This window comes from Geotrypetes seraphini, chromosome 5 (genome assembly GCF_902459505.1).
Source record: "Geotrypetes seraphini chromosome 5, aGeoSer1.1, whole genome shotgun sequence".
Taxonomy (NCBI): Eukaryota; Metazoa; Chordata; class Amphibia; order Gymnophiona; family Dermophiidae; genus Geotrypetes; species Geotrypetes seraphini.
The window spans coordinates 140,427,170-141,580,602 of record NC_047088.1 but is presented as its reverse complement, the minus strand read 5'-3'; the positions used below and the strand labels follow the sequence as shown (position 1 = coordinate 141,580,602).

Sequence of the window (1,153,433 nt, the reverse complement as noted above, 5' to 3'; positions counted from 1 at the left end):
ATCATAATGGGCGGAGACTATAATTAACCCCTGGACTTTATTCTAGACAGAACATCCAACTGTCATCCTTCCAAATCTAGGACACTGGAAGAAATTAAAACCTTAATGGCAAATTATGACCTACTAGACCCTTGGAGAACCTTACACCCTATAGGCTGTGAATATAACCACTGTTCTGCTCCACATAGCACCCACGCTAGATTAGATTACTTTCTAATTTCATCCTCATTGTCCACAGACATAATCAATGCTACTAACCACTCTATCCGTATCTCAGACCTGTTTTTCTTTGCATTAAATTTTGTGATATTACAAAATCCAAACATAGCTGGAGACTCAACAATTTCCTTTTGTCTGATGAAAACATTATTGAAAAACTTAGAATCTTCACAGAAGAATTCTTTAATAATAACTCTTCTCCTGCAATATCAGCAGCTACAGTTTGGGAGGCATATAAGGCTACCTTGAAAGGAGAGGTGATAAGCCTGATGGCATGGCAAAAGAAGCAATGAGAAACAACTCAAAGATTTAGAAGCGGGTATCAAATTACTTGAAACTGAATTTATAACCAATCCTACTAATTTAACATTCCGCTCCCAGCTTACCAAAAAAAGATATGAATATAATACAATGACTTCCCGCCTAGCAAATAATGACATTTTCCTCTTAAAATCAGGCCAATATATTGGCAGAAATAAAATGGGCAGATCATTAGTTCAATATCTCAGAGGAAAAAAAGAAAGAATTAATATTGCCTCTATCAATGACCCCCATAACCAAGCCCAAATGGATCTAGTAGGTATAAGGTCTGAATTTGAAAACTTCTATTCCCAACTATTTAAATCTGACTTAACATCCTCAACGGACGATATATCACAATATTTAAATAATATTTCTCATCCTATTCTATCGACCCATCTCAAGGAAGAATTAGAATCACCAATAACAGCACTAGAAATTCTTTTAACAATTTCAAAACTACTCTCCAATAAATCTCCTGGGCTACATGGCATCACAAGTGAATACTATAAGATATTCACTTCACAATTATGTACACATCGACTCTCATACTACAATTTCATACATGATCATCGAATCGCCAACAAAATTTTGCTGAAGCCACCATAGTAATTTTCCCCAAGCCAGGCAGAGACCCTACTCAGGTGACTAATTATAGACCGATTTCCATACTAAATTCAGATTGTAAGATCCTTGTGAAAATTTTGGCAAATCAGATAAATAAAGTAATAGAACTTCTGATACCACCTGATCAAGTGGGTTTTATTAAGAACTGCTATATTGGAGACAATCTTAGAATTTTTCATAATGTAAATGACTTAACCAAAACCGTCTCGGAGCCTGTGGTGGGACTCACTATCAATGCTGAAAAAGCTTTTGACAGGGTCGATTGGAGTTTCCGACTGCAGGTTCTGAAATGGTTTAATTTCAGAGAGGGCTTTGTATCCTGGATCCACTCTCTTTATTGGCAGCCATCTTCTAAAATTTTAATAAATGGATCCCTCACAAACTCTATTTTACTGCAGAGAGGAACACGTTAAAGTTATCCTCTCTCCCCTCTTTTATTTAATCTCTTCCATGAACCCTTATTAGCTGCAATAAGACAATCCGAATCAATACAAGGTATCCCCTCTTCAACAAGACAGCTCAAAGTAGCCGCTTATGCAGATGATATCAAGCTATTTCTTCGCAATCCTATAACCTCTCTTATAGCATTTATACATCTAATCTAATCTAATCTAAACCTTAGGTTTGTATACCACATCATTTCTACATTCGTAAAGCTCGACACGGTTAACAAGAGTTAGGGTAGAAAGGAACTCCAATGGAGGGAAGAGGCAAAATGAGGAGAAAAATTTAGAGGACTAGAATGACCAGGGAGGGAGTAGGAGTTACGTTTTTGAGAAAAACCAGGTTTTCAGATGTTTACGGAAGAGTTGGAGGGAGCTCAGATTCCTAAGAGGGGAGGTAAGGTTGTTCCAGAGCTCAGTGATTCTGAAAGGGAGGGAGGAGCCGAGTTTTCCTACAAGGGAAATGCCTTTTAGAGAGGAAAAGGAAAGTTTCAGTTTTTGGGTGGATCTGGTGGAATTTGGGTTAGAGGAGTTCCAAGCGAGAGGAATGAAGGGAGGGAGGATGCCGTGTAGGATCTTGAAAGTGAGGCAGGCACATTTGAAGTGGACTCTGGAGATTATCGGAAGCCAGTGGAGCTTGGACAAAAGCGGTGAGACGTGGTCGAATTTGCTTTTTGCGAAGATAAGCTTAGCAGCGGTATTTCTGATTTATATTCCACTTACTGTGGATACAAGGTAAACTGGAAAAAATCTGTGGTCTTTCCACTTAATGATAAAGCAATTCAGTCAGCCACAAATAATTTAAAATTTTCACCTCCCCGATTAAATATCCACAAAGATCCAGCAATCACAATGGATACGAATATCTCCAAACTAAAAGAACTAGTCACCCAATCACTGTCTCAGTGGTCTCAACTTTACATCTCTTGGTGGGGTCGAATCTCTACTATTAAAATGACCCTAGCCCCATAGTTATTATATACCCTTTTGATGTTACCTAATATAAGTAAACCCTCTTTATATCGGTGGCTAGATCAAAAATTAAATGAGTTTATATGGAAACATAAAAAAACAAAAATTTCACTTAACAAATTGAAAGCTGCGAAACTTCATGGAGGGATCAATACCCCTGATTTCCATCGATATCACTTAGCATCCTTGGCTAAATATGGTTCTCACTGGGTTTTACATAATCCTAGTTTCAACTGTTTATTAGTTTTATAACATCATACAGAAAATGCATAAAATGTAATACAATAAAATCTATAAAAGCACTTCAATTCTACATATGAAACATTAAATCCTTTTCCTCCCAATTCCACCCTCTCATTTGTACTCTGGATGCGCTTTTGGAATTTGAAATTTAACAGGATCATATAAACCTTATTTAAAGATCTTTTATGTAAAGTTCCAATGGTCCCCAAATTTCCTAGAATCACCTAGTTTCTCTGCTAATATTTTCTCATATCGATAGTACAAACAGTCTCCCACCAGAAAGTTAAATTGAATCGATCCCATTATTTCCAATTTCTCATAATCATTTGTAAAGCAACTCCAGTCATAATAAGAAGAAGCTGATCCTTATGTTTTTTTAAGTGGACTCTTATTCATGATTGAGGTTCTAAACAGTATGGGGCTCATAATAATAAAAAAAAAAAAAGTCTAAAGTGGCCTAAATGGCTACTTGGACGATCAAAAAGCCTGATTGTCCAAGTACCCATAATCAAAGCTGGTTTTAGATGTATCTAAAACCAGCTTAAGCCTTTCCCTTGCCTCTAAAGGCACAAAGAGAAAAGAGGCATTTTTAGAGGAGGGGAAAGGGAGGGAGGTGGGCTGACCTACACCTAGGCGTGCAGCAGGTATAACCAAAACTTTAGGCAGGTTGCCTAGTCGGCACTTATACGTTTTGAATTAGACCAAGTCAAAACAGGTATAAGTGCCGAAAAGGGGCCGCTGAGCTGATTGTGGCTGCTGCGATCAGCTCAGTGGCCCCAGCAACCTACCTGCCTACCCCCTACAGCAATGATCGCAGCAGGATAGATGACTCCTCCCCTGCCGCGATCCACCCTTCCCCCCAACAACGATCAGGGCAAGAGGGAGCCCAAGCCTTCCTGCCCCGCGGCACCCCCGACCTCCCCGACACTATCAGGACAGGAGGGAGCCCAAGCCTTCCTGCCCTGCGACACCCCCGACCTCCCCGAGACTATTGGGGCAGGAGGGAGCCCAAGTCCTCCTGCCCCTTGGCACCCCCGAACCCCCAATGAAGATCGGGGCAAAAGAAAGCCCAAGCCCTATTGCCCCGCGATCCCCAACCCCCCCCCCCCCGAGTCCGATGTGGCCAGGAGGGAGCCCAAGCCCTCCTGGCCCTATGATTTCCAACCCCCCTCACCCCCCACAAACCGGCCAGGAGGGAGCCCAAGCCCTCCTGGCCCGGCGACAACCCCTAACCCCCACCCCCCACTAAAATACGGGCCTTCCTACCCTCAACGCAACCCCCCCACTGGCCCCTCCCATCCCCCCACTGACCCGCGACCCCCCCCGCCAACCCCATGACCCCCACACCCCCAATCCCACCCCCCATACCTTGAAATCATTGGCCAGATGGATGGGTACCAAGCCCGCCCATCCAGTAGGCCAGCCATCTTAGGAATGGGGCTGGATTGGCCCAGCCGGCTCAAACCCCACCCACATTTGGGGCCTGAGGAGCCTGGCCAACCAGAATAGGCCCAGGAGTCTTAGGCTCCTCCTGTGGGTAGGGCCTTAAACACATGGGCCGGGCTGGGTCCATGTGCCTAAGGCCCCACCCACAGGAGGGGCCTAAGGCTCCTGGGCCTGTTCTGGTTTGCCTAGGTGCCTCAGGGCTGCGTTAGGGCTTCAACTTGCGGAATAGCACGTGCTACATTGCCACACTTGCTAGACCTTAATGCCAGCATTGAGCTGGTGTTAGTTCTAGAAGTGTAGTGCACGGTAATTTCCTGCATGCGCTAAAAACGCTAGCGCACCTTAGTAAAAGAATCCCTCAATGTTCATTCCCTCACATCTTAAGAAATTCACCCTATTTCCTGCAACAATAAAGGCCTTACGCACCCTTGACCTCTTAGCCTCCCAATCCATTTTTAATCATAAAAACATGGCTTTATGGAATAATCCTGTCATTAAAAAAAAAAAAGATATTTGAATTGGAAAAAATAGAGGGATAATGGAGTCTGCCAAGTACATCAGTTATTTCAGGGAACTAACTTACTATCATTCACAGACTTATGTCTTAGGTTTCCTGCTATGTCAGCTAATCACAATCAGTGGCTAACATTAACTTTACTTCTTCCATCTATACAATTTTCGGAAGTTCCATGACTTTGGAAATGGAGCACCACTGTGATGTTTTCAGGGTACAGCAACCTCTTTCTTTTATAAAATACTGAGAGATTCAAAGTTTCAGCCATCTTCAGATATCGAAAGCAAACGGTAAACAAGTACTTAATGTAGAACTAACTAATACTGAATGGACCCGATTCTGGTCCAAAATTAACAGGCCTCTTCTTTCGGCTAGTATGTCACAATTTTTGTTATTTATAATGTGGCGTGCAGTGTGGACTCCATATAAGATGAAAAAAGCCATTGTTCAACAGCTCACGGTACATATGATTTATGCCTGTCCTCGGATCCAACATTGCTGGTCATAGATATGGTCTTGTATAAGTGATATTTCAAATTGTACTGCAGATCTTTCATTTGATATCATTATAATGTGCTCTTTGCACCCCTGCTTTTATAATAGCTTTTGTGAGCCACAACTGATTGATATAATGATATCTGTCGTCATACAAGAAGTCCTACAAAATTGGAAATCTGCTTCATTAATAAATTACACCTTTTGGTGGAACTCTTAGTTTGTATAAACATTTTGAGCAATATGCAGCTGACAAACTTCATCTTCAACCTTCGACCCATTTCAGAGATATCTGGAAACCCATTGACATTTATTTACAAACTGTTTAACAGACTTCTGTATATATAGCTATTATAATTTGCCTGATATGTTTCTATTATGTTACTGATATTCCTGAACCGTACTTATTACATGATGTTTCATTTTCATTAATCTTCAATAAAAAGATTGAACTTAAAAAAGATTAAAATCATATACACCAAAAGAAACAGACACAAAACTGAATGCAGTTGCAGGCAGAGGGTCAACCAGTTGACACACCTAAACACCGCCAAAGGCCAAACTGAAAAAATGGGTTTAAACCTTAGAAAGGATGAATATGGAAGAACAGGTCATTCCAGATTTTAGGGGCTAAATAATAGAATGCTGAATGTTTGGGACCTGACAATACCAGTTGTTGAGAATCTAGTGACCTTAAGGCCATAGAGGGGAGTATAGGGTTTCTGTATCATAAGAACATAAGAACATAAGCAATGCCTCTGCCAGGTCAGACCCGAGGTCCATCGCGCCCAGCAGTCCGCTTACGCGGCGGCCCAACAGGTCCAGGACCTGTGCAGTAATCCTCTATCTATACCCCTCTATCCCCTTTTCCAACAGGAAATTGTCCAATCCTTTCTTAAACCCCAGTACCGTACTCTGCCCTATTACGTCCTCTGGAAGCGCATTCCAGGTATCCACCACCCGCTGAGTAAAGAAAAACTTCCTAGCATTTGTTTTGAATCTATCCCCTTCCAATTTTTCCAAATGCCCGCTTGATAGACTGGTATAGTTCCTTACGGATGGGTAATATACCTCACTGCTACCAGCAGGTGGAGACTGAGATCAAACTTGTATATCAGTAAAACATCCCCTGTACTAATCCAGTCTTCCTCAATCTCCTGTAGCAGGTGGTAGGCTAATTTCGGCTTTCCTCTTAGCCCTGTTGGAATTTTGTTTCTGCACTCCTGGTTCCAAGTGCTCATTATGATCCATACGTTAGTCATGGCCGGCCTGCGCAAGCGTGTGCAGGCCGGAGCAATGAGGCAGCCTCGTCAGCAGCAGATGCCGGCGGCCAGGGTGTCTCACAAGTCGGCTTCAGATCGCGGGGAAGCCTGGGCTTCCCCCAACGCCCACACAGAGGGTTCCCCAGCTGCTGACGGTCAGGAACTCCGATTTTGGTGGTTTTCAGTCCATTTCAGCGGGAACCTCCTCCTTCCTCTCAGGTAGCCCATGTGACCTTCCCCCTGTTCTGGACATACAGGGGCAAGGTTTGGCAGGGTCCCCTGCTGGGGCAGGGAGTCCCTTGGAGCTGTCGGGGGTCTTCCCCCCCCTGAATTTATAATAGCACTTTGAAAATCTTATGTGCTGGCGGCAGGAGTTTCCTTGTCCACTCTAGGGGTCTCAGGGCTTTATGTCCCTCGACGTCTTCCCCACACAGCGGCAGTTTTGCCCCCCTCTACTCCTCTCTCATCCAAATGCCCGAGGGTCTGTTGGGATGAGGTTTTTTTCCCCCAGAGGAGCAAGATGCACTTGATGAGAACCTGGACCCTTGAGGAGAATTCCAGGATCTTCTTGGGGGGGTCAGATTCCGCCTGTGAGGGGTTTTCAAGCACCCCCCCCAGCTGGCAAAGATGCGTCTCTGGTGCGCATTTTTCAGTGGGATGAGCCTCATTTGCATGAGGATAAGCTTAGGCCGCTGGCTCGAGGGACTGCTGTTCGTGGGCGTGTTTTCCACTATTTTTTCTCCGGTCGAGGGGCTGCTTCTTTTCAATCTTCTGGGCTCTCGAGGCAGGTTCTTCCAGCGCATACAGTCCTTTCATGGGTTCCCTGCCGCCCGTCCTGCCCAAAGACTCCTTGTTGGCATCCATCTTGGTTCCGGTGGGCTGAGAGACTTTTATTCACAGTGGGCAGCCATCACGTCTGATCAGTTGGTTCTGAAAATTATCTGGGATGGCTATGCTCTGGAGTTTTGCCCGTTCCTTGCCAGACCATTTTCTCACTTCTCCCTTGCAGGTGGCATGGAAGCAGCAGGCTTTTTGCAGATTGTTGGATCTCCATGCGGTGGTTCCTGTTCCCCCACAGGAGTGGGGCACAGGTTGGTACTCAATTTACTTTATGGTGCCAAAGAAAGCAGGGACCTTTCGACTCTGCGGTCTGTGATTCTGGCGGTTCAACCGAGGGAGTTTCTGACCTCCCCCTGACCGAGGCCTACTTACATCATCGCTTCCTGTGCTTTGTGATCTTGGGGCAACATTTTCAGTTCCGTGTTTTTCCCTTAGGGCTGGCCATGGCTCCGCGGACGTTCACCAGAGTGATGGTGGTTGTTATGGCGGCGTTGCAAAAAGAGGGCATTCTTGTTCATCCCTATTTGGATAACTGGTTGATTTGAGCCAAGTCGTTCCAGGAGAGCACTCGTGTCACGGCTCAGGTGGTGGAGTTCCTGCAGTCACTGGGATGAGTAGTCAAGCTTGCCAAGACATTTGTCCCCATCTCAGTGCCTGGAATATCTAGGGGTCCTGTTCGACACCTCCTTGGGTAAGGTCTTCCTTCCGGAGGCCTAGATAAGCAAATTGCAATCTCAGATTCGCCTGCATATGGCATCCCGGTGTCCTTGGGGGCAGGATTTCCTCCAAGTCTTGGGGTCGATGGTGGCCTCCCTCGATGTAGTGAGGGCCCACATGCGTCCTCTTCAGTAAGCTCTTCTTCAGAGGTGGTCACCTCAGAAGCACAGTCTGGATCACTCTTTTCCGCTTCCAGGCTTAGCTCGGGGCAGTCTTCATTGGTGGCTCCAGACCCTCCATCTTGTACAAGGGGAGAGACTGGACCAGCCGCAGTGGATGGTGTTTCTCACAGATGCCAGTCTTCTCAGTTGGGGGCAGTGTCTAGGTCACTCAGCTCAGGGCACCTGGTCCACGGAGGAGGCTTCTTGGTTGATCAATGTCTTGGAGACCAGAGCCATCCATCTGGCGTAGCTAGCCTTCCAGTCTTTTCTGATGGGCAAGTCAGTCAAGGTTCTGTCAGACAATGCCACGGCGGTGGCCTAAGTCAATCATTGGGGGGCACCAGGAGCACCTTGGTGGCACAGGAAGCAACTCTGCTCATGGTCTGGGTGGAGTCGCACCTTCAAGAAATAGCAAGAGTGGAGAATGTTCAAGCGGACTTCCTAAATTGTCACATGCTAGATCCCAGAGATTGGTGTCTAAGCCCTGTGGATTTTCAGTTGATATTGCAGTCTTGGGGTCAACCCCTCATGGACCTGATGGCTACTAGTTTCAACACCAAAACACCCTGCTTCTTCAGTCATCACAGGGACGATCAGGCCGAGGGCCTGGATGCTCTGGTTCAATCATGGCCAACAAAGGGGCTGTTGTATGTGTTCTCTCTGTGGCCATTAGTGGGCAGAGTGCTTCTCCACATAATTTTCCATCCAGGCCTAATGGTTCTGGTGGCTCCAGATTGGCCTCGGTGGCCATGGTACGTGGATCTGGTGAGGCATCGGTGGCGGATCTTCTTCCTCTGCCTCTCTTGGATGACCTTCCAATGTTTGATCTGGGTCCCTTTTTCTCTTATGGCTTGGCTCTTGAAAGGGGTCACCTAGGTAAGAAGGGGTATTCAGATAAAGTGATCTCCATTCTCTTGGGGTCCCGGAGGTTTTCCACCTCTCGGGTTTATGTGAGGGTTTGGCATCTCTTTGAGGAATGTTGTGCTGCGCGTGGAGTAGTTTCTTTTCACGTTTCGCTGCCTAACATCTTAGAGTTCTTGCAGGATGGCCTGGACAGGGGACTGGCTTGGTCTTCTCTCTGGGTTCGGCTTACGGCTTTGTCAGCCTTTCATGGGTTGTTGAAAGGTCAGTGTTTGTCTGCCATTCCTGAAGTGCTTCGTTTCTTGCGGGCAGCCAAATTGCTCAGGCTTCCCGTACGACCCTCTGTTCCTTCTTGGAATCTGCATCTGGTTCTGTCAGTTCTAGTGTGCCCTCCTTTTGAAATGCTCTTTGGTGGACCTTACTCTTAAGGTGCTCTTCTTGGTGGCCATTACTTCAGCTAGACGTGTTTCTGAGCTGTGGGTTTTCTCTTGTAGGGCTCCCTTCTTGGAGTTTTCTAGGGAGCGGGTTGTCTTGAGGCCTGTTCCTTCTGTTCTACCAAAGGTAGTTTCTCCTTTTCATGTCAATCAATTTGTAGTCCTCCCGGTATTGGGTAGTTGGGAGGACTCTTCTGCACAAGTTGGATGTCAGTCAGGTCCTTTGCTCTTATGTGCAGAGGACCCAGGAGCTGAGAAAATCAGTTCATCTTTTTGTCCTTCTAGCGGGTCCTTGGAAGGGGGATGCCGCTTCTAAGGCTACTATTTTGCACTGGATCAAGGAGATTATTGCTTCTGCTTATCTTCTGAAGAAGATGCCTGTTCCAGAATTTCTCAAGGCTCATTCCACTAGGGGTCAGGCAGCTTCTTGGGCTGAGTCTTCCCTAGTGCCTCCTGTGGATATTTGCAAGGCTGCAGTATGGTCTTCTCTGCATTCCTTTGTCAGACACTACCGTATGGATGTTCATGCGCGTCGGGATGCGGTATTCGGTGAACGTGTTCTGATGTCGGCCTTTCGGGGGTCCCACCCTGCTTTGGTACGTCCCATCTGTAAGGAACTATACTGGTCTATCAAGCGATACAAAACGAGAAATTAGGTTCTTACTTTCTAATTTTCTTTCTGTTAGCTTGTAGACCGGTATAGTTCCCCACCCTATCTGTCTTTGTGCGATGATTTTTGCTTGCGTGCAGATTTCAATTTTTCGGTGGGTTCTAGTATTTTTCTAGGGCAGGGAGAAGTAAGAACAGTGGCTATGGCTCAGCTGGCTTAGCTGGTGAGCTGTGGGGATGTTTTCTTTACCAGGTTTATGTTTTACACATGTTCCAACAGTGGTTTATAAGTATTTGCTATTTTCTTCACTGCTGTTCGGAGTGTGTTACTGTTTTCAGTTAAGAATTTTCCTAGATTCTGCTTGGCTATTCAGCAGATTGGATTAGTATAGGGGATGTCTTACTGATATTCAAGTTTGATCTCAGTCTCCACCTGCTGGTAGCAGTGAGGTATATAACCCATCCGTAAGGAACTATACCGATCTACAAGCTAACAGAAAGAAAATTAACAGGTAAGAACCTAATTTCTCCTTTGTTAGGAATGCGAGATAATGAGACAATCCTATATGGTAAGTTTTGTGAGGTAAGCAAAGAATTTTTGAAAAGACATGATTTTTGAACTGAAAGCCAATATAAATGAATAAATAGAGGTATCAGGTAAGAAATACGATCACCTGACACCTCTATGTATTCATTTACAATGGCTCCCAGTCAATTATTGTGTCTTTAAAAAAAATAAGGCAGAGAAGTCTTGCTGCTATGTTTTGAAGTCTGTAAATGTTTTGTTTGTGGAGAGGAAATAGTATAAATAACAGTGCAGGTGGGATATCAGGAAGGTTTGTAGAAGAGTGTGAAATGCTGGGAAATCACTGATGTAACAAAGATGAGCAGTCTACACAAAGTGAGGAAGCCTGCTTTAATTATTTCAGAAATTTGAGTCTGAAAGCTTTGTTTAGAATTTAAGTAATTCCCAGTTAGTGAAAAGAGGAGGCAGTAGTGAATAGAAGGTTAAAAATACTGGAATAAGTGATGGTTGAGGCAGGGGACCTGTTACACAACAGGCCACTGTTTTATTAGGGTTAAGAACTAATCTTTGATCTTCCAGCCATCTGGCAAGGGACTTGAGGCAGGACTGTAATAGCTGAAGGACAATATTAATATGTGAGGTTGGGAAGATTAAGAGAATATCATCTACATACAGAAATGCTTTGGTATTGTGCCACTGGATAAGGGTAGCTAAGGGACCAAGATAGATATTAAATAGTAGGGGGGGAAAGAATACAGCCCTGGGAAATACTATATGTGAGAGAGTGAGAATTGAAACTTGAGACTGAAAATTGACAGTGAAGGTGTGATCCTGTAAAAAAAGAAGCAGCAAACCAGTTGAGAACTGTTCCCAAGAGGCCAGTCTGTGATAACCCAGATAAGAAAAGTGAATGATTCACCATATCAAAACCAGCCAACAGGTCTAAGGATATAACTAATGAGATATTACCATTATCAATGACTGCATGCAGTTCACTAAAAAGAGCACCTACCTCAGCCTGCCTTGGATGCAAGATTGAAGATTTTTTTGACATATGATGAAATTTGCTCAAAGACTACTTTCTCAAGAAAGTACTCTACGGTAGCAATTGTCTTGTTTGTTTAGATTGTAAGCTCCTTCAAGCAGGGACAGTCTTCTTCGTGACTCAGTACAGCGCTGCGTATGTCTAGTAGCGCATGTCTGGTAGTATTTTATTTATTTATTTATTTATTCGATTTTTTTAGCCCGTCCTCCCAAAAGAGCCCAGAACGAGTTACAATGAATATATTGGTGCATTAAAATTATAAGTAAGATAGGTACTTAGAAATTAGTAGTAGTAGCAATTGTATAACATGGTGCCAAGATATAGGACCCACAATGGGGTATGCTTAGCACCAATTCTATAATGGTACTTAGGTAGGTGCACCTACTTCATTATAGAATAAAGCTGTGTTGGTGTGCCAAATTGCAGCTGTGCCCTCGTATGGCAATAAGTGCAGCAGAGCGTATTCTATCTGTGTGTATTGCATGGCCTGATCATACTTCACCCACATGTATGCCTTGCTTGCAGTAATGTGCTAAGCAACTTTGGCATAAATATATTTTGTGTTTATATTTTATGTATGTTTTAATTTATTTTGTATGTGTTATATTATTATTATAATCTATTTATTGGCAAACAAAATGCATCATAGAATATACAACATGAACCAAAGGTAAAAAAAACATACCCCCTTTTTTACAAAACTGCGATAGCAGTTTCTAGTGTGGGGAGCCGCGCTGAATGGCCCACATTGCTCTTGATACTCATAGAAACTCAATGAGCGTTGGGAGCAGCGCGGCCCATTCAGCGTGGCTCCCTGCACTAGAAACTGCTATCGCAGTTTCGTAAAAGGAGGCCATAGTAAATACACACAGGTAAAAAACAGTAAATACTCCAAAGATATACAAAGGTTAACAGCAAAAAACAGCAAGCACTAAACACAGGCCCCCCCCACTCCAAAAAAGCAACCATATCGGCTGCATTATGTACAGTGATATGAGCCATACTCTAATGGATTAGTTTTGTATACCACTTAGACTATTAAGATATTTCAGTATATAAATTTGTAAATAAATAAAATACAGATTTACTAAATATCTTTGACCTAATGAACCATGCCATCTGATCATGCCTTAAAAATTTGCTTTTATATGCATGTCTCAAAAGAATATGCAATTAACAATCCAATTTATATGTTTATATATTTATTAAACAGATATTCCTTGGGGCAGAGATAGGCAAAGTTTGAGGTTTGCTTGCTCAAATTAATATGACCGAGTTTTAATTTGCTGACTCGAACACTTTTTACAAAGTATGTTAACTAGAAATTTTATTTTGTATAAGCCTTATTACAACAGCTTCAGAAATCTCATATCAACCTCACAATATCCTAAGCATGCATAATTGCATGTGTTATGCTAATCAAGTTTTCTATTCCGCCTTTACCTATTCAGTTCAAGGTTGGATTACATTACAAGAGGTTGGATCAGTTACCCAGGAAGTTACAATAGACAGATTGACACGGACATTCAATAGAGTTGCTAGTACAGGTATATCAGTACAGTTATTAATACAGTTATGTTATAGTTACAAATACATCGTTATATCCCAGGAGTTGCATTGGACAGTTTAGAAATGGGCTTTTACAATGATCATTTCAGTCACTTCTGGGTTGACTCTCTGTCTTGGTACAGAAATGCTTTTAAAAGTTTTCTGAACATGAGATAGTGGTCACAAGATTGTAGTGTAAGTAGTAGTTTGTTCTAGCATTTTACTAATTGATATTGGATGGATAAGGTAATTTACCTGGTAGACTTTATATTATATGCTGGAAATTTTAGTGGAAAAAATTTCTGGTGGAATATCTGTTGGAGGCATCCTGGAATGGTCAATATTTTGTATTTTGAAATAGAATCCCCAAAGGCGAAAAAACAGTATGACAAGGCGATGGCTGCTGCCAGAAGAATGCTGGGCTGTATAAAAAGAGGCGCAGCTAGTAGAAGGAAAAAGGTGTTGATGCCCCTGTCATTGGTGAAGCTCCACTTGGAATATTGTGTTCAGTTTTGGAGACCATATCTGGTGAAGGACATAAGAAGACTTGAAGTGGTCCAGAGGAGGGCGACGAAAATGATAGGAGGTTTGCGCCAGAAGCCGTATGAGGAGAGACTGAAACCCTGAATATGTATACTCTAGAGGACAGGAGGGACAGGGGAGATATGATTCAGATGTCCAAATACTTGAAAGGTATTAACATAGAACAAAATCTTTTCCAGGGAAAGGAAAATGGTAAAACCAGAGGACATAATTTGAGGTTAAGGGGTGGTAGATTCAAGAGCAATGTTAGGAAATTCTACTTTATGGAGAGGGTGGTGGAGAGGAAAACGGTGATGCAGTTCAAAGAAGCGTGGGATGAACACAGAGGATCTAGAATCGGAAAATAATAAATATTGAACTAAGGCCAGTACTGGGCAGACTTACACGGTATATGGCTGTATATGGCCTTATGGTTGAGGATGGGCTGGGGAGGACTTCAATGGCTGGGAGGGTGTAGATGGGCTGGAATGAGATTTGATGGAGACTTTGGCAGTTGGCACCCAAGCACAGTACTGGGTAGAGCTTTGGATTCTTGCCCAAAAATAGCTAAAAAGAAAAAAAATTAATTTAAAAAATTTAAATTGAATCAAGTTGGGTAGACTGGACGGACCATTCGGGTCTTTATCTGCCGTCATCTACTATGTTACTATGTATTGTTAACTCCTGGAGGCTGGCTTGACTGCTTACAGCTTCCTACCCCAGGGAAACAGCTCTAGCTACATTTTTCCATGCTGTTTAGGCGTGCTCTGTCGCCTAACTAACGTCTATGTGGTGCCTATTCTTAACCACTCCCACGTTACGCCCATGTCTACAAACTTAGACGCGACTATTCTCTAAATCTGCATCTATCTCGCGTCTATGTTCTATGGACACCTAATCGATGCCTAACTCTATCTAAGTCCCAATTAACTCTTGTTAAGACCCTTAAATCGCTCATTATCCACTTAAATCGGACGCCTAAAGCACGCCTAAAGTTAGGCACAGTTTACAGAATAGGGGCCTTTGTGCATAATAGGGTTCTTTTATTAAGGTGTGCTAACCGATTTAGCATGCGCTAAAGATTAGCATGCGCTAAATGCTAAGACATCCATTATATTCCTAAGGGCATCTTAGCATTTAGCGCACGCTAATCTTTAGTGTGCGCTAAATCGGTTAATGCACCTTAATAAAAAGACCCCAATACTCCCTGATGTATAATGCAATACATATGATGAATCTTGGATCCGTCACAAGTTTCACTTTGTTTTTTTCACAGTAATGCTACAAAACCGTTGGGTTTAGGAACTCCATCTGTAGCTACAGAAGTTCGTTTTGACAGAGGTAAATTGTATTTTTGCAGAAGTTCATAAACACAATTAAATATATCTTGTCCCATTGTACTGCCACACATCAGTACTAGTTCCAATAATTCCTAAAAAATGTGGAGATTTGTGTTGCAAGCACGAAGAAACACAACTAATTGAGATACACACCCAATGCCTGTACTCTCATCACAGGCAATGGAAAAAGCTTCTAAACTAGATGATTTTGCTTTGATCTGATCACTTAAATTGTTGGCCAAATCAGTAATTCGGCAACTGTATTTTGAGACAGAGATTGTTTGAAAAACCTTCACACTTCCAGAATAAACAATTTCTGCAGCTTTAATTAGACATTCCTTGATAAAATCACCTTTGGTAAAAGGTTTTGAGTGTTTAGCTATCAACTCTGACAAGGCGTAGCTTGCATGCACTGCCATTTCATTTTCTTGTGATACCTTAGTAAACATGAACTGTTGTTTTTTTCAGTTCCAACTTTTCTTGTCTCAATCCTTCATAATTGTCATATTTTGATTTATGCTGTTCATAGTGCCGTTTAATGTTATATAACTTTGGCCCACTAAAAGCATTATTACATATCAAGCAAATTATTTTCTGTTATTTTACAGCAAAAATACTCCAATTCTCACTTTTCTTGGAAATTTTGTTGTTCAGCAGCAATTTTTAATTTAGTTTTACTACCACTTGCTTTTAATAAAGACATACTGAATGCAAAGAGCTGACACCACCCTACGACCCTCTGGATCCATCCTCAACACATGTCCGCCAAACTTCCTGATAGCCACAAAAGATGCCTTTGTCAAATCAGTCCTACCACTAATTAGTTGGTCCCGCAAAACTGGAAATCTGCAATCATCAGACTGATTGTAAAAAAACAAAAACAATGCTGGATATGAATGAACCCTACAACTACAGACCAATCTCAAACCTTCCCTTCATCTCCAAGATCCTTGAAAAGACAGAATGCCCTCTCCCCTTACCAATCTGGATTCAGAAAATTCCATAACACGTAAACAGTCAGTAGACATTATTGATGACTGCTGGAATATACTACACAAAGGGAGCAATGGGCTTCTAGACCTCAGTGCCGCCTTTGATACCATTGACCACCACTGCCTTCTTGCCAGACTCTCAACTATTGGAATAAAAGATTGAGCAATCCAATTATTCTCATCGTTCCTGAGCCATAGGACCCAAAGCGTCCTACTAAAATCTACCCTCTCACGACCGATAAAATATGGAGTATCACAGGGCACCCTCCTGTCCCCAATGCTTTTCAACCTCTATATCACACCTGTGATAGACATTTCCTTAAAATACCAAATAAAGATCCACTCGATCGCTGGTGACATACAACTGTACCTACCGCTAGGCTTAAACCAGGATACTCAAATCTCCAAACTACATGATTGCCTCTCGGAAATAAACGCAGTGAAAAAAGAACTCCTCTGCATAAGAGATGACCCTGAACTCACATGCCTATTGGCCTCCTGGGAATCCATCACCCTGATGGTCAAAGAAAAAAGTACGCAGCCTGGGGGTGATCCTTGACGGCAACCTTTCACTCTATGACCATATCTTCCAAGTAGTATCTGCCTTGTTCTACTACCTCCTGAAGCTATGGAAAATCAGATGATACTTCTCGGAACCAGACTTTGCCCAACTGCTATACACTTTTGTCCTCTCATGTATGGGTTTACTACAAAAAATACCCATTGACTACAATGAGTACAAAATGCTGCCATCCAATTCCTGAAGAACCTTCACATATGAGACCTGATCTCTCTGGCGCTGCGCACTGCCCACTGACTGCCGATTGACAAACGATGTATATTCAAAGGCCTAGTAATGGCCTACAAACTCTTCCATGACATGGTACTGGCGTATATGGATAACAAACAACTATCCTACACCCTGAATCGACCGCTACGCTCGCAAGAAGAAAACCAATTACATGCGCCCTTGGGACATGCCCTCTGCCTTGAGACTGCATGAAAAAGATCATACTCCCACTACCTGCTGTACCTCTGGAACAAACTACCTACCCACATAAGATCATTAGAAGGTCTATTGAACTTCAGGAAGGCAATAAAAATCCACCTCTTCCGTTGACCTTCAGCGAGTACACCTACCCAAATCCCCAAACCTTACAAAGAAGAGCACCAGCCCTCTGCTGTCATGAACTTCAAATGCTGATGCACATCTACCACCATACCATTAACTGTCACACTTTATATTGCTCATTATATAATGCTCTACCTACAAAGTCACCATGTTTTTCTCATATGCTCTGTATCAGACAATACAAAGGAAAAAAGCAACCCAACAAGCAAGCTTTCTTGTACAATCTCTCTGGAGGCTGAACTGGTGGGATCTTGCATCTCTGACAGCTTCAGCTACAGGGCAACTAAAAGATGATCCCCTTTGGGCTACCTGCTCGGGAGCTTCCTGACATGCTCAGTTTGTTCCTGCAGTTTCACTGCATGGTTGAAATTAATTCTGCTCGTGATTTGTTTTCAATTCCTAGTCTTTTTTTAATTTATTTGCGGGTTTGGCCAAATGCTGCGGATCAACTCTGTGCGAGTGATCCTTCAGCAGGAGATCGCAGACATTTTAAATTTTGTCTGCTTCTGGAGTGTGCTCTGTAAGCCTGAAACTGCAGTAAGCCCTCTGGACAGCCTGCAGATTGGATCAGGTCTCCAGGATTGGGAGCCATCTCTCCCCTGGTTTGTCGCAAAGGGTTAGAGTGCAGGCTGCTGCGGTTCTGAGGAGGTACGCCAGGATCTGAATCACGCCGTGTGTCTTCCCTGATTTCCCTGAGGGGTCCTTGTGGTCATGATTTGAGGTGACAGGGAAGTTGAAGCAGCCAGAAGATCTGAAACAATCCAGTTTAATCAGCTCCTGAGGTAATGACCTCCCTATGCTTGCACTGTGTATTGCTGGCCACCATTGAAATGCATTGCAGCACATGTCTCTCTGGTGTCTGTGAGTCACAGAGTTTGTTGATTTTGGAGGGTGCTCAAATAGGGGTTTTGGCGGGGTTTCCCTGCATGCCCTGGTCCCCCACCTGTAAAATCCTAAAATCATAATAATAATAATTTATTTCTTATATACCGCCAAAGCCATAGTAGTTCGAGGTGGTTTACAATGAAGAAGGACTGGACAATCAGCGAAATGTTACATTGGTACAATCAGAGAAACTAGGTATCAGAGAAATGGTATAATCAGAGAAAATTGGAGCAATCAGGGAAAATGGTACAATCAGCAAAAATGGTACAATCGGCGAAAGATGGAGCAATCAGGGAAAATGGTACAATTAGCGAATATGGCACAATTGGCGAAAGGTGGAGCAATCAGAGTGAAAAGTATAGTAAAGAAGGTCAAGACAATCTGCATAAGGTTAAATCTAAGAATGTAGGTATAACAAAGGGGTACAGACAGTGGATAAGGGCATTTAGGTAACAACAGAGAGGGTACAATCAGCGGGTGTAGATGCGGTTTAATGGGGTGCAGGACATGGTGAGATAAAAGGAGCCATGGGTAGGGCATAGGGCCATGGGTAGGGCATAGAGGTATTAGGTTGTAAATCTGGTAAATAGATTAGTTTTTAGTAGTTTCCTGAAGTTTAGGTAGGATGAGGCGTGTGAGATGATGTGGGCCAGCCAGTTATTGAGCTGACCTGCTTGGAAGGCAAGAGTTCTATTTAGATATCTTTTGTAATGGCAGGCCTTTAGAGTAGGATAGCTAAACAGGTGGGTTCTGCGTGTGTGTTTGGATGGGCGGTCTAGGATAAAATGGGGTACCAAGTAAAAGGGGGCCGAGCCAAGGTTGGATTTGAAACAGAAGCATGCGAACTTGAATTGCACTCTTGCTTCCAAGGGAGCCAGTGAAGTTTTTGGTAGTAGGGAGTTATGTGTTCCCATTTTTTTAGTCCGAAGATCAGTCGGATTGCTGAGTTTTGGATGATTCGCAATCTTTGAGTGTTTTTTTTGAAAGATCCCAGGTAGATGATATTGCAGTAATCGAGTAGACTTAAGATGGAGGATTGCACAAGTAAGCGAAATGAGGGGGCGTCGAAGTACTTTCTGATGGATCTTAACTTCCATAAGGTGGAGAAGCCTTTTCTGGCCTGGAGGTCGGTGTGGGTTTCGAAGGCAAGGTTGCGGTTGAGAGTCACTCCTAGTATTTTTAAGGAGTTTGTTATGGGAAAGACTTGGCCATTCAGGGAGATTGAAGGGTCTTTGATTTTGTTGTTTGGACTCACCAGGAAGAATTTGGTTTTATCTGAGTTGAGTTTCAGTTTAAAATCGGCCATCCAGAGTTTGATTTGCGTTAGGATTGTTGCTAGATGATTGTTTATCTCGGGGGTTATGTTGGTTAGGGGAAAGATTAAGGTGATGTCATCGGCATAGATGTAGAATTTGATCTTCAAACTTTGCAGTAGGTTACCTAGAGTGACCAGGTAGATGTTGAACAGCGTGGGGGATAGGGGGATGCCCTGCAGGACTCCGCAGGTGTTGGCCCAGCTGGCAGAATGGGAATTGTCACTGTAAACGTGGTAAGAGCGTTTACCTAGGAAAATCTGGAACCATTTTAACACGTTGCCTGAGAGACCGATAGATTCCAAACAGTCCAGGAGGATGGCATGATCGACCAAGTCGAAGGCACTACTGAGATCAAATTGCAGGACTAGTGCGCTTGTGCCTTGACTGAATAGGTTGTGGAGGTAGTCTACCAGAGAGACGATGACAGTTTAAGTGCTGTGACCGGAGCGAAAGCCTGACTGGTTATCGTTTAGAATGTTGAATTTGTCCAGATATGTTGTTAAATCTTGGTTGACCAGACCTTCCGTCAGCTTTGTAAAGAAGGGTATGTTCGTAATGGGTCTTTGGGGTTTTTTAAATAATTAAAGTGATAAGTATCTGGCCTAGGTCTTCAGGAAATGAGCCTGATTGAAGCTGGGAGGAGAGCCAGGTATATAGCTTGGCTTTGAAGGAGGTTGGAGCAACTTTCATTATATTTGGTTGACAGCAATCTAGTTTGCAGTGGGAATTGGCATATTTTGAGTAGAATTTGCAGAACTGTTGCCAGGTGGGGGTGGTGAAGTTGTTCCAGTACAGATCAGTCCTGGTTTCGTTGTCATGGAACTGAGCATCAAGATAGTTCAGATGGTTTGTGGAGGTTGTAGGAAGGGTAGATCTGAGATTGGAGATTTTGTTATTGAAAAACACGGCCAGGTCGTTGGCCGGTGGGGGGGAGTCTGAGGAAGGGTGGGTAAGGGACTGAATATCATAGAGGTGGTTGACTATTTTGAATAGGTGTTTGGTATCGGTGAGCGTAGAAGTTAGTGCGTTTGGTGATTATCAGATGTTTGTAGTCTTTTAGTTTTGTTCTCCAGTTAGCTCTGTCTTTGCTGTCGTTGGATTTCAGCCATAGTCTTTCCAGTTTTTGAAGTTCCCATTTAACTGATCCAAGTTCGGCATCATACCAGCCGTCCAGAATTTTGTTTCTCATTTATTTAGTTTTATAGGGGGCCATTGTATTTAGGATCTGTGTGCTTGAGTTTATCCAGGTATCAACCATAAAGGAGTTGGGGTCTGGGTTGGAAGAGATGTCGTAGTGGGACCAGAATTCCACTGGGTTGATAAAACCTTTTGTGGATATTACCTTAGGCCTTTTTGTCGTCTTTGGGTTGGGAAGGTGACGTCTTGCTTGCCAGTTGAGGTGGAAATTGCATAATTTGTGGTCTGACCATAAGGAATCTGTCCAGGTAGCTAGTTCCCAAGGATCTTGTTCTTTGGAGGAGAAGGTTACTAGATCTAGATGGTGACCTTTATGGTGGGTTTTTTCGGGAGTCGGAATGAAAAAGTCAAGAGAGGAGATGAGGGATAGTAGATCTTTTGTATCACTCTGCTCAACCTGTTCTAGGTGAATGTTCAGATCCCCGATCAGTAGGTTGTAGGGACCTGTAATTGAGTTGATGAGGAGGAATTCTGAAAAGTTGTCTTTAGCAGCGGGCCATTTCTTGGGAAGGATGTAGAATAGAGTAAGAATTAGGTCATCTTCTAGTTGGTCAGATTGGAGTTTACAAGAGAGAATTTTGAGGTCTGTGGAGGATTTCGAGGCTAGGATAGTGGACTTGAATGGATTTCTTACTATGATGGCTAGTCCACCTCCTCTTCCCCAGGTTCTGGGTAGAGTTGTGATTTTAAACCCAGGTGGGAGACACTCGCGAATTATATCGGTGTCGGAGATCAACCACGTTTCAGTTAGGAGGACAAAATCGGGGGAAGTCTCTTCTAGCCAATCTTTAATCAGCTGGGTTTTGTTCCTGATAGATCGGATGTTTAGATAGAAACCTAGTACCTTTTTGTGCAGAGGGGTGTCGACTGGGGTAGAGAGGGAGATTTTCTTTAGTAACCGGTGTTTCTTAATGCAAGGTTTCTTTGTTTTGCTTGAGGGGGGAACAACCGGGATTTGGGATGGGGCGTGATCTGAACAGCTAAGAATGGAGCATTGAATTGGCCTAAGGGGGACTGGGTTGGTGAGGCGAGGTCTTATGAGGATTGGAATCTGGGACGTAACAAGAGCCTCAGTTAACCAGCATTTGTAATAGGACCAGTAGAACATGAGGAATAAGGTGAGGTAGTTGTGCAGGGAGGCCATCCTGCAGTGAGGGAGACTACGGAGATTAGGATAGTTTTGACTTGAGTAGGTATTATGGTAACCATGCAAAGAATAACCATGCAAAGTACTTATCAGTTTGTCCGGAGGGTTTGTTCAGCTTGAGTTGGAGAGGTCTTTGGGTTGGAGAAATCTTTAGGCTGGGTTGGTTTTGGGTGATGTGGCCATCGATGATCGGTGGAAGGGCAGACTGAATGGACCGTCAACCAGCAGCCTTTGTACTGGTATTGGTGGAAATGCCCCGAGATCACCTGTGTTTTTAAAGATTGTTTTCTGTCAAAATCGGCACCCATGGTGGCCATCTTGGATTTTCTTTAAAATCTTTAAAACTATATATTTTGGACTTAGAAGCTTTGTTTTTGCTCCAAACTTCACAGATAGCCACCTCAGGACAGGATGGAATGGATTCATGCTGTAAATGTGGCAGATGGCTTGCAGTTTTGCAGCCGCATATTCTGTGCACCGTGGCCCTCAAGGGGTGTAAACCGTGCATGGATTCCATACTATCCTCTTCCAGAGAGGCCCTGCTTTCCTCCGTTTCTGCCAGAGATGCGATTCCAGCGTCCAGGATGTCAAAATTGGGCGAAGGCGTTTTGACAAAATGCAAGCACAGTTCCAGGGAAGGTCCCATCAGTCTTCAAACCATTTCAAATCTGAGTCCCGCTGATTGGCTCTGGCCACCGAGGACTAATTTCCACCGAAATTTGTGAATATGATGTATCAGGCTTTCATGGGAAAGCAGGCTATGCCTGTGTCTGTCTATCAGACTAAGGTGAGGCAGTCTGTGCAGCCTTTGGATTCCAGCATGTCAATCTGATCCCTTGCTGGTACGCCTGAAAGTCAGCGGCAACTTCCTGCTATTGTCTCAGTGCCTGTGTCACTTTCTGTGCTGTTGCTGTCGCATGGCACTTTGGCGGGCCCCGCTGATGTGGCTAGCATAGTGGATCTCGGGGATTCCCAGAATGCTGATTCTCACGATGTGGGAGAGGATCAGATGGTGTGCAGGATATCCAGCGTCTTCTTTTGAGATACCTAGAGGCCACTACCAACTTCTGTCTGTCAGACCATCTGTTTGTCCTGGTGGGCCCCGCATTTCCCCGGGGTTGGCCTGCTTCCAAGACTATTATTTTGTGTTGGATATGAGCGGCTATTTCCATGGCCTATGTAGCGGTAAAGAAGAAGCCTCCCCTTGGGGTGAAGGCTCACTCTACCAGAGGAATGGCTTCCTTGTGGGCTGAATCTCATGTGGTCTCGCCTGAGGAGAATTGTCAGGAGGCCATGTGAGCTTCCCTTCATATGTTTTACAGGCTTGATGTGGCATCTACGGGTGATACAGCCTTTGGCGCTACTGTTCTTGTGGTGGGCTAATCGGGCCCCCCCTAAGTTTTGAGGACTACTTTGATACATCCCATCCGTTCAGCTTCCAGAGAGATTATACAAGAATGAAAGATTAGGTTTCTTACCTCAGCTAATCTTCCTTCTTGTAGATCTTCTCTGGAAGCTGAATGCCCGCCCATCTGTTTTTTCTCCGATTTGCAGGTCGCCTCTTCAGTAACTGGTAAGCTGGATTTCTGTCTTTGACCAGCCTCACTAAAAATTTCATGTGTATTCCCCTTGTTGGGTTTAAGGGTTGGTGGGGGTTCCTGGGGGAGGTGGGTGTGTGTGTGTGTGTGTGCCCCTTCTGATCTTCAGGCTGTGTCCATGTTCCAGTATTTTCCTGGGTTTTGCAGTTTATGATGTTTGCATTATCTATTTGATTCCAGTTGGCCATTTTTGACTGTAGTTTTTTAGTATAATACGATATTCAGCAGAAATTAACTGGTAGCGGGAGTTCCTGCGCCCTCTCTCTCTTTTCTTCTGTTTCCTGTTGTCATAGGTCTACGTGGCTTTTCTACTAACTGAGCAAGACAGGAAGCTCCCGGGCAGGTAGCCCAAAGGGGAGGGATCATCTTTTAGTTGCCCTGCAGCTGAAGCTAATAGAGATACAAGATCCCATCCGTTCAGCTTCCAGAGAAGATCTACAAGAAGGAAGATTAGCAGAGGTTAGAAAACTAATCTTTCATTCTCTGTAGTTATTTGATCATGCCTGATTATATGCAAGTGTTATACAATTGAAGTGTTCACCCCCCACCTTCTGTTATTCTGCAATAATTAACACTATTAGAAAATATTAGTACAGTGGTACCTTGGTTTACGAGCATAATTCGTTCCAGAAGCATGCTCACAATCCAAAGCACTCGTATATCAAAGCAACTTTTCCCATAAGAGTTAATGTAAACTAGAACAATTCGTTCCACATCCCCAAAAACTTAATTACCATTAGTGACACCTCCACCACTGCCTCTGCCACAGACCTATCCACGCGGCTCCTCCAGTTCTTCTCCTCTGCTGCTGTTCGCTGCCTCTCACTGCGGGTTGTGCGGGTGGTGATAGTGTGCCCCGGCTCCAGGGTGCTGGCTGTAATCAAACCTCCGCCGCCACAGAGCCAGGATAGGCACCATTGGCCCTGCCACTCCTGGACGCTGCTCCCCCCTGGATGTCACTACCCCTCCGCCAGGACTCTCAGGTGCTGGCTCACTCCTGCCGGACTCACCCCGACTCCCATGCTCCCCCCGAGGCCACAGGCACTGCTATCGCCTCCTCCTCCCCCGTCCTTACCTGTGCGCTGCTGGTGATAGAAAGTGCCTGCCGATGGTCTGCTGTTGAGCCTTGAGCATCTGCGCATGCTCAAGGCCTTCTGGATCTCACCCTCACCGAGATTCTCATGAGATCTCGAGATCTCGATCGCAAAGGGAGGGAGCAGCGCCGGTGGCCTCAGGGGGAGCAATACTGCCGGTTTCCGGGGTCAGGTCTGGTCGGGTGGGGGCTCACAAATCAAGTCAATGCTTGGTTTGCGAGTTACAGTTTGCTCAAGTGTTTTGCTCATCTTGCAAAACACTCGCAAAACGCATTACTCGTAAACCAAGGTTTGACTGTATTTTCATTTCTCACAATTGGGTTTGCCCTGTGAGAAAAACACTTCCCACTAGTAAGACTGTGAGAGACTTTGAGTAAAGTAATGCAATAAAATATTTATTTATTTTCTTGGCCAAAAAAGGGTGCCCTCTGCACAGAAATTGGCAAGATGGACACACCTGACATAATACATTCATTGATTTTATAGTCTGTACAATCTTTAGTTGGTCCCTCCTGCCTGTCTGCTCATTGGGTAGAGCAGTACAGTTCACAAACTCTCAAATCCTTTCCACTCATCTCCTATCTCTCCACCCCTTATTCTTCAGATCCTGGCCATATTCACAGTTGCCCATATTTGGACACTGTTCCCTCCTCTCACATACTCGCCCCTCACATGACATGCTTAGACCATCTTTTTAAACAATAGTCCTTATGATTAGTTTTGTTAACTCTCTTGATACAATGTTTATTTGAGGTAGGCATTGTATTCAATGTCTCAGGAATGCCCCCCTACCATCTTTTGAGTCAGCAATTCTTCTTATATGCACACAATGTTAGACAAACTCCTTTCAGAATTTTACCATTTAGGTTTTCATTATCACTTTATTAATATTTTCTTTATAATATTACCTCTTTAGTGACCCCTGCCTTATTAAAATTATTAGTAATATTTTTATAGTTTCTCTGTAGTTATTTGACCACACCTGATTAAATGTATTATTTTCAAATTGTATACCCTTTAAGTGTTCACCCCCTTTATGTTATTCTGCAACAATTAACACCATTAGAAAATATTAGTACAGTGGAACCTTGGTTTACGAGCATAATTCATTCCAGAAGCATGCTCGTAAACCAAATTGCTCGTATATCAAAGCAAGTTTCCCCATAGGAAGTAAGGGAAACTGCTTTGATTGGTTCCATCTCCTCCCCCCCCACGAGGCTACCGGCGCTGCTCATTTCTCCCCCCCCCTTGAGGAATTCGACGCTGTTCCAAACCCCCTCCCCGCGATCCAGCTTCCCCCCTGTGAACCGGCATCCCCACCCCCCGCTCGCGTTGCCCCCCCTCCACCGCGATCCTACTTTTCCCCTCCCGAGCAGTCAATGACACCCTTTACCCGACTTGACACCAGTGCCGGTGCCCGAAGATCCTCCCTCTTCTGATGCAGCTGGGCGGTGCGTCGGAGATCCTCCTTCTTCTGGTCTGGGCTGGGCTGGACTGGCTTTGAGCATTTGCGCATGCTCAAAGCCTTCTGGTCTCGCTCTCTCCGAGATTGAAAGCGAGACCAGAAGGCTGTAAGCATGCGCAAATGCTCAAAGCCAGTCCAGCCCAGACCAGACCAGAAGAAGGAGGATCTCCGACGCACCGCCCAGCCCAGGCCGCGCCAGAAAAGGGAGGATCTTCGGGCACCGGCACTGGTGCCAAGTCGGGTAAAGGGTGTCATTGACTGCTCGGGGGGGGGGGGGATGTAGGATCGCGGTGGAGGGGGGCAACGCGAGCGGGGGGGATGCTGGATCGCTGGGGGGATGCCGGATAGCGAGGGGGGGGGGGCGCTCGTACAGCAAGGCAAGCTCGGTTTACGAGGCGCCAAGTTTGCGAATGTTTTGCTCGTCTTGCAAAACACTCGCAAACTGGTGCACTCGTAAACCGAGGTACTACTGTATTTTCATTTCTCACACGCCTAATCTCTCTCAATGAAATAAATAATGAAATTTTTACCCCCCTTTATGTTTTGACCTTTTTTGTCTTTCTTTTCTTTTTTTTAATTCCTTATTATTTTTCATTCAAAAACAATGCATTAAAAAACACAAATACATATAATTAACTTCAAAATTGCATTTTTAGCAATCAGAAAAATGCTACAAAAACATTTCCCCCCCTCCCACCCTAATATAAGCACAAAAACATAATGCATTACTTCAGTGAAAATCATATTGAACTTAGTAACCAATGATGACATGAAAATATAATACCCCTCCACCCACCCACCCATCCTCCCTGGAAGTGTAATTCAAATAAAAAATCAGGAGAATAATCCAGTTAATCAACTTTAACAAAATTTGTCAATGGACTCCAAGTTAATTTAAATAACTTATTATTACCTAAAATTTCTGAATTCATTTTCTCATATTTGTTGCATAAACATAACGAATCCCACCACAAAGAGAAATTAAGCCGATGCCAATTTTTCCAGTTTTTAGTAACCAATTGCATGGCTATCCCAGTCATTATGGAAAATCAACTTTTATATTTGTTCCTCCCGTTCTTCTCGTGTGTAGGTTTGCAAATGTCTTTTGTCTTAAGTGTATTCAAAATATGTTGGTTTCCCCCTTTTTAAAATTGTACATAACTTTGAATTATGATATTGCGATTGAATCAAAATTTTTATAAAACTTGAAACTTGATAAAACTCTAATTTTTACAATTATTTGGCTTCCTATGGTGCTATTTGTTTATTTATTGGGATTTATTAACCACCTTTTCATGAAGAGATTCATCCAAAGCGGTTTACAATACATTTTCCCTCTCTGTCCCAGCAAGCTATTAATCTAACTGTGGTACCTGGGGCAATGGAATAGTAAGTGACTTGTCCAGTTTTGAATCTAAATATTTAGTAGCACTTCTCTGGGCAGGAATAACTCCTACTTGGACAAGTGTCACTCACCAGGACCAGCCACTGATTTTCAGTGGCATGAGCCCAAAAATGCTGCTAAAAATCTTTAATGACCACTCTGGATAGTGCCAGTCCAATGATGGCACCAAGGCAGAGCTGGAAGTTATCTGGATATCGGCAATATTCTGTGCCAGCATCGGGATTAGTATCTTGATAATTTAGGAAACAAGATAACTAGTAACTTCTGGTGACCACTTTTAAGCCAAATATTCAGATTTAGCTTAGCACTGCATATTTGTGTAGATACTGCACTCAGCATCTGAAGTCAATGATGCCCCCAGTTTGTTTGTTTTTTTTATATCGGGGGGCATCATATAAGGTTTTGTTTTTTGCCCATCTCTCAGACTGGCTATAAACTACTGGGGCTGATTTTCAGACCACAGAAGGCAGCTCAGCTATTTCCCATGGTTGGCAGTGAACCCAGAAATTCAGTGCTGAGGCCATATTTGGTGACCATCATTAAATTTTCAGTCTATTTTTAACTGTGGTTGACAGGTGTATTTGGCCACTAAACTTGAATGGTTGTCCAATGAATACTGGCTATGCTGTATAACATAGCTGGTGACTGGGATATTCAGCAGGACATAGCCATCTATCTCCTACTGAATATTAGCAGACGCCATTCCTGGCTGGCTAAATAGCACTGAATATCAGGCAGTACTGTATCCTCTCTATTCTCATGTTTCATGAATTGACCCGTTAGATTGCAAGGAATTTAAAAATAAAAAAAGGAATCTGTTATTTTGCATACCACAAGCTATATTTTCATTTGTTGTATTGAATATATAAAATTCATGGAGATTTGTTAAAATAACTTTTAACAAAATCAAATCTAATTGCTGGTATTCCCTGAGCAGACATTTTTCATTGCATGTGCTCATTCCTGAAGAGGAATTACATTTAAAATAATTATTGCACTCCCTAAGTGCCATTTATCTTAACAGCATCACATAGAAGCTACAATTTTTGCTTTACCTTTCACTGAGATCTCTGTATAGACTATTAGGAGAAACTATCATGGAGGGGCAGAAGGATGTGAAAAAAGATGGTCATTTGGCACAGAAACCACAAGCATTCTCTATTTCATTGCATCTGAAAAAAAAAAGAACCTCGAGGTAATGACATTTGAAAATATAGTGCTTTCATATATACATGCTTTGTACTCAAAACTATGCTTTCAAAGTCCATTATTTGTACTTTTGACCCTGTCAAATCTTCCTTCAACAATGTAGGTAAACTTCCAAGTCACAACACAGGACCATCTGATGTCTCCCCTCCTTCACTGGCTACAGCATTTCAGTTTCTATGCCTTTTTCTCTTGGAAAAGACAATATCTGATGGTGATATTGCAGAGCATATAGCACACCATAAACACTTCACATATTTTTGTAGACAAGATAGGCAAGAAGCCTCTAGTGTGAACCAAACATCAAAACCTAATTTTCAAAAGTCCAAATGTGCACTCAATTACTGCTCTGCTACAGTGATAAACAACAGTTTATAGTGCTCCTTTAATGTATCCCCTGGCTTAGGAAGTGATTCAGCACCATGGCAACAAGACATATCCATTATCACCTATCCAACATACAAGAACAGCAAAAAGGCACTCACAGTGCTCATCTAAAATTTGGATCCTTATACTACAAAAAAGAAGTCCTTCAATTTCACATTTACCAAAGAGAATTCCACTTTGACGATCTTATCTACATGTGTACTTATACTGGACAGTATATCTAATTATGAGGAACAATTCTGAGCAGCTTACTTAGCTGCAATGTTTGTGGATAGTTCTAACTCATGGACCTTGTTCTAATTTTCAAAGGGATGCCATGTGGGGCACCGCAGTTTCCTTTTGAAATTTGAACTTAGGGACCTGTGGGTCAAAATTACAGGCAGACTTTGCAGCTACATTTTGTGGGGAAAAAATTAATGCAAAACGTTGTGCAGAAGTTTAAAAATCAGATCTATATATGCTATTCGTCTGTTGTGCACTCTCTCTCTCTCTCTGTCCTTTGGTATGTCTCCTTAATTTGGCTCACAGCAGAGGCCAGTAAATATCTGTGTACCTGGGTAAGTGGCTTTGAAAATAATCTTCTCTCATGGATGTTATGGTATGACTCAGGAAACTCAGCCACCACAGCTGAGTGAGGAGTAACCTAATGGTTAGATCAGTAGATTGAGAACCAGGGAAGTGAGGGTTCAAATCACACTCACACTCTTTATGATCCAGGGCACGTCACATAACCCTGCATTGCCTCAGGCACAAATTTAAGGTCCCTTTACTAAGAGCTCCTTTTATCAAGCGCATAATAGCAAGCGTTAAACCTCCGGCTGCGCTAGCCGCTACCGCCTCCTCTTGAGCAGGCGGTAGTTTTTGGCCAGTGCAGGGGTTAGCGCGTGATGAAACATCGCGCGCGTTAACCCCGCTAGTGCGACTGGATAAAATAAGCCCTAAGTGTCAGTAAGTATTAACATCTGCTTACTGCAGGTTAAAAAGACACTACCATGGGATGCATTCAGGCAGTGGCGTAGCAATAGTGAGTGGCGCCCAGGGTGGTGGCTTCCCTTCCACGCCCTCCTGCTGTGCGCATGCCCCCTTTCCTTCCCCATACCTTTTTAATTTCTCTGGCGTGAACAGTATGCCCATATCGGTGTCTGCTCGCCCTTTGACTTTACTTCCTAGGTGCGGGTCCTGGAAGTGATGTCAGAGAGAACTGATGCCAACGCAGGCAGCAACTTCACACCAGGAAAGTAAAAAAGGTACTGGAAAAGGCAAGGGGCATGCACACGTGACAAGGAGAAGAGCGGGTTGGGGCTTTGTGTAGAGGAAGTTGGGTGCCGCACCCTTAGGAAGACCACTCCTATGGCGGACTGCCCCTCCCCCCGCATCCTCCTTACTACACCACTGCACTCAGGTATTCTACAGTAGTTTGGGGATTGGCACGTGCTTCACATGCACTAAAAATATCTGAATTTAACTTGTCCTGAGCTGAGAAGGCATGAGATAAATCCAAATGTCCTTCAAAAACAGTTATCACCACTTTGACAAACCAGGACGGATCTCACAGGTTCATAAAACATATTGAAGACATCTGAAATGGATTTGAAAAACTTGCTTTGGATTTTCAAAAAAATTGAAGCAAATTTTGTTAGATTCAACATCCTCTTTGGACTTTTCAAAAACTATGAATATTTTTTATTTCCACTTCACATATTTAAGTTCAAGTTTAATTTATTTGATATACCGCAAATATAAAACCAAGGTTAAAATCTTAGTGGGTTACAATATCAAAATATATATATATATATATATAATATATATATATATATATACATACATATATATTAAATAGGGGGAAGGGGACAAACAGACAAATTAACATATATATATATATATATATATATATATATAAATATATCTTAACATATATATATAAATATATATATATATATATATATATATATATAAACATTCCTATATAAACATTTTCCACACTATCCAATAAACTTCTTATGACATTATTAGGTAACTTCCAATCTGTAAACCGTATATACTGATATTCTCCACTATATTCTCTTATCACTTGATTCCCTGATATGTAATTTTCATAATTGAATCCTCTACCATACCATGTAATGTACATGAATCACTGTTATGTAATTTATCTAGATAATCTTTATTACGCAATTCTTTTGGTAATGTCCAAATATCCTATAGTTTGTATTCCGCCTTGAACAATATATAATGTATAATGTATTCAAAATTAATTTTCCTATGAACTGTTTTCCTACCTTCTTCTACTCTATGTTTATAACCTAACTAATTTATTTTTCTCAAGTACTTTAGCAAGAATGTGAGCCTTTGGGACAGTCAGGGAACTCTAAGTACTCTCTCTTCATCTTAATTAATCTTACTTATTGCATTTCTTCTGTTTCTACTGTAAACCGCTTAGAACTTCACGGTACAGCGGTATATAAGAAATAAAATTATATATATACATATATATATATATAATATATATATATATATATATATATATATATATATAAAATAGGGGGAAGGGGACAAACAGACAAATTAACAGAATTAGAAACATAAGAAAAGGAAAAAAATGGGTTGGTTACAATAAAAACAGAGGAGTGAGGAAAGGGAAGGAGTAAAAACATATAAGGTGAGGATAAAGCTTTAAACATGTTTGATTTCTGCCCACGCCTAATGAATTATAAGCAGAATAACTAGAGAAAGATAAATTGCCTGTAGCTTAGAACTTTCCATAAGCTCCTAGTGAAAATCTGATGGATTCCCTGGGCTGATATCTACATATCTACTTGGTTTGAATTGAATTGTGTTCACATCTCTGTGGGCATTTTCAGATTTCTATAATGCTTTTGCTTATTGTAGATATTTTCCTGGGACCAGATAGAATTCCACCTATCTGATGCTGGAGAGGTTAATGGATTAATGGGTGGTCCTGCTTAAGATTTCATTAGATACCGAGATCAGTAATAAAAGCTCCTGGGGGAATCAGGGCAGGAAATCTGACTCAGGTCACAGAAGTCCTGAAGCCCTTTAAGAGTGTGTCACAGATGGTGAATAAGCTGGAGGTGAGGTTAGAAGTTTTTGGTAACAAGAGAGATCGACATCATAGGTACTGGTGCTGGTGGACTCTTAGCAGCTAGAAGTGGAAAATCAACTGCAACCTCTCAGCAAGGAGGATACTTACATGCTATCCACCCTATGTGACCCACAGTTAATAGGGAGTATTGCCCATCAGTGCAATACATTGATGTAGTGGAAAGGTAAGATTGTGATTCAGGGAGAGGGAAAGGAGGACTAGAGATAGGGGGCAGAAGCAAGAGAAACAGAGTAAGCAAGACAAATGGCTACCACTTGCTTTTCTACATTTATATACTTATATCCTAAGCAGTTTACATTGAATAGTAATCAGGTACTCTTAAGTATTTTCCCTATCTGTTCCAGCAGGCTTACAATCTAACTATGGTACCTAGGGTAATGGAGGGTTGGGTGACTTACTAAAGGGTCACAAAGAGCAGCACTGAGATTAAATCTGCAACCTCAGGCCACACCTTCGCTCCTGTGGGTACCACTGATGTGTTTTTGATACAGAGGTAAGCAGCAGAAATAAACAATAGTCTGCTGCAGATGAAGCCTTGGTACCTAGCAAAGCCAATTGAGGCTATGACCACAAACTGGTTGGCATATGGGGTACATAAGTCTTTAGTCGGAATAGACCTGGCTAAGGTTTGCCAACATTTCCTTTTCTGCCCACAAACTGGCAAGGGATGTTGTGACCCCACATTGTTCGGCATTAACACTAGAGTTGGTAGAAAACCTGATGTTCCTCTTAATTTGCATGTGACAGGATGGGTGGGTAGGCAGGGTGGGAGAAGGAGAGACTAAGTACACAGGTTGTCTATAACCTTTGCCCCTAGTTGTCTTGCTGTGATTTGCCAATTGCCATTCTACTCATTGCTGCCTGATCTTTCTCTTGCTAATGTGTTCTGTTAGACACACATACTAAAACAAAAAGAGACAATTCTTCTCCTTCCCTAAAGATCTCTGCTTCTGGTGCTTCAGCCTCTGTCTCTACATGCCCTAAGTCATAGGTGTCGGAATGGGGGGGGGACCACCGGGATCATGGCCTCCCCAAAAATTGCCCGTCCTGTAGATCAGGGGGTATGTGGGCTGATTGCCGCCCATCACTGCTTGGCTGGCCCAGACCTCCTCTCTGAAAACAGAATTGATGTTGGGGGAGGGCTTGTGAGCCGGCGATGCTGCATGTTCCTGGTAAGGACCTTGTCCTATACCTTAAGTAGTTCTGAGGAGGGCCAGCTTGGTTTACCTGGACAGGTACGGGTGAGCAAACATGAAATAATAAAAAAATTCAGCTATTACACTTTCTCACATTGCACCAGGATTTACTAGTTAGAAAAACCTGTTGATAGATAGGGCCTAATCCAAGATCAAGTGAGAATGTGGATTAGTAGCTATAAATGAATAAATGAAAATTGGATAAGCTGAAATATAATAATCAGAAATACATAAGTTCAAGATAGAGATTCTAAGTTAACATATTGATTTGATACATGTCATGTGCTTGAGGGTATAGGGACAAAAAATAGAACCCTAAATGGAGGGAGGTTCTTTCATTTGTTAGCTTGTGAGGGTATAGGGAGGCAGGCTAAGACATTTTGTGATTGATAACTACCATACCAAATGTACCCCAGATGGAAAAGCTTAAGTTTATAGGGCTTCTTTGTCCTAAAGAGTGACCAGCCTGAACTAGGCCAATCCTCAGGGAAATGTAGGCAGACAGGAGTTGGCTTTTGACCTGGTATCCACATACCAGGGGGCCCTAAGTTTGCCATGACTTGAGTTTGCTGTGGGAAAGACAGATCGAAACCATATGTGTATCATGGTATGTATAAATTTAAGTTTCAGTAAGTCAGTAAAATTACACAATAGAAATTTACTTAGGTAGCTATAGGTAATAAGTTAACAAATATAAGTTAACAAGTATAGATTAGGAATATAGTTATCTTCATATATCTGAAATCCTGAAGAGATACTGATAAGGTTACAGCTGGTGTTTGACCTCTGACCTTAAGCAACTTTTTTCTACTCATAGAATTGATGGGAGGGGGAGCTAACTGCTCTGTCCATTTTTTTCTTTGTTCAGTCTTAGTGAGACAGAGATCTCAGTATAGAAAGGACACTGATATTTACAGGAAAGGATTTAAAAGCTGTATAGCCTTTGAGTATATTACAATATCTGTTTATGTATTTCTTTTTCTTTTTATAAAATATGTAAGCATAATGTGAGAATGTAACTTTTTAGGTATAAGAATGTTATTTGTGACACGCCTATATGAAGCTAGCCTTATATGGAAACAAATAATGTGGACCAATTAGATTGCAGATGGATTGTAACAAAGGAATGTCGTCATTTAGGATATATATGGATGTGTAACTGGTAAAACGTTGGAATTTATTATGAGCAAGGCCAGCTTTTGGCTTCTGTAATAATTCTCATGATGCAAATGATAGTCAATTGATAATTAATTGATTATTCTTATGATCCAATATTGCTAACCAATAAAAAATAAGATTTTGGATTTTATTAAAATATTTTGCATCATTATTTTTGTCATTTCATTTTACAACCCTAGAATAGCTATAAGTACGCTTGTGTGCAATTATCCTGATCAATTGACGACCGCGGCAGGACCACAGCGTACTTTGCGTTTCTAGGTTTCATATTTTGAACCGTTGGTGGACAGCGTTTCGTTTGGACGTGCAGCATAAGGTATGTCTGTTGTTTGACTAACAGACTGGGGGGCCCCATTGGAGCAACGGAATACCGTGAGTTATATGTATATTTTATTTGTATAATAATACTAATCGAAAAAAGAAAAAAATGGACAGAGCAGTTAGCTCCCCCTCCCTTTTTACTAAACCACAGTAGCAGTTTTTAGCGCAGGGAGCTGCGCTGAATGCCCAGCGCTGCTCTCGACGCTCATAGGCTCCCTGCACTAAAAACCACTATTGCGGTTTAGTAAAAGGGGACTATATTGTAAAATATAGACAGCAGATATAAATTCAGACACATTTTGATCACTAAATTTAAAATAAAATCGTTTTTCCTACCTTGTCTGGTGATTTCATGAGTCTCTGGTTGCATATTCTTCTTCTCACTGTGCATCCAATCTTTCTTCCCTTCTTTCAGCCTGTATGCTTCCTCTCCTTCACACCTCATTCCCTCCACCAACTTTTTCTTCCTCTCTCCCTGACCTTTCTTTTTTTCTCTCTTCATGCCCCCTTTCTTTTTTTCCGTTTCTCTTCTTTCATTCTGCCTCCCTGCCTGCCCCCTTTCTTTCTTTCTCCCTGCCCTTCCCCAAGCCACTACCACTGCCGCTGCCATCGGGGAACAGGACCCAAACCGCCACCAATGGATAACAGGCCCCAAAGCCGCCGCCGCTGCCGCCGCCACCCCATGCTCTGCCTGCTTCAAGTTTCAAGTTTTCAAGTTTAATAATTGTTTTGATTAATCGCTTAATCGTATTTCAAAGCGATAAACAAATTAAAATTACAATTTCTGGGAAACAATACATGACAGAACAATACATATTAACATACAAAATTAAAAAAATTACCATTACAAACTTATAAACACAAGGAAGGGGGGGGGGAGATGAAATACAAAATCATTATAGAAAAGTAGAACAAAAAAGGAAAGATACAAAATGAGTAAAAAAAAACAACAGTATAATATAGTACAATAAAATAATCTGAGCTGCGGTGAGTTTCGTTAATTATCAAAAGCGTCTTTAAAGAGAAATGTTTTTAAGTTACTTTTGAATTTCTCAAGATTCTGCTCTTCCCTTAAATAAATTGGAAGGGCGTTCCATAGCTGAGGTGCAGTAACGGAAAAAATGAATTGTCGTCTTGTATTGATGACCTTAAGGGATGGAATAGTTAGTAAATTCTGTTCATTGGATCTCAGGGTTCTGATTGGCTTCAGGCTGACCAGCATTCCTCTCCCCCATGTCAATTCTGCCGTCGGAGAGAAAGTTCCGCCCAGCCAGGCAGCGATTGGCTGGCCCGAGCTTCCTCTCCGACGGCAGAATTGACGTCGGGGAGAGGAAGACTGATCGGCCCGATAGATCGCCAAGGCAAAGTGAGTCCTGGGCGATTGACCTATTGGGCACCCCTGTTCTAAGTCATTTCTATGAGCATTGGATAGTACAGTAGGCAGAGAGCCTGGAGAACTGAGTTCAATTTCTGGGGCAGGTCTCTCAACCTTCCATTGCCCCAGGTACAAAAACACAGATTTGTGGATAATGTGGGCAAATAAAAAATATTACATGAAAATATAATATAGATGTTAATTTGGGGAAGGCACTACCTACTTATAACTTAAATCTGTGTAATATTTAACCCTAAATTTCCAGAGCTAAATTTATTATATTGCCCACATAATATTGTAAATAAACTTGCTCTGTAATGTAAGATCCTAGTTCTTCCTTAATGTTCTAAATATATGATCTTTACACAAGGGTAATGTGCCACAAGATAAAATATTGCTAGAAAATCTGAATGATTAATTATGCTGGAAAAAAGTAGCTCACTCTGGTGATGGAGGTCTTGTGTCTGCAGAGGATAGCTTGAGGATATGATGGTCCATTGCTGGAAGAAATGTTCTTCAGTTGCAGAATAACTGGGAGTGGATCATGGAGACTTAAACATAGAGGAGATTCCAGTAAGATATGTTGCAAGTGCAGTGGTAATAAAAGATGTCAACGGGCCCCAAACCAGTTTAAATATATTGCTATGCCCCCAACACATCAGCATTAATTTTCTCATATCTATAACGCGCGTGACATTTAAATTCAGTTGATTTTGTTTAAGGTTTTATTTGGTCTGACTCCTAAATATATATATGAACTTTTTTCTTTTACAACTAATAGACATAAAAGAATCTCATATTTCATTTTTGCTTTTCCACCTGTTAAAGGATGCAAACTTAAAAAATATCATCAGCATCTTTCATATTAAGCAGCAGCATGGGGCAAAGATCTAGTTCAATTGCTCATTTTTACTGAAATTTATGGGGAATTTAGAAAACATCTAAACACATTTATTTCTGAAGTACTTAGGTAGTTAATTTATAAAAATTTTATATTATGTAATTATCAGATTTTAGGGTTTTACTTTCTAATTTCCTTCTGCTTTTATTGCATTTCAAATGTATTTTAAATTGTGTAAACTGCATAGAACTTTACGGTTTTGCGGTATATAAATAAACTATTATTATTATAACTGGAGCATAAATTTGCCCACCAAAAAGGAAAATTAAGGCGATCAAAATTTTTCCAATTGCGAGTAACCATCTGCATGGCTACTCCGGTCATAATTAGGAAAAGCCTGCATTTATAAAGGTCCATGGGTGGTTTAATATGTAATAATGTTCCACATATGACTACCTCATATGACAATGGAATTGATGATTCCAATATGGCATTTATCTTTCCCCATATTGACTTCCAAAAGTTGAATATCATAGGACAATAGAACAACAGATGATCCAATGTCTCAATGTCCAGATGACAGTGCCAGCATTTATTAGATTTAGAACTGTCTAACTTGTGTAACCTATAAGGGATCCAAAATGATCTATGTAACAAGAAAAACCATGTTGGTCTCATAGACGCCAGAATAAGAGTTAAAGTTAAAGTGGGAGTTACATTTGTATCCCATTGTTCAAAGTCTATTGCACTGACCCCTAGGCTACCACTTACAATTGCCTCCTGTTCTGTTAGGAATGGATATAATACCTGCAGCTGTCATAAAGCATGGTATCCACTGTCACTTTAATTTCTTAAGAGGGTTGGAGGGTCAATGACCACTGGGTAATGAAGGAGGACCCATGCCTTCATCCTTCCAGTAGTCAGCTACTCAATAAGGGCACCTTTTTGTACCCTGGATATGATTAAAACAGGTCTAGATAAAAATGTCCTTCTTTGTTGTCTAGGATATTTCTTTTTATTCTAATTATTGCTGAAAGATGTCCTTATTTTGGGCTCATTATAGTCCTGCCCAAACATGTCCCCTTACTATTCGGATGAACTGCAGTGTAAAACATCTATCCTCTGATATTCAGCAGGATTTAGCTGGCTGGGAACAGCTCCCGATTGGCAAAGTCCCATTTGGCTGGCTATCTGCCAATATTCAGCGGAAGATAGCCAGCCATTTCCCACTAGATATCAGGCTCACTTGCCAGCCTAGTGACCGGCTATGTCATGTGACATAGTTGGCCACTGCCGATTTTCATCAGCTGGCTGACTAAGGCACACAGCCAGACAGACCCGCATAAAAGGCTGGTCTATTTATGGCTGTTAGCGTTAGCCAGCTAGCCAGCCTATAAAAATTGGCTTGACTGACTAAGTGTGAGCTGCCAATCTTTGCACCGAATATTCAATGCCAGTGACCTTGTCATTGACTATTCGGGATTGCCACCAACCACAGGAGGCAGCTGTGCTGCCTCCCACAGTTCAAAATCGAGCTTCTAAAGTTTAGCTGAGCCCCTGGCATGCCTTTCTTTCCAACTATCTTTAACGGGCTAATTTTTTGTCCAGAAGTTGAGTTGTCTAGACAGAAGTTAACTGATTTGTGAGTCAGGAAATTCATAATGTAAGATTTATTTAGATAGCTCACAAAGATATCTGGACAAATCTTTTGAATATTGGCATCCATGTCTTTATTAATTCTTTTTTCTTTTTTGTACTACTTTCAAAGTTTTGGATCATCTGAATTTCAAATGTTACGAGTACGTATTCTCTGTATTTTTCTGAAATTCCCTGTAAGTGGGATTATTAAGGGAATAATCTCCTGTTGAGAAATGTTTGCCTATGAGGTGTCAAATTGTTCTTCTCTGTAGCATTTTATATTACATCTGTAAAGGTTTATATGTTTGTAGCTTAATTTTTGGCGTGTTTCAGTTATTTAGCATCCTTCTTTTCTTGTTTATAACAATGGATCATATATACTACATTCTTAGAGGAGCATAAATGTGAACCAATTATGCCAAATGTCTTTTTCATGTGAGCAGCTCTGGTGCCCTGTGAAATGTGCTAGCAAAGTGGGCAGATTCCAAATGTGCTTTCTGTAATTGCACATTTACACTAGGATCCTGCTAAGCTGATGGAGATGTACAGACACCTATTATTATTCTGTTATCATTCTGGTATTTTTTTTAAACCTAAGCTTAAAATGCAACTGTTAACCAGTTTTGCTGTTAGTAGCTGTTTTCCTTTTCTATGAAAAGACCTAATAATGACTTCATTAAAGACACTACATAAATATCTGTGCCATTATATGAGTTTCACTCTACGGTTCTAGGGCTGCCTGATCTATTAATAAGATTTTTGTTGGTTCTGGGGAGAAAAGAAATGATCTGAACCAGAGAGGTCTATTTTTTCTATAAACCTTTTCATTGATTTTATAATAAGCTACAAATAGTCATCAAATGTTCAGACATCAGGCTAGAGTCTGGGGTATTGAATGCACATTAAGGCTCCCAGTGCACAGTCTCCATTTCTGCAACATGAATATTATATGCCAGTGCGGCGTTACTCCAGGTATGTACATCTAACCCCTAACACAAATTCAATGCAAAATAGATTATACCTCTTAAAGTCAGGACAAAGGACAGCAAAATGACCTTTAGTCTTATGGCGCATCAGCATTATTCAACCAGAATTAATTGGTTCTCAGGTGAAGTGTGAAAGGAATCCTAAGTATTCACATTTAAAATTTATATTCAAAAAGTGGTATCTAGCCAGCAGAAAACAAAATAATCAACATGCAACACAAGAAAAGGTGATATTTGCTGTTCTATCATACTTGGCAGGATCTCTGTCTTTCTTTATTTCTTTCTGCCTGAATTTCATCACTCATGTATTTTTCCTCATTTTTCTCCCAGTAACTTATGAGCCAAGCAAGTTCTGTCAGTGTGGGTGAAATAGCTGAGAACTAGTGTGCATTACAGTTTACACTAGTAAATTTCTTAAATGGTTTTGTAACTGTCAACGAGTGATATTTGGTCATGGCCTAAAAACTGCTGATTTATTCATTCTGGGACCGTACCTTCAAAAAGATATAAAAAGGATGGAGTTGGTCCAGAGGAAGGCTACTAAAATGGTGTGTGGTCTTCATCGTAAAGCGTATAGGGACAGACTTAAAGATCTCAATATGTATACTTTAGAGGAAAGGCAGGAGAGGGGAGATATGATAGAGACATTTAAATACCTACATGGCGTAAATGCGCATGAGTTGAGTTTCTTTCATTTGAAAGGAAGCTGTGGAATGAGAGGGCACAGGATGAAGTTTTACAGAAAGGATGGGAGATGCGTGGAACAGTCTCCTGGAAGAGAGAGGAAGAGATAATGGTTACTGCAGATGGGCAGACTGGATAGGCCATTTGGCCTTTATCTGCCATCATGTTTCTATGTTTCTTTATAATGTAACATATTCACCAAGGGGAAAATTCTATACGATTACATTACATTATGAGGTGCTTAAAGATAGATACCTAAATAAATAGGTACCTAAAGTTAGGTACCTAACTTAATTGTTAAATTGGCTTCAATTATGAGCTTTAACAAGCTCATAATTGAAAAAAAAATTAATTGGGTGATAGGTGCCTATCTTCTTAGGCACGATTCTACAAAGTAGGCATGTTTAGGGGCAAAGAAGGACTTCTGATTCTTTAAATGACTTAGGCACCTATTATGTAGGCCTTTAAAACCCTGGCCTACATTACTAGCACCTAAGCTTTTAAGTTAGGTGTGATTCTGTAGTAGGCGCTTAAATATGATCGACAATAGATAGACGCATATATGATAAGTGCCTATCTTTTTAGACACCATTTACAAAATTTCCTGCCAAATGTCTTCGGCTCTAGTTTTCAGGAGTAGCTGATTTTATCTCTCCAGACTCTCTCTCTCTCCCTTACCCTTAAACACCAGAAGGATTAAATATGGTTTGAGCAACATTTTAAAAATATTTCTGGACCTCCCTCACTAGGTATGAACAACAGATTATTATGTAAAAAACAAAACATGGTGTGACCTAACAGGGAAAAAAAGCCATCACTTTCAACTATCAACCAAACCTCACTTCTATAATGTTAATAAAAATGTTGCCACTCTAAACTACCATTTAAACCCTCAGGATCAACAGTATTTAAACGGTTTATCCAACATTGTTCATGTTGGGCTAAGTAGCGTTTAAAATCACCCCCTCTATTGTTTTGAGTAACGACCTCTATTACAATTGCTTTAAGCGAGAAAAAATCATGATTTTTCTCACAACAGTGCCGAGCTGAAGGGGCTCCTACTCTTGAATTTTTTATATTGCTCTTGTGTTCTGTTAGACGGACATTAAATTTCCTGGAGGTTTGTCCTACATAAAGTAGGTTGCAGGGACATTGTAAAACATAGACTACCATCTAAGACACACCTCCAACTGTAAAACACAAGGGGTAGTCTATGTTTTACAATGTCCCTGCAACCTACTTTATGTAGGACAAACCTCCAGGAAATTTAATGTCCGTCTAACAGAACACAAGAGCAATATAAAAAATTCAAGAGTAGGAGCCCCTTCAGCTCGGCATTGTTGTGAGAAAAATCATGATTTTTTCTCGCTTAAAGCAATTGTAATAGAGGTCGTTACTCAAAACAATAGAGGGGGTGATTTTAAACGCTACTTAGCCCAACATGAACAACGTTGGATAAACCGTTTAAATACTGTTGATCCTGAGGGTTTAAATGGTAGTTTAGAGTGGCAACATTTTTATTAACATAGAAGTGAGGTTTGGTTGATAGTTGAAAGTGATGGCTTTTTTTCCCCGTTAGGGAACTGCTTACTCCTCTTCCTCTAATTTGATATACATTCTGTCACTTTAATGCGTGGGCACGTGTTACCATGGTAACGCGTGTCAAAGTATAACGTCGGAGACGTATAAAATGGATGCCGGTGCCATTGTGCTACTGTTTGTAAAACCGGGCAGTTATAATGCATTGAGTAAGTACCGTTCTATATCTTGTTTAAATAATATTCTGATGTGGTATTAATGCCTATATTTTATTATAGATGTTTGTTGGCTATTGGCCCTGACGCAGTGGACTAGCAACGGTGTCCACGAAATGCTGGCCGCGTCGGCTTAGCCATTAAATAGGCTAAACAAAGAACTTGACGTGGAAGCCTTTAAAAAAGAAAAAGAAAAAGCAGATTGAGATAAGTGATTTAGCTGCCTACTGAATAAGGATACATTGTGAAGAGGACTGAATTTTAATATCTTAACTTCACCTTTAAGAGTTTAGGATTTTTAGTCACTACACTTAAGGTCTATTTCTTAAAAAGATTAAAAAAACTCAATTGGGGTATGGGCCTATGACTGGAGCATGGAGCTATAAAAATACGCTGATAGTTGAGTCTGTGATAAGACTACGCGTATGCTCCGAATCTGAGGCCCTCCTCTAAGTTCCTTACACAGTGAATATATTATGTTAAGTGGTATTTTTCTCTATATGAGTAAGTGATTTTCTGACCACTTGGGTTAAATATATTTAGTTTATGTACTCCTCAATGAGCAGGCCTGCCCGGAACCCTTCATTCGGCTTCCGGGGGCAGGTCTGCTCATTGACACTGTGCAGTGGCTGCCCAAAGACTTTAAAATATAGTGCCAGGAGGAAGTGGGTGGGGGAGTCGGGAGCTGGTGAAAGGCCATGCTGCTGCCCATGACTGGTGAAGCCTTATTTTTTGAACATCATTTTGCATTGGTGGTTGAGATGTTGATATTATCACAACTTGATTATTGTAATTCTTTGTACTTGAACTTAAACTCAAAAATGGTAAAAAAAAAAAAAAATTGCAGCTGAGTCAAAATACTGCAGTGAGATTTATATATGGTCTGAAGAGATACGATAGTGTTTCTATATTTTATAAGAAAGTTCATTAGCTGCTTATAGAGAAACGTATAGAGTTTAAAACGGTTTGTCTGATTCATCAGATTGTACAGGCAGCGGCTTCCAATCATCTCACTTTTGTAATACATTTTTTTTTTTTTTTTTTGCAGTTCCCCCTTTAGAGGTATATGTTTTAAACGTCAATTTCATTCTTCTTTTACATATGCTGCTATTGTTATTTGGAATGATTTACCTATACAAATAGGGACAGAAGTTAGTTATTATAAATGCCGTAGGATGTTGAAAACATTTTTATATGATAGATTGTAAAGTTATTGCTTTTAGTTCAAGAATTGTAAGGGCATCCTTTTATCCAAGGAATTGTATTTTCCCATAGAATTATTATGGCTTCTTTTTGATATAAATTGCCTTGAACTAAATGGTATTAGAGCAATTCAGAAATCTTGTATTAGATTAGATTAACTGCACTGTAGATAACACAATGTAGTTAGCTGCTACTTCTACTACTACTAATCATTTCTATAGCGCTACTAGACATACGCAATGCTATACATCAAAACACAGAAGAGACAGCCCCTTCTCAAAAGAGCTTGCAATCTAGTCAAAACAAATAGACTGGACAAGAAGGGTATCAATACAGAGGGAATGATAAGACACAGTGATGTAGAGAGGATGATAAGCATCCGGGGTGGGTGGCACCCCTCCCCCGCCTGACCCCCCTTCCCTTTCCCTATACCTCTAGTTGAAGCTATTGCTCGCGGTGGTGAACAACGTGCTTCTCGCGATCCTGTCGACTCTCCCTCTGACATCATTTCCTATGCGCAGCACCCAGAAGTGCCATCAGTGAGAGAGCCAATGGGGTCACGAGGAGAACGTTGTTGACCGCTGCGAGCAGCAACTTCAACTAGAGGTATGGGGGAAGGGAGGTTTGCGCTTGGAGAGGAGTAATGGAAAGAGGCAGGGGTGGGCATAGAGGAGGAGGAGTGCCGGCGCCCCCACCAACATGTGCACAAGGCGGATCGCCCTTCTCACCCCTCCTTACTACGTCACTGATAAGACAGCTATTGGTGCTTAAAAGGTGGATTGGATGCATTTATTAAGGTGGCATTAAATGCACAACATTAACTGCCATACTAAAAATTAAAATATGGGAACTACCTGTGCATTAATTGCATGACACAATATTTTCCTGCTCCATCATTCCTACCTTATTAGATGGTTAGTATAGGAATAATCAAATCTTCTATTTGTGCATCGCTCATATCTATACAGGCTCAAGGTGACTGTAAAGAGAGGTAAGAAGAGAGAGAAAGAGGAGCAAGAGAAAGGAGGTGGATAAGTAGGAGGGAGAGGAAGGGGAGAGAAAAGGAGAGGAGAGAGGAGGAAGGGAGGAAGACACTGCATTAAATGATAGCATGTACTAACTGTTGCATTAACATGATTAGTAAATAGGCCCCTGAATAATTATTCTTTAAATTTAATTTTCTTATATACTGCCTGAAGTCATCAACATAGTATATATTCTGGTACAGAAGGTATTTTTCTGCACCTAGAAAGCTTACAATCTGATTTTGTACCTGAGGCATTGGAGGGTTAAGTGACCTGCTCGAGAACACAAGGAGCTACAATGGGATTTGACCAAGACCTCCCTGTTTCTCAGCTTACTGCTTAAACCATTAGGTTACTTTTCTAGTGCAAGCTGTGTGCATTGAAAGAAATGGCCTACAGTAGTTTGTTGTTTGTGATATATGTATTGGGAACTATCTAAAGATAATACCGGGAATATGTCTTGATAACCTGAATCACAGTTACCGGATGCTAGGGTCCACCGTAGGGATTAGCGCCCAAGAAAGGGATCTGGGTATCATTGTAGGCAATATGATGAAACCTTCCACCCAATGTGTGGCGGTGGCCAAAAAAGCAAACAGGATGGTAGGAATAATTAAAAAAGGGATGGTTAACAAGACTAAGAATGTTATAATGCCCCTGAATTGCTCCATGGTGCGACCTCATCTGGAGTACTGCGTTCAATTCTGGTCTCCTTATTTCAAGAAAGATATAGTGGCGTTAGAAAAGGTTAAAAGAAGAGCAACCAAGATGGTAAAGGGGATGGAACTCCTCTCGTATGAGGAAAGACTAAAACAATTAGGGCTCTTCAGCTTGGAAAAGAGACGGCTGAGGTGAGATATGATTGACATCTACAAAATCCTGAGTGGAGTAGAACGGGTACAAGTGGATCGATTTTTCACTCCGTCATAAATTACAAAGACTAGGGGACACTCGATGAAGTTACAGGGAAATACTTTTAAAAACAATAGGAGGAAATTTTTTTTCACTCAGAGAATAGTTAAGCTCTGGAACGCATTTGCCAGAGGTTGTGGTAAGAGAGAATAGCGTAGCTGGTTTTAAGAAAGGTTTGGACAATTTCTTGGAGGAAAAGTCCATAGTCTGTTATTGGGAAAGACATGGGGGAAGCCACTGCTTGCCCTGTATTGGTAGCATGGAATATTGCTACTCCTTGGGTTTTGGCCAGGTACTAGTGACCTGGATTGACCACCATGAGAACGGACTACTGGGTTTGATGGACCATTGGTCTGACCCAGTAAGGCTAGTCTTATGTTCTTACTATATATAGTAGATCACATTTGAAGAAGACACCTATAATACAGTATATGGGTATACATATATACACCTTTGTATGATTCTTATAGGACTGGATATTCAAAGAGGTTTATGTGGTTAGCAGTAGTCACTAAAATATAAATTCCAGGCCTGATTCTATAAGTGGTGCCTAGAGATTGAGGATGCCTAACCAAGTTCTATGCGAACTCAAAATTGATTGATGAGCTTAATTGGCATGGTAATTGACCAAGGCAATAAAAGATCATTCAAAAAACCCAAAACAAAACCCAATAAAGAGTTCCTGTGGAACTCGGAGCAGTGCTTACTGACGCCTATGTTGAGGTGCCTACCTGAAAAGTGGGCATAGTTAGGGGCGTAAAATGTTAAAAGGGATGGGATGACTTCCCTATGAGGAAAGGCTAAAGCAGCTAGGGCTCTTCAGCTTGAAGAAGAGATGGTTCAGGAGAGATATTATAAACGTTTATAAAATACTGAGTGGAGTGGAAAGGGTTGGGGTGAATCGCTTGTTTACTCTTTCCAAAAATACTAGGACTAGGGGGCATGTGAAGAAGCTACTAAGTAGTAGATTTAAAACAAACTGGAAAAAATATTTCTTCACTCAACGTGTAATTAAACTCTGGAATTTGTTGCCAGAAAATATGGTGAAAGCAGTTAGCTTAGCAGGGTTTAAAAAGGGTTTGGATAATTCCCTAAAGCAAAAATACATAAACCATTATAGGGATGGCTTGTGGAAATCCGCTGCATATTCCTAGACTAAACAGCATAAAATCTGTTTTACAGCTTGGGATCTTGCCAGGTACTTGTGGCCTGGGTTGGTCACTGTTGGAAACAGGATACTAGAATTGATGGACCTTCGGTCTGTCCCAGTATGGCAACTTTTATGTTCTTATGTAAAATAGACATGGTATGACTTAGGCGCTGGTAGGCAGCTGCATTAGGAAAACCCTGGCCTAATATACCTGACCTAACATTATGACACTTACCGGTGCCTACGTTGAGTTAGTTGCCACTAGGCAAAATTCTGTAAATGATGTCTAGTGGTTGATTGTCAGCCATGCCGTCTGCTGTGGATAGGTGCTGTTTATAGAATCAGCCCCTCTTTGTGAATTTGTGGTGGTACTATAGTGTGACTGAAAATTCTTTCTGACTATTCTAATTCTTTCTGACCATTCTAATTCTTTCTGACCATTCTAACAATTCTAAACAGCTCTGAGATTATAGATCCAAAGACCCACTATTCAAACAAGTATATTTAGACAGGCCTTATAGGTATAAAGCTTCATATATAAATTCTTCAAGATTCTAAATGCTTTCAAAGATCTCAGTGGTACCTTCTGTAAGTCTTAAACTTTTTACCATACAAATAATGGCACCCAAATTCGTCATTGGTCCCAAAATTTGTATCTTATATACTGTACATTTTTTAGATTTTTTAATTGTTAATAGAATAGAATACTCATCTTCATCTATGTGGGTGGGGGCAAGCACTCGACATAGAACTATGTTTCGCCTACACAGGGCTTTATCAAGGAAATCCCCCTGCAAAAATATATAACAGTCTAAGCAACCTTTTTTGTTAGCACTTTTAAAGTAGTTTAAATAATTTTTAAATATATCATATATAAATAAATACTTTATAAATAGATTATTTTATACATAAAGTGCCTTAAGCCAAATGACTCATGCTCCTCACATTCGCTCGTTTTTCAACTAGGAAACATGGCTGCGGCATTCACTGCATATATTCTAAAACTAATCACATGATGACTTCATTCTTAACACTCATTTGTCCCCTGAACAGGCCAAACGGCTTTGGTCTCTTCTATTCAAATCAATGTCATCCATTCAATTTTGGTGTTCAGACCCAATGGTTTAACTATGTTAAGAGTATAAATCCATTTTTTTCTCTAAAATTCAATTTCTCATGATAGTTTCCTCTCTCCCACCCAACATGAATCTGATCTATGACCCTCCATATTATATCTGTTATCTTATGTTTCTTCTCTCGCCAGAGTTGGACCAGGGGAGCCTCTAGGGCCCCGTATTAATCCGAGAGTTATGTTCTGTAAACCGAATATTTATTTTCCGGCTTGTCCTGCCTATATAAATTAACCTGCAGGGACATTCAATCATGTGTATTACTAAAGTACTATAACAGGAGGTGTTTGAAGTTGCCTGATATATAGATGTTCCCAGGTAGGTCCCGTTATAGTTTGGTCGCACCCTTGGCATTGTCCACAGCTTAGATGTTCATATGTCACATTGACCGAGGGGCATTTAATTTCAAAACGATGGGGAGATAATAGTTCACCCATCGTTTTCTCCCTCCTATATGAAGCAATAGGTTATGTTTGAAATTGAGTACTAAGTTGTAATACCGGCCAATGATGTTTAATCATAGCAAAAAATTATGTGCTTATATTTGTAAACGGAAGAACACACACTAAATTTTCTTCTTGGGTATCTGTTATTTTTTCTTTCAGCAGTAAGGTTCTTTGGGCATACTTAGCCCACAGATATGCTTTACGAACTGCCTTCTTTGGGTATCCTCTCTCATAAAAGCGATTACTCATTATTATTGCTTACTTTTCAAACTCCTCCATGGTAGAACATAACCTACGAATTCTTAAAAACTGGCTAATAGGAATATTAAATTTAAGAAAATAAGGATGGTAGCTAGAAAAATGTAAAAAGTTATTTCAATCCACCTCTTTTCTATAGAGGGTGGTAAGGATCTGTTGTTTACTACCTCTAACCAAAAGAAGATCCAAAAAAGCTATCCTTTCCTTATGGTAGGTCATAGTAAATGATAAATGTGGGTCAAGGGTATTAAGCCAATCCAGAAATTGTTTCAGTTTGAACTCAGATCCATCCCAAAATATTAGAATATCATCAATATATCTCTTCCGCAGTTGAACATGATGAAAAATAGACGCTGGGTATACTAGGTCATGCTCAAATTTAGCTACGTATAAACTTGCCAATGAGGGGGCTAAAGTTGCCCCAATGCTTGAATACCTGATTGTAAAACTGCTTAGATAACCTTGATAGGCGGTATATAAAATCCTAATAAACTTGAAACCCCCTGAATCTGTTTAAAAAACTCCCCATCATACCAAAAGTAATTCTCTTGAATCACCAACTGGGCTAGTCTACTAAGCCACCCACTATCAAAACGGCCTAGATCCATCTGTAGAAGAACTCCCTCAATAATAGAAAAAGCTGCCCCTTGGAGAATCTGAGTGTATAAGGACGCGATACCTAAAGTCACAAAAAATGTAACTTTACTAACATTAGCTGTTTTGTCCAATAGCCTCAGTAAATAGGCTGAATCTTTTAAATATGATGGAATTAGCTTCACTTCTGATCTTAAAAAATAATCTACAAACTGAGAGAGAGGTTCTAGAACCAAATGTCTCATCGAGACAATGGGGCGCCCTGGAGGCATTTTCAAGCTCTTATGTACTTTAGGTAGTAGATATATTTTGGGAGTAGAGGGAAAAGATTCTTGTAAAATTTGAGCTTCTTTCTGAGTAATCATCTTCCTCTGTATACCTTCCTCCACCAGATTCTTGATTTCTAATTTTAAACCATCCACCAGATCCATATCTAATTTCACATAAGCTTTCTCATCTGACAGTTGGTGTTGTACTTCTCTACTATACATACTTCTATCTTGTATTGTGATGGCACCCCCTTTATCAGCTCTTAAAATCATTATATTAAAATTATCCTGAAGTTCTTTCAAGGCTGTAGCTTGATTTCTAGTGAGATTATATTCCTTTTTTGCCTATAGTATTGCTCTTCTAATTTTTTTAAATCATTTAGAACTAAGTCCTTAAATGTTATCAGGAAAGATTTAGAAATACCAGGGGGACATCATCTTGAACAAGGTTTCATGATAGAAGGGTCCATAATGGGAGGGTTTTCCTCAAAGAACACTTTAAGTTGAAGCTTTCTAAAGAAGCAATAAAACACTATCCTCATTTTAAATGGGTCATATCTATTAGTTGAGATAAAGCCCAATCCAAACTGAAGCACTTGAGTCTGTGTACTCGAAAGAGGCATAGAGGACAAATTTATTATTAGTGTTTCGGCCCCGCTCTGGTTCGCACATTCGGGTCTTGTTGATCGCGAGGCTTCTGAAGTGATCTCCCTCTTCCTTTTGAGGCATCGTTCTTTTGTAGAGATGAAGTCGAGCCATCTTCATTGCTGGACTGTACACTAGATCCATCCGTCCCTTCTTCACTACTCCTGTCTGTTGTACCGGAGGAGCCATCAAACGCAACCTGGATAGTGTCAAAATATCACCCCTATCTGTATAATGGCAGCAGTGGGCTCTCTTCACATATATGTAGCGCCATTACCTATCCAAGTAGCAGCACTGAATATACAGTGGTGTGCAAAAGTCCTGCATCACATGGTGAAATTCAAAAATTTAGTCATTTGAGACTCAGTTAACATAATTTAAGGTACTAACTATACATAATTTTGTCTGAAAAGTATAATTCCATGTAATTTCTAGTACTTCCTTGATAACTGTGACTATTCAGTTACATCAGATTGATCAAAATGATTTTGAAAACAGGCATAAGAGTTTGTGTAAAAATGTAATCAAAATTCACCAGTCAGCAGTGTAGCATTTGCAACAAATCAGAAGTGATTTTTTTTCAGCCAATCAGCATTAAGCTTCATTATATGGTGGGAAGTATAAATTTCTGGGATTACTGCAACTGATATCATTCAAACTGATTGACCAGCGACATCAATAGCAATGAAGTCCAAATTTCAGTTCTTGTTGGAGGAAAACCAGGTTTGAATAGTGGTTCTTGGTGAAGAGGGGTATTCCAGCAGGCAGATTGCACAGAGGGTGGGATGCAATCATAGTACGGTGATCAGGGTACTTCAAAAGGAGGAGGAGATGGGAGGAACACAGGATAGACAGTGTTCAGGTCAACTAAGAAAGACAAGTTACAGACAAGATCGAGTGTTGAGACACACATCTGTTGGCAATAGAAAGCGGATGTCACTTCAGTTGCTGAGAGAGGGGCAGGACAAATGCTCAGCCATGGTTAGTACAAGCACAGTGAGACATAGGCACTTGAAATTTAGTTTGAGAGGGTGTACAGCTAGGAAAAAAACACTACTGACTGTGCAGCAAAGAAAGTAAAGAATGGCATGAGCTGTGCAATATGGCAAGTGGACAAAGGAAATGTGGGAGAAGGTGTTTTGTAGTAATGAGTGCACTTTCTGCATCTTAGGTGATCAGTGCAGAACGTAACTGAACATATGATAGTAGAATAATAATAAATAATAATAACGTTATTCTTCTATACCGCCAATAATCGTGCGACTTCTAGGCAGTTCACATTGAAGAGAGCTGGACAAACAGCGAGTTACAGTATGCAGATAGTCAGTGAAATTACAGTGAATTACAATAAACAGTTTGTTAAGTATTTCAGAGGGGACATGTTAGAAATAGAAGCAAATTACAATTGTTAAGAATTTCAGAGGGGACATGTTAGAAATAATAGAATTGTATTTAGTGTTTGGTGTGATATATCTGTCGAATAAGGCAATTTTTATGACTTTTCTAAAAGCATCGTAGGTCAGTCTAGCTCCATTAATGTAGTTGTCTAGCCAGTGTTGTTGTTTGTTTGCTTGGTACATAAAAGTTCTATCCAGGAAGGTTTTGTATTTAATGCCGGTAATGCTTGGATATGTAAATAGATTACAGTTTCTGGAAAATTAAATAAGATAACACATAACAAATGGTTACATAGCTTAAAATGCATCAAACAAGTCAAGTGATGCAGGACTTTTGCACAACACTGTACCTGTAGTGGCGTAGTAAGGTGGGGTGGGGGCACCATCCTGGTGGGGGCGCTGGCATCTCTCTGCCTCCCCACACCACACTCACCCTTCCCTTCCCTGCCCCCTTACGTCTTTAAAATCTTTGCCAGCGTAAGCAACTACTCTAGCTTGTTGCTTGCACCGGCCTGGCTCCCTCTGAAATCCCTTCCAGGTTGCAAAACCAGGAAGTGATGTCAAAGTGAAAGCTAATGCCAGTATGAGCAGCAGGCCAGAGAAGCTGTTCACACTGGCAGAGATTTAAAGAGGTAAGGGAATGGGAAGGGAGGGCGCAAGAGTGGCATGGAGGTGTGGAAGGAGAGGAGGGGTTAGTGAAGAAGGAGTGTGTATGTGGGAGGCGGGGGGGAGCAGAGATGAGGGTACGGGGAGGGGGGGTGCCACCTCCCCAGATGCCTCATACTCTCGCTACACCACGGTATACCTGGATCATTCAGATGCCATGACCTGCATTTTAAACAAAACATTGATAATGCTGTTTTAGTACTGACTCAACAGTACTTTAGTTAAAGACACCACAATCTGCCTTAGTATTGACAATATTTTGTTGGATATAAATTGTGGCATGGAGGGAATTATTTTCACTGAACCCTAGATGTCTTCAGAGAGTAATACATACTTCTGTCTAGACCATGGAAAGACGGCCTTAAATTTGATTTTCCCGTCACTTTCAAAGGCAACACACTTCAGGCAGTCACTACTATCGAGAACTTAGGGGTTATATTTGATCAGAAATGATCATATCATGAGCATATCAGGAGTGTAGTCAAATCCACTTTTTTCAGATTATGTCAAATTCATTCTGTTTCAAAATTGTTAGAACCCAAATCACTTAACATACTGATACATTCTCTGGTGATTTCCAAAATCGATTACTGTAACACCCTATTTAAGGGATTTGTCCAAAAGGAAATAAGACGCTTACAAATTATCCAAAATGCTTCTATTAAACTCATTATGAAAGCAAAGAAATTTGACCATGTTTCACCGCTCCTTAAAAAATCTCACTGGCTCCCGGTGTCTCATCGAATAACTTATAAAATATGCTTCTTAACTCTTAAGTCACTTATTTATAAAGCCCCAGCCTTCATTGACAGCCTTCATTGATTCCTTATGCTCCCGCTAGAATGCTCAGATCCAACAACCAACATTTACTGACTGTCCCCTCCCTTAAAATGATTAACACATGTCGACAATACATTTTCTCTGTCACGGCACCACAAACATGACTGTTAGCTCCCCAAGTTTGAACTGTACCCTCAAATTCTGACCTCTGATCTCTCCTAATCTTTCTCGCTTAACCCTCCCTGCTGTCTTAGCCCTTATTTATTTCATTTTCTATCAATTATTGTATTTCTTACTCTTTTTTACTATTTGTAGCGTACGTTAAGTCTGTCGCATGTATTGTTCCCCTGAATGTTGTAAAATATTTTAGCCATGTTCATCGCTTAGAAGTATGATTAAGTGATTCATCAAATTTTAAAGAAAACTTGGAACTGTCACAGTTAAACTGGTTCACCAAATCTCATCTTCGCTGGATACAAATCCAGATCGTTGTGGATTTAATCTCATTCTGACCTGGTTCTGAAGACACTCTTCCTTTAGAAATGTCCTCAAGGTTTTCAAACTTGGCAAGCTTTCACCTAAGAATAAACAATGGCTGCAGATATCATTTCAAACTGACTCAGGCAGATAGGGGTAGAGATAAGGAACAGATGGGGAAGTTTCCGGTTTGGCTAAAATCTAAGCATGAGGCAAGCAGTTGGTTCATCTGAGAAGAACTAAATTTTCTGCCTTCTAGTTCAAGTTCAGTTTATTTAATATACCGCACATATAATGCAAAAGTTAAAATCTAAGCAGTTTACAATGAATATAAAATGAGGAAATAAAACTATACAAAACAAACTCTGTTACAATTAAAGGGAAAAACAATATGGATAAATTACAATAAAATTTTCAATAGGAAGTTAGGGAATAGGGAAAAAGAGGAACCCATAATAATATAACTTCCCCAAAACTTCTGTGTTTCCTCTTCTAATCTATGTTCCATCTGATATTTTAATATATAGTATAAAAACTAATAACCACAGACTAGAATCCCTTCACTAGGGAAATTATTTCTTTTAGAGCTCCTTGTTTACCAAATCATGTAGACAGCACCATAAAACAAAACAGTCATGACACTTCAGATTAAGGCATAAAGGAAATGGCCAATTTACCATCCCAACAATTTCTACTATAATCCTGAGACAAGTGAGACATGTTAAAATATGTTCTTCAGTTCAGTGGCCTCTTCAGAGCATTCAGGATGAAAGAGATAACCACAGAGAAATACTCCTATAAATAAGAAATATTCTCATTATTGCATACAGGCTGATATAGCTTGTCAAGCGCATGACAGCGAGAAGAAGCAAGCTGTGAAACCATTTCATTTAGGCCGCTTTGAAAATAGTCCCTAGTGCTTCTGCAGCAGGATGACTCCCAGGGGAACTTCTCTGAAATGAATGTTCATATATCATCAGGATCTTTAAAAAGGAAATAAAGGGGGTTAGTTCACTTTCAATGTACACAGCTGCGATGGAGTGACAGCATATACCCTTGTATGGAGATGAATTCCTGTCTTTAAAATAATTCCATTCCTTATATAATTTGGAAAGCTTTTAAAATGCTTAAGTGGCTGAATGTACTAAAAAGAGAGGAGGCAAAGACTGGCTGTGTTACAAATAACCAATATGTACTGCAATTCATGCAGAGAGGCAAATTAAAGGCCTGTGTGTGAAGACGACCAGTGGTTTTGATTATATAACAGGGGCAAACAGTACAACTTAACAAAAAGACATGGGCTTGGCAAATGGCTTTCAGGCATATTGGGGACAGGACTGGATTTAGATATGCTGGGACCCAAGGCAAAAGTTAAAGAGAGGGCCCCCAATCTCTCTCCTCCTTGCCTCCTTCCTAGATCTCCCCATCTGTCATTATTACCACACATAAAACAACTTTAAATGAGATTACTTCATCACACACAAAACACAGCTAGACCATCACCAAATACAGAACAAGGAACTGCAAAAAGAAATATGAAGATCAAAATTGAACTGGTAACTCGAGGAAATTAAACTCAGCAAGTTCTGCAACACTGGAGAAATAAAAACAGAAATGCACTTCTTTTTGTACTGAACATAATCAGTGGCATAGTCAAAGGAAGTTTTGTGCCCCCCCCCCCCTCCCAGTTAACCACCTTTTTTCTGCCAGCTGAAAACCACCTCCTCATACAGTTTGGCTGCCAGAAATCTCCAAGTTCTGCAGCCAGTGGCAGAACTGCCACTAGCTGCAGAGCTTGGAGAGATTTGGCTTCTTGACTAGAGGCAGAGGTCTTCAGCTGGTGAGACTTGGGGTCCCTGCCAGATCAGGTATTTATATTTTGCATTTGGGCAGGGGGCATGAAGAAAATTTGGTATTCACATACTTTAAACTCAGCCTCCCTCTCAATCAGCTGTCTGGCTATACCTCTGAAGAATACAAAGCTAACATATTCCAGTTAATAAATTCCAAAATATCTTTTTCTACCTTTGTTGTCTGACATTTTATTTTGCTATCATGTTGGTCCCAGTTTGTTTCTTCTGCCTTTCTGTGTCTTCTGCTAGTTCTCTTTCCAGTGGCTGCTATACATTTGGCTTATAAATGTGGTCTTTCTTTCAGGGATTTTACAGCCAACATGTTTCACCTAAAAAGGTTTTTCAAGGCTCATTATCCCTTTAAAAGCTTAGCGCTGTTGTATTCGACCACTGAATGTAATTCAACATCCTAGCTGGTTAGTACATTCAGTGGTCGGATACAGTGGCGCTAAGCTCTTAAAGGGATAATGAGCCTTGAAAAAACCTTTTCAGGTGAAACATGTTGGCTGTAAAATCCCTGAAAGGAAGACCACATTTATAAGCTAAGTATTTCTAATACATACACGCTGAATTGGTGTTTAAATAGATAAGATAAAATATTGAAATCAAAATTAGCTATAAGATCTGGTGAGGAGGTAGTACATAAAGCCTGGGACAATGAATATATGTGAGTCCTAGGTGGTACTTCTGAGGATCTGGGGATATAATACCTGATGTGAGGAGTATATTGGAGGTGTTAAATTTGCACACTCTGCTCAAAGGTTTGATTGATGACCATCACAGGAGACTTTCATTTCAAATTGAGTGCTGTTTGGTGAACTGAAAATAACTAAGCATAGAAATCAAAACTGCACTTGGCTAGTTATGTGCTGATATTCAGAATGTAACCGGCTGGGCTAACCGCATAAATAGGACCATATAAATGTCAGTTTTGTCTTTATGCACCTAACCGGCTATATGTTAGCCAGCTTCAGAAACCTGGAAATTCAATCCCAGTGCCCAGACATGGCTTGGCATTAAATTTCTGGGGTTAGCGCCAGCGGGGATCATTAAAATGCTGATTGCTGCTGGCTGAATGTCAGACCCTCAGTTTTCAGCTAAAAGGTCATCTAAACATACCCCCTACCTTTTACTATGTCATTGTAGAGGCAGTGGTGTAGCGAGGGTGAGAGACTCCTGGGGCAGTGGCACCTCCTCCCCTGCCCTTGCCTCCGCCCTCCCGCTCCTTCCCTGATCCCACCTGTTGTATGCACGCCCCCTTCCCTTCCCCCATACTTCTAGTTCACAACCGCGAGCAAGAACTTCAACATGCTTCTCGCGATCCCCTCATCTTTCCCACTGGCGTCACTTCCTATGCGTAGCACCCAGAAGTGACATCATTGGGAGAGACGACACAGTTGCAAGGAGCATGTTAAAGTTGTTGCTTGTGGCAGGTGAGGAACAAGTGGTATGGGGGATGGGAAAGATAGGAGTGGGAAGAGGCAGGGGTGGAGAGGAGGAGGGGTGCCTGTGCCCCCAGCAACATGGCGCCCAGGACGGACCTCAACCTCTTGTCTCCCTCTTCCTAAGCCACTGGGTAGAGGTTTCTTCCATGGCCCGGAGTGCTAAATGCTCTGACGCTGCTTCGCATTCTATGATCATTGGAGCATTTAGCACTCCGGGATGCGCTAGAAACCTCTATCATGGCTCAGTGAAAGAGGGCCATAGGTAGCTAAAACTTAGAAAGCTTGCAATTCACTTGCCTAGATTTAGAAGTGAAACGTGTGGTACAATGGTGCAGCAAACCTTATCATCTCAGGATTCATTGAAGTGTGCAAATTTTCTTGGCATTGATGTGGTTGATTACTATGTATTTCTGGCCTCCCATTCTGGGTATGATGGGGGTACAACAACAACCCCCTGCAAACATAGTAACATAGTAGATGATGGCAGTCTGCCCAACCTGATTCAATTTAATTTTTTTTTAATTTTTTTCTTCTTAGCTATTTCTGGTCAAGAATCCAAAGCTCTACCTGGTACTGTGCTTGGGTTCCAACTGCTGAAGTCTCTGTCAAAGCTCACTCCAGCCCATCCACACCCTCCCAACCATTGAAGCCCTCCCCAGCCCATCCTCAACCAAAAGGCCATATACAGACACATATCGTGCAAGTCTGCCCAGTACTAGACTTAGTTCTTCAATATTTACTATTATTTTCGGATTCTAGATCCTCTGTGTTCATCCCACGCTTCTTTGAACTCCATCACCGTTTTCCGTTCCACCACCTCTCTCAGGAGCGCATTCTAGGCATCCACCACCCTCTACGTAAAGTAGAATTTCCTAACATTACTCTTGAATTTACCACCCCTCAATAAAAAAACAGAAGCCTCGCTGAAGATCTGCCCTTGTACCAGAGGTCCCATATACTCTAAAAAAAAAAAAAAAATGACCCCCCCCCCCTTTGTTAATCTTTTTATCCTTTCAGGCTTACTTAAAATTCCAGGGGTCTAGTGGGGACAGGATCAAGTTCCACTTGCTCTTGCCCCAACAATGCCATTTTCCAAAATGGTGCCGGCTAACTCTATGTGCTACTGTATTCTACATGTGAGCTCTTTAAAATTGATCTCATTAAGTCTTAGAGTATCAGTGTCGGAGAGATGTGTGGGGCTGAGACAGAAGAAAGCAGGCAAATAAATCATGGAGGCAGATAAGGGTGTCTTGGCTGGGAAAAGAGAAAATACAGTCTGTTCAAATTTCTCTTGATAGAGTTCTGTGCTTGCAAATCAGCTTGGAAATGACAACTCCACAATAACATGGCTATTGAGGGTGTAAGAAATCACACAGCTGAGTATGGTTAATAACATTACAGCAGTAATGCCCGACATCTTTTCCAGTGTTGCTAATATAAACATAATGTGTAATGTGATTGTCTAATACGTTCACTATAACAGCACTCATGGCCCCTAAAACTCAGGTGGAGTCATTTCTGAGACATTGCCAACAAGAATTTTCAGCCCAGATTATTAAGATCCTTCCACACTTCTATCAGCCTGAGTCACTATGTAGTAAATCCTTCAGAAAATTTTTCAGCAGCGATAACTTGTTTTGTTGCTAGAGTTCAAATGATAGGACATGAATGTTTTTCTTTTCAGGAGTTGACAATTTATGTTGAACACCAATAACTATGAAGAAATTAAATGGAACAAAATATAAGAATGGAAAATGCCCTATCATACTAAATCTGATGACTATTTGTTCTTGTGAATAAAAAATAAAATGTTGTTGGTTAGTCAATCTCAAAGACTTCTTGGGGCAGGAAGCCTTTAGAATTCTAATATAAAATATTATTTGCTTTCTATAAAACAATATTCACCCTAATAGCCGATCTCATTCATGTGATAAAAATGGCATTAATCACTGTTGATTTTGTGTTGGGTTATGTGTATCTTTGACCAGGAGCCATTTGGCTGCTTGCCCAGAGGATAATATGCATCCCTAAGCTGCTGCTCCCTGTTGCAACAGGACTTTCATTCACTGTTCCTAAACATGGTGCAGCCTCTCACTGCAGTAGTTGCTACTTTGGAAATGCTCACTAATACCATTCTCTCTGACCAGCTGATGGGTTACCTTATGGCTCCAGATAAAGGAGGACAGATAAGACATTTTGGTTTTACTCCCATTGCTTTCATAGGAAGTAAAACCCAGATGTCTCTATTCATCCTCCTCACTTCCATTGGAAGTAAAACCTGGCTATCTCAATCCGTCCTCTTTTTTCTGGAGCCATTTGGTAACCCTAGGAGTGCTGGAATTCACTGCTCACTGACAGCATTCCACTCAATGGACCAGATGCCCAGAAGCTTTCCGTGCCAGTAAGACTCGTTAAAGCAGTCTTACTGTCATGGAAAACTCCCTTCCCAATACACAAAAGGGTTCTCCATGGCTGCTAATGATGATCTTGGCAGCCACTGAGAATCCTATGCAAATGCATTACAAGGAGCTCATTAGTATTCTAATGAGCCGTCCTTGTGATGCACTAGTACATTTTAGTACATCACAAGGAGAGCTCCCCTTTAATGAAAAATTGGGGCCGTAATTTACTGGCAGCTCTGGAGCTGCCGGTAAGTTTTGTCACGCACACGCACAACTGAGCCCATATAAGATTTTTTTTTAAGTCCTTTGCAGCTGAACCGGGGCTTTTTTGGTTTTATTTTAATGGGCTCAACTGTTGTGCGTGTGTTGTGTGTTGGGGCTAAAAAGAAAGAACCCCCTCCTGCTAAGCCCCCACATAGAGAAACCTGATGATCTAGTGGGCCAGGCCAGGTTGGGCTGGATCAAACCTCCAGCTAAAGGGTCCTCCTGATCAGGATCCCTCACCCCCCAAAACACCAGGCTGGTCTCAAGACCCCCCCCCCCCCGAGCTGTCCAAGACCCTGCACACACCCGATTGGCTCGGGTGCATAAGGCCTCTCCCAGTGCATCCCAGGATACACCTGGAAGGGGAAATCCCACCATTTTGAAGAGGTATGCCTGTCGATGGCTCAGGTACATAAGGCTCCTCCCAATGCATCCCAGGATACACCTGGAAGGGGAAAGCCCGCCATTCTCAAAAGGCAGGTCTGTCAACAGGAGGGTTTGGGCATCCCTCCTGCCGATTTCATCTGAAAGGTAGGGGGAATGTTGGGAGGCTTGTCTTCTGGCAGGAAGGAATGGGCATCCCTCCTGCCAATTGTCGCGAATGGAGGAGGGGGTCGTGGGTCCAGTTTTTTTAGGGCGGGGAGCTTGGCCAACTGCCACGATGAGCTGAACTGGCGCTGGGGCTGCTTTTTTGACAATTTGGGCAAGCAGGAAGAGGAGCTATACTAGTGATTGCTCTTCTGAGCAAGCCATGGGCACAGCTCCTCCCCCTTTTACCAGCGTTGCTCCACACGAATAGCGTGCATATCATTTGCATGCTATTTGTGCTGAGCATCATCCGTTGGGGAAAAATTGCTCCTGCCATGGTAATTTTTACCATTTGTTATTCTGGCACTCTTTTGGGCTCCTGTGGCCAAAACAATGTTCCTGCTCTCTCTTCCTTGCATGCATGGAACAGCTGAGATGTCATCGGTATCCCTCTTGCATTCTGTGGATAAAAATAAACATCTGGCTGAATAAGCTCTGCTAATTATATGGCTGCTGTTTCTTAAGGGAGCTTTCATTTCAGGGAACATGCCATGACATTTTATTTTAGAGAAGCGAACATGCCGTGATACCTATTAGCACATATTGTTTCTCTCAAATGCGTTTATTCAGATTGTGACAAAAATAGGACTCCTGAAGAAGGCAGTGTTTCTGAAACACGGACCATGTTTTGGAGGCCACATCTGAACAAGGATATAAGAAGACTTGAAGCAATCCAGAGAAAAGCAATGAAAATGATAGAGAGTCTGCACCAATAAAAGTATGCGAAGAGACTGGAGGACCTCAACATGTATACTCTAGAGGCGAGGAGGGACAGGGGTGAAATGATACAGATGTTTAAATATTTGAAAGGTATTAATATAGGACCAAATCTTTTCCATAGAAAGGAAATTGGTAAAACAACTAGAGGACAAAATTTGAGATGAGGGATGGTAGACTTAGGAGTAATGTTAAGAAATTCTTTTTCACAGAGACGGTGGTGGATGCTTGGAATGCCCACCCAAGGGAGAGGAAAATGGTGAAGGAATTAAAAAAAGTGTGGGATGAGCACAGAGGATCTCTAATTAGAATCTGAATGGGCAAACTTTCATGGTCTGAATCCCGCAAAGGAGATGGTTTGGATAGACAAGAGTAACTTCAACGGCAACTCCAGCAGTTGGAACCTAAAGACAGTACCGGGAGGACTTTTAAGTTTTGTGGCCCAGAAGAAACAAAGAAAAAAAGACAATTCAATTATGAAATTGTAATGCATGTAGTTACAGGGCAGACTGGATGGACCTTTCAGTTCTTTATCTGCCATCATTTACGATGTTACTATGTCCTGTCCTGTTTTCTCTCTGGACTTTATGTGTGGGAAGTCTTGATCCTCCTTTTTTGATTGGTTCTTAAGGGAGTATCACTCCCAACTAGTATGGTAAAATTTGGCTATGAAGTTTATCACTTCAAAAAGTATAACCCTGTTACCTTCCTGCAGTCTCCCACAGAATTACATTCAAAATATTTTTGTTAGTCCACAAGGTACACAGCTGCAGCATTCCTTTATACCAATGTATCTCAAACTGTGGGCCGAGGCACACTAGTGTGCCTGCTGAGATTCCAAGTGTGCCAAGGCACACTGAAGAGGAAGAGAGGCACCTGCTAGCTGCCTTCCCTACATGTTACAGCGCCAGTGCTGCCTGATTCACTGAAGGCCTGCATGTTTCCCCCTTCTCGCTAGCGTCCTCTGGTTTTCCCCCTGGCCTCCCGATCTCACCTTTAAAGCTAATTACAGCAGCCTGCAGAGGATCACCAGTAGGTAAAATGATTTCATTTTCAATATAGTGATTGAAATGTGTCAGTTTTGAGAATTTATTTATGCTGTGTATATTGTGTGGATATGATAAATAAATAGAAAAAATTGCATTACAATTTGTAAAGGGGATGTGATCTGGGGCAGAGCTTGGATAGGCCTAGGGAGGTCTGTGGTTGGGGTACTCAGTTGATATTTGTTAGACTTAGGGGGTATTTAGCTTGAAGTAGTTGAGAAACACTGTTGTAGGCGCCAGTGCCTCTCCTCTCCGTCCCTCTTCCCTTATGGCACTCCCTACTGGCGTCTCAGGGCTCATCTGGAGGGCCTCTGCACATGCGTGGACGTCGACGTGATGATGTCACACATAAGCATGATGTCATCATGCCGACGTCCACGCACTTCTGGATGCCTCAAACTGTGGACACTACCTTTAGTGTGCCCCAGCTCAAGAAAGTTTTAGAGACACTGCTTTATACCTTTCTCCCCTTCTAATACCATGCTCTCCATCAAGATCTCTCTGTTCTTTGAATCAAAACGTATTTGTCCCTTTGCTCTGCAATATCTGCTATGATATTGTTTGCTCTCAAATCTTTAGTGAAACCAACTCCACACTCTGGAACACCCTTCCCTCAGCTCTCCACCTCGTCTTCCCATGTTATATTTAAAAGTGCACTAAAGACCTTCTCTTAAGGATGCATAAGGCTGTTGACCTGTCACATAGCTGCTCACTTAGTGGAGAGCCTAGAGAAGTTGGTAATCCGGGTCCCCCTAGTCTGCTCTTTCCTTTCAATATCAAGCTGCATTGAACTTCCCCATGGACCGCTATAAATGCTGGCTTTTCCTTATTATGACCGGGATAGCCTTGCAAATGATTGCTCGCAATTGGAAGAATTGGGATCACCTTAGTTTTCCTTTTTGGTAGGCGAGCTTATGTTTAACTTATAAATATGAGAAAATGAATACTGACATGCTGGGGCATAATAAGATATTCAAATTAGTTTGGGGTCCATTGACACCTTTTATAGATTTGCTATAGTTGTTCTTTATCTTTATTTCCCGTTGTTTTTCACTCACACATCTGGGGGGGATGGGAGTAGGAGGGGGGTATATCTTTTGTTTTGGTATTATTCCTGATGGTAATGATGGATGGGGGAGGGAATTTTTATCTTTTGAATAGATACTGATTGATTATAAGTGCTTGGTTGCTTATCATTATTTATATATAAATTGTATTGCACTTTTTGTTGGCATTAAAAACTAAATAAAGTAAAACTAAAAAAAGCTGCATTGAACTTGAAACTTTTCTTTTAAATTTACATAGAGGAGGCAAGAAAGAATAATGTAGGGAGGGAGGGAATGAAAGAAATACTGTGGGAAAAAATAAATTAGATGGGATATGCTGTGGCAGTGGGAAGAGGGAAGTAAGACAGCGACTACTACTACTTATCATTTCTATAGTGCTACTAGACTTATGCAGTGCGGTAATAGTATATGCAGGTACTTTCTCTGTCCCTTGTGGGCTCACAATCTAAGGTGAAGTAAGACAGCTGGGGTTGAACTGAGGAGGAGAGAAATGGACTAGTTGATATAGCCCATGGAAGAGAGGGAAAACACTACTATGAGGGGCTGACACAGGCCTCCATCACTGTTGCGGCAAGTATAAACTGCAGAACTTCATCACACCCTGCGCCTCCTGCTCTACCCAGTACTTTTATTTAGAAAATTACCCTGGCAGTAATTCAAAATGAACAGTTTGAAGTTGCCTACATCTCATTTGCAAATATCTTAGGCAAAGTCAATCTACTCTATGAATAAATAATGTGCCTCATTTGGAAAATGGACAAAGTAACATTACTGTAAAATCCAAAAGAAAAAAAAAGCTATATTTACTTTTTAATTTTTAATCTTTGTTTCACCTACATTTTGTTTTGCATTTCTCAAAACCCAGAGGATTGGGGGGGGGGGGGGGGGGGGGTAGAGGAGATGCATGGAAAGCAAAGCACTTCCAGCAAAGTGAAAATGGTACCAAGAAAATGAGTATTAGCAGAGAGAGAGAGTAAGGAACAATAGAGAGAAACATAACAGATTAGTCATTAGAGCGTAAGGGATGCAAGAGATAAGAGAGAGAAAGAGAGAAAATCAGCCAGTGTCTATTAGGCTTCAGTGCAGATGTAAGTATAAAATGCTCCACAAGTCCTGTAATTGAGAAAATCCATCAACTGCCCTGACAGCTGCTCCAGTATTTCCAGAAGCGATAAAAATGGAATTTATTTCACTTCTGGAAAAGGGGGCAGTATCACCTTCTGGTGGCTTTAATGAAATGCCATAAAACTTGCTAGAGAAAAATGTGCTGTAAAGTAATAAAAAAGTAGTCAGAAGTAGATTGTTTGTGGAAACATTGTGGCAGGGGAAAGAGAAGGACTCTGTCTGAAATCAGGCAGATGAGCTTTGAAACTGGCCTGTATAGATGTGAAGGAAGACCGAGATTGAAAAACAAGAGTTAATAATCACAATAACTACTACTACCACTGTTCTCATAATTACCCCTATCACTACTGCTAACAACATCATTTTTATTAGTATCATTATCCCCAATACCAACGAAAACATAATCACAATTTACACTATCATCATCCTTATTATCACTACCACAATTACTGTAATTATTATCGCCATTACTGCAAGCACCATAATCTATCACCAAGACCATCAATGTTATAATCATTATTAGTACCATTTTCCCCATCATGAATGCCATTATAATTGTAAAAACCACTGCGAACACCATTAATTAATTTTCAAAATTTCTATACCGTTTACAACTAAACAGTTTACATAATTTACATACATAGTTTTAAAACAGAAACATGATAAAATAAACATACAAGCAAATGTTAAAAATCATGGCTACAAAATAATACCATAACTTTGCATAATAACGATCATGAATAGTTCATCAGCTCTACCAGAAAGAAAGTTATTTCTAGAAAAAGGCATCTACAAACAGCTGCGTCTTAAGTCATTTTCTACACTTAACCCTTTCACGAAAATTCCGTACTTGACCCAACAGAGATTTCCATATCTTAACTCCTGCACAACAAAAAATCATTTTACCAATCTCAACAAGTCTTGGGTTCACAGTCATCTTCAGTAAAGCCAAATTCTCAGAGCGTAATGATCTTTTTGATGTATAACTAAGTACTGTATATTATTTTTAAACAATTCTGGAATGTTTCCATACAAATCATTATTGCTTTATACTGTACTCTGAAGGTGACTGATAGCCGATGCAATTTTTGGAGATGTGACAAAATATGATCATATTTAGACAAACCCATTATCAATATTCCAGCACCTTGAAATTCAGTTAAAAATGTCATTTAAAGGGTGTTTTTTTAAACTGAGCTTGGGCGCTTAAAAAATTGGCACCAGTTAGATATTCCGGGCCTAAGATGCCCATAGGACTATAATGGGTGTCTTGGCACATGATAATCGTTAGCAGGTGCTAATGCAGTCATTGCATGCTAAATCATTGACTATATATACTCGAATATAAGTCGATCCGAATATAAGTCAAGACCCCCATCCCCCCAAAAAGGAGAAAAAAAAAATGGTTGACTCGAATATGAGTCGTGGGCTTAATATTCAAGTGCCATGCCCTACCAGGATCTGCACCCAGTGTTCCTTCAGTCATGCCCTCCCCTGTAAAGTTCTGCACTCAGCCCCCCTCCCTGCCACTTTCTGCACCCAGCCCCCTTCCCTCCCTGCCCTGAGTTCCATTCCCTACCCAGGCTGTGAACCAAGCCCCCTTTCCTGCCAGGCTCTGAATACTGTCCCCCCTCCCTGCCAGGCTCTGAACACTGTCCCACCTTCCTTCCCTGTACCCTCTTCCCCCTAAAAAGAGCCAACCTCATTAGTGATGTCACAATGGCTTGATTGTCCCGTACTCCCCTCTGCACTCTAACCCAACCAGCAGATTACCGGTAACCATTCCCCTTAACTTAAACCACCTAGTGGTAGGCTGGGACAGGAGGGATCCCTTCCGTCTCCTGCACCACCCAACACTAACAATTACCACCCTCCCTCGTGTACCTGTTTGCTTCCTGGTGGTCCAGCATGTATCCTGCACTGAAATCCTCCAGAAGATTGTAAAGGTAAGTAGCCAGCTGTGCACCCAGGCTGCTGAAAACCTAATGCCGACAATAGGAGTAAATAGTGCTGAAACTACATGCATGTTAATCTGCACAGCATGCACAAAAACCTCCAGTATGCATGTTAATCTGTGTGCCGAAGATCAATACAAATTGTATTTAAATGGATGGAAATGGATTCAAATCAGGTGATTATGTATTCATTTCAATACTCAGAAGACAGTGCAGAAACTAACATTAGTCTTAACTAGGTTGGGGATGGTGTTTGGGTTTTGAGGAGAGGATTTCTTCTCCATTTTGTTTTCTTTTGAAAGGAGAAAGAAGCCCATGCTGCCTGTGGTGCTGATAGTTAAAAAAAATCATGTCTGTGAGTTTAGGGTTCCCAGACGTCCGGATTTCCCCAGACATGTCCTCTTTTGAGGACATGTCCGGGGGTCCAGATGGCTTTTCAAAACCCGGCACTTTGTCCAGGCAGGAGGGCTTCTGCGCATGGGCAGATGCCACGTGATGATATCACATGCATGCACATGTGATGTCACCACGTCCTGACCGCATGCTGCAGGAGAGGCTCAGCGGACCAGAGGGGAGATAGGAGAAGCCGCCGAAGGTGTCGGGCAGAGGCAGGCAGGCAGGAATTCAGTTGGGGTAGCGGTGAGAGGAAGCTCCACCCCCCCCGCGTCAGAGGCAGAGTCAGCGCCCAGGCTCCCCCTTAAAGGAGTCGAGCGGAGCGCGACCTGCACTCTGACCGCGTGCTGCAGGAGAGGCTCAGCGGACCAGAGGGGAGGTAGGAGAAGCCGCCGAAGGAGTCGGGCAGAGGCAGGCAGGCAGGAATTCAGCTGGGGTAGCGGCGAGAGGAAGCTCCGCCCACCCCCCCGCGTCAGAGGCAGAGTCAGTGCCCGGGCTCCCCCTTAAAGGAGTTGAGCCGAGCGCGACCTGCATTCTGACTGCGTGCTGCAGGAGAGGCTCAGCGGACCAGAGGGGAGGTAGGAGAAGCCGCCGAAGGAGTCGGGCAGAGGCAGGCAGGCAGGAATTCAGCTGGGGTAGCGGCGAGAGGAAGCTCCGCCCACCCCCCGCGTCAGAGGCAGAATCAGTGCCCGGGCTCCCCCTTAAAGGAGTCGAGCCGAGCGCGACCTGCACTCTGACCATGTGCTGCAGGAGAGGCTCAGCAGACCAGAGGGGAGGTAGGAGAAGCCGCCGAAGGAGTCGGGCAGAGGCAGGCAGGCAGGAATTCAGCTGGGGTAGCGGGGAGAGGAAGCTCCGCCCTACCCCCGCGTCAGAGGCAGAGTCAGCGCCCGGGCTCCCCCTTAAAGGAGTCGAGCCGAGCGCGACCTGCACTCTGACCGCGTGCTGCAGGAGAGGCTCAGCGGACCAGAGGGGAGGTAGGAGAAGCCGCCAAAGGGGTCGGGCAGAGGCAGGCAGGCAGGAATTCAGCTGGGGTAGCGGCGAGAGGAAGCTCCGCCCACCCCCCCGCGTCAGAGGCAGAGTCAGCGCCCGGGCTCCCCCTTAAAGGAGTCGAGCCGAGCGCGACCTGCACTCTGACCGCGTGCTGCAGGAGAGGCTCAGCGGACCAGAGTGGAGGTAGGAGAAGCCGCCGAAGGAGTCGGGCAGAGGCAGGCAGGAATTCAGCTGGGGTAGCGGCGAGAGGAAGCTCCGCCCACCCCCCCGCGTCAGAGGCAGAGTCAGCGCCTGGGCTCCCCCTTAAAGGAGTCGAGCCGAGCGCGACCTGCACTCTGACCGCGTGCTGCAGGAGAGTCTCAGCGGACCAGAGTGGAGGTAGGAGAAGCCGCTGAAGGAGTCGGGCAGAGGCAGGCAGGCAGGAATTCAGCTGGGGTAGCGGCGAGAGGAAGCTCCGCCCACCCCCCCACGTCAGAGGCAGAGTCAGCGCCAGGGCTCCCCCTTAAAGGAGTCGAGCGGAGCGCGACCTGCACTCTGACCGCGTGCTGCAGGAGAGGCTCAGCGGACCAGAGGGGAGGTAGGAGAAGCCGCCAAAGGGGTCGGGCAGAGGCAGGCAGGCAGGAATTCAGCTGGGGTAGCGGCGAGAGGAAGCTCCGCCCACCCCCCCGCGTCAGAGGCAGAGTCAGCGCCTGGGCTCCCCCTTAAAGGAGTCGAGCCGAGCGCGACCTGCACTCTGACCGCGTGCTGCAGGAGAGGCTCAGCGGACCAGAGTGGAGGTAGGAGAAGCCGCCGAAGGGGTCGGGCAGAGGCAGGCAGGCAGGAATTCAGCTGGGGTAGCGGCGAGAGGAAGCTCCGCCCACCCCCCCGCGTCAGAGGCAGAGTCAGCGCCTGGGCTCCCCCTTAAAGGAGTCGAGCCGAGCGCGACCTGCACTCTGACCGCGTGCTGCAGGAGAGGCTCAGCGGACCAGAGGGGAGGTAGGAGAAGCCGCCAAAGGGGTCGGGCAGAGGCAGGCAGGCAGGAATTCAGCTGGGGTAGCGGCGAGAGGAAGCTCCGCCCACCCCCCCGCGTCAGAGGCAGAGTCAGCGCCCGGGCTCCCCCTTAAAGGAGTCGAGCCGAGCGCGACCTGCACTCTGACCGCGTGCTGCAGGAGAGGCTCAGCGGACCAGAGTGGAGGTAGGAGAAGCCGCCGAAGGAGTCGGGCAGAGGCAGGCAGGAATTCAGCTGGGGTAGCGGCGAGAGGAAGCTCCGCCCACCCCCCCGCGTCAGAGGCAGAGTCAGCGCCTGGGCTCCCCCTTAAAGGAGTCGAGCCGAGCGCGACCTGCACTCTGACCGCGTGCTGCAGGAGAGGCTCAGCGGACCAGAGTGGAGGTAGGAGAAGCCGCTGAAGGAGTCGGGCAGAGGCAGGCAGGCAGGAATTCAGCTGGGGTAGCGGCGAGAGGAAGCTCCGCCCACCCCCCCGCGTCAGAGGCAGAGTCAGCGCCAGGGCTCCCCCTTAAAGGAGTCGAGCGGAGCGCGACCTGCACTCTGACCGCGTGCTGCAGGAGAGGCTCAGCGGACCAGAGGGGAGGTAGGAGAAGCCGCCAAAGGGGTCGGGCAGAGGCAGGCAGGCAGGAATTCAGCTGGGGTAGCGGCGAGAGGAAGCTCCGCCCACCCCCCCGCGTCAGAGGCAGAGTCAGCGCCTGGGCTCCCCCTTAAAGGAGTCGAGCCGAGCGCGACCTGCACTCTGACCGCGTGCTGCAGGAGAGGCTCAGCGGACCAGAGTGGAGGTAGGAGAAGCCGCCGAAGGAGTCGGGCAGAGGCAGGCAGGCAGGAATTCAGCTGGGGTAGCGGCGAGAGGAAGCTCCGCCCACCCCCCCGCGTCAGAGGCAGAGTCAGCGCCCGGGCTCCCCCTTAAAGGAGTCGAGCCGAGCGCGACCTGCACTCTGACCGCGTGCTGCAGGAGAGGCTCAGCGGACCAAAGGGGAGGTAGGAGAAGCCGCCAAAGGGGTCGGGCAGAGGCAGGCAGGCAGGAATTCAGCTGGGGTAGCGGCGTGAGGAAGCTCCGCCAACCCCTCCGCGTCAGGGGCAGAGTCAGCGCCCGGGCTCCCCCTTAAAGGAGTCGAGCCGAGCGCGACCTGCACTCTGACCGCGTGCTGCAGGAGAGGCTCAGCGGACCAGAGGGGAGGTAGGAGAAGCCGCCGAAGGAGTCGGGCAGAGGCAGGCAGGCAGGAATTCAGCTGGGGTAGCGGCGAGAGGAAGCTCCGCCCACCCCCCCGCGTCAGAGGCAGAGTCAGCGCCCGGGCTCCCCCTTAAAGGAGTCGAGCCGAGCGCGACCTGCACTCTGACCGCGTGCTGCAGGAGAGGCTCAGCGGACCAGAGGGGAGGTAGGAGAAGCCGCCGAAGGAGTCGGGCAGAGGCAGGCAGGCAGGAATTCAGCTGGGGTAGCGGTGAGAGGAAGCTCCGCCCACCCCCCCGCGTCAGAGGCAGAGTCAGCGCCCGGGCTCCCCCTTAAAGGAGTCGAGCCGAGCGCGACCTGCACTCTGACCGCGTGCTGCAGGAGAGGCTCAACGGACCAGAGGGGAGGTAGGAGAAGCCGCCGAAGGAGTCGGGCAGAGACAGGCAGGCAGGAATTCAGCTGGGGTAGCGGCGAGAGGAAGCTCCGCCCACCCCCCCGCGTCAGAGGCAGAGTCACCGCCCGGGCTCCCCCTTAAAGGAGTCGAGCCGAGCGCGACCTGCACTCTGACCGCGTGCTGCAGGAGAGGCTCAGCGGACCAGAGTGGAGGTAGGAGAAGCCGCCGAAGGAGTCGGGCAGAGGCAGGCAGGCAGGAATTCAGCTGGGGTAGCGGCGAGAGGAAGCTCCGCCCACCCCCCCACGTCAGAGGCAGAGTCAGCGCCCGGGCTCCCCCTTAAAAGGGGGCGAGCCAACGGCGTGCGGCCGTTCGGCGCGCGGCGAAGGCGAGCGGCAAAGGCGCTCGCCTTAGCGAGAGCGCCTTTGCGAAGAGCCTTAAGAAGAGCCAAACAGAACACTGTAGGGCATATCCTTCATTCTAAACACCCTATTGCTCAGATCTCTCTAACACCTAACTCCGAACTCTCTAACACCTAACTCTTCAACTTTACTCCTCAGAGGCCCTAACCTCACATACTCTCATAATATCTCTCATACTCTCATACTATCTCTCATACTCCCATACTATCTCTCATACCATCTCTCTCTCTCACATTTACTTTCTCATACTATCTCTCATACTCTCATACTATCTCTTATACTCTCACATTTACTCTCTCCCTTTTTGTTGTAATGGAAGGGTGGACAAGGGGTGTGAAACCTACAAGCAAGGTCGGCATCCCCTGCACTGAGGTGATCCGGGAGATGACCTCAACCTACGTACAGACGGAGGAGAACACAGCACCAGGAAAGGACATCTCCGTGCAGACCGAGACCATCCCACAGCAGTACATTACGGCCTCCACACAGACAGAGGAGGTCAGCCAGCAGGATGACGACATCATGCAGGAACTCAGGAGCCTCAGGGAGGAGGTGAAACGTCTGAGAGGCATTAGAGAGGATGAGGCCTATATCGATGGGATAGTGCAGGAACTGTCCCAAATCACAGAACGGGCCTGTGACGGATCTCCCATGGTGACGCCAGGGCCGTCACCACAGAAACCAACTGTTGGAGTTCAGGAGATGGATGGAGACACTGACTCCTGGCAGTTGGTGACCTCATCCACAGGTAAAAGTAGGAGACCCCGCCCCCCATTTACAAACTCTTCACCTTCTTACTCTTTCTCTCACCAGGACAGCTCCACATCGACTCCACATCTGAACCTGAACATAACATAAGAACATAAGAACATAAGAACTGCCATCTCTGGATCAGACCTTCGGTCCATCAAGTCCGGCGATCCACACACGCAGAGGCCCCGCCAGGTGTACACCTGGTGTAATTTATAGTCCAAATAAATTGAATAAAGGTTTTAGTAGCTGGACAACGTTCACACCTCATATATCAAAAACTCTCAGGCTACACACTTACAATAACGCAACATATGAAAAATAATATAGACAAAGAACAACGGAGAAAAATGAACCTCAATTGTGAGGGGCCAGGACTACACAAGTACCTGGACCCATTCACATCATCACGGGTTCATAAAAAAACTCCGTGTACATTTAAATAATTCTCATTCATACGTTTTATCAAAAACTCTTTTCTCTATTTTTCAAACTTTTTTATGTGTGTGAACCTAGTCAGTAGTATTACTTATCAATTTTTCAGTGTAAACCAGAACCAAGCTAACTAAAAAATTATTAATGAGGGCAACAGCTCAACTTCACAGGTGTAAATAATTGTAGAAGCCTGAAAATACTGCCATCAATGAGAGCAAAAAACGTTCACTCATCTGGAAAAAAAGATGGTTCTGACGATTCTTCAAGTCGTGTCCCCCTACAAGGCTACTTCAGGGGAGTATTCCATTATCCAGAATTTTCACCTCTACCAATATAGTCCATATAAAGCTGGCTCCTCTCCAAAATGGTTCTGGGCTTTTGGAGAGGAGCCAGCTTTATATGGACTATATTGGTAGAGGTGAAAATTCTGGATAATGGAATACTCCCCTGAAGTAGCCTTGTAGGGGGACACGACTTGAAGAATCGTCAGAACCATCTTTTTTTCCAGATGAGTGAACGTTTTTTGCTCTCATTGATGGCAGTATTTTCAGGCTTCTACAATTATTTACACCTGTGAAGTTGAGCTGTTGCCCTCATTAATAATTTTTTAGTTAGCTTGGTTCTGGTTTACACTGAAAAATTGATAAGTAATACTACTGACTAGGTTCACACACATAAAAAAGTTTGAAAAATAGAGAAAAGAGTTTTTGATAAAACGTATGAATGAGAATTATTTAAATGTACACGGAGTTTTTTTATGAACCCGTGATGATGTGAATGGGTCCAGGTACTTGTGTAGTCCTGGCCCCTCACAATTGAGGTTCATTTTTCTCCGTTGTTCTTTGTCTATATTATTTTTCATATGTTGCGTTATTGTAAGTGTGTAGCCTGAGAGTTTTTGATATATGAGGTGTGAACGTTGTCCAGCTACTAAAACCTTTATTCAATTTATTTGGTATACATTCTGATTTATTTAATTGAATTCCCTGTTATATTTAGTAATTTATAGTCCACCATATCTTTATATGCCTCTCTTAAGGAGATATGCATCTAGTTTGCTCTTGAAGCCTAGGACGGTCGATTCCGCAATAATCTCCTCTGGGAGGGCATTCCAGGTGTCAACCACTCTCTGAGTGAAGCAGAACTTCCTGACATTAGTCCTGAACCTGTCCCCCCTTAGCTTCATTACATGTCCTCTAGTCCGTGTCAAATTGGACAATGTAAATAATCTTCTCTGCTCTATTTTGTCGATTCCTTTCAGTATTTTGAAGGTCTCGATCATATCCCCACGCAGTCTCCTTTTCTCAAGGGAGAACAATCCTAGTGTTATAAGTCTATCCTCGTATTCCAGTTTCTCCATACCCTTCACCAGTTTTGTTGCTCGTCTCTGCACCCTCTCCAGCAGTTTTATATCCTTCTTTAGGTAGTGAGACCAATGTTGGACGCAGTATTCCAAGTGTGGTCTGAACATTGCCCTATAAAGCGGCATTATAACTTTCTCCGATCTACTCGAGATTCCTTTCTTTATCATGCCCAACATTCTATTTGCCTTCTTTGCCGCTGCTGCGCATTGTGCCGACGGCTTCAGGGTCCTATCTATCAGTACACCCAGATCCTTTTCTTGTTCACTCTTCCCCAGAGTTGCACCTGACATTGTATACTCGTATTCCTTATTCTTATTGCCTAAATGCATTACCTTGCATTTCTCCACATTGAACTTCATCTGCCATTTCTCTGCCCATGTTTCTAACCGACACAAGTCGCTCTGGAGTTCCTCTCTATCCTCCTGCGATCTGATTGCCCGGCATAGTTTTGTATCGTCTGCAAACTTGATGATCTCACTGGATGTTCCTTCCTCCAGGTCATTGATATAAATATTAAAAAGGATCGGCCCAAGTACCGAGCCCTGGGGTACACCACTAGTCACTTTCTCCCAGTCGGAGAACTTCCCATTTATGCCCACTCTCTGCTTTCGGTTTTCCAGCCATTTGCCTATCCATCTTTGTATATCTCCCTCTATGCCATGGCTTTGTAGTTTCCTGAGAAGTCTTTCGTGTGGAAGTTTGTCGAACGCTTTCTGGAAGTCCAAGTATATTATGTCCACCGGCTTCCCACTATCAATTTGCTCGTTCACGGTCTCAAAAAATTGGAGTAAATTCGTCAAACATGATTTCCCTTTCCTGAATCCATGTTGACTGAGTTTCATCAAGTCGTGTGCGTCCAAGTGCCGGACTATGCTATCTTTGATCAGTGCTTCAACCATCTTGCCGGGGACAGACGTAAGACTCACAGGCCTATAGTTGCCCAGTTCCCCTCTCGATCCTTTTTTGAAAATTGGCGTGACGTTCGCTATCCTCCAGTCGTCCGGTATCTGTCCAGTTCTGATTGTCAGGTTTGCAAGTTTTTGCAATAACTCTCCGATTTCAACCTTCAATTCCTTTAAGACTCTCGGGTGAATTCCATCCGGTCCAGGGGATTTGTCACTTTTAAGTTTGTTGATCTGATAGTATATCTGGTCTAAGTCCACTTCAACTGTGGTGAGGCTGTCTTCTATTTCTCCTGCAAACACTTTCTCCGCTTCAGGTATTGTTGAGGTGTCCTCCTTCGTAAAGACGGATGCAAAGAAGGAATTTAGTTTGTCTGCGATTTGTTTATCTTCCTTGATGTACTCTTTTCTTCCCTGGTCGTCCAGGGGTCCCACTGCCTCTTTTGCAGGTTTTTTTCCTTTCACGTATCTAAAGAAGGGCTTGAAGTTTTTGGCCTCCTGGGCTATTTTTTCCTCATATTCCTGTTTTGCATCCCTCACCGCCTTGTGACATTTCTTCTGATCATCTTTATGTTTGTTCCAGGCTTCGGTTGTCTTTATGCATTTCCATTTTTTGAAAGAGTCCTTCTTTTCTTTTATGGCTTCCTTCACCTGTATGGTAAGCCATGCCGGTTCTCTTTTGCTCTTTGTTCTCCGATCTTTGGAAATCCTCGGAATGTAGAGATCTTGTGCTTCTGTGATAGTATTTTTCAGTAGGGACCATGCCTGATCTACCGTTTCAAGTTTGTCCACCATCTTCTCGAGTCGTTTTTCTACCATGGCTCTCATGCGATCGTATTTACCCTTTTTAAAGTTTAAGGTGGTGGTTAAGGTTTTGGCATGTTTCCCTTTTCCGATGTCAAGTTTAAAGTTGATTACATTGTGATCACTCGTTCCCAGTGGAACCATGACTTCCACTTCTGTTATCGGTCCCGTGAGGCCATTTAGGACCAAGTCCAAGGTGGCGTTGCCTCTTGTCGGCTCTTTTACCATTTGTTCCAGGAAGCAATCCCCTAGCACCTCCAGGAACTTGGCCTCCTTGCCGCAGTAGGAGGTTGCTAGTTTCCAGTCTATCCCTGGGAAATTGAAGTCTCCCAATATAATTACATTGCCTGTCTTGCATTCTTGTTTGATTTCCTCCATCTTTTCTGAGTCAGTTTCCTCAGAATCTGTTCTGAAGAACAGATTCCAGGTCTTGCAGGAGGATACTACCGATGTGGAGCAAGACCAGGATCAACACATATCTCCTTCTCCGGGGACAATGGATCGACACACCCAAAAGAAGCGTAGAGTCATAGCCATTGGGGATTCCATGTTGAGTGGCACCGAGGGATCAATATGCAGACCAGATATGCAGTCGAGGGAAGTCTGCTGTCTTCCTGGAGCCAGAATACGAGATGTGACCACCTGTCTTGATAGACTTCTCAAGCCCCAGGACTACTTCCCCATGCTGCTCATCCACGTCGGAACGAATGACACTGCCAAGAACACCCTGGAGGACATAGCCAGAGACTTCGGAGCTCTGGGAAAGAGGCTGAAGCAGACAGGAGCACAGGTAGTATTCTCTTCAATTCTTCCTGTTAGGGGCAGAGGAAGGGACAGGGACGAACATATCCTGAAGACGAATGAGTGGCTACAACGATGGTGCCGGGAGATGAACTTCGGATTCCTGAATCACGGAGAGACACTACAGGGACTACAGGGACCAGACGGACTCCACTTGACCAACAGAGGTAAGAACGTCTTCGGACACCGACTAGCCCACCTACTTCGAAAGGCTTTAAACTAGGTAAGTCGGGGGTGGGTACCCACTTTTACACCAGAGCAGTAAGTAACAATCCTGATGTGGCGAACCAAAACTCCGCTTCTAAGTCTAAGGTAAGTACCCTTACTGCAAAAGAATTGCTAGGAGACACTTTAACTCAAATGGGTGGCTCTCTGCATGAGCTTAGTAAACAAAAAGAGTGGAGAGCTATGTATGTTAACGCACACAGCCTAGGGAATAAATTTCTAGAACTGGAAACAGAAATAGTTAATGCAGACCTAGACGTAGTAGCAATTTCAGAAACATGGTTCACAGACTCTCATGGGTGGGATATAACTATACCAGGATACAACCTGCTTCGCCAAGACAGAGAGGGTAAGTTAGGAGGAGGGGTAGCACTTTACATCAAAGAAAACATCAAGACAACCAGAATCACGGATATCAAGTATACTGGGGAATCCATCTGGGTAAACCTGGCCAGAGGCGGAGAAAAATGCCTGTATCTTGGTGTGGTGTACAGACCTCCAAGACAATCGGAGCACAAGGACATTGAATTAATTGAAGACATTGAGAATATCACCTTACGGAGAGACGTTGTTCTGTTGGGAGACTTTAACATGCCTGATGTAGATTGGAACACACTCTCAGCGACTACTTATGATAGCAGGAGGATATTAACGTCCATGAAGGGAGTACGACTCAAACAATTGGTATTAGAGCCCACTAGGTCCCAGGCCATCCTGGACCTGGTACTTACGAACGGGGAAAGCGTCTCAGAGATCTCGGTGGGAGAACCGCTAGCCACCAGTGACCATAACATGGTATGGTTCAACCTTAGGAAAGGCTTCCCTAGATTACAAACAAAAACAAGGGTACTCAATTTCCGGGGCACTAACTTCACACGCATGGGAGACTTCGTCCATCAGACGCTTCAGGTTCAAGAAGTAACGGATAATGTGGAGGTTATATGGTCAACCTTGAAATCGACCCTTCATGAGGCAACTATCCGCTACATAAAATCAGTAACTAAACAACAAAGAAAAAAGAAACCCCAATGGTTCACTGATGAGGTCTCGTACCTTGTCAAGGATAAGAAAAGAGCGTTTCTCTTGTACAAACGCACGGGGGAAAAAGAAGCAAACATTGAATACAGGACAAAGTCTGCAGCGGTCAAAACAGCAGTCAGGGAGGCCAAACTTCGAATGGAAGAAACTCTAGCGAAGAACATTAAAAAAGGGGACAAATCCTTCTTCAGGTACATTAGCGACAGGAAAAAGAACGCAGACGGGATAGTACGCCTTAGAACGCCAGACGGGAATTATGTGGAAACAGATTCTGAAAAAGCCAAACTACTGAACGATTACTTCTGTTCAGTCTTTACCTGCGAGGCGCCAGGGCACGGGCCACGGCTGGAAGCAAAGGAAAGCAAGGAAGACCCATTTCTGAATTTTGAGTTCACACCAGCTGATGTTTACAGAGAACTTTCAAGACTCAAGGTGAACAAAGCCATGGGACCGGACAATTTGCACCCAAGAGTGCTCAGAGAGCTGTGCGATGTTCTGGCGGAACCGTTAGCCATGCTCTTCAATCTCTCCCTAAGTACGGGGAGAGTCCCCCTGGACTGGAAAACAGCTAACGTCGTTCCTCTGCACAAAAAGGGTTGCAGAGCAGAGGCTGCGAATTACAGACCAGTGAGTCTCACATCAATAGTGTGTAAACTCATGGAAACTCTACTTAAAGGTAAATTAGACACGATAATGGATGAAGGGAATCTAAGGGATCCCTGTCAACATGGATTCACCAGAGGCAGGTCATGCCAATCCAATCTTATAAGCTTCTTCGATTGGGTGACAGGAAAGCTAGACTTGGGAGAGTCTCTGGACATAGTGTACTTGGATTTCAGTAAAGCTTTCGACAGTGTCCCACACTGTAGACTATTAAACAAGATGAAATCGATGGGTTTGGGTGAGAAACTAACTGCATGGGTCAGTGATTGGCTGAGTGGAAGACTTCAGAGGGTGGTGGTCAACGGCACCCTCTCTGAGACATCGGAGGTGACTAGTGGAGTGCAGCAGGGCTCAGTCCTGGGACCATCCCTTTTCAACATATTCATAAGGGACTTGACCCGGGGGCTTCAGGGTAAAGTAGCACTGTTCGCCGACGATGCCAAACTGTGTAACATAGTAAGTGAAAGCAACCTCCAGGATAGTATGACACAAGATCTGATCACGTTAGAAAACTGGTCCTCGACATGGCAGCTAGGCTTCAATGCTAAAAAATGTAAGGTCATGCATCTCGGCAGAGGAAATCCATGCAGAACATACTCCTTGAATGGAGAAACGCTAGCTAGGACTTCAGAGGAACGGGACTTGGGGGTAATCATCAGTGCAGACATGAAGGCTGCCAAACAAGTAGAGAAGGCCTCATCAAAGGCAAGGCAAATGATGGGATGTATCAATAGAAGCTTCGTCAGCCGTAAACCTGAAGTCATAATGCCACTCTATAGAACCATGGTGAGACCCCATCTGGAATGCTGTGTGCAATTCTGGAGGCCACATTACCGGAAAGATGTGCTTCGAGCTGAGTCGGTCCAGAGGATGGCCACTAGGATGGTCTCGGGGCTCAAGGGTCTCTCATACGAAGAAAGACTGGGCAAACTGCAGCTCTATACCCTAGAGGAGCGCAGGGAAAGGGGTGACATGATTGAGACATTTAAGTACGTCACGGGTCGTGTCGAGGTGGAAAACGATATATTCTTTCCCAAGGGACCCTCGGTCACAAGGGGGCACCCGCTCAAACTCAGAGGAGGGAAATTTAGTGGTGACACCAGGAAGTATTTCTTCAGAGAAAGGGTGGTAGATCACTGGAACAGACTTCCGGTGCAGGTGATCAAGGCCACCAGCGTGCTCAACTTTAAGAATAAATGGGACATCCACGTGGGATCCCTACGAGGGTCGAGTTAAGGAACTAGGTCATTAGCATTCAGACTTAATGGGGTGGGTCAATAGAGTGGGCAGACTTGATGGGCTGTGGCCCTTTTCTGCCGTCATCTTTCTATGTTTCTATGTTTCTATGTGCGGATGCCCTCCTGCCTGACGAGAGCAGGCAATGGGGGGTGTAATGGGGCGGGTTATGGGTGGAATTGGGCAGTTCTGTGGGCAGGACTAGGGATCTGGATTTACCATTTGGAAAATCTGGTAACCCTATATGAGTCCCAGCAAAGACTGGTGAGGGTAGGCATTGGCACCTGTTTTCTTTGCTATGAGCCTCTTAGGAGATTTAAATTGCAAAATGTGGGGGGAGGGGTGGCTTATATTTTAGGGCATGGAGGAATGGTGCTGATATGCTCTTGCACTTCCTGTTTTGCCTGGCGCATGGACACAAGAGTTTCACAGTAAACACAGGTCTTGTGCACATGCATCAGTCACAATAATCTTCCTTGCTTTTACTTTACTAGCATGCATAAAATTTGTATCCCACCCGCTGCTGCAACAACTGCAGGAAAGGTATGTACAGGCACCGGCCCAGAAACCTTCTCCCCGACGTCAATTCTGACATCGGAGAGGAAGTTCCAAGCCAGCCAGACATGCCTTTCTTGCAGTTGTTGTGGCGGCGGGCGGGGAAGCAGGGAGAGAGCCCATTCTCCGCGATTGCCTGTCCTGTTGTCCCCACACACAGCTTCAGGACGCCGTCTCTGAAAACGGGACATTTCGGCGTCCCAAAGCTCTGCGTGGGGACAACGGGACAGGGGATCTGAAAAAGGGTCAGTCCCGTTCAAAACGGGACGTATGGTCACATTACCCAACTACACTGCTGCTGAGCCACTGGACTGAGTGATATCTTCTTATTAAGCTAAATACATTTCTGATTAGTTTTTCAGAGCTTCAGCAGGCTAATGAAGGCTATAGATAATGCCCAAATACACAAGTAAAATGCTGGTTGCATTACAATGGTGGTATTTGTTTTCAAAGCTGTAAAATGTAAAATCCTGGAAATTAAATGAGTTGTAGGTTTATTACCCAGTTTTTGCCTGGAGCTTCAATCTGGTCCCTCATTCTGCATTAATCTTGCACTGCAAAATATTTCAAAAGTCCACATGGCAAGCAGGATCCTCATCTTGAATAAATTAAGATGTCAAACTATTACTGAATCTGTTTAAGGTTCTTCATGAGAAATCAAGTTTGAAACGGAGTCACAAACTGCCTCAGGTAGGGCCTGATTCATCCATAGTTTTCTTCTGTGCTTACAGGGAGAAAATATGGATATATATATCCATAAAATTTTTTTTTTCTTGTAAGCCAATTATGCAAGAGGAAGTCAATAAATAAGGTGAATTTATGCATACTATCAAAACAGTATTAATTAGCAGGTGGCATAGACTAAGGGCTCATTTTACTAAGGTGCGCTAGCATTTTTAGCGTGCGCTGAATTGCCCCACGCGCTAAACCACGCTACACAGCTAGAACTAATGCCAGATCAATGCAATTCAGTGCGCGCTAAAACCGCTATCGCAGCTTAGTAAAAGGAGCCCTAACTGACTTATTACATAAGAGCATAAGAATAGCCATACTGGGTCAGATCAGTGGTCCATCCTGTTTCCAGTGGCCAGTCCAGGTTACAAATACCTGGCAGAACCCCAAATAGAAGTAACTTTCCTTGCTATCAATCCTAGAGACAGCAGTGGCTTCCCTTATATAGTAGACTATGGACTTTTCCTCTAGGAACTTATGCAAACCTTTTTTTTTTAATATTTTATTTATATTATGCAACTTATACACAAGAATTCACTTGTTTTAAGAAAAACAGAACTGAATACACATAAAAGAAAAAGGAAATAGAAAATAAAGGGGTCCTTTTACTAAGGCAAGCTTTTAGCGTGCACTAAATTGGTTAGTGCACTTTAGTAAAAGGACCCCAAAGTTCCTCTTCACTTATAAGAAAATATCAAGCTCTTAATTAGACCACATAAGTAAGGGGGGCTGAGCAAGAAAAGGGATTATACAGAAGGGCCTTTGAATAGTTGTGGGGAGGTGGGGAGGGCAGGGTGAAAATCATACCACCTGATATTCAGCGCTATTTATCCGGCCAGGAACAGCTCCTGGATGGTTAAATATCACTTAGGCAGCTAAGAGCTATTAATCAGCGCGAGATGACTATTGAATATTAGCGCTTAGTGGCTAGCCTGGTCACCGGCTAGGTTGTGTGATATAGCCTGTTAGCATCAATAGTCAATAGATGACCAGCTAAGTTGAGTGGCCAGAGAGACCTGCATAAATAGCAGGTCCGTCTTTGGTTGCTATAACTTAGCTGGCCAGCTGATGAATATATTTTTAGTGGCTAAAAATAGACTGGAAATTCAATGCCAGTTGCCGGATATGGCCCGGCATTAAATTTCTGCTGACTGTGGAAGCCAGTCCGGTTAACTCCTGTCGTCTGAATATTAGCCCCAGTGTCCTTGCATGATACCAACACTTGTTTGGATGTAATGCCTATAGTTACAGAGCTCCCTGGTGCCTGGCCCTTAGGTCATGAGTGTTTTTGCAATGATAGGACTGTACATAAATTGGGAAAGGAGACAAAACAGAGTTGAAAAAAATGCTCAGGTGGTTTCAAAGGAAAGTTTATAGTGCCAGTTCCCAGGCCAGGTTCCATCTGAGGTAGAATCAGGAGGAAACTGCTGGGTCAAAAAGAAAGAAATAAAAATCAAAATAAAAGATATTACCTATACTTGGTCTGCACAATTGTATCATGTTTCATCTTTTGACAAAGGTTTTCGTTTCCTGCTGCCTCAAAAAGAGAAGCATTTCCACAGGAGAAAATGTGTAAACAAGAACTTATACAAAGAGCATTGTAAATCTTTTACCTGATTCTTAAATTTAGCACTTCGTAAAAATTTCCTGCAATGCTTTTTATAAATGTTTTAGCTTGTACTTTTTTTTTTTTACTGCAGAGATTTTTCCAATGAGAAGAGGCAGAAAATTTAAGATAAACACACTATTTCAAAATGTTCCAAGCAAACTGGCCTGCAGACTTTTAATTTTATTTTTTATTGAATCTTTTGAACAATACTGTACATCAAAAGAGAAATAGTTACTGAAATAAACACAGCACACACTTCAGGAGCACAGAAATACCCATACAAGAATAATGTTTCAGAAATAAGGTTACAAAACATTCACAGTAAACGTACCTTTATATTTAGGACCCAAAGCTAAATTTTCTTCTAATTCTCCCTACCAACTGGATAATCCTTATTGTTTAAAAAAAAAAAACAACACACTCAAGCTGAATAGGAATGAAAAAAAATATTGATCATCAGAATATTTGACCAACCACTTGCATGGAAGCTGCAAGAAAACAGTAGCCTCCAGTACAAGTGCCCAGTTTTTTAGTTTCAACGTCAGAGGGAAGGTTTCCAGCATGCAAGGAGCCACTGCCCGTGGCTTTGTGCACTGTGGCAGTGAGGAACAGGGAGCTGGCCCAAAGATAATACCGGGGGCGGCATAAAATGGTCAGTCGGGAGCAGGCCAGAAGGTAAAGCATAGCATGGAAGTTGGGAGATGACCAAGGTATGGGGAATTATTTTATTTTTGAATTTAGTGATTGAATTGTGTCTATTTTGAGAATTTACATCTGCTGTGTCTGTATTTTGCACCGTTCAAGAAGAAATGCATTTATTTCTTTTTCTCTGGGGTTGCACTGCATCCAGAGTCTTGCATCTTAGAGTTTGTTTGTATATATTAGTACTTTTAGTTTTTGATTCTGTATTTGCATAGGAGTTATCTGTTTTCTGGTAGGAATGAATGTTGAGAAGCATATAGTGTGCTTTGTGTAGTTTAATTTTGTGGTTAACCATTATGTGTTGTTAATATAAGATTATATTGTGTGTGTGTATATGAAAAATGGTGTTACAAGTAGTACTATTATGGGGGCGGGGTCTGGCCCACGACTTAGCCCAATGTTCTTCAATTGCCGGTCCGCAGACCAGTGCTGGTCCACAAAATAATTATTTTATTTCCGCCGGTCCATAGGTGTCAAAAGGTTGAAGAATACTGCCTTAGACCATAGCGGCTCTGGCCACATCAGGAAAAACCTGAACCAGGTTCTTTTCCTATGATAGCATTTCAGTAATTTAATCCTCTCCTGTTCTAATGAAAATGTAACTAAGATGGTAACCCTTGAGGAAATAACTTATTGTGAAGTTTCTAGAAAAGCAGTTAGATCCAATGAATCAATATCAGCTGTCCCCTCATCACTTCACCAGTTTGAAGTAGAGCCTTAGGTAGGGTTACCAGATTTTGTAATGCTAAAATCTGGACACGTTGCTCCCCATTCCCGCACTGCCCCGCCCTATTCTGCCCAAGTCATGTCACATTCCACCCCAGCCCCACCCACAAACCTCTTTTCCTTGTGCTCAGAGCTGTGTCTGGAGGGCCTCCGAGCATATACAGGTGTGACGTGATGATATCACATGCTTGCACGCATGCATGAGACATCATCGCATCATGCCTGTGCATGCTCAGAGGTCCTCCAGACGTGGTCCTGAACTTGAAAACCCAGACAAACTGCTGAATGTAAAAAAATCCATCCAGACGGTTCTTTAAAAAGAGGACATTTCTGGGTAAATCTGGACGTCTGGTAACCCTAGCCTTAGGGGTATAGTTATCAACATGGGATATTATTAAGACAAGTTATTTTATCACTAATAATCGTGTTATCTTAGCACAGTTCCTTCTTTATTTAATATAGGGCCTATTATTCAAAGCAATTTAAATAGGCAGGAGAGGCTTCTGCCTCTTAAATTGCATTCAAGTGGCCATTTTTGATATTCAATGGCACTTAACCAGGCAGTGCCACTGATTATCAGCACTAACTGGCCATCTGAAAATTGGAGAGGGACGTTATGGGGCCAGAGAAGATTTGCGGAGGAACTGGCAGTTATATGGGTGCTGGCAATATTCAATGCCAGTGCCTGCAAAGGTACGTAGGACTACACAAAGTAGTCCTAACTATGCAGATGCCAACACTAAATATTGACTGACACCTGTATAACTTCTGGGTCACAGCCAATATGCCCTATGCTCTTTCCTCTCCCCCTGAACAAGCATAAACCCCCTCCAGGATCCTCCAAACAAATATAGGACACACTTGAACAAGTTTAGCTCCCCTCCAGAAACCCCTTTGTACAAATATAGGCCACTTTTAGAAATCTTCCCCTGAACAAATATAGGCCCATTCCAGGACCAAGTGTAGCCCCACTTGTAGGACCAAGTGAAACCCATGACATGACTCCTCCTTCTGCATTAACTTCCTCTCCTCACCCTTAGGCCTTTGCCCGGACCTACCTTACTATATCTGATTATCTAGGACAGGGGTCAGCAACCTTTTTAAAGAAAAGAGCTATTTCATCCTAAATGTATGACGCAAGAATTACAAAAAGCCATAATGGATGGAGAAGGGGGTTTGAGATACAATTTTTAATGTGATATGGGTATACCTGTAGTATATGCATTTAACACAAAAACAAAATTTGAAGTACTTAGAGAAAATTTAAAAAAAATAATAAAATCTCCCAATGCACCATCTCTCCTTCCCCTCCACCCTTATGTTCATTTCTCCCTCTCTCTCCACTCTCTTCCCTCCTGCAACAGATTCCCTTTCCCCCCAACCCCACTCACAAATATTATGCTCTTTCTTGCTTCAACGGGTCAGTGGCAATTCCTACAGTTGCCTGCCACTAACCCAGAAGCCTCTCCTCTGTCACATCCCACCTGGGCAGAAACAGGAAGTTCTGACAGAGGGCGTGCCACTATCTCATTGAAGCATGAGAAGTGTGGGAGATACAGCGACCACAGGAGCTCATTGCAGGACATTAAATAATTGGCAGGGTTGATGATGATGGCGGCTTCACGAAGAAATTGAATGTGTCTGTTATTCTGAGAAGAGCCAGAGCCACATGGTCAAAGAACCACATGTGGCTCATGAGCCATGGGTTGCTGACCCCTGTTCTAGGGGGATGAGCATAGGGGCAGATAGTGTAAATATAATTAATATTTGCAATTTTTTATGCTGCTTTATTAATGAAAAAGTAGTCTGCATACTGTGATTTTTTTTCTTATATAATAATAATAATTTATATTCTTATATACCGCCAAAGCCATGGTAGTTCGAGGCGGTTTACAACAAGAGGAGCTGGACAGTCAGCGATAAATTACAAAATATACTACTATTACTATTAATTATTTCTATAACATCACCGGACGTACGCAGTGCTATGCAGTGTCACAAAGAAGACAGTCCCTGCTCAAAAGTGCTTACAATTTAAATAGACAAGACAGATAAACAGGATGTCACAGATACAGTTAAGGGAAATGACTGGCTAGGTTGGTGGGCAGTGGGGAGTAGTGTTATGGATTGAAAGCTATATAAAAAAAGTGGGTTTTCAGTCTGCTTTTAAACAAGGGCAGGAGCTTGGCGGACAAACTTGGGTACATAGAACCCAATTTATTTTGTTCACATATTTAAGGAGTATGCCTGAAGAAAGAGAATAACCCATTTCCACCCACACAATTACCGTATTTTCTCGCATATAACGCACGCGTTATACATGGTTTTTACGTACCGCGCATACCGTTGCGCGTTATACACGTGAGCGCATTGTACAAAATTTTTTTTACATAGTTCTCCCCCTGACATCCGATTCAGCCCCCCTGCAGGACCGCTTGCACCCCCACCCCGAAGGACCGCTCGCACGCACCCGCACCCCCACCCCGAAGGACCGCTCGCACGCACTCCCACCCGCACCCCCACCCTGAAGGACCGCTCGCACCCCCACAGCCTCCCGACCCCCCCCATCATGTAGAATCAACTACCGGTGTCCTGCTGCTTCCTCTTGGCGGTCCCGACACCCGACACGATTGGGGCAAGAGGGAGCTCAAGCCCTCTTGCCCCAGCCAACCGCGGCACCCCCGACACGATCGGGGCAAGAGGGAGCTCAAACCCTCTTGCCCCCCCGACTCCCCGACACGATCGGGGCAAAAGGGAGCCCAAGCCCTCTTGCCCCGCCGACTCCCCAACTCCCCGACAATATCGGGCCAGGAGGGAGCCCAAGTCCTCCTGACCCTGGCGACCCCCTCCGCTAGTTCTTTGGGCCAGGAGGGAGCCCAAACCCTCCTGGCCACGGCGACTCCCTACCCCCACCCCGCACAACATTACGGGCAGGAGGGATCCCAGGCCCTCCTGCCCTCGACGCAAACCCCCCTCCCACCAATGACCGCCCCCCCAAGAACCTCCGACCGCCCCCCCAGCCGACCCCCGACCCCCCTGGCCGACCCCCAAGACACCCCCACCTCCCTTCCCCGTACCTTTGTGTAGTTGGCCGGACAGACGGGAGTCAAACTCGCCTGTCCGGCAGGCAGCCAACGACGGAATGAGGCCAGATTGGCCCATCCGTCCCAAAGCTCCGTCTACAGGTGGGGCCTATCAGAATAGGACCGGGAGCCTTAGGTCCCACCTGGGGGCGGGGCCTGAGGCACATGGGCCCAACCCGACCATGTGCCCAAGGCCCCACCCCCAGGAGGGACCTAAGGCTCCCAGGCCTATTCTGATTGGCCCAGGCGCCTTAGGCCCCACCAGTAGGCGGAGCTTTGGGACGGATGGGCCAATCCGGCCTCATTCCATCGTTGGCTGCCTGCCGGACAGGCAGGTTTGGCTCCCGTCTGTCCGGCCAACTACACAAAGATACGGGGAAGGGGGGTGGGGGTGTCGTGGGGGGTCGGCCAGGTGGGTCGCGGGTGGGCTGGGGGGGCGGTCGGAGGTTCTTGGGGGGGGCGGTCGTTGGGGGGAGGGGGGTTTGCGTCGAGGGCAGGAGGGCCTTGGATCCCTCCTGCCCGTAATGTAGTGCGGGGTGGGGCTAGGGGGTCGCCGTGGCCAGGAGGGTTTGGGCTCCCTCCTGGCCCGAACAACTAGCGGGAGGGGGTCGCCAGGGTCAGGAGGACTTGGGCTCCCTCCTGGCCCGATATTGTCGGGGAGTTGGGGAGTCGGCGGGGCAAGAGGGCTTGGGCTCCCTTTTGCCCCGATCGTGTCGGGGAGTCGGGGGGGCAAGGGGGCTTGAGCTCCCTCTTGCCCCGATCGTGTCGGGGGTGCTGTGGTTGGCTGGGGCAAGAGGGCTTGAGCTCCCTCTTGCCCCGATCGTGTCGGGGAGTCGGGACCACCAAGAGGAAGCAGCAGGACACCGGTAGGAGCTTCTACATGATGGGGGGGTTGGGAGGCTGTGGTGGTGCGAGCGGTCCTTCAGGGTGGGGGTGTGGTTGCGGGTGGGAGTGCGTGCAAGCGGTCCTTCGGGGTGGGGGTGCGAGCGGTCCTGCGGGGGGGGGGGGGTGAATCGGACGTCGGGGGGGCATCAGGCTTTCAGGGTGGGGAACAGGACTTCAAGGGAGAGAGGAGAGTCGGGGCGGGTGAAAGGAGAGTCGGGGTGGCCAGAGGAGAGTCGGGGCGGGCGAAAGGAGAGTCGGGCAGCATGCGCAGTATACGGGTGTGCGCGGTATATAAAAATTTCTGTACATAAATTTGTGTTTTTCGCGCGCTATACCCGTGTGCGCGTTTTACACGGGTGCGCGTTATCTACGTGAAAATACGGTACAGCTGTTTGGATTTAGCTGTGTGATGGGGATTATAAATCCTGAGGACACGCCCAATCTTCAGATGACTTTCTATTCTATGTACATTTAAGTATGCAGCTATTATATTGCTGGGAATATTTTAAGACTTTTGTCGGTCACTGGTTTTTGCTTTTTTAATTGCTTTGATTACGAGTGAAGTTGGATTTATTGTGATTTGGTTATTCAGATGGTGATGGCATTGAGGCCCAGATTCTATAAATGGTGCCTGAAGTTAGGCACCTAGATTGGTGCATCTAGGAAGTGATGTCAGAGGGAAAACTAACGCCGGCGCAAGCAGCAGGCCAGAGAAGCTGCTTGCGCTGGTGAAGATTTAAAGAGGTAAGGGGGGGAGAAAGGGATGGCATGAGTGTGGCATGGGAGGTAGGGAAGGAGTGTGTGTGTGGGGGGGGAGAGGAGGGTGTGGGGGGTGTGGGGGTGCTACTGCCCCAGGTACCTCCTACCCTTGCTACGCCACTGCCTGGCATAAAAAGGGGGCACCTAAGATTTTGATGACTATTGGCTCCTTAGTCCTATTTAGGCAATCCTAGGCACGATTCTATAAACAGCGCCTAACTGAAGATTAACAGCTGCTACGCACTGCATTCCTCAGTGCCTATTTTGTAGGTGCCATTTATAGAATTGGGGCTTGACTGCTCTACTGGGATAGCGAAAGACATGGGAACAAATTTGTCCCCGTCCCCACAGGAAATCAATTTCCCTGTTCTGGCTCAGCCCAAAATTGGACCAACTGCCCACCTCCATCCCTCTGTCCTCTGGCCCCACTCTGCATCTTGAATACTCGAGTAAAATTCTGGGAGTCATCATTGACTCTACACTTTCCTTCAATGATCACATCAACTCCCTAATAAAAAAATGTTTTTTCAGCCTTCACATGCTGAGGAAAGTGAGAACCTGTTTCCATCAAAAACACTTTGCCGTCCTTGTCCAATCCACCATCCTTTCCAGACTGGACTATTGCAACTCTATCTACCTAAGCTTAACAAAGAAAAACCTTCATAGACTCCAGCGGATTCAGAATGCCACTGCTAAGCTTATCTTCACAAAAAGCAAATTCGACCACGTCTCACCGCTTTTGTCTAAGCTCCACTGGCTTCCGATAATCTCCAGAGTCCACTTCAAATGTGCCTGCCTTACTTTCAAGATCCTACACGGCATCCTCCCCCCCTTTTTTCCTCTTTCTTGGAACTCCTCTCTCCCCAATTCCATCAGATCCATCCAAAAATTGAAACTTTCCTTTCCCTCTCTAAAAGGCGTCTCCCTTGTAGAAAAACTAGGTTCCACCCTCCCTTTAAGAATCACTGAGCTTTGGATCAACCTTACCTCCCCTCTTAGGAATCTGAGCTCCCTCCAACTCTTCCGTAAACATCTGAAAACCTGGTTATTCTCAAAAATGTAACTCTTTCTCCTTCTCTGTTTACTCTAGTCCTCTAAATTTCCTCTTCATCTTTCCCTCCACTGGAGTTCCTTTCCACCCTAATTCTTGTTAACCGTGTCGAGCTCTGCGAATGTTGAGATGATGCGGTATACAAACCTAAGGTTTAGTTTAGTTTTTATCCCGTCCCCATTAAATTTGTCGTTGTCTCTATCCCATTCCTGTAGGCTCTGCCTTAACCGCACAAGCCTTGAACACTTATGATTTTAAACTGTTTGAGGCTTGTGCAGATGAGGTCAGAGCTTGCAGGAATGGGATAGGAACAAGAAAAGAACTCGCCGGGTCGGGAAAATCAGTTCCCGCAGGGATGGGAAAAATTTGTCCACCTTTCATTCTTTATACTGGGATATTCAACAGCAGCCGCTATCCAGTAATTGATGCTGAAGATCCGTAGTTAGAAACATAGAAACATGATGGCAGATAAAGATCAAATGGCCCATCTAGTCTGCCCATCCACAGTAACCATGATCTCTTTCTCTCTCTGAGAGATCCCACGTGCCTATCCCAGGCCCTCTTGAATTCAGACAGTTTCTATTTCCATTACCTCTTCCAGGAGACTAGTTCCACGTATCTACCATTCTTTCTGTAAAAAAGTATTTCCTCAGATTACTCCGGAGCCTATCACCTCTTAACTTCATCCTATGCCCTCTCATTGCACATTTATATTACGAAGGTATTTAAACATATCTATCATATCTCAATGATAATGAACTACTCATATCTCTACTATCATATCTCAATGACAATGAACTACTCATACTTAAAAGACAATGCAGACGACTAGAAAGAAAATGGAGAAAAACTAACCTAGATCACACAAAAAACATCTGGAAAAAAATTAACAAACAATACAAGCTACTACTAAAGGACAAGAGAACAACACACTACACTAATCTAATAGGCACAGAAACCCAAGATACCAAAAAACTATTCCAAATTTTAAAAGATCTAACAGACACCAAACCCTACACGACCACTAACATTACCCCACCCCTTCTGCCACCCTCTTAGCAGAACACTTCAAGAACAAAATTACAAATGCTAGAGCCACCCTCAATTGTACCCCATCCCACATAAATGAAATCACAATTCATCCCATAGATAAAGAATCAACTGCAGAAGATAGAACATGGTCTCAATTCCCCAACATACAATGGTCTGAACTCAATAAACTCTACAAAAAGTATAGCCACGCATCCTGTGACCTCAACCACTGCCCATCATATCTCCTTATAACCTCCAGCACAAAATTCCGTACTCTACTTATGCAATGGATACAAACTATGCTCAAAGACGGCCTTTTCCCAACTGACCTCAGCAAAATCATCATCACTCCAATCCAAAAAGATCCAAAAGGACCAACAGACCTACCATCCAACTACAGACCCACCATCCAACTACAGACCCATTGCCTCAATACCTCTATATATCAAACTGATAGAAGGTCTAGTAGCCAAACTCCTTACCAACTATCTTGAAGACCATAATATACTTCACCCCGTGCAATCTGGCTTCAGATTTAACTTCAGTACAGAGACATTACTAGGCTCCCTCATTGACATAGCCAGACAACACCTCAGCACAGGGAAAAAAATGCTTCTCATACAACTGGACCTGACCATAGCATTCGACCTGGTAGACCATAACATCCTACTGCAAATTTTGGATGCAATAGGTATCTCAGACAAAGTATACTCTTGGTTTGAAGGCTTCCTGAAATCCAGAACATACAGAGTGAAATCAGATAATGAAAAATCTGAACCTTAGTCCGACCCCTGCGGCGTACCACAAGGATCCCCACTATCCCCTACTCTCTTCAACCTATACACTGACTCTCTCGGTACATAACCACCTATAGTTATGCAGATGACATTACCATTCTCATACCTTTTGATCAACCAAAGACCGCCATGACAAACACACTACACTGAACACTAGAAACAGTAGCGACCTGGATGAAAGATCACAAACTGAAACTCAGCATAGACAAAACTAAATTCATCCCCCTTGAAAACGACAAAGTCCCAACCATAACCAATATAGAAATCAACTCAATCAACTATCCCATTCAAACTACCATAAAACTACTAGGAATGACTATAGACCAATGCTGCACCATGCAACCGCAAATAAATAAAACAATACAGATATCCTTCGCAATTATGAGAAACCTAAGACAAGTCAGGAAATTCTTTGAAAGAACACAATTCCATCTTATAGTACAATCCCTAATCCTAAATCTACTAGATTACTGCAACATCCTCTACCTCCCCTGCCCTGCTACAATGACTAAACAACTACAAAAATTCAAAATACAGCTCTAAGACTCATCTACTCATTGAGAAAACACGACCATATTACAGAAGCATACATCAACTCACATTGGCTACCAATCCAAGAAAGAATACTATTTAAATTCTACTGTTTGTTATTTAAAACCTTAAACGGAGACAGCCCAACCTACCTGAACAACTGCCTCATCCAAACTACCTCAGTCAGACATAGAAAAACACCCCCCCATTCACACACCCCTTGATCAAAGAAGTAAAATGGAAAAAAACTATACGATGGACTCCTAGCCAATCAAGCAACAAAACTAGATAACCAAATCTCCAATCTACTGATAATGACCCCAAACTACAAGATGTTCAGAAAAAAAATAAAAACTATACTCTTCAAGAAATTCCTGAAACAGTCCTAACATCAAACTTATCGTCCTTCCTCCCTCCTTCTTCCTGCCACACAGAAACTACAAGACCTACTCTTTACCTCTCTAGAAATGACAAACGATCTTCCATTGTAACCACCATTTTTAACTCTTTTGTAATCTGCCTTGAACCGCAAGGTAATGGCGGAATAGAAATCTCTAATGTAATGTAATATCTCCCCTCTCCCGCCTTTCCTCCAAAGTACACAGATTTAGATCTTTAAGTCTGTCCCCATACTCCTTATCACGAAGACTACACACCATTTTAGTATCCTTCTGGATTGACTCCATCCTTTTTATATCTTTTTGATGGTGTGACCTCCAGAATTGTACACAATATTCTAAATGAGGTCTCACCAGAGTCTTATACAGAAGTATCAATACCTCCTTTTTCCTACTGGTTATACCTCTCCCTATGCAACCTAACATCGTTCTAGCTTTCGCCCTCACCTTTTCAACTTGTTTGGCCAACTTAAGATTGAGGGGTACAGATAAGAGAAGAGGTAGATTATAGGGATGGGATTAGAGGTAAGTTATAAAATTAATCAGGGATCACTATTCAGGCACTAGGCCTGATGGGCCGCCGCGGGAGCGGACCGCTGAGCAAGATGGACCTCTGGTCTGACTCAGCGGGGGCAACTTCTTATGTTCTTATGTTCTTAATCACACCCAAGTCTCACTCTACTGTCGTGCACATAAGTTCTTCACCCCCGAAACTGTACTGTTCCCTCTGGCTTTTGCAAACCAAATGCATGACCTTGCATTTCTTAGCATTAAATTTTAGCTGCAAAATTTCAGACCATTCTTTAAACTACATCAGGTCTTTCTTCATGTTAATCACACCATCCGGCATGTCTACTCTATTGCAGATTTTGGTATCATCCACAAAGAGGCAAATCTTACCCGACAACCCTTCAGCAATATCCTCTACCTCCCCTGTTAAAATGTTAAAAATAACAGGCCCAAGAACAGTTTATTTATTAGACGCCTGTGTGGAACAGTGTCAAAGGATTTGCTAAAATCTAAATACACCACATCTAGTGCACTCCTTTTATCCAATTCTCTGGTCACCCAGTCAAAGAAATTGATCAGATTTGTCTGACAAAGAAATTGATCAGATTTGTTAATTCAACAATGGTGACCAGCATTAGAAAAGACAAAAAATGCTGACTACTCCTGCTGAATATTAACCCTCCTAGCAGATCTTGTAAAGAATTAAACCACATAAATCATTTAGATCATTCTAAAGAAATATATGACTAATTAGCCATTGCCAGGTTTGCAGTTAATTATGGAATGAGAGATAACAAATCTCTTGCTGTAACTATGGAGAAAATATATTCCCCAATCTCCTTTCTTTTTCACAGAGCAAGCTTGTAATTGAATATACTCTAACTCTTGCTTTGTTGTCTAATTTCTTTATTCTCTTCTCTTCTCTCCCCTTCTTTTTCTTTTTCTATTAAGTTTTATGTCAACCACTATTGGCATTGTTTTATGGTAAATCATTTTGATATATGTGATCAAAGATGGTAAAGCAAATAAATAAACTGAACTAAATTAAACATGAGAAAGCTCTCTCTTGCATGTGGATAAGAGTTTTACAGTTTTGTCAGAGGGCAGTGCCAAGCAAGAATCCTGCCAGAATGAAGTGTTTGGGAGGTTAACTGCTTAATCCCCCCCATTCCAATTTCCTTTCATAGGAATTCTATGCTTGTCGGAGCAACATCGGAGCATTTAGCACTCTGGGCCAAGGTAGAAACCTCTACCATGACTTAGTAAAGGGGGGGGGGGAATCATCTCACTTGTTCCAATTCCTAGTTCATTTATAAATATGTTAAATAGCACTGATCCCAGTACAGATTACTACAGCACTCTACCATTTATCCTCTACATTCGACATCTGACAAAATGGCAATTTTGATCCAATCAGGGCATTTGGCCCCTCCCACTGCATCCCAAGATGCATTGGGAGGGAGAAGCCCCATCATTTGCAGCACTCGGCCCTGTAGGCAGGAGGTAGTGAACTTCCCTCCTGCCATTTGCTTTTCTGATAGTAGGGGGGGTTGGAGATGTCAGGGCATGTTGGGGAAGGTCCGGGATATCGGGAGGATGATGGGGCCTGTTGGGAGGATGTTGGGGATGTCAGTGGGAGGACTGGGAAGTCGGGAGGATGAGAAGGATGTCAGCAGGAGGTCTGAGATGTCTGGAGGATGTGGAGGATGTTGGGAGGATGTCAAGGGGAGGGGTGTAGGGCTCCACAGCTCATTTGATCCTGGCAGGGGAAATCCCCAAAACTGGCTCAGCTGATGGAGATTCCTTCTGCTGCGATCAGACAAGGTAGTTAGTGGGTATGTCTACAAAATTTGCTTTGTACATTTTTCACGTGGATGTTTTTATTTTTGAAAATGGGCAAAAAAGGTAGACGTTTTAAGGCCTAAAGCTTATACCTAGCTCATTAAAAAAAAAGATAGACGTTTGGCACTTTTGAAAATGGAAATTTTTCCTGCTAGGTTTGGGGATGTCTTGCACAGAACGTCCAGCCTCAGACTTAGGCACATTTTTGATTATGCTCCTCTATATCAACTGGCTCACCTTTAGCCAAATTGTTTATTTCCACCTTCAAAGAAATGAATCAAATTGATGAGGCAAGTTCTCCCTTGGTTGAACCAATGGTGCTCTGTAATTTTACTTTTTATAATAGTTTCTACTATTTTGCCCGACACTGAAGTCAGGCTTACCGGTCTGTAATTTCCAAGATCACCAAGGAATACTTTTTAAATATCAGCATAACATTTGCTACCCTCCAGTCTTTAGGTACTATGGATGATTTTAGCAACAGGTTGCAGATCAGCAAATTCATGTCTGAGTTCTTTTAGTACCCTGGGATATAAACCATCCAGTCCAGGTGGTTTATTACTCTTTAACTTGTCAGTTTGGCTCAGTACATCTTCCAAGTTCACCAAGATTTCTTTTAGTTCCACTGCTTCATAAGCCTTGAAAACCATTTCTGATTCAGGTAGATCACTTATATCTTCTTCCATAAAGAATTCATTCAGTTTTTACATTTTAGCATAATCCTCCCTAAATACCCCTTTTGCTCCCCCAGATTCCCTCACAGGTTTTCTGCTTCTGATGTACTTGAAAAAGAGCTTTTGCAACTTTGGCAAATCTCTTTTCAATTTTTTTTAGTCTTTTTTATCAATGCTTTGAGGCTCTTAATCAAAACTTTGAAATGTCCAAAAACCAGCCCAAGTCAGCACTTGGTCGCCCTAATAGCAAGGACGTCTAAGTGCCGATAATCAAAAGTAACTATCTGGATGTTCAGCAGCACTCCTAATCCACTGTACGTCTAGAGCTCAAAGGGGAGGTGTGTTATGGGCGGGCATCGGGCAGGCTTCAACCTGGACATCCTGAAGCAATAATCGAAGCTTTCTCAAGATGTCCTAGGTAGAACTTACACGCTGGGACGTAGATGAATGTAAAACAGGTCTAAGTGCCCCAAAAGTAATCAAACTGATAAGATGACAACTGGAGAGTTTAAGGCATGAACCCCACCTTACTCTTCTAGTGGTCACGACCCCTTCCCACTACTCAAAGAAAAAGGGTTTCCATCAGCTGATCAGGGGTTGCAGAGGTTTAGTGTTAGAGGTTCAGGGATACTGCAGTTTAGTGCTAGAGGATCATAGGGGTGCCACAGTTTGGGGTGGGGGTGTCGGTATTTGATGGAGCCCAGAAGCAGGAAGGAGTTGGCATCCCTCCTGCTGATTGTTCTGAGGAAAGGTACAGGGGGATTTCGAGGGTTGTTGGGGGCGCTCGGGTTGTTTGTGACGCTCGGCGATACATACAGTCCGTTTTTTTCTACTGAATTTTTTCCATTGCAATTTTTTGTGACATTTGTTTTTTTTCTTTTCTACCATGGACCCCTGATGAAGGTTGTCTGAAACACAGACCGTATTGGGTCCCCTGTTTGGTAAAAAGGTTTTAATATATATTTTTTTGTTTGTCACAATAAATTTTGCCTACATTGTTGTACACGTCTGCAGTTCTGTTTGTTTGTTCCTGGTTGGTTTTCTCACTGCAGATAGAGTTGGACCTCCCTTTTTTGGTTGTTGCTCTTGCTTAGGGATAATTTGTATCCTTTATTTTGCTTTCTTCTCATACACTCCTGGCTTCCTTTCAGCATTATTGAAATCTCTTTATTGGGATTCCCTAAATGTTGTGTTTCAATAGTATCCTTCTGTTGGAAGAAATCCTGGATCTACAAGTGAGGGTGGGGGAATGATAGAGGAAGGAAGAGAGAGTTTATTGACTACCATTTAACTAAAATTACACAGTGCATTCACAAAGCTGGGGTTTTTATGCCTTAATTAATTTGTCTTAATTTGCTTTTATTTTCTGTATTTCAATATTAATATCAAGTCAATACAGAGTTTATGGAATGGTATGGGGTATAGTATTAGTTAGGCCTATTTTTTTTAATAATAACAACTCTCAAGCAACCAGAAACAACATTTATCCAGCATCTACCAATCCCCATGGGTGCCAGTTAATGAGAGTCTACTGTATTAGTACTAGGATTCTGGAATTTAGTAAGATCACTAGGCATTATTTACTGTCTTAAACAAGTATACTGTTACTTGATCCAGAACCACTTCACGAAAGCAAAACATTGTATGTTAATCATAGTTTGAGTGGTAACCAATACATGTATAGCTCCAATAAAAAGCAGGTAATCAGATGGTCAAGGGGGTAAAGGAGTCTATCATGAGATATAAAATCTATTTATGAAGTCAGTAGTAAATTAACCTACACATTTCTAATAATGAATCGTTTTATTTATTCTTTTGATTCTCTGTGTTCATGAAGCCAAATTCCCTATGTAAGGGGCTGATTTTTGTCCAGACTTTAGGACAGTGGTTCCCAACGGGGGCACTTCCACCCACTGGTGGGTTCTGAGAAGTCTAAGGGGGGCATTTTGTGTCCAAGTCATATTGAGGGGGTGTTGAGGATCAGCTTCCAGCCCCTTAAGCTATTGGCGAATCCAATGGCCACTGATGGCAGCACTGTTATCTTTGTTTTGATGATTCAACTTTTGATGCTTCAGCTTTTTACCAACATGGCAATGTTCTCACCAAGTCCCACACGACTGCCCCAAAGCTTCTCCTCTGACGCAAGCCGTCCAGGCAGAAATAGGAAGTGCATCAGAGGAGAAGCTTTAGGGCATTCGCGCGGGACATGGTGAGAATGTTGCCGCATCCGGACACCTCAGAAAGAGAAAACTATGAAGAATGCCCACAAAGGTAAGGGGAAGGGAGGAAGGTGGCCCGATGAGGGGAAGAGGTTGAGTGGCACTGAAGGGAAGTGAGGAGGGGAGAGAGAGGGAAACAGACACTGAAGGGAAGTGGAGCGAGAAGAAGGAGCAGATGCTGGATGAAAGTTTCATCACATGAAGCTCAGCTCTCTCACTAATAATATTATATTCATTTTTACAAAATCATACTGTGAGCAATACATCAATGTTGTTATTATCTTTTAATAAAATAATTTTAAAAATTTGTCCTTGTTTTTCAGTATATAGTATGTACAATAGAGTTTATCCATGGGGGGCGCTATCGAATCATTAACTGAAAAAGTGGGCTCTGATTCAAAAAAGGTTGGGAACTTTGATTTAGGATATACCTTATTTGCCTTTAAGACTTATTTGTCCTCATACTGTATATCGATATATGAGATTTGACAATTAAGTTCATGAACTCATTCTAGAAAAAGTGCTACATACCTCAGAGTTGAATATCACTATGGACACCTTCAAAGTACTCCCTTTGGAAAACTATGCTCTGGCGCCAGTACCTAGTCCAATCTTAAAAACAATTTTCGTACTCGTTTTTCTGGAATAGCCATCAGAGCAGTTGTCGTATTACCCTTTATATCCTGAATGTCATCAAAATGTCTTCTTTTCAATATTTCCTTTATCTTTGGGTAAAGAAAAAAAATCATTGAGGGCCACATCAGGTGAGTAGGGAGGGTGTTCCAATACAGTTATTTGTTTACTGGCTATAAACTCCCTCACAGTCAGTGTCTTGTGAGCTGGTGCATTGTCATGATGCAAGAGCCAGGAGGCACAAACCTTTCTCCTGCCAAGATTTTCAGTTAAGATTTTCCTGTTTCTCTATCAATATTTACTTGGTCTCTACATTTATCCCAAGCTTTATTGAACGGTGTTACTGTTTCTGTTTTCCCTGGAAGGCAAGAAATACTTTCCAAGGTTACACATAAATCTGTCCTCATCATCTTAGAGACTGATATGTTGGCCTATTGTTCTAGAAATTTTTTTCTGCTGAAAAGGTCCTGTGCATTATTTACACCTTTCAGTTATTTGAATGCTTCTCAGAGTCAGCTGACAATTTTGACACACAATTTTGCAAATTTTGCAATGTTTTTGTTGGTTCTGCTCGTTACTGGCTGCCCTGACCTCTCTTCATCAGTAATGCTTTATCTCCCCTCAAAAAAATGTTTAATCCATTTGCACACTCCCATTTTCTTCATGGAATTAGTCTCATAAACTTGGACTAACATATCCCTAATTTCACTTCTACTCTTGCAAAGTTTAACAAGAAATTTAATAGAAACATGATGGCAGATAAAGGCCATATGGCCCATCTAGCCGTCCCATCTGCAGTAACCATTATTTCTTTCTCTCTCTGAGAGATCCCACGTGCCTATCCCAGGCCCTCTTGAATTCAGACACAGTATCTGTCTCCACTACCTCTTCCAGGAGACTGTTCCACGCATCTACCAACCTTTCTGTAAAAAAGTATTTCCTTAGATTATTCGGGAGTCTATCACCTCTTAACTTCATCCTATCCCTCTCATTAGTTTCCTTTCAAATGAAAGAGACTCAACTCATGCGCATTTACATTACGTAGGTATTTAAACGTCTCTATCATATCTCTCCTCTCCCGTCTTTCCTCCAAAGTATACAGATTGAGATCTTTAAGTCTGTACCAGTGGCGTACCTAGGGTATGTGGCACCCGGGGCCCATCATTTTTTGACACCCCCCATGTAAAAAAATATTTTTTGTAATGACCATGAAACGGAATAAATGGTCAGAATAGAAACAGGCAGTGAAAATTTTCTTATATTCCAAACATAACATAACATAAATTATGTCTGAATTGTCATGACATCAGAAGTACATATGGAGTAGTTGCAGGTGATGCTTGGGACAGTTCTGATTGTGTTAGTTCGGTTTTATGTGTTTTTTGAATAGAAGAGTTTTTATTTCTTTTTGAAGGTTTTGCAGTCTGTGGTCGATGTCAATTGGTTGTAGAGTTGGGGGTCGAGTGTTGCAGCTCAAATGGCTAGGAGGTTGTCAAACAGTTTTTTTCTTTTGACGTTTTTGGTTGGAGGGTGTGTGAATGGTGCATGAGTTCTCCTATGTCTGTTTGAAGTGGATTGAATTATTTAGCTGAAGAAATTAGTTACCCCCTCATCCCACACACATTAATTCTCTTCCATTTTTGTTCCCATTATAAAAAACACTGATAAGTTCCCAGAAAAAAAATATATTAAAATAAGAAGTGAAAACAAAGGCCCCTACAGATGAGAACATAACATAAGAATAGCCTAATTGGGTCAGACCAATGGTCCATCATGCCCAGTAGCCCATTCTCATGGTAGCCAATCCAGGACACTAATACCTGGTCAAAACCCAAAGAGTAGCAACATTCCATGCTACCGATCCAGGGCAAGCAGACACTTCTCCCATGTCTTAATAACAGATTATGGACTTTTCCTCCAGGAATTTGTCCAAATCTTTCTTAAAACCAGCTACACTATCTGCTTTTACCATAACTTCTGGCCACTTCATTTTTAAGTTTAGATCTTTCCTTTCAAACAGAGACCTTGCTAGATGTCAAATACAGCACAAGGTAACTTCACATGGACTTAGCTGTGCAGGAAATGTGAATCTCCTCATACACCCACCATATAGTGCAAAAATGTGCAAACGTCTGTTTTTTTCTTTCGATCACTACATAGCCTAATGCCACACAAGCAGCACTGTTACAAACATATTCTGTAGGTCAATGCTAAGGATAACAAAGTTTCCTTCCTTGGACCAGAAGGAGATACTGATAAACCACTGGAAGAGATCCCAAAACAACACCCAAAGACCCACTCAGTGTGTGAACCAGTTGAGTGGAGTGGACTAACTGGGGAGTGGAAATGGGCCCGGAGTTTGCTCAGCAGAATTTCCCAGACCACCTCTTCCTCTCAACACATTGACACGCTGCCACCACCACCACTAGGACCACCTCACTGGGTAGGCCAGCTATGCTATAAACTTTATAAAACACGTTATTATATTTTCTTATAAAGCACATATTTTAACTGAACTCTCTGACATCCTCAGCCTTTCCATTCACAAAAATAGAAGGACGAAAAGTTCCCATTTCCTGCTGTCTCATGTCCCCGGCCTATACAATATTTTTTTTCTGCAGACCCTTCAAAAGTCTGACCAAATCCTCGTTTCACTTGCATTATAAAGTACTGAGGATGCAATCTCTACCCATTCCCAGGTCCTAAAGTCTAAGACAGTAGCGCAAACTAATGCAGCCAGATTCAGGAAAAAAAATTTTGATTCGATTCAGCCTATTGAATTGGTTTTTCAATTCGATTTTCCTGCCCAGTTGGGTGATTTTTTTCAAAACTCCTGGTGGGTTTTATAGCTTTTTCACGCCCTTTGGCTTCTCCTAACCACACTGGCGCTATGGTGTAAATAAAATAAAGAAACAAAAAGGACTTTTCCTCTCTCTGTTAAATCCTAGCTCACGTTTGCATTCCAACACCAGCTCTGGCAGGATACACATTTCAAATCTGACATATTATAATCACAAAACAGAAAATAAAATTAATTTTTCTACCTTTTGTTGTCTGGTTATATTTCAAATCTTGTTGGTCCAAGGCTCTGGTTTTCTTCTGATAACTTGCTTGCCAGGGTCTCCTTCTTTCTTCTTTCTGCATGCTAACCATCCATCTGCCAACTCTGTCCTTCCTTTCCATTTCCCTTCCCTCCCCAGGAAGTCTGGTATCTTTCCTTTTTTTCATCTCCCTCCACAGATCCACCTTTTCTTAACTACCCTTTCATCCAGCATCTCTCCTTCCTTCCCCACCACCCCAGAGTCCACCATCTCTCCCTTTCTTTTCCCAATTACCCTCCTATCCAGTATCTCTATCACTCCTCCACACCATCCCTTGTGTCCAATTTCCCTCCCTTTCTGTTCCTTCCCTCCCTAAATCCCATGGTCCATCATCTCTCTCCCTCTCCTCTATTTTCAGACCCATTATTTCTTCCTCCCCCCCAAAGTTTGGCATATGCACGTCTCTTTGAACACCCCCTTCCCTCCGTGTACTTCTAAACCAGGGTCCCCCCCAAAGGCCTGTCCCCCCTTAAAGGCCTGCAACCCCTTTGAAGGCCTGTCCCACCCCCTTGTAGGCCTGTTCCCCCCCCTTGAAGGCCTGCCTGCCTGTTTCCCCCTTATAGGCCTATCCCCCCTTGTAGGCCTGCCTGCCTGTCCCCCCCTTGAAGGCCTGTCCCCCCCCTTGAAGGCCTGCACCCCCTTGAAGGTCTGCACCCCCCAAAGGCCTGCACCCCCCCTGAAGGCCTGCACCCCCTTTGAAGGCCTGTTCCACCCCCTTGTAGGCCTGTCCCCCCCCCTTGAAGGCCTGTCCCCCCTTGAAGGCCTGCACCCCCTTGAAGGTCTGCACCCCCCGAAGTCCTGCACTCCCCCGAAGGCCTGCACCCCCCTGAAGGCCTGCACCCCCCCCGAGAGCCTGTCCCCCCCCTTGAAGGCCTGTCCCACCCCCTTGTAGGCCTGTCCCACCCCCTTGTAGACCTGTCCCCCACTTGAAGGCCTGCCTGCCCCCCCCTTGAAGGCCTGTCCCTCCCCCTTGAAGGCCTGCACACCCCCCTGAAGGCCTGTCCCCCCCTTGAAGGCCTGCCTCCCCCCTTGAAGGCCTGCCTGTCCCCCCTCCCTTGAAGGCCTGTCGCCCCTTGAATGCCTGCCTGCCTGTCACCCCCCTCCCCCTTGAAAGCCTGCCTGCCTGCCCTCCCGCCCCACCTCGAAGGATCGCTCGCCCCCCTGGCCTCCCCGCACCACCTATGAAGCAGCACTACCTATGCTCCCGGCCTTGCCGTTCAGTCTCCCCCCACCACCCCCGAAGGACCGTTCGCCCCACTGTCCTTCCTGCACCACCTATGAAGCAGCCGCAGCAGGATCGCAACGCGATCCCTGCGCTGCTTAGGCGCTGCTTCCTGCGCCGCGGTCCCGCCCCTCCTCTGACGTCAAAGGAGGGGCGGGACCGCGGTGCAGGAAGCAGCGCCCAAGCAGTTCAGGGATCGCTGACGCTGCAGGCTGCTTCACAGGTGGTGCAGGAAGGTCAGTGGGGCGAGCGGTCCTTCGGGGGGGGGGGGACTGAACGGCAAGGCCGGGAGCACCCCCTCAGGGCTGGCACCCGGGGCGGACCGCCCCTCCCGGCCCCCCCTTAGGTACGCTACTGGTCTGTACCCATACACCTCATGATGAAGACCACAAACCATATTAGTAGCCTTCCTCTGGACCGACTCCATCCTAATGAGGACATGTAGATATTGAAAAGCAGTGGGGAAAGCGGTGACCCTTGTGGCACTCCGGATGAGTTTCTCCAGGTGTCGGAGTGTTCGTTGTTAAAGCGTACCTGGTAAGAACGGGATGTGAGGAAGCCACGAAACCAGTTTAGTACCTCAGCTCTGATACTAATGGCGTCTAAGCATTGCATCATTTTCTCATCATCTACCAAGTCGAATGCAGAGCTCATGTCAAATTGCATGATCAGGGCGTTGAGGCCCTTACTAAATAATAGGCGCAGATAGTCTAGGATGGCAGCGATTACTGTCTCCGTACTGAATAAAGTTCTAAAGCCGGATTGAGTTTCATGCAGGAGAGAGAATTGATTAAAGTAGTCCATTAGTTGGGTGTGTACTAGTCCTTCCATGATTTTTACAATTGAATGGGATAGATGCTATTGGTCAGTAGTTTGTTATTAGCGCTGAGGATTCTTTTCTATTTTTTGGGATGGGGGTTATTATTATGTGGCCGTTGTTAGTGAGGAAAGTCCCATTTTTTAGGTTGTGGGTTAGGTAGTGTAATAGTGATATTTTGAATTCTGGTGGTGCCACTTTCATAATCTCTGGAGGGCACGTATCTAGGATGCAGTGAGATTTAGAGTATTTGTTGTAGAGTTTGGTGTAGGTATTCCATTCTGGATCTAGAAAGGAACTCCAGATCATGTCTGTAGGTATTTCATTGTCATGTGAGTTAGCTATTTGGTAGTTGCTGGGGATAATTGTTACATCGTTATTGCTTATACAGTTATTTTTTTAGGTTTTTAATTTTGGAATCAAAATATAGAGCTAGGTCCTTCGCGGTGGGTAACTTCGTGTTGTGCTCAGGTGTGGTGTAGCGGGTGGTGTCAAATAGGTTTGTGACTATGTTGAATAACTCTTTTGTATTGATTCCTTGTGAACCTTTGCATGATAAGTTAATTTTGGTGGAGTAGAACGCTTTGCGTTTGTCTTTTATCAGTTGTTTGTAGGTTTTTATGTAGGCTCTCCATTTGTTGCAGTCTGTCAGTTCTCCTGTTTTATTCCAAATCCTTTCTAGTCGCCTAGCTGTTTGTTTCGTTTTTAATAGTTCGGTGTCGAATCATTTGTTGTATTTGTTTGCGTTGTTTTTGCTTTTATGTTTGGGGGCGATTTTATCTAGGATGGAAGTACTGGTTGTATTCCAATGGTCCCAGAAGTCTATTCCTTCCTCTATTACTGTATGCGGTTTGTATTCTGACCAGTATTCTTCTGGATTAATATAACCTCTTGTTTGATGTTCTTTTTTTATCATCAGACGTGTTTTAGATTTTCGGTGTGACCAGATCAGCTTAAAATAATAGGTGAAGTGATCGGACCAGATGTCGTGATGCCAGGTGCCTTCAGTCAGAGAGATGATTGGGTCAAGGTTTTCCTTTGTGGACATGGCAACTAGGTCTAAATGATGGCCTTTTTCGTGAGTTTGTGTGGGTACGGGGATGTTGTAGTTGAGTAGAGTTAGGAAGTTTTTAAGCTCTTTTGCGTCTGTGTTGTTCTCTTCGTCTAGATGTAAATTTATGTCCCCTGTGATGATGTTGTAGTTGGAGCTGATAGAATTGTGCAGGACGAATTTGCAGAAGTATTCTTTGGCTTTGGGCCAGCTTTTAGGCGGGATGTAGAATAGTATGCTGGATAAGGATTCTTCTAGCTGGGTATTATTGATTTTACAGGCTAGGATTTCTAGGTTGTCGGTCATTTTAGAATCTAGAAGTTCGAACTCGAATCCTTCTTTAAGGATTATGGCTAATCCTCCTCCTTTTTTTCCTGTGCGGTTTAACGTAAGGATTTTGAAATTGTTTGGTAGAAGATCAGATATAATAGGATCATCTTCAGATAGTAACCAAGTTTCAGTTAGAAAGAGGCAGGCTATTTGTTTGCTGGTGATCCAGTCATTTATGAGGAATGCCTTGTTTCTAACAGATCTGGTATTAAGATATGCACATGAGATGGAGGTGGTTACAGCATTTACTGTTGAGTTAGTGGTTTTGATGGTTTTTATTTCCCTTGTTCACACCCAAGTCCCGCTCTTCCGTCATGCACATAAGTTCTTCACCCCCTAAACTGTACCGTTCCCTCTGGTTTTTGTAGCTCAAATGCATGACCTTGCATTTCTTAGCATTAAATTTTAGCTGCCAAATTTTAGACCATTCTTTAAGCTTCACCAGGTCTTTCTTCATGTTACTCACACCATCCGGCGTGCTACTCTATTGCAGATTTTAGTATCATCAGCAAAGAGGCAAATCTTACCTGACAACCCTTCAGCAATATCGTTTATAAAAATGTTAAAAAGAAGAGGCCCAAGAACAGAACCTTGAGGCACACCACTGGTAACATCCTTTTCCTCAGAGTGATCTCCATTGATCACTACCCTCTGTCACCTTCCACTCAACCAGTTCTTGAGCCAGCCTGTCAGTTTGGGACCCATCCCGAGGGCACTCAGTTTATTTATTAGTGGAACACTGTCAAAGGCTTTGCTAAAATCTAAATACACCACATCTAGCGCACATCCTCTATCCAGTTCTCTGGTCACCCAGTTAATGTTTGTTCGTTGCTCTAATTCAAGCTCTGACATTCTCGCGACGACACACATAAACATGCAACAACAGTGATGAACGCCACTCAGCAAGACACTGCCACACATCAACATAAACACAGCTGTGAGACATTGATATACCAAGGTTATAAAACCTTATCAAGCTGTTTGTACAGTGCTGCCAACATAAGTGCACGGTGGCAAATTCATGAGCTTAGCTGTCACACCTTATATTAATAAACAATTGTTAATTTTGAGCACAGGCTAGGGCTGCTGAAAAGTTCTCAGCCCAACCAAGAATAGAATGATGTGGAGCCATGAAACTTACAAGTTATTCCACATTTTTCTTGATGCCTTTCGTTCTATAGTTCTCTCCTGTTCTCTACTGAAGTGCCTTCAACATTTTTCTGCTTTTTGCATTTTTTTCCCCCAAGTAAAGGTTATGTCCCATATCCCTTTATTTTTTCTGTGCCTTTTACTTTGTCCCATTTTTCTTTTTCTTGGCTACTCCTACCATCTTTTTTTCTAATTTCAAATGCTTTTCACACACATTATATCCTACTGAACCTTATCACCCTCTTCCCTGGTGTTTCATCTGACACTTCCCCCTCCCAATCTATGCCCCATCATTTTGTATTACTCTCCTCTTGTGCCAACTGTCACTCTCCTCTTCCATTCTGGAATCTTACCTGTCTTTATCTCTTTCTCTTGTTTTTGTTACATATTCTCATCTCCTCTGTCCTGCCCTGTCTCTTCCATGAAACCAGTCTAAAAAAGAAATATAAGTACCATGAACTAGACAGCCAATATCTGCCTGAGCTTAATAGTTGTATCAATAAAAAAGGGGATGACTCAGCAGTGCACAGAGATGCTCTTTCTTGCTGCCATCAGTTTAAAATTCATTCAGTTGCATCTGTAGGCAGACATTCCAGGCCAGAGCACCACAACTTTTTTTTAATGGTTACAACGTTACAAAACCCAGCATCTGGAGATGGCTGGAGTTGTCACAGAGACCTATGGTAGCAGCTGAACACTCTGAAACCAAATTCCACGTATTTCCATCTCTGGGCCTTGATGCAGAAAGCTGTGCATTAGAGCACTATGCTAAAACTTCAGTGCACAGTTTTAACACATTTGCTAAAAAATATTTTTACTCCCAATGCACTAAATTAATGGCATGCAAGTGCTAAAAAGTGTGCTGTTAGAATAATCACATCAAATTGCAGCAAGTAAACATCTCTCTTCCTTTCCCAGAGCTGCCATGTCTCCTGCCGAAAGCGGGAGACTCCCACTTTTGCGGGTCATCTCCCATCTCTCTCTGAAGAGCCTCTCCTTACAGCGGCAGCAGGACAGACCTTCCAATAATGTCATCTCCTGATGCCACTAGTCCTCGGCAGTAGGAAATGTTTTTTATGAAAGTCTTTCCTGCTGCTGCTGGAAAGAGAGACTACTGCTGGTGCTGCTGTGGGTGGGGGTGGGTGGAGTTGTGGGCAGAGCTGGGAAGAGTTGTAGGTGAGATGGGAAAGAGTTGTGGGTGGGACTGGAAAAAGTTGTGGGTGGAGTTATGGGCAGAGTGGGGCAGGATAGGGGTGGGCCCTAAAATTCCCAAGTAGGAAGTCAGCTCTCTTGGCAGCTCTGCTCTCAATATGTGAAAAGGGGTTGGCTAAAAAGAAGGGAGATAAAAAAAAAACACACACAAGACTGGATGTATTTCTCTCTGCCTTCCTTCCCTAGAGATGCTCCAGGTGAAGTTAGTCTGCTTTGTGTTTCAAGATGGAAGTGAATGGGCATTGCTCCTGCTTCCCAACTTAAAAGTAAGTGGGAGAGGGAGCCTGCTTGAGTCATCTCAGTCAGAGTCAGGAAGTAGGAGGTGTAGGGTTACCATACGTCTGGATTTACCCGGACATAACCTCTTTTTAGAGCACTGTTCTTCAACCGCCAGTCCGCGGACCGGTGCCAGTCCGCAGGAAATTTCTGCCAGTCCGCCTGGCTGGCCCAGAACGTCCTCTCCGACTTCAGAATTGACGTCGTAAAGAAGACTTCCTGTCGGCTTTAGCAGCAGCAGCAGGGCGGTAAGAGCAGGGGAAAGGAAGGAGGAAGGCTTTTTTTTTTGCGCGACAGGGAGGGAAGGAGGTAGGCAGGCAAGCAGGCTGGCTTTGGCCAGGGAGGGAGGGAGAGAGGTAGACAGGCAGGCAGGCTGGCTTCGGGGGTGGGGGTGGAGCAAATTGGGGGTGGGGGTGGAGCAAAGTGTGGATGGCAGTGAGAGGGACATAGGAAGGAGGCACTGGGGGCACTAAAGACAGGAAGGGGCACTAAGGACATGGGAAGGAGGCACTGGGGGCACTAAAGACAGGAAGGGTCACTAAGGACATGGGATGGAAGCACTGGGGGCACTAAGGACATGGGAAGGAGGCACTGGGGGCACTAAAGACATGGGAAGGAGGCACTAGGGGCACTAAGGCCATAGGAAGGAAAGAGGGAGGGAATACAAAGGGACAATTCTTGGGCCTGAGTGCAGAAAGAAAGAAATGAAAGAAAGGATACACAGACAGAAGGAAACGCAACCAGAGACTCCTGAAATCACCAGACAGCAAAGGTAGGAAAAAGCACAGTTACTTACTATAACAGGTGTTATCCAGGGATAGCAGGCAGCTATTCTCACATATGGGTGACGTCATCAACAGAGCCCGGATGTGGAAGCTCGCAAGCAGACTTGCTTGAAGAAATTAGAAGTTTTGAGACGACCGCATCGCGCATGCGGAGTGCCTTTCCGCCCAGCTTATGGCGTGTCTCCTCAGTTCAGATAGCTAGCAGAGAAGCCAACCAGGGGAGGTGGGTGGGTTGTGCCTGCTGTCCCTGGATAACACCTGTTACGGTAAATAACTGTGCTTTATCCCAGGACAAGCAGGCAGTCTATTCTCACATATGGGTGACCTCCAAGCTAACCAGAATGGGATGGAGGGAGTGTTGGCAATTTAAGAGAATAAATTTTGTAATACTGTTTGGCCAAACTGTCCATCCTGTCTGGAGAAAACATCCAGACAATAGTGAGAAGTGAAAGTATGAACCGAGGACCAAGTAGCAGCCTTACAAATTTCCTCAATAGGTGTAGATCTGAGGAAAGCTACTGAAGCTGCCATGGCTCTGACTTTATGGGCTGTGACTTTACTGGTTAGGGGTAATCCAGCCTGGGCATAGCAGAATGAAATACAAACTGCTATCCAGTTGGAGATGGTGCGTTTAGAAATTGGATGTCCCAACTTGTTTGGATTGAAGGAGACAAAAAGTTGAGGAACAGTTCTGTGTGGTTTGGTGCATTCCAAATAGAAGGCCAAAGCACATTTACAGTCCAAAGTATGAAGAGCTGATTCTCCAGGATGAGAATGAGGCTTAGGAAAAAACACTGGAAGAACAATGGATTGGTTGAGATGAAATTCTGAAACCACTTTAGGTAGGAATTTAGGATGAGTACGGAGGACCACCTTGTCATGATGGAAGACAGTGAAAGGTGGATCAGCAACTAAAGCTTGCAGTTCACTGACTCATCTAGCAGAAGTGAGAGCCATGAGAAGCACCACTTTCCAAGTGAGATACTTGAGATGAGCCGTAGACATTAGTTCAAATGGAGGCTTCATCAATTGAGCAAGAACAACATTGAGGTCCCAAACCACAGGAGGCAGTTTGAGAGGAGGTTTGACATTGAAAAGTCCTTTCATGAATCTGGAAACCACCGGATGAGCAGAGAGTGGTTTTCCTTCAACAGACTGATGGAAATCTGCAATTGCACAGAGATGAACTCGAATGGATGTAGACTTGAGGCCAGAAGTGGATAAGTGAAAAAGATAATCCAAAACAGCAGATAAGGAGGAATGTTGAGGCTCTTTGTCGTGAGAAAAACACCACGTAGAAAATCTAGTCCATTTTTGGAGATAGCATTGTCTGGTGGTAGGTTTCCTAAAAGCCTCTAAAACGTCTCTTACAGATTGAGAAAACTGAAGAGGAGTCATGTTGAGAGGTACCAAGCTGTCAGGTGTAGGGACTGCAGGTTGGGATGAAGAAGAGACCCTTGACTCTGTGTAAGCAGAGAAGGAAAAACTGGTAGAAGGTATGGCTCCCTGCTGCTGAGTTGAAGAAGAAGGGAGTACCAAGGATGTCTTGGCCACCGAGGAGCAATCAGAATCATGGTGGCTTGATCGTTCTTCAACTTGACCAGAGTCTTGAGAATGAGAGGGAATGGAGGGAATGCATAGAGGAAGAGACTCATCTATTCCAGAAGAAAAGTATCTGCCTCAAGGCAATGAGGAGAGTATATCCTGGAGCAGAATTGAGGCAGTTTGTAGTTGTGGGGAGCTGCAAAGAGGTCTGAGGCGTTCCCATTGAGAAAAAATTTGATGAAGAGGTGAGGAATGGAGTGTCCATTCATGAGGTTGCAGAAGATGACTCAAGTTGTCCGCCAAGCGATTTTTCACCCCTTGTATGTAGACAGCTTTGAGGAAGGTGTTGTGGTGGATTGCCCAGTCCCAAACCTTCAGAGCTTCTTGACAAAGGGAGGCAGATCACATCCCTCCCTGTTTGTTGACATAGTACATAGCGACTTGGTTGTCCGTCCGAATGAGGACTACCTGGTCGTGAAGAAGATGTTGAAAAGCATTGAGAGCCTTGAGGATCACTCTGAGTTCCAACAGAATGATGTGACACTGACGATATGTACTGGTCTAGTGGCCTTGTGTACGGAGACCATCGAGGTGAGCGCCCCAAGCGTAGGTCGAAGAATCTGTCGTTAAGACTTTTTGATGGGGAGGCCATTGGAACAGCATGCCTCTGGAGAGATTGGAAGAGAGCATCCACCAACGGAGAGACTGCTTCAATGAAGGAGTGACTGATATGTGTCGAGAAAGTGGGTTGCAAACTTGCGTCCATTGAGATGCCAGGGTCCTCTGAGGAATTCTGAGGTGAAATCTGGCAAAAGGATTCACGTGTACTGTGGAGGCCATGTGACCTAGGAGTACCATCATGTGTGAGGGCTGAAGTTGGGATTTGGGAAAGTTGATTTTGAACCCCAAACTTTGTAGGAACCACGTAGTCCGTTGGGTCGCTACAATAACCCCCTGATAAGTTGAATCTTTGATGAGCCAGTCGTCGAGTAAGGAAATACCTGATGCTGCTACCACTACTAGGCATTTGGTGAACACTCTGGGAGATGAAGCCAGGACAAAGGGCAGCACTCTGTATTGATAATGCAGATTCCCCACCTGAAATCTGAGGTATTTACGAGAGGCTGGATGGATGGGAATATGAGTGTAGGCCTCATTGAGATCCAGAGAGCATAACCAGTCGTTCTGCTCGAGAAGGGGATAAAGGGATGCCAGGGACAACATGCGAAATTTTTCTTTGACCAAAAATTGGTTGAGAGCCCTGAGATCCAGAATGGGCTGCAGATTGCCCGTCTTCTTCGGAACAAGGAAGTAACGGGAGTAAAACCCCCTGTTCTGCTGGTCCAAAGGAACTGGTTCGATGGCATGGAGATGGAGCAGAGCTTGAGCTTCCTGAAGAAGAAGGGCGGTCTGGGATGGACTGGAAGGATACTCTCTTGGAGGAATCTCTGGTGGAACCTGAGTGAAATGAAGAGTATCCTTCCTTGATGATGGTTAGGACCCAGAGGTCAGATGTAATCGTCATCCATCGGTGGTAAAAATGATGGAGACGACCTCCTATAGGGAGAAGGGAAGACAGAGGCAGAATGGTGGAGGTTATGCTCTGTTGTAAACAGTCAAAAAGGCTGAGTAGTGTTAGGTGCAGCAGAAGGCTGAGATTTTTGTTGCTTCTGAGGCTGCTGTTTCTTAGGAGGAGGGTGATTGTAAGGAGCCATCCTGGGAGCAAAACGCCTCCGATATATAGGTTTAGGGCGTGGAGGCTTAACAGGAGCTGGCTTTGGTTTAGGTCTGACTATAGAAGCAAAGGATTTTTCATGGTCAGACAGTTTCTTGGTGACTGCTTCAATGGATTCATCAAAGAGGTCATTGCCTTCACAAGGAACATTAGCTAAACAGTCCTGAAGATTAGAATCCATGTCAATAGTACGAAGCCAGGCATGGTGGTGCATTGCTACAGAACAAGCAGCCGCCCTAGCAGATAATTCAAAGGCATCATAGGATGATTGAAGGAGATGTAGTCTGAGTTGAGATAAAGAAGCGATGACTTCTTGGAATTCAAAATGTTTTGAGTGTCTAAATAACTCAAAAATTTTGGCAAAAGCTTAATGAGGAACTCAAAATAAGTGACAAAATGAAAATTATAATTGAGGACTTTGGAGGACATCATAGCAATTTGATAGATGCGATGTCTGAATTTGTCCATAGTTTTCCCTTCCCTTCCAGGAGGTACAGTGACATAAACCTTGGAAGAATGGGACCTCTTTAAGGATGACTCCGCAAGCAAAGACTGGTGAGATAACTGTGAGTTGTCGAACCCTTTGCGATGTAGAGTTTTATACCTAGAGTCCAATTTGCCTGGAACTGCTGGAATTGTAAAAGGAGTCTCCAGGCATCTGGCAAAAGTCTGAGACAAGAGCTTGTGAAGGGGAAGCTTAAGTGACTCTGCCGGAGGTTGAGGAAGATGCATAACTTCGAGATACTCCTTAGAGTATTTGGAACCAGCATCTAATTGAAGATCCAGGTCAAGAGCCATCTGACGAAGAAAGGATGAAAAAGATAGCTGATCGGCCAATGCTTTGCCTCGAGAGGGACTCGAAGTTGTTGAAGCAGCCTGGGTCGAGGTTGAAGCTTCGGTCAGAAGAAAAGTATCAAATGAATATGGGGACTTGGACAAAGCAATCGAAACTGCGACATCCTTGAGGTTTGGAAGTGGAGACCTTGATCGAGGAGTAGGCGGTCTAGTAGAAGTAGGAGTAGATCGAGGCTTGGTTGAAGAAGGACTTTCTTTAGAAGAAGAACTGTGCCTGGAACTATGCCTCGAGGAATGTCTCGATCTTCTGTGAGAATGATGCTTGGAAGCAGATCTCGATGATCGAAGAGACTTCGCCTCGGAGACAGGCGCAGCCGATGCTACCAATGAATGGATAGGCTGTAGAGCGATGCTCCAGAGGCTTGGTGGAGGAACCTCGATACACTCCCAAAGACTCTGCTCCTTGGATAGAGTGTGAGGATTCCTGTCGAGGCACTGGCAAAGAATCTGCTCCATGCATGACGTGCTTGGATGCCAGACCAGACACTCACAGAGACTGCTCCCTGCAAAGAGTGTCGAAGCTCAGACTGAGGCAAAGGAAGCGGCTTGACCTCGCAGGAGTCTGCAGAATGCCCAGGCTGGATAAGAGGGAGAAGCTTTGGTCCCATATTAGTAAGGAACTGCATGACTTGCTTCTCCAACATGGTCTGGAAAGCAGCCGGCAAGGAGGGTACCGCGTCTGAAACCGGCCCACCTACCTTGGCTGGAAGTTCCACAGTGGCAGTGGGAATGTGCTTCGACTTGGAAGTCTTAGGACCTTAAGAGCCACTGCTGGAACTTTCTGCTGAGTTACCTGACCTGAGGATACAGGGGAAGACACAGCAGGAGTCGTCGACGAGAGAGCCGCTGCAAACAAAGAAGGTTTGATGAGGCTCGAGGTAGAAGCAGTCAAAGCAGGAGGAGACTCAGTCAAAGGTGAGGTCGAGGCCACCTTCGAAGTCGAGGGATTGGAGGAAGAATCCATCCCGAAGAGCTTGTCCACCAAAAGACGACGACGTTTAAGGGCTCGAGGTTGAAGAGTAGCACAGCGCTCGCACAACTTCGATTGATGGTCCGGCCTAAGGCACTTGAGGCACCAATGGTGTGGGTCCGTAAGAGAAATCGCATGCTGGCACTTGCTACACTTCTTGAAGCCCGTAGTTGGCCGGGACATAGGAGAAAAAATTGCCACTGCAAAATCGAAGCCCCTGGGCTACGGCCGGGCGTCCTGCCCCAGCAGCCGAACGGAAGAAAATAATTTTTTTTTTAAAAGAAATAAAAATAGTAAAAATAGTGATTCGTGAAGAAAAAAACACAAATCGCGGTTGAGAGAAGACACGAAGTTAAATGCAGAGAGTCAAAGACAGACTTCTCAGCTCTGCGGAAAACTGAGAACTGAGGAGACGCGCCCTACGCTGGGCGGGAAGGCACTTGCGCATATGCGGTGCGGTCGTCTCAAAACTTCTAGTTTCTTCAAGCAAGTCTGCTTGCGAGGCTTCCGCATCCGGGCTCTGTTGATGACGTAACCCATATGTGAGAATAGGCTGCCTGCTTGTCCTGGGATAAATGATTTTATTTTCAATTTAGTGATCAAAACGTGTCAGTTTTGAGAATTTATATCTGCTGTCTATATTTTGCACTATATTTGTCTATTTTTTTTTATAGTTACTGAGGTAACCGAGCTCGCGGAGATGGGGCGGAAACAGGGATTTTAAATTTTAGTCCTAGTAGTTTGCCGGTCCACAAAATAATTATTTTATTTCTGCCGGTCCACGGGTGTAAAAAGGTTGAAAAATACTGTTTTAGAGGACTGTCCAGTGTCCGGACTGTTTTCTGAACTAGAGGGAGTTTGTCTGGGTTTTGGATTCCCTCCCCCCAGTCCACCCTCTAGCCTTCACTCCAGAGTCGAGTATGCTCTCCCCTGTCCCCAATTTACCTCCTCCAGTGCTCTAATTTTAATCTGGCATCTTAAGCAACATGAGCCTGCTGTATTTGGCCAGCCCTGGAAGCCTTCTCTCTGCAGTGTCCCACCTACCTGGCCTGCCCTGGAAGCCTTCTCTCTGCAGTGTCCCACCTACCCGGGAACAGGAAGTCGCTACAAAAAGAAGGCTTCCAGGGCAGTCTGAAGGCAGCAGGCTCACATCGCTTATGCTGCCAGCTGCCCAAAGATTGAAATTACAGCGCCGGAGGAGGTAAGTTGGGGACAGGGGAGAGCCATATTCGACTCTGGGGTGTGGGACTGGAGAGAAAGAGAGAGAGGCTGCTTTGGAGGGGTTGAGAGAAAGCACCTGCGGGGGATGTTGTTGGAAGGAAAGAGAAAGAGAGAAAGAAAGAAAGAAAGAAAGATGTGTAAGTATGCAACTAGCTAAATTCATAGACCAAACAGATGGATTCCACAGATCACAAAATGACTTCAGACTTAGGCAGAGCAGTGAATCCCTGTTACATGAACTAACATCTAAAATAAGATGTTAACTCAGCAAAGGCAAACAATCTATACTATTACAATTGTACATCTCTTCAGCGTTTAATGCAGTAGACCACTCTCTCCTACTTCTCAAATTAAATGAACTTGGAGTACAGGGTGTAGTTCTGCAATGGTTTTCACAATTCCTAAAAAACAGAACTTATGAAGTCTGTAAAAATGACAAGAGATCCCAATAATGGAAAGCCAACTGTGGAGTTCCACAAGGCTCACCAGTATCTCCTGCACTATTTAACATCTATTTAAGAGCACTGGGAAATAACCTTCCCTCAACCCAGGATCATATAATCTCTTATGCAGATGATATCTTCATTCTCTGCATAGCCAAAGAATCCTTCAATAGCACCCTAATATACCTGAAAAATGCCATCGACGACCTAAGTGCTTGGATGATGAGAAACTTCCTCAAACTAAACAAATCTAAAACAAGAATATTATGGTTCAGAGACTATAACTCACTACCTAGCACAGAACTAGAAATGTCCACAGGCAAGAGCCTAAACATAGAGAATACCTCCAAAGTCTTGGGAGTCACATTAGACTCGAACTTAACCTTTAACACTCACATCACCACTCTGTGTGGCGCAGTGGTTAAAGCTACAGCTTCAGCACCCTGAGGTTGTGGGTTCAAACCCACGCTGCTCCTTATGACCCTGGGCAAGTCACTTAATCCCCCCATTGCCCCAGGCACATTAGATAGATTGTGAGCTCACCGGGACAGACAAGGAAAAATGCTTGAGTACATGAATAAACTCATGTGAACCGTTCTGAGCTCCCCTGGCAGAAAGGTATAGAAAATGGAATAAATAAAAGGATGAGACAACTGAGGACAATTAGACCAGTCCTGACTAAAACTAGCTTCAAGACAGTAGCACAATCTGCCCTAATACCATATCAGGACTATTGCTAAATTATGGCATTACAGAAAAAGAATGCAAGAGGCTTCAACTACTACAAAACACAGTTGATGAAAAAAGAATCCAGTTCATGACAGATCACTTTGTGGACCATGCAGGCTATGGAGAGAACTAGGAGGGACTAACTTCTGATATTAAAGTCCCACATTCCTTCTTCAATTGGTGCCTCACACAACGAACTTAATCCGTTCCAGGAGCAAGTTTGTTATGTGAAACGTTCGTTGTGTGAAACGCGTTTTCCCATAAGAATACATGTAAAACAAAATAATTCGTTCTGTAGCATAAAATATGCTAAGATGACATAAAAAAAGATAAATTTTTGGTTATTATTTTTATTTAGATACATCTAAAAACATAATTGTTTTTTAAAACAACACACATTTTTTAAATTTAAAGACAGACTAAGTAGAGTCTAATTTTACAGTGAGAGGGCAGAGTCTCAGCGGCAAAAACTGCCCCCAGGAGGGACCTAAGGCTCCCGGGCCTATTCTGATTGGCCCAGGCGCCTTAGGCCCCACCAGTAGGCGGAGCTTTGGGACGGATGGGCCAATCCGGCCTCATTCCGTCGATGGCTGCCTGCCGGACAGGCGGGTTTGGCTCCCGTCTGTCCGGCCAACTACAGAAAGGTACGGGGAAGGGGGTTGGGGGTGTCGTGGGGGTCGGCCAGGGGGGTCGCGGGTCGGCTGGGGGGGCGGTCGGAGGTTCTTGGGGGGGGCGGTCGTTGGGGGGAGGGGGGGTTTGCGTCGAGGGCAGGAGGGCCTGGGATCCCTCCTGCCCGTAATGTAGTGCAGGGTGGGGTTAGGGGGTCGCCGTGGCCAGGAGGACTTGGGCTCCCTCCTGGCCCGATATTGTCGGGGAGTTGGGGAATCGGCGGGGCAAGAGGGCTTGGGCTCCCTTTTGCCCCGATCGTGTCGGGGAATCGGCGGGGCAAGAGGGCTTGGGCTCCCTTTTGCCCCGATCGTGTCGGGGAGTCGGGGGGGCAAGGGGGCTTGAGCTCCCTCTTGCCCCGATCGTGTCGGGGAGTCGGGGGGGCAAGAGGGCTTGAGCTCCCTCTTGCCCCGATCGTGTCGGGGAATCGGCGGGGCAAGAGGGCTTGGGCTCCCTTTTGCCCCGATCGTGTCGGGGAATCGGCGGGGCAAGAGGGCTTGGGCTCCCTTTTGCCCCGATCGTGTCGGGGAGTCGGGGGGGGCAAGAGGGCTTGAGCTCCCTCTTGCCCCGATCGTGTCGGAGAGTCGGGGGGGCAAGAGGGAACCAGGTGGAGAGAGGGCAGTTAAGCGCAGTGCCTGCGCGGAAGGATGCAGCTCGGGCGACTTCGTTGTGTGAAACGAAGTTCGTTGTACGGATCAAGACATAAAGTTCGTTGTGCGCAGCGTTCGCTGTGCGAGGCGTCCGTTATGCGAGGCACCACTGTACTATGCAATGTTACAAACTATCCTTCCCATCTCCTCAACAAGTACAGCGAAAAAAGATATTTGAAACTACCTATGAATACCAGGAGCCTCTCATTTGGAACAATGAATTCCAGAAGAAACTCTTATCACTTTACTTGTAGTCACTTACCTACCCTCAGCCCTTTCCCTCTACACCAACGCTCCTTCTAACAATGCAACTCAAGAACTTGATCTAAATCTTATTGTAAACCACATAGATTCCTTGCAGAAAATAGAGGTATATAAGACTTGTATTGTATGGTACATGGTGAAGGAGCCAGGAGCTAGCAGCACGATATCGGAAGTGAGCAGTCAGCACAGAGGTAAAGAGTCAGGAGTGAGCAGCCTGCAGTCAAGACCTTCATGGATATTTATTTGTGTGTGTAGGGAATTGATTATGGGGCCCATGTGTGTGTGTGGGAGATGAGAGGGTGAGAGAAGGTATATATTGAAGGTATATTTTGATGGTATATCTTGGGTCTTGGTTCTTTGGTTTCCCCGATTGTCTTGGGTGAGTGTGTGTGAGTGTGCCTTATGTGCCTTTGGGTGAGGAGATGGGGGGGGTCTGGGGGTCCAATTTACATATTTGTGGCTTTTTTTTCACTCCACGTTTGTAGACTGGGGTGTGTGTTTGAGTTTGGGTTGTGGGGATTCTTGGGGGGGATTGGGGTGGGTGGGAGGGGTGGGGGGATGGAGAAGGGTGGCTTGGGTGGAGATGGGAGGTCTTGTTTACATCTTTGTGGCTTCTTTTTACTTCATGTTAATAGATTGGGGGTGTGTGTTTGTGTTTGGGTTGTGGGGATTCTTGGGGGGGATTTGGGTGGGTGGAAGGGGAGGGGAGTTGAGGAAGGGTGGCTGGGGTGGAGGGTCCTCCTTCTGTGGGAATGTAATGTTTTTTTTGTGTTTCTTTTATTCATATTTTATTTACCAGGTACTACTGTTGTTGTGGGCTTATTGCTCTGGGGGGAGGCTGGGCCCCTGGGGTGGTTTGCTTCATTTCTTGTTGCTTTATCTACGCTGTATCTCTTCTGATTTTCCGACTTGAGCACTTCTTTTAGACTAACCTCTTGGAATGTGGGGGGCATTACGTCTCTGATTAAGCGATCAAAAATTTTGGCTGCTTTGCAGCGTTATCGCTCGGATATTGTTTGTTTACAAGAAACCCGTCTGATTGTTGAGGAACATCTTAAATTGGCTCGCTCTTGGGTGGGTGAGGTTTATTTTGCTTCTTCTACGGGTCGTCATGGTGGAGTTGCTGTGTTGATTCGTAAATCTTTGCCTTTTGGGGTGAAGGTTTTAGACAAGGCTTCGGATGGAAGATCCTTGCTTTTACGTCTCACTTTGGGTGCTAGATCTTATCTTCTGCTTGTGGCTTATGGTCCTAATGTGATGGAAACTGCTTTTCTCCAACGATTGCTTCGACTTTGTTCTCGATTTTTAGGGGACCCGCTTATTCTTTTGGGTGACTTTAATTTGGTTATGAATCCAGAATTGGATAAGTCTGGTACTTCTGATAATTCTTTGGGGGCTAAAGGTCGTATTCTTTCTGATTTTTGTGAAACTCTTTCTGTGATAGATCCTTGGCGTCTTTTACATCCTGAGGTTCGTGATTATACACATCTTTCTCGGGCCCATGGAACTTGGTCCCGGATAGATCATATTTTTTTGTCTTCAACAATGTTTCCTTATGTCCGATCGGCGGAGATTGGCTCGCTGAATATTTCAGATCATACTCCGATTTGGATAGATATTTCTTTGGATTTTGACTATATTCGGACTCTGTTTTGGAGATTCCCTGCTTATCTTGCTAAAGATAAGGATTTTCAAATCTTTTTGCAGACTCAGTGGGAGGTTTATTCTTCCACTAATGCTGCTCATTTGGTTAATCCGATTTTGTTTTGGGAGGCAGGTAAGGCAGTGATTAGAGGACATATTATCTCCTTCTTGAGTGCTCGTAATAAGCGTATCAATCTGGGAATTATTAATTTAGAACGAGCTTTGTGTGTGGCTAAAAGATCCTTTCAATTGCATCCTTCGCGGGAGACTCGTGAAAGTTATTTATCTACTCAGGAGGCGCTTAATTCGTTACTTCATTCTCGTTCTCAACGACGGCTGGCTTTTTATAAGCATCGCTTTCAACGATTTGGTAATAAGCCAGGACGTCTCATGGCACGCCTAGTTAAAGCTGAAACTACAAGGAAACCTATTTTGTCTCTCCGGACCTTGAATGGGGGGTGGTGACTAAAACGACTGATATTTCTAAAGTACTTTTTGATTTTTTTGGTCGATTGTATGCTGCTCCTGATGATGCTTCTCCGGACTTATTGATGGATTATCTTCAGCCTTCTGGTCTTCCTCGTTTGTCAGATGATATTGTGTTTTCTCTTAATAATTCTTTTCGTGCAGCCGAATTAGAAACTGCTATTAAAGCTCTCCATTCTGATAGAGCCCCAGGCCCAGATGGATTTTCAGGGGACTTTTATCGTCTTCTCTCTCCACATTTATGTGGTCCTTTGTTGGCTTATTTTAATGCTGCTGTTGCTAAGGGCTCCTTTTCGTATTATACCAATGAGGCTCTTATTTCTTTGTTATTGAAACCTGGTAAGGAGACTGACTCCCCGGAATCCTATCATCCTATATCTTTGATCAATGTAGATCTTAAGCTCTTTGCTCGCATGCTTGCTAATTGTCTTGCTCCACATCTTTCTGAGCTTATTCATGAGGATCAAGTTGGGTTTGTTCGGGGGCGTCAATCTGTCCGCAATGTTCGTAAAGTTATCTTTGCACTTGCTCATTGTCATTCATATCGGATTCCGGCTCTGTTTGTTAGTCTTGACGCTTCTAAGGCGTTTGATAACGTATATTGGTCCTTTTTGTTTCGCACTCTTGAATATATTGGGTTGGAAGGGTTTTATCTTGATGCTATTCGTTCTCTTTATTCTAATCCACGGGCTTTGCTTCTTGTCAATGGGACTCGTACGGATTCTTTTCCTATTCTTCGTGGCACCAGGCAGAGTTGCCCTCTCTCCCCTTTACTGTTTCTTCTGTTTTTAGAACCTTTGCTGTGTACTCTTCGTGGTTTTGTGAATGTACGGGGTCTTAATATTGATGGAATTGAGTTGAAAACGTTGGCATTTGCGGATGATATGTTTTTGGTTCTTACTAGGCCTGAAGAATCTTTACCGATAGCATTAGATCTTATTTTGAATTTGTTGAATTTCTTTATTTTGTTTTCTTTTATTTTATGTTACCTGGTTAAATTTTTCTGGGTTGAAATGTACATGGAAGGAGGACCCTGGGAGGGAGGGGGGATTATTTACTTTGGGGAGTGGGTTGTGTTGGGTTATTTGTAGGTATAGATTTTGTTATTTAAAATACTGAGCTTATTTGTTTTGCTTGTTACTTACTATTGTTGTGCTCAATAAATATATTTGAATATAAATACCCTGAAGGCCCTGACCGCACACCATTGGTGGCCGCAGCTACTGAGAATCCTATGCAAATGCATTACAAGAAGGTCATTAGTATTAAAATGAGCATTCTGTGTAATACACAGCAAAAAATGCCTATCACTTACAGTGTAATCTTTTATAGCAGGTCTTGAACCATCGGTGACTTCCCATGTGTTGTGTGAATGTATGTCCCATGCTGAACAGTTGTGTCTAAAAACAATGTGTAACTCGAAAAAAAAAAAGATTTTTGAACTTGCCATAGCAAAAGAGGCTTCAGTTGCGGCTGGAAGATTTTTTGTTTTTACTTTGCTGCTTACCGGAACTCAGTGATCACAGCCCTGCCCTGTACTGGGCCTATGCACAAGAACTGGGTCTTACACTCAGCTTTTATGTGCAGGTGCCAGGCACAGCTCCTTCCCCTTTCACTGTGGTATTAAGCACAAATAGCATGCACATAATTTGCATGCTATTTGCACTGAGCAGCATCCTGCAAACGAAAATCTCTCCGAATTCAGTGTTTTCCACCGGGTTGCCGGAACTCAGTGATTCTGGACCTGACAACCAAAAATTCTGCATTTCAAAAAGAGTAAAAAATATAACTGCAGAGGGGATTCAAGATGGCGGACGCCACTTTGCTGAGCACAAAAGCTTAGCGTTTTTCTTCTAATCTTTTCAATAATTGGAAGTAACTATATACTTTAAAGATATGCCTCATACCAAGAGGAAGGGGAATGTGAGAGCGGGACAGCTACCGCTACTCACATCATCTCCAGCCCAGTCAACGATTCAGCGTTTTCTGCAGCCGCTAAGCCCAGCTGAAGCCCGGATAACCCCGCAGCGGCAGACTTCCGCGTTGGACTCGAGTGAGGGAGCACTCAAGTCCCTGGATTTGATGACATCGTTGTCGCCGCCGCTTCTCTCTGCGCCTCCATGTCCAGCAGGACCGCAGAGTGAGGAGTTTGGCCCCGAGAGAGAGGAGCAGGAGACCCCGGAGCAGCCATTGGGAGGAGCTACTGCCCCAGCTGGCAGGGCCGCCATCAGAAATTTCTGGGCCCCTTACTGAGCAATCCTATTGGGCCCCCCACGCACCCCTTCCCCCCGACCCCCCCCTTCTTCCATGGGCCGAATACACACATACTTTTCTCTGTCGCCGCACTCTTTGACCAAAAGATTTGTAAGCCTGTAACCACGTCAAGGTAAACTCTTTCAGCAGGGCCCTAACCTAACCTAAACTAAACTAATCTATACCTATCTATTCTAAACTAACATATGTCTAATACTGAACTAATAACAAACTAACAAACATCTGCATAATAAATAACTAATAAATAATAGTGCTAGTAGCTATAATTCACTTTTGAATGTAAAATCTCAGTTAAGGATTTCTTTTGACCTTTGTAGGCCAGAAGTAGATCACAATTGCACAATATTTTTTGTAACAAGTATTAAATGTGTTTTTATAAATACTGTAAGCTTAATAAATATATCAGAAAAAACTACACATCTGAGCGCATATCTAAACATACACATCTGAGCGCATATCTGAACATACACATCTGACTGTATATGTGAGCGCATATCTATACATACACATCTGAGCGCATATCTGAACATACACATTTGTATGATCCCATCCTCCTCAGCTTGCCTATAGCTGCATCATGCATGTTAAAAATGTACGATATGTTGATATGTGCACCTTCCTTCCTTCCCATCCATCCTCCTCAGCCTGTCCTTACACATCCACAGCTGCATGTTAATGATGATGTATATGTTATGATGATAAATAAGTGCATATGAGCACATCATTAACATGCAGCTATGGATGAATATATAATGATGTTATGAGTGTGCACCTCTTCCTTCCCATCCTCCTCAGCATGTCACATACAGCATGTTACATTACACCTATCTTCTTCCCTCCGCTCCCCCCATAGTCTGGCATCTCTGTCTTCTTCCCTGCCAGTGTCTTCTCCCCATTCTCTCTTCCCCATTTCCTTTCAGCGTCCTTCTCCCCCCCATCTTCCCCATGTCCTCTCAGCATCCTTCTCCCCCCTCTGTCTTCCACATTTGCTTTCAGTGTCCTTCTCCCCCCTGTCTTCCCCATGTCCTTTCAGCGTCCTTCTCCCCCTCTGTCTTCCCCATGTCCTTTCAGCGTCCTTCTCCCCCTCTGTCTTCCCCATGTCCTTTCAGCGTCCTTCTCTACCCCTTTGTCTTCCCCAGTGCTTTCAGCGGCCTTCTCCCCTCTCAGTTTTACCCATTTCCCTTAAGCGTCTTTTCTTCTCCACTCCACCTTTCCTCCCTTTCTCCCTCCCTGCCCCTTACCTTTGTGGCGCTTCCCCACCCGACCGAAAACAGAACAGGCCCGGTCGGACAAACCTCCCTGCCCTGTAGCCGCGAATCTAAATTACCTTCTTACAGCAGCTGGAGTATTGAAAATATGTGTTCTTCAAACCAGACCATCTACGATCCTTTTTAGATTTCAAAGGTTTTTCTAATGGAGGAAGTGTAGCTCAAGAATAATGCTGGGTTGTAGCGTTTAAGCCTTTTCTTTGTATTTTCAGCAATTTACTCCCTGTATTTCTTTATTCCCCTCTTCTTTTTGATTGAGGTCTAAGGAAGAGTTAAGTTTCACAATAATTTTTGCTTTATGTTAAAATGGCAAATTTTCTTTTTCTTTTTGGAACATGACTCTATTTCTGTACCAAGTAGTTTATACTTGTAAAGCATGTTAAATTGAATAAAAATACAATTAAAAAAAAAATTAAAAAAAAAAAATATATATATATAACTGCACAAGATTTTAGCACCGTTTTCCACATTGGGAGCAGTGATTTGCATGGCCACTGTGCTACCATTTAGCACAGTGGTTTTATGCTGATTTTCCTATCCTAATTTTTCTCCATTGGGGGTAATATTGGAGCAGGAAAATGAAGTGTAAAATGCTGTGCTGATGGGTAGCACTTTACTGCATCAGCCCCCTGATTACCATATATTTAGTTCTTTTAATAACACTGATCACATTCTTCAGGACTGTCAGAACTCATGCACATTTGTAGTCTGGATAGCTCATACACTCCATATTGATGTGCACACAAAAAAGTGTTATTGTCTTCATTTTCAGATTTTAGTCTTATTTTCCTGATTTTTGCATGTTTCTTTTGGTTCATGTCACACTTTTGTATTGTTAAAATTTTTTAAACATGCATGAGAACTCACCATATAAGGAGAGCAGCCAACGGCGAGGGTCTCGTTTGGGGACAGCATTCGGGCCAGTGGCAGGAGATAGGCAGAGCTGTGCCTAACGAACCCAAACTACGTGGCAGCTGAGAGGAGAAGCAGGAAAGGCAGAAAGAGGAGCGGATCGGAGGAGGTAGAGGGAGAGAGACAGCGGGCGGAGAGCAGTGCAGGGAGACCGGAGGAGGCAGAGGGAGTTTGAAAATCGGAGCGGAGAGCGTGCAGTGAGATCGGAGGAGGCAGAGGGAGAGAGAAAGGAAAGCGGAGCAGCAAGCAGGGATCCACCAGAGTCGCGGGACAGAGGCAAGAGTTAGCTCCGCCCACCCCCTGACATCACAAGCCCGAACTCACCATATAAGGAGAGCAGCCAACGGCGCGCAGCCGTTTGGCGCGCGGCGAAGGCGAGCGGCAAAGGCGCTTGCCTTAGCGAGAGCGCCTTTGCGAAGGGCCTCAAGAAGGGCCTCCCTTATAACACTCAACTTATAACACTAGCTAACTAACTCTCAAACTCACAACTTTCTATCTAACCAACAAGCTAACTAACTCTCAAACTCATAACTTCTATCTAACTCATAACTTCTATCTAACCAACAAGCTACTAAAACACTTCTCTCTAGACAAACAGACTTCACAAATCACTCTATTCCCATACCACTTCAACAGGCAGACAGGCTATCCTCCAACCTTTAATCAGCACACTAACCTTTAATAAGCCTGACCTCTCTAGCACACTAACAAACAAACTTCCTTAACTGACAATTAACTAACTGGTAACTAACTACTCTTATCTTATCTAAAAAAAAAAAAAAAAAAATTTTATTTAAAATTAAATATTTCATAAATCTTTGTGAATGGCAGGTAGAACTAGAAGCAGCAAGACTTCAATCAAAACGGGTAGTTCAGCCACCGAGAGTACCCAGGGGATGGCTATGGTCCGAGTACAGATGGAAGGGGAACCAGGACGGAGGGCAGAGACCTCTGTACAGACCGAGGCCATCCCCTCAAAGATGGCTACAGTCTCAACGCAGACAGAAGTAATTGATCAGCCGGACAAAAGCCTTTTGATGGAGCTGAGGAGCCTGAGAGAGGAGGTTCAGCGCTTAAGGAGCATCCGAGACGACGAGACCTTCATCGATGGAGTCATCCAGGAGCTGTCACAGATCACGGAACAGGAACCCAACAAGATCACCCTGGGAACACCCAAAGCATCCAAACCTGCTAACTTGAGACAAACCGTCGAAATGCAGGAAGTTACTGGAGACGCTGACTCCTGGCAGCTGATGACTTCCTCCACAGGAAAACGCAGAGGACCTAACTCTGTCTCTTTTTCTCACATACAGGGCAGCTCTACATCGACACCTCAACTCGTCCTGAGGAACAGATATCAGCTGCTACAGGAAGGTCCTGAGAACGAAGTACAAGAAGTTGTTCAAGAAGTTGTTCGGCAGACGGTTCCAGCTCCGGAATCAACAGTAAGGCCCACCCCAAAGAAGCGCAGAGTAGTGGTCATCGGAGATTCGCTGCTGAGGGGCACCGAGGGACCAATTTGCAGATCAGACCTACAATCAAGAGAGGTCTGCTGTTTGCCAGGGGCCAGGATCTGGGATGTAACCGCTTGCCTTGACAGACTCATCAAGCCCCGAGACCACTTCCCCATGATTCTAATTCACGTTGGAACCAACGACACCGCCAGGAGCACCCCGGACAGCATATCTGAAGACTTCAAAGCCCTGGGGGAGAAGCTGAGGAGGATGGATGTGCAGGTAGTCTTCTCCTCGATTCTCCCAGTGAGGGGCAAGGGCAGAGCCAGAGAGGATCGAATACAGAAGGCGAACGACTGGCTGCGAGGATGGTGCAAGGAGATGAACTTCGGGTTTCTACACCATGGAGAAGCTTTGCAAGGACTACAGGGACACGACGGGCTACACCTGACCGGAAGAGGAAAGAATGTCCTTGGACACCGTCTAGCCCGCCTACTTCACAGGGCTTTAAACTAGGTAAGTCGGGGGAGGGTACAGGCATATACAACATACCTGGCGAACTAAACTGCCAATACTTTTTTGGGGCTGAGGAAAGTGGTCACCATAATTCTGGGTCAGGGGTGAGTACGAAAACTTTCGAATCGGGGGTATGTTCATATGACAATTATGGGTCACATTGTAATTTTGGGTCTAGAGGGAGCACACATTGTAATTCTGGGTCCAAGGGGAGTACACATTGTAGTTATGAGTCTAGGGAGAATACAAACAATGCTAAAGGTGTTCAAGTAGCTCAAGCAGGAACACCCCCACTGAGACGTAACAAAAATACAACATGGAGGGCTATGTACGTCAACGCACACAGTTTGGGAAACAAGATCCTGGAATTAGAAACGGAAATAAGGAATGCCGACCTGGATGTGGTGGCAATATCTGAGACCTGGCTCACAGACTCCCACGGGTGGGACATGGTCTTACCAGGTTACAACTTGCTTCGCCGGGACAGGGAGGGCAGAATAGGGGGAGGTGTAGCATTATATACTAAAGATGACATTATGGTCACAAGAATCTCAGATGTCCAGTACACTGGGGAATCCCTTTGGGTTAATTTGGCCAGAGGGAAGGACAAATGCTTGTATCTTGGCGTAATTTACAGACCCCCAAGACAACATGATGACCTGGATATGGAAATAATCAGTGATATAGAAAATATCACCTTGCGTGGGGACACAGTAGTGTTAGGTGACTTCAACATGCCTGATGTAGATTGGGATAAACTTACCTCTGCTTCCGGCAGCAGCAGGAGGCTATTAAATGCTATGAAGGGAGCTGGTCTCAAGCAACTGGTGTTGGACCCAACAAGGGATCAGGCAATACTGGACCTATTACTTACCAATGGAGAAAGTGTCACAGAGGTCTCGTTGGGCGACACATTGGCCTCTAGTGACCACAACATGGTATGGTTCAATCTTAGGAAAGGTTTCACTAAATCTACCACACTGACCAAGATCCTCAAATTCAAGGACACATACTTCAAAGAAATGGGAGACTTCGTTCACCAGGCGCTACAAGAACAAGCAGAAACTGATAGCGTGGAAGAAATGTGGTCGACTTTGAAAACCACCATACAGGAAGCGACAAACCGCTATGTTAAATTAGTAAGTAAACAACGAAGGAACAATAAGCCGAAGTGGTTCACTACAGAGATCTCGGCCCTTATCAAGGAGAAGAAAAAAGCATTCATCTCTTACAAACAATCAGGGAAACAGGTCTCTAGAGCAGACTACTTGACCAAATCAAAAGCTGTCAAAACGGCAGTCAGGGAGGCTAAGTTTCACATGGAGGAGTCTCTGGCAAAAAACATCAAGAAGGGAGATAAATCCTTCTTTAGGTATATCAGTGACAGAAGTAAAAACTCAGGCGGGATTGTACGTCTTAGGAAACCAGACGGAGACTATGTGGAAAAGGATTCAGAAAAAGCCCAACTATTAAATGAATACTTCAGCTCAGTCTTCACCCGAGAAGCGCCGGGGCTTGGCCCTCAGCTACAGACAAGGGTTGACTCAGTTGATCCGTTCAGTAACTTCGAGTTTACGCCCAGCAGTGTCTACAGTGAGCTATCAAGGCTCAAGGTTAACAAGGCAATGGGGCCTGACAACCTACACCCCAGGGTGCTAAGGGAGCTGTGTGATGTCCTGGCGGAGCCACTGTCCAAGCTCTTCAACCTCTCCCTTAGCAAAGGCAGCGTTCCGTCGGACTGGAGGACGGCTAACGTCATTCCACTCCACAAGAAAGGCTCCAAGATGGAGACAGCAAACTACAGACCAGTGAGTCTAACATCGATAGTAAGCAAACTAATGGAAACTCTAATAAAACACCAATTGGATAAGATCCTGGATGAGGAGAATCTACGGGATCCCCGTCAACATGGATTTACAAAAGGGAGATCGTGCCAATCCAACTTGATCAGCTTCTTTGACTGGGTGACGGGGAAGCTAGATATTGGGGAGTCCCTGGACATCGTGTACCTGGACTTTAGCAAAGCATTTGATAGCGTACCACACCGCAGGTTGCTGAGCAAGATGAGTTCTATAGGATTAGGTGACACATTGACGAAATGGGTTGGGAACTGGCTTGGAGGTAGGCTTCAAAGGGTGGTGGTGAACGGCACACCCTCTGAAATGACGGAGGTGATCAGTGGAGTGCCACAGGGCTCGGTCTTGGGCCCAATCCCATTCAACATCTTTATAAGGGACTTGGCAGAAGGGCTTAGGGGTAAAATAACATTATTCGCCGATGACGCCAAACTAAGTAATGTAGTGGGCAAATGCACAATAGATGATGTTTCAATGCCCGACAACATGATGCACGACCTACTCCTACTGGAGCGCTGGTCTAGGTCCTGGCAACTCAGCTTCAATGCCAAAAAATGCAAAGTTATGCACCTGGGCAGCCAAAATCCATGCAAGACTTACACCCTAAATGGCGAGATCCTAACAAGAACTGAAGCAGAACGTGACCTAGGGGTGATCGTCAGTGAGGACATGAAGGCTGCCAATCAAGTGGAGCAAGCTTCATCCAAAGCAAGACAAGTCATAGGTTGCATACGCAGAGGCTTCGTCAGCCGAAAGCCGGAAGTCATTATGCCATTGTATAGATCCATGGTGAGGCCCCACCTGGAATACTGTGTGCAATTTTGGAGACCGCATTATCGCAAGGATGTGCTGAGACTGGAGTCGGTTCAGAGAATGGCCACTCGGATGGTCTCAGGACTCAAGGATCTCCCATACGAGGAACGGTTAAACAAATTGCAGCTATACTCACTCGAGGAGCGCAGAGAGAGGGGGGACATGATCGAGACGTTCAAGTATCTCTCGGGCCGCATAGAGACGGAGGAAGATATCTTCCTCTTCAAGGGTCCCACGACAACAAGAGGGCATCCGTGGAAAATTAGGGGAGGGAAACTACGAGCTGACACCAGGAAATTCTTTTTCACAGAAAGGGTGGTTGATCGCTGGAATAGTCTTCCACTACATGTGATCGAGGCCAGCAGCGTGCCTGATTTTAAGGCCAGATGGGATCGTCACGTGGGATCTATTCACAGGGCAAAGGAAGAGGAGGGATCTATTCACAGGGCAATGGTAGGGGAGGGACATTAGGGTGGGCAGACTGGATGGGCCTTGGCCTTTATCTGCCGCCTATTTCTATGTTTCTATGAGAACTTTTTAATGTGTGCAATTGACTTTACATCTGTTAATTTGTAGACTAAAGTGCACTGAATCAATTTTGTGTACACTACATTTTTTTAAGGCATGGTAACAAACTGAATGAACACCAACGAATGCACATCCCTACCCTACACCAACTTTGTTTATTGAGACAATACACAATATCATAATTTGCAAAGTATCAATTTATATATTTACCCATTCACAAACCTGATTGCTGACTCACTGACAGATGTTCCAGTGGTATTCACTTTTGAGCTTAGGCTCACCCAGCATAGGGTTATCAGATGCCCAGGAAAACCCAGACATGTCCTCTTTTTAGATGACTATCTGGGCTCCTGGATGGACTTTCCAAAACCTGGCACTTGCCTGAGTTTTGGAAAGCCCCGATGAGCTCCAGCCATATCTGGAGGGCCTGTGAGCATGCGCAGATAATGTCACAGACATCCGCGCATGCACCAGGTTCTCCAGACGCAGCTGGAGCTCACCTGGAAGAAGAAAGGAGGCTTTGTGGGGGCGGGGCTGGAGGCAGAACAGGGTGGGGGTCATGTGTCTGGAGTTTCTCAAAGAAAAATATGGTAACCTTAACCCAGCAGCAATGTACCTTAATTGCATCTGGTGGGACTCACCATGCCCTGCCAACTGAAGACATCTGGAAAGGTACACCTACTTCCTCCAGTGCAACTCAGTTGGAAGCAGCTTAAGTGTGTTGTCCCTATACCAGAACCTGGTATATGTTGTTTTTGTGCAAGTGCAAAATCTTAGCATATGCCGGTTGATGGCATCCAGGGGCTCACTTAAGTTTCCACCAATTGAGATGCTCTGGAGGGAGTGATTTCTTTGCTACGTGATGATGTCGCGTGCACATGACATCATCGCATGATGGCCACGCGTGAGTGGACTTCCTCCCTGCCCAACACAGCTTTTCAAACCCAAAGTGCTGGGTTTTGAAAAGCCGTCCGGACCCCCGGACATGTCCTCAAAAGGAGGACATGTCTGGGGAAATCCGTACATCTGGTAACCCTAGCAATAGTCCCACCCAGTGGCGTAGTGAGTGTAGGAGGTATCCGGGGTGGTGGTGCCCTCCCTGCCCTCTTCTCCACCCCTACACTTCTTGCGTGTCGCTTCCCTTCCCCCGTAACCTTTTTAACTTCTCCAGCACGAGCAGCATCTTCAAATTGCTGCTCGAGCCGGCCTCAGCTCACCTTCTGACCAGAAAGTGACATCAGAGGGAGAGCTGAGGCTGGCATGAAAGCAGATTGGAGATACTGCTTGCACTGGTGAAGAATTAGAGGTATGGGGGGTAGAAAGGGACATTGCGCAAATGCATTAGGAAGGAACAGGGGGTGGAAAGGAGGAGAGGTACTGGTGACCAGTGTTCCCTCTAAGCGGGCGGGTGTTGTGAGCAAACTTTTTTCACTGTGAGCTAAAAATATCGGGCGCCAGCAAGTTATGAGCCAAATAAATATGTTGCTTTCTACCACAGAACTTCCTTACGTTTGTATGGAATCTATCCCCTTTCAACTTTAGAGAGTGCCCTCTCGTTCTCCCTGCCTTAGCTACTAAGTCTATTCCCTTCAGTACCTTGAATGTTTCTATCATGTCCCCTCTCAATCTCCTCTGCTCAAGGGAGAAGAGGCCCAGTTTCTCTAATCTTTCGCTGTACGGCAACTCCTCCAGCCCCTTAACCATTTTAGTTGCTCTTCTCTGGATCCTTTCGAGTAGTACCGTGTCCTTCTTAAAGTACCAGTGCTGGACGCAGTACTCCAGGTGAGGGCGTACCATGGCCCGGTACAGCAGCATGATAACCTTCTCTGTCTCTTCAGTCCAGCATCTGCCCCTTCCATTCACTGTCTGTCTTTCCCTGCCATCTCTCCTCCTGCCCCCCCCCCACCCCCCAATTTGGTCTAGCATCCATCATCTTCCTTCTGTTCCCCTCATGGTCTGGCATCTCTATCCTTCCCTCCCCCCTGTGGTTTTTAGCATATCTCTCTTCTCATTTCCTCCACTCAGATCTGATCATTCTCTGCTCTCTCTTCCCTTTTCTTCTCTGGTCTTCCTTCTCTATTTTCTGCCTCCATCTAAATTAAATTCTTTCTTACTATTTAGTCCCGTTTCCCTCTTTTCACTGTGTCTACACACAGCTTGTCACCCCTTTCCCTCACCCCTCCATTATCTTACTATTTTCTTCCCCCTTTATTTATCTCCTCCTTCCATCCAGTATGTGTTCTTTCCCCACTTCCATTCAGCATCTGCTCTCCCTTCTCAACTGACATCCATCTGCCTTCTGCTCTCTCTCCCTTCTTCTCACTTCCATCATCTGTCCCCTTCTCTCTCTCTCTCATCTCCTCCATTCCATCATCTGCCCCTTCTCTCTCTCTCTCTCTCTCCCCCCCCCCCCAACTTCCATCATCTGCCCCCCTTCCCCTCACCTTTGTGGGTCACTTTCTTTCCCCTGAGGGTGGCTCATGTCACAGGGGAAGCTTTGGCCGAGCAGAACCGCTTGATTGACAGTGGAACTTACTTGATTGATGTCGATGATGGGGCCCGTTGCCGTTTGAAGGAAAAAAAAAAAAGGTGGAAAAAAGGAACCTGTAAAGGCGAGAGGAAGGGAAACCTCCAGGACAGCTGCTTTTTGCCCTCCTTCAGCGGCCCAAGAGTTCAGACCAGCAGCGGCAGCTCTGTATGCTTTTAACTTCGGCACAGAGCTGCCCCTAATCAATAGTTTAGCGCGGTTTCATGAGGCAGCCTCGGGGCCTTTGATAGCCGCCCCGCTTCGATGATGCGATGTGGGCCGGCCTAGCAAAGGCCCCGAGGCTGCCTTATGAAACCGCGCTAAACTATTGATTAGGGGCAGCTCTGTGCCGAAGTTAAAAGCATACACAGCTGCCGCTGCTGGTCTGGAGGTGCGGAGACAAGGCAGGAGGCAAACGCGGTGGAAGGCAGGAGTCCCGGCGAAGGCAGGAGTCCCGGCGAAGGCAGGAGTCCCGGCACAGCGACTGCAACAGGAAGTTGCAAGTCAGCTGACGCCGGCCTTTCGTTGCGGCGGGGACCGAATCCTTCGCGGACCGGCAAGATTTTGTTTGCGGACCGGCGGTTGAAGAACTGTGCTCTACACTGTGTGCGCTGTGACGAGAAACATGTGCGCTGCGAGGTAATATTTTGTGCGCCAGCGCACCCCAGCGCAGCTTAGCGGGAACACTGCTTTGGTGCCTAGAGTGGCCCTGCCACCCCTTACTACAACACTGGCCTCACCCAAAATTTAGGGTCTGGCTGTGCCACTGATTGATACAATCACTCATGTAAATTCTAGGTATGGGAGCCATCAAGGTCATTTCGAATATGACTCTCTCTTAGGGTACCCCTGATAAATTGATCACAAAAAAAGCAATCTATGCACTTATGAAAAGAACAAAAAATGCATGAGATTTAAAGATCTACCCATGAGGTATTATAGCACTTGATTATTACTGGCCTTAAGTTACACGAAGAAAAAGACTTGGAGATGGGAGATTTTAAGAGCAAATTGGGAGTCATATTTTATATAGATTAAATTCCTAGCAAATGTCCTGTTGCTTTATCAGTCCACATTTAGGAAAATAAAACAGTCATACTTTTTGAGCTTTTGTAATACTAAAAGGTAAAGATAAAAACCACACATGGCAATTCTGGACATGAGTCTACACCTGAGAAATTGATGGAGATTTGCACAATCAGACTAAGACAAATAGGCATATGTAATTCTCCATAGCAACAGTTTACATATATCCATGGGCAGCGATTGACCTTTGCTGGGAGCATACAGCTCAAAATGTCGAAAATGATAGCAAAGTAAAGGAACTGCAAAAGGTTAAATGAAGAGAAAACTGACAAAAGTCCATTGTAATGAATTATGCCATTAAGCAATTGAAGCTCATCTCTGGGATTTAGAATTTAGAAGTGTTGATAGTAATCTGAAAAAAGGATTCAGAAGGAGAGACAGAGAAGGCCAGGGGCTGTAGGCCCAGGTGCTCCATAGTTTTAGATGCTCTGTGGAATAACCAGAACAATTTGCTGGTATATTTGTGCTCATATAGTTCCAGATATTTACTTTCATCATTACACTTCCAAATCATAGCAAAACATGCATCAACCTTAATATTGCTGTGAAAAGCAGTACTTTGGTAAACACAGGGGCAATTCTGAAACTCCAAGTGGGACTTCAGTCCCATTAGTATATTATAGCCACAGGACTGCAAGCTTATTTTCAATGAAAAATCCTCTATTCCCATGTGTATGTGTGGGGGAGGGGGTGGAGCGGAAAGAGAAAGAGTTCCATTTTTAGCACACACATTTGCACATGCTTTAAAGCAGTTGCAAAATATCCACTTAAAGTAGAAACTGAACTTTCAAAATGAAAGCACCATGCATTCTCCGCCTAGTGCTGCCCAATTCAGGGAAAATATTTTTGATTTGATTTGGTCCATTGAATTGATTTTTTGATTCATTTCGGTTCACTTTTCCCGCCCAATTGGGCGGGTTTTTTCAAAAGGACTCATAGGTTTATTTTTATAGCCTCTTCATCCACCCCACCCCCTTTGCCCTCCCCAAGCCCACACCGGTGGTGAGGTATAAAAAGACTTTTCCTCTCTCTGTTAGGTCCTAGCTCATGCTCTGGCAGGATACACATTTCGCATCTAACATATTGTAATAACATAACAGAAAATACAAATTTTTTTCTACCTTTTGCTGTTTGGTCATTTTATTATTTAAATCATGTTGGTCCCAGGCTCTGGTTTCTGTTTGCCTTCTGTTAACTTGCTTATCAGTGTTTCTCTGTGCTCGCCATTCATCTTTCATCTTTATACCTTCCCTTCCACTGCCATATCCAATATCTCTTTCCCACTCTCGACCATCTCTCTTCTCTCTCTCTCCTTGCCTTGTGCCCTGGGTCAAACCTCTCTATTCCCCTTCATGCAGCATCTCTCCTTTCCTCCCCTCCATTATCATGTGCAACATTTCTTTATATCTTCCCATGCACCATCTCTCCCTGCCCTTCACATTTCTCTCTTTCAATTAATGTCTCCCTCCCCTCCACCATATGCAGGATTTCTCCCTCTCACCCCTTTCTACCTCTTTGTTGCACCTCTCCCTTCATCTCCACCATTCCATGCCCAACAATTCTTCCTTTCTCTTCTCTCTCACCCCCCATGCAGCAGCCTTCCATCCCTCCTATCCCTTTGTGCAGCACTTCCTGATTGGTCCCCCCACCATGAGACCTACCATACTTTTGGGCCTCCTAAAGCAGAAACAGCAGTAGCAGAGGATGGCAGAAAGAGGCAACGTGATGAGCAGGCTTTCCACAGAGGGAAATCAGAGGGAAGGCCCAAGCATGGCAGGCCAGGGGTAGCCTGTTCACTGTGATTCCTCTGCCCACTGCTGCTGCTGCTGCTGCTTTAGGAGACCCAGGAGACTCAGGACTCACTGAATTGGTGAGTACGATTTTTTTAAGAAAACAAATCAATTCGAATCGATTCACTGAAATGAATCATTGAATCAATTCAAATTGGTGAATCTGGTAGCACTAACTCTGCCTCCTTGATCTTGCTCCTTCTTATCTCTACCTCCTTTTCTAGGCAGGTAAAAGTATTCATGCTGTGAACAGCACAAATATTTTAAATCACTAAAAAGTGGGACAATTTTCTGTAGGTAAAGACTTGTGTATCCACACTAATTCTTTTGAAAATTTCCTTCCTGGTTTGCTATTGAACTCCTTAGGTCTCAGGACACACCATGCCAGTCTGGTTTTCAAGATAGCCACAAAAATAAGCATGATATAAATTTTGATAAGATTGGCTGCAGATCTTATCATCAGACCATAATAAAGACCTCGTGACAGTGACAGTTACAATAAGGTAGGTTTATTAGCAATAAGCAAAAGGCAACTCATATGAAATAGCAAAGTACAGCATATTGGCTATAAGGATAGCAATAGCAATAGCAATCTGATGTTTTTTGGGTCTGACTCCTCTCTCTTCTCTTTCTTTCTTATGCCATCCGGCATGTCACTTATAGACATTATTTCAATAGCCCAGGGTACCTCCTAGTTACTCACTTCTCATTGGTTTGTCACATATGTCATTTTTATTGGCTGAATGGTCTATACACTTATCATGGAGCCATGCTGAAACGTGACATCATCTTGTGCCAAAACTGACCTTTCTAATTCCCCTGACACTGCATTCTTAATACTAAGGCAATAATTTCTGAGAGCAGAACACCCCTCCTTTCCTGAGCCAAATTGTAGTTCTGTTTGTTCTTTGGTAGTACGTTCTATCTTGGTGCTTGAGTTTATCAGTGATGTCACAGTCAGCAGACCTCTGCCAGTCACTAGAGCAAAGGTGAATCTCTCATAGAGCAGACTGTCTCTTGCTGACAAAGAGAAATATGAATGCCCAGAAGCATGAATTAATAAGCACAATGTCTCTCTTAGAAGTATAACTATTTGGAGTTCTCAGGGGTCTTTGCCTACAATATATGCAGGTCTTATGCTTGCGTCTTCTTCCGCCTACATTTTCATGCAGGTCTTACTCCCGATTCTCCTTCATTGCCTACATTTTCATGTAGGTCTTATTCCTGATTCTCCTCATTGCCTACATTTTCTTGCAGGTCTTATTCCTGATTCTTCCTCAATTTGCATGCTCTGCCCCATTATATACAAATCTATCTAATGCTGAAAAATCTGAAGGCTGGATGTTCTTTTCTTCTCTGCCCCTCCTGTTCCTTCCCAACCCCCACCTGCCATGTGTGTACTCCCCTTCACCTCTTTAATTTCCCAGGTGCAAGCAGCATCACAAACATGCTGCCTGCGTCATGCAGGCTCTCCATCTGATGTCATTTCCTAGGTATGTGACCTGGAAGTGATATCAGAGAGAGCTGACACAGACACGGGCAGTAAGTTCATGATACTGAGCAAGAACTACCCGAAGTTCAGGCTGTTTTCAAGAAACAAGAGACATTATTACCAATATTAGATGGATATTTTAGAGAAGAGCAAAGAATACCAAAAGTTCCTATGTTTTTGCTTCATTGACTACAGCAATAAACTATGGAGAACTCTAGCACAAATGGGAATATCCAAACACATAACTCAGCTGATAAAGAGCCTATACAAAAATCAAGAAGATGCAGTGAGAACAGAATATGGCAACAATGACTGGTGTCAGGCAAGGATGCAACTTATCACCTTACCTGTTCAACCTTTATGGCAAAGCCATTTTCAGAAAAGCAGATTTTGGTTTCGAAGTTGGTCGAAATATAAACAACCTGTGCTATGCAGATGATACATCACTTATCATCAGCAGCAAAGAAGACATGCTGTATCTACAGAGAAAAGTCAAAGCTGAAAGTTATAACATGGGATTAGAACGGAACATAAACAAGACGAAATCATGAACATGGAAAATGATGAAGATTTTGAGCTTGAAGGAGGTAGAATAGAAGTTGTAAAGGATTTCAATCTCTTGGGCTCTTTCGTAAACAAAGAAGCAACTAGCAGCGAAGAAATACTCCACAGAATAGCACTGGGTCGTGCTTCAATGAAAGCTCTTGACAAAGTATTCAAAGGCAAGGAAATAACACTCCAAATGAAGATCAAACTTGTCCACACACTCATTTTCTCAGCAATCAATTATGAATGCAAAAGCTGGACACTACAGAAACATGACAGAAAGAAGATTGACTCATTTGAGCTTTGGTGTTGGAGAAGCATTTTATGCATACCTTGGACCACTAGAATGAACAAATCGATTCTGGAAGAGATCAAACAAGCTATGTCATTTGAAGTCCAAATGATGACATTACGACTGTCTTATTTTGGTCATACTGTCAGAAGAAAAGATCATTGGAGAAGGGCTTTATGTTTGGGAAGATCGAAGAAACCAGGCAAAGAGGGCGACCTGCAATCAGATGGCTGGACCTGTTGAATACAACTCTGGGGATGATGTTGGAGGATCTTATTGGACTAGCACAAGACCAATCTCTTTTTAGATCTGCAATTCATCAAGTCACTAGAACTTGAATATGAGTAGATGGCACCTAACTAACTACGTATTTAAATGTCTTTATTATATCTCCCCTCTTCCGCCTTTCCTCCAAATTCTATCCCCATGTGCCTCATGATGAAGACCACTGACCATTTAGTAGCCTTCTTCTGGATTGACTCCATCCTGTTCATATCCTTTTGAAGCAGAATGTTGGATTGAATTGGTTACTTACTGCTTTTACAGTATATTCATAAATGAAAAAATACAACAATAGGAGAGAGTGTGGCACAGTGGCGCAATGTGGGGAAAGAGTTGCGTAGTGTGGGGAGAGTGTGGCGCAGTGGTTAAAGTTACAGCCTCAGCACTCTGGGGGGTTGTGGATTCAAACCCACGCTGCTCCTTGTGACCCTGGGCAATCCACTTAATCCCCCCATTGCCCCAGGTACATTAGCTAGATTGTGAGCCCACCGGGACAGACAGGGAAAAATGCTTGAGTACCTGAATAAATTCATGTAAACCATTCTGAGCTCTCCTGGGAGAATGGTATAGAAAATTGAATAACTAAATAAATAATTATTGAATGTTGATTATACTTATGATTATGCTCAACAGTGATTTTGTGTGGATTAACAAGCTAAGTGGTAATATATGTGACAGTGCATTTACCCCCCCCCCCCCCTTTTTTATGAAGCTGCATTAGGGTTTTTAATCGCAGGTCGTGGCAGTAAAAGCTGCAATGCTCATAAAGATATTGTATAGCTCTTGTATATCTGGAAGAAAAGGATCAGATTGAGCTGGTTTGCCTCCTTTTCCGTGCATGGATACGTAGTTCTTTTTACCATGTATGACAGAGCTTCAGAATTATGGCAGCATTTACAGCTCAGTAAAATTATATCAGATAATGCCAGAAATAATTTTTGTACTTCAAAGCTGTCTGTGACCAAGAAATAGATGAAAAAATGCTACCTATAAAATGCAGAAAACATTGATTTTCTGTTTTGTTTTTTAAAATGTGTTTCTGGCATTGACTGAGACATAGGGGAAAATCCAATTTTATGCTTTAAGGTGGTAATTTTATAAGGGATTTGAGCTTGTAGAACAGCATTTTACATGCTTAAGTAGGCTGTTATAAAACAGGCTGGGGGTATATGCGCATAAAGAGTAGGCACATAGCCATAAGAGATAATTTTATAAAGCATTTACCAGATATAAATATGGAAGAAGGATATTATATCATTGTGTGGTCTGAGTGTAGACTTTCCCAGGGGTTGCATTTAGATGGAACTGGGATGGAATTGCAAGGTATGCTGTACTGTATAAAATGTGTACACACTCACACCAAGTTGCACTAAGTACGTCAAGGGAAGTTACTGCCTTCACAACAGCTAAAAGCGAGAACTGCAAACTTGGACCTTAATACGCATATAAAGATCTGCAGAGGGTCGAAATGCGAAGCAATTTAAATGGCCAAAAATGGCTCTTTGCTATTTAAATCACTGGATGTATTTAGAGGCACTTAACCAGATTGGGCATTTTCATCAGCACTATTAGCACCTAAATACAAATGGCTACTTTGTTGGCATTCTGCGGACAGAATTGGCGCTTAGTCAGTTAACTGACAATATTCATCCCTTAACCAGTTACGATAACTGTATAAATAGGACTGTATAAAACACAGTCATACCTTTATGCAGTTCATTGTAGCTAGTTAAGTACTGAATATCATACTTAGGTAGAATTACCCTATTTTCTTCTGTAAAACCCTGGACACATGACCTCACAGGTACCAGCTTTGAGCAACCCACATTTTTTTTCTACTCAGGGACCTCCGGCTGCTCCCGAGAACTGCCCTGGCTGTACTACATGCTGCTGCTTCTGCCAGGAGGACCTTCAATTTGAGTCTGTTGCTGGGAAAGCTTTCCAGCCCCCATCCTTCTGTTGAGCAGTGAGTGATTCATCTCTCTGCTTCTCATGTAGGTGTGCTGCCGGCAGCATGCAATGCATACTGGACGCCCACAGTAAAGGATGTAACTCTACAGGCAGGGTGAGTGTAGGGAGTAGGGCTGTACGCACTTGAGTTTAAGTCAATTTCTCAACATCCACATTTGTTCTTTTGATCCAATAGCAAACATTAGGACCCCTGAGGAAGTTTTTCTGAGATGGAAAGTCAATTGCAACTCAACAGTACGTGGAAACTCTTAATAAGGATGTTGCACAGCAGACATGATTTGAAAGGAGAAGGAAGGTATAATTACCTTAAAGTGGAAACATATGACTGGGATGTGGTTTCTTTATGGAATATCTGATAAGTACATGGATTGGGTGAATGCTCCTAATAATATATTTGATGGAACACTGACGTTTTGTGCTATGAATTGGGGTGAAGTCAGGGTGTAGGACCCTATACATTAGATGTGATCTTAACTCCTCGGTATCTACTGGGTGAAATGGGATAGTTTATTTTATTTTATTTTGTAATTCTTTATTCATTTTCAAATTTACAATAAGTGTAACAATATATCCAAACAAATTAACAATAAATATAACACTTAATAATCATCAATGGTACAAATAATATGCTCTTATCTTCCACCCTTCCCATCCTTTCTTATCATATAATCAATACCTTATACAATATGTAACAATAAATTTACCCTCCCCTCCCCCCCTCACAATCAAACTTGTAAATGTAAGGGGAAAAAAAAAATGTCATCTAATCGGTACAATACTTTGTAAATGGCTCCCACACATCCTGAAATTTCCTGAAAAAACCGCGCTGTATTGCAATAAATCTTTCCATTTTATAAACATGACATAAGGAATTCCACCAGAAATTATAATTTAATCTACTCCAATTTTTCCAATTATATATAATTTGTTGAATGGCAACCCCAGTCATTATAAGTAATAATTTGTTATTATTTGTAGAAATCTGACTTTTTGCTCTCATTGCCATACCAAATAGCACAGTATCATATGACAATGCCACTGGGTTGTCTAATAAACAATTAATTTGGTTCCAAATTGATTTCTAGAAATTCATAATAAATGGACAATAGAATAATAAATGATCTAAAGTCCTGCTTCGAGATGACAGTGCCAACATTTATTAGACTTAGAGCTATCCAATTTTTGTAATCGAACAGGGGTCCATAATGCTCTATGTAACAGAAAAAACCAAGTTTGTCTCATAGATGCCGACACTGTACATCTCATCCTCCAAGTCCAAATTCGTGGCCATTGAGATGCAGTAATTTGGTGCTTAATCTCAATACTCCAAATGTCTCCCAGACCAGTGTTTAGTTTCTTTTTAATAAATCCAGTCAGCAATTTATACCACTGGGCGGCCTGGGATAGTTTATTGAAGTGGGAATTTGTGTAGTGGGGTGGGTGATTTAGAGGAATGGGTTGGGTGGTTAAGGGATGATTACGTTCAAATTTTATTGATGTCACATTCTGTATTAGGGATTTTAACTCCACTTTTTGTGAATATATTTTACACTTACTGTATTGTGCACCTAGAATTGTTAAGATCTATCCTTATTTTTACAGTGTTTGTGGAAAGACTGGGGTGGGGCTGGGCACCTTGGTCTATATGTTTACTGACTGATATTTCATTATAACATAAGAACAGTCTTACTGGGTCAGCCCAGTATCCTGTCTTCACGGAGGCCAATCTAAGTCACAAGTACCTGACAAAAAACCAAATAGTAGCAGCATTCCATGGCAAGCAGTGACTTCTCCCATGTCTATCTGAACAGCAGTTTATGGACTTTCCCCCTCTATTTAGATGACTACACAAAGTAAGATAATTGGCGAAATAGGCAAACATCTTTACCTTTCTCCAGAGAGCTAAAGCAGATATTGCTTGTTTACAAAAGATTGACTGACCTAGAATGCTTTAAACTTAAGCAAAATTGGGTGGGAGACATTTTTTGCATCCGCTGGAACCCATAAGGGAGGGGTGGTGGTCCTATTAGGAAAACATTACAATATAAAGCTGAATTAGTCACCAAAGACTGGGAAACCTAAATTTAATTCTAGACCCACAGGGCCCTTTCCGACATCAGAACTGATGTTGGGGGAAGGCTTGTGGGCCAGTGACATTCACTTGCTGCACACTGGCCCTTCCTTTACCTTCCTGGAGTTGCAGCGAGCGGTGGTGGACCGGGGCAGAGGAGGAGGAATCGGCGGCGGGTAGGCAGGCTTCAGCGCGGCGGAGAGGGAGGAAGGCAGGCTTTGACGCAGCAGGGAGGGAGGAAGGACAAAGGCAAAGGCTGGAAGGCAGTGAGGGGGAGGGGGCACAAACTTGGGACATGGGAGGGAGGAAATATAAAGGGACAATTATTGGACCTGAGTGAAGAAAGAAAGGAAGGAAGAAAGAAAGGAAGGAAGGAGACTCATGAAATCACCAGATAACAAAGGTAGGAAAAATAATTTTATTTTCAATTTAGTGATCAAAATGTGTCAGTTTTGAGAATTTATATCTGCTGTGTGTATTGTGTGTATATGAAAAATGAAAGGAACAGGGTGCAGAGTCTGGCAGGGAAACATAGAAACATAGAAATAGACGGCAGATAAGGGCCACGGCCCATCTAGTCTGCCCACCCCAATGACCCTCCCCTACCTTTCTCTGTGAATAGATCCCACGTGTCTATCCCATTTGGCCTTAAAATCAGGCACGCTGCTAGCCTCAATAATCTGAAGTGGAAGACTATTCCAGCGATCAACCACCCTTTCAGTGAAAAAGAATTTCCTGGTGTCCCTGTGCAGTTTCCCGCCCCTGATTTTCCACGGATGCCCCCTTGTTGCCACGGGGCCCTTGAAAAAGAAGATATCTTCTTCCACCTCGATGCGGCCCGTGAGATACTTGAATGTCTATATCATGTCACCCCTCTCTCTGCGTTTCTCGAGTGAGTACAGCTGCAACTTATCCAGCCGTTCCTCGTACGGGAGATCCTTGAATCCGGAGACCATCCTGGTGGCCATTCTCTGGACCGACTCCAATCTCAGCACATCCTTACGATAATGCAGCCTCCAGAATTGCAGGTGGGGCCTCACCATGGATCTATACAATAGCATAATGACTTCAGGCTTACGGCTGACGAAACTCCTGCATATTGTGGCGTTGCCGGTGCTCATATATGGATTTGGCTCCGGTCAATGCTCACGATAGCGCAACTCCGACGTGCTTCCCATAAAAGATGGAAGTCCTGCTGGTCACCGTCCAATATATAAGGACAAAACATTCAAAAACAAGTCAATTCAAAGTTCATTCAAGTCCCCTTTTATTGTGGAGATAAGCTTGGAGTAGACTTCAAGTCAATCTTTTGCCAAACCATAAGTAAACAGGTAAATAAAAGAAAAACCAGAGCTGGAAACTAATCTGTGACAGCTCTCACCTTCATGCAGGTCATCAAAGTCAATGAAAGCCAACAGTCTTGAATGCTGCTGCCCTTAAAAACAGGCAGTTGCTCAATATTGTACTGCCTCAATAGCTTTCATATATTGTGGTGTCCAAGCCCAGCCAAAGGCAGGCTTGGCCCCAACCAACTTAATAGGAGTTGGTGGGGGAGGGGAGTAGCTGAATCCACAACTTTGTTTCTGTTTAACAGAAAGCCACTAATGGCCCCACAATCCCAACCAGAATGGAAAGTGGATTCTCCCCAAATAAGCACTACTCCCACACACAATATCTCAGAACTCAAAATATAAACTTAAATAATCCAGAGCATTTAAGTTTAAAAAAAAAACACGTTTTTTTTTTCTTGCATCAACACAGCAGTGCAGCACTAATCTCACTCTTTCCCCAGGGGAAAAACATTATCCGAGAACCCAAACATCAAAGGAAATTATCCTAGGCATTCAAACAAACTACACAGCCCTGCCACTTAGCTTTCCTCCATAGGCAAATCTTCAGGCATGCTGGCAGTCTCAAGGCAGTCCATCGGTTCTGACAGTGCTGGCTGGTTGGCAACAGGGTCAATGGCTGTATCTAACATCTCAATGTCTGAATAAGACTGAGACTCAGGAGAGCAGTCCTGTAGGTCCCCTTCCTGGGCTAGCCCAGGGTAAACTGACTGTCTCCTCCTCAGAGCAGCCTCTAAAGCGTTGAGGCAGACACGCCCTGTTCTCTGAGGGGGAGGGGCAGCCTGCATCTTCTGCCTAGCTTTCCTAGTACCTTTAATTATCTCCTGCAGCTGGGAGCTAGCAGGGGGAGTAGAATGCTTCAATGGCTGTTCCAGGCTGTTGTCTTCCTGGTGTTCTCCTCCCCAGAAATCAGCTACATGAGAAGGAAAGGGAAATACAGGTTTTTCCTTGTCTTTAGTCACAACCCTATCCCCATGGTTAGCTCTTTGAATGGCTGGGCTAGATTTAGCCACAGCCATGCCTGGCACAAGCCGAGCTTTAGGGCTAGGATTGTGACAATATGCAACCTATGATTTGCCTTGCCTTGGATGAACCTTGCTCCACTTGATTGGCAGTCTTCATGTTCTCACTGACGAATGTGGGGTTGGGTGCAGAGCCTGGCAGGGAGTGAGGGGTGGGGGGTGGGGGTGGGTGCAGAGCCTGGTATATATTAGTACACAATTTGGTTCAGAATTTTTTTTTCTTGTTTTCCTACTCTAAATCTAGGGTGCGTCTTATGGTCAGATGCATCTTATGCAGCGAAAAATACGGTACTTTGAAGGAAATTAGTATAAGATTGTTGTATCTGAATACGAGTATTTTTTATGAATAAAGATCTGATACTGTTTTGAACAGCCCTTATATATATGAATAAAGAGATTGAAAGTGAAAAAATGTATAGTGCACCCTCTTGAAGTGGTGTAATGAGTGATAAAATGTGACAAATCATTGTAAGTGAAATCCAAACTACATCCATTCTAGAAATGTGTGTCTCTTAAGCATTAAAGGTGAAAGATAGTGTGAATGATAAAGGGTGTTGGTGTTTGTGGCATTACGAATGGTGTAATTACATAGTATAAACAATAAAATAGGTAAAAGTAAGAACAGATGAGAGAAAGAAAAATTCAAACCTGATGGTTGACAAAAATGCTGGAGGGGAGCAAATAAGCTTGAAAAATATATACATAAAAATGTACAAAAGGATGTGATACAAAAAAATGATTAAAATGTGTGAGACAAGCCAATGTATAATACTGGGCTTATGAATTATTGAACCATGGGCTCAGAGACAACTCGGTAATAAAACAGAGGTAGCGTAGATGCTAAGGAATAATTAAGCCAACGATGAGACAGAAACTGCTATGCAATAATGACCATATTGTTTGCCTATAATATTCAGTCATGTAAGATGCAAGTGATATTATGAAGTGCAATTGGAAGACGTAGAATGGAAAGCATAATAACAATAATACAATTGTGGAAAGCCAATGTACGTGTTGTATTTATGAAAAACCCTCATGTTTGATGACTGTGAAGATACTTTGAAGCAATGTTATGGGAACAGAAAAAAACCTCTGATTAAGGTAATTGCTCAGAAAAAGTTAATTAACACAGTGCTGAAACACACATCATGATATAGGCTAAAATGTTAACAGATTGATGAAATAACAATGAAAACAAGGGTGTCAAAAAAACATAACGCTGTTGGATACCATTCAAAAAGGCAATGTTGGAAAAGCTATGCATATATATTATCAACTCAGTGCAGCATATATGGACCATGGAGAATATTAAAACACCTAATAAAAAATGACTTGTTTCCTCTGAAAAAGGAGTACAATAACCATATTGATTAAACAAACTTCCAACTGTAATGAAGCAAAATAAAACACAGTTTTTGTGTTAAGTTCAAAGCTAAGACCCCCTTTTATGAAGCCGCATTTGACTTGTTTTTGCCGGCCACAGTGGTATTAGCTCTGATGCTCATAGGAATTCTATGAGCATCAGAGCTTTTACCATTGTGGCTGGTGATAAAAAAGCCTAATGCAGCTTCATAAAAAGGGGGTGGGGGAGGAGAGAAATTGTGAAGAGTCAGCTGATACATAGAAACATAGAAACATAGAAATAGACGGCAGATAAGGGCCCACGGCCCATCTAGTCTGCCCACCTTAATGTCCCTCCCCTACCTTTGCCCTGTGAATAGATCCCATGTGCCGATCCCATTTGGCCTTAAAATCAGGCACGCTGCTGGCCTCAATCACCTGTAGTGGAAGACTATTCCAGCGTTCAACCACTCTTTCAGTGAAAAAGAATTTCCTGGTGTCACCTCGTAGTTTCCCGCTCCTGATTTTCAACGGATGCCCTCTTGTTGTCGTGGGACCCTTGAAAAAGAAGATATCTTCCTCCGCCTCGATGCGGCCCGTAAGATACTTGAACGTCTCGATCATGTCCCCCCTCTCTCTGCGCTCCTCGAGCGAGTATAGCTGTAATTTGTCAAGCCGTTTTTCATATGGTAGATCCTTGAGTCCCGAGACCATCCGGGTGGCCATTCTTTGCACCGACTCCAGTCTCAGCACATCCTTGCGATAATGCGGCCTCCAGAATTGCACACAGTATTCCAGGTGGGGCCTCACCATGGATCTATACAATGGCATAATGACTTCCGCCTTATGACTGACGAAACCCCTTCGTATGCAGCCCATGATTTGTCTTGCCTTGGACGAAGCCTGCTCCACTTGATTGGCAGACTTCATGTCCTCACTGACGATTACCCCCAAGTCTCGTTCTGCTACCGTTTTTGCTAGGATCTCGCCATTAAGGGTATAAGACTTGCATGGATTCTGGCTACCCAGGTGCATAACTTTGCATTTTTTGGCATTGAGGTTGAGTTGCCATGTCCTAGTATGGCCTGTAGTATGGCTGTTAATCAAATTCTTTAATCCAAGATTTCCAATTGGCCATATTTTAAATAAGGACACAATCAATAACTTTTTGGTCCAAAGTGAGTTGTTTAAAATTTCAGAAGATAATTAAAACTTGCGGGCTCTTTTATTAAAGTCTAGTGTATGTAAACAGACATTTGCAGAAGCTACATGTCACTTGACCCAGAGGTATAAAATAAGACATGTAGCATTTAGCATGTGCTAATGTCCATTAGTGCACTCTATGCTTTAGCAAAAGGGCCTCTTAAGTTATTTACGCATGAGGCGTGATCACTGTGGTGAGGTGGGGGAGGGGGAGAATTAGGACTGTATTCATTATTTTTCTGAGGAGAAAACAGATGGGGAGGAACTAAGTAGATTAGGAGGGTGATTGATTGAATTTGATATGGAATGAAAAACAAGAAAGATTGATTTGAATGGTAATGTATAGGTGGGGAGGATTGTTATTAATATTGCTGCTGTTTATTATGCATTCAGGATTAAGGGAAGGCATGTAATCAAGTTTAATAAATGATGTGAAGTTTCTTCTGAAGACAGAACTACTACTACTACTACTACTACTATTTATCATTTCTATAGTGCTGAAAGGCTTATGCAGTGCTGTACATTTAACATTCAATACAATGACTTTTTTATACATCAGATTCCACAGGTGATCTTTGAGGGAAGAAATGCTGGCTTAGTGCCTAACCCTCAGTAAGCCTAGTTCTAAGAGAGAGGTTGTAGAGGCTCAGCATTAAAGATAGTTTTCACAGCAACCTGTGAACTGCATATATAATTTGCATATATTTGCTTGAGGAGAGAGTTATTGACTAAAAGGCTTCTTTGGATCTGATTTGGACCTTTTGCAGACTTTGGGGAGCAATAAGTGGGAGAGAAGCCTGGAAAACTCTTAAAATCAGGCCAAATGCGCTATATTTCATGGGGGTGTGAATCCTCTCATCCTAACTGAAAAGCGCTCCTTGAGGAGAGTCCTTTAACTGTTTTCCACCTCTTAGCTTGAGACTGAACTCTGAAGACTTTCTTAGAGATCACTCCACAGGTGACCCCTACTGCCCACCCTAAGGTGGAGCTTTTTTAGCTCTTCAGCCAACCAGGAACAGAGCATTGCTTTGGTAGGATTTTTCTGTTCTTTCTTTTTTCTTCCAGGTGTAAGTACTTCTGCAACCATAGTATGGCTGAGAAACATTGTGTCACCAAATCTGCTGCTCAGGTTACAGCTTCTGTCTCTGTGTAGACAGACAATGCTATCTAGGCAGAAGGTGTGGTTCCATGTGCCAGCTTTCTTCAGCTTGAATCCCTGATGAAAGAAGTAAAGGAACAGAGAGGAGGTGGCAAAAATGAGAAGCACATTGATGAAATGGTTCATGAGGTGTCAAAGATTTCAAGCAGTAGGGAAGAAGAGGCTGTGCTGAGAGAAGACAGCTGGACTCAGATTACGGAACCCTGCAAAATTGGTACTGTGACTCCATCTTGAATTGAAGAACTGGTATGTTGCCCTGAAAGTGGAGGAGATGAGAGCATCCCAGGAAGAGGAAGGACCAAAGCTTGAAATCCCCAGAATTGCTGGATCCGTGACGACTAGGAGGTGTAAAGTAGCGGTGGTTGGCGATTCCCTTCTGAGTACAGAAGCGTCCATCTGCAGACCAGGCATGATATCCCGGGAGGTTTGTTATATGCCTGATGCCAAAATCCAAGATGTTATGGACAGATTGCCAAAACCCATCAGGCCTGATGACTATTATTCAATGCTGCTTATCCACCTTGGCACTAATGATACTGCCCTGCAGTGACTTTGTGGCTATGGGAGAGAAGGCGAAGCAGTCAGGTATAAAGATGATATTCTTGTCCATCCTCCCTGTAGAGGGTAAGGACAAGGTCAGAGAAGCATGCTTCCTGGAGATGAATGTGTGGCTATGTGGATGGTGTTGTCAAGAGCGTTTTGGGTTACTGGACCATGGGATGATTTTCCAAGGCCTGCTGAGTAGGGATGTTATACGTCTATCAAAAAAGTAAAGAAGTTTTGCCAGCAGGCTGGCTAATTTACTGAAGAGGGCTTTAAACTAGAAGTGATGGGGCAGGATGATCAATACCCCCAGGTGAGTATAGGCCCTCAGGTAAGTAAATCACTGAATACCTCTACATGGATGGGAAAAGGGGGCAATGTTTGAGATAGAAGTATATACTAATGTTTGAAGTATGGGAAACAAGATTCTGGATCTAGAAGCTGTGATGGAAGAAGATGAGTTGACTGGGATGTAGTTATACTAGGCTATAATCTGTTCAGGAGAGACAGGGTAGGAAGAAAAGAAGGGGAAATAGCATTATATGTTAAACATCATATTAAAGCCACACAATTGTAAGATATGAAAGGCAAGGAAGAGGCACTGTGGATCAATTTGGAAAGAGGGAATGGTAAATATATTTACATTGGTATGATATACAGGCTCCTTCACAGATGGAAGAAGTGGACAGAGATTTAATAGTAGACATTCATAATATATCTAAAAAAGGGGAAGTTTTACTAATAGGTGATTTTGACATGCCAAATGTTGATTGGGGAATCTCTATTGCAGAGTCTTCTAGAAGGAGGGAGATCTTGAATTTTCTACAAGGAGAACTATTCCAACAGTTGGTAATGGAACCCACGCGAGATGGGGTCATACTGGACTTAGTGCTTACAAACAGGGAAAGTGTTTCTGATGTTACAGTGGGTGATTATCTGGCATCCAGTGATCATTGAATGATACGGTTTAATATTAAGACGGGTATAGAGAGGGCTCATTCAAAAGCAAAGGTTCTAGATTTAAAAAAAATTAACTTTGTTTAGAAGGGAGATTACATCAAGGAATTGTCTGGATGAGAATGTCTGAAAGGAGTAGAAATGCAGTGGGCAAGACTTAAAGGTATTATTATAAGAGTGAGAAACCTTTTTGTAAGGCAAGTAAGTAAAAGTAAGAGGAAAAGAAGGCTGATTTGGTTCTGAAAAGTAGTAGCTGCTAAGGTAAGGAATAAGAGGTTAGCTTTCATAAACTACAAAACATCGCAGAAAGAGGAAGATAGGCAAAAATATCTGGAAAAGTTAAGAGAGGCTGGTCGAGTAGTCAGGATAGCAAAGATACAAATGGAAGAAAAATAACTGACATGGTTAAATGGAGGCAAGACATTTTTTTAGATATATCAGTGATAGGAAGAAGTGCAAAAGTGGCATTGTGAGACTCAAAAGTGAAGGGAAGGAATATGAAGAAGCTGATAAAAAAAAAGGCTGAATTGCGTAATAAATATTCTTGTTCTGTGTTCATGGCTGAAGTGCCAGGTGCGGGACTGTAGAAGACAAATGTGAATAAGGATGGAGGAGTAATAGTCCCTGATCGATTTTCAGAGGGTTTTGTTCATGAGCAGCTAGCAAAATTAAAGGTAGACAATGTGATGGGGCCTGATAGTGTACATCCGAGGGTGCTAAAGGAACTTAGGGAAGTTCTTGTGGCTCCGCTGACTGATTTTTTCAATGCTTCTCTAGTCGGAAGTGGTACCAGAGGACTGGAGAAGGATGGATGTGGTCCCTCTACACAAAAATGGAAGTAAGGAAGCAGTAGGGATTTACAGGCCAGTAAGTCTGAGTTCTGTGGTAAGCAAATTAATGGAAATGCTTTTAAAACAGAGAATGGTGAAATTTCTGGAATCCTTTGAATTACAGGACCAGAGGCAACATGGATTCATTACAGGTAGGTCTTGTCAGACAAATCTGATCAGTTTCTTTGACTGGGTGACCAGAGAATTGGGTAGAGAGAGTGCACTAGATGTGGTGTATTTAGATTTTAGCAAAGCCTTTGACAGTGTTCCATACAGACATCTAATAAATAAACTGAGTGCCCTTGAGATGGGCACCAAAGTGATGGCTTGGGTCAAGAACTGGTTGAGTGGAAGATGAGAGGGTAGTGGTTAATGGAGATTACTTTGAGGAAAGGAATGTTACCAGTGGTGTACCTCAAGGTTCTGTTCTTGGGCCTGTTCTTTTTAACATTTTTATAAGCGATATTGCTGAAGGGCTGTCAGGTATGATTTGCATCTTTGCGGATGATACCAAAATCTGAAATAGTGCAGACACCCAAGATGGTGTGAATAACATGAAGAAAGACTTAGTAAAGCTTGAAGAATGGTCAGAAATTTGGCAGCTAAAATTTAATGCTAAGAAATTCAAGGTCATGCATTTGGGCTGCAAAAACCTGAAGGAACAGAGCAGTTTAGATGGTGAAGTACTTATATGCACGACAGAAGAGCGGGACTTGGGTGTGATTGTATGTGATGATCTTAAGGTGGCCAAATAGGTTGAAAAGGTGATGGAGAAAGCTAAAAGGATACTAGGGTGCGTAGGAAGAGGTATGGCCAGTAGGAAAAAGGAGGTATTGATGCCCCTATAAAAGACTCTTGTATATAATTCTGGAAACTGCACCTTCAAAAAGATATAAAAAGGATGGAGTAAATCCAGAGAAAGGCTACTAAATTGGTATGTGGTCTTCATCATAAGGCGTATGGGGACAGATATAAAGATCTCAATATGTATACTATGGATGAAAAGTGGGAGAAGGGAGATATGATAGAGACATTTAAATACTTATGTGGTGTAAATGTACATGAGTCGAGTCTCTTTCATTTGAAAGGAAGCTCTAGAGTGACAGGGCATACGATGAAATTAAGAGGTGATAGGCTCAGGAGTAATCTAAGGAAATACTTTTTTACAGAAAGGGTGGTAGATGCGTAGCGGAAGTGGTGGTAGAGACAGAGGTGTATCTAAATTCAAGAAAGCATGGGATAGGCACGTGGGATCTCTTAGAGAGAGGAAGAGGTAATAGTTACTGTGGATGGGCAGACTGGATGAACCATTTGACCTTTATCTGCCATCATGTTTCTGTGTTTCTATGTTTAAACGGAAGCATCCTGACTTTTATGAAGAAGTAATTTGGGCTGTCACAGAGCAATTTTTACAAGGCAAAACCAAAAATTAAAGAAATATATAATGAACTAGAATTGGAATGGAAGTTGGATTTTTTATATTCTCAAAGGGTGATGTATGAGGGTGGTTTGAAAAGTCTGGTAAAAAAAGTAAGTTAAACACTGTAGTCTCCACTGAGGGCTATACACTTAGGCCCTGATTCTCTAAAAGTGCGTCCCGATTTTAGGCAGCTGTAGACGTCCTACAGCTGTCTAATCAGCCAATCGGGATGCACGTTTTTTTAAAAAAAATGCTCCCCAGGCAGGCCTGAAGGCGCCTCCGGGAGCCTAGGGAGACCCGCAAGATGCCTAAGCTCGTCTAAGGGCCTTAGGCGGGCCTTAGGCTGAACATAGGCGGCCCTACGCGTCTCCCTAGTAGATGAGAAGCTTAAAAATGTAGGCCAGCAAAATGCTGGTCTACATTGTAAGTAGACGCGGCCGCTATACTTATCGCGCCAAGGGATCTCTCTGCCGCTATAAGTATAGCGGGCCGCAGCCTGTCCGATCGCTGGGAGGAGGGTGCCCAATCCCTCCTGCCCGAAGACGCACCCTCCCGACACTACCGACCGCCCCACCCCCGACACTACCGACCGCCCCCCCCCAACATTACCGATCTCCCCCTCCCCCCCCGACAATATCGGTCGCTGGCAGGAGGGTAGGGGCGGACCTGCCTCATTTCGACGAGGCGTGCCTGCTTGCTCGACGTGTGAGACCCATCTATAAGAACAGGTTTGATGGAGTGGGGGTTGTTAGCGCCGGGGGGGGTGCGTCTTCGGGCAGGAGGGATTGGGCACCCTCCTGCCAGCGACCGATATTGTCGGGGGGGGGGAGATCGGTAATGTCGGGGGCGGGGCGGTCGGTAGTGTCGGGGGGGGGGGGGGCGGTCGGTAGTGTCGGGGAGGGGGGTGCGTCTTCGGGCAGGAGGGTTTGGGCACCCTCCTGCCAGTGATCGGTCAGGGGGCCACGGCCCGCTATACTTATAGCGGCAGAGAGATCCCTTGCCGTGATAAGTGTAGCGGGCCGTGTCTAATCTAACCCGGTTCTCTAACCCGCGTCTGTAACATGGACGCCGGTTACAGAATCGGGGTATAGTTTAGGCCGATTCTGAATAGGACGCCTCTCCCGGGCGTCCTATACAGAATCAGGGCCTAGGTGTCTTGCGAGCCTCGCCTTCAATATAGGCGGCCTGCCTGGGGAGCATTTTTTTAAAAAAAACGTGCATCCCGATTGGCTGATTAGACAGCTGTAGGACGCCTACAGCTGCCTAAAATCGGGACGCACTTTTAGAGAATCAGGCCCTTAGTCCAGTGAGTTTCCAATGTAAGCTATTTTTCTTATGATCTGAAAAATCTGGAAGCTCATTGGACTAAGCGTACAGCCTTTGACAGAGACTACGTTATTTATCTTGCTTTTATTTTTTTGCTAACTTTTTAAACTACCCTTGTAACATCTCCTTTTATTGATTAACAAAAATCTTTAGCATGTTACAATTTCATTCCTTTGAAAAACTGAATGTTGATTCATGCATTATGTATTCATGCATTATGTTGAATGGTTATGGTAGGTTTCCCATTTCTACCAAATGCTTCTTTCCAAAGATTTGAAAACTTGAAACCTTTGAATAAAATCATGCTAAACCCTCTAATCCTCAGTTTGATGTTCTTATAGAAAACATCTGACTTTTCACGTATTTGATAAAATGTTTTACTTCAATTGCTTAATTTTGTGTTATTGCTGCAGGCAGCTTGTGGGAAACATAATTCCCTCTGTCTAACACATAATATTAATGTCTGTAATGTGTCTAAACAAGAAACATAGGTATAGCCCACCAGCCAAACTGCATAGTGATGAAGTGATAAAAAAATGTGTTTTCTTGAAAGTATAATGCAAGGGTGGAGGGGAGAGGAGAGGGAATAAATAACTCATTGGATTAATGCAGCTACAGAATTTTGAACTTCTGGGGGGATCAGTGGCGTTGTAAAGGGAGTGTGGGGGGTGGTCCACCCTGTATACAGTCTTCCTAATGGCGTGGCACCCCTCTTACTCTCCGCCTCTCCACTCCTCTCCTTGCCTGGCGCACCCCTTGCCTTTTTTACTTCCCCGGCATAAGGTTGCTGCCCACTTCGGCATCGGCGCTTTCTCTGACATCACTTCCAGGATCAGCGCCTAGGAAGTGATGTCGTCACAGGGTGAGCCGATATCGATGTGAGGATGCTGCTCATGGTGGAGAAGTTAAAAAGGTATGGGGAAAGTGAAGGAGGCGCACGTGTGGCAGGGAGGGTGGACTCCGCTCACCCTTATTACACCATGGGTGAGTGTGGGTGTGATTTTTGGGTCTTCCAAAGTGCAACCTCAATCAAAGGGAATACTCAAGAAATATTCAGAGTGGTTAGATTGTAAATATATATTTGAGAATAAGAGGAAATAGAGCTAAATCCATTGATTGTGGCATTTTATAATAATAATAATAATAATAATAATAATAACTTTATTCTTCTATACCGCCAGTCGTGAGACTTCTAGGCAGTTCACACTGAAAAAAGGTGGACAGTCAGCGAGTTACAATATGTTGAAGTCCGGGATACAGTATATAGAAACTTACAAAAAGCATATAGAATAATAATAATAATAATACATTCAGACTTTTTGTGAATTGCAAAGTTATATATGGTCCGGATTTCAATTTAGTTGTAAGGATTTTACATCATTGTTTGTGTAGATATGTTCCCTGGAATTCTCTGTGAAACAGAACTGCTCTCCTGCTCATAATATAATAATAATAATTTTATTTCTTATATACCGCCAAAGCCATAGTAGTTCGAGGCGGTTTACAATGAAGAAGGGCTGGACAATCAGTGAAAATGGTACAATGGTACAATCAGAGAAAATGGTACAATGGTACAATCAGAGAAAATAGGTGGCAGAGAAAAAAATGGTACAAGCAGAGAACAGTGGTACAATCAGCGAAGAATGGTACAATCAGCGAGATAGGTACAATCATGGCAAAAAAAAAAAAATTGGTACAGGGAAGAAGGTCAAGACAATCTGCGTAAAGGACATGGTGAGATAGAAGGGGCCAGGGTAGGGCATAGGGCTCTTAGGGTGTGAATCGGGTGAAAAGGTTAGTTTTTAGTAGTTTCCTGAAGTTTAAGTAGGATGAAGTGCGTGAGATGATGTGGGCCAGCCAGTTATTGTGCTGACCTGCTTGGAAGGCAAGAGTTCTATTTAGATATCTTTTGTAATGGCAGGCCTTTAGGGTAGGGTAGCTAAACAGGTGGGTTCTACGTGTGAGTTTGGATGGGCAGTCTAGGATAAAATGGGATATCAAGTAAAGGGGGGCCGAGCCAAGGATGGATTTGTAACAGAAACAGGTGAACTTGAATTGCACTCTTGCTTCCAGGGGTAGCCAGTGAAGTTTGTGGTAGTAGGGAGTTAAGTGTTCCCATTTTTTTAGTCCGAAGATCAGTCGGATTGCTGTGTTTTGGATGATTCGCAATCTTTGAGAGTTTTTTTTGAAAGATCTCAGGTAGATGATGTTGCAGTAGTCGAGTAGACTTAAGATGGAGGATTGCACAAGTAGGCAGAATGAGGGAGTGTCGAAGTATTTTCAGATGGATCTTAGCTTCCATAAGGTGGCGAAGCCTTTTTTGACCAGAAGGTCGGTGTGAGCTTCGAAGGTAAGATGCGGTCGAGAGTCACTCCAAGGATTTTTAAGGAGTTTGTTATGGGAAAGACTTGGCCATTCAGGGTGATTGAGGTGTCTTTGATTTTGTCATTTGGACTCGCCAGGAAAAATTTGGTTTTATCTGAGTTGAGTTTCAGTTTGAAGTCGGCCATCCATAGTTCGATTTGCGTTAGGATTGAAGCTAGGTGATTATTTATCTCGGGGGTTATGTTGGAGAGGGGGAAGACTAAGGTGATGTCATCAGCATAGATGTAGAATTTGATCTTCAAGTTTAGCAGTAGATTACCTAGAGCGACCAGGTAGATGTTGAACAGCGTGGGGGACAGGGGGGAGCCCTGTGGGACTCTGCAGGTGTTGGCCCAGTTGGCAGAATGGGAGTTGTCACTGTAAACTTGGTAGGAGCGTTGACCTAGGAAACCCTGGAACCATTTTAACACGTTGCCTGAGAGACCGATAGACTCCAAACAGTCCAGAAGAATGGTATGATCAACCAGGTCAAAGGCGCTACTAAGATCTAATTGCAGGACTAGTGCACTTGTGCCTTGGCTGAACAGGTTGTGAAGGTGGTCTACCAGAGAAGCGATGACGGTTTCGGTGCTGTGTCCGGAGTGGAAACCCGATTGGTTGTCGCTTAGAATGTTGAATTTGTCCAGGTAGGTAGTTAAATCTTGGTTGACCAGACCTTCCATCAACTTTGTAAAGAAGGGTATGTTCGCAATGGGTCTGTAGTTGGATATAAGAGAGATGGGATCTTTGGGGTTTTTGACGATTGGAGTGATAAGAATTTGGCCTAGGTCCACAGGGAATGAGCCTGATTGTAGTTGGGAGGAGAGCCAGGTATATAATTTGGTTTTGAAGGAGGTCGGGGCAACTTTCATTACATTTGGTGGACAGCTATCTAGTTTGCAGTAGGAATTGGCGTATTTTGAGTAGAATTTGCATAATTGTTGCCAGGTGGGGGTGGTGAAGTTGTTCCAGAATAAATCAGCTCTGGTTTCATCGTCATGGGACTGACTGTCCAGATAGTTCAGATGGTTGTTAGAGGTAGTAGGTAGGGTGGATCTGAGATTGGAGATTTTGTTATTGAAGAACGTGGCCAGGTCGTTGGCCGGTGGGGGTGAGTCTGAGGAAGGGCGGGTAAGGGATTGAGTATCGTAGAGGTGGTTGACTATTTTGAATAGGTTTTTGATATCGGGGTTAGGGGATCCGATTTTTTGGGCGTAGAAGTTAGTGCGTTTGGTGGTTATCAGATGTTTGTAATCTTTTAGTTTTGTTCTCCAGTTGGATCTGTCTTTGTTGTCATTGGATTTCATCCAAAGTCTTTACAATTTTCGAAGTTCACGTTTTACTGATCCAAGTTTGGCATCAAACCAGCCATCCAGAATTTTGTTTCTCATTTTCTTTGTTTTAAAGGGGGCCATTGTATTTAGGATCTGAGTACTTGTGTTTGTCCAGTCGTCGACTGTAAAGGAGTCAAGGTCAGGATTGGAAGAGATGTCGTAATGGGACCAGAATTCCACTGGGTTAATTGAGCCTCTTATGGATATTACCTTTTTAGGCCTTTTTGCTGTCTTTGGGTAGGGTAGGTGGCGTCTTATTTGCCAGTTGGGGTGGAAATTGCATAGTCTGTGGTCTGACCATAGTGAGTCTGTCCAGGTAGCTTGTTCCCAAAGAATCTTGGGATGGAATTGTTCTTTGGAGGAAAAGGTTACTAGATGGTGACCTTTGTGGTGGGTTTTTACCGGAGTCGGAGTGAAAAAATCTAGAGAGGAGATGAGGGATAGTAGGTCTTTTGTGTCATTCTGTTCAATCTGTTCTAGGTGGATGTTCAGATCCCCGATCAGAAGATTGTAGGGACCTGTAATTGAGTTGGTGAGAAGGAATTCTGAAAAGTTGTCTTTGGCAGTGGGCCATTTCTTGGGAGGAATGTAGAATAGGGTGAGAATTAGGCCATCTTCTGGTTGGTCAGATTGGAGTTTGCAAGAAAGAATTTTGAGGTCTGAGGAGGTTTTCGAGGCTAAGATGGTGGTCTTGAATGGATCTCTTACTATGATGGCTAATTCTCCTCCTCTTCCCCAGGATCTGGGTAGTGATGTGATTTTAAACCCAGGTGGGAGACACTTGCGAATTATGATATCGGTGTCGGAGATCAACCACGTTTCAGTTAGGAGGACAAAGTCGGGTTTAGTCTCTTCTAGCCAATCTTTAACCAGCTGGGTTTTGTTCCTGATAGATTGGATGTATGAATGTCAGCTCCACACTGGTCAGTTCTAGTTAGCTTTACAGGTGTGGTTTTGATGTTTTTAACTGGCACAAGGCTGGTCCTTCCACAATATCACTCACAAAGATGTTAGATAGAGTCAGCCCAAGGACAGATCCCTGCAGCAGTCCATAACAACATCCTTATCCTCCAAGCAAACAACATTTATGACTACCCTTTGTCTCCTTCCACTTAACCAGCTTTTAATCCAGTTCATCACTTTGGGGCTCATACTGATGTAGAAGCTGTAATGTGAGCAGCATCAGCAGCTTTGGAGGTACGATGTATATTAGCCATACTATAACTAGTAGAGCTTTTTGTACCTGTGGGCAGAAAGAGCAGCACCTTGTTCAGTAAATGAGGGAGCAGATAGTTACTCTTATATGAGTTTGAAGAAATTGTACAGATTTCCTCTATGGGTGTAGTTCAATGTACTTCCTGACCTAGTATACAGTGATTTAACTAATCCTTTCAGAATTAAAAAAGTATTTCTATCTCTGGTGTGTAAAGTTGTGCTTCCTTAGTAGTTTTAATTGATGGGTTAAAGTACTAATTTAGGGCTAGAAATAAAAATTATATTTTAATGAGAGGTAAGTAATATGTGACTTGGTGACTTTTTGGCAATTTGCTCAAGATAACTAACTCTGCAAAGGTGCTAGGAGTTACACTAGATTCCTTTCTAACTTTTAAAGGCCAGATCACTTCTCTGGCAAAGAGGTTTTTCTTCAGATTGAGGCAAATAAGATCAATCAGATCATCCCTGTCCCAAAGCAGCTTTAGAAAGGTGGTTCAAGCTGTCATACTACCCCACCTAGACTACTGCAACTCCCTCTACTATGGTGCCACAGAGAAAGAACTAAAGCGCCTGCAAGTGCTCCAAAATTCAGCGGCAAAGCTGATCTTCCACTCCCATTGCTTCGAGAGGGCTAGCCCATTGCTACTCAAACTACACTGTCTGCCTGTGAAAAAAAGAATCCACTATACGTTAGCTTGTTTAATTCACAAGTCCATCTTCAGAGAAAACTCCAGCAGACTAATAGCCAGCATTCCGATCTCACACACCTTCCTTAATTCAAGGTCCACGCAGTGATTTAAGATACCATTTCCATCCTCTCAAGGAGTACGTCAGAAGAGGATGTTGAGTTCCTAGGACCACATACCTGGAACAGTCTACCTGTCCATCTGCGATGATTACCCATGTATTGCCTGTTCAGTAAAAGATTAAAGACATATCTCTTTCCCCAGCAGACTTCAACTCTTCCCAGCCCTCTTCATCCCACAGACTGCCATCCTTAAAATGACATGACATCCTGAAACTGACGGAAAAACTAGTTTTCGAACAACTATCAGAATTCATTGAATCCTCTAACGCGTTACATCCAAACCAAACAGGCTTTCGTAAATATCACAGCACCGAATATTCTATGATTGGTCTCGTTACAAACATTCACTACTTTCTTGACCATCATAAATCTGTAGCACTCTTTTCTCTAGACCTATCCGCAGCCTTTGATACAATAGATCATGAAATTCTTCTCAATCGCCTGCAATCTCTAGGGATTGAGGGCCAAGTCTTACAATGGCTAACATCCTTTCTATCGGATCGTTTCTCTAGAGTTAAATTCAATGAATCCAATTCTGAAATCTTCCCTTCATCTCTTGGAGTTCCTCAAGGATCAATACTATCTCCTCTTCTATTCAACATTTTCCTATCCCCACTCATCACCATGTCACAATCACTAGGATTTACAACCTTTTTTTACGCTGATGACATTCAGCTAATGCATCCTCTCAACCCAGAAAACATAGAAGAAATAAAAATAATCAATGATAAATTAGAAAAAATTAAAAACTGGCTAAAAAATAACAAACTGGCTCTAAACACTCAAAAAACAAAAACTATGCTCTTCACTTGGAAAGGCGACATATCACAAAAAATACCATTCAAACTTGACAATACTCCTTTAGAATCGGTATCTAAGCTAAAAATCCTAGGTGTAATAATCGACGCAGATCTATCTTTTCATGATCATATCAGTGAAATAGTCAAATCTTGCTTCTATAGACTACGGCTCTTACGTTCAATCTCTACTTTTTTGGATTCTAAATCGCTCAATATTTTAGTTCACTCTCTTATTATTTCCAAGCTAGACTACTGTAATTCTCTCCTTATCAACATAACCCAAAAAGAAAATAGACGTCTCCAGATCATCCAAAATACAGCAGTCAAATTAATTCATAATGCAAAGAAATTTGACCATGTTACCCCCTTACTAATCAAATCACACTGGCTTCCTATAACCCATCGAATTACCTTTAAAATTTTATTTCTGGTTTACAAAACATTGACCTTCAATGAACCTCAATATATTACAAAAATGATTGTCCCACACAAAGCTTCTCGCTCCTTAAGATCTTCTTCATCACAATTGCTCTCAGTCCCTTCACTAAGAGTCATAGGTACAAGACGAAACGACATATTTTCTGTAAAAGCCCCCACACTATGGAACTCCCTTCCAAATTTCATTAAAAATGAATCAGACCTCGTTGCGTTTAAGAAAATTCTAAAAACATACTTATTTCAAGACGCGTTTGACATATGAAACATCATTTTTTAGGTTCTCATACTCTTCCCATTATTACCCATTGTGCTTTCCCTTTGATGTCAATTTCTAACAAAGAATAACATTGTAACTTTTCCCCCTCCCTCCCACCCCCTCCTGTTCGTTCAACTCTGTTTGTCTTTTGAGTGACTTTTGTAAATTAAATGTATTACCACATTCTGATGGTTTTTAACACTGTACATCGCTTAGATATTGTTATAAGCGATTCATCAAATAAAGGTCAAACTTGAAACTTGAAACTTGACATGGCAATATTGAATTCGCCTCTCAATAACGCTATATCACAAATGTAACTAAACTTACTGTGAGCCGCAATGATTCCATGTTGATATTTGCGGGATATATGAAGTTGTATTGTATTGATTAGAGAATGACACGGTGGCTGTTACCCATGGCTAGTTGCGGATAGCTGCGGGTAACCCGCCAAAACGGTGAGGGGGGAAAAAGTGCTCACTGCGGGTACGAGGACAAGGCCATCCACTGCCCGTGAAGCGGTGAATGGCCTTATCCCTGCAGTTAAAGGAAGAAACATGTGCGGTCACCAATCGCATGCGGCCCCCTCCCTCCTTCCTACCCACCCGAATCTATCTATTTCCCTCCCTCCCCCTTACCTTTGCGGCACATTTTGAATAACTTTCACAAAGCGGTCGGAGCCGGCAAGTAGTAGCGTGCGTGTGTGGGCGGAAGCTTCTCCTCTGACACAACTTCCAGTTACATCAGAAGAGAAGCTTTCACCCACACACGCATGCTACTGTTTGCAGGCTCTAACAGCTTTGTGAAAGTTACTTAAAATACGCCGCGAAGTTAAAAGGGAAGGAGGGAGATAGATAGATTCGGGTAAGTAGGAAGGAGGGAGGAGGCTGTGCGAGGGGTGCCAAAGGGCAGTGAGGTGGTGAGAGGGAAGGGTGGTGGAGGAAAGGAACAGATGCTTAAGGGGGGTGGAGAGGAACAGATATTGAAAGGACTTGGGAAGACAGAGTGGGGAGAAGACGCTGGAAGGACATGGGGAAGACAGAGTGAGGAAAAGGACGCTGAAAGGAAATGGGGAAGATAGAGTGGGGAGAAGACGCTGAAAGGAAATGGGGAAGACAGAGTGGGGAGAAGACGCTGAAAGGAAATGGGGTAGACAGAATGGGGAGAAGACTCTGAAAGGACATGGGACAGAGTGGGGAGAAGACGCTGGAAGGGAAGACAGAGATGCCAGACTATGGGGGAGCGGAGGGAAGAAGATGGGTGCCAGACCAATGGGGGGGGGGGGGGTGAAGGGAGAGGCACAGTAACAGAGCAAATGGAAGATGCAAAAAAAAAAAAAAAAAGACAGACAGTGGACGGAAGGAATTGAATGAGAAGATGAGGGAAGCAGAAACCAGACAACAAAGGTAGAAAAAAAATTATATTTATTTATTTATTTGCTTTAGGATAAAGTAGTATATAGTTTATTTTATAAAAATTTATAAACAAAGCCCTGCCAGCTGAACATCTCTTTCTCTAGTTCAGCAGCCAGAACTTTGATTTATATGAAAGGAATAAGCTAAATATTGCAGTACTGAGGCCTTTAGGATAGGGTAGCTAAACAGGTGTCATTCTCTAGTATTGATTAACCTTAGAGCAATACAACTGCTGCTAACAATTTGAGTATACAGTACTGTAGTATATGTAAAGGCCTGTATACAGTAATATACGTAAAGGCCCAGATTCTATAAATGGCGTCCCAATTGTAGGTGGTGGTAGGCATCCTACCGCTGTTTAAGCAGCCAATTGGGACACATGTTTTTAAGAAAATTCTCCCGAGGTAGGCCGCCTAGATTGGAGGCACTTCCGGGAGCCTAGGGAGGTATGTAAGCCCGCCTAAGGATAGGTGCTGGCATGGTTTGGCCCGGATGTAGCCTTAGGCGGACCAGGGCAGCTGTACGCATCTCCAAAGGCCAGTGGCCGATGCATACAATGTAAGCCAGCAAAATACTGGCCTACATTGTAAATAGATGCGGCCGCTGAGCTTATCGCAGCAAGGAACCTCCCTGACATGACAAGTTTAGCGGCCGCGGCTGCCCGTCCCCCCATTAACGATCACTGGCAGGAGGATGAAATTAAGAGGCGATAGACTCCGGAGTAATCTAAGGAAATACTTATTTACAGAAAGGATGTTAGATGCTTGGAACAGTTTCCTGGAAGAAGTGGTGGAGACAGAGACTGTGTCTGAATTCAAGAAAGTATGGGATAGGCACGTGGGATCTCTTAGAGAGAGAAAGAGACAAAGGTTTCTGTGGATGGGCGTACTAGATGGACCATTTGGCCTTTATCTGCCAGCATGTTTCTATGAGTGAAAAAATATTTTCTCCTAATGGTTTTAAAAGTATTTCCTGTAACTTAATCGAGTGTCCCCTAGTCTTTGCACTTACCTAGTGTCCCCTAGTCTTTACATTTATCTGTGTGGGTGGTGGTAGTCCATAAATTTACATTAATCAACTTGTACCCATTCTACACCACTCAGGATTTTGTAGACTTAAATCAATATACTTAGCTTCAAGTCGTTTTTCAAAATATTTATCCAGAAATCTTCACTGTGCCTCGATCATCATTCAATCATTGGTCGCTATTCAATAGCTGAAACAACCCAACAGGGAGTCTCTGTTTCGCATCTGCTGCATCAGGGGAAATTGCACTCCTGTTTCATGGCACTCATTGAATAGTAGACGATGAATATCCTTTCACTAAAAATCAGAAGCTATTTTTGGTGAACTTTATATTTTAAGCTTCTGTCTTTGATGTGTTAGCTATCAGTGTTTAAAGCCAATTAACTGGTTAACTGGTGATGAGCAGGTCTTGAGGGAATATTCAGTGGCACTTATCCAGGTAATGTCTTCCCTAACTGCTAAAGCCAAAAATGGCTATTGTGTGGGTGGTCTAGGGCCAGAGTTGAGGCTTCAGCCTTCAACCAGTTAAGTTAACCAGCTAAATAGGACCACATAAATAGCAATTCTATCTTAGGCTAGTTTAACTTAACTAGTTAAGAGCTGAATATTGGCACTAATTTGATTAAGAGCTGGCCATCCACACATACCTGGTTATATAATGCCGATATCCACACATAGCCTGGCTTTGAATATCTTGGCATAACTTAATTGGTGGTAGTCAGTGTTTAAAGACATGCTGACCACTGCTGGAGGAATATTACCTCTCCTCCATATGTTTTACTTCCTAGGCACCCTATACACAATTATCCTCTTAATTTATGATACCGGCCAATACAGAACATTCTCTGCTATAACAGTACATGGTTGGCAGCTTGTTTTCCATGAGATTCAATCAGCATCAATGAAGACCTGCAGGAGATCATGCACTATGTCCTATGAAATTCATACATTTGAATGATTTCAAGTTTTCAAGTTTTATTTAAAATTTGATTGATCGCCTATCCTGGATTCTAGGTGATATACAATAATAAAAACGGGGAAGTATAGAAATTAAAACAGACATATACAAACAAAATACGTGTAATGGCAAAGAATTCTAGATCGTGGGGGCAATGACTGAGAATGTTATCATATGGCGACTACTATAATCTTTAATGATGGTACGAAGAATGTTGAATTACAGATCTTAAAGCTCTGGATGGATCATGTGGAATGAGTAGTTTGTCGATAAAGGCTGGTTCCTTGTTTTTATGTGTTTTGAAAATTAACATGGCAATTTTATATGTTATGTGTGAGTACTGATTTTATGTGGGAATTTGTTATTCTGTATTTTAGCTATTAATTACATTTGTTAGTTAGGTTCCAAGATAGTAGTATATAAGCTTTGATAAAACTGTCTGCTCTTGATCAGTATTATAAGGGAAAATTTACTTGATTAATATGCCATTTATTTTTGGAATAAATTGAGATTATAATTGCCCCTGTGTATATACCACAAGAGATATCAAAATCCAGATGAGTATCTTCTACTCAGTGAGTATATCTTCTCTATTAAATCAATTGAAATGTGATACCATAAATACATCAGAGGACCACCTCACAGGTAACACTCTTGATAGCAGAAACAGAGCAGATTCTGGGGTGCACAGAGAGGAGGTGTGAAGGGTCTGGTGAGGGTCATGCAATGCTTCAGGTTTGCGCATGCTCAGTTCAGGATAGAGGAAGCAGGTTTGGTCGGCAGGAAGTCAGGCAGTGCTCCTAGTCTGTGCATGCACTAAGGGCTTCCAGTGACATCTCTTGTCACACAGTGTCCAGAGGGACTACCCTGCTCATCCTACCCTAAAGCCAGCCCTGATTAAAGATATACCGGTATCTATGACCTATGATATAGTCCACATACCTGAGATGAGTTTGAAATATATTTTCAGCTTGAGTTTTCAAAAGCATTGAAAGTGAATAAGACAATAATGCATACTTGGATTTCTGCACATTTCACCTTAAATGCCTTTGAAACTCAAACAGCAATATATGTTCCAAACTAATTTTAGGACAGTTAATTAAGGACTTTTTGCCACATGTCAATTACTGATAGTGCATTGCTTAGGCATGTAATACATTTTTTAGTTGGAAAAAAAAGTTCCTTAATCTTAAAATGATTCTGATTAAAAATTGAAGACAAGCATCTTGAATTCAGTCTCGTGGCTGCCTCTGACCTGCCTGTAAGGTCCTTCCAGTGCAAGGCCTATATTATTTATACCTCCTTTCTAGTCAACCATTTTACTACTGTAGTGAGACTTATTATAATCTATGCCATAATATGATTCTGTGCACCTACTGTACATATATCTGCTCATAGTTATTGCATTTGTAACAGGTTGCTACAACATGTCTTCTTTGCAATAACAGGACCACCATTCTGGGTCCCTTCACCAGATTAATGCCAGTCAAACTAATGAAGGGATAGTCTGGTCTATGAAAGTCCCAATGGCAAGAGTTCCTTAAGAATTGAAGGGACGTATAAATCCTGTCGTAGGGAGATGCCCAAGGTTTTCCTTCTTTCTTTCTCATAGGGGGAGTCTACAATAAGGATATAGGGCTAGATTCACAAAGCAAACCGATTGTGTACTGATTTGTTTGCGACCACTTTACTATCAAATTTCCATCCGGTCTGATTCACTTACCTCTCCTGCGATCCGCTTCGAATCTGTGCATGCAAATGAGGTGAAATGCATGAAATTGGACAGCGACCCAATTCACTACACCAAATTTCTGATCTGACTGGATTGGCTGATCACCTGAAGAAGCGACTGCTGGGGACCAGTCGAAAACGTCTTTCCGACTGGAAGCCCTGCTCTCTGCCTTGCAATCTCTTCTGCCTGCTCACCCCGAATGCTGCCTTGCTCAGCCCTGCTTCTTATCTCCTGCTGCTTGTCTTCAAGATGCTCTTCTCCTGCCTGCCCAAACTGCTGCCTGCCCCGAACTGCCATGATTCCTGCCTGCCTAGACTCTCCCACCCTTCCCACGGGCTCTAAGCAGGTTAAAACCACGGGCTCCATTATCTTTTTATTATTAGTGAGGGTGGCAGCTGGCAAGAACAGGACCAGCTTTCTGGGAGCCACACAGGATGGGGTCATTGGAGGTGGCGGTGTTTGGTTCAGTCTCCCCGAAGTCCTGCCGCCCAAAGTACAAAAAAGTTAAAAAAAAAAAAGATCGCTGCTCCTAAGGTCTGCGCATGCGCGATCCATGCAAACAGATGGGGGCGTTCCTCCGATTGCCCCCATCTGCATATTTATGTTTTCTGAATTGGTCGGACCTGCCAGGATTGGGCCCAGATCTGGCCCGATCTGGCAGGTTAGTGAATCCTGGCCATAGTGAGAAAGGTGGTAGGTTCCTGCCCTGAGGCCTTCAGGATTTTGGTTCTCTAACTCAGTGGCTAAAGGTGAGGAGAAGAGAAAGGATAGGCCGAATGTGGTGCCTGTTTTCCATAACGAGTGTGGAGAGAACAAGAGGTTGGAAGACTGATCCATAATTGATCACTGAAGCACAAGATGCAATTACAGGAAGACAAATGAGGGATCATTAGAGATGATTGTGTCCAAAGGGAGACATAAGCCACCTCATTCTATAGCAAAGCACTTTATGCACCAATTAGTCATATAAATGTATGGACTGTTACCACCCACACAGGTAAGTACACATTTATATGCATGCATGACAATATATCGCCTAAATGCTATTCTATAATTACATGATAAACTGCCATATCTTAAGAGCGGGACTTGGGTTGATTGTATGTGATGATTTTAAGGAGGCCAAACAGGTTGAAAAGGTGATGGCGAAAGCTAGAAAGATGCTAGGGTGCATAGGAAGAGGTATGGCCAGTAGGAAAATGAGGTGTTGATGCCCCCGTTTAAGACTCTGGTGAGACCTCATTTAGAATATTGTGTACAATTCTGGAGACCACACCTGAAGTCAGTCTAGAGGAAAGCTACTAAAATGGTGCATGGTCTTCATCATAAAGCGTATGGGGACAGACTTAAAGATTTCAATATGTATAAGCGGTCCAGAGGAGGGCGACGAAAATGATAGGAGGCTTGTGCCAGAAGACATATGAGGAGAGACTGGAAGCCCTGAATATGTATACCCTAGAAGAAAGGAGGGACAGGGGAGATATGATTCAGACGTTCAAATACTTGAAGGGTATTAACGTAGAACAAAATCTTTTCCAGAGAAAGGAAAATGGTAAAACCAGAGGACATAATTTGAGGTTGAGGGGTAGTAGATTCAAAGGCAATGTTAGGAAATTCTACATTATGGAGAGGGTGATGGATGCCTGGAATGCGCTCCCGAGAGAGGTGGTGGAGAGTAAAACTGTGACTGAATTCAAAGAAGTGTGGGATGAATGCAGAGGATCTAGAATCAGAAAATAATATTAAATATTGAACTAAGGCCACTACTGGGCAGACTTGCACGGTCTGTGTCTGTGTATGGACGTTTAGTGGGGGATGGGCTGGGGAGGGCTTCAGTGGCTGGGAGGGTGTAGATGGGCTGGAGTAGGTTTTAACGGAGATTTCGGTAGTTGGAACCCAAGCACAGTACCGGGTAGAGCTTTGGATTCTTGCCCAGAAATAGCTAAGAAAAAAAATTAAAAAATTTAAATTGAATCAGGTTGGGCAGACTGGATGGACCATTCGGGTCTTTATCTGCTGTCATCTACTATGTTACTATGTTACTTTAGAGGAAATGCGGGAGGGGGAGATATGATAGAGATGTTTAAATACCTTCATGGCGTAAATGCGCACGAGTTGAGAGGCCTACTTACCTTGGAGGCCTACTTTGCATTTTTCCCTTTCAGTATCTTCCTTTGATATTCCTTCCCGAAGCGTCGACACCAGATCGACTGTCAGCTTTCCCCCTCTCCTCAGTTTAAAGCCTTGTCTATTGTGCTCTTGACGTTATTTGCCAGCATTCTTGTTCCTGTCGTGCTCAGATGCAGTCCATCCCTCCTGTAGAGCTTGTTCTTACCCCAAAAAGTTGACCAGGTCCTTACAAAGTGGAAGCCTTCCTCTTTGCACCATCTCCTCAGCCATGCGTTTATGGCTTGCAGCTCGGTCTGCCTCCTTACATCCGCCCTCGGTACTGGCAGGATCTCTGAGATAATGGTTACTGCGGATGGGCAGACTAGATGGGTCATTTGGTCTTTATCTGCCATCATGTTTCTATATAACTGTCAGAGGAACATTCTTATGAGCAAAGCATGGATGGTCTATAGATAGGGTGCTCACTTTTGCAAGTAACTTACAAAATACTGTACTTTACATGTATTGGGGGTCTGCTCTTCAAAGGGCTTATGGGGAGTTGCTGATTAGGGTGGGGGGGCCAGTTGTTGGAGAAGCTGATTATGATAGAGGGTTTGGACCGAGGAAGATTGGACCAAGGAAAGTACAGGTTGCACACTGCTGCTCTGGCATTATATTATTGTGCTTTTGTGCTGGGATGTCCCATGTAATGCATAGCCAGTATGGTAGGTGTTTTCTCTGGATGGTAAATGTCTCTCATTCCTCTAATAAGGACCATATTCCCCCTCCCACCCCTGAAGAGTCACCACCCTCTCAATCCCACCATCACTCAGGATAGGACCCCTTAGGCCTACCAAGGTCCCTGGTGGTCCACTGGAGGTGATGAGGGCAAGAATGAAGCCTATTCACTACTTCCTTTAGCAGTTGTGACTCCAAAATGGCTGCCAGGACATCTCAGGGCAGTCTCACAATACCAGTGAAGTACCATGAGGCTACTCTAAAGATTGTGGCTGCCACTTTAGAGGCATAGGTGCTGGCAGAAGTGAGTGGGCTTTGCTCCTACCCTCATTGCCCCTGTTGGACCACAAGGAACTTCAAGAAGGCCTGGGGGAACTTATCATGAATTTCTGGGGGCAGGGGTTATGGAGGAAGTTTACTTGTAGAGGGTGTAAGAGGTGGATCAGAAGAAGGGGACTGCTTTGTAGGGGTTGGAGTCCAGATGCAGTGCAGTGGGAGGTGGATTAGAAGGGCAGAGAAGCACTTTAACCCATGGCTACTGTGACCTCTCCTGCCTGCTTTAATCACTTTGAATATCTATCCAAATATTTTTGTTTATGTTAGTGTTTATTTAAAATCTGCTACATCACTTGGCTTTTTCAGTTCACAGACATGTACAGTAGCAGTAATGAGAACAAACATTATAAGATGAACCCCATATTAAGTTTAAAGGACAGACCTATCTCATTCATTCAAGATTCATTCACACAAGACCTATAAAAAAAAACAACAAACAACAACCCTCATCTCATGCCAAGAGTTTTAACTCACTGACTCATTAATGAATTCCCTCCCCTCTCCTCCCAACTGGATAGCAAGTACTTTGGAATACAGGAAAGTTTTCAAAATCATCTTAAAACTTTCTAAAATTAGTTCTGCTCAGATAAATTATCTGATTAAAATTATACATACTCAGTGATAGTATACAGATAGATTTTTAATTTGTGTGTATTAATTATGTTTTATTGAGATTTGACTGTTTTTATTAGAACTGTTATTAGAATTATGATGGAGATGTTGACTGCTTAGTATTTTAGAAAAAAAAATGTAAAAAAACTTTTTTACTCTTCTCTACCTTAATTTTTAAATGGAGTTTCTTTCTTGATGAATATGTATTATGTATTGCACACCTCTTAGATCATTTTTTAGGCTGTTATGCGGTATAGAAAGTTTTTAAATAAACATAAACAAAAGATATCAATGTAGGCTACCGTTAAGGAGGAGTGTGTGGCGCAGTGGTTGAAGCTACAGCCTCAGCACCCTGGGGTTGTGGGTTCAAACCCCGCACTGCTCCTTGTGACCCTGGGCAAGTCACTTAATCCTCCATAGCCCCAGGTACGTTAGATAGATTGTGAGCCCACCGGGACAGATAGGGAAAATGCTTGAGTACCTGATTGTAAAACCGCTTAGATAACCTTGATAGGCGGTATATAAAATCCTAATAAAACTTGAAAACTTGAAACTTGAAACTTATTGTAAACAGGTCAAAATCATAACTGAGACCAGTGATACAATCTCCAGCAAGACAATTGTATGTTATCACCATGAATTGAACATCAGTGATGTGTTTAGTGACTCACTTGAACATACTCGGGGCCAATATTCGAAAGCATTTAGGAAGTCTGTTTCTATTGCCTTTGCACAAGTACATATATATATATATATATTTAAATTTCTTCCCAGTGGAACACATACATTGCTGCCATTAAAGCTGCATAATGACCAGAATTTGGGGTAGGATTTGGGTGTGCCATAAGTAGTTGGAAAAGCTATGTGGAATGCAGCAAATTTCAGCTGCTTTCCATATATATTATATGTGTCAAATGATAGGTATAATTTTAAATTGATCACTTATTCATTTAAAGATCAATGTGAGCTACCGTTAAGATGGTTTATTTTACTGTTAACCAAGGTTAGTAGAAACCAGGTCATATTGCATAAAAGAGATCTGAGCTAAAATAGCATGGGTTGTAAAATAACTCATCTTAACAAGTAGCCTACATTGATATCTTGCCTTCTTATTGGAAGTATTTATCTGTATACTATCACTGAGTATGTATAATTTTAATCAGATAACTTATCTCCTTTAAATTTTATGGCTGGCTTGCTGCTGAATATCAGTCCCACAGGGATCCATATTCAAAAGATTTGTGTGGGTTAAATTGTCTTTTAGCTGAAGAAATTTGATCCTTTAAAAATATCCCACAGACAAAAAGGTGGTGTGGCTGAAGGCATGATGAGAGAGCAGACTAACATATCTATCCAGATAGTGACATATTGAATGCCATCTAGCTAACTTTCTGCAAAAAAGGAAGTCAGCACAAATAGCTGGGCAAAAATGACCCATGTAAATTTTATTCACTGAATATCCAGATAATCAGTTTTTAATATGAGATTTATAAGAAAAAATAAAACCATTTTGCCCTTATTGTTTTAAGCAAAATCTGTGTGTGTATGTGCAGAGAGAGTTGTAATAGATGGGGAATTTGTTGCATGGTGTTTTATATGCAGAGGAAGGCATTTGAGAATTAGATTTATGGCTCTACTGTACTGCCATGCAGGCAGGCAGTATTTGGTTTCATGTTTAACAATGCAACAAGGTGTGTGTTGAACTCCATTCATGTGCACCCTATGGTATTATTGTCTATGTAGTCATTGCAATAATCTTCCTGTGCAGCTTGCACAAGCGTTTTGAGCAGCTCAGCTGTTTGGATAATTCCTTGCTGTAGTTCAGCTGCCTTTCTGAATTTCATTGCTTTCCTCATTAGGCAATCTTGGCCTGACCATACCTGAATCCCTTTCAACAGTCTGTTTCTTATGCAGCTCTCATATTTAATTACCCTTTTGAGGAGTAACTGGGAAGTCCGGGTGGGATGAGAAAATGTTCTTTGGTCAGACTTGACTTTACAATTGTTTAGTAGGAGGATAATTAATCATAAAAGCTATGTCACAACAGGAGATAGCTGGCAGGAATTCAAAGACAGCAAAAGCGCTAAGCACGGTGATGGATAGATAAGAGTGTTAATTGAAAAAAGAGCAGTTAGTCTGTACAAGGAAGCTAAACCTCTAAAGATAAAATATTCTCTTCATGTAAGTCCTAGTAAGGATAAAAGTTTAGATCAATACTTAGGCACCTGGGATTATTACTTTAGAATGAGCTACTGTATACTGTAGATCTTATCATATGAGTTAATCCTTGCTATACTACTGATGAAGATAGGGGTTGGCTATAGTAAGGACTAGTATGAAAACAGAGCTGTGTGAATCCAGATAAAGACCCGATCCTTAGTCCGTCATTTACCCTTGTGACCTTGAGCACATCACTCAGCCTTCCTGTACTCAAAATTAGAATGTAAGATGGTAGAGAAAGCACATTATGAATGATCTTATGCAGTGCTATGTACAGTGATAATTCTCTAGTACCAAATATATAATCGACTTGGTATTCAAAAGTGCTTATAGTGTCAGCTTTATAACTGGACTGCAAGGGTGCTTTGCTTGGAAACTGCTGCTTATAAAGTGGAAATATGGTCAAAACTAATCTGTAATCTGGAGGAGGTCAAGGTATTTCAGGGCCAGAGTCAAAAATTGTGCAAATAGTGGTGATAATTATTCTTTGAATAACATTTTCCACAAATATGGACTGCATAAATAACAGGCTTTACTTTCAGTGGATAACTTATCTGTTTATATTTAGACCACATATTCAGCTGTCAAACTCACATGCATAGGCTGCCTGAAAATCTCATAAGAACATAAGAAGTTGCCCCCGCTGAGTCAGCCCAGAGGTTCATCTTGCTCAGCGGTCCGCTCCCGCGGCGGCCCATCAGGCCTAGTGCCTGAACAGTAGTCCCTGATTAATTTTGTAACTTACCTCTAATCCCATCCCTATAATCTACCTTTACTCTTATCTGTACCCCTCAATCCCTTTGTCTTCCAAGTACCTATCCAAAGCTTCTTTGAACCCCTGTAGCGTGCTCCTGTTTATCACATCCTCTGGTAGCACGTTCCATGTATCCACCACCCTCTGTGTGAAAAAGAACTTCCTGGCGTTTGTTCTAAACCTCTCCCCTTTCAATTTCTCTGAGTGCCCCCTTGTACTTATTGATCCCCTTAATTTGAAAAATCTGTCCCTGTCTATTTTTTCTATGCCCTTCATGATCTTGAAGGTTTCTATTATGTCTCCTCTAAGTCTCTGCTTTTCCAGGGAGAAAAGCCCTAGCTTTTTCAGTCTGTCAGTATATGAGAGGTCCTCCATGCCCTTTATTAGCTTAGTTGCTCTTCTCTGGACCCTCTCAAGTACCTCCATGTCCTTCTTGAGGTACGGCGACCAGAACTGAACACAGTACTCCAGGTGCGGGCGCACCATAGCACGATACAGTGGCAGGATGACTTCCTTTGTCCTGGTCGTGATACCCTTCTTAATGATACCCAACATTCTGTTTGCTTTCCTTGAGGCCGTGGCACACTGCGCCGACGACTTCAATGTTGTGTCTACCATCACTCCCAGGTCTCTTTCAAGGTCGCTCACCCCTAGCGCTGATCCCCCCATTTTGTAAGTGAACATCGGGTTTTTTCCCCCTATATGCATGACCTTGCATTTCCCTATGTTGAAACTCATTTGCCACTTTTTGGCCCATTTTTCCAGTGATGTCAGATCTTTTTGGAGATCTTCGCAGTCCTCCATGTTATTGATCTTGCGATATAGTTTGGTGTCATCCGCAAATTTAATAACCTCACATTTTGTTCCTGCTTCCAGGTCGTTAATGAATATATTGAATAGGAGTGGTCCCAGCACCGACGCCTGTGGAACTCCATTCGTGACCCATTGCCAGTCTGAGTAATGTCCCTTTACTCCAACCCTCAGTTTCCTGTCCGCCAGCCAGTTTTTGATCCATCGGTGGGCCTCCCCTTGCACCCCATGGTTCCATAGCTTCCTTAGTAGTCTTTCGTGTGGCACCTTGTCGAAGGCTTTTTGGAAGTCAAGGTAAATGATATCTATGGATTCCCCTTTATCCACCTGGCTGGTTACCCCCTCAAAGAAGTATAATAAGTTTGTGAGGCATGACCTGCCCTTGCAGAAGCCATGCTGGCTCGACTTTAGCTGCCCATAGTTGTCGATGTGTTCCCAGATGCTGTCTTTAATCAGTGCTTCCATCATCTTTCCCGGGACTGAGGTCAAACTCACCGGCCTATAGTTTCCTGGGTCTCCCCTTAAGCCTTTCTTGAAGATGGGCGTGACATTTGCTATTTTCCAGTCTTCCGGAATCTCTCCAGTTTTTAGGGATAGGTTGCATATTTGCCGAAGTGGCTCAGCTATTTCGTTCCTTAGTTCCTTGAGTACTCTTGGGTGAATGCCATCCGGACCTGGCGATTTGTCGCTCTTTAGCCTGTCTATCTGCCTGAGGACATCCACCTTGCTCACCTCTAGCTGGACCAGATTTTCATCCTGCTCTCCTTTTACGATCTCCTTATTTTTCACCTTCCTTTTCTAGTTATGAGTTTATTTTCAGGACTTGCTTGATAAAGGTGGTGCTGGTTTATTGATACAGTTAGGTCTTTTTTTGGTTTTGTTAGGGAAACAAAGGGCTCCTTTTACTAAGCTGTGATAGCGGTTTTAGCGCACGCTGAATTGCCGTGCACGCTAGACCTTAACGCCAGCATTAACCTGGTGTTAGTTTTAGCTGCGTAGCGTGTAATTAATGCGCGCTAAAATTCTGCATGCGCTAAAAACACTATTGCAGCTTAGTAAAAGGAGCCCAAAGTATTAAGTACATTTTAAGGCAATAATATAACATATAATAGACTTTTAATATAGTGTGCCATAAGAAAATAAGAGTTGCCATTCTGGGACAGACTGAAGGCCCATCAACCCCAGTATACTGTTTCCAACAGTGACAGGTTACAAGTACCTAGCAAGATCCCAAAAGAGTAAAACAGATTAGATGCTATGCAGTGGTTTTTCCCAAGTCTATCTTAATAATGGCTCATGGACTTTTCTTTTAGGAAATTATCCAAACCATTTTTATACCCTTCTAGGCTAACTGCTTTTACCACATTATCTGGCAATGAATTCCAGAGCTTAATTGCACATTAAATGAAAAAATATTTTCTCTGGTTTGTTTTAAATCTATTGTTTAGTAGCTTCATTGCAAGCCCCCTAGGCCTAATATTTTTGGGAAGAGTAAACAAGCGATTCACTTCTATCCTTTCCATTCCACTCAGTATTTTATAGACCTCTATTATATCTTCCCTGTGTCATCTCTTCTCCAGGCTGAAGATCCCAATTTGCTTTAGCCTTTCCTCATAAGTCATCTCACCCCCTTTAACATTTTAATTGCCCTTTTCTAATTCCTTTCCTAATAATTCCTAACATTCCATTTGCTTTCTTAGCCACTGCTGCACACTGAGGATTTCAACGTATCATCAATGATAGCACCTAGATCCTTTTCCTGGGTGGTGACAGCTAATGTGGAACTTTGCATCATATAGCTATAGTTTGGGTTCCTCTTTCTTACCTGTATCACTATACAGTATACTTGCTCACATTAAATATCATCTGCCCCAATTTCCTAGACTCACAAGGATCTCTTGCAATTTTTCACAATCCTCTTGCGATTTAACAAACAGAATGTTGGGTATTATTAAGAAGGATATTACGACCAGAACAAAAGAAGTCATCCTGCCGTTGTATCGGGCAATGGTGCGCCCGCACCTGGAATACTGTGTTCAGTATTGGTCACCACACCTTAAGAAGGATATGGCAATACTTGAGAGGGTCCAGAGGAGAGCGACACGAATGATTAAGGGCATGGAAAACCTTTCATACACTGAAAGATTGGAGAGGCTGGGGCTCTTCTCCCTGGAAAAGCGGAGACTCAGAGGAGACATGATAGAGACCTACAAGATCATGAAGGGCATAGAGAAAGTAGAGAGGGATAGATTCTTCAAACTTTCAAAACATATAAGAACAAGAGGGCACTTGGAAAAATTGGAAGGGGACAGATTCAAAACAAATGCTAGGAAGTTTTTCTTTACCCAGCACCTGGGTAAAGACACCTGGGTGGACACCTGGAATGCACTTCCAGAGGACGTAATAGGACAGAGTACGGTACTGGAGTTCAAGAAAGGATTGGACAATTTCCTGCTGGAAAAAGGGATAGAGGGGTATAGATAGGGAGCTACTGCGCAGGTCCTGGACCTGTTGGGCCGCTGCGTGAGCGGAGTGCTGGGCACGATGGACCTCGGGTCTGACACAGTGGAGGCATTGCTTATGTTCTTATGTTCTTATGTTGTGTCATCAGTAAATGTTATTATCTCATATCCCATGACTTACTAATTTCCTCAGGAGTCGTTCATGAGGTATTTTGTCAAATGCCTTTTGAAAATTCAGAACACAATATTGACTAGTTCACCTTTATCCACATGTTTATTCACCAATCACCCCCTTCTAAATAAATGTAATACTCATAGATTATCAAGGCAACATTTCCCTTGACTAAATTCATGCTGGTTTAGTCTCATTAATCCAGGCTTATGTATATGCTCTGCCTCTACCATTTTACCCAGCACCAACGTCAGGTTCACCTACTTTTAATTTCCCAGATCGCCTCTGGAATCCTTTTTAAAAATTGGTGTTACATTGGCTTTCCTTCAATCTTCCAGTACCATGCTGGATTTTAAAGCTAAATTACAAATTACTAACAATAGCTATACAAGTTCATTTTTCAGTTCTATCTAGTCCATGTGATTTGTTATTCTTCAATTTGTCAAATTGATCTATTACATATTCCAGGTTTACAGAGATTTGTTTCAGATTCTCTGACTCATTAGCATTGAATACCATTTCTGGCACTGGTATCTCCCCCACACCTTCCTCAAGTGAAGACTGAAGTAAAGAATTAATTTAATCTCTCCACTATGGTTTCACCTTCTCCGAGTGCTCCTTTTACTCCTTGGTCATCTAATGGTCCAACTTATTCGGTTTCTTGCTTCTAATATACCTAAAAAGGTTTTTACTATGTGTTTTTGCCTCCAACCCAATCTTCTTTTCAAGGTCTGCCTTGCCTTCCTTATCAGCATTTTGATTTGAATTGCAATTCCTTATGCTGTTTCCTATTATTTTCAATCAGATTCTTCCTCCATTTTCTGATTTTCTTTTAGCTTTAATAGCTTCCTTTACCTCACTTGTTAACCATGTTGGCAGTCGTTTGGTCTTCTTCCTCTTTTTTCTAATACATGTCATGACCTGGCAGGAGTTCCCTGAGCCAGTTTCACCGTTTCCTGATATATATATTGTAATCGGGTCAGGCCCCGAGCAAGTGGGAAAACCCGGCTCAGACCACAGGTAAGATTTTTATGTGTTTTTTGCATGGTTGGTAAAAGGAAAACCCGGACACTGGATTCAGTCCAAACAAAACTTCACCGGGTTTATTGTACGGAAAAAGAAAATCCAAAACATAAAATTGCTTTTCACAGTCACTAGTCACACAGTTCACTTTACATAATTCCAGTGTCTGTTATATGAGATACAGTTCAGAGACTGGACAGTCCTTGTCACTACTTTATAAGCAAAAATCCAAAGTATGACATCTCAGTCTCTCAAAATCCTAGATTGCCCTTCTTAGGGGCTGCTGGCTACTCCAAGCCACAGTCCTTGCCAGCACTGCTCCAAACAATAGTGTACAGAGAAAGTAAAAAAAAAAACCAAAAAAACAAAAAACTTCTTCTCTCTGCTTTTATTATTAGCACTTTTGTTCCTCCTAGGACTTTCACATCCTCTCCTCTGCAGGCTGTATTGAAGCAAGCCTCCCTTTGCTCTCAGCTGTTCAGGCCCTCCCAAATGCCCCAAAGTCCTTTAGCTTTTGTTAGCTAGGGACCTTGCTAATAAGGCTACAAGCATGGTTCAAACAGACACTGCTGCCTTTCTACTTCTGTGGCATTAATTAAGTACAGGCTTCTCTGTGCAAACTTTACTTTAATGGAGGAATGTCACAACGTATAACTTTTAAATCATATCTCCATGCATTCCTCTGGCACACTTAAATCTGGTTCTGCCTCCTTGCACCTCCCCTACCCTGTATCACTGGGGTATAGTCACAGTCTTCTGTTTCCATAAATTCCTCTGTTCCACTCTACCTCCCATATCCCTCTCTGGGTGTTTGGGATAGTTTCCTGGAAGGTTTCTCCTCCATTTGAGAAAACTTCTAGCCCTTCCCCCCAAGGCTCACAGTACCTAGCTGGCTGCTGGATTCCTCTCCCTCCTTGCTGGCCTGGGGAAATCCCACGTTCTTGGTGGCTTGAAAAAGTTGTTGGGCTCCTCTCAGTGTGCCGTGCTCTGCTACTCTTGTTAGAGTCAGCTGGGGTTAATTTATTCTCCTGCAGTCCTCCTGCTTGAGACTTACCTGACTGCAGAGACTTGTGGCAAACTCCACCCCCTTCTGTATTGATTCTGTGCTTCTCCTTAGAGCAGTGGTCTCAAACTTGCAGCCTGCAAGGTACTATTTTGAGGCTCTCGGTATGTTTATCATAATCACAAAAGTAAAATAAAACAGTTTCTTGATCATATGTCTCTTTAGCTATATATTACAATATTATTATTAAGACTTAGCCAAAAGGAAAGATTTATAAACTATAAAGAGTTTTACCTCATGCAAAATTATCATTTCTTTAATAAGACATTAACTATTTTTCTGAGGCCCTCCAAGTACCTACAAATCCTAAATGTGGCCTGCAAAGCGTTTGAGTTTGAGACCACTGCCTTAGAGCAAGGAAAGGAATAATAGAGGCTAAATTGTGTTTTAGGTACCTTCCCTGCCTGAATTTCTGGTTGCTGAATCACCTGCCTTTTCTTTTTCCTGTCTGGCTGGGTTAAAGCCTGGCTTTTGGCTTGGTGTAAAGGCTTTATTTTAGGGAGAGCTGGCTTTACAGCAGTGCTTTTGGACGTGACAGGGGCTTCCCTATCACAATATGGCGCTTGGTGTTTCTGGGTAAGATTTCTGGTGTTTAGTAGGTAAGATTTCCCTCTGTTTTCCCCAGGAAACTCTAACAATTATGTGGATTTTTTTTTTTTTTAATTAATTATAACTTTTTCACAAGTATAACAACTTGTTTAAGGAAATACAAAGTCATAGACCAACATGAAAATAAATCTAAGTACAAAATTAAGAAGTAATAACAATCTTATGGAAATAGCTCTTTCTTAGACCACAAACAGAAGGAAAGGAGGAATCAAATTTACCGAGAGATAAGTCACAGGAAACTATTTAGGAAAAGGCTTAATATGTCAAACCCCCCAGTTACAAATTATTTGAACTGGACACTCCATTTCTGATAAACCCCTTGAGGTCCAAAAAGGATCTTAGCTGATCGGGCGCATAAAATATATATTTCAAACCCATATATTTAATAATACACTTGCAGGGGTAGGTTAACATAATGGTAGAGCCAAAATTCTTTGTCTCATCTCTCATTGCAAGAAATAACTTGCGCCATTCTTGGGTTAATTTTGTTACATCATGATATAACCAAATTTTTTTGGCCACAAAATTGTGAAACAACTTTTGAAAAATAATCTCATTATAGAATTAAGATCTTACTCAAATATAAAACTAAGAATCAGTATAGCTCTCTCTTTAATATCAGAATACGAGCTTTCCAAAACTGCCGTTAAGTTCTGTAAATCAGTATCAACAGGTAAACTATCGGATACAGGTAATCCAATTGCAGGTAATTCTTTTGTCTAAATGTTTTTCCTTGCATCAGGTAAATAGAACAATTTATTTATTGGTGGTATCTGGTCAGCTAGAAACTTCAAATTTGCTATAAGAAATTTTTTAAAGAGCTCAATCGGCAGCATAGTAGAAATTTTTGGAAAGTTCAATACTCTCAAATTCAGGCAACGATTATGATTTTCAATCATCTCAATCTTCCTTGAGGTTAAAGATTGTTTCTTTAATAATTGTAGTAATAAGAGTTTTTCAAAGAGACAGTCTCAGATTCAATTTTATCAAAACATTCCCGTTTCACCTTTTCAATGTTTAAAGAAAAAGAGTCCACTTTATTAACCAGTACCAGAATATTAGAAGAAGTTTTATCTACCTTTTCATCTATTCTCCTTATGGCCTCCAATAGAGTTTCCAGAGTTACCGCAGGGTGTTTAGCTGAGGTCCCCAAACCCTCACCCTCAGCGTTCTTCCGTCCCTGCGCTCCAGCCTGGAGTGTAGTTTCACCCGTTACCTTCTCCAGCATCACTCCAACCTCCTCTCCTGAGAAGGAATCAGTACTCTGCCCACTCGCTAGACAGAGCAGTGCAAAGATCATTGGCAGCGACAGTGATGTCTGGAATTCCAAAGACTTGGGTGTTCCCTCACTCCAAGTCTGCACGGAAGTCTGCCATCATTGACTGAGGGTTGGCTGTTGTCCGCAATTCAAAAAAATGCTGCAGGGTCGGCTGTACCTGTGAGGAGGTGAGAGGCAAAGATTGCAACTCTCTCACTACTCCTTTTCTTTTAGTGTGGGGCATGCTTCAAGAAAAAATGCAAACAGCGTCTCAGAGCAGCATCGCAAGGTAAAAATTTTAGAAGAAAAAATTCAACAATTGGACCACAGCCGCTAGATGTCCGCCATCTTAGTTCCTCCTCTACCTACAGGTTTCAAGGTCTTATTGCTCCAAGAGAAAAAAAGAAACTGAAAGAAAAACAGTCATCAAGCAATACATTTTCTCACCATAGTCCCCCAAAGTCCTCTCAAAGGAATGCCCTATTGGCTTGGCCTTTTTTACCTCCCTCTCCCAAATGACATTACTCAGGGGCGTGGCTAAGATCATCCGGGCCAACAATGCAGCAAGAGCTTCCCTCCAAAGTTCTCCCAGGGGCAAGTACAGAGGAGCAATTAGAAGCAAGTAACAGTTCTCAGGTAGCAATTCTCTCAAAGAAACCTCTGCGTTATGTGAATTTAACTCTCTTAGGATTTTCTACTGCTCTGTATTAGGTGACCTGCACTCCTGACAAGATTCCCTTGAGTAAAGAAATTACTCTATGTTTACTCTCCTCAGGAAAGCTCCTTCCCCTCCTCTCAAAAAGAGCTTGCTATGAAAAAGAGAAAAAGATACATTTTACTGATAGCCTTTAGCAAACAGACAGGTCTCATCAAAACTGATAGTAAAATCTCACAAACCAAAATGTCAGCCCAACACACAAATCATGTCCTGTTGAAAACCTCTTTATACAGGGGCTTCACCAATATAGAGCACAGAGAAAGAAGTAGCCCTGTCCCATCTTTTTTGGCCTGCAATTACCTTGGATCATGTGTTGTGAATTAATTGTTGTTAAGTGATCTGTTTAATTGGAAGATCCTAATACACTGAAATGCAATAATCAATATGAAACAAGACTACTGGCTGCAATACTGTTCTTAATTTCCCCAATGGCAGAACCAAGGACTCCTTTAACAGTGGGATGTGTATTGGCCTGCTTGTCCCCTGTCTCCCCCACCCCCACCCAAACCACCCTGCTCACCAATAACCAGACCACACTCTTCTTGGTAGAAATAGCCGCAGCTCTGTTTATTAACAACCAATTAATTTAACACACTCACATAACAAAAACTGTTTACCGAGCTACATAGTAGACCAAAACCAATAATATTCGGCCCCCGACCCCGCCATGCAGGCAAGGGTCTGGGGGGTGGCATGTCCCAACATGATCCTTTAACCTGAGACACCAGAACCCGGGCACTGCTCCTCGCCGGCCCCCGCTCATCTCCTGATGAGCCCCACCAGCCAGAAGCTTGGGATAACCGCAAACCCGAACCATACTACAGCAACAAACCGAACCAGAAAAAAGGGGGTGGGTGGGTGGGAAAAGCCACCTAGGAGGACCCAGGAAGACACCGGGTCCTCCAAGGTCCCGGCTTTATCAATTCCGTCCGGCCATTAACCCTGCGCTCCACCTATCGGGAGGCTACTCAGTGGCAAGAAAACCAGCCTCCTCTCCTCCCTATGCCCATTAAGGATTAGATCCAGAGTGGCATTCCCTCTCGTCGGTTCTCTGACAAGCTGATCCATGAAGCAGTCCTGTATAGCCTCCAGGAATCCGGTCTCCCTAGTGCATTTTGAGTTTCCAAGACTCCAGTCTATCCCGGGATAGTTGAAGTCTCCCATAATAATCGTGTTACCGCTTTTGCATTCTTGTTTCATCTCGGCTTCCATTTCTTCATCGGTAGCTTCGGTTTGCCCAGGTGAACGATAGTACAGGCCCATCTTGATCTCGGGCCCTTTCCTTCCCAATATTTTAACCCATAACGATTCCAATTTGTTGGTCATCGCTGCTGTGTCCACTGTGGTCGAGTGTATGCTTTCTTTTATGTATAGGGCTATTCCTCCTCCTTTCTGACCTGACCTATCTTCGCAATAGAGTTTGTACCCCGGCAGAGCTATGTCCCATTTGTTTTCTTCATTCCACCATGTTTCAGATACTCCAATGATATCTAAGTTCTCAGTTTTGGCCATGACTTCTAATTCCCCCATTTTGTTCCTTAGGCTCCTTGCATTAATATATATGCAATTTAAGTCCTGGTAGGAAAAAAGTTGCTCCAATAGCCAAAACCCTGGATTTCAGGGCCAAGAACTGTTTCCTAAATTCCTGGATGGCTCTCATTATATCCGGAAAAATTTAAATTGGCTGCCTGCAAAAAACAACTTTTTCATATTTAAAGTAATTCATTAAAACTAGCAACTTATCTCTTTCTGACAAGAGAGTTACCAACAAAGTTGAATGAGTGGAAATTATACCTTGAGTGTCCTCTAACAAGGTTCCCCAGGTGCTAATGCTGGGGCTACATCCACCGCTCCTTTAGTTGAAATTGCTAGTGATGATGGCAGATACATAACCTTCTGAAATACAACTGATTCAGATATTTTCAGTTTTAAAATTTCCCTAAAATATTTTCTAAGCAATATTTCAGCTGAAAGTAAAAGTAAGCAAGGGAAATGTAAAAAGTGTAGATTATTAACACGCAAATGATTTTCCAATTGTTCCAATTATAATACAAATCAGACTATCTTTCACAGCTGAGGTACTAACTAATTGAAGTACTTTCACTTGATTTTCCATCTCCTCACTAGCATATTTAATTTTTATAACATAAGAACATAAGAATTGCCGCTGCTGGGTCAGACCAATGGTCCATCCTGCCCAGCAGTCCACTCCTGCGGCGGCCCCAAGGTCAAGACCAGTGCTCCAAAAGAGTCCAGTCTTACCAGTTTAGCATGAACTTGTCCAACTTTGTCTTGAACCCTGGAGGGTGTTTTCCCCTATAACAGACTCCGGAAGAGCGTTCCAGTTTTCTACCACTCTCTGGGTAAAGAAGAATTTCCTTACGTTTGTACGGAATCTATCCCCTTTCAACTTTAGAGAGTGTCCTCTCGTTCTCCCTACCTTGGAGAGGGTGAACAGTCTGTCTTTCTCTACTAAGTCTATTCCCTTCAGTATTTTGAATGTTTCGATCATGTCCCCTCGCAGTCTCCTCTTTTCAATGGAGAAGAGGCCCAGCTTCTCCAGTCTCTTACTGTACGGCAACTCCTCCATCCCCTTAACTATTTTAGTTGCTCTTTTCTGGACCCTTTTGAGTAGTACCGTGTCCTTCATGTACGGTGACCAGTGCTGGACACAGTACTCCAGGTGAGGGTGCACCATGGCCCGGTACAGCAGCATGATAACCTTCTCTGATCTGTTCGTGATCCCCTTCTTGATCATTCCTAGCATTATGTTCACCCTTTTCGCTGCCACAGCGCATTGTGCAGATGGCTTCATGGACTTGTCAATCAGAACTCCCAATTCCCTTTCCTGGGAGGTCTCTCCAAGTACTGCCCCGGACATCTTGTATTCGTGCTTGAGATTTTTGTTCCCGACATGCATCACTTTGTATTTATTCACATTGAACCTCATCTGTCATGTCGATGCCCATTTCTCAAGCTTGATTATGACATGTTGCAGATCTTCGCAATCCCCTTGTGTCTTCAATACTCTGTATAACTTAGTATCGTCTGCAAATTTAATCACCTCACTCATCGTACCAATGTCCAGATCGTTTATAAAGAGATAGAATATACAACTTGACTAGAAAAATAACATAATTGTGCTACTTTCCCTTTAAGCATATTCTCAGTCCAGATGACAACTTGCCAAATATCTTTTAAGGAAATATCACCCTTGTGGCAGAAATTCATAGTGAACAACAGCATGACTGTAAAAAACTGTTAATATCACTTTGATGTTCGACTGAACTTGTCAAACTTTTTTCAATCTTAGTGATGTTTTGGTTTTCCATTGAGATGATTGAGCTTTGGTTTCCACGTCATAACTGTAGACCCATGTTTCATCACCAGTTATCACTTTATCAAGAAATGTTTCATCTTCATTTGCCTGCTCAAGAAGATTCTAACAGATCATGACGGGGTTGTTCTTCTGGTCGTCGATCATCAACCATGGAACAATCTTTGCCACAATGTGAGACATCCTCAACTTCTCTGTTAGAATGTTGTGGCATGAACCAATGGAGATGTTGCATTCCTCTGCTAATTCTCTAACAGTTAATTGCCGATTAGCATGCGCAAGAACCCTCACTTGATCAACATGGTCATCATCAGTCGATATTGATGGTCTTCCAGTTCGCAGATCATCTTCCACTCATTCATGACCACATTTGAAGCATGAATACCATTCAAAACACCTCCCATGGCTTATGACATGTTCTCCATAAGCCACTTTCAACATTCCATAAGTTTCTGTAGTGGTTTTACCCAATTTAAGACAAAATTTCACACTATAGTGCTGCTCAATGAGGTCACACGATGAAAAATAGCCGATTACGAAAACACACTTTCACAAATACTGCTGTAGCTCGGAGATGAAAACAGATATTAACAAATTGAAAACAGGAGGTTTCAAGCTACTCAACACAGCCTAGCTTGTCTCAAAATAACTTCCTCTTGGCGTGCAATTAAAAACTGTCCTGTAACATTTTGAACAGACCTGTGTAAGTTGATAAATAGGCACTTACATATAAAAATATTGCTGCTTACATATGTATCACCCCAAGTTAAGCCTTTCTTTGTGGGTTTTTAAAAAAAATATCTGGATCTGCTATATGTGTTAACAAATATACATGCAGTACTCTCCATCCTTTTCTGTATTTTACTTTATAAAAATGTATTTATTTTTATTGTAGGAAAATGAAATAAGAGCAATAACCAAGCAACAATGCTTATAAGGAAAAGTAACACAATAGAAGGAAATCATAAAACATCATGCATTCAAATCCACAGTGTAAGGGTAGAACCAATGCAGTAATTTCCATGAAACTGAGTAATAAGAAAAGCTAAAGGATAACAGATTGAATAACCAAAGCTCATGAATAATCATTTCACAATTAATCTAATTAACTCACAATTTCTGACGACATATTAGGTTATGCATTCATGGTGTCCATTGCACCTTTGCATTGATTTACTGCCAGAAAACCTGTCAATTGTGCAGGTTGAAAGAAGACATATATAATAGATCTATACTTAACAATATACTTGCATGAAAATTTGAGAAAGAAAAGAGCTCCTAGCGCTAATACTCAGATCTCAACAACAAAAGTCTCTTCTATGTTTCTGTGTATGTTACATATAAAAAATATCCTAATTGTATTATTCAAGAACCTTGGTTGTATTTTGCAAGTGGTTCCACATTCAGCAATCCTTTTGTCAAATACCCGGGAAATTACAAACATCCTGACTTGGACATTCCTTTTCTGACTTAGATATCTTATGCAACATGGAGGTTTGAGTTTTCAGTTGAACATTCCCCTAAATTATATAAAGTATAAAGTTTCTGTTCTTGAATTTAAGCTTGCCATGTATTTTTCCCTAAATTTAGAGAAAAAAAATTCAAAAAATAGGTATAAAGGGGAATTCATATCCAGGTTAGGATGTGGAGAATTCCCGTTACAAAAGGCTTTGCTAAATGTAGAGCTTTTTGTAAAATAAGTATGACTACACATGCTTGTCCCTTCATGTTCAGTAGGAACAGTGATTTCAAAAAGCTGCATGTGGGGGAAAAATGTGAACCACTAGCCATTTTTTATTTATTTAATCTTCTACATTGTTCTCCCAGGGAACCTGAAAACAGTTTTACATGAATTTATTCAGGCACTTGAGAATTTTTCCCTGTCTGTCCTGGCAGGCAACAATCTATCTAATGTACTTAGGGCAATGGGGGGATTAAGTGACTTGCCCAGGGTCACAAGGAGCAGTGTGGGTTTGAACCCACAACTTCATGGTGCTGAGGCTGTAGCTTTAATCACTGCACCACACTCTCTTTCTATACCTCTCTTTGTGGAACAAACAGGGCGACTTACAGACTAAAATAAAGTATGAAAGGAAATACAATTCTTCTTAGAGGGGGACAGCAAGAATAGGAATAAAGAAGAGAGAGTAATATAAAAGTGGGATAGAAGGGAAAGGAATGAAGAACATAAGAAATGCCTTCAATGGATCAGACCCAAGGTCCATCCTGTCCGGCGACCCGCACACGCGGAGGCCAAGCTAGGTGTTCCCAAATGGACACCCTGATCACCCGTATCCCTGAACGTGATTTGCAAGAAGGTGTGCATCCAACTTGCCCTTGAATCCCAGAATGGTGGTCTTTGTCACAACCTCCTCCGGGAGAGCATTCCAAGCGTCCACCACTCGCTGTGTGAAACAGAACTTCCTGACATTAGTCCTGAGTCTGCCGCCCCTCAGTTTTAGTCCATTACCTCTTGTTCGAGTCACTTTTGACAATGTGAATAGCGAAGTTTCTTGCTCTATTTTGTCGAAACCTTTAAAAGTCTCTATCATATCCCTTCGCAGCCTTCTCTTCTGGAGGGTGAACAATCCCAGTTTTTCGAGGCGTTCTTTGTAGCTCAAATTCTCCATACCTTTTATTAGTTTCGTGGCTCGTCTCTGCACCCTCTCCAGCAGGGTTATATCCTTCTTTAGGTAGGGAGACCAGTGTTGGATACAGTATTCCAAGTGTGGTCTGACCATTGCTCTATAAAGCGGCATTATGACATCCGCCGATCTACTCGTGATGCCCTTCTTTATCATGCCCAACATCCTGTTTGCTTTCTTTGCCGCTGCTGTGCATTGAGCCGACGGCTTTAGAGGGATTAATTTGAAAAGATCAGGTTGTTTTGCTGCCCCAGCAGAAAATGCCAGTGAAAAGAGATGTGTTTTTAAAGCTGATTTAAATTTTGGAAAGGAAAGTTCATTACATAAAGAAAGTGGTAAAGCATTTCAGAAAGAAGCAGAAAGGTGGGAGTTAAGATGACGGCAGCATGAAGCTAGCGGTTGCACCAGCGGTCTAGGGAATTTTTTCCTCTTCTGATTACCTCTTAATGCCTCATTCAAAATGGAAGGGTAGCATCCGTGCTGAGCCCACTGTGGTCCGGACATCCACCCCCATTCAGCGATCCATCCTAGACTTCGCCGCAGCTTCCTTTGACCCCGATGCTCCGGGAGGTAAGCTCGGGCTCTCTCCGGCCGGAAGAGCGGCTGGTGATTTAGGGCAGGAGGTTTCTCTCTCCCCTCCGGAGCCTGTTCCGCCCCCACACCCTGCTCATCTCGCGGCCCGATTGGAGGTTTCCTCCATGGAAGTGAGCGCTGGGGAGACCCTGTATCAGGGGCTCGGACTCGCGAGAATGGAAGGAGAGCAGGGAGAATTGAGAGCCAGTATTGTTACTGGCTCTGAACCAGCAAAGTGGGAGGCAATTACCCTCGAGAAGATTTGGGACTCTCTCAAGTGACTAAACACCCAGGTGGTCAGATCTTCACAAGAACTGACAACACTTGTAAGTACTGTGGACGCTTTGGGGAAATCCTTGGAGAAAACTAAAGGAGAATTTTCAACGGAGATAAAAGAAGTTAAGGACAATGTGGTAAATATTCAAGCTATCTAATATAATAAAATGATAGGCCGCGCATGCGCACTAAAAAAAACGTGTTCCCTGATCCGTCGTGAAAACACGACTGCGCATGCGCGCCCTTGGCTCTCACTGTGCACTATGCTCAAGCTGCCGCCATGGCTCCTCTCTCGAACTGCAGCAGGATCGAGAGAGGAGCTGCGCGCGGGGGCTTTCAGGACAGAATATGATTACCATGTTTCTTTAGGCAGCCCCAGTTGTTTACTTGGATTCAATGTCAGCATTAGGGTTCGCTGGCCGCCAGCCTTGAGAGCCGGGTGAGGAAGGCCACCGCAGCCTCGCGGCTAGGTAGGGGGACAACAATGGCGCTTATGCTTAAGCCGCCGCCACAACTCCTCTCTCGAATCGCACCAGGATCGAGAGAGTAGCTGCGGCGGGGGCTTGAGCATAAGTGCCATTGTTGTCCCCCTACCTAGCCGCAAGGCTGCGGCAGCCTTCCTCACCCGGCTCACATTGAATCCAAGTAAACAACCAGGGCTGCCTAAAGAAACAAAGTTTCACGGTGCTTGGCCTGCCAAACCATTCCTGCCGTTGCCGAAATTTGCCCCACCGTTCCTTCCCTTCCTCCATCAGGTACAGTTCAGCTCCGCCTATGTTAAAAGGAGCTGCTTTGAAATTGGAGCCCTGCCGCCACCGTAACACGTTCCCTCTGCCGCGGTCCCATATGTCAGAGAAGGGGCGGGACCAAGGCAGAGGGAAACATGCTACGGCAGTGACAGGCCTCCGATTTCGACGCGGCTCCTTTTAACATTGGTGGATTCACTGCACCTGATGGAGGGAGGGAAGGAAAGGTGGTTGTGCGCTGTTGAGCCCCTCTTTGCCCTCAGACCCTCTCCTAACTGCTCCCTCCTGTCTCAGACCACTGGGGGGAGGTGCCTGTCTTCAGCTGCCGGGATGAGGGAGGGAAGAAGAAAGAAAGGGCCCTGGCAAGCGAGTTATCAAAAGCCAACCATAGCCTGGGACCCCTACATGATATGAATAATGACCAGACAACAAAAGGTAAGAAAAATACTTTTATTTTCTGTTTTGTGATTACAATATGTCAGATTTGAAATGTGTCTTGAGGGAGGCTGCCGCGGCGGCTTTGGACAGAGGGGTACCATTTTCGTGGGAGCCGGCCTTCGGAGAGGCTTGGGATGTGGGGACGGATGCGGGAGGGGCTTCCGCTGCGAAGGGCTTTGATGGGGGAGCCAGCCAGACCGCGAGTGTGGGGCCATTGTAAGCGCGGATTGGTCAAGGAGCTGCTGCTGCCGAGGCTTTGAAATTGCTCTCCCACCGTCACTCCCTCCCGCCCCGGCTCTGCCTCTGCCCCTGCCCAGGTTCAAAAGCAGGAGAGGCGGTCATCTAGCACCCGTTAATCTAACGGGCTTAAACACTAGTAACTAATAATTTGATAAAGGATCGAACAGTTTTGAGTAAAAAAAATTGAACAAATAGAAAATTACAACTGAAGATTAAATGTGCGTCTGTTGAATTTTCCGAAGGCCCTGGGGGTTACACCTATTGATATGTGGAAAAGGTACTTAATTGAAATACTAAAGTTTCCCCCTGAGCATTTACCTCCACTTAATAGAATTTATTTGCCAAAAAAAAAAATTGAAGGAACTAACCCAGGTACAGAAGAATGTTTGACAACAGACACTCTCAATGTTACTCAATTACTAGAAACTACTGTTTCCGAATCTACAGAGAGAGCCACATTGTTCATATCTTTTGTCTTCGAACAAGATATGAATGCAATTATGCGATTGTATTTCTGAAATCCTCAACAAATGTTTCTGGGAAAGAAAGTATAGATGTTTCCAGACGTCATGAGAACAACGCAAGAGCGAAGAAAATTATTCTTAGCAATGAGAGTAGAGACTTTGACCCTTGAAGCGACATTCTTATTAGCATATCCATGCAAATGTTTGATTAAATATCAAAGAGTTAAATATGTCTACTATGCACCAGAACAGCTACGTGCTTTTTTAGATTTAAAAAGTCTAGCTACCTGGAATGTTTAAGAACAGGAAGAAAAGAAGGGGGGTTAAAGACTGTTAAGCCTGTCAGATTATAGCCATTTCCTATGTTTGTTATCTCATCAATATGTTCAATTCTCCTCCCTCCTTTGATTTAGTGGTCAAAAAAATGACTCTTTTTTTTCCTTGTAGCAGTACATGCGAGTATGTTTAATTTGTTTCATTTTCTGTTTTACTTGTACAAAAGGAATATTCTTGTGAATTATGTAAAAAGTTCAATAAATATATATATATAAAAAAGAAGCAGAAAGGTAAAAGAATGTAGCGTCACAGGTGGATGCAAATTGTGCTTAGAAAATAGGAGACATGCAGAAGCAGTGTTCTGTGGCAGAACACAGAGTCCTGGAGGGTGGATAAGGAGAAATAGTAGAAGCAAGGTAAGTTGGTGAGTCTGAATGCAGAGCTTTTTGAGTGAGGAGCAGTATTTTGTGTCTGATTAAAAAAGCAATTGGAAGTCAATGATATTGTACAGAGTGATGTAACACGATCAAATTGAGTAGAATGGGCCAGGAATCTAAGTTATGTATGTTATACAACCTGTATTTCTTGAAAGGAAAGAATGAAACCTCACAGTGATGAAATTACAATATGAGTAGTCTAGAGGGGAAGTTACTAATGCATAGATAAGGGTGGCACAAGCAGATTCTTCTGAGCAATGGGAAACCTCGGGAAGAAACACACAGATCATATTAATTGGAGATAGCCGAAGCAAGAAAAGGATACACTTGAGATTTGTGCTTGGAAAGAGCTGATAATCAAGATGACATTTAAGATAATGGAATGAGCCAACAAGACTGAGTGGAGTACAATTTATATATGGGGAATGTGAAAGACAAAGAGAGTGCCCAGTAATCCAGGATGCTATAGATTTCCTGGGATTAAGCATAAGGCAATGCCAATCTGGGCACACATGAAAGAAATCAACATCAACATTGTCTGGGTATTGTGATGAAATTGGAAGATGTCTGTAGAGAAGTAAAATTTAAATAAATGTTCTTACATGAGTATAGTACGATGGCTAAGAAAAATATTGAAGGGTGAGGGTGAGATGGAGAAAGTGAGGCCTGTTAGAAATGAAGAGAACCATGAATGTACTTTTCTTGAGATGACAATTTCTGAAAGCCTATTTAGGACTCCTTTTACTAAGCTGCGCTAGTGTTTTTAGCGCGCACTGCAGATTAGCGTGTGCTAATCCCTGTGCTATGCAGAAAAACTAATGCCAGCTCAATGGAGGTGTTAGCGTCGTGCGCACACGGCATTGTAGCATGTGCTAAGTGTGTGCTAAAACCGCTAGCGCAGCTTAGTAAAAGGAGCCTTTAGTGAAAGATTATGGTCACAAGATTGAATGTGGTACAATCAGGGCAATGTTTTCAGTCTTGAAAATCAAATGAAGGTCATTGATTACTGTTTCAGTTCTAGGACCATTATGGAAACCAGCTTGATGTGTGTGGAGAATGTGGGTTGCCTCAATGTGTCACATTAATTGTGTAAAATAGCCTTTTTTGTTAATTTTGAAGTGAAGCAAAGATTTGAAACAGGGCAGAAACTGGAACAGTGAGATGGATCCAGGTTGGTAGACATGGGAGTATCTTTTTTTAAATTGCTGTTTGACATCAGACATGTCTTCACCCCTGACAGCACCAACCCAACCTGTGACCTCCCACAACAGATCCACCGTTCTGATCTTCCTAAAATGTCCAGCCTTCCAATCCACCTAACATATCCACCCTTCTGATTGCTCTCAATATCCAGACACTTTCTAATCCCCCTTAGACAAGGATCCCCTGCTTCCTTGATCCTACTCCTAGCTCTAATCAGAGTCCCTGGTGTCTATAGGGGAGGATGAACAAACTCCAGTCATTCTTGTTTTCATAGTAATTGCTGTAAGTCAAACTTTGTAACCACCTTTGATCTCATCTGCAGACTTTTAAGCAAACTTAGCAAACTGTCTGAAGAGATATTTTTAATAAATCTTTTTTGTTTTCTTCCCATTTACAGAGTTCAAAATGGCACCTACAACCCATAGTAGTATCTCTTATTTGGCTGCCTGCCTCCTATCAGTAGTACTATGAGACTATCACTAGGAGTAGTGGACACCATTTTGAAACTGGAATTTCAATGGAGCAAAAGTGATTGGGACTCACTCCTGCTGCCCACTAGTCATCAGGGGTTGAGATCTAGGATAGAGATTTCTTCTCAAATGGGAAAGATCAGAAGGGGTTTGGATGATGGGGGAAGGGCAGTTGAAAGCATGGATATGGGGAGTGGGGATGAGAAGGGGGGGTTACCCTTCATCTTTACACATGCCTTTCCAGCAGGCATTTAGTCATCCCTCAAGGCAGGTATAAATGAGAGCATGGCTATTTTTTCATATCCATATGTATTCCTCTTGTAAAATGTTAGTATATTTGGCCTGCTCAGACTACCCCTTCTATACCTTGACCATGCACCCTTGCTATGTAGATGTAATTACCTTCTCATATGTGTAAAGCTCTCTTTCTAAAATGGATTTTACATGTAAATGCTAACCTATATGCATAAAAACTTCTATTTACACATATAAGGGCCTTAGGATCCTAACTAAAGTGTTTTGCAGTGAAAATCAGTGCTAAATTTCTAGCTATTTTCCTTGCCCTCAATCCACCTTTATTACCATCCACTTTCTAGGCTCCTAATGAGCTTAGTGAAAATAGGAGCATACATTTAGAAACTCAATCTTGGTAAATTTTCACAGTGATCAGTGTAGGGGCCTTACTTTCATTTAGGAGCCTAAACTCTGAATATCAGTCTTGACTTGTATTCAGATGATCACATGAAAAACAAGCTTATGCATCAGTACCTCACCTAGGGGTTCATGAGAATAATTTGTATAAACTGCATTATGCCACTGTAGGCGTTTACATTTATCCTTTTGTATGGGTCATGGCAACTAGCAGGGAAGAAATACTCCACAGAATAGCACTTGGTCGCTCTTCAATGAAGGCTCTCGACAAAATATTCAAAGGCAAGGAATAACACTCCAAACGAAGAACAGACATGTCCACACACTCATTTCTCAGTGGTCAATTACAGATGCAAAATCTGGATACTATAGAACTAAAACAAAAACAAAAAAATAATTCAAAATTCTACAACCAACAATTGCAAAATTCAAAACAAAAATGGAATTCAAAATCAATAAATTGGTATGTCCTCAATTGTCTAACATTTTCAAAAGTTAAGTCCTGAAATAATTCAATGAGTGGTTGGATGATCTGTGGAAAGGAGGAAAGACCTCAGACCATATGTTCGTGTCACATACCAGCCAAATGGCCAATACGAACAAAGATTTTAATCTCCGGTCTTCCTCCACCACCTCTTATGTAATGTGCAAAATCAGCAATATACTTGTATTTCAAGCGTTTAAATAATACAAAATATAAAAGGCCACTTATCTTGGTGGTATCAAACAAATTGTTCTAAGAACTGATTTTGATGGGTCCGTTTCACCATGTCTTCTTCAGAGAATCAGAACGAACATCTTAATCCCTAAAAAATAATACAAGAAATACACAAAACACATATGTCACCATAATATACATTCACTCAACCTCATAATTACACTACAGACAACCAAACCCATACCGCTAAAATGACTTCAACTTTTCAGCGAACTAAAAAAAAAAAAAAAATGTTTGTCATTAATGATCTAACAGTGGAAAAATCTGTTCCACCCTAATGGGTCTACAAGAGACTGTCATGAAAATGATCTCATCAGCACAAACACTGAAAATATGTACTCTATACCAAATGGATTTACTGCTGACACCCAAACCATCAGCTTTCACAAACTCTAAGCACACAATACCGCATACTTACAAACAAAACCACAATACTGTGTCTCGAGAAGCTTAATCAGCCTTTGCTGTCCTGTAAAAATGCCTGAATAATGGCGTTTACAAGACTGCCCCAAACTTAAAGCCTGCCACGCTCCCATATCTTTGACAATGAGGCTTGAATCGGTTGGCTCACAACCTATGAGGACTGCTAGAAGAACTACCAAATCAATTTTGGAAGAGATCAAACCAGCTATGCCACTAGAAGACCAAATGATGAAGTTACAACTGTCTTATTTTGGTCACACAGTCAGAAGAGAAAGATCATTGGAGAAGTTCATCATATTTGGAAAGATCAAAGGAACCAGGCAAAGAGGGTGACCTGCAATCAGATGGCTGGACACAATTGAAAACAACCATGGGGATGACGCTGGAGGACTTCACCGGAGTAGCAAAAACTGATTTCTTTTTAGATCTGTAATTCATCCAGTTGCTAGGACTCGAACACGAGTCAATGGCTCCTAACAACAATGGGTTAGGAGCCAGATTCATCTTTAGTGATCCATAAAGTAGACAAAGGAAGTGCCATAGTGTTGTAAGTTGCTCAGGATTATAAATAAATTATAAATCTGAAGCATATCATTAATACATAAGAACATAAGAAGTTGCCTCCGCTGAGGCAGACCAGAGGTCCATCTCGCCCAGCGGTCCGCTCCCGCGGCGGCCCATCAGGCCTATTGCCTGAGCAGTGGTCCCTGACTATTTCTATAACCTAACTCTACTCCTATCCCTATAACCTACCTCTACTCCTATCTGTACCCCTCAATCCCTTTGTTCTCTAGGAACCTATCCAAACTTTCTTTGAAGCCCTGTAATGTGCTCCTGTCTACCACAGCCTCCGGAACCGCATTCCATGTATCCACCACCCTCTGGGTGAAAAAGAACTTCCTAGCGTTTGTTCTAAACCTGTCCCCTTTCAATTTCTCCGAGTGCCCCCTTGTACTTGTGGTTCCCCATAATTTGAAAATCTGTCCCTGTCTACTTTTTCTATGCCCTTCAGGATCTTGAAGGTTTCTATCATGTCTCCTCTAAGTCTCCGCTTCTCCAGGGAGAACAGCCCCAACTTTTTTAGTCTGTCAGTATATGAGAGATTTTCCATACCCTTTATCAGCTTAGTTGCTCTTCTCTGGACTCCCTCAAGTACTGCCATGTCCTTCTTGAGGTACGGCGACCAGTACTGGACACAGTATTCCAGATGCGGGCGCATCATTGCACAATACAGTGGCAGGATGACTTCCTTCGTCCTTCGTGATACCTTTTTTAATGATACCCAACATTTTGTTTGCTTTCCTTGAGGCTGTGGCGCACTGTGCCGACGCCTTCAATGTTGTGTCTACCATCACTCCCAGGTCTCTTTCAAGGTTACTTACCCCTAGCAGTGATCCCCCCCATTTTGTAAGTGAACACCGGTTCTTTTTCCCTACATGCATGATCTTGCATTTCCCTATGTTGAAGCTCATTTGCCACTTTTTGGCCCACTCTTCCAGTGTCGTCAGATCCTTTTGGAGATCTTCGCAGTCTGCCGTGGTTTTAACCCTGCTGTATAGTTTGGTGTCATCCGCAAATTTAATGACTTCACATTTTGTTCCCGCCTCCAGGTTGTTAATGAATATATTGAACAGGAGCGGTCCCAGCACCGACCCCTGCGGAACTCCGCTCGTGACCCATTGCCAGTCTGAGTAATGGCCCTTTACTCCAACCCTCTGTTTCCTGTCTGCCAGCCAGTTTTTGATCCATCGGTGGACCTCCCCTTGCACCCCGTGGTTCCATAGCTTCTTAAGCAGTCTTTCGTGTGGTACCTTGTCGAAGGCTTTTTGGAAGTCAAGGTAAATGATGTCTATGGATTCCCCTTTATCCACCTGGCTGTTTACCTCCTCAAAGAAGTACAATAAGTTTCCGAGGCATGACCTACCCTTGCAGAAGCCATGCTTCTCGACTTTAGCTGTCCATTGTTTTCGATGTTTTCACAGATGCTGTCCTTAATCAGCGCTTCCATCATCTTTCCCGGGATCGAGGTCAAGCTCACCGGCCTGTAGTTTCCTGGGTCACCCCTTGAACCTTTCTTGAAGATGGGCGTGACATTTGCTATTTTCCAGTTCTCCGGGATCTCTCCAGTTTTTAACGATAGGTTGCATATTTGTCGAAGTGGCTTTGCTATTTCGTTCCTTAGTTCCTTGAGTATCCTTGGGTGAATGCCGTCTGGACCTGGCGATTTGTCGCTCTTTAGCCTGTCTATCTGCCTGAGGACATTCTCTTGGCTTACCTCTAGTTGGACCAGCTTATCATCCTGATCTCCATTTACGATCTCTTCGGGTTCCGGAATGTTGGTTGTGTCTTCCCTTGTGAAGACTGACGTGAAGAACTCATTTAACTTGTCAGCTATCTCTTTTTCCTCTTTTACCACTCCCTTTCTGTCTCCATCATCCAAGGGTCCCACTTCCTCCCTTGCTGGTTGCTTCCCCTTAACGTACCTGAAGAATGATTTGAAGTTTGTTGCTTCCCCCGCAAGTCTCTCTTCATATTCTCTTTTTGCTTTCCTAACCACTCGGTGACACTCCCTTTGGTGTTCTTTGTGCTCCTTTTGGTTGTCCTTTTTCCATTTTTTGAACGATGCTTTCTTGTCACTTATTGCCTTTTTCACTGCATTTGTTATCCACACTGGGTTTTTTGTTCTATTTTTTTTGCACCCTTTCCTGAACTTGGGGACGCACAGGTTCTGTGCTTCGTGCACAGTGCCCTTGAGTAGGGTCCAGGCTTTTTCTACGGACTCCATCTTCCTTGTGTTGCTGTTGAGTTTCTTTCCCACCATTTTCCTCATGGCATCATAATTCCCTTTTTTGAAGTTGAGTGCCGTCGTTGTGGTTCTTTTCACCTTTGATAATCCAATTTCTAGCCTGCACTGGATCGTATTGTGTTCGCTGTTTCCTAGTACCGCCACCTCCTTTGCGGGTCCCCCTAGTCCGTTGAAGATTAGGTCAAGAGTGGCATCTCCCCGTGTTGGTTCCGTGACCAGCTGTTCCATGAAACAGTCCCTCGTGACCTCCAGGAATTTGGTCTCCCTCGTCCAGTTTGAGTGCCCGATATTCCAGTCTATCCCAGGGTAGTTGAAGTCCCCCATCACCACCACACTTCCGCTTTTGCATACCTGCCTCAGTTCAGCCTCCAGGTCCTGGTCGATTTCTTCCGGTTGTCCAGGTGGGCGATAGTACAGACCCAATTTTATGTCTGCTCCAATTCCTCCAGTTACGCTACATTGAAATGGACATTGATCCCTTGGGCCAAGTAGTTGCCCTGAAAATGTCATCTGGATGAAACGCACAAGACTCTGCCCATGACGCAGCAATACTTCTAGATGAATGGGCCATTAGAGAAACCAGTGGCTGCTTGCCACGGGCTATGTAAGACTCGGAATATGTGAGTGAGCACATATTTTGTTGGATTTCTGGGGTTGGAGAGGTTTGCCTGTGAAGGACAGTTCATGTTTTGTGGGGGGTTTTCTGACCTACGATTAGTGTGGGCTTGTTATTTTACAGTTGTGCTGGTTATTAGCAGTGTCCTATTCACACTGAGGTCTATTTCTCCACTTTTATATCAGTCTGTTTTGATTGATATTTGTGACTGCGGGCTTCCTCTCCTCTGGCCAACCTCCTTATGAGGTGTGTAAATATACGTCCTCTTTTACAAAGCCGCGCTAACGGCCCTGAAGCCTATAGAGATTTAAAGGGCTTCGGGGCTGTTGCTGCGTGGCTTTGTAAAAGAGGCTGATAGTGTATTTAGCTGCAATAATAAACTTAGTATTTATTATATGTGTATATATGTAGGACAATTTATTTGGTATAAATGTGTGCATATAATTGGATGATCAATGTGCTAGTAACATAAGTAGGATGATTGATTATGGCATAATCATGCCAGTATTAATATCTGTATTGTAACATTGCCACAGAGCTGTGTGTATTTTGGTATAGAGTCCATGTATTGTAACACCTTATAGAAGCTCTTTGTAACTCTGTATGTTGTTGATGTTAGGTGCCATCAACTTGTGCTCGAGTCCTAGCGACTTGATGAATTGCAGATCTAAAAAGAAAACAGTTTTGTGCTAGTCTGGAAAGGTCCTCCAGCGTCATCCCAATGGTTGTTTTCAATATGTCCAGCCATCTGATTGCCTGGTTCCTTTGATCTCCCAAACTCTGTAAAGAGCCCATGTATTGTAAAACCTCGCAGAAGGTCTTTGTAACTCTATATGGTAACATTTCTATAGAAGCTCATGTAAACCACTCTGAATTGACTCCCTAATCATTAGTAGCAATATAGAAGCTCTCAATAAACATAAATATATGTCATCCCCTTGGTCCTTGGGTGTTGTTCATGGCAAAATTTCTCATCTTTGTTCAAAATCCTCTCTCTTAATATAGTCCCTAGTTCCTTGAATGGATCTCAGCATAAGGAGTAATTTCATAACAGGGTATCTAAAAAAATATTCCAAAAAGTACCTACTATATATACTCGAATATAAACTGGGATATTTGGGCCAAAAAATTGGTCCAAAATGGGGGTCCTGGTTTATATTCGGGTCAATGCCTCCTTCCAGAATTTTTTAAGGCTGCTACCGCCAGGTTCTGCCCCCCTCCTTCTCCCTGCCCTATCATACCTCTGCTGATCCCTGGTGGAAGTGCAGCGGGTCCTCTGCCAATCGCTGGTGAACAGGGCCAGATTAACGGCTAGGCCCAGGAGGCACGTGCCTAGGGCCAGAAATTGTGAGGGGGGCCCACTCACCGTCACCTTTCCAATTTTTTTTTTTTTACAGCCATAGAAACATAAACATAGAGTATGACGGCAGAAAAGGGCCGTTGGCCCAACAAGTCTGCCCACTCAAGAACCCTCCCTCCATGACAGCAAGATCATGACAGCAAGATCAGGCCCTCCTCCAATGTCAGCAAGATTGGCCCCCATCCGATGACAGCAAGATCGGGCCCCTCTCCAATGACAGCAAGATCGGGCCCCCCTCCCATGACAGCAAGATCAGACCTCCCCCCCCCCGATAACAGCAAGATCAGACCTCCCCCCGATAACAGAAAAATTGGGCCCCCCCTGATGACAGCAAGATCGGGCCCCACCACGGCATCGACAGCAAGATCAGCCACAGCACCTGCAAGCGTTGCTCAGCCCAAAGCTTCGCCTCTGATGCAGCTTCCTGTTTCTGCCGTGGCAGTTCGCATTAGAGGGAAGCTTTGGGCTGAGCACCACTTGCAGGTGCTGTGGCTGATCTTGTCATCCGCTGGCTGTACAAGTATTCTTCGCTGCTTCTATGGAATGGAAGCGGGAGCCTCCGCAGCAGGTGAGCGCCGTGGGAGGGGCAGCTCTGGGATGCTTGAAGAGAGAGTTCTGGGTAGGGGGGGTTTGCTGCAGGTGTTTGGCACAGTGGGGAAGGAGGCAGAGGAGTAGCTGATGGCACGAAGGGTGCCACAAACTGCAGCCTCTCCGAGAAGTCCATAGAGGAGGTGATGGGCCTGGATGCAGTGGGGAAGAAGGAGCTGGAGAGGAGTGCGGGCTGCAAGCACCCGAGGAGCTGAGGGGGAGAGGTGGAAGAGCTGAGGTCGGAAACCCTCAAAGGTGGTGGTGGGAAGGGTTACAGGCCGCAAACCCTCCAAACAATAATGAATAATATAGGTGGTGACCCGCGCGAAGGTAAGGGGAAGGGAGGGAGATGGACCTGGGGTGGAGGCTCGGAGTGGGAAAGAGAGAGAGAAAGGGGCAGTTGGGCAGATGATGGAAGTGGGGAGAAGGGAGAGAGAGAAGAGGGCAGACAGATGTCAGTTGAGAGGGGAGAGCAGATGCTGAATGGAAGTGGAGAAGGAGCACACATACTGGATGGAAGGAGGGGAGAAAGAAAAAGGCATATGCTGGATGGGGGAAGAAGAGAGTTAGTGAGATAGTGGAGAGGTGAAGGAAAGGGGTGGCAATCTGTGGGTAGGCACAATGAAAAGAGTGAAACTGAGGACTGAATAGTAAGAGAGAATTTAGACAGAAGAAGAAAATAGAGAAGAGAAAGATGCCAGAGCATGGGGGGAAAAGGGGAAGGAGATAGAAATATCAGATCTGAGTGGAGGAAATGAGAAGAGAGAGGGAAATGGAAGGAGAGAGATGCCAGTCCATGAGGGGAACAGAGGGAAGAAAATGGATGCCAGACCAAGGGGGCAGGGGGAGGGCAGGAGGAGAAATGGAAGGGAGTTGGCAGACTGTTTCTAGAAGGGGCAGACAGTGGATGGAAGGAAGACAATGACAAGATGAGGAAAGCAGAAACTGGGAGACAAAGGTTGTTAGGTGCCATCAACTCGTGCTCGAGTCCTAGTCCAATGTTAGAAGAATATTGGAGAAGAGCAAAGAACACCAAAACCCTCTATATCTTTGCTTCATCGACTACAGCAAAGTTTTTGACTGTGTGGATTACAATAAACTATGGAGAACTCTAGTACAAATGGGAATACCCAAACACATAATTCAGCTGATAGAGAGCCTATATGAAAATCATGAAGACAAAGGTAGAAAAAAAAATTATATTTTTAATTTTTTATAGGATAAAGTAGTATTGTAGCTGTGTTGATAAATGTTTATAAATAGAAAATGGAAATACGGTGATCATTTTATTGGACTAATTTTAATACATTTTTGACTAACTTATAGAGGCCAAATTCTCCTTCCTCAGGTCAGGACAGGATACTGTAACAGCCGTATACTTTACTGACCTAAAGAAAGAGGGTTTGAACTCTGAAACCTAAATTAAAAAAGTATTAGTCCAATAAAATTATATCTTATTTTCCATTTTTTGTTTTATTTGTTAATTTGTAAAGTGATTTGAATCTCCTTATTGTCTGCTGATCTTCTTTTGTTCCATGTTGGATTCTTTGGTGGACCGCTTGCCTTGTTGTTTTGTTACAAATTAGCATATATAGAGTGGAATGTACCAGAGGAGTTACAGATTTGGTTGTTTATACATATGGGTTAAAGTTGGATGACAGGGTGAGACAGTTGAGACGAGTTACAAACTTGGTTATTAATAGACTTATGTTTTAGATAGTATTACTACTTTACAATGCATTTGAACACTTTTATATACGTATGGAAAGGGTTCAGAGTTAAAATCCTGGGCAAGTAGGTGGAAAGGGAAGGAAGGGGGAATTTGTTCAGAGATGTTTTTGCATAAAACTAAAACTGTACACTGGTATGGTAATCTTTGTTGTTTGTTTTGAATTTTATAATAAAAGAAAAAAGTAAATGCAAGTGGAAATAAAGAAGTAAATAAGAAAACAGCTAAATAAATGGCGGTGGGGTGGGCGGGACAGAGCTGGGGAGTCCAGTGTACTTGTGTGTCTAGGGGCCCTCGAAGAATTAATCCTGCCCTGCTGGTGGAGGTGCAGCGGGCAGGAGCAAGCTTTCCAAACTCCTGCCCCGCTGCTAACCGGCTGTGTGATCCAATTTTTGCGAGAATTCGCGGGAGCCAGTAAAGAAGCCACTCAGCGCCAAGAAGCAGTGCCAAATCATGCTGCTGCTTGTGCCGCTCAGATGAAGAAATTAGATTGCGCAGCCAGTTAGCAGCGGGGCAGGAGTTTGGAAAGCTTGCTCCTGCCCGCTGCACCTCTACTAGCGATCAGCAGAGGACCCGCTGCACCTCCACCAGGGATCGGCAGATGTATGAAGATAGAGCGGGGGGGGGGGGGGCAGACAGAAGGCAGAGTCTGGGAGGGAGAGTACAGAGTCTGACAGAGGAAGGAAGGAAGGGTGCTGGGTGCAGAGCCTGACAGGAGAAGGAAGAAATGAAGGGTGCTGGGTGCAAAGCCTGACAGGGGAGGGAAGGAAGGAAGGAAGGGTGCTGGGTGCAGAGCCTGAAAGGGGAGGGGAGGAAGGAAGGGTGCTGGGTGTGTGCCTGACAGGGGAGGGATGGAGGGAAGGGGGCTGGGTGCAGAGCTTGACAGGGAGGGGGCTAGGTGCAGAGCCTGACAGGGGAGGACACTTGAATATTGAGCTGCCCGACATATTCGAGCCAACCATTTTCCTCCTTTTGAGGGGGAAAAAGTGGGTCTCAACTTAAATTCGGATCGACTTATATTCGAGTATATATGGTAGTTTATGCACATGTTCTGAAGGGAACAGATACCTATGTGCCTGTATAAAATAGACTCCAACAATTCCTCCCAGTAGTGCCTGAATCCTTTTGCATGTATTTATATCTGCTTCTAAGGTCTAAATGTGTGTGGGTCCTCTGTGAGGGTAACTACTTATTTAGTCTTCCTTTGAAAATTAGCTTTGGCAAAGTCTATGAGTGAAAGTCTGTGCTGGAATTTGAAACTCAAATCCTCACATGTGCTTTCCCTTCCCTCAATCTCTCCCACTCTGGGGAATGCCTTTCTGATACGTGGTGTCTAAATTTTCATCCCCAGGTAATTACTTGGGTAAATCACTTTGAAAATGGACCTTTATGGTTCATAAAACCAAGCAAAATGACAGGTTCAGGAATAGATGGCTGTTCTGTCCCTTGCAATGTTGTCACCTATAATCCTGCTTGAAGCTGAGCATTATTACTGAAAAACATATTTTCACTACTTAGAGGGGAATTATGAGTAAATCTTGCATGGCAGCTATAAGAGGTTTGCGTTGATGGAAATCTGATTGTACTAAGAAACATGATTTATGATGCACTTGGTAAACATGTATGATGAATACATTATTGTTTTGAAAATAGAATAGCAAGAAAAAACAATGTCCGTATAATTCATTTTGCCATGTGGATAACAAAATCATTGGCAGCGAATAGGTTAAAAATATCTTTCTTCAAGTCAGCTCTTCAGAATGTTTATTTTACTAATATAGTTGGGTATGAGACATTTGGCTATTACTGGGGAGAGCTGCTGCAAATTTGTGCTCAGAGTTTGGGGTTTTCCTGCCTGCTGAAGAGATTCATTCCATGTGGATTGTGGGCTTTCTGCTACAAATGTGAGACACAAGCGCTTCCCCTCATCCCTTTGAGGGGCTTGGTGTGACAGGATGACTAAATAAAGCTCCTTTGTTGCAGGGAGTCTGAACTATGCAGAGCACAGAATCATGAAAGGAGGAATAGGAAATAGTGGTTGGGTAGGAATACAAAGTAATTATTAATTTAAGTTCCCTCCTTTTTGTAGAACCTTCAGAATGGTGATCTCATGCTAGGTGAGCAATAGTTCCACAGAAAGGAGAACAGTCTATATCTGTACACCCACATGATCTGGGATTGGCAGTCAAGGCTACGCCCAAATCTTCTGGGTAAGCAGCATAATTGATGGGCTGAAAAAAAAAAAAAAAGAACCATCTTGAACCTGTCAGCCTTAGAAAGCTAACCTTTATTTTATCATTTTCATCCATGTAAGTAGCCTTCATCTCACCATGCTATCCTGCAGGCAAATGTCTTCTTGACCAACATCAATCATGCAAAGGGACTATGTGTTATAGCGTGCCTGTATCTTACAATTACAGAACAGCAGTTATTCTTGCAGTTCAGCTGAAGGAACAGTTATCAACACAGAAAATGTAGATTTTGACTACAAAGTACAGAAGTGAAAGGAAATGTTTGAGGTAATGTGAACCCTGCACTCTAAACCACTTGACCATAACACTAGTTTATGAAAAACAGAACTGTCTCTATGAACATTCTGTTTCTGGTTTGCATATGTGTATCTCTCTTCTCTTATCTATCCCCACACTCCCCCTCCCCCTGCCACCCCACTCATCAAATAAGTCTCTCTTATCTAGAGAATGACACAGGGACACATTTTTCCCCGTCCCCGCAGGAACTCATTTTCCCATCCTGTCCTAGCGAGCTCTTTTCCTGTCCCTGCACCATTCCTGCAAGCTCTGTCCCCATCTGCACAAGCCTCAAACACTTTAAAATTATAAATGTTCAAGGCTTGTGTGGTTAAGGTAGAGCTTTTAGGAATGGGATAGAGACCGGGACAGCGACAAAACTCACTGGGATGGAGCGGGAAAACCTAGTTCTTGCAGGGACGGGAATAAATTTGTCCCCATGTCATTCTCTAATCTGTACCCTTCTCCTCTACATCCAACTCCAGACCCCGTCCCTTCTACTTTGCTGCACTGTATGCCTGGAACAAACTGCCTGACTCGATACATTAAGCTCTGTCTCTGGCAGTATTCAAATCCAGATTCAAAAGCCCACTTCTTCGAAGATGCTTTCTTTTCCAAACTCCAACCCACCTTTTAAGCACCAATTTCTGTCTTATCATTCCCTCTGTAATTTCCCCACCTGAGCACAGTGCATTGACGCACCTTCTTGTCCAGTTTGTCTGTACTGACTAGATTGTAAGTTCTATTGAGCAGGGACTGTCTCTTATTCTGATTTTAGAAAATCACTAAAGACTACAAATTATTCAAAATACAGCCGTTAAGTTAATCCACAATGCAAAGAAATATGACCACGTCACACCCTTACTGATCGACTCCCATTGGCTTCCTATAAGCCATCGCATCACCTTTAAGGTGCTACTTTTAGTATTTAAAACATTAATCTTCAATGAACTCCAATATATAACCAGAATGCTAATCTCTCAATCTCTTCAGTTGACCTCCCAGAACCTCTTAGCTATCCCATCTCTAAAAATAGTAGGCACAAGAAGATATGTTTTCTGTAATGGGTCCTCAATTGTGGAACTCATTACCTCAGCACATTAAAGACGAAAAGGAACTTATTTCTTTTAAAAAATCCTTAAAAACTTATCTTTTTAAGGATGCTTTTAATATTTAAATTTTAGACATGATATAATGTTTCAGGCTTTTTAAATTCCTCCCTTCCCTTTTGTTTTATCCTTCTTTGTTTATTCCCTCAAAGAAAGAATTGTAACTTTTCCCCCCTTTCCTACCCGCTCCATGTTTGTTTTAATTGTAAGATTTATCTTACTTTGTAAGTTTTTTTTTTTTCTGTAACCTATTTTCTATTTATACGATTGTACATCGCTTAGCAAATTGATTAAACGATTAATCAAATACCAATAAACTTTGAACTTTGAACTTTGTTTGACAGATTTACATCTTAGTTGTGGTACTGTTTAACTTCTCCTTGCCTTTTAACTTTTTAACTGATGCATTCCATTTTTTTGACCTTTTTAATATGTACTTTATATATATTGATTGTATGTGTTTTTTACTTTGTTGTGAACCACTTTGAACTTTTGGAATAGCGGTATACAAAAAAATAAATTATTATTATTATTTCATATTTGATAAAAATGCTTTTTTCAAAGATTACAAAGTGATGAACAATAAATAATTTTTAAATGAGGGAGACATACAATATAGGGATAGACAGATGTACACTTCGTAGGGAAATCAGGGAATAACTACAATTTGATATAGGAAAGAGAACAAATAAGGATAAAACAATATGTCAGTTATATTAGTTCATATTAGATCAGTACTGCCTACTTCAATTGGGAATAGTAACTCGGTTTAAGAGGCTAACTCTTTTTTTAATATCTTTATTCATTTTAAAGCAATAAAAAAAAAAGTGCAACATATTTTACAGACATTTTACACTTTAACAGCACTTAAAATCAGTCAAAATTATATTCTATGACAAATACATATATCACCACCCCCCGGCCAACATATCCAAAAATTGCATTCTAAATTTAAAAAATATCTTCCCACCCCCTCCCAACCACCACCCTGGACATGTATTATCAAAGGGGAAAATCAACAATCACTCCTTACAGAATTTTGTCAATGGCTCCCAAATATCCATATACTTCCTATAATATCCCTGTTCCATTTTAAAAGTGTAACACAGAGATTCCCACCAAAACGTATAATTTAACCGATCCCAGTTCCTCAAAATAAGTTGTATGGCAACCCCTGTCATTATAAAAAGAAGTTTGTTATTCTATTCTCTATTTTATTTCTTCATTACTCTACTAATTGTCATTTTTCCAGGTACTTTAGTTAGATTGTGAGCCTTCGGGACAGTAAGGGAATTTCTAAGTACCTATTTTACTTATAATTTTAATGCACCCTATTGTCTATTTTTCTGTAAACCGCTTAGAATCCTAACGGAGTTTAGCGGTATATAAGAAATAAATTACAAATTACAATTACATTACATTCCGAGCAGATATTTGGCTTTTAGCCCTCATTAACGTAACAAATAGGATGGTATCGTATGCCAATGCTACTGGATTTTCCAATATTTTGTTCACTTGATCCCAGATATCAGATTTGGTTACCGATGGTATAATAGTTTTGTTTAAGAGGCTAACTAATTAATTAAAAGCGTCTCTATACAAGAAACTTTTTAGTTTTGATTTAAATTTTTCGAGGTTCTTTTCTTCTCATCCCTGAGCTGGTAATAGGTTCCACGTTTGAGGAGCGGTGACTGAGAAGAGTGTGGTACATCTGGTATTTATGATTCATAGGGATGGAATAGTAAATATATTTTTATCCTCGGATCGTAAGGAGTGGAATGGAGAATACGGAATAATGACTCAGTCTAGGAATAGTGGTTTGATATACAGTGCTACATACGTCTAGTAGCGCTATAGAAATTATTAGTAGTAATAATAAAAATGTATGAGTCCCAGGACTCCCTGGCTGTAATTACAGAAGTTCAAGAGATGAACCAGCTAATGATTATCATGCAGTTCTGATGGAAATGTACTTCAGTGCCAGCAAGAACACGTCTTGGTGATAAGTGAGAATTTCCAGTAATTTTCGTGATAATCAGGCAAACCCCATCAGACAAGCCTGTAGGCAACAGGTGAAGTCATGAAGAAGAAGAACCTAGTAGGGATTGCTGAGATCATTGTTACTCTTCATTTCTGACAGTCTAAAAATATTCTTCAGTAGTCAATTAAGAAATTCTATTTCTGAAGGCACACATATGCAATCCAAGTGTCTTACTACAATGATTTCTTTATCATCATGCAGGCACATTTGCAAGGGTAGATTTAATTAAATGATCTCTCAGCAAGTGCCTGGCCTACTGCTGGGGAGCCACAGAGCTGCCTCCTTTGAGCTCTTGCAAGCACTGCATTTCATCACAGGTTTCCTGGAGCTGCATACTGAACTCGGGTGGGTGCTGCAAGCCTGCAGCACTGATATCAGGGATGTCTATGACAGCTTCTTGCAGCACTACAGGTCTGCAGTACAGCTGGAAAATCTGCAGTGCTAAAATTTTTAGCTTTACTTCATGGTTTTTCACATTTAAAAAAAATGGAACTGAGACTCCCTTTCATAGTATAGATAAATGGCCTCTTTTACAAAGCCACGCTAGCGGCTGCTGCATGGCAACAGCCCCGAAGCCCTTTAAATCTCTATGGGCTTCGGGGCTGTTAGCGCAGCGCACCGCTAGCGCGGCTTTGTAAAAGAGGCCGAAAGTGTTGAATTCTGAGTGTATTTGGAAAATCAGCATAGTCATTGGGACATGAATCTCAAGAAAATAGACTACTAATTTAGAAGGTGGTGGAGAAAAATGACAGGATCCTATGTTGTTTTGCAAGAATATCTAATCTAATCAATCTAATGTAGTCTTATATTCCGCTATTTTTCAATTAAGATTCAGAGCGGATTACAAGAAGAACCCTATATTAAGGGGAGCACATATACAGTACTTAAAAATTATTGCACAAAGATAAAATATCAAGAAAAACATTTATCAAAAAAGTAGGTCTTTAAAATTTTATGAAAAATAATATACAAATTCAGGAAGACTGCTCCATGTCTGAACTGCCTGAGAAGAAAATGATTGCACCAGCTGACTCTTCCTAATTGCTCTAAAAACAATTGGAAACTAAAGTTTAAAGCTATAGTTACTCCGTATAGCAGGGGTGTCAAACTCAGTCACATATGGGGCCAAAATCTAAAACACAGGCTAAGTCACGGGCCAAATTTTTTATTAAGATACTTAGGGGCCCTTTTATTAAGGTGTGCAAATGATTAGCGCATGCTAAATGCTAAGGCATCCATTATATTCCTATGGGCATCTTAGCATTTAGCACGCATTAAATTGGTTAGCACACCTAAATAAAAGGACCCCTTAGTCTTAGTAGAAGTATAGGGTTACAACCTCTCCAACCCCATTCTGGTTCTGTGGTGTAAACAAAATAAATAAAAAAGACTTTTCCTCTCTGTTTTAGGTCCTTGTTCATGCTTGCTTGCTATCTGACAGGATATACATTTCAAATCTGACATATTGTAATCACAAAATAGAAAATAAAATTATTTTTTCTACCTTTTATTGTCTGGTCATTTTGGTTTTCCATCATCTTGGTCCCAGTTTCTCTTTCTGCTTTTTGTCTATCTTCTACTAATTTTCTTTCCGGTTTTTTTCCCACCCTTCCATCTCCAGATCCAACTTCTTTCCCTTTCTCTTTGTCTTCCCAACTGCCCCCATCCCATCTCTCCTTACTTGCCTCCCTCCCTCCTCCCAGGTCCACCAGTTCCCCCTTCAAGTATCTCTTTCCCTCTTCCTCCACAACACCCCAAGTCCAACTTCTCTCCCTTCAGAACATTGCCCACCATCTATCTATCTCTCTCTTCTCTGTTTCTGGCCCCATAAGCTCTCCCCCCACGTCCAATCTGGCACTGCTTTTAATACCCTCCCCCTTCCTACTTAAAAAAACAAACAAATAAAGAACCAGTTAGTCTAGTAGGCTTCCTCGGCCTAATGTGTCCTCCCCTTTCTCTCTGCGCAATTCAATGTCACTGTCACGCTGAAAAAGTGGCCCACGGCAATGCTCCTGGAACTTCCCCTTCTCACAGCCCGGCATGTCATCCATCCCGCGCCAGTCCGATGTCACCATCATGCTAAAAAATCTGTCGGCCTCAGAAATGATTCAGCAACGTTGTCCACAACTCTCTTTCCTGCTTTCCATTTGCCATGGTCCAACCGGGCAGAAACAGAAAGTTGCGTCATTGGAGACAGACCACGGCAGATAGAAAGCAGGAAGGATAGCTGCGAACAACGTTGCTGAATCACTGCTGAGGCTGGCATCGAACTGGTGCGAGAGGTAAAACATGCTGGGCCGTGAAAAGGGGACCCAGCAGCGGCAATTCTTATGTTCTTAACCTTTTCAGATGCTCCACAGTAAATAGAATTGCAGTAATCCAAATATGGAAATAATATCTAATAATGTCATAGGTGTTCATGAATATTCTATCTGGTCTTTCTGAATCTATTCAGCTCTTAAGAAAAAACCCATAGAGAGGCATCTCTGCATAGCTTCTACTTGCCAATTATGGGATCTTTCTCATTTTTATGGCTCCTAAAGTCAAATATGCCATTAGTGGGGATGCAACTAAAGTCACACTATGTAATGTCATCTGCAGCTGACCTATTTCCATGAGCTTGGAATGCAGCCAGTGACATTCTTTGCTCTTTATTGTTTCTAGAGCTATATCCCCACCACTGAAGAAGGTGACAAAAGGAGACATCACCGAAGGCCCATCCTGTGGCATTACAGGAAACTGAAGTGTGTGGCACAGTGGTTAAAGCTATAGCCTCAGCACCCTGAGGTTGTGGGTTCAAACCCATGCTGCTCCTTATGACCCTGGGCAAGTCACATAATCCCCCATTGCCCCATTGCATTAGATAGATTGTGAGCCCGCCAGGACAGACAGGTAAAAAATGCTTGAGTACCTGAATAAATTCATGTAAACTATTCTGAGCTTCTTAGGAAGAATAGTATAAATAAATAAAACCATGGGCTCAGAAAGACTATAGGTGATATAGGGCTCCTTTTATCAAGCAGTGGTAGAGTGTTTTACCACAGACCAGCAGGTAAATGCTCTACTAGGCTTTCCCGTACCTGGTGCTGCTGTTCTAGAGATAGGTATGTACTGTTTCATTCAGATTTTGGGGGTGGGGGGAGGGGGAGTGGAAGAGGGTTAGTGATCACTGGCGGAATGTGGGGGATCATAATGTAATCCTTTCAGTGGTCAGCTGGGTACCTTTTTGGCACTTAGATGCTTTTAAAACACATCTAGCCCAGAACGTCTAAGTCTCATCCAGGATATCTAGAAATTATTACTTTAAGATGTCAAAGTCTAAACCCACCTAAAGCCAATCCCATAACATGCCTCCATCACCCACCCTGCAGTTCTAGATGCACAGTGGATATAATGACTCACAAGATATCCAGAAAGATGGTTTCACCCTCTCTCTTTCTTCCCTTTCATTGTACAGCATCCTCATTCCATACTGTCCTGGATTCATCTCCCTCTTTTTCCTCTCTTCACCCCTGCACAGCTTTTCTTTCACTCTCTCTTCAACCCCTATGTACAACATGTCTCCCTCCCTCTCACTGTCCACCATCTCTGATTCCCTCCCTTAATGTAAAGGAAGTGGGGGGGGGGGGGAGGGGGAAAGAAGGAAAGAGGGATCCAGGGTGCATCTCTCCCACCTCCTCTACTGCCACACCCAAGATTTCTCATAAGAACATAAGAAGTTGCCCCCGCTGAGTCAGACCAGAGGTCCATCTTGCTCAGCGGTCCGCTCCCGCGGCGGCCCTTCAGGCCTAGTGCCTGAACAGTGGTCCCTGATTAATTTTGTAACTTATCTCTAATCCCATCCCTATAATCTACCTTTACTCTTATCTGTACCCCTCAATCCCTTTGTCTTCCAAGTACCTATCCAAAGCTTCTTTGAACCCCTGTAGCGTTCTCCTGTTTATCACATCCTCTGGTAGCACGTTCCATGTATCCACCACCCTCTGTGTGAAAAAGAACTTCCTGGCGTTTGTTCTAAACCTCTCCCCTTTCAATTTCTCTGAATGCCCCCTTGTACTTATTGATCCCCTTAATTTGAAAAATCTGTCCCTGTCTATTTTTTCTATGCCCTTCATGATCTTGAAGGTTTCTATCATGTCTCCTCTAAGTCTCCGCTTTTCCAGGGAGAAAAGCCCTAGCTTTTTCAGTCTGTCAGTATATGAGAGGTCCTCCATGCCCTTTATTAGCTTAGTTGCTCTTCTCTGGACCCTCTCAATTACCTCCATGTCCTTCTTGAGGTACGGCGACCAGAACTGAACACAGTACTCCAGGTGCGGGCGCACCATAGCACGATACAGTGGCAGGATGACTTCCTTTGTCCTGGTCGTGATACCCTTCTTAATGATACCCAACATTCTGTTTGCTTTCCTTGAGGCCGTGGCACACTGCGCCGACGCCTTCAATGTTGTGTCTACCATCACTCCCAGGTCTCTTTCAAGGTCTCTCACCCCTAGCGCTGATTCCCCCATTTTGTAAGTGAACATCGGGTTTTTTTTCCCTATATGCATGACCTTGCATTTCCCTATGTTGAAACTCATTTGCCACTTTTTGGCCCATTTTTCCAGTGTTGTCAGATCTTTTTGGAGATCTCGCAGTCCTCGATGTTATTGACCTTGCGATATAGTTTGGTGTCATCCGCAAATTTAATAACCTCACATTTTGTTCCTGCTTCCAGGTCATTAATGAATATATTGAATAGGAGCGGTCCCAGCACCGACCCCTGTGGAACTCCGCTCATGACCCATTGCCAGTCTGAGTAATGTCCCTTTACTCCAACCCTCTGTTTCCTGTCCGCCAGCCAGTTTTTGATCCATCGGTGGGCCTCCCCTTGCACCCCATGGTTCCATAGCTTCCTTAGTAGTCTTTCGTGTGGCACCTTGTCGAAGGCTTTTTGGAAGTCAAGGTAAATGATATCTATGGATTCCCCTTTATCCACCTGGCTGGTTACCCCCTCAAAGAAGTATAATAAGTTTGTGAGGCATGACCTGCCCTTGCAGAAGCCATGCTGGCTCGACTTTAGCTGCCCATAGTTATTGATGTGTTCCCAGATGCTGTCTTTAATCAGTGCTTCCATCATCTTTCCCGGGACCGAAGTCAAGCTCACCGGCCTGTAGTTTCCTGGGTCTCCCCTTGAGCCTTTCTTGAAGATGGGCGTGACATTTGCTATTTTCCAGTCTTCCGGAATCTCTCCAGTTTTTAGGGATAGGTTGCATATTTGTCGAAGTGGCTCAGCTATTTCGTTCCTTAGTTCCTCTATGATCTCCCAGACCCTATGCAGCATCCTTTACCCCTGCCCACCAGCCCCATGCCCAACATTTCTCCTATCACTCTTCTCTATCACCACACCACATCTCTCCTTCCATTCCCTCCACCACCATGGACAACATTCCTCCCTTTTACATCCCTTTCCATCTCTCCCACCCTTCTCTCTCCACCACAACATCCAATATTTCTCTCTCCCTCCTCTCCACCACCATGTCCAACAATTCTTCTTTTCCTCATATGCACCATCTCTATATCCCTCCTGCTCCATGCACCCATGTCCAATTATTTTACCTTTCTCTTCCCTGTCCCACTGGCAGCATCTTTCTTTCTCTCCCTTCCCAACTCCCTCCAGTCCATGCAGCATCTCTTTCCCTCCCTTCCCACATTTCCAGTCCATGCAGCGTCTTTGTTTCCCTTGCAACTCTCCAGTCCGTGCAGCATTTCTGTTTCCCTCCCACCCTCAGCCCATGCAGCATTTCTGTTTGCCTCCCTCACACCCCCCCGAGCCCTTTGCAGTATCTCTGTTTCTCTTCCTTCCACTCCTCCAAAGCCTATTGAAGCATCTCTGTTTTCCTCCCTCCCCCCAAGCCCATTTCAGCATCTCTGTTTCCCTTCCACTCATCTCCCAAGCTCGTCGCAGCATCTCTGTTTCCCTCCCTCCAGTGGCATACCTAACATATGTGACACCCGGGGCCCATCATTTTTTGGCACCCCCCATCTGTCCGAAAAACATGATTTTTAGTAACAAGCCACACATCACACATGAGTACCTAGGAAAAGGCATACATACTATGTATCTTACATACTGCAGTGAGCAGTACAACAGCAATACACCCATTGTAAAACTAAACAAGCCAGACTAGTACAGATCAATCCTACACCGTCAATCCTAACAGAAAACCATGTCTTTCGAACACACAGAACACAGAAAACACCTTCGCCTAGTATGGAATATGTCATCACATACTAACCCCTCCCTCTTTTACAAAACTGTAGTGTGGATTTTAGCCACGGTGGTAACAGCTCTGACGCTTATGGAATTCTGAGCATCAGAACTGCTACCACCATGGCTGGCGCTAAAAAATGCTCCACAGTTTTGTAAAAGGGGGAATAAAATAGAAATACATAGACAAAGGTTAAATTGAACCAGCAAGAAGCTGGACTCTGCCTACAATGCAACACCACAGAAACAGTGACACATGTCTCCTAAAGCAATAAATAAATAGAAAATTTTTGTTCTACCTTTGTCTTCTCTGGTTTCTGCTTTCCTCATCTTCTTGTTACTCTCTTCTTTCCATCCACTGTCTGCCATCTCTATGCCCCTCTATGGCATCTTCTCTCCTTCTATGCCCATTCCAGAAACTGTATGTCTCCCCCTTCCATCTCTCCTTTCACCCCCATTGGTCTGGCATCTCTCTCCTCTCCTTCCCTCTCCCACACCTAAACTAAACTAAACCTTAAGTTTATATACCGCATCATCTCCACAGATGTGGAGCTCGGCACGGTTTACAAGAACTTAAAATATAGGAAGAGAAGGAAAAAAAAAGGTTTACATGAACTTATATATAGAAGAGAAAAGTAAGGGGGAATAATCCCTTTCTTCCCTCATTTTCCTTTCCAATTTATTTTCTGCATCCATCTAGATTACGTTCTTACTACCCTCTCGTCAAATTCATTTTTTACTGTCTACCTACAGCTCGCCACCTCTTTCCCTCACCCCTCCAGTATTTCCCTAACTCAATCCTTATCCCCCATCATGTGCCCTCCTTTTATTTATCCCCCCAGTTCCATCATTTGCCCCTTCTCTCTCCTCACTTCCATCATCTGCCCCTTCTCCCTCCCCCTTCTCTCCACTTCCATCATCTGCCCCTTCTCCCCACTTCCATCATCTGCCCTCTTCTCTCTCCCCTTTCTCCCCACTTCTATCATCTGCCCCCTTCTCTCAATCTCTCCATCCACCACAGGCTCATCTTTCTCCCTTCCTCACCTTTCCGATTTTGGCAACAAGATCGGCAACGCCCCCCTCCCCCCGCAATGACACTTAAGATCGGCAACGGGCCTTCTTCTACCCCCGGCATCAACAGAACTTCAGATTGGCAACACGGTGCTCAGTCAAAAGCGGAAACAGGAAGCTGAGTCAGAGGGAAACTTTTGACGTGAGCACTAGAGAATGACACGGGGAAAAAATCTGTCCCCATCATTGCAACGTCCCCTTCACCACTCTGTCACCGCCATTCCCTTCACCGCCCCGTCACCGTCCCCGCAGCATCCAACTAAGCCTCAGTACTGCAATATTTAGCTTATTCCTTCCTTATAAATCAAAGTTCTGGCTGCTGAACTGGAGAAAGAGATGTTCAGTTGGCAGGGCTTTGTTTATAAATTTTTATCAACACAAGTAATATACTACTTTATCCTGAAGCAAAAAAAAGAATAAAAAGAAAAAGAAATATAATTTTTTTTCTACCTTTGTTGTCTGGTTTCTGCTTTCCTCATCTTCTCATTCAATTCCTTCCATCCACTGTCTCTCTTCTCTCTGCGTCTTCCATTTGCTCTGTTACTGTGCCTCTCCCTTTCTCCCCCCTTCTAAATTGGTCTGGCATCCATCTTCTTCCCTCCTCTCTCCCCCCCCCCCCCATAGAATGGCATATCTGTCTTCTTCCCTTCCAGAATATTCTCTCCACTCTCTGTTCCCCATATGCTTTCAGCGTCCTTCTCCCCCCTCTGTCTTCCCCATGTGCTTTCAGCGTCCGTCTCCCCCCTCTGTCTTCCCCATGTGCTTTCAGCGTCCTTCTCCCCCTCTGTCTTCCCCATGTGCTATCAGTGTCCTTCTCCCCCCTCTGTTTTACCCATTTCCCTTCAGCGTCTTTTCCTCTCCACCCCATCTTTCCTCCCTTTCTCCCTCCTTGCCCCTTACCTTTGTGGTGCTTTCACCCTCCCCCCTCTTACCTTTGTGGCGCTTTCACCCCTCCCAACAGGTCCGGGCCGATAAACCTCCCTGCCCTGTGGCCGGCGATGTCTAAACTGTCTTCTTACGGCAGCCGAAGTGTTGTAGTTGCATATGGCTGCCGTAAAGGTTGTTTCTGATGCAACTTCCGGTTGTGTCAAAGACGACCTTTAAGGCGGCCATATGCAACTACAACACTGTGGCTGCCGTAAGAAGGCAGTTTAGCCATTGCCGGCCACAGGGCAGGGAGGTTTGTAGGCCCGGGCCTAATGGGGGGGGGGGGGGTGAAAGTGCCACGAAAGTAAGGGTGTGTGTGAAAGCGCCACCAAGGAGGGCGGCAGTAAGGAGGGACAGAGCGCGATAGGGACTGGGCCAGCTGTGCACCCCCCTAAGGCTGCACCCGGGGCGGACCGTCCCCCCACCCCCTTGGTACGTCACTGCCTCTCTCTCACCCCCCCCCAAGCCCATTGCAGCACCTCTGTTTTCCTCCTTCTCAGCCCCAAGCCCATTGCAGCATCTCCATCTCCCTCCCTACCACCCCCCAAGCATGTTGCAGCATCTCTGTGTCCCTCCCTCCCATCGACTCCCCAAAACCCACTGCAGCAATTCTGTTTCCTACTGACAGTCATTTCTTCTACATGCTGCCAGGGCTGACCTGGAAGGCTTTCTATCTGACACAAAAAGCATCAGAGGGAAGACTTCTGCGTTAGCTGTCAGCAGCTTATAGAAGGAACTGCTGCTGGAGACGAAAGCTGAGGAGGAGAGAGGCAGGTAGGCAGGCTCCCGTGAAAGCCATGGAGAAACTTCTTCTTCCTTCCCCTTTAGATCCCTGCAAGTCTGGAGGGGATTCCCTTGGGGTCCCTGCTTATTCCACAGGATTCCTGGCAGCCCTGTTCCCGTACAGCATATTCTACTGAACATTTTGGTATCATCCGCAGAGGCAAATCCTACCTGATAGCCCTTCAATAATATTGCTTACAAAATTGTTTAAAAGAACAGGCCCAAGAACTGAACCTTGAGGCACACCATTGATAACAGGTGTCTTCCCTTCCTGAAATCATATCATTTAGGTTTCTATACCCTACTTGTTCCAGAGTTTTCCACTATTCTGTCCTTCTGTAGTGTTTACATTATTTTGTCCTTTCCTAGTGTTTGACTAACAGGTCTGTAGTTTTCTTCTTCTCCTATGTTTCTACACTTTTCAGGTACTACTACATTTGCTCTTCCCTAGTTTCTTGGAACCTCCCATTTCTAGTTCTAAGTTCCAGCCTGCACTCACTCCAGTTTTATAGCGAGCTATATTCAGAAACAAATAGAAGGTACATATGTATTTGTGTTAATGGGTGTGTGGATACATATCTGTGAATTGAGGGGAGGATGGAAGTGATTACCTATAGCTTTGTAAACTCCAAAGTATCTTTCTTTGAATATTTCCTAAGTATCAGCTTTTATAATAGTTTCAGTTCTGTTTTCTCTATTATATGTTCATTAGAAACAAACCGGTCAATATTCAGAGCTATTTGGTCAGCCAGGAATGACTCCTGGCCAGCCAAATAGCATATAGCCACTGATAATGGGAGATAGCTGATATCCTGTATCCTGCATTGGCTGATGACCAATTATGTCACTTGTCATAGCCAGTCACTGCTAATATTCAGTGGCTGGCTGACTAAGGCTAGCAGAAAGATAAACCCGCCTAAAAAGCAAGTCTCTCTTTGGCCTTTAGGCCTTAGCCAGACATCACTGAATATCAGCTTGGCCAGCTAAGACTGTGGCAGTGAACCTCGATGTAGATATGGCCCCTCGATGTGAACCAGTGGCCGGATATGGTCCCAGCATTGAATATCCAGGATCGTGGACCATGGGAGATAGCCAGGCTGCCTCCCATGGTCTCAATATTGGGTCCAAAGGGTTTTGGAGATATTAACCTACTGTGGGACCCATTTACTAAAGTGCAGAAAGTTTTTGCATTTACTGCATCATAACCTTTGGAGTTAAGGTGTGGTAAGTACAAAGCCTATGTAGGAAATGTTGGGTATGTGCCTAACATCTGCCTGGCATTTAATCAAACAATGTAGTCACTTACCCCCAGATTCTATATAGGCAACTTAAATTGGCTGGATGCAAATACTAATTAATCAGTTAATGAGTTGTTAACAATCGATTATTGGGGTTCATTAGCACTAATTTGGACTTGTGTGTGTTTGCCTGTGCACTAGAAAGCTGCATGCCTTACGTGTCTCACATGTAAACCAAAAGATCATGGGAGGAGAATGAGCGGGTAAGGGGTGTTCCAAAAATTTAGGCACAGCGTTACAGTATTCGTGTTTGCATGCCCAACTTGCACACCAGGATTCATACCAGATTTCAGCAGGTGTAAGTCCTCCGGCCCTTTGCACACATACATTGTGCTGCACACAGTGCAGGAGTACAGAACTGTCAAACTAAAAACACAAAAGAAGTACCATGGTGGCAGCCCCCTCCTCTTCCCCTCTGATCACCTCTCCTGAATTGCCATAGTGGTGCTGTAGGGAGCTTTGGACGGAAGGAGTTAGATGTTGGGGATATCAGACTAGGGTAGGAGGGAGATGTATCTCATCTGTGCAATGGCTGTGGTGAGGTGACAATAAGTGCAGTTGCACTGTCAGCAGTTATGACAGCCCCGACCTAACATGAGCCATCATAGCTGACTACTCCTCTGCCCCACACATCGCATGACTATGATTGATCCCTATTCATGTTATGCAGCTAGGGATTTTTTTTTTTTTTTTTTTTACAGTGCTGACTTGTTTTCATGTATGGATTTGCTTTAATGTTTATTGTACAGTAAAACCCATGGTAGCTGCTTCACCCAGTTAGTTAAAGAGTCTCTTTGTATTCCAGGTTTTCAAATTAGTTCTAACTTTTCTTCACAACTGTTTGATTCAGTCATGGGTGTGTCCTATTGCACTACTAGACTTGTGTTTCCTATTTATTTAGGAACAGATGAACTGCAAGTCAAGGAAACTGATGTACCAGAGAAAGGAAAATCTTGCATAAGGGGCTTTAAGCACAAATGGTTTATTAATCTTTAAATACCACCTTTTATAAACAGTAGCAAAGCGGTTTACAAACAAAAAAATAAATACATGTAGAAATTCCCAAATTACAAAATTTTTACATATTTTAGCATAGAAAGTCTCATTTATGGAAATTTTCACAAATTTTATGGTTTTCTATTAGACATTTTCAAGTTTAGTCTGATATGCATGAAAGTTTATCATGGTCAAAATGAATGAGCTGCTATGATCCAAAAGTAGTCAAACCAATTTAATTTTGAAATTTGTGAAAATTGCCTGGCAAAAGCTTCTTTCCATGGTGGATTTTGCAAAAAGATAGCTTAGCCTGGGTGAGATGTGAGTTATCTTTTCATGTGGGTTCCACAGTAAATTTCATGGGACAGTTTTTTGTTTTTTTTACTGCTCTCATGTGTATCCTTTGCAAACATTCCTAAGAAACAGTGAAATCTCATTGTTAGTGCATCAACATCTATTGTACGCAGGTAAAACTAGGATTGGATCATTAAGTCTTGATAGAATGGAGCCAGTTAGCAATTCTACCAGGCAGAGGCTGAACATATTTAAAAAATGAGCAAAATATGAGCTGGAGGTCACCCAGCAGTCACAAGCAGGCAACCTAAAGTTCTTATTTTGAGACATTGATTTTTATCACCGTGGGGACACTTTCAGATTTATGCTGTAGACAGAAAGCCTCAGAATTACCTCCATAAACTCTTGGCATCTGCATCACCACCTTCCCTTGAATTCTCCTGCTTTGAATGGACATAGGACCCTCATGATTCATCTTTACCTTAAAGCCTGAACAGGCTGCAACTGGTTTCTCTAAATGCATCAGCGCTACACAGGAGATAAAAAGGAAGAATAAACGCATGAGGTTAATAGGAACTTCTGATTGATTTACAGTAGTTAAAAAAAAAAAAAACCTTCCAAGCTATTAAAGCTTATGGGCAGTCATCAGGTCCTCAGCCGTTTAACCATTTTAAGGCAAATGATAAAAGCTTGTCTGCCTTTCTTCTTTACCCTTTTTCTGACCTGTCGTATGTAGTATGGGAATTGTCATTTTAATGTTTTAAACTTGCTAAGCAAAGAAATAAAAGAATTTGCTACCATTGGCCTCATTCCAGAAAATGAAGCATGCTTCATGTGTTAAAGAAATAAGCGATTTTTCATGGTTTAGCTCTTGTAATTAACAATTTAGAAACAGACGGTTTGATTTTAAACAAATTCCCCGGATCTGTGCTTGTAAAGGTTATTTGTGTGAGCAATTTGTTTTTATGACGCTCTCCGTTTTAGCTGTAATTTACCAATGCTGAAATGACTTCAGTGCTGGCAGGAAAATTACAAAGCCTGCAGGCACATTGAGTGCAGGTCTTTTGACGGCTGGGGGTTTTATTTCCATATGCTTTTATGACTTTATTGAGCTTGTTTGTGTGGTCTCTATTGTTGCAATGTATTCTTTTACTGTGCATAATTGGTAAATAATTGATATCTACCCCCACTGCCATTCTGATGTCTTTTCTCACTTCTGTGAGATTCTTAGAATACCTCTACTCACCTGTGTGTTCTTCACGATAGATGTATTTTCATCACCTCTCAGTTTTCTTTTCTCTGTTTGCCTTCTCTTAATATTGAATTGGAAGACCCTACAATTCTACAAAGAAGAATTTTTTGTCTCATGCCCTCTAGATCTCAGGAGGGGACTCGTTAGCAACCATCATATGCACAATATTTAATTTGATTACAGTTTTATAATCCATCTTTTATAGCAAACTATAGCAACACAGATTATGTTAGAACAAGAATACATTTCATTATCAAAGTAAAATTACTATAGTAGACAACATATATAACTCATGAACAAAATTTATGAATTAACAATATAATATATTACAATTATAAAACAGAATGAATAAAATTTAAGTGACTATGCACCTGCAATATAATAAGAACCCCCCCCCCCCCAATTCCTTACATAACACAGGTCAGTGGCATAAAACAATAGCATCGGTCATCTGCATATCACATCACTCACTAGAAGATGCAAGTGTAGAATAATTGGCCATTTATGAGTCAAATTTTGTTTGCATTTTAAGGTACAAAATTCAAGTAGCTGGAGGAAAAATTAATTCTTTGTAGGCTATAATATCTTATTGATCCAATATATGAATTTGTGAAAAATATGTTTATACATGAGCTTTGGAAAATACTTATGAGCCCTTGTTCTAAAATGTGGCAGTTATAAAAGCCTATGCACCAGGAAGGTTGAACAAACAGAGAATTATAACCACAGACTGAATATTCATCTTTTGAATTTTCCAAAATCTTTGGGTATGACTTCTATGGAAATATTTAAGAAGTATCTTATTGAAGTCTTGAGAATTTCCCCTGAAGCTATTCCGCCATTGAATTGTATATATTATAGGCCTCAAAAGAAAAACGTAAGAGCTAACCCAGAGACAGAAGTATTGAATTCAACAGAAAGAGAACCTTTAATGTTACTGATTTACTTGAAACTACATTATCCGAAATTACTGAGAGAGCTACACTATTAGTATCATTTGTCTTTGAACAAGATATTAACGCAATGCTTAGACTATAGTTTCATAATTCTCAAATGTTATTTTATGGGGAAAAAGTATGGATGTTTCCAGACATAGCAAGGCAAACTCAAGAGCGGAGGAAATTGTTTCTGGCAATGCGAACTGAAACATTAACCATGGGTACCTCATTTCTTTTGGCCTATCCTTGCAAGTGTATAGTTAAATATTTCGGCCTAAAGTATGTATTTTATTCTCCTGAGCAGTTGTGAGCCTTTTTAGGTTTGAAGAAATTGGTGGCTAGGACTGTTTAGCTAATAATAGAGCAGATGTTGAGAAAAATGGGACCATGCTGTTAAGCCAAACCTTGATGTATTACATTGTAAATTGAGTTTCTCTTCTATTTATCGGGACCTACCCCCTCATTATTGTGGTCTAAGGAAGATAATGTGTTTCTTATTTTTCTTTCTTTCTTTTTCCTTTGTAATGTTGTTCATTTCTGTATTGCTGAAGCGAGAGTAAATTCTTGTAAAATAATTCTAAATTGCAATAAAATAAAATAATAAATAAATAAAAGCCTGTGCACTACAGTGGTCTTTTTAGAAGACCTAGCCTTGATTTACACTTGTAAAGATCAGCTTAAACATGTTTATCATAGATTGGATACTTGTGAAAAAAAACAAACCAACAACCCTAAATCAATTTTAGAGAGCTGTGATTTGCATGTGTGAATCTGCATTAGTGCAAATGGTGAGGGGGCGGAGTTTTGGTGGGACTTGAGGGGAAACAAAATCTATACTTGTATTCCTCCAAAAGAGGAATAGATATATATGATTAAATAGATCAACTTTGGGATTTACAGCTGCTCCCAGATACATGTATAGATTTTTTTAGAAGTGCTCATTTTGGGCAGTCCTTTACAGGAGGGATTAAGGGAGGTGTTCCCCTCCACTCAGATTTCATAGTGCAGAACGATTTCAGCCTCTTTATGGTACATTTATATATGCAGGTTTCAAAAATGTCAGACATTCATGTCTAAAAGTTTAAGATCTGAAATACACTTTTACATGTGTACCAGCACTTAAACATGAAAGTTGCCTCCTCTGATATTTTCCATGCTCGCAATGTAAAATGGCTGCTACTGCCATACATAGGTGATACAGACACATGCATTGTTGCATGAATTATAGAATAGGTTCTACATTAGTACCGGTAGATCTTTTTATAAAATACTTTCGGAACTGGACATGTCCCAAACTGGACATCTCAATTCTAATTTTTACATTTTGTCTAAAAAAAGGGCTGCTCATGTATACTTGCATACACTTTTGAATATCTGAATCTTTGAATTTAATGGTAGAAATTTTTATAAACTGATATTAAAGGGCCTTATCAGTAGAGTATGTAGGGTTACCAAATGTCTGTATTTCCCTGGACACGTCCTCCTTTTGAGGACATGTCTGGGGGTCCGGATGGCTTTTCAAAATCCAACACTTTGAGTTATGAAAAGTTTCCTAGCAAAATCACTTCAGGAAGGGGCATCAGCGGACACAAGCGGTGATGTCAAACATGCCTGATGTCATTGCGTTGCATCCATGCATGCGCGGATGCCGTCTGGGGGTGGGCTAGGGGCAGAACTGGGTGTTCCTGGGGGCGTGGCCATAGGTCCGGATTTTCCCTAAGGAAAATCTGGTAACCCTAAGAGTATGTATCTCACTGTCTCTGAAGGGCTCACAATCTAAGTGTGTACCTGAGACCGGAGAAATGTTAAATTGAGAAAAGTGATTCAAGTGTATAAATGTCACTCACCAGATGGTAGAATCGGTGGGGTATGGACATGGCTCAATTTTTCTTCTAATTGAATGATATTCAAAATGATTTAACTGGCCAGAAATGGCTGCTGTCAGGTTAAATTGACTGGGGCTTTCTGCTAATTTTCAGTGGCACCTAACTGGTTATCGCTGCTGAAAATTAGTGGTTAGTGTCTACGTGAAAACGAGGGCATTCCTGGGTCAGAGTTGGCACTCAACTGATTCTGTGCTGATATTCAGCACTTAACCAGCTAGAATAACTGCATAAATGGGACTGCATAAAACACAGGTCCATCTTTATGCGGTAACTCATGGCCAGTTAAGTTCTAAATATCAACTTAACTGGCTATGTGTTTGCTGGTTAAAGAGCAATGGTGCCAACAGTGTCAAAAGTAATCCAAAAACGGACTTGCTGGCATCAAATATCTGGGAATAATGTGGTGGCAGTCATAAGAACATAAGCAGTGCATTCGCTGGTCAGACCCGAAGACCATCGTGCCCAGCAGTCTGCCCACGCGACGGCCCAACAGGTCCAGGACCTGTGTCATAACCCTCTATCTCTACCCCTCTATCCCCTTTTCTAGCAGAAAATTGTACAATCCCTTCTTGAACCCCAATACCGTACTCTGTCCTATCACACCCTCCGGAAGCTCATTCCAGGTGTCCACCACACGTTGAGTGAAGAAGAACTTCCTAGCATTTGTTTTGAAACTGTCCCCTTTCAACTTTTCCGAATGCCCTCTCATTTTTGTAGCTTTCGAAAGTTTGAAGAATCTGTCCCTCTCCACTTTCTCTACGCCCTTCATGATTTTGTAAGTCTCTATCATATCCCCTATAAGTCTCCTCTTCTCCAGGGAAAAGAGCCCCAGTTTCTCCAATCTCTCAGCGTATGAAAGGTTTTCCATACCTTTTATCAAACATGTCGCTCTCCTCTGAATCCTCTCGAGTATCGCCATACCTTCTTAAGGTAAGGCAACCAATATTGGATGCAGTACTCCAGATGCGGACGCATCATTGCCCGATACAACGGCAGGATAACTTCTTTTGTTCTGGTTGTAATACTCCTCTTAATTATACCTAGCATTCTATTCGCTCTCTTAGTGGCCACTGTGCACTGTGCCATCAGCTTCATTGTCTTGTCCACCATTACCCCCAAGTCCCTTTCTTGGGTACTCACTCAATAATATCCCTCCCATCATATAGTTGTACCTCGGGTTTCTGCTTCCTACATGTAATACTTTACATTTCTCTATGTTGAACTTCATCTGCCATCTCGTCGCCCACTCCCCTAGTTTGTTCAAGTCCCTTTGTAATTCTTTGCAGTCCTCTTTAGTCCGAGCACCACTAAATAGTTTGATGTCGTCTGCGAATTTTATTATTTTGCACTTCGTCCCTGTTTCTAGATAATTTATAAATATATTAAATAGCAGCGGTCCGAGCACTGATCCCTGCGGAACACCACTCGTAACCTTCCTCCAGTCCAAGAAGTGGCCGCTCACTCCTACCCTCTGCTTCCTACCTGCCAACCAATTTCTGATCCATCTATGTACGTCTCCATCCACCCCATGGTTCTTCAGTTTACGAAGTAGGCGTTCATGGGGTACCTTGTCGAAGGCTTTTTGGAAATCTAAATATACGATGTCTATGGGGTCCCCTTTGTCCATCCGTTTGTTAATTCCTTCGAAGAAGTGCAATAAGTTTGTTAGGCATGATCTCCCCTTGCAGAAGCCATGTTGGCTGGTTATCAAAATACTCAATGCTGCTGGCTGAATACCGTTTAGTTTTTAGGCATAGTTGTAATATATAGAAATAAAAAAAATATAAAATAAAAAAGGTGATAACTTTTTTATTGGGCTGACTTATACCCCTTTTTGCTAAACTGCAATAGCTGTTATTAGCACAGGGAGCTGTGCTGAATACTCTGCACTACTCCCGATGCTCATAGAGTTCCTATGAACATTGGGAGCAGCGCACAGCATTCACCACGGCTCCCTGAACTAATAACAACTATCGCAGTTTAGTAAAAGGAGGGGGTTAATGCATTAATGTCCCATTTTACAAAGCAACGGAAGAGATTTTAACCGCAGGCCAGCAAGGTAAATGTTCCGATGCTCATAGGAATTCTATGAGGGTCAAGCATTTATCTTGCTGGCCCGTGGTAGGAACATCTACTGCAGCTTTGTAAAAGCCATATCAGCTTATTTCCTTTATATTTTTGTTTTATTTCTATATATTACAAATACCTTTAAAAGTGGACTAACACGGCCACCACACCATTTTAGGCATAGTTAAAATAATATGTTCATATAATGAGTCAAAATGTTGTGTGATCGTGGCACCGAGGTACCCCCTTCTTCAAACCCAGCATGCACCCAAAAAGAGGGAGAAAAAGCCTCAGACTAATGTAGCAGTATAAAACCAAAAGGTACAAATCAAAACTGCTTTAAATACTTTTAGTGGCAAAAAAACTCCCTCACAGAACAGTTCAGGTTTAGAAAAGGGCAAAGTCACCCAGAGGCATGTTCAAGGACTTAGCTGACAAAAGACAACTTGAGCTCCAATGCTGTCATGTCTTCTCCAATCTTCCCAACAAGCGACCTTGTTTCACCAATGTTTGGCTCATCAGGGGAACAAACAATGCAGCCTTGAAAAGTGCAGCCACGCTTGTTGGGAAGCTTGATGTCAATTGTGATGGGCGTCTAACCAAGAGTTTATTGTACCTTGGCTTATTGTTGATCTTTCTCTAGTTATGATCCTTGACTGTTTTATATTGTTCCTATTTGATTCCCTTTTGGTTGTATGTTTCCTTTTGCAATTGCTAATAAATATAAATTAAAAAAAAAAAAGACAACATATCATGTGTTTTGTAAAGAAATCATACATTTACATGGGAATCACAGCTAAAAGGTAGCTCCTAGTGATATAATTGACAACTTTAGTTCCATAAACTGCCTTCTTACTTGAGTCCATTTAGACATTTGGGAAGTCAGAAATTTTCCCCCCATAAAAACTTGTATCTCTTGCCTTATAATAGAGTTTCATTAGAGCTTCTTCATCTTGCAAGATACCAATGATACTACAAAGGTGGATCTACATTTAATCCCTTGTATTGAAGATTCAAAAATCGCTGAAACATCTAATGGTGCAGTTCTATCCTCAAAAATTCAAAAATATCACTCCAAAACAAAAGCACCACACAAGCCAAGAAAGCTAGCTTATTACTTAAGCGAAAGAAAAGCCTCAGACAAATGGACAAGTGTACCCATACTCTTCCACCAAAGCATCATAGGCAAAAAACATTCTCACAAGTTTAAAGTTAGCAGGTGGGAGCAAAAAATAGCCGAGAATGATTAATGGTAAAAACCACTGAACACAAACAGGCCAGGCCGACGATCGTTTCATGGCCGGTAACCACTGCTTCAGGGCCTTAGCGCCAAATCCAGGCTATCAGTATGCAAATCCTAACTGCTGCTTTCAACAAGCAGCTGTTAGGATCTGCGTACTAGTGCTGCCAGATTCATGAAAAAAAATTTCGATTTGATTCGATTCAGCCTATTGTATTGGTTTTTGGATTCGATTTTCCTGCCCAATTGGGTGTTTTTTTTCAAACATCCTGGTGGGTTTATTTTATAGCTTCTTTATTGTTTATTTTTTATTCAGTTTTTTGATTAAACGCTTTTTCGAAACTACAAAGCGTTGTACAAGGTTTAAAATAACATTTAAACAAAAAAATATAACAATTAAAACATACTTTTCTATGAAAACTACAAGACTGACAACAATTACATACTGGGTAAATTCGGACCAACAGGCCCGTGGACACAAATAGGAAAAGAGGGGAGAAATACAATTGATATAGAAAATGTGAGGAACACTTAAGGTAAACACAGAAGGAACTGGGAAAGTAAATGTAAAAAAAAAACAAGTATGGGTTAATCTCTAAAATACAATAGATCAGTTAAAAGCATCTTTAAAAAGGAAGCACTTTAAATTGCTTTTAAAATTTTTTAAGTTTTTTTCCATTTTTAGATATAAAGGAAGAGCATTCCAGATCATAGGGGCTGTCACAGAAAAAGTGGAGGTGCGACGTGTGCCAATAATTTTTAAAGAAGGAATGTTAATATTGTATTGAGAAATAGATCTTAAAGCTCTCGGAGGGTCATATGGAATCAAAAGTCTGTCTTTGAATGATGGTGTATTGGTCTGCAAAGTTTTGAATGTCAGAAGGGCGATTTTATAAGTTACCCTGTGTAGGACAGGCAACCAGTGGGCATTTTGAAGCAAAGGGGTAACGTGATCAAATTTCTTTGTGCCCGAGATTATCTTAATGGCCGTGATTTGAATAAGCTGCAAGTGTTTTAAATCTTTATGATAGATCCCTTTTAATAATGAGTTACAATAGTCCACTTTTGATATTACAAGTGCATGGATCAGAACATTCAGGGAACAAATATCAAGAAGAGGGGCCAATGATCGAATCATTCTTAATTTATAAAAACAATTTTTAACCAATGCACTGATTTGTGGTCGAAATGTTAGCTTATTGTCTATATTGACACCTAAGATTTTAGTAGTTGTGATTGGTGGAAGTGGAGTGTTTTCGATGATGACTGGAGAAATTAATTGTGCTCCCTCTTTCCCGGGGAAGAGGAGAGTATTAGTTTTTGAAATGTTTAGAGAAAGCTTATTAGTATTTAACCAGTCATGGACTGTACTTAATTTATGATTAATTTACCCCCTTTGCCTTCTCCTAACCACACTGGCACTGTGGTGTAAACAAAATAAACAAACAAACAAGACTTTTCCTCTTTCTGTTAAATCATAGCTCACGTTTGCGGTCTAACACCAGCTCTGGCAGGATACATGTTTCAAATCTGACATATTTTAATCACAAAACAGAAAATAAAATTAGTTTTTCTACCTTTTTGTTGTCTGATCATTATTCAAATCTTGTTGGTCCCAGGCTCTTGTTGGTCCCAGGCTCTGGTTGTCTTCTGATAACATGCCTGCCAGGGTCTCCTTCTTTCTCCGTGTTAACCATTCATCTGCCATCTCCGTCCTCACCTTCTGTTTTCCTTCCCTCCCCCGGAGGTCTGGCATCTTTCTTTTTTTTCATCTCCATCCACAGATCCACCTTTTCTTAACTATCCTTTCATCCAGCATCTCTCCCTCCTTCCCCACCACCCCAGGGTCCACCAACTCTCCCTTTCTTTTCCCAACTACCCTCCTATCCAGTATCTCTATCCCCCCTCCACACCATCCCTTGTGTCCAACTTTTCTCCCTTTCTGTTCCTTCCCTTCCTAAATCCCATTGTCATCATCATCTCTCTCTCTCCTCTATTTTTAGACCCATTATTTCTTCCCCCTCAAAGTCCGGCAATGCACGTCTCTTTGAAACCCCCACCTTCCCTCCCTCCCTCCATGTACTTCTACACCAGGGCCTCCCTCCCCTGAAGGTCTGTCCCCCCGAAGGCCTGCACACCACCCCTGAAGGCCTGTCCCCCCCTTGAAGGCCTGCCCCCCTTTGAAGGCTTGTCCCCCCCTTTGAAGGCCTGTCCCCCCCTTAAAGGCTTGTCCCCACTAAAGGCCTGCCTGTCCCCCCTGAAAGCCTATGTCACCATCCCAGGCCTGTCCCCCCTTAAAGGCCTGTCCCCCCCTTAAAGGCTTGTCTCCCCCTGAAGGCCTGCCTGTCCCCCCGAAGGCTTATGCCACCATCCCTGGCCTGTCCTCCCTTTGAAGGCCTGTCCCTCCTTAAATACCTGTTCCCCCATTAAAGGCCTGTCCCCCCCTTGAAGGCCTGTCCCTCCCTTAAAGACTTGTCCCCCCCTGAAGATCTGCCTGTCCCCCCCTGAAGACCTTTGCCACCATCCCTGGCCTGTCCCCCCTTTGAAGGCCTGTCCCCCCTTGAAGGCCTGCACACCCCTTTGAAGGCCTGCATCCCCCCTTGAAGGCTTGCACCCCCCAAGGCCTGTCCTCCTGAAGGCCTGTCCTACCCCGAAGGACTGCACTCCCCTCCCCCCCGGGAAGGTCTCCGTGTTCCCCCTGGCCTCCCCGCACCATTTACCTTATAAGTGAAGTCTGCAGAGCAGATCGCGGTACTAGCGTCTTTGCAAACTGCTTTGAGCTGTTTCCTCTGCTGCGGTCCGCCCGTCCTCTGATGTCAGAGGCAAGATTGCAGCGGAGGAAACAGCCTCGAAGCAGTTTGCAAAGACGCTAGTACCGCGATCTGCTCTGCAGGCTTCACCTATAAGGTAAACGGTGCGGGGAGGCCAGGGGGCAAGCCGGACACCAGGATAGGAAATTGAATGCCAGGGGAAGAACCAGACACCGGGGGGGGGGGAGGGGGAGAAACCAACAGCAGCACTTCCCAACTGACCCTCCCTCCTCGCGCTCTAAAGCAGGTGCGGCAGCGGCCGGCCAGCAAGATCAGCGCTGCCACTCCTACTTTAGGGGGCAAGGGGGAGGGTCCGAATCGGGAAGCCGATTTTTTGGGTGTTTTAAATCGATTCAAATCGGGCAGCACTACTGCGTACTGATAGCCTGGATTTGGCGCTAAGGCCCTGAAGCAGTGGTTACCGGCCACGAATCAACTCTGTTTGCTGAGTGAGTTCATTTTCAACATCTTTCAACTTTTATTCTCAGAAGACAATAAAATTGCAGCAAATGAGACGCATACCTTATGCAAACTTTCCACTACAGTGCACAAAAGCCTAGATTCTGTAAATGGAGATGGATCTTTTCCATAGTTAGTCCCCTAGAAGTGGAATTGCCTGCCATATGTTTTATGAATGAAAGCTGATGCTCTTAGACTTAAGAAATCATTGAAGACTTATTTCTCTATGACTATTTTGGGTGCTGCTGAATGAATTCTGATTAGCTTTGAGATTTTATCCTTCTTGTTCTGTATGTCATCAATGAGTGGTACACCAGGAAACTTGGGCTTAGCTCTAGCATATTTAGCCGTGACAACCCCTTTCGGGTTGAGCCTTTCCATACTCATGGACTGCCAGTACTCACATCATGAGCCTGAGATGCTTCTCATGCTGACAATATAAAATCTAGTTGTCAGGTAGTTGCAGGAGGCTAAGAATGTGTAGGAGGACTGCTCTATAATATGGTCAGACTTGCCAGGAACAAAACCAGGAACATAGATTGAAAACAGGCATATGTCAAGGCAGGCAGATCAGGATCAGAACTGAAACATAGAAACATGATGGCAGATAAAGGACAAATGGCCCATCTAGCCTGCCCATCTGCAGTAACCTTGATCTCTTTCTCTGAGAGATTTCACATGCCTATTCCACACCTTCTTGAATTCAGACACAGTCTCAGTCTCCATTACTTCTTCTGGGAGACTGTTCCATGCATCTACCACCCTTTCTGTAAAAAAGTATTTCCTTTGATTACTCCTGAGCCTATCACCTCTTAACTTCATCCTGTGCCCTCTCATTCCAGAGCTTCCTTTCAAATGAAAGAGACTCAACTCATGCACATTTACATCACATATGTATTTAAACATTTATCATATCTCCCCTCTCCCGCCTTTCCTCCAAAGTATGCAGCTTGAGATCTGTAAGTATGTCTCCACATGCCTTATGATGAAGACCACACACCATTTTAGTAGCCTTCCTCTGGACCAACTCAATCCTTTTTATATCTTTTTGAATATGCGGCCTCCAGAATTATATGCCATATTCTAAATGAGGTCTCACCAGAGTCTTATACTGGGGCATCAATACCTCTTTTTTCCTACTGGCCATACCTTTTCCTATGAACCCTAGCTTCCTTCTAGCTTTTGCTGTCACTTTTTCAACCTATTTGGCTCCCCTTCTCTCCCACTTCCTTTCCCCCTTCTCCCTCTCTCTTTTACCTGAAGCAGCAGAGCTGGTCCTGACAACCTCTCTCCCTCCCTCCTCCCTCACTTACCCAATGATGTAGTGGCAGCTAGCGAGCAGAGGAGGCGCCGGTAAACAGGCAGCTTCTGACCAGCCATGGCAGGACCTTTCCTTTGCTGCTGCCGCTACATCTCGGGTGAGGGAGGAGGGAGGGGGATTGTCAGGACCAGCTGTGCTGCTTCATGAATGGAGGGAGGGAGGAGTTTGTCAGAACCAGCTCTACTGCTCTGGAAACAAAGGGAGGGGGTTGTGAGAACCGGCTCTGATGCTTCGGGAATGGTGGGAAGGAGATTTGTGGCTGCTGCTGATGCCTCTGGGGCTGGAGGGAGAGAAAGAATGGAGGTTATTAGGTCAAGAGCACGACTTTGGACGCTGTTTTAAGAGCACGGGAGACAATTTATTTTTTTTGCCGGTTGTTGAGAGTGCCAGTTAATTGAACGACAGTTAGCTGAGATTCTGCTGTATAAAGAATTGCAATAGTCTAGGTACGGAAGTAGGACTGCTTGGGTTACTGTCCTGAAGCTGTTCGGGCTCAGAGCTGATCTTATTGTTATCAGTTGTCTTAGTCTGAAGAAGAAGTTTTTGATCAGTGAGGTGATCTGTTCCCATAGTAAGGTCTGAGTCAAGACTATTCCTAGTATTTTCAACGTTTTGTTTATTGTTAGTTTCTCACCTGAGGGTAAAATGAGTTATGAGTGTAGCAGTGAGTTGTGTTCACTGAACCATAGTACTTTCGTCTTCTGTTTGTTGAGCTTGAGGAAGTTTTGTTGCGACCACACACTTAGATCCTCGATCAGTTGTGATCTGTGTTGCAGTGTGTCTTTGAAAGAGTCTTTGACTTAGCAGAGGATAAAAAGATTGTCTGCATAGGAGAAGGTGTGGACTTCTGGGAAGGAGAATCGGTTACCCAAGGATCTCATGTACTGGAAACATTGAATAGTGACGGTGAACTCCCCAGAAGGCTTTCCCAAACCTGGAAAGCCTAGGTCCTAATTGTGTGTTAACACAGAATTCTACTAATTTAGCAGGTATACCTGCTACTGGCCTGTAATTTTCTACCTTAGCTAGGTCCAGACCAATGGCCATGAGTATAGGTGTCAGTGAGATGCCCGATAAAGAGGTGGGATAGATACTCTTTGCTAGATACCTATTGGCAAGGTCCACCAGCTAAGTTATAAATTCAGTGGGTGCTCGTTTCAGCAAGTTAGCGGGACATATGTCTAGATGATAGTGTTTTTTTAGAGTCTCTTCAGTATGTCAGAGATCTCAGTTGAGGTAACTGTAGAGAAATCTTTGCAGCATCTGTCTGCAGGAATTCCTTCTTTCACATTGGTATGTGCTGTATTCATCTCATTGCTATCTTCTAGTATATGGGTAGATGATTCTTTTATGGTTCTGATCTTGTTCTGGAAGTAATTGGCCATGTTGTCTGCATCAGATTGTAGAGTGAAGGGTCCGTGGTAATATCTTCAGTGGATATTAATGAAATAAATATCTTTAGATGAATTCTTTGTTTGATCAAGGTGTCATAATGTGTCATAATGGTCATAATGTCAAAGGTGTCATAATGGCTTCAGCTACTGCCATCTTGTATTGTTTAATTTCCTTTCTCAGCTAATGTAATGCTCCTCTTTTTGGCTTTTCTTCCATGCCTGCTCTTGCCTACACACCATTATCCTTTGAGCTAGTAATCCTTCCGTGAACCAAGGATTATATTTCTGTTTGATTTTCATGGATCTAGTTGGAGTGATCTTGTCAAGAATTGTTGTAGTGAGGTGCTGCCAGGAGCTTATGGTCTTATTGACATCCATATTGCATTGATGTCTAAATCCCATATTTATAAAGCTGGAGTATGGAATCTAAATCTGCAGCATATCCTTTTAGCAAGGGGTGTGTTCTGGTCATGTTTTGGATGGGATTAGGGCAAGGCTAAAATATGGAGTCTGATTTCAGAAAGGGCATCAGTGTTTAAAGATGGATACATATTAGTGTTTATACCTGGTACACGGCAGGTGTCAGAAAGGTGCTCCAATTCATCAGTTCTCTAGTGGAGAGATTAAGGAAAATCACAGTAAGTATTTTCCTGTCCCAGGAGGGCTCATAATAAAAAAAAAAAAAAGTTACATACTGGAATTTGAACCAGGAGTCCTTTGGAGCTCAGCTTGCAACTCTTGTTCTACCTCCATATGGACAGCTATGTGGCTATTTTATAACATAGATACTCCTATGTAACCAGAATGAAGTCCATGTTCTTTGTTTTGCCCTATTCAAAATTTGGACATTTTAATTGGATGTTCAGGGCTGGGGATGGAATGGAGCAGGGCCATGTGTCCTTTTTATTAAAAAGGAAATCTGCTAACGGGGTGGCACTGGGGTCAGAATGGGGCGAGGCCACGTGCCCTCGTTTTCTTTAAAGAGGAAATCTGGTAACCCACTTAGGCCTGGATTTTCTATACAGCACCGTTGTTGGCAGCTGCCTTAAAAGTGACTGCCGATCGTATGTCAATCACTACAATGGGAGTATTACTTCATAATACCTAATTCTTTTAATAACTTTCTAATCACTTGATGGTACCATTTTGAGAATCGCGCTTCTGGCAAAAGTAGGCACTGGAAATGTAGGCCAGGGTTTTCAAGTCCTACATTTCCGGCGCCTACTTTTGATGTGAATCACACCTATGTAGGCACTTTATGGTGCCTAACACCACTTCCAGCATTAGCCACGCATACTGTGGCATTAGGCGCCAGTAGGCGCCTCCAGAAGTGTGATTCTGGTGTCATTTTTTAAGTGCCGGTAGGCGCCTTGAAATTTTTTAAAGTAGCATTTTAAACGTCATTTCCCTCTTAACTTAGGGTAGGGTGCCTACCAGCGTCTAAGTTAAGGCACCATTTATAGAATATAAGCTGTACTAATTTGAGTAAGTGCTAGTTTTCTCGGCACTTACATGTGCAAGGCATGCGTAACTACAGGTGCCCAGCAATAGAATTCCTCATATAGGATCTCTCACTTCTTGTTCCCATACTTCCTCTGCATTGGTGCACCTTGTATCCTAATTGAAAGATAGATAAAGGTAATAATGGGAGGTCATCTTGAGGAGCACCAAAGTACTTATTTGTAAATATTCAGGTTCTTTGTACAAAGACTTTATAGAGACTCCACTGGCCATTATAAAGAGTGCATTAGGGCCTTAAAGCGTGGAATAGCGCATGCTAAAATGCCACACATGCTAGCCGCTACCGTCTCCTCTTGAGCAGGCGGTAGTTTTTCGGCGCATGCTATAGCATGCGCTACTCCGGTGCATGCGCTAAAAATGCTAGCGCACCTTTGTAAAAGGAACCCAAAGTTTCTTAACTGTAGCTATATACTCATAAAAGTTTGCATCCTGGATACCTGGAGAATTTTGGACAACTCAAAGAAATCGAGTAACTGTCTTTCATTTTACCTAATAACTATATAGACCTTTCATCTGCCATTCCAGCCAAGTGATCATTTTGTACTGTAGTTTGAATAATGAATGAAACTATATGGCCATTATGAGGGATTACTTCCAAGTGAAGCCATAGGCTTTCTCTACTATTTTTAGTATGAGTAGCATTAACATAGCATGAGGTTTAAGCTTGTAGTAAAGTTTTCTATTATGTAGTAAATGAAGAGATAGTGGAAGTATATAGTTAGTTTCCTATTCCAATTATATAGGATTAATACTCCTCTGTAGATACTCATTGGGGCCTATGATGTAGGACACTAGTCTCCAATGTGTGGCCCCAGGACTGTATGTGGCCTCCAAAGTCCTCCACTGCAGCTCTGCAGTTGACTGAAATTCTCTTCAAATCTTGTAAATGCATTCATTTTAGTCTTGCCCACTTGCTATCCGAACTGCTAAAAAAAACAACAACCCAAAAGCTCTTACATGTGTTACTCATGTGCCTCATTTATGAATTTGCTACTGTTGACAATCCAAAATAAAGAGATTTTTTAAAATACTGCATATCCTTGAAGTGTTGTAGAGTCAATATTAGAATTAATTTTTAATGTTTAGTATCCAGTCTGAACAAGCAGGCCAAGGTGGTTTACAAAATTAGTAATATGTGTAAGCTTGAAATCTTTCGGTGGCCCTCAGAGCTTTCTCGTATTCGCACTGCATCCCTTTACATGAAAAAGGTTGAAGACCACTGATGTAGGAGGAAGGCTTGATACTATTTAGCATAACTGATGAAATTTATACCCCTTTTTTCTCTAGGAAGTTTCAATTTCCTTAGTGCACTGTATGGGTGTGTGGTGCAGTGGTTAAAGCTACAGCCTTAGCACCCTGAGGTTGTGGGTTCAAATCCCACGCTGCTCCTTGTGACCCTGCACAAGCCACTAAATCCCCCATTAGATAGAGTGTGAGCCCACCAGGACATATAGGGAAAAGTACTTGAGTACCTGAATGCAAACTACTTAAGCTATAAGTGGTATAATGCCATGTTTTAGTTTTTGTTTCATTGTAGTAACTTGACATCAAAAGCTTTAGTTCTTGAAGTACCTAGGTAGCGGATCTGTACAATCTCTCCCATCACAGTCTCCCATCTCAATCTCTCCCATAACAACTGATTCCTTAAACTGTTAGCCACTAATCTCCAACTATGTAAATTCCACTCAATTTGTAACATCTTTCTAATCATTGTAAACCGCATAGAACTTCACGGTCCTGCGGTATATCAACTGTTATTATTATTATAATATAAATACTAAAATAAATAAATATTGACAGAGTCCTATCCAATTTCTTTAAAAGACTACCTGAATAGATTGTAGTTAATTGTGGGTATGATTGCCATTTTAATGGCCTCAGGTTTTCTCCATCATGATAAGTAGACCAATGACCATTTAATAGGCATGTATATTTTTCTTTTAAAGCAATGTGGGAAAAGTCAGTTCTCAAGTTTTGTAAATTTTTTGTCTGAAATGACAGGAAGAACCAAAATTTCACCTGTTTTCCTGTGTCATATATAGTGTGCGCTCTTCCATAAGAGTGTGCTGTACTGGGATAGAGTAAGCACTCTTTGAAAGACTGTGCCCTATTTCCTAAATCTTTACATTTTATTAAAAATGCCCCTAATATTTTCTGCATGGCAATATTGGGGTTATTTTACCCCTCTATCAATGTCTTGAAGTTTACCTCCTAATGCTAGTGTTGACTTGCACTCTCTTGACACCTTGCGCTCTCCGTTCCATTGTTGGTGCTGCTTTACTCCTCTCCTTTGGGGACTTCCAACAATTATTTATTTATTGATTTCACATTATAATCATGTTGTTCCAGAAACTGTGTTTGGAACTGGTTAATAGTAGCCCATGTTTAACAGCCTGAGTTGTAGTAGAAATACAGTATATGTGCAATGGGTGCTGCATGTATCCTAAGGGTTACAGGAATATTTCTATTTCCTTGGTCCTTACTCTTCTTTCACTTGGCATGTGCACTGTAGCTTCAGGGGGAGGTTTGGGATGGGAGGAAAGGATTTTCTTTCAAGGCCCAGGTGACTCCAAATAAATTTGACTGAAGATTTGTGCAAAACAGATTTTTTTTTTGAAGTAGTCTTTATTTGAGAAGGTTGTACAGCATTGATTAAATACTGTGGCCCAAATTTTATAAAGTAAGCACTTATATCGGTGTGCCTAGCCAATAGGGTGCCTCACTTAATTAATATGCTAAATTGTCTCCAATAATTGGCAATTAACACCTCATAATTAGTGATGCAGAGCCCTCCAATCCCTCTCCTGCCACAACTGCCACCACTGAGCTCTCTGATCCTTGCTCTCACTGAACCCTGAAAACCTCTGAAAGCCTGGTGGTCTAGTGGGCTGGACCCCTCCCAACTCAAGGGTCTGCTTCCAAGCCCTCCCAGCTCAAGTGTCCATGCTCCCTTGAGTTAGGGGCCTAGCCCAATAGACTACCAGTATTTATTATTTATTCATTCAATTTTCTATACTGTTCTCCCAGAGGAGCTGAGAACGGTTTACCTGAATTTATTCAGGTACTCAAGCATTTTTCCCTGTCTGTCCTAGTGGGTTCACAATGTATCTAATGTACTTGCCCAGGGTCACAAGGAGCAGTGTGAGTTTGAACCCACATCCTCAGGATGCTGAGGCTGTAGCTTTAACCACTGCGCCACACTCTCCTCCTCATCAGAGGTTTTAAGGACAGCAGCAGGAGGGGGGATCAGCAGGATCTGTGGCGACAGTGGCAAGCTCAGCGGAAGGGGTGATCTGCAACGGCAGCTCTGGTCCATCCTTGTGGGCTTGGGGGCAACAGGGTTGGGATTTCCTGGACATGCACATAAGAGTTGTGCCTACCACACAGCTCTTGTGAGCATGCCCCAGGAATTTCCAACCCTTTAGTGATAGATGCTCAAAACCACCAGTATGCATATAATTTGGATTCTGTGTTGAGCATCTGTTGCTAAAATCAAGCTGGTGTTTCTCTGGCACTTTAGCTTTATAGCACCAGAGTTTTGAATATCTTCCTTTAAGATGTATGGCCTTCCTACCAGGAACATACTAGGCTAGTGAAGGTTGTAATAGAATCCTTCCAAATTTTTAGGTTGCATTCCAATCTTCCTTCCAAAGAGGTCTTGGGTCTTTTCATCTGATCTTTCTGCTGGTTGTCATCAAATTCTCCCTGGAGCTGTCTAAACAGACAATCGGATACTCCAACTTCAAGTGCCTCTCAAAGGACTCATTTTTCCACAAAACTCCAAGTCTGACCTAATCCTCGGCTCTTTTTTGCCTACAGTATTCTCCATGACAATTTCAGTGCTGCTTTACCCTTTTGCTGGTGCCTTAGGGTCTTCCTACCAATATTGGTGCTATTTCATCTCTCTCATAGTGATTTGGAATCTTCATGCCATGGTTAGTCCCTTTTGCTTTTTTTTTTTTGTGCTGTAGGACCTTCAAGTCACTTTGATATACCTGCCAGCAAGTTTTAAGCCAATGACTTTCAAACTTGTCCTGGGGACCCACAGCCAGTTGGGTTTTCAGGAGATCCTTAATGAATATTCATGAGAGAGATTTGCATGCAAATCTCCAACCTGACTGGTTGGGGGTCCCCAGGACTGGTTTGAGAACCACTGTTTTAAGCAATTGTGGTTAGAAATGGAAAACCCTTTAGTTAGATTGCAAAACTGCATGCCCCATTGACTTTAATGGATTTTAAATGATTCAAATAATTTGGAATCTAAATGTCCTAAATGGGTAATTGTGCTGAGTAGAACATTTTTATCTGCACATTCCTAGAAATCAGAGCAAACAATCATATCGACATATCACATCCAATGCTTAACCAACAGGAGCCTTCTTTTCTCTGAATATCCACCTCTTCTTCCGTAGACCTCAACCCCCAGACCTTCATCAACCCACAGCCCCCCATAATCTTTGAGCCACCACAACCACAAGTGCTCATCTCCTTAATGTCCCATAACCTAGTGCAGTGCTAACACTTCTAATCTACTCCGATACCACATGGAAGAAGAAGAGTGTGTTGGAAAATAAGTTTCAGGGAAGGGAGTCCTAGGAGGTAAAAGATAGGTAAAGTGGTGATAAGCCATTTTTAGAAATAACACTTGTTCCCTACTGTGGTTCTCATCCTAATACTGCAAGTTAGATGTGGAAGTGGGGGATGGAATAGACCACACACATAACAGATCTAATCCTTTTTCTTCCACTTTTTTAAATGGGGCATTTAACCACTAGTGCTTACTCTTCTCTTTTCGTGTGTGTGTGGGGAGGGTCTGTATCAGCCTATGTGCCTCAAGGCAGGAGGAGTAAATGACCCAATGTCACCACGCAATCCTCATTAGTTCCTTCTAATCTCTTGCCATATTTCAATTGCAATATATGCAGATGAAATACATTGTAGATGGGCACTGGTGCCACCTCAAGGTTTTTCACCCTGGTCAGCTTCCTCACTCATCCTATGCTCATTATGGTCCTGAGCCAGAGTTTATTTTCTATGTTCATAATCCTCTTCGGTCAGAGAATGAGCTGAATGTAGATGTTCTCTATTGATAGTATATTATGGGAAAGTCAGGATGCCAACACAGTGATGTTTCATGGGCACTTTGATTCTATATATGCTCTTCTTGACCTTGCTGGGTATCACTTGGCAGAGGTTGAAACAGTCCTGAGTTTGAGCCAGATGCATGTAAGCACATTTCCTTTTTGTATTTCCATTTTTGTTAGGGAGAGTAAGAGCAAGTTCTATGTATGCTTTATGGAGTCATTTGGCAACTTCTGCCCATCACACAGCTTCTTGGGCAATTTCATCATCTAGACTGTGCTGGTAGATTCTGACATCTCTTTCTTGTTTAATCAGATCTCCCTTCCAGAAGGTTTCCAATGACAGCATATATGTGCCAAGTGATTTTATTGATTTTGAAGTGAAGTGTTTTTTATTTCTCCTGGGTCATTAATATCTGCTTGCTTAGTCAATCAAATGGCTGCCTACTTAGCTCTGTTTTCTTTTTTTAAAACCAGCTTACAAAGGCTAGCATTTATTATCCTGCATTGCTGTGCTTCTGGTATTCACAAACACCATTCTGTGTCTCTCTCTCAAACAAATACACAAAAAACACTTTGTAAAAACTTCCTGCCACTGATAATGTTATCTGAGATGAATTACCTACTAGCCAGAGCCAAGCTGGGGAAGCTCCTTAATACACCATCACCTGCAGCATGAAAAACAGAGGTCAAGGGTTACACAGTATTGCACATGGGCTGCTCTCAGTTGGGAGAAGTCTAATTGGCTTGTATTGATCTGCAAATTGAGTCCTTCTGTGATTAATGCTAGCCCCAAAATTCCTGCAGCACCAAACTGATGGGTCAAGGCTACTGTATATCAGCTGTAGCCATAGCTTGTAAACTAAGCACACTGCAAGGTCCTTTGTCCTCTGCTACTGGAAGACTGCAGCCTGTTAATGTCATCGTAAGCTTCTAGCATCAACCCATGGTATCGGAAGCACTTAGGGCCGGATGCATCCAAATTGCCGTTAAAATCCTGTGGCTCATTTTGGGACAAATTGTCCGATTTGAAAATGGCGCTTGATGTTCAAACAATTTTACATGCATGAGTTTCCTGCAGTTCCGCCATAATCCCAACCAATCAGTCATCTGAGAAAGTAACTGACACATGCACAGAGCTGGCAGGGGAAGCCCCGAACAGCTGAATGGCATGGGAAGCCCTGAAGCAGCCTACTGCCGATTAAAAAAAAAACGCCGCTCTGGGATCCCCCTCCCCTTGATGACAGCCCACAGGAGGAAAGTCTGCTCCCTCTTACCTTGGCCACCTAAACACCCCACACCCAACCCCCCCTTAAATTGAAGAATGGCACTCTCTCCTGCAACCAAGGCCCCTATGAACCCCTGATACCCCATGCCGAACCCTCAACACCTTCTGAACTCCTGACATTCCACCTCAAACCTCCAACACCTTCCCCCACAACTCTGTACCTTTTAAATGACAATCCAACAGGAGGGATGCTCATTCCCTTCTTTTAGTAGAATGCCTCTGCAGAATGGTGGGCCTTCTCATTTCCTGGTGCATACTAGGATGCACTGGGAGAGTTCTAAGACTCTGATTGGTCCAGGTGTCTAAGGCCCCGCCCATTGGAGTGGCCTTAGGCATTTTGGCCAATCAGTGCCTTAGACCCCTTTCCAGTGCATTCTTCTATGGGAGGGGTCTCAGGTGCCTGGGCCAATGAGAGTATTAGGCCCTTCCCAGTGCATCCCAGGATATTTAGGGGTATCTGGCTTTTTAGGAGGGCCCTGGCAGCAGGAGGGAGTAGGCATTCCTCCTGCCATTCTTTAATTTAAAAGGGGGGGGGTGTTTTAGGGTGGCTGAGGTAAGAGGGAGTGGGCTTCCCTCCTGCCATTTTTTTTAAAGTTCCAGGGGTGTGGGCCATTGTGTGTGTGTGTGTGGTGGTGGTGGTGGTGGGGGGGGGGGGGTTGTTGCAGGCATGAGTTAAATTTTTTTTTTTCTTTTTTAATGGGGACCGATATTGTGTGTGACACGCACATCTATGCCCATTAAAAAAAATAAAAAGCTGCTGTTCAGTGCTTTTTTTATGCTACCGGCACCTGCAGACCTGTTGTAGATTTCAGAGCATTAAAAATGGTGTTTCATTTTCTGCATCATGTGGGCATTGATCAAAGTGCTTATTTTAATACTGATGAGCTCACTGCAACATATTTAAATATGACTGTTGGGAGCTGTTAATACAAACCATGGAAAACACAGCGATTTGCCGTTTTGTGTATCAGTAGATGCAATACTTCGTTAAATCTAAAACTGGCTTAGCGACAATCGTTAAACGTACAAGTTTTGTGCATATGGTCCTAACAAGGAGTGAACTGAAGCTATCTGATTGATTCTTTGATTTATATGAGAGGTTTATTAACATTCTGATTTCCATTCAAAGATCGGTGGATTTTTTTTCCATGTATCAGTGTTCTTGTCCATAGTATTCACACTAACTTTATCATTTTATTGAGGGAAGGACAGACATTTTTTCTTATGTTCTTCTTTACAGTCTGCTCTCTGCTAGGGGACCTCCCCATTAGCTAGCAAACATGACAAGTTTCCCAAATCCATCTGGTAAGCATTTTTGAGGATACTTCTGCTGTGGTTCTCCTGGAGGAATATGGACCTCCCCCCAGCAACCTATTATATCTTTTGAATGGCATTAAGAGAACCAGATCATGTGCTTTCTGTGTTAAATTAATTCACCCAAGGTCAGCCTGAGGGCTGTGCAGGCAATGCAGCATGGGAGATGGAGCACAAAAAATAAATTGCTCCCCACTCACTGTCTTTCCTAGTTGTAGCTGTGGTCCAGTGGTTGGGGCAGGAGCACTAGGGGATGTGTTACACATGGTGCAATACTGTATTCACTATGAATGTGAGTCTGAGAAACAGAAATTATATTCTATCGCCAAGAAATCTGTTGCCTATCATAGCACTGCACAGAGAAAGTTTTCAAGCACAGAACGCAGCCCGAGGTAAACAACTCATTTTCACATCTGCAGTAAATGAAGAAGGTTATTTTAAAAGAGAGAATTAAAAATAAAATACAAGTGAACATGCTCTGCATCACTTGGAAGTCGCACGCTTTTACATACATTTTCCCCCCCAAATTCTCATTTTCACAAAGTGATTTCTAGTGATATGAGATTTTTGTTTTTAATCTCCCATTCCCATTCACACACCCACCTTTCTCAATAATTTTACGGGTCAGTTGCTTTAACACAGTACTTGTCTTACTTTTTGTCTTATTGTTGAAACATACCAGTAAAAGTATGTCTATAAAAAACTTGTCTTTCCCTTCGGAACTGTAACTAACGTTTGTCATAGGCAGGAGTCATCTCTGGTTTGTATCTGTTCAGTGAGATGATTCACACAACTTCCTGGCATACTTGCCAGCCTTTTTCAGGGAAGAATGCTTTTGAAAGCTTCCAGACTTTTAAAACAAAATCAGCTGGGTGAGCTGAGGACAGGGCTAAATTACTGAGCTGAAAGCCAGCTTTCTAGGATGTTTCCCGTAATCCCAGTGTCTTCTTTTGCTCAGGTCTGACGTAAGCCAGCACAATCTGTAGAGCTGTTTCATTTTGTTCAGTACTTTCTTGTATAGATCCTTACTTTCTTGAAGAAAGCTGAAGTGCTACCAATCACTCACAGTTCTGAAGTTGGAACATTTACTGATAGCATGAACTGGACTTGTAGGGAGTAATACAGTATATAAAATGGGCACTAACATTTACATGTTATGTGCAGATTGGCGTAGTGAGGATGAGAGGTGCCTGGGACAGTGGTGCCCTTCCCCCACCTTCATCTCTGCCTCCCCGCTCTCCCTGCCACATATGCATCCCCTCTTCCCTTCCCCCCATATGTCTAATTGTTTACTGCCACAAGCAACAAGAACTTCTACGTGCTTCTTGCGACACCGTCATCTCTGCCACTGACATCATGGAATATAAGTCATGCAGCCGAATTCTGGACAGATTGGAGGGGAGCGTGATGGCTAAGCAGAAAACCTGAGAGTAGCGAGTTACAGTAGTCTAAGCACGAGGTGATGAGGCATTTGATAAGTGTTTTGGCAGTGTACTTAGAGAGGAAGGGTTGGATTTTGGTAATATTATAGAGGAAGAAGCGGCAGGTTTTAGTGATATGTTGTATCTGAACGATGAAGGAGAGAGAGGAGTCAAAGATAACCCCAAGATTATGAGCAGACAAAACAAGAAGGATGAGAGTGTTGTCCACAGAGATGGAGAATGAGGGAAGCGGAGAGGTGGTTTTAGGCAGGAAGATGAGCAGCTCTGTTTTAGCCATATTCAATTTTAGATGGCGGCGAGACATCAATGTGGCAATGTCAGACAGGCAGGCTGAGACTCTGGTCTGGGTTTCAGTAGAGATATTTGGTGCAGAGAAGTAGATCTGGGAGTTGTCAGCATAGAGGTGATACTGGAAGCGGTGGGAGGAGATCAGTGTTGCAAATGAGCAAGTGTAGATTGAGAAAAGGAGTGATCCCAGGACAGAGCTTTGAGGTACACCAATCAATAGCGGGAAGGGTGTGGAGGAGGAACCACCATTGCATAAATAACCTGGAAATTGGGCAGTCTTTAGTGTCTACTCTTGACTTTTGAAGAGGCTTAAGTTTTGCAGTAACCTTAAATTTCAATTTTTATGATAGATATGTGCAAAAACGTACCAAAGCATAAAACTATAACTCTGCAGTAACTGCAGCTGGCTTCCACACAAAGAAAAACTGCATGGACAGACATTTGGGGTTTGGGAAATGAGCAAGACATAGGAGATATGACTTTAGAACTTAGAACACTAAAATGTCAGCTTGAACAGGCATCAGGTTTATTTCCTGGCAAATGTTGCCATGAAACAAGTGCATGCATCCTTAAGGCATACTTCTTTTGAAGTGTATGAGTCCCTCTGATTTCAACTGCTTTTAACCCCAATGCTATTTAATCATTGTGCCCAATTCTAAGCACTAGATTCTCAAAACTTACCGTGCACTTAATGATGGTCACTAAACTGGGTCCAGCCAGTTTAGCATGCCAGTAATTTTCCTGGCTGATCATCAGAAAAGTCTCAGACTCTGCCATGCAAGTGTAGTATAACAAGGTCATTAATATTAAAATGGGTTCATAAATATTTAAAGGAGCACTTTGGGTGATTCCTTAACCTTATTGTGCCCTGAAATGAAGGATGGCAGGAGGGATGCTCACTCCCTCTTCCTGCCCCCCTACCCCGGCAGGAAGGAAGTCCACTCCCTCTTGCCACCGCTTTAAAATGGTGGGCCTTCCTGGTGCATTCTGTGATGCACCGAGGAGGAGCCTAAGGCTCTGATTAGCCTAGATGCCTAAGGCCTCTCCCATAATTTTCCGGGTAAACAAATTTGAGAAGGCTTGTCCGCTATTGTGAGAGTTACACTGGCTGCCCTTGAAGAAAAGAGAGTCCAGTTCAAGATGGCCTGCCTGGCCTACAAAGCAATACATGATACAAACTCTAGTGACTCACATCAGACATTATACTCTCTTCACAACTCAAGAATAACACATCACCTAAAACTGACCTTTCCTTCTCCTAAACATGTTCAGAGGAAATAACTATTCTAATCTACTTTCGAATTCCAAGTTCCCAAAGTATGGAATAGTCTGCCGCTATGACTTCGACAATTTCCCTCCTACTACAAATCCTGTAAGATATTATAGACATATCTCTTCTCCTTGTAATTCTCATGATCCTTGTCCAGTTATGTCTTCTAGATTCTCATTGTAGCTATAACAACTTATCTCAAAGTCTTATTGTAAACTGCAATGAACTGTAGTTGAAATTTGTGGGATATAAGAAATGGTATGTCCTCTAGACTTTATTTATTTGGATCTATTAATCGCTTTTATGAAGAGATTCACCCAAGGCAGTGTACAGCTTGACATACAGCCATCCCTAAAAATCCTTGGAGTATCGATAGACAGATGCTGTCCAAATCAACAAAATCACCCAAAAAGCTTTTTTCACCATGCGCAACCTGCGTAAAATCAGAAAATTCTTTGACAAAGACCACTACAAGATCATAGTCCAATCCCTTGTCCTAGGACTAGTGGACTATTGCAACATGATGGACGTGGGAAGAGAGAGAGAGAAGGACTTGCTGGATAGAAGGGGGTAGAGGACAGATTTAGTGAAAAGAGACAAAGCTATATGTAGACACAGTAAAAAGGACATTGAAGACTATATAGTAAGAATGAATGACGAGAGGAAAAATATTTAACACAGAGAGAAAAATCAATGTTAGAGATGGATGTAGTGGAAGAGATGAAGAAGATAGGAGAGAGAAAAATGACAAATGGACATGAAACCCTAGCATGAGAGTTGACAAATGGACATGAAACCCTAGCATGAAAGTTGAGAAGATAGAGGAAAGCAGAAAGCACAGATTGGAACCAGGGAGGAAGGGGAAGAGGGGGGGAGGGGGAAATCTTCTTTATTTTCTGCCCTGGGACCCATCATGGTTAACAACAGCCCTGACCCTTGCTATAGACAGTGGGGATCTCCAAGACCCACCAGCTGAGACTACTTTTGAAAGTAGCCAGAGCAGATGGGGACTGCATCCCTGAGCAACCGACAACTAAGCATGCATGGGGTGCCAGAATTGGTGGCCCAAGGAGTTGCTGCTGCCTGTCAAACCTGATAAAAGGGAGTTCTGGCCATCTTTGGAGGAAGTCTTCAGCTGATGGAGCTTGTGAATCCTCAAGGTGCTGGAGGAGGATGAGGGCAGAGAGAAAACTTTGTGCCCACCCATTTTGGACTCAGGCCCACACATAATTGACTGTCTGGCCTTTTAAGGAGTATCATTAGTAAGAAGGAGATTCTCCAGCAGCCTTTCTTTTAAAGATAATCCTGTGTCCTTTTCAGGTGAAAAAGGGCAAAATATTTAATTCATACAACCTGTATCCCCAAATAGTACAGTTGCTTTTCTGCCCAGTTGAGCATGGGGAAATGAGGGGAAGAAAATTAAAATTTCAGGGATGCCAACTCTCTGAAATAGGCATAAGCTCCACAGTCCTAGATTGGTTCTCAAAATTCCTACGTTTCCGCTCCTACACCGTTAACATAAACGGCACCTCATCCTCCCCCTGGAAGCCGATATGTGGAGTCCCGCAAGGCTCACCCCTCTCTCCTATCCTTTTCAACATCTACATGTCCTCTCTGAAACTCCTCCACCTATCCCTCCTAGAAACTCTCTACACCTATGCTGATGGCATCCTCATCCTCCTCGAGACAGACTCAAACCTCACTAACCTCGCTGAGAACATATCCGCATGTATAATGAACCTCCAATCCTGGGCCCAATCTGTACAAATGAAATTGAATGAGTCCAAAACAAAATTACTTTGGCTCGGCCCAATATTAGATCATTTACCCTCCTCCATCCCTTTATCCTCCGGCCCCACTCTTCAGCTCGAGTTTTCAAGCAAAGTCCTGGGCATCATCATAGACTCCTCTCTCTTCTTCAATGACCACCTCAACTCCTTGGTAAAAAAATGCTTCTTTAGCCTTCATATGCTGAGGAAAGTGAGATCCTGCTTTCATCATTCTCACTTCGCTGTCCTTGTTCAATCCACCATCCTCTCTAGACTGGATTATTGCAACTCCATCTTTATAAGCCTAACTAAGAAAAACTTCCATAGACTTCAGCTAATTCAGAACGCTGCGGCTAAGCTTATTTTTGCAAAAGGCAAGTTCGACCACGTCTCTCCACTCCTGTCCAAGCTCCACTGGCTTCCAGTACACTCCAGAGTCCTCTTTAAATGTGCCTGCTTAGCCTTCAAGATTCTACACGGCATCCTTCCTCCCATTATTCCACTCCTTTGGAACTCCTCTAACCCTAACTCCACCAGATCTTCCCAAAAACTGAAACTATCATTCCCTTCTACAAAAGGTATATCCCGCGCAGGAAAACTAGGAACATCCCTCCCCTTTAGAACCACAGAACTCTGGAACAACCTCACATTCCCGCTCAGAAATTCAAACTCCCTCCAATTCTTCCACAAACACCTGAAAACTTGGCTCTTTTCAAAAATCTAACACCTCCTACTCTCTAGGACCCTTGTCCCTCTCTTTCTTCTTGTTCCTTTCCTATAACCCTTCATTGGAGTTCCTTTCTTCCTAACTCTGTAAACCCTGCCGAGCTCTACGCTTGTGGAGATGGCGCGGTATACAAACCTAAGGTTTAGTTTAGTTTAGTTTAGGATGGGGATGGTGAGGGTGATGAGATTATTATGTGCACTTCCTTGTGGAATGGGTAAGGAATGGGAAAAAGTCTTTGGTTGCAGAGGGAATGGGGATGAATCTTTTCCACCACGTTACTCTCCTGTCCCTGAAGCTCCAGTTCTGTGTAACAGTCTCCATATTCCCCTACAATGAAGCTATCCATCGGCTCCCAGAGTGTTCACAAAATGTGTAATTATGATAGTTGCACATCTGCACAAGGGCTCACCATCTTTTCATATCTGGAGAACTGGCTCATTACAGCTTCATCCTTGATCAAATCTACTAAATGTTACAAAATACTTCAGACCTTCTATAAGCCTTAGGATTTCTCAACTATCCAGAAAAATCCAACTTACATTCAGTACAAATAATGGAATTCATAGGAGCAGTATTCAACACAAAACTGGCCAAACAGACCTAGCAACTTATATATAGCAACTTTGACCCTACCAGTCACAGCCCACATGATCCTAGTCCTTCTAGGACACATAGCAATATCAGTGCATGTCATACTAACAGCATATCTCCACCTGTGGCTCTTACTTCTTCCCAAACTATGGAAGTGTTCTTCTACAATAAGGTCCAGAAGATTCACCTTGAGCTCTCAACAAGCTGCTTCCCCCTCCTCTCCCTCCACCTGTCCCTTCTGCTAACCTCTCCTCAACACCTGACACCCCCCTTCTCCAAAATTACCTAGGAGGAAACCACACATCTTTTCTCATCCTCCAAACCCACTACCTGTCATCCCTCCTATCTGTCACATCCTCCGCCTATTGCTCTCCACTGCAACCAACCCTGATGTGTTCAAACATGTATTCATACTCTTCTTGCATTCACACAGCTGCCCCTCACTATCTCTCTTCATTTACTCCCCATATGCCCCCTCCCGCGCGAACTCCGCTCAGCTGATGGGTCCCTCTTGTCTATGCCCTTCTCTTTCTCTGCCAATTCCAGACACTGTCCTTTCTATCTTGCTGCATTGTATGCCTGGAGCAAACTTCTGAATCCCTATGGTGGGCTTCATCTCTGAATTAAAAGCCCAATCAGAAAAATATTAGGGAAAGTAATAAAATCCTCCCAAAATAATGCAGGCAGGCAGGTCCCCCCCCCCAACTCCCCCGTACCTTATTTTAGTTGGTCCGGCGGTCCTTTGGTCCTGTCCTTCCCTCTGGCTGAGCTAAGCAGTGTCAGATCGGCCCAAAAGTCAGATGCAAGATTTTTGCATGCTGCATTGTCCTGCACCGCTCCTTGAATGGCTGCAGTCAGTTCTCGCATTCAAGGAGCGGTGCACGAAAAACTCACTCCTGTCTTTTGGGCTGATCTGATGCTGCTTAGCTCAGCCGCAGGGAAGGGCAGGACCACCGGACCAACTAAAATAAGGTATAGGGGAGTTTGGGTGAGTAGTTCAGGGGGCCCTGCCTGCCTGTCTCAGGGTGGGGCCTTCCTGGGGGGTGGAGGGCCCTGCCTGCCTGCCTATTACTAGGCAGACCTGCCTGCCTGTCACTAGGTCACTAGGCCTGCCTGCCTGCTCTGTGCCCTGTCTCTGCCTGCCATGTGCCCTGTCCTGGCCTACCACTAGACCACCGGAGGGGAGACAGGGTACAGAGCCTGGCTAGGAGGGGGGACAGGGTGCATAGCCTTGTAAGAAATGTGGGATTGGATGCAGAGCCTGGCAGGGAGAATTTGGTTCAGAATGTTTTTTCTCTTGTTTTCCTCCTCTAAATCTAGGGTGCATTTTATGGAGCGAAAAATACAGTAATCACTAAACTTAAATTGAAATTCCATATGCTCAGAAATGTGTAATCTTGCCAAGGACCGAAGTCCCTATAGCCCAGGGGACCCCAAAGTCCCTCCTTGAGGACTGAATCCAGTCGGGTTTTCAGGATTTCCCCAATAAATATGCATGAGATCTATGTGCATTCACTGCTTTCAGTGCATATTCATTGGGGAAATCCTGAAAACCAGACTGGATTCAGCCCTCAAGGAGGGACTTTGGGGACCCCTGCTATAGCCAGACCCACCACCCAATCATTGCTTATGAGTGAAAGTGCAAATAAAATATTGCAAAATAGTGGAGTTCTCAATCTTAAAAACAACTAATTGAAGCAAAAAGATTGTACTTAGCTCTCAGGATTTGTAAGGGTCCCGATGCAGACCACGTTTTGTTAGTCTTTTCAAGGAGAAGTAGTGCTTGAATATCAATCAATTGGGGTGATAAGTCACTCTCAAAAATGTTTACTCTGCCAAAATATATATATATAAAACCCTGTGTTAGAAACATTGTGCAGATATTTATAAACATTCAAAACTAAAAAGGTTATTTTAAACATTACCAGCCAACTTGAGAAAGGTGCCTGTCAGATAGAGAAAGTTCGGTGTGAAGGCATTACATATTATTTCTTGCTTCGATAAATGATCAAAAAAAGCTGACATGGATTTCAAATGTTAATGACGACACCATATTGTAAGAGCAATGGTAACGTGTACACAGCATAGCTCAACGAACTGTCAGTAAAACAGGGAGGCGGGAATTACAAAAAAACCTGCCATGCACTGCTTCTCTTATGAGGGTTCCTTGAAAAAAACTAATGAAACATGGTCCGCGTCGGGACCCTTAAAAATCCTGAGAGCTAAGTACAATCTTTTTGCTTCAATTAGTTGTTTCAAGATTGAGAACTCCACTATTTTGCAATATTTTATTAGCACTTTCATTCATATGCAATGATGGTACACAGTCAAAAGCGCCGACAATCCCACAGTGACATTTGCACACAGGACATATGCATGCCACTGCTTCCACCGCTTTGAAGCCTTCCCATTAGCGCTGTGAGTGTGTGTGTGTGTGTGGGGGGGGGGTGGGGGGGGAACCCTGCCAGTACATTTACAAGTCCTCACGCTCCCGTTTGGGAGGAACCCTCTAAGTACAATGAAAACTCCCGTTCTCCTATTCATTTTCACTGTTTGGGAGTTTTTAGTGTATTGGAGGGGGGGGGTTTCCCCCCACACACCCTCAACAGGTGCGCGAGGACTTGTAAATGTAGTGGGGGGTTCCCTCCCTCAGAGCGCTAACAGAAAGTCTTCAATGGAGATACGCATTTATACTGCATGCAAATGTCACCACGGGATTGTTGGCATGCCAAAGTCCGGTGCATTTTTGACAGGTCACTGCCAGGGCCTGATTACCCAATAGGCCAACTAGGCACTTGCCTAGAGCCTGAAATAGTCAAGGGGGCCCGCTGAAGGATGACTTACCATGCCAATTTTTTCAGATGGCAATGGACCCCCCTCTTCCCTCCCTGCTTGGCAACGGGCCCCCACCCGACGACGACAACAATGCCAGCCCCCCCACAGCAACGGGCCCCCACCTGATGACAACAACACCAGCCCTCCCCCTGGCATCAACAGATGGCAATGAAGCTCGAAGAAGGTCCTGTGATGAGTGCATCTGCCAGCCCATCCCCCTCCAATGTCACTTACTTCTTCCGGCAGACGCAGTCATCGCAGGACCTTCTTCGAGCTTCATTGCCATCCGTCGATGCTGGGGGAGGGACGGCATTGTTGTCGTTGGGTGGGGGCCTGTTGCTGTGGGGGGGTCGGTGTTGTCATCATCGAGTGGGGGTCCGTTGCCATGCAGGGAGGGAAGAGGGAGGGCCCGTTGCCATCTGCAAAAAAATGGCTGCATTGGTTTCCGTGGATGCTGGGGGGCAGTGTTGTTGTCATCGTCGATGCCGGGTGGGGACCCGTTGCCGTGGGGGGGGGGGGGCGCGTTGCCATTGCTGTGTGGAAAGGGTGGTGGAGGGAGAGAAAGGGGGCATATGCCGATGGAATTGGTGTGTAGGGAAAGGGGGAGACATAAGAGGGAAGGATACTGGATGGATTTAGGTTGGAGGGAAAGAAAGGGGGCTAATGTTGATGGAATTGGTGTGCAGGGAAAGGGGGAAAACAAGGGGGAAGGATACTGGATGGATTTAGGCTGGAGGGAAAGAAAGGGGGCAGATGCTGATGGAAGTGGGGGGAAGAGAGAGAAGAGAGTGAAATGCCAGACGATGGGGGTATGGGTGTGGGAGAGGGAAGGGAAGAAGAGGAGAGGAGAGAGATGTCAGATCATTGGAGAAGAGAATGCGTCCGTCTTTACGAAGGAGGACACCTCAACAATACCTGAAGCGGAGAAAGTGTTTGCAGGAGAAATAGAAGACAGCCTCACCACAGTTGAAGTGGACTTAGACCAGATATACTATCAGATCGACAAACTTAAAAGTGACAAATCCCCTGGACCGGATGGAATTCACCCGAGAGTCTTAAAGGAATTGAAGGTTGAAATCGGAGAGTTATTGCAAAAACTTGCAAACCTGACAATCAGAACTGGACAGATACCGGACGACTGGAGGATAGCGAACGTCACCCCAATTTTCAAAAAAGGATCAAGAGGGGAACCGGGCAACTATAGACCTGTGAGTCTTATGTCTGTCCCCGGCAAGATGGTTGAAGCACTGATCAAGGATAGCATGGTCCGGCACTTGGACGCACACGACTTGATGAAACCCAGTCAACACGGATTCAGGAAAGGGAAATCATGTTTGACGAATTTACTCCAATTTTTTGAGACCGTGAACGAGCAAATTGATAGTGGGAAGCCGGTGGACATAATATACTTGGACTTCCAGAAAGCGTTCGACAAAGTTCCACATGAAAGACTTCTCAGGAAACTACAAAGCCATGGCATAGAGGGGGATATACAAAGATGGATAGGCAAATGGCTGGAAAACCGAAAGCAGAGAGTGGGCATAAATGGGAAGTTCTCCGACTGGGAGAAAGTGACTAGTGGTGTACCCCAGGGCTCGGTACTTGGGCCGATCCTTTTTAATATTTATATCAATGATCTGGAGGAAGGAACATCCAGTGAGATCATCAAGTTTGCAGATGATACAAAACTATGCCGGGCGATCAGATCGCATGAGGATAGAGAGAAACTCCAGAGCGACTTGTGTCGGTTAGAAACATGGGCGGAGAAATGGCAGATGAAGTTCAATGTGGAGAAATGCAAGGTAATGCATTTAGGAAATAAGAATAAGGAATACGAGTATACAATGTCAGGTGCAACTCTGGGGAAGAGTGAACAAGAAAAGGACCTGGGTGTACTGATAGATAGGACCCTGAAGCCGTCGGCACAATGCGCGGCAGCGGCAAAGAAGGCAAATAGAATGTTGGGCATGATAAAGAAAGGAATCTCGAGTAGATCGGAGAAAGTTATAATGCCGCTTTATAGGGCAATGGTCAGACCACACTTGGAATACTGCGTCCAACATTGGTCTCCCTACCTAAAGAAGGATATAAAACTGCTGGAGAGGGTGCAGAGACGAGCAACAAAACTGGTGAAGGGTATGGAAAAACTGGAATACGAGGACAGACTTATAACACTAGGATTATTCTCCCTTGAGAAAAGGAGACTGCGTGGGGATATGATCGAGACCTTCAAAATACTGAAAGGAATCGACAAAATAGAGCAGAGAAGATTATTTACGTTGTCCAATTTGACACGGACTAGAGGACATGTAATGAAGCTAAGGGGGGACAGGTTCAGGACTAATGTCAGGAAGTTCAGCTTCACTCAGAGAGTGGTTGACACCTGGAATGCCCTCCCAGATGAGATTATTGCGGAATCGACCGTCCTAGGCTTCAAGAGCAAACTAGATGCATATCTCCTTAAGAGAGGCATGTAAGGATATGGTGGACTATAAATTACGACAGGTGTATGTCAGCCTACGTGTACACCTGGCAGGGCCTCCGCGTGTGCGGATCGCCGGACTTGATGGACCGAAGGTCTGATCCGGAGATGGCATTTCTTATGTTCTTATGTTCTTATGATGAATGCCAGACCAATGGGGGTGAAGGGAAGGCATGCAGTTTCTGGAAGTGGCACAGGTCAGGGTAGTTGGGAAGAGAAACGGAGAGATTATGGACCCTGGGGTGGTGGGAAAGGAGGGATAGATGCTGGATGAAAGGGTAGTTGAGAAAAGGACAGATGGTGGATCTGTGGATGGTGGGGTCCATTGCTGAAGCTGTGGATATGGACAAGAAAGAAAGGAAAGATGCCAGAGCTCCGAGGGAGGGAAGGGGAGGATAGAGATGGAAGATGGATTGTTAGCACGGAGAAAGAAGAAAACGACAAATGGGCAGGAGACCCTGGCAAGCGAGTTAGCAGAAGACAACCAGAGCCTGGGACCAACAAAAGGTAGAAAAAATATTTTTATTTTCTGTTTTGTGATTACAATATTTATCTTGTTTACACCACAGAGCTGGTGTGGGGTTGAAGATGTTGTAACCCTATATGCTTGCTAAGACTAAGCCTTAGTCACTTAGGGGTCCTTTTACTAAGGTGCACATTTAGCGTGCGCAAAATCAGTTAGTGTACCTTAATAAAAGGACCCCTAAGTATCTTAATTAAAAATTTGACCCATGACTTAGCCTTTTTTTTTCAGATTTTGGTGATTGAGTTTGACACCCCTGATGTAGAGTGAGGCAGTTAGGCGATGTAAATATGGTTATTAATATAGACTTATATTTTGGATAGTATTACTGCTTTACAATATATTTGAACGCTTTTATATACGTATTGAAAGGGTTCAGAGTTAATGTCCTGGGTAAGTAGGTGGGAAGGGAAGGAAGGGGGATTTGTTCAGAGATGTTTGGGGGTTGCATAGCAGAAAAACTGTACACTGGTATGCTAATCTTTGTTTGTTTTGAATTTTAAAAAAAGAAATATAAGTGGAAATAAAAAAGTAAATAAGAAAATAGATAAAGGGGGGCAGGGTGTGGGTGGGGCATGGGCTGGGCATGGGCAGGGCAGGCCCAGGGAGGCCAAGTGTACTTGTGTGCCTAGGGGCCCTGGAAGAATTAATCCTGCCCTGATCACCGCAATGATTGGGTGGTGGGTCTGGCTATAGGGACTTCGGTCCTTGGCAATATTACACATCACTGAGCATATGAAATTTCAATTAAAGTTTAGTGATTACCAATTAAAAGTCCACCTCCTCGAGACTGCTTTCAACTCCTAATTCCCCAACCCTATATGTCATGTCTGTCTGTCCAAATTAAATTGTAAGCTCTTCCGAGATGGGACTGTCTATTAAATATCAAAATGTACCATGCTGCATAAGACTTTCAGCACTATATAAGTGATAAATAGTAGTAGTAGCACTGCAGTGGTGGATGAATCCCTGCAATTTGCAAATAGGGGTACAAATCCAGCCTCAATCGCCAACCATAGTTCTAATGACTGTATGAATTAGTCATTAGAACTATGGTTGGAGATCAAGGCTGGCAAAGTGGGCTCCCCACCCACATTTCCATGAACTAGGGGGTGGGAAGCCCACTTAGAAACCTGGTACACACAGCTCCTCTGGTCAATGATATTGAAACAGAGGCATACCAACTACCTGGAAATCAGAGTAATCCGGATGGCCCTTCAGGCATTTCAAGACCAATTATGCAATCATCACATCCTGATCACAACAGACAACCAAGTTGTAATGTATTACATTAAAAAGCAGGCTGGAGTAAGTTCCCACCATCTCTACAGAGAGGCAACAAGGATATGGTACCTGGTACTTCAACTTCAGTCACATATATCTGCAATTTACATTCAGAGCAGAGACAACATGATAGCATATAGATTAACCCTTTCTTCTACAAAGCCGCGTGGTAACAACTCCAAAACCCATAGAGATTTAAAGGGCTTCGGGGCTGTTGCTGCATGGCAGCCACTAGCGCGGCTTTCTAGAAGAGGGAGTAAGTCACCAGCTGAATGGTGATTAAGTCAACTTATAAATGGTTTATTAAGACTGCCACTATTCAATCCATTTTTCCTTATTTTGTACCTAGGCCAAGAAAATGTTAAATGACTGCCTAGAGAGACTCAACATGTCACGTTGGTCCTTCTACAGGTCCCGGATCTCATCACCCAAGACGAAGGTTAGCTACTACACTCTAAATAATCTCAGATCTGGAAGTCTGGCTTATACCTCCAAAGAACACCCTCAGCATTCTTTTCAATAGAGGTATTAAAAATATTATTGGTTTCTAGACCTGATTCAATGAAGCAGTCTTATGCAGTTATGAATGCTAATGCTTGACAAAGAATTTAGATCCATCAACAGCATCAATACCATCAATCTTAGATTATTTGGTTCATCTTACTACCTCTAGAGTCTACTATCCTACAGTTCTATACTACGACAGGAGCTCACTGCAGCCATTTCCTATTGGCGATCTGCATGGGGCAGGAGCGTAGGAAGATCGCTCCTGCCCCAAAAGCCCAATAGACCACCAGGTAAAGCTGGGATGCCAGAGAGAAGGCGGGAGGGAGGCGGGCAAGGTCTGAAACGAAGCTTTTTTTTCCCCCTCTAAAAATATCACGGATAACCAAATCTGCGGATGCTGACACCGCAGATTCAGAGGGAGAAGTGTAGAAGTTTTCTGAATCTGAAGTAGTGTTCACAAGGTTGTAGTTAAATGGTAATGTAATGTAATGTAATGTAATTTATTTCTTATATACCGCTACATCCGTTAGGTTCTAAGCGGTTTACAGAAAATATACATTAAGATTAGAAATAAGAAAGGTACTTGAAAAATTCCCTTACTGTCCCGAAGGCTCACAATCTAACTAAAGTACCTGGAGGGTAATAGAGAAGTGAAAAGTAGAGTTAGAGGAAAAATAAAAATAATGGTAATTGGTTCCAGCATTAGCTAATTGATATTGGATGGATAGGGTAATTTGCCTGGTAGATTTTATATTGTTGCATGCTGGGAATTTTAATTGGAAAAGATTTCTGGTAGAATATCTGTTGGAGGCACCCTGGAGCAGGACAGCCAACTCTGTTAGGTGGTCGGGGGCATTCCCTCTCAGGATCTTAAAGGGAGTAATGCCCAATTTAAACTTCATCCTTACGGTTATTGACAGCCAGTGTAGTTTCATATAGTAGGGCTGCGGATGTTCCAGTTTCCATAGTCCGTATATGAGTCCTTGCGTGCATTTTGAGCTAGTTGTAGATATGATAGCAGCAAAGATGTTTTAGAGCAAAGAACTAGCGTGACTGTACTCATAACAGTTAAAGTTATTTTATTACAATAGCACTATGTTGCTCAGGAATTCACATTTCACCCTAGTATGCATCCTCTACCATCATTTTCATCCCTATTTTGCCTTTGGCCTTGCATCCTGTACCCTGACAGTGATGCTTTCTTTTTGATAAGAGTGCTCCAAGAATGGTTTCCTCACTGGTTTGGTTCCACTCATTGCTGTGACCTCCTGAAACAGTTAGAAATGGGCCTGATACTCATCCAGCATAGTGATGAGAATAAATTTAAACTATGACCATGGCATTGAATTTATTCTATATATTCAGCACTGCTATCTCTATTAGAAGTGATGCTGAACATGCAGATAGTACAAACACCAAGCCAGCATTTATCCATTAAGTTTAGGTTCACTATTTAGGAGGCTTAAACTAAACAAATAAGTTATCTAGTTACGTCCAGATTCTGTTTTGTGCGATCCATGCTGTGTGCTAAAATCTACACAGCGTACAAACTTGCACACACAACTTAATTGTTTAACAAGCTAATCAGCACTGATAACTGGAAATTAGCATCTAATAATTGACGCTAATTGGCACTAATTAGAAGGTTACATGCACAACTTTCTGCACACATTCTATAAAGTGGCACATGTAAATTCTAGTGCATGAACCGCAAAAGGAGTCATGGCCAGGGGAGGAGCATAGGCGGTTCATGAGCGTTCCTAAAAGTTAGGCACAACTTAAGCACAGGTATTTAGGCCTGGTTTTCACTGGCCTAAATGGGTGCAGATGAATGTTAGTCACGCACACGGGCACTAAGCATGAGTCTTTATACGGGGAGTGCCTTTTATATAATTGTGCCAATCACTGTTCTAATCAGGATTGATTGTTATGGTGCCATCTATAGAATTTGAGGGTTAGTGGTTAAATATTGGCGCTATCCGGCAGATAATTTTTCAGTCACCCTCTCTCCACCTCAGACCAGGGCTCCTCTTAAATGGATTGCATCGAGATGTTTAGTCAGATTTTCATCAAATACTAGGTGTAGAAGCAGCGCCGTACCTTGTAGCTGCACAAGGTGCAATTTGGGAAAGGGGGAGGGAAATGGTACAAAAATTACTTCCAGCCCACCATCCCTTCTCATTGGAGGTGCTAAAATGGCTGGGGCACCAGTAAATGAGTCAGACAGGGTGCAACCGTAGTTCACTATAGTCCTACACAGAAAACTAGAAAATTTCTACAAATAGATAAGTTATACATTCACCAGCTACTGAATGTGGACTAATTAATGCAAATCCCTATAATCATGCTGTCTATTATACGGAGTTTAAAACTGAAGAAAGAATAAGAAACTATTAGTTTCTTGGGAAGTTATATATAGTGCTATATAAGAGTGCACTATATACTCAAGCAGAAGATTGTCAGGATGGTTCATATACTTAAAGCCATAAATTTTCTTTACAATCCCCCTTTCCAGTTCACACTGAGCTGCTCCTGTGGGAGCTGCATGGTTATTAATTAGGTTTTTTTTTAAGGAAATAATCTCCTGACAGAATGCTAGTAATCATCAAAACCAGTCATTATGTACCAGTACTGTCTGTCATGTTTGCAAAGCATCGAGATCATAGCAACTCTGTTTAGTTCTGTATCTGCGCTGGGCTTGGGCAGGGTAGCCCTTGGAGAGAATTAGTCACTGGCTGTGCTTCCAGGGACCTGATTCATTTCCAGCTCTGGTTGCATCATCCTGTCTGACAGTGATTTCTCAAGAGCTGGGAATCTAGAAAATTACCAGATTGACTCTGCTGCTTTGTGCTGGTGAGAAAATACAGGCTCTGTAAACAGAATGATTCACTGACAAAGCAAAATGACAGTAAGAACTACTGATCCTTTACCCTCTATTTGTCTAGTAAGAAGGAGACATCAGCTGGTATCAGAGAGCAGCCACTGCTTGCTTTAAAAGGGAGAATACTCTTATACCATAAAACTAATGTGTTTGTAGGGGTTCCAGGTAGTAATTGGCAATCAAATGGATTCTGGCAAAGAACACTCTGTAATTTGTCTTCTTGGTAGTGCCACAGCAACTCTGTACACTGTGGGATGGATTCTGTATAGGATGCCCAGTCTCAGAAGCCGCCTAAGTGACTTTTAAGAATTGCACAAGGGCGTTCTACAGAGAATTGCATCTGTCTTCACAGACAAATGCCTAATCCCGCCTAATAACCTGATTCTATAACCGGCGTCCAAGTCACAGGCGCCAGTTAGAGAATCGGGTTGCTGCTGAAGTTATCATAGCAAAGGATCTCCCTGCCATGATAAGTTTAGTGGCAACCCAATTCTCTAACCGGTGCCTGCCTCATGCCGGTACCCCTTACCCCCATGAACATCACTGGCAACTGCCGGAACACCCCCCCTGAAGATTGATGGCTGGAACGATGCCCAGTCTCTCCTGCCAGAACCCCCCCTACCCCCAAACATTGTCGGCAATTGCTGGAACCCCCTTGAAGATCGCTGCCCCCCCAAACATCAATGGCAACTGCAGGAACCCCCCCTCTCAAACATCACTGGCAGCAGGGATGCCCAGTCCCTCCTGCCGGAACCCCCCCACCACCTCTTGAAGATCGATGGCAGGAAGGATGCCCAGTCCTTCCTGCCAGAGCCCCCCCCCCTATTTCCCACCAAACATTGCTGACAACTGTTGGAACCCCCCTGAAGATTGGCGGCAGGAAGGATGCCCAGTCCCTCCTGCCAGAACTCCCCCCCACCCTACATCGCAGCTTCCTCCCCACCGGTCCCCTGCTCCACCATCAGCTCCCCCCCAGACCACCCCTACCTTAAAATGTTGGCTGGCCGGAGGCATCCTTCCAGCCTCCAGCTGGCTGGCCTATCTTCTCATGAATAGCGGACCTTCCCCTTCCCAGTGCATGTGGGATGCACTGGGGAGGGGCCTTAGGCCCTTATTGGCCCAGTCGCTTAAGATCCCTCCCATAGGTGGGCCAACCAGAATCTTAGGCCCCATTCGCAGTGCATTCTGAGATGCACAGGGAGTGGCCTAAGATTCCGATTGCCTACTGCATTTCCACTCCTTCCAGACGTTCCCATCTAGCCAATTCCTTGACATAATCCCCATCCAAACAAAGTTCATTTTTTAAAAGTCTAGAACCTTTGCTTTTGAATGAGCCCTCTCTATACCCGTCTTAATATTAAACTGTACTGTGCAGTGATCACTGGATGCTAGATGATCACCCACTGTAACATCAGAAACACATTCCCTGTTTGTAAGCACTAAGTCTAGTATGACCCCATCCTACGTAAGTTCCATTACCAACTGCTGGAACAGTTCTTCTTGCAAAGCATCTAGGATCTCCCTACTTCTAGAAGATCCCGCAATAGGGATACCCCAAGCAACATCTGGCATGTTAAAATCATCTATTAGTAAAACTTCCCCTTTTTTAGATCTATTCTGAATGTCTACTATTAAATCTCTGTCCACTTCTGTCTGTGAAGGAGGTCTGTATATCACACCAATGTAAATATATTTACCATTTCCTCTCTCCAAATTGATCCACAGTGTCTCTTCCTTGCCCTGCAGATCATGCAATCATGTGGCTTTAATATGATCTTTAACATTTAACTCTACTCCTCCTCCTTTTTTTCCTACCATGTCTATCCTGAACAGATTATAGCCCAGTATAACTACATCCCTGGGTGCACAGACAAGTGCGTGCACTACAATTGTACCCCGTCAATTGCGCCCATCAAATGTGCACACCAAAGAGGAAACGTTTGAAAGAAGAGAAATATTCCCCCATAAATATAGCATACACACATTGTGCTACTCTGAATCTCCCCTTGATGGCACCATTGGGCTTTAGGCCCCTCCCTGGTGCATCATGTGATACATGGGGAGGGGCCTACGGCCCTGATTGGCTCAGGTGCCTCAGACCCCTCCCAAGGGACAGAATTTGAGGAGTCTGAGCCACTCAGGGCTTTCCAGATATCCATTTATGTAGAGGGTTCCCATAATCATCATCTAAACCTTACCCTAACACTAGATACCAAGTGAATCTTTTAAGTGTAGGGGGGAACCCCCACTCCCTCAAAAAAGAGGGTTACTTTGTAACCCTCAAAAAGACAAAATAGTATCCACATAACTGCAAGACTCTCTTTACTAACTAATTAGCTGCTGTGGATTGTGATCGGGGCTGTTTCTTAGTAATTGATTTGTCTGTACAATTTGTGTGGGAGAGTGGGCTCCAATTTACCATTATGAAATCCAATGTACATGTTAATTCTTCTGTAAAGAGCTCCAATTTAAGTTGTGACCCCTTCAAAAGTATACCATTCGTGTGGCTCTTTATTGGATGTTATGCAAATTTCTTTACTCAAGAAAACTCTTATAGGCACCCTTAATTGGAACTCTGTGTGGATTCATGGCAGGAGGAAGTAGGCATTTCTCCTGCCTTATTTTTTTTTTATTTATTTATTTTTTTTTTGGGGGGGGGGAATTGGATGCTATCGTGGCAGGAGGGAATGGGCATCCCTCCTGCCTTTTTTTGGGGGGGGGGAAGGAGTGGGCATATTTGATAGGTTACCGAGCTGAGCTTGGAACTGCACGCATTTATCATGTGTGCATTTGTCTTGAGCGCAATTGTAAGGGCACATTTGATGGGTCACCTCCCATTCAGGTCGCACATTTGTTGTGCATGCAATTGTCAGGGCACAGTTATCATGCATGCAGTCACCACATCCCAGTCATGGTTCTCCATGAACCACGTCTCTGTGATTGCCACTATATCCAGTTCATCTTCTTCCATCACAGCTTCTATATCCAGAATATTGTTTCCCATAATTCAAGCATTAGTATATACTGATTTCCAGACATTGCTCCCTTTTCCCATCTGTGTAGAGGTATTCAGTGATTTACTTACCTGAGGGCTTATTAATCACCTGGGGGCTTAGATCACCCTGCCCCATCATTTCTAGATTAAAGCCCTCTTCAGTAGATTAGCTAGCCTGTCGTCGAAGACACTTCTTCCCTTCTTTGACAGATGCATACCATCCTTGTCCTATAATGAATTTTAAATGCCAAGTTATCCTGTAACTGTGATTTATCTGAATTTGTTTTCTAGGGCCTGAAAGACTTTAATGTAGTCTGAAGAATATGCAACCCCTATCAGAGCATCTCCCCTCCTGACCCCTCCCATGTAAGGCCTTTCCCTACCATAACAGAAGACCCCATTGCTCCCCCGAGCCTACCTTAGGGTGGTTCAGTTGGTAATCAGAGCAGGAACAATCCACTTTCACTCCTGCCCATACTGGCTTCAGGTGCAAAATGGCTGTTACCTCTAGAGGTAGTCTTCTGGTAGTCATTGCACATCTGGAGCTGGCACAGGCAGGAGTAAATTGGGATCACTCTCTTCCTCACACCTGCTGGACCACCAGGGACCTTAATGTAGGCCCCTTGGGCTTAAGGTGGGGAGGGTAGAGGGTGGTGGAGGTCTTCTGGGAATGGGGGAAAAATCAAGTCAGAAGGTCTTGTGGCGGGGAAAGGTCAGAAGAGGAAATGCTCTGGTGGGGATGGGTGCTACAGGTAAGAAACACTTTTGGGGGAGGTGGTTTTATGGATGAGGATTGGATCCATATATGAACACAAAATTCAGCCTGCTACCTGCTAGTAAACTGGGTAGCAAGTTGAATGTTGTATGTATCCATCTACATTCCAGGTAGGATGACAGGATGCACAGAGCCTAGATATTCAGAACTGTTATTCGCATAGCTGCTGCACTAAATATTGGACCCGAATTCAGAGTGGTCATCATTTAAAATAAATCACTCAGTACCGCCTGCAGAATAGGGTTCTTAAAAGCTCAGATCTAAAGGTTCATCTTACTACAGTATTTAGATATTTCTCATAAAGTTAATCTCATAATGTCCTTGGGGTGGTATGAAAACTAAAGACTCAAGTACTTTAGACCCAGTGATGACCACTAGCTGTAAGAGAAAATTGTGCTTTCACCTCATTGGTGGGGCAAGATCTCTGTCTTAGCTGAATAAATTAACCTAACACTCTAAAAATGATGAAACTTCTTCCATAACTGATAATAACCTTAGGATGAACCCTGTTGTTAAAAAAAGCAAAATATTACCAGCATAATTAATTTACATTTAAATGCTATTTGCAAAGCTTTTGACATCTTTATTTTGCTTAATTGCCAATGCCAAGGTTTCCGGTGCTATAATGAATAATAGTAGGGATAAAGGGCAACCTTGCTCAGTCCCTCTATCAAGTGAAAATACCTTAAGAATATATTCTATTATCTGTTAATGAACAATCAGAGCCTTTGATTGATGACAATCTCATAATAAAACATTTTAAATCAGTGAGAGGTGAGAGAAATCTGCTAGAGGCTGAACCAAAGGTTTCTGAACACAATGGGCCCGATATTGAGTTAGCAGCCTGTTTCCAGCGACCAACATTTAATATCCCTTTTCATTTGACCACAACAATTTAACTAGTATAGCTGATATTCAGGCCTAACTGGTTAAGTACCATGTTTCCCCCCAAATAAGACAGTGTCTTATATTAATTTTGGGCCCAAAAAACGCACTAGGTCTTATTTTCGGGGTAGGTCTTATTTTTTTCATGTACACTGATCATCTCTCCCTTCCTCTCTTCCACCCCAATTCTTCTTCTTTCCTTTCTCTCCCCCACATGTGCAGCATCTTTCCTCCCCTCTCACCCATCCTCTTGTGCCTTCTCTCTGCAGCATCTTTCTATCCCTCCCTCACTCCCATCCCCCTGTGCAGCAGAACTCTTGCATTGCATCTTTCTATCTGTCTCATCCCTCGTGCATCAGAACCCTTGGCCTGCTTTCTATTTGTCCCATCCCTCGTGCAGCAGAACCCTTGCCCTGCTTCTATCCCTCCCTTCCATGCAGCTGCAGTAGAACCCTTGAGCAGCCCCCCTCCCGCCATGCAGACGAACCCCTGCTGACCATAGCATCCTTCCATCTCTCCCTCCCATCCAAACCCTACTGACCGCAAGACCTACATACCTCCCTCCACAGAGCAGCGTTGGTAGCACTCTAAACAGGCTGCTTTGCGTCCTTCTCCCGCTGGGGCATTCCATACGCCATATTGATGACATCACCAGTGATGCAGCAGAGGGAATGCCCCAGCGGGAGAAGGCCGGAAAGCAGCATGTTTAGAGTGCTGCTGATGCTGCTCTGTGGCGGGAGATAGTAGGTCTCATAGTTGGAGGATCAGCGGGGTTCTGATGGGAGGGAGAGGTGGGAGATTCAGCAGGGGTTTGGCTGCGTGGCGGGGGTGGAGGCAGGGGGAGGGGGGACGGGGAAGCGTTTCTGCCGGTGAATCCAGGGACTAGGGCTTATTTTTGGGGTAGAGCTAATATTAAGACCTATCCCGAAAATCATGCTAGGGCTCATTTTCGGGGTAGGTTTTATTTTTGGGGAAACATGGTACTTAGCAGTTAAAGATAAGCCTGCTATTTATGCGCCTTTTTTTCAGTTCAACCTTTATTAAATTTTAACATCTTACAGAATAATGCAATTCACAAATATCTTATCTACCCATCCCGCCCTTAACTAACCCCCCCTCCCATTTGTCTGGCAGGTCATTCATACAATCACACATATTGCTTTACAAAACTCTCTTAAGGGCCCACACATCTACAAAGGAGGCCATATTACCAGATCTTTCTGCTAAATTAGCTTCATATCGATAATAAAGGCTTGGAGGGGCATAATCGAAAGGAACGTCTAAGTCCGTTTTCGTCTAAGTAGCAAGTCGTTCAAAGTAAAAAATAGCGTAGGACACATTTTAGAAAAATACGTCCAAATTATTTTCCATTTCGAAAATCGTCTTAAATATACGTCCTGCCAATCTGATCGTCCAAGCTGCTAAATCGTCTATCTTTATACCATATTTTCGTCCAATTTTTCGTCCAAGGCAAAAACGCCTACAAACAGACCTTTTGGACGTGGGAGGGGTCTGTAAAGTGATGGACTGAACACCAAGACATGGCATCTAAATAGTGGGGTACCTGGGCACTGCAGTGAACTTCACAAAAAGGGTGCCATGTCATCATCTCACTACAGCTCCCTTATAGGTCATGGTGAGTCCCCCAAATCACCTCCAGAATCCCCTAGACCCATTTATCTACCACCCCAATAGCCCTTATGGCTGCAGGAGCCACGTATATGCCAGTACAAAAGGATTTTGGGGGGGTTGGGGTGTATAGGGGAGTGCACGTTTCAATATCAATACAGTGATTACAGGGGCTTATGGGCATTGGTCCCTAACCCACCCCCATGACCACTTAAGACGCCTCTGTGCAGCATGACTAGGCTTTCCTATGCCAGGCTGCCAGGTGATGATGTTCTGGAGGCACAATTTTCAAGTTGTGATTAATATTTTTATGGGGGTGGGGGGGTCGGTGATTACTGGGGTAGTGGGTGGGGGTTTGGTGTTTTTGTCTGCAGTACTTATCTGGTGACTTTAGGTGGGTTTTTGTGGCTTAGACCATGTTTTAAATGTTCTAAATCACAACGTCCAAGTTCCGTCTATGCTGTGCTGTATAACTTTTGGTTATACATGCAGTACGACTAAGTCTAAGCTTGCCCACGTCCTGCCCAAATCCCGCCCTCAACACTCCTCTTGAAATGCCCCATTTAGCTATGGTTGTTCAGCGGCACTATGAAGGCCTAGGTCATGTTTAAATATGTCTAAAACATATTTATATATGTCTAAAACGTACGGTTTTATTATCGGCACTTGGACGTTTTTGACTGATGATCGTCCAAGTGCCGACTTAGGCCAGTTTTTGGACGTTTTTCTCTTTCGATTATGAGCCCCATACTGTTTCCCAACCAAAAATGAAAGTTCAAAAGAGTGAAGTTTTTGACTATTAACTGTAATGCCATACCTGATAATATCAGGAATAACTTATTTTTGTTTACTGTCAATAAGGTTACTGAAGCAACACGCAGTCCACATATCACCGTGCCATATGAGAAAGGTATACAAACTTCTAATATACATTGTATTTTATTCCAGACTTCTTTTCAAAATGTTTGAACCAGCGGGCAATAAAACAAAAGATAGCCTAATCGGCTGTGTCATGTGATATAGCCAATTAGCAGCTAGCCACTAACCGTGAATAGTCAGCAGGAGACAGCCTGTTATCTCACGCTGAACATCCGTGGTTAAGTGCTAAAATGCTATTTAACTAGCTAGGAGCCATTTCTGGATGGTTAAATAGTTTTGAATATCATCCAGAATGAATTTTTATGCTCAATGTTCAATACTACTGTACATATTGCCTACATATCAAAGTTTACAGGGGCAGGTTGTCACATAACCTATGAAAATGCCGATGTTGTGAAAGATCTCAAAGTACATTTAAAATTTAAACTAGAAGGTTGAAAGGTCTTCAATTTGAAGTAACCTGAGCATGCAGAGCAGCGTCTGCATTTAAAATGTCCAATGAAGGCGATTACCACAGCAGAAAGCTAGAGCAGAGCTGCATTGACTAACTGATCTTTGAGGCTGAAGGATCTTTGAAAGGCAAAGATGGGTCATTTGAACAATTCATGCACATTTAAAATTGATCAGTGTTTCAAAAGAATATAGTGAATTTGTTGTACTTCAGTCTAAAATGCGATAAAACAGACCAGTTTGTTCTACACTTGCTTGCACAGCAATAACTTCAGACCTGAATATAAAGCAGTCTTAAATTCCTGACTGACAACCGATGTAGGATATCATTTATTTTTAAGCCATAATACGAGATCACATGATTGTTTTTTCAAGTTCAAATATAATGCTACATAAACATCTCAGCGATAAATACTGAGAAACAGGAATATTTTCTTTAAGGTGGAAAGAGCAATAGCTGTTCCATTGTAAGAACTGATTCTTGTCTGCTGCTTTTCTAAAAATTGTAGGAGTAAATATTCAGACAGCAGCTGTCATTGTTTTTTGGTCACCAACAGCTTTATGCTTGGATATTCAATGCCAAGCCATGTCTGGGCACCAGGCACCAGTACTGAATATCTGGGTTTGTGTGGCCAGCTATCCCTTATCTGGTTACATACAATATTCAGCACTCCCCCCCTCCCTTTTATTTATGTATTTACTTATTTATTTAATTTGTTTTCTATCCTGTTCTTCCTTGAAGCCGCGCTAGGCTATTTTATCGCTGGCTGCGGTGGTAAAAATACTGCTGCAGCTGGGGATAAAAAAGCCTAGCATGGCTTTATAAAAGGGGGGCCTTAATCAGATAAGGGAAACTGGACAAAAATAAGACTATGTTTTACGTGGTCCAATTTGGCCAATTTTCAACATGTAACTGCCTAACCCTCTTTTTTACGAAACCGTAGCGTGGTTTCTAGTGCCGGCCACGACGGTAACAGCTGCAATGCTCAAAGAATTCCTTTGAGCATCGGAGCTATTACTGCCATGGCTGGCACAAAAAAACTGCACCACGGTTTTGTAAAAAGGAGGGTTAGGCAGTTACATGTTGAATATCGTCACAAAACTTCCTATGTGCTGACTCCTTCCTGAACTGCTCGTAAAATTGCCAGCTATGGCTTTAGCGGTTAGTGATAATATTCCACAGCACTAACCAGTTAAATGCCACTAAATATCAGTGGATAGATAGCCCTGCAGAAGCCTCTTCTCCTCGGTTAAATCGCTTTGAATATCAATACCATAGGCCATCATTTAATATAATATAAACATATAGAAATGAAATATAAGATGTACTACTACTGTAAGTTTTAGGTTCAGGTTTAGGTTTTAGGTTATATGAACTGAAGCAAATAAAAATCTCCTCAAATTGTTGCCTAGACCAATGGCTCTCAACTCAGTTCCTGGAATGCTGTCAGTTGGTTGGGTTTCAAAATATCCTACTAAATAGAAACAAGGACCTAAAAATCAATAAACAATCACAAACTATGACCTGTTCATAATTGCAGCAAAATGCAAAACAGGAGAACCAAATCCACAAACTCAAAGAAGTGAAGCTAGGAGTGTAAATGTCCTAAAAAGATGGTGGACACAATTTGATTCTAAAATATACTTTTTATTTATCCAAAAATGGCTCAAAAAACTCAATGACTCGACATGTACTTGTTTCGGCCAAACTGGCCTGCCTCAGGAGTCTGGCGAGTCTTCAAACACAAAGATATATTAATCCAAGTGCTTGATGCATGGACGCTGATATACAGTGCATAGGATTGTCCCAGCTCCAGCGTTTTTCACCCTGCAAGTTTGTATTTGATTACTAGTAGCTGTATATGTACATGATGTCATCGTGTCGTCATCCGTGCATGCACAGACACGGTCCTCAGGTCGGGGATGTTTGTGTGGGGATGGGGTGGGGTAGAATGGAGCAGATTTGAAGGCAGAGCGAGGCAGGGCTGGGGGCGGAACTGGATAGGACCAGGTATCCCAGAGAGGACATCTGACCTTTCATAGAGGAAATCTGGCAACCCTACTTTAGCACTTGACTTGGTGCATAGTTCATCACTAATGATAACCAGATATTAGGACTATGAGTTGTTGATATTGCCCTTTTGTTCTTGTATGAATGTGATTCTTTCCTATTATTGTCTGGAGTTCTTTTCTTATAATGTTGTTTTAGAAAAGAAATAAAAACTCTGCTATTCAAAAACTCCACAATGACAAACTAACACAGCAAGATCCATCTCAAGCCCCATTTGCAATCCACTTCACCCTTTAACACCTACGAAAATGTCCAGACAACTCCTAATGTACTCCTAAATGTCCTGACAACTCAAATGTAATCCGCCTTGAACCGAAAGGTAATGGCGGAATAGAAATCACAATGTAAAGTAAACTGCTCTGTCCTGCCCTGCCTGACTGATAGAGCAGTATAATAATTTGGGAATAAAGATAAAAATTAACTGCCTCCCCCAACTATCTCTGTAACTGTTGGTTATATGCATACAGAACACACTTCAGGGAATTATATGTCAAAATAATCAAAATAATTCAATGTAATGAAGTGAATGACATTTGCTGTATTCTGGAAATATATGCAGGTATTTTAACACTTGGCATCCAGTCACCCTTAGCTCTGCAGTCCAGCATCTTTCCCAAGTGGTGTTTAGCCTCATACTAGTTTATGACATAACTAAAATGTGTGGGGGTTTTAAATTAAAATTTTTATTAATTTTATAAAGATAAAATTACATTTCAACAAATTAAGAATAAAAGGAATAGAAACAAATCTCAAAATCAATACAATTAATAAAACAATTATACAATAAACTAACCCACCCACCCTCCCAACTCATAATTAAGATATGTTTAGTGTTATTCTCACTCCATAGAACTTTAATGCTGCAGTCATTTCTTGGTATGGTGTGTGAGCAATGCATTATGTGCAATGTAGTGTCATGCATGCTACAGCCACTCTTGCTTACCTGTATGTTTCACTGCTAGTGATCTTTTGTCTTACGATCTCTTCCCTTTCTCTCAAATGAGCTTGGATCATCTCATTGCTGTACTTCCTTGTCACCTCTACAGCATTTGTTCTGATGGGTCTGCCAAGGTATGACCTCTCTCTGCTACCTGTTGCCAAGCTTTGTCCCTATTGGTCTCTTTTCTTCTGCCTCCTAGCCTTATGGGTATTCCCTGAGGATCCTTTGCTTCAGGGGTCAGTCATGCATCTGCTTCCATTTGAAACCCATGTGGCTCTAGTTCCCGAACAAAGTACCAGTCTTTACACCTTAAACTATCCAACTACATTTATGAATAATTCAGCATTTCATCTCTGGAACTTGAAATACTTTACCAACTATTCTTTCACCTCTGCCACAAAGTTTCTGTTCTTCTTATCTTCACCTCTAGCTTCAATATTCAAAAATCTACCAACTGTGAGTACATCTCCTATATTTACTCAATAAAGTATTTTTCAGAAAATTATAAGGACTTCTTGTGTGTGCATTGGTGTGGTATAGTTTAGCTGTCTGGAAAGTATAGCCTACTAGCTGATGCCCCGGCGTTGCACGGGTATTTAATTATAGCAATAACACAGTAAATGGATTGAAATAAAGATACTTTATAGTGGTGAATGAAATTATTTTTTTACAGCTTTATAAAAAGTACAATAATCAAATTATAATGTGAAATATTTGACAAAATGAATACAATACAACTAACACAAAACTTGATTATAAACAACAATTTTAGTTTCACCTCCAGGAGCAAGAACATATAAATTCTTGGGTGAACCCACCCTTGATCAAGCAACATAGAGTTGTCCATGGGAAAAACAGGGGGATCTTAAATCCACTCCACAGTATGTAATAGTCTGTCCCTGTGATTTGTTGATTGTGATAGAGAATGCAAGTCTCACTGGAATTTGCAATCTCTTAAACTGAAAAGGAAGATCTGTTGGAATAAGTGGCATCCAAAAGTTTCAGTATTGATTTAAACAACTCAATATGTGGAAACTCAGGTTGAAAAGAAACTCCATGCAGTTTGTTCCCGGTTCAGAATGGAACCTGTGTTCCTAGTTCAGGATATGTGAGTACTCATGTAATGTAATAACATTATGAACTGGGGTGCATGAAGGAAACAGTTACAAACACAGTTAGAACATACAAACTCTATATGTATGGTGTCCGTGGTAGAATAGAAACGATGTCCCTAGTGGTTATAGTGTCATAGAAAGTGTTTTATAGTTGGAATTACTGTGAGAATGGCAGCTGTTTACATTTTTTCCATTGACATGAATGGGTGAAATCTGATTTTCTGTTTGTAGCTCCGCCGACGTGTGCAGGTGGGCCGCGAGACCCCCAGAACATATCACCCCAGGTAGTGAGGGATCTGCATACCAAGTTTCGTTCAAATCGGTCAAGCCGTTTTTGAATTACTGTGAGAATGGCAGCTTTTTACATTTTTTCCATTGACATGAATGGGTGAAATCTGATTTTCTGTTTGTAGCTCCGCCCACGTGTGCGGGTGGGCCGCGAGACCCCCAGAACATATCATCCCAGGTAGTGAGGGATCAGCATACCAAGTTTCGTTCAAATCGGTCAAGCCGTTTTTGCGTGATCGCGGCACATACACACACACATACATACATACACACATACATATCTCCGATTTTATATATATAGATATCTGCTTAGAGAGTCCTGGACAGTGGCAGCACATTATGTGACTGCAGCATAGTGTCCACTTCTTTAACAAGTTTATATGAAAAGTTCTGCTTTAGCTTGCTTGTTCAGTTGTGCAACCTGGTAGTTAATGAGCCCCATTTCAATTATTTTGTAAGGACCTTGCCACTTAAAAAGTTATTTATGGAGAAAGGGCACAATCACTCATCTATCCCAAAATAACTCAGATCACACAAACAGCCTACACCACTCTCACTTGTGCATATGTGAATATCAGATCCATAGGCCCCAAGACAGAACACATTAAGACCTGGATAGAAGGAGAAAACATAGACTGCCTTTTCCTCACAGAAACCTGGCTCACCTCAGATTCAGACCCCAGAATAATGGAAATATGCCCAAAGGGATACAAAACAATAGTAGTCTATAGAGAAAACAAAAGAGGAGGAGGTATCACCATAATAACTAAAACCTCACTAGACCTAAAAAATACAAGACAAATCAACTACCCCATACATGGATCTACTAGCCTGTCAACTCTCTAGCACAACACTTAAAGGAACACTAACATGCATGCTCTGCTATATTACGCCAGGAAACTGGAATACAGCAAAACCAAAATTCGAAGATTTCATTTACCAAAACTCATTAACGACAACATACAACTTATTACTAGGAGACCTCAACCTACACCTTGATAACCAATCCCACAAACAAGTTGAAAACTTACTAGCATACCTCGAGGCCCTAACGTACAAGATACTTGACCCACAAACCACTCATGAAAAAGGACACCAACTCGACATTGCAGCCTACATGTCCCAACAGCCCACTCAGCCAGAAATATACACATCAAACGGATACTGGTACCGATCTATATGGTCTGACCATTATACTTACTCCTTCAAAATCAACTGGTCTGAAAACAAAAGCAAACCAATTACACAAAAAACGACTTACATCTCATGCCCATACGTTGATCCCGCCAAATTCTGGACAATGACAGACACCATAATCCAAGACTACAACCCCAAAGACTTCATCCCACAATGGAACATCCTAAGTACAACAACCCTAGATGAACTAGCCCCGGAACAATCCAAAACAAGAATAAATAGAAAATCCGACAAATGGTTCGACAATGAACTACTCCAACTCAAAAGAAAATGCAGACAACTAGAAAGAAAATGGAGAAAAAGTAGCCAAGATTCCACAAAAGCAGAATGGAAAATACTTCACCAAAACTACAAACAAAAGCTGAAAGAAAAAAGAAAGACGTACTACACAAAGCAAATAGGAGAAGGATCATCAGACACAAAAAAGATATTCCAGCTACTAAAAGAACTCACAGACACCACACCATATCTAACCACTAACAACTCCCCCCTCCCTCAGCCACCACATTAGCCACATTCTTCAAAAATAAAATCGCTAATATCAGATCCACGTTCAATGACACACAGACTCACCTAGAAGAAATCTCAACTTCTCCCACAGAAAAAGAATCGATAGCAGCAGACAGAACCTGATCCCACTTCTCACCTATACAATGGTCAGACTTCAACAAACTATACAACAAATACAGCCATGCAGCCTGCGATCTCAATCACTGCCCACCATACCTACTGAAAACCTCCAGTACAATATTCCGCACTCTACTCCTACAAACCCTATTCACCGAAGGCCATTTCCCACAAAACCTCAGCGAAATCATCATAACTCCAATCCTAAAAGACCCCAAGGGAGCAACAGACCAACCATCTAACTATAGACCTATAGCCTCAATTCCACTATATGTCAAACTAATGGAAGGCTTAGTAGCTAAAGCCCTAAACAATTACCTAGATCACCACAACATACTCCACCCACACAATTTGGCTTCAGAACCAATTACAGCACGGAAACCCTACTAGGAACACTCATGGACATCACGAGACAGCACCTCTGCACTGGGAAAAAAATGATGATCATACAACTAGACCTCTCTGCAGCCTTTGATCTAGTAGACCACAACATCTTTTTACAAACTCATGATGCAATAGGAATTACAGGAAAAGTTCTAACATGGTTTAAAGGATTCCTACAATCCAGAACTTATAGAGTCAAAACAAACAAAGAAAAATTGGATCCTTGGTCCAACCCATGTGGAGTACCACAAGGATCTCCCCTTTCTCCCACACTTTTCAACCTTTACATTGCCTCCCTAAGTTCCTACCTAGATAAACTAGGTATTACTTCTTACAGCTACACAGATGATTCACCATACTCATCCTCTTCGACCAACTTGAACCATCAATGATAGGCACATTACACAGAACACTTGAGACAGTAGCAACATGGATGAAAGAACACAAACTAAAACTTAACCCGGACAAAACAAACTTCATCCTCCTTGAAAACTGCAAAACCCCAACCTTGACAAACATAGAAATTAACTCAATCTCATACCCCATCCATCCCATGCTAAAACTACTCGGAGTGCTGATAGATAGAGGTTGCACCATGCAACCACAAATCAACAAAATTATAAAAACATCATTCGCCATTATGAGAAACCTTAGACAAGTCAGAAAATTCTTCAACAGAAAACAATTCCAACTGGTCGTTCAATCTCTAATCCTAGGCTTAATAGACTACTGCAACATTCTATATCTCCCCTGCCCAACAACAAAGATAAAACAACTCCAAACAATACAAAACACAGCCCTAAGACTTATCTACTCTCTAAAAAAAGTACGACCATATCACGGAGGCCTACCACGACTCACACTGGCTCCAAATACAAGCCAGAATACACTTCAAATTCCTTTGCCTACTTTTCAAAGCCATAAACGGAAACAGCCCTTCCTACTGGAACAATCGACTAACTCATTCCACCTCATTCAGACACAGGAGAACCCACACAATCTTCGCACACCCGCCAACCAAAAAGGTCAAACGAAAAAAATATATAACATCTTCTGGCCACCAGAGCAGCAAAACTAGACCAACAAATCACCAATCTGCTGACTTCAACCACAGACTACAAAACTTTCAAAAAAAACCAAAAACCTTACTCTTCAAAAAATACATAAAACCAATATAACTCTACCAACAAAGTTCCAAACACCACCGACTTTACCAATCTTCTCCTTAGCAAATTAGAAAATGTTCCTATATAAGCTTATGTATTAAGATCATAACAATTCTTATGTAATCCGCCTTGAACCGCAAGGTAAAGGCGGAATAGAAGTCAGTAATGTAATGTAATGTAAATTTCCAAACCAGCCATGCAAATTAGCAAAAATTCCATGCAAAGTAGTCAAATGATTGATGGACTAACATCGCTTGGCTATTCAAAAAAAAAAGGGGGTTTTAGCAATCGGAAAAAACTGACAGGTCTGCCTAATTTAAAAAAAAATTTTTTCAAAATAAAAAAAGCCCCTCACTGCCAAAGATGGCCCTCCCTGATGAACACTGACAAACGCAGCATGAGAGAAAATTGACAGGAGGGTGCCCACTCCATCCTGCCACGCAGAACACCCCCGCACCATGCCCCCCAGAGCCACTGTCCCCTGAACCCAATAAAAATTGCAGGAGGGATGCTCACTACCTCCTGCCACTGGATGCCCACCAGCCCCTCGAACCTCCTCGTACCTTTCCAAAAAGTTAAACGCAGGAAGCCTGTTCTGAAGCTCCTGCTTTGGGCCCGCCAGTCCTAAATGACAGGCCTTTCCCTCTTCAGTGCATCATTTGCTTTAGGCGTCTGAGTCAATCAGACCTTAGGCACCTCCCTCTTTATCCAGGATACTGAGGGAGGAGCCTAAAGCCCTGATTGACTCTGATGCCTAAGGCCCTATCCGTGCATCACATGATGCACCAGGGAGGGGAAGGCTCGTCATTTAGGACTGGTAGCCCAAAGCAAGAGTCTCAGAGCGGGCTTTCAACTTTTTAAAAGATACAGGGAGGTTGGGGGGAGCATCTGGTGGCAGGAGGGAGTGGGCATCCCTCCTACCATTTTTTTGAGTTTGGGGGGATGGTGGTTCGGTGGTGCCTGGTGCCGGGGGGGGGGGGGGGCATGGCACGGGAGTGTTCTGCGTGGCAGGAGGGAGTGCTTATTTTTGGGGAAGGGGAGGGGATTGGTTCGGCGGAATCAGTGGCGTGGGAGGGAGGGTCAGCATGGGGTGTGTGTCTTTTTTTTAGTGGGGCAGATTGTGCATGTATAACACACACACATCTGTGCCATTAAAAAAAAGAAGCCCTAACAGCAGTGACAGGAGGCTTGCTTCCCCTGTCACTGCTATGAGGGCTCTACGCATGTGTCAGTCGCTCACTGAGCGATTGATCGGTCGTGTTTGCGTGCAAATCATTTGCATGCAAACTTGAAATTGCATTGATCGCTGCTCGAGAATTGGCCAATAGCAATTCAGTCGGCATCTTTAGTGCATCTAACCCGTTGTTTTTACACATGCAGCCCATTTGCAAATACGTTTCTCCTTTTTGTTTCCTGATATGCAGGCTGCTCAATAGTTTCCTCTTTCTCCTCTCTGAATATCTCTCTAGTTCTGTGGAACTACTCTATTAATTTTGGTCTCTGTTAACTCACTCTTGATTGTCTCAGAAACTATTTGGTTGCCCTCTGGATCACAACAAGGAAACCTCAACTATGTGGAGTTAACCCTATGCATGCCACTGAAGGCTGCCTCTGTTTATTTTCAACAATGGGTTCCCAGAACGTGTGAAAAAATAAAACAACATACTCTGCTTACTATATGAAGGAGACAGATGCCACATAAAATAAAACAGTAGTTGTCTGCTGAAGGCAAGTTGGCCTTTATCTGGGAAGGGCCCTTCTCAAGAATTCACTACATCACTACTGTGGTTTTTATAACATCTATTTTCTTGAATGATTTAATCCTTCTGAATTCTTGAGATAGTAGCACTGGATTATTCTGATGTGTCTGACCTATCAAATCCATCAGTGCTGGACATACACCAGCTATCTTTCTATATCTAAAAAAATAAAATCATGGATAAAACATTGTGGTACCAGTTATGTACAGTATGCGATCACAGGCTCTCTAGTGTCTCAGGAAAACTGTATGATTATACAGATGGAATAAAAACATATTTCTCACTCAGGCATGTATTGTAAAATAATCTAGAGATTAAAATTTAGCAATAAAAGCAAAGCCCACAGTGCTTCAAACTTTAAATTACTGAACTTTGCTGACAGGCTGCACATTACAGTTTTGGCATGTATGTAGAAGTTAAGCTGTGAGATTGTCTTGTTTGTAGAATTTGTGATGAAGTCATACAGTGCCACTTACTCCTCGAGAAAAGGCCATTGCACCTGAGACAGGGTCACAGCACACAATAAAATCCGTTAGCCCATGTCAACAGAAATACATCAGGTTTTCATGACGACCAATCAATTTATCTGTCAATCTGGAAAATATGAGAGCAGACAAAATCTATGCTGTCATGTGCCCCACCATACACCAGATTCATGCTGACTTGAGGACTTTGAGTGTCACCTCAAATAAGAAGAAAGGTCACATTGAGTATGTCAGCCATAGAAAGTCAAAGATATCCAGGAAGAAAGAAGAACCATTTAAAGAGCTACAAACCTCTTCCACTCTCACATTACTGGATCAGTCAAAAGATTAGGTGCATACAGTACCAATTCTCGGTGGAGAACTGTATGAATGAAAGGTGAATACAGGACTCACTTTCACCATCATTTCATAAATGATACATTTATGTATATATTTTATATATATATATATATATATAAAATAATAATAATAATAATAACTTTATTTTTGTACACCGCCATACCCCGAAGAGTTCTAGGCAGTTCACATTAGTTAGACAGAGATTACAAGTGGTTACATATCAAATTGATCATAGAGCTGCAAACAGCAAGGAGAGAGTAGTTACGTGGTTACATATCAAATTGATCATAGAGTTGCGAACAGCAAGGAGAGAAGTAGGGGGGAGAGGAGGGAGACGGGGGAGGGGAGTAGATCAGAAGGAGGGGGGAGGAGGAGGATTGAAAAGGGGCATTAAGGGTCTTGGTCTCGGAATAGGTGAGTTTTGAGTAATTTTCTAAAGTCAAGGTAGTTGTAGGCTTTGAAGGGTTTAGTTTGGCGGCTTGGAAGGCGTAGGTTTTGTCAAGGAATTTTTTTGAGTGGCATAGTTTTAGGGAGGGGAAGGCGAAGAGTTGAATTTTACGGGAGTTCTTATAGTTGTGGTTAAGAGTGAAGTGAGGGGTGATGTAGCTTGGGGATAAACCAAATATTGTTTTGTAGCAAAAACAGGCAAATTTGAATATGATTCTGGATTCTAGTGGGAGCCAGTGGAGTTTGTGGTAGAAAGGGGTGATATGGTCCCATTTTTTCAGGTCAAATATGAGGCGGACAGCGGTGTTCTGGATCATCCTTAGTCTCCTGATGGTTTTCTTTGTGGAGCTCAAGTAGATGATGTTGCAGTAGTCCAGTATGCTGAGGATGGAGGATTGTACTAAGAGGCGGAATGAAGAGTCGTCGAAGTATTTTTTTATGGTGCGGAATTTCCATAGTATCGAGATCATTTTCCTGACTGTGATATCAGTGTGTTTCTCGAGGGATAGATGTTTGTCCAGTGTTACACCCAGTACTTTTAAGGTTTGTTCGAGGGGGAATGTGGATCCTTTTACTTGGATTGTGGTGTCTTTGATTTTGTCTTTGGGGGTTGCTAGGAAGAATTTTGTTTTGTCTGGGTTTAGTTTTAGTCTGTAGGATAGCATCCAGAGTTCTATCTGACTAAGTATGCTTGTGAGGGAGTTAAGGAGCTCTTGAGTGAAACTGGTTAGAGGGATGACTATGGTAATGTCGTCTGCGTAGATAAAGGAGGTTTCCTAGGGAGGTGAGGTAGATATTGAACAGGGTGGGGGACAGGGGGGAGCCCTGTGGCACACCGCAGGAGTTTTCCCAAGAGCACTCTGGTTTCAACCTTGTCCAGCTATAATTGTAAACCACTGGGATATAAACAGAGGCATAGCGAGGGTGAGAGGCACCTAGGGTGTTGGCACCCCTCCCTCGTCTCCTGCTCCTCCCGCCCCTCCTTCCCTGATCCCACCTGCCGCCCGCACGCCCCACTCCATCCTCTGTCCCTCTAGTTGAAGTTGTTGCTTGTGGCAGTTGACAATGTGCTCCTCATAACCCCATCGGCTCTCCCTCTGATGTCACTTCCTAAGTGTAGCACCCAGAAGTGACGTCAGCAGGAGAGCCAATGGGGTCGCCTGCTACGTGCGCCCCCTCCTTCCCTTCCCCCATACCTCCCTCTAACTGAGTCAAGCCTGGGCAGAAATACTCCTCCCTGAAACCCTCCCCTCTGACTCGGCACTGAGCCAAGCAGTGCAGGGCACTCTGGGACCTGTAGTCCTTCTCAAATACATGGTTCCCTCTGCTGCCCAGTGGCATAACATCAGTCTCAGAGAGGGAAAAACCCTCATTCTGCTACACCCACAAACATGAAGAACTATTTGTAGACATATGCTTATTCCACCATTTTTAGGCTTTGGCCTAGTGAGGAAAAATCATTTTCCCTTCAGTCAGCATCTTGGAATTTCAAACTGCTTGTCTGTTTGCCAAAAAGGCCCACTACCTGAGGAATGATAACAAAAAGAATCCAAAATGGGAGGGATCTTAAACAACCTGGGCCAATCAGAGCCCCATGCCCCTCACTGGGAAGGAGGCCTAAGGCTCTGATTGGCCCAGATGCCTAAGGACCCTCCTATAGGGTGTCCAGGCCAATCAGAACCTTAGGTCCCTTCCCAGTGCAAACTGGGAGGGCTCTAAGGCTCTGATTGGCCCAGATTGGGAATCTCTCCTGCCAGCAAACTTTCGGGGGTTCAGGAGGTGGGGGGTGGGTGTCTGGCAAGAGAGATTGGGCATCTCTCCTGCTGACGATCATTGCAGGTGAGTCGCGGCGGGTGCAGGCAGGAGGGACTGGGCATCAGCTCAATCGTGATCATCTCAATGGCATGATCTGGAACTTATACCTGTATAATTTCCATCCAGGCAACCTGTAAAACTTTTGATTATTGCTGCAGGACGACTAAGTCTAGGTCAGTCCACATGCCACCCACCTCCCGCCCTAACTACTCCTCGAAAAATACCCCTTTTCATTCTGGGCACACAGCAGCTTTTGATATGTCTAAAACCTGTTTTGATTATCGGCACTTGGACGACCTGTCTTTTTGATCGTCCAAGTGCCGATTTAGGCGTGTTTATAGACGTATTTTCATTTTGATTATGAGCCCCATATTGTATTAAAACTAAATTAAAAAAAAAAAAAAAAAGAACGGCCCAAAAACAGAACCTTGAGGCATCCTTTTCCTTAGAGCGATCTCCATTGACCACTACCTTCTGTTGCCTTCCACTCAACCAGTTTCTTACCCAGCCCGTCACTTTGGGGCCCATCCCAAGGGCATTCAGCTTATTTATTAGACGTCTGTGTGGAACACTGTCAAAGGCTTTGCTAAAATCTAAATACAGTACTCCCTCGAAATTCGCGGGGGTTCCGTTCCAGGAGCACCTGTAAATTTTGAAAAATCACGAATGCGGTTTAGGAGCGGATTAGAGGCAGGAGAGGGCTGAAGGGGTGGCAGCGGATGCTGAAAAAACAATATTTAGGCTAGCAGGAAGTTTGTCTGTGTAGAAGGCTGATGGAGGGGGGGGGGAAGAAGAGGAGGAATCAGCTGTGCAGAAGGCTGATTGGCTGATGGGGGAGTGGGTAGAGGAGGAGGAATCGGCTGTGCAGAAGGCTGATTGGAATCAATGGCTGTGCAGAAGGCTGATTCATGGACTCAGTCATTCCCTGTATTTTCTGACCAGAAGAGGCAGTCAGAAAATACCGCGAATCACTGAGTCCGCAATTCGTGAACCACAAATTTGCGGTGGTCTACTGTACACCACATCTAATGCATTCCCTCTATTCAATTCTCTGATCACCCAGTCAAAGAAATTGATCAGATTTGTCTGACAAGACCTGCCTCTAGTGAATCCATGTTGCCTTTAATCCTGTAACCATATTCCAGAAACGTCAGCATTCTCTGTTTTAAAAGTGCTTCCATTAATTTGCCTACAACAGAAGTCAGACTTACTGGCCTGTAATTCCCCACTTTTGTGTAGAGGGACCACATACATCCTTCTCCAGTCCTCTGGTACCACTCCCGACTCTAGAGAAGCATTGAAAAGGTCAGTCAGCAGAGCCACCAGAACTTCCCTAGGTTCCTTCAGCACCCTCAGATGTACACCAACCTGCCACATCGCTTTGCCTACCTTTAATTTAGCTAGCTCAATACGAACACAAAATCATTGAATTTGCAATACATACAGTACCCTACTAATACTATAGGTGAAGGGAGAGCTAGTAAGTTACCACTTCCAGGAGGCATGTCCTAGATTTATGACAAACTCATTCTGAAACACAGTGGGATCTATAGCCAGCATTGTACCAAGGGCTGTGCAAGTGGTGAGGCAGTTGAGGGCACAACTATGGAGGGGTGCAAAAATTGCTCCTAACCCCCCATCTCCTTTCATTGGCAGTGATGAGGTAGGTGGGGCAGGGGCACCAGTAGGTGAGTCAAATGGGGTGCAACTGTAATTTAATACGCAATGTATAGAATCAAGGACTACATCATAGGCCACTTCATGTTCGTGGTGTAGCAGAGTAAGTGATTTTCCTTCTCTGAGACTGCTGTTATGCCACCAGGCAGCAGAGGGCACCATGTATTTGAGAAGGACTACAGGTCCCAGAGTGCCTCTGCACTGCTTGGCTCAGTACTGAGTCAGAGGGGCGGGTGTCAGGTAGGAATATTTCTGCCCAGGCTTGACTCAGTTAGAGGGAGGTCCAAGGAGAAAATAGAAGGCTGAGCATTTGGCTGAGGTAAGCCAAACTTCTTGTACGAATTAAGTGTGAGGCAAACTGTACAGAAATAAAGTGTTTTGTTCCTATGCTACTGTGGTGTGGTTTCTGTCTTGACCCTCCTAAAAATACAGGTTAGCCTGCCACTCCAGGTGGTCTGTTACAGTGGGGGCTATTGTTTCACTGTGACTGCTGCTGTTTTTGTTGGTTTTTTTTACAACGCTAGAGCAGTGTTCCTCAGTTTGGGCCTGGAGTACCTTCTTGTCAGTCATGTTTTCAGAATATTCACAATGAATATGCATGAAATAAATTTTCATATAATGAAGGCAGTATATGCAAATAAAGTTGATGCATATTCATTGTGGTTATACTGAAAACCTGACTGGCAAGGGGGTACTCCAGGACTGAGTTGAGAAACACTGCTCTAGAGAAACTGCTACTGCCATAGGCAACTAACTAGTCTGCGTAATGGTTAAAATGGCCCCATATGTGTCACAAGTTTAGCCAACCTGATTCCTGAAATATGTTAAGCCCAACACGAAATACCTTCTTTTGCATCTCTAAATATACATTTTGCCATTTAGGAGACAGCTATAACAAACAATGGAAGAGAAATAGATTAAAATTGATAGAACACTGTTTATTCCAAGCTGGCAAATAGTATAAACGTCTAACCACCCTCATCTCAAGTGCACCCTCCTACCAATCCTTCAGGAAATCAATTAAAACCTATCTCTTTGACAAATTTCTCTGACTCCTTCCTACCTTGTTATATCACTGAACTACCTACTGTATGTCTGACATATTTCCGGTTATACCTAACCTCTCTCGGCTTACTAATATAATTGAAATCTGTTACCAATGCACTTGACAATATTTTCTGTAACATCGCTGTATATGTATAGTCTCTTTCTCTGTAAACCACTCTGAACTGCTTGTGGTACTGCGGTATACAAAATAAAGTTATTATTATTATTATTATAATAAAAACCAAACAAGAATATAGATGTATCAAACTAATCCCTTCTCCCTTCCTTAAAGTCCAGCTATCCCGAGAGTGTTCTTGTATCATCCAGGCACCTTATAGCAGTTCCACAGCTGTCCTTTTTGTATCTGCCAGCCTGCAGCACTCAGCTTTCAGCAATTCCCCTGGGTCCTTCCTCAGCCTGCCAATGACCTGCGTCATCATCACACCACACTATCTCCTGTTAGCTCAGTGTTCAATGCCTGACAGGTTCTGCCTTCTCCCTGCTCACTGGGGCCAATGAAAACCAGCAAAAGATTTGGGCTACGATGGAAAAATATTATATATTTATATGTACATAAAACATAATAATGGGCAAAGGTCTGCAAAGAAGCCTGCCTGTGTTCTTTAAAATCCTTTATTCGTTCTTCAGCTTCCCTGACTTCACAATGCACAGAATACAAAATAAAAAGACAAAGAAATCCTGCCAAACTACTAAAGACCAGCTGAAGGGCACGAGTCCTTCACTCTGACACCAGAAATGCTCAGAGCAAGAGAATTAAAAAAAAAAAAAAAATCCCAAGAGTAATAAAGTACTTTAACCCTGTGGTACATAGTGACTGATATATCTGTCGATACTCTCTCATGCATTTTCTTCCAGAAGATTTATTAATTCATCACTGATAAACCAAACTCAGCATCATTTATTATCGAGTAATAATTGTTTAATACATCTGCATTGCAATTGGAAATGCTACGTAAGTAAGTAAAAAGTGGGCTAGGTGTTGCATTTTTTAAGGCAGCTCTTTAGTGTTCGTTTTGGCAGGAAAATAAAAATACTGTTTTATTTAGCTAGGAATGTCAGGCAAAAAATTGTACTGTTCATTTTCAGATTTTGGGCATTTTTTCAGTTTTTCACATACAATGGAACATTTTATTGTCTGCAAATCTATTTTATGTTAATTCATAGGTTAATGTGGATTAAATTCATTTTGTGCATACTAACAGCTAGAATTGTTAATATTGTACTACTGTTTTAGGATCTGCTAACACTATTAATGTGCATTAGAGGGGACACACATTAGCAACTCTAGCTATATGATTTTTGTAAGGTGAGCTAATGAACTGAATGCATGCTAATGAATGCACAGGCTAATTGTGGCTTTATTTTGATTGTGGTAGCCATGGAAGCACTAGCCTCAGTGTTTACCTGATTTTCCTGCAAACTTCCCTAAGGACAATCATTAGAAGATAGTATTTTTCAATAGTGATGTGGCACTTTATAATGACCACATGGTCACATCTGCATATAGTTTCTGGCTTCCTGGCAGGCATTGCAACCAGGGACCTGGACTTTACTTCCAAAAATATCTCAAAAATATTCACCTCTGAAATGTGTAAAAGAAATTAATATTTGTTACTTATTTGTTTCTTAATTTTTCCAAACATTCCCTCTGCTATTTTGAGTTTTCCACTTAACAGGATCCTGGCCATGAAGTAACATGATTTCTTAATTTTCAGTTTGTTTTTTTTAATTGAAAAGAATGCAAACTATTTATGATACAACCCCCAACATCAAAATGGGGGTGGGGGGTGGAGTTCCTATCAATTCAGGCTAAAAACAACATAAAATGACTTCATGTAAGTGTCCTCTTCAGTCAGCTACTAGAAATGAGTAGTGACCCTGGGCAAGTCACTAATCCTCCTTTGCCCCAGATACAAAATAAGTACCTATATTTATGTAAACCGCTTTGAATGTGTAACCACAAAAAAGTGGTAGACAAGACCCATCCCCTTTCCCTTATGAGTTTTGCTCTTGAGCAGTGGCTTAGAATTTCTCTTCAGAACTGTGAACACTGCCTTAAGCAATGCCAACCTAAGGAGTGGCAATCTGGGATTCTTTCACAGCAGTACTAATTATTTATTTATGTACTACTATAATCTGGTCCTGCAGCCACATTTTGGGTAGGTCTAGAATTAACTTGGGTAGGCACTAAGCATCTCTCTCTCTCCCTCTTCCTCCACCCTCCCAGCATCTCTTCCCCCCCCCCAACCCCACACGAGTCTGGCTGGCATCTTCCTCCACTCCCTCCCTCTTGTACAAGTCTGGCACCTTTCTCCCTTCCCTTCCGTTCCCCTTCTTGGGCATGTCCAGCATCTCTTTTTCCCTTCTACCTCCCAATGCAGAACAAGTATCTCTCTTTTTTTCACCGGGAGCTGCCCTGAAGAGGCGAAATTCAAGCTTTGGAGCCACAGGGGGCGTCGGGAGGCGGAGTTGGCCTCCCATGCTGACCCGATCTCCTTCCCCTGCAGCGGAAGGTCTGGCTTTCCGTTGGGGCAGCTCCTCTAGTACAGACCTGTGTTAAGAACATAAGAATAGCCTTACTGGATCAGACCAATGGTTCATCAGACCAATGGTCCATCAACCAGTAGCCCATTCAAACGGTGGCCAATCCAGGTCCCTAGTACCTGGCCAAAATCCAAGGAGTAGAAATATTCCATGCTACCGATCCAGGACAAGCAGTGGCTTCCCCCATGTCTTTCTCAATAAGAATGGACATTTTCTCTAGGAAATTGTCCAAACCTATCTTAAAACCAGCTACGCTATCCACTCTTGCAATGTGTTCCAGAGTTTAATTATTCTCTGAGTGAAAAAATTTTTCCTCATATTGGTTTTAAAAGTATTTCGAGTATCCCCTAGTCTTTGTAATTTTTGACAGAGTGAAAAATCGATCCCATTCTATTCCACTTAGGATTTTGTAGACTTCAATCATATCTCCCCTCAGCCGTCTCTTTTCCAAGCCGAAGAGTCCTAACCTTTTTAGTCTTTCCTCATATGAAAGGAGTTCTATCCCCTTTATCATCTTGGTCACTCTTCTTTAAACCTTTTCTAGCGCCTCTATATCTTTCTTGAGATAAGGAGACCAGAATTGAACGCAATACTCCAGATGAGGTTGCACCATGGAGTGGTACAGAGGCATTATAACATTCTTAGTCTTGTTAACTATCCCTTTTTAAATAATTCCTAGCATCCTGTTTGTTTTTTGGCTACTGCCGCATAGTGGGCAAAAGGTTTCATCGCATTGTCTACAATGACACCCAGATCCTTTTCTGGAGCGCTAACCCCCAAGGTGGACCCTAGCATCTGGTAACTGTGATTTGTGTTATTCTTCCCAATGTGCATCACTTTGCATTTGTCTACATTAATGTCTTCTATGCAAGACAAGCAACCAGTTCTGTAAAAATCCCATGTTAGCTGCTTATTGCTGAGTGGGTGGTAGCTAGGCATGATATGGGTAGGTGCAGGGGTGGCCTGGTCAGTACCATGTCCTAGCTGTCACAACTGCCACTAGTGAGCTGCAGTTGCCGCCACCTCATAAGGAAGTGAGAAACGAAGCTGCACTGCAGCAGTAGTATGGCCACAGCATTAAAGCCAATCCTCCCAACCACTGATCACAAGTCTGATGCCCCAACACATCTCCAGTCACAAGTTTGATGCTCCCCACATAGCCATTCAGAAGTCCAATGCCCTCCAACCATCTTATCACAAGCTGATGATCATCTTCCAGCAAGCTCATCCCTCAAAGTGTACTACCCCTCCTCCTTGTCCCAAACCCAACCTTTTCTTCCGCATGCCCAAGACCTATCCTTCTGAATCACCACCCACATCTGAGCCTTACCTGGAGGCAAGGCCTGGTGGTTAAGTGGCAAGCAGCAGGAGAGGATGCCTTCTGCTCTTACTCCATTCAGCTCCAGGTTGTAAATAACATTATTGATTCCAGCCTTCCATATAAGAACAATTGCCATAATATGGAATGCTGACCTCTAGCATTAGATTATTGGTAGGGGTCAGTAATTTTGAATGCAGAGACAGATAAAGCAGGAGTGGAGGGAGGCCCTCTCCTGTTATTTGCCAGTGAACCACCAAGGCCTTGCCTACAGGAAAGTCCTAGAGGTGGATGGAGGTTTGGGGGGGAGGGGGAAAGAGTAGGAATCTGGGTGGGATGGAAGAGAGTAGAGTTGGGGGACATGTGGGAAAAGTGGCACTTTGTGTCAAGGTCTTGCTAGGAAGGGCATTGGGGACAGTGAACTTGTGATTAAGGGATAGGGGGCATGGGACTACCAGGTATAAGAACATGAGAATAGCATTACTGGGTTAGACAAATGGTCCTTCTAGCCCAGGTATGTGTGGGTGGTCAACAGACGTCTAATTGTGTGTAGCATTCGATTTGTAGTCAGGTGAGTAAGTGTGGGGGAGGCATCGGATTTGTGATAAAGTGGGTGTGGGGAATCAGTTGATTGGGTAGTGAGCTGGAATGGGTGCCGCCACCAAAGGTATCTGTACTGATGACAGTTATTAATAGGCACAATGTTACACTCTGAACCAATGGTGCAGAAGGCCTTTGCTATCAGCCAAGACATATAACATAGTGCTCATATGTTAACAGTTGTCCTGTGCAGTAAACACAGCACAGATGTAGAGTATTTCCCCTGCAATTACAATACAAGCTTTGCACTTATTGTGCATTACTTTTTGCTGCCAAGATGAAGTAAGTGCAAATCCATCACATTTTAGTAAAAAAAAAAACCACCAAACAAACCAGAAATTATAAAATTTACCACTGGACCTTCTAAACAATTGTAATTGACTTGTAAGAACAGTTCTTATTTTTTTCTTTAAAGTTTTATGATTATGGAAAATGTGAATTTGCTTCTCCTGGATCCTGGGAAGGGGCACATAAAGGTGTTTTTTTTTTTTTTTGTTAGGTCCAGAGCTAGGACCAACTTATCAGCTGGAATCTCACAGCAAGCAAGCACCAGACACTCCTCTCATTCCTTGAATAATGCAGACCATACCAGGATGTAAAGTCCAAATCCAAAATCTAACTTTACTTCTTGAAACCAGGAAGAGACACACATTTGAACAGGGAACAGTTTCTTGCAGAACACAATCCAACTATGTACAGATTTTCCTTCTCATTCATTCCTTAGATATTATTCTCTAATTTCCAAACTCAAGTTTCAGTGATCAGAAGATGGACTCTGATTAACAGAAGCCAAACTTCTTAATCAGACTTTGCACTGGTCACTTGGTGGATTCACTGAGACTACCTTCCAGGAAAATCAAGAGCTGGTTTGACTTCTCTGTAGATTTTTCTTAGGCTTTTGGAAACTGCTGGAACTCCTGTTTTGATTCCTGACAGTTTCAGAGGTGCCTGACTATCTGCATATAGTTTGTGGTTAACATAAGAACAAAGAATTGCCGCTGCTGGGTCGACCAATGGTCTATCGTACCCAGCAGTCCGCTCACGCGGCGGCCCTTTGGTCAAAGACCAGTGTCCTAACTGAGACTAGCTTTACCTACGTACGTTCTGGTTCAGCAGGAACTTGTCTAACTTTATCTTGAATCCCTGGAGGGTGTTTTCCCTTATAACAGACTCTGGAAGAGCGTTCCAGTTTTCCATCACTCTCTGGGTGAAGAAAAACTTCCTTACATTTGTATGGAATCTATCCCCTTTTAACTTTAGAGAGTGCCCTCTTGTTCTCTCTACCTTGGAGAGGGTGAACAACCTGTCTTTATCTACTAAGTCTATTCCCTTCATTATCTTAAATGTTTCTATCATGTCTGCTCTCAGTCTCCTCTTTTCTAGGGAGAAGAGGCCCAGTTTCTCCAATCTCTCACTGTACGGCAACTCCTCCAGCCCTTTAACCATTTTAATCGCTCTTCTCTGGACCCTTTCGAGTAGTACTGTGTCCTTCTTCATGTATGGTGACCAGTGCTGGACATAGTATTCCAGATGAAGGCGTACCATGGCCCGGTACAGCAGCATGATAACCTTCTCTGATTTGTTCGTGATCCCCTTCTTAATCATTCCTAGCATTCTGTTCACACTTTTCACTGCCACTGTGCATTGCGCGGATGGCTTCATTGATTTGTTGACCAGTACCCAAGGAGACCTGGGTACAAGAGCCTTTTTCAGCCTCCTAAGGTTACAAAGTTCACACTCTCTAGATGGTATCCATTAGCACCTATTGTTCTATTCCAACTGCCAACTATCTGTGCAACTCAGAAGGTCATAGCTGCGCTGCAAACTGCAGTACACAACATACAGCAAGTGGCGTACCTAGGGGGGGGCGGTCCTCCCTGGGTGCACACCCCAAGGGGGTGCACTGGAGAGAGCTGAATGGGGACGATGAGGGACCCACGGGGTTAAATACAACTCGAACTGCGAGGTTCGTCTTCTGTTTCTACCTGCCCTGCTTCGCACACATAGTCGACCGGAAGTCTTCCCCGATGTCAGCGCTGACGTCGGAGGGAGGGCTTAAGCAAAGCCTGCCCTCTGATATCAGCGCTGACATCAGGGAAGACTTCTGGTCAGCTATGTGTGCGCGGAAGGGCAGGCAGGAAATGGAAGACGAGCCTCGCGGCTTGAGCTCCATTTGGCTGAGAAAGTTGCTAAGATGAGGGCTGGGAGGCAAACGCGGAACACAAAAGAGGGGAGGGAGTGCATTTTTGGACACAAGGCATAAACTTGGGAAAGAGGATGGAGGAAGGGAGGGAAAGAGATGCTGAGGTGGGGGAGGGAATGCGTTTTTGGACACAAAAGGCATGAACTTGGGAGAGAGGAAGGGAGGGAAAGAGATGCTGAGGTGGGAGAAGGAGTGCGTGTTTGGACACAAGGCATGAACCTGGGAGAGAGGATGGAGGAAGGGGAGGGGGAAGAGGTAGGGGAAGGAGTGTGTTTTTGGACACAGAAGGCATGAACTTGGGAGAGAGGAAGGGAAGGAAAGAGATGCTGAGGTGGGGGAGGGAATGCATTTTTGGACACAGAAGGCATGGACTTGGGAGGGAAAGAGATGGTTGTGTACACGGGGAATGGAAGAAAGGAGAATTTTTGGTCATAGGGAGGGAGTGAGGTACAGATGAGAGGGAGAAATATTGTGGTGGAACGGACAGATTGAAATGGATGCAAGAGGGAGGAATGTTGGACATAGTGGTGAAGGGAATGGAGGGAGAGATGTGGCATGGTGCTGGAGAGAGGTGATAGAAGGAGAAATGTTGGGCATGAGACTGGTGGGCAGGGGTGAAAGATGAGAAAGGGATAAATGCTGGACCATGGTAGGAGGAACCAATGGATAGCAACTGAAGAATTTACAGAAGATGGGAAAGTGGAAAAAAAAGAAACTGGGACCAACTTTATGGAAAAATAAGTCTCCAGACAACAAAGGTAAAAAACAGAATTTATTGACTAAAATATGTTAGCTTTGGGAAATGTATATAGCAGATGTCTTTGTATTGTGTTCAAAAGATAAGGAAATGTATTTCTGGTTTTATTTCTACAGTGTTGAAGTACTTGCTGACCCTTGCTGTGACTGATGGGGATCCCCAAGCACCGCCAGCAGAGGACCTCCTCTAGAGATGGCCAGAACTCCCCTCTACCAAGCACAGCAGTCACTGGTAACATCCATGAGCCACTGAGGTGCCAGCATCTGTGACTCGGGGATGCTACTGCTGCCTGCCAAGCTTGGCAAAAGGGACCCCCGGCCAACTGCAAAGGAAGTCCTTAGCTGACGGCTTGGGGGTTCTCATCAGCTGAGTATTTATATTTTATATTTACATTAGAGGCTCTGGTAGAAACCCATTTAAAAAGTATGTATTCTTCCCAATTAATATTTCCAAATTAATAAAGTGTCTTTGCTTATTTGTAAATGGGTCTCTACCAGAGCCTTTAATTCAGTAGCATAATTAAATGAAATAACTATTTCTGAAGTTTATAGGGACGGGTGGGGACAGAGGGGATTCCTCACGGGGATGGGTGGGGACGGAGGGATTCCTCACTGGGATGGGTGGGACTTCTTTCCCTGCGCAACTCTCTAGTGCACAGCTGGCCACCCTCACTATTGTGCCACTGCTGCTTTCCTTAACCAGCAGCAGCAGCAGTAAACAGGTGTGTCCGCGGGTGCTCACCGGCATTGCTCATCTTATGGCTGGCTCCCCTGCTGAAAGCTATGGGCATCCGCAGCTGCATCATAAGCATTCCCTCTGACGTCACAACGTCAGAGAGAAGGCTTCAGATGCAGCCGCAGATCACGCGAGGAGCGACGCCCGCAGCTTTCAGCAGGGGAGCCAGCCAGACATGCTGGGCAGAGAAGGGGGGAGGGTAGACATGCTGGATAGGGAAGGGGGAAGGACAGAAATGCTGCACAGGGAAGGGGGAGAGTAGAAATACTGCACAGGCAAGGGGGGGAGAAATGCTGCAAAGGCAAGGGGGAGAGACATGCTGCTGCTGCTGCACAGGGAAGGGGGGAGGGTAGAAATACTGCACAGGCAAGGGGGGGGAGACATGCTGCTGCTGCAGCACCCAATTGGGGAGAGAGAGGGAAGGAGGGAGAAGGGAGAGGAACCAGAGATGTCAAGTCCATGGGAGGGAGGGAAAGGAAAAAAGGAAAGGAGATACCAGACCATGGAGGGGGAGGAAGAGTTGCCATGGCATAAGGGAAGGAGATAGAGATACCACATCATGGTGTGGAGTGGGAAGGAAGGAAAGGAGAAGAGAAAGAGAGATATGCCAAAGCATAGAAGAGGGGCTGGAGACAGAAAAAATGGAGAGGGATGAAACTGAAATGAATCATGTGCAAAGGAGAGAAGGGACCCCAGATATACAGTTTATTGAAGGGACATAGAAAGAGGGAAGATGCCATATGGAAGAGAGAGAGGGTTTACAGTAGATGGAAGGGAAGAGAGAGTATGGGCAGTAGATGGAAGTGGTAGAGAGAGAAGGCAGAAGCTGGGTGGAAGGGGCAAAGAGAGGGCAGATGTTGTATGGAAGGGAGAGAGGACAAATGCTGTATAGAAAGAAGAGAGCAAAGAAGATGATTAAAGCAGAAACGACAAAAGGTAGAAAGATTTTTTTGTTGCTTTACTTAGAATCAAGTAGTATTGTAACTGTATTGATAAAAGTTTATAAATAGGAAATGGAAATAAGGAAATTTTTTGGACTAAACCCCTTTCCTCAGGCCAGGATACCATAACAGCAGTATACTGTACTGTTCTGAAGAAAGATTTGGCCTATGAAAGCTAATTGAAAAATGGATTAGTCCAATAAAATGGTATTTTCTTATTTCTCATTATTTGTTTTATTTTTATTTGTTAATTTGTAAAGTGGTGATTGTTATGTATCAGTTTTTTCAAATTTACATCTACTATCTTTATATTTTGCACAGTATTAGGGGACATGTGTCACTGTTTTGTGGTGTTGTGGTGTTACACTGTATGCAGAGTCTGGTTTCTTGACAGTTCAGTTTAACTTTTGTCTACATATTTCTATTTTTAGTTTGTGATTATTCCATATTGGGTGAGGGTGTATCTCTGTTCTGTGTGTATGAAAAGGACATAGTTTTCGGTTGGCATTGACTACAGGATCAATTGACTGTGCGGGATCTGGCTTGTTTAGTTTTACAATGTATGTGTTGGTGTTCTAGTGCTCACTGCAGTGTTAAAGATGCTGCCTTTTCCTAAGTACACTCTTGTTGTGCGATATGTGGATTGTTACTAAAAATCATATTTTTGATATAGATAGGGGGGTTGTCAAAAAATGATGGGCCCTGGGTGTCACATTTGCTAGTTACGCCACTGCATACAGAATTGATAATGTTAAAACTGTAAGCTTGCAGGTCTGTGAAATAGATGCACCCTTTAACTCCTTCCTTCAGTGCAAACTATTTGCCCAGGACTACATTAAAAAAGCACAAATAAAAATATAAAAAAAATTTGAAGAACATTTAAATATATGCTACTGTTATGAAGTTGGGATACAATTCTTTGACTTCTGTGACTGAACATAGCACATGCACACACCCACACACCCTATATCTATATCTTTGCAGATGAACACTATTTTGTAACATTTGTGTGAACATATGCTACCAATTTCAATGTGGTTTAAACACATTTGCCTTCATTGTAGTCCAAATGACAGGTCAGTGAAAATAACATTTCTAAAATGACAGATCTCAAGACCCGGTTCCCACCAGGGTGTTTTCTCCAAAACAGCTGAACTCAAGAAATAACACCTCAATCACAATTGTTTCAAGTAAATGTAACAAGGACAACAGCCCTTATGATGTACAGTCATTTCTGTTTCAAAGCAAATGCCCTTTCACCATCTGTGCTTCTCAGTGATGTAAGGCTGCAGATCCAATAATTTGAATGTATTACACCTACCTTTTAACAGGAACAGCATCTACAACCTGGTTATTGGTTCTCTTCCAGTCATAAGTCCAATACTAATCGGTAACAGAATACTGCCATAGTAATAATCCTTCTAAATCAAGGCTGTATTAATTATTTTAGTTGTGTCACACTGCATTTTGAATCGATCCCTATATATATTATTGGTGCTGACTCAGAGCTAAATCTGTCTTATCTCCTTGCTCTACCTACAGAAAAGCAGTCACCTGGGAATCTCACACAGCCATCATGAAATTTGCTTTTACTAGTCTTTCTAGATGTCCCTATGCCTCTCTCTCAATATCTCTATATATTTGCACCCATCTCTCCTGTGCTATCTCTTTTGATATTCAATATCCTTTTACAGAGACCTGCAGATGTCATGTACCGTATGCTTTTGATAAATTACTTTGAAATATCATGCTTCATCCTCTTCTGTAAAGCCTTCCTTTAAACTATAATGAATGGCCTGTCTCCTTCTAAATGATTTTTTTTCCTTCAAACCAGATTTGCCTGATTTCAATCTCCAGAAGCCAATATGATGTCAACCTCCAGATAATGCAACTTTCTCCAAATTCCGCTTAGATGTCAGTGATGGTGGGCGGTATATCAAATATTTAATAAACTTGAACTTGAAGGTTTGTCATGAAATAGCAGAAATATCTCGCTGGCCATAGATCTTCTACTGAAACCTGGTGCCCTGTTACTTATTAGGGTCAAAAGGGAGGCAGCATCAGAATTCCTTCATGTACAATATCACTGATGACTAAGGTGATTATTTTAGAAGACCTATGTGTGAATTCCATGTGGAAGTGCCAGTACTTCCACATGAAAATAGCATCCATGTGTAGGAAAGAGGTGGGTTGGAGACTTGGTATGGGCAGTGTTTTATGTTTTGTTTTATTAAAACTTGTAATACTGCTTATTCTTACAACAGGTCCAAGTGGTTTACAAATACAGAAAATATGGGAAATAACTCCATTTTAAAATAGGACAGACCTATACAGATTCAAAACAAAGATAAGTACGCATTCATTCCTTCATGCAAATTCAAAAAGCCTTGTATCAATTTTATATCGCAGGACTGTGACTGAAAAGACCCGTTTCCACTTATATACAGTATATTTAAATTATTTCTGATAAAACAGAATCTTCTCCAAATGCTTCACAAAAATAAAGTTTTCAGCATAGTTTTCAGTGCTTTAATATTTATTTCCAGCCTCAATTTCCATTATAAATGATTCCATAATTGTGGGGCAATAAAATAAAAAGTTTTATTTCAAGTTGATTCCCATCTTGCCCTTGTTTGCTGGAGGAAGAACTAATCTGTTATCTTGGATTGATCTCAAAGTTCTAACCGGTGCATAAGGGATTGTCAAAATATGTAAATAATTATGTTCCTGAAGAAAGAAAGCTTTTTGTGTAAGAATCAAGGCTTTAAATTGGATTCTATAGGAAACTGGCAACCAATGAAATTGCAAGAAAAGTAGGGTTACTCTATCAAATTTCTTTTTATAATACACAGGTATGATGTATTTTGCAAAGCCCATGCATGTCCAGGTTGTAAAATTAAACACTGCCATCTGCAACTGCTATAAATCATGCACAAACACCAACCTCAGTTGTTTTTTGGACCTGTTGCTTGCGCTGGTTTTACTAGGAGATCTGATAGCTGTTTGTTGGCCAGATTGTAATTTGTTTCTATGTAGGTGTGCCTTTGACTTGTTTATATTGCCCCTTCTCCCCACTTCCATCATCTGCCCCTTCTCTCTCTTTTCCCCCACTTGCATCTTCCCATCATCTGCCCCTTCTCCCCACTTTCATCATCTGCCCCTTCTCCAAACTTCCATCATCTGCCCTTTCTCTCTCTTTCCCCCCACTTCCATCACCTGCCCCTTATCCCCACTTGCATCATCTGCCCCTTTTCTCTCTTTCCTCCACTTGCATCATCTGCCCCTTCTCTCAATCTCTCCATCCACCACAGGCCCATCTCTCTCTCTTCCTCTCACCTTTCTTTCCGATTTTGGCAACAAGATCAGCATGCCCCCCCCTCCCCCCGCGATGACACTCAAGTTCGACAATAGGCCTCCTTCTCCCCCCTGACATCAACAGCACTTCAGATCAGCAACCACGGTGCTCAGGCCAAAGCTTCCCTCTGACTCGAACTGCCTGGGCAGAAACAGGAAGCTGAGTCAGAGGGAAGCTTTGGGCTGAGCACCGCGGTTGCTGATTTGAAGTGCTGTTGATGCTGGGGGGAGAAGGAGGCCCGTTGCTGAACTTGAGTGCTGTCGTGGAAGGGGGGAGGACCGTTGACGATCTTGAGTGCCAGGGGGCCCATTGCTGATCTTAAACTGTGTCGCGGGGGGGGGGGGAGGGGGGCACCAATGCAGCCCAGATGCTGCCGATGGCCCCAATCCGATCTTGCTGGCCCTGCGCAGACCGGCAGGAATTTTCTGCGGACCGGCACCAGATGACCCGGACCTGGCTGGCTGTGCACCCCCCCTAAGGCATGCACCCGGGGTGGACCGCCCCTGCCCCCCCCCCTTGGTATGCCACTGCACTCATTCCATTCCACTCAGGATTTTATAGATCTCTATTATATCTCTCCTCAGCTGTTCCTTCTCCAAACTAAAGAGCCCTAATCTCATATGACAGTCATTCCATCCCTTAACAATTTTGATCACCCTTCTTTGTATCTTTTTCAGTACTAATACTTCATTTTTTTAATGTGTCTACTAGAATTGTCATAATTTTTAAAAGTGCTAGTGAAAATCAACAACTAGCTTTAAGTTTTCTGTAATATGTTATTTACCTACCTGGAATTATTAGGAAATTATGCAAAAATATACAAATTACTGACATACAGTATGTTTAAGTGCTCTAGTTTTTTGTGTGTTTGCATTACATATTATTGCCTATTGTGCCTTAATTATCACTTTATCTTATTTACCCCTATTGACACTAACACAGTTTCATTTTCTCATTCACAGGTTTTCAACAGTGTCGTCATAGTAATAATCTAATATTGAATATGTCCAAAAGAAAACAGAACTGCAAATTTGGACTCATTTACATCTTTTGGTGGTATCAGGCAGAGAACTACCTGTAGTTGAACTACTGTTAGGGATCTCACTAGAAATGGATTGAATTTGAGAGACATCAGTAATCAAGACAGATGAATTTACAGTATTGATGAACTGGTCAATGACCTAATGACTGGATTATTTGCTCACTGGTACAATACAAATCCAAAATTCAGTGGTCCTGTTATAAAAAGCCATGTTAGGATTATAACAAAATTGAAATCCATATGGGTACAAGCCAGCACAGTTTCTTGGTCAGAACAAAACTGGAGGAGAAAGACAGATTTATAGAGAAGCTTGACAGACTAATGGACATACTTGAAAGTGTGAAATAAATAGTTGTACTAATATGGGATGCAATTTTGCCTGCATTAGTGGAATACACATACATTGTGATTGCAGCAGAGAGAAGAATATTTCTGTGACTGAGCTAGCCTTTATGAAAAGTCAAGAAGAGAAAGTTGGGAGTGTTGGACCTCATTAGATTGAACCAGTTAACCTCCCTGAGACCAGAAGACAAGAACTACAGAAGGAAAGGCAAGCAAAAATGAAGGAAGATGAAGAAAAGAGGTGAATGAAGAGTGAAAAAAAACCATTAGACGAGCAAGAGATGATGGAGAGATTTATGCTTGCATCCCCAACCCTATATGTCATATCTGTCTGTCTGTCCAAGTTAAATTGTAATCTCCTCTGCGCAGAGACCATCTATTAAATGTCATAATGTACAGCACTGTGTAAGCCTTTTAGCACTATATAAGTGATAAATAGTAGTAGTAATTGATATGGCAGAAGAACCAATGGAAGAAGCTCCATTTGCTCTATAGAAAGCTAGGAAGAAGCTAAAATATAGTTGCCAATTTAAGACATCATACTGGACTGAGAGAGACAGCAGAAATTGCTACTACTGCCCGGATTGATGCAGTACACTTTATCACAACAAGGTGAAAAGGGCTCAGGCAAGAATCATGAGAAAGTTGGATGTACAATTTGAGGAGGAGCTGCAGCATCAGTTGCATTTTCTGTGATGGTCGTTATGATGATAAAGGCAGAAGGGAATGGCAAAATATATCTAGGTATGGTGAAGGAGGAACATTACATAGTTTATATGGGGGGGGGGGGTGGAAATCACAGAAACAATGTATCAAAAATCCTATTCCTAAACTTATATCATAAAATAAACCATAATTAGTGCAAACAGTGCTCAGACCAACCACCTCAGCAGAAGTAGCACCGGGACCATCATAGCACTCATTATGTCCCATACCGCCAGAGTAAATGACCAAGCAAATAAATGTTATACAGTGAGCTAAAATCCTTAAAAAAAAATAAATTTTTTTTAATTGAAAAGTGGTAAAGAGAACGCATACAGAAAATTCACAACAATCAGTAAAATAGACAAGCGGATAAGGAAAGAAAGTGTGGGGGCTAGCATGTTCGACTGTGATTACATTTCAAAAAGTTGGTGAGTGGAGAGTAGAGTATCATTTCTCGCTTTTATAATGGTCACTGGGTTTTTTCATGGCTAAATGAAAATTGAGTGGGTAACAATTCCCTATCCTATTGTTTTAATCCTTTATGTTCTCTTCTCTCTTAATGCATTGTAGTTCAACCCATTCTCCTCTTGTTTCATGTAGTGTCATATTCTTAAAGTATGTGTGTCTTTTATTAAAACCCTGGTTTTATTATCATTTGTAAATCGCATTGGAGCATGATATTGCGATCAAATCAAATTTTAAATGCTGTACTTATCTCAGTCTTGTTGAAATGTAGGCTGAAACTTTGTTGCCTCTGGCGGTGTAAATAATCCTCTGCTACTCTGTATCGATTCCTTTGCCAGTTCTGGCTTTTATAGTTCTCTAATGAAGTAGCTACCAACAGTTACCCCCCCCCCCCCCTGACAAAGCACAGCGAAACCCGGGTTGAGGGGTAGACACTTTTGGGAAGCAGTTCCTGTGGTTTTTTTTAGTTTTACTTTTTTTTTACATTAAGAGGACCGATACAGAGTAGCAGAGGATTGTTTACACTACTGGAGACACCAAAGTTTCAGGCTACATTTCAACAGGACTGAGATAAGTACAACACTATTTGCTTGGTCATTTACTCTGGTGGTATGGGATGTAATGAATGCTATGATGGTCCTGGTGCTACCTCTGCTCGTTCCTTCTGAGCACTGAGGTAATTGGTCTGAGCACTGTTTGTACTGGGTTGATGGAGCTTTGTGCATCTGGGCCTCAGATAGAGAATGACATGGGGACAAATTTGTCCTAGTCCCCATAGGAACTCAATTTCCCTGTCCCATCTCCACAAGTTTTGTCACTGTCCCTGTCCTGTAAGCTTTCCCTTAACCACACAAGCCTCGAACACTTATGATTTTAAAGTGTTTGAGGCTTGTGCAGATGAGAACAGAACTTGCAGGAATAGGGCACAGACAGGAAAATAACTCTCCGGGATGGGATGGGAAAATGAGTTTCCGCGGGGACGGGGAAAAATTTGTCCCCGAGTCATTCTCTAGCCTCAGAGTAACCTGCCAACTTCTTACAAAAAAGTATCTCCGTAGTCAGCTATCAAGACACCTAAAAAAGAGGAAGAAAGTAGTCAAACTTTGCAAATTGATGTGATAGTATTTCTCCTAATTTAAGAAGGATATTGCTATTGCATTTCAATAACAGCGGGATCTGGACACGTCCGCTGTTGCCCTATAACCCAACACCTTGACTCCCCCCCTCCCCCCATACTCCCCAAGCGTTACCCCAAAAAACACTCTGACTACAATTGTTGGTAATTAACCGCAGCTCAATTTATTAATCATAACAATTAACATAATATAATTTCAATTATAACATTAGTTAACCTAAACTCCCAGAGCTCCTCCCGAGCTACCCATAAACTTCAGTGCCCTCGACCCTGCCACCCCAGCAAGGGTCAGAGGGGTGGCATGTCCCTCATGCCCCATTATCCGGGTCACCTGACCCACCAGGCACGGCACCCCGCCGGCCCACCGCTCATCACCGGATGAGCCCCAATGACCCAGTAGCTCGGGAGATCCGCCCCCGAGCTACTCCCAACTACCGGAAAAAACATGGGGTGGGTGGGAGGGAAAAACCGGCTCAGGAGGACCCACGACGGTTGAGTCCTCCACACTTTCCCCTTTTATAAATTCACCCCCCCCCCACTGCGCGCTCCTGCTACCACCAATCAATTTGAATTATCCTGCCCTACACAGCCAATCATACCGCCCCCCCACTCTCACCGCCCCTCCGACCGCCCCAGCCGATGGGCAACACGCAGGCCTGCCAGCCCCGTGTTATCCTACGCCCATCGACACGGGGGTCTCGGGCTACTCTGTACTGACACATATTCAGGATTTATGCTAGTTCATCCATGTAAACAAGCCACTCAACAATCAGTTTTAAATTCATTGATCAATATTATTTTGTACTATATCATTCCAGAAGAGATTCAGTCTGATAATGAATTTAATTTAAAAGATGAAAGGAACCAAATCTCCACAAGAGCAAACAGAAAAATATAAAGTGGAGTCTCAATGGCACATCAACTGGGGAGGTCATCTTTCATACATAAAAAATCTTAGATTTTTAAAAGTCTTTATTGATGTATAACCAGTCTGAACCAAACCAACAGAGAGGTTCAGAATGATTATACATCAATAAAGACTTTTATAAATCTAGGATTTTTATTTATGAAAGACAACCTCCCCGGTTGATGTGTTGATGAATTTAATTTCACAGGTAAGTTTATTAAGATGTAGGAAGATAAAAGCAATACGCATTGGATAACAGATACACCATACTGTTCGCAAGTAATAGGATTGACTAAAAGGTACAAGGGGCTGTTAAGAACACAAAGGAAAGAAAATCTTGTTGTGATGCTCTGAATTGGTGGGGGGGGGGGATCATTAGAAATTAGTTTGTAGCTGATTAATAAACTGGTAGCAACGAGGCAAAAGCTCGTTCAACGAATGCTAAATTAATACTCACAATACAGTGGTGCCTCACACAACGAACTTAATTCGTTCCAGGAGCAAGTTTGTTATGCGAAAAGTTCGTTATGTGAAACGCGTTAAGCGCAGTGACTAACGACTGCCTGCAGTGCCTGCGCGGAAGGATTCAATACATCGGCAGCGATCGTGGAAGCTCGGGCGACTTCGTTGTGTGAAACGAAGTTCGTTGTACGAATCAAGACATGAAGTTCGTTGTGTGCAGCGTTCGCTGTGCGAGGCGTTCGTTATGCGAGGCACCACTGTATATAGATGATTAAAGCCAGAAGTTAAACTACCTCTTAACACACCTCATATTAACAGCAGAAACAGATTTATTTAATACTCATAATGTACCAATACAGCAAGATCAGGTTATAAAAATAAGTACTGGAATTGAAGTTAAATTACTAGAGGGGACATATGGATGGATAGCCCCAGAATCATGTCCGAGTCCGAGAAGAAAAATTGTGCCAATAGAAGTAATACATCTGGACTATTATGGAGAAATTATGGATTTAATAAATATGATATAAGAAAATACATATATTATTACCAATTAATTTGCAAGGGAACCATAAGAATAAATTCAGAGATACAATAAGAATTTTTTTTGTAGCTGCTTTTTTTCTGTTCATATATAGAAAAATCCATGGTTAATCGCATTTGATCCTGCCTAACAAGCATGTTACACTATGGGCTCCTTTTACGAAGGTGCGCTAGCATTTTTAGCGCACGTACAAAATTAGCACACGCTTTAGTGCACGCTAGCCAAAAAACTACCACCTGCTTAAAAGGAGGTTGTAGCGGCTAGTGCCCGTGGCATTTTAGCACACGCTAAGCGCACACTAAAACCGCTAGTGCACATTTGTAAAAGGAGCCCTATGTTGTAAACCCTCCCCCCAATGTACGCTACACAAGAACCCTAGCATTTTAGTTCACAATCAGACATGAACCCAGTTATTCAGGTGCAAAATTTAACTTTTCTTGCTTGTCAAATAATCCCCATGCTTCTGTCGAATATGTCTACTGCTGATTAGAAAAAGAGGATAAAATGACCATTTACTTACTTATACCTGAGTTAAACCATAATACCAAAAGATACCTTTGTATGCTCCTATACAAATATAACCTCCCTAAAAGAATAAAAAGGAGCTGGATTGATACTTATTAGGTGGATTGGAAATTGATTCAGGGAACATGTTATCCGGAGAACATACAACTGGAAAGGTCATTACTCAAAGATCAACAACTTTTGCTCACTTAGAAGAACATACAGTATATAATTGTTGTAAATATTAGTGCTTTCATTAACTATACTTATTCTGCTTGATCACAGGAGATAACTGACTGTCTCCTGTGGTCCACAGTGAAATTGGAAATTCTGTATCTGGTAATTCTGGTGACTGGCATTGAATTTCCAGGTTTATTTGGCCAGCCAAGACACAGATGACTAAGCCGATAAAACCGATATTCATCAGCTGATTGTCTTTGTAGGCAGGTCTATATCTGACTGCAAAAGCTAGCTGGCAGAAAAATCAATACAAAAAAACCCTGCTACAGGAACAAAACTATATTAAAAAAATATATATATATATATCAAAAATGTTCCTCAGAACTTTTGATAAGCATCAGCCCAAAGGGAATGCAACTATCTTAAACAACTATAATATCTATATAATAAAATGTTAAGCGCACATGCGCACTCTTACCGCATGTTTCCCTGATCCGTCGGACTGTGGCAGCAAGAGTGTGCATGCGCTACACCAGGACACCTTTGGTTCCGTGGTGGCAGGGATGGGGGAAACGTTAGAGAGGCGGCTGTGGGTTTCAGGTGCGGAGGGGCGGCAGCCAGGAGGAGGGCTTCACAGAGCGGCACTGGCGGCGGCTGCCGGGAGGAGGGCTTTGAGGCAAGGTGGCTGTCAGCTTCAGGCACGCATGGTGGCTGTTGGCACCTGCAGGCCACGGCGGCTGTTGGTGCCTAAAGGCCACAGCGGCTTGAGGCGGCTGTCGGTGGAGGACAGACGCGAGAATAGGTAAAGGGTGCTGCTGGATAGGGGAAGAGGTGCTGACAACAGGGGGGGCAGAAAAAGGAAGGGCGGCGTACTTCTGGACAGGGGGAGCAGGGATGGACAGGGGAAGAGGTGCTGATGGACAGGGGGGCAGAAAAAGGAAGGGAGGCTGCTGGACAGGGGGAGCAGGAAAGAGGTGCTGCTGGACAGGGGAAGAGGTGCTGATGAACAGGGGGGAAGAAAAAAGAAGGGAGGCCTACTGCTGGACAGGGGAGCAGGAAAGAGGTGCTGCTGGACAGGGGAAGAGGTGCTGATGGACAGGGGGGAGGTAAAACAAAGGGAGAAGGGCTGCTGCTGGATAAGGGAAGCAGTGAAGGGGTGGTGGTGGACACAGGGGAGGTAAAAGGAAGGGAGAATGGACAGGGGGAGCAGGCAAGAGGTGGTGGTGGACAACCAAGGAAAAAGAAAGACAGAAAGAAAGACAGAAATACAGAAAGCGGCTAAGGAGAGAGAGAGAGAGAAAGAAATAAAGGCAGACACACGCACATATATTCTAGCATCCGTTAATGCAACAGGCTATAAGACTAGTGTTATAATAAAATATTTTGTTTTAAGTGTACCCTTGGTGTTATTTGATTCCATTTTGATTTATTATCTGTCACGTGTTGAATTTTATCGTGATGTTGTACTACTATATCTGAAACTTTACATTCTGTAGTTGTTATGATCTTTTATACTAGGAGCCTTGTTGCTGTCCGCAGTCTTTATTGCAATAAAGTTATTCATGCTGACATCAGTGAAAACACTGATCGGCAGGTTCTTAGCATCCTGGTCTCTCAGCTTACCACTATCAGAAAGAAGTTGCTATAGCGGCGTTCTCCATGTTTACTAAAACTTATATTAATTGCACTCTCAAAACCGAGCTCAGTCGAACCTATTATTGGGATTTTATACGGAGCATGCTACTGAGAAAACCTTTATTGATGGCATCTAGCACAGCAGTAATGCATTTGATTTTCAAGCAACATTAACAACTTTCAAGATAAGTGGTTTTGAAAATTGACTTTTGATTAGCATTTTCTCATTGGGAAAGCACTTATTTATTCACTATATCACTATATTGGTTTGTGATATAGCACATTAGTGTATATCAGTGATGGTGTGCAGCAGAAGACCTATGTGCCTACTGGATGTCTGAGCTGTTCATAAGCAATTGAGCTTGGGCCTTTGCCTTTTAGCTTTCATGGCTTAAGGCTACACACTGAGGCCCTGATTCTGTATAGGACGCCCGGGAGGGACGTCCTATAAAGAATCAGGCCTACACTAACCCCAATTCTGTAACCGGCATCCATGTTATAGACGCCAGTTAAAGAATCGGATTAGAGTAGATGCGGCCGCTACACTTATCACGGCAAGGAATCTCCCTGCCATGATAAGTATAGCAGCCGCCTGTCCAATCACCGGCAGGAGGATGCTGAACCCCTCCTGCCGGAAGGCCGCCCCCTGACACTCCCGATCGCCGGCAGGAGGGTGCCCAACCCATTCTTCTGGAACGCTGCCCCCCCGAAACTCCCGATCACCGGCAGGAGGGTGCCCAACCCCTCCTGCCGGAATGCTACCCCCCTGAAACTCACGATCACTAAGTACCTGGGTCAATCAGGCCTTAGGGTTAGTGGGGATGGATGGGGATGGGCTTGGAAGGGGCAGGCCCATCTCATTTCAATGAGGCGGGCCTGCTGGCTGGACAGCAGCAAGACCCGGCCGGCCGGCCAACAATTAGAGGTTAGTTGTGGGGGTTAGTTGTGGGGAGGTTAGGGGGGTCATCGGGGGTGGTGGTAGCGCAGGGGGGGCGTTAAGGTGGGGGGTCTGGAGGGGGTGCGGCCTTCCAGAAGGAGGGGTTGGGCACCCTCTTGCCGGTGATCTGGAGTTTCAGGGGGGGCGGCGTTCTGGCAGGAGGGGTTGGGCACCCTCCTGCTGGTGATTGGATAGGCAGCCACGGCCGCTATACTTATTGCGGCAGAGAGATCCATTGCCATGATAAGTATAGCGGCCATGTCTACTTACAATGTAGGCCAGCATTTTGCTAGCCTACATAGTAAGCGTCTCTTCCTCTACTAGGGAGATGCGTAGAGCCACCTAGGTTCACCTAAGGCTCTTAGGCGAGCTTAGGCAGTCTTGCGGGCCTCCCTACCTCCAGGAGGCGCCTTCAATATAGGCGGCCTGCCTGGGGAGCATTTTTTTTTTTTTAAACGTGCATCCCGTTTGGTTGATTAGACAGCTGTAGGATGCCTAGAGCTGCCTAAAATCGTGACACACTTTGCAGAATCAGGGCCTGAGGGCACACTTAAAACAAAATATTTAATCATAACTCATTATAATTGTTTAAGATATTTGCATTCCCTTTGGGTTGATGCTTCTCATAAGTCCTAAAGAGCTTTTGTGCTTTTTAAATTAAGCTAGCTGGCGAGCCAATGAATATCAGTGGTGACTGGCTATGCCATGCAACATAGCTAGTCACTTGGCTATCTGCCAAATGGGATAATCAGCAGGAGATAGTCAGTGATCTCCCATTGAATATCTGATAGTAGGCTATGTGCTATTTACCCAGTCAGAAGCCATTCCCAGCTGGCTAAATAGAGCTGCAAAATTGGGCCCATTGTATCTGTATACAATGCAAACATAATGCTGTGATATTGGTAACTACTGCTATGCTAATATTTCTCAAGGGAAACCCTTTTACTAAGCTGTGATAGAGGTTTCTACTGCAACCTGGAGCACTAAATGCTCTGATGCTGCTCCGATGCTCATAGAATTCCTATGAGTGTCAAAGCAGTGTCAGAGCATTTAGTGCTCTGGCCTATGGTAAAAATCTTTATCACGGCTTAGTAAAGTGTGTGTCATGGTGGTGGTGGACAGTATTTTATACAACACACATGGTTAAGTCTGGAATCATCCTCTACACTATGTAATGATTTCAATTGCAGTGGGATTTTATCTGCATACTTTCCTGTATATTTTCACCAAACATGCCAAATTAAATACATTGTGTGTATTCTTTGTCTGAATTGTTTCATAATAATGAATGTACATTAAGGTGCTCAGTTTCAAGAGAAAACCATTTAAACAATGTCATAAAATGGCAGAAGTTACAAACGTATGTAAACTGCGATTTTAGAAACTCTGTTTTGAGACATTTTTCTTCACAGTTTGTTTATATTTCAAGGGGATTTGTTTTGAGTTGGACTTAGGTGTTCCCAGAAATCAGACTTTTTTTCTGCCATAATGGAACAAAACCAAAATGTCTGGGTTAAAAAAATGAGACAGTTTTGCCTAGACCTGTTTCAAACATGACTAAGTTACAAAAAAGATGCCGTAAATGACCAGATAACCCCTTTTAATCCTTCAGTGGTTACTGACCCCCTCCCACCCCCAAAGATGCGACAGTAACAGTACATACTAGGCTCTATGACAGCTCCAGATATGATGGCCATTCCAATTAAAGCAGCAAGCTGGTTTTAGGAATAGGCTAGTGGTCAATGCAGAGGGCTATAGAACGGGAAACCCAGGGCTATATCCCATTCTGATTCACTTTTGGTAGAGACTGTAAGCCCTCCAAATAACATTAAAAACTGCTGCACTTCATACATAGTAGGTGACATCTGCAGGCTTGAGGACTATTGAAGTGGTATCCAATGAACAAAGGACATAAGAAATGCCGCTGCTGGATCAGACCAGTGGTCCATCGTGCCCAGCAGTCCACTCATGCAGTGGCCCTTAAGTCAAAGACCAGTGCCCTATTTGAGTCTAGCCTTACCTGCGTATGTTCTAGTTCAGTTGTTTTTTGGGTTTTTTTTACTGTTCTTGGAAGGTTCACATTACAATATAAGGGGACTATGGTGAAAGTTGTACCTGAGAACTTATATGTGAAATGCACTGTAGTGTCGCCTAGACCAGTGATTCCCAACCCTGTCCTGGAGGAACACCAGGCCAATCGGGTTTTCAGGCTAGCCCTAATGAATATGCATGAGAGAGATTTGCATATGATGGAAGTGATAAGCATGCAAATTTGCTTCATGCATATTCATTAGGGCTAGCCTGAAAACCCAATTGGCCTGGTGTTCCTCCAGGACAGGGTTGGGAACCACTGGCCTAGACTACACATTACATAAAAGATTCTATTCAAAGTGGGAGGTGTTCTCAAATAGGTGTCCACATTTGCTTAAATGGTCTCCATTGATGTGGTAAACTCTTCCCAATGCATCTACTTTTTCATATTTTAATATCTGATATAGCTTATTTTCCCCCTGTGTTAGAGATGGATACTCACTTTACCAACCCACATTTTCTTCCCAAAAGGAAAAGCCTTTCACAGGAGCATTTTTTCTCTTTTTCTTAAACCCACATATAAATTTAGGCTGTCAAGCAGCTGCAGCCCAGGGGCAACAGCTATCCAACATTCCAACGCCCACTAATCTTTCAGTGCTATCCAAAATCATTGAATCATCCCAGGTCAAAATATTTGCTCTAGATTCATTTGCTCTTAGGGCATTTTCCCATATCCTGAAAAATGGGCATAACGGGCCAGATTCTATAAATGATGCCAAAACACACCTAACTTTTAGGCACAAGTTCACACGGTTGTCAATTAACTACTAGGCGTCCTTTATCGAAACATGATGGCAGATAAAGGCCAAATGGCCCATCCAGTCTGTCCATCCGAAATAACCAGTATCTGTTCCTCTCTCTTAAAGATCAAACATGCCTATCCCATGCTTTCTTGAATTCAGACATAGTCTCTGTTTCCACCACTTCTTCCAGGATACTTCCAAGCATCTACCACCCTTTCTGTAAAAAAGTATTTCCTTAGATTACTCCTGAGCCTATCATCTCTTAACTTCATCCTATACCCTCTCGTTCCAGAGCTTCCTTTCAAATGAAAGAGACTCAACTCGTGCATTTATGCCACATAGGTATTTACACATCTCTCAAGAACAAATCAGTAGTAACACTATAATAACAATTTTCAAAATGTTACTCACTAACCGATTTACAGGAAAGACCTCTAAAGTAAGAGGGAACCTAACTCTCTTTTCAGAAATCAGGAGGAACAAACCCTGGATCTAGGCTGAAATGATCTATTTGTACACAACAGATTTTTTTTTCCTTAATTTGGTCATGGTATACATGTGCTCCTCTATATCCCACCTCCGGAATTTCTTCTTCTGCATGGTAGCCAAAAGACAGATCGTTATTTCTTTAGAAAAGAGTTTGCAACTTCTCTCAACAAAACATATTACTGTAGAAACTATTGGGTTGTTGTTTTGTTTTTTTTAATTGAAACAAGAAATGTTGCTGAATCAAAGGTCATATACAAAAATGAGGGCTGGCAAGTGTAAAGGGAAATCAAATCTTTATGGTGTGGAGGGAGAGCAAGGATCGTGGTTTGGGTAGGGGGAATGGGGAGGCGGGTGCCTATCTCATTCTGACCCTTCTCCTGCAGTATTTTCTGAAGGCCTTTTCTTTTACAAACGGGATGGCTGCTAGGTTGTGATAAGATATTGAGCACATGATCTTGGGGTCATAAAAGGTAAAAGAAAAAAGCTACTGGGATCACAGCTGGCATTTAAGAGACTGAAGTTCTGTGTGTGTGGTTTTTTGTTTTGCCCTTCTTATGAAATGCTCAGAAATTAAAGAGCAATTGGCATCACTTTAAGATGCAGGTAAAACTGTTATTATTTCAACACCTACTGAACTGTCATGTACACTTCTCATGTATTACTTCCCTTCAGAGCCAACAACAGATTAGTTTGACTAACAAAATCAGTTCTTATCCAGCCAGCCTTTTCCTTCTTACTGATTTCTTTTCAGTGTCTCAGTAACATTAGAGCTCTTATCATGGCAGTAAATTTAATTATCACAAAATGACAGAAGCTGCAATTCAATAACAAATCTGGCAAGAGGCTAAAAACAGGGAAAAGGATTTCTCCTGCTGTTGGTACGAGTTAGCTGCAGCAGATGACTCTGTGGCATCAGGGGCTGGGTCAATTAGTCCTTGCTTTGTCTTCCCTGCACATTTAGACCTGCTGTGCTAGTTTGCATAGGGAAATCCAAATATAAGTCTATAGGGTAATGTTGCACTGATTCAGCTTGTTCCTCTTGATAAGGTGGTGAAAATGATATGTGACTTGTTCCAAAGACCTACGAGAAGAGAATGTTATGTTTATCGGTTTTATTATTTTACCTAATTTTGAATTTATGTAAATCGCATTGGATTTGGATTATGCGAATTAATCAAAGAAATTAAATAAACTTGAAATTTGATTGGACATGTTTACTTTAGAGGAGAGGAAGATCAGGGAAGATATGATACAGACATTTAAATACTTAAAAGGTATTAATATAGAAACAAATCTTTTCTAGAGAAGGTGAAATGGTAAAACTAGAGGATATAAATTGAGATCGCGGGGTGCTAGACTTAGGAGTAAGGCCAAGAAATTATTTTTCATGGAGAGGTTGGTTGATGCCTGGAATGCCCTCCCGAGGGAGGTGGTGGAGATGAAAATGGTGATGGAATTTAAAAAGGTGTGGGATGAAAACAGAGGATCTCTAATTAGAAAACGAGTGGTATAAAACATGGTTGCATATGTATTTGATGTGTTGAGTGGTGTTTATATGGCAACTCCAGATGTGAAGAACAAAAGCTGCTACTGGGTTACTTGCAGAGTCTGTGTCCCATAAATGGCAATTCGGTTTAGGATGGGCTGGAGAGGGGTTTTGACATAAACTCCAGTAATTTGGCATGCGAGGGCAGTGCCAGGCAGACTTTTACGGTCTGTGTCCTGCAAATGGCAAGTTGGTGTGGACAGATCGGAGTAGGCTCTGACAGCAACTCCAGTAGTTGGAACCTAAGGACAATGCCAGGCGGACTTTTATAGTCTATGAATAAGAAATAGTAAAAGACAATTTGATCATGAATGAATAATGAGCACGACTGTTGGGCAGATTGGATGGACTGTTCAGACCATTCATTTGTCATCATTTACTATGTAATGAAGTCTAGCAATCCTGTATAGTAAAGCATCCTTTGCATCCCTTTAAAAAGGGGAACATATGGAGAATGGTGAGTATAGAGTGGACTGAACAGTTTTGATTAGGAGTGACCATGATGGTACAGCACTTAGGGCCAAATTCACTAAACGCACCGATCGTGTCCCGACCAGTTTGCGATTGTTCCCCGATCCGATTCACTAACCTTGTGGCCAATCAATTTCCGACCCAATCTGATCCACCCATGCAAATGAGGGGAAATTGCCTGCATAAGTAAGAAGGCAGCGATTCATTAAACAGAAGTAGGAACACCGACTGGGCTTGCCGATCCAAAAAGAAGCGACTGCTGAGGACTAGTCACTCACGTCCTTGCTAACTGTCCTGCTCTCTGCCGCCCTGAAATCCCAGACCTCCAGCCCCGAAACCATCAAAATAAAACATCTCCCTTGTGCAAAAAGTGCCTTGCCTCTCTGTGAGCCCGTGTTTTTAACCCGTGGTTTTAACCTGCGGGTTTAATGTGGGGTTGCACTACAGCGTATTCTGCTTAGTTGTTCCAGTCTGGCTGCAGAGCATGTTCTGTTCCATTGAAATGATTCTCTTGGGGCCAGTGAGTGCAGCCACCCCCCCCCCTCATTTTGTTTTGACCTCAAGCTTGTGCAGAGAGCAAGCGCATGCACGGCTTGCATCTCCAGGCAGAGAGGATGGTCTGCGCATATGTCTGGATCTCTCTGCAGCGATCCGTGGGATCGTGGGCGTGTATCCAATCAAATCATTTGCATGGGGACTCTTTAGTGAATCATTCGCCCGGCAAGACTTGGCACGATTCACCCACAGATCGCCCAGATCGGTGAGTTTAGTGAATCTAGGCCTTTCACTGGTCAGTATGTCCATCAGGGGATTCCAGGGAGCAGTCTGAGGAGCTATTTTAGTGTGAGAAAAGAAGAAGAGCCTTGTCTCTCAAATAAATTTTTGGCTGGGAGAGTGAAAGTCATTCTTCTATCCCCTATGCCTGGAAGGGAATGGGAGAGAAAAGCTTAGGAGTCCTTTTACTAAAGCTTAGCATGTGCTAATGGAATTAGGGCACTCTAAATGCTAAGTAGCTCATAGGTATAAAGTGGACTTCTTAGCATTTAGCACACACTAATTCATTAGTGCATGTTAAGTTTTAGTAAAATGGCTCCTTAGGGCTAGATTCACTAAGCCCACCGATCGTGTCCCGACCAGTTTGCGACCACTTTGCAACTCTGACCCGATTCACTAACTTTCCTCCCGATCCGTGCATGCAAATGAGGGAAAGGACATGCAAGTACGAAGGCAGCGATTCACAAAACAAATTCAGGAACACTGACTGGGCTGGCCAATCAAAAATGAAGCGACTGCTGAGGACCAGTCGCTCACGTCCTTGCCAACCTGAAATCCCAGCCCTGCAGTCCTGAAACCATCAAAAAATGCCCTGCTTTCTGCTGCTCTACTCTGTGCTCTCTTCCACTCTGCTCTTTGCTGCTCTGTTTCTCTGCTCTCTTCCGCCCTACCTCTCTGCGAGCCTGTGTTTTTAACCTGTGGGTTAAAAGTGGGGCTGCACTAGCTTTTACTTGACAGCTGCCCCAAAATCCTTGCGACCAGGCATAGGAGTGATTACTTGCTTTACCTTTGGCCAAGCCCCCTCTTGCAGCGTGTTCTGTTCCATTAAAGCCCTCCCCCCCTTGTGTGGAGAGCATGCGCATGCGTGGACCGCTTCTACAGGCAAGAAGATGGTCTGTGCATGTGTCAGGATTGCTCTGCAGCAATCCTTGGGGTCGGTGTGAAGTGTACCTCCGATCGTGTTAATTTGCATGAAGACTGGTAGAGAATCGGTCACCCGGCCACAGATCACCCATGGATCAGATGGGTAAGGTAAGTTTAGTGAATCTAGCCCTTAGTCTTTGGTTCTTAAATCTCTTTATTGTTGGAGAAGGCATCCTCTAGTGCCTGTGGTATTTGCAGAAGGCCATGCAGAAGAGTGGTTGTGCAGTTCTTATGTACAGGGAAAGAGTGTTCCCAAGGGCTCCTGTTGTGTAGACAGCAAAAAGGAAAACTAAAAGAGTTATCCCACTAGTGTTTAATCCAGGAATTTGAAGGAGGGAGAGGAAAAGGAATGCCAATGAAAGGTTCTAGTAGTAGGTATAGATGGTATCAAAAAAGATCACTGGGGAGTCAGAAAGCTTGTAAAAGCCCATAGAGAAGGGAAGAAGATGCCACAATAATATGGAAATAAAGTTAAGAACAATTTTCTGAACCTATTACTAGAGATGATTTTGTTTAGGATTACATTTTCTCAGTAAAGACTTATTTTGGAACATCATTATCATGTCTGTAGGACCTCCTTGAACTAAAAATAGCACTCCTTGGGTCTTAAGAAAATAAGATTTGCCGCTGCTGGGTCAGACCAGTGGTCCATCATGCCCAGCAGTCCGCTCACGCGGCGGCCCTTAGGTCAAAGACCAGTGCCCTATTTGAGTCTAGCCTTACCTGCTCTGTTCCAGTAGGAACTTATCCAGCCTTGTCTTGAATCCCTGAAAGGTGCTTTCCCCTATAACAACCTCCGGAAGAACGTTCCAAATTTCTACCACTCTCTAGGTGAACAGAACGTCCTTACGTTTGTACGGAATCTTTTCCCTTCTAACTTTAGCGAGTGCCCTTTTGTTCTCTTCACCTTGGAGAGGGTGAACAATCTCTCTTTCTCTACTAAGTCAATTCCCTTCAATATCTTCAATGTTTCGATCATGTCACCTCTCAGTCTCCTCTTTTCAAGGGAGGCCCAGTTGATGTGGAGAATCCTTTCCCGTTGTCAGAGAATTCCTGCCAGGGTCTGCAAACAGTCACAGGATTTAAACTTGGAACTGAGTCCCTATTAGAACTACAGTAGGAATATGCACCATGTACTTTATTTTATACACTAATAATGACAACACAAAGGAATCCAACGAAAACTGCAGTACTGCCAGCCAAAGCAAAAAAAAAAACCAAGGGACCTTGGTTTGTTATAAGGTGGTATCTTTAACTGCATAAAATAAAATATTTTGTATAACGAACATTGCCTGCAGTTTGTTTTTTGTTTATACACTAATAATGAACCATCCCCATAAGCTTATATAGTATTTATACAAGGGGGTGCTGAAAAGTTCTCAGCCCCACCAAGAAGAGAATGATGTGGATATGGTTCAAGCAATGATCTGAAACAATGTCAAAGCATAGCATTTCATTTCTGCAAATTGGCACTTAAAATAAAAATATAACACTCTTTTCAGCTACAGTGGCAAAATAATGCTCAGAATTTAGGAATTTGGTTGGTTGGTTGGTTGGTTGGGCTGTGAACTTTTCAGCACCCCCTCATATGAAATATCACACAGTATCAGTAGTGGTAAACTTACCCGAGTCCAAATAATTTTCTTAGTACTGCACAAATCTTTCAATGATCAGCACTGATGGGAAGTAAAACTAGAGAAAAATGACTAGACATGGCATTATCTGGTACATAAATTTTTCTAATATGTTGTTCTAGCTCTTTAAATTTTCTTTCCATGACAGGAAATCACAGGGGATTCACCCGCAGGGATTTAGGGGTCTGTTTATTTCCCTAATGCTAAGATTGTCTTGGAAGAAATGATTCTTGTTTATGGGACAAGACTGGAATTCAACCTTTTAGGCTTTGGGGACTATAACTTTTCTTTAACACCACTTGAAATGATGCACACACATCTTTTATCTGGAATGGATCAATGCTTGGGATGTTATGCTTGAGTGTAATGCAGTTAGAACCTGCAACAGGATTTTCTTAGGTAGAAAGCAGAAGGGCAAGGGGAAAACAGATTTGAGGGAGCTAGATATTTAAGACAAGATTGGAAGGAATGGGGCATTCCGAGCTCATGATGTTATCTGTGATTTAATTATACTTATTCTAGCTAATTAAGAGATTACAAGAGAAAGAAAATCTGAAACTGCCTTGGTGAGTCTTTTCATAAAGGCAGTTAATAAATCACAATAAATAAATAGGTCCTAGGTATGCAGTACAGTTCATGAAATGGGCACTGAGACAGGAAAGGTTCTGAAGGGGTCCAGTGCACAAATCAGTGAGGGAATGCATGGGTAAAACTTCCACTTTTTCTTGTTTCTTGTTATTTTTTGTGATATTTTTCTTTTCATTTCTGTGTTTTAGTGCACATATAAATGCAAAAATTAGAACAAAAATGTGTTGTTTCTTTTGTGTTGATTTGGAGGAGAGTGACATGAACTAAAACTACAGTGCTATTTCTGAATACAGTACTAATTAGCTACCCCCACCCCCCCTCCTTTTACTAAGCCTCGGAAGAGGTTTCTGCCTCAGTCCAGAGCACTAAAGGGCAAATTCTATAAACGGCGCCCAAAAGTTAGACGCCAAAGTAGGCACTGTTCAGCGCGACTCAAGTAAAATTGGGTGCTGTTTACTGAATCACGCTCAGCGGCACCTATTTTGGAGGCACCTAATAAATAGGCCAGCTTTAGGCACAACTAAAAGTTAGGTGCCCATGTAAGCGCTTAATCACGCTTAAGAGCAGTAATTCTGTAACAAGGCGCCTAACACAAAGCCACGTCCACGCCTAACATGCATAGCGCCTATTTTTTTGAAGGCTGCCTACATTTTTAGAGGCGCCTTGTTACAGAATCGCGTTTTCTTGATAGGCGCCTACGTTTCAATCAGTGCTGATTAAAAAGCTTAATTGCACTTGTTCTTCGATTTACATAGGCGCCTATCTAGTTGGGCGCCTCCAAAATAGGTGCCTAACTTTAAGCGCCAGTTAGAGAATTTGGGCCTAAATGCTCCGACGCTGCTCCAACACTTATAGGAATTCTATGAGTGTTGGAGTAGCGTCAGAGCATTTAGTGCTCCAGGCTGCAGTAGAAACCTCTACCACAGCTTATAAAAGGGGGGTAAATTTGAATGCCCAGCTCCCTTTTCTTTGGATAAATTTGTATGGCTTCTAATTTTAAGGTACAACAGCAAACAAAATAATTAGAGGAACAGATACAAAAAGAATAAGATAAGCAGTCTTTACAAAAAAAAAAAATCAAAACGTAAGTGCTGAGTTTTACTAAACCACGGAAGAGCTTCTTATTGTGTGCCGGCGAGGTGAATGCTTCAACACTCATAGGAATGGAATGAGCGTTGGAACATTTACCTCGTCAACTTATGGTAAGAAGCTCTTCCACAGTTTAGTAAAAGGAGTCCAAAATTTTTCATTAAAGACAATTTCAATTAATTTTATAGGACCTACAGTTGATCTCAGCTGATCTATCGCAAATGACATCAATCCATCACACACATAGCTCTGCTTGATCCTTTACAAATAACTCTTTTTTTAACATAAACATAGTAGATGACGGCAGATAAAGACCCGACTGGTCTATCCAGTCTACACAACCTGATTCAATTTAAATTTTTTTAAAAATTTTTCTTCTTAGCTATTTCTGGGCAAGAATCCAAAGCTCTACCCAGTACTGTGCTTGGATTCCAACTGCCGAAATCTCCATTAAAACCTACTTCATCCCATCTAAACCCTCCCAGCCATTGAAGCCCTCTTCAGTCCATCCTCCCCCAAATGGCCATTTACAGACACAGACCGTGCAAGTCTGCCCAGTACTGGCCTTAGTTCAATATTTAATATTATTTTCTGATTCTAGATCCTCTGTGTTCATCCCACGCTTCTTTGAACTCAGTCACCTAATCCTTATTTGTTATTGCAACACATGAATATCAATATTTGTTATATTTTTATGTTTGTACACACAAACAGAACTCTTAAGCCTGAGACACTCTTCTATCCACACACAGCCAACAGAATTAAATCTCAAAGATTGGAGACATTTCTGTTATATATAGAACCCAATAAATAGGGAACCACTAAATTATGATATATCTCCAGCTGCCAAATATCAAGTATAATATTGAAATGTAACCCCCCCTCCCTCCTAATATCTGCAGTGTATTATAGACTTTTGCTTATTTTCCACCCACAATGCTGGCTTTGTAATGTTATTATTTTGCACGCTGCTCTGGAAAACTTTTCCTGATGTGCCTGGTTTGTATCTTAACAAGACTCTTGGATGTGACCCTGACAATGTTAATAGAGCCATCTGGGCCAATTCAGAGGCATGTAGTAACCTTAGGCAAGGATATTTTGCTTATTCAGACCCAGACTACTTGAGCCTAAGAAATTTTGCGGAATATCCACATGGCATCAATGACAAAATGAGCACTAGAAAAACGCTATTCTATAAACGGCATTTAAAGTCATGTGTTGTTTATAAAATAGTGCTTATGTCCAGGAACTGCAACTAAATTCAGATGTGGCCATTTAGATGTGCACTTAAATTTAAGCGTGGATGTTCTTAATCTATAATTACATGTGCAACTTAAGTAATGGCCCCAATCCACCCATGACCTGTCCATTTCCATGCCCACTTTTTTGACTCACGTGTAAAATTAATCTAATCAAATCTTTGATTTTTTACACCGATTCATCTGAACAGGAGGGCTTGACTCGGCTAACAAAATATTAATAAAATTTTACAGGAGATTAGAACAGAAACTATATATTTTAGGCCAGAATTTTATCTTTTATGATTGATTATTTGAAAAAGAAGGATCATTAGTAAATTTCTGAAATAAATATGAAAAGTGGGTAGATGAGAGAACTCCAATTATAACTCTAATTATAGAAGGAAGGTCATTCCAAACTTTTACAAATAAAAAAGAAAATGATCTACAAAAATTGGCCCTAATGTTTATTCATTTAACAGTGGGAAAGCCAAGTTTATATTTCTGAGAGCTCCTAGAATTTGAGATTTCTTGTGAATTAAATGAGACAGGAACCAAAGGAGAAAAAAATACCATGTAGGATTTTGAATATTACAGTTGCACATTTAAATTGGATCCTCCAGTAAATAGGAAGTCAGTGAAAGGATCTCACTAAAGGTGTGACATGATCATATTTGTTTACCATATATCAGTTTAGCCATCGTATTCTGGATAAGTAAATTACATTTACTTAAACAAGCATAAAGCGAGTTGCCATAGTCCAACTGAGATAAAATAATGGCCTGAACCAAAACTGCAAAATGTTGCTGAAAAAAATTATGTAAGAGGTCCCATTTTTTCTGGACACCAAATACAATGCTCATTTCTTTGCTTGTCTTAAAAGCTTGATATGATATTTGTATCATCTGTCAATCAGTTATTCTGACACTAGGTAGAGGAGGGTGATAGTCACTCAAAGCATGCTATATTCTGCGACAAAAAAATTGAAAAAATTAAAGACTCATTTTTAAGTGTCTAGGATGTAGACTATCAAAACAGAGTGAGAGTGACATGTTTCTTTCAAAAAACTTGATGTAAAAAATTCACTGTTTATAATCCAAAAAATTAAAGTTGAATGACAATTATACGTAAAGCAAATGATGGAATACAATAGTTCAAATAGTTGACAAATTGCTGAAGTTTATCAGCAGTTCCTGCACACAAAGTAAAACATTTGTGCTAACAAATCAACAAATATTTGGCCAGAAAAAGTATAAAATATATCCATTTCTCATCAAAATCAGCAATAAATACAGTAGATCTGCTATTATCAGTGCAAAGACCCTATAGCTACATCTTATATTTGTTGGTAAATTTGTTCTTCAAAAATAAAATGTTTGTAAAATAAATTCACTGTAGTTAAAGTCACCTAAAGTTGTGTTATAAGAACACAATGAGCATATGGATGTTGTGACTCAGGGAAGATGAGTGCTCACTGTCCTCTATATGTCAAGTCAGTTGACTCAAAGTTGTAAGTGGTTCTATTCTCTTCAGCCTCTGGAGCTGTTCCAGAATCCTGTAGAAATGACAGGTGGTCCTAGGCACCCTCCTGGAAATACACAACCAATGCTAAGCTTTTCTTTAACCCCTGGAGTGGGTACAACGTATTCCCCCTTTCCTCTGTCCCAATAATAATACAGAGCCCACTTTTTCAAAACTGCATTTATGCAATTTCTAAAGCACCACATTTGTATGTCATTCTTTCTGTTGCTCCCTACCTTCTCTACCTCTTCTCCCTTTCCTTACATGAGCAGCATATATTGAGTCACCATTTTTGTCTAGTGTGCCTTTCATAGATTGTAAGCTCTTTCGAGCAGGAACCGTCTCTTGTGTACAACACTGCGTTTGTCTGGTAATGCTATAGTAAAGGAGGCAGAGGAGGAGCTTAAGTGGCTGTCATTGCAGGTTACCCCTAGTTTTCCCTTTATAGATTGTCCTGGCTAGGGCAGCCAAGCAAGGACTCTTCCCTCATATGTAGGACATCAGCCAGAGAGGGAGAGGCCAATGGTCAAGATTGGAAATGAGCCAGGGTTTTATACCCCTAGATACCTACCTCCAAAACAAATCCTCTCCCCTGATTAGAGAGAACTCCATTCAAGAAACTACAAGGTAATAATAAGGTCAAAGGGAAATTTCTTTAGTAGAGCCTTTAGGTATATAAGGCAGGACCTAGGGTCTCTACAGTTGTGTAGTTTTCCAAGGGCAAAGTTCAGATCTCTCTAAAAGCTTATTCAGTTAAATTAAGGATGATTTAAGGCAAAGGCTACACATATATGAGGGCTTCAGCCACTGAGAGTTTTAGAATATCTGCAAGTAATATGTATGAAAGAGTTTTGCCTGCTTTCATTGTGGATATCTTGAAAACCCAACCAAATTAGGGTTCTAATGGATTTGGGGGTTCCTTTAATTACTACTAGTATTTCAAACAATAGTAAAGAGATATCATATTATTGGTTTATTGAATGAAATAGCTGTGGAGCTCAGGACCTTAAGCAGTCCATCGGAGACTTGGAGCTTGTGTAGTCTTCACCTTCTGCAATACAGACTTGCCTTCCTCCATATACAGCATCAAGCAAATCTTCCTTCTCTTCTCAATAATTCAAAGTAGATGAGTTAGACTTAATTCTTGTAGGATAATACTTGCGATCATGAGAAACCCCTGCTCCCCTCCTCTCCTTAGCTTATATACATACAAAATGCTTTCAATGCACTGGAAACAGATAATATACCCAGAAAAAGTACCTGAAATAGTAACAGAACTGTACAATGGTACTCTATACAAAACTAAAAAACGTAGGCCCTGTATAAAGATCCAGTAAAATTCAAAAATATGGAATAAACTTGCTCAACCACAACTATCACCATACATAAATCTGAGTCAAGTTGAATGAAACCAGCCACATGGGGATGAACCTCAAACACCCAAAGTACACTGGTGTTTTTTCTGGGGTAATGAATATCATCATTGGCTCAAAATTTCTACCACGACTGTGCTATTTCAATTCCAAAATACACATAACCCTCCATATTCGCTGTTTCGCGGTCTGCAGTTTCAGTTATTCATGTTTTTTTGATCAAAGGCCCCGCCCCCAAATTTATATCACAGGAAATCGCTGCTCCCGGTGTTGCACAGAGAAAATTGATCCTCCCAGCTGCACTTTCCTCCCAGGTCAGGTTATTGGTGGTTGTGTCTTTTTTTACAGAAAAACCGTGAATAACATACGAAAAGTTATTTGCGGTTTTTCTCTATTCGCTGCCTTGCCGTTCCTCCGCAAATGCGGAGAGGGAAGTATATAACTAATCAAATTAAGCTGATACTTAGGGCTCCTTTTACTAAGGTGTGCTAGGGCTTTAACACACAGAATAGCACACGCTACATTGCCGCGCATGCTAGACTTTAATGCCAGCATTGAGCTGGTGTTAGTTCTAGAAGCATAGCGCGTGGTAATTTCCTGCGTGCGCTAAAATGCTAGTGCACCTTAGTAAAAGGAGCCCTTAGCTTAATATGATTACGATTATATTTTGGAATTTTAAATAGCACAGTCGTGATGGGAATTTTGAACCAATGATGATATTCATTACCCCAGAAAAAACCAGTATACTGCGGGTGTTTGGGTGTTTGAGGTTCATCCTCCATGTTAAAGCGATATCAGTAACTGGTTTCATTCAACTTGACTCAGATTTGTGTATAAAGATCCAGTAAAAACAGAAAGCTCTTTTTTCTGGGAGATTCTTTGGACAGAGGCGACATATTTGGGGAGAAACAAAAAGCTGCAATGTCTGCTAAGCCCATCAGTTAGTAGGGAAGCAAAAAATTCTTAGCACAGTAAGGTATGAAAGAGATGAAATAGACATCATATTGCAATTGGGGACTAATGGCCTAGTAAAAAGAGAGTCAGTGCACTATAGATGGGTTCAAATATTTAGAGGTGGGGTTTAGCCTCTGAAGAACAGTGTTTCCCAAATCAGTCCTGGGGTACCCCATTGCTAGTCAGATTTTCAGGATATCCACAATGAATATGCATGAAATTGATTTGCATATACTGCCTCTATTATATGCAAATCTCTTTCATGCATATTCATTGTGGATATCCTGAAAGTCTGAATACGGGAATACTAGCTGCAACTCCAGATTTAAGATTAATAATGGGGAGTGTTTTTCAGTGTCTTATATAAAATAAGTATATAGATTATTTGTTCTAAGATGTGTAAACAGTGTGTGTTCTTTGGACTCAAAACTCCCAGAGTGCTTAGCAGCTCCCAGAGATATTGGCTGTAACTTGTGCTGGAGCCCGTCTTTTTCTTCAGCTCTGGAAGATAGTTGGCTGTAACTTGTGCTGGAGCCCGTCTTTTTCTTCAGCTCTGGAAGATAGCTGACTCCATCTTAGCCACCACTTTCTCTAGAGAGAGATTGTCTCCCCAATCTTTTTCTACACTTTAGGTTTGCTAGCCTCCTAACTTGAGTCTGCTAGTAGGAATTCAGCTTTTAAGAGAAGGTAAAGTACATATTACCTCTGCATAGGAACTATGCAAAACATTCCTGGCTTTACCTATATATAGGAGGTGCCAGTTTAGTGTATGGACTTTGTGGAAGCACTGCTGTAAGATCTACAAACTGTAAGTGTTCATGTTTATTCTAAATTGATATTAAAAATGACCTGTTCAAGGAACACGGAGTCCAGGCCTGGTAATTTTTTAGGCCACAAGTCCAAAGAGTTAAACTGCTTGACTATCATTCAGGGTATTGGGATGTCAAGAAGGGGGGGGGGGATGAGGGGGAAAAGAACATAGCTCCTAGGCCTGAGGGAATCATGGCATGTAGTCTTTTTATAAAAGCCTATACCAGTAAATTGTAACTCCAAAATAAAAATATATCTAATGAAGACATCAAAACTGTAGTACAAGAAAATTGAATAGCATTCTTCCAATGCATCAAAAAACAAGAATATTATTCTTCAAGATACTTCAGAAAAGTTATTAGGAAGCCCTCAAAGCCCTTGTCAAAAGTCACAGGATTTTTTTCTCCAAAGATTTGGTCATTTAGTCCTGCTACTGACTTAACAGCTCCTTAGACTAGTCTCCAAGGCTTTTGAGTTGGGATAGATGTTTTCCATGGATCACCATTGCAGATACTTTCATTGATTTTTCCATATCACATTTGATATACTAATGGAAGAAATAACCAATTCTCTGAAATGGAGAGAAAATGAACAGTTCACTTATATCTCCAATACAGGGAGGGTTCCAGCAGATGTGTTACCTATTCCATCTCCTCTCCAGAGTTTCTGGTTAGTGACTCTATAGCAGTGGTCTCAAACTCAAACCCTTTGCAGGGCCACATTTTGGATTTGTAAGTACTCGGAGGGCCTAAGAAAAAATAGTTGTCTTATTAAAGAAATGACAGTTTTGCATGAGGTAAAACTCTTTATAGTTTATAAATCTTTCTTTTTGGTTAATAATAATAATAAAATTGTAATTTATAATAATATTGTAATAATAATAATAATAATAATAATATTGTAATTTATAGCTAAAGACACATATGATCAAGAAACTGTTTCATTTTACTTTTGTGACTATGATAAACATACTGAGGGCCTCAAAATAGTACCTGGCTGGCCGTATGTGGCCCCCGGGCTGCGAGTTTGAGACCACTGCTCTATAGTATATAGTTTTGCAGAAAGGGAGCCAAACTTATACAAAGGGTCATGTAAATACACTCTACTTTTAGTTCTACATTCCTTAAAATGGCCACAGCTAGAGATTTCCATTATCTTAAGTGAATTCATTAGAAACTTGACATACAAAATAGAGTGTTAAGGATATATATTTTCAGTAACAATGAACTTTATTGTATAGATGGTCTACATCTGTTTGTGAGAAAGAAAACGATCCTAGGGGAGAAATTCATTTCATGCATTGGCATGTATTTAAACTAAAAAGGGGGAGTGACAAATGGAAGCCAATTGATTTGCACTGTCACTTCCAAGTAATGAATGAAACGAGTGGAGAAAGACAAAACAGCAAGGATCATAGAAGATTAAGAGAACTTGACAGACTATATAACAAGGGGCATAAGATCATTCAGAGTGCTGACAAGGAGAAGAAAAATAGTTTGAAGATTATGAAAATAAATGGCACCATGACCAAAGCCAAGGTTAGAAATGTGTATTTTATTAGCAACATATGGACCAATCAGAGTGCTGGATATGCCTACTACTTCCTGGCAGCACACTGGTGGCAGCTGGCTGAGGTTGATCAACTCATATATAACTTCCACAAGTGATAAAGAACCAGTGTTATGGGGAGCTTAACTCTGCATACGTCAATGCTCAGGTATCCAGGGATTTTCAGACAGCCACCTGAGTAGCATAACTCATGGTAGTAAAATCCTCATTAGTCCCAACCTAGCATTTATGACGTTTTGATGAGTTTTTTTTCTTTTTACTTATTTCATCTATGTAATTTACTTTATGTATGTATATAAAGCCAACTTAGCTTTATATCTTGTCGCACCCCCGGTACCGGGTGGTCATAATGGCTACCGGGCGGTGCGCAAAAACACAGTCCCTGGCATGCCTTCACGGGTTGAAGGCCCTGCTGGTGTTAATATGAGGAGCAAAAATAAAGTTCAGAACAGCCTGGTTCCCCTCAGAATAATAAGTCTTTAATGCCTAATCCAGCTTCCTTCAGCCAGGTGGCTAATAAGAACATAAGAACATAAGCAGTGCCTCCGCCGGGTCAGACCACAGGTCCATCCCGCCCAGCAGTCCGCTCCCGCGGCGGCCCAAAACAGGTCAAGACCTGTCTGAATCATCAGAAGGGGCTCCCTTGCCACCTTGGTTTCCCATTTAAGTCCTGCCTTCCTATCGAAGTCCTAGCCCTCCGGTCTTGCACATGCACGACCAGGTTAGTTTATACTCATTACCTGATTTACTTCCTATACTTGTGTTACCTCCCAGCTCCTCCCTCAGTATCCCACGATCCCTTTATCCCTCAGGAATCCATCCAATCCCTGTTTGAATCCTTGTACCGTATTCTGCCTGATCACATCCTCCGGTAGCGCATTCCAAGTGTCCACTACCCTTTGGGTGAAAAAAAACTTCCTTGCATTTGTTTTGAACCTATCTCCCTTCAGTTTCTCAGAATGTCCCCTCGTATTTGCTGTCCCCTTCAGTCTAAAGAATCTGTCCCTATCCACCTTCTCTATGCCCCTCATGATCTTGAAAGTCTCTATCATATCTCCCCTGAGCCTCCTTTTCTCCAGAGAGAAGAGCCCCAGCCTATCCAGCCTCTCGGCGTATGAGCAGTGTTCCAGCCCTCTTACCAATTTCGTTGCTCTCCTTTGGACTCTCTCAAGTACCGCCATGTCCTTCTTGAGGTGCGGCGACCAATACTGAACGCAGTACTCCAGATGTGGACGTACCATCGCTCGATACAAAGGCATGATGACTTCCCGTGTTCTGGTTGCTATGCCCTTCTTTATGATGCCCAGCATCCTGTTGGCTTTTTTCGAGGCTGCTGCGCACTGTGCAGATGGCTTCAGTGATGCATCCACCAGCACACCCAAGTCTCTCTCGAGTCTGCTGTCTCCCAACAATACCCCCCCCTAATTTGTAGCTGAACAACGGGTTCTTTTTCCCTATATGCATGACCTTGCATTTGTCCACGTTGAAGCGCATTTGCCATTTGTTTGCCCAGTCTTCCAGCTTGTCCAGGTCCCTTTGTAGGTCCTCACACTCCTCCCTGGTCGTAACTCTGCCACACAGTTTGGTATCGTCTGCGAATTTTATAACCTCACACTTTGCCTCCTTTTCCAGGTCATTGATGAATATGTTAGAGTAAAGGCCCCAGCACCGATCCCTGTGGCACACCGCTCATGACTCTCCGCCAGTCAGAATATTGACCCTTTACTCCAACCCTCTGCAGTCTTCCCAACAACCAGTGCTTGATCCATCTGTGCACATCCCCTCCCACCCCGTGGTTCCACAGCTTCTTAAGTAGCCTTTCATGTGGCACCTTGTCGAAAGCCTTTTGAAAGTCGAGGTAAATGATGTCTATGGGCTCCCCATTGTCCACCCGACTGCTTATTCCCTCAAAGAAGTACAGAAGGTTCGTTAGGCACGACCTTCCCTTACAGAATCCGTGCTGGCTTGTTCTCAGTAGGCCATTTCTCTCGATGTGCTCGCAAATGCCGTCCTTGATCATAGCTTCAACAATCTTCCCTATAATTGAAGTCAGGCTCACCGGCCTGTAGTTCCCGGGGTCACCCCTCGATCCTTTCTTGAAGATGGGTGTGACATTTGCCAATTTCCAGTCCTCCGGCACCTCACCAGTTTTCAAGCATAGGTTGCAAACATGTTGTATTGTGCCCGCTATTTCCTGTCTTAGTTCCTTCAGAACCCTTGGATGGATCCCGTCCGGGCCCGGTGATTTGCCGCATTTTAACCTGTCTATCTGTTTGAGGACATCCTCCCTACTTACCTCTATGTGCTCTAATTTTTCAGTCTGTTCCCCACTCATGAGTTCCTCTGAGTCTGGTATATTAGATTTGTCTTCGCTCGTGAAAACCGACGAGAAGAACGTGTTCAACCTCTCAGCTACCTCTTTATCCTCCTTAATCACTCCCTTCCTGTCCCCATCGTCCAACGGCCCTACTTCCTCTCTCGCTGGTCGCTTCCCCTTAACGTAACTGAAGAATGCCTTGAAGTTTTTCGCCTCCTTGGCCAGCCCCTCTTCGTATTTCCCTTTTGCTTTTCTAACCTCCCGGTGGCATTCCTTTTGGCATTTCCTGTGCGCCTGGTGATTTTCCTCTGTTGGGTCCTTTTTCCATCTCCGGAAAGATACTTTTTTGCCTTTTATCGCCCTCTTTACTTCTATTGACATCCAAACCGGGTCCTTTGATCGCTTGTTCTTGCAGCCTTTCCTGAAGTTGGGGACGTACAATCTCTGTGCTTCTTTCAGGGTGTCCCTGAATAGGGTCCAGGCGCTTCCCACAGTCTCCATCCTAAAGATGTTTCTGAGCTTCCTCCCCACCATTTCCCTCATAGCAACGTAGTTCCCTTTCTTGAAGTTCAGCGCAGTTGTTGCGGTCCTCCTAACTATGGGTGTCCCTCTTTCTAATGTGAATCTGATCGCGTTGTGATCACTGTTGCCTAGTGGTCCTCCCACTTCTACCCCTCTTGCAGGCCCCCCTAATCCGTTTAGGATGAGGTCAAGAGTAGTACCCCCTCGCGTCGGTTCTTTGACTAGTTGCTCCATGAAGCAGTCCTTCACAGCTTCTACAAATCCTATCTCCCTATTGCAGTTGGAGTGACCCGTACTCCAGTCTATCCCTGGGTAGTTGAAGTCCCCCATCACTGTTACATTTCCAGTCCTGCACTCCTGTCTCAATTCTGCTTCCAAGTCGTGTCCGACTCCCTCTGGTGTACCAGGTGGTCGATAGTACAGCCCCAGTTTTATGCCCGCACCCTTGTTTCCCGGTAATTTGACCCACATCGATTCCAGCCCCTCTGCCTTCGTTGCCATATCCATCCCGACCGAGTGGATAGAGTCCTTTATATATAGTGCTATGCCTCCCCCCTTTTTGTGGGTCCTGTCCCTCCTATAGAGCTTGTACCCCGGCAGCGCTACATCCCATTGATTTTCCTCTGTCCACCAGGTTTCTACAATTCCAATTATATCCAAGTCCTCCCCATTGGCCATGACTTCTAGTTCACCCATCTTGGCCGTGAGGCTTCTTGCATTTGCGTATAAGCACCGCAGGTCCCGTCGTTTTTCTCCCAACTCTGCATTTACTTGGGCCACTTGCCCTTGGATTTCGGGCAGTTTTCCCGCTCTCTGTGTTTCTGCTTTACCCTCAGCCTTTACCCTCTTAGCTTTCAGCTTCCCCACATTCCTGCCACCCCACTTTCCCGCTTTTCCTCTGGGATTTCTAGCCCTACCGGCCCCCTCCTGGGCTATCATCCCTTGAGCCTCTGTTTGATCCCCCTCGCCTTGTGGTACCTCTATATTACCCTTGGCTTTCGCCCTTATGCCACCCAGTCCCCCTGTGTCCCCATGCCCCTTAGTCCTCTCCCAGCAAGCTCCCTTTACCTGATGTTTCCCTCGCTGTCTGATTTGGAGATCTTCCGGTCCCTCTGTTTCCTCCCTGCAGTCAGCCCGTTCAGCATCTGTTCTGGATACTGTTGTCCGAAGCGTCAACATCAGATCAGCTGTCGGCTTTCCCCCTCTCCTCAGTTTAAAGCCCTCTCGATCTCCTTCCTCAAATTGGTTGCCAGTAGTCTGGTTCCCGCTGTGCTCAGGTGCAGGCCGTCCCGCCGGTAGAGCTTGTTCTTTCCCCAGAAGGACGTCCAGTTCCTCACAAAGCGGAAGCCCTCCTCCTGGCACCATCTCCTCAACCATGCATTCACAGCTTGGAGGTCTGCCTGCCTCTTTGCATCTGCTCTCGGTACAGGTAGGATCTCCGAGAATGCTATCCTCCGTGTGCTCCGCTTCAGCTTTCGTCCCAGGATCCTGAACTGGTCAGTCAGTGCGTCCATGCTGAAGTTCCTCCGGCTCACATCGTTTGTTCCGACGTGGATTATTACAGCAGTCTCCTCTGTCTCAGCTCCGTCCAGGATCCTCTCGATCCTTTCAGTGATGTCTCGTGTCTTGGCCCCTGGGAGACAAGTCACTAGCCGGTCCTCCCTTCCTCCAGCTACGTGACTGTCTACCTCTCTCAAGATCGAGTCTCCCACCACAATAGCAGACTTCCCTTTCCTCAGCAACCTCCTCTGCCTCAAGTCCGTGTCCTCGGTGTAGTATGGTGTCTCTCCCTCGGGGTCCTGGTGAGTCATGGTCTCCTCCTCTTGCGTTGTCCCTCCACTAGGTCCTTCCCCGGTTTCGCCTTGTGGATCCTGGGTCTCGTCTACCGACATCCATCTGTGCTGCAGCTGAACCCGTTCCTCCACCGTCCTATAGGCCTCCTCAATGAATCTCTCGAGGTCCCTCACCTGGTCCACAATGGGGCCTGCTCCGTCTGTGTTCTGGGTAGACCAGCTCGTTTCCTCTGTGGTGCGCAGTTCCTCCAGTCCCTCTAGCTCCTGGACCCTGACCCTCAATCTGCCGACCTCCATCCTCAGGCTTTCCAGTTCCTGACACCGACTGCATATGTACTCCCGCCTTCCCAAAGGGAGGTAGTCGTACATATTGCACTCTGTGCAGTATACCGGAAAGTACCTCTGGGATCCTGGGTCCTCCATCGCTATTGTGAAGTGCTGGTGTGTTCCTGCTGTGGGTAAGAGAGAGAGAAAGAGAGAAGGGAAAAAGAGAAAAGAAGAGAAAAGTGAATTACTTGGCGTTTCTGGGTCCCTCGCAAGGCTCCTTCGCAAAGGCGCTCTCGCTAAGGCGAGCGCCTTTGCCGCTCGCCTTCGCCGCGCGCCGAACGGCTGGGCGCCGTTGGCTCCCTTCTTCTTAAAGGGGAGCCCGGGCGCCGACGCGACCTGTGACGCGGTGGGGGTGGGCGGAGCTACCTCTCGCCGCGACCCCGGTTCCTCCTGCCTGCTCTGCCTTCCTCCCCTGGCTACCTCCTCGTGGCTTCCTCCTCCTGCCCTCCGCCGCTAAAAAAACAGAAAAAAAACAGAAGAAAGGACACTGCAACAGGTCTGCTTCGTGCCCTGGCTTCCCTTCTTAAAGGAATGCTTCAAAGGTTAAGGCAAAACAAAAGAAACAAATACAAACAAAACTTGGTCTTGCCCAAGATTACACTCAGCCTTTCCTCAGGTAAGTATAACAATCCTTAGTCAGCTTGTTCACACCAGAAAAGGGTAACTGTAAAAACAGGAGTGGATCCACTAGCACAGTCCTTATAGCAGTCAATCCTAAAAGTTCATTGCTCTTAAAGCACACTGTAATTGCCTAGCTGCAATCAGGCCTCTCCACCCAGCTTCAGTAAACTGGTGGAGACGGGGAATTGCTGAATTCACAATTAAAGCTGCCAATACTGGCCCCACAATCCCAGCCCAAGGATCTTCTGTGGATTCTCCCCTAACTCCCATTAACCTCAATCAGTAGCAAAATCTTCTTTTCACATGAGGGAAAAACAAAATCCCCACATTAAAAAACACAGTTAACAGTCCTTCCCTAATTGAAGAGAGTTCTTCAGGAGTGAAGCCTTTAACAATGCTTCCCACTCACAAGTAGTTAGCACAAGTCCCAAACAAAATGCAGTGCCAAAAAACACAAAGAGAAACTTAGCTTTCCTCCATGGGAATTTCCTCAGGCTCCCAGGTAAGGTCCATAGGTTCCTAAGTCTGTAGACCATCAAGCAGACTTGGCAGAGACGGCTCATCCAGGTCTCTCATCTCAACCTCATTCTCGGTTTGGAACCTTGAAGCACCTGGCCATAAGTCTCCTTCCAGAGCTGGATCCAGACTGCCTTTACTCAGCTTGCTCTGCTCTATTTGTCCAGCCTTCAGAGCCACGCCCTACTCTGTATGGGGGTGAAGGGACATGTCTTGTAGTTTTCCATAGAATGTGTTTTGAAGCTGTAAGAAAACTAGGCCCTGTTTGTTTTTCCTTCTCTGTAATAATGTAAGGACATCTATGTTTGAAAAGATGTGTGTTCTTATGCTATGTTTAATCCAGACATTGTTTGCCTTCTCTTGCCGAAATATTATAAGGCTATTCTATTATGTAGTTTTCCTTAAGTTGCGTTTGAAGTTGTAAATCCAGATTGTTTGCCTTCTCCTGCTGATATACTACAAAGCCATTGTATATTTGAGAGATGTGTTTTCTTATTCTGTTGTAAAGTGAATCTAATTGTTTTCTTAGCTGTATTTGTAAGAAAATTTAGATAAGATTCTGCTGGTCAAAGCACTTCTAGACTTTGGTCTTAGATAAGTAAAGGATTTGCTATTTCTTTTAAAGTTGCATGTGATCTGTGTCCACATATGGTTTGCATTTACGTCATATGTTGACGACCCTTACCCATGTAAAATGATATAAAATGAGGTACAGAATATTCAATAAAGCGGACATGTTTGAGAGATAATAGGTGTCTGTTTTCTCTTAGATATTGTCCCCGGATGCATCTGCTTGTCAAATGACAGAGTGTGTACGGCCATAATCGGGCCTTATCAGGGGGTTGGGCAGCCTGGTTCTGAGCTTACTGCTGTTGTTCTATTAGCCTAAGCAGATGGGGGCTGGGCTGGATAGGAGCATGTCTCCTATGGGAAGTTTTAACAGGAGCAACTCTAGGTTTAGAGAACCTTATGTTCTCCTCTGGTTTCCCCTCCTCCCAGACCTCTTGTTCTAGGGCGCCCTTGCCACTGACAGAGCTCTGGGAACTGTTTGTAGGAGGACTGCTGTACTGGTCTGCTCTCCTAACAGTCAGGTGTTTTTGTCCCTTCTCTGGCACAAACCTAACTCTGGTGCTGGGTTTGTGACAATATATACTTGAGATTGGTCAAGCCATATAGATATAGTGAGGCAAAAGAGGTTAGGATTCTTCAGCTTGGAGAATTGACTGCTGAGGAGAGATATACAGAAGTCTCAAAAATCATTAGTGCAGTGCAACAGTTAAACACTAATTTCTTTTCCTTCAAAAAATACAAAGACTAGGTGCATGCCTTGAAGTGTCAAGATATCCGCTAAAATATTTTTGCATTTAGAGAGAGAGAGAGGGGGGGGGGGGAGGAATTCAGTAAATGGTGTTAGGAAAATCCAAGCTAAATATTCTGCAAAGTCCACTCTGCGCAAAGTAGCTTAGGGTGATTCTCACATCTATCATTGGGTGCAATATTTATGCCTGCTAAAACTTGGAGTAATGCTGGTGCTCAAATTAGGCACAGATATGACATTATTCTGTAATATCATCACTAAATCATGGGAATGCCTCTGTTCCACCCATGCCCAGAGGAGCCAACTTTTCTTTTTTTTTTGGTTAATCTTTATTAATTTTTCAAAGCCAACACAAGTGCAAAACAATATAGATACATATAATAATAATCATAATAAGCACTTATAATCAATCAATAACAATACAGAAAAATGAACCCCCATTCCCATCCAATTCTTCCATTAGGGAACAAAAACAAACCTTCCCTCCCACCCTTCCCTGGATGTGTGGGTGCTAAAACAATGGAAAATAAAGATAAAGGAAAACTATAACGAAGCCACAAAAGACATCAATGAACCCCAAATTAATTTAAATAACTGATTGTGCATATCAGCATTCATCTTTTCATACTTATAACATAAGCATAGATTTGCCCACTAAAAAGTAAAATTAAGGTGATTGCAGTTTTTCCAATTGCGAGTAACCATTTGCATGACATCTGGTCATAATAAAGAACAGCCGACATTTACATGCAATATCATCCCATGTATGACTACATCATAAGTCAATGGAATTGATAACTCCAGTTTGATATTAATCTGTCCCCATATTGACCTCCAAAAGTTGAGTATTAAAGGACAATAGAACAACAAATGATCCAGTGTCCCTATGTCTAGATGACAGTGCCAGCTTCTATTAGACTTAGAACTATCTAATTTCTGCAAACGAACAGGGGTCCAGAAACTTCTATGTAATAAAAAACCATGTTTGTCTCATAGATGTTGATGCTGTACACATCATTCTCCAAGTCCAAATCCGTGGCCATTGAGAAGCAGAAATCTGCTGCTTAATCTCAATGCTCCGAATGTCTCTCAGACTACTTTTTGTTTTATTGTTCAAATATTCCGATATTAATTTATACCACTTGGCGGCCTGATGTCCTAGGAAATCCATCTGGAAGCATAGGCCCGGCAAACTATACTGATCCTTTAAATTTCGCCAATCAGGGAACCCCTTCTGAACATAAGAATTTCCGCTGCTTGGTCAGACCAGTGGTCCATCGTGCCTAACAGTCCGATCCCACCGTGGCCCCCAGGTCAAAGACCAGTGCCCTAACTAAGACCAGCCCTACCTGCTTACACTCCAGTTCAGCAGGAACTTGTCTAACTTTGCCTTGAATCCCTGGAGGGTATTTTCCCCTATAACAGCCTCTGGAAGAGCGTTCCAGTTTTCCACCATTCTCTGGGTGAAGAAGAACTTCCTTACGTTTGTACGGAATCTATCCCCTTTTAACTTTAGAGAGTGCCCTCTCGTTCTCCCTACCTTGGAGAGGGTGAACAACCTGTCTTTATCTACTAAGTCTATTCCCTTCAGTATCTTAAATATTTCTATCATGTCCCCTCTCAGTCTCCTTTTTTCAAGGGAGAAGAGGCCCAGTTTCTCTAATCTCTCGCTGTACGGCAACTCCTCTAGCTCCTTTACCATTTTACTTGCTCTTCTCTGGACCCTTTCCAGTAGTACCATGTCCTTCTTCATGTACAGCAACCAGTGCTGGATGCAGTATTCCAGGTGAGGGCATACCATGGACCGGTACAGTGGCATGATAACCTTCTCCGATCTGTTCGTAATCCCCTTCTTAATCAGTCCTAGCATTCTGTTCACCCTTTTTGCCACCACCACCACACATTGCACGGACAGCTTCATCGACTTGCCGACCAGTACTCCCAAATCTCTCTCCTGGGAGGTCTCTCCAAGTACTGCCCCGGACATCCTATATTCGTGTATAAGATTTTTGTTACCGACATGCATCACCTTGCACTTATCCACGTTGAACCTCATTTGCCATATCATGGCCCATTTCTCGAGCGTGTTTATGTCACATTGCAGATCTTCACAGTCCTCCTGCATCTTCACTACTCTGGATAACTTTGTATTGTCTGCAAATTTAATCACCTCACTCGTCGTACCAATTTCCAGTTCGTTTATAAATATGTTGAAGAGCACAGATCAAAGCACTGAACCCTGCAGCACTCCACTGGTGATGCTTTTCCAGTCTGAGTATTGTCCATTTACCCCCACTCTCTGTTTCCTATCCGCCAGCCAGTTTTTAATCCAAGTGAGTACTTCAACCTCGATTCCATGGCTCGCAATTTTTCGAAGTAGTCATTCATGTGGAACCTTGTCAAATGCCTTCTGAAAGTCCAGATATACAATTTTGACTGGGTCACCCTTGTCTATCTGCCTGTTTACTCCCTCGAAGAAGTACAGCAAGTTCGTCAAGCAAGATCTTCCTTTGCTGAAGCCATGCTGGCTGGTCCTCATCAGATTGTGTCTGTCAAGGTGCTCAATGATGTGGTCCTTTATCAGCACGTCTACCATCTTTCCCAGTACCAAGGTCAGACTCACCGGTCTGTAGTTTCCCAGATCACCCCTCAAAACTTTCTTGAAAATCGGCGTAACATTTGCCACCTTCCAATCTTCCAGAATCCTCCCTGATTTGATTGACAGATTGGCTATTAGTTGAAGCAATTCAGCTATAGCCCCTTTCAGTTCCTTGATTACCCTCGGATGGATGCCATCTGGTCCAGGGAATTTATCATTTTTAAGCCTATCAATCTTCTAGACTGACCGTCAACCCTGTCAGTTTCCCGTCTTCGTCTCCAGCGTATAGCCTTTCAGCTTCTGGTATGCTGTGTATATCCTCTTCGGTAAACACAGACGCAAAAAATATGTTCAGTTTGTCGGCGATAGCTTTGTCCTCACTTTATTCCATGGTCATCCAACGGCCCCACTGCTTCCTTCGCGGGTCGTTTCCCCTTAATATATCAAAAGAACGGCTTGAAGTTTTTTGCCTCCTTGGCTATTTTTTCCTCGTAGTCTCTTTTGGCCCCTCTTTCCACCTTATGGCACCTGCTTTGATTCTGTTTGTGCTTTCCAGTTTTTGTTCATTTTTGACCATTTCCATTCTTTAAACGAAGTCTTCTTGTCTCTGATCACTTCCTTCACCACTACAGTGAGCCATCTAAGTTACACATGTGTATCTAACCTGTTACACTAGTATTCTTTAAAAGAAAACAGGCACCTACTTTCCTTTACAGAGTATGTTTCAATCAGGCACCCTCCATGTTCCTATATTTAAATGCACTTAGAATTTCCCTCTTAAATTCTATACATGAACACAATAAAAAAGAAAATCTCCCCCTTGGAGTTAGAACATAAGAAGTTACCTCCGCTGAGTCAGACCAGAGGTCCATCCTGCCCAGCGGTCCGCTCCTGCGGCGGCCCATCAGGCCCAATTGCCTGAAAAGTGTCCATGACTAATTTTGTAACTGCCTCTAATCCTCGAATTCTATCCCTTTACCTACCTCTACTCCTATCTGTACCCCTCAATCCCTTTGTCCTCCAGGTACCTGTCCAGACCCTCTTTGAAGCCCTGTAGTGTGCTTCTGCTTATCACATCCTCCGGTAGCGTTCCATGTATCCACCACCCTCTGAGTGAAAAAGAACTTCCTGGCGTTTGTTCTAAACCTTTCCCCTTTCAGTTTCTCCGAGTGCCCCCTTGTGCTTGTGGTTCCCCGTAATTTGAAAAATCTGTCCATGTCCACTCTTTCTATGCCCTTCATGATCTTGAAGGTTTCTATCATGTCTCCTCTAAGTCTCCGCTTTTCCAGGGAGAAAAGCCCCAACTTCTTCAGTCTGTCAGTATATGAGAGGTCTTCCATACCCTTTATTAGCTTAGTTGCTCTTCTCTGGACTCTCTCAAGTACCGCCATGTCCTTCTTGAGGTACGGCGACCAGTACTGGACACAGTACTCCAGGTGCGGGCGCACCATTGCACGATACAGTGGCAGGATTACTTCCTTCGTCCTGGTCGTGATACCCTTCTTAATGATGCCCAACATTCTGTTCGCCTTCCTTAAGGCTGTGGCATACTGTGCTGACGCCTTCAATGATGTGTCTACCATCACTCCCAGGTCTCTTTCAAGGTTACTCACCCCTAGCGGTGATCCCCCCATTTTGTAAGTGAACATCGGGTTCTTTTTCCCTACATGCATGACCTTGCATTTTCCTATGTTGAAGCTCATTTGCCACTTTTCGGCCCACTCTTCCAGCGTTGTCAGATCTTTTTGGAGGTCTTTGCAGTCCTCCATGGTTTTGACCCTGCTGTATAGTTTAGTGTCATCCGCAAATTTAATAACCTCACATTTTGTTCCCGCCTCCAGGTCGTTGATAAATATATTGAACAGGAGCGGTCCCAGTACCGACCCCTGCGGAACTCCGCTCGTGACCCATTGCCAGTGTGAGTAATGGCCTTTTATTCCAACCCTCTGTTTCCTGTCCGCCAGCCAGTTTTTGATCCATCGGTGGACCTCCCCTTGCACCCCGTGGTTCCATAGCTTCCTTAGCAGTCTTCCATGTGGTACCTTGTCGAAGGCTTTTTGGAAGTCAAGGTAAATGATGTCTATAGATTCCCCTTTATCCACCTGGCTGCTTACCCCCTCAAAGAAGTATAATAAGTTAGTGAGGCATGACCTGCCCTTGCAGAAGTTCACTGAGAAACCCCAGCAACATGAGCTGCTTTTCCAAGAAGAATGCAAAAATTGCACTTCCCAGCTGTGCAAAATTGGTAAAATCTCATGGCTATTAAGTCAGCAAAAGTACTGAGTCAAGAGCTATGAAGACCTAAGCAATCAAGAATTTCTGATTCCTTCTTCCAAATTACTTTTTGAACATTTCTATAATTGTTCTTATACACTGGAAGTGTACTGTAGAGTATGTTGTAAAGATCTGTAAAACAAATTCCTGCTTAATGCTCTTTGAACTGTAGTTTTTAGACAGCAGAATATGAAAAATGTACAAGGGTGGAAAGATATTTACAAGGCTCTATAGTCTGTAGTCTTCCTGTCACATCTGCTCTCCTAGAAGTCTGTGATGTGTGGAAAAATATTTCTGTCCTTGCACTTTAAGTTCTATTAATCTAATTAGGCAATTGGAGCATAGATTAAATTTCCCAGGGCGTGCATTTACTCAGAAGACCTAGTCAGAAGGCATAAAGGTAGAAGGAATACAAGTGAAGGCATATGCTACCATCTCCCAGTAAAAGAAGCTGTGAAAATAATGAAAATGTACAAGTCACTGTCAAAAATTATGCAAATTTGACTTCCAGGTCACAGCTCTGTCAATTCTCCCAAGCAGATCTTAGTGTAGATATAGTTTTCTAACTATTCCACTCATGAGGCTTCGAGGGTCTTAAATACGCTGTAAGAGAGATTTTCTCCTTATTTCTTTAAAGCTGAGAAATGTGTTTGTATTGATTAGATTTCCTAAGGAAAGATATCAATTCAATAATAGGCAACCTTTCAATTATTTACAAGCTTGGCATTTTATTCAAAGCAAATTGTCAACTCAATCTCGTTTGCTATCATTACCTCCATCGAGGATCATTGCTCCTGAGCGGGCAAAGCATGAAGATGGTCATTGACTCATTTCCTTTATTGCTTTCTCAATTCCATGATTCAACATCTTTCAGCTGGAAAAAAAACACACAGTCCTGGTGATATGGCTGCAAAAAGACATTATCAGTGATTTAATGGAGAATACTTAGTCCCAGGCAATCCAAGGAACATCACTGAATTCATTCCCAGTAACAATGACTGCCATATAGTTATTTCTTGTTACTTTTATTTTTAACCGTGGCATGTTTCTCCCAATCTATTTAAACAATAAATATCGACTAGAGGCTATTTCTAGACCATTAATGTTGACCACAGAGCCCTGGGTCACTAGGAAAGGCAGATTCAGTTTTGTCTTTTTTTCTATTTCCATTTTTTTTTGCTTCAGGGCACTCCTTCATTCTTAGCTTTCAGTCCCAGTCGGGCACTATCTTAATCTTGTACTCCTGCTAAAATAATAGACTTCTAGACAGGAGCACCAAGGACCACCATAAATGGCACCTGGGGTCTTTTTCTTCCTCTAATCACAATTCCTTCTACTTTTTATCCTATAATCAAAGGTCATGAAACAAGGCCATCAAGAACCTTAGCTCAAGTGATATGAATCCTTAATGCAGCAAAAGCAGGCAGTCACCTCTGAGATTGGTGCAAGTTCCTCCAAAACTGTTAATAACGTTTAATTATCACTACTGCTTTTATTCACTTTGTAAAAAAAAAGAACCATATACAAATAAACAAATATACTGTGGAGAATGTAACTGCTACCCCTTGCACCAATGGGTGCAAGTGAACTCAATAATTCAATTTAGACTCCTGCTTGAAAGCACTATGCTCACTCTCTCACTGTCAATTGGTCAGGTCCAGGATTTATTGGAACATGGGATAGGCTGTTTGGTCGTTATATGCCATCATTTTCCATACTGCTATAGTTTTTTAAATATGTTTTTGTAATCCTTAATTAATATTATGTATCTAATTTTTGTAAACCGCCAAAACCATAGGATGGAGTAGGTAAGAAATATTTTAAATAAATAAATGAATATCAACATTTATAGTTTGCTTAATCAACAGGAGTTCAAAGGCATGTGTCTTACATCAGCGGTCTCAAACACGCGGCCCACGGGCCGCATGTGGCTCTCCAGATTTTATTTGCGGCCCACGGTCTGGACTGGATCATTATCTTCCTTTTGGAGCAGCAGCGTGTCCGACCAGCTCATTCCGTTCAAAGCCGCGGGTTGGCGGCTCCTTGCACTATCCACGGAAGAGCCAGCCAGACACGCTGCTGCTCCAGTGGCGTACCAAAGGGGGGGCGGTCCACTGTTCTCCCTAGAGTGCGGCTCATCTAGAGCAGTGGTGCCCAACCTGCTTCCCTTCCCTTCTCAGGCTGGCACCGTGTTATTTGATCTCCCTGCTTCTCTTCGAGGCCGACCAACTCTCGCTGCCTGACATCAATTCTGACGTCGAGAGGACGTTCTGGCTAGCCATTGCTGTCCAGCTGCCCAGAACGTCATTTCCGACGTTAGAATTGACATCGGGTGGCGAGAGTTGGTCGACCCGTGGAGAAGAGAAGGAGGTAGATCTCGGCCTGTTCCTGATGGCAGCAGTGGCAGCGGCAGCAGCCTATTCCCCGGCAGCGGTGGCATGGGGGAGGGCAGGAAGGAAGGAAGAAAGAAAGAAGGGGGGGATAGCGAGCCAGAAACAAAGCAAAAAATGGGACACGGATTCAGAGAAAGACAGACATAGAGAAAGAAAGAAAAAGTTGGGGGAGGGAATGAGGTCTGGAGGAGAGGAAGCATACAGGAGGCTGAAAGAAGGGAAGAAATATTGGATGCACAGTCAAAAGAATAAAGTGCAACCAGAGACTGATGAAATTACCAAACAAAGGTAGGAAAATGATTTTATTTTCAATTTAGTGATTGAAATGTGCCAATTTTGAGAAAAAAAAGATATTAAACTTTAAATGTGAGGGCTGCAGAAAAAATAGAGTACTTGGAGGGCCGTAGAAAAAATAGTTAATGTCTTATTAAAGAAATGACAATTTTGCATGAGGTAAAACTCTTTATAGTTTATATATCTTTCCTTTTAACTGTTAAAGGAAAGTTTTATAAACTATAAAGAGTTTAACCTCATGCAAAATTGTAATTTCTTTAATAAGACATTAACTATTTTTTCTGTGGCCTGCCAAGTACCTACAAATCCAAAATGTGGCCCCGCAAAGGGTTTGAGTTAGAGACCACTGTCTTATAAGTTCTCTCACTATCATTCTCCATTAATGACCATTGGGAGAAGTTTGACAAAGACATAGAGGGGCATAATTAATGTGACCATTTATTTTTTTCATCAAAACAGGACATCTATAAATTGTCCGTCCCGCCCCCAATTCTGCCCTAGCCCCGCCCCAATCCAACTCCTAATTTCTTCCATTCATTTTTCATGTACACATAATATCTTGTCAATTCATAATGGTAATCATAAAATTAAAAAAAACAAAAACCAAAAAGCACACTATACGCAGAGAAAATGTTAATTATTTATATTTGGGGGGTTTCAAAGATGTCAAGGCAGATGACTTTAAAATACGCAATGTCACCTCAGTAGCTATAGAAAAATAGACAAATATAGTGCAAAATATAGACAGTAGATATAAATTCTCAAAACTGACACATTTTGATCACTAGATTGAAAATAAAATCATTTTTCCTGCCTTTGTTGTCTGGTGATTTCATGAGTCTCTGGTTGCATTTTCTTCAGACTGTGCATCCTTTCTTTCATTTCTTTCTTTCTTTCTGCATTCAGGCCCAACAATTGTCCATTTCTATTCCCTCCGTCCTTCCTTCCTATGTCCTTAGTGCCCCTAGTGCCTCCTTCCCATGTCCTTAGTGCCCCCAGTGCCTCCTTCCTATGTCCTCAGTGTCCTTCCTATATCCTTAGTGCCCTCAGTGCTTCCTTCCTATGTCCTTAGTGCCCCTTCCTATGTCCTTAGTGTTCTCAGTGCCTCTTTCCTATGTTCTTAGTGCCCCTTCCCATGTCCTTAGTGCCCCAGATCCAGTGCCAGTTCTAATTTGTACCTTGGTTCCAGGTCTTCCTCTCTATCCCTCCTCTGTTATGATCTTGCCTCTCTCTGCTCTGCCTCAGGGTCTCTCCCCCCTCTGTCTGCACCTCTTATAGTCCTGCATCTACCTCTTGCCTTTCCCCTTTGGTCCAGGCCTTTCTCTCTCTAGTCTTTCTTCTGCTTACAACAACCCACCCTTTCTCTGCCTCTTTCTCTCCTTCCTCCTTCCTTCCTATGTCATTCTCACTGCCTTCCAGCCTTTGTCCCACCCCCTCCCCCGAAGCCAGCTAGCCTACCTCCCTACCTTCAGCACCGAAGCCTGCCCTCCCCCGGACCGGCCCCCGTTGCTGTTTCCTGCCTGCTGAAGCCTGGCCTACTGCCATTTCAAAACGCCCCCTCCGGTCCACCGCTGCCGCCCGCCACCCGCCGCTGCAACTAAAGAAAAGGAAGGTCCAGGTGCCAGCCTATAGACCTTCTTCCCAACGTCAATTCTGACATCGTAGAGGAAATTCCGGGCTAGGCAGGCAGCGATTGGCTGGCCTGGAACTTCCTCTCTGATGTCAGAATTAATGTCCTGAAGAAGGTTTGTGGGCTGGCGCCTAGACCTTCCTTTTCTTTAGTTGCAGTGGGCTGCAGCGGATGGGGGGGTTGAAGCAGTGGTGGACCAGGCTTCGGTGGGCAGGAAGCAGCAGCAGGGGCCAGTCTGGGGGAGGGGACAGGCTTCAGTGCTGGAGGGAGGGAGGCAGGCAGGCTGGCTTTGGCGTGGCAGGGAGGGAGGGGAAGCAATTGTCTGTTCCGTTGTCCCCATGCACATCTTCTGGCTGCTGTCTCTGAAAATGGGACATTTTGGTGTCCCGAAACTGTGCTGGGACAACGGGACAGGGGATCTAAAAATAGGACAGTCCCATTCAAAATGGGATGTATGGTCACCTTAGATATAATAATAATTTTAAAAAAGTCTAAGTCCCTTTTTGGCCTAAGGCAAGTAGGTGCCCAAAGTTGGCAGCAGGGAAATGTCCATTCTCAAAAAAAAGTCCAAAATGTGGGTTTTTTCAAGAATGACCTACCTATACGTTCAGGTGTTTAATCACTCAGACCACCATTACGTCTATCTTTAACCCGTTTTCCCGACCAAAAAATCGCCCAAGTCCCAAATACCCAAAACAAGTCCTTTTAGTCATGGGAGGGACAAGTCCTTCACCTAATACCATGATTCTCTAATTGGCATCTGTCATAAGCGCCGGTTAGAAAATCAAGAAACCGTCCCATTCCCGCAAGTATTGCCAGAAGGAGGATTGCCCAATCCCTCCTGCTGGAACTCCCCCATGAACCCTTGAAAATATTGCCAGCATCTCTCCTGCTGGACATCGTTGCGGGCTTCAGGGGAGGAGGAGGGGGTCCGGCAGGAGGGATTGGGCATCCCTCCTGCTGGTAGTCTTTGTGTGTGTTTGGGGAGGATGGGTTGCCTGGTCCGCTAAACTGATCGCGGCATGGAGATTCCTTGCCGTGATCAGCTCAGCGACAAGCCGATCCAGAACTTATACCTGTTTTTTAACTTCATCTAAGTCAAAACGTATAAGCTCCATCCAGACAACCTCGTCAAACTTTCGATTATTGCTGCAGGACGACTAATTCTAAGTCAGCCCATGTCCTGCCTATTTCCCGCCCTAACCACTCCTCCAAAACCACCCCTTTGAGCTCTCAGCAGGATTCAGAGGCCTAAAAAGTCTCTCGATACATCCAAAAACCAGCTTTGATTATTGGCACCAAGTACCGACTTAGGCTGTTTGTTTGGACATATTTTTGTTTTGATTATAAGCCTCATAGTATCCAGAAGATCATGAGTACTTCACATGGAGTACTGCATCCAGCACTGGTCGACAGACACGGTACTACTCAAAAGGGTCCAGAGAAGAGCAACTAAGATGGTTAAGGGGCTGGAGGAGTTGCCGTACAGCGAAAGATTAGAGAAACTGGGCATCTTCTCCCTTGAACAGAGGAGATTGAGAGGGGACATGATCGAAACATTCAAGGTACTGAAGGGAATAGACTTAGTAGTAGATAAGGACAGGTTGTTCTCCCTCTCCAAGGTAGGGTGAACGAGAGGGCACTCTCTAAAATTGAAAGGGGATAGATTCCGTACGAACATAAGGAAGTTCTTCTTCACCCGAACGTAAGGAAGTTCTTCTTCACCCAGAGAGTAGTAGAAAACTGGAACGCTCTTCCAGAGTCTGTCACAGGGGAACACACCCTCCAGGGATTCAAGACAAAGTTAGAAAAGTTCCTGCTGAACCGGAACGTACTTAGGTAGGGCTAGTCTCAGTTAGGGTGCTGGTCTTTGACCAGAGGGCCGCCATGTGAGCGGAATGCTGGACATGATGGACCACTGGTCTGACCCAGCAGCAGCAATTCTTATGTTCTTATGAGTGTTATTGCAAGCTGTTACGTATATAGTTATTACCAGTGCTTTATTTAATTAAGAAGAGTGTGGTATAGTGGCTAGAGCTACAGCCTCAGCACCCTAGGGTTGTGGGTTCAAACACTGTGCTGCCTCTTGTGACCCTGGGTAAGTCACTTAATCCTTCACTGTCCCAGGTATATTAGATATACTGTGAGCCTGCCATGACAGATAGGGAAAATTGCATGAGTACCTGATTGTAAACCACTTAATATACCTTGTCCCAGTAGTATATCAAATCCCATTTCCTTTGTAGGAAAAAAGGTACCAGTATTCATACAGGACCAAACTTAAGGGTAGGGGTCACTATCTGTAGTTCTGCCCCTACAGTAGCAATACCCATTTTACTAGCCATGGAGCATAAGAAAAGCTTCATTTAAAATAGTACACTAGTACCTAGGTCCAACAAAAGAACTCCTAAGAGTGAACCTAAACTAATTATAGAGACAAAATTCAGCTGAAACCCACAGAAAAACAGACTCTGGCATGCAGGACAACAGCAGAAAACCAAAAATATTTTCCCCTTGTACAGCTATAATGATAGACGTAAATTTCAAAAACTGACATATTCCATTCACTACATTACAAATCAACAACTACAAATAAAATAAAAAAAATTAACACAGATACCACACTGCTTTATCTATATATATAAAATCGGAGGTATGTGTGTATGTATGTGCCGCGATCACGCAAAAACGGCTTGACCGATTTGAACGAAACTTGGTATGCAGATCCCTCACTACCTGGGATGATATGTTCTGGGGGTCTTGCGGCCCACCTGCACACATGGGCGGAGCTACAAACAGAAAATCAGATTTCACCCATTCATGTCAATGGAAAAAATGTAAAAAGCTGCCATTCTCACAGTAATTCAAAACGGCTTGACCGATTTGAACGAAACTTGGTATGCAGATCCCTCACTACCTGGGGTGATATGTTCTGGGGGTCTCGCGGCCCACCTGCACACGTGGGCGGAGCTACAAACAGAAAATCAGATTTCACCCATTCATGTCAATGGAAAAAATGTAAAAAGCTGCCATTCTCACAGTAATTCAAAACGGCTTGACCGATTTGAACGAAACTTGGTATGCAGATCCCTCACTACCTGGGGTGATATGTTCTGGGGGTCTCGTGGCCCACCTGCACACGTGGGCGGAGCTACAAACAGAAAATCAGATTTCACCCATTCATGTCAATGGAAAAAATGTAAAAAGCTGCCATTCTCACAGTAATTCCAACTATAAAACACTTTCTATGACACTATAACCACTAGGGACATCGTTTCTATTCTACCACAGACACCATACATATAGAGTTTGTATGTTCTAACTGTATTTGTAACTGTTTCCTTCATGCACCCCAGTTCATAATGTTATTACATTACATGAGTACTCACATATGCTGAACTAGGAACACAGGTTCCATTCTGAACCGGGAAAAAACTGCATGGAGTTTCTTTTCAACCTGAGTTTCCACATATTGAGTTGTTTAAATCAATACTGAAACTTTTGGATGCCACTTATTCCAAAAAATCTTCCTTTTTAGTTTAAGAGATTGCAAATTCCAGTGAGACTTGCATTCTCTATCACAATCAACAAATCACAGGGACAGACTATTACATACTGTGGAGTGGATTTAAGATCCCCCTGTTTTTCCCATGGACAACTCTATGTTGCTTGCTCAAGGGTGGCTTCACCCAAGAATTTATATGTTCTTGCTCCTGGAGGTGAAACTAAAAATGTTGTTTATAATCAAGTTTTGTGTTAGTTGTATTGTATTCATTTTGTCAAATATTTCACATTATAATTTGAATATTGTACTTTTTATAAAGCTGTAAAAAAATAATTTCATTCACCACTATAAAGTATCTTTATTTGAATCCATTTACTGTGTTATTGCTATAATTAAATACCCGTGCAACGCCGGGGCATCAGCTAGCCTTAAATAAAATTATTTTTTCTACCTTTGTTGATTGTCCATGTACTTTCTTTCAACTGTGTTGATCCCAGCCTCTGGTTTCTACTTTTCTCATCTTTTCATAACTCTATTGCCTGGATTTCCTGTTCATTTATCATTTTTCTCTCTTCCTTTTGCTTTTAGCTTTGTTCAATTTATTTTCTCTCTGTCCACCTTTAATTCTTTCTTACTATCCAATCTTCAATTTCTTTCTTTTGACTGTGTCTGTCTACAGCTTGCCCCTCGTTCTTCACCACTTCCATTGTCTGCTCTCTCTCCTCCCAATTTCATCCAATATTTCCCCTCCTACCCACTGTCATCTAGCATTTCACCTCTTTCCTCCCTACTTTCATCTGCCCCTTTCGTCTCCCAGCTTCCATCCAGAATTTCCCCTCCTTCTTCTCCCTACATCTATCCAGCATTTCCCCTCTCTCCTCCCCACTTCTATCTAGCATTTCCCCTCTCTCTCATCCCCATTTCCATACCCTAGAGGGGTGTCAAACTCAATCACATTAAGGGGCCAAAATCCAAAACATAGGCATAATAGTACTAATTAGAACACAATTTTTTTCTGTTCATTTTTCATATATACACACACAATATAATCTTATTAACACATAATGGTTAACCACAAAATTAAACTACCACAAAGCACACTGTAAGCTTATCAACATTCATTCCTACCAGACCACAGATAAACCCCTATGCAAATATGGGACCACAAACTAAAAGTGCTAATATATAAAAAAGAAACCTTAAGATTCAAGACTCTGCATGCAGTACAACCCCCAGAGAAAAAGAAAAAAATGTATTTCTTCCTGAGCAATGCAAAATGTAGACAGCAGATTGAAATTCTCAAAATTGACACAATTCAAACACTAATCATTCCACCCTACTTTTGTTGTCTCCCTCCCTCCATGCTGTGCCTCCCTCTGGTAGGTCCTTCTGACTGTTTTATGTGGCCGGCGGTCCGATGCCCCGTGGTGTTAGCTTGTGGCCAGCTCCCTCCTCCTCACAAACGCAGTGTGCATGAAGCCACGTGCAGTGGCTCTTCGCACATTCAGCACCTGAACCGGAAGCCTTCTCTCTGACGTAGCAACATCAGAGGGAATGCTTTTGGATGAGGCGCGAGGAGTGGCTACATGCAGCTTCGTGCACACTATGGCTGTGAGGAAGAGGGAGCCAGCCACAAGATAACACCAGGGGCATCAGACTGTGGGCCACATAAAACATCCAGGCGGGCCGGATTCGCCCCACGGCCTTGAGTTGACACCTGTATCCTCAAGGAAAGGAGGGACAGGGAGATATGATTCAGACGTTCAAATACTTGAAAGGTATTAACGTAGAACAAAATCTATTCCAGAAAAAGGAAAATGGTAAAACCAGAGGGCATAATATGAGGCTGAGGGGTGGTAGATTCAAGAGTAATGTTAGGAAATTCTTCTTTAGGAAGAGGGTGGTTGATGCATGGAATGTGCACCTGAGGGAGGTGGTGGAGAAGAAAACGGTGACAAAGTTCAAACAAGTGTGGGATGAACACAGAGGATCTTTAATCAGAAAATAATGGGTATACATTGAAGGAACTAAGGCTTGCATGGTCTGTGTCCCGTATATGGACATTCAGTTGAGGTTGGGGAGGGCTTCGACGGCTAGGATGGTTAAGATGGGCTGGAGTGAGCTTTGATGGAGACTCCAGTAGTTGGAACTAAGCATAAGCCCAAGCAGGGCTCTGGGTTCTGGCCCAGAAATATATAAGACAAAGGACCATTTAAACTAAATAATTAATTTATAGAGCATGTATGGTTGGACAGACTGGATGGACCATATGTTACTATATGCCCTCTCTCCACTCCACTTTCATTCAGCATTTCCCATTTCTCTCCTCTCCACTTCCTTCTCTCCCACTTCCATCTAATGTCACCTCTCTCTCTCCCCCCGCCCCCAATCTTTTTATCCAGGATCCTTTGACTCCTCCTTACATTCTCTCCCAGTCCACTGCTGCTCCCCACAAGCGGCAGGAAAAGCAAGCAGTAGCAGGCATGGGGCCACAGTGCTTGGGTGCACACTCTCAACTCCGTCAATCTCCTGCCACTCTGATATCAACTTCCTGTTCTGAGGCAGGGGACCATCAAAGCCAACAGTGCATGACCAAGCACCGTGGCCCGGTGCCTGTGACTGCTTGGCTTGCCCATCACAGCTGCTCATTAGAAGAAGCAGTAATGTCCACAGGAGATGGGTTAGATGAACTGGCAAAGAAAAAAAAAGGTGCTGGTATACCATACCGGTATGTACCACAACAGAAAAAGCCCTGGTTATTACTATTAATTTTTGTTTTAGAATTTAAATTAATCTTCTACTTGTGCTAATAAAATAAGTGTGCAGGCCATTTCAGACATCTAACATGTCAATGGACTGGAAGGGAATATACTTTCTATATTGGACTCTTCAATATTATTTCATGCTGGCAGTGGTTAAGCCTTCTTATCCAGAGTTGGCTTAACTATTAGGTTGAGCAGGCAATTGTCTAAGATGGTGGAATCAAATAGAGAATGACACAGGGACAAATTGTTCTCCCTCCCTGCGGGAACTCAATTTCCCATCCCATCCCTGCGAGTTCTTTTCCTGCCCCTGCTCCATTCTTGCAAGCTCTGTCCTCATCTGCACATTCCTCAAACTCTTTAAAATCATAAGTGTCTGAGGCTTGTGCAATTAAGTTAGAGTTTACAAGAATGGGGCAGGAACAGTGACAAAACTCATGGGGACGGGATGAGGAAATTGTGTTCCGGCGGGGACGGGACAAATTTGTCCCTGTCTCATTCTCTAAATCAAAGCAAAAAAGTAGGTTCTGACAACCATACAAAGTCAAAGAGCCACCAGCACATTCCTATATCCACAGGAAGGAAAGCAATTTTCAGTGTATTTTTTGTGATTTTCTTGCTATTTTTAAATAATGGGGGTGATTCTCAAAGTTCACTGAAATTAGGTGCCTAAAACACATGTGCAAACACAAATTCTATTATGGCAGTTGTGTACAGAATATTAGCGTAAGTTTACAGTTATAAGCCTAACCTTAGGCATGAGCACATAGGCAAGGGGTAAATGCTTATAGCTAGTTGCTGTCAATTAGTGTTGCTGTGTGATTTCAGGATATTGTGTCACTTAAGAAGTATGCTTCCATTGTTGAGGACTTGGTAAAAGTTGGTTAACATCAAGGAGCAATGTTTATTAAAAACTTTGTTGGTATACATAGGAAATTGGGGAATTTAGAACATGCAACATAAACTTATATGTATTGAATTTTCCCCTTGTTCCTAATTTCTTCCCAATAGATTTTTAAAAATCTTTTTTTACCAGAAAAATATTCCACCTATATTTAGAGTGTTCGGTCTATCATTAGGATAGAAAAAAGATGCCAAGGAGCATTTGCAATCTTCTCAAATATCAATGAATAGCTTTGATTTAACTGACTTACTAGAGAGATCTGATTCTGCTGGTAGTCACAGTACTGCTACTTTGTTGATTATATTTTGTCTGATATTCAGCTCTGTTTAACCAGCCAGGAACATCCAGAGCATGCATTGGTTTTGGGCTTCATTGTATTCAAACTTCCTGGGCCATAGAGTCCTTTGACTTTGTGTCTGCCGTTTTCCCCTCCATGTCAAAATCAGAACCAAGTGGTTTTTAAAAAATGGTTTTGGTTCTATAGGACCATTTGAGGCTCTGTTGTGCATAACTGGTGCATCCATTGCCTGGATTCTCAAAATCAGGAAATTGTGTCCTCTGATCCTGTATGCAAAAAAAGTCACTTAAAGCCTTCAAACAACAATTTTAAAAACTTTTTTGTACTGTGTTGGCATCAACATTGAGCATAGCTGGGGACTCGGAACCCAATGCTTAGCCTCCTGTGACCCCAGCATTAACACTGCATTGTGAGTATTGAGCATCATGCACCATGCTTCATTGATACTCTACTTCATCTTCATCAATGCCTCCAAAGTCGAGGGATGTAGCATGTAAGAAAGCTAAGAAGCATAAACATTCTTCCCCTTCTAGCATATAGTAACATAGTAAATGACATCAGACAATGACCCGTACGGTCCAGCCAGTCTGCCCATAAGTTATACCCATTAAAAAATACATGATTAAATTAACTTGTCTCTTCTTTGATATTTCTGGGCCGTAGACTGTAAAGTCTGGTATTGTCCTAGGTTCCAAATGCTGAAGTTGCCATTCAAGCTCACTCCAGCCTATCCAACCATACCGTTGTCTTCAGGATATCTACCGTAAAGTCTGGCCAGTAACATCCTCATGTTTCATATTAGTGGAGTTCCCATTGATGCCCACCCCAGCCCATCCTAAACAGATTCACCATATATGGCCTTAGTTCTTTAATTTATATCCATCATTTTCTAATTAGAGATCCTCTATTTTTATCCCACGCTTTTTTGAATTCCATCACCATTTTCCTCTCCACACTTCCCTCGGAAGGACATTCCAGGCATATACCACCCTCTCTGTGAAGAAGAATTTCCTAACATTGCTCCTAAGTATACCTCCCTGTAACCTCAAATTATGACCTCTATTTTTACCATTTTTTCTTCTCTGGTAAAGATTTGGTTCTATATTAATACCTTTTAAGTATTTAAACATCAGTATCATATCTCCTCTGTCCCTCCTCTCCTCCACAGTATACACATTTAGGTCTTCCAGTCTCTTCTCATACTTCTTTTTGTTCAAACCCCTTACCAATTTTGTTGTCGTCCTCCTCTGGACCACTTCAAGTCTTTTTATATCCTTCGCCAGAAATGGCCTCCAAAACTGAACACAATACTCCAAGTACAGCCTCACCAATGACCTATACAGGTTCATCATCACCTCCCTTCTTCTGCTGGTTACTCCTCTTTCTATACAGCCTAGCATCCTTCTGGCTACAGCCACCACCTTATCCCACTGTTTAGATACCTTTAGATCCTCAGACACAATCACCCCAAAGTCCCTCTCTCTATCTGTGCTTATCAGCCTCTCACCTCCCAGCACATCAGGTTCCCTTGGATTTCTTCCTCTCCCCCCCCCAAAAAAAAATGCATTACTTTGCACTTCTTTGCATTGAATTTTAGTTTCCAGATGGTAGACCATTCTTCTAACTTTTGCAGATCCTTTTTCATGTTTTCCACTCCCTCCGGGGTGTCCACTCTGTTACAAATCTTGGTATCATCCGCAAATAGGCTAACCTTACCTTCTAACCCTTCAACAATGTCGCTCACAAACATATTGAACAGAATCGGTCCCAGCACCGATCCTTGAGGCATTCCACTACTCACCTGACCCTGCTCTGAGCGAATTCCATTTACCACTACCCTCTGGCAACTGTCCATCAACCAGTTTCTAACCAAGTTCACCACTTTGGGCCCTAACTTCAGCCCATGGAGTTTGCTTAAGAGCCTCCTATGAAGAACTGTGTCAAAGGCTTTGCTGACATCTAAGTAAATAACATCTAGCACATGTCTTTGATGCAATTCTCTGGTCACCCAGTCAAAAAATTCAATCAGATTTGTTTGGCACGATTTACCTTTAGAAAACCCATGTTGCCTCAGATCTTGTAATCCATTAGCTTTATCCTTCCAAGCATCGATTTCATCGATGCACAGTAAGCATGGATGTCTGGATGACCATTTTCCATCTATTCAGATGATGTCTTCATAGAGGTGATGATATCGTCAAAGAGGTGAGTTCCAATAACAATGATTTTGTGCTGTGCATGACCCTGAAGCCATGTTATGGATTGCTCATTTCTAATTGGGTGTTTATTTGGGGTTTTGGATATCCTTTCTAAAATATGCCTCCACATATGTCCATGCCAAACTATCCATTGTAACTTTCTGGATAACTGAGCCAACCTCTTGTAATGTAATCTAATCTTGAACTGAATAGGTAAAGGCAGAATGGAATACTTGATTAATATAACACAACATATATACAGAGACTAAAGTCATCACTATAAGGAGAGCCAAAGATCAGTGGCATAGCGAGGGTGAGTGGCGTCTAGGGTGGGGTGGTGGTGCCCTGCCCCCATCCTCTTCACCACCCCCGCCGCACATGCACTCTCTTTCCCTTCCCCATACTTCATTAATTTTCCTGGCACGAGCAGCATCATGAACATGCTGCCCACGTTGTGTCGGCTCTCACTTTGATCTCACTTCCTAGGCGTGGGACCCAGAAGTGACGTCAGAGAGAACCGACATCAACGCGGGCAGCAAGTTCATGATACTGCTCACACCAAGTTTTTTTTTCCCCAAGTTTATTAGGTTTTTATATATCATCTAGCATGGTCATCTAAGCGGTTTTACAATCAGGTACTCAAGCATTTTCCCTATCTGTCTCGGTGGGCTCACAATCTATCTAACATACCTGGAGCACTGGGGGATTAAGTGACTTGCCCAGGGTCACAAGGAGCAGAGCGGGGTTTGAACCCACAACCCCAGGGTGCTGAGGCTGTAGTTCCAACCATTGCACCACACACTCCTCTACCAGGAAAATTAAAGCGGTATAAGGAAGGGGAAGGGGCACAAGCATGGGGCGGGGAAGGGGGTATCAGGAAGGAGCAGGGGGTGGAGAGGAGGATGGGTGCCGGAGCCCCTACCAAGACAGAGCCCAGGGCGGACTGCCCCCCCTTCCCCATCCTCCCTTACTTTGCCACTGCCAATGATATTCAGCACTATCCACACAGCCATACAGATCAATTTAACTGGCCTAAATTTATCAATAAAGCTGTATGGATAATGGTTTGTAAGCACTGAAAATTCACAGCTAAAGGGTTTATATGTTTAACAGCTGTTGCTAAGGGCTGGATTCAGTAAATGGCACCCAATGTTGAAACCCAAAAGATATACTCCAAACTAGTAGTCTGTAAAAGGTACGTGGATCTCGTGACTAACATCGGGTGCTGGATTTATGCCTGCTCAAACTTGGTGTAATACCAGCACCCAACTTAGGCACAGCTATGACATTGTTCTATAACATCACGTCTAACTTCTGGGAACATACCCCTGATCTGCCTTTACTCCTCCCATAACTATACTCCTTTTAAGTTGCATGCTATGAAATTTAAGTGCAGATGTTATAGGGCAGATGTGCATGCAAATCCAAATTGCTGCCAATTAACTCCAGTTAGATTCTTGACACCTCATCGAGTAATTAATTTGCACATGTATTTGCTAGGGGCACCTAAATGTGGGCGACCTATATAGAATCCGGGGTTAAATGTATAATCCTTTTGAATATTTGGACTGCTATTTATTAAGATATATTCATTATTATCTGATTAAAATTAATCCGAGAGATTTTCAATAAAAATAGTATACAATAGTAAATGATTGCAGATTTATGTTTGTGTCTGGCTCTTTTCAATTGGTGTGTGATTGACACTTCAGCATTTTTAGGCCCCTCATGAAACCATGGCTGCTGTCCTATCCCTGTAATCAGAATCTCTTTCAGTAGAGCTGCTTCATTAGTTAGCGTGATTAAAAAATCATTCAGCTTAGGAACCATTTCATAAGGGGTGTCATGCTCATCATTAAGCTTTGCTTTCATAAAATCTCCCTATAGTTTTAAATTAACAAGTGATTTCAAATCACAAAATATGTTCCTTTTTCTGAGGGACAACATACTGACCCTGTGATGCAATAGCAACATGGATCAAAAAGAACTCTGTTTGCTGAAGTGTGGTTACTGCATGTTAATTGCCAAAATTAATGCATGGAAACTGTAAAGCCTCCATGTTAATTGCTGAGAGCATTACCCCATAAAGTTTATGCAGAGACAGTACACTTACCACACATTGACTCTATTGCAGATAATTCAGATGTAGTCAACGCCACCTGTTAAAGTGCATTAATTGCTCTGTGTTATATTCCTCTTTAATATTTAACACACTGTACCTCGAAATTAAGGAAATAATTCTATAAAGGATTTTTCACATATATAAACTTGTATATATGCATAAAAGGCTCCTTATAAAATATTCAAGTATATACGATGATGAGTAGACGTGTTTGTATGTGACACAGCTGCAGACATGTTTGAGGTAGGAGTTTGGGTGGAGCGTAGGTAGAGATGTGAAGTATATGTATGTAAGTTACAAGCATACCTCAAAATCACGTGCTCGAGTCCTAGTGACTTGATGAATTACAAATCTAAAAAGAGATCGATTTTGTGCTAGTCTAGTAAGATCCTCCAGTGTCATCCCCATGGTTGTTTTCAATGTGTTCATCCATCTGGTTGCAGGTCACCCTCTTTGCATGGTTTTATGATCCTCTCAAACATCATGTCCTTCTCCAATGATCTTTCTCTTCTGACAGTATGACCAAAATAAGACAGTCATAACTTCATCACTTGGTTTTGAGTGACATAACTAGTTTGATCTCTTTCGGAATCAACTTGTTTGTTCTTCTGGCAGTCAATGGCACCAAAGCTCAAATGACTCAATCTTCTTTCTGTCTTGTTTCCATAGTGTCCAGTTTTCACATCTGTAATTGACCACTGAGAAAATGAGTGCATGGACAAGGCTGATCTTCGTTTGAAGTGTTATTTCTTTGCCTTTGAATACTTTGTCAAGAGCCTTCATTGAAGAGCAACCCAGTGCTATTCTGTGGAGTATTTCTTCCCTGTTAGTTGCTTCTTTGTTTACGAAAGAGTCCAGGAGATTGAAATCCTTTACAACTTCTATTCTATTTCCTTCATGCTCAAATCTTCATAATTTTTTATGTTCATAATCTTCATCTTGTTTATGTTCAGCATTCTGCCAAGAAAATTTGATGATGATGAGACATAAAAAATCAACATATAGTGCTGGAAGATGATCCCCTAGGTTGGAAGGTATTCACCATGCTACTAGGGAAGAGCTGATCATTATCTAGAGTATGCCCAGTGTTTTTGAAGCTGATGGATAAAAGCTACCTCATGATCAGCCAGCCAATATTTAACCAGCTAGAAACAGCGCTGACTGGTTATATTTATAAAGTGTTTAGCCCCCTAAATCTGAATATTCTGTTTGAGATAACTAAGTGGTTATGGTTGTGATTAGCGGCTAAAATTTAGCCAGCTATATCATATGATAACTTCCAATTTTAGCTGCCATATCAGGTTACGCAAATTGCAATCCTATCTTTGGCCACTATAACTTAAACGGCCACTGTGAAAATTGACTTAGCTGGTTAAGTTTAACCCAGCCACAAAAATCATGGATAGTCAATGCTGGTCACTGGAAATGGTCCAGAACTGAATATCTGCAGTTAGTGTTGACTGTGGGAGTTGGCTGACCTGCCTCCTGTAGTCTGAATATCAGCCGCCAGACATACATGTACACAGCCGTATTGTAGCCAAGATTTTGGCAGATTTTGTACTGGCATTTTACAAAGTCACATAGGCGCGTATATGTCTTTATAAAATAGCCCTGTAAAAGGTGTCTAATTGGATTACCTGCCTAGGTAACCTGTTGTAAAATTACCCTCTAATGATAAAGTGCAATCCCTGTCCATTCCCAGCCCAGTTCTGTATTTGGCAGATAACATAGGAATTAGCATGCACTAAAGCTACTACTACTACTACTATTTATCACTTATATAGCGCTGAAATTGACGTTTAATAGATGGTCCCTTCTCAGAAGAGCTTATAATCTAACTTGGACAAACAGACATGACATATAGGAAGCAGAACCCAAGGTGAGAAGAATTAGGAGTTGAAAGCAGTCTCAAAGAGGTGAGCTTTTAACTGGGCCTTGAACACTGCCAGAGATGGAGCCCGCCGTAGGGATTCGGGTAGCTTGTTCAAAGCTTACGGTGCAGCAAGGTGGAAGGGACAGAGTCTGGAATTGGCAGAGGAAGAGAAGGTCACAGATAGGAAGGACTTACCAGCTGAGTGGAGCTCATGAGGGGGGGAGGGGGATATAGGAGAGATAAGTGAAGAGAGATAGGCAGCTGAGTGAGTGCATTTGTAGGTCAGTAAGAGGAGTTTGAATAGTGCTCAGAAATGGATGGAAAGCCAATGAAGTGACTTTAGGAGATGGGTAATGTGAGTATAGCAGCTCTCAAACAATATGAGTCATGCAGCCGAATTCTGGACAGATTGGAGGGGAACAGGATGGTTAAGCAGAAGACCTTATTTACAGATGTAAATGATGGCATTTACACATGTATATCACATACACATGTAAGTACCAATTTTGGAAAGCTGCTATTTATACGTGGAAATCTGCACTACATGTAAATTGCAAGGGACATTGTTTGGGTGGAACCAAAATCAACATATGTAATTTCCATTTTATAAATGGAATACACATGAGGATAATGTTACATGGCAGCTTATAGTGATGCTCAATACAGATCTGCCAAGTATCTGGCTTTTCACAGGTTTTCTCCCGCACTCCTGCTGAGGAACTAAGCGCATGTGCTCAGCAGTATCTCCTTCCACCGGCAGCAGGAGATGAGGCAATACGATTAAATCATCTGCTGCAGGACTAGTATTAGAGCTGCAAGATCTTACAGCTCTTATGGCAAGAATGGTTCCAAGGCAGCAGGAGATTATGTTTTACATATTAAGGTGTTTCCTACTGCCCATGGGGGAAGCAGCTTGATGGTGGGCAAATCAGCTCATGGCATATCTGTGCATACATGGCTAGTTTACTGGAAAAATACAGAACAAAGTGGAAAATCGCTGGACTAATAATAATAACAGTTTATATACTCAGGACCATGAAGTTCTAAGCAATTTACAATGATTAAAAATGCTAGAAATTGAGTAGAACTACCAAAGTTGAAAACTAGTGACTAACAGCTCTAGAGATCAGTTATTGTGGGAAAGATTGTACAAATCAGCTACCTAAGTACTTCAGAAACAGATATGTTTTTAGGTGTCTCCTAAATTCCCCATAAGTATTAGTAAGCATAAGCAATTGTTCCAGATCTTTATCCCATAATGTTGCCTGATATGAGAAAAGATGTTGCTGATGTCTTATAAATTTACATCATCTAACTCAGTGGTTCCCCATCCTGTCCTGGAGGACCACCGGGCCAGTCGGGTTTTCAGGATAGCCCTAATGAATATGCATGAGAGAGGTCTGCATATAATGGAGGTGTCAGGCATGCAAATCTGCTCCATGCATATTCATTAGGGCTATCCTGAAAACCCGACTGGCCTGGTGGTCCTCCAGGACAGGGCTGGGAACCACTGCTCTAACTGGTGGAGAAACAAAATTCATGAGTGAGCTTCTCTTATGTCTATTGGTTGAGAAAGAGAAGAGGTCAGTTATATATTTAGGGGCTAAACCGAATAGTACCTTAAAGTCTCGAGACTACAACGGGAACTCAGGGCAGACATTTTGATGACGACTCTGCACAGGGCAGGAGCCATTTTGATGACAGCCCTGCATAGGGCAGGAGTGTAGGAAGATCGCTCCTGCCCCGCGTCACCGCTAGAACACTAGGTAAGGTCTGGGGATGCAGGAGGGAGGCAGGGGTGGGTCACAGCCGGCCCAAAAACTTATTCGCGATTTTTCCCTATTCGCAGGCTGGCTCTGCACCTAACCCCCGCGATTGTGTGTTTTTATAGGACCCACGAAGAAGGCTGTTTATAGCCAAAACTTGGACCGTGTCAGGTCTGTAGTACAAGCATCCTACTACAGTACAAAGCAGTGGTTTTGACGTTTTATTACTATTATTTTTGGTTTTACTCTCCCTTGTGGAACCTTCAGTGGTTTTCATGGTAATTGACCATGCCGGTTTTCAGCCAATAAAAAAAATGTAATAAAAATTAAGCAATTTTAGAGTTCAGCTCCGAACTCTTAGGATGCATAGTGATGCCTAAGTAGAAGCGCCATCCAATGCCTAGGGATGCCTAACAGCGCCTATGTTAAAAAGTAGGCATAGTTATGAGCAATAAGTTCTAAAAACCAACAATTTTCCAGATTTGCAAGTATTTTTGTGAGCGACCATGGAAAAATCGGTGAGCAACACTCCTAGAATGTATGAGCAATTGCTCACATACTTGGCTTAGAGGGAATATACGTTGGGACTGATAAATGAAAAATAAATCTTATTCAGACAAACATGTAAATGGATGTTATTATAGCTATTACTCTTTTCTGATAGTCCCTTTAAATAACCATGCACTATCCCCAAAATTCTATAAACTTGCCCCCAAGTCCTAAAGTTATGCTTATACATCAGCATACTTAGCTGATGTATGTGCATAACTTGATTAAGTGATAGGCTTAATCAGCATCAACTGGCAATTAACAAATATTAATTGACGTTAATTGGAGTGAATTGAAAGTTATATGCACAGCTTGGTAGGAACATAGCACAAAGTGGTATGCGCTTTGTGTAAAGAGTGTAGTTAAAAGTGGGTATGGTTAGAAGCAGATCGGGGGCTGTTTATGAATTAGCCACATGTTTTTCACGCCTTCTTTCTTCTGCAACATTCCCAGCCTTCTTTCGATGTGAACCGCCTAGAAGTCATCTGACTATGGCGGTATAGAAAACTAAAGTTATTATTATTATATATCCTGAGTCTTTCCTTATGGCCTCTGCCAGCTCTCTAAATCTTCAGGGTGGCCTGGAACACCACAGGTACGTTGAACTCATGACTCCCACACTGGGACCGCCCCTCCTCAGGATCCCCCCACCCCCGAGGTTTTGATAACATGGGCAAGCCCCAGGTAAGTTAAAAAAATATTTTTTTACCCTCTGGTTAATTTGGCATTTGTAAAGCTATTTCTATTACATAACTCAGATAGCAAAACTTAGGGCTCCTTTTACTAAGGTGCGCTAGCATTTTTAGCGTACGCAGGAAATTACCGCATGCTATGCTTCTAGAACTAACGCCAGCTCAATGCTGGCATTAAGGTCTAGTGCATGTGGCAATGTAGTGCGCACTATTCCACGCGTTAAAGCCCTAGTGCACCTTAGTAAAAGGAGCGCTTAGTATAGGTCTCAAACAACTAGACTCAGTAAATGCTCATATATTCATATTGTATGGTCATCATAAGCCATAAAAATGGGAAACATGACCAAGAAGGATAGTCCCAGTGGTTCATATTAGCGACCCATATTTGATTTTATTGTATATTAGAAGGCCACTGCCTGATGGCAGTTTGCATTAGTGCCTTTTTATCTGATATCAATTTACATTAGTGGTCCATAATCTTAATTCACATTAGTAGTCAAGTGTCTGATCTGATGTTAGTTTGCATAATTGATCCATTTTCTGATGTCACTTTGCATTAAGGTTCCATGCTCTGATGAAGCACATCAGCTTGCATTAGTTGTTCATTGTCTTCTATTTCTGTTTCAGTTTCTAAGTAGTGCTCTACAGAGGATGCCTTATAGATATGGGAATACATAAGGTAACAGAGGTCAGTTAGTAACATGACAAAAAATGATACAGAAGGAAAATCAAAAGTAAGTAACCAGTACAAATAGTGCAGCAAACAAAAATTAAACTAACCTCTTGATACAAACCAGTAATAATATAAGCAACTTTGTGCTGAAGCAGAAAGGTCTAGAAGACATAAAAGATAGTTACTTTAGTGCTTATTTTTCTGGCACTGCTGGATAAATGGAGCTAGATTTAGTACATGGAGCCAAAAAATCAGCACTGAAAAAAATAAGTGCTAAGAACTCTTCTATAAAGGGCACTCCTGGTTGGCTGCTGTTTATAGAATAACATTTGACACCAGGATCTGTGCTAAATTTTAGGTATGAGAATTTACACCAAGTGAAACCTGATGTAAAGTGTCATGCCTAAAATAGGTGCAGAATGACCTTATTCTGTAACTCTATGCACAAATTCCCTCCCATGGCCATGCCCCATTTTCAGATCCAAGTGGAAAGAGCATAAGAACTTCCATACTGGGACATACCAAAAGTCCATCAAGTCCAGTATCCTGTTTCCAACAGTGGCAAATCCAGATCTCAAGTACCTAGCTAGATCCCAAGTAGAAAAACAGATTTTATGCTGCTTATCCTAAGCCATCTCAGTAATGGCCTTTGGACTTCTCTTTTAGGAAATTATCCAAACCTTTTTAAATCCTGCTAAGCCACATTCTCCAGCGATGAATTCCAGAGTTTAATTACACGTCATGTGGTGAAATATTTTCTCCGGTTTGTTTTAAATCTACTACTTAGTAGTTTCATTGCATGCCTCCTAGTATTTTTGGAAGGAGTAAACATGCAATTCACATTTAGTTTCCACTCCACTCAGTATTTTATAGACCTCTATCATATCACCCCTGAGTTGTCTCTGTCTCCAAACTGAGGAGCCCTAGCCGCTTTAGCCTTTCCTCATAGGGAAGTCATCCCATGCCTTTTATCATTTTTGTCACCCTTCTCTGTATCTTTTCCAATTCTGCTATATTATTTTTGAGATACGACGACTAGAGTTGCACACGGTATTCGAGGTACGGCAGTACCACAATGTGATACAAGGGCATTATAACATTTTCATTTTTTTTTTCCATTTCTTTCCTAACTCCTAACATTCTATTTGCTTTCTTAGCCACCGCTGCACACTTAGCTGAGGGTTTCAACTTAACTTCAACAATGATACATAGATTGTTTTCCTGTGCGACTCCTAACATGGAACCCTGCATCACTTAGCTATAGTTTGGATTCCTCTTTCCCACATGTATCACTTTGCACTTGCTCACATTAAATATCATCTGCCATTTTGATGCACAGACTCCCAGTCCTCTTGCAATTTTTCACAATCCTCTCGCGATTTAACAATTTTGAACAACTTAAGCACATAAGCATCGCCTCTGCTGAGTCAGACTGTAGGTCCATCATGCCCAGCAGTTCGTTCCTGCGGCAGCCCCCCAGGTCATAGACCTATAAGTGATCTTTTACTTAACATTGTCCTGTATAGTATCCCTCCAATTGTACCCTTCAATCCCCCTTTCCTTCAGGAACTCATCCAATCCCTTTTTGAAACCCAATAACGTACTCTGCTCTACCACCTCCTCTGGAAGCGCATTCCAGGTGTCCACCACCCTCTGAGTGAAGAAGAACTTCCTAGCATTTGTTCTGAATCTGTCTCCTTTCAATTTTTTTGAGTGCCCTCTTGTTTTTGTTGCCCCCTCCAGTCTGAGGAATCTGTCCCTCTCTACTTTCTCTATATCCTTCATGATCTTGTAAGTTTCTATCATGTCCCCTCTAAGCCTCCGCTTTTCCAGGGAATAGAGCCCCAGCTTCTTTAGCCTCTCATCATATGAAAGGTTTTCCATGCCCTTAATCATTTTTGTTGCTCTTCTCTGGACCCTCTTGAGTATCGCCATATCCTTCTTAAGGTACGGCGACAGTATTGAACGCAATACTCCAGATGCGGGCGCACCATCGCCCAATACAGCGGCAGGATAACTTCCTTCGTTAACTTCCTTCGATAACTTTGTGTAAACTAGTTATTCCCATCTCTGGATCATTGATAAATATGTTAAAATGCAGTGGTCCCAGCACAGACCTTTGGGGAGGCCCACTATTTACCTTTCTCCATTGAGAATATTGAACATTTACACCTACTCTGTTTTCTGTCTTTCAACCAGTTCTTAATCCACAATAGGACATTACATCCTATCCCATGATTTTCTAATTTCCTCAGAAGTCTTGTATGTGGTTCTTTGTCGAACACTTTATGAAAATCCAAGTACACAATATCAACCAGCTCACCTTTATCCACATGTTCATTCAACTCTTCAAAGAAATGCAATAGATTGGTGAGGCAAGATTTCTTGACTAAATCAATTTGGCTTTCACTCATTAATCTATGCTTATGTATATCGTCTGTAATTTTGTTCTTTATAATAGTCTCTACCATTTTGCCCAACACCAACATCAGACTCATTGGTCTAATTTCCAGAAACACTGGACTGGACAGGAAAACTGTGACTGAGTTCAAAGAAGCGTGGGATGAACATAGAGGATCTAGAATCAGAAAATAATATTAAAAATTGAACTAAGGCCAGTACTGGGCAGACTTGCATGGTCTGTGTCTGTATACGGCCGTTTGGTGGAGGATGGGCTGGAGAGGGCTTCAATAGTTGGGAGGATGTAGATGGGCTGGAGTAGGTTTTAATGGAGATTTCGGCATTTGGAACCAAGCACAGTACCGGGTAAAGCTTTGGATTCTTGCCCGGAAAAAGCTAAGAAGAAAAAATTTTAAAAAATTTAAATTGAATCAGGTTGGGCAGACTGGATGGACCATTCGTGTCTTTATCTGCCGTCATCTACTATGTTACTATGTAACACCTCTGGAACCCATTTTAAAAATCAATTCCATTATAGAATAGGCTCCTACCCTGCATAATCTAGGCACCTAATTGCAGGCAGTCAGTTGTAGAACTGTTCACAGGGAGTATGCTGGATCTTGATGTTAGGAATCAAATTGTTCCTTTTTCAAGTGGTGGGCCACATTTTCATGGTAAACTTAATGTACTCATTCAATCCAGGGTTTTAAAAAATGCACTTCAAGGCACTGTGAGACCCTTTTTAAAAGCTGCGGTAGCGATTCTTGCATGGCATGCCATGCAACGTAGCCCATTTAATTCCTATGAACTATGCTGCAATTGCCACACCGGGACTCACTACCACAGCTTTGTAAAAGGGGCCCTGTATTATCCAAGAATGTGGGATGTTATCAAAGACTTTCTTAAATGAGATTCTGTTTTTTCTTGGCATTGTCATGATGGCTTTATTTAGCATAGGTTGCATTTCTGCTTTATCAGGTGGTGCTCTTGCTATATTCACTTCTCTCTAAATCACTAACTATTCTCTGTACTCTTTTTAAATCTCTAATATTGTAAAGCTATATGATGCCTGTTTATATATTGCAACCCCATATACACTGTAAAGAGATTATTGGTCTAGTACTAACATATACTTCATAATATATGTATATATATATATATATATATATATTAATTCTTTATTTTTTCATTTGTATGGATCTTCGGATATCAACTGGACCATGAATAATGCCCAGCAATCTCTTGTCTTCGTCAGTCCACTTTATTGTTTATTTACTCAAAACTCTAAAATTCATTTAGTTTCATACTTATTCTTAATTTCATAATTCCATAACTATTTCTTCATTGTATTTCATTTTAGTTTCCTTCATTTCCTTACTTAATGTTTTTTTCTTCTAATTTAATTTTATTACTTAGCTACTTAGCTTCGAGGTTAGCTCTCAAATGTTCATCAATGCCACCACTAGACCAATAATCTCTTTACAGTGTATATGGGGCCGCAATATATAAACAGGCACCATATAGCTTTACAATATTAGAGATTTTAAAAGAGTACAGAGAATAGTTAGTGATTTAGAGAGAAGTGAATAAGGACTACACTAACAATTGGTTAAGATTTATCAAGTGCTTGCTATATTCACAGCATCATTATTTTGAAGGGTGAACCATTTCATGAGCCTGTGTTTGAAAAGGTTATCTAATTCTAAATTTATGATGCACAGATATTTTACCAATGGAAATGTACCAGAAAACTCTACTGCGCGACTCATCTTCTACTAACCTCGCTAGGCTCATGTCACCCCTCTCCTTAAGTCACTTCACTGGCTCCCTATCTGCCATCGCATACAGTTCAAGATCTTATTGCTGACCTACAAGTGTATTCATTCTGCTGCCCCTCAATATCTCTCCTCGCTTCTCTCTCCTTATACACCTTCCAGAGAACTCTACTCCTCAGATAAGTCACTCTTAGCATTACCCTTCTCCTCCATTGCCAATTCCAGGCTTCGTTCCTTTCATCTAGCTGCCCCCCTATGCCTGGAATAAATTACTCGAGTTTGTCTGTCAAGCCCCTTCCCTTGTTTAAAAGCAGAGTGAAAACCCACCTTTTTAATACAGCTTTCAATCCTTAACCCTGCTTCTCTGCCCTCCAACCCAGCCAGCTGAGTAACCGTTCCCCTTAACTGTATCCATGACATCCTGTTTGTCTGTCTTGCCTGTTTAGATTGTAAGCTCTTTTGAGCAAGGACTGTTTTCTTACTCTTTGTGACTCTGTACTGTGCTGCGTGCATCTGATAGCACTATAGAAATAATTAATAGTAGTAGTAGTAGTAGAAAACCATGAAGCAGGTTGTACCTGAAAACTATATGAGACCTTGGGACATTAGTTAAATAATTCTGATGCACAGCTGAATGGGGTTCCTCCCCCCCCCCCCATATTGTTTAAGACTATCTTGCGCAGCAACCGGAATCTTTCAGTTTCTCTGCTTATCTCTTTCATCTAAAATGCAATGCATGACACACAGCAGGAGAGAAGTCTCCTTGGATACATGAATAAGAACATAAGAATTGCCGCTGCTGGGTCAGACCAGTGGTCCATCATGCCCAGCAGTCCGCTCACACGGCGGCCCTCTGGTCAGACCAGTGCCCTAACTGAGACTAGCCTTATCTGCGTACTTTCTGGTTCAGCAGGAAGTTGTCTAACTTTATCTTGAATCCCTGGAAGGTGTTTTCCCCTATAACAGCCTCCAGAAGAGCGTTCCAGTTTTCTACCACTGAAGCATTGATTTATAATGTAGACTTCCAATGTATTACCCAGCATGTAGTGTTTCTTTCCATTCTCATTGAAATTCACTCCATGGCTACTTCCATAAGTGACCTGGCACATGTCAAAAGTCAGAGGTCATGCAATGTGCACACTGATTTGCTGATTTTCATTCACACATATTTACAGTAGAATGCATTGAAATAATGCTGCGTTAGTGCTGCGTTGACACTATAGCAGCTGGAATGCTAAAGGAGTATTCCTTGTATTGACATTGAATGGAGATTGAAAAACAATTTCAATGTTATCAGAGCAGCAGACAAGCATGTGGCATTCGATAACTTTCAGGATATAATTTTTACCTTACAATAGCTTTACTCTGAGGGCAGTTTTAGAAAGTGAACTATGATAAATTAGCTTCCTTTTATACTTTAAAAGTACATGCAAGGGGCATTTTTACAAATATTTTAGAAACGTAGACATTCCCAAGGTAGAGCTGAGCAGAGTTTGGGGCAAGTTCCCCCCCCCCATCCCCCACTGTCTTCCATTTGACTGTCTCTGGGAAAAAGTGATTAAAGTAACATATCCAAAATGTTGAGAATGACTGACTGATTTTTCATTTCACCTTAGTAACTTTTTTTTAAAAAAATTTTCACATAAAAGTATGTGGTTTGGACTGTTGCAATAAAAAATGTTTGCTCTAACAGAATTAATTAAAACCCCATTTCTTGTTTCTGGTAACTTTAGATCTGAACATAACAGGATGAAGATCATGAACATGGAAACTGATGAGGATTTTGAGCTTGAAGGTGAAAGAATAGAAATTGTAAAGAATTTCAATCTCCTGAGCTCTTTTGTAAACAAAGAAGCAACTAGCAGGGAAGAAATACTCCTCAGAATAGCATTTGGTCGCCCTGCAATGAAGGCTCTCAACAAAGTATTCAAAGGCAAGGAAACAACACTCCAAAACATAGGCGTCAGAATGGGGGGGCCACAGAGGCCATGGCCTCCCCCCAAATTACCCGTCGTATAGGTCATGGGATATGTGGGCTGAACGCCGCCTGCCGCCACTGCTGCTCCCTGCCCATTGCTGCTGCTCTCCGACGTAACTACAGGAAGGGAAGGGCCAGGCGCATGCAGCCAATGCATGCTGCCAGCCCACAAGCCTCCCCTGGACGTCAATGGCTGGCCCATACCTTCTCTCCGATGTCAGAATTGACGTCGGGTGAAGACTTGTGGGCTGGCGCTGCTGCATGCGCCTGGCTCTTCCCTTTTTGTATTTGTTGCAGCAGCGGGCAGCAAGCAGCGGCGGATCATGAGGGGGAAGGAAGAATCAGCGGCAGGTAAGCCAAGCTTTGACGCGGCAGGGAGGAAGGGAGGGAGGCAGACTGGCTTCAGTGGTGGACCGGGGAAGGAATAATCGGTGGCGGGTAGACCGGGCTTTGGTTTGGGAGGGAGGCAGGCAGGCAAGAGTGTTGGGGATAAAGGCGACCCTTGGGGTACACCACAGGGGTTGGACCATGGTTCTGATTTTTCTTTGTCTTTACCCTGTAAGTCCTGGATTGCAGGAATCCTTGAAACCATGTGTGCACCTTTCCTTTGATTCCTATTGTTTCTAGTAGTATAATGTCATGGTCTACTAGGTCAAATGCTGCGGTGAGATCTAGTTGTATAATCAGCATTTTTTGCCTGTGCAGAGGTGTTGTCTAGCTGTGTCCATGAGGGAACCTAGTAGTGTCTCTGTGCTGTAGTTGGTTCTGAAACCAGACTGTGTAGGATGGAGTAAGTTGTGGTTTTCTAGGTAGTTGGTGAGGTGTTTGGCTACAAGGCCTTCCATTAGCTTGACATATAATGGTATTGAGGCTATGGGTCTGTAGTTGGATGGTTGATTTGTTGCTACTTTTGGGTCTTTTATGATCGGGGTAATGATGATTTCACTGAGGTCTTGTGGGAAAAGGCCATCTTTGAGCAGGGATTGTATCCATTGTATGAGGAGAGTGCGGAATTTTGGGCTAGAGGCTTTTAACAGGTATGGAGGGCAATGGTTGAGGTCGCAGGCTGCATGGCTGTATTTTTTGTAGAGTCTGTTTAGGTCGGACCATTATATTGTGGTGAAGTCGGACCAGGTTCTCTCTGCTGCAGCTTATTCTTTTTCTGTGAGGGGCATTGAGATCTCATCAAGGTGGATTGGGGTTCCTGCTAAGGTTGTCCTGTTGTAATTTTGTTTCTAAAGTATTCAGCTAGAAGGGTGGCTGAAGGGGGTGGAGTGTCATTATTGGCTAGATAGGGTTTAGTGTCTGTGAGTTCTTTTAGTAATTGGAATAGTTTTTTTTGTGTCTTGAACTTCTATGCCAATTTGGTTGGTGTAGTGCAGCGGTCTCAAACATGCGGCCCATGGGCCGCATGTGGCTCTCCAGGTTTTATTTGCGGCCCACGGTCTGGACTGGATCATTCTCTTCCTTTTGGAGCAGCAGCGTGTCTGGCCGGCTCGTTCTGTTCAAAGCCGCGGGTTGGTGGCTCCTTGCGCTATCCACTCCTGCATCGGAAGCCTCTCTGACATCATAACATCAGAGAGGCTTCAGACGCAGGTGTGGATCTCGCAAGGAGCCGCCACCTGCGGCTTTGAATGGAACAAGCCAGCCAGACACGCTGCTGCTCCAGTGGCGTACCAAGGGGGGGGCGGTCCGCACAGCTGGCCACCCTCCACTGTTCTTCCTAGAGTGCAGCTCGTCTAGAGCAGTGGTGCCCAACCTGCTTCCCTTCCTTTCTCACCGCTGCCATCGGGGAACAGGCCGGCACCGTGCTCTTTGATCTCCCTGCTTCTCTCGCCTCCCGACGTCAATTCTGACTTTGAGAGGACGTTCTGGCTAGCCAATCGCTGCCTGGCTGCCCGGAACATCCTTTCCGACATTAGAATTGACGTCGGATGGTCGGCCCCGTGGAGAAGAGAAGCATGGAGATCTCAGCCTGTTCCCAATGGCGGCAGCTGCAGCAGCAGCAGCCTATTCCCCGGCGGCGATGGCATGGGGGAGGGCAGGAAGGAAGAAAGAAAGAAAGAAAGAAGGGGGGCAGGGAGCCAGAAACAAAGCAAAAAATGGGATACAGAATCAGAGAAAGACAGACATAGAGAAAGAAAGAAAAAGTTGGGGGAGGGAATGAGGTCTGGAGGAGAGGAAGCATACAGGAGCCTGAAAGAAGGGAAGAAATATTGGATGCACAGTCAGAAGAATAAAGTGCAACCAGAGACTCATGAAATTACCAAACAAAGATAGTAAAATGATTTTATTTTCAATTTAGTGATTGAAATGTGCCAGTTTTGAGAAAGAAAAGATATTAAACTTTAAATGTGAGTGCTGCAGAAAAAATAGAGTACTTAGAGGGCCGCAGAAAAAAAATAGTTAATGTCTTATTAAAGAAATGACAATTTTGCATAAGGTAAAACTCTTTATAGTTTATATATCTTTCCTTTTAACTGTTAAAGGAAAGTTTTATAAACTATAAAGAGTTTAACCTCATGCAAAATTGTCATTTCTTTAATAAGACATTAACTATTTTTTTCTGCGGCCCTCCAAGTACCTACAAATCCAAAATGTGGCCCCGCAAAGGGTTTGAGTTGAGACCACTGGTGTAGTGTGTCCTTCTCTTTTCTTTCAGCTTTTGCTTGTATTGTTGGTTTAGTTTTCTCCATGCTGTTTTTGTGTGTTCTTGATTACTTTTTCTCCATTTTCTTTCTAGTCGTCTGCATTGGCTTTTGAGTAGGAGTAGTTCGTTGTTGAACCATTTGTCTGATCATCTGCTGATTTTAGTTTTTGTTTGTACTGGGACTAGCTCATCTAGGATAGCTGTATTTAGTGTGCACCATTGTAAGATGAAATTTTTGGGGTTACTTTCTTGGATTGTTGAATCTGTTTTATTCCAGAATATGGAGCGTTCGATGTATTTACGTGATTCATAGGTTGAGCTTAGGGATTTTGGTTTGATTTTGCTTTTGGTCCAGTTGATATTGAAGGTGTTTGTGTGACCAGAAGGATCGGGACCGATTTACGTTTGAGGTGTGAATCTCTGGTAGAATGGGCTGTTGGGTCAAGAAGGCTGCGATGTCGAGTTGGTGGCTTTTCTCATGTGTGGTTTGTGGGTCTCAGATCTTGTAGGCTAAGGCTTCAAGGTAAGATAGTAGGTTTTCTACTTGTTTAGAGGATTGGTCTTCGAGATGGAGGTTTAGATCTCCTAGGATTAGGTTGTATACTGCCGTTAATGAGTTTTGGTATATAAAATCTCAAATTCTGGTCTTTCTGTGTCCCAATTCCCTGGTGTTAATGTAGCAGAGCATGCAGGTTAAGGATCCTTTTAGTGTGGTGCCTGATAGTTGGCAAGCTAGTAGGTCCATGTGTGAGGTGGATGTCTTGTCTAGTATGCTTAGGTTTAGGGAGTTTCTAACTAAGATAGCCAGACCTCCTCCCCTTTTTTTGTCTCTGCAGACCACCTTTAGCTTGTATCCCTGCGGGCAAACTTCCGTTATCCTGGGATCAGAGTCTGAGGTAAGCCAGGTTTCGGTGCGGAAGAAGCAGTCTAGATTCTCGGTTTCTATCCAGTCTCTTATCCGTTCTATCTTTGGGCCTAGAGCTCTGATGTTTATGTGTATTCTGTTTGAGCATTGTTTGTCATATTTGGGTGCCTGAGTGATCTCGGTTGTGGATGTGGATTGGTCCTGGGTGGGTTTGTTGGTCTTCTCCCCCATGTTGGTTTATTGATGTGTTGCATGCAGGTCTGGCAGTTTGTTATGTTTCTGTCTACAATGATTCTCCTGGCTGGGTGGTGAACTCTGTTTTAGTTCACCACCCAGCCATGACTGGTATTGGGGAGATGTTGTTTGCTGCTGCCTTCTAGCTTGTTAGGAGCAAGTAGATCAGTAAGATAGTTTGTAATTGTTTTTGTGGTATTGTTTTCATTGTGAAAGATAGGAAGTAAGGGGTTGGTGGGGTTGCAGATGACTTTCTGTGGGTTAGGATGTGGCTTTCTCTTTTGGTGGTTGTTAGTGGCAGATGATTGGATTTTAGTGTGATTGTATGTATGAATGGAGCTGGAGAGGATCCGGGTGATCTGGAGTGGGCTTGGTCAGGCCCGATCTGCGTCACTGTAGAGGAAGTCAGGCCATGGAAGGAAGGAAAAAATGGAAGATTTCTTCCTCCTTTCTCTGCCTGCTGAAGCGCTGGAAAGGTGTTCGCCAGCTCTTAGATAGGGCTGAAGAGGAGCCGGATGATCTGGGACGTCGCTATGGTGTGGTGTCGGGCTGATGAAGGAGGGACAATGGAAGCCTTCTTCCTCCTTCCTCTGCCTGCTGAAGAGCTGGAAACAGGGCAGAAGAAGAGTGAGCTGGGGTGGACGGAGTCTGGCCTGATCAGTGTCGCTGTGCTGCAAAGTTGGGCTGAGGAAGGAGGGACAAAATGGAAGCTTTCTTCCTCCTTCCTCTGCCTGCAGAAGAGCTGGAACGGTGGTCGTCAGCCCTAAATACAGGGCAGACGAGGAGTGAGCTGGAGTGGGCGAAGTCTGGCCTAATTGGCATCGCTGTGCTGCAAAGTTGGGCTGAGGAAGGATGGAGAAAATGGAAGCCTTCTTCCTCCTTCCTCTGCCTGCAGAATCAGTTCTGGAAGAGATCAAAATGGCTATGTCACTCGAAACCCAAATGATAAAGTTACGACTGTCTTATTTTGGTCATACCATCAGAAGAGAAAAATTATTAGAGAAGGAAATCCTGTTTGAGGAGATCAAAGGAACCAAGCAAAGAGGGCGACCTGCAACCAGATGGATAGACACATTGAAAACAAATATGAAGATGCCATTGGAGGACCTTAGCGAACTAGAACAAAACCAGTTTCTTTTTAGATCTGAAATTCATCAAGTTGTTAGGACTCAAACTCAAGTCGATGGCACCTAAAGCACAGTTACTTACCATAAGAGGTGTTATCCAGGGACAGCAGGCAGATATTTTCACATATGGGCGACGTCATCCATGGAGCCCTGATGCAGACAGCCTCACAAGCAATCTTGCTTGATGAGGATCAAGTGGCAGCTTTGCAGATTTTCTCGATAAGTGTAGATCTAAGGAGAGCTACTGAAGCTGCCATAGCTCTAATTTTGTAGGCTGTAACTCGATCCCCTAGGTGCAGACCAGCCTGAGCATAGAAAAACAAGATGCAAGCAGCCAACCATTTGGAGATTGTTCTTTTGGAAACTGGATGCTCCAACTTGTTTGGATGAAAGGAGACAAAAAGTTGAGGAGAAGATCTAAGTGACTTAGTCCTTTGCAAATAGAAGGCCAAAGCACGCTTGCAGTTCAGAGTATGAAGAGCTGATTCTCCAGGATGAGAATGAGGCTTGGGCAGGAGGGCTTTGGCTCCCTCCTGCCTGATCTTGTAGAGGGGGGGGGTGATCGCACCGCGGCAGGGGAGATAGCCAATCTCTCCTGCCACGATAACGATCTGAAGTGCCGTGGTTGACGGCACTTCAGGATCGTTATCGTGGCAGGAGAGATTGGCTATCTCCCCTGCTGCGATGCGATCACCCCTCTACCCAAACTGCCACAAACTGCAGCAGGAGAGATTGGGCATCTCTCCCGCCGCAGGTCGTGGCAGTTTGGGTAGAGGGGTGATTGCCATTGCGGCAGGGGAGATGAGCCATCTCTCCTGCCATGATGGTTTCTGTGGGGGGGTAGATAGGTTGCTGGGCTGCTGAGCTGATTGCGGCAGCCGCCATCAGCTCAGCGGGCCCTTTTTCGGCACTTATACCTGTTTTGATTTGGTCTAAGTCAAAACATATAAATGCTGACTAGGCAACCTGTCAAAATGTTTGGTTATACTTGCTTTACGCCTAGGTCTAGGTCGGCCCACCTCCCTTCCTTTCCCCTCCTCTAAAAACGCCTCTTTTCGCTCTATGCGTTTAGAGGCAGGGGAAAGGCCTAAGCTGGTTTTGGATACATCTAAAACCAGCTTTGGTTATGGGTACTTGGACGATCAGGCTTTTTGATCATCCAAGTACCCATTTAGGCCACTTTTTAGATGTGTTTTTTTTTTTTTTTTATTATGATCTCCATTATATCTGAAAGGGGTATTGCTAAAGATTGCAGAAGTTGCTACTTGGGACAGACCTACTTATTTGAAAGTCCTCAGATCATTCCTAGGATTTTGTGGCTACTACATAAGGTTCATACAAAATTATTCAAGCAAAACCCAAAAGTCAGGATTACCATACTTCAAACCATCAGAGCCTTTTGGATCTAGATGGACACAGGAGTGTGAAGAGGCATTCAAAAAGACTGTCCACTGAAGAATGCTCCAGTGTTAGCTTTTGCTGACAGTTGACTGACCTACATTCTACAAACAGATGCTTGCAAGAAGGGTTAGATGCAGTATTGTACCAGGAGGCCTGTCACTTTTGCCAGCCAAAAATTATCTGAACCTGAAAAGAAGTATCCAGCTCACCAGCTGGAATTCCTGGCATTGAAGTAGGCTGTAGTAGACAAATTCCACGACTGTCTATATGGTGCCAAATTCACAGTACACCAACAGAAGAAAATCCAATATTTCCACAGTAAATTGACAAACCAAAGCAAAAGAAATTGTGGAAAAGGTGTTCTTGATGCAGGTTTTTATTTAGACTATATTAAAAGTAGTAATAATCCACATATGCATAAGATGAAGGGACCCAACACGATCCGTGTTTCAATGAACACATCTTCCTCAGGGGTCCTAGGAATATGAATGTAAGTGTGAGTATAAAGAACTAATGGTGATAAATAAGCTAGTGAAATTCCAAAAATGAGAGTGTGAATTAAACACAGTGACTTGAGTGAATGGTATGATGTGAATACCAATTTAAATATAATTGTACAAAAAAAAAAAATAGTGCTTACTATTTTTATAACAATCAAGACATATTCCAGCCAGCTTTGCATATCTTTTTCATTTATTTCATGTTAACTCTTCATTGTCTGCTTGGATCCCCCTCTTTTAAACTGATGACCTCTCGTTCTACTCTGGTTTGGTATATTCACATTCCATCTAAGCACTATTTATTACAATTATCATAGTTAAATTGGTATTCACATCACACCATTCACTCAAGTCACTGTGTTTAATTCACACTCTCATTTTTGGCATTTCACTAGCTTGTTTATCACCATTAGTTTATTATGCTCACACTTATATTCATATCCCTAGGATTCCTGAGGAAGACGTGTTCATTGAAACACGGACCATTTTGGGTCCCCTTCATCTTACGCATATGTGGATTGTTACTACTTTTAATGTTGACTAAATAAAAACCTGCATCACGAACATCTTTTCCAGTTTCTTTTGCTTTGCTAAATTCACAGCATGCACTGAGAACAATCCACTTACATATGTGCTGACTAAGGCTAAGCTCAATGCTACTGGTCACAAGTGGTTTGTTACAGTAGGTTTGCGAGGTCTGTCACCGCTAAATGGCATGCAAATACATGCATTAGCATCCATAAGCACTTCACCCTATTATCTTCCCTCTCAGCCTGCAAGTATGCCTGGAAAATTTTATACATTCCCCCTGGTTCTGTATACTGTGACTAAAGATGTGTGAGCAAATCTCTATGCATTCCATTATGCAAGTTCAAACTTAGTTAACAATAATTGCCAATTAGCAACAATTATTGGCACTAATTCTCATTAATTAGAAATTAGACGCATGGAGGGGCATTATCAAAACATACGTCTAAGTCCAATTTGGGCATATGGCGCTAAACACCTAAAGTCAGCAGTGGGTAAATGCTCATTTTCGAAAAATACATCTAGAATTTTTTTTTTTTTTTTTAAATTGTCTATCTGGATGTCCAGGCTATTGTTTGTCCAGACCACCAGGATGTCTATGTTTATATTACATTTTCAAACAAAATTTTGTCCACGTCCCAAACGCCCAGAACAAGACCATGTGGACGTGGGAGGAGCCAATCTTTTAATGGACTGGTCACCCACACATGGCAACAGAGCACTGGGGCACCTTAGAGGGCAGTGCTGTGAACTTCACAAAAAGGGTGCCAGATAAACATCTCACCAGTTAGGCATAGAATACTACTGATCCATGAATTTATGCCAGATTTTCATTGGTGTAAATGGCCATCCTTAAATTTTAGTCAGGTGGATGGACACTAAATATATTCTATAAACCGTGCATAACTCTGGATGTGGTTCATAGAATAGCGCTTAGCATAGATATTTTCAGCACCAATTTTTTAGGTGACATAAACAGAATTTCCTCCAGTGAGTCCTGCTGTGGCGCTCTGCTCACAGATTATGTGAGCTGGGGAGAAAGAATGGCACTGCAGGGTTTGAAGAGCTGTAGTGTCCTCAAGTACCTGGGACATAGAAGAATTGCAGCAGTAGTATGTACAGGAGCTGGAGAGCAGAAGGAGAGGAGAGGTCATAGAGAAAGTGTGACAGAAAAGGAAAGCAAGAAGAGAAATTGCTTTGAGAGAAGGGAAGGAAATGTAGAGTGAGTGAATGCCTTTGGAAAGGGAGAGAGAAAATACCTTTGGAAGGGAAAAAGAAGAAAACGAAAGGGAGAGCGGAAACACATACCTTTGGAAAGGAAGAAGAAGGGAAGGAGAGAGAATACATTTGAAAGAGGAGAAGAAAAGAGGAAAAGGAAGAGAGAGCACCTTGTGGGTTGGACTGGAAGTACGAGTATCTGGGTCAATTTGGATTGGGTTGAGATGTGTTGCAAATGCTGAGGCCACCACAAATGTTTTGTTATTAAGGACACATCGATATAATCCATAGTTAATTTTGAAAATGAATGATATGATCATGCTGATCACAGTTTTAATTTGGTATGGCCTGGGAGATTGGAACATGCACAGAAATCAATTAGAATGTCTGTATTGAGATGATAAGCAGACAGACAGAGCAACACCTTCTTATATAAATTTTGGGAGGTCTATGAAACAAATACCTATGTCTATCCTATCATTTTCTCTGCAAGACACTCTTTAAACCCCCCCCCCCTTTATGTCCTGTCTGTCCAAATTAGATTGTAAGCTATTCTAAGCAGGAACCACCTGTTGCATGTTGAATGTACAGCGCTGCATGCGCCTTTCAGTGCTATAGAAATGATAAATAAAATAGTAGTAGTTTTAGAAACAAAATGTAGAATATGTGAGCCATTTCTACTACTACTACTACTATTTATTATTTCTAAAGCAGCACCAAACACATGCAGCGCTGTACATTAAACACATAAGAGATGGTCCCTGCTCGAAAGAGCTTACAATCTAATTATGATAGACAGAGAGGACATTTCAACTCAACACTTAATGAGAACCATTTCACAATCTGGTTGGTTTCCTGCCCTTTTAGGAGGAACAAATCCAAAGGACTAGGATAATATTCAGAAACACAACATGAGGAAGAGAAATGCTGGTTGGATGAAACAATTGTACAGACGTTTGTTAAATTGGTTCAAAAGAGTGAATCATCTTTTAATACCAATCCATTTCCTTTACAACTGTGAATTTTATTAGTATATTGTTATAATTAAAGAGGAGTTCAGACCTCATACTAGACCCTGACATCTTTGCCATAGTACAAAAAGAAAGAGAGAGGGGGACATTAGCTACCCTGGTTTTCAGAAAGAAATATACTTGTGTCTACATCATCTGAACCTGCAATAAGTGGAAAACTTGCATACCGGCTGTACTAAAATGCTTCAGACGGACACATGGGATTCTCTGTTTGTGCTATAAACCTCTGCTGATTCTCAGGGTCTGGAATGCTTACATAGCCGTAATTATTGGTTACAGAACAAGACTGAGTACACAACTCAGACTAGAGTCTTGAATTATTAAGGCTATTTTCCCCCATTCAGTGTATGTCATATAAAAAAGTGTAGCAAATCAGACCATAACTTTCTTTTCCTCCTGGAATGGACATTAATAGCATGAATATTGGCCTTGGTATGATCATTTGTTAAAGCTTAGACAAACTTCACCAGCTGTTCTTTAATGGACAGGAAACATTGTCCGTGCTGCTTCTTAGGGGCTGCTTCTTCAAATGGGGGTCCTGATTGTAGGCATCCTACCACCGTCTGGCAGCCATTTGGGACACACATTTTTTTTAAAAAAAACTTCCCGAGTCAGGACGCTTACACTGTAGGCTTTTGTCGCGGGTCTAGGGAGATGCAAAGGGACACTTAAGCTCACCCAAAACAGGGTGTGGGCGTGATTTCACCTGGAAGTGGCATTGGGTGAGTTTAAGCGTCCCTACGTGCCTCTCTAGAGCTATGATAGATGCCTAAATGTAGGTCTGCAAAATACTGGCGTACATTTCATTCTAAAAGTAGATGCCACTGCAGCTTCGGGGAGTTCTACCAGCTCAGATGATAAGAGGAAAATACCCCTACCATGATCAACTAAGCCGGCAGTGGCATGGGACCCCTACACACACATCCGTGTGGCAGGAGGGATACCCATTTATACCCCAAGCCCCTAACACTCCCCGACACCTCGAACACTGACCCCCCCTGATACTCCCCAACACTCTCCAATACCCCTGACACTCCCTGACTCTCCGATGCTCTCATACAATCCCTGACACTCCCCCATGGGGGGTAGCCTAAGGTATCTGTTTTGATTATGCCCCTCCACGGCTCTTAGGGCTAGCTTCACTAGGACACCGATCGTGTCCCAATCACTTTGCGACCTGACCCGATTCACTAACCTTCTGGCCGATCCTGTCTGCACCCAATCCAATCCGTGCATGCAAATGAGGGAAATGGCATGCAAATGTAGGAAGGTAGCAATTCACTAAACAATTTAAGGACTGGACTGGCCGATCAAAACAGAAGCGACTGTGAAGACCAGTAGCTCACATCTTTTCCTGCTCTCTGCCGCCCTAAAATCCCTACCCTGCAGCAAAAACCCTGCTCTCTGCCGCCCTGCCTGCATCTCTGCCCCAAAAGGAATCAGCAACCAGCTGGGCACATCTCCTGCTCTCTGCCGCCTTCCCTTGAATGCGAGCCCGTGGTTTTAACCCGTGGGTTTAAAGTGGGGCTGCACTGCGGGGAAAGACGACAGAGAGCAGGAGAGTTGGGGCGGCACGGACTTTGATCTCCTCCTGTCGGTCTCCTTTTAAAACATGCAGAATATGCAGAGATTGGTTTGCCCCCTCCCCCCCCCGAGTTTATATGGACGTAAGCAGTTAAAACTACGGGCACGCAAATATTTCTTCCAGCTAGCGCGGAGAGTATGCGCAGACTATCTACAGGCAAAAAAGATGGTCTGCGCATGTGTCAGGATCGCTATCCAGCAATCCGTGTGGTCAGTTGGGGGCGTGACTCCGATCGCTCCCATTTGCATGAGGACGCATCGTGAATCGGGTGCCGAGCAACCTCACGGATCGAATCAGATCTGTGAGGTTAGTGAATCTAGCCCTTAGTCTCCAAAATATCTGTTTTCTCTTGCAGGCTGATGTGTCTAATATCACTGGACCCTTTATAGGTAAGTTTACTTTAAGAGGACAACATAGTAACATAGTAGATGATGGCAGAAAAAGACCTGAATGGTCCATCCAGTCTGCCCAACCTGATTCAATTTAAATTTTTTAATTTTTTCTTCTTAGCTATTTCTGGGCAAGAATCCAAAGCTCTACCCAGTACTGTGCTTGGGTTCCTACTGCCGAAATCTCCGTTAAAACCTACTCCAGCCCATCTACACCCTCCCAGCCATTGAAGCCCTACCCAGCCCATCCTCCACCAAATGGCCATATACAGACACAGACCGTGCAAGTCTGCCCAGTACTGGCCTTAGTTCAATTTTTAATATTATTTTATGATTCTAGATCCTCTGTGTTCATCCCATGCTTTCAATTCAGTGTTCTTCCCCCTTCCCCCCAAATAATGTAATATGTGTTTCAAGAATGACTAATAATGTCCAAAAAAAAGATAGTGTGCACACCATAAAAATAAAGATAAGAACCTTTCTCTTCATGCCCACCGCAGCTGTCTTGCATAGGAGCTTTGAGCTGGAGCTGGAACTGGAGTTGTACCTACTGCCTATCTCCAAACATGTTTTCTATGTGTGTCCTTCTGCTGCTCCCTATATGTGCTAGCTATTCCCAGAAAAAATAAAATTAAAAGGGATTCCCTGTCTAGTCCCAGTCCCTTTCTCTGCTTTCACTCAACCAATTCTAATGCAGAACTGGTACTTTCTTCAGCAGTACCAGAATTCCAAGTAGCTCCAGCTATAAACAGCTTTAACTTTCCAGGTTTTACTCTAAAATTAACTGGAAATCCTAAAAGAAATGCCTTTACTAGCCATTGTAGTTGTCTCAGCCCTTCAGCTAGGCATTCAAAAGAGGGTTTAAAACAATTTACTAATCAAAGAATCCTTTGCAGCACAACTCAGATTAAACCCTTTTTTAGACTCCAACAGGGCTGCAAAGTTCTACTGTGACTCTCTCTTAAATAAACCCTTTTCAGAAGAATTACAAAGATCAGATACCTCCCAGCTTGTCTTCAAAATAGCAATTCCTATTTTAAAATAATTTCTGAACACAGGCTTTCACCAAAAATACTTGAGAACCTCGGAGCCACTTAAAGCTTTAAAATATTAGTCAAATTAATTTTTACACAGGCTTTCCACCAAGCCAATTCCCAAAGACATGTTCAGTAATCAAAAACTACTTTTAAAATCTTACTTTTCTTTAACCTGTCTTCACAGACACCCCCAAATTATCTCAAACACCAACAAAATTACACCAATAACTCATTCTGATCAAGCTTTTTATCTAGTGATCAAAATTACCCAGTTTCTAATTATAATTCAAACTAAAGTAATCAAACCTGAGCCCACTCACTCAGTAACATCCATCTGCCAGTCCTGAAAATAACCAACTGCCAAAATGTATCATTTGGAACACACCACACACACACACCATTCCATGGAATGCACACTCACCACAGACACCACAATACTGGCAATATACTATATCTTGGAACCCTTAGTATAACCCTCTCCAAAATGTTCCAAGCTTATTCAATCTTCTTTCCTAAAAATCATCCACTTTTTTCCACTTTGAGTTTTTTTTCTTTAAGTTTTTATATATACATTTCTTATTACTGTACCTTGAACCTTAGAAAACACCCTCCTCCGCCCCACACTGAAAAGTACTCTTGGCAGGGAGCAAAATGGTGTGAACTCCTCACCGGTCCATATTCAAATTGTTTTGCTATTTTTATAATTTTCAAAACACAACTTAGGCTATTTATGGTATTGTTCTTATCTAATTGATTCAGCGGTTGGACCCGACATGTTTCGCTATGCGCTTCGTCAGGGATCCATTCTAAAAAACAAACATATCGTATCAGTTAAGATTGTACAATGCTTTATCTAACGGAAGCGCCATAGTTAGACTTTACTTTAAAAATAGACAAAAAATTTTTCTTGGTTGTAAAGTACAGATGTTTCCTGATCTTACAAGGGAGACACAGAAACGTCGCCGTGAATTTCTTCTTTTGAAACCTGGGGTTACTTCTTTGGGGGCAACCTTTTATTTGAGACATCCATGTAAATGTATAGTGTGTTACCGTTCTGTTAAATATGTATTCTTTGAACCATCTCAATTGACAACTTTTGTAGCTATGTCTCGTTTGGATGGAGAATCATCTAAACCCTAATATAATTAAGAAACTTTATTTCTCAGTGCTTCTGCTTTGAATATCTTGCAAAAATAATTTCTATAATTTTAATGCTTCGCTAATTTAAAATCTTGGTTCCTTTAGGAGGACTTGAGCTTAAATAGTTAAATAATACATGTTTTTCTTATTAGATGTTTAATTTCTTTATGATTATTTTGATATTATGACTATTGCTTTCTGTACAAGTGTTTAGCTTGATTTAAATTGAAAATTAATAAAGAAATAATAAAAAAAAAGATTGTACAATGCTATATCTAAACCCAACAGTGATCACTTATCAACCTCTTATTCCTCTTACCAATGCCGCTAACATCCATCCCGCAGTTCAATCCTATGCAAGATGGCGGCGGCGACTTTCTCTGAAGTATTTAAAGCCCTTCAATACTAGGTCCACCCCCTGACGTCCTCTTATGTTCAGCCTGAACTATAGTAATTACTCTTATCCGGAGACATCTGACAACGAGCCTCGAGAAGGGTAAAAAAACCGTAGACCATTCGATTTCAGCGTTGAGACCCATCGGCTGTACAGTATTGAGCCGGTGGATCCAACGCTGCTCTTTTACATTTAATGCCGCCTTGATGTTACCTCCCACCCTCTCTTCCTGAATGTTATCAATTACCCGCCATCGCAACTCAGATGTGGTATGTTTCTGCTCTATCATGTGCTGTACCAGTGGAGCTTCTAGCCTCCTATTGTTTATACAAGACTTGTGCTCGTTAAGACAAATTTTTACTGGTCGACCCGTTCTACCAATGTAGATGAGACGACAAGGACATATTATGCTGTAAATGACATTCCTACTGTTACAGTCTGTAATATGTCTAGAGTTAATCATCATCTGTTTTAATGGCACTTCCCATCTTGTTCCCTCTATGGTGCTATCGCACCATTGACATTTACCACATCTTACATGCCACCCCCCCCCCCCTCGTATGACCTGTAATCAAGAAACTTTTTGAAATTTAACAATTGCCCAATGGTCCTACCCCTCTGAAAGGCTATCATCGGGAATTCACTCAAACTACTATGAAGTCCCAGTATATGCCAATGTTTCCGCATAATTTGTATAAGCATTTTGGCAGCTTCTGAAAATGGAAGCACACATATAAGAGCCTCATTTTCCTCCCTGCTCTCTTCTCCTTGATTAATAAATCTCTGTTCGTATAACGGGACCTCAAATAAGCTTTCCTTATTGCTCCCCTGTGATATCCCCTTACTAAAAACTTGTCATCTAATAACTTAGCCTGCTGTTTAAACTCATTTAAACCTGAGCAATTCCTCCTAAGTCTTAGATATTGACCAATGGGTAAATTCAATTTTAGCTTCATGGGTTGATGACTAGAAAAATGTAATAAGGTATTCCGGAACATGGGTTTTCTATATATGGTAGTGGAAAAGCCCCCTTCTGTCCGCATCACTAGAAGATCCAGGAATTCAATACGTTGTTGATGGAATGAAAAAGTGAACTTAATCTGAATATCTACAGAATTTAAATAGTCCACGAATTCAGTCAATTCTTCCATTGTCCCTTCCCAAAGAAAAAAGATGTCGTCCAGAAATCTGGTCCACAATGGGATTTTTCCAAAATGACGGGCAGTATATACATGGGTTTCTTCAAAATTGGCCATGTTTAATGTCGCTACAGAGGGTGCTAATGTAGTTCCCATGGCCACTCCTTGTATTTGATTTAAAAACTGCCCTTGGAACTCAAAATAATTGTTATTAATAACCCAACGTGCCAATTGTAATAAGAACCCTGTAGAAATCCTTTGCGGAACTTCACGCTTTTCCAATACTTGTTTGATAATATCCAAGGCTCGGGATTGTGGAATTTGGGTATACATCGAGGTTACATCCAACGTGACTATCCAAACCTCATCTGTCAAATTTTTAACCTCCTCCAGTTTCCTCAAAAAGTGAGAGGTGTCCTTTAAAAACGATTTCACATTTCTTGCCTCTGTATTTAAAAAATAGTCGACAAATTGGGATAAGGGATCCAACACGGAATCCCGGTTGTTTACAATGGGGCGTCCCGGATGGGGGTCCACCCCCTTATGAATTTTTGGTACGAAATAAATCCCTGGTCTCCTGGGGACTTTTTGCACTAAAAACACATATTCCTTCTTAGTGATCATTTTCTCCTGGTAGTGATGATATACCCAAGCGTGAAGTGTCCTCTCTTAGCTTTTCAGTAGGGTCATAATCCAACCTTCTGTATGCTATGGGATCTTGCAGTTGACGCCCAGCCTCAGCTAAATAATCTGATTTGTTGAGCAATGTATATATAAAAACTTAAAGAAAAAAAACTCAAAGTGGAAAAAAGTGGATGATTTTTAGGACAAAAGATTGAATAAGCTTGGAACACTCACCACAGACATGCACATGCATTTATACACAAACACATCCATACTTAACGTGACCATTTATTTTTTTCATCAAAAGGGGACATCTATTAATTGTCAGTCCCGCCCCCCAATCCCGCCCTAGCCCCGCCCCCAAACCCGCCGCCAATTTCATCCATTCATTTTTCATGTACACATAATATCTTAATTCATAATGGTAACCATAAAATTAAAAAAAACCTGCAAATCATACTATACGCAGAGAAAATGTTAATTATCATTTATATTTGGAGGGTTTTCAAAAATGTCAAGGCCAATGACTTTAAAATATGCAATGTCACCTCAGTAACTATAGAAAAATAGACAAATATAGTACAAAATATAGATAGCAGATATAAATTCTCAAAACTGACACATTTTGATCACTAAATTGAAAATAAAATCATTTTTCCTACCTTTGCTATCTGGTGATTTCATGAGTCTGGTTGCGTTTCCTTCTGACTGTGTATCCTTTCTTTCATTTCTTTCTGCACTCAGGCCCAACAATTGTCCCTATCTATTCCCTCCCTCCTTCCTTCCTATGTCCTTAGTGCCCCCAGTGCTTCCCATGTCCTTAGTGCCCTCAATGCCTCCGTCCAGTGTCCATAGTGTCCCCAGTGCCTCTGTCCTGTGACCATAGTGCCCCCTGTGCCTCCGTCCTGTGTCCTTAATATCCTCAGTGCCTCTGTCCTGTGTCCTTAGTGTCCCCAGTATCTCCATCCTGTGTCCTTAGTGCCCCCAGTGCCTCCTCCCCATGTCCTTAGTGCCCCCAGTTCCTCCGTCCTGTGTCCATAGTGCCCTCAGTGCCTGCGTCCTCTGTCCATAGTGCCCCTAGTACCTCCTTCCCATGTACTTAGTGTCCCCAGTGTCTCCGTCCTATGCCATAGTGCCCCCAGTGCCTCTGTCCTATGTCCTTAGTGCCCCCAGTGCCTCCGTCCTGTGTCCATAGTGCCCCCTGTGCCTTCGTCCTGTGTCCTTAGTACCCTCAATGCCTCTGTCCTGTGTCCTAAGTGTCCCCAGTGCCTCCTTCCCATGTCCTTAGTGCCCCCAGTGCCTCCGTCCTGTGTCCATAGTGCTCCCAGTGCCTGCGTACTCTGTCCAAAGTGCCCCTAGTGCCTCCTTCCCATTTACTTAGTGCCCCCAGTGTCTCCGTCCTGTGTCCATATTGCCCCCAGTGCCTCTGTCCTATGTCCTTAGTGCTCCCAGTGCCTGCGTACTCTGTCCAAAGTGCCCCTAGTGCCTCCTTCCCATGTCCTTAGTGCTCCCAGTGCCTCCTTCCCGGGTCCTTAGTGCCCCCAGTGCCTTCTTCCCATATCCTTAGTGCCTCCAGTGCCTCTGTCCTGTGTCCATAGTGCCCCCAGTGCCTGCGTCCTGTGTCCATAGTGCCCCCAGTGCCTGCGTCCTCTGTCCATAGTGCCCCCAGTGCCTGCATCCTCTGTCCATAGTGCCCCCAGTGCCTGTGTCCTCTGTCCATAGTGCCCCTAGTGCCTCCTTCCCATGTCCTTAGTGCCCCCAGTGTCTCCTTCCCATGTCCTTAGTGAGCACAGTGCCTCTGTCCTGTGTCCTTAGTGCCCCTAGTGCTTCCTTCCAATTTCCTTAGTGCCCCAAGTGCCTTCGTCCTGTATCCTTAGTGCCCCGTGCCTACATCCTCTGTCCATAGTGCCCCCAGTTCCTCTGTGTCCTTAGTGCCCCCAGTGCTTCCTTCCCATGTCCTTAGTGCCCCCAGTGCCTCTGTCCTGTGTCCTTAGTGCTTCCTTTCTATGTTCATAGTGCACCCAGTGCCTGCGTCCTGTGTCCATAGTACCCCCAGTGCGTCCTTCCCATGTTCTTAGTGCCCACAGTGCCTCTGTCCTGTGTCCTTAGTGCCCCTAGTGCCTCCTTCCTGTGTCCTTAGTACTCTCAGTGCCTTGGTCCTGTGTCCATATTGCCCCCAGTGCCTCTGTCCTATGTTCTTATTGCCCCCAGTGCCTCCATCCTATGTCCATAGTGCCCCCAGTGCCTCTGTCCTATGTCCTTAGTGCCCCCAGTGCCTCCGTCCTGTGTCCATAGTGCCCCCTGTGCCTTCGTCCTGTGTCCTTAGTACCCTCAATGCCTCTGTCCTGTGTCCTAAGTGTCCCCAGTGCCTCCTTCCCATGTCCTTAGTGCCCCCAGTGCCTCCGTCCTGTGTCCATAGTGCTCCCAGTGCCTGCGTCCTCTGTCCATAGTGCCCCCAGTGTCTCCTTCCTGTGTCTATAGTGCCCCAGTGCCTCTTTCCCATGTCCTTAGTGCCCCCGGTGTGTCCTTCCCATGTTCTTAGTGCCCACAGTGCTTCTGTCCTGTGTCCTTAGTGCCCCCATTGCCTCCTTCCTGTGTCCTTAGTACTCTCAGTGCCTCTGTCCTGTGTCCTTAGTGCCCCCAGTACCTCCATCCTGTGTCCTTAGTGCCGCAGTGCCTCCTTCCTATGTTCATAGTGCCCCCCAGTGCCTCTGTCCTGTGTCCTTAGTGCCCCCAGTGCCTCCTTCCTGTGTTCATAGTGCCCCTAGTGCCTCCTTCCCATGTCCTTAGTGCCCCCAGTGTCTCCTTCCCATGTCCTTAGTGCCCACAGTGCCTCTGTCCTGTGTCCTTAGTGCCCCCAGTGCCTTTGTCCTGTGTCCTTAGTGCCCCCAGTGCCTCCTTCCCATGTCCTTAGTGCCCCCAGTGCCTCCTTCCCGGGTCCTTAGTGCCCTCAGTGCCTTCTTCCCATATCCTTAGTGCCCCCAGTGCCTCCTTCCCATGTCCTTAGTGCCTCCAGTGCCTCTGTCCTGTGTCCATAGTGCCCCCAGTGCCTGCGTCCTGTGTCCATAGTGCCCCCAGTGCCTGCGTCCTCTGTCCATAGTGCCCCCAGTGCCTGCATCCTCTGTCCATAGTGCCCCCAGTGCCTGCGTCCTCTGTCCATAGTGCCCCTAGTGCCTCCTTCCCATGTCCTTAGTGCCCCCAGTGTCTCCTTCCCATGTCCTTAGTGACCACAGTGCCTCTGTCCTGTGTCCTTAGTGCCCCTAGTGCTTCCTTCCAATTTCCTTAGTGCCCCAAGTGCCTCCGTCCTGTATCCTTAGTGCCCCGTGCCTACATCCTCTGTCCATAGTGCCCCCAGTTCCTCTGCCCTGTGTCCTTAGTGCCCCCAGTGCTTCCTTCCCATGTCCTTAGTGCCCCCAGTGCCTCTGTCCTGTGTCCTTAGTGCTTCCTTTCTATGTTCATAGTGCACCCAGTGCCTGCGTCCTGTGTCCAAAGTGCCCCCAGTGCGTCCTTCCCATGTTCTTAGTGCCCACAGTGCCTCTGTCCTGTGTCCTTAGTGCCCCTAGTGCCTCCTTCCTGTGTCCTTAGTACTCTCAGTGCCTTGGTCCTGTGTCCTTAGTGCCCCCAGTGCCTCCATCCTGTGTCCTTAGTGCCGCAGTGCCTCCTTCCTATGTTCATAGTGCCCCCTAGTGCCTCTGTCCTGTATCCTTAATGCCCCCAGTGCCTCCTTCCCATGTCCTTAGTGCTCCCAGTGCCTCCGTCCTATATCCTTAGTGCCCCCAGTGCCTCCGTCCTATATCCTTAGTGCCCTCAGTGCCTCTTTCCCGTGTCCTTAGTGCCCCAGTGCCTCCTTCCCATGTCCTTAGTGCCCCCAGTGCCTCTGTCCTGTGTCCTTAGTGCCCCCAGTGCCTCCTTCCTATGTCCTTAGTGCCTCCAGTGCCTCTGTCCTGTGTCCATAGTGCCCCCAGTGCCTGCGTCCTCTGTCCATAGTGTCTCCAGTGCTTCTGCCCTGTGTTCTTAGTGCCCTCAGTACCTCTGTCCTGTGTCCTTAGTGCCCCAGTGCCTCCTTCCCATGTCCTTAGTGCCCCCAGTGCCTCTGTCCTGTGTCCTTAGTGCTTCCTTTCTATGTTCATAATGCCCCTAGTGCCAGCGTCCTGTGTCCATAGTTCCCCTAGTGTCTCCTTCCCATGTCCTTAGTGCCCCCAGTGCCTCTGTCCTGTGTCCTTAGTGCCCCCAGTGCCTCCTTCCCATGTCCATAGCACCCCCAGTGCCTCCTTCCCATGTCCTTAGTGCCCCCAGTGCCTCCTTCCCATGTCCATAGTGCCCCAGTGCCTCTTTCCTATGTCTTGCCTTGGCTTTATCCCACCCCCTCCCTTGAAGCCAGGCTGCCTGCCTACCTCCTTCCATCCCTCCCTCCAGTGCCCGGTTTCAAACCCCCCCCCCCTCTTTCCTGCCCGCCCATCTGTGTACCGCCGCTGCCTGCAAGCCTGCCTCCCTGCTGCACCGATTAACACCTCAGTCTGCCGCCGCTGCTTCTTGCCTTCTTCCCAACTTCAATTTGACGTCGGAGAGGAAGTTCCGGGTCAGCCAGGCAGCGATTGGCTGGCCTGGAACTTCCTCTGCGACGTCAAAATTGACATCAGGAAGAAGGCAAGAATCAGCGGCGGCAGACCAAGGTTTGAATCGGCATGGCTGGGAGGGAAAGTGATCACCCGTCCTGGTGTCTCCGCGCACAGCTTCGGGACGCTGTCCCTGAAAACAGGACATTTCGGTGTCCCGAAGCGGTGGGTCGGTACAACGGGACGGTCGATCCAAAAACGGGATTGTCCCATAGAAAACGGGACGTATGGTCACCTAATCCATACTGCACTGCACTGCATTACACTATCTTGTCACCAAGCTATCCTAACATCCCTAATTAACAAGAGACCTGGATAAAATTAATCAAAGCTCAGTTAAAAGCTATGATTGCCTGCCTGTTCCTTGTTCTCATTCCTGGAGCAATGGAGGCATGAGAGTTATTGAGCTCCTGGGCTGCCCTCCCCCACACTGTCTTTGGGGCTGCCCACCAATCAGGAGGCGTGATTTTCGCACCTCCAATAACATCTCTTTCCCAGGTTTTCTCTACTCTCCCTGCTCCTGCCCTCCTCATGTGTACACACCACTGTGCGTGCATCTGAGTTGGTCCGTTGCCTGTATAGGCCTCTTCAGGCCCTGTCCTGCTATTGGCCAGGGTCCAAACTTATTTTTGTCACCACTCACAGCTCTAAATAGGCCCTTGTGGCCTCCAGGGTTAGACTGAGTCTTCCGGCACACCTCCTGTGCTTCCCAGCCCCTTGCTGATGGAACCCCCCTGTTAGGCCTCAGCCATGGCTCAACAACACTTCTGGACCCCAGCATTTACCTAGCTGGGGCCGCTCACTTGCCTGCTGCCTTCTGACTCCTTCCCTGGACCCACTTCTGCTCTTCCTGGCCCTTTGAAATTGGTGCGTTCCCAAGCCTCAGGCCTACTCCCGGCTCCTTTTAAGCATGCATGGAAGTCCGTGCATGCGCCATCAATCCTCCAGCGTTTCCCAGCGACCAACAATCAGCTAATTGCTACCACTGGGAGAACCAGACTGCTGCCTCATATTCAGCGTTGCCGGGAGCCATCCATGGAATCACAGCAGAACTGCGATTAAACCTCCTGCCTGCCCTGTGATTGTGGCAGAGCCATGACCCTGCCTTCTGTTCCCCCCCACCTGTTCCTCCCCACCAGAAGCTGGTTCTTCCAGTGCATGCAGTCCTGTTGAGGGGCCCGCCAGGATGTTGGTAGCGCCCCTGCCGGGTCTTCTGCAGCCTGTCGTCTTTAAAAATTTGTTACAACAGCACTGGCCTTCTGACATGGTGTCAGCATTCTTAGAACCCATCTTGCACTAACCTTGGACATGCCCAGCTTTTCATGAATTATTTTCTAAACTGTATCTGCCAAGATGCCCATTTCTTCAGCTGTTCGAGAAACCTTAATTCATCTATCTGATAAAATTACTGTATTTTCACGGATATAACACGCGCGTTATACACGATTTTACAAACCGAGTATAACCATGCGCGTTATATGCGTGAGCGCGTTGTACAAATTTTTTTTACATATTTCCCCCCCGACGTCCGATTCATCACCCCGAAGGACCGCTCACACCCCCACCCCGAAGGACCGCTCGCACCCCACCCCGAAGGACCGCTCGCAACCCCCCAGCCCTCCCCCCCCGCACGGAGAAGCTGCCTACCGTTGTTTCCCGATGCCAGTGAGCCCTGCTGCTTCCTCTGCCAGCGGTCCCGCCCCTTCTCTGAGCCCTGCGCTGCTTCCTCTGCCGGCGGTGAGCGGTCCTTCGGGGTGGGGGTGCAAGCGGTCCTTCGGGGTGATGAATCGGACATCGGGGGGGGCATCAGGCTTTCAGGGTGGGGACAGGACTTCAAGGGGGGACAGGACTTCAAGGGGGGACAAGCAGACCTTCAAGGGGGGGACAGGACTTCAAGGGGGGACAGGCAGACCTTCAAGGGGGGACAGGACTTCAAGGGGGACAAGCAGACCTTCAAGGGGAGAAAGTACTTCAAGGGGGGACAGGCAGGCCTTCAAGGGGGGACATGCAGACCTTCAAGGGGGGACAGGACTTCAAGGGGGGACAGGCAGACCTTCAAAGGGGGACAGGACTTCAAGGGGGAACAAGACTTCAAGGGGAACAGGTAGACCTTCAAAGGGGGACAGGACTTCAAAGGGGGTCAGGCAGACCTTCAAGGGGGACAGGCAGACCTTCAAGGGGGGACAGGACTTCAAGGGGTGAGGGGGGGCCAGTGTGGTTAGGAGAAGCCGAAAGGGGTGAAAAAGCTATAAAATAAACCCACCAGTGTGTCAATGTGTTGAGAGGAAGAGGTGGTCTGGGAAATTCTGCTGAGAAAAGTCCGGGTCCATTTCTACCCCCCAGTTACCATAGTCCACTCCACTCAACTGGTTCACACACTGAGTGGGTCTTTGGGTGTTGTGCCTGGGTAGTTGTTTTGGGATCTCTTCTAGTGGTTTGTCAGTATCTCCTTGTGGTCCAAGGAAGGAAACTTTGTTAACCTTAGCATTGACCTTCAGAATATATTTGTAACAGCGCTGCTTGTGTGGCATTAGGCTATGTAGTGATCGAAAGAAAAAAACAGACCTTTGCACATTTTTGCACTAGGTATATGGTGGGTGTATGAGGAGATTCACATTTCCTGCACAGATAAGTTAACTTGTTCTTTCTGTATTTGACATCTAGCAAGGTCTCTGTTTGGAAGGAAAGATCTAAGTTATGGTAAAAGCAGATAGCGTTGCTGGTTTTAAAAAGGTTTGGACAAATTCCTGGAGGAAAAGTCCATAGTCTGTTATTAAGACATGGGGAAACCGTTTGCTTGCCCTGGATCGGTAGCATGGAATGTTGCTATTCTTTGTGTTTTGACCAGGTACTAGTGACCTGGCTAGACTACCATGAGAATGGGCTACTGGGCATGATGGACCATTGGTCTGACCCAGTTAGGCTATTCTTATGTTCTCATCTGTAGGGGCCTTTGTTTTCACTTCTTATTTTAATGTATTTTTTTCTGGGAACTTATCAGTGTTTTTTATAATGGGAACAAAAATGGAAGAGAATTACCATAATGTGTGTGGAATTGGGGGGGGGGGGTAACTACCATAATTTCTTCAGCTAAATAATTCAATCCACCTCAACCAGACATAGGAGAACTCACGCACCATTCACACACCCTCCAACCAAAAACGTCAAAAGAAAAAAACTGTTCATTCTTATAAACTACCGTATAACTTTTAATCTAGAGTTAGTGAGTATGAATTCAGCAACAAGAACAGAAATCACATGTTCATTCTTATAAACTATAACATTTACCGGTAATCTAGATCAAACGAAGTATCGAGGACAAAATAATCTAAATACAGTTACCGTAATTACGGTAAAGTTGTAAATAAACAAAGTTTACTGGTTTATTCAGTCATCATCATCACAGTCATCTGAATCCTTGAATCCATCAAAATCCAAATTGTCATCATCGTCATTAAATAAAGTGAGCACGGCCTGCAGACGATCTTCGTTTATTTCTGAAGTGATATCGTCATCGTCGTCATCATCATCGCTGATATCCGTGTTGTTGCCTCCTTCCACTGCATGATTACCGGTAGTAGTGTCATTAGTTTCATAAACAATGCCTGCTTTTCTAAATCCATTTCGAATAGTATCTGGTGTTATTTTATCCCATGCTGAAGCCACCCACTTGCAGACTTCTGTGAAAGTTGCCCGCTTCAGCCGCCCCGCGGGTGTGTACTCGTGCGTGCCGCTCTGCATCCACTCCTTTCTAACAAAAGTCTTGAATGGATGATTCACTGCGATGTCAAGTGGCTGCAGCTTACACATCAGGCCTCCAGGTATCACAGCGATGTGGGCACCAGTAGAATTAATATAGGCCTGAACATTTTTTTCTTTGTGGACAGCCATGGCATCAAAAATTAACAAGGATTTTTTTAAAAAAAGAATCCACCCTGTCTTACCCTAAAGCATTTATCTACCCACAATCTCATTACGTCGCAGTCCATCCATCCCTTCTTGTTGCAGTGCACAACCACATTGGTGGGCAGTTTTTCACGGGGCATAGTGACCCTTTTGAAAATGACCATGGGCTTTAACTTAACCCCGCTAGCTGAGCAACCAAGAACTACTGTAAAACACGTTCTTTCATGCCCAGTTATGGTGATGGCAACAGATTTAGTACCTGTGGGGGCTGCGGTTCTTGTCGCTGGAATGTCGAATGCCATTGGAATTTCATCCATGTTGATGACGTCCTTTGCAGTGATGCCAAGTTCAGATATTTCTTTGGCGACAAAGTCACAGAAATCGATCAATTTTTGCAGCCAGTCATCCGGAAGTCACTGGCCAACAGTTGTTCTCATTCGAACCGATAGTCCGATAGTCAGCAGCAGCTTTCAGTAATGTTTTGAGCAACATTGAACACCACACTAGCACTATCCTAAGCTTTATCATCACCCTTGAAGAAGCCCATCAGTGCGAAACGGGCAGGGCCTCCGTCGGGTTGCTGAGATAAGTGCTTTTTCAGTATTTCACATTTAAAGTATGATGAATATCATGTGAATACTTGATATACACGATGCTAGTTTTATATATGCTCATCCAGAAGAAGAAAGAAAATATTGTCATATTTTGACTCATAAATAAATTATAAAGACAAAAGCATACACAAAAAATTGTATTTAAAAATATTTAAAATAATATAAAATAATCAAGGGTTTTTGACCAGTGATGATACCCACCCCGAAAAAGTTGTGACTTATTGATCACATTCTAGGGGTATTTTGAGGTCTTTTTTCCCTTGTTTATAAACACACACATTATATATCACAAGTGTTCATATATATTTTTTGTCAGTTTCAATTTTTTGGTCACTTAAATTTTTCCATTACTGTTTTTCAGTATGTCCTTTGCAGTGATGCCAAGTTCAGATATTTCTTTGGCAACAAAGTCACGGAAATCGATCAATTTTTGCTGCCAGTCATCCGGAAGTCGCTGGCCAACAGTTGTTCTCATTCGAACCGATAGTCCGTTCCTTTTCATAAATTTTGAGATCCATGTGAAGCCAACTTTGAAATCGGGTATTCCTCTTCCATTGGCAAGTAGTTTTGCCTTCATCTGAATCGCAACGGTAGAGACTGATTGATTTTGCTCCCTTCTCGCCAGAATCCACTGCTTCAAGTCATCCTCCAGCTGAGGCCATTTTGGTTTGGCCCCACGACTTGCCCGTTTTCGCGGATTGCATTTCTCCAGTTCCTTCTTATCTTTTCTCCATTCACGCACCGATGTTTCTCCAACATCGAACTCTCTCGCTGCGGCCCGGTTACCTATTTCCTCAGCTTTCGCAACGACTTTAAGCTTAAAGTCCGCTGTATATGACTTTCGTCTCATTCCTGGCATTATGGCGGTACATTTAAATTTAATTGATAAACTCTACTACCGGGTAGATAAATGCAGAATACCAATCTGAAGAGATCAAATTAAAATGTGGGCTCTATATGCAGCATTGGGGTAATGATCTTTTATAGGCTTACCCAAAGGCTGAGATGCTGTTGTATAGGCAAAATAGTATTCACTGGGCAAATTAAAAGGCCAGATAGAGGGGGGACACAGCCACGTGGTCAAAAGCACGCCGCAACAAAGGCCCGCCTTGGTGACAGGTCAAAAGCGCGCCCCGACAACACGGCGCAGAAAACTGAGCGGCAAGCATGCTCAGACCATCTTCTTTGTCTGTAGATGGTCTGCGTATGCTTACAGAGCTGGGAGCAGGGCAGGGCGGCGAAAGGAGAGAGGAGACTCGGGGCAGGGCGGCAAAAGGAGAGTCGGGACCAGAGGAGACTCAGGGCAGAGGGCAGGGTGGCGAAAGGAGAGTCGGGACCAGAGGAGACTTGGGGCAGGGCGGCGAAAGGAGAGTCGGGACCAGAGGAAACTCGGGGCAAGGCGTCGAAAGGAGAGTCGGGACCAGAGGAGACTCGGGGCAGAGGGCAGGGTGGCGAAAGGAGAGTCGGGACCAGAGGAGACTTGGGGCAGGGCGGCGAAAGGAGAGTCGGGACCAGAGGAAACTCGGGGCAAGGCGTCGAAAGGAAAGTCGGGACCAGAGGAGACTCGGGGCAGAGGGCAGGGTAGCGAAAGGAGAGTCGGGACCAGAGGAGACTTGGGGCAGAGGGCAGGGCGGCGAAAGGAGAGTCGGGACCAGAGGAGACTTGGGGCAGGGCGGCAAAAGGAGAGTCAGGTCCAGAGGAGACTCAGGGCAGAGGGCAGGGTGGCGAAAGGAGAGTCGGGACGGCAGAAGGAGATTTAAATTCATGGAGCAGCATGCGCGGTATACGCGTGTGTGCGCTATATAAAAATTTGTTTATATATATTTAGGTTTCCCGCGCGCTATACCTGTGTGCGCGTTTTACACGGGTGCGCGGTATATGCGTGAAAATACGGTAAATCCTCAACTTTCTTGTACATTTCTGTGGAAGCTGCTTCCACAGGCCACCCAGCATGAGGGTCATCTTCAATGGACTCTCTACCCCACTTAAACTGCTTGCCCCACAATTTTACTTTGTAGGATGATGGGGCAGACTCATCATAAACTGTAGTCTTGTGTTCATGGATCTTCTTTGGCTTTTTCCTTCTTTTGTGAGACATTTTTTTAACATGATTCACATGAGGACTCTCCTGACATCCTGTTTCTTGGAATGTTAGACCCACACTGAGGATTATAGTGTATCTTGCCCTTACTGAGTATAAGAACTTGTATTTTCTTTGGATCAGCTTGGTGTTTTTGAATGTGGGACCCCTGATGAAGACATTTTTACATGCTGAAACACGGCTCATGTAGGGTCCTATCCATCCACTTGGTTACCAATTTGCTACACCATTTTGTCAGCTGATTTACTATACTGTGTTTGATCATTCATTCTCTGCTTTGATTGCACATAATAAGGTGAAATGATCTGCAATGTTTACTCCGTTTCAGAGACTAGTATAAACCTGGGACTATTTGCCAACATTGCCAGCTGAATTTGATTTTATTGCTTTATATTGTTTTTCAATGTCTAAAATTTTTATTTTCTGTTATTAATAAACTGGGGAATTTTAAGTTCATCTACTCCACTCTGCCGACTTTGGTTTGCTGGAGATTTGTTTTGTGATTCCTTCTCCTTACAGTGGAGCATTGAAGTCCTTTTAGCTTGTTACTAATTTATTAAGACAAAAGGAAAAAATACTCCATAGAAGCATCTGCTAAGATGTGCAATGCCTACACAGCATATTTTGGCATACCTGTTGGGAATCAAGACAAACCTTGGGCAACTCACTTCACATGCGAGCATTGCCCCCCCCCCCCAAAAAAAAAAAAAAAACTCTAGAAGGTAAGATAATTTTGTTTCTCACTAGGATGGTGAAATTTTGTGCTGTAAAATTTCTTGGAATGTTTAATTTTAAAAAATATTTATATTTTAAAATTTTCATACACATTAGTCATAGGTGAAATAAATTTATTGTTTTCATTACCACAATTTCATATTGTTCTTCTACAGGATGGTACGGAGGGGAAAAGAGAGCCATGAAGTTTGCTATCCCAAGAATTTGGCAAGAACTCACTGACCACTCAAGTAACTGCTACTTCTGCATGGTGGACTCTTCCAAATTTCGAACTGGCAAGCATATCTGCAATCACATATTTGGACATTCCTTCATCCATCGCCCTGGTGTCACGTTGCCCTGAGTTCCCCATACCCACTTCCCCAGAGAGAGAACAGCTGTCTTCAAAAGAAAGCAGCAAGCCAGAGAGGCAGCAGGCATTGTAGATCCAGTTTATAATTTCAGTGATGCAGCTGATGAGAGAAACCCATACTATCCAAACCAAAAAGACCTCAACGACTTGATCAGAGATCTTGGCCTCACCAAGTCCAATACCATATTTTTTTATGTCTAGGCTCATGCAGTGGAACTTGTTTGATGAAAGTGTGCCAGTCACAGATTAGAGGAAGTGTCACCAAGCTTTGTCCATCTTCACCCATCAAAGTGGGCTCTGCTTCTTCTGCCACAATGTGACCAGTCTCTTTAAGGTAATTGGAATCACCTGTAACTCAAGAGTAGCATCTTTTCATTGACAGTTCATCCAGGAGCATCAAAACCATGCTATTCTATACCAGGAATAAGTACCTATCTCTTCCACAGGCTCACTCAGTACACTTCACAGAGGATTACAATAGCAGGCGCCTTGTAGTATGAATACAGCTGGTAGGTCATCAGAGACTTCAGAATGGAATTCCTAATGGGTCTCCAAGGCAGTTTTACCAAGTTTCCCTGCTATTTCTACCTTTGGGACAGCAGGGACTCAAAGTCACACTACCAAATGTGGGACCAGCTACAGCGGACCTAGTTATCTATGGGGAGAAACAATCTCAAATGGGAACCACTGGTGGACCCCCGGAAGGTGCTGATGCCATCACTGTGCATCAAACTGGGTCTAATGAAACAATTTGTCAGAGCTTTAGATCCATTCTCAAAAAATTCATCTAAAATAATTTTTTTCCCGAGAATCGTCTAATTATACGTCCAGCTGCTTGATCATCCAGACTGCCATGTCTTCTATCTTTATAGCGCTTTCTCATCCAAAAAATCATCCAAATCCAAAACGCCAAAACAACCCCCATTTTGGACGTGGGAGGGACCAGCAAAGTGATGGACTAGCCACCCAGACATGGCAACAAAGTAGTGGGGCACCTTACAAGGCACTGCTGTAAACTTCACAAAAAGGGTGCCACATAAACATCTCACCACAACTCCCTTATATATCATGGTGAGTCCCCCAAATAACCGCAAAACTTACTATACCCATCTGTCTACTACCCCAATAGCCCTTATGGCTGCAGGTGCCACCTAAATGGCAGTACAGTAGGGTTTTGAGGGGTACACGTTTCACCATGAATGCAGAAGTTAGAGTGGCTTATAAGCCAGACTACATAAGACTCCTCTGTGCAGCTCTACTAGGCTTTCCTATGCCAGGTGCTGATGTCCTGGAGGAAGGTATGTAGGTTTTTATTCCGATTTTTGTGGTGATAGTGGTGGTGGTGGAGGGGTGTCAGTGATCACTGGGGTAGTGTGGGGGGGGTCTGTACGTTGTCCCTGCAGTTGTTATGTGGTCACTTTGGATATCTTTTGGGCACTTAAAGCTGTTTTTAAATTGGCTAAATCACAACGTATAAGTTCTGTCTAGATAGTCTCGTTGAACTTTTGATTATACTGCAGGATGACTAACGGCCTCTTTTACAAAGCTGCGCTAATGGTTGCACTGCGCTAACGGCCCCGAAGCCCGGGGCTGTAGCCGTGCGGCAGCCGCTAGCACAGCTTTGTAAAAGAGGCTATAAATCTAAGTCGGCCTACATCCTGCCTACCTCCTGCCCTAACCACTCCTTCAAAAATGCCCCTTTTTCTGGGCGTACAGCAGCACTGAAAAGGCCTAAGCTATTTTTAGATACATCTAAAACCCATTTCGATTATCGGCACTTGGACAACATGTCTTTTAGATCGTCCAAGTATAGATTTAGGCGGGATTTTAGATGTATTTCCATTTCGATTACGTACCTCTTACTGTCTAGGAAGAAAAATTGTGTTATAGTGATATCACACTTATCCGACTATGTTTTCACTTGCTCTGTATCACCAGAAATTCAGTGCCAGAGCCTGGACATGGCCTGGCAATGAATTTTCAGGAATAATGCTAGCAACAGTCAGCAAAACGCAGATTACAGCAACTGAATATTGCCCCTACCCCCATTATAAGAGGAAGAAAAGGTAAATAACAGAAGCAGCATTCAAAAGAAAAGGATGGATACCACTCTGTAATGCTATTGAACTCCTATGTTAACAGTGGCAAAGCAAGGGAGGTTGGCACCCAGCATTGCCGTGCCATGCACCCCCTATTTTCCCCTGCCTCTTGAAAGTCCCCCCTCCCCCACTCTACTCCGCTGCTTGAGCACCCTCCGCGACCAGGAAGTGACGTTAGAAGAGAGCCGAGGCTGGCATGAGCAGCAAGTCGAAGATGCTGCTCACACTGATGAACATTTACAGAGGTATGTGGGAAGCGGGAGGGGGAGAGAGGCGACGGCACTCCCATTGAAGATGGTGCTGGGGCAGTCTGCCCCTGCCCCTTCCTTACTATTCCACTGTATGTTAACCTTCTCAATCAGCCAAAAAAGAGAATGAATATATATATATTTTTAAACCCATCAAAATACAGTATTTTATCTTTTAGGAAATTCTCTAACTGTAAAATTTGCAAACAAAACAAAGCATATCTGGTTCCTTGAAAGGAAACCAGACATTTAAAAGGGAAATTTAAGGAAAAAAAAAAAAAAAGTGCTGCCCAGAAATGCAGACAAGTATATTTCCGTTATTTGCATGTTTTTATTTTCTTGCCATTCCAGCACAAGTCTTAAGGAGTCTCTTAAAACCTTAATTTTAATTTTACTGATCAGTTTTGCTTCTTGATTCTCATTTTTTCTGAGTTTGCAGTGTTTTTCTTTCTTTTATGTCGTGCCTCAGGGGTTACCTTCACCCGCTGAGCGTGAGGCAGGCTGCACACACAATCTGCTCTTATTTTTAGTACCTCCAATGTCACTGGTGACACTTTTGTTGACATGGGAACACGAGAAGGAGCAGAGACATGCGGAATGGATATGAGTGCTTGAAATATATCACTTTGCATGCATACAGTCTGAAGTCTTGGGATTTATTTACATTTTATCTGCCTGTGGAAATATCCATATGTTTCTCAAAATCAAAATAATAAGGTCTCTACTTGGAGATAGAAGTAAACTGAAATCTTACTGCATGTTGCTATTTAGTAAAGGCTCTGTTTACTATAGCTCAGCAAATGTAAACTGATGAGCATCCTATTTTATACCTAGAGGCTATGTGGCATTTACGGGCATATTCTATAAAGTGTGCCTAAAGTTAAATGCCTACGTTGGTGGGCCTAGCCGATGTAGGCACCTAACTTAAGACCTCTTTTACTAAGCTGCAGTAGAGGTTTCTACCGCAGCCTGGAGCACTAAGGCCCGAATGTTACACCTATCTACAAGAAGGGATCCAGAGGCGACTCAGGGAATTATAGACCGATCAGCTTTCCGGGGAAGATGGCCGAATCATTGATCAAGGACAGTATCAATGAGCATATAGAGAAAAATAAGCTGATGAGAACAAGCCAGCATGGTTTCTGTACTGGAAGATCTTGCCAGACGAACCTACTGCACTTCTTCGAGGGGATAAGCGAACATTTGGACAAAGGTGACCCCATAGACATAGTATACCTGGACTTCCAGAATGCCTTCGACAAGGTACCTCACGAGCGTCTGCTAAGGAAACTGTGGAACCACGGGGTGGAAGGGGACATACACAGATGGATCAGAAACTGGCTGGCGGACAGGAAACAGAGGGTAGGAGTAAAGGGACACTATTCTGACTGGAAAGGGGTCACGAGTGGAGTCCCACAAGGGTCAGTGCTGGGACCACTGCTATTCAATATATTTATTAATGACTTGGAAATAGGGACAAAGTGCGAAGTTATAAAATTTGCGGATGACACAAAACTCTCCAGTAGGGTTAGATCTGTAGAGGAATGTAAAGAACTTCAAAGGGACCTGAACAAACTAAGTGAGTGGGCAAATAAATGGCAGATGAGCTTCAATGTAGAGAAATGCAAAGTCATGCATATAGGGAAAGGAAACCCGATGTACAAATACACGATGGGGGGATGATAATGAGGGTAGGCAACCTAGAAAAGGACTTGGGGGTTTTGGTGGATATAACAATGAAACCGGCGGCACAATGCGGAGCAGCCTCGAAAAAGGTGAACAGAATGTTGGGAATTATCAAAAAAGGTATCACTACCAGAACCAAGGAAGTTATCCTCCCGCTGTATAGGGCTATGGTGCGACTCCCATCTGGAGTACTGAGTTCAGTACTGGTCGCCGTACCTTAAGAAGGATATGGCGATACTCGAGAGGGTCCATAGAAGAGCAACAAAAATGATAAAGGGCATGGAAAACCTTTCATATGCTGAGAGGCTGGAGAAGCTGGGGCTCTTTTCCCTGGAAAAGCAGAGACTTAGAGGGGATATGATAGAAACTTATAAGATCATGAAGGATATAGAGAAGGTAAAGAGGGACAGATTCTTCAGACTGGTGGGGGCAACAAAAACTAGAGGGCACTCAAAAAAATTTAAGGGAGATAGGTTCAGAACAAATGCTAGGAAGTTCTTCTTCACTCAGAGGGTGGTGGACACCTGGAATGCGCTTCCAGAGGAGGTGGTAGAGCAGAGTACGTTATTGGGTTTCAAAAAGGGATTGGATGAGTTCCTGAAGGAAAGGGGGATTGAAGGGTACAATTGGAGGGATACTATACAGGACAATGTTAAGTAAAAGATCACTTACAGGTCATTGACCTGAGGGGCCGCCGCGTGAGCGGACTGCTGGGCATGATGGACCTATGGTCTGAATCGGCAGAGGCAATGCTTATGTGCTTATGTGCTTATTTGCAAATTCTGTAACCAGCACCTATTTTGGAGGCGCCCAACTAGATAGGCACCTATCTACATTGATCAACAAGCGCAATTAAGCTTTTTAATCAGCAATAATTTAAACTTAGGCACCTATCAAGAAAGAGTGATTCTACAACAAGGAGCCTCTAAATATTTAGGTGGGGAGTTAATAGCCTTAATTGGCACGTTACAACTCAAAATTGAAATTAATTCAACTTAATTGAAAGTTAGGCGCCTAACACAAAAAAATGTGATTCTGTAAAATATAGGCACCGTCTCCAAAGCACCTATCTATCTGCATGGTTAGGGGGCGCATCATGGGCATGTTTTTGAGTTAGGTGCCTGTTTTTGAACTAGGTGCACCATTTAGGCCAAGAAAACCCTGATGTAAATATGGTGCACCTAAAGTTAAGATACTCAGAGATACCTAATGCCACTTAGGTGGCGCTTAGCATGACTCTATACAATGTGCCCAGCTTTTATAGAATCGCATTTACTGCTGCACTAGTCGGTGATGTTTTTTAGGCAACCTGTATAGAATCAGGGCCTTAGTGTATGCTAAGCGTTAGTAACATTTTTGAGATCCTTCTCTGTATCTAGTAACTGGAGCTTAAACAAAACATGCTAAACAATATGTGGTTACACTCTAGATCAGACAATGATTTAATAAGATAAACAGAAATTTTTCTATCTACTTCATGAAAACTAGAATTCTCCAGCTTAATATTAAGAAACACTTATCCATAAGTACCCTATCCACAAATTTTCAGTGACACTATCTGACTACAGCACTATCTGTATAGGGTTAGGGAGTTGCAAGGGTGAGGCATAGATGTTCTACTCCAATCTAATCCAGGGTTTTTATATTCCACTAAATCCACTATTAGTTTGAAGTGGATTACAAATTCAAGTAACCAATCCAAGAATTCCAGAGATTGCAAGTCTAAATTATCAATACTTTAAATACGGAGAAGCTCACAAAATCAGGTTCCAGAACTCCATATGTTCTTTCAAAGAAGCATTGTTTGGAAAAAAAAAAAAAAGAGGTAATTCTTCTGATTAGGTATTATTTAATGAAGTTCATTCCAAAGCGTGGCTGCCTGATAAGAAAAATAAATAATAATAGCTTTCTTAAGATATAGGTTTCTAATAGATGGAAAATGTTATACCAGTTATTCATGAGATCTTAATGATATACCCCCTCTTTTACAAAGGTGCGCTAAGGTTTTTAGCACACGCTATACACAAATGCTAACGCACGCATGTTATCCTATGGATGCATTAGCAGTTAGAGCATGCGTTGATTTAGCACGTGTTAAATCCTTGCTAAAACGCTAACGCGCCTTTGTAAAAGAGAGCCTTAGTCACTACTCGAAATGAAATCAAACATGACTTATATGATGGAATTAAAACATAAATCTTAAAAAGTACATAAGCCTAACTGGATAGCCTACAATATTCAACCACTGCCCATATAGCTGCCTTAAATTATGCCACATGCTATCCGGTGTTGCTCATGCTTTTTTAGTTTATCCATCAGTGAAGGGCTGTAAGTTCAAAAGATTTCATGAACGCATGCTTTCATATCAGGCTGCTAGTTGGGATAAAGAATTCAAACAATTCTCTCTTATGTCTTTCTCATATCTGGAATTTAGAAAGCGTTTGAAGATTTACTTATTCTCTAGATTTTTGGGTAATTAAATTCTGTAATCCATATATATCTGTAAGGTCTAGAAGTTGATTTTTATGTTACATTATGGTCTGTAAGGGGTCAATATTTAGCCATCAGCCTTGAGCATTTTGCTCACTCCTAATGGCATTATTCCCAGATATTCAAAGCTGGGACCTGTGCAGGCTTTGGCTTCAAATAACCAATTATTATTGCGCCAGTTAACATATAGCTGCTTAAGTCAATATTCATCACTTAAACGGCCACAGGTTACCGCAAAAAAATAGGTCAGACTTTTCTGCAGTCCCTTTTGTGCGGTAAACCTGACTGCTTAAGGGCAGCATATCAGAACTTAAGCAGCCAAGTGCTGCCTCCACCATAGCTGGCTTTGTATTGGGTGCTAACCATAATATTCAGTGGTACTTAGCCGTTAAATATTAGCAACTAGCCCCAACCAAGCAATTAACCAGCCAGCAACTGGCTAAATCATCTTAAATAAACTTATATACAGTTTACAGTAAAGGGAATGGGACTTGATATACCGCTTTTTCTGTGTGGTTACAATTAAAACAGTTTGCATATGTATTTTAGTCAGGTACTTATTAAGTGACTTGCCCACAATATATGTAATATATTTAAATGTTTTAAAGGATTATTGCCTGTTCAAGTTTTAAATTATTTCTAAACAGCTCTCTTGTAGTTTCCATGTCCTAGCTTTGAGGGCATCCATGTTGCAACATATGTTGCATAGATATTTCACAGCTGATGGGTCTAAAGAGCATTTGTCAGATCATTTATAATATCATGCCCTTATGATTTAATAGTGTGCATTACCAACCTGAATGCTCCTGAACTCTAAGACTATGTTTTATTAAAATTTGTTGTACCGCGCTTTACATATACAGACAGCGCACAAAGAACTACAAAAGCTGCCCGGCTGAAGGTGAAATCTGCATTTTTGTGCATTATAGAATTGCTGTTTCCCATAAGCCCTTTGGAAATAGCTCACATGCACATAGGATCATTTGCTCTGAACAGCTGAAGAAAGGAAGAAAGATAAGAGGTGCCATTGTTATTCTGCTCTCTGTATCCTGTGAAATTGGCATCAACAACTACAGAAGTAACTGCTTACATTAAAGCCTCCTGGGACCTGAGGAAATAAGGTCCTGTCAGAGGGACAAGGATGAGGTAAAACAAATGCAGAATGGGTTTCCTGTGCATTGTACAGGAAGCAATGTGAGTCCTGCACCTGAAAATATCACACTCTTAGTAGGGGTCACCCACCATATGCTTCCGACATTGCTGGTGGTGCTGGGAAGCTTTATTTTATCAGCTGCTGTGTTCATTTCTGGTAGGTTTAGAAAAAAAAGATTTTTTTTAGGACACTTGCATCTGTCTATTAGACAGATTGAGAAGGGCAAGAGTTCATGTGGTGTCATCTAGGGTAATGCTCTGGGTCTGACTGCTCAATGGACCACACTCAGCTGCCAGACTGCACACAATGCTTGAGTATCTCATTCCAAGTTTCCAAGTTTATTATGTTTTGATATACCATCCGTCATAAAATATCTAGACAGTTTACAGTCAATAAAATACATTTAAAAACAAATATTAAAAAGGTAGAATACTGCGTCCAACATTGGTCTCCCTACCTAAAGAAGGATATAAAACTGCTGGAGAGGGTGCAGAGACGAGCAACAAAACTGGTGAAGGGTATGGAGAGACTGGAATATGAGGATAGACTTATAACACTAGGATTGTTCTCCCTTGAGAAAAGGAGAATGCGTGGGGATATGATCGAGACCTTCAAAATACTGAAAGGAATCGACAAAATAGAGCAGAGAAGATTATTTACACTGTCCAATTTGACACGGACTAGAGGACATGTAATGAAGCTAAGGGGGGACAGGTTCAGGACTAATGTCAGGAAGTTCTGCTTCACTCAGAGAGTGGTTGACACCTGGAATGCCCTCCCAGAGGAGATTATTGCGGAATCGACCGTCCTAGGCTTCAAGAGCAAACTAGATGCATATCTCCTTAAGAGAGGCATATAAAGATATGGTGGACTATAAATTACTATGGAGCCAGTTAATAAATTAACTAATATAATAAAGGTACAATCGTATTCTGTAAAGAACAATCTCAACTCAATGTACGTTGTAGATAGTTAAAGCAGGGGTTCATTCACTCAAAACATCACAAAAACAGGACAGATAACAAAATTATAAATAAACGGAGAAAAATAAACCTCAATTGTGGGTCGCCAGGACTACACAAGTACCTAAGCTCACCACCTCATCACGGGTTTATAAAAAAAAAAACTCCGTACAGTTATAAATAACTTTCATGCTTCAGCATCACTTTAGAAGAATAGTTTTCAGAAAATTCTCAAAGGATTTGAAATATACCGTCCTGTAATTTTCTATAAGTAAGTGAGACAGCCCCAAACTAACTAAATGTATGGCAATCAGCTCCAGCTGTAGATAAATTCTAAACAACGTCTAGTAGCGTGGCTAAACACTTATGCATCTTAGCGTGTATAAGAGAGTCAAACACTCATCTGAAGAAACAACTTCGTCCCGATAGATAAGATCTTCTATTTCGCCTGCAAGCAGGCTACTTCAGGGGAATCGTTAACAAAGTAGTCTCCACGCTATCAGCTGTATGACGGGCGGCCAGGCTCTCTCAAAATGGTCCTCGGACTATAAATTACGCCAGGTGTACACCTGGCAGGGCCTCCGCGTGTGCGGATCGCCGGACTTGATGGACCGAAGGTCTGATCCGGAGATGGCAGTTCTTATGTTCTTATGTTCTTAGATAATAATAATAATAAAAAGTCCATCACATAATTCAGTGAGGGGGAGGTAACACGACATAAGACTGACAGCATAGGGAATGAAGGTACAAGAGGTGATAAAAATACATCAAAAATTTTTTTTTAAAAAACCTATAAATGGGGAGAAAAAGAGTGGGTAGAACATTAGGACTAGTTTGCCTCTAATAAAGCATTTGGAGATGGGAACCTGAAGTGAAAATTATTTCAGGGAAGGCAGATGGAATCCTGGGTTAGGTATTGTAGGCATCCTTGAATATGAAAGTTTAAAGTTTAGTCTTGAATAGAGGGAGAGAGGACTCTTACTTTATATGTAGGGGAAGCGTTCCAAAGTGAGGGCGCCATGACTGGAAAATGAATTTATTTCAATTTTTTGAGACAGTGAACAAATTGATAGTGGAGATCTGGTGGATATTATATACTTGGACTTCCAGAAAGCGTTCGACAAGGTTCCACATGTAAGACTTCTCAGGAAATTACAATGCCATGGAATAGAGGGAGATATACTAAGATGGATAGGCAAATGGCTGGAGAACAGAAAGCAGAGAGTGGGCATAAATGGGAAGTTCTCAGACTGGGAGAAAGTATCTAGCGGTGTACCCCAGGGCTCAGTACTTGGGCCCATATTATTTAATATTTTCATCAATGATCTAGAAGAGGAAACATCCAGTGAAATCATCAAGTTTGCAGATGACACAAAGCTATGCTGAGCAATCAGATCGCAGAAGGATAGCGAGGAACTCCAGAGCGACTTGAGTCGATTGGAGAAATGGGCAGAGAAATGGCAGATGAAGTTTAATGTGGAAAAATGCAAAGTGATGCATTTAGGCAGAAAGAATAAGGAACACAAGTATAGAATGTCAGGCGCAACTCTGGAAAAGACCGAACAAGAAAGGGACCAGGGCGTACTGATAGAAAGGACCCTGAAACCGTCGGCGCAATGTGCAGCGGCGGCAAAAAAAGCAAATAGAATGCTAGGCATGATAAAGAAGGGAATCACAAGTAAATCAGAGAAAGTTATAATGCCGTTTTATAGAGCGATGGTCAGACCACACTTGGAATACTGCGTCTCGCACTGGTCTCCAAACCTAAAAAAAGGATATAAAACTGCTGGAGAGGATGCAGAGACGAGCAACGAAGCTAGTGAAAGGTATGGAGAATCTGGATTACGAGGAATGACTTAGGAGATGGGGCTGTTCTCCCTTGGGAAGAGGAGACTGCGAGGGGATCTGATCGAGACTTTCAAAATACTGAAAGGAATTGATAAAATAGAAACATAGAAACATAGAAAAATGACGGCAGAAAAGGGCCACAGCCCATCAAGTCTGCCACTCTAATGACCCCCCCCCCTGACTTTACCCCCTAGAGATCCTATATGCGTATCCCATTTACTTTTAAAATCTGGCACACTACTGGCCTCAATTACCTGCAGTGGAAGTTCATTCCAATGATCAACCACCCTTTCGGTGAAGAAATACTTCCTGGTGTTGCCATGAAATTTCCCGCCCCTGATTTTCAGCGGATGCCCTCTCGTGACCAAGGGTCCTTTAAGAAAGAAGATATCATCTTCCACCTCGATACGGCCCGTGATATATTTAAACGTCTCAATCATGTCTTCTCTCCCTCTATGTTCTTCGAGTGAGTATAGCTGCAATTTATTCAGCTTTTCCTCATACGGGAGATCCTTGAGCCCCGAGACCATCCTGGTGGCCATTCATTGAACCGACTCAACTCTTCGCACATCTTTTTGGTAATGTGGCCTCCAGAATTGTACACAATATTCCAGATGAGGTCTCACCATGGAGCTGTACAACGGCATTATGACTTCGGGCTTCCAGCTGACAAAACTTCTGCGGATACAACCCATCATTTGTCTAGCCTTGGATGAAGCCTTCTCCACTTGATTGGCAGTTTTCATGTCTTCACTAATGATCACTCCTAAATCACGCTCTGCTTTAGTCCTCGCTAAGGTCTCACCATTTAGTGTGTAAGTTCTGCACGGATTTCTGCTGCCAAGGTGCATGACCTTACATTTTTTTGCACTGAAGCTTAGCTGCCAAGTCGAGGACCAGTGTTCCTATAGAAGTAGATCCTGAGCCATACTGTCGGGCAAAGTGCTTTTACTTACTATGTTGCATAGTTTGGCGTCATCGGCGAATAATGTTATTTTGTCTTTAAGCCCTTGAGTCAGGTCTCCTATGAACATGTTGAAAAGGATCGGGCCCAAGACCAAGCCCTGCGGCACTCCACTGGCTACCTCCGATGTTTTGGAGAGGGTACCTTTTACCACCACCCTCTGAAGTCTACCGCTTAACCAATCCTTGACCCATGCAGTTAATGTTTCTCCTAATCCTATCGACTTCAACTTGTTTAATAACCTGCGGTTTGGGACGCTATCAAAAGCTTTACTGAAGTCCAAGTACACGGCGTCCAGGGACTCCCCCACATCCAGCTTTCTTGTTACCCAGTCAAAGAAGCTAATTAAATTGGATTGGCAGGATCTTCCCTTGGTAAATCCATGTTGGTGGGGATCCTGTAGACTCTCCTCATCCAGGATCGTATCTAATTTATGTTTAATTAGTGTTTCCATGAGTTTACTCACTATGGATGTGAGACTCACCGGTCTGTAATTTGCAGCCTCTGTCCTGCAGCCCTTTTTATGGAATGGAATGACGTTAACTGTTTTCCAGTCCTAGGGGACTCTTCCCGTACTCAGGGAAAGATTGACGAGCACGCGAGGACATCATACAACTCCCTAAGCACCCTGGGGTGTAGATTGTCCGGTTCCATATCTTTGTTCACTTTGAGTCTTGATAGTTCGCAGTAGACGCTGCTGGATGTAAACTCGAAGTTCCGAAACGGGTCTTCCGAGCTTTGCCTTGCCTGCAACTGTGGAAGCTAAACATGTTTATCGTATATCTTCCTCTACCTTTTTTATTCTACTTATATCACTGTTTAAGACTTGCTCTCATTCCTTTCCTTTCTCTTCTAGAGTCTGCTCTGTGTTGTCGCGCCCTCCTTTTGGAATGTAATGCCATCGAGCCTTCGTTCTGAAAATTCCTTAAACAAGTTTAAAACACTCCTTAAGACATTCCTCTTTAAAGACGCCTATCAAAATTTCAATTGAGTCCCCAAATAAAAATGGGAAAATAAAAACGCTTCTAGGAAGCGATACCCTATTTTTTCCTCTTGTTTTATCTTCACCTCCTCCCCTCATTTTATTTTCATTTATACAATGTAATTTAAAAACTTTCCCTTCCCTTTTCTTCCCTTTTGTCTCATACCCTTCGTAATCAAGTCTTTGTTTCGACCTTATTCCCCCTATTTTCATTTAGATTTTTTATTTTCTCTCTTTTTATATATAACTTTTTTATAATTTTTTATTATTGTAAACCGACCAGATACTTGTGATGGTCGATATATCAAAATATTAATAAACTTGAAACTTGAAAGCAGTGCATGCACATAGATCTCATGCATATTCATTGGGGAATCCTGAAAACCTGACTGGATTGCGGCCCTCAAGGAGGGACTCTGAGACCCCTGGTTTAGGGTTTGCTCACAATCATCTCTATTACCTTCTAGGGCCTGCTCTCATCCTTCTTCATCTTCACCTGAGGTTTGCTCCCAATCCTCTTCATTACCCCTAACTCATCAATCTTCTACCCCCCTGATCTTTCTACTCTTATGGACCTCCCCATTCCCTCGCTTTGGGACACTGTCCACATGCTCACTCCCACAAATATCGTACTCCTAGGCCCAAATGTGTTTCAACTATCCCTTTAAATGCCTTTCAACTATCCCTTTAGTTGCCTTTAAACCTCTAAGTACAAGCTCATCTGTATTGCAACCATCTCCAAAACTAGGCCTTCTCAACATTTGCTCTATCTGAAATAAACATCACCTTCTTCATGACCTTATTCTTCACCATAGCCTACATATTCTTTGCCTCATTGAAATATGGCTAATGAAAGGTCAAGACGCTTATCTCTCCCAATCTTGTCCTAACGGTTACACATTTCAAATGCACCCTTGTGCAAATAAGAAAGGAGGAGGCCTAGCAATCATCTACCTTTCCTCCATTCCTCTCAAATTTGACGTACCATCTACATCTACCTATGCTAACCTTGAAACACTTACATTTACCCTTCAAACCTCTACTCCTCTTTACTTTCTTCTTCTCTACTGCCCTCCTCCAATAACTAAAGAATCATTGACTATTCTCCAAACAACTATCCTGGACTTCTGCAGTACCCATGTTAATCCAGTTTTTCTAGGAGACTAACATTCACTTTGATGAACCTCAGAACTCTCATACATCTGAACTGCTAACTTTCATAACTGACATTGATCTTACCCAGCTTATTAGGAATTCCACCCATAAAACTGGTCATACCATTGACTTAATCCTTGTTCCCTCTTCTTTAATGTTGTCATTCACAAACATACTCTTTTTTGCCCTACCCTTTACTGATCATACATACCCTGATTTCACTAAACCTCCAAAAGCAACCCCAAAACATTCCAGAGACCTCAGCAAAATCACCCCCTCAGCTATAAGTAAATCTTTCGACATCTAACACGACTTCTCTAAACTCTTACTTGAGGAACAATGTACCACCTGGAATTCTGCCACTTGGACACTCATCGACATCTTGGCCTCCATTAAACAACAACAGGTCAGTGCTAGATCAAAAAGGAAGCCTTGGTTTACTCAGGAATTAACATCTACTACCAATCTAGATAAATTCAAAGAACATTCAATATTGTATAAATCAAAAATAAATCAGGCAAAAATGAAATATTACTCAAGCCAAATTGAGAAAGCTAAAAACTCTTCTGCACTTTATTCCATATTAAAATCTGTAACTTCTATAACCAAAAGGCAAAGTCAGACAAACAGTAACCTGCCTACTGCCCAGGAACTTGCAAATTATTTCATAGATGAAGCTAATAACATTAGGAAAAATCTTACTTTAAATCAACAATCAATTCCAGATCAAGAGCAAACTGACCTAATGTCACTATCCTCAAAATGCTCACAATTCAACTTACCTAGATTTAGGGAGATTAAATCCCTCATTAAAACCATTAATTTTAAGGGTTCCCAAGATGAAATAATCTCTCTCTTCATCCTTAAACAATATTTCACAATCTTTGGTCCATTCATCCTTGCCCTAATTAATGAAAGTCTTCAGCAAAGCACCATGCCCGCAGCCTGAAAGGAAACCATTATTCATCCCATTATCAAGGATCATAAGATCAGTCCTGAGGTCATATCAAATTACAGACCAATCGCAAATATCCCCTTCCTAGCAAAATTGACCGAGAAGATGATATTCGATCAAATATCCGAGTTCATAGAAAATCCTCCCCCCCCAATATTTTACATCCAAATCAAACAGGCATCAAACAGCATCATTCTATGAAACACTCCTTAATTGGCATGTCTACCTCCATACTTTTTTACCTGGATCATCACAAATCTGTTCTCCTAAAATCTATTGATCTCTCATCTGCTTTTGACACAATTGATCATAACCTCCTTTTAGAAAGACTACAGACTATTGGCATCAGGGATCAGGTCCTCTCTTGGTTTAGATCCTATTTCTCTAATCGATCCTTGAATGTGTCTTTCAACAATAGTACCTCAGAACATTTCTCAGCAACATACGGTATTCCCCAAGGGTCCATTCTCTCACCTCATTTATTTAATATTTTTCCTGCACCCCTGATGACTCTCTGTCAATCCATTGGCTTTAACGTATTCGCTTACGCAGATGATATTCAGCTCTTGTACCTGTTAGACTCCAATAACCCTCTTGAAACAATAACAAGCAATAAGAAACTTGAACAGATTCACCAATGGCTTGACGCTAATAGATTAGCTCTCAATGTTAATAAATCAAATGGAAAGATGGTCCTAAGCTCAAGTTCCCAATTACTATTAAGGGTTCCACCCTGCAGTCGATCAGTAACATTAAGATCCTAGGGGTTATTTTTGATTACAAACTAACTTATCATGAACATATTAGTAGTATTGTTAAATCAACCTTCTTTAGACTATGCCAAATTCATTCAGTTTCGAAATTCTTATGCCCTAAGTCACTTAACATACTAATTCATTCTCTGGTGATTTCAAAAATTGACTACTACAATGCTCTATTTAAAGGAATTGCCCAAAAAGAAATCAGACATTTACAGATCATTCAAAATGCTTCAATTAAAGTCATAATGAAAGCTAAGAAATATGACCATGTGACACCTCTCCTTAAGAAAGCGCATTGGCTCCCAGTTGCTCACCGCATAACATATAAATTAAGTCTGCTGACTCTCAAATCTCTTCTTTATAAATATCCCACCTTCAATCATAGATTATTGATTCCCCATACTTCTATTTGATTCCCCATACTTCTATAAGATTACTCAGGTCTAATGATCAACATCTATTAATAGTTCCCTCACTCAAAAATATTAATACACGGTGGCAATTCAACTTTTCTACCACAACCCCCAAAATATGGAATTCCCTTCCTATTTATATACGGGAAGAACGCAATTTAGACAGATTCAAAAGCAAATTAAAATACTTTCTTTTTAAAGATGCATTTGACATCTAGAAAGCTAGATTAGGAGCCTCAATTGAATCCTATTTCCTAACTTTTTTGAAGCCCACTGCTCTCCCCCCTCCTATTGTTTTTTCCCTTACTCATCTTATTTACTATCAATAACTTGTATTTCTTTCCCCATTTTTTCCTTCTGTATTATATGTTCTGTCAGGTTAGTCGTATTTAATTGGTTTGTTTTCCCCAGAAATTTGTAATTTTACTGTTTTGTACATCGCTTAGAATTTTGAATAAGCAATTAATCAAATCTATAATAAACTTGAAATTTGAAACTTCTACACAAACAACTTCGTTCGCTTGAACATTGTTAGAGATGTCATCGACTTCCCTCTGATTACAGTGTCTACTGTATAAAAGCTATGGAATAAAAACTCATTCTACAAAAGGCAAAAAAAGGTTATTATTCCAATCAAATCTCTACAGCTCGCTGTTCATCGAAGCTCTATTCTATCATTTGCACCCTAACTACCCACCCCACTTCCAACACCTCCAGCCTGATCAAACCCTCTTTGCAAGATCTTGCACTTTTCTTTGACCTCAAAGTCTCCTAGGTCCGCCAAACTCTTGCTCAATCTTGTAGTCCATGCCCATCTGCCCCCTCTGATGAACGCACCTCCTTATCATTCAGTTCTCTATCAGCTTTTACAATCCCCACTACAGAAGACATTTTCCAGACTATCCAATCTATGAACACCTCAGCCAACCCATCTGATTCTATCACCCCCCTCACTCTCAAAAAAATTTCCAAATCTTTGGACCATTTATCCACACAATGATCAGCACCAGTCTCATTATTGGCTCTATCCCCAAATCTTGGAAACTTGCTACTGTATTTCCTAAACTAAAATCATCAAACTCACCAGAAGATCAATGCTCAAATTATTGACCAATAGCCAACCTCCCATTCGTATCCAAAATCACTGAAAAAATTATCTTCAGACTTCCACCTTCCTTGAAAAAACAAATGCCTTGAATCAAACGGGATTCCACGAACACTAGTCCACTGAATTCTCTTTAATCGGACTTACCACTTCTATCTGCTATTACATTGACCATAGGAAACCAGTCTTACTAATGTCCTTAGATCTTACAGCTGCATTTGACACAGTTGACTATAATCTTCTCCTAAACAGATTCCAATCATTATGTATCACAGTTTCAGCTCTACATTGATTTTCTTCCTTCTCCCATGACCGCGAATTCAAAGTATGTTTCAATAACTCCACTTCCTCTAATATCTCCCAGCAACTTGGTATCCCTCAAGGCTCCATATTATCTCCACTTTTATTCAATGTTTTCCTATCTTCCCTACTAACACTAGCTCAATCCATCGGATTCACCTGCTTTGCCTATGCTGACGATATTCAATTACTTCATCCCCTGAACCCAAACAATAATACAGACATCTCAGAAATCAACCTCAAACTGACCAAAATTAATTCATGGTTTCAGCAAAATATGCTATCACTTAATGTCAATAAATCTCAGTATGTATTGTTTCCTGTCACCGATACCGATCGTCTAGCAGAACCTGTTAAAATAGACTCCATCCCAGTTCAGGTAGACACCAAGGTGAAAATACTTGGAATTATTCTAGATCAAAACCTCTCTTTTCACCAGCATATCAGTTCAGTAGTTATCAAATTCTTCCACAAATTAAAACTTATTCGATCTTTCTCATCTCTACTTGATCCTCCCTCTCTAAACATTCTCATTCACTCCCTTGTCATCTCAAACATCAACTACTGCAATTCCCTTTATCAGGGTATAAACCAAAAAGAGATACATAGACTTCAAATCCTACAAAATATGGCTATCAAACTCATCTACCATACAAAGCAATTTGATTGCGTCACCCCACTTTTACCTAATGCCCACTGGCTCCCAATCCCCCATCGCATTACATTCAAAACTCTGTTACTTACCTATAAAATCAAATATCACCATATTCCTGCTTTTATAGACAATATCTAATTCCTTATGCCTCCTCATGTACACTCCGCTCAAATTATCAAGATCTTCTTGTTGTTCCCTCCATCTGAGAAATTTGCTATGACACCGCTAGAAATTCCATAAGAACATAGAACATAAGAATTGCCAACTCCCGGATCAGACCTTAGGTCCATCAAGTCCGGCGATCCGCACGCGCGAAGGCCCCGCCAAGTGTACCATGGCATAGATTTAGTCCCCATATCACTCTATGCCACTCATATGGAGATGTGCATCTAGTTTACCCTTAAATCCTAGAATGGTGGATTCCACAATAACCTCCTCTGGGAGAGCATTCCAGGTGTCCACCACTCGCTGCGTGAAACAGAATTTCCTGATATTTGTCCTGAACTTGTCTCCCCTCAGCTTTAGTCCATGCCTTCTTGTCCGTGTCACATTGGACATTGTAAATAACTGTTTTTCCTGGGAAACGAAAATGCCTGTATCTTGGTGTGGTATACAGACCTCCAAGACACCAGGAAGACAAGGATATAGAATTAATCGAAGATATAGAGAACGTCACTTTGCGTGGGGACACAGTACTGTTAGGGGACTTCAATATGCCAAATGCAGATTGGAACACACTTTCCGCGACAACCAGCAGCAGCAGAAGGCTATTAGCCTCCATAAAGGGAGCACGACTCAAACAAATGGTATTGGAGCCCACTAGGGACCAGGCGATACTAGACCTGGTACTCACCAACGGAGAAAGCATTTCGAAGGTTTCGGTAGGTGATACACTAGCCTCCAGCGACCACAACATGGTATGGTTCAACCTCAGGAAAGGTTTCACTAGATCAAACACAACAACCAAGGTCCTCAACTTTCAGGGCACTGACTTCAAACGCATGGGAGATTTCATCCCTCGGGCGCTGCAAGACCAAGCTGTAACCGATAATGTAGAGGCTATGTGGTCAACCCTGAAATCTACCCTACACGTTGCAACAAACCGCTATATAAAAACAGTAAGCAAAAGACGGAGAAACAATAGACCCCAGTGGTTCACTGCAGAAATCTCGGACCTCGTTAAAGAAAAGAAAAAAGCATTTATTTCCTACAAATAATCAGGAAAAGGGGAGGCAAAAGAAGACTATCTGGCCAGGTCTAAAGTGGTCAAAACGGCAGTCAGAGAGGCCAAACTTCGAATAGAAGAGAATCTAGCAAAGAACATCAAGAAGGGGGATAAATCCTTCTTCAGGTATATTAGTGACAGAAAAAGAAACACAGGTGAGATAGTATGCCTTAGGAATCCAGATGGGAATTATGTAGAATCGGATTCCGATAAAGCCGAACTACTAAATGAATACTTCTACTCAATCTTTACAATGAATACTTCTACTCAATCTTTTGAACTGGGGTTGATTATTTAGTGCACAAAGAAGACGCACAAAGGAGCACAATAAGGAGCAGGCTCTTTGAGCGTGCACTGCAGAAGGCAAGGAATTTATGGGTTGTCCTAATGTTTCCGGTGGGAGGGGTCATTTGCGATCTTCAAGGAAGTTGCTTAGATGACCTGGTGAGAGGCCAGTGAAGACAAGAGAGATACAAGGATGAGGGAGACAACAAAAATAGCAGATAAGGTAATAATTAAAGAAACAGAAAGAAATAGTAATGAAAAGAAAAAAAGCATTAGGGGTGGGCATTGAACAGATCATGCGGTTGGACCATGCTCCTGTTTGACTGCAGCTGGTTGGGGCTGCAGGTGGCACTGGTAGGAAATATTGGCATTTCAATGATAGCCTCATGGATGATCCAGATGTGGCAGATCAGATAGAGGCCTGGATCAAGGACTACTTGGATGCCAATATTGAGTGTGGTGCCTCACAGGAGGCTATATGGAAAGGATTGAAGGCAACCCTGAGGGGTCGATTGATTGCATTGGCTTCCTCCAAGAAGAAACGGAGGAGGGAAGAAGTTAGTGCCCTATTGGCTCAGATTGGGAGGCTGGAGAGGATGCACAAACATCAGCCTTGGAATAGGGAGATGGGTAAACAACTTCAGAAGGCTTGAAGCGACTTGCAGGCTTTTGAGCTGGAGTGCTTGCACTTCAACTTGCAATTGTTGCAGCAGAAATATTATGAGTTTTCTAATAAAGCCAGCCGCCTTGTAGCCTATCGGTCGAAAGTGCGGCAAACGAAGAATCATATTTGAACAATCAGGCCGGCCTCGGGGATACTTTTATGACAGGAGGATGATATTCGGTCCCGATTTGTAGAATACTATAAAACCCTTTATACTCTGGAGGTGGAGGGCATGCCACTTGCTCGGGAACAATACTTGGATTCCACTTCACTGTCTAGGATCATGGAGGGGGATGTGGGGAGGTTGGATAGGCCGATCACGGTGTTGGAGGCCAGGAATGCCTTACATATGATGCATGTGGGGAAGTCCCTGGGGTTGGACAGATTTACCATTAAGTAAATGATATCAGGAGTTGTTGCCACCCCTGTTGCATTTTCTTAATTCTCTGGAAGGGGGCAGCCAGCTGCCCTTTTTCATGCGATTGGCAGGGGTCACTATTTTAGCAAAGAAGGGGAAGGATCCAGTGCAGTGCGTGTCCTATCATCCGATCTCTTTATTGGGTGTGGATACTAAGATCTTTACGCAAGTATTGGCAGACCGCTTGATCAGTTGGATTCCGCGCTTGATCCATCCTGATCAGACAGGATTTGTGGCTGGCAGGCAGGTGGGGACAATGTTTGGAGGGTATATAACCTTTTGGAGCATGTCCACCAGGGTCACTAAGAAGAACTTTTTCTATCTATCAATGCCAAAAAGGCCTTTGATAGGGTTTCCTGGCCCTTCCTTTTTCAGGTTTTGGAATCGATCAGTTTGGGCTCCCGTATGCAGGAATGGATTTGCATTCTTTATACCAATCCGGTAGGCTGTGTTAAGGTTAATGGTGGTTACTCGGACACCTTCACTTTGTCTAGGGGTACGCAGAAAGGGTGTCCCTTCTCCCTTATTTTATTTGTGCTTGTTGTGGAACCTCTGGCGCAGAGAGTGTGTAGAAACCTGCATATTAAGGGTATTACTACATCCATTGAGAAGTATAAGTTGACCTTGTTTGTGGACAACATGCTCTTTAGAGTGAAGGGAGCCAAAGACCTCTTTGCAGACGGTATTGTCTGAATTGGAATTGTTTGGGGCTGTCTCTAGTTTCTGAGTTAATATGCAGAAGTCAGAATTGTTGAATGTGAACTTATCTGTAGAAACGGGTGGAGGGGGTGGGTCAGCGCTTCTCTTTCCGGTGGGTCAAGCATTCATTGCGGTACCTGGGAGGTATTTTTCAGGCCACCGGGAACAAATCTATATGAGCTTAATTATACTCCCTTATTTCGCCATCTTCGGATGGATCTGGAGATTTGGGGGGCAGTATTTTTCCTGGTTAGGACAGGTGGAGGTTGTCAAAATGATGATCATGTCTCGCCTTCTTTTTCTCTTTCAGACTCTCCCAGTGTGGGTTTCTCAGAAGGTATTGGATGTGGTGCAATGTAGTATTCTTAAGTTTATATGGGCTGGTTATCGCCCGCGGGTGGGACAATAGGTGTTTTATCTGAGTAAGCGGAGAATACATAAGAACATGAGAATAGCCTTACTGGGTCAGACCAATGGTCCATCAAGCCTAGTAGCCCGTTCTGATGATGGTCAATCCAGGTCACTAATACCTGGCCAAAACCCAAGGTGTAGCATATTCCATGCCACCAATACAGGGCAAGCAGTGGCTTCCCCTATGTCTTTCTCAATAACAGACTATGGTCTTTTCCTCCAGGAACTTGTCCAAACCAGTGGCGTACCCTGGGTGCAGCCTTAGGGGGGGTGCACAGCCGGCCCGGTCCCTATCGCGCTCCCACCCTCCCAGCGAGAGCAGCAAACCTCCCTCCAGTAGTGTCGGCTGCTTTGCGGCTTTCTCCTCCCTCTGCCGCATCACTGATGACATCATCAGTGACGCTTCACCGGCAGGAGAAAGCCGTGAAGCAGCCGATGCTACTGGAGGGAAGTTTGCTGCTCTCGCTGGGAGGGTCAGAAAGGTTCACTTGGGGGGGGAGAGATAGGAGGGTCAGCATGGGTTCGACTGGGAGGGGGGAGAAGCGGTCTGCCTCGGTGCTCCAAGGCCTGGCGCCATTACCTTCTTTGGGTAGCAGCAGGTTTTACAATTCGCTGCTGTTGCCGGCTTCAGGCCTTCCTCTCTGCCGGATCCTGCCTACTTCCTGTTTTCATGAAGACAGGACCCGACAGAGAGGAAGGCCTGAAGCCGGCAACAGCAGTGAATTGTGAATGCTGCTGCTGCCCGATGAAGTTCAGGACACCAGGCCTTGGGTGACAGAAGGAGGAACGGGAGCAGAGGGGGAGAGAATTGGGGAGAGTGTTGCTGTACCCGACTGGAGGGAATGAAAGGAGATGCCAGGGCTTGGAGGGAAGAAGAGACACCAGGGAAGGAAGGAGGAAGGAAGGAGGGAAGGAGGAAGGTATGCCAGATCATGGGAAAAGGAAGGAGGAAGGAAGGAGGAGATGTCAGAGCATGGAAGGGGAGGGAGAGATGAAAGAAAAGGAAAGGAGAGAGAAGCCGGGAATCAGGGAAGGGATGATGCCAGACCGTGAGGTGGGAAGGAAAGAAAGGAGAAGAGAGAGATGCCAGAGCATAGGGGAGGGGGTGGTGACAGAGAGAGAAAAACGGAGAAGTGACAGAGTTGAAATCAATCATGTACAAAGGAGAGAAGGGGCACGGGATAGATAGTTTATGGAAGGAGCATAGAAAGAGGGAAGATGCCATATGGAAGAGAGAGAGGGTGCACACTGGATAGAAAGAGAACAGAGGGCAGTGAATGGAAGGAGCGAGATAGAGGGTGAACAGTAGATGGAAGGGGTAGAGAGAGAGAAACAGACACTGAATGGAAGTGTGGGGGAGAGGAAGCACAGCTGCTGAATGGAAGTGTGAGGGAAAGGGGGAGCAGATGCTGGAAGGAAGTGGGGAGGAGAAAGAAAAAAAAGGGCACATGCAGGATTGAGGGAAGAGGATAGTTAGTTACTGGAAGGGGTGAGGGATAGAGGTGGCAAGCTATAGGTAGACACAGTGAAAGAGGGAAATTGAGGGCTGAATAGTAAAAAAGAATTAAGACAGTGGCAGAAAATAAATTGAGAAGGAAGATCAGGGAAGAACAGGAGGAAGGGAGCGAAGAGAGAGATGCCAGAGCAGGGGGGAAGGAGAGGAGACAGATACCAGATCAATGGAGGTGAAAGGGGAGGCATACAGTTTCTGGAAGGGGCATAGAAGGAGAGAAGATGCCATATAGGAGCAGAGACATGGCAGACAGTGGATGGAAGGAAGAGAGTAACAAGAAGATGAGGAAAACAGAAACCAGAGAAGACAAAGGTAGAACAAAAATTTTCTATTTATTTATTGCTTTAGGAGACATGTGTCACTGTTTCTGTGGTATTGCATTGTATGCAGAGTCCAGCTTCTTGCTGGTTCAATTTAACCTTTGTCTATGTATTTCTATTTTATCCCCCCTTTTTCAAAACTGTGGAGCGTTTTTTAGCCCAAGCCATGGTGGTAGCAGCTCTGATGCTCAGAATTCTATGAGTGTCAGAGCTGTTACCACCATGGCTAAAATCCATACTACAGTTTTGTAAAAGGGGGAGGGGTACATTTGTGATGACATTCCATACTAGGCGAAGGTGCTTTTTGTGTTCTGTGTGTTCGAAAGACATGGTTTTCTGTTAGAATTGACTGCAGGATTGATCTGTACTAGTCTGGCTTGCTTAGTTTTACAATATAGAAACATAGAAGATGACGGCAGAAAAGGGCTATAGCCCATCAAGTCTGCCCACTCTGCTTATCCACCCCCTGTCTATGCCCTAATGACCCAATTTCCTTATCTTGACCCTCATAGGGATCCCACATGGGTATCCCATTTATTCTTAAAGTCTGGCACGCTGTCTGCCTCGATCACCTGCACTGGAAGCTTGTTCCAATGATCAACCACTCTCTCTGTGAAGAAATACTTTCTGGGTGTATTGCTGTTGTACTTCTCACTGCAGTATGTAAGATGCTGCCTTTTCCTTGGTACTCATGTGTGACGTGTGGCTTGTTACTAAAAATCATGTTTTCCGTACAGATGGGGAAGGAGGGGTTGCCAAAAAATGATGTGCCCCGGGTGTCACACATGCTAGGTACGTCACTGGTCCAAACCTTTCTTAAAACCAGCTACACTAATGTGGTGAATTATTACCAGGCTGCTCAATTGCGAACCCTTCATGAGTGACAGACCCAGGCCCTGAAGTTGGGGTGGAGATTGAGCAGGCTTTGGAGGGGGGCATGCCATTATTGCATTTTCCATTGACACCAAGGTGGGTGGGAGTTAGTAGGGGTCTCTCCTCTGTGGGGACTTCTTTGAGGGTCTGGAGGGTAGTACGGAGAGTTCTGTTGCAGGGGAGATGTTATTCGTGGTTCATGCCCTTACGTTACAATTCTGAGTTTGTTAATGCGGGGTGAGGGGGTATTCACGAGATGGGAAGCTCAGGGATTAGTTTCTATGGGACAATTTTGTGATCTGGCCCTGATGAGGGTTCGACCCTATGGGGAACTTCAGACTCATTATGGGTTGCTTCCTAGAGATCTCTTCCCCTACTTGCAGGTGGTGCACTACATTCAAACTTCGGGTTTTCTGGGGGAGATGTTAGGGGGTAACACGGCTTTTGAGCTTCTATTGGGCCCGATCCTTCGGAAGAGGGCCTTGTCCACAATTTACAAATGCCTTAATACTGCTCCGCTGCCCTGTATGAAGGCCTGGGAGGAGAATTGGGGAGCTGGTATACCCCGAGAAGTTTGGGAAATGATTTGGTGGGAAATTTCCTCCTCTGGAATTGCTGCCTTGATTATTGAGAACAGTTTTAAGGTGCTTTTTCAGTGGTACTATACACCAATATTACTGGCTAGGATTAGTGGGTGGGGGGGGGCATGTGTTGGAGGGGTTGTGGGGTGGTGGGTACCTATTTACACATGTGGTGGTCCTGTGGCACAATGCAGGGCTTTTGGAATAGGGTCTTTGATAAAATCTCACAGATCTTGGGAAAGAGGGTGCCGGCTGATTGGCGCCATGCCTTGTTATTTTGGCATGAGCTAGATTTGGAAAGAGGGGAATCTACATTTTGTAAATTATCCATTATGGCCTCTAGATTGGTGTTGGCCTCCCAATGGAATCGGCCGGTATCCCCCTCCTGGCAAATGGTGGTACATAAGTTACAACAGTGGCAGCTTATGTATCGCCTCACGGATGTCAAAAGCATGGTAGATACCATGGGTACGCCCATATTTGGTGAAATTTTCGTCTGCACACTTAATCCTACATGCTTCCTAATGTATTGTGGAGGCTTGGATTTCTGGGTGTGGGGGAGCTACTGTGGGTTTTGTTTTTGGGGAGCTTCTTTTTGGATTGGTGGAATGGGATCTGGGATCTGTCAAGGGGTGGGGGGGGGGGCGGTGAACAGGTTTGGTTGTGTTACTGTGGGATTATGTTTCACCTGGTAGATTGTTCTGGTTTCGGCATGCTATTTTATTCTGATTTAGGGAAGACATATCCTATGTTTGCACATGTTGTGCCTGTTGATACTTTGTATTCTGCTTGGTGGCATTTGATTGTATCTGCAATTGTTCAATAAAAGATTTTAATTATATATATATATATTTTTTTTAATTTTTTTTTTAAAGTGTGAAAGAGTATTTTAAAGGTAATCCGGTGGGATATAGGCAGCCAGTGTGTTCATGCACAACAAATAAGAACAAGAAGATACTTCTTAGGGGGACCTTTTGACACAACATAGAGCTGCATATCTTTTCAATTTGGTCAGATTTTTAACCCCGTTGATATTAAAAAAATAGATATAATTCTTGTAAAACAACAGAAGCTATAGTATAATAGCCTCTAGATATTTAGTAGAAGCTGAGGAAAAGTGCTATAAAAATCACTGATCAGTTTGAAAGCTAAGGGAGAAAATAAGACAAACTTTAGCTTTCAGGGTTAAGAAGCCAACAGCATTGTTCCATAGAACCTACTAGATGAGATTACATGCTCCCTTGTGTATCTGTCCCTTTGTTGTCATTCCATTTGCTGTAGCATGTAATCTGATTGATTTAACTGATGGCAGCACAGCGTAGATGTGTCTGTTTATAGGTGTATGTGTGCACATCTGTGTATAGGCAGTGCTGAAACGTGATGGTGAGCACGAATGCTTGCTTACAAAAGGAAACTTCAGCTAGGCTGACAATGAAGTGCAGGACATGAAGTCCCAGTGGATTAAAGAGTCCACTACGCAGGGCACGTCACTAAAGAATAGAATTAATTCTTGAATTTCATATAACCAAAATAAACAATTGCTAATGTTTTGAAGGCTACACATTGTACATTAAACACAAGCTTTGGGGACTAGGGATGTAGGCAGTCCAGTGAAAACAAAGCACATGCTGCATTAACTCATTTCAAATCATCAGTTCAGCATTACATGAATATTGAGTTTTGAAAATTCATACCAGGAGATTTTGATGCAGAAGAAGGACATCTAAGAATTGAAGGAGAAGACAGCTTTGATCACTGTTCACATTAGTTTTTGAATCTTTTCAATCTAAAGACAAAGAGGGGCATTTTTGAGAGTGCGACTAAGTCCAACTTTGGACATTTCCCACAAGGCATCCAAAAGTTTGGGCAAGGAAACGTCCATTTTTTAAACCGCTAGATGCCCACATTTTTTTTTTTTTAAATCACCTATTTAGACGTCTTGGCCATCAGGATGTCCAACCTTAAGGTGCCTAACTTTCTTGGCCATTTTCAAACACAAAAGTGTCCAAGTTCAAAATGTCAAAATCCAGACTATTTGGACGTGGGAGAGGTCAGCATGGTCATGGACAAGCCACACAGACATGTCAACAGAGCAGTGGGGCACCTTAGAGGGCACTACTGTGAACTTTACAGAAAAAGTGTCTGGTATACATTTTACCATAGCCCCCTTATAATTTATGGTGATCCCTCCAAACCTCTCCTAAAACCTACTATACTCACATGTTTACCATCCCAATAGCACTTATGGCTGCAGGTGACACTTACTTATATATGGCAGTATAGTAGGGTTTTGGTGGGCTCACACTTTCCACCACAAATGTAGCAGTTAGAGTGGCTTATGAGCCTGGGTCCTCCTCTCTATGGTTCACTAGGCCACACACCAGGCTGCTTAAGACACCTGTGTGATGCTCTATTAGGATTTCCCATACCAGGTGCTGCTGTTCTAGAGACAGGTATGTACTGTTTCATACAGATGTTTGGGGGGTGGAAGGGGTCAGTAACAACTGAGGGAACTTGGGGGGGTCATTACTTAATCCCTCCAGTGGTCATTTGGCCAATTTGGCTACCTTTTTAACTCTTAGATGCTTTGAAAACAGGTTCGGACATCTAAGTTCTGTCCTGGGTGTCCTGGGAAATGTTAGATTATCATTTCAAGATGTTCAAGTGTTAGGCATGCCCAGAACCCACCCATAACACGCCTCTAACATGCCCTCTTGAAGTTTGGACACACAATGGCTAGGAAGCCTAGCATGACATCCAGAAAATCGGTTTAGAAAACCAGCAGTTGGATGTTTTGACAAGAAAAATATCCAAGTGCCAGTTTTTAGAAATGAACTCCCAAACGTGTAATAAATTCCATACTCTGATGATCTGGGAGTTTTGTGGGATTAGGGGTCACTGTAGGAAACAAAAGTCCTTTTTGAAGGTTTGGGATATATATATTCAAACTTTATCACCAAAAACCCGAAGCCACATTTTGAATGGCTTTACGAAACTACCTTGATCATGTAGGCACATCCGGTCGTAATAAGTGCTAGATTTCATTGGGGGGCCTAGGGGTTTTTGGTTTATCTGTCCAGTACTAGCCTTAGTTCTTCAATATTTTCTATTATTTTCTGATTCTATATGCTGGAAGTGAAAACGGGAAACTGCCAGGGTTAACGGTCAGTTTAGAAGAGTTATGCAGGCAGATTGATAGGCTCAAGAGCGATAAATCCCTGGGACTGGATGGCATCCATCCAAGGGTCATCAAGGAACTGAAAGGGACCATAGCTGAACTGCTTCAACTAAGAGCCAATCTGTCGATCAAAATGGGAGAGATTCCGGAGGACTGGAAGGTGACAAATGTTACGCCGATCTTCAAAAAAGGTTCAAGGGGAGACCCGGGAAACTACAGACCGGTGAGTCTAACCTCGGTACCGGGAAAGATGGTAGAGGCGCTGATAAAGGACTGCATCATTGATTACCTTGACAGACATGGTCTGATGAGGACCAGACAGCATGGTTTCAGCAAAGGCAGATCTTGTCTGACAAACTTGCTGCACTTCTTCGAGGGAGGGAGTGAACAGGCAGATAGACAAGGGCGACCCGGTCGACCCTTCAGCAATGTCACTCACAAACATATTGATCAGGATCGGTCTCAGCACCAAACCCTAAGGGACTCCACTACTCACTTTTCCTTCCTCTGAGTGACTTCCATTAACCACAACCATCTGGCATCTGTCCATCAGTTTCTAATCCAGTTCTCTACTTTGGTTCCTAACTTCAGCCTTTCAAGTTTGTTCAAGAACCTCCTATGAGGAACCGTGTCAAAGGCTTTGCTGAAATCTAAGTAAATTACATCTAGCATATATCCTCGATCCAGCTCTCTGGTCACCCAATCAAAAAATTAAATCAGGTTCGTTTGACAAGATTTACCTTTAGTAAAGCCATGGTGCCTCGGAGCCTGTAACCCATTAGATTCTAGGAAGTTCACTATCCTTTCTTTCAGCAACACTTCCATTATTTTTCCAACAACCGAAGTGAGGCTTACCGGCCTGTAGTTTCCTGCTTCATCCCTGTGACCACTTTTGTGAATAGGGACCACATTCGCTCTTCTCCAATCCTCAGGAACCACTCCCGTCTCCAGAGATTTGTTGAACAAGTCTTTAATAGAACCCGCCAGAACCTCTCTGAGCTCCCTCAGTATCCTGGGATGGATCCCGTCCAGTCCCATTGCTTTGTCCACTTTCAGTTTTTCAAGTTCTTCATAAACACTTTCCTCCGTGAACAGCGCAGAATTTACTCCATTTTCTCGTGGAACTTTGCCAGACAATCTCGGTCCTCTCCACTGTTCCCTCTAAGCTGAGCAGGTGTCCTCCAGCTGCATTGCTACCACTAGGGGGTGGAATATTTTCAGTCGCTAAGGACAGGTATGTTCCCTGGAGTCCTGCAGAACTTGCCTGTCCCTCACAATTGAAAAATGTGACAGTGAAACAGCACCCCCACATATCAGTTCCTAGCATCTTTTAGTTTAGCAAGTCCATTTCCATCTTCCTCCTTTCACTGATATATCTGAAAAAATTTTGTCTCCCTTTTTTACATTTTTTAGCCATTTGCTCTTCCGCTTTCGCCAGATGTATCTCCCTCTTGGCTTCTTTCAGTTTCACCCAGTAGTCCTTTCTTTACTCTTCTTCTTGTTTTTTTTATATATATTTCAGGAACGCCAACTCTTGTGCCTTTATTTTCTCTGCCACTAGTTAGGAGAACCATGTTGGTTTCCTTTTTCTCTTGTTTTTATTTATTTTCTTCACATAAAGTTCCATAGCCATTTTTATAGCTCCTTTCAGCTTAGACTACTGTTTTTCCACTTCTCTTATGTCCTCCCATCCTAACAGCTAAGTAAGAATTTACTTGTTCCCAGAGGGCTTACAATCTAATCTTAGACTTGAGCCAATGGAGGGTTAAGAGTAGGGTTGCCAGATTTCCTCTTTGAAAAAAGATGCTGCCTGGCCCTACCCTGTTCTGCCCCCAGTCCCGTCCCCACATGAACCTCCCCGAGCTTGAAGGCTGCATTTGGCTGACATATTCAATCAAAGGGTTTTGTTTCTGATTCTATCCCATTTCTCTTTACTGCTCTGTGGAATGGTTTACCACTATACTTAAGAAAATGCAATTCTTACTTAGCGTTTCAAAAGCAGTTAAGGACCTTTCTATTCAATGTATAATCAAATTAGTTTTAAATAACTAATCAAAATCTTATTTTAAACCATGTCATGCTCCAATGGGGATGATGCGTATTTAAGAGGAAACATTATGTTATATATTATATGTTAAGACTTCATTTACGTATATATTTATTTGGTTTTATATCTCGTCCTCCCCAAAGAGCTCAGAACGGGTTACAGATTAATAGTCAAGGCATTATAATTCACCTTCACTTAAGAATATTCTTAGATCACTACATGTAAAATATATAGATAGATAGATAGATAGTTATAGATATACACACACACTACTACTACTACTATTCATTCGTCGTGTCTGATCCTTGGATACTCTATAGGTCAGTCTTCACCATGCTTCCCTGTTTTCCATGGCTTCTTTCAATTGCTTGATGTTCATTCCTGTGTCATTCTTGATAGCATTCAGCCAATGGGCTTTTGGTCTCCCCTGCTTCCTTTTACCACTGACCATTCCAAATAGCACTTCCTTTTCTACTGAATTCGCCCTTATCACATGTCCAAAATAGGTCAGTTTCTGTCAGGTAATCTTGCCTTCCAGGGACAATTCAGGGTTTATATGATCAATAACATCTTTGTTGGTGATCCTAGCTGTCCTTGGGATTCGTAGAATTCTTTTCCAGCACCACAGCTCAAAGGCATCAATTTTTCTTCTATCTGCTTTTGTGAGTGCCTATATCTCACAGCCATATGTTATGATTGGGAACACAATGGCAGTGATCAGTCTTTGATGGTATCTGAGATGTCCTTGCACTTCTATATTTGTAATACCATTTTTTCCATTCATTTTTCATATATACATACAATATAATCTTATCAACAATACATAATGGTTAATCACAAAATCAAACTACACAAAGCACGCTGTATGCTTCTCAACATTCATTCCTACCAAATGCAGAACACAAATAATAACCCCTATGCAAACACAGGACCACAAACTAAAAGTTCTAATATATAAAAATGAAAACCTAAGATGCAAGACTCTGCGTACAATGCAACACCACAGAAACGGTGACACATGTCCCCTAATACTGTGCAAAATATAAAGACAGTAGATGTAAATTTGAAAAACCTGATACATAACAATCACTTTACAAATTAACAAATAGAAATAAAATAAATATGAGAAATAAGAAAATACCATTTTATTGAACTAATCCATTTTTCAATTAGCTTTCAGAGGCCAAATCTTTCTTCAGGACAGTACAGTATACTGCTGTTGTGGTATCCCGTCCTGACCTAAGGAAAGGGGTTTAGTCCCCCCAAAATTGCCTTATTTCCATTTCCTGTTTATAAACTTTTATCAATACAGTTACAATACTACTTGATTCTACATAAAACAACAAAAAAAATTTCTTTCTACCTTTTGTCGTTTCTGCTTTAATCATCTTCTCTTCTTTCTATACAGCATTTGTCCTCTCTTCCATGCAACATCTGCCCTCTCCCTTTGTTCCTTCCACCCAGCCCCTGCCCCATCTCTCTACCCCTTCCATCTACTGTCCACCCTCTCTCTGCCCCTTCCATCCACTGTCCACCCCTCTCTCTCTTCCATATGGCATCTTCCCTCTTTCTATGCCCTTTCAATAAACTGTATATCCTGTGCTCCTTCTCTCCTTTGTACATGATTCATTTTAACTTCACCCCCTCTCCATTCTTCTGTCTCCACCCCCTCCCCTATGCTGTGGCATCTCTCTGTTCTCCTTTCTTTCCTTCCTTCCCACTCCAACCCATGGTCTGGCATCTCTATCTTCTTCTCTTCCCCCTCATGCCCTGGCATCTCTTTCCTCTTCTATCTCTCCCTTCTATCTCTCCCTCCATACTCTTGCATCTCCTCTCCTTCCTTTCTCTCTGATCTGGCATTTGTTTCCTTAGTTTCTCTTCCTCCCCCCATGCCCTGGCATCTCTCTCTTCTCCTTCCATCCCCCCTCCATTATCTGGTATCTTCTCTCCTTCCTTTCTCTCCCTCCCTTCTTCCTTTCCCCTGGTCTGGCATCTATTCCTCCCCCTCCATGGTCTAGTATCTCCTTTCCTTGTTTTTTTCCCTCCGTCCCATGGACTTGGCATCTCTCATTTCTCTCCTCTCCCTTCCCTGGTCTTCCTTCTCCTTCTCCCCAATTGGGTGCAGCAGAGGCAGCATTTCTCTTCCCTCATCCCCTCTGGTCTTCCTTCTCCCTCTTTCTCCCCAATTGGGTGCAGCAGCATTTCTTCCCCCAACCCACCCACTCTCTCCCCCTTCCCTGTCTCACACAACCATCGGCAGTGCAGCATTCACAACTCGCTGCTCCTGCTTGCTTCGGGCCTTCCTCGCTGCCGGGTCCCACCTACTTTCTGTTTCCACAAAGGCAGGACCTGGGAGCGAGGAAGGCCCGAAGCAAGCAGGAGCAGCAAGTTGTAAGCTTCCCTCATTTGCTGCCCTATCTCCCGCCATAGTCTGCAAGCAACTCCCCCTCTAACGCCGGCCCTTGAGCCACAGCCAATTTATGTGGAGGCCACGGCCCCTGTGGTCACTCCCATTCTGACGCCTATGGTTGCACCTCTCCAATCTTGTTAGATTATTCCAAACTTTAGCTCCAAGATAAGTGAAAAAATATTCCAACATAGTCTTTAATTTCAGGTTTTTTAACAAATGGAAATCCTAGATTTAACTTTTAAAACAATCTAAAATTTGAATAGTATGATGTTGTTTATCAAAACATTTGAGAGATCTACTGAATTTAAACCATACAAAGATTTATGAATTAATCATGTCACTTTAAACTCAACATGTGATTTCATGGGAAACCAATGCAAGCTTTTCAGCAAAAGAGAAGCATGTATTCTGTAGAAATTGCAAACTTCTTTACTAATTTCTTTGAAATTCCCCTATAAAGGGAATTACAATAGTCCAATTGTGGTAATGAAATTACTGTGTTAGTATTCTAAATCTCTCTTGGTTTGAGGAAGATCCGATAGCTCTCAATTGCCCTAAATGGGGGAAAAAAATCCTAAATGGGTTACATGTTGTTCAAAAGAGAGTTTAACATTTTAAAAAATGCCCAGTACTTTAGATTTTTCTTCTAAGTTTTTGACTGAATTAAGGACAATTTTGTGACTCACAGTGGGATCTAAGTTCCTGAACCACACTATTTTTTAAAATTTATTTAACAGGCTCGTTTTCAGAAAAGATAGACATCCAACAGAAAGCATAAACTGACACTTGAATGTCTTACTAGTCAAAACGTCCAAGTGGGCATTCTCAGCACTGACTTTCTAGACATCTTTCTGGTTGTTTTGTCTGCATTGCATCTAAATCTTAAGGGTGTGTAGTAGAGGTATGTTTTGGGTGGGATTAGGGCAGGCTGTTCTTTTATATTACTCTATTCTTAATGTTAACCGAGTCGACCTCCAAATTGGTTGATGAACCGGGGTATAAAACTAAGGTTTAGTTTAGTTTAGGCTTAGCATTTGGACGTTCAGCAGGGATAATCAAACCTGGAACTAGACCTGCTTTAAAAGCATCTAAATAAAATAAAGGTGCCCAAACTGACAAGATGACCAGTGGAGGGTTTAAGGCTTGACTTCCCCCTACCCTTTACTCCCTCAGTGGTCACTGACTCCCTCCCACCACCCAAAGATGGAAAAAAAAATAACTTTTCAATTGTCCGACCCTATCAGAACAGCTTGCCATTAGTTGATCACAGGGAAATCCCCGATCAGCTGAGTCGGTTTCGTGGAGTCCTGCTAGCTCAGTTGTTCAGGGATTCCCTTGCCAGGATCAACTGAACTGGCAGGGAGAACCGTGATTCCACTCCTCCTCCCTCATACCTACTTTGATGCTGTCACAACCCTAGCACTAAGACTCGGCTTGTGCCAGGGAAGGCTCCTCCTAACCCTGGTGTGGCTTTGACCCGGGCTAACCAATGTGATGGGTTAGACAGAAAGAAAAAAGAAAGTTCTGATTTTCCATTTAAAACTCAGGTTACAAAACCCTGGGGAGGTGAGGAATATGGGGAGAATCCACACAAGATCCTTGGGTGGGATTGTGGGGCCATTTCTGGCAAGTATATTAGAGAAGTGGATTCGGCTACTCCCCTCCCCCACCAACTGCTTATTGAGTTGGTTGGAGCAGGCCTGTTGCAAGCCAGGCCTAATTGGACAGTTGCATACAACTGAGAAAGTATAATAGTCTTATTCCTGCCCTGCTTAGAATCTCAGGATTATTGGGACTGGACTATCAGAGACTGTTGCAGTGCTTTCCTGTTGATACCTGCAATGAAGGTGAGGGCTTTATGGTTTTACAGCCCGGATATTTTTTTTTCATGTTTTTCTATTCATGAAGTAAATGATTTAAACCCCTGACTTAGGGGACAAGCCACTCAATAAATTGAGACTCTTATATATAAGAACTTTATTGGTCCTAATTTGTTTTGTTTTATTGATTAAAAACCAGCAGGACCTCCAGTGTCTTCTGGAGGCACGTTGAGCGCAGGCTATTCTGGGCGCTGACCAGGGCCATCGTTCAAGCCGGCACCGGCAGTGCCACAATGCCCCTGTACAGGTCATTGGTGAGGCCCCACTTGGAGTATTGTGTTCAGTTTTGGAGCCCGTATCTGGCGAAGGACATAAGAAGACTTGAAGCGGTCCAGAGGAGGGTGCCGAAAATGATAGGAGGCTTGCGCCAGAAGACGCCTGGAAGCCCTGAATATGTATACCCTAGAGGAAAGGAGGGACAGGGGAGATATGATTCAGACGTTCAAATACTTGAAGGTTATTAGCGTAGAACAAAATCTTTTCCAGCGAAAGGAAAATGGTAAAACCAGAGGACATAATTTGAGATTGAGGGGTTGAGGGGTGGTAGATTCAAGAGCAAAGTTAGGAAATTCTACTTTACGAAGAAGGTGGTGGATGCATGGAATGCGCTCTCGAGAGAGGTGGTGGAGAGGAAAACGGTGACTGAGTTCAAAGAAGCGTGGGATGAACACAGAGGATCTAGAATCAGAAAATAATATTAAATATTGAACTAAGGCCAGTACTAGGCAGACTTCCACTCTCTGTGTCTATATATGGCCGTTTGGGAGAGGATGGGCTGGAGAGGGCTTCAATGGCTGGGAGGGTGTAGATGGGCTGGAGTAGGTTCTGATGGAGATTTTGGCAGTTGGAATCCAAGCACAGTATCGGGTAGAGCTTTGGATTCTTGTCCAGAAATAGCTAAGAAGAAAAAATTAAAAAATTTAAATTGAATCAGGTTGGGCAGACTGGATGGACCATTCGGGTCTTTATTTGCCATCATCTACTATGTTACTATGTTACCCCCAATCCTCCTCCATAGAAAGTCACTGTCCTTAGAGCTCTACACCCCCCAGCATCCCCCTGACACCTCCAACTTCCCCCGAAACCCACCTGACATCACCTGACACCCCCAACATCACTTGACACCCCCAACATCACCCAACACCCTCGTACCTTCCTGATTGGCTCAAAATGGAAGGCCAATTTGAGCCAATCAGGGCCTTAGGTCCCTCCTACTGCATCCCAAGATGCAGTAGGAGGGGCGAAGGCCCATCATTCTGAAGAGGCAGCCCTACTGGCAGGAGGGAGTGGGTTTCGCTCCTGCTGATTCTCATCGGAAGATACGGTTGATGTTTGGGGATATTGGGATGCTAGGTGATGTTGGAGGGGGGGTGTTGGGTGATGTCAGGTAATGTTGAGGGTGTTGAGGATGTTGGGGAAGGAATGTAAATCTGTGAGGACAGCGAGTTTTTGTGGTAGGGGGCTGGAGGGGATCTGTGAGTATGAAGAAGGGAAAGATAGAGGAATCACGGTTCTCCCTGCCAGTTCAGCTGAACTTGGCAGGGGAATCCCTGAACAGCTGAGCTGTCAGGACCACAGAAATGGCTCAGTTGATCAGGATTCCCCTGTCGTGATCAGCTGATGAGAAACCTTTCGGACAAGGTAGTTGGATGCTATGTCTGAAAAGCTGGCTTTTGTGCATTTTTCATGTGGATGACTTTATATTAGTGAATGGGCAAAAAAGATAGATGTTCTAGGAACCAAAATGTCTAGATAAGTAATTCTCAAAAGATAGACATCCTGCTGTTTTGAGAATGGACATTTTCTGTAATGGATTTCTGGATTTCTTTCCCATGGTGTACAAACTGAAAATTAGACATCCTATTGAAAATGCCCCTCCACAGCGCCTTTTATCAAGCAGCAGTAGAGCATTTTATCTTGGGCCAGTGAGATAAATGCTCGGACAATCATTCAGTTCCTATGAGCGTTGGAGCATTTACCTTGCCAGTCCGCGGTAAAAGGCTCTACCGCTGCTTGATAAAAGGAGCCTTTAGTTTCAAAAAGCTCTACTGCAGTTTGATAAAAGGGGGTCTAAATTTTTAAGACATGCTAATAAGCCAAATGTGTGCTAACAAATGCATATACTTAAAATTTTCAGACCAGCCCTTTCAAAAATTATTCTGCCAGTTTTTAACTTTCAGCTGAAAAGCTGAGCTATGTTAAAATGAGCTTGCTGGTATTGCTCTTGTTTTTAACATATCTGCCATGAAATAATTGTTGCAAGGCCTTTAAAAGATGCTTTCATTTTCATGAAAACAGCTGAGAAGAGGCCCAGAAAACAAATTCTGCACTAGCAGGTTTCTCGGATCAATGACTGTCAAGTGGAAAAGGAAGGCTGGAAGCTCATGGGAGGCTGGGCCTATTGACTTAATTATTCAATGGTGATATATTTTCTCTGTTTCCCTGTACAGCACTGCGTACATAACATGCTATAAATAATGCATAAAAATAATACCACATTAACTTCAAGCTCTGGCTAATAAAACTAAGGCTCAATGGGGCATTAACCAGCAATATTGCAGCTTTGTTGATCCAGGAGGAATGATCAAGTACAAAGGGGAGCGACCATGTAGTCTCCCTGCCAGATGCATATGAAAGGGCAAGAGAATGTAATCTTCAGGACGGTATGGTCTTAAGTGTTGATTTACCAACCTATTTGGGTAAATACAAGGGGGGGGATGCAACTTAAAAGGAACATGAGCACAAATGTCTTCAACACTTCTTTTCTAAATAAGATAGCAGAGCTTCTGTTATAGTTCTCCAGGGGCTCTGTCTGGCATGAGTCAGCAACCAGCTGGATTTACTGCAGATTGATTAAATTAGCATTCGTTACAAGCCAGGGAAGAGAAGAGAGGGGGGGGAAAAAAAGTTTGTGCCTTTTGAATTATTTATGTTGCGGAGTGCTACACACTAATTCTCTACATATGCCACTAGCGCAGATTTTAAAAGGGATCCCTTTTCTTAAATAGGCAGTAGATATCTTTAGAGATTGGAGGGGACCCAAGGCAGGACTTCTACAAGCTGTTCCAGTGACCCCCCAAAGCCGGTCAGTCTTTTAGGATGTACACCATAATATGCATGAGAAAAATAGGGATGATTACATGCAAATTCATCTTATTTGTATTTTTTAAAATCTAATTGATAGGCCATCCTTCTTGGTGTTCAAAAAGCAAATAATTTAAAGAACATAATGAGAAATAATAAAATACTATCCAGTCAGTATTCAGAAGGTGAGGGTTAGCATTTTTTTAAGTGTCTACCACTGCCGGTTAAATAAGACCTGGATAGTATTTTATTGTTTCTTATTAAGTTCTTCTTTAATTTATTTGCATATAATCATCTCTAGTAATCTCATACATATTCAGGTCTGGCCCATGTCCAGGCACCAGCATTGAATAATGGGAAAGATCAAATATGTCATGGCCACAGAACTTATGCAGTTCACAGCCAATAATCAACCAGGACTTGCTTAAGACACATATGTGGGTCCTGGTTGAATATTGGCTGGGACCCACATAACGGGATTCATGAAGTCATTTATTTATTTATTGACTTGAGTCAGCTGCTAACCCAGAAGTTATACAGATGATGGCAATATTCAATTCTGGCATCCACATAGCAAAGCGAAGACAGGACTGACTTTTTGTGCTCTCCTATTTGTTCAATTAGCTATGTAGGCACTGAATACTTAACTGCTGGCTCTTCTGTCAGATGCATATGGTTGCGAGGACAGATTGGTAGGGTGGAATGAAGGAATGAAAAGTTATTCCTTCTTCCCCACTTAGATTGCCATGGATTAGTGGGAGAGAAAGGGCATGTCCTTTTTAACATTTTTATAAGCGATATTGCTGAAGGGCTGTCAGGTAAGATTTGCCTCTTTGCGGATGATACCAAAATCTGCAATAGAGTAGACACCTCGGATGGTATGAATAACATGAAAAAAGACCTAGCGAAGTTTGAAGAATGGTCTGAAATTTGCCAGCTATAATTTAATGCTAAGAAATGCAAGGTCATGCACTTGGGCTGCAAAAACCCTAAGGAACGATACAGTTTAGGGGGTGAAGAATTTATGTGCTGAACTTGGGTGTGATTGTATGTGATGATCTTAAAGTGGCCAAACAGATTGAAAAGATGACGGCGAAAGCTAGAAGGATGCTAGGGTGCATAGTGAAGAGGTATGGCTAGTAGGAAAAAGGAGATATTGATGCCCCTGTATAAGAATCTGGTGAGACCTCTTTTAGAATATTGTGTACAGTTCTGGAGACCACACCTTCAAAAAGATATAAAAAGGATGCAGTTGGTCCAGAGGTGCCAATATCACCCCCCGCCCCCCCCAAATGGTTTGACGAAAGAGTGATAAAATGTGTCTTAAGTAATGCTATGAAATGAGGAAAAGATTGTTCTGCCATAAATGGTCAGGGAGTGGGTTCCAGAATGAGGGAGCTAAAAAATAGAAAGCTGTATGTCTAGTTGATTTGAGACATGCCTGACGTGAGTTGGGAAGCATGCGATGCAATATATGTAACGTGACCATTTTATTTTTAATCCCGGCAGCTGCCTCCTGTCCTGATGTCTTCCGTCAGCGGCAAAATGGCGCACAAGGCAGGCTCAAGCTTTTTGTGCGCCTGCCTGATCCCGCTCCACTCACTGAATGGCTGCCGTCAGTTCTCACGGGACTCACGAGAACTGACGGCAGCCATTCAGTGAGCAGCGAAGGACCAGGTAGGCACACCGCTCTGCCACTGCCGGAAGACATCAGGACAGGAGGCAGCCATTAAAAAAAGGTGCCAGGGGGAGGGGGACTGTATTCACTAAGACACTTGTTTCTTCAGCGGGCCCCTGAAAACGGGACATTTCGGTGTCCCGAAGATGTGCATGGAGACAACAGGACAGGCTACCTAAAAATGGAATGGTCCCATTCAAAACAGACTAAGTCAAAAATAGAAGGCGGTGAGGAAAACACTCTGAAAGAATGCAGGGCTGAGAGGTCAAACTCGATAACAATATAATACTAGAACCAAGACTTCTCAGAGTAAATGTCCAAAATAGAAGTTAGATGAAATTCAAATACAATAAAGTAAATGCATTTATACATACATTCATATATAATCCATCACTGTGTATGACTATAATGCTGTTGATATTTGGGTGCCCATTCAAAACAGGACATATGGTCATGTTAAGTATAAGGAACTGTGAAAGTAGAAAGATTGGATGAAATACCTGTGTGAAAAGCTTAATATGTCAGAATTGAAATCTTGAATTTAATTCTAAAATGCACTGATAACCAATATACCTGTAACCCATTCTGAGCTCTTTGGAGAAAATGAGGTTGAAAATGAATTAAATAAATAAATAAAATTAGTGAAGAAACAGAGAAGCACGAGTGAGCCATATTATCATGAGAAGGAAACGTGCTGATAGTTCTGTAGAGTTTGAAGATGTCTAATTTGATATGCTGGTAGACCAGCATAAACTGAGTTATAGTAATCAAGTAGTCATTGGCTCAACTCCCATTCGATGGCTCCAAAGTCCTCAAATCCTTCAAAAGCTCCTCCCACCTACCTGACATCCTTCTGATCATCCAAAAACTACAAAGATCCATCCAATGTTTCCACCACACACTGACCTCCCTTTAGGCAACAGAGGGTCAACGAGGGCTTAGAGGGGATGTGTGAAAGGGAGGGGGCCAAGGCAAGGGGAAGGGAAAGTAGGCAGGGGGTTCTAGATGTGGGTCTTACTGTGTGGGTGAGTTGGGGGAGGGGGTGGGGGGTGTTGGCAAGGGGTAGAGTGTGTGTGGGTACTGGGGAAGAAATGTGGGGGAGTGTTGGGGGATGGGGTGTTGGCAAAGGAGAGTAGTATGTTGGGGGAGGGGTGGGGGTGGCAGAGTTGCTGGGGTTTATGAGAACTCAGCATTAATAAACCTGTTCCTTTCACTGACCTTTACTGCAAATTTGTCTACATTAAGTGTTTCCTGGTGCAGACCCCCTCCTGAAATGCACCTTGATCAGCTCTGCAGGGGGGGCTCCTCCTCATCTGCATCTGGTGGCTGCTGCTGGTGTTGTTGGGGGGTATCTGGGAGGGGTTGCCTTTTTCAGAGGGCAAGGTTATGGAGCATGTAACAGGTCATGAATATCTGAGCCACCTTCTCTGGTCGGTAGAGCAGCTCCCCCCGAATTGTCAAAACATATTGACCGAAGGTGAGTTCAATAATGGCTCTGGTACTCCTGTGTCACCGATTGTAGTCCACCTCTACGGCATTTTGAGGGTGCACAATGGGGGTCATTAGCAAGGTTCACTGTAGATAGTGTCTGTCACTTGTGGGAGGAAAGCAAAGAGAGAGGGAGAGACATAGGAGGGGGCAGTGAATTCCAGTTGACCTGCAGAAGAAAGAAATTGGTGAGAGCTGGCAGGGAGGGAGTGTTTGAGGGAATGGTAGATAGGCTAGGGAGTGTAGGATTGATGTGTCCCTGTGGTGTGGTGCTTACACGGCATAGACAGAAAGGGACAGCCCAGCAACAGAGAGCAAAGTGAATGGGTAAGTTGAAATGGAAAGTAGGTGGAAAGGGAGAGAGGCAGGTATCAGGTAGGAGGGGTGGGATGGCAGGGGTCTGCAAGGTATGGGTTTGGGTCAGCTTCTATGGGTCTGGTATGTGGTATGGGTATGGGTGTGGGTCTGCTTCTATGACTGAGAAATGGGACAGTCATAGAAGCAGAGCAGGTTAGATTAAGGTACAGACAGGAACACAGATAACCAATCTACCACTCAGTAACTGCAATTTATTCAGACAAATGCTTGGCTCTAGTTCTCCATAACAACCAGCTCACTAGTGTGGATCAAAAGACAGTCATGGACCTAGCTAATGCGCTTTTAAAACAGTTCTAACTGTAGGCATCTTTGGGCATGCCCAATCAAATCATCTTTGTTCCCGTCATCGCACATAGACGTCCAGTCTCTAAGCACGTCTGTAGCACGCCCACATATCATCCCTATCATGGGCATCTTTCAATAGGCATCCAGCATTCCTAGACACATTTTGAAACTGCTTTTGATTATACGACTTAGACATTTTTGGATTTCCTGGACATCCAGTTTGCTTTTGTGATGGTTTTTAGATGTCTCTATTTTTTGAAAATGAGCCCCATAGTTCTCAAAAGCATGTCACAGATGTATTGGGTTAGTCCATTTTTCTGCATATTTAACACTATACCTGCACTAGAGTGCATGCACAGATTTATGCATGCACTTTTGTTAAACATTAAAGAAGGAAATTTAAAAAAAAAAAATCAGTGCTGAAAAAAGAGCTATTCTATAATCCATGCTTAAAGTTAGGCTGGTATATAGAGTAGCGCTTATGCCCAGGAATCATGCCCAACTTTAGATATGGTCATTTGCACTAACGAAAATATGGTGCAAATGCCCATGCCAAAAGTTAGTCATGGTTGCCCTTGTTCTATAACTTAAAGGAATGCCCCTGATCCACCAATGACTCGTCCATTTCCATGCCCCCTTTTTTGACTCTCGTGTAAAATTTAGATGCAGATCTCATGCCTAAATTTACATGCGTAACTTTTAATTGATTCTAATTAGCATCAATAATTGCATGATAAAATGCCAATTATTGGTGTTAATTAGCTTGTTATTGAATTAAATTGCATGTGTAAATCAGGTACGTGCCCAAATTTGCACATGTAATTTTCTATGATTTTATAGAATTAGGAGGTAAAGGAAAGCATTGTTAAGACATCCAGCACAGCATTGAATATCTAAGTGCCATTTGTAAATTGACCTTGAATGTATTAAGTTACTCCCATAAAATATTATTGTTATAAGATTATTATTAAATGGATGGATTTATTAGGATGAAACTCCACCCATAAACTATATCACTCTCAGAGAGAAATATAATTTATAAAGAAATATTCATATGGGGAAAGTATATAGCTCTTCCTGTTTCTAACTTAGCTCTGTAATATATATATTAAGTATAATATAAGTGAGTATTCAAGAACTAAGACTCAGAACATTTATAAGCAAACTGAAAATTTATTTCTTTTAGAGCAGAATTAATGATAAAAACATTAAAATCAAGCAGGTAAAGCAAGTAGGATCGTTAAGCAAGGAAAAATAGTAGCACATTAGACAAAATTTTGCTAACGTCAAATGATTAAAGTTACTCACAATTGGTAGTAGAAAAGACCGCATGGCCTAGAAGCTGAGCTGAGCACATGGCCTACAGGAGAGATGAGCACATGGCCATCCCCAGGAGAAAAGAGATGTCCAGCTAGGTTGTGATCTGAGGGAAAAGAAAGAGAAGGCAGAACCTGGGACTGGCTTTATAGATATGGGTGGTTCCCAAGAGGCATCAGAACTCAGGGGCAGTCTCTGGTATCACATCCAATCATAGAGCAGTCCAGTCTTGATTGAATTTTCTTTGAGTGGCTTAAAATGGTGTCCCAATACAGAATATTGCTACTGCCCATGCTGAATGTGGTATGAAGTGTTTCTGAGTGGCTTAAAATGGAGGATCTGATGAGATTCTATTGTTCTTGCAGACTGGGGTAGTTTGGTGTGAAGAGATGCTGGCCTACATCCTGTTCCACCTTCTATTATGGGGTAGTAGAGTTCTGTTTAGCACTGCTATCCACCCTGGCCGTCCTTTTGTGCTCTATTGAATAGGTGCCATAAGTGGGGGTGGTACTATAGACCTCCCTTGAATACCTTCTATTTATTTTCAGTTTGTATCTTGCTTTATCTCACGGCCCTCAGAGGCCCTATTGAATAGGTGTACTTAACACTTTCTGAAGGTCAGTCTTCCGTTCTCATGACATTTAAAAATTTGGTTATGGTGAAATTGACTGAGGTTGAAAAGCAATCGAATCAATATAAAAGATGATATAATTTAACTTGGACTCAGTTTCAAGTGATACAACAATTGAAAAATAACAAAGATCTGTCCATATTAAAAGCTGATAAAGGAAGAGCTATGGTCCTCCTAAATAGATCGCAATACCTAGCAGAAGCGGAGCGTCAACTTAGTAATTCCATATCGTATATGGAATTACAGCAAGATCTCATGAAAGTAATATTCAACTGGGTCATTCTCCATTATGAACAAAAAATTCTTACCATAAGAGAATACCAATTTCTATTAGAAAAATTTCTAGAGATCCCATACATATATTTTGTTCCTAAGGTGCACAAAGATATTAACAATCCCCCTGGCAGACCAATAATCAACACGAGAAATACTCTCCTAGAACCATTGTTAATATTTTTAGACATCTTTCTGAAAAAAGAAGCTGTTAAGGTGTCCTCCTATCTAAAAGACTCTCATATTTTCTACGAATTTTATAAGAGGAGAAAAATGTGGAATCCAATATATGGATGGTCACTTTAGATCTGGTATCTCTATACACTAAAATTCTCCAAGAAGGAGCTATGTCGGTAATTATTGAAGCATTGCAAGCAAGAGATGGACACCAGCGTATAACAACGTCCTTTTTAACGAGATTGGCTCACTGGGTGATATATAAGAGTTATTTCCAATTTGAGGGAAAATTTTATAGACAGACTCAAGGAATAGCCATGGGACCTACCTTGGCACCTTCGGTAGCTACCGTTTATGTGAGTAGGTGTGAAGAACTTTACTCTTCAACATATTTTCAGAAAATCAGAATATGGAAACATTTCCTGGATGATATTTTCTTTCTATGGACAGGCACGGAAGAGGAGCTCAAAGAATTTCTGGATTAGCTCAATGGCAGAGATCCAAATCTACAGTTTACCATTATGTATAGCAAATCTTTGATTGATTTTCTAGATATACGTATATTGAAAGAGCATATGCAGATGACTACAGATCTCTACAAAAAACCTGTGGCCCACAACACATTTCTTCATTTTACGAGTGACCACCCTTTTAATCTAAAATTTAATCTTCCCATCAGTCAATTTCTTAGAGCCAGGAGAGTATGTTCATCGGTGGAAAAATTCCAAATAGCAGCCAATGATTTCGAACAAAGATTTCTAAATTGCGGTTATCCAAAGAAGGCAATTAAACGAGCATAGTATGCACAAAAAAATCTGCTTTTGAAGGAACAAACCAGTATGATCGAGAACAAACAAATCACCTGCATACTTCCATATTCAGAAGCTGCGAAACATATGATAGCATGTATAAAAGAATATTGGCATATAATACAATATTATTCAGGCTTTGAGAGGTTTCCAAGATTTGACTTTACTAAGGGTAAAACTTTAGGACAAATGCTGATCCAACATAAACCTCAAACTACCCACATGGATGGGATATATACTCATGAGAAATGTGGGCACTATCAATAGTGCCATTCCACGATAGAAGGTGAAGAGTGGAGTGACCCCCCCAAACTAAAATCAAAATTAAAGCTAAGAATGATACTACTTGTAAAACGGCAGGGGTTATATACATTTTGATGTGCCCCTGTGGGTTAGTTTATGTTGGATGTACAAAACGCCAAATACAAGTGAGGCTTAACGAGCATAAGTCTAGAATTACCACCGAAAATGTACAGGCTCCTATTGTACAACACTGGCTTATAAAGAAGCATAAGATCTCTGACATTTGATGGCGAGTAATAGATAGCCTAGATGGGAGGGAGGGTAGAAATTCTGAACAGATATTAAATTTTAAAGAACAACGGTGGATATACAATTTAAATACAGTGGCTCCGTATGGCCTGAACGAGGAGTTGGAATGGGGTTCTCTTATATAAAAAGATTACTATGTAGATAGGAGAGGACACGGTATGTTTATTTTGGCTCAGTCAGCAAGGACTAGCCTTACTTAAATTACATTTCTTTCGAGCTGGTGCTAGTACGTGTGAGATGATGTTATCATGTCCCTCTCAGCTGGCTCGTTAGAGGTAGTGAAATAGAGAGCTGAACAAACCGCCGCCATCTTTATTGGGTAAAAAACTAGTGGTCAATACGGACGGCGTTGAAAAAATTAAGTAAGCTTTGAATTGCACATATTTATGACATTTAAGTAGTATTCTAAAGATTTTAAGATGTGTGCCATAATAGTAGGCTGTGTTTCTTGTTAGGGACCCAGCCTTGAGAAAGCATTTCATCGCGAAACATGTCGGCAAAAGAAATCCCTACAATGACCACAAATCAAAGCTAAGTTCACTTTATAATGATTTCTTAAAAAATTAAACACTTGGGAATATTTAAATGATGTTATTTAATATAAAAATATATTTAAAAAAAACAATTAATTAAGATATAAAATTGATCCAGGGAAGATTCTGCACATCAAGCTAAACGTTATGATAAAGTTTGAACGTGGAGTGGTGCATCTGAGGATCAATATAGCTTTCTGAGAAGCTTGATTTGAAAGTTTGGATCTAGCCTTATATTATCCATTGTGTAATTGACACACGATCGGCAATCACTTTTAAGGCGGCCACCAACAAAGGTGCCATTTAGAGAATATGGGCCAAAGTGGTGTGTATAAGTGATAAAGCACATAAATGCAGAGGGAGTGTTCACATTAGTGGAGCATAGGAGGGGCATGGATGATGTTGCCCCTTATGTGTGCAAGTTATATAATATAGTAAGTTATTTATACCCTTGTTGCATTTAGGCACCTGCAGTTATTCCAGGTCTATGGTGTGGGCATGTAAAAGTAAGGTGCACCAATACTGGATTACGCTAGTATTCTACAATGGAATCTGGGTGTCCAGAAGCCATTATACGTAGAATAGGCTCTCACTGTGTGGCTTTGGAGTACCTAAAGGAGGCACGCATGTATACAATTTTCCTCAAAGTACATATGCATTTAGGGCCTGATTCTAAAAATGATATCCTGATTGTAGGTAGTGGTAGGACCAATCGGCATCCAGCATCTCTCCCTCCTTCCCCACCACCCCAGGGTTTACCATCTCTCCCATTCACTTCCCAACTATCCTTATATCCAATATTTCTATCCTCCCCCCCCTACACCATCCCTTGAGTCCAACTTCTCTCCCTTTCTGTTCCTTCCCTCCCTAAATCCCATTGTCCACCATCTCTCTCCCTCTCCTGTTTTTAGACCCATTACTTCTTCCCCCTCAGTCCAGCATATGCATGTCTCTTTGAATCCCCTTCCCTCCCTCCATGTTCTTCTACACCAGGGCCCCCTCCCCCAAATGCCTGTCCTACCTGAAGGCCTGTCCCCTCTTGAAGGCCTGAATCCATGAAGGCCTGCACCCCCCCAAAAGCCTGCCCCCCTGAAGGCATGCATGTTCTCCCCTGGCCTCCTGTTCTTATCTTTACTTAATTACAGCAGCAGAGTAGCCTGCAGAGAGGATTGCCAATGCTGTAGTGATCCTTGCAGGCTGCCATCGTCCTCTGCCAAAGTTCTGCCCCTCCTCTGACATCATGGGCAGGATCGCAGCAGATTGAACATGCTCCTGCGACCAACGGCAGCCTGCAAGGAACGCTACAGTACCGGCAATCCTTTCTGCAGGCTGTCATATTATCTGAATGTAATAGCGGGAGGCCAGGGGGAAGCCGGAGGACACTTCAGGACTTACCGACTGACCCTCCCCCTCCCCCCTAAAGCAGGATCAGCAGTGGAAGTGGATGGCCAGCAAGAGGCAGCGCTGCCACTCCTGCTTTAAGAGACCTGAAGATATGGGGAGGAGGGTTGGGCCCCGAATTGGCAAGGCCAATTTTTTAAAAATCCGAATTGATTTGAATCGATTCACCTGATGTGAATCAGTGAATCAATTTGAATCGGGAATTGGGCAGCACTAATGTACAGAGACATCTAGACACACCTAAGGATGCCTAATACTGGCATAAGCATGTTTTACACTGGAAGAGGTCTTAGGAGTCTATAGGCGTGCCTAGGTACTTCTTGCAGGCACGAGTCAGACCCTTAAATGTACGCCTCTAATATGCTGGTCTACATTTAAGGTGTCTGTAGAAGACAATAGACACGATTCTGGATGCAGTGCCTACTGGTGATTGACATGCAGTCGGTGCCCGTTTTGCAAGTGCCTACCACGGCAGGTGCCATTTCTAGAATCAGACCCTTAGGCCTCTTTTAGGATGCCGTTTAGCTCGGACTGCTGCGGTAAGTGCCCCAAAGCCCATAGCACTCTTAGCCAGTCCCCTCTGGCTGTTCCAGGTCTGAGGCAATCCTAAACTTTAGCACAGCACCAAATTCTCACACAAAAACACTTGCCTTTCTTCAGCAAACGTTCATGGCCTCTGGTTGCCCCTTAACTATATCAATTTCCACATCCCAATTCATATATTGTCCTGGACTTGTTTCAAGGCTCTGGGTTTCCTTTTCTGACTGGTATCAATGTCCATATCTTCAGCAGGCTCTGGCTGTGTGCTTCTCAGCTGTGTATGCTCCTGTGCATGTGGTTTCTCTCTCTGCTTCTCCTTCTCTAACCAAACTTCCAGTTTGTTTAAGGTATGTGTGCCACTCGCCAAACTTCCAGCATGAGAGAAAGAATCCTGTACTCTTTGACTTACTCTCTGCCCCGAGATGAGCTTTGTGTCTTCTCCTCCCCCCACATGTTTCCTTGCAATCTAGTGTTGGGAGTGAAGTAAAGGCTGCTTTGTTTACCTCATTGGAATAACTACAAGACGGCATTGTATCTTCCAAAACAGACAATATTCGTTTATTGTTAGTATAAAAACTTACAGTATTACAGCAGCAGAGACATATCAGAAAAATGTATTGTCAGTTCAGAATATGCAATGGAGAGAAGAACTTGCACCCATATGCTTAGCAGGGGGCTAGCAGATCCCCGTAGCATAAGTAAGTGAATCTCTCTGGCTCTACCTAAAATAAAAATGTATAAAAATGTTTTTTATACAGAGCAATTCTTCCTTTGTTCCAAAAAAGTCCATCCCCGAATTCTGGTTATGTAATTCCCTATTGGTACATAAAATAATGTATAGCTAACTCCTCCTCTCAGTCCACGCCTTTCTCACCTCCACCCCCCCCCCTCCACAGTAAGGGGGGGGGCCTTGCATCACACAGGAGCACTCTTGGTGAACTTTCTTTCCCAAGCGCTGAGATCACTTTATCACTTTGTAGATGTTAATTAGTGGTTTTACAATTCTGTGCATCTTCGGGATGGTGTCCTTGTATGCTGAAAGTTGGCAAAGGTGACCTTTCAACAATCCAGCTGCTTGGTTCCCATAACTTGGTTCAGAGACAGGGAGCAAATGTTTTGGTACCAAGTTCTCTCATCTTGCTACACCCACATCGTCCTGCAGGGATCCTTGCTCATTATAAAAGTTTTATGGCTTTCCAGGGTGCCTGGCATATGAAGTCATACAGCACTGATAACAGTTCAGCAGAACCTTGGAGAAATATCCTCCTAGCAGGGAATGGAGACAAAAACATTAGCATTGCAAAGGCTGCAGGTGTTTACAGACAGCAAGGTACAGGCTGGGCCTGGCTATGGGAAAATATAGGTCTGTAGTGTCCAGCATACACAAGTGAAAATATAGGTCTGTAGTGTCCAGCATACACAAGTGAGGCCAGTATGTTCAGTTGAATCATCTGTATGTCCAGGTTATATCCATGTCAGGAGGAATGCTGTGCTCAGAAGGATAGTAGGCTGCTTTGGAACAGCTGGTCTTGACAGCCTTCTCTCTGACTGCATCAGCTTCAAGGTTTGGGTGAGCGAGCTTGCTTGGCATGGTCAGTGGATGACAAGAGCCACCTAACTTTACATGCAATAAAGTGCATAAATGCCTTTATTCTAGTTCATTAAGTGCATATGTGAATGCATACTCATTAGGCCTGCACATTGACTAATCATGATTAATTGCATTTAAAGTTTTCAATCGCATAATGCATCCGTTCACCCCCCCCCTCCACACACACACACATTTCCTTCTATACTCGTACAGTGGCAAATATAGACTGCAGAAGTAAATTCTCAGAACCAACATTTTAATTCGTGGTTTTATTTTTCTAGTCATTTTGTTCCGTCTTTAAAATCACCAGGCAACAAAGGTAAGAAAAATGATTTATTCTCATTTTAGTAATTAAAACATGTCAGTTCTGAGAATTTACTTCTGCTGTCCATATTTGCCACCGTATGAGTATAGAAGGAAATGTGAGTGGGGGGACGCATTACGCGATTAAAAATTTTAATCACGATTAATTGATGTGTAGCCCTAATACGTATGTAAATATGCAATTTCCAGCTGAATGGTACTCTGTAAGCACATGGCTAAATGCCATGGTGCACACTTTGTGGATGGATGTGCAAAAAGAGCAGATCACAAGATGGTATTCTGTTACAAAAAAAATCCTTTATTCATAAAAGCACCTGATGCATTCACATTTCAACCACCACTGGGCTGTGTCAGAGGTATAACAGTGAGAGGATGAAACAGCAGCTAAAAATAGCAATGTTCCTCCTCAGCAGAATAAAAGCTCAACTGTGCAATGAAATGTTAGCCAACTCACTCAGCAAATGCCGCAGTCTGTGGCCACCTTGGGTGCTTTCATGATTACAGGATTTTTTTTTTGTAGACAATATCATCTTCTAATCTGCTCTTTGCATATTAGAACTGCTTGCGGCTAAGTCTCGTTCTGCTTTTGGATGGACCTTCACATGGATGGAGTTTGAACAGGGCATAGGCAATAAAAATGTATAATTTTTTTGCAATCTAGCATTCAGACCAGGTCTAAGACTGGTATAAATGTTCATACCTTAAATATTAGGTACTTCTTTGACCTATTATGCTAGTATTCTATAAGAAAAGTAGGGCCCGGATTCTATATATGGCACCAATATCCGCAGCCACCTAAAAAGTGGCTGCCAATTGTGTATCATGCGACAGTGCCGTATACAGAATTGCGCCCCCGGGAAATATAGTCGCTGGAAATGTAGGCTAGGGTTTTCTAGGCTTACATTTCTGGTACTTGTCTTTGTCATGAATCACGCCTGCATAGGTGATTTAGGCCACCTAATGCCTTTAGCTATGCCCACAGTGGTGTTAAGCGGCCTAAAGCACCTACGGAGGTGTGATTCTGGTGCAGATTTTTTTTACGCACTGGTAGGTGCTTTAATGTTAATATTTTTCATCATTTTATTCTATTCATTCAGTTTTCTATACTGTTCTCCAAGGAGAGCTCAGAACGGTTTACATGAATTTAGGTACGCAAGCATTGTTCCCTGTCTGTCCCGGTGGGCTCACAATCTATCTAATGTACCTGGGGCAATGAGGGGGATTAAGTGACTTGCCCAGGACCACAAGGAGCAACGTGGGTGCTGAGGCTGTAGCTTTAACCCAGTGGTCTCAAACTCAAACCCTTTGCAGGGCCACATTTTTTATTTGTAGGTACTTGGAGGGCCTAAGAAAAAATAGTTGTCTTATTAAAGAAATGACAGTTTTGCATGAGGTAAAACTCTTTATAGTTTATAAATCTTTCCTTTTAGTTAATAATAATAATATTGTAATTTATAATATTATTGTAATAATAATATTGTAATAATAATAATATTGTAATTTATAGCTAAAGAGACATATGATCAAGAAACTGTTTCATTTTACTTTTGTGACTATGATAAACATGCTGAGGGCCTCAAAATAGTACCTGGTGGGCCGCATATGGCCCCCGGGCCGCGAATTTGAGACCACTGCTTTAACCACTGCACCACACTCTTCCCTTATTAAATGGCATTTCTTAATTAACTTAGGTGCTAGTAGGACGCTTACTGGTGCCTATGTTTAGGCGCCATTTGTATAATTTCCCCCTAGATGCCTACTTCTCTTTGTAGAATAGGCCTTTAATAGGTGCTTTCCTAACACCTGCATCTAGGTATAGATTAACCCTCCAGATGTGTGAATTAGCACTCACTAAGGGCTCCTTTTACGAAGGTACGCTAAGGTTTTTAGCGCACACACAAAATTACCGCGTGCTATAGTGCACAGTAGCCAAAAATCTACCGCCTCCTAAAAAGAAGGCGGTAGTGGCTAGCGTGCTCGAGAATTTAACGCGCGCTATTGAGCGCGTTAAGGCCCTAGCGCACCTTTGTAAAAGGAGCCCTAGGTGTCCAGCCACTTCACATAACTATAATAGGCTAATTTTAACACAATAATTTTAAGGCCAGTGATTTTATTACTCTATGTTTTAATGTAATATGTTTCCCTATTGTGTTTTTCCTTTGTTTTGCTTTTCTTTAATTAATTGTATTTCAAAACCCTATCTTACCTTATGTAATGAGAACATGTATCAAGTAATTACCCGATGTTATTATTTAAGTTTGTATTGTTTGTCTCTCATTGAATGTATTTTAAAATGTTCATCGCTTAGAATTTTGATTAAGCGATTAATCAAGAGAAATAATAAACTTGAAACTTGAAACAATATAGTAAAAGGGTCCCTTGGTATCGAGCCACCTCACATAACAGTTACAGCACAAGCTAATTAATAAACTAATTTTTTAAACACAATTTATAAAAGGGTCCCTTAGTGTTTGCAAATGGTTCTGGACAGACAGTATCATGTGCACAAGGCACTTACATATATACCAGTGCTTGCTTCCCCTATAGCAGCCCCCAAATAGGCCTGAAATTATAAGTATGCCAATTTTCATGTAAATTCAGTCTCTGAATTGAAAATTGAAGGCATGATTGAACTTGCCAGATAATGGTGCTTGAAATGGCAGATTTAATGATGTACAACAAACTTTTCAAACAGTACAAAACACAGCCCTGAGCCTAATCTATTCACTAAGAAATCACAACCACATCACTGAGGCATACCTCGACTCACAGTGGCTCCCAATTCAAGCAAGAATACTATTTAAATTCTACTGTCTATTGTTTAAATCAATAAATGGTGACAGCCCAGCCTACTTAAACAACTGCCTAATCCAAATTACCACAACCAGACACAGGACAACCCAGACACCATTCACATACCCTCCAATCAGAGACATCAAACGGAAAAAACTGTATGATGGCCTTCTAGCCACACAGGCAGCAAAACTAGACCACCAACTCTCCAATCTACTAATCACGTAAAGAAATAAAAACCCTGCTATTCAAGAAATCCATGAAGACTAACTAACGCCGTACGAAACATTTCAGTCCTCTGAAGCAACCCGCTTTACTCTGTAACACCTCTGGACATGTCCAGAAATCCTCTTCTGTAATCCGCCTTGAACCGCAAGGTAATGGCAGAATAAAAATCACTAATGTAATGTAATTACTCTGGAATCACTTTTGATATGTCATTTTTGCTTGTTGCTTATGTGCCCACTTGCTGCCTTCAATCTCTTTATGAGCACTTTTTTTTTCCTCCTACTACATGAACCAGACTCAGTTCTACTAGGTATGTTGCCTTCTATTTTCCAGCTCTTCCCCACTCCCTAACACACACATTGGAGGAACTTGGTGTCCCTCTCACTTTGGTCTGAGCCCTTCCTAAAGACGTTTAATGTGAGCCTTAAAGCTTGTTTCTTCTCACAGGCATTTGGTGACCCATGATCTGGGACATCAGGTACTGGGAACAGGTGGATGGGCAGTCTAGATAACCTTACACCTCTTTTTTTTCTTAGCTATTCTTAGCCATCAATTATTTGCATTTCCCCCAGTTATTCTTTCCAGATCTATATTTTTAAATTTTGCAAACTGCATTGTTATTTTATCATGAAGGGCAGTATAGCAACTAAATAATAAATTGGAACAGAAACATTAATAGAACAGTATTGTCACAGTTTGGTATAACAGAACAAATATTCTGCATGTTGAAAAGGGTAACCATAGTTGTTTAAGTGCCATAAGATATTAACATGTTTGATAGAGTTATAGCTCTCAACAGGCACAAATAACTTCTTAAAGCATAAAGTTATTATCATTGTATTGTCTCTTTAGTTCCCACCAGTATCTATGTCGCCTGTCCTGTATGTCTCTCTGACACCTAACAGATCCTATCAAAGAGCTTTTCAGTGAAAAAGATGACTATCTCATGGAGCTGGAGCCTTACAGACAGAAAAGAAGGCAACAGGAGCTTGACCTCTTGTTAAATAATTTTGATTTCTGATCCTGTCATGAACTTTAGTAATAATTTCTCTTGTCTCATTTATTACAAAAACATATGTCTTATATGGCTGGAACGCTATGAAGCTTGGCACTCTAGTGATATACAACTTTATTTGTTCCTTCGAGGTAACAAATCTTACAGGCAATGAAGTGTAGTAGAAAAATGCTCCAAATTTGGAACTTTGATTAGAAGGGATCCAGGAGTTCTTAAACACTCTATCAGATACCCCAAACAACCCTGAACAGCTGGAGGAAAAACACTGGGAAAAAAACCTGAAAGAAAAGAGAAATTCAATCAATTGTTAACTCATGTACTTGACTTTCAAAGAAAGCTACTAAATGAAAACTGAATGGTTGGTCTTTATGGAACTTCAGTCACTTTGATTGACAGCTGATTTGACAGTTCATATTTTTCCCCTTGTCAAGCAAATCCAGCATTTAGATCTTCAGTTTAAAATAAAAGAAAAATTGAAGGGATGATTTAAAATAAATGCATGACATGGTATAGAAGATCTATGACCCATAGAAGATCTATGACCCATAACCATAGAAGGTTAGAAGTCAAAACTATATAAAAATGGGTCAGTAATGAACCACAGTGCTCGGTGCTTTTTTTAAGCTGTGACTGTTGTAGCGAAAAAAAACCATTAGACTGGATAAAGGCCCTGGCATTGAATATCTGGGATCACTGTGGCCTGCTAGAGGTAGCTGGACTGAATATCAGACCCTAGGAAAGTAGTCATTGCCGACCCAGAGCTTGCCAAAAAATGAATAAAATGGACAGAAAAAACATCCATGGCTTCTTCTCTTCTTGCACTTAAATGTTATGTTAATCAGGTTTTCTATTTCTAGAATTACCAGATTTTGCATCTGATAAAAGGACATGTGGCCCCGCCCCGTTCCACTCTTGGGCCAGCCCATTCTGTCCCTAGGTCCACCCCGTTCCAACTCCGGCCCCACACCATTCCGCCTCCCAACCCCAGCCCCAAGCAAACCACATCTCTTCGGGCAGTGTCTGGAATGTATCTGCCTATGTGCAGATGCAATGTGATGATGCACGCCAGACTTGGCCCTGATCTTACCAGCTTTTCAAAACCTGGATAAAGTGCCAGGTTTTGAAAAGCCATCCAGACACTCGAACAGTCCTCTGAAAAGAGGACATGACCCGGTAATCTGGATGTCTTGTAACCCTATCTATTTCGCCTTTACCTATTCAGTTCAAGGTCGGATTACAAGAGGTTGGGTCTGTTACCCAGGAAGTTACAAAGGACAGTTTAGTTTGACATGGACATTCAGCAGAGTTGCTAGTAAAGGTATATCAGTACAGTTATTAGTTATGTCACAGTTACAAATACATCGTTATGAGGAGAGATTCGGGGAAGATCGAAGCAGAGCAGGGCAGCGTTTGGGGAGAGCAGGCAGGAGAGATTGCAGGGCTTCCAGTCGGAAAGACGTTTTTGACTGGTCCCCAGCAGTCGCTTCTTCAGGTGATCGGCCAGCCTAGTCGGATCAGAAATTTGGTGTAGTGAATCGGGTTGCTGTCCAATTTGCATGCATTTCACCTCATTTGCATGCAAGGATTCCAAGTAGATTGCAGGAGAGTTTCTCTCAAGGCCCTTCGCTGTGGACTCCGCCCCCCTTGCCGTTTCTCTCAAGGCCCTTCTGCCGCCGCACAGCGGCGGCTCGCTGTGGACTCCGCCCCCCTTGCCAGTACATGCACTATAAAAATACCCACTTTGCGGCGCACGCTATTACTCACTGAAGACTTGGACACCTTGCACTGCACTTTTAACTGCTCTTGTTTTAACTACCAATTCTTTTATTAGTTTTACTGAAGTTATTTTTACCTGTGTATTCTTGTCTCCTGCAGTTTCTCTCAAGGCCCTTCTGCCGCCGCGCAGCGGCGGCTCGCTGTGGACTCCGCCCCCCTTGCCGGTACATGCACTATAAAAATACCCATGTCCCCCTCCTCTTCCCCCCTACTTGCAGTCAAGGATCCATGTCCCTTCTTTTCCTTCCCACTACAGGCCTAGCATCCATGTTCCCTCCTTCCCTCCCAAGATTGTGGTCTAGCATCCCTGTCCCCCCTCCTCCACATGGGTCTGGCCTCTCTTCTTCCGCCCCCTCCCCCCCATGAGACCAGATATACCTGCAGCCAGCCCTGCCAGGGCCTTCCCTCTTCCACATCATCTATCTACAGGAAGTGATGCGGCAGAGGGAAGGTCCTGGTGAGGCTGACCACAAGCAGCCCATTCACAGTGCTGCCTCTGCCATCTGGCTGCCACCGCTGCTGCTGCATATCCATCTCAACTTAGAGAGAAACATGCCAGATTCATATCATCAGCTAAAGGTGGTCACTGATTAGATTGAAAAAAATATAAAACGAGTTAAAATGTTTACATTGTTACCAGTAAAGATTCATGGCACTGAAGGTTCAGGAAAAGACAGGTGAAAACCCAAGGAGAAGGAGGAAGAAACTTTTGAGACCTTTGCTATTAAGTTTATTAAATTTTAAAGGTCTATATCTTGCCACTTAAACGTGTAAAAATCTGGATTTTAGAAAATCCACTACTTATTCCTGTATATTTATGGAATATATAGATTTCTGGAGGCGGGGAGTGGGTTGACTTTTTATGTATATGGGCCTTACTATTTTAGTAAGGGAATACATGTATATTTCAAAAAAGTTCCCTGTTAACATTTATATTTTCTCTAAATCATGCAGAGGTATGAGCAAATTGCATGTTTGGACCAATTGTACTTATCCCTCTGTTCTTAGAAACTCCCTAGAAAAAAACAAAAATTCACAGTATGAATTCACAGTATATATGCCTCAACACCTTAATTGACACCTCTTATACATAGAGTTTTGCAAAATCCAGCAATTACCTTTGTATTTCCTGGCACTTACACGAAGCTATAAGAAATTACCAGCCTTGACATGTCTAACACCCTAGTAAAGCCATTCTTTTTAGGCACTGGTTGTTTGTTTTTTAAGTTTCTTTTTGCTATATTTGGAACAAAAAAAAAAAAAGTACAAAGGGTCTTCAAGTTCCAGGTAATCCTGCTTTAGTGATGGACCCAAAAGAGGTCATGTTTCAACATCTCTGCCTGCGTCAGGGATCTGTACAAACATCACATATACAAATTTTAAATGCAAATAATAATTGTACATAAGATGATTAAACAAATTATAAATGCATGGTTGATATGCATAAAGCAATGTTACTTACCGTAACAGTTGATATCCAGGGACAGCAGGCAGCTATTCTCACTAGTAGGTGACGTCATCCGACGGAGCCCCGATGCAGACGTCTCACAAGCACACTTGCTTGTAGAAACTTTAGAAGTTTCGAGTCACCCACACTGCGCATGTGCGAGTGCCTTCCCACCCGATGTCTCCTCAGTTCAGATAGCTAGCAGAGAAGCCAACCCAGGGGAGGTGGGTGGGACGTGAGAATAGCTGCCTGCTGTCCCTGGATAACAACTGTTACGGTAAGTAACATTGCTTTATCCTAGGACAAGCAGGCAGGTATTCTCACTAGTGGGTGACCTCCAAACTAACCACAATGGGATGATGGGAGAGTTCGCAACTTAGGAGAATAAATTTTATAATACTGTTTGGCCAAACTGTCCATCCCGTCTGGAGAAAGTATCCAAGCAATAATGAGAAGTGAAGGTATGAACCGAGGACCAAGTAGCAACCTTACAAATCTCCTCAATCGGTGTCGATCTGAGGAAGGCTACAGAGGCTGCCATTGCTCTGACCTTATGGGCTGTGACTTTACTGTGAAGGGGCAATCCAGCCTGGGCATAGCAGAAAGAGATACAAGCCGCCATCCAGTTGGAGATGGTGCGCTTAGAGATAGGGTGTCCCAACTTGTTCGGATCAAAGGAGATGAAAAGTTGAGGAGCAGTTCTGTGTGGCTTGGTGCGTTCCAGGAAGAAAGCCAAAGCACGCTTACAGTCCAGAGTATGAAGAGCTGATTCTCCAGGGTGAGAATGAGGCTTTGGAAAAAACACTGGAAGAACAATGGATTGATTCAGATGAAATTCCGAGACCACTTTGGGGAGGAATTTGGGATGGGTGCGAAGGACCACCTTGTCATGATGAAACACTGTAAAAGGGGGATCCGCAACCAAAGCTTGAAGCTCACTGACTTGACGAACAGAAGTGAGGCCAATGAGAAACACCACTTTCCAAGTGAGATACTTCAAAGGAATCTTGTTAAGAGGTTCAAATGGAGGCTTCATAAGCTGAGAAATAACAACATTGAAGTCCCAAACCACTGGAGGCGGTTTGAGGGGAGGGTTGACATGAAAAAGTCCTTTCATGAATCTGGAAACCACAGGATGAGCAGAAAGAGGTTTCCCTTGAAGAGGCTGACGGAAAGCAGCAATCGCACTCAAATGGACTCAGATCGATGTAGACTTGAGGCCAGAATGAGATAAGTGCAAAAGATAGTCCAACACAGAGGATAAGGAGGCATGTTGAGGCTCCTTATGATGAGAAAAACACCATGCAGAAAATCTAGTCCACTTTTGGGAATAGCATTGTCTGGTAGCAGGCTTCCGTGAAGCTTCTAAAACACAGCTTGGGAAACACAGCTTGGGAAAACTGAAGGGGGGTTACGTTGAGAGGAACCAAGCTGTCAGGTGTAGCGACTGCAGGTTGGGATGAAGCAGAGATCCCTGATGCTGCGTAAGCAGAGATGGAAACACTGGTAGAAGGAAGGGCTCCCTGCTGCTCAGCTGAAGTAGAAGGGAGTACCAGGGTTGTCTGGGCCACCGAGGAGCAATTAGAATCATGGTGGCCCAGTCGGATCTGAGCTTGACCAGAGTCTTTTGAATGAGAGGAAACGCATACAGAAAGAGATTCCTCTAGTCCAGAAGAAAAGCATCTGCCTCGAGGCGGTGAGGAGTGTAGATCCTGGAGCAGAACTGAGGCAATTTGAAGTTTTGGGGGGCTGCAAAGAGGTCTATCTGAGGTGTTCCCCACAGAGAGAAGATGTAATGAAGGGGCGTGGAATGGAGAGTCCATTCGTGAGGCTGTAGAAGACGACTCAAGTTGTCCGCCAAGGCATTGTCCGCCCCTGAATGTAAACAGCTTTGAGGATGGTGTTGTGGCGAATTGCCCAATCCCAGACTTTCAGAGCTTCCTGACAGAGGGAGGCCGATCCCGTGCCTCCCTGTTTGTTGACATAATACATGGAAACCTTGTTGTCCGTGCAAATGAGAACCACCATGTCGTGAAGGAGATGCTGAAAAGCATTGAGAGCATTGAAAATTGCTCTGAGTTCCGGTAGATTGATGTGACACAGGCGGTCCGCACTGGTCCAATAGCCTTGAGTGCGCAGACCATCCAGATGAGCCCAAGCATAGGTCGAGGAGTCAGTCGTGAGAACCTTTTGATGGGGAGGCATGTGAAACAGCAAACCTCTGGAGAGATTGGAAGAGAGCATCCACTAGCGAAGAGACTGTGTCAGAGCAGGAGTGACATGAATGTGGCAAGTCAGAGGGTTGGATACCTGTATCCATTGAGATGCCAGGGTCCACTGAGGAATTCTGAGGTGAAGTCTGGCAAAAGAAGTCACGTGTACTGTAGAGGTCATGTGGCCCAGAAGAACCATCATGTGTCTCACCGAGATGAACGGGAGAGAGGATACTGAATGACAAAGACGAAGAAGGGCATCCAGGCATTGCGGAGGAAGGAAAGCCCTGAGTTGAATGGTATCCAGAACAGCTCCAATGAAGGGAAGAGTCTGGGAAGGTTGCAGATGGGATTTTGGAAAGTTGATCTCGAACCCCAGACTCTGCAGGAACCAGATCGTCCTTTGGGTCACCTGGATGACTCTCTGAGACGTGGAATCCTTGATGAGCCAGTCGTCGAGGTAGGGAAACACCATGTGACCGTGGTTCCTGAGTGCTGCGGCCACTACAACCAGGCACTTGGTGAAGACTCTGGGAGACGAAGCCAGGCCGAAAGGAAGCACTCGGTATTGAAGATGAAGATGTCCCATCCAAAATCTGAGGTATTATCAGGAGGCCGGATGGATGGGAATATGAGTGTAGGCCTCCTTGAGATCCAGAGAGCATAACCAATCGTTCTGCTCGAGGAGGGGATAGAGAGAAGCCAAAGTTAACATGCGAAACTTCTCTTTGACCAGAAACTTGTTGAGTACCCTGAGGTCCAAAATAGGACAAAGATTGCCCGTCTTCTTCGGAACAAGGAAATACCGGATGTAAAATCCCTTGTTCCGTTGGTCCAAAGGGACCAGCTCGACAGCCCAAAACCGGAGCAAAGCCTGAGCTTCCTGAAGAAGAAGGGCGGTCTGGGTAAGTTGGAAGGATACTCTCTTGGAGGATGTTCCGGAGGAACTTGATGGAACTGAAGAGAGTATCCCTCTCTTACGATGGAAAGGACCCAGAGGTCGGTGATGATAGTCGTCCATCGATGGTAAAAATGATGGAGAAGACCTCTGATGGGAAAAACGGGAGGGCAGAACGATGGCAGTTATGCTCTCTACGAGACAGTCAAAAAGGCTGAGGAGCCTTGGGAACAGCAGAAGTCGAAGGTTTTTGCTGCTGCTTTGGCGTGTGCTGTCTCTTAACAGGCTGACGGATGGTAGAGGCCTGTTTCGGTGAATAACGCTGCTGGTAGATCAAAGGCGGGTGTGATGGACGAGGCGGAGGCTTGGGCTTCGGACGGAGAATCGACTGGAAAGACTTCTCGTGGTCCGACAGCTTCTTGGTCGCCGCCTTGATGGACTCATCGAAGAGGTCGGCTCCAGCACATGGGACTTTAGCCAGCCTGTCCTGAAGATTCGGGTCCATATCGATAGTCCGAAGCCACGCCAGGCGTCACATGTCCACCGAACAAGCAGCAGCCCTCGCCGAGAGCTCAAAAGCATCGTAAGAAGACTGCATCATCTGGAGCCTCAGTTGGGACAAATAAGCCAGAACCTCCTGGTACTCGAAGCGAGCCTATGAGTCCAAATAGGGCAGAAACTTTTGCAGAACTGAGAGGAAAAACTCGAAGTAGGTGGCAAAATGAAAACTGTAATTCAGGACTCGAGAGGCCATCATCGAGTTCAGGTAGATGCGCCTGCCAAATCTGTCCATGGTCTTGCCCTCCCAGCCAGGTGGAATGGTGGCATAGACCTGGGAAGGGTGAGACCGCTTCAAGGAGGATTCCACCAGTAGAGACTGATGAGAGAGCTGAGCCCCATCGAATCCCTTGTGGTGAACAGTGCGGTACCTGGCATCCAATTTCCCTAGAACAGCTGGGATGGAGTAAGGAGTCTTGAAACAGCGCATGAAGGTCTGACGGAAGCACTGATTAAAGAACACATCGATGAACATCTGGAAAGAAACGAACTTTTGAAAACAACCCAACATGGTTTCTGCAGGGGGAGATCGTGCCTAACGAACTTATTGCACTTCTTCGAAGGAATTAACAAACGGATGGACAGAGGAGACCCCATAGACATCATATACCTTGATTTCCAAAAAGCCTTTGACAAGGTGCCTCACGAACGTCTACTCCGGAAACTGAAGAACCATGGAGTGGACGGAGACGTACATAGATGGATCAGGAACTGGTTGGCGGGTAGGAAACAGAGGGTAGGGGTGAAGGGCCACTACTCGGACTGGATGGGGGTCACGAGTGGTGTTCCACAGGGCTCAGTGCTCGGGCCGCTGCTATTTAATATATTCATAAATGATCTAGAAACAGGCACGAAGTGTGAGATAATAAAATTTGCGGACGATACAAAACTATTTAGTGGAGCTGGGACTAAAGAGGAATGCGAAGAATTGCAAAGGGACTTGAACAAATTGGGGGAATGGGCGGCGAGATGGCAGATGAAGTTCAACGTTGAGAAATGTAAAGTATTGCATGTTGGAAACAGAAACCCGAGGTACAACTATACGATGGGAGGGATATTATTGAATGAGAGCAACCAAGAAAGGGACTTGGGGGTAATGGTGGACATGACAATGAAGCCGACGGCACAGTGCGCAACAGCCGCTAAGAAAGCAAATAGAATGCTAGGCATAATCAAGAAGGGTATTACAACAAGGACAAAAGAAGTTATCCTGCCATTGTATCGGGCGATGGTGCGCCCGCATCTGGAATACTGCGTCCAATATTGGTCTCTGTACCTTAGGAAGGATATGGCGTTACTCGAGAGGGTTCAGAGGAGAGCGACACGCTTGATAAAAGGGATGGAAAACCTCTCATACGCTGAGAGATTGGAGAAACTGGGTCTCTTTTCCCTGGAGAAGAGGAGACTTAGAGGGGATATGATAGAGACTTATAAGATCATGAAGGGCATAGAGAGAGTAGAGAAGGACAGATTCTTCAAACTTTCGAAAAATAAAAGAACAAGAGGACACTTGGAAAAGTTGAAAGGGGACAGATTTAAAACGAATGCTAGGAAGTTCTTCTTTACCCAACGAGTGGTGGACACCTGGAATGCGCTTCCAGAGGGAGTAATAGGGCAGAGTACAGTACAGGGGTTTAAGAAAGGATTGGACAATTTCCTGCTGGAAAAGGGGATAGAGGGGTATAAATAGAGGATTACTGCACAGGTCCTGGACCTGTTGGGCCGCCGCGTGAGCGGACTGCTGGGCATGATGGACCTCAGGTCTGACCCAGCAGAGGCATTGCTTATGTTCTTATGGTCAAGTAGCTTATGCAAAGGAAGCCGGAGGGACTCAGCAGGTGGTTGAGGGAGATGCATCGTCTCCAAATATTCCTTGGAAAATTTGGACCCCTTGTCCAGGGTAATGTCCAGATCTACAGCCATCTGTTGGAGGAAAGAGGAAAAAGACAGTTGGTCAGCCAGAGCAGGGCCTCGAGAAGAACTTGAGGATGACGAGGCCTCCGGGTCCAACGAGGCCGGGAATCGGCAGGGAGAAAAAGATCCCAAAGTGTCCTCGAGCTCTGGCATAGGAGGTGAAGACTCCGGAGGCAAATATTCGATGAAAGGCTGCTTCCGACGAGGCAAGTCATGCCTCTATGAATGCCTCGATGAATGCCTCGAGCGATGGCCAGAACTGTGTCTGGAAGTTGGCTTCGATCGTCGAGGCAAGCGAGGCACCGACGAGGCTTCCTGCGAAGTGAATGGGGCTGAAGGCGGTGAATCAAAGCAGAGGTGGCTGAGTAGACGCACCTCGAGGCACCCGCCAAGCCTCGAGGCTCGGCATCGATGGCATCGGGTCCGGAGGAGGCCCTCGCAGAGACTCGACTCCTGGCATCGAGGGAATTGGTTCCAACGGAGGCATTCACAAAGACTCTGCTCCTTGCATTGAGTGAATCGGTTCCAATGGAGGCATGGGCAAAGATTCTGCTCCTTGCGATGCATGCATCGATGCCAGACCAGACACTCGCAGAGACTCGGCTCCCTGAAGCAAGAGTGTATGACGTGGAGCACCAGAGGCAGCTAGATCTCGCGGGAGGCCCCTGCATGCCCAGGCTGGATTTGGGAGAGAAGCTTCGGCTCCATAGTAGTAAAGAGCTCGATGAACTGCTTCTCCAGCAAGGTCTGGAACGACGCCGGCAAGGAGGGATCCGCATTTGCAATGGGACCTCCTGCACGGACATCGGGATCCCTGGCGCCCAGGTGCTTGGACTTAGAAGCCTTGGGCACCTTGAGCACCACAGGGGGAATGGGCTGCTTAGCTACCTGACCTGGGGAGGCAGATGAAGGCACCGCAGCAGGCGGCAGAGGCGAAGCTGGCACAAACGAAGCAGGCTTGAGGAGACTCGGGGCCGCAGAGATGGAAGACGGAAGAGTCGAAGCGGAAGTCGAAGGTTTGGCGCTCTTCGATGAGGTCAGCTCCGACGAAGCCTCCATGCTGAACAGCGACTCCCACAAGATGCAGCGACGCTTGAACGCATGTGCTGTAAGTGTGGAGCAAGGCCGGCACGATTTCGGAAGGTGTTGAGGCCCGAGACACTGAAGGCAGCGTCGATGAGGGTCCATCAGCGAAATCGCGCGCTGGCACTTGACACACTTAAAACCGGTGATAGGCCGGGACATCGGCCGAAAAAGCTCCGCCGCTAGGTCGAAACCACGGGGCTGTGGCCCCCTGGCCTGCCCGGTCGAACGGAAGGAAATTTTTTTTTAAAAAACAATAAAACATGACGAAAATCAACGATTATGAGTAAAAGAACCCAAAACCTTGGACTTAGAAGACACAAGTGAAGTTACTTCGCGCAGAGAGTCGAAGACGGACTTCTCGGCTCTGCGGAAAAGTAAGAACTGAGGAGACATCGGGCGGGAAGGCACTCGCACATGCGTGGTGTGGGCGACTCGAAACTTCTAAAGTTTCTACAAGCAAGTGTGCTTGTGAGACGTCCGCATTGGGGCTCCGTCGGCTGAAAATCACCCACTAGTGAGAATACCTGCCTGCTTGTACTGGGATAAAAATTACAACCCCCCTTTATACAAAACTGTGCAAGCAGCTTTCAGTGCTAGCCGGTGCGCTAACGGCCCCGAAGCCCACAGAGAATTAAAGGGCTTCGAGGCTGTTTCCGCGCAGTTTTGTAAAAAAGGTCATATGAATGTCGGAGCAGCACAGAGCATTCAGCGTGCCAGATGGCACTAAAAAACGCTTCCTTGGTTTTGTAAAAAGGGGGGTACATGTTGTGACCAGGCAGACACGATGCCTGCCAGGGTCCCTGTTAGTTCAGGAAAAAAAGTAAAAATGAAAACCCGAGGTGGAATCAGGAAGGTGCATGTAAATCCTGAGACTGATAGTTTATCCTGTGACCACCAGAGGGAGCCTGATTTATTTGATGAAGAATTGGGAGATTCATCCCCGAGCCACCACCGGGGGAGCCCAAGAGGTCCCAGCTACTCTGCTGACTCAACTAGAGTAGGGCGTTGCCCCAAGGTATTTAAACCTGCAGTTGAGAACAGACAGGGAAGCCAGCTAGGGAGGAGGTTTAAGCCTTTTCTCCCTAGGGAGTCCCCGGGGCCAAGCAGGAGCGACCAGCCTATTCCCATGGAGCTGTTAGAGGCTGGACAAGCTGAGGAGCTGCTATTTCCAGAAGAACAGCCCATGGAGTGTGAGGAAAGTCTGTCAGAGTATGCTCCTGATTTTTCTGAAGCCATGCAGGTAGACTGGGTCTCTACCAGCAAATAGTGAGTTGTGATTTTTGCTCTGGACTGTTTGGGACTATTTTTGTTTTGGTAAGCTGGGAGTGTGTATTGTTTGGGAGAGGTTTTGCTATCATCCTGGATGGGAATTTTGAAAGCCTGTATTTGAGGCCTTTCTTTTGCAAAACCTGACACTCTCCTATCCTGGCAGTGAGCTGAACTGGCCAGAGGCTTTAATGGAACTTTTGGACACTAGAGCTATTGAACAAATGCCTTGAACTGTGTTTGTGTTTCCTTTGAAACTGCCTGCTTGGGCACAAGCAGTATTAGCTCTAGGGAGAGCTAAATCCTCACCTGCAGCAAGGTTTGAGTTAAGGCTGAGAACAAGCCTAGAACTTTATTTTGTACTGCTTTCACTTGTTTCTTTTGATATTTTGGTTTTTTGCTGCTGTGGGAGAATTCTGACAAGTTTACAAGTTGTAATGATGATCTACTTACTTTCAAGAAAGGAATGAGTAAAGTTAAATCCTTTTTTTCATGAACTTTGATTGTGGTGCTGTGTGATTTTTGGTTCCTGTTGAGAGTCCAGTCCTGCAGGGTGGCTCCATTTTGGGCCACACGTCAGTGTGCTATTTTAGTAACCACTGGGAGTGCTATTGAGCCCTGTCCTGGGCTACAGTGGGCTACAATGTATAGTTTAAAGGTATGTATAAAGCATGCAATGTGACAAAAAATAAAAAAAGTCATCTAAAAAGCATTTATTAAAAAGCATCAAAAAATGTTAAGGCATCTAAAAGATATTTATTAAAGAACTTTAATGCGACACCTATGATAAATGAGTTTGAGCTTATTTAAAAATGTAATTGTTTTGCAAGGTGTTATATCAAATTTCCTGAATTAAATAAATGTGATGAAAGTGATATATATATGAAATCATGTGCATTATGTGACTATAAAAGTAATAGCACTGGAAATAAATATTTATGCACTGCTAGGTTTGCTCACCAGAAGGTCTTGTAATTCAGTATAAAAGATCAAAATACTCGAACAAAATTTTTGCCTGAAAAAATAATGTAGATTTTAAATTAACTTAACATTAATCAATACTATAAATATAAAAAAGCTGTACAATATCTAATGCCATACCTTTGTTGTATAAAGTCTCCTCTCAGTTTTATACAGTAACACCGGAAAAATCTTTAAAAGTAAGCATGCTAAAATCTCACTTAAAAACACAGGGCTCCTTTTACAAAGGCGCACTAGCAGTTTTAGCGAACGCTTAGCACGTGTTAAAATGCCGCCATGCTTGCGGCTACCGCCTCCTTTTAAGCAGGTGGTAATTTTTTTGCTACAATGCGCTAAAAACGCTTGCGCACTTTAGTAAAAGGAACCCACAGTGAAAAAAAAAAAATAACATGGTACTCTAAAGCTCTAATGCAAAAACTTTGAGAGGAGACTTTATACAACAAAGTTATATACAATTATTATTTGCATTTAAAATTTGTATATGTGATCTTTGTACAGAGCCCTGATGTATGCGGGGACGCCAAAACACTGCCCGTGTCCAGTCCATCATTAAAGCAGGATTACCTGGAGTTTGAAGGCCCTTTGACTTTTTTATGTGGTTTGTACTTTGAATCCCTCTTCTTTTATACGGTTTCTGCTTTCACGGCCATATACATATTTTGTTAAAAAAAAAAATTCCATGAATTTACATTTGTACAGTAATGTTAGATATACAGAGTCAAGTTTAGCATACAATTTGGTCTAAGTTAACATACGGTTATTTCCATCTTCAGTTAACAACCAGAGTGGATCTAGTTCAGTGTACATTAGAATATATTACATTAGTGACTTATATTCCGCCTTTACTTTCTAGGTGGATTACAAAAGAGGGCAGCTGGACATTACAAGGAGAGATACAGGTCATAAGATAAGAGCTAAACGAAGTATTGCATTAGTTTATCTTGACAAATTTTTTGAATAGCAAAGTTTTTATTTCCCTTCGGAGAGTTTTGTAATCCGGTGTTGTTATCAGTAAATTGGAAATGTGTTGCCTGAGTGGCTAGTAGGCCATCATGCATATGGCTTGAAGGGAGCGACTGGATTTATGGGAAGAGGTACATTTTTATTGCTTTCCTAAAGTTTGAGGGATCTGATATGAGGAGGCTGTTGATTCCAATAACTTGGTAGAAAGTAGGAGTAGGAACGGTTTTATGCATGTCAGCCTTGTTACCCATTCTAAGCTCATTGGGGAGGATGGGATATAAAACTAACCAATAGATGAATGAATGAATGTTCACTTGCCTAGGAAATCTTGACCATCTCTTTTCTGATCTAGACATCCAAACAAAATGGGCTTCACATTTGAAAGGGATCATTACAGATATGATTATCAATCCTTACACACTGAGGATATGAAAAATTCACAGCACTATCACAAAACACTGGTACTAATTTAGTTGCCAAATAATGTAGCTGCTGATCATTAGGAACAGAATGAGTTGATCTCATGCATTTGTGGTTCTGAATGATTTCTCTAAGAAAGGAGCCCAAGTCCTTTTCATGAAATAGGACAAAACCAATAAACCTCTGACTCCGTCTGTTCCTGATGCATTTAGTAATATGCTAACAAGGGGATAACAAAAAAAGATGCATAGCATATGGGGCAAAGTGTTTGTTTTATTGTAACAGCCTCCACCGACGTGTGAGAGTTTGGCTGGCAAACCAATTAGCTCATTGGAGGGAGCTAAGCACTGAGTTGTGTAATGACCCTGGAGCATAATGCACATTATTGCCATCAGTAATTGAGTTTATTTATTTTGACATTTAGATGGTGTCCCAAACCAGGACATCATGCATAAATTACAATAGTACAAAGATAATGGAAAATGAATTGGGATAAGAATGATTAGGGGAGGATGAATAGACAACTGTGCTAATTAGCACCAGTTGTGATGGTGGATTTTTTTTTTTTACTGACATGGGCACCAGAGACTACCAATGGCTTCCAGACAAAGATAATGTTCAGTTATTACCAACCTCAGCCAAATACGAACCTATAATCTGCTGGTGAACAATTCCGTATCACTGTACCATTTTCCTAAGCTGTCCAGTCGTACTTTTTAAATTGAAAGATTATTCAGTAAAGATATTGATGTTCAGAATCTGAAAAAATGCATTTATCTACTTGCCTTAGGCAAATTAATTTTCTTAGTGAGAAGCTGGAGGCAGGTGCAGGAAGGCAAAAAAACTAGCAGGCACCCTAATGTTACACAGCTCCAGGAAAGTAGTTTTAGGCTAGTACTGGATTACTGACAGTGACATCCTGGTGCATTAATATTATTAGATTCATAACATAACATCGAATTTCTATACCGCATAACCGTAAGTTCAATACAGTTTACAAAAATGACATAACCTACAAAACAGGGCCTTAGATAACTACTCAGACAAGTACTTAGGGAAACGATAAGGCTTCAATTGTTTCCTAAAGTGTTCATAAGAGTGAGAAGTAACTGAACGAAAGTCTTTGTCATGAAAAGCTGCTTGAAATGAAAGCAGATGATCATGGTATTTCTTGCCTTTGCAGCCTTTAACAGAATGACACGGGGGACATATTTTTCCCCGTCCCCACAAGAACTCAATTTTCATGTCCCGTCCCCGTGAGTTTTGTGCTGTCCCTGTCCCATTCCTGTAAGCTCTACCTTAACTGCTCAAGCCTCAAGCACTTATGATTTTTAAAGTGTTTGAGGCTTGTGCAGAAGAGGACAGAGCTTGCAGGGACAGAAAAAGATCTCGCCGGGAAAGGATGGGGAAATGAGTTCCTGTGTGGAAGGGGAAAAATTTGTCCCATGTCATTCTAAAGCATCTAGCCTTTAATCCAGTGATTGTCCACTTTTTTCATTCTGTCGGAGTGTGAAGGAAGAGGGAGGGGTGGTATGTGTGTTCTTTTTAGGAAAGAAATGTACTTACTATGCATTCATTCCACCTCCCCCGAAACAAGTTTTTTTAAGTCTCCATATGTTGATGAAAGTGAGATCCTGCTTCCATCAACAATATTTTTCTGTTCTTGTACAATCATTCTTTCGAGGTTGGATTATTGTAACGCGGTCTTCTTAAGCTTGACTAAGAAAAGTCTTCAAAGACTTCAGTTGATCCAGAATAATCATCCGTTAAAAGAAGTAACTTCCATTAGAATTTTGGGAGTAGTGTTGGACCCAAAACTCACGTACCTTGACCAGATTAGTACAGTAGTCAAAAACTGCTTCTTTAAATTACAAATGATAAGATCACTGACAAAGGTGTTAGAACCAGAGTCACTTAACATCTTATTACACTCTCTCATAATCTCTAAAATTGACTATTGTAACGCCCTCTATAAAAGTATCTCACAAAAAGAAACCAGACGACTCCAAATAATTCAAAATACAGTGGTTACAATCATTATAAACTCATGGAAATATGATTATGTTACGCTTCTCCTAAAAAATGCCCATTGGCTCCCAGTGTACCATAGAATAACATTGAAGTTGGCACTCTTAAACTTTAAAATCCATCAATCAAAACAACCTGCATGTCTCAACAAATTTCTCACTCTGTACACTCCACCTAGGATATTAAGATCGACAGAGAAGCATCTCTTATCAATACCATCCTTGTTTAATGTAACAATTGTAATGATAACAATGTATTTTAATCTAATCTAATCTAATCCAATCCTTAGGTTTGTATACCGCATCATCTCCACATTCGTAGAGCTTGACGCGGTTTACAGTAGATGAAATAGGAAGGAACTACAACAAAGGATTCGAGGTAAAAGTGTGAGGAATATTTAGTTTTTCTGATTTATCATTTGTATACATTATCAAAGTTTGAAATGTCAATAAAGATTTACAGAAAAAAAAATACCATCCTTAAAAATAGTTAATTCAAGGCGCGCAGACATTTTCATGGTCACTGCCCCACAAACATGGAATCTTCTACCAACCTATATTAGAGAAGAGTCTACTTTAGAAAGATTCAAGGGCTCCCTGAAGAGTTTTCTTTTCAGAGATGCCTTCAAGAACTGATCCACTGGTCATCTAATCCTTACGCTTCATAAGTCATTAGACTGAAATTTGCATCTTAGACTCCAATCAGTAGTTCTTAATCCCATGCCCTATTGTGCTTAGCTCTTTTGATGTTCTTCCTTTTTATAATGATTTTGTAATTCTATCCCTCCCTTCCTGTGCCTCAAGTAAGTAATATTGATGTCAGTTATTTCAAGTTGTTGGTTTACCCCTGATTTTATTATTATGTAAATCACTTAGAAATTTTATTTGCATTGCATCAAATTTTTTAATAAACTTGGAAATTTGGAAACTTGGAGCTAGACCTGTTTTAGAAGTGTCTAAGTGCTACAAAGATGCCCAAACTGTCCAGATGACTACTGCATGCATCAAGGTAAAAAACCCCACACTCCCCTAGGGCTCACTGACCCTCTTCCACCACACAAAAATGAGAACAAAAAGGTACATACCTGGATGCAGAACACAGCTTCTGGTATGTGAAAGTCTAGTAAAGCAGCACACAGGTGTCTTAAGTAGCCTTGTAGGTGGGCTAGTGAATCATAGAGAGGAGGACCCAGGCCCACAAGGCACTCTAATCACAACATCTATGGTATTAAGTATGAGCCCATCAAAACCCACTCAAATCCTACTATACTGTCATATAAGTGCCATCTGCAGCCATAATGGCTCTTGGGGTGGTACACTGGTGGGTATAGTAGGCTTTGGAGGAGTTTTGGTGAGCTCACCATACATTACAAGGTGTTTATGGTGAGATGTACAGCAGTGCCCTCTAAGGTGCCCCACTGCTCTGTTGGGATGTCTATGTGACCAATCCATTACTATGCTGGCCCCTCCCATTTCCAAATGGTCTGGATTAGGACGTTTTGAACATGGACATTTTGGTATTCAAAAATGGCCAAAAAAGTTAGACATCCTTTTATATATATAAAAAAAAATGGATGTCTAGTGGTTTTGAAAATGGATGTTTCCCTGCCCTGATATTTGGACATCTTGCAGGATACATTCAATGTTGGACTTAGACGTACTATTGAAAATGCCCCTCCACATCTATCTACACTATATATAGTGGCGGGGTGCCTGAGGGACAACCACGGCATCCGTCACACGCTTAGGATCCACGCCTCTTGGAGTGCCAGTGAGGCTCTGGACCCCAAGAAAAGAAGGTCCTAGTCAATATTATTTCTCAGAAAATATTTTTTTTATTCTTCCTTGAAAACAAAATAATTTCCTCTCATTCAAAGGCAGTTCCTCTTAGGTTACCCTTGGCTTTACCCTATACACAGTCCACATCAGGAACTTCCAAATAATCAAAATAAGCTTTTCCACAGTTCAACTGTTCTCTGAATTCCATACAATGGTAGTGCTTGGTATAAAGGCTGCTTTGCATTAAACACAATTCCAGCAGCTGCCTCTCCCTTCCCCAAAGGGTGGGTTAAAGGAGACCCTAACCTCCTGGCTGGGATAAGGCTTCCCCCCTCCCTGCTCTCCACTTCTCAGGGAAAAAAAGTTTTTTTTATTTTCCTCTCTTCAGTGGCGTACCTAGGGTATGTGGCACCCGGGGCCCATCATTTTTTGCCCCCCCCCTATCTATATGAAAAATATGATTTTTAGTAACAATCTACATATCGCACCACAAGAGTGTACCTAGGAAAAGGCTGCATCTTAAACACTGCAGTGAGCACTAGAACACCAACACATACATTGTAAAACTAAACAAGCCAGATCCCGCACAGTCAATTGATCCTGTAGTCAATGCCAACTGAAAACTGTGTTCTTTTCATACACACAGAACAGAGATACACCCTCGCCCAAAATGGAATAATCACAAACTAAAAATAGAAATATGTAGACAAAAGTTAAACTGATCCGCCAAGAAACCAGACCCTGGATACAATGCAACACCACAAAAAACAGTAACACATGTCCTCTAATACAGTGCAAAATATAAAGACAGTAGATGTAAATTTGAAAAAACTGATACATAACAATCACCACTTTATAAATTAACAAATAAAAATAAAACAAATAATGAGAAATAAAAAAAATACCATTTTATTGGACTAATCCCCATAAGCTCGGTCCCCATCCCCGCAAACCACCTGATTCCATCCACACAAGCCTTGAATTGTTTATATTAAAGTATAAAAAGAAACAATATTCTGTACAATTGTCAATTTATAAATCAGCGTCTTCTCCCCACTCTCTTCCACATTTCCCTTCAGCATCCTCAGCCCACTCTCTCTCCACTTTCCTTCAGCGCACGCACATAAAAACAAGCAAGTAATTTTATATCATTGTCATTCTATTCATTCATAGAAATTAAAGTCTAGATAATGCCAGTCACATAACAAAACATGATTTTACAAAAATAATTCCTTGCACAGTCAAGCCTGCAAGGATTACTAGATGTCTTTCAGCAGCTCCCCTCCCTCCCTCCCCCTTACCTTTGTGGCCAAGTCTAAATGATCTACCAACAATAAAATTTTAAAAACACAAAGCACGCTGTACGCAGAGAAAATGTTAATTATCATTTATATTCCGCGGGTTTTCAAAGAGGTCAAGGCAGATGACTTTATGCAATGTCACCTCAGTAACAACTATACAAAAATAGACAAATATTCCCCCTCCCTTTTTACTAAACTGCGATAGCGGTTTTTAGCGTAGGGAGCTGCGCTGAATACCCCACACTGCTCTCGACGCTCATAGGCTCCCTACGCTAAAAAAACGCTATTGCGGTTTAGTAAAAGGGGGCCATAGTGCAAAATATAGACAGCAGATATAAATTTTCAAAACGGACACATTTTGATCACTAAGTTGAAAATAAAATCATTTTTCCTACTTTTTTGTCTGGTGATTTCATGAGTCTCTGGTCCTTCTTCTGGTCCTTCTTCTTTCTTCTCCTGCCCCCCCTTTCTTTCTCTCTCCCCCTGGCTCCCCTCTTTATTTCTGCCTTTCTTTCTCTCTCCCCCTGGCCCCCCTCTATTTCTGCCTTTCTTTCTCTCTCCCCCTGGCCTCCCTCTTTATTTCTCTTTCCCCCTGGCCCTCCTCTTTCTTTCTGCCTTTCTTTCTCTCCCCCTTGACCCCCTCTTTATTTCTGCCTTTCTTTCTCTCCCCTTGGTCCCCCTCTTTCTTTCTGCCTTTCTTTCTCTCTCCCCCTAGCCCTCCTCTTTCTTTCTGCCTTTCTTTCCTTCTTGACCCCCTCTTTCTTTCTCTCCCCTTGGTCCCCCTCTTTCTTTCTGCCTTTCTTTCTTTCTCCCCCTAGCCCTCCTCTTTCTTTCCCCCTTGACCCCCTCTTTATTTCTGCCTTTCTTTCTCTCCCCTTGGTCCCCCTCTTTCTTTCTGCCTTTCTTTCTCTCTCCCCCTGACCCTTCTTTATTTCTGCCTTTCTTTCTCTCTCCCCCTGGCCCCCCCTCTTTATTTTTTCCTTTCTTTCTCTCTCCCCCTAGCCTGCACAAAGCCATCGTGCCAATTTATCCACTTCCACGATTCTTTCCCTACCCTCACCCCCAAGCCAGCAGCTGATTTCTCCCTGCTCCTTCCCCGATGTCCTGAACTTTATCGGGCAGCAGCAGCATTCACAATTCACTGCTGTTGCCCGCTTCAGGCCTTCCTCTCTGTCGGGTCCTGTCTTCATAAAAACAGGAAGTAGGCAGGACCCGGCAGAGAACAAGGCCTGAAGCCGGCAACAGCAGCGAATTGTAAACGCTGCTGCTGCCCGAAGAAGGTAATGGAGCACCGAGGCAGTCCGCTTCTCCCCCCTCCCAGCCGAACCCCCGCTGACCCTCCTATCTCCCCCCCGTGAACCTTTCCGACCTTCCCAGCAAGAGCAGCAAACCTCCTTCGCGGCTTTCTCCTCCCTCTGCCGCGTCACTGATGACATCATCAGTGATGCGGCAGAGGGAGGATAAAGCCGACGCTACTGGAGGGAGGTTTGCTGCTTTCGCTGGGAGGGTCGGAAAGGTTCACTTGGGGGGGAGAGATAGGATGGTCAGCGGGGTTTCGGCTGGGAGGGGGGAGAAGCGGTCTGCCTCGGTGCTCCAAGGCCTGGCGCCATTACCTTTTTCGGTAATGGCGCCGATGCTGCTTTCGCTGGGAGGGTAGGAGCGCAATAGGGACCGGGCCAGCTGTGCACCCCCCCTTAAGGCGGCACCTGGGACGGACCTCCCCCCGCCCCCCCTTGGTACGCTACTGCCCTGGGGAAACAGCCTGCAACAAGATCGCGCGATGCCAGCGATCTTTTCTTGCTTCGGCTGTTTCCTCCGCCGCGGTCCCGCCCCTCCTCTGAGGTCAGAGGAGGGGGCAGGACCGTGGCGTAGGAAACAGCCGAAGCAGGCAAAGATCTCTGGCATCGCGATCTTGCTGCAGGCTGTTTCCAGACCCGACACCCAGCGCAGGGGGGGGGAACTGGACCGGACCGGGAGCACCCCCTCAGGGCTTGGCACCCGGGGCGGACCGCCCCCCCCCCCCCACCTTGGTACGCCACTGACTCTCTTTTATTCCTTTTCAAGCTACTGCCTAGCTTACTGCAAGGCTTCTCTCAGGACTTCTGCCCTGCTTGGGCAATGGCACTGCTGACCTGTTTACTTATGGCCAGAGTGCTAGAGACACTCCTCCCTGCAAAACAGTTGGAATCATGCCCTCCCAGCCCCCTTGTAAGTGCCCTAGAGCTCTGGTACAGGCAGCTTTTAGCTCCTTAAGTTTTGTCACCTAGCCCTTCCCCCATTCCTGGCTGGGGAATTCAATAGTCTTCACTCACACACTTAGGCCCTGATTCTCCAAAAGTGGGTCCCGATTTTAGGCAGCTGTAGGCGTCCTACAGCTGTCTAATCAGCCAATCGGGATGCACGTTTTTTTAAAAAAATGCTCCCCAGGCAGGCCTGAAGGCGCCTCCGGGAGCCTAGGGAGACCCACAAGACGCCTAAGCTCACCTAAGGGCCTTAGGTGGGCCTTAGGCGAACCTAGGTGGCCCTACGCGTCTCCCTAGTAGAGGAAGAAACCTTAAAATGTAGGCCAGCAAAATGCTGGTCTACATTGTAAGTAGACGCAGCCGCTATACTTATCGCGGCAAGTGATCTCTCTGCCGCTATAAGTATAGCGGGCTGCGGCCTGTCCGATCGGATGCCCCCCCTCCAACACTACCGACCGCCCCCCCGACACTACCAACCTCCCCCCCCCGACATTACTGATCTCCCTCCCACCCCGACACTACCGATTGCTGGCAGGAGGGTGTCCAATCCCTCCTTCCCGAAGACGCACCCCCCCGCCCCCCCCCGGCGCTAACAACCCCCAAACCTCCAAACTAACCTGTTCTTCAGGCCAGACGGTTCTTGCCCGTCCAGCCTGTAGGCCCGCCTGGTCGAAATGAGGCGGGCTCGCCCCTTCCCGGCCCATCCCGCCGAAGCCTAAGGCCTGATTGGCCCAGGCTCTAGAAGCCTGGACCAATCAGGCCTTAGGCATAGCGGGTCCGCCCATCCCCACTAAGTCTAAGATCTGATTGGCCAATCAGGCCTTAGATTAAGTGGGGATGGGCGGACCCGCTATGCCTAAGGCCTGATTGGTCCAGGCTTCTAGAGCCTGGGCCAATCAGGCCTTAGGCTTCGGCGGGATGGGCCGGGAAGGGGCGAGCCTGCCTCATTTCGACCAGGCGGGCCTACAGGCTGAACAGGCAAGAACCGTCTGGCCTGAAGAACAGGTTAGTTTGGAGGTTGTTAGCGCCAGGGGGGGGGGCGGGGGGGGCGTCTTCGGGCAGGAGGGATTGGACACCCTCCTGCCAGCAATCGGTAGTGTCGGGGTGGGAGGGAGATCGGTAATGTCGGGGGGGGGGGGGCGGCATCCGATCGGACAGGCCGCGGCCCGCTAGTGTAGGCCGATTCTGAATAGGACGCCTCTCCCGGGCGTCCTATACAGAATCAGGGCCTAGGTGTCTTGCGGGCCTCGCCTTCAATATAGGCGGCCTGCCTGGAGAGCATTTTTTTTAAAAAAACGTGCATCCCGATTGGCTGATTAGACAGCTGTAGGACGCCTACAGCTGCCTAAACTCGGGACGCACTTTTGGAGAATCAGGGCCTTAATGTTCTGAGACCAACTGCAGTGTTTGCTTTCATACCCCCTAGGTTTAAAGTTAAACTGAGGCTTTATTTAAACATATCTTCATTCACACAGACATCCCCTTCATTTAGCCATTCCATGCACTGCCCTGGAACACTATAAACAGATTCAATATCTTCATAACCCATTAGGCCAGGGGTGTCCAATGTCGGTCCTCGAGGGCCGCAATCCAGTCGGGTTTTCAGGATTTCCCCAATGAATATGCATTGAAAGCAGTGCATTCAAATAGATCTCATGCATATTCATTGGGGAAATCCTGAAAACCCGACTGGACTGCGGCCCTCGAGGACCGACATTGGACACCCCTGCATTAGGCAATCAGGCTCTGCATAATTCTCCCTGCCACCTGCCTCAGGAGACAAATGGACATTTTCAGCAGTTTCAAAGGCTTCCCCTTCCCCCACCTCCTCCCACACCGCTACCTGGGGTTTAAGAACTCTCCTCTGCTGGAAATTCAAGAGGCTGGGGTATGAAGAAGCAGGCAGCTTTCTGCCTATGTCTGTGTCTTCCTGTTTCCTCCTGGCTCTGAGGACATCAGCTGCAGCTTCAGCTTCCCTGATAGACCAGCTGGGCTCAATTTCCTGCAGGTTCTCTGCCTGCTGGGGAAACTCTCTCTGATTGGCTGCACAGCGGTTTCCTCACTAGACTGAGATCCACCTCTTCTGTTAACTCTTTCAGTGTCAGATCTTATTCTCTAGAGCTCACAGATATTCTGCTCAGTATTCCTAGCAAGGGAATAATAAGAAGTTACATTAATCTGTCTGATTCTGGTAGAAATCTCCCTTCTGTTTTTATCCCTCTGCCTTATATCTCCTAGGCTGTCTCTCCTAGCCGGAGTTGGGACAGTTTTATCTCTGGCAGTGTCAGAAGGGGTATTTCTAACTGAGACAGGCAGTTGCCTGTCACAAAATATATAAAGCCTACAAGAGGTGTGACCACATCATACTCTTCCTGCACAAACTACAATGGCTATCAGTACCTTACTGGCCTATATTTAAATCTCTATGTTTGATTTTCAAAGTCCTCAGACAAAATGGGCCAGAATGCTTAAAGAACAAGCTAACCCTTTATATACCATTGAGACCTCTGAGGTCCTTTCAAGGAGCATCACTATTTGTACCCTCATCAAAAGAAATTATATGATGCGCTACCTGCAAGCTTTCTGAGAAGATTCCCCCATGGTCTAGAACGGGGGTGTCCAACCTTTTGGCTTTCCTGGGCCGCATTGGCTGAAAAAAATGTTTCTGGGGCCATGTAAATGCTGCAGCAAGACAGAGGAGGGAACCGGCAAGATGGTAAACACCCAGGGTCAGCAGAGGAAAACACAGCATCGCCCTTGACTGGGGCCACATGTAGCCCTTGGGCTGCAGGTTCGACACCCCTGCTTTAGAATTTACTCCCAGAGTGACTCCAGACTACCTCTAGTTCAGGAAGCAGATGAAAGCTTGGCTCTTCACTGAAGCCTTTAATAGATAGAGTGATTGACTATACAGTACACTCATTCCGCACCTGGACTAGCCTGCCACACACACTAACTAAATCAGTTCCTTATAGCTTGTTTAACTGTATAAACAAACTTGTCTTGAGTTTAGCCTCCCATCTGTTTATCGCAACACGCTGTACCACTCATCTTATCCCCATCTAATATCTGCATTTGACCCCTCGGCTATAGGATAAGCTGTATTATAAAAAAACACAGCGTCATATCTTTGTTATTTGAATGTTTTGATTTGTGCTTACTAGATGCTGCATAAGTATTATGTCTCCCTTTTAGTATGTATTATAGCTCTCTTATTTGAATTTTTGTGCAGTTAATAAACATATTTTTAACTGTTTCATGGTGGTCCTAGTAATAAGTTTCAATTTACTGATTTTGACTTTACCTCATTTATTGTATTTATGTTGATATTTGGTCTTTTTGTACTATAGTTATGCTGTTAACAAAATTGTAATTTTTTTTAAATGTTGAATTATACCTGCTGTATACTGCCTTGGGTGAATCTCTTCATTAAGGTGGTTAATAAATATCAATAAATAAATAAATATAATCGTGTGTGTGTGTGTTTTGTTCAAACTTCTCATTAGGTTAAGCAGCAAGGCAACTTGGCAAAAAGAGGCTGCATTAGCTGTGTCCACACAGTGTGTGAGTATTAAGGCGTTCATAAATCAACATCAGCAGGAACAGGAGCTGCTCCTTGTTTCATGCAGGTTAACAATGGTTCAAAAACTAGAAATAGCTGCTTGATTTTGTACTCTCGTTTCTGCCGAGACACCAGGGTAAGCTGTGCATCCCAGATTCTAATCAAATAAATGTATAGCAGAAAAATAAAAAGAACATCACTCTGCAGAAAAATAAATGAAAAGTAAAGGAGAAAAAAGATATGCAAAAGATATACAGAAAATGGCTATGTATAGTATATAAATAGTAGTTGCCAGTGCATGTTGTCAGGCATTTAAACTCCAAATTACCATGGGTCTTCAAATATTCATAGCTTTAGAAAGCTACCAGGAAGACTGATCTACTTTATATCTACATGGATGATCATTCTGCCTACAAGCAGTGGCTGGATTGGATTGCTGTTTCTTAGGAAGCCTGAGATTTGAACAGCAATGTGGCTGTACAGGAGGTACAGAGACACACTTGGCTTCCACTGTGAAATGCTGTAGGCAAACAGTGAGGGTTTATTTTTATCAGCACAATGAAATGGATACGGAGGTGAATCTGAATGGCTGTCTTTATGCAGAAATACAATCGTTAGGATCTTTTTTTTGTTTTTTTTAATGTAACCATAATATTATTGGAAGATGTTTTGAAAATATACCTTAGGATATATTTAATCTAATCTAATCTGGGATTTAAGAGCCATACTATGCAGAAACATAGCGAGAGAAGGAGGTGCCTGGGGCGGTGGTGCCCCCGCGCACCTGCCTTTCTGCCCCCGCTCTTCCACACCCCCCATACCACACTCATGCCCTCCCTTCCCCCAACCATACCTCTTTAAATCTTTGCCAGTGTGAGCAGCTTTTCTGGCATGCTGCTCGCATCAGCATAGGTTTTCCCTCTAATGTCACATCCTGGCCCCATGACCTGGAAATGATTTCAGAGGAAGCCAGACCGGCACGAGCAGCAGGCCAGAATAGTTCCTTGCACTGTCGAAGATTTAAATAGCTATGTGGGAGCAGGGAAGAGAGGGTGTGAGTGTGGCATGGGAGGGCGGAGAGTGCTGGTGCTCCCACCAAGTCAGTGCCTGTGATAGTCAACCCCCCACCCCCCTTACTATGCCACTGGCACTATGCCTAAAAAGGTTTTAACACCCCTGGTCATACCTTGGAACATGTGAAACCCTGGAGTCATAAGATTTTGCTCTCAACATGTGCTGGTAATTTCATAACATGTATGTCATTAGAATAATGGCATATACAGTCGTACCTTGGATTACGAGTATAATCCGTTCCAGGAGCATGCTCGTAATCCAAAATGCTCGTTTATCAAAACGAGTTTCCCAATAGGAAATAATGGAAACTCGCTTTGATGCGTTCCCACCCCCCGAGAACCGGCATTGCTCCCCTCGAAGGCCCCCCCTGCGATCAGGCCCCCCCCCTACGAACCGGCACCCCCCCTGCCTCGAACCGGTACCCCCCCGCCACGATCCGACCCCCCCGACATGATTGGGCACCCCCCACCGCTTCTTACCCTCATCTGGGAACTCTAGAAGATCGGACTCCTCATCTGCTGGGCCTTGAGCATCTGAGCATGCTCAAGGCCTGCGAGTTCACGTTCACGTTCAGAACGTGAACTCGCAGGCCTTGAACATGCTCAGATGCTCAGATGCTCAAGGCCCAGCAGACGAGGGCCGATCTTCAAGAGTGCCCAGATGAGGGTAAGAAGCGGCGGGGGGGGTGCCCAATTGTGTTGGGGGGGGTCGGATCATGTCGGGGGGTGCCCAATCGTGTCGGGGGGGTCGGATTGTGGCGGGGGGTGCCGGTTCGAGGCAAGGGGGGTGCCGGATTGCGGGGGGGGGAGGGGGGAGCGGTGCTCGTAAATCGAGCCATGCTCGGTTTCCGAGGCACCAATTTTGCAAATGTTTTGCTCTTCTTGCAAAACACTCACAAACCGGTGCACTCGTAAACCGAGGTACCACTGTATATGCATGTGTGCATATTATGCTGGGACCAGATTTTCACTGTGCTGGTAACAACTTTTCCTGGACAGTCTTTACCATAGAATATCACTGAAACCTCCTCAGGTTTTGTACTGAAAAGCAGAAACTCCTGATAGCCATGCACTGCTGATCGTACTGAATTAGGTTATCCCTTACTTCTGTAAACTTTAATGTTATCAGCTAGACTCTGTTGTTTTTGAACAACTTTCTTTAATAACTTAAAGTAAAGAATAAACACTCACAATTTGAAGATTAATCTAATCAGCACATCATATTCAAAGGGAAGCTGGGAGTGTGTCCACACACTTTATGGGGAATAACACTGTGCTCCAGACTTAAATATTGAACCTAAGCTGTATTAGGCTAGCAGAAATAAAGGAAGGAAATATGGTGAGAGGACAACGCTAGACTCAGGTTTTCATGTAGCCATACAGTCTTATAAAATGGATACTGTTCTCTCCCAGAAGCTAAAGGGCAGGCTTAAGCTCTCTGGTTGCAGCCTGGCTCTCTGAGAGAAGCAAAGGTTTCCTGGGATTTGAGTCCACAGAGCACACTTTGTTTACACATCTTAGAATAAACACTCATATGCTTGATTTATATAAGAACTGAGAAAATGCTCACCTAAATTGGGGGCAGAGCACATCTCGCCTAAATGCTGTTCTATAAATATACACATAGTGACCGAATCACCCTCTTTTTATAAGCCCTATTTGCATGTAAGAGGGGCACAAACTGACACATAAATATTTATCTTGCATAAACATCTAAGTCCCCATTTTACAAAGCCAGGATTTACACCTATCAAACCCAAGTGCGTAAAATAGTAAGGGGCATTGCCTGGGTATGCCTGGGGTGTTACAAGGCCATGGCAAGTTTATTGTTCATTTCAGACTAAATGTCCATGTTGTACAATACTGATGTAGAGAGTTACACCTGCTACATTTAGAATTTGGTAAACAACTATCCCTCTTAATCCCCCAGTGGTTTTTGTCCTCCCCCTTTCCAATTCAAAGTGGCAAGGGAAACTAGTCACTGACAGTTTCAGAATAATAACAGGTACGTTTCTAAGATTTCAAAGATAACTGGATATGTGCCAGCTTGAACAATATCAATATTATATATGTTTATCTTCCTAAAATGGATGTTTATGCTCTACACATCCGATGCATAAATATTCATTTTTCCATAGTTTAGAATAGGCTCTACACATCAGCAGATTCTCTTCTAAAATACAGGAGAATCTTGAGATGAACTGACCTGTATGTCTCGATTCTTACTTCCACGACTTATCTAAAATGGTATTGCACAAGTATGAATATTTTACAACACACACAAAGGTTGAGTCTGGGCAGAACATTCACGACTACTACTACTACTACTACTACTTATTTCTATTACAGAGTGACACAGGAACCACTACTGTGGTAATACCACTTTAATTACTGCAGCAGCGTGAATACCCCCCCCAAAAAAAAAAACCCCTGGTAATGTCATGGTAGTACCACAGGAATGGTGGACTATTCTATGATAGTGCCATAGGAACAGAAACCATTCTTATGGCTTTCCCGTGGCTCGGTCTCTCCTTATTCCCTCCCCTTTGGCCTCTCTCCTGCACTCCTACCTTCCTGACCAGCATTGCTTTGTCATATATGTTAACACTGCCAGCTGGCTGGCTCAAGAGTCTCCTATCACTCTATGGCAGTCCCAGCTATGGAAGTTGATGTAACTTCCTGTTCCTGTGTAGCCTGGACTGCCATAGAGCAATAGGAGACTCCGGAGTTGGCCATCTGACAATGCTAGAATATAAGACAAAGCAGTATTGGAAGGAAAGGTAGGAGTGCAGGAGAGATGCTGAGCCATGTGGGGAGGGAAGGAAGAGAGAAAGATCTGGCCATAGGGAGAGGGAGGGAGGAAGGGCAGAGACACCAGACCACCAGGGGAGGGGGCGGGGGGGGGCAGGGAAGAGAGAGGTAGAGGAGGAGGAGAGAGAGAAGGGCAGAGATGCTCAAACACAGAGGAAAGTAAGGAAAGAAAGAAGGTGATAAAGACCCAATCAGGGAGAAAGAGAGTGAGAGACAGAGACCCATCCAGGGAGAGAAAGAAATAGATACACCCAACCAGGGAGGAGGGGAGGAAGAGAGGGCAGGTAGAGATATCTGACTGCTGGTGGAGGGAGGGAGAGGGAGACCCAATAAGGGATAAAAGAAAACCAAACCAGGAAAAGAGAGAGAAAGAGAAAGAAAGAGAGACCCAACTAGAGAGAGAGAGAGACACCCATAAAGGGAGAGAGAGTGAGAGACCTAACAGGGGGAGGGAAGGAGGGCAGGCAGAGATACATGACTGTGGAGGGAGAGATTTAGACCCAACCAGGGGAAAACCCAACCCAGGAAAAAATAGAGACATTCCCAACCAGGAAGAGAAAGAGAGAGAGAGAGAGAGAAAGAGAGAGAGAGATAGAGACCCAATCAGGGAGAGAAAGAGACCTGACTGCAGAAGGAGAGAGAGAGAGAATAGGAGAGATAGAGAGACCTGACTGCAGAGAGAGAAGGATAGAGAGTGGAACCTAACTGTGGATGGAGAGAAAGAGAAGTGGGCAGATGCTGAGGGAAGTGAGGTGAATTGAGAGAGAGAAGGGGAAGATACTGGGTGGAAGTGGGGTGTAGAGAGAAAGAGGCAGACCACTGGATGGTAGTGAGGAGGATAGAGACGGGAACAAACGCTGGATGGAAGTGGGGATGAGAGAGAGGTGAGCAAAAGCTGGATGGGATGAGAGACAGAGAGGAGAACAGACACTGGATTGAAGTGGGAAGGAGAGAGAGCGGGCAGACACTGAATGGAAGTGAATAGGAGATAAAGGGGAAGAAGCTGGATGGAAGTGGGGAGGAGAGGGCTCAGATACTAGATGAAAGGGAGTTGAGAACAAAGGAACATGCTGAATGTAAAGAAGGGATTAATAAAAAGAGCTCATGCTAGATGGGGGAAGAGGATAGAGTTAGTGAGAAACTGGGGAGGGGTGTGGGAAAGAGGTGGCAAACTATAGGTAGACACAGTAAAAAGTGGGACATTGAGGACTTAATCTAGGTAGAGACAGAAAATAAATTGGAAAAGGAAGAGAGAAAAACAACAAATAGGAAATCTTGGCAAGAGAGTTAGAGAAACACGAGGAAAGCAGAAACCAAAGACGGACTATAATTGAAAAAAAAGCAAAGGTAGAAAACAGAACTTCATTTTCCATTTGAGGATAGGGACATGTATACTACTTTTTTATACTTACACAACCACATCCAAAGTGGTTTTATATACAGGTACTCAAGCATTTTTCCCTATCTGTCCCGGTGGGCTCACAATCTAATGTACCTAGGGCAGTGGAGGTTTAAGTGACATGCCCAGGGTCACAAGAAGCAGCACAGGGTTTGAACCAACAACCTCAGCGTGCTGAGGCTGCAGCTCTAACCACTGCACCACACTCTCCTCAACCACTATTAGCTGTGTTAATAAATGTTAATAAATAAAAATAGAAATAAGGTGTTATCTTTTTATTTGACTAATTTTAATACTTATTTGACAAACTATCAGAGGCTGAAACTACCTTCCTCGGGTCAGAACAGGATACCATAATAGCAGTATACTGTACTGACCTTAGGAAAAGGGTTTGGCCATTGAAAGCTAAATGAAAATATATTTAGTCCAATAAAATGATATCATATTTTCCATTTCTTCTATTATTTCTATTTGTTGGTTTGTAATGTATTGATTGGAATATGTCAGTTTTTGAAATTTATATCTGCTATTTTTATATTTTGCAGAGTATAGGAAGACATACATCATAGTTTATGTTTCTTTATTGTTGCACTGTATGCAGAGTCTGGCTTCTTGGGAGTTCAGTTTAATTTTTATTTCTATTTTTAGTTTTTGGTTACATGGAGCGGCATAATAAAAAAAAAAAGTCTAAATCCGTTTTGGGCCTAGAGTGCTAGTCACCCAAAGTTGGCAGCGTCTAAAATCCATTCTCGAAAAATACATCCAAAATAATTTTTTTACGAGAATCGTTTAATTATACATCAAGCCATTTGATCCTCCAGACTGCCAAGTCGTCTATCTTTATACTGCTTTCTTATCCAAAATATCGTCCAAGTCCAAAACACCTAGAAAAAGACCTTTTGGACGTGGGAGAGACCAGCAAATTGATGGACTAGCCACCCAGACATGGCAACAGAGGGCACTGCTGTGAAGTTCACAAAAAGGGTGCCACATAAACATCTCACAATTCCCTTATAGGTCTTGGTGAGCCCCCCAAAACACCCCCAAAACCTACTATACCCACCTGTCTACCACCCCTATAGTCCTTATGGCTGCAGCATATGGCAGTACAGTAGTGTTTTGGGATGGTTTTGGTGGGCATACATTTTTCAACATGAATGCAGTGGTTAGAGTGGCTTATGGGACAGGGTCCTTCTTTCTATGGTTCACTAGCCCACCCCCCAGACTATTTAAGCCACCTCTGTGCAGCTCTACTAGACTTTCCTATGCCAGGTGCTGATGTTCTGGAGGCAGGTATGTACGTTTTTATTCTAATTTTTTTGTTGGTGGTGGTGGTGGGGTCAGTGATCACTGGGGGAGTGTGTGGTGGACTTACTTTGTCCCTGTAGTTGTTATCTGGTCACTTTGGATACCTTCTGGGCACTTATACCTTATAGATGATATGCTTCTTCATTTGAGAAATCCGGAAACAACCATTCCAAACTTATTAGAATTGATAGAGAAATTTGGAAAATTTTCAGGATACAAGATAAATTGGAGTAAATTAGAAGTTCTTCCACTTAATGTCCATTGTACAAAAGGTTTATTTGAAACATTCCCCTTTCTATGGAATGAGGACAGAATAAAATATTTAGGCATTTGGATTAAAAACAAGTTAGAAGAAACAATGAAAGTGAATGAAAAATTTTTATTACAGAAGGTAACAGAAATGTGTGAGCAATGGAATCCTTTACATCTGTCCTGGTGGGGGACAGTTCAAACTATAAAAATGATGATTTTACCTGTGGTTTGCTATCAAATGGGTATGTTACCGGTTTTTTTCAGTGGTCCTTTTATAAAAAGTTAAATTGTATTTTGGCTGGGTAAAAAGGCTAGAATTGCTTTAGTATCTCTACAAAACCCGATTACAAAGGGAGGGGTAAATTTTCACAACTTCTATAAGGTATGTATTGGATCCTCCCAGAGCCTGTTGATAATATCCCAGATTGGTTTTGGTTGGAATGGCGTCTCATGTTTCCTCTACGATTATGCCATGTACTTAGTATCAAAATGCCTAGACTATATAAAGAAAATAGATTACTTGTGGACACATGGAAAACAATAAGAATTGTGAACAATTTAACACCTAATCCAATTAATAGATCAACAAATCAAATTATATGGCTGACCTCCAATATTCAAATTGGCGGATATAAAGTCATCTGGAAGCATTGGATGATGGCAGGAATACGTGTATTAGAAGAAGTTATTTCTAATGGTAAACTGCTCGAGTTTTCACAGTTGCAACATAAATATGGTCGTAATAATTCACAAAGTTATAGATGGTTGCAACTGAAGCAGGCTATTCAGGCGGGGTTCCCTGAATGGAAAAATCTAACTAATCAATATAGTTTAGAGTTCTTATGCTTTCAGGTGGACTTCCTGGGACACCTGGCCACACAGTGGTACAAATTAATATCTGGATTTATAAATAAAAAACAAAAAAAATGGTCTTTGAGACATTTGGAGCATTGAGATAAAGCATCAAATTACGGTGTCTCAATGGCCACAAATTTGGTCTTGGAGGATGAGATGTACAGTGTCTGCATCTATGAGCCAAACTTGGTTTTTTCTCTTACATAGAGCATTTTGGACCCCTGTTTGTTTACATAAATTAGATAGCTCTAAGTCTGATAGATGTTGGCACTGCAATCTCGAAGCTGGGACTTTAGATTATCTATTATTCTATTGTCCATTTATTTTGGATTTCTGGAAATCAATATGGGGTCAAATAAATAATTTATTGGAGAATCCGGTGGCTCTATCATATGATACTATTTTATTTGGCATGTCAATGAGGGCAAAGAGTCAAATATCTTCAAAAAATAATAAGCTCTTGCTAATTATGACTGGAGTCGCCATTCAACAAATTACACTTAATTGGAAGAATTGGAGTAGATTAAACTTTAATTTCTGGTGGAATTCTTATGTCATATATATAAGATGGAAAAAATATTAGCTATACAGAAAGGACATTTTAATAAATTCAAGGATGTTTGGGGACCATTAACAGATTATTGTAATGAGTAAATAGCATTTTTCCCTTAATAATACAATTACAAAGGAGAGGGTGGGGGTGGGGGGCTTCTGATCTTTTATTAATTGTTTGGATTAATAGAAAACAATTTATTATAATATATATATATATATATATGGATACAGAGGATATGGTAAGGATGGGGGGGGGGATAAATTTCATTATTTTAGAATTATTGTAACAGAAATTCAAGTGATGTTTGTAAGTTTAAATGATATTTCCGATTACACTTGATGTAAAATGTAAAAATGAATAGATTTAAAAAAAAAAAAAAAAAAGAATCACTATGCTCATTATACTCAAGACCATATTCTTCAAGTCATCTAAAAGTCCAGGAAAAGTTGCAGTGCTGAAGGACTGCAATTTTGTCCAGTGCAGAAGCTACTAAATACTCACTCTACGCTGATTTCCTCTTGGTTCAAAGTCATAGTAAAACCATGGGATTTACATAAGAACATAAGAAATGCCTCTGCTGGGTCAGACAAGAGGTCCATCGTGCCCAGCAGTCCGCTCATGCGGTGGCCCAACAGGTCCAGGACCTGTGCAGTAATCCTCTATCTATACCCCTCTATCCCTTTTTCCAGTAGGAAATTGTCCAATCCCTTCTTAAACCCCAGTACCGTACTCTGCCCTATAACATCCTCTGGAAGCGCATTCCAGGTGTCCACCACACGTTGGGTAAAAAAGAACTTCCTAGTATTTGTTTTGAATCTGTCCCCTATCAACTTTTCCGAGTGCCCTCTTGTTCTTTTATTTTTTGAAAGTTTGAAGAATCTGTCCCTCTCAACTCTCTCTATGCCCTTCATGATCTTATAAGTCTCTATCATATCCCCTCTAAGTCTCCTCTTCTCCAGGGAAAAGAGACCCAGCTTCTCCAATCTTTCAGCGTATGACAGGTTTTCCATACCTTTTATCAGACGTGTCGCTCTCCTCTGAACCCTCTCGACTAACGCCATATCCTTCTTTAGGTACGGCGACCAATATTGGACGCAGTACTCCAAATACGGGTGCACCATTGCCCGATACAACGGCAGGATAACTTCTTTCGTTCTGGCTGTAATACCCTTTTTGATTATACCAAGCATTCTATTTGCTCTCTTAGCGGCCGCTGCACACTGTGTCATCGGCTTCATTGTCATGTCCACCATTACCCCCAAGTCCCTTTCCTGGGTACTCTTATTCAATAACATTCCTCCCATTGAATAGTCGTATCTCGAGTTTCTGCTTCCCACATGTAATACCTTACATTTCTCAATGTTGAACTTCATCTGCCATCTCGTCGCCCATTCTTCTAGTTTATTCAAGTCTCTCTGCAATTCTTCGCAGTCCTCTTTAGTCCGAGTTCCATTAAATAGTTTGGTGTCGTCCGCAAATTTTATTATCTCACACTTCGTCCCTGTTTCTAGATCATTTATAAAGATATTAAATAGCATTGGCCCGAGCAACGAGCCCTGCGGGACACCACTCATGACCCTCCTCCAGTCGGAGTAGTGACCCTTCACTCCTACCCTTTGTTTTCTACCCTCCAACCAGTTTCTGATCCATCTAAGTACGTCTCCTTCCACCCCATGGTTCTTCAGTTTCCGGAGTAGACGCTCATGGGGCACCTTGTCAAAGGCTTTTTGGAAATCTAGATATATGATGTCTATGGGGTCTCCTTTGTCCATCCATCTGTTAATCCCTTCGAAGAAGTGCAATAAGTTTGTTAGGCACAATCTTCCCTTGCAGAAACCATGTTGGCTGGTTAACAGAAGCTCATTTTTTTCAAAATGTTCATCAATGTTTTCTTTTATCAGTGCTTCCACCATTTTCCCCGGAATCGAAGTCAGGCTCATGGCCTGTAGTTTCCCGGGTCCCCTCTTGATCCCTTTTTAAAGATGGGCGTAACGTTGGCTATCTTCCAATCCTCTGGGATCCTCCAATCCTCTGGGATCTTCCAATCCTCTGGGATCACGCCTGTTTTCAGAGATAAGTCGCAAATTTGCTGCAGTAGTTCCGCTATCTCCTCCTTTAATTCCTTCAGAACCCTTGGATGTATCCTGTCCGGACCCGGGGATTTGTCAGTTTTTAGTCTTTCTATCTGCCTGCGGACGTCCTCAAGGCTCACTTCCATGGATGTTAATTTTTCTGCTTGACTTCTGTTGAAGAATTGCTCAGGTTCTGGTATGTTGGACGTGTTTTCATTTGTAAATACAGACGAGAAGAACATGTTAAGCCTTTCTGCCACTACCTTCTCCTCCTTTACCACTCCCTTCCTGTCTCCGTCGTCCAGTGGTCCCACCTCCTCTCTAGCCGGCTGCTTACCTTTAACATATCTAAAGAATGGTTTGAAATTTCTAGCTTCCCTGGCTAGCCTCTCCTCATACTCTCTTTTGGCTTTCCGAACCGCACGGTGATATTCTTTTTGATACTTCCTGTGCTCTTTCCAGTTCCCCTCAGTTTTGTCTTTTTTCCATTTCTTGAATGAATTTTTCTTATTGCCTATCGCTTCCTTAACTATTTTGGTTATCCACGCAGGGTCTTTTGTTTGATTTTTTTTGCACCCCTTCCTGAATTTGAGGATATACAGATTTTGCACCTCGTTCACCAGGTCTTTGAAGAAGGACCAGGCATGATTTACCGTTTGCCATTTTTTGGAAGTGTTCTTAAGTTTCTCCCTTACCATTTCCCTCATTGCTTCGTAGTTTCCTTTTCTAAAGTTAAAAGTTGTCGCTATGGTTCTCTTTCCTTTCGTAATTTCTACCTCAACCTTGAACTTGATCATGTTATGATCACTGTTTCCCAACGGTCCCACTACCTCTACTTCCTTTGCAGGTCCCCTTAACCCATTTAGGATTAGATCCAGAATGGCATTTCCTCTTGTCGGTTCTCTAACAAGCTGCTCCATGAAGCAATCTTGTGTAGTTTCCAGGAATTCAGTCTCCCTAGCGCATTTCGAGCTTCCAAGACCCCAGTCTATCCCGGGGTAGTTGAAGTCTCCCATAATAACAGTGTTGCCGCTTTTGCATTCTCGTTTCATTTCGGCTTCCATTTCCTCATCGATATCCCTGGTTTGCCCGGGTGGACGATAATATAGGCCCATCTTTATTTCAGGCCCTTTCCTTCCCGGTATTTTAATCCATAGCAATTCCAGCTTGTTGGTCATCTCTGCTGTGCCCATTCTTGCAGATTGTATGCTTTCTTTTATGTATAGGGCTATTCCACCTCCTCATTTCAAATTCTTCTGCATTTCCTCGTAATCATGGGTAAGTCACATAACTCCAAAACAAAAAAGACTGTGGAATTTGATGTTACCGATGCAGGTTTTATTATAACGAGAAGGTAATCTACAACCTTTGAAATGATAAAGTTCATCTACACTTTAATCAATGAGGAGGACCCAACACAGTCCGTGTTTCGACCTTTAATGTCTTCCTCGGGGTCCCGATTGATATCTCTAAAGAATTGATGGATTTAAAGATCTACATCCAGCGTAGGTGAGTGTTGTCCAAAAGAACACAACTCTCCATTGCCTTTAGTACAAACATACCCCCCTTATTAAAAAGCTGGTTTAGATGACTTTTAGCGTGGATCGGCGAGGTAAGTGCTGCAATGCTCATAAGAATTCTATAAACATAAGAGTATCTACCACGCCAGCCCGTGCTAAAAACCTCTAGCACAGCTCAGTGGTGTAGTGAGGGTGAGAGGCGCCTGGGGTAGTGGTGCCCCTGCCCCATCCTCTTCTCCATCCCCACCTCCACATGCTCCTTCCCCACTCCCTCCTGCCACATGCACGCCGCTTCCCTTTCCCCGTACCTCTGTAATGTTCCTGGCACGAGCAGCAACCCCCAAGCTGCTGTCGCGCCAGCATTGGCTCTTCCTTTCACATTACTTCCTAGGCATGGGTCCAGGAAGTGACATCAGAGGAAGAGCCAATGTTAGCATGACAGCAGCTTGGGGGTTGCTGGTCACACCAGGAACCTTACAGAGGTACAGGGAAGGGAAACGGAGCGCACATGTTACATTGGGCGCGTAAGGAGAGGGAGGGGCAGAGAGGAGGATGCGTGCCTGCACCCTTACCAAGGTGACGCTTGAGGCAGACATCGCCCCCTGACTACGCCACTGGCGCAGCTTGATAAAAGGGGCCCTTAGATTGTGAATTCTCCAGGGGCAGAAAAATATCTACTGTATCCTAATGTACAATACAAAATATACTTAAATAAATAAACCTTCTGAATGAGCTTCACCTCTGAACTTCTCTTTTCCCCCTCTGCTAGTGGAAACTGATACAAAGATGTAAATAACTTTGGTGGTGGTATACCCTATCAGTTGCAGCTTTTGGAAAAATATCCAGATTCTCAGGAGAAATGATTTCTTGGAGTCTCTGGTCTTGTTATTTCCAAGCATTTAGATGTTCAGAACATAGGGAGAGCTCTGTGTATGAGCCACCATTAAATGATATTGTACTCTTTCTGTATACCACAATGTAATTGACCGATACCTTTTACAAGGCTTGTAATGCAATGGTAAACCAGTTAAAACTGGGTAGTTTTGCTTTTTAAAAATATTCTAAACATCAATCCTTCAACCAAGCTAAAGTGTTCAGTGCTGGGAAAAAAATTGTTTTGCAGAGTGCCATTTCAGCAGTATTTGAGCCGAGAGAAGAGAGAGACACTATGACAGTCAGAGAGAGAGCCACCCTTACAGCTTCCTAATTGAATTACAGATACAGGCGGTTAGTAGATATACAGCAGCAGCACAGACAATCAGGAGATTATTTTAGTGAAAGAGAGAGAGAAAAAAAGAAGAAGCGACAGAACAAAAGCACCAATTGGATTTTTGAAAGGTGAACAAATTAAATTTCTGTTCACATTAGAGGAGCCAAAGATCATGTAAGATGTTTCAAAGAGAAAAATAAAGCTTCACTGGATATAGCCACAGGGAAGGATGTTCTTTTAAGGTTAAAAGAACACAGCCCTCCACTGCCCCCCTTTTTTTTTTTTTTTTTTGCATTTATACAGAGCTTATTGTATGTCTGCTGTCATCTTTTACAGCTAGCTAAATAGTATATTTATTTTGTTTTATAATTCTGCTTCAGGTCTCTCCATCATCCCAAGCCTTTCCTTTACATGTGCACCTTCATAAACAAGTATCAAGTTTCAAGTTTATTTAAAATTTGTTATCCCGCTTATCAAACTTCTAAGTGGCGTGTAAAGGTAAAATAAATAAAATATGGGTAATAGATACACGGAGAACAAACAAAAGAAAAACTGCCGACAAGAGTACAAGATGCAGGCTAATGCCTAGATTCACTAAGGGCACGGATCAGTGTCCTGGGAGCTGATTCACTCCCAACCGACTGACTTGGATCGCTGAACAGCGCTCCTTGAGCAAGTGCAGACCATCTGTATATGGTCTGCGCATATTTAAAGAGCAACAACTTTTTTTTTTGCTTTGTGGTTTTACTTTTCATCACGAGCCCACAGGCTCATAGTGGGGGGAATGGTAGGAGATTCAGGGCGGCAGGAGAGATTCGGAGCAGGAGACAGAGTCGGGCAAGAGAGGGGAGGAGGGTGGCGAGACGAGATTCGAGGCAGGAGAGGGGAGCAGGGTGGCGAGACGAGATTCAGGGCAGGAAAGCAGTGTCGGGCAGGAGAGGGGAGCAGAGATTTGGGGCAGGAGAGCACAGTCGGGCAGGAGAGCAGACAGGAGAATCCAGGCCGAGATAGCAAGATGCAGTTGGAAAGCAGTTAGAGACTGGTCCCCAGCAGTCGCTTTTTTTGTTTATCGGCCAGCCCAATCAGTTTTCAAGATTTGTTTTGTGAATCGCTGCCTGCCTACATTTTAATGCCGATCCCCCTCATTTGCATGTGTGGATCGGATTGGAGGATGATCAGGACAGAGGTTAGTGAATCAGGCCGGAGGAAAATTAGGTAGCAAACCGATCGGTACACGTTCGGTTTGCTTAGTGAAACTAGCCCTTTGTTTATTGAAATAGACCAGTTGGACTGTTTTTTGTTTTCATAATACATGCACATCTCATTAACAGATGTACATTATCATACAATATGCATGCTCCTCTCTTATCTTGATATACCAGCTTCTATGGGGCACATCTAATTACCTGCTCCCACCCATTTTCTTACATAAGCAAGCATGTCATGCTGGAAATATCTCATATTGCACAAGAATGTTTCTTTCTGCAAGTGTGAGCAAGGAGATCATAAGACTACGTTTGCATTAGGGAACATTCTTTTACAGTGAGCAGCATATTTTGCAAATGAGACATTAGCTTACTATAAAGTGCATACACAAACTCACATTCATAATTGCATTTTGAAATGAAAATTACTCTGATGGGGGGAGTGAATGTTCTTGCATAGTTCACAGTGGAAAGATAACTACTGAATGGGTTGTGGGAGCTATTACGGTAGTCTGCCTAGCTGATTGGTTATATCCTCCCTGGTATCTTCCCTACACATGGATATATATTCCTGTCTAAATCATCATTATTCTACTGACATTAAACTAATTGCCTTTTGATTTCCCCTTTCTTAGATAGCATAAAGATGATCTGAAAAAGAGGAATTCCTAACAGCTGGAAGAAAAATATGCTACCCTATTTTCACTTAATGCACTCAGAAAGGCAAGCCTCAGGATTATATTATGCTTTTATTTATATACCAGTTTCTTGTGGTGGGATACATATTAAGAAGTTATCAAAGCAGATCAAGAAACAGAGCAGAAGATTGCAAGGAAGTGCAAAAGGATCTTGTAAGGCTAGATGAAATTTAATGTGGCCAAGTACAAAATGATCTGCATAGGAAAAATGAGTTCTAAATTAGGAAGTATGGGGTTATTCAAAACAAACTGAGATCAAAACTGAAAATATTATTATGCCTTCACATTATTGCATGCAGTTCTAGATGCCCTAGTACTAGAGCTGCTGTCTGAGCACCCTGAGGTTACATAGAAACATGATGGCAGATAAAGGCCATATGGCCCATCTAGTCTGCCCGTCCTAAGTAACCATTATCTCTTCCTCTCTCTAAGAGATCCCACATGCCTATCCCAGTCTTTCTTGAATTCATAAAGTCTCTGTCTCTACCACCACTTCTGGAAGACTGTTCCATGCATCTACCATCCCTTTTGTAAAAAAAGTATTTCCTTAGATTACTCCTGAGCGTATCACTTCTTAACTTCATCCTATGCCCTCTCATTCCAGAGCTTTCTTTCAAATGAAAGAGACTCGACTCATGGGCATTTACGCCACCTTGGTGTGCATGAGCTGAGTCTTTTTCATTTGAAAGGTTGTGGGATCAAATCCCAGTCCTGCTCCTTGGGACCCTGGCCAAGTCAATCCTCTATTGCCCCAGGTACATAATACTGTAAGTACCTGTATTAATATACTTGTATATGTAAATCACTTTGAAAGTATAACCACAAAAAAGCAGTGTACAAGTCCCATTCTCTTTCCCTATCTCAAAATGTATGTAGTGGAATTAGGGAAGAGTGACAAAAATGATTAAAGGAGATAGAATATCTCCTTCATAGTTTATAGTTCATAGTTTACTTAAAATTTGATTTTTCGCCTATCTAAGTTCTGGGCTCTTCAGTTTATAAAATCATGAGTAGATTGATTAAATGGTGAGCAAGACTAAAATAAGACTACCATATTTTCACGCATATAACGCGCATACGTGTATAACATGCATACGCGTATAGCGCGCGGGAACAAAGCATTACTGTAAAAAAAAAATCTATATAGCACGCACACGCGTATACCGCGCATGCTGCTATAACCTCCTCCCGCCACCCCCGCTTACTCCCTCTTCTGGCCTGTGAACCGGCATCCTCCCCCCAGCTCGCGTCCCCCCCCCCCCCCCCACGATCCTACATCCCTCCCAGCACCGCAAAGACATCGCTTACCTGATTGGGCACCAGCACCAGCACCAATGCACAGGACGTGCCAGTGCCAGTGCCTGAAGATCCTCCCTCGCCTGGGCTAGGCAGTGCGAGGGAGATCCTCCCTCTTCTCTGTGCTGGGCTGGTCTGGGCTTTGAGCATTTGTGCATGCTCAAAGCCTTCTGGTCACGCTCTCTCCGAGATTCTCAGATTCAGAATCTCGGAGAGAGCGAGACCAGAAGGCTTTGAGCATGCGCAAATGCTCAAAGCCCAGACCAGCCCAGCACAGGAAAGAAGGAGGATCTCCCTCGCACCGCCCAGCCCAGCCCAACCCAGGCGAGGGAGGATCTTCAGGCACTGGCACTGGCACATCCTGTGCATTGGTGCTGGTGCCGGTGCCCAATCGGGTAAGCGATGTCTTTGCGGTGCGGGAGGAATGTAGGATCGCGGGGGAGGGGGGTGACGTGAGCGGGGGGGGGAGGATGCCGGTTCGCAGGGGGGTGCCGGATCGCAATGAGAAAAAAAAATTTGTATAACGCGCTCACACATATAATGCGCATGGTTATACTTGGTTTGTAAACTCGTGTATAACGCACACGTTATATGCGTGAAAATACAGTACTCTATGAAACTTAACAATGAACAGATTAAATACAAATTGTAGAAAATATTTTTTTTCACACAAGCACAAAATTACAGTGAGCAATGGAATCTGTTGTCAGAGAATGTGGTCTAGATGTGTAACACAATCAATGTTCAAATGAGGTTTTCTGGAGGAAATATCCACAACCCTTATTAGGAAACAAAACAAGGTATCTAATAGTACTCAGGAAAGCTGTATGGAGTGGAGGAGTAGCCTAATGGAGCAGAAGGCTAAGAACCAGAGAAATCTGGTTCAGATCCTACCGTGGCCACATGTGATCTTGAGCAAGTTACTTACAGTAACTCTCCATTGCCTCTGGTACAAAATTAGAGTGTAAGCCCTATGGGGACAGATAAATGCCTAGTTTACTTGAATGTAACTCATCTTGAGCTACAATTAAAACAGGCACAAGTCACATCTTAACAAATAAATTCAAAACAATGCTTATATACATATATATATTTTTTTTTTTAAGTAAATATTTTATTCCAAAAAGACATACAGCAAATACATTTAATACATAAAACTCAATAGGCATCTACATGCAAAACAGACCCACAATCCATTCCCAGCTTTGTGGTAGCACTTACCTAAAAGTGGTAGGTGCATACTAAGTTAGGTGGCTACCACTCAATTTATTTTAAGTCAATTGTAAAGTGCTAATTGTTTGTTATTAGCACCAATTAAGCTTTTTAAATAATTAAATTAGATTGACTAGATGCCAATTTAAGGCACCTAACTTTAGACATTTTTTATAAGCTCAGGGCTCTAGTGCAAAGCACGTACTTAAAAGTGGACGGAGTTTCGTCAGCCGGAAGCCCGAAGTCATTATGCCATTGTATAGATCCATGGTGAGACCCCATCTGGAGTACTGTGTACAATTTTGGAGGCCGCATTACCGCAAAGATGTGCTGAGACTTGAGTCAGTCCAGCGTATGACCACCCGGATGGTCTCGGGACTCAAGGATCTCCCGTATGAGGAAAGGCTGAAAAAATTGCAGCTATACTCACTCGAGGAACGCAGAGAGAGGGGAGACATGATCAAGACGTTCAAATATCTCACGGGCCGTATCAAGGTGGAAGAGGACATCTTCTTTTTCAAAGGCCCCATGGCAACAAGAGGGCATCCGTGGAAAATCAGGGGCGGGAAACTACACGGTGACACCAGGAAGTACTTCTTCACCGAGAGGGTGGTTGATCACTGAAATGATCTTCCACTGCAGGTGGTCGAGGCCAGCAGCGTGCCTGATTTTAAGTCAAAATGGGATTGCTACGTGGGATCTCTTCACAGAGAAAGGTAGGGGAGGGTTAATGGGGTGGGCAGATTTGGTGGGCCGTGGCCCTTATCTGCCGTCTATTTCTATGTTTCTATGATCTTGAATTAGGCACCTGTTTTTGAGTTAGGAGCCTTTGGGAGTCCAACTTAAGAGCAGGAATTTAGACCAAGAAAACACTGACATAAATAGTGTATGCCTAAATGTTAGAATGCTTAGTGCCATTCTATAATGGGATTCTAAGTTTTACAGAATCGCACTTTGCGCCACACTAATACTTGGATTCTATTTATGGCGCCCAGATTAGATGTCCGAATTTGGGTTTGCTTCCTACCACTACTATTTATTATTTCTAAAGCGCTGAAAGGCGTACGCAGCGTTGTACATTTTAACATACAATAGACGGTCCCTGCTCAGAAGAGCTTACATTCTAATTTAGACAGGAGATTTCAGGGTTGGGGAGATTATGGTAGAGGAAATGATACAGTATCTGACAGCAGTGAGTGGGAGTTAGGAGTTGAAAACAGATTCAAAAAAGTGGGCTTTTAGCTTGAAATTGAATGCTGCTAGGGAGGGAGCATGACATATTGATTCAGGCAGCCTGTTCCCAGATGCCACACAACTTAATTGGTTAATGAGCTGTTAACTATCAATAATTGGATACTAACAACAAATTATAAACACATTTTTTAATTCTCCACCACTTCTTGTGAGAGGGCATTCCAGGAATCTACCACCCTCCCCATGAAAAAGTACTTCCTGACATTATTCCTGAGTCATCCCCCTGCAATCTAAATTCATGTTTTCAGGGCACTGTAGAAATCTGCTCGGCACTGGCCTATTTGTTCAGTTACAATCAAGGCACATACTGTAAAAGACTGCCCAGCACAGGCTCTGCTTCACCAATTAGGATTTGCATGACATCTGATTGTGTACTATTCTAAACCCCAAAAAGAGCACGGTTATGGAAGGGGGGAATGGATGGGTCATTGTGTTTCGAAAGGGTGCTTAGTAGTATAGAATACTGGGCACTGTGATTTACAAAAGGTTGTCTTATGCTTTTACAGTGTTCTTCAACATTTTGACACCTATGTCCGCAGACCGGCAGTTGAAGAACAAGTCGTGCCCATCGCCACCCACTCTCCGCCCCAGACCCCACCCCCATAATAGTACTAATTATAACACCATTTTTTCCATTCATTTTTCATATATGCACACAATATAATCATATTAACAACACATAATGGTTAACCACCAAAAAATTAAAATACACAAAGCACACTGTATGCTTTGAAAGGACACATTTGAAAGGACATTTAATCTTGTTAATGAAGTTAACTGTTTGAGACAATGGAGGTTCGACCCCCCACTGCCATGTACCGATTGAGAGAGATAAGGGAAGCTTTAATACCTTTAGATTTAAACAATGAAGCACATATCCTGCTCGTCCACCCACTCCCCTCTCTTGTCCAACCCCCTTTTCCTGTGTTGGTTACCACTAACCCTTGTACAAAAAAAAGGTATAAAGCTGGATGTAAACTAATAAAAGATTAGGCAATCTCTTTAGAACACTGTCTGCTTATCCTTTCTTTCTAAGGGGAATGTCTCCGGATATCTGTACCCAGGTGACAGGGTGTGGGCGGGGCGGTTTTGGGACCAAGAAACAGACTCCGTTCACTTCAGTTGGGGGTTCGATCCGGGATGGGCTGGACATCACCAATATCTTGTGAGTATTTTTGAATTTTGAATTCTGTTCTTTAATACTCACCTGTATTGGCGTCCTGTTCCAACCCTTTATTTATATTGTTGGGTTTTTGGGAAACTCCCGCCGTCTACTGTTCTTTCGGGAAGAACAAGATTAATGTGGAGTTTTCGGGAAGCTCCCACCGCGAAAATAAGCAGCTGCCATTCTTTCGGGAAGAATGAAATTATTTATAGAAACGCCTGCCCACTCTTTCATCTGTACCACTCTTTGCATGCGCTTTTCTCTTCTATCGCTTAGATAAGATTTTATAGAGTATAAAATTATATTGTATATTATTAATGTACCTCGCTTATAAGGTAAGGTAAGCGAAAATTTCTGCATTATTATATTGTTCTTGTTATGGGTCATAAAGACACTTAGGATTCCCCCCCCCCCTCCTAGACAGATGAGACTTGTAAGGCTTATGTTGCCCGTGTGTGTGATACTCTCCCTCCAGCTAATATCTCTCTGTGTCACCAGTCCTGAATTTTGATAGCTGTATTCAGTTTAAGATTTTTTATTCGCAGCTTGTACACAAGAACTGTTTCTTGTCTCCCTCTTGAACGTACAATATTTTGACTCTGACTCATGTTTTGAGTTCCTTCTTCGGCTGCTATCCTTTTGCTGAAGAAGGAAACTTCTGCCATTTCTTGTGCTGTGCTTCCGGAAAGAAAAAATTCTGTTTTAGGTTTCAGGTTTGTTTGGGGATTTGATATACCACCTTGTCAAGGTTCAGAGTGGTTTTACATAATATATAAAAACAAAGAGTAGAAAAGCATACATTAAAAAACAAATTATAATTATTAAAACAGACAGTCAGACACATAGATGAACATTAACTTACCGAAACAAAATGAAAAAGGGTAGAAATACATTTGTGTAATGAAAAAGTGAGGGAGAAGGATCAAAACAAAAGGGAGGGAACAAAAAATAAATAATCTAGCACTTTGTAGAAAAGATTAAAATGAATAAGAAAAGCAAGGAGCAAAGTTCTATTACAGTCCTTAAAAGGACTATTATACTCCAAATGTGTCTTTAAAAAGAAAGGCCTTCAAGCTACTTTTAAATTTATCAAGTGATGAAATTTCTCTTTTATAATTTGGTGCTGAGTTCCAGATGGTAGGGGCCGTCACAGAAAAGATATTAGTACGCATGGTACCAATGTGTCTTAAAGAGGGAATGGATAACAGGTTTTGATAAGAAGAATGTAATGTGCGATGGGGGTTTTGGGGGATTAATAACCTGTTGATGAAATCAGATAGACCGGAAGCTATGGTTTTATGTATCAGTAACATTATTTTATAAGTAATTCAGTGATCTATGGGAAGCCAATGGGAGTTAATCAAAAGTGGTGTGACATGATCAAATTTTCGAGCTTTTAAGTTGAAATGATTTTAATGGCAGTATTTTGAATAATTTGGAGGCGTTATTTTTCTTTCTTAGTGATGCCTTTATATAATGCATTGCTATAGCCTAGACATGAAATGACTAGCGAATGAATAAGAGTATTTAATTATTATCCCCCGAGATTACTAAACACCTTCTGTTGTTTTCGGAGGACCCTAAAACTACCCTTTTTGACACTTTACTGCTCAGGATTGGGTCTGTGTGGAAGACCCAGCAAGCTCAAATTATTTCAGTATCAGAAGCTAGGAGGTGGCGTGTTGAGGGAGCACCCCAATACAAAAAAACCCACACACAGGAAATAGAGAACATGGCAAAGGTAGTTACAGAAATGCCTCCACTTACATTCCTTTCCATGAGTTCAGAGCACAGACAGAAGCATTAGAAAAAGAGATTGCAACAGGATCGAGATACAATGCAGATAGAATTGGAAAAAGTAAAAAGTGATTTGACAGCCAGGAAAAACAGTGTTAGTGCATAGGGATGTCCTGACTGTGTCCAAATACCAAGGTGACTCAGGCCTTCACAGCCCAGCCGGACTCCTTTCACTTACCTGTGGACTCACTTTTGGAGACGCAGGATAAGGGAAGGAAGTCAGACTCAGAATTCAGCTCGAGGTATGTGGCACCTTTGGTATTGGATACTTCCGACTGCCCCAATGTTAATACTACCATAGAGGGTCAGAATAAATTAAATTTGATTAATAGAGGGGCCAGAATCAGTTTTAAAGATAGAGCGCCTCCTACTGGAAATCAGAAAAATATGGAAATTTGTGAGATTCAAGTTTCAAGTTTATTTTTAACTTATTGAATCGCCTAATTTAATTTGCTAAGCGATTTACAAATAAAAACAAAAGGTGTACACATAAGTTTATTTATAGTAAATTACATGAGTTTGACATATTGACATACAAACTAGGCGTCTTTAAAAAGGAAGCTCTTCAGATTGCCTTTAAAATGGTTTAGGTCATTTTCTTCTCTTAAATGCTGAGGTAAGGTGTTCCATAATTGTGGGGCCATTATAGAGAAGATATCATGACGACGAGTTCTGATAACTTTCAGTGATGGAATTGTTAAGAGTTTTTGATTAATGGACCCTAAAGAACGTGATATACTATGGGGAATAAGTAGTTTATTAATGAATTGGGGTTTGTTCGAAGACAGTGTTTTAAAAACTCAATGTGATTCGATCAGGATTGCAGACAGAGCTTGATAGGTGTTGAAGAGGTTTAATGAAACCTGGACCCAAGAGGCAGGTCTTAGTGCCCATGCAAATATGGATTTCCTACTTATTCAGACTTTCCTTTCTAACCTCCGTTCTCCCTTACAAATTCTGGTCAAACAAATGATTTCAGAATGGCCTACTAGTTCTCGTGCAGAATTTCAGAATAAATTATTGGAAAAAGAAGCCGCAGGTTGCTTTGAGATCTCTAAGCCTCGGGAAATCCTGCATTATCAGGGCCAGCTACCCACCTGGGGACCGCGTCTGTCCACTCCTCGCAGAAGAGGGGGGTCACGGGTTTCGTAGGGGGCAGGCCCCTGCCTCCGATCGAGGTGGTAATAATCCATCCAGAAGTACTGGATGTTTTAATTGTGGGGACCCTGGTCACTGGCTTAATCAAGGCTCATTTGGCCGGTGCCCAAAGCCGCCCTTCGGACGGACTTTGGTGCAAAGAGGGGAAACCCTGTATACCAGCTGCTAGCTCTCCCTTATTCATTGCCCAATATCATGGCATTGGTCACTGCAGTGCTCGCTCGACATTTCAACTTCTTGCCAGTGATTTTTTTCATTCTTGACCTTTGCTCCCTGATATAGACATATATAGCTCGACACCTTACTTATCCCACTTCTCCTTTTACACACCTCGACACCTTATTTACCCCACTTCTCCTTTTACACACTTACAGATTGACTTTACTCATATTCCTCATGCCACCGAGACTCGCCAGGATTACGCCCTTGTTATTGTTGACATTTTCTCCCGATGGCCTGAAGTTTTTTTCCACTACAAATGAAACTGTTCAGACTATGGTGAACATTTTACTTCGCAAAATCATCCCTAGGTGGGGATGTCCCACACATATCAACTCAGATAATGGTCCTGCTTTCACTGCCAGAGTATGCAAAGATTTAGCTATCGCACTCCGCATTGAGTGGAAATTTCATCTCCCATATCGCCCACAGAGTTCCGGTATTGTCAAACGCATGAACAGGACTATTAAAGACAAAATCAGGAAAGCCACAGCTGGCACGTTTGTGAATTGGGAAAATTTCCTTCCTATTGTTTTAGCTGAAATTAGGATGTTGCCAACTTAAAATATTTTTCTTTTTCTTAGCAGCAGTTCGGATATATACATAGCCATCCCAGACCAGTTTTGGCACAAAGATATTTCTAGTGTTTTCCAAGGATCCTCTTTATCACTTGCAGAGATAAAGACGCTCCAAAGAAGATATTAGCTTTATGCCTTTTCCGAATATGAGATGGTTATGATATGCATTATTTGTATTACTCATGTGTTCATCTTTATTTTGGTTCTCTATAACAATGTGTTTATTTGCAGAGTTAAATTCAGCCCTGCCACACTTGACAGATGGAAAAATAGCTTCACGCCTAAAAAAACTTTGTGTTTTATGTTTTGTCTGTGCCATGTTTTCTGTGTTTTGTCTACTTGTTTTAGTTTAGTGGGTACCCCAGGATACATAACATTGGCCATTTCTAGAGCTCTTTTCCCACTTTTTACTAGCCTAATTGCGCAATATTCTTTTTACTTATAGCATCTCTCTCTCTCTCTCTCTCTCTCTCATATATACATTCAGTACAGGCAACATAGTTTCTCTCTCGTTTTCTATCTCTTATTGGATCACACTGGAGTACAGCTGCTGAATGTTATCTGGACTCTTTTCAAGCCAGTGTATCCCTCCCTGTATGCACAGACATCATTTCATCCCAAGTGTGCATCTCACCAGTTTAAAGAGACTGTCAGTTCCTGCTGGACTAATTCAGCTTCCTGCACCCTGACTCCAAAGACTTTTCTACCTTCTTACACAATGTTTCCTGTTCGTTGTTTCCTATTCATTGGATCTATGGATTCATGACAGCCACCTTCCTAAGAACGCTTTGCTGTACAGTTCAACTTATATACCTAACAATACCTGGTGTAGTCATTCACCTCTGTCCTCCATCACCATTAATGGGACAACCTACTCCACACCTCTGGTAACTAATGATTCTATGGACATTCCAGACTATATTTCATATGCTGTGCATCCACTACCTCTTGGTATGGGGAACGAGACATTTCAAAAGCTGCTGAACTTTACTGAACTCCATACTTACATTGAACAACTTAAGAAAACCTCCAAAGAAGTGAATCATGCTATCACTTTTGAAAATGGACAGATTGCATAAACTAGAAAATTTGCTCCAAGACGCTCATGTCTCAGTTTGGGAACTTTTCTTTGAGTATTTGCCCACTGCAAACCACGTATTTAATGTTTTGATTCACCCTACCATTATCTTAATTATTCTACAAATTTTGCTATGTATTGTTATGATTCTCCTTTGCTGTAAAGTGAAACACGTGTACTTTTCTTTATCTCACAAGCTTCCTTCTAGCTTTTAAGGCAGTTATACATGAATTTCCAGTATCTTCTCTGACACTTGCTAATTTGGCTAATTTGGTTTTAATCTGGCATATTGCATTGCATACCAGAGTCAGACATAATTACCTCATGACATTACTCTCTCATGACATCTTTGTACCTTTATGCCTGAGCCTCCTGAGAAAAGTTTCCTGCATCCCTTATGCACCGTTCATTCGCTCAACGACAGGTAAGATATAGCATACGGCCTATACAACCTAAGACAGAGGTTTGAACTCATAATGGGAACTGTTTATCTTCATAGCTTGGAGATTCTGCAGGACAGGGGACGTGCTGCTATAATGTTGGAGGTAAGCGAGGCATTTTGCGAAATGCAGACTGGCTGTTTATAGAAGGGTACCACAAGCTTGTCTTCATTTCAAAGAATAAAAATAAAAATAAACAAAGTATGGGAAATGTCAGCATGGCTGTTGCTAGCAATCAGCATTTTCAGTTGGCATAACTAATGTCAGCAGAGGCCTATGGGAAATTATGTCAATCTCACTCTGGAATGTAGATGCAAATAGATCCTGAATGCTTATTCACAGAAAGCATCCAGGAAGATGGTTTCAAGTAGTCCTTTTAGCTAATCAGGTGTTAATGTCTCATTAAGAGACATTAACTAAAAGGTGCTAATTAGCTAAAAGGTGTTAATGTCTCATTAAGAGGGTGCTTAGGACAATGGGTCCAGATGCACAGATAACTAAGATTAATCAGAAACTATTGTCAGAGGCATACTGGAAATTACATTTGACTGCAAGCCTATTACTATGTTTATTCTGTATTTTAGAATAAGTCTCAAAACTATAAAAGCCCCCTCATACTCTACCTGAAGCGTGGGACATCGCCCTCCCCACCCCCTGTTTTTCTCTCTTTCTTTGTGTGTTCTCTCTCATTCACAAGAACACAGAAGCAGTCTCTGTACAGCTCCTAAAACCCCTCCTCAAGAGACATATCTAGAATATCTCTCCCTCCACGCTCATGCTGTGCATTTATGACGTCATTTTCATGACGTAAGAGGGGATTGAAAGGACACATTTGAAAGGACACATATATCTTATAAGTTTTTTGTCTCTGTCTGTGCTGGAGGTGCTCAAGCACAGACAGTGTGTGTGTTTGTTCTCTTGATGTCCTGGGAAAAGGCCATTTAATCTTGTTAATGAAGTTAACTGTTTGAGACAATGGAGGTTCGACCCCCCACTGCCATGTACCGGTTGAGAGAGATAAGGGAAGCTTTAACACCTTTAGATTTAAACAATGAAGCACATAACCTGCTCGTCCACCCACTCCCCTCTCTTGTCCAACCCCCTTTTCCTGTGTTTGTTCCACTAACCCTTGTACAAAAAAAAGGTATAAAGCTGGATGTAAACTAATAAAAGATTAGGCAATCTCTTTAGAACACTGTCTGCTTATCCTTTCTTTCTAAGGGGAATGCCTCCGGATATCTGTACCCAGGCAACAGGGTGTGGGCAGGGCGGTTTTGAGACCAAAAAACGGATTCCGTTCGCTTCATGCTTTTCAACATTCATGCCTACTAGAAAACAGATAACCCCATGCAAATGTAGGACCAAAACCTAAAAGTACTAATATTTACAACAAACCCTAAGATGCAAGACTCTGCAAACAGTACAACCCCAGAGGAAAAGAAACAAATGCATTTCTTCCTGGACAGCAGATGTAAATCAATCACTAAATTAAAAAAAATAAAAGCATTCCCCCCTACCGTTGTTGTCTCTCTCCCTCCATGTTATGCCTTGCCTTCTGGCCTGCCCCCGGTGTTATCTTCGGGCATGTCCACAGTGCAATCAACGCAGTGTCTTCGGGCTGGCTCCCTGAGTCAAAGCTGTGGACAGCAGCTCCTCGCCTCATCTGGAAGCCTTCCCTCTGACGTTGTGACATCAGAGATAAGGCTTCCGGTTCAGGTGCAGGATGCACGTAGGAGCCTTTTCCCATGGCTTTGTGCACTGCAGCACTCAGGGAGCCGGCCCGAAGACGTCGTGTTGATCGCACTGTGGACCGGCGGCTGAAGAACACTGTCTTGGGCCCGATAGACATGCCGGCCATGTGGACCGGCAGAAAATTTCTGCGGACCGGCAGTTGAAGAACACTGCTTTATTATGTATGTTAATTTTGAAAACCACCTAGGAGTTAGGAAGTGATGTCATCGTGGCTAATGGCAGCCTAAAGAGTTAGTTCCGAGGACACCCGGTAGAATATTTGGTTAATTGATGCTCTGATCGTTCCTTCTGAAAGCAAAAAGCATACAACTGCATTGAAAACCACCTAAAACTTTAGACAGTGTGGTCTATAAATTTTTTAAATTAATAAATAAATATTCTATAAAAGGCAGATGCCGTTTATAATTCAGTGATTAGCGTTGATTTTGTCTGGTACCCATTTTCAAGCGCTTATATAGAATTCCCCCTAAGTAACATATATAAGTGTGAAGTTTATAGAATACTGCTTAGCTACTGATTCATGACACCAAATATACCCCCCTTTTCACAAAATGGCAATAGCATTTTTTAGTTCTGGCCGGCATGCTGAATGCTCCACTCTGCTCCGACACTCATAGAGTTCCTATGAGCATTGGGAGCAGCGCAGAGCATTCAGCACGCCAGCCAGCGTTAAAAAGTGCTTTTGCAGTTTTGTAAAAGGGGGGGAGGGGAGATATTTATTTATATATTTCTATACTGCACATTCCAAAGTTTTTGGTGGTTAACAAGAGAACATGCATAATAAATTAAACATAAACATAACTGTAATCTGCTTAGAAGTCTAGGCCCTTTTATTTTATTTCGGAAAGCTATGAAAACTTTCGTATTTACTAAACACTTTGGAAACTAAGCCATTCTAGATTGCATTCTTCTTCTATATTTACTATACTTAAATTATTGTAAACCGAGTCGAGCACCTTTTTGGTTGACCTGGTTTATAAAATTAAGGGCTCCTTTTACTAAGGTGCGCTAGTGTTTTTAGCGCACGCAGGATATTACCGTGCGCTACGCGGCTAGAACAAATGCCAGCTTAATGCTGTCGTTAAGGTCTAGCGCACGGGGCAATTCAGCATGCACTATTCCGCCCATTAATGCCCTAATGCACCTTAGTAAAAGGAGCCCTAAGTTTTAGTTTAGTTTGCTTGAAATTTCTTCCTGTAGGTGTCTGATATTCAAAACTGGATGAGTTCTTAATTTTGGTTGTTCAGAGCATGTCATGTTGCCGTTAATTATGCCGCTCTCTAGGCAGCCGGATATGCTTTGGTGTGCCTTATAGAATTGCCTTTTTCATATTTCACAATAAATATTGTGAAACAGGAAAAATGAGTGCACTCACAAACTTTTTACAAGGTAAAATTAAGATTAGTTCACAACCAACTAAGTAGAGAAAACAGATTAGGAAAATATCTAAAGACAGAATCATTTTAACATGTGGTGAAAGCAAGACCTGTAAAGCATGCAATATCTTGTTGACAGTTGTGTGTATCTACACCAAAATTCTGCTGAAGTACTAGCAATGCAGAAACATGTCAGGCCTCTGTTTACCACCAATTGCTAAAAGTACATGTAAGGGCTTGACATGGGTTAAAGCAGAGACAGACAGACACACATCACACCTTATGACTGAAAGTACATCTCCCTTGACTCTGCCCACAAATCCGTTCCTAAAGGTAATAGACAGACTGAAAACACAGTGGGAGACACTCCCTGCCCTTTTGGTACATTATAAAGCAGAGGTGGGTGGGTGTAAATTGCACACTAAGATAAGAACCTCACATAAATTACCTGCCTGTGCATAATGCATTACCATGTCGTTTTTTTAATTCTGAACTCTTGTACTACTGCATCACACAATTGAGACATACTGTATAATATGATATCAGATAAAGATCACCGACTCATTGTTCTGTCCATTATCTTTTCCTGTTGCAATACTCATTCTATTCCACTCATATCTATAAATTGTCACGTACTCCTTATTCCCTCATAATTATCGCTCCTCCTATCCCATCAATAATTTTCTTTGCTCTGCTCTGCAGTATCTCTCCCATCTTCTGATCCATTCCCCTATCCCCCAAATCCTAGTCATCTTCTGCTCTGTTCCCCTTCTTCCCCTCCCTCTGAGTTTCAATCATCTTCTCTTCTGTTCCCCTTCTTTCCAACACCCAACTCTTTAGTCCCACTCATCTTCCACTCCTTTCAGGATCCACCATCATTCCCTCTGTATCCTGAACTATACACAGAGGGGGAGATGCAAGACAAGTACACACCAAATACTGAAAATGAGGTAGAAGAGGGATAGGAAGCAGTTCAGGTGGTACTTTCTACCCTGTGCCACCCAACAAGGATGCAGAGGTGAGATGTCACAGTACCTGCAGCATTTGGAAGTGGCAATAAGGAAAGTATCTGTGACAGGTGGAGAGAGGAGTTTCAGAAATGTAAAAGACCATGATAAATGAAGAACAGGAGTAACTGAGGAGGAGAGAGAAGAAATGCATGTGGTGATAGAATTAGCAGTTGAGCTGCTAGCCTATTGTTTGGTTCTAGGAGAAGGAAAGGCTACTCTAGCTGAATATAATATCTGAAGAGTATGTTGAGTAAGAAGATTAAATCCATAAACTGTATGAAGAGTCAACTTATACATTTTATAGAAATTAGCCAAATACTGTATTATGCAGCCAAAATTACTACCTACAGAACTTTACCAATAAGGATGCAGGGCCAAAGGAACAAGAGAAAGACAATAATACCTCCTTGGAAAAATGATATTAAAGGAAAAATAAAGTCATTTCAAGCAGATAAATATAAAAAAGGATCATGATCACCAAAGATACCAAGGAAGATCCAAAATATGAAATTGAAACATACCGCTTTAACAGAGGAAGGTCTCAAATTCATATTTTCCAATAATAAATTAAAGTAATAGACGAAGCATAAAAATTGAAGAGATATGAAAAAAAATAGAAAAGAGAGATATCTAAGTAATTTAGAGAAAACCCCAAAGAATTTTACAGGTAACTGGGAAAGAATTTCAGTACAATGAAAATACCACCAACTAAAGCTGAAATAGATATATTCCTCAGAAACTTATATGAGGACCCTGTAGAGTACAACTGAGAAGCAGAATGGCTACCCGGTATACAGAAGAATTTGGAACATTTATGGAATAGCCTGCAATAACAACAAAAGAGTTGGAAAGCAGTTGGAAAGCAGTCTGGAAGAGCCCTGGCTCAGATGGCATGACCAAATTTTGGCTCAAATAGTACTATCCCTTCCCTTCCAAATTTTGGCTCAAATAGTACTATCCCTGGCAAACTGCAAAACTCAAGTGATCAGGCAGTCAGATTTGACACCACATTGGATAATATCAGGAAGAATGCTTCTATTGCCAAGATGTCATGGCTAGTGCTATGAAAGGCAGAATTTTCAGTGTAGCATGGATTGATTATAAGAAATCCTTTATAGTGTTCCATACTCCTCAGATAGTACATAAAATTGCTTTGAAATGTCCAAAATAAACTCTAAATTGACTGAGTGCATAAATTTCATCACAGAAATTTCACAAGCCACACTTGATCTACAGTATGAAAATGGACAGTATGTTATTCCTAATATCAGGCTTCAGCAAGGAATATTTCAAGGAGACTTCTTGTCACCATCCTTGTTTTGTATACATTTCATCTTTTGATTGCCCGCCACCCGCCGCATGGATTGCTAGAGAGCGATCCCAATGCATTCGCAAACCATCTGTAGATGATCTGCACATGTGTCTAAGAGTCGGCGAACCAGCACGGTCCCGAGGAGAGGACAGCGTGGGAGCTCTGCTCCGCCCCCTCCCTGGCCGCGAGGAAACATTTAAAAGCAAACCTCTTCTTGTGCGGGCCCTCTTTTGGCCTCCAGTGGGAGTCGGCGAACCAGCGCGGTCCCGAGGAGAGGACAGCGTGGGATCTCTGCTCCGCCCCTCTCCCTGGCCGCGAGGAAACATTTAAAAGCAAACCTTGCGCATACATGAATATACGATCTATCAGCCCAAAGACAGAACTAATCAAAGACTGGCTGACTAAAGATAATTTAGGCTGCCTCTTCCTAGCCGAAACCTGGCTCACTTCCGATACAGACCCCCGCATTACTGAACTCTGCCCAAATGGATACAAATTAGAGCTAGTATGCAGAGAAAACAGAAAAGGGGGAGGTCTTGCAATTATTGTAAAAAACAACCTCAACATTAAAGTCCTAACCAAGTTTCATTTGAAAGGAAGCTCTGGAATGAGAGAGAGAGGGCATAGGATGAAGTTAAGAGGTGATAGGCTCAGGAGTAATCTAAGGAAATACTTTTTTACAGAAAGGATGGTAGATGCATGGAACAATCTCCTAGAAGAAGTGGTGGAGACAGAGACTGTGTTTGAATTCAAGAAGGCATGGGATAGGCACAGGGAATCACTTAGAGAGAGAAAGAGATAATGATTATTATGGATGGGCAAACTAGATGGGCCATTTAGCCTTTATCTGCTATCATGTTTCTATGTAACGCTGTGAATGTTAACTGAAACCCGTTCAGAACTCTTTGGAGTGGATGAGATATAAATCTAAATAAATAAATGATAAGCTGTATTATAGAAAAGCATTATTATCATATCTATGCTTTTGAATATTCTACTGTGTACTTATTAGGTATTTAATAAGCATTATGTTGACATCGTATAATTTCTTTGAATTTCAATGCTGTTTCATGGTAGTCATTATTAAATTTTAATTTGCTGATTTTGAGCTTTCCTCATCTATTGTATTTATGTTTATATTTGGTTTTATGTAGAACAGTACTTGTTGTACCAAAGACTGAGTGGAATTGTCCAGATCAGAATGATGTGCACTAATGAAAGTGTCCTCCAATGCATCTGAATATAGGAATCTTTATTCATCCAATGACAAAAAAATACATCCAATGACTCAATGAATCGACATGCACATGTTTCGGCCAACAGGCCTTCCTCAGGAGTCTTGAGAGCCACCAATGTGTATATCTAGAGTGTATTCCCACTCTGATAGGTCTTGCCAGACTTCAAACGTGAGGATCGCGGCCAGTGGCGTACCTAGGGTATGTGGCACCCGGGGCCCATCATTTTTTGACACCCCCCCCCCCCCCTCATGGAAAATTTTTTTTTTTTTTTTTTTTTTTTGCAATAACCATGAAATGGAATAAATGGTCAGAATAGAAACAGGCAGTGAAAATTTTCTTTTATTGAACCTCATTTATGTAACCATTATTCCAAACATAACATAACATAAATTATGTCGGAATTGTCATGACATCAGAAGTACATATGGAGTAGTTGCAGGTGATGCTTGGGACAGTTCTGATTATGTTAGTTTGGTTTTATGTGTTTTTTGAATAGAAGGGTTTTTATTTCTTTTTTTAAGGTTTTGTAGTTTGTGGTCGAGGTCAATAGGTTGTAGAGTTGGGGGTCAAGTGTTGCAGCTCGAATGGCTAGGAGGTTGTCGAACAGTTTTTTTCTTTTGACGTTTTTGGTTGGAGGGTGTGTGAATGGTGCGTGAGTTCTCCTATGTCTGTTTGAAGTGGATTGAATTATTTAGCTGAAGAAATTAGTTACCCCCCCATTCCACACACATTAATTCTCTTCCATTTTTGTTCCCATTATAAAAAAACACTGATAAGTTCCCAGGAAAAAAATACATTAAAATAAGAAGTGAAAACAAAGGCCCCTACAGATGAGAACATAACATAAGAATAGCCTAACTGGGTCACACCAATGGTCCATCATGCCCAGTAGCCCATTCTCATGGTAGCCAATAGTGCTGCCCGATTCAGAGAAAAATATTTCATTCGATTCGATTCACCCTGTTGAATCGATTTTTCGATTAGATTCACTGTTAATGACACCGCTTTTTAAGTTTAAACAAAGTATAACAATAAATTTCACAACAACAATAAATTTCACAAAGTACTTAAAAAAAAAAAATCACATTTTTCCATTAAAGCAGTTCTGGAGACATTTGCTTGAACAGTCTTTTTTCCCAGTCCATAAGCAAGCAATATGAAAAAGATTTCCTTAATTATCTACTCAAACATTTTTGCTATTTACTTTCATTGTACCTAGACTATTATTCAGTAGAAAAAATTTAGTTTGTTCAATCAAGCAGAACATTCACTCATAGAAGTCCAATGTCCACACAGGATTTGATTGAACAAACCATATTTTTTCTACTGAATAATAGTTTAGGTATACTGAATAGCAAAAATGTTAAAGCCACACAGAAAAGCAGTAAAAGTCAATAGGTTCTCCAAGTGGGAACAACCTGATGTCTCAGCACTTGAGGAAAAGACCACGTAATAATGTTTATAAGATAAATCATATAAATGATTATACTGAAGCAGGGTGTCCTCAGCGTGAGAGGTAAGCGAGAGGAGAGAATTCTCCAGTGCTTTACACAATAAGGCTCCTCTGCCTGCAGTGCACACCATCATAGGACACCTCAGGTGTGCTCAAATTAATCAATGTGATAAATTAAACAGTAATAAACAATTGGTCAATCACAAGAGTGCAAGATCAAACAGGTTGTTCCCACTCAGAGAACCTATTGACTTTACTGCTTTTCTGTGTGAGTAGATAATTAAGCAAATTTCTGATAGCCTACAGAACTGATTCTCACCTTCCATCCCCAGCCCCCAAGACTTACCAGACCCCCCCTGCCGATGCATTTACTTACTGCCTGAACTGGATATTAAATCGTGGGGAAGAGAGGAGAAATGCGGGGAAAGAGCCAGCCAAAACTAGTATTTGTTGCTGCTGAGTGCACCAATCCAGGGCAAGCAGACGCTTCCCCCATGTCTTAATAACAGACAATGGACTTTTCCTCCAGGAATTTGTCCAAACCTTTCTTAAAACCAGCTACGCTATCTACTTTTAACATAACTTCTGGCCACTTCATTTTTAAGCTTAGATCTTTCCTTCCAAACAGAGACCTTGCTAGATGTCAAATACAGCACAAGGTAACTTCACATGGACTTAACTGTGCAGGAAATGAATCTCCTCATACACCCACCATATAGTGCAAAAATGTGCAAAGGTCTGTTTTTTTTCTTTCGATCACTACATAGCCTAATGCCACACAAGCAGCGCTGTTACAAACATATTCTGAAGGTCAATGCTAAGGTTGACAAAGTTTCCTTCCTTGGACCAGAAGGAGATACTGACAAACCACTGGAAGAGATTCTAAAACAACTACCCAGAAATAACACCCAAAGACCCACTCAGTGTGTGAACCAGTTGAGTGGAGTGGACTAACTGGGGGTGGAAATGGGCCCAGAGTTTGCTCAGCAGAATTTCCCAGACTACCTCTTCCTCTCAACACACTGACATGCTACCACCACCACCAACACTAGGAACACCTCACCGAGTATGCCAGCAATGCTTATAAACTTTATAAAACACATTATTATATTTTCTTATAAAGCATATATTTTAACTGAACTCAGCCTTGCCATTCACAAAAATAGAAAAGTTCCCATTTCAAGCTGTCTCATGTACACTTTTCAAATCTAACATATTGTAATCACAAAACAGAAAATAAAATTATTTTTTCTACCTTTTGTTCTCTGATCAATATTCAAATCTTGTTGGTCCCAGGCTCTTGTTGTCTTGCTTGCCAGGGTCTCCTTTCTCCGTGCTAACCATCCGTCTGCCATCTCTGTTCTCCCCTTCCGTTTCCCTTCCCTCTCCCGGAGATCTGGCATCTTTCCTTTTTTTTGTCTCCATCCACAGATTCACCTTTTCTCAACTCCCCACCACCCCAGGATCCACCATCTCTCCCTTTCTGTTCCCAACTATCCTCCTATCCAGTATCTCTATCCCCCCTCCACACCATCCCCTGTTTCCAAGTTCTCTCCCTTTCTGTTCCTTCCCTCCCTAAATCCCATTATGCACCATCTCTCTCCCACTCCTCTGTTTTTAGACCCATTATTTCTAACCCCCAAAGTCTGGCATATGCACGTATCTTTGAACCCCCCCTTCCCTCTCTCCCTCTGTGTACTTTTACACCAGGACCCCCCTCCCCCGAAGGTCTGTCCCCCCTCAGAAGGGCTACACCCCACCCCTGAAGACCTGCACCCCCCGAAGGACTTTACCTCCCCCCCGAAGGTCTGTCCCCCTCTGAACGCCTAAACCCCACCCCTGAAGGCCTGCACCCTCCCCGAAGGATTGTACCCCCCACCCGAAGGTCTGTCCCCCCCTGAAGGCCTGCACCCATCCCGAAGGCCTGCACCCACCCCGAATGCCTGCACCCACCCCGAAGGCCTGCACCCACCCCGAAGGCCTGCACCCCCGAAGGCCTGTCCCCCCCCCTTGAAGGCCTGACCCCCCCTTGAAGGCCTGCCTGCTTGTCCCCCCTTGAAGGCCTATCCCCCCTTAAAGGTCTGCCTGTCCCACCCCCTTGTAGGCCTGTCCCCCCTTAAAGGTCTGCCTGTCCCACCCCCTTGTAGGCCTGTCCCCCCCTTGAAGGCCTGACCCCCCCTTGAAGGCCTGCCTGCTTGTCCCCCCTTGAAGGCCTGTCCCCCCCTTGAAGGTTGGCACCCCCCCAAAGGCCTGCACCCCCTTGAAGGCCTGTCCCACCCCCTTGTAGGCCTGTCCCCCCCTTGAAGGCCTGCCTGCTTGTCCCCCCTTGAAGGCCTGTCCCCCCCCTTGAAGGCCTGCACCCCCCCTTGAAGGTTGGCACCCCCCCAAAGGCCTGCACCCCCTTGAAGGCCTGTCCCACCCCCTTGTAGGCCTGTCCCCCCTTAAAGGTCTGCCTGTCCCACCCCCTTGTAGGCCTGTCCCCCCCTTGAAGGCCTGACCCCCCCCTGAAGGCCTGCCTGCTTGTCCCCCCTTGAAGGCCTGTCCCCCCCTTGAAGGTTGGCACCCCCCCAAAGGCCTGCACCCCCTTGAAGGCCTGTCCCACCCCCTTGTAGGCCTGTCCCCCCACTTGAAGGCCTGCCTGCCTGTCCCCCCCTTGAAGGCCTGCACCCCCTTGAAGGTCGGCACCCCCCCTGAAGGCATGCACCCCCCCTGAAGGCCTGTCCCCCCTTGAAGGCCTGTCCCCCCCCCCTTGTAGGCCTGCACCCCCTTGTAGGCCTGTCCCCCCCCCCTTGTAGGCCTGTCCCCCCCTTGAAGGCCTGCCTGCCTGTCCCCCCCTTGAAGGCCTGCACCCCCTTGAAGGTCTGCACCCCCCCCGAAGACCTGCACCCCCCCTTGAAGGCCTGCCTGCCTGCCTGTCACCCCCCTCCCCCTTGAAAGTCTGCCTGCCCGCCCGCCCGCCCCACCCTGAAGGCCTGATGCCCCGACCCACCCCGAAGGACCATTCGCCCCCCCGGCCTCCCCGCACTACCTATGAAGCAGCCGCAGCAGGATCGCGACGTCAGCTATCTTTGCGCTGCTTAGGAGCTGCTTCCTGCGCCGGGCTACCTTAAGCTACTGCCCCCCCCACGCCCGAAGGACCGCTCGCCCCACTGACCTTCCAGCACACCTATGAAGCAGCCCGCAGCAGGATCGCGACGTCAGCAATCCCTCAGCTGCTTGGGCGCTGCTTCCTGCGCCGCGGTCCCGCCCCCTCCTCTGACGTCAGAGGAGGGACGGGACCGCGGCGCAGGAAGCAGCGCCCAAGCAGCTGAGGGATTGCTGACGTCGCGATCCTGCTGCGGGCTGCTTCATAGGTGTGCTGGAAGGTCAGTGGGGCGAGCGGTCCTTCGGGCGTGGGGGGGACTGAGCGGCAAGGCCGGGAACACCCCCTCAGGGCTGGTACCCGGGGCGGCCCGCCCCCCCCCCCGCCCCCCCCTAGGTACGCCACTGATCGCGGCAGGGGAGATGCTTCATCTCTCCTGCTGTGATCCTCACCCGAAGTGCAGTGGTTTGGGGAGGTGGGGGATAGTCATCGCTGCAGGAGAGATGCCCAATCTCTCCTGCTGTGATCCCCCCCTCACCAAACCGATATGGGCAGAAGGGAGCCCAACCCCTCCTGCGCCATTGCGGCAGGGGAGATTAGCCATCTCTTCTGCCGTGAACGTTACTGGAGGGGGAGGGATTCGTGGGGAGGTGGATTCTGAAACCGGTGTTGTTTTTGACAGACACTGGTTACAGAATCCAGCTTTTAGGTGAAGGACTGGCCCCTTCTTCACCAAAAAAAACTCTTGTTTTGGGCGTTTGTGACTTAGGCTTTTTTTTGGTCGTTATGTGTTGTAAGTTTAGACGTAGTGGTGGTCTGGGTGTTTAAACAGCTGAACTTAGAGGCAGGCCATTCTAAAAAAAAAAAAAAAAACCCTCATTTTGGATGTTTTTTTTCAGAATGGACATTTTCCCAGCTTTCTACTTTCAGCGTTTAGGGCCTAGGCAAAAAGGGGACTTAGACTTTTTTTTTTTTATGCCCCTCCACCTGTTATATGAACTAACATTTTTCACTTACCAAGTTAGGGGAAAATATTGATAAGCTTATAATTACGAGAAACCATGTGATTGTAATTATTGGAAGTACATTGCTGAAGAATGCAATTTGATTGGATGATATTTTTTTAAGCTTGTAATTTGATTGGATATTGCGATGAACATGTATATTTAATAATGAATGAGATGATGTCATGATCCCAATAAAATGGCCTGTCACTTGTATTTTGGGGAGATTGTTGGTTGATTTCCTTCCAGTTAGTAGGACATCAAGAACTCCCAAGGCCTTGAAACTTCTTTTCCTGGGTAGTGACTCCTAACACAGAACCCAGCATCATATAGCTATAATTTGGGTTCCTCTTTACCACATGCAGCACTTTGCACTTGCTCACATTAAACATCATCTACCATTTTTGAGCATTGGAGCTGTTACCACGTGGCTAGTGCTAAAAACCACGCTATAGTTTTGTAAAAGGGGGGACTAGCTGCTAATAACTGAGATTAATAGTAAAATAACGTGTCTTAATGGTAGCCCACATTGATAACATATCCCCCTAGGCACCCATAAAATAGGGCTACAAATACTGTAGGTGCTTCTTATTCTCTCAATTAAGGCAAATAGTTAGAGAATTACCCTAGAAAGGGTACTTTTATAACAGTGCACCTATTGATAGGTGCCTATTTGGAGCATATTCTATAAAGAAAAGTTGAAACATAGAAAAGAGAGAGTTGGTTTAAATAGTCAATATTCTCAATGTAGAAAGGTAAATAGTGGAGTTCCCCAGGGATCTGTCCTGGGACCGCTGCTTTTTAACATATTTATTAATGATCTAGAGATGGGAATAACTAGTGAGATAATTAAATTTGCTGATGACACAATGAAGTTCAAAGTTGTTAAATCACAAGAGGATTGTGGAAAAATTGCAAGAGGACCTTATGAGACTGGAAGAAGCATAAAAATGGCAGATAATGTTTAATGTGAGCAAGTGCAAAGTGATGCATGTGGGAAAGAGGAACCTGAACTATAGCTCCATGATGCTGGGTTCTATGTTAGGAGTCACTGCCCAGGAAAAGGATCTAGGTGTCATCGTTGAGGATACGTTGAAACCCCTAGCTCAATGTGTAGATTTAAAACAAATTGAAGAAAATATTTCTTTACTCATTGTGTAATTAAACTCTGGAATTTGTTGCCAAAGAATGTGGTGAAATCAGTTAGCTTAGTGGGGTTTTAAAAAGGTTTGAATCAGTGGCGTACCAAGGTGGGGGGGAGTGGTCTGCCCCGGGTGCATGCCTTAGGGGGGGGGGTGCACAGCTGGCCAGGTCCGGGTCATCCGGTGCTGGTCCGTGCAGGGCCGGCAAGATCGCATTGGGGCCATCATCAGCATCTGGGCTGCAACGGCAATAAGCGGCATCGGCGGGCCCCCCACGACGCAATTCATGATCGGCAACACCCACCCCCACGATGACCCTTAAGATCGGCAATGAGCCTCCTTCTATCCCCGGCATGAATAGAACTTCAGATCGGTAACACGGTGCTCATTCAAAAGCTTCCAAATGAATGAACTGCCTGGGTGGAAACAGGAAGCTGAGTCAGAGGGAAGTTTTGGACTGAGCACCGCATTGAGAATGTGAAGTTCTGTTGATGCCGGGGGTAAGAAAGAGGCCGTTGTCAATCTTAAGTATCATCATGGGGGCGGGGGGGGGGGGGGCGTTGCCGATCTTGTTGCCAGAATCGGAAAGGTGAGAGGAAGGGAGAGAGATGGGCCTGTGGTGGATGGAGAGATTGAGAGAAGGGGGCAGATGATGGAAGTGGAGAGAAGGGAGAGAGAGAAGAGGGCAGATGATGGAAGTGGAGAGAAGAGGGCAGATGATGGAAGTGGAGAGAAGGAGGAGAGAGAAGAGGGCAGATGATGGAAGTGGAGAGAAGGGGCAGATGATGGAAGTGGAGAGAAGGGGCAGATGATGGAAGTGAAGAGAGAGAAGAAGGCAGATGATGGAAGTGGCGAGAAGGGAGAACAAATGCTGAATGGAAGTGGAGAAAGAGAACACATACTGGATGGAAGGAGGGTTAAAGAAAAAGGACATATGCTGGATGGGAAAGAAGATAGTTAGTGAGATAGTGGAGGGGTGAAAGAAAGGGGTGGCATGCTGTGGGTAGACACAGTGAAAAGAGGGAAACTGAGGACTACATAGTAAGAAAGAATTTAATTTAGACGGAGACAGAAAATAAAGAAGGAAGACCAGAGAAGGAAAGGGAAGACAGAGAGGAGATAGAGATGCCAGAGAACAGGGAAGGAGACAGAGATATCAGATCTGAGCGGAGGAAATGAGAAGAGAGAGAGATGCTAAAAACCACAGGGGGGAGGGAAAGAGAGATGAAAGGAGAAAGATGTCAGACCATGAGGGAACAGAGGGAAGAAAATGGATGCCAAACCAAAGGTGTGTGTGTGGGGGGGGGGGGGGGGGTAAAGAGGAGAGATGGCAAGGGGAGACAGACAGTTTCTTGAAGGGGCAGACAGTGGATGGAAGGGGCATCAAAGGAGAGAAGATGCCATATAGGGGCAGAGAGATGGCAGACAGTGGATGGAAGGAAGAGAGTAACAAGATAAGGAAAGCAGAAACCAGAGAAGACAAAGGTAGAACAAAAATTTTCTATTTATTTGTTGGTTTAGGAGACATGTGTCACTGTTTCTGTGGTGTTGCATTGAATGCAGAGTCCAGCTTCTTGCTGGTTCAATTTAACCTTTGTCTATGTATTTCTATTTTATCCCCTCTTTTACAAAACTGTGCAGCATTTTTTAGCACCAGCCGTGGTGGTAGCAGCTCTGATGCTCAGAATTCTATGAGCATCAGAGCTGTTACCACTGTGGCTAAAATCCAAACTACAGTTTTGTAAAAGGGGGAGGGGTTAGTTTGTGATGACATATTCCATACTAGGCGAAGGTGTGTTCTGTGTGTTCGAAAGACATGGTTTTCTGTTAGGATTGACGGTGTAGGATTGATCTGTACTAATCTGGCTTGTTTAATTTTACAATGGGTGTATTGATGTTGTACTGGTCACTGCATGTGTGACATGTGGCTTGTTACTAAAAATCATGTTTTTCGTACAGATGGGGTGGGGGGGGGGTCAAAAAAATGATGGGCCCCGGGTATCACATATGCTAGATACGCCACTGGTTTTAATAATTTCCTAACACAGAAATCCACAGGCCACTATGGCTTGGGGGAAGCCACTGCTTATTCCTAGGATAAGCAGCATAAAATCTGTTTTACTATTTGGGATCTTGCCAGGTACTTGTGACCTGGGTTGGCCCCTGTTAGAAACAGGATACTGGGATTGATGGATCTACGTTCTGTCTCAGTATAGCAATTCTTATGTTCTTTTCTGTATAGAATACTAGTGTAGCAGGGCAAACAGATTGATATTTTAGGTGTAACCACTTACATTAGTCATAGGGCTCCTTTTATCAAGCTGCGCTAGCGGGGTTAATGCGCGTGACTTTTCATCACGCGCTAACCCCCCCCCCGCGCTGGCAAAAAAACTACCACCTGCTCAAGAGGAGGCGGTAGCAGCTAGCGCAGCCAGCAATTTAACGCATGGCTATTACGCACGTTAAACCACTTTACATGCACAACTTTGTGCCCTGCCCATACTATGCTTAGCCTATGCCCTTGGGTATACCTACCTTCAGACAACTGTATCCTGCCTCCCGTGAAGTAATTTCCTGTTTCAGGATGAAGGATCCATGACCAGCAGAACAGGATTAACCACAATAACCCAGTACAGGAGAATGAGACTAATTCAGCCTTCTGTCTGCCACTGGAAGGCACACTAGAGGTAGGTAAAAAGGCTTGCACTAAAAAAACCTCTAGGCAGCTTGATAAACAAGGCCCTAAATAATCAGAGAACACTTATTGTAGGCCGAATGTTCCAGGCAGTCACTTAGCGAGCGTGAGATGTGCCGGGGTGGTGGTGCCCCTCCCCCACCTTCTTCTCCACCCCCCACCTGCACACGCTCTTTCCCCACCCCCTCCTGTTATGCGCACACCACTTTCCTTCCCCTGTACATAAGAACATAAGAATTGCCGCTGCTGGGTTAGACCAGTTGTCCATCGTGCCCAGCAGTCCACTCACACGGCAGCCCCTAGGTCAAAGACCACTGCTCTAAATGAGCCCAGCCTCACCTGCGTACTTTCCAGTTGAGCAGTCTCTGTAACGTTCCTGGCATGAGCAGTAACCCCCAACCTGCTGTCGTGCCAATGGCTCTTCCTCCGATGGCACAGGTCCAGGAACTGACATCAGAGGAAGATCAGACACATGACAGCAGGTTGGTGGTTACTGCTCATGCCACAACCCCATGAGTAGGCCACGATACATTCCATTTTTTATTAATCTAAATTCCTTTAATCTATGTTGTTTTCCTTCCCTGCACTTTTTCTGATTCTGTTACATATTTTTTTAAGATGCGACGATGAAAACTACGTACAGTTCTCCAGGGCCAGTCACACCATAGAATGAAATAGGGCATTTTAATATCACTTATTTGGTCCTCTGTTCCTTTCCAAATAATTTCTAGATTTCTATTTGCTTTTTTAGTCCCTGCCACACACCGAGCTGAGGATTTCAAAATAATGTTCACATGATCTGTTTGCTGTCCTTACATACATTATCTATAGTTAAGATTTTTTCCCCTTCTTTATGCCTTGCTTAGCACTTATCTATGTTAAATTTTATCTGACATTTTTTAGATTTCCAGTCCTCCAGTCTGACAAGATTGCTCACAGTGAGCAAATATTTTAACCACTTTGAATAATTTTGTGTCATCTCTAAATCTGATCACCTCACTCTTTGTTTCCACATCTAGGTCATTAATCAATATGTTAAACACACCAGACCCAGCACAGATCCCTGGGGCACCCCACTATTGACCTCTCTCCATTTGGAAAACTAAACATTTAATCTTATGCTCTGTTTCCTATCTTTTAACCAGTTTCCAGTCCAAAGTAAGACAATGCTTCCTACTCAATGACATGTTAAATTCCTCAGAAATTTCTTATGAAGGGCTTTGTCAAATGCCTTCTGAACTCAAGGTATACTATTATACATTTGAAAATGCCATGTACAGTATGGAGAATCAAGGTTCAACCCTTATTAAGGAGAGTATGAGCATCTTGCATTCCTAGAATGTTATTCCTTAAAGCACGAGAGAGTGGTAGAGTGCATAAAAAATGCGTTTATTGAATTATACTTTACACTTACATTGCATTTTTCAGAAGCTGAGAACTGAACACATTGTTCCTGTGAAACCCAAGATGTATTGATATAACATGGAACTAAAGGAGACAGTTTTGTTTCCCTCCTACTTTGCAGAGCACTAGAATTTATCTTCTATCACCTGGAGTTGCATATGTAGCCTGAGAATCCCTGAGAATCTGTACTAGTAGAGAGTTAGGGCAAAGGGGAAGGAACTTGTATGCCACTTTGTACCTTATTTTGTACCTGGGGCAATGAACGGTTAAGTGATTTGCCCAGAGTCACAAGGAGCTGCAGTGGGAATTGAACTCACAACCTCAGGATGCTGTGGCAGCTGCTCTAACCAGTAGGCCAATCAGTTTCTAAAAAGCATGCCCTTAAATGCAAACCCTTCCACAGCTTCAACCTTTAGAGACTCTTTGTTCGGTCTGGGTAAACTTATGTGCCTACAGACTGTGCACATTCAAATTTATGCACACATCAACTAGGCAAAATTTTAAGCCATTTTTTTGGGGGGGAGGGGGGGTTAAAGCACTGTTTTACATAAATCATTTTTTTTTTAATGTACCTGCCAAATAATCAAGTCATAAACTTTAGGGATGCTCACTCACTTCCATACATTTAGTTCATCGAAGTTCCTTAAAAAAATTGTGCACAAAATTAATAGAGGGGGATTTTCAATAACGTCTATTTTACTTATAATTTTAATGCACCCTATTGTCTATTTTTCTGTAAACCGCTTAGAATCCTAACGGAGTTTTGCGGTATATAAGAAATAAATTACAATTACATTACATTACGTCTAAATCCAATTTTGCATGCTTTAGGAAAAATGTCTTAAAATCTAGTAGAGAAAATGGTCATTTTCAAACCAGAAAAAATGTGCAACATTTTGTTTCAAAATGGCTGTTTACTAGATATTTTTAGAACATGAGAACATAAGAATTGCCGCTGCTGGGTCAGACCAGTGGTACATCATGCCTAGCAGTCCGCTCCCGCGGTGGCCCTTTAGGTCAAAGACTAGTGCCCTGAGTCTAGCCTTACCTGCGTATATTCTGGTTCAGTAGGAACTTGTCCAACTTTGTCTTGAATCCCTGGAGGGTGTTTTCCCCTATAACAGCCTCCAGAAGTGTGTTCCAGATTTCTACCACTCTCTGGGCGAAAAAGAACTTCCTTACGTTTGTATGGAATCTATCCGCTTTTAATTTTAGAGAGTGCTCTCTCGTTCTCTCTACCTTGTAAAGCGTGAACAACCTGTCTTTATCTACTAACTCTATTTCCTTCATTATCTTGAATGTTTCAATCATGTCACCTCTCAGTCTCCTCTTTACAAGGGAGAAGAGGCCCAGTTTCTCTAATTTCTTACTGTACGGCAACTCCTCCAGCCCCTTAACCATTTTAGTTGCTCTTCTCTGGACCCTTTCAAGTAGTACTATGTCCTTTTTCATGTATGGCGATCAGTGCTGGACACAATATTCCAGGTGGGGGCGTACCATGGCATGGTACAGTGGCATGATAACCTTCTCCGATCTGTTTGTGATCCTCTTCTTAATCATTCCTAGCATTCTGTTTGACCTTTTTGCCATCGCCACACATTGTGTGGATGGCTTCATTGACTTGTTTACCAGTACTCCCAAGTCTTTATCCTGGGGGGTCTCTCCCGAGTACTGCACCGGACATTCTGTATTTGTGTATAAGATTTTTATTATTAACCTGCATCACCTTACACTTATCCACGTTAAACCTCATTTGCCATGTTGCAGCCCATTTCTCGAGCGTGTTATGTCACGTTGCAGGTCTTCGCAATCCTTCTGCGTCTTCACTACTCCGAATAACTTTATATCATCTGCAAATTTAATTACTTCGCTCGTCGTACCAATTTCCAGGTTATATATAAATATGTTGTGGTCGCTAGTGCTGTTTAGCACTGTTACCATCGGGACAGGCAGTCCCGCTGCTGCCCGACTTGTTCCAGCTGAGAGGGTCCTTCGGAATCCTACAAACAGCGGTCCAGCCGCTGAGGGAGCCTGTCGCTAGTGCTGTTTAGCACTGTTACCATCGGGACAGGCAGTCCCGCTGCTGCCCGACTTGTTCCAGCTGAGAGGGTCCTTCGGAATCCTACAAACAGCGGTCCAGCCGCTGAGGGAGCCTGTCGCTAGTGCTGTTTAGCACTGTTACCATCGGGACAGGCAGTCCCGCTGCTGCCCGACTTGTTCCAGCTGAGAGGGTCCTTCGGAATCCTACAAACAGCGGTCCAGCCGCGGTACGCGGCCCGCGGTTGCGAGCCCCGGGTCGCGAGCTGAAGGGGCGTGGCTAAAGGGGCCTGCCCCTTTTGAGCCCCTTCGGAGCCTAAGAGGAGCAGGGAGCAGGATTACCGACTTTTCAACATGGGTAAGAGGAAAGCTAAAGCAATACCATCTGCTGTAACAACAGGCCCGATGGATCGCCATCTTGTGGTTCCTATCTTGCCTCCTGTTGAGGAACAGGTAACTTTTAATATTCAAGCTGTCTCCTTATCCTCTGGGGAACCAACACCACCTCCTCAACCATCATATTCCTTACGGTTAGAAGAATCTCCTTCCCCTTTTAAGGAAGGAATAATTTCTTCTTCCCCTCAATCATTGTCATTATCTGGTCTGGAGGTTTCAGGACAGTCCCAGGGACAGGCTAAAGAACTAACCCCAGTGCAGATGAGTACTGGGCAAAGCTCGGATGCTCTCCCCAGGGATAAAGTGATCACTCTAAATGATGTTTGGCTTAGTATTAACAGAATAGAGTCATCTTTACAAAAAACCGTTTTGAATTTATGTCAATTTTCATCTGATGTAACTGTGAAAATTAAAGAACAAAACGATAAAATAGGAGAAACAGCTGTAAAGGTTGAAAAGTTAGATCAGGTAGTAGGTAATTTACAAGCTAGCGCTGTTTCTAATATAAAGGATAGTATGATGCTACATGCTAAATTAGAAAAAATGGAGAATGCTATTAGAGTTAAGAACCTTCGTTTGTTAAATTTTCCTACCACACACTACCTTTCTTCAATGGAACTCTTGAAAATGTATTTGAGGGAGATATTACATTATAGTAAAGTGGAGACCTTTGAGGTCGATAATTTATATTACATTTCAAGAGATTCCAAAGAAAAGGTAGAGGAAGGTGGAATGGATAGAATAGTATCACCTGAGAGTTTGAATGTGTCACAGTTTTTGGAGTCATCTAAAGACATAATTGAAAAACGAGCAACTCTTCTCGTGACCTTCAAGACAGAACTTGAGAAACAAGATATTTTGAAATTATATTTCCTGAAAAAACAAGAGATGTTTTGTGGTCAACGGGTAGTTATTTTTTCAGATGTCTCTAGACAAACCCAGTTTAAGAGGAAACAGTTCCTTCAGCTAAAGCCTAAGGTTCTGGCAGTCGGAGCTACTTTCTTTTTAAAATTTCCATGTAAATGCCTGATTTCATATGGAAATGACAAATATGTGTTTTTTGATCCAGCCCAGGTGGAAGATTTTATCAAAGAAAAACCTTTATTGAAAGTTTAATTTCCTATATTTAGTTTATTTTTGGAGGATGATGTATAATGCATATAAATAGCCATTTGCCTGTTCCTAGATAGTAGATAGAAAGATTTACTTTGATGTTTTATTTGTACTGGCGATCAGCTTTAATGTGGACTAGGATATGGTTGAATTAGTTTCCTTATATACTATGTTAATTCCCATTTGGGAATTTACAATTTGTATTTTTTTGTGTTCATTCATGTATGTTTGTTACAAAGATATTGTAATGAATAATCCAATAAATAAAGAAAAAAAAAAAAAAATATGTTGAAGAGCACGGGTCCAAGCACCAAGCCCTGTGGCACTCCACTCGTGAGCTTAGGCCCCTAATATTGAGCTGACAGTTGTCAGCAGTTTTTTAAAACATTGACCTTGCCAGCCGATTTAGCACCCAGTATTCAGTGTATAGGGTGAGAGACTGTATAATATGTTTATCTTCTATTATTATCGCCACCCACCACAACCCCAATTCCCCAATCCCCCCAAGGATGCCCTTTCCTCCCCCCACCAGGCATGCCTTCCACCCCTCATGCCTAGGTAGGCCCCTTGGGCCTATCTAAATACCTGGTGGCCAAATGGGGGTCTTTGGGCGCAGGAGCGCAGTCCCTTCACTCCTGCCCCTTTGTGGTAGTCTTTCAAAATGGCTGACATGAGAGGTCACAGCAGCCATTTTGAAAGGCCACTGTGAGAGGGATGTGCTCCTGCCCCCAAAGACTCCCACTGGACCACTAGGTATTTAGGTAGGCCTGAACTGCCTACCTAGGCATGGGGAGTGAGGAACAAGTCTGGCAGGAGGAGGAGAGGGCATCATAGGAAGGGGAGAATTGGGTGGAGGAGGATCAAAATAAAACATACTTATGTAAAACCTGGTCCTATATTCAGCCAGGGCCCACATAAGTTATAAGGTTACCAGATGTCCAGATTTACCCGGACATGTCCTCTTTTTACAAGAGATGTCCGGATATCTGGACAGCTTTTCAAAACCCAGCACTTTGTCCGGGTTTTGAAAAGCAGATGGCGCCAGGAGGGGCATCCGCGCATGTGCGGCTGCCCGACTGAAATGAGCAGGCTGAGGGGACAGGGCTAGGGGCAAGGCTGGGGCATGGTGTGGGCATAATGGGGCGGGGATGGGTGGAACCGAGTGGACCTGGGGGGGGGGGTGTCTATATGCCTAGATTTTACATATGTAAAATCTGGTAACCCTACACATAAAATAAGCTGCTGAATTTAGGACCTCATGCCTATTTTTTGTGGGTACATTTGCACTTTAGAGTATGTTCCCTCCCCTGACTTAATCTCCCCATTTCTGACATGGGAGAAGTGTTTATGCTGTTCATAATGTAAGTACCTTTATCTACAGTGATGGAAGAAAGCCTGTAAAATTGCTGTGCCCAAAGCCTATCACAAACTAAAATAAAATGCATAACATTGGCTTTATGTTGTTTTCAGCAACTTGACATTCCAACTTACAACAAACAGCATTTGCTATACAGAAATTCCTACTCACAGCAATAGCCATCTCCCAGGCAATCAGTGCTTGCTTTATTGGTTGACCAGGAAGCTCCATTACTCCCCAAGGACTCCAGCAGACTTATACTTTCATTATTTTAAACAATAGATATTATGTCACAATTGCTTCCCCATCACAATTTTTATATGCCTCCTAAAAGCTGCTCCATAGAGAAATAACTGAAGCAGCTGCTCAGGTTCTTCAGCGGTGGTCAGTCCTTGCTGTCCCTGTAATTTTATGCTAACTCTGGCCTTTCTGTACTGAACTCCAGTATTAAAAGCAGTAAAGGAAAAAAGGAAAAACACAGGCCAGAGTCTTGCAGTCCAAACCCATGATCATAATCTGAGTATTTCCCATTGGACAGGGTTAAATGTATCATGATCCAAAATAGCATAGAAATGAACTGATAGATTTGACATATAAATAACCACCTCCCCTGTTAGTAAGAAATAAATAAATAAATTCAATGTTGGCATTTCCCCTGGATAGCTATTTTTCACCAGAGATTGCTCCATGATTTTATTGCTTGCCATGCCTCTGTACTTATTACAAAGAGCCAGTTGTTCAAAGGTTATCAAAATCTTCCTAGTGTGGCCACTTGGGAGGCTGCTTTGGAGTTTTCTAACAGCCTGCACCAATTACTTTCTCCTATTTCTTACCTGACATGCTCATGGTTCTACGAGTCTGCTGTGCACATATAATTCCTTTGCAATACATATTCCTTATACGTTGTATCTGTGTGTGTGTCTTTGTTTTCTCCTGCTTTTTCATGAATTAAAATCCAACAAGGACTTCAGGATCCCGGTTCTAAATCATCATCTACACTGCTTACAGAGAGTACCGTAATTTTATAAAGCTTTTTTGGTGCAATGCATCTTTTAGATATGAAAATTTGCTCTTATCAAATTACATGGGGTATAGAAACATAGAAACATAGAAATGACGGCAGAAAAGGGCCACGGCTCATCTAGTCTGCCCACACCAAGACCCACCCCCTATCTACCTCCTTGAAGAGATCCGACATGCCAATCCCATCTTTTCTTAAAATCTGGCACGCTGCTGGCCTCAATTACCTGTTGTGGTAGACTATTCCAGCGATCAACCACCCTTTCGGTTTAGAAGTATTTTCTGGTATCGCCATGAAATTTCTCACCCTTGATTTTCCATGGATGCCCTCTAGTCGCCGTGGGTCCTTTAAGAAAAAAGAGATCTTCTTCTACCTCGATATGGCCTGTGACATATTTGAACGTCTCAATCATATCTCCCCTCTCTCTGCGTTCTTCGAGTGAGTATAGCTGCAACTTATCCAGCCATTCCTCATACGGGAGATCCATGAGACCTGAAACCATTCTGGTGCCATTCGCTGAACCGACTCAACTCTCCCCACATCCTTTTGATAATGCGGCCTCCAGAATTGCACACAGTATTCCAGATGGGGTCTCACCATAGATCTGTACAATGGCATAATAACCTGGGGCTTACGGCATAATAACCTGGGGCTTCTACGGATACAACCCATGATTTGCCTAGCCTTGGAGGAAGCTTTCTCCACTTGATTGGTAGTCTTCATGTCTTCGCTAATGATCACGCCCAAGTTGCGTTCTGCTACAGTCTTGCTAGGATCTCGCCATTTAGGGTGTAAGTCCTGCATGGATTTTTGCCACCAAGGTGCATGACCTTGCATTTTTTGGCATTGAAACTTAGTTGCCAAGTCTTTGACCGATGTTCAAGCAGGAGTAGGTCATGTGTCATACTGTCAGGCATTTTGTCAGGCATTGTGCTGACGACCGATGAGCTTTTGCCTACAATGTTGGATAGTTTGGCGTCATCGGCGAATAATGTAATTTTACCTCGAAGCCCTTCAGTCAAGTCACTTACGAAGATGTTAAATAGGATCGGGCTCAAGACCGAGCCCTGCGGCACTCTGCTGATCACCTCCGTCGTATCGGAGAGGGTACCGTTAACCACTACCCTCTGTCGTCTACCCCCAAGCCAGTCCCTAACCCATGCGATTAATGTTACACCCAATCCCATCGAACTCATCTTGCTCAGTAACCTGCGGTGTGGGACGCTATCAAACGCTTTGCTGAAGTCCGAGTACACGATGTCCAGGGATTCCCCTATATCCAACTTCCTTGTTATCCAGTCAAAGAAGCTGATCAGATTTGACTGACAGAACCTTCCTTTCATAAAACCATGTTGATGGGGATCCCGTAGTTTCTCCTCGTTCAGGACTGTATTCAATTTGCGTTTGATTAGCGTTTCCATAAGTTTACTTATTATCGATGTGAGGCTCACCGGTCTGTAATTCTCAGCCTCTGTCCTGCTTCCCTTTTTGTGGAGTGGAATGATGTTAGCCGTCTTCCAATCCAACGGAACTCTTCCTGTACTTAGGGAAAGATTAAAGAGCGCGGATAACGGTTCCGCCAGGACGTCACTCAGTTCCCTGATCACCCTGGGGTGTAGTTTGTCCGGCCCCATGGCTTTGTTCACCTTGAGTCTAGATAGCTCATCATAGACACTACTGGGCGTAAACTCAAAATTTTGAAATGGGTCTTGTCGGCAGCTGAGGGCCGGATCCTAGCGCCTCGCAAGTGAAGACCGAGCAGAAGTATTCCAACCGCTTTAAAAAAGCGACCCTACCCAATATGTTTTATCCTATTCCCACTTTATCCTTTTCTTCTCAAATATGTAACTTTTCCCTTCCATTCCCTTTTACCCTCACTTTCAAGTTTGACCAGTTAATGTCTTTGATGTTCACTCTATTTATTTCTAAATATTTATTATCTTATTTTCTTCTTTCTTACCCTTTTAAAATTTTATTGTTAACCGGCCAGATATTTGTTGATGGTCGGTATATTAAAAAGCTAATAAACTAGAAACTTGAAACTTGATTTAACAATTTGGCTTTTTTGGAATCTGAGTCCACAAAGTTCCCATCGGGTTTCCTAAGACGTACTATCCCATCTCTGTTTCTTTTTCTTTCACTAATGTACCTGAAGGATTTATCGCCCTTCTAGACGTTCTTCACAAGGTCTTCCTCCATTCAGAGTTTGGATTCCCTGACTGCCGTTTTGACCGCTTTAGACTTGGCCAGATAGTCTTCCTTAGTGTCTGGCTTCCCTGATTGTTTGTGGAGGATGAACGCCCATTTCTTCTTTTTTATGAGGTCTGAGATCTCCGTAAAGAACCATTGTGGTCTATTGTTTCTTCACCATTTACTTACTGATTTGACGTAGCGGTTGGTTGCCTCTCGTATGGTTGATTTGAGAGTTGACCACATCACCTCTACATTATTTGTTTCAGCTTGGTTTTGCAGCGTCCTCTGGACGAAATCACCCATGCTTTTGAAGTTTGTGCCCTTAAAGTTAAGGACCTTGGTTGATATGTATGACTTTGTGAAACCTTTCCTGAGGTTGAACCGTATCATGTTGTGGTCACTGGAGGCTAGCTTATCGCCTACCGAGACCTCAGTGACACTTTCTCCATTGGTAAGTATTAGGTCTAGTATCGCGCGGTCCCTAGTGGGCTCCAATACCAATTGTCTGAGTCTAGCACCCTTTATAGAGGTTAATAACTTCCTGCTGCCACTGGTCGTAGCGTAAAGTTTGTTCCAATCCACATCAGGCATATTGAAGTCTCCGTACAATACTGTATCTCCACGCAAAGTGATATTCTCAATGTCCTCGACTAAATCTATATCCATATCCTCCTGTTGTCTTGGAGGCCTGTATACTATGCCAAGATACAGGCATTTGTCCTTCCCTCTAGCCAAATTCACTCAAAGGGATTCCCCGGTGTATTTGACATCTTCGATCTTGGTAACTTTGATGTCATCTTTAGTGTATAACGCTACCCCTCCTCCCATTTTGCCCTCCCTGTCCCACCGAAGGAAGTTGTATCCCGGTAAACATAGAAACATAGAAATAGACGGCAGATAAGGGCCACGGCCCATCTAGTCTGCCCACCCCAATGACCCTCCCCTACCTTTCTCTGTGAATAGATCCCACGTGTCTATCCCATTTGGCCTTAAAATCAGGCACGCTGCTGGCCTCAATAACCTGAAGTGGAAGACTATTCCATCGATCAACCACCCTTTCAGTGAAAAAGAATTTCCTGGTGTCCCCGTGCAGTTTCCCGCCCCTATTTTACACGGATGCCCCCTTGTTGCCGCGGGACCCTTGAAAAAGAAGATATCTTCTTCCACCTCGATGCGGCCCATGAGATACTTGAATGTCTCGATCATGTCACCCCTCTCTCTGCGTTCCTCGAGTGAGTACAGCTGCAACTTATCCAGCCGTTCCTCATACGGGAGATCCTTGAGTCCCGAGACCATCCGGGTGGCCATTCTCTGGACCGACTCCAGTCTCAGCACATCCTTACGTTAATGCAGCCTCCAGAATTGCACACAGTATTCCAGGTGGGGCCTCACCATGGATCTATACAATGGCATAATGACTTCAGGCTTATGGCTGACGAAACTCCTGCGTATGCAACCTATGATTTGCCTTGCCTTGGATGAAGCTTGCTCCACTTGATTGGCAGTCTTCATGTTCTCACTGACTAGCCATATCCCACCCATGGGAGTCCGTGAACCAAGTTTCGGATATCGCCACCACATCTAGGTCGGCATTCCTCATTTCCGTCTCTAATTCCAGAATCTTATTTCCCAAACTGTGGGCATTAACATACATAGCCCTCCATATCTTATGTTTGCTATGTGTCTGTGTAGATATTCCTGCCTGAGCTAGTTGGACTCCTATAATACTGTCTGCCATGTGTGTACTTATCTCTGACTCGGAAATGCAGAATGTACCTACCTCAGACTCAGAAATGGATTGACAACTTACCTCGCCAAGTTGTTTACTTGCGCCATCACATGAGAGGGTACCCTCCCCCAACTTACCTAGTTTATAGCCCTTCGAAGTAGGCGGGCTAGACGGTGTCCAAAGACGTTCTTTCCCCTTCTGGTCAGGTGAAGTCCATCAGGTCCTTGTAGTCCTTGCAGCGCCTCTCCATGGTTCAGGAATCCGAAGTTCATCTCCCTGCACCATCCGTACAGCCATTCGTTAGACCTCTGGATACAATCCTCCCTGGCTCTCCCCTTGTCCCTCACTGGGAGGATCGAGGAGAAGACCACCTGTGCTTCCATCCTCCTCAGCTTCTGCCCCAGGGCTCTAAAGTCTTCAGTTATGCTCTCCGGGGTGTTCCTTGCAGTGTCATTCGTTCCGATGTGGATGAGAAGCATGGGAAAGCTATCATGGGGCTTGATCAGTCTGTCTAGGCAACGGTCACATTTCGGATCTTGGCTCCTGGCAGACAGCAGACCTCTCTTGATTGCATATCTGGTCTGCAAATAGGTCCCTCGGTGCCTCTCAGCAGGGAGTCCCCAATTACTATATTCCTGTACTATCTTCCTGTACTATCGGGTGCGCCCGCACCTGGAGTACTGTGTCCAGTACTGGTCGCCGTACCTCAAGAAGGACATGGCGGTACTTGAGAGAGTCCAGAGAAGAGCAACTAAGCTAATAAAGGGTATGGAGGACCTCTCATATACTGACAGACTGAAAAAGCTGGGGCTTTTCTCCCTGGAAAAGCGGAGACTTAGAGGAGACATGATAGAAACCTTCAAGATCATGAAGGGCATAGAAAGAGTAGATAGGGACAAATTTTTCAAATTATGGGGAACCACAAGTACAAGGGGGCACTCAGAGAAATTGAAAGGGGGAAGGTTTAGAACAAATGCTAGGAAGTTCTTTTTCACCCAGAGGGTGGTGGACACATGGAGCGCACTACCGGAGGATGTGATAAGCAGGAGCACGCTACAGGGCTTCAAAGAAGGTTTAGATAGGTACCTGGAAGACCAAGGGATTGAGGGGTATAGATAGGAGTAGAGCTAGGTTATAGGGATAGGACTAGAGACAGTACAGAATTAGTCAGGGACACTGTTCAGGCAACTAGGCCTGATGGGCCGCCGCGGGAGCGGACCGCTGAGCGAGATGGACCTCTGGTCTGACTCGGCGGAGGCAACCTCTTATGTCCTTATGTCCTATCACTCTGCGCTTCTTTGGGGGGGAGCTGATCTGTTGTCTCCGGAACTGGAACTATCAGCTGGAATCTGTTCTTCAAGGATATTAGTGGGGGCTGTACCATATATTCATATTCAGTCCCCCAGATACATTATTCAAATTCGTATTCGTCCAAATAATGATTTAAATTCGGATATGAATAATCTGGGGTTTGACTATGCTAAATCCTACTGAAGTAAACACTTGATCTCTGATTTCATGTTGCTTCTTTTATTATTTGTTTAAGTTCAATGACCATTATTCATATTCAGTCAAATAATATTTTTCATTATTCGTATTCGACTGGATAGTGACGCTAGAAAAGGTTCAAAGAAGAGCAACCAAGATGGTAAAGGGGATGGAACTCCTCTCGTATGAGGAAAGACTAAAATAGTTAGGGCTCTTCAGCCTGGAAAAGAGACGGCTGAGGGGGAGATATGATTGAAGTCTACAAAATCCTGACTAGAGTAGAACGGGTACAAGTGGATCGATTTTTCATTCCATCAAAAATTACAAAGACTAGGGGGCACTCGAAGTTTCACAGGGAAATACTTTTAAAACCAATTGGAGGTCATTTTTTTTTACTCAGAGAATAGTTAAGCTGTGGAACGTGTTGCCAGTGGATGTGGTAAGAGCAGATAGCATAGCTGGTTTTAAGAAAGGTTTGGACAAATTCCTGGAGGAAAAGACCATAGTCTGTTATTAAGACAGGGGGGAAGCCTCTGCTTGCCCTGGATCAGTAGCATGGAATTTTGCTACTCCTTGGGTTTTGGCCAGGTACTAGTGACCTGGATTGGCTACCGTGAGAATGGGCTACTGGGCTTGATGGACCATTGGTCTGACCCAGTTAGGCTAATCTTATGTTTCAAGTTTATTTAAAGCTTGATATCACAGGTATCTGGTCGGTTTATAATATTAAAAATTTTAAATAGCTTAAAAAATAAATAGAAATATAAAATATGGGAGATTGAGGCCAGAAGGAGGACAAGATTAAGACAGGTTGGATACGGGAGGCACAGGGGGGATGAGGGAAATTTTAATTACATTGAGAAAATAAAAATAAAAGGAAGAGGGAGCGGATAAAACAAGAGGAATAAGGGGATGTCGCTTCCTAAAAGCAGTTCTCTATTTATTAGTTTTTATTTTCCCTTAATCAGGTTCTTAACTGCAATTTTGGCATGCATTTTTGAATAGAAATGTTTTAAGGTTAGTTCTTATGCTCTTATTTAATAGAGCTCTAGCATAGTAGGTGTACCAAAAAATCATGTCTACTTTTATATGATCTGTGCATAGGTGTTCCTGGGGACAGTGGCATAGGGTAGGAGGTTCCTTTTTAACTTCAGCATGAGCAGTGAAGAATTTGCTGCCTGTGTCTGCTTTGGTGCTCTCTGATGTCACTTCTTTCTGGAAGTGATGTCAGAGAAAGCACTGAAGTTGACGCGGGCAGCAAGTTTGTCACTGCTCGTGCCAAAGATAAAAAAAAGTGCGGGGAGGGGTGTGGGTGCGTGCACGGCCGGAGGATGAGTGGGAAGGGGGGATGGAGAGGAGGAGAGGTGCTGGCAACCTGAGGAAGACTGTACCCAGGGAGAACCGCCCCCCTCACACCCCTCTTACTATGCCACTGCACCTAAGAAGCGGCAGAGAATCGCATACTGGCAACCTATACAAAACCATATCTGCCCTAAGGGAAAGACGCCTAACCACCCCGATTCTCTAACCAATGCCCATGTCACAGGCACCAGTTAGAAAATCACGTTGCCGCTGAGCTGATCGTGGCAAGGAAATCTCCCTAAATACACTAACCACTGGAGAGATATACAATATTACTCTGTGATGATTATTAAATTACTTTTTACATTTATCACAGCTCTATAAATAAATTCAATTTAAATATAATTATAATAATTATGAAGTGTTCAGACCAATACCCATTGCGAACGTGCTTGCTAAAATTAGTTGACATTAAATTGAATTTATTTATAGAGCTGTGATAAATGTAAAAAGTAAAAGGAAATCTCCCTGCCACAATCAACTGAGTGGTAGTGGCAGCGATCCCCTCGACATTGCCCATGGCAGGTGAAATGCCCAATTCCTCCTGCTGCCATCCCCAACCTCCCCCCCCCTTGAAGGCCTCCCGGCAGGAGGGATGCCCACTCACTCTTGCTAGAACCCCCAAAATAATCCTCCCCTGACTACAATGTGCAGGAGGGATGCCCATTTCCTTCTGCCCCCAAACCCATGACCCCCCAATCTATGACCACCCTAGACTTGAACCCACACACACACATACACACGCACACTCTTGCACTCCAACTCCCCCACCATCACCACCACCACTTGTCCCGTATCTTTTGTAGTACGGCGGGCTGGAGGGATGCCTACTCCTTCCAGCCAACAGGCCAACCTCTTCATAATCGTACACACTGTCTAAAGCAGGGGCCCCCAAAGTTCCTCCTTGAGGGCCCAATCCAGTCGAGTTTTCAGGATTTCCCCAATGAATATGCATTGAAATCAGTGCATGCACATAGATCTCATGCATATTCATTGGGGAAATTCTGAAAACCCAACTGGATTTGGCCCTTAAGGAGGGACTTTGGGGATCCCTGGTCTAAAGCATGCTCACATCTGGGCTCAAAACACACATATTAACACATTGTAAACCCTACAACCAGAGGCAGAGAGGGGTAACCATAAAACAAAAAAACAATGCTCCTATCCATAAAGTGCTTAAAATGGATTCTTGTCAGCTACCACCTAGATAATCATGGCATAATTTCATACAGCTACGCAGATGACATCACTATTCTCCTACCCTTCAACCAACCAAACCCGTTATGACATGCACAATACACAAAACTCTCGATTCAGTTGCAATTTGGATGACAGAGCACAAATTAAAACTTAACCCTGACAAAACAAATTTCATCCTACTAGAAAACAACAAAACTCCAACATTAACTAATCTTGTAATAAACTCGATCTCATACCCAATACAACCTACACTAAAATTGCTAGGAGTCACAATTGACAGAGGCTGTACCATGCAACCCCAAATTAACAAAATAATAAAGGCATCGTTCATGACCATGAGAAATCTAAGAAAAATCCGAACATTCTTCGAAAAGAAGCAATTTCTACTATTGGTACAATCTCTTATCTTTGGGATGATAGACTACTGCAACATACTATACCTACCTTGTCTTGCGACCATGATGAAGCAATTGCAGACAATACAGAATACAGCCCTGAGACTTGTCTATTTTCTAAAAAAATATGACCATATCACAGAGGCATACCATGACTCGCACTGGCTTCCAATAAAAGCAAGAGTGCACTTCAAATTCTACTGCTTACTTTACAAGGCTCTCAACGGAGAAAGCCCAACCTACTGGAATAACCGACTAAATCAATCCTCCTCAACCAGACACAGAAGATCCCATTCACTATTCACTCACCCATCATCCAAAGATGTCAAACGAAAAAAACTTTATGATAACCTAATAGCCTCCAAAGCAGCTAAACTGGACAGACAAATCACCACTCTGTTATCTTCGACAACAGACTACAAAGCCTTCAGGAGAGATATTAAAACCATACTCTTCAAAAAACACATAAAACCTATCCAGCACAACCAATCCCAACCCAATATCCAACACTCTATTTACCCTTAGATCTCTCTAATACTCTTTTATCTACCAAACGTTATCTAAAACCCATAATTTCATCCTATTCTTATCTCCTAAAGACCTCCACTTCCCTTTGGTAACTCTTTACCCAACATATATTACCTTAAAAATTCTATGTCATCGCTTATTCTATTCCTTCAAATTTTGAATGTAATTTTTGTTTTAGTTTGGATGTAATCCGCCTTGAACCGCAAGGTAATGGCGGAATAGAAATCACTAATGTAATGTAATGTAAGGGGAAAAAATATATCTGTCGGCTGCTTTCTGTTCCAGAACAGAACCCAGTCTTAGGGTTAGAGAGAGAGCGCGAGACTGAGATCTTTAAAATCATGAATGAAGTGGAACAGGGAAACATGAATTGGTTGATTAAACTTTCAAAAAAATACAAAGACTAGGACACACATTTACCAAAAATACATTTTCAGTCAAAGTACAATCGAACTTGAGCTCATTGCTGGAGGTTGTAGCAAAAGCAGTGAGCACAGCTGGGTTTAAGAAAAGGTTCGGCCGATTAATTGGACATACAAGGGTAACTCGGTAAGGTGAATAACAACATTTAGGCATGCACATAATGTCAACATTCTGGTTATTTGTCATGATATGAAAGCTTCTAACTGGGTCAAAAAAAATTTGATCACATAACTCCCCTTCTCTGAGATGAACACTGGCTTCCCATTACGTATCAGATCACTTTTAAAACCCTCCCTCTAGTCCACAAGTCCTTTATTGAGAACTTTTCAGCACCCACTCATAATAGATTTCCTGTAAAAAAAAGTTTTTCCTTAGATTTAAGTCTGTCACTATATGCCTTATGATGAACCATTTTAGTACCATTTTAGTAGCCTTCCTCTGGACCAACTCCATCCTTTTTATGCTTTTTTTGAAGGTGTGGTCTCTAGAATTGTACACAATATTCTAAATGAGGTCTCACCAGAGTCTTATACAGAGGCATCAACACCTCCTTTTTCCTACTGGTCATAGCTCTTCCTATGCACCCTGGCATCATTCTAGCTTTCGCCGTCACCTTTTCAACCTCTTTGGCCATCTTAAGATCATCACATACAATCACACCCAAGTCTCACTCTTCTATTGTACACATAAGTTCTTCACCCCCTAAACTGTACCCTTCCTTTAGGTTTTTGCAGCCCAAATGCATGACCTTCATTTCTTAGCATTACATTTTAGCTGCCAAATTTCAGACCATTCTTCAAGCTTTGCTAGGTCTTTCTTCATGTTATTCACACCATCCGGGATGTCTATTCTATTGCAGATTTTGGTATCATCCACAAAGAGGCAAGTCTTACCTAACAGCCTTTCAGCAATATTGCTTATAAAAATGTTAAGGACAGACCCTTTCCCTCCCACCAATCCATGGCAATCTAAGTGGGGAAGGAGGAATAACTTTCATTCTTTCATTCCACCCTACCAATCTGTCCTCCCTACCATGTGCATCTGACAGAAGAGCCAGAAGTTAAGTAGCCAGTGCCTACATAGCTAAGTGAACAAATAGGAGAGCACAAAAAGTCAGTCCTGTCTTTGCTTTGCTATATGGGTGCCAACATTGAATATTTACAAATTTATTCATTATTACAACAAATAGAAATAGGAATAAACACCAATGTTGAACAAAATTATTACATTAAAGAAATAAATCTTTCAAATCCAAGTCCACATTATTAGGATTGTACCTACACTCAATAGATCTCATAAAAATAAAGAGGTAATTAAAATTATAACTTTAGACAAGCAGACAATGTTCATTTCTTTACTTTATCACTTCTTATCAACCTCTGCAATAGTCTCAGGTAATTTATCTACTTTAAATTTATCTTTCAGGAAACTTTCCAAATGAGATGGATCAACAAAACTGTACTTATTATTCTCATATGTCACCAGATATTTGCAAGGAAATTTAAGGAAGAATAAAGCTGTAGGAACTCCTAAACTGTGTTTGCCTGGAAACATCTGGAAACAACCAGCACTGAATATTGCCATCATCTGTATAACTTCTGGGTTAGCAGCTGACCCAAGATATTCACTCCCAGTGCCAGAATATGGCCTGACATTGAATATCTGGACTTTATTCTACCTGTGCCTGTCAGCAACTTTAAAACTGCTGACCATCGCTGGCTGAATGTCAGACAATCACTGTTCAGTCTGAAAGGCTGTTGAAGAGAAAATGGATTTTCATTGAAGAATTCCTTCAAAGGAAGTACAAAGGCAACATTCAGCAAATAAACCTAGATCATATAACTCAGTAGTTCCCAACCTTTTCTATACCCCACACCCCTAGGAAATGTTTGATTAATGTTTGCATCCCCTACAATAGTAATATCACAATCAACTACTACCACTGCTCCAGGCACACTGACAGCTGGCTGAGTGATGACTTGTGACTAAGGGACACAAGCCACTCTTTGTTGCAGCCATTGAAATTCCATCTCAGACCTCTGGTTGGGAACCCCTGATATAAGTAGACCTAGAATAAAGAAGAAACCAGTTAAGCTGCATATTTGGATTTCTCCTCTACTTTCCTTGGACACTCCAAATTGTCACTCCTCAGACAGGATATTCATTCATATAGGTTCCTGCTGTTTGTCTTCCAGTGCCTAGACACTAGACTTCAGTCATTAGCCTTCTTTTTTTCTACACTGATTTCTAGAAGATTCTTTCCTCAGGCTCATGGAATCCTCCTCAGATCCCAGAGTAGATACTTCTTTTTCTGTCCCTGGACCTCAGGACTTATATTGATCTTCAAATCTCTCCATAAACTCATGAAAATTCAAGAAAGATGGAAAAAACAAAGATTAAAACCCCTGCCTCAACCCAAGCTTTTATACTCCCACAGATAGAGCACAAACAATCACTTGTCACTACCACATACTGCCAGGAGAGCAAGTGTAACTCTGTGCCATACATTTAAAGGAGAATTTATTTAGTTATCCTGTTACATAGGGGCTCATTTTTATTTCCTCCTTTTAATTGTAATGCTGAACTTGCAGTTTCCAATGTCTATGCCCTGTATAAAGTGAGGCTTCAGATATGTTGTGTATTTAATGTACTCTAAGTGGAGAGTAATTCTATAAAAGCATGTCTACTAACAATGTTGGTTATGGTGCTTACTTCAAGCCTATTCTACAAAGAAGACACCTGCTTTTCTTTACAGAATGCTAACACAAGTGGCAGAAAATATGCTTCAATGTGAGGTGTAAACACTTATAAAGTCCCATAGCTGGTATAAAAGCCCGAACCTAGATATGTGATAGAATATCAAATTATAGTATTTAATTTAGGTGTGTATCCATGTGCCCCACTAATGGTCTATCAAACACTTGCCCACGCCACACTCATTGGCAAAATACATGCCTTAGTATCTATGATCAGTGGCTTCCATGAACTAGATAAAGGTTTGGTCACGTTAGTGGTATCTTTAGATTTGTCTGCAGCTTTTGATGCAGTAGATCACGTGCTATTTCCTTAGTATCTAAAGGAAATATTGAGTGGTACAGTTTACCAATGGTTCAATTCTTTTCTCCCTGAGCAATCTTTCTATGTATCTCATTGTTCTCAGGATTCAGAGATACATAAACTGGAGTACCACAGAGTTCTGTTTTACCCCTGATACTTTTCAATCTATTTCTAAGTCTGTTAGTACAAAGTGGGTGCTGAAAAATTCTCAGACCAACCAAGAAGAGAAATGATCTGGATAAGGTTAGGGTTACTAGATGTCCGGATTTACCCGGACATGTCCTCTTTTTAGAAAACTGTCCAGGCATCTGGTTGTCTTTTCAAAATCCGGCACTTTGTCCAGGTTCTGAAAAGCTTCCAGCTTGGGACCGCATCGTTAGGGCATCTGCGCATGCACGGATGCAATGCAATGCACTGATATCACATACATGTGACATCATCGTGTTACATCTACGTATGCACAAAGCCCTCCCGATGCAGCTCTGAGGGTGAGAAGGTTTGGGAGGGGGGCGGAATTGGGTATGACTTGGATGAAATGGGGTGGGGCTGGATAGAACTAGGTGGCAGGGCCATGGGTTTGGATATTATGATCGTAAAATCTAATAACTCTATATAAGGGTCGATCAATGATCTGAAACAATGTTAACACAGAATTTTATTTCTGCAAACTGGCACATAATGAAATAAGATAACATTCTTCAGCTACAGTGGCAAAATAATGCTCAGAATTTAAGAAGTTGGTTGGTTGGGCTGAGAACACAATAATTTGGCATTTCAGCGCTTTTCTTTGCCGATAACATCCAATTAATTACTTATGTTGATCTTTAGAATGCAGATCTTGCAACCTTTAATAATGGTCTACACTGAATTGCATATCAAGGCTGTCAGAAAATTGCCTGAAGTCTAACTGACTAAATCCAAAGCTATCTGGTTCATTGGTTACCTGTCAGTCCCAAATATAGCACCACACACCTCCTAGGTTACATCCCATCCTTTGACCACTCCATAAAGATATTAGGATTAACTTTAACCTTTACATCTCACATTGCTTTAATCTTTAAGACTTTTTAGGAGCATTACATTTTATTAGAGCAATGTATCCCTATGTAGATAGGATGTCCTTACACAAATTAGTTCATGCATTGATTCTTAATAGACTTGATTAAGGGAATTCCTTGTTTAATGGATTACCAAGGTAGATTATTAACCAGCTCCAGATCATTCAAAATCTAGTCATTAAGATTGTTAGTAGTGCCAGATGATTTGACCACGTCTCAATGTTTTTTTAAAAAAGACCTATTGGCTACCTTGTTTCTGTAACACTGAAATCATAGAACCAGAATTGTTTAGTAATTCCACCACTTTAGAGAGTTTGAGTAGATTCCACTAGAGAAGCAGCCTTCTTCTTTCAGGCCCCTGCTTTGTGGAACTCTCTCTCCCAACATTTATAATTGGAAACCCATTTAGATCTTTTTTGAAAAGAGATTGCGAGGCAGTCTATAGGAAATTACTGCTCCTCCTTAACTGCAATCCCTCACAGTTAGAGCCACCTTAACAAAATACATTATATAGCAAGGAGGGCATGGTCTTGGAGAGAGGTTTTCAACACATTTCTCAGGGACAACCTGGCTAGTTGGTTTTTCAGTAGACCCACAATAAATGTTAGCATGTGCTTTCTCCACGGCATACAAATATTTCTCATTTCTCATTGTGGGTATCCTGAAAACCCGACTGGTAGTCTAGCACAGTGGTTCCCAACCCTGTCCTAGAGGACCACCAGGCCAATCGGGTTTTCAGGCTAACCCTAATGAATATGCATGAGAGAGATTTGCATATAATGGAAGTGATAGGCATGCAAATCTGCTCCATGCATATTCATTAGGGCTAGCCTGAAAACCCGATTGGCCTGGTGGTCCTCCAGTACAGGGTTGGGAACCACTGGTCTAGCAGAATAAAAGCCCTCAGCCCAGCACACTCAGGGAGACCCTAGGGAAGAGAAGAGACACTCTCCAACATTTGCCTCCACTGTATACAAGAAAGCTAAAGAAGCTCAACTCAGGTAGGTCATAATCTTGGAACCCTTTTGAAACTGTAACCTTGGAAATCAGGGCTCAACCTGGTCTTGTGATGCTGAACACAGAGACAGAACTTTAACTCTGGGAAACCTAGGCAAGAGACAAACTGATTGTGCTGCCTTTATGGGTCAGTCTAATGAACACTGCAGGCCATGCGAGAGAACTCTGAGTTCAAAAACTGGTGGTGTGTTTTGTTTCTCCCGACCTGAGAAAGAAACAGGTTACCTCTTTCCGTGCACTATTAATAAATTGTTTTGTTTTCACCCTCTGTCTGAATATTAGGGTGGTCCAAAAATTACACATTTCGTTTTGTCCACAAGGCTTATTTTATGCCTTTACATAAACATGAAAAACACAAAATTTTACTTAAAACAAAGTTTAGGGGTTGCCTCACCTTGTTGTTTTTTTAAAACTACCACTAAGCTTAACAATATATTATAATTTTTGTGCATTCAACAGTCTATTACAAAAGAGCTGCCTTTGAAGGAAACTTTTTGGTAGCTGACCACTAACCGAAGAACAAATTGCTTCTGTTCTTTATCTGTCGTCAAAGTATCATTGTATTTTTCAGAGGCTTATCTGTCATTCTGCTACATCATTAACAGCAGTCAGTTTGGATGCTTGATTCCAAAGTTCCTTGAAAACTGGTTCATCTGTTTACTCTGTGGGATATTTTTTCAGGAATAATGCCTCCTGGTCACACCCTTCTACTGCAAACCACCAAACGAGGTTCCTACTCCCACTTCATACTGAGTCACTATAATCAACTGCCCCCACAGATCAGATCGCTTGAAGGACTCTTCAACTTTAGGAAAGTTGAAAATATATATATATGTCTTCACCTAACTCCCATGATCGATGGATTACAGAGAAATGTATATTGGTACTAGATACATTGGTATGTATCACGTTAGGCTAACATAACATAAAAACTCACTTTTAATATTGCAAAGTCATTAAGTTCTATACGATTCATAGAAAGAAAATATATACAAAAAATAGATGCAATAGGAAAATATTTAATTTCCAAATGATTTAGTAAAAAGATATGTTTTTAAAGAATGCCAAAACTTGATAAGTGTCAGAAGGCATAATTAAACGATTCAGATCCTTGTCCTATGATGCTGCTTGGTAGGACAGAAGGTGTTGATGAAATATTTTAAATTTACAACCCTCGGCAGATGGAAAAGTGAATAGCGCATGAGATTGTCTAAGATGTTTTGAACTAATAATTGTAAATGAATCCAAAAGAAGAGGAAGCAACAGCAAAGGAGGGGTCAGGCGATGGCACAGGCCGGCAATACCAAGGAAGTACCCTGGTTGCCTAGGTAAGTTATGGAAACCTTCCCAACTTTCAAGGATGAACAGAAAGCCGACCCCACTTTGAAGGAGGAATGGCAGCAAGTAGTCAGTAGACAAGGGGGGAAACCCGGTGGGTTATAAAGCAGGGGATGCTATATAAAGAAGTGCTGGGGAGCTACACAGGGAGTAGAGAGCAGAAGTTGGTAGTACCCCGAGGATTCACGAGGTTGGTCCTCAGAGTAGCGCATTACCATCCTCTCAGGACATAAGGGGGATGAGGCCACCTGTAGTCAGATTGACCAAAGGTTATTTTAGCCAAGGAGTAGACAGGAAGTGATGGAAGTTCTGCCAGTCCTGTCTGACCTGTCAGAAGCTCTCCTTAGCTAGACCAGCGAGGGCACCACTCATACCCATCCCAGTAATTGAGGAGCCATTAAGGTGCATAGCCATGGATATAGTAAGTCCCCTGGAAAAGACCCCTAGGGGAACAGTTTCATCTTTGTGGTCATGGATGTGGCTACATGGTTCCCTTGGGCTTTTCCCATTAGGAAGGCCACATCTACCGCTATCATGAGAGAACTGCTGGGTTTATTTTGCATGGTGGGGTTTCTCAGAGAGGTCCTTACCGACCAAGGAAGCAATTTCCTGTCAGCAGAAATGAAGATGTTCTGGAAAGGATTTAGAGTGAGGCATATCAAAACCTCGGCCTACCACCCTCAGGCCAATGGGATGGTAGAGCGGTTTAACCAAACTTTCAAGCAGATGTTAAAGAAAGGGGTCGGAAAGGAGCCGAAAGATTGGGCTATGCTGGTGCCCTTCGCTCTCTTTGCAGCCCTGAGAAAGTGCAGGACTCCCTAGGGTTGAGCCCTTATGAGCTGCTGTTTGGGCACCCTCTGAGAGGGGTGTTGGACATGCTTAGGGATGGATGGGATTTTCCAGAAGAAGCTGGTAGTAACATCATCTCCTATTTAGCATGGCTTAAGGAAGGTTTGAAGCAAGCTCTAAGCCAGGGCAAGGAAAAGTTAGAGTGGAGCCAACAGCGTCAAAAGGTTTATTATGATAGGAAGGCAAAGTCATGACAATTACAGGTGGGAGAACAGGTATTTGTGCTAGTTCCCACAGACCCACATAAGTTCTTGGCTCAGTGGAAAGGCCCGTTTAGGATCACGGATAAAGTGGGGGATGTGGATTACCGAGTAAGGGATAATAAAGGTCGAATCCAGACATACTACATTAATCTACTTAAACCTTGGAAAGTGAAGACCCTGCTATTACGGCCTTCACTGACAGACCACTCGACTCTTTATGCTGGTTCAAATAATATGAATTTAATAATCAAATAGCAATAGCTTACAAGAACAAAATCACACAGCATACAGAGTCATACAGATCATGCACCAGGCTGGCCAGACTGATGGAGAGCTTCCGATAAGTTCTGAATCCATGGTTCAAGGAGCTTTCTTTTATATGATTGACAGCTCTGGCCCACGTTGGTGCATGTTACAATTCACACTTTCATTGGTTAATCATATTCCTTATCTCATTTATTAATCTATGGATTGGTCAGCATAATTGAGTGATACTGTGTGTCATGCCTTTTTTCATCTAATTCTACCTTATTTACCTGTAAATGTCCTATTAATATATCAAGAACCTCCCTCAAGTACCTGGGCCTAACAGCTTTTCAGTTCTGTGGTTAGCTCTCTTGCATTCTCATATCCCTTTTTCCTGCACAGCATTTGTCCTTCTTGTGAAACTTCCATCAGCTTATCTTGCCACTATAGGGCTAAGATCTCTTTTACACTAGAATTTTTTTTCTCTCCAGCTGTGCCTTCTGTTTGACCCTGCTTTCAAGAAAGCAGAAGTGTCTTTCAGAGCTGACAGTTTCTAGTCAGTGTCCATTTTGCTTATTCAGCAACCATTTTAGGTCTTAGCTGTATTGGCCTGTTTCTGCTATATTGGGGAAATTCTCAGGGGTCTTCACCTGGGCTTACAGGACTTCCCTTCCTCAAAAGACAGGGAGGGCCTGGCTCTTCTTACTCAGCAGGGACAGGAGTAGGATTTGGGGCCACAAGTGGCAGAATTTGAGATGCAAGGGGAGGTGATGCAAGGGGAGGTGAACATAGGGACTGACCTCTCCCAAGGGCAATATCAGCAAGTACTGGCAGTCATCGAGCAGTTTGGGAATGTCTTTTCACCACTACCAGGGACAATCGACCTAGTGACCCATGATATTATAATGAATTCTGGCAAGGTGGTACGAGTGCAGCCCTACAGGCTCTCAGAAGAGAAGAAAAATATAGTGCAGGAACTGGTCCAAGACATGCTGGCCCTGGGAGTAATAAAGCCTTCACAGAGTACTTGGTGTAGTCCTATCGTGATAGTCCCTAAGGCTGATGGTACACCGAAGTTATGCTTTGATTTTAGGCAATTGAATGAAGTGTCCCAGTTCGATGCCTTCCCTACGCCAAGGGTAGATGAGCTACTAGATAGGCTGGGGCAAGCCCAATTCCTAACAACTTTAGATTTAACAAAGGAGTATTGGCAGATCCCGCTCACAGACTCTGCACGTCCCAAAACAGCGTTCAGCACCCCAAGAGGGTTGTTCCAGTTTAAGCGGATGCCTTTTGACCTTCATGGGGCTGCTGCAAAATGCCAGCGCTTAGTCTGAAGTGCTCAGGGACCACTATGACTATGCGGATGCATATATCGACGACATCATGGTCCACTCGGCAACATGGGAGCAACATTTGGGGCACTTGGTGGCTGTGCTGAAGGCTTTGAGGGAGGCGGGGTTGATGGCAAACCCATAAAAGTGTTTTGTGGCCCAGCGGGAGGACTTAGGGTACATTGTGGGAAGAGGGCACATAAGACCCATAGTGGATAAAGTACATACCCGCAGCCCAACAATAAGAAACTACTAAAAGCCTTTTTGGGGCTCATAGGATACTACAGGTGGTTTATCCCACTTTCACATAACAGGAAGGGCCACTTACTGACATGCTGAAGAAGGGAAACCCCAAGACCTTGCATTGAAGAACCTCTAGCAGCCAGGCCTTTGAGGCATTGAAGAACAAACTATGTACACAGCCAGTTTTGAGGGCCATAGATTTCTCCTGACCATTAGTGTTACAGACAGACACATCAGGCACAGGGTTGGGGGCAGTTCTTAGTCAGGAGGAGCAGGGGGTGGAATATCCAGTACTCTTTCTTAGCAGGAAGTTACATCCAAATGAAAGAAGGTATGCTACAGTGGAGCAGGAGTGCCTGGCTGTAAAATGGGCAGTCCAGGTGCTGGAGCATTACCTTTAAGACAGAGCATTCACGCTGGTAACCGATCATGCTGCTCTGAAGTGGCTTAATACCATGCGCAATAATAATGTGAGACTTACAAGATGGTAATTGGCCCTTCAGACATTTTAACTTCAAGGTGGTACATCGGCCAGGGAAGCTGAACACAATCGTGGACATTCTGTCATGTATCCCAGAAAACACAGGAGGTACCATACCTAAAACAGGTAGTCAGCTTTAAACTGTGGGGGGAATGTGACAAACCTACTGCATCCCCGAGGTCTATCACAGGGAAATATAATAAAACATACAAACCCCGGTGCAGAAGGGCTGACCATGTCAGTGCCCAAGAGAGTAATTCAGCTGACTACCCTGTAAACAGTGAGGAAGACATGGAGACAGAACAAGAAAGCTTTGCTTTACCTAAGGTAGTGTCTAAGCCAAAGCACACATCTCTGTTCTCTCATTATCCAGTGCCTAGGAAGCAGAAGGCAGACAAGCAGTTTTCCCTGAGAGAAACGATACAAGCAGAGGGAAGGAAACCCTCCCCCCTCTGCAGCTACAGGGGATTGGTTTCTTCCCTCAGCTTAAAGCAAGGCTCTGTAGAGAGCTGAGGGAGGAGGAATTAACCAGGGGAGCACTCGAGGCAGGATTTAAAAAGATAGATGTCCTGATGGTTTGGGTATCCCAATGGCCTGGATATCCAGATAGGTTTAAAAAAAAAAAAATCCTAGACATACGAAGTAGTTTGCCTTTCGAAAATTGGCATTTTCTTACTGCTAATTTTGGACGTCTAACGCCATATGTCCAAATTGGACTTAGACATATGTTTTGAAAATATAGAAACATGATAGCAGATAAAGGTCAAATAGCCCATCTAATCTGCCCATTCACAGAAACCATTATCTCTTTCTCTCTGAGAGATCCCACGTGCCTATCCCTCTATGTATGTTTAACCTGTAACCCATTTTGAGCTTTCTGGGGACAACAAGATAGAAAACTAAATAATTTTTTGCTTATGTTGATCCTCCTTCAATCAAGAGATCAAAAATGTTTGTGTTCGCTTTGTTACAAGACTTTCAAAGGTCACAGGTTCCATTTCATCTGTACGCATGAGATGTTGTAGAATGTCTGGCAGTGGTGGATGCTGTAACATAGTAATGACGGCAGATAAGACCTGAACAGTGCATCCAGTCTGCCCATAAGTTATACCCATTTAAAAAATACATGGATTAGATTAACTGTCTCTTCTTTGATATTTCTGGGCCGTAGACTGTAAAGTCTGATATTGCCCCGACAGTCTGACTTAACCAAGAAGCCAGTTTTTAGGTGTAGTTTGCAAACTAGATGACGCTATACAAACTAATTATGCTCAATCACCTACATACACAATGCACAAGCAAACAGTGCATACTGGAGTGACCTCTAAATATTGTCTAATCAAGCTGAAATTTGACACATGAGTAAGAAACCAAGTGGACCAAAATAAGCCGTGTGGAGACAAGATCCAACAAGGTTGATTTTTTGGCATACTACTGTGGACCATCCTACTGGATATAATTTGTAAAGGCTCCAGGCCTGCCCTTGCTCATGCTGCTTTAAGGATTAACACTTTCTTTAAAGCAACAGTTTTGGGGTTTTGGATTGTTACCAATTGTAGTTGCTTGTTTTCTTTTAAATGTGTATTTGATGATTGTGTTGGATGATACCTACCGGTGTGAACTCGAAATTCCAAAACGGGTCTTCAGCAAAGCGCGGAAGACCTGTTTCGGAATTTTGAGTTCACACCTAGCGATGTTTATGGCAAACTGACAAGACTCAAGGTGAACAAAGCCATGGGATCAGACAATCTGCACCCCAGAGTGCGCAGAGAGTTATGTGATGTCCTGGCGGAACCATTATCCGTGCTCTTTAATCTCTCCCTAAGTAAAGGGAAAGTCCCCTTGGACTGGAAAACAGCTAACGTTGTTCCGCTGCACAAAAAGGGCTGCAGGGCAGAGGCTGCGAATTACAGACCGGTGAGTCTCAAATCAATAGTGTGTAAACTCATGGAAATACTAATCAAACGTAAATTAGACACGATCCTGGACGAGGAGAATCTACGGGACCCCAGTCAACATGGATTCACCAAGGGTAGATCCTGCCAATCCAATCTCATCAGCTTCTTTGACGGGTAACAAGAAGGCTGGACTTGGGAGAATCCCTGGACGTCGTGTACCTAGACTTCAGTAAAGCTTTTGATATCGTCCCACATCGCAGGCTGTTGAGCAAGATGAAATCGATGGGGTTAGGAGAAATACTAACTGCATGGGTCACTGATTGGCTGAGTGGTAGACTTCAGAGGGTGGTGGTTAACGGTACCATCTCTAAAACATCGGAGGTGACCATTGGAGTACCGCAGGGTTCAGTCTTGGGCCCGCTCCTTTTCAACATATTCATAGGGGACCTGACTCAGGCGCTTCAAGGTAAAATAACATTATTCACCGATGACGCCAAACTATGTAATATAAGCAGTAAGCAGTTGCAATTTACCCGATAGTATGATGCAGGACCTGCTTTTGTTGGAACATTGGTCCTCGACCTGGCAGCTGGGCTTCAATGCTAAGAAATGTAAGGTCATGCACCTCGGCAACAGAAATCCGTGCAGAACATACACCTTGAACGGCGAGACCTTAGCTAGGTCTTCAACATAACGAGATTTAGGAGTGATCATTAGTGCAGACATGAAAACTGCCAATCAAGTGGAGAAGGCTTCATCTAAGGCAAGACAGATGTTGGGTTGTATCCGTAGAAGTTTTGTCAGCCGGAAGCCTGAAGTCATAATGCCATTGTACAGAACCACAGTGAGACCTCATCTGGAATACTGTGTGCAATTCTGGAGGCCACATTACCGTAAAGATGTGCTGAGAGTCGAGTTGGTTCAACGGATGGCCACCAGGATGGTCTCAGGGCTCAAGGGTTTAAAGGTAAGTTAGATGTACATCTCCTTATGAGTGGCTTAAGGTAACATAGGTAAGATTAACCTAGATGCGCATCTCTTATGAGAAGCTTAGAGTATGGGGACTAGTACTATGCCAGGGTACACCTGGCGGGGCCTCTGCATGTGCAGATCGCTGGACTTGATGGACCTAGGGTCTGTTCCGGAGATGGCACTTCTTATGTTCTCGTACGAAGAGAGGCTGAACAAATTGCGGCTCTACTCTCTCGAAGAACGTAGGGAGAGGGGAGACATGATTGAGATGTTTAAATATATCACCGGACATATCGAAGTGGAAGATGATATCTTCTGTCTCAAAGGACCCATGACCACAAGAGGGCATCCGCTCAAAATCAGGGGTGGGAAATTTCATGGCGACACCAGGAAGTATTTCTTCACCGAAAGAATGGTTGATCATTGGAATGAGCGTCCGATACAAGTAATTGAGGCCAACAGCGTGCCAGATTTTAAGAGTAAATGGGATGCCCAGTGGGATTCCTAAGAGGGTAGAGTTAAGAGTTGGGCCATTAGGAGTGGGATCTCTAGGAAAGTAAACCTAGGGGGGTGGGTCAGTTGGGTGGGCAGACTTGATGGGCTATGGCTCTTTTCTGCCATCATTTTCTATGTTTCTATGTTTCTATGTTACTTGTTTGTATGTATTCTTTTATATTGTTAAGTGCTAGTCTGAATCTGTTAACTCTTTGATTAGCTTTCTTGTACAAGGGTGGTATATCGTAAACTAAAAAAAGGCAAAAAAATATATATATAAATAAAAATAAGATGAATATCAATAATAAACCCCTAAGCATGCATGCGATCCCTGCCTCTGTGATCTGTAGCTCCGTGGCCCCGCATGCGCAATAGAAGAAGGAGCCTGTGGTGTTTTGTGTGTGGTGGGTTCTGGCTCCTACTGCGCATGTGGGGGCATGGAGTTTGATGTGGCATACACCACAGCAGTGACTCCATAGAGGAAGCCGCTGAGCAGGGAAGCCGCCGACTAGGGAAGCGTCAGCGCAGTGGCAGCAGTCCTGACCCACCAACCCCCCATTCCTTACCCAAAGCAGCAGTGGCAACGATGTAAACAGGCTGTTTGCGGCAAGCCCTTCAGGGCCTTTCCTCTGACATATCACTTCGGATGCGATAGAAGAAAGGTCCTGTCGGTGCTGGCCACAAACAGTCTGTTTACAGCGTTGCCATTGCTACCGATATTTGGGTGGGGAAGGAAAAAAAAAAAGATGCCTGATTGGGAGTTGGGGCCTGGGTTGGTGAGAAGAAAAGCATGGGATAGCCACAGCTGGATTGAGGAAAGGGCAAGGGATCCCTTAGCTGGCACAGCTGGAAGGCTGCTTCAGTGAGAGATAAAAAGACAGGCAGACATCTATTCTAGCACCTATTAATATAACGGGTTTAAACATCAGGCAGGGATCCAGCACCAAGGGTGAGCAAACGGGGTTCGGAGGGGAGACGGGACGTGCTTGCCCGTTGTGTAGCTGGGCAGGTGGCCACAGCTGGATTGAGAAAAAGGCAAGGGATCCCTTAGCTGGCACAGCTGGAAAGCTGCTTTAGTGATGATCTGAGCAGGTAGAGACAGAACCCCCCCCCCCCCCCCCGAAAAAAAAAAGCAAAAAACATCTACTCTAGCACCCGTTAATGTAACGGGCTTAAATACTAGTAAATAAAATAAATAGAATCATAGCAGACAGTAAAGAGCAACCTTACTTTAATTTACAGCATGGTTAGTACAATTCATAGCTTCTACAGTATGAGCAACTAAAAGGTTTTGTTTCCTTAGTCTTAAAAGGATCCAATTGGAATCTGAGAAGCTCTAGCTTTGCTCCATTTGTTTTGTGCCTCTGTGTAAATACAAATGCTGCAGTGCTGAAAATGTAGGTCATGAAAGTAGGTTTGGCAGCAGAGAGAAGTGAACTCGTTTGCTAATCTAGAAAGTAAAAATTTGCAGCACAAAACAGGGAGGCAAATGGTACCAGGGACGTAGCTTCCCTTTACCTTCTCATCTCCCTACCAAATAAATTCCAGGAAGGTCCTATAATGATGATATTTGGCAGATGTAGCAACTTGGTATCTCAATATGCATCTTTCTGTTTTGGTCAGCTAATGCCATTTTAATGTGATTGCCAAAGAAGCAAACTCCCAGTCCCAGAAGAGAGGCAGTAAATTTACGGTACAAAGAAGACAGCATGCAGCAAAGCAGCAGCTACATAAGCAATAAATGAGACTTCTTATTGAAAGTAAGAATGCTCAGACATTGAATCTCTGCAAGCAGCTAAGAATTGGTCACATGAGAATATGTTGCTTCATATCAACACATTTATTCTCTGTGGAATTTCTTGATTTTTGGTTTGTTTGTTTTTTGGTGCTAAAGACCTTTTGGGGCTCATTTTCAAAGCACTTAGACACAGCTACGCTATCCACTCTTACCACATCCTCTGGCAATGCGTTCCAAAGCTGAGTGATAAAAAATATCCTCCTGTTGGTTTTAAAAGTATTTCCATGTAACTTCGAGTGTCCCCTAGTTTTTGTAATTTTTGACAGAGCGAAAAATCGATCCACTTGTACCCGTTCTACTCCACTCAGGATTTTGTAGACTTCAATCCTATCTCCCCTCAGCTGTCTCTTTTACAAGCTGAAAAGATTTCTCATCTAAAAAATTTTGAATAGATCTAAGCTGCCTCAATACAACAAATCTTTTAGCAACCATGGAAGAAACCTGTTCTTCAAAGTTCAAATGACAATCGATCATGATTCCCAAATATCTAAAACTATTTACCATCTTAATGCAATAATGATCCAAAGAGAAGTTGAGTTGAGGCATTGCTTTATCCCCTGAAATACAACATGCCACTGGTTTTTACATATTTAACACCAATTTTAAGTTTTCCTAACTCTTCAATTTACGGTATTCCTCAAGGTTCTAGTCTCTCACCTTTATTGTTTAATATTTTCCTATCTCCACTACTGAGCATTTGCCAATCAATTGGCTTCACCACATACACATACGCTGACGATATTCAACTATTACACCCATTAAACCCGGAAAACATAGAGGAAATTAATGAAATCAATAAGAAATTAGAGACGATAAAAAATTGGCTTCATTTCAACAAGCTAGCTTTAAACATCCAAAAAACAAAATCATTGCTCTTTTCATGGAAAAAAAATATACATTTGAACACTATTTTCCCTTGATAATATCTACTTAGAGTCTGTGACTTCCTTAAAAATTTTAGGCGTTGTCATTGATGACAAACTTTCATTCCACGATCATATAAGCAATACAGTCAAACTGTGCTTTTATAAACTACGCTTGATACATTCGATTTCAAAATTTCTTGAGCCCAAATCGATCAATATACTCATTCACTCTCTGGTTATGGCCAAACTTGACTATTGCAACTCTTTACTAATCAATATTACACAAAAAGAGAAAAGACGCCTTCAAATCATACAAAACACAGCGGTCAAACTCATTCACAATGGTAAAAAATACGATCATATCACCCCCATACCGATTAAATCCCACTGGCTCCCAATTAGCCACCGCATTACTTTTAAAATATTACTTTTAACTTTCAAAACCTTAATTTTCAAAGAACCACAATTTATCAACCGATTGCTTATTCCTCATAACACTTTTCGCTCTCTTCGCTCTTTTCAATCGACAAATCAAATGCTCCTTACAGTCCGTTCACTAAAAATCATTGGCACTAGAAGACACGATATGTTTTCAGTAATGGCTCCCCAATTATGGAATGCTCTTCCTCATTATATCAGAGAAGAAAAAGACCTCAGTCAATTTAAGAAACTTCTAAAAAGTTGTCTTTTTAAAGACGCGTTCAATCCTTAGCCTTCTTCTTTAGATACAAATATTAAGGCTCAGATTTATTACCCCTTCCCATTGTTTCATCCCTTATTTTCTCTCTTCTCTTAAGATATGAAGATGTAACTTTACCCTTTTATCCTTATGTTTCGTGTACGTCTTAAAATTGTTAGTTCTATGACTTTTGTTTGTTGTTTACTTATTGTAACCTGTTTTACGAAGCTGTAAATCGCTTAGTAATTTGAATAAGCGATCCATCAAATATAAATAAAACCCTGAAACCTTTTCAAGGGTGATGATGTGGAGGAACTGAATAAAAATCTTGGTGAATCTGGAAGATGTACTAAGCCAAATCGACAAGTTAAGTGATAAATCGCCAGGACCAGATGGTATACATCCCAGGTATTAAAAGAACTCAGAAATGAAATTGCTGAACTGCTGTTAGTGATCTGTAACCTGTCGCTAAAATCGTCTGTAGTACCTGAAAATTGGAGGGTGACCAATGTTACGCCGATTTTTAAAAAAGGCTCCAGGGGAGATCCAGGGTAAGCCTCACTTCAGTGCTGGGCTAAATGGTAGAAATAATTATAAAAAATAAAATTGTGGAACATGTACACAAACATAATGACACGGAGTCAGCATGGGTTCAGCCGAGGGAGATCCTGCCTCACAAATTTGCTTGACTTCTTTGAAGGTGTGAATAAACATGTGGATAAAGGTGAGCCAGCTGATATAGTATATCTAGATTTTAAGAAAGCTTTTGATAAAGTTTCTCACGAGAGGCTCCTGAGAAAATTAAAGTGTCATGGGATAGGTGGCAAAGTTCAGCTGTGGATTAGGAATTGGTTATCGGATAGAAAATAGAGCGTAGGGTTAAATGGTCATTTTCTTCAATGGAGGAGAGTAAACAGTGGAGTGCCTCAGGGGTCTGTACTGGGACCGGTGCTATTTAACTTATGTATAAATGATCTGGAAATTGGAACGATGAGTGAGGTGATTAAGTTTGCAGATGACACTAAACTGTTCAAAGTTATTAAAATGTATGCGGATTGTGAAAAATTGCAGGCGGACCTTAGGAAATTGGAAGACTGGTCGTCCAAATAGCAGATGACATTTAATGTGGATAAATGCAAAGTGATGCACATTGTGAAGAATAACCTGAATCAGAGTTACTGGATGCTAGGGTCCACCTTGGGGATTAGTGCCCAAGAAAAGGATCTGGGTGTCATCGTAGACAATATGATGACATCTTCCTCCCAATGTGAGGTGGTGGCTAAAAAAGCAAATAGGATCCTAGGAATTATTTAAAAAGGGATGGTTAACAAGACTAAGAATGCTATAATGCCCTAGTATCGCTCCGTGGTGCGACCTCATCTGGAGTATTGCGTTCAATTCTGGTCTCCTTATCTCAAGAAAGATAGTGGTGCTAGAAAAGGTTAAAAGAAGAGCAACCAAGATGGTAAAGGGGGATGGCATTCCTCTCGTATGAGGAAAGACTAAAATGGTTAGGGCTCTTCAGCTTCGAAAAAACGGCTGAAGGGAGATATGATTGAAATCTATAAAATCCTGAGTGGAGTAGAATGGGTACAAGTGAATCAATTTTTCACTCCGTCAAAAATTACAGAGATTAGGGGACACTATGAAGTTATAGGGAAATACTTTTAAAACCAATTGGAGGAAAATTTTTTTTCATTCAGAAAATAGTTAAGCTCTGGAACGCTTTGCCAGAGGATGTGGTAAGAGCAAATAGCGTAGCTGGTTTTTATTCTGCGCTTACACTGGTCAAACAAGACTACTTCATCCAACTAACTGTCTTCCAACCCTTGCCACACTGAACTCCCTCTTCAATGCACCCCCACCTTCAACCCCTCCTCTCTCTCTCTCTCTCCACAGGCTATGGCCAATTACTTCCATGACTAGACCAACAAGATCGCCCTTGAATTCATTGCAAAGTCACCTCCTTCTCCCCTACTCACCATTCACTCTCCTGACCCTCAAACTCATACCACCCTTCTTCCTTCACCCAAACAAGTCAGGAATTCCTCTTGCCTGATCCCACTCTCTCAATTCTTCATCAACTACCACTGACTTTTCTTCCTTCTCTGAAATCAGAGGAAGAAACTGCACAACTTCTGTCTTCTGCCAAGCCTACTACATGCCCCTCAGACCCTATTCCCACCCCTCTACTTGATCCCATCTCACATACTGTTATCCCTCTCATCTGCCATATTCTCAATCTATCCATTTCCACTGCAACTGTCCCCAATGCCTTCAAATAAAATAGGCGGGACTCAGAGAAGGAATGCCCGACATCGGCAGCCTGTCATGATTGCTGCCCTTGCCGAGTCGCCGAAGAGGGCCGCGGCGAAAGTGCAGGTAGAAGGGAGATGGTCAGTGTGCACGGGGGGGTCAGCGTGTGGATTGGGGCCATCAGCAGCATCTGTGCTGAGAGTCTGCCAACGTGCAGGATGCGGCAGGTAGGGGCCTCCGGCTCATCTTGGGCGGCAGGGCCTGCGGTGCAACATTGTTTTTGCTGGCTTGTGGTCGGGGGGGGGGGGCTGCGAATGTGCAGGGCAAGCAGGAGCAAGATCATGGGGAGCCTTCGACAGTGGCTGTCTCCACACCCAGCAGCTCTCGTACTTACTAGGGCAGTGATTCACTTCGGCACCTTCCCCTTTCCTCAGAGGCGGCAATGGACCCAAGGCTGCCTAAAGAAATCACTGCTGCAGGCAAGTACTGAGAGTTGCTGGAAGGAGAGGAAGCCACTGGATAAAGGGAGAGCTGCTACTGGACCTGGAGGGAGTTAGAAGGAGAGATGCTATTGGTGAGGAGGAGGGAAAGGGATGGGAAGAGAGTTAATGTAGGATAAGGGGGGAGGAGGAAAGGGAGAAGGAAAAAAAGGAAGGAAACAGCTGGCAGGGAGATTACAGGAGGGGAAGGGAGTCAGGATTCAGGGTGGAATAGAGAGATCAGATGAGGGAAAGGGGAATGAGAAAGTAGAGAGAGATTGATGCTGGAATGGGGATCAGCAGAGAAATGAGAGGGATAAAGATGCTAGATCTGGTGTAGGAGAGATAAAAATGAAAAAAGCAGTGAAGCTGGAATGAATTATATAAAAAGGAGAGGAGGCACAGGCTGGATGGAAAGGGGAGAGGGGCATAGAAAGAAGTCAGATACATATGGAAGGGGAAGAGGGCAGACAGTGGATGGAACGGACCGATGCTGGACTGAAGAGACAGGGCAGACCCTGGAAAGAAAAGAGTGAAAAAAAGATGAAAGCAGAGACCACAAAAGGTAGAAAAAAATAATTTTATTTCTATTTTGTCATTAGAATATATCAGATTTAAAATATATATCCTGCTAGAGACATAACTGGGGACTGCAAAGCTCAGGCAGTGCTTCTTTAGCTTCCAGCTGGCTTAGGGCTCTCTCTGACCAGGGGCCACTCCCCTAACACTATTCCTGTCATGTGTGACTGCAGTATTCTGTTAGCATGATATTTCTGTGTAGCATTCTGTAATAATTTGGCTTGTTCAGTTTTCTTGATAGTAGAGGGGATATATGTGAAGGGGAGGGGAGACAGGGGTTTTGTTGGTCCTTGCTCTGTATATTTATAAAATGGCAATTGTACAGAATATTGTTTCTTTTTATACTTTAATAAAATACGTTCAATATAAAATCATAATTGAGGCTTGTGCGGATGGGATCAGATGGTTTGTGGGGAATCGAGCTTGCGGAGATGGGGCGGAAATGTGGTTTTTTATTTCGGTCTTAATAGTTTGCAGGTCCACAAAATAATTCTTTTATTTCTGCCGGTCTATGGGTGTAAAAAGGTTGAAAAACACTGATCTAAGTAACTGTGCAGAAAATGCACTTTAAGACTCATGTTACAACAAAGCCTGTTAAAATGAAAGAGCATAGGCCTTAGACACCTCCCACAACATCCCAAGATACATTGAGGGGGAAGGCCCATAATTCTTAGTACGCAGCCCTGTAGGTAGGAGGAAGTGAGCTTTCCTCCTACCGATTTTGCATCAGAAGGTACAGGGGAGTCAGGTGATGTATGGGGGGAGGTGTTGCCTCATGTTGGGTGATTTGGGGGGGTGTTGCCTCGTGTTGGGTGCTGTCGGGTGATTTGGGGGGTGTTGCCTCATGTTGGGTGCTGTCGGGTGATTTGGGGGGGTGTTGCCTCATGTTGGGTGCTGTCGGGTGATGTGGGGGGGTGTTGCCTCATGTTGGGAGTGTCAGGTGATATGGGGGGTGTTGCCTCATGTTAGGAGTGTCAGGTGATGTGGGGAGTATTGCCTTATGTCAGGTAGTGTTTGCATTGGCACGTCAGACTCAGCCACATTCTTACCCACTTTTCAAAATCCGGACAAAGTCCTCTTCCACTTATGGACTTATGATTTTGAGTGTTTAACATAATAACACAGTAGATGACAGCAGATAAAGACCCGAATGGTCCATCCGGTCTGCCCAACCTGATTCAATTTAAATTTTTTAATTTTTTTCTTAGCTATTTCTGGGCAAGAATCCAAAGCTCTACCCGGTACTGTGCTTGGGTTCCAACTGCCGAAATCTCTGTTAAAACCTACTCCAGCCCATCTACACCCTCCCAGTCACTGAAGCCCTCCCCAGCCCATCCCCCACCAAACAGCCATACTGATCTTTTCATGGAGTGGATTTTTTTTATTGTGGTGATTTCACGATTGATTTTGGACACCTGGGGAGACTTATCAGACTTAGTAACTGTGGGTTCCAGCAGTAACTGACTCACCACCAATTGGAGAACCATCTATAGCAGTGTTTTTCAACCGCTGTTCCGCGGCACACTAGTGTGCCGCGAGATGTTGCCTGCTGTGCCGCAGGGCCGCCGGGCCCGGAGCTGACAGGGGGCCCGAGGCAGGGGCGCCAGTAGCTCGCCAAGGCAAAGTGAGTCGATCACCCAGGACTCACTTTGTCTTGGCGATCTAATCTATCGAGCCGATAAGTCTTCTTCTCCCCAACATCAATTCTGCAGTCGGAGAGGAAGTTCGGGCCAGCCAATCGCTGCCTGGCTGGGCGGAACTTCCTCTCCGATTGCAGAATTGACGTCAGGGAGAGCATGCGTCGGCGTCGGCTTTGGGGCCTGTTATCCATTGGTGGGTCCTGTTCCCCGATGGCAGCGGCAGTGGCAGTGGCTTGGGGAACGGCAGGGAGAAAGAAAGAAAGAAAGGGGGCAGGCAGGGAAACAGAAGGAAAGAAGAGAAACAGAAAAAAAGAAAGAAAGGTCAGGGAGAGAGGAAGAAAAAGTTGGGGGAGGGAATGAGGTGTGGAGGAGAGAAAGCATACAGGCTGATAGAAGGGAAGAAAGATTGGATGCACAGTCAGAAGAAGAAAGTGCAACCAGAAATCACCAGACAAGGTAGGAAAAATGATTTTATTTTAAATTTAGCAAAGTGGAGGCAGTATTACCATAGTTTTCAAAGGAATTTGCCCAAATAACTTAATAGTTAACTGGGTAAATTCCCAGAGATGAAAACTTCCCTTCACTTACTATGCACAGTTCTGAATTTATATCTGCTGTCTATATTTTACAATATGGTCACCTTTTACTAAACCGCAATAGTGGTTTTTAGCGCAGGGAGCCTATGAGCGTCAAGAGCAGCGCTGGACATTCAGCGCAGCTCCCTGCGCTAAAAACTGCTATTGTGGTTTAATAAAAAGGATGGAGGGTATATTTGTCTATTTTTGTATGCTATAAAAACCAAATACAGAGAGAGACTGAGAGCTGTTGACGAAGAGCTACGTGTGTGTCTTTCTTCGATTCCAGCCAGAATATCAGCTTTGTGTTCAGCCAAACAGGCCCAGGTTTCGCACTGAATAAAGTATTTTATAATTTTTATAATTTTTATTTCGTAATAAAGTAATTATAAAATACTTTTTTGTGTTTATTTGATTCCTATTCAAGAGAATTACTTTATATATAGTCAATATAGGCAGAGAGTTAAATTTTTTAACATTTTCTAATGGTGGTGTGCCTCGTGATTTTTTTCATGAAACAAGTGTGCCTTTGCCCAAAAAAGGTTGAAAAACACTGATCTATAGGACTCAAGATAAGTTATTGTGCATTTTTCATCTGGTAGTTTGGACTGATGTCTGTTAACACCTGTGCTTATCGTCATTTTTTGATCTATTTGGTGGTTGGATAGGGATGGTACTATGTTGTTATAAATATACCACCTTGGTCTGGTGGGTATATCATACTGAGAACTATTATTCACATGTGCTAACTACACCCGCTCCCTTCCTAAATCAGTGCATCAGGATTGTTTGGCGGCAGAGGGGATAGCAGCAGTACAAGCTGGCAGGGAGGAGAAAGAACATAACCCCCACACACACACACACGAGATTCCCATGGATTACCTGAGGTTAACCCCATTAAGCCCAAACATTCTTCCAGGCAGGCTTCATGCTTGGCCAAGTGAAAGGGGGCGCATGAACACAGACCCAATGGCCTCCACTGCTTCAAACAAATGCAGTTGCTTTATCGCGTGGCTCTCTCCTCTCTCTCCCAAACACATGTGCCTGCCCAAAAACAGAACAGAAACCGGTGCTCAATCCTGTGAGGAAAAAGCCATGAATTATTGAGTCCCCAAATTCGGAACCGCAAATTCATGAGGGTGTACTGTAATAACTCATGTTTTCATAGAACCTAGTATTCTCTTCTGGTTTCATTTTCAATGGAGAAGGACAGGATGAGGTACCACTGGGAGATTCATAAGGGGTCATGTTTTAATCCTTCCAGTGGTCTGCTGCTCAATCAGAGCACCTTTTTGCACCCTGGATGTGACTGAAACAGGTTTAAATAAATATGTACTTTTCAGACTTGGATGTTGCTTTTCATTCAATTATTGATGTTAGACATCTTAATTTTGGGCCTTCCCTAGTCCTGCCCAAAACACACTCACAGCATACCCCCTTGCTCTTTGGACAAACTGCAGTGTAGGACATCCAAATTTTGCTGTTCCAAAATCGCAATTTGGATGTTTTTGGCCAATGGATTTTTTTTGGCTATTTCGAGATGACTATGTGCTTTCAAAATGATCCCCATGGACAGTGTTAATTTAAGCTGAAGTTTAAAAAAAAAAAACCCACACCCAGCAAGAAGTTTAGAAAACATTTGTAAAATTTGACAACAGACAAGTTTCATTTATTTATTTTGGCCTTTGATTTTCCTACTCAAAATAAGACCTCACAGGGGATTTACCGTATTTTCTCGCATATAACACGCGCGTTATACGTGGTTTTTATGTACCGTGCATACCCTTGCGTGTTATACGCGTGAGCGCGTTGTACAAATTTTTTTTTACATAGTTCCCCCCCCCCGACTTCCGATTCACCCCCCCGCCCCAGAACCGCTCGCACCCCCACCCCGAAGGACCGCTCGCACGCACCCGCACCCCCACCCCGAAGGACCGCTCGCACGCACTCCCACCCGCACCCCCATCCTGAAGGACCGCTCGCACCCCCACAGCCTCCCGACCCCCCCCCATCATGTAGAAGCTCCTACCGGTGTCCTGCTGCTTCCTCTTGGCGGTCCCGGCACCCGACACGATCGGGGCAAGAGGGAGCTCAAGCCCTCTTGCCCCAGCCAACCGCGGCACCCCCGACACGATCGGGGCAAGAGGGAGCTCAAGCCCTCTTGCCCCCCTGACTCCCCGACACGATCGGGGCAAAAGGGAGCCCAAGCCCTCTTGCCCCGCCGACTCCCCAACTCCCCGACAATATCGGGCCAGGAGGGAGCCCAAGTCCTCCTGGCCCTGGTGACCCCCCCCGCTAGCTGTTCGGGCCAGGAGGGAGCCCAAACCCTCCTGGCCACGGCGACCCCCTACCCCCACCCCGCACTACATTACGGGCAGGAGGGATCCCAGGCCCTCCTGCCCTCGACGCAAACCCCCCTACCCCCAACGACCGCCCCCCCAAGAACTTCTGACCGCCCCCCCAGCCGACCCGCGACCCCCCTGGCCGACCCCCACGACACCCCCACCCCCCTTCCCCGTACCTTTGTGTAGTTGGCCGGATAGACGGGAGTCAAACTCGCCTGTCCGGCAGGCAGCCAACGACGGAATGAGGCTGGATTGGCCCATCCGTCCCAAAGCTCCACCTACTGGTGGGGGCCTAAGGCGCCTGGGCCAATCAGAATAGGCCCGGGAGCCTTAGGTCCCACCTGGGGGTGGGGCCTGAGGCACATGGGCCCAACCCGACCATGTGCCCAAGGCCCCGCCCCCAGGAGGGACCTAAGGCTCCCGGGCCTATTCTGATTGGCCCAGGCGCCTTAGGCCCCACCAGTAGGCGGAGCTCTTGGACGGATGGGCCAATCCGGCCTCATTCCGTCGTTGGCCGCCTGCCGGACAGGCGGGTTTGGCTCCTGTCTGTCCGGCCAACTACACAAAGGTACGGTGAAGGGGGGGTGGGGGTGTCGTGGGGGTCGGCCAGGGGGGTCACGGGTCGGCTGGGGGGGGCGGTCGGAGGTTCTTGGGGGGGCGGTCGTTGGGGGGAGGGGGGTTTGCGTCGAGGGCAGGAGGGCCTGGGATCCCTCCTGCCCGCAATGTAGTGCGGGGTGGGGGTAGGGGGTCACCGTGGCCAGGAGGGTTTGGGCTCCCTCCTGGCCCGAACAACTAGCGGGGGGGGGGGTCGCCAGGGCCAGGAGGACTTGGGCTCCCTCCTGGCCCGATATTGTCGGGGAGTTGGGGAGTCGGCGGGGCAAGAGGGCTTGGGCTCCCTTTTGCCCCGATCGTGTCGGGGGGGCAAGAGGGCTTGAGCTCCCTCTTGCCCCGATCGTGTTGGGGGTGCCGCGGTTGATGGGGCAAGAGGGCTTGAGCTCCCTCTTGCCCCGATCGTGTCGGGGGTGCCGCGATTGGCTGGGGCAAGAGGGCTTGAGCTCCCTCTTGCCCCGATCGTGTCGGGGAGTCGGGACCGCCAAGAGGAAGCAGCAGGACACTGGTAGGAGCTTCTACATGATGGGAGAGTCGGGAGACTGTGGGGGTGCGAGCGGTCCTTCGGGGTGGGGGTGCGGGTGCGTGCGAGCGGTCCTTTGGGGTGGGGGTGCGAGCGGTCCTGCGGGGGGGGAGGTGAATCGGACGTCGGAGGGCATCAGGCTTTTAGGGTGGGGACAGGACTTCAAGGGGGAGAGGAGATTCGGGGCGGGCGAAAGGAGAGTCGGGGTGGCCAGAGGAAAGTCGGGGCTGGTGAAAGGAGAGTCAGGCAGCATGCGCGGTATAACATAGTAACATAGTAGATGACGGCAGATAAAGACCCGAATGGTCCATCCAGTCTGCCCAATCTGATTCAATTTAAATTATTTTTATTTTTTATTTTATTTTTTTTTTCTTCTTAGCTATTTCTGGGCGAGAATCCAAAGCTTTACCCGGTACTGTGCTTGGGTTCCAACTGCCGAAATCTCTGTTAAGACTTACTCCAGCCCATCTACACCCTCCCAGCCATTGAAGCCCTCCCCTGCCCATCCTCCTCCAAACGGCCATGCACAGACACAGACCGTACAAGTCTGCCCAGTAACTGGCCTAGTTCAATCTTTAATATTATTTTCTGATTCTAAATCTTCTGTGTTCATCCCACGCTTCTTTGAACTCAGTCATAGTTTTACTCTCCACCACCTCTCTCGGGAGCGCATTCCAGGCATCCACCACCTTCTCCGTAAAGTAGAATTTCCTAACATTGCCCCTGAATCTACCACCCCTCAACCTCAAATTATGTCCTCTGGTTTTACCATTTTCCTTTCTCTGGAAAAGATTTTGTTCTACGTTAATACCCTTTAAGTATTTGAACGTCTGAATCATATCTCCCCTGTCTCTCCTTTCCTCTAGGGTATACATATTCAGGGCTTCCAGTCTCTCCTCATATGTCTTCTGGCGCAAGCCTCCTATCATTTTCGTCGCCCTCCTCTGGACCGCCTCAAGTCTTCTTACGTCTTTCGCCAGATACAGTCTCCAAAACTGAACACAATACTCCAAGTGGGGCCTCACCAATGACCTGTACAGGGGCATCAACACCTTCTTCCTTCTACTGACTACGCCTCTCTTTATACAGCCCAGAATCCTTCTGGCAGCAGCCACTGCCTTGTCATACTGTTTTTTCGCCTTTAGATCTTCGGACACTATCACCCCAAGGTCCCTCTCCCCGTCCGTGCATATCAGCTTCTCTCCTCCCAGCATATACGGTTCCTTCCTATTATTAATCCCCAAATGCATTACTCTACATTTCTTTGCATTGAATTTTAGTTGCCAGGCATTAGACCATTTCTCTAACTTTTGCAGATCCTTTTTCATATTTTCCACTCCCTCTTTGGTGTCTACTCTGTTACAAATCTTGGTATCATCTGCAAAAAGGCACACTTTTCCTTCTAACCCTTCAGCAATGTCACTTACATACATATTGAACAGGATTGGCCCCAGCACCGAACCCTGAGGGACTCCACTAGTCACCTTTCCTTCCTTCGAGCGACTTCCATTAACCACCACCCTCTGGCGTCTGTCCGACAGCCAGTTTCTGACCCAGTTCACCACTTTGGGTCCTAACTTCAGCCCTTCAAGTTTGTTCAACAGCCTCTTATGAGGAACTGTATCAAAGGCTTTGCTGAAATCCAAGTAAATTACATCTAGCATATGTCCTCGATCCAGCTCTCTGGTCACCCAATCAAAAAATTCAATCAGGTTCGTTTGGCACGATTTACCTTTTGTAAAGCCATGTTGCCTCGGATCCTGTAACCCATTAGATTCAAGGAAATACACTATCCTTTCTTTCAGCAACACTTCCATTATTTTTCCAACAACTGAAGTGAGGCTCACCGGCCTGTAGTTTCCTGCTTCATCCCTGTGACCACTTTTATGAATAGGGACCACATCCGCTCTCCTCCAATCCCCAGGAATCACTCCCGTCTCCAGAGATTTGTTGAACAAGTCTTTAATAGGACTCGCCAGAACCTCTCTGAGCTCCCTTAGTATCCTGGGATGGATCCCGTCTGGTCCCATCGCTTTGTCCACCTTCAGTTTTTCAAGTTGCTCATAAACACCCTCCTCCGTGAACGGCGCAGAATCTACTCCATTTTCTCGTGTAACTTTGCCAGACAATCTCGGTCCTTCTCCAGGATTTTCTTCTGTGAACACAGAACAGAAGTATTTGTTTAGCACATTTGCTTTCTCCTCATCACTCTCCACATATTTGTTCCCAGCATCTTTCAGCCTAGCAATTCCATTTTTTATCTTCCTCCTTTCACTAATATATCTGAAAAAATTTTTATCTCCCTTTTCTACATTTTTAGCCATTTGTTCTTCCGCCTGTGCCTTCGCCAAACGTATCTCTCTCTTGCCTTCTTTCAGTTTCACCCTGTAGTCCTTTCTGCTCTCCTCTTCTTGGGTTTTTTTATATTTCATGAACGCCAACTCTTTCGCCTTTATTTTCTCAGCCACTAGGTTGGAGAACCATATCGGCTTCCTTTTTCTCTTGTTTTTATTGATTTTCTTCACATAAAGGTCCGTAGCCATTTTTATCGCTACTTTCAGCTTAGACCACTGTCTTTCCACTTCTCTTATGTCCTCCCATCCTAACAGCTCTTTCTTCAGGTACTTTCCCATTGCATTAAAGTCCGTACGTTTGAAATCTAGGACTTTAAGTATCGTGCGGCAGCTCTCCACTTTAGCCGTTATATCAAACCAAACCGTTTGATGATCGCTACTACCCAGGTGAGCACCCACTCGAACATTAGAGATACTCTCTCCATTTGTGAGGACCAGATCCAATATCGCTTTTTCCCTTGTGGGTTCCGTCACCATTTGTCTGAGCAGAGCCTCTTGAAAGGCATCCACAATCTCCCTACTTCTTTCCGATTCCGCAGACGGAACATTCCAGTCCGCATCCGGCAGGTTGAAATCTCCCAACAGCAGAACCTCCTCTTTCCTTCCAAACTTTTGGATATCCACAATCAGATCCTTATCAATTTGCTGCGATTGAGTCGGAGGTCTGTAGACTACACCCACGTAGATAGAAGTTCCATCTTCTCTTTTCAGAGCAATCCATATCGCTTCTTCCTCTCCCCAGGTCCCTTGCATTTCGGTCGCTTGGATATTGATCTTTACATAGAGAGCTACTCCTCCTCCTTTATGACCATCTCTGTCCTTCCTAAAAAGATTATATCCCGGTATGTTTGCATCCCATCCATGTGATTCACTGAACCATGTCTCTGTGATAGCAACAATATCTAGATCTGCCTCTAATATCAGGGCTTGCAGATCATGAACTTTGTTGCTTAGACTGCGAGCATTTGTGGTCATCGCTTTCCAGCTATTTTTCAGCAATAATCTCCTTTTTCGTATGGATTTTTGTGTCGTTTCACTTTCCGTTGCAATACTAAGAAATGAGTTGCTGATATTGCTTATGTTGCAGCCTTTACTACTATCACATCTTTTCTTTTGCCGGGGGTGGTCTCTATAATTGTCCTTCGTACATACACCACCCCCACCTTCTAGTTTAAATGCCTAGAAATATATTGTCTAAATTTCTCTGCAAGGTTTCTTTTTCCTGCTGTAGTAATATGTAGCCCATCAGTGCAATATAGCTTCTTGTCCTTCCATGTATTTCCCCATCCTCCTATGTACCTGAAGCCTTCTTGATGACACCAGGCTCTGAGCCATCTATTAAAGTCCTCTGTGTTTTTCACTCTTTGCTCTCCTTTTCCATATGCAGGCAGTATTTCAGAAAAAGCTAAAGTCTTTACAAAAGGTTTCACGCCCTCACCAAGCTCCCGAAAAGCTTTCTGTGCTGCAAGTGTGGAGTTGTTGGCCAGGTCATTTGTTCCCAGATGGATAACAACATCAGTGTTAAAATCCTTAGTTTCTTCCTTAATTATAGTCAGTATTTGCCTGGAACTCCTGGTAGCTGAGGATCCTGGAAGACATTTCACTATTTTGGTCTCCTCGCCCTGTGTTCCAAGGTTAATGCCTCTGATGATGGAATCCCCCAACAGTAATAGTTTTCTGTTTTTGGCTTTTTTATTTGTACTTAGGGTGCTCTTGTTCTCTTGAGTTTCCTTCATTGGTTCAAGTCCCACCTTCCTTCTGTTTTCCTGAGTATACAGGTGTGCGTGGTATATAAAAATTTCTGTACATAAATTTGTGTTTTTCGCGTGCTATATCCGTGTGCGCGTTTTACACGGGTGCGCGTTATCTACGTGAAAATATGGTATATAGATGCATAATCACTTCCTTTGTTCTTGCTGGTTATTGTTCTATGTAGTACGATGCAATGCAATACATTACTTGTATTCCACTATTCCCAATCTTCAGGTTCATTGCTGATTACAATAAGAAAGCTCGTCAATCAATGGGATGTTGGAAGAAGTAAATTACATAATAAAATTACACTTTTGGCTTTTGTCTGTTTGATACACCAGTTGAGAACCTCTGTGTATGCATAAAACTGATCATCAAACTTTAGGATGTGGCATCACTATAAAGTCCAGGATTCACATCCATAATGCAGACTCATTAGTACAACTGCATGAAAGACTACCTGCTTTGTCATTATTTGCACACTATGCTCATTCCATAAGCATTTAAATGCAAAGGTTGCCTTAGCTAGTATGGCAGTAACATCAACATCAATGTTAATGGAATTATACAAGCAGCTGCTGAGATAGCAGAACTTGTCAACATCTCTTAACCTTATGTGTCCGGCATGCATTTTTGGCACAGTTCGGCTAAAAGATGAAAAAGAATTATCTGTAACATCAGTTGTTGGGGGTTTATTTGTTTTTTTGGGGGGGGAGTAGGCTCACAATGAATTTAAAAGCAAAAAGGATCACCTAACAGTCAAATATCTGTTGGAATTACATCCATTGAGTGCACCACAAATGCACAATTGTTTGCAAAAAGATCATGGATTTTTGTTTTGGACTACAGCTACTTTTAGGGGTCTTTTACTAAGCCACACTAAAAAGTGGCTGATGTTGTTTTTAGCATGTGGGTTTCCCCAAGAGCTGAGGCCTCTTTTTAGCTGGGCTCTAAGATGGCCGACAGTAGCATTTTCTTATTAATGGTTATGCACAAACTGCAAAAACAGTGTGTGAGCCTTCAACACCACCTATTTAGTAGACATTAATCCCCTTATATTATGCTTGCCTTAGATGGCTAGGAATGGCTCCCAGCCGGCTATGTCCCATTTGACTGTCTATCCACCAATTATTCAGCAATAGAAGCCCACTATCTCCCAATGAATATTGGGCTTTCCGGCTAGCCTGATGACTGGCTATGTTATGAGACATAGCCCGCCACTGCCAATTTTCATCAGCTGGCCAGCTAAGGCACATGGCCAAATAGATACACCTATACAGCAGGTCTATATTTGATTGCTTTGCCTTAGCTGGCCAGCCGATGAAAATCAACTTGGCTGACTAAATGCAAGCCACCACACTTTGCCCTGGATATTCAATGCTGAGGCTGGATATAGCCCTGGCACTAAATATTGTGACCAGGTGTGGCCAAGCTGGGCTCAGCAAGTGGTCTTACCCAGTGCATATAAACCTCAGGCGAGCGGTTATACAAGGTTCTAATGGTAGCTTGGTATTGGAATAAAGGAAAAGCCACCAGTTCAGAGTCAGAGGTGCAATTTCTCAAAAATATTTTATTGAATTAAAAAAAAAAATCAAAACAAAACAAAAACCTTCAATAGGCTCCTTCAGATTTGTATTGCCTGGTATCCTGGCAGCATTTAAACTAAACTAAACTAAACCTTAGGTTTGTATACCGCACCATCTCCACAAGCGTAGAGCTCGGCACGGTTTACAGGATTAGATTGAAAAGGAGCTACAATGAAGGGTTATAGGAAAGGAGCTAGGAAGATAAAGAGGGACAGGGTACCAAAAAGTGGGAGGTGTTAGATTAGAACACAAACAATAGTCAGTTCTCAGCTTACTGTCTCCAAAAGAGAAAAACAAAACAAAACAAAAACCTGATTCTTAATGTAAAGCTTTCTTCAAACACAAAAACTTTCCAGCCTTGTTTTAAGGTAGTACACATTCCACATTTTCTCCCAGCTACCATAACAGGAAAAGATCAGCTTGTTTCTATACTTTCAATAATGGGCTGCTCTGTTTCCTCTATCCCCATATCATATGCAAAGTCTTAATCAGCTAACTCAATGTCCTGCCCAAACACAGTTTCACCACTCTCTGTGACTTCTGTATCACCCACCTCTGCCTAGTCTGGTAGCCAGGAAGTAGACTGTGGCTTCTTAATTCCTTGGGCTGGCAATCTGTAACTTGCAACTGGCTTTGGCTTGCTGGGGTGGAAGCCAGTGTGTATTCTGAGGCTGGTGCTCCCACCACTCCTGGAGCTGGCTCCCCTGCTTTGAGGAAGTTACTCCCTTTTCTCTCACTGCAGGAAGCTGATTAATCCTTCCTGCAGGTGTGTTGGTGTAGCCTGCTCTCACAGAGCTCCTCACCTGGCCTAAACCAATTTGAGACTGATTGGAAGTGGCTTGTATTCTAGCCCTGCTCTTTCCTGCCCCTGGCTCTAGGCCTTCTGGGAAATGTAGTCTTTCTACTTGTTTCTTTATACCTGGCTTAGGTAAAGCTAAACTAGATCTGCCCACTTTAGGAGGTTTCAGTGTTGGAAAGCTTGGCTTATAAGTGTTCCTAGGGGCGGCTTTGGGACTCTCCCTAGCCTTGGATGAAGCTTTCTCCACTTGATTGGCAGTCTTCATGTCTTCGCTAATGATCACCCCCAAGTCACGTTCTGCTACAGTCCTTGCTAGGATTACACCCTAAATGGTGAGATCCTAGCAAGGACTGTAGCAGAACGTGACTTGGGGGTGATCATTAGCGAAGACATGAAGACTACCAATGAAGTGGAGAAAGCTTCATCCAAGGCCAGACAAATCATGGGTTGTATCCGTAGAAGCTTCGCCAGCCGTAAGCCTGAGGTCATAATGCCGTTGTACAGATCCATGGTGAGACCCCATCTGGAATATTGTGTACAATTCTGGAGGCCACATTATCAAAAAGACGTGCTGAGAGTTGAGTCAGTTCAGCGAATGGCCACCAGGATGGTCTCAGGACTCAAGGATTTCCCGTATGAGGAATGGCTGGGTAAGTTGCAGCTATACTCACTCGAGGAACGCAGAGAGGGGGAGACATGATAGAAACGTTCAAATATGTCACGGGCCGTATCAAGGTGGAAGAAGATCTCTTTTTTCTTAAAGAACCCACGGCAACAAGAGGGCATCTGTTGAAAATCAGGGGAGGGATATTTCATGGCGACACCAGAAAATATTTCTTCACCGAAAGGGTGGTTGATTGCTGGAATAATCTTCCACTACAGGTAATTGAGGCCAGCAGCGTGCCAGATTTTAAGAAAAGATGGGATTGGCATGTGGGATCTCTTCATCGAGGAAGTTAGGGGGTGGGTCATTATTGTGGGCAGACTAGATAGGCCGTGGCCCTTTTCTGTCATCATTTTCTATGTTTCTATGGTTTTAACCCAATTCCCCTTCTCTGGCAAGGCTTCCTCACCAGGAACAGGGGCGACCCTGTGAGAATATCCAGGAATGTCGTGGCCCACAGAGGTAGCTGGGCTGCCTCCCATAGGCTGAATTTTAGTGCTGCCCAATTCAGGGAAAAAGTTTTGATCTGATTCGATTCGATTGAGCCTATCAAATTGATTTTTTGATTCAATTCACTTTCCCTGCCCAATCAGATGCCCCCCCCCCTTTGCCCTCTTCAACCCCTCACCAGCACTGTGGTGTAAACAAAAAAGACTTTTCCTATCTCTGTTAGGTCCTAGCTCACACTCACTGTCTAACACCAGCTCTGGCAGGATACACATTTCAAATCTGACATATTGTAATCCCAAAAAAATAAAGTTATTTTTCTACCTTTTGTTGTCAAGTCAAATTATTCAAATCATTACATTACATTAGTGTGTTTTATTCCACCAATACCTACCTTACGGTTCTAGGCGGATTACAAAAAGAGGTATTCTGGTCATATCTAGCAAGATTACAAAATGGTTATTTGGTTGACATTTATTAGGTGCTGGGGATAGAAGCAGGTAATCGGTTACATCATGAGTCTGTCTTGATAAATTTTCTGAAGAACATGGTTTTTATTTCTCTTTTGAAGGTTTTATAGTTTGATGTTGAGATCAGTAAGTTGGAGAGCTGGCTGTCTAGTTTTGCTGCTTGTGTGGCCTCACGGCTCTCCATAGCGCAGGAGCATAGGAATATCGCTCCTGCCTCACTTCACCACTAGACTACCAGGATTGAAAAGTAAGGTGTGGAGAGGTCTGGGAGGAGACAATCACAAATTACTGAAGTTGTAAGTGCCAAACCAATGAATATGAAGGGGGGAGTGTGTTCTCTGAGTTAAAAACTATTTCCTCCTATTGTTTTTAAAAGTATTTCCCTGTAACTTCAGTGAGTGTCCCCTAGTCTTTGTAATTTTTAATGGAGCTAGAGTGACCTATGACGCTTTTAGAAAAGACATAAAAACTGCCTTATTTGACAGATTTATCACCTAAACAGTAACTACACCAAACACTAAATCCAATTCTATTACTTCTAATATGTCCACTCTTGTGTATAAGTCTGTAATTTTTAATAAATTGTATATTGTAATTCACTGCATTTTAAGATTCTGCATACTGTAATTCACTGATTATCTGCATATTGTAACTTGCTGATTGTCCAGCTCTCTTTAATGTGAACCGCCTAGAAGTCACACGATTATGGCGGTATAGAAGAATAAAGTTATTATTATTATTATTATTTTATAGACCTCTCTCATATCACCCCTGAGCTGTCTCTTCTCCAAGCTGAAGAGCCCTAACCACTTTAGCCTCTTCTCATATGAGTGTCAACCCATCCCTTTTATCATTTTTGTTGCCCTTCTCTGTACCTTTTCTAATTCTGCTATATCTTTTTTGAGATAAGGAGACCAGAACTGCACACAGTATTTGAGGTGTGGCCATACCAGAGTGACACAGGGGCATTATAACATTTTCATCTTTGTTTTCTATTCCTTTCCTGATAATTCCTAACATTTTAGTTGCTTTCTTAGCAGCCGCCGCACATGCATCATGTAGCTATAGTTTGGGTTCCTTTTTCCCACATGTATCACTTTGTACTTTATAGAATGGCACTGGCAGTAGCAGGTGGGGGCGCTATGATATGCTACATTGGAATGGATAATGTGTAAGAAAAAAATTTGAATGTTGTACATTTTTTCTACATACGAGATGCCTCCTTTCCATGTAATTCTAAGTAAATCTAGTTAGATGCATATGTGATAGTTAAGGCCACGCCCAAAAGAAACTTATGAAAAGTTGGTGCATAAATACAACAATAAAAAATCTGAATATGTATTGCGGCAAAGGCCAGAAAAATAACATTAGAGAATAACAGAAAAATGCTAGGGGTTACAGGAGGGAAAAAGTACATGTAATTTGCTAGATTAAGCAGGATCATATACATAACACACTTATGGAGGTATTAATAACTCCATTTTGTATTAATCTGCCTCCATTTTGGTTTCTGTCCTTCTTTGTGCCTTTCCTTTGTCTAAAGGATTCGCGCCAAAAGATCCTCATGGCCTAATTGATAACAGATGTTCTTGAGCTAGTTAGCTTGGAGCATATCTGATTTCACATTCAAGGCTGGGTATAGAAGAAAGTGAATATGTTCTAAAGTACTGAATATGTGATAGATATGAGTGTGGAGTATTTGGGGCCCCGAATGTATATGAGAATGTGTTTGATTATGTGTGTGAATGTATGTTTAAACATGAGAATTAGTTTTTAAAACATATTTTTATATATTTTGAACCTGAAGAAATACTGATGAGGTAACTTCTGTATTTTGACCTATCTGATCTTTAATCTAGCCCACAGTTCTTCAACCGCCGGTCCGCGGACTGGTGTCAGTCCGCAGGAAATTTTTGCTGGTCCGCACAGGGCCGGCAAGACTGACTGACTTCAACTTCCTGCCGGTCCACGCAGGGCCGGCAGATCAACATCCGAAGTCTGCGCTGGGACGGAGAGATCTTGGGGAGCCTCCGACAGTGGCTTTCTCCCCTCTCTGCAGCTCTCCTTTACTTCCCAGTGCAGCGATTCACAAAGGCAGCCCCGGGGCTTTTGCTGAGTCGCGGCTGCCTCTGATGATGCAACTTCCTCTTTCCTCAGAGGCGGCGCGACCCAACAAAGGACCTGAGGCTGCCTTCCTGAATCGCTGCGCTGGGAAGTAAGAAGAGCTGCTGGCAGGGGAGAAAGCCACTATCAGAAGCTGCTGGGCAAGGGAAAAAAAAGGGACAGCTGCTACTGGAGAGGGAGAAGGAGAGATGCTTCTGGGAGGGGAGGAGGGAAAGGAATCTGGGAAGCTGCTGGGCAAGGAAAAAAAAGGGACAGCTGCTACTGGAGAGGGAGAAGGAGAAGGATAGATGCTTCTGGGAGGGGAGGAGGGAAAGGAATCTGGGAAGCTGCTGGGCCAGGAAAAAAAAGGGACAGCTGCTACTAGAGAGGGAGAAGGAGAAGGAGAGATGCTTCTGGGAGAGGAGGAGGGAAAGGAATCTGGGAAGCTCCTGGGCAAGGGAAAAAAAGGGACAGCTGCTACTGGAGAGGGAGAAGGAGAGATGCTGCTGGGAGGGGAGGAAGGGAAGAGAGTTACTGCTGAACAGGAGGAGGGAAGGGAGAATGAAAAAAGGAAGGAAACAACTGGCAGAGAGATTAGAGGAGGGGAAGGGGAGACAGGCATGAGAAAGTAGAGAGATTGATGATAGGAAGGGGTCAGCAGAAAAATAAGCAGAGAGGGACAATGATGATAGATCTGGTATAGGAGAGATAAAAATGAAGAGAGCAGTGAAGCTGGAATGAATCATGTAAAAAGGAGAGAGGGGGCACAAGCTGGATGGAAAGGGGATAGGGGCATAGAAAGAAGACAGATACCATATGGAAGGGGGAGAGGACAGACGCTGGAAGGAAGAGAGTGAAAAGAAGATTGAAAGCAGAAACCAGAGACGACAAAAGGTAGAAAAAAATAATTGTATTTCTATTTTGTGATTAGAATATATCAGATTTGAAATATATATCCTGCTAGAGCTGGTGTTAGACATAACTGGGGACTGCAAAACCCAGGCAGTGCTTCTTTAGCTTCCAGCTGGCTTAGGGCGCTCTCTGACCAGGGGGCAGTTGCCCTAATTGCACTCCCCTAAAACTATTCCTGTCATGTGTGACTGCAGTATTCTGTTAGCATGATATTTCTGTGTAGCATTCTGTAATAATTTGGCTTGTTCAGTTTTCTTGATAGTAGAGGGGATATATGTGAAGAGGAGGGGAGACAGGGGTTTTGTTGATCCTTGCTCTGAATTATTTGTATTTATAAAATGACAATTGTACAGAATATTGTTTCTTTTTATACTTTAATAAAATACATTCAATATAAAATCATAACTGAGGCTTGTGTGGATGGGATCAGATGATTTGTGGGGACCGAGCTCACGGAGATGGGGCGGAAATGGGGGTTTTAAATTTTAGTCCTAGTAGTTTGCCGGTCCACAAAATAATTCTTTTTTTTCTGCCGGTCCACGGGTGTAAAAAGATTGAAGAACACTGATCTAGCCTACCATAGAAACTTATGAAGGGAGGGCTGTTCAGCCCGCATAGGAATTTCCAATAAGGGAGGGCTCCTTTAGGCCACACTGGAAGTTCTAGTTAGGAGGGGTTATATGTTTTTTTTTTCTTTTAATGTCAGTGAAACTTGAAGCTGTTAGTTTTCCAAAGCATGGGTTCTCCAAACACAGAAGGGCTGGTTGTTTTAAACTTTTTGAGAATTACAAAGTGTTCATTGGGTATGTTATAATGTGTTGAGCATTCAGAAATTGATGTAAACAAAGATGTGATTTGTAAAACTTTTCTTAAGCCTGGTAACTATGTTAAAAGGAATTTTCTTTGCTCATACCTAAGGACGGCCTCTCTCTTGGTTGATTGGTTGACAGGTGTGATATCATACTAGGCACTGCAAAAGTATATAAGTGAACCTTGTGGGAGTGGTTCTCTAAGTTCATATTTGTCAGGAGAGATGTACTTTGACATGCCTGACTATATATGGCTCCCTTGCACAAATTGCCTTTTCAAAGTAGAGTTCTGTTAAAGCTAATAAAAAGTAACCAATTGGAAAGATTTGTGCAATTGTCATTATTCCTGAACACCTAAGAGCGAGGTTGGCGCAGTGTGCTGCTCAACTTGCTCATATTAAACATCATCTGTCATTTTGATGGCCAGTCCTCAGTCTAGCAGTTTCCTCTTGCAATTTTTCACAATCCTTTTGCAATTTAACAACTTTGTGTCATCAGCAAATTTAATTATCTCACAAGTTATTCCCAACTTTAGATCATTGATAAATATTTTAAAAAGCAGCAGTCCCAGCACAGACCCCTGGGGAACCCCACTATTAGAAGACTGATACCAAGAGGAGGAGACAGGAGATTGGTTTTACAAAAGAAAGAACAAGAATGGATTTTTCATCTACATTTGGAAAAACCAGATGGATTAAATCAGAAAATTGAGTGGCACTTGTTTTTTTTAATAACCATTATTGGGTGACTGGAGAACTTTCATTTTGAGAACTTTCATTTTGAGAATCTGTATTTTGAAAACTTCTAGTTTTGAAAACTTGCATTACTATCACTGATCGCAAATTTGAATTTGGCATCCGGCATGAGAATGAGGCTCTTTACTCGTCAGTCAGCAGTAAACATGAGTGATGTCAGACGCTATTTAGCTGGGAGCAGCTTCATCTGGGGCCATCTCAGCCATAGTGAGCGTGTAAGACAGTACGCCTCAGTAAGTCACAGTATTGTTGCAATGTTTTTCTGCTATATGATACATTCCCTGCCACTATTTTTCCATCTTTATTTTTACAGATTATTGGTCCAGAACCCTGACACAGCTTGTGGAAGAAACGGCAGCTAGCTTGATGTTGGCGAGGACTGGTGGGGATGCAGTGACATTCAATAATCATTAACAATTTACCCTGCCCTGCTGTTGAAGCTAAGTTGCTTGATTTTTTTGATGTTCCAAATTGTACTTTGAAGAAAAATTGTATTTTGAAGAAAAATTCTTATTCAGCAGGACAGGAGGGGGATCAAGAGCCGGTGAGTATTCATTCCCTTTCTAGTGTAGTTGTAAATATCTTGCAACACATGGGGATCTGAGGCTCTCCCCTTAGGAGATAATTAACATGATTTAAAGTATCCAGTGCAGGAAAATGTTTTTCAATGAGTTTGTGCCAACTTTAAAAGTTCCTAAACAAAGTTGAGAAAGGTATTGGAGTTGGAATTTGATTGGTTCTTTCTCTTTCCTGTATATATTTTTTGGTGACACAACAAAGAAAAATGGGGAGACCCAATGATCCACAGTGAAAACAATCCACCGATGAAAACAAAAACAAAAACTGTGGATACAGATGTTCTGGAGATAATTTATTGACATATAAAATTCATTTATTGACATAAAAATTCAATTAAAAAAGTACAATGATAAAAAATACTGTGATAAAAATCCAACCGGACTCTATCATTTTTGGTGAACCCCACTATTTACCCTTCTCCATTGAGAATATTGACTATTTAGACCCACTCTCTGTTTTCTGTTTTTCAACCAGTTCTTAATCCATAATAGGAAATTATCTCCTATCCCATGACTTTCCGATTTCCCCATGAGAATTTTATGAGGTACTTTATTCAATGTCATTTGGAAATCCAAATGCACATTATCGACCAGCTCACTTCATCCATATGTTTATTCACCCTTTTGAAGAAATGTAGTAGATTGGTGAGGCAAAATCTCCCTTAACTAAATCCATGTTGGCTTTGTCTCATTAATCCATGCTTATGTACCTGTATATGCTCTGTAATTCTGTTCTTTATAATAGTCTCTACAATTTTGCACGTCACCAACATCAGATTCACTGGTCTATAATTTCCTAGATCACCTCTGGAATCTTTTTAAAAATTGGTGTTAAATTGATCATCCCCCAGTCTTTGGGTACTATGCTGGATTTTAAAGATAAATTACAAATTAATAACAATAGTTCTGCAAGTTCATTTTTTTATTTATATCAGTATTCTGGGATGTATAACATCTGGTCCAGGCAATTCACTACTCTTCAATTTGTCAAATTGCCCCATTATATTTTTTACAGAGATTTGTTTCAATTTATTTGACTCATCTGCATTGAATATAATTTCTAGATAAAGATAGACTTAGTGGCAGTCTAGACGATCAAATGCCTGGACGTACAGATAGATGATTTTTGAAAAACGGAATAATTTAGACCTACTTTTCGAGAATGGGCATTTTATCGGTGCCAACTTTGGGCAACTAGCATCCTACGTCCAAATAGGACTTAGACGTTTCTTTTGATTATGGCCCTCCATGTGTTCATGCCTCAGACATAGTCTTCTTTTCAAGGTCTCTCTTTGCCTTCTTTATCAGATCCTTGCATTTGGCTTGCCGTTTATTATACTGTTTCCTCCTATCTTCAGTTGGATCCTTCTTCCACTCTCTGAAGGGTTTTTTTTTTGTTTTTTATAGCTGTAATAGCTTCCTTGACCTCACTTTTTAACCATGATGACTGGCGCTTGGTCTTCCTCCTACATTTTTAAATAAATGGAATATATCTGGTCTGGGCTTCCAGGATGATATTTTTCAAAAACTTCTATGCATGATGTAAATTTTTGACCTTTGCATCTGCACCTCTAAATTACTTTTTTACCGTTCTCCTCATGTTATCATAGTCTCCTTTTTTAAAGTTAAATGTCATTGTATTGGGTTTCCTATGTGTACTTTCTCCAGAATTTATATCAAATCTGATCATGTTATGATCATTGTTATCAAGCAGCCCAAGCACCATTACATCCTCCACCAAATCATATGCTCCACTAAGGACTAGGTCTAGAATTCTCTCACTTCTTGTTAGTTCCTGAACCAGTTGCTCCATAAAGCAGTCCATGATTTCATCAAGGAATTTCACCACCTAGTATGCCCCAATGTTACATTTACCCAGTCAATATCAGGGTAATTGAAATCAACCATTATTATTGTGTTAACTGGTTTATTAGCCTCCCTATTTTCTGATAACATTTCAGCATCTGTCCATCCTGACAAGGTGGATAGTAGTACACTCCTATCACTATCCTGTCCCCCTTTACACATGGAATTTCCACCCATAGGAATTCCAAGGCTTGTTTTCATTCCTGTAGAATTTTTAGTCTCTTTGATTCAAGGCCCTCCTTAACATATAATGCCATGCCTCCACCAATTTGATCCACCCTATCACTGCAATATAATTAGCACCTGGTATCACTGTGCCCCATTGGTTATCTTCCTTCTACCAGGTCTCAGAGATACTTATCCTTTCATTTAGTGCAATATATTCTAACTCTTTCATCTTGTTTCTTAGGCTTCTTGCATTTGCATACAAACATTTCAAACAATGTTTGCCATTCCTATTTACAACTTCTCCAGCAGTTCACATGGAAGATTTTACTTTCTTTAAAATCTATCTGCTCTATGTCTAAGGATACCTCATCTACTATGGCCTCTACTGCAACCTCACTAACTGCCCTATCTTCCCTTTTTTGTGATATATGCCATTTTCTGAGCCATGCATTTTTGAGCAACAGTCAGCCTTCACCCAGCTTCTAGTTTAAAAGCTGCTCTATCTCCTTTGTAAATGTTGAAGCAAGCAGCCTGGTGCCACCCTGGTTAAGGTGGAACCCCTCATTTCAGAATAGGCTCCCCCTTCCCCAAACTGTTGCCCAGTTGCTGACAGATCTAAAACCCTCCTCTCTGCACCATCACTTCATCTTCACATTGAAATTCCAGAGCTCTGGTGACTCTTGGGTCCTGCTCAAGGAATAAGGAGCATTTCTGAAAATGCTACCCTGGAAGGTTCTGGGGTTTATTTTCCTACCCAAGAACCTAATTATGGCTTCCAGAATCTCACCACATTTCCCTATGTCATTGGTACCCACAAGTACCAAGACAGCAGGCTCCTCCCCAGCAATGTCTAAAATCTTATCTAGGTGACATGTGAGGATGCCACCTTCACACCAGCAAGTAACCAAGCGATCCTCATATCTATCAGCCACCCTGCTATATACTATATATGCTTAATGATCAAATCTCCCACTACAATGGCTGTCCTAACCCTTCCCTTCTGGGCAGAAGCCCATGGAGACACATCCTCAGTGTGAAAGGATGGGCAGGTCCTGGCTACAGGTTAAATTCCTATGGGGAAGATAGGTCACCTCATTAGTGGGGTTGCAGTAGAGATCATAGTAGACCAGGTGTCCTTAAATACAGAGCAGACTGATTTTAAAAATTGCAAATTATCCACGTCAACTGCTGGGCAAGTTCTAAATAGGAATGGCAAACATTGTTTGACATGACTGTATTTGCTGTGGGTCCACAGTTGTGGAATAGCTTACCAGGATACATTTATTTCTGTACCATACTACAGTAATTCAAGAAGGCCTTGAAAATTTATTTATTTATTTATTCAATTTTCTATATCGTTTTCCCAAGGGAGCTCAGAATGGTTTTACATGAATTTATTAAGGTACTCAAGCATTTTCTCTTTCTGTTGTGACAAACCTACTGCATTCTCGAGATTTGTCACAGGGAAGTATAAGAAAGTATACAAACCCCGGTGCAGAAGGGATGGCCAGGTCAGTGCATAGGACATTAAGTTAGCTGACTACCCTGTGAGTGATGAAGAAGAAATGGAAATAGAACAGGAAAGCTTTGACTTATCTGAAGCAGTCCCAAAGCCAGGCAAGAAGAAGCTGCCTTTCTATTATCCAGTGCCTGTAAGGCAGAAAGCTCACAAACAGTTTCCCCTCAGAGAAACAGCACAAGCTGAGGAAGGAATGCTCTTCCTCCATTAGAAGCCAAGGGGGACTGGTTCTTTCCCTCAGCTTAAAGCCAGACTTGTCAGAGAGCAAGGGGGAGGAGGGGGATGAGAGAGAGGCTTGGCATAAACAGCAGGACAAGAGCAGAGGCAGGAAGTGCAGACCGGGGTTGAGCTTGCCTCAGACCCTGCAGGGCAGTTCAACAGCACTGACTGGGAGATGACTGAAGAGCAGGCTGGCAACTTACCTCCAGAATTCTTTCCCCCAGAGCCAATGGTAGTGGAAGATAATAGTGTTGTGGTTGAGAGCTGGCCAGAGGAAATGGAGATAGCTGAGTCAACTGTGAGTCTGTGAAAAGGTTTTTTTGTTGTTGTTCCTCTCGTGAAGAGACTAACTGTGTGGGTTATCAGAGGAATGTAATCCTGAACGGCAGTGTTTCCCCATGATAGTTCGCTGGACTTTAAGAAAGGGATAGTATTCTCATCTACATATGAAATGCGAGCAGCTGAGCCAAACGCTAGTCTGTAGTTTCAGCCTGGTTTCAGGATTCCATGCAAGAGCCCAGCTGGAAATTGATTGCCATAGTCACTGTGTAATGTAATTAGCTTGCATGCCTCTTAGGAACAGAGATTAAGACTCTGAGAGTAAAACGTGCTCCGTTTCTTTGGGGAAAGTCCAGCCCAGCTGGAGAGTGATTGCACTGTGGGAAAAGCACAGACTGTTTCTTAAGCACTAATATGAATGTCTCTTCTGTAGCTCTGCTTTGAAAAGCTACATATACCAACTGTTTCACCGCTAAGCTTTATTGAAAGCTAAAGGACTGCATGTGATTTGTCAAGCAAGCCAAGAGCTGATTAGTACATTTGGTGAATGAAATGAAACTTTTTCCTTTTTGTTTGTATTATTTTCATGCTACCAGGGAAACCTGGATTGCACGATAATCCTACGTCCGATGGCCGAATAAAAGCTTATGTTATGCACCAAGGCCATTCTGACAACCGTGTTTTTCTTTAAAGTCCTTGGAAGTAAGCTTGGTTAGGCATTTGCCTAGGGGCAGCCAACTTGAAAGGATACCCTAATTCTAAAGAGACCACGCCAGAAGCGAACAACGTGCCACTACCCGGGTGCTCAGGGTGTCCATATAGAGCACAGTTGTGACACTATCTCGGTGGGATCACAATCTATCTAATGTACCTGGGGCAATGGGGGGATTAAGTGACTTACCAGGGTCACAAAGAGCAGCATGGGTTAGCTGAGGCTTAGCTTTAACCACTGCACCACATCGAAGCATTCTCATGTATGTGAGCTTAGTATGCATTACCAATATATCTTATGCTAAGGGAGATAAATCTGAGAAGAATGGTGGGGTTTAAATGTTAACTTTTATTTTTGCGAGTCTTGCAAGAACTGACGCAGTCATTCTGAAAGTGGGTGGGCCCAGGCAGCAACGCAGACAGCATGCTCTTCCCGGCCCATGCACTGCTGGATCACCAGGCTTAAAGAGCACTTAAAAAGGTACTACGGGGCAGGGGGTATTTTAAAAGGAAGGGCTGGTGGGCAGTGTTTTAAAAAGGTACCAAGGGGTTATCTTCGCTCCATAAGACACATCCCCTTTTCCACCCCCTTTTTGGGGGGGTGGAAAAAGTGAATCTTATGGATTGGAAAATACAGTAAATGATGTAAATAAATAAATAAAAATAATTCACTAGAGTGGTGCTCTCCAATAAGAAGAGCTCCCTGCTCCAAGGCAGCAAAGGGGCTGCCAGACTGGAGGTAGAACTTCTTTGCAATGTCCCTGTAGATCTCCTCTATGTACCTCTCTGTCTCCCTCAGCTCCTCCAAGTCTGCCACTCTAGCCTCAAGAGATGGGACCTGTTCCCTGAGTGCTAGGAGCTCATTACATTGAGCACACACATAGGACCTTTCACCAACTGAGAGATAATCAAATATGTGACATTCGGTGTAAAAGATTGGAAAGCCCCCATTTCACTGCTGGACTGCTGCCTGCATCTTAATATTAGTAATTTCCTTGTTAAGTTGCTAAGGGAATGTGAATATGCACACTAAGATTCCCTAGGATTGCTAGTTATTGTTAGGTTAAGGTAATATTTAGATTTTATTACAGTATTATTATTTGTAATGTTACTGATGTTCCCCTCTAAGGATCGAATAGACTGTATTTCTAAGAGCTAATTGCTTGCTAAGAGAGATTACCTAATTACATTGCATTTATTCAGATCACCAAGGGGTGATTACACCCTATCAGCTTGCATGCAGGTCTGTTACTAGGCACTTACAGTGATATTTTTCATTTGTGTCCATTGGTATTCACTAATCACCACAGGACTTCGAGAAGTAAATACCACTCACAGAGGACTTATTGTAAATGAGAGCAGGGTAGAGAGAGACAGCTTCTATTTTATATTCTTACACAGAGTGAGAACATCATGTATGTATGAAAAACAAAAAGTAAGGACCACTAACAGTAAAAAAAAAAAAAAGAGGGCCTTGATTTTTAAATTACATTACTGTCTCTTTAAAAGAAGACTGAAAAGCAGGTATAGTTCTACCATTGAATGGCTGTATATTTCACATGTGGAAATGAAGGAGAGGAGATGCCAGATCATAGAGGTGGAGGCAGAGATGAAAAGGATGGACAGATGCCAGTGCATGTGGGGAGGGAAGGGAAGGAGACTGAGATGCCAGACCATCAGGAAAGAAGGGAGGGAAAGGAAGGAAGGAAAGGAGATGCCAGAGAACAGAGGGAGAGATGGAAGGAGAAGAGAGGAGATAGATCCCAGGGCATAGGGGAAGGGAACCAAATGCCAGACTATGGGGTGAGTTGGCGTGGGAAGAAGGGAAGAGAAGGATAAAGAAGAGATGTCAGAGCATGGAGGAGGGAGTAGAGACAGAAAGAGAAAAATGGAATGGACAGAGAAAGAGGGCAGACACTGGATGGAATGGAGAGTGAAAAAAAGATGAGGAAAGCAGAAACCAAAGATGACAAAAGGCACAACATAGCTGGTTACTGCCAATATTTAACAACTCGCCAGCTAAGTTTGGTGGCCAAAGATAACCACCTAAAAGGATGGTATATCTTTGGACATTGAGACTTAGTTGGCTAGCCGCTGAATATTAACATAGATGGCTGTCTCAGCTGGCCAAAAAATAGACCAAAAATTCAATGCTGATTACCAAATATGGCACTAGCATTGAATTTCTGATAATGCCATGGACCCCCAGTTGATCGCCAGTGATCTCCTGCAGTCTGACTATGAGCCTGCATATTTTAATCCTTGCTGGCACCTAATACAGGCAGCATATTTTTCCTCATAGGTAACCCACACATGCAGCGTTTTGTTTTTTTTACCTCCCCTGCACACCACATCTTACACAGGCACCATTTTGTTTTTATCTCCACTGCACCCCTCACAAGTGCCATTTTGCTTTTATATGTCTCCTGCACCCTAAATGGGCACCATTTTGTTTTTTTACCCCAGTATCCCACACATACACCTTATTTTTTCCTTGTTGGCATCTCACACAGACACCATTTGTTCTATTCTACCATTCATCCAAAAACAAATGCACATATGTTCCAAGGTACTTTTTGGTTTATTGCCATCTTACTTACATAGTAACATAGTAACATAGTAGACGACAGCAGATAAAGACCCAAATGGTCCATCCAGTCTGCCCAACCTGATTCAATATAAATTTTTAAATTTTTATTTTTTCTTAGCTATTTCTGGGTAAGAATCCAAAGCTCTACCCGGTACTGTGCTTGGGTTCCAACTGTCGAAATCACCGTTAAAACCTACTCCAGTCCATCTACACCCTCCAAGCCACTGAAGCCCTCTCCAGCCCATCCCCCACCTTGATTTCCTACTTGAAATTTTTCTATTCAGCAAAAGATACCAGAAAATCAGGTATTTTTGCCTTCCCTGCCCCGAGGTCCTGCCGTTATAAAACTTTTTTTGACAGGACATTGGAGTACCAGGCCGGGAAGTTTAATTCCTGGTTACATCCATTGATCACTCAAACTTATTCTTATACTACATTTAGGAAAGTTTTAAAAACATATTTATTTGATAAATTAGAGTGATGTTTTTTAATTCTGATAGGTTCAATGACTAGATGATCGGTTTTTAGAAGAAAACTGCTGTAGGCCTATTTTTATATTGTGTTTCTCTTCATTAGACTTTTTAATATTTTCAATTATATAATAGTCTCTGCTGCATTTGATTGCTTAAAATGTATTGCTTTTTTTTTATGAAATTGTATCCTCTTCACTGAATTGTTCAGTTTTATTCCTTGTTGTGAACCGCCCAGAACTGTTGGTAGGGCAGTATATAAGAAAATAAATAATTATTATTATCTCTATTAAAAAGAGTTTGGACAACTTCTTAGGGAAGATGTCCAGAAAAAATTTTTTTTTTTTAAATTCTTTATTGATTTTCCAAACATCAAAAGTGCAAAACACAAATATATATCCATATAATAAGTCAATAAAAACACAGTCATCGTACAAATATACATGAACAACCATTTTTTCCCACCCACCCACCCAATGATTAATCAATAAAAATCATTAAAAAGATAAAAACACAGATTCTTTCAATAACCTTCCCCTATTTAAAATAGTAATGTCATCCTACCCTGGATGTATTGTGGTATGCGAGATAAGCCTGCTAAGATTGGGCCTAGTACAAAACCCATGCCTAGAGCAGGTAATCCCTATGTTGTTCAAGATAAAGAACATTTTGCCTTCTTGCCTAATATTCACACTAAATCCAGCAGAGGGAGCTTAGGGGTTGAATTCCAGACTTCCCCTCCCCCTCACCTTCCCAAGGTTGATGACCGGAAATGCTTTGCACCTGGGAAGGTTGGGCGGGGCTGTAAGTTGCTTAACCTCAGAGCTGGGCAGTTGGAAAGGCAGAGGGAGAACTGGAGAGCAGGAGAAAGGTCACAGGAACAGCACTGGCAGTCTAGCTCAGGACTGAGAGCTCTGCAGGATCTTCAAAGCCCAGAATGCATGGAGATTACTGAAGCTGATACTGACCTGACTCCTGACATCTCTGCAATTCCACAAGCCATGGAGTTGGGACCGGAACCGTGTTCAGAGGTACCGCTGGAATCACAACCCATGGAAATATGTTACTCCATGCCAAGTAAGGAAACTACCTATTGAAGATTTCCATTGCTAAGGAGTTAGCTGAACTGTTTTGTTTTTTTTCTTTTTTGGGTAAAGCTATGCTTTGTTCTCCCTTTTGAGTTGATGCAGGGAAGCACTGAGTCTTGTGACTGAATGAACCTAAGTACGTTTGTTGGTTGTGCTTGTTCCTGTTCTGGAGAAAATAATCCTTTTTCCAGCCAGTGTGGTGGGGGATTTAGCCCCACGTTTTGAGGTGGGATTGAGGGCTCGTTTGTGTAGCAAATATTACAACACGTGGAGCACACCACCTGGCCAGCATTTCCATTTGCTGCAGGAGCACAGTGCTGTGTCACTGATCTCTGGACCAGTTTCTATTAAAAGGAAGTGACTGTTTATTTTGGTTAGTTTTGTTTTTGGTAAGAACTTTAAAGCTGAGACTCATGAATACAGAGTCCTTCTCACTTTAGCTGTGAGTTTGAACTTTAAATCAGATAATATTGAAATTGAGTTTTTGAAGACTGCATGATTTTTGTTTGGAATCCTGATGAAAAGTTTGTTTTTGTTTCTTGTTTACTGCTATGCAGCAGAATAAAGTCCATTCCTGATTTGCAAGAAAACTTACCTGACTTTTGGCAAAATCCTTGCTCTAAACCTGGTGTCTTTTTCTTTCCTTGTGGAGCCTTCCGCGGCTCACAAGGATACAAATCTTGCTCCCGCAGTCCGGGACCCATTGCCCTGTGAGAGTGCGGGTGACAGTATATACTCAAAGGGCTAAAATTAGGATAGAAATAGAAATAACCTCCCCTCTCCCACCCTTCCCTGGATGTTTATGAAAATAAACAAAAATTAAATTATAAACAAAGGACAACTATAGTGAAGTAACAAAAGATGCCAATGGGCCCCAAACCAGCTTAAATAAATGGTTATGCCCTAACACGTCAGCATTCATTTTCTCATACCTATAGCTGGAGCATAAATTTGCCCACCAGAAAGGAAAATTCAGGCGATCCTAATTTTTCCAATTACGGGTTAGCATCTGCATGGCTATCCCAGTCATAATTAGGAAAAGACAGCATTTATATCAGTCCATGAGGGGCTTAATATGTAATAGTGTTCCACATATGACTACCTCATATGTCAGTGGAATTGATGCTTCCAATATGTTATTAATCTTTCCCCATATTGACTTCCAAAAGTTGAGTATCAAAGGACAATAGAACAACAGATGATCCAGTGTCCCAATGTCTAGATGACAGTGCCAGCATCTATTAGATTTAGAACTGTCTAACTTTTGCAACCTAACCGGGGTCCAAAAAGATCATGTAATAAGAAAATCCATGTTTGTCTCATAGATGCTGACGCTGTACATCTCATCCTCCAAATCCAAATTCGTGGCCATCGAGACGCAGAAATATACAGCTTTATCTCAATGCTCCAAATGTCTCTAAGACTAGATTTTGTTTTTTTAATCAAGAATTCAGATATTAATTTATACCACCGAGCAGTGTGATGTCCTAAAAAATCTGTCTGGAAGGATAGGACCTCAAGCTATAATGATTTTTTTGATTTTGCCAATCAGGGAACCCCTTCTGAATGGCTTGCTTCAACTGTAACCACTTATAATTTTGAGACTTAGCAATACCAAATGTTTGTTGCAGTCGTGAAAAATCAAGCATTTTCCCATCTGATATAACATTATCTAGGGCTCCTTTTACTAAGGTGCGCTAGCATTTTTAGCACACGCACAAAATTACCGCGCAGTATGCCTCTAGAATAACACCAGCTCAATGCTGGCGTTAAGGTCTAGCGCACATGGCAATTTAGTGCACGCTATTCTGCGCGTTAAGGCCCTAACACACCTTAGTAAAAGGAGCCCCTAGTGTACGTATACATGCCTGCATCCATTGCTTCCAGAAGATCCCAGACTTGCCAATTTAAATCTTGTAGTTTAGCCATAAGGATTAATAAGTGGATTTCTCTACTGGAATATCTGTTAATTTGTTAATAAATTTCAAAGTTTTCCAGGTGTCAAATAAAATACTATTGTCCTTAACATATCTGGGTAACATATCTGGGTAACTCAACACATGAAACAATCCTAATGAGTATATAAGTTGCCACTCTAAATACAACCAATCAGGAAGATTTTGTATGAGCTCGGGGAGGATCCAATACTTACCCTGACGCAGAAAAAAATTATTAGTCAATCAGAATTTTGAAAGCTGCCACTGATTTCTGGGAGGCAGCTGGAAGGAATAAGTTTATTCTTTGGGATCCTCCAGGGTTTCCTAGTAATTTGCATTGGCCACTGTCAGAGACAGGATGCTCAACTTGATGAATTTGTAGTGTAATGCAGCATGGTATATTTTATGTTCTTATGCCTCCCTCTCATCCCTGCTCTCTAAACCACTGTCTTCTATCACTTTCTCAGCCATCCTTTCTCCTATTCCTCTTTCATCTCCCTCACCCCTCTTTTCCCTTTCCCTGCTTTCACCATTATGACCCCCATTCCTCTCTCACTTCCAGTCCTGAGCTTAAGCCTTCCCTCTCCTGCTCTTTACAATACCAGCTCTCTGATCCCCTTCCTAACCTGACTACAGCACTCTTTTTTCCTAAGATGAACTCCACCACCACACCACCAGTCTGTCTTCTAGTATCTCCTCTGTCCAGTGCATTTTGAGGCAGCAAACCAGATGGGATGTTGAAGTTCAAGGACAGGATGCATTAGATGATAAATTATTGACACAAAAATCATTGAGACCCACGTAAGTAAACAACTCACAATTTACATGGAGCAACACTCATGCCTCCATCCATCCCAATTTGGATTCCGTCAACAACACAGCACAGAGCTTCTCCTCCTCACCTTAATCACAAAAAACAAACAACTGCTCAGCACAGGCCGCCAAGCAATACTCCTCCAATTCGATATTTCGGAAGCCTTCGACTCAATTGACCACCATTTACTACTAATAAAACTATCAGAAATAGGCAAAACAGGCACAGTGCTAAAATGGTTCTCAGATTTCCTAAAAAAACAAAGAATATATCATCAATAAGAGCAGAAAGACATTCAACCCCTGGAAAGCCTCCCCTTCTCCCCCATCCTATTCAATCTCTTCATGAGCTCTCTAGGTAACATCAAATTCGAAGATGAAAGCATAATGTCATATGCAGATGACAAATTTCTCCTAATTCCCATAACCAAAAATCAATCGGACTTACCCAACAAAATCTCACACAATATAGAAAAAATCCAGAATTGGACAACAACCAACAAACTGAAACTAAACACAACTAAAACCAAAATTCTATACTTCCACATGGCCCAGCAAATGGCACCTATAAGCATCACCCTTCGATCAGGCGAAACCCTCTCCATAGATGAGTCCTCCAAAATCATAGGTTACATACTGGACTCCACTCTAACCATGGAACCCCAAATATCTAGTCTCCGAAAGAAATCCCTTTACACCCTGAGACAATTAAGACTAATCAGACCTTACTTTCACCAATACCACTTTACCTTAATCATGCAATTGATAATCCTACCACAACTGGACTACTATATCTCCATCTACATGGGAATCAACACTGCTCTAATTCACAAACTGCAACTCATCCAAAACACTGCCGTAAGACTTATCTACAACCTGAGAAAATACGACTCAGTCACAACCTTCATCAAACAAATGCACTGGCTATCCATCCTATCATGAATAACATTCAAAATATCTTGCATCATTCACCACATACTTTATGGAAACTCTGCGGCCCCACTCATTCAGCTCTTCTCAATAGCATGGTCTGCTTCCCACAGAACCCTCAACCGGATGCTACTAAATTTCCCATCCACTAAATATCTTCACAATAAAAGAGTTTTCCACTCCATGCTTACCTTTCTAGGAGTCAAAACATCGAATGGCCTTACAGAAAGGACCAGAACTGAACCTTGCCACATCATCTTCCGAAGAAAACTGAAAACCCATCTGTTCGATACTTAATCTCCTGTACCCTCTCTTCTCTCTCTTTCCCCTTCCTCCCTTCTTCATCTCTCCCCTCTTTTTCTCTCCCCAACCTCTCCCTCCTACCTATCCTCCTCCTCTCTCTCCCTCCTCTTTTTCTCCCCTCTTACTTCTCTTTACAGTCACCTTGAGCCTGTATAGGTATGAGATTAGATTAGATTAGATTAATTTATTCCACTGGGGGAATTGGATAGCTCAAGAGAGCATCTATTGCACTGTAGAGCTCATCACCCCCAGGCCCCCAGCAAAAATCCCAGCCAAAAAAGCCTATATGAAATGAGGTGGTAATCCCAGCCCCATTCCAAGAACCATAGCAGAAGTGTTTATATCACAGTTTATGTCAAGTTCCTGTAAATTCTGCTGCACATTTCCAAACTGGCTTGTAACAAGGGCACTACAAAGGAGATTCTGATACTCACAAATACTATTATTAGTTCCAAGTAAATGGAATTCAGCAAAACAAATGCCTGATGACAATTTATCAACTTGCATTAGTGGAGGTGGTGAAGGGCAGAATTTATAGTAGATTTTAGGGGTGCTTGGGATAAATAGGGAGGATAGAAGTAGGAACATGGTTGAGATGTCAGGAAAAAGACATTGGGAGCGAGATGAAAGAAGGAAGCACCGACGATGGGCTGAATATGGAAATTTATGTGTTCATTTTCCCAAAATGATAAATTCTAAAGAGAATTGTTCTTTACCTATATCTATCATGATTACTACATTATGCACAAATCTGAATTAATATGAGACACTAGGTTAATTAGAAGATGATGAAACATAGAAACATAGAAGATGACGGCAGAAAAGGGCTACAGCCCATCAAGTCTGCCCACTCTGCTTACCCACCCCCTGTCTATGCCCTAATGACCCAATTTCCTTATCTTGACCCTCGTAGGGATCCCACATGGATATCCCATTTATTCTTAAAGTCTGGCACACTGTCTGCCTCGATCACCTGCACTGGAAGCTTGTTCCAATGATCAACCACTCTCTCTGTGAAGAAATACTTTCTGGTGTCGCCATGAAATTTTCCGCCCCTGAGTTTGAGCGGGTGCCCTCTTGTGGCCGAGGGTCCCTTGAGAAAGAAAATATCATCTTCCACTTCGACACGTCCCGTGAGGTACTTAAATGTTTCGATCATGTCTCCCCTCTTCCTACGTTCCTCAAGAGTGTAGAGCTGCAATTTGTTCAGTCTCTCTTCGTACGAGAGACCCTTGAGCCCCGAGATCATCCTGGTGGCCGTCCGTTGAACCGATTCAATTCTGCGCACATCTTTACTGTAATGTGGCCTCCAGAATTGCACACAGTACTCCAGATGAGGTCTCACCATGGCCCTGTACAACGGCATTATGACTTCAGGCTTTCGGCTGACGAAACTTCTATTGATACAACCCAATATCTGCCTTGCCTTAGATGAAGCCTTCTCCACTTGATTGGCAGTTTTCATGTCTGCACTGATGATTACTCCTAAATCTCGTTCTGCTGAAGTCCTAGTTAAAGTTTCTCCGTTCAAGAAGTACGTCCTGCATGGATTTCCGCTTCCGAGGTGCATGACCTTACATTTCTTAGCATTGAAGCCTAGCTGCCAGGTTGAGGACCAACTTTCCAATGTAAGCAGGTCCTGCGCCATATAATTCTGTAAACTGCATTCACTTACTATATTACATAGTTTGGCGTCATCGGCGAATAGTGTTATTTTACCTTGAAGCCCTTGAGTCAGATCCCCTATGAATATGTTGAAAAGGAGTGGACCCAGGACCAAGCCCTGCGGCACTCCACTGGTCACCTCCGATGTTTTAGAGAGGGTACCATTAACCACCACCCTCTGAAGTCTGCCACTCAGCCAATCATTGACCCATGCAGTTAGTGTCTCTCCTAACCCCATCGATTCCATCTTGCTTAGCAGCCTGCGGTGTGGGACACTGTCAAAAGCTTTCCTGAAGTCCAGGTACACGACGTCCAAAGACTCTCCCAAGTCCAACTTTCTTGTTACCCAATCAAAGAAGCTGATGAGATTGGATTGGCAGGACCTACCCTTGGTGAATCCATGCTGACTGGGATCCCGAAGATTCCCTTCATTCAAGATCGTGTCCAATTTGCTTTTAATTAGTGTTTCCATGAGTTTGCACACTATTGATGTGAGACTCACCGGTCTATAATTCGCAGCCTCTGCCCTGCAACCCTTTTTATGCAGAGGAACGACATTAGCTAATTTCCAGTCCAGGGGAACTTTCCCCTTACTTAGGGAGAGATTGAATAGCTCAGCCAACGGTTTCGCCAGGACATCATAGAAACATAGAAACATAGTGACAGAAAAGGGCTATAGCCCACCAAGTCTGCCCATTCCAAAGTATTCGCTCCCGAATTTACTCCCTTAAAGATCCCACGTGAGCATCCCATTTACTCTTAAAATCCTTCACGCTGCTGGCTTCAACAACCTGCAGTGGGAGTTTGTTCCACTGATCCATCACTCTTTCGGTGAAGAAGTACTTTCTGGAGTCTCCTTGAAACTTCCCTCCTCTGATCTTCAGCGGATGCCCTCTGGTGGTCGAGGGACCCATAAGACAGAAGATATCATCTTCCGACTCAATGCGACCCGTGATGTACTTAAACGTTTCAATCATGTCTCCCCTTTTTCTTCGTTCCTCAAGTGAGTACAGTCGCAACTTCTTTAGTCTTTCTTCATACGTTAGATCCTTTAGCCCCGAGACCATCCTGGTGACCATTCGCTGAACCGACTTGATCCTCAGCATGTCTTTACGGTAGTGTGGTCTCCAGAATTGAACACAGTACTCCAAGTGAGGCCTCACCATGGATCTGTACAATGGCATAATGACTTCAGGTCTCCTGCTGACAAAACCTCTGCGGATACAACCCATCATTTGTCTTGCCCTGGAGGAAGCCTTCTCCACTTGATTGGCAGCCTTCATGTCATCACTAATAATCACTCCTAGATCACGTTCTTCCTTGGTCCTAACCAAGGTCTCTCCATTTAGTGCATAAGTTCTGCGCGGGTTTCGCTTACCCAGGTGCATTATCTTGCATTTTTTAGCATTGAAGCCCAACTGCCAAGTCGTTGACCATCTTTCCAGCAGCAGTAAGTCCTGTGTCATATTGTCAGGTAATAAGCTGTTGCCTACAATGTTGCAAATTTTGGCGTTATCGGCGAACAGTGATACCTTTCCCCTAAGCCCTTGCGTCATATCTCTTATGAATAAGTTGAATAAAATCGGGCCCAAGACTGAGCCCTGCGGTACTCCACTGAGCACGTCCGACGCTTCTGATGGGGTACCGTTCACCACCACCCTCTGTACTCTACCGCTCAGCCAGTCCCCAACCCATTTAGTTAGAGTGTCTCCCAAGCCCATTGATTTCAGCTTGTTCAATAACCTTCGGTGTGGGACGCTATCAAATGCTTTACTGAAGTCCAAATACACCACGTCCAGTGCCTCCCCGGCATCCAGTTGTCTAGTAACCCAGTCAAAAAAGCTAATAAGATTGGATTGGCAGGATCTACCCTGGGTGAACCCGTGTTGGTGGGGATCACGTAGATTTTCCTCATCTAGGATTGTGTCAAGATTCCGTTTGATCAGTGTTTTCATGACTTTACACACTATAGACGTGAGACTCACTGGCCTGTAGTTTGCTGTCTCTGTCTTGCTGCCCTTTTTGTGGAGTGGGATTACGTTGGCGGTTTTCCAGTCCAAGGGGACTCTTCCTGTGCGTAGGGAAAGATTGAAAAGCACAGATAATGGTTCCGCCAGGACTTCACATAACTCCCTGAGTACCCTGGGGTGTAGGTTGTCTGGTCCCATGGCTTTGTTCACTTTGAGTCTTGATAGTTCGCTGTGGACGCTATCTGGCGTAAATTCAAAATCCTGAAACGGGTCTTTCTGGTTATCTCCCGTCTGAAGCTGTGGACCGTCTCCCGTCTCCCGTCTGAAGCATGTGAAGACTGAACAGAAATATTTGTTTAGTAGTTCTGCCTTGGCAGAATCTGATTCTGCAAAGTTACCGTCCGATTGCTTCAGGCGTACAATCCCATCTTTGTTTCTTTTCCTGTCACTAATATAGCTAAAGAAAGATTTATCTCCTTTCTTAATGTTCTGTGCTAGATTTTCCTCCATTTGGATTTTGGCCTCTCTGACTGCTTTTTTGACAGCTCTGGATCTGCTCAATTCTCTGAGCATTCTTGGGTGCAAATTGTCTGGTCCCATGGCTTTGTTCACCTTGAGTCTTGCCAGTTCACTGTAAACTTCACCTGGTGTGAACTCAAAATTCTGAAACGGGTCTTCTGTGCTTTGTGTTGCCTTCAACTGGGGACCGTGTCCCAGTGCTTCACAGGTGAAGACTGAGCAGAAGTATTCATTCAGTAGTTCGGCTTTATCGGAATCTGCTTCCACGTAACTTCCGTCCGGTCTTCTAAGGCGTACTATCCCGCCTGTGTTCCTTTTTCTGTCACTAATATACCTGAAGAAGGATTTGTCCCCCTTTTTAATGTTTTTTTGCCAGAATTTCTTCCACTCGAAGTTTTGCCTCCCTAACTGCCATTTTGACCGCTGTAGACCTGGTCCTATATTCTACTTTTGCCTCTCTTTTCTCCGTGCGCTTGTAGGAGAGAAACGCTGTTTTCTTCTCCTTAATGAGGTGCGAGATCTCCGCGGTGAACCATTGGGGTTTATTGTTTCTTTGTCGTTTATTTACTGATTTTATGAAGCAGCTAGTTGCTTCATGTATGGTTGATTTCAGTGTTAACCACTTAGCTTCTACATCATCGGTCTCCGCTTGGTCCTGCAGCGTCTGATGGACGAAATCTCCCATGCGTGCGAAGTCTGTGCCCTGGAAATTGAGTACCTTTGTTTTCGTGTTTGATCTAGGGAAGCCTTTCCTAAGGTTGAACCATACTATATTGTGGTCGCTGGAGGCTAGCGTATCTCCTACTGAGACCTCTGAAACGCTTTCCCCGTTGGTGAGTACCAGGTCGAGGATCGCCTGGGCCCTAGTGGGTTCCGTTACCATTTGTTTGAGACATGCTCCCTTTATGGAGGTTAAGAGCCTCCTGCTACCGCTGGTTGTCGCTGAAAATGAGTTCCAGTCTGCATCAGGCATACTGAAGTCCCCTAGCAGTACAGCTTCTCCTCGTAGAGTGATATTCTCTATGTCTTCAATTAATTCTGCGTCCATGTCTTCCAGTTGTCTTGGGGGTCTGTAAACCACACCTAGATACAGGCAATTTTCTCTGCCTCTTGCCAGGTTTACCCAGAGGGACTCCCCGGTGTACTTGACATCTGTGATCCTGGTGGTTTTGATGTCCTCTTTAATGTATAGAGCTACCCCCCCCCCCTCCTAACCTGCCCTCTCTGTCCTGATGAAGTAGATTGTAGCCCGGTATAGCCATATCCCACCCATGTGAGTCCGTGAACCAAGTTTCAGATATTGCCATCACATCTAGGTCGGCATTCCTTATTTCAGCCTCCAATTCTAGAATTTTGTTACCTAAACTGTGTGCATTGACATACATGGCCCTCCATATCTTGTGTTTGCTAAGTCCCTGTGAGGCGTATCCTACCCGAGTCGGTGTGACTCCCAAAGAACTGTTTGCCATGTGGGTACTTACCTTGGACATGGAAGCGGAGTTTCGACTCACCTCATCAAGATAATTCCTTTCTGCACTAATATGTGAATGGGTACCCTCCCCCGACTTACCTAGTTTAAAGCCCTGTGAAGCAGGCGGGCTAGTCAGTGTCCGAAGACGTTCTTACCCCTACTGGTCAGATGGAGTCTGTCTGGTCCCTGAAGTCCTTGACATAGACAAACTGTTTTTTCTTTATTGAATTTATTGTCTTTTTAAATACCAGTCTGATTTTTCAATATAGGACTTTTTATTGAATGCTCAGTAAGAAATGGCTCTGTGCTGCTAAGAATGTTGATTCTTCAGTATAATTTGAAAATGAAAATGAGTCAACTCAAGGACATCAAGAGGGGCATTTATGATAGGACATCTAAGTCTGACTTTAGATGTTTTGAGAAAATTTTTCAAAAAATGAGTGGAGAAAATGTCCATTTTTAAACCCGCAAGAATCTATCTTTTTTTTTTTTTTTTATGGCTCAGCTAAACATTTTTTCCAGCTAGACGTCTAATTTTTTTTTGCCATTATCAAAAAAAATGTCCAAATTAAAAACATCCTAAACAAGCCATTTGCATGTATATTAGGAGAAGCCAGCATTTTTAATGAAGTGACCACAAAGTCATGCCAGCAGAACAGTGGGGCATGTAGGGCCACTGCTCTGAACTTCACTTTAAGAGTGCCAGGTAAACATCTCACCATAACCTCCATATGTTATATGGTGAGCCCTGAAAAACTGCCCCAAAACCTACTGTACCCAATAGGTTTACTACCCCAATAGCCCTTATGCTTACAGGTGTCACTTATATGGCAGAACAGTAGGTTTTTGGTGGGTTTTGGAGGGCTCACACTTTCCACCACACATACCCTCCATCTGTTAACCACATGAATAACTGTTAGCCACATTCTTAACTATCAGAGACTGTTAATTGCATGTACAACTGTTAATCACATGTACAACTGTTAACTGCATGAACAACTATTAGTCGCATGTATAACTATTAGGCACAAAGTAACTGTTAAGCGCATATATAATTGTTAGATGCATGTACAAGTTAGTTGCATATGTTAGTCGAATGTATTAGTAGCATCTGATCAACCACAAGAGTCAACTGCAAGTGACACATTAATCAGTCGCAGGAATATCTATTAGAAACATGCCCAATTATTAGTCGCTACTACCTGGACCTCCTAAGAACTAATCCCACCTGGATCAGCCAGCCAGGGCTCCTTGAGCACCTTCCTCTCCCGGGTCACAAAAAAAAAAAATTCTAGGGAAACAAAACCTTCCCCTTCCTCAGGACTTCAGGAATACTCAATCTACCTCCCAATCATGAATCTCCTACTAATCCTACTGATCTACCTAATAAGCGGTAACATCAAAGACGTTCACTCTCTCTACCCTCAATTACAATCCATCCACCACCCTGTTCTATCCTTCCCCTACATCACCAACCTGCAAGAAGACACTACAAATCATATTAATGTAATCTCATATAAAAAAAGACACCACCATACTCTTAAAAAAAGAACAAGGGAAATAAAAACCATCAAAACCACTAACTCAACAGTAAATGCTGCAACCACCTCCATCCCATGTGCATATCTTAATACCAGATCTTAGAATTCCTCATAAATGACTGGATCACCAGCAAACAAATAGCCTGCCTCTTTCTAATTGAAACTTGGTTACTATCAGAAGATGATCCTATTATATCTGATCTTCTACCAAACAATTTCAAAATCCTTACGTTAAACCGCACAGGAAAAAAAGGAGGAGGATTAGCCATAATCCTTAAAGAAGGATTCGAGTTCGAACTTCTAGATCAGGGGTGTCCAATGTCGGTCCTCGAGGGCCGCAATCCAGTCGGGTTTTCAGGATTTCCCCAATGAATATGCATTGAAAGCAGTGCATGCACATAGATCTCATGCATATTCATTGGGGAAATCCTGAAAACCCGACTGGATTGCGGCCCTCGAGGACCGACATTGGACACCCTGTTCTAGATTCTAAAATGACCGACAATCTAGAAATCCTAGCCTGTAAAATCAATAATATCCAGCTAGAAGAATCCTTATCCAGCATACTATTCTACATCCCGCCTAAAAGCTGGCCCAAAGCCAAAGAAGACTTCTGCAAATTCGTCCTGCACAATTCTATCAGCCCCAACTACAACATCATCCCAGGGGACATAAATTTACATCTAGACGAAGAAAACAACACAGATGCAATAGAGCTTAAAAACTTCCTAACTCTACTCAACTACATCCCCGTACCCACACAAACTCACGGAAAAGGCCATCATTTAGAGCTAGTTGCCATGTCCACAAAGGAAAACCTTGACCCAATCATCTCTCTGACTGAAGGCACCTGGCATCACGACATCTGGTCCGACCACTTCACCTATTATTTTAAGCTGATCTGGTCACACCGAAAATCTAAAACACGTCTGATGATAAAAAAAGAACATCAAACAAGAGGTTATATTAATCCAGAAGAATACTGGTCAGAATACAAACCGCATACAGTAATAGAGGAAGGAATAGACTTCTGGGACCATTGGAATACAACCAGTACTTCCATCCTAGATAAAATCGCCCCCATACATAAAAGCAAAAGCAACGCAAACAAATACAACAAATGGTTCGACACCAAACTATTAAAAACGAAACAAACAGCTAGGCAACTAGAAAGGATTTGGAATAAAACAGGAGAACTGACAGACCGCAACAAATGGAGAGCCTACATAAAAACCTACAAACAACTGATAAAAGACAAACGCAAAGCGTTCTACTCCACCAAAATTAACTTATCATGCAAAGGTTCACAAGGAATCAATACAAAAGAGTTATTCAACCTAGTCACACACCTATTTGATACCACCCGCTACACCACACTTGAGCACAACATGAAGTTACCCACCGCGAAGGACCTAGCTCTATATTTTGATTCCAAAATTAAAAACCTAAAAAATAACTGTATAAGCAATAACGATGTAACAATCATCCCCAGAAACTACCAAATAGCTAACTCACATGACAATGAAATACCTACAGACATGATCTGGAGTTCCTTTCTAGATCCAGAAAGCAATACATACACCAAACTCTACAACAAATACTCTAAATCTCACTGCATCCTAGATACGTGCCCTCCGGAGATTATGAAAGCGGCATCACCAGAATTCAAAATATCACTATTACACTACCTAACCCACAACCTAAAAAATGGGACTTTCCTCACTAACAACGGCCACATAATAATAACCCCATCCCAAAAAATAGAAAAGAATCCTCAGCGCTAATAACAAACTACAGACCAATAGCATCTATCCCATTCATTGTAAAAATCATGAAAGGACTAGTACACACCCAACTAATGGACTACCTTAATCAATTCTCTCTCCTGCATGAAACTCAATCCGGCTTTAGAACCCTATTCAGTACGGAGACAGCATCGCTGCCATCCTAGACTATCTGCGCCTATTATTTAGTAAGGGTCTCAACGCCCTGATCATGCAATTCGACATGAGCTCTGCATTCGACTTGGTAGACCATGAGAAAATGATGCAATGCTTAGACGCTATTGGTATCAGAGCTGAGGTACTAAACTGGTTTCATGGCTTCCCCACATCCCGTTCTTACCAGGTACGCTTTAACAACGAACACTCCGACACCTGGAGCAACTCATCCGGAGTGCCACAAGGGCCACTGCTTTCACCACTGCTTTTCAATATCTACATGTCCTCATTAGGTGTGAAACTAACCCAACTAGGAATAAAACTATTCAGCTACGCAGATGACTTTACGATCATCATCCCATTCGCCAACTCCATCTCGAAAACCATTCCCAAGGCATCCGATGCCATAAATGAGATGGAACAATGGATGACAGATTTCAAGCTCAAGCTCAATCCAGAAAAAACAAAATTCTTCGTTGCCTCCCCTCACCCGCTTGACAATAAAACCCCACTATGCATCAATAAACTCAACTACCCTATTCAGCCCACCATAAAAATACTAGGTATTATTCTAGACCAATGCCTAACAATGAAGGAACAAGTGGATTCCCTATTCAGAAAAGATTTCCTTACTCTCTGGAAACTCAGAACCATTAAATCATACTTTGATACGCCAACATTCAGAATCCTAGTGCAATCCCTCATACTGAGTCAGCTTGACTACTGCAACATCGCCTATCTATCAATCTCACAAAAGAATATGAGATGTCTCCAAATAATGCAAAATGCTGCGGTCAGACTTATCTTCGGGCTGAAGAAATTCGACCACGTGACACCCTACTATCAGCAGCTGCACTGGCTACCAACGGAAGCCCGAGTAAGGTTTAAATTTGCCTGCCTCTTCTTCAAAGTACTATACGGCCTGACCCCCAAGTACATAACGGACCTTTTTGCATTTTCTAATAAAAAACTCAAGAGAAACACACACCCAAAACTCATTTCCCCTCCAGTTAGAGGCTGCAAAATGAAAAAACACCATGAACACCTTCTCTCTCACCAAGCAGTCCTATGGGGCAAAGACCTAGACCAACTGCTTTCGCCCACTACATACGGGGAATTCAGGAAACGCCTAAAAACATACCTGTTCCAGAAATACCTAAACAATTGACCCGCTCTCCCTCTCCCTCCCCCCTCCCTATTCCACCTGAACTTACAGCACTGTCATAAATATAATCTGTTATCTTCATCTTATCGTAACTTTACGTTGCTATTTATCCCCAACAGGTCTTGTCAGACATTACTTACTAAAATGTACATATTACATTTTCGCTCAGCAAATTGTATTTCTATACTATTGCCTCCTGAGGTCTCTGATCTCTGTATTTCCCCTGAATATCTGCTTATTGTATTTCGCTGAATGTCCAGCACTCTTGATTGTAAACCGCCTAGAAGTCGCAAGATTGTGGCGGTATAGAAGAATAAAGTTATTATTATTATTATTGTTTCTTCACCCCTGAACTGTACTGTAATAATAATAATAACTTTATTCTTCTATACCGCCATAGTCGTGAGACTTCTAGGCGGTTCACACTGAAGAGAGCTGGACAGTCAGCGAGTTACAATATGTAGAAATCCGGGATACAGTATGTAGAAAACTTACAAAAAAGCACATAGAATCTTACAAAAGGTCCGAGATACTGCATATAGAATCTTACAAAAGGCAGTGAAATATAGCAAGCAGAATCTTAACAGAATCTTAAAAAGGCAGCAAAATTAATGTTAGGCATTTCAGACTTAAAAACAGGAGTGGATATATATAGTGTTAGGTGTAGATACGTTTTAGGTGGTGATTTTGTTGAATTAGGCAGTTTTTATGGCTGTTCTAAAGGCATTATATGTCAGTGTTGCTCCATTTATGTAGCTGTCTAACCAGTGTTGTTGTTTGTTAGCTTGGTACATAAAAGTTCTATCCAGGAAGGTTTTGTGTCTGCAGCCGGTAATGCTTGGGTATACAAATAGGTTGCTGTTTCTGGTTTGTCTCGTAGGGCTGTATAGAGTGAAGAGAAGTAGCAGGTAGGTAGGAGCTAGTCCCCAAACCAGTTTGAAACATATGCAAGAGAACTTGAAAATTATTCATGCCTCTATTGGCAGCCAGTGAAGCAGTCTGTAGTAGGGGCTAACATGGTCGTTCTTTTTTAATCCAAATATCAAGCGGACCGCTGTGTTTTGAACAATCCTAAGTTTCCTTACAGTTTTTTGGGGTATACCCATATAAACAATATTGCAGTAGTCCAGTGTTGAAAGTACTAGTGATTGCACTAGTAGTCTAAATGATAGAGGGTTGAAATATTTTTTGATGGACCTTAATTTCCACAGTGTCAGGAAACATTTTTTTACTACTATAAGAATGTAAGACTTGCCTCTGTCGGGTCAGACCGGAGGTCCATCGTGCCCGGCAGTCCGCTCACGCGGCGGCCCCTCAGGTCCAGGACCTGATAGTGCTCCTACCCTAAAACTCACAAATGCTTTTCGCTTTGGTCCTGTAGAGTAACCTTCTATCTATACCCTGCAATCCCCTTCGCTTTCAGGAAGTCATCCAGTCCCTTTTTGAAACCCAGTATTGTACTCTGTCCTATTACCTCCTTTAGAAGCGTGTTCCAGGTGTCCACCACCCTCTGAGTGAAGAAAAACTTCCTTGCATTCGTTTTGAATCTGTCCCCTCTCAGTTTTTCTGAGTGACCTCTTGTTTTTGTTGTCCCCGCTAGTCTGAAGAATCTGTCCCTCTCCACCCTCTCTATGCCTTTCATGATTTTATATGTCTGTATCATGTCTCCTCTCAGTCTCCGCTTTTCCAGAATAAAGAGCCCCAGTTTGTCCAACCTTTCGGCATATGAAAGGTTCTCCATTCCCTTTATCATCCTAGTTGCTCTCCTCTGGACCCTCTCAAGTATCGCCATGTCTTTCCTAAGGTACGGTGACCAGTATTGGACACAGTATTCCAGATGTGGTCGCACCATTGCTCGATACAATGGCAGGATGACCTCCTTCGTTCTGGTAGTGATACCTTTTTTGATAATGCCCAGCATTCTGTTCACTTTCTTTGAGGCCGCTGCACATTGCGCCGCTGGCTTCATTGTTGTATCCACCAATACCCCCAGGTCTTTTTCTAGGGTGCCTTTCCCCATCTCCCTTCCTCCCATCGTATAGCTGTACATGGGGTTCCCTTTCCCGATGTGCAAGACCTTACATTTCTCCACATTGAAGCTCATCTGCCATCTTTTTGCCCACTCGCACAGTTTGTTCAGGTCGCTCTGCAGTTCTTTGCATTCCTCAACAGTTTTGACCCTGTTGGAGAGTTTTGTATCGTCCGCGAACTTGATAACTTCGCACTTCGTGCCCGTTTCCAGATCGTTAATGAATATATAGAACAGCAGCGGTCCCAGCACTGACCCCTGCGGGACACCACTCGTGACCTCTTTCCAGTCAGAGTAGTGTCCTTTTACTACTACCCTCTGCTTCCTATCCGCCAGCCAATTTTGGATCCATCTGTGGACTTCCCCTTCCACCCCGTGGTTCCACAGTTTCTTCAGCAGGCGCTCGTGGGGTACCTTGTCAAAGGCTTTTTGGAAATCCAGATAAACTATGTCAATGGGGTTACCTTGGTCCAAATGTTTGCTTATCTCCTCAAAGAAATGTAGTAGATTCGTTTGGCACGATCGTCCTTTATAGAAACCGTGCTGGCTTGTTCTCATCAGTTTATTTTTTTTCTATATGCTCATTGATACCTTCCCTGATCAGTGATTCGACCATCTTCCCCGGAACTGAGGTCAAACTCACCGGTCTATAGTTCCCCGGGTCGCCTCTCGATCCTTTTTTGAAGATTGGTGTAACATTTGCTATCCTCCAATCTTCCGGGATTATCCCTGTTCTTAAGGATAGGTTGCAAATATGCCTGAGTAACTCCGCTATTTCGTCTCTGAGCTCTTTCAATATTCTCGGGTGGATCCCATCTGGGCCAGGAGATTTGTCAATTTTTAATCTATCTATCTGATTTAGAACGTCTTCGAGGCTTACCTCCATGCATGATAATATATCCTCCTGATCCCCCTTGAAGATTTTTTCTGGTTCCGGCACGCTGGATGTGTCTTCTTTTGTAAAGACCGACGCGAAGAACTTGTTTAGTCTGTCAGCCACCTCTTTTTCCTCCTTCACCACTCCTTTCTTGTCTCCCTCATCCAGGGGTCCCACCTCCTCCCTCGCTGGCTGTTTCCCTTTTACATATCTGAAAAATGGTTTAAAATTTCTTGCTTCCTTGGCTAGTCTCTCCTCGTATTCTTTCTTGGCTTTTCTGACCACTCGGTGACATTCTTTCTGATGCTTCCTGTGCTCTTTCCAATTTCCTTTAGTTTTGTCCTTCTTCCACTTCCGAAATGATGTTTTCTTATCTCCTATCACTGTCTTTACTTCATTGTTTATCCATGCTGGGTCTTTAGTCTGATTCTTTTTGCATCCTTTCCTAAATCTGGGTACATATAGGTTTTGCGCCTCGTTTACTGTGTCCTTGAGTAGTGACCAAGCTTGCTCCACAGACAGAGCTATCTTGGAGCTGTTTCTGAGCTTCTTCCTCACCATGTGTCTCATGGCATTATAGTTCCCTTTCCTGAAGTTAAACGCTGTTCCCTTTGATCTCTTCCCCTTTGGTAATCCTACTTCCACTTGGAACAGAATCATGCTGTGGTCACTATTTCCTAGCAGTCCCATTACTTCCACTCCCTTTGCAGGTCCTTTAACCCCGTTGAGGATCAGATCCAGGATCGCTGCCCCTCTCGTTGGAGTCTGGACCAGTTGTTCCATGAAGCAGTCTTGTACGGCTTCCAGGAACTCCGTTTCCTTCGTACATTTTGAATTTCCAAGACGCCAGTCTATCCCGGGATAGTTGAAATCTCCCATAACTATAGTGTTAGCGTTCTTGCATTCCCTCCTCAGCTCGGCTACCATTTCTGTATCCTCTGCTTCAGATTGCCCAGGTGGACGGTAGATCAGTCCCATCTTTATCTCGGATCCGTTTTTTCCTGGTATTTTAACCCACAATGACTCTAGTTGTCCATTTGCCGCTGCTGTATCCACACTGGTTGAGTGGATGGTTTCCCTTATGTACAGTGCTATTCCTCCTCCTTTCTGATAAGTCCTATCTTTTCGGTAGAGTTTATATCCTGGCAGTACTATGTCCCATTTGTTTTCCTCATTCCACCATGTTTCCGTGATCCCTATGATGTCTAGGTTCTCATTTTTGGCCATGACTTCCAATTCCCCCATTTTGTTCCTTAGGCTCCTTGCATTAGTGTACATGCAGTTCAAGTCCTGGCATTTAGTTTTCCCCGCTGTTTTCCCATGTGCTTCAGTCTTCTTTCTGTCCTCTTCCTGTCCAGCCAACTCCTGCAATTTATCTCCTTTGTCCTTTTGTGGTATGTTTCTATTGCCTTGCCCATGTGGCATGTTCGTATTTTCTTCTTCTTGTGCCTTCCCATCTTCCCTTTCCTTTTTGACTTCCCCTTGTAGTATGTTTATCATGTCCTCCTCTCTCTTCTTCTGTTTCCCTTGTTTTTCCATAACCTGTTGCTGTCCACATGTGTCTGCCCAGCATTTTTCCCCCTCAGTACCTTCACTGGGTACTGTCTCCCGAACCGTCGATATCAGGTCGACTGTCGGCTTTCCCCTTCCGTTTAGTTTAAAGCTTGCTCTATCGCTCTTCTGATGTTATTTGCTAGTTGTCTAGTTCCTGCCGTGCTCAGGTGTAGACCATCCTTCTTGTAGAGCTTGTTCTTTCCCCAGAACGCTGTCCAGTTCCTCACGAAGAGAAATCCCTCTTCCTCACACCATCTCTTCATCCACGCATTTATTGATTGTAGTTCCGTCTGCCTCTTCGTTTCTGCCCTCGGTACTGGCAGGATCTCTGAGAAGGCTATCCTCTGGGTCCTCATCTTCAGTTTCTTCCTAGGATCTTGAACTGTTCGGTCAGTGCATTCTTGCTGTAGTGTCTCCTGGTGACATCGTTTGTCCCGACGTGGACTATCACTGCTGTCTCTTCCGTCTCTGCTCCTTCCAGGATTCTTTCAATTTTGTCGACTATGTCCTTCGTTCTTGCTCCTGGGAGACAGGTCACTAGCCGATCCTCTCTCCCTCCTGCTAAGTGACTGTCTACTTGCCTTAGGATTGAATCTCCCACCAGGATTGCAGATTTCCCCTTTTTCAGCCTCCGTTGCGGTCGCAGGTCTGTGTCCCTGGTGTTCCTCATTTCTTCTCGCTCTATGTTCGTTGTGTTCCACCATTATCAAGTGCGTGTCTAGTGTGACTCCCAATATTTTTATTGTTTTAGTAATCGGGTATGCATGATCTTTTATATGTAATGTTGTATTGGTAATTTTGTCTGTTGGGCTTGCGAGGAAGACTTTTGTTTTTTCTGTGTTTAGTTTCAGCTTGAAGTTTATTGTCCAGTGTTCTATTTTGGTCATAATATGAGAAATGTAATCTGAGGTCTCGTTCGTTATGCTGTTTACTGGGATTAATATGGAAATGTCATCTGCATATATGTAGTGGATTAGGTTTAGCTTTTTTAGGAAGTGTCCTAGGGATGATATATAGATGTTGAATAGAGTAGGAGACAGCGGTGAACCTTGTGGTACTCCCGAGGGGTTTTTCCAGGTGTTTGAGTATGTCCCTCCACTAGTCACCCAGTAAGATCTCTTTGTTAGGAAACCCTGTAACCAGTTTCTTACTCTTCCTGTGATTCCTATTCCGTCTAGGCAATGTAGAATTATTTTGTGATCAACCAGATCGAAAGCGCTGCTGAAGTCTAGTTGTAAAATCAGAGCACTTGTTCCTTTGCTGAATAAGCCGTATAGGTGATTAAGGATCGAGGCTAGGACTGCCTCAGTGCTAAATCCTTTTCTGAATCCTGATTGGTGTTCACTGAGGATGTTGAATTTGTCTAGATAGTTTACTAGCTCCAAATTGACCAGTCCTTCGAGCAGCTTGGTGAATAAGGGGATGCTTGCTATCAGTCTGTAGTTGTTTTTTTGGGCTAGTGAGTTTTTTTGGTCTTTTGGAATGGGTGTAATTAGTATATGACCCATTTCCTCGTGGAATGTTCCTTCAGTGAGAGTGGTTGCTATCCAGGTAAAAAGATCCTTTTTAAAATCTAGAGTAGCTGCTGTCATGGTCTTGGAAGGACATACGTCCAGTAGGCAGTTTGATTTGGTATATTTGTTGTATAGGGTTAGGAATTGGTGCCAGTTTGGAGGTTCAAAATGATTCCAGAGCATGCCTACTCTTGATTCTTGTTCGTGGAGTTCTGATTGGAAATCGAAGTTGGGTGAGGGTGAAGGTATTGTTGTTCTTATATCTAAGATTTTGTTTTTAAAAAACGTGGCAAGAGTTTCTGCCGAGGGTGTACATTCATTATTCTGTAGCATGATTTGGGTGGTGTCTGTTAGTTTGTTTACCAACTTGAATAGTTCTTTGCTATTTGTTTTGGATGTCCCTATTTTTTGTGCGTAGTATGTTGTTTGCTTTTCTCTGATCAGATTTTTGCAAGACATCCATACTGGATGAGGGTGGTTATGTGTTCTGTGTGTATGAAAGACATGGTTTTCTGTTAGCGTTGACCAGCCTTGTTTGGTGAAATGCATCAGTCATGGTTCCTGGGAGCACCTTGAATATACCTGATTTGAATCTCCTTATTGGCTGCCGATCTTCTTTTGTTCCACGTTGAATTCTTTGGTGGACCGCTTGCCTTGTTGTTTTGTTACAAATTAACATACTTGGAGTAGAACATACTAGAGTAGTTACCCATATGTATGTATTTTTATACATACATATGGGTTACAGTTGGATGACATAGAGTGAGGCAGTTGAGAGGAGTTGCAAACTTGGTTATTAATATAGACTTATGTTTCGGATAGTATTACTGCTTTACAATGCATTTCAACACTTTTATATATGTATGGAAAGGGTTTAGAGTTAAAGTCCTGGGCAAGTAGGTGGGAAGGGAAGGAAGGGGGATTTGTTCAGAGATGTTTGGAACTTGCATAGAACTAAAACTGTACACTGGCACTGGTATGGTAATCTTTGTTATTTGTTTTGATTTTTATAATAAAAGAAAAAAAGAAATACAAGTGGAAATAAAGAAGTAAATAATAATAATAATAACTTTATTCTTCTGTACCGCCATAGTCGAAAGACTTCTAGGCGGTTCACATTCAAAGAAGGCTGGACAATCAGTGAAATACAGGATGTAAGAAGAGAGGGTTACATAAGAATTAGGTAAAGGAACAGCAAAAAAACAGCGAAATTACATTGAGGTAGAAGAGAGGGAGAATATATCATTTGGAGGCTTCTGTTTAGGAGATGAATTTGTCAAACAGATTGGTTTTGATTGATTTTCGGAATGCGCCGTAGGTCAAACTGGCTCTGTTTATGTAGTTGTCCAGCCAGGACTGCTGTCTGCCTGCTTGGAACTTGAAAGTCCTGTCCAGAAAGGATTTGTATTTGCAGCCTGTGATTTTTGGGTAAGTAAATATGGTTTGGTTTCTGGTTGGTCTTATGGGGTTGTGAAATATGAAGTGTGGTAGCAGATAGGAAGGCGCTAGACCCCAGACCTGCTTGAAACAAATGCAGGCAAATTTGAACAGAATGCGCGCCTCCATTGGCAGCCAGTGCAACTTTTTGTAGTAAGGAGTAATGTGGTTGTTTTTCCTCAATCCGAAGATCAAATGAACTGCTGTGTTTTGCACTATTTTTAATTTTTGTACTGTTTTTTTGGGATACCTAGGTAAACAATGTTGCAGTAGTCCAGCGTTGATAGGATCAGAGACTGCACCAGTAGCCTAAAAGACATAGTGTCGAAGTTTTTTTTGATGGTCCTTAGTTTCCAGAGTGTACAAAAGCATTTTTTCATCACTAAGTTCGTGTGGTCTACCATGGTTAGGTGTGTGTCCAGTGTGATACCCAGTATTTTTATGGATTTGGTAGTCATGGCTGTTTAATTTTAATGATGTTCTGGTAATTTTGTCCTTTGGGCTTGCCAAAAAGACTTTTGGTTTTTCTGTGTTTAGCTTCAGTTTGAAGTTGGTTGTCCATTTTTCAATTTCGGTCATTATGTGAGAAAGGTTATTTATTGTTTCGTTTGTTATGCCATTTAAGGGGATCAGGATGGATATATCATCTGCATATATATAGTGGTTTAAGCTTAACTTTTTTAATAGATGGCCTAAGGATGAGATGTAGATATTGAATAGTGTGGGTGATAGTGGGGAGGCTTGGGGAACCCCTGAGAGGTTTTTCCATGGTTTGGAGTATTTCCCTTCGCTGACTACTCGTTATGATCTGTTGGTTAGGAATTCCTAGAACCATTTCTTTACCTTTCCCGTGAGGCCCATTGTGTTTAGGCATAGTAGCATAATTTCGTGGTCTACTAGATCGAACGCACTGCTAAGGTCAAGTTGCAAAATCAGGGCACTTTTACCTTTGCTAAAAAGATCGTATAGGTGGTTTAGGATGGAAGCTATAACTGTTTCCGTGCTGTATCCTTTCCTGAATCCTGATTGATGTTCACTAAGGATGTTGAATTTGTCTAGGTAGTTCACTAGTTCCAGGTTGACCAATCCTTCCTGAAGCTTAGTGAATAGGGGGATGCTTGCTATAGGCCTGTAATTGGATATCAGGACTATTGAGTTTTTCTGATCTTTGGGGATAGGTGTGATCAGTATGTGACCCATGTCCTCATTCAGTATGCCGTTTGTAAGTGTAGTTGTGAGCCAAGAGAATAGTTCCTTTTTAAAGTCTGGTGGAGCAACTTTCATGATTTTAGATGGACATTCGTCCAGTAGACAGTTTGACTTTGTATATTTATTGAATAAAGTTAGGAATTGATGCCAGTTTGGAATCTCGAAGTGGTCCCAGAGCATGTCTGCTCTGGATTCCTGATCGTGGGGTCTGAGGTAGAAATCTGTGTTGGTTTTGGGTGTAGGTATTGTTGCTTTTAGGTCAGTGATTTTATTTTTAAAGAAATTGGCTAGAGTTTGAGTAGATGGAGGGCTTTCGTTGTCTTTTTTCAGGATTTGAGATGTGTCTGTTATCGTTTTTACTAGTTTGAACAGCTCTTTACTATTAATTTTTGATGTACCTATTTTCTGTGCATAATGTTTTGTGCATTTTCTTTGATCAGAGTTTTGTATATTTTCATTTTTTTGTTTCCAGTTTGTCTTGTCTTTTTCTTTCTTTGTTTTTTTTCCATATTCTCTCCAGTTTTCTTAGTTCCTGTTTGCAAGCTAATAGTTCTGAGTCGAACCATTCATTTAGTACTTTCTTTCTTTTTGTATGTTTGGTATAGTGCTAATTGGTCTAATAGTTCCTTATTGAACTTTACCCATCTTGTTGGGAAATCCTGTATTTCCTCAGTTGTGGGTCGTAGTTCGTAATGAGACCAGAATTCTGTTGGGTTGATATTACCGCGACTGGTTATTGTTTTTGTGTTTTCTCTTATGATTTTAGGGTGGAGTGTAGGTCGAAGTTGCCAATGTAGTGGTCTGACCAAATACATTTTTCCCAGGTCACTGTATTGGATTTAATCTTTGGGTCGGGGGTTTCCTTTTGAGAAAAAGTAACTATGTCTAGTTTATGTCCCTTATATGTTATCTCTGTGTCTGGCAATGAGAAATTGAGCGACGTTAAGAAGGTGTCGATTTTGGTTACAGGTAAATAAATGTGGGCGTGGCAGGGGTGGGGCATGGGTGGGATGTGGGTGGGGCAGGGCTAGGGGGCCTAGTATACTTGTGTGCCTAGGGGCCCTCAATGAATTAATCCTGCCCTGTGCCTGCCTCATTTGGATGGAGGCGGGCCTGCTGGCCGGATGGTGCAAGGACCTGTCCAGTCAACTTGCAGGTAAGCCTGAGGGGGGTTCTGGGGTGGGGGTTTCATTGGGGGATCCAGCAGGAGGGGTTGGGCACCCTCCTGCCGGCGATCTTAGGGGGGCTGTTGGAGGGTACGACAGGAGGGGTTGGGCACCCTTCTGCCAGTGAGCTTCGGGGGTCGGGTTCTGTCGGCAGGTGGGGGGGTTGGAGAGGGGAAACTGGCGGCCATAGCCACAGCCGCTATACTCATTGTAGCAGGGAGAGCCCTTGCCATGATTAAGTATAGTGACCGCGTCTAAACAAACCCGATTCTGTAACCGGCATCTGCAACATGGACGTCGGTTACAGAATCGGGTTTACTTTGGGCAGGTGTAGGCCCGATTCTGTATAGGACGCCCGGGACGGGCGTCCTATACAGAATCTGGGCCTGATAGTATAAGAATGATCTTAGCCAGTGAATTAATTAAGAGCCAAAAGGCATAGAAGAAAAACCACAAAGCCAATCCAAAAACGTCCTTTTCACATGCTGCTTCTTAGGTGACAATGCTAGTTAAACATAAAGTACTACCTCTAGTTACTGTATATTATGAACTATTTCCTCCATAAAGTAATTAGAAGTCTTATAATCAACCATACTGTTTGTGAAACATCAAAACAGTGAAACCTGATTACCAGAGGCAGGAACATTTCACCTACAATGAGTCATGCTTTAACAGGATTTGTGGTGAGGCTGAATAAAATCCCAGGGAAGCGCTTCCTGCAGTGATTTCATTTGTTTCCTAATGCAGGCATTCACCTATTCCTAAAGGGATAGCACTCCCTTTGCCCTTCCTTGGAGGTCTGTTAACTCCTTTGTACCAAAGAGATGAAATGCTACTGAGGGAAGTATGAGAATGGAAAACCACTGACATCTTCCTTTAGGAAGGCTGTAAAACATAGTCATAATTAAAAAGGACACTCTCAGTGCTGTTGAACCAACTGAGGGTGATTTACAAGCAGTGGTGCAGCTATAAGGATCTGCAAGACAAAGCAACAGACAAGTGAATTTTATCAGAAATTGACTGAATACAGTGGGCAAACCTTGTGGTGTCAAGCTATTCATCTTTCCTGCTGCACCATAACAGAAAAGGAGAAGTAAACCACTCAATCCTAGTAATAATAATAATAATAATAAACTTTATTCATGTATACCGCCATACTATTTAGTTCTAGGTGGTTTACATTCAAGAGAGACTGAACAGTTCAGTGACAATACATTCTTAGAGAATATAGAGTATAACTGACGTTTAATTTACAAATTTTTCCAAAAGATACATTTTCATAGATTTTCGAAAGGTGTAATAAGACTGAGGGCCTGTTCTACAAAGCCATGCAGCAACAGCCTCGAAGCCCTTTAAATCTCTATGGGCTTCGGGGCAGCAGCCACTAGTGCAGCTTTGTAAAACAGGCCCTTAGTCTGGGAAATTATTGTACTTAACCAATTGTTCAATTTGCCTGCCCAAAATGTAAACATTTTATCAAGAAATATTTTATAACGGCAATGTTTTAGTGTAGGATAGGCAAAGAAATTGATTCTTTGAGCAGACTTTTTTTTATCCCATATAGTTCAAACTGTGAAGATAGGTAAGCTGGAGCCAGGCCGAACAACGTTGTGAAGCAAATACAAGCAAATTTAAATAGCACCCTAGCTTCGAAAGGCAACCAGTGTAGCTGCTGATAATATGGGCTAATATGATCATAATCAGACAAACTGCTGTATTTTGAATTATTGTTAGCCTTTTCAGGGTTTTTTTGTTAGCTCCCAGATATATTATATTGTAATAATCAAGTATAGACTGCATCAACAGTCTAAAAGATGTAGCATCAAAATATTAATTTCCATAGGGCAGCAAAACATTTTTTAATCACTTGATCTGTGTGGATCTCTAGAGTTAGATAATAGATAGAAAGGCCCAGATTCACTAAGCTGCCCAATCGGGCCCGATCCAGGCCTGAACCGGGCAGGTCCGATGAATTCAGGAAAGAAAAATATGCAGATGGGGGTGATTGGAGGCACGCCCCCATCTGCCTGCACAGATTGCTGTTGTGTGATCCATGCGCATGCTCCCCCCTTCCTGGCAATCTTGCCGCCCAGACTCTCCTGCTCTCGGTTGCCTTCCATGCAGTGCGAGCCCGCGGGTTTAAAGCCTAACCCACAGGCAGACACCCTCTCAAATACCCTAATCTTTCAAACTCTATTATTTAAACCTTATCCTAAAATTTCACCCTGACTCACAAGCAGACACCCTCTCAAATACCCTAATCTTTCAAACTCTCTCTCTGATCTTTCAATCTCTCACTCTGACTCACAGACAGATATTTCTTCTAACTCTCTAACTTACTCACTATCAGGCAGACCTCAGCTACAACTTGGTTATGGCAGGGAGAACAAGAAGTGCCATGTCTGCAATCAAGACCAACTGTCCGGTAACTGGGGGGACCCAGGGGGCAACCACGGTATGTGTGCAGAAGGAGGAGGACCCATGACTGTGGACAGAGGTCTCCGTGCAGACTGAGATCATCCCTCTCCCCCCCCTGTTCTCCACAGTCTCTACACAGACAGAGGAGTTCGACCAGCTAGATGGAGACATCATGCAGGAACTTAGGAGTCTCAGGGAGGAGGTGAAACGCCTGAGAAGCATCCGAGAGGATGAGGCCTACATTGATGGAGTCGTCCAGGAGCTGTCCCAAATCATCGAGCTGGCCCAAGACATGTCCTCCCTAGAGACACCTAAATCATCAGCTTTGAAACCAACAATTGGGGTACAGGAGATGGCTGGAGACGCTGACTTCTGGCAGCTGGTGACCTCCTCCCTGGGCAAACACCGGAGATCCCAACCCCCTCTTTCAATCTCTTCACCCTCTTCTTCTTTTTCTCACCAACAGGGCAGCTTTACATCTACCCCACAACTCACCCTGAGGAACAGATTCCAGATCCTACAGGTAGAAGATGTCGACAAGGAGCAGGAGGATGCTGACAAGGAGCAGGAGGTAGTCCAGCACACGGCTCCAACTCCAGGGACAACTGATCGGCTCCCCCCAAAGAAGCGCAGAGTAATAGTCATTGGGGGACTCCATGCTGAGGGGCACTGAGGGACCAATCTGCAGACCGGATATGCAGTCAAGGGAGGTTTGCTGTCTGCATGAAGCCATGGTCCGAGATGTCACCGCCTGTCTTGATAGGCTTCTTAAGCCCCAAGATCACTTCCCCATGGTCCTCATCCACATTGGCACAAATGACACTGCTAAGAACACCCCAGAGAACATAACTAGAGACTTTGGAGCCCTGGGTGAGAGGCTGAAGCAGACAGGAGCGCAGGTGGTCTTCTCCTTGATCCTCCCAGTTAGAGGCAAAGGAAGTGCCAGGGATGAGCGTATACTGAGGACTAACGAGTGGCTTCAAGGATGGTGCCGGGAAATGAACTTCGGATTCCTGAACCATGGAGAGGCGTTGCAAGGACTTCAGGGACCAGACGGACTCCATCTGACCAGCAGGGGTAAGCACGTCTTTGGACACCGACTAGCCCACCTGCTTCGTAGGGCTTTAAACTAGGGAAGACAGCAGCAAATAACCTCCTCCCTACACCCGCTACAGATATAAATAAATCTCTCTTCCAAAATAGGAGAACATCAGGTGACAGAAACTCAAACCTACAATCTAACACTCCATTACCACAGCATGGGGAAGAAGACCAACACACACTAAGACTAAACCACACCGGCACACCAAATCATTTATATATCCAAACACAACCCACAACTATTACACAGAGATATCCACACTCAAATGCGTCTACTTAAATATCAGAGCGCTAGGTCCAAAAACAGAGCTTATAAAAACCTGGATAACACAAGAAAACTGTCTTTTCCTCACAAAAACCTGGCTAACCTCCAACTCAGACCCCAGAATAACTGAAGTCTGCCCACAAGGATACAAAATTACAGTAGTCTGCAGAGAAAAAAAAAGAGGCGGAGGCCTAGCAATCTTAATCAAACAAGATCTATCCCTTAATATAATTGAGAAAACATCTAACCTGTACATGGACCTTTTAGCTTGCCAACTCTCAGCACCACACTAAAAGACACACTAAACTGCATGCTCTGCTACATAGCGCCGGGAAACTGGTCTTTAGCAAGAACCGAAGTGGAAGACTTCATATACCAAAACTCACTAATAGCAACCTACAACCTACTCCTAGGAGACCTAAATCTACATCTAGATGATCAATCATCCAAACAAGTAGACAACTTTCTCTCATTTCTCAAAGCCTTATCCTTCCAAATGTTAAATCCACAAACAACTCATGAAAAAGGCCACCAACTTGATATTGCAGCCTTCATGACCCACCAACCATCCTTAACAGAAATTCATACATCTAACGGAACATGGTCCAGATCCATCTGGTCAGACCCCTACACCTACACTTTCAACATCAACTGGACCAAAAACAACAAAAAAACTATACCAAAACTCAATAAAGTAACATACACCTCACGCAAACACATCGAACCCTCCATATTCTGGTCTAAAATAGATGAAACTATTCTAGAAAACAACCCCGAGGACTTCATCTTACATTGGGCATCTCTCCTGCTGCGGGTCGCAGCAGTTCGGGTAGAGGAGTGATGGCATCGCGGTAGGGGAGATGAGGCATTTCTCCTGCCGCGATGCTTGCGGTGGGTAGGATGCCGGGCCGCTGAACTGATGGCGCCAGCGGCCATCAGCTCAATGGCCCCTTTTTCGGCACTTAGACCTGGTTTGACTTCGTCTAAGTGAAAAAGGTCTAAGTGCCGACTAGGCAACCTGTTAATGTTTTGGTTATACCTGTTGTACGCCTAGGTGTAGGTCGGCCTACCTCCCGCCCACTGCCCGCCCTTTCCCTTCCTCTAAACACACTTCTTTTCTCTCTGTGCGTTTAGTGGCAGGGGAAAGGTCTAAGCTGTTTTTAGATACGTCTAAAAACCAGCTTTGGTTATGGGTACTTGGACGATCAGGCTTTTTGATCGTCCAAGTAGCCATTTAGGACACTTTTTGGATGTTTTTTAAAATTTGATTATTAACCCCATATTCTCCTTGTAAAATGAAAGAACATGTAAGAACTAGATCCAACAATAAGGATAATAATAATCACAATGAGGTCAGTATTTAATGGCACTCATCCACATATGAGTGGACCTTTCCCAGATAAGTGCCACTCACTGGGACAAGGCCTTTCATTGTCAGCATTATCCATATAGTACTGGGGTGATCTAGGAGCGGTAGCAATGTGGAGAGCCTAAAGTTAATTAGTGTTAACTGAGTAACTTTCTAGATGAAGTCAGGGCAATAAAAGGCTATCCTAACTTTATTTTATAGCAATTTGTATGTAACTGGTACTAGATAAGTGCTGATTCCCATATTATTCTTGCATATTGAGGCCCTGATACTATAAAGGGCGCCTAAGTCATTACTAATGTTAGGCGTGCTTTAGGCACCCAAATTAAGTGGTTAATGAGCCAATTAAGGGTCTTAAGCGATAATTGGTACTTATGCGTCCAAAGGACATACATGCCCTGTGATACAATAGCTTAGGGATCTGCTAAACGATCATATCACAGGGCAGTCAGAGACACCTGCCTAGAAACTGCTATAGTTCAATAAGTAAAAGCCCTGTGCTCTTCTTCTAGAGGTCATGGGTTCAAATCCCAACCAGCTCCCCCAGCACATATTTTAACTGTGGCATTCTACCTTGCAGGTCTACCTTGATGATCTCGCAATGAGGTCACCATTGTGCAGTTGCAAACCTCCATTTGCAATGAAGTAGAACCCATGCTAAGGTCTGTATCTGTTTTTAACCTTTTCCAAATGAAGTTATTATGTATGCTAATGGTGTCACTGCTATGGGTGAAATCCCCTCTCTCATTGGTGGGGACTTCAATCTAGTCATTGATCCTATCCTGGATAGGAAATCTTCTGCCTCCCCCAAGTTCTCTAAGGCTTGGCTGGCTCTATCAGACATAATCCAACATCTGAACTTTGCTGATCCATGGAGAATTGCACATCCGGACACATCTCAATTTACCTTTTTCTCGCCACCACACTCCTCTTTTTCAAGAATTGATTTTTTTCTAGTATCTGCCTCATTATTACCTTTTGTTTCCAGTATGCTTATCCACCCTATTACAGTGTCTGATCATGCCCTGATTAGCTTGGAGTTTAGTTCTCTGGGTCTCACTCCATTGAAACCTTGCTGGAGATTTGACTCCTCACTCCTGGAAGAACCTGAATTTGTGACACTTATCACAGACAGCATCAATGAATTTTTTCTTTTCAATACTGTTGAACACACTTGTTGGACTACTCTCTGGGACACGCTCAAAGCATATTTGAGTGGTATAATCATCTCTTACAAAGCCAACAAAAAAAAAAATCGTCTGCGCTTCTTCGTTCTTCCCTGGAATCTCAGATACGCTCATTGGAAACCCTCATCTGCTCCGACCCACATAATAAGGCTTCCCTTGATCAGCTGATGAAGTTACGCTTACAATACAACACCCTCCTGGCGAATTCGGCAGGAAAGACGTTGCTCATGAGAGAGGCTACTTACTATGCTGAACATGATTCCTCAAGTCATCTACTGGCCAATTATCTTAAGTCGCAGACGGAACGAACATTTATCACATCTATAAAATCCGCTGATGACACTATCCTGACTGGTAACACTGATATCTTGGAAAGATTCCACGAATACTATCAGACGTTATATACGTCGCAATCGCCATCATTCGTTGATATTGACAATTTCCTCAATCATCTGGATGGGCCTGTGATCACTGATGATGATAACACCTTATTTTGCTCACCTATCACTGAGACAGAACTCACTGCCGCTTTATCTGACATGGCTAAAGAGAAAACGCCTGGCCCTGACGGCTTCCCGGTGGAGTTCTACTTAGCATTTCAACCTCTTCTCCTCACTCCAATGTTGAGCCTGTCTGAGTACCTGGTTCGAACTCAAAAGGTTTGTGGCTCTTTCACTGAAGCTGTTATAGTGGTTTTACCTAAGGCTGGAAAAGACAAACAACAGGTTTCAAGCTACAGACCTCTCTCCATGATAAACGTGGATGCCAAGCTTTATGCTAAAATACTTGCCGGCAGATTGCAAAGAATCCTTCCTAAGCTGATCTCCAATGAACAAACTGGATTTATGTATGGACGTCTATCACAAGACAACACCAGACTCGTCTTCAACATCCTCAAACATGTAGAGACTCTAGATACACCCCATATTGCTCTTGGATTAGACGCCGAAAAGGCCTTTGATAGGGTGGAATGGAGTTTTCTCTTCCATGCCTTACGAAGATTTGGTTTTTCTGAATCAGCTATTGACAAGATTAAGGTCTTGTATACTTCTCCTTCCACTCGTATCTTTATTAATAACCAGCTATCGTTGCCTTTTCATCCCAGTCGCGGAACTTGCCAAGGCTGCCCTCTCTCACCGCTGCTGTTTAATATCGCTTTGGAACCACTCTTACTCTCTATCAAGAACAATAATAACATCAGTGGAATACAGATGGGTTCAATGGTTGTCAAGTACTCGGCCTATGCTGATGACATATTACTCTACACCGTTCCAGCTTCTCTACCTTACATTCTCCACAATATTTCAGATTATGCTCTTGTGTCAGGCTACAAACTTAACCAATCCAAATCAGAAGTCATGCCTCTTAATCATCCTGAAGTTAAACACGATCTTCTGCATTTTGACTTCACTTGGTCTGACTCTGTACCAAAATATTTGGGAATATTTTTTGCTCCTACGATCAATGAAACCATCTCGCTTAACGTGACGAAATTAACCTCTCTTATTAAGGATCTTCTGTCACGTTGGACACCTCTGCGGCTTACCTGGTGGGGACGACTGAGCACTATAAAGATGATGATCGCTCCCAAGATAAATTACTTTTTGAATATGATTCCAATTCTATTTCCTCTTTCTTTTTACTCCAATGTTGAAAAATCTCTCACTGCGTTTTTGTGGGGATCTAAACCTCCCAGGATTGCATTGCAAAAGCTTAAAGCCAGCAAGGAGTGTGGGGGTGTCAACTTCCCTGATTTTCATAAGTACCACATAGCCTTCATCATGCAACAATCTTCTTTTTGGTTTCTACCACCCTCTTCTGACTATGCACCATCATGGTTGTCCTGGGAGCTGTCTTTTTCACCTCTCCAACCTCTTCATCTCAAACCGTTCCAACATGTTTCCAAGTCTGCGAATCCCATACTTCACAGTGCAAAGACAGCAATTGGGATAGTGGAGAAGTTCTTATCTCACCCTTGGTCGCTTACCATGTCTGCGCCTCTTTGGAACAATGCTGCATTTAAAATACAGAATGAACCAATTTGCTGGTCTGAATGGCAGAGTAGTGGCATATGGACTGTACAGGACTTGAAAACAGACAACTCTTGGCTGACCTTTATTCAGTTACAACATCGCTACGGCCTTCACACTAACCAGCATTTTCATTGGATCCAACTGATTCATTGTCATCTGCCATTCGCCAGACCCAATTAGCTTGTGAATTGCCGAGCTTGATTGCTTTGTACTCCTCCTTGCATACTTCCAAGGGCTGTGCATCTCGCTGGTATAAGCGGTTACAAAATGAACTACATGACCGCCCAAATGGCACTGAGCACACCTGGGAGTTTGATCTGCAAATTCCTCCACTATTGGACTCTTGGAAATTAGTATGGTTTTCTTTAACCCGGAATTCCTGTTCTTCATCACTCAAACAATCTCCCTTTTTTGTACTGCATAGGGCTATATGGACTCCCCATAAATTGTCGCACTTTAAAGCCACTGAATCTGGACGATGTTGGTCCTGCACCAAGGACACTGGTACTTTTTTGCATCAACTTTTCTACTGTCCGATGATTACTTCCTTTTGGCAATCTATATGGAAATATATGTCTGGGATATTTAACATTAATGACTCTCTCACCCCTGCCATTGTCATCCTTGGCTCTCACCAACTCCCCACTGCTCTGAGTGCTGGTGACTCGAAACTTTTCACTCTGTTGCTTCAATTGGCTATCAAATTAATATTGCAAAACTGGAAGAATGTCTCTTTGGTGACTTACTCTATGTGGTGGAATAAAGTCTGTGTTATAGCCAAATATGAACGGGCTGTGGCCCTTAAGAATAAGGCTTTGCGCTCTTTTGAGCGCACTTGGAAATTGTTATTGGATGTTTCTGTATCCTCTCAAACTTGAATAGATTTCTCCCTCATTTGGGTTCCTTACTTTTGTAGACTATACATGCCTTCCTTTGTCTGCATTCTCTTTGTTGCGAGGGCCCTACTGTACGTTTGAACTTTGGGGGTCTTTTTGCACTTCTGTATGTATTTTTTTCTATATTGTTCTTGTACAATGTTACTTTTGTACCTTTTTGAAATAATAAAACTTTATTGAACTTAAAAAAAAAAAGCATTTCCCCTACCATTGTTGTCTCTTTCCCTCCATGTGCCTTGCCTTCTGGCCTGCTCCCCGGTGTTATCTTTGGGCCGGTTCCCTGGGCAATCAATGCAGCGTCTTCGGGCCAGCTCCCTGAATGCTGCATTGCACAAAGCTGTGGGCAACGGCTCCTCACGCGTGTCCCGCTCCTCATCTGGAAGCCTTCCCTCTGATATTGCGACGTCAGAGAGAAGGTTTCCGGTTCAGGCGCAGGCCGCGCATAGGAGCCTTTTCCCATGGCTTTGTGCACTGTAGCACTCAGGGATCCATGGACCTGCGGCTGAATGGACCCAATGGACATGCTGGCCCTGTGGACTGGCAGAAAATTTCTGCAGACCAGCACCGGTCCACGGATTGGCGGTTGAAGAACACTGCCTAAGACCATTGGAAATATGTGTTTTCTGATGGTCTTAGGCGACCCCTGTGAAAGGGTCGTTCGACCCCCCCAAAGGGGTCGCGACCCACAGGTTGAGAACCGCTGTTATACAGAATCAGGTCCTATGTAATTCAGGCCTTATATGTGTAACATATGCATAAATGTTAATGCCGCTGTATGGATTACTGTCTATGTAGACAATGAATTATTTTCCACCTTTTCTTCATTAGTCACCTGTTGCTTATCAACCTATGACTTAATGTATGGTCACATGACTTCAATAGCCTTTGATCCAGTTCCATTTGACCAGCTTAATACAGAGGCCAGTGTTTGAAAGGACATTCTACGACATGTGCTAAAATTGGCAGTAGTGTATGCTATTACTTTAACACAAAAACTATAGAGAAGCTGTGGTACACAAACACTTGTTATCAGAAGACAAGATGAAGCAGACCTGCAGATAATAACAATACATAGTTTATTCAAATCAGAGACCTGGCATGGCCACGTTTCATCTCAACAGACTGTATCAGGGGTTAACTTAAGCAAATATAAATTAAAAGCAAACAATCCAAACAAACCATTTAAAACTCCATGAGGGGCATAATTGAAAGGGACGTCTAAGTCCGTTTGCATCTAAGTTGCAAGTCGTCCAAAGTAAAAAAAACAGCCTAGGACACATTTTTGAAAAATAAGTCCAAAATTTTTTTTGTTTCGAAAATTGTCTAATTATACGTCCTATTGATTTGATCATCCAAGCCAATCGTCCATCTTGAAGTAGGCCGTTGTCTAGGCCTGCCTCAAGATAGAGACCTCACACGCTATATACTGGTTTCAATCTATAAGTATATTTATTAGCAAATCAGTAACAGCTTACAAGAATAAATCATTCAGTATATAGAGTAACAAAATGTGATCTTCAGGCCTGAGGATCCTCTGATGTCTGTTCTGTTCACTTCTGCTTACAGGCCTGTTTTTATACATTTTCTTGGTGGTCAACACCACGTTGGTCTAAATCACATGATACATCTTTATTAGTTATTTCCTTACATGTCATTACACAAGTAGATTCATTTATTGGCTTATACATTTGTGTCACGCTATATGTCTGTTCAGTTTACCGTAAGGCCTAACCTTTTCCCGCAAATGCCCCTTTCTCTTACCATATAAGCAATTCCGAGCCTCAATCCCCCTCCCTGCTTCGTTATCACAAGACATATCTTGCTTAATGATATTCTTGAGAATTCTATTTTTGACCATGAGATGTGTTCATCTTTGCATAATATCCTGCCAGGTGTGAGCCCTATTGCCATGCAGCAGAGTTAAGTCTTGTTTCTCATAAGTTTCACTTAGCCCAGCAGCTAGCTCAGCAACAGGGTATTTCCCAATCAGTATATGCCAGATGGCAACTGTATTATGAAATGTCTTTTTCATTGTTAATATACTGATTTATTAGTGCAGGAGGGAGAAAAGGGGATTTTTTCTTCTTTGAGGTCTGGTCTCTTCACCTTTAGTGTTATCCAAAGGACTTAATATTCTTCACCTGTATCATACAAGGACTTTATACCAGAATTTTCCATGATTTTCTTCTTCTTCTCATCTTCCTTTTTCTCTCAATCTTTATACCACATTTCCGTCCAACTTTTCATCCAAGTCAAAAATGCTTAGAACAATCCCTGTTGGAAGTGGGAGGGGTCTCCAAAGTGATGGACTGAACACCAGACATGCCACCTAAATAGTGGGGTACCTTACAGGGCACTGCTGTGAACTTCACAAAAAGGGTGCCATGTCTTCTCCTCACTACAGCTCCCTTATAGGTCATGGTGAGCCCCCCAAACCACCTCCAGAATTCCCTAGACCCACTTATCTACCACCCCAATAACCCTTATGGCTGCAGGAGCCACTTATATGCCAGTAAAAAAGGGTTTTGGAGGTGTATAGAGGAGTGCACATGTTTAAGTATCAATGCAGTGATTACAGGGGCTTATGGGCATGGGTCTTCCTCTGCATGAGTCCCTAACCCACCCCCAAGACGGTTTAAGCCGCCTCTGTGCTGGATGACTAGGCTTTCCTATGCCAGGCGGCCTGGTGATGATGGTCTGGAGGCTGAATTTTAAAGGTGTGATTAATATTTTTATGGGTGGGGGGTCGGTGATCACTGGGGTAGTGAGGGGGTCTGTTTTATGTGTTTGCAATGCTTATCTTGTGATATTAGGTGGGTTTTTGTGACTTAGATCATGTTTTACATGGTCTAAGTCACAACGTCCAAGTTCCGTCGGACCTGGATTGTATAACGTTTGGTTATACATGCTGTATGACTTAGTCTAAGCCGGCCCATGTCCCGCCCAACTCCCACTCTCGACACTCCTCCCGAAACGCCCCATTTAGCTTTGGTACTATGAAGGCCTAGGTCATTTAGAAATACGTCCAAAACCCATTTTTATTATCGGCACTTGGATGTATTTGGGAAATGTTCGTCCAAGTGCCGACTTAGGCCAGTTTTTGGATGTTTTTCTCTTTCGATTATGAGCCCCCATATGTATAAGACATACTAAATAAAGTATATTAAAGAATTTAAAGAAAAAACAATGTACTTATTTTGTAAGTCATGATACAGATAGTATTTGACATTATGTCCGAGGAAATTATCTCTTTATATATTATCCAATGCAGATAAAATTACATGCCTTGTTTAAAAATGTTTAATTCACCCATATAGTTAGAAGCATTCCCAAGGGTAGGGTTGGCTTGGAGAAGGAAACAATATGTGCAGTTTTTCCAGAAAATTACTCACAGAAATAGGAGGCCCACATTTCAACAGGGACTTGTTTTCTGCACAATTCCTGTGTACTTTTGCTTTATTAATACAAATTCCATGAAAAAGACAAAACAGATATATCTGAGGAGGGTGTAAGAGTTAAAACCTGCACAAAAGCTGAATACATTTCACCTGTTAATCCAGAGTCTGTGCCTGAAGCAGAAAAAACTTCTGGCCTACTTCTGTTCCTTTGGGGTCTTATCAGTGACACACTGAACCGATACAACTAGAACTCCAAGGGATTTGCCAGTTCATATTGACTAAAAACACAATACTGAAGACCCCCCAACTACCTCCCTCCACTGGCAACAGTGCAATTGGAGAACTCCTGCTCAGTTTAGCGGGAACAGCAGTTAGGGTTGCCAGATTTCTCATTAAAAGAGGACACCTGGCACCACCCCTAGCCCTGACCCGTTCAGCCCCCCAGCCACGCCCCCAGTCAAACCTCCCGCTCCTTCCCCAAGGTCTGGAGGCCCTCTGCGCATGTGCGGATTTTGACACAATGACATCACATGGATGCACATGTGCATATGATGTCTTCATGTTAACGTCCGCATATGCGCAGAGGGCCTCCAGATGCAGCCCCAAGATCGAGGACTTCTAAAACCCAGACAAACTAATAGGTTTTAGAAATCCCTCCGAGCACCCAGACAGTCCTCAAAAAAGAGGACATGTCTGGGTTTTCTCGGATGTCTGCTAACCCTAACAATGCCACTGAGCGCTTTCTGTGTAGAACATTACTTTGACATCAACTGCCAGTACTGTAAGCTAGGGATATTCATGTCAAAAATTTTCATGTTAGCATTTGTCTCCAGACCCCATTCAGCTAGTCTTCATATACAAAACCATTCATGCATTTGTCATTGAATTCTATGGTGCAAACAATTTTGGAATGTGACAGTGGGACTTTCCATCCATTTTTCAATGATATCAGTTTGAAACTTGCTGGCAGACATCTCATCTCTATGAGAAACAACAGCACTACAAGCCATCAAAAGTGTCACAAACACCCCATGGCAGCAGAAAAGGTGCAAAGGACACTTACAGTGGCAGGAATGGGAAAGTGGCACATGAAATGGAATAAACATCCCGAGGGCCATAGCACTTAGGGAGGAGTACAAAGAAATGCATTCTGAGACCAAGAATATGTGGCAGAAAGATGTAGAAATATTTCCTATTGTTTTGGGTGTCACAAGTTTACTAGGAATTTCCAAGCACACCTGGATAAATTGCTTATACATGTAACATCTTATGATCTCCTGAAGAAAGCTCTCTTTGTTATAATGCAAGTACTATGGCGAGCATGAGCAGTAAAATTTGAGAGACTGAGATCATGCACCACATATGCTGAGTTTATTCCTGTCATGACATATGCAAAACTATCCTGTGGGGACACATTGTCTCAGAGTAACACAGTACCAACACTGCAGAAGATTCCAAGGCATTGTCAGAGCAGTAAAGTGGTGACAAAGCTATCTGAGTGTCCACAAGGTAGTGTGAATGTGTTATTGCAGCAATATTATGGTCTGGAAGGTACAGGAATACTGGAAGAGGGCTAATACAGCACCTAGAGGCCAACCAAATTATGGGTTCAGTTTCAGCACTGAAACCAAATCCAGGTTCAGGTGCATTTTCACTAGAAATCTGAAATTATAGCCCTGCCCCTCCACTGGAACAAGCCAGCCTCCTCCCATCCCTCCTGAGAGAAAGCACATCCGCTTGGGCCACCCATCACTCTACCCTCCTCCCCGCTGGAAGGCCCTAACCTTGGCCTACCTTTTAAAGGCCCTGGTGGTATAGTGGTATCTTTGGGGAAGGAGCATCCCAGATTGCTCCTGTACTCTTCCTCCGTGCTGGAAAAATGAAAGCCATAACTTCCCATAGCAGTCTTGTGAGACTGCCACAGGAGGTCATGATTGCCATTTGGCTAATCTTTCAATAGCTTCCTCACATTTGCTTGTACTTGGGGACCTCAATCCACTTCATAAGAATAGCCTCACTGGGTCAGACCAATGGTCCATCAAGCCCAGTAGCCGTTCTTACGGTGGCCAATCCAGGTCACTAGTACCTGACCAAAACCCTAGGAGTAGCAATATTTCATGCTACCAATCCAGAGCAAGCAATAGCTTCCCCCGTGTCTTTCTCAATAACAGACTATGGACTTTTTCTCCAGGAACTTGTCCAAACCTTTCTTAAAACCAGCTACGCTATCTGCTCTTACCACAACCTCTGGCAATGCGTTTCAGAGCTTAACTATTCTCTGAGTGAAAAAAAAATTTCCTCCTATTGGTTTTAAAAGTCTTTCCCTGATAACTAAATCATAATAGTTGCTGGGGAAAATCATAATAGTTGCTAGGGAAAATTACTAATCAAAGAAACCATGTGGCTTGAAACTATTATGGACACAGCATGCTGAATACAATGAAACAAAGAGAAGTATCTAATATTGGTCAAGGTCTAATGTCTGGAAAACAAGACCCTGAGGATGTGGCAGAGAAAATACCTGAATATAATAAATGTAAACCACTTTGACTGTACCACAGAAAGGTGGTATATCAAATCCCATTACCCTTACTTATTTCAGTAATATCATTGCTAGTCTTTACAATCAACCTCACAAGCTATTTAGCTTACTTAACTCTGTAGCTTTTTTGATTGCACATACGGTACTTTTAATGCTCCTACTTAATTACCGCCTCCATAGTAAAACAAGATACCCTCCTTATACTCTCTTGTTATGCCTTCTTATAACACTTCACCCTCTTCTTTCACTGTTTCATCAGTCTTCTTTAACTGACACACATCTTCTATCCCTCAGTCTCAGTCCTTCTGCTTGCACTTATAACTCTGAAAAATTATTTTTCAACTTTTTGCCCCTCTTCCTCTCTTTTCAACCCATGGCTGGCATCTCTCATCTGCAAGTCTGCATTACTGGTTCTTTCACTATATCTTCCCATTCTTCAGGCCAGTCTCTCAAGTGAGAAAGTTCCATTGCTCTGGAAATGTCATTGCCACTCCAATTCTGAAGAAATCAAATCTCATTTAATTGGACCCTAATAACTATAGACCCATTTCAAATCTTTTCTTTATATACAAACTACTAGAACAGATTGCCCACAGTGAACTCACTACCTTCCTTCATAAGATCCATGCCCTGCATCCCCACCATGGTTGAAAATTGGCAGAGGAAGTTTGTTACCTTTGAAGAGTTTTTCAACTTTTTGAGACTTTACCACCTTGAAAGGATTTTTTTAATATCTTGAATTGGTCAGAACCTCTGATTTAAGATGTGTTCAGTTTATAACATTCAAACAGTGCAATAATAAGTTTGACTGATTAGGCAGTGAAGAATAAGATTCTTACACGAAGTCTAAATTATATGAAATGACTGGATGGTAAAGCAAAATGCTTGGGGGGGGGGGGGTTCTGCCTAGTTTTTGCCTTCGTGTCTCTGAGCATATATATATATATATATATATTTTTTTTTTTTTTTAAATTTTTTTTTACCTAAAGTGATTTCTTTCATTACTATAAGAAGTTGGATTAATAATAGAGGAGTAATTTTGTTGGTTTTCCTGATATACTGCATCCCCACCTAGCAGGATTTCAGAAATGCTACAATACAGAAACTCTGCTGGCTACTCTCTATAAAGAGATCAGATGTACCCTCAATCAAGGCTCATTCTGTTATACTGGTTTCTCTAGACTGTTAGTACAATCTTTGGTTCTATGTACTGTACATTAGATTATTGTAATATTATTTACCTCTGATCTTATAAGAAAACCATTAAGAGGATGAAAAGTATCCAAAATACGGCAATGCGTTTAATTTTTAACTTGAAAAAATCAGAGCATGTAACACCTTTACTATCAAAAGCTGCATTGGCTCCTGGTAGAAGCGAGAATAATTTATTAAATTTGACTCTTTGTTATAAAACACTGTTTGGTCTTGCCCCAAACTATCTTTTAAATCATTTTAATTTATCTGAAATTAACCGTCGTAACTGCGGTATCTGCTTGGTTTTCCCCCCATTTTTAAAAGGCTGTATATATAAAAGATTTCTCAAAAGGACTTTATCCTTTCAAGCGGGAAATGGAATGAGTTTAAGGGCCTTCTGGTGGAACTCTTTATACCATATTTATAAAATGAAAAGGTTTATTACATTGCAACGGGGATACTTTAAGAAGTTTCAGGATGTGTGGAAACCATTAACAAAGTGTTGTAAAGATTAATTTGAAATTGTTTCCCTTATACTTATCGATTTAAGGGGTAGGGAGGGGGGAATTTTATTATTACATGTTTTATATGATAATGGAATATAAGGGTGGGTGGGATGGGAAAAGGGAAGGGATATGTTTTTATGTAATATATCAATGATTGTTTGTAAGTGATGTAGTTAATGTTAATCTGAATGAATATATTTAACACTTAATGTAATTTTGAAAATGAATAAATAATTTTTTTTTAAAAAAGGGCCTCTTCTAACAAATTGCGCTAGCAGTTTTTAGCGAGAGAGCCGCGCTGAATGGCCCACACTGCTCCCGACGCTCAGCACGGCTCACCACAATACAATCTGCTAGAGTAGTTTGATAGAAGAAGCCTCAAGTGGTTTGATCACAACTTCACCTTCTTTCCAGGATTTTAGAAGATCATTGAAAACTTATTTGTTTGATAAATTTGTATGATGACATTCGTCAATTTTTAAGGAAATTGTATTTTTATTACATTGTTGATGTATTATCACTGTGTTTTTCACAGTTTCTCTTGTTGTGAACCGCATTGAACTGTGAGGTATTGCAGTATAAAAATAAAGTTATTATTATTATTATTTTGACTTAGGACCTGTTTTACAAAGCCCCGAAGCCCTTTAAATCTCTATGGGCTTTGGGGCCATTACTGCAGCGGCCCGTGCTAAATGGCTTCGTAAAAGAGGCCCTTAGTTGATTGTGGTCGTCTACTCTCCTCAGCTTTCCTGGCATTTCAGGTTCTGTTTTAGCCTTCAGTTCTATCTGTCATGTAAATCCTACCAAGTTAGGATATATATCCTCAATTTATCAGTCCTTCTATGGGGTGCCTCAATGAGCCATTTTACCGCCTGCTATTTTTTATGCTTCTAAATCAAGGGTGTCCAACCTGCGGCCCCGTGAAGAATTTTGTGTGGCCCCATTCGAGGGCAATGCAGTGTTTTCCTCTGCTGCCCCTGGGTGTTTACTGTCTTGCCAGCTCCCTCCTCTGTCTTGCTGCAGTGTTTGCACTTTTGTGCGGCCCCAGAAACTTTTTTTTTTTGCCAATGTGGCCCAGGGAAGCCAAAAGGTTGGATACCCCTGTTCTAAATATTCAGTTATTGAGAGAAAATCCATAGAACTATGCGGATTATGTTCAAAATTTATTTAGAATCTTATGCTCTCCTGCTGGCACTTCCATTTTTAACTAATATCTCAGAGTTGTTTTTCCATGTCTTCAGTCACATTGCTTATTCCTAAACATTGCAAAATGTGAGGCCATTCATTTTCCCATTTCCCACAGTGCATGTCTTTCACCTCACTGATAACTTGGTCCTTCCATATTGCAACATAGCACATACTGTATCTAGGGATACTTTTTTGATGCAAAGCTGTCATTCACATTGCAAATTAATGCTTTAGTTCATACATCCTTCTTTGCTATATGTTATATTAGGGCATTTCAACATTTACTTCCATTTACAGCGAAAGATTAGAGAAACTCGGCCTCTTCTCCCTCGAACAGAGGAGATTGAGAGGGGACATGATTGAAATATTCAAGGTACTGAAGGGAACAGACTTGGTGGAAAAGGACAGATTTTTCACTCTCTCCAAGGTAGGGTGAACAAGAGGGCACTCTCTAAAATTGAAAGGGGATAGATTCCGTATGAATGTAGGGAAGCTCTTCTTCACCTAGAGCACAGGTGTCAAAGTCGGTCCTCGAGGGCCAGAATCCAGTCGGGTTTTCAGGATTTCCCCAATGAATCTGCATGAGATCTATTTGCATGCACTGCTTTCAATGCAGATTCATTGGGGAAATCCAGAAAACCCGACTGGATTCCGGCCCTCGAGGAGGGACTTTGACACCCCTGACCTAGAGAATGGTAGAAAACTGGAACGCTTTTCCGGAGTCTGTCATAGGGGAAAACACCCTCCAGGGATTCAAGACCAAGTTCGACAAGTTCCTGTTGAGCCAGAATGTACGCAGGTAGGGCTAGTCTCAGGACATTGGTCTTTGACCAGAGGGCCGCTGCGTGAGCAGACTGCTGGGCACGATGGACCACTGGTCTGACCCAGCAGCAGCAATTCTTATGTTCTTATGATTTAGACAATACTTATTGCATTGGTAATTGTTAGAACCAGCATCATAGCATGGGTTGGGTAGGGGGATGGTCCGCCCCAGGTGCAGGGAGTTCATGGGTCCTGAAGTGATCATGAGTCTACAGTTTACTTGTGCATGACCATTGACTCTGCTAGCCTCCACTACCTCTGACATCAACTTCCTGTCCTGGGGCAGGGGACCAGCAGAATCAATGGCCGCACCCTGTTAGGTTGCAACCCTCTGACCGATCCATGCACCTGCCCGCTGCCTAGAGGAGAGGGTGCTCCAACCCCGGTTCCTGTCCCACCAGGTATGCCACTAGTTTGAACCAGTTAAAGTAATTCTCTTTATATAATAATAATAATATAGCTTTATTTATATCCCATCATACCTTTTCAGTTCAAGACGGTATACAAGAGATGCTGCAAGGACAGCAATATCAGATCAGAAAGAATTGGGAAGGAGTGGAAGACAGTTGAGTGACCAGGGTGGTAGGGTGGGAACAGGGGGTGAGTAAGAAGAGGTAAGAGAAGAGCGGGATTGAAGGATCAGATAAATTTGCCAAATAAGGGGTTTTTAGTGATTTTCTGAATGAATGGTATGTGGGTGCTGTGGTGTTGCCGGTGCCGGCCTATATGCTTGGCTCCGGTCAGCGCCCAGAATAGCCTGTGTCTTACGTGCTTCCAGAAGAGGCTGGAAGTCCTGCTGGTTTCTCAGTCAATAAAGAAGCAGAAATAGGTCAAAACAATAAGTTCAAAGTAAAAATAAAGTCCCACTTTATTGTGGTTACAAATCCTGAACAGGGTTCAGTCCATTCTTTCCATGAACACAGGAAAACATGAAAAAATAAAACTGAGTTGCAAAAACAAACAACCCACACCTTCCTTGCAGGTATCACAGGTAAGTATCTCCTTAAACTGTAAGAGTTCAGCCTTAATAGTTCTATCTTTAGCAAACAGGCAGAAATAAACTATAACACTTCCTTTGAAGAAAGAAAGGGCTGTACCCAGGCCTAGATTGAAGCAGGCCTGGCCCCAACCAACTCAGCAGTAGTTGGTGGGGGAGGGGAGTAGTTGAATCCACTAATTTAACTCTGTTTTAAACAGAATGCCACAAATGGCCCCACAATCCCAACCAAGGATCTTATGTGGATTCTCCCCAAATCTAACACCCCTGCACCAAGTCCAAATTGTAGTTTCCCTTAACTTTCAAAAGTCAAACACAAACCAAACAGTCCTGCAAAAATAAACCTGGAAAAAGGTTTCCAGCTTCAGGCACCCTGCAGTGAGCCCAGCACTGCTCACGGCTCCACACAGGTGCAAACAGGTTCCAATAAAAAAAACCCCAAAAAAGTTCACAAATTTAAGCACAACAAAACACAGGAATTGTACTTAGCTTTCTTCCATGGGACAAGCTTCTGTATCCATGATAGTGGTGAGGTTCAGGAGAGCAGTCCTGCAAACCTCCTTCCTGGGCTGACCCAGGGCAGACTGCCTGAATCTTCCTCAGTGCTGCCTCAAGAGCACTGAGGCGACCACGCCCTGTTCTATGAGGGGGCAGGGCAACCTGCAGCTTCTCCTTAGATTTTCCAGGACTTCTAATTAAGCCCTGCAGCTGGGAGTTAGCTGAGCTACAGGAATTGTTCTGTGGCTGATCCAGGCTGTTCCCCTCATAGTCCTCACCTCCCCAGGGTTCTGTAAGCTGGGTTTTAAGTGGCAATTCAGAGCCTACCTTTCTATTGGGGTTTACTCTGTCACACTGGTTGGCCCTATTCAAGGCCAAGCTGGGTTTAGGAATAGCCTTTCCTGGCACAAGCCGAGCTTTAGGGCTAGGGTTGTGACATACCCCCACCTTTAAGGGTTGACCGTCCCTGACTTTAAGTGATATTTCACTATCCCCCTGAATCCGTGATAAGCTATCCACATTGGTGCTTAGTTTGCCTGGGCGATGCTTAGTACCGTTTCCTGGGTTTATTAAACTTTTTCCCCTGAGTTAAGGCTGGTGGGTCTGGGTCCTCAAAATCCTCGGGCCACCTTAGAATGGGGGTCTCATACTGCCTTTCTGAGGCCCCGTTGTCATGACCGTTTGGACTTTCTAACCCTTCCACTCGTTGAGCTAAGGCGGCTATAACCTGGATCATGCCCCCTAACTCCTCTTTTTTCATCTGCATGATTTGCTCTTTTAATTCACCCAGATCCTGCTCCATCTCTTTAAAGGTGTCCAGGACCCGTTCAAAGTGTTGGGCATGATGTTCTAGTTGCTGCCCTTGAGCTTGCTGCTGTTCAGCCCAGCTCTCTGCTCTCCCTGTTTTATTTGTTAGTTCTCCGCATACTGTCTTTATTTCCTTAACACTATGCTGTACAGCTTACTGTTGGGCTTGATTTTCCTTCATCTGCCCTTGAACTAACTTCAACTGGGCGTTCATCTGCTCTACCAGATTGTTTAGTTTCTTCGATTCCTGCTGACACTGAGTGGTAATCTCTTCCCGAGACAGTTCATTATCACGGTCTAGAGGATCTTTCCAGGATTGGAAACTAGCCTCAGCTTGTGACTTAAAGCTAGTTTCCCAATCCTGCCGTGCTGCTGCTAACTCTCCCTTTAACTTTAATATCTCCGCCCCAAGTGCGGCTAGGGTAGCAGCCCCCGTATCTCCCAGCGGGTTGGGTAACAATTCTGAGCATGGGCTAACCCCTGGTGTTCCTACCTCAGTAGACCCAAACCCTTGTTGCCCCCTGCTTGTTTCAGGGAGACGGGACCACTGTACTATGTCAGGGTGCCAAATCCTCTCACAGACTAATTGAGCCACACGATCCCCAACTCGTACCTTATAATCAGTATCCCCTTGGTTAACAAAGAGTACTGCCACATTTCCCCTGAAATCCGGGTCAATAACCCCAGCAGCTATATCTACTGACTGTTTTAGAGCTAACCCGGATCGTGGAGCTATCCTAAGATAGGCACCTGGTGGAGGTGACACTTGAATATCCGTCATCACCAGGGCCCTTCCCTTAGTAGGGATAGTCTGCTCTCGGGCAGCGTAAAGGTCATAACCCGCTGCCTTAGGGTAAGCCCAAGTGGGTGCTATGGCCTTATCCGAGAGCGGGGCCCAGCGAATAGTCGGCCTCCAGCTCTTAGGCTTCGGCGCTCTAGATCGCCGCCTCCCCCCCGGTGAGGCAGTTGTTCTCCCTTCTACCCGGCTTCCCAACACGCATTTCTCCGGGCTCCCATTCCCTTCGGGAACTCCTGTCCGCGCCAGGGCAAGCCAGTCTCTGCCCAAGATTAACGGGTAGGGCGCTGATTTCAGGACTGCTACATGTATGGGGATTTTTTCCCTCCCATACTCTATGGTCAAGGTTCTAAGAGGATATTCCCTGGATTCCCCATGAATGCAGGTAATAGGGACCCTCTTGGTCTCTAAGCTCTGGTCCTCTCCTAGGTCGTCCCAAAGCTGGCCTGATGTAACAGATTGTTCGGCTCCAGTATCGACAAGGGCTGAGACCTCCCTACCTGCCACCGAGACCACCACCTGATATTCCTCAGGGATACTGGCCCCTCTTCCTTGGGTTATCATGAGATCCGTGCGAACTCTACAAAATCTTTGGGTATGCCCGGCCTTCCCACACCGATAGCATGTGAGGGCCTTTTCCCGCACAGGCTCCTTAGGCTTGACATACCCCAAGGTCTTGCAAGCTTGGCCTTGACCTATGACTGTCTTTCCCTTTTCCAGGCTCTGCGCAGAGGTTGCCCGCTCCTCTTTGGCAGTGCCCTGGGCATCTAAATAAGCCTCTGCAGCCTCCAGAGTCTGAGCCAGGGTTTTACAGCCTTGCCTCCGGACCCAACCCCACAAATTTTTCGGAGCTGATTCCAGAAACTGCTCCCTTATTATTTCCAGCACTAAAGCTCTGGGATCTCCTAGCCAAGAATGTGACCATCTCTCTGCTAGTTTGGACAGTTTCTGAACTAAAGCGTTGGGCCTCTCTTTGTCCTGCATTATGGTAGATCTGAATTTCTGCCTATAATGTTCGGGAGTGTACCCTAGGTATTCTAAAATGTGGCTTTTGACTGCCTGATAGTCGTTAGCTAGTTCAGGTATTAGGGTCTGAAAGGCTGCCAATGTCTCCCCAGCTAGACAAGGCAGAAGCCTAACAGCCCACTGTCCCTGCGGCCAACCAGCAGCAGTAGCTACCCTTTCGAAGGCAGATAAAAACTAATCCGGAGCATCTGCCGGTGTTATTTTACATAAATTTAAAATCGAGAGCGGGTTAGCTGCTCCTACTGTTTGCTGAGTGTAGCTCAGTCCTGGCTCGCTGCCTGTGGCTGGCGTGGGTCTTTGTAAAAGCTGCGACAGTACCTTAGTCTGTTCTCCCATCGCCAATACCATTTCATCGTGTTGTCGCCTTGACAGTTCCTGCGAACGATACAAGTCCTGGTTGGTCTTCAGTACCGCTTGCAGGTCTTCGCTTTGTTTCTGCCTTTCTCCAGCCAGGAATGCCATCAGCTGCTGCTGGTCCATCTCTCTTCCGGGCCTGGAACAGAAACAAGCAAGAAAAACAAACCAAGTGCGGTACTTCAAGATAGCTTAACTATCTCCCTCACCAACCCCTTAGCTCGGGTACTCTTACCAGAGATATTGGTGAGTCTGCGCCTTGGTTAGAAGGCCTCCTTGGCCTCCAGTCGCTTGTCTGCATTTCTGTCCTCTCAAACACTGGGTCTGGTCCTTCTCGGTCACCCTCTGACACAGGTCCACCGCAGGTAAGGCCAGGCTCCTCCGGTTTCGTGCTTCACGCTGCTTCCGCTCATCCGATAGGATAACCTCCTCAGAAGACTCGACTCCCTCAGCTACCACTGACGGGAGAGTCCGGAACCAGTTGTTTCAGGACAGGAACAAAACAAACAAACTAAAACAATAAACCAAAAAAAAAAAAAATCCAAAAAGCCGAAACTTTTTTTTTTCTCAAAAACACTTGCTTCAAATGTCCAGCAGGAGGCGCTCTATCCCACTCCTGATACCAATTGTGGCGTTGCCGGTGCCGGCCTATATGCTTGGCTCCGGTCAGCGCCCAGAATAGCCTGCGTCTTACGTGCTTCCAGAAGAGGCTGGAAGTCCTGCTGGTTTCTCAGTCAATAAAGAAGCAGAAATAGGTCAAAACAATAAGTTCAAAGTAAAAATAAAGTCCCACTTTATTGTGGTTACAAATCCTGAACAGGGTTCAGTCCATTCTTTCCATAAACACAGGAAAACATGAAAAAATAAAACTGAGTTGCAAAAACAAACAACCCACACCTTCCTTGCAGGTATCACAGGTAAGTATCTCCTTAAACTGTAAGAGTTCAGCCTTAATAGTTCTGTCTTTAGCAAACAGGCAGCAATAAACTATAACACTTCCTTTGAAGAAAGAAAGGGCTGTACCCAGGCCTAGATTGAAGCAGGCCTGGCCCCAACCAACTCAGCAGTAGTTGGTGGGGGAGGGGAGTAGTTGAATCCACTAATTTAACTCTGTTTTAAACAGAATGCCACAAATGGCCCCACAATCCCAACCAAGGATCTTATGTGGATTCTCCCCAAATCTAACACCCCTGCACTAAGTCCAAATTGTAGTTTCCCTTAAGTTTCAAAAGTCAAACACAAACCAAACAGTCCAGCAAAAATAAACCTGGAAAAAGGTTTCCAGCTTCAGGCACCCTGCAGTGAGCCCAGCACTGCTCACGGCTCCACACAGGTGCAAACAGGTTCCAATAAAAAAAAAACCAAAAAAGTTCACAAACTTAAGCACAACAAAACACAGGAATTGTACTTAGCTTTCTTCCATGGGACAAGCTTCTGTATCCATGATAGTTTCCATAAAGTCCATGGACTCCGGTTTAGCTAGCTGGTTGGCTTCAGAGACAGGAGCTGTATCCACCATCTCAATATCATGAAAGTGGTGAGGTTCAGGAGAGCAGTCCTGCAAACCTCCTTCCTGGGCTTACCCAGGGCAGACTGCCTGAATCTTCCTCAGTGCTGCCTCAAGAGCAATGAGGCGACCACGCCCATTTGAAACAGCTAAAGCTCTAGAGACGATACTCATTGATGACTGAGGGAAATAAAATCAAGCCCTTCCTGAACTTTTGTCCTATTTATATATTATATCTATTTCTTTTTACCTTATTTTATTTTATTTATTTTGCTTAGCTTTACTTTTAATTAATTTTATTTAATTAGTTTCTTTTTATTACTTTATTATCTTGGCATGTACATTTTTGTTTTTCAATAGTTTTAAATATTGAGAGCTCTATGTATTCTTGTTAGGATGTTTTGTATCTCATTTCCGCTATCTTTATTTTCTTATAATATTTACTAATTTTGCTTGTCTTTGGTACTTTAGTTAGATTGTGAGCCTTCGGGACAGTAAGGGAATTTCAAAGTACCCATTCCTTATTTAATTCATCTTAACATCTTTTCTCTTTGTTTCTTCTCCTCTTTTCAAATGCTCTTGTAAATCTTTCTCCTCTTTCCTCCTATATTTAAGATTTGTAAACCGTGTCGAGCTCCACTTTTGTGGAGATGATGCGGTATATAAACTTAAGGCTTAAATTAAATTAAATTAATTAAATTCTATGAGGGGGCAGGGCAACCTGCAGCTTCTCCTTAGATTTCCCAGGACTTCTAATTAAGCCCTGCAGCTGGGAGTTAGCTGAGCTAGAGGAATTGTTCTGTGGCTGATCCAGGCTGTTCCCCTCATAGTCCTCACCTCCCCAGGGTTCTGTAAGCTGGGTTTTAAGTGACAATTCAGAGCCTACCTTTCTATTGGGGTTTACTCTGTCACACTGGTTGGCCCTATTCAAGGCCAAGCTAGGTTTAGGAATAGCCTTTCCTGGCACAAGCCGAACTTTAGGGCTAGGGTTGTGACAGTGCGTTCAGGATTAGGTCGCTTTAGGTGTTGTTCCAGGTCCCTGCTTGAAGGGAGAGTGTCCTGTTGAGGAATCTTTTGAATTTGCATCCTTTGGGAGAAGGAAATGTGAACTTTAAAGTACTGCGAGAGAGGTGGAGTTTGTCCTGTAGGGTGAGATGTTTCAGGAAGTAGGTGGGTGCGGTGCCGAGGAGGGTCTTGAAGCAAAGGCAACCAAATTTGAAGATTATTCAGGCCTTGATAGGTGGCCAGTGGAGTTTCTTATAGTATGGGGTGATGTGGTCGGATATTTTCAAGCCAAAGATTAGTCGAATGGATGTGTATTGGATGAGTCTCAGTTTCTTGATGGTTTTCTTGTGAGATTGTAGGCAGATTATGTTGCAGTAGTCCAGTGAGCTCAGGACTAGAGATTGGACCAACAGTCTGAATGATGTGAAGTTGAAGTATGGTTTTAGTGTGCGTAGTTTCCATAATAAGAGGAAGCATTTTTTGATTAGGATGTTGGTATGGGCTACGAATGTCAGTTGCTGATCTAGAGTGACACCTAGGATTTTGATGGTAGGGTTAATTGGGAAGTTCATTCCATTTAGATTGATAGCCAATTCTGTAGGTTTGTTTGTCGGAGGCCATGAATATCTTGGTCTTTTCTGGGTTTAGCTTTAGTTTGAAGTTAGTTGACCATTGTTCCATGTGGTTGATGATTGATGAGATGAAGTGTTTGGTTTCGGTTGACAGAGTAGAGATGGGGACGATGATCGTGATGTCAGCCGTGTAGATGTATGATTGGAGGTTCAGTTTGGAAAGTTCCTGACCCAAAAAAGACATGTATAGGTTAAATAGGGTGGTGGATAAAGGGGAGCCTTAGGGGATTCCAAAGGAGTTGATCCAAATCTGGGAGTAGGTTTGCTCACTGGTGACTTGGTAGGATCAGTTTCTTAGGAAGCCTCTAAACCAGTTGAGTACTTGGCCTGAGATACCTATGGCATCTAACCAGTTGAGCAGGATGTCATGGTCCACCAGGTTGAAGGCACTGCTGAGGTCGAATTGGAGTATTAGTGCGTGTTTCCCTTAGCTGAGTAGTTGTACGATGTTATCAATGATTGAGGCAAAGGCTGTTTCGGTGCTGTGATGTGAACGGAATCCTGATTGGTATTCATGAAGGTTTGAGAATTTATCTAGGTAGTTTGTAAGGGCGGCGTTGACTAGGCCTTCCATCACTTTGGTGAAGAAAGGGATGTTGGATACTAGTCTGTAGTTGGAAGTTGTTGATATGGGGTCTCTGCGGTTCTTTACTATGGGCGAGATGAGGATGTGGCTGAGATAGGTTGGGAATTTGCCTTTTACCATTAGATGAGAGATTCAGTCAAATAGCATAGCCTTGAAGGGGTGGAGGCTGCTCTCATGATGGTAGGTGGGCAGTTGTCTAGGCAGTTTATAATTGTTTGCCACTCAAAACTATAAAAAGAAACCAACTTATTCAATCTGCCATGATCAGACTCTTATATAGTGCCTGTCGCTTTAACCATGTCAAACCACCATTTGCCTCTGACCACTGGCTTCCAGTTTCTGGGTCAGACCAATGGTCCCATCTAGCCCAGTAGCCCATCTTTATGGTGGCCAGTCCAGGTCATTAGATGGACCATTGGTCTGACCCAGTAAGGTTATTCTTATATTCTGTGCAGAACATGCCTACTTTCCACTCTCAGACATAGCCACAGCATGCATCAATCCCAAAACTACCATGGAACTTCTGAGTGTGCCCCTTGGCAGTTCTTTTTACCCTGTGATAAGCATGTGTTAGCGCTTACCGCAGCTTAGCAAAGGGGCCCTTAAATATGCTGCTGTTCATCTCACTTTACTATTAGAGAAAACCACAAAATCGCATTCCTCTTGTAAGCATTTCATTTCATTTCCTGCTTATTATATTTATAACCCACCTATTCCATTAATTCTAGGCAGCTCACAAAATAATATTCATAATAAATATAAAATACACATAAATTATACAAGTGCCCTACTTGCCAAACTGAAGTTTCTGTTTGTAAAATAACACCATCAGCCTACAAAGTTTGATGGAAGATGGATACTGCTGAAAGTAAATCTTTTTAAGACTGATCTGTTACTATTAAATGTTTATGCCCCTAATCAGGATAAACCTGCTTTTTTCACATACTTATCTGAGCAGTTGGCTGATTGTGATCCTTTACCAGATCCTTTACTAGAGATTTCAATATGCCTCTGGATGGTTGGTTAGATAGACAATCCAGAGCCATATATCTTGCTCCTAAATCTTATGTCACCCTCCAGTCAATGATTGAACATTACCATTTAATAGACCCCTGGAGACAATTACACCCAGACACTAGAGATTTAACCTTTTTTTTCTTCCTCTCACCAATGCATTTCAAGAATTGATTACTTTCTAATTTCAAATAATTTGTTCCAGTCTGTTCAAGAAGCCACTATAAATTTAATCACTTTATCTGACCATGCAGCCATATCTCTATTCAAATCCATTCCCCTATTCCTCCAAAAATCCTATATAGAAATTAAACTCTCAGAGACTAACGGCCTCTTTTACCAAGCCACGCTAGCGGCTGCCACGTGGCGACAGCCCCGAAGCCCTTTAAATCTTTATGGGCTTCGGGGCCATTAATGCAGTGCAGCCACTAGCACGGCTTTGTAAAAGAGGCCATAAGAAAATATGGCATAAACTATTGTAAACTATTGTACTGGGAGCCATAGGCTTGATTAAAATGAATTTTCAAGCACACCTACATAAATTGCCAATACGTATTACTTCTTATGAACTCCAGAAGGAAACTCTTTTGGCATAATGTTAGAAGTAAATACGAGACTGAGGTGAGACTCTACATACCCTGGGTTAGGAGTAATGTTCATTATTGACATGATATGCTCTAAACTAACCCATTTGGAAACATTGTTCCCTGTAAAAACTCAATTTAATATCACATCCTCCAAGTATGGAAATAAAAACTTTGGGATCAATATTCAGTTGGCAGCAGTGTGCGTTTTGCTGACTGCTGCCGCTGTTATTCCCATATATTCAATGCCAGGCCCTGTCTGGACTTTGACATTGAATATCTAGTTTATCTGGATCCAGCTAACGCATAGCTGGTTAAGTTGATATTCAGAACTTAAGCGGCTATGGGTTAGTTCATATTGATAGGAATTGACAGTATATAAATAAAGATTGTGTTGTATATATACCATTATTCTAATTATTTATTTACATATTTAGTGTGTAAGAGTTAGCAATAGTGATGCCCAATTCGCCTGTTTGAATCAATTCACCGATTCACTTCGGTGAATCAATTCAAATCGATTTGTTGTCCGAGAAAATTGGACTCACCGATGCAGCGACCCTCACCCTGGTGAGACCTGACATACCTCTGAGGCCTCCTACAGCAGCAGCAGCGCTCTGAACGGGCTGCTTTGCAGCCTGCCCCGCCAGGGTCTTCCCTCTCTGACACATCACTGATCATCAGTGCATCACTGATCATCAGTGATGCAGCAGAGGGAAGGCCTAGTGGGGCAGGTTGTGGTGGGTATGGTGGGTAGAAAGACTACAAATAAACCTGCCAGGATGTTTAAAAAAAAACCCAAAAAAAACACCTGATTGAGCAGGAAAAGTGAATCGAATTGAAAAATCGATTCAATAGGCTAAATTGAATCAAAAAAAATTTCCCTGAATCGGGCAGCACTAGTTAGCACTCACATTTTAGAAATATCTGCAATGTGTGTGCTCTCTTCTTAGGTGCCATTGACTCATTCTTGAATCCTTGTGACTTGAATTAGAGATCTAAAAAGAAATTGGTCCTCCAGCATCATCCTCATGGTTGTTTTCAACGTATCCAGCCATCTGATTGCAGGGTGCCCTCTTCGCCTGGTTTCTTCGATCTTTCCATAACATGATGTCCTTCTCCAATTATCTTTCTCTTCTGACATTATGACCATAATAAGACAGTCATACCTTCATCATTTGGGCTTCTAGTGACATAGCCAGTTAGATATCTTCCAAAATCAATTTGTTAGTTCTTCTGGTGGTCCATGGCACACATATAATCCTTCTCCAACACCAAAGCTCAAATAAATCAATCTTCATTTTGTCTTGTTTCCATAGTGTTCAGTTTTCACATCCGTAAATGACCACTGAGAAAATGAGTGCGTGGACAAGTCTGATCATCGTATGGAGTGTTATTTCCTTGCCTTTGTCAAGAGCCTTCATTGCAGAGAAACCAAGTGCTATTCTGCGGATTATTTCTTCACTGCTAGTTGCATCTTTGTTTACAAAAAAGCCCAGGAGATTGAAATCCTTTACAACTTCTACTCTATTGCCTTCAAGTTTAAAATCTTCATCATTTTCTGTGTTCATGATCTTCGTCTTGTTTATGTTCAGTTTCCCCAATGTGTCTGCAGAGAAGCCAATATTCAATACATTTAACCAGATATCTTTATCTGGTTACCTTAACTTAGATAATTAGTAGTACTTATGTACTGCTAAATATAACCAGGTAAAGAAATCTGATTAACATTAGGACGCCGCTCAAATTAGCCAGCTTCATTTAGCTGAAGAAGGCCGAATATCCATAACATCTGATTAACCCCTCTAGAATGCCTCCCTCATTGCCCCTTCAGACAAAATGTAAAACTGAAAGGGGGGATGGCTGTATTTTAAAAAGCTAAGATTTGTCTGGGTAACTTCAGAAATTATCCAAATTGTTTTTATACTGTATATGCCTTGTTATTACCTTCTCCTTCTTATTAGGGTTCACTCTGTCAGAATATATTTCCTTCTCATGTCTTTGCATGCTGTGGTACTTTGCACTTGCATTTTCAGTAATCTGCTATACCTCACTTCTCATTAGTTTTCTGAATTGCAAACCATTCTCCTCACTTCTGATTAATTGCATTAATGTATTCTGAACATATCTGGATGGACTCTCTCTAACTAGCAGATCATTATTCACTGGCAGGTCAGGGGTCCTAAAAGCAAATTCTCGCTGGCCATCACTCTGCGGGGGGACTGATATAACATGGCTGTTTGGCTAGTGAAATAACATCATTCTCATTTCAATGTGGGCAACAGCAAGGCTATACATTGTTTCAAAATGTGCATTTTTTTCCGCTGCAGAGCAAAGGAGGTAAAGGAAGTTTGGTGGGGGAGGGGGAGAAGGAATATCAATCCATGGATTTTGTTTTTAAATCCATGTGTGCTCTTTGTGCTTCAAAACAGGTACCTAATATATAGGTACATATCCTGCAAGCCTGTATTTTATAAGGGACATTGTGCAGGTACCTGCAAGCTGCCCCCAAAGATTGAAAATTGCAGGTTACCATATTTTTCTCCAGGAAACTCTGGACATATGACCCCGCCCCATTCTGCCTCCAGCCCTACCCTATTCTACCCCATTCCTGCCCCCAATTCTGCCTCCATCCCCAATTCCACCCCAACAAAGCCTCCTCTCTTCTTCCTGATGAGCTCCAGCCACATCTGGAAGGCCTGGAGCATGTGCAGATGCATGTGACGTCATCCGCACATGCTCAGAAATCCTCCAGATGCGGCCGGAGCTCATCAGGGCTTTCCAAAACCCAGACAAATGCCGGGTTTTGGAAAGTCCATCCAGGAGCCCAGACAGTCCTCTAAAAAAAGTCTGGTAACCCTATATATAGCAAAACTGTCAATATTTGTGTTTGCTTTTGCTTTATCCATTTTCTTGTAATGTTGGAAAATCACAATTTAAAAAATTATTCTTAGTTCAATATAGAGTGATTATGATAATTTTGTGTAATAACAATATATACTGTATGTTTAAAAATGTAATTAATGAATAAAGTGACTGAGAGGCCTTGTGTTATCTCTTGTTTTTATGATCTTGTTAATAAAAGTCAGGTAATAATAATAATAACAACATTATCACCTTTGTCACATTACCATTTGCTTGCTTCACCTTTTTATGTTCACACATTATCTTAAGTATTTATGCTTAAATTCATTAGGACCCCTGAGGAAGGCGTGTCATCCGAAACACGGACCGTGTCGGATCCCTTGGTTGGCTATAAGGTTGTATATGTTACTGCATTTACTAATAAACAACGCCTGCATCTTGTACATTGTCTGCAGTCTGTTTGTTGTTTTCTGGTTGCTGTTGTTTACTGCAGACTATGTTGGATTTTCTTTCTCCCTTTTGTGCATTCACCTTGGTAATGCAGACATCAAACCCCTGGGCAAACGATATTTTGCAAAATGGAAAACCAGGTTAAAAATGTTAAGGAGGTCTCTTTTTTTTATCAGGTTTGACATACTATGTGGTGAGAGAGTAAAAGGTAGGAAAATGGAATCAAAGGGAAGAAAGGGATAGAGGGGTATAGATAGGGGGCTACTGCGCAGGTCCTGGACCTGTTGGGCCGCCGCGTGAGCAGACTGCTGGGCACGATGGACCTCGGGTCTGACCCAGTGAAGGCATTGCTTATGTTCTTATGTTAAGGAAGTAAACCTAAGAAAGAGGAAAAATTGCTCATACCCTTTATCTTTACTAGTTCACAGGTCTTGTGTTTATTTATTTATATTCCACTATATCACAGCATCACAATACAATCGTATCTAAAACCATACATTAATTCAAAAATCAAACATATCTTTAGGAATCTTCATATTTCAAAAGAACAGATCTGATTAAATGGATCTGATTGCTACCTGTCTCCCTTCTCCTCCCTCCCCCTTTTCCCTCCACTTCCCACTTTAATCCAGCCTTCGTTGCAGGTTGCAGATAATAGCATCTCTAGACAGAAATACTTAGGGTGACAACTAAGAGCAAACTAGGAATGAGAGGGGGGGGTGGCAACCCAAAGTGACATTTCCACACATCATACTCCTCTTTCCCTCACTTTTAAATTAGCAATACTAAGATATCAGCCTTCTATGCATATATATATACTCTCCCTTTCCAGATAGTTTCAGCTACTTGGTATAACTATCAGTATAACTGACAGTATCATTCAACAAATTTTGTGTGGGAGTGGAATCTGTTTTCCTTACAAGACTGGAAAAACTATCAATGGGTGTGTGTAGCGCAGTGGTTACAGCTACAGCCTCAGCACCCTGGGGTTGTGGGTTCAAACCCATGCTGCTCCTTGTGACTCTGGGCAAGTCAATTAATCCCCCCATTGGCCCAGGTACATTAGGTAGGCTGTGAGCCTGTTGGGACAGACAGGGAAAAATACTTGAGTACCTGAATAAATTCATGTAAACCGTTCTGAGCTCCCTTGGGAGAACGGTATAGAAAATTGAATAAATAAATAAATCCTGGAGCTCCAAATCTGTAATGCAGAGTCAGACTTCATGTTCCTCAACAACTTGCCATGCAAAAAAATATTCATATTGTGCTTGTTCACCTCAGGAATAGCATATGCTCTGCCAAACATTTTGCTTAAAGCAGATGGTGTTTTTAATTGTGTGGTGATTTTACTAACCACTTACCTTGACAGTGACGTAGCGAGGGAGGTTGACAAGCAGGGTGGTGGGTGGTATCCGGCATCACTGCACCATGTTCCCCCCCACTCTTTTCAGCTGCTTGTTCCCCCCCCTTTTCCACTGTTTGAGCACACACCCCCCCCCCCACCGTGTAACTCTTAAAATGTTCACTGATGTGAGGAAGCATCTTCCACCCACTATTCACGCCAGCCTCTGATTCCTTCCAAGTCACATCCTGGTCCCGCGACCAGGAAGTGATGTCAGAAGGAAGCCAAGGTAGGCGCAAGCAACAAGTGGAAGATTTTGCTTATGCCGGCAAACATTTAAAGAGATATGGGGGGAGGGGGAGAGGTACCAGTGTCCCCTGCAAAGATGGCACCTGGGATGGTCCGCTCTCTGGGTGACCCTTGCGTCAGAGCTTGCTTTCGAATAGAGCCAGACATGGCAAAATAACACAAACCCTGCAAAAAGACACTTAAAGCCTACATATCATAACAGTCCTAAACTGACCAGGAATGACAGTGCCACAGCAGCTCTAACCCACCTACAAAAAGACAGTGCAATAAATATTACACTGGTCCCTAGAGTATCAATATACTTAGATAACCCAAACAAACACTACAGATTCCTATATAGACACTGCATGCTAACAGAATTCTTTGCATTAGTGACATATGTAGAACAGAATAAGGAACTACAAAAAAGCAAGACTCTTTAAGCAGAGCAGTACTCGTAAAAGAGATACTGAAATTAATCTTTTTCTAGTACTCTGCTAAATACAAAAAAGAGAAAAGATGTATATTTCCCAAAAGGGACACATTCCAATACTTAATAAGTATTGGTTAACAATATACAGGGTGGACCAAAACTAGATATTTATTCATGATTTCTTTCTATTTTACAGGTGTCACAAGTAACATTCAAGTGAAGTTCTTGTATCAGTTACATTGTTTTACTTTTACTTGATTGTTGTTCATTTCTGTATTATACCTATTGAATACCCGTATAATAAAAAGAGATCATGAATAAATACCGTATACCTACTTTTTGCCCACCCTTTTTTTTCTTTACTACCTTTGTTATCTGGGCATCTGAAACAGATGATGTTTGAACCGTGCAGGGCTCTGTAGACACAGAGCCTCATGGTTCAAGAGTGGGCTGGAATCATACAGCCAAGCTACTGTGCAAAGGAAGAAGAAGCTATCTGCAATTAATCTTGCTGCTGCTACCAGAACCTCAGCTTGATCTAAGCCAGACCAGATTACATGCATGCTCTGGGTCTGACTGGAGTGGCAAAGACATTTTTTGGGCTGGCACTTGCCACCTCATAGCAGCACCTATGCCTGCAGGGGACCCTATATGACTGGAGCTTCAGACAAATGTTGCCAACCCCAGTGCAAGCCCCTATGTAACCCTACTTGTTATACCATTAGGGTATCTTTTACAGAATAGCATTTGGAAAAGAAGAAAAAAGAACCCACAATCACATCAATCAAGGAAGATAGACTCTCACTATTTAGCAGCCTCATCATGTATATCATAACACAGCTTACAAACTGCATAGCTTCACACATACAGCATAGTTCTTAATTTATTTAAAAAATTTAAATTGTGCTATATCCAACAATTCTGTGCAGGTAACAACAATACATATATAATAAATTAACAAGAAACAACATAAAATCATTGATACTATTTCTATATAACAACACAATTCAATGCAAGTCACAATAGTGCATTAAAAAAATTACATGTGCTATTAAGAAAATGGTTGATCAAATAGCAAGGTTTTCACCATTTTCCTAAACTGTAAAACATACGATGCCTTTTTGGTTTGTTTGTTTTTTATCTCATTAGACAATGCATTCCAACAGCTTACATGCTGCACAGCTTCACACCAACAGCACAGTTCTTATGCCATATTATTCAAGCTCTCAGGGATGCTGCACATGGCTAAACTCATTGCTTAGATTCCATCTTCATATTTTGCTCCTGTAACTTCATAGCTATCTCTTCCAACCAGTGAAGATTTATGAGAGGCACAAATGCCTGGACAGAATGCTCTATTGTGTTTTCATTATGCTTTAATTTGATTGGTTGGACTAGCAGAACTTCTGAGTCTCCTCAACCAATCAAATTAAATCAACAACAAAAAAGCCTTTAGGATTCATTCAAGGTACTGAATCCTCTGACGGCAGAGTGCACTCATGTGCTGACTGTGCCAGTTCAGATTCACACCTTTCTATGTTTGGCTGTGCAGGAGAAACAAACAAGAAGCTGAAATATTGCTGGTCTTGAATCTCCCTCTCTACCTTGCTTAAGTTTCTCTTTGGGGCAGCAGCAACCAGAAGCAGAGTGAGAACCTGAACCCAATCCTTCCTGCCATATCTCTTTTAGCCTCTCTTAGCGATGTATGTAGTCTGGCTATGTGGGGCTTCCCTGAGGCTGGGAAGCATGGATGCAGCGGGATAAGCGAGGCTCTCATGGATGGCTGTTTGTACTCTCAGGGCTTCTATGAGAAGTGGGTCTTGAAGGATGGATCATTCCTTTTCAGGTCCATGGCTGAGCAGGTCAGTGGATGCTGGGAGGAGGGGGTGGGGTGGGGGGGAACTGGAGCTGCCCTGCTCGATTGTTCCATGGAGCTGGGAGAAGGGGCTCGGTCAACCCTGTAAGTAAGGAGTTGCACACTCCCGTTATTCTGGAAGGGGGGGGGGGGGCGGAGGTTACAATGTGCTGAGGCCTCTACATTATGGTAGCTGCATGGTATAGAAGGGAAAGATCACATGCTTTTCTTTGGGTGCTCCCAGGAGAGGTCTGCTACCCTGACCCTGCAAATGACACTTGGCCCTGTCCTCTAATGGCCTCATTTGGTTGCCAACAGTGCAATGTAAATATAGGGCTACTAAAGCCACTGCATTGGGACAGCTTGGTCTGGGTTTCCCGAATAGCCTCCATCCCAGGATCCACTCACAAGGTGCAGTTCAGTGAATGATTTTAATAGTTATGAAGTTAAGTGTTGTCATAGAATCAGGAGCATAGCAGTGGCTCCAATGTACCATTCATTAGGGCAGTGGTTCCCAAACCTGGTCCTGGAGGCACCCCAGCCAGCCAGGTTTTCAGGATATCCACAATGAATATTCATTAGAGAGATCTGCATGGGAAGGAGGAGATGAGGTGGTTCAGTTTCTGTGGGAGTGGGGCTGGGAGTGGGACATGGTAGGGCTGGGGGAGGACCACATGTTCTCTTTTTTAACTTCAGAAATATGGTAACCCTACTGCTGCCCAAGAGCCCCTGGACTGTCAGGGTTAATGGAAGCATGCCCAGAAAGGCCTATGGGGTGAGGAGAACAAAGTGGGGTCCAAGGGGGTCTACAGGATGTAGGGGTTTTGGGGGAAGGGGAGAGTACTGTTCTATTTTGCAGCTCCAGTCTCTTTAAGTACAGTTCTCTGTGAACCTTGAGCTGCCTGATTTAAGATGACCACCAGGACCATTAGACCACATGTTAGTGCCCCAATGCCCCCCAACACAGAAAAACATAATGCCAGCTTTGAGAGTGGTCGGGGAGGGAAAGAGAGGGGGCCATCACCTGGGGGTTTGAGCTCAGGAGAGGGAATATTTGGTCAGGTATGGGGTGCAACCAATTTTGATCACAGATTTGGTTTTGGTAGAAACCAAAGTTCTTGGGTTCGGTTGGGCTCTTGAGAACTTCTGGTTATATATGTAACTTAATTGCTAAATTAAGTGTTATTGACATTAGCAATCAATAATTGGATCTAACTGCAGTTAATTGGAGCTAATTGACACTAATGTGCTGTTACATCATGATTCCATTGTACAACTGCTATGGGATTTGGACATAGGAGAAGCAAGGGTGTGTTTGGCACTGATGCACTAAGGGCTAGATTCACAAAGCTTACCTGATCGTGTCCTGATGCGGCCCCAACCCAATTTAAAAACCTTCCTCCTGATCCAATCCGTGCATGCAAAGTAGGAAGGCAGCGATTCACTAAAGAGAAGAAGGAATACCGACTGGGTTGGCCAGTCAAAAAAGACTGAGGACCAGTCGCTCACATACTGCTCTCTGTCGCCCTGCCTCTCTGCCACCTTGCTCTCTGTGAGTCTGTGTTTTTAACCCGTGGGTTTAAAGCGGGGCTGCACTAAGGCGTTGCCAGTCTGGCTACAAAGCGTGTCGCTGTGATCAGGTCGCTGCCCTCACCTGTTGGAGAAGGCATGTACCTGGGCTCTGTGCACCCCTCCCCCTCCCTGCAGAGCTACCCCAGTGCTGCCCAGAATCCTGACTACGGAGGTAGCCTTCCTGACTCGCTTGTGCAGAGAGCAAGTGCATGCGCAGACCATCTACAGGGCAGTGATTCGTGCAGTCGCGTGCCTCCAATCTCATCAATTTGCATGAAGAGGTATAGTGAATCAGTTGCCCGGGAAGACTCGGTCACGGATCAGATAGGCGAGTTAATGAATCTAGCCCTAAGATTACAGAATATTGTCATTTATGTATCTGATAGCAGTTAGGCGCAAGCATTTACACTAGCCATTGAGCTAGTGTAAGTGGTTCTACCTAAAGCTAGTATTCTGTAATGGCAATTATGCATATAAATACCATAATAGAATTTGTGCTTAGCACTCACATAACATAACTTTAGACAATCTTTTAAGAATTACCCCTTTATCTCCCATTGCCTCAAGGAGGTACTACATTGTAAGCGCATTTGGACAGAAACATATATTACTTGAATACTACAATATATTCCTGTCAGAATTCAAAAAAGCGTGGAATAAACACAGAGGATCTCTAATTAGAAAATAAACGATAAAAAACAAACTAAGGCAGATACTGGGCAATCCTGCATGGTCTGTGTTCCATATGTAGTGATTTGGTTTAGGATGAGCTGGGGAGAGCTTTGATAGGTTAGGATAGGGTCAGCGTTGGCCCAGGGTTGGCGTCATGGTCCGGAAACTTCACTGCTCTGCCAACATTGGGCTTTCCTCTAGGTCCTTCCTATGCAGAAGCAGGAAGTAGGTGGGACCGCCAGAGAGGAAGGTCCAACGCTAGCAGAGCATCAAGTTAAGGCTGCTGACAAATAGAGAACTCACATACCTTCGGGCCTGTCTTCTAAAGCAACAGAACTTGTGGCAGTGGCCAGCCATTGGAGGCAGAACTCTGAACAAGCTTCTTGTGGCCCGGCTACCAGGTCCTTCCCTCTACTATGTCACTGATGACACAGCAGAGAGAAGCCCTAGTGGAGAAGGCTTCAAACAACCCATTTGACGCTGCTTCTAATGGTCAGCCACCGCTGCTGCTGCTGCTGCCATTGGACACCATAGGAATGTCAAATCTCATGATGCCCCCCTTAGTGTATCAGTGCCTATGGGGGTCAGTCGGTCCAGAGGTGCTACAAAGGGGGAGGGAGGGATGAAAAACTGCTGCTCAGGAGACAGGAATCGAAAGATGCTTCATTTGGAGGGAGAGAGGAAGAATTGTTGGACATGGGCTGGAGAAGAGGAAGGGAGATGCAACAAATGTAGAAAGGAGTGAGAGGGAGAAATCCTTCATATGGTGAAGGACAGGGAGACATATATGGAGAAAAGATAAGGAGTAATGTTGAACATTGGGTAGAGGGGAGGGAGAAATGGTGCATGGGGAGAAAGTGCACATGATGATAGAGGGGAAGAAGGGAGAGATACTGCATGGAAGAGAATAAAGAGGTTTGACCCAGGGCAAAAGGCAGAGAAAGAGAGATTGTAGACAGTGGGAAAGAAACAGATATGGCTGTGGAAGGGAAGGTATCGAGATAAAAGATGGATGGTGAGCACAGCGAAAGAGGAAAACGTCATATGGGCAGGAGACCCTGGTGAGCAAGTTAACAGAAGACAGACACCAGAGTCTGGTAACAACATGATTTGAATAATAAAGTGACCAGACAACAAAAAGGTAGAAAAAATAATTTTATTTTCTATTTTGTGATTACAATATGTCAGAGCTGGTGTCAGATAGTGAGTGTGAGCTAGGACCTAACAGAGAGAGGAAAAGGGTTTTTTTTTGTTTATTTTGTTTACACCACAGCACTGGCATGTAACCCTATGTAATGTTATATTGTAACACTGTGAATGTTAAACTGTAACCTGTTCTGAGCTTTCTGGGGAGGACGGGCTATAAAAATAAATAAAATTACTATACTAAAAATATTTTTTATATTGGGGAGGGAGGGGTGTTAAAAAAATGATCAGCCCTGGGTGTCATATACCCTAGTACACTACTGCTTTAGAGTTCTGTGTCCAGTAGTGCTGTAAAAGTGACACGTATCCATTTTATTACTTGCATATAGGTTGCATGCTCAGTAGCTTATCCTCAGATCGGGCTGGCAATTTTTTTAAAGTCTATTTCTATGGGTAAAAGGCTAGTTTACCCCTGGAGATGCTCTTATCAGTGCTGAAGAAAAGTGATTTGACTGGTCATTCCAGAAAATATTCTGAGCCTCAAAACAAAAGGAACATCTAGAAAAAAAAAAAGTCACACATAAAAAATATATCAAAGAGTCCTATACATGAGGTCAGGGAATTACATACCTTATGAAATAGCCAGGAGATAAAAGTGATGGTCAGGTAGAATCTACTTAGGCATTCTCGCTCAGTCATCTCCTCTAAACTTAATTTGGGTTAAAAGATTCTGCTGCAGCAGGGCTCTAAGTTTCCTATATCATGAATAAGAGTAGAGGCACCAGTACAAGATAAGGCTTTGTTGTATAGGGAAGTTTACATGGATGTATAGGTGGAGGTTGAGTATGAAAGGAATATCAGGCTGTTAGTATGGAATGACAGGATTGAGAGAGTCCAAAGGACATGGCGGTACTTGAGAGAGTCCAAAGGAGAGCAACGAAACTGGTAAGAGGGCTGGAACACTGCCCATATGCCGAGAGGTTGGATAGGCTGGGGCTCTTCTCTCTGGAAAAAAGGAGGCTCAGGGGAGATATGATAGAGACCTTCAAGATCATGAGGGGCATAGAGAGGGTGGATAGGGACAGATTCTTCAGACTGAAGGGGACAACAAGTACAAGGGGGCATTTGGAGAAACTGAAGGGAGATAGGTTCAAAACAAATGCAAGGAAGTTTTTCTTCACCCAAAGGGTCGTTGACACTTGGAATGCGCTACCGGAGGAAGTGATCAGGCAGAGTACGGTACAGGGATTCAAACAGAGTTTGGACGGATTCCTGAGGGATAAAGGGATCGTGGGATACTGAGAGAGGTGCTGGGATGTAATACAAGTATAGAAGGCTAACCAGGTAATAAGTATAGAAAGCCAACCAGGTCGTGCATGTGCAAGACCGGGGGGTTTGGACTTCAATGGGACAATAGGACTTCAAATGAGAAACCAAGGTGGCAAGGGGGCCCCTTCTGGTGATTCAGACAGGTCGTGACCTGTTGGGCCGCCGCGGGAGCGGACTGCTGGGCAGGATGGACCTGTGGTCTGATCCGTTGGAGGCACTGCTTATGTTCTTATGTTCTTATTCAATGTATCTAGACGGGTTGATATACATTTAATAGTGATCTTTTATATGTATTGCAGCATGGGTGGAGTTTCCCAGACTGGTGACTAATAAATGTTCACAAATAAGTAAATTCATCTAAGCTAGACTAAATAGAAATAAAACTATCATCCTTCTGCCTCATTTATAAAGACTGCTTTTAATTCTGAAAAATTAGCACACCGTGTTGTCTTTCAGCTGTGAGAGATGAGGAAACAGAGACCTGTAATTACTTTAAAAAGCTCTCATGTTCTCCCATTCAATGGTGCTGCACACAATAATGATGCAGGGATCATATACTGATGCCCTTTGCATGACAGATAAAGGGTCACAATAACAGGAGTGAACAGGGTCAGTGTCACCTGTGCTACCACTGCTGGACAATTCTCATTCCATCTTATGGCCTTTCAGGGCTGATAATGGGCAACATACTGCAAAGAAAGTGGTATTGTCTTCATAAAAGCAACTTTTGCCACAAGAAAGTGCCGCCTGTGGTTTTTAAGCAGCTGAAATTTTTCTTATTTTTCCCATCTCTGAGGGGCCTTTTCTCTAAGCTCCAATAATGCATCTGTATGTGATAAACACTGACTTTGGAATTTATTATGTGCTAAATATGTGTTACTGTGCCCAATTTGAAAACAGTACTCTGTAAAATTATTGCTAATTTTAGCATGTAACACCCCGGCTCAAAAATAAGTTATACTGTTGACAAGTAAATGAGCTGCATCTCAGGCAAATGTATATAAAACAACTTATTGTGATGCCAACCTGTAACATATCTCATGTAGAACATTTGCAAGCTTTCTATTCAAAACACATAGTTAACTTTTCCCTAAAAGCAATGCCTGACAATGCTTCCTGGGGCTGTCCACCTTAAAATGGGCTATAAACCTCTATAGCAAGTGTAAGGCAGCTTCCTTGGTTATGCCTGGAGATTGTAGGGCAGAAAATAAGAAACAATTCTGCAGAAAAAATGCAAGAAACCAAAGAGCAGAAGTAGCCAAAGGAGATCTTTATTAACAAATGACCTACAGTAACACGGCTGTGTCTGACGAAGGCACTGTTGCCAAAACACAGCCATGTCGACTATACAGGAGGGCCAGTCACATACCATTTATTTGTTTGGAATCAGGATTGGATCTAGTAAACTAGGAGAATTTTTTTTTTTAGGATTTAAATATTTTATCCTACTTTTTTCCAGGTTCTTGGAATAAGTGTTTTGCTCTCCTATTTTAATTTAAAAAAAACACTACCCTGTATGTACTATAATTGGTGGTGAGGTGGTTGGGGGGTTATTTCCCCTCTGTGGTACCCCTCCATATCTTTGAGCTAATCTTCACATATGTATAGCAATGTTCAACAGCAATTATAGTACATACAGGGTAGTGTTTTTTGACTTAAAACAAATCTTTTTCACTTCCTATTTGTGATACCAGAGGTATTTTTTCCCTGCACAGTTTTTGATTTAGTCTGCTCCTATTTCAATTGGCATTCTGCTTCAAATTTCTTATTTTCTTGCAATTCTTTTTAATATAACCCACTTTGTAATGTTCACAAGAAAAGAGATATATTAAGATAAATAAACCCTAACCATGAACCATAGCCATTCCATACATTCAGCACTCTTCACTCAGTAAATAAGTCAAATATTGAAAAGGTATACCCTGAAAGATTTCATCGATTTTTGAAGAAGCTATTTAAATACCTAGGACAGAATTGCCAGCTCTGCAGAATCTATTTGCCTATTTCTGCTCAGAGGCAGTTAAGAGCCTAGGTGAGCACTCTGTGATAGATTTGTCCTCTGACTCAATGGACATCTTACAGCGTCACTGATGAGATTCAAGTAGGGCAACCATATTAATCTCCTTTATTTGCCTCCAAAATTTGTATTTTAGATATTCTGAGGTATCCTTCTTAGGATAAGGAAGAATATAAATATTTTTGGATGTTTCTAGATAGGCACAAAATGGTGCCACTAGTGAAACATAAAATTTATCAAAACCATGCTGGGCAGAGACACTGCGCTACTAAAGGCACACCTTGTTTCAGCGTCGACACACTGGAATGGTAGTCACTGAAACAGAGAAAAATGAAGGCAGATAAAGACCATATGGCCTATCTAGTCTGCATAACCATGCTATCTGCTATCCCTGCCTCTCCCTTAGAGATCAAGAGTACTTGTCCCAAACTTTCTTGAATTCAGATACACTTTTTTGTATCTCCCACCTCTACCTGGAGGCCATTCCAAGCATTCATTACCCTTTCCATGAAAAAGTATTTTTTAATTTTTTTTTGAAAACCTATATTTATTTGTTAACCACCTTTCCACGAAGAGATTCACCCAAAACAGTTAATAATACATTGAATAATAATCAGGTACTTTTGCATTTTCCTTATCTGTTGTGGTGGGCTCACAATCTAACTATGGTACCTGGGGCAATAAAGGGTTAAGTGACTTGCCAGGGTCACAAGGAGAAGCACTGGGATCAAACCTGCAACCTCAGGGTGCTGAGATAGCAGCTTTAACCACTGGGCCACTCCTTCATTTATTCTTATCTTCAAAGGATGCTCAGTCTTACCCACATAAATTTTATCACATTGACACCTAAGCATATATACTATGTAGTCAAACTATGTAGTGGAAAAATGTAAATTATATTGTTTACTATTTACGAGGTTGATAAAAGCTTCTACTTCCAAGTTCACAGTGCAAATCTTGTGTGTACTACATTTAGGGTGTCCCACAGGATTTTCTGTCTTGATTGTTGCTACTGTATGTAAAGGTAACATGATTTTTTATTTTTTTTTTTTGTGGTGCTCTGGTTTTATAACACCCTTCCCATTGTTTTTTTCCTTATTTTCAACTTTACCCAAATATTGTAACTTTTATCCCCATTCCTCAAATTCATGTATGTATTGTTTTAATTTTGAAATTTGAATTATTTTGTAAGTTTCTTCTATTTAAATTGTAATATGTACATCGCCTAGAATCTGTAATAGGCGATTCATCAAAAACTGAATAAACTTGAAACTTGAAACTTGATTGGGCAAAGAATATTCTTTAAATTTTTATCCCTAGAGAATTCAATGCATAATTTATGATCTTTAAGGATCAGGTGAATTTTAATAATATCCCAGTGCTTCCTGATTATACATGCCACCACTTCCCCTTCTGTCATAAACTTTAAAACAAATGTATTTACCAAATTGTCTGATGCTATTATAAAGAATAAAATTAGGTCAATGAACATGATTTAATGTGGCAGAGAGTCAGTAAAGAAGTCTTTCTTTACCAATTTGTGAATAAACATATAGATAAAGGTGAGCCAGTTGATGTAGTGTATCTAGATTTTCAGAAAGCTTTTGACAAAATTCCTCATGAGAGATTACAGAGAAAATTAAAAAGTCATGGGATTGAAGGCAATGTTCAGGTGTGGATTAGGAATTGGTTATTGGCCCTCTAGCCGCTCTAGCCTCCTCCCGGTCCAGTCTGTGTAAAGCACCGAATCAGAAAGGGACAAAATTGATGTCCATACGTGGGAGTGCCCAAACCTGTGGCTTCGTTCCATACTGTCAAGTACAGATGAGGGGGTGATTTCATAGTCGATCACATGTGTGCAGTATCCAAAAGAGGCTTTTTATATGTTGGTTGTTTAGAGTGCTTCCTTTTGGGGTGGGAAGGTATGATGTGTTCGGATTTATCTCGGATGGAGCATGGAATTCCTTGACCAGATTTGTGCTGGATCCCTATGTGTGGGTACATTATTTATCTAAATAATCCTTTAAACTCTTGTGAAACGCACTAAATTCTTACAAATTTGGCTAAAGCACAAGGCAAAATATCCAAACTGGATGTAATGGAGAAATACTTAGAAGTACTAAGGATCTCAAGCGCTCACAGCTATAAGCCTGATGGAGAATATACAGGACCGATGATAGCTCACCCTGTAGTTATTAGCTTGAAAAATACATCAGGCTTATAGCTGTGAGCGCTTGAGATCCTTAGTACTTCTAAGTATTTCTCCATTACATCCAGTTTGGATATATTGCCTTGTGCTTTAGCCAAATTTCTAAGAATTTGGTATATTTATCTACACAGATGAATGTGTGGTGCTGGATGTAAGCACATGTCATGACTCTGTTTTGGATGTACCCCTGGGAATGCCTTTGTAAGAAGCATGGATTGTACAGTCCTGTTATACATGTTGGGACATGCAGCCTTTCTCTAAATGTGGGAAAAAATTGTTATTAACTGAATGGGGTTTTTTCTTATATGTATAAGTTAATTAATTATTTATTTTAAGTGAATACTATATTTCATTTATATTTATATTTCTTGGTTGAAAGGATAAAATGTTATGGATGAATAGATATAAATATATATGGATTATTACTTCTAATTCATAAATAAGGGGTAACAGGTTATTTGTTATATGAAATTTATAATTTACCTAAGTTTAAAAATTGGTTATTTTAAATTAATTTGGCATTCTTGTTTTAATTGTATTTAACTGATAGAAATATTACTATGAAGCTATGTCTTAAATTATCTTAAATTCTGTCATGGGAAAATTATAAAAGGAATTCTTAATTAAATTAATGAATAAAATTCATTTAATGAATATAATGTAGCATTTAATTATACACTTGTTTGTGGAAATGAATTCATACAGATATTTATGTAAATTGCTAAAAAGATAGGTTTATTTAAAAAAGAAGGAAAATATATATCTTTTAAATATAAAGATGATTAATTAATTTTTATAGTATAAAAGAAATAATGAAGTAAGATGCCTGGGGAGGGATATGGAGGCCAGTCTGATTTTATGTCTTCAAGTTATCGTAATATATAAAGGGAGGGTTTATGGGAGGGCATAGAGAAGGGTTTTGGGGTTCTTAGTAATACATTTATTAGAATAAAGAAACATAGGGATGTTACACATACTAAAATAAGGGAAAAGAAATACATACAGAAAAATTATAATTACAATAAGATAAAGTATTTGATGTGGTTCAAGTGTTCAGTAAGTAAATATCTTAATGGAGCTTAAATTATTTTCCCTAAATGTTAATGGCCTTAACAATCCAATAAAAAGGAAGAAAACACTTATTTTTAAAACAACAGAATGTAGATATATGTTACATTAAAGAGACTCACTTATCAGCTTTAGAATCCAAGAAATTAGAAGGAGATTGGGTAAAACATTGTTTTTATGCCCCAGCCCAGAGAAAGAAAGCAGGTGTAGCAATTTTAGTAAATAAAAAATGTAATGCCATATTTAATATGATTGATTCTGATCCTTCAGGAAAGTGGTTACATGTAGACATGAAAGTGGGAAATACTACGCTGGCACTTCTTAATGTATATGCACCTAATTCGAACCAAATCAAATTTTTTAATCTCTACAACAATTGTTACTACCACTGGCTGCTTCTAATTTAGTTGTGGCAGGGGATTTTATTGCTGTTATAGATCCTTTAATAGATAAAAAACCTAGTAGAATTATGAAGTCACTAGGATTAGAGAATTTGATACAAAATTGTGATTTGAAAGATATATAGCGAATATTTTATTTTAATGATTGGGAATTTTTGTTTTGCTCCCATGTTCATGAATCTTTTTCAAGAATAGATTATATATTTGTTTCAAATAAATTAGCTCAACAAGTAACACAAGACTCCATAGATCCGATTATTTTGTCTGATCATGGTGGTGTGTGGATTAAAATGAAAATAATTGATCAAGATGATAGTAGACCTGTATGGAGATTTGATAATACATTGCTGGCAAAACCAAATTTCATTGAGGAAATTCAGTTAAAAATAAATGATTATTTTCAAATTAATAATACGGAAGATATCTCCATAGAAACTCTTTGGGATGCTTTTAAGGCAACCATGAGAGGGCAAATTATTTCTTTTTTGGCATACATTAAGAAACAAATTAAAAAACATTTTCCAATTTGGAACAAGACAAAGTTATTGGAATCAAAATTGATTAACAAATGGGAATACTCTACATTACAAGATCTCTTGAAAGCCAAAGGGAAATATAATGAGATTTCTGCTAAACTGATAAGAAAAGATTTATTTTCTCAACAGACATTGTATTATGGAAATTCAAATAAGGCGGGAAGATTATTGGCAAATTATCTAAAAGCAAAAAAAAACCGGAAAACAAAAATAGTGGCAATAAAAGATGAAAACGGGAATACATACTCTCAAATTGGCCCGATTTTAAAACAATTTTTAAATTTTTAGAAAGACCTGTATTCTTCTGAGCCTTATTTAGATAAAGAAAAGGATGGTTTAGAATTTTTAAAATTAATTAAGGGACCAAAAATTCCAGAATATATAAAAGAAAGTTTAGAAAAGCCAATATCACTAAAAGAATTGCAAACAGCTTTGAAATCCCTTAGAGTTGGATCCGCTCCAGGTGGTGATGGTTTCACAGTAGTTTTATAAATCATTTCAAAATATCCTATTACCTTATCTGTTAAATTTATATCAGGTCCAACTAACTAATGTTTGTATCATAGATACTATGGCAGAATCTGTTACTATAGTAACATAGTAACATAGTAGATGACGGCCGATAAAGACCCGAATGGTCCATCCAGTCTGCCCAACCTGATTCAATTTAAATTTTTTTTTTTCTTCTTAGCTATTTCTGGGCGAGAATCCAAAGCTTTACCCGGTACTGTGCTTGGGTTCCAACTGCTGAAATCTCTGTTAAGACTTACTCCAGCCCATCTACACCCTCCCAGCCATTGAAGCCCTCCCCTGCCCATCCTCCTCCAAACGGCCATACACAGACACAGACCATACAAGTCTGCCCAGTAACTGGCCTAGTTCAATCTTTAATATTATTTTCTGATTCTAAATCTTCTGTGTTCATCCCACGCTTCTTTGAACTCAGTCACAGTTTTACTCTCCACCACCTCTCTCGGGAGCGCATTCCAGGCATCCACCACCCTCTCCGTAAAGTAGAATTTCCTAACATTGCCCCTGAATCTACCACCCCTCAACCTCAAATTATGTCCTCTGGTTTTACCATTTTCCTTTCTCTGGAAAAGATTTTGTTCTACGTTAATACCCTTTAAGTATTTGAACGTCTGAATCATATCTCCCCTTCTCTCCTTTCCTCTAGGGTATACATATTGAGGGCTTCCAGTCTCTCCTCATACGTCTTCTGGCGCAAGCCTCCTATCATTTTCGTCGCCCTCCTCTGGACCGCCTCAAGTCTTCTTACGTCTTTCGCCAGATACGGTCTCCAAAACTGAACACAATACTCCAAGTGGGGCCTCACCAATGACCTGTACAGGGGCATCAACACCTTCTTCCTTCTACTGACTACGCCTCTCTTTATACAGCCCAGAATCCTTCTGGCAGCAGCCACTGCCTTGTCACACTGTTTTTTCGTCTTTAGATCTATAGTTTTGCCGAAGCCAAATAAAGATTCTACATTGGTTTCAAATTACAGGCCTATTTCCTTAATTAATGTAGATGGAAAATTTCTAGCTAAAATATTGGCTACTACTGACTACGCCTCTCTTTATACAGCCCAGAATCCTTCTGGCAGCAGCCACTGCCTTGTCACACTGTTTTTTCGTCTTTAGATCTATAGTTTTGCCGAAGCCAAATAAAGATTCTACATTGGTTTCAAATTACAGGCCTATTTCCTTAATTAATGTAGATGGAAAATTTCTAGCTAAAATATTGGCCAAGGCTCTTCCTTTTATCGTCGGTATGCACCAAACAGGGTTTGTTGCTCAGAGACATTCCTCTAATAACACCAGATTAGCTTTTTATATGTTAAATTTAACAAAAGCTATGAATGATCTGGCTTTTTCTGTATCCTTAGACGCAGAGAAGGCTTTTGATCGGTGGAGTGGGCCTTCATGTATCAAGCAATGGAATGCTTGGTATAAGTTCAGGATTTATACAAATGATCCAAACTTTGTATAGCTCCCCTGCTGCTAGATTATATATTAATAATAATTTCTCAGAGCATTTTAATCTGCAGAGGGGGGTTAGACAAGGTTGTCCTTTGTCTCCTTTACTTTTTGATATTGTATTAGAACCCTTGTTATTAGCTATTCAGCAAGTGAAGGAGATACAGGGTATTCCTTATTCAGATCAGGAATATAAAGTTTCCACTTATGCGGATGATATATTGCTTCATTTGAGAAATCCAGAAACAACCATTCCAAGCTTATTAGAATTGATAGAGAAATTTGGAAAATTTTCAGGGTACAAGGTAAATTGGAGTAAATCAGAAGTTCTTCCACTTAATGTCCATTGTACAAAAGGATTATTTGAAACATTCCCCTTTCTATGGAAAGAGGACGGAATAATATATTTAGGCATTTGGATAAATAACACGTTAGAAGAAACAATGAAAGTGAATGAAAATTTTTTATTACAGAAGGTAACAGAAATGTGTGAGCAATGGAATCCTTTGCATATATCTTGGTTGGGGAGAGTCCAAACTATTAAAATGATGTTTTGCCTGTGGTTTGTTATCAAATGGGTATGTTACCGTTTTTTTTTTCAGGGGTCCTTTTATAAAAAGTTAAATTGTATTCTAACAAAATTTATTTGGCTGGGTAAAAAGACTAGAAATGCTTTAGTATCTCTACAAAAACTAATTACAGAGGGAGGTGTAAATTTTCCCAACTTCTATAGGTATCATCAATCCTATATTATGCGCCAGGGTATGTATTGGATCCTCCCAGAGCCTGTTGATAATATCCCAGATTGGTTTTGGTTGGAATGGCGCCTTATGTTTCCTCTGCGATTATGCCATGTACTTAGTATCAAAATGCCTAGACTATATAAAGAAAATAGATTACTTGTAGACACATGGAAAACAATAAGATATGTTAGCAATCTAACACCTATTCCAATTAACAAATCAACAAATCAAACTATATGACTGAACTCCAAGATTCAAATTGGCAGATATAAAGTCATCTGGAAGCATTGGATGATTGCAGGAATATGTGTATTAGAAGATGTTATTTCTAATGATAAACTGCTTGAGTTTTCACAGTTGCAACATAAATATGGTCTTAATAATTCACAAAGTTATAGATGGTTTCAAATGAAACAGGCTATTCAGGTGGGGGTTCCCTGAATGGAAAAATCTCACTAATCAATATAGTTTAGAGTTCTTATGCTTTCAGGTGGACTTCCTGGGACACCAGGCCACACAGTGGTACAAATTAATATCTGGATTTATAAATAAAAACCCAAAAACTGGTCTTCGGGACATTTGGAGCATTGAGATCAAGCATCAAATTACGGCGTCTCAGTGGCCACGAATTTGGTCTTGGAGGATGAGATGTTCAATGTCTGCATCTATGAGACAAACTTGTTTTTTTCTGTTACATAGAGCATTTTGGACCCCTGTTCATTTACATAAATTAGATAGCTCTAAGTCTGATAGATGTTGGCACTGCAATCTCGAAGCTGGGACTTTAGATCATCTATTATTCTATTGCCCATTTATTTTGGATTTTTGGAAATCAATATGGGGCCAAATAAATAATTTATTGGAAAATCCAGTGGCCCTATCATATTTTATTTGGCATGTCAATGAGGGCAAAGAACCAAATATCCTCAAAAAATAATAAGCTATTGCTAATTATGACTGGAGTCGCCATTCAACAAATTACATTTAATTGGAAAAATTGGAGTAGATTAAACTTTAATTTCTGGGGAAATTCTTTATGTTATATATATAAGATGGAAAGAATATTAGCCATACAGAAAGGAGATTTTAATAAATTCAAAGATGTTTGGGGACCATTCACAGATTATTGTAATGAGTAAATAACACTTTTCCCTTATTTACATAAGTGTAACTGAGAGGGTAGGGGGAGGGTTCTGATCTTACATTATGTGCTTGGATTAGTAGAAAATAATATATTATAAGATATACATGATTACATATGATATGGTAAGGGGATAAATTTCATTTTTGGGAGGGGATAAATTTCATTAATTTAAGATGATTGTAATAGAAATTCAAGTGATGTCTGTAAGTTTGTAAGTTTAAATGGTATTTCTATTTACACTTGTTGTAAGTTGTAAAAATTGTTGTAAGTTGTAAAAATGAATAAAGAATTATAAAAAGAAAAAAAAAAGGAATTGGTTATTGGAAAGAAAACAGAGGGTAGGGATAAATGGCTATTTTTCTCAATGAAGGAGGGTAAATAGTGGAGTGCCACAAGGATCTGTACTGAAACTGATACTATTTAACATATATATAATGTGGCAGAGACCTCACACAGCACAAGAGAAACCCTGTGCCAAGTGCCCAGCAAGTCCCTATTTCCTCCACAGAACCTAGCTTTGAACTAGAAACATTGCAGTACAGAAAAATACAAGTCCCTAGAGCCTCTAGGTTTATCCCTGTGCCAGTAAGAAGAGCTGTGTTGAACCCCTGATAGAGGGGGATGGCTCCTTTAAGAATTCTCCTGTGTTACCTAAGGGGGTGGGGCATGTTAAGGCAAACCCTTACTCTCCATAGCAGCCAGAAACAGGAGAGGCAGGGGAAGCAGGAAGGAAGCAGGAGGGAGCTCTCTTGGCTCTCCCACACCAGCTGGCTGATTGGGAAATGGAGGATGTCAGCCCAGAGTCAGGGAGTTCTGGGGAGGAAACTTGTTCAGACGTTCCCATGCAGTGGCAAAGCAGCTCACCTTCAGAGCTTGGAGGGAGAGGACAGCATGGAATTGTAACCCCAGCATAACAGGTGTGAAGTTTCCTATATTTTTGCCAGAATTATAGTTTGTTTTGTGAGTGTGCTGTGCTAGCACCTGAGGAACAGCAGAAAAGGAAAGCCTGTGTTTTTGGCCTTTTTGTTTTTGCATGTTTTCTGCTTGGAGATTGTGTGATCCAGGGAAGTGGCTACAAAGCCAGAACTGGACTTTCAAATTGACTCACCTGTGAGAACTGGAACTCTGGGAAGGGTTCCAGGGAGAAGGAAAAGTTTGTTTAGGTTTTATTTTTTTTTCCTCTGGGGTCAGAACAGTGGCGTACCAAGGTGGGGGGCAGGGGGCCAGTCCTCCCCAGGTGCAAGCCCAGGTGTTCCCATCCTTGGAGTCATGGTTCAGGAACTTTCCTTCTCACAGCCCGGTCCCAAGGCTCTGGGTAGTCCCCGTGGCCCAGCATGTTCCCAGCCTTCTCTCCTGTCCGATGGCCCTTTACTTTCTGTGAAGCTGAAAAAACTGCCGGCTTCAGCAGTGATTCAGCTACGTCGCCCGCGGCTCCCCTTCCTGCTTTCCCCATCTGCCAATGATGCAAATTCCTGTTTCCACTCAGGTGGATTGTGGCAGAATTGCCACGCGCGCTAGACTTTAACGCCAGCATTGAGCTGGTGTTAGTTCTAGAAGCGTAGCGTGGGTTTAGCACTTGGTAATTTCGTGCATGCGCTAATTTCTTTAGCGCACCTTATTAAAAGGAGCCCTAAGTGTTTTTTTTAGAAAGGCCTGAGGAGGGACCAATGAAGCTCGAGGGACAAACCTTTTATCCCCATTACCACAGGAATGCCATATTATCAGTCCCCATTCTCACTGCATTACCATAGAACAGTCTACCATTACCATGGTAATTTAAAAAAAAAATTCTCCATGACATCAGTAATTACTGTGGCAACCATTACCATGTCACTCTCTTCTTTATGTGCTATTGTGAAATTTTGGAAACACCAGTGGGTTCCTAGCCAGGAAGAATGGTTACAGCACATTGGAAATACAATAATAATGGATAAATTAACATATGAATTATGATATAAAATAACTTCATTCAAGTGGAATTGTTCTGAATGCAATTTATGTTTCATTTTCAAAGGTATATTTGATGTAATATTTGAAATTGTAATAAAAAAGTGCTCTTTGGCAAAGTCCTAATCTCCTCAGATAGTCAACCTCTGGAGACTATACAGTGCAGTAAGGCTGAATTTACCCCCTAAAAACAGGGAAATAACAGGAGAGAGGCATGAAAATAAAGAGAAAGTGAAATAGGCCAAAATAAGAACATGAAAAATAATAAGAGATAGCAAAGAACAGGAAAGAAAAGAAATTGAGAATGATAGAGAAAGAGAGGGAAAGGGAGAAAGTGAGCAATGTTAGGCATATTCACATTATAGTAAAATGCCTCTTCAGTTGCTGAGGGATTTTTTTTCCTTTCTCAGGAAGTGTCAGTGCATTTCTTTAAGCAAAAGCAAAAAAAAAAAAAAAAAAAGCATTGCAAAACAAGTGTTACACAGCCATCCTTTCACACCCCTGGAGCAGATGAGGAGGAAGGAGAAAGGAGTCTGGAACTGCTAATGAATGTGCCAGCTGTGCATGGAGAGTCAGCTGAGACCAGCCTCTGGGCTTTCGGTTTTCCACTTGGATTCCCATCCCAGACTGCTGGGAAGCAGAGCACAATATCATGCCTAGAAAAATAGAAGACAAAGAAGAAAGAGAGCTATAAAAGATGAGAGCATATTTAGTATTAGGCAGGGCATAGCACACAACTGAATTCCACTGTTGCTGTATCTTGGTTATATCACACTACCAGACCATATCAAACAGAGAGATATAGAAACAACAGAATCACCTGGGACATCCGCATCCTCACTGATAAAAAGCTGGATGCCAGAAAACCAGATATATTAGCAAAAGAGAAAAACACCAGAACAGCACTGATTACTCAGTGAATCACATGGAGAACGAGAGAAGATCCTCACATACAAAGAAATGCAGTCCAAAACTAAGAAAATGTGACAGAAAGAAACAGAAATATTTCCCATCATTTTGAGTGCCACAGGCTTGATTAAAAAGAACTTCCAAGCGTACCTGGATATGTTTCCTGTACATAGGAACTCTGGAAAGAAGCTCTTTGTCACAATGCAAGTGGTATAATGAAGTTAGCAGTAAATGTGAGAGACTGAGATCATACTTACATGACCATTTATTTTTTTCATCAAAATGGGACATCTATTAATATTCAGTCCCGCCCCAACCCCACCCTAGCTTTTATTTCCCCCTCCCCCCTTGGGTGCAGCAAGCAACATCAGCTTTTCTCTTCCCCTCTCCCCCCCCCTTGGGTGCAGCAGCAGCAGCCTTTCTCTTCCCCCCTCCCCCCTTGGGTGCAGCAGCTTTTCTCTCCCCCTCCCCCCTTGGGTGCAACAGCAGCAGATTTTCTATTCCCCCTCCCCTCCTTGGGTGCAACAGCAGCATTTCTCTTCCCATCCCTCCCATCGGCAGAGTCACAAGCTTCCCTCCATCACTGACCTATTTTCAGAGGGAAGCTTACAACTTGCTGCTCTTCCTTGCTTCGGACATTCCTTGTTCCCGGATCCTACCTTCGTGGAAACAGAAAGTAGGCAGGACCAGGCAGCCAGGAAGGCCCGAAGCAAGTTGTAAACTTCCCTCCATCGCTGACCTGTCTCCCTTAACTTCCCTCCATCGCTGCCCGTAGTGAACTCCTGCTCCGGGGCTCAAAATGTGCGTGTCGGCTTCCCTTCTCTTCTCCTCCCCCACCAGGACATAACTTTCGGTTTCGGAGGGAAGAAAAGGGAAGCCGGCAAGCACACATTAGAGCCCCAGAGTGTAGGTTCAATTTGAATGCTGGAGTCAGCCTTGGAAGGAGCATTGGTGGCAGCAGCAGGATTAGCCAGGCATGAAGAACACTGCGGGAATTTGGCGCTGGAGGGACCGTCCCCTTGTCCCCGTGCACAGCTTCAGGATGCTGTCCCTGAAAATGGGACATTTCGGCATCCCGAAGCGGTGGCTCGGGACAGCGGGACGGTCGGAACAATAACGGGACGGTCCCGTTGAAAACGGGACATATAGACAACTTAATCATACTCCACATATCATGGCTTAGGAGTGAGGTTCATTCTTATCATGGTATGTTCAAAACTAACCCATTTGGAGAAATTGCACCCAAAAGAATCATATTGTGATCAAATTCTTGATAACATCACATAATCAGGACTAGGCCTGTTTGAATCTCTTTAAAAGAGGCTTGCAAAATCCACAGGCTTCTTTCAGGACTAACAAGGGGGGGTGGGGGGAGAAATCAACTAAGATAACTGCTTTGGGCCCAGTAACTACAAGGGGTCCCTTAGGGATGGTTCAACTAGGTGTTGCATTTAGGTAGCATGCACACACAAAAAACAAAGAAGCTGTACCCCAAAAACACAGAAAGCAACAAGCAAAGTAGAATTAGCCTAGAGAAGACAACTGAGCAAGCCAAAGATCCTAACAGAAAAAAAACCAGAGGGGGTCCAGAGGAGGGCGACGAAAATGATAGAAGGCTTGCGCCAGAAGACATATGAGGAGAGACTGGAAGCCCTGAATATGTATACCCTAGAGGAAAGGAGAGACAGGGGAGATATGATTCAGACGTTCAAATACTTGAAGGGTATTAACGTAGAACAAAATCTTTTCCAGAGAAAGGAAAATGGTAAAACCAGAGGACATAATTTGAGGTTGAGGGGTGGTAGATTCAGTGGCAATGTTAGGAAATTCTACTTTACGGAGAGGGTAGTGGATGCCTGGAATGCGCTCCCGAGAGAGGTGGTGGAGAGTAAAACTGTGACTGAGTTCAAAGAAGCGTGGGATGAACACAGAAGATTTAGAATCAGAAAATAATATTAAATATTGAACTAGGCCAGTACTGGGCAGACTTGCACGGTCTGTGTCTGTGTATGGCCGTTTGGTGGAGGATGGGCTGGGGAGGGCTGGGAGGGTGTAGATGGGCTGGAGTAAGTCTTAACAGAGATTTCGGCAGTTGGAACCCAAGCACAGTACCGGGTAAAGCTTTGGATTCTTGCCCAGAAATAGCTAAGAAGAAAAAAAATTAAATTGAATCAGGTTGGGCAGACTGGATGGACCATTCGGGTCTTTATCTGCCGTCATCTACTATGTTACTATGCTACTATGTAAACCTGGACTGAAGAACCCAAATTTCACCACACATGGCCGTGTTTCAGCAGACAATGCCTGTGTCAGGGGTCCAATTTGATTGATTGGATACAGTGTGACGGTAAATGTTTACAATGATAGTTATAGTATTACAAAGCAATCATGTGGCACAAAATAACATGCCACTAGAAGAAACACTCAGCCATCATGTTCATCTTGTCTATTATGTATCCAATTCTGGTGCAGCAAAGCAGCAGTGAAAGAGCAAGAAAAGATTATAGAGGGAGGAGACTTATGTCTGCCTGTATGGAGCCAAGCGACAAGTGCTTCTTGTAACAAATTGTCTTGATCAGGTCAGATCCTGTGCAATGCAGTATTATAGCCAGTTAATAGGATTTGGACAGCAGGGCATTATTTTACCTTTTCTATTTTGATTTACTATTAATATTCTTTCTGACCTCTTACTATGATTTCTCACTACTTATATTTCGTTCCAAAGCTCAGAATATTTTCTGAAACCAACTACCAATCAATCCAAAATTCTGCAGCACCTATAAAAACTTGTGAAAAATAGAAAAATTGCTGATATTTAATACCTATACCAAGAAATCTTTTAGAAATATTGTGTGTGTTTTTAAATTTAAAACACAACTATATCAAACAGCTGGATTGCAGATTAATCATCTGTTGTATTGAACTAAGTTCAAACAAAGTTTAGAACCTGATTTATATACTTCATGAATTCCAAGACATTTAAGTCCTATTACCATATGTCCACGTTTCTCCAGGCATATCATCTGTATGGTGCTTGGTTGGGCATCTGGGCGACTTTTTCCATTGCCATCTTTATATACAGGTTTTGCTGTTTGGAAGGGCACGGTGATGGCGACCTGCTTAAATCTGAAAAAGAAATCACCACATTACCACATGCTAACTGGTTAGCAATGCAGGTGTTCTTGCTGGCTATAAAATGGATGGTGGTATGTGATCATGTAGTAATTTAAAAAAAATGGCTGTGCACTAATCCTGTGCACTAATCTGAGATGCAAGATATATATGTTTCAGGTTTATTTCAGTTTGATATACTACCTATTAAAGAGTCTAAGGGCTCCTTTTATCAAGGTGCGCTAGTGGGGTTAGCGTGTCAGACATTTCATCATGCGCTAACCCCTGCGGCAAGCCAAAAAACTAACACCTCGTTAATGGAGGTGTTAGCGACTAGCACGGTAGGCGGTTTAACGCACGGTATTCCGCGTGTTAAATCCCTACCGCACCTTGATAAAAGGAGCCCTACGTGGTGTACATAAAAATTAACAAATATATATAAAAGGTAAAGAAAAACTGAATCTAATACAAACAACAGAATAACAATTCTAGATACAAAAGGAAAGTAGGTTGAAAACTTACCGTTTTTTTAAAAAAGGAAAGAACAGTGAAGAGAAAGGGGTAACACGGTTTAAAAAAGATTCAGGAATGCTAAAAGGAATCTCTCATCTTAAATCTCGAAAGTATCTTTAAACAAAAAGTATGATGCATCTATCTCATACTTTTTTATTTTTGAACTTCCACCTCTCATACATCCAGCAGCCCCAGACCTGACAGTATATGCTTTGAATGAATGCGCATGAGAGGCGCTTTTAACACACACATATATGGTGCCTTCCCTATCAAGTATGATAAATTTATCTTCAACTTTCAGCACTCATGCAATCTGCAGTCCAGACCTGTTGGTGTTGGTGTTGGTGTACACTTTTGATGCACATGTATGAGATGCGCCTTTAACATACACACCTGAGATACACTTTTAACAAAATATTGGCACCCCAGACCTTTCAGTAATTTTGGAGCAATAAAGGTCAGCGCTTCATTTCATGCAGCATCAGACAATGTCAAGGCATCGCCCGCAGTGCTCATTTTAATATTAATGACCTTGTTGTACTACATTTACATAGGTTTAGATTCACTAAGCCCACCGATTGTGTCCCGACAAGTTTGCGACCCCAACCCGATTCACTAACCTTCCTCCTGATCCGATCCACACCCGATCCGGCATGCAAATGAGAGGCAGTGGCATGCAAATGTAGGAGGCAGGGATTCACTAAACAATTTCAGGATCACCAACTAGGCTGGCCAATCAAAAAAGAAGCGACTGTTGAGGACCAGTCGCTCACGTCCCTGCTGACTCTCCTGCCCCTCTTAAGAAGCAGTTTCTCTCCTGGTCCCCTGAAAATATATCAAATATAATATCAAAAATAGATTACTGTAATACACTATATAAAGGAGCTTCTTTAAAAGAAATACGTAGAATCCAGATCATTCAAAATACTGCAATAAAAATAATTATGAAAAAGAAAAAATTTCATCATGTGACACCACTTTTAAGAGAGAAACACTGGCTACCAGTAATCCATAGAATCACCTATAAGATAGCTTTACTTACTCATAAAATACTTATAAATAAAGCCCCAACATTTCTAGAAAGATATTTAATACCTTACTCCCCATTTAAATCTTTAAGATCAGAAGATAAAGCTTTATTAATAGTCCCTTCTTTAAAAGTGATCTACTCCAGGAGAGGAGAGACATGATTTTTTCTGTTTCGGCCCCCCAAATCTGGAACTTACTTCCAATTTACATAAGAGAGGAAAAACTTCCTGTGTTACTTGGAACAAGAATATTCTTGTGATTTGTTGTAAAAGTCTAATAAAGATAATTATATAAAAAAAAAAGAGAGGAAAAACTATTGAATAAATTTAAAAGTCTTCTGAAGAGCTGGCTTTTTAAAGATGCTTTTCAATAAACCATCATTATTATATTTTGGGGCAGGATGTGGAGGCTCATTGTCATCTGTATAACTAGTTGAAATATGTGGGTTCTTGTTTCCCATCCTGTGTGTACTAACCTATGCTTGATTTTATTTGTAGTTTTATTTTTTAATATTGTATTTTATACTACCCTTTGCCCCAATGTATCAATGTCTATTAGTATTGTATGTGTTGGATGTGGATTTTATAATTTTTATTTTTTTTATTTGTTATTTTTGTAAATCACATTGAAATAGGATTTTGCGATCAAATCAAAGAATTTATTAAACTTGAAACTTGAAAATAGTGGAGCAAAAAGAGAAAAAAGTGGGAAGGAAAGTAACTCCTATATCTGAATCGAATCAGTTGAGGCATATCTCCTGCTCTCTGCCGCCCCGACTCTCCTGCTCTCTGCTGCCCTTCCCTGCAGTGTGAGCCCCTGGTTTTAACCCACGGGTTTAAAGCAGGGCTGCACTATGGAGTATTCTGCAGTGCAACCCCGTTTTAAACCCGTGGGTTAAAACCACGGACTCCAAGTGTAGGCAGGAGCTATGTGTTGATGTACGGTCCGGGCACCACAGGTCCCAGCTTCAAAAATCCCTGCTTCCAAAAGTAAAAAAACAACAACCAAAAAAGCAAGGAGAGCAAGCGCATGCGCAGACCATCTAAGGCATAGAAGATGGTCTGCGCATGCATCTGGATCGCTCTGCAGTATTCCGTGCAATCACTGTGGGGCGTGCCTCCAATCGAGTTAATTTGAATGTAGAGGCTTACTGAATCAGTCGCCCGGGAAGACTCGGACATGGATCAGAAAGGTAAGGGGGATTAGTGAATCTAAGCCATAGTGTTATCGGAAGATGCTACAAAACATGAAAAAGACCACGCAGAGTCATTATGTACATCGGAAACCAGAATACTTAGATGCAAAACCAGTTAGAACTGGTTTAGCGTCGATCGTTAAAGGCATGGTAAGTTTAGAACATCGGGGCCTCTGTCAGAGAATATTTTTCACCCACCAAGGGATTTATCCTTCATCTGTTCACAACAGTAAGTGTTCTGCACTCAGAAAATCTGTAGTTCCAGAAAGGGAAGATATTCATAATACCACTGGGATAAGAGAACAGTAAACCTGTCACCACCCTCTATGAACCACCTGAAAGGCTTTGGTACTTGAATACTATAACCAAACACCTAAACTCAGAGAAGATCAATTAGCTGGGAAAAACCTGCAACTAAATAATAAAGAGTTAAAAGTAAAGTCTATCACCTACTTTATGTGTATGAGAGGTGTTGGAGTTGGAGATAAATGAAGTTCCTTTAAGGATATCTTCTTCTGCTCCTGTGATGAAGTGTTATAATCAATGTTGCCATCAATTTGCTTTAATATTATGGACAATTTGCCTTTTACTTTTTATTTCTCTTAGCTTGTAAATAAAGGAACTCCTCATTTAAATGTCATTCTAGTCTCCAGTGCTAGTCTGAGGGATGTAGTTATCAATGTGTTATTTTATTACCAACTTGAGCTACTTTAGCCCAGTTTCATTTTATGCAATGAGACCTCATAAACTGGGGTTAACAGTAAAACAACACATCTTAATGGTAACTCCTGTTGATAGCTTCCCCTTTAATCTTTTACAGTGACTAAAGTAAGCTCACTGTTTAGCAGGAAACCCTTTAAAGTCTGTGTGTCCCAGTTTGAAGTTAAGAATGAAGCAGTGGCGTACTAAGGGGGGGGGGGTGGTCCGCCCCGGGTGTAAGCCCTGAGGGGGTGCTCCGGCGTCCGTTCCCCTCCCCCCGGTTCTTCCCCTCTGGCCTCCCCGCACCATTAAGAGTACCGAAGTAGCCTGCAGCAAGATCGCGATGTCAGCGATCTTGCGCTGCTTCGTGCTGTCCTCCACCACGGTCCCGCCCCCTCCACTGATGTCAGAGGAGGGGGAGGGTCCACGGCGGAGGACAGCACAAGCAGCACAAGATCGCTGACATCGCGATCTTGCTGCAGGCTGCTTCGGTACGCTAAATGGTGCGGGGAGGCCAGAGGGGAAGAACCGGACGTCGGGGTGGGGGGGAGGGGCGAGCGGTCCTTCGGGGTGGGGCGGGCAGGCAGGCCTTCAGGGGGAGATGCAGGTCTTAAAGGGGGGGACAAGCCTTTATGGGGGGAGACAGGCTTTCGGGGGGGCAGGCAGGCAGGCCTTTAAGGGGTGGGACAGGCCTACAAGGGGGTGCAGGCCTTCGGGGAGGGGGGGTACAGGCCTTCGGGGGGATGCAGACCTTCAAGGGGGGGACAGGCCTTCAGGGGGAGATGCAGGCCTTAAAGGGGGGGGACAAGCCTTTAAGGGGTGGGACAGGCCTACAAGGGGGTGGGACAGGCCTTCAAGGGGGTGCAGGCCTTTGGGGAGGGTGCAGGCCTTCGGGGGAGGTGCAGGCCTTAAAGGGGGGGGACAAGCCTTCATGGGGGGAGACAGGCTTTTGGGGGGGACAGGCAGGCAGGCCTTCAAGGGGGGACAGGCAGGCAGGCCTTTAAGGGGGGGACAGGCCTACAAGGGGGTGGGATAGGCCTTCAAGGGGGTGCAGGCTTTCAGGGGGGGTGTAGGCCTTCGGGGGTGCAGGCCTTCAAGGGGGGGACAGGCCTTCAGGGGGAGATGCAGGCCTTAAAGGGGGGGGACAAGCCTTCATGGGGGGAGACAGGCTTTCGGGGGGGACAGGCAGGCAGGCCTTCAAGGGGGTGCAGGCCTTCGGGAGGGGATACAGGCCTTTAAGGGGGGACAGGCCTTCAAGGGGAGATGCAGGCCTTAAAGAGGGGGACAAGCCTTCATGGGGGGAGACAGGCTTTAGGGGGGGACAGGCAGGCAGGCCTTCAAGGGGGGACAGGCATAGTGTTATCGGAAGATGCTACAAAACATGGAAAAAACCACGCAGAGCCATTATGTACATCAGAAACCAGAATATTTAGATGGAAAACCAGTTAGAACTGGTTTAGCATCGATCGTTAAAGGCATGGTAAGTTTAGAACATCGGGGCCTCTGTCAGAGAATATTTTTCACCCACCAAGGGATTTATCCTTCATCTGTTCACAACAGTAAGTGTTCTGCACTCAGAAAATCTGTAGACTTGACAGCAATCCTGGAAACATCAGATAAAGATTTGGCTAAACCAGCAACTCTTCTACTATCTGTGGCATTGTTGCCAGACAAGGATTGGATTCTAAAAATGCTTTTTAAGAACAAGAATAAAGAGTTTTTGGGTTTGAAAATTCAAATGTTTCCAGACGTTAGTAGAGAAACTCAGAATCACAGGCGTCAATTTCTTATGATGAAAGCAGGAGTTACACAGCTGGGTGGTATTTTCTTTTTACGTTTCCCATGTAAATGCATAATAAGATATCGAGATAATAAATATGTGTTTTTTGAACCAGCTCAACTTACAGCTTTTCTGACACTGAAACGTTTGGAAAAAGAAGGAACAACAACAACTACAATAACAACAATATAATAGTAACAACAAATTGGATTTGATAATAGAATAAACTCCTCAATCCAGTCACACGATACTGTTTCTTTTGTATAGAATTTATTAATAAATTGATTTCCTTAAGTTCACTCATATAAATCTTGGATCACATTATAGAGGACTTGAGATTGTTCGATTAGAATTTTTTAATATTATGTAAATTATTTCTTATTATTTTGTGTTTGATCTGACAATCTTTCTGTACAAAATGTTTTGATTTTGTTAAATATCTTAAAATGATAAATAAAGATTAGAAAAAAAAAAGAAAATCTGTAGTTCCAGAAAGGGAAGATATTCATAATACCACTGGGATAAGAGAACAGTAAACCTGTCACCACCCTCTATGAACTACCTGAAAGGCTTTGGTACTTGAATACTATAACCAAACACCTAAACTCAGAGAAGATCAATTAGCTGGGAAAAACCTGCAACTAAATATTAAAGAGTTAAAAGTACAAGGGGGTGGACAGGCCTTCAAGGGGGGGTGGACAGGCTTTCAGGGGTGAGATGCAGACCTTTAAGGGGGGGACAGGCCTTTAGGGGGGGACCATGGTGTAGAAGTACACGGAGGGAAGGGGGTGCATATGCCAGACTTTGGGGGGAAGAAATAATGGGTCTGAAAATAGAGGAGAAGGAGAGAGATGATGGACCATGGGATTTAGGGAGGGAAGGAACAGAAAGGGAGAGGAATTGGACACAAGGGATGGTGTGGAGGAGGGATAGAGATACTGGATAGGAGGGTAATTGGGAAAAGAAAGGGAGAGATGGTGGGCCCTGGGGTGGTGGAGAAGGAGGGAGAGATGCCGGATGAAAGGGTAGTTAAGAAAAGGTGGATCTGTGGAGGGAGATGAAAAAAAGGAAAGGTACCAGACTTCCTGGGGAGGGAAGGGAAATGGAAAGGGAGGACAGAAATGGCAGATGGATGGTTAGCATGAAGAAAGAAGGAGACCCTGGCAAGCAAGTTATCAGAAGACAACCAGAGACTGGGACCAACAAGATTTGAAAAATAACCAGACAACAAAAGGTAGAAAAATTAATTTTATTTTCTGTTTTGTGATTACAATATGTCAGATTTGAAATGTGTATCCTGCCAGAGCTGGTGTTAGACCGCAAACGTGAGCTAGGATTTAACAGAGAGAGGAAAAGTCCTTTTTGTTTCTTTATTTTATTTACACCACAGTGCCAGTGTGGTTAGGAGAAGCCAAAGGGGGTGAAAAAGCTATAAAACCCACCAGGATTTTTGAAAAAAATCACCCAACTGGGCAGGAAAATCGAATCGAAAAAACCAATTAAATAGGCTGAATCAAAATTTTTCTTCCTGAATCGGGCAGTTTGCGCTACTGTCTCAGACTTTAGGACTTGGGATTGGGGAGAGATGGCATCCTCAGTACTTTATAATGCAAGTGAAATGAGGATTTGGTCAGACTTTTGAAGGGTCTGCAGAAGAAAAATATTGTATAGGCCGGGGACATGAGACAGCAGGAAATGGGATCTTTTCTTCCTTCTATTTTTGTGAATAGAAAGGCTAAGGATGTCAGAGAGTTCAGTTAAAATATGTGCTTTATAAAAAAATATAATAATGTGTTTTATAAAGTTTATAAGCATTGCTGGCCTACCCGGTGAGGTGTTCCTAGTGGTGGTGGTGGTGGTGGCAGTGTGTCAATGTGTTGAGAGGAAGAGGTGGTCTAAGAAATTCTCCTGAGCAAACTCTGGGCCCATTTCCACCCCCCAGTTAGTCCACTCCACTCAACTGGTTCACACACTGAGTATTTGGTTATTGTGCCTAGGTAATTGTTTTGGGATATCTTCCAGTGGTTTGTCAGTATCTCCTTGTGGTCCAAGGAAGGAAACTTTGTTAACCTTAGCATTGACCTTTTGTAACATAAGAACATAACAACATAAGAACATAAGAAATGCCTGCACCGGATCAGACCTGAGGTCCATCCAGTCCGGTGATCTGCACACGCGGAGGCTCAGCCAGGCGTACCCTGACACATACATTAGTCACTCGTATCCCTCAATGTGTCCTGCAAGAAGATGTGCGTCCAATTTTCCCTTAAATCCTAGAATGGTAGTTTCTTCCACCATCTCTTTCGGGAGAGAGTTCCAGGCGTTCAACACTCGCTGTGTGAAGCAGAACTTTCTGACATTTGTCCTGGCCATGTCCCCTCTCAGCTTCAGGCCATGACCTCTGGTCCGAGTCTGGGTCACATTCGCCAATGTGAATAAAGCTATTTCTTGCTCTCCATCCTTTCCCCCTGCTGGTGAGTGAGCTTGCTCCATTTTGTCGATTCCTTTTAGCAATTTAAAAGTCTCTATCAGATCCCCTCTCAGTCTTCTCTTCTCAAGGGTGAATAATCCCAGTTTTCTGAGGCGATCCTTGTAGCTCAAGTTCTCCATACCTTCTACTAGCTTCGTCACTCTCCTCTGCACCTTCTCCAGCAGTGTTATATCCTTCTTCAGGTATGGAGACCAGTGTTGGACACAGTATTCCAAGTGTGGTCTGACCATTGCTCTATAAAGCGGCATTATGACCTCCCTTGATCTACTCGTGATTCCCTTCTTTATCATGCCTAACATCCTGTTAGCTTTCTTTGCCGCCACTGCGCATTGAGCCGACGGCTTTAGGGTCCTGTCTATCAGTACCCCTGTCTTTTTCTTGTTCGCTCTTCCCCAATGTTATATCTAACATTTTATACTTATGCTCCTTGTTTTTTCTGCCCAGGTGCATCACTTTGCATTTTTCCACATTAAAACTCATCTGCCAATTTTCTGCCCATCTCTCAAGTTGCTTCAAATCTCTCTGAAGTTCCTCGATGTCTTTTTGTGACCTGATTGTCCGGCATAGCTTTGTGTCATCTGCAAACTTGACAATAACACTGGTCGTTTCTTCTTCCAGGTCATTTACAAAGATATTGAATAAGATAGGCCCAAGAACCGAGCCCTGAGGCACACCGTTAGTTACTTTTTTCCAGTCTGAGTACTTCCCATTTATGCCCACTCTCTGTCTTCTGTTTTCCAGCCATTTTCCTATCCATCTTAGTATATCCCCTTCTATTCCATGACTTTGTAATTTTTTTGAGAAGTCTCGCATGAGGTACTTTGTCGAGTGCTGCTTGTGTGGCATTAGGCTATGTAGTGACCGAAAGAAAAAACCAGACCTTTGCACATTTTTGCACTATAGGTGGGTGTATGAGGAGATTCACATTTCCTGCACAGCTTAGTCCGTGTGAAGTTCCCTTGTGCTGTATTTGACATCTAGTAAGGTCTCTGTTTGGAAGGAAAGATCTAAGCTTAAAAATTAAGTGGCCAGAAGTTATGGTAAAAGCAGATAGCTTAGCTGGTTTTAAGAAAGATTTGGACAAATTCCTGGAGGAAAAGTCCATAGTCTGTTATTAAGACATGGGGGAAGTGTCTGCTTGCCCTGGATCAGTGGCATGGAATGTTGCTACTCTTTGGGTTTTGACCAGGTACTAGTGACCTGGATTGGCTACCATGAGAATGGGTTACTGGGCATGATGGACCATTGGTCTGACCCAGTTAGGCTATTCTTATGTTATGTTCTCATCTGTAGGGGCCTTTGTTTTCACTTCTTATTTTAATGTATTTTTTTCTGGGAACTTATCAGTGTTTTTTTATAATGGGAACAAAAATGGAAGAGAATTAATGTGTGTGGAATGGGGGGGGGGTAACTAATTTCTTCAGCTAAATAATTAAATCCACCTCAACCAGACTCGCACACCATTCACACACCATCCAACCAAAAACGTCAAAAGTAAAAACTGTTCGACAACCTCCTAGCCATTCCAGCTGCAACACTCGACCCCCAACTCTACAACCTGTTGACCTCGACCACAGACTATAAAACCTTCAAAAAAGAAATAAAAACCCTTCTATTCAAAAAACACATAAAACCGAACTAACACAATCAGAACTGTCCCAAGCGTCACCTGCAACTACTCCATATGTACTTCTCATGTCATGACAATTCAGACATAATTTATGTTATGTTATGTTTGGAATAATAGTTACATATATGAGGTTCAATAAAAGAATATTTTCACTCCCTGTTTCTATTCTGACCATTTATACCGTTTCATGGTTATTACAAAAAATATTTTTTACGTGGGGGGTGTCAAAAAATGATGGGCCCCAGGTGCCACATACCCTAGGTACGCCACTGGAATGAAGGAAAGTGTTTTGGCCTTAGGTGACCCTCAGCTACAATTACTGAGAGGCCACTTAGAGCTAGATTCACTAAGCCCACCATTCAAGTCCCTACCACTTAGCGACCCCTTTGCGACCGGGACCCAATTCACTAACCTGCCTCCTGATCCGATTCCAATTCGTGCATGCAAATGAGGGGGAATGGCATGCAAATATAGGCAGGCAGCGATTCACTACAAATAAAACCCAAAAACAAAATGAGGAACACTGACTGGGCTGGCCGATCCCAAAACAAGCAATTGCTGAGGACCAGTCGCACTTGTCCCTGCCGACTCACCTGCTCCATTGCTGTCCTGAAATCCCTGTCAACTTCTAGTCCTGTTCTCTGCCCCGAGCTCTGCCCTGATCTTCCAGCACTGCCCCAATCTTCCAGCCCTGCTCTCTGCCCCGAGCTTTGCCCTGACTCTCCTGCCCCAATCTTCCAGCCTGATTCTATGCCCTTCCTTGCAGCGCGAGCCCATGATTTTAACCCACTTTAAATCCGAGGGTTAAAACCATGGGTTCGCGAGTAAAAAGTTTTTAAAAAAAAATTTTTTTTTACACGGACATCAAACGCATGTGCAGACCATCTACAGGCAAAGTAGATGGTCTGCGCATGCATCTGGATTGCTGGAGACCAAACCGTGTAGTCGGTGGGGGACATTCCTCCGATCGCCTTCATTTGAATACAGGCCCGTTGTGAATCAGTCGGTCCGTGTCGGATCGGACAAGGAGCAGAGTGAATCAGGCATGTTAGTGAATCTAGGCCACAGTGTATACAGTACTCCCCCAAAATTCACAGGGGTTTCATTCCAGGAAACCCCGCGAATTTCGAGAAACCGTGAATATGGTTTTTTGCCTGTCTCAAAAGGCAGGAGGGGCAGGAGAGGGCAGCTGGGGCGCTGGTGGGTGCAGAAAATTATTTGCGGTATGTTCCGACTGCCTCTTCCTGTTATTAAAGTCAGGCTACACCAATCAGGAGCTACTTTGACACTCCAGATAGCATGTCAAAGCAGCTCCTGATTCATGTAACCATGACTTTATTACAAGGAAGTGGCAGTCGGAAAATGCCGCAAATTACTGAGTCCGTGATTCGTGAACCGCAAATTTGCTGGGTTTTACTGTAAACTCAAATATAAACCAAGATTTGTGCATCAAAAATGGTCCAAATATTAGGATCTCAGTTTATATTAAAGCCACCACCTGCCCACCAATATGACTGTCCTCTTCCTCCTGCACTCAAATCTCAGAACCCATAATCCTGCATATGCCCTCTCTCTCCCCCCAGGTGGCAGCTTACCAGTTTGTGCTCAAGAAAGCTGTTTCCATGATGCTGAATAAGGCTATGACCACCAATTGTGGATACTGATCCGGTGTGGGGGAGCCTTGAGCATCTACTATTGTAAGGGCAACAAACCATTTTGTAAGGAAAGTAAGTAAAAGTAAGAGGAAAAGAAGGCCGCTTTGGTTCTCAAAAGTAGTAGCTGAGAAGGTAAGAAATAAGAGGTTAGCTTTCATAAACTACAAAAGATCATAGAAATAATAATAATAATAACAGTTTATATACTGCAATACCATTAAGTTCTATGCGGTTTACAATAGATTAAGCGAGATACAAATTGATTGAATTTAAGAGGGGAGAAGAGGAGAGTTAATAGGACCGGAAATGCGTTGTTGAGGAGAAAGAGATTAATAGGACAGAGAAAGGAAGGGAAGAATATCTGGAAAAGTTAAGAGAAGCTGGTTGAGTAGGCAGGAAAGCAAATATGCAAACTGAAGAAAAAATAGCCAACATGGTAAAATGGTGGGACAAGACATTTTTTTTAGATATATTAGTGATAGGAAGAAGTAGAAAGAAATATGTAAAAGCTGATAGACACATATCTATTAAGACTCGGAGTAACCTTATATAATGCGTTGTCATTTCACTCACACGTTTCTAGCAGTTTCTTCTTCATTTCTCAAACTTCATCATCTCCATTCTGTCCGGTCTCTCCTAAATCGTAACTCTCTCCAGATTCTCTTACACTCCATGGCTTTCTCCAAGCTGGACTATTATAACTCCTTTCTATTTGGACTTCTCCAATATCAACTCCATCGCCTTCAGTTAGTTCAAACATAGCTCTTTATCTTTACTGCCACTCAAAATATGGCCACATTACCATCCAAGTACAATGTACTTTCTTTCCAGATTCAGTGCTCTGGATTTCCATCATTTCTGTCTTATTTTCTGATCCTCTATTTCTGCTATTGGAACCTTCATTCTTTTAATCAACATCTGTTATCTGTACCCTCTTTTAGACAGATGTTTCTTGATATAAATCGGGATACTAGCTTCTCAATAATGGCCCCTCACTCTTTGGAATTTTCTACCATTATATTTAAAGTTTGGGAAAATCTCTTAATAATTTTAAGACACAGTTAAAGGCCTACTACTTCACTAAGACATTTGATGTATCCTCTGTAGACCTTCTTATTTTGAACAGCATGGCTATATTACATTTTTACACTTTACCTCTTGTTGTTTCCTTCTATGTTTTTTTTTCCCTACAATATATTGTAAATTTTTCCCTTCCCTGCAAACCTAATTGTCCCAGTATGTCTCCATTGTCAAGGTTTATTTACCATGTCAGTTTTTATTGGTTTTAATTTGTTTTCTCTTTACCCCTGGTTTTATTATTGAAAACCGTTTAGTTTAACATTCCTTCTTAATTAATTGCAGTATATCAAATAAATATAACTGTAACTGTAAGGCTGAATTGCTTAACAAATATTTCTGTTCTAGGTTGACAGTCAAACTGCTGGGAGTGGGACCACAGAAAACAAACGCAAATAGGGATGGATGTATGGTAGACCCTAATTGATTTTCAAAGGATTGTGTTTGTGAGGAGCTAGCTAAACTAAAGGTGAACAAAGTGATGGGGCCAGATGGTGTACATCCAAGGGTACTGAAGGAACTTGGGAAGTTCTGGCAGTTCCACTGACTGACTTTTTCAATGATTCTCTAGAGCACAGGTGTCAAAGTCGGTCCTCGAGGGCCAGAATCCAGTCGGGTTTTCAGGATTTCCCCAATGAATCTGCATGAGATCTATTTGCATGCACTGCTTTCAATGCATATTCATTGGGGAAATCCAGAAAACCCGACTGGATTCCGGCCCTCGAGGAGGGACTTTGACACCCCTGCTCTAGAGTCAGAAGTGGTACCCGAGGACTGGAGAAGGGTAGATGTGGTCCCTCTCCACAAAAGTGGAAGTAAGGAAGTAGGAAACTACAGTCTGGTAAGTCTGACTTCTGTGGTAAGTAAAATTAATGTAAACACTTTTAAAACTGAGAGTAGGGATGTTCCTCGAATCCAGTGGATTACAGGACCTGAGGCAACTTGGATTCACTAGAGGCAGGTCTTGTCAGCCAAATATGAACAATTTCTTTGACTTGATGACCAGAGAATTGAATAGAGGGAGATGTGGTGTATATAGATTTTAGCAAAGTCTTTGACAGTGTTCCACACAGGCGTCTAATAAACAAACTGATTGCCCTCAGAATGGGCCCCAAAGTGATGGGCTGGGTCAGAAACTGGTTGAGTGGAAGGGGACAGAGGGTAGTGATCAATGGAGATTGCTCTGAGGAAAGGGATGTTGCCAGTGGTGTGCCTCAAGGTTCTGTTCTTGGGTTTGTTCTTTTTAATATTTTTATAAATGATATTGCTGAAGGGCTGTTGGGTAAGATTTGCCTATTTGCGGATGATACCAAAATCTGCAATAGAGTAGAAACGCTGGATGGTGTGAATAACATGAAGATAGACCTGGCGAAGCCTGAAGAATGGTCTGAAATTTGGCAGCTAAAATTTAAAGCTAAGAAATGTAAGGTCATGCATTTGGGCTGTAAAAACCCAAGGGGGTGAAGAACTTATGTGCACAACAGAAGAGCCAGACTTGGATGTGATTGTATGTGATGATCTTAAGGTGGTCAAACTGGTCAAAAAGGTGATGGCAAAAGCTAGAATGATGCTAGGGTGCATAGAGAGAGGTATGGCCAGTAGGAAAAAGGAGATATTGATGCCCCTGTATAAGACTCTGGTGAGACCTCATTTAGAATATTGTGTACAATTCTGGAGACCACACTTTCAAAAAGATATAAACAGAATGTAGTCTTGCCCCTTTATCCACTAAATCTATCTCCTACTCCCGTAAGGCCCCTTGGTACCTTCCGTACCACAGAGAACTGAAGCAGAAATGTCGAGCACTGGAGCGCAAATAGGAAAAAATCTAAATCCCTTTCAGACAGACAGTCCTGGAGAGTCAATATCAAGTTCTATAACACAGTATTAAAAAAAGCAAGGATGAATTTCTATGGTGACAAAATTTCCAAATCCAACAACCAAAGTAGTACTCTGTTTAACATCTGGCGCACCTTAACTTCCAAAAACGATTCCACCATTCCCTCCTCCTCCCCATCAGCAGACTTAGCAAAATTTTTCAACAAAAAGATCACTACCATAAGGAGCTCCTTCCCCCCAGCAGTCTCTTACAATTCTCTGTCCCCCAACGACTTTAACTCTATCTCAGCAGACAGATCCTGGACTACCTTTGAACTCGTATCCGAACCCCAAATCTCTTAACTCTGTCTCAAACTGAAATCCTGCAAATGTGCTCTGGATCCATTTCCTTCCTACTTATATGAGACTATTCCCGTGCAGGCCATCTCATCCCTCACCAGTCTTATCAACTTTGCTTTACTATCGGGCCTATTCTCCTCAGAAATGGGACATATTGCCTTGTCCCCATTACTGAAAAAAGCTGATCTTGATCCCTCCTTACCATCTAACTACCATCCCATAGCAAATATCCCTCTCCTGACTAAAATGCTTGAGGCCATCATATCTACCCAGCTCTCATCTTACCTAGAGAGATTCTCCATTATCATACCCTACCAATATGGCTTCAGACCCAATTTCAGCACCGAATCCCTACTGGTCTCCTTAATTTCAAAGGTGCAACAATTACATTCTCGCAACAAGTTTGCTGTCCTATTGCAATTCGATCTCTCTGCAGCTTTTGATGTCATCCACCACAATATCAACTTTCCAAGATAGGCATCGACTCCACAGTTCTAGAATGGTTCTCGAACTTCCTACGCTCCCGTTCCTATACCGTCAACACAAATGGCACCTCGTCCACTCCTTGGAAACCGGCTTGTGGAGTCCCGCAGGGATCGCCCCTATCCCCTATTCTCTTCAACATCTACATGTCTTCCCTGAAACTCTTCCATCTATCTTCCCTTTAAAACATCTATACATATGCTGATGACATCCTTGTCCTTCTCAAGACAGACTTGAATCTCACCAACCTCTCTGAAAACATTACAGCTTGCATAACAAAACTTCAATCCTGGTCCCTCTCAGTACAAATGAAACTGAACAAATCCAAAATGAAACTACTCTGGCTCGGCCCAAAATTAGAACAGCTTCCCACCCTCTTCTCACTGCCCTCTGGTGCCACACTGCAGCTTGAGTTCTCAAGCAAGGTCCTAGGCATCATTATCGATTCCTCCCTCTCCTTCAATGACCACCTCAACTCCTTGGTAAAATCTTACTTTTTTAACCTCCACATGTTGAAGAAAGTAAGATCCTTCTTCCACCAACAACATTTTGCCATCCTTGTTCAATATATCATCCTCTCCAGACTAGACTACTGTAATGCCGTCTATCTAAGTCTAACTAAAAAAAGTCTTCAAAGACTTCAACTAATCCAAAACACTGCAGCCAAGTTGATCTTCGGAAAACGCAAATTTGATCATGTCTCCCCACTTCTGGCCAAACTCCACTGGCTCCCAGTAATTTCCAGGGGTCATTTCAAATGCACCTGCCTGGCCTTTAAGATCCTTCATGGCATCCTCCCTCCCCTAATTGCACTATGTTGTAACTCCTCGAGTCCTGACACCGCCAGGCCCACCCAAAAACTTAAACTATCCTTCCCCTCGCTACAAGGTATCCTCCATATAGGAAAATTATGAAAATCTCTCTTCAGAATCACAGGGCTTTGGAATAATCTTACTGTCCCACTACGGAATCTGGGCTCCTTCCAACTATTCCATAAGCATCTGAAAACTTGGCTTTTCACAAAAATATAATGCTCTTTTCCCCCCTGTACTCAACCTCCTACCCATTATTCTATTCCTTCTTATTTTAATCTCCTGTAAACCATGCCGAGCTCTATAATTATGGAGAGGATGCGGTATATAAACTTAAAGTTTAGTTTAGGAAGGCTACTAAAATGGCCATGGTCTTCATCATAAGGTATATTGGGACAGACTTAAATATCTCAATATGTACACTTTGGAGGAAAGGTGGGAGAGGGGAGATATGATACCTACATTATATAAATGCACATGAGGTGAGTCTTTCATTTGGAAGGAAGCTCTGGAATGAGAGGGCATAGTTAAAATTAAAAGGTGATAGGATCAGGAGTAATCTAAGGAAATACTTCTTTACAGAAAGGGTGGTAGATGCATGGAATAGTCTTCCGGTAGAGGTGGTGGAGACAAAGACTGTCTGAATTTAAGAAAGCGTGAGACAAGCACGTGGGATCTCTTAGGGAGAGAAGGAGATGGTGGATGTTGCAGATGGGCACACTGGATGGGCCATATAGCAATGTTACTTACCGTAACAGTTGTTATCCAGGGACAGCAGGCAGCTATTCTCACTAGTGGGTGATGTCATCCGACAGAACCCCGATACGGACGTCTCACAAGCATATTTTGCTTGAAGAAACTCAGAAGTTTCGAGATGCCCGCACCGCGCATGCGCCAGTGCCTTCCCGCCTGATGGTCCGGGCGTGTCTCCTCAGTTCAGGTAGCTAGCAGGGAAGCCAACCCAGGGGAGGTGGGTGGGACGTGAGAATAGCTGCTTGCTGTCCCTGGATAACAACTGTTAAGGTAAGTAACATTGCTTTATCCCAGGACAAGCAGGCAGGTATTCTCACTAGTGGGTGACCTCCAAGCTAACCTCAATGGGATGGTGGGAGAGTTGGCAACTTAGGAAAATAAATTTTGTAACACTGTTTGGCCAAACTGTCCATCCCATCTGGAGAAAGTATCCAGACAATAATGAGAGGTGAAAGTATGAACCGAGGACCAAGTGGCAGCCTTACAAATCTCCTCAATCGGTATCAATCTGAGGAAGGCTACAGAGGCTGCCATTGCTCTGACCTTATGGGCTGTGACCTTATAGGGAAGGAGTAATCCAGTCTGGGCATAGCAGAAAGAGATACAAGCCGCCATCCAGTTGGAGATGGTGCACTTCGATACAGGTCGTCCCAACTTGTTTGGATCAAAGGAGACGAAAAGTTGAGGAACAGTTCTGTGTGGCTTGGTGTGATCCAAGTAGAAAGCCAAAGCACGTTTACAGTCCAGAGTGTGAAGAGCTGATTCTCCAGGATGAGAATGAGGCTTTGGAAAAAACACAGGAAGCACAATGGATGGTTGAGATGAAATTCAGACACCACTTTAGGCAGGAATTTCGGATGAGTGCGGAGGACAACCTTGTCATGATGGAAGACTGTGAAAGGTGGATCCACCACTAAGGCCTGAAACTCACTGACCCTGCGAGCAGATGTGAGGGCCACTAGAAAAACCACTTTCCAAGTGAGAAACTTTAGTGGAGCCTTGTTGAGAGGCTCAAAAGGAGGTTTCATAAATTGAGAAAGGACCACATTAAGATCCCAAACCACTGGAGGAGGTTTGAGAGGAGGATTGACATGGAAAAGTCCTTTCATAAATCTGGAAACCACAGGATGAGCAGAGAGAGGTTTTCCTTGCAGAGACTGATGGAAAGCCACAATAGCACTCAGGTGGACTCGTATAGATGTAGACTTGAGGCCAGACTGAGACAGGTGTAGAAGATAGTCCAACACAGAAGAGAGGGAGGCTCGTTGAGGCTCCTTAGACTGAGACACACACCAGGAAGAAAATCTAGTCCATTTTTGGGAGTAGCATTGTCGAGTAGCAGGCTTCCGGGAAGCCTCCAATACATCCCTCACCGCCTGGGAAAACTGGTGAGGAGTTACGTTGAGAGGAACCAAGCTGTCAGGTGGAGAGACTGCAGGTTGGGATGAAGTAGAGATCCTTGATGCTGAGTAAGCAGTGAAGGAAACACTGGCAGAAGGAATGGCTCCCTTCTGCTGAGTTGAAGCAGAAGGGAGTACCAAGGCTGTCTTGGCCACCGAGGAGCTATTAGAATCATGGTGGCATGGTCGGACTTCAGCTTGACCAGAGTCTTTTGAATGAGAGGAAATGGAGGAAACGCATAGAGAAAGCGAGTTCCCCAATCCAGCAGAAAGGCATCTGCCTCGAGACGATGAGGAGTGTAGATCCTGGAGCAAAACTGAGGCAGCTTGAAGTTGTGGGGAGCAGCAAAGAGGTCTATCTGAGGCGTCCCCCACTGTGCAAAGATCTGATGAAGGGGGCTGGAATGGAGAGACCATTCATGAGGCTGGAGGAGACGACTTAAGTTGTCTGCCAAGACATTGTCCTTCCCCTGAATGTAGACAGCTTTGAGGAAGGCGTTGTGGCGAACCGCCCAATCCCAGACTCTGAGAGCTTCATGGCAGAGGGAGGCCGAGCCCGTGCCCCCCTGCTTGTTGACATAATACATGGCAACCTGATTGTCTGTGCGAATGAGGACCACCATGTCGTGAAGCAGATGTTGAAAAGCTTGAAGAGCATTGAAGATGGCTCTGAGCTCCAGAAGATTGATTTGATGGAGTCGGTCTGCACTGTTCCAGAATCCCTGAGTGCGAAGACCATCCAGATGAGCTCCCCACGCATAGGTCGAGGAATCGGTTGTGAGCAGCTTCTGGTGGGGAGGAGTGTGAAAGAGCAAACCTCTGGATAGATTCGAAGAGGTCATCCACCAAAGTAGAGACTGCCGAAGAGCAGGAGTGACTATGATGTGTCGAGTCAATGGGTCCGACACCGGAGTCCATTGAGAAGCCAGGGTCCACTGAGGAATCCTGAGATGCAGTCTGGCAAAAGGCGTCACATGAACTGTAGAGGCCATGTGGCCAAGGAGAACCATCATGTGTCTCGCTGAGATGGACTGGCGAGAAGACACCAACTGGCAGAGATGAAGAAGAGCATCCTGGCGCTGAGGAGGAAGGAATGCTCTGAGTCGAATGGTATCCAGGACCGCCCCGATGAAGGGGAGAGACTGGGTAGGCTGTAGATGAGATTTGGGAAAGTTGATCTCGAAGCCCAAACTCTGCAGGAAGCAAATTGTTGTCAAGGTTGCCGAGATGACTCCCGGAGTCGAGGGGGCCTTTATGAGCCAGTCGTCGAGGTAGGGAAATACCTGAAGACCCCAGTTCCGGAGTGCAGCGGCCACTACTACCAGACACTTCGTGAAGACTCTGGGAGACGAGGACAGGCCGAATGGAAGCACTCGATACTGCAGATGCAGATGTCCCACCCGAAATCTGAGGAACTTGCGAGAGGCCGGATGAATGGGAATGTGAGTGTAGGCCTCCTTGAGATCTAGAGAGTATAACCAGTCATTCTGCTCGAGGAGGGGGTAGAGAGAATCAAGGGTCAACATGCGAAACCTCTTCTTGACTAAGAACTTGTTGAGGACCCTGAGGTCCAGAATGGGTCGCAGGTCGCCTGTCTTCTTCGGAACAAGGAAGTACCGGGAGTAAAACCCCCGGTTGTGTTGGTTCACAGGGACCGGCTCGACGGCACGAAGCCGGAGCAAAGCTTGCGCTTCCTGAAGAAGGGTGGTCTGCATCAAGTTGGAAGGATACTCTCTTGGAGGGTGGTCCGGGGGGACCCGATGGAACTGTAGAGAGTACCCTTCCTTGATGATGGTAAGGACCCAGAGGTCAGTGGTGATAGCCGTCCATCGATGGAAAAAATGATGGAGGCGACCTCCAATGGGGAAAATAGGGGATGGCAGAACGAGGTTGGTTATGCTCCCTAAGAGAGAGTCAAAAAGGCTGAGGAGCCTTGGGGACAGTAGACGTTTGAGGCTTCTGTTGAGCCTTCTGTGGAGGCTGTCTCTTCGCCGGTTGTCTCGCAGCCGGAGCTTGCCTCGGAGTATAACGCCGCTGATAGGTCAAGGGCGGCCTTGCAGGTCGAGACTGTTGAGGCTTAGGCTTAGGCCGAAAAATAGACTGAAAGGATTTTTCATGGTCAGAAAGCTTCTTCGTCACAGTCTCGATGGACTCGTCAAATAAATCCGTTCCCGCACAAGGAACATTGGCAAGCCTGTCCTGGAGGTTCGGGTCCATGTCAATGGTCCGAAGCCATGCCAAGCGACGCATAGCTACGGAACAGGCGGCAGCCCATGCCGAAAGTTCAAAGGCATCGTAAGAGGATTGCATCAACTGGAGACGCAGCTGGGACAGCGAAGCAACTACCTCCTCGAATTCAAAGCGAGCCTGAGACTCAATGTAAGGTGTGAACTTCCGAAGCACAGGCAGGAAGAACTCCAAATAAGTTGCAAAATGGAACGTATAATTGAGAACTCTGGAAGCCATCATCGAGTTCTGGTATATCCACCTTCCAAACTTATCCATGGTCCTGCCCTCGCGACCCGGAGGCACCGAGGCGTACACCTGGGACGGATGAGACCGCTTGAGGGAGGATTCGACCAGCAGGGATTGGTGAGAGAGTTGAGAGCCCTCGAACCCCTTGTGATGAACTGTTCGGTACCGAGCATCCAATTTGCCAGGGACCGCAGGAATGGAATATGGCGTTTCAAAACATCTCATGAATGTTTGGTCGAGAAGTTTGTGAAGAGGCAGGCGAAGAGACTCCGCAGGAGGATTAGGCAAATGCATGGTGTCAAGGTATTCCTTGGAGTACCGAGAACCGGAGTCCAAAGTAATGTCCAAGTCATCCGCTATCTGCCTGAGGAAAGAAGAAAAAGACAATTGATCCGCCAGCACAGGCCTACGAGAAGGACTGGACGAAGTCGAGGCCTCGGGATCCACAGAGACCTGGGACTGACAGGGGGAATAAGAGACACACGGCTCCTCGAACTCTGGCCCCTGCGGAGGGGACATGTCTGACGAAGAATACCCCATTCGCGGCAGCTTCTTCTGCGGTGAAACTGTAGAGTGCCGCGAGGAATGTCTGGACCGATGCCCCTCTCGGTATCTGGAGGGGGATCTAGAATGACGATGCTTAGAATGGTCCCCCAACGCCTCTAACGAGTAGATGGGACTCGAGGCCGTAGAGCGCAGAGGCGGAAGATTCGACGCCTCTCGAGATGCAGTCCAGGCCTGGTAAGGAGTGCGGAAGAACTCTTCCTGTGACTTGCGATGCCCAGGGCTTCGATTACCCGAAGAGGGATTCCACACCTCTTCATCCGGAGGGGTGATAGGCTCTAAAGGAGGCATGTCACTAAAGGAGGCCCGCCTTGAGGGACCGGCCGCCATTCACCGCTCCTCCTCGCCCAGCACCGAGACAGACCGGCGAGGAGGAGGAGGAGGGGGCGGTCCGCCCCCCGGAATCGGAACCGGGAGGTCACCCTGGATCATGGCAATTAACCTGGGTCCCATGGTTGTCATGAGCTCGACAAACTGAGCCTCCAAAAGGGACCATAACGAAGCCGATAAGGAGGGATCCGCACCAAAAGAGGGCCCTCCTGCACGGTCTTCGTGCTCCTTCGTGGTCGAGTGCTTTTGCTTGGAAGCCTTCAGCACTTTGAGAACCACGGGTGGAATGGGAGTAGGCGGTACCTGATCCAAGGAGACGGAGGAAGGTACCGGCGCCGAAGTCGGGGCGAAGCCGGGACAAACGAAGCTGGCTTCAGGAGACCCGGTGTAGCAGGAGTGGTGGCGGGCTTCGTAGCTGCAGGCGAAGCGCCAGCCGAAGTTGAAGCTGAAGGTTCCTTTGCAGCTTCCATCTTGAACATCGACTCCCACAAAAAATAGCGACGCTTAAACGCACGCGCTGTGAGAGTGGAACAAGGCCAGCACGATTTCGGGAAATGTTCCGGACCAAGACACTGCAGGCAGCATCGATGCGGGTCCTTCAGCGAAATCGCGCGCTGGCACTTGCTACACTTTTTAAAACCGGTAATTGGCCGGGACATAGGCCGAAAAAGCTCCGCCGCAAGATCGACGGAGCAGGGCCTGAGTCACGCGGCCGACCCGGCCGAATCGCCGGAAGAAATTTTTTTTTTTTTTTTTAAAGAAATAAAACCCAAGATAAGGAGTAAAATAAACTCAAAATCGCGGCTATAGAAGGCAAAAGAACGGGAATTCAGTCAGCGCAGAATCGAAGTAAAACTTCTCAGCTCCGCGGAAAGAAAAGAACTGAGGAGACACGCCCGGATCATCGGGCGGGAAGGCACTGGCGCATGCGTGGTGCGGGCATCTCGAAACTTCTGAGTTTCTTCAAGCAAAATATGCTTGTGAGACGTCCGTATCGGGGCTCTGTCGGATGACATCACCCACTAGTGAGAATACCTGCCTGCTTGTCCTGGGATAAGACCTTTATCTGTGTTCATGTTTCTAGGTTTCTAAGTTTCCTTAGTCAAGTTGCTCTTCTTTAGCAAAGGATGCACCACTGCCCTTTTTAATGCTGTTGGTAGTTGCCTATTAGAAAGAGAGTAGTTCACAATTTTGTAGCCCCTTCTATGAGATCCTTGCTTGCCTGCTGCATCATCCAGGATAGGCAGGTTTCAAGGGTGATGGTTGGTCAAAGGCCTCATGATTTTGTCAAGACTCTCCTCTGTTATTGGGTGAAAAGAATCCCATATATCTCTCTTAGCTAGGGTTACAATATTAAAAAAACAAAAACCCGGACACATAACCCCACCCTGTTCTGCCTACAGCCCTGCCCGGTTCTGCCTCTAGCCCTGCCCCATTGTGCCCTCTAGCCCTGCCCCCAGAAAGCTTTCTCTCTTTGCGAGGAGCTCCGGCTGCGTTTGGAGGGCCTGTAGCATCCGCTCATGTTCAGAGGCCCTCCAACTGTGGCCGGAGCTTGTAGGGGCTTTCCAAAACCTGGACAAATAAGTTTAAAATTCTTAAAAGGACACAAACTTGAAAAGCATCTTTAAAAAGAAATGTCTTAAGAAAAGACTTGAATTTCTTGAGGTTTGTTATCTCTCTTAATGCGTTTGGTGCTGAATTCCAGAGGGAAGGGGCAACTACTGAAAAGATAGTGTTTCTTCTTGTATTTATATGGTTCAGGGATGGGATTGCTAATAGATTTTGATCAGAGGAACGAAGAAGACGTGATGAAGTATACGATATCAATAATTTATTAATAAATTCCGGCTGGCCAGTGTTTCATGTGTTAAAAGTCAGTAATAGTGTTTTATAAGTGACACAGTGATGGATAGGAAGCCAATGGGCTTTTATCAGGAGAGGAGTTACACAGTCACATTTTTTGGCCTTGCAGATAACTTTTACTGCGGTGTTCTGGACTATCGGTAGACATCTTAACTCTTTTTTTGGTAATTCCATCCTTGCAGATAACTTTTACTGCGGTGTTCTGGACTATCGGTAGACATCTTAACTCTTTTTTTGGTAATTCCATCCTTGCAGATAACTTTTACTGCGGTGTTCTGGACTATCGGTAGACATCTTAACTCTTTTTTTGGTAATTCCATGGTATAAGGGCTGCACTGTCAAACAAGGAATCAGAGAGGTTAGGATCAGCATCCAGATCCCCCAAATCATGAGCAGGCAGATCAAGAGCTGGATCATGCAAAGGCAAGAACATGCCCAAAGGCACCATGCCACCGAAAAACACCCTAGGAAGGAAAGGCAACTGCTCAGGAGACGAACACTTTTTTTTAACTCCGAGTACAAAACCTCATTATTTTAGAGAAGGTATCCAGCTCCTGGGGCACAGTCACCCTTAAGTGACTTAAATACGCATGTCTTAGGCTGAGAAGATTCCTCAGCCAGGCTGAATGAAGAACCAGCCATGCCAAGCCCCGAAAGCAATGGAGGCTACCCTGCCAGGCTAGCTAAGCATCTGATCATCTGTTTCTATGGGGGGGAAAGCTAAACTGGTCGCTACAGCCCCTCAGCTGTGTCACGTGGTGCAAGGATGCTCTAAAAGCACTAAATTTGTGCAATCCTGGCATGAATTCACATAAGGAGACCCTAAGGACTCCATCTCAGCAGTTTTCCAGGTAAAATTCAAGTTTTGAAGTAGCAGGGAGAAGAAGAAAGAAAAAGATCACTAAAAATACAAGATGGCCACCAGCCCCAAATTCACACCGCAAACGCAATATTTCTCACACTTCCCAAAGTCCAAAAATTGTGATTTTAGGATTTTTCAGGAGGGGAACGTGCAGAAACTCAGAAAACTTCACTTTTTAAACCTTCCCCAACATCTCTCACAAGCTGTCAGCTCCTTGTACTCACTATGACCTGAGACATTGGATTCCACCTGCTCACAGCTCTTTCTCAGTAGCTGTACAAGAATTCACTGCCACAATGCTGGGAATGCTCTCAAAAAGCTGATCTTCGGGCTGCCAGTCAGACTCCAATGCCTGACTATGCCTCAATCCCAGCGGATCACCGGATGCACACCAGTACGGTCGGAGGTACGAAAACGCAGCCGGCATGCTGCGGAACACCTCTGAGTCCTCTAAGCGTGCCTAACAGTCTGCGCTCGACCCCTACTTAACAGAAGGTGAGACTACTTCAGGGATGGCCCTGAGTTCCAAGGAAAACTATGTAGACTGGCAAGCAGGTACCCAAAAAGGATCTGCCTATCAGCTACAGACTGAAGTCTGTGAATTCTCAAGCAGACAGAGCTCCAAATTTGCTCCAAATGCGAAAATACCCACAAATGGGACAAAACTACATCGAATTTAAAACAATAAAATGGGGAGAGCAGAACACACATAGCTGCGGACATGCTTGCAGAAGGAAAGACTGTAGAGGGCGCTAAACCAATCAGTGAAGTACTACAGACACAAAGTGAAAAATCTGCAGTGGATTCCATCTGCAGAGCATGTGGGTATGGGGAAATGACCCTATTGTCTAGAATGTCTCACCTATTGCAATGGAAATAGATATTTATGTGCTGAATGTGGGCAGTATAAACATCCATTAAAAAAAAAGTCAAAAATTTTGATGGGTTGGAAACCATTACATAAACGTGCTAGCACAAACACGGTTATGCTTGCCTTTTTAGAAACATAAAGGTGCATTTTTCTAATGCTGTCAGAGACCAGTTTCCCTTGCCAGTTTGGTATATTAGGGATGACGGAGGAAACAAAAGCCACTGGAGAATTAAGGAAGCAACTTCTAATCCCTCTAGTGGAGTGTTGCTCAACAGCAGCTGTCTAACAAATCCGACATGTGCTTGGTACCAGGTGTAACTCCCAACTTTAATCTTTTAGGATAAAGACATTTACTACTAGATGCACAGCTTTAGCTATGATCGCTTTTACTGACCTGATTCACAAAATGGCTCACCGCGTGTTTTCTCCTCGATTGCCCATTTTCAGATCTGGCCATGCAAATTAGCTAAAACCCCATGCACAGTAGCCAAGCAATATTGATTGGCTATGTAAAAAAGAAAAGAAAAAAAACACGCATAATATCTTTCACATTAAAAAAGAAAAAAGTCCCCCATCGCCGATGACAACCCTCCCTGAAGACCCCCAATGAACGCACCACTGGGAATCCCTCTCCATGAGAGATAATTGGCAGGGGGGATGCTCACTCTTTCCTGCCATGCCAATCCCCCTCATTAAAGAAAATTGGCAGGAGGGATGACCACTTCCTCCTGCCAATGGATGTCCCCCCAGAACCATCCCCTACCCTCTACCCTTCCTCCCCCCAAAAAAATGACAGGAGGAATGCCCACTCCTGACTGCCTCCGGATGCTGCCCTGAACCCCACTCCCACTCCCCGAAATCCCACCCATACCTGATTGGCTCAGATGCCATAGCCTCCTCCCCATGAATCACATGGTGCATTAGGGAGGGGAAGGCCCATAATTTTCAACGGTTGTGCCACGGAGCTGAAGGGACCCTGCTTCCCTCCAGATCCAAGGCCCTACATCTACCAAAAGTACCGGGGGTGGGGATTTTGTGGAGTGGGGGAGGGGTCAGGGGAGCATCCCAGTGACAGGAGGGAGTGGGCATCCCTCCTTCTTTTTTTCACAAGAAAGGGGGAAGGTAGGAGATGTTTTGGTGGGGAGGCTCCAATTGCCAGGAGGGAGTCAGCATCCCCCTTGCCAATTTTCTCTCATGGTGGGTAGGGACAGCATGGCAGGAGGGCATGAGCATCCTTCCTGCCATTTTTGCTGATGCAGAGGGGTGGGGGTGGAGGAAAGGTTGGTTGGTTCCCAGTTCCAGGATGTCGGGGAGGGCTTTTTTCTTTCTTTTATTTTTTATGGGGCAGATATTGTGCATATAACACCCACACAACATTATCCAAATTTTTTTTAAAAAAGGTTTACTGCCCTGCAGTATTGTGTTCCAATTCTGGTCTCCTTATCTCAAGAAAGATATAGCAGCGCTAGAAAAGGTTCAAAGAAGAGCGACCAAGATGATAAAGGAGATGGAACTCCTCTTGTATAAACTTCAGCTTGGAAAAGAGAAGGCTGAGGGGAGATATGATTGAAGCCTACAAAATCCTGAATGGAATAGAATGGGTAAAAGTGAATCAATTTTTTACTCCGTCCAAAATTACAAAGACTAGGGGACACTCAATGAAATTACAGGGAAATACTTTTAAAACCAATGGGAGGAAACATTTTTCATTCAGAGAATAGTTAAGCTCTGGAACGCATTGCCAGAGGTTGTGGAAAAGGCGAATAGCGTAGCTGGTTTTAAGAAAGGTTTAGACAAATTCCTGTCTGCTATTAAGATATGGGGGAAGCCTCTGCTTGCACTGGATCAGTAGCATGGAATGTTGCTACTCTTTGGATTTTGGGCAGGTACTAGTGACCTGGATTGGCTACCGTGAGAACGGGCTACTGGGCTTGATGGACCATTGATCTGAGCCAGTAAGGTTATTCTTATGTTATGTTAATCTTTTTGGTACATCGATCGCTCTTCCACAATTGGCCAACAGCGATCCAGTCCCTGTTAGCGATTATATTTAGTGCATCCAGGCCTTAGTCCCCTTCAAAAATGGAGACAAAGGGAGGGAATTCATCAAAGGGCGCTAACCAATTAATTGCATGCTAACAATTAACCCATGCTAAATGCTAAAATACCCATTATATTGCTATGGCATCTTACATTTAGTGCATGCAAACTCGGTTAGTGCCATTTGATGAATTCCCCCCTAAATGTCTATCAATTTGCCATGCCCTTTCCCACTCACTACGTGCCCAGACTATGTCTCTTTGCTGATCACATGCACTTGAGTTTCAGAGGTACATATACTGACTTTGTAAAATGGGGACTTAGATATTTATGCAAGCTAAATGTTTAAATGTTGGCTTATGCATGTCTCAGACATGCATGTATCAGACATGAATAGAGTTAATAATATGAGGGCCATAGTGCATTTCTACAGGTAGAACAGCCATGGGCAAAGTCTGGGTAGAGTTTAGACAGGATTTGCTTGCATGTAGCATAGGACACTGTAGAATACAAGTGTATCTCTGGTATTTAGGAACAAACACACCAACACAAGGGAAATGGAGAAAATGTGATTATTTGACATTATCTGCTTATTAAGCAAGTTTAGAGCCCTATTGAAAAGCTACTATGGCAGCCAAGAAAGAGTACAAAGAAATAGGAGATACTACCTTCTTAAGGTAGAAAGGCAAGAAAGACAGTGAAGATGACCTTAGGTGTTCAATTTCTTTATTATATCTACTTGGACTTGCCACGTACCTGTTTAGGCCCTATGGCCTGTTTCAGGAGTCTGAATGATATTTTTATGAAAGAAATTGAAAAATGTCAACCGATTATGATTTAATAGCGATTCTTGAAGATTTCCTATCAGAGGTTAAGGCTTTTTGGAAATCTAGATATATGATGTCTATAAAGCCTTTGACAAGGTGCCCCATGAACACCTACTCCGGAAACTGAAGAACCATGGGGTGGAAGGAGATGGGCATAGATGAATCAGAAACTGGTTGGCGGGTAGGAAACAGAGGGAAGGAGTGAAGGGCCACTACTCAGTCTGGAGGAGGGTCACGAGTGGGGTCCCGCAGGGCTTGGTGCTCGGGCCGCTATTTAATATATTCATAAATGATTTAGAAACAGGGACGAAGTGCGAAATAATAAATTTTGCAGACGACACCAAACTATTTAGTGGAGTTCGGACTAAAGAGGACTGCGAAGAATTGCAAAGGGACTTGAACAAACTAGGGGAATGGTCGACGAGATGGCAGATGAAGTTCAACGTTGAGAAATGTAAAGTATTACATGTGGGAAACAGAAACCCAACGTACAACTATACGATGAGAGGGATGTTATTAAATGAGAGTACCCTCTAAGTCTCCGCTTCTCCAGCGAAAAAAGCCCCAGTCTCTCTAATCTTTCAGCATATGAAAGGTTTTCCATACCTTTTATCAAACGCGTCGCTCTCTTCTGAACCCTCTCGAGTATCGCCATATCCTTCTTTAGGTACGGCGACCAATATTGGACGCAGTACTCCAGATGTGGACGCACCATCGCCCGATACAATGGTAGGATAACTTATTTCGTTCTGCTTGTAATACCCTTCTTGATTATTCCTAGCATTCTATTTGCTTTCTTAGCAGCCGCTGTGCATTGTGCTGATGGCTTCATTGTCATGTCCACTATTACCCCCAAGTCCCTTTCTTGAGAACTCTCACTCAATAACAGCCCTCCCATTGTGTAGCTGTACCTCGGGTTTCTGTTTCCTACGTGTAAGACTTTGCATTTCTCTACATTGAACTTCATCTGCCATCTCGTCGCCCACTCCCCTAGTTTGGTTAGGTCCCTTTGTAAATCTTCACAGTCCTCTTTAGTCCTAGCCCCATTGAATAGCTTGGTGTCATCTGCAAATTTTATTACTTCGCTCTTCGACCCCGTTTCTAGATCATTTATAAATACATTGAATAGCAGTGGCCCAAGCACTGACCAGTTGGGCCTGGATTGGCCGGAGCCAGAGTGGTGGTGGAGTGGGTCCATCGGATCGGGAGTAAGTGGCAAGGAGACACTCGCCCTCGTCCAGTGATCGCTCGCTATCTGAACGCTGCGATAAAAGATCGTATCCTAGTTGCCTACAGGAGAGCCTGGTCACTGGCCTATGAGGGTGCTCCGCTACTGCTATTTAATGATTATTCTCCGGCGGTGGCCACCAGTCGACATGCCTTGGCACCCTACTGTGCAGAGCTAAAGAACCAAGGCATTCATTTTACGGTGCTGTTTCCTGCACGGATCCGTATCCAGGCCTCCTTTGGCCTGCGCTTCTGTGACACCCTAGCGGAGCTTCGCTCCTATATGGAGAGCCTGAGAGGAGATGGGGTTGCTTAGTTTCAGATCCATGGAGGGCAGCGGGGACACTGCTGACTCGGTCAGAGTTGGTCTGCCTGTTAATTTATTCTGAGCTCTGGTGCCCTTCAAAATACTCTTCACTTTGTTCTCTTGTCTCCAGTGGTGATCCCAGCATTGGCGGAGGGGCCCTGATGTGGGCCATGAGGGAGATGCCTCTGCTTTTGTTATGAGCTGCCCTTGTAGATGCCCAGTTGCCTGCTTTCTAGGAGACCCATTTCAGCTTGTGGGAGCGGATGTCCGACTGTCCTGGGCCCTTGCCCCACATCTTTGGCTGGGACTGATCAGCTGGATGGCGCTGGGCCGGGAATTCTTTGCTGAACTTTCTATATGCTCCCTGTGTGGGACAGAGTGTAACTGTTTTGGGTTTGTGGGGAGTTGATGAGCATGGAGGTTTGCGTGCCTGGGGCCTTGCTGGGATTTTGGTATCTCTGGGGGCTTGTGTTTTCTTCTATTTCCTGCAGGCTTATGTTACTGTTTCTTGTTCTTGTTGGCTGCAGAGGTTCCTATCCTATCTTTTTTCTCTTTTATCAAGGGGAGAGTCAGGCTCATTGGAGATGTTTTTTATTGGGTGATTTTTGGGGTGGGTATTGTGCTGGGTGGGAGGTACCCCCTTTCTGGTTGAGGGAGGGGGTGTGCTGGGAGATGTGGGAGGAGGGGAGTGATCTGGTTTGGTAGGGGGTTGGGCTGTTTGTCTGTGTGGTGGATGTTGTTTGAGATGGGGGCTTGGTGGATGAGATGTTTTTTGAGGGGGGTGGGGGGAAGGGGTGGGTACCTTTCAGCAACTGGGAGTCTTTTTCCTCTTCTTTCTTTCCCTGGGGGCTTAGCTGAGAGGCCTCTTGGGAAGTTTATACACTTTTTACTTCCTTGTTTCATCTCTGTAGTTCTCATGGATACGGCTGACCTGACTTATCATTCTTAATATGGATGGTCTTCACTCTCCCATCAAACATAAAAAGGTGCTGTCTTTTCTGAAGAGAGAGAAGGTATCGGTAGCTTTTTTGCAGGAGACGCACCTTACTTCTTTTTTAATTTTTCGTTTCAAGTATTTTAATACCTCCTTGATGTTCTATCCTTAAATGTATTTCTCTTTTTACGATATGTAACTTTAACCTCCCTTTCCTCCCAATTGTTGTTGGTCCTGTCTAAAATCTAATGTTTATTTATTGTATGTTATTATTACTTTAATGAATTGTATGTTTTTATTATCTTATCAAATTGTATTTTAATGTACATCGCTTTGTATAATGATATAGCGATCCATCAAATATTTAATAAACCTTGAAACCTTGAAACCTTGAACACTCCAAATTGGCAAGAGATTGGGTGGGGGAGGCTGTCTACTCTTCCTACAATTCTAGACAGAGGGGTGTTGCTATCCTTATCCACAAGCAAGTAGTGGTGGTCCAACACAAAACTATTGTGGACCCTCAGGGTCGTTTCATCCTCTGGGCTGGCACCCTTCTGGATCGACCTGTGGTCTTGTGCAATATATATGGCCCAAATGTATACACTCATTCGTTCTTTTCCACTGTGTTGGCACATCTGTTGGCCTTGCCCAATTATGAACTCATTCTGGCAGGGGATTTTAACATTACTAGTGACCCTACAATAGACTGTAAACCTCCCAGGGTGGTGCGGGGACTACGAACGGATTGGTGTGAACTTTCTGATGAGCGAGTTGGGCCTGATTGATGTGTGGAGGGCTCATCATCCAGGGGAAGTAGATTTTACATTCTTTTCTGGGGTGCATCATACTCATTCTAGATTGGATTACATTCTGCTGCCATCACAGTCCCTTGGTCGGGTAGTGCGCACACATATCCTTGATGTCTCCTTCAGTGACCACGCTGCCGTATCCCTTACTATGCAGTGGCAGGGGCCTGTTCATGATTGTATCTGGCGTCTTAATCCCACACTCTACTTGGATAAAACTTTTCATGAATACCTCAAGGTGGAATGGGAGTTTTATTACCAAACCAATGCAGGAGGGGAGGTCTCATATACCATTTTTTGGGAAGCCACTAAAGCCTTTCTACGGTGGCAGATCATCACCTATACGGTAAAGGAGCGCCGACAGCGTGACGTGGCCTTGGTGTCTCTCATTCGGCAGTTGCATCTGTGTAGGACTGCCCTACATGCGCAGCCCTCGGAGGTTACTCGTGCGGAATACTTGGAGCTTGCGTAAACAAATAGATGTTATTTTCACTGAGCGCACTATGTCTCATATTGATGTCTACAAGTTTAGGTTGTATCAGTGGGGCAATAAGGCGGGCAAATTATTGGCTAATTTGGTGAGGCCGTTTCGAAAGGCCACTCGTATTTCTCGTATTCGGGCGAGTAATCACACTGTCCACATGGAAGAGACAAAGATACAAGACCAATTTGTTCGTTTCTACCAGGACCTTTATGGATCAGGCCCATATGATCTGGAAGCCCGTTTCTCCTTCTTTCGTGACCTGGCCTTACCTCAGGTGTTGGCCCCTCAGTTATGTACGCTAAATGCACCAATCTCCTGAGACGAGATTCATACTGCAGTGGGGAAGCTGAAGCTGGCGAAGGCCCCCGGGCCGGATGGGATGGGGCCTGAGTTTTATAAAATTCTGAAACCTCAGATAGGCCCCGCTCTGGTAGCCCTGTACGCGGACATGCAGCGCACTGGCTGTGCTCTCCCTACACAGAGTCACGCCCACATGGTGGTCTTACCGAAGCCGGGAAGGGATCCAGAGTTGGTGGGCTCATACCGTCCTATTTCTTTACTGAACCAAGACATGAAGCTTCTTACAGCGATTCTAGCGAACAGGCTGACCCGGGTGATTCCTTCCCTGGTTCATGCAGATCAGGTAGACTTTGTATCAGGTCATTTTGCATCGTCTAATATCCTATGGGCATTGGTGGTCCTAAGGAAGAGCAGGGGCCGAGTAGGTGATGATCTTTTAGCTAGCTTGGATGCAGAAGAGGCCTTTGATAAGGTGACTTGGCCTTATCTCTTTTGGGTAGTTCAACAATTCGGTATCCCAGGGCCCTTCCATCAATGGATCACTCTTCTTTACAAGTCTCCCACAGCCCAGCTACTCATAAATAAGTGTCGAACTGCTTCTTTCTCGTTGTATAGGGACCCGAGACAGGGTTGCCCCTTATCCCTACTTTTATTCATTTTTTCCTTGGAGCCTCTTGCTCTTAAAATCCGGATCTGCCCAGACATTTCGGGCATTTGGGTGGGTGATGAGGAATGCAAAATTACTCTCTTTGCGGATGATATGCTGCTGTTTGTGAGCAGGGCCCGGGACTCGATCCCCCACCTGACTACCCTTATCGGGATATTCGGCACATTCTCAGGATTATGTATTAATTTTAGCAAATCAGAGGCATTACCCATCTCCACCCCCTGTGTCTCATGCTCTGATCCCGCTTTCCCATTTCATTGGGCTAGTAGGGAACTAAAATATTTGGGGATTGGCCTATTGTTTATAGTCGTAACATCTCTTATCGGCTGACCACTTTGCAGGATTACTGTATCCGATGGGGTGAATTACTCCTTTCTTTGTCTGGTAGAATCACCCTTGTGAAGATGATCTTGCTCCCTAAACTCCTCTACCCTCTACAGATGATCCCTCTTTGGATTAAGCCCATGGATGAACGCTCTTACCGGTCTTATATTGGTTCCTTTATTTGGCACAATAAGAGAGCACGTATAAGCTGGCGGATGCTTACTCAGGGCCAAGATAGGGGGGGTTAGCTCTGCCAGACCTTCGTTTGTATAATGTCGCTGCCTTGATGCGCTGGATTCATGAACTTTCACCACAGAATCTCGCTTTGCTCCGAGGGGCTTATTGAATTTTTGGATGGCTCCTTACCGCGTGTTAGCATGCCTGACTTGTCCTCAGTGGCTCTGTCCCCGCCTGGGACTTGCTTCGGTTTGATTGTCCCCTTTAAGTAGAGCGCTGCAGTGGTGGTGACGTTAGATTGGCAGGGGACAAGGTAACTGGGCTTTTCAGATGACCAGTCACAGCCCGGATTTCCCTCCGGGGGTGGGACCCCAGGGGGGTGTCGCACTGTGGTTTGGTTTGCATCTTTGTATGGATCACGTGTCTTTGCTGAGATCTGATCCATTTGTATTTCCCTCCTTTGATGCCCTTCGCACCGCCTGGGTCTTACCTCAGATGCCCTTTTTTGCACACCTCCAGCTGCGGCATTTCTATTTGACCAACCTTCGTCGTTTCCCGGGGTGCGGCTCTTTTTTATGGGTGGATCAAATCTTCTTGGCCCTCTCCCCTGCTCTCAACTCTTTATCTTTTTGGTACCGGACTGCGAGGGCAGAGAGGGAGGACATCCAGCTGCCTCGTCTGGCTTCAAAGTGGTCTGAGGATTTGGGGGAGTCGTTACACTGGGTGAGCTGCAGGCCTGCTTCTCTAATATCACCGCTGGGTCACGCAATGCCCAACTGCAGGAACTCCAGTTCAAACTGCTACATCATACCTACTTCACCAGGCTTAAGGGGTTGCAGGCTGGCCTATGGGGCTCTGCGACTTGCACAAAATATCTGGGACTCTATTGCACATGATTACTGAATGTCCGACTTTGAGTGTCTATTGGAATGAGGTCTTGGATTTCCTTGTGCAGGTCTTGGGCATGCCAGTCCAGTGGTCCTATAGTATTTTGGTCCTGGGTCATGAGATGGATTTTTTGGAACAGGGCTTTAATGCTGTTCAGTGGCGCTTTGCATATGTTGCTCTTCTTGTAGCTAAACAGGGTATACTCAGAAAATGGATAGATGAAACACCCCCGGAGTTGGTGGGATGGCAGCAAGCACTTCGGGAAGTGGCCCACTGGGAGTTGCGGGGTCTGGAGGGGCGAAGGGAGGGGCCCAATCAGCTGTATAGGTCTGTTTGGGAGCAGGTCTTAGCTGCTTTTGCTCCTTCCCCGTGAGGCTGTTTTCCTCACCTTCTTTTCTTCCTTCATTACTGTCTTCTTCTCTCTTTTTCTTCTCTCTTTCCTATGTCGCTGAGGGTGGGAGGTGGGGGGTATAATAAGGGGAGTACACTGACAGACTATGTCATTTTTTCAGCAGGCTTTCCTTGGCCGCTTTGCGTGCCATAGACCCTCCTGGGTATACGACGGTTTACTGCTCAGGGGAGGGAGGGGGCTTGTCTGTATGGTCTGCTGCTGGGCTGGCAATGTTGTTGCTTCTTTTCCCCTTTTCCCACTATGTGTGTTGTATTTTGTAATGAATCGCACTGTTTTTTCTTTCTTTTTGGATACTACTTGGTTGTATTTGATGTGTCTGTCTGTTTGCTCCTCAATAAAAAATATTTCAAACCAAAAATAAATAAATAAATAAAATTGTGGAACACGTAGACATACATGATGTAATGAGATGGAGTCAACATGGGTTCAGCCGAGGGAGATCTTGCCTCTCAAATTTCCTTGACTTCTTTGAAGGTGTGAATAAACATGTGGATAAAGGTGAGCTGGTTGATATAGTATATCTAGATTTTCAGAAAGCTTTTGATAAACTTCCTCACAAGAAGCTCCTTAAAAAAATAAAGTGTCATGGGATAGGTGGCAAAGTTCAGTTCTGGATTAGGAATTGGTTATTGGATACAAAACAGAGGGTAGGTTTAAATCAGTGGTCTCGAACTCCAACCCTTTGCAGGGCCACATTTTGGATTTGAAGGTACTTGGAGAGAACATAAGAACATAAGAAGTGCCTCTGCCGGGTCAGACCACAGGTCCATCCTGCCCAGCAGTCCGCTCCCGCGGCGGCCCAAACAGGTCAAGACCTGTCTGAATCATCAGAAGGGGCTCCCTTGCCACCTTGGTTTCCCATTTAAGTCCTGCCTTCCTATCGAAGTCCTAGCCCTCCGGTCTTGCACATGCACGACCTGGTTGGTTTACTCATTACCTGGTTTACTTCTTATACTTGTGTTACATCCCAGCTCCTCCCTCAGTATCCCACGATCCCTTTATCCCTCAGGAATCCGTCCAATCCCTGTTTGAATCCCTGTACCGTACTCTGCCTGATCACTTCCTCCGGTAGCGCATTCCAAGTGTCCACGACCCTTTGGGTGAAAAAAAACTTCCTTGCATTTGTTTTGAACCTGTCTCCCTTCAGTTTCTCAGAATGCCCCCTCGTATTTGCTGTCCCCTTCAATCTGAAGAATCTGTCCCTATCCACCCTCTCTATGCCCCTCATGATCTTGAAGGTCTCTATCATATCTCCCCTGAGCCTCCTTTTCTCCAGAGAGAAGAGCCCCAGCCTATTCAGCCTCTCGGCGTATGAGCAGTGTTCCAGCCCTCTTACCATTTTCGTTGCTCTCCTTTGGACTCTCTCAAGTACCGCCATGTCCTTCTTGAGGTGCGGCGACCAATATTGAACGCAGTATTCTAGATGTGGACGCACCATCGCTCGATACAATGGCATGATGACTTCCCGTGTTCTGGTTGCTATGCCCTTCTTTATGATTCCCAGCATCCTGTTGGCTTTTGTTGAGGCTGCTACGCATTGTGCAGATGGCTTCAGTGATGCATCCACCAGCACCCCCAAGTCTCTCTCGAGTCTGCTGTCTCCCAACAGAGAGCCTCAGAAAAAATAGTTAATGTCATTAAAGAAATTACAATTTTGCATGAGGTAAAACTCTCTATAGTTTATAAATCTTTCCTATTGATTAAGTCTTAATAATAATATTGTCATTTATAGCTATAGAGAAATATGATCAAGAAACTGTTTTATTTTACTTTTGTGATTATTATAAACATACCGAGGGCCTCAAAATAGTACCTGGCGGGCCGCATGTGGCCCCCGGGCCGCGGGTTTGAGACCACTGGTTTAAATGGTCATTTTTCTCAATGGAGGAGACTAAACAGTGGAATGCTGCAGAGCTCTGTACTAGGATTGGTACTAATTAACTTATTTATAAACTAGTGTTTTAGCCCGCTACATTCGTTACAGTAACGGGTGCTAGAATAGCCCCACCTATACCCTGATCCTCTGACCCCACCCATGCCCCGCCTCTATCATGCCCGAACCCTGCCTCCCACTGATCCCAGTCCCACCACCTCACCTTTCACCATTTCCTTTGTGCCCTTTTGGCCCTCCTGACAGGGTCTTTACTTACCCGAGGCAGCAGCAGCACTCCTGACATACCAACCTTTCCTCCCTCAGTGCCCCAAAGCAGCAGTGGTCCTATCATTTCTATCTCTCCCTTTCCCCCTTTCACACCCTCTACCATCTCTCTCTGACCCTGTTTCACCTCTTTTGCCATCTTTCCCTTTCCTGTCCCCCTCTGTCCTTCCCCAAGACCATCTCTCACTCCTGCCCCCTCCACACTCCCTGAAGTCTCTCTCACCCTATCCCCTACCATCTCTCCTGGTCCCCCCTAGTAGCTCCTCTGTCCTTCTCATCCATCTGTCTCTGTCTCTCTCTCCTCACCTCCTGCCTCTGCGGAGCTTTCGCAGCTCCTCCTCGTCCTCCTCTAGCCAGGCTTCAGCCATCTTCCGCCACGGCCTGCAGCCGCCGACAGCCGCCGCGACCGACATCCGCCTCGGGGGATTCTCGTGCATGCGCACTCCTACCTGAGGTGCCCTACAGCGCACAGAAAACGGGAGCACGCAGGTGGGAATGCGCATGCACACTTAGGGCTTTATTATATTAGATGATCTGGAAATTTGAACGATGAGCGAGGTAATTAAACTTGCAGATGACACTAAACTGTTCAAAGTTGTTAAAATGCATGCGGATTGTGAAAAATTGCAGGTGAACCTTAGGAAATTTGAAGACTGGGCATCCACATGACAGATGAAATTTAATGTGGACAAATGCACATTGGGAAGAATAACCTGAATCACAGTTGCCTGATGCTAGGGTCCACCTTGGGGATTAGGGCCCAAGAAAAGGATCTGGGTGTCATCGTAGACAATACGATGAAATCTTCTGCCCAATGTTGCAGCGGTGGCCAAAAAAGCAAATAGGATGCTAGGAATTATTTTAAAAAGGGATAGTTAACAAGACTAAGAATATTATAATTCCCCTGTATCGCTCTGTGATGCGAACTCATCTGGAGTATTGCATTCAATTCTGGTCTCCTTATCTCAAGAAAGATATAGTGGCAGTAGAAAAGGTTCAAAGAAGAGTGACCAAGATGATAAAGGGGATGGAACTCCTCTCATACGAGGAAAGACTAAAACACTTAGGGCTCTTCAGCTTAGAACAGAAATGGCTGAGGGGAGATATGATTGAAATCTACAAAATCCTTAGTGGAGTAAAACAGGTACAAGTGGATCGATTTTTCACTCCGTCAAAAATTACAAAGACTAGGGGACACTCGAAGAAATTACAGGGAAATACTTTTAAAACCAATTGGAGGAAATTTTTTTTCACTCAGAGAATAGTTAAGCTCGGGAACGTGTTGCCAGAAGATGTGGTAAGAGCGGATAGAGGTTCCTGGAGGAAAAGTCCATAGTCTGTTATTGAGATAGACATGGGGGAAGCCACTGCTTGCCCTGTATCGGTAGCATGGAATATTGCTACACCTTGGGTTTTGGTCAAGTACTAGTTACCTGGGCCGTGAGAACAGGCTACTGGGCTTAATGGACCATTGGTCTGACCCAGTAAGGCTATTCATATGTTTTCATGTACTGAGAAAATCAGACATGGTCCTCCTCCCCCCCCCCTCTTTTTTAGGGGCATTTCACCCCTTGTCAGACCATCTCTATGCTCTGTAGCCTTTCGCTTTCAAAGTTTAGGGACTCCCCTGGCCTACGCTCAACTTCCATATATAATGAAATTCAGCTGGATTTGCAGTTATTGGTAGCTCTCTGAGGAAGGGAACCTCAAATATCTCAAAAACATGCATCCTAAATGGTAATTAGCATTATTTTAGCTCTCCAATGACTTTGCTTTTCTATTAAATAATTTTAATATCGGCAGATTAATATGATGCTACCATTCACTTCTGAAATCTAAGCTGGAAAACAAACCTGTTTTAGCAAATAATAGCAAGAATCTCCTTTGCACAGCACATTTACTGTGAGTTAATGTCCTGTCTTTGCCTCAGGCTTCCTACTCTTCCAGCTGGAGCGCTCACTAAATGCCCTGTCCGTCAAGGATTATTGCTTAATTATAATAATAAATAATGATGTTATTAGGCTACTTTTGGAACATTTATAAGTGGTTAATAAAAAATGTATATCATTGTATCTAACAATGAGATGCTCTGACAACCCATATATTTGTTGGCTCCTATGAATATATAAAACTCATTGGTTTTTTAAAATATATATATATATATATATCCATACCCTTTATCAGGATTTGTCCCTTGAGTATTGATTTTTGCTATTAAAATGCAAATTATCTTCTTAAGTTACTGCAGTCCTCAGTAATTGGTATATGCCAGCTCTGATATTTTCTCCTTAGCAGGTGTCAGTGATATCATGTGGCTACCTTAATATAGCAGGTTCCTTTCTTCCATAAGGCTTTCATTTACAAGAACCATAATGTAGATACATTATTCTAGAGATGGCAAGCAGAAGATTTCTTCTTGAAGTATGCTGTTATCTCAGATATTTAATTAACAGACTTTTATCTGCCCCCACCCATTCTTGTCCGAGCTCTAGTTTTACCTCTATACCATTACCTCACACACATGACTGATTTTGCCAGTACCTCACCTGACATTTAATTGTAAGGGTTTGTTTATAAGTAATCTAGGGATAAATGCAAACTCTCTGAGACCTTTACAGTACAGACAGCTGATGTCAACAGAAACTAAGGGGAAATGAGAGAGCGGCTGTGGAAGTACATTAAAGACTAGACCTGGTGGGTTCATAATGAGTCATCTGTGACCCTTAGGCTTCAAGTAATGCCACAGGCAAGAAACCATGTAGCGGGACCTCGAGAGCGTTCTTCCTGGAATTTTTCATCTGTTACCAGTGTTAGCTCATTTCCTCCCTGCTCTGACTGCACTGCTTAACAACAAAGCAGATTAAACACTTCTCAAAAATACATATCTATGCGTCATGTTGCATCTTATGAAAGGACCTGAATAGAAGAGGCATTCTGAATGTATTACTACACAGTTCAGAATTATTCAGAATTGTTAGTCTTTTTTTTAGAGGCCAGTATGATCAAGCTGGTTCCTAAAGTCAATAACAGACTCCAGGGGGTGGGTTAGCAATGAGATAACTGCATGGTCCATGAAGCTGAAGGAAGCAAAACACATATAAAGGGGGTCATTTTATAACCACAATAGCAAAAAACACGTGTGTACTTTTTGTTATGAGAACACCTGGGAGATTTTCACAGCAAAACAAGTGCATACTTATACTTTGAAAGTTACCATAGGAAAATTATGAACCCACATTTACACTTACTATTTGGTACACATGCATTTTCCATGTAAAGCTGCACACATACATTGACTTTTCAAGTATACACATAAGGGCAAACCCCTCCCCTATCCTGCCCAGTAAAGCTTCTGGAAAAAAAAATTGCTCATACAGGCTGTTTGTGGGTACTTTGACTTGCATTAGGCAAGCAATTTTGCAAAACATTCATTTCTGCAGGTAAAGCAAATGGCTTTGAAAAATGTTCTCACAAGGAGATTTCAATTTAGCTCACACCTTTCTCAGTAGTGCAAGGTGAGTTATAACAGGGTGCTGAAAAGTTCTCAGCCCAACCAAAAAGAGAATGGCATGGATATGGTTCAATCAGTGATCTGAAACCATGTCAAAACATAGAATTTTGTTTCTGCAGAGGCACTTAACAAAATAAGATAGCTCTCTTTTCAGTTACAGTGGCAAAATAAAGCTCAGAATTTAGGATGTTGGTCCCTCGTACATTCAGGTACAGTAGGTATCTTCCTGATCCTGGAGGCTTACAATCTATGGGGCCCTTTTACTAAGCTGTGCTAAGAAGTGGCCTGTGCTATTATTAGTACATGGGTTTCCCACAGGTTAAGGCCACTTTTAGCATAGCTATAAAACAGTCTTATTTTTCCTCAATTAATGGCCACATGCTAATTTCCTAATTAGTGCATGACCATTAGAGTGGGAGTCCTTATTGATACTTATTTTGTATATGATTAGGGCTCCTGCCCTAACCATGTGCTAACTGGTTAGCATGTGGCAGTATAGCTGCGTTAACTTATTAAGGCTGGGCACGCCTACACTCCGCCCCCAAACACACACCCAGCATTAAAAAATATATATATTTTTTTGAGCACATGGCATGCATATACAGATCCAAAAACTACTAGAGGACACTTGAGCATGCCCCATGGTAATGGATTTTAACCTGCAGTAAGCACGCATAAGTGCTTACTGCAGCTTAGTAAAAAGGGCCCTAAGTTTATACCTGAAGTAATGAAGTCTTGTTTGCAAAGATCACAAGAAACAGCAGTGGGCTTCCATGGTTCTCAGCCACTGCTCTAACCACTAGGCTACATTTCCACTCCCACTATGTAGTAGGTTAATCAAATGGTATTGTATAATATTTTACATTATTTTTGGTTTTAATTTTTCAATGGCTATATTTCTAGTACCACCATGAGGGGCCTCTGAAAAGTTCTCAGCCCAACCAAGAAGAGAATGATGTGTAGCCATGAATATTATATGTTATTCTACACTTGACACTTTTCGTTTAGTTTCATATCATTGAAACAAAATGTGTCAAGAAAAGATTGGAATAACTTGTAAGTTTCATGGCTCCATATCGTTCTCTTGGTTGGGCTGAAATCTTTTCAGTGGCCCCTCGTATGTGGTAGGTTAATTAAATGGCATAATAATTAACATTGTTTCTGGTTTTAATTTCTCAATTTAACCCTCAAGCAGAGAATCAAATTTCAGATCCAAGTGCACTACCCTAAAATAATTTATAATCAAGAGCATAAGAAATGCTATACTGGGTCAGACCAAAAGTTCCTCAATCCCAGTATCCTGTCTCTGACAGTGGTCAGTCCCATCACAAGTAGCTGGCAGGAAGATCTAATCGTATTTGATCATACCTAGGGATAAGTCCACATGGCTAATAATGACTTGTGGAATTTTCCTGCACAAACCTGTCTGCACTCTTTTAAAACCAACAATACTAGGTCTTATGACTATATACGAAAACAATATGGGGTTATAATCATAAGAGAAAAACATCCAAAAACCGGCCTAAGTCGGCACTTGGACGAACATTTCCCAAATACGTCCAAGTGCCGATATTAAAAATGGGTTTTGGACGTATTTCTAAACGACATAGGCCTACATAGTGCTGCTGAACAACCAAAGCTAAACGGGGCATTTCGGGAGGAGTGTTGAGGGCGGGAGTTGGGCGGGACGTGAGCCGGCTTAAACTTAGTCGTACAGCATGTATAACCGAAAGTTATACAGCCCACGATCGATGGAACTTGGACATTGTGACTTAGACCATGTAAAACATGGTCTAAGTCAGTGTTCTTCAACCACCTGTCTATGGACCGGTGCCGGTCCACAGAAATTTCCTGCCGGTCCACAGGGCCGGCATGTGCATCAGGCCCAAAACTGTGTTCTTCAACTGCCGGTCCGCGGTGCGATCGATGCGTTGTTAACAAGATTATATTGTGTGTATACATGAAAAATGAATGGAAAAAATAGTGCTACAATTAGGACCATGGGGGCAGGGTCGGGGTGGAGATTAGATAGAGATGGGCAGGGTCTGGCCCACGACTTAGCCCAGTGTTCTTCAACCGCCGGTCTGAGGACCGATGCCAGTCCACAAAATAATTATTTTATTTCTGCCGGTCCATAGGTGTAAAAGGGTTGAAGAACACTGGTCTAAGTCACAAAAACCCACCTAAAGTCACCAGATAAACACTGCAAACACATAAAACAGACCCCCCCCCCCCACGCACACACTACCCCAGTGATCACCGACCCCCCACCATAAAAATATTAATCACACCTTTAAAATTCAAGCTCCAGACCATTATCACCTGGCCGCTTGGTGTAGGAAAGCCTAGTCGTCCAGCACAGAGGCGGCTTAAGTCATCAGGGGGGAGGGGGGTTAGAGACCTATAGAGAGAAGGACCCATGCTCATAAGCCCCTGTAATCACTGCATTGATACTTAAATATGTGCACTCCCCTATACACCCCCAAAACCCTTTTTTACTGGCATATAAGTAGCTCCTGCAGACATAAGGGCTACTGGGGTGGTAGATAAGTGGGTCTAGGTGATTCTGGAGGTGGTTTGGGGGGCTCACCATAACCTATAAGGGAGCTGTAGTGAGGAGAAGACATGGCACCCTTTTTGTGAAGTTCACAGCAGTGCCCTGTAAGGTACCCCACTATTTAGGTGGCATATCTGGGTGTTCAGTCCATCACTTTACAGACCCCTCCCATGTCCAATAGGGCTTGTTCTAGGCATTTTGGACTTTGACGAAAAGTTGGATGAAAATGTGGTATAAAGATGGACGCTTTAGCAACTTGGACGATCAGATCGGCAGGACGTATAGTTCGATGATTTTCGAAAGAAAAAAAATTTTGGATGTATTTTTCGAAAATGTGTCCTAGGCTGTTTTTTTTTTTTTACTTTGGATGACTTGTGACTTAGACGAAAACGGACTTAGACGTCCCTTTCAATTATGTCCCTCCAAATTAAAAAAAAAAAAAATCCCACATATCAACTTGGTGATTTTATGATTTAACTGTTTCTTTTCCCAAATTCCTATTGTAACCCTTTCTTGCCCAGTGAGGATCAAGAGGATTGCTTTAATATAATTTAACAGTTAGTAGGGAGGTTAGGGCTGGGACCATCTTTTACTTGAAAGCCATTGGCACAGATAATCTACTTACTCAGCACTCTCCTTTTCTCAATAAATCAATCTAGGCTATAAGTTTGTTCTGAAAAAAAAAAAGGTTTTACATAAAGTTGGATTCTTCAAGTAAAACATGGGATACATGCATGCTAGGAACTATATGCAGAAAAAGGTAGAAAAGTAACTGAAAAATCCCCCCACAGAACTCGGCCGATTCTTATGAAATTTAGGGGTCCTTTTACTAAGGTGTGCTAGCCGTTTTAGCGCACGCTAAATGCTAACATGTGCTAATGCGTCCATTATATCCTATGAGCGTGTTAACAAGCGTTAGCATTTAGGGTGTGCTAATTTTTAGCATGCGCTAAAATCGGCTACTGCACCTTAGTAAAAGGACTAGTTAGTGTGTCATGTCCTGAATGAAGTTGATGTAAAATGTTGTAAATTTTTCCCACCACACCACAACACTATATTATAAAAATAAATTATGAACTGAATAAAATCACATTAAAACATTTTATGGCATATCTTGTAGCAAAATGTAAAATCAAAAAGTGTTTCAATTAAATAGATATTTGAAGTGTGCTCCCTTTGCACGAAGGCATGCCCTCAGCCTTGGCCGCCACTGATCTATGGACTTGTCAACAATGTTCTGCTTCAGCTCAGCCCAAACAGAGATGAGGGGCTGTTTAAGGTCTTTGACGTCAGATATCGCTGTCTGATAGATGCATTCCTGTTACAGCACCCAGATCAACTGAAGTCAGGGGTCTCCTGATGTAGCAGTTCTATGGTGTCCTTGCCCGAAGTGCTAGATAAAAATTTAAGGAAATGCTAAAGACATTCTTATTCCACAATGCCTTTGCAACCTAAATTGTCCTTTTAAGGATGACTTTAGTTTTTAGAAAAATCTTTTAGTATCATTTCCCCAACCTTATGTTTTTACCTTTAAGTGTTTTCTTTTCTCTCTAACAATTGGAGTGCCTATCCCTTCTTTCCTCTTGTTCCTGTTTGTCTTTGTCCTGGAATTCTCCCTTGGTCCGTTTTAGATTAAATTATACTTTTACTGGTATATTAGTATGACATGTTTATACACCGCCTAGAAGGCCTGAGTAGGCGGTATAGTAAATTTTAAATAAACTTGAAACGAGAGCATTGTCCTGTTGGAAAATAAAGTACAGTAGTCTCCTGACATGCGATGGATCTCTAGCAACAGCTTCTGTGTCAAGAGTACATCCCAATAGTATGCACCATTGATCTTAACTCCAGGATCGATGAAGAACAGATCTGTGAATCTGAATTTCAAAATTGCAACTGAGACCATGACTGAAAGTTGAGTGGGTCCACAGAAGGCATTTGGCATTAACCTCATGCTTCTTTCTTGTTGAAAGCACGTACAGGCAATAATTCTGTGTGTTAATCTGTGGAGCTACTGTAAATATCTTTTCATCTGTAAACCAGATGAAGCTGACACCATGCTCCGGGTGCTTGGTCAAAAGCCACTTGCACTGTTTCAGGCATGTGTCTTTGTTGTGTAAAGTTAACTCTTAGGCATGATGCTTTTTAAGACACTTTAATTTCAGATTGTCATGAATTAGTCTAACCACAGTTGTCTGGCTTATTCCTGCTTCTCATGCTATTTGGTGAGTTGTTCAGTGTGTTTGCGGCATGTCTTCCTGGTTCAGTACAAGATCGCTTACAACATCAATGTGCTCTTGTGTGCGAATTGAGCGCAGTCATCTGCTGCCTGACTTATAATCCACAGTGCCCATTGCTCGGATCTTGTGTAGCAGTACATCCAAGACTGTTTTTGTTCAAAACCTTCTGTGGGAACTCTTTCAACAATCATTGACTGTTGTAACCTTTTAGCAGTACCAAGTTCATCAGAATTTGGTCTTCTGCAATGAAAACCATTTTGATACAGAGACTCTTTACAAATTATCATCTGCTTCTGTGTGTATTCCATAGCAACAATTCACTTTCACATGGTACTGTTGTGGTACAGTGGAAAATATTTAAACATTTTACATGAACTTCATCCAGGACACGACTCACTATATTTCATTAGAATCGGCTGAGTTTTGTGGAAGATACAAAGTTTCTAACTTTAAAATAACGGTATAATAGCCAAGATAACAGGAGCCAAAGATTAAGGATTTGAAACTGGGCTGGTTATAGGTGGATCTGTACTTAATTGGTTTAATGATTTTTTAGTAAACAGGAATTATAGCGTACTGAAGGATGGAACCTTTTCTAGGAGCTGGGCTTCTTTCTGTGGAGTGCCACAGGGCTCTTCTTTTTCTCCTATGCTTTTTATTTTTTTTTTAGTTCAATATTTTTTATTGAGTTTTATGAAAAAATACAAGAAGCAGTCCAAATACAAGATATCAGAACAAAGCACTTAGTGTAACATATATTCAACTACAGTCTGCAATAAAGAACCAAACCATTCTAAAAGATCCAGAGTACTGGAACTGCTTGTGAAAAAACAATAAAAGATAAAAGAAGAAGAATAGAGAGAAGGGAAAGGAAGAAGAAGAAGATGAAGAAGAAGGTGAAGGTGAAGAAGAAGAAGAAGACAGGAGTGTCTATGAAACAGATTGAACATAGGAATCCAAGAATCTCCAAGGTGATTTACATCGCATCAAATTTGTGGAAAGTTGAACTATAGTTTTCTTTTCATATGCATAAGATTCAAATTTGTGATACATGCTCAAAGAGTTCCACCAGAAAGTATAATCCAGTAACGAAGAGGATTTCCAATTTTTCAAGATGTGCATCAGAGCAGTCACAAACATGCCATCAATGAGTTTAGGAGGACAGTTCGACTGAGCAAAACAGGGGTGTTGAGATCGAAGAATTATAGTGTCCAAAGAAATTTCTTCTGAGCAGTTAGTGATAGATTTTATGGTGTCCCAAATGCGAGTCCAAAAGGAACGAACTGGAATGCAATGGAAAAGCATATGATCAAGAGTTCCAGCTTCTTTCATACAGTTCCAACATATAGAGTCTTGTTTTAGGTTAGCTTTCCACATCCGAAAAGGGGTCCATACTGCATTCCACATAATGAAGAACATTGATTGTGAGACTCTGGAGGATAAGAGAGGTCGATTTGTCGAGGACCAAAAAAGTTCCCAGTCAACATCAGAAAGTGGGGTTGTCAGCATAGAGTCCCAATGTTTCATGGAGTGATAAGAAAAGGTAAAGGAGTGATCTCTTAGAATACTATAAAAGAGAGATATTGCTTTACCTTTTGATATAGCCAATGTAGACCAGTGATGTATAGTGTGAATGGATGTCATAAAATCAAAGCGTATAGACATAGAAGATATTGCCCCAGTAAGAGAAAGCCACTGTGAGTAAACAGAAGGAGGTAACGAGTAGGCAGAGCAGAGTGTGTCAAAGGGAACTAGAGAAGTGAGAGTGGTTATCTGTTGAGGAAACCACAAACCAGCCCGCTGCCACCTTTTCCATGAGAAAGATTTACCATTATTTTGGATTTTGGGATTGTTCCAAATGGACATGAATGGACTATCTTTAACTGAAATCTCTGCAATTGCATCCAGTAGATGAAGAGCGTGCTGCGTTGCACTCAACAAGGGGTACTTCCTCAAAAGCCTGGGCACTGGCATCGTCAACAAGCAGGAGACATGTAATGGTGCACATAGAAACCGTTCCAGTTCAAACCAGGTTGGTGAGTCCTGGGTACAAGGATCAATTATCCAGTAAGCTCCATATTTGGCCAGTGAGGCAACATAATAAAAATAGAAGTCTGGTAAATTCAAACCCCCATTGATTTTAGAGGCTTTCAGCTTGGCGAGAGCAATACGAGGTTTTTTCTTATTCCACACGAAGTCAGAGATGTTCTTATTCAGCCAGTGAAAAAATTTCTTCCTGCATAGAGAGGGAAGCATTGAGAGGGTATAATTTATCTGAGGAGCAAGGGTCATTTTGATGGAAGCTATTCTACCCCACCAAGATAGAAAAAGTGGGGACCAATGAGATAAGGTGTTTAGAACTAAGCTTTTAATTTTAGATATATTCAGATCTTGAGCGTGAGTCGGATCTTTATGTATTAACACTCCCAGGTATTTCACAGCTCCATGCGACCACGTGAAGGGAAAGTGGGCGATATATGAGGGATAAATATGATCATTGAGAGGGAAAATCTCCGACTTATCCCAGTTGACTGAGTATCCAGAAAGCAGGGAGTACTGAGAAACAATGTTAACAAGAGAGGGAAGGGAAGCAACAGGATCCCTGATAAATAGAAGGACATCGTCAGCGTATGCTGCTAATTTGATGTGGCGAGCAATGGTGGCAATGCCTGTAATTGTAGGGCATTGTCGGATAGCAGAATGAAGAGGTTCCAACGCTAAGTTAAATAACAACGGCGAAAGAGGGCAGCCCTGGCGAGTACCTCTGTGAAGAGAGAATTTGTTAGAGAGAGAGTTGTTAATTAAAATGCGAGCTGTGGGTTGTCGATATAAAGCTTCAATCCACTCTGTAAAGAACGGACCAAAGTTGTACCACTTCAAAATTCAGAACAGAAAGGGCCACTCCACACGATCGAATGCCTTTGCGGCGTCAATGGCCAGGCCGATTACAGGATCTGGAAGTGTTTTAGCATGGGCGTTAATATGATGAAAGAGGCGTAGGTTGTCCCCTATAAACATTTGTTTAATAAACCCCGTTTGATCTTTATGAATTAGAGAAGGGATCACTTTATTGAGCCTCAGTACAAGAAGTTTTGCCATGATCTTGTAATCTAAATTAAGAAGAGAAATGGGGCGAAAGTTTTTAACCAATGTAGGATCTCTGTCAGGCTTGGGAATGACTACAATAGTGGCCTCAGTGAAATTAAATTGTTTGTCCGGAGTGGAGTGAAGGAATTCATAGTAGGAAAGAAGATGAGGGGCCAAAAGAGTACGAAACTGTTTGAAAAACTCATTGGTAAAACCGTCTGGACCCGGAGCCTTGCCGTTAGGCAAGGATGATATTGCGGTTTCTATCTTGGATACAGTTATAAAAGAGTCCAGTTCCAATTTTACAGAGTCCGATAAGGTCGGGAGGACCAGAGAGGCAAGAAAAGAGTCTATCCCCGATTCTGAGGCAGAAAATTCAGATTTATATAAGGTAGCATAAAAGTTTTCAAACTGGGAAGAGATCAGAGGCCAGGTTTTGACCAACTGTCCCAATGGGTCTTGAACAGCCGTGATATGTAAACGTTTAGATTTAGTTTTAAGATATCTAGCCAAAGGGCGTCCCATGAGGTTGTCTCCCATGTAATGACCAGAAGTTGAGATAAAAATGTCTCGTCTAGCAGTACAGGAGACCAGAGTGTTGTATTCGTATTTAAGGTTTTGGATACGTTGGAATATGGATGGGTCGTGTAAATGAGCAGACATATGTTGTAGTTCTAACTCTTTGATAGAGGATTCTAAGTCTTTCTCTTTTTTCATGGATTGTTTCTTTTTCCAAGAAGCGAGATTGATCAGTTCACCTCTAAGGGAGACTTTGTAAGCCTCCCAAACAATGGAAGGGCAAATCTCAGGGTCTTTGGAATTAAGTTCGAAGAATTCAGTTGTGAAGGATTTAATTTTGTCTGCTATTTCTGAGTCTAAGAGTAAAGCGTTGTTTAGTCTCCAAGAAGAGGATTCTTTGCAAGGGGCAGAAATAAGTAAATGCAAAGAGATGGCCCATGGTCTGTAAGAGTAATTGGGTGAATAATATTATTTGTCAAGTCCTGAATAAGAGAAGAGGATAAAAGAAAGAAATCTATTCTTGAGTAGGTATTGTGAGGTGGTGAGAAATGAGAGTACTCCCTACCCTTTGGGTTAAACAAACGCCAGGGATCTACAAGAGAAAAGGCGTCTTTGAGGGCATGTAAGGCTGTGAAAGACCTGGATTTGGAGGGTTTGCAGGATGATGATCTATCAATATAGATGTCTTGAATTTGATTAAAATTGCCTCCCAGTATTAGAGAACAAGATCCGTATTCTACCAACGCCAGCTGAAGGTCTTGGAAAAATTCTGGGTGGTCCAGGACTGGAGCGTAAATGTTAAGGAACACGAAATCCACTGAGTGCAACGCAGCATGCACCAAACACCATCTGCCCTCCGTATCTGTCCTAGAGGAGTGAATGACAGGAGAGAGTTTGTCAATAAAAAGTATTGAGACCCCATTTTTCTTACGCTGAGTCGCAGGGGAGTAGAAATGAGAGGAGTATCCCTTTAACTGGAATTTTAAGGCAGCAGCGGGTGGAAGGTGAGTCTCCTGTAAAAAAACCACATCAGGGTGTTTATTAGAAATATGAATGGGATGATTTAACCCATTCACATTAAAAGAAAAAAACATGCAAGTCAGCCATAATCCTTAAGATACAGTACCCAGTGGCGTACTAAGGGGGGGCGGTCTGCCCCGGGTGCCAGCCATGAGGGGGTGTTCCCGGCCTTGCCGTTCATTCCCCCCACCACCACCCCCGAAGGACCGCTCGCCCCACTGACCTTCCTGCACCACCTGTGAAGCAGCCCGCAGCAGGATCGTGACTTCAGCGATACCTGAGCTGCTTGGGCGCTGCTTCCTGCGCCGCGGTCCCGCCCCTCCTCTGACGTCAGAGGAGGGGCGGGAACGCGGCGCAGGAAGCAGCGCCTAAGCAGCGCAGAGATCGCTGACATCGGGATCCTGCTGCGGCTGCTTCATAGGTGGTGCAGGAAGGTCAGTGGGGCGAGCGGTCCTTCGGGGTGGGGCGGGCGGGCAGGCAGGCAGGCTTTCAAGGAGGAGGGGGGGTGACAGACAGGCAGGAAGGCCTTCAAGGGGGGACAGGCCTTCAAGGGGGGGACAGGCAGGCCTTCAAGGGGGGGGGGACAGGCCTTTGGGGGGGTGTGCAGACCTTCAAGGGGGAGGGACAGGCCTTCAAGGGGGGGCAGGCAGGCCTTCAAGGGGGGGACAGGTCTACAAGGGGGTGGGACAGGCCTACAAGGGGGTGGGACAGGCCTACAAAGGGGTGGGACAGGCCTTTAAGGGGGGAACAGGCTTTGGGGGGGTGCAGGCCTTCAAGGGGGGGACAGGCCTACAAGGGGGGGGACAGGCCTACAAGGGGCGGACAGGCCTACAAGGGGGTGGGACAGGCCTTCAAGGGGGGTTCAGGCCTTCGGGGGGGTGCAGACCTTCAAGGGGGTGCAGGCCTTCAAGGGGGGACAGGCCTTCAGGGGGGGGGGAGGCCTTCGGGGGGGTGGAGGCCTTCAAGGGGGGACAGGCCTTCAAGGGGGGGACAGGAAGGCAGGCCTACAAGGGGGGGACAGGCCTACAAGGGGGGGAGGACAGGCCTTCAGGGGGTGCAGGCCTTCGGGGGGGTGCAGACCTTCAAGGGGGGGACAGGCCTTCAAGGGGGGGGACAGGCAGGCAGGCCTTCAAGGGGGGGACAGGCCTACAAGGGGGGGACAGACCTTCAAGGAGGTGGGACAGGCCTTCAAGGGGGGTGCAGGCCTTCAAGGGGGGACAGGCAGACCTTTAAGGAGGGACAGGCCTTTGGGGGGGACCCTGGTTTAAAAGTACACGGAGGGAAGGGGGTGTTCAAAGAGACGTGCATATGCCAAACTTTGGGGGGGAGGAAGAAATAATGGGTCTGAAAATAGAGGAGAGGGAGAGAGATGATGGACCATGGGATTTAGGGAGGGAAGGAACAGAAAGGGAGAGAAATTGGACACAAGGGATGGTGTGGAGGAGGGATAGAGATACTGGATAGGAGGGTAATTGGGAAAAGAAAGGGAGAGACGGTGGACTCGGGTGGTGGGGAAGGAGGGAGAGATGCCGGATGAAAGGGTAATTAAGAAAAGGTGGATCTGTGGAGGGAGATGAAAAAAAGGAAAGATACCAGACTTCCTGGGGAGGGAAGGGAAATGGAAAGGGAGGACAGAGTTGGCAGATGGATGGTTAGCATGCAGAAAGAAGAAAGAAGGAGACCCCAAGTTATCAAAAGAAAACCAGAGCCTTGGACCAACAAGATTTGAAATATAACCAGACAACAAAAGGTAGAAAAATTAATTTTATTTTCTGTTTTGTGATTATAATATGTCAGATTTGAAATGTGTATCCTGCCAGAGCTGGTATTGGACTGCAAACGTGAGCTAGGATTTAACAGAGAGAGGAAAAGTCTTTTTTGTTTCTTTATTTTATTTACACCACAGCACCAGTGTGATTAGGAGAAGCCAAAGGGGGTGAAAAAGCTATAAAACCCACCAGGAGTTTTGAAAAAAATCACCCAACTGGGCAGGAAAATTGAATTGAAAAACCAATTCAATAGGCTGAATCGAATCAAAATTTTTTTTCCTGAATCTGGCAGCATTAGTTTGCGCTACTGTCTTAGACTTTAGGACCTGGGATTGGGGAGAGATGGCATCCTCAGTACTTTATAATGCAAGTGAAACGAGGATTTGGTCAGACTTTTGAAGGGTCTGCAGAAAAAAAATATTGTATAGGTCGGGGACATGAGACAGCAGGAAATGGGAACTTTTCTTCCTTCTATTTTTGTGAATGGAAAGGCTGAGGATGTCAGAGAGTTCAGTTAAAATATGTGCTTTATAAGAAAATATAATAATGTGTTTTATAAAGTTTATAGCATAGCTGGCCTACCCAGTGAGGTGTTCCTAGTGGTTGTGGTGGCAGCGTGTCAATGTGTTGAGAGGAAGAGGTGGTCTGGGAAATTCTGCTGAGCAAACTCCAGGCCCATTTCCACCCCCCAGTTAGTCCACTCCACTCAACTGGTTCACACACTGAGTGGGTCTTTGGGTGTTGTTTTGGGATCTCTTCCAGTGGTTTATCAGTATCTCCTTCTGGTCCAAGGAAGGAAACTTTGTTATCCTTAGCATTGACCTACAGAATATGTTTGTAACAGCGCTGCTTGTGTGGCATTAGGCTATGTAGTGATCGAAAGAAAAAAACAGACCTTTGCACATTTTTGCACTATATGGTGGGTGTATGAGGAGATTCACATTTCCTGCACAGCTAAGTCCATGTGAAGTTACCTTGTGCTGTATTTGACATCTAGCAAGGTCTCTGTTTGAAAGGAAAGATCTAAACTTAAAAATGAAGTGGCCAAAAGTTATGGTAAAAGCAGATAGTGTAGCTGGTTTTAAGAAAGATTTGGACAAATTCCTGGAGGAAAAGTCCATAATCTGTTATTAAGACATGGGGGAAGTGTCTGCTTGCCCTGGATCGGTAGCATGGAATGTTGCTACTCTTTGGGTTTTGACCAGGTATTAGTGTCCTGGATTGGCTACCATGTGAATGGGCTACTGGGCATGATGGACCATTGGTCTGACCCAGTTAGGCTATTCTTATGTTATGTTCTCATCTGTTTTCACTTCTTATTTTAATGTATTTTTTTTCTGGGAACTTATCAGTGTTTTTTATAATGGGAACAAAAATGGAAGAGAATTAATGTGTGTGGGATGAGGGGGTAACTAATTTCTTCAGCTAAATAATTCAATCCACCTCAACCAGACATAGGAGAACTCACGCACCATTCACACACCCTCCAACCAAAAACGTCAAAAGAAAAAAACTGTTCGACAACCTCCTAGCCATTCGAGCTGCAACACTCGACCCCCAACTCTACAACCAATTGACATCGACCACAGATTGCAAAACCTTCAAAAAGAAATAAAAACCCTTCTATTCAAAAAACACATAAAACCAAACTAACACAATCAGAACTGTCCCAAGTATCACCTGCAACTACTCCATATGTACTTCTGATGTCATGACAATTCAGACATAATTTATGTTATGTTATGTTTGGAATATAAGAAAATTTTCACTGCCTGTTTCTATTCTGACCATTTATTCCGTTTCATGGTCATTACAAAAAAATATTTTTTTACATGGAGGGGTGTGTCAAAAAATGATGGGCCCCGGGTGCCACGTACCTTAGGTACGCCACTGACAGTACCATTTTGTAGCAGATAAGACCCAAGTTCAATAAGTGCAGATAGTAGAGAAAATGCTTGGGGTAGACACTCCTGTCAGAAAATAAAGAAAGAAAAAGCATAGAGGTAAAAGAGAGAAAGCTAGAAATGTCAGCACAAAGCATAGCCATAAAAGACCACACTATCATGCGTGTAATGAACAATTCAAGGGTGCTCCTGTGAGCACGGAGATATAACACAGATGGAATTACTAGCAAAGAACCCCACACCCATACAATACCAATAACACGGAACTGGTGTGCTTATCAATATTTGCAATATAACTGAAAAACCCATAAATGCATTTTACAGCAACAGGAGAGAAAAAAAAGACAGAGTAGACCATCAGCAGCACAACATATCAACGCATTTTTAAAGATTCCAGAAATGTAACAAGGTCATCAGGGTCTGTATATGAAGTTGTGCGGTTGTTGCAGGTCACTTTCATCCTCGCTGGGTACATAAGACCATATTTAGCTCCTATATCTTTGAGCTCTTGCCGATGGGACAGAAAAGCTTTTCTCTTCAAAGCTGTGGATTTAGCCAGGTCTGGAACTATAAAGAACTTCCTGCCTTGGTGAAGGAGCTGAGGTTTAGATTTTGCAGCTGTAAGGATTTGCAACGTGTGTTGAAATCTAAGCAGCTTAGCCACTATGGGCCGAGGAGAGGAAGCATGTGAAGAGAGATGAGATGGCACGCGGTGAGCGCGCTCTATTTCCAATGGAGGAGAGAAGACCAGACCCAGAGTTGTAGGCAGAAAATTAGACAGGAAAGAAATCATATCAGAGCCCTCCGTTGATTCAGGTAGCCCAATGATTCTTAAATTGGACCTTCTGCTGCGGTTGGAGAGGTCTTCAATGTCCCGTTGCAGGGTGGTAAGCATTTTTTCATGTTTGTGTACCAGCGCTTGCGTTGCTTGCAAATCAGCCGTTTTTTTCTTCAAGGGCGTCAAGGCGGTGGCGTGCATCAACAAATTGAGAGTTCAGCGCCTCTATTTCCCCTCGCAGAAGCTTTGTTTCCTCGACCTGCTCCTGCACTACGGTCCGAATTGACCTCATTTCTTTTAAAAGCAGGTCGAATGGGGCCTCGTCGTTCTTCGACGCCATTTTCTCCGGCGTGCTCAGGTCTGGCTTGGGTCTCTTACCGCTGAGTGGTGCGGGCGCGACAGACTCGGCTTTCGGCGGCGATATGAAGGCGAAGGGTATATGCAGGAATCAGTTGCAGCGGCGGTTTTCCGCGAAAAAGCACTTTTAAATTAGCTTCGGGTGCTGGTGTGGAGGAGCCGCTAAACCATGCGTGCGATCCCCGTGGCAGTCAGGCTCTGCCCCCCTTCTCCTATGCTTTTTAAAATCTTAGTTTGTATGTTATCCTATAGGATTGAGCTGGCGTTAGTTTTTGGCACTTAGCGCGGGATTAGCGCATATGGCAATGCAGCGCGCACTAAAAATGCTAATATACCTTAGTAAAAGGAGCCCCTATGTTTGTTATGAACCCTCCCAATTGCAGTTTTTTTGGAAGGTCTGATTTAAAAATGTAGAAGAGCTACTAATTTGATTTCTGTTAATTTTCTAAATCTTCTTAATTTTCCATTCCCAATGGTATGTGAATTGTTTCTCCTCTTAATGTGGACTATACAAAAGTTTGTAATGTATTTAAAATTTGAATGAGTACTTTTTTCCTTTCTATACTGTAAATTGGGAAAAAAAATTTTGTTCAATAAGTTCTTTTTATTGAAATTATGATAAATGAATTAAAAAAAATAATAAAAAATTCAAACAAGGAGGACATTTCAACTAAGATCACTGATTGTATGAATAGAATTGGAGATTGGGCTTTTACTATAAAGCTGAAATTGAATTATTTTATAATTCACTATTTTCTGTTCCTTCATTTCTTACTCTACAATCAGGTACTACCCTGCAAGTAGATAAAACATCTAAAGGTTTGAATATTCTTTTAGATTCTTCACTTACATTTGATGATCAAATTTCTAATATATGGAGGAAGATTTTATATATTATGAGGAAACTTGGGGCTCCTTTTCCGAAGGTGAGCTAGGGTTTTTAGTGCATGCACAAAATTACCACATGCTATAGCGTGCGGTAGCCAAAAATCTACTGCCTAGTGGCTAGCGTACTCGGAAATTTAACGCATGCTATTGCGCGCGTTAAGGCCCTAGTACACCTTTGTAAAAGGAGCCCTTAGGCTAGTGAAGTTGTGCTTTTTTTGAGCATCATTTTGCACTGTTGGTTCAGATGTTAGTGTTACTGTAATTCTTTATATTTGAACTTAACATCAAAACTCATCAAAAAATTGCAGCTTAAAAACTTATTGCAGCTTAAAAACTTATTACAGCTTGCAGATCCTTTGCTACCAGACAGATCTAAGAGGGCATCAGGCCGCCCAGTGGTACAAATTGATTTCTGAATTTTTAAATAAGAAGCTAAAAAATAGAGGACTAGAGCAAGCTTTAAACTAAGAAGAAGGGGAAAGCCGACAGTTGACCTGACGTCGACGGTTCGGGCAAGAGTATCCAAAGAAGACACTAAGCGGGATAAATGCTGGGAACAAGCAAACGACGAACAGCAGGAGTCCAAGGAACAGGAGAAACTGATGAACAATAAGAGGGGCAATCAGATGAAATTAGGAGAAATCGAAAAATCAGGTTGCTGACGAAAAAGATGCACCAAACAATGAGGTAGAAAGGAGCAGAAATCAGGGACTGGCAGCTCAAATAGGGGATGGCAAGAGGAGCAAAACACAAGGAAAACCAATAGGGAAAAGAAAGGACCAGGACTTAAATTGCTTGTACGCAAATGCAAGGAGCCTAAAGACCAAAATGGGAGAATTAGAAATCACAGCCAAAAAAGAGGACCTAGACATCATAGGAATCACTGAAACATGGTGGAATGAGGATAACCAATGGGACATAGTACTGCCAGGGTACAAACTCTATAGAAGAGACAGGACTCACAAGAAGGGTGGAGGAATAGCACTATACATAAAAGACACCATTCCCTCGTCCGGAGTGGATATGGAAACAAAGGCGGAAGGATTGGAGTAACTATGGGTTAAATTACCAGGAAGAATTGGCTCTGACATAAAATTGGGACTGTACTATCGTCCACCTGGATAAACGGAAAATCTATATGTCTGTACAAAAATATCAGTGAGCCACTATTATAAAAAAAGAGGAAAAGGGGTCTTGGAACTTTACCTGGGAATCACAGTTCTTTAGCATTATTTCTTATTTCCCCCTTCCCCCCAAAAAAACCCTCATGATGTGGATTGGGACACACTTTCCTCTGCTTCCGGCAGCAGCAGGAGGCTATTAAACTCTATGAAGGGAGCAAGACTCAGGCAACTGGTGTTGGAACCAACAAGGGATCAGGCAATACTGGACCTGATACTTACCAATGGAGAAAGTGTCACAGAGGTCTCTGTGGGCGACACATTGGCCTCCAGTGACCACAACATGGTATGGTTCAATCTCAGGAAAGGTTTCACTAAATCTACCACACTGACCAAGGTCCTCAAATTCAAGGACACAAACTTCAAAGAAATGGGAGACTTCGTTCACCAGGCGCTACAAAGCCAAGTAGAAACCGATAACGTGGAAGAAATGCGGTCGACTTTGAAAGCCACCATACAAGAAGCAACAAACCGCTATGTTAAATCAGTAAGTAAATGGCGAAGGAACAATAAGCCACAGTGGTTCTCTGCGGAGATTTCGGACTTCATCAAGGAGAAGAAAAAAGCATTCATCTCTTACAAACAATCAGGATAACAGGACTCTAGGGAAGTCTATCTGGCCAAGTCAAAAGCCGTCAAAACAGCAGTTAGGGAGGACAAATTCCGCATGGAGGAGTCTCTAGTGAAGAACATCCAGAAAGGAGATAAATCCTTCTTCAGGTATATCAGTGACAGAAATAAGAACTCAGATGGGATAGTACATCTTAGGAAACCAGACGGAGACTATGTAGAAGCGGACTCGGAAAAAGCCCAACTGTTAAATGAATACTGCTCAGTCTTCACCCGCGAGGCGCCAGAACTCGGCCCTCAGCTACAGACAAGAGTTGACGCAGATGACCCATTTAATAATTTTAAGTTTACACCCAGCGGTGTCTACTGCGAGCTGTCAAAGCTTAAGGTTAACAAGGCAATGGGGCCTGACAACCTACACCCCAGGGTGCTCAGATAGTTGTGTGATGTCTTGGCGGAACTGCTATCCGCGCTCTTCAATCTCTCCCTTAGTACGGGTAACGTCCCATTGGACTGGAAGACAGTCCGTTGCCATGGTGACATCTCCCAACTTTGTCCCCCTTTTTCAGGCATTGTTAACCTGCGTTGAAAAATGAAGCCCACTTTTCTAGGGGGTTTGAAATATGCTCTTTCTAATGAGACTGATTTGAAAGAGTTTCTGAAAGGTATTTTTCTGTAAAAGCAGGCTGAAAATACCCTATTTTTGGCCTTTTTACACAAATTAGCAACTTTACACTTAATTTGTAAACTAATGGAAAGAGCTTGGAGGTTGAAATTGTACTTTTGAAAACAACGTTGTACTGAGACATTATGCGCCAAATTTCGCATTTATTACTCAATTATTGTGGGAGCTAAGTAATGTCAAACTTTGACTTTTTTTGGAGCACTAATTTTTTCGGCCAAGTTTACTGTAATTCAGCCATTCACTCAGTGCTCGACAAAAATTATTATTGGTAGCACTGAATAGAGCTCCAAAAGTTGTGCAGGGTAGCTAAGTTTCAGTTTTTTTTGAAACATAGCTCATGAGATATTGTGTCTCAAAGTTGTCAGAATGTCACTGTCGTACTGTATGTCATTGCAGTATGGGGTCAAACAAATGGCTATATCTCCACGAATATTCCACAGGCGAAACTAAAACTTTACCAAAGTTCGTTTGATACATGTGGGACTTTGTGCATAAAGTTTTATCAAAATCCGTGATGGTCATGCAGGGAGCCCTTGATCACTTGACATGGAATAACCCAATTCTTTTTTCACTGAAAGGGTGGTTGATCGCTGGAATAGTCTTCCACTTCAGGTTATTGAGGCCAGCAGCGTGCCTGATTTTAAGGCCAAATGGGATAGACACGTGGGATCTATTCACAGAGAAAGGTAGGGGAGGGTCATTGGAGTGGGCAGACTAGATGGGCCGTGGCCCTTATCTGCCGTCTATTTCTATGTTTCTATTCTCATCCTATAAAGAGAAGTCTGGAGACTAATGTGGCTTATATTTTGCTTTGAGCTTCATCATGAATGCCTGCTCCCCAAATTTAATATTACATCATTTCAACAAATAAATAATAGGTTTTAATAATAATTCAATATATTAATGAACTCACTCATATATCATAAACTCATACTCATCACTACACTGGCAGAAACATCTGTTACAATTTTAAATTATTTATTTTTTTACACAGACTAAACATCTTTCTACAAATAATATCATATATTACTTGATATCCTATAATAGCAACATAACTATCCAGTCTAATCAATGGCCATGTTCTTCACAATTTCCATAACACTCTGGTGAGCCTACGTACAGCAAAGTCATATAATTGATTCACTGATAATATACTGCCCAAGCTGAATTTAAAGGATAACTCACTAGAGTTTTATAATTTAAAAAAAAACAAACCCCACAGTAACTGAGAATTTATTCAAGGGATGTTGTTCCCACAAGTCTGAGGCTAGAAATTAAACCTTTGTTCACACATTCAGTTTCACAATGGGCAAAAGTGAAAGTGAATCCAGTTCTGTTTACAATACTTATCAAATGCTCAACCATTCAAATAAACTTCAGACATATCAAACTCAATCACAAATCTTTATACCATAAACATTCCTTCATTTCCTAGAGACTTACATGGAAGTGAGAGGCAAAGTGCTATTTTTTGAAAATGTCTTCCCCATTATAGTAGTAAATTCAACCTTCACAACAGTCTGTGTTACATTAACAATTTTACCCATATATTTCACAAATTCATAATAGATACTCATCCGCTATGTTTCTTTACAGTCCTGCTTTCCAATCACTGACTCTCTTGACAGTTCCAATTTTTAAATGTTGATCAACCAATTAACACTCATCCTGTGCAGCATTGCAGAATCAATTTATCTTGTAAATGCAACTCACAAACTTTGCCCAGTTTCTAAAGTATTTTATTTATTTGTTGAAATTATCAAATATTAAATTTGGGGTTCAGGAGTTTTGATGATACTTAAAGCAAAACATGGGCTGCACTGATCCCCAGACTACAGCATAGTTCAAGGTATCAATAAAATTAACTGTTAAGAAGAAACAATTTTAGGAGGTATTTTTTGGGAAATGATTATCACACGACCCCCCCCCCCCTTTTTTTTTTTTTTTTACTAAGCTACGGCAGAGGTAGTAAAAGCCAGCATTAATCCTTTGGCCTACAGCCAAATGTACCAGCTTTTGACTATGTAAACATTATCAGTTATAACAACATTCTCTTCTCTAGCCACAATAAATTAAAACACTTGCTTGGGCTCAAACACAGATAAAACTTACCCCCTTTTTACAAAATTGCACTGCTAAGCAGTGTGAGCTAAATACCGAGCCTCCCATAGGAACAGAATAGGAAGCTCAGCCTTTAGCTTGCGCAGCTTTGTGAAAGGGAGGTTATTCTAAGAAATAGAACATATTACAGAAAATTTCAAAATAAAATTGCAGTACTAGGCCTAAGGGCCAAGAATTCTTTACTACACTTTTATGCTTATATTTATGTTTATTGAGATTTATAGACCGCCCTTTGACCAAGCATCAAAGTGATTTACAATATAAAATCCAGAAAGGAAATACATCATAACTAGGAAGGATAAAAAATATATAATCAGGAAATATACAAATAGCAGAACCAAAGAAATGATCATTAATATGTTGTAAATAAAGATATGTACAAAAACCATGTAGTGTCGTACGGGACGCAGAACAAAAACAAAAAAAAAAACAAAAAAAACCACAACACCTCACAGCTTAAAGCAGCAACTCTCAATCCCGCTACCACATGTTTCTCATGTATTATACTATGTCTCTTCTCCTTTGCTTCACATGTACAAAAACATGTAGTGTCTTACAAAAACCAAACAAAAACTGTTGCAAAAAGGACTGAACTTATTTTTATATTGATGCAGTGTATTTGTGAGTGCCGTCCATAACTAGTGCCACAGTCTCATGTGCTGAAAAGCTAGAGCTGAACGCTAAAGCTGAAGCCTGGTGAAAGCCGAAGCTTGTTGCTTGTTGCCACTGTGTTGTAAAAGCCTGTGTTGTAATAGTCAACAATGGCCAACGTTTCACAATGAAACAATACTTTTATCGTGAAACGTTGGCCATCGTCGGCTTTTACAACACAGTGGCAACAAGCATCAATCTTCGGCTTTCACCAGGCTTCAGCTTTAGTGTTCAGCCCTAGCTTTTTAGCACACAGGACTGTGGCACTAGTTATGGACAGCACTCACTTTTTGCAACAGTCTATTTAAAGTTATTTATTCATTTATTTATATATAGCACAATTGGTGCAGCATAATAAGGGTTTTTTGGCTGATGAACGAAGCGTAGGGAGAGCTTAGATCACGTTTTAGATCTCACCCATAGCCTTGGTGTTAATACACCCCATGGCTTCTGAGACCTTTTCCCTTATCTGGCTTTTATGTTTTATGGCAGAGTGAAATTTCTGGCAAAAAAATACAGCACAACAACTGGTGGTGTGTTAGAATTATATGGAACATATATACATACATACACCCACAGATACTTCCAATTTTTTCTCGTATATAGATAGGTTATTCTCAAATCAAACAGCAGACTTCAAGCAGAAACTATCAGATAAGTTAACTTTCTTCTTCTTTTGAACAAATTCTGTTTCAATTTTGTTTTAATTTATGTCTCTAAGAATTGATTCTTTGTGTATATATTTTTTTCTTACAGGTTCCGGATTTTCAGGAGCTCCACATCACTCAGGTAAGTATTTTCTTTTTTTCTTCTTTATGGTGGGTACCAGGTTGACGTGCTGGTGATTGAAGATCTTGAATGAAGATCTAATGAAATCCTACTACTCTGACTAAAACAACTCAAAAAGAAAATCCTACAGCCCTACATCAAGGTTTGAATTAAAAAAAAAAATTCTCACTATTATAAAACAAAGGATAATTGAGTTTCCCTACACTAAATCCCTCCCACAATTAAATAAAAACTCTTCACAATAGACAATTTTCTTTAACAAACTTTGACAACCATTCTGCAAGAATAAAACAAATCTCCTTCATGGCAGAGCAAAAGTTATGTACAACCAACAGCAGCCTAAAGCAGAAGTACAGAATTTCATTATTTCCTCAGACCTGTAAAATTCTTTATTGAATCTCATACCAGCACTCAAGGCAAATAACCAAATTCACAAGAAGACAACTAATCTGTCAGCTACAGCTGACAAAGCCACATATATTGATTCCGCCTTTCACGTCAGATGAATATCAAAAATATGATTTTTTTTCATAGCAATCGTCAGAAGCACAGAAACACCGCTGTCACTCAAAATATTATAGACCAACCAGAATCTCCAGCAATAAAAGAATAGGAATCTTCTTCAAAAACTACATCTTACCACAAAACTTGCTTTAACTTACAGAACAGACCATCAACACTAAAACTTATCCAATAAACAACTTTACAGTAAATACCGAAAATCAACTTCAGAAAACAATAATTTACTTCCAAAATTACTTTTCCATAAGGAACAGCTCTCACACACAGCTGTCCTGAGCCAGGAACCCATCCAACTGTCAAAAATGACAGTTTAGAATCTTGACAACTGCTGTTGACTTCTGCACGAGGACACAAACTCTGTGCAGAACTCAGCAGCTCACAGTCACAAACTGCAAGATACAAGCTACATTTAAAAACCAAACTTTAACACCAACGAAAACATTTTAAAAACCATATTCCTACCTTAGAAGCTCTTCTTTTCACTTTAAAAATCCTTTAAAATACTTCTTTTATCTTCTGCTGCAGCTCCCACGTGCTGACCAAAAACTCCAGCCACGAGCCCAATCGCGTCACCATCTCAAGTTTCAAGTTTATTGTGTTTTATATACAGACCATCAACATGTATCTGGCCGGTTTACAATGCTAAAAAAAGAAAAAAAGAAAATGAAATAAAAGAAAATAATAATTATATGAGGGAAGAGTGAACATTATAAAGACAATAAATAAGAACCGCCCGACACTGCTCAGCACTGCTCTTGCTGGCACTCCACTTACGACTAATTAAAACAAACAAACAAACAAACAAACCGCAAAGTAAATCTTTAGGAAAGGCTCACCAGAGCCTTTTCCCCAACTCCTCCGGTCCCTCGCCTTCCATCCAACCCTTGCCGGTACTTAAAATTCTCTTTAACTTCAGGACTCGAAGGCCCAAATCGGCACTAAAAATGCTCTGCGCATGTGCGGATGCACACCGATGATGTCAATGTGCATGCATGCTGACATTATCAGTGCGTGTCTCACCTGCGAACCCCATTGACAACCAGCATGGACACAGCCGACACAGGAAGCACCAAAAAGAATGTCACCGTGTAGTCAGAACAGCAAAGAGAGAATATGAAGAGAAATTTGCAAAGGAGGCACGGAACTTTAAACCTTTCTTTCGATATGTGAAAGGGAAACAGCCGGCGAGGGAGGAGGTGGGACCCCTGGATGAGGGGGATAGGAAAGGAGTGGTAAAGGAGGAAAAGGAAGTGGCGGACAGATTAAACACGTTCTTCTCGTCGGTCTTCACGAAAGAGGACACATCCAATGTTCCGGAACCGGAAAAATTCTTCAAGGGGGACCAAGAGGAAAAATTATCGTGCATGGAAGTAAGCCTCGAAGACGTACTCAAACAGATAGATAGGCTAAAAACTGACAAATCGCCGGACCCGGACGGAATTCACCCAAGAATACTAAAAGAACTTAGAAACGAAATAGCGGAGTTACTGCAGCAGATTTGTAACCTATCCCTGAAAACAGGGGTAATACCGGAAGACTGGAGGATAGCAAATGTTACACTTATCTTCAAGAAGGGAACCAGAGGCGACCCGGGGAATTATAGACCGGTCAGCTTGACCTCAGTTCCGGGGAAGATGGTCGAATCATTGATCAAGAACAGTATCAGTGAGCACATAGAAAAAAATAAGCTGATGAGAACAAGCCAACATGGTTTCTATACTGGAAGATCTTGCCAAACAAACCTGCTGTACTTCTTCGAGGGGATAAGTGAACATTTGGACAAAGGTGACCCCATAGATATAGTATACCTAGACTTCCAGAAAGCCTTCGACAAGGTACCTCATGAGTGCCTTCTAAGGAAACTGTGGAACCACGGGGTGGAAGGGGACATACACAGATGGATCAAAAACTGGCTGGCAAACAGGAAACAGAGGGTAGGAGTAAAGGGACACTATTCTGACTGGAAAGGGTGCTGGGACCACTGCTATTCAATATATTTATTAATGACTTGGAAACATGGACAAAGTGTGAAGTTATAAAATTTGAGGATGACACAAAACTCTCCAGTAAGGTTAGATCTGTAGAGGAATGTAAAGAACTCCAAAGGGACCTGGACAAACTGAGTGAGTGGGCAGATAAATGGCAGATGAGTTTTAATGTGGAGAAATGTAAAGTTATGCACATAGGGAAAGGGAACCTGATGTACAACTACACGATGGGGGGGATGACATTGGGAAAAGGCAACCTAGAAAAGGACATGGGGGTTTTGGTGGATAAAACAATGAAACCGGCAGCACAATGCGCAGCGGCCTCAAAAAAGGCGAACAGAATGTTGGGCATTATCAAAAAAGGTATCACTACCAGAACCAAGAAAGTTATCCTCCCGCTGTATAGGGCAATGGTGCGACCGCATCTGGAGTACTGCGTCCAGTACTGGTCGCCGTATCTAAAGAAAGATATGGCGATACTTGAGAGGGTCCAGAGAAGAGCAACAAAAATGATAAAGGGCATGGAAAACCTCTCGTATGCTGAGAGGCTGGAGAAGCTGGGGCTCTTTTCCCTGGAAAAGCGGAGACTTAGAGGGGATATGATAGAAACTTATAAGATCATGAAGGGTATAGTAAAGGTAGAGAGAGACAGATTCTTCAGACTGGCGGGGGCAACAAAAACTAGAGGGCACTCAAAAAAATTGAAGGGAGATAGGTTCAGAACAAATGCTAGGAAGTTCTTCTTCACCCAGAGGGTGGTGGACACCTGGAATGCATTTCCAGAGGGGGTAGTTGAGCAGAGTACGGTTTTGGGTTTCAAAAAGGGATTGGACGAGTTCCTGAAGGGTAAGGGAATCCAGGGGTACAATTAGAGGGTTACTATACAAGACAAAATACTCTTGAGTAATAGATCACTGCAGGTCATTGACCTGGGGGGCCGCTGCGGGAGCGGACTGCTGGGCATGATGGACCTATGGTCTGACTCGGCAGAGGCAATGCTTATGTGCTTATGTGGTATCTTCTACAGTCACATCCACACCCGGGTCTACCTCTGGCGCCACTCTCAAACTGCCCCTAGGCAACGAGCAGGGTCGTGACAGACAAGCAGCTCTGCCACAACCAAAAACACCTGAGGACCAATGCTGCAAAACCGTACCCTGCTCCCAGCAGCCAGTCCTAAAAACCAGATCCCGGTGCTCACAATGACTCACAGTAGCTGGGTCCCACAGAGTATATACCAATTCAGAACCTCTCAACCCCAGCACCTCAGGTAATTTTTATAATGCAATCTTATAGCGCATTTCGAAAAGGGATTAAGACTGTACTATTTGATAAATTTATTTCTTAACTGAAGTTTTATTTATAACAATTATTTTAAACTGTCTATACTTTAGATAACATGCTGTACTTTTATTCTCAATACTTTGTACTTCGCTGATTGTCCAGTTTCTCTTCTGTGTAAACCGCCTAGAAGTCCTTTGATTGTTGGCGGTATAGAAGAATAAGGTTATTATTATCATTAATAATTTTTAACCTTGGTTACATAAATTTCTGTTAGGGTCCATGTTAGGGTTACCATATTTTTTCTCTCAAAAAAAGAGGATGTGTGGCCCCACCCCATTCCACCCCCCAATCCAGGCCCCACACAAAACTCAACTCTTCTGGGCCACGTCTGGAGAGCATCTGTTTCAAAATAAACACAGTTGACCCAGTGCTTACATGGAAGGGGGATGTCATTCAGGAGAGGCATTATTGTATATGTGTATGTACTGAAAGGTTAAGCATGTGCATATGTCTACCTCTGCATGTTAAAAACCCATCTCTTTGAGAAAATTCACTCTATAGACAATTAACATTAAGTGTGACACAAAGCAGCCCTACTTCTCTTCCTGTACCTAATACAATTATAAACATAGGCCCTGTGCATCCATCTCTCTCTTTCCTTGTAATAGCCCACTTCTTAGTATTTTGATGACCTCCGTTCAGTTTATTATTTGCTGTATATTTACTATGTACTCCTAAACACATTGTTAATCTCTCGAATTGTAAATTGCCTTGAACCTTTGTTAAGCATAGAGTGACCCAGGAATTGCAGGTTAGATTAGAGTAGATTGTTCAGGGGTGATATGGAGATCAACAACTGAAATCTGTTCATTCTTCACAACAGTGTATACCCTGGGGTGCATTATTGCTTTAAACAACATACTTCAGTGATGGTTATGTTTGGATAAGTACTTATTTATACTGTGTACTATGTTACTGCAATAAGTGAAAAAAAGACCTTCTTTACCACTATTAAAATGATTTTGAGTGAGTTTTAGTAGATTGTTAACAAATACTCAATAGGAAAAAATTAAACACACACACTTACACATATGACAGGCATTACCTGCAAGGGAAACAGAAAGGTCATTTCTTCTGAGATGACAGTAACTCAGGAGAGGATGTGACCTGTAAGGCCGCTGTTGTCATGTGCCTTGCCGTAACCCATAGCAACCATGGTCCCCATAGCAGCTGTCATATATTGATTCAGATACATAAGACTGATGCTGGCCTTTTAAAAAAATAATTAGTTATGAATCTTGATCTGAATATACAAAGGCTTATTTAGACTGAAATGCAATAGTTTTTGTTCCCTTAGAGATCCATTGTATTTCAAATACAGAAGGTAAATAAAATGAAAGGCTGTTTTGATTGTAGGGTTAATCTCCTTTTACAAAGCAAAAGTCTCTGATCTTTATATATTTCTTCCCCCCCCCCCTGTTTTGTATTACTGAACTTCAAAGTATTTGGGATTGATTGTATATTAGGGTTTTGTTTGTGGGTTTTTGTATTTGAAAAGAGTTTTTTCTATTTCCTGCATGTGTGACTGAGACCAGGTGTTCTGGTGGGGATGGAAGTCCAGAGACTTTGGTTGGTGTGATGGCCCCAAGTCAGCAGATATTTCTCAGTTCTCCTTCTGCTTTTTTTGGACTTGAAACAGCCCTAACATAAAAATTAGTGATGACCACTGCCCTACTGCCTACTGTATTTTTGCAGTGATTTGTATGGGTATTGAAGAACTCACAACACTTTGCAGTTTGTGCAATATATGTTGTTTATTAAAATTAAATAGTTTTAAAAAAAGGAAACAGGATACTGTGCTAGATGGGCCATTGGTCTGTCCCAGTATTGCTATTCTTATGCCCTTTGCAGGGTTTTGTATTACTTCTTGATGTACTTCTTTGGCACTGAAGGGGAGTTTTCTATAACAGTTACCAGAATATAAATGATAATTAAAATTTTCTTTACATACAGTGTGCTTTGTGTAATTTAATTATGTGGTTACCATTATGTATTGTTAATAAGATTAGATTGTGTGTATATGAAGAATGAATGGAAGAAATTGCATTACAATTAGTACTGTTATTATGGGGGCACAATCTGGGGCAGAGCTGGGACAAGTCTGGGGCAGAGCTATTGCCCCCCCCAAAAAAACAAAAAACAAAAAAGCATTCTGCTGCCTGCTCACATTACACCTTTCCTCAAGTCACTTCACTGGCTCCCCATCCATTCCCGAATACAGTTGAAACTTCCCTTACTGACCTACAAGTGCACTCACTCTGTAGCCCCCTCAATATCCATCTATACTTATCTCCTCTATGCTCCCACCCCCATGAATTCTATTCATTGGGCAAGTCCCTCCTGCCATACCTTTCTCCTCCACTGCCAACTCCAGACTCCGTCCCTTCTATCTTGCTGCACCATATGTATAGAACAGACTGTCTGAGTCATTATGTCAGGCTCCTAACCCCTGTACCTCTAGCAGTATTCAAATCTAATCTAAAGGCCCACTATTTGAGGCTGCTTTCAACTCCTATGTCCACCCATGTCCCTTTTCTACAAGAAACTTCCCAAACCCTATATATCCTGTCTTACTAAATTATATTGTTAGCTCTTCTGAGCAGGAACTGTCTATTGCATGTTAAATGTATAGTGCTGCATATCTTTTCAGTGTTATAGAAATAAATAGTAGTAATAGTCATATTATTTTTCTCAAAAAGATTTTGTTTCAAAATGTACCTTATACTTTAATTAGTATTGTAAACCTTACTCTCCCTCCACCACCCTTCCATGCTCCTTTCTCTCTCCCTCTCCAAATATTGCAGCTGCCAACTCTGCCCGCTGAGCTCCTTTGCCCAAAAGCAGCATTAGAACAGCTGATGGCAACAGGTTACCCCCCCCCCCCCACAGCAACAGGCCCCCCCTGCAGCAACAGCAACGTGTCCGAATCTGTTACAGGAAGGTCCTGCGATGACTGCTTCTGCCGGTCCATCCCCCTCTGCCGTCACTTCTTCCGGAGCAAGTTATGTGACGTCGGAGGGGGATGGACCGGCAGAAGCAATCATCGTGGGACCTTCCTCTAACAGATCCAGCCACGTTGCCGTTGCTGCGTGGTGGGGGCCTGTCCGTTGCCGTTGAAAAGTATTAATATAGAACTAAATATTTTCCAGAAAAGGTAAATTTAATAAAACTAGAGGGCATAAATTGAGGTTGTGAGCTGGTAGACTTAGGAGTAATGTTAGGAAATTATTTTTCACGGAGAGTGCAGTGGATGCCTGGAATGCCCTCCCAAGGGAGGTGGTGAAGAGGAAAACAGTGACAGAATTCAAAACACAGAGCATCACTAATTAGAATATGAATAGCATAAATTGAAGAACTAAAGCTGGTATCAAGCAGACATGCATGATCCATGTCCTATGTATGGCAATTCGGTTTAGGATGGGTTTGGTAGGGTTTCAACAGGAGCCCCAGCAATTTGGAACATGAGGATGGTGCTAAACAGACTTTCACAGTCTGAATCCCACAAATGATGAGATGGTTTGGATAGGTTGGAGTGAACATTGACAGCAACTCCAGTAGTTGGAACCTAAGGACAGTACAAGACAGACTTCTAAGAAATAACAAAGAAAAAAGGCATTTTAATTTAATCATGAAATTGTAATGCATGTAATTATAGGGTAGACTGGATGGATCGTTCAGGTCTTTATCTGCTTGCCTTGGCTTCAGACAAGATCTGGGGGTGGCTCAGTTCTGATTACATTACCAAATTCAACAACTACACTGCAGCTAACTGAGCGCCAGAAGGCTGGGAGTACTCCCTGCCCCAGGCCAGGGACTGATCATGAGGCTGATGAGGGAATCAGCCCCTGAGTTGCCAACGAGGCTACTGGACATGGACAATTCAGCGTGGCTGTTTCAGCATAGGTGTGATGAAACGTCCTGTGATAAACTGGCCGTGATGGATCATCCCATTCCAAAGCTGTCATAGAATCAGATATCCCCATATGGTTTCACTTTTAGGAGAGAGGAAGGAGGACAGCAGTCATTAGGAGACTGAGGAGATGTCATGTCTTAATCCCTCCAAGTGAGGAGCTGATCAATCAAAGGACCTTTCTGTAACCTGGACATTTCAACTACCAGGTCTGAATAAGGATGTCCTTTTTAGACATGGATGATTCATCCCGTCTGAAAATTCTGTCTGAGGTCCTGATTTCAGGCCCTCCCTAGCCCCACCTAAAACATGCCTAGGACATGACCCTTGCAATTTAGATGTACTGTACTATTGGACATCACTATCCTGCCTTTTACATATTTCAGCATATGGACATCCATTTCAGTCTTTTTAGCATCCATATACTTAAAAAATGAGTGACATTTATTTATTTTTTTAAATGTACTCCCTGCCTAAAAAACACTAGGTGGCTTATAAAAGAAAACATACATAAAAATCAATTTACACAAAATGAACTAGACGTAACAACCTAATATCACAGTCTGCACATAAAATAAACAATTTTAACATTAACCACAAAGCCGCAGTACATACTCATAAAAACCTGCAGAAAAAGGTGGATTTTTAAAAATAACTATTTTATACTGCATTATGGGCTCCTTTTACTAAGGTACACTAGCGGTTTTAGCATGAGAGCTAAATTCTAATGCCTCCAGAGAGCTTGCGTTAGTATTTTTCATTTAGCGTGTGGTTTGTGCACACGCTAATCTTTAGCATGCGCTAAAAACGCTAGCGCATCTTAGTAAAAGGAGCCCTACATCTTCATAAAAAAGATGTGTTTTAAATATCTTTTTAAACTGCAAATGAGATGAACAAAACACAAAGGACCAGATTCTATAAACGGTGCCTTACCAGCACCTAACTTAAGTTGAAAATGCTACAACTGATAGAAAGCAGTTTTTTTAAAAAAATGTAAGTGCCTTATAAAACGGTGCCAGAATCACCCCTATGGAGGTGTTTTATGATGTCTAATGCCACTGTAGGCGTGGCTAATACCAGAAGTGGCATTAGGTATCATAAAGCACCTCCGTAAGTGCAATTCACATCAAAGGTAAGTGCCGGAAATGTAGGCCTTGAAAACCCTAGCTTACATTTCTGGTGCCTATCTTTGCTCAAGGCATGTTTCTATCAACAGCACCATCGCGTGATTGATATGTGATTGGTGGCCACTTTGAAGGCAGCTGCAGACAACAGCACCATTTGTAGAATCCAAGTCATTGTGCCAGGGATAGCATTCTATAATGACGACCCCACAATAGGAATAAACTGTCATCTTTATTAAATAGCCTTAAAATAAGTGCATACTTTGACTTTTTACCAAGGTGACCTCTTATCAAATTACCCTCCACAAAAATAAAATAGGAGTTTTCTTAAGTTAATATACTTACTAGACAATAATTAAGAGGAAAGAAAGGTATTTCACAGTTGAAAACTTAATTATTCTACAGAATGGTAGCTGTTCCAGAAGAGCAAAAAAATATTGGTTTGCTGAATAGGAACGGCTGTGTAGACTTCAATAAGCCTCTGGCTAAGTCAAATACACTTGCAGCCTGAATTACGTTTTTAATATTGAAAAAAGGTGATAACTCTAGCTCCTGCTCTTATATCAGTTTCATTGCTAACAGGCAGGCAGTGATTTCCATGGAGAGCCTGAATATTACACACCGGTGAATGGCACAACAAGCCTTGGAAAGGTGCAGTTATGATATTGGTTCTTTGCCCGGGGGGATTTAGAAATTATTTACATTTTTCCTCTGTGAGTCATACTACAGAGTTAGTAAAATGGCAATGTGAAAATCTCTAACAGATATTTATTGTTATCCTTATGTTATCTGTTACTCCCTATTTGGTTATAGCCTACATTTCATTCAGTCTTATTTTCTCAGCCTTTAGAAACAGCAACACTAGCTAGTATCTTTAAAATGTGTTTGGAGGGTTTTGGGTTTTTTAGTTATTTTTTGGTATTTACATGGCACCCTAAATAATGTCTATTTCTCAACTTTGATAATTCTTCTTTCATCATCTGTCCATTTGTCTTTTCTTTTATGCTGTAATATTCCTTATTTATTATATTTTAGACTTTTTTGGGAATCAGAAGTATGTGCCTCTTATTGTAGTTATGTATGCATTTTTAGTGTATTCTTCTAAAAGTACCATTCAGCTATTCAGCTTGCATATATTTCTAAAGACCAATGTAGAAAGCCACTTAGCAGAGTCATGCCAATGGCTCAGCATGTGGCTTTACTGCAAAATGACTGAAAAAATATATCACAGCTATGCAATAAACCTCTAGTTATAGTGCATAGGCTTGTCGTGCCACAGGGGCTTGCATGCATCTGTGAAGCTGAAAGCTATGCCGTCAGTAGTTTTACTACCAGCAGGGCCTCTCAAGGCGGACAGATTTCAGTGGAGATGTCAGACTAACGATGTACCACCCAACTGGGCAGCAGCAGATGAGCAGTGTTGGATGCGACAACGGCGACAATATTGAATTTATACTGCGCAGAAGAAAGGCCTGGCAATATACTTCTGTATTCTGTCACAAAAACTTGATATCTTTACCTAGTCGCTAGGACTCGAACACGAGTTGATGGCATGTAATGAATGCAATAAATAATGAGCATGCATATCATGGGGACTTTTCTTTAAGTCATGACCTCCCAAACATGACCCAGCGTAGCCCCTCCCCTGACAATATGGCCAATCCCTGGTAGTCTAATGGTCCCTCACCCAGTGGCATAGTAAGGGGGGTGGGAGGGCAACCTCCCCCGGGTGCCATCTTGGGGGGGGGGGCTGGCACCAATCTTCCTCTCCGCCCCCCTCGCTCTTTCCCAACCCCCTCTGCCGTGTGTGCACCCTTTCCCTTCCCTCGTACCTCTTTCATTTTCCTGGTTCAAGTAGCATCACAAACTTGCTGCCCGTATTGGTGTCAGCTATCTCTGATGTCATTTACGAGTCCCACGCCTACTCTTCACAACTCTACTATTTCAACTTATTTTCAAGTTTCAAGTTTATTAAACATTTCTTATACCACCCAATCAAGCCTCCTAGGCGGTGTACAAAAATGCCAAACAATGTGCCAAATAAAATATATTTTAAACAGAAACAGACCAGGGGTAATGACAATTTTTAAAGATGTTGACAAACGGGAAGAAAAGGGAAGAAGGGTTAGAACTACAATTGATAGAAAGAGAACACACAAGGGGAAGAATAACAAAGGGATGGGGAACTGAAGGTAAAAACCTTTTTTGAATCTAAGTCACCAGTTTAAGTTACAAAAACATCAAAAAAGAGAAATGTCTTTAACTTTACCTTAAAATTGGCAAGAGTTGACTTTTCATATAAGTAATTTGGGATACTTTTCCAAAGAGAGGGGATGCTAACAGAGAAAATTGTAGTCCTCATTATGCTTATATGTTTCAATGAGGGGATGGTACTTTTTGGTAGGTTAATGCTATCCTCTCCTTTCATAATCTATGTTCTCATCTCATCTGCTTGGTACTTTTGTACAATAAAGTGCATATGCTATACTCGCATGATTTCTATACAACCCCCAACCCCCTAAACTCTGCTATATTCGCAGGAAAATTAAAAAGGTATGGGGGAAAGGAAAATGGGTGCATATGTGGCAGGGATTCAGGAAGGAGCAGGGGCGGAGAAGAGGGTTGGGGAGGAGTGCCTCCACTCTAGGTGCCACTGACTTCACCCAACACCCCCCCCCCCAAACAAGGCAGCCAATCCAGCAACCTCCCTAAATGATCCACTGCCCCTCCAACATAAAAGTAAGGTTTTGCAATCAATATAATCCACTGCTAAAGATCAGTGGCCAATTAGCATGTACCTGACAGGACCCAAACAATAGATCCAGTCTTTGTTCTTCGTTCATAAAGATAAGGCAGGGACATACTGATGAGGGCTGTGCGAACAGTATGACCACACAAGGTGCAAGGTTAATGGGGATGCTACAATTGCTCCCTATCTATTGTTTCCTCTTCTTGGCCACAGCCCAGTGGATGAGGTGGGAATGCCAGGGGGCTTGTTGCACAGGGCATTATTCTAGCTCAGCATACTGCTTGGTTAAGAGGTGGCTTTTCTGAAGTCTGTTTAGCCAAGTAACCATTATGAACTATTCCCTCAAGGAACTTGTCCAAACCACTTATAATCCCTGCTATGCTAGATGCCTTGATCACATGCTTCACCATCAAATTCCACAGCTTAAAACAGAAGACATACAAGAAAAGACTTGAGATCCACATGTGTGTACTCGATATGAGAGGAGAGATAGGGTAGATGTGATTCAGACATGTAGACATATGGATTGCATTAATGCACAAGAAGCAACATTTTCCAAGCAAATGAAAGCTGTAGAACTAGGGGACATGATATGAATCTATAGGGGAGATAGTCTCAGGAATGACATCAGGAAACATTTTATTCGTGGAAAGAATGGAAGCTGCCTGGAGAAGGCGGCAGAGGTAAAAACATAGACGGAATTTTAAAAAAAGGAGTGTGATGTACTGATAAAATAGGATAAAAACTAAGCATAGTGCACCTCAACTCAAACAGCTCTGAAATCTCTTTTTCACTTCTTAAAAAGGCATAGGGAGGTAAAAGCATGGAGCAACAGTTACAACCCTAAACAGGGCAGACTGACAGGGCCATTTTAGTCTTTATGTGCAGCCATCTACTAGCTTACTATGTTTGTTGTATGAAAACAAAAATATTTTTCCCTAGCAGTTATATTTTTCCCTAGCAGAAATATTTTTCCCTAGCAGTTATAATCCTCCAGCTGTGTGCCACTGACAGATCAAAACTCCAGCAGGAACCTTGTATGTGCACAGCCTTATTCTGGCTAATCTCACTGTTGTTCAGTAGTTGGAACATCCTCCTTGCCTCATGGCCCTTTCTGGGGCTTAAGCGCTGTTTCAACAGTATTGCATCACTGAATCATGAATCGAAAAAGATGATTTACTCACTCAAAACAAACTCTGTCCCCCAGGCTACCATGGCCTCTTCTCTCCCAGAATAAACCAGAAAGGAGGAGGTCTGGCTCTACTCTACAAATCATTCTTTAATGTCGAGCTCCTCGAAAAGGGCAGCCATTCTACTTTAGAATTCATGCTAGCTTCAATAAAAGACGAACTTCATCCCCACCCATTAGGCATCCTGCTACTTTATTGTCCACCCACCCCCTGGATTAAATCCTCCGAATTTGTTCTTGAGACTATAACAAGGGCCTACCTAAAATTCCACAGACTACTGATCATTGGCGACATAAACCTTCACCTAGACGACAACACCAACAAGGACACAACTGACTTCAAAGACTTCCTCACTTCCCTAGGCTTCACTGCTCCTCCGCCCACTCCTACCCACAAAAAGGGACATTTTCTTGACATCATCAGCACAAAACTTCTACTGACGAGACCCATTGGGAACATGTTCCCTGGTCCGATCACCTCCTAGACTCCTTCTGCCTCCCCATCTTCATGTCACACCTAGGTGCCCCAATCCGAGCCACAAACTCTATCACCTACCGAAAAAAAATCACAAGTGAACTGTTCTGGTCATAGTTCCTCAACAAACTTCCTCCTTTTCCCAAACATGCGGACCCAGACTCAAACTGGCACAACTGGGTAACTCTTTCCGGGACCACGTACCGAGCTCTTGCCCCTTTATCCACAAAACCCATCTCCTACTCCCACAAGGCTCCCTGGTATCTCCCATACCACAGGGAATTAAAACAGAAATGTCGAGCCTTGGAGCGAAAATGGAAAAAATCGAAATCCCCTTCAGACAAACAATCCTGGAGAGACAACATCAAGTTCTATAACACCATATTAAAAAAAGCTAGGAAGAATTTCTATGGAGATAAAATCTCCAGGTCAAAAAACCAAAATAGTACACTGTTCCACATCTGGTGCAACCTAATTTCAAAAAATGACTCCACCTCCTCCCCCTCCCTTCCATCTCCTAATGACCTAGCCAAAGTTTTCAACGAGAAGATCACTACCATAATGAGTTCGTTCCCCCCAGCTGTCTCTTACAATTCTCTTCCTTCGAATGACTCCAACCCTATCCCTGCTGACAGATCATGGACTTCCTTCGAACTCGTATCCAAACCCCAGATCTCTAAACTTTGTCTCAAACTTAAATCCTGCAAATGCATCCTAGATCCTTTCCCATCCTACCTTTACGAAAACATTCCTGCGCAGGCCATCTCTTCCCTTACCAGCCTTATAAATAAAATTTTACTATCGGGCCTGTTCTCCACAGAAATGGGACACATTGCCTTATCCCCTCTTCTGAAAAAAGCCGATCTCGACCCTTCCTTACCATCAAACTACCGCCCCATAGCAAATATCCCTCTTTTAACTAAACTGATAGAGACCATAGTCGCTACTCAGCTCTCCGCTTACCTAGAGAGATTCTCCATTCTCCAACACTACCAAAACGGATTCAGACCCAATTTCAGCACCGAGTCCCTAATTTCAAAGGTGCAGCAACTACACTCTCGAAACAAATTTGCTGTTCTACTACAATTCGATCTCTCCGCGGCTTTCGACGTCGTCCATCATGACATACTAATTTACCAACTCTCTGAGATAGGAATAGACTCCTTCGTCCTAAAATGGTTCTCAAACTTCCTTCGCTCTCGTTCCTACATTGTCAACACAAACGGTTCCAGGTCCGCTCCGTGGACACCTTTTTGCGGTGTCCCACAAGGTTCTCCCCTATCCCCTATTCTCTTCAACATTTATATGACCTCCCTGAAGCTCCTCAAACTTTCCCCCCTTGAAACAATATACACATACGCTGACGATATCTTTATCCTCCTCGAAACAGACCAGAACCTCACAAACCTCCAAGATAACATTACATCATGCATAATGAGACTTCACGCCTGGTGACTCTCGGTACAGATGAAATTAAATGAATCAAAAACAAAATTACTCTGGCTTGGCCCAAAATTAGAATACCTGCCCACCCTCTTCACACTACCCACAGGCTCTTCTCTACACCTTGAGTTCTCAAGCAAGGTCCTCGGCATCATTATCGATTCTTCTCTCTCCCTCAACGATCACCTCAATTCCTTGGCAAAATCATGCTTTTTCAGCCTCCACATGCTGAGGAAAGTAAGATCCTACTTTCACCAAAAACATTTCACCGTCCTTGTACAATCCATCATCCTCTCCAAACTCGACTACTGCAATGCCATTTATTTATGCCTAACAAAAAAAAGTCTTCACAGACTCCAGCTTATCCAAAATACAGTAGCCAAGCTGATTTTTGCAAAACGCAAATTTGACCATGTCTCCCCTCTCCTTACCAACCTCCATTGGCTCCCAGTGCTTTCCAGAATTCATTTCAAATGCTCCTGTCTGGCTTTCAAGATCATTCACGGCATCCTCCCTCCCCTAATCCCACTATCCTTTAACGCCTCGAGGCGTGCTACCACCAGATCCACCCACAGACATAAACTATCCTTCCCCTCTCTACGCGGTATTCTCTACGCAGGCAAACTGGGAAATTCCCTCCTCTCCAAAATCATGGGCCTTTGGAATGATCTCACAATCCCTCTGCGGAATCTGGGCTCCCTCCAATTATTCCATAAACAACTGAAAACCTGGCTTTTTTCTAACATATAACATTTCTTCTCCTGTTTATTTTCCCTCTGTTCATATGCTTTTGTAAATCTTTCTCCTCTCTCTCCTTATATTTTTAAGCTTTGTAAACCGTGCCGAGCTCCGTGGAGATGATGCGGTATATAAACTTGAGGCTTAGTTTAGTTTAGTTTATTGCCGGCCCTCGCCAATCTGAGAAACAATGCAAAGCTTGAGAATCAAACCCTGATCAAGTGTACGGCAGCATACAGTTCTGTGGCTGAATCACAGGATCAGATGCAATTTTTAACACTTATTTTCAATTCTTTCTGCCTCTTTGTGTGTCATCAGTGATATTGCACTGGTAGACTAGGGATGCGCACAGGGTAAAAACTGTCAATTCATTTGTCCTTTATTCCCAATTTTTGGATGTCTTTTTTTTAGCTCATTTTAAACCTTTGTGTTAATAAAATATGTAACACAAGCAAATTGACTTTACACTTGTAAATTCATAAGTTAATATATGTTGAATTGATTTTACAATAAATGCACGTCCCTGGCAAGCCATGAAGGAGGTCTGAACAAGCAAAGCTTTTCAAAATACTATGAAGGGTAGTAATCTCATATTCTGGGTTTGGTTGATTAAGGAGTTTAGCAAAGTCTATTATAAAACAATGCCATGGTACCTAATGTTAGCAAAAATCTAATAATTCTGAATTTCCCAACAGAGCAGGCAGCTGATTAAAGATTTGCAAAAATAAAACAGAAGCAAAAATGAGGATAACTTAAAATTCTAATGAAGTACTTCCTGAGAGGTACCATCACTAAATCCCCCCCTTTTTTTTTTTTTACAAAGACATGATAGTGGCTGCCGCTGTGGTAACTACCCTGAAGCCTATAGAGATTTAAAGGGCTTTGGGTCTTTTGGTGCATGGCAGCCACTAGCACAGCTTTAAAAAGGGGAGAGAAGGTATATTAATATTTGTTTCAAACTATACATTATTCTTCTAATTCTACAAAAAGCAGCAAAAACCGTGTGCGCTATTTTGGTTGCATACACAAACTAAAACACAAAATTTAATTGAATAAGCTAATTAGTACCATTAATTGGCATTTTAACAAACAATTAGTAGTAATTAGAATCAATTAAGGTTATGGGCCCGATTCTATATATGTGGCCTAAAAATCAGTTCCAACTAGAATGGCACTATGCACAAGTCTATAAAAATTACCGTATTTTTCATTCCATAAGATGTTCCGGACCATAAGATGCACCCTAGATTTAGAGTAGGAAAACAAGAAAAAAACCAAACAAACCCATTCTGAACCAAATTGTGTACCCAGTCTCCCTCACTCCCTGCCAGGCTCTGTACCCAACCCCACATACCTTGCCAGGCTCTGTACCCTGTCCCCCTTCCCTGACCGCTAGCCTGCCACCCCCTCACCTCTTGTGGTCTAGTGGTAGGCTGGGACAGGAGGGATCCGTCCCAGCCGACTAACAATCCTCCTCCCTCCCCCACTCCTCCCAGTTCCCTTTAATAACACGGTCTGCCCCAGCCCTTCCTTTTATAAAACCTCTGCTCACCGGCCCATCCTTTTAAAACATCCCTGCCCACCCTTCCTTTTAAAACACCCCCTTCCCGCAGTACCTTTTTAAATGGCCCCTGAAGCCTGGTGGTCCAGCAGTGTATGGGCCGGTAGGAGCACGCTGTCTGCACTGCTGCCTGGGCCCGCCCCACTTTCTGAATGGCTGCAGTCAGTTCTCGCGAGTCACGGATAAAACAAGCCATCAGAATGTAGGGGAGTCCAGCATTTTTAGTAGACTGGCCACAAAGACATCCCAGCAGAGCAGTGAGACACCTCACATACCATGTTTCCCCAAAAATAAGACAGTGTCTTATATTAATCTGGGGTCTTATTTTTGGGGTAGGTCCCCAATCTATCTGTCGCACCATTTTGAATTTTCAGGCCCTACCCAGTAACGTCTACAACGAACTATCGAAACTCAAAGTAAACAAAGCCATGGGACCGGACAACCTGCACCCCAGGGTGCTCAGGGAGCTATGTGGAGTCCTGGCCGAACCATTATCTGAGCTTTTCAATCTCTCCCTACGCTCAGGAAGAGTCCCCTTGGACTGGAAAACTGCCAACGTAATCCCACTTCACAAAAAGGGCTGCAGGACAGAGACGGCAAACTACAGACCGGTGAGTCTCACGTCTATAGTGTATAAACTCATGGAAACACTGATCAAACGGAACCTTGACATAATCCTGGACGAAGAAAACTTACGAGACCCCCACCAGCACGGGTTCACCCAGGGTAGATCCTGCCAATCTAATCTGATTAGCTTTTTCGACTGGGTTACTAGACAACTGGATGCAGGAGAGTCACTGGACGTGGTATATTTGGACTTCAGTAAAGCATTTGATAGCGTCCCACACAGAAGGCTATTGAACAAATTGAAATCGATAGGATTAGGAAGCACTCTAACTGCATGGGTTGGAGATTGGCTAAACGGTAGACTTCAGAGGGTGGTGGTGAACGGTACCCCATCCAAGGCGTCAAGAGTGACCAGTGGGGTGCCGCAGGGCTCGGTTCTGGGCCCAATTCTATTCAATTTATTCATAAGAGATATGACACAAGGACTTAAAGGAAGGGTAGCACTATTCGCTGACGACGCCAAACTTTGCAACATAATAGGCAAAAGCTTATTACCTGATAATATGACACACGATCTACGACTGCTGGAAAGATGGTCAACTACTTGGCAGCTAAGCTTCAATGCTAAAAAATGCAAGGTGATGCACCTGGGAAAGAAAAATCCGCACAAAAATTATGTACTGAATGGTGAGACCTTAGTTGAGACCAAGGCAGAACGCGATCTAGGGGTGATTATTAGTGAGGACATGAAGGCTGCCAATCAAGTGGAGAAGGCTTCCTCCAGGGCAAGACAGATGATAGGTTGTATCTGTAGAGGATTTGTCAGCAGGAGACCTGAAGTCATGATGCCGTTGTATAGATCCATGGTGAGGCCTCACTTGGAGTACTGTGTTCAGTTCTGGAGACCACACTACCGTAAGGACATACTGAGGATTGAGTCAGTCCAGCAAATGGCGACCAGGATGGTCCTGGGGCTCAAGGATCTCACGTATGAAGAAAGACTAAAAAAATTGTGGCTGTACTCACTTGAAGAAAGAAGAGAACGGGGAGACATGATTGAAACGTACAAATACATCACGGGACGTATCGAGTCAGAAGATAATATCTTCTGTCTCATGGGACCCTCAACAACCAGAGGGCATCCGCTGAAAATCAGAGGAGGGAAATTTCATAGCGACTCCAGGAAGTACTTTTTCACCGAGAGAGTGGTGGAGCGTTGGAATGGACTCCCACTGCAGGTGATTGAGGCCAGCAGTGTGACTGATTTTAAGAAGAAATGGGATACTCATGTGGGATCTCTAAGGGAATGAACTCTGGGGGGAGGCTAATTGCAATGGGCAGACTTGGTGGGCTATAGCCCTTTTCTGCCGTCATTTTCTATGTTTTCTATGTTTTCTATGTTTTCTACCCGCACACGTAATGCCTACCTGTTTGCCTTCCCGTCCTTAAAGGGCTGTATCTACAAGAGATTCCTTGATAGATCTCTGTCATTCCAAGCAGGCAAATGGAATAAATGTCTAATCACCTTTATTTCAAATGCACCCTCCTACCAAATCTTCAGGAAATCAATTAAAACATATCTCTTTGATAAATTTCTCTGACTCCCTCCCTGCCTTGTATCCCTGCCTTTTATCTCTGATATGCCTCCAAAAATACCTGACTACTCTCAACTTGCTAAGCTAATCTGAATGTCTTGTATGTAACATCACTGTCTGTGTACAGTCTCTTCCTCTGTAAACCGCTCTGAACTGTTGTGTTACTGCGGTATACAAAAATAAAGTTATTATTATTATTATTCTTTTCATGTACAATGATCATCTCTCCCTTCCTCTCTTCCACCCCAATTCTTCCCCTTTCTTTTCGCTCCCTATGTGTAGCATCTTTCCTCCCCTCTCACCCCATCCCTTTGTGCCTTCCCTCTGCAGCATCATTCTATCCCTCTCTCCCATTCCCCTGTGCAGCAGAACCTTTGCACTGTGCACAGCAACTTTCTATCCCTCCCTCCCTCGTGTAGCAGAACCCTTGCCCAGCTTCTATCCCTCCCTTCCATGCAGCTGCAGCAGAACCCTTGAGCAGCCCTCCCCCCCTGCCACGCAGTTGAACCCCCGCTTACCATCCCATCCTTCCATCTCTCCCTCCCATCCGAAAACCGCCAACCACAAGACCAGCATACTTCCCTCCACAGAGCAACGTCGGCAGCACTCTAAACAGGCTGCTTTACGGCCTTCTCCCGCCGGGGCCTTCTGTGTGCTGCGTTGTTGATGAAATCATCAGTGATGCGGTAGAGGGAATGCCCTGGTGGGAGAAGGCCACGAAGCAGCCTGTTTAGAGTGCTGCCGATGCTGCTCTGTGAAGGGAGGTAGTAGGTCTCGCAGAAGAGGGGTTCGGATGGGAGGGAGAGATGGAAAGATGGAAGAGTCCGCGGAGGTTCGGCTGTGTGGCGGGGGCGGAGGCAGGAGGAGGAGGTGGGGGAAGCACTGCTGCCAGCAAATCCAGGGACTAGGGCTTATTTTTGGGGTAGGGCTTATATTAAGACCTACCCCAAAAATCATGCTAAGGCTTATTTTCAAGGTAGGGCTTATTTTCGGGGAATCACGGTAAAAGCTCCTAGATACACATCTCACCATAACCTCTTTATATTGTATGGTGAGCCCTCCAAAATCCACCAGAAATCTAATGTACCCAACTGGGGCCCTATTCATCTACTTGGTTCCCATTCGCTACAACATTTGCCAGCTGTTTTACCATATTGTGTTTGGGGAATCTTTGTCTATTACAATTATATATGACAAGATGGAACTGTTTGCACACAGATGACTATTCTCTTTACAGACTGATATTAACCTGGAACTTTTTGTCATCATTGCCTAGCTTTTATCATTTTTATTGTTTTTATTGATCTATGGATTTCATTTTATGTTACTAATAAACCTGGGCTTTTCAGTTCATCAACTCCTCTTTGCTGGTTTTGCTTTGCTGATATTTTGTTTTGTGGTACTCAACTGTACACCATATCAACAGCTCTTATGCCTGCAGGTATCACCCATATGATGGCACAGCAGGTTTTTGTTGTGCTCACAACTTCTACCACAAGCATAATGATTAGAGTGGGATAGGGGTCCAGGTTCCTTTCTCTGCAATCCACTGCACTGACCACCAGACTTCTCCAGAGACCTATTTGCTGCTCTAATAGGACTGGCCATAACATCTGCAGCTGGCATACAGGCAGATATGTACTGTTTAATTTGTTGTTAAAATAAGTCTAGAGTCAAATATTCAAATTGTGCCGTGGACATACAGTCGACTCTGCTTAAGTGCAAGGCCTCCAGACCAGCCTGCAACGTGCGCTTAAATGGAGTGTGCGCTTAATCGGAGTACCACTTTGTAGTCATGAAAAATCACAGTACGCATTATTCAAATGCAATAAAACTTTTATTCATCAAAAATACACATGTAAAACAATTCAGTTTTAGAATCAGCACTGTTCTGTCTAATGCAATACACTGTAAACCTTTTTTTAAACCAACATTCTACTGAAATAATCAGTCATTGTTTTCTACACGCAGATTGCATGATTCAGGCTGCGTATCTAACATAGTAACATAACATAGTATTAAGTAGATGACGGCAGATAAAGACCCGAATGGTCCATCCAGTCTGCCCAACCTGATTCAATTTAAATTTTTTTTAATTTTTTCTTCTTAGCTATTTCTGGGCAAGAATCCAAAGCTCTAGCCAGTACTGTGCTTGGGTTCCAACTGCTGAAATCTCCATTAAAACCTACTCCATCCCATCTAAACCCTCCCAGCCATTGAAGCCCTTTCCAGTCCATCCTCCCCCAAACGGCCATATACAGACACAGACCGTGCAAGTCTGCTCAGTACTGGCCTTAGTACAATATTTAATATTATTTTCTGATTCTAGATCCTCTGTGTTCATCCCACTCTTCTTTGAACTCAGTCATCATTTTCCTCTCCACCACCTCTCTCGGGAGCGCATTCCAGGCATCCACCACCCTCTCCGTAAAGTAGAATTTCCTAACATTGCTCTTGAATCTATCACCCCTCAACCTCAAATTATGTCCTCTGGTTTTACCATTTTCCTTTCTCTGGAAAAGATTTTGTTCTACGTTAATACCCTTCAAGTATTTGAACGTCTGAATCATATCTCCCCTGTCTCTCCTTTCTTCTAGGGTATACATATTCAGGGCTTCCAGTCTCTCATACATCTTCTGGCGCAAGCCTCCTATCATTTTCGTCACCCTCCTCTGGACCACTTCAAGTCTTCTTACGTCCTTCACCAGATACGGTCTCCAAAATTGAACACAATACTCCAAGTGGGGCCTTACCAATGACCTGTACAGGGGCATCAACACCTTCTTCCTTCTACTGACTACGCCTCTCTTTATACAGCCCAGCATCCTTCTGGCAGCAACCACTGCCTTGTCACACTGTTTTTTCACCTTTAGATCTTCGTACACTATCACCCCAAGGTCCCTCTCCCCGTCCGTGCATATCAGCTTCTCACCTCCCAGCATATACGGTTCTTTCCGATTATTAATCCCCAAATGTATTACTCTGCATGCCTTTGCATTGAATTTTAGTTGCCAGGCATTAGACCATTCCTCTAACGTTTGCAGATCCTTTTTCATATTTTCCACTCCCTCTTCAATGTCTACTCTGTTACAAATCTTGGTATCATCTGCAAAAAGGCACTTTTTTCCTTCTAACCCTTCAGCAATGTCACTCACAAACATATTGAACAGGATCGGCCCCAGCACCGAACCTTAAGGGACTCCACTACTCACCTTTCCTTCCTTCACATTTTCAGCAACCACCAGTAGAAGCAAGAGGCTTTTGGCCTCCATAAATGGTGCACAACTAAAACAGATGGTAATGGAGCCCACTAGGGCCTAGGCGATCCTTGACCTGGTACTCACCAACGGGGAAAGCGTCTCAGAGGTCTTGGTAGGAGATACGCTAGCCTCCAGCGACCATAACATGGTATGGTTGAACCTTAGGAAAGGATTCCCTAAATCAATCACAAAAACAAAGGTACTTAACTTCCGGGGCACCGACTTCACACGCATGGGAGATTTCATCCATCAGACGCTGCAGGACCAAGCAGAGACCGGTAATGTGGAAGCTATGTGGTCGTACCTGAAATCATCCATACACGAAGCTACTAATCGCTACATAAAATCGGTAGACAAACGGCAAAGAAACAATAAACCCCAATGGTTCACTGAGGAGATCTCGCACCTCATTAAGGAGAAGAAAACAGCATTTCTTTCCTACAAACGCACGCAGAGAAGGGAAACTAAAGTCTGCTGCGGTCAAAATAGCAGTTACGGAGGCCAAACTTCGAGTGGAAGAAACTTTGGCAAAAAACATTAAAAAAGGGGACAAATCTTTCTTCAGGTATATTAGTGATAGGAAAAGGAACACAGACGGCATAGTACGCCCTAGAAGACCGGACGGAAACTACGCAGTGGCGGATTCTGAAAAAGCCGAAATACTAAATGAATATTTCTGCTCAGTCTTCACCTGTGAGGCACCGGGACACGGACCACAGTTGAAGGCAAAACAAATTGCGGAAGACCCGTTTCAGAATTTTGAGTTCACACCTGAAGACGTCTACAGTGAGCTGACAAGGCTCAAGGAGAACAAGGCCATGGGACCGGACAATTTACACCCAAGAGTGCTTAGAGAATTGAGAAATGTTCTGGCGGAACCGTTGGCTGTGCTCTTCAATCTCTCACTAAGCACGGGGAAAGTTCCGTTGGACTGGAAAACAGCCAACGTCATTCCTCTGCATAAAAAGGGTTGCAAGGCTGAGGCTGCGAACTATAGACCGGTGAGTCTCACTTCAATAGCGTGTAAACTCATGGAAACACTAATTAAGCATAAATTAGATACGGTCTTGAATGAGGGGAATCTCCGGGACCCCAGTCAACATGGATTCACCAAGGGTAGGTCCTGCCAGTCCAATCTTATCAGCTTCTTTGACTGGGTAACAAGAAGGCTGGACTTAGACTTCAGCAAGGCTTTTGACAGCGTCCCACACCGCAGACTGCTGAACAAGATGGAATCGATGGGGTTAGGAGTAACACTAACTGCATGGGTTAAAGATTGGCTAAGTGGCAGACTTCAGAGGGTGATGGTTAATGGTACCCTCTCCAAAACGTCGGAAGTGACCAGCGGAGTGCCGCAGGGCTCAGTCCTGGGTCCACTCCTCTTCAACATATTCATTAGGGATTTGACTCAAGGGCTTCAAGGTAAGGTAACCTTATTCGCTGATGATGCCAAACTATGCAATATCATAAACGGCTACAATCTGCAGAATACTATGGAACAGGACCTTCGTACTTTAGAAAGTTGGTCCTCTGTCTTTCAGCTGGGCTTCAACGCCAAGAAATGTAAGGTCATGCATCTCGGAAATGGAAATCCATGCAGAACTTACACCTTGAATGGAGAAACTTTGACCAAGACTACAGCAGAACGAGACTTGGGAGTGATCATCAGTGCAGACATGAAGACTGCTACTCAAGTGGAGAAGGCTTCATCTAAGGCACAGCAGATGATGGGTTGTATCAAGAGAAGTTTCGTCAACAGGAAGCCTGAGGTCATGATGCCATTATACAGAGCCATGGTGAGACCTCATCTAGAATACTGTGTAAAATTTTGGAGGCCACATTACCGTAAAGATGTGCTCAGAATTGAGTCGGTTCAGCGGATGGCCACCAGGATGGTCTCGGGGCTAAAGGGTCTCTCGTACGAAGAGAGACTGAACAAATTGCAGCTCTATACTCTCGAGGAGCGTAGGGAGAGGGGAGACATGATTGAGACATTTAAGTACATCACGGGACAGGTCGAGGTGGAAGATGATATCTTCTTCTCAAAGGACCCTCGAACACAAGAGGACATCCACTCAAACTCAGGGGAGGGAAGTTTCGTGGAGACGTCAGGAAGTACTTCTTCACGGAACGAGTGATAGAGCAGTGGAACAAGCTTCCAGTACAGGTGATCGAGGCCCGCAGTATCCCAGACTTCAAGAATAAATGGGATACCTATGTGGGATCACTGCGAGAGTCATACCAATGAATAGGGTCGCTAGGATATAGACTTAATAGTGCAGGTCAGTAGAGTTAAGGGGGACAGTAGACTTAAAAGGGGGTCAATGGTATGGGCAGACTTGATGGGCTGTAGCCCTTATCTGCCGTCATCTTTCTATGTTTCTAATAGCAGAGGAGACAGAATAGATCCTTGCGGGATACTATAATTAAGGGTGTAGGGATTAGAAACAGAATCATTGAAGGAGACTATAAAAGAACGATTGGACAGAAACGATCTGAACCAATCCAATATTTGATAACAGATACCAATGGCCTTTAATCTGTTGAACATAAGAACATAAGAAGTTGCCTCCACTGGGTCAGACCAGAGGTCCATCGCGCACAGCAGTCCGCACCCGCGGCGGCCCATCAGGTCCATGACCTGTCAAGTAGTCCCTGACTCTACCTATAACCTATCTCAACTTCTATCCGTACCCCTCAATCCCCTTATCCTTCAGGAACTTATCCAAACCTTCTTTGAATCCCTGTAGCGTGTTCTGCCCTATCGCAACCTCTGGGAGTGCGTTCCATGTGTCCACCACTCTCTGGGTGAAGAAGAACTTCCTGGCATTGGTTCTAAACCTGTCCCCTTTCAGTTTCTCCGAGTGCCTCCTTGTACTTGTGGTTTCCCACAGTCTGAAGAATCTGTCCCTGTCTACCTTATCTATGCCTTTCAGGATTTTGAAGGTTTCTATCATGTCTCCTCTAAGTCTCCGCTTTTCCAGGGAGAACAGCCACAGCTTTTCCAACCTGTCAGTGTATGAGAAGTTTTCCATACCTCTTATCATTTTTGTCGCTCTTCTCTGGACCCCTTCAAGTATTGCCATGTCCTTCTTGAGGTACGGCGACCAATACTGGACACAGTGCTCCAGATGTGGGCGTACCATTGCACGATACAGTGGCATGATGACTTCCTTCGTCCTGGTCGTGATACCCTTCTTGATGATACCCAGCATTCTGTTTGCTTTCTTTGAGGCTGTCGCACATTGTGCCGATGCTTTCATTGTTGTATCCACCAGCACACCCAGGTCTCTTTCAAGGTTACTTACCCCCAGCAATGATCCCCCCATTGTGTAGCTGAACATCGGGTTCTTTTTCCCAACATGCGTGACCTTGCATTTAATATAAACGCATCTGCCACTTTTTTGTCCACTCTTCCAGTTTTGTTAGGTCCCTTTGCAGGTCTTCACAGTCTTCCATGGTTCTAACCCTGCTGCAGAGTTTGGTTTTCATCTGCAAATTTGATAACCTCACATTTCGTCCCCATCTCCAGATCGTTTATAAATATATTGAATAGGAGTGGTCCCAACACTGACCCCTGCGGGACTCCGCTTGTGACCCATTGCCAGTCTGAATATTGGCCCTTCACTCCAACCCTCTGTTTTCTGCCCGCCAACCAGTGTTTAATCCATCGGTATACCTTCCCCTCCACCCCGTGGTTCCACAGCTTCTTAAGCAGCCATTCGTGGGGTACCTTGTCGAAGGCTTTTTGGAAGTCGAGGTAAATGATGTCTATGGGTTCCCCTTTATCCATCTGGCTATTTATTCCCTCAAAGAAGTGCAGTAAGTTCGTGAAGCATGACCTTCCCTTGCAGAAGCCATGCTGGCTCGCCCTCAACTGCCCATTTTTTTCTATGTGCTCGCAGATGCTATCCTTAATCCCAAAACATTAGGATTTTAGGAATAATATTTGACAATAAATTATCATACCACGATCATATAAGCCATGTGGTTAGATCTACATTTTACAGACTTCGCCAAATTCGTTCCGTGGCCAAATTTTTATGTGCAAAATCCCTGAATATCCTAATACATTCTCTAGTGATCTCCAAAATCGATTATTGTAACGCCTTATTTAAAGGCTTGCCACAAAAAGAAGTTAGACGTCTTCAAATTATTCAGAACGCATCTATTAAAATAATTCACAAAGCTAAAAAATTTGATCATGTCTCACCATTACTTAAGGAGACACACTGGTTACTTGTTGCACATTGCATTTTATTTAAATTATGTTTGCTCACTTTTAAATCTTTAATATTTCAAACTCCCACTTTTATTTTAAAGTATTAATTCCTTATATTATTTCTAGAACATTGAGATCACAGAATCAACATTTATTGGCCATTCCTTCACTGAAAGTTGTTAATACGAGGCGTCATACTATTTTTTCAGTGACTGCTCCTCAGTCTTGGAATGATCTCCCACTGTATATAAGACAGGAAAGTCAGGCTAGACGCGCTGAGGAGCCGCTCTGAGGGCTTTCTCTTAATAATAATTTCTTAGCGGCTACACCACTTACCCGATGCCTAAACGGAGGGACCGTAGCGCCGCTGGTGCCTCGCTGCCCACTGCCACCTCCGCGGTCGGCGATATTGGGGAATTCCTCAGATGCAGGGAGCATTTTTGGCATTGGAGGGAGGCCCGCAGAGGAGTAGCGGCGTCAGCGAGGCCGTGGTGATTCCTCTGGGATTGGAGACATCTTTGAGCCCCGACGTTAGGGCGCCGCCCCCGCAGCCTCAGCTAAGCAGCTCTCCAAGGGGTAAGGGAACCCCGGATGTCGGGGCCTTGCCTTCCCCTGAGGCAAGTAGTCCAACACAGAGCCTGCTGACAGGAGCTCTCATGGATATGAGCTCCTTTGAAGAAGCTGAGGAAAAATCATCTAAGGAGAGGCGAGTCAGCCTTCAGGGACAGCGACAAGTTAATCAACTGGACGGTGAGCACTATGACACTTCTTTACCTTTAATTTCTTTGGAAAAACCCTCAGAAGTAACTCTGGACTCACTATGGGATCTTATGGCCGGACTAGTGAAGACCATAAGTCCCAAACTTCAGTCAATTGAGGGGAAACTGTCTCAACACTCTACTAAACTTAAAGAACTGAAAAATGAAATGACTGCCTCTAATTCCTCTGTTCAAAAGCTTGAACAGGACATTAAATCATCTAAACAACTACAGGAAACTTTAATGAAAGATAATATAAATCTTAGGAGAAAGATGGAGAATTTGGAAAACAACTCCAGATACAATAACTTAAGATTAATTAACTTTCCTAGGCTACCATTGACACCATCTAGAGAAAAGTTTAAAAGATATTTTCTTGAAGTTTTGGGGGCCTCAGAAGATTCATTACCTCCTTTATCACGAGTCTATTACTTACCTAATAAGATTAAATTGCTAAAAAAGTCGTCGGACCAAGGATTATTGGATGTATCGGAGTTATTGGAAAAATCTGATAAAGAGGCTGTAGAACCAAGTACTTTGATTGTAACAGTAGCTCTCTCTATTGATAAAGTTTGGTTGTTAAAACTATTCTTTAAAAATAGACAGAAAGAATTTATGGGTTGTAAAGTGCAGATATTTCCTGATTTATCACAAGAGACCCAAAAGCGTCGCCGTGAATTTCTTATGTTGAAGCCAGGTGTTACATCTTTAGGTGCTACTTTCTATTTACGACATCCTTGTAAGTGTATAGTGCATCACCGATCAGTTAAATATGTTTTCTTTGAGCCTAATCAGTTGACTTCTTTTTTAGCGCTCTCCCGATTGGAGGCAGAAAAATCATAAGCTCTAAGATTATTGATTAATCCCAGCAATCAGCCCTCTAGGTAACTTTATATGAAAGAGTGTACATTTTGTTCAATTCTTTTTCTTTTGTTTTCGCTAAGAAATCTTGGATCCAAATTTGAGGACTTGAGCATTTTAGTTTATACATGATTTAAATGTTATTGGAATGTTTCTTGCTCTATGTGGAATTGCTAATTTGCTTTCTGTACAAGATAATTCTTGATTATATGATTTAAAAATCAATAAATATATTTAAACATAAGATAGGAAAAGAATTTAGACAAATTCAAGACCAAACTTAAAAGTTTCCTTTTTAATGATGCTTTTAGTGAATAATTAATTCTTTTATCTCTCTTTATCTTATATTTCCTTTTTTTTCATTTTTGTCTTCCTTCCTAATGTTTTTACCTTAATATATGAAATTTAATATTGATTGTAACCTTTAAATAATTTCCCTGTTGTTTTGACATTGTATTTACAAATTATTTAATTTAAATGATTTAATTTATGTGTAAGAATGTCCATATCTTTTTTTAACTCAATATGATAAACTATATGTCTGTGTATTATGTTACCCATATTTTAGATATTTTTAACAATTTGTACATCGCCTAGAATGTTGAATAGGTGATTAATCAAACTATATAATAAACTTGGAAACTTAATCAGTGCTTCCATCATCTTACCCGGAATCGAAGTCAAGATCACCGGCCTGTAGTTTCCCAGGTCACCTCTCGATCCCTTCTTAAAGATATGAGTGACATTTGCTATTTTCCAGTCCTCTGGGATCTCCCCAGTTTTCAAGGATAGGTTACATATTTGCCGGAGTGTTTCCGCTATTTCTTTTCTCAGTTCTTTTAGTACCCTTGGGTGGATTCTGTCCAGGCCCGGTGATTTGTCGCTTTTCAATCTATCTATCTGTCGGAGGATGTCCTCATGGCTTGCCTCTATTCGCGCCAGCTTTTCATCTTGATCCCCACTTATGATCTCCTCGGGTTCTGGTACATTGGATGTGTCCTCGCTCGTGAAGACTGATGAGAAGAACTTGTTTAACTTGTCCGCTACCTCTTTTTCCTCCTTTACCACTCCCTTTCTGTCTCCATCATCCAACGGTCCCACTTCCTCCCTCGCCGGTTGCTTCGCCTTCACATACCTAAAGAGCGGTTTGAAGTTTCTCACTTCCCCAGCCAGCTTCTCTTCGTATTCTCTTTTTGCTTTCCTAACCACTCGGTGACATTCTTTCTGGTATTTTTTGTGTTCCTTCCGGTTTTCCTCAGTTTGGTCCTTTTTCCATTTTCTGAATGATGTTTTCTTGTCAACTATTGCCTTCTTCACTTCCTTTGTTATCCACACTGGGTTTTTTTGTTCGATTCTCTTTGCACCCTTTCCTAAACCTGGGGACGTATAGGTCCTGTGCTTTTTGCACCGTGTCCTTGAGAAGTAATGCATGGTCAATGGTGTCAAATGCAGCAGACAAGTCTAAAGAAAAAAGTATTATAGATTTGTGGTGATCTAAATAATAATGTATGTTTGTAGTTAAGCCGATCAATGAATATTCTGTAGAATGATTTTTCTTAAACCCGGTTTGGTTTGGATGAAGAACATTAGTTGTTTCCACAAAGTCTGAAAGTTGCTCAAATATTATTCTTTCAGTTAATTTTGCTAAGAATGGTATGTTGGCTATAGGACGATAATTTGAGGGGTCCTCAAGGCTAGATTTATAATCTTTTATTATTGGCAAAATTGTGGCAGTTTTCCAAGGAGAGGGTACTACAACGGAATTTAAGCTATTTAAGATAAGGGAATGTATAAACAGGCCGAGGCATGAAAATTTTTTTTTAAAAATAAATAGAGCGATGGGCTCTGAACGAGACCCCTTTAGGTTAACTCTTTGGAAAAGATGTTCCGTGTCAGCTTATGAAGGGAGATTAAAAGTAGAGCATTTGGCAGTGGGAAGCAGACCATCAGTAGGAGTACTAGAAGCATCATTAAATGGCGTATGATCTAATTTATTTTGTATATTACTGATCTTTTTACAGAAAAAAATCTGCAAGATCTTGGGCTGATGGGCCACTCTTAAGCTTAGTATCTTGTTTTTGAGAGATAGGGGCAATAGATTTTAGTATAGCATAGAGAAACAAAGGATTTTTTGCTTTTAAAATTTTTGAAGAATAGTAATTTCTTTTTGCCTGGTTGATTCTGGTTTTGTAGTAAGTTGCATGTTCTTTATAGAGTTTTAAATTAATAGGAGATTTGTTTTTACGCCATTTCCTTTCAAGAGATCTTAGTTGTCTTTTAAGTAATGATAACTCATCTGAAAACCAGGGATTGTGAGTTTTACGAGAGGAGATAATTTTAGTGATCCAGGGCACTTCCTTATCTAGCAAAGATTGTATTGCAGAATTCCAGATAGTAAGCTGATCTTCTAATGTGTTGGCATTTAAATTTAATGTTTTTGAGTTGAAGAGGGGAGAAATGTGTGATAGTTCAAGTTTTGTATAATCCCGGTAGGAAATTTTTTTTGGATTGTAAGTGAATAGTTTTTTGCTTAGAGTGAATTTTGATAGAGATAAAGTAGTGATCTGACCAAGGGACTGACATAACAAGAGGATCAGAATACGTAGAACTTTGAGCTTGTGCATGTTTTCCCCAAATTATACAAATAAATCAATCTTTACAATATTTAGTTAATGGTTCCCAAACTTCCATAAATTTTTTATAATAACCCTTCTGAATAGCCATAAACTTTTCCATTTTAAAGATATAACATAGGGATTCCCACCAGAATGAATAATTTAATCTATCCCAATTTTTCCAATTCTTTAAAATAAGCTGCATGGCAACTCCCGTCATTATAAACGAAATTTGACCTTTTGCCCTTATAGATGTTCCAAATAAAATGGTATCATACGATAGTGCCACTGGATTTTCTAATAAATTATTAACCTGATCCCAAATCGATCTCCAGAATTTTAGTATCAAAGGACAATAGTATAGTAAATGATCTAACGTCCCAACTTCCAGATGACAATGCCAACATCTATTAGATTTAGAACTATCTACTCTATGCAAACGAACTGGGGTCCAAGATACTCTATGTAATAAGAAAAACCATATTTGTCTCATAGATGCAGACATTGTACATCTCATCCTCCAAGACCAAATTCATGGCCATTGAGACGCAGTAATTTGATGCTTTATCTCAATGCTCCAAATGTCATGCAGACCAGTTTTTGGTTTCTTATTCAAAAATCCAGATATTAATTTATACCATTGAGCGGCCTGGTGACCCAGGAAATCTACCTGAAAACATAAGACCAGCAAGCTATTTTGAACCTCCAAATTTTTCCATTCAGGGAACCCTTCCTGAATGGCCTGCTTCAACTGCAACCATCTATAATTTTGTGTTTTATTAAGACCAAATTTGCGTTGCAATTGTGAAAAATCAAGCAGCTTACCATCAGAAATAACATCATCTAAAATGCGTATGCATCCAATCATCCAATATTTCCAGTTGACCTTATATCCACCAATTCTAATCTTGGAGTTAAGCCATATAGTCTGAGACGTACATTTATTTATAGGAATAGGTGTTAAATTATCTACAAATTTTATAGTTTCCCAAGTATCTACTAAAATTCTATTGTCCTTATATAATCTAGGCATCGTAATACTCATAACATGACAATCTCAGTGGCAACAGGAGTTTCCATTCCAACCACAACTAATCAGGCAGAGTTTCCATGAGCTCAGGGAGGATCCAATACATATTCTGCCGTATAATATAGGCTTGATGATATCTATAGAAATTTGGAAAATTTACCCCAATTGATTTTTGTAGAAATACTAGAGCAATTCTTGCTTTTTTCCCTAGCCAAATAAATTTAGTAAGAATACTATTTAACTTTTTATAAAAGGATCTCTGAAAATATACTGGCAACATTCCCATTTGGTAACAAACTACAGGCAAAATCATCATTTTAACTGTATGGACTCTCCCCCACCAAGATAAATGTAAAGGGTTCCATTGCTCGCACACTTCCGTGACCTTCAACAATAATTCCTTTTTATTAATTTTAATTGACTCATCCAATGTATTATGAATCCAAATTCCTAAATGCTTAATCCCTTCTTCCTTCCAAAGAAAAGGGAATGAACCAAATAATCCCTTTTGACAATGAACATTTAAAGGAAGAACCTCTGATTTACTCCAATTTATTTTATAGCCAGAAAATTTTCTGAATTTTTCAATTAAATCTAACAAACTTGGAACTCCGTCAAAAATTACAAAGACTAGGGGGACCCTCGATGAAGTTACAGGGAAATACTTTTAAAACCAGTATGAGGAAATTTTTTTCACTCAGAGAATAGTTAAGCTCTGGAATGCATTGCCAGAGGTTGTGGTAAGAGAGGATAGCGTAGCTGGTTTTAAGAAAGTTTTGGACAATTTCCTGGAGGAAAAGTCCATTCTATCTCTATCTCTGTCTTTATATTTTTATCTTTAGTTTTCATAAATTGTTTCTTCAGGTACTTTAGTTAGATTGTGAGCCTTTGGGACAGTTAGGGAATTTCCAAGTACCTATCTTATTTATTTTTATTTATTGTATCTTTTAATGCATCATTTTTGTAAACCGCTTAGAAACCTCATGGTTATTAGCGGTATATAATAATTAAATTAAATTAAATACTCTGTTATTGAGAAAGACATGGGGGAAGCCACTGCTTGCCCTGGATCGGTAGCATGGAATATTGCTACTCCTTGGGATTGGCCACTGTGAGAAAGGGCTACTGGGCTTGATGGACCATTAGTCTAACCCAGTAAGGCTATTCTTATCATTAGTGAGAGGAAGTGTTCTTGGTGAGCATGGAGTGACAGGCAGCGGCGGCCCTTAATTTTTGGCATATTGAGACTCTACTGTTGCTCTTACCCAGAGGGCTCTTCTCATTCCAAAGTTCCAACTTGTCATCAGGCACCTTGAAGGACAACTACCTAACATCAGATTCTTGAACCCAGGAGTGAAGAACATGCTCACTCCTGGCGAAGAGCCAGAGGAAGTGTTCTCAGTGAGAACGGAGCAACGGGGAGCAGTGGTTCTTAATTTGTTGCATATTGAGACTCTTTACAAGTTCTGTTGCTCTTACCCCAGAGGGCCCTTCTCATTTCAAAGTGCCAACTTGTCAACAGGCACCTTGAAGGACACCTACCTAACCTACCTAATATCAGGTTCTTGACCCCAGGAGTGAAGAACACGCTCACTCCTGTGGCACATGGCCAAAGGGGCATGGCAGATTAGTATTTGATTTCATGCCATGGGTAAATGTAAGGATAAGACTCGGGTGTTGACCCCAGTAACATCTGGGCCCGTGGATTGACATTTGACTGCTCTTGAGCTCTCAAAGCCATTGAGCAATAGACCTGAGTCAATATCAGGTACATCATTAAGCTCCTTTGATTGTACCCCTTCTCTCCCTCCTGAAATTCCTTGTGATCAGAAGGTAGTCCTGAAGCTGCTTCTCCTGAAGCCTCCAATCCCCAGCCTATCTTAGAGATCACTTATTTGAAAATGCCACAAATATTTTCTAACTCGTTAAATCAGGCTGAGGTATCGGAAGATATTTCACAGAAAGTTACCTTAAAAGACTTGTGGCAATTAAATATAAGGATGGAGACAATGCTGAAGTCTGTAACTAGTCAGGTTCAAGTTTTTTCTAAAGAGGTGGTTGAAAAACTAGGAAATGTACTGTAGATTCTAATATTCAAAATTTGGATAAACAAATGGTTTTGGTTGAGAAGCAGGCTGTAAACTTGCAATCTTTTTCTGCATCATTGATTAAAGATTAATTTAGTATTCATTTTAAATTGGAAATGATGGAAAATCAAGCAAGGGCTAGGAACCTGCGGCTAATTAATTTTTCCTTAACTCACTTAATCTCTCCAGAGATTCTCTTCAGGAGGTATCTCAAAGAGATATTGGATTTAACTAATGCAGACACTATGATATTTCTAATTATTATTATATTCCTCAAAAGAAAAAATTGTCCACGGAGCAGGGAATTGATCAGTTGGTTTCTGTAGATTAACTGGACTGATTTTTTGGATGATTCACAAAATGTGATTCACCCTCGATCTACTTTGCTGGTTACTTGTTTAAATGAATCAGACAAAGTTCTGTTTATGAAACTTTACTTTAAAAATAAAGACATGAAATTCTGTGGTGATAAGATCTTGATCTTTCCCAATGTAGCCAAACCTACACAGCTCAGGAGGAAAGCCTTTTTCGCATTGAGAACCAGAGCTGTTGGTCTAGGGGCTACTTTCTTCATTAAATCCTCTTGTAAGTGCCTGCTGCATTTGCAAAATAAGGATTATGTTTTTGGGACCCAACACAACTGGAATCATTTCTTCAGACTAATGAGAAGTAAACTTTGATCTGTATGTTTTGATTTCAGATTATGGGGTAAATATTTGTAATAAGTGCTTAAGAATCTAGAGCTATTACCCTATTTTTTTGCTTTTTATATTTTCCTTTAAATATTGAACACTTTTTCTCAAATTAGTGGGCTGGATGGAATTTCCTTTGTGAAAATGAAAAAAAAATGTTGTATTTCTCTTATTTTCCATATCTGTAACTGATGTAACATTGTTAAAATTTTTGAATTAAAAAAAATCACTATTACAGGGATCTAGAACTGATATTTTGCATTTATCATAACACTGGAATTTGCACCATTGCTCAGATTAACCACATAAAATACAACACAAACTACCATGTAGTGGCAAAAAAATGGGCAGCAGCTTTATTGTTGTTATCAACACCAACTGAATTAAATTACAAAATTGTCAACATTAAGCAATTCATTGTAGCTTAATCTCAAAATCTGGAGCTACTCAGTGTCGAACTAGTTCCTCTCACAAAATTTCTCACCCTTTCCCAAATCCCCATTCCCCACAAGACTTGCGGTGTTGCAGAGTCCTGCCACCACCTATGGCAACGTCACACAAGAGCAGCTCAAAAACCAGTCACCAATTCAGTTTCATAGCCACACTGATTCAAAAATTACATAACTTTATTCTTCTATACTGCCAATAATTGAATGACTTCTAAGCGGTTTACACAGATGAGAAAACTGGACAATCAGCGAAGTACAAAGTATTGAGAGTAAAAGTGTAACATGTTACCTAGAGTATAGACAGTATAAAATTTTTGTTATGAATAAAACTTCAGTTAAGAAATGAATTTATCAAATAGTACAGTCTTAATCCCTTTTCGAAATGCACTGTAATTTTCTGCCAACAAAACTGCAACCAACCCTAACCCCCTGCCAGCCCTACCACAGATACTCAGCCCCCTCCTGCCCCTCCAGCTAACAGAAAATGGGAGGGAATGGCAGGAACAAGTTTCCTACCCACACCTATACCCTCCCGCACTCCCAACTTCCCCAGAATGCTGGAAACCCACCAATTCTCCTCAGAAAGCTATCCAATCACTAACTCCCTCCCTCAGCCAATCCTAATTCGTTTCTAAACCTCACACCTACCCATTCATTCTTTTCCCCTCTTTCGCCTGCCCTCTATTTCCCATACCTACCAACTCTTCTGCCCAATCAACCTCTCCACTGATAATTTCTTTTAACCCTTCCCTTACTCCCTTTCTTCACAATTTTCAGCTGGCTCATCCAGCATTATATGTCTGCATTATTAGATTGCAAGCGATCTAATTTAGGGGTCCTTTTATTAAGGTGGACTAACCAATTTAGCGTGTGCTAACTGATTTAGCGCATGCTAAAAATTAGTGCACACTAAATGCTAAGGTGCCCATAAAATATAATGGATTCCTTAGCATTTAGCGTGTGTTAAATTGGTTAGCGTTCCTTAATAAAAGGACCCCTTAATAAAGGAGAACTTAAACTCAAAAATAGTTAAAAAAAATTACAGCCGATTCTAAATATTGTAGTGAGACTGATATATGGTCTAAAGAGATACGATAGTGTTTCTATATTTTAAAGGAAACTTCATTGGCTACCTATAGAGAAACATATAAAGTTTAAAACTGTTTGATTCATCATATTATACAGGAAGACTTAAAGATCTCAATCTGTATACTTTGGAGGAAAGGCGGAAGAGGGGAGATATGATAGTCATTTAAGTACCTACATAATATAAATTTGCATGAGTCGAGTCTCTTTCATTTGAAAGGAAACTCTGCAATGAGCAAGCATAGGATAAAGTTAAGAGGTGATAGGCTCCAGAGTAATCTGAGGAAATACTTTTTTTACAGAAAGGATGGTAGATGCATGGAACAGTCTCCCAGAAGAGGGGGTGGAAACAGAGACTCTGTCTGAATTCAAGAGGGCCTGGAATAGGCATGTGGGATCTCTCAGAGAGAGAAAGGGATAATGGTTACTGTGGATGAGCAGACTAGATGGGCCATTTGGCCTTTATCTGCTGTCATGTTTCTATGTTTCTAAAAGGCTTCTGATCATTTTTTTCATGTTTGTATTATTCATCTAATAGATTAATACATTTTTATTACAGTTCCCCCTTTTAGAGGTACAGTATATGTTTTTTAAACATCAATTTAATTCTTCTTTTACATATGCTGCTATTATTATTTGGGATGATTGACATATATAAATAAGGACAGAAGTTAGTTATTGGAAATTTTATAGAATGTTGAAAAAATTATTATTTTTTATTTTATATATTTATTAGATTTCAAATTTAACTTAATCCAGAAATAGATAATATACAGAAATAAACAGTCTAGGTAAATAAACATTAAAGGAAATTCAAATACAATTAAGAAAACATCTTATTATACTTAGGCCATAATTAGTCCTCAATCTGTGGAGGAGGGAAACCTGAAATAAACGGAATTATCAAATTAAATTAATAATCAAAGAAAAGGAAAATGAGGAATCCTGAAGGTTGGCCTGGTCTATCTAATTGAGCTTCATTCTTGGATATTAACAGGTGTACCAGTCAAAATCTACCCTTTACTTACAATAAATCTAGATAGCTGTGAAGATTTAAAAAAAAAAAAAAAAATAGTATCTATCTCCTTGAAAGTTAACCAAACACTTACAGGGAAATCTTAAAACAAAAGATGCTCCCAGTTTTAGGGCTTGGAGGTTATAATAACAAAAATTGATTCCTTTTACAATTTATCTTTAGCTTTAAAAAACATCTTTAATAACCATTCTCTATCAGAGTCTAATGCCAATTGCACAGAGTAGCTGTTTGAGCTAATTTAGAATCTGATTTTTCCAAAATTTCTGTTATATTTAGAGCTTCAGTTCCTGGATCAGGTTGTTCTCTCAAATTTTTCTTTCCAAAAGGAAGATAGTAAATCTTTAAAATAGGAGGAAATGAAGACTCAGGCACCTTTAGAACCTCTGAAAGGTATCTCTTGAACAATTTTAAAGGAGAAGCTGTAGGAAGTTTCGGAAAATTAAGCAATCTGAGGTTCTGTCTCCATATTGCGTTTTCTAATATCTCAAATTTATTATTTATAGAACCATTTTCTCTCATTAGGAGCTGATTTTGTGCTCCTATGCTTTCTAATTTTTTCTCTTGGTCCAGGACTTTGGACTCTAATTTCCCCAATTTCTGTTGTAATCTAGAAGTTTCTAGTGATGATCCAGAAGTTTGTACAGCTAGTTTTTGAATTGAAGCCCCCAGGGAAGATTGTAACATGAAAATTGCTTCCCATATTGAGTCCAAGTCCACAACTGGGGGCTTCTTCAAAGGAGAAATAGAAAAGGCAGATTCTACCTCTTTAAACAAAGTACCTGAAGGCAACATTGCTGTAGCAGATTCTTGTAGGTCACCAGTCAAAACCAAGGCGCCGGTTGGTAGTATAAACAATGCTGAGACAGTGGAAACTCTCTGTACTGTGAAGTCTTCAATCTCCTCACTACCCTCCAGCATTGCTGCTTTGCTCTTTTCCGACAAAAGTCGGGGGCGTGGCTGTTCCAGTGAACTCCACTCCTCCAGAGAGGCTGACTGTCTCAAGGGAAGCTTGAGAGTGCTCCGTCTCACTCTCTCTTACAGCTGAGGACTTCTCATCCGGTTCAACCCCAGCGCCTCACTTGACAAAAGCATCCATCAGGCCCAATACATGTGGAACCGGCCCAGGTTCCGTGAGATAAACCAGGGTCTTAGACTTCCTTTTCACCATCAATTCGGGAACAAAGGCACGACGGCGTTCTGCCGAAATCCTTCAGGATGCCATCTTGGTAAGGCTCCTCCCCCTCCGTTGTCCTAACCTCTTCAGGACGCCATCTTGGTAAGGCTCCTCCCCCTCCATTGTCCTAACCTGAAAAAAATTGTATATGATAGATTGTAAAGTACTTTTAGAATTTTAAGGACATATTTTTATGCAAGGAATTGAATTTTCCCATAGAATTATTATGGCTTCTTTTTGATGTAAATCGCCTTGAACTAAATGGTATTAGAGTGATTCAAAAATCTTGCATTAGATTAGGTTAGAGAATTTTATATCACATTTGAAGAGTGCCTTATTGACTTAATTTTTTGGTGGAATTCTTTATGTTTATGCTATAAATATGAAAAAATGAATGCAGAATTTTTGTGTAATAATAAGATATTTAAATTAACAGATATTCAATAAGATATTTAAATTGACAAATTTTGTATAATATTTTATTGTATTAATTGACCAAATGAAAGAGTTTGGGTTTTTGAATAGGGGGGGAGGGATTGTTTTGTTGTATTTCTTTGAACAATTGTAAGTGCTGTGTTGAAGTCAATTGTATGTATAATTCAATGCACTGTTTTCATATGGAAAATTAATAAAGATTTATTAAAAAAAAAAAAAAATAGAAGAAGATTGCCTTATTCCATTCTTATCATGGTTCCGTAATAGATTTACAAAACTTCCAACTGGTAACCAGAACATTATTGCATAAATGGGGCAAGATGAAACTGGAAATAGTTTGGCTGATAAGATAGCTTTTGACTATGTTGTAATGTTTTTCTTTTCTCTTACCTCTGATGCCATTGAAACGAAGTGTGGAATAATTTGTAAGTTTCATGGCTCCACATCATTCTCTTCTTGGTTGGGCTGAGAACATTTCAACGGCCCCTTGGTATATCACTCCAAAACATAATTTACTCTGTCAATACAATAGTTGTAATGCTTGAATTACTTTATGGCCTTGTTGAATCATAGCACCTTCCAGGCATTTTGCTGAGACTAGATAAGGCACTCCCTGAGATGTCTGAGTGCTAGGTGAGCAATAACCTTAAATGTTAAGAACACTCTGGTGAGACATGAAGCACACCTTTTAGCTACCAAAACATCTGTTCTTATCTTCTTCAGTACTTTTCCAAATATGGCCATTATTTATACCAGACTACCCACCCTCCAAACTTTAAATAGGCAACCTTAGGTATACTATACTTTATACTGTAAAGCAGCATTTAAAGGCTGAGTAAGAGTTTACAAAATTGCCCAGGTATATGTGCATAAGAGTAGCAGCTCAGAAAACAAGAAGTGCAATTCTATAACTGCCCATATGTAGATATGGATGCCTTCAGGGGAATTCTATATATGGCACTGCCTCCATAATGTTCAGCATGGAAAATGTTCAGCATGGAAAAAGCATTCTATTGGATGTAGGCTGAGAGAGGCAGCCTGTAGAGGAGATGGAGAACTAGAAAGCATTACAAGGATATAAACTATACAGAAGAGATAGGATAGGGCAGAAAGGGGGAGGTATTGCCCTATATGTCCAAGAAGAAATAGAGTCTGTTAGAGAAGGAGAGACAGAAGCAAATGGAAAACTAGAATCACTCTGGATAAAGATTCCTGGACATAAAGAGGCTGACACACAAATTGGCCTCTATTATCGTCCACCGGGACAGACTGAGGAAACAGACAAAGAAATGATGGAGGAAATTAATCGTGAATGCAAATCAGGCAATGTGACGATCATGGGAGACTTTAACTTTCCGGGGATAAACTGGAATTTGGGAACGTCAAACTGCGGCAGGGAGATAAAATTCCTGGAAATGATAGGAGATTGCTTCATGGAACAAATGGTAGGAGAACTGACAAGAGGAAATGCATTTCTGGACTTGGTCATAAATGGAATTTCAGGAAGAGCGACTGATGTAAAAGTTAAGGCCCCGATAGGGACAAGTGATCACAATATGATCTATTTTACCATTAGCATCGGAAAGGGGAAACCAATCAAGAATAAAGCCACGACCTTTAACTTCAAAAAAGGCAATTATGACAGCATGAGATCCATGGTTAGAAAATGGCTCAAGAAGAACAAAGCAGAAATCCAAACAGTTGATCAAGCATGGTCTCTGCTGAAAAACACCATCACAGAAGCACAGAATCTTCACATACCGAAGATATCTAAAGGAAGGCGAAAGAAGAACAAAGGAGAACCAGCGTGGTTATCAAAAGAGGTGAAAGATGCAGTGAGGGAGAAGAGGAACTCGTTTAAAAAATGGAAACGAGAAAAAACATCAGAGGCCTGGAACTGTCACAAAAGAGATCAGAAAAAGTGTCATAAAGTGGTAAGAGACGCCAAAAAAGTCTATGAAGAAAAGATAGCACAGGAAACCAAAAACTTCAAGCCCTTTTTTAGATATATAAAAGGTAAGAAACCAGCAAGAGAGGCAGTGGGCCCTCTCGACGATCAAGGAAAGAAAGGGTCAATTAAGGAGGATAAACAAGTTGCCGATAGGTTAAATTCATTCTTTGCCTCTGTCGTCACAAATGAGGACATTTCAACAGTGCCAGACACAGGAAAGATATTCACCGGAGGCATAGAAGAAAGCCTCACAACAGTAAATGTGACGTTGGACATGATATACTTTCAGATTGACAAACTGAAAAGCGACAAATCCCCTGGACCGGATGGAATTCACCTGAGGGTATTAAAGGAACTTAAGGTCGAAATTGGTGAATTGCTACAATCTGTGGCTAATATGTCAATTAGAACCGGGCAAATACCAGAAGACTGGAGGATAGCAAATGTTATCCCAATTTTCAAAAAAGGATCAAGAGGTGATCCAGGGAACTATCGACCTGTGAGCCTCACTTCGGTTCCTGGGAAGATAATTGAAACACTGATTAAAGACAACATTGTACAACATTTGGAGGATCACAACCTAATAAGGGCTAGTCAACACGGATTCAGGAAAGGGAAGTCATGTTTGACAAATTTACTACAATTCTTTGAGAAAGTGAACAAACAAGTGGATAGTGGAGATTCAGTGGACATAGTTTACTTGGACTTCCAGAAAGCGTTTGACAAGGTTCCGCATGCAAGGCTTATGAAGAAACTACTAAGCCATGGAGTAGGAGGAGAAGTGCACAGATGGATCGGCAAGTGGTTGGAGAACAGAAAGCAGAGGGTTAGCATAAATGGGAAATTCTCGGACTGGGAGAGGGTGACTAGCAGAGTGCCCCAGGGCTCAGTTCTTGGGCCTATCTTGTTCAATATTTTTATAAACGACCTGGAGGAGGAAACAACTTGCAATATAATAAAGTTTGCAGACGATACAAAACTGTGTCGGGCTGTTGACTCTCAAAGGGACTGCGAGGAACTCCAGAGGATCTGAACAAGCTAGAAGCATGGGCAACAAAGTGGCAGATGAATTTTAACATAAACAAATGCAACGTGATGCATCTAGGAAAAAAAACCAAAGAACACGAGTATAAGATGTTGGGGGTGACATTAGCAAAATGCGAACAAGAAAGGGATTTGGGGGTACTGATTGACAGAACCCTAAAGCCTTCGGCACAATGTGCGGCGGCGGCGAAGAAAGCAAACAGGATGTTGGGCATGATTAAGAAGGGGATCACGAGTAGATCGGAAGAGGTAATAATGCCACTTTATAGAGCAATGGTCAGACCGCAATTGGAATACTGTGTCCAACACTGGTCTCCATACCTCAAGAAAGATATAATTCTGCTGGAAAGGGTACAGAGGAGAGCCACAAAACTTGTCAAGGGGTTGGAGAATTTGAGCTACAAAGAGCGCCTTAGGAAATTGGGATTGTTTACCCTCGAGCAGAGAAGACTGAGAGGTGATTTAATAGAGACTTTTAAAATAATAAAGGGATTTGATAAAATCGACCAAGAAGAAGCATTGCTAACTTTTTCGGATGTGACACGGACAAGAGGTCACAGAATGAAACTGAGTGGCAGCAGGTTCAGGACGAATGTCAGGAAGTTCTTTTTTACACAGCGCGTGCTGGGAATTTGGAATGCTCTCCCGGAGGATGTTGTGACAGAGATTACTGTTCTGGGATTCAAGCGCAAGTTGGATGCACACCTTCTTGCAAATTGTATTGAGGGCTATGGTATATCTGGGTCTCCAATCAGGAGTACCTAAATGGGCCGCCGCATGTGCGGATCACCGGACTGGATGAACTTCGGTCTGATCCGGTGAGGGCTTTTCTTATGTTCTTATGTCTTAAAGGAGGATTTTGTGACTATCTGAGAGAAAAGGAAAAGTCTCAAAGGTAAGGAGAAAATATGGAAGAAGAACCCGTTGCAGCTTTCTTGGTGGGGGAGAATTCAAACAATCCAGATAATGATTGCTCTTTAGTTGTTACCAGTTGAGTATGCTACAAATTTTTTTTTTCAGTTATCCTTTTATAAAAAGTTAAACAGAATTCTTTCAAATTTCCTATGGCTAGGTAAAAATCCCAGAATAGCTATGTCATCCTTACTGAAATTTAAATCAGGGGGGGTGGAGTAAATTTTCCTAATTTTTGTATATACCATCATTGCGTCAAGATATGTACTGGATTCTCCCAGAATTATCTGATGAACTACCGGATAGTTAATTCTTGAAAGTCAATTGATGGTCCCTCTGTCTTAAACACTTAGGCGCAAATTCTGTAGCCAGCGCCCAATGTTAGGCACCTATTTTGGAAGCGCCCAACTAGATAGACGCCTATCTAAATTGAATAACAAGCTCAATTAAGCTTTTTAAATCAGCACTAATTGAAACTTAGGCACCTATCAAGAAAGTGCGATTCTGTAACAAGGTGCCTCTAAAAATTTAGATGGCCTTCAAAAAAATAGGTGCTATGCATGATAGGCGTGGCCGTGGCTTCGTGTTAGGCACCTTGTTACAGAATCACTGCTTTTAAGCTTGTTTAAGCACTTGCATAGGCACCTAAGTTTTAGTTGTGCCTAGAACTCGCCTATTTATTGGGCCCCTCCAAAATAGGTGCCGCTCAGTGTGATTCACTAAACAGCACCCAATTGTGCTTGAATCGCGCTGGACTGTGCCTATAGTGGTGCCTAACTTTTCAGTGCTTCTTATAGAATTTGCCCCTTATTGAGTATTAATCTCCCAAAAATATATAAAGTTAATTTGATTTTTCAAGCAACTTGGAAGACTTTAAAATTATTGGATAATTTACTCCCTACTCCTATTATGAAAACAAAATTCCAGTCTTTATGGCTAAATTCTAAAATTATGGTGGGGAAAACAAAAATTCTATAGAAGAAATGGTTGCAAGCTGGGATTAGAACCCTAGAAGATGTTTGTCATCAAGATAAATTGATGTCTTTTCTCCAATTGAAACAGTCATTTGTTTTACAATCTAGTCAGCACTTAAAATGGTTACAATTAAAATGGGCAATTCTAAATGGTATTCCGGATTGGCATTCTTTAAAAGGTTAGCACAGCCTTTTACAAAGTGGCGTTTAATGTACATGAGGCCTCTGTGTGGTGTAAGTCAATAAATGATTATTTACCTAAAAAAGTTACTGGGGGCCTGCGTGATATCTGGGGTTCAGAAATACAACATAATATCTCTCCTATTATGTGGCCCTGGCTTTGGAATAAAAGTCTACTGTACTGCTTCTGGTTCAATTTTTTATTATGCAGAATATTTTGGATTCCGGTGAGATTACAAAAATTAGATAGTACATGCTCCAACAGATGGCGGCACTGTTCCCTCTAAGCTGAGCAGGAGTCCTCCACCCACAGTCTCACCAATAGAGGGTGCTGTTTTACTGTCACATTTTTCAATTGTGAGGGACAGGCAAGTTCTGCAGGACTCCAGGGAACATACCTGTCCTTAGCGACTGAAAATATTCCACCCCCTAGTGGTAGCAATGCAGCTGGAGGACACCTGCTCAGCTTAGAGGGAACACTTGCCACTGTCAAATTGAAGCAGGTACTTTAGATCATCTTTTGTTTCATTGTCCTTTAATAAAGGTTTTTTGGAGGTCTATTTGGAGCAAAATTATGCTCATTCTTGAAGTGACTTTACCATTGTTTTACGGTATGGTTATCTTCGGCACTTCTTTGTCTATCAATCCGCTTAAAGCAGATAAAGATAAACTGTTACTAATTATGACCGTTATTGTAATTCTGATGATAACAAGAAATTGGAAACATTAGGATTGTTTGAATTTTTCATTCTGGTGGGAAACTGTGGGCTCCTTTTACTAATGTGTGCTAGCGTTTTTAGCGCACGCACAAGATTAGTAAGCGCTAGCTGAAAAATTACCGCCTGCTTAAAAGGTGGTAGCAGCTAGCGTGCGCTAAAACCACTAGCGCGCCTTTGTAAAAGGAGTCCTGTATGTCAGTATTATAGATTTGAAAGAGAGAGGTCAGAAAAATCTGGATAGTTTTGAAATTTTAAAGAAATATGGGGTCCGCTAGATACATATACTCGCATAATGTGTACCCTTTTGGACTTGGTTTCAGTTCAAGATCCTTTTATACGCAAACAGGATGTGGGTAGCAGAAGGGCTTATTTTGGGGGGGGGGGTTTAGTCTTAAGTTATTTATGTATAGTTTCTTGGCATTTTCTGAACATATTGCTAATTTATGTAAATTTTCTTATACCGTATATCAGCTATATTTTGCTATATAAAATTACTAAACAATTTTTAAAATGAAATTGAAGAACAAGCAATTTAATGTCTGCTTTATTTTACTTTTCAATTTTCTCTATCAGTGAAACTCAAATGAGTTTTATTTACTATTTTGATTCACACAGTAAGTGGACAGTATGCTTCTTTGAAGTGATTAAGACCTAACCCCAGCCAGTCAAGTTTTCAGGATATACATGAAATACAGGTAAGCAGTGTATGCAAATTATCTCATGACTTCATTTTGGACATCCTGAAATCCTGACCGGTTGGGGTTCCCACAGGACAGGTTTGGGAATCAATGACCTAGGTGAAAGGGTGAGAAATGCTAGAAGTGTTGAATGAACAGCCAGTGAACTAGGGCTTAAAGAGTGACCTCTCTCCACCCTTTAAGACCTCTTCCTCCCTCAATGTCTCCTCCTTTACATTTGTAACCCTCAGAGCTGCCCAGTACACAATCCACAGATGAGAAGAATTAGATGAGCTGAGAGGATCTGGTTCAGTCTCAGCAAGATGAAAACTAAACATAGCACTATTGGGAAAAACAGGAATTTAAAGATCAGACCAGCGGGGACATGAATTTAAAAAAATCTAAAGCGCCAACGGCGCACATCCTTTATCGGACCCCCACCAGCCACCAGCAGGAGTTCCTGGGGAGAGCTGAGCGTGGAAGCCCTTGCTCCGCCCCTCTCCCAGACCAGCGGTGGACTCGAATTTAAAAAATCTAAAGCGCCAATGGTGCACAGCCTTTACCGGACCCCCTCCAGCCACCAGCAGGAGTTCCTGGGGAGAGTTGAGCGTGGTAGCCCTTGCTCCGCCCCTCTCCCAGACCAGTGGGGGACCCGAATTTAAAAATCTAAAGCGCCAACGGCGCACAGACTTTACCGGACCCCCTCCAGCCACCAGCAGGAGTTCCTGGGGAGAGTTGAGCGTGGGAGCCCTTGCTCCGCCCCTCTCCCAGACCAGCGGGGGACCCGAATTAAAAAAATCTAAAGCGCCAACGGCGCACAGCCTTTACCGGACTCCCTCCAGCCACCAGCAGGAGTTCCTGGGGAGAGTTGCTCCGCCCCGAAGCCCAGAGACTCTCATCGCTCTCCTCAGAAGCAGCTCCCTGCCTTCGGGGCTGCTCCTCTCTTCGGCCCGGTGACTTCGGGTAGCGTGGGAGCCCTGCTCCGCCCCCGAATTCCCCTGCTGGACTGAGTTTTCTTCAAGAGTAGCACCTCTGCCATCGGGTGCTGCTCCTCACTCCAACCGCCACTTCGGGCCGCGTGGGAGCCGTTGCTCCGCCCCCGAAGCACAGAGACTCTCATCGCTCTCCTCAGAAGCAGCTCCCTGTCTTCGGGGCTGCTCATCTCTTCGGCCCGGTGACTTCGGACAGCGTGGGAGCCCTGCTCCGCCCCCGAATTCCTTCACTCTGGCCTCTGGAGGGAGCTGAGACAGAGGACACAGCAGTGATAATCCACGTCGGAACAAATGACGTCAGCAGAAGGAATTTCAACATGACTACACTGACCGAGCAGTTTAAGATCCTGGGGAGGAAGCTGAAGCTGAGAACAGGGAAGATAGCCTTTTCAGAGATCCTGCCAGTACCAAGAGCAGATGCGAAGAGGCAGACCGAGCTGCAAGCAACAAATGGATGGCTGAGGCGATGGTGTGACGAGGAGGGTTTCCTCTTTGTACGGAACTGGTCAACCTTCCTGGGGAAAAACAAGCTCTATAGGAGAGACGGACTGCATTTGAGCACGGCTGGGACGAGGATGCTGGCACGTAACATCCAGACCTGCATAGACATGAATTTAAACTGATAACAAGGGGAAAGCCGATAGTCGATCTGACCTCGACACATCGGACCACAGTATCAAGCAAGGATACTGAAACAGAAAATGGCGATAGTGGACTAGAGACAAAATGGACACTTTATGGACATAAACCCAAAGATGCAGCACAGGGACCCGAGAGGCAACTAGAAATAAAGAGTAAGACAAGGAGGAAACAGCAGGACCCAGAGGGCTATCAAAGAACAAAAAAGCGGGCAGAGGACGGGATAGACACACCACAGGAGGCAACACGTGAGGAGACCAGCAGGAGCAACAAATCAAGAGTAGATCCAAAAGAAAAGGTAACAAACTGGGACTTAAATTGCCTATATACAAATGCTAGGAGCCTAAGGACTAAAATGGGGGAGCTAGAAGTTATAGCCGGAAATAAGGACATAGACATAATAGGAATCACAGAGACATGGTGGACAGAGGACAACAAATGGGATGTGGCCCTTCCAGGGTATAAACTCTACAGGAAGGACAGAGCACACAAAAAGGGGGGAGAAATAGCACTGTATATAAAGGACTCCATTCCCTCATCCAGAACAGAAACAACAATAAGGGCGGACAGTCTGGAGTCACTATGGGTTAAGCTGACAGGAGGGGAAGGAGCTGACATCAAATTGGGATTGTACTATCGCCCGCCAGGACAGTCAGAAGCAAACGACCTGGAACTGGAGGCCGAACTGAGGCAGGAGTGCAAAAGTGGAAGGTTGGTGGTTATGGGGGATTTCAACTATCCGGGAATAGACTGGGACATTGGGCACTCAAATTGCACGAGAGAAACTAAATTCCTAGAGGCGATAAGGGACTGTTTCATGGAGCAGCTGGTCACGGAACCAACGCGAGGGGATGCCACGCTAGACCTAATCCTCAACGGGCTAGAAGGACCCGCAAAGGAAGTGGTGGTAATAGCACCATTAGGGAACAGTGATCACAACATGATCCAGTACAAATTAAACATGGGAACATCAAAGGTGAAAAGAACCAAAACGACAGCACTCAACTTCAGAAAGGGAAACTACAAGGACATGAGGAAAATGGTAGGAAAAAAGCTCAACAGCAACTCAGGGAAGGTGAAGACCGTAAAGGAAGCCTGGACACTGCTTAAAGGCACAGTGCTCGAGGCACAAGACCTGTGCGTCCCAAGGTTTAGGAAAGGGTGCAAAAAAAATCGAACTAGAAACCCAGCATGGATAACATCTGCAGTTAAAAAGGCGATAAGTGACAAGAAATCATCCTTCAAGAAATGGAAAAAGGATCCAACAAAAGAAAACCAGGAAGAGCACAAAAGACACCAGAAAGAATGTCATCGAGAGGTCAGGAAGGCAAAGAGAGAATATGAGGAAAGACTGGCAGGAGAAGCAAGAAACTTCAAACCCTTCTTCAGGTATGTGAAAGGGAAACAACCAGCCAGAGAGGAAGTGGGACCACTGGACAACGGAGACAGGAAAGGAGCGATAAAGGAGGAAAAAGAGATAGCTGAAAGGTTAAACAAATTCTTCTCGTCAGTCTTCACCAGAGAGGACACATCCAATATCCCAGAACCCGAGTTGATTATAAACGGAGAACACGACGAAAGGCTGGTACAACTAGAGGTAAGCAAAGAGGATGTCCTCAGACAGATAGACAGACTAAAGAGCGACAAATCACCAGGCCCGGACGGCATCCGCCCAAGGGTACTAAAAGAACTGAGAAACGAAATAGCAGAGACACTTCGCCAAATATGTAACCTCTCCCTAAAAACTGGGGAGATCCCAGAGGACTGGAAAATAGCAAATGTCACGCCCATCTTTAAGAAGGGATCAAGGGGTGACCCGGGAAACTACAGGCCTGTGAGCTTGACCTCGGTTCCTGGAAAGATGCTGGAAGCAAAGGTAAAGGACACAATCTGCGAACACATAGAAAACAATGGACAACTGAAGGCGAGCCAGCATGGCTTCTGCAAGGGAAGGTCATGCCTCACGAACTTGCAGTACTTCTTTGAGGGAATAAACAGTCAGATGGATAAGGGTGAATCCATAGACATCATTTACCTTGACTTCCAAAAAGCCTTCGACAAGGTACCACATGAACGGCTACTTAAAAAACTGTGGAACCACGGGGTGCAAGGGGATATCTACCGTTGGATCAAACACTGGCTAGCGGGCAGGAAACAGAGGGTTGGAGTCAAGGGCCATTACTCAGATTGGCAATGGGTCACGAGCGGAGTTCCGCAGGGGTCAGTGCTGGGACCTCTACTATTCAATATATTTATTAACGATCTGGAAACGGGGACAAAATGTGAGGTTATCAAATTTGCTGATGACACCAAACTCTGCAGCAGAGTTAGAAACACGGAAGACTGTGAAGACCTACAAAAGGACCTAACGAGACTGGAAGACTGGGCAAAAAAGTGGCAAATGAGTTTTAACGTGGAGAAATGCAAGGTCATGCATGTAGGGAAAAAGAACCCGATGTTCAACTACAAAATGGGGGGAACACTGCTAGGGGTGAGTAACCTGGAAAGGGACTTGGGGGTGATGGTCGACTCATCACTGAAACCATCGGCGCAATGTGCGACAGCCTCAAAGAAAGCAAACAGAATGCTGGGCATCATCAAAAAGGGTATCACAACCCGGACGAAGGAAGTCATCATGCCGCTGTATCGCACAATGGTGCGCCCGCACCTGGAGTACTGTGTTCAATACTGGTCGCCGTACCTCAAGAAGGACATGGCGGTACTCGAGGGAGTGCAGAGGAGGGCGACTAAGCTGATAAAAGGTATGGAAAATTTTCCATACGCTGACAGGTTAAAAATGCTGGGGCTGTTCTCCCTGGAGAAGAGGAGACTTAGAGGGGACATGATAGAAACCTTCAAAATCCTTAAGGGCATAGAGAGAGTAAATAAGGACAGATTCTTCAAACTGAGGGGAGCCACAAGCACTAGGGGTCACTCAGAGAAATTGAAAGGGGACAGGTTTAGAACAAATGCTAGAAAGTTCTTTTTTACGCAGAGGGTGGTGGACACATGGAACGCGCTTCCGGAGGAAGTGATAGGCCAGAACTCTGTACAGGGGTTCAAGAAGGGTTTGGATAGGTTCCTGGAGGATAAAGGGATAGAGGGGTACAGATAGAACTTGAGGTAGGTTATAAAAGTGGTCAGAAACCACTTCACAGGTCGCAGACCTGATGGGCCGCCGCGGGAGCGGACCGCTGGGCGAGATGGACCTCGGTCTGACCCAGTAGAGGCAACTTCTTATGTTCTTATGTTCTTCTCCTCCTTCTCTGCTCCCTCACAAACACTTCCCACTCCCAAAAACCTCTTCCCAAACCCGATGCTACATTCCCCAACAACATCTGTCCTGTGCTCAGAATTCCCGTGCTAGTATCCTCCAGACCCCATCATTTCAAAAAGCACCGAGGTGCAAACCTCTCCTCCCTAAAACCTGTTCCCCCAGAAAACCTGCCCATCCTTACCTCTGACTCTCTCACCCCAGTCCCTACTCTCTATTGTAATGCCAGGTCCGTCAGAAATAAGACCCAAATAGTAAAAGATTTACTTGAGGATTTTGATCCGGGTTTTTTGTGCATCACTGAATCATGGATCAAAAAAGATGACTTACTCACACAAAATGAACTCTGTCCCCCAGGCTACCACGGTCTTTTCTCTCCTAGATTAAATCGAAAAGGAGGAGGTCTAGCCCTTCTCTACAAATCATTCTTTAATGTTGAGCTCTTAGAAAAGGGTAGTCACCCCTCCCTGGAATTCATGCTAGCCTCAATAAACGACGAACTTTGCCCCCACCCATTAGGCATCCTGCTACTTTACCGCCCACCCAACCCCTGGAATAAATCCTCTGACTTTGTTCTTGAGACCATAACAAAGGCCTATCTAAAATTCCAAAGACTACTGATCATAGGTGATATAAACCTTCACCTAGACGACAACACCAACAATAACTCAACTGAGTTCAAAGACTTCCTCACCTCCTTAGGCTTCACTGCTTCCCCGCCCACCTCTACCCATGAAAAGGGGCACTCCATTGACATCATTAGCTTTCTTGACCTGACTGAGCATAAAACTTCCACAGATACGACCTGTTGGGAACATGTCCCCTGGTCGGATCACCTCCTAGGCTCTTTCTGCCTCCCTGTCTTCATGTCAGCCCTTGATACCCCAACCCGTGCCACAAACTCCATCACCTACCGCAAAAAGATCTCAAATGAACTATTCTGGTCCCAGTTTCTCAACAAACTCCCTCCCCTTCCCACTCACACGAACCCTGACTCAATCTGGCACAACTGGGTGACTCTTTCCGAATCCACGTACCATGCCCTTGCCCCTCTAACCACTAAACCCATCTCCTATTCTCACAAGGCTCCCTGGTACCTCCCTTACCACAGAGAATTAAAACAGAAATGTCGGGCTCTGGAACGGAGATGGAAAAAATCAAAATCCCCCCTAGATAAGCAATCCTGGAGAGAAAACATCAAATCCTACAACTCCGTACTAAAAAAAGCTAGGAAGAATTACTATGGAGACAAAATCTCCAGGTCAAAAAACCAAAACAGTACACTGTTCCACATCTGGCGGAACCTTACTTCTAAAAATGACTCCGCCCCCTCCCATCTCCAAATGACCTAGCCAAATTTTTCAACGAGAAGATCACTACCATAAAGAGCTCGTTTCCCTCAGCTATCTCCTACAACTCTCTCCCCCCGAAAGACTCCGACGCTATCCCTGCCGACAGATCATGGACTACATTCGAACTTGTATCCGAGACCCAGATCTCTAAACTTTGCCTCAAACTTAAATCCTGCAAGTGCATCCTAGATCCCTTCCCATCCTACCTTTACGAAAAAATCCCTACACAGGCCATCTCTTCCCTTACTAACCTCATAAACAAAGTCTTAGTATCGAGCCTGTTCTCCACCGAAATGGGACACATTGCCTTATCCCCTCTTCTGAAAAAACCCGATCTTGACCCTTCCTCACCATCGAACTATCGCCCCATAGCAAACATCCCTCTTTTAACAAAACTTCTAGAGACCATAGTCGCCACTCAGCTCTCCTCTTACCTAGAGAGATTCTCCATTCTCCAACACTACCAATACGGATTTAGGCCTAATTTCAGCATCGAGTCCCTCCTAGTTTCCCTAATCTCAAAGGTGCAACAACTACACGCCCAAAACAAATTTGGTGTTCTCCTACAGTTTGATCTCTCCGTGGCTTTCGACGTCGTGCATCACGACATACTAATCTACCAACTTTCCGAGATTGGGATAGACTCTTCTGTCCTAAAGTGGTTCTCAAATTTCCTTCGCGATCGTTCCTACATTGTCAACACAAACGGCTCCAAATCCGCTTCATGGACACCATCCTGTGGTGTTCCACAGGGCTCTCCCCTATCCCCTATTCTCTTCAACATATATATGACCTCCCTGAAGCTCCTTAAACTATCCCCCCTTGAAACAATTTACACATATGCAGACGATATCCTCATCCTCCTCGAAACAGATCCAAACCTCCAAGAGAACATCACATCATGCATAATGAGACTTCATGCCTGGTCCCTCTCAGTACAGATGAAATTAAATGAATCAAAAACAAAATTACTCTGGCTCGGCCCAAAATTAGCTCACCTGCCCGCCCTCTTCACCCTACCCACAGGCCCTGCTCTACACCTTGAGTTCTCAAGCAAGGTCCTTGGCATCACTATCGACTCCTCCCTTTCCCTCAATGATCACCTGAATTCCCTGGCAAAATCTTGTTTTTTCAACCTCCACATGCATTTCACCGTCCTTGTACAATCCATCATCCTATCCAAACTCGATTATTGTAACGCCATCTACTTAGGCCTAACGAAAAAAAGTCTTCGCAGACTCCAGCTTATCCAGAACACTGCGGCTAAGCTGATTTTTGCTAAACGCAAATATGACCACGTCTCCCCTCTACTTACCAATCTTCATTGGCTCCCAGTACTTTCCAGAATTCATTTCAAATGCTCCTGCCTGGCTTTCAAGATCATTCACGGTATCCTTCCGCCCCTAATCCCTCTATCCTTCCTCGCCCCGACACCAACTACCACCAGATTTGCCCACAGACATAAACTATCCTTCCCCTCTCTACACGGCATCCTCCACGCAGGTAAACTGGGTAGATCCCTCCTCTCCAAAATCACCGGCCTCTGGAACGACCTCACTGTCCCGCTGCGGAACCTGGACTCCCTCCAACTATTCTGAAAACAACTGAAAACCTGGCTTTTCTCTAGCATATAATAATCTCTTCTCCTGATTACATCCCCTCTTTTTATGCTTTGTAAACTCTTTCTCTTCTCTCTTCCCATTTTTTTAAACTCTGTAAACCGTGTCGAGCTCCACTTCAGTGGAGAAGATGCGGTATATAAACCTAAGGCTTAGTTTAGTTTAGTTTAGTTTAGATATCAGAAACTATTGGCAAATATTATGTTTAATGATTCAATGAAGCTAGCAGTGGGCCTTAGAAAGAATATATTTAAAAATCAAAATTAGCAGTATAAGTCAAATTATTATGCTTAGAAAGACAAAGCACAAAAGAGCATGATGGAGATTTTGGAAATCCAGAATAGACTTTTAGAACAGCAACATATAAAAAGAAGGTATAATCTTTTGTTACTGATTTTGAAAAAGTTTAAATATAGATGTAATATTCTTTTAAATTGACAGCTGACTACATCTTTTTTATTTTTACAAAAGTCCCTGAACTATGATGCGAATAATAAAGTGGGCATTTTTTTAGCCCCCGTATCTTAATTGCCAAAAAAAAAGAGAGAAAAGAAAAGATAGAAGTTTTACAGACTGAAGAGGACTCGGTCATTTATAAAGATGAAGAGATTCTGAGACATTTCTGCAGCTTCTTTGACAAATCACATACCACTGAGATAATAGGAGAAATGGAACAGAAACAGGCTTTATTAGACACAGAAAAACCACCGACTCTGACAGAAGAGGGGGAGATGCTAGAAGTGAAGCTATTAGATGAGATAATTCTGCTTGTTATCAATTTTTTGTCTGGTCATAAGACACCTGGAATAGATGGTCTGCTGGTAGAATTTGATCAGATTGACCCTGAGGCTAAACTAGCTATTTTGTAAGTTCGAGATAATGACCAAAACAGAAGGAAAGTTTTTAGAAGCTATGATTGTATTCATTGAAAAGCTGGGTAAAGATGGATCTTATGTACAAAATCATTGATCTACGTTCTACAAGGGCGGTGCTGAAAAATTCTCAGCCCAACCAACTAACTTCGTAAATTTTGAGCATTATTTTGCCACTGTAGCTGAAAAGAGTGTTATCTTATTTCTTTAAGTGCCAATTTACCAAAATGAAATTCTATGTTTTTGGACATTATTTTACATCATTGATTGAACCATATCCACGTCATTTTCTTCTTGGCTGGACTAAGAACCTTTCAGCAACCTCTCGTATCACTGATCAATGTAAAGCACAAGATATTTACTGTGTTAGCTCATAGGCTAAGTATTACAAGTATTGGGAAACATATTTCGTAATGATTAGTCTAGATTCCAGAAAGGTTGCAAGATTGTAGCATGTCCCCAATTAGCCAAAGAAATTAGGAAGCTGCTGCTGTAATAGACACGGAAAAAGCCTTTGACTGAGCAGATTGGTAAAATTGTTTCAAACTTAAAGTTGCTTTGAGTTTGCTGAATAGGTATATTGATAGATTGAAAGGATTGCGCTGCTGACTGTACTAGAATGATGACTTACATTAAGCTCCCTTTTGTTATTATATTTAACAGAGGCACTCAGCAGGGGTGTCCCTTATTTCTTTTATTTAATTTTGCTTTCAAACCTTTGAATGTTGCCTTCAGATAGAATAACAGAATTCATAGTTCACTGTCAAGGTGTCATACAAAGATTTGTTATTCACCTTATTCTATAAAATGGGTCAAAAAAGCCCTGTATCCAAACAGCTGGATTAATCATTTATTTTCCATTTTCTGGTTATAAAACTGATTGGTCAAGCAGGGCTGGCTTTACCTATAGACCAGGTGGAATACTAGCTTAAAGTACTGGTGACAAAATCACTACAGTGGACTCTGGTTAAGTGCAAGGCATCCAGACCTAAATTTAATTTGCACTTAATTGGAGTGTGCACATAACCAATGTTACCCTTGTATAGCATTATTTCAGTAAACACAGAGTCAGAGTACTGCAATTTATTTATAATTGTTGTTGGACAGTCAATAATTTTCTGTTTCCTACATGTTGTAAAGCATAGAGGGGCTTTTTCAATAGGATGTTTAAGTCCAACTTTGGATGTTTCCCACAAGATGTCCATAGTCATAGGTGGAGAAACAGCCATTTTCAAAACCCACAAAACCACAAGATGTCCAATTATTATTATCCCATATGGCTGCAAGTGGCACCTATATGGCAGTATAGTAGGGTTTTGGTGGACTCACACTTTCAACCATAAATGTTGTGGTTAGAGTGGTTTTGGACTTGGGTCTTCCTCTGTATGGTTCACTAGCCCACTCACCAGGGTATGTAAGAAATATGTGTTCTGCTCTACTATACTTTCCCATATTAGTTGCTACTGTTCAAGAGACAGGTATGTACTGTTTCATTTAGATCTTTTTCAGGTGGGGGGGGGGGGGGGGGTGGTCAGTGACCACTGAAGGAGTGTGTGGGGCATTACATAATCCATCCAGTTGTCATCTGGTTAGTTTGGGTTCCTTTTTGACAGACTCTTTTAAAATAGGTCTAGCTCCAGCGTCTAAGTTCCATTCTGGATGTCTTGGGAAAAGTTTGAATATTACCGCAAGATGTGCAAATGCTAAGCATGTCCAAAGCTTGCCTATAATACACCTCCATCCTGCCCCTTCAAACTTTGGATAGTGGACAAGAAGCCTAGCAAGATCTCCAGAAAGTCGGTTTTGAAAATTGGCACTTGGATGTTTTGGCAATAAAAACATCTAAGGACTCCTTTTACTAAGGTGCGCTAGCGATTTTAGCGGAATGCCACACGCGCTAAACACTAGAGCTTCCATTAGTATTTTTCATTTAGCATGTGGTTTGTGCGTGCTAATCTTTAGCGTGCACTAAAAATGTTAGCGCACCTTAGTAAAAGGAGCCCTAAGTGCTGGTTTATGCCTTTGTTTAGATGTCTTTGTATTTTGAAAATGCCCCTAATAACCATTGTCAAGTCTGTTAAATGGGAAACAAAAAAATCAGTAATAATTTTCTGTACAGTGTTTTTATCTAATCATGTTGTAAATCATGTCTAGCAGGTCATAATAGTGTTTGTAGCTCAGGCACCCATTACCCTCAAGGAAAGCTTTCACAAAGTACAAACTATGTAATGCAGCAGCAGATGTCACAGTGGGTCTTCCATCATGCTTGCTGCCATCTTCCAGCCCTAATGGTTCTTCATCTAAGGGCTCCTTTTACAAAGGTGCATTAGGGCCTTAACGTGCGGAATAGCGTGTGCTACAATGCCGTGTGCGCTAGCTGCTACCGCCTCCTCTTTAGCAGGCAGTAGTTTTTCGGCTAGCGCGCACCATAGTACATACTAATCCGGTGCGTGTGCTAAAAACGCTAGCGCACCTTTGTAAAAGGAGCCCCAAGTCTTCAGCATTCTCAAATACAAACTGCAGGTCTAAACAAAACTTATGTCGGCAGATGTCTAAAAATTAGACAAGGGTGTTCATTATCTCCTTTGCTATTTGCTATTGTTTTGGAACCCTTGCTATTGGCTATTCAACAGGCAGAGGAGATACAAGGTATTCCTTATGCAGGTCAGGAATATAAAGTCTCTGCTTATGTAGATAATATTTTGCTTCATTTGAGGAATCCAGAATCTACCATTCCGCATTTATTAGATTTGATTGACTGATTTAGAAAATTTTCTGGTTATAAAATAAATTGGAGTAAATCAGAGGTTCTTCCGCTAAATGTACACTGTCCAAAAGGCTTGACTCATTCCCTTTTTTTTGGAAGGAAGAAGGTATAAAATATTTACATATTTGGATTCAAAAATTGTTGGAAGAGATGATGAAGGTAAATGAAAAATCCTTATTGCTAAAGGTCTCAGAAATGTGTGAGCAATGGAACCCACGACATCTGTCTTGGTGGGGGAAAGTCCAAACTTTAGTATCTTTACAAAAAACAATTATGGCGGGTGGCGTAAATTTCCCAAACTTTTATAGGTATCATCAGGCCTATATACTGCGTCAGGGTATGTATTGGGTCCTTCCTGAACTCATGGAACATCTTCCTGATTGGCTGCACTTAAGAGTGGCAAATTATGTCCCCAATACGGTTGTTTCATGTATTGAGTATCAAGTTACCTAGTTATGTTAAGGACAATAGTATTATATTTGACACCTGGAAAACCTTGAAATTTAACAGAAATTCCAGTAGAGAAATCCATTTGTCAATCCTTATGGCTAAATTCCAAGATTCAAATTGGCGAGTCTAAGATCACTTGGAAGCATTGGATGCAGACAGGCATACGGACACTAGATGATGTTAAATTAAATGGGAAAATGCTTGATTTTTCACGATTGCAATAATCTTTTGGTATTTCAGTCTCAAATTTATAAGTGGTTGCAATTGAAGCAAGCCATTCAGAAGGGGTTCCCTGATTGGCGTAATCTAAAACATCATTATAGCTTGCAGGTTCTATGCTTCCAGACAAATTTGCTAGGACATCAGGCCACCCGGTGATATAAATTAATATCTGAATTCTTGAATAAAAACCCAAAAACTAGTCTTAGAGACATTTGGAGCATTGAGATAAAGCAGCATATTTCTGCATCTCAATGGCCACAAATTTGGACTTGGAGGATGAGATGTACAGCGTCAGCATCTATAAGACAAACATGTTGGGTTTTTTTTGTTACATAGAAGTTTCTGGACCCCTGTTCATTTACAAAAATTAGACAGTTCTAAATCTAATAGATGCTGGCACTGTCATCTGGACATAGGGACACTGGATCATCTGTTATTCTATTGTCCTTTGATACTCAACTTCTGGAAGTCAATATGGGGAAAGATTAATATCATACTGGAGTCATCGAATCCATTGACGTATGAGGTTGTTATATGTGGGATGATATTGCATATTAAACCCTCATTGGATAGGTATAAATGTCGGCTTTTCCTTATTATGACCAAGATAGCCATGCAAATGATTACTTGTAATTGGAAGAATTGGGTTCACCTTAGTTTTCCTTTTTGGTGGACAAACTTATGCTTAAGTTATAAGTATGAGAAAATAAATGCATAATAAGACATTCATATTAGTTTGGGGTCCATTGACGTCTTTTGTAGATTTGTTATAGTTGTCCTTTATCTTTATTTTCCGTTGTTTTAGCACCCACATATCAAGGGGGGTGAGGGGTATATTTTTTGTTTTGGTATTATTCCTGATGGTAATGTTGGATGGGGGAGGGAGTTTTATTTTTTTTTTTATAGATATTGATTGATTATAAGTGCTTATTTGATTATTATTTGTATGTATATTGTATTGCACTTTTTGTTGGCATTAAAAACTAAATAAAGATTTTAAAAAAGTCTAAAAGTCAACTGTCACATAGTGATCAAACTCCTCAACCATTACTCCAGCTGAGAGATCCACAGGCAACTCATATGTGTTCACTACCAAGGATGCAGGCTTATCATCATCAGATTATTTCAAAAAGCAGGCCTATCTTTAGCAGTTGGCAATCATATTCTCTGTAACATGATGCCAAAACTCCTTTTTTCTTTCAATAATTTTTATTAGTATTTAAAGAAGAAATCATACATATGTAAATACAATACAATATAAGCAATTGCCGACAAACTGAACACATTTTTTGGGTCTGTATTTACTGAAGATGTACACAGGATACCGGAACCCATCAGGCTATATGCTGGAAACGAAGATGGAAAGCTGACAGGATTGATGGTCAGTCTAGAGGAGGTATGTAAGCAGATTGATAGGCTTAAGAGCGATAAATCCCCAGAACCAAATGGCATCCATCCGAGGGTCACCAAGGAACTGAAAGGGACCATAGCTGAACTGCTTCAACTAATAGCTAATCTGTCGATCAAATAGGGAAAGATTCCGGAAGACTGGAAGGTGGCGAATGTTACGCCGATCTCCAAGAAAGGTTCGAGGGGAGATCTGGGAAACTACCTGCGAGTCTGACCTCGGTACCGGGAAAGATGGTAGAGTCACTGATAAAGGACAGCATCATTGATCACCTTGACGGACACGGGCTGATGAGGACCAGTCAGCACGGTTTTAGCAAAGGCAGATCGTGTTTGACGAACTTGCTGCACTTCTTTGAGGGAGTAAACAGACAGATAGACAAGGGCGATCTGGCCAACATTGTATATCTGGATTTTCAGAAGGCATTCGACAAGGTTCCGCATGAATGACTACTTCAGAAAATTGCGAGCCATGGAATCGAGGGTGAAATACTCATGTGGATTAAAAACTGGCTGGAGCATAGGAAACAGAGAGTGGGGGAGTAAATGGACAATACTCGGACTGGAAGAGCATCACTAGTGGGGTGTCGCAGGGCTTGGTGCTTGGACCCGTGCTCTTTAACATCTTTATAAACGATCTGGACATAAGTACGAGGTGATTAAATATGCAGACAATATGAAGTTATTCAGAATAGTGAAGACGCAGGTGGATTGCGAAGATCTGCAACGAGACATAATCAGGCTCGACGAATGGGCATCAACATGGCAGATGAGGTTCAACATGGATAAGTGTAAAGTGATGCATGTCAGTAACAAAAATCTCTTGCACGAATACAGGATGTCTGGGGTGATACTTGGAGAGACCTCCCAGGAAAGAGACTTTGAAGTTCTGATCAACAAGTCGATAAAGCCATCCACGCAATGTGCGGCAGCGGCAAAAAGGGCAAACAGAATGCTAGGAATGATAAAGAAGGGGATCACAAACAGATCAGAGAAAGTTATCATGCCACTGTACCGGGCCATGGTGCACCCTCACCTGGAGTACTGCATCCAGCACTGGTCACCGTACATGAAGAAGGACACGGTACTACTCGAAAGGTGTCCAGAGAAGAGTGACTAATTTGGTTAAGGGGTTGGAGGAGCTGCCGTACAGCAAAAGGTTAGAAAAACTGGGCCTCTTCTCCCTCAAACAGAGGAGATTGAGAGGGGACATGATCGAAACATTCAAGATACTGAAGGGAATAGACTTAGTAGATAAGGACAGGTTGTTCACCCTCTCCAAGGTAGGGAGAACGAGAAGGCACTCTCTAAAGTTGAAAGGGGATAGATTCCGTACGAACGTAAGGAAGTTCTTCTTCACCCAGAGAGTGGTAGAAAACTGGAGCGCTCTTCCGGAGTCTGTCATAGAGGAAAACACCCTCCAGGGATTCAAGACAAAGATGTACAAGTTCCTGCTCAACTGGAAAGTATGCAGGTGAGGCTGGACTCATTTAGAGCACTGGTCTTTGACCTAGGGGCCACCGCATGAGTGGACTGCTGGGCACGATAGACCACTAGTCTGACCCAGCAGTGGTAATTCTTATGTTCTTTAGCAGTCCCCCCATCCTCCCTCCTGAGCCCTGAAGCAATACTAACTCTAAGGATTGGCCAGGTGGATGCAAAGTTTTTCTCATATATGTGACAAGTTCTAAAACAAATTTTTTTGTCAGCAACAAATTCTAAAAAACAACCATTTTCCCAATTCATAAGTAATTATGTGAGCAACCATGAAGAATCTGTGAGCGACACTCCTAGAATATATGAGCAATTGCTCACATTCTTTGCTTAGAGGGAGCATAGCCCTGAAGTATTCTTCAGGTCCTTCTTCTGACCACTGAAGCATCTATTTGGTCACCCATTGTCATTTTTCTTCATTGGCAGTTGAGACTGTACATGTGAAGTGCCAGTAGGTGGTGCAATTCAGCAGTGAAGGGTCCAGAGAAGAGTGACTAAAATGGTTAAGGGGCTGGAGGAGTTGCCGTACAGTGAGAGATTAGAGAAACTGGGTCTCTTCTCCCTTGAAAAGAGGAGACTGAGAGGGGACATGATCGAAACATTCAAGATAATGAAGGGAATAGTAGATAAAGACAGGTTGTTCACCCTCTCTAAGGTAGAGAGAATGAGAGGGCACTCTTTAAAGTTAAGAGGATAGATTCCGTACAAAACGTAAGGAAGTTCTTCTTCACCCAGGGAGTGGTAGAAAACTGGAACGCTTTTCCGGAGGCTGTTATAGGGGAAAGCACCCTCCAGGGATTCAAGACAAAGTTAGACAAGTTCTAGCTGAACCAGAACGTACGCAGGTAAGGCTAGTCTCAATTAGGGCACTGGTCTTTGACCTAAGGGCTGCTACGTGAGCAGACTGCTTTGCACGATGGACCACTGATCTGACCCAGCGGCAAAGTCTTATGTTCTTATGTATGCGAGATTCAGTACCAACAGGAGCATTTTTGTGTCCTAAAATATGTTCAATACAACCTTCTTCCTGAGTTGAGGGATGAGATATGCCCTTTAAAAGCGCCAAAGTCCATAGAAACATAGAAAATGACAGCAGAAAAGGGCAACAGCCCATCCAGTCTGCCCACACCAAAGACTCACCCCCTATCTACCTCCATAAAGAGATCTGACATGCCAATCCCATCTTTTCTTAAAATCTGGCACGCTACTGGCCTCAATTACCTTTTGTGGAAGATTATTCCAGCGATCAACCACCCTTTCGGTGAAGAAATATTTTCTGGTATCGCCATGAAATTTCCCACCCCTGATTTTCCACGGATGCCCTCTTGTCGCCATGGGTCCTTTAAGAAAAAAAGAGATCTTCTTCCACCTCGATACGGCCCGTGACATATTTGAACGTTTCGATCATGTCTCCCCTCTCTCTGCGTTCTTCGAGTGAGTATAGCTGCAATTTATCCAGCCGTTCCTCATACGGGAGATCCTTGAGTCCTGAAACCATTCTGGTGGCCATTCGCTGAACCGACTCAACTCTCCGCACATCCTTTTGATAATGCGGCCTCCAGAATTGCACACAGTATTCCAGATGGGGTCTCACCATGGATCTGTACAATGGCATAATAACCTGGGGTTTACGGCTGACGAAACTTCTACGGATACAACCCATGATTTGCCTAGCCCTGGAGGAAGCTTTCTCCACTTGATTGGCGGTCTTCATGTCTTTGCTAATGATCACGCCCAAGTCGCGTTCTGCTACAGTCCTTGCTAGGATCTCACCATTTAGGGTGCAAGTCCTGCATGGATTTTTGCCACCAAGGTGCATGACCTTGCATTTTTTGGCATTGAAACTTAGTTGCCAAGTCTTTGACCAATGCTCCAGCAAGAGTAGGTCCTGCGTCATACTGTCAGGCAGTGAGCTTTTGTCGAGCACTGTGCTTTCGTCCGATGAGCTTTTGCCTACTATGTTGCATAGTTTGGTGTCATCGGCGAATAATGTACTTTTACCTCGAAGCTCCTCAGTCAAGTCACTTACGAAGATGTTAAATAGGAACGGACCCAAGACCGAGTCCTGCGGCACTCCGCTGATCACCTCCTTCGTATCGGACAGGGTACCGTTAACCACTACCTTCTGACATCTACCCCTAAGCCTGTCCCTAACCCATGCAATTAATGTTACACCCAGTCCCATCGAACCCATCTTGCTCAATAACCTGCGGTGTGGGATGCCTGTATCCAACTTCCTTGTTACCCAGTCAAAGAAGCTGATCAGATTTGATTGGCAGGATCTTCCCTTCGTATAACCAAGATGGGGATCCCGTAATTTCTCCTCATTCAGGATTGTATCCAATTGGCGTTTGATTAGCGTTTCCATAAGTCTACTTACTATCGATGTGAGACTCACCGGTCTGTAATTCTCAGCTTCTGTCCTGCTTCATTTTGTGGAGTGGAATGACGTTAGCTGTCTTCCAATCCAACGGAACTCTTCCTGTACTTAGGGAAAGATTGAAGAGCACGGATAATGGTTCTGCCAGGACGTCACTCAGTTCCCTGATCACCCTGGGGTGTAGTTTGTCCGGTCCCATGGCTTTGCTTACCTTGAGTCTCGATAGCTCATCATAGACACTACTGGGCGTAAACTCAAAATTTTGAAATGGGTCTTCTGAGCTTTCCCTTGTCGGCAGCTGCGGCCCGACAAGGGATCCCGGCGCCTCGCAAGTGAAGACCGAGCAGAAGTATTCATTTAACAGTTTGGCTTTTTCAGAATCCGATTCCACAAAGTTCCCGTCGGGTTTCCTAAGGCAAACTATCCCATCTGTGTTTCTTTTTCTGTCACTAATATACCTGAAGAAGGATTTATCGCCCTTCTTGATGTTCTTCGCAAGGTCTTCCTCCATTTGGAATTTGGCCTCCCTGACTGCCGTTTTGACTGCTTTAGACTTGGCCAGATAGTCTTCCTTGGATTCTTGCTTCCCTGATTGTTTGTGGAAGATGAATGCCCTTTTCTTCTTTTTTATGAGGTCTGAGATTTCCGTAGAGAACCACTGTGGTCTATTGTTTCTTCGCCGTTTACTTACTGATTTGACGTAGCGGTTGGTTGCTTCTCGTATGGTTGATTTGAGAGTTGACCACATCACCTAACATAGTAACATAGTAACATAGTAGATGACGGCAAATAAAGACCCGAATGGTCCATCCAGTCTGCCCAACCTGATTCAATTAAAATTTTTTTTTTTTTTTTTTTTTCTTCTTAGCTATTTCTGGGCGAGAATCCAAAGCTTTACCCGGTACTGTGCTTGGGTTCCAACTGCCGAAATCTCTGTTAAGACTTACTCCAGCCCATCTACACCCTCCCAGCCATTGAAGCCCTCCCCTGCCCATCCTCCTCCAAACGGCCATACACAGACACAGACCGTACAAGTCTGCCCAGTAACTGGCCTAGTTCAATCTTTAATATTATTTTCTGATTCTAAATCTTCTGTGTTCATCCCACGCATGTTGCCTCGGATCCTGTAACCCATTAGATTCAAGGAAATACACTATCCTTTCTTTCAGCAACACTTCCATTATTTTTCCAACAACTGAAGTGAGGCTCACCGGCCTGTAGTTTCCTGCTTCATCCCTGTGACCACTTTTATGAATAGGGACCACATCCGCTCTCCTCCAATCCCCAGGAATCACTCCCGTCTCCAGAGATTTGTTGAACAAGTCTTTAATAGGACTCGCCAGAACCTCTCTGAGTTCCCTTAGTATCCTGGGATGGATCCCGTCTGGTCCCATCGCTTTGTCCACCTTCAGTTTTTCAAGTTGCTCATAAACACCCTCCTCCGTGAACGGCGCAGAATCTACTCCATTTTCTCGTATAACTTTGCCGGACAATCTCGGTCCTTCTCCAGGATTTTCTTCTGTGAACACAGAACAGAAGTATTTGTTTAGCACATTTGCTTTCTCCTCATCACTCTCCACATATTTGTTCCCAGCATCTTTTAGCCTAGCAATTCCATTTTTTATCTTCCTCCTTTCACTAATATATCTGAAAAAATTTTTATCTCCCTTTTTTACATTTTTAGCCATTTGTTCTTCCGCCTGTGCCTTCGCCAAACGTATCTCTCTCTTGGCTTCTTTCAGTTTCACCCTGTAGTCCTTTCTGCTCTCCTCTTCTTGGGTTTTTTTATATTTCATGAACGCCAACTCTTTCGCCTTTATTTTCTCAGCCACTAGGTTGGAGAACCATATCGGCTTCCTTTTTCTTTTGTTTTTATTGATTTTCTTCACATAAAGGTCCGTAGCCATTTTTATCGCTCCTTTCAGCTTAGACCACTGTCTTTCCACTTCTCCTATGTCCTCCCATCCTAACAGCTCTTTCTTCAGGTACTTTCCCATTGCATTAAAGTCCGTACGTTTGAAATCTAGGACTTTAAGTATCGTGCGGCCGCTCTCCACTTTAGCCGTTATATCAAACCAAACCGTTTGATGATCGCTACTACCCAGGTGAGCACCCACTCGAACATTAGAGATACTCTCTCCATTTGTGAGGACCAGATCCAATATCGCTTTTTCCCTTGTGGGTTCCGTCACCATTTGTCTGAGCAGAGCCTCTTGAAAGGCATCCACAATCTCCCTACTTCTTTCCGATTCCGCAGACGGAACATTCCAGTCCGCATCCGGCAGGTTGAAATCTCCCAACAGCAGAACCTCCTCTTTCCTTCCAAACTTTTGGATATCTATAATCAGATCCTTATCAATTTGCTGCGATTGAGTCGGAGGTCTGTAGACTACACCCACGTAGATAGAAGTTCCATCTTCTCTTTTCAGAGCAATCCATATCGCTTCTTCCTCTCCCCAGGTCCCTTGCATTTCGGTCGCTTGGATATTGATCTTTACATAGAGAGCTACTCCTCCACCTTTATGACCATCTCTGTCCTTCCTAAAAAGATTATATCCCGGTATGTTTGCATCCCATCCATGTGATTCACTGAACCATGTCTCTGTGATAGCAACAATATCTAGATCTGCCTCTAATATTAGGGCTTGCAGATCATGAACTTTGTTGCTTAGACTGCGAGCATTTGTGGTCATCGCTTTCCAGCTATTTTTCAGCGATAATCTCCTTCTTCGTATGGATTTTTGTGTCGTTTCACTTTCCGTTGCAATACTAAGAAATGAGTTGCTGATATTGCTTATGTTGCAGCCTTTACTACTATCACATCTTTTCTTTTGCCGGGGGTGGTCTTTATAATTGTCCTTCGTACATACACCACCCCCACCTTCTAGTTTAAATGCCTGGAAAAATATTGTCTAAATTTCTCTGCAAGGTTTCTTTTTCCTGCTGTAGTAATATGTAGCCCATCAGTGCAATATAGCTTCTTGTCCTTCCATGTATTTCCCCATCCTCCTATGTACCTGAAGCCTTCTTGATGACACCAGGCTCTGAGCCATCTATTAAAGTCCTCTGTGTTTTTCACTCTTTGCTCTCCTTTTCCATATGCAGGCAGTATTTCAGAAAAAGCTAAAGTCTTTACAAAAGGTTTCACGCCCTCACCAAGCTCCCGAAAAGCTTTCTGTGCTGCAAGTGTGGAGTTGTTGGCCAGGTCATTTGTTCCCAGATGGATAACAACATCAGTGTTAAAATCCTTAGTTTCTTCCTTAACTATAGTCAGTATTTGCCTGGAACTCCTGGTAGCTGAGGATCCTGTAAGACATTTCACTATTTTGGACTCCTCGCCCTGTGTTCCAAGGTTAATGCCTCTGATGATGGAATCCCCCAACAGTAATAGTTTTCTGTTTTTGGCTTTTTTATTTGTACTTAGGGTGCTCTTGTTCTCTTGAGTTTCCTTCATTGGTTCCAGTCCCACCTCCCTTCTGTTTTCCTGAGTATCGCAGTGCACTAGTGGAGCGAAGGAATTCTGTAGAGGTAATATTAGTGAAGGTGGATGTTTCTGTGTTACATGTCGCAGTCTTCCTGAGCCTACTGTGACCCATTTATTCCTGGGCTGTTTTATTCTTTGAGGTAGAGGTGGTAAGTTGGTATGATTTTGTGGAGTGATGGAAGCTGCTTTAATTGTATTCAATTCCTGTTTAAGTTTGCAGAGCTCCTCCTTAATACTGGCAAGTTGAAGACAGATGGGGCAAGCCTTAAGCCTCCAAATAGTATGTCTTGGAATTAAAGCACCACAGTGATTGCATAGAATAAAGGTCATCTTGATTGGTTGTGAAGTCCTGATTATATGGGTCTCTATATATGAATAGTGGTCCCTGGGGTTGGTGGGACTATAAGTAAGACTACTAGTAAGGCAGAAATATAGGCTCTATACCACCTAAAACACAGTATTTTAAACAAAACTGCAGGAAGAAGAAATAAGATTTAACAGAGGAAAGAGAAGGATTTTTTTGTGCTTTTTTATATTTTTTTTTTAGTAAGAAACAGGGAGGAGAAGAGAAATTAAGCAGATATAATGCTGAAAACCAGTGAAAAAAGCAGAATATGAAATGGTAACTTAGCTTTTAGAAGTTCACAGGGCAGCCTTGTTTCAGCAATGTCCCAAAGATAATGCAATTAACCTTAGAAGTAAAACAGAGCCCCTCCCTTCTCCACCTAATCAAACACAATGGCTAAAAACTAGTGAGTCAGAAATATAGGCTCTATACCACCTAAAACACAGTATTTTAAACAAAAATGCAGGTTCTATCAGTGCTACCCTAAAACACAGGATTTATAACAGATTTTCCCTACTTTAGTCACCCCACAGGCACCAGAAATATAGGCTCTATACCACCTAAAACACAGTATTTTAAACAAAACTGCAGGTTCTATCAGTACTACCCTAAAACACAGAATTTATAACAGATTTTCCCTACTTTAGTCACCCTGAGCCACAGGCACCAGAAATATAGGCTCTATACCACCTAAAACACAGTATTTTAAACAAAACTGCAGGTTCTATCAGTGCTACCCTAAAACACAGGATTTATAACAGGATTTTCCCTACTTTAGTCACCCTGAGCCACAGGCACCAGAAATATCAGCTCTATACCACCTAAAACACAGTATTTTAAACAAAACTGCAGGAAGAGGAAATAAGATTTAACAGAGGAAAGAGAAGGATTTTTTTGTGCTTTTTAATATTTTTTTTAGTAAGAAACAGGGAGGAGAAGAGAAATTAAGCAGATAATGCTGAAAACCAGTGAAAAGAGCAGAATATGAAATGCTGAGTAACTTAGCTTTTAGAAGTTCACAGGGCAGCCTTGTTTCAGCAATGTCCCAAAGATAATGCAATTAACCTTAGAAGTAAAACAGAGCCCCTCCCTTCTCCACCTAATCAGACACAATGGCTAAAAACTAGTGAGTCAGAAATATAGGCTCTATACCACCTAAAACACAGTATTTTAAACAAAAATGCAGGTTCTATCAGTGCTACCCTAAAACACAGGATTTATAACAGATTTTCCCTACTTTAGTCACCCCACAGGCACCAGAAATATAGGCTCTATACCACCTAAAACACAGTATTTTAAACAAAACTGCAGGTTCTATCAGTACTACCCTAAAACACAGGATTTATAACAGATTTTCCCTACTTTAGTCACCCTGAGCCACAGGCACCAGAAATATAGGCTCTATACCACCTAAAACACAGTATCTGTTTCAGCTTGGTTTTGCAGCGCCCTCTGGACGAAATCTCCCATGCTTTTGAAGTTTGTGCCCTTAAAGTTGAGGACCTTGGTTGATGTGCTTGACTTTGTGAAACCTTTCCTGAGGTTAAACTGTATTATGTTGTGGTCACTGGAGGCTAGCGTATCGCCTACCGAGATCTCGGTGACATTTTCTCCATTGGTGAGTATTAGGTCTAGTATCGCCGATCCTTAGTGGGCTCCAATACCAATTGTCTGAGTCTAGTTCCCTTTATAGAGGTTAATAGCTTCCTGCTGCCACTGGTCATAGTAGAAAGTTTGTTCCAATCCACATCAGGCATATTGAAGTCTCCTAACAATACTGTGTCTCCACGCAAAGTGATATTCTCAATTTTCTCGACTAATTCTATATCCATGTCCTCCTGTTGTCTTGGAGGTCTGTTTACTATGCCAAGATACAGGCATTTGTCCTTCCCTCTAGCCAAATTCACCCAGAGGGATTCCCCGGTATACTTGACATCTGCGACCTTGGTAACTTTGATGTCCTCTTTAGTGTATAATGCTACCCCCTCCTCCCATTTTGCCCTCTCTGTCCCGCCGAATTAATTTGTATCCCGGTATAGCCATATCCACCCATGGGAGTCCGTGAACTAAGCCTTGGATATCGCCACCACATCTAGGTCGGCATTCCTCATTTCCGTCTCTAATTCCAGAATCTTATTGCCCAAACTGTGGGCATTAACATACATAGCCCTCCATACCTTCTCTTTGCTATGTGTCTGTGCTAATTGGACTCCTATAATACTGTCTGCAATGTGTGCACTTACCTCTGACTCGGAAATGCAGAGTGTACCTACCTCGGACTCAGAAATGGATTGACAACTTACCTCGCCTAGTTGGTTACTTGCGCCATCACATGAGAGGGTACCCTCCCCCAACTTACCTAGTTTAAAGCCCTACGAAGTAGGTGGGCTAGACGGTGTCCAAAGACATTCTTTCCCCTTCTGGTCAGGTGAAGTCCATCAAATCCCTGTAGTCCTTGCAGCGCCTCTCCATGGTTCAGGAATCCGAAGTTCATCTCCCTGCACCATGGAGAGACGCTGCAAGGACTACAGGGACCTGATGGGCTTCACCTGACCAGAAGGGGAAAGAACGTCTTTGGACACCGTCTAGCCCGCCTATCATAATTCCAGTCAGCAAAAAGGAAGGTTGCCTCACTTAAGTCAAACCATGACATCTTCTGTAGTCCCTCCTGTCCCATAGTACCTAGTGGTTAAAGTAGTGAGATGAAAGCCAGGATTCAAATTTCACTCCTCCCATTGATGCTGCTTGTGACTTTGAATAACTAAACTAAAATATACAGAGTGAGTGAACAATTCACAAGGAGGGGTGTCAGATATGACCAGTCCAAGCAATAATGCTTTCAAAGGTCTTGCAATTCTTCATTCATCCCCTTCCGTCCTTTTATGTATAATGATTTTAAGCTTTTTAATTTAGTGAATTTTGTGTATATATTCAAAATAATTTTTTCTTGGTTATTTTCTTGTTTATGTTCAAAAACTTTTTTATAGACTTGTCTTCAATTCAATTCATATAAAAAGACTTATCTTATGAGAACTTGTCTTCATAGGCATAGGTAAAGCCTGTCTTGTGTTACCAACGTTCAATTAGTACTCCCCTCTGCCGACGCGTTTCGCAGAGCTTTGTCAAGGCAGGGGTACTACAAAAGAACAAGACAATACAGCCCATTAGAGAAGACAATACAGCCCATTAGAAAAGGCAATCAGTCAAATACAAAAACATAAAACTGCTGGAAATACTGACCTGCATGATTGAAAATCTCCTAAATATCTTAAAGAGCGGCTTCTGAAAAATGGCCGCGGCGTCTGAATTCACTCACTTATAAAGGCTACCCCCTTGACGTCATGCCTAAAGGTTAGAAACTGAGGTCAACCTGCGCTAACCAATCGGACGTTTCATTTAACCCCTCCGGGGCCATTGAGTTCAATCTAAACATCCATCTTAGTTCTTTTAAATTCAGGTTTTTTTCAATGTTACCTCCCTCCCACCCTACAGTAATCATGTCCAGTACTCTCCATTTCAAATCTTTTAAAGTATGGCCACAGATTTTCCAGTGCCTTACTAATGGAGAGGTTTCATTGTGAGTGTGCACCCGAGACTTATGTTCAGTTAGTCTTAGCTTGATCGACCTCAGGGTACGACCCACATACAGTTTGGGGCACGGGCATTGAATGCAATAGATTACCCGGTTAGAATTACAATTGGTCATGAATCTAGAACGATAGGTCACCCCGGTGATAGGACTCCAGTTCGTCATCCAGTGGTCATAGTGGGAATCGCTCCAATATAAATGTTGGCCCGCAAGGTCAAGGGGGTTTTTACCCACGAGGGGCACGCGGCAGACAAAAAAACCGCGGTGCAAGAAGAGTAGGTTTCCAACAACCACAGCAGCAGCAGGGATACGGGACGGGACCGCAAACTCGATCGCAGCACCGCTCCAATCCTCCATAATAAACCTCACTTTTGAGCAATTACCCACTGACCAGATAGCTATACTGGAATTAGGTCTGGGGTTTGTCCCCAGTGCTCGCTATGATGCGTTTGAAACCCGCCTGTCAGTTTATAGTTTGTTACGCAAACTCCATTTAAAGATGTTTTTTGAGGATCATCCCCCCAAGAATGATGGTACTTTGATCGCCAGGAAATCGGGCTGGTGTCCTGCCATTCCCCTCCACCCCCACTTGATGACATTCAGAGATTTGATCCTCAAGGATATTGAGGAGATAGAACAACAGCCTATCCATAATCATATGGAATATAATCTTTCCCACAGTGAATGGATAGCGCTTCAACAACTTCAGAATGATAACACTCATGTGATCACAAGAGCGGATAAGGGGGGAGCTGTTGTTATCCTGTCTCGGGAACAGTATTTAAATGAAGCTGGCCGCCAATTGAATAATCCTCAGTTTTATGTTCAGTTAAATATGGATCCTGTGGATGAATTGAAATTATCTATCTCTACCCTAATTTCCAAGGCATATAAAACAAAAATGATCACGTTACGTGAGGCTACATTTCTGAATCCAAAATGGTATAGTACACCTAAGATTTACTTTCTTCCCAAAATTCACAAAAACTTAGTGAATCCCCCTGGACGCCCAATTGTCTCAATGAAGAACTCTCCCTTGGAACCTCTCTCCAAATTTTTGGACCTTTTCCTTCAGCCTGAACTTCAGAGAGTTAAATCCTATATCAAAGATATCACTCATATGTTGAAATTACTCTCTGAAGTTCAGGACGTTCAGGAACAATGGCTGTTAGTGTCATTTGATGTGACCGCCTTGTATACGATGATTCCTGTGGACCAAGCTCTCACCCTATTGGAGGAGATTTTCAGTAGACAAACGATTCGCCCATGTCTATCGACAGAGATTTTGATGGAAATGGCTACATTAGTGTTGACCAAGAGCTATTTTTGGTTTCATGAGAAGTTTTACCTACAATGCCATGGCATCGCTATGGGTGCATCCTTGGCCCCTTCATTGGCTACCTTATTCATGTCTAAATTAGAGGATGAAAGGATATACAACTTGCCTCTATTTGATCATGTAATCATCTGGAAACGGTACCTGGACGACATTTTTTGCATTTGGTCATCCACTAAAGATAATTTTCTACAATTTGTGAATGAATTGAACATGTTGGATGTTAATATCCAATTCACTGCCCAGAGTGACCCTCATGAATTGGCCTTCTTGGATATTAAAATCATTAAAGAAGGTGGGAAACTATTGACCACTCTCTATCGAAAAGGGACTGATCGGAACAGCCTGCTCCGCTTCCACAGTTTTCACCCGATAGGCTTGAGACGGAGTTTACCTATAAGTCAATTTTTAAGATTACGGAGGATTTGCTACTCCCTTGAGGAATTCCGTACTCAAGCTAAATCCATGAAGAGGAATTTTTACCAACGGGGGTACCCTCGTGATGTTGTAAAACGTGCATATATTAGGGCGAAATATGCACACCGTGAATGGTTGCTGCAGGAGAAAAACAATACTCCTGATAAAGATGACAACATCGTCTTCATTCAAAAACATTCTACTTTAGCTTCTAGGATATCTCAGGTTATCCATAAGCATTGGCATATTGCTAAATTAGCAGTTCCTTCACTAGCTGATCGTACCATCTGTGCTTATAGAAGACAAAAAAACATTGGTGAATATGTGTGTCATAACATTATCAGAAACCCGACACCTAAAATCACGGGTTGCCATCTCCCATGCGGCCAATGTCAATGGTGCCCCTTTACAATCTCGGGGGAAATATGGAATCATCCTATCACCGGGGTGACCTATCGTTCTAGATTCATGACCAATTGTAATTCTAACCGGGTAATCTATTGCATTCAATGCCCGTGCCCCAAACTGTATGTGGGTCGTACCCTGAGGTCGATCAAGCTAAGACTAACTGAACATAAGTCTCGGGTGCACACTCACAATGAAACCTCTCCATTAGTAAGGCACTGGAAAATCTGTGGCCATACTTTAAAAGATTTGAAATGGAGAGTACTGGACATGATTACTGTAGGGTGGGAGGGAGGTAACATTGAAAAAAACCTGAATTTAAAAGAACTAAGATGGATGTTTAGATTGAACTCAATGGCCCCGGAGGGGTTAAATGAAACGTCCGATTGGTTAGCGCAGGTTGACCTCAGTTTCTAACCTTTAGGCATGACGTCAAGGGGGTAGCCTTTATAAGTGAGTGAATTCAGACGCCGCGGCCATTTTTCAGAAGCCGCTCTTTAAGATATTTAGGAGATTTTCAATCATGCAGGTCAGTATTTCCAGCAGTTTTATGTTTTTGTATTTGACTGATTGCCTTTTCTAATGGGCTGTATTGTCTTCTCTAATGGGCTGTATTGTCTTGTTCTTTTGTAGTACCCCTGCCTTGACAAAGCTCTGCGAAACGCGTCGGCAGAGGGGAGTACTAATTGAACGTTGGTAACACAAGACAGGCTTTACCTATGCCTATGAAGACAAGTTCTCATAAGATAAGTCTTTTTATATGAATTGAATTGAAGACAAGTCTATAAAAAAGTTTTTGAACATAAACAAGAAAATAACCAAGAAAAAATTATTTTGAATATATACACAAAATTCACTAAATTAAAAAGCTTAAAATCATTATACATAAAAGGACGGAAGGGGATGAATGAAGAATTGCAAGACCTTTGAAAGCATTATTGCTTGGACTGGTCATATCTGACACCCCTCCTTGTGAATTGTTCACTCACTCTGTATATTTTAGTTTAGTTATTCACTGTTTGTTGATTCACGAAACGTAATTTAAGGATGGCTTGTGACTTTGGACATCACTTCACCACCAATTGCCTCAGGAATGTCTTGTATTGTAAAGAATTCATGGACAGGGAAATAACTAGAATACCTGACTTGTAACTTCTTTTGAGCTTGAATTTGGATAAAGTGAGTACATGTATATGGCATCTCTCTTACCTCCCCATCCCCTTTTTATATTTGGTTTCTATAGAAAAGGAATATTGAAGGACAAACCTGGTATATAAGCAATGACTCTGCCGGGTCAGACCTGAGGTCCATCGTGCCCAGCAGTCCGCTCACGCGGACAGGTCCAGGACCTGTGCAGTAATCCTCTATCTATACCCCTCTATCCCCTTTTCCAGCAGGAAACTGTCCAATCCTTTCTTGAACCCCAGTACCATACTCTGCCCTATTACGCTTTCTGGAAGCGCATTCCAGGTGTCCACCACAGGTTGGATAAAGAAGAACTTCCTAGCATTCGTTTTGAATCTGTCCCCTTTCAACTTTTCTGAATGCCCTCTTGTTCTTTTATTATTCGAAAGTTTGAAGAATCTGCCCTTCTCTATGCCCTTCATGATCTTGTAAGTCTCTATCATATCCCCTCTAAGTCTCCTCTTCTCCAGGGAAAAGAGACCCAGTTTCTCCAATTTCTCAGCGTATGAAAGGTTTTCCATCCCCTTTATCAGACGCATCGCTCTCCTCTGAACCCTCTCGAGTAACGCCATGTCCTTCTTAAGGTACGGCGACCAATATTGGACGCAGTACTCCAGATGCGGACGCACCATCACCCGATACAATGGCAGGATAACTTCTTTCATTCTGGTTGTAATACCCTTCTTGATTATGCCTAGCATTCTGTTTGCCTTCTTAGCAGCCGCTGCGTACTGTGCCGTCAGCTTCATTGTCATGTCCACCCCCAAGTCCCTTTTTTGGGTACTCTCATTTAATAACATCCCTCCCATCGTATAGTTGTACCTCGGGTTTCTGTTTCCCACATGTAATACTTTACATTTCTCAATGTTGAACTTCATCTGCCATCTCATCGCCCATTCCCCTAGTTTGTTCAAGTCCCTTTGCAATTCTTCGCAGTCCTCTTTAGTCCGAGCTCCACTAAATAGTTTGGTGTCGTCCGCAAATTTTATTATCTCACACTTCGTCCCTGTTTCTAGATCATTTATGAATATATTAAATAGCAGCGGCCTGAGCACCAAGCCCTGCGGGACCCTACTCATGACCCTCCTCCAGTCCGAGTAGTGGCCCTTCACTCCTACCCTCTGTTTCCTACCCGCCAACTAGTTTCTGATCCATCTATGTACGTCTCCTTCCACCCCATGCTTCTTCAGTTTCCGGAGTAGGCGTTCATGGGGCACCTTTTCAAAGGCTTTTTGGAAATCTAGATATATGATGTCTATGGGGTCTCCTTTGTCCATCCGTTTGTTAATTCCTTCGAAGAAGTGCAATAAGTTTGTTAGGCACAATAAGAATGATACCTGGTTAAAGCTGAAGAAGTTTCAGCTACACAATTTGTAGTCCATAATCATTGAACAGATCATTGATATGTGAACACTTGTTCCATATGGAATAAACACTGAGCATTCCTGTTTTACGTTGTTTTAAATGGATATTCCAAAGGCCTGAGAAACTACGATTTGGAATTAGATATTGTACTTGACCTTATTTGGGAACACCCAGAAGACTAGGAGGAGACAAGAAAGAAAGTAAGCCCATTCTTCCCAAAGAACTGGAATTGACCAGCAGATATAATAATAAACAAGAACTGGTCTTCAGAAACTAAGAACATAAGAATAGCCTTATAGACTTCAATCATATCTCCCCTCAGCTGTCCCTTTTCCAAGGTGAAGAGCCCTAACCTCTTTAGTCTTTCCTTATACAAGAGAAGTTCCATCCCTTTTATCATCTTGATCGCTCTTCTTTGAACCTTTTCTAGTACAGCTATATCTTTTTGAAGATAATGAGACCAGAATTGAATGTAATACTCAAGGTCAGTGCCTACCTGATGGAACACCCAAAGGAGCATTCCTGCTCCTTCAGTTCACATACTGTGGCATGAGCCTGCAGTCAGGGCAGGATTAACGAATAGGCCCAGTAGGCATGTTTCTAGGGCCCGAAATGGTTAGGGGGGCCCGATGAAGGAGGGTATTTTTTTTTTCAAATGGCAATGGGCCCCTCCCAGCATCGATCGGCAATGCGCCCCCCCCAATTGGCAACCCGATGTCCCCCCATCGACGGACCGATCAGCAACGGACCCCCCCTCCCCATCGACGGAAAGTAAGATGAGCAAGGAACACCAACTGTAATTTTCCAAGTGGTGCTGCTTGCCCAAAGCTTCCCTCTGATGTAACTTCCTGTTTCCGCCAGGGCGTGTCAGAACAAGAAAGGGGGCCCAGTGTACTTGTGTGCCTAGGGGCCCTTGAAGAATTAATCCTGGTTATTAAAGAGGAGACAGTGGTTGATATGGCCTTACAATCGCAGAAGGCTGTAGCTTTAGTAGGGGAAGGGCTACATGTCAGTATTCAGACTTGGACAAGCCAAGAGATTTGGCTAAAACAAAATAGAAGTATACAAGAAAGGCAAACAAGTTGGAAAATGCACACCAACAATTTGGCACTGTGGCCTGCTTCTCTTTCCTCCACTGGCAGATTCAAGCACAGCCATCTGCATTTGAATTTCTGTATGTTCTATCAGGAATCCTGAACAAATTAGGTACATCTCGAATACAAAATCTTCTGAAACAAAATGCATAATGAAACATAAAAATTAAAAAAAAAGATGAAAGAACTACCTCATAGCTCACAAAACAGTAGAACTAAAAACTTTATTAAAATACTAGTCTTTAAGCCCGTTACATTAACGGGTGCTAGAATAGATGTGTGTGCATGTCTTTCTTTCTTTCTCTCTCTCTCTCTCTCCTTGGCCGCTGTCTGTTTGTCTTAACTTTTTTGCTGTCTCCTTGGCCGCTGTCTGGTTTTTCTTTCTTTCAATCTCTCGCCTTGGCCCCCTGTCCTTCTGTGTGTGTCTTTCACTCCCACCTACCTGTCTTTCAGTGTGTGTGTGTCTCTATTTCTGTCAGTCTGTCAATGTCCCGTCTGTTTTTTTTTTCCTTTCAATCTCTCTCCTGTCAATTATCTTTTTTTTAATCACGCGTTGTGTTGGGAAGGGCAACCGGCACACAGTAACTGCTGCTGGATTAGGTTAAACCGCCACTCGAAGCAAATCGTCATGCACGCACGTGCCGAACGCACATGCACCACATGCTTTACAATTTCTCTGCCGGCCACTGAGCTACAGATGCACGGAGCCATGAAAATTGAAGTGCGCATGCGCGCTAAAGGTATTATTATATAGGATGATTTTAAAGTCTACCTACAATTACAATTAAGGGCTCCTTTAACAAAGGTGTGCTAAGGATTTAACATGCGCTAATTAGCGTATGTTAAATGCTAAGGCAATAGCTAATCATTAGTGTGCACTAAATCCATTGGCATGCCTTAGTGAATGGAGCCCTGGGATAACTACCTTCAAAATGTAACTCTAGGAAAAGAGTTCCATAGCATCAACCTAAGAACACTCATGATCTTAACTAGCTTAATTTTTTTTTAAAGAGGGAATACAAAGCAGCCCATCTTCTATAGACCATAAAATTTGACCTAGAATATAGAACTTAAGTTTCTCCTTAACAACTCTATGCCAGATGATTGTTTGTCTTGTTTTTAAGGTTTTACAATTTTAAACTGAGTTCTGGATGCCCACCAAAAGTTAATGAAGCTCATATAAAATAGAAGTTATATGGTTCCTCTTTGAAACACCTGTGCAACTATAGACTACAAATTGACTTCAAAGGTAACCCCACAAAAAGAAAATTATTGTAGTTCAAGGGAGAAAGCACTAAAGATTGCAGCATACCCTCATTTGTGCACCTGTGTAAATGAAACAGGTATGCTCAGCTGGGTTGACATCCAGTTCAAGGTCAAACAGCTGATCAAACAGCTCCCCACTACCATTGTTGTTCCTCCTTAGTCGCTGCAATATGCTCACAGGGCCGCCATCAGAAATTTCTGGGCCCCTTACGGAGCAATCCTATTGGGCCCCCCATGCACCCCTTCCCCCCCTTCTTCCATGGGCCGAATACACACATACTTTTCTGCTAATGCTCCACCTAAGCCAGTCCCTTAAAATCTTCTCACGTCCATTGGGTGATTTGGCATAGTGGAGATATTCATAAAAAGAACGTCCGTCAAGATCTTTACTCATAGACTGTGCCATTTGCTTTAAATCATCTTCCATCATTAATCCAAATTGCACAATTCTTTCTCTGTCTTTGTCCTGAATGGCATCTGGCCACATTGCTGGATCCTTCCAGTCAACAAATTTATGAGCAGGCGCGGAGAACGCATTTTTAAACAAATGTAGTTTATCCTTGTACTCCTTATGTAATTTTAATCATCTAGGGATATGTTTGTATGTTTCTTGTTCAAATGGTTTTATTTATTTCCCAAAATTTATTTTTTTTATACGCATTGAAAATATTTGATATTGCGTTTAAATCAAAATCTCAATAAACTTGAAACGAGTGCCCGTGAGATTGTGGGAGGGTTAAATACTCAAAACTTAGAAGAATAACAATTTACTTAAAGTTTTTGCTACGCCAGCTTTCTGGTATCTTTACATACAGTGGCGTATGTAGCATATGTAACACCCGGGGCCCATCATTTTTTGGCACCCCCCCCCATCTGTAAGAAAAACATGATTTTTAGTAACAAACCACACGTCACACATGAGTACCTAGGAAAAGGCAGCATCTTACATATTGCAGTGAGCAGTATATCAATACATCCATTGTAAAACTAAACAAGCCAGACCAGCACAGATCAATCCTACACCGTCAATCCTAACAGAAAACCATGTCTTTCGAACACACAGAACACAGAAAACACCTTCGCCTAGTATGGAATATGTCATCACAAACTAACCCCTCACTCTTTTACAAAACTGTAGTGTGGATTTTAGCCACGGTGGTAACAGCTCTGATGCTCATAGAATTCTGAGCATCAGAGCTGCTACCACCACGGCTGGCGCTAAAAAACGCTCCACAGTTTTGTAAAAGGGGGGATAAAATAGAAATACACAGCTTCAATGCTCTAGCTCAGGGGTGCCCAAACTTTTTGGGCTTGCGAGTACTTTAAAATGACCAAGTCAAAATGATCTACCAACAATAAAATTAAAAAACACAAAGCACACTATACGCTGAGAAAATGTTAATTATCATTCCTATTCTGGGTTTTTTTCAAAGAGGTCAAGGCATTGTCACCTCAGTAACAACCATACAAAAATAGACAAATATACCCCCCATCCTTTTTATTAAACCATAATAGCAGTTTTTAGCGCAGGGAACTGCGCTGAATGCCCAGCACTGCTCTTGACACTCATAGGCTCCCTATGCTAAAAACCACTATTGCAGTTTAGTAAAAGGGGACCATATTGTTAAATATAGACAGCAGATATAAATTCAGAACTGTGCATAGTAAGTGAAGGGAAGTTTTCATTTCTGGGAATTTACCCAGTTAACTATTAAGTTATTTGGGCAAATTCCTTTGAAAACTGTGGTAATACTGCCTCCACTTTGCTAAATTTAAAATAAAATCATTTTTCCTACCTTGTCTGGTGATTTCATGAGTCTCTGGTTGCACTTTCTTCTTCTGAGTGTGCATCCAATCTTTCTTCCCTTCTATCAGCCTGTATGCTTTCTCTCCTCCCCCAACTTTTTCTTCCTCTCTCCCTGACCTTTCTTTCTTTTTTTCTGTTTCTCTTCTTTCCTTCTGTTTCCCTGCCTGCCCCCTTTCTTTCTTTCTCCTGCCGTTCCCCAAGCCACTGCCGCTGCCATCGGGGAACAGGACCCACCAATGGATAACAGGCTCCAAAGCCGACGCCGACGCATGCTCTCCCTGCTTCGGGCCAATCAGTCTTCCTCTCCCCGACGTCAATTCTGCCGTCGGAGAGGAAGTTCCGCCCAGCCAGGCAGCGATTGGCTGGCCCGAACTTCCTCTCCGACTGCAGAATTGACGTCGGGGAGAGGAAGACTGATCGGCCCGATAGATTAGATCGCCAAGACAAAGTGAGTCCTGGGTGATCGACTCACTTTGCCTTGGCGAGCTACTGGCGCCCCTGCCTTAGAACACTGCCTAGGACCTTGGGGGAGCACGGGCCCCCTGTCAGCTCCGGGCCCCTGAATGCAGGACTGGTAGTACTGCCCTGATGGCGGCCCTGTATTCTCATGCTGCTTTTATATTCAGGAATGGTATTTAACTGGATCTAATTTTCTCATCCTTCTCTTTGCTACATGCTAGAGCACTTGCAAATTGGAGATACTCGTGCACATATTCCAGGAGGCAGCTAAAGGAGGTGAGAATATAGAACCTTGGTCACACACTAACCCTAAATATCATGATGCCAGTAGCAAGCAGCCACAGTTGAGAAGGAAGAGGAAGAGTAAATATTGGCACAGAGCTGGATGCAAAACCATGTGGGCTTGGATTCAATAGGTACTCCCTTTGCACAAGGCTTTCATGGCCATGGAGAAGTGTGTGCTTCTGTGTACGTGTATATCAGCATGTATATGAGGGCTGTTCAAAAACTATCAGACCTTTTCTCATTAAAAATACTCATTCAGATACAATCTTATACTAATCTCCTTCAAAGTAGTCCCACACTTCTTCCAACGGTTCTACCACTGTCGGAAGCAGCGCTGGAACGCCTCATGAGATTGCTCGCAATTGGTCCGTCGCATTTTGCATGATGTCTTCTCTTAACTGAAATCTGGTCCCTTTCAGGGGCATTTTCAGCTTGGAGAAAAGCCAGAAGTTGAACAGAGCCAGGAGAGTAGGGAGCTTGAGGAATCACAGATGTGTTGTGTTTGGTCAGGAAACTCTGTATCAAAGGTGCGTTATCGTGATGGAGCTGCCAATTGCCCACTGCCCACTGGTCCGGCCATTTGCGTCTCATAGCGTTATGATGAACCTCTTGGTAGTACCCCTTAGTGATGGTTGTGCTGTGTGGTGCTGTGTGGTAGTACCCCTTAGTGATGGTTGTGCTGTGTGGTGAGTACTCATGATGAGCCACGCCACAGGAGTCAAAGAAGATGGTCAACATGACTTTGACATTGCTGTGGACCTGCCTTGCTTTTTTTGGCCTCCACTGTGATGACATTAACTTGGTTTCTGGGTCGTACCCAAAAACCCAGGACTCATCGACATGTCCTTTGCGATCTCCAGAGTTGCTTCTGCTCGATCGTTAGCAGCTTTGGCACAAACTTTTCCTGAAGCCCAAATCCTCAGTCAAAATGGAATGAATGGATCCAACGCTGATGCTCACCTCGTCTGCAAGTTCTCTGATCATGATTTGACGATCATGCATCACCAGGGTCCTCACTTAGTCAATGACGATCTCATTTCTGGATGTTGAGGGCCTACCAGAACGTGATTCACTCTTCACTGATGTGCGGCCATCTCTGAAGCGGTTGTACCACTCCTTTATCTGTGTGGTGCCCATTGCTTCATCCCCGAGGGCCTGTTGAATCTTGCGGATCGTTTCCACTTGGGAAGCGCCAAGCTTTACACAAAATTTAATGCAGTAGTGTTGTTCAACTTTTTCTGTCATTTTGGCAAAAACGAAAATCTGATGGCGCTCACTTACACTTCCTCACTCATCGGCGGTCTGCCGGTGACTGACAGTTTGTATAGGCAGGAAAAAATTCAAGCATGCGCATTAGGGTCACCTACATAATGCACCAAACCACGCCACCCTAGCTTTATTTGTTTACGCAAGAAAAATTAAGGTCTGATACTTTTTGAATGGCCAAGTTTGTATGAGAGGTTGAATAGGGTATGTTGAGAATAAAGTGCGTAGAGGATATGTAGAAGAGTGTGAATTATCATTTCATAAACAGATCTCACACTATTCAATCTGGTTTTTATTTTTCACTTTGTCAATCCTGCTTCTTGCATTCCTTTTTGGATTTTAAGCCACTCCATACTCTTATTCATGCACTGGTCATTTCTAAGCTAGATTATTGGAATTCTGTTTTTGCAGGAATCCCCACTTTCCAACTTAAACATTTATAGACTCTCCAAAACACAGTCATATGTCTACTCTATCAAACTTATCAATACAACCATCTAACTCCCCATTTCTTCCTTCTTTGTTGCTAGTTCAGTATTGTATTCTCTTTAATATTCAATGTCTGACTCATAAATCACTTCACACTGGCCAACCATCCTATCTTTCAACATTACACTTCCCCCTCCCCATTCGCGGTTTCCTTACTTGAGACTACGGGAACTCCCCACAGCCATTTCCTAATGGCTATCTGCACAGGGCAGGAGCGTAGGAAGATCGCTCCTGCCCCGAAAACCAGCTAGACCACCAGGTAAGGCCGGGATGCCCGGGAAAGGCGGGGGTGGGTCAGAGCCGGATATTCGCGGTTTTTCGCCATTTGCGGTCCAGCTCTGCCTGTATCTCCCGCGAATAAGGAGGGAGAAGTGTAGTTTCTGCTTACACACCTTCAGTTAGTTCTTCCTGGACCACATCTAGCACATTATGACACTGCTTGCTTCTTTATTGTCCCCAAATCCAGAGAAACCAATTTTTCAAAATGGTTGGGGTGCTAAACCCAGTATATTCAAAGAGTTTGTTCACCCACAGAACTGACTCCTTTGCCCAAATCATGGAATGATTTGCTTCTGTATATCTCTTCTGAAACCAACTTCTCCAAATTCAAAATTCTGCTAAAAGCATTCTTATTTGAAAAGGCCTTTAATCTCACACTAATCACTATGGGGCAGATTCTGTACAGGACGTCTAACTTTAGGCATCTAGAATATGGATGTCCATTGACTTTGGCGTCCAAATAAAGTAGATAATAAGCCCAATTAACGACTTTAATAAGCAATAATTGATACTTAGCTGTCCAAATGCTGGACACGATTCACAATATAGGCATCCACAATTTTGTGGACGCCCATCGGAAAAAGCTGCGCCTAACGGGATAGGCATGGGCATGGCTTCGATATAGACATCCATTTATAGAATCGCATGCTACCCAGCTACCTAACGCCTAAAATGTAGACGTTGTACTTGTGGGTTTTAGGTGGACATGACTTAGGTGTCACTTAGTCATGCCAGAGATGTCCATTTATAGATGAACGGAGCTTTATTTTTTGGTGTAAAGATGACTCCAGTTTGATATTAAGTCAAAAGATGTATAATAATGCATTACTTAAGCAAAGCACATGAAAAAATATATATATTGCATACTAAACCTTCTAGTTTGTGGGGTAAAGAGGACTCCTATTTGATAATAATCAAGTTTATTTCATATTTGATAAAATCGCTTTTTTCAAAGATTACAAGGCGATGTACAATAAATAATTTTCAAAAAAGTGGGACATACAATATAAGGATAGACAGACGTGCGCTTCAAGGGGAAATGAGGGAAAAACTAAAATTTAATAAAGGAAAGAGAACAAATAAGGGTAGAATAGAGGTTATATTATATAAGATCAGTGCTTGCCTACTTCGATTAAGAATGTTAACTTAGTTTAAGGGTCTCGCTAATCAGTTAACAGTGGATCTATATAGGAAACTTTTTAGTTTTGATTTAAATTTCTCAAGATTTTTTTCTTTTCTTATCTGAGCGGGTAATAAATTCCACGTTTGGGTGGAGCGGTATCAGAGAAAAGTGTAGTACGTCTGATATTTATGGTTCGTAGGGATGGAACAGTAAGTAGGTTTTTATCCTCAGAGCGGAAAGAATACGGAATGATAACTTGATCTAGGAATAATGGTGTGTTTACTTGAAGAACTTTAAATGTAATAGAAAAAGATGTTTAATAACGCATTACTCAAGCAAAGCACTTGAAATATATACAGTATATACATATATTGCATACTAAACCTCATTTATAAAAGGTTAAGAAAATAAAAAGAGAAACCCTACTCACAATGGCTGTGGTTCAGAGCAAGTGCACATGTCTGATGCACAATCTTGACACCATTGTGACATCAGCAATATGCACCTAGATGGCAGAATGTCACTAAAAAAATAATAGAAACCTATGCCTAAAATGAAGCACCTGTGACTCAGTGGTTAAAGCAACGTCTTCCATCTTCCACAGATCACGTGTTCTAATCTACACAAACACACACCCTCTCCAGTACCTTAACAGCTTATTTGGTCTCATAAGAGAATATGGATTGTGGACTTTGCCATTTATTTACATTTGCACTCTGCCCTTTCCAGCGTCAAGAAAGAAACTTATTTTTATCCTGAGATGGCTATGATCTCCTAAGACAGTGGTTCTCAACCCTGTCATAGGGGACCCCCAGCCAGTTCGGTTTTCAGATATCCCTAATGAATATGCATAAGACATATTTGCATGCCTCTCTCCTCCATTATATGCAAATCTCTGTCATGCATATTCATTAGGGATATATTGAAAACCCAACTGGCTGGGGGTCCCCTAGGAAAGGGTTGAGAACCACTGTCTTAAGGCATCATCTCATAATACAGAACATAAGAACATAAGATTTGCAACTGCTGGATCAGACCAGCAGTCCACTCATGCAGTGGCCCTTAGGTCAAAGACCAGTGCCCTATTCGAGTCTAGCCTTACTTGCGTATGCTCTATTCCAGTAGGAAGTTATCCAACCTTGTCTTGAATCGCTGAAGGGTGCTTTCCCCTATAACAGCCTCCGGGAGAGCGTTCCAGACCTCCACCACTCTCTGGGTGAAGAAGAACTTCCTTATGTTCCTCTTCACCTTGGAGAGGGTGAACAATCTCTCTGTCTCTACTAAGTCAATTTCCTTCAATATCTTGAATGTTTCGATCATGTCCCCTCTCCGTCTTCTCTTTCAAGGGAGAAGAGGCCCAGTTTCTCTAGCCTCTCATTGTACGGCAACTCCCCCAGCCCCTTAACCATTTTTGTCACTCTTCTCTGGATCCTTTTGAGTAGTACTATGTCCTTTTTCATATACGGCGACCCGGTATAACAGCATGATAACTTTTTCAGATCTGTTTGTGATCACCTTCTTAATCATTCCTAGCATTCGGATCGCCTTTTTCGCCACTGCCACGCATTGCGCAGACGGTTTCATTGACTTTTCTACAAGTACTCCCAAGTCTCTTTCCTGGGGGCTCTCTCCGAGTATAGCACTGGACATCCTGTATTCATGCATATGATTTTGGTTACCAACATGCATCATCTTGCACTTATCCACATTGAACCTAGTGGCTGAGAAAATAAAGGCGAAAGAGTTGGCGTTCATGAAATATTAAAAAACCAAGAAGAGGAGAGCAGAAAGGACTACAGGGTGAAACTGAAAGAAGCCAAGAGAGAGATATGTTTGGCGAAGGCACAGGCGGAAGAACAAATGGCTAAAAATGTAAAAAAGGGAGATAAAAATTTTTTCAGATATATTAGTGAAAGGAGGAAGATAAAAAATGGAATTGCTAGGCTAAAAGATGCTGGGAACACATATGTGGAGAGTGATGAGGAGAAAGCAAATGTGTTAAGCAAATACTTCTGTTCTGTGTTCACAGAAGAAAATCCTGGAGAAGGACCGAGATTGTCTGGCAAAGTTACATGAGAAAATGGAGTAGATTCTGCGCCGTTCACGGAGGAGGGTGTTTATGAGTAACTTGAAAAACTGAAGGTGGACAAAGCGATGGGACCAGACGAGATCCATCCCAGGATACTAAGGGAGCTCAGAGAGGTTCTGGCGAGTCCTATTAAAGATTTGTTCAACAAATCTCTGGAGACGGGAGTGATTCCTGGGGATTGGAGGAGAGCGGATGTGGTAATTATTCATAAAAGTGGTCACAGGGATGAAGCAGGAAACTACAGGCCGGTGAGCCTCACTTCAGTTGTTGGAAAAATAATGGAAGAAAGGATAATGTACTTCCTTGAATCTAATGGGTTACAGGATCTGAGGCAACATGGCTTTAAAAAAGGTAAATCGTGCCAAACGAACCTGATTGAATTTTTTGATTGGGTGACCAGAGAGCTGGATCGAGGACATATGCTAGATGTAATTTACTTGGATTTCAGCAAAGCCTTTGATACAGTTCCTCATAGGAGGCTGTTGAACAAAGTTGAAGGGCTGAAGTTAGGACCCAAAGTGGTGAACTGGGTCAGAAACTGGCTGTCGGACAGACGCCAGAGGGTGGTGGTTAATGGAAGTCGCTCGAAGGAAGGAAAGGTGACTAGTGGAGTCCTTCAGGGTTCGGTGCTGGGGCCAATCCTGTTCAATATGTATGCGAGTGACATTGCTGAAGGGTTAGAAGGAAAAGTGTGCCTTTTTGCAGATGATACCAAGATTTGTAACAGAGTAGATACCGAAGAGGGAGTGGAAAATATGAAAAAGGATCTGCAAAAGTTAGAGGAATGGTCTAATGCCTGGCAACTAAAATTCAATGCAAAGAAATGCAGAGTAATGCATTTGGGGATTAATAATAGGAAGGAACCGTATATGCTGGGAGGAGAGAAGCTGATATGCACGGACGGGGAGAGGGACCTTGGGGTGATAGTGTCCGAAGATCTAAAGGCGAAAAAACAGTGTGGCAAGGCAGTGGCTGCTGCCAGAAGGATGCTGGGCTGTATAAAGAGAGGCGTAGTCAGTAGAAGGAAGAAGGTGTTGATGCCCCTGTACAGGTCATTGGTGAGGCCCCACTTGGAGTATTGTGTTCAGTTTTGGAGACCGTATCTGGCGAAAGACGTAAGAAGACTTGAGGCGGTCCAGAGGAGGGCGACGAAAATGATAGGAGGCTTGCGCCAGAAGACGTATGAGGAGAGACTGGAAGCCCTCAATATGTATACCCTAGAGGAAAGGAGAGACAGGGGAGATATGATTCAGACGTTCAAATACTTGAAGGGTATTAACGTAGAACAAAATCTTTTCCAGAGAAAGGAAAATGGTAAAACCAGAGGACATAATTTGAGGTTGAGGGGTGGTAGATTCAGGGCAATGTTAGGAAATTCTACTTTATGGAGAGGGTAGTGGATGCCTGGAATGCGCTCCCGAGAGAGGTGGTGGAGAGTAAAACTGTGACTGAGTTCAAAGAAGCATGGGATGAACACAGAAGATTTAGAATCAGAAAATAATATTAAATAGTGAACTAGGCCAGTTACTGGGCAGACTTGCACGGTCTGTGTCGGTGTATGGCTGTTTGGTGAAGGATGGGCAGGGGAGGGCTTCAATGGCTGGGAGGGTGTAGATGGGCTGGAGTAAGTCTTAACAGAGATTTTGGCAGTTGGAACCCAAGCACAGTACCGGGTAAAGCTTTGGATTCTTGCCCAGAAATAGCTAAAAAGAAAAATTTAAAAAAATAAAATAAAATAAAATTTTTTTTAAAAATTGAATCAGGTTGGGCAGACTGGATGGACCATTCGGGTCTTTATCTGCCGTCATCTACTATGTTACTATGCCATTTTGCGGCCCATTCCTCGAGCATATTTATGTCTCTTTGTAGGTCTTCACAATCCTTCTTGTGTCCTCACTACTCTGAATAACTTCATATCGTCCGCAAATTTAATCACCTCACTCATCATACCAATTTCTAGGTCGTTAATAAATATGTTGAAGATCACAAGCCTGAGCACCGAACCCTGTGGCACTCCCCTTGTGACGCTTTTCCAGTCCGAGTATTGTCCATTCACCCCCACTCTCTGTTTCCTATCCGCCAACCAGTTTTTAATCCATGTGAGTATATTACCCTCGATTCCATGGCTCGCAATTTTTTGAAGTAGACGTTCATGCGGAACCTTGTTGAACGCTTTCTGAAAATCTAGACATACAATGTCGACTGGGTTACCCTTGTCTATCTGCCTATTTACTCCTTCGAAGAAGTGCAGTAAGTTTGATAAGCAAGATCTTACTTTGTTGAAGCCTTGCTGGCTGGTCCTCAGTTTGTGTCCGTCAAGGTGATCGATGATGCGGTCCTTTATCAGCGCCTCTACCATCTTTCCCGGTACCGAAATCAGACTCACCATTCTGTAGTTTCCTGGATATCCCTTCAAATCTTTCTTGAAGACTTACGTAATATTTCCCACTTTTCAGTCTTCCAGAATCTTTCCTGATTTGATTACAGATTTGCTATTAGTTAGAGCAGTTCAGCTACAACCACTTTCAGTTCCGGTCCCGGAGATTTATCATTTTTAAGCCTATCAATCTGTCTGCATACCTCCTCTAGACTGACCGTTGTCCCTGTCAGTTTCTCATCTTTATTTCCTGTGTATAGCCTGATGGCTTCGGACATATTGGATATATCCTTTTCGGTAAATACAGACACCAAAAATGTGTTCAGTTTGTCGGTGATGGCTTTGCCCTCCTTTAGTACTCCCTGCTCATCTAATGGCCCCACCGTTCCTTCGCAGGTCATTTCCCCTTAATATATCGAAAGAACGGCTTAAAGTTTTTGGCCTCCTTGGCTATTTTTTCTTCATAGTCTCTTTTGATCCCTCTCTTACTGCTTTATGGCACTTGCTTTGATGTTTGTGCTTTTTCTAGTTTTCTTCTGTTTTTGTCCTTTTCTATTCCTTAAACGAAATCTTCTTGTCTCTGGTCACTTTCTTCACTGCTACAGTGAGCCACGCCGGTTCCTTGTTCTTTTTCCTCTTGGAACCCTTGTTGATAGGCGGTATATATAAATTTTGCGCCTCTGTGACTGTGTCCTTAAAAAGGGACCATGCTTGCTCTAGCGTATTTATAGTACTTATACTCTTCCTAATCTTCTACCTCACCGTGACTCTCGTCATTCTGGACCAATTTTTATTCCTGTGTCTAGACTGAAGTGGATCATGTTGTGATCACTGTTTCCCAGCATCCCTTCTACTTCTATACCCTCCGCCTGTCCCTGTAGTCCATTTAGAACTAAGTCTAGAATTGCATTTCCTCTCGTATTTTCCATGGCAAGTTGTTCCAGGAAGCAATCGCCTAAAGCATCCAGGAACTTAAGAACATAATAATTGCCGCTGTTGGGTCAGACCAGTGGTCCATCGTGCCCAGCAGGCCGCTCACGCGGCGGACCTTAGTCAAAGACCAGTGCCCTAACTGACACTAGCCTACCTGCGTACATTCTGGTTCAGCAGGAACTTGTCTAACTTTGTCTTGAATCCCTGGAGGGTGTTTTCCCCTATGACAGACTCCGGAAGAGCGTTCCAGTTTTCTACCACTCTCTGAGTGAAGAAGAATTTCTTTACATTCGTACGGAATCTATCACCTTTCAAGTTTACAGAGTGCCCTCTCATTCTCCCTACCTTGGAGAGGGTGAACAACCTATCCTTATCTACTAAGTCTATTCCCTTCAGTACCTTGAATGTTTCAATCATGTCCCCTCTCAATCTCCTCTGCTCGAGGGAGAAGAGGCCCAGTTTCTCTAATCTTTCGCTGTACGGCAAGTCCTCCAGCCCCTTAACCATCTTAGTCACTCTACTCTGGACCCTTTCGAGTAGTACCGTGTCCTTCTTCATGTACGGCAACCAGTGCTGGATGCAGTACTCCAGGTGAGGGCGCACCATGGCCCGGTACAGTGGCATGATAACCTTCTCCGATCTGTTCATGATCCCCTTCTTTATCATTCCTAGCATTCTGTTAGCCCTTTTTGTCACCGCCGCACAGTGCGTGGACGGTTTCATCAACTTGTCGATCAGAGCTCCCAAGTCTCTTTCCTGGGAAGCCTCTTCCAAGTACCGCCCCGGACATCCTGTATTCGTGCATGAGATTTTTGTTACTTACATGCATCACTTTACACTTATCCACATTGAACCTCATCTGCAATGTTGATGCCCATTCCTCGAGCCTGATTATGTCACGTTGTAGATCTTCGCAATCCCCGTGTCTTCACTACTCTGAATAACTTTGTATTGTCCACAAATTTAATCACCTCACTCATCGTACCAATGTCTAGATCATTTTTAAAGATGTTGGTCTCTCTACTGCAGAAGCTGGAGTTGCCTAGGTTCCAATCTATCCCCGGATATTTGAAGTTGCCCATGATAACTGCTTTGCATCCCTTGCTTTGTGTTTAATCTCATCCGTCATTTCTTTATCAATCTCTTCGGACTGCCCTAGGGGGTCGGTAGTAGATGCCGATCTTCATATCCTTTCCATTTGTTCCTGGTATTTTGGCCCATAGAGACTCTACCTTATTGTTCGCTTCCAATGTGTTCTCTCTAATAGACTCAATTCCCACCTTTGTACTACATCTATCTAAAAGTCTTCAACTCTTTCCCTCACCATGGCCCTCCCATTCCCCTTCCTCATAGTTCTCAGACTTTAACTGTGTTCTTTCTTCCTTCTATCTTCTCTCTCTCCTATTCCATCCAGTCTCCTCATCTTTCCCCCTTCCAAGCAGCGTCTCTCCTTCTCTCTTTCCCCTTCCACCCACTGTTTCTCCTCTCTCTCTACTTCCATTCAATGTTGCACTTTCTCCCCCATTCCATCAAGAATCTCTTTTTTCTCTCCCCCTTCTCTACTATAACCATCCAGGATCTCCTCTGTCTCTCTCTCTCTCTTACATCCCCACAATCCTACATCTCCTGTTTTGCTTCCCCATCTAACATGCCATTTTGTTTCTCATCCACCGCCATTACCCTGTCTGTCTCCCTAATCCCCCCATTCAGCATCATCTGTCTCTTCCCCAATACTCCTATCCTACTCTCTTTTTTCTTTCCACTATCATACCACATGGTCCCATCTCTCCTCACCCTACCAAATTTTAAGCTACTGTATAAACATAATAAGTATTTGGACTGCAAAACAGCAAACAAAAGTGTAAAAGGAGAGGTCATCATAGACACCATCAGTTCCAGGGCTGTTAAGCATGCTGAGGCCCAAGCAGAAATATGAGAGGGGGTCCCAAAGCCCACTAGCAAGATTTGCCTCCTTCAGCTTCAGGTAGGCATAGAACCCCCTCTGGCATGGGACCCCAGGACAATTAATCTGGTTGTTGCACCTTCTTAACACAGAGACTGCTCATTTCCATCTACCTATCTGACTCTATGGACAAAACATTTGCATGACCTTGTAACTTGTCTGAAACAGGTTGAAGTAATTGGCTATGATGTCATTCACTATCTCTACTTCCTATAGTGCTTTTTGAGTTTCACCATTTCTTTGCTTGACTTTCTCTAATGCCTTTCACCTGTTCTAACTGTATTTCTAAGCTTATCTTTAAAATGTTTGTGCACTTCCACATTTTGAAACTCTTCTCATTTTTCAATGTTTTCATACCGCATTTTGTTTTAAGGGGAAGTGCAGCATTTTACCTAAGGACAGTCTTTTTACCAAGTATTTCTCCTGGTTGATAAGGGATCTGGTGTATGTAATCTGTGAACCATTTTCTCCATTTCTCTTTCTTCCCTATTTTATTTATGTCCCTTATCAGATCCTTTATTAGAACCAACTTTTACATAGTAACATATTAAATAACAGCAGGTAAAGACCGAAATGGTTTATCTAGTGTGGCCAGCAAAATATGTATGACTTTAACTGTTCCATGCAGCTTACCTTCCCCTTCCCTCATACCATTTAGTATCGAGTTGAAACTACTGCTCTTTACAATGTTATCTTCCCCATTCTTTTTGGAAGCACTGTGAAAATCATTCCGTAGCAAGGCACCTAAAAATTGTTCAAGACATGCATCTATTTTATAAAGCAACATACAGTAGATGTTATACTGACACCCAACAGAACAAAAATTCTCTTGTACAAATTACACTTCTTCTAGTGAAGATGTAAATGTGTGCATATGTTTTATAATTTCTATGTGCAAGAAAAAGGATCCTAATTATAAAAAAAAAAAAGCAAGCAATAATTAGATAAGCTTTTAAACTAGAGTAAGGGGAAAGCAGATGGAAGAGAATGAGCTTACGATATTGCTTCCTCCTCCACCCTTCCCTCAAAAATTACAAAAGGTGGAGAAAACAGCAAGAGAAATCATCTTTATTTACTCAACAAAGAGGATGAGGAGACTAAAAGTAAGGAAAGAGTATCACAAAAATGAAAAACATCAGAGGCAAATAATAAACAGATATCAATTTATAAAATGATATGTATTTATTTTTTCATTCGTTGATTGTTTTGCATTTCTGTGATATTGTTCCCTCATTTATTTATTAACTGCTTTTTCATGAAAAAATTCACCCAAAGTGGTTTACAATACATTGAATAGTAATCAGGTATTCTTAAAGTAATACCTTGGTTTGCGAGCATAATTCGTTCCAGAAGCATGCTTGTAATCCAGAGCACTCGTATATCAAAGCGAATTTCCCCATAGGAAATAATGGAAATTCAGATGATTCTTTCCACAAACCAAAAACTTTAATACAAAATACTATACGTATTTGTAACCTCGCTCATTTAGAACAGTCACTAGACTCTTGCAGTGTCAGATAGAAGAACCATTGGCTCAGTTGTGATGTGTGTATACTGCATGTACTTATATTGCAAGACATTGCTTGCATATCAAGTTAAAAGGTTTTTCTGTATTTTCCCTATCTGTCCTGGCAGGCTCACAATCTAACAGTGGTACCTGGGCAATGGGGGGGTTAAGTGACTTGCCTAAAACACTGCACTAAAAAACGCTTCTGCGGTTTTGTAAAAAAGGCGAGGAGTCAATATGGTAGTACACATTTAAAAAAATTAGAGTGTTAATTTAAATCAATTTAATGCATATTAACTAGTGCCGTACCTAATATGTTTGACACCCATGTCTGATCATTTTTAACATCCTCCTCCTCTATTTTAAAAAATATATATTTTTAGTAATAATCCGTGAGTCACACAACAAGGGTGCACCTAGGAAAAGGCAACATCTTAAACACTGCAGTGAACAGTAGACACCAATACACCCATTGTAAAACTAAACAGCCAGATTAATACAGATCGATCTTGCACAATCAATGCTACAGAAAACCATGTCCTTTTCATACACATAGAACAAAGATACACCCTTGCACAATATGGAATAATTAATCACAAACTATGGGCCTCTTCTACCAAACTGTGCTAGCAGTTTGTAGTGCGGTGAGCCGCGCTGAATGGCCTGCGCTGTTCCCGATGCTCATAGAGTTCCTAAGAGCGTCGGGAGCAGCGTAGGCCATTCAGCGTGGCTCTCTGCGCTATAAACTGCTAGCGCAGTTTGATAGAAGAGGCCCTTAATATGTAGACAAAAGTTAAACTGAACCGCCAAGAAGCTAGACTCTACATACAAGCAACATCACAGAAACAGTGCACATGACCCCTAATACTGTGGAAAGTATAAAGAGAGCAGATGTAAATTTTATAAAACTAATAAATAACAATCATCACTTTACAAATTAACAAATAGAAATAAAACAAAAAAATGGAAAAACAACAAGATACCCTTTTATTGGACTAATACATTTTTCAATTAGCTTTCAGAAGCCAGAACCTCCTTCCTCAGGTCAGTAGTGCTGTTACGGTATCTTGTCTTGACCTGAGGAAGGGGTTTTTGGTCTCCAAAAGTTAGTAAAAAATGGATTAAAATTAGTCTAGTAATAAGATTACTTTACTTCCATTTTCTGTTTATTATTGTTTATCAATACAGCTACTATACTACTTTATTTTGAAGCAACAAAAAAAATTTTTTTTCTACCTTTTGTTGTTTCTGCTTTAATTATTTTCCCTTTACTCTCTTCTTTCCATCTAGTGTCTGTCCTCTCTCTCAACTTCCATGCAGCATCTGCCCTCTCTCTCTGCCCTTTCCATCCACTGTCCACCCTTTCCCACCCATAAAGCATCTTCCCTCTTTCTATGCCCTTAAATTAACTGTCTATCCTTAAAAAAAAATTTAAAAATTTATATATATATACTAGTGTTTTAGCCTGTTACATTAACGGGTGCTAGAGTAGATGTCTATTTTGGGGTTTTTTTTTTTTCTTTGTCTCTTTCTCCTTGGACGCTGTCTGTCATTCTTTCTGTCTGTGTCCCTCCCTGGCCCCCTGTCTATCTTTCTTTCTGTCTCTGTCTCCCTGGCCCCCTGTATTTCTCTGTTGCGCCATGCCTGGCTGCCTCTCAGTGGACCCCTTCCTATGTCCATAGTGTCCCATTCTATGTCATTAGTGCCCTCAGTGACTCCTTCCTATGTCCTTAGTGCCCCAGTGCTGCCTTCCTATGTCCTTAGTGCCCTCAGCGCTTCCTTCCTGTCCTTGAATTCATAGTCAGATCAGATGGCATAATTGAGCACTTATACAAAACAGTTGGTGCCTCCGGGTTAAACCCAGTCCTTAAACAAAAACCCAATATTTAAAGCTGTGGCACTTCTTATAACTTCACCAAATTAGAACAAGAACAAAAATAACTTTCAGCTTCAAAACTTTGTTTGTCCTTAGAGCTGTGCTGGAAGAACAGCCCTGCCCTAGTCCAACTGGCCAGGCTGTTTCTGCCAGAATAAAATGTTAGGCGGAGTAAATAAACTTTCCCTCTAATCCTGGAGTTCTCAGGGCTACAGTCTTTTCTAAACAATTCTAGGCAATATTGAGGTAAACAGTTCTCAACCTTAGAAACAAGCAGCAAAAGAAAAAGGCTTTTTTTCTTTCCCGGGAGCCCTCCCCAGGGATCTCCTTTTCCACAGGGCTCTTAGTTTAAAAAGTCCAGTCCGGGTTTTGTAATCCCTTTTAGGTCACACACTTTCCCTGCAGAGGAAACATAGAAAGAAACAAAAGGCAAAAATATAACCTTGAATGCCAAAACTATCCCACCTGTAGTGCAAGCTACATTTCCATGGATTCCTCAGCTGTCAGCTCTGAAGGTGAGCTGCTATCCCACTGCATGGAATCCTCTATGGGAGTTTCTTCCTCAGGGCTCCCTGCCTCTGAGCTAGCCTCTTCCATTTCCCAGTCCGCCAGCTTGGGTAGGAAAGCATGAGGACTATTTTCCTCCTTGCCTCATCGGCTTGGCTTTGCTTTCAGCTGTTCCTCCTCAGCCCCCGGCTCTCTTCTCTCTGGCCCAGCTTTGCTGGAGGATAAGGGCTCACACGTGTCAGGCCCCTCCCCCTAATTACTATCAATGAGCACAGCAGAGGCTTCCTGGCTTAAAGCCAAGGTAATTTTCTGTCTCTTCTTAAAGGGACAGGATTAAAAGGTGCAGCACAAGTCCTGTTCAACTTCCCCGGCTGCACTGCTCTAGGCTTAAGAATAGACACAGGGGAAACTTAAGACACCATCCCCCTCTGTGACAAACTCACGCCCGTTTCGGGTTTTGTCTATGACAAACCCAAGTCCGGTCCAGGTTTTGCCACAGGGATAAGGAAGAAATACACTATACCCCTATGCAAGAGAGCTGACCAAGTAGAATCACAGACTACAGAGCTAGCTGACTACTGCTCAGACATTGAAGTGGAGTCAGAAGAGGCAGGGCAGGAAAAGGTTAAGCCTGAGAGCTGCACACAGTTTAAACCTGTCCCTAAGCCTGCCAAGAGATTACTACCTTTCCAGCAGCCTATCCAAGTAAGAGTCAAAGCTGGAAAGGAACCTGCATTTAGCCAGATGGAACAAGCCTGTGTGTGGAAGGCCCTTCCCCCACCTAGGCTGAGGGAGAGTGTCTCTCCACAGCTTAAATCAAGGCAGGGGGACAAGCAGAGTGGAGGCAAACTGGAGAGAGGAAACCTGGGGAGAGTCAGCCACTCTCTCTCCACCTGGAGGAGTCTGATAATACAGACTGGCATATGATAAATGCAGAGGAACTTGCTTCTGCCTCTGAGAGTTGGGAAGAAAACCCAGGAGAAGCAATGGACATGCAGGAAAGTCTGGCAGGACCTGAGGTTTTTCCCAGGGATACTGAAATGCAGTGAGAGATATGTGTTGTGACTTTGCCTACAATCTCTGAGCCTCCAGAGAACAGTGTTTTACTTTTGAAGGGGATTTGTATTTCTCTCCTTTATATTGAACTTTAAGTTTGTGACTGAGAGCTTTAATTTTAAGCCTAACAAATGTTTGGAGGTATTTTCCTGTTAGCTGCTAGGCTGAGCCAGGTAGAAACAGCAGATAAGGGCCATAGCCCATCAGGTCTGCCCACTCTACTGACCCACCCCCAAGTCTACTATCCTAGGGATCCCACTCCTGGTGACAGGTTCCCTTGGGAACCTGGTGACAGGTTCTCTAAGGGATCCCACATGGGCATCCCATTTGCTCTTAAATTCTTGCACGCTGTTTGCCTCGATCATCTGCACCGGGAGCTCGTTCCAAGGATCAACCACTCTCTCGGTGAAGAAATATTTCCTGGTGTCGCCATGAAATTTCCCGCCCCTGAGTTTGAGCGGATGCCCTCTTGTGGCTGAGGGTCCTTTGAGAAAGAGAATCTCTTCTTCCATCTCAATACGGCCAGTAATATACTTAAACGTCTTGATCATGTCTCCTCTCTCCCTACGATCCTCGATTACAGCCACAAATTTTTCAGCCTTTCCTCGTACGATAGATCCTTGAGCCCCGAGACCATTCTGGTGGCCATCCGTTGCACCGACTCTACTCTCAGCACATCTTTTCGGTAGTGTGGCCTCCAGAATTGCACACAGTATTCCAAATGAGGTCTCACCATGGTTCTGTATAATGGCATTATGACTTCAGGCTTCCGGCTGACTAAACTCCTGCAGATGCAACCTAACTGTCTTACCTTAGATGAAGCCTTCTCCACATGATCAGCAGTTTTCATATCTGCGCTGATGATCACTCCCTAGTCTCGTTCTGTTGAAGTTCTAGCTAAGGTCTCACCATTCAAGGTGTAAGTTCTGCACGGATTTCTGCTGCCGAGGTGCATGATCTTGCATTTCTTGGCGTTGAAGCCCAGCTGCCAGGTCGAGGACCAAAGCTCCAACAAATGTAGGTCCTGTGTCATACTATCGGGTGAATTGCCGTCTCTCACTATATTGCATAGTTTGGCGTCGTCAGCGAATAACGTTATCTTACCTTGAGGCCCCTGAGTTAGGTCCCCTATGAATATGTTGAAAAGGAGCGGGCCCAAGACTGAGCCACCTGGTCACCTCCGATGTTTTAGAGAGGGTACCATAACTACCACCCTCTGAAGTCTGCCACTCAGCCAGTCATTGACCCATGTAGTTAGTGTTTCTCCCAGCCCCATTGATTTCATCTTGCTCAACAGCCTGCTATGCGGGACACTATCGAAAGCTTTGCTGAAGTCTAGGTATACGATGTCCTCAGATTCTCCCAAGTCTACCTGTTTTGTTACCCAGTCAAAGAAGCTGATGAGATTGGATTGGCAGGACCTACTCTTGGTGAATCCATGTTGACTGGGATCCCGTAGATTCTCCTCATCCAAGATTGCGTCGAATTTACATTTGATTAGTGTTTCCATGAGTTTGCATACTATTGATGTGAGACTCACCGGTCTGTAGTTTGCAGCCTCTGCCCTGCAACCCTTTTTGTGCAGTGGAACGACGTTAGCTGTTTTCCAGTCTATGGGGACTCTCCCCGAACTTAGGGAGAGATTGAAGAGTCCTGATAGCGGTTCTGCCAGGACATCACACAGCTCACTGAGCACCCTGAGGTGTAGATTGTCCGGTCCCATGGCTATGGTCACCTTGAGTCTAGCCAGTTCATAGTAGACGTCACCAGGTGTGAACTCGAAATTCTGAAACGGGTCTTCCACACTGGGCCTTACCTGAAACTGCGGACCGTGCCCTGGTGCCTCGCAGGTGAAGACCGAGAAGTATTCATTCAGTAGTTCTGCTTTATCGGAATCTGATTCTGCGCATTTCCCATCTGGTTTTCTAAGGCGTACTATCCCGTCTGTGTTCTTTTTCCTATCACTAATATACCTGAAGAAGGATTTGTCCCCTTTCTTCATGTTCTTTACCAGAGTCTCTTCCACTCGAAGTTTGGCCTCCCTGACTGCCGTTTTGACCGCTGCAGACCTCACCCTATGTTCTAGTTTAGCTTCCCTAGTCTCCATTCGTTTGTTGGAAATAAATGCTTTTTTCTTCTCCTTGACGAGGTGCGAGATTTCTGCAGAGTACCATTGGGGTTTGTTGTTTCTCCGCCGTTTGTGTACTGATTTAATGTAGAGGCTTGTCGCTTCATGTATGGTAGATTTCAGGGATGACCACATAGCTTCCACATCATCGGTCATAGCTTGGTTCTGCAGTGTCCGGTGGACGAAATCTCCCATGCGTTCGAAGTCAGTGCCTCGGAAGTTGAGTACTTTTGTTTTCGTGTTTGATCTAGGGAAACCTTTCCTGAGGTAGAACCACACCATGTTGTGGTCGCTGGAGGCTAGCGTATCTCCTACCGAGACCTTCGAGACACTATCCCCGTTGGTGAGTACCAGGTCCAGGATCGCTTGGGCCCTAGTGGGTTCCAATACCATTTGTTTGAGTCGTGCTCCCTTTATGGATATTAACAGTCTCCTGCTGCCGCTGGTTGTTGCTGAGTATGAGTTCCAAACTGCGTCAGGCATGTTGAAGTCCCCTAGCAGAACAGCGTCTCCCCATAGAGTGATATTCTCTATGTCTTCAATTAATTCGGAGTCTTTGTCTTCCAGTTGTCTTGGAGGTCTATATACTACACCAAGATACAGGAATTTTTCCCTGCCTCTGGCCAGATTCACCCAGAGGGATTCCCTGGTGTACTTGACATCTGTGATTCTGGTAGTTTTGATGTCTTCCTTAATGTATAGTGCCACCCCTCCCCCTGACTTTCCCTCTCTGTCCTGACGAAATAAGTTGTATCCCGGTAGAGCCATATCCCACCCATGAGAGTCTGTGAACCTAGTTTTGGATATTGCCACCACGTCAAGGTCGGCATTCATTATTTCGGTTTCTAATTCTAGAATCTTATTGCCTAAACTGTGTGCATTAACATACATAGCCCTCCATACCCCGTGATTGCTAAGTCCCTGTGGGGAGTTTCCCACCTGGGGTAGTGTGACTCCTAGAGAATTGTTTGCAATGGGGGCACTTACTTTGGACTTAGAATCGGAGTTTCGACTCACCTCGTCAGGATCGTTCCTTACTGCACTTGTATCTGAGTGGGTACCCTCCCCCGACTTACCTAGTTTAAAGCCCTACGAAGCAGGCGGGCTAGTTGGTGTCCAAAGACGTGCTTACCCCTGCTGGTCAGATGGAGTCCGTCTGGTCCCTGAAGTCCTTGCAACGCCTCTCCATGGTTGAGGAATCCAAAGTTCATTTCCCGGCACCATCCTTGAAGCCACTCGTTAGTTCACAGTATATGCTCATCCCTGGCACTTCCTTTGCCTCTAACTGGGAGGATCGAGAAGAAGACCATCTGCGCTCCTGTTTGCTTCAGCCTCTCACCCAGGGCTCCAAAGTCTCTAGTTATGTTCTCCGGGGTGTTTTTAGCAGTGTCGTTTGTGCCAATGTGGATGAGGACCATGGGGAAGTGATCTTGGGGCTTGAGAAGCCTACCAAGACAGGCGGTGACATCTCGGACCCTGGCTCCAGGCAGACAGCAAACCTCCCTTGACTGCATATCCGGTCTGCAGATTGGTCCCTCGGTGCCCATCAGCATGGAGTCCCCAATGACTATTACTCTGTGCTTTATTGGGGGGGAGCCGATCAGTTGTCTCCGGAGTTGGAGCCATGCGCTGGACTACCTCCTGCTCCTAGTCGGCATCCTCCTGCTCCTTGTCGACATCTTCTACCTGTAGGATCTGGAATCTGTTCCTCAGGGTGAATTGTGGGGTGGATGTAAAGCTGCCCTGTTGGTGAGAAAAAGAAGAAGAGGGTGAAGAGATTGAAAGAGGGGGGGTGGGATCTCCGGTATTTGCCCATGGAGGAGGTCACCAGCTGCCAGGAGTCAGCGTCTCCAACCATCTCCTGCACCCCAATTGTTGGTTTCAAAGCTGGTGATTTGGGTTTCTCGAGGGAGGATATGTCTTGGGCCAGCTTGGTGATTTGGGATAGCTCCTGGATGACTCCATCAATGTAGGCCTCATCCTCTCGGATGCTTCTCAGGCGTTTCACCTCATCCCTGAGACTCCTAAGTTCCTGCATGATGCCTCCCCCACAGTTGTGCATAATTGATCACAGTAACGTCTCAGCAGGGAAACGTTCTGAGAGTCCTGCATGTTCCCAGAGCCAAGGCTATCCAAAATAAAACTTCTCCACAGAATTGGTTGTGCTAAGTTTTCCTCATAAAACCTGTACATGCGAGTGTAATGCCTACTTACAGAACAACAGTTTGTTTGGGGAAACTTTAAGCTGAAGATACACCATGTGACATGCTTGTCTGTTTTGTTGCTCAGTTTTGTTTGGAGTTGGTTTTTTTTTTTTTTCTTTTCTGGGCTTTACATGCCCATGAACTGGCACAGCTGCTGAAGCATAAGCAGCTTAGCAAATGTTCTAAACTGATGTTCTTAAACTACCTGCTGTGGTGAAGAGGACTATCTATCAGAATACTGAGAAAGTCCAGAGGCAAGAGACTGAATGATAAGGCTTTACTTATAAAACCTGGACACTGGATTTGAGGGTTTTGCCTCTGATTGAGAAGCTTATGTTTGCCAAAGGTGAATGATTGTTTTGAAACTGCTGAGCTGAAGCCTATCTTTTTGCTTGGTGAAACCAGTAACCATAATAAATGCATTCTGACTTCGACTCTTCCCTTTCAATGTAGGACAGGCAGGTTGAGACTTGGGCCTGGATTCCTTCGAAGATTTCTGGAATAGAGAGATAGATCTGGGAGTCATCTGGAAACCATGGAAGGAAATCAGAGCACTAAGGGAATTAATATAGATATATAAAAGAAGAGGTCCAAAGACAGAGCCCTGAGGTACACTGACTGATAGTGGGATAGTTGTGAAGGAGCATTTACCAGAACATACACTAAAAGGGTGCTGGAACAGATAAGAAAACTAGGAAATGTATCACAGAGGAGTTTCTGTATACTAGCAGCTACACATGGCATTTGTGATTTGGAAATCAATTCCACAGTACTTGCTTATTATTTAATGACCGGACCCTTGAGAAAGGCTTTGTTAGCCAAAAAACGGCCCGTGTCAGGTCTGTTAGTTTTTAATATGGTTGATGTGGATATTTTTCTTAACATTGATTGAAGAAATAAAGGAAGGTCAAGAGCATTATGTTCCGTCCACAGTTTGTTTTGTTGTTGGTTTGCTCCTTCTTCTGTGGAACATTGGGTCTTCTCATTTTTGCTTTCTGAAAACTAGGAAATAACAGAGCCCTGAAATCCAAATGAAGACAGTGTATCAAGGAGTAAGTGGTGATCAACAGTGTCAAAAGCAGAAGACACGATTGAGAAGGATGAAAATAGAACTGAAGCCTTTGGATCTGGCCAGGATCAGTTCACTGGACACTTTAGTAAGGACAGTTTCTGTAGAATGTAGAGGTTTAAAGTCTGATTGAAATGGGTCAAGAATAACTTGGGATGAAGAAAAGAATATATTGATATGAAGAAAAGTCAAAACATCAAGTAGCTTGAATATGAAAGGGAGATAGATGGGAGTGATAGTTGAAAGGGCAGTAGGGTCAATTAATTTTTTTTCAGATGTGGAAAGTAAAAGATTGTGGACATAACAGATAGAAGGGATGATAATAGGAGAGACAGTGCTGAGTAGATGGGAAGGAATCAGATCAGAGGAACAGATAGTTCAGAGGAGGAAAAAAATATGCAGTTTCCTCTTCAGTGAGTTCAGAAAAGGAAGAAAAAGTGGCAGGGGTTTAAGGAAGGTTGAAAGAATGGATTGAAGGAAGGAGAGGTAGATGTGAACTGGTTGAGAACTCAAGGTTAATCTTGTGAACCTTGTCATGGAAGTACTCAGCCAGAATCTGGGGGAGAAAGTGAAGGGAGGGTTGGAGGTGAGGACACTTTGAGTAGAGAGTTCAGTGTAGCAAAGAGATGGCAATGGTTGGAGCCAAAAGAGTTAGTCAAATGGCTGTAGTATTCTTGTTTGGCAACTGAAAGAGCAGAATGGAAGGAGATCAGTAGAAATTTGAAATGCAGGAAATCAGCATGAAAATGGAATTTGAGCCAAAGATGTTCAGCAGATTAGACACAGGAATGTAAATAGTAGATTTTAGAGGTCAGCCAGAGCTGGGGTTTGGCATTCTTACAGAGCGTGGAATTGGAGGTGCAAGGGTATCTAGAGTAGAGGAGAAAATAGTGTTATAGGAAGAGACAGGGCCCACCAGAAGTGCTGCACACCCAGTCATCCAATATCCTTTGCTCCCTTCCCTCTTGGTGGGTCTTGCATATCCCCCACTCATTCCTTTCCTCCCTCTCTGAGTGGCTCTGGTATATCCACTTGTTCTTTTGTGCCATAGGGCAGCAATTCAACATAGGCCAGCTCTAGGGCCTTCCTTCTGCTGCATCCCACCCTCTCTCATGTAATTTCCTGTTAACAGTAGGGCAGGATGTGTGTAGAATAGTACCTTAAAAGGCCTAGATATAGGCCCATAAGCCTAGGGATAGCATTGCATAGTTTCATAAGCAATCATAGTTGACCATTGCTATGTCTGACTCATGCTCTCATCAGAGCCTGCTGGGCCTGTTAGTGCTGCCAAACCATGGGATGAGGGAGGGAAGGGATACAGAGTAGAGAGATTCCAAAGCACAAGGAAAGGAGAGACAGAGATGGCAGACCATGGGGTGGGGCAGGGAAGAAAAGAAAAGGGAAGAGAAGAGAAGAGAAAGAAGGGTGAGGACAGAGAGATGCTGGACCATGGAGGAGGGGGGGATGGAGAGGACAGAAATGCCAGATCATGGAGGAAGATATGGAAGGGAAAGAGATTAAGATAACAGACCTGTGAAGAAAGGAGAGGAAAGATATCAAACCATTGGGGGGAAGGAAGAAGGAAGAGAGAGAGGGAAGCAAAGACAGATGCCAGACCATGGGATGAGGTGGGGTGGGGAAAGAAAGAAAGAAGGAAGGAAGGAAAGGAGAGGAGAGACATGCCAGAGCATGGGAGGGATAGAGAAAGGAGAAATAAAAATAGAGAATGAAGCTGCAATTCATCATGTAAAAAAGAGAGGGGGTACAGGCTAGATAAAGGGAAAAAGTAGACAGTTTGTTCAAAGGGCATGTAAAGAGTGCAGATGCCATATGGAAGGGAAAGAGGACAGACAGTGGATGGGGCAGATGTTGAATGGAAGAAAGAGAGTGAAGGTGGGGAAAGCAGAAACCAGAGACAACAAAGGTAAAAAAATATATATATTGTGGCGGGGTTGAGCCCTGGCCACGTGCACTCGGATCTATTCCCCACAGAGTGTCAATGAACCGTGTAGCTTTCAGCAAAATAACAGTCTTTTTTCCTTTCTTTTTACACTTTCAAAATCAAAAAGTTTTATTTTCTTTGACAATTCTATAAACAGAGCAACTGGCTGCAAAATTCTATTCACTTTGAATGCAAGCAGCATCTTTCTCACTGCTCACTACATATTAGATTCTCCACTTATTCACCATTATAGGACCCTCAGGGACCCCTGAAGACGACTTTTTGTCAAAACGCGGACCGTGTTGGGTCCTGCGCTCCTAGTGGACTAGGTCCTTTAAGGTTTTTATGTGGATTACTTTATTTTTATGTGGATGATTTTATTTTATGTGGATGATTTTAGTGTATTTTTGGAACTTTGACTTTTACAAATAAAGTCCTTTAAGGAACATCGTCACTCCACAGAGTTTCTTTTGCTTTCCACTTTAATTACAGCACACACTCTTCTGCCTAGCTCCAAAGTGCTATCTCACCTTACTGCCCTGACTCTCTCTAGCTGGGGTCAGTAGGTGTGGGACAAGCTCCACCCAAATACAGATAAATGGACCCTGTACACCTCCCGCGTTCCCAAGTATACAATATCTCTGGACAGGGACAAACTTTGGTACTTGTGCAACAGCCCTGGTTTTAAACCTAGCTTCAATTGCAATACTGCTGGGCTTTCCTCCCCCACTATACCAAATCTCATTCAAACACACCTGTCCCCACATTCAAAAAATCGTTGTTTCCAATCCTCTTCAGTTACAGGATCCTTATTTTACTTTTAACTCAGAAAGCACAGTTACTTACCGTAACAGGTGTTATCCAGGGACAGCAGGCAGCTATTCTCACATATGGGTGACGTCATCGACGGAGCTCGGATGCGGAAGCCTCGCAAGCAGACTTGCTTGTAGAAACTAGAAGTTTCAAGTCGACTGCATCGCGCATGCGCGAGTGCCTTCCCGCCCAGCGTAGGGCGCGTCTCCTCAGTTCAAATAGCTAGCAGAGAAGCCAACCAGGGGAGGTGGGTGGGTTGTGAGAATAGCTGCCTGCTGTCCCTGGATAACACCTGTTACGATAAGTAACTGTGCTTTATCCCAGAACAAGCAGGCAGCCTATTCTCACATATGGGTGACCTCCAAGCTAACCAGAATGGGATGGTGGGAGTGTTGGCAATTTAGGAAAATAAATTTTGTAATACTGTCTGGCCAAACTGGCCATCCCGTCTGGAGAAAACATCCAGACAATAGTGAGAAGTGAAAGTATGAACCGAAGACCAAGTAGCAGCCTTGCAAATCTCCTCAATAGGTGTAGATCTGAGGAAAGCTACTGAAGCTGCCATTGCTCTGACTTTATGGGCTGTGACTCTACTGTGTAGAGGTAATCCAGCCTGGGCATAGCAGAATGATATACAAGCAGCCGTCCAGTTGGAGATCGGATGTCCCAACTTGTTTGGATCGAAGGAGACAAAAAGTTGAGGAGCAGTTCTGTGTGGTTTGGTGTGTTCCAAATAGAAGGCAAAAGCACGTTTACAGTCCAGGATGAGAATGAGGCTTTGGAAAGAACACTGGAAAAACAATGGATTGGTTGAGATGAAATTCTGAAACCACTTTAGGGAGGAATTTAGGATTAGTACGGAGGACCACCTTGTCATGATGGAACACAGTGAAAGGTGGATCAGTAACTAAAGCTTACAGCTCACTGACTCTTCGAGCAGAAGTGAGGGCAATGAGTAACTCACTTTCCAAGTAAGATACTTCAGATGAGCCGTAGACATTGGTTTAAATGGAGGCTTCATCAATTGAGCAAAAACAACATTGAGGTCCCAAATCACAGGAGGTGGTTTGAGAGGTTTGACATTGAAAATTCCTTTCATGAACCTGGAAACCATTGGATGAGCAGAGAGGGATTTCCCTTCAATAGGCTGTTGGAAAGCCGCAATTGCACTGAGATGGACTCGGATCAATGTAGACTTGAGGCCAGAAGTGTACAAGTGCAAAAGGTAATCCAAAACAGAAGATAAGGAGGAATGTTGAGGCTCCTTATGAGAAAACCACCACATAGAAAATCTAGTCCATTTTTGGTGATAGCATTGTCCAGTGATAGGTTTTCTAGAAGCCTCTACAATGTCTCTGACAGGTTGAGAAAACTGAAGAGGAGTCATGTTGAGAGGTACCAAGCTGTCAGGTGTAGAGACTGCAGGTTGGGATGAAACAGAGATCCCTGACACTGTGTAAGCAGAGAAGGAAAAACTTTTAGAAGGTATGGCTCCCTGCTGCTGAGTTGAAGTAGAAGGGAGTACCAAGGTTGTCTCGGCCACTGAGGAACAATTAGAATCATGGTGGCATGATCTTTCTTCAACGTGACCAGAGTCGTGAGAATGAGAGGGAATGGAGGGAATGCATAGAAGAAGAGATTCGTCCATTGTAGAAGAAAAGCATCTGCCTCGAGGCGATGAAGAGAATATATCCTGGAGCAGAACTGAGGCAGTTTGCGATTGTGGGGAGATGCAAAGAGATCTATCTGAGGAATTCCCCACTGTGAAAAAATGTGATGAAGAGGCGAGGAATTGAGTGTCCATTCGTGAGGTTGCAGAAGACGACTCAATTTGTCCGTCAAGGTTTTCGTCCCTTGGATGTAGACAGCTTTCAGGAAGGTGTTGTGGAGGATTGCCCAGTCCCAAACCTTCAGAGCTTCTTGACAAAGGGAGGGAGATCCCGTGTCCCCCTGTTTTTGACATAGTACATGGCAACTGGGTTGTCCATCTGAATGAGGACTACCTAATCGTGAAGAAGATGTTGAAAAGCTTTGAGAGCACTGAAGATCGCTCTGAGTTCCAACAGAATGATGTGACACTGACGATCTGTACTGGTCCAGTGGCCTTGAGTACGGAGACCATGGAGATGAGCCCCCCAAGTGTAGGACACGGAATCTATTGTGAGGACCTTCTTATGAGGGGGCGTTTGAAACAGCAAGCCTCTGGAGAGATTGGAAGAGAGCATCCACCAGTGGAGAGACTGTCTCAACGAAGCAGTGACTAATGTGTCGAGAGAGTGGGTCGCAAGCCTGTGTCCACTGAGATGCCAGGGTCCACAGAGGAATTCTGAGGTGAAGTCTAGCAAAAAGAGTCATGTGTACTGTGGAGGCCATGTGACCTAGTAGTACCACCATATGTCTCGCTGAGATTGAAGAGCAGGAAGACATTGCATGACAGAGTTGAAGAAGAGCCTCCAGACGTTGTTGCGGAAGGAATGCTCTTAGTTGGATAGTGTCCAGTACAGCTCCGATGAACTGTAGATTCTGAGAGGGCTGAAGTTGGGATTTGGGAATGTTGATTTCGAATCCCAAGCTTTGTAGGAATCACGTAGTCCATTGGGTCGCTACAATAACCCCCCCAGATGTTGAATCTTTGATGAGCCAGTCATCTAGGTAGGGAAACAACTGGAGACCATGGTTCCTTAGAGCTGCTATCACCACCAGGCACTTGGTGAACACTCTGGGAGATGAAGCCAGGCCAAAGGGTAGCACTCTGTATTGACAATGCAGATTCCCTACCCGAAATCTGAGGTACTGACGGGAGGTCGGATGAATGGGGAAGCGAATATAAGCCTCCTTGAGATCCAGAGAACCAATTGTTCTGATCTAGAAGGGGGTAAAGGGACACCAGGGACCACATGCAAAATTTTTCTTTGACTAAAAATTTGTTGAGAGCCCTGAGATCCAAAATGGGTTTCAGATTGCCTGTCTTCTTCAGAACTAGGAAGTAATGGGAGTAAAATCACCTGCTCTGTTGTTCCAAGGGAACTTCGATGGCACCTAGACGAAGCAGAGCTTGAGTTTCCTGAAGAAGAAGGGGTCTGGGATGGATTGGAAGGATACTCTCATGGAGGAAGCTCTAGTGGAACCTGAGTGGAATGAAGAGAGTATCCTTCACTGATTATTGACAACACCCAGAGGTCGGATCCTATGGGGGAAGGAAGGACAGTAGCAGAACGATGGAAGTTATGCTCTGTTTTAGACAGTCAAAAAGACTGCGAAGCCTTAGGTGCAGCAGAAGGCTGAGGTTTCTGTTGGTTCTGTTGCTGCGGTTTCTTGGGAGTAACTTGAGTGTAAGGAGCTGCCCTTGGAGTACAATGCCTCTGGAAAACTGGAGTAGGGCGTGAAGCTTTTGCAGGAGCTAGCTTTGGCTTTGGTCTGACAATGGAAGCAAAATATTTTTCATGTTCAGACAACTTCTTAGTGGCAGCCTCTATGGATTCATCAAAGCAGTCATTGCCCTGACAAAGAATGTTAGCCAGACGGTCCTGAAAATTAGGATCCATATCAATGGTGCAAAGCCAGGCCAAGCGGCGCATTGCTACAGAGAAAACAGTAGCCCTAGCCGACAGCTCAAAGGCATCATAAGATGATTGGAGAAGAAAAAGAGGTGGCTGACAGATTAAACATATTCTTCTCATCAGTCTTTACAAGTGAGGACATATCCAATATACCGAAACCTGAAAAAAATCTTCAACGGAGACCCGGAAGAAAAACTATCGACGATAGAGGTAAGTCTCCAAGATATCCTCCAACAGATAGACAGATTGAAAACCGACAAATCCCCAGGCCCAGACGGAATCCACCCAAGGGTATTAAAAGAACTGAACAACGATGGCAGAAGCACTGATAAAAGACAGCATCTGTGAGCACATAGAAAGAAATAGGCTAATGAAAACGAGTCAACATGGCTTCTGCAAAGGAAGATCGTGCCAAACGAACTTGCTGCACTTCTTTAAAGGGATAAACAGCCATATGGACAAAGTGGATCCCATAGACATCATATATCTTGACTTCCAAAAGGCTTTTGACAAGGTACCACATGAGCGGCTACTTAAGAAACTGTGGAACTACGGGGTGGAAGGGGACGTATACAAATGGGTTAAGCATTGGTTGGCAGGCAGGAAGCAGCGGGTTTCAGTGACGGGCCACTACTCAGGCTGGAGAAGGGTCACGAGCCGCTGCCGTTCAATATATTTATTAATGACCTGGAAACAGGAACAAAGTGCGAAGCTATAAAATTTGCGGATGACACCAAACTCTGTAGTAGGGTCCAAACTGTAGGGGAATGTTAAGAACTGCAAAGGGATCTGACCAAACTGGAGGAGTGGGTGAATAAATGGCAGATGAACTTCAATGTGGAGAAATGCAAGGTCATGCATATAGGGAAAAAGAACCTGATGTTCAGCTACACAATGGGGGGGTTTGTACTGGGGGAAAGCAATCTTAAAAAGGACTTGGGAGTGTTGGTGGATACAACAATGAAACCAATGGCACAATGCGAAGCGGCCTCTAAGAAAGCAAACAGAATGTTGGGTATTATCAAGAAGGGTATTACATCCAGAACGAAGGAAGTTATCCTGCCGCTGTATCGGGCGATGGTGCGCCCGCATCTGGAGTACTGTGTTCAATATTGGTCACCGTACCTTAAGAAGGACATGGCGATACTTGAGAGGGTCCAGAGAAGAGCCATACGAATGATAAAGGGTATGGAAAATCTTTCATACGCTGAGAAGTTAGAGAAACTTGGGCTCTTCTCCCTGGAGAAACGGAGACTCAGAGGAGACATGATAGAGACGTACAAGATTATGAAAGGCATAGAGAGGGTGGAGAGGGACAGGTTCTTTAGCGTACTGGGAACTACAAGAACAAGAGGACATCCAGAGAAATTGAAAGAGGACAGAGGGTGGTGGATACCTGGAATGCGCTTCCGGAGGGGATTGAATGTTACAGATAAAAGGATAAAGAAAGGGTATAGATAAAAAGAAAAGGGATTTGAAGGATATAAAGGATTAGGGAAGAACAGGTTCTAGACAAAAGATCACTTTACAGGTCATGGACCTGATGGGCCGACGCGGGAGTGGACCGCTGGGCGCGATGGACCTCTGGTCTGACCCAGCGGAGGCAAATTCTTATGTTCTTAAGTTGTGACAGAGTAGCAGTGACTTCTTGGAACTCAAAATGTCTATGTTGATCCAGGTTCTTGAGAAAACCTGGGAGAAGATCAATAAGGAACTTGAGATAAGTAACGAAGACAAAATTGTAATTGATGACTTTGGAGGACATCATAGCATTTTGATACAGACGGCGTCTAAATTTGTCCATGGTCTTACCCTCCCTTCCAGGAGGAACTGTAGCATAAACCCAGAAAGAATGGATTCTTTTCAAAGAAGACTCCACAAGGAGGGATTGATGAGATAATTGTGAATTCCCAAACCCTTTACTATGCAGAGTTCTATACCTTGAGTCAAATTTGCCTGGAACAGCAGGTATAGCATAAGGAGTCTCCAGACAACGTTTGAAAGTTTGAGACAAAAGCTATTTAAGAGGAAGCTTAAGTGACTCTGCAGGAGGTTGAGGTAGATGTATGACCTCGAGATACTCCTTAGAGTAGTTAGAACCAGCATCTAATTGAATTTCCAGGTCATCAGCCATCTGATGAAAAAAGGAAGAGAAAGACAGCTGATCCGCCAAGGCCCTGCCTCGTGAGAGACTTGATGACCTCGAAAACGAAGTGGCAATCCAAAGAATATGGAGACTTGGAGGAGGCAATGGAAGCAGATGATTCCTCAGGGTCCGGAAACGGTGACCTCGAGCGAGGAGTTGGAGGCCTCGAAGAGCTGAAAGGTCTGGAATGAGGCCTAGATGAAGAAGGCTGCTCTTTAGAAGATCTGTGCCTCGATGGATGTCTCGATGAAGGCCTCAATCGGCAACGAGATTGGTGCCTGTAAGCAGGTCTCGAGGATCGAGGAGACTTCGCCCTATGCTACTGATGAATGGATAGGGCTAGAAGCTGTAGATCGAAACACAGTGGATTGGATCGGGGAATCTCGAAGCACTCCCAAAGACTCTACTCCTTGTATGGAGTGTGAGGATTTCTGTCGAGCAAAGAATCTACTCCTTGCATAGAGTGTGTAGATGCCAGACCAGACACTCGCAAAGATTCTGCTCCTTGCAAATAGTGTGAAGCTTCAGCTCAAGGCACAGGCAGGGACTCGACCTCGCAGGAGACTGCTGATTTCCCAGGCTGGATTATAGGAGGAAGCGTCGAGGCAGAACCACATTTGCTCAGTAACTGAACAAATTGCTGCTCCAACATGGTCTGGAGAGAAGCCTGCAAAGGTGGATCCACATCTGAAACCGGACCACTTGCTGAGGCTAAAGGCTCCAAGGTGGCAGTGGAGATGTGCTTGGACTTGGAGGTCTTGGAAAGCTTGAGGACCACCGCAGGAACCAGGGGAAGATAAAGCAGGTGTACTCGAGGCTAAAGATGTCCCAAACGAGGAAGGTCTGATGAGGTTTGAGGTTGGAGTCGTGTAAGTAGGAGGACCCTCGGTGGAAGGTGGGACTGAGGCAGCACTCGAGGTCAAAGGTGTGACAAGAGTTCATCCCAAAGAGTTTCTCCACTAAAATCCGACGACGTTTAAGGGCTCGAGGAAGAGTAGCACAGTGCTCGCACAACTTAGGATTATGGTCAGTAGTGCTGCCCGATTCAGGAAAAAAAATTTCGATACGATTCAGCCTCCTGAATTGGTTTTTCGATTCGATTTGATTTTCCTGCCCAATTGGGTGTTTTTTTCAAACATCCTGGGTTTATTTTATAGCCTCTTCACCCCCTATGCCTTCTCCTGTAGGGATAGTTCTGTATTCACACCTGTGGGTTAGGCCTCTATGATGTCACCATTGTCTCAAGAAATATCTCTGCAAGCAACTTTCCAGCATGAATTTTGCAAGAAGCAAGAAGTACACAGCTTTGCTGTTTCTGCCTGATGCATTATGGGTATGTACCAGAATGTTATACTATTCAAGGACATTCATCTGTGCTTTCATAATGGGACAGTGTGAATCTTGAAGAAATTATCCTGTTCTTATCTGTCTAACGGCCATGGGTCTACCAGCCAATATGATACTTTCGACAGAAAGGCTATTCATCCAAGTCTGTTTCTGGATTGGTCCGAGAGGTCATCTGATGAGATACAAGAAAGACTGCTAATTAATTAATTAGTTAGTCTGTGATAAGGTCCGGAGAAGCTCAGATCTGTTCACAGATGTCCTAATTGTAAACTTTTTCTTTCAATAATTAGACCTGTAAGATACCTCGTGTGACTCTCTGCCTAAGAGAGAAATTCAGACATTTAAAATGGCTCTGAACTCGGCACGGAACGGGACTTGTTTGCTGATGATTTATAGCCTCATCAAGGATTGTCAACACGTGTGCCTTTAACAACAGGATTCCTGACGTACTCCAAGGCTATCAAGAACTTTTTCCTTCCACCTAATTTCGTCTGAGAGGCTGATCTTAAGGCGAGATTACGGAATTTACACTCTTAATAGTGGGGTTAGATAAGGATCACTTGTGATAAAGGATAAGGGTTGCAAAGCTCCATTGGTGATAATATAATCATTGGCTAATCAGGGATTATTATTATAAGGAATTATTTAGTGTGTATTTAACAAGTAGAATCACTCAATTGTCTAACAATTAGATTGTGATAATTATGTACTGAGTTTCATTTGTGTAATCAGATATTTTGTGATCAATATTTAGATATTGCAACTGGCTTGTGAATTATATTTTTCTATTTTCATAATAAAGATATTTCTCATTAGCCTGGGTTTTGTGTTGTATAATTAGACCATGATATTTGGACTTGAATAAGAGGTTATGGTTTTCCCTAGACAACTTAACAGAGACGTAACGTGTTTATAATACTACTAAGTGAACCATAAATCCTTCTACACTCCTAACCACACTGGCGCTGTGATGTAAACAAAATAAACAAACAAAAAAGACTTTTCCTCTCTCTGTTAAATCCTAGCTCACGTTTGTGGTCTAACACCAGCTCTGGCAGGATACACATTTCAAATCTGACATATTGTAATCACAAAACAGAAAATAAAATTAGTTCTTCTACCTTTTGTTTTCTGGTCATTATTCAAATTTTGTTGGTCTCAGGCTTCTAATAACTTGCTTGCCAGGGTCTCCTTCTGTCTTCTTTCTCCCTGCTAACCATCCATCTTCCATCTCTATCCTCTCCTTCCGTTTCTCTTCTCTCTCCAGGAGGTCTGGCATCTTTCCTTTTTTCGTCTCCCTCCACAGATCCACCTTTTCTTAACTACCCTTTCATCCAACATCTCTCTTTCCTTCCCCACCACCCCAGGGTCCACCATCTCTCCTTTCTTTTCCCAACCACCCTCCTATCCAGTCTCTCAATCCCCCCTCCACACCATCCCTTGCGTCCAACTTCTCTCCCTTTCTGTTCCTTCCCTCCCTAAATCCCATTGTCCATCATCTCTCTCCCTCTCCTCTATTTTCAGACCCATTTCTACCTCCCCAAAGTCCAGCATATGCACATCTCTTTGAACCACCCCCTTCCCTCCCTCCGTGTACTTCTATACCAGGGCCCCCCTCCCCTGAAGATCTGTCCCCCCTTTGAAGGCCTGCCTCCCCCCTTGAAGGCTTGTCCCCCCCCTTGAAGACCTATCCCACCCCTGAAGGCCTGCCTGTCCTCCCCCCTTGAAGACCTGTCCCCCTTTGAAGGCCTGCCTCCCCCCTTGAAAGCTTGTCCCCCCCTTGAAGGCCTATCCCCCCTTGAAAGCCTATCCCACCCCTGAAGACCTGTCCCCCTTTGAAGGCCTGCCTCCCCCCTTGAATGCCTATCCTCCCCTTGAAAACCTATCCCACACCTGAAGGCCTGCCTGTCCCCCCTTGAAGACTGGTCCCCCCCTTTGAAGGCCTGCCTCCCCCCCTTTGAAGGCTTGTCCCGCCTTGAAAGCCTATCCCACCCCTGAAGGCCTGTCCACCCCCCTTTGAAGGCCTGCCTGCCCACCCCGAAGGACTGTTCACTCCCCCCCCCCCCGCGTCCAGCTTCCACCCCCCTGGCCTCCCTGCACTGTTTGCCTTCCAGCCGGAACAGCCTGCAAACAAGATCGCGGTGCTAGCGATCTTAGTACCGCTTCGGAGATGGCCCACATCTACCAGCAAGCGGAGATAGAGAAACTGATTAACAGGTGGTCCTATTGGCTGGCACGTCTCCTGTATCTCCAGTATTGCTTCTTGCCCAAGCATCCGGAACTAGTAACATACTTAGCCTGTAAAAAACTTCTTTCCCATCAGAAAATGCCAAGGTAGAAACACAGAAGACCACGAACAACCACAAAACTCACAAAACAGAAACCGCGAGCCAAAAACCAGAAAGGGGTGGGGCTCTGGATTCATCTGCTGCATCTAAAAGAAAGAAAATTAACAGGTAAGAACATAATTTTTCCTTCCTTAGCAACAGCAGCAGATGAATCCAGAGATTAGTGGAAGAACCTCCCCTTAGTTCCTGAAAAACTGACCAGGACCAGTAACACATAAAAGGGAAGCTCAATAAACTGAAATAAAAGAAAGTAACACAGCGATTTGCGATGAAAAAGAACACAAACCGCGGTGAGAGAAGGCACAAAGCAATGAAGTTTAGTGCAGAGTGTCAAAGACGGACTTCTCGGCTCCGCGTTAAACTGAGAACTAAGGAGACTCAGCCTGTGCTGGGCGGGAAGACACTTGCGCATGCGCGGTGTGGCTGACTCAAAACTTCTACGTTTCTACAAGCAAGTCTGCTTGCGAGGCTGTCCGCATCCGAGCTCCATGGATGACATCACCCATATGTTGAGAATAGGCTGCCTGCTTGTCCTGGGATAAAGGGAAGATGCTACATTGGGATGGTATTCGTATATGGATACAGAGGGGAAATGCTGAACATGGCGGGCATAGAGTGATATAGGAGTGATGCTTGGCACAGGTAAGGAATAAGGACATAAGTGATGATGGATGTTGGGATATGAACACAGTGGAATAGGGAAGTATAGGGGCATAAAGCATAAAGCTCCCCCCCCCCCCGCAGTCCGCTGGGGAGAATCAACTGCCTGCTTGCCTGCTTCTTTTAAATCTAAACAGAGGGACCAGCCACTAACATCGGGAGCCCATCGATCCGATCTTGCCGGGTGTCTGAGCTCCGCCTCTCCCGCAGTCCGCTAGAAAAAGAACTGCCTGCTTTTAAATCCAAGCAGCGGGATCAGCCATTGCCAATACAGGGAGCCCATCGACTTGATCCTGCGATTAAGAACTGCCTGCCTGCATATGTAACTGCTAGGCATATGTTACCATCAGGGACATACAATTGCTAGATGTAGGTTTAACCGCTAGATGCCTGTGTAATTGTTGGAGTCTTGAATTAGGACTTCTTAGGAACTATAGAGGCATGTCTTACCATCAGAGACACAAACAATTGTTAAATGCATGAATAATTGGTAGAGGTATGTGTAATTACTAGAGACTTGCCGTAGATCTGCTTAGGATCTATATCCCCTTTGGGCCACCTTCGAAAATTACACCAATCTTGTCAATAACCATACAAACAATAACTCAAGAATTTACAGGGAAACCATTACACTTCGATGCTAGGAAGAAATACTTTACCCTGCAAACATGAATCTCCTTCTGATTTTACTGATTTGTCTGGTAATTGGCAACATCAAAGATGTTAACTCACTCCACCCACAATTACAATCAATCAACTACCCGGATCTGTCAATTTCACACATCTCTGATCCACAAGAAAACATAACAAATCACATTACTACTATCTCAAATAAAAGAAGACACCAACGAACCCTTAAAAAAAGAATAAGGCAAGTAAAACCCATCAAAACCACTACCGCTACCAAACCTATCACACCCACATCTGTCTCCTGTGCATACCTTAATACTAGATCTGTCAGGAATAAAGCCTTCCTAATTAAAGATTGGATCATTAACAAGCAAATAGCCTGCCTTTTACTAACTGATGATCCAATAATAATTGATCTCCTACCAGACAATTTTAAAATCCTTACGCTAAACCGCGTGGGAAAAAAAGGAGGAGGTTTAGCAATTATTCTTAAAGAAGGATTTGAGTTCGAACTACTTGATTCCAAAATGACCGACCAACTAGAAATTTTAGCCTGTAAAATTGGTAACTGTCATCTAGCAGAATCCCTATCCTGCATATTATTCTACGTCCCAACAAAAAGCTGGCCAAAAGCCAAAGAAGACTTATGTGCATTTGTCCTAAACAATTCAATCGATCCTTCTTACAATATCATCGCAGGAGACATAAACATACACCTAGATGAAGAGGACAACACAAACGCGAAAGAGTTTAAAAACTTTCTATCCCTACTCAATTGCAACCTCCCTCCACCCACCCACACAAACACATGAAAAAGGCCATCAGTTAGATGTGGTAGCCATGTCCACAAAGGACATCCCAGACCCTGCCATATCTATACGTAAAGGCACCTGGTGTCATGATATCTGGCCTGACCATTTTACTTATTATTTCCAGCTAATCTGGTCTTATCATAAATCTAAAACACGCCCAATAATAAAAAGGGAACATCACACAAGAGGCTATATTAACCCAATAGAATACTGGTCACAATACGAACTGCAATGAGAGATAGAAGAAGGAATCGATTTCTGGGATCACTGGATGACAACCAGCACATCCATTTTAGACAAAACCGCCCCTATACGTAATAGCAAAAGCAATGCAAATAAATATAACAAATGGTTTGACACCAAACTTCTAAAAATGAAACAACTAGCTAGACGACTAGAAAGAACTTGGGAAAAAAACAGAACTAGCAGACCGTAACAAATGGAGAGCCAATATAAAAATCTACAAACAAATGATAAAAGACAAACGTAAAGCATTCTACTTAATTAAAATCAACTCTTCTTGTAATGGCTCACAAGGAATCAATACAAAAGAGCTATTCAACCTGATCACAAATTTATTCAATACCACTCGCTACACCACATCCACAGACAACACTAAGTTACCCTCTGCAAATGACTTAGCACTGTACTTCGATTCAAAAATTAAAAACCTTAGAATTCATTGTTCAACTAACGACCCTTATGATCATCAAATAGCTCTCACCCACGGAAATGATATACCGACAGACATGATCTGGAGCTCCTTTCAAGATTTAGAGTGGAATAATTACACCCGACTATATAACAAATACTCTAAATCCTATTGCGTTCTGGACTCATGCCCCCCAGAAATCATGAAAGCGGCACCTTTAGAATTTAAACTATCGCTGATGCAATACTTGGCTCACAACCTAAAAACTGAGAAGTTTCTCTCTAATAATGGTCACATAATAATAACCCCAATTCTAAAAAATCGGAAAGAATCTTTAGCCCTAATATCCAACTACAGACCGGTAGCATCCATTCCGTTTATTGTAAAAATTATGGAGGGAGTGGTACACATCCAACTGATGGATTATCTTGATCAGTTCTCTCTCCTACATGAAACTCAATCCGGTTTTAGACCGTTATTCAGTACTGAGACAGTAATTGCGGCTATCTTAGACAATCTGCGCCTACTGTTTAGTAAGGGCCTTAATGCACTGGTTATGCAATTCGATATGAGTTCTGCCTTTGATCTAGTAGACCACGAGAAACTGCTGCAATGCCTAGCCGCCATTGGTATCAGGGATGAGGTGCTAAACTGGTTCCGTGGCTTCCTTATATCCCGCACTTATCAGGTACGTTTTAATTATGAGCTTTCAGACATCTGGAGCAATCCATCCGGTGTGCCACATGGGTCTCCACTATCTCCATTGCTCTTCAATGTCTATATGTCCTCACTGGGCACGCAGCTAACCCAGCTGGGAATAAAACTATTTAGTTATGCAGATGACTTTACGATTATCATCTCATTTGCTAATTCTGTCTCTGAAACTATTCCCAAAGCTTCAGAAGCCATAAACGTGATGGAGCACTGGATGACAAACTTTAGGCTCAAACTTAATTCAGAAAAAACAACTTTCTTTGTTGCTTCGCCACATCCGCTTGACACCAAATCACCACTATGTATCAATAAACTTAGTTACCCTATCCAGCCCACCGTTAAGATACTAGGTGTAACTTTGGATCAATGCCTAACCATGAAAGACCAGGTAGACTCCTTAATCAGAAAGGGATTCTTTACTCTCTGGAAACTCAGATCCATTAAAGCTTATTTCGATATATCGGCATTCAGAACCTTAGTCCAATCCCTCGTACTAAGTCTACTTGACTACTGTAACATCGCTTATTTAGCAATTTCCCAAAAGAATATGCAACGTTTTCAATTGATGCAAAATGCAGCAGTCAGACTGATTTTTGGGCTGAGGAAGTTTGACCACGTGACACCCTACTACCGGCAGCTGCATTGGCTGCCAATGGCGGCGCGCGTAAAGTTTAAATTTGCCTGCTTCTGCTTTAAAGCACTACACGGACTTGCCCCTAAATACATAACTGACCTTTTCTTCTTCTCAGCCAACAGACACAAGAGAAGCTCACATTCCAATTTCGTTTCCCCCCCAGTTCGAGGTTGTAAACTGAAAAAACACCATGAACACCTTCTCTCACACCAAGCAGCATCATGGGGTACAGACCTAGAACAATTGCTTTCGCCCACTACTTATGGGGAATTTAGGAAACGTCTAAAAACACACTTGTTCCTAAAGCATCTAGACAACTGATTCTCGCTTCTCTCTCCCCTCTATAGCGATTAATTTGTCCTTTTGATCTCTCTCTCCTCAACAATGAATTTCCTGTCCTATTAATTCTCTTTCTTCCTCCCCTCTTAAAGTCAATTCAATTTGTTACCTTTGCTTAATTTTCTGTAAACTGCATAGAACTTCACGGTATTGCGGTATATAAGCTGTTATTATTATTATTAAAGAAGGGAATTGCTGAACATGGGGGAAGATAGGACACAGAGATGGAAGATGGATTCTTGACATGGGCAGAGAAGAAATGTCTAATAACTGGGGCCAGGGCAGAAATTTGGGAGGGGACCTCATAGGCTGTGCCTTCTTCAGTTTTCGGTAGACTTGGGGCTCTCTGATCATGGGCCAAGGGCAATTGCTCTAGTCACTGTCCTTTAACACCATCCCTAGCATGTGTCATCTTTATATAAGAACATAAGAATTTGCCTCCGCCGGGTCAGACCAGAGGTCCATCCCTCCCAGCGGTCCGCTCCCACGGCGGCCGTCCAGGTCTATCACCTGTGCTGTGGTCCCTGACTATTCCTATAACCTACCTCAACTCCTATCTGTACCCCTCGATCCCCTTATTGTCTAGCCTTCTTTGAAGCCCTGTAACGTGCTTTGTCCTATCACAGCCTCCGGAAGTGCGTTCCACCTGTCCACCACCCTCTGGGTAAAAAAGAACTTCCTAGCATTTGTTTTAAACCTGCCCCCTTTTAATTTCTCCGAGTGCCCCCTTGTACTTGTGGTTCCCCACAGTGTGAAGAATCTGTCCCTGTCTACCTTTTCTATGCCCTTCAGGATTTTGAAGGTTTCTATCATGTCTCCTCTAAGTCTCCGCTTTTCCAGGGAGAATAGACCCAGCTTTTTCAACCTGTCCGCATATGAGAAGTTTTCCATACCCTTTATCAGTTTAGTCGCTCTTCTCTGGACTCCCTCAAGCACTGCCATGTCCTTCTTGAGGTACGGCGACCAGTACTGGACACAGTACTCCAGATGTGGGCGCACCATTGCACGATACAGTGGCATGATGACTTCCTTCATCCTGGCAGTGATACCCTTCTTAATGATACCCAGCATTTGGTTTGCTTTCCTTGAGGCCGTTGCGCATTGTGCCGACGCCTTCAATGTTGTGTCTACCATCACCCCCAGGTCTCTTTCAAGGTTACTTACCCCTAGCAGCGATCCCCCCATTTTGTAGTTGAACATCGGGTTCTTTTTTCCTACATGCATGACCTTGCATTTCTCTATGTTGAAGCTCATTTGCCACTTTTTTGCCCACTCTTCCAGTATTGTTAGGTCCCTTTGCAGGTCCTCACAGTCTTTCGCAGTTCTAACCCTGCTGCAAAGTTTGATGTCATTTTGTACAATACAGGAGGAAATGCATCTCTTTTTATATCTCTGTATTGTAATGCCTGCAAAATCTGGCTTCTTGAGGTTTTGGTCTAATTTGTTTACAGTTTGTGGTCATTAATTCTTAGGGTTACCAGATTTCCTCTTTTAAAAAGAGGACACTTGGCCCTGTCTTGTTCCATCCCCAGCCCTAACCCAATCCACCCCAGCCCCACTCGTGTTTCCTTCCCTGAGCTCTGGGCCATGTCTAGAGGGCCTTCCCACATGCGTGGATGTTGATGCGATGACATCATGCTCAGGCGCACATGCATGTGATGTCAACGTGATGACATCCGCACATGCACGGAGGCCCTCCAAACGTGGCCCCAAGCTCTGGGCCTTCCAAAACCCCAAGCTTTGGGCCTTCCAAAACCCAGACAAACTGCCAACAAATATCATCCTACTTGGGGCCATGACACCAATAACGTTTCACAACATTCATTCCTACCAGAATACCTGGTCTTGGTCACTCGTGCAGAATACCGATAAACTCTATGCAAATACAGGGCCACAAACTAAAATTCCTAATATACACATACGAAATCCTAAGATGCCAGGCTCTGCATGCAGTACAATACAAAAAAATAGAAAGAAATACATTTTTTCTTGAACATATAGACAACAGATGCAAATTCTGAAAACTGACACATTTTGATCACTAAATTGAAAATAAAATCATTTTTTCAACCTTTGTCTGGTGATTTTATTTTTCTATTCATTTTTTCCCCAGTCTGTGCTCTTAACTGTTTCCATGACCTTCTTATCCAATTGCTGTTTTTCTCTCCTTCATTTTCTGCCCTATATCCATCTTTAAGTCAAAAAAGATTTGGGGTCAAGGTATAAAGATACCTCAAAAAGGAAACAGGCAGTGAAAGACTTTGGGCTCCTTTTTACTAAGGTGCGTTAGCGTTTTTAGCGTGCGCTAACCCTGCACTACACGCCAAGAACTAACACCAGCTCAATGCTAGCGCATTAGTAAAAGGAGCCCTTTCTGTATTATAATATCAGAGCACTACCCAGAAAATGTGCCTAAATAAGGCTTAAATCATCCTATATAATAAAAAGTTAGTGGCGCATGCGCTTTTAAAAAAGCGTGATTTCTGCCGCTGTGGTGTGTGATCCGTGGCCGTGTTCCATTTTAGAACCCGGCTAGGGATCACTCTGGCCACTCCCCTCCTCCCGCCCTCACCAACCCGAAGCAAGCTCAACACACCTCCTGCCCTCACCTCACCAACCCGAAGCAAGCTGGAACATACCTCCCGCCCTCGCTCACCGCTGCTGCCGCTGCCGCTGATCCTCCTCTTTGGGGCAGCCTGCGATCGTGGCTGGCTTTGGCGGGCCTCGCGGGCCACTTTCCGGCCTTGGTGGCATGTTCCCTCTGACGCACGGAATCGCGTCGGGGGGGGAGCGTGCATCTGGGTTGAGGAGCGGCCTGCGAAGTTCGCTGGGGCCGGCCACCACGATCGCGGCCTGCTTTGAAAAGGAGCAGGCCAGAAGATGCCGGGATGGAGAGAGGATAAGCGGGGATTAATTCAGGGGGCCAGAGGGAAAGGGGCTGCTTTGGGGGGAGGGGTGTGCTGAGGGGAGACAGAAGGGGCCATGGAGAGATAGGAAGAGGGAAAGGCTGCTTTGGGGGGAGGCATGCTGGAGACAGACAGTTTTACTCTGGGGGGAAGACAGAAGGAGCCATGGAGAGACAGGGAGAAGGAAAGGGGGCTGCTTTGGGGGGGAGGTGTGCTGGGGACAGACAGTTTTGCTCTGGGGGAAGACTGAAGGGGCCATGGAGAGACAGGGAGAGGGAAAGGGGGCTGCTGGGGGGAGACATAAGGGGCCATGGAGAGATAGGGAGAGGGAAAGGGGGCTGCTTTGGGTGGGAGGTGTGTTGGGGACAGACAGCTTTGCTCTGGGGGGAAGACAGAAGGGGCCATGGACAGACAGGGAGAGGGAAAGGGGGCTGCTTTGGTGGGAGGAGTGTGCTTAGGGCAAACAGCTTTGCTCTGGGGGGGGAGACAGAAGAGGGCCATGGAGAGACAGGGAGAGGGAAAGGGGGCTGCTTTGGGGGGAGGGGTGTGCTTAGAGCAAACAGCTTTGCTCTGGAGGGGAAGACAGAAGAGGGCCATGGAGAGACAGTTAGGGAGAGGGAAAGGGGGCTGCTTTGGAGGGAGGTGTGTGCTGGCGGCAGACAGCTTTGCTCGGGGGGGGGGGGGAAAGACAGAAGGACACAGACAGCGGCCAAGGAGAGAGAGATAAAGAAACACAGACAGACATATCTATTCTAGCACCCGTTAATGTAACGGGCTTAAAGACGAGTGCTATATATATGTAAAGATAAGCTCAGAAGGTAAATCCCCCCTATTTTGCCACCTCAACACCCAATCATCGCTAAATCTTTCATACTTTAAAGCATTAAATAGTGCCAAATTTGTGCCAAATTCATACCAAATAAATATTAGAAAATCCAAAAATTGCTTAACTTAAAGAAACCAAGCAACCAAGCTTTAAGTTAAGTAATTTTTGGAACCTGACAGTGCCAGGCTGACCTTATGGTCTATTGCCCAGAAATATCAAAGAAAAAATAATTTAATTTAATCATGAATTTATAATGTGTGTAACTTTTGGGTAGACTGAATGACCTGCCCAGTAATTACACATATAAATTCTTTATCTGCTGTTATTTATGGTAGTATGTTACTATGTAATAAATAAAAAGAGGAAATAAGCTGTTTCAGCTCTCTGGCTAGTGCTGTGGAGTCTTCCCCAAATTATTTTTGCTCAGTGAGCAAAGTTTCTTTTAACTCCTTACGAGAAGGAAACATTATGTTCTCTGTTTCATTCAGGGTTCCTTTTACAAAGCTGCGCTAGAGCCTTAACACATGGAATAGCGCGCGCTAAATTGCCCCGTGCGCATGCCGCTACCGCCTCCTTTTGAGCAGGAGGCAGATTTTCAGCTAGCGCACGCTAATCCAGTGTGTGTGTTAAAAACGCTAGCGCACCTTTGTAAAAGGAGCACTCAGTCTCTATTGGCAACACCAATTAATTGCAGGTTTTCAACCATTACCTCACCCAGGCTCAACTATTATAAAGCTTACAAAGACAAAAAAACTTTTCTAAAAATATGTTGTACTATGAATACTAGTAATAAAGCCATCCATTTCTAGACTCAGCGCTTAAACTTAACTTTAATGATCTAGTGTGAACATAAGAACATAAGCAGTGCCTCTGCTGGGTCAGACCAGAGGTCCATCATGTCCAGCAGTCCGCTCACGCGGCGGCCCATAAGGTCCAGGACCTGCATATTAATCCTCCATCTATACCCTTCAATCCCCTTGTACTGCTATAAAAACATTCATTTCTGCTACCTATTTATAAAAAAAAAATTATAAACCGCTTAGAATCAAAGCGGTGTACAAAATAACACACATAGTATTAAAACAAACCAGATATCCATAAAACAGACAAAGTTAACATTTACATTTCACAATTATCAAGGCTGGTGTGTGAAGGATCATTTTACAAGGGAAAGCACATGTATCCCTGCTAGTTGCTGGTTAGTTTCACGCATGCCTATGCTGCCATACAAACTAGATAGCCCCCAATATTGAGAAAACTCCTTGACTGGGTCCAGGGAAGGGAAATTTCTTTTGGATTTGCCACCCCCAATCATTTAGAAAAGTTGGCTACAATGTGCTAGTTTAAAGGCGCTCAAAAGCAGAATGTTTTGTTTGTTAAGTCAACTGCTGGCCAGTAGTAGTAGGAGTCAATAGTTAAGAGATCTGTTTATTCTTTCCACTTCCTGTGTATTGACCTCTAATTAGCAGGAGGAAGTGGTGAGCAGTGTTGTTGCTTCCTCTTCTGCTGTTACAAACCCAGGGAGCTCTAATTGTGGATTTAAAAATTTTTTTTAGTATGATGGAGTTCTCATTTACCTCCAAAGTGTTAGATTCTACCCCATTTACTATTTTATAAGCTCAGATTTAGAAGTTGCACCTATAATTATGACCATGGGCACAAACAGGGAAGTTTTCCTGGGCCCCCAAACCTACCTAAATCTGAAGGAGATCCAGCCTGGTGGTGGGCTGTGGGGATCATTTTCCAAATTTCTGGGTTCCAGCATGTGTAACACCAGCCCTGACTTTGGTAACATTTCCCAGCTCTTCCTTTTGTGCCGAGTATAGCAGCTCCCACTATATAATATAGCAGCTCCCACTATATAGTGGGAGCTGCTATACTCGGCACAAAAGGAAGAGCTGGGTAAATGTTGCCAAAGTCAGGGCTAATGTTACACATGCTGGAACCCAGAAATTTGGAAAAGGATCCCCACAGTGTTCTCCCCCAGCCGGGTGGCATGAAAAAGTTGCCGGGTGGGACGGGATGGGGAAATTTGGTGGTGGGGAAAATTAAATGTGTACTATTTTTATTAATTATTATTAATTATTTTCCATTGCTCAATATGGCTTCCAGTGTTCCAGTAGCATTTAAGCCAACCTTGTAAAAAAGTAATGCAGATTCTCTTATTCCGAATATCACACCTTCCATTTCTTTCAAAACTACTGTACTTGAGAGAGTGGTATTTAACCAACTTCAAACTCATGTTGAATCAGTTAATGCTTTGCATCCTGCGATAACAATTCTGTCACAGCAAATGCACTTTAGCCCATAGGAATTGAATGGGCTTTGGTGCATTTAGCATAGAAGAATCGCTACTGTGGCTTTGTAAAAGGGGCCCTTACTTAGTGAACTCCATAGTCACCTAGATCAGTGTTTCTCAGCGTTTTCAAGCCAAGTACCCCTTAAGTCTAACAAATACCAACCGAGTACCCCAACCCAAGCTCCACCCCTGACCCTACCTCCATTATAATAGTACTAATTGTAATGCAATTTCTTCCATTCATTTTTCATGTACACAATATAATCTTATTATTCACAATGGTAACCACAAAATTAAAAAAACACAAAGCAAACTGTATGCAGAGAAAATGGTAATTATTTATATTTGTTTTATTTTTCAAAGAGGTCAAGGCAGATGACTAAAATATGCAATGTCACCTCAGTAACAACTATAGAAAAATAGACAAATATAATGCAAAATATAGATAGCAGATTATAAATTCTCAAAACTGACACATTTTTGATCATTAAATTGAAAATAAAATCATTTTTCCTACCTTTGTTGTCTAGTGATTTCATGAGTCTGGTTGCACTTCCTTCTGACTGTGCATCCAATATTTCTTTTTCTGCTTCCTGTACGCTTCCTCTCCTCCGGACCTCATTCCCTTACCCAACCAACATCTGTGTCCCTCCATAAGTCCAACTTTCCTTCCTCTCTCCTCCACCCTTACTGGCAACATGTCTCCCTTTCTCTCCCTCCTCTGTTATGATCTTGCATCTCTTTGTTCTTCCTCAGGGTCTCCCACCCCCCTCTGTCTCTTCTGTCTGCATTTCCCATAGTCCAGCATCTTCCTCATGTCATAGAAAGATGATAGATAAATAAATCAAAAATTGGCTAACCTGAATAAATTCTTGAAGGGACTGTTTAATCTTATGAGAGCCGATATAAGAAAATCAATAACTAAACTTGAGCTTGAAGGGCCTCAGTATGAGCTCTTCTGATATAAATGAGAGGTATTGAGCTCAGGTAGTAGCTTATGGATGACCAGCATCAGACATAGTCTAAATAAGTACTACCTCATACATCATTTGATCCATTATTGTGTAAATCACACTGAAAAGAAAGTGTTAAACAGGTCGCATTCCACAGTCCCTCTAAGAAATAAACTGAATAGAAAGGCTTAGTAAAGGCTTCCAAGATACTATTTTATATCTGAGATAAAGTGCTAGTGCTATATAAATAAGATAAACTTTAAAGTGCTACAACCTAAACAAGTATGTATATATAATAAAAAGGTGCAGTGTACTATGTAAATTCACATCAAGCCCCCTCAGCTGATGGTGATATGCCAATAAATAAATAAATAAGTTACATAAATACTATGATCCAAAGTGCAATAGTGAATGTATGAAAAAATATCTAAAGATACTGGTTTACAAAAAACTGAGAAACACTGACATGCATTGCTAACAAATAAACAGTTCGTAAAATCGCTTCATAGAATCTAAATAAGTTCATAAAGTCACTTCTAAAGCATGCCAAACAATGCATAAAGTCACTTCATCAAATCAAATATATACCAAAAACATCCAAAAAGTTCAAAAATGCACTGTTTAAGAAACCAGACCATGAAATCCTCGAGGGGTACTTGATAATCCGAATGATGCAGAAAGATGATGCCAGATAAAGACCATCCAGTCTGCCACTTTGGTCCAGGCTTCTGACTCTCTGTTGCTTACAAACATCGCCCCCCACCCATGTCCAGCATTTGTTCTCCTTTCTTCCAGGTCTTTCTCTGCCTTTTTCTCCTTCCTTCCTCCCGCCTTGGTCCAGAATCTTTCCATCTCTCTGCAGTCTTTTTCTCTCTTCCCTCTATACACCCCCAAGTTCAACATCTGCCTCCTCTCTTCTGCCTCCCCTTTGTTTCAGGTTTCTCCCTCCGTCTTCCTTCTGCTAACATTTTGAGTCATTCCACCTTTGTTTCAGGTCTTTCTGTATCTCTCAGTCTTCCACCTCCCCAAGGCCTAGCGTATGCATATCTCTCTCCTCGGTTCAGGGTGTTTCCCCACTCTGCAGTTGCTTTGTCTTCCTCTATACCTCTCTAGTCCAGCATCTGCCCTGTCTTCCCCCTCCCTTTTGGTTTAAGTCTACTTTTCCACCCCTCCTTAAGGTTCTTTTCTGTCTCTCTCTCCAAATCCTCTCTTCCCCCACCCACCAGCATTTCTGAAAAGTTTTTTAAAAAGTTACCGACCAATTCATATGCCCTTTCCTCTGTAATATCAACCATAACCCCCCCAAAAAAACTTTTTGAAACTCCCCGAACGCGGAAACATAACCAATCATACCACAAAACCACCCTAAACTGAGCAACAGATGCTCCTTTGAGCTCTTAACTCCAACTTTTCAATTTGAGTCAGGGTTGCCAGATGGTAAAAAAATTTCCAGCCAAACTTAAGACCAAAAGTAGCCCAAACAATTGCCATTGAAAACACCTCTAATTTATCAAACAAATACATCATCCAAATACAAACTGTTTATTTATACATTGCACATATCCCAAACAGTCCATAATGGTGTACAAAGGACCAAAACTCAAATACAAAACATAGGCTAAAGACATTGGGTATACAAACAGCATCCCCCATTTAGGAAAAGAATAAAGTATAGGATACTTCCAATCAAAGCAAAACATAACTCACCCTCCCCCCCAAAAAAAAAGGAGCTCATGGGGTGGGGGAAAAAGTTTAACTTATATTGATCGCCCCCCCCCCCCTTGGTACGCCACTGCTTTAAACAATCCAAAATACAGCTCTGAGACTCGTCTACTCACTGAGGAAACACAACCATATTACAGAAGCATACATCAACTCACACTGGCTACCAATCCAAGAAAGAATACTATTCAAATTCTACTGTATGCTATTTAAAACCTTAATTGGAGACAGCCCAACCTACCTGAACAATCGCCTCATCCAAACTACATCAACCAGACATAGAAAAACAGCCCCCCCAATCAAAGATGTTCTAGCCACCTAAGCAGCAAAACTAGATAACCAGATCTCCAATGTACTGATAACCCCAGACTACAAGATGTTCAGAAATGAGATAAAAACTATACTCTTCAAGAAATTCCTGAAATAGTCCTAACATCACAAATACCTTCCTTCCTCCCTGCCACACAGATACTACCTGCTCTACTCGTTACCTTCTCTAGAGAACTTTATAAAACCCACTGAACCGCTGAGGCTGTCCCGCAGGATTAAATAAAGGGGGTGGCTGACAGTTTCACACCATAGCATCTCCTCCTCAATTACCTTCCCCAATTATCTTCCATTCGACCCCTCTACATTGTAGCGTGGCCGGCTCTTGGGCCTAGTGGTGACTGGCACACGCCTACAATATCGCCCTGGCGTGCTTCCCTAAGGAGGAATCCCTGTTGGGAGTACCTTACTCTGTGTACCAAAAATCTGAATGACACAGTTCACATAAGTATCCAAAAGAAAGAAATTACATTTATTGATTATTCAGATAGGGCAAAATCAAAAATGCAAGAAAACAAAAGTCCAAAAGCAACTATAATGTGCCCCAAAATAATATGGTTCTCACCAGCCTGGTCTGGTTCATGCTCTAGTGTTTAACTTATGTCTCAGATAAGTCCTACTTTGAAGTAGTAATAACAGCACAATACTTGGATGTCAGGCAAATCGGCACCCAACCTTCAGGGTTTTCACAGCACTCCAAAAAATGCATTATCAATGTTGCTTAATGGCTCTTAAGCATTGTCCAAGCAGCCAGCCAACACCCAAAAAAATCAAAAAGAAAAAAAACAACTTTGTAAGGCAAACACAGAGTCAGATCAGCTCACTTCCATGGCTTCTGGAAAAGCAAGCTCTGGCAGACAACTCCATTCCATGTCTTCCAATACCTGATTCTCCTGTGTTTGCTCCTCTGCCTCTGGGTTGATCATTTCTACATCCGTGGATTCCTGGGCTGGTGGAGGTTCCTTCTACCTGGGAACTTCCCTGGACTTACTCTCTCCCCAGGACTGCCAGCTTTCCAAATGTTCCAAAGCTGCTGTGCCCCGCCCAGCCCTACTCGGGGGCAGGGCTTTCTTCTGCTGAGTCTGCCTTCTGCCCTGTTTGGCCAGCCCTTTCCAAAATGGTGGATTTAAAGGGGCAATACCTGTTTTCACAGGGATAGCCCTGTGAAAACAGGTATTGCCCCTTTAAATCCACCATTTTAAAAATCCACCATACTAAAAAAAATTTTTAAATCCACAATTAGAGCTCCCTGGGTTTGTAACAGCAGAAGAGGAAGCAACAACACTGCTCACCACTTCCTCCTGCTAATTAGAGGTCTAAGCCAGTGGTCTCAAACTCAAACCCTTTGTAGGGCCATATTTTGGATTTGTAGGTATTGGAGGGCCTCAGAAAAAATAGTTAATGTCTTATTTAAAAAATGACAATTTTGCATGAGGTAAAACTCTTTATAAATCTTTCTTTTGACTAAGTCTTAATAATAATAATTTATAGCTAAGGAGACATATGATCAAGAAACTGTTTTATTTTACTTTTTTGATTATGATAAACATACTGAGGGCCTCAAAATAGTACCTGGTGGGCCGCATGTGGCCCCTGGGCCACGGGTTTGAGACCACTGGTCTAAGCTCTGTTCAAACACAGCCTGCGCTTCCTGATCTAGTTCCTGTCTTGCAGGCACATAGTGATCAGCCCTGACTAATTTCACCGGGTGAATTTTAAGGTTCTTCACTGGCACAAGGCCGGCACTGGGATCGGGCTTGTGACAACATACAAAATAATAAAAAGGAGGGGGTGCGTACAGAATTATTGTATTTTTCGCTCTGTAAGACACACTTTTTTCCACCCAAAAGTGGGTGGAAATAAGGGTGCATCTTATGGAGCAAATACCTTCCCCCCCCCCCCCCCGATACATTTTTTAAAATCCTGCCATCCAGTGCTGTATGGCAGGAGCTTTCAGCAATCCTGCCCTTTGCTCCGCTGACTCCTGAGCTGAACTCAGAGCGTCAGAATGGAGCACGAGGCGGGGGGGGGGGGGCTCTTATGTTTACTAACTCAGTCTTCCTCTCTCTGTAAGACATTCCCTCTTCAAACACAAAGCCACATTTCCGGTCTCCCAGCTAAAAAGTGCTGCTAAAGTTTACGTTTTTTCTTTAAATACTTTATATGCCGCTTAGCTAATGTACAAGATCAAAGTGGTTGCCCCAAATAATCCAGAGAAATAGACAAGATCACATGCAACCACACAGAATTATATGAAGATGCATCACAGGACAGGCTCAAGGGAACTGCATGTATTTCTGTAGGGGGTGGGGGAGCAGCCCCCTCCCGATCCAGACCACAGGAGCCAACTTTTCCAAAACGCTAAACCCTAATGGAAATGACCTTTGTCCTGGGTCAAGCAGCCACAAAGCCCCCCCCCCTGCCCCAGTAAGCTGACCGGTGCACTTACTGCCTGGGCAGCTGCAGTGCCAGTGCACCTCTCCTCTGGAAGATCCCGTCCATGAAGACGCTGCTCTTGCCCAGGCAGCGCAGGTAGAAGTGCGGCTCCTAGAAGCTGAGCTGCAGGTGCCGGCGCAAGATGAAGCTCAAATAGCTCATGTTCAGGTCCACCAAGCCCTGGCTTGAATTGTGGCCTGATCACCACCAGCTGTCGCTTGTTAGTGTTGGCGCTCTTCCCTTACCGACAGCGGCACGGGTCTTTTTCAAAGTCGAAGGTCCTGCCGCCGGAATTTTCATTGGCTCAGCTAGGGCGCAATGGACCAATCACAAATGATCTGAGTTCTAAGGTTGTTTGTGATTGGTCTGTTGTGCTGCAGCTGAATCAATGAAAAACAAAACAAACAAACAACCCTCAGCAATAGAAGGTCCGGAACCGGCCAAAAAGTAGCCCAAAACTTGCAGAGATTTGTGAGCTTCTGTAATGAGAACTGCTGTAGTCTGTCGACTAGATTTTGGAAAGGTAATTGTTGTTTCGCTATTTAACAAGTGCCGCTCCAGACTGTCTGTCTGAAATTCACAGCTGGGCGCTCACTTAAATTAGCTGGGTGGAGCGCCCAGGTAAAAGTCGCTAGGGAAAACACTGTATATACATATATATATATACAGTGTATATATATATATATATAATGCACACTATTTTTTTTTAATTTACATGTTTAATTTTTTTTTTTTTAATTTCTTTACAATCCTTCAATATAGTCTCCCTGCTTTGCAATGACTGAGTCCCAATGTCCGTGAAGCTTCATTATTCCATCCAAGATGCCGTTTTTGTTCAGTTGCTGAATGGCTCAGGTAACGGTGGAAGAAAGCTCTTCCAGAAATGCAAAACGATGTCCATGCATAAGCTGTAAAAAGGTCAAAGTCTGGTGGACTCATGTCTGGACTGTAGGGAGCATGAGGTAACATCTCCCAGCCGTATTTGCATAGTTCTTCAATGACGACATTCCCTATGTGCAGGTGAGCATTGTCATGAAGAATGGGTGGCCTAGCCAAGAGCAACTGAGGTTGGGTTTTGTGCAATTTTCTGTGCATATTTTGCAAAAAGTCACGATAATACACTGCTGTGACACTTCTTCCACATGGAACTGTCTGTTGAAGAGCATCAGCCTTCCTGATCTTGCATCATCATCTATGCTCACACGACCACTCCAAAAACGAGTCGCCCACCGAGAAACTGTACTATTGTCCACTGTTAACTCACCACAAACTTCATGTAATGCACTGTGGATTTATGTCTGGTTTTTGCCACGTAGAGTTTCAATCTTAATGTATGACCTCTGATCATCAACAGACACAGTACCCGAGACATCTGAAGCCTCCATTTCCCACACTTGTCACAACCACACTATGTGCACTACAGAGCTCCTAAGTACACGTCCTGCTGCTTCAAAGTGAAAGTGAAACAAGGTTTACTGCAATTGCATCATCCACTCTCTAGTGTTGTCAATCTGTGCATTATTTATGAAATGACCCTCGTGTATATATATCAGTCTATTTTCTTGCTGTTACTATTGAAATGCCTACATATCCTATTTTCAGACTGCTCCGTTTTCCTTAGTATTTGTAGTTTGCATGCTATATTTTTGAAATTCCAAATTAAATTCAGAGTTTATGTCTGGTATGACATTCTTTTTCCTATCTTTCACTGTGCTCCAGCTGACAGGTTTATTTACAATAGCCTAGAAAATGAAAGAAATGAGACAGTTGGCCTTGTGACATTGTAAAGTGAGATTTAATGGGAATCAATGGAGAATTACCCTAAATCTTCCTGGAGCCGACTCTTTTCACTGTTAAACTCCTAGTGGAGATAACAGGTATAAAACAAATCCTTTTCTAAATTTAAAAAAATTCTAAAAGCTCGCTTTTTCCATTTGACCTTTGCTGCGGGATGGTTTGGAGGTGATCTGTCAGGATGATTCGCTTGCATATTTGTTTGAATGTTGCTTTAATTCTCAATATGAATGTTGACACTGTCCTATTTTTAAATTAATTTATTTTCTGTTTAATTTTTAGAATTGTAAAAAAAAACAAGACTAAGGCCTCCTTTTATTAAACTGTGATGTTTTTAGTGCAGGGAGCCACACTGAATGCCTCGCATTGCTCCAGACACTCATAAGAACTCTATGAGCGTTGGGAGCTGTGCAGGGCATTCAGCGCGGCTCCCCGCACTAAAAACTGCTAGCGCAGTTTAATAAAAGGGGGTATAATTGTCAAAACAAGAAGTATACCAAGTTCATAATAAAGATAATCAAATACTTTTACTGAAAGATTGCACCCTGAAGGATGCGGGGAGAGTACAGGACTTTCTCTTAGCATCACAGCAGCTTTTTCCCCTTCAGAAAAACTACGAGGGGCATTCAATAATTTATCTACATTAGTAGGAAAGAAGTTTGCAAAATATTTTTATAGTTCGTACCTTACATACCATTTGCTTATTGTACTGGGAATTAATCTTCAACTTTCTGCATAAAGAAAAGGGATAGGATGACTTCTCTATGAGGCAGTTAGGGCTCTTCAGCTTGGAGAAGAGACGGTACACGAGTGATATGATAGAATAGAGGTGTATAAAATACTGAGTAGAATGGAAAGGGTAGATGTGAACTGCTTGTTTACTACGTCTAAAAATATTAGGACTAGGGGGCATGCAATGAAGCTACTAAGTAGTACATTTATAACAAACTAGAGAAAATATTTGTTCACACAATGTGTAATTACGTAAACTCTGGAATTCATTGCCGGAGAATGTGGTGAAATCAGCAGGGTTTTAAAAAAGTTAGGAAAGTGAAGTCCATAGGCCATTATTGAGATGGCTTGGGCTAATCCACTGCTTCTTCCTAGGATAAGCAACATAAAATCTGTTGTACTACTTGGGATCTGGCTGGGTGCTTAGGACCTGGCTTGGTCTGTCCCAGTATGGCAATTCTTATATACTACATTTTAGAATATATTTAAATGTCACATTTAGGTCATGCATCTGGACTGGCCCTCTTTGAATCTAACCCCCACCCCCTCCCACATCCTGCCGTTCTTTCTGCCTTCATTCCCCCAGCCTTCTCCAATGGATCTATTTTGTCCTTACACCTTACTCTAAGATGCATCTTACCTTAAAAATATTAAGGAATGCAAAAGAAACAGATTCAGTGTTGGCAGAAAACTAGGCCGCAACTTAGCTCATTATAAGCAAAGAAATTGTTAACTTACTAACAAATCTTTCTCAAGCTACAACAAAGTAACAAACAATTCATATATATATTTCAGTTTCTCTATCCCTGCCCTAACAGCTAGGACTTGAAGTTGGCATGGACCTTCATGCCCCTATTGGGTAGCTTGGATTTTCCCCGCTGCAACAGATCCGAGCAGTAAACTACTACCCAACAGGGTGGGAGGGCAGGTAAACTGCCTCCAAGAAACAGAAAAAAGCCTTGTGACTCAGCAATGGATCTCTTTAAATATCAACCCTTTGGGCCTCATATCCCAAACCTCATGCCCAATCCTGCCTGACCTTTGTCCTAAAGCATGAAGTCTGTTGATATCTTAAATCTACCCCCTTCCCCCTGACCTCCTCCCCCACCTGGCAACCATTATTCCCCTCTACATCTAAATTTGCCCATCAAAGAATTGCTCTCAGGCTCCAACTTATTGCATCATAGGAACAAGTTCACTTATAAAGGGTAGTTTTATAACCACATAGCTATTTTAAAGTAGCCATAACATGCTTATTTTATACACAAGAAAAGCATTTAAAAAAATAAAACACTATCTTAACTATCAAAATTGTGCCTTGATAAGAGCATTGACACCAGCCCAAGGGCTAGAGTAAATAAACATGGAATTAAAAAGTGCTTAGTGGTTAGAGCAGCTGCCTCCGCTCCCTGAGGTTGCGAGTAGAGAATGACACGGAGAAAAAAATATATTCCCGTCACTGGACCACCATCCTCTTCACCACCCTGTCCCCGCAGCATCCACCCTTCCCTCTCACCACCTCACCGCCCTTCAGTGGCCCAAGAATCTCCCTCCCCCTTATCTTCGCGGCGTTAGAAAAGAATTGAAACTTAAGGGAGGGAAGGCGCGTGGTCACCGATCGCATGTGGCCCCCTCCCTATGACCAAATCTATCTCACTAAAGCCCTGCAGCCATTCTCCTGCCCTTATCCACAGCACAATTTCCAGCCCTGTCTCCCTCTCTTCCTGCACAGCTTTAGATTTTGAGGGATCAGTGCAATCAATCACCGCTTAACATGAAAAAGAAGAAAAAATAGAAAAGGAAAACAATTATCCTTCTCCTTTCCCCGCCCCGGAACGCTTCTGACCAATCGGTAACAGAGGAGGAGTATATTCCTCCTCTTTCCCCCTCCCCCACAGAGAAAGATATAGGGGAAGAGGATCGTATCACATCCAGCAAGTAAGTTTCACATTTTCACAAAATCTATCTCCCTCCCCCTTACCTTCATGGCACTTTCGTAAAATCTTCCTGAAGCCGGTGAAGCCTGTCTGCCTGCAGTCACGTGTGTGTCAGAGGAAAAGCTTCCGCCCACACGCACGCGACTGCAGGCAGGCAGGCTTTGCCGGCTTCAGTAAGTTTTTTACGAAAGTGCCGTGAAAGTAAGTGAGATAGATTTGGCTGTAGGGAGGGAGGGGGCCATGTGCAATTGGTGACCGTGCGCCTTCCCTCCCTTAACTGCAGGGACAAGGCTATTCACCGATCCATGGGGTGGTGGATGGCCTTGTTCCCATGCCCGCAGTGAGCACTTTCCCCCCCCCCCACCGTTTCGGCGGGTTACCCGCGGCTAACTGCCACCGTGTCATTCTCTAGTTGTGAGTTAAATTCCCACTGCAGCTCCTTGCGACTCTGGGCAAGTTACTTCATTGCCCCATGTACAAAATAAGTACCCGTCTAAAATATGTAAACTTCTTTGATTGTAACCACACAGAACATAAGTGCCTCTGCTGGGTCAGACCAGAGGTCCATCGCGCCCAGCAGTCCGCTCGCGCGGCGGCCCAACTGATCCATGACCTGTGTAGTAGTCCTCTATCTATACCCCTCTATCCCCTTTTCCTTCAGAAAATTGTCCAATGGGTTATTACATGTCAAGTGATCAAGGGCTCCCTGCATGACCATCACGGATTTTGATAAAACTTTATGCACAAAGTCCCACATGTATCAAACGAACTTTGGTAAAGTTTTAGTTTCGCCTGTGGAATATTCGTGGAGATAAAGCCATTTGTTTGACCCCATACTGCAATGACATACAGTACATTACATTACATTAGGGATTTCTATTCCGCCATTACCTTGCGGTTCAAGGCGGATTACAAAAGGTTAGTTTAAAAAAAACCAGAGTTACAATGATTAGCTAGAGAGGTAAGTTGTAGATCTTATAAACATTTAGCAGGTTGTTGAGGGTGAGGTGGTTTGTAAAAGAGTTAATAGGTAGTCATAGTGGAAGTTCTTTTGTTGTTATTAGTGCAGTAGTGGGTAGATCAAGTGTCGGTTTTAGAGTTACTAAGCGGTCGTGATGTTATTGCTGCTTCAGGAATTTCTTGAAAAGTGTGGTTTTTATTTCTTTTCTGAACGTCCTATAGTCTGGGGTGGTCATCAAGAGGTTGGAGATCTGGTTGTCCAGCCTTGCGGCTTGGGTGGCTAGGAGGCCGTCGTGTAGTTTTGTTCTTTTTACTTCCTTGATTGGGGGGGGTATGAATGGGGCGTGCGTTTTTCTTTGTCTTGTAGTGGGTGCTTGTATGAGGCGATTGTTCAAGTATGATGGACTGTCTCCGTGTAGTGTTTTGAATAGTATGCAGTAGAATTTGAATTGGATTCTTTCTTGGATTGGAAGCCAATGTGAGTTGATGAAGGCTTCAGTGATGTGGTCATGTTTTTTCAATGAGTAGATGAGTCTCAAAGCTGTATTTTGGATTGTTTGGAGTTGTCTACGACAGTGACATTCTGACAACTTTGAGACACAATATCTCACGAGCTATGTTTCCAAAAAAACTGAAACTTAGCTACCCTGCACAACTTTTGGAGCTCTATTCAGTGCTACCAATAATAATTTTTGTCGAGCACTGAGTGAATGGCTGAATTACAGTAAGCTTGGCCGAAAAAATTAGTGCTCCAAAAAAAGTCAAAGTTTGACATTAATTAATGATTATTCCTAACTAGAAATTGAGGTGATAATTTTTTTGCATGCAGATCACAAATTACAACTTGTTTTCTTTTTCAGATCCACATTATTATTAATTCAGTTTAAAATGGATGCCAAAGAATCGACTAATAATAATCCTTTTCTGCCAGACTGTGCCATTGGGCAAAAATTGTTGTCAAAGTGTCATGACGGCACATTTTATTCTAAAAAATGTGGGCTCATTTTTTTACATAATTTGTCAACCGATGAAAAATTGCTTATCACTCGGCGCTCTGAAGTTGAACTGATGGATAAAGACCAAATCTGCCTCCACCACAAAGCAAAGTATCTCGACAAATACGAATTAAAGCAAACATCGTGTTGTAATCCATTTGAAAAGAAAAATCACATTGTTCAAAGTGGATTGTTAAAAGTCGATCTTGCCATGTCTAATGATTTTAGAAAAGTGGCAAAAATAAATATCAAGCCAGGTCAGAAACTTTGCAATAGGTGCAAAGCCCAATTCGTTTCAATGAGTGAAGCTACTGCAGCATCTTCATCTTCAGATGATTTTGATATCAGCATCTCCGATGCAGTTGATCAAAGCTTGACTGCTTTAGGAACCTCTCCATTGAAAATTCGAAGGTTAGCTAGTAGAGATAAAGCCGGCTATGTGATACGAAAAATTGAATGTGTGCAGAATGTGATAGCCAAGAAGATTACATCTGCTGCTGGAGTTTCAGCTGAAGAAGTTGGGCCGTCTCGTCAGTCTGTAGAATGCAAGTTATGTGAAGATTACACTGACCTCATTGAAGAAATGAAAACGAAAATTGCAATATCCAACAGGTCAATGAAAGTTCAATTATTGACGATGGCCCCAAAAAGTTGGTAAATAAAGGAAACAGCAATGAAGTTTGGCGTTTCAGAGCGCATGGTCAGAACAGCCCAAAAAGTAAAGAAAGAGAAAGGCATTTGTTCTATACCTGATGCAAAAATTGGCAAGTCCCTTCCAAAAGAAATTGCAAATAGAGTTCAAGATTTTTACGAAGACGATGAATTCAGCAGAATATGTCCTGGCAAAAAAGATTGCATTTCAGTCCACCTCAATGGTTTAAAAGTACAAAAGCAAAAGCGGCTGCTGTTGTGTAATTTAAAAGAGCTGTACGTGGCGTACTGTAACAAATACGAAACTGAAATTGGTTTTTCCAAATTCTGTGAGCTCAGGCCAAAGTGGTGTGTAACCGTTGGTGCATCAGGTGCACACTCCGTGTGTGTCTGCACGACATCAAAATGTAAAGCTCATGCTACAAGGCGCCAATGTCAAAGAGAACTACAAAGTTCTTATGGAAAAAACTGTGTGCGACCTAAATGTCAAGGACTGTATGCTACAACGATGTCAAAACTGCCCTGGTGAAGAAGCACTAACAGCATACCTGGAAGAAATATTCAAGGATTTAGATCCAGAAGAATCAATAGAATTTAAGCAATGGGTTCACGCTGACCGTGAAACATTAGAAACAAGCGTACTAACCATGGACAACTTTATTGAAAAACTTGCAAGCAAGATTTGGAAGTTGACAAGCCACCATTTCATTTCAAAACATCAAAGTGAATATTGAAGATGTTGAAGACAGGCTTAAAAGAAACGGAAATGATCGTTTTGATGGTTTTCCCTGAAAATTACTCATTTGTTGTACAGGATGCCGCCCAAGGCTTTCACTGGGAAAATTCACAAGCTACGGTACATCCTTTTGTTGCATATTACCTCAATGAAGTGGGCACATTGCAAGTTGTAAACTGTTGCATTATTTCTGATCATATGCAACATGATACGATATCTGTACACGTGTTTATTCAAAAGTTGATCGAATTTTTGGTAACTCAAACAAACATTACCAAAATATACTACTTCAGTGACGGCTCAGCTGCACAATATAAAAACTACAAGAACTTTGTGAATTTATGCAATCACAGAAATGATTTCAACATTGAGGCTGAATGGAATTTTTTTGGAACTAGCCACGGAAAATCACCCTGCGATGGAGTTGGTGGAACAACTAAACAACTGGCTGCCCGGGCTAGCCTCCAAAGACCATCAACGGATCAAATATTGATGCCAAAGGATCTATTTAACTTTTGTGACCAAAATATACACGGAGTTAAATACATTTATGTTCCAAAAGAAGAAATTGAAGAAAGCAAAAAGTTTCAAGAAAAAAGATGGCATGAAAGCAGCACAGTAGCCGGTACCAGAGAGCACCACCAATTTGTACCAGTCGACTCAAACTCGGTTCGTGTCAGCAAAGTTTCAAATGACACAATAAATTTTGTTGCCAAAATTTCTGATACTGCCATTCCAAATTTGAAAGTGTCCGAAATCTTTCCTGGTTGCTACGTTGCCTGTACTTACGATAATCAATGGTGGATAGGCAACGTTGTTGAAGTCTCAATTGAACAAAATGATGCATTGATAAAATTTATGCATCCTCACGGTCCAGCTCATTCGTTTTATTGGCCAGAAAGGCAAGACGTTTGTTGGGTTACAGAGCAACACCTCATCTGCATGCTTTGTGCCCCTTCAGTTACATCATCCGGCCGCCAATATCAATTTCCAGAAACTGCATTGAAGAAAGTGGCTCAAAAATTTAACAGAATGTTATAAAGATTGCTGGCAGTTAAAATCAAAGTGGACTTCACTTCGGCTTGGGAACCATATAAGATACCCAATTTAGGCTTGGGAACCTAAGATAAGACACCCTAATCATTGGCTTTGGAAAAAGAAAGATACCAACAAAAGGCTTTGGAACCTTGACAAAGAAACCAAATGCGAGGCTTGGGAACCTGGACGAAATGGCCCACCCGTGGCTGGTATTGCACAGCTATCGGGCGTGACCCCTATGGCGATGGGGTTGCCAGTTCAAACTCTTGAACTGGTAATGACAATGTCACCATGGACCAACGCAATAGAGTAGTAGTAATACTACGTCAATACAAAACTGTAACTTTAAAAATGACAGAACTATGTTGAAATAGAGGTTGTTGCCGTGGCAACGTCTCCCAACTTTGTCCCCATTTTTCAGCCATTGTTAACCTGCGTTGAAAAATGAAGTCCACTTTTCTAGGGGGTTTGAAATATGCTCTTTCTAATGAGACTGATTTGAAAGAGTTTCTAAAAGGTATTTTTCTGTAAAAGCAGGCTGAAAATACCCTATTTTTGGCCTTTTTACACAAATTAGCAACTTTACACTTAATTTGTAAACTAATGGAAAGAGCTTGGAGGTTGAAATTGTACTTTTGAAAACAACGTTGTACTGAGACATTATGCGCCAAATTTCGCATTTATTACTCAATTATTGTGGGAGCTAAGTAATGTCAAACTTTGACTTTTTTTGGAGCACTAATTTTTTCGGCCAAGTTTACTGTAATTCAGGCATTCAATCAGTGCTCGGCAAAAATTGTTATTGGTAGCAATGAACAGAGCTCAAAAAGTTGTGCAGGGTAGCTAAGTTTCAGTTTTTTTGGAAACACAGCTCGTGAGATATTGTGTCTCAAAGTTGTCAGAATGTCATTGTCGTACTGTATTTCATTGTGGTATGGGGTCAAACAAATGGCTATATCTCCACAAATATTCCACAGGCGAAACTAAAACTTTACCAAAGTTCGTTTGAGACATGGTGGACTCTGCATATGAAGTTTCATCAAAATCCGTGATGGTCATGCAGGGCACTTTCCAAGAATCTGATCACTTGACATGGAATGACCCCAATCCCTTCTTGAACCCTAATACTGTACTCTGTCCTATCACGCCCTCTGGAAGCGCATTCCAGGTGTCCACCACACGTTGGGTGAAGAAAAACTTCCTAGCATTGGTTTTGAATCTGTCCCCTTTCAACTTTTCTGAATGCCCTCTCGTTCTAGTAGTTTTCGAAAATTTGAAGAACCTGTCCCTTTCTACTCTCTCTATGCCCTTCATGATCTTGTAAGTCTCTATCATATCCCCTCTAGTTCTCCTCTTCTCCAGGGAAAAGAGCCCCAGTTTCTCCAGTCTCTCAGTGTATGAAAGGTTTTCCATCCCCTTTATCAAACGTGTCGCTCTCCTCTGAACCCTCTTGAGTATCGCCATATCCTTCTTAAGGTACGGCGGTCAATATTGGAAGCAGTACTTCAGATGCGGACGCACCATCGCTCGATACAACGGAAGGATAACTTCTTTCGATCTGGTTGTAATACCCTTCTTGATTATACCTAGCATTCTATTCACTCTCTTAGCGGCCGCTGCGCACTGTGCCAACGGCTTCATTGTCTTATCCACTATTACCCCCAAGTCCCTTTCCTGGGTACTTTCCCTCAATAACATCCCTCCCATCGTATAGCTGTACTTCGGGTTTTTGCTTCCTACATGCAATACTTTACATTTCTCTACATTGAACTTCATCTGCCATCTCGTCGCCCACTCCCCTAGCTTGTTCAGGTCCCTTTGTACTTCTTCGCAGTCCTCTTTAGTCCGAGCACCACTAAATAGTTTGGTGTCGTCTGCAAATTTTATTATTTCGCACTTCGTCCCTCTTTCTATGTCATTGATAAATATATTGAAAAGCAGCGGTCCGAGCACCGACCCCTGCAGGACACCACTCGTTACCCTCCTCCAGTCCAAGTAGTGGCCCTTCACTCCTACCCTCTGCTTCCTACCCGCCAACCAATTCCTGATCCATCTATGTACAGAAAAAGTGATATATCAATTCCCATCCTCTTTACTCTTTATATTTAGGTGGTAGCATGAACGTGGAGGGGCATAATTAAATAAAAGTCTAAGTCCCCTTCTGGCCTAAGTCAGTAGATGCTGAAGTTGGCAGCAGGGAAATGTCCATTCTCAAAAAAATGTCCAAATTGAGGGGGGGTTTTGTGAGAACGGCCAACCTGCATGTTCAGCAATCTACTGGCCCAGACTGCCATTACATCTATCCCTACACCATATACCCAACCAAAAAATCGCCCAAGTCCCAAACCCAGACCTTTTACGTGAAGGGCCAGTCCTTTTCCTAAAAGCAGGATTCTGTAACCAGTGTCTTTCAAAAAACACCAGTTACAGAATCCTGTAACTGCCCCCAACAAAACCCCAAACCGGCAGAAGGGATCCCAGGCCCTCCTGCCCACGGCACACCCTCACACGACCCTCAACCCTCCTCCCCCCAGATATCTCCCTAACTTACCTGAACGTTCGCTGGCTGGATGGGTTCCAAGTCTGTCTGTCCGGCAGGCCCTGAATGACCCAGGCGCCTAAGGCCCCACCCATAGGAGGGGCCTTAGGCACCTGGGCCAACTGGAATTGGCCCAGTTGCCTTAGGCCCCGCCTATGGGTGGGGCCTTAGGCGCCTGGGCCACTCAGGCCCTAGGCCTGTCATTCTGACTTGGCACCCATCCGTCCGTCCAACGTTCAGGTAAGTTGGGGGGGGGGTGTCTGGGATTAGGAGGGCCTGGGTAGGGGGGGGGGCATTTCGCAGAGGCATTCGCGGGGGTGTTGCAGGGGGTGCACCGTGGTCAGGAGGGCCTGGGATCCCTCCTGCCCATATTCGAGGGGAGGGTGGGGGGTGCACCATTGGCAGGAGGGCCTGGGATCCATCCTGCACATATTTGTGGGGGTGTCAGGGGTGTGCTTCGGCAGGAGAGATTGTGCATCTCTCCTGACGGTATTCGCAGCATTTCGGGGTTGGGGAGAGGGGATTGTAATAGTGGCAGGGGTTGGGCGGGTTGCCGGGGCTGCTCAGCTGATCTCAGCAGCCGCGATCAGCTCAGTGGCCCCTTTTCGGATCTTATACATGTTTTGACTTGGTCTAAGCCAAAACATATAAGTTCCGACTGGGCAACCTCGTTAAACTTTTGGTTATACTTAATGCATGAGTAAGTCTAGGTTGGCCCACCACCCGCCCTTTTCCCTCCTCCAAAAATGCTTCTTTTCGCTCTAGGCATTAAGAGGCAGGGGAAAGGCCTAAGTTGGTTTTAGATAACCAGCTTTGATTATCGGTACTTAACAATCTGTCTTTTTGATCGTCCCAAGTACCGATTTCGACCACTTTTTGGACTTTTTTTTTTTTTTTTAATTATTGTGAGCCCCATAGTGTTTTAGAATTTATATCTATGTATATTCTGACTCAAGTCCAGCCATGTGTACACCCACAAAGGAGAGTGTGAACAAAGCAAAAATAAAAAGCATGTATTTTATGCTGGTCATTATTTTAATCATCAAAATATCATCATGTATGCCAAGTTCTTGCCAACGAAAGCTACCTGGCTTCTTATAGTGTCTCCATTATAGGGAAAACCCTACCACAAGTTCCACACCCACCCCTTTCATTTTCGTGACTTTGAGCAAATCAACTACTGGCAGACTATTGTACAGTAATTACAAAACTATTGTCTAGAGATCATAGCTATTCCATGTTACAAATGTTATGCATAATGAAGCCATGCAACCAATTTTCCGTTTAAATTAGGTTTTCTTCTACCTCTTTCATACTCAAGACAGCTCATTTAGAAAAGGTCAATACATCACTACTACGTCTACACCCCCCCCCCCCCAATTTGCAGGGCATTTGCTAGTTGTTTAGTTTGAAAACTATTACAGCAATATGAATAAATAATGTACTGGCCGCGAAGATGGCCAAACTTTTAAAATAACAAATATTCTTGACTTTTCCCCAACAATTACTATTTATTAAAAAAAAAAAAAAAAAAAAAGCCAAACTGCCACCGGCTTTTTCTGAGGTAACTTCCCAGCCGTTGCTTTTCACGTTTTCTCACAAGCATCTCACAGACTTGGCAGGGCTTGGAAGCGTACGCTCTGCACCCACCACGCTCCAGTCACCCTCCGTAAATGCTTCCAAACATCCACGCGCTCTAAGCGAGCTCTCGCCCGAGCTGCCTAACATCCACCTACACTATCGTCCGCTCTCTTTCTAGCAGGCTCAGCTTTCCTGCTCGGACTTTTATATAGCCCTCTAAAAATAGCTCCCGCTACAACGCCATGTAAGGAAGAGAGGAGACCCAGCTCGAGCCAACCGGGAGCAGCCGCCAACCGCAAGCCCCGCCCCGAAGGTAGGCCTTTTGGCTCGCCATTGGTCTTTCCTGACAACATGAGCCTCTCCCCCCTGTTTACCTTACATGGTCACGCGCTGCCTTGATTGACAGTTTCCTCTGAGGATCCCACGGCTATCCGACGGGAGGGGGGCAAGGCTCGTGCACACAGTTTTTAGGGAGGGGAAAGTTAAGGCTAAAAAAAAAAAAGAAAAGAAAGAAATCGCGAGAGAGAGGGAGGGAGAGAGAATGCAATTCCCCCTCCCAAAGGAAAGAGAAAAGATTGCATCGAGGAGACAGCAGCGATGCAAAAATCAATGGTAGTTTGTTGTCAAGGAGTTTGCACGGCCTTTCCTGATCCAGGGACTGCCTGCCTACTCTGAGCAGAAAAGGCAGTGTATTTTACTACAGTGGAGAAGTGTCCTGTCCTGGCTGTAGATCCGCACATGCTGGGCGCACCTGTCCTCACTCTCTCCTGTCTCCTCTCTTCAATTCACTTGACTGTAAAAGAAAAGGGACATTGGATTTATTTCTGTCGTTACGAGAGGAAGAACAGGAACAAGGGGACTGTTTTGTCTTGTCTTGTACAGCAAGCATGGATGTGCTGGCTAGTTATAGCATATTCCAGGAGCTGCAGCTTGTCCACGACACCGGCTACTTCTCAGCATTGCCGTCCCTGGAGGAGAACTGGCAGCAGGTGAACGATTTTAAATTACTCCTGCAACTCCTTAATTAAACATAGGAACAGATTCAGGACTGCCTTTGTTTTATATTAGATGTTCAGTAACTACAAAGAGTAGCCTATTAAAAAACAAAAAACAGTGACTCCAAATACATACATAGGTACCAATCTAGCACCGTTAGCTAGCTCAAGTAGTCTCGCATTCGTTCTGTACATGTGTGTTTTCTTTAATTTTAATGAACTCAGTGAGGCTATCACTTTTGATTAGCGTTGGCAACTCGCAGCTGGGGCAAATGGAACAGATTCTATTTCGAGATGATGCGTGTCAATAATATTAGCCAGAGCTCGTCGGAGAGTTCCGAGGAACTCGAGCTACACAGCACAAATAGTTTGTGCGATATATATGTTGTTGTTTTTTTTGCTAGGCATGTATTTATTTTGAAGTACTGGATGTCTGTTTTATTTTGAATCAAGCTGCTGCTTTTCTTTTCGTGGTTTACTCGGGGGAGGAGGGAGGGTAATCGGTTTCGCATCGGTGCCAAACATTGCACACACTAGGCACTGTCAAGAGCATGCGATGCTTGCTGGCAGCTGCGATAATACCCCCGGCGTGTGCTAAAGCCTCGTCTCGTAAAGAACGGGGTGTTTGTGAAAATTCACAATTGAGGCAGCTCAAGATGGGAGAAAAAAAAAATTAGCATGTGAAGGAGGAACTGTCAAGTATTCACTGATTGTTAGGAGTGTGAGAGCTGCTGTTTTGGGAGTGTGCAAATATGCTTGTAGTGTTTGATGAAATTAATTTGGGATAAACTAATTTGTATGGGGGGTTTTGCACTAATATTGAGGGAGAGAATGTTTTGGATTTTTTTTTTTTTGGTAACAGGTGTTTTAGGGAGAAATTTAGCCATCTGAACACCCCCTCCCCCCCCAAAAAAAAAAAAAATACAGAGCTGGAATATGATGGATGCGTTGGCTTCTAATCGGAGTGCCATATTAAAGAGGTTAAGTTTCGGGTTTGTACCTGTATATTTTTTCCTCCTTAAAATAGAGGGCGTAGTTCCATCTTCTTGCTATATGATCAACCGCTCCGATAGTGATTTGACCGTTTTTAGTTCCTCATTATGAACAGCTTCTGTAGTACCTTTGGAAGCCTGACATCATTTCTTAAAATGCCAGAAGCTGCCGATCTAGTTTGGGTGGGCTTTGTTGAATCCCAAGGGAACCTTTTATTACATCTCTAGGAATGGTACACGTCCAAGCCAAGTGATCGGTGCATCCGGCCTCATTATACTTTTCTTTAGCATGCTAGTATGAACATATAGATAATTATGACTTTCTATACAACAAAAATCCACAATAACTGATGCATGTGAACAACAGCATTCAATACAAGGATTCAATACAAGATAAGCTTTTAACGTAGTCAGTGTACCCAAGACATTCACTGTGTGTGATATTTTGGCTGCAGCTGCTTTCAGGAGTAGAAGGAAACAAAAACGTTTGTTCCGTATACTATTGTACAGTTACCCAAAGAAAACTTAAGGATTAATTGACTAGGATGTGTGTGATGCTACTGAGAAGCTGGTGTGTGCGTTTGTGAAAGAAATCGAACTTGTGCCTCCTACCTTTCCATATTAGAATAGAATGGCATTGTTTTGTTCACGTACAGAACTATACAGTAGTACACCTAACGGAGTTCATTGTATTTTCATGATAATTATTTTCCTAGCAATACAGATTTGTGCTCCATTTTTAAAGTGACATTATTTGAATCCACTTCTTTTAAATTCCACATTTTCATATTATAGAAGTTAAGGAAAAAGACCATTAATGTTAATTTTCTGTATTTTAATTGCTTTGCCTGCTGTTTTTTTTTTTTTTTTTAATGTAAACTTGTCCTTAAAGGGTGGAATGTCTCTCTTGTCTGCTCTCCAAAAAATGACCATCTTCACTCTTGCTTCTTGTTCTGTTTTTCATGGGTAATAAGGAATTTTATACCTGCCATCTTCTATGGACATTTTGTAGTGGGGGCAGAACTCTTTGTCCTTAATATTAACAATAAAAATATTTTTGAAAAATTGGTTGGTTTATCAGTTCTCTAGAGTCAGTATTATTATTACCCACTGTACTGAATGTAACTGGTGTGCTAAATCTATAATCTATAAATGATAATAAAGAGCAGGTTAGCTTAACAGTCTCTATCAGCTGAAAGGTTGGTTACCCTATACTTAAAGGAGGAAATAAGTGTTGTAAGAATGGCAAGCCACTGAATATGGTTAATGTAATTTTCTATAATGCTGTATATGTGCTGAGAAAATGTATCTGTGTCTTCACAACTGGTACCCCCCAGAACATGCTGGAAATTCTGAAGGGATAGAAGGCACCCTGGGAAGTTTATTTGCTAAGTGTGTCTCAGCGAATTAGTTTAGTGCACAATGGAGTCATCACAGTAGTAATGTAGAAAGTGGGTCAGACTGGGAGCCCAGTTCTTATATCTGATCCTCAATAGCATGGCTTTGAACATCTTGAATTCTTTATTTTAAAGTAAGACAGACAATCTGTTCCACAAAATAATTCATATTTTGTAATCCACAGCATCAGATTATGGCCACATTTGGGGGGAGGGGACTTGCATAATACCAATTCCTGTATCTAAAGACTGTGCAATCAACCTCTTGGTTTTCATACTGTGCAACCAAGTAGCTGGTAGAGGGGAAGGGAAGTGGAAGTTTTTAATTTAGCAATGCTTTGGGTAATAATTAGAGAGTAATTTAAATGTATATTTGTATGCTATTGGGTTAAAAAAATTTATGGTATAAGTTGCAAGCATATGAATATTTGTGAGTGAATATAGGATTTTTAATGAATGGTATAGCGTGGGGAAGGAGTTGTAAGCTATTAAAGAACCACCTTGGGTAAATCTCTTTATAAAGGTGGCTAATAAATTCCAATAAATAAATGCTTAATAGCCTTCTCTATCTTTTTTTTTTTGCTGCAGGATACCTCCCCATTTGTTAAATCAATAACTTTTCTTAAAGAGGTGGCAAAAAGGAAAAGATGATTAGGTGATTGCTTAGAACAGGGATTGCTGTTCAGTATGTAATATTAGGATTTCAAGCTGACATCATATTATATAAGGTATAATTTTGGGTGGGCATAGGGGTGATCTCACCCATCAAAGATATTGTGGGAACTAATGATGAGTTGGTCCTCTTCCCATATTATCAATATGTCTTCCTTATCCTATGTGCCCCCAGTAGGCAGGCAAACTAGTCCTATGATGATGCTAATGTATGTAAAATATGCATACAGTACAGTATAAATAAGAAAACAGAATGTTGGAACAGTGGATCTACTGTAGTTAGGATAAAGAGATTTTAGGTTTAACTCGTGCCTTTTTAACTTGTAGCTCAGGGTAAGTCATGTTCAGGTACAGTAGGAATTTTCCTGTCCCCAGAGAACTTACAACCAAAAAGGGCACAATCAAAAAGGGCATTTCTATAGTCTTAGACCTAAAGATAGGTGCCAATTGGGCATATAAAGATAGGTGCCAATTGGGCATATAAATTATAGAATAATAGCACTTACACATATGACTGGTGCCACAAACCTGACAACTATGCACATTAAGGCCTGGATTCACCAAAAGCCATTGAAGCAGGTGCCTAGATCATGCCCACCTTAAGGGTTTTAATTTGTTCTAAATGGTGTGATAATTGTTTGTGCCATTAAAAAAAATTAAAACCAAATCAAAACAAAAAATTAGGTGGTCCTAGGTGGCCTTCCGGACTGGCACCTAGGACATCAAAGCCCAGAAATGGGCATGTTTAGGGGTGGCGCAGGGCTTTGACATCACTAGGCGATGTTAGCTGCGATTCAGGAAGGACCGTAGGTGCTGGAAATGAAGGCCTGTGAAACCCTGGCCTACATTTCCAGTGCCTAGGGTCCTTGGGAGCCGTGATTCTGGTGCCACTTATAGAATCCGGGCCTGAGTGCTAGGTACTATTCTATAATATATGCCAAAATTGCTTAGCATATATATAGGTTTGAGGGGGCAAACCCTTGGGCTGAGAATGGATGGGTCATGGGCATGTCTTCATAAAATGCTATAAATTATACATACTTCAGAGTAAAATTAGGCGCTAGCAGTCACGACTGCCATTGCCTTGGCATAACTGTTGGTGCCATCAATGCTCATATAGAACTGCCCCCATATTGATTGGTCTTTTATAGTAATACATGCAAGATTTATTCTTACATACTAAGGTTTACTGAGGAAGCACAATTAAATATTGATCCAGACTGGTACAAGAACCTGATCTGGGATATTATGAACCATGGGGCAAAAAACCACATGAGAAGAGCTATAATAATGTTGGGGCCTCTTTACTGTGGTAGAAAATGGCCATACCACATGGCAATGTGGGATTTTTCCATGTGCTAAGGACATTTCTATTGTGACTTCAATTTCTTATTTTTCCATTTATTTTTTTCAGGCTATGTGCTAATGTTGGCACTAGTGCATGGCAACTGAAAAGAAATAATGTGGGAGCAATAACCATCTCTTATTTTGGGGCACCAACAGTGCCTACGTTAAGAACATATAAATGAGCTATTAAGTGGTAATGCCAGTGTGCTAACTAGTTTATCCTTCCACGCCCCCAGCCCCCAAAATAGTATGCCATTATCAAAACTAACACAAGATACTTTACTGCATCCTGTGTTAACCTATTTTTGTTGTGTTAAACGTGCATTAGAGCTTAACATGCTTAGTGAAAGGGCCCCTTGTTCAAGTGCTACTTAACCAGAAGTCTAAACTGATTGATTTTTGGATCACGGGTCTGAGTACAAGACCTATTCTAGCTAATTCCATAATGCTCATGGTTTGGGAAGATAAATGGAATTTTAGGAACTGAAAACTACTCTGAGTTGGGTGGTTGGGCATTGTGGGGGTTTTCTTCACAGATCATTTTCTGAATCCTAACATCCTACTAAAATTACCCAGATTAGGTCCTACCTGTTGGACCACAGTTGAGATTTTTTTTTATCCTTACATTTGTAAGTGGAATAAAATAATTTTTGCTTTGTTCTTTTTCAGTTTAGAAATTTGTGGTTTCTCATTGTGCACTGTAATAAGTGTGGCATCCTAGCTGTAGCTCGATCTCCTTTCTGCAAACTAGGTTAGTCTAGCAAACACCCAACATTGTAGTGTAATGTTCATTTGTAGTTTCCTTTGATTCTTGTCTTGTATCTACAACAGTGCCCCAAATAGCAGATCATTTTACAGTGCATAGGATAATTTTTACAACCACTGTATTTCTGCCTCTCCATATCTTCCATTCTTCAGTTTAGTAGCCAGAAAAACCCCCAGAGGAAGGTTGTAAAGGGATTTTGAAAGAAAAAAGCAGAAAAACTGGCATATTGCTGACCTACAAGTGTGTTCATTCTGCTGCTCATCAATATCTCTCCTCTCTCCTTATACACCTCCCAGAGAACTCCGTTCCTCAGATAAGCTGCTCTTAGTTGTACCCTTCTCCACTCCAATTCTAGACCGTTCCTTTCATCTAGCTGCCCCCTATGCCTGGAATAAATTACCTAAGTTTGTCCGCTAAGCCCCTTCCCTTTCCTTGTTATAAAAGCAGACTGAAAACCCACCTTTTTGATATAGGCCTCAATCAATAACCCCACTGCCCACCAACCCCTTAACTGTATCCATGACATCCTATTTGTCTTCTCTGTTTGGATTGTAAACTCTTTGAGCAGTGACTGTCTTCTTTGTAACTCTGAACAGCACTGCGTACGTCTAGTAGCACTATAGAAATAATTAATAGTGGTGGTAGTAGTAGTAGATATGTGTTGTGTCCAGTCTACTACCAAGGGACAGGCAAGGCTGCGGATAGCTATATTCTATCCTGTGCTGTGCATGGTGTTCTGAACTAAGTATTTTATCTTCTGATCCTCACACACTGGCTGGAGGAGAACAACATAGTTTGATATCTGAACTTCCAAGGCCAGCAGCAGAGGAGGCACTCATAGTTAGGAAGCTCTGCTCTCCTTTCAGTGGGAAGAGGGGTAAGATTACCAGATTTCTGATGAATAGATCTGGGACTCCTGTTTCCTGTAGTGCTAATAGTGAACAAGCAGTTCATTTTAGTTAGAAGGGACAGGGCAAAAAGAAAATGGACTGCATGCAAGAGAATTAATTATAGTATGCATGAGAAAAAAGTCAGATTAACTGACAAAATTCCAACTATTTCGAACATGTAAAGTCTGTGAAGGAATTAATAAGATGGCAGGAGAAGCTTCTCCACAGAGTGGTCCAAAGCAAAACAAACAGTGGAGAAAAAGATGAGAGGGACAGAATGTATCCAGGAATGGTGTAATTTTACTTGCGTTTTGGTCTACATTGCTTTATCAATTTGTTTGTGTTATTGTTGATATTGATACCTTTGGAATCCTGAGGCAGGCCTTTTGGTTGAAACATGGTCCATATCTGGTCTGTTTAGTGACAAAATGCAAATAAAATTATTCCATTCTGTCCCTCTTATCTTTTTCTCCAGTGTTTGTTTTGCTTAAGTCTGTGAAGAAGACAGGCCAGATCAGAAACTTTGAACTGGGTTCCAGGTTATTTTACACTGATGAATCATTGATATTATCTATCTGGCAATAGATTCCAGCCTTTGGAAGCTCTGATTTTCTTATCTGGCATTTTTTTTGTTCTTGCTGCTCAGGCTCTACTAATTTTTCCCCTCATTTTACATGTTTAGATTTATGGGGTGCCAGCCTATAAAAATGTTTCTGACAATTTATAGCGGACATAAATAATAGAAAACCAAAATAAACTAATACAACAAGCCACTTAGACAGCCCCCCTCTTTTTACAAAAACATAGTGCGGTTTTTAGCAGCAGCCACAGTGATAACAGCTCTGACGCTCATAGAATTCCTATTAGTGTAGGAGCTGTTACTACCACAGCCAGCGCTAAAAATTGTGCTAAGCTTTTGTAAAAGGAGGAGGGGGGAGGAATAAAATAAAAAAAACGCGTGGAGGGGCATAATAAAAAAAAACGTCTTAAGTCCCTTTTTGGCCTAAGGCCAACCCGGCCCATATGCTTAAGGCCCCGCCCACAGAAGGAGCCTAAGGCTCCCGGGCCTATTCTGATTGGCCCAGGCACCTCAGGCCCCACCTGTGGACGGGGTTTCAGCCGCCTGGGCCAATCCAGCCCCATTCTGGAGCCGGCTGGCCTGCCGGACGGGTGGGCTTGGCACCCGTCTGTCCGGCCAACGTTGAAAGTTACGGGGAAGGGGGGGTGGGGGTCGTGGGTCGGCGGGGGGGGGGGGGCTGATCAGGGGTGCGGGGGGGGCGGTTGTTGGGGGGAGGGGGGTTGTGTTGAGGGCAGGAAGGCCTGGGATCCCTCCTGCCCGTATTGTAGTGGGGGTGGGGGGGTAGGGGGGTCGCCGGGGCCAGGAGGGTTTGGGCTCCCTCCTGGCCAGATCCAGTCAGGGGGGGGGGTCGCCGGGGCCAGGAGGGTTTGGGCTCCCTCCTGGCCTGATCGTACTCAGGGGGGGTCACCGGGACCAGGAGGGTTTGGGCTCCCTCCTGGCCCGATCGTACTCGGCAGGGGGAGGCATGATCGCCGGGGCAAGAGGGCTTGGGCTCCCTCTTGCCACGATGTCGTTGGGGTGCCACGGGTGCCCGGGGCAGGAGGGCTTGGGCTCCCTCTTGCCTCGATGTTGTGTGTGTGTGGGGGGTGATGTATCGCGGCAGGAGAGATGCCTCATCTCCCCTACCGCGATGCCATCACTCCTCTACCCGAACTGCCGCGACCCGCGGCAGGAGAGATAGAGCATCTCTCCTGCCGTGGGTCGCGGCAGTTCGGGTAAAGGTATAAGTGCCGACTAAGCAACCTGCTGCACGCCTAGGTGTAGGTCAGCCCACCTCTCGCCCACCGCCTGCCCTTTCCCCTCCTCTAAACACGCTTCTTTTCTCTCTATGCGTTTAGTGGCAGGGGAAAGGCCTAAGCTGTTTTTAGATACGTCTAAAAACCAGCTTTGGTTATGGGTACTTGGACAATCAGGCTTTTTGATCATCCAAGTAGCCATTTAGGACACTTTTTAGACATTTTTTTTTTTTTATTATTATGAGCCCCATATTATCATAATAAAATCATAAATAAATACAAACAGGTAAAATATTCCTTAATATTGTTTTTTCTTATTGTAAAGAAATAGTGCCCTCAAACACGTTTTGCAAGATAGGCAAGACCTGATCTCAGACCCCAACTTCCTTTCTAGCCACCTAATACATCTTCCTTTACTATATTTAATTGAGTGTTCCCTCCCAATTAGTCCCTCTCTTCCTTCTCTCCCTCTATCTCAGTGTTGGTCATTTTTTAATTTTCTGTCACTCTGCCCTATATACAGGGTGTTTTTCTTCACCTCTTCCTCCCCTTCCCTCTTCCCTTTTCTGTTTCTCTTCTTCATAGTTAGTCCCTCCATCTTTTCATCCTTGACCCCTGCTATAAGTTGCTCCACTGTCTCCCTGTATATTAAGGTGGTCCCAAAAAGGTTCATTGGACATGACTTCCACAAGTCTATTTTTGTTCTGTGTATGACCACTGTTAATTGTGCCAAATTATATGCCTTTTGGTGAATATTTAGAGGTCACGTAATGATTTTTAATTTATAAAATGCAAGCACAGAATTTATATTAATTTTCCATCTAAACCTGAATTGTGAACAAATGCACATGGAAAGAAGTAAAAATACGTCGAGGGGCATTTTCAATAGGATGTCTAGTCTGAGTTTGGATGTTTTGGGAAAGAATTTCAGAAATCCATTAGATAAAATGTCCATTTTCAAAACAGCAAGACGTTTATCTTTTTTTTATGACCTATCTAGACGTTTTGGCCCTTAATTCATCTATCATTTTTGGCCATTCTCAAATATCAAGATGTCCACATGAAAAACACACAAAGCATTTCAGACGTCAAAGCAGCCAGCATTCTTAGAAAATTGTTCACAGAGAGCTGAGCACAGCAGAAGGGCACTCTAGTGGGTACTGCAGTGAATATCACATTTTAAAGTCCCAGGTTTACATGTCACTATAAACTGCTTACATTGTATGATGAACCCTCCAAGACCCACCCAAAACTTATTGTATTCACCTGTATACAACAACAATAGTCCTTATGCCTGGTGCCATTTTTATGTAGGTACAGTAGGTTTTGGAGGGCTCACCATACAATATAAGCAAGTTATAATGACTTTTGACCTGGGACTTTGAAATGTGACATTCACTGTAGTACCCCCTAGAGTGCTTCTCTGCTATCCTGGGCTCAGATGTCTGTGTGAAAATCTGAAGCTGTACAAGACGGTGCTGAAAAGTTCTCAGCCTAACTAAGAAGAGAATGACGTGGATATGGTTCAATTAATGATCTGAAACAATGTCAAAACATAGAATTTTGTTTCTGCATATTGGCACTTAATGAAACAGGTCTAGCTCCGAGGCCCGGATTCTGTATAGGACGCCAGTCCCGGGCTTCCTATACAGAATCGGGCCTTCACCCGCCCAAAGTTAACCTGATTCTGTAACCGACGTCCATGTTGCCGACGTCCATGTTGTCGACCCCCCCCCCCCCAATGGCCCTCCTGAAGATCACGGCAGGAGGGTACCCAACCCCTCCTGCTGGCCCCCCCAAGAGCCCCCTAAGATCGCCGGCAGGAGGGTGCCCAACCCCTCCTGCCGGACCCCCTAATGGCCACCATAAGATAGCTGGCAGGAGGGTGCCCAACCCCTCCTGCCGGACCCCCCCAAACAACCCCCCCACCCCGGAACCCCCCCCCTTGGTCTTACTTTCAAGATGGACTGAACGGTTCCTCGCACGTCAGGCCAGCAGGCCCGCCTCTGTCCAAATGAGGTGGGCCTGCCCCTCCCCTGCCTAACCCACAGGATTCTAGGGCCTGATTGGCCCAAGCGCCTAAGGCCCCTCCTATAGCAGGAGGGGCCTTAGGCGCCTGGACTCCTGCTTTGTGAGACTTGAATTATTCTGCTGTATTAAAGCAATTGCTTTTTCAGCGGAGTCCTTGACTATTATCATTGATGATGCTGTTTGCTTCAAATATTGGTAGTTTGGATCATCTCTCCAGTATGCTGGATCATCTCTCCAGTATGCAGGATCTTTGACCAGAAACTGAGCCTTTTCTTGTCAATTTGTGTCAAGAGCATCACCACTGGTTATGAATAGCCAACCACATTATGTGGGGATATTGTAGGACTACTTCATATTTTAACCATATCTTATCTACATGAAGCAGAATATATTCAGACTTGTAGAGGCATGTTCTGAATTTTTACAATAGTTTTGTGGACCACCCCACAATTTCTGGTATGCTCTATCTGCATGGCTTGATCTCCAGATTCTTTATACCTTTCTGATCAGCAGGAGCATTGGTGCCTAATTACCATCCTGTTGGCATCCTGTGCTTCCCTTCCCTCAAGCATTCACCTTTCCCAATGTCTGCAATCGTTTGTGCTGTGCTCCCAAGCATTCATTCCTTCCAGCCACTAGATTCGCCACCTCCTAATCTTGCCCCTTTTAGCATTTATTTCCCTCAAATCATTCTTTCCTGTCTGGAAATCTGGGTGACACCCTCATCTACTTTGTGGTTAGCTGATCTTCAAGATTCTGAGGTACAAACATCTACGGCCCTTGAAAGAACCTTATAATCCAGTCCCCACCATCATCCAGGAAGGGAAGGGATGAAGCAGGGAACAGAAGCTTTTTTTGCCTTTCATTTTAACTGTTTGCCCTCCCTAATTGTGCCTCTCTCTTTCTGTCCTCCACTGTTCTTCTTGGTTGCCATGATGACAGGGATGGGGCTGGAGCAAGAAGCAGGAGCTAGCAGCACTCGGCCAGATTCTCAAAACTCACTGTTAAAATGAGCTGGGTCACTGTAGTGGCTGTAAATCTAATGATTCAGAAAAGACAAGCGATTCTCAAAGAACCTCGCATGCAAATGAAGTTCACGGAAGGTCGCCTAATTTCCATGAGATCAGTCACTGGTGATAGCGATCAGCACATGTGCTAAATAATCTGTGCGCATGTGCCGGAAAAAGCTATGCCGTAGGCACGCATATTATAGACGTGCCTTATTGTAGTACAATATGGTCACATATCATAGGCCCACATCACATGCTGCAGTTGCCATTGGGTGCTCATGTCTCAAAAAAGATAAAAGCCCAGTGCTTTTATAGCGGTTTTTCTCTCATGTTGACCTCTCGCTCCTGTAGTTGAAATACAGTAGCCGAATAAGCGATAAGTCCGGCAGGTGATTTCTAGTCGAGTGCTTTTGAAATGTTTTACCCATTACTATAATTTATGTTAATAATGTGTTTTCTTTTCATTTTTATCATGAGCTACAGCCAGATACACGTGGCTGAGATGCGGTTTTCACAGTACCGGCACCCCCGGACCAATTGGTGATTTTGGGCCATTAAAACCCGGCACTTCGTTTGGAGAATCACCCGGCGATGATAGAGAATCACCCAGAGTGCTCATTTTAATATTAATGTCTTTGTTGTACTATATTTGCATGGCAGAGTCAGAGGCTGCTAGGAAGCTCGGAAAAGACCACGGTGAGCCTTTCTGAGAATCGGGAGGTAAAATTTTGGCAAGCCGAACTGGTTTAGTGACCATTGTTAAAGGCATGGTGAGTTTTGAGAATCCATCCTTCAGTAAATTCAGGGACTGGGTCCACATCCCAGCTGGCAAGGGATAGCAGGAGGGAGGATAAGCACTGATCTAAAGCATGCCTTACACTGCAGAATTTGCCTGCTGGTTATGAAAGATAGATAAAAACTCCAATGCCTGATGCAGAAATGTTGGCCATGAGGCATTCTTTACAAATGTCTGAACTAGATTATCTCTTTGTAAACCTGCACATGTCTGGCATAATAACATTTCATGGGCTCTGAGTCAAAATTCTTGATTTAACACTGCCTTCCTCTCCTCCCCCCTCCCCCCCACTACTAGACAGAGTGTGAGGCCTTTTTGTACAATAGCACAATTTGTTTTTTTTAATCTTACTGATGTTTGACCTCCGAGACATTTTGGCACACAGAATGCAGAAGTGTCATTTATTTAGATTTAGCTCTCAACTTTTCCAGTAGTAGTTCAATTGGTACACCTACAGTGAACTTAGAATGTAGAAAATGGGTGCTTATCTTCCCCATTACCTTCTCAGTTCAATTATATACAGTAAATAATATTTATTTACAGTCCACTATACAGTTCAGAGTGCTGGAAGGCCTGTACCATTTGATTTCATTTATTCAATTCTTTTGTTTTCAAAGGTCATTCTGCATTGTGCTATGCATTTTTTTCTGTTTCAGTACAGTCTGTTCTCTATAGTTTACTGTAAAGCAATAGTGGCCTTATCTGTACCACCTGTAAATTCATTATACTTGTATGTATGTTTTCTTAATATGTTCATTTTGTGGAGGTTTCATTATTCCCCCCCGGGGGTGGGGGTGAATGATGTAGGTGGCACAAGGAGGCAGTAGAAACCACTGCTGAAGTGAATCTCCTGAATTTCAGCATGCTGCACTCTGGCCTTGGTCCCAAAACCCATTAACTGGACCTTACAAAATGCCAGGTACCAGATTGCACAGATCTCTCCATCCCCTCCTCTGTCATTTATCCACCAGGACCCACTGAGAGATCCTGACCAGCACACAGATGGTGGCTCAGCCCAAGTGATTGAGGATGGACTAGAAGATGCCGCTGCCTGATGTCTGGCATTGTCATGGAGCCTAGTTATTTCATTAGTGGGAGCTCTGTGCTTAACTTTATTGGCCTGCTGTTAAAAAATGGACCTGGGGAAGCATACTCATTTCTCATCTCCTGCTCTCTAGCCTCCTACACTTGCCAAGAGTAGGAGGCATTTCTGCTTTAATTAAAAAGGAAATTTAATTAAATGTAGCAAGGGTTCGTGCTTTCATTTGAGCTAGACTTTCTGGGAGCTGCTGCAGTATCCCGGAAAAGCAAATGACCTTGCAGCTACCAAACATCTAAGCCCTTCCTTACCAATTACATAAAATTGGGACCCCTTTCCCTCTCTTTGCATATATAGTATTTATTTATAGTCTAGTTCTATTTTACAAAAGGATGCTTATGGATCACTTTTCTATTTTGTCCTAAAATAGACTTACCAACAATACTGTGCCATTTAGAATGTTCAGCCAATTTTGGTTTTATACTTTTGAAGGGGTAATTTTATATGGAGACGCCTGTTTTATGTGTTTCTATGTGCCTTTATAAAATAGGCACCCAGAGCCAGCCCCAAGAGTGCATATATCCTTGCAGAAATGTATACCTGCTTCGAAGTGTAAATGTGCAAGCATGCTCTTTCATAAATATGCTCTTTCATAAATGTGCACATATATCACAACTCATGCCTCTATTCTGCCCAAACTACACCCCCAGAAACACCTACAGGCAGTGTATGTATCAGTACAATATGTGCAGGCTTTTTGTCATGCATTCTTATCTCTGTGTATATTTCCCTCATGGAAAATGAGCTTTATATGCTGAAAAGCTTCTATAAAATTTCTCCTGAATGTAAAGACCTGCAATTGTCCTTTTTTTGAGGCAGATTGAAACAGAGTTCATGGGTAGAATCGGGGTGGGCTGAACTAGAGGGCATGGAACAAATTGGCTGCCTTGTTTTTAAAACAGGTCTTTCTAAACTCATCCTGATGACTCCAGTGAGTTAAGGTTTCATGGTATCAATTGTGATAATGTGTGAGATAAATTTGAATACATTTGAATCCTCTATTTCATCCACAATCATGTATAGTTATTGTGAACATCCTGACAGTCTTACTGACTATTGGATTACCAAGGCAAGTTTAGAAAGCCCTTTCTGAAAGAAACCTTACCGTTTGCATTATGCAAAGCAGATCATCTTTATTGCATAGCTTCCTGGGGCTTGGGAAATGCTTTGGGAAATGATGTGGCAACTAATTAAAAAAATATATTTTTGAAGTGTATTGGGACTTGCTTTCTACTAACTGTCTTACTACTTGTAAAGAATATCCTTCAGACATTTTATCCAATTCAAACAGTTCTGTAGCACTCTTTGAACATGGAAAAAAATAGTAAAGTATCTCAAGACCATTGACCTAATTTAGGGATCCTTTTACTAAAGTGTGTTATACAGTATTTTCAAGTTACTGTGCCTTAATATGATTAATTAATGTGCAATAAATGCACATTTAATGCAGGCACTATTGGGGGCGAGTGCAGTATTTTTTTCTGCAGGTTGCACTTAAAATGCAGGTTGCAATTTCTGCAGGTTGCAATTAGCATGGATACAGTTAGCGCCTCTTATTTAGGAGATGTTAGGTGGACTTGCTCTAACTGCTCAATTGTCATCACACAGTCTGTGTGGCGAGCTCATTTCAGTGTACTCTCTCTCCATCCACACCATCTAGTTTCCATTCCCTAACATGAAATGCCTTTAATGTGCGAATTAGCAAGCACTAACTGCTAATGTAATGCAGAATTGGTTGCTGGGTTTGTGCGGTAGCAGTTAGTATGTGTTAATTCGTGTGTTAAATGCTTAATGCAACTTTTCTAAAAGGACCTTACTTCCTATTCCTATTTATTTCTAAAGCACTACAAGGTGTATAGACATTTGAGTATATAAGAGAGATTATAGGCTCTGTGGCGCAGAACTATTTAGTCAAGACAAACATCCAACACAAATAAGGCTCTAGGTTGAAGAATGTTTAGTAGAGAAGTGATCAAGATAAAAAAACTTACAAAAAAAAAAGAGTCAAGGAGCCAATATTTTGGCCCATAATTCTTAAGCAACTGACAGCTGCAGGCAGAATTAAGCTCAGATATTCAAAGCTGGGCTGTGTCTAGACATTGGCATTGAATATCCGAGGGTCAGTCACCAACCAGCACATGCATAGCTAAGAGGGAAAAATAGGACTTAGTTTTATGCAGTCCTCTGCGGGCACTGACACTAAATATAACCAGTTCCTATATAATTAAGGTGACCATATGTCCTGTTTTGAACGGGACCGTCCCGTTTTTGGATCTCCTGTCCCGTTGTCCCCACACACAGCTTTGGGACGCTGAAATGTCCCGTTTTCAGGGACAGCGTCCCGAAGGTGTGCGCGGGGACAACAGGATAGGTGATCGCTTCCTGTCCCTCCCTGTGCGCAAAAAAGAAGCCTCTTTTTCTGGCCTCTTGCAGTGCTGGAGGGAGGGAAAGAAGGGCAGAGATGAGGGCTGAGTAATGAATGGTCTTCAATCCCTTTCAGTGCTGATTGGTCAGAACGGTTCCTGGGGTGGGGAGAGTCATAGAAGGGTTCGCCCTCTAGCTCTGATTGGCGGAGAAGAGAAAAGAAGGCATCACTCTCAGCTCCTTCTGCTACTCATAGCTAGGGCGGGAGGAGGAGCCAGAGCTTTGACATGCAGCTGGGAAGAATTGACATCCGGAAGAAGGCTTCTGGGCGGTGATTGCCAGCAGCAGCAGGGAGGTAAGAAGGAGAGCAGCAGCAGCGGGGGAAGGGGGGTTAAATCAGGCACTGAAGGGAGGCTTTTTTTTTTGCACGGTAGAGAGGGATGGAGGGAGGCAGGCAGGCTGGCTGGCTTCAGGGGTGGGGGTGGGAAAAAGTCTGGAAGGCAGTGAGGGGGACATGGAAAGAAGATACTAGGGGCACTAAGGAAGGAGGCACTTGGGCCACTAAGGACATGGGAAGGAGGCACTGGGGGCCCTAAGGTCATGGGAAGGAGGCACTGAGGGCACTAAGGACATGGGAAGGAGGTACTGGGGGCACTAAGGAAGGAGGTACTGGGGGCACTAAGGAAGGAGGCACTGGGGGCACTAAGGACATGGGAAGGAGGCACTGGGGGCACTAAGGACATGGGAAGGAGGTACTAGGGACACTAAGGAAGGAGGCACTGGGGGCACTAAGGACATGGGAAGGAGGCACTGGGGCCCTAAGGACATGGGAAGGAGGCACTGGGGCCCTAAGGACATGGGAAGGAGGCACTGGGGGCACTAAGGACATGGGAAGGAGGTACTGGGGACACTAAGGAAGGAGGCACTGGGGGCACTAAGGACATGGGAAGGAGGCACTGGGGGCCCTAAGGACATGGGAAGGAGGCACTGAGAGCCCTAAGGACATGGAGGGAATAGATAGGGACAATTGTTAGGCCTGAGTGCAGAAAGAAAGGATACACAGTCAGAAGGAAATGCAACTAGAGACTCATGAAATCACCAGACAGCGAAGGTAGGAAAAATGATTTTATTTTCAATTTAGTGATCAAAATGTGTCAGTTTTGAGAATTTATATCTGCTGCCTATATTTTGCACTATATTTGTCTATTTTTTTTATAGTTACTGAGGGGACATTGCATATTTTAAAGTCATCTGCCTTGACATCTTTGAAACCCCCCAAATATAAAGGATAATTAACATTTTCTATGCGTATAATGTGCTTTGTAGTTTTTTTTAAATTTTATGGTTACCATTATGAATTAATAAGATATTATGTGTACATGAAAAATGAATGGAAGAAATTGGGGGCGGGGCTAGGGTGTGATTGGGGCGGGGCTAAGGCAGGGTTAGGGTGGGGTTAGGGCGGGATAGGGGGCGGGACTGACAATTAATAGATGTCCCCTTTTGATGAAAAAAATAAATGGTCACCTTATATATAACTGCTGGTTCTTCCCTGAGTCTGCCAATGGACTATCCTGGCACTAACCAGCCAGTTACGTAACAATCAATTTAACTGAGCAGGTGTTTGATTGCTTTGATCATTGGATCTTGAGTTTTTAGCCTGGATCTGAATCTGAATCTTGCTAGAGAGAGAGAACACAAGTCACCGATTTAGGAAATCTGTTCCAGGCAAATGATGCAGCAAGCTTGCAAGAGGGGTATATGCAGTTAGCAGTGGAGGAGAAAGAAGGGCAGCCATGAATTGCCAGATGAGCAGAGTTTCCAAGGAAGAATGTGGGAGAGAGGAAAGAAGTAACAAAGAGCTTTAGAGCGAATGCATTTGTAGGTGAGCAATACAAATGAACTGTATGTGGAGGCAGATAGTGAGCCAATAGAGACTAAACGGGCATAGCAATATTAAAAGAAGATAATTCATGCAGCTACATCACAGATAGAGAGGCACAAATGTGTGCATGCACCAGGAAAAGCTGTGTCATAATTAAGCATGAGCTTCAACCATAGGCGTGCCTTAATGAAGCGCATCAAAGACATAGTCATAGGTGCACGTCATGTGTCATAAGAACATAAGAACATAAGAAGTTGCCTCCGCTGAGGCAGACCCTAGGTCCATCCTGCTCAGCGGTCCGCTCCCGCGGCGGCCCATCAGGCCCATTTCCTGAGCAATGGTCTATACCTATCTATACCCCTCAATCCCTTTTTCTTCTAGGAATCTATCCAAACCTTCTTTGAAACCATTTAATGTTTTCTTGTCTACAACAGCCTCTGGAAGCGCGTTCCACGTATCCACCACCCTCTGAGTGAAAAAGAACTTCCTAGCGTTTGTTCTAAACCTGTCCCCTTTCAATTTCTCCGAGTGCCCCCTTGTACTTGTGGCGCCCCTTAATTTGAAAAATCTGTCCCTGTCTACTTTTTCTATGCCCTTCAGGATCTTGAAGGTTTCTATCATGTCTCCTCTAAGTCTTCGCTTCTCCAGGGAGAAAAGTCCCAACTGCTTCATAAAGAGAGGGGCAGAGAAGTACCAGCAAACCATGCAAATGTGAATGCTTTTTTTCTATATTACTTCTTCAGCCCATATATGCTGCCCCCAAATTTTTTTAACTTCCATGTCTCATGTAATCTGCAGTCGATTTGCCAACATACACTTTTAACAAACAAGCATGAGATATGCCTATAACACACACGCTTGAGACGTGTTTATAATACATGTGTATGTGGCTCTCCATCTGTATGATAAATGTATCCTGTTGTTTTAATTTTCATCTCAACTCTGCAGCCCAGACTTGCCAGTGTACACTTTGATGTACGCGCATGAGATGTGCCTTTAACAGAACCCGATTAAAAGGATTACGTTGGCAGATGGTTCAGCAGGAAACCTGCAATAAGTAGGTTGGAGTAATGCACGCTAGAGGTGAAGAGCATTTTGGTAGCCTGACCAGTTTATTCTGTGATCTCTTCTTCTGCGGTGGCAGATAAAATTTTATTTTTGTAATGGAGGTTTAAATCTTGCTTTCCTTCCCAAGAAGTTTTAAACAGTCTAGAGTAGATAATACTGCTATTGAGCAAGCAAGTTCTAGTTTATGAAAATTGAGTAGGTCATCAAGAATTAGTCATCGATGAAACCACTTTTTTTGAACCTTCTCTTCCTACTCAAGATGAGGCATGGGTTTAAGATGGAAGGCCTTGACTTTATTCAAAGGAAATGTTATTGAAATCTCTATTTTATTAAGTTCTCTTCCAGCGTATAAGTATGTTCCATGTACATTGCAAAATTCATGAATGACATGGGTTAATAGCAATTCTTTATCAATATTTTGTGAAAATGTTGCTATGTATGACTTTTAAATCAATGGGAAGCCATTTCCTCTCCATGGGAATTGTAACTGAGCTCTACAAAGGGGGTGTGACAAATCTGTGCAATTTGATTTTTGTGCTGTTAGCAGTGAATATACCTGAGATCCATTTTTATATATATGTCTCAGAGTATGCAAATGATAGTAGCACATATTTTTGTGAGTAGCCTGACAATTTGGCTGACTATAAGAGCAGTAGGACAACTTTGAGAGTGTGGCATCCTTTTAATCGGATTCTGTGGCAAATGCTTATTCCTAAGAATATTATGTCGGAATGTCTTGCAGAGAATATTTTTTATGTTCTGTACATTTTGTAAGAATAACAAACTGTAAGCACTCTTTCAGCTGTAATTATGCAGAATTTAACGTTTTTGAGCACTGAAAGGCAATGAACCAGCCTAGCCCCCTCCCCATCACTTTCACTGTCTAATTCATCCACAGTCTCCTTCTTGCTCCCTGTATTCAGTCTCACTCCTCCTTCGTTTCCTCCCATTGTCCTGTGGCCCAGATTCACTAAAGATAGGGAGTCAGTCGTTGTTGGCCAATTCCTGGCCGATTTTAAAACAACAATTGATTCACTATCAAGTTTGCATGCAAATGATTTGCATGGAGGTGCAAATCAGTTGCATGCAAACTCTGACTCAAAAGCGATTGAGTTGGGGCAGAACCCTGATAGTAGGGACAGGAGAAGCAGCCTTCTGTCACTGCTGTCTGGGCTTCTGCTGGCTTAAAAAAAATTTTTTAATCGTGCAGATATTTTGCGTGTATTACACATGCAAAATAACTGCTTAATTAAAAAATAAATAAAAAATCCCCCCTCCCTGACAAAGTGCCCTATACTCACAAATGGCCCCGCCGAAGAAAAAGTAAACCCCCCACTGCCATAGGCCGGGCTGGGCCCACCCCTTCTCTGTACCTTTAAAAAGTTGAAAGCAGGAGGGACCTAAGGTCCTGATTGGCTGAGGTGCCCCAGGCCGTTCCCAAGGGAGAATCCCAAGGCGCCTGAGCAAATCAGGGCCTTAGGCCCCTCCCTGTACATCACAAGCACAGTACCGGGTAGAGCTTTGGATTCTTGCCCAGAAATAGCTAAGAAAAAATTAAAAAATTTAAATTGAATCAGGTTGGGCAGACTGGATGGACCATTCGGGTCTTTATCTGCTGTCATCTACTATGTTACTATGTTACTATGATGCACTGTGACGGGGCCTAAGGCTGCAGTTCATTGTTGTCGGAGGCCTGGAGCAGGAGGGACTGAGCACCTCTCCTGCTCCCAACTTTTTAAAGGTACGGGAGGGGGGTGGGCCCAGCTGGGCCCAGCCGATGGCGGTGGTGGGTTTGCGGTGGCAGGAGGAAATCTGCATCCCTCCTGCCATATTTATGCGCGCGTGGGGAGTGGATGAGTGGGCAGCGTCATAGAAGTTTTTTCAGTAGAACCGGGCCTGATGGCAGCGACAGCGGTGGGCACTGGTGTAGGGGGGGCATTTTTGGGGGCTCAGGGGGGGGTCCTTTTGTCGGGTTAAAAACACGAGCTTGCAATGCGCTTTTTGCAGAATATATTAAAAAGGAATTTTTCCTTTTATATATATATATTCTGCAAAAAGCACATAGCAAGCCTGTGGTTTTAAAGATATTTTACAGTTGTTTTATATGGGGTTGTAAGGGCGGAAGAGGGCAGGAGAGTCGGCAAGGATAGTAAGTGACTGGTCGTCAGCAGTCGCTTACTATTGGATCAGCAAACACAATTAGTGTTCCTTCTTCTGTTTATTGAATTGATGGCTTCCTCCTTATGCATGCCATTTCCCCTCATTTGCATTGGCGGATTGGGTGGGAGATTGATCATCCAAAAGGTTAGTGGGTTGAGTCGGGCAATGCTCACAAACTGGTCAGGACACGATCGGTATGCTTAGTGAATCTAGCCCACAGTTCTTTCTCTCTGTCCCTTGTCCCCACCACACTTAACACCCCTTTCTCTCATTTCCTCTTATCACCACATTTTCCCCTCTCCTCTATTTTTTCCGCGGTTCTTCTTTTTCTCTCCCCTCATAGGTCTATTACTGCTAACCATATTTCTTGTTGACTGAGACCTCTACTCCCAGTGTCATTTCTCTTCTATCCTTTTGCTGCTCCATCATGTTATAGAGGCCAGTGCTCTTCAAATCTGCTTGGTGTCAGCAGCAGTAGCCACTGTTATAGATGTCTTAGTCAAATCAGTGCCCCTTGCCTAAATTCCATGGGGGAAGGGAGGGAAACTCCACTTAAATGCTGGATTCCCTGGAGAGTATTCTCTCTGTATCATAGCACATGGAGCTGTCTGTTAAGCCAATGCATTCAATTCAAGTCACTGGTTTATGGCTTGAAGGCTTTCACTGAGAAGAACAGCAGAACATATAAAAGACAAAGGAAATGTTGCCCTTTACAATGTAATGGGACAGGAAGTTTTCCTTTGGTAGAGAAGCTAAAAATAAACCAGCCTTGAGATCTTTGAACTTTTATTCATTTTTAATACATACATCCTGAGACCTGGATGCTCTAAAATCGCTGTTAAAATTTTGTGGGTCATTGTGGTGCTGGTAAATTGTCTGATTTTGAAAATGAGTGATGTTCATACTTCATGTGCAAATGAGGTTCGTGGAGGTCTGCAGTAATCCTATTCGATCAGTCGTAGGAGAAAGCAACTGACGCACATGCAGAATAATTCATGGATAGAGGCACAAATGTGCGCTTGCATCAGAAAAAGCTGCATTGTAGTTGAGCATGACTGCATGCCTTATTGAAGCATATCAAAGACATACATCATAGGTGCACGTCATATGTGTCAATAGTCGTAAAGAGAGGGGCAGAGAAGTACCAGCAAACCATGCAAATATGAATGCTTTTTTTCTATATTATTTCTGCGGCCTATATATGCTGCTCCCAATTTTTTTTTTAACTTCCATGTCTCATGCAATCTGCAGTCGAACCGCCAGCATACACTTTTAACAAACACGCACGAGATGTGCCTTTAACACCAACGCTTGAGGCATGTTTATAATACATGTATATATGGCCCTCCCCCTTATGATAAATGTATCCTATTTTAATTTCCATCTCGACTCTGTAGCCCAGACTTGCCAGTGTAGATACACGCACCTGAGATGTGCCTTTAACATATATATATATATTTTTTTTTTTTTTGTTTGTTTGTTTTTTTTGTAATAAATTGTCTTACCGTTTGTCCCATTTTAATTTGTAATATGCATTGAAATGTTTGATATTGCGTGTACATCAAATTTTAATAAAACTTGAAACTTTAACATACTACCAACACCTCCAGACCGGTTGGTAATTTTGGCTCGGTACAGGTCAGCACTTCATTTTCATCACCAGGCAATGTTAGGGCATCACCCAGAGTGCTTGTTTTAATATTAATGACCTCGTTGTACTATATTTGCATAGCACAGTCGGATGCTGCTGTGAAGCATGGAAAATACAGTGTTGAGCCATTATGTGCATCGGTAGGTAAAATACTTCAATTCTAAACTGGTTAGAACTTCTTTAGCATCGATCATTAAATGCACAGTAAGTTTAGAACATTGGGGCCTGAGTGCTAACAACAGAAAGTTAAGGGAAAAAACAGATTATAAAATCCCATTTAAACCTAGTTGCAATCTTCCCTCCCAACTCAACAAATAGAGCTTCCTTAGCAACATCAGCAGATGAATCCAGACACCAATGGGATAGCACACATCTACCAGCAGGTGGAGATAGAGAAACTGATTAACAGGTGGTCCTATTGGCTGGCACACCTCCTACATCTTCAGTATGCTCTATCTCCCAGCAGGTGATGGTTGCTATTCAACTAGCTCCTGGATTTTGGCTGTGACTGGATAGTTATTTTCTCCTGTTGAGGTTTCTCTTCAGTGAGACAGGGGTGTCCAGCTGAATGGTGCCGGCCTTAGGGGTTACACCTGGGGCTCCCCCCCAGGTCCCTGCCTCACCCTCCCTCCAATGATAGAGGGTCTGATTGAGTCTCGATTTTTCTTCTTTCCCTTCACTGTAAAATAAAAAAAAAAAAGAGAGACCACAGTGACTATTAAACATTTCTGTCCTTACAGTGCTGAGCAACCAGCATCTCCCGGCATTATCAACAAAGTTGTGAGTATATGTTTTATTTGAACTTCTATTCTGGTTTCTGGTTGTGGTGGAGCTGCGGGTTCGGGGTGAGTCTACAGAAGGAATACGTTTTTTTATCAAACAATATATTTTGTAGAGTTGTAGAAATGGTTTAGTGACTGACAGTAAATTTACATTTGTATGAAGTTTATTCAGTAAAGGGCTCCGTTGACGGAACTAGTGCCTTCCTGCGTGTTGTAGGCCCACGCTTGTTTTCATACTCTGGCAGCAGTGCCACAGCGGTAGTGGGATTTGTCCCCGAGGCGGACTCTGCTTGGTAGTTCCCGCGGCCAGGGTGCAGGTAAATATTTGGACGGCTCCGGGTATGTTCTTCCCATAGCCGGTTCTGACTGAACGCAAGAAGCATGTGCTTATTTTTCTAAGTTGAGAATGAAGCAGCATTCATTTATTTCTCTCCAATGTTTATTTTAAGCATTTTATACCATGACAGTGAAAAAAATACTTTAATGGTTGGCTCCGGGTAGGTTTTTAATACATTGTTGATAAAGTCAGCTCATTTCAGCATGAAACAGGCACACGCTTAGCACCGCAGCGTTCACGGAGTTTATTTTGCAGCTGACTTAGGTCACTATCCCGCGGCTTCCCTGTTTTCGGGGTTCTGTGCATCAGGAGTGTTTCAACAGCTTTTGCCACTGTTGTGGTGATATACCTTAACTACTTTAATTGCGACTGTACTGTTATGCCTCACGGTACTTAAGAAAGAGATTCTGCCCTGTGCTAAGCCGCCCAATCTCGCTTTTTTGCTGTTATGGGTCGGCAGAAGGCAAATTGCTGCACAGTGATGTCAGCAACATGAGAGTACCCTGTGTTTCATACAGATATCTTCTTGTCTCTCTCGGTGTCCCTGAAGGCTGAGTCTATGTAGGTTTAGAGATTTTCTTATTCTTTGTGCCTCTGTGCAGCGCTGTGTGTGTCTCGTAGCACTAAAGTGCTGTGTGTGTCTCGTAGCACTATAGAATTGATTCCTGACCTGTCTTTTCTATTTCTAGTGTGCCAGGGACTGCAAGTTTTCAAAGCTTCTCGCACAGATTTCTCAGGTCGCCATCTTCTCATGGCACGTGCTAGACAGTCTCTCAAACTGTGTGGCTCCTTCTAACCAGGGACAAGTTATCTATTCTCCCAAACCCACAGAGTAGCAAATGCTATGTGGCTATTGGAATCGTCCCTGAAGCTCTCTTTAGGGATGTGAGCTTTATCTGATAACAATTAGGGTGCAGATTGTTTCCCATGGGGCGGTCAATGCAGCTTCTAGATTATGTCTAGTACGTCTTCACTTTAAAGGTAGTAAGTTTTTGGCTAACATTACATGGAGTTAGTACTGTTTTCAGAATTCCACCATACTCCATCTTACATCGCAAAGCTGGATTTTTTGTAGGAAAGTTCCTTTTTTCTTCCAGAATTTACAGCTCTTGTCCAGCCGTTCCCCGATTGTCTGTTCTTCATTCTGAAGGGGTCTTCACTTCCTCTGGTGACTCTTTATGCTTTTTTGTGAGGGGGGAGACACTATGATGTCAGGTCAGGGGGCTATGGACATTTTTCTGCATACATGCAACTTTGAATCCTCCTCCCACTTCAGATTCTTTCTTGGAGTGCCATGTTTTGAGTTTCCAAAGGTTACGTTCGTGCGAGACCCCTTTTAAGTGTTACAGGTACTCGGGGCAGTAGTTTTAATTCTTCCGGAACTAAGGGAAGTTATTCCATTTACTTTATAGTGCCTAAGATGGGGGAATTGGTCAGATGTGGGCTGGATCTCATTCTGGTAAATTAGTTTCTTCGCTTATCTTGGCCTAGCCACGGCTCCATGAATATTTTAAAAAATTAAGGCAGTAGTGGCGTTTTGGCGCAAACAGGAGATTCAGGTACTTTCTTTCGTAGACGACTGCTTGATTCGGATGTCTGCCAGGTCAATTTGTCAGACATAAATGGGTGATTTCTTTTATTTGAACTTCTTTTCTTCAATTCTTTGGATGTGAATCTTTAAATTTCCAAAGAGCTCTTTTCTCCTGTACTAATTATTGGAATATCAGGGGATGTTGTTCACGTAGGAGAGGAATGTGTTTCTTCCCACAGATTGGGGCGACAGGTTACAGTCTCAGGTTTGCCTTCTTCATTCACCAAGAACAAGAGTATGGAATTCTGTACAGGTTCTAGGATCTATGGTGGTGACTCCACTGGGAACTTCGGCTTGCTTTCACATAAGAACGCTACAGCAGTTGCTTTTGTTCCAGTGGTTCCAGGTATCTCAAGGCTCCAATTGTAGTATCTAGTAGGCTCCTTGAGCATCGCTCAATATAATTTGGTGGCTCCGCAAGATTAATCTTTTCAAGGGCATGCCTCGGTCTTTGCTGGACTGGCTCAAAGTCACCAAAGGCTGTCGGGTTGGGGGGCTCAGTGCCTTCAATCCTCAACGCAAGGAGTCTGGTATTAAGAGGAGACTCAGTACTCGTTCATTCTTCTGGACTGAAGCATGGTCAGGCTACTGTTTCAGGAGTTTCAGACCATTCTTCCGGAATGACGATAAAGGTCTTTTAGGACAGTGGTATAACAGTGGTATTTTTCTACAGCCAGGAAAGTACGTCATGTACTCAGTTGGCGAGTAAAGTAATGGTTCTTCTTCAATGGGTGGAATCTCATCTTCCTTTTCTGTTAGCGCATCATTTTACAGGACAGGAAAAGGGTTTAGATAGACTTTCTCACCACAAAATCTGAGTATGGACCATCTATTGTATGTTAAAATGAACAGCGCTGTGTACACTTTTCAGCACTTTAGAAATAATAAATAGTAGTAGTAGTAGTAGTAGTGACATCTTCTACATCCTGGAAATTGGGAACTATTTGCTCAGGCGTTCCAGCTCTTTGTATAAAGGTGAGATCTCCTAGAACTAGACCTCATGGCCTCGTCTCAAAATTCAACACTTCCTAGCTTCTTCAGCAGACGCAGGGAGTGGCAGTCAGAGGAGGTAGCAGCGTTGCTTCTTTCTCACTTCTGGTTTCTCTTTTTAAGTGTTTTCCCCTGGCTGATGATTGGATGGATTTGCCATCTCAAGCTCGCTTTCAGGGCACAGTAATTAGAGAATCTCTGGATTGGCTGCGCCATCCTTGCTATGCGGAACTGATGAGTCTTTCAATGGCCGAATTGTTGAGATTCCTCGTATCTCCGGATTTACGTGGCAAGGGTCCGATCAACATATTCGCCCTATTTTTGACCTAGCTTTTGAAAAGTCATGGCTGACGTGTAAGGGTTATGCGAAGCAGGTTATTTCTTCTCTTCTCTAGGCAATACAGACATCTTCACCTTTGGCTTATGCTTCCGTTTGGAGGCTTTACTTTTCTTGGGTATTTCTCAACATTGGCACCGTTCCAGAGTTCTATGCTTTATATTCTTTCTTTTTTTGGCAGAAGCGTTTTGCCAAGAGCTTAGCATTCAATTCCCTTCAGCTTCAAGTGGCAATGTTAGATTGTTACAAGGGCTAGGTATCTCGCTCTTCACTTACTTCTCAGCTTCATGTAGTTCAGTTCCTAAAAAGAGTACAGTATATTTGTACACTTCTTAGGAAGCCCTGTCCAGAGTACAGTCTTAAGGTACTTCTTCGCAGTTTACAGAAGGCTTTGTTTCAACCTTGTCTTTTGAGACTCTAAAAGGCTGTGACGTTGAACATGGTGTTTCTTGTGGCCATGGCTTCAGCTCGGCGGTTTTCTGAGTTGCAAGCCTTGTACGGCGGGGATTCTTATTTCTGATTTAGAAATTCTTGGGTGTCAGTTTGGACAGTACCACAATTTCTTTCTAAGATGGTGTCATCCTTTCTTCTATGCCGCCCTCACTTTTCCTTCCTGGGAGGAGGAATGGGGAGGCGAGCTTTTCTTCACTGCATTTTTTAAAAGTGCGTAGCATTCTCCACAATCTGTAGGTTTCTAACAACTTTTAGTCGTTTAGATCACCTCTTTGTATTCTTCAAGAGATGCGACAAATGTATGGCAGCATTCAAAGCCTCCATCGCTCGAAGGGTCCAGGAGGACATTCTTTACGCTTACTTAATGGCAGGGAAGCAGTTGGCGGAAGAACTTCAAGACCATTCAGCAAGAGCAATGGCGGCTACTTGGACATAGTCCACAGGTTTTTTTCCTTGTAGGAGTTTTGTCATGCGGCTACTTGGTCTTCCAAGAATACTTTATCTCAGCATTACCGGTTGGATGTGGGGGTGCATGTGGAGGCACCGTTTAGTGCTGACGCTGGCTGCAGGGCCAAAGGCTGGCTTAAGGCAAATCATGGGGCATCGAGCTGCGGGAGTGTGGATAGAGATGAGAGGGATATTGCGTTGCAGTATTGGAGGGGGTAAGAGTAAGGCAGCTAAGTTGTCTTCTTTTTTTTTTAACTGGGTAGGTCACGGCTGAGGCTCAAGCTGCGTGGCAATCAGCAATTGGTGCACTGGGGTTTGACTTAAATGGAACATTGTTAGTAAGCCAGAAAAATTTGTTGCAGTGCTCTCCTTTTCAAGTTGGTACATAAATCAACATTCTGAGCTCATATGTTATTTGACCAATGGACAGGGAAAAATGATTTTGGATATATTTCACACCTTTTTTCAGTTGCAGTACAAGGTATTACTTTCTATACTTGAAAGTATTTTCCTTTCCCTATAGATTTTATAGTCTGAGTTTGTACTTGAGATAATGGAAGGTTGAGTGATTTGCCCAAGGTCACAAGATGTTGAACTAGGTTTCCTTGATTCTCAGCCTGCTGCTGTAATCATACCTCTCACTCCAGTAGTGAAAAAAATACTTCCCATTTATAGTATAGAAGAAAATTAAAGGTGTGTTTATCTCTTCCAGTATTTGTAATGACTTTAGTATAGAAAATGTTACTGCTTTGACTCTGGTGCGTCTTTTTTGCTCACTGTTTAGGATTATATAAGAAAGCTATAAGTGAATAAATGAAGTAAAATGCACAAAACCTATAATTGGTGAATTTCATCCTAAATATATACTTAGTTTATAGGAAACTTCATATCTTTATTTGTGAACTCTTGGCATCTCTTTCTGTAGGGTACAACTGTTAGAACCCAAACAACCATAGTAGAAGCATTAAGAACCAGATTCTCAAAAAAGCTGCCAAACGTTAGCCACTGGCAGGCACCTAGATCACACCTGCCAGCGCCTAACTTAAGTATTTGTATTTGTATTGTGTTTATTTATTATTCACCTTATACAAAATGAAGTTCAAATTAACAAACATAAAACCTTACAAAAATACAATCTAAAATAAAACATAAAACTTAACAGCGATCATCATCAATATTCACAGCAATCCTCCTCACAGCCACAAACGCAGTCACCCATTCTTCAACTGTATTTCATTTTGCAAAACAGATGACATTTCAGCAGTCTTTTAAATGTCTTCAAATTCCCCTGTCACCGTATATATTGTGGAAGCCGGTTCCATTCCTCTGTGTTTTAATGGGTGCAAGAATTGATTGCACCATTAAAAACTAATTAAAACTCAATAAAAAATAAATTAGGTGCTGCTCAATGCCCTCCAAGACCAGCGCCTAGTGACGTCAAAGCCCAGAAGTGGACATGTTTAGGGGCAGTGCCAGACTTTGGTGTCACTAGGCGTTGGTGGCTGCGATTCTGCAAATACTGTAGGTGCCGGAAATGTAGGCCTGTGAATCCTTGCTTGGGGCCAGTTCCACGATTCTGGAAGTGGCGCTTGTCTGTGGTGGACATGCGGTAGGTGCCAGTTTTCTAGGTGCCTGTCGCAGCAGGTGCCACTTAAAGAATAGCTCCTCAGTACATTGAATTTCAGCAAGTGTGCAATGCAGATTGCATGTAATTGTATTTCTGCAATGGAACCAATTATTGTGTAGGGCCTAGACTAGAAGCATTCTTGATTTATTGGCTAGTAAAAGGAAGAGGTGCAATTAGCAAATGTTATTTTTATATTAGCTTCTCATATAAAAGAAATTTAACAAGAAAGCTCTTTACTTGTTTCCACATGGAATGCTTTAAATTAAAGACTGGTATAAAATGACAAAGACTTGTACTAACAGAATAAATGCATGTTTAACTTTCTAGTCATTTTTTAAAGGGTGAATTGAACTGAAAAAACTGACAGCACTTTTTGAGGATTAGGCTTAATTACATTAGATTTAAAAGAATGAATGTGGCTTATGGGGACATTACTAGGTCTGATGAATATATGAGCATTTGAGAAAAAAGTGTCTCTCTCTTTAAAAATATAAAAGCACTGTATCAAAATGTATCTGCTGATATAATATAATATATATATTATATTATATCAGCAGGTATCAGGTATCAGCAAGTATCAGGTATCAGGTATTCGCACCCTAAACGAATCTTGTACCCAACATCCCCTATCAATTGACCTGGCAGCCGCCACATGGCACTCTAACATCCAATCCCTCTATAATAACCTGGTCCAAACAAAAACAACCCAAATAATCACCAACAAAGCACCTGCTCCCTGGTACACTAATGACCTCCGATCCATAAAACGATCCCTGAGGAAAGCAGAAAGGATTTGGGCCAAACATCCGGACAATGAAACCAAAACCCACTGGAAAAACATATCCACCACATACAAAGCTGCCACTCTAGAGGCAAAAAAGACCTACTACTCTCGTCTCCTACAACAAGCCCCTTCTAGATCAAAACAACTATTCACCCTCACCAACCATCTCTTCACCAACGCCCAAAGGAATAATCAAATCAACCAAACAGAACTCGATAGCGAAACTCTCTCGGACTTCTTCCAGTCCAAAGTACAAAACATTCGAGCTAACCTCGACCTCAACACCAAACCCACTCCCACCCAGCTCCAACCAATCCCATATACCCCCCCTTCCGCCACTCTCTCCCAATTTCATTTAGCTACTCATGCGGAGGTCCTCGAAACCCTGAGAGAACTCAAACCCTCCAACACCATCCTCGACCCCTGCCCGTCCAGCCTCCTGCTGTCTGCCGGAGACGCCATGGCAGAATCCATCCTCCCCATCATTAACACCTCTCTAACTACCGGAACTGTCCCCCCTCAGCTGGAAATCAGCTATTATCAAGCCCACTCTCAAAAAAAACCCCCTTGATCCTAATGAACCTGGCAACTATCGCCCAGTCTCCAACCTCCCAATTGTCTCCAAACTCCTTGAACGAATTGTGCTCCACCACCTACACCCTTTCATTGAAGAACAAGCTGCCCTATCCCCAGCCCAATCCGGCTTCCGTAAGGGCCACAGCACAGAATCAGTACTCCTTGATATCATCGACGACAGCTGGTCAATACTCGACAAAGGCAATGACGCCCTACTAGTCCTACTTGACCTTAGCGCAGCCTTCGACACAGTTGACCACCACCTACTCACATCTAGGCTCCACGACCTCGGTATCAAAGACACAGCCCTCCAATGGATCACCTCCTTCCTTCACCAAAGGACCCAAACTGTCCTACTAGGGACACATAAATCCAACCCTAAGCCTATCAAATATGGCGTTCCTCAAGGCGCCCTTCTATCCCCCCTCCTATTCAACCTCTACATCAAACCCGTCATCGATATAGCCCAAAAATATAAAATCAAAATCCACTCTTATGCAGATGACATCCAGCTGCTCCTCCCCTTAGGCGAAAACCGGCCATCCCAAATTGCTAACCTCGAACTCTGCCTCACTGACATGAAAACTTGGATGTCAAACAACAAGCTTCAACTTAACGCCTCCAAAACCGAACTCCTATGGATCAGAAACAAAAACACCAAATACCTACGACCTACACTAACATGGGATTCCACTCTACTAACGGCAGCAGATCAAGTTCGCAGCCTGGGAGTCACCCTAGACGGACACCTATCCCTATCTAACCACATATCCCAAGTGGTCTCCACCTCCTTCTACTACCTTCGCCAACTGAAAAGGATCAAACCCTACATCTCCACACCAGACCTCGCCCAACTCCTATACGCATATGTCCTCTCCAGATTGGACTATTGTAACTCCCTATTTAATGGACTAACCAAAAATAATATCAAACGCCTCCAACGGGTCCAAAATGCAGCCATCCGCCTCCTACACAACTTCAACTACCGCGATTCCATCTCCCCGGCACTCCATGCTGAACACTGGCTCCCGATTAGCCAACGCTGTACTTTCAAAGCCCTGGCAATTGCTCACAAGAGAATCTACTCCACCACCCCCTCCTACATAAAATCCAAGCTTCCCATCTACAACCCCACTCGCACCCTCCGCTCAAAGTCAGAGATACGCCTATGCACCCCCCCGGAAGATCCCTGCTCACAGAAACTGCCCACAAACGATCCTACAGCCACTTCATTCCACACCTCTGGAACCAACTCCCCCCCCAACTTAGACAACAGAACTCATTAATGACATTCCGTAAATCGGTAAAGACCCTCCTCTTCAACTAAAGATCTCCTCTGTCTTCTCCCCCCCTTAGGCCCCACCCTCCACTCTCCTATCACCTTCCCGAACTTCCAGTATGACCCTCTCTTACTCTATCCACTAACAAATTGTACCTAAACGCTTATAACTTCCCTTAAACAAAACTACTGTATTTCCCCCTTCTCTCTTTCTGCATTCTTTCCCTGTATTTAATTCTCTCCAAAAACTATAAATCCAATCCCTAAACCTATTGTACTACTTATATGTCTAGTTACTCCCCACTGTGTATGTTCATTTGTAAACCATTCTGAGCTATTGGGAGGACGGGATAAAAATCTAAATAAATAAATAAATAAATAAAATAAAATATATATTTATTATATTTTATATACTACTCTTCTGGGTAACAACTAAATCACCAAATCAAAGTACAGTAGTTTACAAAAACTGACCAGCTTAAAAATGCAAGTACTGCAAACAAATCGCAGGTAAACATACTGTGTAACCTAATGCAGAAAATACGAATTACACTTATTGAAAATTTTATCTCCCAAAGTTCTTTGAGTTTTTGGCCATAGATCCTGTGGAAGTGAAGGGGCAAGTGAAATGATAGGAGCAAGAAGAAAAATGCTGATTCTCATGCTGTGTCCCATTGAGTGAACACAGTAGAAGGAATCGCAGTGGTGTGTGGTGACATTTATAGCAGGAGATTCAGTAGATGAGCTAAACCAGCGGTGATCAATCTCGGCCCTTGCCAAGGCGGATTTTCAGAATTTCAACAATAAATATGCACAAGATCTATTTGAAGAAATCCTGAAAACCCAACTAAAGTGAGGTTCTAAAGGGTGGACACTTGTGCTAAACATTAGTGCAATATGTACTCTTATCAAGGTTAATGTGCTTACTGTTTGTGCTGAATGATGTTGCGTCTTGGTCTCTTTCTGTATTGATGTGAAGAAACTTATGTTCTGTATCACTACTACCATTCTGAAATCGGTCCTTCAGAATTATACAAAGACTGACATCATGTGGTATAGAACTGCAGATTCCATTAAAAAATATTTTGAGCAATACAGACTTTGTGATATTTTGAGACTGAAGCAGCAAGTTATTGTAGTCCAGGGGTCTCAAAGTCCCTCCTTGAGGGCCCCAAACTAGTTGGGTTTTCAGGATTTCCCCAATGAATATGCATGAGATCTATGTGCATGCACTGCTTTCAATGCATATTCATTGAGGAAATCCTGAAAACCCGACTGGATTGCGGCCTCAAGGAGGGACTTTGAGATCCCTGTTGTAGACCAACAAACAAGAGGCAAAAGGGAGAGCAGCGGACATGACCTCCAAGGTACATGCAACAAAATAAAATAAGCTTGCATTGTCATCCATTCCTTCTTCAGGTCATACTCAAATAGGAGTGACAATAGACAAGTTAAGGTCATTGTCATTATGAGCCAAACTGATGGTACTGTTGTCTGCAACTTCTATGAAAATGTCCTTAACACTGGAAACAAAACCAGTTAATAAGATCGCAAACCCTGTGGCTTTAGGCTGAATTGATGGTACATCTTCCTTTCACATTCATGAAAATTCCCTCAACACATGAAACAGAATCAGTTAACAAAATCTCAACATATAATACCCCTACAGAAGCAAAAAGAGGAGCTCATCAGCCTCAATTTATCACCTCTTGCCACCAGCAAAATCAGCAAGAAGGGTCTAACAGCCCAAGCATATCACCTCACATCCCCACAGAAAATGGCAGCTCCATCACATCATCTCTCAATGGGAGATTATAGGCTGGGACTGCCAAGCCCCTCTTGTTTTTTTGAGGCATGCCAGTTAGTGGCACCAACTTGAGCTGCCAATACAGCACCATAAGCATGCCTAGTTCATGCATGAAAATTGCATATGTTTATGGTGCCAGTGCCAAGCTACTCCTGACTGCCATCTGTTTCTGAGATTGGACAGCAGGAAGGCTTTGCATTCCTTCAGCTGGTGGGATTGGGGATCCTTGCCATCTAAGGTATTGTTGCATCCTCCCCCATTCCTTTTTGGCTACACTTCTGGTGGAAATGCTCTATAATTTGATTCTATCTTTTTGTTATATAGGCAGTCCCCGGGTTAAGAATGAATTCCATTTTTTAAACTGTTCTTAAGTTGAATTTGTATGTAACTAGGATCCTGTTAATCTATAAAAACATTAAACATTTAAAAAACAGCCCTCAAAACAGTACAGTGGTACCTCGGTTTGCGAGTGCTTTGTAAGATAAGCAAAATATTTGCAAAATCGGCACCTCGGAAATCGAGCGTGCCTCGATTTACGAGCGCCCCCTCCCCCCCCCGATCCGGCATCCTCCGCTCACGTCGCAACCCCTCACCTCCGCGATCCGGCATCCCCCAGGCATCCACCCACCTGATCACATTTCTTACCCCCGTTTGGCACTGGCACCGGCACCAATGCACAGGATGTGCCGGTGCCGGAAGATCTGCCTCCTTCGCGCTGGGCTTTAACCATCTGCGCATGCTCAAGGCCTTCGGGTTCCCGTTCTCTCCGAGATTCTTGGAGATCCGAGGTGAGTGGATGTCTGGGGGGATGCCGGATCGCGGCGGGGAGGGGGTGCAACGCAAGCAGGGGGGGGGGTGGTCACCGGATTGCGGGGGAGGGGGGTCCCCGGATCGCAGGGGGCGCGAAACGAGTGGGGGGGATGGCGGATCACGTGGGGGGGCCTTCATGAGCGGGGGAAGCAATGCCGGTTCTTGGGGGGGGAGCAGCGCCGCGAGTTTCCATTATTTCTTATGGGGAAACTCGCTTTGATATATAAGTATTTTGGTTTACGAGCATGCTTCTGGAACGAATTATGCTCGTAAACCAAGGTATCACTGTACTGTAGTTTAAATAGAAAGAAAAGATAGGTTTACACTTACTTTTGTCCTTCTTCTGTCCCACTGTTCCCTCTCCACCACCACCACATCCAACATTTCTCCCTCTCATATCTCTCTTCTCCATGTATCTGAACCTCACGTGTCTCCCATCATCATGTCCAATATTTTTCTCCCTTCCTATACCCAATAATTCACCTCTTTCTTCATTTCCCCATGTGCACTCTATCTTTCCCTCTCACTCAGACAATCATGCCCAACAATTCTCCCTTTCTATTCACTCCCCTACCTCAGCATCTCTTTCCCTCCCTCCCTCCTTCCCTCCTTTGTCTGAAGTTTGTGCTCCCTCCCTTCCTTTTGTATCCCAACACAACCCTGCTTCTCCATTCCTATGCCGACGAGTCCTTTTTTTTTCTCTTTTCCTGTCCAAACACAACCATCCTTCTTCCTTCTGTGTCCCAAAGTGCCCCATGTCATCTTTCCCTCCATTCTATGTACCAAATTCGTGCCTCTTGCAGTTGTTTACTTTCTCTGGCTGGCTCCCTCCTTCCATTGCAGTTCTCCTTGCAAAGTCACGGCTCAAAGCTAACCCAGTAATCTGACCCTTCGTGCCTCCTGCAGGTTTTTACCTCCTCTGGCCGGCTTTTTCCTCCCAGTGGCACTTCTCTTCGCCAAGCCGCGGCTGCTGGTTCCGGCACAAGGCTCACAGCTTACCCAGAAGGGATGCATTGGGAAATGGAAGGGAGGAGGAGAGTCACATTTAGACAGGAAGGGAGGAAGAAGGGGCACTTTGCCACAGGAAGGGAGAGGCAAGACCCTGGTTTGTAAGAACGAGTTTGACTTAAGTTGGGCGTTCTTAAACTGGGGACTGCTTGTACAGATTTTCTGCAAAAAGAAAACCTTAAATGTCTTTCAAACTTCAAAAAAGCCATAGGGGGTAACCTGCACTGAATGGTAATTTGGTAATTACATCCCTAAACAAAACAGAAAAGGAGGTCAACCTGCATGGCACAACAGTTACAACCCTAAATAAAGGTGAGGGGGGAGGGTGGGTAATCTCCAAAGAAGGACACAGGTACATTTCTAGCTACCTTACTGGGAAGACTAGATGGGCCATGATGGTCTTTATTTACTGTCAGTTACTATGCTACAGTCGGAAGAAAGCCTAACCCTTGAACTCATCTCGCCCCATCCTGGGTAGGGCGTCCTCTTTACCCATTTAGAAGCCCCAATCTGCTGAGATGAAAGAAGGACATCATTACAGATTGTGCCATCATAATAATAATAACAAAATCAGGGCTCTTAAAGTCCAAATAATGAGGCAACAAGGATCTATTCTACAGTATAATATTACAAATCCTGATTAATGGCTTCATGTCCTTTTGGTGAAGGATGAGTCAGTTCTGGACCCCCCCCCCCCCCCCCCCCAATGCCTTTCTTACAGTGCACGTAGGCACTAATCCTAATCCCTGAGGACATGGAGACATTAATCACACAATTTTATCATTACAAATTCTTGTTTCATTGTCGCAGCCAGATGGGCCTCCATGTACTTCTGGGTGCCTTCCAGCCAGGGCACTGGATTTAGTGTGCCGCCGGCCAGAAAGTTTGTGAGATACTGGTTTAGAGGGACTCTGACCACATGCTGTGTCTCACCTCTGAGTCCCTTTCTTCCCCCCTCCCCCATTTGGAAATCTGAGTATCTACATCTGGGGGCCAGTGGCATCTCTAGACCAAAACTATTTGGGGTGGCATCATGGGGGCATATCAAAATAACATTCCATATATAACCTCCGTTCCCCCCTCAACTTTTAAGTTAGCAGTCTTCTATACATAAAATAATTGTTCCTCCTCCAGCCTGCTTAAACTACCTGGTAAAACCATTATCCTAACTGAGAGCATCATTTAAGAAATTCTTCTATGAGTAGGTGTGGTTTGGATTCTCTACAGCAGGGGTGCCCACACTTTTTTGGCTTGTGAGCTACTTTTTAAAATGACCAAGTTCAAATGATCTACAAACAATAAAAATGCTAAACATATATATATATATATATATATATATATATATATACCGAGTGTACTTTATATTTAAAATATATATTGTTTATCTTGCATAACAACATGAACATGTATGGCGGAATACAATTCCTTGCGACTGCTTCCGCCCTCATTGCTCAAAAATGAGAGGAATAGCGTCGCCCAACCCTCACCAGATTTGATGGTGATCCGTGTGATCTCTTTGCAGTTCTCGAGAGATTTGTTAGTTGCTCACCACCTGTTCAGAGTTCTTGCGACTTTTGCAGGCAACGTTTACCTTAGCAGTTCTCACGAGAGTTCGTGGTGGAGACGGCTGGTGTCCTTGTGGTAGAAGTGGGTTACTGGGACATTGAGGATGGCAGTGACTGTTTCCTTAAAACGTGGATCACTACTAAAGTTGAAGCCACGCTAGGTTCGTGATTGGGAGGGATCAGAGCTGGGATGGGGGGTTTGAAAAGTGAACTGAACATAAGTGCTGCAAAAATTCAGGAAAAAATGTTTCTATTCGATTCAGCCTATTTTGATTTTCCTGCCTAATTGGGTGTTTTGTTTTGTTTTCCAAACATCCTGGTGGGTTTATTTTATAGCCTCTTCACCCACTCCACCCCCTTTGCCATCTCCTACCCACACTGGCACTATGGTGTAAGCAAAATAAACAAACAAAAGATTTTTCCTCTCTCTATTAAATCCTAGCTCACGTTCGCAGTCTAATACCAGCTCTAGCAGGATATACATTTCAAATCTGACACATCGTAATCACAAAACAGAAAATAAAATTTTTTTTCTACCTTTTGTTGTCTGGTCATTATTCAAATCATGTTGGTCCCAGGTTCTGCGACAAGAGTCTTCTGATAACTCGCATGCCAGGGTCTCCTACCCATTTGTCATTTTCTTATTTCTCCATGTTCCATCTCTGCTCTCCCCTTCCATTTCCCTTCCCTCCCCCAGAGGTCTGGCATCTTTCCTTTTTTTTTAATCTCCATCCCCACAGCTGCAGCGATGGACCCCACCATCCCCAGATCCACCATTTTCTCCTTTTCTCATCCAGCATCTCTCCCTTCTTCCCTACCACCCCAGGTCCATCAGCTCTCCCTTTCTCTTCCCAAATACTCTCCTATACAGTATCTCTATCCCCCCATCCACACCATCCCTTGTGTCCAACTTCTCTCCCTTTCTGTTCCTTCCCTCCCTAAATCCCATTGTCCTCTCATCTGTTTTTAGACCCATTATTTCTTCTTCCCCCTCCCTCCCTCTCCTCCCCCAGTCCAGCATATGCACATCTCTTTGGACCCCCTCCCTCCGTACACTTCTACACCAGGGCCCCCACAAAGGCCTACATATTCCCCCCTTCTTTGTAGCGTCCTTCGGCTTCCCTCCTGGCCTCCCGGTCTCACCTTCAGCTAATTAGGGCAGTCTGCAGAGGATCGCCAGTGCTGTAGTGATCTTTAACAGGCTGCCGTCAGCCTCCGTAGCACGTTCCCTCTCCTCCTCTGACGTTAGGGGCGGGATCGCAACAGAGGGAACATGCTACGGAGGCTGACAGCAACCTGCTAAGTATCACTATAGCACCGGCAATCCTCCTCAGGCTGCCCTCATTAGCTGAAGGTGAGACCAGGAGGAAAGGCGGAGGATGCTACAAAAAGCGCCTATGCACTGCAGCAGTTCTCAACTGACTCAAGGGGCCCCCTAAATCAGCAGTGGCAGTGGACAGCCAGCAAGAAGCAGCGCTGCCGCTCCTGCTTTAGGAGACCTGAATGAATTGGCGAGCCCGATTAAAAAAAAAAAATATATATATATATATATATATATTAATTTGAATCGATTCACCAAAGTGAATCGATGAATTGGGCAGCACTACTGAACATACAGCTGCACAGTAGGGTTTTGAAAGGCAGGGCTCTGCAAATGACTCGCATTGCCTTTGTGATCGACCGGTAGATTGCGATCGACATGTTGAGCACCCTGCTCTACAGGATTAGTCACAAACTCAGTATAAACATTGAAGCTCCAGTTCTGTATCATAAACTCCATATTCCCCAATAATGAAGCTACCTCCTTATAACTGGCCAAACAAAAAATATTCAAATTATGATAATTAACTCAAAGAACACATCTTCCGTCAACTGTCAGATACTTTGTTTAAAGCCGGGGGGAAGGGGTGGTTGTGTGATGACATTACTGCAGTACTCAGCTTAATCCTTGGAGCACACTCAGCCAGTCGGGGTTTGGAGATTTTTACAATGAAGATGCATGAGAGAGTTTACAGAGGCATTGTATGAAAATCTCTCTCATCCCAAAAACCTAACTGGCAGAGTGTGCCCAGCACTGCTGTCCCAGAAGTGGAGACCCCACTGGTCTTGATCAAACAAGCCAGGAACTTTGAAAACTAACAGAAAACTGCTAAAAGGCACTCAAAACCAATACAGGAAATTTACCGAATCATTTAGCCCTAACCCACGTATAAAGCCAAGCCCTAGAGCACCAATATACCTGCTACTGGGAAACTGGAACAAGATGGACAGTTAGATTCCTGTAGACACCACATTGCCAGAAGAATCTTTCACCTTAGCAGCAGAATATGATTCTCACCTGATACAAAACAGGGAACCACAAAAAAACAAAGCAGAGATACCAAACTCTGCATGACATATAACACCAGAGAAATAGAAAGAAATGCATGTCCTCCTATATAGTGCAAAATAAAGCCAAGGGATGTATATACATAATTCAGTCACTAAAATGAAAATAAAATCACTGACCTTCCTTCGTTGTCTAGTGATTTTATGATTTTAATCATCTTGTTCTGCTTTCTTTTTATTTTTCCACCACTTTCTCAAATTTATCTAGCTTTCCCTGTTCCCTTTCCTTTTATGCTTCATCAAAAACAATAGATAGGAGCACTGATGTGTTTCGCCAAGACGGCTTCTTCAGAGAACCCGCTCCAACAAGTTAATAATCAAAAAGAGAACTTCATTCTTCATAGCTCTCCTAACTTCTCTAATATCTGGTTCATGGACGCATTTTGCCAAGATGGCTTCTTCTGGTACTCGGGTTAGTAGTTTTAGTTCTTCCGGAACTAAGGGAAGTTATTCCATTTACTTTATAGTACCTGAGATGAGGGAATTGGTCAGACGGGGGCTGGATCTCATTCTGGTAAATTAGTTTCTCAGAGTTAGACATTTAGGGAGAAAAACTGAGAATATTTACAATTTCCCTATGGACACCGAATTTTCACGATCTTCGCTTAGCTCTCATCGAGCAGCGCTATCAGTTTTGACAGATGCCATTTGGCCTAGCCACGGCTCCATGAACATTTTAGAAAATGAGGGCAGTAGTGGCGTTTTGGTGCAAACAGGAGATTCAGGTACTTTCTTTCTTAGATGACTGCTTGATTCGGATGTCTTCCAGCCAGGTCAATTTGTCAGACACAAACGGGTGATTTCTTTTATTTGAACTTCTTTTCTTCAATTCTTTGGATGTGAATCATCAAATTTCCAAAGAGCTCTTTTCTCCTATACTAATTATTGGAATATCAGGGGATATTGTTCACGTAGGAGAGGAATGTGTTTCTTCCCAGAGACTGGGGCGACAGGTTACAGTCTCAGGTTTGCCTTCTTCATTCACCAAGAACAAGAGTATGGAATTCTGTACAGGTTCTAGGATCTATGGTGGTTACTCCACTGGGAACTTCGGCTCACTTTCACATGAGAACGCTACAGCAGTTGCTTTTGTTCCAGTGGTTCCCGATGTCTCAAGGCTCCAATTGTAGTATCTAGTAGGCTCCTCGAGCATCGCTCAATATAATTTGGTGGCTCAGCGAGATTAATCTTTTCAAAGGCATGCCTCGGTCTTTGCTGGACTTTCTCAAAGTCGCCAAACATCCCAGGCTGTCGGGTTGGGGGGGGGCTCAGTGCCTTCAATCCTCAGTGTAAGGAGTCAGTACTCGTTCATTCTTCTGGACTGAAGCACGGTTAGGCTACCATTTCAGGAGTTTCAGACCATTCTTCCGGAATGACGATAAAGGTCTTTTAGGACAGTGTTATGACGGTGGTATTTCTCTACAGCCAGGAAAGTACGTGATGTACTCAGTTTGCGAGTAAAGTAATGGTTCTACTTCAATGGGTAGAATCTCATCTTCCTCTTCTGTCAGCGCATCATTTTACAGGACAGGAAAAGGGTTAGATAAACTTTCTCACCACAAAATCTGAGCAAGGACCGTCTATTGTGTGTTAAAAGATACAGCGCTGTGTACGCCTTTCAGCGCTTTAGAAATAATAAATAGTAGTGGTAGTAAAATCTTCTACATCCTGGAAATTGGGAACTATTTGCTCAGGCGTTCCAGCTCTTTGTATAAAGGTGAGATCTCCTAGAACTAGACCTCATGGCCTTGTCTCGAAATTCAACGCTTCCTAGCTTCGTCAGCATAAGCAGGGAGTGCAGTCAGAGGGGGTAGCAGAGTTGCTTCTTTCTCACCTGTGGTTTCTCTTTTTAAGTGTTTTCCCCTGGCTGATGATTGGATGGATTTGCCATCTCAAGCTCGCTTTCAGGGCACAATGGGCCAGGAGAGAGCCCAAGCTCTCCTGGCCCTGGTGACACCCCCCCCCCCCCGACTGGATTGGGCCAGGAGGGAGCCCAAGCCCTCCAGGCCCCGGCGACCCCCTACCCCCCATCCCCCACTACAATACGGGCAGGAGGGATCCCCGGCCCTCCTGCCCTCGACACAACCCCCCTCCCCCAATGACCGCCCCCCCCGGCCACCCACCCACACCCCTTCCCCGTACCTTTAACATTGGCCAGACGGATGGGTGCCAAGCCCGCCCGTCCGGCAGGCCAGCCGGGTCCAGAATGGGGCCGGATTGGCCCAGGCAGCAGAAACCCTGCCCATAGGTGGGGCCTGAGGTGCCTGGGCCAATCAGAATAAGCCCTGAAGCCTTAGGCCCCTCCTGTGGGCATGGCCTTAGGCACATGGGCCCAACCCAGGGGGGTCATGGGTCGGCGGGGGGGAACGATCGGGGGTTCTGGGGGGGTCATTGAGGGGAGGGGGGTTGTGTCGAGGGCAGAAGGGCCGGGATCCCTCCTGCCCATATTGTAGTGGGGGTGGGGATGGGGGGTCTCCCAGGCCAGGAGGGCTTGGGCTCCCTCCTGGCCCAATCCAGTCGGGGGGGTCACCGGGGTCAAGAGAGCTTGGGCTCTCTCCTGGCCTGTTGTGTTGGAGGGGGGGTGGCCGGGGCCAGGAGAGCTTGGGCTCTCTCCTGGCCCGTTGTGTCGGAGGGGGGGGGGGTTGCAGGATCCAGGAGGGCTTGGGCTCCCTCCTGGCCATATCGAGTCGGGGCGGGCACGATCACCGGGCAAGAGGGCTTGGGCTCCCTCTTGCCCCAACATCGTCGGGAGGTGTGATGTATCGCGGCAGGAGAGATTGGCCATCTCCCCTGCCGCGATGCGATCACTCCTGTACCCGAACTACCACAACCCGCGGCATGAGAGATTGGGCATCTCTCCTGCCGCGGGTCACGGCAGTTCGGGTAGAGGGGTGAACGCATCGCGATAGGAGAGATGAGGCATCTCTCCTGCTGTGATGGTTGCGGTGGGTAGGTTGCCGGGCCGCTGAACTGATCGCGCCAGCTGCCATCAGCTCAGCGGCCCCTTTTTCGGCACTTAGACCTGGTTTGACTTCCTCTAAGTCAAAAAGATCTAAGTGCCGACTAGGCAACCTGTCAACTGTTTTGGTTATATGTCTTGTACGCCTAGGTGTAGGTCGGCCGACCTCCCGCCCATCGACCACCCTTTCCCCTCCTCTAAACACGCCTCTTTTCTCTCTGTGCGTCTAGAGGCAGGGGAAAGGCCTAAACTAGTTTTAGATACGTCTTAAAACTAGCCTTGGTTATGGGTACTTGGACGACTTCTTCGCAGTTTACAAAAAGCTTCATTTCAACCTTATCTTTTGAGACTCTAAAAGGCTGTGACATTGAACACGGTGTTTCTTGTGGCTATGGCTTCAGCTTGTCGGTTTTCTGAGTTGCAGGCCTTGTACGGCGGGGATTCTTATTTCTGATTTACAAATTCTGGGGTGTCAGTTCGGACAGTACCACAATTTCTTTCTAAGCTGATGTCATCCTTTCTTTTATACCGCTCTCACTTTTCCTTCCTTCTTCCTGGGAGGAGGAATGGGGAGGCGAGCTTTTCTTCACTGCGTTTTTTAAAAGTGTGTAGCATTCTCCACAATCTGTAGGTTTGTAATGACTTTTAGTCGTTTAGATCACCTCTTTGTATTCTTCAAGGGACGCAACAAATGTATGGCGGCGTCCAAAGTCTCCATCGCTCGAAGGGTCCAGGAGGACATTCTTTACGCTTACTTGATGGCAGGGAAGCGGTTGGCGGAAGAACTTCATGACCATTAACCAGAGCAATGGCGGCTTCTTAGACTCAGTCCAGAGGTTTTTTCCTTGGAGGAGTTTTGTCACGCTTCTACTTGGTCTTCCAAGAATACTTTATCTCAGCATTACCGGTTGGATGTGGGGGCGCATGCGGAAGCTGCGTTTATTTGCTTCGGTTGTTGCGGAGGCGGCGTTTGCTTTCTACCCAGATTGAGGATTGCTTTGCTACATCCCTTTGGTCTCTGGATTCATCTGCTGCTGTTGCTAAGGAAGGAAGAATTATGTTCTTACTTTTTAATTTTCTTTCCTTTAGATGCAGCAGATGAATCCAGAGCCCCACCCTTTCTGAATATTGACTGTCTTTTTTCCTTTTGCAACTTTCGAAGTCTGTTATTATTGATAGTTGTATTCTGTATTATCACCTTTTGAAATTTGTTATGGGAAAGAAGTTTTTTTACATGCTAAGCATATTGATGGTTATGGATGCTTGGGCAAGGAGCAATACTGAAGATGCAGGAGGTGTGCCAGCCAATAGGATCACCTGTTAATCAGTTTCTCTATCTCCACCTGTGGTTACAGCAGGCGGCTAAAAACAAGGAAAGCCAGGTTCAAATACCACTGCTGCTTCTTGTGACCTTGGGCATGTTACTTAATCCTGCATTGCTTTAGGTACAAACGTAGGAGCTGACATAAAAATAATTAGCACAGCTTTAACCTGGTTATACCATGGGCTTTACTAACCAAGCAATGGGTTTTACTAACCAAGCAATAGTTTCAGTGTGGATGTTAACTCTTGCTGAAAGCATTATTACTTCGTAGTTTCCTTTCTTGAAGTTGAAAGTTGTCGCTATGGCTCTCTTTCCCTTCGGTATTCCTACTTCAGCTTTGAACTTGATCATATTATGATCGCTGTTTCCCAACAGTCCCACTACTTTCACTTCCTTCGCAGGTCCTCTTAACCCATTTAGGATTAGATCCAGAATGGCATTCCCTCTTGTCGGTTCCGTGACAAGCTGCTCCATGAAGCAATCCTGTGTAGCCTCCAGGAATTCTGTATCCCTAGTGCATTTTGAGCTTCCAAGACTCCAGTCTATCCCGGGATAGTTGAAGTCTCCCATAATAATCGTGTTACTGCTTTTGCATTCTCGCTTCATCTCAGCTTCCATTTCTTCATCGATATCTTCGGTTTACCCAGGTTGTTGATAGTACAGGCCCATCTTTATCTCAGGCCCTTTCCCTCCGGGTATTTTAACCCATAGCGATTCCAGTTTGTTGGTTGTCTCTGCTGTGTCCGCTCTGGTCGAGTGTATGCTTTCTTTTATGGGCTATTCTACCTCCTTTCTGTCCTGACCTGTCCTGGCGATAGAGCTTGTACCCCGGCAGTACTGTATCTCATTTGTTTTCTTCTTTCCACCATGTTTAGACGGAACTTGGATGTTGTGACTTAGACCATTTAAAACATGTCACAAAAACCCATCTAAAGTCACCAGATAAGCACTGCAGACACAAACTACAGACCCCCACACACTACTCCAGTGATCACCGACCCCCCCCCCCCAACCCCATAAAAATCGTAATCACACCTTTAAAATTCAGCCTCCAGACCATCATCACCTGGCAGCCAGGCATAGGAAAGCCTAGTTAACCTGCACAGAAGCGGCTTAAGTGGACCCATGGAAAGGAGAACCCATGCCCATAAGCCATTGTAATTACTGCATTGCTGGTTAAACATGTACACTCCCTTAAAAAAAAACAAAAATCCCTTTTGTACTGCCTTATAAATGGCTTCTGCAGCCATAAGGACTATTGGGGTGGTAGATAGGTGGGTCTAGGAGATTTTGGAGGTGGTTTGGGGGCTCACCATTATCTATAAGGGAGCTGTAGTGAGATGAAGACATGGCACCCTTTTTGTGACGGTCACAGCAGTGCCCTGTAAGGTACCCCACTATTTAGGTGCCATGTCTGGTTGTCCAGTCCATCACTTTGTAGACCCCCTCCCACATCTAAAAGGTCTGTTTCTAGGCATTTTTGCCTTGGACAAAAAGTTGGATGAAAATGTGGTATAAAGATGGACAATTTAGCAGCTTGGACAATCAGATCGGCAGGACGTATAGTTAGATGATTTTCAAAATAGAAAAAAATTTGGACTTATTTTTCGAAAATGTGTCCTAAGCTGTTTTTTACTTTGGACGACCTGTGACTTGGACGAAAACGGACTTAGATGTTCCTTTCGAGTATGCCCCTCCACGTGAACCGTGGTGCTACATGAGAACATATGGAGAAGTGTAGAAAAATAGGTTGATCAGGAGACATAAAGAAGAAAAAACATATAAGTGAAATGTATACCATATATAAATATAATATGATAACACCCTCTGTGTCAAAACATATGAAGTGGAATACTGTGAAATGAAATAAAATAGAGGGTGGGTGAGCATTGTGAAAATGAAGTGAAAAAAAGGAATGAAATGAAGAGTGAGTGAGTGATATGAAAAGATATCATGGCAGAAGATGAGGAAATACTCAATGAATACACACCGTAATGTGATGAGATTACCCAGAGAACCTGACAAATCAAATAAAGCCTAAAATAAAGCTGACTAGGCTTATATTTTTATTTTTATTTTAATGCTTCACTGAAGATTGGTTTTACACCTTGTACATTATATATGCAGTTTTTTTCTTTTGTTTTGGTCTTCTGATAGTATATCCCACATATAACTGGCAGTTACCAAGTTGGTGCATACTACCTGGGAATTTGCTCCTTGTGTTGAAATATGAAAACAATTGTAAATCTCAATCAAGCTTTTGTAGATCTAGTAGAATATGTTCTTAAATATATGTTGGCTGTAAACCTTAATGAATGCATAATCTATTATGGAGAGATGCATGTAAAGCACCAGTATCCAGATTTCTTTCATTATTAATAATGGCAGATAAACCAACAGTTGCAAAGAGAAGCCAATCCTTGAGTTGCTGAACCCTAAAAATTTATATTATAGTTTGTTTGTTTTTAAAGAATAATTTTATGTTTTAAAAGTATGCTGACTTCCCTGGAAAGAGCTTCAGCCTATGAATCCCAGTTGATATCGATTTTGTTGGCTGAACACATACTTTTGACTTGCTTTCTTAAATGATACCCGCTCGTGTTGGAAGTTTAATTTGTAGCTTTTGTTTGACTGGTCATATTTTGGCATGACTTCTTTTTATTCTCCATTATTTGAGAAATTTGGTAGTTTTCTTGTAGTAGTTCTGGTTTTGAACTCTGTGTTTCTCTTGCACAGTTAATTGTATGTACGAATGGCTGAAGATGCTGAAAGAGAATTCAGTCAAACATTTGAAGAGTTGATGTTGTCAAATGAGCAACAATCAAGGTAGTCTGTAATTGAAAGCCCATAATTTTGTCTTGCAAAACATTTTACCGTACTCTTTTGAAAAAATAATACCCATTTATAATGTTTAAGGCATTATCTATCTATGTAGAAGTTGTTCTGAGATCAGCACATAATGGCCATGTTTTGGCAATTATATGTTGATCTCAGAACATGTTGAGGTTAGACTGTTTAATTTTTATTGATGCATGTTCTGCATTCTTGATGTTTATTTCTATTGCTGAATTATTGGGTATGTATTTTATTTTTCACTAATAAGGGAAAGAAAGGTCTTTTAGATTTAATTCACACATTTTTCAGTAGTAGTTCAAAGTAAGTTGTATTTTTCTGTCCCTGGAGGGATTACATTCTAAGTTTGCATATGTGGCAAAAGAGGGTTAAATGACTTGCCCAAGGTCACAAGGAAGTGCAGTATGAGCAGAACTGGCCTTCTCTGATTCTTAGCCTGCTGCTCCTGCAATTTGATTGTTTCAGTTGTCCGGGTCTCACAACATCTAAGTAGGTAGAATTGACATTTCAACCATCACGCAGTGGCTTTCTTCAAGATATGCTGTGAGATCTGAAGTTTGTCTTTATATAGAGAGGGTCCTTTAACCTGATTGAGACATCGGTCATGAATTTGAATTTTGGAAGGAAAGTTTGTTAGTCACAAATTTGAATTGTAGAGGGAAAGTTTGTTGGCCACAGATTTAAGAACATAAGAATTGCGTTGCAATGGGAAATGAAATGAAACAAAAAATTATACAAAAAAGATCACTGCTGAAAAATAGCTGGAAAGCAATGACCACAAATACTCACAGTCTAAGCAACAAAATTCATGATCTGCAAGCCCTGATGTTGGAGACCTGGATATTGTTGCTATGACAGAGACATAGTTCAGTGACTCCCATGGATGGGATGCAAACTACCGGGATATAATCTTTTTAGAAAGGACAGAGATGGTCAAAAAGGTGGAGGAGTAGCTCTCTATGTAAGGATTGATATCCAAGCGATTGAAATGCAAGGGACCTAGGGAGAGGAAGAAGCAATATGGATCGCTCTGAAAAGAGAAGATGGAACTTCTATCTACTTGGGTGTAGTCTACAGACCTCCGATTCAATCACAGCAAATTGATAAAGATCTGATTGTGGATATCCAAAAGTTTGGAAAGAAAGGGGAGGTGCTGTTGTTGGGAGATTTCAACCTGCTGGATGCGGACTAGAAAGTTCCGTCCGCGGAATCAGAGAGAAGTAGGGAGATTGTGGATGCCTTTCAAGAGGCTCTGCTCAGACAAATATGACAGAACCCACGATGGAAAAAACGATATTGGATCTAGTCCTCACAAATGGAGAGAGTATATCTAATGTACGAGTTGGTGCTCACCTGGGAAGTAGCGATCATCAAACGGTTTGGTTATAACTGCTAAAGTGGAGGGTGGACACATGATACTAAAAGTACTAGATTTTAAACTTACGGACTTTAATAAAATGAGAGAGCACCTGAAGAATGAGCTGTTAGGATGGGAGGACATAAGAGAAGTGGAAAAACAGTGGTCTAAGCTAAAAGGAGCTATAAAAATGGCTACGGAACTTTATGTGAAGAAAATAAATAAAAACAAGAGAAAAAGGAAACCGACATGGTTCTCTAAACTAGTGGTGGAGAAAATAAAGGCAAAAGAGTTGGCATTCCTGAAATATAAAAATACCCAAGAAGAAGAGTACAGAAAGGAATACCGGGTGAAAATGAAAGAATCCAACAGGGAGATACGTCCTTGCAAAAGCTTAGGTGGAAGAGCAAATGGCTAAAAATGTAAAAAAGGGAGACACAATTTTTTTCTGATATATCAGTGAAAGGAGGAAGATGAAAAATGGAATTGCTAAACTAAAAGATGCTAGGAACCAATATGTGGAGAGTGATAAAGAAAAAGCAATGTGTTAAACAAATACTTCTGCTCTGTGTTCTTGGAAGAAAAACTTGGAGAAGGACCGAGATTGTCTGGCAAAGTTACACGAGAAAATGGAGTAGATTTTGCGCCATTCACGGAGGAAAGTGTTTATGAACAACTTGAAAAACTGAAGGTGGACAAAGTGATGGGACCGAATGGGATCCATCCCAGGATACTGAGGGAGCTCAGAGAGGTTCTGGCAGGTCCTATTAAAGACTTGTTCAACAAATCTCTGGAGACGGAAGTGGTTCCTGGTGACTGGAGAAGAGCGGTCATAGGGATGAAGCGGGAAACTACAGGCCGGTAAGCCTTACTTCTGTTGTTGGAAAAATAATGGAAGTGTTGCTGAAAGAAAGAATAGTGAACTTCCTAGAATCTAATGGGTTTCAGGATCCGAGGCAACATGGCTTTACTAAAGGTAAATCGTGCCAAACAAACCTGATTGAATTTTTTGATTGGGTGACCAGAGAACTGGATCGAGGACATATGCTAGATACTTAGATTTCAGCAAAGCCTTTGGCACGGTTCCTCATAGGAGGCTCTTGAACAAACTTGAAGGGCTGAAGTTAGGACCCAAAGTGGAGACTGGATTAGAAACTGGTTGATGGACAGACACCAGAGGGTGGTGGTTAATAGAAGTCGCTTGGAGGAAGGAAAGGTGAGTAGTGGAGTCCTTCAGGTTTCGGTGCTGGGGCCGAATCTGTTCAATATGTTCGTGAGTGACATTGAGGAAGGGTTAGAAGGAAAGGTTTGCCTTTTTGCGAATGATACCAAGATTTGTAACAGAGTAGACACTGAGGAGGGAGTGGAAAACATGAAAAAGGATTTAGAAAAGTTAGAGGAATGGTCTAAAATCTGGCAACTAAAATTCAATGCAAAGAAATACAGAGTAATGCATTTGGGAATTAATAATCGGAAGGAGCCGTATATGCTGGGAGGGGAGATGGACCTTGGGATGATAGTGTCCGAAGATCTAAAGGTGAAAAAACAGTGTGACAAGGCAGTAGCTGCTGCCAGAAAGGATGCTGAGCTGTATAAAGAGAGGCATAACCAGTAGAAGAACAAAGGTGTTGATGCCTCTGTACAGGTCGTTGGTGAGGCCCCACTTGGAGTATTGTGTTCAGATTTGGAGACCGTATTTGGTGAAGGACACAAAAAGGCTTGACACGGTCCAGAGAAGGGCAACGAAAATGATAGGAGGTTTGCGACAAAAGACGTATGAGGAGAGACTGGAAGCCCTGAATATGTATAGAGGAAAGGAGGGACAGAGGAGATATGATTCAGACGTTCAAATACTTGAAAGGTACTAACATAGAACAAAATCTTTTCCAGAGAAAGAAAAATGGTAAAACCAGAGGACATAATTTGAGGTTGAGGGGTGGGAGACTCAAGAGCAATGCAAGGAAATTCTTCTTTATGGAGAGGATGGTGGATGCCTGGAATGTGCTCCCGAGAAATGTGGTGGAGAGAAACGGTGACGGAGTTAAACAATTGTAAATATCGAAGAACTAAGGCCAGTATTGGGCAGACTTGCACGGTCTGTGTCTATATAGCCGTTTGGGGAAGGATGGGCTGGGGAGGGCTTCATTGGCTGGGAGAGTGTATATCAGGGATCTCAAAGTCCCTCCTTGAGGGCCGCAATCCAGTCGGGTTTTCAGGATTTCCCCAATGAATATGCATTGAAAGCAGTGCATGCACATAGATCTCATGCATATTCATTGGGGAAATCCTGAAAACCTGACTGGTTTGCGGCCTTGAAGGAGGGATTTTGAGATCCCTGGTGTAGATAGGCTGGAGTGAGCTTTGATGGAGACTTCATTAGTTGGAACCTAAGAACAGTACTGGATAGAGCTTTAGATTCTTGCCCAGAAATAGTTAAGGAGAAGAAGAAAAAAACAACAACAAATTTTTAGATTAAATCAGGTTGGGCAGACTAGATGGACCATTCGGGTCTTTATCTACCGTCATCTACTATGTTAAAGGCATGCCTCGCTCTATGTTGGACTAGCTCATAGTCACCAAACATCCCAGGCTGTTGGGTTAGAGTGAGGAGTGCCTTCAATCCTCAGTGCAAGGAATCTGATATTAAGAGGAGACTCAGTACATTCTTCTGGACTGAAGCATGGTCAGGCTACCTTTTCAGGAATTTCAGACCATTCTTCCGAAATGACGATAAAGGTCTTTTAGGACAGTGTTATGACGGTGATATTTCTCTACAGCCAGGGAAGTATGTGATGTACTCAGTTGGCGAGTAAAGTAATGGTTCTACTTCAACGGGTGGAATCTCATCTTACTCTTCTGTCAGCGTATCATTTTACAGGACAGGAAAAGGGTTTAGCTAGGTTTTCTCACCACAAAATCTGAGCAGGGACTGTCTATTGTATGTTAAAATGTACAGCACTGCATACCCTTTCAGCACTTTAGAAATAATAAATAGTAGTAGTAATAGTAAAATCTACATCCTGGAAATTGGGACCTATTCGCTCAGGCGTATCAGCTCTTTGTATAAAGGTTAGATCTCCTAGAACTAGACCTCATAGCCTCATCTCAAAATTCAAAGCTTCCTAGCTCCTTCAGCAAACGCAGGGAGTGGCAGTTGGAGGGGATAGCAGCGTTGCTTCTTTCTCGCCTCTGGTTTCTCTTTTTTAAGTGTTTTCCCCTGGCTGATGATTGGATAGATTTGCCATCTCAAGCTTGCTTTCATGGCACAGTAATCAGAGAATCTCTGGATTGGCTGCACCAATCTTGCTTTGTGGATCTGATGAGTCTTTCGAAGGCCGAACTGTTGAGATTCCTGGTATCTCCAGATTTACTCACCTAGGGTCCGATCAACATGGATATTCGTCCTACTTTGGTATTACCACCCAGCTTTTGAAAAGTCATGCCTGATGTGTAAGGGTTATGTGAAGCAGGTTATTCTTTCTCTTCTCCAGGCGATACAGACGTCTTCACCTGTGGCTTATGCTACCGTTTGGAGGCTTTTCCTTTCTTGGGTACTTTTCAACATTGTCACCATTCCAGACTTTTATGTTTTATATTCTTTCTTTTTTGGCACAAGCGTATTGCCAAGGGCTTAGCATTCAATTCCCTTCAGCTTCAAGTGGCAATCATAGCTTGATACAAGGTCTAGGTATCTGGCTCTTCGCTTACTTCTCAGCTTCATGTAGTTTAGTTCCAGGAGTACAATATATTTGTACATCTCTTAAGAAGCCCTGTCTGGAGTACAGTCTTAAGGTACTTCTTCGCAGTTTACAGACGGCTCTGTTTCAACCTTGTCTTTTGAGACTCTAAAAGGCTGTGACGTTGAACATGGTGTTTCTTGTGGCCATGGCTTCAGCTCGGCGGTTTTCTGAGTTGCAAGCCTTGTACGGCGGGGATTCTTATTTCTGATTTAGAAATTCTTGGGTGTCAGTTTGGACAGTACCACAATTTCTTTCTAAGATGGTGTCATCCTTTCTTCTATGCCGCCCTCACTTTTCCTTCCTGGGAGGAGGAATGGGGAGGCGAGCTTTTCTTCACTGCATTTTTTAAAAGTGCGTAGCATTCTCCACAATCTGTAGGTTTCTAACAACTTTTAGTCGTTTAGATCACCTCTTTGTATTCTTCAAGAGATGCGACAAATGTATGGCAGCATTCAAAGCCTCCATCGCTCGAAGGGTCCAGGAGGACATTCTTTACGCTTACTTAATGGCAGGGAAGCAGTTGGCGGAAGAACTTCAAGACCATTCAGCAAGAGCAATGGCGGCTACTTGGACATAGTCCACAGGTTTTTTTCCTTGTAGGAGTTTTGTCATGCGGCTACTTGGTCTTCCAAGAATACTTTATCTCAGCATTACCGGTTGGATGTGGGGGTGCATGTGGAGGCACCGTTTAGTGCTGACGCTGGCTGCAGGGCCAAAGGCTGGCTTAAGGCAAATCATGGGGCATCGAGCTGCGGGAGTGTGGATAGAGATGAGAGGGATATTGCGTTGCAGTATTGGAGGGGGTAAGAGTAAGGCAGCTAAGTTGTCTTCTTTTTTTTTAACTGGGTAGGTCACGGCTGAGGCTCAAGCTGCGTGGCAATCAGCAATTGGTGCACTGGGGTTTGACTTAAATGGAACATTGTTAGTAAGCCAGAAAAATTTGTTGCAGTGCTCTCCTTTTCAAGTTGGTACATAAATCAACATTCTGAGCTCATATGTTATTTGACCAATGGACAGGGAAAAATGATTTTGGATATATTTCACACCTTTTTTCAGTTGCAGTACAAGGTATTACTTTCTATACTTGAAAGTATTTTCCTTTCCCTATAGATTTTATAGTCTGAGTTTGTACTTGAGATAATGGAAGGTTGAGTAATCAGTCTTTCACATGTGTGATTGTGGATGCAAGTTTCTGTGGTTCACTGTAGGCTGTTTTGATGTTATTTTTCTTTAGTAGTTTCCCTATACGATCTGTTACTCCTTGGACACAGGGGAGCACTTGCATTTTTTGTTCTGTTTCAGCATTGTCCGCTAATGGTTGTTGACCATTGATTCCATGAGTTGGGTTGTCCATGAGTTTTAGGGTTAGAGAGGTAGCCCTTTTGCTGTAGCCATTAGCAAGAAATGTATACTGGAGAGTGTCCTTTTATTTCTGAAGACTGCCTGGGTCACAAACTCTTAGTGCTCTGTTAACTAATGTGTATAGAACCCCTCTTTTTGTGACTAGGTGGTGATGAGACTCTGCATGCAGATAACGGTTGGTATGGGTGGGTTTTCTGACTGTTTTCTAATCATTACATCCAGAAAGGGAAGGCATCCATCTCCATGGTGAATTTTATGTTGGAGTGGCTGCTATTCAGATGGTTTAGAAATTCATAGTGGTTTTCCAATTCGTGGGAGCCAGATGACGAAAATGTCATCTATATAGTGGATCCACAGTTTAGGCTTGAGCTTGGCACTCTCCAGTAGGGTGGATTTGAGAGACTCCATGAATACGTTGGCTACCCCTGGGGAGAGGGGGGAAACCATTGCTGTGCCTTCTGTTTGGGCATAGTATTGTTCCTGGTACTGAAAGAAAGTTGTCTTTAAACAGAAAACTGCTAGGTTTGCCCATTCTATTGTTGTTCCACATGTCTGTAGCTTATAGTTTATCACCTGGATTGCTTCGTCCACTGGGATTTTGGTGAATAGGGAAACTATGTCAAAACTGACCAGAATGTTTATGTCACTTAGTTGCAGGCTAGTGATGATTTCAATGAGGTGAGCAGAATCTCTAATGTTCAAAACTATGTCGTCGGTTAAAGTTCTTAACTTTTGGGGTAGATAGCTTGCTAGAGGGTGGTTTGGAGAATTGACTGCACTTACAATGGGTCACAATGGAACTCCAAGTTTGTGGATCTTGGGTAGACTGTAGAATCTAGGGGTCAGGTGGTTACCTTGCTTCAAAGGAAGTTTTAACTCTGGCTCAGTAGAAGTGGCATTGTTTATCTGTCTTGTTATTTTTCTGTGAATTTTCTAGAGTGGGCTGCTGAGGAGCAGTGTGTACATGTCCTCTGCTAGGAGGTTGGATATTTTTTTTATAGTAATCTTTGGCATCCTACACTAGTCTGCTCCAATAACAGCTGTCTTTGACAAAAAGGGAACTTCCCATTGCCAACTGTTATTTCGCTCTTTACTTTATTTCCCATGGTTGGGTTACATCTTTTTTTTTCCTTCCAAGCACAACAATTGTAAAGAGAATAATATTTTAATAAAACATCTTCCTCCTCCCATAACCCCTAGAGAAGTAGACCAATTGAGTTATCTGTTGACTTGGCTAGCTTGAAATGAATGCACCTTCTTTACAGGCCAATTCTCAGAATAGCCATCCCATACCACCGAAACAGCACAGAAAAAAGCTCTCTGATGCTTAAAGGAAATGATATTCAAATTATGTGCACACTACAAATTATATGCATGCTATAAAAGTAAGAGGGAGGAACATGCCTAGTACTTGCACAGAAGAGTTTCGCAGTAAGCACAGTTCTTGTGTGCATATGCCAGGCAAACCAACTGTGCAGCACACCAGCGCCCTTAAATATATAAGCTTTTTCTTTTTTTTTTTTCACTTGAAGGCTTATATTTAAGTACAGAAAACAGGTGCCAATGTGAGCTTTCACTTTCTAATTTGTCTGAACTTGTACACATTTCTTTCTTACTACTGGCTCTTCCAGGCTTATACTGGCATTCTTCTACTTCCAAAAGAAATCAAAACCATCAGATTTTAAACTGGAAATCAAAAGAAAATCTCTCTTTAAACCTTCAACTGCTAGTTCAGAGCTGACATTATTTTTCCATCAGTAAGAGCATATAAAGTTTCATTGTTTGTGCTGTTCTGAGCATTGGGAACGCATATGTTTGACTACATTTAAATACAATTTACAGCCATCTCTACTACACATTCTATTCTATTCGTATACTTTATATACCACCCTTTTACACAAGGTTTAAGAGCGGTTTACAATCAATCATTCCCTTATAACAGCACTGATCATATGTGAATTTTAACTGGCCTTACTGCTGGCTGTAGATTTTGAGAATCGACTTATTAGTCTGGCAAGAACATAAGAATTGCCGCTGCTGGGTCAGACCAGTGGTCCATCGTGCCCAGCAGTCTGCTCACGCGGCGACCCTCTGGTCAAAGACCAGTGCCCTGAGACTAGCCCTACCTGCGTACATTCCGGTTCAACAGGAACTTGTCGAACTTGGTCTTGAATCCCTGGAGGGTGTTTTCCCCTATGACAGACTCCGGAAGAACGTTCCAGTTTTCTACCACTCTCTTGATGAAGAAGAACTTCCTTACGTTCGTACGGAATCTATCCCCTTTCAATTTTAGAGAGTGCCCTCTCGTTCTCCCTACCTTAGAGAGAGTGAACAACTTGACCTTTTCCACCAAGTCTATTCCCTTCAGTACCTTGAATGTTTCAATCATGTCCCCTCTCAATCTCCTCTGGTCGAGGGTAGAAAAGGCCGAGTTTCTCTAATCTTTCGCTGTACGGCAACTCCTCCAGCCCCGTAATCATCTTAGTCACTCTTCTCTGGACCCTTTCGAGTTGTACCGTGTCCTTCATGTATGGCGACCACTGCTGGACGCAGTAATCCAGGTGAGGGCGCACCATGGCCCGGTACAGCGGCATGATAACCTTCTCCGATCTGTTTGTGATCCCCTTGTTTATAATTCCTAGCATTCTGTTCGCCTTTTTCGCCGCCATCACACATTGCGCGGAAGGCTTCATCAACTTGTCAATCATAACTCCCAAGTCCCTTTCCTGGGAGGTCTCTCCAAGTACCACCCCAGACATCCTGTATTCGTGCATGAGATTTTTGTTACCAACATGCATCACTTTACACTTATCCATGTTGAACCTCATCTGCCATGTCGATGCCCATTCCTCAAGCCTGATTATGTCACATTGCAGATCTTCGCAATCCTCCTGTATCTTCACTACTCTGGACAACTTCGTATCGTCTGCAAATTTAATCACCTCACTCGTCGTACTTATGTCCAGATCGTTTATAAAGGTGTTGAAGAGCACGGGTCCAAGCAGCGAGCCCTGCGGCACCCCACTGGTGACGCTCTTCCAGTCCAAGTATTGTCCATTTACCCCCATTCTCTGTCTCCTATGCTCAAGCCAGTTTTTAATCCACATGAATATTTCACCCTCAATTCCATGGCAGTTTTGACTCAAAATAGGGCAAATGTGCCTTGAACCTTCTCAATTGCCAGAGTTTTTCTCCCACTTTTAATTCTTCTTTTCCTGATTGTGTTTTGTTCAGCTGTAAAAGTGACAGCCCTCAGTCGGGGGTCAAAGATCAGCATTCTACCAGTGTCTTGGACACTGGATATTAGGTGTTACTGTTCTCTTAGGCTTCTGCAGCTGACGCCATGTTTATTGTGACTGACCAGGTTGGGTCACTTCCAGGTAAATGGAACTGTTGTGGCTTTCTTTAGGATGTGCTGTAAAGTCTGCAGGGATGTCTTTATGTAACTGACTGGGGTTAGATATAGGCAATTTCAATTTAAACTGGAAGAAGGGAGAAGGTGTCAAAATAATGTTCCCACCAAAATTTCCCACCTTTCTGACTTAAAATGGAAACCAGTTACCTCAAACCCTAGTTGTTCAGATTTTGGAATCCTATAAGACAATGGTTCCCAAACCTGTCCTGGGGGACCCCCAGCCAGTCAGGTTTTCAAGATATCCCTAATGAATATGCATGAGAGAGATTTGCATATAATGGAAGTGACAGGTATGCAAATCTCTCTCATGCATATTCATTAGGGATATCTTGAAAACCTGACTGGCTGGGGGTCCCCCAGGACAGGTTTGGGAACCACTGCTATAAGACAACGCTTTTAACTTCACAGCATAATGGCAGCAATGGTTTCAGTACATGTATGAAATCCAGCCCAGACAATCACAATGAGCAGGTAGATGATGCTGTTGTGCAAGATCTGAGAATTCCTCCCTCTCACTTAAGTCTCATTCATATTCCCAGCCAGCTAAATCACCTGGAAATCAAAATCAAAAGATATCCCTGGTCATTGCCACTGAAGTGTTAGACCAGCAAAGTGTTTTTTAATGATGCATGGCAAATACTAGGAGATGAAATTGGAACCTGGGTCTCTGTAAGTGTTCTAAATATAAATTTTCCTTCAGATTCTTGAGGCTTCAATGTAGGCCCTCTTGCATCATACTTCTTTTCCTGTGGAGACAGTTCTGCTTATAAATCAGAGAATATATTTAGGAGTGTTTGTATCTAGTGTAAAAATATACTGGCCTAAGCTGTCTGGTGTGACCCGGAGCTACCGTATATTGTCTTCATTTATATGGTACCTGTTTGGTCAGGTTTCTGGAGCTATGCTTCTTCTTTATTTTTAAACCAGCTTTTCATTTTTCATGTCATTGTCTGGGAAAAGTTATACTGTCCTGAAAATCAGCCTTATAAGTTGTCAGCTACAGCAAGAGCTGCCACATGAGTAATGTGGAAAGAAAAGCCATAAATGAGGCTAAGATATGGGTGGCATGCGTCATGTTCAGATCATCAAACGAGAAATTGCTTTCTGTCTTTGATGTGCTGCCATTAGAGAGACTGCCTTTGACCGCTTTGATGAGAATTATTGTATGCCAGTTGCCAGAAGGTGGGTAGTGAGGAATTGTTTTTGCACTGTGCTTAAAGAAATGGGAGAGAAAGAAACCTGATTGAGCAATGAAGTACAGTGGTCTGAAGCACATTTCTGTCTGTCCAGCAAATGAAGAATGTAAAGTTTCCTTAGCAGCCCCTGCTGTTAGAGATGGGGTATGTAAAACAACAGTGGGGGTGGGGTGGGGGGGAGGGGGGAACCACTGGCTTTGATATCTACATCAGTATACATTTCCTGTCCATACTAATTTTTGATATTTTACCAAAGGAAACAAAATTTCATGAAGACAACTTTCAAATGTTGGTCCTGTGAGTCAGTTGTTAGCAAATGAGGCCTTCTTTGTATTCTTGCATGGTGAACATACATATGCCAGGTGATGTGACCAGAATTACAGAATTAGTATTTTATCTGTGCTTCACACATAATATCTAGTTACTGCACCCAATAGATCATAGAAACATAGAAACATGACGGCAGAAAAGGGCTATAGCCCATCAAGTCTGCCCACTCTTCTGACCCACCCCATTAAGTCTGAGTACTAATGACCTAGTTCCTTAACTCTACCCTCGTAGGGATCCCACGTGTATGTCCCATTTATTCTTAAAGTCAAGCACGCTGGTGGCCTTGATAACCTGCATTGGAAGCTTTTTCCAGTGATCTACTACCCTTTCTGTGAAGAAATACTTCCTGGTGTCACCATTAAATTTCCCTCCTCTGAGTTTGAGCGGATGCCCCCTTGTGACCGAGGGTCCTTTGGGAAAGAAGATGTCGTCTTCCACCTCGACACGTCCTGTGATGTATTTAAATGTCTCAATCATGTCCCCCCTTTCCCTGAGTTCCTCTAGAGTGTAGAGCTGCAATTTGTTTAGTCTTTCTTCGTACGGGAGACCTTTAAGCCCGGAGATCCCGATAATCAAATCGACATAGATGACATCAACCAAAAAGTTGAAAAAATTAGCAACTGGTTGAGTGAGAACATGCTAGCATTGAATAGTGCCAAAACCAAAACTATGCTATTTCCTCACAAAGAAGTATTATCCCTTGCAAAGCCCATCCATATCAAATCCTCCCCTTTACAAATAGTAACATCCATTAACAGTGTTCTCCCCAGAAATTTTTTCCAGCCGGGTGGCATGAAAAAGTAGCCGGGTGGGGCGGGATGGGGAAATTTGGTGGTTGGGAAAATTAACCCCCTCTTTTACTAAGGTGCGCTAGCATTTTTAGCACGCGCAAACCCCTGCGCTACGTGGGAAAACTAGCGTCAACTCAATGCTGGCGTTAGCATCTAGCACGCATGGCAATTCCTCCGCGCGCTAAGCGCACACTAAAACCACTATCGGAACTTAGTAAAAGGAGCCCTAAATGTATACTATTTTTATTAGTTAATTATTATTATTATTTTCCAATGCTCAATATGACTTCCTTTTTTAAGGTTTGACACTTGTACCAGAATATTTTTACTAAATTTAAGAAGTATTTGCCCTCTTTCAAATGATATAGAGGTCTAAAAAAGGGAAAGGCATTAATGAAGTCATTATGTTCAATCTAGCCATTTATTTCTGCATGAATTTAAACAACTAAAAAAAAAAGATAAATATAGCTCATCCAGTCATACAAGAAATGACTGTACAGCAGGGGTGCCCACACTTTTTGGGCTTGCGAGCTACTTTTAAAATGACCAAGTCAAAATGATCTACCAACAATAAAATAAAAAAAAAAACCCACAAAGCACACTGTACGCAGAGAAAATGTTAATTATCATTTATATTCCGCGGGTTTTCAAAGAGGTCAAGGCAGACGATTCTATGCAATGTCACCTCAGGAACAACTATACAAAAATAGACAAATATACCCCCTCCCTTTTTACTAAATTGTAATACTGTTTTTTAGAGCAGGGAGATGCACTGAATGCCCTGCGCTGCTCTCGATGCTCATAGGCTCCCTGCGCTAAAAACCGCTATTGCGGTTTAGTAAAAGGGGGCCATAGTGCAAAATATAGACAGCAGATATAAATTCTTAAAACAGACATATTTTGATCACTAAACTGAAAATAAAATCATTTTTCCTACCTTTTTGTCTGGTGATTTCATGAGTCTCTGTTTGCACTTCCTTCTTCTGACTATAAATCCAATATTTTTTTCTTTCTGCCCCTCCTCTTTTCTTTCTGTCTCTCTTTCTTTCTCTCACCCCCTGCCCCCCCAAGCCATTGCGCCAATTTCTCCACTTCCCCGATTCTTTCCCTATCCCCTAAGCCACCATGCCGATTTCTCCCTGCTTCCACGAGCCAGACCAGGAATGTACAAGCGCTGGACTCACAAGACTTCACCTCTGATGTCAATTCTTACGTCGGAGAGGAAGAGCCAGGCAGTGATTGGCTGGCCCAGAACTTCCTCTATGACGTCAGAATTGACGTCAGAGGTGAAGTCTTATGAGTCCGGCGCTTGTACGCACCTGGCCTGGCTCAGGGAGGCAGGAAGAAAAAGATTGCCAAGGCAACGCGATTGACTCACATTGCCTTTGTGATCTACTGGTCGATCGCGCTCGACCATTTGGGCACCTCTGCTGTTATGGTATGGTATCCTGTCCTGACCTGAGGAAAGGGGTTTAGTCCCCAAAAAACTGCCTTATTTCCATTTCCTATTTATAAACTTTAATCAATAGATATAATACTACTTGATTCTACGTAAAGCAACACAAAAATTTTTCTCTACCTTTTGTCGTTTCTGCTTTAATCATCTTGTCTTCACTCTTCTTTCTAGCCAGCATCTGTCCGCTCTGTCTTCCATGCAGCATCAGCCCCTTCCATCCACTGCCACCCTCTCCCCGTTCCATATGGCATCTTCCCTCTTTTTATGCTCCTTCAATAAACTGTCTATCCTGTGCCCCTTCTCTTCTCCTTTGTACATGATTGATTTCAGCTCTGCCACCTCTCCATTTTTCTCTCTCTGTCAACACCCCGTCCCCTATGCTCTGGGAACTCTCTCTTCTCCTTTCTTTCCTTCGCACCCCACAGTCTGGTATCTTCCCTTCCCTGATTCTCTGGCATCTCACTTCTTTCCTTTTCTTCCATCTCTCCCTCTCCCTCCATGCTCTGACATCTTCTTCTTCCTTTCCCCCTTCCTTTTCCCTTGGTTTGGCATACTTTCCTCCTTCCCTCCAATCCCTGGCATCTCGTTTCTTCCCTCCAATCCCTCATCTTCTTTCTCCCTCCAGTTGGGTGCAGCAAGTCTCTCCCCCTCTGCTCCCTTTCCTCCTTCTGTCACCCAAGGCCTGGCGTCATGAACTTCTTCAGGCAGCAGCATTCACAATTCGCTGCTGTTGCCAGCTTCGGGCCTTCTTCTCTGCCGGGTCCTGCCTTCATAGAAACCTTCATAGGACCCGGCAGAGAGGAAGGCCTGATCTTCCTTCTCCCTCCTTCCCTCTCTCTCCCCAATTGGGTGCAGCAGCATTTCTCTTCCCCTCCCCCCATTAGGTACAGCAGTATCATCAGCATTTCTCTTTCCTCCCCCCAATTTGGTACAGCAGAAGCAGCATTTCTCTTCACCCTCCCCCCTAATTGTGTGCAGCAGCATGACTCTTCCCCCTCCCCCTATTGGGTACAGCAGCAGCATCATCAGCATTTCTCTTAACCCCCCCCACAATTGGGTACAGCAGAAGCACCAGCATTTCTCTTCCCCCTCCCCTTCTAATTGGGTACAGCAGCATTTCTCCTCCCATTAACCCCCCCCCCCCGCCGTCTCACACACCCGGCAGATTCGCTACAGACAAAGGCAAGTTGCAAGTTTCCCTTTGTCGCTGACCTATCTCCCAAAGGTCAGCGACAGAGGGAAGCTTACAACTTGCTGCTCTTGCTTACTTCGGTCCTTTCTCGTTGCCGGGTCCTGCCTTCGCGGAAACAGAAAGTAGGCAGGACCCGGCAGCGAGAAAGGCCTGAAGTAAGCAAGAGCAAGTAAGCTTCCCTCCGTGGCCTATCTCCCGCATGCTCCGGTGCTCTAATGGTCCGTGCCGGCTTCTCTTCTCTACCCCCCCCCTCCGACGTAACTTCCAGTTTTGGAGGGAAGCCGGGTTCGAGTCGCTTGCTGGGTTTTGTTTATTTTAAAGTCCGGCGGGAGTCTTTCGGCGGCTCTTCAGGCTGCGCGTTAAGCAGTGGTGGCAGCAGGATTCGGCAGATGACAGCTGGGCGGTAATCTAAATTTGCTGGGCGGAGCGCCCGGCTGAAAAGCGCTGGGGAGAACACTGCATTAAGCTACTAGGAGTCATCTTCGATGACAAATTAACATACCATCAACAGATCAGTGCCGTCGTACAATAAGGTTTCTATAGGTTACACATAATATGTTCTCTCTTGAATGTTCTTGAACCACCCTCAAACATTCTAATACAGGGGTGTCCAACCTTTTGGCTTCCCTGGGCTGCACTGACCAAAAAAAAATGTTTCTGGGGGCCGCGCAAATGCTGAAGCAAGACAGAGGAGGGAATCAGCAAGACGGTAAACACCCTTGGACATCAGAGGAAAACACTGCATTGCCCTCGACCGGGGCCGCACAGAATACTTCATGGGGCTGCAAGTTGAACACCCCTGTCCTAATACATTCTGTCGTTATCTCAAGGATCGACTACTGCAACCCGTTATACAAAAGTATAACACAAAAGAAGTTAGACGTTTGCAAATTGTTCAAAACACAGCGATCAAACTAATAGCAGAAGCAAGGTAATTTAATCACCTGACTCCATTGCTCATTAAAGCACATTGGCTTCCGATCTCACAAAGAATTACCGGTACATATAAAATACTCCTTCTAACCTTTAAAGCATGAGCTTCCAACCTCTCTGAATTTATAGACTACTAATTTCGTATGCGTCGACAAGATTGTTTAGATCTAACACTCAATATCTGTTATCCAATCCTTCTTTATGACACATCAACACGATTTGTTCAACAATCTTTTCCGTTACATACCCCTAATTTGGAATTCTACACCGATCTAAACATAGTAACATAACATAGTAAATGATGGCAGATGGTTCAGCCAGTCTGCCCATTAGTTATACCCATTAAAAAAACATGATTAACTTAACTTGTCTCTTCTTTGATATTTCTGGGTCATAGACTGCAAATTCCACCTGGTATTGTCCTAGGTTCCAAATGTTGAAGTTGCTCTCCAAGCTTACTCCAGCCTATCCAACCATCCTGTTTGCAGGATATCTACCATAAAGTCTGGCCAGTAACATCCTCCCCAGCTCAATCCTACACCAAATCATCACATATGGGACACAGACTATGCAAGTCTGTCCAGTACTTCAAGCCCAGTATCATGTTTCCAACAGTGGCCAACCCAGGTCCCAAGCACCTAGCTAGATCCCTATTTAAGGGAAGGAGCATCCCTTGACTGTTTTAAATCAAAATTAAAAACCTTCTTATTTAAGGACATGTTTGATTTATAATCGTCCTATTAAGAATGCCCTGAATTAGAATCTCTGTCTTAATTTCAGAATGGACCCCCCCTCCCTTATGTGCTTACCTTTATTGGCTTTCTGTCCTATAAATTGATGTAGTTCCTCCCCCACCCCCTTCCCATCTGTTCCAATATGCCTGTTTGACTCATTATTTGTTTGGACATGAATGTTGAACTATTTTATGTAATACACACTTTTAAGTTATGTACTCTGCTTAGAAGTTTGATTAAGCGGAATAACTGCATGGAATTACTGCATAGAATAAATATTTTTTTTTTTTCCTTTTGTTCATACACGTCCAGGGGAGAATATTTTATGATTTCTTTCACTTATGAATAATTGTTGGGTATAAGGGAGAGGGGATAATTGATGTGAGTTAGAATTTGAAGATATATTAAGTGATGTTAAAGTATAAAATGTATGTATTTTATGCTACACTTATTGTGAGTTTAAAAATGAATAAAGATTTAAGAAAAGAAGTTTGATTAAGCGGAATAACAAATTTTAAATAAACTTGGAAACTTGGGACTGTCCAGGTAATGTCAGTTCAGATATGTGACCTGGGCTCATTTTAGAGTTAAGGGAAATTTAGATCGGAGATACATTGAAAGAAGATATGTAGTCACCTCATTGTCTCTCTCTTTATGAAATACTAGTAGACAAATGAGCATAGGGAAGGCTGATTTTTATATTGCACCATGCTGCTAGGTTGATATCCATTTGCACAAAGGCAAATTGCTTTTGACAGAGAGCTATATGAAATATCCATAAGCAAATAAGTTGTAATAGTCCTTAGAGAAATGCTGCAAAAAAGAAATCAGAGATGTAGGGGAACTCCAAAATGTGTGTTAATGTGGGCTTTCTCTATTTCTCTTTGAAAAAACATTTTATTTATTTTTTATAAGAACTCATATAAAGTAAGGAAATCAATAAAAACCTATCTCTTTGATAAATTTCTCTGACCCCCCCCCCCCCACCTTGTTACATCACTGATATACCTACTGTACCTCTGTCATATTTCCGGTTACACCCAACTTCTCATGGCCCACCAATGTAATTGATATTTATTTCAATGTTCTTCACAATATTTCCTGTAACATCGCTGTAAACGAACAGTCTCTTCCTCTATAAACCGCTCTGAACTGCTTGTGGTATTGCGGTATACAAAATAAAGTTGTTATTATTATTATCATCATTATTTACATGTTCTGTCTGTGGAAATATTCATTATAAATGGAGATGAATTTGAAAGTCCTCTCTGAAGGCAGAAAGGAAACTTATTGTTCACACTTCTGAGGGGTTGAACTTCTGAGGGGTGGATGGGGATTGAGCTGGGGGGGGTTGAATTTCTGAGGGGTGGATGGTGCTTGAGCTGGGGGGGGGTTGAACTTCTGAGGGGTGGATGGGGATTGAGCTGGGGAGATGGAAGCCTGGTGGGGGGGACCCTGCTCTTTTGTCCCAGGAGCATCAGGATGCAACTTTGAAACCCAGTGCTCCTGGGCAGTGAAAAAGCAAGGTAATTATTACCTTGATTTAGGGCCCTAACACAACTTATGGTGTATTACTTTAAGTCATGTTAAAATATTTGCATAATAATGAAATGCAAAACATGCATTTGCATGTTTTGCATCTCATTAAAAATTAACCCATAGCAACATAAATATTGTTTTGATATTTTTTGTCAGGCAGTAGTAAGGCTGTTAAAGTTATATTAAGGGCCAAAATAATTCAATTTAAAAACCCTAATGCTGCTTGATGAATCCCCCTCAAAGTTAACACCTGCTACAGAGTTTATGTAAGTGTGTGTGCAAGTACTCACAAATCTGTATATTATATAATAAATACATACATCTCAACCTTTTGTTTCACCCAAACTACATCCTTGGGAGTACATATGCACAGTGCATGCATAGATATATACATAAATAACATGCAGTTTTATGAGATGCTTTTTGCAGTGTAGAACTGACTTTCTTGTGTGATGGTTTCAATGGCAGGTCCTAAGTGGGGTGAAGTTGCCTGTGCCGCCTCGGTAGAACTTAACTATATGCCAGAAAATGTTTATAAAATTACTCCCTCTTTCTCTCTCTTTGATATATAGTGGCGAATCTTGCCTAGCCTGATATCTAAATGTAAAACTTTTCAGAATGTTCAGAATGCAATAACAATTTGCATTAAATTGACTTTATTTGCATGCCATTAACATGAACCATTAATACTAGCAGCAACTACTGAGCCAGCCTTTATTTATTAAAAAATATATACGGTATAATTTTCTTAGCAAAAAGGAATTAAAGCAGATAATAGCATACATAATAAAACAGACAAAATCAAAAATGACAATGCAGAACTACAAAATAATCTCCTTCACCTAAAAAAAAATCTAAACAAACTTCAGTATTTTGGCTTGGGGGGTTAAAGTTCATGTTCAAAGTTTCAAGTAGCTTAAAAAAAATTTTTTTTGAAGGCTGGACCTTCCCTGTACCATGTTGTCATATGAACTTCTGTAATACAAGTAATAGCACTCAGCTGCTGTCTGTTAAAAACGTTACTGGTAAGTGTTTGCTTCTGAAATCCTTTTAGTAAGCCCTCGAGAATTCCCCTGCACTTATGAGAGCAGCTATATTAGCAAGAGTCACACATTTGCCTCATGCAATGTGTCTGTGTTGGTTATGATGTCACATCACCGTCATGTTGCATTCATTAACTAGAGCCCTTTACATATGAGATAATTTGTGAGATTTTATAATTTTGAAAATTTAAACTGAGTTTGCTGTAAAATCTTTATATGACAGAAGATATGTTTATTATTTTTTTCTTAATATAGTGGCCCTTTAACTAAGCCTGCTAAAAAGAGGCCTATGCTTTGACTAATGCAGGGGTAGGCAATTCCGGTCCTCAAGAGCCACAGGTAGGTCAGGTTTTCCAGATATCCACAATAAATATGCATGAGATAGATTTGCATCTCAAGGAGGCAGTGCATGCAGATCCATCTCATACATATTCATTGTGAATATTCTGAAAACCTGACCTGCCTGTGGCTTTCGAGGACTGGAATTGCCTACCCTTGGACTAGTGCATGGGTTTCTTGCATGGCTGTAAAATGGCTTCATTGTCAGTTTCCTCAATTAATGTCAGTTTCCTCAATTAATTTCCCAAATAGCGCATGACCATTAATGTAGGAGCCCTTACGGACACCTAATTTTCTAAGTGGTAAGGGCTCTCGTGCTAATTGGTTAGCATGCAGTGATATAGATGCGCTAGCTTAGTAAATAGGCCCCGCAGTTTGGCACTATTTTACAGAACCTAGGGGAAGATGTACAGAACAGAGAATAGGGCTGGATAATACCAGCTATCGCAATGAAAACAAAATATCAACTGATGCTCAACACTTATAGAATGCAAATTATATGCATGCTGTTGGTATAGAACATTGGACGTTAAAAGGGGAAGAACATTCCTAATGCATACTCACTAGAGCAAGCAATAGGTACAGTTCTTGTGTGCATGCCCAGTCAACGGGCATCAAAAATGTCAGTCCTTATGGTTGAACTCCAAGATTCAAATTGGCGAGTCTAAGATCCTCTGGACGTACTGGCTGCAGGCGGGCATACGCACACTGGATTATGTGTTATCAGATGGGAAAATGCTTGATTTTTCACGACTGCAACAATCATTCGGTATTTCAGAGTCTCAAATTTATAAGTGGTTGCAGTTGAAGCAAGCCATTCAGAAGGGGTTCCCTGATTGGCGAATCTAAAAAATCAATATAGCTTGCCGGTCCTATGCTTCCAGAGAGATTTCCTAAGGCATCAGGCTGCCCTGTGGTATAAATTAATATCTGGTTATATGAATAAGAAACCAAAAACAAGTTTAAGAGATATTTGGAGCATTGAGATTAAGCAATAGATTTCTGCTACTCAGTGGCCACAGATTTGGTCTTGGAGGATGAAATGTACAGCGTCAGCATCTATGAGACAAATGTGGTTTTTTGTTGCATAAAAGTTTTTGGACCCCTGTTAGATTACAAAAATTAGATAGTTCTAAGTCAAATAGATGCTGGCACTGTCATTTCGATATAGGGACACTCGATCATCTGCTCTTCTTTTGTCCCTTGATACTTAACTTCTGGAGATCTATATGGGTACATATTACCCTGATTCTGAAGACTGCGATTCTGCTTTCGTATGATGTGGTAATCTGTGGGATGTTGTTACCTCCTACACCTCTAGTAGACAGAAATAAAAATAGATTATTGGGTGTAATGACTGGGGTAGCCATCCAAATGATTACAAAAAATTGGAAAAACTGTGACCGATTACATTTTACTTTTTGGTGACATTTGTTATGTTTATGTTACAGGTACGAAAAAATGATTTTGAGCAAGGGGGTAACAAATGGTTTAAATGGGTATGGGATCCATTGACTAATTTTATTGATTCTAATTGAATGTGTTCCCTGTACTTCTGGTTATAATTTACACATCCAGGAACGGGATTGGGGGAGGGAGAGAGATAGTATATTGGGATTGTTGTCTGAAAAATATGGAAGTAATATTGTTTGATTTTCTTGATTACATTGAAATAGGAAGGGGGTGAAAATAATTTTCATGTATTTGATTGAAAGATGTAAGTGCTGCTTTTTAAATATTCTGTATGTATTCCTATATACACTGTTTTAAGTTTGAAAATGAATAAAGATTTATTTAAAAAAAGGAAATGCTGGGCTCTGTTTTGCCCCTTAAATCTGGAGACTTTTTTCATGGACTTCCAGCCCAGCAGCAGGGGGGGGGGGGAGAATGGTCTGGCGATTGAGGAGAAATGGTGTTTAGCAATATTCAGTTGGCAGAATTGGTACTAGGAGGTGTACCGTGCAGCCATACTTCCTTTGTGATAGGAGGCAAGGCTACAAGCTCAAACTGATTAGGGGAGCAAACATTTCCAAACCTTTACCTCAAAGTAAACCGATTTGTCAATCAAATCTGACAGCTCCGGGCTGTCGATAGTTTTAGTTATTGTTCTTCCCTTATTTTTTTTTTTCTTTACTGATTGTAGTTCTCCCCTTCTTCCTCTTGTTACTTTTGTTTGTCTGGTGTATGTACATTTGTTTTTAATAATATAGTCCTATTCCTTGTTCCCACTTTCCATTCTTATTCATACATTTAATATTATAGTACCAGTGCTTAATGACCCTCAGAAACACCACCTGAGACTCATAGTATTCATTGTCTAAGGCTTTACTTGCTGTTTCTTTACCGGGACATATTGTCATTAAGAAGAGTTGTTATGTTTGTTTTTACTGACATATGTTTTTACTGACATATCCCCTGTAATGATATGTTCTGTTTTTAATCAATTGTTTTTATGTCATTGTATGCTGATGATGAACTTTATTGTTTTATGTCATTGTATGCTGACAATGAATTTTATTGTACACCGCTTTGAATTTCAGATTAAACGGAATAACAAATTTTTATTAAACCTTGAAACCTTGAGATGGGGTTTTCATGTGCTGTTTCTCTAAGCATTGGATGGCATAGATAATGGCCTCATTTTAATACTGTTAGCCTTTGGCACTAGTTTAACAAACTTGGATTAAGAACTATCAAATCAATATCAGTCAAAAAAAAAAGTTAAAACTAATCTAACATTTGTACAGCACTTCATTCATCGTAAATACAAACTGTCTTATTGATTCTCAGCGGGCCACCAGGCACTCAACTTCTTTCATAGTGCCGGGCTTTATGCTCCCAATCGTCATCGGATCATCGGGTTCTGTTGAATTATTTAAATACTTATGTGCTTATTATTTTATATACTCTCTTAAATAGATATGTACTAAAAGTACTTAGCTGTGCAAAGACGCTTCATGTGGGGGTAGATTCACCAACATGTTTCGCCCGTAAAATTCAAAGGGCTTTTTCAAGGCTACCGCTCCCTAAAAAATAGAAAAGAGAACTAAGTCTCTATTGACTATTTACTATCGCTAGTTTTTAATACATATATTACATTCACTTTTACTGGATGCTCATAAATAACATAAAAGCCTCTCAATCCCTCCTTTCTTACCTACCTACTTTTAACCATTCAAACCGACCATAGCGTCTGGTAGAGAATGGTGCCATTACTCTTAATTGGAATATTTAAACGCTCTGCTGTTCCAGCTGCCAATGTACCGTTCATCCTTCGGGCGTCAGCGTCTGGCATCGGAACGTACTTCACTTAACTTTATTTACTCTATAGTGTTTAGTGAGATGATCCAGTGTAGGACACGCCCCCAAGACAACCCCCTTAAAGCAAGGATGCCCACTCTAGTTCATTGTTTAACCCGGTAGAGATAACTGTGTTCAAACGATAGATCCAGCGCTGTTCTAAATGGTTCAGTCTCCACTCCCAGTCTCCATCCAACTTGGTCTCATCCATACTGTCAATCACTCTCCACTTCATCTGTTCTGTTTTATGACCCATATCTATCCAGTGTTGAACTATTGGGGCTTGCAAGGAATTAGTCATAATACATGATTTATGTTCATTTAAACGTATATTAATTGCTCTCTTCGTCCGTCCTACATATACTAGGTTACATGAGCATAACTATTATATAAATCACTTTTGAAGTTTTACAAGCAGTATTAGTCTTCACCTTGACTATATAACCCGATTGGGGATCGATCCATTGGGAACCCTCCATGATGGTATTACACCATTGGCACTGATGGCATTTCTCATGACATTTCACTCCTATACCTGTTACATCTATTCTATCATGATTTCTTAGTGCTTGCCCAATAGTTTTACCCCTTAAATAAGAGAACATAGGAGGGTCCTGAAAACCTTCATGGAGATTAAGTGTAGACCAATACTGTTTTATCAGAAAGATAAGTATGCCAGATGCTTTTGAGTATGGTAACACACAAATTAATCGACTCTCTTCTATTATGCTAGGCTTGTCTACTACTAGTAAATCTCTCTGGGCATATCGTGCCCGCAAGTATGCTTGCCTGATGGAACTCCTAGGGTACCCTCTCTCCAAAAAGCAATCCCCCAGATCCTTAGCAACCCTTTTATATTCTTCCAGGGTAAAGCAAACCCGCCTTGCCCTTAGATACTGGCTAATGGGGAGGCTATATTTCAGACGATAGGGGTGGAAACTGCCAAAATGAAGCAGAGTATTCCGGGCTACCAGTTTTCTATACAGGGTAGTACTCATCTGTATCCCTTGTTTCCCAATTAATATATCCAAAAACTCAATTTGTTGTCTGCTATATGCTGCTGTAAATTGAAGATTGGGATTCCTGGAATTCATCCACAGGATAAAACTTTCAAGGTCTCTTTCTGTCCCTTCCCACAGGAAAAAGATGTCGTCCAAGAACCACTTCCATAAGGAAATGTGATGAAAAAACTTTGAAGGATAATTTTCTTCCATCTCAAATTTACCCACATATAATGTTGCTACAGAGGGGGCCAATGTAGCACCCATGGCCACCCCCTGTGTCTGTTTGTAATATGTCCCATTATATTCAAAGAAACTTTCTTTAATTACCCATTCTGCCAAATGTTCTAGAAAAGAGGTACATACTCTCTGGTTTCTTCCCCTATTGTCCAAGACTTCTTTTATGATTGTCTTTATACACTAAAGTCAGGCCTCATCAATCAGGAGCTGCTTTGACACGCAGCTCCTGATTGGTGAGGCCCGACTTTAGTACAGGAAGAGGCTGTCGGAGCATACCGCGAGTGATTTCTTTCACTCGCTGCTGCTCTGGCTGCCATCTCCTGTCTCCCCTGCTAAAAACCGTATGTGCGTTTTTTCAACATTCTGGAACGGAACCCCACAAATATCGGGTGAGTACTGTATTGGTGTTCCTAAGTGAAGGGATAGCAAGTAAATTTTGGTTAGCAGATCAGAGGAAAAGTTGAGAAGAATGGGGGATCAGGAGCCTGTTAATGAAATCTGGCTGACCTGTGATCTTGGTTTTAAAAGTCAACAACCTAATCTTGTAGGTGATTCGATATTCAATAGGCAGCCAGTGGGCTTTGACCAGAAGAGGAGTAACGTGGTCATATTTGTGAGCATTAAAAATGATTTTTATGGCTGTGTTTTGTAAAATTTGGAGGCGCCTTATTTCTTTCTTGGTGATGCCTTTATATAGTGCATTACTGTAGTGTAGGCATGAAATAACCAATGAATGCACCAGGGTGTTAAGTGAGGACTGATTTAGTAACTTGGCGAGGGAACGTATTTGGCGGAGTTGATAAAAACATTTCCAAACCACAGATTCCCATCGAAGATGACTCCTAGTAACTTAATGGATGGAACAGATTGGAGTGGAACAGATTTAATTTCAATTGGTGAGAATAATGTAAGGCCGTCCTTCACAGGAAATATCATAGTTTTTTGGTTTTGTTAATGTTAAGTGCCAACATTTTTGAATTAAGCCAATTACTACTACTTAGGAGCTTCATTGTATGCCCCCTAGTCCTAGTATTTTTGGAAAGAGTAAACGGGTGATCCATATCTACCCATTCCACTCCACTCAGTATTTTATAGACTTCTGTCATATCTCTCTCCTGAGCCATCTTTTCTCCTAGCTGAGGAGCCCTATCCACTTTAGTGTTTCCTCATAGGGAAGTCATCCCGTCCCTTTTATCATTTTTGTCGCCCTTCTCTGTATCTGAAACATTGCAAGTCCGGATTGCTTTGAGCATGAAGGCCTTAGAAGGGGTATAGTGTCCTTTCAAACACCGCAGTAGGTGGATGATAGTTTAGATCAGTGGTTCCCAACCCTATCCTGGTGGACCACCAGGCCAATTGGGTTTTCAGGATAGCCCTAATGAATATGCATGAAGCAGATTTGCATGCCTGTCATTTCCATTATATGCAAATCTCTCTCATGCATATTTATTAGGGCTAGCTTGAAAACCCGATTGGCCTGGTGGTCCTCCAGGACAGGGTTGGGAACAATTATGTTATATTTTCAATTTATATCCTTGGAACACCTACCCAAAACAGCTTACGTTCTTTATCTTAATGCTCAAAAGCCACTCTTCAAATGTGAAATTCTCACTTAAATGTTTGATTAATATCTTATCCACTCAAGTTAACTTACCATGTGAGCAGATGAGAAGAGCTTCAGAGAAAAGTAATGGAGGTTGTTTGCACTTCATCTATTTTACAGATGTAGTACTGAGAATGTCTCTGCTCAAGGAATTCATTTTGGAACATTTACAATAGAAGATAAAATTGAAAGACATTGCTTAAATGAAGTGAGAGGATTTTTTTTAGACTGAGGATGTGTTGTGAGGCTATTTGACAAATTTTGCTAAAAGCTGATTTGGGGGGAATTCATCAATGGGAGCTAAGTAATTTAGCGCAAGCTAAATGGGTATCTTAGTATGTAGCATGCACTAAATCACTTATAGTGCCTGTTGATGAATTTCCTCCTTCGTCACTGAAGACTTTTTCTCCTCTTACATGGTGAGTTAATTTCAATGCATAGCATATTAATCAAAGATATAAGTAGAATTTCACATATAAAAAGTAGTATTTGTATCCTGTCTTATCCCTGATGAAGAAGGTAGGTAACAATCGAACAACTAAATACATGATCAAAATCAAAAATATAAGCATACAATATTATAGTACAAAATAAAAAAAAAAAATAGGATTTCTGAAATAAATAAAAATTCAGCATCTTTTGAAAATTAACACTAGAAGAGAGTCAAATGTTTAAAGGCAAAGAGTTCCATAGTTTCACTGCTAGATAACTAACTCCCTCTTTTACAAAAGCCGGCAGCGCGGGCTGGTGTGGTAGATGCTCCGACGTCCATAGGAATTGAACAGGCATTGGAGCATTTTTTTTATTTATTTTATTATTTGTATACCACTTATATCCTAAGTGGCTTATATCAGGTACTTTATCATATTTCCCTAACTGTCTCGGTGGGCTCAAACTCTATCTAGTGTACCTTGGGCAATGAAGGGATTAAGTGACTTGCCCAGGGTCACAAGGCACAGCGAGGAATTTCAACCCACAGCCTTAGGGTGCTGAGGCTGTAGTTCTAACCCCTGAGCCACACACTCCCACATTTCCATGTGTCACTCAGCTAAACGGCTTTGTAAAAGGGGGCCTAAACAGATTTAACTCTGATTCCTTTCATGGAAAGAACTGATCCAGTATAATGTGATGTTCTTATTTTCCTGTATTTATTTCTTTGGTTTTCTCCCCTCTCTTGATCTACACTAGATTATTTTCTTTGAGTGTTTGTTGTACTTAAAATTCTAAGAAAACAAAATAAATAAACATTGCATTTCTAGTTCCATACTTACATTAACTGCACCAGTCTGTGATGCCGCTGTACTTCTGTACATGCATGAGACTGGTTTTGTAATGTGAATGAGACTGGATGCTGGAGTAATTAAAGCTGACATTAACTGGGGCGAGATTTATATCTTATGGAAGCAGATCTCTGAGCTGTATTTAAGGTGTATTTCCAGAATGAATGGAGGTGCACACTGCAGGGGAAGTCATTATTCAGTGGTAATTCAGTCCAGACTGATTTGCTATTCTCTAATGTGTGCACAATGTGGAGGCACGGACAAAACCTTAGATAAAATTCTTGCCAACAGGATTAGTGCTGGGTACCACACTGATGACATACAGAAGGCATTTATTTTACACACTTGACACTCTGAAACTTGTTTTGGGTTCTTTATACCTTTTTATTGATGTGCTGGGAGAAGCCTTCAGTTATTGTTTAGTTCCTTGGAAGGAAGAATTTTAGAGGTATGGATTCTTTAGCATACATTTCATAGGGTGCCCTATTGTGCATCAAATTGATTTTAATGCAAATTACCCTACAAATTAATCTTAACTAAACTAAATCTTAAGCTTATATACCACATCTTCTCTATAGAGATAGAGCTCGGCACGGTTTACAAGAGTTTTAAAGAAAAGAAAATATAATAAGACTTAGGGCTCCTTTTACTAAGCTGCGCTAGCGTTTTTAGCGCACGCTAACCCTATGCTACACAAAAAATACTAACGCCAGCTCTATGGAGCATTAGTGTGCGGTAATGTAGCGTGTGCTAAAACTGCTAGCACAGATTAGTAAAAGGAGCCCTTAGTGATTATAGAGAGAGCAGCGGAATTTATATTTTTGAAAATAGCCACGTTTTCAGATGTTTTGCCGGTTAGAATTATACAGTGGGTTAAAATATAAGTGAGACAAATTTAAAATAACCAAGAAAAATCAGGGAAAACGCCACAATTTTCAGAAAGGAACCAAATGTTTCCTCTACGTACATCCCAATTTCAGAACCAGGAATGGGCACTCGTTTTTCTTTGGACGTCAGAATATTTGTTCTTCATTAATTAGTCACTGCTTAAACTAATAGTTATCCCAGGACAAGCATAAGAATATCATTACTGGGTCAGACCAATGGTCCATCAAGCCCAGTAGTCCATTCTCACGGTGGCCAATCCAGGTCCCTAGTACTTGGCCAAAACCCAAGGAGTAGAAACATTTGTTGTTCTGTTGTCCTTGATACTTAATTTTTGGAAATCGATATGGGGACATATTAATAACATACTGGAATCATCGATTCCATTAACCTATGATGTAGTAATCTGTGGGACATTGTTGCATACTAAACCCCCATTGGATCGGTATAAAAGCAGGCTTTTTTTCATTATTATGACCGGAATTGCCATGCAAATGGTTACTCAGAATTGGAAAAGCTGTGATCGGCTTAATTTTTCCTTTTGGTGGGTGAATTTATACATATGCTATAAATATGAGAAAGTGAACTCAGATATGTTGGGCCGTAATAATTTATTCAGATTAATTTAGGGTCCATTAATGACTTTTGTTACTTCAGTATAGTTGTCGCTTATCTTTAATTTCCTGTTGTTTTATTCACACATCCAGGGAAGGGTTGGGATATTTGTTTTGTTTGATTCCTTGATTGGATGTACTGGAAGGGGGGATGGAGGGAATTTATTTTGTATTGTTATTGATTGATTGTAAGTGCTGATTCTGATTATTAATGTATGTGCAATTTTATGCACTTTGTATGAGCATTGAAAATTTAATAAAGATTTTAAAAAAAACCCAAAAACCCCAGCTACGTTATCCATTCTTACCACAACCTCTGGCATTGAGTTCCAGAGCTTAATTATTCTCTGAGTGAAAAAATATTTCCTCCTATTGGTTTTAAAAATATTTCCCTGTAACTTCTTCATCGAGTGACCTCTAGTCCAGTGTTTCTTAACACAAGGTATACGTACCCTTAGTGGTACGCGTTCCACTTGTTGGGGGTCTGTGGCCTGTCCACCGCTGCCGGGAATCCTTCCCTACCTGCTGCTGAAGCCGCTTCTAAGCTGCTTCTGGGGAGCCCTCCCTGTCTGTCTGAATGCCCGCCACAACCCGCCCCCACACCCCACCCCTGAAGCCGTCCCTGTTACTTTGTTAGAGCTGAACTGACTCCCTCCACCCCCAGCAACACTCCATGCAGGGACGTAGGCAACGACTCGCACGCTGTGTAGCTGACCCGCAACCTTCTCTCTGACCTCAGAATTGGCGTTAGAAGGAAGGATTGTGGGCTAGCCACGTGCAGCGTGTGAATAGCTGCACGTACCGTCCCTGCATGGAATTGCTGCTGAGAGAGGAAGGAGTGAGTCCAGCTCTGACAAAGTAACAGGGATGGATTCATGGGTGGGGGGGAGGGGGTGTGGCTGATCGGCAGACAGGCAGGCAGGCAGGGATCCTTGGCAGCTTCTGTGGACAGGTCAGCTTCAGGGGAGAGAGGGGTATATGGGCAGGGCAGGCAGAGATCCCCAGCGGTGCAACTTAATTTTGGAACAAAGGCTGAAAGGCAGGGAGGAGGAAGAGGCACGAACTCGACACAGAAAGATAGGGGGTATGAACATGGGACACAAAATGGAAAGAGGAAGGGGGCACTAACTTGAGATATAGGGGGAGGGAATAGAAAGGGAGAATTCTTGGGCATGAGTGTGAGTGAGATGGTGCACATGGAGAAAGGAAGAAAGGAAAATTGGGTATGAAGAGAGAGAGGAGTGAGGTAGAGATGCATGGGGAATAGAAGGATGATAGGGAGAAATGTTGGATATGGTGGTGGAGAGGGAACAAAGGGACAGATTGAAGGGGATGCAAGGGGAAGGAATGTTGGACATAGTGATGGAGGGAAAGATGTGGCATGGTGCTGGAGAGGGGTGATAGAAGGAGAAATGGGCATGGGGCTGGTGGGCAGTGGTGAAAAATGTTGCACATGATCTGGAGGATGAGAGGGAGAAATGTTGAATGTGGCAATAGAGGAAATGGGAGAGATGCCTGGATATCTCAAGACAGATGGACAGTGAGAGAGAGAGGGATGGAGGAGAGATAAAGAAAAGTTGGACTCATGGAGGGACAGAGATATTGGTTGGGGAACAGAATGAGGTCCGAAGGAGAGAAAATGTTCAGGAGGTAGAAAGTGTTGGACTCATGTAGAGAGAGAGAGAGAATGAGAGATGGATGGAGAGGGAAGAAAGGAGGGAAGGAGAAATGTCACACTCATGGGTTGGGGGAAATGGCAGAGAGTAAAATGTTGAAATCATAGAGGAAGAGAGAGAGATGTTGTTTGGGGGAGAGAATGAGGACTAGAGGAGAGGAAGCATGCAGGAGGCAGAGAGAGAGATGTTGGACTGGCAGAAACGAGGGAGAAATATTGGATATGGCCAGGGCCGCCATCAGGGCAGTACTACCAGTCCTGCATTCAGGGGCCCGGAGCAGACAGGGGGCCTAGGCTCCTCCAGGGTCCTAGGCCACAGTCTAGGGAGGGGGCGGGCTGCCCCAGGTGCACAGGAGAGAGCTGGGCGGTGAACCCGCAGAGTTCAATACATCTCGAGCCGCGAGGCTCGTCTTCTGTTCCTACCTGCCCTGCAGCTCACATATAGCCGAACGGAAGTGTTCCCCGATGTCAGCGCTGACGTCGGAGGGAGGGCTTAAGCAAAGCATGCCCTCCGACGTCAGCGCTGACGTCGGAGAATACTTCCGGTCGGCTATTTGTGCACGGCAGGCAGGAAACAGAAGACAAGCCTCGCGGCTCGAGCTCCGTTTTGCTGAGAAAGTTGCAAAGATGGGCTGGGAGACAAACGCGGAACATAAAAGGGGGGAGGGAGTGCGTTTTGGACACAGAAGGCATGGACTTGGGAGAGAGGAAGGGAGGGAAAGAGATGCTGAGGTGGGGGAGGGAATGGGTTTTTGGACACAGAAGGCATGGACTTGGGAGAGAGGAAGGGAGGGAAAGAGATGCTGAGGTGGGGGAGGGAATGTGTTTTTGGACACAGAAGGCATGGACTTGGGAGAGAGGAAGGGAGGGAAAGAGATGCTGAGGTGGGGGAGGGAATGTGTTTTTGGACACAGAATGCATGGACTTGGGAGAGAGGAAGGGAGGGAAAGAGATGCTGAGGTGGGGAGGGAATGGTTTTTTGGACACAGAAAGCATGGACTTGGGAGAGAGGAAGGGAGGGAAAGAGATGCTGAGGTGGGGGAGGGAATGGGTTTTTGGCACAGAAGGCATCGACTTGGGAGAGAGGAAGAGAGGGAAAGAGATGGTAGTGTACACGGGGAATAGAAGAAAGGAGAATTTTTGGTCATAGGGAGGGAGTGGCATACCAAGGTGGGGGAGGGTGGGGTGGGTGGTCCACCCCGCCCCGGGTTTATGTCCCAAGGGGGTGCACAGCTGGCCACCCTCCAGTGTTCTCCCTAGGCCGTCAAACTGCGGCTCTTTAGCCACTTGAGTGCTACCGCCACCAACAGAGAACAGGCCGGCGCCGAGTTCTCCCTGCTTTTCCCTGTGGGGCCGACCAAATCTCGCTACTCGCGTCAATTCTGACGTCGGAGAGGACATTCTGGGCCAGTGAATCGCTGCCTGGATGGCCTAGAACGTCCTCTCCGACGTTAGAATTGACGTCGGGTGGCGAGAGTTGGTCGGCCCCGCGGGGAAGAGAAGCAGGGCAAACTCGGCGCCGGCCTGTTCCCAATGGTGGCAGTGGCAGCCTATTCCCCAGTGGCGGTGGCAGCATTTTCCCAATGGTGGTGGCATAGGGGAGGGCAGTGAGAAAAAAAATAAAGGGGGGGACAGGAAGCCAGAAAGAAAGAAAGGGGGCAGGGTGAAACAAAGAAAAATGGGGCACGGAGAGCGAGAGAGAAAGACAGACATACAGAACGAAAGAAGTTGTGGAGAGAGAAAGAAAGAAGGGGGCAGGGTGAGAGAGAGAGAAAAACAGACATACAGAAAGAAAGGGGTATGGAGAGAGAAAAAGAAAGAAGGGGCAGGGTGAAACAAAGAAAAAGTTTGGGGAGGGAATGAGGTCTGGAGGAGAGGAAGCATACAGGAGGCTGAAAGAAGGGAAGAAATATTGGATGCACAGTCAGAAGAATAAAGTGCAACCAGAGACTGATGAAATTACCAAAGGTAGGAAAAATGATTTTATTTTCAATTTAGTGATGAAAATGTGTCTGCTTTGAGAATTTATATATGCTGTCTATATTTTGCACTATGGCCCCCTTTTACTAAACCGCAATAGCGTTTTTTAGCGCAGGGAGCCTATGAGCGTTGAAAGCAGCGTGGGGCATTCAGCGCAGCTCCCTGCGCTAAAAACCGCTATCGCATTTTAGTAAAAAGGGAGGGGGAAAATTTGTCTATTTTTGTATAGTTGTTACTGAGGTGACATTGCATAAAGTCATCTGCCTTGACCTCTTTGAAAACCCGCGGAATATAAATGATAATTAACATTTTCTCTGCGTACAGCGTGCTTTGTGTTTTTAAAATTTTATTGTTGGTAGATCATTTTGACTTGGCCACAAAGGTAAGGGGGAGGGAGGGGAGCTGCTGAAAGACATCTAGTAATCCTTGCAGTCTTGACTGTGCAGGGAATTATTTTTGTAAAATCATGTTTTGTTATGCGACTGGCATTATTTAGACTTTAATTTCTATGAATGAATAGAATGAAAATGATATAAATTACTTGCATGTTTTTATGTGCGTGCACTGAAGGAAAGTGGAGAGAGAGTGGGCTGAGGACGCTGAAGGGAAATGGGGAAGAGAGAGTGGGGAGAAGACGCTGATTTATAAATTGACAATTGTACAGAATATTGTTTCTTTTTTATATTCATCCATAGCTGCATGTTAATGATGTCTAATATGCACTTATTTATCATCATAACATATACATCATCATTAACATACAGCTGTGGATGTGTAAGGACAGGCTGAGGAGGATGGATGGGAAGGAAGTAAGGTGCACATATCAACATATCATACATTTTTAACATGCATGATGCAGCTATAGGCAAGCTGAGGAGGATGGGATCATACAGATGTTTTTCAGATATGCGCTCAGATGTGTAGTTTGTTCTGATATATTTATTAAGCTTACAGTATTTATAAAAACATATTTAATACTTGCTACAAAAAATATTGTGCAATTGTGATCTACTTCTGGCCTACAAAGGTCAAAAGAAATCCTTAACTGAGATTTTACATTCAAAAATGAATTATAGCTACTAGCACTATTATTTATAAGTTATTTATTATGCAGATGTTTGTTAGTTTGTTATTAGTTCAGTATTAGACATATGTTAGTTTAGAATAGATAGGTATAGATTAGTTTAGTTTAGTTTAGGTTAGGGCCCTGCTGAAAGAGTCTACCTTGACGTGGTTGCAGGCTTACAAATATTTTGGTCAAAGAGTGCGGCAACAGAGAAAAGTATGTGTGTATTCGGCCCATGGAAGAAGGGGGGGTTGGGGTGGGAAGGGGTGCGTGGGGGGCCCAATAGGATTGCTCAGTAAGGGGCCCAGAAATTTCTGATGGCGGCCCTGGATATGGCAGTAGAGGGAGTGGGAGATATGCAACCTGGATCTATCTATCTCTCTCTCTCTCTCTCTCTTTCCTCACTCCTTTTGCAGCAGGGGAGGGAATGAGAGAGAGAGAGGGAGGCATGTTGCCAATAGGGCAGAGGAGAGAAGAAGAAAAGTTGGACTCTTGGAGGAACAGAGAAAGAGATGTTGGTTAGGGAATGGCATGAGGCCTGGAGGAGAGAAAGCATGCAGGAGGCAGAAAGAAAAAAAGAAATGCTGGAAGTGCAAACAGAGACTCATGAAATCACTAGACAACAAAGGTAGGAAAAATGATTTTATTTTCAATTTAGTGATCAAAATTTGTCAATTTTGAGAATTTATATCTGCTGTCTATATTTTGCACTATATTTGTCTATTTTTCTATAGTTGTTACTAAGGTGGAACTGCATATTTTAAAGTCATCTGCCGACCTCTTTAAAAAAAAAAAAAAGAATATAAATGATAATTAACATTTTTTCTGCATACAGTGTGTTTTGTGATTTTTTTTTAATTTTGTGGTTACCATTATGTATTAAGATTATATTGTGTGTCTATGAAAAATGGATGGAAGAAATTGCATTACAATTAGTACTATTATTATGTAGGCGGAGTTTAGGAGGGTCTGGGGCGGAGATTAGGCGGGGATACTTGGCTTGAAGAATTTGAGAAACATTGCTCTAGTCTTTCTAATTTTTGACGGAGTGAAAAATCGTTCCACTTGTACCCATTCTACTTACTCTACTCAGGATTTTGTAGACTTCAATCGTATCTCCCATCAGCCATCTCTTTTCCAGGCTGAAGAGCCCTAACCTTTTTACTCTTTCCTCATATGAGAGGAGTTCCATCCCCTTTATCATCTTGGTTGCTCTTCTTTGAACCTTTTCTTTTGCCGCTATATCTTCCCTGAGATAAGGAAACGTCATCCATGGAGCCCTGGTACGGAAAGCTTTAAAAGTACATCGCCACTTTAAGAACTTAAGAAAGTTTGTGAACTGCCCGCACAGCGTATGCACAAGTACCTTCCACCCAACGCAGGTTTGCAGCTCCTCAGTTCTTAGTTTTCCTCGGAGCTAAGAAGTCGTGTCTCTGAACGTTGTTAAGTTTTTTGCCATTTGCCTTCCCGCTCATATATTTTTTTCTTAATTTATGTTTAACTTTAATTATTTTTAAAGAAAAATGAAGAAGAACATTTTCTTCCAACTTTTTTTCAGGTGCTTCGGCCGCCAAGACTTTAAGTTTTTTTGTGGTTTTTTTTTTCAACCATCGTATTGGCTGACGTGGTCTTTTTGACAATTTTTTCTCAGGCCGCTAATGGGCTAAAAAAAAAAAAAAGTGTTTTAGATGCCCAAGGCCAACTTCACTTCTTGGCACTTAGTGCTTCAGGTCCTTTTACCCAGACCACCGGGTGAAACTTGTGCCTGGTGTACTACCCTGCAGGAATGTTTGAGAAACTTCAGCAGGAAAGATTGTTTGGGACCTGCATAGGCATCGATCAGAAACTTTCGTTGTCGAGAACATCGACATCAACACCGGTGTCAGGAGACATTGCTCCGTCTGGTAAGTCACTTCAGAGGCCACCAGCTTTCCAATCGGCATCACAAGTCACTTTGCATCGAGTCTCTTAATTCCGACTAAACAGTGATGCCCACCTTCCGTCTTGCCTCAACCTCGAGTTGTGCATCCTTATTAAGGTCATCCTCTTCAGGGCAATCCGCGGCACCGATGGTACCAACTGATAAGCTAACGATACTGGTGTTTTCTTTCTGGATACAGCTCGATGCACTGTTCTGAAGCAACTTGGGGGCTACATGTGACTACTTACCCCAGTATTGATTTCCTCAGTAATGATCCATCCTACATACAAGACTACCAGGTCCTACAGTACTGCTGCTGGTTTCTCTGGAGCGACATCGATCTCACCACTAGTTCTTCATTGACGATCCAATGAGCATCGTTCCTCCTCGGACACTTCGAAGAGAAAACATAGCTCTTTTATGTTCTTCAAAGACAACAGCTTCGCATCATACCTCTTTTAGCATCAGACCAATACTGGTCTCGAAGTAAGCATCAACTTATAGTCTGATTCTATTGAGGACTTCTTTGAGTCTACAACAAAGTCTCCACTCCACTCCACTGTCTACCAGTGGCTAAATCTTCTTCTGAAAGGCTTTTTGTTCCTGTATTTATTAAGCAGTTGGGGAAAGAGTTCCTACTCGAGCTAGAAGCTGTTTCTGTCTATAGTGCAGAAAACTTGGAGGCCTTAGATTCTGATAAGCCTCCTAAAGAACTTCCCCACTGTTCCTCTTCCTCAACTACTCGGACTCTGCTCCAAGTGTATTATCCCTGTTGTACACTGATAACCACATCTAGATTCTCAGTGTCATTCGAGAGGGATACTCTTCATGAGAAATAAGAAACGCCCTTGCCATTATGGGGGCTTCCAGAAACTTTGACTTTATCTAACCGATCACAATTTCTATATTTCCTACTATGTGAAGCATCTTCTTATGAAATTGGCTGTTTTATGATGGATACCTTCCTTAACATCTACAGGAATTTCTTCATATCTTTCGATCTTTTTCCCTACCTAGAGTGTTTTGGACTGGATCTGCTTTTCCATTGCCTAAAGAGGAATTTAACAGGGGTGTAGAGTCTGTAAAGTTAGATTCCTTCACATGGTATTCAGCAAGCAACTTGACATGCATCAAACAACTTGTGACTGCTTCAGGATTCCACCAAGGGGCTCTTTCCTGTTGTTTCGATACAATTATCCATGAAATGGTGGGATTTAACAGGAATGTAGAGCCTGTAAGTTAGATGCCCGCCATATTATAACTGCTTCAGTATTCCACCATGGGGCATAGAGTCTAAGGTGTTTTTTTTCCCTACATGGTGATGGTAAGAGAGATGCTGGATCACGGGAATGGGAAAGAAAAATGCCCGACCTCCAGGGGAAGGAAGGAAAGGGACAGATAAAGATGCCAAACTTTAGGAGGCAGGGGAAAGGAAGGAGAAAGATGTAAAATCACTGGAGGGGGGAGAAGAAGAGAGAGATTACAGACCAGGGAAAGGAAAGAGGAGGGAGAGATTCCAGACTAAGGCAGGGAGAGGGAAAAAGGGATTTTCCAAACCACAAACTGAAGAGGAGGGGAGAGAGATGCCAGACTGTGGGAAGCAGACCATAGGAGGGGGAAAGGGAGAAGGCAGATGTCAGATCATAGGAGAAGGAAAGAGAGGGAGGGCATTGTGCACAGAGATGGAGAGGAAGGAAAGAGAGAGGGGAGGACATGGTGCACAGGGATGGAGAGGAAGGGAAGAGAGTGGGAAGAAATGCTGTTTTTGGATAGATGGAATAGGGGAGAAGAAAGAAGGAGGCGATGGCACATATGGATTGTGGGGAAGGGCAGAGAGAGGGAGAAGAACATATGCATGGATAGATGTGAAGGGAAGACATGGACATAAGAACATAAGAATTGCCGCTGCTGGGTCAGACCAGCGGTCCATCGTGCCCAGCAGTCTGCTCATGCGGCAGCCCTTAGGTCAAAGACCAGTGCCCTATTTGAGTCTAGCCTTACCTGCATATGTTCTGGTCCATCAGGAACTTATCTAACCTTTTCTTGAATCTCTGAAGGGTGCTTTCCCCTATATGAGCCTCTGGAAGAGCTTTCCAGATATCTACCACTCTCTGGGTGAAGAAGAACTTCCTTACATTTGTACGGAATATATCCCCTTTTAATTTTAGAGAGTGCCCTCTTGTTCTCTCCACCTTGGAGAGGGTGAACAATCTCTCTCTCTCTCTCTCTACTAAGTCTATTCCCTTCATTATTTTGAATGTTTCGATCATGTCCCCTCTGTCTCCTCTTTTCAAGGGAGAAGAGGCCCAGTTTCTCTAGCCTCACATTTTACGGCAACTCCTCCAGTCCCTTAACCATTTTTATCGCTCTTCTCTGGACCTTTTCGAGTAGTACTATGTCCTTTTTCATGTTCGGCAACCAGTGTTAGACGCAGTACTCCAGGTTCCATGGTTCGGTACAGCGGCATAACCTTCTCAGATCTGTTTATGATCCCTTTCTTAATCATTCCTAACATTCTGTTGGCCTTTTTCGCCGCCACTGCGCAGACAGTTTCATTGACTTGCCTACAAGTACTTCCAAGTCTCTTTCCTGGGGGGCTCTCTCTGAGTGTATTCATGCATATGATTTCTGTTACCGACATGCATCACCTTGCACTTATCCACGTTGAACCTCATTTCACGCCCTTTTCCTCGAGTGTGTTTATGTCTCGTTGTAGGTTTTGGAAAATTAGATTAATTTGAGGAGGAAGCAGAAAAATGGAAGAGTTGAATGTTAAAATTAATGCCAAAGATGGATGTAGGGTAGAAAGTGAAGAAAGAGAGAAAAACATTAAAATGAATAAGAAGGCCCTGGAAACACAGTTAAGAGTACAGACAGAATGAAGTGCAACCAGAAACTGGGAAAAGATGAGTAGAAAAATAAAATCACCAGACAACAAAGGTAGGAAAAGTGATTTTATTTTGAGTGATTTGAAATGTGTCAGTTTCAGAATTTACATCTGCTGTCTCTATTTTGTACTGTTCAGGAAGAAATATATTTCTATATCTTTAGTGTTGTACTGCATGCAAAATCTGGCATCTTAGGGTTTCATTTTTGTATATTGGGACTTTTGCATAGGGTTTATTTGTGTTCTGCATGTGTGACCAAGGCCAGGTGTTTGCTGTGAAGTGTTATTGGTGCCATGGCTCCAAGTAGGAAGGTATTTGTCAGAGTTTTGGAAGACCCTGAGCTCGGGGCTGTGCCTGACGTTGACATGATGACATCACACACATGCGTGCACGAGCATGATGTCATCATCGTGTTGATGTCCCCGTAGCTCAGGGAAGAAGACATGAGGTGTGGGGGCTGGGGGCAGAATAGGGTGGGGCCACTTGTCCTCTTTTTTTTTTTTAAGAGGAAATCTGGTAACCCTAGGAACAGAAAGCAAAGGGCTGCTTGTTGTCTGGGATTAAGAACATTGACCGGTAGCATATTAACCTTTTCCTATCCTGTGTCCCGGATGATGGGGCATTCCAAAAATGACATAGACAGTGGATAAACAGTCTGTATGGACTAATAAAGAGCCAGGAACACAAAATATTTGAATTTACATACTTATGACTTATTTACATTATGTTTACAATAGCCGTAAATGATAACAGTGAATAATACAAAACTTTGCTAAAATAATTACGATTGGAACCAGCGTAATGTAAAATTTATTACGATAGGAAAAGGTTAAGCAGTTTAATCTTTTCTTCAGAAATAAAAATAATCCATCCCCTTATAATTTTTGTTTCTCTTTGTTTTACTGTTTTTGATTCCTCTTTATGCTTTGTGAGAAGGGGTTACCAGCACTACACAGTCTTCAAGATGCAGTCGCAGCATGGAACAATGCAGAGGTATTTGCATCTCAGACAGTTTCATAGAGATCTCCACATAGTTTCACTTTCCACAGGATGCAGCAAAATGACAGGCTATGGCTTTCCTCTCCTGAAATGGATCTGCAGGTTGTGCCAAGTTTTTCCACCCTTTCCTTTTATGGGACTTTCTAGACTGTAAATTGTAGCAAACGTTTACCTTCAAGATCAGAAGTGGCCTGGCAGGAAGCTCAGCAGTTTGGAAAGAGCAATGAGTGAAAATTCCATTATGGCAAGTCTGCTCATACCGTATCTCAAATCCCAGTCCCAAAAAGGGATTTCTGTTAAGTGAGTTTCCATATAATGAGAGATTGCTGTAGACCAGGGGTGCCCAAAAGGTCGATTGCGATCAACCAGTAGATTGTGAAGGCAATGCGAGTCGATCGCGCTGCCTTCGCGTTCTACCTACTTCCCGACACAGAAGTGTCGAGCCAATCAGCCTTCCCCACCCGACGTCAATTCTGACTGGTTGGCCCGGAACTTCCTCTCTGATGGGAGGGGGTCGGGTGATGACCCGAATATAGGACGAGACCCCCATTTTTGGGCCATTTTTTTTTGTCCAAAAATCTCTTCCTATATTCGAGATATACGGTAAGCAGCACGCCTAACGTGTGTAAATTCAAAAGCGGCATTAATGTGGGAAGGGCAGAGGCATGTCAGGGGCATTCTGACTATTTTTGTATGTACTTTATAGAATAGTTGCATTTTCATGTCCAACTGCTGCATTTAGCATGACCATTCATGCTAACTGGAGACATAGCAATGTAGTCACACCTAAAGTATGCAATGATAGGGAATCCAACAAAGAAAGCTTTCCAAAACTTTTAAAAGTAAAAATTATAATAGAAGCTGCTTATATAATTTCATCTAAATTTCATTTTTCAAAAGTACTGTATATACAATTATATGAAAATTATTCTCAGTATTGTGAAACCTATCCTGCATTGAACAACTTAAATAAATTCCATCACTGTACAATTGTAAATCCAAATATACGCTAATTTTTTTTTCAAAACATTATCACTTATCTGTATGAAGTTGCCACTGATTTGAATTGTGCAGCAATATTTTTCAGTTTCACTTGCAGGTCTACACCCTTGTATCCTGTGATAATGAAATAATAAATCTCCAACTCTCAAATTGTACTCAGGTTTGAAGTCACTGTAGTGATGTTTCAACTGTAGTCCAAGTTTTCATACAAAGACTGCATCAGATACAATGTTTCTTCTTTAAGTTGATGTCTTGCTCAACATAGACCTATATTTCGCCTGGGCGTCTTCAGGAGTCTAGACATATGGTAATAATTTTCAAATTGAATCTATTATTGAGGCTGGATAGCTCTAAAGGCTGTCTCACAAATAGATCCCTAAAGTATGGCACATAATTGTGGGCTTACACTTGTAGTCTATAATGGATTCAGTGGGCAGCTCTGCCATTATAGAATACCAGCTTAGATGCCAAAAAACTGGGCACTAACTTTTAGCAACCTATATAGAATTCACCCCATATGGCTTGTACTTACTCTGACATTTCATGGTTTCACAGGTACGACATAGCTCAAACTCACTGAGAGCTGTCCAGTGTCAAAAACAGTAGCTGTTGTGGGAGCAAAGTGAATGTGGAAATAGCAGACTGATGGAGATGGGGGTGAGGGGTGGAAGGAGAGAATGTATGGAACAAGAGAATGGTGTTTCACAGCACCATGTTTTCTCTTGGCAGTCCACAGAGCCCACTCAAACTCTGCAAGAGAAATGAAAATATCACACTGGAGGGAAAATGCTGAGTAAGAATCCTCCAGAGGTAAATAATTTATTGAACTAACCAAAAAGATTTGTGGCTAGCTTTTGTACCTTCTTCTTTGTTTGTGAGGTCAATTTCAAGTCACAGCCATGAAACTAATTATGCAGGTGAATAGACAGTACAATAAAAACTGTCTTTAAAAACCAGTTTAAAAGCCTGCTTTAGAATGAAAAATAGTGCTTGCACTGTACTATAAGTCCTTTAGTTCAATAAAGCACTTAGTTGGGGGAGGGGTATGTTTAATGCAATCCTATTATTTCATTTTGGCCTATGCTTGCTTGCAAGATTGTTGCAATGCTTCTTCACTGACTGCTAGATTGTAAGTTCCAGTCTAGACTCCCATTTTTGTGACAGGAATGTTAATATTGCTATAGCTATGACATTAATTTTTCACTTTTTTCTAAATATGTACCATGTCACATATTGCAGTAGAGCAAAGTTAGAACTCTGTTGAGAATATGAGGTTTTTGTCACCATTATGTGATTAAGAATCGCTATGCTAACTCCCATCAGATGGAATGATTGTCTGCTTTTAAAAACATCTTGTAATTAAATGCGCATCTGCTGGAACCGACAGTATCCACAATATGACTAAAGCGATCCTATTTATGACAAAAATCCAGCTATAATAAATCTTTGATTTTAATAAACAAGTCATATTTACCAAAATAAGGCTTTTACAAGTATTTCTTGGACTTGCTAAAGGCCCCTTTTATCAAGATGCGCTAGAGGTTTTTAGCACAAGCCAGTATAGTAAATGCTCCGCTACTCTTAGAATTCCTATGAGCGTCAGAGCACTTACCTTGCCAGCCTGCTCTAAAAACCTCTAGCACCGCTTGATTAAAAGGGGGTTGGGTAAATAATGGTCTACATAAAGATCATATTTTTATTAGCTTTGTTGTCTCCTAGTCCATTTTTAAAATAGGACCATTATATATAGAGCCAGACCTCAGTTCTTGAACCTCAGACAGCGGGATAGTAGTAAAGCTATGCTCTCTTAAGGAGCTACAGTAGAATTTGGCCTAGATTCACTAACCTTACCGATCATGTCCAGACCCCATTCACTAACTTTCCTCCCGATCCGATCCACACATACAAATGAGGGGAAATGGCATGCAAAAGTAGGAAGGCAGCGATTCACTAAACAAAATCAGGAACATCGTCTGGGCTGGCCGATTAAAAAAAAAGGCGACTGCTGGAGACCAGACTGGAACAGAACATGCCGTGCGGAGCCCCGCTTTATACCCACAGGTTAAAACTATGGGCTCACAAGTAACCAGAAACCTTCGCTTCCTACCCCACCCTGCAGCATGGCCTCACGAGTAACTGGCACCCTTCGCTTCCTGCCTTTCCCTGCAGCATATCCGATGAGTGGGTGTTTGACGAGAAATCTGTCCCTCTTCTGGATAGAGACAGCAAGGCCTGTGAGGGTAACTTTGCAGCTAGCTGCTTCAATTGAGTGCCCTTTACATCCATGGAGCTCCCGAGCTCCCGAAGGACATGAACCAGGCTTCGATTTGGGTTGCATGAGGGGCTGTGCTAACTAACGCCAGTCGTATGTACAAACTGGGGGGATAGCATAGAGAAGAAAGATGTGAAAGCGGAAGCACTGAAAAACAAGGCAAAAGTCCTAAGTGAGGAACAGGAGAAAAAAAAACACATTTGGAGACAAGCCCACTGATAAGCTGTGTCATGCGTGAGAACCAGCTGGCTCCATTGCTCTGTTTTACATTTACAATATAAGTATGACTATTTGAGGATTTTCATTTTTGAAGAGGAAAACCAGCTCCTTTCGTAGGCAAAAGCACCATCACATTTGTTTGTCCACTGGATTGCTATGCCACAAATATCAGTTAGGCAAAATGAGCAGGCGCATGCGCGGACCACATCTACAGTCAAAGAGGATGGTCTGCGCATGTGTCTGGATTGCTCTGCAGCGATCCATGGGGTCGCTTTGGGGCGTGCCTCCGATCGCTGCAATTTGCATGAGGAGGCTTGGTGAATCGGTTGCCCAGGAAGACTTGGCCACGGATCAGATCGCTTAGGTAAGTTTAGTGAATCTAGCTCTTAGTCTTTAGAGATTAACTCCCACACCTGATTTTCACCTAGTTAGTCCTATTTTTATTGTCAATGCAGAAAGTTTATTTATTATATCCTCAGAAAGAAAAAAAATGTTTAGGCAATAAAGCAAATATTTTTCCATGTGACCTTTTGGCTTAGTTTTATTATGTTTTGTGAGTTTTTTGCTTTTTAATGCAGGTTTTGTTCTGTTGCATCTTTACATTTGTTTTTATTTATTTAATTTTTACTCTTGAATTTTTTAAAATTGATTTGTTGCGCTTTTTATTCTTGTTTTTGTTGATGTGTGTGCTGTGTTCCCCTCCTCCAACTTTTCTATTTGTTTGAATAGTGAGCAGTCATGGTGGCAGTGAGTCATTTTTCACCTTGGTTTGCCATACCAGGGGCTCCTTTTACAAAGGCGCGCTAAGCGTTTTAGCGCACGCACCGGATTAGTGCACGCTAGCTGAAAATCTACTGCCTGCTCAAAAGGAGGCAGTAGCGGCAAGTGCACGTGACAATTTAGCACGTGTTATTCTGCACGTTAAGGCCCTAGCGCAGCTTTGTAAAAGGAGCCCCAAGTCTCTTCAGAGCCAGGCCTGTGGCAGCAGCTCCCATTGGGCCTGAACCCTCTGCAGCAGCACTGATTTCTTTCTGGGACCAGACCAGTGCCCAAACATCAATTTTTAAGTGCACAGTCAACCTGACACCCAGAAATTATTCACTTTGGTACGAGATATACCCACGAGCTATACCCATATCAAAACTAATGGCTATGCTGAATGTTTACATTGGTTGTAGACTAGAAATACACCTTGTATGTCAGGAGTAGCAAGTACAGTATAACTTGCAACCTTCAGATAGTTTCTGTTAAAAAAAAAAAAAAGAAAGAGAAAGAGAGGATAAATAAAATTTTCATTTGAACCATTCAAGGGCATAAGACACAAATAGTCAGTTCATTTTAACAGTACCTATTATTGTTACCCCCCTCTCTTTCTCTTCCTGCACTGGAAAGCTTTGGTTAGGATGTCTTGGATATCTTTTTTTGCAATCCTGTAGTGGTTAATAAGAAGCAAACCTTGGTTTTCTTTGTTTTCATCCAAAGCTCCTGCAGGGTATGCACTCAAAGCTTTTACAGGAGCGCTGAAGGGCACATGGCCTTTGGAGATCTGCATTTCTGATTATTGTGATGAATCCTTGTTCTTGACCCTGAAGTAAGATAAATACATTTCCTTTTCAAGGTCAGGCTGATCCAGCTGTGCTTGGCACAAGGCCAGCAGTCTAAGAAAGGCAAGTGGATGGTGCACTATAGCATCTGAAACAGATACAGATCCTGGTGGGTTTTTTATTTTTTTTTTTGGTTCAGGAATTACATTATTGTGATTGTGGGTGCCAGATTAGAACCTTAAAATAAGCATTTTCTGTTGGAGCATTTGAGACATTTCAGAATATCCTACTGTGTCAGATAGCTATTATTGATTGTTTTTCCTGAATTCTTTTGTTAACCCATTTTATTTCCCTCTTATGTTTTACCTCTAATTCTCTCTTATCTGTATTCTTCTTACACTATGTTTTGCTTCTTCCCTACATTTTATCTTATTGTCAACCACTTTCATGCCATTGATGTATGTGTGGTATATCGAATAACATGAACATGATGATGGAAGCACGGTGAATTAAATGTACCATATTGGCACTCCAGTGACATGTGTACAGCTAATAGCCTGGGTGTGAATGAGAATGCATTAAATAGGGAGATAGAAGGAGTCTAGCTAGGCAGATTTGCACTCAGAAGCTGAAGCGCAGGACCCTGGGGCTTTAGCCCCCTTCACCCATCCTCTTCATCTAGTCCTAAGCAAGCTATCCCACTCATCTGTCTGTATTTCATTGTTGGCTGCTGGTGATTCTTGCATTAGCAAATGTAACTTTCCTCTTCTCCCTTCCCCCACAGACTGTCCAGCCATGTGTACTCTTCAGCTTTCTCTGTCACATTACTATTGATTGCGTTCAGCTCTTTGTTTGCCATAGACTGCATATGCGCTTTTGTTTCTATTGTCATACTTGGTACATTTCTTGACTACTCTTAAGAATCATAACGGAGTTTTACTCAAAGAAGGTTCAAACCAGCCACATAGAAACTGATATTACCTGGTGTGGGTGTCTCTCCTTGGCACTTTTAATCCTTCTCTCCTTGCTGGTCCCTCCCTCTCCACTCCCTCCCCACCTAAAAAAAAATCTATAGCTCGCACTTTCTGATTGGATTTTCAGGGTCTGAATAACTTATGACTTAATCAGTGCTGGATTAACCCTATAAGCAAAGTAAGCATGTGCTTAGGGCATCAAGGGAAGGGGGGGGGCACCACAGAAATTTTTCATAGCCAAATTTATCATTTAAATTATTACATTTTAGCCATTTTCAAAATTTAATGAAAAATGAATAAGTTCTGTTTATAAAGCATTCTCTCTTGTGTTATCATGTTTATCCTGCAAAATAAAGTACCCTGTGCTCGCAGATTGGAAGCTATACAAATTTTGAACAAGTCTAGACGCGTTTGAAACAGCGCAAGTGATAGGTAGTAGCTCCTAAGAAGTTCTTAGTTTAGTTGCCAACTGTCACTGGTGCATTCATGAACTCTTCTTGCTTTCAAAGTCTCAAAGCCTCAAACAGCCTCAAAGTTGCTTTATGACTATTCCAATAGCACACTCAGTTCTGGTTCTTTAATCTAATAAAATGTAAGTAGTTTTATATATTTTAAATGCGTTTAATTCTATTCTTGGCTATGAGCTCAACACCACAATGGGCCCTTTGACAAGTCTTACCGGCATTTTAGTAGTGGCAAATCAGTAAGGTATTGTTCACAGAAACTTTTTAATGGGACAAAAGCCAATGGTGAGAAATACAAGAGAGAGTGGTTACTGTACTCACTATCAACAGGATCAGTTTATTGTTTTGTTTGTAAACTGCTCCTAAAAATTTATCGAATTTTGTTATAAGAGAAGGGTTCAGTGACTGGCGAAATACTATTGTAATTGATAAGCATGAGAAAAGCACTACTCACCAAGACTCTTTGCTAACATATTTAACTCGCAGACAAGGTTAAAGTCACGGTTGGAAGAGTATGATTACTGGGAACATGTCTTGAGGCGTGTCATAGTTCTTTGTACATTAGCTGAACGTGGCTTGGCTTTTCGAGGAACAGAAGAAAGGTTTGGATCATTGAAAAATGGGAATTTTTTAGAGCTGCTTGAACTCATAAGCCACCTTGATCCATTTTTAGCGGGCCAAATTTCGAAGTAAGGAAATTCTGGTAAAGGAAATTCTTCTTACCTGTCAAAAACCACCTGCGAGGAACTTATTCAAGTAATGGCACAAAAGGTTCATGTGTTCATTGTTGACGAAGTTAAATCTTCCGGTTATTTTAGTTTGTCCATTAATTTAGCACCAGATCTATCACATATCAATCAATTAAGTGTTGTACTTAGGTACTTAGAAGATGGACAGCCTATTGAACGCTTTTTAACCTTTCTGGAAATAGAAAGCCACACCGGTGAGAAAATGGCAAACCAAGTGTTGCAGTACTTACATGAAGCTTGTAGACTAAATTTTCAAAATGTAGGTGTCAGTCTTATGATAATGCTGCTAGCATATCTGGGCGTTATAAGGTGATACACTAAAATTTTTTAGAAACAAACAAGTTTGCTATATATGTGCCATGTGTAGCTCATTCACTAAATCTGGTTGGCCGAAGTGCTGTTGACTGCTGTCAAGAGGCTGTTAATGTCTTCTCTACAGAACAGTTACTCTACACCTTTTGTTCAGCCTCAACTAACTGGTGGAAAATTCTTAAAGTTCGTATTAAAAATGAAAATGGCTTAAAATCCCTCTCTGATATAAGATGGGAGGCACATGCTATATTAACAGCAATTTTGAAATCTTTCTTTGAAATTTTAGAAGCATTAGAATATATAGCCGAAGACCAGTCACAAAAGAGAGACACTAGAAGAGAAGCAAATAATATTGCAGATAAGATGCAAGAGCTACAATTTGTTTTTATATTGAATTTTTGGAATGAGATTTTGCAGAATTTTTACAGAGTAAACAAAGTTCTACAAAATGAGGATGTGAACTTAAAACATGTGCAGATCTGTATGTATCAGCTGGCCAACTGTGTACTTTACGAGATGATTTGAAAAATATGGAAAGGATGCAAAGGAAATGTTACCAGATGTTGATTACAAGGCAGCTATAACTCGCAAACGTATCAGAAATAAGCTACCCAATGATGGAGATACACCAGAAGTATTTCTGAATGCCAGAGATAAATTTCGTATCAGCACCTTTTGCACAATTCTTAACAAACTTGCAACTGAGATGAAAAGAAGAGGAGAGAGATACAAAGAAATAGCAGAGACATTTTCTTTTCTAAGTGATGTGCCATATACACTTCTCCCTTCATATCGGCGGTTTCCATATCTGCGATTTCGCTGATTCGCGATTTTTTTGTCTGCTGACTCCGCCCCCCTAAAAATGTCATCACTAAAGTTTTTTCCTTTTACTGTACAGTACCGATAAAGTTTATCATTTACCATTACTGTACTATAATTCTGAAAATCGCTGCTTCCATGCTTATTCCCACAAATTCGTTGCTTCCATGTTTCCCCAATGTGCACTGAGAAAAATGGTGCATCCTACCATCCCTAGAGAGAAATGCTTCTTCCCAGCATGCATGAAATCACTGGTTGGCTGCCCTGAAATCACTGCTTGCTTGCCTGCCCTGAAATCACCGCTTGCTTGCCTGCCCAAAAATCGCTGGTTTCAATAGTTATTCGCGATTTCAGTAGTAAAAACGATGGCGCTTTTCCAAAACCGCGAATAACATAGAAAAAAGTTATTCGTGGTTTTTCCATTTTTGTGCCTATTGGCTGCCCACATCCACCACGAATACGGAGGGAGAAGTGTAATGTCACTTCATCATCTACTAACATTGAAAGGTATTCTCAGTACTGTAAATAGCTGGTTGATGCTTACCCAGAGGACTTCAATAGTAATTTCTCGGCTGAACTTCAGCAGTTTCATTTATATGTGTGCCATAAGTTCAGTGCAATAGAAAATGTAAAAACAAGATTCAGTCTGCTGAACTTTTTATAAAATAATTTTAGAAGACAATATTGAGTGTGCCTTTCCAAATGTAGACATTATATTTTATATATTTTTAACATTAATGGTAACAAACTGCTCAGCTGAACGTTCATTTTCTCAGTTGAAATATATTAAAAATGCCCTCAGACCAACTATGCAGCAAGGCAGGCTGCATGCCTTATCTCTATTATGTATAGAAGCAGATGTGTTACGTATGATTGATTATGAAGATCTGATTAAAGACTTTGCAAGAAAAAATTAGGAGAAAATTATTAAGCCATAAATAAAATGGAAGCATACAGAAATAGATATTATTTTCCTTCTTACTGTAAGTTTTCTTTAATTTTGAATTTTTTGATAAATAAAATTTTATTTTATGGTTTATTATTGTTTTAATATTTTGAATTACAAGAGTAAGTGGGCACCAAAATTAGTTAATGCTTAGGGCATCTAAGGGTCTTAATCCGGCCCTGACTGTAATATTTTACATTGGAATCTGTATTTGATGCAGTCTAATTCATCTCCTCAGATGGCATTAGGGATAAGCCTAGAACAGCAGTTGCCACCCTAACGACCTCTGGGCAGCCTAGTTGGGCCATTTCAGTCTTTATCTGCCATCATCTACTATGTTACTGTGATACTTTTTTAATGTATATATATATCAAAACCCATTAAATCCTTAGATTAGTGGACATTCACACAATTCTTACCTTATTTTCAATTTTAAATGTCGAAAATGTGGGGGCAAGCCTCAGAACCTGGAGTCAATTTCTCCCATTTTTCTGGGCCCTTCACAAAGAAGAAACCGTTCTCTTTTGCACTCTTTATAGCATCATAGGCTTGAGACCCACCTCCCTACCAACTGTCTTACGTTAATTTAATTTAATAACTGAATTTAACTAACTATATTCCTTCTTTTATCAATCTTATTAACTGCTTATTTCATCCAAAATTATTTTAAAACCAATTTAATTTTTTTTTAATTTAAAACTATCTAATTCATATTATCCCTATAAATGACCACATACCAATCTAATCCTCAGAACCCTCAGAATACTACTACCTACAAAAACTTTAAAATACTGAATTGTAAAAGTGCATCAGTGCTTGAGAATACTTAATTACCTTTAAAATTTTTTCATCACAGTTCATCATTGTTCATTTCATACAATACTCACGACGTTTCAATTCATTAATTCATTTCATAAAAAGTTCACGAAGATTAAATTCATTCAATAGTTTAGTCCATAAAGTGCTCAGTGTGTGCTATTGGTGTACTATGCAAACTCTTATCATTTATCAGTTCAAATGATCGCAGTTCATATTAGCGATTGAAAAAAATCAAATACTTAGCTTTGATCCACTCGGTTATATTCTCTTCTTAATTGTAACCGTTGCTGAAATCAAATGTAATCGTCCAACGAGTCCTACGTTTCGTGGGACTGACTTACAACCCGCTGCGTCAGGGATATCTTTCTTCACAACGCTATGGAAAGAGCTAAGCATTGCTTCTCAATTTTAAATATAGTTCAACTCCACACATTCAATTGCACACACACACTACTCTTTACCCTCTTTGATTTCGCCTCACGTCTCTGTAGGTTCTGTACAGCAAACAAGTATGATGTCTCATATCCTGTTTTAAAGAAAACGGCATGACGTGGAGCCAGCTAAGCTAAGTATTTGATTTTTTTCAATCACTAATGTGAACTGCGATCATTTGAACTGATAAATGATAAGAGTTTGCATAGTACACCAATAGCACACACTGAGCACTTTATGGACTAAACTATTGAATGAATTTAATCTTCGTGAACTTTTTATGAAATGAATTAATGAATTGAAACGTCGTGAGTATTGTATGAAATGAACAATGATGAACTGTGATGAATGAATTTTAAAGCTAATTAAGTATTCTCAAGCACTGATGCACTTTTACAATTCAGTATTTTAAAGTTTTTGTAGGTAGTAGTATTCTGAGGGTTCTGAGGATTAGATTGGTATGTGGTCATTTATAGGGATAATATGAATTGGATAGTATTAAATTTAAAAAAAAAAAATTAAATTGGTTTTAAAATAATTTTGGATGAAATAAGACATTAATTAAGGATTTAATTATTTAAGGATTTAATGGTTTTTGATATACTGTGTGTGTGTATGTATATATATATATATTGAACTATAGAATAACCATTTAATATTAACTTCTCTGTTGTATCCCTACTATACTTTTTTAATGTAACATACTGTATGTAAATCATCGCATGCGTGTTCTTGAGATCACACTGGTGTGTTTTTACAGATACCAATATGTCTTTGTCGAACAGATTGCAATCTTGTAAGTTTATAAAACAGGTTGTAATGTTTCCACCTTCTTCTCTTAACTGAAATAGACTGCTTTATGTGCAGTGGAGTAGCAAGGGTAGAAGGTATCTGCGGTGGTGGTGTCACCTCCCCCATGCCCTCCTCTCCCCCCCTTCTCCTTCCATGCCACACTCGCACCCTCCCTTCCCTTCCCTGTACCTCTTTAAATTTTCAGCAGCGTGAGCAACTTCTACCTGCTGTTTGCGCTGACTTTCCTGACCCTGCGACAAAGAAATGATTTCAGAGGGAGCCAGCAGTCTAGAGTAGTTGATCACGCTGACAAAGATTTTAAGAGGTATGAGGGGTGGGGAAGGGAGGGCACAAGTGTGGCATGGGGGATTGGAGAGGTATTAGTGCCCCCCACCAAGACGGCGCCCGGGGCAGTCTGCCCACCTTTACTACACCACTGTTTGTGTGTAACATTATGCTAAATATGTAAACGTTTTGTATGCTTATGGTTGCAGAAGCACTCATTCTTTCTTCAAAGTCTCTGCTAGTTACATGGCTGGCATATTAATCAATGAAGCGATTGTATTTTTGCTTAGATAAATAAGCCTGAACCTTGCAAATGCTATGATACTATTTTCAAGGATTCAAAGTATCTTTGATGTTGCAATATTCACTTTTCTCATACATTGACATCTCTTGCAGGTTCCTAGGAGCGGAGTTCTGGATCAAATTGTGTCACAAATAGATTGTTTATTGTTTTATATGTGTACCATAAAACTTCCTCATGTGTTTGTTTGCAAAGGATACTTTTTGATCCTTTTCAAAATCTGCTTGACCTAGCAGGGCTTCCTGACATTTCTCGGTACTCGTAAGTCCTTTGCCTAAAGGCTTTATGAGCTCTAACATGACTTCTCAGCTAGTGTACAAATGTCCATTGCGATATACTTTGTGAAAATTGCTGCTAAATAGTATTGAAGAACAAACATTATATACATTGTCTTTGGATTTTTTTTTTTTAAAAGCAGTTCCTCTCCAATTTACAGATCCATAGTGAAGGTCTTTAGGGGTACAGCAGATGCTTTTAGCTGCCAAAAATATTTGTGGAGATGGATTTATCCTGCCAATATATAGATCCCACTGGGTTAGAGGGGTTATAGTAATTAGAACATTTTCTTTTTTGTTTTTTTCTTTATTCATATATACACATGTACATACATACACTGGCCCCATGCCACTTGCAAATTGAAATTCTGTGGCCATGCACCAGTATATTAGTGCCCACAGACTCTTGTCTCCAATGGGTCATCTGCATTCCATTCTAGTCTCTTACTGTGACACAGTAACATAGAAACATGATGGCAGATAAAAGCAAAATGGCCCATGCAGTCTGCCCATCCGCATAATATTTTGCATTGTACTTCTAGGAAGAACAATGATTCTATGCATGCCACCAGCAAATGTAGGAAAAGGCCACTCTTGGAAATTGCCATTAATCAGGGACTTTCAGGAAAAGGGATACCAGAAGCTGCACAGACCAGTTTGACTGCTTGTGTGAGTCTTCTCGGAGCATCTTGTTGGGGGAGGGGGGGGGAGAGGGGAAATAAATGTTTTTCCCATAAAGTCGTTCTGATTTACTGTTCTGCTGGCCTACAGTCCACTAAATATGAGACTATGGAGTCCTTTTTCTAAAGGGTGTTAAGCCCTAGCACACAATGCAAGAAAAACAGGCCACTACAAAACAAGTTAAAGCATTTTCAGGTATTTTGCATGTTAATTTATTTTTATATGAGTGTTTTTTGGGCATAGAATGGGGGTGAATCAACTAGTATGTTTGCGCTAATGAAAAATTTAACATGGCTCCTGCAAAATAAATTTTAAAAAATCCCTAAATGCTGCTGCGTTGAAGCCGGGTTTTAATGTGTGGGAAAGTTCTGGTTTAAGATTCACTAAGCCCAGATTCTAAAGCTATTTAGTAAAAGGGCCCCAGTGAGTCTTAGTTTGATTGCTAAGTGTTGGGTCATTCCTGTTGACTTTCCATTAACTTATCAAGCGCAGAACTCTAAGTTCTTAAAGTGCTTTTTATGTTCCAAAGGCTGTTTTGAACAGTGATTATTATACCTGCTATGATTTAAGGAACATTCCTCCTTGGTATTCTTTTGGTTATAGAAAAATAAGCAGAGCAGCTCCGTAGACAAACATGGAAACCTCTGCCATTAGATTTGCATCAGCTCATGAGTATTTTGGAAACAAATCAGTGTGTTAGAGGTTCACATTTAGTAATGCCTTCCAAAATAATCTCTACACATCAGGGTCAGGGAAAAAAGTGGGCACCCAAGATCTGAGGTGTGCTGGCAGGCAAATGGCTGATAGGCTGGGGCTACCAGGGGGAGTATTAGTATATAGTAAATAGGGGTGGGAAATTAGATTACAATTTAAGCAAGGTAAAAAGCTAATAGTTCCTCCCCTCTACCTCAACTTAATTTTGACTGCTACCTACATTTTTCTATTAAAAAAAAATAATTCTACCTATGATCTTTGATACCATTTTATAATAATAATAATAATAACAACTTTATTCTTCTATACCGCCACAGTTGAATGACTTCTAGGCGGTTCACATCAAAGAAGGCTGGACAATCAGCGAATTACAAAAAGCAAGAAGTGGGGATACAACTTATTATTTAAGAAGTAGATAAAAGGACAGCATATTACACCAAGATTAACAGAGGGAAAAATAACATTGTAAGTGGTGAGGCTTCTGTTTAGGAGATGAATTTATCAAACAGTATGGTTTTGATTGATTTCAGGAATGCGCCGTAGGTCAGTCTGGCTTCATTGTTTTTAAACCACTTGTAATTTTTTTGTTAATCAAATGTAAACCGCCTAGAACTCCTTGGGTATGGCGGTATACAAAAATAAAGTTATTATTATTATTATTATTATTATTATTAATTGCCCAGCCAGGACTGCTGTTTGTTTGCCTGGAACATGAAGGATCTGTCCAAAAAGGATTTGTATTTGCAGCCTGTGATCTTTGCATATGTAAATATGTTTCGGTTTCTGGTTGGTCGTGTGGGGTTGTGTAGTATGAAATGTGGTAGTAGGTAAGAATGTGCTAGTCCCCAGACCTGTTTGTAACAAATACAGGCAAACTTGAACAGAATTCACGCCTCCATTGGTAACCAGTGCATCCTTTTGTAGTAAGGGCTAATGTGGTAATTTTTCCTCAATCCGAAGATCAAGCGAACTGCAGTGTTTTGCACTATTCTTAATTTTTTAACTGTTTTCTTTGGGATGCCTAGATAAACAATATTGCAGTAGTCTAGTATTGATAGGATTAGAGACTGCACCAGTAGTCTAAAGGATGTGGTGTCTGAACTACTCAAGCAAATAGCATCAGTAGTGCACAAAGGTGTACCTTAAGGGGGAACTCTATAAATGGTGCTCAAAAATGGACGTTGAAAAATAGACAATAAGCCCTCTCGTTGCTGCCTCCTCATGACTGCCTTCTAAAATGGCTGCCGCAACCTCTCGTGGTAGTAGAGATACTACAGGAAATGCCATGGGCAGCTTCGCGAGGTCACAACAGCTACTTTACAAGGCAGCCATGAGGAGGCAGGAGCGAGAGGGCCACACTCCTGCCACAGAGGCCCCCCACTGGACCACCAGGTACCTGGGTAGGCCTGGGAGGGGGATCGTGGGGTTGGGAGGGAGATTAAAGGATCGGGGCCTGGAGAGTCACAGCCACATGCAAGAAGAGCCCTAGACAGAATAGCACTTGGAGCACCGATTCCTGTTTCTGACTGTAGGTGCCAGACTTATGATTGCTGAAACCTGCTATAAATGCTGATGTCCAAGCTAGGCACGTTGAGACAATAAGCTGAAACTATGGGCTAGATTCACTAACCTCACAGATCCGATCCGATCCATCAGTGATCTGGTCCGTGAGGTTGCCGGCCGCCTGATTCACGATGAATCAGGCGGCCCAACTGACTGCACGGATTGCTGATTGAGCGATTGAGTCGGGAGAGCCCTGACAGTAGGGACAGGAGAAGCAGCATCCTGTCACTGCTGTCAGGATATCTGCTGGTTTTTAAAAAAAAAAATAAAATTTATTTTTCATCAAATTATACCAGGCATTATTATCTTGTACAGAAAGGTAGTTTAAGATAGTTATAATTTCAAATTATCAACAACAAAGCTTATACAGGAAATCAAACAATTCAAAATACAGGAATAAAGCTTAAACCAAAGATTAATCAATTCTTAATCTATCTCAAGTCCTCAAACCACAGAACATAAGATCCAAAATTAACTTGAGTGAAAAATCAAAAAAGAACTGGAAAACTGCTAACGTCATTCCGCTTCACAAAAAGGGAAGCAGGTTGGAGGCTGAAAATTACAGACCCGTGAATCTCACATCAGTAGTGTGTAAACTTATGGAAATGTAAATGATTAAAAACAGATTGGATACGTTTCTGGACGACGAAAGACTGAGGGATCCCCACCAGCATGGATTTACAAAGGGAAGGTATTGTCAAACCATTCTGATAAGCTTCTTTGACTGGGTAACGAAACAACTGGATGGGGGACAATCCCTGGATATCGTGTACGTAGACTTCAGTAAGGCTTTTGATAGTGTCCCACACAAGATGAATATGATGGGTCTGGGAGATACATTGACTGCATGGGTTAAAGACTGGCTTAGTGGCAGACTTCAGAGGGTGGTAGTAAATGGTACTCCCTCGGAAATGTCGGAAGTGACCAGTGGAGTGCCACAGGGCTTCGTTTTGGGTCTGATACAACACATAAACAATTTAGTTAGAAAATATTTTTTGAGCGTATGTAGACTAAAGTCAGTATGTGTTTTATTTTACCAACATCATTTTGCTATTATTGTTCAGTCTATCATACTGGCTCAACTGGACTATTGTAATTCAGTCTATTGTGGTATTAGTAAAGGTGATCTAAAATGATTACAGTTGATACAGAATATAGCAGTCCAGTGAGACTGGATTCTCTTGTGATATCTTGGTGACCTGATGTAAGAATTAACTTCTGTGTTACACAGGTTTTTTTCAGTGATTTCAAAAACTCATGATTATTCTAATACGTTGTAGTGCAACATATAAAGCCACAATTTTTGTCCATGTTTGCAAGGACTTTGTACTGTTGCTTTAAGCATGAGTATGAATTTACTGCCAATATCTCTGGATTCGAGATTTCAAGAAGGTTGATGTGAATGCTGTCTGCCACTGGAATGTAGATAAACACGTGGCTGCAGGAATGGGAGCAGCTTCCTCTCTGCTTAGAGAGATAATCAAGCAAAAATAAAAAACAGGAACCTGGAACAAATTGCTAATAATAAAAATAATCTAGGTTATGTACTTTGTAAACATGTGGTGGCCACTTTTTGGATGATGGGGGCTCTGGCAGCCTTTTCTTATAAGATGATTGATAGCTTTTGAAATGGAGGAAGTAGTATTATAGTAGTAGTAGTAGTGTTTTAAAAGCTTCTGGTCTGTTATGCAAGTGCTTTCTCCTATATTATTCAGTACTATCCCATAAAAATAGAGCAAGCATTTGGATATGTTTAATTTAAGAGCACCCCCAGAGAGGGAGAGGATTGTGCCTGAGAAGATCTGCAAGGAAACATGACACCCTAGCACACTGTTCCAAGTTGGTCCTGGAGTACCTCTTTACCAGTTAGATTTTCAGGATATTCACAATGAATATTCATGAAAGAAATTTCCATATAATGGAGGCAGTATATGTAAATCAATTTCATGCATCATTGTGGATATTCTGAAAAACTGACTGTCAAGGAGATACTCCAGAAATGAATTGGGAACCACTGCCTTAATGGTAGTAGCGCAAGACTGCCACTAGGGGTATCATTTTGACAGGTGGCACTGGGAGGGCAGGAGCAACTGGGGATTTCTTCTGTCTTGGAACCACTAAGCCTAAGAGGTATGAGAATGGGAGTGGAGTGGGAAGGATTATAGAGATTGGGTTTTGCAATGGGGAAGTGAGAGGCCTGATTTAGGGGGTGGGGCTTACATGGGAGAGAAGAGGACCTGTACTGAAGCCCCTTTAAGCTCTAGCCAGGATCTTTGGGCACTGGCTTTGAATCCCAATGCTCCTAGCAGGGTAAAATAATATTTTACTGTCATTTTTCTGCCCATAATGTGACTGTACATAAGTTAATATAATTTAAAAGCACCTAAACAGTGTCACATTAGACGTGGCTGGGACTTGTGTACTGCATTGCTAATAATCCTTCCAGTCTTCAGAGAACTTGTACCCTCGGTGAAGCAGGAACTGCCTGTGCTTTTCCTGCAATCAGCTTTTCCGTAGCTCACTGGCACTTCCCAGATTTGCTGGCACAGGTAGTTTTAATGTGCCACATGAGACATCGTCAGATGAACCTCTGAGGCTCTTTTTACTGGAATGTGATGCAGTCCTTCACACGCGCTCAACATTTAATATTAAAATCTGTAAACAATTCTTTCTCAGCTCTCATATTATGTGTGCCCTTAGAGAGGTTAGTAAACTGTAGTACTACAATGGTGAAATTATCCAGCTAAACCACTACTGTACTACTAAAGGTACTCTGACTTTTTAACCATCTTTACTATCCAAAAGCAGAGCAAGCAGGCTTATGTACAGATTGCACAAGAAGGTACTGGGCTTGGGAATACATTTACAAGTCCCCACAACCATTTAAAATGAGAAATGCTACAACATCAAGGTCAACTCTGACCAATTGGATGTAGGGCTTGTAAACGTGTTCCCAAGCTCAGTACCACCTTATACAATTTGTGCAAATGCATGCTTGCTCTGTTTTTGGATAGTAGCCATGGCTAAAATGTCAGAGTACCTTTAATGCATTAGTGATTTAACTGGATAATTTTCCAGGTGTTGCACTAGAGTTTACTAACCTCTCTAAGGGTCTACATATATGAGAGCTGAGAAAGAATTGTTTACAGATTTTAACATTAAATGTCGAGTGCATGTGAAGAACTGCATCATTCCAGTAAAAAGAGCCTCAGAGGTTCTTTTGACAATGTCTCATGTGGTACATTAAAATTACTTGTTCCAGCAAATCCAGGGAGTGCCAGTGAGCTTCAGAAAAGTTGATTTGCAGGAAAAGCATGGGCAGTTCCCATTTCACTGAGGACACGAGTTCCCTAAAGACTAGAGGGATTTATTAGCAATTCAGTACACAAGCCCCAGCCATGTCTAATGTTGTGAGACTGTTCAGATGCTTTCAAATTATACTAAATTATGTGCAGTTGCTGCTTCAATTATTTATTATGAGTTCAATTCACCTATTTCACTGCCAGAAAGCAGCCAGAGGCAAATAGCTTTTCAGACAGGCCAGCTAATAAAAAATAATAATAATAATAACTTTGCTGTTTAAAGTTAATCGGGCTGAATGGGATGACCAAAGAAGGATGAATGGAGGAAAAAGGAGGATGGTGAACATTTTATGCCTGCTTAGCTCCAGAATCTGGAATGCAATGTGCTGATGTTTTTCCCCATTCTTGATCCTCATTAACCTTTTTCAGACAGGGAGAGTCTGATTGAGGGAGTCACCTGGAGATATGATAACGGCAGGGTCTAAAGGCAAGAAGCCAATATATTATGGCCATACTTCACCCTCCAATCTTCTCATTTACGTACTTTTTGAGATATTCAGTTTCCTCAAGTTCATAAAAATTAATGGAGGAAATTTGGGGATTGGGAAGATTTGTATTATTCATATTGTTGTTATATAATTATAAATTTTGTAATATTTATTTTTGTATATTTTGAAAATTTAATAAATATGATTAAATTAAAAATTAATGGAGACAACCTCAGCACTCTATGCATGATAAGGATGGAGGGATTAAGGTTTAGTATAGTCAGCAGGAGAAACTGCTGGTATGTAACAGCAGCGTGCATCCAAACCCCTTTCCCATCTGGACACTCTTTTTTTTTTTTAAGTTCCTCCTTCATTCCAGCCTGTATTGATATCAAAAACTTGTCATATTATAAGTCATTTCTATACTGGTCATAGGAACCATATCTGTCACAAAAGGGTAAAACATCACATCATTTGCTTGTATCCCCAGAAGTAATGCCTTGATGGCGTCCTTTCTGCATTCGTCCAGCTACCTCTGCAAGTCTTTCCCCATTTATACCACATTCATTATGCATCGTGGCTGATAAAATGCCTTTACTTCTAGGATAGGATGCCCCGCAGACTCCTTCCTGTCTGCCTCCTCCACCTCTGAGAAATGCAGATTTCTGTATATGTTGATGTTTGAGATAGGAGTGCATGTGCATAAGACCACTCCCAATTTTATAAATCAGGGGTGTCCAACCCACGGCCCTCGGGCCACATTCAGCCCCGTGAAGTATTTTGTGTGGCCCCACTTGAAGGCGATGCAGCATTTTCCTCTGTCGCCCCCAGGTGTTTACCTTCTTTCCGGTTCCCTCCTTTGTCTTGCTGCAGTATTAGCTCAAAGCCGCGGGCAGCGGCTCCTACGTGCCTCCCACGACTGACCCGGAAGCGTTCCCTCTGATGTCGTGACATCAGAGAGAAGGCTTCCAGACAAAAAGCAGAAAGAGAAACTGGGACCAAGATGATGGAAAACAAAACATCCAGACAACAAGGCAGAAAAAAATTGTTTTATTTTTAATTTATTAACTGGAATATGTTAGCTTTGGGATATGTGCATCACAATTATTTTTGTATTTAGTGGCTTAGTCATATATTGCTGATTTGGGGGAGGGACTGGATCTCAAAATTTGTGAATGGTCATCAAAGTTTCTCCCTGCCTGAGTGCAATTTATAAATACTTGAGCTAGTGGGGATTCCCAAGCCCTGCTAACTGAAGACATCTTCCTCCAGTCTGGCAACTCAAAATCTCCAAGCTTTGCAGCCAATGGCAATATCCTCAAGCTGCCATTGCTTTCATGCATGCATGAAAGCCGAGTGGGGCAGGAAGAAGGGAAGGCAACAGCTCTGCAATATTGCTGCCAACTGCAGAAGTTGGGAAGTTGGAGGGGGAGGAGGTGGCTGTCAGTTGATGAGGCTTGGGGATCCCTAATAGCTACAGCGGGGGAGATGTTCATTTTGAGGGATACTAAGCTCAAAATAGGAGGCCCAAAAAAGCAGTAATATTTACCCTGACTTGAACGATCCTCCACGCCCTGCTGACAGCTGATTCTGCATCCCCGCTCTGATGAGGTTCACTTCTGAAGAGACTCACCGTAGCTGTAATAGAAGTGAATGAGAAAACCAGGAGCATAAATCCCTGCTCATCAGAGTGGGGATGCGGAAGTCTGTGTCTGCTCCCACTGTCAGCGGTGCATGTGGAGGATCACTCAGTTAGGGTAAGTATTACTGCTTTTTTGGGTTCCTCTCCACAGTGTCCCTTTAATGAAGGTTTATTATTAGATATGTACATCTTCTATATTAGTGATTGCAAATTTGGGACCTGCTCAACCTTGTTTTTGCTCATCAGCTAGTGTTAGTGTTTGTGCGGCCCCAGAAAAAATTTTTTCATCCAGTGCGGCCCAGGGAATCCAAAAGGTTGGACACCCCTGGTATAAATGGTGATTTAGATAAAGGTGTGATTGGGAATGGAGAAGAGTAAGGAGCATGAAGTGATAGATGTGGATGGATTGCTGAGATATTTGTACAGGAGGTAGGAGATTAGTGCTGCAGAGGTCACATCATCATTAACAGTGAAAACTATTTTAATGGTGATGTTTATATATTTAGCATGTTTTTAGATAACTTGTTTTCTTTTTTCTTTGTCATATATAATTGTCTTGAGACAGTGGTTCAGTCCAAAACAGCTTTTTTTCACCGTGTATATGATTTATATTCACTTCTTAGGGTTTTTTGTATCCTATGGTACATATGAGGTACATATTTTTTAAAACTATATGATCATATGATATGTTTTTGAATTGTGTTTTGAAATGTATTTATTATTTTTGTGGTATGAAGCATTTGATGTGTGTATTTCATTTTATTTTGAAATGTTTATAATTTGAAAATGTTATTAATGGATGTGTGCATTTAACATTATTTATCTCCCTATTTTCTTCTTGTCACCTCATTATTATTTATTTATTTATTTTTGGTAATGCATTTTGATTTACCACAGTATTACTACCGCCCATTTCTGGATTTTAAGGCACATTTGGTTATAGCAGGGGCACCTGTTATCAAAGCTTTTTTCCACCTCTGTCCATCCACCAGCATACATGTTTGTGCAGGCATGGATGGATGTTGTGATAAGAGAGGTAGGGTCCCAGTTATGAGGGGGAAGTTAGACCTAACCCTTCACTTGAAGACTTCCAGGATGATCTGCAATTCCCTAAGGGCCCTCTTCAGGTGCCACCCTTGAGCCAGAGATACCTCTAGAATCTCTTAGCCCCCCAACCCAGGTGTGTCATGAGGAATGCCAGGGGTCTAAGGGGAAGCCTAAGGAAATGCCCTTAAAGAATAAGATCTCAGGCAAAGAAGATGGATTGAGTTGAGAAGAACCGCCCGAGGGGGAAGAGGAAATGATTTGGGAGACTCAGGCAAAGGAGAATTTCCCTATGGAGCTAGGAGAGGGGTATGGGGCCAGGAAGAGGATATGGAAATAGATCACTAACCCTGGTGACAACGTAGAAGAGGGGGAGGAAGTTTTTGGTGGGAAGAACCTTATGAGAATTCTGTAGGGGTGGTGACTTTTCTCTCCTGACCTCTGTGCCAGAGTGGAAGGTGAAGATTAGGTTGGTGCAGGGGGACATTGGTGGCAAATCCTGGCAAACCTGAGCAGTAGCTTGAAAATTCCTTTGGAAGTGATAATTCTTTGGACTTCCCAAAGTCCTATATGACCTGGGGTGAGTTGTAGTCTAAATTGCATGAGGATTAATTTGCATATTCTTCAGTCAAGTATGTCTTATAAGCAGTCTTAAAGTAAGAGGCAGAGATTCTGGGGAACAAATCCCTAGGCCACTGGTGCGTGTTGGACGATTAGGTGATGGAATGAATGCACATAGCCTATGATATTTTCTTTCACATAACCATTACAGTACTGTTTGATTATGACCCTCTAGAACCTGTGAGGACTAGGAGAGGTGGACCTCAGCTTAGAGATTCATGGGCTCTTGCTTGGAGGCAAGGACAGTACTGCTCAACTGTGAGAGGACCAGGATGGAGAAGGAACGAATCGAGATCCTGCCTGAGAGAAGACCAAGTCTATTACCTGGTGGATTTCCTGGTTGGACAATGACTGTACTGGTGACAATGTGCATACAAACAGAAATTGGGGTTGGCAGGAGCTCAGATCTCACTATCTGAGAAAGTGGTAGCTCAGCAGCAGTAATGACTAAAGTCCCAGTTCCTCACTTGGCAGCAGCTACTTCCTGGAGCTGCTCTTCATTACTTGCCAAGGGCTGGCTCAGCTGCTTACAGACAGCTGAATCCCTGAACAAATCGTGGGACTAAGTGATAAGAGGGGAGTGGAATAGTAGGGAAATGGGGAAATAAGAAAGAGATTTAGGGGAGGTAAACAGAAAAAGGATAAGGAGTGGAATAGATGAGAGAGCATGGGCTGAAGGATAGGAGGACAAAGCGTGGTTCCTACGCTCATCCCAGTTACTTACTTACTTACCTGTTTCAAACCTATCCCACACAACGTTGCCTATACATGTTACATCTTATGAACACTAGAGGAAGCTCTCTTTGGAACAACGCAAGTTTTATGGTGAACATTAACAGTAAATTTGAATGTCTGAGATTATACTCCACATACACTGGAATAAGAGACATTATTGCTAATGTTAGATCGATATAGGAGAAGAGCAAAGAATACCAAAAGTCCCTATTCTTTTGCTTCATCGACTACAGCAAAACCTTTGACTATGTGGATCACGATAAACTATGGAGAACTCTAGCATAAATGGAAATACCCAAACATATAGCTCAGCTAATAAAGAGCCTCTACGAAAATCCTGAAGCTTCAGTAAGAACTGAATATGGCAACAGTGATTGGTTTCCAATAAAACATGGCATCAGGCAAATTTGGAAGAAGAGAGCGTTGGTTTCAAAGTTGGTGGCTGAAATATAAACAACCTACACTATGCAGATGATACAACGCTCATCACCAGCAGCAAAGAAGACATGCTATATCTACTGAGAAAAGTCAAAGCTGAAAGTCATAACATGGGATTAGAATTGAACATAAACAAGACAAAGACCATGAACATGGAAAATGAAGATTTTGAGCTTGAAGGTGATTGACATCCTTTACAACTTCTATTTTATCTCCTGGGCTCTTTCATAAACAAAGAAGCAATCGGCAGGGAAGAAATGCTCCACAGAATAGCACTTGGTCATTCTTTAATGAAGGCTCTCGACAAAGTATTCAAAGGCAAGGAAATAACGCACCATACGAATAACAGTCCACACACTCATTTTCTCAGTAGTCAATTACAGATGCAAAACTATGCAGAACACTATGGACACATGACTGAAAGAAGATGGACTCATTTGAACTTTGGTGCTGAAGAAGGATTTTATGCATGCCATGGACCACCAGAAGAACTAACAAATCGATTCTGGAAGAGATCAAACCAGCTATGTCATTCGCCCAAATGATGACGTTACAACTGTCTTATTTTGGTCACATCATTAGAAAGGAAAGATAATTGGAAAAGGACATCATGTTTAGGAAGATCGAAGAACCAGTCGAAGAGGGCGACTTGCAATCAGATGGCTGGAAACACTGAAAACATGCACCAGAAAAAGACAAGTAGAATGTCTAAGGTTGAAAAGACATCCTTATCCTTGAAAACAACTATAGGAATGATGCTGGAGGACCTTACTGGACTAGCACAAAACAGATTGCTTTTTAGATCTATAATTCATCAAGTCACTAGGAATCGAACACGATTCAATGACACCTAACCTAACCTAACCATGGCTTAGGAGTGAGATTCATTCTTGTCATAATATGTGCAAAATCAACCCATTTTGAAAAAAGTGCTCCTTAGGAAACCTTTCTACTGATACCCCACCTCCTCGTGTACACAACTATTTATTTGGATTTAGCTCACATCTTTTTCAATAGTAGCTCAAGGTGAAGTACTTTCAGGTACACTAGAGGGCTCATAATTGAAACGGAAATACGTCTAAAAACTGGCCTAAATCAGCACTTGGACGATCAGTAAGACAAGTCGTCCAAGTGCCAATAATCAAACCAGGTTTTAGACGTATTTAAAAATGACTTAGGCCTTTTCAGTGCTACTGTACAACTAGACCTAAAAGGGGTGTTTTAGGAGGAGTGGTGAGGACAGGATTTGGGCGGGATGTGGGCTAATCTAAACTTAGTCGTATTGCAAGCATAACCGAAAGTTTAACGAGGCTGCCTGGACGGAACTTGTATGTTGTGACTCAGGCCATGTGAAACCAGGTCTAAGTGCCAAAAATTATCCAAAGTGACCAGATAACCACCTCAGACACAAAGTATAGACCCCCATACACTGCCCCAGTGATCACTGCCCCCCCCCACAACACCATAAAAATTGGAATAAAAACGTACATGCCTGCCTCCAGAACATCAGCACCTGGCATAGCAAAGCCTAATAGAGCAGCATAGAAGTGGCTTAAGTAGTGTGGGGGTGGGCTAGTGAAACATAGAGAGGAGGACCCAGGCCCATAAGTCACTCTAACCACTGCATTTATGGTGAAACATGTGCACCTCTCAAATCCCCCCAAACCCTACTGTACTGCCATATAGGTGCCACCTGCAGCCGTGAGGACTATTGGGGTGGTAGACAGGTGGGTCTAGTAGGTTTGGGGGTGTTTTGGGGGGCTCACTATGACCTATAAGAGAGTTATGGTGAAATGTTTATGTGGCACCCTATTTGTGAAGTTCACAGCAATTGCCATGTCTAGGTGTCCAGTCCTACATCCAGAAGGTCTTTTTCTAGGCGTTTTTGATTTGGACTAATTTTTGGACGAGAATGGGGTATAAAGATAGATGACTTAGCGGTCTGGGCAATCAAACAGCTGGACGTACAGTTAAGACGACTCTCGAAAAACAAAATATTTTGGACGTATTTTTAGAGAATGTACTTTAGACATTGCCGACTTTGGGCGACTAGCGAATTAGGCCCAAAACGGACTTAGACGTTTCTTTCAATTATGCCCCTCCACGTATTTCCCAGTTCCCAGAGGGCTTACAATCTAATTTTATATCTGAGGCAATGGAGGGTTAAGGACTTGCCCAAGGTCACCAGGAGCAGCAGTGGGATTTGAACGGGGCTAGTCTTGTGGTCTAAACACTAGGGAAGTCCTCCATTCAACTCCTTTTCCCTCTTGGACCTTCTGCTGTCCTACTAAGAAACATACCACAAGCTTTTCAGAGAGTCCCTTAAACAGATGAACCTGACTGACAGAAGAGCGCATAAAAACATGCCATTTACTCACTTTGTAACAGTGCAGTTTCCAGCATGTTTATTTTGTCTTATGTTAGTAATGCCTCTTAATTTTGTGGCTGTGATTACATTACATTAGAGATTTCTATTCCGCCATTACCTTGCAGTTCAAGGCGGATTACAAAAGAGATGAAAAACGTTGGGTTACAATGGAAGAACATTTGTCCTTTCCATAGAGGTAAAGAGTAGGTTATGTAGTTTCTTTGTGGCGGGAAGAGAGGGGGAGGGAAGACGGTAAGTTTGAAGTTAGGGCTGTTTCAGGAATTTCTTGAAGAGTATAATTTTTATTTCTTTTCTGAACGTCGTGTAGTCTGGTGTCGTTATCAGTAGATTGGAGATTTGGTTATCTAGTTTAGCTGCTTGAGTGGCCAGGAGGCCGTCGTATAGTTTTTTCTGTTTTGCTTCTTTGATCGAGGGGTGTGTAAATGGGGGGGAGGGGGGTTCTATGTCTGATTGAGGTGGTTTGGATGAAGCGGTTGTTCGGGTAGGTTAGGCTGTCTCCGTTTAAGGTTTTAAATAACATACAGTAGAATTTAAATAGTATTCTTTCTTGGATTGGTAGCCAAGGTGAGTTGATTTATGCTTCTGTAATATGGTCGTGTTTTCTCAATGAGTAGATGAGTCTCAGAGCTGTATGTGTAAATAGCAGCAATTGTAGAAGGGAATATATGGTAGTAGTATAATGGGTACACCTCATGTCAAACTGATTGACAGGTGAGATAAGATAAGGATCGACCAATCAGCGTTCACTTCCGGGTTAAGCCCCGCCCATTGTCCCACCTTAGTCTCCGCCCATGGCCCCGCCCCTCCCATAGGAATGAATGGTGGTAGCCCCGCCCATGGCCACACCCACCGCCCATGGCCCCACCCCACCCTTCACCTAAGCCCCGCCCCTCCCATAGGAATGAATGGTGGTAGCCCCGCCCATGGCCACACCCCCCGCCCATGGCCCCACCCCTCAAGCCCCGCCCCCGCCCCTGTCCCCACCCCTCAAGCCACGCCCCCACCCATGACCCCCGCCCCCTCAAGCCCCGCCCCCGGAAATGCACTTTTGATGACATCACCGGAAATGGGGGCGTGTTTAACCCCGAAAATACGCTTTCTGATGACATCACCGGAAATGGGAGTGCCTGCCTCCTACCGGAAATGCGCTTTTCTGATGACATAGGCGGAAATTGGGTAAATGACGCGGCGGAAATGCGCTTTTCTGAACACGTAGGCGGAAGTAGGGTAAATGACGCGGCGGAAATGCGCTTTTCTGAACACGTAGGCGGAAGTAGGGAAACAGACTCGGTCAAAACACCCACCCAGAAAAGAAGCGTCTTTATTTTAACAGTTTTTAGTTAAAAGACAGGGTTTAAGAGCTCACAGATAGAGCAGAGCACAAAACAAAAGGCATTCACAAAATCTTTCCTGCTTTTTAAAACAGAGTAGGGGCAGAAACAAACGAGAAAAAAAAAAAAAAAAGTTGCATTTGCTTTTAACACCCTTTTCAGTAGGAATTCTGAGCTAATGGTTAATGGGTCAGCTCCCCTATTGTCATGGTAACAGCTGATAAGACCCTTGCAACACCCCTCCCCCTGATAAAACCAAGGGGAGAGATGCGGAAGTGTGTTTAAACATGTCTGAACTTGTCCCGGCCCCTACTGTTGTCTTAACAATCTGAAAAAAAAAAAAAACACAAGGCAAAAGTCTTTATTGAAGCAAAATTTATTATGATCCACATGCGGCAGGAAGCTATGGAGGCATTAACCCTCTACTTCAAGCGGCTAAAAAGAGTGATATAACAGCCCGGAGAAAAGATGTGGTGGATTGGGTCACCGGTCAAAACGCATACAATTTACACAGACCGGGTAGTATCCATTTAAAAAGAAATAAAACAACAGACAGTGGCAAAGTGACTTAGTCAACATGTCAGCCTTTGCCCCCCTTATAACAACGGTTACAAATACATCTTAACGGTAATAGATAACCTGTCAAAATATGCACGGGTCGTTTCTTTAAAAACAAAAACCGGTCGTGAAGTTACCGAAGCCTTTGAAACAATATTTAATTTAGGGCGTACATCTGAAAAACTTCAAACAGACAAGGGTAAAGAATTTTGTGACCCATAATGATGTTAAAGCAGCTGTAGTGGAAAGATTTAACAGGACTTTAAAATCCATAATACCTTTACTTACCAAGACGTCCTACAGGCTATGGTGTACATCCGTATGGGCACGCGTTTCCGGTTGCCGCGCGGCGGTACACGTACGGCACAAAGGAAACATAAGTTTAACCCCCACCCTGACAGGTAACACCCCCGGAAATACGCTTTCTGGTGACATCACAGGAAAAGGGAGTGCCTGCCCCGACAGGAAATGCGCTTTTCTGATGACATAGGCGGAAATTGGGTAAATGGAGCGACGGATATGCGCTTTTCTGAACACGTAGGCGGAAACAGACTTAGTCAAAACCCCCCCACCCGGAAATGAAGTGGGGTTTAAGAGCTCACAGATAGAGCAGAGCAGAAAACAAAAGGCATTCACAAAATATTTCCTGCTTTTTAAAACAGAGTAGGGGCAGAAACAAACGAGAAAAGTTGCATTAGCTTTTAACATCCTTTTCAGTAGGAATTCAATGTCTGTCACGAAGGCTCGTAGATTGAGTTACTTTCTTAAAGATCGTGATGTAGAAAAAGAGGGTTACCCAAAGACCGAAAAACTGTACGAATCAGACAAAGAAAATATGGATCCCTTTAACACGCAGGTAACTGAAAAAAGGCCTACCAAGAGGCCTCGTAACTTTCTTAAAGACTGTAATGCGGAGAAAGAGGGTTACTCACCGTCTGAAAAAACCGATTGACTTGACGGCAGATACCGGGGAGCATACGCACGAATTAACAGATTCTGAAATACAAGAGTTTCCAGATGCTCAAAAGCTATATGATTCAGACATAGAAAATGAAGATGTAGGCTATGAACTACCAGAGGATAATGCTTCAGATATTGAATTTTATGAAGCCGCTGCTGAAGCCGAAGCAACAGACATGTTGGAAAAGCCAGGATCTTTCACGGTAAGAGAGAGAGAGAGACACACACGCACTTTTTATTACCAGTGGTCGTTGAAGGGGTTTATGAAGCTGTATGTGTTCATGTGTTTTAAAAAGGAAAATTTATTTCTGTATGTTTGTTTTTTTTTTGTAGGGAAGTGGCGGATCTTCACGATCACAGAAACCTGTGGACAAGGTGTACAAGCCGATGATAAATCTATCATGTTTGTGTTTTTTCTGCTCGTTTCAAAGAGAACCGGCGGTGAATGTGCGTAAACCTGAAGATTCTTGTGATTATGGACTGTGGACAGGCATAGGCCTTTCCAAAACACCAACAGAACTTAAATCATTTATAAAGGTCGTTGTATACTGCGTTCTAAATAAATGTCTGCAAGGCGTGAAGGATGAAGATTGTGGAGCCTGCTTAATACGTACTGGGGGGCAAAAACACCACGATTGCTTGATATGGGGACATAAGGAAATACAGCAGAAACTCAAAAAAACTTGTGACATGCTATGCCTAGGACGTGTGGTAAATGTAGTCACATTTGTAGGCTATAAAATGAAAATATTGATGCTTTGTAATGAAAGCATTAATATAATCATTGATTTAATCAGAGATATTAAAACCTCTATAAATGGGCCACGGCTACTCAACAGAATGGTCAATGTCATGAGAGATGGTACATATGTAGAGATTGTAAATGATTTAATCCGTGACACCGATTATAAATCATTCTTCAAAAGAAATGCTTTTTAAAACATGTTTTGTTTTTTATTCTCGGGATTGTGGGAAATACAATGTGTAATGGTATGTTTGTTTGTATAAAAGTTTAAACATTTTATTGTTGTAAAATAAAGATTTTCTTAAAAAAAATAAAAAAATATAAAATGTGTGGTGTGTTTTAGAAATGTATTATCAACCCAAACTAAAACAATAGAAGGTGTGACAGGTTATAAGGAACTAGGTTCTAGACACGTAGGGGTCATTTTGGTGTCTAAATTGACTAACCAAGACAAACAAGTTCTATCAGAGGTCTTAGACATACAATAAAGCCTTTGTGAACGGATAACCTCTATAGAGGGGATTGTAAGTGTATAAAATAAACTATGAGAAGACCAGCAAGCATTCTGGTTTTTGTGGGTGCTACGCCGGGCCCCCGGATACATCAACTGCTAACATGGTGTGTAGAAAAGGGGCTTTTATTTTTGGTTTTAGGGATATCGTTTTTTCTTTCTCTGAATCTATCATTGCATTTAAAAACAGGAACGGGGATCTGATGGTAGAAATAAACTATCTCTTACCAGAAAAAGACAACGGATATTAAACAGTAAGTGACAAAAGTATTATATGGCACATATGTTGGTTTTTAAAAACAGCATGTACAAAACATTCTTTTTTCGTTATGATTAGACCAAGAAACGGCTGGAGAGCCCACATCTTCTACATCGACATGTTCTAACCAACAACCGGCTCCTTACCGGAAGCCAAAAGATAAACGAAATAGTAGGTATCCTGGTTTTGTAAGGAGACTAGGGTTAAAAGAAAATGTCATTACTTTTATAATGGTTGATGGGGAAAAAGTATTAACGGTTATGCTATGTTATAAATTGTAGATCGGGAAAATGTTAGAAAGTCACAAACAGACACCGTGAAGCCGACAGAAAAAGTTTAACAGCACAGAAGCACAGCCGGACAGCACAGAAGAAGGAGAATGTTATGAAGTTGATAATTATTCTGATAGCAGCAAAAAGTGTCAGAGGATGGTTCAAATAAGGGTGCATTAGGTCCTTCTGAAGATTCAGAACCAATCAACTATGTCCAATTTGTGAAAAGATGGGATCGTAAACTGGACAAGTTTCATGGTGTGCTTTATTCAGAAGAATTTCGTTTCATTAATTTAGACAGGATAACATCATTAAGTGATGCTCAAAATGCTATACGCCAAGGCACCCAACATATCCTGGACGATGTTAACAGCAGAGTATCGCCCGGTGACTACGTACAAGTGCACCTACATTCGTCACTTTTTCACAACTCCTTGTTTTCTGGTAAATTAAATCCCGAATCGCTAGATGCTGATGATTTCTTAGACCAGGTTGCTAAAATCCTTCAAAGTCACAGAGAAACACAGGTCTGTGATTTATACCGTGTTGTTGTACTTGTAATAAGAAACAAGGGTGGTGGGGGGTCGTAGGGTGTTAAAATCTATACTGTTTAGCCAGATTTTGCAGAAAAAAGGATGTATTTAATAGATTTGAATAACACAGGTAATAACCTGTGTTTTGCCGGTAGCCTTACAACCCTTATATCCCCCCCGTAAAACTCACAGATGCTGAACTGTTAATAGGTGCTGAAAAGCTACATAATGATTTGGGGTGGTCGGTACATAAAAAAAAGTCATGCTCGATGATGTAGCAACCATAGAACAACATTTAAAGATAAATATAAGAGTTGTGTTTTATACAAACTCTTGGTGTTGCTTTAAAACATCAGACCAGCCCATTTATCCAAAAAACGGTTTTCTTATCGCTACATGACGATCATTTCTACGGCATAACCAATGTCAAAAAATTCTATGGTGAGCGTAATTTCTGTACTTTTTGCCAGAAGCCCTATAGTCACGACCACTCCTGTACATTATGGTGCCGTCTTTGTTCGACACAGACATGTTTGAACAATGACGGTATACAGCAGAGGTGTCCTAACTGCAAGATGTGTTGTCGCTCTAAAGACTGTTTAGATAGACATACGCAGCTGGCGCAGAAAAAAGAAGTGGAGTGTTTATCTAAAACACTGTGTCTGAAATGTGAGTCCTATGTGAACGAAAAAACATAAATGTAAGGGTAGGATGTGTAAGCTATGCCGTGAACCCTTAAGCGGTGATGACATACACTTATGTTTTATGACACCCATCGATAAACTCAAAACATCTGAAAAGTATATTATTTACGATTGCGAGTGTATGCAGGAAACAGGCTGGCACATTCCTAATTACATATATGCCGAGGACTTGTACGATACAAGAAAATGGGAATTCAAGGGTCTAGAGTGTATTTTTGCTTTTATACAGGTTTTTTTTTTTGTGACAAAAAAAAAAAAAAATAAAAATTTAAAGACTATACCTTCATAGCCCATAATGCCAAAGGCTATGACGGGTGTTTTGTTCTTAGCCAACTGTTAAAGGAAAAGATGGACACAGTGTTTTAGATAAACACTCCACTTCTTTTTTCTGCGCCAGCTGCGTATGTCTATCTAAACAGTCTTTAGAGCGACAACACATCTTGCAGTTAGGACACCTCTGCTGTATACCGTCATTGTTCAAACATGTCTGTGTCGAACAAAGACGGCACCATAATGTACAGGAGTGGTCGTGACTATAGGGCTTCTGGCAAAAAGTACAGAAATTACGCTCACCATAGAATTTTTTGACATCGGTTATGCCGTAGAAATGATCGTCATGTAGCGATAAGAAAACCGTTTTTTGGATAAATGGGCTGGTCTGATGTTTTAAAGCAACACCAAGAGTTTGTATAAAACACAACTCTTATATTTATCTTTAAATGTTGTTCTATGGTTGCTACATCATCGAGCATGACTTTTTTTTATGTACCGACCACCCCAAATCATTATGTAGCTTTTCAGCACCTATTAACAGTTCAGCATCTGTGAGTTTTACGGGGGGGATATAAGGGTTGTAAGGCTACCGGCAAAACACAGGTTATTACCTGTGTTATTCAAATCTATTAAATACATCCTTTTTTCTGCAAAATCTGGCTAAACAGTATAGATTTTAACACCCTACGACCCCCCACCACCCTTGTTTCTTATTACAAGTACAACAACACGGTATAAATCACAGACCTGTGTTTCTCTGTGACTTTGAAGGATTTTAGCAACCTGGTCTAAGAAATCATCAGCATCTAGCGATTCGGGATTTAATTTACCAGAAAACAAGGAGTTGTGAAAAAGTGACGAATGTAGGTGCACTTGTACGTAGTCACCGGGCGATACTCTGCTGTTAACATCGTCCAGGATATGTTGGGTGCCTTGGCGTATAGCATTTTGAGCATCACTTAATGATGTTATCCTGTCTAAATTAATGAAACGAAATTCTTCTGAATAAAGCACACCATGAAACTTGTCCAGTTTACGATCCCATCTTTTCACAAATTGGACATAGTTGATTGGTTCTGAATCTTCAGAAGGACCTAATGCACCCTTATTTGAACCATCCTCTGACACTTTTTGCTGCTATCAGAATAATTATCAACTTCATAACATTCTCCTTCTTCTGTGCTGTCCGGCTGTGCTTCTGTGCTGTTAAACTTTTTCTGTCGGCTTCACGGTGTCTGTTTGTGACTTTCTAACATTTTCCCGATCTACAATTTATAACATAGCATAACCGTTAATACTTTTTCCCCATCAACCATTATAAAAGTAATGACATTTTCTTTTAACCCTAGTCTCCTTACAAAACCAGGATACCTACTATTTCGTTTATCTTTTGGCTTCCGGTAAGGAGCCGGTTGTTGGTTAGAACATGTCGATGTAGAAGATGTGGGCTCTCCAGCCGTTTCTTGGTCTAATCATAACGAAAAAAGAATGTTTTGTACATGCTGTTTTTAAAAACCAACATATGTGCCATATAATACTTTTGTCACTTACTGTTTAATATCCGTTGTCTTTTTCTGGTAAGAGATAGTTTATTTCTACCATCAGATCCCCGTTCCTGTTTTTAAATGCAATGATAGATTCAGAGAAAGAAAAAACGATATCCCTAAAACCAAAAATAAAAGCCCCTTTTCTACACACCATGTTAGCAGTTGATGTATCCGGGGGCCCGGCGTAGCACCCACAAAAACCAGAATGCTTGCTGGTCTTCTCATAGTTTATTTTATACACTTACAATCCCCTCTATAGAGGTTATCCGTTCACAAAGGCTTTATTGTATGTCTAAGACCTCTGATAGAACTTGTTTGTCTTGGTTAGTCAATTTAGACACCAAAATGACCCCTACGTGTCTAGAACCTAGTTCCTTATAACCTGTCACACCTTCTATTGTTTTAGTTTGGGTTGATAATACATTTCTAAAACACACCACACATTTTATATTTTTTTATTTTTTTTAAGAAAATCTTTATTTTACAACAATAAAATGTTTAAACTTTTATACAAACAAACATACCATTACACATTGTATTTCCCACAATCCCGAGAATAAAAAACAAAACATGTTTTAAAAAGCATTTCTTTTGAAGAATGATTTATAATCGGTGTCACGGATTAAATCATTTACAATCTCTACATATGTACCATCTCTCATGACATTGACCATTCTGTTGAGTAGCCGTGGCCCATTTATAGAGGTTTTAATATCTCTGATTAAATCAATGATTATATTAATGCTTTCATTACAAAGCATCAATATTTTCATTTTATAGCCTACAAATGTGACTACATTTACCACACGTCCTAGGCATAGCATGTCACAAGTTTTTTTGAGTTTCTGCTGTATTTCCTTATGTCCCCATATCAAGCAATCGTGGTGTTTTTGCCCCCCAGTACGTATTAAGCAGGCTCCACAATCTTCATCCTTCACGCCTTGCAGACATTTATTTAGAACGCAGTATACAACGACCTTTATAAATGATTTAAGTTCTGTTGGTGTTTTGGAAAGGCCTATGCCTGTCCACAGTCCATAATCACAAGAATCTTCAGGTTTACGCACATTCACCGCCGGTTCTCTTTGAAACGAGCAGAAAAAACACAAACATGATAGATTTATCATCGGCTTGTACACCTTGTCCACAGGTTTCTGTGATCGTGAAGATCCGCCACTTCCCTACAAAAAAAAAACAAACATACAGAAATAAATTTTCCTTTTTAAAACACATGAACACATACAGCTTCATAAACCCCTTCAACGACCACTGGTAATAAAAAGTGCGTGTGTGTCTCTCTCTCTCTCTTACCGTGAAAGATCCTGGCTTTTCCAACATGTCTGTTGCTTCGGCTTCAGCAGCGGCTTCATAAAATTCAATATCTGAAGCATTATCCTCTGGTAGTTCATAGCCTACATCTTCATTTTCTATGTCTGAATCATATAGCTTTTGAGCATCTGGAAACTCTTGTATTTCAGAATCTGTTAATTCGTGCGTATGCTCCCCGGTATCTGCCGTCAAGTCAATCGGTTTTTCAGACGGTGAGTAACCCTCTTTCTCCGCATTACAGTCTTTAAGAAAGTTACGAGGCCTCTTGGTAGGCCTTTTTTCAGTTACCTGCGTGTTAAAGGGATCCATATTTTCTTTGTCTGATTCGTACAGTTTTTCGGTCTTTGGGTAACCCTCTTTTTCTACATCACGATCTTTAAGAAAGTAACTCAATCTACGAGCCTTCGTGACAGACATTGAATTCCTACTGAAAAGGATGTTAAAAGCTAATGCAACTTTTCTCGTTTGTTTCTGCCCCTACTCTGTTTTAAAAAGCAGGAAATATTTTGTGAATGCCTTTTGTTTTCTGCTCTGCTCTATCTGTGAGCTCTTAAACCCCACTTCATTTCCGGGTGGGGGGGTTTTGACTAAGTCTGTTTCCGCCTACGTGTTCAGAAAAGCGCATATCCGTCGCTCCATTTACCCAATTTCCGCCTATGTCATCAGAAAAGCGCATTTCCTGTCGGGGCAGGCACTCCCTTTTCCTGTGATGTCACCAGAAAGCGTATTTCCGGGGGTGTTACCTGTCAGGGTGGGGGTTAAACTTATGTTTCCTTTGTGCCGTACGTGTACCGCCGCGCGGCAACCGGAAACGCGTGCCCATACGGATGTACACCATAGCCTGTAGGACGTCTTGGTAAGTAAAGGTATTATGGATTTTAAAGTCCTGTTAAATCTTTCCACTACAGCTGCTTTAACATCATTATGGGTCACAAAATTCTTTACCCTTGTCTGTTTGAAGTTTTTCAGATGTACGCCCTAAATTAAATATTGTTTCAAAGGCTTCGGTAACTTCACGACCGGTTTTTGTTTTTAAAGAAACGACCCGTGCATATTTTGACAGGTTATCTATTACCGTTAAGATGTATTTGTAACCGTTGTTATAAGGGGGGCAAAGGCTGACATGTTGACTAAGTCACTTTGCCACTGTCTGTTGTTTTATTTCTTTTTAAATGGATACTACCCGGTCTGTGTAAATTGTATGCGTTTTGACCGGTGACCCAATCCACCACATCTTTTCTCCGGGCTGTTATATCACTCTTTTTAGCCGCTTGAAGTAGAGGGTTAATGCCTCCATAGCTTCCTGCCGCATGTGGATCATAATAAATTTTGCTTCAATAAAGACTTTTGCCTTGTGTTTTTTTTTTTTTTTCAGATTGTTAAGACAACAGTAGGGGCCGGGACAAGTTCAGACATGTTTAAACACACTTCCGCATCTCTCCCCTTGGTTTTATCAGGGGGAGGGGTGTTGCAAGGGTCTTATCAGCTGTTACCATGACAATAGGGGAGCTGACCCATTAACCATTAGCTCAGAATTCCTACTGAAAAGGGTGTTAAAAGCAAATGCAACTTTTTTTTTTTTTTTCTCGTTTGTTTCTGCCCCTACTCTGTTTTAAAAAGCAGGAAAGATTTTGTGAATGCCTTTTGTTTTGTGCTCTGCTCTATCTGTGAGCTCTTAAACCCTGTCTTTTAACTAAAAACTGTTAAAATAAAGACGCTTCTTTTCTGGGTGGGTGTTTTGACCGAGTCTGTTTCCCTACTTCCGCCTACGTGTTCAGAAAAGCGCATTTCCGCCGCGTCATTTACCCTACTTCCGCCTACGTGTTCAGAAAAGCGCATTTCCGCCGCGTCATTTACCCAATTTCCGCCTATGTCATCAGAAAAGCGCATTTCCGGTAGGAGGCAGGCACTCCCATTTCCGGTGATGTCATCAGAAAGCGTATTTTCGGGGTTAAACACGCCCCCATTTCCGGTGATGTCATCAAAAGTGCATTTCCGGGGGCGGGGCTTGAGGGGGCGGGGTCATGGGTGGGGGCGTGGCTTGAGGGGTGGGGACAGGGGCGGGGGCGGGGCTTGAGGGGTGGGGCCATGGGCGGGGTGTGTGGCCATGGGCGGGGCTACCACCATTCATTCCTATGGGAGGGGCGGGGCTTAGGTGAAGGGTGGGGTGGGGCCATGGGCGGTGGGTGTGGCCATGGGCGGGGCTACCACCATTCATTCCTATGGGAGGGGCGGGGCCATGGGCGGAGACTAGGGCGGGGCCATGGGCGGAGACTAAGGTGGGACAATGGGCGGGGCTTAACCCGGAAGTGAACGCTGATTGGTCGATCCTTATCTTATCTCACCTGTCAATCAGTTTGACATGAGGTGTACCCATTATACTACTTATGGTACACATTCTGTCTAGTGGTGGCAGCCAATATACACATGTGTATTTGCTGGGATGTGCACACATTTTGCAAAGTATAAGTATATGTTCTAAATGCCACCCTGGAAACACTCACTTAAAGAATGTTTAAAGAATGCATAGGATCGTGGCTTGTGCATGCTTTTATATGTGTATGCTGAATTTAACTTTAGAAATGGATTTTTCCAAGTGCAAAGCCTTTCTAGCTTTATTTCAGTGAAAAATCACTGATAAAATTAATGAAAAGCAATTGTACATTTCTATTCTGCTTGGACCAAACTAATGGCTCAAAGCAGATTAAAGTAAGAGTGTATGCAGAAATTAAATTTAGAATGAGACACAGAATTAAAGTAAAAATGACAGTAATAAGCTCAGTCAAAAGATAAAATATTGCTGTATAGATTTTTTTGGGCAGTTCATGTTGAACCTTAGACTACTAAAAATCTTGTTCCTTTACCTTCTGTGTCTTACTAAGGAACTCGTTTTTCATCTATACATAGTGGTAGCAATTGAGTTTTAGTAGTTTAGTTTATGGCCCTTGTTTGTGCAGGTATATCAAATGAATATTTATTATCTGGTTTTCAGAGTATTCTCATCTAAGCAACCCCCAGTGAACAGAGTTGAAAACCCCATAATATAAATCTGCACATTTTGAGGGACATTTATTAACAGGTAATGTATGGTAATGCCATTTTTGTGCATTATCTGCTGCAAGACCCATTTTATTCAACCAGCCCTGCAGCAGATAACAGCTTATGCTAACCATTAATGAATGACACCCCCCTTTTCTCCCCCCCCCCAGTAAGGCAGTTTTTACTTCATTTGATATACTGCTAAATCAAAGAAATATAATGAAGCAGTTACCAATAAAATATAGAGAGAAAAAAGGGCTAAAAAGGATGAAAACAAAAGATTGCCTAAGTTAACAACTCATTTATCCTCCCCATCCTTTTTTTAAGTCACATTAGGGTTTTTTTATTGCTGGCCGTGGTGGTAAAAATCTCCGACGCTCATAGAAATTCTATGAGTGTCGGAGCTTTTACTGCCGTGGCCAGCAATAAAAAACCCCTAACAAGGCTTCATAAAGGGGGGGGGGAGTTAATTAGTTAATTACAGTGGTGTTGCCAAAAGATTAAAAGCAATAATAATAATAATAAAACACAAAAAGAGGGTGAGTAACATAAATAAGTAGATACAGGACAAAACTAAATTGAAGATTGCAAAATCCACTAGAAAAGCAGTTTTTATTAGTTTTGCAATTATCAAATATCTTAGCAAACAATTGAAACAGCTTTACATTATTTTCTCTGTCTGTCTTCTTGGTAATTGCATCTAATATTTTTTATTACATTGATTTGAAGTAATGGTTCTGCTCTAAACCTATCTGCATCTCTGCAGTATCTCCATAACTCACTGTGTGGTTTGTTAATTTTCTCTGTGTGATGGAGACTTAGAACAGACTGAATGCAATTTGATTTTGAGCTTAACATGCTTTTTTGACTGGATCAGGCTTCTTTCCTTTGTATGACAGCAAGAAGAACTCCATTTATATCTCTGGCTCTCTTCTTCCTTTTAATTTCTACTTAGGATTATCATATGGCTCCAGAAAAAAAGGAGATCAGAGTGAGATATCCGGGTTTTACTTCCATTGTTGGAAGTAAAACCTGGATGTCGCCATCCATCCTCCTTTTCTGGAGCCACATGGTAACTCTATACTAGTGCTGCCCAATTCACCAGTTCGCTTTGGTGAATATCGATTAGAATCAATTCACTTTCTAAAGAAATTGGATTCACCAATTCGGTAAGTCCTGATTCCTGACATACCTCCAGGCCTTTTAAAGTAGCAGCAGTGGTAGCTGTGACTGGCTTGGCAGAAACAATGCGGTGAACAGGCTTCTCCTGGTCTGCCTCACTGGGCCCTTCCCTTTGCCACATGACTGATGATGTCACTGATGACATGGCAGAGGGAAGCCATGTCGAGCAGGCCACTAGAAGCCTGATCATTGTGCTGCCTCTGCCAAGCTGTTCACCACCACTGCTACTGCTACTTTAGAAGGCCCGAAGGGGGGTAGGGGGGTTGGTCAGGAGGTGCAGCACAGGGGAATAAGAGTGATGGAAAGCTGCTATACAAGGGGATGGAAGGGAGGGATGCAAAGCTGCTGTACATGAGGTTAGGGAGGAGGAAAACTGCTTCACAGGGGGATAGGAGGGATGGAAAACTGCTGCATATGGGGGAAGAGAGGAAGAATTGTTGGACATGGGGTGGAGGAAAGGAAGGGAGAGATGGGAGAGATGCAACAGGGGTGGAAAGGGGTGAGAGGGAGATATCCTGCATATGATGGAGGGGAGGGAGACATGCATAGAGAAGAGAGAGGGAAAAATGTTGGGACATAGGATAGAGGGCAGGGAGAGATGGTGCATGGGGGAGAAAGAAATGGTACACATGATAATGGAGGGGAGTAAGGGAGAGATGCTGCATGGAGGGAAATAGAGAGGTTTGACCCAGGGCACAAGGACAAGGGAAGAGAGAGAGGGATGGTAGTGGGAAAGAAACAGAAATGTTGGATATGGCAATGGAAGGAAAGATACAGAGATGGAAGATGGATGGTGAGCACAAAGAAAGAATAAGATGTCAAATGGGCAGGAGACCCTGGTGAGCTAGTTAACAGAAGACAGGAACCAGAGCCTGGGACCAACATGATTTGAATAATAAAATGACCAGACAACAAAAGGTAGAAAAAATAATTGTATTTTCTATTTTGAGATTACAGTATTTCAGATTTGAAATGTGTATCCTGTGACAGCTGGTGTTAGATAGCGAGCATCAGCTAGGACCTAACACAGAGAGAATATAATTGTAAACCGGTCAGATATTCATTTTATGATCGGGATATTAAAAACTAATAAACTTGGAAACTTGGAAACTAGAGAAATCTTTTATGTTTATTTTGTTTACACTACAGCACCGGCATGGGGCTGGAGAAGGCAAAGGGGGATGGTGTGAGTGAAGAGACTACAAAATAAACCCGCCAGGACATTTTTAAAAAACACCTTATTGGGTGGTAAAAGTGAATCAAATCAAAAAATCAATTTGATTGGCCAAATCGAATCAAATCAAAAAACTTTTCCCTGAATCGGGCAGCACTATTCTATACTTACTAGAAATGAATCCAATGACAAAGCTGTAAAGCAATCTTTACATGCCATCCCAGTGCCTCCTTTAGTGCTCCGAGCACCCTCACAAATCACCTTTGTTCAGTATTTTCTGCAGCCCTTGACATTAACAAAGATGTTTCTCTCTTCCAGGTGTGTTCATCTAATTTTTGGTCCAGTTTAAACTCGGGTGTTAACAATCAGTGCAAAATGTTGAAATAACATCTCTGCCAAATATTTGCTTCTGAAAGATGCCAGTTTTTGCCATATATGTATTTTTTAAATATCTTTCATCGAGCTCTGGGATGAGCCTTCTCCATTCTGATTTCATGCCCCATCTAGAGCATGCATGATTGTGAAGTTATAGGCAGTAGCTGCCCACCATTTAAGTAGGTGGCAAGTTCAGTCAGATTCAATTTGCGAATATCCATTTCTCAGCATTTAGTGTAATTGGACCTACGCTCTCTGGAACAATTTACCCCATCATTTGCATTTTGTATCCTCCTATGAAAAGTTTACAAATAGCCTAAAAAACGTTTTTTTAGAAAGCATTTGGCAGTTATGGTTTATACAGTATACAAGTGATAATGGTAAGAGCCTTGTAGGTGGTACAGTACCTCTTATTTCATAAAAGTGATGAAACATGATGATAAAAATTAATGGAAAAGGAAAATTTACCTTGGTAGGGGAAGAGCTTCTCCTTGGGTGCAGTGGAATTGTCTGTAGTTTTGTAATCACTGTACCAAAATATGATCAGGTTACCCACTTCTGATGCAAACATTGGCTCTCATTTTAATATAGAATCCAATACAATATTTTTAATGCTTACTCATAAAGTTCTTCACAGTGGCACTCCGTCCTATCTCTCCTGGCTAAGGGTTTTGCGGTCACTCCATGATAGCTGCCTTCATGTGCCTTTTTATAGTTTTCCCACCTGGACTGAACTTTTCATTGTCTTTCTTATGAGCTGTGTCTTTACTGTGGAACTCAATACCTCTAGTCCTATGACTGGAAATGTCTCTTCCTAAATTTTAAACAGCCATAAAAAAATGTATCTTTTTGAGCAGGCTTAGCCTGGCTACTGTTTGAATTGACAGACCACCTAATTTAGCGGGCCTGTTTGTTCTCTCTGACAGTCTTGAGACATCTTGATGCTAGTTCTTAGAACATCTAAGACTGGAGACTAAATTTGCTTAACTAGTTGCTTTACTTAAGTCTCTTTTCTCTTTTTTTTTCTCTGCTATTCTGTTATGTAAAGATGTATGGTATTCCTTTCTAGCTGGAAATATTGTTTTGTAATTGCCATGTCATGATCAAAAGAACAGTACAGTCAAACCTCGGTTTAGAGTGTACCGGTTTGCGAGTGTTTTGCAAGACGAGCAAAACATTCGCAAAATCGGCACCTTGGAAACCGAGTTTGACTCGGCTTACAAGCGCCACCCCCCCTGCGATCCAGCATCTCCCCCCCCCTCTCGTGTCATGTCCCCCCCCCGCGATCCTACACCCCCCCCCCCCCGAGCACCGCAACGACATTGCTTACCCCGATTGGGCACCGGCACCAGCACCAATGCGCAAGAGGTGCTGGTGCCCGAAGATCCTTCCTCTTCTGGCCTGGGCTGGGCTGGGCGGTGTGACGGAGATCCTCCCTCTTCCCTGTGCTGGGCTGGACTGGGCTTTGAGCATTTGCGCATGCTCAAAGCCTTCTGGTCTCGCTCTCTCCGAGATTCTCAGATTCAGAATCTCGGAGAGAGCGAGACCAGAAGGCTTTGAGTATGCGCAAATGCTCAAAGCCCAGCCCAGCACAGGGAAGAGGGAGGATCTCCATCGCACTGCCCAGCCCAGGCCAGAAGAGGGAGGATCTTTGGGCACCGGCACCTCCTGTGCATTGGTGCTGGTGCCCAATCGGGGTAAGCGATGTCGTTGCAGTGCTGGGGGTGGGATGTAGGATCGCGGGGGAGGGGGGGCCATGCGAGCGGGGGGGGGAGGATGCCAGTTCGCAGGGAGGATGCCGGATCGCGGGGGGGGGGGGGGGTATTGAGCAGCGTCGGTGGCCTCAAGGGGGAGGGGATGGAGCAGCGCCGGTAGCCTTGGGGGGGGGGAAGAGGAGTTGGAACGAATCAAAGCGAGTTTCCCTTACTTCCTATGGGGAAACTCGCTTTGATATACGAGCAATTTGGTTTACAAGCATACTTCTGGAATGAATTATGCTCGTAAACCAAGGTTCCACTGTACTATATTAAATCCAATATTAAATCCAATAGTACCCCTTCCTACGTCCTTTCTTCTTCCTTTTCATTCTTTTTTATTTTTCTTCTTCTCTTCTTCAGCAAACCGCTTTCATGAAGCGATCCCGCCCCATATGTTTTACCCTCTCCCCTCTCTCTCCCTTCTTCTTTTAACATGTAACTCTCCCTCCCTTCTCCCTTTTTCCCTCACTCTCATGTTTGTCCAGTATACGTCCTTGGTGTGCACTTTCATTATTTTTTATTTATTTATCTTTTATAAATTGTTATTGTAAACCGGCCAGATACTTGTTGATGGTCGGTATATTAAAAGTCAATAAACTTGAAACTTAAACCATATTTCATAAACCAAAAAATACAAGTGGGTTTCTATGTGTCAGTTAAACAATTAAGTCCTTACCATGTCACTTTGTGCAGTTAAGCAAAGGTTAAGACACTCTGAATGCTTATAGATAGATAGATAGATAGATAGATATACTAGTGTTTTAGCCCGTTACATTAAAGGGTGCTAGAGTAGATGTCTGTTTCCATTATTTCCTGTGGGGAAACTCACTTTGATAAACGAGCATTTTGGATTACAAGCATGCTCCTGGAACGGATTATGCTCGTAATCCAAGGTACCACTGTATATATATCTTATGCTGGGGAAAATAACCTTTATTAGTAGAGGGGTCTCTTACTATTTCAGATTTTCAAACTTCAGCACACTTTCACTGCTTTCCAACCAGAAAATTGTAAAATTTTGGTGTATTTATTTTGAAAATAATTAAACTGCATCCCTTTACAGAAACAAGGAAACTATTGTATAATGGATAACATTATTTGCATGACAATGGAGGCACTAAAATCAATGCCCTGATCTGTGCAAGTTTGCTTCCCTAAATTAAAGCTCCTTCATAATAACATAGTAAATGTTAGTAGATGAGTTCATCTGCATGGTCCATCAAGGTTCCCAACAAGGTAACCAGTTGAATCTTACACTCTGTAAGGTTCCACTTCTTCATGATTAAACACTGGAATACTTCATTTCTCCCTGCCAATTTTGGGGCAAAGACCACAGGTCCTACTTTATTATGAGGATATATTTTCCCCCCTCAGTAGTATTTTTGGTGTATGACCCTGTAAGAAATATCCTGTTGGGCCTGGTTAGAGCCTTTATGACCATGATGGACGTGAACCATTACTCAGTTGCCAATTGGAGGTCCCAGAATTCCTACCACTCCCATACCTAAATCTGAAAGTGCCAGCTTTACTAAAACTGAGCAGTGCCTTCAGAGCCTGTAACAATAGCATTTTATACTCATGGCTGATCATTTCACTGTAACCTACCTTTAGTCAATTATATATAAATAATGTTGCTTCAGCTTGAATTGCTCTGAAATTTGGCATGTGGGAGTAAACTGTTTTACTAAGAGAAAAGTAATTGCAGATTGAAGAATGATAACTGGTACTGTGTCAGTTTCTGTAGCTTTTTTGACCTCTAATTGCAATAAGCATGGGCTGCTGAAACAGCATGACTGTCTAAAATGGAATTGCATAGTTGAGAAAGTATTTCTTCTTTTAAAACATATTGCACTTTTTCAGGAAGAATGCTTAGTGATTTTTGACATGGTATTCCAGTGACTGTAGAAAAATTAATTATTGCATTTCTGCATTAGTTTAAAACATCTCCCACCCCCGTTTTGGTCTTATGGCTCTTGAACGATTGGTGCTAGTTTGTAAGGGCTTTTCCAATGTGGTTATTGCCATGCTGCTTTGAGCCAAGAAGCCCTCTACTCTGGCAGCCTAAATGAAGGCCTGGCAGGCTTTTCAGCAATGGTGTGCTAAGGACTAGGTGGCGCTGCTTCAGGCTTCCATTCCAGCCATCCTGGCTTTCCTTCAGGTAGAGCTGGAAAAAGACCTGACTTTGACTTCCCTTAAGGTGCAGGTAGCCGATTTCTCTTGCTTCCTGACACAGAATCGCAAGTCATCCTGGTGTGACTAGATTCCTCCAAGGAGCTCTCTGGATTTGGCATCTGTTTCCGACCTGCATCCTTAATATTGTTCCGTGCCAAAATTTCAACACCCAAATTTGGGGCCCATGTATAGAATCCAGGGGATAGTGTATACTATTGATGACATTTGTTTCAAATAAAACAGAAAGCTTTCAATCTGCCTGTCCCTACAGGAGAATACAAGATTCCAGTTTCAAATTGTGCTTGGCAGCATTGCCTGTGCACTCGGTGAAATTTCAATATTAAACTTTTTCATAAGAAAAATAGGAGATACAAGTAATAATAAGTAGTCTTTTTCTTACTAGAGTTATAGTAGGGGGCATCTCTTCAGTTCTTTGTTTGTATCAGATGGATGTTTGAGATGGGAAGAGTGCTGTAAACAAGGAAAGGACAAAGTCAAATTTGAATTAAAGGAGACTAAACACGGTGGAGCAAAGACTGAACAAGAACTTTATAAAAAATGTAAAACAGAGAAAAGAAATTGGAAAAAAAGAAGCACATAAGTTAGAAGTTTAGGGGCCTGAACAGAGAAACCTGTTTTATTTTTTCTTTCACATATTGACAATATGAGATGTTAAAATCTGTACTGCAAATAAATTTCCATTGTGTCCTATTGTTGAGAAATGTCAGGATCATTTGTTTTCTTTGTCCTTGCAGAAAGAAGTAATCTATCACCCCTAGTGCCGCCTTTTGGTTGCTCATTAGTTTAATGGGAAGGGGAGGCATGAGCTGACTTGGATGCTTAATTACAGCTGCTTCACTTCATACAGTTGAACAATAGTGCCAGACAAGTGGCTTTTGATTTGGATATGCATTTATATATAGTGAACATGAAATTGTTCATGCTTCTTGTATTAAAGTACACCACAAGAGAGAAAAATGACCATACTAAAATACCATGCAAAAATTTCCCCTACTTGTTTTTGATATCTGAGTCTGTGGGATGGCCACTGTTCTATATTTTACAACATTTAATGTATCTGAAGAATGTAGTCAGACATGGCCCATTCCAGATACAATGTTTTAGCTCCGTAGGACAACCCTTGGACGAATCTCTTCATAAAAGCAGTTAATAAATCCCAATAAATAAATAAAATCTTACTTGATGATTAGATTAACAAACGTTTAAACATCTCTCTGTGGTTAAAGCATTATTTTAAAGAATAAATCCTAATGGCAGATTGGTCCTGTGAGATGCATTTCTCCAATATAGCCTCCCTGTTTCGGAAAGCATTCAGCAAATGCTTCTACCTTTTTCAGAATATGTTCATTATTAGTCTGGAACAAAATTATCTCCCAAGGCAAATGGGACCCTATAGGATCGCTCATCCATTGAAGACCATGAATGGAGAACTGTGCAGTCATCATTACTAATATCCAGGGCCCTGTGACATTTTTAATAGTGGAAATGTGTATCTATAGATTCTGTACCTGTGGCTGTAATTTTTGTATGTTTGTACTTTTTGCTTTAGCTGCTAGTGGACGCAGTAAATTAATACACACACTTTGAAAACTATTCATGGTGCTAAAAAATGCAGCCATGTTCACAAAGAGTGGTAGTGGAAGGGCACAGCAGCAAGGAAAAGGATCCCATAGCTGAACAAATTGAAGGGAAGATTGAGGAACTGTGTTGTAAATGATCTGGAGAGGTTGAGGAACATTATTGCAGTTGGGTTGTAGTCAAATAATTTTTGAATTTTTACCAGGGGCAGCTGGCGAGATGTTTTTGGACACATCATTTGGTGGTTGAGTTAATCGTATCCCTATGTTACTCCCTCCCCCTAAATGCATACATACCAAGTTCTGCATCATCTATAGTATATATTCTGTCTATGATCACAGTACATGTGCATATATACAGAAGAGAGACGGTATTGCCTCTGAGAGATCATTGATATTACTGGGTGTTCACATTTTCTAAAATTCTGATTGGTGCACTTGACTTGAGGTTAAGGAGATCTGTTTTCCTTTACCTGCAAGACAAACTGTCTTCAGTTCTGGAGGGTTTGCTGTTCTGCTGAGCATTATAAACAAATATTTATTCAGTCATGGATACACTAAAGAAAGTCAGACTCCGTGGGTGGATGGATGGATAACTCTCAGCCAAGCTAAATACAGTAACCAGGCAACCTTTTCCTGAATCTCTGACATTTCTTATGGATCTTTACCATACCAGAATTGCTGAAAGGTGCTTGAAATTTACCAGATCTAACATTCACTAGCACTGTATCTAAATACTGCATGTATTGATAGTTAAAAATCAACATTATAGGTCTGCAGTGTATTCACAAATAGTAATCACACCACAGATTGTATATGGCAGGTAAATGAAGGCCAGTGGTTACAAAGGTCAGAGAAAGTAGATTTATAGATGGAGGCTGAGTAAATGAATAACAGGTAATAGAAAGTGCAAACTGTCATGGAGAGATGGCGAACAGGGCCTGTACTGTATAGAGATGGGTGGTGAACTGATAGTACTGAAAGCGCAATTGCTCAGTGGAGCACCTGGCATTGGACCGGCTGCATTTTGCTTGTGTTATATGATCTGATATGGTAGAGAACAGGCAGTGATGCTCCATAGCCCTAGGTCAAGGATAGGCAATTCTGGTCCTCGAGAGCCGGAGCCAGGTCAGGTTTTCAGGATATCCACAATGAATATGTATGAGAAGGATTTGCATGCATTGCCTCCTTGAGATGCAAATCTATCTCATGCATATTTATTGTGGATATCCTGAAAACCTGACCAGGCTCCTCTCGAGGATCGGAATTGCCTACCCCTGCCCTAGGTGTATAGTGAATTTTATTTATTACATGCTTGAATGCCTTCATGTACAAGACATGCATGATATAGTATGAGAACATCTACCAGAAGTAATTAAACTATGTTCAATTAATACAATAATGACACACAGTGAAAACATACTATTATTTAAAGAAGCTACTCATTCAGTTTCATTCCTTTTTTAAAAAATAGAGAGAGGCTAGCGTTGCCAAAAACTTTTCCCTGACACAGTGGGGGTGCTGTTTGCCCCGCAAAACGCAGGCCGCGTCGGAAGGTTAAAGAAAATAAAATGAGCAACCACTTCAAGCTACAGAGAACATGATTCAAGGCACTAACGCAATTTGAAAGCATCTTTGCAGTTTAAACAAAGCACTTTAAAGAACTAGAGCACTTTTTCAAGATAATTTTTACAGCATTCTGGTTCTGTTGTATGGAATGAGCTGTTAGGTTAATAGTTCTAGAAAAGTCAAAAAAGCTCATAAGCTTATAACAGTGTGCAAAGTGTATAAGAAATTAGTGAGACATTTTTTAGATTAAACTTTATTATAATTTGATCAGAACAAAAATTTAAATAAAGGTAGGAAGGCTGGGTTCAAGCCGCTGATGTAAGAAGGAGCAGGAGAAAAGGAATTTCTTCTGTAGAAAACCTGTAGTGGGTAAAGCTCCACAATCTGAGGCTTGTAACCTAGGTAACCTTCAATGACATTTCAGTTTTTATTAGTGGTTGTAATCTGTTTGATTTAACAATTGAGTAACCACTAAATATTTTCTTTAATATATTGGTACACAATTTAAAAAAACATATTTGTGCTTCCTTAATGGCCTCTTTTACAAAGCCGCGCTAGTGGCTGCTGCGCGGCAACAGCCTCGAAGCCCTTTAAATCTCTATGGGTTTTGGGGCCATTAGCACAGCTTTGTAAAAGAGGCCGTAAGAGTGGATAGCATACTCTGTACCAGGTGCCAAATATTTATTAAAAAAGAAAAAAACATCTGATAAATCTAGTATGTAAGAATTTTTGCTAAGGCACAAAAAATGAGAATCAAGTTTTAATGAATGTACCTAACTTATCTTTTTTGAAGGTATTTAAAGGAACATTTTACATAGAACATAGAGATGGGACATATAGATCAGGACATGCCAAATTCCAGAAGTATTTTAAAAATGACTTTTCTGGTGCTGAGCCTTTTCTAAAATGTTTATTATGTTTATTAACATTCTTTATATCCCACTTACTGTAGTCACAAGCATTTAATAGATACTTATTATGATTTGGGCACCAATATTTCTGTGTGCTATTCTATAGCAATGGGAACCTAAATTGGATTGTGTGCAACTCAAAAGGGGGCATGTTATTGGAGGGGCATAGGTGGATCAAGGGCATTTACAGCAGATGCATGCATTATTACAAAATAGTAGGGATCCAACACTCAGCACTATTCTATAAAGAGAGAACATTCCAGAGCACCTTTATAGATTAACCTCGAGTGCTTAATTTTTGGCACCATTTAAAGAATTTCCCTCAAAATACTTTTATATTTAATACATCTGAAATTATGTCCTCACTTGAAATAGCTAAACAAAGAATTGCTCCAACTAAGGTGTATCAAGGGTTGTCATACTGTACATAAGAGTTGCCATACTGGGATAGACTGAAAGTCAATCAAGCCCAGTATTTTGTTTCCAATAGTGGCCAGCCCAGGTCACAGGTACCTGGCAAGAACCCAGAGTAAAACAGATTTTATGCTGTTTATCCTAGGAATAAACAGTGGATTTTCCCAAGTCCATTTTAATAATGGCTTATGGATTTTGGTTTAGAAAATTATCCAAACCTTTTGTAAGCTCTGCTAAGTTAATTGCTTTCATCGCATTCTCAGACAGTGAATTCCAGAGTTTAATTGCATATTTAGGTAAGAAATATTTTCTCTGGGTTGTTTTAAATTTACTATTTAGGGCTCCTTGTACTAAGCTGCGGTAGCGTTTTTAGCACGCGCTGCCCCCTGCGTTACGCGGAAAAACTAACGCCAGCTCAATGGAGGCGTTAGCGTCTAGCATGCGTGACATTGCAACACATGCTAAAACCGCTAGCGCAGCTTAGTAAAATGAGCCCTTAGTATATTCATTGCATGCCCCCTAGTCTTAGTATTTTTGAAAGAGTAAACAAGCGATTCACATCTACCTGTTTCATTCCACAGAATATTATATAGACTTCTATCATATCTCCCCTTGAAAAGCCTTAGTCGCTTTAGCCTTTCATGATCGGGAAGTCATCTTATCTCCTTTATCATTTTTGTCACCCTTCTCTATATCTTTTCTAATTCCACTATATATTTTTTGAGATGCAGTAACCAGAATTGCACACAGTATTCGAGATGTGGCCACACCATGGAGTGATATAAAGACATTATAACATTCTCATTGTTGTTTTCCAATCCTTTCATGATAATTCCTAACTTTTTATTTGCTTTCTTAGTTGGCACTTCATTGCCATCTACTTACAGGTGTGATTAGCAAAGATATTGGGAGAATGCAATTTGTACAAACTCTTCTCTTATTCCCTTAATATGCAGCAACCCCAGGGTCCACCCGAAGAGCTTTGGTATTAACTGTTTGAATAATTTCAAGACTAGAGTAGAGAATGACACGGTGACAAAATTCATCACCGTTCCCGTCCCCGCGGATAACCGCGGGAAATAATCCCATGTCATTTTCTAGTGTCTATTTCAACCTTAGTCCTTCTACACCAGCATTCTTCAAAGCAAAGCTTGCGGGTCAGTGGTTGTGGCCATTCATACTCTGATTCTTCCCTCTCTCCTTAAAGAATGACGTGAAGATGGTTTCCCGCGGTTATCTGCGGGGACGGGAACGGTGATGAATTTTGTCACCGTGTCATTCTCTAGACTAGAGCAGCATAATGCATGGCACACAAGATTCTGGATGTACTGTGCTTGCGTCACTGGATGTTATACTGAATTCACGAACCAACCCAGAAAGAGAGGAGGCAGAATTTTTTGAGAAAAAAAAATGCCATGGCAAGAAATAAAAAGAACAAAAGAAAAATCTACAGCAATGGTGTACAAGATGCCAAGGGGCTCATAATCGAAAGAGAAAAACATCCAAAAACCAGCCTAATTCGGCACTTGGACGACCATTATCAAAATACGTCCAAGTGCCGATAATAAAAATGGGTTCATAGCGCCTTCATAGCGCCGCTGAACGACCAAAGCTAAATGGGGTGTTTCAGGAGGAGTGTTGAGGCAGGAATTGGGCATGACGTGGGCCGGCTTAGACTTAGTCGTACAGCATGTATAACCAAAAGTTATAAAGCCCAGGATTGACGGAACTTGGACGTTGTGACTTAGACCATGTAAAACATAGTCTAAGTCACAAAAAAACACCTAAAGTCACCAGATAAACACTGCAAACACATAATACAGACCCCCCACACACTACCCCAGTGATCACTGACCTTCCCCCACCCCCATAAAAATATTAATCACACCTTTAAAATTCAGCCTCCAGACCATCATCACCTGATAGCCTGGCATAGGAAAGCCTAGTCGTCCAGCACAGAGGCGGCTTAAGCCATCTTGAAGGTGGGTTAGGGACTAATGGAGAGGAGGACCCATGCCCATAAGCCCCTTTAATCACTGCATTCATACTTAAACATGTGCACTCCCCTATACACCCCCAAAACCCTTTTTTACTGGCATATAAGTGGCTCCTGCAGCTAAAAGGGCTATTAGGGTGGTAGATAAGTGGGTCTAGGGTATTCTGGAGGTGGTTTGGGGGCTCACCATGACCTACAAGGGAGCTGTAGTCAGATGAAGACATGGCACCCTTTTTGTGACGTTCACAGCAGCAATACCCCACTATTTAGGTGCCATGTCTGGGTGTTCAGTCCATCACGTTGCAGACCCCTCCCATGTCCAATAGGGCTTGTTCTAGGCGTTTTTGACTTGTATGAAAAGTTGGACGAAAATGTGGTATAAAGATGGATGATTTAGTGACTTGGACGATCAGATCGGCAGGACATATAGTTAGGCAATTTTCGAGAAAAAAAATTTTGGACGTATTTTTTGAAAATTTGTCCTAGGCTGTTTTTTACTTTGGATGGCTTGCGACTTAGACGAAAACGGACTTAGACGTTCCTTTCAATTATGTCCCTCCATGTCTTTAATAAACATACATTAAAAAATGAACCTAAAATAGTTTGTATCCAAAAGGTGGCGGTAGAGGGTTGATGACGATTGAGGATCACTCACATGCATAATCTTAGATTAGCGACAATAGTATTAATTAGGAACAATTTATTAAATATTTATATTACCTTTTAACTTAGACTTATGCAACAACATTTTTCAAAAACGCAGCTTCATAATTTCTTCTAACTTGGACAGCAGGTACAGTCATGGTCAAAAGTTTGTGACACCATTTTCATTATTTAGGGTATCGGGCTAAATTTTAGCATTGTAAACCGATGGTCGGTATATTAAAATTAATTAAACTTGAAACTTGAGCACTATCCTTGATTCAAAGATGCAGGCTCGAAATGTGATTTCATTTGTCTTGCTTTTGTTTGGCTTCTGTGATGGAGCAACATTAAATAAAATAAGTACAGTAATATGTTTTGAACAAAACTTTATAAGTAAATAATTTGTGTCTCCAGTGTGAAGTTATTTCAAAGAAAAATATTCTGTATGGCTGTGCTCTTGATTATGTTTATAAAATAGTGGTTCTGAGAACAAAGGCCACGTGGTTAAAAGTTGTGAAAATTTTAGGGAAACCTGTGAAAATGCTGAGCTGGTTCCCACCTCTTTTATGAAGGTCCCTTCAACCAGTGGGAAAAAAAGATTAATTTGTGATATTTATTGAAATTATTTACATTGTTAGATTTGGTTTTGATGGAAGAATTTACTGAATAGTATTGTATAAAAGCAACTTAGAAAAATTTTCTCACACAAATTTACACTTACTCTGAAGATATAAATGTATTAATGGACTGTACAGAAATAATGCATATTTTATACAAGATATGTGCATGCATTACAAATTCACCCAGAGAATTGTGATGGGAAAGCCTACACATGGTGCATGTATATGTGTGCATAATCCTATTGGCATGTATTCTGGTATACATATATTTGGCTACCCAATTTTATAATAGTCATTTCTCATATGCAAAACAGGCTTAAGACACAGAAAATGATCTATAACATTAACTCCATAAAGTCTAGATAATTTTAAAAAAAGCTTTTCTACACATAGAAGTCCTTTTACTAGTACCTGGCCAAAACCCAAGGTGTAACAATATTCCATGCTACCAATACAGGGCAAGCAGTGGCTTCCCCCTTGTCTTTCTCAATAAAAGACTATGGACTTTTCCTTCAGGAACTTGTCTAAATCTTTCTTAAAACCATCTACTCTGTCTGCTCTTACCACATCCTCTGGCAATGTGTTCCAGAGCTTAACTATTTTCTGAGTGAAAAAAAATTTCCTCCTATTTATTTTAAAAGTATTTCCGAATAACTTCATCGAGCATCCCCTAGTCTTTGTAATTTTTGACGGAGCGAAAAATCAATCCCCTTGTTCCCATTCTACTCCATGCAGGATTTTGTAGACTTCAATCATATCTCCCCTCAGCCATCTCTTTTCCAAGCTGAAGAGCCCTAATCGTTTTAGTCTTTCCTCATACAAGAGGAGTTCCATCCCCTTTATCATCTTGGTTGCTCTTTGAACCTTTTCTAGTGCCACTATATCTTTCTTGAGATAAGGAGACCAGAATTGAATGCAATACTCCAAATGAGGTCGCACCATGGAGCGATACAGGGGCATTTATCACATTCTTAGTCTTGTTAACCATCTCTTTTTAAATAATTCCCAGCATCCTGTTTGCTTTTTTGGCTGCTTCCTCCAAACATTGGGTGGAAGGTTTCATCATATTGTCTACAATGATACCCAGATCCTTTTCTTGAGCGCTAACCCCCAAGATGGACCCTAGGATCCGGTAACTGTGATTCAGGTTATTCTTCCCAATTGTGCATTACTTTGCATTTGTCCACATTAAATTTCATCTGCCACTTGGACGCCCAGTGTTCCAATTTCCTAAAGTCCGCCTGCAATTTTTCACAATCCGCCTACGTTTTATAACAACTTTGAACAGTTTAGTGTCATCTGCAAATTTAATCACCTCACTCGTTCCAATTTCCAGATCATTTATAAATAAGTTAAATAGCACCAGTACAGACCCCTGTGGCACTCCACTGTTTACTCTCCTCCATTGAGAAAAATGACCATTTAACCCTACCCTCTGTTTTCTGTCAGATAAATAATTCCTTATCCACAACTGAACTTTGCCACCTACCCCATGACTCTTTAATTTTCTCAAGAGCCTCTCGTGCTGAACTTTATCAAAAGCTTTCTGAAAATCTAATACACTGTATCAACAGTCTCACCTTTATCCACATGTTTATTCACACCTTCAAAGAAGTCAAGCAAATTTGTGAGGCAGGATCTCCCTCGGCTGAACCTATGCTGACTCCATCTCATTAAATCATGTCTGTCTACGTGTTCCACAATTTTATTTTTTATAATTGTTTCTACCATTTTGCCCTTCACCTATGTTATATGTGCAAGATTTTATACCAGGTAGGGAAGGGGGGATTTTTAAGAGGTGGGAGATAAAAGGTTTGAGGTGTTTTGGTCAACTTATTGAGGAGGGGAAGGTTAGAGTCTTTGTAGATCTTCAGGACCAATATCAATTGGCAGCGAGAGATCTTTTTCCTTATTTACAGGTGAAAAAGAAATATTAAAGAAATCTGAATTTGAAAAGAGGTTAGGGAATCCAGTTATGAAAGGGTGTATTTCTTGGCGATATAAAATCATACATGTAGATGAGAAAATGAAAATATCATATATGAAAGCGTGGGAAAAAAAATTTGGGGAAGGAATGGTCAACTGCTGAGTGGGGGGCAATTGTATCACATCTTTTTCATACAGCTATAGCAGCAACTTTGGTGGAAAATGCTATTAAACTCTTAATATGATGGTATATTACCCCGGTTTTAATTAGCAAATGTGTTAAGGGGAAAAATGATGCTTGTTGGAGAGGATATGGTGAAAGAGGTACATTTTACCATAAGTGGTGGGAATGTCAAATTGTCCAGAGATACTGGGAACAAGTGTTTTACTATGTGAGTAGGTTAATTCAGATCCCTCTGGATATGAGTGCTGAAAGGGCACTATTGGTAGTTGGGGTGCATGGATTATCATCATCTTTTCAATCCAAGCTTATGGATTTGGCATTTATAGCTGCCCAATTAATATTGGCCCAGCAGTTGCACACCCCAAATGTACCCACATTAAGAGATATGAGAGATCGTTTAGGAATAATGTATGAAAAATATAGATTATCGGCCCTTTTAACAAATCGGTGGGCGAAGTTTAAAGATATATGGGGGAAATACATTGAATTGGACAAAGAGGATTTCTGAAAGACTTAAAATATATATTACCCTTTCCTTATGAAAAGAGAGTCCAGGCCTCCTGGGGGGGGGGGGGGGGAATGTTTTAAGTGTTTGTATGATAAAGATGTGTTATCTCCACTTTTTATTAAGGGTTATGAATTATGATATGTTGAAATGTAATTTATGCCTTGTATTGAGATTATTGTATTATATTTTTTCTTTGTTAAAATTATTAAAATAATTTTTTAATAAAGATCTCTTGCATCTTCTTCCATAAAGACGGAAGCAAATAATTTATTCAGTCTTTCCGCTATGGCCTTATCCTCCCTGAGCACCCCTTGGTCATCCAGCGGTCCCACAGATTCTCTCACAGGTTTTCTGCTTCTGATGCACCTAAAAAAATTGCTGAGTTTTTGCCTCTTTTGCAAGTTTCTCTTCATATTCTTTTTTAGCTGTCTTTATCAATGCTTTGCACCTAACTTGCCAGTGCTTATGTTTCTTCTTATTTGTTCATTTGGATCCTTTTTCCATTCTTTAAATGATATTTTTCTGGCTCTAATAGACACTTTTTAACCACACCGGCTCTCATTTCCTCTTCTTTCTACCTTTACTGATACGTGGAATACATCTGGTCAGGTCTTCCACGACGGTATTTGTGAATAACATCCACGCCTGTGAACTACATTTTTACACAGCCTATTTTCAGTTGCAAATACTTCAAGTTGAAGTGGGCATTCTGTTCTTTATCCAAGGGCACATGACTAGAAAAACTGGGAAGATTGCCAAAGATTTGCCTGTGTAGAGCAGGGGTGCCCAATAGGTCGATCGCGATCAACCGGTAGCTCGCCAAGGCAAAGTGAGTCAATCATCCAGGACTCCCTTTGCCTTGGCGATCTATCGGGCCAATCAATCTTCCTCTCCCCGACGTGAATTTTGCCTTCGGAGAGGAAGTTCGGGCCAGCAAATCGCTGCCTGGCTGGGCGGAACTTCCTCTCCGATGGCAGAATTGACGTCGGGGAGAAGAAGATTGATCGGCCCAAAGCAAAGAGAGCGTGGGGCGGCATCGGCGTCGGCTTTGGGGCGTGTTTGTGGCCATTAGTGGCGTTTGGGTCCTGTTCCCCGATGGCAGTGGCAGTGGCTTGGGGAAGGGCAGGGAGAAAGAAAGAAAGGGGCAGGCAAGGAGATAGAAGTAAAGAAGAGAAACAGGAAAAAAAGAAAGGGGGCATGAAGAAAGAAAGAAAGAAAGGTCAGGGAGAGAGGAAGAAAAAGTTGGGGGAGGGAATGAGGTGTAGAGGAGAGGAAGCATACATGCTGAAAGAAAGATTGGTGCACAGTCAGAAGAAGAAAATGCAACCAGAGACTCATGAAATCACCAGACAAGGTAGGAAAAATGATTTTACTTTAAATTTAGTGATAAAAATGTGTCTGAATTTATATCTGCTGTCTATATTTTACAATATGGTCCCCTTTTACTAAACCGCAATAGTGGTTTTTAGCGCAGGGAGCCTATGAGCGTCGAGAGCAGCGCTGGGCATTCAGCGCAGCTCCCTGCGCTAAAAACTGCTATTGTGGTTTAGTAAAAAGGGAGGGGGGTGGGTATTTGTCTATTTTTGTATGGTTGTTACTGAGGTGACAGTGCATAGAGTCATCTGCTTTGACCTCTTTGAAAAAACCCCGGAATAGGAATGATAATTAACAATTCTATGCGTACAGTGTGCGTTGTGTTTTTTAAAAATTTTATTGTTGGTAGATCATTTTGACTTGGTCATTTTAAAAGTAGCTCGCGAGTCAAAAAAGTGTGGGCACCCCTGGTGTAGAGCATATCACAACAATGACGTCAAAGAATGTCCTCAAGTGAAAGTAAAAAAAGTTTGGAAATATTGGTTTCACTGCTGCTGTGGTGGTGGTGGAGCAGGAGAATTTGTTGTTTTTTTGCCAAGGTTGAGAATGGTTGATCTTTACTGAAGAACACAATAAGTTGTGAGCTGAGAAAAATCTTGGGTAATTTTTTAAAGCCATTTAAGCATATAAAATGAAGATTCATCATGGTACATTGGCTGAGGTAGTTCAGGTTGTTTTCCCAATGGGATGAACCCTTCAGAATATCAAAACCCCACCAAATCTTCAGCTAACAAAAAGACGAAATCTGCACATGCACTGTAAGCTGGATGCCTCGAACATTGAATTTCCAGTCTGTTCCATAAATGTTATCTGAAAGATACAGAAGACAGCAAGCTTATCTACTGCTCTCCATTTCTTCTATGTGACTTTATTGTTAAAAAGACTGTATCGGGTAATCTTTGTAGACTCGTGGTTGCATAGAATCATGAGTATATTATCATACTGATTCCACAACTCCACCAGCATTTTGTGATTTTCATGTTGCAAACCACTCAAAAGTAGGATATTGATTTATACTTTGAGTATATATCAACAGGTTTTTCCATATCTTGTATCAATATGGTTGTCATTCTATTGTCTGAATATATAGTCAACCTCTTTGTTTCTTCTGGAAATTATAGAGAGAATAGGTTCTGACATAAATAGGCTAGAATGATTTAACATTGAGATGATCTGACATCCTGGAAACTGGAAAATCACCAATATGCGATCTGACATATATATTTATTTAAAAAAAATTTATTCCGCATATCCTTCAATACTATGTGGAGTACAAAAATCATCCAACATATCCTTTGCAAAAGCAAGCTTTCTAGTTAGCCATCAGCTTATTAGCAAGAAAACCAGAACCAGCATGCATGAACTTAGGTCGCAGCTTGCAATGATTTACATTTTGCAATCTCTTGACATATGTGGCCATCTCTGGAAAAAGGTGTCTAAAATCACCAGAAACATGAGGTTTTAATGAACAATGAAATACGAAGTTTTAATGAATAATGTTAGAGCAAACAATTTGTAATATGATCCAAATTTAAAAAAAAAAATTATAGAAGTTCAAACATGTAACTTTTATGGATTTTTTATGGACCCATGACCTGAAAAATCAGCCAGTCTTAACTTTTTGGATCCACTACTTTAGCCACCTTTTCCCAGAGATAGTCACATATGTTTACAGATTCCATTCAATTTGTCCAGGCAGCCCTTTAAGCAGAAATTGTATTAAGAGCAATAAATAACCCAGTTATTAAAATTAACTTGGAGTATTTTTGGATCTCAGAAGGAATCTGTGATGGAAAGTTACTTAAAGCCTTTCATCCTAAATTGCTTGGCCTCCATGGATAACTACTTGATATTTAGGGTGTTGTTTGCTGGCTTACTGGTGATAATACTCTGGAGTAGTGCTGCCCGATTCACGATTCGAATCGGTTCACCGATTCACTTCGGGTGAATCGATTCGAATTGATTTAAATTTAAAAAAAATCGGCTTAGTAATGACGCTGTAACTGCAAGCTGCAGCTATAAGGTAAACACTGCAGGAAGGCCAGAGGGAACACGGAGGTCTTCCCGAGAGGGGGGGGGGCACAGTCCTTCAGGGAGTGGGACAGGCCTTGGGAGGTGCAGGCTTTAAAGGGGGGAACAGGCCTTTAAGAGGGGGTGCAGACCTTTAAGGGGTGGGGACAGCCAGGCCTTTAAGGGGGGGACAGGCCATCAAGACGGGGGACAGGTCTTCAAAGGGGGGACAGGCAGGCCTTTAAGGGAGGGACAGGCCTTCAGGGGGGAGGTGCAGACCTTCAGGGGAGGGGGGCCCTGGTGTAGCAGTACACTGAGGGAAGAAAGGGGGGTTCAAAGAGACGTGCATATGCCAGACTTTGGGGGGAAGAAATAATGGGTCTAAAAATAGAGGAGAGGGAGAGAGATGATGGACAATGGGATTTAGGGAGGGAAGGAACAGAAAGGGAGAGAAGTTGGACACAAGGGATGGTGTGGATGGGGGGATAGAGATACTGGATAGGAGGGTAGTTGGGAAAAGAAAGGGAAAGATGGTGGACCCTGGGGTGGTGGGGAAGGAGGGAGAGATGCTGGATGAAAGGGTAGTTAAGAAAAGGTGGATCTGTGGATGGAGATGAAAAAAAAGAATGATGCCAGACCTCCGGGGGAAGGAAGGGAAATGGAAGGGGAGGACAGAGATGGCAGATGGATGGTTAGAACGGAGAAAGAAGAAAGAAGGAGACTCTGGCAAACAAGTTATCAGAAGACAATCAGAGCCTGGGACCAATAAGATTTGAATAATGACCAGATAACAAAAGGTAGAAAAACTAATTCTATTTTCCATTTTGTGATTACAATATGTCAGATTTGAAACGTGTATCCTGCCAAAGCTGGTGTTAGACCTCAAACGTGAGCTAGGATTTAAGAGAGAGAGGAAAGGTCTTTTTTGTTTGTTTATTTTGTTTACACCACTATTCTTCAACCGCCGGTCCACGGACCGGTGCTAGCCGCAGGAAATTTCTGCCAGACTGCGCAGGGCCAGCAAGATTACAGTGACCATAGGTCCCATTTTCAGACCTCCTGTCCCGTTGTCCCCACACACAGCTTCGGGATAGCGTCCTGAAGCTGTGCTCGGGGACAACGGGACAGGCGATTATTTCCTGTCCCTACCTGTCGTGCAAAAAAAAAAAAAAAACCTCCCTCCTTCCTTTCCCCGGGTCGGCTGCTATCTTACCGCCCTGCTGCTGCTGCTAAAGCCAACAGAAAGTTCAATCGCTGCCTGGCTGGCCCAGAACGTCCTCTCTGACGTCAGAATTGACATCGGAAAGAAGACTTCGTGTCGACTTTAGCAGTAGCAGCAGCATGGCGGTAAGATAGCAGCAGACCGGGGAAAGGAAGGAGGGAGGCTTTTTTTTTTTGCTGGCAGGGAGGGAAGGAGGTAGGCAGGCAAGCAGGCTGGCTTTGGCCAGGGAGGGAGGGAGAGAGGTAGACAGGCAGACAGGCTGGCTTCGTGGGTGGGGGTGGGACAAAGTGTGGAAGGCAGTGAGAGGGACATAGGAAGGAGGCACTGGGGGCACTAAAGACATGGGAAGGAGGCACTGGGGCACTAAAGACAGGAAGGGGCACTAAGGACATGGGAAGGAGGCACTGGGGGCACTAAAGACATGGGAAGGAGGCACCGGGGGCACTAAGGACATAGGAAGGAAAGAGGGAGGGAATAGAAAGGGACAATTCTTGGGCCTGAGTGCAGAAAGAAAGAAATGAAAGAGGATACACAGACAGAAGGAAATGCAACCAGAGACTCATGAAATAACCAGACAGCAAAGGTAGGAAAAATGATTTTATTTTCAATTTAGTGATCAAAACGTGTCAGTTTTGAGAATTTATATCTGCTGTCTATATTTTGCTCTATATTTGTCTATTTTTCTATAGTTACTGAGGTGACCGAGCTCGCGGAGATGGGGCGGTAAAGGGTTTTTATATTTTAGTCCTAGTAGTTTGCCGGTCCACAAAATAGTTCTTTTATTTCTGCAGGTCCACGGGTGTAAAAAGGTTGAAAAATACTGGTTTACACCACAGCGCCAGTGTGGTTAGGAGAAGGCAAAGGGGGTGAATAGGCTATAAAAAGGGTGAAGAAGCTATAAAATAAACCCACCAGGATGTTTGAAAAAAACACCCAATTGGGCAGGAAAATCGAATCGAATTGAAAAACCAATTCAGTAGGCTGAATCGAATCGAATTTTTTTTTCCTGAATCGGGCAGCACTACTCTGGAGAGCTGATTCTATAAACGGCATCTATAAACGATTGTAAGCGGTGATAAGCATCCTACCACTGTCTAACCAGCCAATTGGGACATGTTTTCTAAAATAAAAAAACAACAACAATACAGGCCGCCTATACTGTAGGCATCTGTCGCAGGTGCAGGGAGACACCTAGGGACAATTAAGCTTATCCAAGGCTGGACATGGGCAAGGTTTCACTCGGAAGTGCCCTTGGGCGAGCTTCAGCAGCCCTATGCATCTCACTAGGGCCGCGATTGATGCCTGAAATGTAGGCTAGCAAAATGCTGGCCTACATTTGAAATAGACATGATCGCTGAACTGATTGTGGAAGGGAATCCCCCTTCCGTGATCAGTGAAGCGACTTTGGCAAGGAACCACCCTGCAAAGTATGCTGGACAGGAGGGATGCCCACTTCCTCCTGTCCCTGAACCCCTCCCAAAATATGCTGGGCAGGAGGGATGCCCACTCACTCCTGCCACCACCCCGAACTGCCCCCCACCCCCCTCACACACAAGTTCCCCAACAGGAGGGATACCCACTCCATCCTGCTGTCACCCCTGAACCGCTCCCCTGGAAAGTCCCCTGACAGAAGGTATGCATGCCTCCCCAACATCCCCTTAAAGCTGAAACCCTACCAAACACACGTAAGTCTACCCTAGAAACCTCCCCCTACCCCACCCCTCATACTTGTATGAAAACAATCCGGCAGGGTGAGGGGAAGATAGGTGCATTAGAGTGGAATCTAGGGGGAGGGAGACAGAATTGGAGATCTTACTGGGAGAGAGAGCTAGGGGCAGGGAAGGTGGGGAGAGAGAAGTGCAGTTGGAGCAAGAGAGAGAATTGAGGGGGTATGTAAGGCCTTTGGGAAACTTGTGCAAAAATTTGCAAATAAAGTGTGCAGAATTTTCAACATTTTTGCACAGAATTTCCCCAGGAGTAACTGTATAGCTGATTGATTGTGTACCAAGAGTACTGCTCTGTCTAGTTTCTTTTAGTGCATGAACTAGCTCCTTTGTACATCTCTTCCCCACCCCCATGATAAATCCTAGTTACAATCTCAATACAAGGAGGTGATACCATATTGCATAAAACTGAAAGAGGCATTCGGCATAAGAACATAAGATCAGCCATAATGTGTCAGACCAATGGTTCATCAAGTCTAGTTTCCTGTTTCCAAAAGTGGCTAATCTAGGTCACAGTACCTGGCAGAAATCCAAATATTTCTGATTTATTTGAATGGATCTAAATCAGAGCTTGTCAAACTGGGTCATGTCTTGAGTGAACTTTCCCATAGGTGCATCGAAATTATTCATATTTGGGGGTGGAGGAGGCGATCATACAATTTTATATAGCTGCTATCATAGAATTAGAGAAAAACTGATGTTAGATAAAGACCATATGGCCTATCTAGTTTGTCTTTCCATGCCATCTACAATACTGTAGTTATCCTAACTTGAGCAACAAATCAATCAAGGCTTTGCTACCGTTTGGTTCTTCTTATCTTTGCGAACTTGGATTTTCAGTTGACAGAAATTAAATTGAAGAAAACAACTGCAGATGGTGGATGATGAAATGCATGTTTGCTTGTCAACTATCGAGCCACGTTTTGAGTTAATTTGCATTCAAAAACAAGCACATCATCACATTGATTAGCAATTTTATTCTATCTACTTTAGTTCCACCCTTGTTACAATTACCCAAACATAGCTTAAAGAACTTTAAATGAATAACTCCCAAATTAAATTTTTTTGTTTGGTTTTGCAATTTTATAATTTCAGTTAAAATGTGCCATGAAAAACATTTGCTCCATTTAGTGTGCTGGAGCTAAAAAGGTTTGAGAGACACTGAGTTAGGGACATGAACAGAGACCTAAGAAAGCCAGTATTGAAATCCCACTGCCACTCTTCTGATCCTGGGAAGTCATTTCACCCTTCTTTGCCTAAAGTACAACTTAGATTTGTTCATTTAAAAATAGGAGTAAGGGAACAGGGATGGAAATTTGATGTACTGCCTTTTTATAGTTACAATCAAAGCCGTTTACATATTATATACAGGGTTAAGAGACTGCACTGATCACTGGGCTAACTTGTGCACCTCCTTGTAACTCACTTTGAGCTCAGATTTGGAAAAGAAAAGCAATTAAATCTAAAATCTGAGTTGAGGACCAGAGAGACCAGTTTTAATAACTTCTGCCTGCAATATTTTCCTTTAGCTATCGTTGATTCCTGCTAGGCCTTTGCTAGTTTGTTATCTTAAGGAGAAGACTTTATTATTTATGTCTTTGAAATGAGAAGAGCTATTCTGCGTTTTTTTTTTTCCGATATCAACGATTTTAAAGAGACAGGCAGCAAAGCACAGAGCCAGCTGGTATCCTAAGAGCTGACGCAGGTGCAAAGCCGGGGGGGGGGGGGGGGAAGGGAAGGAGTGAGAAGTCAAGAGTAATTACAGGTTCCTGAACTATCAGGTTTTGCTTGAAAGGGTCTCACCAACCAAACTGCTCTTTATGAAGATTAATTTTGAGATGAAAAACTGTCAAGGCTGTTATTGGTATGAAGCTGTTTTTCTGTAGAGGGACAGTATTTCTGTATTAGTATACCATTCAAAGAAGACAAAACTTACAGCATTGTCACGTGGAAGTAGGTCCTCTTGATTAGATTCTGAAAAACATTCTTCATTCTTTTACCTATGGAATTTTCCATTTTATGTTCATCTAACCTTCAAATACAACACATTACCTTTCTTTTCATAATTAGGGAATAAGGTTTCTACATGTAGCATTATTTATGTATGATGTATATTTTCATTATATTTACTCTATGGTTTTATCTTGGTTCAAACAAAAATTATAGAAGGAACAAACTGTATAAGTATTTTTTTTTTTGTCTTCCAGTCCATGCCAAATAAGGACTCTATTCTTATTTTGGATGTCTGAAAACTGACATCTAGACAAACATATTGCATGGACACTCAAATCTCAAAGGCAGGATATGGACATCTAACACTTTAGTACATCCGTATGGCAAGGAGATATGGTCTGGATGTGTTTTGGCTTCAACTAGGAAAGGCCCAAAATATGGATGTTCAACTCTGATCTGGTACTCGTCACATCCAGTTTATAGAAAGGTGCTCTCATTATGCAGCTATCCATGCACTGGAGGGATTAAGGTACCACACTTGATGTCCCCCTTCCACTCTCCTGATCTTCAAATTGGCAAGAATAGGATTGCCATATTTGTAAGCTAAAAAAAGAAGGCACATGCCCATGCCCATGCCCATGATCTGCCTTGATTCTACACATGACCCCACCTCTGCTCCACCCAAAGTGCCCTGCCCGTTCCGGTCTCCCACTAGCCTATACCACCTCACCCCCAGTGCAGTCTCTCTCTCTCCACCCCCACTTGAGTCTCCCCTGTGTCCCCACATACCACCTTGGCACTGCAATTTCAAATATCAGGCAGCCAACAACCAGCAGCATTATCAACATGATCCTGCTGCCATCGGCCTGCCCCAGAAGCTTTCGCTGTACAGTGTCCTGCCTATGCAGGAACAGGAAGCCGCTGCAGAGCAAAGACTTTCGGGGCAGGCCAACGGCAGCAGGATAACATTGCTAACACTGCTTGCTGTCGGCTGCCTGAAGTTTGGAAATTGCAGCACTGGAAGAGATATGTGGGTGTGGGGTCAGGCCTATGGGAGAGACATATTTATTTCTGGGATGGGGCTGGACTGGAGATAGTGAGTCCAAAACTCGGACAAACTCCCTCCTTTCCAGGAAACCATCTGGACACCCTGACAGTCCTCCAAAAAGAGGACATGTCTGGGTAAAACTGGACATCTGGTAACCCTAGGCAGGGGATACCAGGCTCTATGACTGTTTCAAGTATAATGGACATTCTTAACAGAGCAACATGCAGGTCTGAGGAGTAGCCTAATGGTTAGTGCAGTGGACTCTCTTCAGACTCTATTTTAGAGCCATTTACACAGAACTTTGGAGTTACTCAAGGATCCATTTTATCCCCATTGTTGTTCAACCTTTTCCTTGCCCCACTACTGACCATCACGCAATCCATCGGCGTTACAGTTTTTGCTTATGCTGACGATATCCGGCTTCTTCACCCAGTTCAAATGCATAATTCATTGGAAATCAAAAACAACCTTATCAGTAACTGGCTTTCCAAGAATTTACTTTCCCTAAATATCAGCAAATCAAATGCCATGCTATTTCTGACCAAAGAGAATGAAATCTTCATATCCCCAATCTGCATTTCGTCAACACCAATTCAATTAGTGTCTACAATTAAACTTTTAGGGGTGATCCTGGATAATAAACTGTCCTGCAACATACAAATTAGTTCAGTGGTTCGGAAATGTTTCTTCAAACTTAGCATGATTTGTTCTCTCTCATCGCTTCTGGATTAATTAAGACCACTTACAAGTTTATCACTTAGTGAGTTTTATTATTGAAATTCTATTTTACAAATATTTGTATTTTTTTACTGTATTTTTGTAGTTCGCTGATTGTCCAGCTCTTTTTAGTGTAAATCGCCTAGAACGTTTGGTTATGGTGCTATAAAAGAATAAAGTTAAATGGAAAAAACTGTACGATGGCCTCCTGGCCACTCAAGCAGCAAAACTAGATAACCAAATCTCAAATCTACTGATAACAACCCCATACTACAAGATGTTCAGAAAAGAAATTAAGACTATACTCTTTAAGAAATCCCTGAAAAAATCTTAACATCACGAATACCTTCCTCTTCCCGACTCACTGATACTGCCTGATCTTTACCATCCTCTTCCCTACTCACCGATACTAGCTGATCTACTCTTTACCGCTTCTAGAAATGACCAATGTTCTTCTTTTGTACCCCACCTTCTTTAACTCTTTTGTAATCCGCCTTGAACCGCAAGGTAATGGCGGAATAGAAATCTCTAATGTAATGTAAAGTTATTATTGTTATTATTACCTCTTAATATTCTTTTTTTTTTTTTTTAGTTCAATAATTTTTATTGAGTATTTTGAAAAATACAGGGAGCATTTCAAATACATAAAAACAAAATAAAGCTTTGTGTATAAAGAATCTGCAAATATATATTTAACTGTAGAGGACCATAGCAGTAAGAAAAGCTCCAAGTATTGGAACTGCTTGTGAAGACTATATGAGAAAAAGATGAGGGAGAACAGAAATAGAAATTAAAAGAGAAAGGAAAGAAAGAAGAAAAGAGAAGAAAAGGAAGGGAAGACAGGAGTGTCTACGAAGCAGAGCGTACATAGGAATCCAGGAATGACCAGGGTGATTTTTTGCTCTTCAAATTCATGGAGGTTCGGAGTGTAATTTTATTCTCATATGCATAGGATTCAAATCTATGATACATACACAGAGAGTTCCACCAAAAAGTATAGTCTAGTAGCGAAGATGATTTCCAATTTTTCAGAATGTGCATGAGAGCAGTCACAAACATGGTATTGATGAGCTTAGGAGGACAGTTTGATTGTGCGAAACAGGGATGTTGAGAGCGAAGGATTATAATGTCCATAGAGATCTCTTCCGAGCAGTTAGTGATAGATTGTATGGTATTCCAAATTTGAGTCCAAAAGGAGCGGACCAAAGTACAATGAAAAAACATATGATCAAGAGTTCCCTCCTCTTTCAAACAGTTCCAGCAAACAGAGTCTTGCTTTAAGTTGGCTTTCCACATGCAAAATGGGGTCCATACTGCATTCCACATAATAAAGAACATTGATTGTGAAACTCTAGAAGATAAAAGTGGGCGGTTTGTTGAAGACCAAAAGAGTTCCCAATCAATGTCAGAAAGCGGAGTGGTGAGTATAATATCCCAGTGTTTCATAGATTGAGGTGAAAAAGTGAAGGAATGATCTCTCAAAATATTATAGAAAAAAGATATAGCCTTGCTTTTTAATAGAGTCAATAAAGACCAATGGCGGATAGTATTTTTGGAAGTCATGAAGTCAAAACGTATATGCACAGAAGACAGCATTCCAATGAGTGAAAGCCACTGTGAATAAACAGAAGAAGGCAGCAGGTATGTGGAGCAAAGTATATCAAAAGGAACTGATGCAGTAAGAGTAGACAATTGATGGGCAAACCATATACCTGCCCGCTGCCACCGTTTCCATGAGAGGGATTTGCCATGGTTTTGGATTTTGGGATTATTCCAAAGAGACATGAGTGGGCTAACATTAACTGAGATCTCAGCTAATGTATCTAAAAGATGAAGAGCATGCTGCGTTGAACCCAACAAAGAGTACCTTCTCAAATGTCTGGGTACTGACACCGTTAGTAAGCAGGAGATGTGTAAAGGCGTGCATAAAAAGCACTCCATATCAAACCAAGCAGGAGGATCTTGGGGATAGGAGTCAGTAACCCAGTAAGCTCCATATTTAGCTAGTGAAGCAATATAATAATGATAGAAATCCGGGAAGTTAAGACCACCGTTAATCTTAGAGGCTTTCAGCTTGGCGAGAGCAATTCGAGGTTTTTTCTTGTTCCAAATGAATTCAGATAGCTTCCTATTTAGCCAATGAAAAAACGACTTCCGGCATAGAAGAGGAAGCATAGAGAGAGTGTAATTAATTTGAGGTGCTAGGGTCATTTTGATGGATGCTATTCTACCCCACTAAGACAAAAAAAGTGGAGATCATCGAGATGTAGTATTTAGAACTAGATTTTTGACTTTAGATATATTAAGATCTTGAGCAAGAACCAGATCCTTATGTATTAAAATCCCCAAGTATTTCACAGCTTCATGAGACCATGAGAAGGGAAAATGAGCCAGATCTGATTGAAGAATGTTATCATTCAGAGGGAAGATCTCTGATTTCTCCCAATTGATAGAGTATCCGGATAGGAGGGAATATTGTTTGACAATATGTATAAGATGAGGAAGAGAGGATAGAGGGTTCCTAAGAAAAATTAAAACATCATCAGCATAGGCTGCTAATTTGAAGTCTCGATCAGAGGAGGGAATACTGTTAATTAAGGGGCTTTGTCTAATAGCAGAAAGAAGAGGCTCCAACACTAAATTAAATAGCAATGGTGAGAGAGGACAGCTCTGTCGAGTGCCTCTTTGAAGGGAAAATTTATTGGATAAAGAGTTGTTAATCAGAATACGAGCTGTGGGTTGGTGATATAACGCTTCTATCCAATTCGTGAAGAATGAGCCAAAATTATACCATTTCAGGACACGGAAAAGAAAAGGCCACTCCACCCGGTCAAAGGCTTTTTCAGCATCAATAGCTAGTCCTATTATAGGGTCTGACATTGTTTTAGCGTGAGCGTTAATATGGTGAAAGAGGCGCAGGTTATCTCCTATATATCTTTGTTTAATGAACCCTGTTTGATCTTTATGTATAAGAGATGGGATCACTTTGGTAAGTCTTAATGCAAGTAATTTTGCCATTATCTTGTAATCTAAGTTAAGGAGAGAGATAGGGCGGAAGTTTTTAACCAAGGTGGCGTCTCTGTCAGGTTTAGGAATTACTACAATGGTGGCTTCAGTGAAATTGAATTGTTTGTCCGGAGTGGAATGGAGGAAATCATAATATGTAAGGAGATGAGGGGCTAAGATAGTGCGAAATTGTTTAAAGAATTCGTTAGTAAAGCCGTCCGGGCCGGGGGCTTTCCCAGCAGGTAGGGAAGATATGGCAGCTTCTATTTCTGATATAGTTATCGGGGAATCTAGTTCCAATTTAACAGAATCCGATATGGTCGGATGAGTTAAGGAGGAAAGAAAGGAGTCTATATCTGATTCAGGAGCAGCAAATTCGGATTGGTATAATGAAGCATAAAAATTTTCGAATTGAGAGGAGATTAAAGATCTGGTTTTGACTAATTGACCTGATGGATCTTGAATAGCCATGATATGTAGTCTTTTGGATTTAATTTTAAGGTATCTGGCCAAAGGGCGACCCATAAGATTATCTCCCATATAATGACCAGAATTGGAAATGAAGATATCACGCTTGGCTGTACATGAAACTAAAGTATTATATTCATATTTAAGTTTTTGGATACGTTGGAGAGTAGCTGGGTCATGTAGGTGATTACACATATGTTGTAATTCTAATGTTTTAATATAATTTTCTAAGTCTTTTTCCTTTATCATGGACTGTTTCTTTTTCCAAGAGGCAATTTTTATCAATTCACCTCTAAGGGTTGCTTTGTATGCTTCCCAGACAATGGAAGGACAGACTTCAGGATCTTTAGAGTTATTTTCAAAAAATTCCGCTGTGAAAGAATTGATTTTTTCAACAGTTTCCTCATCTAGGAGTAAAGCGTTGTTCAGCCGCCAAGAGGGGGATTCTTTGCGTGGAGCCGAGATGGAAATATATAAAGAGACGGCAGCATAATCCGTGAGAGAGATTGGATGTATGATAGTATTGGTAAGATCTTGAATAAGAGAAGAGGATAGGAGAAAGAAATCAATTCTCGAGTAGGTATTATGTGGTGGTGAAAAGTGTGTGTATTCTCTGCCTTTCGGGTGAAGTAAGCGCCAAGGATCCACAAGGGAGAAGGCATCATTTAGAGCATGAAGAGCTGTGAAAGACTTGGATTTGGAGGGTTTGCAAGAAGATCTATCAATATATAAGTCTTGGATTTGATTAAAATCTCCTCCCGATATCAGAGAACAAGAACCAAATTCAACCAGCGCCAGCTGAATCTCTTTGAAAAAATCCGGGTGATCTTTAACCGGGCCATATATATTGAGAAAAACAAAATTCACTGAGTGCACCGCAGCATGTACCAGACACCATCTTCCTTCCGTGTCTGTTTTAAAAGAATGAATAACGGGAGAAAGTTTATCATTGAGAAATATTGAAACACCATTTTTCTTTTGATGAGTTGCAGGGGAATATAAGTGAGTGGAAAATCCCTTTAGTTGGAATTTCGTGGCAGCAGCGGGTGGGAGGTGGGTTTCTTGCAAGAAAACTACATCAGGGTGTTTGTTGGACACATAATTAGCTATCTTTTTTCTTTTAATGGGATGGTTCAGACCATTCACATTAAAGGAGAAAACATGTAAATCAGCCAAAGTATATGATATGCAGTGGTGAAACATAGAGTATATCTCCTCTGTCTAGAAAAGATAACTGATATATTTGTAAGGTCAGGCAGACACTCCTGTCTAAGAAGAAAAATAGAAAGAACATGAAAATAAGAGAAAAGAAGTCAGTAATATCAGCATAATGTATGGTCAGAAAAGAAATAGACCACATTATCATGCATATTTTAAAACATTTTAAGGGTGCTCCTGTGAGCACGGAAGAGTAACACATATGGAACAACTAGCAAAATCCACACCTAATCAATAATAGAAAACATGAGATTAATGTGCTTAACTTAGCAGACTATGCAATATATGTATTTCATTACATAGCATGGTGAGATAAGAGCTTCTTGGCACAATCTGGAGTACCAAGTCTGGAATTGATTTGAGCAAGCAGAGACCTCAAAGGAAACTGCACGGTTGATGTCAAGTAGAATTAAACTGCTGGATCCATCACTGGGGTACCGCTAGCCACTATCACAGGCATAGAGTTCCACGCTTCACCGTGGGGGAGTGCGGTTTGCACTTGTGTATCCGGCGTCTCTACGCATATGGAGTGATGGGAAACCACATACCTTCACAGACAGAGTAGCTGCACAACAATTTATAGACTCTACCTCTTAATATTCTAATTCAGTCATTGGTCGTCTACAACTTAGATTACTGAAATTCTCTCTACCATGGAATTACACAAAAAGAAATCAAGAGGCTTCAAATTATTCAAAACATGACAATAAAAATTATATTTAATGCCAAAAAATTTGACCACGTCACCTATCTTCTGAAAAAGGCCCATTGGCTGCCAATATCTCTTCGGATCACATTCAAAATTCTCTTTCTTGCGTTTAAGGTGCAAATCAATCATTCCCCCATGTTTATAGATGACTACTGATTCCATTCGAAACCTTGAGAACACTTTGATTGTCCCAACAATATCTTCTTACAATTCCCTCTATCTGACAATTGTTTTATGACATAACCCGAAAAACAATTTTTTCAGTGTTAGCGTCCACAATACGGAACTCTCTTCCAACAACTTTGAGGCAGGAATCTAACTCTAATAGATTCAAGTCTAACCTCAAAACCTTTCTCTTTAAAGATGTGTACGAGGTCTAGACTCAGAGATTAGTCCAAGTCATTCCACACACCCTTGTGTTTTTATCCTCCCTCATTCAATTTTTATTTTAAACAATGTATCCCTACCTATTCCCCTTTTGTATTCTGTCTAGTTTTATTATTTTAATTATGTAAGTCTTATTCCTCCTTTTTTTTTTTCTTTCTTTGTTTATTAATTTTTAAAATTGTATGATGTAAACCGCTTAGGAAAGTTAAGCTTTAATAAAACTTGAAATTTGACTGACAAGGGACTGAAATTCCACTTTAGCTTTTTATTATTATTATTATTATTATGAGCCCTCCAGGAACAGCAAAATACCTACTCTACCTGAATATATAAGATGCCTGCTAGTGTGAAGTGGTGTACAGTATGTATTTTTCTGTTCCTATAGGGCTCAAAAAATAAACCCCACAAACTGCTAAAGTGGACATTTGAACCTGGGTCCCTTGATTCTTGAGTCATTGCTCTCACTGTGAGACGACTCCTCAGACCTGCATGTAGCTTTGTTAAGAATGTCTATAGTTCTTGAAGCTGTCATAGAGCTCTGCAAATATGTTTATGTGGCCATTTTATAAGGTGGACATTCCTATGCTGCCTTACAGACATCCATGACTCCTGTTTTCTCTTGGTCATAATTTGGATGTTTCAGCTTGTAAAATGGAAGTTCATGCTGGACACTTTCAGCAAATGGACATCCATTTTTCTTTATCCTGTTCTAAAATATGTCCATTTGTGATATGCTGACATGGGCATCCATATTCTGAGTTGGTCTTCCTTTCTAAATTCCTGCTTCACATTTACAACACGACTTAAGGTAGACAGCAGTGTACAGTGGTGATAATTGTTGAGGTACAATATTTTCTTGTCCCAAAAGCTTACAATTTAAGGGAGATAAAGTGATTTGCCCAAAAATCATATGAAGTGTCAGTGGCAAAAATGGACAGAAATGGGAGCTAGACTGGCACACCACAAGCTTTATGTGTGTTATGGAAAAAAAAATCAAAGAAGTATTTGCACTGCAGGTTTAATTTGAATGTCAATGAATTGATTTCCCCTTTTCCATGGTGCTCAAGTTTAATCCTTCCAATCTGTCCAGACTTTTGAGTATCCTTAACTGGGCCCAATATGATTCTTGGGCCCTGAAGTTAGTTTAGAGGCCTTTTTACTTAGCTATGCAAGTAAGTATGCTTAACATGGTAATGCGGGACTTTCCCATATGCTTGGTCCATTTCTACTATAGCCATAAGAGTCATTTTTCCATTTCTGGAATATCTGGCTAAGGACTAATGTTAGCATTAGCACATGACCATTTTATAAAATTAATGTAAGATCGCATATTGCTTCCTATTTAGAAGAAGCTCCTGTGTCTGAGACATGATAACCAGTTAGCACACCAGTAAAGTCAGTATGCTAGCTGAATAATACTTCCACACCTATTCTCTGCCCCTGTTACACCCTCTCCTACAAATAAATAAACACATACTCTGTTTTCAGTGCACGCAAATGAAAAAACTAACGCATAATAATTTTAATGTGTCCTGCGTTAGGCCATTTTTTTTCCTTCATTAAATGCATTGGCACTTAACACAGCTTAGTAAAAGGGTCCCTTGGTTGTTAGACACTTGATAAGGAATGTTCATGAGAGAGCTTAAAATAAGACTTGGGGAAGAGAATGGAAATATGTGTATCCCAAGCTGAGAACTACCGTATTTTCACGTAGATAACGCGCACACGGGTATAGCGCGCGGGAAACACACATTTATGTAAAGAAATTTTTATATACCGCACTCACGGGTATACCGCGCATGCCGCCCCGACTCTCCTCTGGCTGCCCCTACTCTCCTTTCACCCGCCCCGACTTTCCATTCACTGCCCCGACTCTCCGTTCGCTGCCCCGACTCTCCTCTGGCTGCCCCGACTCTCCTTTCACCCGCCCCGACTTTCCGTTCGCTGCCCCGACTCTCCGTTCGCTGCCCCAACTCTCCTCTGGCTGCCCCCCCTTGAAGTCCTGTCCCCCCTTGAAGGTCTGCCTGTCCCCCCTTGAAGTCCTGTCCCCATCCTGAAAGCCTGATGCCCTCCCCCGATGCCCGATTCATCATCCGGAAGGACCGCTCGCACTCCCACCCCGATAGACCGCTCGCACTCCCACCCGAAGAACCGCTCGCACCCCCACAGCCTCCCCCCCTCCCCCATGGAGAAGCTGTCTACCTTGTTTCCGGATGCCAGTGAGCCCAGCTGCTTCCTCTGCCGGCGGTCCCGCCCCTTCTCTGAGCCCTGCGCTACGCTGCTTCCTCTTCCGGCGGTCCGTCGTTATATGTGTGAAAATATGGTACTGCCCCGTTCTGTCTTTCCTCTCAATTCTATCTAAATGTTAAGCCATTTAGAGGATGGGTTTTGTATTATTCGAACAAAACTTTGAAAGCATTCAGCTTAATTATTAAGTTATTTATCTCCACCGAATTCATTGATAACAGAGTGAATTATTTGTTGTATGGCTCCATTGCATTGCCTTCATTTGTGAATCCACAAGACAGACAGCTAAATCTTTTTGTGTGTTTCTAATTCTGAAGTCTTAATGAATCTGCTTGCTTTCTTAAATTTTCTATAGCAAGAGTCAGCAATGTATATTTATCACTAATAATTGACTTATATCAATGCTCAGTTTCTTTCTCATTTGATAGTTTGGGTGTCCTATAATATAGGGTTGCCAGATTTCCTCTTTAAAAAAAACAAAACCTGGCTTTACCCTGTTCCACCCCCAATCTCACCCCAATCTGCCTCCAGCTCTGCACCGTTTCACCCCCATCTCCTTCCCAGAGGTCTGAAGGGCCTCTGCACATGCAGGATGTTGATGTGATGGCATCATGTGTTGGTATCCATGCATGGACAGAGGGCCTCCAGTTGCGATACTGAGCTTGGGGACTTCCAAAATGTGGACAGATTACCAGGCACCTGGACAGTCCTCTAAAAAGAGGACATGTCCGGGTTTTCCCGGACATCTGGTAACCTTACTATAACAGGCCAATAAAGATGAGCCAAATCTAGCTGAAATCTACTTTATAGTCTTTCTTTACTCATGAAAAATTTGTAGCAATAACAGTCTTCAGTTAACATCCATGGAGGTAAGCCTCGAAGACGTACATAAGCAGATAGATAGATTAAAATCTGACAAATCTCCGGGCCCGGACGGAATCCACCCCAGGGTACTGAAAGAACTAAAGGAGGAAATAGCGGAACTACTACAGCAGGTTTGTAACCTATCCCTGAAAACAGGCGTGATCCCAGAAGATTGGAAGATAGCTAATGTTACGCCCATCTTCAAAAAAGGATCAAGAAGTGACCTGGGGAACTACAGACCGGTAAGTCTGACTTCGATGGCAGAAGCGCTGATAAAAGACAGCATCGATGAGCATCTAGAAAGAAATAAACTGATGAAAACAAGCCAACATGGCTTCTGCTAGGGAAGATCGTGCCTAACGAACTTATTGCACTTCGAAGGAATAAACAAACGAATGGACAAAGGGGACCCCATAGACATCGTATACTTAGATTTCCAAAAAGCCTTTGACAAGGTACCCCATGACCACCTATTATGGAAACTGAAGAACCATGGGGTGGAAGGAGAAGTATATAGATGGATCAAAAAACTGGTTGGTGGGTAGGAAGCAAAGGGTAGGAGTGAAGGGTCACTACTCTGACTTGAGGAGGGTCATGAGTGGTGTTCTGCAGGGGTCGGTATTCGGACCGCTGCTGTTCAATGTATTTATAAATGATCTAGAAACAGGGACGAAGTGCGAAGTAATAAAATTTGCAGATGACACCAAACTATTTAGTGGAGTTGGGACCAAAGAGGACTGAGGATTTACAAAAGGACCTGAACAAACTAGAAGAGTGGGTGACGAAATGGCAGATGAAGTTTAATGTGAAGAAATGTAAAGTCTTGCATATAGGAAAAGGAAACCCGAATTGCAGCTATACAATGGGAGGGCTGGTAATGGGTGAAAGTACCCTAGGAAAGGACTTGGAGTTAATGGTGGACAGGACAATGAAGCCATCGGCACAGTGCGCAGCGGCCTCTAAGAAGGCAAATAGAATGCTAGGTATTATCAAGAAAGGTATTACAACCAGAACGAAATAAGTTATCCTGCCGTTGTATCGGGCAATGGTGCGCCCGCATCTGGAGTACTGCGTCCAGTATTGGTCGCCGTACCTTAAGAAGGATATGGCAATACTCGAGAGGGTTCAGAAAAGAGCAACGCGATTGATAAAAGGTATGGAAAACCTCTCATATGCTGAAAGATTAGAGAAACTAGGGCTCTTTTCCCTGGAAAAGAGGAGGCTTAGAGGGGACATGATAGAGACTTACAAGATCATGAAGGGCTTAGAGAAATTGGAAAGGGACAGATTCTTCAAACTTTTGAAAACTACAAGAATGAGAGGGCATTCGGAAAAATTAAGAGGGGACAGGTTCAGAACCAATGCTAGGAAGTTCTTCTTCACCCAAAGGGTGGTAGACACCTGAAATGTGCTTCCAGAGGGTGTGATAGGACAGAGTACAGTATTGGGATTAGATGATTTCCTGAAGAAAAAGGGGATAGAAGGGTATAGATAGAGGATTACTATACAGGTCCTGGACCTGATGGGCCGCCGCGTGAGCGGACTGCTGGGCATGATGGACCTCTGGTCTGACCCAGCAGAGGCACTGCTTATGTTCTTATGTTACCAGTAACATTGGTTGAATTCTCCTCATGGATGTTCAGTATAACAATGAAAGCCCAAATTTCATAGTTTCCAGTAAGTTTTAAAGCTGTACTGCATATTTTTTGGTATTTTCCTGAAGGTACGTTAATGTTGGAGTTTGTAAGCATCAAATATGAGTTATGATATATTAAAATTGTCAAAAACTTAGATATTATATCTGTCTTTCCTTGACTTGAAGTTTGGAGCTAGAACAGGGGTGGGCTATCTTTAGGGCCCAAGAATCATACTGGGCCCAGTTAAGGATATTCCTTGAAAGTCTGGAGTGGGGAAGAATTTCCTGTAGGTCCTATGGTCCAGCAAATACATTGCTTCTGACCTGACAATGTGGCTAGTCCAGAGGGAATATAGAAACGTCCTGTGAGCTCCTCAGAAACCACACCTAGAGAGTGGCTCTTTTTTTTCAAAACAGTAGCCATTGTCATAGATGCTCTTAAAACAATATAAATTGAAAATGATAAATAGGACCTTATTATTTCTAATGGGGTATCACTTGTATACTATTAAAGGGACTACACAAAATGTTCTGAGAGTATTTTGCATATAGAAGATCTATCAGTTCCCAAGGAAGAAGAAATTGCTTCTTGGCAAAATATGTGGCTTTATGATAATGTCAGGGTGCTTGACCTAGTACATACTTTTGTTTCATTAGACTCCTGGTTTGACTCCTTGCACTCAGGAAATAAAGATTAACAAATAAAAGCACAAAATGTATTTTATTTTGTATTTATATTTATTAGCAATTGCAAAAGGGAACATACAACCAAAATGTGAGGTGGTATCTTTTCATTGGACTAATGTAGTAAGAGTTCTTTGACCACATTTTGTAAGCTAAAACCCTCTTCCTTAGGTCGACAGAATGATCAAAAGTTGGCAATACCAGAAATTATAAAGGATTCATGAAAAGCATTCCAAAGGTAATGCGAAAAGGCAAAAGGGGAGGGGCAGGGGGGAGATGATAAGGCATCATTCAAAGTTCAATTACATGAAACATAGATGCATGCAAATTTTCCAAAGCTCAGCTTTACTTCCTATCTTCTATCTGTTTCTTTCAATTTCATGCACACAGACTGCTAATCTCTACTCTGTACCATCCAATTAAGACCAATTAACAGTTATTAAATAAGGCAACTAAATCACTTGCTCGTTTCTTCATGTAGTCACTGGTTTAAATTCTGATTGAATGTTTTGGGTCATAAACCTAAGTCCACCAACATGGATGGGTTGATGATGTTAACACTGCCTAGTAAAATCGAATCGAGTGAATCCTGAAGTAGTGGGATGGGGCAAAGAATCTAATTTGTTTAATGAGCACTTTCAAAAAAAATCAATCTCTAGAAAGTTCAAGAAGGAAGCAAAAGAGTTTTCTACTATTCTTTAGAGCTTCTTCTAGTCTGCAATTAATTTAAGAATAAACATATACTTTCACCCATTTTCCTGTCAGTTTTTTTCTAAACAACTGTTGAATTTTCAAATTCAGTATGCTGCCTGCTGTTTAAGTTGAAAAACAGCAAATCTTCAGGCATACCTATTCGTTTTAAACAGTAGGCTACCTGACACTCAAACTGCATATACTTTCTCAGTGTAAACTCAGTGTGTGATCCCAATATACTGCATATCCCTCCAATTGTGCATCCTGCACATATAAGTACTGATACATATATCAGTAATTCCAAGTATAGCAGTAGCCAATTAAAAATCCAAGCTCTGAAAGTCAATTTGTTAGTTTTAAGATCAGGTAAAGAACAGGATAGGCAAAATTGCTTTCTGAGCCACTCTTCTAAAGCAGTGTTTCTCAACTTCTTCAAGCCAAGAACCCCCTAAGTCTAACAAATATCAACCGAGTATCCCTGCCCAAGCTCCGGCCCATACCCACCCAAGCTCCACCCCTGACCTCACCCCCATAATAATGGTAATGAAATTTATTCCATTCATTTTTTATATACACACAATATAATCTTATTAGTTCATAATGATAACCACAAAATAACCCCCCAATAAAGCACACTATATGCAGAGAAAAAGCTTATCATATATAAATATATATATATATCAGTGGTCTCAAACTCAAACCCTTTGCAGGGCCACATTTTGAATTTGCAGGTAATTGGAGGGCCTCAGAAAAAATAGTTAATGTCTTATTAAAGAAATGACAATTTTGCATGAAGTAAAACTCTTTATAGTTTATAAATCTTTCCTTTTGGCTATGTCTAAATAATAATATTGTAATTTATAGCTAAAGAGACATATGATCAAGAAACTGTTTTATTTTACTTTTGTGATTATAATACATATACCGAGGGCCTCAAAATAGTACCTGGCGGGCCGCATGTGGCCCCTGGGCCACAGGTTTGAGACCACTGATATATATATATATATATATATATATATATAAAGACACACAGACATATATTCTAGCACCCGTTAATGTAACGGGCTAAAATACTAGTGTATATATATATATATATTTCTATCTGTCTCTCCCTCCCGCTGTCTGTCTCTCCCTGACCCCCTTTGTCTGTCTGTCTTTCTGTGTCTCTCCCTGCCCCTGTGTCTTTCTTATTTTCTTTCTATCTATCTGTCTCTCTCCCTGCCTCCTATGCAGCAGCATTTCTCTCCCACCACTTCCCTGTGCAGAAGCCACAGCAGCATTCCTTCCCCCCACACCACTTCCCTATGCAGCAGCAGCATTTCCCCTACCCCCCTTTCCCTTCCCGCAGTCTGGCCGGCTCCCTTAGTCCCTTATCACCCCCCCTTCCCTTCCCGTGGTCCCGACAAACCTTCCGATTCCAGCAGCGTCTGCAGCACTCTACACAGGTGCTAGAGTAGATGTCTGTCTGGGTTTTTATTTTCTTTATCTCTCTCTCCTTGCAAGCTGCCTGTCTTGTCATTTTTTCTGTCTGTGTCTCTCCCTATGTCCTTAGTGCCCTTAGTGCCTCCTTTCTATGTCCTTAATGCCCCTTCCTATGTCCATACTGTCCCTAGTGCCTCCTTCCCATGTCCTTAGTACCTCTTCCTATGTCCTTAGTGCCCCCATTACCTCCTTCCGGTGTCCATAATGCCCCCAGTGCCTTCTTCCCATGTCCTTAGTGCCCCCAGTGCCTCCTTCCTGTGTCCTTATTGCCCCCAGTGCCTCTGTCCTGCTTAGTGCCCTCAGTGCATCTTATGTCCTTAGTGCTCTTAGTGCCCATTTCTATGTCCTTAGTGCCCCCAGTGCTTCCTTATGTCCTCATCATTATCTTCCAGACTTTGTCCCACCCCCACCCCTGATGCCAGCCTGCTTGCCTCCCATCCCTCTGAGCAACATGTTTCCATTTAATCCCCTCCGATGCCTGCCTGCCTGCCTTCCATCCCCCTTCCATTGAACCCCCCACCCCCATGCCAGCCTGCCTGCCTCCCATCCCCCTGAGCAGCATGTTTCCATGGAAACCACCCCACCCCCGATGCCAGCCTGCCTTCACTTGAAACCCCCCCCACTCCTCCTCCGATGCCAGTCTGCATGCCTGTCTCCCATCCCCCTGAGCAGCATGTTTTTAACCCTCCCCCCCGGCCGACCCTACCCGGCACACCAGAAACCGCCGTTGACCCTCCCAGCCGACCCTCCCACCGCTACACGGCCGACAAACCTCGCAGCTCCAGCAGCGTCCCAGGCACAGTAAACACGCTGCTTCGGCTCTTCTACTGGCCTAATTTCCTCTGTCACGTCCCTGATGATGTAATCAGTTATGCGGCAGAGGAAATTAGGCCAGTAGAAGAGCCGAAGCAGCGTGTTTAGTGTGCCTGGGACGCTGCTGGAGCTGCGAGGTTTGTCGGCCATGTAGTGGTGGGAGGGTCGGCTGGGAGGGTCAATGCGGGTTTCTGGTGTGCCGGGTAGGGTCGGTGGGGGGGAGGAGGGGGAGTCGCGGTGTGTTACCTGGCCGGTACTTCGACGCTTCTTGGCTTTATCCTTCAGATGGCAAGAGCCGCCGCGGTCGACAGGCTCTGCGCCGCCGCACGCATGTGGACTCCTACCTGCGGGTCCCTAAAGCGCACGGAAAATGGGAGCACGCAGGTGGGAGTGTACATGCGCGCTTAGGGCTTTATTGTATTAGATTCCAGAGGTCAAGGCAGATGACTTTAAAATATGCAATGTCACCTCAATAACAACTATAGAAAAATATATAAATATAGTGCAAAATATAGACAGCAGATATAAATTCTCAAAATTGACACATTTTGAGCACTAAATTGCAAATAAAATCATTTTACCTACCTTTGTTATCTGATGATTTCATGAGTTTCTGTTTGCACTTCCTTCTGACTGTGCATCCAATATTTCTTTTTTCTGCGTCCTGCACACTTCATCTCCTCTGGACCTCATTCCCTTCCCCAACCAACATCTCTCTCTGTCCCTCCATGAGTCCAACTTTTCTTCCTCTCTCCTCCACCTTCATTGGCAACATGTCTCCCCTCTCTCTCACTGTCCATTTGTCTTTCTCTCATTCCCTCCCTTGCTGCCAAGGGAATGGAGAAACAGAGAGAGATCCAGGGTGCATCTCTCCCACCCCTTCTACTGCTACATTCAACATTTCTTCCTCGCTCTTCCCCCAGATGATATGCAGCATTTTCCACCACTGCCCACCAGCCCCATGCCCATTTCTCCTTCTATCACCCCTATCCAGCACAATGCCACATCTTTCCCTCCATCACTATGTCCAACATTCCTCCCTCTTGCATCCTCTTCAATCTGTCCCTCTGCTCCCTCTCCACCACTATATCCAACATTTCTCCCTCTCATCCTTCTATTCCCCATGCATCTCTACCTCACTCCTCTCTCTCTCTCTGCCCAATTTTCCTCTTTCTTCCTTTCCCCATGTGCACCATCTTTTTCCTTCTCACTCACACACTCATCCCCAACAATTCTTCCTTTCTATTCCTTCCTTCCTATGACCCAAGTTACTGCCTCCTTCCTCCCTCCCTTCTGTGTCCCATGTTCATGCTCCCTCCCTTCCTTTTGTGTCCCGAGTTCATGCCCCTCCTCCCTGCCTTTCAGCCTTTGTCCCAAAATCATGCCCATCCCAGATCATGTCCCCTCTCTCCCTTACTTGCTTGCTCCAGGGCTGCACTCGCTTCCTTCAGGACCATCCAGGGCTGATCCTTCTGCCTTCAGCGGCACTTGTTGCAGGGACATGCGGGCATTGGCTCACATGCTGCATGTGGCTGACCCAAAAGCTTTCCCTCTAATGTCAGAGAGAAGGTTTCCGGGTCAGCCATGTGCAGCGTGAAAGAGCCGCTGATGCGTCCCTGCAACAAGTGTCACTGAAGACAGGAAGGAACAGCTCACCTGGAAGGAGGTAACTGGGATCCCCCACTGACCCGAAAAGCTTTCCTCTGTCATCAGCTCTGACATCGGAGGGAAGCCTTCTGGGTCAGCTTCGGTGGAAGGGGCAGGCAGGAAGGAGGGCATGGGATCCCCAGCAGTGATAGCAGCTTCGGCGGAAAGGGGCAGGTGGGCAGGCAATAAGGAGGGCATGGGATCCTCGGTAGCAATCTGCGAAGATTGTTAAAAATTAGGACTGCATGTTAATCATGTTATTAAAATTTGTAACAGTGTTTTTCCTCTGTTTTTCTGTCTTCTAAAAATGTCTGCCCTCTCCCCACCCTTCAACTCAATGTGTGCCTTTTCCTTCACTCGCTCCTCCTTCCATTTCCATTCAATGTCGGCCCTCTCCTCTGCACTTTCTTCCCCTTCTATCTGCATTTTTTCTCTCTCTTCCACTGTAATAACCCTCTTCCCCCAATTGGCAGGACTGGAGCAGGAAAACAAAATGCAGTGGGGCTTTCCTGGAGTGAGTCCTCCATGCTGGATGACCCAGGGTGGAGAAAAGCTGCAGGAACTGGCTTTGAGGCAGCTGCAGGGCGGTGACTCTATGAGCTGTATCACTGGCATTGCACCGCCTGCCTGATACATTGGCTTGAAGCTTCCTATTTTAGAGCGAATGGAAGCCAGCTGGCCTGCCGACCATGAGCATGAGCAGATGCTCAAGGTCCTGCAAAGGGCTGACCATGCAATGCTAGTAATTACACTTCTGTGGAATGCGGTGAGACCAAATGCTTTATGCGGAGAGAGGCGGGGTAGCCTATGGCTGGCTCTGCCAGGCCAGAAACAGGCAGTTACATCAAAGCTTGACGTAGCTTCCTGATTCTGGGTCCATAAGAGCCAGCCTTCTGCCTGCCGTGTTAATCATCCTTTATAATAAAACCCTAAGCGCGCATGCGCACTTAGGACGGCGTGTTCCCTGCCACCATGGTGCCTGAGTCAGTGCCGAATTCCATTTTCGAACACGGAGGCAGGGAACACGCCAGTGACTCCCTCCTCCCGTCCTCACTCACCAACCTCTGCCGCCGCTCCTCTTCAAAGCAGCCTGCTGAGGTTCACTGACCGGCTGTAGCGAACCTCGCAGGCCGCTCTCCACCTCGGTAGCACATTCCCTCTGATGCGATCGTGTCAGAGGGAACGTGCTACTGAGGTGGAGAGTGGCCTGCAAGGTTCACTACAGCCGGCCAGCGAACCTCAGCAGGTTGCTTTGAAGAGGAGCGGTAGCGGCAGCGGTTCATGCCGGTGGGCCAGAAGACACCAGGAAGTCGGGATGGAGGGAGGGTAAGAACAGGCAAGCACAACAGGGGGCAGGGGGAGAGGGAAAGGGGGCTGCTTTGGGGGAAGGGTGTGCTGGGGGCAGATAGCAATCATGCTTTGCTCGGGGGGGAACAGAAGGGGCTACGGAGCAGGCAGGCATGGCACAACAGGGGGGAGGGGGAAAGGGGGCTGCTTTAGGGGGAGGGGTGTGCTGGGGGGACAGACAGCAATCATGTATCCCATGCTGGTAAGAAGTGGAGGGGGGAGGGAAAGGGGATGCTTTTGGGGGGAGGGGTGTGCTGGGGGGCAAACAGCAATCATGCTTTGCTCTGGGAGGGGGGAAACAGAAGGGGGCCACGGAGAGACAGGCAGGTAGGGGGCCAGGGAGACAGACAGAAAGAAAGACAGACGGGGCCAGGGACAGACACAGACAGAAAGAATGACAGACAGACAGCATCCAAAGAGAGAGAGACAAAGAAAAAAAAAACAGTCAGACAGACATCTACTCTAACACCCATTAATGTAACAGGCTTAAACACTAGTGATTAAATATTTTAGTGGGCATTAAAAATTTAATGCTTTAATCACATTATTAATGTGTTAAATCTGCCGTTCTATTAAAAATATAATCATATTTCCAAACAAACAGGAAATGCACATATATTTTTGGACTACCCACACCATGCCCAGAACAGGCCTCATTGGAAAGATAGGAAGGACTTACCAGCTGAGTAGAGCTCTCGAGAGGGGGGGGCACATAGGGGGAGATAAGTTAAGAGAGATAGTGAGGGACATTTGAGTGACTGCATGAGAGCATGTTGGTCAGTCAATTTTTTCCCTCAAAAATAGATACCATTGAAGCTATTAGAATGGTATTTCAATCCATAATAAGAGCTTTCATTAGTGTATTAGAGGACATTTTTATTTGTGTTATTATTTTTCACCTGAATAAAGATTTTGTCATGAAACAAAACTCTATACAAAAGGGATAAATAAATGTCAATGAGCAGCAGTCAATATTTTTGAAATTAGGCACAAGTATTTAGTGCTGGGCCATATCCGGGTACTGACACTGAATATACAATTATAACAGGGCATGCACTGGCTACCAGCATTTATGTGGATCCCAGATGATATTGGTTAGCACCCACATAAAAGGATTTGGGAGATCATCTACCCCCTTGATTCTGATCCTTTCCCATACACCCCACCCCTTTGGTCCAATCTCTGCTCCCACTCAGCACCACCAGGTTTTACCTAGTGGGATTGAGCAGAAGTGATCCCCTTCTGCTCTCACCACATTTGGCTTCAGGTTCAAATTATCAGCACTGATCCCTAGCAGTAGTCTCTCCTGCCTGGTTAAATCACTTTGAATATTAAGCCTGTAACCTTCCTTTGGCCCAGCAGTATTATGTTCTATTTGCTTTTCATTGTGGTAGCAATCAACCAGGGATCTACACATCCAGACTCCCTACCAAATCTTGCAATCATGGACCTAATATTGGCAACTAAGTGTTTCTGTTGCCGAATAACTCTCTTCCCTCGGTAGCTGGGAATGTTTCCTCTGGAGCAAAGTCCTGGCCTTGTAAACTGAAGCCAGTATAAAATTTCCACTGATTCATCAGACTGGCCCAGATTTAATATTATTTTTTATTGGAATGTAATGTAATGTAATTTATTTCTTATATACCGCTAAACTCCGTTAGGATTCTAAGCGGTTTACAGAAAAATAGACAATAGGGTGCATTAAAATTATAAGTAAAATAGGTACTTAGAAATTCCCTTACTGTCCCGAAGGCTCACAATCTAACTAAAGTACCTGGAAAAATGACAATTAGTAGAGTAATGAAGAAATAAAATAGAGAATAGATGAGAAAAATAAGAAAATAAACATTCTAATAAGATTACAATGATCTAAAGGACTTTGAAAGGTTGAAAAAAGAGGGGAGATAAGAATAGATGCAGAGGGAGAACCGTTGAAGCAATAAAATTCTGGAGAAATTTAAATGAAATTTGAATGATAAAATAAAACAAAATAAGTGGTAAAACAATAAGTGAGATTAAAAAAATATATCATAAACTAAAAAGAATTGAAAATAAAATCAAAACAGTCAAAACTGAAGTCCAGCTTGAACGGGCCCCCGAGCCAACCATTGGTCCGATGGCCGGACTGCAGCCCTCCTCCGTCGGTTCTCCCCTGCTGGAATGGGGGAGGAGCGAAGACAGTGTCGGGTGCCCCGCTGGAACGGGCCCCCAAGCCGACCGTTGGTCCGATGGCCGGACTGCAGCCCTCCTCCGTTGGCTCTCCCCTGCTGGCATGGGGGAGGAGCGAAGACATTGTCGGGTGCCCCGCTGGAACGGGCCCCCGAGCTGACCGTTGGTCCGATGGCTGGACTGCAGCCCTCCTCCGTCGGCTCTCCCCTGCTGGAATGGTGTTAGATGGTGTTACAGGGTTTGGTTTTGGTCTTTTACTTTTCCCATCTGTAGCAAATGCAGTATCCAATGTAAGTTGTTTTCTTGAAGCCATCTGAAATCACTTTAGTTAAACTGAAGGGATTAAATATCCATATCATCCCGGGCTCTGTGATAGACTCGTGTTGCCGTCCCGATCTACCGGGCCTATCAGCCTTCCTTTCCCCGAAGTCAAAGACGCCGACGCTGGGCATTAGGCTGTTTTTGTCAATTCAGGGGGGGGGGGTTGGTGGCGTGGCTGCGGCAGCAGCAACAGCCTGAAAAAGAAATCATCCTGGCCCGGGTCGGTGTCATACTCCGGAACTTCTACCTCTTCCAGCAGCCCTCTCCCTTCTACCTGCTTTCGGCCACACCCCCTGCTCCGCGGCTCTCTTCGGCAACTCAGCAGCAGCGATCGACACAAGCTTCTGACGTCGGGGCCTACCCACTGCGAGTCCCGCTTGTTTCAACTTCCTTTTTCCACAAAGGCGGGACTCGTAGAGGGAAGGCCTCGATGTCGGCAGCTTGTCTTAATCACCGCTGCTGACGAGTTGCTTAAGAGAGCCGCGGAGCAGGGGGGTTTTGCCAGGTGCAGGTAGAAGGGAGAGGGCCAGATGCAGGACTCGTGGGTGAGGGAGCATAAGAGAGAAAGAAAGAGAGAGGGGAGGGAAACAAAAGGAAATATTTCATACTGGGCTGGGCCGGAGTGGAGGGAGGGTGGAAAGATTCTGGCTACAGGGTGCATTAACAAAGGAAAAGGGGGGAAAGCTGAAAATGGAGATAGTGACACAAAGAGTAAGCAGGACCTACTGAATAAGGATAGAGATACAGAGGGGACATGAAGAGGAGGTGAAATAAAGACATAGAAGTAATGCTGAAAAAGTGTGTGTGGGGGGGGAGATAAAGACATTGAAAGGGTAAATGGTGAACATGGGGTAAAGACAAGGACAGAGACAAATGAAGATTCTGAAAAAGTGGTGAGATAGGGATATAGATGACATGGACACAAAGAAGGGTGATGCTGGAAAATAGGTGGAATGGTAATTCTGACAGACACAGAAGGGAAATGCTGGATCAAGGAGAGATGGGGCTCAGGCTGGACGGAATGAGGAGAAATGCCTTGTTGGCCCGGAACTTCCTCTCCTACATCAGAATTGACGTCAGGGAGCGGAATGCTGGTCAGCGCGACGCTTCTGCAGGGAAAGCTTGGGACGGCGGTGGCTTGGGGGCTGTTCCCCGATGGCGGTGGCAGCAAACCGAGTGGCTTGGGGGAGGGCACGGAGAAAGAAAGAAAGGGGGCAAACAGGGAGACAGAAAAAGTTGGGGGAGAGAATGAGGTCTGGAAGAGAGGAAACATACAGGAGGCTGAAACAAAGGAAGAAAGATTGGATGCATAGTCAGAAGAAGAAAGTGCAACCAGAGACTCATGAAATCACCAAACAGCAAAGGTAGGAAAAATGATTTTATTTTCAATTTAGTGATCAAAATGTGTCGGTTTTGAGAATTTATATCTGCTGTCTATATTTTGCACTATGGCTCCCTTTTACTAAACCGCAATAGCGTTTTTTAGTGCAGGGAGCCTATGAGCATTGAAAGCAGCACGAGGCATTCAGTGTAATTCCCTGTGCTAAAACCTACTATTGCGGTTTAGTAAAAAGGGAGGGGGTGTATATTTTGTATTTTGTTACTGAGGTGACATTGCATAGAGTCATCTGCCGTGACCTCTTTGAAAAAACCCGGAATATGAATAATTAACATTTTCTCTGCCTTTCAGTGTGCTTTGTGGTTTTTTTTTTATTTTATTGTTGGTAGATCATTTTGACTTAGTCATTATAAAAGTAGCTCGCAAGCCCATAAAGTGTGGGCACCCCTGATCTAGTCTATTTTAAGTTATTCCCTTATTCTATGCTTTCTTATTTAAAGCTTAGCCTCAGACATCTTCTGTTTATTTGCATTTTCCCTGTGCACTATTATGATTCATGTAACCAGGACATCCCAGTTTCCTCCACAATTCTATGGCTGCCACACATCTTCTGTTTATTTGCATTTTCCCTGTGCACTATTATGATTCATGCAACCAGGACATCCCAGTTTCCTCCACAATTCTATGACTGCCACACAATTTGCCTTTGCCTGTTGGATTGTCAAAAAGCTAGAAGCTCTGCTGGTGCATGCTATTTACTTTCTTGTCCTCAGCAGCAGATGAATCCAGAGACTAGTTGGTTGTGACCATCCAACAGCAGGTAAAGATAGAGAACCTCAAAACTGAATTCTGTCATATATAGGATGGTAAGCTCACTGGTTAGCCAGTATTCTCTAACTCCAGCAGGTGGGGAGATGGCTTCTCTCCTGCTACTGGTATCAATTACTGCTCTGGCCAGCAATGGCTAGGTCTGGCTCCGCCTCAGTTGAGCAAGGGGATTAGGCTTCCTTAGTGTCTATTCTGAGGTATAGCTGGTAGTGCCAGTTCCCTACCCATCTCTTGTAGCCTCATCTGGATTTGTCCTGCACTCCTATCTCCCTCCTTGCTTTAAAAAGAAAAAAAAGGAGAGTTTAAACCCAGAGGATATGCAGTGGACTGGGGGCACTTAAATGAAGGAAAGCAGCCAACTGTGTGTGTGCTTCGGAAACGTAATTATAGTGAGTATCTTCCTTTGTTTTCCCTTATCTTTGAAACCAATTTGACTTTATGGTTGTTGAGAACTGTGATCTTTCTCACCTGCATTTCGGACTTGTTTTTCTGCCCACAGCACAGATTTTTAAAAGCCATACAAAGTTCCCTTTCTTTCTCACCATTTACAAAGGAACTTTGTATGCACAGAATTGGATTTATGGATGCAGCTTGAGTTCATTCTTACGTTTCTGAATTATAAAGATTTTGATCGTCAGATTACACCTTCAAAGAACTGAGTAATTCTATTTTGGACTCCTGAAAAAGGTACCACTTTGGTGCCAAAACACTGGCCGTGTTGAGTCTTTTTGGCACTTACTGAAGATCCCAGTGGAAATATCTCTCTTTCCCTATTTTTGATTTGTCCGTAACCAGGGAAGGGAAGGTGAAGACCGTAAAGGAAGCCTGGACATTACTTAAAGGCACAGTGCTCGAGGCACAAGACCTGTGCGTCCCAAGGTTTAGGAAAGGGTGCAAAAAAAATCGAACTAGAAACCCAGCATGGATAACAACTGCAGTTAAAAAGGCGATAAGCGACAAGAAATCATCCTTCAAGAAATGGAAAAAGGAACCAACAAAGGAAATCCAGGAAGAGCACAAAAGACACCAGAAAGAATGTCATCGAGAGGTCAGGAAAGCAAAGAGAGAATATGAGGAAAGACTGGCAGGAGAAGCAAGAAACTTCAAACCCTTCTTCAGGTATGTGAAAGGGAAACAACCAGCCAGAGAGGAAGTGGGACCACTGGACGACGGAGACAGGAAAAGAGCGATAAAGGAGGAAAAAGAGATAGCTGAAAGGTTAAACAAATTCTTCTCGTCAGTCTTCACCAGAGAGGACACATCCAATATCCCAGAACCCGAGGTGATTATAAACGGAGAACACGACGAAAGGCTGGTACAACTAGAGGTAAGCAAAGAGGATGTCCTCAGACAGATAGACAGACTAAAGAGCGACAAATCACCAGGCCTGGACGGCATCCACCCAAGGGTACTAAAAGAACTGAGAAACGAAATAGCAGAGACACTTCGCCAAATATGTAACCTCTCCCTAAAAACTGGGGAGATCCCAGAGGACTGGAAAATAGCAAATGTCACGCCCATCTTTAAGAAGGGATCAAGGGTGACCCGGGAAACTACAGGCCTGTGAATTTGACCTCGGTTCCAGGAAAGATGATGGAAGCAATGGTAAAGGACACAATCTGTGAACACATAGAAAACAATGGACAACTGAAGGCGAGCCAGCATGGCTTCTGCAAGGGAAGGTCATGCCTCACGAACTTGCTGTACTTCTTTGAGGGAATAAACAGCCAGATGGATAAGGGGGAATCCATAGACATCATTTGATTTCCAAAAAGCCTTCGACAAGGTACCTCATGAACCGCTACTTAAAAAGCTGTGGAACCATGGGGTGCAAGGGGATATATACCGATGGATCAAACACTGGTTGGCAGGCAGGAAACAGAGGGTTGGAGTAAAGGGCCAATACTCAGATTGGCAAAGGGTCACGAGCGGAGTTCCGCAGGGATCAGTGCTGGGACCTCTACTGTTCAATATATTTATTAACGATCTGGAGACAGGGACAAAATGTGAGGTTATCAAATTTACTGATGACACCAAACTCTGCAGCAGGGTTAGAAACACGGAAGACTGTGAAGACCTGCAAAGGGACCTAACGAGACTGGAAGACTGGGCAAAAAAGTGGCAAATGAGTTTTAACGTAGAGAAATGCAAGGTCATGCATGTAGGGAAAAAGAACCCAATGTTCAGCTACAAAATGGGGGGAACACTGCTAGGGGTGAGTAACCTGGAAAGGGACCTGGGGGTGATGGTCGACACATCACTGAAACCATCGGCGCAATGTGCGACAGCCTCAAAGAGAGCAAAGAGAATGCTGGGCATCATCAAAAAGGGTATCACAACCCGGACAAAGGAAGTCATCATGCCGCTGTATCGCGCAATGGTGCGCCCACACCTGGAGTACTGTGTTCAATACTGGTCGTCGTACCTCAAGAAGGACATGGCGGTACTCGAGGGAGTGCAGAGGAGAGCGACTAAACTGATAAAAGGTATGGAAAATTTTTCATACGCTGACAGGTTAAAAATGCTGGGGCTGTTCTCCCTGGAGAAGAAGAGACTTAGAGGGGACATGATAGAAACCTTCAAAATCCTTAAGGGCATAGAGAAAGTGAATAAGGACAGATTCTTCAAACTGTGGAGAGCCACAAGCACTAGGGGTCACTCGGAGAAATTGAAAGGGGACAGGTTTAGAACAAATGCTAGGAAGTTCTTTTTTACCCAGAGGGTGGTGGACACATGGAACGCGCTTCCGGAGGATGTGATAGGCCAGAACTCTGTACAGGGGTTCAAGGAGGGTTTGGATAGGTTCCTGGAGGATAAAGGGATAGAGGGGTACAGATAGAACTTGAGGTAGGTTATAGAAGTGGTCAGAAACCACTTCACAGGTCGCAGACCTGATGGGCCACCGCAGGAGCGGACCGCTGGGCAAGATGGACCTCGGTCTGACCCAGTGGAGGCAACTTCTTATGTTCTTATGTTCAGTGAGCTTACCATCCTATATATGATGGAGCTCAGTTTTGCTGTTCTCTATTTTTGCCTGCTGGTGGATGGTCACTACCCACTCGTCTCTGAATTCATCTGCTGTGACTAAAAGAAAGAAAATTATCAGGTAAAAAATAATTTTACCTTCCTGCATCATATCTTCTGCATGTTTCTTTTCCTTCTCCCTCACCCTGGATCATTGTACATTTTTCTGCCCACTCCCACCATACCAGACCTTCTCTCTTTGCCTGCAACTAACCACCAAATCCACTGTAATTGGGTCTGATTTCTTAAGCCATTGCTGCACAGACTTCCACTCTTGGGTTGACCTCAGCCAGACTTCTTTTTCCCTCCCACTGGCTTTGCCAGGCTCCCACTATTTAGCTGCTTTTTCCTGGGCCACTAATTGTTGCCAGTCACAGACCCTTTCATTGCTGGGCTGCCACTGTACTGAACTCCTCTTCCTGTCTACTTGTTGCCTAGACTGTTCCATTCACAGTAGGCTGCTTCTCTACTGCTAGGCAATGGGGGAAAAAGCAGTGTTGTTCAAAATAAAAATAAATGTATTTTTTTTTTTTTTTTTAGTAAAAGCAAAAGTACAGTGAAGAACACATTAAAAATTTACTTGAAGTGAGAAATGTATTGCTAAATATAGTACTTTTTGAGTAAAAAATATTGTAACTACAGTGAAGGCAACTATTGTTAATGTTTTTATCCCAACAATTTTATTGCTCTACAATTCAATCCACTTTGCTTTTAGTAAAACTAAATTTTGAAAATGAGTCTTGTCTCATGCAAGTGTGCTTGTGAGTCATTAAACCAGCACATCTGAAAAGGTATTGCTCAGTCTGAATAAAATGTTCCTTCAAATCAGGCCAGTCTGCAAAATTACTGATGTCGTTTGACTGGGGCTGCAGATACTGATCAAGGAAATCTCTAGCTGAAACACTTGACTTCATATATATAGTGAAGAATACTTTAGCATAATCATTGTCATTATCATCTACATTGGAAGCAGAGTGGTCTAATTCATCACTTGCATCTTCATCTTCATTATCATCATCATGTTGGCCAATTGCATAGAAGGCATTCATAAAACTAAAAACATTGACGTTCTAACAATTTTTCATTTGATGGCAAACTCTGAATATTTTCAAGAACTGATGCAATAACATCAAATATGAGATAACCAACAAGTTTAGTCTGCAGAATTTTGTAATACTTGGAGGGGGACTGGAAGGGGGGGATGGGCAGGGGGGGGGGGCTGAAAAGCAGAAAATCATGGATAGAGCACTCCAGGGCACTTTACTTTTCTTCGTATGAGTTCTATGTCTACTTGGAAGTCCAGTTTTGAATTACTTTTTTTTTTTTTTTTTTCTGGGAGCGGGAGGCGGGTCTCTGGGTGTATGGCTATCTCTCGTTGGCTGTTGTTTATTGCTGTATTTTTACCATATTTGCCTTTCCTTGCATTTGCCGCTTCTTGGTTCCTGGAGCACTTGTTTCTATTTTGTATGGTAATGTTCTGTTCATACCAATCAAAATATTTTCCAAAAAAAAACGTAGGAGGGAACTTTTCAGTCTTGGGATCAGACTATCAGGCTTCCTCTCTAAATAATATCAATCCAGTGGACAGTAACCATAATATAAAATTTTTCTGGGGATGACTAGCAGTCTGTTGTGGTAGAAACATAATTTTCTCCACCAAGAATTGCTACCAGCTTTCAGCTTTAACTCCTCTTCAAAGTGACCCAATCATCACTGTTCTGTTTGGCTGGAGGCAACACCACTATTCTTATAGGTTATATTCACTAAACAGCTATAAATTGAAAATAATCCATTGTTTGCATGATGATGATTACAATAGCAAAACCATGTTCCAGGTTTAACTATTTGATTTGGTTTACTGAGTAATCATCATTTACATCTTGCTTCTGCTTTACACTTTTAACTTCAAAGATCAGATATAACTTACAGTAGATAAAATAGTGAAAACTGGTGAAATTATTGCTTCAGTGAATGTAACAAAATGTTATAAGAACATAAGAAATGCCTTCACCGAATCAGACCTTTGGTCCATCTAGTCCGGTGACCCACACACGCGGAGGCCAATCCAGGTGTTCCCTGATGAAGACCTTATTTTCCCGTATCCCTCAATGTGATTTGCAAGGAGGTGTGCATCCAGCTTGCAGTTGAATCCCATAATGGAGGTTTCCGTCATTACCTCCTCTGGGAGAGCATTCCAAGCGTCCACCACTCGCTGTGTAAAACAGAACTTTCTGACATTTGTCCTGGGCCTGTCACCCCTCAATTTCAGTCTATGACCTCTCATCCGAGTCACATTTGACAATGTCAATAATGATGCTTCTTGCTCTTATTTTGTCAAAACCTTTTAGTATTTTAAAAGTCTCTATCATGTCCCCTCTCAGTCTTCTCTTCTCAAGGGTGAACAAGCTTAGTTATCCTGTACATCATCTATACAAGTAAAAGTAACAAAATTGTATTTAAATACAGTAATTATTTAGTTACTTAGGGCTCCTTTTACTAAGCTGCTTTAGGGCTTTAACGTGCAGAATAACTACTAGACCTTAACGCCAGCATTGAGCTAGTGTTAGTTCTAGCTGCATAGTGCGCGGTAATATCCTGCGTGTGCTAAAAACACTAGTGTACCTTAGTAAAAGGAGCCCTTAGTTACTCTATAACACTGAATAAAACAGAATGTGGAATAGTGAGAAAGAAAAGTTAGAACTGGTAAGAGGTTAGGAGGAGGAGGAAGTAGAGAAAGGTAAGCTACATTAGAGAATGACACGGTGAAAAAATTGGTCCCCGTCACCGCCCCGTCCCCGTCTCACCATCCCCGTCACCGCCCCGTCCCTGTCTCACCATCCCCGTCACCGCCCCGTCCCCGTCTCACCATCCTCTTCACCGCCCCTGCCACCCCATTCACCGCCCCGTCACCGCCACTGCAATCCCATTCACTTTTCTTTATTTACGTATAAAGGAAACATTCTTTAAAACTTTAAAACTTAGTTAAATATTAGTTAATAACTATACAAAAACAAAACACGCAGAGAAAAAATTAATTAATATAAATTCTCAAAACTGACACATTTTGATCACTAAATTTAAAATAGTTATTTTTCATACAGTTTTTCAATCACTAATCTTCCACCACCCCTGGGGCTAGCAATGCAAAAACAAACACGACATGTACTTTAAATGCTTACAATGTTAGCCTATATGGTAATTAGACGCGGCCGCTGTACCTAATCGCGGCAAAGATCTCCCTGCCGTGATTAGCATAGTGACCGCGGCTACGGCTGCAAGTCTCCCCTCCCCCCAGCGATCACGGCAGGAGGGCACCCAACCCCTCCTGTAGACCCCCCCAACGGCCCTCCCGACAATCGCAGCAGAAGGGTACCCAACCCCTCCTGCCGGTCCTCCCAATGGCCTCCCCTAAGATCGCCGGCAGGAGGGTACCCAACCCCTCCTGCTGGACCCCCCCCCCAACGAACCCTCCCACCCCGGAACCCCCTTAGTCTTACTTTCCAAGTTGGACCGGACGGCTCCTCACACGTATGGCCAGCAGGCTTGCCTCCGTCCAAATGAGGCGGGCCCGCCCCTACCCTGCCCAACCCACAGGATCCTAGGGCCTGATTGGTCTAGGCACCTAAAGCCACTCCCGCTATAGGAGGGGCCTTAGGTGCTTGGGCCAATCAGGCCCTAGGATCCTGTGGGTTAGGCAGGGGAGGGGAGGGGCGGGCCCGCCTCATTTGGACGGAGGCAGGCCTGCTGGCCAGACGAGCGAGGAGCTGTCCGGTCCAACTTGGAAAGTAAGACTAAGGGGGTTCCGGGGTGGGAGGGTTCGTTGGGGGGGGGTCCAGCAGGAGGGGTTGGGTACCCTCCTGCCGGCGATCTTAGGGGAGGCCATTGGGAGGACCGGCAGGAGGGGTTGGGTACCCTTCTGCTGCGATTGGCAGGAAGGGTTGATCTGACAAATGAGGAGCACGGTGAAACACAGGTAAATAGCGGTTCCTAGAAGGGGGTACATTGGCCCGCGGGGACAAACCTGTTCACCGTTTCCGCGGTCGGTGAATGGCCTTGTCCCCGTCACCGCAGCGACTGCTAGTTTTCTTCCCCGTTTTCGGCGGTGACCCGCGGCTTAAATGCGGTGGCCGCGGGTAAACCGTCACCGTGTCATTCTCTAAGCTACATCAATGATTGAACAATGGAATGGAAAGGGTGGTGAAATAGGGAAGGATAGGATAAACAAGTAATGGTAAAAAAAATGAGGGAGGGATAAAGTAGCATGAATATATTAATCATAAAATAAATCTTGAGATTTATGCAAGTTCTAGCATGCTAATAAAACATTGAATTGATAAATATTCAGATGCACAAAACATTTTAAAATTTGACACTTTCTCAGTACAGAGACAAAAACAGGTCAAGCTAAATGCAAGTATTATAGTTCATGCCAATGTACTTCAGTTACTGGGTTGTTTGGTTGTTTTGTTTTGTTTTGTTTTGGGGGGGTTTGTTATTTGTTCAGTTCTATGGCTAGTACTGTGTATTTCTGTATAACATCCTAATATTGTTATTTCAGTACTGTATTAGCATCCACAGTGTTATTTTGTAAATACTATTACTGTACCTTGAACCATCATATAGAGATATGAATAAGAAATAAAATGTTTCTTTAATTCTAATAAAAAGACCTTTAGCTTTGCATGTAGTTATACTTAAATAATGAAAATATGCATCGGAGACTTTAACATTGTAGTACATTATTATATCTAACATTGGCTTTAGCAACAATCCAGGAGCTGCCACAGATCAGCGGCCTTATGTATAGCCCCATTTTGACATAATGTAACTCCCACAGCTTCCAGACTATTGTAAAAGACAATGTGAGAAATCTTAGATGTTAAAAGAGGTGGCTGTTTAATGTCAGAACTGCCTTCTGTATGAGAAAATTGGATCCCCTCCAAAAGCAACTAAAGTGGCAAAATAAATTCCATCCCTTTCCCCTCCCATATTGGCCTGTGAACTGATTTCATGTTCACAACAATGGAGAAAATTTATTGTTCAGGTTTCACTGTTTGTCCCAATACATACGGGGGCTCATAATCGAAAGAGAAAAACGTCTAAAAACCAGCCTAAGTCGGCACTTGGACGAACATTTCTCAAAAACGTCCAAGTGCCGATAATAAAAACGGGTTTTGGATGTATTTCTAAACGACCTAGGCCTTCATAGTGCCGCTGAACGACCAAAGCTAAATGGGGTATTTCAGGAGGAGTGTCGAGGATGGGAGTTGGGTGGGATGTGGGCCGGCTTAGACTTAGTCGTACAGCATGTAAACCGAAAGTTATACACCCGATGATCAACGGAACTTACTTTTTAGACCATGTAAAAAAAAAAAATTGATAGCAATGTTTGATTTAGGGGTCTTTTTCTTAAGCGTCTTTAAACACTAATACATCACAAATGCAGAAAAAGTGGCCTTATGCAGGACGTGCAAAAGTGTTGTGTTAGTTTTTTGCATTGCCATGTGCTAACTGTGCAGTAAATATTGGGGGGGGGGGGAATTATTTTGGGAGGGGCATGTTGAGGTGGAGAGAGAACATTACCGTGCATCTACATTTCCCCATGCTGAATAGTACGTAGATAATGTTGGAGCCTTAACACCTATAAAATAGGTAGCAATAAGTGCTCTCATAATAATTTTTTTAAAAAAATGTTAAAAAGAACAGGCCCAAAAACAGAATCTTGAGGGACACCACTGGTAACATCCCTTTTCTCAGAGCGATCTCCATTGATCACTACCCTCTGTCGCCTTCCACTCAACCAGTTCCTGACGCAGCCCGTCACTTTGGGACCCATCCTGAGGGCACTCAGTTTATTTATGTGACATGTATATGTTATGTTAATCAGGTTGTCTATTCCACCTTTACCTATTCAGTTCAAGGTTAGATTACATTAGAAGATAGGTCGGTTACCCAGGAGGTTACAATGGACAGATTGACATGGGCATTCAAGAGGGTTGCTAGTACAGGAAGATCATACAGTTAGGTCATAGTTTCATAATGTTTAGTTACATGTACAAGTAGGTAATTGTTGGTTCCATATAAGCATTGTTTAGTAGTTTTGTTCTGTTTACCTCTTTCTGCTGCAAATAAAAAAAGGGTACAGAAATTGTCCTTATGCTGTGGAAATGATAGTTGCTTCTGACAATTAGTAAATGATGTTTAAAGTTTTATTCAAAACATATTTCTTATCAGCTTCACAACATGGACAACTGTATTTCTGAAAGGCTTCTAAATACTAGTTATATATCATGTTCTCTAGGAACATAAATGCTAGAAGTAAGAGGATAAACTTTTTACTGCACTATATCATATTTTGTTTTATGACTAATGACATGGACAAATCATAATTGCACTAAGTGAGATGGTGTTTCTTACCTGAACATGCATAAGTTGCTAAGGGATTGAAAGGTGTGGCCACAACTGGTTTGTTGGTCTGTATATACGCTTCTCCCTCCAAATTCATGGGTTTAGGATTCATGACTTTGGTTATTTGCGAGTTTCTAAACCCTGACCCACCCCTGCCTCCCGGACCTCTCCACACCTTACCTGGTGGTCTAGCGGTGAAGCAGGGCAGGAGTGATCTTCCTACATGCCTGCTCAGTGTAGAGCCGTGAACAAAAATGGCTGCCTTGAGTTCCCGTGGTCTCATGAGACTATAGCAGGAACTCACGGCAGCCATTTTTGTTCATGGCTTTGCACAGGGCAGGAGCGTAGGAAGATTACTCCTGCCCCACTTCACTGCCAAACCACCAGGTTAGGTGTGGAGAGATCCAGGAGGGAGGTGGGTATGGGTCAGTCGGCCCTAAAGTTATTCGTGATTTTTCCATATTCACGGGTTGGCTCTACCCCTAGCCCCTGTGAATTTGGAATGGGGAAGTATATATGGATTTTTATTAATGGGATTGGTTTATATTGCTGGTGTTGCTAAATCCAATTAAAAGGGAGGGTTTGGGTGCTTTCAGTGGCTCTTTTTCTTGTTTTGCCATGGGAAGCTGAGTTTCTGATGGCTGTTTTTTTTCCTCTGTAGACATGTCTTGAATTGGAACGTTATTTGCAGACAGAGCCGAAGAAGATCTCGGAGACATTTGGAGAAGAGCTGGACTGTTTTCTTAATGCTTCTCTTGCCCAAGGCATGGATAGTAGCTTTCGACGCTTGGATCCCATTCTAATACCTTTGGAAATTAGTACTTGCGAAAGACGTCCCAGCGCAGACATTCTCCTTTCACAGGACAAATTGTTGTCAGAGACATGTCTTAGTCTAAAGCCCACAGGATCTTCTGCCGAGAGCTACACAACAGTAAATCAGGCCCAGCTTAATGCCGTGACCTCACTAACACCACCTTCTTCTCCTGAACTTGGTCGCCATCTGGTTAAAACCTCACAGACTCTTTCTGCATTGGATGGCACAGTGACATTAAAACTGGTGACCAAGAAAGCTTCCCTCAGCCCTCTGAAAACAGTAGAAGCAACCGTAGCAGCAGCAGATAGCCCAACCAAATGTGGACAGAACAGCAGTGAACAAGTAGGGACCACGATGGAGGCATCCCTTGAAAATAAGAAGCGAATTCATCGCTGCCAGTTTAATGGCTGTCGGAAGGTTTATACAAAGAGTTCCCACTTAAAGGCCCACCAGAGGACTCATACAGGTACTGGTAACAAGTTGGATATTTGTTTCTGTTTTCCTACTCCTTCTTCCTAATAGTATAGTAGGGATGTGCATGGAAAATAGGTTAGCTTCATTTCTAGTCATTTTTCAGACTTGCCCCTCCCCCCAATTTTTCAGTACAATAAAAGTCTTATATAATACTGTGCCTCAATAAACTGCTTCAGTGCAATTTATAGTAAAAGAAGCTAGTACAATATTAGGAAAACATTACAAAAAAAAATGAATACTAACCTTTTGTTAAAAATAATCCAAAGCATTTGGAAAATAAAAGGGTTTTCAGTTTATGCCTAAATTTCAGGTACCGTATATCAGTGATTCCCAACCCTGTCCTGGAGGAACACCAGGCCAATCGGGTTTTCAGGCTAGCCCTAATGAATATGCATGAGAGAGATTTGCATATGATGGAAGTGATAGGCATGCAAATTTGCTTCATGCATATTCATTAGGGCTAGCCTGAAAACCCGATTGGCCTGGTGTTCCTCCAGGACAGGGTTGGGAACCCTGCCGTATATAATCGTGCGTCTGGTAGCGCTATAGAAATAATTAATAGTAGTAGTAGTCGTAATATATTTGGGCCAGTGCCCCCCTCCCAGAATTATTGCAGCCATCACCAGGCTCTGCAGCCTGTCCCCCCCCTCCCTGCCCTGTCCTTGTATCTCCTCTACCGATCCCTGGTGGTCCAGAGGTGCAGCGGGCAGGAGCTAGCTTTTGGCACTCCTGCCCACTGCTAACCCGGTCAGTGGTGGCTGCCATGAGATTGGGTTTCTTCAGCTGCTGAGCGGCACCGAGCAGGCAGGGAGGGGGGACAGGGTGCAGAGCCTGGGAAGGAGGGGGGCTGGGTGCAGAGCCTGACAGGGAGGGAGAGAAGGGGGCTGGGTGCAGGGCCTGATAGGAAGGGGGCTGGGTGCAGTGCCTGACAGGGGAGGGAGGGAATTGGGCTGGGTTCAGTGCCTGGCAGAGATGGGGCTGGGTGCAATGCCTGGCAGGGAGGGGAACTGGGTACAGAGCCTGACAGGGCAGGACACTTGAATATTAAGCCACCCGACTTATATTTGAGTCAACCATCTTTCCTCCTTTGAGGGGGAAAATGGGGGTCTAAACTTATATTTGGATCGACTTATATTTGAGTATATACAGTCTCAGATACATAGGCAAGCATAGCCTGTGTGTGCATAGCCTGATAAGATAGAGTTTGAGAGTGCAACTTTTTTTAGTTTAGTTTGTTCTAAGGATGGAAACTGAAGAATACGTATACGAGAAAATCAAATACAATTGAGAGATGTTACCATACAGAGTTACATAAAGCTTCTGTGAGGTATTATAATACATGGGCTCCATACTGAAATACACGGAACTCTGTGGTGGTGATGCAATACAGAGTTATTAGTACCGGTATGATTATGCCATAATCCATCATCTTACTTATGTTACTGACATATTGATCATCCTACTTATATACACATGTTTATACCAAATCAATCGTCCTATGTATATACACATGTAAGACTAGGTATGCTATTGCAGCTAAATACTCTATACACTATTTTTAGACACCTCCTAAGGAGGTTAGCCATTTTAACTAAATATAATCTATTTACGTGCATCCCTGAAAGTTCTAGTTTCCTCTCTGTCAGCTTCATAATTTCAGTTGAAGTAATTTGAGAAAAGGATAGTCTTTATCCCTTTCTTGGATTTTCTGGTGTTCTTTTCTAGCTTTAATTCCTTCAGGGCATTTCACTATGTCAGGGCCATTACCAAGAACATTTTTGCCCTGATGCTTTTGTATTTGATGTCTTTGAAGGAAGGTATTTGTAGTAAGGACTTTTGGCTCAAACACAGAGCACACTAGGGCGTATGGTTATTTAGTCTGTCCACTAGGTATTGCGGTTCCAATAGGTGAACAGTTTTGTGTGTCAGCAATAAGAGATTTTATAACAGCTTGCCTAGTTGGGCATGCTAGGTGAGCAGTTGTTTTGAGGCTATTTAGTAAAGAGACACAGGTGCATATGTGTCTTTATAGTATCTTTATAAAATGCAGGCATAAAATTTGCTGAAATTCTAGTATAGTGTGGCCATCTACATTTCTTCTAGCTCGGGAGCAAGTGTAAATCTTGATTCTGTCCATGTTCTGCCCAAATACATCCCCAGAACACACCTACCAGAGTCACATACAAGTATATCAAATGACCTACTTGTCATTATCATAGCACTTATGGGCAAATTCTATAAACGGCATCCTGATTGGAGGCAGCGGTAGGCGTCCTACCACTGTCTAACCAGCCAATTGGGAGGCACATTTTCTAAAAAGAAACCCAAGGCGGGCCACCTACACTGTAGACGTCTGTCACAGGTGCAGGGAGGCACCTAGGGAAGCTTAAGCTCGCCAAAGGTTAAGTGGGGGCATGATTTCACCCGGAAATGGCCTTAGGCAAACTTAAGCGGTCCTAGGCGTCTCCCTAAGGCTACGATAGGCACCTGAAATGTAGGCCAGCAAAATTCTCCCTGCCACAATCAGCTGAGTGGCCATGGCAGGGAATCCCCAAACCCCACCACAGGTCAGCTGGCAGGAGGACACAGAGGATAGCCTTCTCGGAGATCCTGCCGGTCCCGAGGGCAGATGCAAGGAGGCAGGCCGAGCTCCAGGATGTGAATGCGTGGCTGAGAAAATGGTGCGAAGATGAGGGCTTCCACTTTGTGAGGAACTGGTCGTCCTTCTGGGGAAAGAGCAAGCTCTACAGGCGGGACGGCCTGCACCTGAGCACGGCAGGAACAAGAATACTGGCAGCCAACATGAAGAAGGAGATCGAGAGGGCTTTAAACTAAGGAGAGGGGGAAAGCCAACAGCTGACCTGATGACGCTTCGGACAACGGTATCCAGAAAGGATGCTGAACGGGATGACTACTACAGGGAGGAGGACGGGAAACCGATGGAGCTCGAGATCAGACAGCGAGGGAAGCACCAGGTAACAGCAACTTGCTGTGAGGGACTTAAGCGGCAGGGGGATTCAGGGGATTCAGGGGGGCGGGGTGGAACCAGAGTGCAAGCAGAAGGCAATAAGGAGGAGCCACAAGGCAAGAGGGATCAAACCAAGGCCCAGGGGACAATAGCATGGGAGGGGGCTGGCAGGGCAGGAAATTTCTGAGGAAAAGCGGGGAAGGGGGGTGGAGGGGACAAGAGGAGGCAGAAACTTGCGAGGGTAAAGGATGAGGGTAAAGCAGAGGCACAGTTAACGGGTGAACAGCCCGAAACTCAAGGGAAGGAGGTCCAGGTAAAAGCAGAGGTGAGTGACAAACGCCGGGACCTACAGTGCTTATACACGAATGCAAGAAGCCTCAGGGCCAAGATGGGTGAACTGGAAGTCATGGCCAAAGGGGAGGACCTGGATGTAATTGGAATTACGGAAACTTGGTGGACAGAGGACAATCAATGGGATGTGGCGCTGCCAGGGTACAAGCTCTACAGGAGGGACAGGACCCACAAGAAGGGGGGAGGCATAGCACTATACATAAAGGACTCTATCTACTCGGTCAGGTTGGATACGGCGACAAAGGCAGAGGGGCTGGAATCACTATGGGTCAAATTGCCGGGAACCAAAGGTGCAGACATAATACTGGGGCTGTATTATCGTCCACCTGGTACGCCGGATGCAGTTGGACAAGACTTAGAAGCGGAACTGAAGCAGGAATGCAGTACTGGAAATGTAACAGTTATGGGGGACTTCAACTACCCGTGGATAGACTGGAGTACGGGTCATTCCAACTGCGCCAGGGAAACGGGATTCGTAGAAGCTGTGAGGGACTGCTTCATGGAACAACTAGTCAAGGAACCGACGCGAGGGGGAACTACTCTTGACCTCATCCTTAACGGATTAAGGGGGCCTGCAAGAGGGGTAGAAGTGGGAGGACCACTAGGCAACAGTGATCACAACGCAATCAGATTCACATTAGAAAGAGGGACACCCATAGTGAAGAGAACCGCATCGACTGCGCTCAACTTCAGGAAAGGGAACTATGTTGCCATGAGGGAAATGGTGGGGAGGAAGCTCAAGAACAGCTTTAGGATGGAGACTGTAGGAAGTGCCTGGACTCTATTCAGGGACACCCTACAGAAAGCACAAAACCTGTACATCCCCAGTTTCAGGAAAGGCTGTAAGAACAAGCGGTCAAAAAGCCCGGTTTGGATGACAACTGAAGTAAAGAGGGCAATAAGTGACAAGAAAGTGTCCTTCCGGAGATGGAAAAAGGACCCAACGGAGGAAAATCACCAGAAGCACAGGAATTGCCAAAAGGAATGTCACTGAGAGGTTAGAAAAGCAAAAAGGGAATACGAGGAGGGGCTGGCCAGGGAGGCTAAAAACTTCAAGGCATTCTTCAGTTACGTAAAAGGGAAGCAACCAGCGAGAGAGGAGGTGGGGCCGTTGGATGATGGGGATAGGAAAGGAGTGATTAAGGAGGACAAAGAGGTAGCTGAGAGGTTGAACACGTTCTTCTCGTCGGTCTTCACGTGCGAAGACACATCCAATATACCGGACTCAGAGGAGCTCATGAGGGGGGAACAGGCTGAAAAATTGGAGCATATAGAGGTAAGTCAGGAGGATGTCCTCAAACAGATAGACAGGCTAAAAAGTGGCAAATCACCGGGACCGGACGGGATCCACCCAAGGGTTCTAAAGGAACTAAGACAGGAAATAGCGGGCACAATCCAGCATGTTTGCAACCTATCCCTGAGAACAGGAGAGGTGCCAGAGGACTGGAAACTGGCGAATGTCACACCTATCTTTAAGAAGGGATCGAGGGGTGACCCCGGGAACTACAGGCCGGTGAGCCTGACTTCAGTTATAGGGAAGATGGTGGAAGCGATGATCAAGGACAACATTTGCGAATACATCGAGAAAAATGACTTACTGCGAACAAGCCAGCACGGATTCTATAAGGAAAGGTCATGCCTTATGAACCTACTGTACTTCTTTGAGGGAATAAGCAGTCAGGTGGACAAAGGGGAACCCATGGACATCATTTACCTCGATTTTCAAAAGGCTTTTGACAAGGTGCCACATGAAAGGCTGCTTAAGAAGCTGTGGAACCACAGGGTGGGCGGGGATGTACACAGATGGATCAAGCACTGGCTGTCAGGTAGGCTGCAGAGGGTCGGAGTGAAGGGCCAATTTTCTGACTGGCGGGGAGTCACGAGCGGTGTGCCACAGGGATCGGTGCTGGGGCCGCTACTCTTCAACATATTTATCAATGACCTGGAAACGGAGGCAAAATGCGAGGTTATAAAATTTGCGGACGATACCAAACTCTGCGGCAGAGTTAGGACCAGGGAGGAGTGTGAGGACCTGTACAAGCTGGAAGACTGGGCAAACAAATGGCAAATGCGCTTTAACGTTGAGAAATGCAAGGTCATGCATATAGGAAATAAGAACCCGTTGTTCAACTACAAAATGGGGGGGGGCACTGCTGGGAGACAGCAGACTTGAGAGAGACTTGGGTGTGCTAGTGGATGCATCAATGAAGCCATCCGCACAGTGTGCAGCAGCAGCGAAAAAAGCCAACAGGATGCTGGGCATCATAAAGAAGGGTATCACAACCAGGACGCGGGAAGTCATCATGCCACTATATCGGGCGATGGTGCGCCCGCATCTGGAATACTGCGTTCAGTATTGGTCGCCGCACCTCAAGAAGGACATGGCGGTACTTGAGAGAGTCCAAAGGAGAGCAACGAAGCTGGTAAGAGGGCTGGAAAACTGCCCATACGCCGAGAGGCTGGATAAGCTGGGTCTCTTCTCTCTGGAAAAGAGGAGGCTCAGGGGAGATATGATAGAGACCTTCAAAATCCTGAGAGGCATAGAGAGGGTGGATAGGGACAGGTTCTTCAGACTGAGAGGGACAACGGGTACGAGGGGGCACTCGGAGAAACTGAAGGGGGATAGGTTCAAGACAAATGCAAGGAAGTTTTTCTTCACCCAAAGGGTCGTGGACACATGGAATGCGCTCCCGGAGGAAGTGATCAGGCAGAATACAGTACAGGGATTCAAACAGGGATTGGACGGATTCCTGAGGGACAAAGGGATTGTAGGGTACTGAAAGGGGTGTGGGGACAAAGGGTCAAGAATTGGATGGGAAGATAGGACTTCGATGAGAAACCAAGGGGTGATTCAGACAGGTCATGACCTGTTGGGCCGCCGCAGGAGCGGACTGCTGGGCGTGACGGACCTGTGGTCTGACCCAGCAGAGGCACTAATTATGTTCTTATGAGGGATGCCCACTCCCTTCAACCACCACATCCGAACCCCCCCCCCACCCCACCCCCACACACACAGAGTCTGCAGCAGGAGGGATAACCACTACCTCCTGCCAGAACCCTCAAAACAACCCCCAGCAGGAGGGATGCCGAATTCTTCCTGCCATCACCCCAAAACAATCCTCAGCAGGTGGGATGCTTGCCCACTCCCTCCTGCAGACCCTCCCCACCCCCGAATACATGACGGGGGTTAATAATAGTAAAATAACATTTAATGTTAGCCCATGTTGATATCTTTTCTCCCTAATTTTGTTATTCTGTCCTTAAGATCCTGTGGTTCACAATGCTTGTAAAGGAACTGGAGCATTTTACAGAAGAAGATTCAAATTAACTCACAATTCTTATAGTAAAATAGAAAGATGTTTTCATAATAAACTACAAGAGAAGCATCATGGAAAAAAGCATCCATCATGAGTATCTTGTTCAAACATCTTCTGAAACAACTCATACTAGAAGTAACCCAGAATACAATAGGAATCCAGTCTAACAGCAGTTTCAAATTAGCTGTAATGTTGCGGGTGCCATCTAGACAGAATCTTCTCTCTGTATGAAGGGAAAACCCCTTCATACAGAGATGTATGCAGTGCTGTTCTTCCATATGCTTCTGCCTATCAGGCAGGTGTTCTCTAAGCATCTCTGAAAGACTGGAAGATCAAAAGCTATGGCCATGTAATTTGGGTCCTTTAGAATATTTTTAGTTACTGCTTCTTTGACCCTCTGATCGCATGTCATTTTCAAACCTGTGTGCCCATATAAATACATAACTGGCCTGTTATAAAAATTCCAATCCACATAAAAGTATGCACATTGACCTGATGATGCTTACTTTACCAGAAGGCATGTACAGGGCCAGAATGTAGGCAGAGATTGTAACTAGATTAGTATATCTTATAATTTACCTATACTATATACTAAATCTAGGTGCCCACAGTACTGTAGGTACTGTCTCTGCCTGCAGTGTAAGCACATTTTCTGCTGCTGGTGCTAGCATTTTATAAAAATACATAAATGCCTCTGTGTCTTTATAAAATTGCACTTAAGTAGTCACCTGCTTGCTCTTTTCAACTAGGCTCCTTCTTATAAACTAACCACTCTCTGTACTAACCACTTCTGAGTGAAACAAGTATACGTGGTTAATTCCAACTAGTCAATGTGCCTAGCAATATTTTCTGTGGCACAAAAACACCAATAAACACTGATTTTTTTTTTTTTTTTAACTCTCATAAACCCCTAATTAACTAGAAAATAAACTTCTGAATTTACAAACTCTTTTTGTCATAGCACCTTGTCAACTCTGTTAATTTCGGGCAAGGGAGAAGAAAGTTGTCTGGGTTCTGAGTGGCCATGACATATATTGATCAGATCTTGGGAATAAACTTGGTAGATCCCAAATATCTGGGTTCCAGCTTGTAGAACTCACTTTAGGCCCCATTTTTGAAGCCTGCCTGCCCCCCTGCTGAAGCTGCCGCTGATTCCTCCTTGCCACCAGACATGCTACATCCACCCCCCACAGTCTGCCACCACCACACCTGCTTCCACCACCCAACATGTTCTATCCAATCATTGCCTGCTGCTGCAACTCCGGGCAAGGAAGGGTCAGGTGCGTGCAGTGATTGCACGCTGCTGGCCCTCAAGCCTTCCCCCAACATCAATTCTGACATCGGAGAGATGGTTCTGGGCCAGCCAACTGCTGCTTGGCTGGACCGGAACCTTCTCTCCAATGTCAGAATTGATGGCAGGGGGGAAGATTTGAGGGCTGGCAGCATGCAATCGCTGCACACGCTTGGCCCTTCCTTGCCCAGAGTTGCGGCAGTGGTGAGGGATGATTGGATGGAGCATGTCATGTGGCAGCGGCAGCGGACCGGGGAGGTGTAGCTTTATCGGATGGCAGGGAGGAATTGGAGGCGGCTTCAACAAGGGGCAGGCAGAGAGAGATCCCGGGTGTCAGCCAGTCCACTTACCCCCAATAGGCGGCCCGCGTACCCCCTGGGGTACAAGTACCACAGGTTGAGAAACACTGGCCTATGTCAATCGACAAGGAGGTTCAGCTCCTCTTTTAGTGGGCAGAAGCTCATCTGTAGGTTTTCTTAGCCACACGTGTTGCAGGAGTGAAGAAAGTTCAGGACAACTATTTCAGTCGGCAGACAGTTGACCCAGGGGTGTGGTCACTGTCCCTACTAGTGTTCAGTGGTGGGGACGCCCACTGATGGATCTCATGACCTCTGTGGTAAACACAAAAGGTGCATCGCTTTTACAGCCAAGATACAAACCCGGAAGCTCAGGGCTGGATGCATTGGTCAAGCGATGGCTGGAGAAGGGGCTTTTGTATGTGTTTCTCCCATGGCCAATGCTAGGTCGAGTCATTCACAGGATTGCAAGTCATCCGGGGCTGATTATCTATTGGTGCCTAATTGGCCCTGCAGACTATGGACCTAATTCATCTACAGAGAGACGAAGATCTCAGGGTGTCAGTTCAGATGGATCTCCTGACACTGGGCCTGATCCCCATAGATAATATGGAACACTTTGGGCTTGTGGCATGAATTGTGAGCTGGCTACCCTAGTAAGGAAGGGATACTTGGAGGTGGACGCTTCCACTCTACTTAGAGCTAAGAAATTCTTGACGGTGGCAGCCTTTGCCAAGACCTGGAAGACTTTCTGACAGTGGTGTGCTAAGATCAGTGTAGAGCCCTTACAAGCCCCATTCTCGGTAGTCCTGGAAATCTTGCAGGAGGGACTTGAGAAGGACCTTTAGATCAGATCACTGAAAGTGCAGATAGCAGGCCTTTCATGTTTCTGAGCTCAGGGAGAGAGAACGTCTCTAGCCTCTCACCCAGATGTGGCAAGATTCTTTAAATAATAATAATAATTTTATTCTTATATACCACCAAAGCCATAGTAGTTTGAGGCGATTTACAATAAAGAAGAGCTGGACAGTCAATGAATATAGGCACAATGTAAAGTCATCAAAATACAAGTGAGCAGAATACAGAGGTAAAGCATAAGAGATCTTAGGTAATGATTTGGTTAGAGTATTAAAGAGATAGGGCTTAAGAGATTAAAGAGAAAGGGGCTGTCAGATTGCACCCTGTGGTTCATCTACCATTCCCATCCTGGAACCTTAATACCATTTTGCAAGGTCTCAGTAGTGCTTTGTATGAGCCCTTACAGGATGTTTCCCTCTTAGATCTGATGGTCAAGATGGTGTTCTTGGTAGTGATTACATTGACGAGACAAGTCTCTTATAGGCTCTCTTTTGCAGGAAGCAGTTTCTTAAGATTACAGAAACAGGGCATCTTGCACATGGTTCTGTCCTTTCTACAAAAGTAGTCTCTGCCTTTCATGTCAATAAAGAAGTCCATTTACCCACCTTTCAGCCTACGGGGTTGAAGGAAAAGGACAAAATATTGCATTTACTAGACATCAGGATAGTGCTTCCTCTCTACCTCGAAGTTACCAATGAGTTTCAAGTCTGAGACCATCTTTTTGTTCTAACCAGTCATGCTAAGAAAGGCAGGTCTGCATTCAAGGCCTTGATCTCCCATTGGATTAAAATGGCAATTTTTTCTGTGTATGAGAGCTGTTGTAAGCAGCTGCCGATCGCATTGAAGGCATACTCCACCAGAGGGGTGGCTACCTCATGGGCAGAGGTTCATGCGGTCTCCCCCATGAAAATTTGTAGAGTAGCAACATGATCTACTCTTTATATCTTTACCAGGTTCTACTCTATATATCTTTACAAGGTTATATAGAATAGACGTGACTTACAGGAAGGACTCCGCTTTTCGTTTCTCAGTATTAAAGGCAGACTCAGTAGTCTTACCCTGGACTCGGGACTACTTTGGTACATCCCTAGCATTCAGGACTACTAGACACATTGCAGTAGAATGAAAGACTAGGTTATTACCTTGATAATTTTCTTTCTTGTAGATGTGTCAAGTAGTCATGAAGCCCTGCCATATGAATGGGCTTCTCCTGCCTTTGGTCTTAATTTTAGTCTGTGTCTAACTGAAGAATTTCTCTGTCTCTCAGCTAAGCTGAAAAGAAAAAAAAAGAGTGGGATATGAAGTCCAAGTTTCTGCTTCTTAGAAGGACATGTGAGTAGCTACGAGCTCTATAAATGTTAGTGCTTGTTGCACACATTTTGTTTCAGAACAGAAGTATAGTGTTGGGGAATTCTCCCTGTTAACCCTCCTTCTGGTGATGTCTTTCATTACAGTGGTTCTTGAGTGCTTTTGTATGAACTGAAGGGGCAGGAGCAAACCTAATGCGAAGAAGGCAGCGTTGAGAGATGAGTGATATCATTCTGCAAGCAACTTGCGAGTTCAGATACATAACCCTAGCATTCAGGACTATTAGACATATCTACAAGAAAGAAGAATATCGAGGTAAGAACCTAATCTTTTTTATATATAGCATTATACATAAATCAAAGAACATAATATAAGAATATAAGAATTGCCATACTGGGACAAAGGCAGATATTTTTATTTACTATAGATCAGTAGCATGGAATGTTGCTACTCTGGGTTTTGGGCAGGTACTAATGACCTGGATTGGCTACTGTGAGAATGGGCTACTGGGCTTGATGGACCATTAGTCTGATCTAGTAAGTTATTCTTATGTTAATAACAATAATAATAATAATAGCTTTATTTATATCCCACCATATCTTACAGTTCAGAGCATTTTACATCAAGATAAACTGCATAATATGCAGCGAGAATACATCAAAATACACAGCGTGAAAATACATCAGCATACACAGAAATTGTCAAACCAGTAAAGAGTTCTTTGCTCAGGAGGAGGAGATGTCTCTTTCAGTGTCTTATATTCATTCTATTTTGCAAAAATTACAACCAGACAAGAACTATCAGAAAATTAGGGATAAATGGGAGAATGAATTACAACTTAATTTGAGACAGTGGGATGTTGCCCATACTTTAAGAGCGACACCTGGGGTGGCATCTTGTTCATGGTTAAGAGAAACATATTATAGGGTTACATTACATGCCTATTACACACGAACGCAATTATTTTATAGTGGAGGTCTTCCTACTCCTTTGTGTCATAAATGTGGGAAGGAAAGTCATACATTAGGTCATGTATTTTAGTTTTGTCCCATAATTCAGCACTTCTGGAAGCGAATAATAAATTATATGTCAAAAATAATTGGAAGATCATTGCGCTGTTCTCCTTCTTTCTTTATTTTGGATTTGCCAGAGGCTCTTGCCCATTTACCAAAAGGAAATAGGGTGTTGTGTAGAAAAATGAGTCTCTTGGCTAGAAAATGTATATTACAATATTGGACGATCCCTGATCCTCCGAGGTTTTGGCATTGGCGGAACCAATTACATCAGTTGACCATTTGGGAAGCTAGAGATGCAGGAATGGTAAGAAAACGAAAGATGTTATTTATACAAATTTGGGACTCATATTTGCAAGATTTGCATCCTAAGGGTCGTAATGCGATTTTAAGTTGGATTTCTTAATTGGGCTTTTATTAAGTTAAATGAAGAGAGTAACATTAGGTAGAGAGTACTATTGGATGAGAAGGGATGGGTGTGGAGAGGGATGGATAAGGTTCAAATTCATATAGATAAGTGGGGGGGCTTGGGGGGGTTTATGTATAATAATAATTGATGCATTATTGATGTCTTTTGATGCTGTATTAATTTGCAAGTTTTGTACCCTAAGGGCTGTAATGAGATTTTAAGTTAGATTTCTTTATTTATGAGAATATCATTGGGTAGAAAGTACTATTGGGTGGGTAGGGGTAGAGAGTACTATTGGGTGGGTAGGGGTGGGTATGGAGAGGGATGGTAAAGGTTCAAACTAATATAGATAAGTGGGGGTTTATTGATATTGGCATTTGTCTTTTATTATGTTTATTAATAATTGATGCATATTGATGTCTTTTAATGCTGTATTTATTGTATTTGATGGTATTTGCATCAATAAAAACTGTTTGAATCTAAACAAATTTGTTGAATAAATGAGTCTTCAGCGATGTTCTAAATGTTTGGTATTAAAATGAAATAAGAAGTAAATCACTTACCCCCCTCTTTTACTAAGGTGTGCTAACCGATTAGCACGCGCTAATCGAATTAGCGCACGCTAAATGCTAACGTATCCATAAACTAACATGCACGCGTTGGCATTTAGTGCACGCTAAACGATTAGCGAGCCCTAATCGGTTAGTGCACCATAGTAAAAGAGGGCCTTACGGTTTTGTTCCAGACTCCTGCCTGAAAAGATAATGTTTTATCAAGATATATTTTAAACTGGCATCCTTTAAAAGTCGGAAATGAAAACTAAGACGTTCTATGTGTAAAACCGAATTTTTAAAAGAACAATATGTTTCATAAGGTAAATAAGTGCAATACCAAAAAGTGTTTTATAACACAGGCAACCAAATTTGAATATTATTCTGGCTTCAACTGGTAACCAATGTAATTTCTTATAATACAGTGTAATATGTTCAAATTTGTTCAGACTAAAAATTAAACGTATGGCTCTTTTGAATAATTCTCAATCTTTTGATGGTTTTTTTGTAGGATCCCAAATAAATGATGTTGCAGTAATCCAAAGTGCTTAAAATGAGGGATTATACTAACAGTCTAAACTAAACTAAATTAAAACTTAATTTTATAACCCGGGTCTTCAACCAAAAGGTGTTCGACTCGGTTTACAATAATGTAAGTATAGGACATAAATATAAAAGAAGACTGAAATCTAGAATGGAGGTCCTTTTACTAAGGCGCTAATCGATTTAGCGCACGCTAAAGATTAGCATGTGCTAAATGCTAACGCACCCATAGAATATAATGGACGCATTAGCATTTAGCGCGCCTTAGTGAAAGAACCCCTAAATGACCCAAAATCAAAATATGATTTTAGAGAATGTAATTTCCATAGTATATTAAAATATTTTTTAACCAAAATGGGCTTCAAATGTCAACAATTGATATAGAGTAACTCCTAAGATTTTGATAGTAGAATTTATAGGAAAGAGTCTCCCATTCAAATTTACAGAGGTTTCCTTAATTCTGCTAGTTGAATTAGCCAGGAAAACCTTTGTTTTTTCCGGATTCAATTTTGACTTAAAATTTTTTTGTCCATTGTTCTACAAGATCAATACGGATGATATGTAATGTTTAGTTTCAAGTGACAGTGAAGTAATAGGGATAATGATAGTAATATCATCTTATTACTGTTTGCAACTTCAATTTAGATAGCTCATAACCTAATGATGCCATGTAAAGATTAAAAAGAGTGGGGGATAATAAAGATCCCCAAGAATAAACTTGTTCACTAAAGACTTGGTAACTTCGATTTTTCAAGAATCCATTGAACCAATTTAGTACGTAGCATGAAATACCAATGGCATCAAGATGATTAAGTAATATATCCTGGTCTACTAAATCAAACACACTACTTAGGTCAAATTGTAGTACTAGTGCATTTTTCCTTGTACTGAATAAATGAAAGATGTAATTTACAATAGAAGCCAAAACAGTTTCCTTGCTATAGCACAGAATTCTGATTTATTCATACAGAACGGAGAATTTATCCAAGTAGTTTGTCAAATCGATGTTAATTAATCCTTACATCAGTTTGGAAAAAAAATGGAATATTCGCTATAGACCTAAAATTAGTAATTGTTGATGTGGATTCCTTATAGTTTTTTTTATAATGGGAATGATGGTAATGTGACCTAAATCATTAGGAAACTTCCCATTAAATATTAAATGTGAAATCCATTCAAAAAGCTTGAAGAAAGTAGGAGCCAATTTTATAATTATTAGTGGACAGTTGTCTAATAGGCAGTAAGATTTAACATATTTTTTGTAGAGTTTAAGGAAAATTTGCCAATTGGAATTTTCAAAATGATTCCAGCTCATGTCAGCTGGTACAGTCTTCATAAAAGATGGTATAGTAGTATAAGATTAGCAACAAAACTTCAAAAAATTATAGCTGAGTGGTATTAGTAGTCAGTATACAATAAGAATCAATACTCCACTCATATGAAACGATCTATATTCTGTCACTCATTCTTATACTCATCTTAAACCAGTTGATTAATCATGTGTTGAGCATTTTTTAATCATTTTTTTTAAACACACTGTTTGTGCAGGAAAAGGCCTCAGAGTTAAGGAGTACTACGCTTATAGTCTCATCGACATTCACTGTCAGCGTAGATGTAGTCCGAATGTATACTCCATACTATAATCACTGGCCAAAAACCTGTGTAGTGCATTTTTACTATTAGTCTTTAACTTACAACTCTTTAACTATTTTTAACCTATTTTATCTTTTTTTCTTAATTGTAGCTTGTGATTAATATATTCCACACTGGAGCTCTGAATACAGACCACTTCACAGTTTGAAAAAACTAACACAGAGGTTTACTTATCTTTAGTGTTTGTAGTTGTTCAGTTTAAAATCATAGATTTCATTTACTGTGTGCCACCACAAACTACCGGAACCAGGACCAGAGCTGTTCCCTGTTCTCGGAGATAAAAAAGATAAAATAGGTTAAAAATAGCAAAGGTTCTAGTCTTTAAAAAAACTAACTTTGTTTGGATGGAGGATTACATCAAGGAATTGTTGTCTGTTTTGGTTCTCAAAAATAATTAGAGAAGGTAAAGAATAAGAGGTTAGCTTTCATAAACTACAAAAGATCACAGAAAGAGGAAGACAGGCAAAAATATCTGGAAAAGTTAAGAGAGGCTGATCATGTAGTCAGGAAAGCAAAGATGGAAATGGAAGAAAAAATAGCTGAAACAGTAAAATATGACAAGACATTGTTTTAGATATATTAGTGATAGGAAGAAGTGCAAAAGTGGCATTGTGAGACTCAAAGGTGAAGGGGAGAAATATGTAGAAGCTGATAAAGAAGGCTGAATTGCTTAACAAATATTTCTGTTTTGTGTTCACGACTGAAGCGCCAGGAACGGGACCGCAGAAGACAAACATGTATATAGGGATGGAGGAGTGGTAGACCCTGATAGATTTTCACAGGGTTGTGTTCGTGAGGTGCTAGCTAAAATAAAAGTAGACAAAGTGATGGGACCAGATGGTGTACATCCGAGGGTACTGAAGAAACTTTTCAATGAGTCTCTAGAGTCAGGAGTGGTATCAGAGGACTGGAGAAGGGTGAATGTGGTCCCTCTCCACAAAAATGGAAGTAAGGAAGAATTAGAGAATTACAGGTCGGTAAGTCTGGCTTCTGTGGTAAGCAAATTAATGGAAACGCTTTTGAAATAAACCCCTGGGGAACCCCACTATTTAACACTCCAAAAACCCACAGTATAAATTCACTTGTTCCCCACTCAGAAGGAATAAATTTACTTTCTATTTGAATTTATGTTTAGCTCACCATTTGTCACTGAAACAAATAACTATCTCAAAAGTTCAAAGGATCTCATAAAAGGAGAGGAAAAATCCTCAGACTCCTACCTGCCATTGCTCTTCAGCTTTTGAGCAGGCTATGTTTAGAGCTCACTCATTGGCTTAAAAAACCTCCTCCTCCTTAAGTTCCTTAAACTTTCTTAATTTTCTTTAATAATTTTTTCAATTTATTTTATAATTTTTTAATAACCTTAAAATTTAACACCTGAGAGCTAAACCCAACCAATCCAGACTTCACAAGCTTGAACGGACCTGACAGCTATGTTTGGGAGTGACTATAAAATCACTTCCCGCTAGTGTGGTAGAACTGTGTTCGGATGTACAGTAAACCCCCGTGAAGTCATGGTTCATGGACTCAGTAATTCGTGATATTTTCCGACCGCCTCTTTCTGGTACTAAAGTCATGGTTACATCAATCAGGAGCTGCTTTGACACGCTATCTGGCATATCAAAGCAGCTCCTGATTGGTGTAACCATGACTTTAGTACCAGGAAGAGGTGGTTGGAAAATGTGCCCGGCTTCGTAAGTACAATTTAAGCACCCACTGGCACCCCAGCTGCCCTCTCCTGCCTTTGATCAGCTAAAAAACCGTATTTGCGTTTTTTCAAAATTTGCGGGTGTTCCTGGAGTGGAACCCTCATGAATTTCGAGGGAGTACTGTATGTTAGCAAGAAATGTGCACAAAATCCTCAAATTAAAGCACTTACAAGAACATAAGAATTGCTGCTGCTGGGTCAGACCAGTGGTCCATTGTGCCCAGCAATCCGCTCACGCGGCGGCCCTCTGGTCAAAGACCAGCATCCTAACTGAGACTAGCCCTACCTGCGTACGTTCTGGTTCAGCAGGAACTTGTCTAACTTTGTCTTGAATCCCTGGAGGGTGTTTTCCCCTATGACAGACTCCGAAAGAGCTTTCCAGTTTTCTACCACTCCAGTTTTCCACTGCAATTCTAAGCTGGCATAAATTTTCTTCAACCGGACACAACCACCTCTGGTAAGTGACTCCACACTGCTGTTCAAAATGGCAAGTCTGTTTAGCCCAAAGCCGACGATGGCCAGCTAGCATTTTGCTATGCTGCGTCAGGGCAATGAGTGCAGCAAATACAACACAAAGCAGACATGTTTGTAAAAATTCAAACTTGAAAAATATAATTAACATTCCCCTTTATTAATGGAGCAAATGAATTACACTTACATTGGCACATAACTCCGTGCTCACAGGCTAGCAAAAGTGGAAACCTTCGGGTCAGTTTTTGAACTCGACGGCGTCTAATATCACAGAACCGCCTAGCATAAGGGGCTGGCCAATCTGATTGCTCCCTTCTAAAATCTAGGTGGGCCTAACCGTTAATCCCATCCTTTATTAATTCAGGAACCGCAGTTTCCCTCGGGCAAACATACTTCATGCTACATGTGTAGACACCATAGCATTAATTTGTTGTAAACTGCTATTCTGCGTGCTATTCAGTTCTACACCAGTCATAAGAACATAAGAACATAAGCAGTGCCTCCGCCGGGTCAGACCATAGGTCCATCCTGCCCAGCAGTCCGCTCCCGTGGCGGCCCAAACAGGTCACGACCTGTCTGTATCACCAGAAGGGCTCCCTTGCCACCTTGGTTTCTCATTTAAGTCCTGTCTTCCTATCGAAGTCCTAACCCTCCGGTCTTACACATGCACGACCTGGTTTGGTTTCTATACTCATTACCTGGTTAGCTTTCTATACTTGTGTTACATCCCAGCTCCTCCCTCAGTATCCCATGATCCCTTTATCCTTCAGGAATCCGTCCAATCCCTGTTTGAATCCCTGTACCGTACATCTAACTTTAACAAACATTTGTTAATTACTCATTGCTTTTTTTTAGCATTCCCCTCCCAGGAGAAAAACAAAATGTAAAATCTAAGAGGATTTGATCACAAGAAGAGGTGCCAGTCAATCCTGGTATTTAGATCCTGGGGTTCTTCCGTTCCATGGCAGAAGATCCACTCTTGTTCAGTTTTCAATAACATTTCAGAGTGGAGAAGCCATGATTTTCTTGGTTGCAATGTTGCACTAATGGCTCCTCCACTCTCTCACAGTTAATACTGCTCCTGTGTTCTCCGAATTGCATTCAGGACGAGTCGTTTGCCCCACATACAACTTTGGGCATAGGCACCACACTATGTAGACTACAAAAGTAGTACTGCATGTCGTTTGAAATTCCAGAAATATTTTCTCTTTAGTCAGTACCACATCTCTTATGCCCACCTTCCTCTTTTGGCAAACATCTCTGTTCAGTGTCAGCTGGACATAAAATCACTTTAAAATTGGGGTTTCTACTAAACACAATCCTCAGATGTTTACCTTGGAACACCTGATGGAGCTGTGAAATCCTCCAATGTTCTCTGATTACCGAGACCACTCGCCCTATCCCACTTGCATATCTTAAAACACATGTTGGAACCCGTTCAACAGGTTCTTTGTTCTTTTCCAAAAAGAGCAAGTCCTGGTTACAAAATTTTGCCCTTTTATAAGCTTTGGTGACAGTACCTAAGGGATACTCCCTACTTAACAGTTTATTCTTCAGGACCTTAGACTGCTAATGATACACTTTAATATCCGATCAGTTCCTCTGATATCAGAGGAACTGTGAGAAGGGCAGACTTTTCTTAAGAACTACAGGGTGTCTACTATCAAAATGTAAAAATGTATTTCGATCAGTTTCCTTACAAAATACTCTTGATGTAAAGCCATCCTGATTAATAGAGATAACCAAATCTAAAAAGGTTATCTCTTCTGGGATGATAAGCCATGTTAAACTGTATATTCAGATGCCTGGAATTAAGCCAATCCATGAACTGTTTCAAATGTTCTTCAGAGCCTGACCACAACATGAACACGTCATCTATGAATCTAACCCATAACTTAATATAGGGAATAAATTGATTGTTCTCAACCCATTGCTCCTCAAAATATTTCATAAATAAGTTAGCAATGAATGGGGTCATAGTAGCCCCCATGGCTATCCCTGATGTTTGTTAGAAAACCCATTCCCAAACTAAAAGAAATTCTTCTTCATGGCTATCTCAATTAATTTCATTACCAAATCTGTGGGAATTCTGCAAGAATTCGCAGTCGAATCTAGTTCTGTAAATAAGACATTTAGAGCCTCATCTTGAGGTATCACCCCCTGGGGGGGGTATTTTAAAGTTTTGTGGATTTTGGGTAATAGATAAATCACTGGAGTTTTGGGATTATTGGAGTTCAAAAACCAAGAACTCCTGACGTAATAAAAACCCCTGTTCAAACCGCTTTGATGTTAAATCTTTAATCTGCATTTGAAGTATATGGGTCGGATCGGCCTCTAGCTCTAAATAATCTGTGATTACAGACAACTGGTGAGCCATTTCTGCATTATAATCCTCTCTATTGAGCACTACTACGGCTCCACCCTTGTCAGCCCTTCATAGGATGATGTCAGAATTTTGTCTTAAAGACCTTAAAGCTAACATCTAATCTTTAGTACAGTTGTAATTTGCGGCATGTCTTTTGGAGATCTGAACCTGACTCGTAGTCATTTATTATCATCTGTTTGAACATTTGAAGCAGATGGCCCATCGGGACCAGGTGGACCCATTTGCTTTTTGATTTCACCACCGGAAATTCAGCCTCTGAACCTTTACCCTGGCAGAAAAACTCCTTTAAATGAAGTTTTCTTAAAAAAACATTCCAAATCTACTCGCAATTGAAAACTCTGAGCTTTTCTAGATGGAACAAAGGATAACCCCTTCTGAAGGACCTGTTCTTTTGTAGCTGTAAGAGCATGATTGGAAAGATTAATAACTATTGATTCTTGTCTGTTGTGAGCAAGTGTTGGGACGCCTGGTATTGGTTCCCGGTTTTCCTCTTCCTCTCCTTTTTTGTGATCTTTCTCACAAATATAAAGTAAATTTATTCCTTCTAAATGGGGAACAAATTAATTTATACCGAGGGTTTTGGGAGTGTTGAATAATTAGACCCTTGAGTTTTGTGATTGTGGAATGTTTCACATGGTAAATTTGATTGAACCCCACTATTTACCCTTCTCCACTGAGAATATTGACCATTTAAACCTACTCTCTGTTTTCTGTCTTTTGATCAGTTCTTAATCCATAATAGGACATTACCTTCTATCCCATGACTCTCTAATTTCTTCAGAAGTCTTTCATAAGGTACTTTGGCATTCATAATTTGGATGTTTCAGTTAAAAATGGCTGCGAGGTTAACTTTTTTGGGGTTGTTATGAAAATGACAACTCAATTCTGACTTGGATGTCCTTTAAAAAATGCCCCTCCTCATGTACAATATTAATATCTATGGCTTCTACCTGTAGTTTACTTGTAGTCACCTGAACATAAAGTTATATATATAGCTACAGTATAGATGTACAGTATATGCAGTGGCATTTGTTATGCATATAGCTACACTTAATAAGAACAGTTATCTCATGCATATTCATTGCATAAGTCCTGAAACCTGATCTGCCTGATGCTCTCCCAGGACAGGTTCGAGAACCACTGTCCTAAGTTAAAAAAAAAAAAATTACGGTAAGCAAAGGGCAGTAATGGCCTTTAAATGTATTGTCCAGTACTTTTGTTTACGTAATAGGGATACAGAAATCATCAACTATACATTTTAAGTTTTTCTATTGTTCTTTGCTTGATACTTTTGGTGAGAACAAATCACTCACTGAATGAATAAATCTGATATGGATATATTTATATTTTTTTTACTTTGTTTGGCCTTCCCCAAACCATGTACCTATTCTCACCTTCATACAATCTTTAGTTTTCCCTAAACTTACTGGCTTTCAGTAAAAAGAATGTCCTCTCTATAGCTGCTCGAAATTGCACTTGTTTCTAGGCTGCATGTCTCTGTTAGGGACACAAAGGAAACAGCTACTGGTACAATGTCAGCGATTCATAGTCATGTGTGAAGGAGGGAGTGGAGGCACGGAATCTTCTCCTCACATAGCTTCCATGATAGCATGAGCTAAATAAATAAATAGGAAGAACCTTAGGAAATATGATAAGCTTCAACAGTTATGTGTACTCGATAAAAGAGTATGGGAAAGACATTGCAGGGAAGTGATAATTTATGTGGTGTAAAAATAATGAATAATTAAGGAGGCGCTGAAAGTGCAGTTTAATGAAGCAAAAATGGATAAGGGGGTGGGTGGGGGTGGTGAAAAAATTCACTGACAAAACTTGCAAAGAAAATCACAAATTAGAAATATGAGACAGAGGGAGAGGCAGCAGCACTGGAAATGGAAGAGCAGAAAAAGTTAATATGGAGAATGAGAGGAGAAACAGGTCTGGAGATGGAACTAGGACAGAGTAAAAGCAAACTTGGCATGGAGATTTGGAAAAGGGAAAGGAGCCAAGCCTAGAGTGGTAGAGGCAGGAAAAGGTGGGGGATCGGAGCTAGAAAGAAAAGGCATGACTAAGGCTAGAGGTAGAAGAAGAGACAGGGAGTGAAAGAAGGTGAAAGTAAAGAAATGTGAGTACAAGGGATAAACAAAACTTGGATGGGTACACTATTGTCAATGGAGTAGAACGGGTACAAGTGGATCAATTTTTCACTCCATCAAAAATGACAAAAACTAGGGGACACTCGATGAAGTTACATAAGAATTGCCGCTGCTGGGTCAGACCCACTGGTCCATCATGCCCAGCAGTCCGCTCACGCGGCGGCCCATAGGTCAAAGACCAGTGCCCTATTTGAGTATAGCCTTACCTGCATACGTTCAGGTTCAGCAGGAACTTATCTAACCCTTTCTTGAATCCCTGGAGGGTGCTTTCCCCTATAACAGCCTCTGGAAGAACATTCCAGATTTCTGCCACTCTCTGTGTGAAGAAGAACTTCCTTACATTTGTACGGAATTTATCCCTTTTTAACTTTAGAGAATGCCCTCTCATTCTCTTCACCTTGGAGAGGATGAACAATCTCTCTTTCTCTACTAAGTCAATTCCCTTCAATATCTTGAATGTTTCAATCATGTCCCTCTCAGTCTCCTCTTTTCTCTAGCCTCTCATTACAGGGAAATACTTTTAAAACCAATAGGAGGTAATATTTTTCACTCAGAGAATAGTTAAACTCTGGAATGCATTGCCAGAGGTTGTGATTAGAGCAGATAGTGTAGTTTGTTTTAAGAAGGGTTTGGACAATTTCCTGGAGGAAAAGTCCATAGTCTGTTATTGAGAAAGACATGGGGGAAGCCGACTTGCCCTGGATCGGTAGCATGGAATATTGCTACTATTCGGGTTTTGGCCAGGTACTAGTGACCTGGATTGGCCACCGTGAGAACAGGCTACTGGGCTTGATGGACCATTAGTCTGACCCTGTAAGACTATTCGTATGTTCTTATAATTCAATCATTTACCAGTACTATACCATTCAATTTTCTACAGTGTCTCAAGGTAGATTCTGCAGCAAAAGTTGTAAATGTGGCACAGGGAGGACTGACAGGGATCTGAGCCACTGGGCAATAAGAGTCATGGGCCCCTAACCACCTAACTGATTCAACTAGATAGAAGCTAGGGGAGCGTGCCCCCCCCCCCAAATGCAGTGCCCTGTTGTCCCAATGGTCAGTCTGCCCCTGATGTGGCAATTATATAGCACATTTGCATACATTTTTCTATATGCAAATGTGCTATATAATTGTTACATCAGCAGCACACTGACCGCTGGGACAACAGGGCACTGCTTGTCCTGAAGAGGTGCAGAGTGAGGATCTGCTAAGGGGGGGGGAACCTCCATTTTGGAATATCTTACCAGCTGGCATCCAATCTGGGGAGAAGGTGCAAGTACTTCTGCAACCACTGTTTAGCTAGGAAACATCGTGTCACCAAAGCTGTTGCTTAAGTTACAGCTTCTGTCTCTGTACAGGCAGAAAATTTTACCCAAGCAGAGGGAGTGTTTCCATGTGCAAGCTGTCTTCAGCTTGAATCCTTCATGAAGGAAGTAAAGGAACAGAGAAGCAAAACTGAGAAGCATCCATGACAATGAGAGATACATCGATGAAATGCTTCATGAGGCATCAAAGATTTCCAACAGTGGGGAAGAAGAGGACAGATGGACTCAGATTACAGAACATTGCAGGATTGATACTGTAACTCTACTTGCCCTTCAACTGAACAGCCGGTATGCAGGCCTGAAAGTGGAGATGAGAGCATTCCAGGTAGAGGAAGGACCAAAGCTTGACATTATATATCTGGATTTTCAGAAGGCGTTCAACAAGGTTCCGCATGAACGACTACTTCGGAAAATTGCAAGCCATGGAATTGAGGGTGAAATACTCACGTGAATTAAAAACTGGCTGGAGCATAGGAAACAGAGAGTGGGGGTAAATGGACAATACTTGGACTGGAAGAGTGTCACCAGTGGGGTGCCGCAGGGCTCAGTGCTAGGACCCGTGCTCTTTAACATCTTTATAAATGATCTGTACATAGGTACGACGAGCGAGGTGATTAAATTTGCGGATGAAGTTATTCAGAGTAGTAAAGATGCAGGGGGATTGCGAAGATTTGCAACGTGACATAATCAAGCTCGAGGAATGGGCATCGACATGGCAGATGAGGTTCAACGTGGATAAGTGTAAAGTGATGCATGTCGGCAACAAAAATCTCATGCATGAATACAGGATGTCCGGGGCGGTACTTGGAGAGACCTCCCAGGAAAGGGACTTGGGAGTTCTGATCGACAAGTCGATGAAGCCGTCCACACAATGTGCGGCGGCAGCAAAAAGGGCAAACAGAATGCTAGGAATGATAAAGAAGGGGATCACGAACTGATCAGAGAAGGTTATCATGCTGCTGTACCGGGCCATGGTACGCCCTCACCTGGAATACTGGGTCCAGAACTGGTCGCCGTACATGAAGAAGGACACGGTACTACTCGAAAGGGTCCAGAGAAGAGCAACTAAGATGGTTAAGGGGCTGGAGGAGCTGCCATACAGCGAAAGATTAGAGAAACTGGGCCTCTTCCTCGAACAGAGAAGATTGAGAGGGGACATTATTGAAACATTCAAGGTACTGAAGGGGATAGACTTAGTAGATAAGGACAGGTTGTTCATCCTTTCCAAGGTAGAGAGAACAAGAGGGCACTCTCTAAAGTTGAAAGGGGATAGATTCTTTACAAACGTAAGGAAGTTCTTCTTCACCCAGAGAGTGATAGAAAGCTGGAACGCACTTCCAGAGGCTTTTATAGGGGAAAACACCCTCCAAGGATTCAAGACAAAGTTAGACAAGTTTCTGCTGAACAAGAACGTGCGCTGGTAGGGCTAGTCTCAGTTAGGGTGCTGGTCTTATACCAGAGGGCCGCCGCGTGAGCGGACTGCTGGGCATGATGGACCACTGGTCTGACTCAGTAGTGGCAATTCTTATGTTCTTATGAAATCCCCAAAGTTGCTAGATCATGACCACTAGGAAGTATAAGGTAATGGTAATTTCCTTCTAAGGGGTACAGAGGTGTCCATCTGCAGACCAGACATGATGTCCCAGGAGGTGGTCTGTCTGCCTAATACCAAAATCTAAGATGTTACAGAGAGCTTGCCAAGACTCATCAAGCCTAATGACTATTATCCAATGCTGCTCATCCATGTTGGCAGTAATGATACTGCTAGGTACCTCTCCAAACATATCAAAAGTGAATTTGTGATTCTAGGAGAGAAGGTGAAGCAGTTAGGTATGCAGGTATTCTACACAGGCGTCTAATAAATAAACTGAGAGCCCACGGGATGGGCACCAAAATGATTGGCTGGGTCAGAAACTGGTTGAGTGGAAGGTGACAGAGGGTAGTGGTCAGTGGAGACTTATAAAATCATGAAAGGCATAGAGAAGGTGGAGAGGGACAGATTCTTTAGACTAGCAGGGACAACAAAAACAAGAGGTCATTCAGAAAAACTGAGAGGAGACAGATTCATAACGAATGCAAGGAAGTTCTTCTTCACTCAACGGGTGGTAGACACCTGGAACGCGCTTCCCGGAGAGGTGATAAGACAGAATACAATTCTGGGGTTCAAAAAGGGACTGGATGACTTCCTGGAAGCGAAGGGGATAACAGGGTACAGATAAAGGTTTACCTTACAGGACATTGAGCGAACAGGGTATGGACATTTTAGGTTAGGTAGGGAACACTTACAGGTCATGGACCTGGGGGGCCGCCGCGGGAGCGGACTGCCCGGGCACGATGGACCCCTGGTCTGACCCGGCAGAGGCAGTGTTTATGTTCTTATGTTCTTATGAAGGGGATGTTACCAGTGGTGTGCCTCAAGGTCCTTAGGCTTAGTTTGGTTTGGTTTTTACATTTTTGTAAGCGATATTGCTGAAGGGCTGACTGGTAAGAATTGCTTCTTTGCAGATGATACCAATTTGCATCCTAGGCATTACAGGGTCTCGGGTTCAGGGATTATCAGGATGCAGCGGATATACAACTTTTGTGTGGACAGTTTTCCATAATGGTTTTGCTAAATTCATATTAATATGTCTACCTGTCTTTATTTCTATAATCCTCTCTTTATGTTTCTTCACACTGGTCTACATGCAAACCAAGATCTTGTGGACATAAGCTGGATTCTAACAACTTTTATAGAGCCCATCATAAACACTGTGTTTTTTAACACTATCAGCCCCTTTTATCAAGCTGCGCTACTGGTTTTTAGTGCAGGCTGGCCTGGTAAATACTCCGATGCTCATAGAATTCCTGTGAGCATTAGAGCACTTACCTTGCCAGCCTACACTAAAAACCTCTAGTGCAGCTTGATTAGGGGGGGGGATGTTTTTATATGAAGAGAGAGATTATTTTCTAAGAAACCACCCATGCAGAAGTGATTTTATTTTTTTATTTACACCTTGTTATTGGTGCTTATTTCTTGCCAATGTATTTAGCCCAGCAGATGAACTGGATATAGAATGGAAAGTTGTTTTTATAAGAGGTTTTTTTTTTTAGTCTTAAATTCCTTACTATCTCTCCAGGGACAAAATAATGGCAGCTCAAAGCAGCAAAGAAGTAGTAATTAGGGCAAACCACAATGCCGTGCCTGACTGGGGAGAAGGTGAGGGAAAGGCAGAAAGAAAGAAAGAGAGAACGTATACAGTAGATAGATATACGCTGTTGGTTGCTAGGAAACTACCTCAGCACTAAATGCAGTTTGCCGATTGGTTGGCCCATTCCTGCTTGGGTACCAACCTGGGCTTGCGACTCAGCTGTTTCTTTTCACTCTCTGTGGCTGCTAGGCAACTGCATCATCTCTCTCTCAATTTTTTTTTTCCTTGAATTCTAGAGGCTAATTGGCTGTCGTTCCTACTGGTATTGCTGCTGGGTACCAGCCTGGGCCTGCTGCTCTGCTGTTATCCCAGGGGGTTTGGTGGGGGGAGGATCTGTCAGCAATTAATGGAGCATAAGTGCAAATTCTGCATGCCGTCTGGCACCTGCGGCCCCCGGTTTTGCTCTTTAAATTAAATCCTTGGATTTTGAACACATCAGATGCATTTCTTGTTCTCTGCCAAACATTTAGAATTTGGTTCCTAAAAGGAAACAAGAATCTGGAAGACTTTCCAATTCTTGTTTCTCTCAGTACATTGTTTGGAGCAGCTCTAAATACTGAGAGATCTGAGAGGTTCAATGAGAAAATGAAAACAACTTATCCTTGTGAAATGAAGACCTCTATTAGAGGATCTCTATTCAGTTGTGGGAGGAAATTGACCTCTATTTTTATTTATCACTAACAGCTGCATATCTTGAATTTCAATTACAGAAACTACCCCTCTTCCAGGAAAATTATAGTATTTTCTGTATTAATATGATTATTACTTATCCATACCATATCCTTTGCATACAGTTCATTTGTGAAACTGCTTAGAGTGCAGCCTGAATGTAAGAAGTATGTGTAACTTTGCTAGATTTGTATTTTTAAATGTTTCTTATGTGGAGCAAATTAATATGCAAACAAGAAAACAACTGTACCTCATGAAGTGAGTGTCACAGACTAGTTAATTTTCCACCCCTACACATAATGTGCCACTGAGGGACTGAACCCGAGAGTAGGCACAAAAATTCTTGATTGTATACACTAGTGTGTTCTTTGCTTCGCCCTGAAATTCATGAACTGACCCAATCTAAAACACAATGAAAGCCATCAGAATTGTAGTAACTAAAGATAGCAAGTACATTTCAAATATTAAAATGAATTTCTAGGTCACTCATGTCACTCAGGAAAGGCTGAGCTGTCAGGGGTTTGAACTGGTGATGCTAGGGAGTAGAGGCAGTACAACTATATAAAGCAACTGGAGATAGAAGATCAGGGCAAGAAAAGAGGACATTGAGCTTCTAGTCATCAAAGAATTAGACAGTTTTTGGAAGGTGTGAGTGGCAGCATATAAGAAGAGCAACACAGGCACATGATTCCTGGGATGCATCCACAAGAATCTCTGTTTGTCTGACCACATTCCTTGATTCCTGCTCTGTGCATGATTCTCCAGCTCTGCTTCCTGGTTCCAGTAATTGGACATACTGTACCTTGACAATTGCTTGCATGTGTTATGATATCTTTAGGGCAGGGAGCTGCACTCTAGTTGGACAGTGAATGTGTATGAGTATGTTTCCATAGAGTAGGGACAGTGAATGCAAATATGAATAGATTTCATATACATTTATTTTGAAAATTCTGAAAAGCAGAATGTGTTGTGCTTCCTAAGGACATGATTTGGTAATCTTCTTTAGGGAAATAAGAACTTTTGGGGCAGTATTTAAATTCTTTACTTGGCATTTCTTTTAAACGCCAGCTGCAGCATTTACACATATTCAGTCAGCATTTGCCGTTGTACAGATACCAACACTGAATATCCAAAATCTGTATAGCTCATATTTTACTCTTCTAAGTTACCCAAATAGTTATTTACATAATGGCACTGGATATTGCCACTAACACTCTTTCTCAGTCTTTTATTGCCCTAGCACTATTTGGATAGCTCCAGGGCAGTCTACAATGATTTCCAGCTATGTTTTACTGTACAATGTCACTGAAAATCAGAGGATGGCTCTAGTCAGCACTACTTAGCCAGGCAACAGGTATTGCTAACCAGTTAAGGGCTAGATTCACTAAGGGAACGGATTGGATCCAATCCATGAGGGATCCGATCCATATCCGTGGGGCTGATTCATGAATCACTCTCATGCAAATGAAGGCGATCGGAATTACGCCCTCAACCGAGCTCCCGGATCACTCTATAGCGATCCCGAAGCATGCACAGACCATCTGTAGATGGATTGCGGCATGCGCTGGCCCTCCGTGCCCGACCGAGCAGGAAACTTCTTTTTTTTTTTTTCTTCGCAAGCCTGTGGTTTTAACCCGCTTTAAGCCTGTGGGTTAAAACCACGGGCTTGCACTGCGGAAAAGGGCAGGAGAGATTCGGGACGAGAGCGGGGTGGCAAGTCGGGGCAGCAGAAAAGATTTAGGGCTAGAGCAGGAGATCGGGGCTCAGAGCAGAGAAGCAGGACAGAAGGCAGGGCAGTCGGAAAGGATTGAGCAACTGGTCCTCAGCAATCACTTATTTTTGGATCAGTCAGCCCAGTCGGTGTCCCTCTTTTTTTTTTTTTTTTTTTTTTAGTGAATCGCTGCCTGCCTACATTTGAATGTCGTTCCCCCTCATTTACATGTGCAGATCGGAGGATGATTGGGACAGAGGTTAGTGAATCGGGTTGGAGGGAAATCGGGTCGCAAAGGGATCGCTAAGTGGTCGGAAGTTGATCGGTGGGCTTAGTGAATCTAGCCCTAAGTATTTTAAATATCAGGCTGTATAATTCCATGAACAAAGGAAGGTAAAATTAGAACTGTCTCAGCCTATCCGAGGTGCAGAACCTAGCAAGGTTGGATTTCGTAGTGAGTGATCACCTGTACAAATGTGTGCATTCAACATACAGCTGAACATGCCCTGGCACAGTAGTTCTCAACCCCAATCCTTGGGGACCACCTCATTAAGTCATATTTTCAGAATATCTTCAAATAACATTCATGAGTTATATTTGCATGTGCCATCTTTATTGTATGTAAATAGATCTCATGCATATTCATTGAAGCTACTCTGAATACCAGAAGACCAGAGTTGGAAGTTCAGACTGGGTGAGATTTTTGCATTGGCTTTCCCTACCTCTATCTTTTTAAAAGGACATCTGACATGGTACGCGGTCAGACATGGAAGGATTTCTCAACATCACTATAGTGCTAAATTTTTTAGATTTTCTCATGCATTAGAGGGTTTGTGATTGCAGATGATTTTGAGAACACTTGTGTTCTTCAGGACATTAAATACATTCAATCTGAAATTGCATATGGAACCATGAATAAACCTTTTCACACTGTCAAGCTTGGCTCTCAGCCAGTACTCTGGATTCTTTTTAATTAAAAAAAAAAAATGACCAAGAAAACCTTAAATGGCATGGATGTCTTTAGCAGAGCTGTGTAGTCGGATTCGGAAGAAATTTGGGTGGGGTCGGAGTCTGTAAAAATGTACCAATTCTGACACCAACTTCAAAACTTATAGCATTACGATATATGGTAAATTTATCATTTTATACTTTTTTTTTTTTTTTTGTTCAGATTCTTTCTTCAAACACCAAATATTGTAATATTGAGCCTGTGTTGTTTTGTAATGCTGATTGCAGGGATACAAATGCGGTCAGCATTACAGTACAACACAGGCACATTGGATTCACTGAAGAAGCCAAGAGTGAAACGGGCCCCCATTGCACTTGCCTGTTGAGATAAGTGCTGATCATTTACCCCTCCTTAATGTTTTTTCCCAAGAACAGTTACCTTTTTGTAAATGGACTTTAATATGGGAGGGTTTTGACTGATGATTGATGTCAGCCCATTTACACTGTTGTTTTGTAGTCTCCGAAGGCAGGGAGGGACCTTTCAAGTACACAGTGTAGGCATCTGAGGTCTTTTCCTCTTTATAAAATTTAAATAATTGATGTGTGTCATTTTGTTGTCATCTTTTTGATTGGATGTGCTGAGCATCATATGAGGATGCTGAGTATGTGTAGATATGTAGGGGCAGGAAGAAGTGGCTTAGGGCAGACTTAGAATATAGACATGGATTCCTATTTTACAAGAGAAATCTACATCTCTAGGAAAAGGTATAGATGTTGGCATTGACAGCTGCTCTGAAGCATGGATTAGTGCATGCCAGAAGGGCCAGCTGTCACAACTGAATCTGTTTTCTTCACAATCACCTTCTGGATCTTAATCCCTCCTTCCATCTCTGCAGAAGATATCAGAACCCCCACCCCCATCCTTGGATTTCCATCCTTGACATTAATAGACATCTCTAGTATCTAATGGGAGCAGTTACTCCTGCTGTTACTGATGCAGATGGAAAAAGGGATACTTAAGACCCCTAGTGATAACCTCATGAAACTGTCCCTCAGCTATGGTATCATAAGATTACCATTAAGAGTTACAGGTACCATTTTTGCACCATAGCCATAAGAGCAGGAGTGACTGGGGAAGGCACCTGCTCCTACTAGACACCAAGTATGCCTAGTAAAGCCAGAGATGAAAAGTTGGGGTGGGGAGGGTATTATTTGTCAGAAGGTAGGGGAGAGGAAGCCTTGAAAGGGCTTCTGATGTTTTCTGCAGGGACCTGGGTGGTCAGGGAGTAATCAGGAAGAGTACTGAGATTTGAGTGTGTATGTGTGTTGGGGGGGGAACTGGTTATGCTGGTTCAGGCTGTCTAAGGCTGTGTTCTTCAACCTTTTGACACCTATGGACCAGTGGAAATAAAATAATTATTTTGTGGACCGGAACTGGTCCACGGACCGGCAGTTGAAGAATACTGGGCTAAGTCGTAGGTCAGACGCCACCCAATCTCCGCCCCAGACCCCGCCCCATAATAGTACTAATTGTAACACCATTTTTTCTATTCATTTTTCATATATACACACACAATATATAATCTTATTAACAACACATTATGGTTAACCACAAAATTAAACTACACAAAGCACACTGTACATATGCTTCTCAACATTAATTCCTACCAGAACACAGATAACCCCTATGCAAATACGGGACCAAAAACTAAGATGCAAGACTCTGCATGTAGTACAACCCCAGAGAAAAAGAAACAAATGCATTTCTTCCTGAACAGTGCAAAATACAGGCAGCAGAAGTAAATTCTCAAAATTGACACAATTCAATCACTAAATTTAAAAGTAAAATCATTCTCCCTCCCTCCATGCTGTGCTTTACCTTCTGGCCTGCTCCCGCCTGGCCATTTTATGCTGCCCCCAGTGTTATCTTCGGGCCAGCTCCCTCTTCCTCACTGATGCAGTGCACAAAGCCACGGGCAGAGGCTCCTTGCGCGTGTCCCGCGCTTTATATGGGAGCCTTCCCTCTGACGGTGTGATGTCAGAGAGACGGCTTCTGGTTCAGGTACAGGATGTGCGTAAGAGTACTGCAGCACTGAGGTAGAGGGAGCTAGCCCAAAGATTATGCCGCATCGATCGCACTGCGGGCCGGCAATTGAAGAACACTGTCTCGGACCAGATGCACGTGGACTGGCAGAAAATTTCTGTGGACCGACACCGGTCCACGGACCGGTGGTTGAAGAATACTGGTCTACAGCATGAACAGTGATTTTAGAAATATTCTACTCCCATGCATGCGTGGAGGTTGTCTGTGGTATTTTATTCCCTGTATACAGCTTTTTAAAAATATTACATTACATTACATTAGTGATTTCTATTCTGCCATTACCTTGTGGTTCAAGGCAGATTACAAAAGAAGTTATCTGGTCATTTCCAGAGGAATTGAAGAGTAGAGCGAGTTGCTTCAGAAAATTGGGATGAGTCTTGCGGTGTTAGTTTGTCTTCAAGGATTTCTTGACTAGCATGGTTTTTATTTCTTTTCTGAACAATTTGTAGTCTGGGGTCGTTATCAGTAAATTGGAGAGTTGGTAGTCTAGTTTTGCTGCTTGTGTGGATAGAAGGCCATCATACAGTTTTTTTCATTTGACATCTCTGATTGGGGGATGCGTGAACGGTTTGTGGGTTCTCCTATGTCTGGTTGAGGTAGTTTGGATTAGGCGATTGTTTAGGTAGGCTGGGCTGTAGAATTTGAATTGTAGGCAGTAGAATTTGAATTGTACTCTTGCTTGTATTGGGAGCCAGTGTGAGTCGAGATATGCCGCCGTGATGTGGTCGTGTTTCCTCAGTGAATAGATAAGTCTTAGCGCTGTGTTTTGAACTGTTTGTAGTTGTTTTATCATGGTTATGGGGCAGGGGAGATAGAGTATGTTGCAGTAGAAGACCTAGGACTAGGGACTGAACCAAGAGCTGGAATTGTGTTCTGTCGATGAATTTTCGAACTTGACCGCGAATGATTTTTGTATTGTTTTGTTGATTTGTGGTTACATGGTACAGCATCTGTCTATCGTCATTCCTAGAAGTTTTAGAGTGGGTTGTATGGGGTATGTGATTGAGTTTATTACTAGATTTGTTGGGGTTGGGGTTTTATTATTTTCGAGGAGAATGAATTTTGTCTTGTCTGAGTTCAGTTTCAGTTTGTGATTTTTCATCCATGTTGCTACTGTTTCAAGCGTCCTGTGTAGTATGTCTGTCATGGAGGACATTGGTTGGTCAAAAGGAAGGAGAATGGTGATGTCGTCTGCATAGCTATGGGAGGTTAAGCCTAATTTGTCCAGGCAGGTGCCAAGGGATGCAATATAGAGATTGAAGAGAGTTGGAGATAGTGGAGATCCTTGGGGTACGCCGCAGGGGTTGGACCATGGTTATGATTTTTCTTTGTTCAACTTTACTTTGTAAGTTCTGGATTGTAGGAATCCTTGAAACCATGTGTGTACCTTGTCTGTGATTCCTATTGTATCTAGGATGTTGTGGTCCACAGATTTTATGCTACTTATCCTAGGAATAAGCAGTGGATTTTCCCCAAGCCATCTCAATAATAGCCTATGTAAAATATGAAAATTCTGCATGTATCCACCTGGATTCCCCTCTCTGTGTACTTTCTAAAATCTGCCTCTCGTAATCATATGTGGAATACAGGCCTAATTCTGCTAATGGAGTCTTTTTCTGCTCTACCTTTACTCACAAATTCCTCCTTTGTAGCATTATTTCATGCAAAGGAACTGCAATTAATGTATGTTTTTTTCCCCAATTATACATGACATTTTATCAGATGTCATGCACCATCACTAAAAACAACAGCAATTTTTTAATGCTATAAAGCAAAAATGATCTAATCTGCTGATGCTTTCAGGTCAAAGATCCCATCAGACAAAGTTAAAAGGTCGCCCTTGCATTTGTCTTCTAATATTGGCATGAGGCAGTGCATTGTATTAAAGAGCACACACTGCACCCTGGCAGTGCTAGTCAGTGACTTAGTGCCTTCCTTTTTGACAGACAAAAGTTCATTGAGGAAGAAAAACAAAGATGAATTAGAAAAGCAGTCACAAATATCCACTAAAACAAACTGAGGTGGCAAGTCCATGCATGTAAAGCATGGTGACCATAGGAGCAGAAATATCTTCTGGGATTATCCCATATCTCAATTGCTACCCTTATTTTGATGCTTTTTCCTATTCAGAATGGCAGCAAAATAATCAGATCCATTCACACGTGCATACATTCTGACTTATGAAAGCAAAATGCAGCATGTGTATACTTTAGACTGGCCCCTTCTAAACCATTTTTTGTGGTCTTTTGAGCAGACCACTATAAAATATTTGGGGATAAACAAAATGTCCCCACCACCACCACCACCACCACCACACACACACACACACGCAGAAAACTAATTTAAACCTAGTCACAATGAACTATTTAGCTAGGTTCATAGACAAAACCGCGGAAGACAAAGGCGCGCGCTGACAACTGAGCGCAAGACGGTTTTTAGGGGCTCCGACAGGGTTTTTTGTTGGGGAGCCCCCCAACTTTACTTAATACAGATCGCAGCGGCGTTGTGGGTGGTTTTGGGGGTTGTAACCCCCCTCATTATACTGTAAACTTAACTTTTTCCCTGATTTTAGGGATAAAGTGAAGTTTTCAGTAAAATGTGGGGGGTTACAACCCCCCAAACCCCCCCACAACACGGCGCGATCTGTATAACGTAAAGTGGGGGGGTTCCCCCCACCCACCCCCGTCGGAGCCCCTAAAAACAGTTATTTTCTTCGGCGCACGCCTCCACACTGCGCTCAGTTGTTGGCCCGTGCCTTTGTCTTCCGTGGTTTTGACCTGACACCATTTAGCTTTGTTGAAATGATTCCTATACACCCCCAAAAAGGGAAAACTGCTTTTAAGGTAAATTGTTTTCTCCGTGGCATAGGAGTTAACACACGCCATATGTTCCTCCTCTTTTGAGGAGCCTGTCTGGAAAAAATGTGTTTCTGCATATATGACCAGCTAGGGATTTGGAAGACAAATAGGCATGTGGCACAGGCTCAAAACCCTTTACTTACCAAAGAAATCAGCCATACGTGGTATATTCTCAGGTAGCATTTTGACTTGCTGTTTAGACATAATAAGCTTTCCCATGTGTAAAATAAGCCCCTTTAAAAGACTTTTATGTAAACGAGTATGCCAAGTTGCACATGTAAAAACTGTTGTTTCCACATGGGATTGCTCCTAAAATAAGGGCCTAAATCCTTTGACTCACCTTTATTTGCATGTTTATTTATGCCTTCAAAAACCTGTAGCAGATTGGTGAGAGAGGACTTCCTTTGGCCAAATTCATGTCTACTTTGTCCTATTAAACCATGACTTAGAGCAGGGGTGTCAAACTCAATCACATTAAGGGGCCGAAATCTAAAACACTTCTAAGTCGCGGGCCAGACCCCACCCAATTTACGCCCCAGATCCCCATAATACTACTAATTGTAATACCATTTTTCCCATTCATTTTTCATATATACACAAAATATAATCTTATTAACAACATGTAATGGTTAACCACAAAGCTACACAAAGCACACTGTATGCTTCTCAACATTCATTCCTACCAGAACACAGATAACCCTATGTAAATACGGGACCACAAACTAAAAGTAGTAATATATACAAACGAAACCCTAAGATTCAAGACTCTGCATGTAGTACAACCCCAGAGAAATAGAAACATACAGATTTTTTCCTGAACAGTGCAAAATATAGACAGCAGATATAAATTCTCAAAATTGATACAATTCAATCACTAAATTGAAAATAAAATTATTTCCCCTACCTTTGTTGTCTGGTGATTATGGTTTTCAAACCATCTTTTCTCAGCCTTCTATCTGAGCTCTTACCTGTGTATCCAGGGCCACCTTATCCATTTGCTGTTTTTCTCTCCTTCACTTTCTGCCATACATACATCTTTATCCAAATGAATAGGGGATTTTAATTAGAATCTAAATATCGGGAAGGGTAAAAATTCAATATAGAGCAAAATAACAAACCCCACTTCCTGTTTGCATACTGGACTGTTTTTTTTTATAAGGCGTACATAAATAATTTAAATAACTTTCTTAAATGTTTTAGTGTGTTCATAAGTTCTTCAGCAGGGCACCATAGCAGCGGTACGACGTCACCGACACAGTGCTCAGATTTTAACCATAACACATTTCAATGGAGCATTCTTGCTTCCACTTTCAGCACATTGGGATGTGTACTATCTGATCCATGTGATTTTCTACTCTTTAGTTTGTACATTTGCCCTATTACATCCTCCAAATTCACTGAGAGTTGTTTTGGTTCCTCTGCATTGTCGCTTTTAATTTTCTGGCATGCATATCTCCATTACATTTCCTCAGTAAAGATCAATATTTGATATTTTTGTTCTATGATATACAGTAGTTTCCTATAACAATTTAACACTTTCAGCCAGGGCTGGATGAGAATATCTGAGACTTTAAATCTTTTTTGATGGAACTAAAACAAAAGAAAGTTTCACATTTATATTAAGGTTTAGAAAGGTGTATAGGGACATAAGAAGATAAGATTTGTCACTGCTGGGTCAGACCAGTGGTCCATCGTGCACAGCAGTCCGCTCACATGGCGGCCCTTAAGTCAAAGACCAGTGCCCTATTTGAGTCTAGCCTTACCTGCGTATATTCTGTTCCAGCAGGAACTTATCTAATCATTTCTTAAATCCCTGAAGGGTGCTTTCCCCTATAACAGCCTCTGGAAAAGCGTTCCAGATTTCTACCACTCTCTGGGTGAAGAAGAACTTCTTAACGTTTCCCTTTTAACTTTAGCGAGTGCCCTCTGGTTCTCTTCATTTCGGAGAGGGTGGGCAATCTCTCTTTATCTACTAAGTAAATTACATTCCATATCTTGAATGATTTGATCATGTCTCCTCTGTCTCCTCTTTTCAAGGGAGAAGAGGCCCAGTTTCATTGAATGGCAACTCCTCCAGTACCTTAACCATTTTTGTCACTCTTCTCTGGACCCTTTCGAGTAGTACTATGTCCTTTTTCATTTATGGTGACCAGTGTTGGACGTAGTATTTCAGGTGGGGGCGTACCATGGCCCGGTACAACAGCATGATAACCTTTTCAGATCTGTTTGTGATCCCCTTCGTAATCATTCCAAGCATTCTGTTTGCCCTTTTCGCCGCCGCTGCACATTGTGCGGAGGGTCTCATTGAGTTGTCTACAAGTACTCCCAAGTCTTTTTCCTGAGGGCTCTCTTCGAGTACAGCACCGGACATCCTGTATTCGAGCATATGATTTTTTGTTACCAACATGCATCACCTTGCACTTATCCACGTTGAACCTCATTTGCCATTTCACAGCCCATTCCTCGAGTGTGTTTATGTTTCATTGTAGGTCTTTACAATCCGTCTGTGTCCTCATTACTCTGAATAACTTTGTATCGTCTGCAAATTTAATCACCTCACTCGTCGTGCCAATTTCTAGGTTGTTTATAAATATGTTGAAGAGCACAGGCCCGAGCACTGAACCCTGTGGCACCCCACTTGTGACACTTTTCCAGTCCAAGTATTGTCCATTTATCCCCACTCTCTGTTTCCTACCAGTTTTTAACCAACGTGAGTATAGGGAAAATGCTTGAGTACCTGATTGTAAAACCGCTTAGAAAACCTTGATAGGTTGTATATAAAATCCTAATAAACTTAAACTTAAACTTATATCACCCTTGATTCCATGGCTTGCAATTTTTCAAAGTAAATTGCTGAATGCCTTCTGAAAATCTAGATATATGATGTCGAACGGGTCACCCTTGTCTATCGAAGAAGTGCAGTAATTTGTCAAGCAAGATCTTCCTTTGCTGAAGCTGTGCTGGCTAGTCCTCATCAGTCTGTGTTCATCAAGGTGATCGATTATGCAGTCCTTTATCAGCGCCTCTACCATCTTTCCCGGTACCAAAGTCTGACTCACTGGTCTGTAGTTTACTGGATCCCCCCCTTGAACCTTTCTTGAAGATCGGCGTAACATTCGCCACTTTCCAGTCTTCCGGAATCTTTCCTGATTTGATCTATAGATTTCTTACTAGTTGAAGCAGTTCAGTTATAACCCCTTGGGTGGATGCTGTCTGGTTCTGGGGATTTATCATTTTTAAGCCTATCAATCTGTCTGCATTCCTCTTCTAGACTGACCGTTGACCCTGTCGGTTTCCTGTCTTCACTTCCTGTGTATATCATGTTGGCTTCTGGTATATTGGATTTATCCTCTTTGGTAAATACAGACGCAAAATATGTGTTCAGTTTGTCAGCGATGGCGTTGTCCTCCTTTAGTATTCCCTTTATTCCATGGTCATCTTATGGCCCCACTGCTTACTTTGCGGGTCATTTCCCCTTAATATATAAAAAAAAACCAGCTTAAAATTTTTTGCCTCCTTGGCTATTTTTTTCTCGTAGTCCCTTTTGGCCCTTCTTACCGCCTTATGGCACTTGCTTTGATGTTGTTTATGCTTTTTCCAGTTCTCATCTGTTTTTGTCCTTTTCTTTTCCTTAAATGAAGTCTTCTTGTCTCTGATTGCTTCCTTCAGTGCTACAGTGAGCCACACCGGTTCCTTGTTCTTTTTCCTCTTAGAACCCTTGTTGGTACGCGGTATATATAGATTTTGCCCCTCGGTGACTGTCCTTAAAAAGGGACCTTGCTTGCTCTAGCATATTTACAGTGCTTATCCTCTTCCTCACCATGACTCTCATCCCTTCGTAGTTCCCTTTTCGGAAGTTCAGTGCCATGGCAGTCTTTCTGGATCGATTTTTTGTTCCTGTGTCTAGGTTGAAGTGGATCATGTTGTGATCACTGTTTCCCAGCGTCCCTTCTACTTCTGTACCTTGTGGTGGTCATCATAGTCCATTTAGAATTAAAGTCCAGAATTGCATATCCTCTCTTATTTTCCATGACAAGTTGTTCTAGGAAGCAATTGCCTACAGAATTTAGGAACTTGGTCTCCCTACTGCATCTGGAGCTGCCTAGGTTCCAATCTATCCCCTGATAATTAAAGTCGCCCATGATAACTGTGTTGCTTCCCTTGTATTTGTGTTTAATCTCATCTGTCATTTTTCATCAGTCTCTTCAGACTGCCCTGGAGATCGATATTAGATGCCGATCTTCGTATCCGTTCCATTTGTTCCCAGTATTTTGGCCCATAGAGAATCTACCTTATTGTTCATTTCTGGCGTGTTCTCTCTGGTAGACTCAATTCAATCTTATGTATAGGGCAATACCCCCACCTTTTTGTCCTACTCTGTCTCTGCGATATAGCTTGTATCCCAGTAGCATAGTGTCCCAGATGTCCTCGTTCCACCATGTTTCCATGATGCCGATGATGTCTAGGTTATATTTTTGTGCCATAGCTTCCAATTCCCCCATTTTATTCCTTAGGCTCTTTGTGTTTGTGTACATACATTTAAGTTTGTGGCCTGCTACTTTCTTGCACTTCCTTCCTCCTTCTGTCCCTTTCGATCTGTCAGGATTTCTATCTTCCCTATGATCCGGTGAGTCTTCCCTGCAATCTTCTTGTATATCTGGATTTTCAGAAGGCATTTGACAAGGTTCCACATGAACGACTACTTCGGAAAATTGCAAGCCATGGAATCGAGGGTGAAATACTCACGTGGATAAAAAACTGGCTGGAGCATAGGAAACAGAGAGTGGGGGTAAATGGACAATACTCGGACTGGAAGAATGTCACCAGTGGGGTGCCGCAGGGCTCAGTGCTTGTACCCGTGCTCTTCAACATCTTTATAAACGATCTGGACATTGGTACGACAAGTGAGGTGATTAAATTTGCGGACGATACAAAGTTATTCAGAGTAGTGAGGACACGGGAATTGTGAAGATCTGCAACGTGACATAATCAGGCTTGAGGAATGGGCATCAGCATGGCAGATGAGGTTCAACGTGGATAAGTGTAAAGTGATGCATGTAGGTAACAAAAATCTCATGCATGAATACAGGATGTCCGGGGCGCTACTTGGAGAGACCTCCCAGGAAAGAGACTTGGGAGTTCTGATGGACAAGTCGATGAAGCCATCCACGCAATGTGCGGCAGCGGCAAAAAGGGCGAACAGAATTCTAGGAAAGATAAAGAAGGGGATCACGAACAGATCGGAGAAGGTTATCATGCTGCTGTACCAGGCCATGGTGCACCCTCACCTGGAGTACTGCATCTAGCACTGGTCGCCGTACATGAAGAAGGGCACGGTACTACTCGAAAAGGTCCAGAGAAGAGCGACTAAGATGGTTAAGGGGCTGGAGGAGTTGCCGTACAGCGAAAGATTAGAGAAACTGGGCCTCTTCTCCCTCAAACAGAGGAGATTGAGAGGGGACATGATCGAAACATTCAAGGTACTGAAGGAACTAGACTTAGTAGATAAGGACAGGTTGTTCATCCTCTCCAAGGTAGGGAGAATGAGAGGGCACTCTCTAAAATTGAAAGGGGATAGATTCTGTACGAACATAAGGAAGTTCTTCTTCACCCAGAGAGTGGTAAAAAACTGGAACGCTCTTCCGGAGTCTGTCATAGGGGAAAACACCCTCCAGGGATTCAAGACAAAGTTAGACAAGTTCCTGCTGAACCAGAACGTACGCAAGTAGGGTAGTCTCAGTTAGAGCGCTGGTTTTTGACCAGAGGGCAGCCGCTTGAGCGGACTGCTGATCACGATGGACCACTGGTCTGATCCAGCAGTGGCAATTCTTATGTTCTTGCATGATATCCTCTGTGTATACCATTTCTCGAACCATCGACTCTTGGTCAACTGTCAGCTTTTCCCTTCTTCTTAGTTTAAAAACTTCTCAATTTCTCGCTTGATGTTGCTTGCAAGTATCCTTGTTCCGTCTTCGTTGAGGTGGAGTCCATCCTTCCTGTATAGCTTGCTCTTCCCCCAGAACATCGTCCAGTTGCGCACGAAGTGGAATCCTTCTTCCTCACACCAGCACCTCATCCATGCGTTGACTGCTTGCAGTTCCGTCTGCCTCTTCCCGTCGGCCCTGGGTATCAGCAAGATCACCGAGATCACTACCTTCAGCGTTCTGGTCTTCAGCTTCCTTCCTAGTATCTGGAACTGGTCTTTCAGTGTTTCCCTGATGTAGTTCCTGTTGCTCACATCGTTTGTCCCCTCTTCCACACTGTCGATGCGGCTCACTATATCCTCCACCTTGGCTCCTGGTAGGCAGGTCACCGGATCATCCTTTCTTCCTCTTGCTATTTGGCTGTTGACTTGGCGGATGATGGAGTCCCCCACGACGATTGCTGTCTTCTCTTGTCTCTCTAGTCGCAGGTCCGTGTCCTCAGTGTACATCCATCTCTCTAGCCATAGGTCTGTGTCCTCGGTGCACTTCCATCTTTCTTCATCCCAGTGTTTGCTTGCACTGGACTCATCTTCCTGTGGGTTCCCTTCGCTGTTTCCAGGTCCTGCTGCTGTGTCATCTATTCCTTTCTTGTGATTGTCCTCCAGGTGGTCCTCATTCACTGTAAGTATATCTTGGCAGTTCCTCTGTTAGTGATTTTCCAAGGCCTCTCTGTATGTCTCCTCAATGAACTTCTCTAACTCCCTGACTTCTTCCTCAATGTTCCTCTCTCTCATGAAGTTTTCTGCGTCTCTGATCTACTCCTCAGCTGCTCGAAGTGCTTCCAGTTCAAGTACTCTGCCTTCCAGTAGTCTAACTTGCTTCTTCAGGCCCTCTAATTCCTCGCATCGAGTGCATACATAAGACTGCCTCCCAGAGGGGAGGTAGTCATACATAAGACAAACAGTGCAGAAAACTGGGTAGCTCAACATCCTGCTTCTATCTTCTGCTTCCACTGCTGTCGGCTTGCCGGTCTGTAGTCTGAAGTGGCTTCTTCTTGTTTCCCAGGTCCTCTATGCTTCTTGATCTTTCCTATATGCCTTATCCCATTGCATGCGAGTTATGTCTCAGTGTTGTCTGAAGTGGCTTCTCCTTGTGTAGGAATCTGTGTGGCATCCTTGGTGTTGTTACTGCGCAGTCCCTCCCCTAATTATATACCTGCTATGCCTGTTTTTTTTTTTTGTTTATGTCCTCTGCATCTGCTGTGTTTGTCCTCTGCGACTGCTGTGTTTATTTATCTGCTGTTTGTGTCTGTCCTGTTACCCTTGTGGTACTTACCTGTATAGGTGTCCTTCCCTGGTGTTTCTTCAGTGCAGTGACTTGTCCCTTCTTAAGGCCCTTCGCAAAGGTGCCTTTGTCGCTCCCCATTCGACACGCGCCAAACGGCTGAGCGCCGTTGGCCCCCTCCCCTTTTAAGGGGAGCTCCAGTTCTGTAGTGGATGATGTCGGAGGGTGGGAAGAGCTACCTCTCGCCACTGCCCCTCACTTTCTGCTGCTTCCTCCTGACTCCTCTTCACTCCTCCCGACTCTCTCCTGCTCACATACCTCCTTCTTCCTGCCCAACTCTCTCTCCTGCCTGTCTGCCCCGCTCTCTGGGCACTCTGGATGACTCGCCATTGGCCCCTCCCCTTTTAAGGGGGAGTTCCAGGTCTGTAGTGGATGATGTCAGAGGGTGGGTGGAGCTACCTCTTGCCACTGCCCCTCACTTTCTGCTGCTTCCTCCTGACTCCTCTTCTCTCCTCCCAACTCTCTCCTGCTAGCCAGAAGATAGCAGGGGACATTAGTAGTATGGGGCCTTTCTGGTGCATTTTGTTTGACAGGAAAGGGGCAGAAAGAGAGAGAGAGATGAAACCGTGGTGGAAAAGTGATTGAATGATGTTGCATAATGAGACATGATCAAAGAGAAATAGAAGAGTATTGGGGTAAAGATAGATAGCAATGCTGGATGGAGAAAGAGGATGCCACATGCTGGGAGATGAGACAGAAGGGTGATATTAGATGGTACTAGAGTAGGTCTTGTCACAGAAATCTGATCAATTTCTATGACTGGGTGACCAGAGAATTGGATAGAGGGAGAGCGATAGATGTGGCGTATTTAGATTTTAGCAATGCCTTTGACAGTGTTCCACACAGACGTCTAATAAATAAACTGAGTGCCCTCAAGATGGGTCCCAGAGTGATGGGCTGGGTCAGGAACTGGTTGAGTGGAAGGCGACAGAGGGGAGTGATCAAGAGGGGAGTGATCAATGGAGATCACTCTGAGGAAAGGGATGTTACAATTGGTGTGCCTCAAGGTTCTGTTCTTGGGCCTGTTCATTTTAACATTTTTATAAACTCTTTGCGGATGACACCAAAATCTGCAACAGAGTAGACACCCCGGATGGTGTGAATAAAGCTTGAAGAATGGTCTGAAATTTGGCAGCTAAGATTTAATGCTAAAACACAAGGGAACAGTACAGTTTAGGGAGTGAAGAACTTATGTATACGACAGAAGAGCGGGACTTGGGTGTGATTGAAAAGTTGATTATTTATGAAATTGTACATCGCCTAGAAATTGTGATAGGCGATTAATCAAATTATATAATAAATTTGGAAACTTGGAAACTTGATGGCGAAAGTTACAAGGATGCTAGGGTGCATAGGGAGAGGTATGACCAGTAGGAAAAAAAAGAGGGATCCCTCCTGCCAGCAATCGCAGTTTTGTCAGGAGGGGGATTGCGATCGCGGCAGGAGAGATTAGACATCTACCCTCCCGCGATCGTTGCGGTGGTGGTGGGGGGCAGGATTCTGTAACCAGCATTGTTTTTTGACAGACGCCGGTTACAGAATCCTGCTTTTAGGCGAAGGACTGGCCCGTCCTTTGCCTAAAAGGTCTGGGTTTGAGTGTTTGGGACTTGGGCAATTTTTTGGTCAGGAATGTGTAGGGATAGATGTAGGTTTAGTCTGTGGTCAGTAGATTGCAGTCTCAAAAAAACACTCAATTTGAACTTTTTTTTTTTTTTTTGAGAATGGACATTTTCCCTGTTGCCAACTTCAGCGTCTACTGACTTAGACCAAAAGGGGACTTAGACATTTTTTTATTATTATTATGCCTCTCCACGCTCCCAAGCCATTTCTTTCTCTTCAGGTATTTCTGAATAAATTAAATCTGAACAGTCCATATCTTCAGTTTGTTCCCCTATATTGAAATCCTCCTCAGAACCAATGGATTAACTGTTCAATGTCTGCTGTATCAGAATAAGTCATACCTTGTTGTGAGAATTCCTCAGGCTCTCCTATCTTCTTTAGTGAGCCAGACCTTGGAGCAGAAACTGGCATGCCTCCTGTTTTCCCACCAGCTATGTGGTTTGTATGCCTTGCTCCTTCTGCCTGTGGCTTAATCAGTTTAATCCCCAACCCAGGTGTGAACTGCCCTCTGATTGGTTGGAGTGTTCACAAGCCTGTGGCTTGAGCAGGAGCTATCTGCTTAATTGAATAGAGCATTCCTATTCCCATTTCCCATATCTTTCTTCCTAGAATTTTCCCTAAAGGTTTATGAGAGTGGTTTTCTTTAGCCCCTTAGTGTCATGCTTCGGAGGGGTAAATAGGCCCTTGTTTTTGCACACTTACTTTCTTGTGGCTGCTGTAGCTAACTGGGAACATAACTGCATACTCTAGGTTATGGCATTGGCTTGAATCACCCTGGGCTATGGTGCTGGGACAGGGACTAGAGCTTTCAACCTGGGCATTACCCTGGGCATTGCTGTGTTTGCTGGTGTTTCTCTGCCACAGAAGCAATCAAACATATTTGTATCTGCATTCTTTTTTTTCCTCTGGTTTGTCGATATTTTGGAGGTTATATTTGCTGTTATTTTGCATAACTTGTTTAACCTTCTATTCCACTTAGGTCTTTTTCCCTACCTCCCTTCAGCCTTTCCTTTTTTTATAAGTCCATCTAAGCCTTATCCCCCTTTCTTTCCTGGTTTTCTTCTCTATTTTCCATTTCTGCACAGGCAGCAGGCACTATGGATCTCCATAACACTGTAGCAGTAATTGTGGCAGCTTTCTTTAGGCCTAGACATCTGCCATGCATTAATTTTTAGTCAGCCAGGTGCCAGGGGTTTTTCTGCTCCCCCTGAAAAAAAATATTAGCCAGCTTTTATTGATTTATTGCTCTGATGCTTAATCACAATAAGGAAAAAGCTTTTAATATAATTAAGCTAGATAGTCCAAGAAAGCTAGCCACTCAGCCTCTATTTATGAAAAAAGGAGCTGACGTTATAGACCCCTGCTATAAAGCAGATTTACTATAGGAGGGGGATGTCTTTTGTCCCTTTTTATTTCTTTCTGTATTTTTTTACCGTTGGGCCTCTTGGATGATCAGTTTATCTCTGTTTTCATGGTGTAGCGATGTGACTGCTGGCTAGTGCTTGAATTGTATCTTAGCTCTAAATTGTTTTGTATTGATAAATATTTTGACAAAAAGTACAAAATAAATTTCCATGGTATGATGAAGATACTGGATAGCTAGAGGGCATTGTAAAGTGTGATGGAGGCTTTTATTGCATAGTTATTGGTCAGGAGAGAGCTCATTTTGTAAGGGACTTTAAAAGGTATGGCCTGGGTGTGAAATGAATTTGTAGTCACAGTTGAGTTGCTGGTAGACAGGTTTTCATATCATTTACCATAAGGCCCAGACTGGTAGTGTCCATCCAAATTTTGACAGAGAGGCCAACAGCCCATTTTTTGAAAATTGGCTTTCTGTCATATACACAAAAGTCTTCCTTTCAGAGTCAGACTAAGGTATCCTAGCAACACAAGAGTTGCGAGGAAGAGATGTTTCCAAATGGTACAAGTTTGCTCATGAAGTCTTTATTGATGTCATAACAAAATTCTACATGGCCATTGTTTTGACACAATGAATGCCTTCCTCAGGAGTCTATAGACATAACAGACATATTAAAATATTCTTCATTAACAGACATACAAATAAAACCATGTTAATACAATACAACCATGTTAGTTAATAGCATGTAAAACACAATCAAATGGTATGGACTTACCTTGAAACGTTACATGTCAAGTGAGAAATCTGGCCTAGAAACAATTATCAACCCATTTAATAAGGTTAAATAAATTAGAATAGTGAGAGAGCGCCCTCAGTGTGGGATTACAAGCTCTAAAGAGCAACTGCAAGAGTAGCTCTGGTGCTTAAAACAAGCAGAGCCGGCAACGTCAGCCGCACACCATCATTGGGGCGCTCATGTGTGCAAATTAATGTGATTATAATTAGTGAAAAACTGTTTACATAAAGTGCCAAAACCAGTAAAAAAATCTCACTTGACATGTAAAGCCCCTAGTATAACTCCACCCGCAGACCCGAGGCAGTAAAAATAGCAGTAGAATCAACAAGTGGCAAAAAAACTCCAGGTACTTAGCTGAGTGCAGTTACAATCAACAATTGCTGTGGAAAGTTACACAGTCCTAGATGTTCCCAGATTGAGGAAGGCAATCATTCCTGGGTCCACTAAGTCCAACCCAGCAAAGTTTCAGGGCCAAAGCCCCTTCATTGGGGACCGGACCAAGAGAAAAACTTCCAGAGGTCTGAGCGCGGGCAGGCATTGCCGGCTCTGCTTGTATTAAGCACCAGAGCTACTCTTGCAGTTGCTCTTTAGAGCTTGGAATCCCACACTGAGGGTGCTCTCTCACTATTCTAATTTATTTAACCTTATTAAATGGGTTGATAATTGTTTCTAGGCCAGATTTCTCACTTGACATGTAACGTCTTAACGTGCCTTTTAAGTATTGTATTTTCCTTTTTTGGGGTTTTTGATTTTTGAGTTAATAACATATAAACATGCTCATGGAGGGTAATGCATAAAAAATGAATAACCCAAAATTCTAAGAAACACTAAACATAAAAGGTATCCTGGCACCATAGTGAAGTGCTGTTCCTGTGCCGTAACCCTTTTTTAAAATTTTTTTTCTAAGAAGTAGTTCAAGCCTTTTCAGTCGTAGCTTAAGGTGCAGTAGAACAGTAGGTAATTCTCTAGAGGAATTACAAATTTAGGAGTCAATATTCAGCAGGTGGGTCAGAGGTTTTTTGGCCGGTGGTGGCAGTATCCCTGAATATTCAATGTCAGGCTATGTCTGGACACTGGCATTGAATATCTGATTATACTTAGCTGGATAACATTTATTCCTTAGCAACAGCAGCAGATGAATCCAGAGACCAATGGGATAGCACGCATCTACCAGCAGATGGAGATAGAGAAACTGATTAACAAGTGGTTCTATTGGCTGGTACGCCCCGGTCGAGGGCGATGCAGTGTTTTCCTCTGCTGCCCATAGGTGTTTACCATCTTGCCGCAGCATTTGCGCGGCCCCAGAAAATTTTTTTGGGCCAATGCGGCCCAGGGAAGCCAAAAGGTTGGACACCCCTGCTCTAAAGGATGTCAGGTTGAAGAATGGTTTCTTGGGGACATACCTTCAGCTCGATGGTTTTCTGAGTTGCAGGCCTTATTCTGCAGGGATTCTTTTTTCTGAATTACAAATTCTGTGGTGTCAATTCGGACAGTACCACAGTTTCTTCCTAAGGTGGTGTCATCCTTTCTTCTTTGCCGCTTTGACTTTTCCTTCCTGCTTTCTGAGAGGAGGAATGGGGAGGCAAGCTTTTCTTCACTTAATTTCTTAAAAGTGCGTAGAATGCTTTACACTATCTGTAGATTTCTAATGACTTTAGTCATTTAGATCACCTCTTTGTATTATTCAAGGGACACAACAAAGGTATAGCAGCGTCCAAAGCCTCCATCGCTTGAGGGCTTATGGAGGACATTATTTCCGCTTACTTGATGGCAGGTAAGCGGTTGGTGGAAGAACTTCATCACCTTTCATCCAGAGCAATGGTTACTTCTTGGACTCAGTCCAGAGGTTTTTTCCATGCAGGAGATTTGTCATGTGGCTATTTGATCTTCCAAGAATATGTTCTCTAAGCTGTACAGGTTAGATGTGGTTGTGCATGTGGAGACTGTGTTTGGTGCTTTAGTTATTGAGGAGACAGTGTTTGCTTCCCACCCAAACACTTTGCTACATTCCATTGGTCTCTGGATTCATCTGCTGCTGTTGCTAAGGAAGGAAAAATTATGTTCTTACCTGTTAATTTTCTTTCCTTTAGACGCAGCAGATGAATCCAGAGCCCCACTCTTTCTGGATATTGGCTATAGGTTTATCTTTTGCAACTTTCAGAAGTTTTGCTATTATTGGTAGTTGTATTCTGTATTATTATCTTAGAAATTTGTTATGGGAAAGAAGTTTTTTACATGCTAAGCATATTACTGGTTCTGGATGCTTGGGCAAGGAGCAATACTGAAGATGCAGGAGATGTGCCAGCCAATAGGACCACCTGTTAATCAGTTTCTCTATCTCCACCTGCTGGTAGATGTGTGCTATCCCATTGATCTCTGGATTCAACTCCTGTGTCTAAAGGAAAGAAAATTAACAGGTAAGAACATAATTTTTTTCTTATTCAGAATTTAAACAGATAAGTTAAATCAGATAAAGATAGGACTGTATTTTGTCTGGCCTATTTATCTTGTTAACCTAGCTGATTAAATGCTGAATATCAACACTTAATCATATAAGTGCCAACTCAGCCCCTGGACCACTCACGAAAAGCCAGTTTTGGCTTAGGCACTAACGAGGAATATTTGGCAGCAGTATCTGGTTAAATGCTGGTAAATATACAGAGTTAGTTCTGGACAAGTGGTTTAAATGGTTAGGATTCTCTCCTGACCTTTCAAATTGCTTTGAATATCGACCCCTAAGTTTGTACCTGAGGGTTAAAGGGGCCGGTCTATAATTTAATTTAGTGCTTCCAGTAAGGCACTCTGTAGACAAGCAGTAGGAACCTATTCTGTAACAGAAAATAGGTGCCTACTTTCTGTTATTGTAAACTAGCATAAACAAACAAAAACAAACTGCAGATGTGTACAAGATGCAGGCAAAATTTATTGTGACAAATATAAATATATAAAAACCTTTTTACCAAACTAGCATAACCATGTATTAATATTATGTTAGTCTGGTTTTCTTTTCTGCCTTTACCTATTCAGTTCAAGGTCGAATTACATTGCAAGAAGTTTTGTCAGTTACACAGGAAGTTACAATGGACAGTTTGATACGATCATTCAATACAGTTTCTAGTACAGCTAGATCAGTACATTTATTAACACAGTTAGGTCATAGTTAGTAATACATAGTTACAAGTTAAGTTAGGTCATTGCTCAGTCTCAGGAGTTGTATTAGACAATTTAGAAATGGACTTTTACAGTTGACATTTCAGTTTCTTCAGGGTTAGCTTCCTTTCTTGGTATAGAAATACAGTCAAACCTCGGTTTGCGAGTAACCCTGTTTGCGAGTGTTTTGCAAGACGAGCAAAACACTCAGCAAACTTTTGACTCGCAAACCGAGTGTTGACTCGATTTGCGAGCACCCCCCCCCCCGATAACTGGCATCGCTTCCCCCCGCTCACAAAGGCCCCCTCGCTCCAACCGCCCCCCCCCCACCGCGCGAACCGGCCCTCCCGCCAGTACGACTTAAATTTACCCACCTCCCCGTCTAGCACCGGCACCGGCACGCAGGCACAGCTCGTGTGCCTAGAAAATCTTCCGGCTTCAGTTCATAGACAAAGCGCGCCTTTGTCCCGGCGCGCTTTTGACCTGACACCTCCGGCTTCTGCCTGCCTGCCTTGAGCATGCATCTGCGCATGCTCAAGGACTTCTAATTCTCCCTCTCGCCGAGATTCTCGCCGAGGCAGGTAGGCAGGCAGAAGCCAGAGGTGTCAAGTCAAAAGCGCGCCGGGACAAAGGCGCGCTTTGTCTATGAACTGAAGCCGGAAGCCAGAAGATCTTACAAACATGCACTGTCTGTCAATGCTATCAACCAATTAAGTTGAGGGGAGGGGCAGATAAGCCTATTCTTGCCACATCTCCTCCTCCCCTTCCCAGTCTGAGCTTTGAATCTAGGAGGAGCTACGCGCTTACTTAAGCGCAGCGTCTGCCTAGCCTGTCAACCGGTCAAGGTAGAGAGGAGAGACAGGTGAGTCTGTTCTTGCCACACCTTCTCCTCCTCCCGGCATTTCGTAGCTATGACGTTATACACGTTGAGGTTTGAAGGATTGAATGTCGGGTACGTCAGATGGCCAAGATGGCAACCACCGGTGGGACTTGCAACTCGGCCGGAGTGAAGAAGACTCATTTTGGGCATCCCCGAGGTGGTGTTTGTGGTGAGTGTGCAATGAGGGGACATTCTTCTGGAAGGCTCGGTTGTCGGCCACCCCTCACTCTCTCCCTTCCCCCACCCCAGTCTGCCCCAGGGGCGGTAACCATGTGGTTACCGAGCGCCTCCATACATGGTAGTTAGTTGCTGCGGCTCGGGCTGCTCGTGCGAGAGCTTAGATGCATTTGGTAGACGTTTCTCTTCTCTTCCTAAATGCGTCCATGGCTCTGAGCACTTCCCATCTCTATGAAATGATATGTCCCATTTTGGCAGGTTGGGCAGGATGTTAAGTGTCATTTAAAAAAAAAAAAAAGCGGTTGCTGAGAGGAAAGCATGTGTCGTGTGTCCCCGTTAGTACTGCTGAGGTCGTAATTTTGATTGCCCTGGCATCTTCCAGCTTTGTAAAAAGAAAACTAGTTCCTTCTAACGAGTGTAGTGCTTTGTTTCACTTGTTGACGGTTTACGTTTAATTTGCGGGGACCGAGCTCGCGGAGACGGAGCGGAAATGGGTTTTTAAAATTTCAGTCTTAGTAGTTTGCCGGTCCACAAAATAATTCTTTTATTTCTGCCGGTCCAAGGGTGTAAAAAGGTTGAAAAACACTGGTCTACAGTAAATAAACTCAATAACTATGATTTAAAGAATATAGTGACCAAGAGGTAATGATACTTCCCCATAGTAGCCACACAAAGTTTAATGAATGAGAAATTCATAGGAAGAGCTATACTTAGCTTATAACAAAATTAGTGTCCAATGTTAAACTGGAGAATCAGGATTAGCAGTCTTAACCTGACACACTCAGTTCTTCTAGGGTTCAACCAGGCTTGGTTTCAGGGACAAACACCCCTTAGGAAATTTTTGCAATATAATTCAAATGAGACCACCAAAATCTTAAGTGGGTCTCTTGAACGCTGCTGCTCAAAACTGTGTTTCATTGTTGGCTTGGGGTGGAGAGCCCAACGGCAACATAACTGCAGTGACGTCACATTTTAAAGAGACTAAAACAGTAAATGGACAGAAAAAATTCCCCGCCAAAGCTGGAACTCACTCAATAAAGAAGTCAATCACTTGAGCCAACAATATTAAGCAGAAAGAATTGTGCAAAACGGGAACAAATAGTCTGCAAAAAGTAACAACCAGTTTGTCACGCTGAGCTGCTAGCATGAAACAACCAGCTAAACACAAGCTGTAAAAATTGAAAAAAGCTGGAAAAGGACCAGTTAAAAACAGGCTCTCCCAAATTAATTAAACTACTGTAGGAGGAGCCTACAGACGGCTCGACAAACCATGTACTTGCCCCAAATCAAACTGGCCGAAGTGACAAAAAACAGGATCACAAGAGGATATTCTCTTAACTAAATAATAGTGTTCCATTCAATTAGTTTGTTCAATCCTTCTGGATAAATGATAGTCAGTTCAAAAATCCAAAATTGCTCACGGAGCTGGATGCGGGCCATCTTATCTCCTCTAAGAGTGGTTGGAATTTGTTCTATACAAAACCCAGAGAGAATTGACCCCAAAGAATCCACAGAGAAAAGAATCCAAGGAAAATCAAAAAACACTGTGGAATGACGATGTTCCTGAAATGGATTTTATTGAAAATATCAAAGTTCCAAAGGTACAATTAAGCGATCCACATGAAGATAAAATGATCCACATAAAAACCTAAAGAACCTAGTCTGCTGAAAGCGTAGGACCCAACACGATAGTCTTCTTCAGGGGTCCTATAAATAATAAAGTACATTGGAGTGATATGTAAACAGTTTGAAGCAGTCTCTGTGAGAATGAATCTAAAAATGTGAGTGACATCATGCACAAGAGTAGTGTGGTACAAAAGGTAAAAAAGACTGGTGGAGTGATAAAGTGATGAGACTAAAATGAGTTAGTGAAAGAATGTGACAAATGTGAATAAAAAGGATAATGAATTGGATGGCACAGATGAAAAGATGGAGAGTGACTCCAAAGAAGTGTAAACACGTGTAAATAATAAAAATATCATGATCAATACAAAATGCGGAGATGGGTGAAGAAAAACTCTGGTGAGGTAAAAATAGTGACCGTAATCTAATATATAGAGTGAATATGTTGTGAAATTGATTGCTAAGAACACGAGGAAAAAAAAGAAAAAAAAAATTACTATGTGGGACAACATATGTACCCTGAAAGTCCTATGGTGTAGATATGTGTAAAACCTAATTGATCCAGAAAAGATATAAATTAAACAATAAATTATTAAAAATACGTATATAAAACACCCAAATCTTATAAAGAATAGATAGGTTAAAATTAAAATTAATTTATTATAATCTTATCCAAAAAGAGGGGTTAAGAACACAAATTTATCCTTTCTTGTTAAAAGTTTGGAAAAACATATCTAAAAAACAGACACTACAATAAGATATGAATCCATTTATCAAAACATTATATAACAATAGTATTTAAAAAGAGAAAATACTAAAGTATTAAAGTATATCAACAAAGCAAAGAAACAGTAGGAAAAAATAGAAAAAGAAATCTTATTGAAGCCAAGCACACTATTAATGAATGAAAATTAGTAAAGGAGAGAACGGAAAAGGTCAAAGGGCAAGGTGTCAAGAAACCATAGGCAGACGAGATAAAAATACACATTATAAATTCAGGCATAGAAGTAATGTTCCACACATAACTGATGTTACAATAAGTGAAGATAAGTGAGGGACCAATTTGCTATTGCATGAATCAAGCCTCAGAAAATAAAACTAAAAAATACTCGAAAATAAGCGGGAAGGAGCATTCGGTATGAAATGGTTGGAAAACAATAAAAAAACTCCATAAGCTCTAAAATTGTGCATAACAATGGGAAACCAAAATAGTAAGGAGAATCTACACACAGCGCTGGTATAACAGAATAATTAAAAATTGTGAAAAGAATAAAACCCTAACCGTGTCCAGGAAACAACAGGATAATATTGGGTAATATCTATAAAAAGGGCCACGGGGGGGGGGGGGAGGGATGGGATAGAAAGACAGTGCGAATGAGAGGAAGAGTAAGCTGGCTCTGGAAAAAGCAGGCTGAAAAGCAAACTTTAAAAAACTTACCTGATCTATGGGAAGTCGTAAGGAGAGCGTTTCTTGAAACCAAAGAAAAAATAGAATGCGCGTGAAAAGGAAAGCCATTTAAATTCGTGTGGCAGGAGCTCAACCTACCATGATTGGTTGAATCATCCTCTATAACAAACTGTGATTAGTTGAATCAACTTCTATAACAAACCACTTCATATCATAGAATCCATGTTTTAATTCCAAGCAGTGGGTAACTAGAGGAGTGTAATATTAGCCGTCTGTATTCTACTTTTGTGTTCTTGAAGTCTGACCTTGATTTGGCGCATAGTGCGGCCTACATACAACAGCTTACAAGGGCATATATATATATATATATATATATATATATATATTTATTCAGTTTTCTATACCGTTCTCCCAAAGGATCTCAGAATGGTTTACATGAATTTAGTCAGGTAGGCATTTTTCCCTGTCTGTCCCGGTGGGCTCACAATATATCTAATGTACCTGGGGCAATGGTCACATATATAACCCATTGTGATAAGCATGTTGTAAAATGTCTCAAGATATATCTACGATATGTGTGTGAGGATGATTCCATGTGGACAAATATAGAGAACTGCTGCATAAGGAGCAAGTCCTATGTGGTTGATGCTCACCTACCATAGGGCTGGAAAAACTGGCCTTGGTCTTATGATCACCAGTAAGATAATTCGCTAAATTCTTAGAGCAAGAATAAGCTACGCAAGTACCCTCCTTGAATTGCTCATGCATAGCTAGTATACGCCAGTGCTTCTTCACTATGTTGGCAACTGACTTGGCATGATCAGAATAGGTGATAACACAGATTTGTCTATCAGAAGTTTGTTTATCTTGAGGTTGCAGTAACATATCCTGATTGGCATAACAAGCACGTCGTTATGCCTGTTTAATAGTCCATTCCAAATTCCCCCTTTGTCAAAACTGCTGGGACATTTTTTTGGCTTGTTTCTTAAACTCCTGTGTGGTGGAGCAACTCCGGTGTATTCGGAGAAATTGGCTTATTGATAATGACTGTTTCAATCTTGTGGGGTGGCAACTACTGAAGTGCAGATAAGTATTCCAATCAGTATCTTTCCTATGTACTATAGTAGTCAATTTAGAACCCTCCTTAGTCACATGTATATCTAAAAATGTAATGGTGTTAATATTTATAGTGGCTGTATATCTGAGATGGCTATCCAGAGAATTTAGCCAGTCTTTAAAGATCTGAAAGTTTGCTTCAGTGTCAGACTAAATCAAAAAATGTTGGCAATATATCTGATCCACATACTGATGGAAGACGACTTTGTAGAGTTATATAAATAGGTGTTCTCAAAATGAGTTGCATACAGATTTGCCATACTCAGAGCCATAGCAGTTTCCATGGCCACCCCATGTTTTTGTAAAAAGAAGGTGCCTTCAAATTCAGTCATTTTTCTGTAGTACTAAAGAAGCCAAGGACATCAGAAATTCTTTGGATATACTACAGGCGGTATTCACTGTACCTACGTCTGTAAAGCCTCCTGTTCAGAAATGACTTTTTCTCATTCATTAAATTTTGTACGGCTACTAAGGGGGAGGATTGCATTGGTCACTATGGGCTAGATGCACTAAAGTCAGCGATCGTCGCTAAACCTGTTTTTACATCTTTAGCGATGATCGCTATTACCAACCCGGTTCACAAAACGGCTCACCGCATGTTTTCCTGCTTGATCGTCCATTTTCCGATCCAGTCATGCAAATTAGCTAAAACCCCATGCAAAGTAGCCAAGCGATTGATGCACTAACATCGCTTAGCTATGCAAAAATCTCCAGCTCTGCTTTTGTTTTTTTTGTTTACTTTTTGCTTGATGCAGTTTGATTAGTTGAGCAAGCAAAAAAGTAAACCAATAGCAAAAGGAAGCAAGGCTATAAATCTGGGGTTTCACTGAATCCCCTGAAGGCCCTTTCCACATGCTGCTGACCCCAGTGTAGAAGCTCCTTGGAAATGCACACTATGTATATTAAGTGGGTATTTACAGAATAGCTCTTGGGCCCCCTGCTAGTGTTTATGCATGTAGGTGCACACGTATCTGTGTAAACATTTACATGTGTAACACACAGTCATGAATGCCCAGGTTATAGAATTGCCCCATAAGTGACTTGCCCAAGATCACAAGGATCATCATTGGGATTTGAACCCTCGTCTTCCCTGGTTCTCATCACACTACTAGGCTTACCAAGGGCTTGGTTTCCCATGTAGTCAATCTGATACTTTTTACAACCATATAATGTGCTATATTTTTACAGGGAAAAGAGAAAAAAACCACCAAAAGTTAGTATTGTACTCTTGAATTAAAATAGAATTAATTGATGCCTGTCTTTCAGCAATACTCTGTTTTCACTAAAATTAGAATCCTGTATTGTCCATATTAACGTTTCAGAATTTCCTCTCTGTCACCATGGAAAAGAATCAACTGTAAAGCTACTTAGAATTATCTATTTTTAAATGAAATTTTGCTTAAGAAGCTAGTGCAAATAAATTTTGTTTTGTTTAAACAGTTAAAATCCAGTATTCAGAGGGGCAAAGTCTGCTGAAAGTTACCCGGATCATATCTCTTATTGACTACAAGCAGATTTTCAGCTGGTTTATCCATGTAAGTGGGACTACTGAATCCAGCTTTTATGTAGTCCTGTTTAAATGAATAAGGTTAACCAGAGACTGATGAAAATTAGGAGTATTCAGTTAACTTTTATCTCATCTTCCTATTAAGTTAACTGTTGATTAAACTTAAGACGTCTGCCCAGACTATATGTAGAAGACAGCCCAAACTTGGAGAGGGACGGGGAGATTTATGCAGTAAAGTCCAGAATTAACCCATAAATCAATTGCTGAATATTGACCCCTTAATTTCTGCAGAAATCTGTTATTAAGGAAGTTTTAGAAAAATTTGGGAGACTAAGGGATGGTAGATCTAGGAGTGATGTAATGATATATTCCTTCAGAGAAGATGTAGACTGAGGAATGGAGTAGTCCCCTTGTGGAGAGAATAGGAACAAAAATAATAGTATGGGAATTTATCGCCAGATCATCAATGCATTTGTTCTATTCATTGAGCTCCAATACTGCTTGCAGAACTGGAATAAATAACGAAAGTGGGCAGACTAAATGGACCTCACAGTTCTTACGTATGTTTCCAATTGAAATAGGCAGGACCAAGGCCCAGCTAACATTTTGGCCCATAGAACATCATAAACTAGTAGTAATCTTGAAGGCAGGGAAAAAAAGTTAGATTTTCTGCACCCCCCTCCCCAACCATAAAGGCCTTCCACTGCCCCTTATTGATAGGATTAGGCTGTATGGAATCTTCACACCATCATTCTAACCTGGCCAAATAGAGGTTTAGAACCGATACTGTTTAACCATTCCAATCACATCAAGACAGGAGTAAATACGGTACTGATTTGTAGAAATGAAACAGGGATGTTGGCCAGATAATGACTTCATGCTGTTATTTCTTGATATGAAACGAAATGACCATCATAATTTATACTTGTCCATTCAAGCGAGTTTAATATTTCATGTAGTATTCATAGTCACCTCAAGGAAAGAAATTCTGATATTTCTCTCCAGACTGTTTCCAAGGCAGAAAGAGTAAAAAAAGCTAATATACTGAGGCAGGGAGCAAGCTGAGATGTGGTTACATGCCTAAAGTCATACAGAGTCATTGGGAGAGCAAAGTTTATATCATGAGCCCCAGGTATTCTTCTGTCTGATTTTTCACCCCAGGAGATCATTTTGCCTTACCAGAAAGTTATCATTTCCTGAAATTCCCTAACTGTTCTACGTAGTACATAAAGAATTTGATGAGTAATTGGCTTCCTTCCTCTGAACTGTTATTCCAAGAAGCATAGTGCATTTTAAAGGAATGTCTTACCACTTAACCTAATGGACAGGGAACCAGGAGACTTGAGTTTAATTTCTGCCTCTGGTCCAGAAAAAGCCACTTTATCTTCAGTTGCCTCATATGCCCTTTAGTACTTAAGCACTTTAGGATAAGAACTCATTGTACATTTTATGAAGTTAGCATTCTGATATAGGGTGCTTATAAATGCTGATTATCATTTCTCTGCTGTGTTGAAACTGCTCCTTGTTTTCTCTACAGGTGAGAAGCCATACAAGTGCTCATGGGAAGGGTGTGAGTGGCGTTTTGCACGAAGTGATGAGCTTACCAGGCACTACAGGAAGCACACAGGTGCAAAACCGTTCAAATGCAACCACTGCGACAGGTAACTTTGCTTCTTGCAATATTTTGCTTCTTCCATTTAAATACAAATAAGCTAAGACATGCAGTTACTTGATTGGTCACTAACCCTAGGTTTTACTAAACGGTGCTAGAGGTTTTTAGCACGGGCCGGTAAGGTAAATGCTCCAATGCTTATAGGAATTCTATGAACTTCTACTGGCCCGCATTAAAAACCTCTAGTACTGTTTAGTACAAGAAGCCCTAAGTATGTATTACTGTAGCATGGAGCTACTAAAAATGCATAACCACCTGATGTAAAGGAAAATTTTGCCCCTAACATATTATGGAGAAAATCTGTTATGAATTGGGCCTCTTATGCTCCCTGATAGTTTTCTTTTTCGCACTACCCAGATTGAAATCAGCTCTCATTCATGGCAATTGACTTGCTGGGTTTCCTTCTGAAATGCTACCAGGAATACTCGTACCTCTGCATGGTTTGTTAAGACTAGGGGGGTTCTGAGCCAGACATGCATGATAAAATGATGAATTTATTTGTCATTAATCACCATAGGGATAAAATTTCTAAAATGCTTGGGTCTCACATTTAGCAGGCTACTGCATTATCTATCAAAAAGCATTCCCTGCTCTCTACCTCTGACCATGTGCCTAGCAACACATGTATAGCAGCAGTCGCCACAAAGGAAGTTTTCACAGCTTGCATGAGGTTGGAGATAATTCATTATGAGGACTCCTTAGTGATTGTTAGGCTCCTCTGTTGACATTCTGATGTACAAGGGGTGCTGAAAAGTTCTCAGCCTAACCAAGAAGATGGTTTAATCAATGATCTGAAACAATATCAAAACATACTTTAATTTGTTAAGTGCCAATTTGCAGAAACAAAATTTTAACACTCTTTTCAGCTACAGTGGCAAAATAACACTCGGAATTTAGGACGTTGATTGGTTGAGCTGAGAACTTTTCAGCACCCCTTCGTATGGAGCCAGATCTCTAGAATTTTAATATTCATCAACGCTGCCTTTTACAAGGGTAATTTTATAAAGTATTTCTCAAATGCAAAGTGTATTATAGGCATAAAATTGCTTCATAAAATTATATGTGTGTAAGCACTCATCAAGATAGGCATTCAGAACCTAGCATCTACATGATATATCCATAGGTGTTCCCAGAGATGCTGCTTGAGCAAACCAGGGGTAGAGTTGCAGTAGACAGCATACATCTGCACTTGCCTGGGAGCAGGTTTAAATTTATACAAGAGCACTGGCACATCACTAGGGATGAATCTAGGAGTCTGGTTTATAAAAGGACATACACACATATGTTGCCTTTATATAACATCAAAAATTCACCAAAAATATACTTCTAAGGAATATGCAGTAATACCAAACAGACCAAATCAATTTCTACATTCCAGAACTGATAGTGTTCTATAATATATTTCTAATAAAAATTTCTAATAAATTTCTTACAGAATTTTAGGGACCTTCATGCCTATTGATATCGGAGATTATTATGATTCAAGTCTCTGAACCTGCCAAATCTTTGTAATCATAGCTTCACTAACAATTACAGTATGTCAAAATTCTTGTGTACTACAAAAAAAATGTCTATGGGCTTCTTTTACTAAGCGTGCTACAATTCTGCACGTGCTAAACCCTAACGCCTTCATAGAACTTGCATTAGTATTTTTTGTTTAGCGTGTGATTAGCTCGCACTAAAAACGCTAGCACTCTTTAGTAAAAAGAGCCCTATGTGTATCAAAAAGAGCATTACTTGTAACTCTCATTCTGAAAACTGAAACAACTGGATTTTGAGCAGTGCTCTAGATCTGGAAGTTCTGATTATCTTATTATTTATTGAAAGCTTCTACTGTATACTGCTGCTAATGACTGGGGGAGTCTTAGTTCATGACTGCTTGAAACACAGTCAAATCAATGATTCAGAATTTTTTGGGGGGTGTAGGAGGGAAGAGTTTACAGATACGCAGAGACAAATACAAAATAATTTTGTCATAATTATTAGTGGACCTATGATTACAAAGATTTGACAGGTTCAGGGACTTCAGTCATCATAATCTCTGATAGCCATTGGTAGGTATGAAGGTCCCCATAAATTGGAAATATATTATAGAGCATTACCAGTTTTGGAATGTACAAGTAGAAGTTGATTTGGGATGTTTGGTTTTGGGGAAATGGTACTAAGGGAGTGTTAATTGTCTTTTGTTTAGTAATTCATAGGTTAGTTAAACTGATTCCCTGTTTATTGAAGTCTTATGTAAACAGAGTCGAGCCCCTACTTCAGGAGACGACACAGTATATAAATCTAAGGCTTAGATTAGAGTATAATATTTGTTGAATTTTTGATGTTATATAAAGGCAGCACACTTGTGTGTGCCCTCTTATAAACTAAACTTCTAGATTCATCCCCAGTAATAATGCACCAGAGCTCTTATTCAAATTTACACCTGCTCCCAGGGAAATGTAGATGTATGCTTGTGTATACTGCAATTCTGTCCCTGGTTTGCCTAAACAGCATCTCTGGGAACAAATATTTAGTTACTGAACATCATGAAAAAGAAATGTACATATCTTTTTCATGATATTCAATAACTAAATATTTGCTTAAACATTTGTATGCATTATATTTAGTTATAGATATACACCATAAATACTTATATATAGATTGCAAAATTTATGAATACATTTGAAAATCAAAAATCAGGGAAGCAACTTATACATCATTTTCTCCCCTTCCTTTGCCCATGTGGCCTCTGTTGGCCTGCTGCTCCAATGGTGCTGTGCATGGCCATAGGGCTTTCCAGAACAGTCCTTTATCAAGTGCTGCCACATCTCACCCTCCCCAAGAAATGCAGCAGTGCATGAAGCAGGACTGTTCTGGAAAACACTAGACTAGTACACCGCACCACTGGAATAGCTGTGGAAGAGCTAGGCTAACAGCAACTGCATAGGGAAGGGAAGGGGAGATGATGCTGGCCGCAGTACTGGAGGAAGGAACAAGAGAGAGATGCTCTCTTGTTATATCACTGCCCCCACCATCCCAAATGTGACCTGTACACGAGTCATCACAGTTTCTCAGTATTTTATTTATGTCTATCTGTAACTATATCTATGTGTATGTGTATTAATCTTTATACATTCAAACCAAAACTGTAATCTCTTCTCCCCTGCCTATGCTACTCCATCTTCTTTTTATTGAATTTTAAACTTTGTGTCTTTTGAAATCAAATCAAATTTCCATGCAGGAATGAAAATTTCTTATTTAAATAAAAAGTTGGAAGAAAGGTGGACTGTTTATATAATTTTATCCGACAGCAATGACATTACCATCCAATAAAAGCTGAAATCCAGAGACAGAGCTTAGGCCGTGCTAACGATTGAATCTGAACATTATCATGTAATGATGTACTCGAGCTCTCTCTAATCTCATTAAGAGAGACTGAAGAAGAGGAGCTATCATCTTGTAATGCAGCCCTGAATCTCTCCTGAGACAAGAAATGCTTTGTAATGCAATCTGTGTGTGTCTGCACTTACCAAGTGTTTGGTATCAGAAGCTAGTCTCCCACATACTAGTGGGAAACTACAGCAAGATAAAGATGACCTAGCTCTACTCTTTGGTGGTAACAGAATTAGCACAATAAAAGTGGGATACACAGCAGGTGCTTCTTGACACAAGACCATTAGTCTCTTTTACCCCTAAGAACATGTTATAAAATACAACTCATTTTGGGGAGCAAAGCTCTGTTTGGATATTGGAAGAGATGTTGATAATTCTGTGACAAGTATAACAAGGTTGATATTGCCAATGCAGTGCAACTCTATTGCATAATGGGATCATGCAGAAAGCAAGGCTGGGTGACAATATGTGCTGAGGAAAGGAAAGCAAAAACCACTGATATAGGGATATGAAGAAGAGAAAGAGAGAGTTGAGCAAGGGTTAAGAGATCAGAAGAAAAAGGAAGAGGAAGCAGTAAGGGGAAAGAGGCCGAGAGGTAGGTAAGCTAGATTCCCAAAGAGGGAATGGAAAGCATTTTTACAGAGATGCCAAGTTATCCATCTTCATGCTGGATATTTTGGTGGGGTCCTGGTTTTGAACTGACATCCCAAAGCGGTCTGGGATTTGTAGTGCCTGATCATGCCCATTGACATTGGTGCTGGTCAAAAATCCAGGACTATTCCAAAATCACAGCCTGGAGCTAGGTAATTTGGCATCTCTGTTTTCAAAACATAAGGTATGAGGGAATGGTGTACAGAAAATAGTGGGAATGCAGGAGATTTAGAAAGGAATATAGGAAGAAGATATAACCAGTGGAACTAAAGGAGAGTTAATACTGTAGAAGACATTTTTTATTTGAAATTATCAATATGTTACAAAACCATTAAGGAATAATGAGAATAAAGAACATCAGAAAAATAGAACTAAACACATTAAAACATTCAAGTCCACATCAAGGGAGAACAAACAAAGAAACAGAACTAAATGATTAGTTAGCAGTTAAAGCAACAGTAGAAGACATTTGAAAAAGACTGAAATAGCCCATATAGTTCTCCCAGTAAATTAGTGAGGGATATAACTTCTGCTTGATGCACATGTCTTCATACAATCCACGCTAAAACTCCTTGGAGTATTGAGTGACAGAGGCTGTACCATGCAACAACAAATCAACAAAATAATAAAAACATCATTCACAACTATGAGAAACTTAAGACAAGTTCAAAAATTCTTCGACAGAAAACAATTCCAACTTTTGGTACAATCTCTAATCCTAGGTCTAATAGACTACTGCAACATACTATATCTCCCCTGCCCAGCAACCACGATAAAATAACTACAAACAATACAAAACACAGCCCTAAGACTCATCAACTCGTTGAAAAAATACGACCACATCACAGAGGCATACCACGACTCACACTGGCTCCCAATACAAGCAAGAATACACTTCAAATTCCATTGCCTTCTATTTAAAGTTATAAACTGATACAGCCCAACCTACTGGAACAACCGACTAACTCAATCCACATCAACCAGACACAGGAGAACCCACACACTATTCACACATCCGCCAACCAAAAATGTCAAATGAAGAAAACTGTATGACAACTTACTGGCCACCAGAGCAGCAAAACTGGACAGACAACTCACCAATCTGCTGTCATCGACCAGACTACAAAACCTTCAAAAAAGAAACAAAAACCCTACTCTTCAAAAAATACATAAAACCTATATAACGCAACCAGATTATCTCAGAAAAAAAAAATGTTCAATCTACTCCTTATGTATTTCCAAATATATGTTCAATCTACTCCTTATGTATTTCCAAATATCATGACAACTCATATGATATCTGTCTTATTTATTTAGCAATATGACAACTCTTATGTAATCCACCTTAAACTACCTTGACAATTCTTATGTAATCCACCTTATGTATTAGCAGTATCATGACAATGCTTATATAATCTGCCTTGAACCGCAAGGTAATGGCAGAATAGAAATCACTAAGGTAATGTAATATGTCTTAAGAGGCCGATTCTACAAATGGCGTCCTAAGTTAGGTGGAGGTAGGCACCCTTCCGAGCCTAACTTATTGCTTTAATTAGTGATAAATGGCGTGACTGTGTTGTTTAAAATCAATTTTTAAAAAAAGTTAAAACGCCTACAAAGACCAGTGTCCAACTCTTGTCCATAGAGGCGCCAATTGGTGCCTACATCGAAAGTAGACATGATTTACACCAGAAATTGATGTAGGCACCTCTGTGGATGTGATGCTCATTGAAAGTAGGTGGTGGAAATGTAGGCCTGTAAAACCCTGGCCTACTTTTTCAGTGCCTACTTCGAACATGGCTATGATTCTGTAAACGGTGCCATCACGTGATTACCACGTGATTGGCACAATTCATTTTCACAAGGTAGTGCTGTAGTTCAATGAGAAATATTTACATTATACATCAACTTCATTAAGGACATGACACACTAAATTTTATAAGAATCAGCTGAGTTCTGTGGAAAATACCACAAAAACCATTTTTGTTTGTTTTTTTTCAGTTTCAAAAAAACTGTACAAAGCTTGTCTGTTGTATAGCTCTGTCAATTTCAATAAAGACTACACCCAGCAGGCCACCTCACCTAAACGACATCGCCACCAACTAGTAATTGTCAAGATATGCACATATGCCATTTTGCTTCAAATATTAACATTTATCATGATTTTCAATCAGGAGGATCTGAATTTTATTAAAATTTTGTATGTGGAGAAAGATTATAGTTCTCGTGACCCTTTCTCGTCGGAAAGGATTTCCATTAGATACAGAATTCTTTTTTGAAACAGGTAAGAAGTATGCTTAGCGGAAGTCGATCCATACTGGGCTGGGGTCTGACGCCCAAAAAAATGCTGAAGCGTTGGCTGAGCTGGGGAAGATGTAAGATCAGAAGTTTGCATGGCTCTCACAGTTCCCTTCCTCTTTGTATGAGACATACTGGCCAGTAGGAAAAGAACAAAATTAAAACGGAGAGAAGCAGCAGAACAGCCGAAACGTCGCTCTAAAGTTGAGGTAATCGGGCAAGGAAATCGGAGCGATCAGAGTTCTGCTAACTGCTGTCCGCCATCTTGATTCTCTCAGCTCCTCTATTGTTTATTCATTTTTTAATTTTTGTTGATCAAAGGGGACTAGTATTACTTCTCTATAGCCATCATGTCTTCTGCAGAGGAAAGTGAATTGCTAAACACAAAGGAGTTATGATGATATATCTCTATTCTCTGCCTTTTCCCTAGGATTTTTTCTGATTTACTTTTGGATGTTGACCATAGCATTAAATACATAGGGTCAATATACATCCAGTGGTGATGAATGTTTTGCTGATTGCTGTCGGCATTCTCCCCAGAAATTCAATGCTGGGCCATTTCCAATCTCCACCATTGAATTTACAGTTATGCGGTTGTAATGAAAACATAGTTGGTTAAGTGTGATATTCAGCACTGATCCTGGCTATGGTGAACCACATAAAGATAAAGACTGACTTTATGCGGTCCTGTTTACCATGGCTGGGTAAGTGCTGAATATTAGTACTTAACTGACCAAGTGCTGACTTTACTCCTGGAATTCCCCCAAAATAGCTGGTTGTGGTATGGGGACATTTGGGGACATTTTCAGCAGCACGATCCAATTAATTACCACTGAATATGCCTGGTTATTCCCGGACAAGAAATTTAAATAGCCAGAAGCCTCTCTTGGTTGTTTACATTATTTAAAATATCAGGCCTATATTTTTTTTTAAAGTCCTCTTTTTTACAACATCTAGCTTTTAAGTTCTGGAATTTGTACAAAGCACACACACACACAAAAAAAATCACTAATGCTGGCTTTTACAAAGCTGCTGTAGAAGTTTCTACCTCAGGCCAGCAACGTAAATGCTTCAATGCATTAGAAACCTCCATCCGCAGTTTTGTAAAAGGAGCCATAAGTTCCTTACCCCCTCTTCTGGCCATCAGTCTATTTAAAGAGAATTGATGGAGGGATGAGACAAAGCCTCCTCAGTGATAGCATTCATCAGTTTTGTTTAGATTCCATCATCCAGTGGGTGTGGCTTTTTAGTTTCTTGACAATAAGTGATGATGAATAATTTGAGTCATTGGCTAGTTCATGGCTAAATCTTTAATATCATATGACTCCTTTTGTGGTCTGTAGTATTGGAGTATCCTAACTCTTACTGATATGCTGAGTGGTTAATTTACATGATAAGTATTTAAAAAATTTTGACTTGGTGTCAGAGTAGGTTTTTTTTCTTTTTTGACAGTTGACAACCCCAAAATTGAGGGAATTAACTAAAAGGATCATATGGTTTTTCAGTGCTCCTGAAACTTGAGGTTTTTCAGTGCTTGAGGTTTTTCAGTGCTCCTGAAACTACTATAGGCCATGTGGTACTTAGAAACTTTGTCCTACAGGGAGGGGAATCTGAACTATTAAGAACTCCAGAATTACTCCTCATAGAAGTACTAAAGAAGTAAATTCTGAAACTGTGAATCCATTTTTATGAATATTAAATACTGCATCCTCTGAGGCAACGGTGATACATAGTAATAGTAGTAGTAGTAATAGTTTCTGGGAGGGGGGAGGGCAGTGAAAATGTACCTGAATTCAGTACCAAGCAGCTGTATTTATAGCTGTAGTAGTCTGCACAGATAGTATAGTCTGTTTCTTAACTTTTAACAATAGAAATTGCTGATTGTATTTATAATTAGAGAATGACACGGTGAAAAAATTGGTCACCGTCACCGCCCCGTCCCCGTCTCACCATCCTCTGCACCGCCCCGTCACCGCCATTCCCTTCACCGCCCCGTCACCGCCACTGCCACCCCATTCACCGCCCCGTCACCGCCACTGCAACCCCATTCACCGCCCCGTCACCGTCACCGCTGCATATATAAAAGCCTCAAACGGGTACGATTTTAAATACTTTTCTTTAGCTACGGCTGCAAGTCTCCCCTCCCCCCAGCGATCACGGCAGGAGGGCACCCAACCCCTCCTGTAGACCCCCCCCAACGGCCCTCCCGACAATCGCAGCAGAAGGGTACCCAACCCCTCCTGCCGGTCCTCCCAATGGCCTCCCCTAAGATCGCCGGCAGGAGGGTACCCAACCCCTCCTGCTGGACCCCCCCCCAACGAACCCTCCCACCCCGGAACCCCCTTAGTCTTACTTTCCAAGTTGGACCGGACGGCTCCTCACACGTATGGCCAGCAGGCTTGCCTCCGTCCAAATGAGGCGGGCCCGCCCCTACCCTGCCCAACCCACAGGATCCTAGGGCCTGATTGGTCTAGGCACCTAAAGCCACTCCCGCTATAGGAGGGGCCTTAGGTGCTTGGGCCAATCAGGCCCTAGGATCCTGTGGGTTAGGCAGGGGAGGGGAGGGGCGGGCCCGCCTCATTTGGACGGAGGCAGACCTGCTGGCCAGACGAGCGAGGAGCTGTCCGGTCCAACTTGGAAAGTAAGACTAAGGGTGGTGTTTTGGGATGGCGGGGTTTGTTGGGGGAGGGTCCGGCAGGAGGGGTTGGGCACCCTCCTATTGGCGATATAGGGGGCCGTTGGGGGGGCCGGCAGGAGGGGTTGGGCACCCTCCTACCAGTGATCATAGGGGGGCTGTTGGGGAGCTGGCAGGAGGGGTTGGATATCCTCCTGCTGCGATCGTCGGGAGGGCCGTAGGGGGGGGTTGGGGTAGGCAGGAGGGGATGGGTACCCTCCTGCCGCGATCGTTGGGGAGGGCTGGTTCTGTCGGCATGAAGGGCTGAGCACCTTCCTGCCGGCGATCGTCGGGGGGGGGCGGGTTCTATTGGCAGGAAGGGTTGATCTGACAAATGAGGAGCCAGTATATTGGGGGGCGGAGTCAATGCGGCAACGTGCAGGTGAAACACAGGTAAATAGCGGTTCCTAGAAGGGGGGACATTGGCCTGCGGGGACAAATCTATTCACCGTTTTTGTGGGCGGTGAAAGGATTTGTCCCCGCGTCTGCGGCGATTTGCTAATGAGGTCACCATAACCCGCAGCCAAACCGCAGCCACGCAGCGGTTCGCTGCGGGGATCGCTCCCCGTGTCATTCTCTATTTATAATCTCTAGTGAGCAACCTATCACGTAGATCTCAGCGATTTACAATCTAAAGTGAATATTCATTTGAAAAGAACTAAAACAATTGCAGGACCGAGTACATGCATTCCTGACAGTGGAGAGAATAAAGAAAAGGTCAAGAGGGTTAGGGAGCAAAGGAAGGAGACATGAAAGAAAGGAGGAAAATCTTGAATATTGCCAGAGTTGCTCAACAATCTTGATTGTTTTCCCTCCCTTTTGTGGCTTACCTTCTATGTACTCTTTACTTTCAATTTTGTAGTTCCCCCTTATTTCCTATTGTTTTCTTTGTATTGGTCAAGTTTTGTTAACTGAATATTCGTCTGTTTTGTCTTCCCCTTTTTAATACAATTTGTAAAACGCTTAGAAGTTCTGATTTGCATTTAATCAAAAATTTTAATAAACTTGAAACCTGATATCCAAGCATAAGTTGGGTCCGAATTGATTTTAAATGTAGAGTTGAACAGCCAGGTTTTTAAAGGGCAACTTTAAAAGTTTTAAAGGATAATTTGCCTCGAATGTGGAGAGTACCAGAAGTAAGGGCAGCGAAGCAAAAAGTGCGTTGTCTAGTAGTATCAAGTTGCCAATTTTCACTAAAAGGGTAGTGAATGCATGGAATGGCTTTCCAGTGGAGGTGGTGGAGCCGAAAAATGAATCTGAATTCAAGAACGCTTGGGATAAGTACATTGGATCTCTGAGAGGAGGGGTAGATGGCATGGATAGGCAGATTAGATAGGCCATATGGTCTTTACATGCCTTAATTTTTCTGTTTCTGTTTAACTGGCTAGCATCACACTGAAAACTGGCTATTCTGGGGGTGTTGTCGGGGTGGAGTCAGCACTTGGCCAGTTAACTGCATAAATAGGACCATATAAAAAGCAGTCCTATCTTAATGTGGTTCCCCATAGCCAATTACTGTAAATACTTTAATACAGAGTAGAGAATGACACGGTGGCGGTTTACCCGCGGCCAACGCATTTTAGCCGCGGGTCACCCGCCGAAAACGGGGAAGAAAACTAGCAGTCGCTGCGGCGACGGGAACAAGGCCATTCACCGCCCGCGGGGCGGTGAATGGTCTTGTCTCCGCAGTGAGGCATCAAGGATCGCGCAGTCCCCGCAGCCACCGCCCGCCCGCCCGTAGCATTTAGCCAGCTCCCTCCCTCCACCTCACCTTAAATTTCGAGTTTTCCGGCTTCCTTTTTTCCGAGCCGCACGTGTTCAAAAATCCGTGCACGCGCGGCTGCGCGAGTCAATCAATCTTCTCCTCTGACGCAACCGGAAGCGGGAAGTTGCAGGAGAGGAGAAGTTTGATTGACTCGCGCAGCCGCGCGTGCACGGATTTTTGAACACGTGCGGCTCGGAAAAAAGGAAGCCGGAAAACTCGAAATTTAAGGTGAGGTGGAGGGAGGGAGCTGGCTAAATGCACGGCTTTTTGAACGCGTGCGGCTAGGGAAAAAGGAAGCCGGCAAACTCGGAACGAATATAAGGTGAGGTGGAGGGAGGGTGGGGGCTGCTGGACCATTCTTCATTACTTTGCCATACTAATTCCATTCTATGTTAGGTGCCACGGACTCAGATTCGAGTCCTAGCGATGATGAGTTAAAGATCCCAAAAGAAGCCAACTTCTAAATCCAGTGGTTAGAGCTACACTACACTCCTTGTGACCCTGGGCAAGTCACTTAATCCCTATTGCTTCTGACACAATGGGCAGTTCCAAAGACCAAGACTGGCCAGTGTCAAAGACAGGATGCTGAGCTTGATAGACCCTTAGTCTCCACTGTTTTTAGTGATCAACAAAGTTCTATGTTTCTATAATCACCCTAATTCTGTTATCATTGGACTAGATATTCAAAATGATTTAAATGGCCAGGACAGGCTCCTGGCTGTTCAAATCATCTGTCCAGGGCTAACCAGGCATTTTCAATCTTCATGTTCAGCCCAAATGGTGTCACACAATTCAGCAAAAATACCCAATGTTGTTCCTCATAATTTAAATATTGCTCATAGAAGGAACAACATTGGGTATTTTTGCAAATGGAAGTTGGAGGGTTAATTCCCTTGAAACAGCCAATTGAGTGAAACATGAATTCATGCTGGGACACAAGATAGGTTGAATTTGTTTTGAATTTAAAAAGAAAAATGATCAATGAAGAATACTATAATGGCAAGAAAATATAATGATAAAACAACAACTAATTTTGCCTATTTTTATATATTAAAAAAGTACTACATAAGGTGAATGTCCATATTGCTGTCTGTTGTTCTGCTGAGCACTGGCATTGAAACAGCAAAATGCATTTATTGCATACTTGTCCTCTGTCGGAAACATTATGGTGGTATATTAGTTGTGTTAATAAAAATTTATAAACAAAGCCCTGCCAGCTGAACATCTCTTTCTCTAGTTCAGCAGCAGGAACTTTGATTTATAAGAATGGAATACGCTAAATATTAGAGTACTAAGGCTTATATGGATGCTGCGGGGACGGTGACGGGGCGGTGAATGGGATGGCAGTGGCGGTGACGGGGCAGTGAAAGGGATGGCAGTGACGGTGACGGGGCGGTGAATGGAATGGCAGTGACGGGGCGGTGCAGAGGATGGTGGGCCGGGGACGGGGCGGTGACGGGGACAGATTTTTTCCCCGTGTCATTCTCTAATACAGAGAACTAGAACCAATTATGCCATTAAAAAAAACAGCGAGGGCATATCCTGTAAGCTGTTTGGAGATAGCTGACCAGGGTGCCAAGGCTTAGCACAGCTTATGGGAAGATTTGGAGAACTTCAAAGATGAGGTAGAGGAGAAAGGGGAGAATAGCTTGAGAGAATGGCTGATCTGGCAGTTAGGAAAAGAGGGACTAGTCTCGTATCACATAAAGCTACGTTAGGGTTTTTTTTATCGCCGGCTGAGATGGTATTAGCTCCGACACTCATAGGAATTCTATGAGCATCGGAGCTAATACCACCATGGCTGGTGATAAAAATGCTAAGCCTAATGCAGCTTCTTAAAAGGGGGAATTAGTAAAGAAATCAGTTGTTCAATAAGTATTCATTCCTTTATTTCATCTCCTGGACTACTAGTCCATGTATCTAGTTTCAATCTGTCTTTTAACACCAAAGGTATACTTTGTAATAATTATTTAATTTTACATTAATTTAAAATAATATAATATGGTGAATATTATAATTTTAAAAATAACTGGCTAGGAAGACATTAGTTATTGTTACTGCTCCAATTAGTTAACATAAGAATTTGCAGCTAATCTCTGCTACCAGAGCACCAGCTGTCAAAAAGTGGCTCCAATAATCATTCTCTTTCTTTAGGACTTGTACAGGGCAACGTTCATTCATTTTGACTAGTACACCAGTAAAACTGTGCTTTACCTGCAGAAATAAGCTTTAACAAAATTGCCTATGTGAATAGATCACTTCTTTTTATTCCTTGCATTGATCTGTTAAAATAGCACTTTAAATAAAATAAACAAATCTTTGTTGCTTGCATCTAATGCGGACAAGGCAGTGTGTGAGGAATGGGGGCTGGTTTCTGTGCATTTTTGAAACATATTGCTTGTTAAAAATTGTGAAACTCAAAAGAGCTAATACAGACTTTTACATATATTTAGAACATTTGATTTCTGCTCTGCTAGTGAATAAAGTGCTATAGCAGGCAGTTTCTGGCTAGTTAGGTGTGACCAGTGTCAAAAAGTCAGTAGCATAAAAGCACTGCTTTTACAATGATACATAACACTACAAGGATACTGTGACAGTCTCACTTTGGAATTAGTGACCTGGAATAATCACTTTCAAAGCTGATGTGATGACTCATAAAAAAAAGCATGGGAGGGGATCCGTTTTGGCACCTCCAGTTAAATGTACCTATGCTGTGCACTGGGAATCAGTTCTGTGACAGCATAAATGGGTACTCCTAAGTTTGCTGTGGAAAGTAATAAGATGTATTATTCCTTAAGTTCCATACATAAGTTGGAGACACACCCATAGCCCACCTATGCGCCACCCACATATGCGCCCCTTGCAGTTATGTGCTAAAGTACACAAGCATGACACTATAGAATAGTGTCTAGTGTGCTTATGCATGAAACTGCCAATATTGTCACCTCTGACACATATAAATGACCTGTAAGTGTAAGTGCCAAGTTACTGAATTTCACTTAAAACATTATGCAATTGTGATGCTATTAACAATATTTTAAACCACCATTATTCATAAACACCCTCCCCCATGCTACCCAATACTTCCCCACCACCTAATCTGTCCCCACCTTGTAAACTTTGTTTAGCACTGAGGGAAGGGTGAGGATGGAGAGTAGACATGAAGAAAAAATATAAAAGACTGTGGAGTGGTAACTGGTGTTTAAATAATCTTAGGATAAAAAATTGAGTGTGCATTCAACTTTGGATTTTAATAATACAGTGAATTTAAACATAATAAAATCAAACAAAAGCACTTTAAATATACAAATATTTCAAAAACAAACATTTTCACATACCCCTCCTCCCCTTAACTAATAAAAATAAAACCACATTTATAATTCCAATAAAATAGATATAATAAATAATAATTATAATGTTTTCCCAACTCCCTCCCTCCCACCCTGGATGTGTAAGGAGGTCAGATAAAAATAAAAGCTACATGACAGCTATTGTGATTCAATAAATTATGCCAATGGGCTCCACACCCTTTCAAAAGCACTACTATATCCTAAAATTTCAGCATTCATTCTTTCATATTTGTAGCTAGAACATAAGTTTGCCCACCAAAAAGTATAATTAGGTCGATCATATTAATATTTTCTAATATTGGTGCACAGATGCCATTACAGAATTGATGCCCAGAACTCATCATCAGTGCATCTAAATAGAGGCACCAATTAATATTTATTTATTTATGGGGATTTATTAACTTCCTTTATGAGAGATTCACCAAAGGCAGTCTACAGCAGGTACAGTTTAATATATAAAACTGTTTTGTTAACAGCAGAACAATAGCAAAATGTGATAAACTTGGAATTGCCTCCTTAATTTTTATCAAAGGACCTTAAGGTGATTTCTTTAAAGTAGCAGGATCAAATGTATAGAATTCATGACCCTGTCAGTTAAGATCTATTCCATCTTTGCTAGTCTTCTGAAAAAGTCTTGAAGTACATTATTTTAGGTAGATTTTTCCATCTGCACTAATAATGAACAGATTCTGTAGGTGGTTGAAGTATGGTCATATAAGTTTTATTTTCTGCTGATTTTCAGCTTTTGTTTTTATTTAGTACTATTTGTATCATATGTAGGGATATAAATTTGTAAAATAAATACATCATTGGGAGAGGGGAGTAGTTTTTATTTGATTCCCACAAAGAACAGCCTTTCCCTCTCTGACCTACAAAAGGAGAGCAGCATTTACCAGAATTTGTCTCTCCCAATGAGTCTTTAATCTGGTAATCTTAACCATGGTGCTGGTGTTAGGTTATGTGGTATCAGCCAAAAGAGGAAGCCAATTAATGGCAGATACAGACATGGGTAATTGCCATTCTCTTCATTCCAGCTGGAGAGCAGTAGGGCGGCCTAAAGATTGTGGGATTGAGTGAGGCTGAGTGAGGAAGGGGATGAAAGGGAAATATTAGGTCCATGCTGCAAGTGAGTAAGGTCTGGGGATCATAGTGAGGAATGGGAGAGATAAGTAAGCCATTGATAGCCAAAAAAGATGGTAAGGGGATCAAATGGAAACAATCCAAAAATACAAAGATAATTCCACCACTCAATATATAGGTTGTGGATATGAGAAGAAAAGGATTTCAGAAACCTGCTTGGTGATCAGGAATAAACCTCAGTTCAAGTCTGACATGGTTCCACGTTTCATTCATTGATCCTAAAATTTTATTAGATTTTTATTGATACTTATTTATAAAATCAATACTTCATAATTGGATACATATCCCATCTTTAAATCACCAAAATCACTTATCTTAACAGATGTAGGCAGCCAAGGCCCAATGGGGCCCATTTTGCCAGAAACACTGGCTTTTTCAAGGGTTCATTGCGGCTGCCCCATGCCTGTCCTTTCTTTTTGCTTAGAAGGTGAGAGAGAGAGAGCGAAGGCTCTTATATATTTTTTTTTTGTCTTGGCGAGCTAAGTTTTCATATTGTCATAGTAAAATCATGCCCCATGCCCCAAAAGCAGTTTGGAATTTAACTGATTCAAAAGTATTTATAGTTCACCTTTATTTTTTGTTCAGAGTTCACTATTATTTGATATACTGCCTTTCAAATTTTATTATCTAAGCAGTTTACAAATTAAATGAGCATAAGAGATGGGGAAGAAAGTAGAGGGAAAGCACAATAGGTGGCTTAGGTTACAATATTTATAGTGGACATGATTTTTTTCTGGCTTTACGCCCTGCTAGACAGATTTCAAGTCCTATTGCAGTGAAAAACCTTGGCCTGAACTGGAAACAAACTGCTGCAGGAAGTAATAAGAGCTTTGAAGTGATGCAGTGCTCTCACTCAGGCAGGTGAGGTGCTTTCAGGGGTGAATGAAAGGCACATATATTTTTGAGTGAATGTGTCCGCTTGAGCAGGTCTGCCAGTAAGAGCAGTAACTAGAAAGAAAATAGTTGAATTTGAAATTGTTATACACCCTCAAGTTGCTGTGATGTTTTGTTTTGGGGTTTTTTTTTTTAGAGTTGTAGGAAGATTAAAAATTGTAACCATGATTAATCACACAATTAAAACTTTTAATCATGATTAATCATATGATTAAAATATGCCTCTCCCTTCTTTGCCCTCCTGGATCTTCTTTGTTCTATCCCATATAAAAAAATATCACCTATATATGCAATATGTAACAATATCTGTCTTCTCTTCCTCCTTTTCTGCCTTCTACCCAACCACCCAACATCTGTCCTCTCCTTTTCTATACTCTCCCCCCCTTCCAATTCTATCCAGTGTCTACCCCTTCCATTTACATGGGCCCTCATTCTTTCCCTGTAGAAAAAAACCCTCCACCCCCCCCCCCCCCAAGAAAGAAAGAAAAGAAGGCTCACCTATTGGCAGGAATGGAGCAGGCAAACAACAGCAGTGGGGGTTCCATGGGGTGAGTTCTCTGTACTGGGTGGCCCAGGAAAACTGGCATCGAGGTTACCTTGGGACGGTGATTGTAGGAGCTATATTACCAGCATTGCACAGCCAGCCTGTTACAGGGCCTTGAGCATCTGCACATGCTCAAGGCCAGCTGGCTCCTGCTCCCACCACACTTTCTGTTGTGGAGAAGATGGAAATGTAGAGCAGATATATATCACATCAAAGGTTTCAAAATGTGCATTCACAAATTCTTTAAATAAGGATATATTGACTACTTCAGTATCCTAAAAATCTTTAACTCTTATTATAGAAAATACTCATATGTGGACAATGGAGCATTTATATCCCCAACTCATAGAGTCCATTCTGTGGGGTTTGTCATAATCATTGGTCAACCACCTCCACCTTAAATAAATATACATTACATTAGAGATTTCTATTCCGCCATTGCCTTGTGGTTCAAGGCAGATTACAAAAGAATTACAAAAAACGTATTACAAGAAGATATCGGGTAATTTCTAGAGGAGATAAAGAGTAGATGAGATCCAGTTTCTGCTTTAGTGATTTTGAATATTTATTGAAGATTTTTAATACTATATTTATTAAAGGTGGAGGTGGTTGACCAATGATTATGATAAACCCCACAGAATAGATGGACTCTATAATGAGTTGGGGATATAAATGCTCCACTGTCCACATATGAATATTTACTATAATAAGAGTTAAAGGTTTTTAGGATACTGAAGCAGTCAATATATCCTTATTTAAAGAATTTGTGAATGCACATTTTGAAACCTTTGAAGTGATATATATCTGCTCCACATTATGATCATTGTCTTGGTAGACTTTTTTATGGAGTATATTGTCTGCATTTTTGTTTGGAGAAGATGGAAGCCAGCCAGTTGGCATTGAGCATGCACAGATGCTCAAGGCCCCACACTGGGCCAACTGAACAGTGCTGTTGATGCAGCTCTGTGGAGCAAGGTGTGATCAAATGCTTCATGGGGAGGGATAAGGGTAGCCTATGGCTGCAGGACCCCAAAACAGGCATTTATATCAAAGCTTTATGTAACATTCTGTTTCTGAGTCAGGAAGAACCAGCCTTTTCTGCCTGCTGTGTTAATTGTAATTAAATATTTTAGCTGGCTTTAAAAATTTAATATGTTAATCGTGTTATTATTGAGTTAAATCTGCAGCCCTAGTTTTTTTGATTTGTCTTGAGGGAGGTTTTTTTATTGGGATATCACTGAAAGACTTGCATTGATGCAATATACTAACATTTTTCAGTAATCAAATGATATGTTTTAAGGAGCAGATCTGCTGCACAATTTCTTGTGCCTTCTTGCACAATCACCTGATTGTTTTAGAAAACCAGAGGTCTTGATTACAATTTAAAGAATGTTGACCCATTTATTGGAGGAAGATTTAGCTATCTTCTTAGATTGTGATATGATCAAATGCGCTTATGTAGACTTGTGATTGGTTTCAGCATTTGCAACTGCAATGTTATGGGGTTCATAATATAAAAAAAAAAGTCTAAAAAGTGGCCTAAATGGGTACTTGGATGCTCAAAAAGCCTGATCGTCCAAGTATCCATAATCAAAGCTGGTTTTAGAAATATCTAAAACCAACTTAAGCCTTTCCCCTGCCTCTAAACGCACAGAGAGAAAAGAGACGTTTTTAGAGGAGGGGAAAGGGCGGGCAGTAGGCGGGAGGTGGGCCGACCTAGACCTAGGCGTACAACAGGTATAACCAAAACATTTGACAGGTTGCCTAGTCAGCACTTATACGTTTTGACTTACGTATAACCTGCCAGCGATGCTCACCTCTAAGTGCCGCAGTTCTGAAGGGTGTAGGCGATCATCATCGCAGCAGGAGAGATGAGCCATCTCTCCTGCAGCGATGAGTCCTCCCCCTTACAACAATCGGGCAAGAGGGAGCCCAAGCCCTCCTGCCCAGCGGCACCCTCACCCCCTTACCGGCTGATTCCGATGGGGCCAGGAGGGAGCCGAAGCCCTCCTGGCCCAGCGATCTTCCTCCCCCCTCCCCCCCACACGATCCGGCCAGGAGGGAGCCCAACCTCTCCTGGCCCGTGACACCCTCTAACTCCCACGCCCCACTAAAATACGGGCAGGAGGGATCCCAGGCCCTCCTGCCCTTGATGAACCCCCCCACGACCGCCACCACCGAACCCACTATCGGCCCTCCCGCTGACCCACGACCCCCCGCCGACCCCCACAACCTCCCCACCCCCTTTCCCCATACCTTAAAAAAAGTTGGTCGGACGGACGGGTGCTAAGCCCGTCCGTCCGACAGGCCAGCCATCACGGGAATGGCTGGCCTTAGGGCCTGATTGACCCAGGTGGCTCAAACCCCGCTCACAAGTGGGGCTTGAGGTGCCTGGGCCAACCAAAATCAGCCCAGTTGTCTCAGGCCCCTCCTGTGGGCAGAACCATAGGCACATGGGCCGGTTGGGTCCATATGCCTATGGCCCCGCCCACAGGAGGGGCCTAAGACAACTGGACCAATTCCGGTTGGCCCAAGCACCTCAAGCCCCACCTGTGGGTGGAGTTTGAGCCATCTGGGCCAATCAGGCCTTAAGGCCAGCCATTCCCATGATGGCTGGCCTGTCGGACGGACGGGCTTGGCACCCGTCCGTCCGACCAACTTTTTTTTAGGCACGAGGAAGGGGGTGGGGGTGGAGAGGGCGGCGGGGCGGCCAATAGGGGTTCGGGGGGAGGGTCGTGGGGGGGTTCATCGAGGACAGGAGGGCCTGGGATCCCTCCTGCCCATATTTTTGTGGGGGGTGGGGGTTAAAGGGTGTCACGGGCCAGGAGGGCTTGGGCTCCCTCTTGGCTGGATCGTGGGGGGGGAAGTGGGGGAGATCGTGGGGCAAGAGGGCTTGGGCTCCCTCTTGCCCCGATGTTGTCGGGGTAGGTCGCGGCTAGCGGAGCAAGAGGGCTTGGGTTCCCTCTTGCCCTGATGTTGTCGAGGGGGGTGGATTCTGTAACCGGTGTTGTTTTTGACAGACACCGGTTACAGAATCCAGCTTTTAGGCGAAGGACTGGCTCCTCCTTCGCCTAAAAGCCCTTGTTTTGTACGTTTGGGGCTTAGGCTTTTTTTAGGTTGAATATATGGTATAAGTTTAGACGTAGTGGTGGTCTGGGCGTTTAAATAGCTGGACGTAGAGACAGGCCATTATTTAAAAAAACCTTCTTTGGATGTTTTTTTTGATAATGAACATTTTCCCTGCTTCTACTTTCAACATTTAAGGCCTTAGGCCAAAAGGGGACTTAGATGTTTTTTTTTATTATGCCCCTTTATGTGTATAGTTTGGTATCCCAATATAGGTCTAGCCTGGAAGAGTCAGGTTTTGATGAAAATAAGCCATTTCCAGTCATCGGAAAGGGATTGGTGGGTCGATATTATGAAGGATTCAAGAAAACAATCCGTGGCTCTTCCATAGGGTCATTGAGTTATGGAGATGAGATTTTGGCGACTTTATTGCTGAGGACCTCCAAAAAGGATTGCTGGGTAGATCTAACTTGGTGGAAAGCAGCCAACTCAGAGAGCGTCATTTTAAATGTTTATTCCACTTGTACATTCACCCCTCTCATGCCTGTAAAATGGGAGTGTTGACTGATGGGACATATCTTCAAAGTGGTAAATGTTGAGGGTACTTTTAAACATTACATATGAGAATGCCTGGGTATGTCTGCATTATGGCAGACTTTATGGACCCATTTGGGATGAGTGTAGAATTGCCACAGAGAATTCTGTAGCAGGATATGATAGGTGATGTGGGTGAAAGTGAGCACATTTCTACTTTATTTTTACATCAAGCATATTTAATAGCTAAATTATATATTGTTATGTTGGATGAATGATCAAGCACTGCCTTTGGTGCTTTGGCAGAACTGGCTACATGAGCTGTTATGCACAGGTAGAATGTCTGTTGAGCATGCAGGTACTATGTCTAGAAAATATTTTGTTAAGACTCTGAACCCTTATTTGGGAACTTTTAACACTGTGTGTCAGATGGTATTGCGGTATACAAAATAAAGTTGTTATTATTATCTTGTTTGCTGAATAATTTGAAGCTTTAGGTGAGGTGCATCTTTCTTACGGGGAGAGAGGACTCTAGAGGTTAGAATGGGCGGGTGGGGTGGGATAGTGATGGGAGGTTTCTCTTAAATTGTAGAAAGCATTGTCACCTTGTTCTTCATTGCTTATTATTGTTCAGAAGCGTGTTCTTGAAGTCTTTTGTAATATTGCATAATGATGTGATTTAATAAGAGATACTTTCTCATAAAGAATAATAAAATCACACCACCACTATCACGCTGTCAAAAAGGACCAGACATGATACTGATAGACATCGTTGCTTTGTGTTCTTGTTTGTGTAAAAACATGTGCTTTAAAGCACATTGATGTCCTCAGCTAGATGACAGCTTATAATAGGATGAGAGGCTATCTCTTAAGTATTTGTATGACTCTGTACCTCACATATTGAGGCTGAATGGTTACTGATCAAAAGAATCTTAGATTTGTTCTCAGCGCTTCAAACTCCACGGATCTGCTGTTTACTGTGCAAATTAAATGGACATCTTTCATTTAAAAGAAGAAGAGAAACACTGTGGCCCCAGCTGGCATACAAAAGTTCCTCTGAGCTCATTGTTCTCATTTCAGAAAATCTCTTTCTACTCTGTGTTTACTCTATGAGATCAACTAATAACAATAGTGAATTAGATAAAGTCCCTTTTAAATCCAGGCTCAGGAGCTTCCCTTTCCTCCGTGGACATATTTCTACCCTTCTAATCTACTTTAGAAGCTGAATATCTGATACAGAAATCTGTTTGTTAATGTTTTGATTAACTTTTTATATGATTGTTATGATGTACTTATTCTATTGTTTTACTTTTAATGTGTTCCTTTCACCATGGTGCCTCCTGTTGTCCTAGCCTAGCTGTTTTTCAGTCAACAAGCTGAAATAAAGAATTAATTTAATGTAGTATGTATTCATACCTGAAATCTCTCATTGGCCAATTAGATTAGCCAGACACAGAATCTATCATTGTTGCTAAAAAGAAAATTTCAGAGATCCAAATACAGATTTTGCTAGCTAAGTATTATTTATTGTCACATGTCCAAGTTAAGTCTTACATTTCATTGATTTTACTACTGTAACATTGAAAGTTTTGGGGTCATAGTGTACTGCATCACAGTGGTTGACTTTTTGTTTTATACAGCTGTGGTTGCAATGACTTGGATAAGCAAATTACAACAGTGCTGTTAGACCTACACAATGGAGTGATGGCTGCAGTTCAATAAGAATGGGCTGTATATTACAAACTCATTTGCAAATGCTAGCCATTTTTAAATTCTCCTTTGATGTGCTGGATGAATAAGCAACACATGAAGGTGACATCATCCAGTGGTATAGAGATGGAGTAGCTTACTCAGAACTTGGGAAAAATTGTGGTTTTCTGAGCTTGCAAGGAAGTTCTTGGATTAATTCCATAGCTTTTTTTTCTAGCTCTATCAAAGGAATTTAACTTGAATAACTGTACACTGGATCCCTGATGCCTTTTCTTTTGTTAAGCAACATTTATATTCTTTAGCCTTTTTATTATCCTCTTCTACTGTCTAAAAACAAATCTCTTTTCATTCTCCCACCTTACCTCCCTTTCTCACCACGGCTGACAAATCAAGATTCAAAAATTGCCCTGCCTGTAATGGGAAAATGAGCTTCTTTGACTTCCGGGAGATATTTTGTTCTTTATTTAGGGCCCTTACATGATGAATAAGTTGTGGTAGGATATTTCCCTGGAGCAGGAAGAGCAGAAGAAGCAGATTAGCTGAATTCTTAGCATCTCCAAAATTTCTACTGAATCATAGGCCATTCAAGTCAGTCACTCAAGAAGACCCATCTATTTCTTCAGACTAAAGAAACCTTTGTAAATCTCTCTCAACTGAGAAAAAGTTGATCTAGCTTCTTAAACACAGTACCAAATTCAGAGAAATGCTATTCCTTATTGAAGGAATAAGGGAATTTTTTTTTCTGATCACTCCAAAGAGAGTAGAATTAGAGGTTTACTGTGATTAAGGAAATTTCCTACAAAATTGCTTAAGTTACAGATGAAGGACTGCCAAGTATTTATGAAGAAACATGGAGGACACTATGAGTATGCAACTGGACAGAAATGTTATTATACTGGAACAGAATATTATTGTCACAAAGTGGTTTGGTTTGATTTGATATAATGGCTAAAGTGGAGAGCGGCCGCACAATACTAAAAGTCCTAGATTTCAAATGACCAGACTTTAATAAAATGGGAGAGTACCTGAAGAAAGAGCTGTTAGGATGGGAGGACATAAGAGAAGTGGAAAAACAGTGGTCTAAGCTGAAAGGAGCAATAAAAATGGCTACGGACCTTTATGTGAAGAAAATAAATAAAAACAAGAGAAAAAGGAAACCAATAGGGTTAGCAAAAGAGTTGACATTCCTGAAATATATAAAAAAAAAAAAAAAAAGAAGAGGAGTACAGAAAGGACTACCAGGTGAAACTGAAAGAAGCCAAGAGAGAGATGTGTCTGGTGAAAGCGCAGGTAGAAGAGCAAATGGCTAAAAATGTTAAACAGGGAGCCAAAATTTTTTTCAGATATATTAATGAAAGGAGCAAGATGAAAAGTGGAATTGTGAAACTAAAAGATGCTAAGAACCGATATGTGGAGCAAACACACTAAACAAATACTTCTGTTTTCACGGAAGAAAATCCTGGCAAAACTACACAAGAAAATGGAGTAGATTTTGCGCTGTTCACGGAGGAAAGTGTTTATGAAAAACTGAAGGTGATCAAAGCGATGGAACCGGACAGGATCCATCCCAGGATACTGAGGGAGCTCAGAGAGGTTCTGGCGGATCCTATTAAATACTTGTTCAACAAATCTCTGGAGACGGGAGTGATTACTGGGGATTGGAGAAGAGCGAATGTGGTCCCTACACGCAAAAGTGGTCGCAGAGATGAAGCGGGAAACTACAGGCCGGTAAGCCTCATTTTGTTGTTGGAAAAATAATGGAAGTGTTGCTGAAAGAAAGGATAGTAAATTTCCTAGAATGTAATGGGTTACAGGATCCGAAGCAACATGGCTTTACTAAAAGTAAATCGTGCCAAACGATCCTGATTGAATTTTTTGATTGGGTGACCAGAGAACTGGATCAGGGACATATGCTAAATGTAATTTACTTAGATTTCAGCAAAGCCTTTAACATGGTTCCTCAAAGGAGGCTTTTGAACAAACTTGACAGGCTGAAGTTAGAACCCAAAGTGGTGAACTAGATTAGAAACTAGTTGGCAGAGAGATGCCAGAGGTTGGTGGTTAATGGGAGTCGCTCAGAGAAAGCAAAGGTGAGTAGTGGAGTCCCTGTTCAATATGTTTGTGAGTGACATTGCTGAAGGGTTAAAAGGAAAGGTTTGCCTTTTTGCAGATGATACCAAGATTTGTAACAGAGTAGACACTGAGGAGGAAGTGGAAAACATGAAAAAGGATCTGCAAATGTTAGAGGAATGGTCTAATATCTGGCAAATAAAATTCAAAGAAATACAGAGTAATGCATTTGGGAATTAGTAATCGGAAGGAGCTGTATGTGATGGGAAGTGAGATGCTGATATGCATGGATGGGGAGAGGGACCTTGAGGTGATAGTGTCCGAAGATCTAAAGGCGAAGAAACAGTGTGACAAGGCGGCAGCTGTTGCCAACCAATAGAAGAAAGAAGGTTTTGATGCCTCTCCTGCCTGTTCATAAAGGAGGCGACAGCCACCACTGCCATGGATCCCACATTCCTGCCCGCCCCCCCCCACCCCCCGCACTGAAGCCGCTTCAGACTATCTCCGCCCCACCCCCAAAGCCGACACAGAAACCTTCTTCGAGCCACACTCTCTTCTTACATCTTCAGCAACATTCCTTATATGGGTGGTGCATACAGTGTGATTCGCATTCTGCATGTAAGTGGCTGACCCAGAAACCTTCTCTCTGACATCAGAGTTGACGTTGGGGGGAAGGCTTGTGGGTCGGCCACGTGCAGCATGTGAGTCTCTGCTTGTGCCATCCATGCGGGAAATGCTGCTGAAGGGTGAAGACCGAAGGAGCAATTGCGGCTCGAAGAAGGTTTCTGTGTTGGCTTCTGGGATGGGGCGGGGCGGAGATCATCAGAAGTGGCTTCAGCATAGAGGGGAGGAGATTGTCGGAAGTGGCTTCAGTGTGTGTGGGGGATATGATCTTTTGCGACAATGGCTGGAGGGGAGGGGGAGAAGAATAAGAGGGAGAAATGTTGGATATGGTGTTAGAAAGAGAACAGAGGGACAGATTGAAGGGGATGCAAGGTGGGGGAATATTGGGCATAGTGATGGAGGGAGAGATGTGGTATGGTGCTGGAGAGGGGTGATAGGAATGGGCATGGAATTGGTAGGCAGTGATGAAAAATGCTACACATGATCCGGGGAATGAGAGAGGGAGAAATGTTGGATATGATGGTGGCGAGGGAACAGATTGAAGGGGCTGCAAGGTGGAGGAATATTGGACATAGTGATGGAGGGAGAGATGTGGCATGGTGCTGGAGAGGGGTGATATGAATGGGCATGGGGCTGGTGGACAGTGGTGAAAGAGGGAGAAATGTTGGATGTGACAGTAGAGGGGGTGGGAGAGATGCCTGGAGCTCTCAAGACAGATGGACAGTGAGAGAGAGAGAGAAAGGGAGACATATTGCCAATAGGGGTGAGGGAGAGAGTTAGAAAAGTTGGACTCGTGGAGGGACAGAGAGAGAGAAGATGTTGGTTGGGGAAGGGAATGGGGTCCGGAGGATAGGAAGTGTGCAGGAGGCAGAAAGAAAGAAATATTGGTTGCATAATCAGAAGGAGACTTATGAAATCACCAGACAACAAAGGTAGGAAAAATAATTTTATTTTCAATTTAGTGATCAAAATGTGTCAGTTTGTGAATTTATATCTGCTGTCTATATTTTGCTCTATATTTGTCTATTTTTCAATAGTTGTTACTGATAGCATATTTTAAGTCATCTACCTTTACCTCTTTGAAAAAATCCCGAACATAAATGATAATTAACATTTTCTCTGTGTACAGTGTGCTTTGTGTTGTTTTTTTTATTTTGTGGTTATCATTTTAATTTTGTGGTTACCATTATTATTACCATTATGTATTAATAATTATTAATACCATAATGCATTAATAAGATTATATTGAGTGTATATATATGAAAAATGGATGGAAGAAATTGTGTTACAATAAGTACTATTATTATGGGGTTGGAGTCAGGGCCGGAGCTTGGGCAGGTGTGGAGTGGAACTTGGGTGTGGTACTCGGTTAGTATTTGTTAGGCTTAGGGAGTACTTGGCTTGAAGAAGTTGAGAAACACTGCCCTAGAGGAAAGGAGGGACAGGGGAGATATGATTCAGACACTTAAATACTTAGAAGGTATTAATGTAGAACAAAATCTTCTCCAGAGAAAGGAGAATGGTAAAACCAGAGGACATAATTTGAGGTTGAGGGGTAGACTCAAGAGCAATGTAAGGAAATTCTTCTTTACGGAGAGGGTGGTGGATGCCTGGAATGTGCTCCCGAGGGAGGTGGTGGAGAGGAAAATGGTGACAGTTTTAAAAAAGCATGGAATGAGCACAGAGGATCTTGAATTAGAAAATAATAGTAAATATTAAAGAACTAAGGCCAGTATTGGGCAGACTTGCACGGTCTCTGTCCATATACGGCCGTTTGGTGGAGGATGGGCTGGGGAGGGCTTCAATGGCTGGGATGGTTTAGTTGGGCTGGAGTGAGCTTTGACAGAGATGGAACATAAGCACAGTACCAGGCAGAGCTTTGGGTTCTAGCCCAGAAGTAGCTAAGAAGAAGGAAAATTTAAATTAAATCAATATTTTAAAGAGTGGGTAAGGTTGGGCAGACTGGATGGACCATTCGGGTCTTTATCTGCTATCAACTACTATGTTATTATGTTACAAGGACTGGTACAGTTTATTGATGCTGGGACTTTGATGGAGTAGGTCAGCATGAATAGTTTAGTACAGAGCAGGTTCAACTTCCATTCTAATGTCTGCTCTATTCCAGTACCTAAAGAGCCACTACAGCAGCTCCTAGTCCCGACTTCTCATCAATAGTACCATAGAAGTCATTGATCATAAGTCTCCAACCATAATGATGCATATGATTATGATTTAATTTGCTATTTCTCAGCTAGTCCAACTAAATGATCTTCAAATGTCCTATAGTTATTCATTAGAAGAAGGTTTTTCTTCTCATTCATCTTAATACAGTACTCCCCTGCGAATGTTGAAAAACCACAAATACGGATTTTAGTAGGGGAGATGGGAGAGGGCAGCCGGAGAAGCAGGAGAGGGCAGCCGGAGCACCGGCGAGTGAAGGAAATCACTCATGGTATGCTCTGACCGCCTCTTCCTGTACTAAAGTCAGGCCTCACCAATCAGGAGCTGCATGGCAATGCAGCTCCTGATTGGTGAGGCCCGACTTTAGTACAGGAAGAGGTGGTCAGAGTTTACCGAGAGTAATTTCCTTCACTCGCCGGCACTCCGGCTGCTCTCTCCTGCCTCTCCGGCTGCCCTCTCCTGCCTGGTCATTCGAAGTCGGAAAATACCACGAATGACCGGGACCGCGAATCGCAGACCATGAATTCATGGGGGAGCACTGTATAGCACAATCAGGAAAGAGGCTAATTGCTCTCAATTTTTTTAACTCATAAAATAAAGTGAAATGTGCACTAATCTGCCATGAGGAATACTTCTGTTTATAAATATATTGCATATTTTAAATTTGGCCAAGAAAATATCTGAGGAAAACACTTTTATCTTGAAACAACAAGTAGACTGACAGGCTTTTAAAATATTGTAGAGTCCACAGAAAGGCAATATATCAAATTCATAACCCTCTATAGATATGTCTTCAAAGAAGTGGCAGCAGATTTGTACCTTGGCTTCAGCTGAAACAGCAGATCAGATGTTTCTCCAGCCCATTTTCAGAGATATTTGATATCAAGTACAGCCCTGTGCTTTAACAAGTTTCAACTGTTTCATCCATCAATCATAGCTGAATCTGTCTTGAAGCAGGAGAAGTCTCCGGGTCTGTATGGGTATACAGGAAAATATTATAAACAGTTTGCGGTTGAGTTGGGACCTTTATTGGTGAGAGTGGCAAATGAAGTGAGGGAGGAGGGATCCCTTCCAGTGTCAATGGGAGAAGTGGGGATCTCAGTACTTTTGAAGCCAGGAAAGGAACCCCTAGTGTGTGGTGCTTATAGACCCATCTCACTTTTAAATATAGATGCCAGTATCATAGCCAAAGTCTTGGCATTAGTATGTAAACAAAGGAGGCAGGTAGGGGATAATATCCGTAGGATGTTGCACTTACATTGGAGCTCCTGACGAGCCCGAGATAAGATTGCATTGTTGGCCATTGATGCCAAAAAAGGCATTTGACAAGGTGTGTTGGGAGGTCCTGTGGGCAGTCATGGGTCAGCTAGGCTTGGGGGACATGTTTGTTCATGGGTGAAAGCTTTTTATACTTCACATAGATCATGTCTGAAGGTTAATGGTTCCTATATGGATTTTTCCCAATTGAGCGGTGAATTATACAAGGGCGCTCCCTTTCACCCATACTTTGTGCTATTTATATAGAGCCTTTGGCAACGCATATGAGAGAACATCTGGACATTTGGGGAATTCAGGTAGGGGATATGGAGCATAAGATAGCACTTTTTACCATCAGTATTTTGTTTTGTTCAAGATCCAAGTTTGTTCCTGCCCATATTGTTAGAGGTTTTTAATGCTTATGGGACTCTGACAGGTTTTAAGTTCAATATGAATAAGGCTGAGCTATTGGGAGTTACTCTTACTCAGTGGCCTAGTAAAGTGGGGGGAGGGGAGGTGGGGGGCACCCACCCTCCCCACCCAGGTGCCATCTTTACAGGGGACACCCAGAGCCAGCTTCTCTTTGCCTCCCCTTCCGTGTACCTCTTTAAATGTTCACTGGTACAAGCAGCATCTTCCACTTGCTGCTCATACACTTCTCCCTCCATATTTGCGGTTTTAGCAATTGTGGTTTCGATTATTCACGGTTTTTGCTGGCTCCTCCCCCCAATTACATCAGCTTGCATAAAGAAATCACTGATTCTAAGTGTTTACAGAGAAAATTGCTGATTCCCAGCACTTTCTTCACCATGTTTTGCCTCTCCTTCAGGAACAGGCCAGGTCTCCCACCATGTTATTCACGGTTTCACCATATTCACAATAGTTTTTAATAGATAAGAGCGAATAACATATGAAAAAGTTATTCATGGTTTTTCTGTATTTACGGTTCTGTTAATCCCCTATCACAGTGAATATGGAGGGAGAAATGTACTGGCCTCGGCTCCCTTCTGATGTCACCTCCTGGTCGTGAGACCAGGATATGATGTCAAAACGGAGCCAAGGCTGGCACGAATAGCATATGAAAGATGCTTGCACCAACGAAAATTTCAAGAGGTATGTGGGGGCAGGAGGGCGGGGAAGAGTACGGGGTGCCCAAGTGGCAGGGAAGAGTTGGGGGTGTGCACTGCGCAGTAATGTCAGGTGCCACCACCCTGGGTACCAACCTCCCTCACTACACCGCTTCTCTTACTGAGGAAGAGCAGAATTTGGCTTACTCCTTTCCTTTTAAATTGGCAAAACAAGATATACGATATTTGGGTATCCAACTTTCTAGAGATATGAATCAGTTGTATGAGTTTAACTACTCCCAAATAGTTAGACAGATACGTTTAAACCTTCAAAAATGGTTTCATAGACAGTGGCGCGCAAGACACCAGCGCGCTGAGAATCCAGCGCTGACAATTCGGCACAAGACAGAAGCGCGCAGGGGAAAAAGTAATTTTTAAAGAGGTTCGACGGGGGGTTTGGGGTGGCAACCCCCCACTTTATTAGTTAGTGTTTGCGCTGCTGTTGGAGGGGGGCTCGGGGGGTTGGAAACCTCCATTATAGCGAAAATGGAACTTTTTCTTATTTTTTTCGGGAAAAGTTCCATTTTCTCTATAATGTGGGGGGTTTCACCCCCCACACCCCCCCCCCGCAACGGCAGCACGAACACTAACCAATAAAGTGGGGGGGGTTGCCACCCCAAACCCCCAGTCGGAGCTCGTTAAAAATTACTTTTTCCCCTGTGCGCTTCTGTCTTGTGCCGAATTGTCGGCGCTGGATTATTGGCACGCTGGCGTCTGGCGCGCGATTATCCCGTCACCTCAAAAATGGCATGAGCTTTGGCTTTCCTGGTGGGGGAGGATAGCAGTTTTAAAAATGAATGCCCTGCCATGCCTATTGTTTTTGTTCCAAACTTTACTTATACAGGTCCCTAAGAAAGTGTTACAACTTTTACATTGTGAATTCCTCCAGTTTGGAGGGGGAAACCCATGAGGTTGGCCCTGAGACTTTGTGGAGGGCAAGCGAAGAGGAATGGAGAATGGTTCTTAATTTGTTGTGGTATTATCAGGCTGATCAGTTGTGTTTGCAGTTAGATTGGACCATAGCAGAGACCAAATTAGGAATTTAGCTAGACAGTTTTTTATTGGACCTTTAGCACTAAAATATTGGGTATGGACTTCTACCTCATTAAAAGATAGATTAAGAGGGATAATTAATCCTTTTATAAGACATCTAGAGCTAGATTTTCAAACATTTGTGTTAAAAACCAACAGGCTGCTGTCACAGCCATTATAGTAGCGATTTAAAAAAAATCAAGTCATTCTCCAGGAAATGCTCATGCAAATGAGGTTGGTGGAGATTAGTGAAGATTCACTAAATTTGCATGTGCCCATCGCTGATGATAGCGATGAAAACATGTGCAGAATAAATGCAAAAAAAAAGAGAAAACAAACCCAACAACAAATCAAGCCACCGAAGTCGAGCAACCCTCCACCCGACAGCAGGAGAGATGCCCACTCCAACCGCCAAACAACACCCCCCTCTCGCCACCAAGCAACACACACCCCAACACCCCTTCAGCAGCAGGAGAGATACCCACCCTCTCCCACCGCCAAGCAACACCCCTTTGGCAGCGGTAGAGATGCCCACTCAGGGCAGGATTAATCAATAGGCCAAGTAGGCACGTGCCTAGGGCCCGAAATGGTCAGGATGGCCCGATGAAGGAGGGCATCAACATTGTTTTTTCCAAACGGCGATGGGCCCCTCCAACATCAATCAGCAACGCGGGCCCTACCCAGATCGGCAACGCGACCCCCCCCTTTCCCCCCAATCGATGGAAAGTTAGACAAGCAAGCAACGCGGGTAAGAAAGGCAACGGGAGTTGTAATTGTGCAAGCAGTGCTGCTTGCCCAAAGCTTCCCTCTGACGCAGTTTCCTGTTTCCGCCTGGGCGCATGGTGGGTTGGGGCGGTGCAGGGGGCCCAGTGTACTTGTGTGCCTAGGGGCCCTCAATGAATTAATCCTGCCCTGTGCCCACTCTCTCCTGCTAAGCAACACACCCCCAACATCCCCTCAGCAGCGGGAGAGATGGCCACTCTCTCCCACCACCAAACACACCCTCTGGCAGCGAAAGAGATGTCCACTCCTGCCGCCAAACAACCCCCTCAACTCACAGGCAGTGGAAGAGGTCCCACTCTCTCCCACCGCCATGCAACCCCCCCCCCCACCCGTGTCTCCGTTGACCCCACCATCTCCCCCTTACCATACTTACGATGACTGGCTGGAGGGATGCCTACTCTCTCCGGCCAGCAGGCCCGCCTCTTCAAAATGGAGGGCCTTCCCCTACCCAGTACATCCTGGGATGAACCGGGGAGGGGCCTGAGGCTCTGATTGGTGCAGATTGTTTAACGCCCCTACTATGGAAAGCACCTTAGGTGTCTGGGCCAGAGCCTCAGGCCCCTTCCTGGTGCATCCCAGGATGTACTTGGGAGGGAAGACCCACCATTTTGAAGAGATGAGCCAACTTTGCCTATCTGCACATGTGTTTGCTGTCTGTTGTTTTTTTTTATACTGGTCCCGACTCTCCTGCTCTCTGCTGCCTCTCCCTGCAGTGTGAGCCTATAATTTTAACCTGCAGGTTTAAAGTGGGTTAAAACCATGGGCTCGCACATCAGGGAAGGGCGATCCCCGGTGGCAGCAGCCTCTTCCCTTTCACTGACTAGACACCAGGGATCCCCCTTCCTCCTCCTCCTAAGAGCCCCCGATGACGGGGCTGTAGAAGACAGCAGCAAGCCCCGTTCAAATAAAAGGCACTTCTTTAAAGATGCTCTGGGACAGAGGCTTGCAGAGATGCCGAGTGACAGCAGCCCATATGGCTTCTGAATTTTTGCCTCAGCCCACACGGCTTCTGAAACTAGTAGGAACAGGAGAGTCTGGGCAGAGAGCAGGGCAGTCTGAGAAGGGTTTTTGTACAAGCGACTGTTCCTCACCAGTCACTTGTTTTTCGATCGGCCAGCCCAGTCGGTGTGCCTTCTTTAGTTTAGTGAATTGCATCCTTCCTACTTTGCATGCCGTTTCCCCTCATTTGCATGCACGGATCGGAAGATGATCGGCATAGAGATTAGTGAATCAGATTGGGGTCACAAATGGGTCGCTAAGTGGTCAAGACATGATCGGTGGGCTTAGTGAATCTAGCCTATAGTCACAACACTATTGGAAAAAAACAACAGTGAATACAGCACTTATCTCGGAAAATGAAAGATCAAAGCCCATTAACGGCTCCGCGTGCTATTTAAAGTCCACTTTAAACAGCATATGGAGCTGTTAATGGGCTTTGATCTTTCATTTTCCAAGATAAGTTCTGTGTTCACTTTTTTTTTTTTCCAGCAGTGTTGTGACTGTGTTTACACTGTTATTTGTAGTGATACTTACTGTGGACGCTGTTTTTTTTCTGCTAGGATAGCAGCGATTTAAATGCAGTCCTGATTTTGGAACATGTTTATTTAGCATAAAAGCACACATTTTGATTCACTTACACTACAGGAAGGGTCCAGGGATGTTTCACAAGAATCTACCCTTGTGGGTTTATTGAGTGACAATTCTGTTGCAGAGGTTATGTGTTCTATCCCATTTACGAGGAGCCAGTGGCGTACCAAGGGGGAGGCGTGGGGGGCGGTCCGCCCCGGGTACCAAGCCCTGAGGGGGTGCTCCTGGTCCGGTTCCCCACCCCCTGCACCGGGTGTCGCGTCTGGAAACAGCCTGCAGCAAGATCGCGATGTCAGCGATCTTTGCCTGCTTCGGCTGTTTCCTCCGCCACGGTCCCACCCCTCCTCTGACGTCAGAGGAGGGGCGGGACCGCGGTGGAGGAAACAGCCAAAGCAAGCAAAGATCGCTGGCATCGCGCAATCTTGCTGCAGGCTGTTTCCCCAGGGGAATGAAGCGGGGAGGCCGGGGGAATAAGCATTGCTTCGTGGTGGTGGTGGGGCCGAGCGGACCTTCGAGGTAGTGGGGGGGGGGGCAGCAGGCCTTCATGGTGGGGCGGGCAGGCAGACCTTGTGGAGGGGGGGAGACAGGCCTTCAGGGGGACAGACCTTCATGGAGAACAGGCAGGCAAGCCTTCAAAGGGGTGGTGCAGGCCTTCGGGGGGGGACAGGCCTTCAAGGGGGGACAGGCAGGCAGGCCTTCAAGGGGGGGACAGGCCTATGAGGGGGTGTAGGCCTTTGGGGGGGTGCAGGCCTTCAAGGGGGGGCAGGCCTTCGAGGGGGGTTTAGGCCTTCGGGGGGTGCAGGCCTTCAAGGGGGGGCAGGCCTTCGAGGGGGGTTTAGGCCTTCGGGGGGTACAGGCCTTCAAGGGGAGCAGGCAGGCCTTCAAGGGGGGGACAGGCCTTCAGGGGTGGGATGCAGACCTTTAAGGGGGGGACAGACCTTCAGGGGAGGGGGGCCCTGGTGTAGAAGTACACGGAGGAAAGGGGGAGGGGTTCAAAGAGACGTGCATATGCCGGACTTTGGGTGGGAAGAAATAATGGGTCTGAAAATAGAGGAGAGAGAGAGAGATGATGGACATGGGTTTTAGGGAGGGAAGGAACAGAAAGGGAGAGAAGTTGGACACAAGTGATGGTGTGGAGGGGGGGGATAGAGATACTGGTTAGGAGGGTAGTTGGGAAAAGAAAGGGAGAGATGGTGGACCCTCGGGTGGTGGGGAAGGAGGGAGAGCTGCTGGATGAAAGGGTAGTTAAGAAAAGGTGGATCTGTGGAGGGAGACAAAAAAAGGAAAGATGTCAGACATCCGGGGGAGGGAAGGGAAACGGAAGGGGAGGACAGAGAAGGCAGATGGATGGTTAGCACGGAGAAAGAAGGAGACCCTGGCAAGCAAGTTATCAGAAGACAACCAGAGCCTTGGACCAACAAGATTTGAAAAATAACCAGACAACAAAAAGGTAGAAAAACTAATTTTATTTTCTGTTTTGTGATTACAATATGTCAGATTTGAAATGTGTATCCTGCCAGAGCTGGTGTTAGACCGCAAATGTGAGCTAGGATTTAACAGAGAGAGGAAAAGTCCTTTTGTTTCTTTATTTTATTTACACCACAGCGCCAGTGTGGTTAGGAGAAGCCAAAGGGGGGTGAAAAAGCTATAAAATAAACCCACCAGGATGTTTGAAAAAAAAACACACAATTGGGCAGGAAAATCGAATCGATAAACCAATTCAATAGGCTGAATCAAATCAAAATTTTTTTTCCTGAATCTGGCAGCACTAATTTGCGTTACTGTCTTAGACTTTAGGGGAGAGATGGCATCCTCAGTACTTTATAATGCAAGTGAAATGAGGATTTGGTCAGATTTTTGAAGGGTCTGCACTCTGCAGAAGAAAAATATTGTATAGGCCGGGGACATGAGACAGCAGGAAATGGGAACTTTTCTTCCTTCTATTTTTGTGAATGGAAAGGCTGAGGATGTCAGAGAGTTCAGTTAAAATATATGCTTTATAAGAAAATATAATAATGTGTTTTATAGAGTTTATAGCATTGCTGGCCTACCCGGTGAGGAGTTCCTAGTGGTGGTGGCAGCAGCGTGAGAGGAAGAGGTGATCTGGGAAATTCTGCTGAGCAAACTCCGGGCCCATTTCCACCCCCCAGTTAGTCCACTCCACTCAACTGGTTCACACACTGAGTGGGTCTTTGGGTGTTGTTCCTGGGTAGTTGTTTTGGGATCTCTTCCAGTGGTTTGTCAGTATCTCCTTCTGGTCCAAGGAAGGAAACTTTGTTAACCTTAGCACTGACCTACAGAATATGTTTGTAACAGTGCTGCTTGTGTGGCATTATTCTATGTAGTGATCGAAAGAAAAAACCAGACCTTTGCACATTTTTGCACTATATGGTGGGTGTATGAGGAGATTCACATTTCATAAGAACATAAGAAATGCCTCTGCTGGGTCAGACCCGAGGTCCATCGTGCCCAGCAGTCCGCTCACGCGGCGGCCCAACAGGTCCAGGACCTGTGCAGTCATCTTCTATCTATACCCCTCTATCCCCATTTCCAGTAGGAATTTGTCCAATCCTTTCTTGAACCCCAGTACCGTACTCTGCCTTATAACATCCTCTGGAAGCGCATTCCAGGTGTCCACCACACGTTGGGTAAAGAAGAACTTCCTAGCATTTGTTTTGAATCTGTCCCCTTTCAACTTTTCCGAATGCCCTCTTGTTCTCTTATTTTTCGAAAGTTCGAAGAATCTGTCCCTCTCTACTCTCTCTATGCCCTTCATGATCTTGTAAGTCTCTATCATATCCCCTCTAAGTCTCCTCTTCTCCAGGGAAAAGAGACCCAGCTTCTCCAATCTCTCAGAATATGACAGGTTTTCCATACCTATTATCAGACGTGTTGCTCTCCTTTGAACCCTCTCGACTAACGCCATATCCTTCTTAAGATACGGCGACCAATATTGGACGCAGTACTCCAAATGCGGGCGCACCATCGCCCGATACAACGGCAGGATAACTGCACAGCTAAGTCCGTGTGAAGTTACCTTGTGCTGTATTTGACATCTAGCAAAGTCTCTGTTTGGAAGGAAAGATCTCAGCTTAAAAATGAAGTGGCCAGAAGTTATGGTAAAAGCAGATAGGGTAGCTGGTTTTAAGAAAGGTTTGGACAAATTCCTGGAGGAAAAGTCCATAGTCTGTTATTAAGACATGGGGAAACATCTGCTTGCCCTGGATCGGTAGCATGGAATGTTGCTACTCTTTGGGTTTTGACCAGGTACTAGTGACCTGGATTGGCTTCCATGAGAATGGGTTACTGGGCATGATGGACCATTGGTCTGACCCAGTTAGGCTATTCTTATGTTATGTTCTCATCTGTAGGGGCCTTTGTTTTCACTTCTTATTTTAATGTATTTTTTTTCTCAGAACTTATCAGTGTTTTTTATAATGGGAACAAAAATGGAAGAGAATTAATGTGTGTGGAATGGGGGGGGTAACTAATTTCTTCAGCTAAATAATTCAATCCACCTCAACCAGACATAGGAGAACTCACGCACCATTCACACACCCTCCAACCAAAAACGTCACTTCACTCCAACTTCAACAACCTCCTAGCCATTCGAGCTGCAACACTCGACCCCCAACTCTACAACCTATTGACCTCGACCACAAACTACAAAACCTTCAAAAAAGAAATAAAACCCTTCTATTCAAAAACACATAAAACCGAACTAACACCATCAGAACTGTCCCAAGCATCACCTGCAACTACTCCATATGTACTTCTGATGTCATGACAATTCAGACATAATTTATGTTATGTTATGGTATGTTTGGAATAATGGTTACATATACGAGGTTCAATAAAAGAAAATTTTCACTGCCTGTTTCTATTATGACCATTTATTCAGTTTCATTGTTATTACAAAAAATATTTTTTTACATGGGGGGGTGTCAAAAAATTATGGGCCCCGGGTGCCACATACCCTAGGTACGCCACTGCGAGGAGCCCCCTTTATTCACATTTTCTTTAGTTCTCATTAGTATTCGGGGTTGCTAGTTTTTTCGCTGCTGTTCTATTCAGATTAAGGGAGAGAGATTAGTGGTGAAACTATTTTTGCTTTTCCTTTTGGGTTTTACACTGATAACATATACATCTAAGACATTTTATGAATGTACAAGGTTGGGAGGGACATTCCCCAGTGATTGATGAACATGTTGAGAATCTTTGGGTACTATTTAGATTTATGTACTTTTTCATTACTTATGAGGGGGGCAGAAAAGAGAAAATACTCTTATAAGAAATGGGAACAAGATTTCGGATGTACTTTTTCTAGGGTAGAATGGGGTGAAATGTGTACTGAAGTAAAGCAAGCATTTACCTGTGTGTTGGAAAATGCCTATAAAGTTTTATCTAAACCATATGTTCCCTACTTTTGCGAACACTTGTTGGAGATGTGGAACTGAGGATTGGATGTTCTTACATATTTTTAGGACTGTTAGGAACTTCATTCATTTTGGAGTACGATGATAGCATATCTTTCAAATCTATTGTAAACTCCAGTGCCACTTATCCCACAATGCTGCCTTTTAGAAACATGATGGCAGATAAAGGCCAAATGGCTCATTGAGTCTGCCCATTTGAAGTAACCATTATCTCTTCCTTTCTCTAAGAGATCCCACTTGCCCATGTTTCTTGAATTCAGACACAGTCTCTGTCTCCACCTCCTCTTCCAGGAGACTGTTCCACGCATCTACCACCTTTTCTGTAAAAAAAAGTATTTTCTTAGATTACTAAGGAAATGTAGGCTTGTATAATGAGAGACAATTCAAATGGCAGTCAGCTGGGACTGGCAGGAGCAAAATGCTTAATTGCCTAGCACTAGAAAAAAATAGGTTCTCACCTACCTTGGAAGCTTGGAAAGCTAGACTACAGGAATTATCCATTATGGAGACTGAGGTAGCAAAGTACAAGGGATATTTTGAGAAACAACAGTGGACCTAGACTAAATTATGGAGAAGCTCAATCTTAAGAGCTAAAGGAGGAGACGGGAGGGGGAAAGGAAAGGGAAGATTCTGCAGTGAAAAGAAGAGTGTCTTGAAGAAACAATGGGGCACTCTACATGAATGGTATTTATTTGTTGGGAAGTATAATGAGGGGAGGGGGAGTTGGGAAGAGAGGAAGGTTGGCTATGATGGAATTTCAGAGATTAATGTAATCTTTGAAGGTTATACAAATTTGGAAGTTTCAGAAATGTGTTCCAAATGTTGGAACTATTTATTGTATTGCTTTAGTAACAATTTAATAAAAATTCACTGTGGAAAAAAATAAATATAGGTTGCAATGATAATATCAAAACAATGTCATAAACAGTTTGGGTTTGGTTCTCATTAAATTTTGTGTTTTGTTTTTCTTTCTCAGGTGTTTTTCCAGGTCTGATCACCTCGCCCTCCACATGAAGAGACATATCTGAGCACCTTATGGAACCACAGGCACCATGATGTGACTGTAAGAGTGAGGGCTTATTTGTGGAAGCCAAAACTCACAGTCATACTCACACTGCCTTGCAGAAGTGAACATTATCATACATAAACCTCTACACAAGTACACACATACCCACACGCAAATACAAACTCATTATCAAACACAGCTGTACTAAGATGCATTCTTCTGTTGGTTATGCCTTGCCCCAGTAAGAAGAAAGAAGGCAGATAATGTGAGCAAGATGGAATGAGCTGGGTGAAATCAAAGCAGCTACCCAGTTGCCGAATGAGCCTTCATGGATCTTACCAACTGCTGCCTTCAGTCTGAATATGGATAAGACTTCCCTGTAGATGGACAGCAGTCAGTGGGGCTTAATCAAACACACTTAATGCAACTTGATAGGAGGAGAATTTTTCCATCTTTAAAGTTGCATCTTTGTAGCACTAACATTTTCTTTTCAAATAATATCAAAACATGTTGAACTAGAAAACCAAATCCCAGTTTGGTAGCCAAAATTAACCTCTTGGATTGTTCTTTTCATCTGAAGGACACTTAATGACCCTATGTTGGACTTCTCATAGAGGTTTGATCTGTTCTGGTTTTGGTTCTTCTTTGTGGAACAGAGCTGTTTAAGATCCTTTTAAGTCAGTACCTTTTGGCCTTAATGGCATCAGACTGTGGAATGGCACCTATGAGAGGTGTATCATTTTTCAGCATATAATTCAGTAGAATTCATGGAGAAAAGGTCTTCACCATAAGGATTTTTTTGTAATTATTATTTTATTATGATGACTGTAGCACATCATATGCACTAGGGATTCTTGGAGCTGCTAGCACAGACTGCAAGGAGGCCAAGAGAAGGACAGCGAGCAAAGTCCCTGAAAAAACAGCATACACTTCCTTAGGCCTCACCTTCTTGCCATAGCTTGATATGTTGATTTTTGTTTTTGCTTTTATGGAAACATGAAAAGCTTATTTTGAAGCTTGGACATTATATATTTTCTCCATGGACAAGTGATCTTCAAGCGCTTTCTGTTCCTCATTTGGAAACCTGTGGCTTGGACCAGCAACACAAGACATGGCTCCAGGTTTCCTTAGCTTTGTGGCAGATGTGGGCTTTGCTCTACAGTCATCAAACTGTGTAGCTTGTTCCTGATTTCCTATTACCTAGTTGCATAGCTCTTGACTTTGTTCTCAGAGCAGCTGCATTTTGTACTTTTTGTTTGAGTGTCTAACAAAAAAAACAAAAAAAAAGCCAAAAATATTAATCAGTCCTTGAGCAGAAAAATGAGGACATCTTGAAAGTGAAGTGGCTTCACAGCATTTGTACCTAAACAAAACATAAAACAATCATAGAGCAGACACACACAAACCTCCTTTCACATTCCCCAGGCTTCTACTTTTCCACTCAAAAACTCTAAATGAGTACAATGATGGGGAACAAATACTTGCCATTTTGTTCATGACATTGGAGTTTTCTCCACATGATCTCAAGAGGAAAAGCCTTAGTAAATTCCACCAGTGGGTCAGATTTGTCCTACAGCCTATAACATCAAAAGGCCAATGAAGGCCTCAGATTCACCCCTATTCCCTACACACCCAGTAGGAGAATCATGTAGAAAATTTGACCTTGACTTTTTTTTCAAAGGTGGTCAAATAGAATTCCTTTTATAAACAGAAAAAAAACAAAAAATCTTGCTCTACATAAAAGTTGTATTCATAGCTTGATAGCACTGGCTCTGATTCTAGAGGTCTTTGGGACCATACAAATGGTCCGTGCAAGACAAGTGGGGTGGTCTGTAGGACAGGTGGTATATTTTCTACATTTGATGACCATTCCTACAAGACATGGCTAGAAACAAACTGAAATTGCACATTTGGTCTACCAGTGGCCAAGTGATTGCTGCTGTTTCATACCAGCTGGCTGGCCTCTTTTAACCATTCGACTCCTTGACTGTTATAAAGAAAACAGAAAAATACAAAAACAACAAAAAAATAAAAATAAAAGCAGAAAAAGTGTGGGGTACAAAATAGAAATATTAAAAAAATAATTTAAAAAATGTAGAACTGAAAGCGCAGCCCTCATGGTCCTAGGCACTTGAATTTTCAACCTCCCATATCACCTATGATTTCATAAAGGTGATGAACATACCTGAAAGAGGCTTTAATTGCTCACAGCTTTTGCAGAATTTCTTTCTTCTGCTTGGAAACTTCTGGCATCAGGAGTATGAAAATCTGGCTTTTATGATCCAAGAAATGGACCAAATTCAAAGCATTCGTTTGGGGGAGGCTGTGAGGTAAAGATAAAAATGAAACATAAAAATCCATTTTAATTCCAAAGATTTACAAAATGAACCTTGCTTAAAACCTCCCGACCACTGCTTGCTGACAATCTCATAGTCCTCTGCTTCTGCATTTGAATGAGTTAAGTGGTCATTCCATTGTGGGTTTTAATGGAAAGGAAAGAGCCTTAGAACCCGAGTCCTCTGTGAATGTGCACGAACATTCTACCAGGTTGTTTAATGGGAAGCTAAGGATACTTGGTTCTCAGCTGTATTAATCTGTAGCACATCCAGTTCGCACATTTTAATAAAAAGAAAATAGCTATAGATTCTTTCCTGTCACAGCTTACTGTGCAAATGTACATACACAAAATTACAGTAGTCACTGGCACTTAATAGCATAAGTATCTTCTCCTGAGCTTTCTTAACAATGCTACTTCTGGTCTATGGCACGATTAAAACATAAGTGTTTGGAAAATATATGGTTCTGTTTAAAACCCAAAGTAAGGAAAAATGTGTTCAGATAGATGGCACTTATCTTACTGCTATCGTTTGTGATCTTTTTCCAAACTCATTTCAACATGGCAGTGCAAAGGCACAATGGAACCTAGCAGAAATACCTAGCATATGTCTACATTTTTATTTTTGCTGAAGTCATTTTTAATCTATACTATATATGTGTTGTCCTGCAGAGCATCGTGCTCAAACTGTTAGCCACTGTGTAACAGGAGAGAACAATATCTCACTGGTTTGGAGGTAGGGGTGGGGGTTTGGAAGGAGGGTAGAATGGCAAATGGGATTGAGTTTATTGTTTGTGCTCATCAGCTGTATGCTTTTGCCCTTGAAGTATGGCTTTGATGGTAATAAAGATGGTAACTGTTCTCTTTTAAGTGGTACACCCCACAGTCAGTAAGGCTGTATTACTAACAGCAATGTATTCAAAAATCCATATGGGAATGCTGATATGATGCACAGCTGGGAGAGAGAGAAAAAAAAGAAAGAGGGAGGTAGTATAATTTTTTTTGTGTGTGCAATATGTTATCATAAAAGAAATGTTTAGAGGGACACAATAGGGAAAGTCATAACTTGCTTGGCCTTTGGATATAGCATGCACCAAACATACTTTCAAAGAGCTTGGCTGGTATCTAGATTGTGTAGCAGCTTTGCAAGAGAGAGAAAGAGTTATCAAAAGGGGACTTGCATGAATCTTTTTACATTTGTCCAATGACAGAATGGCTTGCAATGCTGTGAAGAGTCAAATCTGATTCTTGGTTGCTGACTGGTAAAAGCTCTTTTATGAGGAATATGAAAATGGAAACCATAGCTAAAAGCCAAGCCCACAAAAAAAGTGAACCCTGTTAGTTTGGATAGGGTCGAAAAGAGTCAGCTAGGTTGTTTAGAAAAACATGAGTTTCATCAAGACATCATACATTTTACCCAATAACTTTTATTTCCCATTGCTTTCTCTTGGAGGCCAGAGTACTAAGCTGTCTTGATGTAGCTACCCCAGAATGTGCAAATTAGAGTCACTAGGTAGCATTATTACCACAAGAGTAAGTGGACCTTCAGACTTATTGGTGCAGGGGAGAGAATCAATAGAATGCAGAACTAGTACACAGGAAGAGGTGTGGCCAGTTTTTTTTCCATATCACCAGTCTTTTCTTAGTGCACTCTTTCCTGCAATAAGATACCCATAGCAAATTTTGCACCAACGAATGCAGTTAAGTGCATAGATGAATATCTGCTAAACATTTCATTGTTTATGGCATCCAAATTCAAATAACTGAATACACATCTATTGCAACTATGTTCTCTAACCAGCCCCACATATGAGACTTAATATCTTGGCTTCTATAATGTTGCTATTGAAGAAAGAATTGGTATTACCAAAGTCCTCACCAACTGAAGGGGCAGACTTGAGAATTCATCAATTTCGGTGCAAGCTGTTTTACAGCCCAGTTTGTTCTCTTTTCTGTCTCTCTTAAAAATAGTAATGTACTCAAATCTCTGTATTAGGCAAAAACGTCCTCATATGAAAACAAATCCAACTCACACACAAGAGGACTAAAACTAAAGTCAATCCTTGCTGGTTGTACTGCTCTCAGAAACCGGTCCTGAACGTTATGTGAGGACGGCACAGGTTTACAACCAGCAAGGATTGACTTTAGTTTTAGTCCTCTTGTGTGTGAGTTGGATCTCTTAAAAATAGAACATTTTCTAAACCACTGATTTTTGTTTTACTGTAGATTGTCTTTATTTTCCTTATAATAATAAAAAAAATCCTTGCAGTTACGCATAAATTTTACATGCTATGTGTACTAATTTAAGAACCTTCCATTCCCTAATGTCTGCAAAGAAATATCTAGTGAGGAAAATAACCAGAATTGTCTTGTTTATTGTTTACATTAACAATAGAGTTTACTTGTTGTTTCTAAGAGGCTATTTCATTAATCTCATTCCAAATTGACAGATGCATTACTTTTGCCAAAAACAGTGGTCAACATCTCAATACTACTTTGATGGTCATTTTGGAAGTTGTGTTAGGGCTGAGGGTTATCTACTGGGATTCATTTGATCCTGTTAATGTTTAAACCAAAATGAAAGGCCGTTCCTTCAAATTATGAACAGTATGTCTCACTACTACTGAAAAATATATATGGTCTCCTAAGTTCTTTGATGCTGCCATAAATTTCATTCATATAAGTCTCATAAAAGTGATTCTGTAAGGAGCCACCTAGATTAGATAGCAAGAATGTGCATAAATATCAGTATTTTATTCACTTACACATGTAAAATGACCATATAATGGCTATCTGTTATTCTATAAGTATGTGCCAATCTTCAGTGGCATGTACTTTTCAGGTGGACATTCACTTGAACAGCATATGGGCAGGGTTCACACTTATAAGTGTAAATTATGGAATACTATGATTTACACACATACTTTTCATTATAGAATAGGCTCTAAATAGAATTACCTTCAAAGTATAAACATTTCCCTAGAAGCAACTGCCAAATATGCATATTTTTCCTAAAGCAAAACCTTTATTATCCATACTGCAAAGCTTTACATGCAAAGTGGTGATGATTTTTTGAGATACCAGTGTGAGAACTGGGAAAACCTTTTAAGTATATTTGCATTATATTTCAGAATGATCCTCAAGAAGATATCGGTCCCTTCATTGCAATTCTGAATATTCTCCATATTTAATTCATTACTTCTCTGTTTATTTCATTCAATACGATAATCGTGCTACATTTCAACCATTCTGGACATTTGGAAGGGGATGGTTACCATTAGCTCCATAGTGGGGGTGCCATCTAGACAAATACACAACTAAAGTATAGAACCTGTGTTATATTAATTTGTAACCCAGCTTTTTCATTTGACTTTTGGTGATTTCCATATTGGATTCTTCAAAATGCCCCTTCCCCTCATCAGTCCAAAGGGAAATCTACTTGTGAACAGCTTAGCCAGCTGCAATATGTTTCCAACACTCTTAGTTCCATTGCTAGGTTCTACAGTGGTGTGTGCAGGAAGTATCTGATCTTCTTCTGTAATAGTAGACCTACCTACCTACAAGAGATTGCCAGCCCTTCCTAATTCTTTCATAAACTGAATAGGATAGTTAAGAGAAGGCAGTGATTGGCCTTATTTATGCCTTGGCTTTGCACTTAAAACTGAATAACCATCTTTGTTTCTCCGGTTAACACCCCTTCTTCCAATAAGGCTTTGAAATATGACTTGGATTAGAGGAATTTGTAGACTACACAATCCAGTTTCACTCCTAAACAGTAGAACAAACTGACAAACCACATTACTTTCTTGTTCTACATTTGTTTCATAGCATTTATTTCAAAACCAATATTATCACCATTAAATTTTATTCCTTTATTAGGACTGGGGATTGACAATGTAGATTTATTATTTTTAAAGAGTGGTTTCACAATCATATTAAGGCATTTTCTAAGAGGAAAATATACTACTTTTCCTTTAACAGTGTTAGGTGAGAGGAAAATAATTTGCAAATCACTTAAAAGACCCCAGAGTCAACAGACTCTGCCATGACACACTCCCAGTATAAGTCCATTTATCCATCCTTCATCTGTCCCATACCTCCATTTTCCTAGCTTTAGAAGAAAGGAGACTCTATATTAGCACTTTTTTAGTGTTGTAGAGATGGTATGGTTATTACAAGTTTTTGAGATCTTTTCTGACAAATTCAAAAAGGGAGCAAGTAGGTCTTCTCTCTTGTGCATATCTTTCTTTTACATGCACCCATTCAAAATGGCCAGTTTACAGTGGTCTTATGTTGATAAATCACTAAAGGAATAATGATTTAATAATTATTTCAGGAACTAATACATCATCTAGATTAAGTCCCTTGATATCATTTTTTACAAACTTTTCAACTTCAAAACACATAGACAGCTACTCCTCTGACAGCACATTTCCAGTCCATGGACTACCTATAAGTTTCCAAAGGATGTAGTTAAAGACCGAACATTGTTCTTAGCAATTAAACTAAGCTAGAGAGTTGATTTGGCCATAGTCATTTAGGGCTGGATTCTACAAAAGGAAGCCGATTGTGTGTCGATCATGCAATTGTACCGTTTGTAGAATTGCGGCTACCTCAAAAATAGACACCAGAAATGTAGACCAGGGTTTTGAAAGGTCTACATTTCCGACGCTTATGTTTGACGTGAATCGCTTCTATGGAGGTGCCTAAGGTCATTTTCAGCATTAACCATGCCTACTTTGGCATTCTAAGGCACCTCTATAGATGTGATGAAAACACTGTACATTTTTTTTAGTGATTTTTTTATCATTTTTAACGGCTTTGCCAGTTAAGTTAGGCACCAACTGACACCTAACTTAAGGTGCTGTTTATAGAATATGCCTCTTACAGATAGTGGCAAAGTGGAGTTTTGAAACCTGGTCCAAGGTGTGATGGACCATCCTATTGTTTTCCTGATATCAGTTTGTGAAAGAATTCTTCTGAACTTCCTAATTCATTTTTACTTTGCAGTTGAACATTTAAGAGATATTTAACTATTAAACTAAGCAGGTAGGGGGTCATGCTCAGACAACATAAAGGCCTCAGTTTTACAAAATACCCTAATCACTGGGTGACCCCTTTAGGGTCAAATCTAGTAATATAATAATTGTCAGCAGAAAAAGACCTGCACAGTTCAGTCTGCCCAATAAGATGGCCAGAGTTGAATCTGGCAGGCCGCAAAAGTTCAACTTCTTCATGATTAAACACTGGTATACTTAAGCTCAGTCTCTTCCTGACAATTTTCGGTCACAGACCAAAAAAGTCTGATTGGTACCTGTTCTACTTTTCAACTACTAGCATTTTGCCATCAAAGTCAACTTCAGCCTTGATCCTGATCTGTTTTTTTGCCATTTATGGGACCTAGCATTGGTCTTACTTTCCAACCTCTGAAGCTGCCATCCAAACTCACCCTAGTTATGAGGTCATTTAAGTTCTGCTTTAATTGGATTCCATCTTTTCTATATAGTGTTCCTCTGCATTTATCCCATGCATTCTTGAATTCCGCCACAAGTTCTATTTCACAACCTCCTTTTGGAGGAAATTCCAGGCACCCACCACTCTTTCTGTGGAAAAAGTATTTTTTGACATTGCTTCTAGGTCTCCCACCATGCAATCTTAATTCATGTCCTCTAGTTTTACTACTTCCCCCATCTCTGAAAAAGATTAGTTTGCATATTAATACCTTTTAAGTATTTAAATGACTGTATCATAATCCCTGTATCTCTCCTTTCCTCTAGGATATACATAGTGAGGTTGTCTTCTCATACATCTTTTGGCACAAGCCCAATATCATTTTTGTTGCCTTCCTGTGAACTGCCTCATGTTTTTTTAATGTCCTTGGTGAGATACGGCCTCCAAAACTGAGCACAGTACTCCAGTAAAGTCTCACCAGTAACTTATACAAAGGCATTAACACCTTTGTACAAGTCTAGTTTTTGTATTCTGTAACCATTTGCACTTCTTCTGTATTATGTTAAGAATACCTCTTGTAAGTATCCTTTGAATATAGAAATTAATTGTGAGTAGTAAATATGCACAAAATGAAGTGATGATACTACCGCCCCTTATTTTACAACGAAGCTGTTGAGATGTAGAAAATTGATACCCAATATGTCTCAATTTATTTTCTTTCAGCACTCTTTTATGCATTCCTTTATCATATACAATAAAATATACACACACACAAGAACAGAAGACAAGCTGAGGACCATTTAGAAAACATTTTTATACTAACAGCTTTTTGTTTTATAATATAATGTTTGTCCAGATCTATTTCCTGATGTTGAAAATGAACAACATATGTTGCATGGGTTTGATTGATGATATATGTACAACCAATGCTCCCTTCCTTCCACTCTAACTAAACACTTGGCTACATCTTTTGCAGAACAGTAGCTAGTAATACCTAAAGTTCCTTTGAAAGAGTATGCCTGATTTCCAGTATGTTTAGAAATGTTGGCAAAGATCTTAAAAAATGTTTTTGAAAACTCTGTCTGCCCATAGCTAGTGGTGTCCTTTGCGACGGCGTAACAGATGGTGGAACCAGGTTGATGCTCTGCGAAAAGCTAAAAAGAAATGATCTAATGTTTTAGAGCATTGGTTGTGCTGTAGGGAAGCGTGATACCTCCAAAGTCTTGTTTTTCTTTATCTTAAAGCATGTAGCTAATGAGTAATTCCAGTGTTTATTATTTCACATACATACTCTGTGGTGCAGAGATTTCAGTTGCCTGCTGTTCTTTTATCAGATGAGCACCATTATTTTTGAAATGTTGAAATTGGCAGTTAATTAGAAAAATAGTAATAAAAAAAGTTTCATTCTGTAAACCTGGGAAATACAGCCTAGTTTGTTGTTACAAAGGCTGTTTTTTCTATTATTGTTGATTAGCAAAAGTTGCATTTTTTTCAGTGAAGGAACGCTTGAGTATATCTTGGATGACTATATAAAAATAAGCATCACATTTGGTCATCTCAAATCACATAACTACGTATGTATAACATTCCAAAATGTTTAAAATATTGAAAAAACTGCTAATGATCAAAAAATTCTTTATTGTTAACAGTGAGACACTTAAGATGCATGTTGGGTAGTGTCAATACACCTGCTCGGGAGAAGAAAGCAAATGGCATTCTAACACTTATTTCCTCCTGATGCTTCTACCTCCATCCCCATTAGAGAGGTGTATGTGTGAGTGTGTATGTGTCATTTGTAAACACCTTGTGCACCCATTAGTCTAGCTTCCTTAATAACAAATAGAAAATTTGGTATTAGTTGTTTTATAATTTCTAATGTAGGGTTTTCTTGAGAGCATTTGTGTATTGTATTTTGTTTCTGTTGAAGGCCCCTAGGAAGTCACATCTTCTAAATGATGATAGCCATCCTCTTTTTAGTTATGTAATCATTTAGTGGAAGAATTTAAATATTTGCCTAGTTTTATTTACCAGAAAAGATCAAACTGGCCAATATTCAGTGTTTCTCTAAGAATCAATGTAGAAGCTCTCCACCTACATTCCTGCCAGTGGCTGTACTGTTTCAGTATTTACATTTTCAATAGCAAAGGACATGCAAGTTCTGCAGGGCTCAAGAGGATCTGCCTCTCTGTAGCAATTGAAAACCAATATTGAAGCACTACCTCCCAGTGGAAGCGATGGGATTGGAGGACTCCTGCACAGCTTAGTAGTAATATTGCTAGCATTCCATATCAAATTGGCCTTTTTCCAGCTAAGGAATCAGATAAGAGTGGGTTTGTATTGGATATGTCAAAACTATGGGCTCCTTTTACAAAGGTAAGTTAGGGCCTTAACGCGCGGAATAGTGCGCACTAGCCGCTACCACCTCCTCTTGAGCAGGCGGTAGTTTTTCGGCTAGCGCGTGTTAATCCGGTCCGTGCGCTAAAAACGCTAGCGCACCTTTGTAAAAGGAGCCCTATGTTTATTTCAACCCTGTTGGCATACAAGCCTACTTTAGTATCATATAAATCTATTGAGAAAAGTCCTTTCATGCCTTGTTCTTCCCATTCTCAGATGTGGATTTTACCTAAGTCATAAAAAAATATATTGAGACCTACACTTGATAACTCTAATGTATCAGCAAGTTGCAATTATTTTAAAAAGACCTCCACCATCATTTCTCCCTTTTTATCTAAGGAGCCTTTTTACTAAAACTTAGCATGTGTTAACAAGACTTTAGCATGCTCTAAGTGCCACATGGCCCAAAGGTATAAAATAAGACAGACAGAATTTAGCGCATACTAAGCTTTAGTAGAAGGGCTCTTAAATGCATGTTCTTTTATTTTCATGTGAAAATATGACTATTCCTCTTATTAAAACAAATAGCTTGAAGGAATTTAATTTTTGCACTATATATATTTTTTTCTGTGCCAGATGTGTCAAACAAGTGCATTTGAAGAGATCCTCAGTCACATGCTCTCAGGCCTTCTCTGTTATCTTTACTACTTACATATCTCAGAAATATACATTATTACAGCCCTCTCTTTTGCCTTTTTTGTTGTATTTTTATGTTTGTTTTTGGACTTTTTTTAAGCTTTTTTATATATAAATATATTTACTTTGTCAATTTTTTTTGCTGTACAAAAGTCTTAAGATTAAAAAAATATTATTTGTATTATATGATGGTGGTATGTTAATGTTACAAAATTATTAATGAAGAAAAAAATTTATTTTTGTTACTGGTCTGTTTCATAATTCTTTTTTAAATTGGTATATTGTAAGATATCTATGCAAAAACTGTTATGTGACGCATTTTTATTTAAGAATGTACTATGTGTAATAAACAGTAGAATGTGTTTGGCCTGGGAATGGTTCAGTGAGTTTTTGTATGTTCTTTTTAAAAGAAACATTCTGTAAAATCCTCCTGGCAAGTAATTTAGGCTTCCACAGCTGGCGTTATGATTGTTGCAGTTATCTGGGTCTCGCCGCATCTAAGTATCTACCCAGATGTGGCGAGACCCGGACAACTGCAACAATCAAGTAATTTTATACTTGAATTACTGCACTAGCAGAGTAGAAAACAAGGATTTACTTGGCATCACACAGTGTTTTTCTGCATGGCTTTCATCTCAGGGATGGGAAAGTACCATCAATTTTTTTATTAAGGTATAAGTATTGTATTGGTTTAGCTGGAATTTTCCTTTTTTAGATAAGGTTTTTTTTTCTTTGTAAATATGCTGTTAGCAAAGCCACTTTTTGTGTCATTTCCTGTTTTGCTTGTGAATTTGCCATTTTAGTTTCTGTCAGAGGAAAACTCCTGCAGGAAAAGAGAACCAGAATCAGTGGGAGGCTAGCATGGGGGAGAGATCCAGCAAAAGCAGCTGCAGTCTCTCTGTTTTATGTACTATATTACAAGTGAGGGGAGAACCTGAGAACTCAATATGAGGTGGAATGAGTCGGAGAAGGGAGTCTGGAGAAGCTGTAGCAACTGAGACGGTGCCTGAAGATTACTGGCTGCAGTGGCAGAACAAAGATGATTTGGGGAACCAAATAGTAGTGACTGGAAGCAAGAAGAGGAGCGGGTAGAGCAGTGTCTCTCAAACTTTCTCAAGCCGGGACACACTAAAGGTGGTGGCCACAGCTCGAGGCACCTGGAAGTGTACGGACGTTGCTGTGATGACATCACACGCATGTGTGACATCAACACATCGACGTCCGTGCATGCGCAGAGGCCCTCCAGACAGGCCCTGAAACGCAGTAGGGGGTGTCAGCAGGGAAGAGGGCCGGAGAGAAGGCAAGACGCTGGCGCCGGCTGATTGCCTACAGCAGTGTTTCTCAACTACTTCAAGCTAAGTACCCCCTAAGTCTAACAAATATCAATTGAGTACCCCAACCACAGACCTCCCAAGCTCCACCCTAGGCCCACCCAAGTTCTGCTCCAGATCCCACCCCCTTTACTAATTGTAATGCAATTTTTTTCATTCATTTTTCATATACACACAATATATACAGTAAATATAAAATCTCAAAAGTGACACATTTCAATCACTATACGTATTGAAAATAAAATCATTTTCCCTACCTTTGTTTCTGGTGACTTTATTTTTCTGTGCTTTTAACTATGTTTCCAGTGCCTTTTTATCCATTGACTGTTTTTCTCTCCTTTTCACTTTCTGCCTTGCATCCATCTTTGGCATTAACATTCCATTTTTCTGCTTCTCAAAATCTACTTTTCCATGTCTTACCTTCCCTTCTTATCTCTCTCTCTTTCTCTCCCCATTTCAATGGTCTGACATCTCTTTCCTTCCCCCCCAGTAGTCTAACATCTCTCTCCTTCCTTTCCCCTTCCCTGTCTGGCATCTCTCTCCTCTCCTTCCCATAATCTAGCATCTCTCACTACTACTACTACTACTACTACTATTATTATTTCTGTAGCGCTACCAATTCTCCTCCTTCCCTTCCATTCCCTGGTCTGGTAGCTCTCTCTTCCTTTAGTCATTTCTCCTTCCCCTCCAGTGTAACATTTCTCTTTCCCTTCCTCCTTTCTGCCCCCTGCTGTCCATATCCCTTCCCTTCTTCCTTTCTGGCCCCCCTCCCAGCCCAACATTTCTCTCTCCTTTCCACTAGTCCATTTCTTTTCTCTTACTCCTGCATGCTGCTTCTCCTCTGGTCCTCCTTCCCTCCCCCAGCCAACTTCTCTCCATGAGTCCAACTTTTTACTCTCTGCCCTCTTCCCCTTCCCCTGAGTGTGACATTTCTCCTGTCCTCCCCATCCATCTCATCCTCTTCATGAGCCCAGCACTTTATGCCTCCTGCACGTTTTCGCTCTCTCCTTGCCTCTTCCCTCGAGTGACATTTTTCCTTCCCACTCCCCAACCCAACATGCTCTCTCCCCAAGCACCATTTCTCCCTCCCCACCCCATGTCCATTTCTCCCTATCTCATCACTCTCACTCCTCCTGCAACAATTTTCTTTCCTACCCTCCCCTAACCCCACTCACAACTAATATGATCTCTCCCCATGCATCATCTCACCCTCCCCTCCAGTGTGCAGCACCTTTCCCTTCCCTTCTGCCCTGTAGTACCTCTCTTCCCTTCCCCTCCTCCCCTGTCCAGCAGTACCTCTCTTCTCTGTAGCGGCAGCTCACTGTGCTTTTAACTTCCACACACAGCTGCCGCTAGCATTAGTTTAGATGTGGTTCCATCAGGCAGCCTCGGGGCCTTTGCTAGGCTGGCCCACCTCTGATGCAAGAAGGAAGTTGCATCATCGAGGAGGACTGGCCTAGCAAAGGCCTTGAGGCTGTCTGATGGAACCACATCTAAACTAATGCTAGCAGCAGTTGTGTGGCAAAGTTGAATGCACACTGAGCTGCTGCTGCTGGTCCAGGGGTGGGGAGAAAAGATGAGAAAGGCAAGAGTCCCGGGAGATGCGCGACGGCAGCAGGAAGTCACTAGACATGAAGCGCTGGCGCCATACCGCATGTTGAGAACCTCTGGCCCTACAGGAAGTGCCTCTTGCGGCGAGAGGCACGTCCTGTAGGCAAGTCAGCTGGCTGGTGCTTCTCAGTGTGCTGTGGCACATTTGGAATCTTAGGAGGCACACTAGTGTGCCACAGCACACAGTTTGAGATACACTGGGGTAGAGGAACAATGCTTACTGGTAAATCCTGCACCATTTAAACTTCTGCAGAGGAGATAAAATACCAACCTATATACTAAAAACAGGATTGTGAGTTAGAAATGCATCCTGTGCAACACACCCCCTTGAGCTATCCTGCCCACTGTTCCGCAGCCAAGAAAGGAAGGCTACTTTGTGGGTGATCCAGAAGTGGAGTAGGCACTTAGCTGGCTAGGTTTTCTCTGGCTACATATACCCAGATATTCAATGCCAGTGGATGCAGAAATAATAAATGAAAGGGTGTTTACAATATGATGTCTAAATCCGAGTTTGGATGTTTTGTAGAAAACATGCAAAAATCCAGTAGCAAACGTGACCATTTTCAAAACAGGAAAATGTCTATTTTTTTGTTTCAAGTTATTTTGGAAACATTTGTAGAAAAAAAGTCCAAAAGCTATTAGGATGAGGGAAGCTCTTAGTAGACATCCCAGCAGTGAACTTCACATTAAAGGTTTCAGGTACACATCTCACTATAACTCCCTTATAGTGTATGTTAAGCCCTCTAAACATAAGAATTGCCGCTGCTGGGTCAGACCAGTGGTCTATCGTGCCCAGCAGTCCTGTCCTGCATTGGCCCTTAGATCAAAGACCAGTGTCCTGAGTCTAGCCTTACCTGCGTAAGTTTTGATTCAGCAGGAACTTGTCTAACTTTGTCTTGAATCCCTCACAATCTACTATATCCAAAAGTGCACCACAAAAGTAGTTCTTATAATTGCAGGTGTCACCTATATGTACCGTATTTTTCGCTCCATAAGACGCACCTGACCATAAGACGCAACCTTGATTTAGAGGAGGAAAACAAGAAAAAAACATTCTGAACCAAATTCTCCCTGCCAGGCTCTGCATCCTGTCCCCCCTTCCTGCCAGGCTCTGTACCCTGTTCCCCCCTCTGGTGGTCTAGTGGTGTAGTGGAAGGCAGGCCTAGTGACAGGTAGACAGGCAGGACTATTGGCCTAGTGATAGGCAGGCCTAGTGGCCTAGTGACAGGCTGGCCTAGTGCCAGGCAGGCCTAGTGACAAGCAGGCAGGCCCAATACCCCCAGTACCTTAAATCATCCCCCTACGTGCCCCACTACCTTAAATCATCCCCCATATCACTTAAATCATCCCCCATACCCTACGTGCCCCCAGTACCTTAAATCATACCACATGCCCCCCCAGTACCATAAATCATCCCCCACATACCTCCCAGTACCTTTTTTGATCATCTCCGTACCTTTAATCATCCCCCCTCAGTACCTTTTTTTAATTCCTCCCATCTTTCCCAGCCAGCAGCGCACAGGCCAGAAGCGCTGCATATTTTTTTTTAAAACTCCCACTGCTACAACTTTAATCCCACCTGCCCGCCTGCTCGCCGTCGTACCCGGCCAGAAGCGCAGAGATCAGGAGCAAGTCCTCTGCGCTCCTGCCTGGGCCCACGCCGATCTCCGAATGGCTGCAGTCAGTTCTCGCGAGTCCCATGAGAGCTGATTGCAGCCATTCAGAGATCGGCGCGGGCCCAGGCAGGAGCGCAGAGGACTTATTCTTGATCTCTGCGTTTCTGGCCAGGAAATTTTCCAGACCACCAGGTACGACGGGCGGGTGGGATAAAAATATGCGGCGGCGGCGGCAGGGGGGAGTTTAAAATATGCAGTAGAGGCGGGGGTGGGTAGTTTAAAAATATGCAGCAGCGGTGGCGGCAGGGTTAAAATATGTAGTGGCGGCAACAGTGTGCTTAAATTTGTATCTTTGCTTCATAAGATGTACTTACTTTTCACCCCCTTTTTGGGGGTGGAAAAAGTGCATCTTATGGAGTGAAAAATACGCTAAGTACAATAGATTTTGTAAGGGCTTTTGAAGACTCACATGTTCCACCACAAATGTACTAGTTAGAATAAGATTTAGGTCTGGGTCCCCATCTCTATAGTCCACTGCAACAACAAATTAAGCTGCTCCATGAATCTGCTGGCTGCTGTTATAAGGCTGGCCACAACATCTGAAGCTGTCATACAGGCTTGTATATACTGTTTCTTTCACATATTTAGGGCATTAGAAGGGGGGGGTCAGTGTCCACTGGGGGAATAAGGTAGGGTCATACCTTCATTCCTCCAGGGGTATCTGGTCAGTTTGGCTTCTTTTGGGCATGTATTCGTTATTGAAACAGATCTAGCCTGAAATATATAATTTCTACCCTCGACATTTTCTACAATGTTCCATTATTGCAGAAAAGCATCCAAATTATAGGCCCGCCTTGGTCCTGCCCAAAACACATCCCAACACACTCCTTTGAGATTTAGATGCACTGCAGACGAACAACATAGAAAACCCTCTTCAAAATGTGTTTTGAAAATAGCAAGTTGATCGTTTTGATGAAAAACATCTATCTTCCCCTTTATGCTACTCTTGGGCTGTTTTTCTGTTTTGAAAATAAGCACCATGATCACATAGATATAGCAGTACAACTGAAGAGAAGGATATGGAATCAAACATCAGTTGAAGCTGAATAGAGTTATTATGACTTCCTATATTAAAATAAAAACCACACTATAACATGAATTTCTTATAAATTAAAAAAAAGAGCTTTTGATAGAATCTTACAATCTTGGAAAATAAATTGCCTCAAAATATACCAAGAAAATTCTGAATGAATTAAGGACACAACAAAGGAATTTTGTATATGGCACCTAGCATTGTGAGCTAATGCACACCAATCTTTTTGCTTGGAAAAGCATTATAATGGAAGGGGCCAAAATACCCCAAAATGATGAATTGTGTTTCCACGTGGATCTGTTGCTAAATCTGTAGCTCAATGAGTTAGTGCCAATGCCCCTCAGTTAATATCACATTTGGAGGATGATTTGAAGTGGTATAGCTTCTGTGATCAACACTTGATGGAACAATTCTGAACAGTGAAAAGATGACTTTTGGACTGGACAAACATACAAAGGCTACTTTCCAAAATGGAAAACTAAGGCAAAATGAAAACTTCTCCCTAAAAAAAAATGAAGTATAAAAAAGAAAGTACATATAAATATATTAGGTTAGAATATGCAGCAAATCAGCACAAATTATCAAGAGAAAAGATCAATAAAGAATACTACAGAAGATTGATAGCTTGTATTTTATTCTGTGTTGTTAAAGCACTTTTTAACATATTTCAAACAGTGTGCAATCCCAATGTTCTTGTATAGCGTTAGAATTGTAGACCACAAGGGGGGTGCTGAAAAGCTCTCAGCCCAACCAACTTCCTAAATTCTGACCATTATTTTTCCACTGTAGCTGAAAAGTATTATTTTATTTTGCAAAGTGCCAATTTGCAGAATTGTAATACAGTGGTACCTTGGATTATGAGCATAATCCGTTCCAGGAGCATGCTCATAATCCAAAATGCTCGTTTATCAAAGCAAAGTTCCCCATAGAAAATAGTGGCAACAGCAACGATTCGTTCCAGAACCCAGGGTCTGTACCTGTCGGGTGCCAGGTGCTGCAGCGCCGTCTCCTCCGTCCGCCTCCTCCGTCTGTCATCCAAAGAAGAACCCCACAGTGCTGCTTCGAGGGGATGCCTCTAATGTCCGCCAGCCGCCGGAGAATCCTGCAGTGCCGCTTCAGAAGGATGCCTCCTCCATCCGCCGGCCAGCCCTCCACGTCGGATGCCCCTCGCATGCAGGAGAGCCCCCACCCGATCCCACGCAGCCGAGCGCCACCCCACTCGCACGACACGCACAACGCCGATGATTGACACTGTGCGTGTTACATGCAACGCGCAGGCAGGACGGCACCTGGCCGCGCAGGCCCAGACAGAGGTCCTCCAACCTGCGGAAGGCACCCGATGTGGAAGGCTGGCCAGAAGACGGAAGAGGAATCCCCCAAAGCGGCACTTCCTGAACTGTAAGTGCTCATTTATCGGGGCAGTGCTCGGTTTGCGAGTCAAAAGTTTGCTGAGTGTTTTGCAAAACACTCGCAAACCGAGGTTCCACATTATTTCAGATCATTGAATGAACATGTCAATGAAAAGTGTGGAATTTTCAAGTGTGGAACTCCAAGCTGTCATGAAATTCCTATTTCTGCAGAAGAAAACTTTGAAAGGAAATCCATGAATGTACGAGGGTGAATCAAAAATTAAAGACAATTGTTAAATTACACGATAACCAGAATAGAGCTAGTAAAATGCAACATATGTACTTGTTCATTGCCTGTTGGATAGTTCATTAAGGACACAACAAAGGACAAACAATGCAGCACTCGGCCTTTAGTCATGTGGCAGCCAGAGATCAGAAACATGGATACTCCATTGCAAGATTGCACCATTGAAAAACAACGTGCAGTAGTGCGCTTTCTTTGGGCGGAGAGAGTGAAACCTGTGGAAATTCACTATTGGATAATGACTCAGTATAGACATAACACTATGAATCAACAAAAGATTTATGAGTGGGTAAAAAGTTTAAAGCTGGGAAAAAAGGTGTAACTGAAGAAGGTCATTCTAGTTGACCTTCAACATTGCACACACAAGGTGAATGCCCTGATTAGAAAAGATCGACATAATGGTGTCTCAATTGACTGCAAATTTGGATATCAGCTATGGATCTGTATTTGCCATAATGATGACTACAGGAAAGACTGTGCCTGATGGGTCCCCAAACAGTTACTGATCTACACAATCAATAATGTGTGGAGGATGCAGCCTAGTTCCTGAGACAGTATGAAAATGATCCGAGTATTCTGGAGAGCAAAAGACAAAGCATGATGAAGTAAAGAAAGCGATGTGCCTGGCTTCTTCTCTGCAGGAATGCAGAAGCTAGTTAAATGATAACTCATCTTGCATGGGGACTATATGAAAAAATGATATGATCAATTGCTAACAGTTACTTCTATTAAAGCTGTTAAATTTATTTTGCCTTTACTAAAAAAAAAAAATCTTTATTAATTTTCAAAACTAATACAAAGTGCCAGGAATTATACAGACATTAACAATCAACGTAAGCACTTAAATTCCACCAATAACAATGCAGAAGAAAAATATCCCTCCCCTCTCATCCAACAATTTAATTAAGAAATAAACCAAAAAGATTCCCCCCCCTGCCCCGTCCTGGATATGTATAGAAATAAATAAAATAAAAGACAACTATGTTGAAGTAACAAAGAATGTCAATGGGCCCCAAACCAAATTTAAAAAATTGCTATGCCTCAACATGTCAGCATTCATCTTTTCATATTTGTAACCTAAACATAAACTGGCCCACCAAAAAGGAAAGTTGAGGCGGTCGCAATTTTTCCAATTGCGGATTATCATTTGCATAGCTATCCCTGTCATAATTAGAAAAAGCCTGCATTTGTAGCAATCCATGGGAGACTTGATATGCAGCAATGTTCCACATATAATTGCCTCTTACGTGAAAGGGATTGTTGATTCCAGTATGAGGATAATCTGTCCCCATATTGACTTCCAGAAGTTGAGTATCAAAGGACAATAGAATAACAGATGATCCAGTGTCCCAATGTCTAAATGACAGTGCCAGCATCTATTAGATTTAAAACTGTCTAACTTGAGTAACCTAACAGGGGTCCAAAAAGATCTATGTAACAAAAAAAAATGTTTGTCTCATAGATGCTGACGCTGTACATTTCATCCTCCAAGTCCAAATTCGTGGCCATCAAGATGCAGAAATATACTGCTTTAGCTCAATGCTCCAAATGGCTCTAAGACCATTTTTTGGTTTCTTTTTCATGAATTCAGAAATTAATTTATACCACCAGGTGGCCTGATGCCCCAGCAAATCTGTCTGGAAGCATAGGTCCTGTAAGCTATAATGATTTTTGAGATTCTGCCAATCAGGAAACCCACTCTGAATGGCCTGCTTCAACTGCAACCACCTATAATTTTGAGACTTTGAAATACCGAATGATTGTTGCAGTCGTAAAAAATCAAGCAGTTTTACATTAGATATAACATCATCTAATGTACGAATGCCTGCATCCAAATTTTGCCTTTACTTTTTGATTTACCCTCATATGATGCAAACATTGAGTGGCAAATGTCACAGTGAAGAAGTGGTGTGCAATCTTTTAGTGTGTAGATTTCAAGACCAAAGATGCAGCAAGGTCTGGTAGGCCTCAGTGTCTAGTACTGAAATTGTTGACCATATCCATGAGCTGATTTTGGCAGATTGGCAAATATTGGTTAAAACAATTGCTGATACACTACATATATCCAGGGAAGATGTTGGGTGTATAACCGATATGCAGAAACTGTCAGCCAAGTGGGTGCCCGAATGTTTGAAGGCTGACAATAAACATCCAAGTTGATTTTGCAGCATTTTCAGCAAGCTGTGCCAACTTTTTGGAACAACTAGTTACTGTTGATGAAACATGGTTACACCACTAAGATCCTGAGACTAAACAACAGCCCATGCAATAGCAGCACACTTAGGTTTTCCAAGACCAAGGAAATTCAAGACCCAAAAGTCAGCAGGAAGGTCATGGCCACTGTGTTTTCGGATCAGGAAGGTGTAGTAATGACTGAGTATCTTCCAAAGGGACCAAATAGTTAAAGCAGAATACTACTGCAACTTGCTGTGCCCATTAAAGGAGGCATTGAAAGAAATAAAGGAGAGGGAAGCTGCGGAAAGGAGTTCTCTTTTTGCAAGACAATGCACCTGCTCATAAGGCTTCAGTGCATAGATCATCCGCCCTACTCACCAGATCTTGCTCCATCTATTTTCTGTTTCCAAACCTTAGAAATAGTTTGAAAGGGTGACAATTTTTGAGTGATTCGGAGGTGATTGCAGCTGTGGAGCAATATTTCAAAGACCAGATAGAGTATTTTTGGAAGGGTTACAGAAACATCAGACACAATATGTCATGTGTGTTGAACTTGAATATGTGGAATAACTTGTAAGTTTCATGGCTCTACATCATTCCTTTCTTGGTTGGGCTGAGAAGTTCTTAGCACTCCCTTGTAGTATCATAAAAATCTTGAAAAGTTAGATGTAAGAACAAGAAATCCCCTCCATGCTTATGAAGTAATCTATAAGAAACAAAATATGCAAACACTCTACATTCCAACAGCTGAAGGAGGAATAGACCTTGCAGAAATAGATTTTAGTCAATAGTTTAAAAGAATCTCTATGTGTGAATAGCAGCTTTTAAATGTGTAACTGGTCAGACACATGTATAGGCTGTTTTGGAAAACTGCCATTTACATGTAGGGGGTCCACATCATGTCTAAAAAGCAGGGGGCCTGATGAAGGCATGGAGTGGTGAGAGCAAGCCAACATCACCACTGGTATATTCCTCATTTCTAAAGAATACATTCCACTGACACAAAGCATTTTCATGAGTCCCAAGGTGCTGGAAGGGCAAGTGAAAAAATCAAGGAAAGTTCCTGCATCCATACCCCTGTCCCCAATCTCCATGTCCTAAAGATAGCACATGCCAATAATTTGAAAATGGAAACTTGGCCATTTTCCTGTTGCAGTAGAAATGGCCTTAACACTCAGGAAAGACCTGCATAAAGGCACACTAAGGTCACTTTCTACCATAACTTAGTAAAAGGAGCCCTAATCGTTTGAAGAAAACAATACATTTTTAAAATCCCTTCCCTACTACTAATCATTTCTATAGTGCTACTAGACATATGCGGTGCTGTACATCAAAACATAGAAGAGACAAACCCTACTCAAAAGAGCTTGCAATCTAGTCAGGACAGACAAACTGGACAAGAAGGTACATCAATACACAGTGCTCGAGTGGGGGAATTACAGAGGGAATGATGAGAAAGATATTGGTGCTTAAAAGATGGGTTGGAGTTTGGAATTGAAAGCATCTTCAAAGAAGTAGGATTTGAGTCTGGATTTGAATATGGCCAGAAATGGAGCTTGACATACTGAGTCAGGCAGTTTGTTCCAGACATACGGTGTAGCAAAGTAGAAGGGATGGAATCTGGAGTTGGTTGTAGAAGAGAAGGGTACAGATAAGAGAGACATCCAATGGACGGAGTGCCCGGAGGGGAGTGTGGAGAGATAGGAGAGATACTGAGCAGCTGCAGAAAATACACTTGTAGGTCAGTAAGAGAAGTATGAACTGTATGCAGAAACAGATAGGGAGCTAATGAAGTGACTTGAAGAGAGGGGTAATGTGGGCATAGCGACATTGGTGGAATATGAAAAATAATGAAGAAATGTATAGAACAACAACAAAAAAAAGCTATTTAAAATTATACCTAAATAACTAATAATCCTTCAACGGAACTACTAGCCATACTGGGCTGAAAAGGATCAATTTTTCCTTGTAAACCAGATTGATTTTAAATCCCTCCAAATTGAAATCAGTCTATGGTATGTGATTTTATCCAGTTATAAATTCTATTCAAAGAATGGATGCAATTACATTGAAATTGAGGACTCCATAACTCATATGCAATAAGAATTTGAATATTATCTGCAAAGTAAGTATTATACTTGGATTAATTTTGCCAGTGGTGCAAAGGAAATATTGAATAGACTTGGAATTAGTTTGGAGTCCTGGGGAAACCCAACAATATGAGGAGTATACTGAAAAAAGAGTGATTATCCATCACAACCCTAAAGATGCATGAGGGGAAGCATGACTAGAACCATTTTAAAATCTGTTCCAGTCAGAGCCACCTCTTCTAGTCTTTTCAAAAGAAGGTCATAAGTAATAAATGAAAAGCTGCACTGAGGTGTAGCTGGAGTAAGAGGAGATCCTTAGCACCTTCAAGAAATATGTGAACCCTGAGCAAAAAGGCACAAGATAGAGAAATATCAACTGCATAATCCTGCAAAATTCAAGAATGGAGTGATTACTTCTTTAAAATATGAGAAACATTTATCAATTTAAAAAGGATGTTTTTCAGAATTTGGGATTGGGATATATTGCTATGCTGATGAAATCCTATTAGTGGCTATTAAGCCAAACCTGCCAAATCTGGACAATTTTCAAATTTGTCTCATAGCAGTTAGCGCATGACTTATTTCTAACAAACTAATTTTAAATACTGAAAAAAAATTTAATGCTGGTTCACAATTTATTCTCCAATACCTCAATCTAAACTTTCTATTTGCGGTAAAACAATTCCCCTTGTGCAAAAGTATAAGTAGGAGTCTTTGGGGCTCATGTCCAAAAAAGATAGACATCCAAAAGATGGCATAAACTGTCACTTGGATGTCTTACTAGTCAAAACGTCTAAGTGAACATTTTCAAAACTGACTTTTTAGACATCTTTCTGGTTGCTTTGTCTCTAGTGCATCTAAATCTTAAGGGGACATGTTAAAGGCATTTTTGGGTGGGTTTAACACTTGGATGTTTTATAGCGATTAAATATTTTATAAAACATCTAGTTGTGGGCTAGAGCTGTTTTTAAAATGAATAAGAGCTAAAAAGATACCCAAACTGACCAGATGACCATAGACGGGATGAAAATTTTTTTCCCCACACATTCCCCTAGTGGTCACTGACCGTCTCCCACTTGAAACAGTACATATCTGTTTCTGACAGCTGCAGATACTATGGCCATTTCTAGTAGAGCGGCATGCAGGTCTCTGGAGTAGCCTGGTGGGTAGTACAGTGGACTGCAGAGAAGGGGACCTGGGCCCATATGCCACCCTAACTGGTAAACTTGTGGTGGAAATTGTGAGCCCACCAAAAACCCACCCATATAGCTGAAACTTGCAGGCATAAGGGTTACTGTAGTAGTAAATAGGTGGGTACATTAGGTTTTGGAGTTTAAGAGGCCTTAACATATAGAGGGGCATATTCAAAAGTGTGCCTAAGTCTGAGGTTGAACATTTTGTGCAAAACGTCCACAAACCT

General features: G+C 42.8%; 1 protein-coding gene and 2 long non-coding RNA genes across 6 annotated transcripts; 2 read left to right on the top strand and 1 right to left on the bottom strand.

Annotated features, from left to right (window-relative positions):
- Positions 1–276,627: 276,627 nt before the first annotated feature.
- Positions 276,628–291,519, top strand: LOC117360561. Its single transcript, XR_004539449.1, has 2 exons — positions 276,628–276,680; positions 290,845–291,519. It is a non-coding gene; the product is annotated as an uncharacterized LOC117360561 (long non-coding RNA).
- Positions 291,520–644,991: 353,472 nt separating this feature from the next.
- Positions 644,992–851,856, bottom strand: LOC117361331. 3 transcript variants are annotated; one of them, XR_004539632.1, is made up of 4 exons: positions 851,744–851,856; positions 650,113–650,317; positions 648,862–648,994; positions 644,992–645,615 (listed from the first exon to the last, which is right to left on the bottom strand). It is a non-coding gene; the product is annotated as an uncharacterized LOC117361331 (long non-coding RNA). The 3 variants fall into 3 exon arrangements; XR_004539633.1 differs by lacking the exon at positions 851,744–851,856 and adding an exon at positions 851,658–851,742; XR_004539631.1 differs by lacking the exon at positions 851,744–851,856 and adding an exon at positions 837,074–837,208.
- Positions 851,857–852,012: 156 nt separating this feature from the next.
- KLF7 (Kruppel like factor 7) lies at positions 852,013–1,130,965 on the top strand. Of its 2 annotated transcripts, XM_033945074.1 has the most exons (5): positions 852,013–852,577; positions 1,034,236–1,034,854; positions 1,089,783–1,089,877; positions 1,091,387–1,091,510; positions 1,129,599–1,130,965. In XM_033945074.1, the coding sequence occupies exons 1-5, from the start codon at positions 852,476–852,478 to the stop codon at positions 1,129,634–1,129,636; spliced, it is 978 nt and encodes a 325-aa protein (XP_033800965.1). In that variant the 5' UTR covers positions 852,013–852,475; the 3' UTR covers positions 1,129,637–1,130,965. The 2 variants fall into 2 exon arrangements, with proteins under 2 accessions (XP_033800965.1, XP_033800966.1); XM_033945075.1 differs by lacking the exon at positions 1,089,783–1,089,877 and having other exon boundaries at positions 852,018–852,577.
- The last annotated feature ends 22,468 nt before the right edge of the window (positions 1,130,966–1,153,433 follow it).

What these genes read in the sequence shown, in the direction of transcription:
- KLF7 (XM_033945074.1), top strand. Translation starts at nt 852,476, where the DNA reads ATGGATGTGCTGGCTAGTTATAGCATATTCCAGGAGCTGCAGCTTGTC. An exon ending in TGGAGGAGAACTGGCAGCAG is followed by an intron (nt 852,578 to 1,034,235) that starts GTGAACGATTTT and finishes TTTCCTCTGTAG; the next exon opens with ACATGTCTTGAATTGGAACG. An exon ending in CCACCAGAGGACTCATACAG is followed by an intron (nt 1,034,855 to 1,089,782) that starts GTACTGGTAACA and finishes TTGTTTAAACAG; the next exon opens with TTAAAATCCAGTATTCAGAG.